At 40.2% G+C, this 1153433-nt stretch overlaps 3 protein-coding genes and 1 pseudogene across 4 annotated transcripts; all 4 read right to left on the bottom strand.

Moving 5' to 3' along the window:
• Positions 1-237307: 237307 nt before the first annotated feature.
• Positions 237308-1061286, bottom strand: Nell1 (neural EGFL like 1). 2 transcript variants are annotated; one of them, XM_034515089.2, is made up of 20 exons: positions 1061145-1061286; positions 1052726-1052854; positions 966029-966179; positions 914536-914706; positions 880703-880799; positions 842635-842707; positions 841963-842045; positions 832066-832200; positions 830880-830982; positions 818987-819060; positions 811031-811130; positions 792409-792537; positions 631759-631884; positions 531819-531941; positions 400650-400745; positions 272409-272549; positions 254044-254237; positions 246294-246470; positions 243745-243969; positions 237308-237768 (listed from the first exon to the last, which is right to left on the bottom strand). In XM_034515089.2, the coding sequence occupies exons 1-20, from the start codon at positions 1061197-1061199 to the stop codon at positions 237718-237720; spliced, it is 2433 nt and encodes an 810-aa protein (XP_034370980.1). In that variant the 5' UTR covers positions 1061200-1061286; the 3' UTR covers positions 237308-237717. The 2 variants fall into 2 exon arrangements, with proteins under 2 accessions (XP_034370980.1, XP_076791113.1); XM_076934998.1 differs by lacking the exon at positions 272409-272549.
• Positions 491416-492780, bottom strand: LOC117717756 (putative isocitrate dehydrogenase [NAD] gamma 2, mitochondrial). Its single transcript, XM_034515100.2, has one exon. The coding sequence runs from the start codon at positions 492769-492771 to the stop codon at positions 491581-491583; it is 1191 nt and encodes a 396-aa protein (XP_034370991.1). The 5' UTR covers positions 492772-492780; the 3' UTR covers positions 491416-491580.
• On the bottom strand, positions 1025526-1026320 carry LOC117717762 (small ribosomal subunit protein eS1 pseudogene; annotated as a pseudogene).
• A 9519-nt stretch (positions 1061287-1070805) lies between the features above and the next one.
• Positions 1070806-1123296, bottom strand: Slc6a5 (solute carrier family 6 member 5). The gene is made up of 16 exons (XM_034511741.2): positions 1123014-1123296; positions 1121157-1121699; positions 1118515-1118653; positions 1115994-1116125; positions 1115572-1115745; positions 1105634-1105775; positions 1102927-1103059; positions 1097935-1098069; positions 1095846-1095949; positions 1092342-1092466; positions 1088085-1088197; positions 1087089-1087220; positions 1085432-1085531; positions 1082612-1082712; positions 1078137-1078304; positions 1070806-1075391 (listed from the first exon to the last, which is right to left on the bottom strand). Exons 1-16 carry the CDS (start codon positions 1123014-1123016, stop codon positions 1075236-1075238), a joined length of 2400 nt encoding a protein of 799 aa, XP_034367632.1. The 5' UTR covers positions 1123017-1123296; the 3' UTR covers positions 1070806-1075235.
• Between the last annotated feature and the right edge of the window lie 30137 nt (positions 1123297-1153433).

Genomic DNA, 1153433 nt, shown 5'->3' with positions numbered 1-1153433 from the left:
CCTTGTTAGAAGAAGCTTGTCAATGGGGGTAGGTTTTGAAGTTACATAACCTTGCCCCACTTCCTATTCCTTTTCATCTTTCTTCCTATGTCCTGTGTTTAGATGAAAAGGTGATCAGCCAGCTCCTTGACCCCATCAACATGGTTTTTCTGACCATTTCTATGCTTTCCTAGGCCATGATGAACGATGAACCTCTGACCCTTAAACTCAAAGCCAGAAAAAAAAAAAAAAAAAAAAAAAAACCTTTCTCTCCTTGTGTTGTTTTCGTCATTGATACTTATTACAGTGACAGAAAAGTAACGAACACAGGCTCTCTTCTTTTCCCCTGAAACTGGACTGACATCCATCCATCGTAACTCCAAGTCTTGTCTCCCACACTGTCTCCAACTGAAGTATCTTAAGTTCAAAGGCCTACAATTAGATCCCCCCCCCCCCCCGGCATAGATGTGACACTGGACTTCCAGTGATGAAAGGTCAGAGGCATAAGTTTCCTGTATCTTTTTAATGGTCGTTTGCTCCATGGAGGTATGGCTCTTGCTTTACCAGCACCAATTTAGCACCACTGGTTTGCCCTGTCTAGACTCATACTGCAGTGCCAGCAGAGCCCTACCCCTAGGAACGGCCAAGGCCCAAGGACTGCTGCCTCTTGTCTCCTGTACTTGTGCTTCCCTGCATGTTGTAGGCTCATTGTCACTGCCATGGCTTGTGCACAGAATCCCCTTCTTCCAATGAAGAAGTTAAAATTCAGTGAGTAGCGCATTCAAAATTCCGGCTCGGGTGTTATGTCCCTTAAGAATTTTCAACCATCCCATACACTGCTTTGCCTCTTTCTCCTGCACCACTGCTGATTGCTATATTTTATATGCTATTCTCCACTTATAAAATAAAAATTATCTTATTTTTATTTCACCAATAATGAGATGATTGTTTATCAGCCAAACCAGGCCCATGCTGGGGAAGCAGCTGTTCCAGCAATGTGATTTGCCACCTTGGCAGCCACACTGTGAACCAAGAACATCAAACATCAATCTTTCTATAGAAGGAAAAGAAAAAGACTCACAGAAGTTCTCACTCCATAACAAAATTGTGTGAGCTGAGCTCTGCCATGCCAGTGATCATCCATATATGAAAATGTTTATAGCATAGAACATCTTGTGATATACCATAGGAAAGCTTAATGTATACATCTTAGCAGTGCTATATACCAATTCAGATTAAGAGAGATGTTCATATTGTAAATGCTGCAGAAAAAAACACTGATTCTCTTGGCTAAGCAATGCGATGGACAATTCCATAAGAGGACACCATTATAGTTTTATTAGTATTTATATCTATTAAAAAAGAAAATGTAACAGATCTGTTAGAAACTAAAATAAAAGGCTGGAGTATATAACTCAGGAGTAGAGCTCATGGGTAACAGGAGTGAGGTCCTGGATTTGCATTCAGCACCCCCCAAAATGTAGAAAGGAACTAAATTGTGAATATTCACATTTAGACCCCCAATCTGCCTTCATTACCTCTTTTTGCATTTTGGTCCTGCAGATGATTAGATGTCCTGATTTCTATTTTGGTAAAGTAGGGCTTCCATGCATCCTGTCAAACTCAGATAAACACAACAGCAGCTGTATCTGAAAAGTGTTAGACACTAAAGAGGGGGAAACATCTAAATTTGTGTTTCATAGCCATTCAACAGCTTATGGACATAGACCCCATTAATGCTATGATTTTTATGCATTTCATTGGACTTTTATAATCATAAAAGAGTGAGTTCAGGAATAATTTTCTTGCATGATGATGATGATGATGATGATATCTTAGGGTTTTACTGCTGTGAAGAGACATCATGACCAAGGAAACTTATAAAGGACAACATTTAATTGGGGATGACTGACAGGTTGAGAGTTTTAGTCCATTATCATCAAGGTGGGAAGCATAGCAACATCCAAGCAGGCCAGGTGCAGGAGGATATGAGAGTTCTACATCTTCATCTGAAGGCTGCTAGCAGAATACTGACTTCCACGCAGCTAGAATGAGGGTCTTAAAGCCCACACCCACGGTGTCATAACTACTCCAATAAGGCCACACCTACTTCAACAGGCCCTCACCTTCTAATTGTGCCACTGCCTGGGCTGAACATATACACACCATCACAGATGATGATGAGGAGGATGAAGAGGAGGAGGAGGAGGGGGAGGAGGAAGAGGAAGAAGAGAATTGAGAATTGGTTATTTTTTGTTTGTTTTTCTTTTTTCTTTCTTTCTTTCTTTTTTTTTTTTTTTTTTTTTTTTTTGCTAAAATCTAAAGACCAAGCCTTTTGCTTTTGGAAGTTTGCCCTTACTGGTCTTACTGGAGAAAGCTTCATGGGGATTAGGCACACAGAGGGAGGATTTGGAGAGTTGGTATCACTGAATAAATAGGGAGAAAGAAAAAAGTATCTATGCTTTATACTAAAGCCCAGACACCAAACAACTTTTTAAAAATCTTAGACTCTCTTTTTATGGGCAGCAGCAGCAGCAGTAGAACTGCCTTCTGTCATGTATTGGGATATTTCTGTTTTCACCAGTAAAATTTGTATCTTAAAATGATAGCAATACACATACTGTAAGTACCATTCCACACTTTCCACACACTGAGGATATATAGAGGTATACTAGAGATAGCGAGTGTTACAAAATGGTGTTATCAATGGATTGGGGAAAAGCATTTCAAGGTCTTAGCTTTGTCTCCATCTTTTAGAGGATCCCTCTTCATCTCCACAGCAGTTACATCTGAGAATGGGAGTCTTTCACAAACCAGTTGCTATGCGAGTGGCATTCTTTGACACCTTGTTGGTCAAAAATATATTCCATGACCATTGTTCTGCACAGGGCAGTTATTGGGAAGGGAACCAACATATAGAGTTAACCAAATTGTCATCAAGTTTTTATCTGCACCAGGGCAATATAGCTCTGCACTCACAATACAATGAGGCAGCTTAATGGACTCTGTCTGGCCTCAACATGTAAGTGCAACAAGCATAAAGTCAGATATCCAAGTGTTTAGTTTGCAAAAGCTTAGTCTGATCAATGGTGATCTCATTATAGCTTCTAAATATAAATAGGTAGGGTTTTATTCACAGGGAGGGGCTGACTGTAGAAAGACCCGTGGCTTCTGTGCTTCTGAGCCCTCTCTGACTTTTGTCTAGGTTGTAGCCTGCAGTGTGTGCACCAATCTTAGGTAGCCTGCAGTGCAGGTAGTTGGAATAACAGGTCTGGCTATCCCCTGTCTTATAGCTTCTTGTACTTCCTGCATATTCAAGTAATATATTTTCCTTCTGAGGTTTCTGATGGGGTTAAAGATTAGATAGTTATAGTCTCACAATTAAAGTGTTTAGCATTGAAGATGTTCTATATTTGAAAAGATGGTTTTAGGATGGTAATACAAGCTAAAAATAGAAGATGGCTTAGGTACAGAATCATAAACTCATTAAGATAGGATAGATGGTAAAGTATCTCATCTAGTTACAAAATATATTCATACTTAGTAATCTTCATAGTTATTTCAAAACATTCCCTACTATGTATTGTTTGTTACTATAAGGGAAAGGTCTTTTATATTTGGATAAAAAGGAGAAAATGTAGTGTGTTGCCCTGATGCTGTTTGTATTCTAATGTTAATACTGGTTTCTCAAGAGGGGTTGGCCCCCATGAGCAGACCATCATGTACTTAGTTTATGCCATGTGAATTTCCTCTCCATTTTAATTGGTCAATAAAAGGCTAGAGCCTGTAAAAAATATATAGGTAGGGTTACATGGATGAAACTCAGTGTCTAAATCCTCTCTAGGCACTGGCTTGGAGGAGTAACATTCATATGAAGTCATCTTGATATCCTGCAGTAGACTATGAGAAGCTGCTTACTGTCTAGTTTCTCCCTATTGGAGGATTAAACAAACATCTCTATAGGGGATAGGAAGCAGGATGCATCATTTATTTGGTTATTTCAGAGGTGTGTGTGTGTGTATGTCTGTCTGTGTGTGTTGCCACACACGTATGCAAATCCCAATTTTCTGTAGGCACAAAATATTCTTTTTTTAACTGTATAATAGGAAAACAATCTCTCTCTCTCTCTCTCTCTCTCTCTCTCTCTCTCTCACACACACACACACACACACAAACACATACACACATGCACACATGTATGCACACACATGCACCATTATTGACAACAGAAGAGAAAACTACTGAGTCTTCTAGCCACCCTCAACAAGCATACTGAACAAAGAACACTGGAACCATTCTCCCTGACTAATGCTTTCTAACTCTGGATGCTGGTAAGAAAATTAATAGATGCAGATGTCAGGGACATAATCATGGAAAATAATTCTTGACCTGTGAAGGCTGCCACCTCAGATAACAAAGCAACTCCGCTGACTAACCACATAAATAAAGAAAACTTCATGGGCCATCTGCTTCCTGGGTCATGCCACCAAATCTTGTCAAGGTAATTTATCTTGTGACACGTATTTATGACTCTTCATGCCAACTTTCTGTGATCTTACCTAGAGTTAATATTTCTAATTTGAATTCAGCTGTAGACTCTTAAAGTTACACTACTTTGGATGTAAGCATCTTCTTTTAAGCAATTTAAAAGCTTCAAGCGATGTGCAGTAGTCCTTGGTATTTTAGGACATTTTGATGAAAAATTCAAAATGAAGCTGCCTGCTTTAAAATTATGGGCTGTTATGTAGATTAATATCCATGTGACAGAAAAGCAGAAATACCCCACAGTAAGAAGAAACCAGAGTTTCTGATTACCTGTCAAGTAATAAACTTGACACTTTCCTGTTAACTCAGTCATGTTCACTGGACAAAAAGCAAAAAAAAAATTTTTTTACATATTTTTACTCTCAAAGATCATCTTAGTATTTAATTATGAAGTTTCCATCCTGATTAATCATCTCTTGGGACATTAGGAACAAGAGAAGAATGGCAGAATCTCATATACAAACTTCTCAGTTTTGTCAAAATAAAGTATTTGAACAAGTTCGGGATCACTTGGGAATGAGAAAGGAGTGACTCTGGGAAGTGAGTCATGCCATCAGCTGCCACAAACAGTTACTTGCTGGAGATTCATGGGTCTCCTACAAGCCCCATTTTCATAGTAATAGGACTTCATTTCAGAGAATGCTGCTGCTGGTTGATCTGGTTTTTATATAAAAATCTGATGTGAACTGCACAAGTCTATCAAAGTTCTTGCTTTACACAGAGTCAATGACCACATTCCTAAGAGCATCTCATGAACATTCTCAGGAATGCAGAAATCCTCTGTCTTCTAGACTTCAGCATCCAGGAATCCAAATAATCACACATGGAGATGTGATGGAAACTACAGTATCTCTGGCAGATATGTAGTGAATAGGGTTCATGGTGGCCTAGAATATCTTTAGGAAATTTTAAGAAAGTAAAAAAAAAAATTCCAAAATAAAACAGAGAAAGAATTTTTAAAAAACATTACAGTAGCAATAAGCAGTTGAGAAATTCAGTTGGCTTGATGGATCTTTAATTGATATCTTTGAGGTTATAAATAGGAATATTCAATATGGTGAGGTTGCCAATATATCTATAATCTATAAATTCAATTTAATCTGAGCTAAAACTCAAACAGATTTTTAAAATTAACTTATTTATGTATTCAGTTTATACCCCTATTGCATTCCTCTCCCTCCTTTTTTTCTAAATCTCACCCTTATAAATCCTTCTCCTTATTACCCTTTCCCCCTCTCAAAGAAGGGGAAATGTGCCTTGCATACCACCCTACCCTGGGACATCCAGTCCCAGCAGGACTAAGCACATTTTCTCCCACTGAAACCAATCAGGCAGGGGAAGGGGATCCAATGGCAGGCAACAGAGTCAGAGACAGCCTCCACTCTAATTGTTAGGGGACTCATATGAAAACCAAGCTGCATATCTCCTACAAATGTGTGCAGGGACTAGGTCTAAGCCTTGCATGCTCTTTGGTTGGGGGCTTAGCTTCTGTGAGGCCCATGAGGCCAGGTTAGTCAACTGTGTAGGACTTGTGGTGTCCTTGACCCCTCCAGCTCAATCTGTCTTTAATACTTCCATAAGGTTCCCCCGAGTTCTAAGTGATGTTTGGCTGTGGTTTTCTATACCAGTTTCTATCTGCTGTTGGATGAAGCCTCTCAGGAGACAGTTATACTAGTTTCCTGTCTATAGCCATAGCAAAACATTAATAGTGTCAGAGACCTTCTCATGTGGAAGGTCTCAAGTTGGGGCAGTCATTCGTTGGCAGTTCCCTCGATCCATTCTCCATTTTTACTCCTGCACATCTTGTAGGCAAGACAAATTTTGGTTTAAAGGCTTTAATGTCCCCCCTACCTCCACTGGAAGTCCCACCTGTCTACAGGAGATGGCCACTTCTGTCTCCATATCCCCTGTTGGAAGGAATTTCATTTAGGTCACCCCTGTGGGCTCTCAAGAGCTTCCCCTGATTGGGAATGAGAAGAGAATTTGGTGGGGGGGGGGGCTCTTTAGGACTAGTTCAAACAGGTTTTTAAACATAGTTTGGCAAGCTGAGTATAAAAGCTATTGAAAGCCACAGGATATGGATTAAACAAAATGTTTTTCACTGCCAGTACGTGAAGACCCATGACATTGTGCATACAAACATTCTACCCCAAAATGTGCCTCTCCCAACAAAACTCAAAAGGAAAACAAAGAGAAAAACCAACTTACCAGATTCAAGCCTCATTGTAGAGTTCCCAGCACCATGAGGCACTGATGTTGGTTCTTGGGTCTTTTTGTTCTGAAATCAGGATGAAGCCCTGAAAAACCAGATTCAGTTTTTCATTTGAGTTTTCATAGACATGTAAAGATAACTCTGCTGGAAAGTAAATGTTTTCAACAAATAGTACTGGGAATAACAGATACCCTTATACATAACAACGACAATCCATTCCTCATGGTGTATGCAGCAATTAGAAAAGGGTGGTCATAGATCGAATCCCAAGCTGAAACTTATAGAAGGCACCATAAGAGAATACCTTTGTGACTGACTTTGCATTAACCAAATTAATAGAAATGACATAGAACTGAGAAAGTGTGCTCCAAAAATCAATACTTTACCTCATTGAAAAATAGTAATAAGAAAATGAGAAGTTATCATGAATGTGTTCCATATCTATAATCTCGGAATGTTAGAGGCTAAAGTAAGGGACTCACAAATCAAAGCCTAATCAGGTTATGTAGTAGAGTTCTGAGCTAACCTGAGTTACATAGTAAAGCTCTGATTCAAAAGCTAAGGCAACCAGCAAACAAAATAACCCCTTTCATGAAAGAATACATATGGATGAGTACATAAAAACTTACTTAATATAATTGATAAGCAGGGGAGTAGGAGTTAAATCCACAAGACAATACTTGCTACATTGATGAAATTAAAAATTAACCTTACCAAACATACGTGGGAGTGCGGAGGGTGTGAACTTATGCCAAGGTGACTCGCTGTGTCTTTGATTCCACATTGCACTGTTCCATTGCTAGAACATAAAGTACAATTGATTTTCCCACATTGATTTAGCATCACACAGCTTTGCTACATTTACTTATTACTTCAAGAAGTGTTTTGTAGACACATAAGGCTATCTTTATCTGCTTACTATTTTGGAGAGAATTTTGAAGTTTTATTAGCTTTACATATACTGAGTAGGATTCTTCCTTTGTGGTTGCTGTCAGATCACTAATAGCAAGTATATACCTACTTTTAGTCCAATTTTCTCTATGTTTCTCTATACATACAGAACTCACTTCAACCTCAGACAGGTGAAATGATATGCCCCGATGAGGTCAGGATTAAACCAAAGACCTTGCATCCTCATTTTGTTTAAACATGAGTCATTATTATTATTATTATTATCAAATTATAATTTTTACTTTTGAACACAGGGGTTATACACACAAGAATGCAGGATGTTGGGAAGGGGATGACACAGGAGTATAGGTGTTCAGGGGGAGTACAGGTATCTTTCAGAACAGAGTATCAGCTGGGTAAAGGTTCAGGAGACAGGTCACTATGACTCTGTTTATGATTCACTTGTCCTTATCTAAGTTGGTACTATCCACCAAGGCTGCCTATTTACAAGGTCTATGACTACTCAGGTTGGTAGACTTCCACAAAAGCTGCCTGTTTACAACAGCTTATAGCCATCTGTTTCAGTGTTTTTCCACAGAGACCCAAGACTTTGTGTTAGCAGGCATGTATGTCAGGCCTATTGCTGATTTTAGGCTTATGGCTGATTTTAGGCCTTCAGTATATAAGCAAGGCTGCCCCTGACATCTCCTCCCTTCTCCAAGTATAGAAGGGCCGTGGCGATACTAATCTTGCTAAGGCAGGGATAGGGGCCTGACCTCCAGTAATTGAAGGGGACCTTGTAATGGCTCCGGTCCTCCTGTCATTTTCCAGTGAGGCATGAGGGTCATACCCATCCTGATGTCTTTTTCCTGGAGAGGGGATACTTTTGACATCAACCCCTATGCAGAGAATGATTCTTAATATACCTCTCACAATATGTTCATCAGAACCATAGTGAATACCTGTCATATAAACTGAAATCTTTATAGCCACACAAAATGTAAAGGACTATAAAGTTTACTATATGAATGCTGTAATTCAAGAAATTGCATTTCTTTCAGAAACCAGTGAAGCCATGACCAGATTGAATCAATCCCCCTTTCTTTCTTTATGGATAAATAGTTCTATATCATGGCATATATTTTAGCATAGTTTCCCAATTATTATACATCCATCTTCTCAGATAAAAGAAGATATTATAACAAATTAACAAATGTATTTAACATGATATATTAACAAATGCATTTAAAATGATATCTCCATAAACATTGCTTTTGTTGTTATTGAAAACTAGCCTGAGTCCATGGTGATCTGATAGAGTGTATAGGATTATTTCATTCTTCTTGTATCTGTTGAGGCCTGTTTTCTGACCAATTATATGGTCAATTTTGGAGAAGGTACCATGGGGTATTGAGAAGAAGGGATTTTCTTTTGTTTTAGGATGAAATGTTCTATAGATATCTGTTAAATCCATTTGGTTCATAACTTCTGGAGGTTTCACTGTGTTTCTCTTTAGTTTCTGTTTCTATAATCTGTCCATTGATGAGAGAATACACATGGTATGCACTCACTGATAAGTGGATATTAGCCCAAAAGCGCAGAATACTCACCATACAATTCACACACCACATGAAGCTCAAGTAGAAGGAAGACCAAAGTGTGGATGCATCAGTCATTCTTAGAATAGAAAACAAAATACTCATGGGAGGAAAAATGCAGACAAATTGTGGAGCGATTGAAGGAAAGGCCATCCAGAGACTATCCTACCTGGGGAATCCATCCCATATACAGACACCAAACCCAGATACTATTGTGAATGACAAGAAGTGTTTTTGGCTAGGAGCTTGATATAGCTGTCTCCTGAGAGGCTCCGCCAGAGCCTGACAAATACAGATGTGGAGGCTGACAACCAACCATTGGACTGAGCATGCAGTCTCCAATGGAGGAGTTAGATAAAGGACTAAAGGAGCAGAAGGGGCTTGCAACCCATAGGAAGAAAGACAATATCAACAAACCAGAGCTCCCAGGGACTAAACCATGAACCAAAGAGTACACATGGAGTGATCCATGGCTCCAGCCACATATGTAGCAGAGGATAGCCTTGTCAGGCATCATTGGGCAGAGAAGCCCTTAGTCCTGTAAAGGCTCAATTTCCCAGTGTATGGGAATGCCAGGGAGAGGAGGTAGGAGTGGGTAGATGGGTGGGGGAGCACCCTCACAGAAGCAAAGAGAGAGGGATGGGATAGGGGGTTTCCAGAGGGGAAACCTGGAAAGGGGATAACATTTGAAATGCAAATAAATAAAATACCCAATTAAAAAGGGGGTGGGGGTGGGGGGAGAAAAGAAAGTCAAAAACAAAAACAAACAAAAAAAGCTTACTTAAAGCCCAAGTGAGAGAATCAATGTAGCACAGGAATAGTAAAGTGTTGTCCTATACAATAAATACTATTGATTCACTGGAAATAGCTTTAAATATGTATTTGTATAGTTGAGTGTGTGTACACGTGTGTGTGTGTGTGTGTGTGTGTGTGTGTGTGTGTGTGTGTGAATTCACAGAGCTGTGAGTGAAGGTGCAACACAGAACCAGAAAAGAGATGTCACACCTCCTGGAACTGAAGTTAAAAGCAGTTGTGAGTCGCCTGATAGGAGTGCTAGAAACTGAACTCATGTCTTCTGCGTGAATGGTGTGAGCTCTTCAGCACAGAATTATCTCTCTTACACCGAGGGCAAAAGTAGCTCTTTTAAAAAAAAATATAAATGGAAATCTTTACAGTCATAGACTTAAAGATGCCAGGACTTACATGTGAAGGGAACAATTCAGAAAATGGGCTAAAGACCACTGTTTGTTTTGCAAGATGATTTATACACAAAGAAATAGAATATTCTTTCAGACAAATGGCATTGTTACTTGCCAGAATGTTCCTGAGTGTCAGTGGGTGGATAGTACTCCTTATTGCAGAATATATGGACACATATTCTCCCAAAGCCATAAGCTGATTTTGTCACTGACACTACCACATATTCAGAGAAACTCTGGCTGAGAAACACCAGTGAGGAGTTTTAAATTGCATATAAATCATTACTTTATCAGGGCAAGCCAGCCTCTCCCCTCTCCACTGAACTCATGAGCCTCTCACACATAAAACATATGAAAATCAATTTCTCCAAAGCTTGGCTTGGTAAAGCGAAGGTAAGCTCTGTTAATCACAAATCTAAGGTCAGTTCATGGTGCTCAGCGATTCCATGTCAGTAGCCTGGTAAAATTGTTATGTTCTTTCCTTCCTTGCAACAGACTCCCCGTCTGCATGCATTGTGGGGTTTATAAACCATGCAGGTTAATAGTCCCTTACTTGGTGACTAAGTCAATAGTGATAGTGCATGATTTGTATACGTGAGAACAAATAGAATACTTTAAAAGTTATCTGGGGAGCAAGTGCTTCACCTTGATTGCTAGTTCTCTCCTCCCTAAGCTCTCAAACACTATACCGTTCAGTGCAGCTAGCCTCTGAATGAATGCATACTGTATGGTGTTGGCCAATTGCAATGTTTGCAAGCATTCAGTAATGTAGGTGCCAATGTGTGAGGTCAATGACCACACTGCAGACTCCCCATGTTAAGCTACTGAACTGTGAGATCCATCACTGAGTACTGTAGAAAATGGTTTGACCTTCCCTAGGATAGCAGTTACTGGGTTGAATTATTTTTCAGCTTGAACATAATTGCAGATCTCAGATGGCCATTTAAACTGCTTCCACCCAGATTCAAACTCATCCTTCATGTTTTTGTTGTAGATAACCTAGGCAGCAGCCTGTGGGATGTTTTAAACTATGTGTTCTTACTGAGAATCAAAAAACCAAAAGTTAGCTACTGCTTCTACTGCTTCTTTTCATTTTTGTTGTTGTTGTTGTTAATTGAATGGCTACTGCCAAATTACATATTTATGCAGTGATGGGGTTAAACACGATGCTCATAATACATTGTTCATCTTGGCTCTTAACATGGAACGAGTTGAATGCTAACAACTCGGAATTTTTAATAGATGACAATGTGGAGCACATTAAACATCAGTGACTCTCCTTTGGTCTGTCAGAGAACTGATGTTTCTAGATGAATTCTCCCCTCCCGCAAATATGAAGAGCTAATTACATTTGGAAGACACTTGAGAAGCGCTTGGCTAGAGAAGATCCCACATGGTCTGGAACCAGGAGGAAGATGAATAAGCGAGACTGGGTATAGGTAGGTTGAGTGAAAAGATGTGGTGGCTGACAGCTTAGGAAAGCCTCTGTGTGTTCAAAGACTTTTTATAAATTCTGTTTCTCCTGAAGAAGATATGAATAACCAAACTGGAATAACCGATCTCTGGAAAAGATCTCAGAGATAGAACATGTAAGTATTATGAGGTATACTACCACTTTCTATAGGGCGTATTCCACAGCAGACACATCATGGTTTGGAACTTATCCCAGCAATAGAAGGAATATTATTCTACTCATAAGGATATTATTTCAGCTTGGAAGATAAAAGACTTTTGCATCATGGGTGGAAGGTTCCTGGAAATCTGTTAGTAATGCTCACGTATGTTATCCAAGGAAGGTTGTAAAGAGCAGGGATGGGGGACAAGACATTTGCGAAGGTCACAGTGCTGAGATACAATCATATCTCAACAATCAACATTGAAAGACTGTATCCATTGAAAGATGTATCTGGGAGATTTAGGCTGTTCCTTCTTTCATGGTCCTATCTACTCTACGAAGAACTCTCCAAAAGCCATACCAGGATTATGTGTTGGAGAAGATGAATGACCAATAGGGTCTACCAGGGCCAATGTGTGCGGATGCACAGTAAGGAATGGAGAAAGGCAAAAATATCCAGAGTTCTTGGCATATGTAGATAGAGGTCACAACAGACACAGCCACACACCTTACCTGAAAACTCCCATATATTAACACCAATTCCTGTTTGCTCAGTAGTTTTACACATAAGATAGTCAGAAGGCACAGCAATCATTAGAACCAAACTTAAATATAACTTCTATTCAAGACTAGCACATGTAAGTAGTAACTGTCAATAAATAAATCTGTAATATAAATCAACAATAAAAAGAAAAGAACTGTCAACTCATTAAAACCACAATGGAGCATTACTCAGTCACAGAGAGGAGCCAGTCATGTGGGCAGAAGACGGTGGGAAAAGAGTGTCAAAAGGCTATTAGTCTTATCAGAGTACATCATACACATGTGTGAGAACAGCACAATGAAGCTCCTTATTTTGCCTAGTTAAAAAGCATTAAGAATGCAAATGCAGAGGGATTTTATGTGTATATTGATAACTAAATGAAACCAGTCTGCAAAGGTTGTATACTTTATGATTTCATCTTTGTAAAATTCTAGAAGAGTAGCAATCCACAAAGGTGGAAATAAACAGGCCAGAGATCCCTAGAGTAGGGTTTCAGATGTCCAGAAAACAAGAAAAAATTAGACAGAGCACAGGTAATTTTAGTAAAGTATAGCTCTTTCAGCTTGGAGCCAGACACAAAACAGTGAACCAAAAGCATGAATTTTCATTAATGATAAAATGTTGACATTGCCCCACTAATCAGTTAATCATGACAAATTAGCTGTGGTCAGAGAGGATGTTGAGAACAGGAAAATCGAGAAGATGTGAGAACCCACCACCAGAGTTTTCTGTAAATAGGAGTTGTTATAAAGTATGATTTATTTTTTTAAGTAACTGATCTGTGTTGGGTTCCCAGGTATTAGTTACATTTGTGATGCTGAGTATCATATATAACCTAAATTCAGTTCTGCATATTTACTCTAATATGGTTGTGGAAGACCATTTTCTGGAAAATTAAATATAAAATGTAATAAAGGATAATCATATGGTATTAGGAGATAGTAGATTAAAAGTTTAATAATGAACATTTCAATGAATCTCCATTGAGCACAATTTAATTTATTTTTCTGATGTTTCAGATGGCACCTGGGGATCCTTGAAAGCCGCTAAGTTGTGATTATAAACATCAATTACTTCTGTAAGCATGGCAAGCAGAATTTCACTGACAGACTGCTTATTATGACAATGCCAATTTTAATTTGTTTGAGAATTTGGATTCATAAAGCCTAGTCTCTGTTTCTTTAATTGTTCACATGCAAAACCCACCATCAGAGAAGTAAATCTTGTTCTTGGACCATCAATTTGAAAGTGTAAAAATTCTCTGGGTTAGTTTCCTGAACTAAAGCAGGTGAGGAAAGGTTTAAGATCTAGAGATGGTTTATTGGGTGGAGTCACAAAGAAAAGGAGGAAAGGGAGAGGGAGAATCATAGGAGATAGGAATGAAGAAAGGGAGGAAGGAATGCAGAAGAGGGGAGGTTCAGCTTCTCCAACCAGAAGGACATTCTCTAATAGTTAATGTTTCTCTTTGCTTCCTTATCCTTTGCCATCAGAAACAAGAAAATTATTTGCTGGTACTTTGAAGAGAGAACATTTCATCATAAAATGTACTTGGACACACAATTAAAATATAAAGTCTGTTTAGCTCAAGGCAGATAAGCCACTGCCTGTAAAACCAATGCTTTCTAAACCCACAGACACACAGAAAACAATTATTTTCTAGTCACTAACACATTATTTAAAACTATTAATATGTTCTTCCAAGTCTCCTTGGTCGTTTCAGATAAGGTCTGTATCTTTATTCAGCCTAATGTTGTAAAGGCTAGTTAAATCAACACATTACCAAGACCCTTTTACCTCTTTAGTTAAGGGTTTGACACTATTATTGCTTTAAATCTGTTTGTGTTAAAGAGAAAAAGGGAAAAAAATCACTATAAGTATACAATCAGTCTTAACAGATCTTTTATTCCAATTCAACTTGCATACCAGCCTAAAAGTGCTATGAAATTCACCATCAGTAGAAGTATTTTGCACATATATTTCCCTACATAGTGTATAACACTATAATTGATTTAAATTTATTTTAGGGCTACCCATTGTGGGTGATCTATGATACAGAGTATAGTGAATGTAGAAAGAGTAGTGTTTGGGGCTGGGACAAATATAAGTACGGGCTGCTCTTAGTTGTATTTTAGTTACTTTCATTACTGATACGGCAAAATGCCTGACAAAAACAACTTAGGGAAGAAGTTTTTCTTTGGCTCACAGTTGATGAAATATAGTCCACCATGGTGTGGAAGGCCTGGTGTCAGGATCTGGAGGCAGCTGGTCTCATGTCTGCAGTCAGGAAGTAGAGAAATAAAAGCACTCTGTGTGCTTTCTCCTTCATCATTCTAGGACCTCAATCCATAGGATGGTACTATCTACATTCAGACTATATAATCTCACCTTAATTAGCCTAATCTAGAAAACTCCTTAGGGGAAGTGCCCAGGGCTTTGTTTCCATGGTGATTCTAGGGTCCGTCATGTCAGTATTCATAGTGCGAGACTATGGGGGAGGATCTCATTAGAGAATCTAGATCTATAATGCCCTCCTAATGTCAGACATGCTCACAATTCTGGATCTATAACATGTTTGCAATGCCAGTCACACCCACACATCTGGCATAGAGTGTGTTAGCAGTCCAAGTCTATGTCTGTATCCTGTTAGCAAACACCTGGCATGGCATACTGTTCAGTAGATGACATCATCTACTCTGGCAGTAATGTTCAAAATATTTCACATTCTTATGACACAGCTGCTGATCCATCAATTTGAATATGGAACTGAAGTAGCTGGGACAAGCACCCTAATGAAGGAGGGTCATGGAAACTTTGGCTAACCTAGAGAACTGGGGCCAGGCTGTTTAAGTGAAGCTCTTCATTTCTCCGGGGATTGGTTGCCCACCTTCTCTCTCCCTGCAAGCAAGACGTTTTAAACTTCCACTGCTTACAAGTTGTTAATGGCTACCTGTCAGGACCAATCAAGGAGAAGGAGAGGGAGCAAGGAGTGTGGAAGGCCTCTGCAACTTATGAAAAGTAGATTAAAAGTCATCATTGTTGATTTCCTATTTGGTTCTCTGTAGTTAGTGTATCTCTGTATGCCATGTCACTTTCCAGGCCTGCCACTCTTCCACAGTTACTTCACATTCCCACCCTTTCATTTTCTCTGTATGGGCCTTCCCTTCAGGATGGACAACTCACTGCATGAACTCAGCAGTCCTTCTAGATGACTATGCCTTATCCAAGACTTGTGGAGCACTAGTGGCTCACGCACGCTCAACAGTAGTTCAGAGGAAGAAGAAAATGGAAAGACATTGGAAAGGGCTGTTGGGAGAGACTTGTTGAAAGCCTTTTTTTATACCTGGGAAAGAGAACCTCCTTGCTTTGTTGTGCAAGAGACTTCTGGGAATTGCAAAATATAGACATACACACATACGCACACCTCCTCACACATGTATACAGGCAGACACACATTTGCATCCATAACGTGTACACAGACTGCACACAGACATATACATATATGCATAGACATGTACACATATACAAACACATACACACATGCATGTATCCACACACATATCACAAATATCCACTTATGCACACTCACACAGATCATATATACATATATATGCTCATACACAGAAACATATATATGTATATATATATACATATATATGCTCATATAAACATATACACAAATAAAAACACATATAACACATATAGCAGACAGACACTATGCATGCATATAGACATACATACACTTTCACAATGCATATATAGACATATATACATACATATACTCATAAATACATGTACACACACATATAACAGACACACATACACACAGTGCACAAAATCAAACTGATATGTGCACAGACACATGCATAGACACATTCACATACAAATGCATATACATACACAGACTCATGCACATTTACACCTGGATGCAAACACATGCAAACACATGCACACAGAAATACAAGCACACACAGTTACATACACAACACACACATATGCACACACACACCCTCAGGCAGACATATAACTGCACAGAAATATAAACAACATATAGACAAACATACACACACATATATGTACACAGATACATACATACTGTATACATACAAACACATACATATACACACATAAGCCATGTACACACACACAGACACACACACACTTACACATCTACTCATGTTAGAGAAAGAACATAAGACAAAACAAAATAGGAATTGCAGCTAAGTGGAGCCTGGTTGGACCAGTGGGGTTTTAACAGGAGTATATGTGAGTATATATCACTTAAAGGAGTAGAGATGCCCCTAAAGCAGCTGCATCATTCAAGAAATCCCACTCTAACATTATGCATTCCCTGCTCTCTCAAATTCATGACCTCTGTTTCTTTAATTGTTGTCACATATACGTGTGTGTGTGTGTGTGTGTGTGTGTGTGTGTGTGTGTGTGTGAGTACAACCTGCTGAGTCTACAAAATTTGTGTGAGTATTATTATTTCAGGGCTGACTTCCAGGGCTGTTTAGCTATTGATGGATTGCTGTTAAAGACTAGGGCACAAGGTTAAGTAACAGATCGGCAAACTAGTCCCATTAAGCCAGGATGCAAACCCTCTCCACAAGCAGGCCCTGTGTGGTTTTGCTTATCTTATTTTATTTTTCCCTTAATGAGACTCATTTTGGCTTTTGAGTCTGACTCAGACTCTAGTGGTCATTCTACTGAAATCTTTACATTGTCCACAGTAACAGCAGTAATCAACTGTTCTTCCTTTTAGACTCTCACCCTTGAAGCTGAGTTTGATCTATGTCAATGACAGAGTTTAATCTCAACAGTCTTTCGAAGACTGGGAGTAATGAATCTGGGACTGCCAGTTTACAGAGTTTGACCTTAATTTTCTAGGCAGTGTTTTCTTTGGCTTTTCTCTGTCAGTGCCACGAATAACTATTATCCTTATATTATCCATATAGCTACCATTCTTATAATAACACAGAATAATAAATAGAACAACTGTTTATTCTTTTTCCCTATGGGTTGAATCCAACCTTGTTATTCCTAAACCTTCATATTCACACCCTCCCAGCACAGCTAGTTTTTTCTCTCATGTGTTACAAGTGTCCCCTGATCCAGGTGATGGTGCAGTCCTCTCACTAACCTGAATCTTTTACTAAACTATAACAAAGTACCAAGATTTAAAAGTTAGATTTCCTTACAAATGTGAATAATCACTAGTTAAGAGTTTTAAGACATTTAGAAATTGCCTACCTAGAAAAGTATAAAATCTGGGTGAGGAGAAACTGTTTTTTAACCTCTAAAAGTCAGGAAAAGCATCCTGGGCTTTCTCTGCTTTGGTTGTGATGACATTTGCATTTAGTTGCTAGAAATAAACAAGGAACCTGGTGAAGGTGCTCTCATAGGAATTCTAACAATGACTCTGCTAAGGTGACTTGTCAGAGTCAGAGATGAGTGATAACTCCAGGGGTGGAGCAACCAGACTTAGTTTAAATTTATGAATGATGAAAAGGGCAAAGTGGGGTCTTGTAGAAACCCTTCAGAGAGCAGGGCCCCATTTACCAATGATTCTGAAAAAGACAAACATTATGTCAAAACTTTCTTGACATGGGATTTTTGTTATTATGTTTGTGTAAAAGGAAAGAAAATTGAAAAGGATCAGATAAATCCTCCTAAGGGCTTTCTTACCTCTAGAAGTACAAAAGTCTGGGTGACCAAGAAGACTACAGTTCTGTTGTTATTGTTGTTTCAGGACCTTCCCAATGCCCCAAATTTTGCACATATCTTTATGGCAGTTACTTGTGGATGGTTACTTAAGGAGAACTGAGATTTGTGGGCAAAATGATTGGGGGATAATTTAGGAGCTCTGTCAGTATACTGACCAGGACATCTAGCTTTTGTAATCTTAACAGAAGTGTTCTAAGTAAACAGAGATACCTATAAAATGTTATACCTTCAAGTAAGATTCCTGTTACTCAAGGATACTATCTTGTATAAAGCAGAGAAATATCTAAGGAAAAATCTTCCTTTCTGTTGAAAGCTACTCTTTTTCTGTGATGCAAATCTGCAAATGTCAGCCATCAGGACAGACACTTCCTGAAAGTGGAGAATATTCCTTCCTGTGTTTCCAATGGTCATCTAAAAAGCTGTACTTTAAGAACCGATTCTTCAATCACTGTAAATCCTGATATCTCGGCTTGAGCTAGGTGTCCAGTTTGATATGACTAACACTTGATGCAGCTTTTCTCATCTCAGTAAGATTCCTTCAGATCAACTGGATGGACAATTAATTTGGCTTCTCTTTTCTGTTCATCCTTCCTTTCTCTGCTCTGTAATACAGGACCTTGAGTGATAAATGACTTTTCACACCTGGTTAACCAATTAAATAGTGAAAGAAAGTAGAGGAGGTTACTGTGTTATATTTTCATACCTGATGTGACTTTATAAAACTAACATGTAACACAATCTTACAGAATCTACTGGATTTCAAAAATGGTGGATCAACATTAATAAGCTTCATGGATTTAGAGACACATGTAAAAAAAAAAAACTACTTGGTACTTCTGTGAGGTCATTGGAATGAGAGACTCATTCTAGATTAATCTAGGTTAATTGAGACCAAAGAGAATCATTGTAAAGGTAGGGGTGATGTCTACCATCATTCCAGGGTGTGGTGTCCCACACATAAAAATGGAGAAGGCAAACCACACAAGAACATTCATCTATTGCTGCTACTTGAACACAGGTACAGTGTGACTCACCATGTCAGTCTCCAAGGGACTAAGATGTACCCTTGAAGTGTGAGCCAATACAAACTCTGTTTTGCTTCCTTGCTTTTGTAATGTGTTCTGTCCCAGGAACACTGAAAGCAACTGGTACCCAAGGCTGACTCCATCTCCAAGGCTGACTCCATCTCTGTGTCAATTCAGCAATCAACCGATGAAGACAATTCAGCCGAAGTTTAAATTTATCAGTTTTATTTTCCTCAAATTGCCTCAGAAACCCATGAGGAATAATTGGTAATAGTTCTTACTTGAGCTCAAGTGGCTTGTAATCACATTTATAAAGTATTTGCATAGTATCACCTAAGTCGAGTAAATAAATGTGTAGTGTAGCTTAGACAAATGGATTCTTAAACACCATTATAACATGCATTATGACTTTATTCATAGTAGCTTAGTCATAATATCCATGCATGCTTTTAGCATAATAAATACTAATGCCATAAACCCAACTGAAATATTTCCAGAAACATTTACTAGTCTATGGTAGCCAGGGTATGACTGAAGAGGCATAATTTTACCTTTCCATTTTCCAGGGAGGAAGACATTGAGCTCCTGAAAGATGATTTATTCACAGATTGTGGGTTTAATTTTTTAGCATATTGGGTTCTTTTCTTTTAGGTTAGTTATGACTGTATTCATTATTTAGTGCTAATTATTTTCAAATTATGGTAAAGCATCATCTCACAGTCCCTGTGAGTCAGTATGATGTACACACATCCCTAAAGACTCTACAGAATGAACTCAAACTGGTACCTGGGACTACCAGGCTTTTAGAGCTCCTTTGTGAGTTTGCTTGTAGCAGGATATAGTTCCTTAACAAAGGACTGATGTCTTTGGCATCTGGAGTGGCCTGGCATTTCACTCCTGTGGCTTGGTTTTCTCCATGCAACAGCAGTCTGATTTTTTCCCATTTTTTATTGTTTATTTTATTTATTTACATTTCAGATGTTATCCCCCTTCCCAGTTTCCCCTCCATAATCCCACTATCCCCTCCTTCCTCTTCCTGCCTCTATGAGAGTGATCTCCCATCCACCCACCCACTCCTGCCTCAGCACCCTAGCATTCCCCTATCCTGTGTCATCAAGCCTCCACAAGACCAGGGGGCTCCACTCCCAGTGATGCCAGATAAGGCCATTCTCTGCTACATATCCACCTGGAGCCATGGGTCACCCTCTGTGTACTCTTTAGTTGGTGGTTTAGTCTCTGGGAGCTTTGGGGGTTCTGCTTGGTTGATATTATTGTTCTACCTATGAGGTTGCAAACCCCTTCAGCTCCTACAGTCCTGGTTCTAACTTCTCCACTGGGGTCCCCACCACTCAGCCCAGTGTTTGGCTGTGTACATCTGCATCTGTATTGGTCTGGCTCTGGTATGGCCTCTCAGAGGACAGCTATACTGGGCTCCTGTCAGTATGCACTTATTGGTATCAACAATAATGTCTGGGTTTAATGTCTGCAGATGGGATGAATCCCTAGGTAGGGGCAGTCTCTGCATGGCCTCTCCTACAGTTTCTTCTCCACTCTTTTTCCCTGCCTTTCCTTTTGACAGGAGGAATTCTTGATTCATATTTTTGAGGTGGGTGGGTGGCCCCATCCTTCAACTGGGGGGGCAGTGCCTACCTACTAGATATGGTCTCTATAGGTTCTATCTCCCATTTGTTGGGTATTTCAGCTAATTTCCTTCCTGTTGGGTCCTGGGAAACTCTTGGGTCCCTGGCATCTGGGACTTACTAGTAGTTACCTCCAGTTTCCGATCCCCCACAGCTACAACCTACTTTCAAATTCTTGACCCTATGTACTTCTTCCCTATCTCCTCCCATATCTGAACTGACCACATTTTCTCTCCCCTTCTCTCTCCCTCTAAGATCCCTCTCTCGCTCTACTTTCCAGAGATTATTCTCTTCCCCCTATTGAGTAGGACTGTAGGATCTACACTTTGGTGTGATCTTCTTTCTTCTTGGGTTTCATATGTTCTATGAGTTGTATCATGGGTATTGTGAGCTTCTTTTTGGATAATATCCACATATCAGTAAGTATATACTATGTGTGTTCTTCTGTAGTTGGGTTACCTCACTCAGGATGATATTTTCAAGTTCTACCCATTTGCCTGCAAATTTCATAAAATCATTGTTTTTAATTGAGTAATACTCCATAGTGTAAATGTACCATATTTTCTGTATCCATTCCTCTGTTGAGGGACATCCAGGTTGTTTCCAGCTTCTAGCTACTATAAATAAGACTGCTATGAACATAGTGGAGCACGTGTCCTTGTTATATGTTGGGGCATCTTTTGGGTATATGCCCAGAAGTGGTATAGCTGGGTCCTCAGGTAGAACTATTTCCAATTTTCTGAGGAATCACCAGATGGATTTCCAGAGTGGTTGTACTAATTTGCAATCCCTCCAATAATAGAGGAGTGTTCCTCTTTCTCCATATCCTCACCAGCATCTGCTGTCACCTGAGATTTTGATCTTAGACATTCTGACTGGTATGAGGTGGAATCTCAGGGTTGTTTTGACTTGCATTTCCCTGATGACTAAGGCTGTTGAACATTTCTTTAAGTCCTTCTCAGCCATTTGATATTACTCAATGGAGAATTCTCTGTTTAGCTCTGTACCCCATTTTTAATAAGGTTATTTGGTTCTCTGAAGTCTAACTTTTTGAGTTCTTGGTATATTTTGGATATTAGCCCTCTAGCAGACGTAGGGTTGGTAAAGATCTTTTCCCAATCTATGGATTGCTGTTTTGTCCTATTGACAGTGTTTTTTGCCTTACAGAAGCTTTTCAGTTTTATGAGGTTTCATTTGTCGATTCTTGACCTTAGAGCATAAGCCATTGGTGTTCTGTTCAGGAACTTTTCCCCTGTGCTCATGTGTTGGAAGTTCTTCCCCACTTTCTCTTCTATTAGATTCATTGTTTCTAGTTTTATATGGAGGTCCTTAATCCACTTGGACTTGACCTTTGTACAAGGAGATAAGAATGGATAGATTTGCATTCTTCTACATGCTAACCACCAGTTAAACCAGCACCATTTATTGAAAACATTGTCTTTTTTCTACTGGATGGTTTGGGCTCTGTTGTCAAAGATCAAGTAACCATAGTTATGTGGGTTGATTTCTGGGTCTACAATTCTATTCCATTGATCTACCTGTCTGTCTCTGTACCATGCATCACTGTTGCACTGTAGTATAGCTTGAGGTCAGGAATAGTGATTTCCCCCAGAAGTTCTTTTATTGTTAAAAATGATTTTTAATATCCTGGGTTTTTGTTATTCCAAATATATTTGAGAATTGCTCTTTCTAGCTCTGTGAAGAATTGAGTTGTAATTTTGATGGGAATTGTATTGAATCTCTAGATTGATTTTTGGCAAGATGACCCTTTTATCTATGCCAATCCTGCCACTGCATGAGCATGGGAGATCTTTCCACCTTCTGATACCTTCTTTGATTTCTTTCTTCAGAGACTTGAAATTCTTGTCATGCAGATCTTTCACTTGTTTGGTTAGTATCACACTTTAGTAAACTTTCTTTTATTAATGTGGGTGCCCTTGCATTTGGTGCATAAATGTTCAGAATTGAGATTTCATCTTGGTTTATTCTTCATTTGATGAGTATGATGAGTATGAGTATATTTCTTGATTACTTCTGGTTGAAAGTCAATATTATTTAATATTAGAATGGCTACTTCAGCCTGTTTCTTGGGACCATTTTCTTGGAAAAAAATTTCCAGCCTTTTACTCTGAAGTATTGTCTGTCTTTGTCACTGAGGTGTATTTCCAGTATGGAGCAAAATGCTGGGTCCTGCTTACATATCCAGCCTTTTAGTCAATGTCTTTTTATTGGAAAATTGAGTCCATTGATATTGAGAGATATTAAGGACCAATGATTGCTGCTTCCTGTTATTTTTGTTGTTAGAGTTGAAATTATACTTGTGTGGTTCTCTTCTTTTGGGTTTGTTGTGAGAACATTACTTTCTTGCCTTTTCTTGCATGTAGTTTTCCTCCTTGTATTCTAGTTTTTCTTCTATCATTTTTGGTAAGGTTGGATTGGTGGAAATACATTGTTTAAATTTGGTTTTATCATGGAATATCTTGTTTTTCCCCTGTATGTTAATTGAGAGTTTTGCTGCATATAGTAGCTTGGGCTGGCATTTTTGTTTTCTTACAGTCTGTATGATATCTGCCCAAGATCTTCTGGCTTTTAGAGTCCCTGTTGAGAAGTCTGGTGTAATTCTGAAGGGCCTCTCTGTATATGTTACTTGACTTTTTTCTTTTACTGCTTTCAATATTCTTTCTTTGTTCTGTGCATTTGGTTTTTAAATTATTATTATTATTATTATTATTATTATTATTATTATTATTATTATTATTTGGTTTTTCGAGACAGGGTTTCTCTGTGTAGCCCTGGCTGTCCTGGCACTCACTCTATAGACCAGGCTGGCCTCAAACTCAGAAATCCGCCTGCCTCTGCCTCCCAAGTGCTGGGATTAAAGGCGTGTGCCACCACGGCCTGGCTTGGTTTTTAAATTATTATGTGATGGGAGAAATTTCTTTTCTGGTCCCATCTGTTTGGTGTTCTCTAGGCTTCTTGTATGTTCATGGGCATCACTTTCTTTAGGTTAAGGAAGATTTCTTCTATAAATTTGTTGAAAAAAATTAGCTGGCCCTTTAAGTTGGGAATATTCACTCTTTTCTATACCTATTATTCTTAGGTTCTGTCTTTTCATTGTGCCCTAGATTTCTTTAATGTTTTGAGTTAAGAGCTTTTTGATTTTGTATTTTCTTTGACTGTTGTGCCAATGTCTTTTAGGGTATCTTCTACAGCTGAGATTCTCTATTCTATCTCTTGTTTTGGTGATGCTTGCATTTGTGACTCCTGATCTCTTTCCTAGGTTTTTGATCTCCAGGGTTGTCTCCTTTTGTGTTTTCTTTAATGTTTCTATTTCCATTTTTAGACACTGAACAGTTTTGTTAAATTCCTTCACATGCTTTATTGTTTTCCTGTATTTTTTTAAGAGATTTATTTGTTTCTCTCTAAGGGCTTCTACTTGTTTACCTGTGTTCTCCTGTATTTCTTTAAGTGAGTTTTTTTTTTTATGTCCTTCTTAGATTCCTCTACCATATTCATGAGATGGGATTTAGATCTGAATCTTGCTTTTCAGGTGTGTTAGGGTATCCAGGGCGCAGTGTGGTGGGAGAACCGGATGTTAAGTAGTATTGGTTTCTGTTGCTTATGCTCTTGCCCCTGCCTCTTGACATCTGGTTTTCTCTAGTGCTAACTGTCCTTGTTGTCTCTGACTGTAGCTTGTCCCTCCTGTGATCCTGGTTGTGTCAGAAATCCTCAGAGTCCAGCTATATCTGTAATCCTGTGATTCTGGGATCCTGGGATCCTGAGATCCTGGGTGTGTCAGATCCTGGGAGTCATGCTGCCTCTGGGATTCTGAAATCCTGGTGTGACCAAGCTCCTGAGACCCTGTTATGTCAGAGCTCCTGGGAGTCAAGGTTTCTCTGGGAGCTGCAGGAGCGAGTGGGAAGCCAGAGCCATGGGTCTGCTCCAGGCACAGGTACAAGCTAGAAAGAACCTGTGTCTCTGGCTGGGCAGATGTTTGTGCCTCCCTGGTTGCTGTGGGGGTCCCAGTTATGCCGGATGTTAGGAAACATGTTGTGGCCTCAGCTGTGATCTTAAGTGTGTCAGAACTCCAGTGATCCTGAGTGTTTCTGATCTTGGAGTCAAGCTTCCTCTGATCCTGTGATCCTGGGTGTGTCAGAGCACCTGGGAGTCAAGCTTCTTCTGGGTTTTATGGGATTGGGTGAGGAGCTCGTGTCCCAAGTCTTCTCCAGGCAGTTTCAAACCGGAAGGAACCTATGCCTCTGAATGTGCAGGGGTTCCTACATCCCTGGATCCCAGGGTTCCAATTACTCTGGGTGTTGGGTCAGATGTTGTAGCCTCATCTGAGATCCTGTGCATTTCAGAGCATCTGGGAATTGGGCTCCCTCTGGGTGTTGTAGCAGTGGGTGCAGAGCCAGTGCCCCAGGTCTGCTCTGGGTGCACTCTCAGCAGTCTGATTTTTTAAGGTAAGCAGAAGAGTCATTGGTGGTTCTTCTTCCATCTCTGACCTCTAAACCATTCTTTCCCTTACTCAACTCATGCCAAGTATATCCAAAGTAATCCCTCTTTACTTGCTTTAAAATTGTTGGAGTTGAAGGATTAAAATAGATGTCCAAATTGTTTTACCTCTGCTACACAGCAAAACTCACTGGGAGAACAATACCATATTATGTTCAAGGAGATAATACACTATTACATGCAAGGGGTGAGGATACTGACAGCTCTTTTGAGTTCTTTCCATTACATAGACAGTTTAGTATATCTATAACATCATCTCATTCTTTAAGTCGGAATACAAGGTTTAATAAGAAGAGGAAACTTGATCTATTAATGTTGTATTGTATTGTGGGAAACACTGAGTCAAATCAAACAGACTTAAATTAGGTTTGTGAAAGCAGTAATCACCAAAATATTATGTAGTACATTTTCTTAAATGAAAAAAATTAACATATAATAGAATCTAGGTACAATTAAGCCAGGAAAAGTAAAGAAGATTTCACAGGCTCAAGAGATGATCATGAGACACAGGATACCATCCCCATCTTGGATTGACCCATTTGCATGGTTTTTAGGTGTGAAATCAGGTAGATAGATTTGATAAATCATATGTTGAGGTTTCTTCTCATATACCTACTATTTAAACCCAGAAGTGTTCACCATTATGAAACATGTACAGTAATGCAGAACATTGCTATGAGCAATGTTCAATTCAAATGTGGGTGACCTATGCCCAGGGATCAAAGGTCAGAGGTCTTGGGATACTGCATATCTACTGTAGCTTCTATTCCCACAAACTACATTTTATCAATTTATTGAGTTAATGAGATGCTAATAAAGTTTAACAACAATCTAACTTACAGAGGCTGAATTATGGGTTCCTGTGTTGCTTCAGACATTTGCATGGCACCTTCACACAGGTTCCATGATATTACAAACTGTTTAGAATAAGACATGTTAAAGCTCTAAGGCTCTTTCCACTCTGATATACCCATTGCCATACTGTCCAGCCTATTTTTAAAAACATGGGATGGAGTGAAGGTATGAGGAAGGGACTTAACTTGTTTCCCTTTTCCTTTAGAGTAAACATATCCACTTACATAGGGCTCAGCTAGCAAATTTATTCAGTTCTCAGTCAGTTTGGCCATAGTTGCTATAAACTTATCAAGAACCTGACATATTCTCAAATTGACATCATTTTCCATCATTTATGGAACAGAAGGTGAAAAAAGTCATGAATGTGAGTAAAGCAATCACAAATAATTGATTTCTTTGATCAAACGTGTCTGAGAAAACCTTAAACAACTTTTATATTGTCTCTGTAGAAAACAAAAATTATGGCCAGTGAGAGGTTTCAGTGGTAAAAAGTGCTTGCTGCATAAGCCTGAAAACTGTATTTGATGCCTGGAATCCATAAAACTAGGCATAGAGAACCAACTTATCAAATTCATTCTCTGACACCCCACCCTCCCACACATACTCTGGCACATATCATACACATGAAACAATTATAAATTAAAAAGTGAATTAAAAACCAAATAATAAAATTGTCATTATATTGACAGCTCTCTGTGAGCAAAAAGTCAAATAAAAAAATGAGAAACAGAGGTATTACATAGTTAAATAAGTTGAAATACTATTTTTATATTTTTTTAAAATATAAATTTTTCTTTTTGTTTAATTTTTAGTTTTTTATTGTTTTTAATTAAAATAGAATTACATCACCTTCTCCCCTTTCTTTCCTACCTTTAGCCCCTTCTGACTATCAATTTATTGAGTTAACAAGAAGCTAACATAGTTTAATGACTATCTAACCCCTCTCTCAAAGTAATATATTCTTTTTCTTTATTATTTTTGCATGCATACATGTAAAATATATGTGTATGATAAATAGGCACAGCCTGGTGGGGCCATTTTTGTCGGTGGTGTATACATAGTTTCAAAGCTGACTACTTTGCATTGAGTACCTATCCCTAGAAAAGGTCAATTTGTCTTATAAAGAGAGAGGGTGTGGGATACATATCCAAAGTAAGAGTTACAGGTTGTGGAGATGGTCCAGAGGGTGAAGTGCATGCTGTACAAATATAAGGACTAAAGTTTGCATTCCTAATATCAATATAAATGCTAGGTGGGCATGTTGGTTTTCCTATAGTTTCCATGTTAAAGGCAGAGACAGAGGAACTCTGTATCAAAGGACCTGCCTACATAGAATAGGCGAATCATAGAACTCTGGGTTGAGCAGAGACACCCTGTGTTAATATATAAGGTGGAGTTTCATAGGCAAAGTATCTGATGTCAAACACTGACCTCTACTTGAATGAACGTACATTCACTCACACCTATTCACATGATTCCTCCTCCCAGAACCCATGTACACATGCAAAAGGAAACAGAAAAAGAAGAGACTTCAAAATTGTATCTGTGTTTCAGAGGGAGAAAACAAATGAAATTCCAAGACACATATATAAAAAGAAATAATGTAAAATGTAAGTCTGTTATTGAATATATAACCATAACTATTACCTATGGAAATTGGGCTTCTAAAATTGCTTTTCATATACTATCTATGTAATTCTTCATAAAAAATTACATGGGGTTGATCACAGTGTGCCTGGGATGCATGTGGTATCTGTTCAAGCTCCCACAGTTAGTCTGATAGAATGGGAACCAACACAGTTACCGTGCTCTTTTTCTCCAGGGCAAGTCGCACAAATTGTCTCCTAAAAGAACTAGAAAAGAAAAAAGAGGAAAGAAGAAATCATATTCATAGCAGCTTCTAGTGAGACATGAACATGAACTCTATATTGCAGAACACACCCTGAACTATGAGGTACCCATTGCTACCTGAGGATGTGTCTGGCACTGGATGAAAGTCTGTGTCTGCGGTCAGGGTTATGAGGACTGTACTGCTGAACTGAAGCAAGAGAAGTGTCTAGAGGTGACCCAGAGCACTGTAGCTTAAAGAAGAGCAGAAGTGGAGACAAAAGAGGTCAAGCCTGAGGTTGCTGATAGAAACAGAGCGAAGAATATAAAGTGCAAGGAATGATTTACAACAGAATGAGATATTTGCATCACATCAAGATATCCAGCAACAGAGTAGAATCAGCCCTGAAGAAAAGATCAGGCACAAGGCTCAGAAAACAGGTACAGGGGTGAGTCTGTGTATGTGCCAGCCTTGTATACTCTGCCCAGAGAAGGTATGCAGAGCTGATGCTTAAGAGGCTTAAACAGGTATTAGAGTTTAGGCAATAGCTAGACATTTCTTTAGACTGGTAGTCTTTGGACCTCGAGCTATAGTAACATAACCCCTTTGGAATTGTGTGTGTTTGTGTGTGTGTGTGTGTGTGTGTGTGTGTGTGTGCGCACGCACGCATGCAGAAGTCAGCTATATAAATGAAAGAAGGAGAGATGATTGTATCTACCTGGGGACAGAGTTGCTTTTGAGACACACTCCAACCAGCAGACCCTCATCCCTTTGACATCCCTTCAGCAACTTTCCTGATTTGTAAGGCTTGCATATTTTCAAACCTGCCTTTTTTAGTGAGCCTTCTTTAAAGAGCTATTCCTTGATGAGATCAGATACCCAGAAACCTGTATAATTGAACTTTATTACATTGCTTTCTACTGTGTCACTGAAGAATTACTTAATACATTCTGATGTTTGATCAAAGATCAGTGTAAGAAACATATTGGAATGATTTCTTTGTCTTCCTAGAATTATAATAGAAATCCATTTCCTCCATAATTTCCATGAAAACATTTTATGGAAAAAAAATAAGACTTGGAAAATGTCTGGATCTAATTTTTAACATTTTTTAATGAAAAATCTGATATGACATATTCTAGGTTGCTAATCATTTCTAAAACAATGTAATCTAGATAACTTCATGGTGTATCTATTATAAGGAAGAGCTTGAGGGATTAAAGAAGCACAAGGAGTCTGAATGTAGAATTAAAAGTGTATACTTCCTACTAGTTCTAGAACCATCTAGAGAGAATCAAAGTAAAGAATCAAATCAGTGCACTCAGCAAAAAGAGTGTCAAGACTTGGTTCCGTCTGAGTAAAGAAAAGTAAAATTCTGAGAGAGAGAGAGAGAGAGAGAGAGAGAGAGAGAGAGAGAGAGAGAGAGAGAGAGAGGATTTCTTTGATATCCAGAGCTGTTTGTTATGTGGAGATAGGCATGTGTAAATGAACAGGAGTTTAGAAACATAATCAAAATAGTAATTCCACATGATATGGTAATGGAAATTAAAATGTCAAGGAAAGTATACCTCTGTCATAGTTGGGCTTTTGTAACTCAATGGCAAGCAAGTAGGAGCCAAAGATTTTCAGGTTGACCTGCCCTCTTGACCACGCCTACTCTGTCACACTTTTTTCTTCTAGATCCATTGACCTGTTGTGCAAGTTACTTTCTTGTTGCTACAATTAAATACCACAACCAATACCAACTTAAGAAGACAAAGAGTTTATTTAGTTCAAGAGACACAGGAGTGTATGCCATGGCACCAGGAGCAGAAAGCTGACTAACCACATTTTTTTCCTCAAACTGGAATCTGGAACAAAGTAGGAAGTAGGACCAAAATAGAATCCTACAAAGCCCACCTCCAGTGACACACTTCCTCCAGCAAGGCTCCACCTCCTGCCCACCTCCAGGGACACACTTCCTCAAGCAAGGCCCCACCTGCTGCCCACCTCCAGGGACACACTTCCTCCAGCAAGGCTCTACCTCCTAAACTTTCCATAACCTCCCAAACAGCATCACCAGAGGGAGCCAGCATGTGCAAATTCATGAGCCTCTGAGCGATATTTTGCATCCAAGCCTTTATACCTCCTCAGTTCACAGATTACGCTTAGGGTTCCTGGTGTAAACATAGGCAAGATCAAATACATACTCGCTAGAAAATTCTAAAACTCCCTCAGACTTGCATGGCAATTATGCTACTATATTTCTAAGAGAGTGTTCTTCTTCTTGCCTGTCATTACCGTAGAGAATCCCTGACCTTCTAATTGGCATTGCTATTTACTTAATGGATAATCATCATTAGATTAACTTTCTGCCATGTACTGTGTAATTAAAATTGCAAATTGATAAGATGTAGTTGTAGCTATCTTAACCCTATTAAAAATGTGAATAAAGAGTTGCTTTTAAAATTTAACATGTGTGAGTTTTCAGAAACATTATGAATCGTACCTTGCATTGGACTGTCCGATTAAACCTCACACAGTAATTGCATGGATGAAATCATGTATAAAGTCGTTCAAAATAGCTAAGTAATTTTCTGAGGCTTTTGTAATAGTTGGCTGCAACTTACTACTTAAAGATAGGTTATGGCCTTTCCCGGAGCAATTTACCAAGAGACCCTGGTTTTGTTGTTGTTGATGTTGTTTTTTGTTTGTTTTCTCTTTTCTTCTTTCTCTTGAATGTGAATTCCCTCATACTTCAGTCAAGACTTGACTAAAGTCATTAAGTATGTAATCTACCCTGGTTTCCCCTGCATTTTGTGTGCAGATAAATGGAACAGGTGTCTTTGTAGACAACTAGCTCATGCTATTGTCCGACAGAAACATTCCCCACTGGCTTCCCATTTTACATCAAGCAATATTAATAACCTGAAAAGAGATTTAGTATGCTGCATGCTTTTAAATTACAACTAGCATGTGTTCCTCAAAGGGAATTTGGGGATCTATGATGTTAATCGTGTACTTTTCAGTTTAGCTTTGTTTCAGCAGTACATCTTGTTAACAGATTTCCTAACAGTAAACACATACCACATCCTTTCATCTCGTTTGATCAGGGTGTTTTTGGTTTTTTTTTTTTTATTTTTTTATTTTTTTCTTCTCTGTATACTGGCTCCTGCTACAGTGTTTTTATCTTGTGTTGTTATAAAATTGATATCAGCCTATACTTCCCTTTCTGCATTTTTTAGCAGGTTAGATTTTAACAGATGAAGGGGGGGGGATGGGATGTACCTCACTTTGTAGAGTACTGCATATGTACTAACCAGGCATGGAGCTGCATACCTGTAAATCAGGAGAATAATAAGTTTAAGGTCATCTACAGCTACTTAGCAAATCAAAGGCCAGCCTGGAGTATAGGTCCCTGTCTCAAAGCCCTCCCATTTAGAGAGAGAGGTGCAGATGGAGAGAGGGAGACAAGAGAGGAAAGGAGAGAAAAGGAAAGGAAGGGAGGGAGAAGGGAGGGGAAGAGGAGGAGAGGAGAGGGAAGGGGAGGGGAGAAGGGAAGGGAAGGGAAGGGGTGGGGAGGGGAGGGGAGGGGAGGGGAAAAAGGGGAGGGGAGGGGAGGGGAGGGGAGGGGAGGGGAGGGGAGGGGAGGGGAGGGGAGGGAAGGGAAGGGAAGGGAAGGGAAGGGAAGGGAAGGGAAGGGAAGGGAAGGGAAGGGAAGGGAAGGGAAGGGAAGGGAAGGGAAGGGAAGGGAAGGGAAGGGAAGGGAAGGGAAGGGAAGGGAAGGGAAGGGAGAGTTTCCCTCTACTTTCTAGGCCCTGGAGTTAGATTAGGGCTGGAGAGATGAGTTTTTTCATTGTTCCTTTATAGCATCCCATTTCTTCTGTGTACATTAATGATGAACACTCATTTCTACTCTCTGAAAAATCAGTTACTTATTCACTTAGAAGTGTGATTCTTTCAAGGTTCATTTCCCTGCCCTTCCTCTTCATTTCATATGCCTTTGCCCCATGTCTTTCTTGGGTCAATGACTACTTCTCTACTTGGTTAATTTAAGTTCATTAAATTATATTTATGGTTTTTCTGTTTTACCTCTAGAATTTTTGCTTATTACTTAATTTTTCTGTGTTTTAAACCTGATCTGTTTTTGTTAGCATGTTATCAGGGTGCTTAGTTCATTGGTGTTACTTTCACATGAACTTGAATTTACTTTATTTATGTTGATTTATGATTTTCTCTGATCCGATCATCTCATGTCATCAGTTTTTATGCACCTCATTTTCTTTTTTTGTTTGTTTGTTTGTTTTTTGTTTTTTTTGTTTTTCGAGACAGGGTTTCTCTGTGTAGCCCTGACTGTCCTGGAACTCACTCTGTAGACCAGGCTGGCCTCGAACTCAGAAATCTGCCTGTCTCTGCCTCCCAAGTGCTGGGATTAAAGGCGTGCACCACCAACGCCCGCACCTCATTTTCTTATTACTAAAATTCAGAAATATCTAAAATTTTAATTTTTACTTATCCTTCACCTGTACCTTTTGGTTATTATCGTTTTACTTTTCAGTTTGACAAACTGTTTTCATTTTTGCATTGTTGTTAGTTTCCAGTTTTATTTTGTTGCGATCAGTATTTAATTCTATCTTTATCAGAATTCTCATATGCTCATTAAGACCTACACAAGATTTTACAGTGCCTCTGAGATAGGATGGGGTCCTGTTATCAAGACAGGCAGTGCCCAGAAACAGCAATAAGACTGTGTTATTGAATATTCCATTTAGGTCTTCTCTATCATATCTTTGATCATTTGATTTCATTTGTGCAGAAAACTGTTGTAAAATCATGCCTTTATTAACATATTTTTATCTTTACATTCTGGTATATCATACATTTTTTGCTTTTTAAATAATATTGTTATAATTTTATTTAAGGGTATTCATAATTGCTTTAGAATTAGTCTAAATAGTAGATTTTTGCCTTAGGAAAGTCACTGAATTTCAGAGGCCTTTCTTTTTGTTTTACCCCTTGAAAGTTTTTTCTTGTTTTTGGGCGGTAAGGATAAGGTGCCTCAAACACAGGGTGGCCTTGAATTTTCTATGTAGCTGAGGATAGTCCTCCTGCCTCTGTTTTCTTATTGCTGTATCACAGGGATCTGCTAGCAAGCCCAGCTTGGGTGTGATGTTCTTTGGTGTGAATTCAGCTGTGAAATCAACATCATATCTATAGTGTTGCTCTCATTTCCATAGTATAAGTTTGACCTTCATTTAAAAATAATCTATATTTTCTGAATTGATTTTAGCTCTTTCTCCAGTTTACCCATTGTACTCAGACTTTCCTTGGCGGCTAATTTGAAAATAGTTTTTATTTTAATTGGTTAAAAAAAAAACTATTCACATGGAATACAAACTTCAAGTTAAAATAAAACTGCAAATGATTATATCTAAAATTCCTAGTGTAATGATTATGTCTAAAATACCTGTTACAACTATTAAATATGTTCAACGACTATGGGTTTAAAAATCTAAGTTGGACTTCTATATTCCCAAAACCTAACTGAGGGTGACAGAACCCCTTAGAGCTTAGTGAATAGGAGTGTCTATGGGCTTGTCTGCCTGTGTCTGTGTATCTTCATATGCACCTTTGAACTGTGCTCTGCAAGTCTACCCCAGTAGTGTGAGCCACCTGAAATATTCACAACTTCCCCATACTATCTGTGATTCTACCATTTGCACACATACCTCCCTAGAGCCCTAGGTCTGAGGTAGGAACTCAGGAACTAGATGCTGGATTAATTAATATGCATGTAACTCAGAGGAATGAGCCTCTTGAAAGTAAATCACTTTAAATTATGTGAGTTCATTGTTCTATTCCACTGTGAAATGGAAAATAGAAATCTTTTATCTATCTCTTGGCTCAAGAGACATCCTAATTGTTCCAGTGCATCTGTATTTTTGTCTACCACTGCTTTCAAAATCAAACACTGTCCATCTATGAACCCAGGGGTGTTTACACGGCCTGTGCTTCTATCCTTAGCCCAGATCACATCTTAGTTGAAAATACTTAAACCATTGCCCAAAATCATCAATCTCCATCGTCCCATCATGCTTCATACCCTGTTGCCTACCCTGGTAGTTTTACCAACATAATTGCCATTTTTAATGAACCCCACACATTAGGAATAATGTGGATTTATTGGCTCCTCTGAGAAACACTAGGGCCACTGGCTCGTGACTGTGGTTCTTGGTTTGCTTTCTCCCAGTGCTTCATGTTCTTTTATTTCCAGAGAGGAATATAGAGGTTTTAACTTTTATTTTTGGACCATTAATTTCACTAAGTCATCAGAGAGCTTCCTCAACAATTTAGTTGAAGGGGGTCTTTGGAAGGGCTTCTGCAGAGGCTTTCTGCTCTGAGCTGAAAGCTTCATTAGAAATAGCACGGTCCATGGAAGAGTTATGAGTAAGCTGTTGAACCAGGAATGAAAGATGAGACAGGAACTCTCACAATAGCACAGGTAAAAACTTCCACCTTCCCAAGTGCTGTGAGCTCTATCTGCAATGCAGCTGATGTAATGATGGGAAAACACCCTGCAAAGTTCATCAGAATGTAATGGGGAGTTTGCTACAACCCCGCACAAGTCTTAGACACACCTGAGAAGACAGAAGCTAAATAAAGAAGTTATTTTCATCAGATTCGCCTGTAAACATACCTGTGGGACATTTTGATTACTGACTATTGTTGTATGGGAGGGACAAGCCTACTGTGGGTGGTAACATGCCTAGGCAGGTAGGCCTGGCTATATTAAAAAGCCAGATGGGCAAACTCAGGAAACAAGCCAGTAAGCAGCATTCCTCCATGTCCTCTGCTCTAGCTCCTATCTCCAAGTCCCTGCCTGGAGTCCCTGCCCTTATTTTCCTAGGTGATGGACTATAAAGCATAAAACTAAACAACCTTTTTTCATCTAAGCAGTTATCACAGCAACTGGGTGTTCCTATCATAAGTTAGAGGAATGTGAGGTTGTTAAACCAGTGATTGAAAGTTACCTGAGCTGTCATTGTTCAAATGACTAATGTTATTTGACTATCAAATACTTTTTATTACTCCAAATATTTATAAAATACTGATTAGTAAAAAAATTTAAGAAAATGCCTCACTTGATAAGATTATTATAATAAAATAATATATGTAATACTAAATTTTTAATACTAAATTATATAGGTATAAATTATATATTTATTAGCATGTGTATTGTAACAATAACAATGCAAGAAGAGGTCTTGAATTTATTATAGATGCTGATTAAAAATTAGATGGGAAATTATATATATAAAATATATAATTATTATATATTATATAATATATATAATTATTAATATATATAATTATTATATATTATATAATATATATAATATATATATATATAAACCTGCTGAGTCCATTTAGTGTTGCTTATATGCATCTGTGTCTAGGGCTGACTACTTGGGATAAGATAACCTATCAGATGGTTTGTTCCTGAAGAAGACTGATTTTGCTTCTCCCAGCAGTCATAAATGGTCTGAAACTCTTCATCTAGGGATGGATCCTCATGAGATTTCCCCCACCATGCTGGCATGACAACTCATGTTCTCATAGTTTCGATCTGATCTTGTTTAAGAAGTCATGTTGTTGTGCGTTCCATAAAGAAGAACCTTCCAACTCAGTTCCTCCACAGCCTGTGACTGAAGTGTGTGATGACCTCAGTGTGAAGATCTTACCTTCAGCTTCTGAAAGGCATCCAAGACCAAGAGCAATAGCTTATAATGTTCTGGAAATCTCTTGGATTTGAAAGGGAGTCTTCCTCATGTTGACAGTGGGGTTTTTGTTAGATAGACTATGCTTCTGGAGAGGGCCCTTTATCATTCCAAGAGGCATAGCTTCATTTCAAATACATATTTATTTACACACACACACACACACACATTATACTTTATGATAACTTAAAACTTGTATTGTTTATAATTATACTTTGTATTTATTTTCTCACTTTAACCCCTTCATTTCTCCTTTATTGCTTTCTTTCATCATAACTGAATATTTTGTGGCTTGACAGATTTTTGTGATGATTCTTTTCAGTGCTATAAAATTACTTTGGCATTTCTAAGGTATATCATATATAATACATCTTATCTTGTCTTCCTCGAGTTTGTTGTGATGCCATTGCAACTGTAATGGGAATATTGCTTCTATACCACTCCATCCTTGCCCTTCTTTGGGAAAATTATTGTTATACTCAATATATGTAATATATTATAAATACTTCATTGCAACAAGTTTTAATTTAATACTATTTTCAGAAAAGAGATGAATATAGGCATGTTCAGTGGACTTTAAACTTCATTTCTCTTATTCAATGGTCTCTGGTAGTACTCATCTATGTGTGTTGGTGTGGGCCCAGTGTTGTCCTGTGTTTCTTGAAGGTTGTATTTCCTTTTCTTAGTTCCTATTTGACATCTGTGTTCTGTGGATAACTCAACCTCTATGGAACTCTCTTCAAATTTACTGACTTTTTTTTCTTTCAGATTGTGAAATCTAACATTAAGTCGCACAGATGAATTTTCCACTTTAGTGATTTTACTTTTAAAATATGGAATCACAAGCAATAAAAAGGGACTCACCAGTATTTATGCACACAAACACAATATAACAAAATAATAATAAAAAAATGAGCCCATCCATTTGAGAGGGAGGTGGTAGTATAGGAGGAATTTTGGGGGAAAAGGAAAATGGAGAATAATTTATTTGTATTTGAATTAAGATATATTAAACAAGATATGAAATATCCATTTAGTCAAGTTTATGATATTCATCCCATTATAGTTGAAAATATTTATGCTTTTAACACACGAACCTCCTAGAAAAACACATCAAAATTCTATCAATTTTTAATTTGTTTATTTTTTGAATATATAATTGACTGAAAATGTTCTTTGCTAAGTTGACATCGGGACTTCTGACAGCTAGTTCATATTGCTTGTAAATGTCTTATGTTTCTGTTGTTGTTTAATATGGACATTTTAATAATAAATTTTGGAAACTCAAACTTTCTGCAAGCCAAACTTTCTACTTGGTGTGTGTGTGTGTCTAAGTACAGAGTGGTATTTTGTGTTCTCTGGCTTGCTTTTTTGTAAAAGTTCCTTATTAGAAATGACTTAGGGTCAAAGAAGTTAGGGCTTCATTATTCTCAGCCTTTCTGGCACACCTCTCTGCTTTGTAGGTGAGGGCTGTATGGTAAGTACAGGATCCATTTATTTCAGCCTGTGCAACATGGATCTTGGAGACGGGTGAACAATAAGAAAACCTGCTTTCAAAGGAAGTACTATATCTCACATGAAACTATTAGGAGGAGGACCACAGGCCTGAGTTGTCTTGTTCTAGGGTGAATCACATTTCACCCTATTTGTATTATATGTTATTTGTATTATAATTCAAAAATACGGCCTCAACTTTCTCCTATTGTAAGTGGGTTCTCATGAACTAATGCATGTGTTTTTGTTCATTTTCTCTGGGAAAATTGCTGAATCTTAATTGGGCAGGCACACACACACACCATACACATATACACACACCACAGACACATCACATACCACAGACACACTATATACCACACACACACACACATACACACACACACACACACACATGAACACACAAGCTGTAGCTGTTTCACTACATCTAGTAGATCTCTGGAGTGCTTCTCTGTCACTCTGGAAATTTTCTTCTGGTTCATGTCCTTTTAAAAACCTAGAATTGTTTTCTACTGATTATAAACCACAAATTTAAATGGTGACCTTCCCTCAATAAAAACAGGAAACCACTAGACTAAAAACCACATATTTTATGAATTAAGGTATTTCTATTGAAATGTGTACCCTTTGGTTCAAAGTAGTAATGTTTTTGATTTTTTAAATGGTTATTGAATATTTGTATCTGTCCAGAAATATTTAGAGAGAAATGTGAACTTCTAAGGAAATAAGTCAAATATTAAGCTCTAGTTTCTGACATTTAATGGAGAATAGGAATTGTATACTATTGAAGAAACTAGTATTTAAAACATAAAATATACTATTTATATAGGACCATATATACTTACACAGTGATGCTGCAGGCATTTCATGTGCTCCGACATTGTTACTTAAAATGCTTATGCTGTGTATATTTGATGATTCAGTATTAGCTAGTTTTGGAATTTTTGAAATGTATTACATTTATTTGGCTTGTATATGTTTGCATATATGTGCAGATATACATGTGGACATCAGAGAACAAATTGCCAGTCAGTTTTCTCCTCCCATCATGTGGATGTTGGGAATGAAACTCAGGTCATCAAACTTAGCAGTCTGACTATTGATTTTTTAAGTCTGACTATATTTGGAAAACCCATGGACTTTCTCTCTCTCTCTCTCTCTCTCTCTCTCTCTCTCTCTCTCTCTCTCTGTGTGTGCGTGCGTGCGTGCGTGTGTGTGTGTGTGTGTGTGTGTGTGTGTGTGTGTGTGTAGGAGTCAGTGGAGGACACAGTATCCTGTTCTATCACTCTCTGCTTTATTCCTTGACATGGAGACTCATAGAGAGGGAGCTTGATTTGTAGGTAGCAAGCCATCAATCTTCATCTCTCACAAATGGTAGGGTCACAAGTATATGCAACCATATCTGGCTTTTTACTTGGGTATTGGGAGTTGTAACTCAGTTTCAGATCTCCATACTTGCTGCTGCAGGCACTTTAATTCACCAAACCAACTCTCCAGCCCCTTTCTTGTTATAATCAAACTCTGGATACAAATTCATCTAAGTTTATGTATGCTGTAGAAGATGAGGGTGCTCATCATATTCACTTCAGATATCTAACACTCCCAAATAGCTTCCTTCATTGACATATGGCAATTTATTTGACCAATTCCTTTTACGAGAATGAAATGAATTTTCATTCTTACTTATTCTTCATGCTGTCATGAGCAAGCATTCTTTAACTACTTCCTGTGATGTTCTTCAAATTGAAAGTGCCAAGAGGAAGCGTGTTGAAATTAAAGTTTTTGGTATGTTCTGATCAATTATCTTCTGGAATGGTTGTTTGAAATCTGATTAACTTGGTAAAGTTATCCTAACATTTTTAGTCACAAGCCACTGAAAAGTGGTCATCCTAGGTGTGCATTTTTTTTATCTTTCCCTTTTTATTTTAAATGGATTTTTTCTCATATAAAATACCCTGATAATGGTTTTCACTCTCTTGACTCCTCCCAGTTCCTCTCCACCTCCCTTCCCATCTGAATATACTTCATTTTTGGTCTCTCATTAGAAAACAGACAGGCTTCTAAGAGACAATGATAAAATAAGATATAGTAAAATACAATATAACAAAGTAAAACAAAAACTAACGCATCGGAATTGGAAAAAGCAAACAGACAGAAGGAAAGAGCTCAAAAGAAGGAACAAAAATCAGAGAAGCACTTATTTGAATACTCAGGCATCCCTGAGTATACACAGAGGACCTGGTGCAGACCCATGCAGGCCCTGTCCATATGTCAGCCTCTGTGAATTCATGTTAGATTTGATCATGTTGTTTTCTTGGTGTCCAACACACCCTTTGACACCTATACTCTCTCTGTTTTCTCTTTTACAGGGCACCCTGATCTCTGAAGATAGAGATCTGCTAGAGACATATTGTTTGGGGTTGAATGGTCCAAGGTCTCTTAGCTTTTGTATGTGCACTACATGCTTGCCTGGCACCTGCCAAGAATTCAGAAGAGGATGTCAGACCACTAAAGTGGAGTACAGATTGTTGTGAAGCCATCGTGTTAGGTGTGCATCCTCAAGTTCTCTGCAAGAGCAGCAAGTGCTCTTAACCACTGAGCCATCCCTGAAAAGACTTTCTTAACTTTGACAGTGGGTCAAATTGATACCAGTGCTCTCCCACTGTGTAGCATGCAGGGTCAACCTGGGCCTCATCTCTTTTATTATCTCTCCTGACATGCTCCTTGAATCAACCTCTTTTCACTATACTAGAGAATACAAGTTTGGTAGACAGCCTGTAGCTTTCACCTGCTGCTTGGTAACAAGCACTTCTAAGCCACCTCAGACTTCTACTGTGATGGACTATTGTCAGATAAATGGAAATTCCAGACAGTGGCTTAGCCACTTGCCCTCATGATACATTGATAGCAATTGTTGACTATTGCAACCCCCCCCAAGGTACAAAAGCTTCTTTTTGGGTAATATTTGTCATCAAGAAAATTGTGAGGGATTAGATTATGGTTAATTATTATTAACATTTTTGAAAGTGGTAATGTATGTTTTCTTTATTGTTGGACGTGAGCATGTGATACAACTTGAGGGCTTATTTGTTAAATGGGTGAGACCAAAGGTGTTACAGATTTGAAAGTTTAGGTGTTTGCATATAACTCATATGCCATGGGAGTATTCAAACGTGGACATCAAATTCCCTCATATGTTTTTATACCCTGCACACTTGTATAAAAGAAATTTCACAGAATACTTTAGTGCATGTGTTTTACTTGTTTTTACATATCTGTCACTGATGACAGGCATGAGTTTTTTCACTTGCTGCCTTATCTAGGAACTTCAGTAATATCAAACTTGACAGTATTTTGGACTTTGGAATTTCAAATCAGAGATGATAAGGTCCTTTGATAATGTTGTAAGTTGCAATTCCTCATCTTGGGTACTTTTGGCAGATGCCCAGGCATCTCAGTGCATTAGGATTACAGACAACAGAGTTCTAGCAACTGAGGCTGAGGAATCTCTCTCTCTCTCTCTCTCTCTCTCTTACCATTCACTACTCTTTTAGTCTTTCCCTGTTGTTATATATATGCAAAAAACAAAAAACAAAAACAAAATAAAAAACAAACAACAACAACAGCCATAAGCCCACAATCAATCCTACATCAATCCTACACGGTCAGAGCAGCATAAATGACTATTTTAAGTTCTTAAAGATACATATATTGTATAGCACTGCAGTGTGGTATGTGGGTGAGAGTCCAATAAATACATCTCTATCAGATAAGATCTGTAATTTGTTTCTTTCAAGATAGAAACAGTAGAAATTTGACATTGAATTCCAACATAGTTTTAGGAATTGTGATGGTTTGTATTCACTTGGCCCAGGGAGTGGCACTATGTGGAAGTATGGCCTTGTTGGAGTAGATATGGCCTTGTTGGAATGGATGTGTCACTGTGGGTGTGGGTTTTAATACTCTTGTCCTAGCTGCCTGGAAGTCAGTATTCTGCTAGCAATCTTCAGACAAAGATGTAAAACTCTCAGCTCCTCCTGCACCATACCTGTCTGGATGCTGCCATATTCTCCACCTTGATGCTAATAGTATGAACCTCTGAACCTGTAAGCCAGACCCAATTAAATGTTGTCCTTATAAGAATTGCCTTGGTCATGGTGTCTGTTCACTGCACTAACTAAGACAGGAATATTCAATTTCAGTTGCTCCAATGTAACATAGAAGAAAAATGTCTGAGAACAACAACAATAGGATTATTCAATTGTTTGCCTACACCACAAAATGCTGGATGAAGCAACGTCATTCTCAATATTGAAGAGAAATCAATTTTTCTGTATTTATCTTAAAGAATATTGTGGAATTTAGTTAAACCATTGTTTGGTTTCAGAAACAGGGACAGGGGACTGAGTACATATTTTACTTATCAAAGCAGACCTGGCCTCCAGGTTTTCCCAGCATCTCTCAGTTCCTACCTTGTATACCCTAGCCCCAACCCTGAACTTTCCAGTTCAGGGGCTGTGCTAACTTTCCCCCAGATGCTCTCCCCTATATAATCCAGATATTTTGGTGTTTTACCCTCTCTTCTCTTCTTTCTCTCTGTGCATGCCCTCTCTATCTCTGTCTCCCTCCCTGTCTCCAACTCCTTGGGGCCAGTGAACTTGCCTGCCAGAGAGCAGCTTCCCAATAAACAAGCCTTTAATCTAACCTGGCTTGAATGGGCACATTGGTGGTGGAGGAGAATTAACTTAGCAATTGTTGTGGGATATTTTATCACACTGTGAACCCAAAGATTGTGTAATTTAAAAAATGTTTCTAGTTGTGGTGTGGTTCATCCCTTAGCACACACATTTAATCTCAAACCATTTAATCTCAAACAATGAAGGTAAAGTTAGTTTGTAGAAGAAAACAACCACGTTTGAAAGTGAGTGGCAGGCAAAGTGAAGAATAAGAGAAAGATCTGATGGACTAGGATATGTCCAACTCTCACAAGCAGAGAGAAGAAAGGGAAGCTCCATTAGAGAGCAGCACAAAGTGAGAAAAAAATAATGGAAAAGGGAGAAGTCAGTTTTACCAGGACAGTTGTATGGAGACAGGTTGCAGAGAGAGAACAAGCTACACAGAGGTGAAGACAGAATGAGCCTGAGAATGATAAGGACCCAGAAGATTAGAACAGATCACCAAAGTTAATATGAGGCCATGCAGAGTAATTCAGGAGAAGACAAGAGAGAAGCCAGCGTGAATCAGTCAGCTTGGAGAGGTGCTTTCAGCCAGAACAGTTGTGTTGAATCATCCAGCCAAAGATCAGAAAGAAAAAGAAAGGGTAAGCTTATTCAGCAGTAAATCTCAGATGCTAAAATCACTCAAGGCCTATATAAGATTGTATGGAGGTTAGAAGCTTCAAGGACTAGACCTAGCTTAGCAGAATGACGCAGCATGCTTAGGAGACGACAATACAGGATAATAAAAGCTACACTTACAAATGGTTTAAAGGAAAATGAAGAGTTTTGATATCGCACTATGAAGTGTCAACTTCCAGAAAACTGTAGACATAGCTCTGAACTGCAGCCTGCCCAAAAGCTGTCAGGCTTTTAGCTTAGGCCAGTTCCCCAGTACCTCTGAGTGTCTTTCCTGATACAGTAAAAGACGTATCAACACTGATATTATGGCATTCTGTGATTATTAAATGGGATGCTTATTTAACAATGTGGAGGGCTTAGCATGCTCTCAGTCATAGATGGCTCTGTGTAGATGGCTATATCTGATATTCACTAGGGTGGTATCATGATAGAAGACAATATGCATCTAAAGAAAGTAGTGCTTAAGGAAACACATTGTACATATTACAAAACAAGGGTGCTGACACAATCCAGTTCTTGCTGTTTTCCATTGCTGTCCTTTCATGCACTGAGAATACATAAACTTCACAAAAGATGTTTCAGACACATTATTTCTGGTTGGGTTCCCTCTGATTATCATAGAAATGTTTGTGATATGGTCCTTTCAGAGGCAAGCTTTAGCCTGGCTTGTATAAGAATCTTATTTTAATTTATTTCAATTTGCATCTTTGTGTCTACTGAAAGTCTATAAACATTAATATCTTTACTCACAGCGTCTGCCCTAGAATGCTTAACTGTTTGACTGAGTGTTGTCTCCTGTGTTCTCACTATGGCTACTCAGTCACAGAGAAGTTGAGTAAAGGAGCAGTGGCACAAGGGTCATCTGTACGGAAAGCAGTATGTCCTGTGTTTCCTGCCTACCTCATGCCATTTGCAAGGTTTCAAAAGTTCTTAACTGTGTTTCACAAATAAGAAGCCTGAGAACAGATTTGCAGATGAATTAAAGTCATCAACAGGAGACATTAGAGGGTGAAAACCAGACACTAAGCCAGCTATTGTTTTCCCCCTCCTCCCTCTCTCTCTCTCTCTCTCTCTCTCTCTCTCTCTCTCTGTGTGTGTGTGTGTGTGAGAGAGTGCACACATGTACTCACTTTTTATAAAGTATAATGTTTCACTTTATTTAACTCATATATTGTATAGTGATTAACTGAGGGAAAACAGTGTCTATCACCTTAATAATTGTTGCTTATGATTAGTATATTCCAATTCCTATTTCTAACATATATTTATTTATTACATATTTAGGTAGATAATATATAGGATATACAATGCATTGTTACTAATTATATTCACAGTATATCTTTATATGTGTGGATATATGTGCCTATATAATCCTTGTTAATTACATTCATATCACATATTTATATGTATGTCTATACATTACATTCTCACTGTATTTACTCTTTTAGAAGAACAGAATTTCTTTCTCATATAAAATACTAGTAAGCCCAATGATCTACCTCTCTGTTTTTCTTCCCTTCTTATTCATGGTGCCTAATAGTTAATAATCTACTCTCAATATTTGTGGAAATGTTTACACTGTGGATCCCACTCAAGACTTCTCTTAGATGTGGTCCACCCCATCAGGTATCCTTTATTTTACTTAAAACAGCATTCTCTGGGTCATTTATACCGTGTTACCAATAGGTTTCTTGAATTTGGGGGGCTTGGTTAACCCTATATTTTGTGTACAGAGTATGCTGTACAATGGCTTTTCTTTCTCTACAACTTCATAAACTCTTGTCATTTTTCCACATTTTGATAATAATCATTCTTTTTAGGATAAGGTGTGATCTCAGTGTGCTTAAATTTACATTTCTCTAATGATTAATGACAGCCAATACATTTTTAATATACTTTCTATCCATTTCCTTTTTTTTAAATTACAAATATGTGTGTGTGTGTGTGTATGGGTATGGGCTGGTAAATATGGATGCAGGTACCTACACAGATTTGATAAGGGTGTCAGATTCTTAGAGTCTGGAGTTACAAGCATTTGTGAGCCCCTGCTTTGGGTGTTGGAACTAAATCTGGTCCTGTGAAAGAGCAGCCAGTCCTTGACCACTGTGCCATCTCTGCAGCCTGTCTGGGTGTTTGCCTATGCTGCGTGGGTTGTTTCTTTTGATGTGCAGGATTAGTTTTGCATTGTGCCATTTGTCAAAATTTTCTTGTTCTTGCCTGTACATTTGGGGTCAGATCCAGAAACTAATCACCCAGACTAACATTCTAATGTACTTTCTCCCATTGTCTTCTATAATTACCTAGTGTCAAGTCTTACATTTAAATCCTCATCTTTTAAATGTTGATTTTGTATGTAGTAAGTTATGAACGTCCATTTTTATTCTTCTGTACATGGATCTATAATTGCTCTTTTTCTTGTGCATATATTTATGAAATAAAAGACCAAAGGAGGTTTGCCTTTAATGATTTCAAATTTTGTGGTTAGCCTTTCTTTCCTTTTCATCATTTAATTTTCATAACATATCATGAAGAAATGTTCTGTGAGGTAAATGGAGGGACAGGAAGGTGTGTAGCTTGCCTACAATCATAAGCACACTTAGAGTTTGATTCAGGACTAAAATTTAGATGACTCTAAAGCCAGAATTAATTAAAACAGAAAAAATTAAAAGCATTTGGCTATACTAGTTTTTCTTTAACAATGGTTCATCTTGAGGGCTTTACATTGTAAGTCTTAGCAGTGACTCTGATGAACACTACTATCCACCTTTGGACTGGCCCTTCTCAGGTTCCAAAATGAATAAATATGCTTTTTCCCCCACCTGATACCCATATGAGTGGTAAAAACAAATTTACTCACAGGGTCATTCTGATGCTATCATTTTTTTTTAATGAATAACTTACCTCAATTTTTTTTCAGTTAAGCCTCAATGCATAGTTTAAGTTATTTCAGAGGCTTGAAGGAAGAAACTCCCAGTTAACATATTGTGTAGTTTATGATCACTTGAAAAAAAATCAAGATTTTTTTAGCAAAATAAAACAAAGCAGAAAACAAGCAAAGTGTAGCAGTGAACCCAACACACACATTCCATGGAAGAACAGTATTTAAATTCTCAAGGGTTTCCATGGCTAGAAGACAAACCTCAGGTTTTAGGTTCTCTCCCTTTTAGGGAAATTTTCTTTCTTAGCTAATTGTCTCTGAGTAGAGCCCCCTACCTCCATACCAAAGATGTAAAATATTACTAGTAATTAAATTGTGCCATAAAAAATTGTTAAAATACATACATCTTTGTTATCCTTAAGTACTATGCAGTAAAAATGTGAAAATGTAAAAATATAACAGCCATACAATGGGAGAGGTTTTATAATACAATGGGAGATGTTTTATAAGAATAAAGAACTGTGTTAATGACAAAAGGTAAAGGAACCATTGCTAATTAAAAGATCCATTTTCCTTGTTCTTTGACGAGAGTTTTAGTTCTATGTTCCACACTGTTGCTCGAAATCTCTATCAATAAGGGAACCAGTTGTTTATGTCAACTGGTGTGGCAGATTGAATTAATAACATCCCCCAAAGGCTTGGCATTTGATTACTTGAGTTCCGGTTGGTGGTGCTGTTTGAGGGTGTTTAGGAAGGACAGGACCGCTGGAGGATGAATGTCACTACAGGTAGGCATTGGAGATGAAAAGCCTTGCCTACTTCTACTTCACTGTCTCCACATCATGCTTGTGTTTGAAGGTGTGAGCTCTCAGCTTCCTGATCCTGCCACCTGCCGCTCACAGCCATGCTTCTTCACTGAAATGGACTCATCTCTCTGGAATTGCAAACCCAAATGAACTCTGCTTTCTGCATGTTGCATTGACCGTGGTGTTTTATCACAGCAGCAGAAAAGGAACACAGTAGATCACCATAATGTGTCCTTATTGTTTTCTTTGTTTCCCCTTTCTTGCCCCTCTACTTTCTAGTGACATTTCCTATACATCTTACTCAGAGCTGAATCTTTTTTTTTTCAGGATCTACTTCTGGAGAACTCAGCCATAATGAGAGTAAAAAGAACATATAATCACCACAGTCCACTATGCAAAAGTAGCCTGGGCTGAAGTCATCTGGGGATACAGTTTGAGAAAACATCTCTCAGTTATGACCTGGGTGTATGGCTATTTATAGATTCAGAGGAATGCATGTCAGCATAACAGAGAGTTCCCTTGGGTTTACTCATTCACACTTCACAACAATCAAAACATGGAATCGGCTTACACACCCATCAACAGAAGAATGGATAAACATTATGTGGGCCATAAAATAAATAAAATTGGTGTTCGTTGCATGATGTAGAACAGAAAGAATATTATTACATAGCACCTAGACTCCAAATCAATATATGACATAAAAGTAGATGGAGGCTCTGTGGGGAGTGGAGGGGAAAGGAAGGAATGCGGATGAATACGAAAAATGATGTACATGTGTGGAAATATAAAAGAGGAAACTATTGTTTTAAACACTCATTTCAAGAGTTTTTATGAGTCTAGAGAGATGGCTCAGTAATTAATAAAACAGGCTGCTTACAGAGCACTAGAGCTCAGTTCTGAGCCCCACATTGGGTGGCGCATAACTACTTGTAACTCTGACTCCGAGGGGATTTAGTGCATCCTGCTTCTGTGTGTACCTGTGCTCACACATGCACATATCAACACACACATAATTAAAGATAACACAGACTCTTAAAAAACAAATACTTTATTAGGTTTTGATTCTATATCTGCTTTTGGATATTCAGTTATACAAGCAAAATATTCTCTATAATTTTAAAGAATTTTTCAAACCGTCTTATATTGTTTGACCCCATTTGCTTGCTTGCTTATTTGTTAGTTTGTTTGTTTAATTGTTCTATTCTGGGGATAAAACCCAGTGCTTCAAACACACACTGGTAAGCATTTTACTTTCCAGTGGGATATACCGCTTACACTCTTATTTGTTGCTTATGACAGATCCTGATATATTAGAATAGTACTGAGTATAGAATAAAGAAATAACCCCTTAATTTCATTAAATGAAAAAGCGACTTCATACAACTATTTATGTAAATAGTTCTTTGTCTGAGTGTGGGTGCTCTCTCAAAAGGAAAATGAGTCAAGAATATGTGTATATCTTGGAATCGTACAGTCAATGGCTTAAGCCATGTCTTTCCAGGTAGGGGATGATGTGGGACGGTAGAAATAATGCAACCATGGTTGTTAAAGGCTTAGAGTCAGCACAGCAAGTATCTTGGCAGAAGCCTTGGAAGAGAACTGTTTTACAAGCAAGCTGTTTGCTCACATAAGCAATCCATTATCTTATGAGAAGTATTTGTACAGATAAGTAAACTGTGTGTTCAGATGGACCGACATGCAGACTTACTTTGCTGCAATGAAGGACATTATTTATTGGTTTAAAAATCATCTTGGAACAAGTATCTGGGAGTGCTAACATGTGTGTTTTGCTTCCATCTCTGGTGGAGGAGGATGTGATCCAGAGAGAGAGAGAAAAAGGATATCTTGCAAGGAATGGATATATTAATAAAAACAAGAAGCAGTCAGATTCTGCTGTTTAGAATGAATAGAGAATTTGGGAGGAAATAAAGGAAAGGGTCTTTGTTTAAATGTTAGAGAAATAGAAAGACATCTTTTGTCCCCTGTTTTAAATCGCTCACCCTTGGGAAATCCTTGAGTTTGGATTCAATTGTTTGATTTTGATGCTTCTGGCTTATGTCCTCATTATGTCTGGCTTCTCTAGAAGTAGAAGTAGTTCTTTTTCTCTATTAATTTTACATGTGAAATCTTAGTTTTTAAGAGACCTGCAATGCAAAATATTACTCACTAAAAACTTTGTCAACTTCCCTTGAGGATTTAACTGTTTCATATGTTTAAACACCCAGACCTACACTTTAAACGTTGATTGGAAAATGAGATAAATGGCCATAAGAGAATGCTATGTGAACACCTGACCTGCAGCGTGGACTCTGTCACTGGAGCCAGAGAAAAGGCAATGCTTGCTTCAGAGCTGGGCACAGCAAACAGATAACATAGCTTCAGTGCCCTGGGATTCATACTGATACAAACATTACTGTGACTGTGACTAAGGTTCAAGGAGAGTGGATCGGAATGTCTGTGTCATTCAAATGTGTTTAAGAAGAGACACCACTGTGGTCACTTCTTTACTGGATTGAGATTTCTAGAAGTCTTATATTTATTTTTATTCTTGGTATTGGTTCCTGATTTATTTTTCTGCTAAAATGTCTCTTCATAAAAGTAACTGCCCCATAAATACTATACCTATTTCTTTTTAATACAGTGTGATAATTTGCAAATATGTTCAACCTGGAGCTTTAAAGTCAGAAAAACTGTCACCTTTTTCTCTGTGGGCATCATTTGATTTAATGCCAGTTTTTCCCCTCTGTAAAGCACACAATGAGTTCGTGTAACTACAGCAACAGTGTGCCATAGTGTGCACTTGAACTGAAAACCCCTAGTTCACTCTATGTTGATGTTCTTGGCTAGACCTCTGTCCTCCCTCTTTCCTACCCTTCAAGCATCTTTTGACCATTCTTCTGCTCCCTGCTTCTATGGTAGCAATTGTCCTTTTACCTTTTGCAGAAGCCAGAGGATGTGAAATGTTTATTATTGTGGCTGTTATTTTACATCAAATGACCTCTGCCTCACCTGTGTTGCTGCAATGGACTTAATTCATCTTGTACACAGCATGATCTTGTTCTCTTTATCCTCTTTTCTACCTGTGTGCACCTGCTAAGTTCCACATCCCAGGCTGTTGTTCGGAGTGCTGATCTAATTCTTGCAGAAACCTCCTTAACAGACTGCTGTCCCTTGCTTTTGGTGTATGCCTAATACTGAGATAAATGAATTGTCTAACGGTTTTACTCACAGCTCTTTGAGACAGCTCAATACTCTTTTTCACGATAGCAGTACTAGTTTGCATTTTCACTACCAATACATAAGAGTGCCTCCACATTACATGGTTGAAAAACTAAATGCCGTTGTTGATTTTGCTGCTGCTGTTTTTAATAATGATTCTAACTGGATGAGATGATATCTCATTTTTGTTTTGATTTATGTTGCTCAGTAGATAAGGATTTTATATGTTATTAATCATTTGTATCTCTGAGGAAATAAATGGGCTTACATACCACACCCATATCTTAGTCAGATTTCTATCCATTTTTACTTGATTATGAATATGAGAAATTAATTCCTTAGAAAAAAATATTTTCAAATATCTCCTTTTCTGCTGAGTAGCATGATATTGTAATATATCTTGTTACCATAGCATCATTTGAGTAGCATTCCATTGTTACATATGTTGTTACACATGTAACAACATTGTTACATAGAGTTGCATCCTATTGTTCTGGATATTGTTGCATCAGCATAGTTTGCCTACTTTGATTAACTTCACTTGTGATTTTTGAGTGCTTATCCAAACATCTTTCCCCATATTAGTGTCTTGAAATATTTTACCTATTTTTAGAACTATTCTTAAGGTTTTTTCAATTTTTTAACTTGGGTTTCAAGTCCATATCACATTAGTTTTCATGCATAGAAAAACGTTGGGCTTAGTTTCTTCTCTGTGTATACAATGGTTCCCTTTTCCCCAAAGAAACTGTTTCTTTCCAAATATGGACTTGGTTGAAAATAGCTTGTCTGTGGATGTATGAGTTTACTTCCAAGTTTCCTAGTCGGATACATTTATTTGCTTGTCATATTTATGCAAATGTTGAACTTTCGGAGTTACTATAGCTTTGTAATATATTTTTATTTGCTCAAAATGCTGAAGGTTAAGCCCTCGGCCTTACACACACTAGGCATTCTGTTACTGAGCCACGTCAGACATGATTATGGCTCTAGTCTGACCTCCATCCCTCCATTTTGGCTCACGATTGTTTTGGTTCTGCTTACTCTTCTGGTTTCAGAGGAATTTTAGGATTCTGGTTTTGATTTTAGTCAAGAATGTAAGTGGTTTCTTCAGGGGCCTTAGATTAAATCTCTAGACTATATATTTTAACGATACTGATTCTTACAGTCTGTGAACAGGAGACATTTCTCTACTTTTGTTTCTTCTTTAAATTATTTCCTCGTTGATTTTATGATTTGTATGGTAGAAATATTAATTAATTTATATTTATACACACACATACAAGGAAACATATGTGTGTCAGTATGTACATATTCACATATCTGAATCCAAAGCAAAAGCTTATGCTATAAGTACCAGGATGTATTAATGGTTTCTGAAATTGTTACCTGACTGAAAAGAGACATTCTACAAACTGAGTGTCTCCTAGTCCCCATTCCTAATCAATCCCACACCTGTCATGACAAATGAGGTTTGCAGACTTGATATTTTCAAGGCCACACAAGTCACTGTATAACATACATTTCTACAGAGCTCAGTAACCTGAGTTCTGCAATTATCCTATTGTGTGTTGCAAAAGGAAAATATCTCTTCCTGTTTTCTACTCTGGTCCTGGTCATGGATCATTTGATTGGGTACCTGCCAAGCATTGTTGATGCAGTTTTTACCTGTATCATAATGACTGTTCTCCTGCCTGGGAGTACTCTGAATGATGGCCTCTGCTTATGTTAGGACCACACTGGTGTCTTGTCTCTCTTAGGTGTTTCATTTCAAATCACATCTCTCTTTGCAATCCCTGTAAGAACCACAATAAAAAGGCCTTCAATCCCATCACTACATTATTTCAAACTAAGTGTTCTTCCCCAAACTCTGCTACAATTAGTGCAACCATAGCCTGCAGTACAAGGCACAGCAGCAGTTGAGTTTCTCTTAAAGAGAGAAGTGGCCACATGTCTGGATTTTATCTGTCAAATCATTTTTCTATAAAAAGCCCTTTAAGCATACATGTCTTCCTAAGGAGAAAAAGATTGCAAAAATAAATAAATAAATAAACCCTACATTCTATCTCTCCATCTCTTTCCATCTCTTTGTCTCTCTCCTTCCCTAATTCTCACCAAACATTTTTTGAAGCAGGAATATATGTTTAGAACTAAATTTCTTTGTGTTTTGATGTTATGTTATTCATATACATATCTAGAAAGTTAACTTTGAAATCATTTCCCAAATAATATTAACCATTTCTCTTTGTTTTCCCCCCTATGGCTTGGAAAACAGCAGTGTTATTAAAATCCAGGTCTTTCTTTTTGAACCATCTGAGAATTGACCCCAGATTCTTTCATACTTAACACACACAACACACAAGGTGTAACTGGACTGCATTCCTGCCCTTGCCCCTGAGATCTCTTTATTGATAACAGCAAGCAAACAATAAAACATGTTTTTAAAATTTGTAAATGGTTTTATTGATTTCTGACTTTCCAGAAACTACAAGATCTACTTATTTTCTCGTGCTTGCCTGACCTCTTTGGTCCAATAAAACTGAAACATAACTCGTTTGCTTCTAATTAGCTTTGCTCAAGGACCTTCTTAACACTCTGAGTTATATATACAAAATCACTATGCTGTGCTTTCAGAATGCAAGACAATTTCACAATCTCCTTCAGCCAGGATGTTCTCATTTCCAGATCTGAGACTCCTCATCACTTTATTCCTAGTGTACTGTCAACTCACCTGTATAACCCATCTTCTCATTTCAGCATAATTTACCTCCTTTGTGGTGATTCAGTCAACATTTTAAAATAAGGAACTGTTGAGATCTTAAGGAAACCATCAAAATAATCAACTTCATTACTACTGTCAGGAAAATGGCTACATACACAAATGTATTTAGGGTAAAAATAAGAATAGCAATCACATTTTAAGCAATTATGGGTTAAATACATTAAGTGGACTTTCTCGGTGATAAAAGAATACACTAAAAAGGCAATTATCTTCTGTTTGGCAAGGGTCTGGTACAGCTAAAAAGGGAAGCTTTGAGAAAAAGTCTTGGAATGGTGTCATTAAGCAATTAAAACTGTCATATATTAAGAGGAATTTTATGGTATTTTCTTTATTCATAGTGAAATAATATCTCTTCTTTCTCTTCTCTCTCTCTCTATCTATCTATCTATCTATATATATATATCTTTGCTCTTCTTTCATTAGTTAAAAAAACAAAAGGACAAGACAATTTTATAAATGTCTCTGAGATGAAATATTTCTCTTTATTTTTCTTTTTACCAAATGTGGCTTAAAATTATATATATATATATATATATATATATATATATATATATATATGAAATTATTTTCTTAAACCAATTTCCAGTGTATTATTGAAAACCAAAGAGTCTGAGATTTTATGTTAGAGTAGATATTTGGAAATAAGTCTATACATGGAAAAAAATGAAGGGCAAGATGCTTATATTGGGGCACAGGCAAGCTAGCATCCAGATAATCTGCTTTTATCCTACTTGAACTTAAACTCACAATTGATATCTCAGAAACATAATAGATGCTGAACCCCAGACCTAAAGATTGATTGACTACATACACAGGCTTGGCATTCAGTAACAAGCTGACGGATGGTAGCATAATCGAATGATAGTGTTGTCCTCAGGATACTTCTGAACAGGGGTGTTGCGTGCTTCACAGCTTGGAAGAAATAACCAGGAAGTAAATTTTTGATAGTGAGAAGAAAGGGCTGAGATTATGTGTGTATTTTCCTTCTCATTCCTTTTCACTCATGGTGCTGCCCACAAATCAAAAGGTAAACCAATATGATGTGATTTATACTTCAAAATCAATTCGGTACTTTTCAGGAAGAGTACAACTTCTGAGTCCTGCCTGATTCCTAAACCAAGTAATATAATGAATGTTGTAACACTTGAGGAAAAAATGACTATTGAAATTCAACATCTGCATATTTTCAACAAAACAAAATAAAATCCTTCTAAACAAGAGAAAAAAATCAAGCCAGGTGCTGAAAATACACATAAGCTTCCAGCATTGCCTTGGGAAATCACTGTGCAGTTGATTTCACAGACCCTTTGGAATCTGGAAAGAATGAGGTCCCTAAATTCAGAAGGACCAACAGAAAACATCATACAAATTTTCCTCTCATGAAGCTCATTTTCCCAATGATTGGATTCTTCTTGGAACTGTGCTCTCCCCTTGTCTATTGTCTTCCCGGGACTCCTGTGTTCTACTTGCCCTCTGTGTTCACAGTCCTGAATGAATGAGGGTAGCAATTTTGGAAGTTTTGTTGAATATGGAGCAGAGAAGGTGGTCTATATCTAGAGAGGGAGAGGAATTGAGACTTTCTAATACTTAATACTTTAGAGTATTGTTGGAAATGACGAAACAGAGAGGACAATTTGGTGCACATGCTGAGACAATACCTTTGGGGGAAAGCCTGGGAAGAAGTTCCTTGGGAACACTTCAGATATTGGGTTTATCATGCAGGGAGGGCAGTATGCAGAAGGGAACAGGAAGTTGGTTGGGTACAAACCAGACAGGCTGGTGACTAAGTGCTGAGAACACATGGAAACTTATTTCTGGTGGTTTTACTTTCAAAGGAAAGAATCACAGTCATGCCAATTAGCAACTAAATAGTCACAGCATTGGGCTTATGAAAGGTGTTATTTTAAAAGAGAAGAAAGTTGGTACCAGACCTTTAGAGAAACTTGAATGGTACAGAGTATCACCAGACTATCATCAGCAGAGAATGACTGATAGTATCTCTAACATTGTAACTCAGAGGTTCCAAGAGGTCCCCAAATTCCAGTGGGACTCCATAATTCAACACAGAGAAATGTTTATAAATTGTTTCCGCTCTTAAGTTTTCTTTCGTTTTTTAGAAATTCATACATTTATAGAATGAGATATGATCATATTACCTCCATTTGTCTTCTCTGGTTACCCCCAATCTCTTTCTACATACTTCTTCCCAATTTCACCTCTCTCTTTCTTTTTAGACAACCCGTTAAATTTAGTTATTGCTACCCAGACTTGTATCTGCATGGGAATAGGGCATATACATCATCAGAGGAAGCTAAACACTACATATATCCTCCCTCCCCTCTCCCCGCAAAGTTTATTTTTCTACTTTAGCTACTATCCATGATAATTTGTTCTCAGTAAAAAGTGGAACCAGGAAGTCATCTATCCCATTACTTTAGTTACTGTTTTATAGATGTGAAGTCACATAGTTACCAAGGTGACTTTTATAAAAGAATGAATTTAACGGGCCTTGATTTCATTTTGAAGTTAGTTCATTATCATCATATCAAGAAGTACACAAGCATGGTGCTAGAGCAGTAATTGAGTGCTTTATGTCCTGATCTATGAATAGCAGACAGAGAAAGAGACTCTGAGCCTGGCTTGGGCTTTTGAACCCTCAAAGCCCACCCCTAACAGCACATGTCCTCCAAAAGGACATACATACTCCATCAAGTCTCTTCCTAGTCCTCATCAACAGTTCATAACACCATCACACCCATCTATGCTTGGATTGTCACTGGCTTGATCTTGTGCAGCTATTTTGCACATTCTCATAGCTGATAGGGACTCATGAGTGAAATAGCCAGCCTTGTAATAAAAATGAGACAGGAAAGTAGACAAATTTCATTTCAACAGGCTGACTGCTTTATTGGAACAGGGAGGAGCCCCAACCTTTCTGCAGAATGAAGGTTGAGCACACTTAAAGGAGCTGGAGGTGGGTATAAATACCAACACACACACACACACACACACACACACACACACACACACACACACACACACGCGCGCGCGCGCGCATGCACGCGCGCACGCACACTATCAGGAAGTTACAGCCATTTGTGGAAGAAAGGTGAGTTGTTTTAAATACCTAGGCTTATTGTAGTAGCAAGTAAAACAGAACAGTCAGCCTGGGGGCAAACAATTCTTTATGGCTAGCAGTTCTTGTTCTACACAGCTTGACAAAATTCCTCATGACCTAAGGCATTACCCAACAATACCAACTCCAGAAGTCCAGAAGACAGCATTTCACAGCACTCAACTCCCAACTCTGCCTCCTCTTCTGCAATGCTCCAGAGCCTTGGTGATGGTCAGATTAATATAGATGTTCCATTAAGAGATGGCCACTCGGTCACCTCAGTACTTTGGCTCATTATTCATCTATCTATTGACTGTCACCCACTGCATAAAAGAAGCCTTTCTGACTAAAGTTGAGAGTAGCCCAGGTATTTTGGAACACAATTGTCAGATTTGTTAATAGATGACTTGAATGTCCTATTTCAGAAGCATCAGAGCAGAAACTGATGTGAGACTCCAGTTTTCTACCAACAGTCCTCAAAGGCCTGTGGATTTCAGACCATGATTATCTGCTTGCTGGTGACTTTTGTTTTGAAGGGTACACATACTATTCCTAAACTACTTCTATTAGCATACACTCAGTTTGTTTCCCTTGTTTTTTTAAATGGATTAATAAATATTTTTCTCAGCTTTAATTTTTAATATTAAAGACACTGGCATATCTAGCCCATATAATCAGAAAACCTTATTTCAATAATTTTATGAACACATAAAAATCCTGAGATGAGAATGCTTGAAATGGATGGGTCTGAGAACTTATGTCTGGCTCCTATGCAACAGGGAGGGCTCACTTGGGTGAGTGTATATTGAAGTAGAAGTCTGTCAGTGCTTTGATGATTTCTTTTCAGTAGGTGCAAATGCCTGGACTCTGCCATGATGAAGTTGAAGATTTACTCAGTTAGATTTTGCTAGACAACTGGAACGAGGGAATGACAGCAGGGGAGTGCTGTTGGAATTGATGCTGCATCAGGAGAAAAGTGGGGCTTTAAGAGACCTGACAAGGCAAAGGATGAGGAACAGTGGGCTATTCCAGTTGAGGGCTGGGAAACTCCTTTGGGTCTTCATAGTGAAAGTAGTAGACAAGAATCATAGACAACAGAGGTGGGGCATGCTGTGCCTGGAGCTGCTTCTAGGAAGGAAACAGGTCCTGATACAAGACCCGGGGACCAGGAGATAGAAGGCTGCAGCAACTATAATTGAAACCCCATCTACTATGCTAAAAAGAGGGGTTTTATATCCAGTCATAGAGGATGGGGATGCTCATAGCTCATGCCCAATAAGAAGCAGGGCCCCCACTGCAGAGATGCACAGCAGTGAGTAGCCCACCCCATCTGTCAAGTCACCTCAGGGAAGGCTGTCAGCCTTTTAAGTCACAGCTTCATTGCTTTGAATTTATGCCTAGCTACAGGGTGTTTGTGAAATGAAACTGAGATGACACACTTGAAGGACTTATTATAATTCTTGATGCCTGATAAATATCCAGAAAACATTCCCTTTTAGGATCATTCTTTCCTTTTAAGGAAAGGCATCTCTAACCTCCTTGTGCTTTTGTTATAGAGTGCTAGGTTTGCTCAATCCATAAAAATTTGGATGTGTATGAAACTGTGAAACACTTGTTCTCTGCTTCAGCTAGCAATTTTTATATCATGTTGGTAAATATGCAATGCACATCCATACCTACATTTCTAAAACATTTTACAGGACTTTGTGTCTAGTCAGGAAACAGTTGGTCAGCTGTCTGCCTATCTTTTGGTGTCTCGGTAAAATAAGGTTGAAAGTACAGATTTACAAATTTTTTTTTTTTGAGTCTTCGAGTCACTGCAATACTATAATTAAACTGCTGAAAAATTTGAACTCGATTTCATTTAATGCAAAATGTCTCACTTCATTTAAACTTGTATTTAAGACCACAGCAAACCTGTGGTTTTAGCCCCAGTATTGGCATTTTAGCCAAGGATTTCTATATTGAAACCTAAATTATATCTTACCATGATACCTTCAGTTTGTTGACTTAGAGCAAAGTGTCTGAGAACATGTAATTTAAAGATGTAAATCTTACTTGAAAATGAAAAACACTTCAGTTTTGACAAGTTGAACCAAATGATGTATTTCCATAAGCTAATCCATGATTGCCATTTGGAAATGTGATCTGTTTGTGCCCATCCTCATTTTCTGTTGCCAAGATGAGACTTCTATAAGTTGGAAAAGTTCAGAAGTGAGGGAGTTAATAATATTTGCCACAGTGGGATCTGTTTATTGAGTACTTACTGTGTGAGATTTAAGTATACATTCACAGCCCATGGCGCTCTCACCAATTCTCTAATAGTTCTGTTACACCAGCTGGAAACCCCAGAACAGAGCAATTATCTCAGCTTTGCAGTCACCCAGAGAGCAAGTCAGGAGCCAAGATTCACACCTGGAGTGAGAGCCCAGTGGCCACATACTCACTGTCTGACTGTGAGGTCAATGCTTGCCACTTGCTCTTTGATGCAGGAAAAGCTTCCTACCTGTTTCTACATAAAAGTGGAGCCCCGTTCAACATTTGGTACTTTTGATATCTTTATTTTAACAAAATATTGAAAATTATTTATTTTATATTCATATTATTTTATAATAATAGTTTTTTTTATTTTAATCATGATTTCTGAAGAAACATGTAATGTCCTAGGTGAATATCAGACTGTGTCTTGCCCAATCAAATGAGAGTGCAAGTAATTAGCACTTAAATTAGATCTCTGGAAGTACCCTTTTTTCTCCTACTGGGCTTGGTGGATGATCAGAGATAAATCTTCTTACAGCAGCTATTTCTATTAATATAGGCAATATTTGTCCTGGTCGGCATGTTGCTTTTGATAATCTTAGAGAAGAAATGTGGACACAGTCAAAGAGAGCAACTGTTCCAAAACTGACAAAAATGTGATAAGTAATTGTGGGCTTTATTGCTTCACTCACCTCTCTTAATTTGGACAAAATATCTTTCTTGTGGTGACATAGATTAATATTTCGGTATATGATAGAACAAACACAGAAGTGAACAGTTCCAAATGTTTCTTGAAACATGATTTGCCTGTGAGTAGTTGGTGCTCATGGGGAGTCTATCTTCTCTATGTAAAGCAAAATGCTACATCTGGGTGCTCTGTTGCCTTTCAGACATTGTTTCCAACATGTTTTTTTTAAACTGATACCTGGTACACAAGAGATAATTTGTTCTTTGTCTTTTATCTACTTAAAAACAACTCATACATTTGTGGGGCTTCCATGAATTACACAAGAATTTCAGCTTCCAGATTTTTTCTGAAGAACACACATATGAAGGTCAGAACTTAGTGTGTATCTGTGTGTCTGTATATATGTATATGTCCATGTGTGTTTTTAAGTATCATACCTTGAGCCAAGGTTCTTCTTTAATTTATCCTGAAAAAAGATACACACAAATACACACCTATAGACACATACATACACACATACATATATACACATATGCATATACATACACACATATATACACATTCATATACACATACATATATACACACATATACACATACACATATACATACATACACACATACCACACACACACACAACTCATTCTTAGGAATGTGTTAAACAGAGCAAAGGTTTATTTTTGGTCTTTTGGCTAAATGAACAATATAAGTGGGCAGTTATTGATTACCCATCTAAGCTGACTGATGCTAATTCCAAATAAATGTGACCTTTATCCTTATTTCAGGCAGTTGTTTTATGAGTTCCAAACATTATTACTTCATTAGGACTAATAGAATTGCTCTCTGGTTTTCCCAAAGCCTCTTGTGGTCAGTTGTTATGAAAGCCCAGAAGCCAAATTGTGATCTTAGATAGAAGCTGTGGTCTTTTAATGTTTGATTGCTGTTTGAAGGCTTCCCAGTTAATTAAAAATGCTCTTTTCCCAAATCCCTAATGTGAACTAGAGGACCTCTAAGAATGTTGAAGTAACTACCATGCATCCTTGTTAGTTATGAGAATGTGTGTGCTGGTCCAGAATAACCACTGCTGACATGTGAGAATATAAACCAGGGAAACAAGGCTAAAAGCTGGGCTGAAGGAATTCAGAGCATACATCTGACTCCTGCCTCAATAAGAAAAAACATATAGCTTGTTTGTTACATGTTATCAGAACAAATGAATATCTTTTAAAAGCTACCTCTGTTTCTTCTCCATGACAACTTTTGGGAATGTTTTTGGAACGTAAAAATGCATTGTTACATGGGAAGATCAATCCAGAGTTTTGATATATTATGAACTCAGGTGACTGTTCCTCACCGTCATCTCTGCCTGCTATTTTAATTTCCCCTTATGAATGTTTGCCTGTACGTATGTCTGTGCACCATCTATGTGCAGTGTTTATGGAGGCCAGAAGAGGGTGACAGATCCCCTGATACTGAAGTTATAGATGGTTGTGAGCCATTAAATAGTTGGTAGGAGCCAAACCTAGGTTTGCTGCAAGAACTGCAAGTGCTCTTAATTGCTGAGCCTTCTAAGACTTCCATCCTTTATTTAAAGCACTGAACCATGAACCAAAATTTGGAGTGAGGCTCCTACTGTAAATGGTAATTTCCCAAATCAATACCCATCAGTCTGGTGTTGTGAGGATGAGTCTGTAATTAAAAGTCAGTAATTAGAAACAGCTTAATTTCATCTTTAGCACTCCTGGGATTCTGCACCTCAAGTCAGAGAATGGCGTTCAATTCATTTTCATGTACAAATGATACCTCTGACTGTATGACTTGCATACTTCTGAAAACAGATAATCATAGCTAACATATTTCTCTACTTATGGTCAGGGATGAAGATGTCCATTTCAATTCAATCTTAGCAATGAGGCTTGCGTGCCAGGAGACTGCCCCTGCAGCTCTGTTGGCTCTTCATTTCTGTCTCTAATTACTCCCTGATTGTTGGGCAAACTATCCAAGCTGTAGTAGAGAGGAAATCATTGTCTTTTTATCCTCTCCCCGGGGAATTCATTCTTCTTGTTTACTTATGTGTATGGCTGACTGAATAAAGTGATCCCTAATTAGCATACATGAAATAATCATTGGTCTATCTGGAGCCATAATTAATGCATTAGAAAGAATTTACTGTCAGGAAAATAGGTATTAACATAAGTGAGCTTATTTTATCTGTGTTGAAATACAGATAACACCTTTAGATACAATTCTTATTAAACAGAACGACAATATTTGCAAATAATGTCAGCACGCATCAATAAGAATGTAGGTTATTGCACATAAACTTCATCCTATATAACATACCACAACAACAAAAGGCTGATTTGACACCTTGATAGAAGTATCCAAAGATTTAAAATATGGAAAAGTATTTTCTTTTCCCACCTTGTTACTTCTCAGATCAATCAGTAATCAAGATAATCTGCATAAACCAACCTGATCCTCTATTGAAATGCTCTCCCCAGATAATTCCAGGTTGTTGCCTGTTGACACCTAAAACAAAAGATTATGACATGAAAATTCTGGTCATGTAGCAAATAGAAGTTGTGAAGCTAAGAACAAAAAGGCTCAAGGGTTTTGAGGAAAAATCTGGTAGTTTCCATGGGGCTCATATGACATTTTTGTCTAATGAATTTTTCCTCCACCTTGAATTCTGGGGATCAAGCTCCCATCACACTTTTACACATTGAAGCACTCTTGCCAATTCCTAACTTGCATGTTTTTTTTCTTCCTCAAACATGTGTATCTTCTTGGGGGACTTTCAAAATTCTGTGGCTGACTTTTCAACATCAGCTCCCAAACTTCTTTTACTTCTCTGAGTTACTCTATCCAATTCGAACTTGATGAGCCCTAATTTTTGTCATCCCCAGATCAGCTTTCATCTCCCCCCACTCCACAGTTTAGCTGGAGTTTCTGCCTTCCCAGCTCTCCCAACCGTCTTACATCACACTCACTCTTTCTATGTATGTTATCATTCTTTCTCTCCCTCCCTCTGGTGGTTCATTGCTACATCTTAACCATATTGTGTATTTACCTGATCAAGGCTTTCCTCGTGTCCAAAACTGGACTCAGTAGGTGATTTTCTAGGCCACTTTCTAACCCAAGTGAACCATCTCTACACTCTCCCCTATTTATGCTGCATCTGTCTAATACATAATGTCATCATGCTCCTATTTGATTCTGAAGGCTTCTCTAGAATAAGACTCTGGATTATCAACATAATTCCAATGGAAGCAAGCTAGTGTCTGGAAATACCCACAGCTAGGAACACTGCCTCACAAGCTGGGTTCCCTATGCCTCTTGAGATGATCACCCATGTTCACCTTTCTCTTTGTTTTCAAGATCATATAATTATATCTGGTGTACACACACACACACACACACACACACACGGAATGCACAGAGGCAGCATTTTAACATTCTCTCATTAAGCCTTAAGTGGATTGATGCTTCGACATTTTCTCTGTGCCTATGATAAAAATCAGATTTGTTAACTGATTTTCTTATTTCAGATTTCATTTTCATCGCTCAAGTTCATGATATCATCCATAGATCATGAGACTTGGGTAAATTGTTGTTATTTAACTTAGGCTGATAATTCTCTTCTTAAGCCTCTTAGGTGAGTGAAGTCCTGTTAGACAGTGCATATGTATGTAGCTTCTCAGCACTACAGAATTTTTATTGGTCTGTACACACATTTAAATGAAGATCATCATCTCCAAAATAAATAAATTAAAAAGAGAGTGGGGTTAAGATTTTAATATGTGTGGCTCTGGGTTTAGAAAGACAGCTTCAGCTCTTTTGCCAAACAGTGCCTCAGAAAGTGTGGCTCTCCTGAGTGATTATCATGGATCATTGCAGAGTTTTCAATCATTGAAGAAATAGCCTTGTAATAGTCAACAGTTAAGATTCTGCCTTTTGCAAAGCATATACTTAATATACTTATACTTATACTTATTATTATTATTATTATTATTATTATTATTATTATTGTTATTATCTGCCATTGTTAATCCCATTAACAGGCAGAAAAGCTGGCCTAGTGTTCAATCTGCGGATAGTCTTAGTTAATAAAATGCTATATATATACAGAATGTTTTTCAGATAAACAAAACATTATAATCTGTACAAACAATAGAACCACCATTAAAAAGGAATACACTCCTAAAAATCCAAATATTCTGAGATAAGAGGCTAGATACAACCCATAATTATTCTATTTATATAAAATCAATGATCTGGAAAAAATTATCTGTGATGACAGAAATCAGAAGTGTGATTGCCCTTAAGAGGAGGAAGCATTGAATTACCAGGGTCAGAGGATTTTTTTTTAAGTTTAATACATTCTGAGTCTTGATTTGGATGATAACAGTTCAAGAAATTTCATTTGCTAATACTCATCAAACAGTATACTGAAGTCTAAGAATTCATTTCAATACAGAGAGAGTATTTAAGGAGAAAGTTATATTAAGTTAGAGTTGACAAGTCTTTGTTAAAGTGTTTTTTTGTTCACTGGACCAGAATGATACTGAGGAAAAAAAAAAAAAAAAAAAACAATGTGAGTTATGCAAGAGCTCAGGACTCCACAAATCGAAGGATGAGCAATGTCATTCCTATTTTATCGTTGCATCAAAGCCAAGGACGATATTCTTTTAACCTTGGTTCTCCCACAAAAGAGACAACTGGAAGACTTGAGGGTCAATGCTTATTTGGGGCTGTAATCCTAGGAAAGGGCGAGGTGTACATTTGGGAGCAGAAAGCACTATGGGGCTACCCTGGCCACTGCATCTTGATTTAGCTATGACAAGAAACTCAGGTGACACAGCACATATGGAGGGATATTTCCTGATAACCAGACCAGGCAAAAGGTCACTGAATAGAGAAAAAAAAAGTAGGCGATGACTATGGCCTTTCTCCCATCTTCACACACATCTTTTGGGCTTGTCAAATTCTTGTATCTTTGGATTAGATCAATGGATTCCTTTACCATGCATTTAGGAGGCACAATTTCACACCTGTGGTGTTGTACCTCCTCTAAAATCCAGACCTGATGTGCAGCCAGCCAGCTTCAGGTAATGAAACTAAATGAAATCAGACAGTTATTTACAGTGACTACTGAGACAAACAGAGAAAGCAGATGGTAGTCCAAATCACATCTCAGAGTGCAGATCTGAAAAGCTATATCTGGTGCCTCCAATAAGAGAGGGTTGGTGTCTTTCATTCTTCATAACCAGGTCTTTAAAATGGCTTGTCTATTCTGTCTTTGGAATGGTACACATACACCCTGGACATTTGAAACAAGGCTCTGTGTGTCTCACTGGTAACACAGATCAAGGATGCTCGGATTGTTTTTAGGATTGTGAGAATTAAAAAGGTGAACACAGGAGAAATTTTATGACAGTTCCTGGCTCATAGTCAGAGCTTTATAAATATTGAATTTCAGAATTACAAAGTATTTTCATAAATATATTCTCATTTGGTTCTTGTAATAATCTTAAGAAGCAGTATTTTATCTATCTTTACAAAACAGAATTTACATAAGAAGCTCAAAGAAATTAAATATACTGACAGTTTTAGTGTTTGCACATCAAGGCACTAATCGCACAAGACTTGCCCAAGGGTGTGCAGAATGAGAACCCCGGGTACCAAGAGTCTTAGAGAATAGAACTCAGCCCTCTCTGAATGGGTGGACCTTTACCCAGCATTTCTATAAAACTGTAAGCAATAATGCAAATAGTGTACCATAAAACCCAATTATTTTAGTGAACATTTTATCTTTGAATATATTCTGTTGATTTTCTTCTTCTACTCACAAAAAATAGTGGGTTGTGTCATAGATGGAAGGTCATAAAATTTATTTCTATAAACTAGACACCCCAAAACATTTGATCCAAGCTCCTGTGTCTCTCATGCTATTTAAAAAAAATGTTTTTTCTTTTCTCTGTTTAGTGAATCTTAACTATCATATGCAAATCTTGAGAGTGCACATAGCATCTTCTTCAGCACTCTCTTCAAGCCTTCTTCCCAGACAAAGCAAAAGCCAGAAACTTGACTTCATTTCAGTTTGGTATTGGTGTGGCCCTAGTGCAGCCTTCTCCCTTAGTGTGGCTCTTAGCTGAGAGCCTTCTGTACCCATCGATATCTTTTCTGGCATCAAGTTTTTAAATCTTATCTCTTTTGTCATGTAAAATACTGGTTTAATTTTTCAGCTTAGATTTTTTCTATTCCAATATTCTAAAATATCAACTTTGAAAAATATCTTGAACTTAAACTTGACCAAGGTCCTTTTACACTCCAATTTTGTCTGTCCAGTCACTTGAGACCCCCACTGGGCAAGGTTTTCATTTTATCCTCTAGCTGTGTGCACAAAATTGATTTAGTTCCCCAAGGAGAGACAGCACTGAAGATCTCTTTACCTTTCTCTGTTTCCTCTTTAAGAGACTCCTGGGCTCTGTCTTTCATTTAAACAGTTGGTTAGGGCAGTAGTCTAGAGGCCTCTTGGCTGATGGTCTCTGGTATAGAACTTGAGTCTGTAAAGGAAACCATAGAAAAAGCAGTCGGGCCCCAGTGTACTCTGCCAGCGGTCTCCAGCTCAGAGAAAAGACTCCTTATGAAAGTGAGGACTCCACAGCAGAAGGGAATCTCTGACCATCTGGCATTTTCTCACCATTTATTTAGAGTATGAAGTATACAACTGAGGCAGAACTTGGGACAAGCTGTTGGTTTGCCTTTCCCAGGAGGCACCACAGCCTTGTCTCTGATCTGAAGTGACAAAGAGTCCTGTGCTCTAGAGACACTCTGCTCTAGTAGTGCTCTGTCCTGGGATGAACTGCAGAGGAGGTCAAGGCAGGAGCTTGCTGTGGTTCAAATGATGGAAATCTGTCCTGTCCTCATCCTGTTTCTCCATGCAGTTGATATTCTTGAAGAAATGTTTCTTCCTTTTCGGTGTATCTTTAGGACCACTTAAAAATATTTTAGTTTTTAAAAATATCCCTTACTAATTGCTGCTTCTCTGGGGACCTGCGCTGAGTTGTTCATCCAGGAAGCTGATGTAGAGTAATGAATATTTATCTTGTGATTATTCTTCTAAGGCCTAATATAGGAGCTTTCCTACATTATTTCAATACGTTATTTCCTACATTACAAATATGTTCATATTTGTAATAATCATAAGTCTTATTGTTCCATTGTTGCAACAAGAAGGCAAAGGCCTAGGATGCTAGTAATTTGCATATGTTTCTTTGCTGATTGGCTTTTTTAGCTTGAAATAAGACTTACATATTCCAATACAGAAATTTGGGTCACATTGTGCCCCTCTGATAGGTTCCAACACACACAGTGTATCATACTGGATTCTAAGAATGAAAAAACACACACATACATACCATACCTCTACCTACCCTTACAAAACAACCACAGACATATACAGACACAGACACATATACACACAAAGACAATACATACAGATACACAAATATACAAACATACACATAAATACACACAGATATGCAGGCATACACATACACAAAGCCACATACATACATGAACACACACAGACACAAACATAGATATGTACATACAGACATACAAACAAACACAGAGACACACACAAATACACACAGAGATACAGCACAAACATATACAGACACATATAAATGCACATATACATGCACACGTCAAACTTAAGCATTGGTGACCAGACATTTTCTGGGCATGGTTCTGTCACAGTGGATGTCTGGAGAACTTGTCTGTGCAGCAATAACTTCACTAAGGAGCCACAGGGCAAGATAAGCCAGCTGTTGGGGAATTGTATCCTCATGTAGAAAATCCAGCCTTTTCTTTTTACTTGCCAACAGTTTTTAGGATTTCCATATTTTGAGTTGATTCTGCATTCAATGTATAATTGCAATACAAGATTGAAGATACTGTTTACAGTGCGAATTCAAAGTGGTTTATACTCTTGCATTATTGAAATGGTTTGCTGGAAACAGCCCACTGCACTCAGAAGAACCTATGTAGCTAAGCATGGGGACTTCCAGATCCTTTCCTTAAAGCTGTAACAGCATTCAACTGAAGCAAAACCTGTTGCCACTGGTATTTTAACTTACTGCACTGGTGCTTAAGTTTCTCAGGGCAAGGTGGTGCCTTCTTTATTATTTTAAAATATAATATTGTGGGGGCTGCATTGACAGTTTTATTAATAGAAGCATCTCTGTGACTGAAGACAATTAAGAAAGTATTTCATAAATGTGGAAAGGTTAAACAAACTCGGGTCTTCCAGTACACACCTGCAATCCAAATACCTCAGAGTCTAAGGAAGAGAGAGAATCACCAGTTCCAGTACCACTTATGCTTATAGGGAGTTCTGGACTAACCTGGACTATATGCAACCCTGTCTCAACAAACATATAATACAAATAAAAAGTATATAAACTGAAAACAAACAAACTCAGTTATACTGCAAGAAATGTTGGATAGCACTGTGATGATAACACAGGAACCCACAGTCAGGATTTATGATCATAAGACAGCCCAGGGACAGCTTCAGTCAGACTCTTGCAGACTGGAGAAAGAGCCAAGCTTGTTCTCTGTGTGCGTGGGCCATTTTGTTTCCTCAGAGATATAAGAAGATGATCAATATGTGCCATTTTTTAGTGCCTAGTGCGTGTAAGGCTAGGGAAAAATGACTACAGAAAGCAGGCTCATTTGTTATACTGAGGCCCAGGCTGGCCCATAAAGGGTCAGGATTCTTAGTACAGTGATAATTTTACAGTGTCTTCTATTTATATTGTATATTTTTTAAATTTTGAAGTGTATTTTGATCAATTCAGAAGGCTTTGTCTAGAACTATATTCATTACACCAGTCCATATGCCGCATATTTGTTTGCATAGATGAAATATTGGGTCACAAGTTAAAGATTTGGGTTATACATCTGTTGTAGGTAGACTGCTAAGATGTCCTCCAATGCTCCCCAGACTTCAGTAACCTTTTTGAAGAGACAATTGGGCAGAAACCAGAACTGCTCAAATGTTATGGTTACTTTCTTGTCTGTTTATTTCACGAAAGGAACTTTAAATGTAATCATGTTTCCCAACCAGTTAGGCGACTGAAAGCTGGTATGCTGACTGGATTTTGTCAGCTTGACACAAATCTATACATATCTGGGAGATGGAGTAAATGCCTCCATAAGACTGGTCCACAAGCAAGCTTGTCAGGCATTTCCCTCATTGATGATTGATGTGGCAGAGCTCAGATCACTGTGGGAAGAGCCATCTCTGAACAAGTGGTCTGGAGTTGAATAAGAAAACAGGCTGAGCAAGCCAGAGGGAGCAAGCCAGTAAGCAGCACCCCTCCATGGCCTCTGCTCCAGTGTTCAATGCCTTGAATTCCTGCCATGGCTTTGCTCAGTGGCAGAGTAAAATCTATGAGGTGAAATAAACCATTTTCTTCCCACTTTGCTTTTGGTAGTGGTTTTTTATCACAGCAATAAAAACCTCAACTAAGATACATTGGCTAGGTGGGGCTTCCCTAGTAAACAGGAAGCCTTTACATTTGAGCTGAGGATCAGAAGCCCCAAATTCAAATTCAGAACTAAAGAGATGAGACATTCTCCTGCTGAGCTTGAAGGAATGAATAACTAAGATGTTGAGGAAAGCCAGGCTGTCTCTAGAAACTCAGTGTAGTAGGTCAGGTCTTCTGATGTGAAGTTTGATGGTTACACCTGCAATCTTCTGTCTTTAGTTTAGAACTCTTGTTCCCCCAGTGCTATGTAAACATTGCTACAGGGACTACTTATGATACTTACTAAGTATAATTATTAAGTATACTTAAGTATATTTATATATTAATTATATAGAATATAATAATTGCAATATAGTTTTTAATGTACTTGATTATAAGTATACTTAATATTTTATTATTTTATAATATTTTAATATATTCATATATACTTACTAAGTATAATAGCCACCAGTCAGAAGGCAAGTACAGAGAGTGTCCTCCTTGGTGGCAAGAGACTGGTGTGAGGTTGGAGGGCATTGATTCTTCTGTGAAAAGCAGCCCTTGCTCTCTGTTTTGATTTTAGCCCCTAGGGACCTCAACAGAGAAGTTCGCAGTGATGAGGCTGACTTCTAATCTGTAGGAACTGGGAGATAATAACTTTGTACTGTTTTAGTCATCAGTGTTGTATGCATGTATGATTTGTGTGTATGTGCAGGCTCATGTGTGCACAACATGCATGTGGTGCTGAGAGACCAGCTTTCAGGAGTCAGCTCGCTCCTTCTGCCATGTGCATTTCAAGCCCTTTTACCTACTGTGCCATCTTGCCATCCTTCTTCCTGTTGTTTTAAAGGACTAAGTTCATAGTAACTGGTTGTCTTAGTTACTTTTCTCATGTCTGGGACAAAAATACCTAAAGACACAAGATAAAGAAGAAGAAAACATGTTTGCTCATAGTTTCCAGACAGGCAGTCATAACACTCTTGCAGACAAGCAAAGTAGCTCCTGCCTCTGGCAGCATTAATAGGAAGCAGCTTGTTCATGTCTAGAAGACAAAAACAAAACAAAACAAAACAAAACAAAAAAACCAAACTACCAAACAAAAACTACTAGAGAGGCTGGCTAACTAATACTGGGGTCACATCATAGCTCACAAGCTCAACCTTTACAGCTTCACAGCGCTGCTTCTGTGAACTAGACCCCGTGTACAAAAAGTTCCGCAACACACCAGAACAGCCTAGCTGCTGGGAACTCCATGTCCCCAAAACAACCTGTAACAATGGTTGCGTACCATCAGGAAAAGGGTTCAAAGCTAAAAGACAGAAGGCTTAAAGTATGACCATGAAGCTTCCCATAAGAAGAGCTGATTGGTTGCAACTGAGCATTGTCATCCCTTAGTGTAGGACTGACTCCTCCAGACCTTGCTTGCTGGACACAGATGCAGGCGCTGGTGGCAATCACTTATTCTGAAAATACCCCTTGTGGTCAGAAACTTTTGTCAAACCTTGCAAAGAAGTTAATACTATTCCTTGAGTCAATTTAAATCATCCATTCAACCTGTTTCCCTACAGTGAACATAGCCTATTAGGCTTGACCTGCCTTTATTGAAATAGTGTAAACAACCTTATGCTGCCTTGGATTTCCCGTGGAATCAGCTATTACAACCTAAGCTAAATACATAGCTTTAATCTTAAATTATATAGTCCTTCATGCTGCTGACCTGGATTAGTGTGTGTGTATGTGTGAATGTGTGTGTGTGTGTGTGTGTGTGTGTGTGTGTGTGTGTGTGAATGTGTGTGTGTATGTGTGTGTGTGGCGGGGTAGTAATCATTTTCTGAAAGCAGCCAATCAACAGGTTTAAAGTAACCTTGAACAAAACAAGTATCCATAATACATTTTGGAAGCAGCATGTGAGTATGGTGTGATGTCATCTGTTTCTGGTTTTATGTGCTGTTCTGAGGCAGCTGGTGTTGGTATAGTAACTCCTTCCCCTATAAGATTCTATTGAGGACTTCTGAAAAATGAATTTTTCATTTCCATCTTATTCTGTGTTTTCTGTCTTGTTTAATAAACACAGAGCAAAGCCCTTTATTAGGGATGCATGGAAGACACAGGGAGAAAAGTGCAGAATTTAAATTTGGGCTCACCTTGCTCTAATCACTCCAAGGGGAGGAATCTTTTCATTCTTGAGTACAGTACTAACACTAGGGTTAACTATCCTGAGAGATGTGGGCTTTCTTCCAACCATTGCCATGCAAACACTGTATTTGTAATTAGAACACAATGAATCTTTTATGCACCCAATAAGCAACAATCTCAAATGTGCTCTTACATGTGGAAGCAAATTTGCTCTTTCACCCAAAGAAGCCGAAAAGCCTGTAGATGAGTTCGGCATTTTCATAAATCTTAGAATACCAAATGTGAACAGCATGGCATGGAAGAATGTCTGAGTGTGTCCAGCTGTTCTAGAATCTAACACCCATTCAGTGCAGATGCTGCTGTGATCCCTATTTCAGAGATATGAACACATGTATGTAGTTTTGAAGAAAATCTCAAATTGGATTTTACCAGTAAAGACTTTGGAGCTAAATTATGGGGTGAAAGCCTGCTAGCTCAGAAAAGCAGAGAAAGTAGCCAGCAGAACTTCCTCCTCTGCTAGTATCTCAAAAGGAATTTCTCCTTCTCTCTGCCCATTTAAAACATTTCTCAAACTCAATGTCCCTCCTTCTACTTCTGTGCATCTCTGTATCCATCCTGACTCCCTCTTACTCTCTTATGTTTTTTTCCTATGTTCCCTTTCTGTCAACTGGTTATTTGCTCTGTTTCTTGACCTATGGTAGACTTTATTTAATCCTTGGGTTAAAAGTGTGTGCTAGGGATGAGTCACACCACAACTTGAATCAGGTTTTTCCAGTAAACAACATAATCTCAGGGCTCACAGTGTTATCAAATATCCTGTACCACATGGGAGTGCCATTTGTATGGTCTTGACTCCAGTTTGGATTATTCTACCACAAGTCAGGTTATAAAATCTATGCTTGTGCTTCAGTATGTTAGATCTTCATCCAGTAAATATGTTATTGGCCCCAAGTAGCAACAACAATAGATTGACCCCTAATCATCCTGCACCATCTTTAGAGTTCATCCTGGACCATCTCCAGAGTTCAGTGCAGCAGAATCTGATGTCCTAAACAGAATTATGAGATAAAATTGAGGATGTCCTGCCCAGAAGAGAAAATAACCAAATAACATAAAGAGTCACAGGGGACAGATGTGGTTACAATTTCCAAACTCCCGTTTTACTCTCTGTTTTTTTCATGGGACCTGATTATGACATTTTTTTCTGAAGAAGAAGAGGATGGCAGAGGCCTGTAGTGTAAAGTGCAAACAATGCACATCTGACCCTCCCAACATCAGCAAGCTTATGGAATTTGCCTGGCCATGTTGTGTGGTCATTGACCTACACCCCAGTGTAGCTCTCCTTGCCTTGCCAGTGTCAACCATTAGAGAAAGTTAACTACAGTGGGGGATACTTAATTCCACCTGAGCTATTACTAATTTCACCAGAGCAGTGGTTCTCAACCTTCCTAATCCTGTGACCCTTCAATAACAGTTGCTCATGTTATGGTGACCCCCAACCATAAAATTATTTTCGTTGCTACTTCATAATTGTAATTTTGCTATTGTTATGTATTGTAATATAAATATCTATGTTTTCCAATGGTCTTTGGCAATCCCTGTGAAGGGGTCCTTTGAACCCTGCAAAGGGGTATTCATTGACTGAGAACTGCTGCACTTGAGTGTCTGACTAACCTAGGCAGTTTCAGGCAAAGTATGAACAGCAAACTTGAAAACTGTCACTTCTAAATTGGCTGTGATTTGAAAGGGATAAGAGTGCTCTAAAATGTTTTGTGAGGAGACTCTGTCATCCACCAGTTCCTGTTGCCATACATGTCCACATAATACCTGCTGAGACCTAACAGTGTTGGACCTGGCTAAGACACCCTTTCTGTTTACAGGACACTTAATAAGAAAAGGAAGAGTACTGCCTCTAATTACTTAGAACCAAAGTGACTGAGTTAACACAGAAATGGGTGCCAAGAAGAGCCCACTGCTTTTGGCAAGGGAAAGCCTGGCTCTGTAGAGAAATCTCTGAGAGGATGCTAGGTTACTAGTCTTAAAGTAACAAACATATTAAGTGTCAGATTTCCTTATAGTGTTTCATGTTCTTTTTCTTGTACCTCCACCTCCGTCTGCCTACACCCATTGGTCTCCTTCCCGCTTCCTGTCACGTGTCCTTTTCTTCCCCTCCCCTCTTCCCACCACCATTTTTTCCTGTCTTATAGTTTGCTTTTCAGTTTATAGCCTAAACTGTCAGCCACAACCACATATTTATACATATATTAAAAGTAAATGACAAAAACTTGGTTTTTTTTTTTTTATCCTTATGACCCAGATTTATACAGATTACAAATATCCCTTTAATTCAGTCATGGAATGCCTTTGTGAAGATTGCTGGTGTTTGCTGAGGGTGACCTTCTCTTTTAAACAATTCTGTCTTCTGAATTTGCAGAAGACTCTCAGAGAATATATGTCATGTAGGTTCTCAGAATATTAGTGACATTTTGTTTTCTGAATGTAAATTGGTATCAAAAGAGAACTGCCCCCCCCAAATTGTAATCTTTTAAATGGAGCTGATCTGATGTGAATCTTGACATAGTGAAAATCTGATCCTGAAGTAAATTTTAGTCATTCATTTATTTAGGTTTGTTGTTGTTGTTTATTTCCTACAGCACTTTGTATGTAACCACAAAGCTAACTTTGTGCAGCCTGTTTTTGCTTCATTGTTTACAAAAGAAAGGAAATAGAGTCAAACTAGGTGTACATCAACAGATGAATAGACTGGAAAAATTTGGCACATAAATGGAGTGGAAATTTATTCAACTGTAAAAAAGTGAACATTTGTATTTTCTATGAAAACAGATGGTTGTAGAAAATATTCCACTAAGAATGGTAACCTGAGTCATAAGGACAAAATTTCACAACACCTGATTTCACACACATGCGCGCGCACACACACACACACACACACACACACACACACACACACACACACACAATTAGATGAGGGTTTGTTAGGAAAAGTGTTAGCTCAGGACCTCTAAGACAAAGTTCTCGGGTCAAAGATGATTTATTTGCCCCAGAGAGACAGAGTACAGGGAATAAGAGACAAAGACAGGAGATTGAGGACTAGTGAAAAAGGGAAGGGTACAAGGGAGTGGGAGGAGGGGTATTTGTCCCAGAGGAGGACAAAAGACTGACCTTGGATAGAAGGAGACAGGTGTGGCACATAGAAAATTGGTGATTTATAAAAGCACAAGAGGAAAACCCATGTTAGAATGAAGTGTTTAATTTTAATTGCTCATATAAATTAAGTGAACCAAAGTGTGGCTTTTGGTTCCTGGACCTCAATATGTTGCTGGACATTGGTAGTCATCCTCAGGAAGAGAAAGTGGCCAAATAAGGAAGTATACCTTGGTGGCTAGCTTTAGAGATGCAATCCTACATACCTTGCAAATTCTACTTTTATAATTGATTTCTTTCCTTCTATTTTTAAATTTTTATGTGTTCTTTTCCTAAATCTCAATAATTTTTATTGTCCTCTATTGTATAATTTTTTGAAATATATACATTCTCTTATAATTATTGTTAAGTTTATGAGGTGGTTTAAGAGAGGCAGAAGGCATGAGTTTCTTAGATGGGCAAAATCATACTTACTTTTTGTGCACGACAAGGGGGCATAATCCTCTATCACATGGATGTCTGTGAATACCTGTTGAAATAGATGCCTGCTACCTGGGTGGAAGTGACTGCATCACACATATCTTATATTCTGACTCTTCAGATGTTGTCGTGCATGGCTCTAGGAGAGCTAGGAAGTGCAGCCTCTAGCAGGAAGCTATCATTCCAAACTTTAAGAGGCTTTAGAAAATGGGGAAGGAGTATAGCTTATTTAAGAGTTGTTTTCTGCTGGTGTTTTTTGAAGGCAGGAGCTCTAGGTCTGTTCTGGTCACTTAGCACATGAAGCATTTTAACTTGATCTTTAACTGTGCACAGCTAACAAACTGTCTATGCAGAAGAGGCATCAAGTAGACTGCCTCAAAAGAGGGAACATGATAAACCATAACAGATAACAAAGTTCCATAACATAAGACAAATGACAATAAGTATACCTTTGTTAGGGACAATAAGAGACAAACTTACTCCAGTGAGATTATGCTCCACCCAAGAAAAATACTTGGCCTTAGGTTACCCTGCCTTGTAAGTATATTATAAATTTAACCCATTTTACTCAAGTATTCAAAGTTTTATAACTCATTCTCTAAGTATACCTAATTTGGATATTATTTTACATTAAACAGACTTCAAGTTTATTTCATGTTTTGTGTTACTTGCTTCAGGCTGAACTTTGACAAAATGTACAGAAGACTATAATGGGAAACATAAGTTGTCCCCTTTCTCTAAACTTGTCTCTAGGAATGAATTAATTTGTATTGAGTATGTCAGCAAACATAGTTCTGAGCACCTTGAAGAATTTAATTATTTACAGAGTGACTTACTATTAACTGATACTCTTAATTATCTTTAACAGTTTATAAGTTTAGCAGCTTTTATTAAGATTAGAATTTCATAATTTTATTGCTATTAAAATTGAGTGTAGGGACAGTCCTGTTCCCCAATTTGTTCTTGATTGTCAGTAAAGAAGCCATGGGCCAATTGCTGGGCAGAAGGAATAGGCAGGACTTCTGGGTCCCTGGAGGAAGGAGACAGACACAAGGGATGAGAGAGGTTCACCATGCTTTGGAGAGAGAAGTATGAAACAGCCATGTGAGGTCTTGGAAAGAGCCAGGCCTGTGGTCTCTTCTATAGGCAGGAGTGGTCAGGGGTGTTTAGCAGGGACTAGATGTATCTTAGCAACCAAAGTTTAGGATAGGTGGAAGGCGCAGAGATAAGAATAGTATTAAGGACATACTTTTCCAGATGAGAGATAGTAGCACCCAGCAATTGTGCCAAAAAGGCAATTTGAAATGACCAACCCATCTGTGTGGGTGTGTTTTACCCATGGATTCAAAGGAAGCTGGGTAGGGGCTGGCAGTGTGACTGATAGGCTGGGTAGATAAAGGTATACACAGCATTTGAGTCCTTTATTGTTTTTGTTTTTGTTTTTTTTAATTGAAGATTCTTTAGTATCAAAATAAAACTTCAAGCCATAAATACAGCCCAAAGAGAGTCTGGGAGCCTCAATTCCTTTTATAATATAATTCTTAAGAATATCACATTTTTATATTACTCAGTTTCTCCAAATAACTAAAGCTTGACAAAGTTAATAAATACTTGAGCGATTAGACCTACAGCTTTAAATCAGTTCCTGTCAGCCTGAGTAGACCATTATAGACACAGGGACTCAAAAACCTCAATCATCAAACATATGCTGTTCCTACCATCTATATTTAATAAATGTGTTTTCTTCTGTGGAGTGAGCCTTATATGCAACCAAAAAATGTTTGGTTTTTCCCCAGAACAGTCACAACTCCATCGTACCCTCGAGCATATCCTACTTATATTTGATTTAAGGTTGAATACGACTGTTAGTGACTTGTGAGCTCCACATCTGCACTCTGATCGAACTATACAGGAAGGAGGAATCCTTCTGGTCAGTATAACATGTATGTCTCCAAGTCCTGAGACTAAAGTCTCAGGACCAGCAATAGAGTAGTAAAGTCCTAGTGGGAAACCAAGAAGGTGCAGCCAACCAGCCTGTTTGGTTTGGGTAGGTGAGTCTCCAGGATATTGATCAACAGTAAAAGAAGAGTTCTTTTCCTCTGTCCCACAAGTGCTACCCAACTTGTTGTCTGGCAGTTTATAGGTTCTGAGAGGATGATTGATATCCCTGTGTTGGCTAACTCCATTTAAATTCTTTTATATGAAAGGAGATATATATATATATATATATATATATATATATATATATATATATATATATGGTTTTCCAAATATCCTTAATATTAGATCCCTCTCTTCACATTCACTTATTTTTCTGTCTCTTAATTTTTATGTAAATAAAACTTTTACCACAGTACCTCCCTATTTTTGTGCATCATTTTGTTTGTTTGGCTGTTTTTTTTTTTTTTTTTTTTTTTTTTTTTTTTTTTTTTTTTTTTTTTTTTTTTTTTTTTTTTTTTTACAGTGTTTCTCTTTGTAGTCCCGGCTATACTAACTCACTCTGTAGACCAGGCTGACATCAAGCTCAGAGATCCACCTGCTTCTGCCTCCCAAGTGCTGGGATTAAAGGCATGGGCCACCAAGCCGAGTTTATGCATCTGTTCTGGGACTTTCTAGTAGAATAAGAATCAGATATTAATGATGAATAAAATTGGCAGTAAGCTTTGAAAATATTTACATGGATGATAGTGTCCATGAAAGAACATTTGTATACAGCTAATAAATCTGCAGGATGTTGTGCTTCTGGGCACATCAGTTAACAAAGTCCATGTTTGTCAGTTGAAGACACTTCTCACCAGAAACTCTGGCCACACAGACTCTTCCTCTAATCCTTCATCCATTATAACTGTTGCCTAGTTCTTTGGTTCACCTTTGTTTTTACTTTATTTTTTTACATGTGAATGTAATTTTACTTCAAAATTGAAGCCTAAGACTCTCATCTAGATATCATGCCTGTTGGAGGCTCCTCAGCAGATTGTAAAACATGAAATCTGATGTCTAATAGACAGTCTATGGGTTTATTTAATGAATACATGTTGGGCCCAGGACGAGGTAACTCCATTTAACCTGTTACCTTCAGTCACATAGGGCACAGGTAGAGGGCGTGATTAACAAGTCTCTACCTCCAGAGATTTAAATATTAATGAATTATCAAAAGGCCAGGGGCGTAGCTAATTAAGTTATTCCCTCCCCTTTTTCCTTCCCTATAAAATGAGAGTCCCCTGGCCTTTGGTGGGGGAAGCGTGTACCACTTGCGTCCATTAACCATGACATGAACAATAAAAGCTTTGGAAAACCGGACTCCACGTGTCCATGGTCTCTCCGCCTGATTCCCCAGCTTTTGGAACCCTGGAACCTTGCCGATGCAGCTGCTGGCCCGCCCACCAACAGCTGTGTGAATGTGGGATCCTCTGCTGGCGGGATGGGAAGCCCGCCGCCAAGACCCGCTGCCGGACTCCCTCCCCCGGCCCGCGAGATTTCTTTCCCGCAAATACATATAAATAACTAATAGAGAGTCTATAGGTTTATTTAATGAATATCTGATAGATAGTCTATGGTTTATTTAATGAATACATATAAATAATTCACATGGGTATTTTTATAGAAGTTAATTTTACACATCTTTAAATCACATTTTATCTATTTAAAACTAATCCATGCAGATTTTTTAATTAAATTTTTTAAAATTAACAAATATACAAAAACTTTTAACAAGTATATTTTCTTCCTTTCTTTATTGCTTCTGAATTCATATTTACATTTTAAATTCTGATCTCTCTCTGTCTCTTTCTCTTTCTCTCTCTCTCTCTCCCTCCCTCCCTCCTTTCTTCCCTTAGTCTTTCTTAGTCTTTCTCTCTCCCTTGCTCCATCATACTCACAGAAACACACAATTTTATTGTAATTATTAAGATTGACATTAATGCTTTAAGCATTACAACTGTATCACTTCATCAACTTTCTTCTTTAAAACATCTCTGACTATACATTGTAATTTATAGTTTTTACCTTTCTCTTACCTCTGTACCAATAACTCTGTAACAACCCTCCACCTCCCCACTCCCCCTATAACTGTAGAAGATTGTAAGCATCACTCCATGGTGCCAGACCCAGCAACTTAGGCAGGCTCTTAGCTAAAAATAAACTCACATTTAACATTCTGCTAAAGATGAGACATTTTTTATTTCACCGTTTTTTCATTTTTATTGTTTTTTTATTTACTTACATTTCAAATGTTATCCCTCTTCCCAGTTTCCCCTTCACAAGCCCCCATTCACTCCTCCCTCCCCCTGCCTCTATGAGGGTGCTTCCCCACCCACCCATCCATTCCTGCCTCAGCAACTTAGCATTCCCTTATCCTGGATCATCACCCCACCACAGGGCCAAGGGGCTACCGTCCCAGTGATTCCAGATAAAGCAATATTCAGCTACATATCCAGCTGTATCCATAGGTCCCCAGTTTGAACTCTTTGGTTGGTGGTTTAGACTTTCTTAAAGATTCAATTAATGGATGCCTTGGCTGTTTTAGAATTCTAGGTTAAAAATAATTTTCTGTCCAAGTTTTTAATGTGCAAGCTTTTCTTGGCTCTAAGTTTCCACTTCTGTTTTTGAAACATTTTCTCTTCTTTAGAATCATATGAGACTGTAAAATACGATTCTGTATATATAAATTAATATTCTTGCTAATTCTCAATTATATCACATAAGTATATACTAGAGAGGAGCCTGTTAGAAAAGTCAGTCAAAACATGTGTAATTTTAATTGACTCAAATAGAATTTAGGTCCGGAGTGAACAAGGTGAGTCAAAAATGTGGGGAAGCATTAATTTATCACTGGAAAATATAAAATAGGAGGTAGTTTTCAATGCAATTATAGGTTAGTTAATATTAGACTTAGTAAGGTAGCAGAGCCACATGGCCAGTCATAGGCTCTGTTAGAAAACAAGACACATACATGTTTCTACTTTATAACACATTCCATTGGTGGAGGCATCAAAATGTTGTGCTGCTGTAGCTCTCAAATTCAAGAGGAAAAGGAAGAAGTGAGGCCAGGCATGCCTTGATATTACTTCTAAATTCAGGATTTTCTCTTCTCTAAGATACGAGTACACGACAAAGCAGGAAAAATCTGCAATTTTCCATTAGGTATTATCATGTCATGTCTGTGTCAACTTCCCAGGACAATAGACTATCTACAACTTAACAACTTAAAGAAGCAAAATGTATTGTGTACCTTAGGAAGCTGGAGCTCTGAAACTAAGGTCTTTAGGTCTACACTCCTACTATGGTTTGAATTTGTACCATACTGGTAACTCTATCTTTAGAAAACTATTCAACATTTGGTTCTTAAGAGAGTGGCTAAGCCATTAGCTTTCACCCTCACAAATTCATTAACCTGATTATGGAAGGTTCAGTTCATTTGCAATGGATGGATTCCTAATAAGAGAACAAATCTGTTCAGTGTCCTTATAGAAGACCTTCCCAACACCTCTACCTTGGGATGTGGAATGATTAATTTTTTGTTCAATTGATTAGATTGAGTCATACTTAAGAGATTACTAATGGGCCCTTCTAAGTGTGTCTATTAGAATGCACACAGACAGTTAGAATTAGAGATAACAATTTCAAGGAGAATATTTACCCCAAATGTGAATATCATCAACTGGCCTAAGGCTTGAAAGAAATGAAGGGAGGGAAGAGGGAAGTGATGTATACATGGAAACTGGGTTTTTCTCAGCAAGTGCAACTGTCTCTCTTCATTGCCTGTGAGTATCAGATCCTAGCTACCTCTGCCTTCCAATGTGATTTTTATACCCATAGCTCCACAGGGATGCTGTTTCAGGCAAAGGCTGCATCTTGTGTCTCTGGCGCTGAGGTTTCCATCTTGTTGGATCGGGAAATTCATATCCTCTGGTTCAGCAATATGAAGAAGGCCTTTATTGGATTTCTATAGTAAACACCGTGTGACCATGTCTAATTTTCTTGTGTAATTGCATAACTACATACACATATATTTGTATATATGATCAGGTTCCTCTTGGACACATGATACTTAAGAGATTTTTCTTTCTATTGTGATTATTCTTCACTATCTCATTCCTGAGATGTGAAAACTATTTATAGAAGAAATATGAAAAAGTTTAGCAGGGCAAATTTCATGACGCTTAGACTGCTGCAAGTGGAGCTTGTAGATTATTCTGAGGATAGATCATCAGGACATCAAAGACTCTGCTCATGACACATCTGATAGAAATGAGGACTCTATTGGAAACTAGAGAGAGGCTGTCCATGCCACATTCTAGAGGAGAGTGTGTAACCACTTTGTCCAGGCCTTGATATATTGTGCCTGGCTGAGTTAAAATGAACAGAGTGGGGCCTGGACAGATGGATCAGTAGTTAAAAGCACGTGTTGCTTTTGCAGAGGACCCAGGTTTGATTACCAGCATCCATATGTTGGCTCACGTTTTTTCTGTAACTATAACGCCAGGGAATCCAAAATTCTGGCCTCTGTGGGCACTGCATACACATGGGGGAAAGGCATATATACAGGAGATGCACACATACACTTGTGATAATGATAACACACTTAGCTTGAGTGAGGCTTTCAGCTAAGTCTCCAGAACTAGACAGACAGACAGACGGACAGACAGAACTGATAGCAGAGAAGATATCTCAATGCCTGGCTGGTTGCATTTAGCTAGATATGCAATAAGAGTTATGAGGGAAAAGCAGAACAGAAAAATGTAGTTTGGCCACAAATAAAGCATACTTAAAGTTGGGAACTGGGGATGAAGGGATTGTTTGGTGATTAAGAGCACATACTGCTCTTCCAGAAGGCAGCAATTCTGTTCCCAGAAACCTTGTCTGGCAAATCACAACCACCTGTAAGTTCAGTTCAGGGGATCCAATACCATCTTCTGTCCTCCTTATTCATCTGCACTCATATGCACATACAAAGAAACAGACATATGTACACATACTTAGAAAATTAGAAATAAAATAAATCTTAAATTTAGAAACAAGGGTTGTGTAGTTGCTAAAAAACTTGGTGCTCTAAGACAATGGTAAATGCATTGTACTGGAATAAAAGGGATGCCTTGAGGCCATTTGAGAGGACTTCAGGCCCAAATTACAGAGAATTTAGAGGCATTGTACCAAGTCATTTGAAGCTTTTTACTTTGAGAAAAGAGTCCCAGCACGTCCCACTTCCCCAGGATTGTCTACAGAAATCTCTTTTGATATTTAGCTTTACAAGCGGAGCTACTGTACCCATAATCCAATGGTACCAGGCAGATGATTGAGCCTGTGGCAGACCTTGGCATCCAATACATGCTGTCAATTTTCCAAGTGTGTAAAATAGACGAGTTACTGAGTAGTAGAGGTTTCTATCCAGATTTTAAAGGAAAAGTAAAAAAAATCTTAGCAATGTGTTCCAGAGCTGGAGTCAACTGTGAACTACCTGTGATGCTGGGAATTGTAAAATGAATCCAGTACCTCTGTGAGGATCCTGGAATGTTGTTGGCATCAGCAACATGGGATGTCTTTCAACTAAATCACATGTAGTAAGCTAAGACAACCATGAAGCAGGAGGGACGCTATAAGAGCTGAATCTACCAAGGCTACAGGGATGGGCTGCCCAAACCACTTGAAAAGTCACCCTTCCATCCTGTGCATTGAATGTAAACCATGGAGCTAAAGAATTTAATGTTTATATTATTTAGTTTAGGACATGCTTTTATACTTGTGAAAAATATTAGTTTTTATGTGTGTCAGCAGATTCCTGCAAATGCCAGAAGAGGATACTGATTACCCTAAGCAGATGTTATAGGTAGTTGTGAGCTTCCTTAATGTGGGTGGGTGCTGTGGATGGAACTTGGGTCTTTTGGAAGAGCAGAAAGCACTCTTAGTCTCAGAGTCATCCCTTTGATCTATCTAGCCATCTATCTAGCAATCTTCCTTCCTTCCTTCCTTCCTTCCTTCCTTCCTTCCTTCCTTCCTTCATTCCTTCTTCCCTCCCTCCCTTCCTTCCTTCCTTTCTTCCTTTCTTTTATATTTTGAGACAGGGTTTCTATGGGTAGCCACTTAATGTACTGGAATTCTTTGATGTAAACCAGGCTGACCTTGAACTCAGAGATTCACCTGCGTCTGCCTTCCAAGTGCTGCTTTTTCTTTTTATGTCCATTTTAGAATCTAAATGTTTATCCTTTGCTATTGTATATTGATATTTTGTAACTTCTTATCAATTTTTGTAGAAGCTCACCTCTGCGATTTTGCATCCAGTGTCAACGGAGGTTTTGAATTTGAATTATTGAATAAATATTAAGATTAATAAACTCTTAAGGATAAAATAGATATATTTTATATTGTAGGATGAAGACGAGCCTTTGAAAAAAGAGAAATGTATGGTTTTGACTCAAATCTATTTATTCAAGGTCCATGTGTTGAAAGTGTAGTCCCAGTGAAGTGTTCGTAGGTAAGAATTTGAGAGGTAACTGGATCGTGATCCAAAAATCAGTGTATTGATTCATCAGTTGATGGCATTGATGAGATTGGTAGTAACTGGGAGGTAAGTTAGAATGATTAGATTACTGGAGGCTGAACTGGTGAGGAGCATCTTGCCCTGCCCTCTTACTCTCCCACTTAAGCTACCACAAGGAGAGCAGCTTTGCCTCAGCATGTCCTTCTGCTCTTATGTTCTTACTCACATCAGGACCACACAATGGGGTCATGCCTCACACCATGATGAAGTGTGATGCAAGTCACACTTTCAGTTTAAACGTTAAGTTTCAAGGACTGTGTATATTCTTCATTCATGTTACTCATTGGATGATTCTTTTATTTTCCTCTGGAATAGGCAGGAAATTTTCTATTAAGGTCTATTGCTATGCACTTAATTTAAGTTTGGACTTGGATAAGAATTATGCACACATTTTTTCAACATTGAATCAACAATATATAAAAATATATTGAGATCCTAATGATTGTTTTAAAGTCATGGCTGCTCTTAAGATCAACAGTGATGCCATTTCTTGTTACAGTTTTGATCCATCATTTAATATGTTGCTACTGTGAAAATACCCATTGTATATAGAGGAGACCCACAGGGGAAAAAATGGGAAGTGTGTCCCTCCCATTCAAATATGTAAGCTTCATTGCCACCTGGCTTTTATTTAGTAAAATTAATTTATTAATTTACTTATTCATTTGGAAATGTTTATTTAGTACTTAATAACTAGACAACACTTGGTTTCTCACATACTAAATTAAATTTGCCAATGCTTTCCCAGAGAACCTATTATTGATGCTCTGTTTCTACAAATAGATTTTACCATCATCTTTCTTCACATTTCATAGGACTCGCTTAAACTGATACATTAATGTTGCCTCACAGATGTCTAGATAAATGTTTACTGTTAATTAAAGAGCTAAATGACACCCCAACCCTGTCCTTTATTTAGGCAAAAAATATCAGCAAAACAAGAAGTTGTTATTAGGTCTTAATGTTGAGCATTCATGTATAGTTATAATTGCATGCGTGCATAGTGATGGATTATGCATCAGTTGTTATTTTCAACAGCATCACTGTGGACAGTACCTTAACTAGTGCCACACTAATTTAGGATTAGAACAGAAGAGGATATTGTAAAGTGGAAAGTAGTTCTGGAGAAAACACTGGGCAGCAGACAGAAACTCATTCCTGGGCTCCATATGGAAACATTTCCTCACCTTTTTATCATAGAAATCGAAGCTGCTGATTTGAGATACCAGCAGAAGAGAGGCAGAAGTCAGTGGCAGAAGCTTGAAAAAAAAAAAAAAAACATTGGTGTTAGGGGTATAGTGTGCTACTGTGTTCCGTTTAATTGTTGGGGCATTTGATCACCATGCTAGGCTACATTTCACTCTCCCCATTGGGTGCCATCCCATGTGACACCAACATGAACAAATCTCAGGGGAGACAAATCTCGGTCTATGATAGGGACCCCAGCCCTTGTTTCTCTGAATGAGAAACCAGCACAGGCTGGGAGGGGGGCTGTGGTTCTCAAACCCCTGGGTGCTCAGACACTGCTGGGAACCTCAAAGAGCTGAGAATAGGAGAGGGGAGATCCAGCTTACCGCAGAGTGAGTGCCAGAGTGCAATGAGGCTTTGTATGACAAACGCTGCCTTCCATTTGGTCCTTGAGTGAGGAGATAGTCTTTGCTTGTCCAAACTGTTTATTCCTGGTGGAAAAGGATGCACAAGACTTACTCAGGATGGACTGGAGATTAAATACCTTTTGCAGGAAGAGATCCTCAAAAGGGAAGTGTATTGGCTAAACCCTCGGGCCTATTTAGATACCTAATTTGCATGGAGACCTAAAGGCTCTGTGCTACAAGACTGGTTGTCATGGTTCTGTACGTAGAATGTCATGGTTCTGTGCTCTAGGACAGGAACCTGGTCAGGAGAAGACTCAAAAGCCTACCGTTCTCAATTATGAGAATTGCCAGGGTTTCTTAATCTGTTCAACCTTACCAGTTTTTTTTTTCTCTCTGGTGACATGGTTCCACTTGCCCCAAAGTACAGCAGCAACATGGAATCAGGCACACCATAGTGTAAATGAAGAATCTGGCTGCCTGCAGCCAAGACTTAATAACCTGCTGCCTGCTAGCTGTGTTAATAGTTATTGTCTGTATCCTCAGATGCAAAACAGTTGCTTATAATGATGTCAGCACTCATAATGTTCATTCCTATAAAGAGAGAGGATGAAAGACCCATATACACTTTTCATTTCATGTAACAATGGAACAAAAGCCTAGAATGGAAGAGCCATTTAACAGCTTTTCCTCAAATGGAAAATTGCCTAAGTACAAGGGATGTCATGGGAAGGTCGTTCTTCAGAATGAGTAAACAGCGATAGTCTTAATGCTGTTTAACACTCAACTCCTGTTGATGTTCATGACCAGCCATCAGAGTTTTAATTTCAACTTAAGTTATAGGAAGGAGAAATTGGGTGGGGTGGGGAGGTCAGACTTCAGCGAGGAACCAATGTATAAGGAGAAGAATCCACAGAGATGTTTGCCAGTCAGGGGACAGTTGCTTCTTAAAGTTACAGTTTCAAGTTCTGAGTCTTATAGTTTGATGAACCTGCTTCACAGTGGAAGGGAGGGGTAGCTGATTCAGTGAGCCTTTGCTCACTCGTAGCCACACCAGAATGTGGTGCCCACTTGCCCAGCTCAAAGGAGAAGCATGGGGTCTTCATATTATGTGGATGTGGTAACTGGGTGACTTCAGTTTTAAATCATCCCATTCCTTCAAAAACTGTTTATTGGTTAATGATGGAGGGAAAGCAGAAACCCACCTAATTGATTATCTTTGAAGTTTTCCTCTGTCTTCCAAAATCATGGTGTGTGTGTGTGTGTGTGTGTGTGTGTGTGTGTGTGTGTGTGTGATCTGCTTGACCTTACCAGTTTTTTTATGTCTGGTGACACGGTTCTACTTGTCACAAAGTACAGCAGCAACATAGAAGCAGGCACACCATAGTGTGTGTGTGTGTGTGTGTGATCATGTGTGTGTGTATGTGTGTGCACGTGCACGCGTGTGCACACGCATGGTTTTATTATGTGACCAGGCTGGTTAGAACTCTACATAACCCAATCTGGCCTCGAGCTGACAATTCTCTCGCCTCAACCTCCTAAGTCTTCAGTGTTTGTATTGCAAGAGTATCTATCACCAAACTACCAATGTTTTCTTCTTTTGGCCTTAAATTTCAGTTACAGGAAGAATTCTATACAAGAATGCCCAGGTAGTGTTCTGAGAATCAGATCAAATCTGCCACAGTGATGGAATGTATTCTTAGTTTGTATTATAAATAAACTGAAGCATGCATTTTTTTTTAAAAAAAAATGCTTCTTGGAAACCATTACTAGAATGATGATACATACATTTTGACCTCTTTCCTTCCATAATAACTAAAATCTTCCTCTCACTTTATCCTAGATTACATATATATTAAATTCGCATTGCCTTTTCTTTATAGGACTTATCATGCAATTACATATCTGAAATGCTCTGCTTGGCCTATTTGCACACATGTAACAACTGAATGAGTAAGTAGGGATGACAGATAAGAACAGAGAGATAAAATAAAATGAAGGCTGCCCAGTAAAATTTAGGTTTGAGATAGAAGATACATAACTTCTCAGCAATGCATGCCAAATATTGCAGGGGACATGCTGGTACTAGTTCTATATCTACCAAGACTAGCATGAGTGAGATCAGTAAGTTTCTTTCCTAGAGACATAGTTGAGACTTAGTAGATTTCATCCATAGTGTATGACTGTGTCCCTTTCAAGTATCTTTCACTCAGTCAGTGAAATTCTCTTCTCTGCCTTTAACTAGAACATTCTCAAGAAGAGTGATATCATCTGAAACTATATCTGTTACTTGTCTATGAATCAAATATTATCCCAGCCCTTGTGTTGACCTTTGTTCTGATTGTTCCTGTCATGAAACAGAGATTGCTAAGAGCTCTATCAACCTCAGTGTAGTCATAGGACAGAAAGATATATTGATACTTATTGCTTTAAAAAAAATGAGTACAAATACAAACTTGAGTGAAACCTGGACAAACTGCATGAAGTGATAAGAGGTAAATCAAAAGTCTAGTGATAGCACATATTTATCTTTTGTATCCTGTGTACAGTTGATACCCATCATTTGCTAAGCATGTAGAATAATGATAAAAATGTTACAAAGTCATATGTGGAAAATTGTTACTGTGCTCAAATAGCTGATGTTCCACGTGGTAGAGACAGAATTCAGGGCTGGTAACAAGGGAGTGGCAGACAAAGTAAAACTGCAACCATCCTGAGGGAGAAGAGATGAGAGCAAGAGTGCATATGCCACTTCATCTATCTATCTATCTATCTATCTATCTATCTATCTATCTATCTATCTATCTATATCTGTGTATACATGTGTAAAAGCTGTAAATGTGGTATATGTGTTCAGGTATATGTGCACAAGTTTGTGTATGTACGTGCCTACCAGAGATAGATTAACATTGGGTATACCCTAGTTATCTCTCTGTTGCTATAGTAAAAGACTGACACAAAACAACTTACAAAAGTGAAGGATTTATTTGACTTACACTTCCAGTTCACAGTCTATCATTAATAGGCAAGAACTCAAGACCAAAGCTTCAAGCAGAAACTGCTGAGTAATACTGACTGATGGCTCTGGTTCATTCACTTATAGGGTTATTCCTAGATAGCGTTATATATAGCACAGGATCACCTGCTAGGGATGGTGTTGCCTACAGTGGGCTGGGCGCTCCTACATTAATTAACAATTGAGGACAATTTTTCACAAGCTTGTCTACAGACTAGTCTAATGTGATACTTCACCAGTGAAGATTCTTTTCTTGGGTGATTCCAGGCTGTGTCAAATTGACAGTTAATGTGAACTAGGAAAGTTTGTTTTCCTCAGTCTCTTCTATATCTTACTGTTTTCAGACAGCCTTTCACTGACCCTATAAAATAGACTAACGGATGAGCTTTGGGGATCTACTTGTCTCTGCCTTCCAGCATTAGAGAGTGTACAGTATTATGTCCAGATTATATATCAGTAATGGGGACCCGAACTTGTGTCTTAATGTACACATGCTTAGCTCTTTATAGACTGAGTCATCTTCCTCATAAAACAAGCATCTTTATTTTTCAGATATATTATGTATGAGGGGCTGGGAGGGAGAGAGAAAAAGAGAGATGGGTATAGTTTGGCATGATTTGTGTGTGTCTGTGTGTATTTGGATGGGTGCATGACATGATACATCTGGAGAGATCAGAAAACAATAGATTGGGAGTCATTTCTCTGTATTCACTTTTACACAAAAGGAATGGAAATCAATCAGGTCATCAACCTTGTGTAGTAAGCTCTTTTGCACACTGAGTCATCTTGTTGCCTTGCCAACACCTAAAACACCTTACAATCAGGAAAAACAAACATTTTTCCAAGTCTTGAAAGCATGGCATGATCTAACAATAGTAATATATGTTAGAGAAAAAATATTCATTGATTTATTCATTCAACTACATATCTTGGGAAAGAGTGAGAAAATGGCTGTAGGTATAAGCAAAAGGCTAGATGAAAACTTTCATTCTATAATGTAAGAAGATACAGAATTTGGAATCTGTCACTAAGGGGTAGGATTTTAGACAAGAATGTGGGAGCCATGTTGAATCATTACAACATAATGAAAGTAAATAATGAAATTTTAGGACTTTAGTTTGTCACATCTTTTTTTTGTTTTTGTTTTTGTTTTTTTTCAGTAAAGCAAACATGATGGAAGGCCAAACTGAAACTATGATGCTAACAGTTTTGTGTGTGCATGCAGGGTAGATGTTCAGTGTTTAAGAGATTTCTCTTTCCCAGTTCCCCACACACCGCACCCGTCTCTCTGTTGTTTCTTTATTCTTTCTCATCTTGCCATTTTCAATCCTTTCTTTCTTTTTCTTCATATTCTTCCATGGACATCATTAATTACTGGACACCTTAAAATGTCTCCTGCTTATACAACATTTAATTTGTTTGTTTAGAGAAAAGATTAACATTTGAACTTGTAAAGGCTATGAGAAGTTCATGGGCTCTCAGTTGGGTGCCTGTGAACTCCTTTACTTAGTAGCCAAGGTAAAATGATAGTGTCTATTTCAATGGTGGGCATACGAAGGAAGGCAAGAAATAGATACGTATATTCTAGCTTAACACATATGAGTCTTCAGTATCTTGAAAGTTTGACTCCACCCCACAAATTTAGATCCTGGGGATAGATCATGACAGTGGGCTAGAAATCAATACATCTGAACTAATGTTCAAAAGGCTGCTAATTCTGAAAGAATAGGTCATAGAAACTTGAATTCAATATTCCTTCTCTTCCTTTCTGCCAAAAGCCCCAAGCTATTGTAGAAAGAACAGATTACATTTAAAAGTCTCTTTTAACTATAAAGGGGATAACCCCAGAATTTCTTCTTCTCAAAATACAACTCCAGGCTGTCTCTGGAGCTTTGAAAAAAATCAAAGATAAATTTTGGCTTGTAAGGGTGCACACATGACTTTGACTGCACATTCCCTTTTCCCAGTGGGTGGTTGGGAAATCCTCACCTTTAAGACAGTGGGGAAATTTAGGAATAAAAGAATTGTTAGGAATTAGCATTAAATAAATGTTTGCAGGACAAACACTCTCTTGCTTACATCTTTACTGATTCTATCCTGTGAAATCTTGACCCTCCCCTCAACCCCCAACCAGGTGCAGTGTGGAATCACTAGTTTAAACAGACGTACCCAGAGTGGGAGGATGAAGTTACCCACCTATCCTTAACATGCCTGCACAGCAAACCCAACTAGGGTCATCTCTGAAACTTCCTGATTCCTGGTGTGCTTGTAAACAAACAAACAAACAAACAAACTGATGAAATGGTCTATCCAAGATCATAGAGTAAGTGGATTTGGGAAGGCATCACTGGAATTACTGAAGACATAGGGTTACAGTATGCAAACACATGTCTATTTGGCTGGAGAGGCTAGGAATGTGCTAAAGACAAGTTGTAAACAACATGGCAATCACTTAATGGACAGGGAAGTTTGCAGAAAAGCTGTTACTTTCCATCTACAAAGCCCATAATGTTTTATTCGGGGGAGTTGAGACTATTTTGACATTAAGAATGGTTCAGAAGTAACTAGATCACTCTGGAAGCTTTGTCTTTCTTTTTTGTCCAACCTAATATTTTTATTGATTATTTGGGAATTTTACATAAAGCACTTGATCACATTTACTTCCCAATCTTCATAGGCCCATTCCTTTTCCCTTGTGACCCCACACTTCCCCACAAAAGAAGAAGAAAAAGAAGAAGAAAAATACCAAGTCCACTTTGTGTTGCCCATACACTCATTGGAGCATGGCCAAAGTGCCCTGTCCCTTTTTAAAAAATGGAGACTTTCTCCACTCCCACCCCTGCCAGAAGCCATCAACTTCAACATGCCTATCACAATTTTGACAAGTTCTCAATGGCTTCCTGTCTAGACTGTTTCTTTTTATGGAGAGCAGTGAGAGTTGGGTGAGGTTGTCACAGAAGTCTTCCATGTCTCTCATTCTCAACTATGAGTCTGTAGTCATCCCTACCACTGCAAAAACATTCCCTTGCCTTTAAAGTTAGCAGCCATTCTCTGTGTCCACTGGTTATTTGTTTTTATTCTCCAGAAAATTATTAATATTTAGTAGCCACTCTAGTAAGAAGTGGGCTTATAAGTACATAGTAATCAAGTCTATGGAGGAGAAAAAGAACCTTGACTTGTAAAGCCTACTTCTTCCTACAATCAAAGTACCACAGATATCTTAGTTATTTTTCTATTGCCATGACAGAACATGATGACCAAGGTAACTTATGAAAGAAAGCACTTAATGTAGGGCTTGTAGTTTTAGTGGCTTACAGTCCATTACCATTATGGCATGGGTCATGGCAGCAGGCAGACAGGCAGGCAAGCATGGCACTGGAGCAGTAGCTGCAAGCTTGCATTTGATTCACAAGCACAAAGCACAGAGAGGGAAAGCTGGGAATGGCATGGGTAGTTGGAAATATCAAAGCTCATCCCCACTGACACATTTTCTAAAACAACATCACATCTCCTAACCCTTCCCAAATTGTCAACCACCTGGAAACCAAGCATTCCAATATTTGAGCCCATGGGGGCCATTCTTGATCAAACCACCAGAGCAGCTAGTTACAAAGGTAGATAAAAAGATAGAACTCATAACCAACCAATACATTTTTATACACTACAGACTGTATGTACACTACTTGGAAATAAACAATCAAAAGGAAATGGGAAATAACAAAATCTAAAAGTATAATAAATCATTAATGTTTATCCTAAAATAAAAAAAGATGTTTATTTTTATTTTCTGTGTATGGTGTTTTGTCTTCATGTTTCTGTGCAACACATGCATACTGAGCAGTGGAAACCAGAAGTTGTTGAGTCCCCTGGGACTGGAATTACAAACAGTTGTGAACTTCCATTTGGGTTCTGAGAATTGAATCAGATCCTGAAGAACAGCCAGAGCTCTTAACTTCTGAGCCATCTCTCTAGCCCCATATTACAAAAAGTGTATTGATTATTATTGTGGGCATGCATGAAGTATAGGTATGAGCACACATGTTTTGCCATGTCACTGGCGGTCACTGGAAAACTTCATTGAGACAGTTATTTCCCTACACCTTTACATGGGCTCTAGGTATTAAATTCAGTTCAGCAGGCTTGCTGACTTGAACATGGACCATAAAATGATGGTAAAAGTTTTACAAGTTAAAGTTTAGTAATGTGCATTTAAAAGCCATTTCTCAAAACTCTGGAAAATTAAATGTTTATTGAAATAAATAGTATGAAACCCTGGCAACAGATTTGCAACCTGCCTCAATGGTTTTTGCTCCCAAATGAAAAAACACACACAGCCTTTATATTTCAATATGCCTTAAACCGCTCAATAGCTGGGCCACTGCCTAACCTCCATGAGGTTAATCTGTGCCCTGTGCCTTGTGCTTGTAAGTTATTACTTACTAATTCTATGTTCTATCTTGGCTGCTCTGGATCCAGACTGCTGCCAGACTGGGACATGCCCTGGGTTGTGCTTTCCTGACTCCTTCAGATGGAAGCCATGCCTCTCTGTCCAACACTCTTTTCAGGCATACCATCTCTTCTCTCTTCCACATTCTCCTGACATCCTGGTTCTTCTCCTTCTCTCTCTCCTCCTGCTCCCAAACCTGAGAATTCTAAAATCCCACCTCTGTCTACCCTGTCCATATATTGACTGTTGGCACCTTTATTTATCAGTCACAACCAATGGTGGGTGTGTGGAGGGCAAGTTCCCAGAAGCTAAGTTCAGACATTCTCATACAAACTTTTTTTTTTTTTTTTTTGGGGGGGGGACATAATTAGCATTCATAATAGAAACAGCTACAGATGTCATAAACCATCACAGGGAGATGCATTTCCACTCACAAAGCTTCTATTCTGCTCAGAGGTTTGTGGTTTCCTTCACTATCAGTCTCTATCCAATACTTCATGCTATTAGCCTGTCAGGCATCCTCAAGTTCAAATCAAAATGGAGTCATGCGTTTCCCCCTCAATCTTTATAGTCTAGAAAGTGTAAAAATTATTTTTAAAACCAACAAGTTCAGAGATATTTCTAGATTTAGTGTATTCCTAAGAATAATTTCATCATTAAAATGTGATGGCTAATGATAGAAACTTCCATATCATATATCAGAAGTGCATAAATATCATATGATGGTAGGATTTTCCATAAGCCTAAAAGTCACTAGAACCATCTAGCTCTGCATGCACCACTCATGCCAGAGTCCAGGTTTTATATTTGAATATCCTTGTCATGATTGCCTTAACAAACAGATTTTTTTTCTGATATGATCTAGATCTGGGTTTATGTTAGACCAAACTCAGTAGTTCAGGAGGCACCTGGGATTTCTTCAGTAAAATAACCCTGCAAATGGTAGATAGTCATTTCCATTATACGGATATGCCACAAATGTCATCAAGGATTTAAACAAATAAAAGGCTCTAATCTCAGATCAGGGCAGGATACTGTGAGGTTACTGAGGTGTGTTGAGATGAGCCTTTCCTTTGAACAAATCTATATTTTTATCTTCACAGGCTACATGAAGCTGTCTTTCTTTAAAGCTTTTCATAAGAAGATATTTAAAAACTGTCCTGTCCAAATTCAAGGAAGACTGAAAACTTACATAATGAAACTTACAGTAACTCTTTCAGCTTTATTCTGCAGTTAAAGTTCTGATGAGAAGCAGGGGCACATTATCACCTATGGTCAGAGAGCAAAGCTGTGTCTTGAAGCTCATTAATTAATTACTTCCTCCCTTCCCTTTCATGTTTGAACAAAGCCAGTCCTGTCAACCTTCTCACAGCAGTCCTATTTGCTTGTCTCTCTCTGTGTAAATATTCCAGTCTCCTTGTAAGCAATTACATGCTGGGGATTTACTGACTGCCCCTCCTCTAAACATAACTTTATTTTGCTCAGTGCAGGAACATTTTGCTTTGGGGACTTCATGGATGGTATCGTGCTGCTATCAAGAAAGCTGGATCATCCCTTGAGATGATTTGAATTTATGTTATCCTTTTGAAGTCTTCAAAACCTGAAGCCTGGTTCTCTGATCCAGGGTGAATTTGTCAGGCAAACAGTGAGGATAGGTGGCCAGCAAATTACTACTAATTAACATGCCATTTAACAAAGCAAGACTTTAGTTGAACATAGACATATCTGAAGCACAGATGTGTGCTTTGGAACTGATTTCCCATTTTGTAGGGTGAGAGATTTGGCTTAGTCTGAGCTCAGTCTCAACTGAGAGCTTGAACAGTTGTATTATGTAAACATTATTAGGAATTGTCATTATGTTAAGCAATATGTGTGATACTGTGAATAAGAACAATGTTTCATTGTTTCAGAATACTCATGTGACGTTGTAAGACAAATTGAAAGGTCTGTAGATTGAACCCTGTACTTCAGTTTGAATGGAATTTAGTGTGTGTGAGTTTTACATGGCTAGATCACAAGATGTGTAATCTCAAATTCCATTTATACTATTTAGTTTTTCCTCTTCCTTTTTTCCTTCCTTCCTTCCTTCCTTCCTTCCTTCCTTCCTTCCTTCCTTCCTTCCTCCTTCTTTCTTCCCTGCTTACTTGTTTGCTTCCTTCCTTTCTCCTACTTTCCATTTCCAAATTACTATAGAAATATAAAGTTATTTTCACAAGCAATTTATAGTTGAAAAGTTAGCGTAAACTTTAAAAAGTGTCTGTAAAGATGGCTCAGCACTTAAAAGCCCTGGCTACATTTCCAGAGGACACTGCTTCAGTTTCTGGCACCTGCATGGCAGCTCATGACCATTTATAACTCTACTTTCCACAGGACTGTTGTCCTCTTCTGACTTCGGACAGCAGAAATGCACAGCTAAACATACATACATGCAGACAAAACACTCATACACATACATTTAAATTGAAGCAATCGTTAAGTGCTCTGATCTTCAGGTTCCTCATTGGCCGATCTAGAATACTCTAATACCAACTTCTCAAAGGTGAAGAGACCAAAGAAAATAATTTAGGCAAGCCTACCCTTATATGAAGAACTCAGTGATTTGCAATTATTATTACATTTGCTAATAGATTTTTCAGAAGGTTAAATAAGAAAAAATTATATAAAGTTGCTTTTAACAATGTTTGGCACATTGAAAGCTCTAAATGCATGGGAGGTATTATATTATTCTTTCTCTTGTTTTAAACCACATCCACTACCTCATCTATATTCATTATATTCACTAAGAATTCATGAGGTGATATTTTAGTATATATTAAGACTGAGGCTCACAGAAAATAAACTACTTGCTCAAGAACATACAAATTACCCTGTCCCCCAAACCCTTAAGAATGAGTATTGAATCACGAGAACGCTGTATCCAATAATGAATTAAATGCAAACTCAGCTCCACTAATCCCATTCTTTTCTTTAGCTGACCAGGCATCTTTGTGTCTTCACAGGGAGCAGAGCATGAGTATCTGCCTTTACAGTCCTTCATAGAGTTCCTGGACACCCATGAACAGGGACTCTGCTGAGGTTGGAGAAAGAGTCAGCAAAAACAAATACACTCTCTGCTTCCAGTGAACTGATTTAATTGCCCAGGGACTGTCCTCAAATTATAATGAGGATTCTGGACAAATCATCTTAATGACAGTGGGATGTTTCACCTGAATAAGAAATAACAGCATTACCAAGTTTGGGGAAAATGGGAATGGTTTAGTTTTAGGAAGTTGCTAATATGGGGACTCCCAGCTGAGAATCGTAGTGAAGGTGGAAGTATTATTTGTCTCAGCAAAAAGAGAGTAAACAAGTATGCAAAGACTGGATAAGTTTTTGTTTGTTTGTTTGTTTTCAAGATAGTGTTTTTCTGTATATCCCTGGCTGTCCTGGAACTCATTTTGTAGACCAGGCTGGCCTCGAATTCAGAAATCCACTTGCCTCTGCCTCCCAAGTGCTGGAATTAAAGGCATGTGCCACTACTGCCTACCTGAATGATGTTTTTAAAAAGCCGATAAAATCATACAATGAGACTGGAGGAAGTCAGACTATAAAATTCTGAGTTTCCTGTTAACTATTTTTCCTCTTTAAAGTGTTGTGAACCTACCTTTTATGGATCACAGTGTACATCTGTCTCACCAATGAAGTCATAAACCTCCATGTCATGGAATTATGGTTGGTGTCCCTGGGAATTGAAGAGCTGAAAGAGGTCAGCAGTGGATGGTGGGGTGTGATATTGAGGTAGCTTTATAAAAAAGAGGAGGCAAGAAAGATTCTTCATTCTGTGTGAGGAATTAGCACAAAGGCTACCACATGCAAGCCAGAAGAGTGGCTTACCAGGAATCTGATAGGCAAGTACCTTGATGTTTGACAATTTCAATGTTGTCAAAAATAAACCTGTTGTTGAAGGTGGCATGTGCATGTGTTTGGTCATATAAATTTGAGCAAACCACTATGCAAATAGCTTAGATTGCTGAGGATGTGATCAAATTTAGGTCTTATAGGATTCAAATTTACTGTGAGAATAATACTGTACTGGAAGGTATTTTATCTTTTAAGGAGGATAGCTCCAGCTACTTTTGCACTTGACCAGAGATAGAATTTTCATATACAGAGAGTTATTTTGTCCAGGTCGAAATCTTTCTTCCATGCTTTGAGTTTTTGTGATCCCAATAATAGAACCAAAAGAAAATTCATGATATGTCACCAGTTCTTTATTAACTAATCAGATATCTGACAGGATCATAATCCAGACTTGTCTCAAAGAGCCTGAAGATACACTATCTTTACCACTAACCATGGGTGTATTAGTTACTTTCTGTTGATGTGATGAGACACATGTCCAAGGTAACCCATACAAGAGTTGATTTGGGTTTAGATTTTCAGAGCTAGCATCCATTGTGGTGGCAGAGCCATGGCAGTAGATGGTTACATTCGGAGGCTGAGAAATCATATTCTCAACCACAGGCAGAGGGCAGAGAGAGTAAACTGGAAGTTGGACAAGGATATGACTACTACACCCGGTCTATACCAGTTAGTGAAGCACTTTCTCTAGCAAGGCTCTGCCTCCTAAAGGTTCCATAACCTCCTCAGACAGCACCCTCAGCTGGGAACCAGATATTCAAACATGTACACTTAGGAGGATATTTCTTATTTCAACCACTGCAATACGAATTTCAACCACTTCATTTGAATTGCTCTTCACATCCATTCACTTAGCCAAGTGTTGTTGAAAATCTATTCTATGCATAATTTTGTAGGCAAAAAAAAAATCTTATTAAAGCTTTCTTCTTTTACAGACCCACCTCTTTGTTAGAGTAAAAATACAATAGCTTTAAAAAAATTAAGATGAATTTGAGATTAGAAATATATCTCATTGCGATTTGGTGCTGTGAGTACCAGAGATGAAGTATTTTATATGATAACCCTTTATTAAGACATTTAAGCAATGGCTGAGGAGAAGAATCCGTGAGTAGAATTCTCACCATGTAAACATGAGGTTATATCACCAACATCATGGAAGAAGTTGGACATGGTAGTACTTATTGCAATGCCAGTATTATGGGGTAAACAAAGGTCTTGCTGGCTGGTTTGTCTAGTGCTGTGGTTCTCAGCTTGAGGGCCATGACACTTTTGGGGCAAATGATCCTTTCACTGGGGTTGCCTAAGACTATCAGAAAATATAGAGATTTTATTATGACTCATAACAGTAGCCAACTTAGAGTTATGAAGTAACAAGAAAAAATAATTTTATTGTTGGGGATCACCACAACATAAGGAAAAACATGAATGTCACAGCATTAGGGAGGTTGAGAACCACTGGTCCAGTGGGATTGGTTAACTCTAGGTTCAATGACAGATCTTTTCTCAAAATATAAGATGAAGAATGATTGAAGACAGAAATGAAGATGTCTGGTTTCCAAATGTACACATAAACATGTATGTGTGTAACTGCACAGATAGGGACATGCACATGCATGCCTATAACACTCTAAAGAGACATTGGAGACAGTATCTGTGATTGTACAAGTAAAACAAATGAACTAAAAGAATCTAACCTCTATTCTTGTATAGATAGAAAAATGGAGTTTGCTAGAAATGATAATAGAACAATGTGGGGGGTAGTTTGGAGTTTGGTATCTCTATGGCCTGTTAGGAATTAAAGCAGGTATTTTAATTGGTGTTATATCTATTAATTTAGAGTTCAGAGAGAAAGTTCACATTGGAGTCCTTGTACCCATCAACCTTATAAGCAGATGAGGTCAAAGGAAGGTGAATGAGGTCAAGGGAAGAGACACAGTGAATGAGTCTTAAGTCTGAGAAATAGTCCATTCAGAAAATGTTTTTTTTTTTTTTTTAAGATAAGCAAATGTAAGAGACTATAGAGAAACAGATAAGGTGATGTTTTCATATTGATAATAGTATAATGAAGGATGGATGTCTTTTGCTTTAAAATCTTACAGGGAACTTGCAAGCCAGGAAAGATAATCCAAGGTTAGCATAATGGTGAAGGAAGATGAGGGTGAAGGGCCACTGTACTGAGGCTTTAGAAATGTATCAAACAGTAGATTTGTTTCTTTCTGTGGTTTTATAACACCGCTTATTCTGAAAACTCCTCAGTAGTTCTCACAAGAATCATTGCATGCCTCCAGAATGAAACAATTAAATATTCAAAGGGGCTCTGTTGGGTGTATGCATTCTCTACCTTTCTCTTATCTATGCCACTCATCCAATTAGCTATGGTTCTCTGCAAGAATGCACTCAGACTGTATGTATCTCTGAGATAAGAAATGTCCATTATGCTTTTACTTTAGCTTACAATGCAAAAGATGCTCATTATGATAAAAAAGATGAAGTTTTAGGTGTAGAATGCTCTTGCCATAGTTCTGCTACCAAAGTCGAGCACATTGAGGTATGGCTTTGAATTCCAAAATGTTCAAGGACAAGAGCCAAGGATGTGGAGTCTAATCATAGGTAAAAGTCTCCTTCTTATATTAGCTATAAGGAAGAACTCCAATAGATGGTGAAAAATAATACCTGCATCTTTACTTTCGAGCTTACATTATCAATTATCTCAGAGGGAGCACACAAGAGTTAGCATCAAACCACTGTGTTCTCAATGGATTCCATCCTCTGCCCTGACTCAGATGTAGTTGCTTTGATTTTGGGAATAGAGTACTTGATTCACAGACAAGCTAATGTTCTAACTCTAAGGTTGGGTAGGTTTCTTGGTCAACAAGTGCTCTTATTTCCTAATCAGTTAAGGAGGATCAAATACCACAAAGCACAGTGAGAAGCTTCACTTAAGAAGTGGATTGTTGAAAGACAACCTCAGAAACAGACTGGGAATTTTAATCAAGCAACCTAGAAGGTAGAGAAATGATAAGAACCACATTGACTACACAGTGTTCTCTAAGCTCTACCTTACCATGTTATGCCCCAAAACTAAGACGCTTCTGTGTGTCATCTTTTGTCCCCTTCAAGATTCCCATTGGCCTGGTGTCCTACTCAATAAAAAGAGCCAGTTTCCAAAAGGATACAAACACTAAGTACAAAGGTTCATTTGCAAATTATAGTGTTGATCTTACTTTGCATAACAATAAAATAGAAATCTGAGATAACACGTGGGTATCAAACCGGTTAGAGAATAGTACTAAACAAAACTTTTTCAATAATCATGGTCATAATTTGTTGTAACATGTCATGCCATCTGTTCTGAGTTACTGTCCTTCCAGCCAAGAACCCACTGTCTGCTTTGGCCCTTTTCAAATGATCATGCCAGCAGGTCTAGTTGATGGTTTACACCCTGAAATAGAAGTGCAGAACAGGACAGAGTATCTGTCTGTGTATCCAGATGTGCTCTACGCTTCATCAATGCTGAATATGGTCTGGGGTCAGGCTAAAGTATTAGAGTTAGGGAAAAACAGAGCAGGGGCTTTATAAACGCAGCCACTAGGGCAGCCCCCACCCAGACTGGGTAAAGATTTCTAGGTGATAACAGTTAGGTGAGAAGTACCTACACACCTGTAAGCAAACCCTAACTTAAATAGGCTCCGCAAGAAAACCTAATAAATTCACTGGTTCCTCAAAGTAAACTCTGGCAGAATTCTGCTACAGTTTTTCCTTGGAACCTTGGAAGAGAAAGTAAATACTTCTTTACATCTCCCCCACAGAAGGAATTTTATTAATACTGTCTCAGTTTTGGGATTGTGGCTTAGGGGATCTCTATAGACTGTGGCTTTAGAGACATTATTGTTGAAGAATTTCTGCTATTTTATTTCATTCTTAGGTATTTACCTTAAGCAAAGGACCCATCCTCTTTTTCTAAGCTTCTGTAGCTCACTCAGCATGCCCAAGCAACTTAAAAGAACACAGAATTTTTTGTCATTTATTTTTAGAATCACATAGCGCTTAGAATAATACATGAATTATAAATGGGGGAGGGGAGGTGTCAAAAAGCTCCTCAAAAAGGTATCTGAGGCCAAACCAAACTAAACAATCGTGTGAACTAGGACATTCTTTACAGAGTATCACTGGGGTAAGCATCAAAGGAAGAGAGACCATGGGATACACCACTGAAGTGGCTGACACTAATTCACCTGAAACTTATCACAGTTAAGAAATTCAGTGCCTTAGCTGAACTAAAAGGAAGAGTAGGGAGGTGGGAGTTAATCAGTCCTTGAGCTTGTAAGCAGTGTATGGCTAGTCCATCATCTCAGAGAAAGAGGAATCCTTCCTGAAAATGATATAATAATCTTCTTTTTATTGGATTAATTTTGCATGCAATTTTTACACACATGGAAACCTACATGTGTTGCTAAAACATTAAATTTTCTCATGCAAAGCATTATGTAGATATAGTAAGAATATTCTAGTAACAGTTTTTGACTCATCTGCTCTTGGTTAGCTAAAATATTTTAACTGTCAACTCAGTAAATCTGTAAAGTATCTTCCAACAAAGGGCCAAGGTTGTCACCATCATTCTGCAGCTATAATCACAGAAAAATAAATCATGGCATCCAAGGTCACACAGAGGCCAGATCCAAGCTTCCTTTAATCTCAATTAAAAATCCATTAATATGGTTACTGTTATTGACCAGCATTTATTTTTTCCTTTTCTTTTTAAAAGGCTACCTTTTGAAAGACTGATTATTTTGTTTACTGTTCTCAGAAGACACCACCAAAAAATGCCAGATCTCCTAAGTTTGAAGTCGTAGATAAAAAATCAATGTGAAATGCATTGATTTATATATACTAACTACAGATAATAGGAAATAAATTTTCTTGTTAAAACATTGTTGTCATAGTATCAAGAAACATGAATGGCTTAGGAATAAATTTAGCAAAGCAGGTGAAATGTCAGTCTGCTAAAAGTAAGGCAGTAGTGAAACTAACTGAAGGAGACACAGATTAATAAAGAGATAACCAGTAAGAATTAAGGCTTCCAAAATGTACAGTACACAAAGCTGTCAACAATTTTAACACAACCTCTCATCATGTTTCCAGTCAGCATCTACAGAAATGGAGGTCCTATAACTTGTTTAGAGCTGCAGATACCCCAATAGACAGAGAGCTCATGAGACAGAAAACAGAGAAGGGTATGTCATGTTCTCCCATTACAAATTAAAGGTCTACTAACAGAAAAAGTATGATATTGTCATTAAAACAAACAAACAAATGAATGAATGAATCACTGCATGTTGGGACTGGAGAGATGGATCAGTGGTCAAGAACACTGGCTGCTCTTCCAGAGGACCTGGGTTCAATTCCCATCACCCACATGACAGCTCACAACTGTCTGTAGCTCTAGTTTCAGGTAATCTGGCACCTTCCAACATACAGTCAGACAAAACATCAAAGCACATTTAAAAAACTTAAACAACAACAAAATACTGCATGTAGCCCAGAACATAGAGGAATGTGTTCCTGAATAGAAGTGTGCTAACATTTGATGAGAAGTAGAAGAAAGGATAAACTCTTCAATAAATATTGTCAGGAAAAGCCTGTAAAGTATTGACAAGCACATTTAAGAATGCAGGCACATACTATAGACAACATGCACAAGAATATTGGACATGGGTTAAAGACTTAATGGATTAAAAGGGGGTTAAAGGCTTGAAACTTTCAAACTCCAGGAGGAATACATGGGATTATTTATTTATTTTTGACCTTGATCTTGTCAATGGTCAATGAGATACTTACTATGAACCAAGACACAGACAAGGAAAACAGAAATAAACACTTGATATTGCATTATCGAATAAAGGAAATATAAAATAAAGGGGTAGCCTACAGATTGGTGGAATAAATTTTTAAAACATCTATTGATGGGGGTTGAACATCTTACCCACATAATGGAATCACATAATAGCAAAAGAAAAAACTGGACAAAGAATCCAAATCGATGTCTTCCAAGGAATATGACCATCAAGTAGATATTATGATGCTCTCATCATCACTGACCACCAAGGTGACATGTTACAAACCACATGAGATAAATTCATGCCAGTTATACCAAATGGCTATTATCAAAAAGAGAAATGATAATAGGTGTTACTGAGGATATGAGAGAAAGAGATCCTTTGTAGGTCAGTGGGATATGTAAGTTTCTGCAGCTATTACAAAAGTAGTACAAACATTAACATTAAAAATAGAACTGCTCTACAAGCTTTGGTCTTATGTACAACCCTGTAATTGTTACACCCATAGATCAATACATCTCTCATTGTATGTCATAGAAGGTTCTGTTTGGTGTAGTTGATGATCAAAAGAAAGACCCGTGACTGGCTGAAATGAAGAGAGAGCGTGGAATGTGCAGCCATAAATGAAACATGAATAATAAACCCCCTTCCTCCTTCCCAAGGCTCAGGGATCAGTGCAGAAGAGGGTGCAGAAAGAGTTAAGAGCCAGAGATTCTGAATAACAAGATAGAAATAGCACCTTCCAGATACTGCACAGCAATAAGCAGCACATATGAGCTTACATCAGGTGTGACCACATGCACAAGCCCCTTGCAAACTCAAGGCAGATCAAATCCCAGCTCTGAGAAAGGAGTGGGTGAAAAGTCCTGTTCCTAGCTAAGGAGATATTGACTATCAATAACCACTATAAAAGGGACAGTCAGTTTACTTTAAGAGTGTTGCTACTGGTGGGTGGAAGTCCACACATTCACAAATATATGAGTAACACAACTTGGACTTGGTGAAAGGAAGAAAAAAATCATCAAACTGAGTGAGGTAAGTAGGAAGGTAGAGGTGGATCTAATCACAGCTGGGGAAAGGAGAAATATGGTCAAAACTCATTGTGCAAAATTCTTAAAGATCTAATAAAATATTATTAAAATATAAAATATAGACTTACTATATAATATACCAATCTCACCTCCAAATCTGCATCCAAATGAGACAAAAAAAAAGTCAGTATCTCAGAGATATCTGAAGCCATATATTCATCTCAACATGGTCATAACATAGAGAGAATCTCTTATAAGCATCACTTGTCAATAAAAATGCTGATGGCCAATGAGCTGAGGTAGGAAATAGGAGGTGGGAAACTGTCAGGAAGAGAGGGGATTCTGGGCAATAGTGAAAGTATAAAAGAGAGATTCAAGAGCCTGCAGGAGATGCACTGAGAAGCCAAATGTAAACCAGGGGTAGCTGAAAGAGGGAGCTGGGACATTTGGAGATTTGAGAGAGCTGCTCAGGAGATACTAACAAAGAAGCAGCTCAGGACTGAAGAGTGGTAAGTAACCAACTAGTAGACATGGAATAGTTGGAATGGTTAAATTAGTTATGAGCTAGTCAGGAAATAACCCAATGTTAAATGTGCTGTGGCCAACACATTTAAAAATAAATAGTCTCAGAGTCATTGCTGTTGTTGAGAACTAAGTAGCTGGGAGGAAAAAAAAAAACAAAATAAAACATATCTGTGTTTTTTTACATCATAAGATGCAAGATAGAGAACTGGCCTAAGTGCCCCTTGTGGGTGAATGGGTAGAGGTCACTTGTGAGAAAGTAAAGGATGCAGGTCACACTGTGTTTAGTGTGCAAAACCAGACAGAGAATGCACATGGAGCATGGACTCACATCTGGAACCAGTCAGATCAGACGCATTAATGCTGAGCTCAGAACTTTGGGGAAAAGAGAAGAAATTTGTTCAAAAGAAAGAGTTTTCTCGTTAGACAGTGAGGAGATTATGTAAATCTAAAGTACTTCAGGGTTGCTGAGGGTGAGTCCTCTGTTGTATAATTGAGATTTGATTAGTTGTCTTTTACCTTTTTAATATTCTTTTGAAAATTGGGGTCTCACTATGTAGCCAGGCCTCTCACTCACAGTAATTTTCTTGTGTCACCCTGTGGAGCAGCTTCGGTTATAGCACCTGCCACCAAGGATTTGTAATGCACACCCAGAAATGTACAGTCTCACACAATGCAGATAACTTAGCCATATCAACTTAGGTGACTATATAACATATAATATCATAGATATTGTATATATCCGTAAATAATAGTTCACCATTCTATTTTTTACAATGCACCTTCATATGTCACTCAGATTTCTGTGTGCTTAAACTAAATGTTCCTAGTTGTGATTCTCAGATTTACCTAAAATTTGTGTATGGAAATATCTGCCGTTGTACCAGTTTGGAATCAGAAGCAAATCTGAATCAGAAGCTTTACTAGGATAAAGTCTTGAAAGAGGCTTGGAGCCTTGGTTCTCTTGTTCGTAATGAGAGATAGCACCTCTGCTGCAGAGTTGTTATGGGGCTATTAGCTTATGGGAAGAGATGTTCTCAGTGATCTTTAGTGTTTTCCACTGCTCACAGCTTATATAAGCCATTGTCTATTGTGACCTTTACTCTTCCTCAACGCTTTGCCTCAACACTTTTGGGGCTAAGTGCTCTGGTCAAAAGAGAGAGTGGGGCTGCAGGGGCAAGCGACGCGAAGAATGGAGACAAGACAGGGTGTGATCAAGTCTCTTCTTTATCAAGTCTCTCTTTTGAAGGGAATTCTGAGGTATTTATATACACAAGCAGGAGAACACAGGTGAAAACACTTTACCACATGCACCATACAGCTGAGGTCACTAAACAGCAAAACAAGCTAAGTGGGATAAACAATATATTTATCAGAGTGTGCTTCAGCTGTTATAGGCTTTTGAAAACCAAGTCTTTCATCAGGGTATATGGTTCCAGATGGCTGCAAAGTTGATCTAGCCGCTTTCTACTAAAGTTGGCTCCCAACAGGTCCCCCTTTTTAAATTTTTTTCAAAAGGGAAGGCTGGGAAAACTTACAGAAACCGTTCCTGTCAGAGTCCCCTACTTCCAGCCTGTAATATCGGACCTGTATGGGTTTACCAAAGCCATCAGTTTGTTGAACAGCATGAACCCGAGAGACAAGAGACTTAATATCTAAACTGTTGATATAAAAGCAACACTCTTTAAGGCAACACACAACTTCCCCTGTTGGAGAAGTAAAAGGTCTAAGCCTTGTACCCACAAATTTTCAATAGAAGAAATTATACCAATGAAATCCTTGAATTTTGCATCAGCTTAATAACAATTATACAGATTAAGACAGCCTAATATTAACCACCTCAGTCCCCAAGTCCAGGGAATTGGGGTGCTGACTCCTCATTAACTTCTTCAAGCTGAACATGGGCATTGACTTTTAGAAGAGGAATGAGGGGAAGGGTAAATTGATAAGCATCTGAAGTCTGTCTTAACTGCATCCAGCTGGAAGTCCAGGGCATCAGTGAACATGCAGGTGATAAGAAGATTCATTCACCAAGGCTGTGTATTCTGTAATATACAAATTTCAAAACAAATTTTAGTATCAAGATAGTTTTGATTCTCTGAAATCTAGTCATCTGGAGGCCTACCTCTGTCATGTCTGATCCATATAATTCTGGAAGACATAACTACTACCTTAATGACCTCATCAGAAAACTCATAGAAAAACCTTTTTTTCCAAATTAGCCTTTCCTTAAGCCAGTAACCAGAAAAACCTTTACATTGAGTTTTTAATCCAGAAAAATATAACTATATAACTCAGAATCACACCCATTTTGTAAGTTAAATCAATTAACATTATCCTTCTGCTTAGCTGTCTAGAGCAGCCTTCTATTTATTCCTCGAGTCTTTAAAGCCTTTTTCATCTGTTTTTACTCACTTATTTCTTGCCCCATTTTTGTTACTATAACCTTTATTTATTTATCTGTTTGGCTCTCTTGACTCAGAGCAGCCTGCAATTTACTCCTTGCATCTTTAAATCCTTTTTCATCTGTTTCTATTTACTTATTTCTTGCCCCGTTTTTGTTACTATAACCTTTATCTATCTGTTTGGCTCTCTTGACTCAGAGCAGCCTGCAATTTACTCCTTGCATCTTTAAAACCTTTTTCATCTGTTTCTGCTTATTTTTTGCCCCATTTTTGTTACTATGCAATCACCTTTGTTTTACTTCCAAATTCAGCCAGCTCCATCAGTCCATTGGTTCTCCAGCGCAGGGTGTCTTCCACTGTATCCCGCTTACTAGAGCCCCACGTAGGGCTCCACAATATTGTGACCTTTACTCTTCCTCAGCGCTTTGCCTCAATGCTTTTGGGGCTAAGTGCTCTGGTCAAAAGAGAGAGTGGGGCTGCAGGGGCAAGCGATGCGAAGAAGGGAGACAAGACAGGGTGTGATCAAGTCTCTTCTTTATCAAGTCTCTCTTTTGAAGGGAATTCGGAGGTATTTATATACACAAGCAGGAGAACACAGGTGAAAACACTTTACCACATGCACGATACAGCTGAGGTCACTAAACAGCAAAACAAGCTAAGTGGGATAAACAATATATTTATCAGAGTGTGCTTCAGCTGTTATAGGCTTTTGAAAACCAAGTCTTTCATCAGGGTATATGGTTCCAGAGGGCTGCAAAGTTGATCTAGCCGCTTTCTACTAAAGTCAGCTCCCAACAATTGTCCTGTGTAGGAGATGCTCGTGATGACTCTTCTCCATTGAGTAGTGGTTCAATGAATGTCAGCTAGATGAAGGATCTACTTTCCTTTGCACATGAACAAGGGTGGGTGATGTGACTCTAACTCACAGGCACAGAATGAGGCACCAAAAACCTGGTTAACACTCCTACACTCCAATGCCTCAGACCCAAGAGCTGGTCATGTCACAGACAGCACTCAGAGCTGGGAAGACCACTGTGGCCCTTCTCAGAGTATATGTATTCCTATATCTGAGCCGACTCTTTGTTTCCAAGCTAAAGACTATACAACCACCTGTTTTACACGTCTCACATCTTACATCTTGAAAGGGGATGTGTGCTGAATTTTCTGTCAGAAAAAAATAAAGATAACCTAATTTCTACAGAGAAAAACATAAAAAAATAAATTTTCTTACAATAAATTTAAAATATGTGCCCTATGTGTTCACTATGCAGGGAGATTAGGTACAAATGATTTTTTTATTATTATTATTACAGATCCTCTAGTGAAAATATGGAGTCGCTCACTCTCTTGGAGATGTAAACTGCAGATATTAAGAAGAATGGGTTGAGTCTGAGTCCTGCACTGAGGTGAAGGTGAGCAACAGCCCCCACCCAACTCCACACTTGAAGCTTTATTATTTCAGTCACACAGTCCTTAGCTCCCAACTGAACACTATTGGTTACAAGGCGTCGATGCTTCTCACCTGCCAAGTTTACATTTTGATCTAGATGTTAATTGGATTTTTAGAAGTTTCAATTTTACCTCAGACATTTGAATCAAAGTACTTTTCTCTCTTCATTTATTTGGAATAGGTCTTCAGGGCTTCCTTACCACACGATGTAATTGCAATAGAGCAGCCACAGGTAGTCCATGTGCAGTTGTACCAGATAAATAGCTACTCCATGATTCCTGCAAGATACCCCCATTAGTCAGATGCTGATTTCCCTAATATAAGAGGGATTTGGTACTTGGGTTGTCAACTGTAATTAAAGGTTCTGCATTTCAGAATGATGGAGCCTGGGGAGAGAAATGTTCCTATGTTTACTCAGAAGTCAGTATGGCCCAATTGTTCTGGGCACTTAGCATACATAATCTTACTGGATATTGTAAGCTAAATACTATTATCATAATGTCATATTTGCAAGGTGTATGTGTGTGTGTCAAATTTATGCCTCAAATTTACTATGCCTCAAATTTACTATGTATCTTAGAATGACCTTTGACCTCTGAACCCCTGTCCACACCTCTTGATTTCTGGACTTAAAGGGGCATGTCAGTGTATCCAATTTATACAGTACAGTGATAAAATTGGAGCTTCATGTAGACCAAACAATTCCTTTATCAACTGAGCTATAAAGAAGCTCTACATGATTAAATATCAAATTCAAAGGGTGAGTTTGTTTTCCTGGATTTGCACCTATTTATCCTAAGTTTTAAACGACTTAGCCTAACTCAAAAGTTCTATTCTTACTGCTACACCAGAATAAAGCTTGGTCTGATGAATTTTGGTTATTGGGTGTGTTTACTACCTCAGGAATACCCTGAAATAGCTGGAATGAACATCAGTTTTTCTCAGCTTTCAGAAGGCATGAGTTGGACCATAGTGTGGTCAGTACTGACTGGGTTGATGACCGGGGGTTCCAGTCTTCCTGTTGCTCACAGAGTTTGACAGATCTCTATCCCATTCGTTCCTCTTCTCATTCCATGGGAAAGTGCAACCCTTTATCTCTATGGACTTTCCCATTGCAGTTTTCTCCCTAGAACTGTATTAAGCATGACCTTTATTTATTTATTCATTTATTTATTCATATATTTATTTATTTATATATTTATTTATTTATATGTATTAAGCATGGCTTTTGTGAGCCACTTCATTCACTCAAATGTCTTGACATTTCCTCTGTGTAATAGTAAATGCTGACAATTTCTCCTTTTCATTTGTGCATAGTATTTTTATACTTTTTACTTATTTATTATCAGTGAGTGGATATTTACCAGGGGAAAAAGTGCAAGATACAAAATTTGTGCTTTAACTGAAAGATGCATCCACCTTTTCAAAAGGCAAAATGATGGCAAAGCTTGTGTCCTATAGTTGATTAGACGAAGTCATTAACAAAAAATGTCTGCATTTAGCTGTATTCTTTCATGAATTGCTTTACAAAATTTAATCAGAGTCTGATATGGTCATTTCCTCTCTTATGTTTCTTGGTTGAAGTAAAAAGTTATCTTTATTTAATATTAATATAAAATAATTAGGGAAGTAAAACATGGAAATAAATGAGCCTGGTTTCTGCTGCTCATCACATATTCATTAATTCTTAGAACTCTTAATGTGTCCTTTCTAGATGTCAGAAAGCTGCTGAGTGAGTAAGTGTTCTTGCTGTCATCTGTAAGGCATGCTACCTGAGACTGTGCATCCAGCATAAATAGACTCTCAGAACAGAACTAACTAATCATCAGAGCTAACACCTTTCTGAAAACAGTCCAGATGTCCATCAACAATGCAATGAAAAAATAAAACATGCTATGTCCATACAAGCATACTAAGGTGTGAGACATGTGCAGTGTGGAAGGAAATTATGGTGAATGTGCTAAATAAAGACAGCTAGAAAAGAAACACAATCTGCATCGCCCCATTTACATTAACTTCTGGAAGATGTCACATAGTTTAAAATGACACAACACCAATCAATGACTAATTGGTCTAAACAAGAGAAATCAAGCTGGAAAGAAAACCACCTGTGAAAATAATTACTGTTTCTATCTTGATTATGGCCACTGTTTCAGGAGAGTGTATACATGTTAAATTTTTAAATGTTCACATGCACATGTACTTTTCTGTATTATAATTACATCTCTAGAAAGTTGGTGTAAGCATATCATGGCTGCTAATGACCTTTATCTAGAAAACATAAAATAAAGTGTGAGTACTAGAAATAATGACAAAAAGCACTCAGCAACTCTAATAGTGTGTTTAGTATTAGGTATCAAGGTTCCATTCTAGTGGCTATGAGGACAGAACCATTTTAGTTCTGTGTAGTGCCTTCTTTGGGGTCACCTGGTAGTAGCTAGAACTTATATTTGGACCTAAACTTTTAGCCATAACTGGTCAAACACCACATATGCATTGATGGAATTCCTACATGGGGAGGGTGGACTGTAACTCGATAATCAGATCTGCTTACTGTCCTGAAGAGGTAAAGCTACCAAACTCATCCAAGCTGAGAAGAGTCCTAGTGTGATATTATGATTAGACAATATGTGAGCACTCTGGTGTAGGAACCATTCAGTTGATGCTGATCTTTTGTGGACAGCCTGAAGCTGCAAGGTGTCTATTGAAATTCCCATTGTCAAAAAATTCTCACAAAGCAAACAAAAGAGTAAACATTAGTTCCAAATTCTATAGTTTGATCTGTTTTGAGCTGCATAATGGTGAACATAATATTCAAGAGCGGAGAGTATGTAAAAACCAGAGAGTTTTATCAGACACTGGAGAATGCAAATGCAATTATTGAAGCCAAAGACAGCACTGAAAACCATGCTGCTTATGAGACAGAAACTGAACAGCAGCTGTCAGTTATGTACTGACTCTAATCAGCTACAGTTTCCCAGTTACCTGTCATTTATTAACAATATAGCAAAAAAAAAATCCTAGATATGGCCCATTATAAAAATAATTGGTGTCTTGGTATTGGGCACACCAGGAGATCCAGTCTATTGTATGATATCTGCTTCCGGAATGAGGACATCTAATTCAGAACCTTTTCTCTCATTTTCCATTCAGTAGCTGTGTATTAGTAAAATCCTGTCTCTGACATTTCAGTATTCTAAAGCTCATGCTGCCTTCATAACCTTAATTCTATTTTAGAATCACATTAATTTAAAACCATGTCTCATAGCCTCTCATTTCAATCTCCTTCAATGCTATTTTTATACCCTCCCCCAATCATCTTATTTTGCATCATACCTAGCTGTGAGCCCATTCCACTGGGCAGAAGCATTGGCCCTATAATACTATCTTGTGTGAGTTCATTGCTGTTCCCCAGGCAACAGTACCTCTGAGAGTTTCAACTTAATTATGTCATGTCCAGCATTGTGTGAGCTTGGCAAAGCTAAGCAGAAATCTGTACTATGCAGTAGAGGTCAGGGTGTTCAGTGTGTCCACATGCATCTTGCAGAGAGTAATTTTCTCTCATTGCTGGCTCTGAGTCTTCTAATTGTATCTCACTGATGGAAATCAAATATGCTTCCTCTTGCAACTGGCTCCAAAGGGAATTAAAAATAAAACTCACATCAGGCAAAAAGATACTAAGAACGAAAACTATTATTCAGGATTTCTGAAGCCTTTGGTTTTGGTTTCCATTTGTTTTGGTAATTGGAAGGTGGAACAGATGGTGACCGTCTCATTGAGTATGTTATGCCCATTGTAGCAGACCATGTTCTTTACAAGAAAGGATGCATTAGGCGACACCAATGCTTTCTGAAGCACGTGGAACTCAATGGGATGGATGATTATGCAGAGGGTGGGTGGGGCTGACACAGACTCACCAGTGGGACAGTACTTCTGACAGCTGTTGCAATCCAGATGAGGAAAAGTGCACCATAAAAGTGGTGAGCTGTGTTTGACTAGATTTTTAATAACAAGAAAAAAATCCCAGGAAGTTCTTCCATAAGGCTAATGTCTTTCTATTTCTAGCCCTGCCTGAGGACCAAGAAGACAATGTATAAACTATGTGCATGTTATGTAATTTGCAAGGAGGAAGTTAGAGCATAGATCTCACAAAAGATGAGAGTGTATGTGACCATTGTCAGTATCAGGCAGGATGTAGCTGCTGAGACAACCCAGCTTTTATAGCTTATCACCTGGCTGTAAAACTCCTCTTCAATTATTTCAGTGATGGCTGTAACTTAAAATGAAAGTGGCATAACAAATCAAATGCCTTACACAAGTGGAAACCAAGGCATGATAAATATTGTGTTTGTGCAGCTCTCTCATAATGAGAGTCCCAGAGAGACTTAAGCACTTTTGAGTTCTCCTTGATGATATGGCATCTTTTCAATGTGTGTGTTTTAAATTTGCAACAGTCAAGCCGTTGTGTTTTTCTTTCTAAGCATTTGGCATTAAATTGGAATGAGCAGAAAAAGAAGAGAGGTTGAAGCAAGATTTATACTAAAGAAACACTGCCGTTTTAGTGGGTTGGGGGTGGAGACCTTATGAGTAGGGATGATACAATACAATTGCAGAGCACTTGCCAGTGCATCAAGTCCTGACTTAAATCTGAGCAGTAGAGAGAGGGATAGAAAGGAGGAAGGGATATAGGAAAGATGAGGGCAAAGGAAAGAGAGAGGTGTGGAGAAGAGGGGAGGTGAGAGGGAGAGAGAGGTTAGAGGGAGGGAGAGAGAGGGAAAGAGAGGGAGAGAAAGACAAGGACTGAGGGAAGGAGAGATAAAGAAATATGCTGTTTGAAAAGCCAATGCAAAAGAGATATCTCTACCAATCGCTTCACTGAGTATATGTTTTATTAAATATAAATTATTCTGAATAATATTTTTATACTAGATTCATGGCTCGTTCCCATGTAATTCCCATGTATAGCAGATGGTCCCTGCACTTGATGCTCTTATCACAGTTAGAAAGTTCCTGATACAGAAGACAGAAGAAACACAGCATATTTAGGTTCATGACATCAAAGCTAAAATACTAGTCTCAGCCCATGTATGTGGACAGAAAGTCTTGGTAGCTGGAAATGAATGGGAGAGGAGGTTGTTCATGTCAAGGCTCACAGGAAGTATGTATCAGAGACACAAAGGGGATCAGGGATAAAACAGCTCCCCACCCCTCCCCCAGTGATATCACCCCAAGAATCTACTTCCTCCACCAAATTTTTTCAGAACCTCACAAACTTGTGTCATTGGCTGGGAAACCATATCCAATTCCCTATAGAAAGTTAATGTGTATATATTATAAAATAGTCTATGATTATCAGATAGAAGATCCCAAACAGTAAAAACAGCAAGCTATATAATAAAAACAGATTCATCCACATGAACTTTTTATCCTATTTTTCCTGTTTTGTTCTGTGCAACATTCTCAAAAACATTTAAAAATTACCAAAAGGTGTGCTTTTGTAAGCTTCATTTTCTGATCAGGTTATAACTTACACTTTGTAGATGAATTGCGCCATAATACCATATTAGTTCAATGCTATCAAAATGTTAAATGTCCTTAATAGTTTTGAACATTCAGAGTGTATCTAAATGTTGGGATAATACAAACACTCAGATGGAAAAGGCTGCATATAGGATTATTTTATATTAAATTATTTATGTAGAAAACTTTTCTGATATAGACGGGAAATTGGTAAGAGTTGTGCCATTCATAGGCCATTAGCCATTTATGAAAGTGGTAATGGATATTACAAGGCTTTTTAAATGTTTGCTAATTTTATGGGCAAAATAGGAATCTCGTTTTAATTTGCATTTCTTGGATTATGAGGAGGCTAAATACTTTTCATTTGTTGTTCTAGTTCCACTCTGTGGATTGTCTAGGCCATTTATGGACTTGTAATTACAGGCTTTCAATTCCACCCCTTTTATGCATGTCCTCAACCATGATGCACCACACTCACACTTGGTTTGCATTTTTAATTTGTTTTTGTTCATTTTTACTTTGGTCTTTTTTCGGAGAAAAGTTTTAGCTTGTGTGTGGATACATTCTAGTCTTTCCTACCTCTGTATGCAGTGCCTCTTCAGCTTAGAAAGCCACTAACCACACCTATTTTCAGAAACTTAGAAGTTAGAAAAAATAGGCTATATTCTTGCACACCTAATCCTTCAATGCAGCCAAATAGTGTTTTCTATAATAAGCTGTGGAAATTAAAATTGATTAATTCTTCTAAAAAATTTAAGCTAGTATTTTATAGTCACTAGCTACTAAACATTGTCTTTTTGCCACTACACAAAAATGTTTTTATTACACACAGACATACACATATACATAGATACACAGATACACAGATACACACACACACACACACACACACACACACACACACACACCACAGGCACATATTATAAAGGTCATTGGTTTCTGTTACCCTAACAAGTGATTATCATTGTATCTTCTGTCAGAGTGCTCTGTCTGCAGTCAGCTCAGCTGCTGTCTCAGTGCATACAGAAGAGGTCAGTAGTTTCCCTTGAAGTCTGCCAGTTGAAAGGCCACTACCTACCAACTTGGTCATTCTTTTAATTCTTATTCTTCCATATCTGTTCCTCCTATCCCCCCTCCCATTTTCATCAGCACTTGTCTCAAAGATAACATTACATTTTCCAAATGAACCCTCTAAGCCAACACATCCCAGGGATTAGAAGTTTCCAATGTAGACTAAGCCTCATCATTAAGGAAGAACCACAGTGGTAATTCCTGTCCCTTCTCCCATCAAAGCTAAATGCCACACTTCCGATCACCCTATTGCAGCTAATCCATCAAAGCATGCTCCTTCTAGGCTGACATTCTATATATTTTCAGGCTTCTCTACCTGGATATTAGTTTATTAACAAATTTATTCTCTTGCAGTTCTAGATGTCAGGAATCAGAACTAGGTTTCACTAGGCTCTAGCTCAGGTACTGAGAGAATGCATTCCTTCTAGGCTGTATGAGAGTTTAGTTGGCTGTGCCTAATGGAAGTTTGTACATGACTCTGGGTATCTTGTTTGCTTCTGTTTTGCCTTCCAGTTATGAGGAATTCTGTTATGCCATACATTCCTTTTAATGGGCCATCACAGGTAAATAGTCTTTGGGCCACCTGTTTATGAACTTGAGCACCTGAAGCTGATGGCCTGAACAAACCTTGTTCTTCATTAATCGCTCATAACCTGTGTTTATTGTAGGGATAGAAAACTGACTAACTCTCCCAACCTTAGAGAACTCCACGTTCAGCTGCTTGTTTCTGCTCTCCATTTTCAAAGCAGTTAGTGTGTGGTAGCCTCCATAGAGCTCTCTGGCTTCCCCACCTTCTTCTTTCACTAAGAAGGACTTATATCCTAATGTCAGATTTTCTAGAATAGTCTAGGCAAAGACTTAAGCTCCCTCTACTATGTAAAATAACATACTTTCAGGTTCCAGGACAGAGATGTAAGACAGTCTGTGTGATAATAGGTAAATATGTATTTTGAATGGGATTCTTTCTTTTCTTTTAATGTTTTCCCCCAACTGCTTCTTTCACAATTTTTTCATATACTTCCACAGAAAAGGTAGCCTAAACTAGTGTTTAACTATTTGATGAGAACAGATGGTGTTCACTTTTTACTCTGAATCTTGGCACCTAGAAATTAATTGAATAGATATTCTGTGCTTCCATTCTCTAATTTATAATGCAGTCATAACAATATCTGTCTCATAGAGCTGTAGTGTCTATAAAATCAGTTCACATAGATAGGAAGCAAAAATCACATGAAAGACAGGAAATGCTTAAGAAAAATTAGCTACTGTCATCACCATCAGCATTGCTATTTTATTTGTTCAATAAATGTTTTATGATTCCCAAATTGTACTCAATTTCTTGAAAATAGCTCTAAACCTAGAAGAGACTGGCACCTAAATAAATGAGTGACAGACACAATTTGTTTTTTAAAAAGGCACAAAAATGCAACGTGAATTCTTTTGTAAAAGATGTGACAAAGTCACATGTGAGAATCTGAAATCAGTGATGTGCACTGATCTTTCACATAGAATGACAAACGAGTATCAAGGGATGGAGGAGGTAAATGTCTTTCATTTAGCTGAAAAACAAAAAGCAAATGATCTTTTACCACATTCAGCATTATGCAGTATTGAACTTGAGCAATCACAAAGGCTGCTTATCTGATTGACATTTTAGCAATCTTTGGGTAAGTCGATGGTTTGAATAAGAATGGCCCCATAGACTGATAAATTTGAACCCTTATTCATCAAAAAGTGGCACTACTTAGAAGGATGAAAAGGTGTGAGCTTGCTGAAATAGGTGTGGCCCTATTGGAGGAAGTGTGTCACACAGACAGTGGGCTTTGATGTAACAGAAGCCCAAGCCAGATATGTAGCTCACGCTTCCTGCTGCCTGTGGATCCAGATGTAGAACTCTCAGCTCCCTCTCCAATACCATGTCTGTCTGTATGCCATCATGGTCCCCACCATGCTAAAAATGGACTAAACCTCTGAAACTGTAAGCAAGCCCTAATGAAATGTTTCTTTTATATAAAAAGGGGGTGTGGAGAAGGTGGTGTATACTTGAGTTTTATCCCTTGAAATGATCAGTTCTATCCTATAGGGGCTTACAAAGCAGTAGGTATCCTGGAACTGTGTGAAGAAGTAAAGACAAATGATATAAGGAAAAATACTGTGACTGTTGTTCCAATGAAACAAGTTATATGCCCTCAAATGAAGATCTTAAAAAAAAATAGATACATGTGCAAGTATATATGTGAGATCAGTATGTAGATAATGGATGTGCATTTATACAGATATGTAAAAAAATAACACAAACATATGAACAGGTAGGTAAGTTGGTTATGCACATTCATACATGCAAACCCACAGATAGAGGGAGGGAGGGAGGGAGGGAGTGAAATAGATAGATAGATAGATAGATAGATAGATAGATAGATAGATAGATAATAAGAGATAGGCACATGAAAACTTACTGTAGAAATAATCAGAAAGAGAACTAGGATGCTAAGAGATTTTAATTTTCTTCATTTTAAAAATGTATCCTTTGAGCTGCAGAGATGGTTCATCAGTTAAACTATAGGGCTGAGGACAGACATTTGGATCCCCAGCATCCATGGAAGTATGAGTAGGTATGGCAGAACTGTTTCTAGCTCTAGCCTAAAAAGATGTAGACAGGAAAATTCAGAGTGTGCTGGTTGACTCAGCCTCAGTTAACGATCTGTAACCCCTACATCAATCTTGAGCCTCCAAAACCTTAGTTTCTCATGTGTGCTCACACACACTTAAACATGAGTGCATTGCATTCACATACCATGTTGCCACACATAAAAACAAAAAGGAAATATTTGACATTTGTAGGATATTAGAATAACTCTTTAATACTATGGAATGATAAATCACATTGCCAATAAAGAGATTAAGAGCTTGATTTAGACAGCTTTGCAGCTGACTGATGGAGAATGAAAATAAAATATGGTCATGACTTCCTTGGAAAAGATTTGAACTATAACTTTTTAAAATCTTTCTTTCTGTATAGTCTAGTCATGAGCAGTCCATCTCAGCCCTCTGACCTGCTTCACCCTTTCAAGCACATCTACTATTCATGGGCTCTTAAGTTGTTCTGTACTTTAAATATACTATCATTATAATTTTGCATTTTAATTTTATAATATTTTATATCTCAAAAACCAAGAAAAATAGGTGTGCATGGCAGAATGTCCTTTGTGGCAGCAAGATGTTCAATCATTTTCTTCTAGGTGTGTGTAGAGGCTAAAGAATGGCACCTTCTTTCATATCCTGCTTCATGATGAGAGATGGTAAAAAGCACTATCAGCATTTTATGTAAGAAATTAATTGACATTAACTACCAGTAAATGAGAAGCTAGGATTTGAACTCATCAGCATGTTTGAGATATTAGAGCCTTTTAGACTTTTTTGAAAATTTGTGCTCATGTGCTGACCCGGTGTTAGCTGTGTTTTCCCATTTTAGATAGCATATCATCTCATCTGAGGCAAAATGCTTTGGGAAGAAAGTAATTGTTTAATTTATACTGGTGGATGCTAAAATCCAAACACAGTGGTCAGGCTCTGACAAGAAAACCTTGGCTACATCACCTCATGGGTGATGGCTGACAGTAAAGTTGGGACTCTGTGGAAACAAGGCATCTCAAAACAAAAAGCCAAAGAGAGATCAGGGGGCGGCCAGTTCAGGCTTGAGGCAGCCCTCTTGCAAGAAACAAAGAGGTTCCCATGAGAAATACTTTAACCACTTCCAAAAAGAGATTCAGTTGACCTTCATCTGAACAAATGGCCTCTGACTAGTTACTGTATTTAAAAATACCACGATACTTTCTAATTCCAAATAACACATATGGTAGACAAGCTGCACTCAAACCAAAATATCAGGGGTCAGAAAACCACTAAACCACAATGAAGTTCTCCAGAAACAGTAGAATTACTATAGCAATGTCCATCACCGAGGCATACCCCAGCCCAACAAACAAGGTCCAGTAGGAGTCCAAAGAAAATGATCACAGGTTTTCCACTGGTGGAGGATACTGGCAGCATCTTCTGGACCAGGCACTTTCCAGGGAAAGGCAATTAGAGGGCCATGTGGCCAAGCCAGGGAAAATCTATAGGGAATCAGGTCACCTCCTCAGCCATCTCCAACAGCTTCTCCAACAGCTGGCTTTGAGCGCTAAGTGAGGTTTTAAGTGTGAAAGCAAATCCTCTGTGTCTGCTGTTTATCTCCCAGGCACAATCTTGCTAATGGCACTTAATGGAATTTAATAATTACTTCTCTTGAGCACTTTAATAGTAGTTTTTTTCAGGTAAAGCACAATTGCAAGAATGTCTCCTTATATTCCCATTATATTTCTGATTCTGTGTAATTCTGTTTCTGTGAAATCAGGCTTTTCAGTGCTTTCTATTTTGGGTATGGAAAACTTGAAAATGGTAATAAAACCTGTGTTTACTGGAGCTTTTATTCTTTTTTTATTGGATATTTTATTTATTTATATTTCAAATATTATCCCTTTTTACAGTTTCCCCTCTGGAAGCCCCCTATCCAATACCCCTTCCCCCTGCTTCTATGAGGGTGAATTGCCTCATATGAATTGCCCTGGCATTCCCCTACATTGGGGTATAGAGCCTTCCCAGGATCAAGGGCCTCTCCTCCAATTGATACCCAAGAAGACCGTCCTCTGCTACATATGAGGCTGGAGCCATGGGTCCGTCCACATGTACTCTTCGGTTGGTGGGTTATTCCCTGGGATCTCTGGGAGGGGTCTGGTTGGTTGATATTGTTGTTCTTCCTATGGGGTTGCAAACACCTTCAGCTCCTTCAGTCCTTTCTCTAACTCCTCCATTGGGGTCCCCGTGCTCAGTCCAATGGTTGAGATACAGCAAAGGCCTATTAGGTTTACAAAAGCTAGACTCCTTAATACAGTTAAGGAAAGGCCAAAGTAGCATGTGGCTATTAACCTTTCTATACGTACATGTCAAAGGAAATATGTTTTCAGCCTGCAGCAAAATAGCAGAGAGGGGCATCAATAAGGTTGCGTAGACAGAGTATGCTATAAGGTGGCAAAGCAGGACATTCCTGAGAAGAAATAACAAAATAAAAGCATTGTTCAAGAAACCATGAGCCTTTTCTCATTAGTGTGAACAGAAAGAAGCATAGTTGGGATGCATGCATGGTGTCTTTCTGCACTGCTGAGAGGTTAAAGCAAAAATCTCATAATGTCCTTTCTCTTGCAAGGCAATGAATCTATATGATAAAATATTTAAAGTAAAAGAAATCCATATTAAGTTATGACTGATGTTGATGTATCTATGATCTGAAAGACAGATGGTAAGCTTGCTGAGTTCCACATTTGCTGGCTTGCAAATAAATGGTGATTAAAAAAAAAAAAAAAAAAAAAAAAAAAAACTAAAAAAACTAACAGTTTTCTAGATTCTAAAATGGAATGGTAACTTTAATTAGGAGGCGTTTTTTTTTTTTTTTTTTTTCTTCCCTTTCCCAAGGAATAGAATGAGATGCTGTTTTATGACACTTTTCAATGTAGAAATGTCTTTGCTAACCCCAGGAATCTGCCTCGGTAACAGTGCAATTGAACGGCTCAAATAGGAGTAGTCTGTGATTTTAGCAAACTTATTGTTGCTACCAGCTAGCAACACAAGAAAATTTGGGAAAACTGAAGAGTTAAGAACTTAAACCTTTCTGATGCCCTTCGGAGTACAGTGCATTATCCATGACTACTCAACAGAATGCCCCAACTTTTGGTTACAGCAGGCTTACTTAGCTCCACGCAGCTCGAACTGGGCTTAGTTGGTCTTTGCTGCATTCTCCATCTAGGTCAGCTGCCAGTCAGCCCAGACTCTGTGTTATGGAGAGTGGCTGATTGTCAGCTTGTCATGGAGGCAGTGGACCCTGTGTCTCTCATTATCCAGCAGACCAGTCTGATCTCGTTCACAGGCGCATGTGGGAGATTTCTCAAGGCAGCAAGAGAGAGCAGGCCCTTATGTGAAACTATTTTAAACCCCTGTTTCTCCACATTTTACAAATACTTATTAGATAAAACGGGTTTTCTAAAGTGAAATATGTTCTCACCCGCAGTATCTGTGTGTTGGACTCCTGACTCCCTAGTACTTCAGAGGGTGACTTTGTTTGGAATTAAGATCAGTATAAATGAATCCCTTGAGATACAATCACACTGGAGCAGGGTAGACCCCAGACCCAATATGACTGGAGTCTTCATAGAATGAGAACAGTTGCAAACAGACACATGAAGCTAGAGTTATAGGCCACTGTGAGACACCTAATGTGGGTTCCAGGAGTCAAACTTGGGTCCTCTGTGAGGTAGTACCATCTCCTAACCACTGAGCCATCTCTCTAGCCCCTGGAAATAAAATTAGAACTTACTACTTTATCTATAGTACTTTGTAGGAATGTTCCTAAGCACCATCTCTTCTGAAGTAGCAGTAGCCAATCATACAATTGTCAATAATTGAGCTATTGGGAGACGTTAGGAACCGCAATGAGCGTGACAACATTCGCCATTACAAGATGGTGCGGGCATCCTGTGCTCCCACAAGTAAACAACTAACTGCGCAGGTGCAAAAGGCAAAAGCGCGCCAAAGTCACTGCCCATCCCGGGGCGTAATGTGGGTGATGAGTGAACAGCCAATCAGAAGTGAACACACCACTCTAGGGTACATATAGCAGTGCCTTTCCCGGGCTTTGGGTCTTTCTGCTTCTGCTGATACAAGAATAAAGCCTCGCTGTGGTAACCACCTGAACACTGCCTCACGTGTCTCTTTCACGGGCGAACGGGACACGGAGGGGCTCGGAACAGGGAGATAGGCATCTTTCTGAATGACACCTTTCAAAAGGTGGCTGTGCGTGTAGGCTGCGTGTGAACAGCAGGAACTCTAAGGCTCAGGAAGCCCCAAAGGGGACCCCACTCGAGTCACAGGATGGTGCACACCCAAAGGACACATGGAAGACCAACTTGCTGCAAGAACACGAGGTAGTTTAATGGCGGAACGTTCTGGGCTGACACGTGTCTCAATGTAGGAGACAGGGGCATCGACCTCGTGGCTCCAGGGTTTAGGGTTAATATAAGCTCGGGGTGGGGAAAAGGAGAAACTTTCGTGCAGGTGCACACGATTGGTTGTTTTCCAATTTTTGAACATCTGGCTAAACTGGTCCATGGGGGCGGGGAGAAGTTCCTGCAGGCGGATGTTTATCTCTTATCTTCATTCCTGGAATGGCTCAGTAGCCCATTGTCCTGTAACTCTACATTCTTTGTTTACGGATTAACTGGCCTCTGGTTGGCAAACCAGAGGGGCAACTTTAGCTACTCAGGCTAGGGAGAAAGAATCTATAATATCTGTTTTACATGGGACTCATAAAATTTTCTTTTAGAACAACGTAGGAGAAGATGATGGGAGAAAGGGGAAGAGCGATGAATGTAAAATTAACTAGGAAGCCTGCACCACTCAGTCAGTCAGGTCTGATTATTCATACAGGAGGAGTTCAGGGCTCTTCAGTCATGCGAGTTAAATAGTGCGATTGGCAAACAGAATAGCTCCTTTATTCATGGACACAAATCAGAACCAAATGTGTTCTCCACATTTGAGTCCTGGACCATACAAGTATACAGAGTATATAAGTATACATGCACACACTTATTTTTCTCTCTTATCTTAGCTTTGGATGTGATGCAACTAGATACTTCAAAGTCCCAATCATGACTTCATTGTGCAGCTTTATTTTTTTTATTGGATATTTTATTTGTTTACATTTCAAACATTATCCCCTTTCCCGTTTTCCCTCTGGAAACCCCTTTATTGTCTGCAATGCTTTATTAGCACTTTTGCATCATATGCAATGATCAAGTCACTGATGTCAAACTTTCAGTCTTCCTGCATGAACTTCTCCGCACCTCCCCACTTGGCCTTTGTCAAGATATTTTATCATAACAACTGGCATGAAACTAAAATACTTTCTAAAGATCTTAGTCTGGTTTCTTAACTTCTTAATGTAAAGATCTGTAAAATGGACATTTTCTCACAGTATTGCTGTATTAGATAATTCATCATATGTTAGGAGCCGACCCAGGAAGTCACTCCCGGCCCAGAACACTGGTTCCTTCCGGTCTGGGCCAGAGCACTGAGCAGATCTTGGGTGGCAGCTCTGCCCCCAACATCCAAGAACCCAGAGGAAGAGGAAGCGGGGATCCCAGGCACTCAAACTCAGGCAGTATCTTAGGTAAGCAGACAGCAGGGCCCGCCCTAAACAGGGAGTAACTGGGAACCGAAAGGACCCAAGAAGTCACTCCTGGCCCAGAACACTGGTTCCTTCCAGTCTGGGCCAGAGCACTGAGCAGATCTTGGGTGGCAGTTCTGTCCCCAACCTCCAAGAACCCAGAGGAAGCAGGGATCCCAGGTGCTTTAACTTGGACAGTGTCTTAGAAACTAGTTCTCAGATCTGAGGCCTGGATCAGACCTCTGCCAGATATGCTGTTGTGTGGACCCCGGATTCCACCTGAGACATACTGGAAGGTCCACTCAATTCAGAGCCACAGAAGAACAAATGAACTCAGAGCTTCAGAAAACATATCCTGAGATATTCTAGAGGAGACACTGCACCCAGAACAGCAGACACCTAGCTGGACTACTACCTTGGAGGTACCATATCCTGAGGCATCCTAGAGGTACCACTGTAATCAGTGCAGCTGGAAAAGATCAGAGAGACATCTGGACCCCTAGGAGATCAGACACAAGCTAGATAACTAGAAAGACAGGCTTCAGTCAGAGACAGCAAGTACAGGCAGCACTAGAGTTAACCAGATGGCAAAAGGCAAGAGCAAGAACATAAGCAACAGAAACCAAAATTACATGGCATCATCAGAACCCAGCTCCCCCATCAGAGTAAGCCCTGAACACCCCATCACACCAGAAAAGCAGGAATCAGAATTAAAATCACTTCTCATGATGATGATAGAGGGCTTTAAGAAAGACATAAATAACACTCTCAAAGAACTTAAGGAGAGCACTGGTAGACAGATAGAAACCCTTAAAGAGGAAACACAAAAATCCCTTAAGGAATTGCAAGAAAATGCAACCAAACGGGAAAAGGAATTAAACAGAACCATGCAGGATCTAAAAATGGAAGTAGAAACAATAAAGAAATCACAAAGGGACAATACCCTGGAGATAGAAAACCTAAAAAGATCAGGAGTCATAGACACAAGTATCACCAACAGAATACAAGAGATGGAAGAGAGAATCTCATGTGCAGAAGATACCATGGAAAACATTGACACAACTGTCATAGAAAATGCAAAATACAAAAAGCTACTAACCCAAAATATACAAGAAATCCAAGACACAATGAGAAGGCCAAACCTAAGGATAATAGGTATAGATGAGGGAGAAGACTCCCAACTAAAAGGACCAGTAAATATCCTCAACAAAATTATAGAGGAAAACTTCCCTAACCTAAAGAAAGAGATGTCCATAAATATACAAGAAGCTTACAGAACTCCAAATAGTTTAGACCAGAAAAGAAATACTTCCCGCCATATAATAGTCAAAACATCAAATGTACAAAACAAAGAAAAAATACTAAAAGCAGTAAGGGAAAAAGGCAAAGTAACATATAAAGGCAGACCTATAAGAATTACACCAGACTTTTCACCAGAGACCATAAAAGCCAGAAGATCCTGGACCGATATCATACAGACCCTAAGAGAACACAAATGCCAGCCCAGACTACTATACCCAGCAAAACTGTCAATCATTATTGATGGAGAAACCAAAATATTCCATGACAAATCCAAATTTACACAGTATCTCAACACAAATCCAGCACTTCAAAGAATAATTGGTGGAAAACTCCAACACAAGGAGGGAAACTACAACCTAGAAAAAGCAAGAAAGTAATCTTCCAAAATCCCCAAAAGAAGATAGTTACACAAACATATCTCCACGGATGTTAGCCCAAAAGCTTGGATTAGCGAAGACTCAACCCACAGACCACATGAAGCTCATGAAGAAGGAAGACCAAGAGGGGATGCCTCAGTTCTACTTAGAACAAGAAACAAAAATATTCAAGGGAGCAAATAGGGAAACAAAACATGGAACAGAAAATGAAGGAGGGGCCATCAGGAGACCATTCCACCTGGGTATTCATCCTATGTACAGCCACCTAAGCTAAACACTGTTGTGGATGGCTGGAAGTGCATAATGTGAGGAACATGATATAGCTATCTCCTTAGAGGTCAGCCAAAGACTAACACACTCAGAGGACAATGTTCACAATTAACCACTGATATGATCAAGGGTTTCCCAATGGAGAAATTAGTGAGAGGACTGAAGGAGCAGAAAGGGTTATTGACCCCAGGTGGAAAGCAACAATACCAAACAACCAGAGCCCCCCAGGGTCTAAACCACCAGCCTGGGAACACATAGGGAGGGACCCAAGACTCCAGAGTTATATGTAGGGGAGGATGGCCTTGTCGAACATAGGTGGGAGAGGAGTTTCTTGGTCCCATAAAAAAAAAAAAATGAACACACAGTGGGGGGGGGGGGATGTGAGGGCAGGGAGGGGATAGTGAGGGGAGTAGGTGTGGTCACTGATAGAAGCATGAGGAGGGGGATGGGATAGGAGGATTCTGGGTGGTGGGAGGAAGTAGGCTAAGGGGATAAAATCTGAAATGTAAATACTACAACCAATTTTAACAAGCTGGAAAAAAAAGTCTTCAGAACCAACATCTTAAAAAAAAATGTCAGCCCCCTGGGGGTGGGAAATTTTTTTTTCTCTTGATACTAAAACTTGTTCTGAGAATTTTATATTGCAGAATACACAGCCTTGGTGTATCTACTCATCAAGCATACTGAGCAGACCTGCCCAAACCTCTGATGTCCTGGAATTCCATCTGGATTCAGTGAAGATCAGAGGCTTATCAACTTACTTTTCCCCCCACCCCTCTTCTAAAATCTCAACGCACTTAATCAGCTTGAAGAAGTTAAAGAAGAGTCAGAGCCCCTATTCCCTGAACTTGGGGACTAATGTGGTTAATAATGGTCTGTCTTTCTAGGGACAAGTAGTGGTTTTGTTGGAACAGCGGGGATTAGCTAGGACTTATTGCATAGCCATAGCCTATTGGTAGAAATCTGTATAATTATTATCAAGATGAAGTTATAATTTCTTAAATGGTACAAAATTTACTTTGATCTCAAATTTAAGGTTTTCATTGTTACAAGCCTCTTATTAATATAAAAATGAGATGAATATTGATACGCTCATGGGCATTGTGCCTGTATAAAACATTTAGGAATACAATGCTTAGACCCAGCCCTTTTTTAACTTTTTTAACTGATTTGGGACGGTTAACCTATGCGTTAAGGGACTATAGCAAATTCATGGCTTTGAGTTTATTGTTAGGGTGTTTTCCATATTTTATTTAGAAATAGCTGAGAGGAGTGAACAGACAACAGTCCAGGTTACCTTACATGGATAGTTGGTTTTCAAAACATCAGAAGTCCATAGAACTTACGCTACAAATATTTATATATTAATGTTCATATTGATTAGAGACCTGTCTGCTCCTGACAGCTTCCTATCGTGGATTCTAAGAAGAAATTAAGCATCCTTGGAGTTACTCCAGTTGTGTGGTAACAGCCACTAGGCAAGAATTGCCTCTCTCCATCTACAGACAAATTACTGTCCAGAAAAGGACACACATGCAGAATAGTCGACTGATTATATCTGCCTAGACAGAGTAATCAGTCCTTAATAATCCTGCATCACTAAGGTCTGTCAGATGATTCTGGGCCAGAAGGCTGAAGATTTGATGCTCCAACATTTGGTAGTATAGGGGCTTTTCAGGTGTTCAGAGGTCTCTATAAATTGGCTAAGTTTTAGAAGCTACGCTTTGTGCTTCCCACAATTATAGTTAACTCAGTCATTCTGGATTTCTGATGGGGTTGAAAACTTATAGCTATTGACCTTAAGAGAAAAGATTTGAGTGGATGGTCGTCAGCTGACATTCATCCTAAAGCCAGGTTCAGAACTAAATGTTTTAGTTAGGATAGATGACAGAGGTGCTGGTTAGTCAACAAAAGGATGGACGGGGTATTAGGACTATCTTGTACCTCACTGGTACAAATTGGCATAATTATGCTCTAATTGTATTTTGAGAGAAAAGTTTCATTTTAACAGGAAGGGTGATGTGTAGGAGGAGCTAAGGTAGGAGGAGTACTGAGAGGAAGAAAAGGAGTAAGAAGAGGAGAAGAAGGAGAGAAGAAGCTAGGTGATGAAAAAGAGAAAGAGGGAGGAGACAGGGAGGCAGATATTGATGTATCTCCACCAGTCAAAGATAGTTGTTATATCTAGGTTGGTCAGTGGGTTACAGCTCTGATTGAACAATTCCAAACTTATAACGCTTATGATTAACATTATTTTAAAACAATGTATAAATGCAAAAAGGAAAAGGGGGCATGGGATAGGGATTTTCTAAGGGGGGGGGGAATGGGGAAAGGGGATGGCATCTGAAGTGTAAATAAAATATCTAATAAAAAAATAAAAAAAATGACCACACACACACACAAAAATATGTTAAGAGCCCAAAATGATTCCCAGATAGTGCTGCTTTTGACATACAGAATATAATAGCTTATAAATTCATAGATTATGAGCACAAGGTTGGGACTAAATCGCTGCAATAGCATGAACCACAATATTATTCTTCCTCCTGCCATCAGCCTAACTTGATCTGATAAATTCCACATGGTTGTGTAATTGTAACAGCTAATATAAATAAAATACTTGCTGGAGAAAAAAAGAAAAAACATGCTGAATAATCAAGATTAATAAAGCAAATCAATGACACATGTTGTATTATTATTAAGAGCCTGACAGAGTGGATAAACCCTGCAGATTGCAGAAGGTTCACATGCCATATCAAAGCAGGGAGTGAGGTGACTGCTACTTAGATTCAGTCATGTGATCCAGAGCTTTTGTCTATTGGCCTCAAAGTAGATAATTTTAAAGTACAATAAGCAAATTTAGCCAGGGCCTTCAGTTATCCAAATTTTGTCAAACTGTTTTAAGAACACTAGATGACAGTTCTTAGGTCCTCCAAAGCCACCATGTTTATACATGGTTTTCAGAGTGTTCGCTCAGGGAAGTCTTAGGCACAGTCTAGCAATTTGTTAGAAAGAATTTGGGGCCTTCTTTACAGATTTTCTTAATAAGAAAACCCAGGGTTACTTCACTGAGCTCTGCAGAAGCTCTGATGCACTTTCAACCAGAGTCCCTGCTGAAGTCAAAATAATTTAAATCCTTGTGCCATAGCCCACTAGCTGTGCAACCTCCATCAAGTCTGCCAACTTGAGGTCAGCTGTGATCCAAGATATAACATGGGCAAGACTACTGAAAGATTGACAGCAGTGACTTGATCATTGTGTGTGGCACACAAGTGCCAATAAAACACACTGCAGAGCATAAGGATGCACAATGGAATCAATTTTAAAATTATATCCTGTGTGCAGAAAAAAAAACGCTACTCACCTTTTTAAATTGGACTCCTCTTTTCTGTTTCCATGGATAGTTTCAATATTTCTTCCTGTTTCTCCTTTACTTATAGTAGAATAATTCTGTGATTTAAATTATTGAAATGCAGCCTTCTGGTCTAGTGGTCCATTTCCACTGCATTCCATACTTACATGATGGAGCAGTTCTAAAACAGGAAATATAATCTCTGTGGAAACTCTCAGGATTGCAGAGCAGAAAGGGGGAGGAGCCTTGGTCTCATTCCAGACTCAATTTTATAGTGGGCTTCCTTCCATCTGTGATCTGCCATTATTAGGTGTCTTTTCTCTTCTCCTACGAAGTGCTTTTCCATTTCCTTGCTGTAACTTTCAGGGCATGTTTTGTTATCCTTTGCTGGTTTTGTTTGCAAATACCAAAGTGCAAAGCCACCAGACTCATTGGCGAGTAATTTGGGTTTGAATAATTGATCCATTAAGAACCATGGATACAAAGTAGAAAGGGGGCATCCCAGGTGGCCAGGTGGCATGATGGTAGGAGAATGTGCAGATCACATGTATCCTTGCCGGCCCTGGACTCTATGGTCTCCTATACCTGGGAGAAAATTCATATGATAAAGTAGGTGGAGGGCAGGCAAGAACTGACACAAGGAAGCCAGATGCTTAGGGTTTCGAACAAGTTTGAATTGTCTACTGCCACCACTCCAAAACACAAACAAAATATCAAAATGGTTAAGAAAACAGTCTTATTAAGATATATACTCCCAGGGCTGGAGGGCTGGCTCAGTCCTTGAGAGAGCTTGCTGCTCTGTCTGAGCACTATCTTGGTCCCCAGAACTCGAGCTGAGCAGTTCAAATCTGCCTGTAATGATTGCTAAAGGGAGCCAATGCCCTCGTCTGGCCTACTGTGGAAACTCACACATACATGGCACACACACACACACACACACACACACACACACAACAGGCTTGTAGGCCAGGTGTGACAGTACATGCCTATAACCACTACAGTGTGGTGGCAGCAGGAGGAAGACCACTAGCCTGGGCTACATAGCAAGATTCCCCATCTATATATTAAAGCAGCAAACCGGAAATAGTGTTATTTCTGTGATCTGGCACCATGAACTCTTGTTTGGAAATTCCCAAGCTTGCTTTTCCTATTTATCTAAAGTTTGGGCTTTACCCCAGAGTCTCTCATCCCATTTGTTAGTTTCAGAGTGAGGGACCTCACTACCAGGAGAAGCACATGGTCCTATGTTTACAAATTTGGATCTTAGTTAAACCTTCTTGTTCCCATTCCTAGCTCTCTAAATGAAGATCTATTTCTTTATTGTTTTACACACACACACACACACACACACACACACACACACACACACATTCCATGCTTATCTGATAGTCAAACACCTTTATGTTTTATGCAAAGCTCAAAGAAGCAGAACTCAGCACCTGTTCCTACCATGTAAACTCTTAAGTATGCTTCTTATGCTCTAGTCCCTAAGTGGCATGTGGCACTATGGTCTTTAGTAAAAAGTTACTAAAGACACATACTCTGTATGAGACAGGCAAACTAAAAAGATTCAGGGATTGCTACACACCTGAGGGGATAAGAAGGCAGTCAGAGCTCTGATCCCAAGACTACTCAGAAAGCTGACTGTGCTGTGCTTCTGTCAAGCTCCATTTCCCATCCTCTCTTGTCTCTCAGAAACCTTTGTGTTATCCATGCCTTTTCATAACGCCCTTTCAGCTTAAATTGTCTAGGATTACAAAGTCAGTCGGTCCTTGGAAAATAATAAATTAAAATTATTATTAACAAAGACAACCCGAAACAGGCCTCTGATTTAACACTTTTGTGATTCAGAACAGAAAGTACGAATATTTAGACAATATTCTATCAGCAGCAGTCCTCCCACCTGGAATGTACATACAAAGGGAGTTCCAAGAAAGCCTTCTCTAACATGTGACTAGGAAGAAAGACTTCATTAAAAATGGATCTCCACTAACCAAGTGGCCCATTTAAGTAGTTTAAGGTTAGAGGACAGGTCTGAATTCTTACCCATCACTGTGTTATTTCTTGAATCCCCTGTACTTTGACGTATGGTTTGAGCCTTGGCAGTTTAATCTGTGGTGAAAGCTGTCCAATGGCAGACAGTGAAGACTGCAAAGGTTCCACCATCCACAGCAAAATCCCTGCACACAGCTGGGACTCATGTGGAAGGGAACCTAACTCTCCCATGTCCTATGGCAATCTGTATACATGAGAATGTTGTATTATCCATACTCAGAAGGCAAAATCTGAAAGAAAATGAGTTCACTGGGCATAGACAAAGAGAGAGCACTTGTTCCCTGAAGGAATGAATTACCATGAAATCGCCTCATATATTCCATTATGTGTCTCTGATGATCAATGGAAACATAGCCTACTTACTGCCACTTTTCTTAATTCACTGATCAGATTCAAGGTCATTACTGAGCTTCTGGGAAATATTTATGTTTACTGACAAGATGAAACTGAATAAATTCTTTACCAGACAGTGCTTAAACTCTTTAGAAATATCTTCACGTTGGCATCAGGGCTGGGGTGCTGAGCCTCATTAAGACAGTCAGGAATTGTTCTGGCAGTTCAGGGTAACCCTGAGATCTAAAGCATGGTGGGGATGGGCCTGCTGGGTTAACAGCAAGCGGGACCAATGGAGCTTTTTGCAAGAAATTCTATTGTAAAATTGAAGGTACAAGAAAGGAGCAATCTGGCCTTTCAGCACAGGCCTTCAAATGGGGTTGGAAGTCAGAGAAAGTCAAGGGAAGAAGTCTCATTATAAAAATCTATACCCCTTGGGTGATGTTTCTATACACAACATCAGATGCATGCAAAATTTAATTAAATGTGTTCTCTCACCTCTAGCTATTTTTATACTAAATTCAAACTGCAGTAGGACAGGGAAAACTGTGGAATCAATTTAGAGGTGTTCTGCACTGAAGTGTATGTTACATAATGTTAACTATCAGTAAGAGGCTGGCCCAGAAAACTCTTGTCATATAGTGTCGCTAATGGGCACTATATGGAGGGGCAGGGTGGGCTACTATAGACCATCAGCTAGAAACTGATAACTGTCCATGCCACACATAAGGACAGGTCCTGAGGTTGGCTGAAGTGTCACAGTCACATTGTAACAAAACTATCCTTGGTCTTACTCTTTCAGCACATGAAAATGCAGGATCATTCCAGAACATACTTGAGTTGTGCAGCATGCTATTGCTTTAAGGAACCTTAGCAAATTGTTATTTCCCTGTAATGCATAGTAATTTTTATTTACAAATTTTTAAGGCTGGGAATGTAGCTCTCGAATAGAAAATTTTCTTAGCATGTGTAAGCCCCTGGTTTCAGTAGCCAGCATTGCAGGAAATCTGTCCTGAGATCTCCAAAGAGAAGACAAAGACTGCATAAACTTGGCTCTTAGATTCCTGGTGCTGATCACTAAACTTTTCTCATAAAGATGCTCAAATAATTATTAATGAAGTAGAAAGGGAATGATAAAAGAAAGGAAAGAATTTAGGGAGAAAGGGGAAAAACAAAGGAAGCAGGCTGGGAGGGAGGGAGTTAGGTACATGTATTAACACACTGAGATCTAGAATCCGCAGCAGAATGATGTAGAAGTCAATGGAGTTTGAAGAGGCATCTACATTCATGAGTATGTAGAAAAAAAGAGAATCAGCAACACCAATAACACAGTCACATGGTTGCTGAGTGAGCGCGACTATGAAAAAGACTGAGGAAAGGTCCTTCTAGAGCCTGTCACAGACATTGTAAGAGCACATCACTCCTAACAACAGGATGAGCCAGCACCTGTGAGTAAAATCGGGACTATGAAAGAAGAATGACTCTTTAACAAGGACACAGAGGATAAGGATCAAGTTTAAGGATGGTTTTTAATTTTGTTTTATTAATGAATATCCTGTAAACACAATTCTCCTGTCTCTTATATTTGCAAAAGCATCACTTTCTCAGTAAGGTTCACTAATTAGAAGCTTCTACTATTTAAATATTCTCACTATAAGTCAAAGGTAAAAGACGTTATCTAAAAAGGACTCATCTGGTAAAAAGATTTGGTATTTTGAAATAAGTAAATATTTTCCCCAATCTAGTGATAAGAAATGACTTAATTAAAAGTGGTCAAAGTTTAAATAAACACACATTTAAAGATCTGTGAGTGGTTAAGATGTGAGGATGCTAAATATTATTGTTACGATTAAATGTAGAAAAATACTATCCAGGCTATCTACAGTGAGAAGATAAATCATGTAAATCGTATTTTGGTGCCTGTGTGTATGTATGATATCATATATATATATATATATATATATATATATATATATATATATATTCTCCTGTGTGTATACAAGTGCACATATCTGTACATGTGTATGAGTCCACATTGAGGTCAGAGATGGATATCGGGTGTCTTTCCTGGTTGCTCTCTACTTATCTTTCCTATCTTTTGCAACAGTTTCTTTAGCTGAGTCCACTGCTTAGGGATTGGCTAGCCAACCTGTCCATCCAACTTCTAGAATCCAACCACTCCCTTCCATTGCTATGATTTTAAACATATGCTACCACTCCCAGGTATTTAACTTGTGTTGGAGATTCACTGAGCCGGGTCTTTGCCCTTGGATGGTAGGCACCTGGCTTACTAAGCCATCTCTCAGTTTCCATGCCAACATTGACCAGCCATTCAAATGAGTGCCATTTTCATATTAGCTACATACTATGCTAAACTTTGGAAAGCTCTGTGTGGTGGTGGCGGTGGCGGTGGCAGTGGCAAAAGTGACAGCAGGGGATGGGGAAAAGGAGGGAGACATAAGCTTCCTTCCTGTAAGAAATGAAACTGTACATCAATCCCTGGTTGCTGTGTCTATAATAGCTAAATCGTGGGAAAAATATCAAATATCCATTAAGTAGAGAGTGATAAGCCTGTATATATATAATATATATAATCTGTGTGAATATATATTATGCTGTAACATGTTGGGGGCCGACTTTTAGCAGAAAGCGGCTATCAGCTTTGCAGCCATCTTGAGCCATATACCCTGACATGTGACTTGGATTACAATAGCCTACAACAGCTGAGAACACTCCAATAATCTTGGTTTAGATACCTTGAGATTAAAGGTGCGTGAGATTAAAGGTGCATGAGATTAAAGGTGTGTGACTTAAGAGTATGACTTAGAAGTGTAGAGATCAGATTTAGAGACAAGACCTAAGGGCATGATTAAAGGTGTAACTTAGAGGCGTGACTTAGAAGTAAGACTTATAAAAGGCAGAGGCAGACAGTAGACACATCAGACATTAGGGAGACACAGAAGAGAGAACCAGACACAGCAGAGAGAAGATAGGTAGCAGGCACTTGGAAGAGAACTTGGAAGAAGTAACTTGGAACTTGGAGGGACTAGGAGCTAGGGACTAGGCACTAGGAACTCAAGATTTAGGACTTAGACTGAAGAATAAACGGGATTGAATTACACTCTGTCTGGTCTGCATTCTCCGAGTCTGTCCTCACTCTCGCTCTTGCTGAACCCCGACCCGAGGACCGGAGCGGCAGCTTGGGCTGGGATATAGTGGCCGCCCAAACGAGGGGCAGCCCAGGCCTCAACATTTTGCTTGGGCCACGACATTTTTGGCACCCGAACAGGGACTAGTTCGGACCCAACATTTTTTTGGTGCCCGAACGTGGGGCTAGTGCGGTTCCCAACATTTTTTGGCCGCCCCAACATGGGGCTAGTGTGGACCCCAACAGTAACACAGTGAGTTACTGACCCAATGATGTAGCTAGATCTCAAAGCCTAACACCACACAGCTCAGGACTACTGTTCCTGTTTGTTATCTCTGTCACATAAGTCCCTAGCAGGTATACAGATGTAAAGATTATGCTTAGGGCATGTTTGAAGAGATAGACAGTGTTTACTGTGTTGTACCCATAGTTTAATGGAGGAGGAGTTCTGTGTGAGAGTTGAACTTACCAATATTCTACTTAAATCTTTGTACTTTTCAAGTATCAGTTCTATTCTCATAGAACATGGTTTGGAAAGAAAGTAGACAGAAAATAGACTAAAGAAAAAAATACACTAAGTAGTAAGTTTATGAATGACAGTTTAAATTATTGTCTAATCGTGTCTGAAACATTGCATGTGGCTTTGGTTGTGGGATTTTTTTTAATAGTATCTCAGTTAACACCAATCATTTCTCTGCTACTCTGTCTATTGCAATGCTGACTAACTGACTGACATAGCAGATATCTGCCTATTTGAATGTTGTTACACTATTTCCCATTAGTTTGATTTAAATGCCCAATTCAGAATGCAAAACCATCTTTTGTGCTGATCACAAGAATAATTTGCATATCTTTGAGGAAAATTAACCCATATTCAACATACCAACAAGTATCAGTCCCTTTTTCTGTAAAAGGTCCTGCTTCATTTATCCACAACAATTAAAAGTTGTCGGTAAAAGATTCTCTGGTTAATAACATTTGGCAGGAACTATTTGGGATCTTTAAAGAGAAATAGATGAGTTAATGAATTCTGATAAATACAGAAGCTATTAGTTGCCAGCTTTTGTAAATTGAGATGTGTGGTGAGATAAGAGCCTGGAGGTAAGGACGACAGTATGGCCAGCTCCAAGTTGGGATCTCTGCAAACCTAATGCATCTCTCCTTCTCCATGCTGTTAGTCTGATGACAGCAGCAGTTTGAAGGAGAGTGAAAGTTTGGGTTTTGGGGGGTTTTTTGTTTGTTTGTTTGTTTGTTTTTTGTTTATGCTGACTTGGACTTGTTAACTTTCCGTTGACTCTTGGTCCCACTGTATAGTCCTGCAATAGTGAGAGAAGTGCAAAGACCCTTAATGCTCCCCCTAAGCAAAGAAAAGAGCACACCAAAGCAATAAGCAAGAAAAAGGCCATGGATAGATTAGATAGACGACCACTGGGGAGGAACTGAGGGCACGATTTGTATCAATTCAATTTGTAACAGCGACCAACAGAGAGTTGAAGGTCAGCTTCTAGATTCAATCCCCTATGCAGGTACAGGTAGTTTGGGTGTGAACTCCCTGGCCACTTAACCTTTCATGTCTAAAATGCCTCATTTATTAAATGATCCTAATAATATCCCTAGATCCTTGTGGTAAATGAAAATGAATTATACAAGTTTTCATTCTTTTATTTAAAACTCACACATTGGTAGGTATGTTAGCCTGCCTTTTCCACTCTCCCAAATGGTGCATTCAGTTTATCTACTATCATGTATTTATGTACCTATCTAATTCTTTGAGATTCTCATGCAACATGTTTTGAACATATTCACTCTGCTTTACCAAGTCTTCCAAGATCCACACCCTTTCTCTGCCTACCCAACTTTATGACATTTTTTCAAATGGTCTTGATGGAGACCATCCTGGATATGTGGCCTTCTTCTAGATCATGGTCGACTTTATCAGAGGCTACACTCCTAAGGAGAACCAATTCTCCTTCTTCCAATGGCTAACAATTGCTCCTCTCCCCATGCTGGTATTTCATCTAGCTTAAGCTTTTCATGTGTTTTGTGCATGTTGGTACCATACCTGTGAGTTCCTGTGTGAATCTGCCCTACTGATTCAAGAAGGTGCTGTTCCTTTGTAATCATCAGGCTCCCCTGGATCTTATACTACTTCCATCTCCTCTTTTGCAATACTTGAGACTTGGGACGAGGGGGTCTCCTTTAATCTTGTCAAGGCTTTGAAACTCTTAAATAGTGTATGACACAAAATGACCAGTAAAAGAACATTTGTTATCTATTTATTTCTTATTTGCATCTTAAGATAAGGTCTCATATAGCCCAGGCTGTTCTAAAATTCACAGTACAGCAAGAAATGACCTTGAACTTCTCATCTTTCTGACCCTAACTCAGGAGTACTAGCATTCCACGTGTGGACCACCATGCTTAGCACATATTCTTTTCTGACTCTTATGGTACTAAAAATTAAATTTTAAGTTTTATATTATGGGTGTTTTGCTTGCATATATGTTTGTGTACCAAGTATATGCCTGATGCCTTTGAAGACCAGAAGAAAGTATCAGAGTCTCAGAAACTTGAGCTACAGATGTTTATGAATCACCATATGGGTGCTGGGAATTCAACCTGGTTCCTCTGGAAGAGCAGCCAGTGTTCTTACCCACTAAGGCACCTCTCCAGTTCTCATGGTTTTCATCTTTCCACTTAAAATACAATAAAGTGATTTCAAGTTCATAGGCAATCTCAGCAAAAGATAAATGTTTTCTCAAGATCTCTCCCCCTAAACTTCCACATCATTGGTAACCACACCAAGGTACATATCAAGCTGGTTTAAAGGTATAATTTTGACATTCATTTCTTTCTAGTCTGCTGTGCATTATCTATTCTCCACAATATTCTTCTTTCTTTTTCTTTTTTTACAATATTTTCCTTTTCCTTTCTTCCTCCCTCCCTTTTTCCCTTTCCTTTCTTTCCCTTTCCTTTCTTTTCCTTTCCTTTTCTGTCTCTTTCCCTTTTTCTCTTTCTTTCTTCCTTCCTTTCTTTCTTTCTTTCTTTCTTTCTTTCTTTCTTTCTTTCTTTCTGCCTGTCTATCTTTCTGTCTTTGTTTTCCTTTTTTTTTTTTTCATTTTTTCCAAGTGAAACAACCTCTTAACTAAAATTAAGTTCAGATATTGATTATTATTGGGAGGCATGCTCTTGATGCTACATCTAAAATGTCGTCCTCATCTCACCACCACTCAAGCTTGCTCTTGTTATCTGTGGACTTTATAGTTTCCCACTGTGTACTTAGATGTGTGATTCAGCTTTTGTGGAATGTGAAGTCTATGTTCAGAATTGTCTCTTCTTCAGCTTGATATAATGTTGCTTGGGCTCCCTGAGAGATATGGGTTTAGTTCTTCAGTTAAGATCTTGTTGGGCTGTCTGTGCATGTTCACTCTCACCACCTTGCTTCTTTTAAAGTAAGGCATGCAGTTGGACAGGCATCGTGGCATGACAGTAGTTCTCTGCCTTCTGTCCTTTCCATATCATGCTGGTTATATTCTTCTATTCTTTCCATCTAAAATTTAAAATGATCCCAGTGATATCCACAGAATACCTTGCTGAGGATTTCCAAGGAAATCACTGAACCTGTAGATCATGATACACTGAACTGACATCAAGAAAACTGTGCAGCTGTTCAATGCTACAGAGTGTCTCCATGGATTCAATTCTCAACTTCTTTCTTCAGACTATTGTATGTTTCCTCATGTAGATCTTATAACCCAATATCAAGAGATTTGATCATACTATTTAACTTTCTAAAGTAGAAATATGATGGCACTATATTCTTAGCTTCAAATTCTACTTATTTGTTTTCTACTATATAAAAAAGCAATTGACATTTGCATAATAGCCTTGTACCCTGTGACTTTGCTAAAGTTGATTATTAGTTCTTAAATTGTTCACTCTTTTAGGTTTATGGCACAGTCTATTAATTCACAACAAACAAAGTTTGTGTGTGTGTGTGTGTGTATGTGTGTGTGTGTATATAATTTATGAGCTAAACATATTCATGTATGTCCTGTTAATTCTGACTCTACTTCCTAGACTGTGAGATTGTTGAGAGAGGCCAGTGAGAAAGAACAGCCCTAACCGCTCTCATCTAGAAGCTTCTAGATTCTCAACAGTATATGATCCTAGCTGTGGGGTTTCACTTAGGTTCCTTATCAAGTTGAAGTTTTACTCTCTGTCCAAAGTCTACAGAATGTACCACCAATAGATGTTGAATTTTATTTATTTTAGTGTGTTTCTTTGTGTCTATATGTGTCTCTGTATGTCAGTATGTGTATGTGTGTGCAGGCATGTGCATGCATGCATGCATGTGTGTGTGTGTGTGTGTGTGTGTGTATGAAGAATGTGGGGCTGTGAATAGACACATAATTATATAATATTTCTGGTTTAGGCTTTTTCTATTTTATCTACTGAATACACAAGTTCACAGCTGACTCTGTAATAATATTGTAATCTACAAATATGTAGGGTCACATTGAAGCTATCCTAGGACCATGTAGACTTAAAAAATGCACTTTGAGTGTGTAGAAATTTGATTAAACTTTAGGGAGAATATAAGAATTCGGTTAAACTTAATTTTTAGTTAATTTTTAGCTGCCCCAGGACACATCCTCCCAGGATGAACACATTCCTTAGTCCAAGGACACCTACTAGATTACCCTGCTGGATTAACATTCAGAGGAAGAAGGGATTAACATTTTTCAGACCACAGGGAAGGGAACACACCTGTGGTTGAGAAAGGCCCAGAGCACATAGACACATTCCACAGAACAAACCAACCCTTGACACTTACAAACAAGGGAGGTCCTTGTTACCACATTCCCCAAAGACCAATCAGTTTAAAAGTCACACCATTCTGCCAATCATATTGTGCCTAGTCACTGTTTCTGTAGTACACCCCTTAAACTGTATAAAAATTGCTCTTAACCTCAACTCGAGGTTCTCTTGCCTACAATGCAAGGGAGCCCTGGTGTATCAGTATCATTAAACCTCATGTTGTTACAGCAAATCCCATCTGTGTGAGTTTCTGGGGGAGCGTATCCTCTGGTTTTGGATTTTACAGTCCAACATGTGCTTGCTAGAACTTTTAGCAAAGTAATCATTGTTGTTCTTAATTGTTGTATGTGGCAGTTCCAACACTTTTCTCATATCTGAGTCTTTTTCTTTTTTTGAGTGTCTAAGGCTCTATATTGGTTGTTTTTATCCTGATTTATGTTAGTTAAGTCCCTGTTGTTTAGAATGAGTAATTTCTGTTGTATTTATTCCTTATCTGTCCTTCTCACTCTGTATCTGAAACAGTCCATTATAGTTTCATTGGGTGATTGTATTTTTCCCATGTAATATTTCATTTAGCCTTTTAAAGTATCTTCCACATCTTCTCTAGTTCTTTGATGAGACCTCCGCATTTTATTGTTGTTATTATAGCCCCACCCCTTTTATTTTTCTCAAATATGTGTGGTTTTCATTAAAATGTAAATCTTAGGCTAGAACAAAGAAGTAATTGTACACAGAAACCTAAATGTTAAGCTAGAACAAAGAAGTAGGCTTTAGGCATGAAAATGACTTTGGGCTTGGACAAGGAAGTAGGATCAGATATTTTGATCATCCTGATAAGCCCTTAGAAATAGTGATCAAAGGAGTGAGTGATCATGTTGTCCTGCATGTTCTTTGACTATCTGGGTTTATTGTCTTGCTTGTTCCTTGACTATTTGCATCTATTGTATTGTTAGTTCCTCAACCTAGAACTGACCTTAGTACTTCCTTATAATTTTAACAGTATAAAGGCAAAAAAGGAGGAGGGATGGGATAGGGGATTAATGGGTGGGGGAAATAGGGAAGGGGGTGGCATCTTAAATGTAAATAAATAAAATATGGATTAAAAATACTAATAAAAATATTACAAGGCCAAAAAATAAAACCCAATGGCTACTGCAAAACATAAAATAATTCTGACATCTTGGTGTTGGATTTATTGATTGCTTTATATATTCAGAGTCAGGTTTCCAAGTTACTGATGTGTTCTCCTCCTAAGTTTGGATTTCTAGTTAGTACGTTATGAAAGTTTCATTCTTATATAAATGTTGTCCTTTAACTGGACCCTTTGACTCCTCATGACAGGAATGGAAGGATACCTTTTGTTGCTACTGAGTGGTATCTAAGTGTAGGTCTCTTACACACCACATCATAGACATATGATGGGAGCATGGGAGGTCTGGCTCACCACCGCACCTCAGATGATGTGACCTACATAAAAGGCTTCATTGATGCTGCCCATTTCACTTACACTGACACCATCACAGGAGTGACCTTGCTACACTGGGTTTTGGCAGAAGTCTCAGTGTTCCTTTATGCATTCCTTCACCCAGGTGAAGTGGGTAAAATATTACAATGGTGAGGTGAGGACAAAAATCTGGGGTATCCACATGACTTTCACAAACATCATAAGACAAAGGGGGGCTTGTCCTTGTTTTGAAACTGGCACACTTCATTATGGCCTGGCAAAGATAGAAATCTGCAATCTCAATGGTCAATCTGGGGTCACAATCATTTATGACTGTATTTGCTTTCTGCTATTTTCTTAACAATAATGACACAAAAATAATTGCATGTGTAGAGATATATTTTAAAACTAACACATAATCCCATCACCCTAAAACAACATAGTCTATTTTCACATTCTTTTCTGATCATTTCCTCTGTATATGCTTGTTTTCATATAGTTTTTAAAAGTGGATGAGATTCCAATACTATTAATCAAGAATTATGGTGCCTTGCATCAACTACCAGGGCACAACAAAGTAAAGTATCATTACAAATTGAAGCTAACACTGCTAAAGATGTCTATGTATAAAGAGGGGGAGGGCATGAGGATAGTTATGGCTAGTTATGTAGAAGACAAACCCCTTCAGTCTCACAGTCCAGGACAGACCCAAACTTTTATCCAGAGTTGTTTATCCAGATGTGTGCTATATTTTCCTACAGAACATAATAACACTCACACTTTCCAAACTTGTTTACAGTTTTTCACATAATTTTTATAAATTCTGACTTCTGTATCATACAAAATCACAGATTTTTTTACATCTCATTGATTTTGTTAGGAGATTTACTTATTACATGTAATAGTATAATAGGCATAATTACCATTAAATATTAAATATTTTCTCAAGGTTTGGAATTATTAGACTAGTGGTTTAAAAGTGACATTGCTAGGCAAGAAGGTTGTTGCAGATGTCTATAAACTTGTCAGTCAACTTTTAGAAATACTACATTATGCATTCTCATAAATTACATGTGAGAACATCTTTATCTGTAAATACCAACAGATGTAAAGATAGATAAATAGACAGATAGATAACTTATGCTAGAAAGATATCTTCAAAACTAAGTATTGCCCTTTGAAACAACATATAGTTCACTAGAAAAATGTAGATGCATCATCTAATTTTTATTAGATTATCCCTGTGAGTGTTTGCATGTGTGTACGTCTGTGTACCATATGGATGTCTGGGACTTGTAGCTGTCAAAGCTGGACATCAGTTTCCCTTGTGGTAAACTGCTATGTGAGTGCTGGGAATGCAACTTAAGTCCTTTAGAAAAACAGCCAGGCTCTTAATTACTGAGCTCTCTCCAGTGTTTCTTAATTATTTAGTTATTCTAGCTTCCAAACAAGACCAGGAGGGCATGAGAACATTCACCTAAACACTACTTCTTCAAATTACTTTCCATTGATACTCACATGCTGCTAATCTCTTTCTGTGTTTAATTGATGCACACAGGATCTTTATCTGAAAAATCCATGAATCTTAGCTAAACCTTGGTTAAACAGCAGCTGTTATTATGAGTTTCTTTGTGGGACTTTAAGCTTTTAAAAGTATCACTTTGTTTATATGATTTTTGTGATGTTATCTCTTTCCACTTCTGTACATGAGAATGCAGATAGGCAAGCAATCAATCACTGCCACTACATTGCCAGCCTATTTAACTTTTATTTTGAGATAAAGTTTCATAGTTTCCCAGGCTGGTCCTGAACTCCCTCTAGCTGTGCAGAGTTTGAGGTGTGAGCCTCCTACCTTAGCTTCTAGAGTGGCTAAGGCCTCAGACCTGGCTGGTACAGCCTGACTCACACAGCCATTTCATTAATGCTACAGAATTTATTCAGATTTATTCTTTCTTTTTATTGAAAATACTTTACTCATGTACTATGTTGTGATTACAGTTTCCCTTCCTCCTACTCCTCCCCATCTCCCTCATCCTTCTGTCCCATCAGGATCCACATGTTCTTTGTCTCTCCTTAGAAAGCAAACAAGTATCTAAATAATAATAATAATAATAATAATAATAATAATAATAATAAATTAAATCAAATCAATCAGAATATGACAAAGCAACAAAACAACCAAGCCAAAACCAAAAAAGACACATGTATATACACACACAAACACACACAGGAGCCCCATAAAATTCCCCAACAGGAAACCATAACATACACACAGAGGGCTTGTAAACTAGTGGGGATACTCTGACTTTACATTATGGGACATAGATCTTCCAAAGACACTGTTGAGTTAATTTTGTGTTGGCCATCTACTGCTGAACAAAGGGTCTTAAGAGTAGTTTTTTTCCTGAGTAGGTTCCCTTGGAGAAAAATAATTTTTATATATGCTTGTCTGCATGTGAATCAAACACACAGAGTGAAGGCAAACAGTTATTGACATTTTCATGAGGTTTATGGTTGCATTGCTAAATTAAACTAAACATTTTAAAAACCTATTCTTTGGTAAATTGTTATCTGAGTCCCTCTATACTTTTAAAAATAACTGAGCATATCAGACAGCATTTTTAATGTGCTTTACAGCTTGTCAAGGATTCTCAGCTTAAATTATGGGTCCTACCAATGTTTATTACCAAGTCATTTAAAATAATTTTAAAATAGTAACACCATAGTGATACATATTTTAAGGGAAAATTCATACATTTAAAAATAGGAAAGAATGTCAATGTCTTATATTTGCAAATTAGTTTATGTCTTAGTCCAAAGATTGTTTTCAGGATGTTTCTTCATTCAGCCTGTCACAAAGCAATCTTTTGATCCAATATATAGAACATACCTGGTATCACAAGCATATTACTTGAGAAAATGTGGATTATATTCAAAAGCTTTAGGTGAGTAATTGAATATTTTTCTTTGATGTTATCATCAAACTAGCAAGTCAGTTTCTTAAAACCAGTTTTTATATGGATCAGAAGCCAAATAAATTTACTCTGTGTTTTTAGCATATTTAAATCTGGTAATGGTTCTAAGAGATCTTTTCCTAGTTATGTGTCATAAGGGAGAGTGAGACATTTATTCAGGGATTGGTGATTGTCCCATCTCTGTGGTTTCTGAGTCTTGACACACTTAGTCTGATAATAGCAAAAGGCTGACTGACTGTGATTATCCTTGATCTCAAATATCTTCATTATTCAATAATCTAATAAAAATCCATTTCAATAAATTAATTTTAATATTTAACATTTGGATCCCATTGGCCCCATGGAAGTGGAAATGAGTTTTTCAAAATTTTCATTTTTACTTCAAAATTTAAAATATAAAAACAGCAAAACATGAGACAGGCTGTCCCTTGAGTTGCCCCAGCTCTCTTTGGTACTTCACACCTCTTGCCATCTGTTCTTTCGGGTAAAAATGGTGTCCTACTGAAAACTTAAGTCAGTTAAATGCAGTTTCAGTTAAAATCACACAGACAATTTTCTTCAAAGCCGCCACTGTACTTCACGTGGGGCAGAATGTCTTATGCATATTTCCATTTGATCACACCTGGTATGAAAATGACTTACTATATTATCGATGCCAAGCAAAGTAACTTATTAGTTCATTCTTGCCAGTCTTGGGTGAACATAGCTGTCAGTCTTAGGCACTTGGCAGTGAGGGTGGCAGAGACTCCTATGGTACCCATGACACTTTGCCTGCACTTCGTGGAACAGCTTTACCAACACCATGTTTCATCTCATGAACACACATGTTGAGAACCACTCTGCCCCACGTTTGGGGGCCAAGATGTTGGGGACCACTCTATCAATGTTGGAACCGACACTGCCAAAAGCCTTGGGGGCTAAATTGTTAGAGCCCACACTGTCCCAAGCTGCTCCGCACCGCAGTTAGGGGTTCAGCAAGAGAGAGAATGAGGACAGTCGCGAAGAATGGAGACCAGAGTGTGATTCATCCCGTTTATTCTTTAGTCTCTCTTCTTCTCTTCAATTCCCTAGTTCCCAGTCCCAAGTCTCAGGTCCTAATCCTAGTTCCTTGTCTCTAGTTCCTAGTACCAAGATGCTAGTCTCCTTCCCAGTCACTAGTCTTTTTCCAAGTGCCTAGTCCAAGTGTCTAGTTCCTAGTTCTCTGTCTCAAGTCTCAAGTACAAGTGTCGAGTACCTTTTCCTAGTACAAGTATCTAATAATTTCTTTTGTCTGCCTCTCGCCTTTTATATGTCTCACTTCTAAGCCACGCCTTTAAGTCAAGTCTTTAAGTGTTATCTCTAAATTACACCTTTAAGTCACACCTTTAAGTCTCGGCTCTAAATCATACCTTTAAGTCTTACACACCCAAGGGAAGATCCTGGGTATCTAAAACAAGATATTATCAGAGTGTGCTCAGCTGTTGTAGGCTATTGTAATCAAGTCTCTTGTCAGGGTATATGGCTCAAGATGGCTGCAAGGATGATAGCTGCCTTCTGTCGGCTCCCCACACACACACTCAAGTCCCATGTGCCTCCAGGATTCCAAGCACAACAAATTGAGAATTGCTGCATTAAAACATATTTGGAATTTTTACTGTATTTATTACTTTACTGAAGACTGAATTTTTTTTCTCAACATGTGTAGTAGTTTGAATGAGAATGGTCCAAATAGGCTCATATATTTGCATGCTTAGTCCCTACTTGGTGAACTGTTTGGAAAGATTAGGATGTGTGTCCTTGTTGGAGGAGGTAGATCCTTGTTGGAGGTGTGTCATTGGGAGTTAGATTTGTAACTTTGAAAGCCCGCATATCATGCCCAGAAGCCCTCTCTCTCTGCCCACCTGCATGTAGTTTAGAACATAAAACTCTCAGTTACTGCCCAGCATCATGCATGCCCACATGATGATGATAAAAGACTTGACAATGGACTGAGGAAGCTCCCAATTAAATGCTTTCCTTTATAAGTGTTGCCTTGATTATGGTGTCTTTTCATAGCAATAGCAACCAAACACAATATATAACTAATTTTGTTATCTTCCTCAAATAATTTATAAAAGTCATAATTAGATATATAAATGTGTGTGTATGTGTGTGTATCACACATACACATATGTTTATATGCAGAAAGAAAGAGACAGGCATACAGAAAGTGCGATCTTAGTATCACACCAATTGGTTTGTTTACTATTCTATTTACACCTTTGATCATTTAGCTTCTAGTATGTTTTGCAAGCTAGAGGTACAAGAAAAAAATTTCAAATATTTTTCTTATAATACTAATATTATTTTAAAATTTAATATGCCAAGAAACTGCCTAATATCCTTAAAGTAACAAGGATAAGTTGTTTGTTAAACAGGAAGCAGTGACAACTGCTTAAATATTGTCTCTCTGCAACTCCATGAACTAGAAGAGTCAAGCATAAACGTAGACCTTATTTCTAAATGTAAATGCACTTTAAATACAATTTGAAAGTAATGGAAATTCTGTAATAGCCAATCCTCCCTGTGGTGATTGCATCAAACATGGGGTCTCCCCACCACCAACACTATCTCATGATTCTATTGTTGTTATATGAAAACCACGATGCTTTTGCTTGTTTGTTTTGCTTTGTTTTAGGGTGAAGATTAAGGTTTAATCCTTTAAACCTTTTTTTGTTGCCATATAGCAGTCATGTGTGTGTGTGTGTGTGTGTGTGTGTGTGTGTATGTGTGCATTTTTCATCATAGAATTTATCAATCGTATTTTTCTCACATTTGCTTTTCTTATTGATAAGGAGACAATTAAATTTACAGCTGATGCTGGCAAGCAATCAGATTCCTTTTCTTTCTCCCCCAAATAAAAAAAGAATTAAAATACAGCCCAGGGCAGAGTGACATTTTGGCATTATTACAGTCATATTGGGTAAAGAAGAGCCCCCCAAATCTGGGAAACCACAGATCATTAGAGGGTCTGCATCTTTATTTGAGTTTAGGGTATCCCACCTCATGATTCCTTTATCTCTCCATTGGTCTAAATGTATCTACATGATTTTTCTATGGCAGGAATTGGGTCTCTGTTTCTATCATGAATAGCAGGGGTTGGAGCCCTGCCTTGGTGTTGCAGAACATATCCAGCTGCAGTAGGGTCTCTGGCTGCCAAGCAGCAGTAAGGAAATAATGCTGACTGCTCAAAGTAAGAGTGGACTCCACATAGCCCTCCACTCCTTTCAGTGCAATGGGAAGAGGATTCCAGTTCATGTGAGAGGAAATAGGCAGTTTTCCAGGAAAATGGAAACTTATTGCTGGGGACAAAAAGCAACAACAACAAAAAGGAACACTATTGTATATTGCTGAGGAGAGAAAGTCATAAGAAAAGGTCAAACTGAGTTATTGTATTCTGCCTTCGTCCATCCACAAGGCCCATTGCCCCCAAACTAACAATTATGTTGTTTAAGAAAATTACTATAGAATAAAATAATCAGCTTGTCTTATATATCACTTTTAAAGACTCCAATAGTTCTGAGTAAAATAATATTTTGTGTGATTGTACTGGAAATAGTTACAAACATATTAATAAATATGAAATGATAGGTAATTTGAGAAAGGAAATCTCTATTTCACAGTAGAAAAATCTTTATTCTCATTAAATAAATTCTATATTATATTAAATAGTAAATAATAAAAAGGGTGTAGAGTTTATTTCTTAATAGAGCCAGACTTAATTTTTATATTTTTAAAATGAATTCCCCAACACACAGTTAATAACTAGGGTGCTGGTAGGTGAATTTCAGATGTTTCCTACACAAGGCAATTTTAGAAGAAAGCTCTCTCACAAAACTGAAAAGAAAACTGTGTCTAGCTAAAGGTATGTAATATTTTATGTTTATCTTTTTTGTGAAGATGTTTAATGGTTTAATTTGTGAAATAAATATTTTTTGGTTAACATGACTTCTTTGCAACTTGAGAGAAGAGTCTTTGAACTTCAGCCCCTTTTCCTGTTTCTGGAATCCTCCCTGCTTACATCTGTATAGATCTGTTTGCTGTGTAGTGCTTTATAGAGAAGAAGCTGAATTCCTGCTTTGTAAAAAGTCTCCTAAAAGCATTCACCTATCAGCTCCAGATCAAAGGGGGGCGATTTAGTCCATTATTAATGTGGAAGACCAGTAGTTGAAGGAGTGGAACATGCAGACAACTCCGAAAGAGGGCTCTGTCCTCATACCTGGCCCTGCTCCTCAGTGGATGTCTATTTGTAGCTAAGCAAAGGCTCTCTGGTCACTGGGAAGTACCCCATTGCTGGTCCACACTGAGCCACAGTGAAATCTGAGACAGGAGTGTGGCACTGAAATACAGCCTGCTTTTAACAACCCTGTATGAAGGGGAAGTCTCACCAGATAAGCTGTGACCTCTATCACATCCCCCTTAGACACATCCTTGCCTTGGGAGGGAGATTACAGATAGTACTAGAGGAATCGTTTAATGTTGCTGCTACAATAGCCCCTACTGTTGTGAATGAACTCCTCTCTAAATGCTAGTGGTCATGTTAGACCATTTACTTCATGTACAGGCCTTATTAGCTTAATTGACTGAATATGTGACCTAAAAGACCTTAGGAAAAAAATCCCAGTTCTCTTGAGTCTAAATTTGTCTTATTGTTCTGAAAATCTGTGCTTTTCCTGCATTATTAAAGTTTGCATATGTCATTGCATTATTGTTGAGAGCCGCACTAGCCCCACGCTGGATGCCAAAAAATGTTGGGGCCTAGGCTGCCCCACTTTGGGCAGCCTAAAAATGTTGAGGCCTAAGCTGGAGTCCCTGTTCTGGCGCCAAAAATGTCGCAGCCCGAACAAAATGTTGAGGCCCCGCTGCCCCGTGTTTGGCAGCCACTGTATCCCAGCCCAAGCTGACTGACATATTCAGTCAATTAAGCTCATAAGGCCTGTACATGAAGTAAACGGTCGGGGTTCAGCAAGAGAGAGAGTGAGGACAGTCACGAGGAAGAGGAATGGAGACTAGACAGAGTTTGTTTCAATTGCATTTATTCTTCAGTCTCTCTTCCTCTAAGTGTCTCCAGTCCTAAGTCTTGAGTTCCTAGTCCCTAGTTCCTAGTCCCTAGTGCCTCCAAGTTCCAAGTTTCTTCTTCCAAGTGCCAAGTGCCTAATGTCTCATAACTAACTCCAAGTTGTTCTCTCTAAAGTGTCTGATTCTCTCATCCATAGTCTGATTCTCTACTGTCTGCCTCTGCCTTTTATATGTGTCACTTCTAAGCCATGCCTTTTGGTCACACCTTTAATCATGCCCTTAGGTCTTGTCTCTAAATCTGATCTCTACACTTCTAAGTCACTCTTAAATTACACACCTTTAATCTCACACACCTTTAATCTCACACACCCAAGGTATCTAAACCAAGATTATCAGAGTGTGCTCAGCTGTTGTAGGCTATTGTAATCCAAGTCTCATGTCAGGGTATATGGCTCAAGATGGCTGCAAAGCTGATAGCCACTTTCTGCTAAAAGTCGGCCCCCAACTGGTCCCCCTTTTAAATTTTTTTTTTTCAAAAGGGAAGGCTGGGAAAACTTACGGAAACCGTGCCTGTCCTAGGTTGGAACAAAGGACCCCAGCCTCCCTTTCCTGTCATTGGATGCTCAACAGCCATTGGTTGAGCTCCTGTCTTAGGATGGTGAGGCCTCCTTTCTTTTAGGGGCAAGGGTCTCGGTATGCTCTCTTACCCGTCACTGACTATCTGGCTTAGCGCGTAAGTTAGGGGATATACCTCATTAGTCTTGATGACAGAGGTTTTACAATCCCTTACTTCCAGCCTGTAATAATGGACCTGTGTGGGTTTCATTTGAATAGCATCTCATACAAAAGCCATCAGTTTGTTGAACCACATGGACCCAAAAGACAAGAGACTTAACAATGCCTGAATAGTTAGTATGACAGCAACACTCTTTTTAAAGGGCAACACATAACTCCCTCTATCAGAGGAGTAAAAAGTGTAAGCTTCTTCTATTCTGTTAATAAATGTCTTATATCAGAATCTAAATCTATAGAAATACAAAACTGATCATAGCTCTGATCTAAAGGAGACAAGTAAGGAAATCCCTGTTCCTGCTCTAGTCAATCTCACACCCAAAAAACTACTATAGTAACTGTGGTAGTGGGTTTTCTCCTGAGTCTAAACAATCTTAATTCCCACTAAATCTAAAACAATCTAGTTTGCCACTAAATCATAAGTCAGGGAGTCAAGAGTCCAATAGAGCCACCCTGGAGATTCAGGTGGTGATGTCTCCTTCAGCACTGATAACTTCCCAAGTCAGGTTTAAATTGCTTGTACATATCTAGAGACATGTACTTCAATTTGCTATTTTGGATTTTATTACAAAGTGAGAAGAAAGAGAAACCCTAGGTAGAGAAAAACATCTTTAAAAATTCTTAAAATTAAAATATAATTCCCACAATTTCTCTTTTCCCTTTTCTTCCTCCCATCCCTCTCCAAATCATACCTAAATATATAAATAAAACTTGTTTAGTCAGTCTACTGGTACTTGTATGTGTATGCATTCAGAGATGGCTGCTTGGTTTTTGATAATGTTATCAAACTCATCCCTGGGGAAGACTATTTCTCTTGCTATCAGCATTCCTTAGTTGCCTTTAGTTCCTGGTCTATGGGTGGGGAACCCAGGATATTCTCCCTTCCATGTTGGTTTGTCTGGTGGTGGTATATTTCTACAGGTCTTGTTTAGGCATCTTACTATAAGGAGATAACAACAGTAACTTCACAAAAACAGGTTGAATGGTGTTTTGGCTTGATTTATTTTGGAGTTTCTCATCCAATTTAATTATTAAAATGTTGAGGAATCATCCATGCAACTCTTTGTTCTCTGGATTTAGAGTTTGAATCTCCAAATGGACAGAAGCTGTATGCTTACCTTTGTACGAAATGGCTTCTGATTGACATCTTTTGTCTCCTTTTCTACATAAATGACAAGAGGAAAGACTAATTGCTATTATAGAAATACTTGTTGCCACCTATCTAACAATGAAGGGGTAGAGGAAATGAGTGAAATATCAGAAGATGTCATGCAGTGATCTTGGCTGTTTTGAGGTGTTTTGTGAGGTGATTTTGATCATAAATCCACAGAATACTTCAGCTGAGAGACATGTGATTATGGATCAAACCACACAGAGACAAGGGATGTGACCAAACCATGAATAGTTATTCACTGAGAATGGCATACATGCAATGACAACAATATAACAAGAAAATGAGAGCATCAGCTGAGCTTCTGGGAAGTCCAAAGCTCCTAGGAATCCTGGAGGAGACAGCTTTCCAAACAGATAGGAAGAAACACATCTGAACAAGGCAGAAGTGGATGGCCATGCCAAGTGGATGAAGGGTGAGATCTCCCTTTAAAGAGGACCCCACTGCATGTTCTTGGGACTGTGAGCAGCAGACAGCCTTCTTCTGCCAGTTCCTGCTATCGAAGTGTAGAATATGATAGCTGGAGAATCACACCTTTCCTGGCATATCTCACACAGTGTGACTGCTGGCTACCCTCAATAATCTAACTGGACTCATTGCCCAAAAGGAGTCATATCCACTGTACACTCTGCTGACCCAGGATCTTCAGCTTCTCTACTTGCTTCATGCTTATTCCATCCCTTTCCTTTCACAAGTATAGATTCCTATTGAGTATTTGTTAGCTAACTTCATCCTAGCTAATTCAAGTTAAGAATCTAATGTGTGATCATGGTAGCAGTCAAAAGTGTTGCCCATAGCAGTAGCCCGACTCTGTGTGCAAGTGTGAATGACCATCGAAGGGCAATGCCACTGCCACAGATACCAAACCCTTCCCTAGATTAACTACATTTAAATCCTTCTTTTATTTTTTTTATATCAGAAAAAGTCACCTTGTTCTACTAAGACAGAATGAAAAAAATTGTCCCCGACCAGTGGTGTTAAATAAGTTTAATGAGCTTGTACAGGACTGTTTAACACTCAGAAACTGAGTTGCAGCAACGTTCCCTTACTGGTTTTCACTTTAAACACATTAGGTCATTAGTTTTAGAAAATATCATCAGAAGATCTGGTATTTGTAAACTATTGTTAGAGGCTGAATTTGAAATCACAACTATCTTCCCATAAGTTTAATATTTTCTATTGTACCATGGATAGGCAAGCTTCTATAGAGAGCATGTTATGGAATAGTTTAGGCTTCACTAACCAAAGATCCATGTCCCAGTTTCTCTTCTCAGCAGTTGGAAGAAGGAGGAGACACAGTGTCAACACTCAACTCTGTTTACACAGCAGGTAGCAGGTGGATCTGCTTCTCACTCTAATTCTTCGGTAGGTACCTAAGGACCTTAAGGGATTCAGCCAGTCACAGGAGAATATCTTCATAAGTAGAGCTGGCAGTCTGCTCAGGAGGGGACAAGATGCAACCATGGGCTAGGAAATGAATATCCCAGTACTGATTAATGTTTGCTTGTTCCCAGCTCTGTAGGAGCTCTTTGAAGTAACTGAACCATGTATAAGAGTAATGATGAGGTAAGTTATTAGGGCTCAGAAATAGATATTGAATTAAGGTGACAGCATAGGATATACTATGAGTTGATTCCAAGGCATAGATTGCTCTTCTCCCTGCTAGCTAGCTGTGTGACATTGGGAAGTGAATTGCTTACTTTTAATTGTATAACAAAATATATAAAACCACATAAGGAAGGGCTTATTTTGACTTAGAAGCTGAGGCTACAGGACATCACAATAGGAAAGGCCTGATGGCTTGGGCGTGAGTCACTGGGCACATCACTTCTAACAGTCAGGCAGCAGGTGGGCACATCGCTTCCATAATTAGGAAGTAGGTGGGCACATAGCTTCTGTAATCATAGGCACATAGTTTCCACACTCAGGGAGCAGGAAGGTACATGGCTTCTGCAGTCAGAGAGCTAATGGGTACATAGCTTCCATAGGCAGGGCACAGGTGGACACACTGCTTCTATAGTCACAGAGCAGGTAGATATATTATTTCTACTGTTAGAGAGCTGGTAGGCATATCGCTTCCACAGTTAAAATGTGGGTGGGTGCATAACTTCTACAGTCATGGGCAGATAGTCTTCATAGTCAGAGAGCTAGTGAGCAAATATCTGTAGGCAAAAATATTTCTCAACCTACTTTAGTAAGTATTCAACTTCTCCTATAACCCACCTCCCACTAGAGGTAGTAGAAGAGAAAAGTTATTAGGACACAGGGTAAGTAGACATGTTTTGAAATAGTTCTTTGAGGGCAAGTTCAATCTTCATTGTCAGGATATCTATCATCAGTTCAGTACAGTAGCAAACACCAAATACTAATCAGCTGATGCAGTTCAGTCCCCTTGGCAGACACCACACACAAACCAGCAAGGGCAATTCAATCCAGAAGAAAGTGCAAGGATCACCAACCAGCTCGTGACAACTGCAGAAACAGCAGTCAGCCACAGGAACCTACAAGAAGTTCTCTGGTAAGCTTCTCAAATTGGTGTCACCACAAGCAGAGCTCAGCAACACAATGTAAGGGGAACAAATGCATGCATGTTGTGAGCAAGGAATTGCAAAGTGGAGCAAAGCAAACCAATGCTTGGGCTTCCACTGTCTGTGGGGTCATATTTATATTCCTTTTGAACACCACGCTTTCACATGTTTGTTATAGCAAAACATCCTTTGACCTCTACCTGCTTTAGCAAAACATCCTTTCACCTGTGTGCCCCAGCAATACATCATTTGACATAACTGACTTTCCAATGAAACCAGAAGTTTCCATTTCACATAGCTTCTGCAGTCATAGTGCTAGTGGACACAAAGTTCTCACAGTCAAGGAGCAGGCAGGTGACTGCCTTCACTACTCCACTTCATTAGTCATGGTCCTGGTCCATGAGATGGTGCAACCCACAGTCAAGGCAGATATTCCTTCCTCATTAAGCTTCTCTGGAAACACCCTCACAATGCATCCAAGGGGTTCTTATTTGAAACCTGTCATTTAGAAGCTCCCAAAGCTCTTTAACAATATCATCCCCAGACTCCAGAGCATCTATAGAACATTCAACTCATATTATCTATCTATCTATCTATCTATCTATCTATCTATCTATCTATTGAGATATTGATATTTATGTACTTACGTTAATTTTATCTTACTTCCCTGTCTATGAAGTACTGCAATTGTTCACATAACTTTGTTAAAAGACCTTGAACACCTCCCTTCAGCCTTGAACAATAATTTGTTTAGGCTTTTATCTGTGACCTGTTTTACAAATGTATATCTGACTTGTAAAAAGTATCTTGACTTTTTGTTTTAAGCCCTAATATATATCTTCAAGAGTAGAAATTTATTACAAATCCTACAAGACATGAAAATACATGAACATAATTATCTTTAAATAGGAACGTATAATGTTGGCTGGAATTAACTGCTTAAAGGGGTATATTACATGTATGCTTGTAAGGTATGCAGTTAAGGTAAGGTTAGTAGAATGAACAGAGAGTATTTAAAGACATTTCAGAGGTGGCACTGTACTTGGGAAAATGGGTTGCTATGGGAGACTTGAGCATCATCCACCATACAGAGTTTGATCTGAATCAGAGAAGCTCAAAGATCACGGGCTACAGCAGTCTGTATAATGCTTTTGCTGTTTTGCATGTGTAAAACTTTACTGAAGAACTTAAAAAAGATAAGTTAATAAGAAATTAAGAAATACCTCATTTGTCCATTGTGGAAATAATACATGTAAAATATAACTTCTTCAAAAACTATCTGTACATAAATAAAATCCAATTCTGATTAAAAGTTTTATAGAATATGTTTAGACCAATAGAATAAAAACTTTACAATTGATATGGACCCACAAAAGTTTCCATATAGGAAAAAATAATTTCAAGAGGAAAAAAGCAGGACATATTACACTCTCTAGTTTCTAAACATATGAAACAGAAAAAAAAAATAAAAAAGCATCACACTTCTGAGTATATGAAGAAAAAAGAATGCATGTGCTACAGTGATGTGAATTTGTACTCTACAGTCACTATAGAAGAAACATGAGCATTTCATAAGAAAAGTAAAACATTCTTATTTGATTCAGTAATTCCTCTTCTGAATATATCTACAGAAATTTAAAATAGAGATAAGTTATCTATATCCATGTATTTATTGAAGCATAATTCACATGAGTCAAGGTATGGGAAAAGCATAAGTGTCAATAATCAAATTGAGAAAAGTAGCATATGCTGAAGTACTGAGCTTTTGAAAAAGAATTCTCTATTCCTAATGACATGCGGATGACACTACACAAAGTGGCCACATCCCAAAACAGTACTGCTTGATCTTACTTATAAAAGAAAGATTCAAAAGTCAAAACTTAAAAACAGAATCTGAGGTTGGCAGATCAGAAGGTGTGGGTCCATGGGAAGACATTTCAATTGTGTTAAATACACTCTCAGGATGAACTATACAACACAGAACACAGCAAACATGGGCAAATGAAATATATCCTTTTCTAGGATGCACATAGGTCATAGGATGCTGAATGGAGTGACTGTCTAGGAGAAACCTTCCTTGCAATGCTGAAAGCCTTTAGGATCCACACTGGTGATAAGAGAGCACCTGGGTGAGCTAAAGGCAAAGGGATGGGGGTGTGTGTATAAATATTTGTCCAACATTCAATAAAGTCTATGCTTAACAGAATTTGATTTTACTGTGTTAAACTCACTTCAGTTTTTTTAAAATCTTAAAATAAATGGTAGATGTGATAAATGAAATTTAAAAATCAGTGCTTGCAAAAGAGAGTTAAAGAATGCAGGAGAAACACTAGAAAGCACAGGGTTTAGATCACTGGGTCCTAGGCTTTATGTGACCAAACTAAGTCCCAGATTATCATGGAGCTGAGCTCCTGTTTTTACTGGCCCACTTGGAACACCATGTCATAAGTTGCAGATGTGAGAGAAGTTATCACATATGTTTCTAATGTTTGTTGGTACTCCCACGGGCACCCTGTGATCCTGATGGGTATATTTCCATTTCTGTCATATCCCAAGTCTAGGGGCATTTCTCATCAGAATGGCCTTTCTTTCTCACCCTATACACACTTCAATCACTTCTCCAAGGATTCCTATATTGACTTATACGTGGCTCATTTTCCTTTTCTGATGATCTAGCTATTTTGTGGAAGTTACAATAAAACAACTTAATAACAGTAGCACTTCAATATATTTTGTTCAGTCTAGTTTTTTTCCCGTGGTTTCAAGGAAGACAATACACAGAATGGATCAAAGGTGGCAGGAAAGAGTGTGAATAAATGGGGGTGGAGAACAGACAGAAACACTTGCAAACTCAATTTTCCCTGGTGATAGAGGCCAGAGAGGCAATATTAATGGTGTTTTCCTGTATATCATGTACCACTCTGACACATTTTAAATCTCTGCAGTATATGTTTTATATCAGGCCTTAGAATACCCTCCATTAATGATGTCAAAAGAGAAAATCCCTCATTCAGTGTACTGCACAGGCAAAAACCAGGTCACATGACTGTAGCCTTGATGATAGATGACTTGGGAAGTATCTACATTTCTTTTAACTTGACCTTGGAGATGAGCCTGTAGCATGTGTCTAAATACCCAAACTAGACAGCGTTCAAGTCTTTGAGAAAACTTGAATCTATTAGTAATACAGAAACTTCCATGTTCACAAGACCCTAATTTCTTACAGAAGAAGGAAGAGTAGTTCTGAGACTATGAGGAGAATGCCAGAGAGTACACAACCAAAGATGAATAGATATGTTTACCTCATAATTTTATGTTAATTTTGTCATTTCCCAGTCTGTGGAGTACTATAATTACCCAAACAATTCTGTGAAAGACCTTGAACATTTCACTTCAGACTTGAACATTTCACTTCAGCCTTGAACAGCGATATGTTTAGGCTTTTATCTGTTACCTATTTTGCAAGCTGATCCCTTAACTCAAAAGAGCTGGGTGATGAATTCTGAGAACATTTTCTGCTAGTGCCTTTCCTACTCAGCTATAATATCAAGTTGACACAGCCTAAAATTCTCAAAAGTGGGTATCAATTGAATAATTGTCTCATTTGATTCATCTGCAAGTGTGGCTCAGGGACTATGCTGGCTTGATTGACATGGAATATATGAACCCACTATGGACAATGCAAGTCCCTAGGCAGTTGTCTTTGTGCTGTATAATAAAGCTAACTAAGTGTGAACCTGTGAGTTAGCCATCAGGCAGAGTTCCTTCAGGTTTTGTACTATTCTTTCCTTGTGTGCTAGATCCATAGTTAAGGTAATGCATCCTAGAATATGAAACAGTTCATTCCTCTGTTTCTGACTTCGACATTTTGCCCTGACATCAGCCAATGATGGACTCTGAACTGGGAGTGTAAGATAATATAAACCCTTTCTTCCTCTATGTTACTTTTGGTCATGGTGTTTGTCATAGCAACAAAATGAAACTAGAACAGAGTCCCACCAACAAAAGAGTTAGATGTATGAAAATTGAAAGTAGAAATTAATTACTTTATTTCAGAGAAAGTGGTATTTGTTTCTTTCATACAAGGAAATCAAATTGTATGTTACATATTAAACAACTCTGAAATTTTTTTTTAATTCTTTTTTTTAATTCTTTTTTTATTAGATCTTTCATTTACACTTCAGATGCCATCCCCTTTCCCCATTCCCCCCCTTAGAAAACCCCTATCCCATGACCCCTTTTCCTTTTTGCATTTATACATTTTTTAAAAAAATGTTAATCATAGGCTTTATAAGTTTGGTATTGTTTAATCAGAGGTGTAACCCACTACCCAACCTAGATAGATCTACTATCTTTGACTGGTGGAGATACATGAACATCTGCTTCCCTGTCTCCCCCCTCTAACTCTCTTTCATCACCTAGCTTCTCCTCTCCTTCTTCTTCTCCTCTTCTTACTCCTTTTCTTCCTCTCAGTACTCCTCCCACCTTAGCTCCTCCTACACATCACCCTTCCTGTTAAAAGGAAACTTTTCTCTCAAAATACAATTAGAGCATAATTATGCCAATTTGTACCAGTGAGGTACAAGATAGTCCTAATACCCAGTCCATCCTTTTGTTGACCTACCAGCACCTCTGTCATCTCTCCTAACTAAAACATTTAGTTCTGAACCTGGCTTTAGGATGAATGTCAGCTGACAACCATACACTCAGATCTTTTCTCTCAAGGTAAATAGCTATAAGTTTTCAACCCCGTCAGAAATCCAGAATGACTGAGTTGACTATAATTGTGGGAAGCACAAAGCATAGCTTCTAAAACTTAGCCAATTTATAGAGACCTCTGAACACCTGGACTCTCGCTCTACTTCAAAACGTTGGAGCATCTGTTCTTCTGCCTTCTGGCCCAGGATCATCTGACAGACCTTAGTGCTGCAGAATTATTAAGGGCTGATTACTCTGTCTAGGCAGATATAATCATACACTCAGATCTTTTCTCTCAAGGTAAATAGCTATAAGTTTTCAACCCCGTCAGAAATCCAGAATGACTGAGTTAACTATAATTGTGGGAAGCACAAAGCATAGCTTCTAAAACTTAGCCAATTTATAGAGACCTCTGAACACCTGGATACTCGCTCTACTTCAAAACGTTGGAGCATCTGTTCTTCTGCCTTCTGGCCCAGGATCGTCTGACAGACCTTAGTGCTGCAGAATTATTAAGGGCTGATTACTCTGTCTAGGCAGATATAATCAGTCGACTATTCTGCAAGTGTGTCCTTTTCTGGACAGTAATTTGTCTGTAGAAGGAAAGTGGCAATTCTTGCCTAGTGGCTGTCTCACCACAACTGGAGTAACTCCAAGGATGCTCAATTTCTTCTTAGAATTTAACATAGGAAGCTGTCCGGAGCAGACAGGTCTCTAATGAAAATGAACATTAATACTGAAATGATTGTCATGTCAATTCTAAGGATTTCTGATGTTTTGAAAACCAGCTATCCATGTAAGGTAATCTGGACTGTTGCCTGTTAACTCCACTCAGCTTTCTAAGTAAAACATAGAGAACACCCTTATAATAAACTCCAACTCATGAATTTGCTATAGTCCCTTAACTCACACACTGACCATCTCAAATCAGTTAAAAAAGTTAAAGAAGGACTGGGTCTAAGCTTTGTATTCCTAAATGTGTTATACTAGTACAATGCCTATGAGAGTAACAATATTCATCTCACTCTTATATCACTAAGAAGCTCATGCCAATGAAAACCTTAAAATTTGTAAACAAAGTAAATTGGTGCCATTTAAGAATTTATATTTTCATCTTGATATTAATTATACAGATTTCTACTAATAGGTTATGGCTATGCAATAAACCCTAGCTAATCCTCTCTATTCTGACAAAACCACTACTTTTCCCTAGAGAGACAGCCCAACATTTACCACCTTAGTCCCCATGCCCAGGGAATAGGGGCGCTGACTCATCATTAGCTTCTTCAAGCTGATTATGGGCGTTGAGATATTAGAAGAGGAGTGGGGGGAGAGCAAATTGACAATCCTCTGATGCTGTGTCTTCGCTGCCTCCAGAAGGATTCACGGACCTCAGAGGTTTGAGCAGGTCTGCCCAGCTTGCTTGTTGAGTAGATACACCAAGGCTGATCATTCTGCAATATACAATTCTCAAAACAAATTTTAGTATCAAGATAGTTTTTTTTTTTTTTTTTTAGAAGAGGGCTGACATTTTATTAAGAATGTTGGTTCTAACCGCTTTTCTATTTTTCCCCTCTTTTATTGGATATAATATTTACATTTCAAATTTTATCCCCTTACCATATTTCCCCCACCACCCAGGAACCCCTTATCCCATCCCCCCTCCTCCTGCCTCTATGAAGGTGTTTACCCACCTACCCTCAGCCTCCCTCCCCACCCTCAGATCCCCCCCCTCAGTGCTCAGCCTTCAGGGTACTAATTATCTTGTCTCCCACCTATGCCCAACAGGGCCATCCTCCCCTACATATACAGCTGGAGTCATGTGTCTCTCCCTATGTGCTCCTAGGCTGGTGGTTTAGACCCTGGGGAGCTCTGGCTGGTTGGTATTGTTGCTTTCCTCACGGGGCCACCAGCCCTTACGGTTCACGGTTCCTTCAATTTACTCTCTAACTCCTCCATTGGGAACTTTGATCAGATTAATGGATAGCTGTGGGTATCTGTCTCTGGGTATGTCCGACTCTGAGAGACCTCTAAGGAGACAGCCTTATCCAGCTGCTGTCAGCTTTCCCATCCTGACATCCCTATCAGCGTCTATTTTTGGTGACTGCCTATGGAATGAATACCCAGACGCAATGGTCTCCCTACAACCCCCCCTTCAGATTCTGACCCACACTTTGTCTCCATATTTGCTCCCTTGGTTGTTTAGTTATTCCTCCTAAGAAAGACCTAGGCATCCTCACTCGTTCTTTCTCCTTCATGAGCTTCATGTCGTCTGGTAGTTGAATCTTTGTTGTTTCAAATTTTTTGGGCTAATCTCCGCTTATCAGTGAGTAAATACCATGTGTGTTCTTTTGTGATTGGGTTACCTCACTCAGGATGATATTTTCTAGTTCCATCCATTTACCTAAGAATTTCTCGAATTCATTATTTTTAATAGCTGAGTAATATTCCATTGTGTAAATGTACCACATTTTTTGTATCCATTCCTCTGTTGAAGGCCATCTGGGTTCTTTCCAGCTTCTGGCTATTATAAATAGGGCTGCTATGAACATAGTGGAGCATATGTCTTTGTTATTTGTTGGGGCATTTTCTGGGTATATACCCAGAAGTGGTATAGCTGGGTCCTCAGGTAGTGCTATGTCCAATTTTCTGAGGAACCGCCAGACTGACTTCCAAAGTGGTTGTACCAGCTTGCAACCCCACCAACAATGCAGGAGTATTCCTCTTTCTTCACATCCTCGCCAGCATCTACTATCACCTGAGTTTTTGATCTTAGCCATTCTGACTGGTGTGAGGTGGTATCTCAGTGTTGTTTTGATTTGCATTTCCCTGATGACTAAGGATGTTGAGCATTTCTTGAGGTGCTTCTCGGCCATTCGAGTTTCCTCACTTGAGAATTCTTTGTTTAGCTCTGTACCCCATTTTTTAATGGGGTTATTTTGTTGTTTGGCGTCTAATTTCTTGAGTTCTTTGTAAATATTCGATATTAGCCCCCTATCAGATGTAGGATTGGTAATGATCTTTTCCCAATCTGTTGGTTGCCGTTTTGTCTTGTTGACAGTGTCCTTTGCCTTACAGAAGCCTTGCAATTTGATGAGGTCCCATTTGTCGATTTTTGATCTTAGAGCATAAGCCATTGGTGTTCTGTTCAGGAACTTTTCCCCTGTGCCTAGGTATTCGAGGGTCTTCCCCAACTTCTCTTCTAATATTTTCAGTGTACCTGGCTTTATGTGAAGGTCCTTTATCCACTTGGAGTTGAGCTTTGTGCAAGGGGATAAGAATGGATTAATTTGCATTCTTCTACAAGTTGACCTCCAGTTGAGCCAGCACCACTTGTTGAAAATGCTGTCCTTTTTCCACTGGATGAATTTAGCTCCCTTGTCAAATATCAAGTGACCATAGGTATGCGGGTTCATTTCTGGGTCTTCAATTCTGTTCCATTGATCGTCCTTTCTGTCTCTGTACCAATACCAAGCAGTTTTTATCACTACTGCTCTGTAGTACAGTTTGAGGTCCGGAATGGTGATTCCCCCAGAGGTTCTTTTATTGTTGAGAATAGTTCTCGCTATCCTAGGTTTTTTGTTATTCCAAATGAATTTGTAAATTGCTCTTTCTATCTCTATGAAGAATTAATTTGGAATTTTGATGGGTATTGCATTGAATCTATAGATTGCTTTTGGCAGGATAGCCATTTTTACTAAATTAATCCTGCCAATCCAGGAGCATGGGAGATCTTTCCATCTTCTGAGATCTTCTTCAATTTCTTTCTTCAGAGACTTGAAGTTCTTGTCATACAGATCTTTCACTTGCTTGGTTAGATTCACTCCAAGATAATTTATTTTATTCGTGGCTATTGTGAAGGGTGTCATTTCCCTGATTTCTTTCTCTGCCTATTTATCCTTTGAGTAGAGGAAGGCTACTGATTTGTTTGAGTTGATTTTATATCCAGCCACATTGCTAAAGTTGTTTATCAGGTTTAGGAGTTCTCTGGTGGAAGTTTTAGGTTCACTTAAGTATACTATCATATCATCTGCAAATAGTGAAATTTTGAATTCTTCCTTTCCTATCTGTATCCCTTTGACTTCCTTTTGTTGTCTAATTGCTCTAGCTAAGACTTCCAGTACTATATTGAATAGGTAAGGTGAGAGTGGGCAGCCTTGCCTAGTCCCTGATCTTAGTGGGATTGCTTCAAGTTTCTCTCCATTTAGTTTGATGTTGGCTACTGGCTTGCTGTATATTGCTTTTACTATGTTTAGATATGGGCCTTGTATTCCTGATCTTTCCAAGACTTTTAACATGAAGGGATGTTGAATTTTGTCAAATGCTTTCTCAGAATCTAGTGAGATGACCATGTGGTTTTTCTCTTTGAGTTTATTTATGTAGTGGATTACATTGATGGATTTCCGAATATTGAACCATCCCTGCATTCCTGGGATAAAGCCTACTTGATCTTGATGGATAATTGTTTTGATGTGTTGTTGGATTCGGTTTGCGAGAATTTTATTGAGTATTTTTGCATCAATATTCATAAGAGAGATTGGTCTGTAGTTCTCTTTCTTTGTTGGGTCTTTCTGTGGTTTAGGTATGAGTGTAATGGTAGCTTCATAGAATGAATTGGGTAGTGTTACTTCTGTTTCTATTCGATGGAATAACTTGAAGAGGATTGGTATTAGGTCTTCCTTGAAGGTCTGAAAGAATTCTGCACTGAAACCATCTGGCCCTGGACATTTTTTGGTGGGAAAATTTTTAATGACTGTGTCTATTTCTTTAGGCGTTATGGGACTGTTTAGGTGGTTTATCTGCTCCTCGTTTAACTTTGGTACCTGGTATCTATCTAGAAAATTGTCCATTTCCTCCAGATTTTCCAATTTTGTTGAGTATAGGCCTTTGTAGTAGGATCTGATAATTTTTTTAATTTCCTCTGTTTCTGTTGTTATGTCTCCCTTTTCAGTTCTGATTTTATTAATTTGAATGCTGTCTCTGTGCCCTTTGGTTAGTCTGGCTAAGGGTTTGTCTATCTTGTTGATTTTCTCAAAGAACCAGCTCCTGGTTTTGTTGATATTTTGTATAGTTCTTTTTGTTTCGACTTGGTTGATTTCAGCCCTGAGTTTGATTATTTCCTGCCGTCTACTCCTCTTGGGTATACTAGCTTCTTTTTGTTCTAATGCTTTCAGGTTTGCTGTCAAGTTGTTGCTGTATGCTCTTTCCACTTTCTTTTTGTGAGCACTTAGAGCTATGATTTTGCCTCTTAGTACTGCTTTCAATGAGTCCCACATGTTTTGATATGATGTGTCCTCATTTTCATTTAAATCTAAAAAGTCTTTAATTTTTTTCTTAATTTCTTCCTTGACCAAGTTATCATTGAGTAGAGCATTGTTCAGTTGCCAAGTGTATGTCGGTTTTCTGATGTTTTTGTCCATGTCAAAGACAAGTCTTAATCCATGGTGGTCTGATAAGGTACTGGGGATTATTTCAATCTTTTTGTATCTGTTGAGGCCTGTTTTGTGACCAATTATATGGTCTATTTTTGAGAAGGTACCATGAGGTGCTGAGAGGAAGGTATATTCTTTTGTTTTAGGATGAAATGTTCTATAGATGTCAGTTAAGTCCAATTGGTTCATAACTTCTGTTAGTTTCATTGTGTCTCGATTTAGTTTCTGTTTCCATGATCTGTCCATAGCTGAGAGTGGGGTGTTGAAATCTCCCACTATTATTGTGTAGGGTGCAATGTATGCTTTAAGTTTTAGTAAAGTGTCTTTTATGTATGTGGGTGCCCTTACATTTGGGGCATAGATGTTGAGAATTGCAAGTTCCTCTTGGTACATTTTTCCTTTCATGAAAATGAAGTGTCCTTCTTTATCTTTTTTGATTACTTCTGGTTGAAAACTGATTTTATTTGATATTAGAATTGCTACTCCAGCTTGTTTCTTGGGACCATTTGCTTGGCAGATTGTTTTCCAACCTTTTACTCTGAGGTAGTGTCTGTCCTTTCCACAGAGGTGCGTTTCCTGAATGCAGCAAAATGTTGGGTCCTGTTTACGTATCCAGTCTGATAGTCTATGTCTTTTTACTGGAGAATTGAGTCCATTGATATTAAGAGATATTAAGGAAAAATGAGTGTTGTTTCCTGTTATTTTTGTTATTGGCATTGGAGATATGTTTGTGTAGCTACCTTCTTTTACGGTTTTTGGAAGATTACTTTCTTGCTTTTTCTAGGTTGTAGTTTCCCTCCTTGTGATGGAGTTTTCCACCAATGATTCTTTGAAGTGCTGGGTTTGTGTTGAGATACTGTGTAAATTTGGATTTGTCATGGAATATTTTGGTTTCTCCATTAATAATGATTGACAGTTTTGCTGGGTATAGTAGTCTGGGCTGACATTTATGTTCTTTTAGGGTCTGTATGATATCGGTCCAGGATCTTCTGGCTTTTATGGTCTCTGGTGAGAAGTCTGATGTAATTCTTATAAGTCTGCCTTTATATGTTACTTTGCCTTTTTCCCTTACTGCTTTTAGTATTTTTTCTTTGTTTTGTACATTTGATGTTTTGACTATTATGTGGCGGGAAGTATTTCTTTTCTGGTCTAAACTATTTGGAGTTCTGTAGGCTTCTTGTATATTTATGGACATCTCTTTCTTTAGGTTAGGGAAGTTTTCCTCTATAATTTTGTTGAGGATATTTACTGGTCCTTTAAGTTGGGAGTCTTCTCCCTCATCTATTCCTATTATCCTTAGGTTTGGCCTTCTCATTGTGTCTTGGATTTCTTGTATATTTTGGGTTAGTAGCTTTTTGTATTTTGCATTTTCTTTGACAGTTGTGTCAATGTTTTCCATGGTATCTTCTGCACATGAGATTCTCTCTTCCATCTCTTGTATTCTGTTGGTAATACTTGTGTCTATGACTCCTGAACTTTTTTTAAGTTTTCTATCTCCAGGGTGTTCTCCCTTTGTGATTTCTTTATTGTTTCTACCTCCATTTTTAGATCCTGCATTGTTTTGTTTAATTCCTTCTCCTGTTTGGTTGCATTTTCTTGCAATTCCTTAAGGGATTTTTGTGTTTCCTCTCTAAGGGTTTCTATCTGTTCTTTGAGAGTGTTGTTTATGTCTTTCTTAAAGTCCTCTATCATCATCATGAGAAGTGATTTTAATTCTGAATCCTGCTTTTCTGGTGTGATGGGGTGTTCAGGACTTGCTATGATGGGTTAACTGGGTTCTGATGTTGCCATGTAACTTTGATTTCTGTTGCTTACGTTCTTGCGCCTGCCTTTTGCCATCTGGTTAATTCTAGTGCTACCTGTACTTCTGTCTCTGATTGAAGCCTGTCTTTCCAGTTGTCTCGCTTGTGTTTGGTCTTCTAGGAGTCCAGATGTCTTTGTGATTTTTTCCAGCTGCCCTGATTACAGTGGTATCTCTAGGATGCCTCAGGATATGGTGCCTTCTATGTAGCAGTCCAGCTAGATGTCTGCTGTTCTGGGTGCAGTGTCTCCTCTTGGATATCTCAGGGTATGTTGTCTGACACTCTGAGTTCAGTTGTTCCTCTGTGGCTCTGGGTTGAGCGGACCTTCCAGTATGTCTCAGGCGGTGACCGGGGTCCACACAACTGCAGACCTGGTAGAGGTCTGGTCCGGGACTCAGACCCGGGAGATGGGCAGAAAAGGGGTGCTAGCCGGCAGGGGCGCGGGGGAAGGGGGGCGGGGAGGGGTATCTGCTGGGTTCTGAGCACTCAGGGCGCCCAGCTATGAGCTCAGGGTAGTATGTGGGTTTTCCTACCTAAAGCTGGTTGTGGGATCTGTGGATCCCCCCACCGCCCCCCGAATATGTCTGGCGGAATCCGGGATGCACTCACCAGCAGGCCTCAGACCGGAGGGGCGAGCAACAGAAGGAGCGTGCTAGAGCTGGCTATGGGTTCTATGGATCCCCCAGAATGTGTCTGGCAGAATCCAGGGTGCACTCACCTGCAGGCCTCAGACTGGAGGAGGGGCAAGCGGAGGAAGGGGCGTGCTAGCGCTGGCTATGGGTTCTGTGGATCCCCCAGAATGTGTCTGGATGACTCCTGGGTGCACTCACCCGCAGGCCTCAGACTGGAGGAGGGGTGAGCGGCAGAAGGGGCGTGCAAGCACTGGCTATGGGTTCTGTGGATCCTCCAGAATGTGTCTGGATGACTCCTGGGTGCACTCACCCGCAGGCCTCAGACTGGAGGAGGGGCGAGCGGCGGAAGGGGCGTGCTAGCGCTGGCTGTGGGTTCTGTGGATCCCCCAGAATGTGTCTCGAAATTTTGACTTAATAGAACTCCTATGTGGCAAAAAAAAAAAAAAAAAAAAAAAAAAAAAAAAAAAAAAAAAAAAGGCGTGTCTTTTCTTAGTAACAAATAAGTGTTTATCCAGACCTGAAATAAGAATCCAATTATTTGGTCTTTCCTGTTAATAATGGTAGTTGGTGTCACTAGAATATTTTGAGTAGAGCATACTTCTAGTTTTATGTAATACATCAAAGTTTTCTCTTGGAACCTACTACTAGCTTTGTGTGAAATACTCATGTCAAAAATCTCTGAGTTTCCAAATTATCTGATGTCATCATGAGATGAAGCAAAACTTAGAAGGAATTGAAACAGACCTAGGGTCTTAATGGTAGGAGGAAAACAGAGAGCTAGACTCAAAAATCAGATGAAATGCTTAGCTCAGAGCCACACCACAAATGTCCGTTTAAGCGGCCTCCCTCTGTGTGTTTATTTCCTCATCCAGTGAACAAGTGGACTAGAACTAATTTCACTATAATCTCATGTCTTAAGATTGAAGCCAGATTCTTTCTTCTAGCTACATAGCAGGAAGCCAGAAGCATGGCATAAAGACTCTCACCATTAACTGAGACTTAGAGGCATGTGGTATTCCTGTCCTCAGCCTCAGATCCCAGTGGTTTTCCTGAAGAGAGCATGCCCACCTGTTGGTAGACAATTTCTGAAGCCAAGTAACTACACATGCTGCCTATACTTTTATTTCCCTATAAGAATTGATTTTTCTCTATTACACACTTCCATTGATCTCTCTTTGGTTTCTTGTTTATCAGAGTCTGATACCTACCACTAACTTGTATAGATCATCTTCTGAAAGCTGAGACTTAATCAATCAACATTTATATACCATTTACATATCAAATATATATGTCTCTTGTCCATGAGATTTTTTGAGATATAATATAATTACAACATTTCTTCCTTCCTGTTCCTGCCTTCAAATACTCTCATATACTCCTCCTTGCTTCTTTTTCAAATTAATGACCTCTTTTGTAAAATTAATTATTACATTTATATATAATAATGTGATTTTAATCAGTGTTCATTGATCTATTCACCTCAACAACATGTAAGATATGTAGTCAGACATGTCCTATGCCACCCTGCAAAACAACAACAAAACTCAAAGATTTAAAAACAACAAATGATTTGCCAAAGTCCTCTTGCTAATTGACATGTCTAGATTGGAAGCTTCTTGTGTTCTTAACTCAGGTTTTTTTTTTCTCTCTCTCTCTTTCTAGAGATGCCTCTGTACTAATACTGGGAGAAAATTAGTGTGAACTCTGAATGGCCACTCTCTGGTTTCTGTATTGTCTCTCATATTTCCTTGCTTTGCTTACATATGACGAGCCAGAAGATACAAAACCATTTTCTGTCCATGTGATCTCTAATTACTGATGAATAAATAGATGCACAAACCAAGATGTCCCTCGGCCTTCTCTGACAAATCAAGCCTCCCTCTGTGACAGTAAGGATTCATCCCTGTCAGGCATCATACAGTTTTGTGTCTTGGGAAACTAAATTCTGTTATTGCTTAACAGTTGCCCAGTAGGACACTATTTTCAAATTACCCATAGTGTTGGCATTTCCTAAATGATGGGGGAGTGGGTGCAGCTAAGTGGGGTGTATAGCAGAGGAAGGGGTGGCCTCTTAAATAATCTAGTGCACTGGTATTGACTTGCTAGCCTTAAACATGTATATCATTGCCTTCCAAAATGGACAAAATGAGGGTCTCTGGAGTTAAAGGCACAGTCATGAGAACAAAGATATTGGAGTGGAGACACTTAGCCCATATTTCCTAGCTGACAGTCTGACTACATACATTTTAATGATAGGAAAATCTCCCCATCTGGTCTAAGCTAAGACCAGAGTGTTTTGTAAGTAATTGTCTAAACCCAAGTATTAGTCAGTTAAGAAACTTAAGTCAGCTTTATTTTTTCTCATTAATTAATTAATTAATTAATTTTTATCAATTATTTTACTTATTCACTTTACATGCTGCTCACTGCCCTCGTCCTGGTCACCCCTTCCCACAATTCTTATCCTCTTTCCCTCTGGGCAGGTGGGGTATCTTCCCCACCCTGGCAGTTCAAGTCTCTGCAAGGGTAGGCACTTCCTTTCCCACCGAGGCAAAACAAGGAATACCAATTGGTAGAACATATCCCAAGTACAGGCAACAGCTTTTGGGATAGCCCTGGCTCCAGTTGTTCAGGACCCACATGAAGGTCAAGCTGCACACTTGCTACATATACGTGGGTAGGCCTAGGTTCAGCCTGCACATGGTTTTTGGTTGGTGGTTCAGACTGAGAGCCCTGAGGGTCCAGGTTAGTTGACTCTGTTGGTCTTCCTATCCCCTTTGGGATCCACAATCCTTCCTCCTATTTTTCCATAAGAATACCCAAGCTCTATTCACTGTTTGCCTATTGGTGTATGCATCTGTCTGAGTCAGCTGCTGTGTGGAGCTTCTCAGAGGACAACATGCTTCTTTCTGCAAGCGTAACAGAATATCAGTAATAATGTCAGGGATTGGTGCTTGCCCATGGATGGGTCTCAAGTTGAGACTGTTACTGGTTGGCCATTCTCTCAGTCTCTACTCCATGCCTGCATTTCTTGGAGACAGGATAAATTTTGGGTTGAAAGTTTTATGGGTTGGTTGGTGTCTCTATCACTCCACTGGGGTTACTGTCTGGCTAAGGGAACAGAGATGAGAATCTTGCTGAAATTACTATCATTTCCTGGAACTCAGTAAGTGAGAGAATGTAAATTACACTATACCTGCTTCAAAATTCTCTTATATGTCTCTGTTGATATAACTTTTATGAAAGTGCTTTATGAACAGTAAAAAGCTTACCCACTGTGAGCTAAAACATCAGATATTCATTTCAACACTCTGTAGTTATTGGGTAAAAAGCTAGTTTTGTGCCTTAGAGGAATGAAAAGGCAGGAAACAGTCCAACTCAGACACAGCTCCTTCTCCAATTGTTAGGGGACCCACATGAAGACCAAACTGCACATCTGCTACATGTGCATAGGGTTCCTAGTTCCAGTTTGGGCATTCTTTTTGGTTGGCAGTTCAGTCTCTGTGATTCCCCATGGGCCCAGGCTAGGGCAGAGTTCAGTGATAAAGAGCATTGACCGCTCTTCCAGATTCTCAGCACCCACCTAGCAGCTCACAACTGTCTGAAACTCCAGTTCCAGGAGATCCTCTCACCTTCACACAGATATATACATGTAGGTGAAACATTAATCGACATAAAATAAAAATAATTCTACAATTTAGATAAGTAGATGTTAGCCATAGAGTACAGAATACAATCCACAGACCCAAAGAAGCTAAGTTACAAAGAGGGCCCAGGGGAAGATGCTTGAATCTCACTCAGAAGGAGAAATAAAACAGACATAGGAAGTGGATGGAACCAGCTCATTTTTGTGTCTCTCATATATAGTTCTTTTATAAACCTTAATTTTAAGTATCCAAGAGGTTCATGTGTATAGCAATTATCTAGCTGTTCATTTTGAATCTGTAAATATAGACATTTAGAATGAGGTGACCTGTGGTGGTAAAGCAATAATACATCCTGATTGTGTTAGAGGACAATTCTGTGACCCTTCACTTTTGATAAAATTACACAGAAATACACACATGAAAACACACAAAACACATCTGCATACAGATATATACAATAGCTATATCATTTAGAGCACACACAGACACCTGGACATTTCACATGAACACTCATAGACGCAGACACACACACAAACACATGCATAGACATTCACAGCACACATACAAAGCAGACACAAATGTGTGCATGTAAAACTGGTGATATTAATAAATTATAACAAATGTTTGGATTGTTTTAAAGTGATACAGAATGTTACACCAGAGGAACAAATTGAAAGGAATTTCCTTTACGGTATTGCTTCCAAATTCTTTGGAATCTATCTATACTTATCTAAAGTTTGCAGCTTTAAGACATGCCTGGTGGGTTGGTTTCCGATGGAGTAAGTGTGAACTTTAGAGGCAGTGTATTAGTTAATGCAACTCTGGGGAAAAACCACAAACTGGGTCTTTGTGATAGCTTTCTGTGCCTAGAAATATGTCATTCATCTATAGAAAAGGAATTTTTGCCTCAAACCTGTGCTGGGTGTTTTTCTGCACCTGCTCTATGGAACAGAGGTTTAAAACTAAACAGGGATCTTTCAAAGCCAGGATGGAGAGCTTACAAGCCTTGCAATTTCAGTGAATTTTCCTTAATTCTTAGACTTTAATTTGTTCACCCACAGAATCTTTTCATATATATATATATATATATATATATATATATATATATATATATATAATAGTATAGTATAAATATTGTACATATGAATTTCCTTGAATAATGAACAGTGTATTTACACATATAGAAATATATTATATTTTCAGTAACAAATAGCTATAATCATCTTTATGTTAATCACATTCCAGCAAGTTGAGTGAATAATATAGCATTTTGTGTGAAGTAAAGAAAGGCACTAAGGAGTAAAACTGAATGCTGAGGGTGTTTTCCTTTAATTTTTCAAAAGAGCAGGTCCTTTGTCCTAGAGCCCTTTTTAAGTCACCCCAGAGTTAAGCCCACTCAGAAGCAAAAACCTGCTGGGTTTGAAAGAAGACAGTAGTCCTTGGATGAGTATTTTAAGTTTCAAAGGCTGCCTGCATTGATTGTTGCCTGTTCTAGGCTAAAACAACCACTTTTCCAATATCTAACACATTAAATATCTAACACATTAAACAGTGTTTTCATTTATAATGAGATAACAAACAATAATGATTTATATGCATAAATATACTCAAATCTAGAATTATGTAGCTGCACATAAAGGATTCCTATTATAAAATATGTAATTATTTAATCACAAAAGTTGGCCTTCCAGTTACTAATGGTATAAATTGTTATGTTATTGAAAGTGAAATTGATAGGTTAAAGAGTGATTTGAATTACAATCTCTCAAAAGTGTGTGCCAGGTAAGGGAAATCTGTAAGAAATAGTAACCTTAGATATTTTTAGGCACCCAGGAGTGATGAATTTGTAAAAAAAAAAATAAAAAAATAAAAAAATAAAAAAAATAATTGGGTGGTCTTGGTACAAGTTCAATTTAATGTAAAAAAGTAAATTTGGTACTCAAACATTTGTAAACTCTTACAGACTTGGTGCTATCTACCTCAAAGGCAGCATGTATTGATAGTCTATTTGACATCCTTATGTCTAATGATAGCTAGATATGATAAGATCAATGATATAAAATCAACCTACCATTTATATGAAGTTGAAATAAAATGATGGGATGCATATGTTTTGTGTACCACTGGGTGTCCCTATATGCTAAAGTCTCTAACTACTTTCTCCCTCACATAGCAGTTCTGCTTCTACATCATTTGTTTGGGCAGAAGTGGCATCAAGCATCTGTCCTTCTTGGTAACTCTATTATACTGGTAGTTGGTCATCTTAAGACATTATTAAGCTCTGACACTCCCCAGATCTTTAAGTGTCACACTTATAGCCCCTTTTATTCTGTACAAAAAGTCAGATAATACTTATTCTTGGTAACAGTGGAGGAAACATTCAGATGGAGAGAGGCTGCCAGGGTCATACAGTCGAAGTTTGCTGATTTGTTTTCTTTTAGGTGGTGGCAAGTCCAAGTGCCTTCCCATCCTTTGAATTAGAGATGTGCTTACAACATCAGAGTTGATTTTCAACTTGTTGAAGATGAATGGTAATATCCTCAAGCAGATGGTACCCATTAAACAGTATACATATTATGCTTCCTATGCTTGTAAAATATTAATAAAATTTAAAAATATGATAAAGGAATAAAATGCAGTTAAGAAAGTCCTTTTCAGAAGTCATGAAGGAAAATAAAAATCTTGACATTATGATTCTTTTTCCTTGAGAAGATTGCAGCAGTATTTGTGATATTCTGACCCAAAATGTATGGCCTCAGTTACTTAAGAGAGAATATTAAACACTCATTAATCATGACTCCTAAAATGTGTCAGGTCATGAAAGACCAAGAAAGACGAAGATGCATAGGAAAAGTTGGGGAATATACAGAGCTAAATACAATATGGAATTCCTCCCTGAATTCTAGAATACATTGACATAAAATTATCATCAAATGTGAGTATTTTCTGTACTGTTGCTAGTGGTAATATATACTTTGGAATACTTACAGATTACACTTCATGACATGAAAAGCCACTTGCAGTATTTACTTCTGTTTGGGCATGTCTAAGGCTCTCTATGACTTTGCTCATATAAATAACTATGACTATGTGGTGCTTTGAATATGTTTGGTCCAGGAAGTAGCACTATTAGGAAGTGTACCTTTGTTGGAGTAGGTGTAACCTTGTTGGAGGAAGTGTGTCACTGTGGGAGTGGGGTTTGAGACCTTCCTCCTAGCTGCCTGGAAGCCAGTTTTCTCCTGTGTGCCTTTTGAACAAAATGTAGAACTCTCAGCTCCTCCTATGCCATGCCTGCCTGGATGCTGCCATGCTCCTTCTTTGATGATATTGGACTGAACCTCTGAACCTGTAAGCCACACCCAATTAAGTGTTGTACTTTATAGAGTTGCCTTGGTCACAGTGTCTCTTCACAGCAATGAAAATCCTAACTAAGCCAACTATTTTGTGTGACTATATTAACATATCATGATACATCAACAGACTGATATCTATCTATACTGATAGAAGAAATGTTACCCATATACACTAAGATAGTTGTAGGAAAGCCAATATGTAATACTATTTACAATGGAACTACTAAAGAATAGGAATGGCAAAAGATCTACTGAAGATAAGTAATAAATTGTAACACTGTCAAAGAATGAAATCATAAATAGTAATGAAAATAAAATAGAGCTGTAAGTATCGACATGGATGGATATTGCCAACATGTTGTATTAGATGGATTAAGCTGTCACTTAAATACTTGAGATAATCTCTAAAGAGAAAAAGGGTCATATTGGTTCATGAGTTTTAAGCGTCTCAGTCTGTGACGATACTGTTCCTCACTTTAATGGAGGCTGAGCATCATGGCAGAAGCAAATAAAAGAACAAGAAATAGAAAGGGTATGGAGTCAAACTGTCCCCTCCATAGTGCACTCTGTCAGGTGAATAGACCTCCCAGGATTCCTTCCTTCAGTTCCATCACCTCAGTGGTACAGGGCCGAGGATCAAGTCTCTACCAAAAGGAGCTTAGGGGGCATCTGTGATTCAAGCTGCCAATTACTCCACAGGGGCAAAGAGTAAATCACACAATTCTACAGATTGACTCCATTTGTACAGAGTACAGAACACTTACCTGGATGTATTATTAATTTCCAAACTGAGCATGGTGGTTACTTTTGACAGGAAAAGGGTTACAATGAAATCTATAGTGATCAGACAGAAATTTTCGAAAGGAATGTTTTATAAATCCTTTGTTTTCCTTAAAATGGGTAACTGAGGTATGGAATTTCTCCTGCCGATCTCTTGCTTAGTTTTCATACTTTCAAAAATGCCTCATTCATGTGTGTCCAACATGTTTTAAAACCATTTTAGAAACTCTTTTCATGGAAGCTTCAAGAGAATTCCATATTTATGTACAATGATACTGGACAGACAGCCTTTTGTTTTTCTCATTGTTTCCTATCTCTCTGGACCGCTTAAAAGTGCCCCACTCAGCAAACAAGCTGAGAGCAAAAACCTTAGGGAAAGGCAGCAAATCAGAAATGCAAAATGCCTTCACTGATTAATTTATGAAAACGAAGTTTCCAGCCTGCAAGAACCAGGGGCAAAACAAAACAATAACTCACCAGGGGTCCATGAGCCCCAGAGTGTAGCGCTTGGCCATGTGTGACTATTTATCACTTTGGGTCTCAAATCTGAATGATATCTATCATGCTGCTTGCGAGGGTGCCAACTGCATATAAATTGCCCTTTCCGGGCATCAATAGGCCTCCTTCTGCCAAGTGATTTGATAGTTCTTTTATTTTAAAACACTTAAGATGGATTATAAAATGAAAGCATACATTTTGAAGCTGTTTAGAAAAATCAATTCAAGCTACATTTAAGGACAAAGAGAAATCCTTCTGTTGTTTCTGGTGACTTGTGCTACGTGATAGAGCAGTATCACAGTGAAGCAAACATTTACCTATACTTGTGGCTAACCCACTGACTGTGGCTTAGTGTTCACACATCCCCACCTGCCTCACTAACTCTAGCCACTCAAAGAGAGCTGAGAATCTTCCTGCACCATCCCCCACCATCCCTGAAAACTGATCCTCAAAGCCCTAGGTAATCTTTAGAGTTTACAGGGATTAGATTTCTTTGTTTTGCAGAAATTACCAAAAGTGATTGGAATCAAAGTTCAGAGAACAGAGAGTTTTCAAAAGAAGCAGAGCCAGTGTGGCTCATACACAGAGATGGCTACAGCAAACACCTACTCCTGTGCTAAATGAAAGGTCCACAAGGCACCATGGACACCAGCTTCCAAGGATGGAAATAATGCATGGGGGGTGTGAGACTCCTTGGGACCTCAGCTTCACCTCAGCTACTCTGGGAGGGCAGCTAAGTCCCTGCTGTCCCCTAACTGTCAGCTGAAATAAGATAACCACAAGTCCCTCCTGAGGTCGGTGAGACAGATGGACACAGCACACAGTGTTGTGACAGGCAACACCATTCAACAAATCAAAAGCCTGATTTTAGTGAATGGAACGCATCAGTGGGAGAACAGCTTCTTGTTTTAAGGTCACAATTGAGCATCAATTAAATTCATGGACTTTTGAGTCAAACTAAACTTAAATCAATTTAGTCAAGCCTAAATCTAAATCACAGAGTGTCCATTTCTTAGATATATGGTGTACATATTTTTCAGAAAATGATCTAAAATTTTAGGACTCGTCTATTGAAAAATGGGTAGATGATATATTTATTGCTTTGGTATAATAACCATATAGTAGGGTGGTATTAAAACTTAATTTACAAGGGATTTAAATGACAATGAACTTCTTTAAAATTAAGGCTTGCTTCATATATAGGTGAGGTCCATGTGTTAAAGTAGAATGTCTCTGAAGAGCCGACATGGACACACAGGCTTCTGTCCCTGCTGTCGGAGGCCAAAGAGAAAGGGAAAGAATGTTCCCTACATCCCCTGCCCAGGTAGAAGCATAGCTCTGCTTTCTCTAAGCTTTGAACATGGGCAAGTTACTGGAACTTTCTTTCGCTCTTTATAGTCAAAGTTGATTCAAGGTTTTGAAGACATAAAATGTGTAAACATTTAAAAACATACTCTAAAGAAATGAATATAAACTTAAAAATATTAAATTCAGTCTGTGGTTTTTGAAATACAAGTCATTGTTAACTCTAGGTTAAATTTACCTTTGGGCTCTAAATCATGTTGATAATCAAATATGTGTAATTCATGATTTTTATTTCAAAAGAAGCATTGATATTTGATAATTCAATCTGTCCAGATTTCTTGAAGGAAGAGTAATGAAAAAGCAGGGGAGTAGGAAGAGGAGAAGGAGAGGGAGGGAGGGAGAGAGGGAGGGAGGGAGGGAGGGAGGGAGGGAGGGAGAGAGAGGGAGAGAGAGAGCTGATAATGATGTATGTGTGGTTGGTGCATGTGTGCTCACAAGGGTGTGTGTGTGTGTGTGTGTGTGTGTGTGTGTGTGTGTGTTGGAAGTCCTAAGATTACTCTTTCAGCAGATTCAGTCTGCAGTATCTTGTAGTTAATGGCCTTCCTATGCACAGTAGAATTCCAGCTGCCCCATCCTCTCTAACTAACACCTCACACAATTCAATCATCATAACCTTATCTCCTTTCATCCCTCATTTCTGAACAACCAATGCCATTTGCCTCTCGGCTTCTGTGAGTCAGATTTTTCTTGCCCATGTAGTGTTATTCTTTCTATGCCTGACATTTTCACTTCACATAGCTCCCTGAAGGCCCACCATGTTGTCAAACTGATGGGATTTATGTAACATATGAGCACCATGGTCACTGGGCTTGTAATTATTTCTATTTCACTCCTATAAACAAATATCAACATGGTCCATCCTTGAAAATGTCTCCTCTGGAGAAAATATAAAGGATGGTAGTTGTGCTTATCTTTATCTCCTCAGTCTGTGACAGAGTCCTAAGTGACTGGACAGAACTCTAAGGACAGGGAAGTTCCTAAAGACTGGGTGTGGGGGTGTGTGTGGAGGGATGGCTCAGCATTTAGGAGCTCTGGCTGCTAGACGACCAACTGGGATTCAGTTCTTAGAACCCACTTAGCAGCTGATATGTTCCCAACTTTCTGTTACAGAGGATCTAGAACTCCCTCTTTTGGCCTCCACTGGCACCAGACACTCACATACATGCAAGCGAGCAGTCACATACATAAAATAAAAATAAACAAATCTAAAAGAATAAAATAAAGACGAGCAATAAAAGTGTTCACAGTGGCAAGGAAGCATGTTGGAGTTCCCCTAGGAAGTACAGCTGACAGTTTTCTTCCCTTCTCAGTTACCATGTTTGTATTAGAGGAAAATGTAAGTTTGCTTTTTGGTCTCTGCTCACCTTTCCCCTCTACCCCAACTCCACCTTTCATGGTTAACCACACCCAGCTAAGGCACAGGTGTGACCAGTTAAATTTGTCCCACAATCTTATGATTAACATGATGTTATTTTCAATTTTATGTTCTTTTAACAATCTGGCATATTTTGTTCACATGGAGGCATCAAGAAATGATTAATACATTAGAAAAAAAAAAACCCTTACCTATATATTCACAGAAGCCAAGAATATCATCTGTTTCTGTCTGAAAGCTTAATGAAACCCTTGGGGATCAATGTTAGGTCAGTTTCATCTAGCTGGATCAAGGGATGGAAACGCTAACACCACATAGTGTGCTTCACATGGTTCCAGTTCTATGATTTAAGTAAAAGTACTGACTGTGAAAGCTTCAAGGTTTGCAAAATTTCAAATCTACCTACAACTTTCCCAAGCAAAGTTGCATGACAGGTATTGGTCAGGTCCTGGATCAGAGTTCACCAGAGTCTTACAATGTGAGAAAAACACATCTGTTCTTAGGGAATATGATTCCTACCCAGTCAGAGGCAAGAAACTCTCAATGGTGACATTTCTGTCCTGGTTGTGCTTGTAAACCTGTGACTAATTAGACCTTGGTTGCAATGAAAAAAATTCTTATTGGATCTTTTCAAATAACTATATCACTGTGTGTAGCAAAGAAATGTAGTGAAGGCTAGAGTCAATTTGCAGACAGGACCAATCAAAATTTTCCTTTATTTTCTATAAGTCATAGCCTAAAGTTCTTCTAAGGTGTAACATGCAGGACATTTCCTGACAAGAGGTTTGTCCTGAGTTCTGAGTGATCAGCTGAAATAAGTTCTGGGAAATGTCATTTGAGTGTTTTCAAATGTCCCAGCAATTGAAGTGTAAAGATAAGTCAAAATGAATGCAAAAAAGATTTTTCTCTGACACTGACAGATACAAGAGAGTGATATAAAAAAATGGCAACACACTGAATAATGCAGTTCTGTGGACCAATGCCTATCATGAAGCTACATGGAAATGCTGAATGAAGAATGAAAAGTTCAGATGCAAAGGTAAAAACTGGGAATGTCAGAGCTAAAGCAACTGGGAGGGGACATAGGTGATCTATGTAGGCTTTTAAAAATTCAATGTAACAAAATTAATCACTCTCAAGTGCTATAAACAATGAAGAAAAGACCAATTGATAGAGTAAAATGGTAGGACCATTGATAGGAAAACAGTTTTGTCAGTGAGGAAAAGGCAAAATAAGTTAGTTTAATTTAATGGTATAGCTCTGGGTGATGGTCCCACATCCAGGAGTACATGGGTATCACAGACTGTATTTAAGAAGTTATTATAAAAATAAAAAGAAGTTGGCACAAGATAGGGAGGTAGGGATGGACCTGAAATGCATGAGAAGCTTGTAAATATGATCAAAATAGCACATGAAATTATCAAAGAATTAACATATTTTAATATCAAAGAAGAAACAGCAAGTTAAAGATTGGGATGCACCAGGGATGCAGAGTGCATAGTGTAGCAATCTAATGCCACTTCCAGAAGAAAAATTGGAAGTAAGTAATCCTGAGCATATATAAGATTTTGAGTATAATTATCCTTAAATTTCTTAGACAGGATATATTTATAGACCATTTATCCACAGAGAATTTTCACACACACACACACACACTTGCAAACTATTTCAGAAAATTTACACAAGAGCATTCACACTACCTTCAAAACCTAGCAGCAAATTATCCTCAGTGATCTGTGTAGAGAGGAATCAACACCTGGGCTGATCCAAACAGTATAAAAGTAATCAATAGTAAAACCTAAAGATGCTTTTCTCAAATATCAACAACATGAAGAAATCTTAGGCTGTAATGAGTTTAAAATATAGTGCACAACTATGTAAAATATGATACTATTAACAAAAGGCATGTAAACTGATCAGTACAATGATTACTAGTTATATGCAAAGGAAATAATAAATAAAATATAAAATAGCATTGATCCCCAGTGAGGATTACTTGATGTGAAAGGAAGTTACATGGGAAAGAATCCACTGAGTGTATATGGTTTATGTTATGTGTTGCATATTGGGCTATGTGTACATTATAAGTAGAATATAAACATAAATGGAGAAAGAGGAATAATTCCGGGAGATTGAATCCAGAGTCTTTTATTTACTCTAGGCATATGTTCAAACATGGAACTTTATCGCACAACTAAATGATTTTTTTTCTGTATAAAATATTTTGTATGAGCTTTAAGTTGCCTTTGGCATACTCTATGTCACCTCTTAGATATTCTCCTGTAACTTTAAGGTGATGTTCCCATACAGTTATTGTCACCAAAACTTTCTATGACAATTTTTATTTTTCCAAGTGTTTCAAATGAGAATCAGAATTGGAGGTTTTCAAATGATTTATCTTAATGAACTGTGATGTATGTCTTCTACTTATTTATGTGATGGAGACTCTAAAACCAGAGGCCATGATTTAGGCTCGTGGCTGGATCCTTCTCTTGCTGTATACAATTCTCCCAGGGCACTACTCAGCTAGATTTACTAATATTTATTTTTAATACATCTAAGTCTCTTTGCTTTACAGTTTTCTTTTATTGGCATCTTTAATCTTTAAAATGATTTTTACTTGCTTTATGAATTGAATTGCATAGATTCAAGGCTTGCTTTTTTGAAGAATAGATTTCCACAGCATAAGAATTCAAGTGTGGAAGAAGCTACGACAAAACTCTCTGAAAAGATTTCTAGGAGCACTTATTTTATCATCTTTAAAACACTTTGCATGTGTTCTTAGATCTTCAATTTTAACTAGGTCCCATTTTACTCATTTTATTAATAAAATATAAGCATTCAATTCTATTTGGTTGAGATTTTTGCATTAGATGTGTGTCAATATTTTAATTCCTTGTACACATATGACTTTTACCACTGTCTGGCTATAGGAAAACAGAGCTACTATCGCCAGAAATGCACATCAAGACACTGAAGAGAAGAAAAAAATGAAAAAGACTTACATGAAAATCTATGAGAAAGAAACAATCTACAAAACAGAAAAATAATCAGTAGCATGAAAGGTAAAGTATTTTCAATCTTACCCATCAGTGCATGCCAGTGTATATGCACATGTGTGTATATGTGTGCCTTTATTAATGTATGTATGCATGTGTGTGTAGTATAGTATAGTGTAGTGTATGTGGTTGGAGAACAATTAATAACTAAGTCAGATTATGTAGAAAATCAAAAGTCAGCCTAGTGGGACTCCAAGAGCATCCTGTCCCTCCACACCCATGGAAACCTTTGGGACCCCAAAACTAACCAGCTTGGAACCACTCATCCTAGTTGGATTTACTAGCCACCCCTAGTTCACTGGGACAACCAGCAGAGGCACACAAGTGATAGCTGGAGCCCCATATGTCTATCTCTACCCTGGCTTCCCCATCTAGTGGAGCCTCTCAATACCCTAAGAGCATCCTGCCTCCCCATGGAAACTTTGGGGGACCCAAAACTAACCAGCATAGAACACTGTCCAACAGTTCATCCTAGTTGAGCCTGCCTGCCACCCCAGCTGGGTCTGACTGGAACACAACCTGCAGAATAGGCTCTGCCCAGGACACAGCCTGCAGAGTATGGTCTACCTGATGCCCAGCCAACAGTGTAGGGTAAGCCTAATCTCCATTAACTGGCCAATGGCTCACTCCAGCTTCCCAAGAAGCCTTGCCATCATTAGTATTATCCAGGCAACATCAGGAAAAGTATAATGCCAAAAGAACAGCTTAAAGACACAATCACCGAGTAATATGATACCATCAGAGCTCAGTTATCCTGTTGCCACAAACCATGGATTTCCTAATAAAACAGAGGCACAAGAAGAGGATCCTAAATCCAATTTTATAAAGATGATAGAGGTCTTTAAAGAGGACTTGAATGAATCAGTTAATGGAATACTGGAAAATAAATTCAAAGAGGTAGAAGCATTAAAAGATGAAGCAAATAAACAATACAGGAAAATACAATCAAACAGGTGAAGAATAAGAATAAAATTGTCCAAGACCTGAAAATGGAAATGGAAGCAATAAAGAAAACAAAATCTGAGGCAATCCTGGAAATGGAAACCCAGGGATGAGAACAGGAACTACTGATATAAGCATCACCAACAGAATACAGGAGATGTAAGAGAAAATCTCAAATATAGAAGATACAATAGAGAAAATCAGTCAAAGAAAACGCAAAATCTAAAAAGTTCATGACACAAAGCATGCAGATAATCTAGGACACATTGAAAAGACAGGTAGAAGATGGAATCTCAAAATAGTTTGGTTTTTATTTTCCTTATGGCTAAGGATGGTGAACATTTTTAAGTGTTTCTCATTTAAAATTTTGCTATTGAGAGTTCGCTATTTAGATCTGTACCACATTTTGACCCGATTGGATATTTGGTCTTTTTTCATATCAAGTTACATGAGCTTTATACACTTTGGATATTAGCCCTCTATTGAACGTGGTGTTGGTAAATTTTTTTCCATTCTATAGGCTGCCTCTTTGTCCTGAATGATGGTCATTATTGAGGGGAATTTTTATATTTTTATATTTGGGAATACCATATATTTAGGACCCCACAAAAATTTAATCTCTTGGAAATAAGAGAAAACATGGCATTTAAGGTCAGAGTTACATTTGTATAAACACATATTACAGCATACATTGTATTCAGAATAAAATTTGATATATGGTTTAGAAAAATGGAACCACAGATGCCCAATGTCCTTTTTACTTACAAAGTGGACTTGAGTGAAGCTACAAGATGCTTCCATGGCAGATGCTCCTGTGATAGAACAGGTAGGACATTCATCCACCATTCCCACAGTTCTTCAAGGTCAGCCTCTTTCATACCTTATGTCTAAGTCTTGTGTTAGAGAGTTCCAGGGAGTTCAGCCCTTACTCTAATTCCTCTGAATCTAAGTACATTTCCACTGTCTATCTGATGACACTTTCCCCAGGAACAGGGAAATAGAATTGGGACTACTTGTGTGTCACATGACTACACACACACACACACACACACACACACACACACACCATCCACAATTACTCCCAAATAGAACCCTTAAAAGGCTTTATTTAACCATAAACTTTTAGTATAAAATGGAAGAGACATATTCTTTGTACCTTTTCTTTTGTATTTTGAATTGGTCATGTTTCTAAGAATAGACATGGTAGATCATTAAGATAACTGTGTCTAAGCACTAGAAAAATGTCAGTGTCTGGCACTGTAGAAAGATCCAGTTTCTTCTCTCACCAGTACTAATTGTCTTTTTACTCTCCTAGTGGGTATGAAAGGACTTCTGGTTGTGATTTGAATGTATAATGCTCTGATGGGGGCTACAGAGATAACTCAGTGGATGAAATGCTTGGTCCTCAAAGCATGAGGAGCTGAGTTCAGCTCCCATGTGAATGCTGAGCACAATGCAGTATGTGTGTGCGCACACGAACTCGTATGCTTATGTGTGTGTCTTTAACCATGGTATTGTAAAGCAGAAGCAGGCAGATCCTGGGGGCTTGCTAGCTAGCCAGGTAACCTAAAACAGCAGGATCCAAGTTAAGTGAGAGACAACATCTCAGAAAATTCAGGTGGAGAGCAACAGAGGAAGACACAGCAATAGAGTCCCTAGCCTAGCCTCTAGTTGTGAACAGATATGGGTAGGCATAAAGTTATTTGAACATGCAGGCACATGCAATCATAAACACACACACACACACACACACACACACACATCACTCAGAAGGATCATGATTCTTAGAACGCTTTACACAGTTGTAAAGTTCATCTGCTTTGTAGGGATATCTATTCCATTCTGGAACTCATTTCAATCAGCTTGTCTTTATTGTGTGATTAAATTAGGTCTTCATGTGTTCATCCTGTGAATTGCCTTTCCATCTGCTAACACTATCCTCTGAATAAGGAAAGCCTTTCACTTTAGTAATGTTCAATTTTCTCAGTTTCTTTTATTACTGCTTGTTTGGTTGTGTAAATCATCACTGCCGATTCAAGATCCGTGAACTTTTAGCCTTTGTTTTTCTTAAAGTTTTTGTAAACTTCTGTATTTAAAATAGGCCTTGGTTCATTTTAAAGTTCATTTTTATGCGATTAAGAATATGGAGACAGAAGCGAGCAGAAAATAATTCCATCTCAAAACATGGAACCTTCTGTGGCATGAACCTGGAGTAACATTCCATTTCATTAGACCTCTTTCTGTCTCTTTACACAAAGGTTAGCAGGTTTCAGAATGAATGTTCACGATTATTTACTAAACTTATTCCAAATATCTTCACTCTGCCTTGTATTTATTAAAATAAAATGTTTGTTCTTAATTCCTTCCTGCTGGTTAAAATAGGGCAATATGGTAGGTTTATGTTGTATCTTCTAGTATGGTTAGGTCTATGAGGTTCTTAGTGGGTTTTTAAATGATTTTTTGTGTGTATGTTTATAAGACCATGTCACCTAAAAATGCAGAAATTTTTTTACCAATACCTCTCAAATCTGGATACATTGTATCCAAGTTTATTTCCTAATTGCCTTTAGGAGAACTTATGGCACTATACCCACTACTGATTTGAGAAGCATGTGGTATTTCACTGTTTATGCTTACAGCCCAGATTCTTCATAGGTGACTCTTATGGAGGATTATGATCACAAAGAGATACAGAGTTATGTCATGATTATTTTTTCTGTGTCTCTCCAGATAGATGTGTGGCTTTATAGTTTTCTTCTTCTCAGAACCAGAGTGTGGAATGAATGCATTATCAGACATTAAAATGTTCTCGCACTTTACTCGGAATCTTTGTCCCATGACTGAGACAGATCTCATCTGGCTGTGTCACACAGGCCTTTCTTTATGATACTGGGTTCACTTCTCTAGCATTCACGAAAGTGTTTCACATTTGTGGTAATAAAAGAACACATAAACACCTTGTCACCAAAGGACCTCCTCAGGGGAGAATGCCATTTTTATATCATTGACATAAAACTCAAGTTGATTCAGTTTACACATAGCTTATTATACTGGACCTATAAATGAGAACGAAGAGGCCTTTTCTGACAAGCTGAACTAAATTGCATCCAAGCTCATGGCCTTTACTTTAGGTACATTTCAGAGAGATGCAAGCAACACCAATCTAGAAGTGACAAGTACAGATAGGTGTAGTATGTCAGAATAGAAAGTCTTGGACATTTAGATTTGAGTCATAGGCTTTACAAATATCCTCTGGCTTTGAGAAATTTACTTAACTGCTAGCATCTAATTTTCTCGATGTAATAGGGTGACAATCAAACTCAGTTTATGATTAGTGATATGCACTAAAAAACTAAATATCTTAGACATTGATGTTTACAGATATGTACACACACACACACACACACACACACACACACACTCCTCATGAATGTCCATGGCATTTAGCTTTATGTGTGTAACGTGATTACTGGTCTGAGATATTCTGTTTTTATTGTGATTCATTCAGTGTATAGAATTTTTCTCTACATTGACTATTTTAATCTACCTTTGGGTTTATCTTAGTTTTGTTTCAAGCACCCTGTGTACAACCCCAGGCTGCCTGTTTGCCCTTTATCTCCTGTTAAACTTCTCAGCTTTCCTTTAGCTTTGGGGGTGGGGAGCAATTTTGGCCCAGCTCTCTTCACTCTGCTGGGTCTCACAGCCTCTCTCTTGAGGCAACCTGCTTCCTTTAGACCCAATGCAAATGCTTTAGCTAGGCAATTATGACTCTTTTTACCAACATGCCTATGCCATGGAGAAAATAACTCACCAATCACAAATTCAGCTAATTCTGTGCAAAGAGATGATTATAAAGCTTTGCAACCTGTATCTGAGTGATAATGAGCTTCTTTCAATACCTATGTTTCTGGTGGTCATCCTGTGAAGTTTCTACAATCAGTGATAGTATAAGATGCCTGTTTAATTCTTAGTACCTTTCTTCCAACAAGTCCCTCTACTTAGAATCCCTCTTGTCTCTTGTGTAATTAAAAGCACCCTCTATTTTCCACCACCTCTTTTCTGCATAACTGCCTTGATCATGATTAAAATTCACTCTGCTCCTCTACCCACATCCCATTAAAACTGTACAATCCTTTTCAGACAGATAGAGTAGATCTCTCAGAATTTCAGTCTCGGCTGTGATTGTTAAAGCTGAAAACAAACATGTGCTCAAGAAGGACCTTAATTTTTTGTATCTTACTCAAAAAGAAAACTGAAGTAAGGCAATTTGTATTCATAACTAATGATTGTTCCCTTTCCAAGGAGGTAAGCTGACAGAAAATTTCAAAGACCAGTTGGAACTAAGAAAAAAATACAACTCTTATTTTTCCAGGTGATAATTCCTACAATGTGACTTCCAGACAAGCTTGTAGAAAGCAAAGAAGCACAACTGAGCACGTAAGAGCCCTGCAGGCTGCTGACTGGGGATACCTTATGGTGTCAACTTAATTGCAGACATCTGGTGAGCTACTGGTTCCCACAAGTCTAGTAAATTAAATAAAGATGATGACTTAGTTTAATCATGAGAAACAAAATATGCAAATAATTGAGGAAGGAGTTTCAGTGGTGCTGGAGGTGGGAGCACCAGAGACCAGGGAAGAGTGAATGATATCAATTTTAAGAGAATTAAAACTCAGTGAAGTATTAAACCTGGCTGAATATCCAGTAGGTTTCTTCATTGAAGGGATAAAATCTACCAAAAAGGGGAGGAGGATAGACTATCAGTTCAAATTTTAGGGCCAACATAGAGGTAGTTTATCTTGGGTAACAATGTGCTAGATTAAGTATCCTTTCCCTGGCATCATGGATACTGGGAGACACACAGGCTCCTCTACCCAAATATGTGACTATGTGACTCTACTCTTGAGTTGTTTAATCTTTTACCCAGGCATAAATAATTCCTACCTTTTGTGTTTGTTTGGTTTTTTTACATTTATTTTATCAAAAATGATTTTTCATACTATATAGTCTGAATACAGTTTCTCCTCTACCAGCTCCTCCTCACTTGCACACCCTCACTAATCTGAACAAACATCTATAAGTCTTCAACAGGTACATACATGTTTCTTCTCTCTGACTCATCCCTATTTGCTACCAATCACCCCTGAGGGAGATGTTCCTACACTTCAACTTCTTAGACTCATACCCATCTCTTTCTTCTTAAAGTTGTTCATAAGGATATTCTGAAAGATATGCCCATGCTTCATGGTAATGATCAAAAATAGAAGAAATAGAAATCCCATGCTTTTGGAAGCTCCTCTGAAATAGTAGACAGATCTATGAGTATCCAAATTTCATTTCATATATCATCCATTGCACAATGAATGTTTACAAAGTAGTTTTACAGATTGTCTTCTCACTAGTGTTTCTATTTCTGTGATAAAACATCATGACCAAAAAGCAAGTTGGGGAAAGTGGGATTATTTGGCCTACATGTCCATATTGATGTTCTTTATTGACAGGAAGCCAGAACACGAACTCAAACATGGAAAGATTATGAAGGAAGGAGCCTGGAGGCCATAGATGAATATTGTTTAGTATCTTGATCTCCATGGTTTGCTCAACCTGTTATCTTATAAAATGTAGGACCACCAGCCCAGGGATGACACAACCCACAATGGGCTGGCTCCTTCCACACTGATTAATAATTGACAAAATGCCTTATAGCTAAACGTCATGGAGGCATTTTCTCAACAAGATCCTTTCTCTTTCATGACTGTAGCTTGTCGACACAAAACCAGCTAATACACAGAGGGTTTACAGAGAAGCCACTGTGGATTGGCCTTTTTTTCAAAGCACCAAAAATACAGCAGCCAAAAAAATACCAAAACAAACAAACAAACAAAAAAAAAAAACCTCAAGCCTCTGCTTCCATGAAGTTTGTGTTCTGCTATGAGAACAGAACAGATAAATAAAACAAATGGGTAAATCATGCTACATGCTGGAATTGGCAGGTACTAGAAAGAAACAAAACAGATGTGAGGTCAGCAGAGAAAGCTCCCTTAAGTGTCCACACTTCAACAAAGAGTAAAGCTGTTGAGGGAAAACTCAGGGGGATACTAGAGAAAATGCATGCCAGATAGAGAAATCAGACTATGCCAGGGGTCTGAGTTAAAACTTGTCTGTGGATCTTATGAAGAGCAGAAGCCCAGGATGGCTAAAGCAGGGTAACGGTTCCTAATCTAAGTGCAATAAACATCGTACCCAGATTATATATAATCTTACAAATTAGTGTTAAAGTCATCTATGCTTCTCTAATGTCAATAGTGACCCACTGATGGGCTTTAATAGAAAAATATTTGAATCTGGATTGTAACTCATAGCTGAACAAGCTATGCTAAAAAGCCAAATTACAATCAGAGAGACTAATTAAGAAAATATTGAGAGATTCTGGTAGTGTGAGAGATACTCTGCTGAGACCTGGAGACATGTACAGATTCTCAGAATTTCTTCCCAATCCTTATTCTCTTCTTTCCCCCAAATTTCAGTTCATTTCTTAGTTGCTCCAGAATCTCAGTGTGAGTCCTAAATACTGAGCCTGCTGTCCCCTTATTCAAAATTGTCTGCGTCCTAAAGTCTCCAGTTGTTCTCAGCATATAATACTGTGAGGTATAAAAATCTGGCTGCTCATTGTTTTGCTAGGGGATGTAACCCTGAGTCACAAGGTGATTATTTCAGCCAATAGGTAATCGAAAGTCAGAGGTATCTAGAGAAATAAAATCCCTACAGCCTTCCATCCTTTTAATGAATTTTTTGAGGCACGATTTCTCAGGGTAACATTGTAGAAGTCATTCTAAAATGATGGATGTACTGGGCAGGAATCCAGCTGTTTTCCTTTGAGTGCTGACAGGGAATATATATGGATACATGGCAGACCCTTGGGAAGCCTGTCAGCATAAGGCAGAGCTAAGCCCATAGGATTCCAAATTCTCCAAAGACAAAGGATCACTGGGCCATGGAATACTTCTTTATCACTCTAATGCTTTCCTAGAACACACTTTGGGGAATTTTGCTTTAAATTCTTCTCAATAATCATAGCCCAACTTTGTATGAGAGAAACCCCAAAGCTTACACCATACTCTTATGTCCTTGATGCTCCTTAGTCACAGCTTACCAACAGCTCTGTAGAAATGATTAAAGGACCTTAACTTCTGCTGGCCCAGAGTCTGAATTCTCCAGTGGAGCAAAGTACTACAAAGACAACACTGTCTGGGTAAAGAAAAGTGAATTTTTCTAGAACTGATTTATGACCCCCCTGCAACTATGGACAGTAGACAAAACATATCAATGGGATGCCCAGAAGATCAGGGATTCTGTCTGCTTATTAGAAGTGTTCTGTACCATGATTCCACCTGCCACAAATGGATGAGTTAAGATGTGGTATACAAGGGAACTTTTGAAGGAAGGTTTTATGGTAGGTGCTGTTGACTATGTTCCTATATAACATGAATCATCTTTCACACTCACACCTATCCTGCCTGGCATCTGCAGCTCATACTTTCAACACAAATACAGGGAAACAGATATGTTTCATTTGGAAAGAAGACAGGAGATCCCTGGATACTGTATCCTGGGTTAGCCAAGCTCTCATCCATATCTGCCCAGATTATAGAAGAATAAATCATCACCAGAAAAGCATTTCTGAACAATCTCAACACAAAACCTTTTCTTCACTTTCTGTAGGGTGCCAGCCATCATTAAACAATTGTTGATCAGAAATAAAAGTGTGTGTTTTAGGTGCTTCTGGATTTGATAAACTAAAATTTCTTTTTCATTGATTCATGATTAAAATCATGGCTGGTACAAAAGGACATTTGAAGCTTTCTGATTACAGCTTGGTGAAACGTATATTTCTTAGCATTTCCCAGACTGTTTTGAACCTGCATATAATGACAGGGTCAGCCATAATATTGAATAAATAAAACATTTAATGGAAAATTTAAAAACAATTAATTTCTACTTACCAGTGGGGAAGACATGGAAATAGGAATTAACCTGTGCTCTTAGGCAAATTCTTAACATTGTTAGAATAGCAACAACAGCTGTGGCAATAACAACCACTGAGACCTTACCCTTGTCCTAGCAACATGTCTAAAAGCTACATAAGATTGTGTTTCATGATTTCCAAAACCAATGATAGTCAACATTTGTTTTGTGCTTCTTTGCTTCTTTCCTAAGACTTTTCCATGATATTCTCATCAGTAGATTGAGAAGTAGTTACTGGAGTCTAATACTGCAGCAAAGTCAGATTGAAATCCAAGAAAAGAGACCCAGAACCTTCTTACCCAATTCAAAAAAATCTTGTCTAATAACTAAGATCAAAACTCCTGGAGACTCAGCAGCTCAGATAACCTGAGATCAGACAAGCATGATCTTTGATTCATTTCCATAGGAGAAAACCAGAGATGCAAGTTTTTAAACCATTACCCCTAACCTGCCAAGGTAACTAAGTGATTATGCCAGACCTCAGACTCGTTGAGTTTCTTGTCATTGCCTGACATGAAAATTTGACTCTTAAAAATTATCTTCCAAGCTCTTTAATTATTGTCAAATAAAGGTTCTATGTTACTATATAACCTGACACCCTCAGGTCATTCTTCATGAACACAAAGATACAAAGTTGATGATTGCATACACAGAAAATGCTTGAGGGTAGAGACTACATCAGATGCATCCCAGGATACAGAAACAGCAAGGATGTCAAGAAAATGCACAGCTAAAAGCCCTAATGCAAAAGAAAAATCATATGCCATAGACATTTTTAAGTTATAAGGTCCTCATACACAGAGGTTGGCTGTGTGGGGAAGGCATGGATGCTATTTGTAAGTAGAAGGAGAGCCATTGCCTCTGGGAACTTGCATTTGCCCTGCCAAGTTTTCAAGCTGGAATATCTTTTCCATGAACCTTTCCTAATTGCTGTGATTGGACCATTCATATTTTCCTTAAATTCCCTAGTTCCCACAGGTTGGGACAGCTTTGCATGTAACTCTTAATGTAACAACTGCAGATGAAACAGATACCAATATTTTGGGGGTTGGGGAATGTAGTGGCTGCCAATCTGGGTCATCAACTATAACACTCATGAGAGAATCCTAATTAGTCCCTTGGTGTTTTCCTTAAATAGGCCACTTCCCTTTCACTGTTAGACATTATTTCATATTCTATTGCCAGTGTTTGTTTGCATTTGCTGCAGTTCTTTCATTATTAATGTAAAGGAGCAATTCAGCGTTTCATGATTAATTTTAAAGTAGAGCTTCCTTGTGTAAATAATTGATGAGAACGGTGATCAGAGCAACATGGAGACAGGAGCTGGCATCCCTCCTGCTGACTCCTGTCTTCTTGTTTGCACTGATTTTCCTGCCCCTACCCCGAGAACCTTCATTTGGTTGCAGTTGGTTTGTATTTTCCAACTTCTTGTCACTGACTCCTTTAGTTGTGTGTCGACGTATAGTGCAACAGCTTTATTAAAAGAAATGAAACACAGTTCTTCTCACTTTCCTCCAACTATTTATAAGAGGAAAACATGAAGAAGCAGAAGAAGTTATTTCTATCCTCCTGGGGTGTTAAGGCCACTGGAAGATGAATTAGGAACCCTCTACTAAAACAAACAAACAAACAAACAAACAAACTTACTTTTATATTATATATTACACAAATTTTACAATTAAAAAGATAAGATGCCAAGGCTTACTTCCCACTGAATTGTCAAATATCTACTATCTTTCTCCTGGGCTAGCCCCTTTGTTTAAGACATTCTTAATCATGGCCACTCATTTGCCTAGAATATCTAATATAGAGCTTGGATACCCCATGGGAAGAGCAAGGTAGTCTCTCAGTGCTACTTGGCATACACCCTTCAATGCTTACATGCTTATTTATTTATTTATTTATTTGACAGGGAAAAATGAGTTAGGAGCCACTTGACATAATTACTTAGTAGAAAACAGAAATTGTCTAATAGTTGTAAGAAATACAGCTGATTACCAGGAAGCATTTGTTGCTCTCTGTTCTTGATTATCGATGCAATGTGCTCCCTTCCAACCATGATGGATCATTCCTTTAACTGAGTTAAGATAAACTGTTTCTTTCTTACAGAGGTAAGGAGAGACATAGTGATAGAGGAGGAGAGGAAGGAAGGAAAGGGGAGAGCAAAGGACAGAGAGGAAAAGAAGGAGAGGAGAAAGAGAGAGAACAGAAGACAAATAAAAGACAAATAGAATGTGTCTACATTGGCAAGCTTCCTACTCTGTTTCTCTTCTTATTTCATACAGTGTCAGCACCTAAATATTCTACTCCTGGACCCCCAACAATGTACATATATGTCATCACACATTCAGTCCAGATATCTATAGTGTTAATATTTCGAACACTCTCTAAATTCTCAAGGTTATAGCTTCCCTGAAACTCAAGGCAGATTCTTACCTGGAGTCCACTTGAAAACCAAAACCAAGTTTCACAATCATAACATGAAATGTCACAGAATAAGCATTCCTAGTTCAAAAGGATGAAAAGCATAGAAATAAGGAGTGGGACCAAAGCAAAAGTGAAATAGAGTTGGGAAAATGAAAATATTCAGTTTTAGAGCTTATATCTAAAGTCTGGCACAATGCAGGTGAAGGATATAGCATCTAGAAGCCTTGGTCGGACCTGCCCCATAACTGTACCCTTTATAGCCAAGTAATCAAGGAGTAGTAGACTGGTATTGAGTTGGAGGATCCTGAGCAAGAAGTGTTGAATCACTTATGGCAAAAAATACACACACCCAGTATCACACTAAAATATTGAAAGCACTCTTAGAGAAACACAAGAGAAAATTATATTTGTGAGAATTATTCATTGAAATTGGTGCTGATTAGATGAAAAGAATTACAGAGCATGAGGGAATCAGACCTCATTTTTCTCTGGCTTTTGATTTGGATTTGTAACAATTAATTCTTCCCACGTTTACCCATGCAGTCTCATTCATCTGGACTCATCTATATTATATGTGAAGAGTACAGCCACGAGTCAGACACTTATATTTGATCCTTCAAGGCTGTCTATAGGCAATTACAAAGTGCTTTGCTGGATAAGCATCATGGAAAGAGCTGCCATCTCCAATAGTCAACTCCATTTTGTTAAGCCAGTGCATTATAGATTCTGGGAGGGAGCTATAGCCAAGGAAATATCCTAACCTCTCGCCCAACTCAAAGCTAACTGTGCTCAAATGAATAACTGGACTCTTAACTTTTCTCTTGACCCAGCCTCCTTAATAGGATCCTTGTCCAAAACACTTCCCAGGTACCTCCATTATGACTTCTCATCTTTGACCTTTACAAGGGCATTTTCCCCTCTCTGACACATTACTACTTCCATTCCTTTAGTCTTTTCTGTTCTTGGTTCCATGGCTTCCAAGACAGTTTGTTTGGTTCCCTGAGTAATGATGTACAGTCTACCCACCCATCTCAGGTCAGAGCCTGGGAAGAACCAGATGGCTGAGAACCTAATGCACTGTTTTTTTTTTTTTTCCCTTTTGTCTTCATGATCACATCAAGTGAATAAAATGTCGAATATTATTTGGTTTTAGATGACCACCTCTGCACCTTGAGAAATCCATGTGGTAAACTGAGCAATGTAGAAATTGAGCCCTACATTCCATTTTTAAAGGGCAAAGAACCATTGGTTTCGCAGTATAGCTTAGAGTGCTGCTGGCTCCACAAGTGCCTCAACAGCTATGCCAATGATCGATTCTTTACTGATACAATCCAGAGGTGGAATATTGATCCTACAGAGGATAGAACTGAAATCACATATACCATCTCTAATCTAACCAGGAAAGGATCCCTAAAGGTCATGATTCTCCGACAAAGAGAACAGAGATCTTTCAGGCCCCGTGAAGTAAGTTGTACCCAGTAACTTCTTTTAACTCTAAGCAGTCATAACTCATAGAACTGTTTGATAACTATGCCTTCAGTGAAGATAAATGTAGAACCTATGGATTGCTTTGTTCAGTGGCTCAAAGAAACATTAACTGTGGTTAGTTTGCCAACGCTGTAATGGAGATAATCATGGTATACTTATTGAGAGGGTACTTTACTGCACATTGATTGCATAGAACTCCCTAGAGCAGCCACCACTAGGACAACAGAATATTAATAGTAATGTCAGAAGTTGTTCAGGAACTGGACAGACTCATACTGTGCTCTCTCAGGCCTCCTGATCTCCTTGGTGTCTTTATTCTCAAAAAAAAAAAAAAAAAAAAGGTGGGGGGGACCTTCAGAGACCAAAGAAAATGCAATAACGTAGTATCAGCATAAACTTCCCTGATGAGACTCTACTGTATTGCCAGTAAAATTTTAGGGTAGGGCATCTGCATTATACAGCCATAGTGTTCTGCATACCTCTAATCTTTGGGAAAGATAGGGCTATATGAACACTCTCCCATCCTGAACTACTATGGCAGTCCAAGGATGAAATCAACTGTCCGCTAATCTATCCAATTCTTCACTCCCACTCTTATCTTAAGAAAATCTATGACCAGCTAATAGACTATCAGGGTCATGCACAGGGGTGAACCAATGGGTAGCCCATTGGTTCAGTGATTGATACAAGTACAGATGAACTATGGAACTAGCAGTAAAACCCTGACAATCTTTACTTGTACTTCAAATAATGACATAAAAATAAGACTAGGGATCAAGCTGAAGTTGCTGTGTTCCCTAAGGTACCAGGAGCCCCATGCGAAGGTGGGAGTTTTAAGGATGGTAGAGAATTGAATCCTCTGTTTGGTGGGAATAATGGTACAAAGGTAACTTTACTTTCCAAACTCCCTGGTACTGAGTTAAAAGACAAAGAAAGAAAATATCCTTGGGTTCTAGGACTAAAGTCAAAATGGAATGCTTGTATAATATCAGCTGCACAGGCATTCTTTTAGGATTCTAAAACCAATTATTAAGGTATGAATGCATGTTTAGCATAGCTGTATTGTCTACATAGGTTTCTATTTGCCTTTACTCATAAACACTGATATGAACTGTTGCAATCTATGTCATCTTAATAGAGAACAGAGAAAATAGTAAACCCATCTGACCTATAATCTGTGGTACATGGATTGATCTGTCTTCTCACTCAGCCAACTCAGAGGGTCAAGGCTCCAGCTTGAGCCCAAAATATTTTGTACAGTCTGTTAGTTCTAAGGTTAAATGATACAAAGCTTTTCCTGGAATGGCAAGTTACTTGTCTTTGTCTATTTGATTGGATTTAGAATCACCTAAGAGACATACCTTTGGGTATGAATTTAATAGGTTATTTCCAGAGCGAAGCTTAACTGAAGACAGTTCTACTTTCAACATGAATAATACCATCCTATGGTCTGGAGTACCAGAATGAAAAGATGAGTGAATAAGAGAAAGCATTTTTAATATCAGTATTATAGATGGGTGCTGCTCCCTAATCTGCTGAGATATGAACAAGCAACCTCCAGCAGCCATGAGCAGGACTTTGTAGCCAATCATGATCTGTAGGTTAAATGAAGCCCAGGCAGGAAGGACTTTTGGCCTTCTGCTAACTGGCATCCTTGTATACTGTTTTCTGAAAACTTCTCCTCCATTCTTTTTTCAATTCTTTTGCCTCAGTGATTTGTTCTAATTTTCGATCACTACATAACAGTGCCTTAAAACTTGGAAGCTTACAAGGGAGAAAGAAGTTTAGTTGGACAAGCATAAGCAATTAAACAACAAAAGGAGGTCAAAGGGATAGAAATTGGAAAGGAAGAAGTCAAAATATTATTATTTGCAGATGATAAGATAGTGTACTTAAGTGATCCCTAAAACTCTACCAGAGAACTCCTAACCCTGAAAAGCAACTTCAGCAAAATGGCTGGATATAAAATTAACTCAGTAATTTTATAATCAAACCAGTAGCCTTCCTTTATTCAAAGGGATGAACAGGCTGAGAAAGAAATTAGGGAAATGACACACTGCAAATAGTCACAAATAATATAAAATACCTTGGTGTGATTCTAATCAAGCAAGTGAAAGATCCATTTGTCATAAACTTCAAGTCTATGAGAAAAGGGGTCGAAAAAGATCTCAGAATATGGAAAGATCTCCTATGCTAGTGGATTGGCAGGATTAATATAGTAAAAATGGTCATCTTGCCAAAAGCAATCCACAGATTCAATGCAATCTTCTTTAAATTTCCAACTCAATTCTTCATAGAGTTAGAAAGAGCAATTTGCAAATTCATTTGGAATAACAACAAAACCCAGGATAGCGAAAACTATTCTCAACAATAAAAGAACTTCTGGAGGAATCAATATCCCTGACCTCAAAATGCATTACAGAGTGATCATGATAAAAACTGCATGGTATTGGTACAGAGACAGGCAGATAGATCAATGGAATACAATTGAAGACCCAGAAATGAACCCACACACTTATTGTCACATGATCTTTGACAAAGGAGCTAAAACTATCCAGTGGAAAACAACATTTTCAATAAATAGTGTTGGTTCAACTGGCAGTCAGCATGTAGAAGAATGCAAATTGATCCATTCTTATCACCTTGTAGAAAGCTCAAGTCCAAGGAGATCAAGGACCTTCACATAAAACCAGATACACTGAAACTAATAGAAAAAGAAGTGGGGAAGATGCTTGACCACATGTGCACAGGGGAAAATTTACTGAACAGAACACAAATGGCTTGTGCCCTAAGATCAACAATCAACAAATGGGACCTTATAAAATTGAAAAGCTTCTGTAAGGCAAAGGACACTATCAATAGAACAAAACAGCAACTGAGAGTTTGGGAAAAGATCTTTACCAACCATACATCAGATAGAAGGCTAACATCCAATATATACAAAGAACTCAAGAAGCTAGACTCCAGAGAACAAAATAACCCTATTAAAAATGGGATACACAGCTAAACAGAGAATTCTCAACTGAGGAATATAGGATGGCTGAGGACTTAAAGAAATGTTCAACAGCCTTAGTCATCAGGGAAATGCAAGTCAAAACAACCCTGAGATTCCACCTCATACCAGTCAGAATAGCTAAGATCAAAAACTCAGGTGACAGTATATGCTGGCCAGGATGTGGAGAAAGAGGAACACTCCTCCATTGTTGGTGGGATTGCAAGATGGTACAACTACTCCTGAAATAAGTCTAGCAGTTATACAACTCCTGTGCATATACCCAAAACATGTTCCAACATATAACAAGGACACATGCTCCACTATGTTCATAACAGCCTTATTTATAATAGCCAGAAGCTGGAACGAACCCAAATGTCCTTCAACAGAGGAATGGATATAGAAAATGTGGTACATTTACACAATTGAGTACTCAACTATTAAAAACAATGAGTTCATGAAATTCTTAGGCAAATGGATGGAACTAGAAAATATCATCCTGAGGGAGGTAGCCCAGTCACAAAAGAACACATATAGTATGCACTCACTGATAAGTGAGCATTAGCCCAAAGCTCAGAATACTCAAGATACAATCCACAGACAACATAAAGCTCAAGAAGAAGGAAGACCACAGTGTGATGCTTCGGTCCTTCTTACAACAGAGAAGAAAATATTCACAGGAGCAAATACAGAGGCAAAGTGTGAAGCAGAGACTGAAGGAAAGGCCATCCAGAGACTGCCCCACCTGGGGATCCATCCCATATACAGACACCAAACCCAGACACTATTTCAGATGCCACGAAGTGGTTGCCAACAGGAGCCTGATATAGCTGTCTCCTGAGAGGCTCTGCCACGGTTTGAGAAATACAGAGGAGGAGGATGCTCACAGCCAACCATTGGACTGAGCATCAGGTCCCCAAGGGAGGAGTTAAAGAAAGGTCTGAAGGAGCTGAAGGGGCTTGCAACCCCATAAGAAGAACAACAATATCAAGCATAAGACCCCTCCCAGGAACTAAACAGCCAACCAAAGAGTACACATGGAGGGACCTATGGCTCCAGCCTCATATGTAGCACAGGATGACCTTGTTGGGCATCAATGGGAGGAGAGGTCCTTGGTACTGTGAAGGCTTGATGCCCCAGTATAGAAGAATACCAGGGCAGGGAGCCAGGAGTGGGTGGGTGGGAGAGCACCCTCATAGTAGGGAGAAGGGGATAGGGGATTCTGGAGGGGAAACTGGGAAAGGGGATAACATTTGAAATTTAAATAAATAAAATATTCAATAAAAAGAAATCAATAAAGTTTTATTTTTAATCTCTCTTTATTAAGTGTCTTTAGTAGAATTTATCTTATTAGACTTATTAGACTTATTATCTTATTAGACTTATTAGTCAGGGAAGTTTGACTTTCCCAAAATTCAATAGTTGAATCAAAAGGAACTGTGCCTGTAGTCAGTAGAGGTGGAAATCTTTTTTTTTTTTAATTGACCTTTTTTACTTATTCACTTTACATCCTGCTCACTGCCCTACACCTGGTTACTTTCTCCCACAGTCCTTTCCCCTCTCTACACCCCTTCTCCTCTGAGCAGGTAGGGCCCCTTTGGGTACCCCTCCACCTTGGAAATTTAAGTCTCTGTAAGGATAAGTGTTTCCTTTACCTTTGAGGCCAGACAAAGCAGCCCAGCTAGAAGAAGATATCCCATGTACGGGCAACAGCTTATGAGATAACCTCATATTCTAGTTGTCCAAACCCCCACAGGAAGACCAAATTGCATATCCACTACATATGTGCAGGAAGGACTAAGTTCCACCTTGTATGTTCTTTGGTTAGTGGTTCAGACTCGGAGAGCCCCAAAGGTACAGGTTAGTTGACTCTGTTGGTCTTCCTGTGGAGTTCTGCAATTCTTTCTCCTATTCTTCCATTAGAGTCCCTAAGCTTCATCTACTATTTGGCTGTGGGTGACTGATTCTGTCTTAGTCAGCTGCTTGGTGGAGCCCCTCAGAAGACAACATGCTCCTTTCTGCAAGCATAACAGAGTATCATTAATAATGTCAGGGATTGGTGCTTGCCCATGGGATGAGTCTCAGGTAGGGCTCTTTATTGGTTGTCCATTCCCTCAGTCTCTACTCCATCCTCCATGCCTGCATTTCTTGTAGACAGGACAAATTTTGGGTTGAAAGTTTTGTGGTTTGGTTAGTGTCTCTATAACTCTACTGGGGTTACTGTCTAGCTACAGGAACAGAGGTCAGAATCTTGCTGAAATTACTATCATTTCCTGGAACTCAGTAAGTGATGGAATGTAAATTACACTATACCTGGTTCAAAATTCTCTTCTAAGTCTCTGTTGATATAACTTTTATGAAAGTGCTTTATGAACAGTAAAAAGCTCACCCACTGTGAGTTAAAACATCAGATATTCATTCATTCACTTTAATACTCTTTAGTTATTGGGTAAAAAGCTAGTTTTGGGCTTTAGAGTTCCTTCTATATAGAGGAATGAGTGTTTGTACGTAGTCATTAAGTTCTGAATGAGAACACTGGGCTGTTAGTAAAATCATTGTAGTATTTGGTTACGAACAAAAGTGTCTAATGTGACACTGTTTATACACATTAGAAGACACATCTTCTAACCTCAAAAAAATAGAGATGGCTCAATCACTTCTAAAATTTCAAATTGCCTGTCCACTTGAAAAGTTCAAGTATCTTAGTTTTGTAAAACAACAAATATGTTTGTGACAGTCTATTAAAGTCTTTCAAGTCCTTAGCCAATCTTGCTTTTCTTATGTGCTTTCCCGTGAATATTCTGAAAATGTTTCATGTGCTTAATAGAATGAAATATTGTAAATGTGGGCGGATAAGTTCAACAGAGATACAAATATATATATATATATATATATATATATATATATATATATATATATATTCAATCTCTTTAACTCAGGAGTATTTTTCTCAGAGGCAACATTTTAAATTTGACCTTAAAGGAACTTAGTATATCTGGAAGGAAGGTTGATTTCGGTTTAAATCTTTTATATGTTAATGTGAAAAATGACTATTTTCAGTATATTAACCAATTCAGAGCCATATCATTTTTTCCTCTACCTTCAGGTGAAATAGTAATTAACAATTTTGTGAGATTTTTTTTAAAAAACTGGCATATCAGGTTTCCAAGCAAAACATCCCATCTGGACAGCATTGGGTTGGTTTAGAAAACTCACTTGTAAACCATTAACAAGTGTATGCCTTTGTGGGACAGAACTGCCAGTCCTCCGTCTTCTGTGGGCATTTGAATACACCAACATGATGTTCATTCCCAATCTCCAAAAATAACACTGCACTCCAGCAAATTCTAACATCTGTGTTTATGTAACATGTGTCTGTGCTATGCTTAGTTGAGCAGTAGGAGACACAGAAAAGTCAAATCGCAGTCATACATCTCGAACATCTCCCAGAACTGAGAAGAAAAATTTGTCTTGGTCCATCCTGGATGTTTGGCAGAATGCAAGACTTCCTGGCTGCATAGTTGGGTTTAATCGATGAACAGAGGCTTTCTTACTATGCATTTTTACTGAGTACCTTGCCAACTAATCTGTGTGCCCCTCTCTGCCAGCCCTGCCTCTTGCTCCCTGCTTTTGTTGCTCCCAGTCTTTTCCAGCTGTGTCAACTGCAGGACTCCAGGTGTTCTCAATTGCAGTGAGATTAGCAGTGTGATGAACACCTGAAATAGCTGCCAAGAATGTCTGGGAAAACAAGAGGCTTCCAGGTAGTGTCAGGAGCTGACAGAGATAGTCAATTTTCTCTCTCACTGATATTATGTCTTAAACATATAGAGAGACTGGAAGAAAGCTCAGTCATTAATGTGCCTGCTATGCAAACGTGAACACCTGAGTTTGATGTCTAGCACCTCACTGCACTGCTGAGCATAGTGGCAGATGCATTCAGTTGGTAGATCCCTGCAGCTTGCTGGTCAGTCAGTCTGGTCTACTCAGAGAACTCTAGCTTAAGGAAAGACCCTATCTAAAAAATAAAAGTGCCCCCTTCGTGTGTGTGTGTGTGTGTGTGTGTGAGCACATGTGCACATAGATATGTACAATACACACACACACACACACACACACACACACACACAGGGATACATGCACAATGCACATGGGGTTAAGGGCATATGGCAAGAAGAAGCCACTGACGAAAAGACCAAGATCAAGTTTGGCATTGTGATGCATGCCAGGAAATCTCAAACTACAAAGATCAAAGAAGAGGGTTGCTTCAAGCGTGAAGCCAGCATAGACTACATAGCAAGACCCTGTCACAAAGCAATGAATCCTGAGGTGAATGATATGTTATACCAACTGGACTGGAAGGGGTGAAAGAAGAAAGTTTCCTCCATTGTTTATCAGAATGAAGACAGTAAAAGCAAAGAATAATTAATATAGAAAAATCAAAGCTGATCAAGTACGGGTTTTACTCTGCTACTCAAATAAGTTATAAGCAGTTGTTATGAGACACTATTTCTAGAGAGACATGAAGAAATGTGTACTTACTCAAGACAGAGAAGAGAAATAGATCAATGTATGGATATCACCAAAATCTACTTTATTGAGCCAGCTTTGGGGTTATTTATGTATAGATGGATGAGGGATTACTGACAGGGGCAGAAGTGATGCCAATACAGCTGCATCACAGAAGCCCTTTACAGCATGTGTGACAGCTAACAAAAGCCTACCACAGCAATGGGTGACAGCTCAGAAAAGCATGGAATCTGGAACATACTACACCAATTTCAGGTTGGAGAGTATCCCTTCCAGGTGGCACAGTTAGTCAAGTTTCTTCCAGACATCTGGGCTATTCTGAAAGTGATACAGGCATGCCTCTTTGTAGTTCTTCCTGCTTAAATGCACTTGGGGAAGGAGGGACCTACGGTAACTGGTCAATTTCAGGGACTTCCTGAAGCTTTTCCTGTTTTATTTCCTAACAGGTATCCCTGAAGGATGAAATGTTTTATGTCCATTTCAGATCAGATTCAACCTAAGCCCTCTGGTCCTGTGTCTAGTATCTTTAGCAACAGTGACTTACCTTCTACCTCTGGGAAAACTCTGAGATTATATATATACACAAGTAACATTTTACATGGAGAAAAGAAAAAAGAGAAGGGAAATGATATAATTATAGTTTCAAAAACTAAAATCATCAATGTCTCTCATTTCTAGTATACCATTTCTGTTTCCAGTTTGTGGTTTGATACGTGAGAGATCTCATCTGTTTTTGTTGCCAGGTAATGATAATGATGAAGTCTTATCCCTCTAGAATTCTAAGCCAGAACACAAGCCTTCCAACTATCAGTTGCCTTGGCTGTGGTGTTTCCCTCAACTGCTAACATAAGCAGTTATCATTTTCTACCCATGAGACCCAAAAAGCTGAAGCCCGTTGTCAAAGCACCTTCTGGAGGTGAAGCATTGAGTAAGCACATCAGTTGGCTCAACAGTGATAAGCTTGCTGCTTCTCATATCTGGCATCTCACTTTTTACTACCGAGGAGCGTACCTTTGTGTGAAAGCTACAGGTTGTCCCAAATTCACCTGCAATATTAGTCTTCAAACCTATAAGGTTTGAGTTCTGGTACCAAACTTAGTAGCTGTGAAGAAATATAAAAGACAGCTAGCAATTGCAATAACATAAATTGCAATAAAGCACTATTAACTAGAAATAAGGTTTATGTAATTATAAAGATAAATAGAACATTTTATGGTGATAACTGATTAGGAAGCAGATACCTTGATTAACACAGGAAACAAAGGCAAAGAAGTGAACTTATTGAAGCTTTGAGGAAAGATTAGTTTGAGCCAAAGCATAAAACTCTGAGAAGGGACCATTATAGGTCTGAGACTGGTATCTCTAGATAAAAGAGATCTCAATGAACCTGGATTCAGGCATATAAGGGTCTGATATGTGAAAGAATTTGCCTGTGGGTCCCGTGTCCTAAAGGATATGAAATATACATCTGTTCACCTCAGAAAGTGAGCATAGGACAGGCCAAGGTAACAACTGTACCAAAGCCTAACTTGGTAGTTCAGTGAGTTTTTATTAGGGTTACTAGCAGGAACATGGTCAGGGAGTCATACAGGAGCATGTATAAGGAGTAAAATAGGAGAATGGGCAAACGCTTACTTAACAAAAGTAGAGACAACTCAAAAGCAGCCACATCACTGGAAATCCTCCTCAGCACTGGTTATGATTCACAGGAAGGCTGTGAGCTTTCGGCACAGTTTGCAGGCATCTCAACAATCCAATATATCTTCTCACTGCTGCTCAGCTGGCCAGAGTCTCCTTCCCGAGCAGTTGCTAATACCGTTTTGTATTCTGGGGAAGATTCCCTCAAGAATCTTCTGAGTTCCTGTCTTCTCAGACATGTAAGTAACTGGTTAACTCCTGAGGCTTGTCTTACTCTTGCTGGAACAAACTAACCTTCAACTGGGTCTAAGACTCAAACTGGACCTGTTTGTACTAGACAGGGCTTACTGAGATTATTTAGCTGAGAGTTGGTAAATGTGGCCCAGATTCCAACTGCTTCTATAAGGATTTCAGGTGTAATGATGAAGAGGCAGTAATGGGATGACATCATGAGAACAAGCATTGAAAAGGGGCCATGATGGGATGAACAGGTATTAGCAATTCAATTCTATTCTTTTCAAACCTAGTGGTGTCCTTAATGCAAAGTCCTAGTCTCACTATCATAATCTACAGAACCTTATAGACTGCCACTGAGTGGAATGCAGGGACAAGGCACTGCAGGCTCTACTCTGGCCCTTCATACTGGTTATGTGACTACTGTCCTTTTATGCTTTATCCAGTTCAAGAGTCTTAAGAATTACAGATTGGTCAACAGTTATAATTCATATGATTCTCACGTGCCAGCTTGTTTATGCTGGTTTTTTTTTTTTCTCTTTCTGGTGCTATGGAAACCAGGTCATTCAAACAAAGGCTTAGGCAGGAGACTGTGGGCCAAAAGGTCTTACCTCATCCTCCATAGCTCTCTTTTCCACAATCAACAGCTGGTCAGGTTGGAGCTGTTGCCCTGGCTAATACTGTGAAAGCATCTGATTTAGCTTCTGGGGGTATTTGGATGTAATGACCTCAGGCGTCAGAACACCTGATTCCTCTTTATTTTTAGAGAGTTGATAATCTACTTCTTTTTCGATAAAGACTAAGTTCTTTTGGGAATTTTAGTTCTAGCCAATACCAATTTGCATATGTATGAGCACATAGATTATGATTCATCCAACCTGTCCTTTCTGTAGTCTGTAATCACCTCTCACATGGCTGTAGCTACTATAGCCCTTACTATTCTAAGCCTAGATTGACTTTTGCTTGAGAAGCTCAGGGACAAAAGAGTTCTCAAGAAACGACTCTGCAGTTCCTGTGCAATAAGGCACAAACCGATTATGGTTCGAAGACCTGCTCTCTCCATGCACAACTGGGAAGGAGGTAGATCCGAGAGGATAGGTGGTAAATAGACACTATTCATTTTTCTCTTTATCAGAATGTGAACAGGAGTCTGGCATGCTGACACATCAACATGTCACTGTAGACTGCAAATGAGTTGGGGTGTTCTGGTGGTGCTGGGCATCTCAACTTGTGTCCCTTTCCCAGAACTTCAACACAGCAGAAACTATTGAGCATCGTGGAAAATGCTGAGTAGAAAGGGGTGTGACTCTTATGCTCACTTCTGTGCAAATACCGCCCTCCTCTCCCAAGCTGAAAACAAGCAATGATGCAGAGTTGAGACCTAAAGATGGCGCCCATCCTGGTCTGGGTCTACTCTGATCTCCTCAGTGCTGGGTCATTTTCAATTCTTATTTGTTTGTGAACTGAGAGACTAGGGATTTATTGCTTGTTTTGTCTGCTTTCATTTTGTTTAGTTGTTAGCATTCAGAAAGATGAGGCTGGAAGAGGGCAGACTGGGCTACATAGAAGTTCATCTCAAAATACTTATATCCATGTGTATGTGCCATAGCTATTTTACATAGATCTAAGAATGAAAACTGAGGTAGGCAATGCTTCCCACAAAAAAAAAAAAAAAAAAAAAAATCAGATCATCCACCACTTGATGCTAGTCAAAAACTTCACATCTTTCTGCTACAGCATACAGCTTACATGATCAGTGAGGTACAGATGGGAGCAGACCATAGTGAGGACACACACAGCATGGATGCTTCTCCAAGGCATTGTTTGTTTTCAGGCTTTATCAGAAGTTTTGAAGAGTCCTTACCTGTTCGGTGAGTTCATGTCCCTTCCATTTCTTTCTTTACAACTTATTTTTATTTATTTATTATTTTATTTGTATTTATATGAACTTGTGTGTGTGTGTGTGTGTGTGTGTGTATGTGTTCACACATATGTACAGGTGCTCACAGGCCTTGAGAGGGAAGGGATCACAATTCCTGGAATTAGAATTACAAGCCATTGTGACCCACCTGACATAGTTGTTGGAACCCATCTTTACTCCTCTGCAAGATCGAGAAGAATTTTAGCCGCTGAACTGTCCCACCAGCCCTCTTGTTTTTATTATTAATATTTTAACCATGACAAAGATTTCAGTGAAAGTAGCTTTCTTCTATGAGTTATTTTTAAGGCGAAGCTATTGCCAAATTCTTGGCTTGAGGAACCTAATTGCCTTCTGCATGCTGGTGGGCACCCTGGCGGGACCAACACCTGAAACAATATGTGTGAGTGGCAATGATGTTCCAGGTTCATCTGATTTTCATGCTGCTCACAGACACAGTGGATATTCAATTTGCAGCCTCCCCTTGGCTCTGTGCTGATAAGGAGGCCTGTGATTTAATCTAACAGCAAAGGTCTTGATGGCACAGATTAGAAACACAGCTTCTTTAAAGGATTGGGAAGCTGAGAGATAACCAACCTGAAATTTCCCTCTGTACCTGGGGCTGAGGTATAGCTCCCACACAGTCTCATGTGTTGTAAAGAGTGGCAGAGGAAGCTTAGCTCAAGGCTTTCTTCAGGCTGGAGGTCTAACTGTAGGCAGGGTGTGATGTACCAACCTTTGTTTTGAAGGAACAGTTAAACACTAGGCTTTGAAACAGTAGGGAAGTCTACTTCTTTACATGAAGGTTACATTTTAAACAGTTTTTTCATGTCTTCTTCAAATCCTCCCTGGATACCCCAAGTTAGTACATTTTGAAGCTTAACTGGGACAGAGAGCCTAAATTGCTGGCAGAAGTCATGTCATATAAGTGGAGAAACTGAGGCCATGATGAGGAAACATAGCTTCTCATGCCTGGTGAATACCTTAAATGTTTTAAGCACAAAATCTTTGGATAAGCGATTTCACCTGGTTTCTATGAAGGCCCTGGGAAGCCCATAGGAGAGGTTTGGGTTGTTTTATTTTTTTCACTTGCAAGTGAAAATTATGACATTCAGAGACATGTATGAGTTTAGGAATTTTCGCCCGTGTGTTCTCCATTTGTTAAATTTCCCGAGTTCAGAACACTTGTCCCTAGAAACATTACTTCAGAACACGAAGCAAAGCCAGACCCTACAGTATTATTACAGAATAACCTTTTGTAGGTAGTCACTGGAAATGTCATAATCCATATATGTCAGACAGCATGAGATACACACCCCTCTAGAAAACTCATTATACATCATAATGTTGTTTATTGTGTTTGTTTTTTGCATCTTCTTCAGTTTACTTTGTCAGTATTCTTTCGTAGTGTTTTATTAGTTCTTTGAAACTTTTCTACAAAATGTTTTGATCATATTCACTCCCTCCCAACTTTTCTCAGAACATAGCCCATTTTGTGATCATTCTTTTTCTTCTTTTAACCCATCAAATCCATAATATGATGACCATATGTGAATGAGTGACTTTACACTGGACTATGGCTTGCTGTTTTAGTTTGGGTTTTATTGCTGTGGAGATACACCATTTACTTGAGGCTGGCTTACAGTTTTAGAAGGCTAGTGTATTATCGTCATGGCTTGGTAGCATCCAGGCAGATATGGTGCTGGAGAAGGAGCTGAGAGTTCTACATCTTGATCCACAGGCAGCAGGAGAATGTGTACTATACTGGGCATAGTTGGAAGTTATATGACCTCAAAGCTCGCCTGCACAGTGACACACTTTCTCCAACAAGGCCAAAACTCCTAATAGTACCACTCCCTATAGATAAGCATTCCAATACACAAGTCTATTACAGGTGACTTAAATGTGAAATGTTCATGAATTATTTTGTAGGTCCTAGCTGGAGGAAGCGGTTTAATGGCAGCATCTTTGGGAATATAATCATATTTGTCCCACTTCCTTTCAGGGTACCCTAAGAGTCGGTTTGCTCTTCCACACCTTCTCTGACATGATGAACTGAAATCATGAGCTAAAATAAATTCCTCCTTGTTCTTTCAGGAGGGTTGTCACACTGACAAAAAACCAAAAGAGTAACTCCTATCCGTATGCAGTGTAGTATAGAAAGGTGATGAGGAGCATAGTATGGCATCAGACAAACCTGAGTTTGTCATGTGTATAAACACCCGGTGTAATTAGCAGCTAATCTGAGGGGGTTTTTTTGTTTTTTTTTGTTTTTTTTTTGTATTTACAACAGAGAGATTGGGTTGCTTTGTTTAATATGTACTTGATGTGTTAGTAGGGGTTAGAGATCCATCTATGTGAGAAAGTTAATTAGAGGAGCTGAATACATAGTTATGAAAGCTGACGAGAACTGCAGTAGAAGATGAGCGGTAGACTGGAGTTTACAGAATTCCAGAAGCCGGCTTAGTCCAGGAACCATGGATGCTTCAGAGCCAGGAGAGTTGGTGAATATAGCATAGTCCAAGGCCAGAAGCCTAAGATCCAGGAATTCTGCTGACATAAATTCCCTGGGTCCCAATGCTGGCAAGCCTATAGATCTGATATCCAAGGCAGCAGAAATTACCCTGACCCAAGTATTAGAATATAGGCCAATTCTCTTCACAAAATGTTTTCTTAGGTCCCTCAGATGATAAATAGTACCATCCATGAGAAGAGGACACTTTCCTGCTAAACTATTTAGATTGGTGACTAGTTTCTGAAAACCTCACAAGCACACCCATATTTCTGTGTATTCCTTTGGTCACACTGATACCTAAAATTCATTTCTACTCTTGGCAAATGTGGCCCTCCAGCTGCTCTTCACTGAATTTGTTCAGATTAGATATAGGCCAAACAGGAACCTATTCAGAAGTCACTGCCCTTAGAAAGTCGCTGTTTTCACACTCCATGATGGATAAATGTGAAAATACACAGCAGGTCTCTACTTCTGCTTGTCAACTATTCTACATCTGCCTTAACATTGCTGGTGGCTGCTTTGATGCACAAGACTGGCACCAAGTGTATAACCAGGTGCTTGGCTCTAAACTCGCTGTAGTAATAGAGACACACAGGCAACCATTTCCCACATAGTGTTTCCCTGGGAGCCCAAAATCAGTGGCCAGATGTGCTTGTACCTGTGGCCAAGCTGTGATTTGCCCACCTGGCTCGTCCATCACTTTAGTTTCCCTACCCACCTCTCTAAACAGTTGACTTTCTCATTCTCTTCCATATTCATGTAGATTCTCGTCCATATAATCAATGTCTCTGTACCTTAATACCTGTAATGGGTTGTCTTTCCTGTCTGAACTTGATGAACCAAACTGTCTCTGTGGTTATAATCTTATAACCATTGACTGATATTTTTCATAAACCTGTCATAACATAATAGCAGGTGGATGGAACCTGTGATTATCATCAGCTCACTGTTGCCGCATGGCCTTCAGCTGGGGTATCTCTCCTCTTTGAGTCTCTGCTCTATTGTGTAATAGAGTTAGTGCCTCTTCTTTCCTTCTGACGGGAACTTTTGTTCCATTAGCATTATTCTGATATCAGGCAAAGCAGCACACTTTTCTTTCTAACAAAATCTAACAAAAAAATTCTAACAAATTTTTTTCCGCATTTTAAAACCAACTCTGGATCATTGAGAATAAAAACATTTTCTCCATTTCCCTTTGTCTGTCACAACTGATTTCCAAGAGTGCCACCAAATAAGCTTGGAGTCATCATGCCATAAGAATTTTGAGGAGCACACAGTGAAAAAAAATGGCCATAAAATGTGTCTGTCATGGTGAGTGCTGTATCTTGCCTGCATGGCATCAATGCATACAACCCATAGGCTTCCACAAGGATGTCTGTGTATCTGCTTGGAATATGGTCTTGTGCCCATAACAAAGCTAGGCCTGAGTCTTCTAGAATCAGTTGCCCAGTAGTGAGTATTCTGGCTTTGACTCAGGTTTTGCTAAAAACTACTGCTACATTGGGACTATAAAAATCTCTTCCACTGAGATGCATTTATAATTTGTAAGCTCTCTGTAAACAGTGTTGTCTGTGAGCTTATGCTGGGCCAGAACACACACTCACCTCTCCAGCTTGATGGGCCACTGCTGTCAGGTCCCACTGGTGTCCTCTACAGACATCCACTTTCACAAATCCTTTTAATACAATCATCCCGTTTATGCCCACAAACATATAATAGCAGTATGTTTTAGATAGAAATGTTCTTTCTGCATCTATAGACAAAATTTAGCCAGGGCAAAAATAATCAGAATATGCAAAAAAGGATATTCTCACTTGGTTAACCACTACTAATAGAGTCAAAGTATTGAAACATGATTTTCATGTATCTTTAAAAATAGACAGCTGGAAAGTATCATTCTCAAGCCAAAGAAATAATGTTGTGAACCCCATATATCAGAAGAAAATGCTTGATGTTTTCTCCAAGAGAATTGTTATCTTTAGGATTTTGGAGGGAGAAAAAGGCAGATATTTATCATCAGAGGAAAGAATATCATATCTCATTCAAGTTTCTGAATGTTGTTATTTTTTATTAACGAGCTGATACTAAATTTTATGTTGAATATTTCCTTCTTTTATGTTCAGTAAAGCACAGATTTCTCTCCACTTTTGTTAGAGTAGTAAACTGTTTTCAAATGTTGAAGCAATCTCATATTCCTATAATAACTTTATTAATATATCCATTTATATTATATATTAGCATATACTGGGTTATAAGAGCTAACTTGGAATGGCTCCTGGGTTTTGAAACCTCAAAGCATACACCTAGAAACATTATTTCCTCCATCATGCCATGCCTCCTATGCCTCCACAAATAGTACTGAAAAAATTGCGGACAAGTATTCAACACTTCTGCCTTGGTACAAATGTTATTCAATAATGTTATCTAGACTGTAAGTACACTCTCATCCGCTGGTAGCCTAACAGGTAGGGAGAAGAGAGCTATTAGGTGAGCATGTCTACACAGCTCTATGTTCGGACACTTCCTCTGAATTGTAGCATTTCCTCCTGGAAGCAGGCTGATAAGACTGAGGGTATACATACATTTTACAAGTCCCAAGAAGGGCCAACAGGACTGCTCTTTAAGGTCATATAAGCAGTAGCATGTGCTGAGGGAAGATGACACTCAAACCTGTTTAGCTGATTGCAAGTAGCCTAGGGAGCTGCAGGAATTCCTCCTTTGTGGATTGCCACCCATGGTCGGGTAGGCTTTTCAATGATGCAACTACTTTAGAGTCATTCATTCTCTGTAAGAAACCACAATGAAGTCCCTAGCTCTCTAAGCCAGATTTGTTGGAATTGTTACTTTGGTCTGTCCTCAGTGCCCTACTTAGGACTGAGCAGACTTCTGTTTATATCTCCCCTGGGTAAGTCACACCGCAGCCCTGATAAGCTAATTTTAGCTCATAGGAAGGGAAGAGGAGACCATGGTTAAAGCACGAAGGTAAATGAAAGCCTAAGTTACACAGCAAATCTTGCACCATCTTTATGTAAAAACCATTTTGAAGTCACATCCCTATTTCCTGTATTATCTACTGTGTACCATCTCTGCCTCTTCCTTTTTTGAAGAAATACAGCCCAGAAAAATAGCATACATTTTGCCAACAAAATGACAAATTGATACGTGAACCAGAGTATTTCTTCAGTGTTGTAAGGGAATAAACAATTACACATTATTCCAAAATAACAGCAGCAGCTAAAAATTGAGGACACAATACCCAAATGACTGTGGGAAATAAACGGGGAGGATTGTGAGCTTTTTAATACAGAGTTTTCGACCAGAGCTCAAGTTATAAATATCAGCAAATGCTCTCCCATGCTTCACTGTGCTCCTCTAATGCAATTTGTTTAGAGCTTTGAGATACAAGACAGCCGTATATTTTACTCTTGTCGCCAGTAGGCAATTTGCAAGAAAGCAAGTAATATAAAAATGGCTATTTACTCTGATACAAGTGGTATAGTCCATTCTCACTCTCCACTGAAGCCATTATAAGATAGCAAATCAATAATCAGTTCTCATTCCCCAACTCGGTAAACATCTGCTCCTGTTACCATAAGCCACACTCAGTTAGCAAAGCTTTCTTGCCAGGAGAACAGCTGATTCCTCTGCCAAGACCACAGATGTCAACACAGGAAAATCACTCCTTAATTACCTTGCTCCAACCGTCAAATGGTTAAGTGCTGGGGAATTTCCATGCACTTGGAGAAACAGAAAATTATGAGATGGTGCTAAGTGCATTCACAAAGACACAGATTATGTCTAAATTTTCAAATTACAGAGTTCACCTCACACAGTATTGTCTGAATTCAGATCACTCAAGTAACCATTTAGGGATCCTCAGACATTTGAGTGTAGCCCATGGGACATTGCTTACATCAAACCCAATGAGATAAGTCTAGCATCCTGACAAAAGAGATGAGGCACAGCCTCTCAAATACACAATGAATCTGTACAGTTGAACTGTTGATCCTAAGCCTACATTTTGTGATATAGAAAATGGCAAAGAGAAACTTAAACCACTGACTGAATTCCATTATTCAGTCAATTTATATCATTGACTCTTCGGCTCTTCCATAAACTCAGTGTTCACTCTTCCTTTGGTCCTAGGATTCTGTATTCTGTTTTGAAGGGGCTAATATGAGCAGAATACTTGGAGAATTCTCTAGCATGTTTGCCCATGTCTGCCTAGGCAGAGCTCAGAGATGAAAAACCAAGGTACCAGTGAACCAACCTGTGGTGATCCTTCTTGCTGAAGAAATAAAAATAATTAAAACATACACATAATGAAACAGTTATAGATTCCTGTATATTACGGCTCCATTGCTTTTTGCCATTTTTCTGTTTCTCTATAGTACCACTACTGTGCTCTCTCTCATTCTCTCTCTCTCTCTCTCTCTCTCTCTCTCTCTCTCTCTCTCTCTCGTCCTCCTTTCTTCACTCCATACTATACTCTCTTCTCTTTCTGCTTCTTCCTTTTTTGCATTGTATGTACTAGAAAGTTTTACTATTAACCCTTTCGCTGAAAACAGATTGCAAACTGTTTTCCCTTTGTATCATTATAGTACTCTATGATTAAAAAGTAGTCTTAATTATATAATGGCCAAAACAATTAGTCTTCTTTTCTACAATCAATACATTTTATAAGCCTGCTTCCTAAGATGATGAAGGTATTTAATATCTTAATACCTGTATTTATTTCTCAGTGGAATCTGTTTTGGTTATGGTATATAGTGGCTGTTCGATTACAGTTTATTCTATATAAATATAAAACCACTTCTTCACTAAGGATTGAAGTCTCCATCTTTTTGTGATTGGTCTGTTGTCATGGGGGGTGGGTGGAGATGCTCAGATTCTGTCTGTAGATCTACCTCATGTCTCAGAAAGAGAAAATGAAACACATTATTAGCAAAGGAGAAAAGAGTGTGGAATGATTCAAAGCTCAACTTCTTGCTGCCTCTTTGCACACTGGTGTTGGTCTTCATGCAGAGAAAGCTCCTTCTACCCTGTTCTTTAATGCCTTTCACTCCACAGGAGCAGGCTCTAGATCTGTAGAATGAGATGTGTGTAATGTTAGGTGGATAAATCTATTAACCCTGAATCCAACTTTGACAATTCTGCTGTGATGTGAACTCAAGCTACACCCTCCAAAGACCTCCATGTGTATAATTGGGCTTATTAACAATAGCCAGTATTTTCTTATATCTTACAATTCTAAACTCAGGCAGAAGACATGTATGTCTATTTATTACAACCACCTGTGATATAGTTTTACTGGTATGCAGTATCAGCCCTAAGATATATCAGTAATTCTTTAAGCAAGATGTCCATGAAGACAGAAAGTACAGATTTACATAAGAGAGACCAAGAAATCTGAGAAAATTTTTTAAGAAGCAAAATCTAGCTGTAGAAATGCATAAATGTTACTATTTAGGGTTTTTCTTGTTTGTTGCTCAATCATGTCAAATGTTGGGAAGCTGTGTAGATAGTCAAGAGATTTGAGGAAATACAGCAATTGCTCAGTGAATTTTGACCGAAAGGGAAAAGATGTCACACAAAGGATGTGATGGGGATTTACTGGAGCAAATTACCACTCCACTGAGCTCTTAGGTAACCTTGGAAATAGATTTGTACCCTTGAGGGTCATCTTTTCTTATAACTTCTGATCACATGAGTTGGAGAGAAGACTTTAGTGAACTTACAACTGATCCTCCACTGTTGCAAAGAACACAGAGTGAACTTCAAGTTCCTAAGACCAAACTAAAATAGGACAGACAGATCAGGCTTTGGTCAAGGAAATGAGGAGTGTAGGCTTAGATTTTGTAAAAATTACTTTATTAAGGGCTCTAAAACACTTTTACCCCCCACTTCTAACTCACTGTCCCAAGGTAGGGAGAAAAAGATAATAAATAGGACAAGGGGATATAGGCCTGTTTAGAAGTAGTTCTTTGAGGTAACTACAATCTCTCTTTTCAGGACATAAGCAGTCTAGTTCAGTAGTTTCAGGACACCAAACATGAAACAGCACTGGTGGAATGATCCAGCAGAAACAGCCAGGACTCTTCCAAATCCACCTGAAGCAAGAAGAGCAACCAGGACTAGCCTGAAGGTCAGGAGTTCTATGCTGTGCCTCTCACAATGAGATGATGATCAGTGAAGAGGAGAGATCAATGAAGCATTGCAAAGCTAGCTATGCAAGTGCCTTGTCATTGTGCATTGAGTCTCATTTATACTCTCTCCAAACATCATATATCTTTCCAGGGGTCTTACCTTAGCAGAGCATCACTGGAGTCTGCATCACATGACACAACCAGAAACTTTCACTTCAGACCAGTGATGAGGAAACCTCCCAAGTTAGATGCCCAAGTAGATCTTCTGTGTGAGATTTGTTACAGCAACATCCCCTGTTACTATTAATAATGTACAAACAGCCAAGCATTGAAGGTTGTGTCTATCTGTTTGTCTGTGGGGAAAGAAGGGAGGTACAGGAAAGAAATCTCTTTATAAAGACACAGGAAACTTTCCAACTATTGAACAGCATAGAAAGTGTTGAAGAAACAATAAACTGCATGCCTGGACATTTCAGCAACCTGTCAATCTTCCCAAGGGAGATACCCATATTTCTCACACAAGTGCTATCAAGGGGCATACTTATGTGAAATTTGCATGTGTTGCAATATTTTTCATTATGTCAGAATATAAATTAATACTAAAAAGCTAATACTGATCTTTGGAAATAGATTTTGAAAGTTACTGGGAACAAAGAGGTAGAAACGGATAGAAAGTGTATGCATAGGGCATAAGACAGAAAGTGAGACCTGAATAACTGGTCAGTAATTTCCAACTAAGATGTTACCTTAGCTCATTTGGGCTGATGAAAACAAAATGCTACACAATTGGTTTGAGAACAACAGAAATTAAGTTGTTTTCCAATCAACAAAGTTCAAGTTCAAAGCACTGGCAAGATCAGATACCAATAGGGACACATTTCCTGGCTCATGGACTGCATCCCTCTGTGTGTGAGAGTGGTAAAACGAATAAACAAGCCCTCGGGTGACTCTTTAATGAGTACATTAATCAATCTTCATGATACAGTGTTACTCTGAAAGTCTCAACTTTCAATATCATCACATTGGATTTAAGGTTTTAACATAAATTTTGAGGACTACCAATGTTTTGGACCACTTTCCACACCATTTCTCTTCACTATGTCTAAATTACAATGGTGTCACATATAGATCGCACTCTGCTTATCTCAGCCATAGCTCCAATAACTAAATGCCTGGGTTTTCGGTGATCATGGATGCCATATCTATAAATGTCCAAGCCTTTAAAGTTTGTAGATTGTTGTTTAATTACAAATGTATCTCCAGATACAAACGGGCTGCTGGGGTAATAAGATTTGGATGGGACATATTTCTTTTTCAGTCATTTTTATAGGACTGAGTTTTTTAAGCTCCCATAAGGTTTCTGAGCAAGTTAGATATAAACAGAGAGAAACCATCAGAATACAAAGAAATAGGTAAAGGATTAAAACTGTGTCTTCCTTTGTGAGTGATGCCCTTGGCAGTGGCTCTGTTTCCTTTGTAACACAACCTTTCACCTCTGTAGGCTAAGAAAACATATCCTACCTTGTCTCCTCTTACCTAGTTGACACCTATATGGCTTTCTGCATCTTGGTAAAATGGCATTTTTGGCATCCTCATCAAGGCTGCCAGCAACAGCTTATCTCCAGCTCCACTTCCCATTTATTTTCAGAGTCCTCTTACCGGATATATAACTAATCTCTAAATTAAATCTCCTTCTTGTAAAATGTCTACAGCAGTTCTTTGTTCTCAGTGAGCTCAGCTTCAATATTCAATGACTAGAGGAAAAATAAGAAGCCATATTGAGTAAGTTAATGGAAAACTAAGCAAGATAAACAGGAAATGTAACTCAAAATTTATTTGCTAGGGATCTGGATAGATTCTTAGCAGCTAAGAACATTAGCTGTTCTTGCAGCAGACCTGAGTTTAGTTCCCAGCACCCATATGATAGTTCACATCCTCCTCTACTCCAGTTACAGCTTTTCTAACATGCTATTGTGGCCTCAGTCGCACCACACACACAAGGTATACATATATAAATAGATAGATAGATAGATAGATAGATAGATAGATAGATACATATATACATACATACATACACACATACGCACATACATAAAATAAAAATAAATTTAAAACATATTTTTCTGTTTTAATTAAAGAATAGCACAAGTATAAAGTCCTATAGGCTATTGCAGATGAACTGCTTTTGGCTCTATGACTCAGGAACTCTGACAATTTACTTTTTAGTTTTCTCATTAGAGACATCATGTTAAAAAATAATAGTATCATAGTTGGAGACTTACTGAGCACATTAAAGAAATTATCAGCAATACCCAGCTCATAGCAAGTCATTAATAACCACCAGTTCAAATATGCATTTGACATGTGTAGTGTTTTAGTGAGGCTTAAAATGTTTATGAATATTATTTTTTCTGATTTAAGAAGCCAGTGAGGTACCATAAAGGAGGTAGGGGCCCTTCCAGTAAAAAGTAAAAAGAATATAGTATTATGAAGACATAAATGGGAAACTATAATGGGATTAAATAGGGAGGGGTTAGGGGACAGAATAAAAGAGGGAATGTGGAGAAAGACTAACACTTAAGCCTCTATGAAAAAAATTATAGAAAACTGCTATTATAGCAGCTTCCTAATATTAATATATATATATATATATATATATATGAAAAGGATTTAAATGGAGTCATCATATAATGAGAGACAATGTCCCAACTATAGTCATGCCACTAAGCAAAACCTCAAGCAACAGGATTAGTTAAAACTCATTGATTTGTTAGCCAGTCAAGTCTCATAGAAGCACTCCCAAATATCACAGGGTATTATTGAAGCTAATAGTTACTCTCTATGACTTGACAGTAGGAATATATATATATATATATATATATATATATATATATATATGACTATATATGTACATACATATATACATATATGTATGTACATATATATATACACAGTATATATACTAATATATATAAGTGCAGAATTCTTTTTTAAATTTTTTATTGGTTATTTTATTTATTTACAATACAAATATCATCCCTTTTCCTCATTTCCCATTCCTAGAATCCCCTATCCTATACCCCCTCTTCCTTTATGCTTTTATACCATTCTGATTACATGCATGTATTAAGGTGGGTTCTAGGTTGAGGGTCTAACAATTCAATAGATACAAATAGTCAAGGAACAAGCAATACAATAAACACAAATAGTCAAAGAAAAGGCAAGCATTAAAATCAATTACGTGAACATTTCCATGGTCAGTGTTTCTAAAGGTTTATCAGGATGACCAAAGTAGCTGAGCCTACTTCTCTGTCCTAGACCAAGGTCATTTTCATGTCTGAAGCCTACTTCTTTGTTCTAGTCTAAAATTTAGATTCCTGACTGAAATTACTTCTGTGTTCTAGCCTAATATTTAGATTCCTGCCTGAGATTACTTCTTTGTTCTAGCCTAGTGTCAGATTCCTGGCTGAAGCCTAATTCCTTGTCCTTGGCCAATGTCATATTCCTGCCAAGCAGCCAATTTCCTTGTCCTTGGCCCATATCAACTTTTTGCCAAGCAACCCCCAAAGGCTCTCCACCTCTTTCCCTTTTTTTATTTTATTAACAAGACTGAGCCAGTCTTAGGTGGTTCTGACAAGAATACCTTCCTTACCCATCATGGAATATGCATTATTAAAAGTAATACACTCTGTTTTAGGTTGTTAAGGCTCTGTGCAGAATCTTACCTGTCCTTGACTTGCCAGCCTGTTAAATTAATAACACTGTCTAGGGGTCCATTTTCAGTTTCAAGTCATGTACTTTGGCTGTCAATCTGTTGATGTAGTTAGAGACAAGTTTTAACATGATGGGTAGGAATAAAAGTATCCCCAGGACAAGAAGTGTGGGGAAAAAAAAGGCTTGGGGATCCCGCGGTTCCTCCTGCCATGCTGTGGGTAGTCGGCTGGGAACGCTCTGGGTTTCTCCAGCTGGAAGTTGGGCCCGGCTGTTCATTAACTAAAAGTCTCTCCCTGGCTCCTCACGGTTCCTCATAGCGGCGCAGCCCCAACACACGAGGAAGCCCTTGGGTTTCCAAAACTGGTTTATTCACATGGCGAATTGTGGACGGATCTGGATGCATACCCCTCAAACCCAGGATCGACCTGAGTTAAAAGGGGAGGGGAGAAGGGGGGAGGGGCTGGGGAGGAATGTTTAATCGGCTCCACCTCTGGCCTTCAGGTACCTCATTAGTATGTAAATCTCTCTAGGGCCTGTTCACGCCCTCCACCTGTGTACATGACTGAAGGGTGGAGGTGAAATGGAGATTAGACCTTGTGTTAGGCCCAACAAAGAAGGACTAGCATGATCAAGCTATATATGCCATTCCTGAGGTTTGACCAAAATGGAAATACTGACCTCAGGTCATTGATAATTTTATCGGCATTATCTGCAGCATCAAAGCTCAACAGAGAAGCATTCTTTAAATTCATAATCTCACTATGCAAAGTTAACATACCCAAAGAGGTGTTAGGATTATTAAAAAAAAAGCTTGAAAATGCTGGAAGAAATGACTTAGGCTTTAAGCAGAAGCAAGAGAGTAGCAGGCTTGATTATTGGCATAACAGCTTTAATTTCATTAATTGCTAGTGAAGACCCCCAAACTCGGGAGACCCTTACTCAAGTCTCAGGAAGTCACGACCACCCACAAACTCCAAGACACCATACCTGGATGCAATCAGCAGAGGTTTATTAGGGAAGAGAGCTGGCAGCCAGCCGTCAAACTGCACACTTGCGCAGGAATAGAGTTTGACAAAGCCAGTCAGTCTGAGGAGGGTTTTTAAAGGGGTAAACCACAAACCAGAGGAGTGGGAAGGGGAGTTAGGGGTTGCCAAGGATACATAACATAAGAATAGCAAAACATTCCAGAGAAACTCACTCTGAATGGTTAATAGCCATGGAAATTACTCAGTACACTCATTCTTCTCAAAAATGTAGTTTTTCCATGTCACTGTGCCCTACCCTGTCATTACCAACTATTTCAGGTTAGCTATTTCTCACTTGCCATAGCCCCACCCTGAGGCTTGAGGAATGTTAATCCAGCAAGTGTCTTCTGATTCAGGGATAATGTCCTCCACCCAGAATGTGTCCCGGGGCAGTGAAAGTCTGAAATCTTATATCCAGTTCCACGTTCTGGAACCTGCACTTTTTCTGCTCAGGTCTAAGGCCAAAGAAAAAGTCTACATATATTTCATAAAATGGTCTTTATAATTTTTCACTCTACATTAGCACCACTGCTTCTGCAATAACATTGACATAAGGAATGAGTTAAGACAACTATTTTTGTTAACCATCTAGCAAAAAAATGTTACTAATTTATTGAGTACATTTATATAGGATTTATATAGGTATCTGGAACAATGGATGCTGCTCTAAAACCTATTCAAATTATCTGATGGAGTTTCAGGGTTCAAGAGTTAGGAGCCATCCCAAGTGTCATGACAAATATCATTGGAGAAGTGTTACTTTTGAAATTCACAATGATTGTCGTTATAATTAGAAAAAAAATTAAAGACATACTAACACATTGGAAATTATACAGTCAATGCAACTTACAATAAATACTGTAGAAAAAAACAAAACCAATTTTAGCTTGACAATTAAAAGAGCCTTAAAACATGTACTAAACCTTGTTTGAAATCCAGATCCTGTCTCAACTTTATCTCTTGCTAATGTAACATCATAGTGAGCTATAGCTAACTTCCAAATATGTCTCTGACAATGTCCACATCCAGTCCTCCAAAAGTAGACTGTTATTTCCAATATTGGATTGATTTCTAGACTTGTACATGATTGAGTCCTAATAGCTGGTCATCTTTAAGAAGAATACAAGAGACATTATAATTTCTTTTTTTGATTCTCTATCCCACAAGGTTTAAAAATTTGAGACAAGGCAGCTTGTCCCATCTGGGATATAGTCAAGCAAAGGTGGGTCAGGAACATATGTCCAATATAGCACCCAGTCACCCTGTCAGGGCACTCAGCAAGCTCACTGGTGGGCATCATTCTTTGTCTCAGCAACAGTATGTCTCACCAACCTTTGTAAAGTTCCATGGGCCTCTTCCACAATACCTTGTCCTGAAGGATTATATGAAATCCTCCTAATAAATTGTTGACAAAGAGTCTTGACTGCTCGACTACAATTCCCAGACCTGTTATCTGTTTTTTTTACTGGATATTTTATTTATTTACCTTTCAATGTTATCCCCTCTCCCATCCCACCCCCAAAACCCCTTATCCCATCCCCCCTCATCCTACCTCTATAAGGGTGTGACCCCACCATCCACACATTCCTGCCTCCTTGCTCTCAAAGTCCCCCACACTAGGGTATCAAACTTTCAGAGACCAAGGCCCTCCTCTTCCACTGATGCCTGACAAGGCCATCCACAATTTCCTATACAGGTAGAGCCATGAGCCCCTCCCTTTGTATTCCCAGGCTGGAGGTTTATACCCTGGGAGCTCTGGCTGAGTATTTTCATACTCCTAAGAAGGACCAAAGCACCCACACTTTGGTCTTCCTTCTTCTTGAGCTTCATGTGATCTATGCATTGTATCTTAGGTATTGTGAGCTTTTGGGCTAACATCCACTTATCAGTGAGCACATACCATGTGTGTTCTTTTGTGATTGGGTTACCTTACTCAGGATGATATTTTCCGGTTCCATCCATTTGTATAAGAATTTCATGAACTCATTATTTAAATAGCTAAGTAGTATTCCATTGTGTAAATGTACCATGTTTTCTGTATCTGTTCCTTTGTTGAAGGATATCTGGGTTCTTTCCAGCTTCTGGCTATTATAAATAAGACTGCTATGAACATAGTGGAGCATGTGTCCCTGTTGTATGTTGAAACATCTTCTGGGTATATGTCCAGCAGTAGTATAGCTGGGTCCTCAGGTAATACTATGTTCAATTTTCCAAGGAATTGCCAGACTGCTTTCCATAGTGGTTGTACCAGCTTACAACCAACAATGGAAGAGTGTTCGTCTTTCCCCAAATCCTTGCCAGCATCTGCTGTCACCTGAGTTTTTGATCTTAGTCATTCTGACTGGTGTGAGGTGGAATCTCAGGGTTGTTTTGATTTGCATTTCCCTAATGACTAAGGATGTTGAACACTTCTTTAGGTTCTTCTTGGCCATTTGAGTTTCCTCAGTTGAGAATCCTTTGTTTAGCTCCGTGCCCCATTTTTAATAGGGTTATTTGATTGTCTAGAGTCTAATTTCTTCAGTTCTTTGTATATATTGGATATTAGCCCTCTATCAGATGTAGGATTGGTAATGATCTTTTCCCAAACTGTTGGTTGCTGCTTTGTCCTATTGACGGTGTCCTTTGCTTTACAGAAGCTTTGCGATTTTATGAGGTCCCATTTGTCAATTCTTGATCTTAGGGCATAAGCCATTGGTGTTCTGTTCAGGAAATTTCCCCCTGTGACCATGTGTTCCAGGATTTTTCCCATTTTCTCTTCTATTAGTTTCATTGTAGCTGGTTTTATGTGGAGGTCTTTGATCCACTTGGACTTGAGCTTTGTACAAGGAGATAAATATGGATCAATTTGCATACTTCTACATGCTGACTTTCAGTTGAACCAGCACCATTTGTTGAAAATGATACCCTTTTTCCACTGGATGGTTTTAGCTCCTTTGTCAAAGATCAAGTGACTATATGTATGGGGGTTTATTTCTGGGTCTTTTATTGTATTCCATTGATCCTCCTGCCTGATAAGACCATATTTTTAAAGATTCAATTTACTTATGCCATCATTATTGAACATGGAGAAATCAAGTTGGTGTCCGACTAGCAGCTTTATCCATACTGACTAGCATTTATGGTGTTGGAAGATACTTTTCATAGTTTCAGAGAAGATAAGTCAGCATCAGTATCTCTCTACTATAAACCTTGTGTCCTACACCAGTATGTCACATGGTTTTACATAAATGAACGGTACTGCCTCATGAGTTTTATAAAACTAACACAGCTAACCTGTGTTTCTCTTTTTGTGTGTGTGCTCCCCTCTCTTGCCCTCCCTGTTCATGTTCATTGCACAGTCTCCCTAGATGTGTGCAAATGTGGATTTGTTCACCCTTTGCTTTCATGGGGCAGAATAGTTCTTGTACTTCTAAGTCTTGCCTACAAGAAATACTGGTACAATCAAGGAGCAAATAGTACAAAAGTAACCAACCACTTTCTACTAAGACTTAAGCCCCATTCCATGAGATAGAACCCATTCATGACACTGTTAAAGTGGCCAAGAACCTAATACTAGGTCTTGAGCCTTATTACCATTATTTTAAAAAGAAACATAATAATAAAATAGATCCTGGTAACATATTGCTATATTCATAAATAATACTCTCACTCATCCCTCACAAAATAAGTGTTCTTGCTGTAGGTAGTAATTAACTAAGAGAGCCAGAATTGCACAATATGAAGAGTCAGAGAGTCTAGGGAACTCTGTATAAAGGGGATATCTTCATCAAACTTGGATGACTCCAATGAAACATCTTTCACATACAACAGGACTGATAGGCCTATAAACTCAAAAGAGATGAAAGCATACAGAAGACCAATGCACATTCAAACCAAACAAAAACCCAAACACTGAGATGGGGAAGTAGCCGCAAAGTTTCACCCCTAACCAAAAGCCTATTTGTAATTGATACCGGCTCTAGAAGGGAAAAATCAGTGTTTTCTAATGAGTGTCACTGTACAGATCAACACACTCCAGCGATGGCCCCACAAAAAGCAATATTTAGCTAACACAAATCAACTCTCCTCTCTCTGTTGTAAGTGTATGCTTTTTGTTTCTATATTTTTTGACTTACTGATTTTATTATTTTTAGTTTGTCTAAATTAACTTTATTATTTTTGGATCTTGATGTTTTCTTTTTCTGAGATGAAGAAAGAGCATGAACTCAGGTTAATAGTGAGTGGTATGCAGATGACCTGGGAGGAGTTCAGAGGAGAAGAAGGAATATGATCAAAATATATTGTATGAAAAATTAAATAAAAATTAAGAGAAAACAAATGATAACAAATGCTAATAAGATTTCAGGGATAAATAAATAAGAGGGAACTCTTATTCACCTTGTAGGGAATATAAACTAGAGTAGCAACTATGGAAAATGACCATGGATAGTTCTCAAAAAGCTAAAAATAAAACTATGATATATTTCCTTCACTAAATAAAATAAACTATAAATCAGCATAAATGATTTTATTATGCTCCTCTATATGCATGAGTGAAACAGTGATGTATCAGTAATGAATGGATAGAAAATCCATAAAATACTGAAGAAATAAAAATCAGAAACTGACACATTGAAGGGAGAATAAACTTCTGCATCTTTTAACCACAGAAGATGAGCGTTTGGGCAATGCTTCCCTGGTTCACTCTTCATCTGATCCATTCATGACTTTCTTGGTTGTTTTAATGTTTGCACTATTTTCTTCCAGTTTGGTTCATTCAGAGGCACGCCTTCCAAGCTAGCTGACACTGATCTAGCTGTCTTTACAGGCCTGCAAAATTCAAGGACAAAGGCATGAGGATTCAAGTCAAGGAAGGCAGGTTGTATGGTGAAGGACTTACAGGCGTTCTTACTCAATACTAGTGCTGGATCACCTCTTCTTTCTTCCTTCAGCAGTGCTTTCACCCCAAGTGTGTTTCACCTACTCTGTAAGTTTTGGGCTCTATTATAGCAGAAGACTGAACAGAGCCTCAGAGTTCATACAACTCTTGGATCAAGCTTAGGACCTCTTCCATATTATCCATGTGCTCTATGACTGGACTCTGTCTCTGTCCCCTCTTAATAATTACAGAATTATTATCTCTGCTCAAGGAGCTAATAGAAAACAGGAATTTTCATGGAAAGACTAACTGAAATCAGCAATCTTCTTTTATAAAGTAAAAATTTTGTTTTCATGACATCATCACCGATGATAAGATTTCCTATCTTGAAATATAAGATCTCCAAAACTTGGCCCCTGCCTCCATCAGTCAATTTATTTTAAGTACTTTTTCCATGTCTTATTTCATAAGTAATCAATATGTTAATATAAACACATGTTTATATTAACATAATATGTTAATATAACACATCAGGCCACTCTGCTATGACTATGTTGCTTATATTATATTCTGGGACAGGAACTAGTGAAGAATAACAATAGATATTTTCATCTTGAATCAAGACTCTTGAGACCCTCCATGACAAATCTCCCAAAGCATAGTTTAGAAAATAACTTGATTAGTATATAATAATCATACAAAATAATAGGTTTCATTGCAACACTTTCGTCACAGTATATTATAGACATTGAAAGTGTTTAACCATCATCATCTCTTATTGTCTCTAGAAATCCATGCCATTTCTTACCCTTCCAAAGTTTCCTCTTTCTACTTGTATTTTAAGTTAAATTCCACATACAGTAGTAAATATTTTTTTGTTCTGAAATTGTCTCTTTCCTTTATTATGATCTCCTTTTCCACCTATTTTCTTCAAAAGAGATGTCTTTTTTATTCTCCTGTCTGATAATGTGTGTGTGTTTATCATATACAGATCTGTAAAGGGATCTATATTTAGTTTATATGTTGTTTTTATGTATAACACCACAACAAATGTGAATGCAGGTACCTGTATTGTATGCAAACTTTGATTCTTTTTGGTTCATATTCGAGTGCTCTAGTTGGATGATATAATAGTCTGTTTTTTAGTTTTGATATCCATGCTAGTTAGACTGCTTGATAATTTCACCAATAGGAATGTGGGGAAAGAAGAACCCTGATTGACTGCTGATGTAAATTTAGAGAGGTGTATTCACTATGAAGGCAAGTATAAAGGAAACACCAAACATTTGAAACTTTGGAGAACGTTTCTCTTTGTATCCAGAAGGTTTTTAATTTCTGACACTCCTTTTATTATGTTCTTGTGATTATTTTAAGTGCTATTAGAGGCTTTCTCTGGAACCTTTTGCCTGCATGCTGTGTTTACCTGTGTTTTATACTAGCAGTTTCCATATTTTAGGCACCAGCTTAAAGGTTTTGATCCGTTTTGAGTTTACATTGATCTACATATGTGTTTTGTGACTGTGCAAGATTTGTTTTGTCACTATGGTTCTGTTGTATATTTTGAGATCAAGAACTCTAACATCTCCAGTGCTGTTATTTTGATTAGAGTCACTTTAGATATTTAAGGGTGTGTGCCTTGTTTATTTGTATTTCTGCTTGTTGTTTGTTTCCACATGAATATTATTTATTTTCCAGTTCTATGAAGAATGCAATTGAATTGTTATAGGTCCTCCATTGAATGATTATATTAATTTCAGTAATATAATATAATTTTTTAACATATTGATTCTGTTTATCAAAGGACCAAAGTAATCTTCTGACCTTCGAGGTAAGATCTAGATCATCAACTTCTTTCTTCAGTGTCTTAAGTTTTAAACACCGAGGTCTTTCATCTCCCTGGCTATTTTTATTCCTAAGTATTTTATTGTTCTGAAGGTTATAATAAATGAGCCTTTTCTCCCCATTTTCCTTCTCAGAAAGTTAATTACTGGTATAAAACAATATACTTTAAGGCTACTCATTTTTCTTTTGTATCCTAATGTCTTACTATCAGATCCAAGAGTTTTCTGGGGAGGGTCATTAGGACCCTCTATGTATCTGAAGCTATTATTTGCAAATAGTGATACTTTAATTCCTCCCATTTCTTCTTGTAGCTTTAAAAGTATTTCTATATCTCATTGTTCTTGTTAAGGATATAAAAACTATACTAAATAGAAGTAGTGAGGGTGGGCTCCTTGTCTTCTTCCTCATTTTAAAGGAAATGCTTTCTGTACTTCCTTATTTAATATCATGTTGGCTAAAGGCTAGTTATCCACCAACTTTATTATGATGAGATATTGATTCTTATAGTTATAAATATATATATTTAAGTCTGGAAGGAGTATTACAGTGTTCTAAAGGCTTTTAATTTATAGGGCAAGATAACCATGTGGTTTCTGACTTAGTGTCTATTTATATGTTGTATTACATTTGTTAATTTTTGTTTGCTGAATTAATCTTGTATCCTTAGGATGAACATAATTTTCCATGATGACTGAGCTTTATGTGTTCTACCATGTGTGAGAGCCGAAATTCAATCTTTTATGGAGAAAATATTTGATGTCATATATATTTGAGCTCTGTAGTCAGTATATGCATGTTTATTTCTTTACTTTTATGTCTATTGCTTATGTAAAACATTAGAGAATTTCTATTAGATTTATTTTATGTATGTTGAGCACACTGTCACTTTCTTCAGACACACCAGAAGAGGGCACCAGACCCTATTACAGATGGTTGTGAGTCACCGTGTGGTTGCTAGGAATTGGTTGCTAGGACCTCTGGAAGAGCTGAGCCACTTTTCTAGCCCTTTATGTGTTCTTAAATATGAGTTGTGATAACTTTACTGAGCATGCTTTTCTGTCTAAACTCAGGGATATATTAAGAAAAAAAACTGAGTAACTGAAGCTGAAAGTGAGTTTGAGGCCTGTGAGAGCTGTGGGCTTGTTCTGGAGGATAGGGCTACTCATCTCCTACCCGACAGGAAGCTTCTACCTCTACCCACTGTCCAGAAGCCATGCCACTGGTCTGATGTTCAGTTAAGTATCTTTTCGGTTTGTAACCCAGAATTTTCTCTGTACTGAGTTTGTAAAATATTTTGTGTTCTTTCTTTCTCTGAAATAAAGTCTCTTTTGTTTTTTTGTTGTTTTGTTTTTGTTGTGGTTTTAAATGGAGGCAGCTTGTAGCCTTCCATTTTACACAGAAGTCTTCAATGATCTTGATTGACCTAGAGTATCTAATAGTGACTTTTGGGAAATGCTTAGTTTTTAATCTTAAGTCCATATATTATGATGATTCATAATAATTTTTAAAAAAAAACTAAGTCTCAGAAGTAAGAGGGACAGTATGATCTCATTTTCTTTTTCCTTGAGGGACATACAGTTGTAACAAAGCATGTGTGTTTAGCCTTAAGTCTGGATAAGTTGCAAAGTATATATGTGTATGTGTATGTGTATATACATGCATGATAAGTGGCTACTGTACACATTTCCCTCTAAGCCAAATAGCACAAAAATATTTTGGTTTCATTTTAAGTTGTTTTTATTCTAAATTATCTAGATAATTATATCTGGGAAGGATAATTGCATATTCTTGTGCCTGCTGTTTGAATATAATGTGAGTTGTTTGTTCTATGAAAGCAATATGATAATGTCTACAGTTTATGTAATTGTATCCTTGATGCTGTCTTTCTCTGGGGTACAAAGAAGTAATTATGTGTTTAGTGTTGCCTAAAGACAGTCGGTATTGTAATTTCTGATGGGTATTTTCTGTTTCACCTGCCCCCTTCATTCATCTAGACCACTTTAACAAAGGCTTCATTCTGTACACCTGGGCTTGAATTTTACCATATGGAACACAGTGTCAATGTTAGGCACTCAATAAATCCTAGATGTTTAAGGCTAATTGGGAAGATCCCAGAGACCACTTCACAGCCTCAGGAGTGGAAGTACATGATAGAAAACCATTCTAGTGTACCATTTGAGCCAATCTGCTCATCTTTATGGTTTTTTGTCATTTTATATCTTTAAAACACTACGATATATATTATTTGTTCGGAAATTCCCTCTACTTTTCTAAAATGCACTATTTTCTATGCACCACAATTACATCTGATGCCCACAGAGTCTGGAAGAGGGCAAGATATCCTGAACCTGGATTTGTAGATGGTTGTAAGCTAGCATAAGAGTGCTAGGAATGAAACCTGGGTCCTCTGCAGAGGTAGCCAGTGCTCTTTAGCACAGAGAAATCTCTTCAGTCTCTCTTCCCAATTCCCTCTATTTTTTAATTTTGAAAAGGACAGAGGTGGTCCTCATATGGTATTCAATGGGAAGATGTTGATAACTTTGCAGATCTTCAAAGGGAAAAATACTCAGCCTCTTTTTCAGCCTGTTATTTATCAGACTATATGACTCTGAATTACCTAGCCAGTCGATATAATTCCAGTATGGTCCTTTGGCCACTGAGTAATGATTTATAGTCATTGCCTATATACTCCATACCTAAAATACACACATTTGTCATTATTCTACTTTTCCACAGAGAATGTCATTCAAATTTAAATTTCAACTTATAAAGGATTTAACCAATTTTTCATTCTTCTACTATACCCCCTTACACACACACACACACACACACACACACACAATTTATACAATGAAATCATGTATTTAGTCTCTTGGAATCTGAGAACAAGGATGGAGATTTACATTTGCTTGATGACTCATCAATTCTTCTATAATGCTTTGAACTCTAAGGAAAACCAGTTCAGCTCCTTAAATGGCTGCCTTAGAGAAGGAGGCAGTATGGGCAATGCGGTAGAAAGGTCAATAAAATGTATTAAAGGCAGTCTGTCAAGTAACTGTCATTCATGACAAGTTTTATGTCCATTATAGGTATAATTCCCCCTTACTCACACCTCTCTCCCCCTCCCTTGTTCACTCCCTCACTTTTAATTAAAACTCTTAATTTAATTAAAATGTTGCTTAACTGAGGATACATGATAGTAAGACAATATAGTAATATATTTACAATCAAATCAGAGATGAGGAGAATGATATTCAAACCTACGTCTGTCTGTCCCAACTGCCTGTGTTTTTTCTATGTCCTCTCCTTTTCCGATGTGTCAGCCTTGCTGTTCTGTCTCTGCACTAAACATGGTTTCATCCACGTGGTTACACTGTGTGGTGAAACTCATCTTGGAAATCATCTCCATGCTCCAAATTCTCCCCTTACCCACTCCCAGTGATCATAAAACTTCAATCCATGCCACTTCTTTCTGTATCACTGCTATTCTTGGCCTCCTGTCAATCTTCTGGCGGCCTTCTGGCTATAAAGTCTGACCTACAAGTTTCTCTATGAGTCTTCCCATCCTTGCAGTCTCAGAGAACACCCAAGCATTGATTATACCATGTTTTTTGTGAATCCTTCATAATAGCTTTTAGTTTCTTGGTCATTAAGCACTAACAAAATGAATGACCAGATTTAAGTTGTTTGTTCAGCAAATGTCCTTTATCAGTGCTGTGTGGTGGGCTGTATCTCTTCACCTCAAAACAATATATTTTTTTGTGAAATGTCTATAACAAAGAATCTTTATCTATAAATTCTTTATTTCCTAAATAACTGTGTCTACAAAATAGATATACAGCAAACTTGCTATGCAATGTCTGGCATAAATACATGCTCAGAGAGATTGAAAGAATAAATGCAAGACTGCAGAAGAAGACAGCTCTTTGAACACGCCATCGGCTATTACTGATAAAGAGAGTCTCTCAGGATGTATTCTCCAAATCTCATCATCTTTTGAGCCAAACACTCTGATGTCTCATCCATTTTGGGCCCTCCATTCTCTGGTCTCACTTTTGTTATTGAGCACCAGATGAGCCATTCCAAAGGCCAGTCAGACAGTTCTTGCTCTTAATTCCCTCATCTCTACCCTTAAATTTAGTCCTTTTCACAATACATCATTTTTTTCATATCCCAGGCATTTGGCATTTATTTATTTATTTTTTGATTGTGGAGTGCCAGTGACTTTTTTATATTCTCTAAGATTGCTCTGGAAAGCCCTGAGGAAGATAAATCTCCTCACTGAAAAGCAGTGTGGTTGAAACATCTAAAGCCACAACCAAGAGGCAAGTGATGAACAAGCCGCTGCCAGGTACTGGACAGCTAGATGCATTTCACAGCTCACAGTGCATCCCTCCTCATGAGAATAAATGAAGACTCACAAGCCTGAGAGAAAGGGGCAGCAGGGAAGCAGGAGACAGCTGGGTATAATTACCCACCTCACCCAGAATTCGAAAGTGAAAATTAACAGCTATTAGTCCTGCAGAGAGGGTGTTCTTCCAGCTTTACACAGTCTGGATACAGCCTTATTCCATCAAAGGAAACATAGCCAAGTCCTGCTGAGATGTCCAGTACCAATGGCCGTCTTACATGAAACAGGAGGACTCTCAGGTATGACTCTCAGTTCTAAAGCCCAGTTCAACCCATATAGTCTGACATGAAAGGCCCATTCTAATTTTCACTCCTCCTTTGCTCCTCTCAGTGCCAATTCTCTTCTCTGGCCACTTTCTCTTACTCCCCTTGTGCAGTTCAGGAAGCAGCCTTCTTGGTAATGAGGAACTTTGCTTTTCTTTCTTGACCCTTCCTGACTGTTCCATTCAACTTTAGTTTTAGACATTGTAAAACCTCTGCTCACAGCTGTGTGTTAGAGGGGAGGGTTGTGTCCTATTTCTCTTAAAAGTAAAAAGTGTGGGTTTCTGCCTCTCACATTTAGGAGGACAGCAAGTATAAAATCGGACACTTGTCTGATGCTTACTATGGTGTTTTCCAGGTACCAGTCAGGCCTTCATTGTTCCTCCTCTATAAGGTCCTACAGCAGAGAGGTGATAGAAGCAGGGTCACTAGTCTGTAGTCTCATGTATGGATGCAAATATGGCCTCATTTCTTCAAAATGCATTCTTAGAAACTATCCTTCTATAAAATTGAGACAGGAATAGGTCAATTAACATGATATGCTAAATGATGTAGTGCTTTTTTTTGTCAATTTATACAACATGCTAAATGATGTAGGGGTTTTTAATGTCCCCTATAGGCTCAAGCATTTGGACAGTAAGTTCCCAGTTGATGTTGCTTTGGAGGAGTTTATCAGTAGGGATGCAGCGTTGTTGAAGAAAGTTACCACTGGGCTTGGGTTTACAGGTTTATAGAGTCACCACCACTCCTCCTTCTCTTCTTCTACTGTGTGCATGAATAAATAAGACCAGCCAGCTTCTTGCTCTGGAAGCCACACTATGCTATTTCTACCATGGCATATTTTATCCCTTTGAAATTATAAGCTTAATTATTCATTCCTTAAGCTGTTTTTGGTCATAGTGTTTTATCACAGTAACACAACAGTGATTAATATGGTAATAAATACATTATTTTAAGTTAATGCAATTAATTACATAATCAGCACATGGGAATTGGTGTATCATGACATAAGCTATCCTTGGGAAATGTGTTCTCATTTTGGAGAGTTAAAGGACTGCTGAAAAGGAATAGCCATAGATTGAGGAGGAAAAAAAAATCTACCATGGTATTGAAGGTTTGTTGGAAAGCCTCAATTTTCCTTAGAGATGAATTTTTTAGCTTTTCAGGACTGATTAACATTCCAAATAAATATCTGATTGATTATATGTCAACTTACTGTTCAGAAAATTTTAAAGAAACTAAAAAGGTAGAAAGAAGCACTGAGCTCAAGTTTCTACTTCTGATAATAGGTTTTCCTACTCCATCAGTGGTACACAGTGAGTGGATACCACTGCTACCGAACAAAGTATCTTAATGATCAATAAGGTAACAGTTGGCAGAATTCTAGCCTGTCCCGGTTGTCTTCACATGGTAACATCCATAAGTGTGAATGTCACTTCATTTGGAAATTAAAAAGTCTTTGCAGATAAAAACAAGTTAAAGATGTTAAAATGAGCAGGTAATTATGTATTCTTGAATGAGCCCTAAATCCATTGCCAAATATCCAAAATGGGGAAACACACATGAAGACAGAAAAGTTGATGTGACTTCAGCATTAGACATTGGAGTTACAGAGCTACAAGACAAGGGTGGCCAAGAGCTATTTGAAGCTTTTAGAAGCCAAAAAGGAGCCTCTGGAGAGATCAATGCCTTGCTGATACCCTTGAGTTCATGCTTCTATATTCCAGGGCTGGGGAGCTAGCTCCGTCAGTAAAATGCTTACCATGCAAGTAAGATGACTCAGAGTTTGATCCCCAGCTTCCATCCACCCAGATACTAGTGTGTACATATAACCAAATATTGGTAAGACGTGGAAACAGAGTATCTGGCATTGAAAGCTGGCCAATGTAGCCTAACAGGTGAGCTGCCACCCAATGATAGTGTGAGGACAATTCCAGAGATATGAGGAACACCCTTCTGTTGTAATGTAGGACCCTTCTGTTATAGGACCCTTTAGCAAGACAGTATTAAACCAATCCCTAGTTTCTTAAGTGTTCTTTCCTTTGTCTTTTAAAACATGTTGGTTCTGTGTGCATCATAAATCCAAGATACATGCGATCATGCTACAGAAGTCACACAGAAAATAAATACCCAAGGTGGTTTTTAATTTAGATGCCATACCCAACACTAGAGGATATCTTTTCACATTCTTCAGTTACATTTTAAAGTTTGCTTTAGCTAAATTTGTTCCTATCTTCATCAACAGTCTCTTTCCAGATGGCCGGGTGGCTCTATAACAGAGATGAGCAGAGACTTAGCCTCACTTCTCCTCTGCTGGTGATACTCCCACAGCTGCCTGCAGGTCTTAGTGCTCTTGGCTCCCCTGAGTTAGCTGCCCCTCTTTGCCTGTAAGATTGACTCTTGGTGAAAGCTAGCAGGGACTAGTCTGTATCTAAAGATCTTGCTGCTGTAAAATTTAATCTTCGTCAACACATCTATGAGAATTAATTTATACTTGCTGCCTGGGCACTGAAGAGTTCAATCTCAAACTTCCTAAATGAGACTTTTCTGCAAAAGCACTTGGGCCTAGAGAGATCCTCGGTGGTTAAGAGCATTGGATGCTACACCAGAAAACCAGCACCCACATGGCAACTCATAGCCATCTATAAATCAAATTCCAGAGGATCTGAGATGTATGCAGGCAAAACTGAATATATATATATATATATATATATATATATATATATATATGAATGATAAGAACAGTTACTTTTCTCTCTCTTCATATATATGTTTTGCCTGCATATATCTATATATCTCTATCTCTATCTCTATAAAGAGAGAGAGAGAGAGAGAGTGAGAGAGAGAGAGAGAGAAAGTAACTGTTCTTATCCAGTTGAACTGTTAAGCAGGAGTATTAGCACTCAGGTTTTTCATCCTAGGAAGAACAAACAGGGAACTCTGAAGTTTTAATGCAAACAACTATCTTGTCTGATTAAAATGAATGACCATGGGCAGGGATATATCTACAGATAGTGAAAGGAAATCACAGTTGATTTACTGACTTATAAGAGTTTAAAACTTAAGAAACAACTCCTTAAGCCTGGATGACAAATTTAAAATTCATAATAACACCTGTTAAAATAAACATTTGTGGTTTCTCTGATAAAATAGGCATGTTTGGAATCTGATCCTACATTCACAACTGATAATATGCTGCTGGTAGTAGGCACAGTAATCTGAGGTATGGATTCTGCCATAATGGGTCTGCTCCTTCCTCTTTCTATGGCTTCCATTCATTTCTATGGTTATCCTAACATTAACTATTTTACACTCTTTAACACAGTTACAAGTATTATTTTCTAGTTTAGTGATCCATATGTTCAATGTCATTTCTAATCTCATACAGAAAATTAGTAAGACTACCCTTGTGTGTGTGCCTCATCTACACAGACACCAGCCCAGCCCCTGTTCACTGTGTAATTATTCCTGGCAAATATCAAATGTGTTGTTTCTGGGTTAGCTTTAAAAACAATTTTCTTCACAATTCCTCTGAGATTGCTAAAGGTACTGAGTTAGTGTTTGATATGTTTTATAAAATTACCTCATTTTAATTTTGTCATGAAAAGAAGCATTCCTAGCTATGCCTTTTTTATTTTATTCTTTGGCTTCTTAAAACAGTCATAAAACATCCTGAAATTGTATAAATGCCCCCTTTAAAGTTCAACACTTTAATTCGTGTGACATCATCATATATGCATTGATTTCTCCATTTAAATTTGAATGTCATATGTTTAAATATTTGTGCTATGTGGCTTTCTTCTTGTTGATATACTGTTTTTGACTGCTCAATAATAACCGGGAAAGGGAATAAATTTAAAATGTAAATAAATAAAATATCCAAATATATATATATATATATATATATATGCACATTAACATCTTGAAAATCTCCGAAAATTAGGTAAATATCTGTTCTGATAATATAAAATTTCTATGCATAATGTTGCAATGTGTATTGGACCACTATCTTGGAGAGTTTACTGATAAGCCCTAACATTGGAAAGGGTGGTAACATCTGTAATACTTACCCCAGTTGATTAAAGAAATTCTGTGCTGTCCTTGTTTTCGCATTCATGACTAATGCTAACATGCCAGAACTGTCATAAAATATACAACTATATACAACACCAGTGGAAAGACCTAAGATGTTAATGGGAAGAACTAGAGAGACAAAATATAGTTTCAAAGATCAAAGTTGTAATGTTTTCTCTTGAACGCTTTTAGGACAGGCTGGCAAGCCAAGGACGGGTAAGATTCTGCACAGAGCCTTACCAACCTAAGACATAAGTGCATTGCTTATGAAAATGCATATTCCATGATGGGTAAGGAAGGCCTTCTTGTCAGAACAACTATGACAGGCTCAGTCTGATTTATGCAATAAAAAGGGGGACATGTGCAGAGCTTTTGGGGCTTCTTGGCAGGAATCTGACAATGGGCAAGGACAATGAATAGACTGCAGGCAGGTATCTAACATTAAGCTGGAACAAAGAAGTAATTTCAGGCAGAAATCTAAATCCTAGGCTAGTGTGGGACTCTGAAAGAATAGCTTGGTTTCTGGTGGAGCACTGGCTAGAGATGTCTCGAGACCTGCAAAAGACAGCATACATTTTGCCACACTCCCAGACTCCAGGCTCCTGACATGTGGCCAAAGATCTTCATTGATCAGCACCTTTCAGTCACATAGGACAAGGCTCCTACTAACCCCTCCAGATAGAGGGTAGAGGTAGAGGGCGTGACTACAGATCCCTCAAGATATCTCCATATTAATGGGATACCTAAAGGCCAGAGGGTGTGGCCAAGTAAGCATTCCTTCCCAGACCCTCCTCCCTTCCCATTTAAGTCAGACCTGCCCTGAGAAAGCACCATCACATCCACTTTCCACTATGACAATAAACCTTTTAAAACCATGGACTTCCTTGTGTCTTTGGGGCCCCACCTTGGGGAACTGTGGAGAAGACCTTTGACTACCAAGCCGCTGCTTAATCTCCTGCTAGAAGACTTCTCTACATTTCTGCCACAGAGCCCAGCCAACTCAAGCAAGCTAATGGAGCCAGCAATCCAAGTGAGGGAACCAAGAGTCTTTAGCCTGTGGAGCACAGCCAGAGCTTCTCCCTCTTGCCTCTCGGCTGTGGGCCAGTCCAGCCCCTATGCCCACTCTGTCTCTGTTCTTCCATGGCTCCCAGCGGAGTCTGGGTGCCTAAAGAGAGTCCACCAGCCTCTCTGTCAGCCACTTCAGCCCAGAAACCCCCACTCAGAAGCTCTGCCCCGACTGGACTTTAGGCTCAGATCTCCCCACTCGGGCAGAGTCCAGAGGCTTCTCTTAGCCCAGCATCTGCCCTGCACCATGTGGAGTGAACTCAGTCAAATTCCTGTGCTTTGCCTCCCTGAGCCTTGGCAGACACGTGGGAACCACGCAGCCCAACAGGACCCACGCCCACACAGGAGCTACATCCCCACAGGCTAGAACAAAGAGGTAATTATAGGCAGAAATCTAAATCTTAAGCTAGAACAAAGAAGTAGTTTTTGGACATGAAAATAACCTTGGGCTAGGACAAGGAAGTAGGCTCAGATATTTTCGTCAACCTGATAAGCCCTTACAAAGAGTGATCACAGGACTGTGGTTATTGTCATGCATGTTTTTGACTATCTGGGTTTATTGTCTTGCTTGTTCCTTGACTATTTGCATCTATTGTATTGCTAGACCCTCAACCTAGAACTGACCTTAATACTTGCATGTAATTTAAGCAGTATAAAGGCAAAAAGGAGGAGGAGGAATGGGATAGGGGATTAATGGGGGTGGAGGGGGGGAGGATAGGGAAAGGGGATAACATCTGAAATGTAAATAAATAAAATATCTAATAAAAAATGAAAAAAAAAAAACCAGAAGTTAAATTCTAAAGAAAATGCAATGTCTCTTGTCTTCATTACATATGTAGTGGATGTTGCATGATTATGGAGTAGTGATAAGATACAGGTTAACTAGTTGAGAAGTGCATAAGTGAGTGAGTAGATAAAAAGTCAAGTATAAGTATGGTGTTTAGTCATTTAATATCTTCCATTGATCCCAGAATGAAACCTGACTATGGTCATCACAAAAGTACAGCCTGCCTCTCTTCCCCTCCCCCTCTACCTCCCTTCTCTTCCCCTTCCCTCCTTTCTGCTCTCCTTCTCTCTTTTCCTCTTTGCTCCTTTCCTCTCCTCTCTTCTCCTCATCTGCACTCCCCTGTACTCCACTCTCTTGTCCTCCCCTTCACTCTCATCCCCTCCCATGCCCATTCCTCCTCTCTCTTTCCTTCCCCTTCCCTGTTCTCCCCTCTTGTCCTCCCCCTCTTTCCTTCTTTTCCCTTCTTCTCCTCTCCCTTTCCACTCCTCATTATCACCACTCTGCCACCCTTCTCTTTCCTCTCCTTCATTTTCTTCCCCCTCTCATTCCATTCTCTCAGCTCTTCTCTTTATACCACTCTCTTCTCTTTATTGACTGACCTTTATTTATTGATTTGACTCCACATAATGATCTCCAACCCTGCTTTCTACTTTACAACTTTGTGAATGTGCCTCTTTTCTGGAAAGATTCCTGCACTGCTGTGCATACAGGCTCTTCCTCATTACAACAGTCCTGTCACCTTCCCCTGTCTAAAGTGTGCTTCCAGCTCCCTCCAGTTCACCACTGTGTCCTTTCCTTCCTCATACTGGTACGGCCCATTGTTTGAGTGTACAAGGCTTTGCTTTCTAGTTTCAGTCTTTTACATGTGGAGCTGCTAATGCCTTGAGAATAGAGAACAATTTTACTGTATTCCTGTCTGTATCTGGAGAGTCTGTCACACTGCCACTGAAGTCAGGAGAGAATGACAATGAACTCAGAAAAGAGGCTTTGTTGGGGACTGCCTCTCAGTGTCATAGGCCACTGTAGTCTGAGTGGACTTGGTATCTGTGTGTGCGCATGAGTACTTGTGTGTTTTAATCTTTCAGGAGCTGTTGTTTCTATAGATTGCTTTATTTTCCCTTTGTCATTTTTCTATAAACCCTGAGTTACAGGACTTATGTAAAAGGCTCTTTGGTCTCATGGGTTTTGATATGGATCTAGTCTTATAAATTGGATGTTTCACAGAATCAGTATCAGAATTTCCATGAAGCTATAACAATCAGGAAAGATGTAGAGCCTAGCAGCCTATGCAGCTTCTACATAGTCAAGGTTTCTTTACTCTCATTCTAGAAGGAGAAAAAAAATGCAGTGATTCATGAGAACCCCAGGGAGGACAGGAGAGAGAAGAACCAGTTCTAGGTCTGCAATACATCAGCTGTGAACTCTGGGCAAGACACAAAATCACTCTGAGCTCTGACTTCTTTGTTGAAGAGAAGGTAAGGACATAGGACAGTGGCCTTTAAGCTCTGCTCCTTTAAGCTCTGTTGTGCAGGTGTGGGAATGGACTCAGAGTGTCTGGCTTGTTCCAACCATAATGACCCTGCCTTTAACCACATTCAAAATTAGAACACTGATTAAATTTTGCTAAAACAGGCCTTATTTCTAGAGAAAATTTAAAAGCATGAGATTAGTTTTTTTCCCAATACCCTGTGACTATTTTATGTTACAAGAAAATCAATTCAGTATTGACATAATTGAAATCCCATTGTATGCAAACTATTATATTGGATGCCAGAAGATGTCAACTACACACATAGTACATCATCTAATACACAGCCTATTGCAACCACAATACAAGGAAGGTAGATACTAAAATCTATACCAGTAAACTCAGCACATATCTGGGAAAGTCAGAGAAAGGGAGATTCCAAGAATATACATGTACATATATAATGTATATGTGTGTGTTCATGTTGCATATGAATATATAAGAACAATTTTTATTCTTTTATAGGCATGTATTATTGGTTACACATGAATCTCATGTCATATGCATCTGATATAAAACAAATACATGGTATGTACATATATATGTACATTCATATGTAGCAGAGAAACAATTAATTAGGTTTCTAAAACTGTTGCATATTCTCACACTGCACTCTCTATGACAATGCTATAGGGCCAGGGATAGTGGGAGGGAGAGCATAATCCTGGGATTACATTTCTTGCCAATTGGCCATGACTATCTCTCATGAAGATAGAGTCATCAAATACTACTCTTAATGTGTCATTAGGTGGCTACCATTTTTCCCTTGCAAACTTCAGCGTGGTAGCATGGTACTGAATTTGATGATTTTATTATACCTGTTTGTTTTCATGATGTTGGGGATGGAACCCAGGGTCATACATACTACCTAGTGCTATATACCATTGAGCCTCATGCCCAGCCTCCAGACCAGTATAATTTGATCATGTTTATTCCTTTTTTCCCAGCTCTTCTAAGTTCCATTCTTCCTTCCCTTGCCAACCAACTTGGTATCTTCTTTAAAATTTACAAGTCAAGGAAATGGTCCATTTCTATATGAAGTATATTTGACTATGATCCTCTCTGATCATCTAGGTTTACATAATGCTGACTCATGGAACTCATCTAGGTCTATAGAATGGCTACTTCTAAAGTCACATTCTAGTTTTCCCAGTAGAACATAGAAAACATCTTATATTATTTTGTTATTGCTATTGCTGTTGTTGTTGTTGTTGCTGCTGCTGCTGCTGCTGCTGCTGCTATATGAATGTCTTTCTGTGTTGCCCAGGATAGTTTTAAAGTCATGAAGGCAAGGGATTCCCTGTTCTGCTTCAGTCTCCACCCTCTACTCCCAGTGTCTGGAACTACAAGCACAGGTCACCTTATCTGGATCAATGTGGTTTTAACAATTAAATGTCACCCAGTGTATTATATGTATATTCTATATTGATAGAATCTACCATGGCTTGAAATTATCCAGATTAAATTCACTCCACTAGGTTTCAGAAGAAAAGAAAATATTGAGTCTGAGAATTGCATTTGTAAAAATAAGTACTTTGGTCTATCGATGTTAATTGTACTTCAGCTAAGTACCAATGTACTGGAAATCAAATAAAATTGTGGCATTTTGATAATGTCTTGGAGAAACAAGTACAGGCAGCTCTAAGTAAGACTTACATCTGTACTTGGACATTCTCTGTAGTAGAGGTCAACAGACTTTCCACGGAGGAGGATAGGAATAGTGTTAACTTTGAGAGTCCCTTGACTTTTGTGAGAACTACCAGACTTACCCTCAGGACATGAGTGTGGGGCAGGTGCTAATCAGAACAGGAGGACTCTGGTTCACACAGAGATCTGTAGATGCAGTTGCAAGTCCTATAAATGCCTTTGTTTTTATAACATTGGAAAGGCTTCTCTTTAATTGAGTTGTCATAAATGTTTTCAAAGGGTAATTTTCAATTCTTTACTCCAGGGTTCCATGTAAGAAATTGAGATAAAATATGATGTGCTGTAATTTATCACATTGCATCGGTCTTTGCCAAGTGTTATATTCAATTTGTTGTCATTGTGATTCATCACATAGAATTGGTCTCATGTAGAGTACTCCATTTTCTCAAAAAATATTGGCTATTATCTCTGTTGGAAAAATGCTAGTGAATGATAGTGTTTGGAACTTATAATTTTAAATTAATAATGTTAGTATTTAGAATTTAAACATTACTTGTAGCATCCTTGGTATAACGAGTTAGGACTTTTGAGATATGAGAGTAGTGAGGAGCAGTCCAGAGACTAACTTAGTTCAGGGTAATGCATGATATTCTTAAAAGTACCACCTAAGGTTGGATGCTCAGCTCTGACAAAATGTAATCATTTTCTATAACATAATAACTGCTGATCCTTAAACATATAGCATTGTTTGAGGCTGAAACGCTGTCTCAGCAGTTAAGAGCACTTGCTGCTCTTGCAGAGATCTGGCTTCTATTCTCAGCACCCATGTGGCAGTTAACCACTATCTGTACCTCCAGTTCTAGGGGATTGAGTACCTTCTTCTGATCACCAAAGGCACCAGGCACACATACGGTGCACAGACATACACTCAGGTGAAACATTCATATACATTAAATAAAATGAATCATTCAATCAACAAGTCAGCAAACATGCATCAGCTGAAGTGGGAACAGTCACCAACCCATGCTTTTCTTAAAGGCTTTTCCCCTTCATCCACAGAGCAATGCCATCAGTGGGACAGCATTGAACAGGAATCAGAAACCTTGACTGTCAGATGCAAAGGACAAAAATCAAGTATCTCTGCAAAAAAATAAAAATAAAAAAATAAATAGCCAAACAGATTCCTTAGTCCAGGTTTACGCAATATGTGGGTGACTTGCTATTAATAACTACTAAAGTGTTTTTCTGGTTTTGAGTATTAAATAAAGCTGATATAAATATAATCTAGCTTCCCATACCAAGAAATGCTTTTAAGATCACTGTTTAGAAATTGTGAGTAAATGTGTCACTTCATTTATTTTTGCAACAGGGAGGAGAGAGTACTTTTTGAAATGATGTTTAATGATATCTGGCATCCCTTCCCCCTCAGTGTATCATAATTGCCCTAAGCAGTTTTTAGCTGAGTGAGTGGGCATCTGTGTTCAACAGTTTGAAACGGAAGGATGCCGTGGACAGATGTTACACATCTCCATCAACATGTCCCACAGGAACCTCTATTCTGTGTGCAGCAGATGAGACAAAAGTCACAACAGGCAACTTTATTTTTAGAATTTGATCCAAAAAACAAGAAAAATAAATAAATGGTGCCAAGTCTCTATTATGTTGGTACACAAAATAAACAAAAGGTACATTAACATTTATCATGGAATCCTTTAAATGTATCTGTAAATGATCTGACAAGGGAAATGTGATTTACAACACAGAGACTCAACAACCATCGACCGAAATGCACGGTACTGCAGGCATCTAGACTAGATCAGCAAGGATGAGCAAAGTGGCAAAGGCAACCCAAACGCCTTCCTCAGATGGAGACTTTGGTAATTGACTGTGGTTAAAAAGAAAAAGAAATCAGCCCCTCTTCTTTCTCAGGTTGGATGGTCATTTTGTCCATTTTTCTCACGTGATAAGTCCACTTAAAATCTTCAGTTATTCTCAAGACACTCCAGATCCACAGAGCAGCAGACTCTCCCATTCTGTACAAAAAGAACACAGGGGTCAGCTCCTAAGACAGAAGACTCAGTGGTGAAGAGTTTGTAATCCATGTTCAAAACAGTGGAACAGAGAATATGCTTCAAAAATGGAAAGAAGTTGTCTAGTTTTGAAAAGGAGGCAAGCATGGGATGATTTTTCAGGTCATCCTTGACTTAGGCTTTGCTAACAAGTCAGATTCATGTCCTGTCTACATTCATTCTATGCTATGGATACACTCCAACAATCTAAACTGTCACAATTTTTTTTGCTAACTTTATTTCCAAGAAGTACATCAGAAATATAAATGGCTAAAAGGAAAAACTTCCCATTTCAAAAAACTAATCAAAAGTATTAGTAAGAATTGAAGGCAAATCCAAACTTGATTCCACTAAGGGATTTACATCAAGGGTAAATATGACCATTCACCAGATCAAGAATAAGGAGGAGTGAGCATTTAGGTGAATGAATTCATGAAATTTGATTAAAATTCAATTTCATAAATTAATATAAATATACCTTTATAATTGTATTGAATGAATCTCAAGTCTGATATTTAAAAAGGAATTGTATGCTCTCTGCCTCACCTTCAGCATATCACTCAGAGCTTCTCCAACCTTTCTTCTTCTCTACTCATTCCATTCTGCAGCTCTCAACTGCAGCAGGCATTCTCTGATAATCCACCAGCTATGCCTGCCAGGAAATTAGCTGGGATAACTGCAAATCTCTACTTCTCCCTTCTTTCTTGTAAATTCAATCCTCTAGTCTCTTTCCCAGCTGTGTGGCTGACACCTGATCTGCTGCAGCCTCTTCTTCCTCTCTGCTCCCTCCCCAACTCCTGTATACAGTAGATCATGTAGATCTTTTCCCCCAACCTTTCTTCTCATTCACTTTTTGTCCCAGCCCCCAACTCCAGTAGGCAGTCTCTGACAACCTGCAAGTCAACTGCAGATCTTCAGGCTTCCTCCCCTTCTCCAAATCCAGTCACCCAGTTTCATCCCGAATTCTGTAGCAGACCAACTGCTTTAGCTTCCCCTTCTTCTCCACCACCATTTCCAGTGAATCACTCAGATCCTCTCCTCTAATCTTCTTCCCAACTTATTTCTTTGTGTCAGTTGACACTTCTAGAAGGCATTCCCTGGGAACCCTCTGGACAAGCCTGTCAGAGAATCGACTAGGCCAGCAAAGCAGGTAGTGAGCTTCATATCTTCACCTCCCCTTCTTTCCTTCAAATCTAACTTCCGAAGTCTCATCCCCAGATATGACCTGCTGTGTAGCCTTTCCTTGCCATTTGCCCTTACTCCCAGGCATCAGACAGATTCTGTTGGAACAATCTACTCTACTCACTCATATGGATTCCCTTAAATACCTTTATTCCCAAGCGTCAGCACCCAATACCTAGAAATATCTTGTATCTCAAACCCCAGTAAACATATTTGGGAGTATCCCAATAGCATTCCCTACAGTTCACACACAGCTCTTACACCCTCCTAAGAACTAGAAAGACAACATAAATCAAGGAACAAAGCACATACCTGACAAAGACAAGACCAGATATCAGCACTTATATTTACAATCTTCCCAAACCCAGATGCTTAAATGTCAGCATAATGACAAAATTAGTGACAGCAGGGACAGTATGTCCCTAGTAGAGCACAGTAACCTGAGAAATGCCTCATACTGAAACAAAAACCAAGAAACTTAAAATAGACTTTATGAATATGATAGAATTTCTAAAGAATGAAATAAATATACCCATAAAAGATCTATAGCAACACAAACAAACGGTGGAAGAAAATGAATAAAACAGTTCCAGATCTCAAAGTGAATTAGAATCAATTTAAAAACACAAACTCAGGGATATATGGAAATTAAAATCTTAGGAACTCTATCAGGAATCTCAGAAGCAAGCCTCACTAACAGAATATAAGAGATAGAAGAATCTCAAGCATTGAAAATGGACACCTAAATAAAAATCATCTAAAAGAAAAAAAAATCCAGGAAGAAATCATCCAGCATGTCTGAGACACTATGAAATGACCAAGTCTAAGAATAATAGAAATGAAAGAAAACAAACCCAGATCAAAGTCACAGAAAATACTTTCAACAAAATCATTGAAAATTTCCCTAACATAAAGAATGCCAATCAAGCACATACAACACCAAATAAACTGAACCAGAAAAGAAATTCCCCTTGACACATAATAACCAAAACCCCAAATGTACAAAGAAAAGATATTAAAAACTGCATGGAGAAAAGACATATTAAAGGCATACAAAGGCAGACCTACTAGGAAAACACCTGACTTCTCAATAGAATCTCTAAAAGTCACAAGGACCTTCTCCAAAATTTGAGAGACAGAGAAGCCAGCCCAGACTTCTATACCCAGCAAAACTTTCAATCACAATAGAAGAAAAAAGATACTCTATGTGACCATCATAAATTAAAAACTAGTATCAACAATAAAAAACAATCTTACAATCTAATGGAAACTGAAAAAATCATTACTGAATTAATAATATGGGTCAAAACAGAAATTTTAAAAAACAAATAAAACATTTTAGAATTGAATGAAAACAAAATACAACATATCCAAACTTTTATGGACATAATGAAGGCAATTCTAAGAGTCAAGTACATAGCATTAAATACCTATTTAAAAATGTAAACAAATATTTAACAAAAAGCAAAAATGAAGACGTCTCATACTAGTAACTTAGCATACCTGGAAGCTCTAAAAAAGAAAGAAAGAAAAGAAAGAAAGAAATCACAACCAAAAAGAGTAAGTAGAAGACAAGAAATAATCAAACTCAGGGCTGAAAAAAGATAAAATAGTAATTAAAAAACTGTACAAAAAAATCAATAAAACAAAGTTGGTTCTAAATAAATATCAATAAGATTGATAAGATCTTAGCCAAACTAACTAAGAGATAGAACAGAGTCAAAATAAGAAATTTTCAGATGCAACATGGGACATATCAACAGATAGTAAAGAAATCCAGGGTCATAAGAACATACTTAAATAACCTGTATTACAACAAATTGGAAAGTCTAAAATAAATGAATAATTTTCTCAATATATTCCACCTACTAAAGGTAAATCAAGATCAGATAAGCAATCTAAACAGATATATAACCCCTTGTAAAATAGAAACAATAATTATATATCTCCTATCCCCCAAAATGCCTAGGGACAGATGATGCTGGACAAACTGATTGGCAGCATCTAAAACAAGGCAAATGGATCAATACTTACTACCCTGCACAAAACTCAATTCCAAGTGATCAAATACTTCAAAATAAAACCATATACACTGAACCTAATAGATGAGAAACTGGGGAATATCTTTGAACTCATAGCAGCTGCCTACAGAATGGGAAAATGTTTATTTTTTTTACTAACTCCACATCCAGTGGAGGACTAATACCTTGTTGAGATGTGGTCTATTGCTATGTATTGAAATGCTAAATTCTGTACCTGAAGGGAAGGACTAGGCCTACAAGTGAGTTCTCACATTTACAAGCTTTTGCTGTGCAAACCTTGTTCCTTGATTTAAAACTATTGGTTTAATAGTATTGGCTACAGGCAAATACTGAAAGGATTAGAGGTAAGTGGGGTTTGACCTGGTTGTGGGTAGAGAAGAGAAAGGAGAAAGGAGAGACTAGGTGAAGAAGGAAGAAAGAGAGAGAGGAGGAAACTGACATGAGGGGAGAGGAACCATGAACAGATGGCTAGTAGAAACAGAAAGTACCTGAGGTAGACCACTGGGGAGGTAGTAAGGCCAGCAGTTAAAACAGTAGATTAGAGGTTACCCCTCATCCCCCAGTAACTTTCAAACATAGTCTGAGTCTCATTCATTTGTAAGCTAGTTGGGGATAAATTTAAATTGGTTGCACTACAATATCCAAAATATATAAAGAATTCAAGAAACTAGATGTCAAAATAAAACCAAATAATCTAATTTTAAAATGGGATGCAGATCTAAACACAGAATTCTCATTAGAGGAAACTCAAATGACTAGGAAATGTTCAAAACCCCTAGCCATCATGGAGATGCAAATCAAACCTTTTTTTGACATAACATCTTATACCTGCTGGACCAATAGTGCAGATGATATCTCATACTGACACAGACATGGAATAAGGGGAACACTCCCCCATTGGTAGCTGGAAGGCAAATTGTACAGCCACTATGAAAGTCAATATGATGGTTCCTCAGATAGATGGGAGTCAATGTACCTCAAGATCTAGTTCTACCTAACTTTTGGCATATATCCTAAAAATGCATCATCCTACCACAGAGACAGTTGCACAATCATGTCCGTTGCCTCTCTATTTATAATATTTAATATTGGAAGCAACCTAGATGTTGTCCAACAGCAGAATGGATAAAGAAAATGTGGTACATTTATACAATGAAGTAGAATGCAGGCACTAAAATAATTGACATTGTGAAATTTGCAAGAAAATGTAGTTAGAAAATAATCATCTTGAGTGAGGTATCCCACACCCATAAGGCCATATATGATATGTATGTGATTATATATGGATATTAGCTGTTCAGTTGATGAGAACCAAGCTTCTATCCATAGAACCAGAGAAGTTAGATATAGAGTAAGAGACTGGATGGCATAGATAGATCTCCCTAAGAAGGAGAAATAGGATATATTATGGATGGAAGAGCTGTTGGGGGATGAACCAAGACGGGAGGGTCAAATGAGAAGGGGCATAGATGAAGAAGGGAATACAGGGAGGGACTATCTTTATTCAGGGATTTTTGATGGGTCGTATTTTAGCCAAATCTAGTAGACACTCCTTATAATATATACATTTCTGAAGGATATCTAAATGATATAATGTAGGATACAAAGTTTCAATTGGACATCTCTTCTCACTAAATGTTACTTCAAGTATTACTAAATGATACTTCCAGTACAGGGATGGGTGAGTTACATCTAATTAAGTTGCTGGCAAAAGGAGTTCATGGGAATTCCCAAACTACCTAAGCTATTACCAAAGCTATATAGGTTGCTCTCCATAAATTGATGGAAAGACTTCATTGCTCATGATAACACATACACATCTTATTAAATATAGAAAATTAGAGCTGGTGCCTACACTAATCTAAAGAAAAATAAATTGTAGCAATAAAATGACTCTGAATGGCATTCTGCCATACTCAAAGATAAATGCTTTGCTCAGCCACCATGAGGGAAGCTTCTTCCTGCAGCAGATGGGAAAATACAGAAACCTACAGCCAAACATTATCAGGAGACTGAGAGGTCTCAGAACACTTAGCTTTCAATAGAATATCTGCATCAAATTCATCCTTAGGGTCAAAGAACCTCACAGAAGATGAGAGAGAAATAATGTAAAAGTTAGAGGAGATAGAGAACATAAAAAATGGCCTTCAAAACAAAGAACATATGAATGCACGGAGACTACTCAGAGCTGAAAGGAGAAGTGAACATACACCCCCTACTGCACACAAATGAAAATTTATTTTATTCCAAGGGAGTCTCAGGAGGGAAAGAAATACTCTTAAGGGTAGGCTCCATTTCTCTCAACCTACTCTTGCTTCAAGATTCAACTTCTTCCTGTCTCTTCTTAGAAAACAATCAGGAATCTGAAGGATAATAATTTTAAAAATTGAATAGAATAAGATAATACCAACACACTGGAATAAGATCATACAAACAGAAGTAAAAGAGCCCCAGAAAATGCACAAGATGCAAAGATCTATTTGTTTGTACACTCAGGCTAAAATAACTTTCATTTTCTATGAGTGCGATTACAGTTAATTGTTAAAATTCAGCAGTTTTAAGGCAAATTTGTATTACTCCATGTCCATTTGGAATCTGCCTTGATACAAGGACCAGCTATTTATCTGTCTACACTTAATATCCTCCTGTGAGAACATACACTCCATGGAATCTGAATTCAGAGATTTCAAAAGAAAACTCTGTGGCTGCTAGTTACCTTGCATTTACAAGTTGTACAAGGAGATCCAGCCATTGTCCACACTGCACCGCTCAGCCTTGAAACACCAGAGCTGTCCAGGCAAGTTTTTCTGATGTCATAGGCAATATTATCAGCCAGGCAGGGGTCACTGACACAACGGGGACAACACTCGCCTTCAAAGATGGCTGTATATTCACAGCTCAAACTAGGGCAAGCTAGAGGCCAGCAGTCTGCCTCTCCTTCCTGTGGAGAGAAAGATGAAATGAGTTGTCTTCATCCTTATGCAGTTTTACATTCCTAATATCCCTTGGGGAAAGAAAGCATTACAATTCTCATTTTCTTACTGAATGCTTCCATCCCACACCATGATGTGTATTATCCATTCTCCTCTGTGAAGACATACCTTCTATACACATAACTTCTAAGAAGTTTTCACTTCCTCAGGATGGTTTTGCTGACTACCTAATCCAGAGTTCAAAGAAAGTCTCTAATCAGCTTGTTTGTGTTCCAAGCACAGTATACAGTTGTTTTTGTCATGTTGTACTGTTTTTTTTCAGGTTATGCTGTGTAATTGGTATAACTCAACATTAACTTGATCTTTTGGACTTTTATTGTTTGTTTTCTTCCCTGATGATGTTCAGAGATTTGTCCGACAGATATTAATAGAATAAACAAGCAAACAGATGGTGATGTAAGATGCCTACTTCTTTTAAGGTCCAAAGTGATACTCAGAGGCACAGAGTATTTCAACAGCTGCATCGACTGAGATGTTGAATTCAAGTTTAGAGTTGAGACTGGCCGTTCTCTGGAGAAACCACTCCATGACTCTAAGATCTCCAAATCATAGCTCAAATGGAGCCTCTACCTGAGGCCTCTGGCAGTGGCACCAATGAGCTGCCTATAACAGCAAGGTCTCTCCACACAGCCTCACTGTCATCATGTCACTGTCAGCTGCAGTGATTCTCATTTACTTCATTATTTAGTCAATGTCTCCACATTCTAGGCTTACTCATGTGACTGTGTGTGCCTTGCTTGTGTGATATCACCAGGAGTCTAGCACAGGCAAAGTCTTGATAAATTATTTAATAAATGTGACCAATATTATTCTAAAGTAATTTTAAATTAATGTTCAGTAGCTTTCTTTGGCTTTTTTGATATTTTATTTATTTACATTTCAGATGCTATCCCCCTTCCCCATTTCCCCCACCCATTAATCCCCAATGAAAAGCTTTTGTGAGTTGAAATGAATGTACATCCCAAAGACTGGACATTCAAGATGTCCTTTTAAAACTTGTTGAATGAAAATGTCATATGCAAGATAAATGCCAGTAATCCCAGATATCTGATGACTGGCTTCTCAAGGAAGAAAAATGGTTTTCCAGACTGATGCTGGAAATAGGTCTGTAGTTGTCCTAGATATGTTTGTCCTTGGAAGGGAATTTGTAAAATTGGCCATGAATGGAATTTATCTATGTTGCAGTCTTAGTATTAAGATGAATTGTAAAGGATACATGTTATGATGGCTTGCACGTTAACCTGGGGATTTATGGAAGCCTAGAGAACAATTTCTCTGTGTGCTAGTTTTCATACAATACCCAGAAAGAGAAAAATTCATTTCAATAAACATTAAGCACCAAGCTAAGAGCTTGCTTTACAAGCTGACTCTGGTAGAATGCTGCGAGATGGAGAAGGTGGAGCACCACAAGCCTCAACGTACCATGCCCTCAAGTCTTCCCATTCTTAGAAATCATTGTCTGTATGGTAATTTGAAGCACACTGAACCAGATATGGAAATTATGTGTTTTCTCTGAACATTCTCAAATCCAGGCACAGTGTTAGTAACTGTATATTAATATTAAAAATAATCTTTGCTCTGTTTGAACAGCATCTTTAGGGGATAGAAGAGCACCAATAGCAGATATCACTTTCAGGGTTTTCTATGGCACTAAGCCAAATGCCTGCTATGTGATGAGTGTGGTACTCATCTTTCACATACATTCTCTCATCTTCCTAAGAATCTTTGAACTGCTACCCATAAACCTGTGAACATTTATGGAAGACTAACCACTGAAGTGCTTTGACATATCCAAAGTGTCCACATCAAGCTAGCCTATGAGACAGTTACAGAATTGGATTCTCAGTCTTGCTCATCACCCAAACTCCATCTTCTATTATATTTTTCTATAGGCAGTATTAAAGATTATGTCAAAAGCAAAAATACGCTTGGCTCTATCTGGACAATCACTGTCTCCCAAGCCATTTAAGGCTACTTTATGAGGATTTTCCTTGCTTTGGACATTCTAAAATATATTTAAAATATGTTCTAAAATATATAGGTATACACAAACTGCTCAAGTTAAATCTGTTCCATAAATACATTCATTTTACTTTGTAGCATTTTAAATATAGTGTAAATATCTCCAGGCATAGCACATGGCCACTGGTTAAGCATAGTCCATGATGCTCTGTGTAATACTGGAAACTTTGGAACTCTAGCCCAAAAGCTCACAAGTTTATAGACTTTTTTTTACAGCAAAGGCGTCAGGAGCCCCAGGAAACTGACATACCAGACATCGGCACTGCTGGCAACTGTGGGTCCAGTTGTCTCCACTTCGATAGAGCTTCGTTCCGCTTTGATCTAAACATTGGCTAGTGACCCTGGTGTCACACTCTGGGCAGCAGAAAAGGTCAACATTTGGATTCTGGCAATCACAAGCTGTCCGCCGGCAGAATATCTTCCCATCCTGTTGAGAAGTGAGGTTGAGGAGGTTTTGTGATTAGGAAAATGTATGCACAGATGCACTCCAAAAATCAAGCCTTGAAAACAGACCACAGAGATCACAGAATGAACTTCTTAACTCTGAATCTATATTGTCTACCTCCCATCTTGCTCAAAGCAGACACAGCCTTTTTTTACTGTAGCCATCCAATTCAAAATGGAATTACCAACTGTTACTCTGTTACCAACCTGTGAATCCTGTTTCTCTAACTGTGCTGCCTTGTCTTGCCTCAATAGTTGAGGATGTACCTAGTACTGCAGTGACTTGATGTGCCAGGGTGGGTGGGTACCCAGGACAGGCCTCCTCCTCAGAGGAGGAGAACAATAAGGGAAGAGAGGTGAGAGTTCTATGTAAAAGGGGACTGGTAGGAGGGGGTTGTGATTTGGATGTAAAGTGAATTAATTAATTAGTTAGTTAATTAATGGAAAGGATGTTTTTATTTCAGAATTAGAGCTAACATAATCAGTTAAACTGAATGTAATAAAAAAATGCATTCCAGATGAAAAAGGGACTACATGGTGGTAGTGGTGGAGGAACAGACAGGAAAGGGAAAGTGGAACACCAGGGAAATGTATAAAAATAAGAGCAAACTGCATGGTGTGCATGTGTATGGAAATGTAATGAAAGCATGGTATTGTGTGCTGTGACAATAAGAAAATAATTCATTTCAGTAGAAAACTGTGTGACTACATTGTTCTAATATACGAGAGAAGCAGCAAACACACGGAAATGCACTGCCTACTTTCATATATGCCCCAATCCATAAGAAATGTGGGAAGAACTAACTGAGGTCCAGAGATGCTAAGTGCCTTATACAGATGACACAATACAGCATCATCTCGAAGTCTACAATCATGTCTGAGAGTTTCAAAAGATTTTTTTTATGCAAGGAAGTCATTACATTGCTTATTTGAAGAGCTTATGACTAGTTGTCACCTTCTCTCATAAAGCAGTTCATCAAATGATGGATACATTAGAGTTTCAGGGTATTAGTCCTGGGCACCCAGTTATAAGATACTGAAGGTCAAGATCACTGATGTTCATACTGAGTACTTACAGTATGTCTACTATCTACTCATCAAACTAGTGTTATATTTCTGTTGATGGAGAATCTAAGGTGTGAGGACTTTGGCTACCATTTATGGGTACATTTATTTTTGTTAAAGATTTACTCTTATTAAAAAGTAAGTGTGCATGTGTGCACATGCGTGTGCATGTGCATGTGCCAATAGTGGTCACTGGATCCTCTGGAGCTGAAACTAAAGGTGGTTGTAAACTACCCTACTTTGGTGCTAGAAACTGAGCTTGAATTCTCTGGAAGAATGACCGACCCATTTCTCATCATCTCCCTATGGTTCTGTTTTTGAGTACTTTTAAAACTAAGTCTTAGGGATAGGAAATCATTTAAAGGACATAAAACCTACCTTCACTGTAATAGCAAAAGCTAAAAGTTACAAAGACTATACTTGAACCTATCCGTTCTTAGGATCTCACACCAAGGAAAGTATTCAGGGTACATGTCTGTGTGTCTTAGTCTTGTTATCTCTTTGCTGACTTTAGTTACTATTCCTTGAAATCACAGCCCTTGTATTCTCTTATAACATTTTTTAGAAGCTCATTTGTAAGTGTTCACCAAATTACTCCCGGGGAAAACATTTCTGATTGTTTAACCTGTTTCAATTGTTTGTAAGTTTTTACTACACAGCAGCGTTGGTGGCTACCCCTGTTTTTCAATCGTTGACTAATAAGGATGATCTTCACCATCTTTATTAGTCAAAAACTGAACACTTATCTTCTGCCAAAATTATGAAAGTCATTTACCTATAGCATATTTAATACTGATGATCTATGATTTATGCCTTCATTTTTCAAGTCAGGTAACTAAATATGTCTTGAGAAACAAGGGGTGGCATTGGTTTGTATCTCCATGGATTAACTTTCGGTATGCTTTCTCTAATGCAGTCTGTTTTTCCTTTTTATTTTGGTTATGTCACAGTGTTGACTGATATTGAGCTTAACGAAAACAAAACCCTCATTAATCCCTGCCCCATCTCCTGTGGCTGGTTGATTGGTCATATGTGTCTTTCCTGATGCATGTTTCATTTCCTCCTATTAGATACACCTCATCTCCCTTGCCAGTCACAGCTTTTATCAGATACTGTATCTGTCATCTCCCATGAATATGCAGCTTCATAGTTACCGGTATCTACAAACACAATAGGCCTACCCATGAAGTCTTAGTCTATTTCTTCCATAAAAAAAAAAAAAAAAAAAAAAAAGGATGGTAAACTAAGTTCAATGGAAGCTAAAGTAGAAATCCTTAAAAAGAACTATATTCCTTACAGAGACTGGAAAGGAGATGCTGGCTACTTTTGTCTTATAATAACTGAAGACAGTGGAAAGGGGCCTTCACTCAAATTTTATCTATTGTCTCTACTATAAAAATGATAAGAGAGAACTGTTCTAAACTATCAAGAGATGAAATACAAACAGATACTTGTGTGTGCATACATATACGTTAATTTTATAAAAACATAGACCCTCTATAAATATGTAAATGTGTGAATATAGAGAGTGAGATATACAAACACACACACACATACACACACACACACATACAGAGGAGGGGAATCTAGAGGTGATCAGGTTAATTAAACCAGATATTTTACATAGCCTACCACTAATGAGTACAGATCACAGGAATCTTCCAACAAAATGTCCTTAGCCTACTGGCTTATATCATGATTCCCATGACTTTTGCTAAAATAATATGTTACAACAATTTTGTATTAACATGTCATCTTTCTTGTTTTAGTGCTGGGAATTGAACCTAGAGACACACATATACTTGGTAAGCGCTTTGCCACTCACCTGTATCCCCAAGCTCCATAAACTTAATTTTATTACTAATCTATTTCATTTTCTAGGTATTAAATGTCTAAGCATCAGAGACTACATGGCTTGGCCATGCAGTTTAGACCAACATCAAGCAAAACTATACATTATTTTCACAGATTACTGTATTTCTTTCCATGAGATTCAAGCTTACCTACTAGTTAAGAGAATGAATAGAAATGAGTGGATAGCCTTCAGGGTCAGTGCAGAATAAAGCAATTTCACATCTCATCAATTATGTGAAAACCTCATTGAGGCCCCCCTCAGCTTCTATTAGGTTTCAGAACAATGACAATGTTCCCGCTGGCTTTGAATTACTGAGTAACCGTCAAGAAAAATCATGTTTGATAATGGAAATGCCAAAGGTGACTTCATTAATAAAATTGGAATGTTGTTATAAAGGGTTATTCAGAGGGTGCAGTCACACTGGAAACCAAGTGTGAGTGAGAAGAGCCCCATCTCAGCAGACTGTCCTCCTCGTTTTGTTCTGTGGGCTGTGCCAAGAGCCTGACCCCTGTCCAGTTATGATGGTGACCCCAGTTCCACTGAGATATCAAAGCTGAATTCTCACTCTCCTGCTCAGCACTTCAGTGTTTCCATGTAATTTTATAATGAAAGTTCAACCATCCACAATTAATAAGAATTATGTTTAAATTAATTCTAGATTTTTTTTATTAGATCTTTCATTTACACTTCAGATACCATCCTGTTTCCCCATTCCCCCCCCCCGTAGAAAACCCCTATCCCATGCCCCCTTTTCATTTTGCATTTATACATTTTTTTTTAAGAAATGTTAATCATAGGCTTTATAAGTTTGGTATTGTTCAATCAGAGGTGTAACCCACTACCCAACCTAGATATATCAACTATCTTTGACTGGTGGAGATACATGAACATCTGCTTCCCTGTCTCCCCCCTCTATCTCTCTTTCATCACCTAGCTTCTCCTCTCCTTCTTCTTCTCCTCTTCTTACTCCTTTTCTTCCTCTCAGTACTCCTCCCACCTTAGCTCCTCCTACACATCACCCTTCCTGTTAAAAGGAAACTTTTCTCTCAAAATACAATTAGAGCATAATTATGCCTATTTGTACCAGTGAGGTACAAGATAGTCCTAATACCCAGTCCATCCTTTTGTTGACTAACCAGCACCTCTGTCATCTATCCTAACTAAAACACTTAGTTCTGATTTTTAAAAGCAGGGAACTTCTCACTGGTAGAACAATATTTGAATGTATTATACTGTTTAAAATTCCAGGTCTTAAATTTTGAATTAAACATTTTCCTATTGACCTATTGAAATACTGATCCACTCACCCCAAACTGCACAATTTATGTTCATGTCGTTGTCTTGAAATATTTAAATTAAGTAGTTGGATTTACATGAAACCCATATATAGTCACTAAATAAAAATATAAACTACCAGGTTCTATGCAATTTGATGGTCAGGTCCACATTCAGCAGCTGCCTGATAACATCTCATGGAACCCAAACTTCTAATCTAGTTGCATAGAACCTGCAGCTGATTTCATAACACAGTGGTGAGATTGAGGGTTTGTGACACAATGCTCACAGTTCAGAAAATTTAAAATATTTATTAAATGGTATTTAATAAAAATGTCTGCTATTTCCTCACATAAACTATAAAATTAGGATTATTACTCTAGATGTATCTATTGTCCTTTCTCACAAACTAATCAGACTGTGATATGAATTATTTTTCCAATTATTGATTTTGATATTAGGTTATAGCATGTTTCATCCACTTCATCCTCTTTAAACATTAGGGACAAAATTACCCTCATTGTCACATTTATAAAAAAAATATAAAAGAGATCCATGGAGAAGAATGGGACATTCCAATGTAGAAAATTAGTCATAGAATAAATGATGGACCTCCAAATAGACTGTTATGAATGATTTTACCCTAAGATGTATTTTTGTATCATAGGGAGGTTGTGGGACAGGAAAATAAGATTTCTGTTAGAAACAAGACTGAAAGGTTCTTAGACCTTTCAAATGGAGTCCTCAAAACCAAGATATTGATATATCCTGGGAACTAGGTACAAAGGCAAATTGTGGTTACCACCCTGTGTCTACTGTTCTTGAAACTTAAACCACAAAGTCTGGATCAAGAGTTCCAACACGATCCCCATGTTACTCTGAAGCAGGAGAAAGCTTCTGACACACAAATGGAGACATGCTAATTAAAAACAGCGGAGAGTTCACAAGGCTTCGAGCTTAAGTTAAGAATTATGGGCATTTAAGGAATCCTGAGAAGAGGGAAAATGGTAATCCCTGGGAAAGAGTCACCGTTGGTTGTCCAATGCTAAGTGGTAAAATATCATGTGCATATCGGTGACACTGAATGGATTGAGCAGGTTTTATTTGCATATTTAGAGGTATGCACATACACATAGATACAGGCACACATAGACTCACAGAGACACAGACACACAGTTAATTCAAGAAAAAGAGAAGACCTAGAATTTGAAAGCAAGCAAGGGCTATATGGGAGATATGGAGGGAGACAAAAAGGGGCTATGTTGTACTTTGATTATAATCTCAAAAAATAAAGATAATTTAAAAATACATCTTTTAAGAGTCAGAATATTACATACAATATTATTCTATTGTTTGTTTTAAACAAGTAGTTAAAATATCAACTTCATGCATTCTTCAAAAATATGAAAGTGGTAGTGTGGATTATTATTAATAAAGTTTGTTAATAAGACTATAAGAGTTGATCATCTAGGGTGTCAGCTGCATCCAAGTCCCTCAGAAGAGATTAAGGATACCACAGAAAACAATGCAGAAGAGGAAAAGGAGGCTGCTTAGATTGTTAGTACAGTGACAGAAGCATGGGGGAACATTCATGTTGGTTGGATCCCTGGGTTATCGGGGACTTAAATGCAGTTACAAATATAGTTAAAAGTGTTTGGTTTCACTGTACTCAATATTCCAGTGGTCTAGAAAACTTGAAAAATCTGGGTTTCTGGAGATTTCAATCATACTCAGAAGTTTGGGAAGAAGTTGCTCCACTTTACTGCCAGAACGGGGAACATAGTAGCCAGCCTCTTTAATTTTCTGCGTTCATTATTCTAACATAAAACGATCTTTTCCTTTTTTTAAGAATTTTTTTTTGTTTCAATACCACCTGGTTCACTACTACACTTGATAGCATTCATTTGACTGCTGATAATATCCTATCCATGTACTAGATTTCTAAGCTGAGTGTTTGAGCTCCCTGAAGTTGGGAGGACAGCTGACCTCACTGGCTTCTAAAACACCAATGTTCTGTGGGGAAAGAGTAAGTTTGGGACAGTGGGAACCAAAGGCCCTAGATAGTGTATAAGTGGGAATCTTGAGAAAGAGGATGAGTTACTTTATTCATACTGATATTTTCTTCATCATTCAAAGCTGTGCTCATACAAAATATGATGCTGTTTTCTAGTTATGGGTTATTTGGAACATAGCCTAGTATATGATGCTTAATAAATGGGAAAATAAATTTAAATTTGGGTTATGAAACTAGGTTTAAGTGGAAAGGAAGAAAACAGGTGCCATGGGTTAAGCATGGGTCTACTATTCGAAGTAGACCCCTGGGTTCCGTTGAAATGTGGCCAGATGTCAGTGCAGAAGATGAATCACATAGGTTTCTCAGGCTCAGTCCTGCTCCATTTCTGGGAAACATGGAATTTATTAGGAGGCTTGGCTTCCTAAGAAACTACTAAGCAAATAATTTTTCTTGTTTTCAATGTCTTTAAAGTCTAAGATTAAATAATCTCATTCCAGTATTTAAGCCAAAAGCTATGGCAAAGTAAGGACAAATTAAAATAAAATGGCAAAATCAACAAAAGAAGAAACAAAGCATGAAGAAATCAAATATTTAATGGGCCCACTGTGCAAAGCAATAGGTAAGACCACAATGTTGCAGAAGTGTGTTCCATAAGCAACCAATTTGCTTTCTTGGGACTTAGCCTAAGAGACACTCCAGCAATGAGAAAGACAAAGACATCAGTTACAAAGAAACCACCACACTATTGGAAAAGTGTTGTTTCCTTTTTTTCTGAAGACTTTGCCTAAGAGATTCCCCAGGAATGAGAAAAACAAAGACATTGGTTACAAAGAAGCCACAATGGTAACCTCTCCATTTGTCCACCCATTCATGTCTGACCACTACTTGAATGACCTATGAGCCTGGTTTTCTTGATGATATTCCCATAAGCCATGAGCCAGTGAAGGAGAGTCCTTGCAAATGACAATCTAAGATAGAGATTTCTGAGCCAGCGAGCTTGTACAAGTGAGGAATACAGGTTCCTGAAAATTCTCACCTGACCAACAACTAAGGTACTGTGGATCTCAGTTAAAAAACAATCCTGACTTCTTCCCAGCTTCTCCTGAGAGGCAATCTCTTCTCAAGGCTGCAAACCCCTTGCTACAAAAACCAGAGTGAATTCAAATCCAACTTGTTAGTCACCCATCATCAGTTGACTGTATTCTATTGTAGATCAGAATGGATAGGCTCTATTGAGGACTAAGTTAGGGACTAATGACCTCAAGGGCAGAAAAAAATAAATAAATAAACAGTGGTGGGCAGAGAGGAAGAACAACCATACCCATCACTGCCTCCTGTCAGCCTTACCTTGCAGGAACAGACTGAACACCTGTCTTCTCTCAGAATCCACACCTGCCCATTATGCTTCAGCCCTCCTTCGTGGGGACAGTCACCAGAGCAGGAAGGCCCGGAGGGACACAGGCAGTCAAATCCTCCTGCTAAGTTGATGCAGGCAGAGTCATTCCAACAAGTGTGAGTTCTTAAGGCACATTCATCAATATCTGCAATAAATAAACCACAGAACGTCAAAACCCAGGCAAGTGAACCCAGGAAACAACAATAATGCACGGTATCATTGAGCAGCACTACGGTGGATTTACCTGTTGTTGGCTCTGTTGTCATCTGTGTTTGCTCATTTACTCTACAAGGCAAATACTTCACAGAGGAGAATCAGGGTGCTAAGGCTCACAGAGTGAAAGTGCTTGCCCACTGCCAGCTAGCCTGAAGCTTCTGTGAGATCAAATTTACAGCTGCCCAACTCGTTAAAATATCCACTTTCACCTCTATTCTCTTATGGTGGCCATGATCATTGTTAACTCATCAACTACAGAATATACCCTTTGAAGCCTAGCTCTTGTAGAAAATAATTGTGTGTGCATAATCCACTGAATGGGAACAAGTGGGTAATTAAAGCAACTCTGACTCAGTCAGACTGCCCCAGGTCCTGATGGCAGGGCTTTGTAAGAAGAGGTTACATCATTCTTGGTAGGTGTCTTATTTAATATTAAAATAGCACCCTAATGGTCAAAAAAATATGTTGGGTCTCACAAAAAAATCGGGGCTCCAGAGGTGTGGATTAGATGTGATGAAGACAAGCATATTGAATATTGTATTCACTGACAACATAATAGGGAAATCAAACAACTCCAGTCACTCTACCTGGCAGTTTAAACTTGAGTGACCTCAACGTCTCAAATACACTCCTGCCTAGTCCCTCCTGAGCCCTTTTCTGACAGCCAAATTTGAAAGGCAGCCAGTTTTTGCCTTTAAATGGATACTTGAAAAGAAACTTATTCATTAAATTTAGATCAACTATCTCACCCAGCAACTTCTGCTCATTGGTGATGGTGTCATATCAACTTCTGCTCACTGGTGATGGTGTCATATCAAGAACATTGTACTTGGCCTTCCTTTCTATATGCATTTAAGCTTTATTGGAAGGCACTTGTCTTGTGTCTGTCAGAATCTTTCACTCCCTTGGTTAATCTCTAGCCATGTCTACAAATATCCTTCAGATGATGAAACTCTTATGTATGTACAAGGCTACTGGCACAACAGATGTGACTGATATTAAAAGTGACACAGGAACACGCAAGACAGTGTTGTCAGAAAGCTGATGAAACAGAACACATGACTTGGAGAGCCATCGACAAGGCTACTGATCATTAGACAGGAGTCTTGTAGGAGGCAGAATGTTAGAATAATGTGATCTCCTCTGAGTCACATCCTAATATCTGTGTAAAGTTGTACTTTATTAGGATAAAATAATCAACCCTCCTCAGAGAAGTTTTTTTTTTTTTATCTTGCAGGACAATGAGAATTAACACAGAGGTTCACAACTAAACAATGTGCAGAGAGTAAGAGACTTTGGAATACCCAGTACTTAATGGGATATCTTCATCAAACTCCTCCCTTCAGGGATCACGGAGCTCTGGGGAAGAGGAGTGAGAAAGATTGTAAGAGCCAGAGAGGATGAGTGACTCCAAGAAACATAAAACAGTATCATAAGATAAAACAGTTATGATACTTTTGTAGATTTTTGTTTCATTTTATTTGGTATCTTTTCATATTGGTCTTTTTTTGTTTGTTTGGGGTTTTTTTGAGTTTTGTTTTGTGGAGGTTTTTTTGAAAGAAAAATAAAAGCAAAGTTGGGTAGGTGGAAAGATGGGGAGGATCTAGGAGAAGTTAGGAGATGGGATGTGTGTGTGTGTGTGTGTGTCTGTGTGTGTGAACGTGTGTGTATGTATACATATAATCAAATTTTGGAAATCTTACAATTTTGAAGTCATAGCAGCAATTTTACTGATATATATGTATATATATACTGATATATATAATATATGTATATATATGTATATATACATATATGTATATATACTGATATAATATATATGTATATATATACTGATATATATATATAATATATATGTGTGCACTTATGTGTGTTTATACACATATAAATGATGAATATCCTGACAGCTCTTGTTATTCAAGAATCAGGTATGCTTTAGTGATCACAAGAGAGAGAGTGAGCTTCCGTTTTTAAAGCAGGGAAACTGAGGTATAGCTAGGTGTATAGCTAACATGTAATACAGTGTGGAGTGCTTCTGGAGGATTCTGTTTTCCTGTACCAACTCAAGAGCTAAAATGTACTGCAGTGCTTTTGCGGTTTCTATTTACTTTACACAACTTACACCCTAGACGCTAAGATTAATTTTCAAACATTATATCTTACATAGATCCCTTGAGTACTTTTAGTTGACATTCTGAGTGTAAAATGATGCAATTACCCCAAGTATGCTACAGTTTTGAAGCAATTATGACTTGAAAATAATGGGAAATCTGTGACCTATGTTCTCTTCCTGACTGCAGGGACCATATTGCTATAAAACAGATTCATGGCAACAATACAAGAAGGCATTAAGTAGTTTCGATGCTATATTTTTTGTGACACTGGGGGGTTGAACCTGCAGTCTTGTGCATGCTACACAGGTGCCTTCTGGATGAGCACCATCCCCAGACCTCTCTATGCTTTTTACTTTGAGGCAGTGTCTCCTGACATTGCCTTTACTGGCCTCACATGTTCAGGAGCCCAGGCTAACCGTGAATCTGAAATCCTCTTACATAGTCCTCCAGAGTTGTGATTGCAAGCCTCCACAACTAAGGTTACATAACATCATTTCTAGCACCTATTTGCTTCTAAGATACACTTTCTCTTTCTGTTCTAACAACTGAAATCTCAGGGAAGTCATTTAGTTAATAAACAATGAATGAAAGCCATGGAAAGGATGAAAAATTTGATACCTGGATTCTAACTCAGCAAGGCAAGGCCTCCCTCATCTTAGAAGCATGTTTCATGGCATTCTTAAGCAAGACCATTCGCAACACACTATGTAGGGTGGTGATCCTTTCTAGAACCCCCTTTGTCTTCTCATTCTTCCTCTAACTATTCCCAAGCAAAGTCAGCACTGAGTGAGAAAGTTAGTAGATCAAGGTTGGAATCCTATTTTCCTTTCTATTCAGTGCTTATAATGAACCAGCCACTCCACCTGTAAGAGAGCATATGCTCATGGACTTTTGTACTCTGGAGCTCCTTTACCATTATATAAACATTCATAACAAACCTTGACTCGTATGAAAACCAAATTATAGATAATATAATGAAACTGCAATGTTTATTCCTTGATATAATGAGTATGAATATTTAAAACACTCTGTTGATAATCTCTAAATATGATGCTAATTTGCAGCAATGTTTTATTCTTCTGAACCCTTGTTATGATGATAGTGGAGTCTTAGGAGGAGGAAATATGACATATATACATTTTGCAGTCTGTGATTCTTTACACTTTGTGCCATTTGGGGTCCATTAATTACCATGCACAAAAAGAGGACTTTTCTGATGGGGTTTGACAAATGTAGAAAACTATGATTACAGCAATAAGTTATTGGCAGTTGGTTTCATATCATGTCTTGTTAGCACAGTAATAACAGTAGGTCTCCCCTGGAGCCTCTGACTTGGCTATGCATATGTTCTTGGTCCTAGTATCCATGTTAGATATGAGTTTTACTTTTCTGAAAGAGCCTTTAAATCCGATCAGAAAGAGGTTGGTTCTTCCCATAATATCTATACCACTATTGTACCAGTGGAAATGTCTTCTTATGCAAAAAATAGACTGAGCTCCTAGGGTTCACATTCATAGCTGTGTAAAATTAGTGATACTTTTTTCCTCCAGTAGCATACATAGCACCTTCCACCATTATGACATCGAGCCAGTCAACATGAAGATTCGAGGTAAGTAGCAGCTTGCTTTTGTGTGTTTTCTGATGCAATATATGCTGTCTTCAGCAATAGGAGTCTTCCCACCAACTTCTGAATGGCAATTAATATCCCTGTACATTAGATTTTTATTAAACTAAATCACCACTTTTTACCAATTATTCCCATTGTTCTGAGACATTTTCTTTTCCAATTTCATGCACTCTTTCTTTTTTGTAAACCTACTGAGTCCACTTGGTGCTGTTAGTCTGTGCCTGGGTGTAGGATCATCTACCGGAATATGGAACGATTACCAGGAGCCACATCCAATAGAGAATACTGACTCTCTCTACCCCCAGTAGCCATCAGTTGATGTGCACACCACTATAGGCAGTGAGTTCACTGAGGGCAGAGCTGGCATTTTATTGCTCATTTTCCCCAGTGCCCCAAATGGCAGAAAACATTTTAGGCAATATATATATTTATATAACTTCATATAATATATAAATTCCTAAAATTTACCAAAAATACTCTTTATATAGTATTGATGAATATTTTGTTTATGAATATATTGATGAAATTTTATTTATGAAGTGTTCAGCAAGCACAGGGAATAACCAATATTTTGCCCTCAAGGAAAATATTTTCTTACTAATTAATAGTCTGAAATGTCCTTGATTCTAATGTAAAGTAGAATAAACATACAAGAGAATAATCATAATGAAATAGAAAAGAAAAATCTTACCCCCCTCTGATACAATTTCATTGTTCTATCACTTATTTAGGAAAAGGGCAAAGGGGGCCACTTGATAAATCTATCTAGAAACTGTTTAGAAATATAATTTCAACCAAACCATAACCAATTTTTGCTCTGTCTAAACTAATCTCAAAATTGGCAGTTAATTCCCACCCTAAAATGTTAATTCCCATTCCTGAAATGATAGTTCAGTGTTTGGCTATTTCAAGTTTACAAAACTGCAAAGACATTAGCAATCCTTTCCTTTCACAAAAACAGAGCACAATGTCAAGCAAACCTCCTGTCCACAATAAAAACAAAGTGTGAAACCCAAATGTTCTCCACAGAATGGAAGGATTTCAAAGTCAGTTCAGAGCTGTGTTGCCTATAGAACTCCACGTAATTGCTTTACTTATGACACAGAAACCTAATTCTCCTTCCATGCAATTTAACAGATTTATGGAAAGCCAGATGTTAGCAATTATGGAAACTGACATTATTCATATTCTTGGTAACAGACCTGTTTGCTCTGCACAAAGCCAACTTAATCTATTACACATATCCCAAGGCATCCAAAAGGAAGAGGCACCCTATTTACATATTGCAATTGTTGTTCTCTGCTGAGCAAGTGCAAAGATACGCTCCCAGGAGGCTTCTGCAAATCATCAGACAAGCTTACAGTCTGACAAGAGACAATGTACAAAATCAACCAAATCATTTCATGCTCAAATCCATAGTCATTACAGAAGCCTTGTTTTTCTTGTTGTAAATACTAGGTTTTTTGAGACTTCCTTGTGTTTCCCCTTATAGGTTTATTATTTAAATGCTTCATACTCGAATAAGATTTTTCTCAATAAGATTCCATGGCTAAGCTTGCATTAGAGCTAATTTTCTTACATTGGTATTTTCACAAATTCTGAAAGCTGTGATTACCATACTCAATTTTATGTTAAGAGAAGTCTAGCTGCATACACTCTGTCTGATTCCTTCTTTGATTCAAGGTTGCGAGGTTACTTGGGAATGGAAAATATATACTTCAGAGATGTTTATATCAGAGGCAATCAAACCATTCCCAACTTAGCCCCAAACAATTTCCCTACTCCTTCAAGAAAGAAAAAAAAATGGCTCTGTAGGAATCTTAATACCATAAAAACTGTAACAGTGCTTGCATTAGGAGCTGAAGCCGCTACAGGTTGATTTCAGTACTCAACAAAAACACCTTTCCCAAAGGTGAGTAGTGGGCCAAGAAAATGAACTGTTCCATTAGCCAATATTTCTTCTTCTTGAATACCTTTTGCAGCATATCAGACTCAAAACAGGTGATGTGTCAGAAAAGGAAATGTAACCCGGAATTTGAACATCCAGCTATGTGGGTTCTGACTTGGAAACCACTACCTGACATTAGTGACTCAGAAATGAGAACAGAGCTACGGGGCTATTAGTAATAGACAGGATAGAGCACAGGTGCCTCCCCACAGCTACAGTGGTATTACTTCTTTATGATGGCAGAAAGATAATGGGAAAAGGAACATATAGTGCACATCAGCAGAATAACTCTGATAAAATGCAGAGAAAGACAAGGGCTCCTGCAACTTGCAAAGCAACGGGCTTACAGAACTTTAAGCTACACAGTTTACTCCAGGACCAGAATAAGGCTTCCTGGTTATGTGATTTTGTATTCTGCCTTTCTACACTTATCTAGAAGCTCTGCTTTAGAGCACAGGCTATCAAGAATGGGGCTGACATGCATAACACATTGGAAGGTATCACCAAGCACAGTAAGGGACTCAGATCACTTAACTGTCACAAAAGCATGTCACATAGCTAGCGGAGAAATATGGGACATGCCTTCATTATGGGCCATGTTGCCTGTCACTGGAAGGTTTCAATGTTTGTCCAGGGTCACTACCTTAGCCCTCTTAAAAGGACTCTTTCAATAAAGGAAACAATATGGTCTGTACTAGCTATCCCTGCATGTAGTCTCTTGATCCTGATCTTAATTCTTGCTGTCAACAACTAGCAGATGACTAATTATTCATCACTGTTGTCTTGTGCATGTGTGCAAGCTTCCAGGGAACTTGTCTACCTAGGCCAGATTCTGATGCTCCTCCTGATAGCTTATTGCAAAACCATTCCCTAGACTTAGCAAATATTGAAACATTGATCAGAGAGATTTCATAAATTTCCCAAAGTTTAGTAATCCCTTAACCATCCTCTCACCTTATCATTCATTCATTCTCAGTTGCTAAAAGTCTACAGCTAATTATTCTATTCACCATGCTTGCTTATCAATTATCAGGTTACTACTTAGGGAAAGAGATACAATGAGAGAGCAAGATATATACAGTCTCATAGGTAAAGATGTTAGTGATTCTTATTATCAAATTTTCATCTTTCCTAAAATCCCAATTCTTGTCTATCTTCTTCGTCCCCATGGAGGAAAGGTAACATACTCAAGAAAACCTTACTTTGAGAAAGTTCCAGGCAACCTAAGAAAAGTGAGTCCCCTGCCTCAGCCCTACTCTGAAATTTATTTGTTGTATAACTCTGGAAGAAGTTTAACTCTGAGGTTCAGTCATCCTCTGTATAATGCAGATGCAAAAGCATGTCAAGTAACTTGGTAATTTGGTTAAACATAATAAAGCACCATCCTACAATCATTACTTAAAGATGCTGAGCTTCCACTGGTGTTCCTGGTCCTTTTTCTGCTGTACTCCTTGACACTTAAAGTTCATCTCTTCCTATGAAGCCCGTTTTCTTATCTCCCAAAGTTAAATTCACTCTGCACTTGACTCCAGATCTCTTACTACATAGGCAGCACATTCTTTCCTCTTCTTCTCAAGGTATTCGACTCAAATTCTGAAGTCTCACACAAACTAATGGTTTCGGTTTGTCTATCAACCAGCAAGATCCAGGGATGTCAAAACTCCAAGTTCTCTGTGACCTTTTAACTACAAACCTTACACTATGGTTAAGTGATGGGTACACTTTTCTGATACTCCATGAACTAGCCATGGTTGTTAGCTACATTTATTTACAGACTATGCAGTTCTTGGTATTTTACTGCAGATGAAGAAAAGAGCTCTTCTATGTAGGGAAGCAAGAGTTGGTAAGGACAGAGAACATTCTAAGATACCCAGTTCACTACTGTCTGCTGTGGAAAAATCCGACCTCTGTACATAGTGATGAAATTCAATTAAAATCAATGCAATTCTGACCAGTGACTAGAATGAATAAAAAAACTATTAACATTGAAATACTTTCTATATAAAAATAATTGTAATACTTTCAGAAAGCTACAGTATTGATGGCAAATGTGTTAGATTTATGTGTTTTAATATATCTGCTCATAAGTGGAAGGTAAGTTGTTTTCTCTTATAAAGTCAGCCTAACACACTCAACACCACAGAAAATTCATCACGACAATCATTGTATTATGTAGAATTTTTTACCAAAATTTCACTCTCTAGGGCAAAGACTTATTCTTTCTGAATTCCAGTTTATACTGCATTATGTTTCATGCTTCTACATTCTTTCTTCCCTCTGTACCCACTCAGCTTCCCAAGACCCAGCTGTCTCTTAACTGTGTATCTATCACAGCATATTCTAGAGAGACTTTTGTCTACAAAAAAGTATATGAACAATTGTTCTACTTGAATGTGGTTGAGCTGCATGGACAAGAACCCTTGGACTCATTTCTCAGGTTCTTGGCTGAGAAATCAAGTGCTGAAGAAACATTTGCCCTTTCATGCCCTGCTTTCTTTCTAGAAAAATAAAGGAGTTAACTGCACATAATGCTTTCCAAGGTCTTGTCCATTTCCAAGATTATCTGGTTATTTCAGCTCTGTGGGACGGCTTATAAGTCAATTAGAAGACTTATAATAACACATAAAATCCAGACGTAAATAAAAGAAAGAATCCACCCTTGGGACAATTAATGGACTCCCCAGGATTTTGGTTTACTTGAATTTGTGTGTGTGTGTGTGTGTGTGTGTGTGTGTGTGTGTGTATTCATATATAACTCACGTATATAGTCCCAAAGTTGGGAACTGAAGCAGGGGAATATTATTATATTATTAATATTATGATAGCCTGGGATACACAGGAAGACCATTTCTTAAATGAAAACCAGTAACAATAAAAACAAACAAAATAGTTCAGGAGTCTCCTTGCACATTCAACATTTAGTGAAATAATTTCAGTCTTTACTTGGATATTTACAAGCAAGTTTCAGACATAGAAGGCATGTTTTTCTTGTCTGTATTACGTCTGAATCAAGGTAATCTTTAATGGAAATACATGCAGGGAACCAGCCATGTTGAGCCTAAACTAATCCCTGATCTGATAGATCATTCTTTGAAGCATGCTGCCAGAAGAGGGATTATTTCTTTTCTTTCCTGTGTCAATAAAAACTCTTAGACACAGAATGGTACAAAGTCACTTAGAAGGATTGTCTTGTAATTTATACAGAAGGTAAAGAACATAAAAATATTAGGGCTAGTTTCTAAAGACTGGTCTCAATCTGATTAACAAGAGTACTAGTTTAGGGTGGACACCTATTCAAAAGCTGCTGTTCTTCCCTCCCATGGTCTGTTCACTGTGGTCGATAACTTCTGGTGAGCAGTCAAGATTCTTCTAAAATTTTCATTCTAGTGGAACATTTAGGACACCATTCAGAGATAAGAATTTGGAATGACATCCCAAAGGGAAGTAATTCGTGAAAAGTCTGGCAACAATGTAGATAAAATTTTAAACATCTTCTGGTGGTTTTGCTTGGAGGTTTTCATCTCTTTAGATTCGTTTTTCTCTATTTGTATTTTTTCCTCTTGTAGAGCTCTAATCATCCAATCCCCAAAAAAAAAAAAAAAAAAAAAAAAAAAAACAGCTCTTAGAGTGCCTTTTGGATTGAAAGGGATATTGGCCAGAAAGATCTAGAAGGCTTTAGTAGAAAAAAAGGGAAATTTAGGTACAAAGGTGGAAAATTTAACCCACTTTATAGACATTTTGGGAATCTTCAATTTCTGTTTTTTTTTTTTTCCTCAAATCTGTTATTCAAAACTTTATGGCCCCAAACTAAGTTTGTTTCTTAGGAAAACAAAGGAAACCAAATGTTCCATTCTTGAGCAGACATAGTTAGACCCTGAGTAACTAAGGTAGTCTAACCCACCTCATTCAATCATCCTACACACAGGACTTAAACAGATACTCACATGGTTATTGACATCTCAAGGGAGATCCTTGAGATGACAACTCTAAACTCTCTTACAATACCTGTTACTTTTAGTAACACCTAAGTGCAGAGACCTGCTTCTTAGTTTCTGGGAAGACGTGGAATGTCTTATACACATAGCACAATTTAACAAACCCAGAATGGCTCACATGGGTCAATGGCACCATTTTTTAGATTAATTTTTTTTTTTACCATCCTAACTGTTAAATAACCTACCACTCTTCCTTCTTACTGTTTTCTTATCTTTTAAAAGCCCCCAATCATGGGGATAGAGATATTGCTCAAGTGGTTAAGAGAATTCAAGTTTAGTTTGCATCAGCCACATTAAATGGCTCTATCTGCATCTGACTATAGCTCAAGATCTTATATGTCTAACCTCCAAGGCAATCATGTGCACATATTTACATGTGCTTATGCATACACACACATATTTTTAAATGATAAAACAAATTAAAAATGAACATAACAAAACAACAATGAAAAAACTTCAAGAAGTCACTTCTACACAAGTTAGCGTTTTGTTCTCCTTAACTGGAACCATCCTCCATATTGTAACTGTATTAGTAATTAAGATTTCTCTTACTACTTTAAATCACTCTCTTATTGTGTTTATCTCTAATACTTCATTGTTTATCTTTAAGGCTGCTACAGTTGAAACAAAAGAAATCCTTGGCGATCATAAAAGGTGCAGCTATGTTTAACCAGGATAACTTGGATATGAGTCAGTGTCCTCATTGGTCATGAAAAAAAAAACACTCTTTCTCAGAAATATTCCTTTATTAATTCATGTACTAACAGATATTTATTGAACACATTTGATCTGCTAATTATATTGGATAATTTTCTCAATGATTAGAGAAAAATGTCTGACTAAGTCATCTTAAGGAAAATTGCCTTATCCTGGCTCACAATTTGAAGGTACACACGATGACAGAGAATGTATGGCCATGGGCATGAGATCCCCTTTCATAGAATGATACCATATTCAGAGAACACCTTATGTCTTAGTTAATTCTCTCTGGAAATACACTCACAGATGTACATAAACACGTTTCACTAATTCATACATGAGACAATTTCCTGAACAGAACACCAATGGCTCAGGCTCTAAGATCAACAATTAATAAATGGAACCTCATGAAACTACAAAGGATGCTGTCAATACAACAAAATGGCAGCCTACAGTTTGGGGAAGGATCTTTAACAACTCTACATCTGATAGAAAGCTAATATCCAAAGTTTACAAATAACTCAAGAAATTAGACACCAACAAACAAAATAACCCAATAAAAAATCAGGATACAGGGCTAAACAGAGAATTCTCAACAGAGGAACCTCTAATGGACGAGAATTTCTTTTAAAAATGTATAAAGTACTTAGTCACTAGGGAATTATAAATCGATATATCTCTGAGGTTGCATCTTACACTGATCAGAATTGTCAAAATCAAAAGTTCAAGAGATAAGTAAATGCTGACAAGGATGTGGAGAAAAGGAAACACTTCTTTATTGCTAGTGGCAGTGCAAACTTATAAATCACTTTGTAAATCAATCTGGCGTTTCTCAGAAAACTGGGAATAGTTCTACCTCAAGATCCTGCTATACCACGACTGGGCATATACCCCAGGAAACATCTTAATCTAGCCAATTGCCAATCAATGTTAACTAACCCACAGGGATGCAATCCCATGGAAAGTGCTTTTGAGCTTGTGTAGCTACATGCTACATTAAAAAAAAAAATAGTTGCTTCTACAAAAAAATCACATTTTCAAACACCATAAAATTTAAACACTGGGAAAAAATGTATTACTAGGAAGTTTTCAACACTCTGAACTCCCACATCACAATCCTGTCTACAGCTTCACAACCTCCTCTCTCACTTCCCACCCTCACACCCATATATCAGGTGCTTCATTAGCTTTATAGTGCTACCCTCCCCCAAACACAATTAACTCCTTTTATGATGTCTCCACTCAGGCTGCTGTTGTGTTTTTCTTGGAAACGTTGTTTCATTTGGCAGACACTTTACCTCCTCTTCTTTCTCACTCTTCAAGGGAAACACCAGGATACGTCTACTTGCTCCAATATCACTCTTCAAAACATTATGTATCTGGCTAGCCCACACAGTGACCTCCTCCACTCTCCGCCTACCTTCTTTTCCCACCACTCAGACTTCACGAAGGACTCAAAAGTGATATTTTTTTCCTTGCCAGTATTGCTCTATTTGATCTGGGTAGTGCAGTTTAAGGTTCAGTGCTCATAAAGAAACAAGTAAAGTTTTCACAGTAGCAGGAATAACCTCAGACTAAAACAAACAATTCAATAATTGTCCGGAAGAAGTTGTAGATGCTGATGTCTGAATTGCTGCTTAGACATGATCCTGGCCTCCAATGTATTTGAGCCCAAGCTTCAATAATGAAACGATTGTTCATACTGAGCCTCAAGAGGCAAGGAGCTGACAACTGCCTAAGATTTGACACCAAGGATTATTTAGGAACTGAGAAAAGAAGGTAGATGAATCTCCATGGAGAAAGGTTACAGATCTCCAATCAGAAAATACCAAGGAGTTGAATCAGAATGGCAACTGAAATGCTGATGCTGGGACCTGTCATTTTCACAGTGGTTCTAACACTGTCTAGGGGCAGCATATTCCTGAGATCCCAAAGAAAAATCTCAGCTAATGTTCTCTGTAAGATGTAAACACAGATGTACATGCACACTTACTTACTGTTCCAGGATCCTCGGGAGTTTTTCAATGAAAACTCATTGCAGTGGTTTGCAGACATGAGTGGGTATCATTAGCCAACAGGGGCTCATCAAAACCCTAATCACAAATGGTTTTTTGGGTGGAGGTGCTGGAGGGGTTTAAATTTGCATCCCTAAGAACTTCAAGTGAATGTGAGCAGTGCTGCCTGGAGGGTCACACGTCTGGAATCACTACTGTAATCTACAAGAACATTTCCAATGTGGTTATTAAGTCTTCAATGTGCCCAGTTATTCTGAATGTCCTCTCCCACATAAGCCTTATGATCCCCCCATTGCAATCCTTCAGGTGATCAATTAGGCTGGTGGCCAGGCTACAGGTTCCTCTCTCTCTTTATAAGGATCTTTATAAGGACATGTCCAGCAAGCACCTGGAATTTCTCTTCATGCAAATGAAGCGCTCACATCTCCTCAGCCACAGTCTTCTCCAAAAACGAATCCCCTAATAGGTTATCCAATTCCCAGAGTTTAGCTCTAAACATTTCAAAATATGAGTAACACTAATGGACTCAGTAGTTTCTGTCAGTCTATCTGTCTGTGTAAGAAAAATCAATAATCGAGGTATTAATTAAGAGGTAGCAGGTGGTGTTATGTGAATTTGGAGGGGCGAGTGAAAAGGGTAGCTATGATGTAAAGACAGAACTCAGGTATGAAATTCTCAAAAATAAAATAAATTCAAATATGCCCAGGAAATAAGCAAGATTTAAGGCCAAATAAAATTTGGAATATTCATAATGCACAGGGAAGACTCAGCTTAGTTGTTAATTAAATGGTCATTATGCAAAGCACATCCTAACAAAATTATTCTGAGCATAAATGAATCAGGGAATAGAAATATCTTTCAACATTAAATAGTATGTAGATTTTAGATATTATTAATAGATTTTTATATTCTAACCTGTGAGTCTAATTGTTCACATGCTATCTAGTGTTACTGTTTTCTGCTCTGCACTGATTCCTTTCTCTCCTAATTGCCTCTATATTTAATAATGCCAACCACATCATTTTACAGTGAACTATGGTTTATATAGGAAGGATACTGTTTGCTTCATGTGTGATTTTTGTTTGTCTGCTTGCTTTCTTTCTTGTTTGTTCATTTCTGAACTCCAAGTATTAATATTCCTATGGTATTCATTTCATTTCACCAACTTAATACTGTCTTATAGATATTATTTAATCATGTGTGTATGTATATGCATGTGTTTGTGTGTCTGCATGTATGTATGTGTATGCTCACCAACATCCTAACTGCTACTCTATTTTTATCACTGTGGTTACCATCTTGAAAGAACTGACCTCCAAGCTCCCCATATCCTTTGTACTGCTTTGTGATCATTGCTAATTACTGTGAGTATTTGGAAGATGTTTCAACATGGAAACCAGCACCATATCTGTGTCACGGATGGTGGCATGGTTTGAGTCTTAAGTTACTCCCAAAGCCCATGTATTGAAGGCTTTGACCACAATGCAACAGTGTTTTGGGGTGTGGCCTTTAAAAAGTGACTGGATCATTAGCGATCTGATCTCTTGAATAGATTATCTTATTTCTGGACTTAACCTGAGTGGATTAAACAGGAGGCCTGGCTGGGGAAGTAGACCACTGAAGGATATACATTGCTTCTGCCATTTCTTTACCCCTCTTTTTTATTTGCTTCCTGGACACCATGAGATGAGCATTTTTCTCTATCACATGATCCATACTATGTTGTTCTGCCTTGTTATGGACCTAAAGGCACTGGAGTTGCCCCAACAATGGATCAAAACCTCCAAGATATTCTTCCTTTTGTATGTCTGTTGTAGCAACATAAAGCTGAATAACAGCATCTGACAGGATAACCTGATCGGTGTTTTGAGATCCTATTAGAATTCCACCAAATACCTGGCTTTAGTTCTAAAGTTCAACAACATACATACAGACTTGCACTGTTAGCTCTTTTGTCCAGGTGACAACTGAGCTTTAGGTATGGCAAACTGTGTACCAATGTCATGTGTAAATTGTTTATCACTAAAATGAAGGCAAGCATTTGCCTTCCCAGAAGTCTCCACAACACATCCTGTCTACTTGTCATGCTTAACATGTCCAGGTTTATACACCTGTCGCTGGACTTGCAAGATAATAACAAGCTTCCAGCATGCTGATAAAACTCATTCCCATCTAACTCACTAGATGCAGCCAACTCCCCTGTAAGATTTTATGAGGATGCATAGATAGCCACAAGGAAGTGGGGAACATGCTATTAACCTCTGTATCTGAATCCTGGTGATGTTGATCCATTACAATCTACCTTTACCCACCTGGTCTCTTGTTCCATCTGAAAATACGTGTAACATCTAACATACATGGAAATGTTACAACACCTCTGGAACAACTAACAAAGGTGCCAACAAGGATATTTAATAAGAAATTTCATCAAAACCTTGCCAAGTTGTTTTGTTATGTATTGTTACTTTGTATAGTGAAAAAATTACAATACACAACTAACACTTCATTGTGGAAAAACACTATTTTAATTATTTCTAATCATAAATAACGTTTTGCTTTTCATTTTAGAGTGGCAGTTGCCCATGTTGTTGTACTGTTTATTGTAACCAGAGAGCAGAGCACAGTGGGTGCCTGCTTCACTCTACTGTGTCCTGTGAAGAAGGTTGTAACAGGAGGCTGACAGCTGCCCAATATTGGGAGAATATCTGTCTCTTCCTCCAGTGTACCACAACAAAATGATTTGTTGGATTTTGAAATTATTTTTATTATTCACTATAAGACTTCCCAAAATGATTTAACTTATTACAGACATACAGGACATACCAAACATAGTGTAGAGATGAAAAACTAATTAATAATACAAGCCCTATATAGAAAATTCTGTTATAAATAAATAGCTGTGGGTCCACACAGATGGAACATTTTTTTCTTAAACTATTCGCATTAATGAAGAAAATCTGTGGTGGTAGTCTTATGTGACAACTGAGTACTTTTCTAGACACTTGGAGATGTTTTTTAAAGATCACAGTAGTTCAGGTCCCACAGAAGACCAACTGATAGTGATTCTCCTGGTTATACTGTTATATCACAAAAATATTTAAATGTACCTAAGATCTCCTGTGAACTGAATTTAGAAATTGCAAGTTTGGGGAGTAAGATTTGATTGGGATTTCAGTCAGTAGAAATTGGAGTTCAAGAAAATATAAGAGAAATATATAAGCAAAGATTAATGTTCCAAGGAATAATGGAATAAGGGCTTGCACAGGCTGCAGTATCTGTACAAAGCATGAAAAGTATCAAAGGAAAATAAAGGTGTGTATGCAGGACTGAGAACAAGATGGCAGAATGACAGGGAAGGGTAAGTGAAGTTGATCTTTTAAAATATCTAAAGTACTATTTATCCTTTCTGTATGCCATCAATAAGTATGTAGTGTTTCACCTAATTTCTTGATAAGCCGCATAGAAAAGCAGCTTCAAGACTGTAGAAATAGTTCAGCAATACAGTATCTACTGTACAAACATGAGAAACTGAGTTCAGACTAGAACACATGAAAAATTCTAGCATAGTGATACATGTCCATAACCCAGTGCCAGGTAGAAGCAGAGATAGAAGGATCTTTGAAGCTCATTGGCCAACTGGAGAGTTGCATTGCTCTGGATTCCATGAAAGATTCTGTCCTAATAGTAAGATGAATCTGATCAGCTGATCAGGGAGGCAAGTATTAATGTCTTTCCTCAGAACACCTGCATGTACACATGTACACATGTACCCACCTACACATTCACATGTACACATCCACATTTCCACACATGAACATACACATGCATACACCCACATTTCCATACATGTACATCATGCAAAAATGCACATGAATGTGTACACACACACACACACATAGCTGCTTACAACTTCAACATTGGCACTGAGAATCACACACTCCTAATAATTCATCAAAATAGAGTACCATATCAGGCCACTGAAACCTTTCTGATAATACCCAGCACAAACTATTTATGTGTCCCAGTCTCTTTGCAGCATTGTACAAATAAATCAGAGAACAATTACTACCAATGAATTTCTTGTGTGTGATGACTCTGCCTCCGTATTGTCTGGTATCACATGATCTACTTTGGGAAAAAAAGCAAATCTTGAATATTTTTATAGATAAAAATAAAAAATTTTTTTGATAGTGCTATTCTTTATTATGTCAACACTGTAGAGTTTCTGATGAAGTGAATGTAGCAGGTATTATTATCACCATCTGATAAAAAAATGGTATGGAATGAGGAGACTATTCTAAAAGCCTTAAATGGCCACATTTTTAGATTGCAATGCTCATATTTCAACCATTATCTTGGAGGAAAAGCATAGCTGAGTCCATTTTGCAAAGCCACCTTTTTTATTTTAAAGGTTGTTTTAGGAACTGCGTGCTCTTTTAAATGCAAGCATCAGTGGATTATGCTATTTAGGGCTTATTTAGGAGTGATAATTTTCACTGTTGCTAAGCTCTGTTATTATGATTCCAAGTTTTCAGTACATAAATCCCTTAAGAATAGACATCTCTACTTGTTCACAGATATGTCCCCAGAAGGTGTGATGCAGGGTGGGTACAATGGGGGGGCGGGGTCTCATTGAATTTCTTTTCAGAAATGTCTCAGATGGTTTTGCAGAATCTAGCATCTTTTGCCTTGCAGAACAATCTATAGACTTTGCTGTGTCAAGTCAAATGGAAAATACACATGACCTCATATATTTTGAATGTCTGTTCTTTCAATCATTTGACAAAGCTGTATTGAATACAGCATTTTTTTTCTAGAGGCAGCATGTACAGTATTGAATGAGAAACAAGTTCTCTGCCTCCTAAGAACATGTATATTTCTATACAAAAGACTATTATAAATATGTTTGTACATGTGCTAAAGAGTACTTAAGATACAAATATTTAATATAATGAAGTACCTGGGGAAGAACAAATACAGAGTATTTAGCAATAGTCAAACTGTGTCTGCCTATAGAAGATTTGATGAGGCAGCTATGCTAAGTGCCAGAAAGGACAGGAAAGACACATACCAGGAAACTCAGTGTCATGCTCAAAGCCTGTAAGGAGCAAACAGGTTAGTACACAGAGGAGATGAAGCAAGGAAGTGGTCAGGGACACTGCCACCTAAAAGCTTGGGAGCCATGAGAAAGTTAGAATGTTGCTTACAAAAAAAATCAACAAACAAATGGTTGACACAAAATACATTATATGTATGCATCGGTTTGAAGCTCACAATTTTAAACAGAGGTTCAGTCTTGTCCTGAAAAAACACATGCAGTATTATTGCTGTTACACATACCCAGATGAGAGATCAGAGAGTAGACATGTCTAAGAGTTTGAATTGAGGCTACACTTTCTAATTCTAAATCTAGAGTTATTTCCACTTGTCAGCTGCTTCTCCAACTGCCAAAACTTCATTCTGTTGCCATACTTTTACAGAGAAAGAACTAAACCCCTTTAGCACATAGAGTCAGACTTTGTTCCTCTGACTGCTCAGTTTGGTATAAAATTCCCACCATGCCACTCCCTAAAATCTTTGGCCTAGTATCTAAATTGTGGAGGAAGAACATTTGAAAAGAGATTAATTTAGCCAGTGAGTGATCACATGGAGTTATAAAGCAATTCAACCCCAAGTGCAGGGTGTTTCTGAGAGCTGCTTACCAATGCAGGACTCCCCGGACACTGAGTAGGTCCCATCGTCATGGAAACCGCTTCTGCACTCACAGTGGTACCACCCTGGCAGGTTAATGCAGCGGGAGTGGTTGTGGCACTCAATGAATCCCTCTGCGCATTCATCAATATCTGCCTCAGAGAAAAACACAAGCCCACCAGGACATTAGTGTCTTTTTACACTAACCTTTCAGTAAATACCTCAATCATGCTCATGTCAACATATGTCAACATATCAATTACAGCTGATGTATCATCTAAAAAAAAAGTCATAGCAAGATCTAAATGTAACATCCCAGAATCCAAAATTTCTTGAAAGCTTCACTCACCAGTACCTTTTCACATAAATTATAAATAAATATCCGTAGCTCCTGAGCCATTTATAATTGAGCATTCTGGGTGACCATCTGAATAACTAAAATCTGAACGGACAAAACAGACTATTGGATAAACAGCTGATCTCAGACTCAGTGCTTCTAAATTAGTAACTCTAGATATTATTGTGTGGTCTTTGAAAATATTGAAGAACAGATGAGTTCAGGGCATCCCATATTATGAATTATCTAACTGACCTTTAAAAGTCCCAGAGATTTATGTACATGTATAATTTTACACACACACACACACACACACACACACACACACACAGAGAGAGAGAGAGAGAGAGAGAGAGAGAGAGAGAGAGAGAGAGAGAGAGAGAGAGCAGTTTTTCCTGCCCATTGTATTTTCAATGGAGCCCCAGTGATTGGGCAGTAGAAGAGGTAGGTGGAGCTGGGAATTGGGAGGAGGAATGAAAAAGGAGAGGAAAGATGGTGGTAGATATTCGTGTATCTAGCAATCTCAGGTAGTTATTCATATCAAAGGTTAGATATTGGGATAACAATTTTATTTGTGTGGGCATCTTGTGTATTGAATATTTGCTGATATATGAATCTATTGGATAATCTTTAAACATTAAGAGTCTTATTTCTCCCAGGTACCACAAGGATGGCAGTTATTGTCTACTCTGATCTGAGAACCATGAGAGTTGGCCCAATGGCCATTCTTAGAGCCATGGGGTCCACGGAGCTGACCAGTGGAGGCAACAGCCACACCAACTTGTGGGTCGGGGACTGGTGCTCTTGGCTATCCAGTGCCAGTCAGAACATGTTAATTTAACCAGTTAGTTAAATTAACCTTTAAATACCAAGTGTTGATCAGGGTAGCAAAGCAACATACTATTCCTGCAGAGTCCAGAGGGATAGATGAGATATCTAGAATTTTCTTGCTTCCCTGACAGAGAAAGGACACACACACAACCACCACCATGCAAACTTATACCACATTATCCAAATGTATGTCACTGATAAATCCTTTCTCTTGGGAAACTTTGAACATCTCATGGATCTGTGCCTCTGGGGCAAACAATCTGGGGATGATAACATGCTGATTTACTAGTATAGATTTTTTTTTAAATCCCTGTTCTTCACGTATTCTTGATGAATGAAAGTCTCTTGAGCTTTGCTTATTTTCTCTGTCATCTGATGCTTCATTATCAGCAAATACCTGAATCATGCACATAATTTTAAGCCCAAAGGCTTGCCCCTGAGCTAAACTGGGCAGAATCTGGTTGCTGATTGTCATGCCAGGGCTGGAGCCTTCTGACAGAGTCCCTCCTTGTAATTATTTCTTGGAAGCTAGCCACTGCTGGTTAAAACCTTCTCCTCATATTCCTGGAGATATCTGGACTATGGCATATATGAACACAATATTAATTAATGCTGGAATGTAAAGCATAATAAATGAATATGCCTTGGGATTTCTTTCAACAAGGCCTGTTTAAGATATCAGTTCAGGGTCAGTCTGCTAGCATAGTCCCATTACTTCTTTGGTGCCCGAGTTGTGTACTGAGTTAAGGATTTAGCCTGAAATATGACACTGTCACTTCATGACAGCTGAGTAAAGAGAGGAAACAGCTGAATCTAAGAGTTCCTAAAACTTCACAGAGCCAGCGCGGTCCTATTGTGAATTTGAACAGGATGCATTCCTTTTACATGATGCTTCAATAGGCATCAGCATGCCAGAATCTAATACTTCTGTGGCATCTTCAGACACTGTAGTTCAAGTGCATGTGCATTTATACAAATCCCCTGAAATGAGTTCTTAACGCTTAAACTTGATTTTCACTTCCCAAATTTAATATGTGGAAGCTGTGAGACTAAAATTCCAAATATAAAAAAACAAAAACGAAGCGAGATAGGATAGGGTCTGAGTTCACACAGGGGAAAGGCTCTTTTCAGGCCACTGCCAACTCACTGATTTCTAAATACAAGGCAGTCAGAAATACAAGGTGTAAGCAGAAGATTGATTTTGCAGAAATGACTTCCCTGTGTTACAGTGAAAGACAAACCTTTCCATAGAAACAGCAAGAAGTTCTACCTGTGACATTTACAAATAACTCAGAAAAGTGGCCATGATCTCTGAGTAACAGCTGCCTTGCCAAAGTTAGTGTTTAGGGAAAGTGGGGATAGAAAGCCTGACTCAAACAGAAAAACAATCATTTATCTTGCCCTGGCCATGAAAACCAGTGTTTAAATTTCCTTCCCTTTCACTTTCAGGTTTAGAGGATGAATCATCTGACCTTAAAATAGCCTCAGAAAGCCCAGTGTGGTAACACATGCCTTTAATCTCAGCACTCAGTAGGTAAATTCAGGGGAATATGTGTGTTTAAGGCCTGTCTGGTTTCCACAGTGAGTTTCAGGACAGCCAAGGCAACATAGTAAGACCCTGTTTTGATCATGAGGATGATGATGACAATGTCGATGCTGATGATGGTGGTGGTTGTGATGGTGATGATTCACATCCACTTTAAATTCAATGGGGAATTTCTAGCATCAGGATAAACTATGTGCAAACACTTGTTGATTTCTAAAATAAAGTGATGAGACTAATACGTTTTTTTAAAGCCTTAGAAGAGTCAAACTGTCTGTGATCACAAGTGACCTAGTAGGCATTAATTGTCAACTTGATACAGATTTGAGTCAGTCACTAGAGAAGAGGGTCTCAATTCAGAGAATGCCCAAATCATATTGGGACTACCTTGATTATTAATTAATATAGGCAGTATTATTCCTAGGCATGTAGTCCTAGAATTTATAAGGAAGCTACCTAACAGGATCCTGAGAATGATCCACTGAGTGTGCTAGCACGTAACTTTCTTCTATTGGCTTCTGCTTCAGATTCGTGCCTGACTGTTCTCGGTGGTAGACTGTTACCTGAAAGTGTAAGCAACATGAATCCTGTTCCTCCCCCAAGGGCTTTTTGGTTAGAGTGTTTCATCACAACGCCAGAATGTAAACCAGGATAAGCATGGACTCTCACAGCAGGGAGGATGCTCAGGTAAATTCTGCAACTTTTCCCTAGAACCCTGGCTTTCCTGGAGAACCTCTGGCTTCCTCCAGAAATGAGGAAGACAATGACAACCTTCTTGCCCTGGAGTTCACTCCTCACAACAGATATGGGAGTCTGCAAAGAGTAACTACAAATCATGTATAGGGACAGGGTAGTAAGGCTGCATCTTTATGGTCTCAGCAAAAGATGCATTAAAGCCAGAAATCCATTCTATCTGCACTCTTGCTGCAGGTCTGGAGCACACATGTGTGTCATGCCCACAATGCCAGTTATCACTTCCCTGCACTAACAACATTGCTCAATGCCGCCACCACAGGTCCAAACATAGAAAATACTCTAAGGGGTTCCAGCCATGCTGGGTCTTCACAGATTACAATTGATGGTTCCTCCAAAGCTGAGCCAGGACTGCTTTTGTCTGTGGAGACTTGTTTTTCCCAGTCAGCACTTTGCTGCTGGTAAACAAACAAGACAGATGCTGTGGGAATGGGGTCCCATGAGTTTACTGTGGATTCTAACTTTCTTGCTGGAGGACTGCTTATGAATTACAGTAAGAATAGCTGGCTGTCAACATGTCAGTCATCTTAAAGGAAACAGACACTTTATTTCCACTAGCAAGATGAAGGATTTTGTCTAAATCTCAGTTTAATCCAGCATAGATCTGAAAAGGTGAGAGAGGGGTTAAAAAAAAAAAAAACCAGATGCTGCAGGATATTTGAGGCTGGAACTCATGATATTTATATCCATGTGAGCTACACCAACTAACATTATTGTCCAGGTTGCTTTGCTGAGCCATGGTAAAAATTCTAGCTGTGTCTGAGTCTGCATCGGTCACAATATTATCATCATCATCATCATCATATCAATGAGCCCAGAAAGGATAGTTTATGCAAAGACAAAGCACTTTTCAATCCTCTGAATATTATGAGTCAAAATCTGTAAAAATTATTTTAGTGTTTTGGCAGATGCAGAGTTGAATGTAGCATGATTGCTAAAATCTAGAAGTTCACAGCTAAGAAAAAGAAACTATGTTCAGGATTTCTTCAATGCTTAACCAGTATCCCCTTCTCTAGCACCTCCCTACCCCAGTGACTCAGGGTCTCTTGACATATACAGTGTACTACATCATGCTCTAACAAACATTTCCCTTTGCATCTGTCATTCAAATACCAATGTCCCAAGAATAGGAATAAGGAGAATCTCATTTAGGCTTACATTCATTCTTAGCAAGTGAATAATAAGCAATGAGAAAGTACTTAATGAACATATGTACGAGCAAGTAAATGAAACTTATAGCATTAGTACCATGAATTAAAAGGTGCCACCAAACAAACTGGGAATACTACACTATTCCTGCTGTTTGTGAATTACCAGGCATGAGGCCAAGTCTTTTTTTTTTTTTTTTTTTTTTTTTTTTTGTAAGAGGTTTCCTTTTCTTTTTTCTTTTTTTTTATTATATATTTTTTTATTAGATCTTTCATTTACACTTCAGATGCCATCCCCTTTCCCCATTCCCCCCCTTAGAAAACCCCTATCCCATGCCCCCTTTTCCTTTTTGCATTTATATAGTTTTTTAAAAAAAATGTTAATCATAGGCTTTATAAGTTTGGTATTGTTCAATCAGAGGTGTAACCCACTACCCAACCTAGATATATCTACTATATTTGACTGGTGGAGATTCATGAACATCTGCTTCCCTGTCTCCCCCCTCTATCTCTCTTTCATCACCTAGCTTCTCCTCTCCTTCTTCTTCTCCTCTTCTTACTCCTTTTCTTCCTCTCAGTACTCCTCCCACCTTAGCTCCTCCTACACATCACCCTTCCTGTTAAAAGGAAACTTTTCTCTCAAAATACAATTAGAGCATAATTATGCCAATTTGTACCAGTGAGGTACAAGATAGTCCTAATACCCAGTCCATCCTTTTGTTGACCTACCAGCACCTCTGTCATCTCTCCTAACTAAAACATTTAGTTCTGAACCTGGCTTTAGGATGAATGTCAGCTGACGACCATACACTCAGATCTTTTCTCTCAAGGTAAATAGCTATAAGTTTTCAACCCCGTCAGAAATCCAGAATGACTGAGTTGACTATAATTGTGGGAAGCACAAAGCATAGCTTCTAAAACTTAGCCAATTTATAGAGACCTCTGACCACCTGGACACTCGCTCTACTTCAAAACGTTGGAGCATCTGTTCTTCTGCCTTCTGGCCCAGGATCATCTGACAGACCTTAGTGCTGCAGAATTATTAAGGGCTGATTACTCTGTCTAGGCAGATATAATCAGTCGACTATTCTGCAAGTGTGTCCTTTTCTGGACAGTAATTTGTCTGTAGAAGGAAAGTGGCAATTCTTGCCTAGTGGCTGTCTCACCACAACTGGAGTAACTCCAAGGATGCTCAATTTCTTCTTAGAATTTAACATAGGAAGCTGTCCGGAGCAAACAGGTCTCTAATGAAAATGAACATTAATACTGAAATGTTTGTCATGTCAATTCTAAGGATTTTTGATGTTTTGAAAACCAGCTAGTGCAATGGGGTTAGTTTAAGGATCATGTATTATTTAACTCGGACAGATACCATTTAATTTCTGATTAATACCTTGTGTCCATTTCTAATCTTTGGAGGCTTAAAAGAAATAAAGTAGAAAACAAAAAGAGCTATAAACAGTCTCAGTGAACATCCCTTCTGTATTAAGGCTTCCATTGACAACAAAAGCATATGATTATTCAAGGATTGTCTTATGTCCTAAGTGGTATATTAAATATTTGGGGGGATATATAATAGGGTGCACTTTCTATTGAAAGCCCTTTGTAAATACTTGGTTCTTGTGAAGTCTGTATGTATGTAGTCAAAAATGTTTCTAAGAGCTTTTTCTGTCTTTTTTCTTTCTTCCCTTCTTCCTCTTTTCCTCTTTCTCTTCCTCCTCCTCCTCCTTCTCCTGAAGATTTAACCCAGGGCCTTGTGTTCTTTACTACTGACTATAGTTTTGATTCTTAAAATCTTTTACTAGAAGGACAAGTTTATAGTTCATACTAATTGTGTGAAGCTCATATTATACTTGTGGTTCAAAATGCTAAAGAGCAACTCTGAACCCGTGCGTCCCAACCTCTTCTAGGATTGCATATCAGATATTCATATTACAATTCATAACAGTAGCAAAATTACAGTTATGAAATAGCAACAAAACTAACTTTATTGTTGGGGATCACCACATCATGAGGAACCATATAACAGGGTCATAGCATAATCGGAAGATCGAGAGGCACTGTGCTAGTGTCATGACTACTCTAGGAGTCTGTAGCCTGAAACTGAGTGGTTGAAAATCTTATTATTTTTTTCATTCAACACAAGATTATTGAATGCCTACTAGGTGTTAACCATAACGCTATCTCTGCTTAGGAAGACAGGGTTTCTGGTTTGTAGAAATAAAGCCTGGCAGAGAAAACTAGAATATTAAAATAAAAAAAACCCACACAGCTACAGCTATGATTACAGGCTTTGGAGATACATGACTTACTATTCCTACTTGGCAACATATTGCTTTATTTCTTAAATCTTCCAAGACCCTGTTTTCTGCTTTATAGGGTGAAAATAATAAAGTACAAATTCATACTGCTATAGCATACAAAACTCTTAAAATATATGTTTTTATTCAATACTATCATTAAAATTGTAGGATGATATCACTGTTAAAATGAAATAGAATACTGATTTTTTTTTTTAGTTAATTTTATATCCAGCCAGTTTGCTGAAGAACTGTAGGGACAGAAATGGAGAAGAGACTGAGTGAAAGGCAGTCCAGTGACCAGCCCAACTTGAGATCCATCTCAAAAGGAGGGTCCAAGGCCTGACACTATTACTGATGCTATGGTGTGTTTACAGATAGGAGCCTAGCATGGCTGTCCCCCAAGAAGCCCAACAATCAGCTGACTGAGACAAATGCAGATACTTACACCTAATCATCCCACTGAAGTCAGGGACTCCTGTGGTTGAATTAGGGAAAGGCTGGAAGAAGCTGAGAAAGAGGGTGACCCCATAGGAAGACCAACAGTCTCAACTGACCTGGACCCCTGTGATCTCTCAGACACTGAGCTACCAACCAGGCAGCATACAGGAGGTGGTCCAAGGCCCCTGACATATATACAGCAGAACACTGCCTGGTCTGGCCTCAGTAGGAGGAGACATGCCTAACCCTGGAGAGACTTGAGGCTCCAGGGAGTGGGAAGACCTGGTGGAGCCAGGTTGGAGGTGGGACATCCTCTTGAAGACAGTGGGAGGAGGAATGGGATGAGGAATTGTGGGAAGGCTGACCAGGAGGGGGCAATGACTGGACTGTGAGAACAAACAAACAAACAAACAAACAAACAAATAAAACTAGGAAAATGTAGTAGACAAGAAAGATGGATTCTCCAAATTAAAAGGAACAACCCTAGACTGAAAAGTATAGACAACAAAGGAATGCTTAGAGCAGGAAAGAGTCTTCCCCAGGGAAGCTCACATTAATTCATTATCTAATACCAAGTACTCATGTCTAGAAGCATATACACTGAAGCAACATTATGTAGATCAGGTGGGTTATGTATTTCTGAATCCACACATATTTAACAGCAAATACCATGAATCTGAGAGATAGTAAGAGATGGGTATTAAATGAAGGAAATGGAAGATAGAATGGTAATTATATTATTATATTGCAAATTCAAAAAAAACCATAAAAGTATCAGCGTGGAGTCAGGAAACAAGTTGGGAATAAGTATTTTCTATATCTTAAAGGTATTTTTTTTATCTTGAGACAATACAATTATAAGATATTGAAGCCATACTCAATAGACCCTAAAACTTGAATTTTCTCACCAATGTTATGTAAGTTTAAGAAAGTAAAGTTGGAAACCTCAAATTGCTGTAAGCACGGTAAACTAAAACCCAGTGATTCTGCCAGTACTGACACTGAACACAGAACTCAGAGACCCCTCAGCAGAAACAAAGCTTCCCAGCTACTTTTCTGGGTTCCCATAGTTTGTCTTGAGTACTTGTAAGTACATAAATCTGCCTGACTGATATAAGGAATGATATTCTAATACAGCCTACAAACATGTCTCATGGTTCCTCAATGCTGTGTTCACCTGCTCATTCAAGGCCACTGTTTAGAAACCTTAGGAGCCACATGTTGAAAATGGTAGAACCTTTGTCTCTGACTTCCAGCACTGTTACATGGAGCAAGATTATTTACAGAGACTTGAAACTGTGATGTGCTATTTCAAAGAGCAGGAAGCTTTGTGAAGCTGTGCGTTGCCTTTAATCCCAGACTTGGGAGACTGAGGCAGGCAAATCTATGTGCATTTGAGGCCAATGAGTCTACATAGCAATTTCTAGGACATCCATGGCTACATTGAAAGACCCTGTCTCTAAACAAATCAAACCAAGAAAAGCACGCTTGTGTGATAATTGATCTATTACATGGTGGGACCACACCCCTGTTATACCCAGCCTTCCTCAACTGTTTGAATACAGCTGTTGCTATATTAAAATGAAAGACTCTTCATGTTAGAATTCATGCAGACTCACCCTCCAATGGAAAACAAGGAAAGCTCTCAGCACATATATAGTCAACTCCAGGAGTAGACGTTTGGCACTGAGAGTCAGGGTAATAAAGGGCAAACCAGAAATGTTACATGGTCATATACACTTGAGTCTGAGGTCTGATCCAGTTATTTTCTGGTTGCCATACTCTGACCAAGATATTTATCTTTTTCTGAGCTTCAATTTCTTTGGCTCTACTCCACAAAGCTGAGCAAGGTACTTATTAGGAGAGGAATAGTCATGTTTCTACAAGATTAGGTGCACCCTTTCTCATTGAGGCCAGACAAGGTAGCCCTCTGCTACACATATGGTGGGGGAATACCCAGGGGTGGGAAACGCCCTCTCAGAGGTGAAGAGGAGGGGGGAGGCTTGAGAACTCTGTGAGGGAGGATTTAGAGGAGGGATTTGGAATGTAAATAAATAAAATAATTAATTAAAAAAGTGAATGAAAGGGGAAAAAGAAGGTAATCATCATTCTCTAACTCACAACCCTGCTTAGCTCCCAAGGAACTGCTGTCCATATTAAGGCATGCGGGTTTCTAGGTCTCAATTCTTTGTATAAGATGGAAGTGTTCTGTGATATTGCATGCAAGGCCTCTTTGGAAACTTAATTTCGGATGAGATGGACAAACTGTGTTTTGCATCAACGCTATTGGACATTACCCACCACATGAATGACTATGGAAGGTATAAGCAGCCTCTTTGAACCTTAGCTGCTTCACAAACAGAATTGCTACTGAACAACAGCAACACAACATGTTTTATTTGACTCTCAAACAAAGCCAGAATAGAGGGGAGCATACTCAGAAATGTTTCAAATGCTTATTTTTTGTAAGCTTTAAGTACCAATATCATTTGATCCATTAAACTAAAATCTGTCATTAATACGAGTGCCTATGGCCAGGGTGATAGGCTTTCTGCTTTTTGTCAGTCTTTTTCCTAACATAATGACATTATGCAAAACAACCAGTCTATTCTTGATGGACTCCTTCCAACTTTATCCTTGGAGACTGCTTTTGGTCTGTTTGTTCTTTAAACAAAACTGCTACTTTCCTGTACATTTGCTCTTTTGTTTTGGGACTCTGCAATGAATAGATGGATTGGTGGATGAAATGGGATGGATGGAAAGATGGATAGACAGACAGACAGACAGACAGACAGATGACAGAAGTAATAAATTCTGAAACATATTTACAATTACCTACAGATTTGCTAACCTCTGAGGCATCTTTATCTCAAAATCACATGTGCTCGCTTGCACACACACACACCACACACACACACTCACCACACACACTTTCAGCAAATTTATTTTCTTTGTGGGAACTTCTCTCTTATCTCCCATTATCAATAAAATAAGGATCAAAGCCCTTAGAACTGTTTATAAATCTTCTCTACTGTATTTGAAATCTCCTTCTACTGTATTTGAAATCACCAACCCCTCTACTGTTCTCATACACAGAACCTCTACACATCATGGGCTCATACACAGAACATCTACACATCATGGGCTCATACACAGAACCTCTACACAACATTGAACAGCATCATGGGCTGCTGCTGTTCAAGCCCGTGAGCAGCATTGTGTTCTAGCCTTTGCAATGCTAGTTTTTCTGCCTAGACTGCCCCCAGAGATATATGTTTTAAAACTCTATTACAAGTGCATTTTTAAAGCCTTTGCAAATAAAATATATCTTAAGCACTCTCAAAGTTTATACATCAAGAAGAGTCAGTCTGAAACAATGGAGATTCATATTAGACCTACATTTTAAAATTTAACTTCTTATTAATTCTTGTAAATTTATGTCATGTACCCCAATCTAAAACATCTTCCTGTGCCTCATATCCACCCTCTACCCTTGAACCCCACAGAAAAAGAAAAGAAAACCTCATTGTAGAAGTTGTAATGTACCACAGTGTGCCCCATAGTATACCCTTTTGTACGTACTTCTTTACTTGCTAATGTTGATTGCAATAAATCATTGGTCTGGTTCAAGGCCTCAGGCTTCTGCTACACTATCAGTACTGGATCCTCACCAGGACACCTCTTAGATATCCTGTTGTTTCCTTGCGTCATGGAGATCCTATAGCTTTGTTTCTGTAGGACTGGCCCCTTCATGTGTTCCAGCAGTTTGTAGATAGGGTAGATGTTGGAGTGGACCAATTCAAAACCCTGGATCTGTGCCAGAGAAGTAGCTGAGCTTGCCTGCTCTCTTGTACACACATCACCAGGGAGAGCTCCCTAGCATTGACCCAGCTAGCTTGCCTAATGTCCCAGATGGTAATGCCCAGTTCTCCTGTTCTCATGTCCTTGGGGCTGGCTCACCCATGCCAGCAGGGACAGCTCTGTTGTCATGCCCAGACAAAGTACAAGGCCTTCTTTCTTCTGCGTGCGGGAGGAGTCAAGGGGCAGTGCAACTCTCCTGCCCCCATAATCTCAGGGCTCAGTTAGAATTTTATATATGGTAGCAACAGAATGTCCCATTGAGACTTTGAGTTGATCCTTTGAGTCAAGGGCCAAAATTGTTGAAAGACTCATTTGTGATGGTATCTGAGGGGCACATAGATGCACAGGTTCTCCTACCTGCAATAGGTGGCTTCAGGTGGGGGTATGGCATCTTTCCCTCACTCATGCCACCACATGGCAGACAAGTATGATCTGGCTGCAACATCTGTCATCCCATTCTTGTTAGGGTTGATTCAGCTTATCTGATTGGTTAGGCAGGTGTCATCTTCTGTCCTCACCAGTCCATGTGCACCCCCAAGAGGAGGACCTTCCCTGAGTAGAGAAAAGCCAGTCTATGTGCACTCCCCTTCTAGAATCTCCAAGCAAGATTTCAAGGCCCCTCAGATACCATCACAAATGAGTCTTTCAACAATTTTGGCCCTTGACTCAAAGGATCAACTCAAAGTATCAATGGGACATTCTGTCGCTACCATATATAAAATTCCAATTTCCACTATCTGGATCCGTGCACCTTCCCTTGTCCAAATGCATGTTTCTTCTTTTATGTGATGGTCATCTAGCAACCTTTATACGCTGTATGTTCTTGTTTGTTATTTTCTGTGTTCCATGACTAGCACACACAGTCCCTGATGTAACTTGAGGAAAGAATGGAACCTAGAACTTAGAGGGCAGCAATGGACATTTGCTGAAGGAAAGGGAGGGGTGAAAAAGACAGAGGGTAGGAAGGCCACAGGGAATTCTTTTTTGCAATGGTGTCAGAAGTTGCCTTCTACTAATTCATTTTCTCCAGGTCTGCTGCCAACATCACACCCTAGGGTCTTGTTCTCTCAGACCTGGATGAGGGCAGACATAGCTTCAGGCTGACCTTTCTGTGGTTGCCTTCTTTAATCCATATTGACAGTACCCTATTCTCAAAACCTGTACCCTAGAGACATTTAACTCAAACAAGCACAGCTGATCAGGGATCTGATCACTAAGTCAGCTTGGGTCAGTCATACATTCCAAGTCAATACATTAATTCTTTTATTTGTATAAAAAAACAAAGATTTAATTAAACCAAAATTTTCATCCACTGCTCTTCTGAACACTAGATCTCCGTGAAGGCCCTTCCATTCAAATGAGGTGACCACCTCCTGATGAACATTAAGTGACCAGAAGAGCTGGTCGTTCCTGCTGTATAGGCATAAAGGGCAGTACAACTGTGCACATTGAAGGTCTGATAAACTGAAATTCTGCTAAAATTCTGATTTGTGTTTCTTTGTGTGTCACAGTATTCTAGTAATGACAAAGATCTTCCTTATACAAATTTATCTGCTCAAAGGATGAATAAGTGATCTAAATTTTACTATTTGTCTGTAATGATCCAAAGCTTTTACTATAAAAACAATTCTGTGGAGTATTGCTTTAAGTACATAAATTTTACCATCAATTTAATTTCCTGCAAATAATTGTATCTAACTTAAAAGCCAAGCACCAGTTTTAATTCAAGGGATCTTTCCTCATCTCTGAATTCTATAATTTCTAACAGCTCTATTATTCCATTTAGCTGCAATATCAATTCAGTTTTATGATGTGTTGTATTTCTTGAAATTGTTTTTATATCAAAGAGAGGAAAGCCTGAGCTTATTAATAATTCAGCATGTTTAAGGTTTCCTGACAAGTACTTTATGTTTACTACTTTACTTTATCTCCTGAATACTTCCTTGCTAGTTTGAAGTTGGACACTTAAATGTGTGATTGTATTGCAGTGGCACAATATCTGAATGGTACTAGAATGTGGACTGAATCAAGCTCTGTTTGATTCCACAGTTCACACTAATAGCCACATCCCATAGTCTCCAGCACATTTCATTTTGTCACCTCCCACAGCTAAGGCTCATTGCTAACCTAGAGGAGACTCAACACACTGTTACTGGTTTTCCATGTAAAAGAGTTGAAAGAGGAAGCAGAATTTAGATTTTTGATTCAGGAAAAATTAACTGCCTGTTGTCATGAAAATAAACCCTTCAGATGAAATTTCTACTTCTATAAATGGCTGGCACAATTTTAGTGCATAATAATAAATTACTAAAAAGAGGAAGACAAAGGAAAATAGGACTTACCTAAGAGAAATAGATAAAAGAACCCAAATACACTTCTACCTAGAAATCACATTTATCAGGCAAAACTTTAAAGAAACATTGAAAAAAATTAAGGACTTACAGAAAAGAAAATACTCAGGTGAAAAATGAAATGACATCAACCAAGGTAGAGTAACAAAATATGTGTACATCAGCTCAGCTGAAGGAAAGAACAAATCAAACTATTATATATGAGAAGTGGTTTTCAAGTACGAGTGCTTTAACACTGCGTAGGATATGCACAGTCGCTATAGCTGCCCATCTCAGGAGGGCAAGAATGTGAACCTGGATCTGAGAATATCAAGTAGCGAGCTTTGAAAGGCAGGGCAAGTAGAGCTTGCTTGGAGAAAAATGGGAAGAGAACTACAACACTGAAGTCCTACACCGAGAACACAGCTCAAATATTAAGTAGAATGCTAATAAAGGAACTTGAAGAAATACTCCAAATTTAGGAAAGACCCCTAGACTAGAAGGTGATAGTCTTTGATGCTGTACAAGGAGAGAAATTATGCTTGCTTCTGCCAGCTAGACTAGGGAAATGTCACACTCCAATGAATAAGGCTCGATAAAGTACAATAAAGTGTCTGGCTTCAAAAGTGGAAAATGACCACCTTGACCATTTGAGTGTTGAGTATTTACAAGGCTGGCTTCTTGTTCTTGTTTTCTAGCTGCAAGTACCACCTCCTCTGTACTTAGCTCTTTTTCTCTAAAAGAGTTTGCCTCACAAAACTAGAAGGGCACAAGGGCAGAAGATCTTGTGGGATCAATATTATCAGGTATTCTTTGCAGAATTTAGGATTATTTCACATTTCACTTAAAGTCATCACCATATTAGCATGGCTCTATACATAAGAAACTCTTCATGAATTAATTTCTAAAAGTCTTGGGCCAACATTATTTTTTAAACCAATCAAAAAGATTAGTTATTACTAACAGTGTTGACACAAATCTAGGATTTCAGCCTAACTTCTCTTAATTAAGTTTTGATAGAAAGAACATCACCAAAAATATAATATAAATTAATATAATTAAGCCAAAATTACCAAAGAAGAGATTCTTGGGATAAGGTTATCTATCTGTATTTTGTTAAGCTTCTCAGGATTATCCTAGGGACCATACTTTGGGATGAAGCTGTTGCTCCTTTTCCTAGTGATTTGTCTAGATAGTGACATGTAGCAAGTTCTAGCCAATGAGAGACAAGAGAAACTCGGATGACTATGGCATAAGAAGCAGAGTTGTCTTTCATGGAATACTGAGAGTATTCTGACATATTTACTCTGTTTCACTAGCTGAATGAAGGCCAAGATGTCTAGTGCCACAGCCATCTTGTACCAAGGGAGAAAGCCTAATAAAAACAGACACACAGAATTACCTCTTTGACATCACTGAACTGCTGACTGAAACCTTGAGCTACATACTGTAAAATTTCATGACATCAAAGCCAATTAAAAACTATCATTTCTCACAATTAATTCTTATTTCCATTTAACCGGCTAAGAAAACAATCCAGAAGCAGATCATATTATTTGCATAGCTTAGTTTATCCTCTGAGTCGGCAACCACATTTTTCTGATCCCCAAATTTTATAAGCCACTGTCCCTCTTTATACTCCATGCTGCCTTTCAATCAAACTGTAGATCTAAATGTGTCTGCGTTTTGCTTTCCTCTGCATGATTACATTTAATGCTGAGTGTGATAACTAGTATTTATTTCTAACTTCTCAGGATCTAGAATCACCTTGGAGACAAATTCTGCACATGCTTTGGAAGGAGTTTCTAGATTATGTTAATTGAGGTAGGAAGAGCCACCCTAAATGTTGACAGCACCACCCCAATGGCTTGTGCTAGATTGAATAGAAAAAGAAAGCCAGCTGAGGAATAACCTCACCTTTTCCTCCTCCCTCTGTCTCCGCCGCCACCTCTACCGTCTCTTCTTTTCTTTTTGCTCCTCTTTTTCTCTCTCTCTCTCTCTCTCTCTCTCTCTCTCTCTCTCTCTCTCTCTCTAAACTGACTGTGGGAGATACAGTGTGACCAGCTGCCTCACACCCCTGCCCCCATCTGTTCCCACCATTATAAACTGAACCTGGAAAGTATGGACAAAAGAAAACTTTCCTCCCTAAGTTGCTAATGTGAAAATTGTATCAAAACAGTGATAAAAGTCTAACTGAATTTCTTTAAGAACTTCAGAATCCTTGGGTGAGATGATAGTGAACCTGTCCCAGGGGATGCTTTATTATCTTACTCAAGGGGAGGGATACAACCTCTCTTTTAATTTATTCAAGCAGGATGCTAAACCTGTCCCTTTAAGGACAAGTCCACATTTTTTACTTTGATTATTCCAATAGCTTGCATTATTCATCTTGGTGGTATTTATACAGACATGATAAATAAGATAATTTACCTCCAAACAAAACAGAGAGCCTTCAGCCCCCTCCCCCCACAAGAATGAAGAATTTACATCAGTAGTTTTAGAAAGCAATGCTGTATATCTGTCACCAGTGGATTATGCCCAGAGAAAAAATCCTTTTATGTTGTTCATTGCTAGACAAGTTGCCATCATAGTGAAAAAGTTATTTTGAGGGTGTGAAAAAAAAGTAAAAGGTTCTATTTGTCAAAATCAAAAAAAAAGTTTTATAATTTGCGATTCTGAAAGGATGAAATAAAAGTGTCTTTTTTTCTTAGGTGAGTTGGAAAAGATATTGAGGAAACTAAAGTCACTCTTGAAAGAGTCTGAAGGACTCTCCTGCTGGGGTGCAGCTATGCAGAATTTCAGCTGTCTCTGCTTTAAATGTCTTTGTAAGAGTGATATAGATCAAAAGGTTTGAGAACTAAGGTTGGCCATAAGTCATCATAGGGGCATGGAAAGGCTAGCCCAGAAACAAGTAACTTCGAGTACTCTGAGGCAGTATGTTACTTCCTCTTGCATCCATTTTACCAAACACCTTGAGAACACTAAAGGCATCTGCAAGGGACAGGTTCCTGAGAGTTTAGGCTACAGGAAGTGGGATGGAACAGAGATGAATAACTACTTTTAATGATGCCTCTGTAGAACCAACAGTTCCATTCAAGTGCCTGAGTTAGCCACTGTAACATACATGGAGCAGGTATGATACAGTCCAGGAAATGTCACCAGGAAATGTTGAGTCCCAAGTGGGTCCTACAACGGTTGAAGGTTCACCAGTTGAATTTTGCTATTGCAGAGTTCTTTATATCCATTGTTATAAAAATAGCACCACATAGTGTAGGATGCATGAAATTTATTTTCATCAAACATATGCACTTTTTTTTTGCAAACTGAACAGACTAACCATTCATTTACATGGAGGAAACTTAGGGACCTAAAAAGGCAAATTAGCCTATAACTGGCTAGCTGGATAAACAGTTTAATAGCAGTTTAAAGAGTAGGAGAGTCAAAGAGACATATTAAGGTGTAAGTGGAGAGATTCTTAGTTACTTTTGCACACAAGGACAGTTATCTCCTAACACATTCCAAGAGACTTTGCTAAATACAAATTTTGATGAATACAAATAAGAAAAAGAAGAAACATGTCTGTTAATTACTTCAGGATTTAATTTTAGTCCTCATGGCAAGACCAAGGAGTGCTGGTCACTGCGCTATTCTGTGGGCTATATTTTTCTGTGGACATTCTTTTTTCTTTCTTTCTTTTTTTCTTTTTTTTTTTTTTTTTTTTTTTTTTTTTTGATAAACAGGTGAGTTTGTCTAGTGGCATATACCCCTTTTCCTTTACTATGCAATGTTGCTTATTTTTTTCCCTACTTTTTTCTCCTGCGAAATCAGAAGTGACTATGCATGTGGCGCCTACCCTTGAGAACCTCACAGAGTTTGGAGGGAGGCTCACATAGTTACATATTCTTTCTTTGGGGAACACATCAGGCCAAGAATCCTGACTAAAGGACAGGACTGCTAAGAAGCCTTCCAGAGCTGGCTCTGCAGGAAGCTAGCTGCTCATTCATATCAGTAGAACTTCGATTGCTTCCCACTTTAAACTGTAGTGAACCAAATTGCAGGTGCCAATTTTCTGCTAACAGTCTCCAGATAAGGCTCTACCTTTGAAATTAAAGTCAGATCATGGGGTCCCTAAACAAGTCTTTTAGATGAGGTCTGTCATGAAAGAAGGGCAGGTTGTCAGATCCATCTTGGCAGATACTGTCTGAACCTGCAGTCAGTGGGATTTCTCATCCAGGATCTGTGTGAATCTAATCCCTGAGGGAATTAAGAACTGTTGAACTCCAGTTCTCCCTTCCAATGTAAATGTCAAGGATTACACCAATTGACTTGTTAAATTGTTAGCTTGCATGAGGAGCTGGCTCACAACCCAACCCTTCACAAAGAACAAAGGCAGCTGAGGAATGTTGAGATCAGGAGAAATAGTTTTCCCCAAAGAAGAAAGGTTAGTTATCCAATACCAAATGGTCTTCCCTGGAAACATACATACAAGTAACATTATACAGACCAGGTTGGTTGTATTTATCTATTTGGAAATATCCAGGTCAGAAATTTAAAAAAGAACAAGGGTGGATCTATAGGAGGGTTTGTGGCAATGATGTAATATTTTATACTTTGAAAAATAAAGGAATAATTTTTCAAATACAATGTGACTAAGACCCAGAGATAAAACCGTGGAAGCCCAGTTGAGCTCTTGGAGCCTACGTGAGTGCTTCCCACTCCAATCTCAGGGTGCATTTGCCATGGCCTAAATTATTACTTCTTCAGGAATTTAGAGACTTAAGAGAAAGAAGACAGGAAATTAGAACCTTGCAGCAAGATGATGTTTTATAGGGCAACACTTGTGTCCCCACTTTCTGTCTTAGCAGCATTCTGTGCTATTTCTCTCTGTTTGCCTTGCTTGTACCACAGACAGACTTTCAGAATGTAAAAGCAAAGCACCCAGAGAAAGCACTGTGGGCTCCATGATGACCCTTGTGCAAGGATGTCTAAAGCATTATTAAAAACAAAATGTAGAGCGATAATCCAGAATGATTTGTGTTGACATGGATTGTGGATGTATCATTTCCAAAGATTTAATTTCATTTCTAGATCCTTAAGTCCTAATTTCCCCATCGCATAGTAGAAGAGTGAATAACCTGAAGATATTGTACCAAAACTGTGTTCTTAGGAGAAACCATGATTCAGAATAGGAAGGAGAAAGATACAGAGATGGGCAGGGGGCAAAGAGACAGAAACAGAAAGATACACACAGAGAGATCTGACAACCTACAACTTGACTCCAATATAGCAACAGTGGGTGAGGAAAAACACCTGTAATGGTACATTTAACTCTTCTTTGGTAAGTTTAAAGATCTAAGGTTGTGATCTTTGCCCTGGCTTTAACAAGGAAAATAAACGTGAAAACATTTTGGATCTAGCCCTCTTCTGTTATAGCAATTTGCAAAATGTGGCTTCATTACAAGTCATTTTATATAATAAATGTACATAAAAGTTTAAGTAAAAAATTGTGCCAAATAATTTAATTAACAATTCAATTTAGTAATGCTAATTAAATTTTATCTTGTAGACTAATAAAACTGATTATCTCTAATGTATTACCTTTAAAAGTTGCAAAATGATGGAACCTAATTAATTGATTCAGAACAGCCCACTTTTAATCATATATTATTTTCTGTGCTATCCAATTGTCATTGTCAGAACAATCATTTACAATAAAAAACCATTTATAATGAATATTTCACTAAAATTAATATTTTAGCAAAGACTTATGTCCTTATTTTAGATTATTTTATTCACATGAATAAAATAAGCACTTGTATGACTTTAGCCCAAGTGTTCAGTCCTGGATATCCTGTGGCCATGGGTACATGAAGGCATCACTATTCATGCCTTCGATATTTTGCACACTCACTGAGGGAGGACAATATTTAGGATGCATTCTGAACTCAGCTCCAACAAAATTTGAACTTTGGCCTCACCCTTTACCGACTACAGAACTAGATATTATCTTGATCTCTTCATTAGAAAGAATGAATGATAACTGCATCATCATCGTAATATATAAAGAGAAATGTTCCACAGTTGATTATTCTGCTCAGTGTTAATAAGACATCCTGAGCAGCCTTTTTATCACAAAGCTTGATACTTCCTATTCTAGCTTAGTACATGACATCCTCTAGTTGATTCGGATACTGACCCATCTTCTACACCGTGTCTCCTCCTTTTCCAGTTGATCCGTTTTAGTCTTTTTAAGTATGCCTACATTTTGTAAAGATGGAAAAGATACATGCCTTCAAGTGCAGTAGTAAAAACAGAAAAGTAGAGTTGTGGTGCTTTGGGAAAGGCATATAATCTTTGTTATTCAGTCACCAGTAACAATTCAGAGTGGAGATATATTTCAGCAGTTAAGAGTATGTGCCACTCTTCCAAAGAACATGGATTCAGTTCATCAGATGATGCCTCACAACAGCATAAAATTCCAGCTACAGGGCATCCAATTCTCTATTCTAACCACCAAACATTACATCTAACACCATAGATGTAATGTTCATAAACACACACACACACAAATGTAAAAAGCCATGAATGATGCCTTCTCACACATGTACCAAGCTAGACAAATCCATAGAAAAGATTTCTTTACAAGAGCTCAGCTTCATATTACTCCTGGATAAAATCTAATACTCTAACTATAGGGAACAGTTTGCATTTAACTTCCCTTCTGATTACTCAAATATTATTTCACAGGCATTTAATTTTTCATATGGAGTTGACTACAATTCACTGAATAAAATTGTGCTAGAGGGTTGGGAATTACAAATCAAAACGTAATTGAACAGCAGGGATAGGCTGATTGTCATTGGCAAATACCTCTCCTGTAAAGCTTCAGTGGGGCTGCCTGGGGTCCCAGACTTTAACTAATGGTGGTCTGACTGCTTTGGAATAAATTAGTGTCCAATCATATTGAATGCTTCTTTTGATTAGACAAACAGGTACTATTAAATTAATTTTCTTATCTTAAAATGACCAGAACTATTTGTTATATATACCCTGTCAATCAATCCCTGAAGCAGTAACACTATATTGCAGGCAGAATGTTCTGCTTGGGGATTTGAGGCTGGACTGATAGGGTGGCCTATGAATGGATTTTGGTGACTTCTAAATATTCAGATTGCTTTTTCTGGTAATATAGGTTTAATCTTTAGATAGTTTGGGAATGCATTCATAGATCTATCCTTTACTGTACTTGTAGTTTTAATTCTGGCTTTCCTTGACTTCAACCTAAAGATAACAATTCTTGAGCTGGGGAGATAGCTAATTGATAAAGTGCTTGCCTTGCAAACAAGAAGATCTGAATTCAATACCCAGAACCACCATCCTTATCTCATATACAAACTGGACATGTGCCACGTGCTTTTTATCCCAGAACCATGAGATAGGCATCGACAGATTCCTGGAACACTCTGGCTATGGAGGTTACGTGAATCAATGAGTTTCAGGCTAGAGACAGTGAGTCCCTGTCTCAAAAATACAATGCAGCAGTCCTGAGAAAGACTACCTGAATTTGACCCATGCCACATAGGCACACACAAGTGCACTCACATTCACACACACATGCTCATGCAGGGGCATACATTCACACAGAACTAAATAAGTAAAGTTTAAGCTATGAAAAGATAAACCTTGCTCTATAAATATCTATGACTATTAAATGAAATGCATACTGGAAAAGTCTAGTAGATTAACACAAATTTTCTTTTGTTCCCTGAATATTTGGGTGCATAAGACTAAATAAGATAACTTCTACCTCTGTGGAATTCATATTTCATAAGGGAAACGGACATATAAAAAATTAAAATATTGGAAAGGTTTGTGATATTCTTACTCATCAAATGCACTGAATATAAAACTAAAGCTGCAGCATCATGCTCTTTAATGACACAGTATACAAGAGAGTCCTAGAGTGACAACTTCCAGATGGATGAGGTCAGTACAGTGGCTTCTCAGCAACTGTTGTCTCTCATCCTATGGTTATCTCTTATTCTCAAGCAGAAAGTGCTAGTATGACTCTGAGGTGGTAGAGAGAAAAAGAAAGGCAAGGTTTGCATTAACCAGGAAGCAGATTGCCCCTGAGAATGGCAACAGTCTACACTGACCTATAATCTTAGCTCATGGTCCTGGGACTGCATAATGCAAGTAGCTATCAGCTCACTAGGATAGACACCTCCACAGTATGCTTCTGAAGCCCGAGGACAATGGCCACAAGGTAACACTAAAGAGGAAACAAAGTGCAGATGGAGTTTGATTCTGGTGATGACTCACCTGGATTTTCCAAATATTGTTTTACCTCATGGTAGTATAGCTTTGTGTTTCATACAATATAATATTTTATCCAATACCAGTGCCCTTCCTTTCTGGCTTTTAAAAGGAGTTTTGAGATGAACTTCAATATCACTAATGTAAAAAGTTCATACTGGCATAATCACACTGGTCAGATCTACCATCAAACTTACTTAGACCCATCATGATACTTGGAACCCTTGTATTAACTGTTCATACTCCATAAAATGCCCTTAATAAACACAGTTCTCACTCAATGAAAAGCTAAAATACAAGTTTCTCACAGTTTCACTCTACAGTTCACAACTCAAATGTCATAATCTCGGAGACTGTTCTGGACAACCAGTCTTAGGGTAGCTTCATCTTTGTTCTTCCCTGCACTGTTTTTTTCATAGCATCCACCAGTATGTGATACAATCCCAATCACATGACTATTGCCACTCTTGTCATTAGAATGAGGGCCTTGTCGGGGCTGAGACTATGTCTCTATTTTTATCACCGTGTCTTCCAGGGAAAGGCTTTGCCTAAGCTCAAGGTGGTAAATTAAACTAAATCACATCTCACACTAGAACCAAAATACAGATATGAAAGTTGTAGGAAGCCAGACTGAACGGTTAGCAGAAGAAAGCAACTGTCATAGTGAACATTGTGATAATGTCTTACTATTAACAGTGGTAGTAATTTTATTTCCTCAACAGCTGGGTCATACAGATATCATCAGTATTTATTTATTATTATTTTATACATCTATAGATGATGAAATACAGGCACATTTGACTTATGAAATTTACACAGCTAGAAGGAGAAAATACATAGAGCATGATGGTACGTTTCCATATTCTAAAACAAGTCCAATCCTGGAAATAAGAAAGGCACATTAAATTAAATCAATTCTGAAAAGCAGGAGAAAAGTAACCTAGTGGCATCAACTCAGAGATAAGACAAAAATGAACATTTTGATCAAGGTCAGGTCACATAACAAAGAAGAAGCATAGGGTAACGTGCCCAAAGCACAGTAAATGTGGATAGGGAAAAAGTAAGAAAATTTTGAGTGCTTAAGAGCTCAATGTGGGAAATAATGGGGCTGGAGGTGACCCACAATGATAAATATACTTTCTCATGCTCCAAAAACTCATACCACAAATATCAAACATTCTGCCACATTAGGGCGTGACATTGGGGAAGATTTGGGTACAAACAATAGGTTTGCAATATGTCCCCTCAAACTGTGCTGAGGCATGGCCCACAACAAATGCTTATATTTTAACATAGTCAGAGAATATGTTCATAGGGAAAGATAAAGAACAGGAAAAGGAATTCAACAGGGCTTTTCTTCATCTTTCCACACAACTCAACTGAAGGGCAGAAATGAGAATTTGCCCTGTTCTGCTTTAAGAAAATGCTTTACCAATTCCACAGAGCATATCTAAATTGCATTTGGATTCTGCATGCCACTGCTACATGGTTATTTATGGTGTTTACGGAATACAACCACTGTTCTCTCCACATTTATAAATACAGCTTCTAAAAGGCATCTATTATGGCTTATGATCTATAATTGCAAACAAGACATAGCTAGCCGAGCATTTACCAACAATATAAAATTACTTAAAGTCCTCCTGGACTACACCTGGAGGGCTGATGGGACTTGTCATTCAACAAAAGTATCAAAATGTTAATTAGCCCCTGATTCCCAGGCTTTTCAATGAGAATGTCACTTTTACCTGGATCACTGCCTCATGCACCTGCCGCCTCTCCTAACACATAAAGGATAAATTTTAACAATATATTCATCAGTGATTTAAGGGTACTCCAGAGTTTGGGGATTAATTTTAATCAACATGAGAATCATGATAAGACTAGTAATTCCTTCTCATTTATATTTAAAAACATTTTATGAAATGTTTAATAATCAACGATAACATCAAATATAAAATAAAAACAAATCTATACATTTTTAAGTGTAGCTAGCTAAATAGATTAATCACTATTAATACAGCTGAAGACCGAACGTAAACCTGCCTGATTATATCTCTCTAGAATTAATCTGGTTTATAGTTTTATTATCCTATGTATTTTAGTAATAACTTCAGTTAAATAAAACTATAATTTATCTGTATGATGTTCTGTATTATTTGTTTAATTAGATATTTTGAGGATTAATTGATTGCAAGAGAAGATGCTGATGTTTAGTAAAAGGCCAAGATGCAAAACTGTGTTTATTATGGTGAATTAACACATATATTACACACGCATACACACATGTACACACACACATACGCACATGCACACACATACACACATGCACACACACGTGCACACATGCACACACATGCACTCATATACACAGATACATAGGCACATTCACACACACACACACACACACACACACACACACACACACACACACACACACTCCACAGCTATAATTCCACATATATTGTTCCCAAATGTCACTTGAGACAACGAATCATGATTAAACTTTCCTTCGTCTATGCCCATGCTTTGACCTTACTGGTTATTTGACTTTATAGAAAAGAAAGGGTGGATTACAATGCCAAGTTGTAAGAGGGCTTTAAACACAGCCTAACTGCCTTGTTTATCTTGGTCTCTAAACTGCTTTGTCACCTATTCTTCATGTAAGATTCCTCCAAAATGGACTAAGGTCTTGTTTTACATTGTATAATTTTACTTTTTTAGCCAGTTCACACAGTAACCAGTTTTCTGTGGCATTACCATATGGTTACTTTTAGCTGCCCCTCTTCCTGTTACCCTGTTCCCATTGCTTCCTATCTCTAAAATGGTTCCCTAGGGGTCATGTTGCATACATGCCCCAGTTTTACTCAGTATTGTTTTGATATTTACCCACTTTAAAATGAGTAAGACAAATATGTCCATTTACAGTGATATTTACAGCTTCTAACTCTTTCTTCATGGAAATTTAGCTCTCAGATGTTATATGAACAAAAAGCTTTGTCTAAGGCTGTTCAGTGTTTTTTCCACGTGTACAGAGTTTCTCGAGGATCTTACTAAAACAGAAGAGTTGGGTCCAAGAATATGTGGGAGGGACCTAGAATCAGCAAGTACTCCCTGAAACACATCTCATTTAGTGTACCAGCTGAAACCTTACACATTTTAATTTCTGTTGATCTAGATCTTGTCAATATTTTATATTTTCAAAAATTCTAATATTGGCCACCACATTGAGTGTGAATCTGAATCTCCATGTCATTTTTACCTAAATTTCCTATTGGGGCTGGAGAGATAGATCCATGGTGAAAAGCACTTGCTGCTCTTTCATAGGACTACAGTTCAGTTCTCAGGTTGTATGCTTGGCTGTCTTAGCTCTCTAAAGAACTCATTATGTTCTTGACCACACAAATGTGGTAACAGCTGCAGGACTTTGATGGTGGTTTTCTCTCTCAGTCACTAAGGTATGTAGTTCTATCACTATAAATTAATTTGTTTTCTAAGTGTTTTCCATTTGAGATGACTTGAATATTTTCTTCTCTGTTATTAAAGAACTGCACAGGGGCAATACCTACGATTCAGTTATTCTTTAATTTCTAGTAAAGAAGCAACAAGTCCATGACATTTTAAAAGACAATTCTGAGAGGCTGTACTGACTGAGAGAGCATTTGCTGACCTTGCAGAGTACCTGGGATTGGTTCTCAGTGCTCATGTGCAAGCTCACAACTGTATGTAACTCCAGTTCTAGAAGACAAAACAGTCTCTTCTGGACTCCTTAAGCATGAGGCATACATGTGGTATACAGACATACGTGTAAACAAACAAGCATACACATAAAATAAAAGTAAACTTTTAAAATATACTTTCAGAAATGTTACCAATATGTAATTAATAAATACTGATATGTAACTGATACTAAACTTTCACAACACTTTTTATGAAGGAAGTTAAATAAAACCAAGGAGCAGTTCATCTATTTCCAAGAATATTTTATAAAGATCAACATTTTATACTTATAAGGTATTAAACTCTTCTTCCATATACTTATGAATTCTGAGTTTTGAGTATGCACGTTCATGGGACTAAAACCTCAACATCACATTGAATTTTCAGATTAGCATGCTACAGAGCATAATACAATATGAATGCAAACATTATTTAAAATGCATTTCTTAGTAGAAGGGGAAATGGTGAGGGACCAGAAACAAAAGAGGAAGGTCCTATATTTACATTTACAGTTCTTTTCCTTAATTCTGTTTTGTCTGATCTACTCGTTTTTCTGTGTTTCCTTTGGTAAGGTATACCATTTTTCACTCTTTCACGTTATATCTTCATGTATTTTATTTAGAAGTGAACTTCTTACAGGTGACATATTACTATGCCTTGCATTTATAACCACTCACTAGGCATTGTGGTTTGCATATGCAATGGGCCTCCACAGGCTCATGTGTTTGAGAAGTGGATCCTCAGCAGCTGGTATTATTTGGGATATTAGAAAACCTTTAGATAGGGACCTTGCTGTCAGTATAGGCCTTTGGGGGTATGTCAATATAGTCATAGCCTAGCCTAATTCTGGCTATAGCTATCTGCCTCCTGATCTTCTGATATGTAAACAAGTCATCTCACAAACCTATCACCACAGAAAATGCTCATTGTTATGCCTTCTCTACCATAATGAGGTACATCTCCTTAGACTATGTGGCAGGATAAGTCTCCCTTCACTCTCTCTCACTGCTTCTTGTCAAGTTATTTGCTCATGTAAATGAGGAAAATAACTAACACAGTAAAACAGTTTATATGTTTTTATCTGTGGTATTGGGTTCATTTATATTTAGTGTTATAAGAGATATATCATAAATGGTTCTTGTCATTCTATTAAATTCTTTGTTTACTTTAAATATTTAGTCTTCCTGTCTTACTGTTCTTCTTTGTGGCTTACTGTATGAGTCAGGCTTAATTCTTTTTTTGTTTCTCTTTCGTGTACCTTTTACTAGTGATATTTAAGTTAATTGTGTTTTAATAATCAAAATTATGCTTATTCTATTTGGTTGTGAGACTGTCTTAAAAATCTTCTATAATGTTGTTCTGGTGGTGAGTTCTTTTAGGTTTTGTATATCATGAAATGTCTATTTTTTCTTCATCTTCAATGGATGGCTTTGCTGGGTATAATATCCTTTGATTATATTTATCTTCTTTCAGATTTTGGTATATGTCATTCTATTTCCTCCTTGTTTGTGATTTTCATGCTGATAAATCTACTGTCAATCACCAAGATGTATTGTTATTGCAACTTGGCACTTCAGCAAATCTAAGATTTTTTTCAGTTACCATATTTAACAGTTTGTCTATAACATGCCAGAGTAAGACTGGTCTGACCATGACTGTTTGAGGGTACTCTGAACCTCCTGTACAGCCATGTGTTTCCCAATACTAGAAAAGTTTGTAGCTAAAATTGTGTTTTGTTAACATTTGTCCATGCATTACAATTTCATGTACTGAGTTTACAGTATTGAGTTTGAATCCCGATTCTGCTTCTGCTCAACTATGGTCTTAAGTATCTAAATCTCATTATAGTGTAAGAGTAAATTTTAATTTACAAAGTGTTGAGATCAGGTTTCACAGGTAGACTGAAGGTTGAAACTACAGAGAGACCCAACAGAGAGCCTAGAAATAATGTGTTCAGTGCATGATGAGCTGTGACTTCCTTTACATATTTATCTCTTCTTTCAGCAAGCGAGAATGACAGATGCACAGTGAAAAACTGCCGAGAGCCTTCTAGGAGGAAAAGAGGAGAAGGTCTGTGGTGTCTCTTACTGTGGCACTAAGTTATGGCAATTATTTATCAACCATATGAGTATGCCCTCTCTCCAGAGTCACCACCTGTGATATATTAGAATGGTTCTGTTATCCACCTTTGGAGCTTTAGAACTTAAAGAATGAAAAGTTGATAGAACTTTTGAGGTAATAATTATGGTTTTATGGGTGTTCCAGTCCTTTTCAACTTTATAACATGGTTCTTCTAATTTTACAGATGAGAAAATGCAAGTCCCAGTCTCTGTGTGGAATCGCATCAAAACTGAATCAAATCTGTTTACTCCAGGTCTTCTCTGATAATCTCAGAAAGCAGCTCCTACCTCACAGGAGTGGTGGACCTTACCTGTGTACTTTACAATATTGTTTCTTAGTATCTTCAGGAGGAAAAGTCATGAGCACCTCACAATGGTTTGGGTTGAGTGTCTTGGTCTTGCTGAGTGGTAAGCTAAGGGGGGGGGAGGAGTGATACTGGGTGAGCATAAGCTCACAGGTATCTCTGAAACTCTTCATCACCATTATCAGGTTTTCTAGGTGTTTTGCGAATGTCCTAATAAACTCATAGTTTCAGCAAATTGTGTTCAAATTGAAAATTCTTTAAAGGATAATAATCCAGCCTACTTTGGGGGTGCTGACCTTCATAGAACATGATTATTTTATAAGGCACACATAACTTATGAAAATGCATTTTGAACCAACTCACAGCATGACTTTTTCATTAGTGTTCAGACTGTCTCCTCATATCAGGATGCTCATCTTATGAGATACTGGCGTGCTCTACTGAGCAGATGTTTGTGGGATTTTGGTTGTGTACCAGGGGAAAAAGTCTTGGAAAGCTAATGCTCACCCATCCATCAATCATTTGCTGAGAGGCCATTCTGGGCCAGGAACCAGAAGAAAAGATTCATGGGGAAAAAAAAAGCATGGTCTTTGTGGCTGATAGTCTATGGGCTGGCAGAGAAGAAATAGACAAATAATTAAAATAAAATAAATATTAACTTGGAGAGCATGGAATTACAGTAATTGTTTAAGCAAATTCCTTGGGTGAGCCCTGAAATGAGGCTATAAGTTTAGCAGGAGAATTAGAGGTAGTAAGATATCATATGTTCAAAAAAAGGGGGGGTGGAGGGTGTTATAAAATATAGAATAGCCAGAGAGCAGTGAATCACTTTATATAGGTGTAGTGCATAGCTTACATCCAATCATGTTTAATCCAGCTTAAATTCAATCATGTTTGCACATCGTGATATGAGCAGAGAGAAACTGCAGAAAGTTTCAATAGGTTCATCCTGTAAACTACTCCTCTGGTAACAGGTACACGGGATCACTACTGCTTATATATTTGATAAATTCACAGATTAGTGACTTGGTGATAACCATATTATGTCTCACAGAACTGTATTAATTCTCCCAGGCTGAATGATGGCTCCCGGAGTAATATTCTGGAACCTTCTAAAGGTCTTAGCAGGAAGTGACAGAAAAGAGAATGTGAATGTGCATTAATGGTTGGCCATGACAGCATCAGAGTTTAGCTAAAGTTTATACTATGCTTGATCTCACGAAAATATTCTAGATAAAAGAGAAACAAACCTATACTTTTTAGGTAGTCAGCTAAAACATGCATTTTCCCCCATTAAAATTTGGAGTAATAGAAGAAAGAACGAAAAACTGACTGAAGTATTGATTGCCTAAGATGTGAGGCCACAGGCTCTTTGTCGAACTTCTCCCTGGAATATCCTTAATTTGGGAGCCAGTGGCATTGAGTGACAGCTCAAAGGCATGGGGAAGCAGGAGAAGAGGAGTCCGACCAAAGCAAGCGTGAAAGGCAGCTATGGCTCTACAGCCTTTACTTTCAGCTAGAGAGTGGGTGAGTTTAATAGAAATTAAAACTCATCAAAAATAAAGTTAAATAGATATACACTTTATAGGGGTCAGAGGAAAGGCAAGAAGATGACCAGATTCACATGATCAGAAGAAGTATAGGACAAAAGTATATGTCAGCAACTTGAACACTGAACTTCCCAAATCTCTTTATAGGTATACCATGGTATGCATCAAGTTGATTAAGATAAAAGATATAATAGCACCTCATGGGTTTATTTAATTGTGTACAAAACTACAATCAGATGGTAGGAGAGACTATGGAAGTGGAGGAAGTAAGCCTACTTGTGATCAAAAGACGCCAATTTCCAACCCCTACTTGGCTGGTGGGGGCATCTCAATAAGCCCTGGCCTCCACACCCAAGGACACAAGATAATAATGCTTGATTGAAAATAATACAAGTTTATAAAAGGTGAGAGACATGAATTCCCCTATGACCTTAAGGCCTTTAATAAATAAGAGGTATTATTATAATGGTCATCACGATACTAGTTTGGAGCATGTCAGGGAAACTACACTGGCTGCCAATTAATCCTGTGAACATATTAGTTGTGCACTTGAGGAAAAGCTCTGAAGGGCAAATGAAGTCCCTACTCTCATGGAGCTCTTACTGACCCAGCATTCTCCCAGCTGGGGAAAGAAAACAGTCATGGGTTATTCACAAATTCAATGAAGTTTTGGCAAGGAAAAAGCATACATGCTATTGAGAATTCAGCTCAGTACTTCTAGGAGCCAGAAGGAGAGAGGGACACCAAAGGTATACCCCAGTGACATCCTAGTACTCAGTGCATCAAGATTGAATTAAAGAGAATCTGGGATTTAAAAAAAAAAAGGAGGCTTGAGGATCCAATACTACTGTGAAAAAGTACAGCAGAACCATGAATCACTGACTAGACATAAAGTCTAAAGTGAATGGCTAGATGAGGCACGTGTTTAGAAACAGCAAAGCTGGTGCGTGGTCTGCTTTGACATTACTAATACGGCTAGCAAATTGAGAATACCTTTAAAATGATTGGATGTACACAGTTACTCAAACTGAGAAGCAGTGTAAATGTTTCCTAGAAACTGAGCATTCCCTGAAGTGGACAGAGGGAGACGGGAGGAGTAAAGCCTTGTTGGAAACATAGCACATTCTGCATACTCACAGCATTCCTGTAAACCCAGACACATGTAGACCTGGCCTCTTGGCTGTAAATATTAATGGTGGTGTCGATGTACTCTCCCACATTATGTATAGCATTCAGGTTCAATCGGAATTAATATGACACAGGTATCAAATCTCCAGTGTTCTTGGAAAGTGAAATAAAAGGGTTAGGTCTGGGAAAGACTGGACTTTAAAATTCCACCTGTGTGTGTAGACACGCAGTACACAGATGTGTATACATGTGTGCCTATCGACACAATACATGTATGTGTACACATGCATGCACATTCACACACTAGCCGTGAGCATTTGCCTTACAAGTACTTTGTGAGTTTGGTTCTGGTGAAGAACTGGCAGTATATATGTAATGACAGAGTCTTTCAAAGCTATGGTACCTTTTACAAAAGATAAGTGCCAGGAGTCCTGGTTAGCTTTGTCTGGAGACTTTAAAGGAAAATGCACAATCTTGGCAAAGAGGAACTTATAGAGAGGGAGATATTTATAAGCTCACTGGCTCTGTATTGAAACATTGCCATGGTTGTTCCATTTAATTCACCAGAAGCATGTCTTCATTACACAGAACAAAATTGTAAGATAGTCTACAATATTCTGTCATCCATGGCATATATACCGTTGTTAAGGCAGGTAAAATAAACATGTTCAAATCTCGATAATGTACGCAGCATGGCCACAGTTGGGCACATGCTTCATTGTCTATCTGTTAAAGGAGTAATTTTTTTCCACTCATCATAGATAAAAATGTGCAGATGATATAAAATGGAGGTTGTGGCAGTCTTCTCTGTGATGAGAAGCAACTTCTAGATGTAACAAGCTGATTCACATAAACAGTTTATAAGAAACCTGGTGTGGTAACAAATACCTGTAATGCCAGTACTTGAGGAGACAAAAGAGGTCTAGGATTCAAAGCTAGCCTTAGCTACAAACTGAATTCAAGGTCAGCCTGGGCTACATGAAATTCCATCTCAAAAAAAAAAAAAGTCAAGAAACCATAATAAAACAAAACAAGAACAAAAATACACAAGCTTATAAATTTTGTGATCTAAACTTCAAATAACAAGCATAAAGTCAAAGGACAAACATCATCCACAGAAATTTGCTAGTGTGAAGCTATGGGTCTGCAAATACTTCGTATAAAAGCAAAGCAATAGATAAATGTCTATTATGTTTAAAACTTAGAAACAAAATCAGAAATTACCCTTCCAAGGTAAGGTGTTTGAAATATCTTTATCAGTAACAAAGGCCACTATCACACACACACACACACACACACACACACACACACACACACACACATATATATATATATTATATATACACACACTTGAACCATGGACATCACCAGCTATATTTAAAGTATATTAGTACTAGGTCATTGCATTGTGAAAATACTTATATACATATAATAAGCTGTTAGAATTAATAAATAGTATCAGGTCAGTTACCGACAATAGCTGCATCATGACATAAACAGAGTGCCTACAAGTTGTATCCACTGGACCACACACTGTGGGAAACAAACTGCTTATATAAAGGCCAGAAAACAGGAGTTTAAATATTTTGTTATATTTAAGAAATGAAGCACAAGGGCAGCTCTCAGTTTTGGTCCTCTGAAACACAGTTTGTGGTGCAGAACATAAATATGTTTTAAAGGAGAAAACGTATCTGAAAACTCATTGTGGACAGAGTGTATACAGAATTTGAAAACGTAATAGCTTAACTGAGCCTTCTAACAATTTTAGTAGCTGCATAGTACTGAATGCTTGCTTATAAGAATCAACCGTGAGCAGAGATAAGTAGGACAAAGCTATATTTTAGACACAGAACAAAGGTTCAGTTCACAAGAATAAAAAAGATACAAGCAAGTGCTGTCCAAAATTATTGAGATTATACAGATTATAAAATGGAATTGTTGGGAATTATTGATCTAGATGTTTATAAACATTTTTAAGGAAACAAGAATAGTAAAATACAGCAAACTTTCACAAATCAGATGCTCCTGAATGCAAGCTGTGAGATGGGAGGGGCATAGGAAAGACTCTCAAATGATCCAGCACTAAGAGAGAGCTGAGAAATAACACAAGGTTATTATTAAATTCACTGTTATAGTGAAATCCACTGGGGCATAAGAAACAATGATCTGGGCAAATGAGATCTCGGGTTTTATAAGGTGTGGAAGGTGCCACGTACTTTCCAAGACTCTGTATATAATCAAGACACTATGAAAAGGAAAAAAAATTACATCATCCTGAATGTATAGTACCTAGTTAGTCGCTTTTCAGATAATGTTGCTATAAACTCTCATCACATCAAATCTGAAGTACAGCTTATAGAACTCATATGACCTATCCTTTTCTTTCAGTTCCAATCTATTTACATGTTTTTTTCTGAGGAATGTAGCTCTGAATACTACAAGCAGGTAAATTCTCAAAAGTTTCAATAGCCCAGGACAGGACACAGCTTTAGAGTTAGTCTGACATTTTGATTCTGAAATACTGTCGGATAACATTGTCTATCCTATAGGGTTACCAATTGTAACCCTATAAACCCTATATTGTTTCCTTAAAATATACTCTTTACTAGGAAAGTTGCACTCAAGGACCCACAATATCATAGGTAGAACATCACCCAATCCTGAAAACATCCCTTAATACTACTACTGTTTGTCTTCAAGAACTACAAGAGAGACAAAGTGGGCAGACTGCTGTCACTCCACACTCTGGATGCTTCTCAGTTTTACAACCAATGCAGAGGCTTCTCCCTGTGTTTTCACAAGTCATGGTGATGATTTTGAACTCTGGGGTAGGGGTGGCTGGACATCACAGTAACTGGACTTGCTTTTCAGTTAAAGTCAACCAGAAAGTTTATAAGAGGAGGAGGAAGAGTTTGCTCAGAGAGGATAAAAAACTTTTCAAAACATAGAAAACCACACTGCATGCTCTTGTACACAGATGGCAAGAGGACTGAAGAATGCATAAGGGGCATAAGTGATTAGGTTGAGCCATTTGCTTAAAACTGCTAGTGATAGAGGCATGATCAGGAGGATTTAAAAGATCAGTCAAATAGACTGAACCACTGCTTATCCTTAGGGTAAAATGAGATGACAGGTTCTTACTTAACAGTATCCACAAAATGACCTATGCATTTACTAGACTCCTTAATAAAAAATACAAACTGGAGTAAAATTCTGAAGAAGTGACATTCTAAGTTTAGGGTGCTGTATAATGATGGTTTTGAAGTGGTATGAAGAAACAAAATGTAGGCAAAAGAAAGAATATTAGCATACTCCAAAACCTAAAACAGAGAAGGAATAAGGGATAAGAGATTGGCATTCAAAAGTGCAACTAAAAATTATATTCAACACTGAAAAAATGTCAGTGGCGTAATATAAATGTGAGCAGAAAACAGGATTGGGAGGGAAAGAGATGAACAGTGAATAGGTTAAAATATGCTAACCCTCCCCATCAGTCAGAGTAATTCAGATAAACAAGGGACAGACACACATATATCTGAGAGGAAAGTGGACAGGATAGCCAACAGCACACATTAGTAAAAATCTATGGGAGACTGGCTCTCACACAGTGCTGAAAATGAGAAAACCTCCCTAGACACTAATTTGCCATTATCTGACAAAGATGAATATAACCATAACCTGTTATGAAATAATGTCCCCCTTGGCATATATCCTGAAGAAACTCCCAGGATAATTGTACATGACGACTCATACAAGAAAACTGACTGTGGAATTGCCTAAAAATTTTTTAAAAAAATAGAAATAACCTATATGTTGACTGGCAGAAACTGAAAACAGCCACACTTGTCTTTTTCAAGTTTGATAATACACATAACACTTAAAATATATAATTAGAACTAGAGTTATTGATAGACATATATCTAAAAATAGTAGGGGTACATCTATATATAGATGAATCTTGATGTATACTAGGAGTGAAGATTAAATGACAAGATGATAACATATTTATTTCAAAGTGTTTAATGTATTTTTATGAGGCTCAAAAATCAGCAAAACTATGAGCTATTTGTCTACTATGTGTGTGTTTAAACAATATACACACATACACACATACACACACATACATACACACATGCTATAATATAGTTTTGAGTACATTTTTATAGTGTGTGTATGTGTGTATATGTGTGTATGTTTACATGCACATGTCATGGTTCACTTGTGAAAGTCAGAGGACAACTTTTGTAATCAGTTCTTTTGTCCTTCCATCATGTGGGTTCCTGGGCTTGAATTTAGGTTGTCAGGTTTAGTTGCAAGCAGCTTTACCTGCAGAACCATCTTACAATCAGAGTCTACATATACATGTACATATGTATGTATATACTTTGTATATGTATAGATTTTGTGTGTGTGTGTGTGTGTGTAATGGAATGAAGTAACAATTAAAAAAATAAAGACTTATGTACAAACAAATACCGAAACAGAGATAGATCAGTATTCTGACTATAAAATTATACACGGTGAGAAACATCTTTTTAACTGTTAATAGTTTATACATGTATATTCATTTCACATGCCTCAAAGTGTATTTTATTCATCGAAATGCCCATGTATATAGATAATATATTATAGTGTTAAAACAGTAGCGTCTTAAGACATATTTTATAAAGTTTAATAGTAATTCCAACTCACGTTGGCTAGTTTTATATCAACTTCACACAAGCTGAAGTCATCTGAGAGGAGGGAACCTCAATTTAGAAAAAAAAAATATTGCCAAAAGATCTGGCTGTAGGCAAGCCTATAAGGCATTTTCTTAATTAGTGATTGATGGAGGAATGCCCAGATGGTTGTGCTGGTACCATTCCTGGGCTGGTGGTCCTGGGTTCTATAAAAAAGCAGGCTGAGCAAGCCATGAGGAACAAGACAGAAAGCAGCCCCCTCCATAGCTTCTGCATCAGCACCTGTCTGCAGTCTAGGTTCCTACCCTGTGTGAGTTCCTGATGTCAGGGTTTTGTTTGTTTGTTTGTTTTTTTGTTTTTGTTTTTTTTTGTTTGTTTGGCGTGGTTTTTTTTTTTTTTTTTTTTTTTTTTTTTTTTTTTTGTGAACCATTATATACGACTGTAAGCAGAATAGGCCTTTTCCTCCCCAGGTTGCTTTGGTCATGGTATTTCAGCACAGTAATAGAAACCCTAAGAAACAAGTAAAACTGCACAAAATGTAACAATTAAATGACTACTTAGTTACAATAAGTTCACCTGTTAAAATATCAGCAACAATAACACTAATGAATAAAGAGTAAGTTATCAAGAAGAACAGGAGGGAAAAGACAATCGTCTCCTGTGATGACTTTTTTCATTGTCAACTTGACACAAATTAGATTGGTCTCTAGACATATTATATGGGGCATTTTCTTCAGTTAATTGAGGTGGGGAGATCCACCATGAAAGGGATGACATCAAGGCAGGGGCTGGGATCTGAGCTGAATGGAAAAGAAGTGTGAACTGAGCTCTTGTATGCATGCATTAATTCATTGCTCTCTACTCTTGATTATGGATAGAATGTGACTAGCTGTTTCAAATTTCTGCTGCCTTAACAGTCCACAGTGGTATACTGTATCCTATAATTATAAGTTGAATGAATCATTTCTTCCTTGCATTGCTCTTCTCAGGATACTTATCATAGCAGAAGAAACAGAGACACCATCACTATCATTAATATTTGGCAGATGTTTACTTCTAAGTGGAAAAATCTATATTATACTTCCTCCATTCAAGGTTCAGGTATCAGAAGATGGCACAGAAAGATTATAAGAACCAGAAGTAATGGACACATTCACTTTGCTGGATATGGCAGGGCCATTGTGTACATGAATTCAGTGGCCAGGACTGGTTTCCTAAGACTCGAGTCAGGTAAAAATCAGCCAAATTCTATCATGGATAGGAGAAAGAATCATGAAGCCGTGCCACTAGCTGAGGGCTTATTGGTAGTTTTTCCCCCACCCCCAGAATGTGATCCCAGAGAGACTACCAGTATTCTATAGATATTCCTATACCCGTGTCCATAAAGACAGCACTGGGTGGATTTCAGGGGGGTTGAAAAACAAAACACAAGAAGACAGAAAACGGTGGTAAACCTCGTGAGAAATTTGAGGGGATGGACCAGTATGGATTGACAGAACAAAACAAAATCAAATGATAAAATTTAAAGTATTGTAAAAAAAAAACAACTTTTAAATGTTTTCCTAAGAAATATTAATGTGCGTCATTTCTTTATTTAAATGGCTCTATTGAAGTATGTTTCTCATGATGAGATCACAGCTCTTAAGCACTAAGAACTAGTTATTTAGAATATATACAAAATCCTAGCCATTTCAGCATTACTTGTACTGAAACTATAAAACCTGAATATCTAACTAAATTATGGTTCGTTCAAATAGTCACCTTATTAAAAAATACTTAGTACTATTAAAATAAATGAATCTGTTGACTTGCAGAATATACGCAACAAAATTGTCTCCCTCTCTCTCTGTTTCTGTCTCTTTGTGTTTCTCTGTCTCTGTCTCTGTGTGTGTCTCTGTGTTATATACATATGTGTCTATAAGTGTACTCACCCACATTTGTATGTGTGGAAGGCCACATGTCACTGCTGGTATCTTCCTCTGTCAATGCCAAACATCATTGTCTGAGGTAGTTGTCTCCCTGAACCTAGAACCGACCTTTACAGCTCGGCTAGTGACAAGCAGACTGTAGGTTTCCTCCTTTCTCCACTTGTACTGTGCTAGGGTTACACTCATCGTCATCCCAGGAATATATTTGGGGATCCAAACATATTCCATCCCAGGCTTTCCACAAGAGTTAGGGAACAAAACATGGTTTTATGTGAGTGTGGTAATTTATTCTCTGAGTAATCTCTAGCTCCCAAACTGACACTTTTAATTTAAAAGCAGTTAAAAATTGGCAATTGCATATAGTAGTTATTTCATGTATAATCATATATCTCTATACACATACATATGTTTTTATTTCTCCTGCTAGAAAAAAAAATATATGTACAGAAATACACATATAAGCACAAATATACATACAAATACATTTAACATGTGTCTTAATCATAGTTCTATGCTTGGAAGAGACACAAGACCGAAGGCCAGTCTTATAAAATAAGCATTTGCTTGAGGGATTGCTTACTGTTCAGAGGTTTAGTTCATGACAGGAAGCATGGTGATTTGCAGGCAGACACTGGAGCAGTACTGAGGGCTCCCTTATGATCCATGAGCAGAGAGAGAAACCCTGGGCTTGGCAGGACCTTTGGAAACCTCAAATCCCACCTCTAGTGACACACTTCTTCCAACAAGTCCATACTTCTCAACCCTTCTAATCCCTTTTGAATAGTGCCACTCCCCCATGACTAATATTTGAACATGTGAGCCTATGGGATCCACTCTTATTCAAACTACAACACCGTGGCTGTTCCTTAGTAGGTAAAATGATACATTGTATTTTCCTCTGTGGTGGGTGTCTTATTTTCACTTGCTGATCATAAGTGTATTTTGTTTTAAGAAAAAAAATGGGGATATCTTCATAAATAAGTTTTATAGAAAAACTATAAAATACTTAAAATTTTATATAAAAATTAGCCATTCCTATAATCTTCCACTTAAATGCCATTGCATATGATAGTCATTATTTTCATTTATATGCATTTGTAATAAGGGTATACACTGTATATATAATAAATGTAACATATGTATACTTGCTAATTTTATTTTCTCTGCTACCTTATATTATAACTACCAAAAAACTGTAACTACACAGTATTCCACTATCTTTTTGCTTTATTTTACTTACATGTGCCCCATGCTAAACACCTAGCTACTTCCATTTGTACATTTTGACTAATTAAACAGCTCAGTGTATACTTTATATAAAAATATCTGATTGTAATTGAAAATATTCCCTAGGAAATTATCTTTATATTTGATCAACTCCAAAGTAAAAAAGATGTTTTAAATCTTGGTGCAATAATTGAATAATAATATCACTATTATAAGTATTATGGTGTTATTGTTTGTTAAAGCCTTACTAAGTAGTCCTGGCTGGCCTGGAGCTTACTACTCAGCCCAACCTGAACTTGAAATTATGGTGATCCTTCCACCTCAGCCTCTCAAGTGATAGAATTGTTGGCAAAAACCACCATGCCTAGCTAATAAAGGTATTTTCATTACAATTTTTATGACTACTTGCAAGCTAAATAATGCAAAGTTAACACAATAATGCCTCTGCCTCAGATAAAAATACCATTGTGCTTGATAGACCTAAACTCAACAGGTAATCATGAGTGGCCTAACAGCTCATTCAAGTTGTTTGTTAAGTGTGCACTTTACAGGAAGTATATGTTGATCTAGTCTTCAAACAGCAATATTCTGTTTCTTTTGGGGGTGGGTACATAAAGGACTGTGACCAGAACACGCCAGGGTTGCCTTTCTAACTACACACATGTTAAAGTGATTTAATTGGTCTCTAAGTAATTCAGTCTCAATTAAAATGTTAAGTTATTTGGGGGTGGGGTAGAGTTAAGACAATGTTTCTCAGACTGACCTCACACTCAGAGAGGTCCACCTGCTTCTGCCTCCTCCCAGTGTTAGGATTAAAGTCATATGCTATCACACACAGCATGAATTCTTAAATAATAACAAAAAGTGGTTTTTCTGTTGAGGTAGTTTGAATAAGAATGTCCCCCATGGGCTCATATACTTGACTATTTGGTCTTCAGTTGCTGTAACTGTTTGGGAATGATTAGGAGATATCTTATTGGAATTGGTGCCTCACTAGGGGCAGGCATTGAGTTTTAAAAAGGCTAGTGCAATCCCCACTACACTCACTCTTTCTCCCTCCCTCCGTCCCTCCCTCCCTTCCCCAACATATGACCTCTCAGTCATTCCTGCTACTATGCCTTTGCTTTCCCCTCCTCCCATCATGGACTCTAACACTAAAAACATAACCCCAATTAAACATTTCCTCATATAATGTGCCTTGGTCATGTGTTTTCTCACGGCAATAGAAAAATAACTACTACACAACTTGGTACTCGGAGTGGAAGAACTTGGTTATTGTTCAGTGTGAACACAGAACATCCAGGAGCTCATGCCTATTACAATTCCCCAATATCAGCAGTGGGAACCACTGATGGGCACTCTTATGCTACCTACTTGGACTATGGGGGCCAAGTTCTAATAATAGAAGAGCCACTCACTGTTTAGTGAGCACGTTCCATCCATCCATGAGATGAATTTCTTGGTTGTTTAAAGGTTATGTGACAATTTTGTTTTGTTTTCATTACAGTGATAAGCCTTTAAGAACACCAGATTCCTCAGGTAAAGACGCACTGTACTATCCTACAGCAATAAATTATTTCTAACCAATATCTAACTCACAAGAAATATTAAATTCTTAAGAAACAGTTCCTCAAGCTGGTAGCTCTAGACCCTTGGGGGCTGCTTGGACATAGTCTAAAGAAAATGGCCTTTTCATTTCCTGTTCACTGCAGGATTTTGACAGTTACTTTCGGATTGGATGATTTCAGGCAGACTTGGTTTCTTCTTTGTGCAGCCTGCTAGTTAGTTTGAACTCCCTGCATGGAAGCCATTGCCCAAAGGATAAAATAGTACAGGGAACATCTGGTACTCCAGATGATAGACACCTTATATCCTTGCCTACCTAGGGGGATGTGATATTAATCATGATATCTATTGAGAATAGATATTACCTGCACCAATATGATGGTACTCAGACCAAAAAGACATATTTAGAAGGTTTAAAATATATTTTCATAGTGGTCTGAGACCATGAGTGTAATTGTTGACAGCTGTCCCACCATCTACTGGGGTAGCAAATGTTTAACAACAGTGAAACTGGGGTAGTTTCTCACCTGAAAGGCCATTCCTTAATGTTGACTAATCTGGTTTCTGATAAAAAATGAACTTTTAATCTCTTTTTTAATCCTGTGAACTACTTAATCAATACCCGATAAACCCTGGTTTTGCCTAAATTTAACAAAATGGATTTCTTTTGTTCTTCAAAATGAATGTGATGAACTAGTCAACAAAGCACATGGAAAGACCCTGCTTCTTTGTGGTCACTCAAGTTGGAAATGGTAGAAATCAGAATCAAGCCATCCCTGCCTTGTTCCTCTGAGAGTCTGTGAACAGGAGTTATCTTTTTTCTTTCCCCTCCCCTCTCTGTGTTCTCTCTCTCTCTCTCTCTCTCTCTCTCTCTCTCTCTCTCTCTCTCTCTCACACACACACACACACACACACACACACACACACACAAGCACACAACATAGAGAAAGTGAGATATTATTTGGATTATTAGACAATGGATTATCAGACAATGTTCACATAGTCTGCAGCAGATGTAAAACTATTCATCTCCACCGGGCAGAGCAATCTCAAAGCTACTCAGATATCTTCCATCTAGATCCTGTCCCTGATAAAGTCATACAGAGGGAAATTTTTCTCCTTCTATGTCTACTGCTGTTGGCACTAGGAATTTGTGTCATCTCCTGTGCACTTAGGGAGGACTTTGAAGAAGGCAATGCTGTATTTCCACTTTAATGCAAATCTTTCATTACTCCTTTAGTTGTGAACATCAGTCATGCTTGAAGATCATTATTAAGTCAAGAAACAATCTTTACCTGTCTCTACTGAAGATCCCTTTTCTCTAACCTCCTCATTAGAGGACTAACCTCATAAATGCTTTATCATCTTCACCATTCATCCCTAAGTTCACCTCAGTAGTCATTAGGCCATGACTAAATATGATAAATTATGTTTTCAGTCCTTTCATGGAACTGCCTTCATGAGCTAGCTCTTTGGCAGACAGGCTTTCCCAGGAAGACATTCACTTTGGGGGTCTCTGATATAGTATTCCATACTATATGACTCTACTGTACATATAATCTATTGATCACATATTATGTACTAAGCAGACTATAGGAGCCTCTTGTGCTACATCTCACATATTTACAAAAGACTTTGAGGGAAGTCCTTATAAATTCACATCTCATTGATTAATAAAATGATTCTAACTGACAATTGATTTGGCTAAGACAATATAAATCAATGGAAATGAATCTATGATTAAGAAGTTAAAAGCAAAACAGTAAAACTCAGTTTAAGGGATATTTCCTCCAGACATTCAGGTCTGCTTATTTGACAAATAAATATACAAAAACACTAAAACCAGGCTACGATGCATGTGAAGGGAGTGACTGCCAGGGTGTTTTTATGACCTGGTTTCTTTCATTCCCCAGTATACCTAGCTGGGTTCATTCCTTTATGCCTGATCAGCTCATGGTAGGTCAAAACTGGCTCCCTTGCAGAACCCACACAGGTGCTAAATCTGAATGTATTGTGAAACCCCACTAGTCTCTAGTAGCCAAGTGAGGTAGGAAGCATTTTTAGGTCAAAGAGGGAAATTCTGCTCAGGAGTTTTTATCAGAGAAGTGTGACAATTTAGCACACCCATGGCCAGCATTGTCAAGCTAAATGGACAGCCTAATAGCTCCACTTACAAATGGAGCTCTCTGACTGACTGGACAGTCTGATTCCACCCAGGCAGAGTAATTGTCCTTTCACTCTTCTCCTCTATGGGAAGGTCCTGCTGCCAATAATGTTCAACCCACTGATTTGCATTTTTATCTGAATGAGGTCAGGGAGGCAGTAGGAGGAAGACCAAGGGAGGCTTCCTTCCCTGTAAAGCAGTTGAAACTGCCCCTGGAGTTACCACAGCTTCAGCTTTGCTGATTCCCAACCTAGAAACAAAAGCATCAGTAACCCTCTCATTTTATCTCAGGAGGAGAAGGGATCATTGCAGTATATGAGGGTCATCTATTAAACATATGCTTTATTCCAAAGACTCCTGTAAGTGCCTAAATAAATTTGAGACCTCAGAAAAGAAAAGGAGGGATTTTTAAATAAGAAATTTTCTGGTTGATTATATTGTTCAAACATTAGCTCTAAATTATTCTGTAGAAGACTGAAGAAGCTTGGGAAAGACAAGCATGAGTATGGCAGGTATCTTTGTCATTATTCTATTGCTATGCATTCTATTGCTATTGACCAAGGCAAGTATTTCAAAAGAAAGCATTTAATTGGGCATTTGTTTACAGCTTTAGATGGTTAGCTCATCATAATCGTGGTGGGGAAATGCTGACAGGTAAGCAAGCATGTTGCTGGAGAAGTAGCTGAGAGCTATATTCTGATCCACAGGCAGCTTGCAGAGACAAGCATTGGCCCTTGAGTGAGCATTTGAAACCTCAAAGTCCATGTCTAGTGACACATCTCCTTCAACAATGCCATGCCTTCTCCAACAAGATTGCATATCTTCCAACAAGACCACACTTCCTACTCCTTTTAATGTACTTTATCAGCTGGAGACGAAGAATGCAAATATATGAGCCCATGGGGCCATTTTCTTTTTTCTTTCTTTTTTCTTTTCTTTTCTTTCTTTCTTTTTTTTTTCCTGAAAGCATATTTAGTATCTTTACTTGGGCTTCCATGTCTGTCACGGTTCTTAAATAATCTTCTTGAGGTTATGGCCAATCCAACATTTTGACCAATAGTCTATTAATTCATTTTCACAAACACATTTCAAATTATACTGCTTATCGTTAACTGTGATGGCTGTTGTTAACCACTCTTTGAATACATTATGTGGATTTGTTTCTTCTGATATTAACTGGGAAGGTTTGTTTCTAAGGCTGGTAATGGATGGACTCCAGCACAACTGTTAAACAATGCTTTGTAGAAGTTTACATTTAGCCTTCTAAATGGAACAGTCTACCGAGAAAATTAAGTTTGTCTTGATTGCTGCCTACTCACTTGGAAGCCAAATTTCAGAAATTTATACTTTCCCCTCTAAAAGTCTGGAGACTTTTTGAAGACAACAGCATCTACTCCACAGTAACTCCAGCTCCTAGTATAATTCAGTATCTGCTGTGTGGGAAGTAAAAACAATTAGTTGATCAGTAGTAATTAGTTTCAATGACCAATTCAAACCCACCTAGCACATTCTAAACAGAAAATGACTTTGCCATACTGTTGTGAGCAGCTTTAGATATGACATGGAAGACTTTGGTATGGTTTGAACACATTGTGAGGAGTTGATTCGTTCGAACCACCATAGCAAGGAATTGGGCTCAAGAGAGGACCATTGGACCTGGCATACAAGGACAGGTTGAATGCCTTGGAATGCTTACTGCAGAAATGATGTGACTGTGTAGACTGGCAATGCTAAAAACATTGAAGAAACATAAATGCCACCATTTGTACATCAAAGTCAATGTTCACAATATCACTATATTAATGTAAGTTATTGATTACTAATTGGCAGAAATGATATTCTTTGTAAAACATCTACTCTGTTTGGAGAATGTACTTTTTATGTAGCCCATAAAAACAGCAGACAGGAATTGAATGCCTCTGAATCCCACAGTAATTCACCTTTCACTGAGGTCTCTTTGCATCTTTCCTATAATAAAGGGATTGTCTCTGCTCTCTACAAACTGATAATTCTTATTAATAATGGATGGATGGCCTACATGAGTAGTCTTGAGATCACTCACCTAGAGGTGGTGCTATTGCTTGGTTTTTGCAACAGGCATTTATGCCACATGACCTTTTGTTTAAGGCAAGTGGAAATGGTTTTACATGTCTGGGAGTAAGAAGCTTCCTGGAGAAATGACTAAATTTATATGAAAAAGTGCTTAACTGAAGAGGAACTATTATGCATTTACCAGACAGGCATGATTCACTGCACTGTCACTGTGCAGTCTCACTTAAATCATTTCAAAGTTTTTGATAGTTGATGAGACGGTGTATAGAGGGTAGAGACTCTTCTGATGTGTGCTGGATGGAGTTGGGTACTACACTATGTAGTAACTTCTATACAGCACAGACATGAAGTGGAAATTCCTAGTTTCTTTGGAGACTCAGTTGTGTCATATGATGTTTTTCTGGAAACTGTCTTATGAGAGGATGTTTTTGCTGAAGCAGACATGTGGGGGATGTTTTGCTGAGAAGAGACACATGGTGTTTTTCTGAAAGCAGACTGTAAAAAAGGAGACATGATATTTTACTAAAGCGGATACTTGAGAGGACATGTGATGTTTGAAAGGTTATAAATGTAACCCAATAGATGGTGGACTATGCTTTGTAGTATTGGTTCACCTTGCCCTTCTTTGATGGTCATCATTGGGCTTTGTTGATGTTGGTCTTAGCTGATCACACTTTATGGTTTTGTTTGCCTTGCCACTCTTTGCTGATCATCATTTTTCATGACTTCATAGAAAAAAAAAAGTCACCAAAGAATTTCTGATGTTGTTCTGGTAGCTTCTTATCACTTTCACAAACTTCTGCAAACTTGGGCTGATGGGCAGAGCCTCACAGTTTCTTCTGAATTGAACTGCCATTGCTGATTCGTAAATGGTGTTGACAAGTGGATCAAGCTACCACTGCTGATTTGTGTTATCTAAACTGCTAATATCCTGACAATGAAAATTGGATTCACTACAAAAACCTTTTTCTAAACATGTCTCCATCCTCCTTTGCCATATTAACCTTTTTTTTTACTACCTCTGGTGAGTGGTGGGATAAAAGAGGTGTTAAATCATTTAAGTACACTATTAAAGTAGGTTTTAAAAGTATATAGACCTATAGAAATTAGGCCTTAGTATCTTATGTCTTGTCATCTTTGAGATTTCTTATTGAACTTTGTATAGTTACATGTTACATGATAAACATTTGGAAAACGACAGGATGCCCATCCATGGTGGCTGAGTATCTATCATACCAGTTGAAGTGAACATAACCTCTCACCTAATAATATCAGTGCCAATGCAGTATCATAGCATAGTACATTACTTACAGTTTGAGTGATTTTGACACAACCATACTGATAGAATGGCCAGTGAGTACAAGGGAGCAAGCAATGTAATCTTACCATGGTAAGATGCTTGCCTTGCAAACATGAGAAAGTGAGTTCAATCCCCTAAAGTCACACTAACAACAAAATGCAGAAAGCAATAAGACATATTTATAACCCAGTGCTAGGGAAGTGGGTTTGTTATGTATGTGATATGACAAATAGGACAACAAACAAATATATCAGCAGCTTGTGACTTTACTAAACTATAGTGTTAGTGTAATTACTCTAAGGAAATTAAGTTTGCTATAAGCTGAAGGGTGTCATATGCTGTCAACAATCTCAGACACTTTTTATTGTATTATGTGGAAAACTTCATCTTTAGGATCTTGGTTTCTGTGAACATATTCTATAATGTCACTATAATGGGAAGAACATCTAATAAAATATTCATCTAGCACATTCCTTTCTTTCTTTTTCTTCATTTGTCTCTCAAATAATACATCCCAACTACAGTCTCCTCTCTATTTTCTCATCCTTGTTCCCACATTCCTTTCCCTGGGATCCACTGCTCTTCTGTAGAAGAAGCTAAGGTGGGAGGAGTAAGGAGAGGAAGAGGAAAAGGAGGAGCTAAAGAGAGCAGAGATGTAGGAGAATGAAGAGTGATGCAGGTATGGAGAGCAATCCCGGGTAACAACTTATATTTAGTTTAGCTAACTGGGAAACACCTCTAATTGTATGGGCATATTGTTATTGAACATTACCAAACATATAAAGCCTTTGATTAACATTTAAGCATTAGAGTTTCATTTCCTATCTGCTCTGTGTAGATGGCAGGGTAGTCTGGGAGCAGCCCAGCCTTGCGGAGACAGCATGAAGATTGGCAGAGCCATCTCCCACACTGGCATTTTGTGGGTGGCAAGGACAGTGTCTCTGGCTGCCTGAGCTGGAGGTCTGAGCCAACAGCATATAAATACGCCACAGGCCTAGACTAGTCGGGAACATGGAAGCTAATTAAGAAAAGCCAGATTGAATGCTGCCGATTTAAATATCTACTGCAACACTCTTCCACTTCCCTTCAGAAAAGAGCAGGCCTCCCAGGGATATCAACCGAATATGACATAACAAGTTGCAATGTGAGTAGACACAAACCTCATATCAAGGCTGGATGAGGCAACCCAATAGGGGGAAAAGGTCTTCAGAGCAGGCAAAAGAGTCAGAGACATTCCCATTGTCCAACAAAAACCCCAAGATGAACAACCACAGCATGTAAGCAGAAGGCCTAGTACAGACCCACACAGGCTTCATAGTTACCAATTGAGTCTCTGTGATCCCCTAAGAGCCTTGCTTATTTGACTCTGTGGTCCATGTTTTCCTGGTGTCCATGACCAGTCTTGCTCCTACTATATCCTTCCTTCCCATCTTCTGTGGGGTATCCTGAACTCTGTCTAATGTTTGGCTGTGAGTCTCTGTGTCTGCTCCTATCAGATGCTGGATGAAGCTTCTCTGATGAGAGTATAGCATAATATTAGAAATAATTTCATTGGGGCTTTGTTTGTTTGTTGTTTTGTTTCATTAGTGGTGTCTGGTTCTTCCCTTTGTTTGAGCCATTCCAACTTTCAGATCCTAGTCATCCAGGCAATATTGAACATGGGCTCCCTCTTGTGGCTTTGGCCTCAATTTGGAGCAGTAGTTAGTTGGCCACACCCACAAGCTTTGAGCTCCCATTGCCCTAGCACATCTTGCAGGCAGAACAAGATATAGATGGAAGATTTTGTGGTATCCCAGTTCCAGTACTGGAAGCCCAGCCTGGTTACAGAAGACGGATGGTTCAGGCGCTATACCCTTCATTACTAGGAGCCCTTTCTAAGGTCACCCTCATAGAGTCCAGAAAGTTTCCCTGGACTAAGTTTTCAGATTGTCCCCTAAATGCCCATTTATTTCAGCCATTTCTCCTCATATGCACTCCTTTATGCTTCCCACCCCCAAATGATCCTTCCTGTTTCCAACCCCACTCACTCCCCAGTCCATGATAGGTATTCACTTATACATGGATATTCACTATTTAAAAAAGGATAACTTTGCTAGAATCCATAGATCCAAAGAAGTTGGATAAAGAGGAACTGTCTAGCAGGAATGCATGGATCTCCCTGGGAAGTACACAGTCCCTTCTTAAGTGAGGTGTGACTATATCTCTGTTACTTGTGTTCCATTATCTTAACAATCCAGCTTTTTCAGTGATACAAAAATAACAGGCACTTGTGTTTTTAGAAGTTGGGTCAATTTCTACTGTGGGTATTTATGACTAGTCTTGACACAGTTTTCTTTTCTCTATCTTACAGTGACAGAACAACCCCTTAGAGGATGTGCTTCTTCAGCACTAGGAAGCCATCAACTCAAAATCCTTGCTTGGATGCACCCAGCATGCTGTGCACTTATCAAGTCACGTGATGAGTTTTGCCAAAGGTGTCTATGTAGACATTGTGAGTCGTGTGATTGAACATATACATGAAAAATCTTCTAATCACAGTGAGAAGGAAGCAGAGAGTGAGGGACAACAGTACAAATTACCACCGGAATATTCCGAATGAAAACACAAGGACCATAATTAAAATTTTCCCAGCAGGATGCAACCTCAAACGTCAATGCTTCCAATTAAAATGACATTGAGATATGGCTCTGTCATGTCTCCACATAATTAAAGAAATAGATAAAATAAATGAAAGCATTTTCACTGAAGTTATCTTATGACAAATGTTAATATGATGCAAAGTAAAAAAAATAAGGCACTAAAATAGATTTTGCTTTTTGTTTTTTGCTACTGGAAGAAAAAAAAAGAATAAAAGAACATGGAGATCCACTCCAAAGATAAATATAACATTGAAAGGGTCCCCACCAACCGAGACTCTGGGATGCCCTCCAGCCTGAGATGCATAGAGCTTAAGATAGAAACACAGCCACAGCTTTGTCAAATAAGTACTAAAACCAGAGAGAAAAGGAAAGAGAGAAAGAATCAAGGCTAGTGCTAACTTATACCAGCTAAAGTTAAGACATCTGTGTGTTAATTAGTGATTACTGTGAAGTAGACTCTGCAGTTACTCTGCAGGAGATGACAGTCCAGGTGATGCTTTACTGAAATAAGGAATTAGAAAGACAGCTATCTAATTAAGACTGGGGTTTTGCAGAAGACAGACATTGCTCATGTGCACCACAAAGGCATTTAAAGCAGTGTGTTCTTAAAGGTGGTTTGGTTATGGTAGAGGGGTTTTTAAGATCTTGAACTCTCAGCCTCTTCAGTGACTTTGTTGGTGACCTTGCATACATAAATAAATTTTTATTGGCCACCTTGTCAAACTACTTTGCTTTCTTGTGTATTAGGGATTAAGTTTCCAACATAAATCTGAGTGTGGTGGGTACTGCCCATGATCCCAAGATGAGGGAGAAGGAGGCTGAGATGAGAGGAACTGGAGATTGAGGCCTGTCTGCAGTACATAATGAAATTCTACTTCTTAGAGAAAAAAAAAAAAAAAAAAAAAAAAAAAAAAAAAAAAAAAAAAAAAAAAAAACCTTTGAACACATGGACTGTAAAGAGAAAGAACATGCAAATCAGAGAGCATACAATGTACCCCTCTGTACAAGGACAAAGATGCTACTGTAGGTCCACTCTACTTTAATAAACACCAACCAATGCCTGCTGTGTACTGGGCAGGCCCCTCAGCCTAAAGGATTCAGCAAATAAACTGCAAGGCCCCATTCTCTTGATATTTATCTCCCAGAAAGTATCATAAAAAGAATAACACCCACCAGTGTTGAGTGAGATGAAGGTAATTAGAAAAAGAGCAGCCAGCATCAACTGTAGGAGATCTACTAGACTAGAGTTAAGGGTGACCTGTCTGCACAGAGAACAGATGCGGGACAAAGACACACACTAACTTCAGGTAGAATTGCAGCAACAGCGCTTTACAGATGGATTCAATGAGAAGAATTAACAGGAGATAAGGCAATTTAAGGAACATACAGATAAAGATAAACAATGAGCAGGCAAAAGACAAGACCATTGAGCTACATTGGCCTTTTCAATAGTGTCTCTTAATTTGTGATGAGACACACCTTTGTGGAGGAGAATTATCTTAGAAATAGCACAAAGAAAATAACATTATGAAGGCAATAATACATTTTCCTTTCAGTATTCCACTCATTGTAAAGCAGAATACCCATTCCAAATATATCAACAAAAGCCAAGAAGATGACTCAGTGGGTAGAGACTGCCTGACAAGCATGATGACCTAAGTTCTATACATGGACCTACATAGTGGGAGGAGAAAACTGACTCCTATAAGTTATTCTCTGACAAACACCATGTATGCATATGATAATACACATGTGCACATACATGTGTATACACAGAATAAGTTAAAAAAAGAAAAAGAAGAAAAAAGGAAGGATGAATGAAAGGAAAGAAGGAAGGAAGGAAGGAAGGAAGGAAGGAAGGAAGCAAGGAAGGAAGGAAGGAAAAAAGGAGAGAGATCAACTACTAAGGCCACACATAGTGTTGTAGCTGAGAAGCTGAAATTGGGTCCCAAAACTCATACTGAAAAATTCACAACCTCCTATAACTCATATCTTCACGGGATTCTGAAGGTATTTGCTGAAGTACCTGGTCTCTGCAGGTACTAATATTCATGCTTCTACACACACACACACACACACACACACACACTTAAAGAAATAAGTTAATTATTGTATTTTTAAAAAAAATTGAATAAACAAACAATATCCTCTGAAGCATAAGATTTTTAGAGCACAGATAATAGGGTGCTGTGGAAAAGTAGTGAGAGGGCCACCCAATGCCCTGCTTTGATTACAGTAGTCAACTGTGCCCAACATGAACCCCACTATGACCTCCTAAAGCATTTATCTGCCAAATACCTTATCAGCTGCATGCAAATGATCTTGCTCACAGTATCTAGACCATGCTCAGACCTGACAGATTGACAGACTGCCAATAACATTTGCCAGAAGGAATAACAAGCTGGCTAAAGTGACAGTTATACTCTAATCTGGGGAAAGACTGAGAAGCTCCCTCTCTTCCCTACAATGGAAACAAGAACTTCGAAAATCTAGTCTTCATATGTGGAATTAGGGTCACATGCCAAACACTTCTTACACTTCCTGTTAAAGTCTCAACAAGCATCTTCTGGATGACGCAGCAGGCAGGTATTTACAGGTGGACCGACACTTACCTTAGCCAGTTTGTCACTCTGACTGTCCTAGAGATGCACACAGAACAAAATGAAGAAGGGTGTTTTGTTGTTTTTGATTTGTTTTGTATGGTTGGTTTTGTTTTTGCAGATAATATGTAAAAAATACATGGGTACAGTATGTGTGTGTGTGTGTGTGTGTGTACAAGTTGTTGGCATGGACGCTCAGATACTTTCTGAGAGAATGAGCAAACTAATAAAAACACAAGACTTCTCGCCCTCATGAGCCTCTGTAGCCTTCTGCCTAGAATGCTGTTCCCCACCTCCCAAGAGTTTGGCATGGCCAAGACTCTATCTATTTCAAAGGCTGCCAGTCACACTTCTCATGCTTTTCCAGGAAGGGAACACTTCTCTAGGCTTGTGTGTGTTTCTTTCTCAGGGGATGAAGTTTTCTTTCTTGACATTTCAGTTACCTTCTCCCTGAATTTCTCTCTTCCTGTTATAGACACAGCTCAAGGTTGAGATTGAGTCAGATCCATCTTTAGGTCACCTTTCTTTAAATATGAGTTTTACATAATGTATGTAAATGTATCCAGTAGCTGGCAACCATACAGATGATTCAAATGGAAGGGGGATAAAGGAAAGAAGAAAAAAGAAATAAGGGAAGGAGGCAGAGTGGGGAGAGAGGATAAAGGAAAGGAGGAAAGAAAGAGGGAAGATAGGAGGGAAGAATCAAGCAGAACTGAGGACAGAGGAAGGAGGGATGAAGACAGAGGGAAGAAGGGGGAGGATAGATATATGGGAGACGGGTATAGACATATCATATAATAACGAATAATAATATTCATTATCTCAGCAGATACCTGCAGCAGCTGTTTCCCACTTGATTTCGGGAAAAGGAGTTTTACTTTGGTAGATATTTCTTTCATTCTTTCTTTCTCTTTTTTCTACTTCCTCGATTTTAAATCAACCCATCTAATCTGAAATACCACACTGATCCTTCTCCGGCTCTCCAGATAATTAGATAACAAGATGTGTATCAAGCCCAGAAAGGTTTGGTTTTCTAAGAGGACACACTCTCAATAGTTAACTGCAAGCCCTGACAGTGGGTAAAGGCCAGGGAGTGATTTATGACCCAATAACAACTGAAAGAGTAATGTGCTTAGTGGCATGAGCTAAAATAATGTTGTAATGCTCTAAATCTTTAAAGTTCAACAATTTAGGTTAAGGGAGCGTGAGCTATAGTTGATAAGCAGGCGGCATCTCAGGTGTCTGGAAGCAAAATCACACTAATGATGAACTAAGATCTGGCCAGGAGGCTTGCTCTTCAATAGAAGGAGTGAGCTGAATTTTTCTAGAGATTGGAGACAGTCTCCACATAGTGAGCCACAGCTGGGAGACAAGTTTTAAAGAGAAAAAAAGACCTGGCATCGAACCTACATTTTGCTTCTGAGAGCTTAAACAGCTTAAAGGCCATTAGAAAAAAGAAAAAAAAAACCTATCAGTTGTTTTCAACACTAATTTTAAAGTCACTCCTGAAAATGAACTCAGGTGAGCCCTGCTGGCTTCCTGAACAGGCAAAAATAAATGTCATCAAGCTAGCTTCACTTGTACTTAACCAGGTATAAAGGGAAACCTTAATATTTTTAGGCTTCACCTAAGGCTTCATGTACACAATTTCAAGTCTAAGTCTACCAGGGTGTCACAGGTATATACCAGAGTGTTTCACTTGTACATGCATGTCTGTTCAGAGAATTGGAAATGAGCAATCTATAACAGAGCATGGTTTACTCTTTAGGATATGCCTCTTTTTTCTGAGAAAGGATCTCACCAAATAGCTCTGTTAGCCTGGGACACATTATGTAGCCCACAATGACCTCAGACTCTGGCAACCCTCCTGCCTCAATTTTCCAAGTACTGCATACCACCATAGGGGGTTTATTCTTGCCTCTGTATAGTTGCTGACCTTGGACAAATCTTAACTTCGCAAGCCTCAATCTCTTCATTTCTATAAAGAGAACATATGTCCTCTTCATTGCAGAAAGGCTGACATTAGTGAATGTAGTAAGAAATATGCTTGTCATGGCAACAAAATAATAAACATTAGTTGTTACAATTATGTTGCTAAATCATATAATGACCATTCCCAGTTTCATGGATTTGTTTTTTTCCCAAATGGAAGGGAAACAGCATGGTGCTAGCATTTAGTAGCTGGGAGTGGGAGCTCTTTATATCAAAAATATCCAATGATGGACCAGGAAGGAACAGAAGCTGGCTTTTTATTAAAGCATGTTCTAATGGTCAAGAGTGCAAAGGTGGACAACCTGATCAGTTTGTATCAGGCTGTTTTATTCTCATCACACAAACTACTTTCCTTCAACCTTGTGAATTCACTTCCAAGCCTATAATCTTTTCTCAAATACAAAGAAAGTCATCACTGAAAGGGGGACATAAAAATGAATGAAACATGATGTGAGCCATGCAGGGGGCCATTTTTTCTGCTCTGTTTTTGACCAAAAGGATTGACAGACCATTGCAAATGTCAAATCAGGAAACGCAAGAAGAATTTCTTTGAAGCCTTTGTAGCATTATTAAATAGCCATGCTCTGGCTTTAGGTGGCTTAGGCACAATCCCTGTCAAATATGATGGTGGAGAGAGTGAATGGGAATTAAAACTATAAACAAGTATAAAAGACCATGCCACACATTTTATATGCACAGAGCTCCTCAATTTGCACAAGACCATAATGAAGGCATTATGATTTTTAAGAGTATATAAAGGAGATAGCTGATGTTCACAGAGTTTAAACAAAATGTGCAGAAACTGAACCATAGAGTCAGAGTTTCCAGCTGCTGCATTGTACATCCTGAGAAGCAATGCCTTTCCTTCACTGTTCCATCATAAGCCTGGGATCCAGGTTAGGTCCAAGCCTGAGAAGGTTGTGTTGAGGCATGACTACCATATCCATGAACTTCAAGAGCTACTATTGCAGAGAAGACTACCATGCCATATGGTACTCTCTTTTCTTGAAGATGCACTGAATACTAGTGAAAATTTAGAAGGAGCATTTCGACTACTGTAAAACTTTGAGAAAATGGCCCAGAATGAGTGACATGAAGGAAAAGGCAGAAGCAAGACAAGGATCAACAGAAAAAGACAAAAGCCTGAAAAGAAATAACTGGGAATATAAGTATGTGAGCTGGAATGTAAAATATAAGAGAAGAGTGGGCACGAGATGAAACTGGGTAAGTGGAAGAGCCAGAAGTTATGATAAGGGTGTTAGACTCAGTTCAGTAAGCACAGAGATTTTAATTAGAAAAGGGGGTGATTCTATATGGACTTCAGGTATGTTGCTAAGCAACTGGGTGGGTCCTTGTAAGACTGCTTTGTACATACTTGGTGACATTTCTCTTGTTGCCCCATGTTCTTCAATCCACACACACTAAATAGAAATAAAGTATCTGCCTCATCAAAAAGTGGTATGAATTAAATAAATTTATGTAGAAAAATACATATACAAATACCTCATAGAGTAATCTCTTAATGTCTGTGAGATATCAATTCTTTTATCTTGATCAAGATGGGAAACTCTACTCAAGTTTGAATCTTAATTAAACACTTCAGAGAAAGAAACTTAAAGAGGACTACATTGGTGGTAACATATGTGTTAAGCATATCCCAATCAAATGTGGGGAATGTTCTAGAAAGAGGGATATACATAATCTCTTTCTAAACATGTAATACTGCTTCTGGTGATTCAAGACACTGTATCCCTTACCCTTACTCTCACAGAACCCCTGCTTATCTGAACTGATAGCGTTTTGTGCCTTGTCACTCTTGCTTCCTCTGTCCACACATTTCCTTGAACATTGATGAACTATTTATCAGATTACTTGCCCTCCCCAAGCCTGGCAAATGTGTGGCACACAGAGAGTATTTGGTTCCAGTTGATTGAATGTGCTTAATTAATTGTAGGAAAAGGAAAAATGGAAAGAAGCCCAGATGCGGATTTGGATCATATGAAACAAAGAAGATTGCAGAGACCCAAAGAGCATAAATATAAATAATATTGATGTGTCTGGAGAGATGGCTTAAGAGCACTTCTTGCTCTTGCTAAGGAACTGGTTCAGCTCCCAGGACCTATATGGTGGTTCGTAATTATCTTACCCTCAGTTCCAGGAGATCTAATGCCCTTTTCTTCGATATTACAGATACAAAGCACAGATGTATACATGTATAGACCAGCTGACACAACATTCATTCACACAAAATAAAATAAAATATTTTTAAAATAGACTATTTACTTATCTCACAGTTACAGATTTCTGGAGTTAAAAGAAACTCAGAAAGACAGTTTCCACTGAGGACATAGATCTTTCCATGTGGGTGGAGGCTAAGCACTGGGTGGGAATTTTGTGCAACACCCTCCCATAGAGATGGCAACCTACTCATTTTCAGCTTTTCAGCTCCACTTAAGAAAGCCCCAGTATTGTGTATTATTTGGCCCTCTAGTCAACCTGCTGATATGCCATGTCATTCCTAAAATAAAAGCTCACATTATAGTTGGAAAGCACTCAAGCTCACGGAGTTGTACAGACATTTTTATCAATAATTTCACTGAATTATGCATTTCTAGTAGGAAAAATTTCCATGAAATTCAGGCAGTGTCCTGGAAATGTCCATACTTTTTGCTTATGGATGAATGGAATGAAGCCAGCCCAGGATTTTCCAGCAGGAAGCTACTATAAAGGTGGACCAATCCAGATCCAACTTACTCTTCATGCTCTTATAACTGGCTTCATTCCATTCACTTATAGAAAGATGTGCAATATTCTAGGTTAAATGAAAATAAATGTTTGGTTCTGCAATAGTAAGATTCTTAAAAATACATTTTCTCCTAAATAAAAGTCTAACGGAGGGGCTCTGAAGATAATTTAGGCAGAAAGCAATTGCCTGACAAGAATGAAGACCTGAGTATGAACCTCAGAATCTATGCAAAACCCAGATATGGTAGCATGCACCTGTAATCTCAGTGCGGGGAAATAGAGACTGGCAGATCCCTAGTTTGTTGAAGAATGTACAGCAAGCCTGCTAAGTGAGTTCCAGGACAGTAGAGAAATTATTTGGTTCAGCCAGAGAGCCAGGAACCTATGCTGCTAGCTGTTTCTCACTTTGAATAAGGGCCACTGGGCCTGTGTGCCCCTATCCATCCCTGATAAAAATCAGCTATCTGGGTGCCATGTCTAGACCACTGAATGTCACTGGCATGTTGAGATGCCAGCACCATGCTCTAACACCAAGGCTCTAATTGGAGTGAAAAACATAGCACTGGATGCAAACTCAACCCTGCTGTGGGTAACAGACTTGGAACTAGAGAGTCTGGAGAGATACTTCTCTGCCAGTAATTAGCTCTATAGCCTTGAGTAACTGGTTGGTCCTTCTCTGGGTTTCAGTCTCTTGATGTGTAAAAAGAAATGAGAGAATGAGGTTTCAAGATTACAGGAGTGTCTCTTTCTCCCCCCCCTCTGTCTCTCCCCTTCTCCCATTCTTCCTCTCCCTCTCTTCTTCCCCCCCTCCTCTCCCACTGTATAGGGATGTAGCCATATAGCTTCAAAGAAAGATCAGTTACACAGACAGCTGAGCATATGCTCTCTGGAGCTATGACTTCTGATTTTTTTAAGTCAAAGTAAGCTACCAGGGTTCTTCTGACCTGATTCAAGCACAGGCAGAAACTGTTGCCCAAGGGAAGGACCAGGATGGCATGAACAATAGATAGAAATGATGGCAAGGCTCTGAGGAAAGTACACCTTAGGAATCTTTGCCAGAATTTTATTGTTCACCTCTCCACTGTGTATTCTCTCTCCTTCCCACTTCAGAAGAGCAACCTGTCCAGGAGGCTGCTAAAAGAAAATGTCACAATAAGGGAAAATATCATAACAAGGGAAATGGGGCTTAGAAAAATAAAACATTAAGGAGATTTTAATGCTATTTTTCTTAATTCTTTGAAAATTTCTTACACTGTAATTTGATCATATTTGCCCCGAACACTCACCTTAACTCTTGAAGAATCCACTTGGAGTAAGTTGTATATTACAATGATTGACACCTAGTCAAGGGTTTCTTCTCAGAAAGTCAATGTAAATTCCATAACAAACTCTGGACAGTTGCCAAACACTCATCAAAATATGCACAGGAGTGTCCAGGCAAACTAGGGGTTGAGCCTCAGTAAAATACTGTTACATGAAGGAACAGGCCAGGACTGAGGGAGTAGCTTCCATTTTTAGTTCTAGATTAGTCTTTTACTAATCTTGCAATTTTTGTCAAATCACATAATTGGTTTCGGTGTCAGTTTCTTCTTCTTCTTCATTATCATCATCTATCATTATTATTATTAGTAGTATTACCTGCCGATAGTTTGAATCCATAGAATTCCTTTCCAAACTTAAACATGAATAAATCTCTAGTAACTGATACTGAAAACAGTAGAACAACCATCCTGAGGCCCCTGAATATTATTCCCATAGCTCTACACGTTGGCCCCTCAACCCTCTTCATAAAACCTTATGCAAGATTCTGAATATGAAATGTTCCCCATAAGCTATGGTGTTGAATGCTTGGTCCCCAGCTATCAACACTATTTAATATTTTTAGTACATTTATTTAGGCTCAGTGTTGTCTGCTTCTCTCTTTCTCTCTCTTACTCTCTCTCTCTGTGTGTCTCTGTCTCTCTCTCTCATTCTCTCTCTCTCTCTCTCTCTCTCTCTCTCTCTCTCTGTGTGTGTGTGTGTGTGTGTGTGTGTGTGTGTGTGTGTGTGTGTTTGTGTGTGCCCATGGATGTCAGAGAATAACTTGCAGGAGCTGATTCTCTCCTTTTATCCTGTAGGTTCTGTCAATTTAGTCTTGGAAGGCAAGCTCCTTTAAGCACTGAGCCATCTTGCTAGTCCAGAGTGACATTATTTTGAGAGGCTGAGAAAACTTAAGAGACCAAGCAGGGAGGAATTCGAAGGTGGGGAGTGGGGAGAGAGGTAGGTGGGGGCACACCCTTGTGGAGGCAGAAGGGGGGATGAGATAGGGGGTTCCTGGATGGTGGTGGGGAATAGGGTGAAGGGATAAAATCTTAAAATCTGAAATGTGTGTGTGTGTATATATATATATATATATATATATATATATATATATATATATATAGAGAGAGAGAGAGAGAGAGAGAGAGAGAGAGAGTGTCAAGGACTCAATGAGGGTGGAATGAAGGCTAGGAAAGTGTGTGCACTTTCAGGCTGTGCCTGGCCATATCCCCTTTCTTTCTGATTTTTGTCTGCCATGAGAGAAATGCATCTTCTGCCACAAGTTCCCACCCCTATGATATTCTGTCAATCAGCCATCAATTAAACCCTCTGAAATTATTGGCCAAAATAATTCTTCCATCTTTATGATGCTCCATTAGGCATTTTGGCCACAGGAATTCTCCATGGCCCTGGGCATATCTGAAACCCATCAGATCATATTCCATGTAGTCTTGTCCACTGTTGTATTTACTCTCATGTACCCCTCATGGATACATGATCCTCACTTCAAGGATCCTCACTTCTTAGGATCCTCTTCTATCTTGGGTTTCCCATTAGACATTGAATATAAAAGATAAAGATGGTATTACCACTGCTAATCCTCACCAGATAGCATTACTTTCATTTTTCCCACAGCATTTTAGGAGAAAATTATTCAGGGAGGTGTATATGAGTATGCCTAGTCACATATGACATGTAAATTATGAACTGAACTGGGTGTTGTGGTACATACAAGTAATGTCAGATCAGTGATACTGTCAACCCTGGACACACAGTGAGTTAAAAAGTCACCTTAGACATATGTAAAACCTTATTTCAAAAACTGCAAGGGCTTCCAACAAAGCTTATGGCACAGTCATTCCCTAGACTATACAAGGTATTGGGTTAGAACAGAAGCTTATAATAAGTACAAACTGAAACCCATGCCAGGGGCAAGCACCAATTCATAACACTATTAAAGATAGTCTGTTATGCTTGCAGGCAGGAAAATGTTGTCCTCTGAGAGGCTCCACCTAGCAGCTGACTCAGACATACACAAACACCCACAGCTAAACACTGGATGGAGCTTTGGGGATTCTTATGGAAGAATAGGAGGAAAAATTGCAGGGCCTCAAAGGGGATAAAAACTCTGCAGGAAGATGGTCAAAGTCAACTAACCTGGACCCTTGGGGTTATCAGAGTCTGAACTACCAACCAAATAATATATATGGTCTGGACCTAGGCCTCTCCATACATATGTAGATGTGCAGCTTGGCCTTCTTGTGGGTCCCAAACAACTGGAATGGGTGTTAGCCCAGAAGCTGTTGCCTGTCTGTGGGGTGTGTCTTTCTAGCTGAACTGCCATGTCTGGCCCCAGTGGGAGAGAATGTCCCTAATCTTCCAGAGACTTGAAGTGCCAAAATGAGGAGGGTATCCAGTGGGGCTCCCACCCACTTAGAGGAGAAGGGGTTGGGTGCATGGGGGATGGATTGTTGAGAGGGCTACTGGGAGAAGGGGTGTGTGCAAGATGAAAAGAAAAAAAATAATAACTACAAACTGATGTCTGTGTTATATATTAGTCCTTCGAGCTAATTCAAATGATCCACCACTAAGGGGGCATTATGGCTTAAGGAGGTTTATTAAACTTCAAGTTTTGAAGTTTATGAGGATGTATCTCAGAATGCAGTGAATTCAAAATGCTCTTTAATAACATTGCTTCTGCTCTTCTCCCATATTTTGAGGTAAACATCCAGAGACAGAAATGCTTGAGTGATTAAAAAATAGCTAAAACATGCCCCATACATTTCAAAATAAATGGCAAAAAAATGTAAATATTATTATTTTGTGTCCAGAAAGGAGAAAAGCTAATAGGCCTGTGCTCTCTGCAGCCTGCTCAGCTACCCAGATGCTATTTCTGAGAGCTTTCTAGTCCATAGAAAGTTCCACACAGCGTGTGTCTAGATTAAAAGTAGATGCACTATCTAGAGACATACTGGGCTATGTCATTACTTTGGGATGCCAGTTACCCAGAAAGGTCGTTTTAATATACTCATTGTTTCTTTGACATTTTTCAGAAGAATGTGGGAATGTGTTTTATCTACTCTTGAGCATGGATGGGCTATAGCTGCCTCAGTCTTGGGAGCATGTGTAGAAGTAAAAATATGTGTCTTTCTTGATCAGATGATAATGCTTGCCTCTAGCCACAAAAATGTCCACAGTGAGCACTTATGAGAACTTCCCTGGGGGCTGGCGACATACTTGTCCACTTACTGTGAGAAAGGGATTTGGAAAGCTTGTGTTCATCAGACATAGATACTGGGACACACTGGAGATGTCAACTTACAAGGAGGAATGTTTGTTTTAGCATAAGGTTTCAGACTGTGGTGAATGTATGATTCAGCCGAGGTGAAGGTGAAAGTCATAGATGATGGATTATGAGGTCAGAGAGCAGAGAGAGGAAGAGAGAGGGAGGAAAAGAATGACAAATAGTCAAGAACAAGATATAGCCCTAGAAGACATGCCCCAAAGACCCACTTCTGCCATCTAGGCCTCATTTCCCAGAGTATCTATCACCTCACCTGGGACCCACGCCTTCAGCACACAAGCCTGCGGAGTACAGTATATGTCCACATCAAAACACCCCATACCACTCTAGCTGCTTAAGAGAATTGCAGGCTATATGAAAATAAAAGGTGTGATATGACACGCATGAGGAAATTTAGGTTTGATCAAGCCAACCTAATTACCTTAATTCAGAACTAACCCTGATCTTTGTAACAAGCTCCAGATCTTTGGGGGTAAAAACTGTCAGCACACAGTGAGTCAAGTTGAGGGCATCTCTAATTTTGATCCAGTCATCATCAACAGACAGCCTAATTTCTGTGCCACTCAGTGTGTCTCCTAACAATTAGGGGCATCTTGTTCTCGGAGGTCATTAGTGAGTTGTGAATCCATACCCTGTATCCAAACTGATGGTTTTTAATTATGGCATTATTAACAATGGTCCCCATCTGACCCTAGCTTACAGCTAAAGATGTTAATTAAAGCACATGCCCATCCAAAAATTTGTGAAATTCATTACTAAAGATGTTTATCAATGATTCTAGGGAAAATTGCCTATGGTGTGGCAAATCATACGATGATTTAACATTTCATTATGCACTTGTAATTTTATTTGGAAAATAATATTTCCCCTTTTGACAATGTAGGGGAGAGGTGGATGTTCCCCCTGCAGTAATTTATCAGGGTTACCCATTTGCCTCAGAACTGACCTGTATGACCAGATATTTTTACATATCTCACTGATTATATGAACAGTAGAAAACAAATCATGCAGCCTTTGAAGATTTCTCCAAACAGCAGAGAATAAAACTGGTTATATAATAGCTGGAGGTTCCAATCTTCTGATGACTAGACCTCTCTGCCCATAACACTGAGAGCTCAGAATTAGAGAAAAATAGACGAGTTCATCCCCAACCTCATACAAGGAGTTCTTCTTATAGGCAGGTTACCCCCACAGTGCTCTATTTTGTGTAGTTCATGTCAGGGGAAAAAAAAGTCAGCTTTCTGGCAACCTCACACCATTGATTCTGCTGCAAGTGGGCAGCTAACTGTATCTAACCACCAAGAGATAATTAGCTTTATGAAGTGTCACAGAGGCTTCTGCACAGTTTGCTGTTTGACTGAAGGCTTCTAGCTTGGATAAAATTTTCATACTATGTAGGTCTCAGTTGGCTCATGCCAAGGGCCTCAGAATAAACATTTTGGGCCACATGCCTCTCTGAGGCCATTTTTAGACATGAGTTAGTCCTTTCAATTCATAATGCCTCTTTTGGACTCTGATTGGCCATATGTTCTTGTTCATTTCGGTTTGTCTTTCGTTTTATTAATTTTTAACTTTAAACATTTTCTTTACATCCACTTGTGTTTTCCCTACATGTATGTATTTGTGAAGGTGCTGGATCCTCTGGAACTAGAGTTACAACAGTTGTGAGCTGTCATGTGGGTACTGGGAATTGAACCTGAGTCCTTCGGAAGAACAGCTAGTATTTTTAACTAGCTGAGCCATCTTTCCAGCCCTCTGGTTTTCTTTATAAATTCTTTTGACCATGTTCCAAGATTAAAAGTTTACTCCTTAACAAAAGTCCTCCCTCCTGAAAACTACTTTTGTATTTTTTAATTTTTTTCACGTGTGAGTGGGCTGGTTTTGTACAGAATTTCTGCCTCATGTAACATTCTACCTGTGGAACCTGCTTCTTCTCTAAGAAAACTCCTCTCTCCCCGTTACCCCAGTGTAGTGTAAAAGGCCCTCCTCCTATTGCCCTTACCTGATTCTTCTTCAATCCTCACATGAAGCCCTTTGGCCATTTGAGTTTCATGCCATTGCACTCAACCACATCTACTCTGTGTCACCTTTTATCTTCAAGCAACCTTCTCATAACTCTTTTTATCTACTAAGCATGCAGAGATAACACAGTCATGGTCTCATGGCTTCTGATCCTTTCATCACAAGAAGAATGCCTCAGTCACTGTTTTCCAGAGAAATAGACAGTTTTACTATTTATGTCAATGTTGTCTATGATCTACAGCTGACAGGGGTTGGACCAGCATCCCAGCTCAACCTTTCCCACTATACCCTTGGCTCCATGAGTCCTGCATTCCCTCTGCATACATTTCTCTTTCACTTTTTATTTCACCCAAAATGCCAGTTTTTCCCATTAACTTGTGCCCCATTTCACTTTACTTATGGCCGAAGCTTTCAAAGCATTTAAACTGCCACAATTTCCCCCAATTTCTGAGACTTATAGCTCATCTTTTCTATTCCCCAACACCAAGATAGTCACCTAATTTTTATGTAAACAAGGGATCCAATAATGAATGACCTTAAGGAGACCCTGGACACCATTCAGTTACCTGGGAATTTGTTTGCTTCTCTAATTATCTACCTTGGACATCCTCACAGTTCTTCCAAGTTTCTCACTTCTCCTGCTATCATGGAAGGCACAGGTATAGACTCTGAACTGAGTTATAGATGTACAATATCCTCACACAGAACTTTCAATAGATTTCTTCTGTGCCAAACCTTAATTTGTTTATCCCTAATACTGGAATCCAGTATATAATGAGAGACCCAGAAGACTATTCATTGGTAAAGTGCTTGCTGCACAAGCATGGGTACCTGAGTTTAGATCTACAGTACCAAGATAGATACCTCAACCCCAGTGATGAAGCCCTGAAGCCAAAGAGGTCCCTATGGCTGGCTGCAGCCAAACAAATCTGTGAGTTTGAGGTTCAGTGGGAAAAGAGCCTATCTCAAAAATAATGTGGCAACTGACAAATGTGCATATTCATACACACATATACACACACACATACATACACACATACACACATATATACAGATACACACATACATACAGATACACACATACACACATGCATATGCACACACACACATATATATGCATGCACATACACATACACAGGTGCATATGCAGACACACATGTACATTCATGCACACACACATGCATACATGCATATGCACACACGTGTGTGTGTGCACACTGACCTATGCATATACACACAAGCACACAAACACACAGATTATAAATAAACCTTAGACTTTTTTATTTCTAGATATATACTTTTGATATAGTTTGGGTTTAATAGAAGAAGAAGAGAAGGAGAAGGAGGAGGAAGAGGAAGAGGAGGAGGAGGAGGAGGAGGAGGAGGAGGAGGAGGAGGAGGAGGAGGAGGAGGAGGAGGAGGAGGAGGAGGAAGAAAAGAAAAGAAGTAGTAAGATAAAGAAGACCTTCTCTTTGGAAAGGAATTCTCTTGACTCCCTTTTCCATACCTACAAATACACTTCTCTGTTCTCTGTAGCAGCATATTTTCCCCGCAAATTGGGAGGAGCTAAAGTGGGAGGAGTAAGGAGAGGAAGAAGAAGAGTAAGGAGAGGAAGAAGAGTGAGGAAGAGGAGGAGCTAAGGGGAGAGAGATGTAGGAGCCATGGATGATCATGCATGTACCCAAGAGCAGTCCAGCAGTCCTGGGTAACAACTTATATCTAGGTTAGTTATTTGGGTAACACCTTTAATTGTGTGAGCATCTTGTTAATTGAGCATTACCAAATATATAAAGCCTTTGGATAATATTAAACATTAAAGTCTCATTTCTACTGGGTACTGAGTGAATGACAGGATGGTCTGGGCTAAGCCCAGCCTTGTGGAGACAGCATGGAAGATTAGCAGAGCCATCTCCCATGCTGGCATCTTGTGGGTGCCAAGGCTGGTGTTTCTGGATGGCTATTTCTAGCTGTGGTGCACCTGTGGCCTCTGGCTACCTCCAGCTGTGGAGTGCTTGGCTTCAGGCCATGGAGCATGGCGGCCTGAGATATGCAGATCTGCCTCCACTTAGATGGTTGGCCCGTGCAGCCCCAGTTACTAATATTAACTGCAATACTCCTCTTCCCCCACTTTGTTGTCTACCTAAAACGAAGTTTGTGTAAAGTCCCTTCCCCTTAACTATACATTCAGATATTTTTTTCTCAGTTTCTGCTTTTTGGCAGTATTGTAGTTTTGATTTTCTTTTAAGTTTAATGTATAAGTTTTATTTTATTTTAGCCTTTGTATTAATTTATATTCAGTGGTTTTAGTTTTCATTTTCACTCCATAATACATTACAAGAACATTTCTACCAATAATTTAATATAAGATTTGAATAGTTATGTAAGTTTCAATGAATACACTGTAATTTATATAAGTATGGCTTCCTTCAGAGATAATGATTGTTTCAATTTTCATTACTTTAAGTGATGAAGTGATTATTATCCATTACTTAAGTCTTTATCTATATCTCTAGCTCTATCCACAGGGTAGATCTCTATAAGAAGACTCATGGAGTCAAATATTGTATTTTTTAGGCTCTTCACAGACATTATCAAATTGCTTCTCAGAAAGATTATACCAATTTATAGACCCACCAGCTGTGTGCAAAAGAGATGGTCACAACACATCACTGCTGTCATTAAGAATATTTTCTGTTAAGTTTTCAAGCTTTTTCTACCTGTTTGTTCTCAAAATAGAGGCATATATATACATTTTACTTCACAAAATAATAATTTTTACCCAGTGTTTCATCTTGTATAGCCCTAGTCTTCTTTCATATTTGGGTTTCCTGAGGGGTGGGGGGGTGGAAGAAGGGCAGAATCTTCAGCTTAGTCATTTTCATTTAAACTTCATACTGTTCCTCAATCAAACTTTCACCTCTCTACTTCTTAAAGTTACCATAAACTTCCAACAACCCAGTCAAATATGTCCTTCTTATTCTTATGCATACATTAAAATATGTATCATTGTGATGGTTTCTAGAAATTTCTACTTTTTTTCACTTCTATCTTAATTTCATTTCTTGTTGCTATGACAAGATTCCCTGACAAAAACAACTTAGGGGGAAAAGTTTATTTTACCTTATAATTCTAGGACATATCCATCACTGTGGCAAAGTAAAGGTAGAAACTTGAATAACCAACTGGTAATGATGATAACCAAGTGTAGACAGAGATTGAATACATTCATACCTACTGCCTATTCCACTATTCCACAGCCCAGTATCCTCTGCCTAGGGAATTATAACACCCACATGGGCTAGATAACCAAGGAAATGTCTCATCAAAATGCCTACAGACCAATCTGATTTATACAATCCTTCATTGAGATTCTCTTTATTATTATTATTTTTATCATCATCATCATCATCATCAATTCTTTTTTTAAAGTCTAGTCGCCATCTGCCTTCCAGTCCACCCTCCAACCACTCCCATTCCACTTCCCCTCCCTTGCCTCCAAGAGGACTTCCCCACTCTACCAGACCTCCCAACTCCCTGAGGCATCAAGTCTCTCTCAAGGTTTAGGTGCATATTCTCTCACTGAGGCCAGACCAGGGAGTTCTCTGCTGTATGTGTGTTGGCCGGCTTTATATCAGCTAGCATAAGCTGCTTGGTTGGTGTTTCAGCATCCAAGAGTTCTCAGGGGTCTTCCCATGGGATCTCTCTCCTCCTCAGCTTCTTCCAGGCCTTTTCCAATTCAACCACAGGGGTCCCCAGCTTCTGTCCATGGGTTGAGTTAAGTACCTACATCTGACTCTTTAAGCTGCCTTTTAGGCCTCTCTGGAAGGCAGCCATGCCATGTCTGTAAGCACACCACAGCCTCAGTAACAGTGTCAGGCCTCAGAGCCTCTACCCAGGCTTGATCCCAATTTGGGCCTGTCACTGAACCTCCCCTCCCTCAGTATCTTCTCCATCTCTGTCCCTGCAGTTCTTTTAGACAAGAACAACTCTAGATCAGAGCTCCTGTCTGTGGGATGTGCACCCCATTCTTCCACTTGATACTCTGTCCTTCAACTGAAGATAGACTCCACAAGTTGCCTCTCCTCACTGTTGAACATTTATCTATGATCCTTCCCTTTGAGTCTTGAGCATCTCTCACCTCCCAGGTTTCTGGTACCTTGTAGAGGGTCCCCCAACCTCCTACCTCTCAAGGTTGCTTATTTCTATTCTTTCTGCAGGCTCTCAGGGCTTCACTCCTGTTCCCCCTCCCAATTCTAGATGATTCTAAGTTGCATCAAGTTAATGATTAAAATTAATCACCATCGCTTCTAGGCCATGCTTTTCTTCTCTTTTCACATTATTTCTTGGAACCACTCTGTACACCACCTTCTTACTGTTATACCTCCTGGATTATGTAATCTGAGAAAATGGGGAAGTTTTACTGTCAGCTTAACAGCCCTTCAGAGAATATCAAGAACATTCTGTTCAGGATTCCAAAAGGGATTTGAAGCCTACAAAATCTGTCTTGAGTTCATCCTCTTCGCAAAGCCACCTAGTAGAGAGCCTTCTCTTACCTCGGCACTCTCCATGACCTTCTGTAAGAAAAAACTCAAGACACAAAGAATCCATTTTACTGATCTTAGCAGATAGTCAGTGAACCCAAATCATGTATTGTATGTGTACTGTACATGTACATGTTTGGCCTACACAACTGACTCTAAATAGCTTTCAGTCTTATCCGTGCCTGTCATGCCTCTGTAATACTTTAAGTCCCCCATAGTTCAAATTATTTCATGTTTATAAAGTGTACCAATCTGTCAGGGACCACTCTGCCAACTGTTGGAACCTGCACTGCCAAAAGCTTGGGGGCCAAAATTGTTAGAGCACACACTGCTCCAAGCTTTGGGGGCTAAATTGTCCCAGCTCCTACTGCTGCTCCAGCCTGCGGGTCAGGGTTCAGCAAGAGAGAGTGAGGGTGGACACAGAGAATGGAGACCAGACAGAGTGTGATTCAGTCCTGTTTATTCTCAAGTCTCTCTTCCTAATCCAAGTCCCAAGTCTCGAGTTCCTAGTCCCTAGTTCCTAGTCCCTAGTACCTCCAAGTTCCAAGTTTCCAGGGCAGTCTTCTGTCTGCCTCTCACCTTTTATAAGTCTCACTTCTTAAGTCACACCTTTAAGTCACACCTTTAAGTCACACACACCGAAGGGAAAATCCTGGGTATATAAAACAAGATGTTATCAGAGTGTGCTCAGCTGTTGTAGGCTGTTGAAAACAAGTCTCTTGTCAGGGTATATGGCTTAAGATGGCTGCAAGGATGATAGCTGCCTTCTGTTGGCTCCCCACACCAATCCAATTCATGCCCAAGGGACTCGGCAATTGGTTTCTTCTAAATGGGGCACTCACACCACACATAGATAGTAATGCCAACCCTATCCATTAACTATTATTATATTTTCAGAATGAACACCACAGACTGATCTCACTTTCATACATTCAAACTATGTATCAAGATAATAATATGCAGCTTCAGTTCATTTTTGTATTTGTCCCAGGTACTACATATTGTCCTCCCTAATTCATGCCTTCTCCTTTTACTTGCAGCCCACTAATGACTCCTAGTAGTGCTGCCTGTTGGAATGTGAGCTCATCTTGTTGGCTTGACTTTTCACAGGGTGGTAACGAATTGAGAACCACAGTAAATCCATGTGTGCAGCAGCCATGCCCTGTACAGAAGACAACATCTCACAGCAATTACCCCATCCTATAGTTCTTACATTCTTTTAGCCTCATCTTCTATGGCATTCAGTTTTGAGTTTTTTAAAATAAGATTTTTATTGATTTCTGGGTGAATTTCATATCATGCACCCCACCACTTTTACTTTCCGATCCTTCCATGTACACACTCTGCACGGTGTCCTCGCCCAAAACAATATAAAAATAAAAACTAAGTCAAATTTGTGTTGTCTATATACTCACTAGAGCATAATCCAACTCTCAGAGGTAAGCCCTCTAAATAAAACTGAGTTATTCCCTATCTGTACCCCCTCCAGAAGCCATCAATTATAGAGAGCTACACTCAGCATTTTTATCACAATTTTAAGAGTTCCCTTTAATGGATTTTTTTTTAGGTTGTTACTTTGGTGGCGTGGCAGGTGTCACAAAACCTTCAATGACCCTCTTTCTCAACTGTGCATCTGCAGTCATTGATATCACTACCAGAATAACATCCTTGCTCATTAAAGTCAGCAGGAGCCAGAATCCTGGTCTTCATCATGGATTCTTATAAGAGTTATCACATTTATCCTGACCATCTGAAATCATTATATTGAATTTAAATGTTGTCTTTAAAAATCATCTTTGAGGAACATTTTGGCCTGGTCTTATCATACACAGATGTACATCTTCCTTTATATCATGTACATCTTTCTGAATCCCCACCATGTTGCTTTTGCATCTTGACTACAGCCTTTAATTATCTGTGCCATAAAACCTGACTTCTCTCATGGTAGTTTTTGACTTGCAGTGTTGTCTATGCCATGAGGACAGGTTTTAGACCTTTACCTTCACAGTCATATTTGTTGATAATTGTGAACATTAATTTATAAATCACTATACAAGTGAAGAAAAATTGCCAACAGAGTCTACCAGGAGAATAGTTGTTCCCAGTCAAAAGAATATTCTTGCCCCATGCAAGCCACAGAATAAATACTGTAAAAGAAATTTATGTAATAAATTTTCAAAGCAACCACTTCAGGATCTAAACAATAGATAGTGTAGAACTGAGATTCTTCTACGAAAGGGAGAAGTCAGTCAATGTAACTTCTCACAGCATTCTCTGATACCAGAACCCAATGCTATGATACTTACCATCATACAGCAAATTAGACTTTTCAGATGTTTAATTGGTGAAACTGAAGTGACAGAAAGAATTTATCTACAGTAGAGCAATGAGAATAGCAATAGCTGGAGTCTCATCAATGCATTTGACAACATACCAGTATAGCATACAGAATATTATATAAAATAAATCCCAATATAGCATACAGAGGAGTATATAACAATATCGCAGGATCTCATAAAGAGGATTTAAGTTCTGGAGGGAAACATGGTAAAGGATATAAATGGAAACAAAATATTCAAAGAAGAAATAAGGCTAGGTGATGGCACAGAATCTTTCAAGATTAAGCAAAACTATGATGTAACACACCTAAATAACTCTAAGAATTTGCACATGAAACAACATAGAGAAAGCCCTGGTGAGGCACAGCTCATCCAAACAGTTAACAGCCACAATGAAATCTCAAAATGGCACCCATTAGAAACTACACAGCATGTTAATGGTAGTGAGAAAAAATTTCAGATTTCACTTCAAAAATTATCAAACCAGAAAGATAAGAAGATACAGTCATTGCTGGGTAGTGCTAGTGAATGCCTTTAATCTCCGTGCTTGGGAGACAGAGGCAGGTAGAGCTCAGAGTCTGAGGCTAACACAATCTGTAGCTAGCCCCAAGGCAGCCAGGACTACTCTGAAAAACTCTTTTCTTAAAAAGAATTAAATCAATAAACACTTTAAAATAAACAAATATGAAAATACATTTTAATCTGTAAGGGGTGTTGCTAATGCATACTTCTGTTCCCGGTGGAATTGCTTTTCCCAAATGAAGTCTGGATACAGACATTTTTTAGGCAAAGTCCAGAAAATAAATCACCAAAAAAACTGTTTTTATAGCAGCCCTAGGTGAGACAAATGTGTTGCCTTATTTTTAATTTTAATGAAAATTCTTACACCTCAAAATGAACAACCTACTTAGTTAATAACACATCTAGAAATAAAAATCTATGTCTAAAACTAGCACTAGGAAAGGAAAATGGGCAGGAAAAACTTACAGACTTGTGAAGTGTAAACTTATAATAAAGTATTAATATTATATATGAAACAGCTTAATGTTACCTGAAGGAGGCTGTATAAGTTAAAGGCAGGCATGCCAAACCCTGGGGCAGCATCTAAATAGCAATAAAGTTAGACCCAAGAGGGTCATAATTGAAATTAAATGGAATCGAGGATAATGCAAAAATAACAGAAGGGTAAAAACAGCTAACACACATAAAATAAAAATAGCAGCCCAGTGCCTTTAAATCCAACCGTATGACTGACGCTGCTAGATACAAACCATCCAAGCCTCCCATCTAAAAGGCAGAGACTGACGTTGCATCAGGATGGCAGGCACAGTACTGTGCCATCAAAGTAAGACACAGACATAGAAACCACACACTGTATGCAGTAAGTAATGCGAAAGTAGAGTTAACTATAGCAATGCTGACGAAGGCAAGTTCAGGTGAGGTCACCTCCTGACACACCAATCCCCACTCTCATCTCACGTTCCTCCTCCCACACCACATCCACCCTCTTCATTTCCCTCTTTCTGTTCTGTTTAAGATCATGAGGTCAAAGACATTCTGGTAATGTTTCAATACAGAAAGCCAAGCTTAATTATATATATAATAATGATATATATCATAATTAATTAATGATATATATATATATATACATATATATATATATATATATATGTATATATATATATATATTCCAAGAAACTTTCCTTCACAGTAAAGATAAAAATTTCATCCCAAAGCTTCTATGATTCTAAATATTTTAACACCTGACAGAATGAATTAACATATGTGCTATTCTCTCTCAACCAAGCAAATATCATTTAATGTCAATTTCCCATCTTGTGTCTCACACAGCTTTCTCATTTCTTTATGGGGGTCAAATGTGAATGGAAGAGCCATGTTGGTAGGCTAAAGTAGCTTATAATTTTTGCACTTTTATTTATTTTTTATTTTATTTTATTTTTTTCAGAGCTGAGGACTGAGCCCACGGCCTTGCACTTGCTAAGCAAGCTCTCTACCACTGAGCTAAATCCTCAACACGCACTTTTATTTTTTATTGTGTTTTTATGTGTGACGGTTTTGCCTGTACTTATTGTACTGGGTTTTGCCTGTACTGTTTTGCCTGTATGCATGCCTTCTACTTACAAAGACCAAACAGGATGTTAGATCCAATAGAACTGGCATAACAGATGGTTTTGAGCAGATATCGGTGCTAGGAATTAACCCTGGGGTCTCTGGAAGATCAGGCAATGCTCTAAAGAACTGAGCCATGTGCTCTACCTGTCTGATGTAGATTCTAAAAGCAAACCTAGTTTATGATGTGACTCAAGTTATTTCATACTATTAACTATACTGAATATACTGGATAAGTATCTTTGCCAAAAATGATAAGCTTTAGATTCACAAATTTCTGAGAGTAGTTCTAAAATTCAACAGTTTTCTGACTTGTTGAAATATCTCTCTCTCTCTCTCTCTCTCTCTCTCTCTCTCTCTCTCTCTCTCTCTCTCTCTGTCTGTCTCTCTCTCTCTCCCAGAGTCTACAAATAACTGATCAGCCTCACTATGTGGAATAGGGATTAAATCAGAAGATTCAAATGAAATGCTCAACGTGGCACCTGGCACAGACTCTCCTCTGGCTTTCTCATCACTACCCCTAAGCAGGGATATAGTTATTAAATGCATTTCAGTGAGCAATTCTATTAAAAATCAGGAAACACCATTCTAACACGAATGCCAAGAAAGAAACTCCAAAGGACTTTACCCACAACAGATTGAGAACTGACCCACACCAGGTGCCTCTTGGGTAGGGCAGTAAATGTGACATCTTTGGGGGTGTAAGTACGTGCACAGAGGGTGTGTTGGGGGGGGAGTGTGCTTCCCATAGACCCCTTGCTCTAAAGTCATTCTCCAGCGAAATCTATATCTCCAGTGTCTTTGTGAACAAACAGTGCTTGCTAGGTTTTAACTGCAAATTCAAAGTTGTTGCAAAGTCTGAGACTTTTAATACCCATCATTTATGATTATCATCTAGAGAACTAACATTCTCATGTTATGTTGATTATGAAACATTACACCTCATTGGCATAAATCACATTCTATCTACAGCACAAATATCACTGTCAGAGAAATGTAAGCATACAGCTAGAGAGTGTATAACGCTGGATCCTGGCCAGCAATTCTTCCTGAGTTAACAATCTATTTTGCTCTGTTCTTCTCTTCTTTAAGGCTTTGTGGTAAGTTCCCTGGAAATCTCGCAGACACAGCCCCTGAGTGATAACGGGGAAACTATAATGAGAACAGGAAAGGCCCCAGATGGTGCAGTTCCTATAGCGTTGTGCTCTTACATTAAAAACATTCTTCGGTTTTGAAATGAATATTTTATTTTATAATAATTAAATGAGCAATAAAATGGCAAAATGAAGTCCTATTTCTTTGGACCTTCCTGTTGTTGCTACAGAACTGGCCTCTTGCATTAGTGGTTGTGGAGCTGCCAAGAATGCAAATGGAAATTGTTTGGCATCTGTTGAACAAGTTAAGAAAAACTGAAAGGGAAATGAGAAGGAGGAGGGTGAATTCTACCCTTTTCCAAGTTTTATGGTCAAGCTACAGGGAAAGATTTGCATAGCACTGGATTTAAGATAGGCAGGTGGACAGGCAAGCAAAAGGAATTCACAAGACTCACTTATAAAGGGACAGTGACTAACCAGGACACAAAGGCAATTCTCCTCCCAGCAAGTGTGGGAAGAACCATGACCATCAGTGTGCAAAACAAAACAAACAAAAGAACATGATCAAATCTCTCTACATTTTATAAAGTTACCTCAAAATACACCACACACCTAAATATCAGACCCTGAATTTTACACTTTTTACGGAAAAGTTTGGAAAAAAAAAATCCTTGTGACTGCAGGTTTGCCAAGCATTTCTTAGAGCAACACAATCCAGAACACAGTCCTTGAGAGAACAAACACATCAAAATTAAAACTTCTTCTTCAACGAAACTAACGAGTTAAAAAAAAAAAACACAACAAACACCGACAAAAAAAAAAAAAAAAAAGCCACTACCTGAGAAGACACTTCGAAAGTATATATTGCATAAAGTAAATGTAAAAAAAAAAAAATAGTCAGGATTTTACAAATCTCGATAAAAGTTTGTTTTTCAGTCAATTGTATTTAACAAAATGTGTAAAATTAGGGAAAACATTGCAATAGGAGAGATGTTTCAATGGTCGTGCATAATGTCAGACATAATTACCCTTACCTCGGCTAAGTCAGGAGACAGTTGGGGTCACTGAGAACTGGGGAGGCAGTGGGGATGGGGGCTACTAGATCACAACTGAGCAAGGACAGCAAGGATGGAGGGAAGCAAAGGACAGAGCCAGGAGCAAGCCCCTGGCAGCGGCAAATGCAGACTACAACTTCTAGTTTATCAAAAGATATTGATTATAATGGCTGAAACTCCAAAGAAAAAATATGGCCCAAGCTGCTACAGACAGAGAGGAAACTGGATCTCTAAGTCCTGGCTGGCAATATGAAGTGATAGGGGCACTTTGGACAACAGAGTAGTTCTTTTAAAAGCTTTCCCGTCTCTCAGTATTTTACCCAGAGAGAGGGTTACTCTATGTGCCCGTAGACATGCATTCGTTAGCAGTCATTACAGCTTTATTACTAACAGATAAACTTAGAAACAGTGATGCCCATCAGAGTTGAATATTTTTCTAAGTTAAAAAACATCCCATTGGCTGCAGGTGGGGCAGGATGCATGGGTTCTGGGTGGGGATTGAGGGGTCTTGGAGGCAGGGCTGTCCCAGAGGGCGCCCCGCTGACCCACACCTATCTGTGAAGTATGTAGAGTGGGCAGAAGCCACAGTCGCTGCGCTGCCAGGGGCTTGCTCCTGGCTCTGTCCTTTGCTTCCCTCCAGCAGACAGGACCAGACTGGGGTGTGGGAGGCTGAGCTGGGCAACTTGAGTAAGGGCTCTGGCCTACTGGGAAACAGCGATTGACCTGTGCTTCTGACAGCCCCCTGAGACCCCTCGAGGAGGCCGCTCCTCCCCACACCCCTCAGCCCTGGATGCATTGACAGAGAAACAGCTTGCTCAGGTTCTAATGCTCCTGCTCTCTTTCCCCTCCAACCAGTTCAATCTCATCCCTCCCAGCAGCTCCCCTTCCATCCCAGGGTAACTGAAGATTGTGTTGGTTGTGACCTGAGACCTCCATGAGTGGAGGGAAGAGTGATCTATGGTCTCTTCCCCCAGCAGCTGGAACCAGTCCTAGACCCGCCCCCAACCCCTTTCCCTTGGGGAGTTGGGGAATTCCTGCCAAGCACCTTCAATGGGAGGGGTCCTTCAAGTGGGTTGGGCAGGGGTCCAGTGGGAGGGGGGGTGTCAGGGGGAGGTTCTTGCTCTGCCCTGCTGGGTCCCACCCAGTCTTGTCCTCCCATCCTCTCACCTATCCCGCCCTCCCCTGGAGACGGAAGATCTCTTATTTTCTATTATTTATAACCTCAAACTTGAGCCCCCTGTTCTTCTCCATTAACTTGAGTGTCCTGTGTGAGAGACCAACAGACAGATACCTCAAGGACTTTTACTTTTTATTACATAAAAAATTTAAAAAAAAATAAAAAATAAATAAAATTTTAAAAAATTAAAAAAAAACAAGAAAAAAAAGAAAAATAAACCATTCCATCCATGTAAATAATACTTTACAATAAAAAGTAAAAACACAAAACACAAAAACTATTGATATAAACAGTATCTATAATCTCTATTGTTGGAGAGAGAAATGTTAAATTAAAGGTAAATGTTGTGTTATATAATTGTCACATGCTATGAAAATGTAAACCAATCTGACACGTAGTGAGATACTGTGTCAATGCTCTCTGGTTACAAGGGAAATGGAAGAGAGGGAGGAAGTAAAATCCAAGCATGAGCACTGACTACAGCTCTGTCTGAAAGGCCTGTTTGCTCATTAATTGGGGAAGTGGCTGGATCCTGAGAGCTGTGACTTCATCAGAGGATTAAACCAGGGATGAATTCATCATATAGTAGAATTACTGAGAAATATTGGAAAATGAGAAACTTGGTACTAGTTAGAAGAAGGAGGCCACAGGAGCCATGCTCTGAAAATATAAAGTGTCCTTAGCTTTACATGTCCCTAGTTCCTTTGCAGGTCTTTGCTATTGAGGCCTCTGAACCGTGGAGGAGTTTCCTCCTTCAAATGGGTTCTATCAGGTATGTGACTAGATGGTGAAGAAACTATGCATCCTGTGAGTGTCTGTGATAATGGTGACAGTGTCATGTCAATATGAAACTTGTCAGACTGTGCCTTAAAATAACTCTAGGATTTTTCATTAATACTGTAATATTCAAATTATACATACATATAAACAATAATATATATACACACATGTATATGCAGACGTAGGGTAATTTGTACATGCCTTTTAGTCAATTTGATATAGCATGTACAATAATAGCTATAAGTGAATTCCATTGACAGAGAAGAAATTTTTTACCTAATTTATTTTTGCTTATTTATTTCCCATCCTACTTACTGCCCCTTCCCAGTCACCACCTCAACAGTTCTCCCATCCCCCCCACTCCGTGTATCTCTCAACCCTGGTATTTCAACTCTCTATGAGGCTAGGCACTCAGAGAATTCTAAAGTATGATTTTCAATTAAAATTATCAGGCTATAACCCCTGTGTTAAAAAGTAAAAATTATGATTTGATAATTTAAAAAAAAAGAAGAAAAATTATCAGGTTAAAAAAGTATTATAAATGATACAGGATATACATGAATAAAATGTAATGTGGGTATCAACATATTTTCTTATAATTCTACCCTCCAGAAATTAAGGCAGGAGGATTGCTATGAGTGTGAGTCAAGCTCCTGTCTTCAAAGTGAGTTTCTGATCAATCTGGGTCACACTCTGAGTTCTTGTCTTAAAGAAAGCAACACACACATACACACATGCTCATGTATGCACACACGAAAAAAATAAAATAACAGAAGCATAAAATATTTAAGATTAGTAGCATGGATATTACTTTATGATCATGAAAATCAATTCTAGCTTATTTTTATAACATTGGCAAGAATGAAGATTGATGATAATATTGAATGTTGGTAAATGGAAATTCTTTTACCCCTATATTAGATGAGCAGGGGTTGGGGAGACTAGCCCAGATATGCAATAAGTCACAAGTGTGGATACCAGAGCATAGTTTTCAGAAATCCAGAATTTTATCTGAGGATTGTGACCAAATGTGCAAAGACAAAATATTTAAATGTTCACAGCTGTCCTGCTTAAGACAGTAAATTTAAAAAAAAAATCTCTACAAGACAAATATAGGTATATTGTTTAAATTTATTTTTAATTTTATGTGTCTAGGTGTCTTGTCATGTATATATTTTACATCATATATGTGAAGTACCTAAAAGAAGGCATGAGATCCTTTGGAACTGAAGTTACAGACATCTGTGCACTTTCATGTTCATGCTGGGACTCAAATATGGATCCTCTGCAAAAGCAACTGCTCTTAACCACTGGGCCATCTCTCCAGCCCATTAAAATATATGCATTATAATCTGGTAAGTGAAAACCATTTAAGATTCTTCGTGATCTCATGCACTACATTCATACCTCAGGATTATAGCAGATATGGTCATTCCAATTGCCCTAAAGAAGCCTTGCAAATAGGAGCAGTTTTAAACAGGACTGCTCCATTGGAGAACAGATCAAGGAGGAAGTCAACAGGAGGGCTAAGGTGAGACAAAGTTCGGCACAGGAGCGGAAAAAAAAAAAATTGTTTTCAGGAGAATAGGATGGCTTGCACGTTGGTGTCAGAAAGGGTCCCGTAGGTGAGACGTGGGAGGTGAGATGAAAAGGCTTTAATAATGAAAGAGCTTCAAACACTTTGCGGAACACAGCAGGATCTGTAAAATTGTGAACTAAGTATAGCTCACACCTATAATTCCCACTTTTCGTAAGTTTTATGGATCTTCAACAGTACAGTCAAATAGATGTGGCTTTCTGAAGTCAAAGTCTCAAGAAAAGCCCTGTCTAGGAGCAGTACCTGAGGCTTGTACATTCTTTTCAGGACAGCTTGTACTCAACACCCCCTCAGTTCTGCAACATCTTCTGAGAAACGAGGGCTAACAGCTTCCCAAACCCTGGGGCTTATTCCTCTACTTTATTGTCTTCACTGCAGAAAACCAGCTGCTGCCTGGCACTGACTCCTCTTGACACGCATGTTCTGTAGCTGCCAAGAGACTTCACCAGGATATAATGTTTTCACACATCTCAGGTTCTAGGTATTAGCAATGTTCCCTTTGCACATCTAGTTTTTAATTTTGTTTTGTTTTCTAATCATATTGTATTTCCTTAATAGCATCAGTTAGCTTGCATGTTATCTGTCTCTTAGAAATTCTTAAAAGATGTCCAGCTTTATGTGGTAAATCTTGTATTAGACATCAACGTGTGTAAGGCAACTAAACAATGTGATATAAGATACTGACAAATCTGGGAGTGGCAATGCATGCTAGGATTGGTGATGTATGCCTATACCAGTCCTCAGAAGCCTGCAGCAGCAGGATCAGAAACTCAAGGCTAGTTTGGAATATATAGTGAATGTGAGATCAGTCTTGGCTGCAGAGTAAGACCCTGTTTCAATAAATAAATATAAATAAATAAGTAGATAGATAGATAGATAGATAGATAGATAGATAGATAGATAGACAGACAGACAGACAGATAGATGATAGATGAAATTGGGTTGCATTTTGGAGCTATAATAAGAATGGTCTTAGGTGTTTTGGAAGAAAAACAATGATAATAACATGCTCACTTTCTTGAATTGTAAGATGGGTGACAGCTATCAGGAGCCTCATGCAACATCTAAAACCTTGAACTTGAAATCTAGCATGGAGGAAAATTCACCTTTTCTTGGATCAATCCTGAAAAGTTCATAATAGCAAGGGGTGGACTGTATAGTGGGAGCTGAGGCTTCATCCTGCAACTCACAGTGTTGCCTGAGTTTAGTTAACACTCATGTACTGTAGCAACAGCTGGGATGACCAAGCAACCTGTGGCAGTCTTGGATGTTACCCTCTTGACTGCCATCTTGCGACATTGTAGTGATCTGGGGTTAACCTGCTTCTCCACAACCAAGAGGTAATAAAGAATCTAAAAGAATAGAACTACAGGTAGAAGATATGGCTCAGTGATTAAAAGCTCCTTTAGTGCAATTGGTGGATAAGAGTTCAATAGCCAATGTTGACACAACTACCTGTACCTCTAGTTCCAGGTGATCTGACATCCTCTTCTGGTCTATCTGCACACATATCTGCAGCTATCCTTGCCCCTCACCATGCACACACATAAATGAAATAAAGTAAGTTTTGGAAAGCATAGAACTAGTTCATCTAGCTCTAGATAACTCAGATAGAGTTCAAATACACGTGCCTTCTTCCTTCATGGATGCCAAGTAAACCCAGTGGTGCAACCCTGAATCGGGAAGGGAAGAATTAGTGTTTGGTTAGTGCCACACTTCTTGTCTTGAATGCCTCTGCTTTCTTTGTCTCCATCATGACATATTACTGACTTTGAGGGATGATAACCGCTTAAAATATTTACTCAGCTTGGATTGCCTATATGTACATGGTTATCATGTATTCAAACAACTCCTTTTCTTCATATGATGCTCACCTCGTTCTGTGACTTGTGTCCTCATCCCACTTAATCCACAGGACTGTTCCACATTTCAACCTTTCCCTGTGTGGCCAGCCCCTGATAAACCAACCACATAAGCTTATGTGCATACAAGACCTTCTGTTAGCTTTTCTTTGCACATATTCTATATCATAGATATGTTTCCAATGTGAAGTTGGGTGGAATAAATGAAGAGGAACAGACACAACTCATTATGACCTCAAGCAACCTGCCAGAGGCACACAAGGGAGCCTCTGTTATTTACATTTAAAATAAGGCATCTGTACATTATAAGAGATGTGTTCTTTATTGTGTTTAATTAGGTGAGAAATAGGTAAAGAGGTATGAAAAGGAAATTATGTTTTTTAACCAAACAACAATAATTATACGTTGCTGAAGCAGCCACATTTTAATGTCAAGGGTTTAGTGAATCTAGTGAATTGTGACATGAATTATTAAAAAAAAATCACACATTTTGTTTTAGCGTAAAGAGAGCTTTTTGTACAATAGCAACCAAAAGAAGTTCTTTTTAATTGTAAACAATGGAAAATTAAACCTTCTCTTTCTTCATAAGCCTTTTTTACTTAATTACTTCCCTTAAACTTCTTTTATTTATAAATGAATATAAAATAACAAGAACAGAACAAAATTAACTGAGTATGAAATCAAATATGTATACTTTGTGGTAGTGACTATAAAACACAAACGTAAGGGTCTCAATTTAAGCAAAGAATATGATTTAATGATACAAAACCCTATAAAGAGAAGAATTCAGACATGAAGACAGGGGTTAAGGAGACCATCTTGCAAGGCATTTACCACAGCCCTTGCTAATATATTTCATGGCTCCTAGTCTAAATGGAGCATTACCAGCAACCAGATAGTACCTGTGTAAGGTGTGTGGCAGATTGGTAAATAAAGAACCACAGGCACCACAGACTTACAGAGTTAAAAAAACAGGATCGGAAGTTTAAGAGCACACTTAGGGTGACAGTTACCAAAAGAGCAACAACAACAATAATAAACAGAATCTGACTCAGTAAAATTTATTTTATGTTTTACTTTCCACATTTAACCAGGGAATATTAGGGAAAAAAATTACAAGAGGAAGAAGGTGTTTTGTTCTCATGGTGACTACAAAACTTAGCATCACAAGCCAACCATAGCAGGCATAGCAGACACAACATTTCTGGACCATTCCTAGGAAACACAGTGTTGCACTCTGCATTTTAAGGGATAACAAAATAAATGAACTAAGACCCAGTTTCTATTTGTGAGAAATAAAGTGTCGGAGGGAGGAATAGAGAAAAAGAAAGAGAGATAGACAGACAGACAGAGACAGAAAGAGAGGGAGAGGAAAAGGGAGAGAGAAGGAAAGAATGAGTCAGAGAGAGAGACAGAGATAGAGAGAAAGAGGGGGGAAGATGAAGAGGGAGAAGCAGAGAGAGAGAGGAAGAGAGAGAGAGAGAGAGAGAGAGAGAGAGAGAGAGAGAGAGAGAGAGCTGCCTGGCTAAACAAGTACCCCTGTGAGGTTTGCTAACAGCTTGGCAGCATCATCTGCTGAGAAAAAGGCTGATAATTAGACTGTGTGCTATGTTTTGAAATAGAAGCGCTCCCAGAGGCTCATGTCATTAATTTTATGTGCCCAGATGATGAGTTTTGGGCAGACTGTGGTAACTTCAAGAAGAAGAACCTAGTGTGCCAAATGAAGAGAGGACACTGAGGGGGTCTACCGCTTGATCCTCTTCTGTGTTTTCTGCTTCCTGACCTGTATCATACAAATAGTCACCACTACAAGCTCCCTCAAGCACTGGCTTGGCTGCTCTCATTATCACACTTTCCCCAATAAGACTCTTTGAATACACATGGCTCTGTGTAAGTTGTGTCATTATATCAATGACAAAAGGAACTAAAACACAAATGGGTACTGAGTGTGGAGCTGTTGCAGTAGTTAATTGAACAAGTGTTTCTTAGACTCTAGACCTTAGCTACAGAAGTGAGGAAGCTGGGAGATGAATACATTTGTACTTCCTGATAGAGTCCTTTTTCTTGTAGCTATCCACCACTTCTTGCTCTTATAACAGTTCTGTACCCTCTTCTGTACTGATCTCTGAGCCTTTGTAGGAAGGGCTGTGATACAGACATCTAATGGGAGCTGAGAATTCCACAGTGCCTTATGATTGGCACATTGGTCAGTTGAGGGTTGCTGTGCTAATCACCAGCCACTGTTAACAGAAGCTTCTCTAATGAGGATTGACACATGTACTAACTTATGGTTATGGTAAGTCCTAAGGATTCAGTTTAATACTATGTCTGTTTAGCAGAATCACAGTGATGGGTTCTACCCTAGGGCTTAGGATCTCTCTAGGCAAGGATTCTTGGCTCCAGTATTGGTCCAAGGTATGGGTTTAATTTTTTAATTTCTTGAAGCAGGCCCTAAATCCAATCATAATGTGTTCGAAGAATTATCATTTTGTAATTGAGGTTATGTGGGCCTGGTAGCTATGACAACTTATTGCAGTGATGGCTTTGTCTGGGGTAATAGGAATAGAGCTTTTGACTCTCTTTAGGGGAGAAGGAAGAAAAAGTCACTTTACTTGTGACTTCAGCCCTTATTCTGTTCTGCCCTCTACCAGTTGATAATGATCTTAAAAGATGCTCAAGTCTATAGATTGTGGAGTGTCACCTCAAGGCTAAACTCCATGCAGCTTCCATGAGATGAGCATATAACTCTGGTTTGGCTAGTTACACTTTTATGGGAATCTTACCTTTGTCTGTTGAGGGCCTCTCTGGAGTGACTAGATATTTGTTTGCATTGGTTCAGGAAAAGTTAATATAACTCTGGAGATTTCATGGGAGCATAGCATTCAAGCTGTGGCATGACTGTCACTGGCTCTAATTAGTGATCTCCACAATGAGAGTCCAGAGTGAAATGTGAAGCAGAAAGAGATGAGGGAAAAATATAGTTTGGGGATTCGTGTTTAAAGCTGGACTCAGAGCAAGTTTGGACAGAGTCATTGGTAGCAGTTAATGAGTTGATTAGCATATGAAAGAGAAAATAGGAACTTGGCATTAAGACAATAGGAAAGGTGATTTGAGAGTGAGAGTCCCCACCCCCCAGTTGAAGGTTCTAAAAATGCAAACTTATTTGAAAACTTTTTTAAAAATAAAAAGTCCTCCAGAGTTCTTTGTAATAAAAATAATTTTAAAGAAGGCCTGAGCTGGAGATATGGCTCAGTTGTTAAAGGCTAGGCTCACAACTAAAACTATAAGTAAGGCCATACAAGGGATTTGGGGAGGATCAGCTGCACCTACACTGCACCTTTAGGCCACTGTATCTTCCAGCAAAGTCTTGAGATGGGCAGACAATATGTGGCAATGAAGGGTCGCTTTAGGAGGGTGCCAATCAGAGTATATATAAATTCATGAACGATCTTCTGGAAGTGAAATTACAGACAGTTGTTAGCTGTCACATGGGTTCTGGAATTTGAACCAAAGTCCTCTGCAAAATCAACACAATACTTTTAACTATCTAGTCATGTTCTCAGCCCCAAGACAATGGGGACTACTTAAGTTATACCAACTACATTTTACATTTTGACATGGTCACGAACGTATGAGGAGCAGGAGAAAAATGCTATTGCTTGAAACTAAAATTTCCTGAACAGGTTTATCCAAGGCTGATTCTATAATAGAAAGGAAAATGCATTTGGAACAAAGCTACATTGGAAACTCACTTCTCTAAGTAAGTTATAGTGTAGTTGGTGCCACAGGTGAAAAGATTAGGTTGTATGTGTTTGAATTATAAAACATGAAGAAAGAGCTAGACATAATGGCTCAGCAGTTAGAAGGACTTCTCAATCAGTAGGACAGAAATTCAGATCCTGGATCACAAATGCCTGCAACTCTAGCTCCAAGGGATCTCATGCCTTCTTATGGCCTCCACAGGCATGCACACACATGCACATCTATACTCACAGACAAACCTAGACACAAGAAGAAGCACACACATGGGGATGAAAGAGAAAATCTATTTAAAAACCTGCAAAGAATCTTATTACTTTTTGCCATGTTCTATCATCATTACGTGTGTTTTCTTTCCAGTTATGGATTTTGAGAATACATATAGAGCAGTCAAACGACACAGTTGAGCACCCCTTCTGTCTGCACTGATGTTGCCTGGTTTGGTAGGGGAAGGGTCATAAATGTACACTATGAGAGTTGGTAAAGCAGAAAACAGGGCCAAGATACTAAAGTAGACACTGGGACAAACACACTCTCAACATCGGGTCGCATCTGGGTTGTGCTCTGTGGCAGATCAGGGGGCTTTGACTTTACCATCTCTTGTCATCTGAAGTGTTTGGCACAAGTGGTGAGACATGTCACTCAATAAAGCCATTCTACATGATAATTGTGGCCCCATACTGTGTCTCAGAAGTCCCTGGTTCTGTGTAAAAGGATTAAATATATATTTGTGATGAGATGTGAACATTTCATTAGAAACATGAGTAGACTTTGGTTCTGGCAAAAGCAGTTTGGTTAAAGTTCAAAATTAAATAAAGCCAAACAAACAAATTAAAGAATTGGTAGAGAGAGATTCTCACATGTGACATTTGAATGTTGTCAGCTTTCCAATGCTCTCACATGGAGAATTTTTAAATATTCTCATTATTCACATATGACACATGGTATAAGATCATAAAGAAAAAAACTTTAGAAAAAAAATTAAACTTAAAATTCACCCAAAATATCAAAGTATAGTAAAATAACCAAAGGGATGCAAGAATGATCAAAAGGTTAGAATTTTAAGTAGTTAGAAAAATGGGTTAAGTGTAGTCAATGCTCTTGACTGGCAGAGTAACAAGGCAGGTATCCTGCTTGGTTGGAGGCCCAGAAATTCAATGTCATTTGTCTTCTAAGTACACACAAATGGATTCATAGTTGGTTAATGATTGCATGGAAGCTGATAATAGAGAGATGCATAGGATAGTAAGCATGTAACACATGCCTAAGGTCCCAAATCCTAAGCACAAGTTTAGTCTGAGGTCTTGATTCACCTTAATTCTTGCCATCAAACACATCACCAAATCAAGGGATTAAGGCAGATTAAAAAATGTATATATATTTCATAGAGGCTTCTGCCTCAGACTGATGACTCTCTAAAACTGTACAGTTGTCGCAAAGATGCTGTTGGCATGCTAATGAGCTCAAGATGATCAGTTTATATCAGAGGCAAGGAACTTCTCTGTCCAGTACCTCTTCTCACTGGTAAATATGCAAATATTTGTCATCAGTCAACTCAGGGAGAATCCTACAAAGGAGGAAGCATCTTTATGATTTCAAATCACCTAGCATTTGAATTTCAAAGCCAATGCAGTTCAAAATGTGTGGTTTTAGAAAAGCAGACTTGTTAGGAATAGTAAGTCTTTTTTTTTTCCCTGTGCACTGCATTGAAGTTGAGGTCATAACATGGTGTCCTTGTTTATGGTCCGCTATTTTTCAAATCTATGTATACTATTTCTGTAAAATCAAAACTGCCTTCTAATCAATTTAAAAGCTAAACTAGGAAACTTATGGGACTGGGGAACTTACTCAGCTGTGAAGAGCTTGCTGCAGAAGCATGAGGAGGTAAATGTGATATCCAGTCTCCATGTGTAAAGCTGGGAGTGATGGATGTTTCTATATAATCTCAGTGTTGGGGAATGGAAAACAGGAGAGTCCATGGGTTCACAAGCCAGACAGTCAAGCCACATTAATAAGTTTCAGTTTCATGAGAGATCCTACCTCAGAAATTAAGGTAGAGAGTGATCAATGAAATACACCCTGCTTTGAAATTTTGGCTTTAAATTACATGGACCCTAGTGCATATATACACATAGACACATGAGCACACTTGTATTTGCACATATGCACACACCCTCACACAATAACAACATCAACAATAACAACAACAATATACAATGTAAATAGAAAATGCATAAACAAGCCCCTGGTTGAATGTCAACTAAGACATTAGAATTGTATTTCATTTATCCCAACCCAATGTTTAAGATCATAGACTTTATATAACTGTCTTAAAGATACTTTAAAATATTTTTGACTTTCCAGTTTAATTTTAAATGTCTTAAAATTACTAGTTCCCACTTGGTAGCAACAATACCAAATTACTAAATTAGCTTTTTTTCTGCTTTTAGAATGAACAAATTTAAAAAGCTCACTGCGGATGCGTAGGATGCAGAGTTGACAATGGAAGTGGCCTTAGGGCTGTCATTACCGACATTCCAGCTGCTCCAGAGACGACCAAGTTCTGCACTCCCAGATCATCACAGCCAGGGGAGGCCCTTATGAAACTGCCTTTCGTGTTTTGAAGAAGTTTTGTTCAACTCGACACTCATGTGTGTGTTTTAGCCATTGTGTAGACATACTTTACCACTCCTGATTTACAAATATTTCTATTCTTTCCTTCCTGCTTTGGCATATTTCCCACCGAAATCACCAGTGTGATCCCATACACCTGCATGCAATTAATCAAGGACAGTCATTTGGGTTCCTTCAAGAAGCTAACAAATTCTAAGCCATAAAATCTAAAGAAGAAAAAAAAATATGAATGGCTAGTTCAGGTTTTGTTTTGAGAAAAGTGAAGTAATGGCTACAAATTAATCTGAACTACTCAACAAAAGAAAGAAAGGGAGTTGGAGGGAAGGCAGTGCAAATAAATTCCCACAATGTGTATTAGTTAGGACTTAAAACCCAAACTTCTGCCCAAATAAAAAATAGCAACCATAACAATTTCACAATTTTACCCCTGATAAATTAATGATTTCAGAATTATAAGTCTTATAAGAACATCACTGCATTTAACTAAATTTATCAAAAAGTATTGGTATTAATATTGGCTACTTTTATTCTCTATAAATGAGCATACTTTTACTGAGAACTCTGTGAAGGCAGAGGACAATAAGGAGTAACCTTCCTCGCACCCCCTCAGTGACATAACCAACTACTCGCTTTTCATCTGCAGACTCACCCTCTCGGGTAAGTTCAGCCTGTAAAGCTGGTTCATGGCTTGTCAATGGAAACACACCTTTCTCTGAACATTCAATCTTAGGTCAATAGCTTCTATAATTGATCCAGCTCCATATGCACTGGTCCTTTCATCAGCTGCTTAAGAGTACACACAAACTCAAGACCACATGCTCAGGACCTATTGTGAAGCAGGACTCACATCCTTTAGGAAATTAGTTTGGGGGTGCCTGATATAAAAGAGACTCTTTATTTCAGAGACTATTCAGAGTTACGAGGACAGCCTATATTGCTTCTGCAGCCTCTTACTTTTGGCTAGGCCACTTGATATAGGAAGAAAACATTTCTTAAATTATCTCTGCACTGTTCTGTGCCTCACTTTGTGTACTAACTGCTGGCCCTGATGACCCATGGCAACCTCAAAATCACCCCCCTCCCCATACGTGCCTGGCAAGGACCCACTGAGGCAGTAACTATACAGAAACCATAGCCGTCACTAGAAATTTCTTGGGAGTTATTCTCTCACCCTTCCAAGGTTGTAATCCAAGAGCCTAAGCTGCAGATTTTTTTTTTCACAAAGTGTGTCTTTTTTACTTGGTTCCATGTCAGGGCTCAAGTGTCTATTAAGTGAGTGTCTTGGACCTTCTGAGTCCAGCATTCCAAGTCTTTACTGACACAGATCTTCCTTACTGCTAAAAAAAAATCTACTTCTTTTTCTTTTTAGGATTGTTCAACTTATATTGCATAAGTCTTAAAAACAACTCACTTTTCCAACATGGCCATAACTGCATGTATTTTGTCTTGACCTTGTGTTTTGATCAGTGAAAAATCAGAATGAAACTTAATGATATTTCTTATATATTCTTGCATATGTTGTTGAGGTTTTTTGTTTGTTTGTTTTTATTTTTCTTGTTTTTTTTCCCTATCCTATGAAAATACCCAGCAGATGAAGGTTCAAGGAGAATAGGAGAGATTTAAATAGTCAGCTCCAACCAATGCATGAGAATAGGTTCAGACAATTTCTGCTGTCCTAGCAGAACTCTATGGGCCTAAAGACTCATGTATAAAATGGGAAAATGTCTGTATTCTATGGTGTTTACAACACAACATTATTTCAGCAAGACCAGGCTATGTGTGCACGGAGGCTAATTAGCTTTGATGAAGATAAGGCTTGCATTTAGATCTTTAAAACAAAATCCAGGATGCCTCTTATTCCGTTATGACACCCAACAATTTGGTAAACCTAATCATGGGGGTTACAGAAGAACCACAAATTACTAAAAGCTAGCATATAATTATGCTAATATGCTGGAATAATTTTAATCACCATAGGCGATTGTATGTCATTACCAACAGCCTGTGAAGTATGACAATTAAATACAGATTAGTCATCCTCAGGTAATAGGAGAGTGGTTCAAGTTCATTTTGTGACTTGGGTCCCTAAGTAGCAAGCAAGTGTGGTATGTACTGGATCTCTGAGTCAGGCCCCTAGATAGCAGTGGTATGGTTCATGTTGGGTCTGTGACTAACCAAGTTAGCTTTAGCTGCCAACTTGGCATAGCCTAGAGTCACCTGAGAAGGGAATCTCAAATGAGAGATTACCTAAATCATAATAGCCTGTCACCATATTTGAGGTATTTTCTTTAGAGTTAGTTGATGCAGAAGGGCCCTGCCCACTCTGGAAACACCCATTCCTGGTAATATATAAGTAAGGCAACTGGACAGGTGAGGAATCTGGCAGCTTTTCCTCTAAGGTTTCTCTTTCAACTTCTGACCCTGACTTCCCTCAGAGATGGACTGTAAATAGAAATAAAGTTCTTCCTACCCTAAGGTGCTATTTCTCAGAGCATTTGATTGCCAGAAGAGAGAGAGGAAAGTAGAACATAACAGATGACAAAGGAATGGGGTGCTGCTGTAGCAATGAGGCATTGTGTTCTTCGCCTTTGGAACTATTCTTATGGAGGACTATAGAACTCTGTAAGAAAACCCATTGAGTATTCAGAGCTTAATGTGCTCTGAAGGTAAGAACATGAAAACACAGACAGAAACATAGACAAGGGAGGCCCAGCTTGTGTGGTGTCAGAGAAAAGCAAATGCTCTATTGAGACGTGGAATGAGCACATTCATGTGATAGTGTGGTTAGAATCTGGGTGTGCTTGTCAACTGGAGGGAAAAGAATCAGCCATGATTGAAAAGAGACCAGAACTACTAAGGTGAGTCCTGTGCTCTTATAGAAACAGTAGATGCAAATCATGATGGATCTGAACAAAACCAACTGTGATTAACAAGATGGGGACTCTTCAGATCATCCTCAATGTGACAATAGGAAAGAATTTACATACATACACTACATAGAGACTGTGGGCCAAGGGAGTGAAGGCTGCATCTCAGTCTAGCAGTCAAATTCTCCAGTATTTGAGTTACCCACATGGTACTGGTTATGAAGATATGAGTGCTTCAAGATTGGAGGGGTTCTGGGGAGCAGCTGAGGCAAGTGGCATGGTCATATTCTTAGCAGAGAGTTTAGGAGAGATCATTTGTGGAGGTACCATTCCTAGGTTTATTGTAGATGCCAGAATTCTGGAATATCTATCAAAGGCAGAGGCAAAAGTGGAGCTGGCCTTGGTCTCAGCCAGCTGTGAGTGCTGTGGTTGGTAGAGGAGAAGTGCAGCTGGCTGCCTAAGCCATTTGAAGCCAAAAGGCTATTCAATGAATGAGGCCCAGATGTTGAACATTGAACTACAGAATTTGATTTACACTGCTTGTTCTTGGTTTTGATTTCATCTGATTATTTTTATGCCCTGGTTCTTCCCCCTTTGGATAAAGAAAGCACAAAATTTGTTTTTATTTTACAGGAACCCAGAGTTAAGAGACTTTGTGGATTTTAAATAAATCTGAAACTTTTAAAATGTTTGAAATTTTAAAGACCAGAAGTTTCACAAGTTGGACTGTGTTTTATATTACAATATTAACATGAGATCTTGGCATAGAAGAGGTGAAAGGTTATAGTTTTAAGGCAGTGTGTTTTTGTCAAGTTGACAAGGGGTAGTGTGCCCTAATTAGTTTTAACTGCTAACTAGAGATAACCTACAGCTTTCAGTGAAAAAAGTCTCAGTAGAAGAGGTATACAGATCACACTGACCTATGGGTATGTCTGTGAGGGATTGCCTTGATTATTAACTCATTTAGGAGGTTATCTCAGGCTGTGTAAGAACTAGATAAGCATGGCTTATAATTCCTCCACATTTTCTGTTTCAAATATGTGCTGGCTGTATTTTGTTTTATTTCTTTACTTTGACACAACCATGAACACATCTAGGAAGAAAGTATTCTTAACTGTGTAAATATTTCCATCAGACTAGCCTGTAGGCAAGCCTGTGATGCATTTTTCTTAACTATGATTGATGTCAGAGGGACCGGCCCACTGTGAGTGGTGCTATGTCTGGGCATGTGGTCCTGAGTAATATAACAAAGCAGGCTGAGTAAGTCATGGAGAACAAGCCAGTAAACAGCATTCCTCCATGACTTTTGCCTCAGCTCCTGCTTCTAGGTTCCTGTCTTGAGTTTTTTGCCCTGATTTTCTGCTATGAGGAACTATATACTATAAGATGAAATAAGCCCTGTTTTTTTCTAACTTGTTTGGGGTCATGGTGTTCATCACAGCAGTAGGAACCAAACTAGCACCCATATCTGGTGGCCTACAACCATCTATAATTCCAGCTTTAGAGGGATCTGATGATTCTGGCCCATGTTTATCAACGTTCACATGCAAACACACTCACATTCATACATACAAACACTTTAAAATGATATTAAAATTAGAAACACCCCACTTAATTCCATAGGAAATGACAGCACTAGGCAACAAACACTGAAGCATGATGACATGGGCAACAATAAAGAGCTACACTTTACCTAGCCAAATTTCTCAAGAAAACTTCATAAACCTACTTTCCATGGAAAACAATGCAAAAGGCCCCCTTTCCTAGCTATAAGGTGTGAGACTCATAAAAAAATCATAATAGTGATCAAATGCTCATGTTTTAGTCAGAATCTCATTTTTCCAGCCACTGTACATGTCAGAGACTATGCTGGGTTGTGGAATAAAATAATGGATGAGACATAAAACTTGCCCCAGTACATTATATGCCAACTGCATATAGTGTGGGTACTGTTTGGGGACCCCAGAAGGAAGTACAAACATAGACCAAGTTAAAGGTTACAGTTATATACCCATCCTCTAAGATGAATGTCTTTTATAAATGTTCAATATGTTGGTTTCTTTGCCTTTTAGAGTTTGTACGCTTCTGATGAAGTACAACCTCTATATCTCCCTAAGAAAGCAAGCATGGAAGCAGTTTGGAGAATTTCCTCCATTCCTTAGAACTGTTTTGTCTTCATAATTCATCAACTAGGACAGAATGGTGCTCCCTCATGTTTACAAGGGTAAACCAACACAACACTATCATCTCACAGTTAGGCTGCAATTATCAAGTATGTCAGCACTACTGGGTCCCTTTTAGGGCTTCTGATAGAAGATCCAAGCACAGCCTACATTCTTCAGTTCATTCATCACAGCCATGTTGATTCGGGCATTTACATTTTTGTCTTCACCTTTGGTACTCTTCTGTCTAGATTATAGGTCTTTGTGACTACATTCAAACTTCCCTAATGACTGAACTTCTTTTCTGCATCTCAGGTACCTTGGTTTGGTCATGTTATATCTTCAAAGTATTTGGTTTGAGGTGGGTTGTGTGTGTGTGTGTCTGTGTGTGTATGTGTGTGTGTGTGTGTGTGTGTGTGTGTGTGTAGTCTTGTTTTGTTTCATTTAGATATTAAAGGTTAAATACTCACAGGTTCTGGGAATAAGAACATAGACATTTGGAGGAGGTGTTAATCTGAGTGCAACAGTGTTCAAAGTAGATTGCTAATTAGCTGGGTATAAAAATAATACACACTAAAGTCTTTCATATTTTTGAAGCTTTTCCATTATGCTTAGGTTCCAAAGTTATATGTAGGATGTCAATGTCATTCAATCTGTACATTGTCATATACCTGCTTTCTCTTCCATTAAGGAAGCATTAAGAATCTCTCCTTTGCCCCTAGTGTTTAGAAGTTATACAGTGATATGATTTTTTAAGACATTGCAACCAGTACTTAATGATCTCATCATCAACTATCATCTCTTATAACCTTCATTTGTGAGAAATTAGATTTGCTAAATATTTAATAATATTACTCTAATGATGCTTACCTTTTTTCCTTCTATAGCTTTCCTTCAGCAATGTTAATACAGTTGCTTTGTAGTGCTTTAACTGGAGGTCTGTTTTCTCATGTGTGTTAGGGATCATTTCTGCTATTTTTATTCCATTTAATAGCCCATGGTTGTTTTTCTCATTGTGGAATTTGGTTTATATTTTTTATTAATTAAAATCCCAGGGACTAAACCTTCAACCAAAGAGTGCACATGGGGGGCCCATGGTTCCAGCAAGATATGTAGCAGAGGATGGCCTTATCAGGCATCACTGGGAGGGGAGTCCCTCCATCCTGTGGAGGCTCAATGACCCAGGGAGGGGAATGCTAGGACACTGAGGCAGGAGTGGGTGGATAGGTGGGGGATCACCCTTATAGAGGCATGGGAGTGAGAGAGGATGGTGGTTTATGTAGGGGAAACTGGAAAGGAAGATAACATTTGAAATGTAAATAAATAAAATAACCAATAAAAACAGGAAAAAATAAAAAATATTTTGACTACTCTGGAGTTCAAATTCTTTTCCTTATCCATTTTTATATTCTTCTTCATTTTATTTTATTTTATTTATTTTTTATTGTCACCTGCCAGCAACTGCAAAGATTACCCTAAACTATGAGTTAAAAGTCATCTGAAATGTAGTCTCATGTCTCACTAAATTTTCACCTTGCCCTGGGCATAGGCAATGTTTTCTAATTTCTCATTCATAATCTTTCTATTTGGTATATCATGATTGACTTATTAATAAATGAAAATCAACTTGCCATTTTTAGATATCTTCTGTAGAACATAAGTACAGCTATCTTTCTGGGTTTATAAACTACTAGACAAGCCAAACTAAACTCCAAGAATATTTTTAATTTAAATTTTATGCCACAGAGCTTTTGGCCTTAACTTCATGCTCTCCTCTGCTGGGAAAATTGCTTCAGTACAGACCAGCAGAGGCACAGCCTCTCAAATATTTCCTCAAAGTCAAGGGAGAATGAGTGTGGCATGACACACAGGTGTGAGAAGACAGCTGAAGCCACAGAACTAGCTGTGACAACAGGTTTTGTGAGAGAGCCTAGAGGTGTGTACTGTATCTCATACTAGCTTTTCTCCTTTTTAACGAAGTTGGTGACAACCCATTTAATCAAGAAGTGTTAAGTAAACACCTAATTATGGTGTTAATGAACTTCAGGCTTCTAGGGGCTAGTAAAGTTTCTAACCGTCTTTAAACATTCACTTGACCTATCTCAGGAATATGGGATTCTGAGGGTTGAAAATCATAAATGAAATTTCTAATATAAGAATCTACAATATGTATGGAAGAAATTTAGCACCTTTGTAGTTACTCCAGTTGTGGTGAGACAGCCACTAGGCAAGAATTGCCTCTTTTCATCTACAGACAAATTACTGTCCAGAAAAGGACATACTTGTGGAATAGTCAACTGATTATATCTGCCAAGACAGAGTAATCAGCCCTTAATAATTCTGCATCACTCGGTCTGTCAGATGATCCTGGGCCAGAATGCTGAAGATTGAATGCTCTAACGTTTTGTAGTATAGGAACTGTCCAGGTGTTCAGCAGTCTCTATAATTTGGCTAAGTTTTAGAAGCTATGCTTTGTGCTTCCCATAATTTCAGTTAACTCAGTCATTCTGGATTTCTGACAGGGTTGAAGATTTATAGTCTCATAGCCAATCCCAGCTATTTACTTTGAGAGAAAATGTTTGAGAGGATGGTTTTCAGCTGACATTCATTCTAAAGCCAAGAAAAAAATCCAGGTTCAGAATTAAGTCTTTTAGTTAGGAGGGACAACAGAGGTTCTGGTTAGTCAACAAAATGATGGACTGGGTATTAGGTCTATCTTGTATCTTACTGACACAAACTGGTATAGTTATGCTCTAATTGTATTCTAAGAGAAAGTTTTTTTTTTTTAAACAGGAAGGGTGATATGTAGGAGGATTCATTAAACTTTGAATATAAAGAAACATTTCTCAGTCATGTCTGAGTAAAGGTTACCAGAAGGTATGAAATGCAGGAGCTCATGAAAAAACACTAGGACAAGATATAATATTAAAATAATACCAGGAGTTGGAGCAACGGTTTAGTAGACAAGAATGCCTTCTTCACTTACTGGGGACCTAAGCTCAGTGCCCAACACCCATATCTAGCAACTTAAATTGCCTGTCATTACAATTTTTGAAGGATTTAATGCCCTCTTCTGGCCTCTATAAGCACTGCACAACCCCTCACATACACATACACACACATATGCACATAATAAAACAAATATAATATTTTTCATAACTTGAAGTATGAAGAATGAGTGAGTAAAGAAAGAGAATTGTAAGAACAAGAGGAAAACAAAACCCCATAGCAGGAGCAGAATTTACAAGTAAACACATTCCATTCTAGGTGGTGATTAAAGTCTCTGCTTGCATGAATGCTTAAGAAAATGCAGTATTTCAATGTGTTTAGTTTTATTAACTCAAACATATGTCATCTTGATCTGTGTGCTTACTCTGATACTGAACAACTATGATGGGCAAACTGCATGATTATTACTGTCTCTGCCTATTCATCCACCAAAAAGGAAGGGGAAGAGTAAAGCCACAAAATCTTCATGTGCTACATGGCTGAAATGAACATGAAAATGGAATATGAGATGGAAACTCAATGAAGTCAAATGAATTTTATACAACCATCACTGACTCCCTCAGTTCCTGAAAGGAAACAGAAGACTCAAAATTTATTCCAAGTATATTAACAGATGAGATGGTTGAGCTGTCATTGCTTTGAGGGTGTGATGGTTTGTATATGCTCAGCCCAGGGAGTGGCATGATTAGAAGCTGTGGCCCTATTGGAGTAGGTGTGCTACTGTGGGTGTTGGTTATAAGACTCTCATCCTAGCTGCCTGGAAGCCAATAGTCTGATAGAAGCCTCCAGTTGAAGATGTAGAACCCTCAGCTCTGCCTGCACCATGCCTCCTGGATGCTGACATGCTCCTGCCTTGTTGATAATAGATTGAATCTCTGAACCTGTAATCCAACCCCAAAATGTTGTCCTTTATAAGACTTGCATTGGTCATAGTGTCTGTTCACAGCAGTAAAAAGAAATCTAACTAAGATAGAGCATCATTCCCTGTGAGGACCACGTGCCATCAACTCCTTTGCACTCTGGAGATCTAAATCCCATTATTTATACCTTGTATTTGAACATTAGTGGTAAATGCCAAATATAAAAATTATAGCATTCATATGAAAGGAAAGGGAAAGGGAAAAGGACAGAAAACCTATTTTCTTCCTTTCATCTCAACTTTCATCACAGAATTGGGGCCTTATTAACTGAAACTCAGAAAAAAAATGTTTGCAATCAAAGGTCAATTTCATGTCTCCTTTCCTATCATTTTCTTTTACAAATGAATAATTAATACAGTAGAACAGGTATGGGATGTTTTGAATGGAGAAATGAACATCTATGTGGCTCCCATATCTGAAGCCAGTCTTCTCACAGCTTGCCAGAGGGGCAGCCTCAGCTCCTGACCAGAGCCTTGCCTAATCTGATCCTGGATACGACTAATTTTTAGCATATAACTTTTTTCAGCTCTATATTTCTTAGCCTGTTCCTAAATCTGAACAAGAAAGAGTAAATCTCTTCAAGAATTCAATAGGTGAGTAGGTTCACAACTTTGTCCTTAACTCAGAACAGTACCTTATGTAGACTAGTAATTGTTCGGAAGAAATATTTACTCTATGAGACCAAAAGAAGTGTAGAGAGAGGCATGATTTCTTTACAAGCAGCAAAGAAGTTACAGCAGGAGTTGTGCTGGCAAGAGTCCTCCCTCTATGTCTTCTGTTCCCCCAAGATGGAGAACATCCCTATAAGTGGGACCTTGTGCCTGAACACTAAAATCTCATTGCTACCGAATTTGAGTATGAAATACAGATATCTTAATTCTGTTTCCTGTATAAATGCTGGAGACCAGAAGACTTCTAACTTTTTTATTATTTTTTCAGCTTTACTTGATCAGGTGAACGGAAACAAAAACCATCCTTTGTAACATACATGATTAAAAACCCTGTCTGCAGATTCAGGTATCATTAAAAAAAAAAAAAAAAAAAAAAAAAAAAAAGAGGTGAACAATGCTGTCATTTTCCCTGTGTCCTTCTTAGAAAACATGAAGAAAAAAAAAACATAAAGAACAATGAAACAAACAAGTGTAAGAGATAGAGATCTTGGGCTAGGAAGATGTCTTTATGGCTAACCACTGGGTGTGCAAGCATAAGGCCATGGTTCAAATCAAAAAAAAAAAGAAAAAAGAAAAAAGAAAAAAGAAAGAAAGAAAAGAAGAAAAGAAAAGAAAAAGAATAAGAAAGAGAAAGAGAAAAAGAAAAAGAAAAAACATTTAAATGCCACATGGGCATGGTGACCCACTTGTACTTCCATTCCTACAAAGGCAGAGATGAGACAGAAGACTCTCAGAGCAACCTTGCTAGCCATATAGGGAGCTCAGGGTTTGCTTGAGCAATCCTTTCTCAATGAATAAGGTGGAAGAGAGATCTAGGGCAATCTCTGGGACCAACCACAGGTGTCAACGTGTACAGGCACCCAGGTTTGCATGCAGCTACAAAGGTGTGCTTACATGCACCATGTGTCACCATACACAATAAGAATGGAAAAATAAAAGAAATGCAATAGATCTATAGCCTTGTGTCACTGCCACATTCTTAATCCGAAGAAAGGCACACAGAGACAGCAAGAAGAGAATGTCATTCATCACTGCAGTAAACCAGTGAGATGCTCTAGTGTTCTCAAGCTCATGTTGAAGAACTTAATTCTTTTCAATCTGAGGAAAGGAATGTTTAACTCAACTTGTCTAAATTGCTTATTTCTTTCTCTTTAGGGCAACTGGCTTCCAGGCAGCCACGGGCCATGTACCTCCAAATACACTTCTCTCCATCTCTCTTTAATAGCCTCGGCCTTCCTTGCATGACACTACTGAGAGCAAAAATAAGGGAAGGTGGGGGCCATGAGTCTCTCTTGGTTCTTTCAGGGATGAAGTCTCAGACAAGGTCAATGTATTCATTCCAAGCTCCAGCTCACTCCAGCTCCAGAAAGCACAATTCCCCTGAAGCAGCAGATAGAATTGTTTGGAAACTGAACTGAAGAAGTCCAGACATATTTGAAGGTGACCTTGATCCACTAGATGTCTTCATTTTTTTGTTGATGTCTTTCTTTGAAGCATCTTGTTATTGTTTGATGCCCCCATCACAATACCAAACAAAGGAAAGGAAGAAACTGAAATTGTCCTAAGAAAGAAAGGTAGCTACCTATAGCAAGTGGTGGCTGGAAATGACAAAATCTGATCATTTCTCAGAATTATCTATGATAATATATTAATAGATTTAGTTATAGGATCTTATTTCAGATAGACTTGTTAACAGTTTTAAAATTCTCTTTCAGTGGACTAAAGAGACAGTGCAGTACTCAGGTATATATGCTGCTCTTCTAGAGGACCAAATGTTAGTTTCCAGCTCACAGTGTCTGTAACTTCAGTTCCAAGTGTTCTGGCATTCTCTTCTGGCTTTCATGTGCACCTGCACACACATGGCAATTAAAATGCCCTTCACATGGTGAAGTGTATATCAAGAGAAAATATACATACAAAGGGTATAGGGATTTGAGACTGAAACAAGAGTTCAAGAGGAAAGAGAATTTACCAGGCAAAAACTAAGCCATTACAAAATTCAGGTCAGTGCACTTTAGGGTCTATCTCCAAACTGTACCCAGTTTTACCTGGTTTTATCTTGTATTAGATCATTAATTCTTAGGCAGTGATCTGCGGATGTCCACAGTTTAATGGGGAAATTTAAAAGGCACTAAAATCCATTTGTTATTCTTAAAAATATTCTCAGATTATATATATGAATATGCAAATCTTTGTAGATAGATTATTCATAGATTCCATTAACACGAGGAAAGAGAGAGGGGGAGAAAAAAGAGTTAATTTAAAAAATTGTGATTGAAAAACACCTGAGGGTGGAAAATAGTTCAGCAGATTAAAAGATACCTGATGCTCTTACAGAGAACCCAGGTTTGGTACTTAGAACTCACACAGTAGCTCACAACCAACCATAACTCCAGATCCAGGAAATCAGATGCCTTCTTTTGCCCCAGAGAGTAATAGGCCATGTACCTGGTACACATATATACATGTAGGCAAAAAAGTAACTCATATATAATGAAATAAATCTACAGAAAATCAAAAGGAACAGGCCAAATGCCTGCATGTTCTGATTCACATCCTTGAAATTTTTTCAAACCATGTTTTCCCTTTTTCCTTTCCCATAAAATTATTCTAATTAACTTGATTTCCAGAGTCCCCTTAGCAGACCTAGTAGCATAGAACACCCATGTATCTTCCACCTGTTTCAGGCTTGTCCAGAATAAACCCAGACACTCTGAACAAAGAGCCCATTTGCTTATATTTGTGACTTTTTGCCTCCCTAATCTACTATTCTGAGTGAATTTCTATCATAAGACTTCAGATGGCCCAGCGTGTCTTTAACTGGAGGGTTACAAGGACTTTACTACCATCATGAGCAACAGAAACTTTGATCATGCCCTTATTGCCTCTAAAGAAGAAATATAAACAAAATGCTGTTTACATGTCCCCTCTGAGCCCCCACCTGCTGACAGCTGATGAAACATGCCTTGCTTTTCGCCTCTGGAACGACTGATCCAAATTGTGACAGATTGCAGAAGGTAATAAATGTTGATATCTCACCATAGCCTCAAAAAATATTTTTTTTTCTACATCGGACCAATTGTTTCCCTCTTGCACACAAAAGACAAACATCCAGTGTTTGAGAAGGATTTGTGGTAAGGCAGCTTAAAGCTGCCTAACAGGTATGCAGACAAGTACTGAACAGAAAAGGAATCGAACCTGAAGACAGGTATTAACAAAGTCTGGGCAAGACACACAGCTTCCCTGGGACACAAGTGTCATAAAGATAAGAGAATAATATGTGCTTAAACATTTATTTGATTTTAATTTTCCTAAGTGGAAAACTATTACTCAAATCTAACCTTATATAGGAATCAATATCTTGAATATAAACAGAAGGCTCAGTGACTGGCAATGGGATGGGTACCAAGAGATCACTGTACCCATGGCACACCTCACAACCCCTAAATGTCATTAGTTTTTCATGCCATTTCAAACTCACCATGGTGAGTGTTCTAGCCTGAACCGGCATAACTCAGAATTCTGGATGACTCAGCAGTCCTGGTCAGCTGTCACACAATGATTCAGATGGGTACAGTGATGGCAGCATGCCCCTGCAGGGGTCTAGTGTGCCCTCTGGGTTGCTGATAGGGGCTTTTATTGTCTTAATAAAGCTTCTGCTGTGATTTGTTACTGTGCGTTTTGAGAATAGAGTATCAGAGGAATAGTTGCATCCTGAAATGTGTGCAGAATCAACACTCTCTACCCCTGAGCTAAGAGGTTCAGAATGATGAAATAAAAAGAGCTCATACGGTAGGGAAAGTGAGACCTAGGAGACACCTCACACAGGAGGGCGAGTGAGACCTAGGGGACACCCTGATGCATATATAAAACCACAGAAATACCTTTCAGGCATGAGAGTAATCTTTAGAATGTTGCACCCTGCGGGGCTAACCTGAACATGGGAATGAACAAAGACATAAACCTGCAGCCAGGGTTCAGACACAGCAAGCACTCAGATACCATAGCTTCCTTTATTCAGTTACAAAATTATTAGTATGAACTCTCTAAATAGACTTCTAAGGGAATACATCTAATTTATGCAATGAAGTGAGAACACAGAAAATTGTTTCTCTATCTCATAATTTTTAGAATTATCAATTAAGACACAATAACTAGATTGAAAATATACATTGAATTTCTATCCCAGGTCTTCCTACCTGCCCCCCCCCAAGGGACACATGTGACCACATGAGGCTGAGGGCAGCTATAAACTTAAAATCATAAATTTTAAACTTTAAATATTATGAGATTTTAAAATTTCATTTTTGTTGCTGTTTTTTTGTAACTCAATTACACAGTTGTCAAGTATAAAATTTGTAGTTGATGACTTTGTGTGACCATGTCAGTAGGTCAGACAGGAATTATCTATTATCAACCTAGATTACTGTCCTAAGCATGACAAACCTATTTGTCATTTGCTTGCAAAATTACCAACACTGTGCTTTATAATCCACCATGATAAATTTACTTCTGATTGTAGCTCAAAAATAAGAGACCTCACTGGAGAACAGCTAGTGATAGTCACAAAAACAAAACAGGGAAAATTTATTTGTATAAACTTCAAAATCATGTCAAGGTTTTTCTCAGCATCAAATGCATAACCAAGACAGAAAGCCCATAGCTGTCCTGCTGTTGCTTCCACACTTCGCAGGGGCCATATGCATGCGGGGATCGCCCTGCCCATCCCTGCCTCTTGTCTCATGGGAATCTCATTTTCTATGGACCTTGCCTTATTGTAAGAAACATGCTTTACTTTGGGTATTGTTTCTGCTTTAGTTTTGATAGTTAAAACCATTACACTGTTGGACTATAGAGGTAGCTCTGTGGTTCAGAGTACTGTCTCCTTTTGAAGATGGACTCCAGGTTAGTATTGTTCAGGAGCCACAATGGGCATCTCCAAACTCTAGCACCAGTGGATCTGATGCCCTCTTCTGTCCTCTGGAAGTACTACATTCACCTGTACTTACCATATTCAGATACATTTACATATTTCAGAGTAATACTATATTTTTCAATATCACATTAAAATAAATTGTATCTTAATCATAGAGGAATTGGTGCAGTCAGTTAAACTCTGACCTAAGCTGAGGTCTCCATCTCCTCAGCCTTGCTTCCATGGTGTTATTAAGGTCCTCAACAGTTTCTATTCCCTTTCTTTTAGCTGGGATTTATTGCTTTTCATTTGTTATTTTATAGGTATCACCATTGGTGGTTGTATGTGAATTCTGAGGAGAGAATGTTTAAGCCCCCCACATGGAAACAAATATGTCCAGTTTAGTTTTCAAAGGAAGAACCCAGTTGAACAACATTATCTTTTTCTAAGCTCTCCCTTCTCCCTCCCCCTACCCCCCCATGCCACTCCCCTGTCCCTTTTCCAGGGTCAATGTAACCCAGGTTGCCCTCAAACTATCTTTGTAGCCAGGAATGACTTGGAACTTGTGATTCTTCTGCTTCCAGCTCCCCACACTGGACCACAGGTCCTGGCCACTACACTGGTTTTACAGTGTGCCGCAGGTTAAGGCCGAGGCTTTGTGCGTGCAAGGTGGGCGTTCTATTAGTGAGGCTACTTCTCCAACTTTCACTTTCTTTTCCTTAAATGGCTCTAAATAACAAATACTCCGGTAGAGTACTTTACCAGAAGCTCGTTTAATTTTCTCAACCTTAAGAAGCAAGGTATTTTCTTCACTTCCAGATAAAAGCAGAGAGTAGAGATTTGTCCAGCCTCCTAAGGTTATGACACTAATCCTGGGACTGTGCTTTTCAGGTGGGCAATGGGAATCCCAGGCTGATGCTTTTTCTTATGACCTCTGGTATTCTGAGACACTGATGGCCAGGCTCTCTTCCCTTCATTAGATACCACCATAGAAACCATTTGTTGGGGATGAAGGCAAGAAATTTGGGGTTTTTATTAATTCCTTCTACAACTAAATTGATGTTTGCCTGCCACTAGCCACAGTGCCTGCAATCCCCAGAAACTACACACACTATACACTGCTACAAGTTTCAGAGCCTGACAGGCACACTGCCCCACAGGGACTTCATGGTATGTAACTTTGTATCAAATATTCTCTGGGCTGAGATCAGAAAGAGGCAAATCATTTCTGTGACCAAACAGCATGACGCTTTTAAATAGGTAGAGATTACATATTACATTTTACCGCTGAACGTCTCAATAAAGATACCATAAACAGAAATCCACACATATAACAAATCATACTTAACTGTGGCTGGTATTTGATTTATGTGAGATTATAAATTATTGAATCGTGTGACTATAGTCCTGGAATGTAGCCCAGACCAAGAAATGTTTAAAAAATAGAAAAGAACAACAACAAAAAAAACCCTGTCTCCTCTCTTACTTTCCCATACTCTTTCCTCCTCTCCTGTCCCTATTCCTTTCTTTTGCTCAGTTTTAAAGGCATCCTGAATAGAAGGTGAAATTGAGTCTGAGCTCCCCCCGCCCCGCCCAGCTGGCACTGTGCTTTAAAACAGCTAAAGGTTTCCCAGTTTTCTACAGAATGTGGTGACATGACTGACAGGGGTAACAAACACCTGACATGGGGATCTGCAATGGTTCTTGGTCCTAAATTTTCAGTTTGAAAGTTCATTTGAATAGTGTAGCCCCTCCCCTTTACTTCATTCACTTCTTGCTTTCTTTCTCCTGCTGTTTGGTCTTTTATCACATGTACACATGGAATACCAAGCATGTCCCTCAAATTCAACCGGAGCTGAAGAGCTTTCCTAAGGTGAGTAATGCTTGCTCACCTAAGATAAACTCAGGCTAGTATGATGGCGAGTATGCTTTCACATAATGACCTCATAAGCTGGCAACTGGGAGTCAATGCTCACAACAGAACTATGGGTTATTCTGAAAATTCGCTGCTTTAAAATGCTAGCTTCCTATTTGTTAAATGTTTATGCATTCCCACAAGTAGAGCTACTCCAGAAACTGTAGCAAAGGACTCAAAACCCTTCAACATTTGGCCTTCCCTTTTACACCAAAACGGTACCCTCATCTAGGAAAATGAAGAAACAATGAGGCCAGAATCTGCTTTAAAACAAAACAAAAGCCATGCTGGGTTTGGACAGCCAAATAAAGGGCTGTGCTGAGCTCTGGTCTGGGGCAAAGAAGGCTGAATATTGCTACATGAGAATGCCTGTTATGTTTTACTTTTCCCAACAGTGACTCCCTGAAGAATCACATCAGAAAGCCATCTGGGGTCCTGCCTGACTCTCAGAACTGTGATCAACTTCAGATACCCACCATAAGCAGAGCAAGTCGTGTTCCCAACATGAGAACTGACAACTCTTTAACACAAGAAATGGAAGTCCCACAAGAAACATGGAAGTTTTCTTAGAGAGGGAACAATATCCTAGTAGAAAAATCAGGAACTACTTTACAGTATACAGGAATACTTGACATCGAGAGTGCACATAGGCTTGGGTGGCAAAGGAGACAACACCCTTTCAGGAGTAGATAAAGTTATTGAAACAAGGTGAGGTAGTGATGCTGAATGAGCACATGGAGAAGTGTTTAGATGCACTGTTTTCTTCAAGAGATAAGTAAGTGGATAAAAGTTGAGGAAGGAAAAGTAATTGATGTAGCTCTTGGATAGAATATTAACTGGAATGAAAAGGATATTATTGCTCTTGGGTGGTAACAGATATTCACTGATGAAGCTTGATAATACAGAGGCAAGTAACCAGAGTTAGGTTTAGAACAATGAATTTGATAAACAACCTGTGGACTAAATATTCAGAGAAAACATACAGGCAATGTCAAGAACTTTGTTCCTCAAACCATAGGGATTGAGGAACTAAGCAGACCATAGGATATTTACAGCAGAATTTGAAATTTTTACTTAATGTTTATGAAAATAAGTAATTTTTCATAAAGTGTAGATTCTCCTTTGATCTTGGGAGGTGAAGGGTGGCTTTCAGACAAATTGATACTGGAGTGAGATGACTAGATGTTTAATTCTGGATTCACAGATAGTGTTAAATGACCTTTGACATGGAGATGACTTCTCTTAGCCTCATTTTCTCATCTATAAAAAGATATCATCCCTATTGCACAAAGGTGATGTGAGATCAAAAAGTTAATTAACATAAATCACATAGGAGTTTCAAAACTGGGAAAGAGCAAAGCACACAATAATCTACTCTGGAAATTATTATTATTACTAGAAAAATAAGAAAAATGCATAAATGGATATGATCTTAATGCAAAGGATTAAAATATCATGTAAAATTTGAAGGATGGCCTGATAAATTAAAGGAATTGGAGAGATGGTTCATGGGCTGGGGATAAGTGCTGTTGGTACATAAGACCTGAGTTTGAATGCCAGCAGCCACATTTCTTGGCTTACAATTGCAAGTAACTTGAGTGCCAGGGGATATGATACTTCTGGCCCATGAGCATCTGTACTCATGCACACACACATACACACGAGTCCATACACACATATGCATAGACACACACATACACAGACACACACACACACACACACACACAATTAAAATGTTTAAAAGATAGCCCTGAAAACTTACAATGGATCAGTTAAAGCAACTGTGGCTGATTTCTTAGAAACCAGAAAGAAACCTGAGGCGTTCAAACTGCATACCTGACATTTTTTCATTGTTCTCTCTTTGTCTTCTGAAAAGGTTTGTTCAAATCATAAAGCTTTCATTTATATTTTTCTGTGTATTTTGTCTGTGGACAAAATACTATATCTGTCTATAGTTTTACAGAGCCAGTTATCAGTACAACCCTACTGACCAGGCCTTCACATATTGACTTGACACCTCTTGAAAGGAGGACACAGTTACCTCAACATATACGGGGCAGTGAGCATCTTCCAAAGTGTCAAGACTCATTTAGGTAAATAGTCATTCCAGGCAGTAGCAAGGGACACTCTTTTAAAAACAGGGGAATCATGAGGAAGAAAAAGCATGTCCAATTTAGCAGAAATTACTAATTCAGTGTGAAGAAAGATTTTTAGTCTATTGAACTTTTTATACACAAGGAAATACTAATTTCAAAGTTAAGAATGGGTGTAGAGTTTAGAAAAGATTTAGGTTAGAAATACAGGTTGTAGGGCTGAAGACATGATTCAGCCATTAAGAGCACTGGCTGCTCTTCCAGAGCTCCTCAGTTCAATTCCTAGCAACCACATGGTAGCTAACAACTATCTATAATGAGATCTAATGCCCTCTTGTGTCTGAAAACAGCAACAGTGTACTCATACACACTAAATAAATAAATAGATAGATAGATAAATAGATAAATAAACAAAACAAATACCAAAAAAGAAAAAAACTAAAGTAGGGCCATGTGGTTTTATTGCCAAATTCTACCAGACTTTCAAAGAAGAGCTAATACCAATACTCCTCAAACTATTCCAAGAACTTTTAAGAACTTTTAAGTCCCTGAAGAATGAAATTGAAGATATCAAAAGATGGAAAGATCTCCTATACTCATGGATAGGCAGGATTAACATAGTGAACATGGCCATCTAACCAAAAGCAATCTACAGAGTCAATGTAATTCTTATTAAACTTCCAACATAACTTGACAGACTTGAAAGAGCAATTCTCAGATTCATATAAAACAAAAACAAACAAACAAACAAAAACAGGATAGCCAAAACAATCCTGAACAATAAAAGAATCTCTGGAGGAATCACTATTCATGACCTCAAGCTATAGTTCAAAACAATAGTGGTAAAAAACTGCTTGGTATTGACACAGAGGCAGACAGGTTGATCAACTGAATAGAATGGAAGACCCACACGTAAACTCACACATCTATGGACACTTGATTTTTGACAAAGAAGCCAAAACCAAAAATCGAAAAAAAGAAAGCATCTTCAATAAATAGTACTGCTCTAACTAGATGTTGGCAAATAGAAGAATGCAAATAGATCCATGTTTATCTCCCAGCACAAAACTGAAGTCCAAGTGGATCAAAGACCTCAACATAAAACCTGATACTCTAAATCTAATTGAAGAAAAAGTGGGAAATAGCATTGAATGAGTTGGTATAGGAGACAATTTCCTGAACGGGACACCAATGGCTCAGTCTCTAAGATAAATAAATAAAACTGATAAATAGGACCACATGAAACTGAAAACTTCTGTAAGGCAAAGGACAATGTCAATAGGCCATAAATTGGGAAAAGATCTTCACTAGCTCTATATTAGACAAAGGGCTAATGTCCAAAATATATAAAGAACTTAAAAAGTTAGACTCCAACAAACAAAATAACCAAATTAAAAAATACAGATACAGATTTAAACAGGTAATTCTCAACAGAGGACTCTCAAATGAGCAAGAAGCACTTAAAGAAATACTCAACATCCTTACTCATCAAGAAACCTCAAATCTAAATGACCTTGAAAATCCACTTTAGACCAATCAGAGTGTCTATGATCAAAACCTGAAGGGACAGTATATGCTGGTGAGGATGTAGATAAAGAGGAACAGTTTTCCATTGGCAGTGGGATTTCAAACTTGTGTAACCACTCTGTAAATCTATCTGGAAATTTCTTTAAAAAATAGAAATTGTTCTACCTGAAGAACCAGCTATAACACTCCTTCATAGACACTTAAAAGATGCTCTACCATACCATTAGGATACATGTTCTACTATGTTCATATCAACCTCATTCTTAATAGCCAGAATTTGGAAACAACCCGGATATCCCTCAATTGAAGAATGGATACAGATAATGTAGTTTATTTACACAATGGAACACTGTTCAGCTATTAAAAACAGAAATCATAAATTTTGCAGGCAATTGAATGGAACTTGAAAATGTCCTGAGTAAGGTAACACAGAAACAAAAGAACATGCACTGTAAAGCAGAGAATATCCATGCTACACCCAAAGACCCAAAGGAGTTAAACAAGAAGGAAGGCCCAAAGGAGAATTCTTGAATCAGACTTAGAAAGGCAAACAAAAATAGTCATAGGAGGCAGAGGGAAGGAGGGAACTGGAAGGGAGAGAGGAAAGGGAAAGGAATAGGTGAGCAGGATCAAGTGTGGGAAGAGAAAATAGAGTCCCAGAGAGCAAGGAGAAAAAATGGAAATCTGCAGCTCCCTGAGGTAGAGGTGTGGGTGGAATCTCTAGGAAGTTCCAGAAACCTGGAATTGGAGAGGCTCCTAGGAGTCAATACAGGTGACCTTAGCCAAGGTGGCTAACAGTGGGGATATAAAACCTAAAGAGGCCACCTCCTGTAGTTAGGCAGGACCCCCAGTGGAGGGGTTAAGGACACAAACCACCCATAAATCTTTCAACCCAAAATTTGTCTTGTCTAAAAAAATTGCAAGGACAAAGATGGAGCAGAGACTGAAGGAATGGCCAACTAGTAACTGGCAAAACTTTAAACCCATGGACAAATACCAATTTGTAACATTATTAATACTCTGTTTTGTCTGTAGACAAAAGCCTACCAAACTGTCCTCAGAGAGGATCTACCCAGCAGTGGACTGAAACAGATACAGAGATCAATAGCCGAACATTGGACAAAAGTGAGAGCCTCTTATGGAAGAGTTGGGGGAAGGATTGAAGGCCCAGAAGAAGATGGGAACCCCACAGGAAAATCAACAGAGTTAACTAACCTGGACCCTTGGGAGCTCTCAGAGACTGAGCCACCAACCAAAGAACATACACAGGCTGGACCAAGGCACAATCATAGCCAATGTGTAGCTCAGTCTCTATGGCTATCCTCAGTGGAAGAGTATGGGCCTAATCTGGCAGACTTCATGTGTCTGGGTGAAGGGATATGCACCCTCTCAGAGGAGAAGGGAAGAGAGGATGGGGGAAAGGGATTCTGTGAGGGGGTACTGAAAAGGGGAGTGGCATTTGAGATATAATTAATTAATTAAAATGCCCAACAGGCTTGTCTTCAGCCCAATATTATGGAAACATTTTCTCAATTGAGGATCCCTTCTCTCAGATGACTTTAGTTTGTGTCAAGTGACATAAAACTTGCCACTATATCTCACTTGACTCAGTCTTATTAAATTGAATGTCAGTAGCAATATATCCATTTTCTGCAGATTATCAAATCTGTGGTATAGAAATTTTCTTAATAAACTCAATTTGTGTATGTAAAACCATATTGGTGGTACATACATCTGAGTTCTTAATTGGAACCAAACTAGAGACCATCCTAATGAATGGGGCCAATGTCTACAGGAAGGGGAAAACTTGGGTACAGTAGAGCCTGGGTCATCCACCTGTCTTCCCATGTGGGTAAGAAATAGAACTACACAGTCATGAGAAGTCATGAGGTTTGGGAAAAAATAACTACCTCCACCACTATTACCATCACTCCCACCATTACCACTACCATCAGCACCACAACCACAACAACATGAACAACAAAAACTGTGTTATCATCTTTTCATCTTTTTATCATTCATCTTCTTGTTTGGGGGGTGAGAAACGTCTCTGGCTGAAGTAGGAGTGACGTAGAGTCTGCCATTTTGTCCTTGTCCTCCCACAAATAAGTAACTTCACTTATTTACTTGTGCTGTGGCTGTGACAGAATACCCAACAAGAAGACACTTAAGAGGGAAAGGATTTAGTTCAGCTCACAATTCAAAGGGACACAGTTCATCACAGCAAGACAACTCTGACAGATGGAGCTGAATAATAATAAATATCTCCTATTTATAAAGACAGGGCAAAGTCCATCAAATGGTGTCACTTAATATTTGGGATAGACCTTTCTACTTCAATTAATGATCAAAAAAATTCCATGCAGACAAACAACATAAACCACCAAGATAATAAAGGGATTCTTTGAGAAGGAGAATTTGATACCCTTGAAATATCCTTGATCTAAACTTCAGGAGACCCAGATGCAATGTTAGCACCAGATTAAGAGCTTTGCAGAGAAAAAGACATTGAATTAATCCTAGCTCCAGACCAGATTGGATACATGAAGAGGAACTAAGTCTACGTATCTCATTATTGTGATTTTTTTCTTTTCATTTTACATAAAACAATTTGGTAACTTGGTCAAAAAAAGCTACCATCCTACAGGTACCACAATAAGCCCCTAGGACAAGCAGTTAGTTATAAACTTTATTCCATAAAAACAGCTCAAAATCTTGTAGCTTCACTCTGATTATATGTTAACATATTAAGACAATGTGGACCTGAAAAGACATGCTAGAAAATCATAAATCATTTTAATATTTTCTTAGTGGCCCACATGCTCAGAGGGTACTTATGAAATCTTTGAACTGTTTTCATTCTGCTTCCTAAACTGTACACTAAAACTGTCTGGAGAATATTGTGAATAAAATCATGTACCCATATCTTTTGAGTATGTGACCTACTTAAACAAACTTGTGAATCAGACAAATCTGGAAATATTAATGTGTTGTACCTAGCCTCTTTCAGTTCTGACCCTAGCCAGATGCCCTACAATGCATTCTGGAGAAGCAAAATAGTTGACAGTCACATGCCAACATGGATGGGGGAATTTCACAAGGTCCCACCACTAGATAATGAGCTATCTGCAATTTAATGGAGAGAGAGAGAGAGAGAGAGAGAGGTAATTATAGAAGATGTGTTGAATTTGAGAGTGTATGCCACATAGGAGAAGTTAGAGAGGAGAGATGGAGTGGAACAATATGAATATAACATGAAACAATATAAATACAATATAAAATTCTCAAAAATACAAAAAAAATGAAAGTAACATTTTTTCTCTTATGAAACCTGAAGCTCACCAAAAAAAAAAAAAAAAAAAAAAAAAAAAAAAAAAAAAAATCAAGCACTGCAGCTGCTTAGGCAGAAGCATTTGCTGGAATGTTTGGGAGGTTTAGAAGCAGAAATGAAAGGCAGCCTCTCTCTGATATTGATGAACAGAAAATACTTCTTCTGCAGATAGTAGCAACATATGAACACCCATTGTCATCCCTCCACAGAAAGGAGGGAGCTACAATGGATGGGAACAACTTAATGGTGAGCCCACAAAGGAGTCTCATTTTTGTTAGTTTATTTATTCACTCTACATTCAGATCACAGCCTGCTAGGCTCCTCTCCTCCCCCTCCCCTTCTCTGGATAAAAAAAAAAAAAACAAACCATAGTACACCTACACAACGGAATGCTATTCAACTATAGTCCACTATTAAAAACAAAAACATCATGAAAATTGCAGGCAAACTGATGAAACTAGAAAATATCCTGACTGAGGTAACCCTGACCCAGAAAGACATGCATGGTATATACTCCCTTATAAATGGACATTAGCCATAATGTATAGGATAACCATGCTACAATGTACAGGCCCAAAGAAACTAAGCATTAAGGAGGGTTCATAGGAGGATGTATAAGTCTCATTCAGGGAGTGAAGAGGGGAACAGATATGGAGATCAAGAGTGGAGAGAGTAGTAATACAGAGGGCTGGTCTTGAGAACACAGAGGAATATTAACAACAGCTGTCAGTTTTGGAAAAGTGCCCACTTCCTCTTTCTAGGTACACACTGTTTTTCAAAAACCCTGTGTCTATTTCATATCATTTTCTAATATTCTTTAGTTTCTATTATGTGTGTCTCTCTCCCTCGGGCCTTATGGTTCACACAAAAATTATCTACCAATACCATTTAATCTAATCCACACATCCTGAGACAATAAAGACATAATTCTTGGAAGACCCAGTTAGCTATTTTTAAATCTGCCCAGATAACAAGTGTGTGAGGCCAGGTGCTTGGGCCAATATTTCACCAGCAGGAGAGACCTGACTAATCTTAAAGTTAGTCCAGAAGAAAATAGATAAGAGCAAAAGACTGATCACCTCTTTCCAGCTAAGCCTTCCAACTAGGCCTTCGAATTTCAGTGTGTAGAAAACAAGGCACTCTGGGAAGGATTCAGCTACTAATAAAGTTTTTGTGATTGATATTCATAAAGGGTTACTGAATGACCAATCTATAATAGCCAATGTCTACTATATATATAGACCCCAAGATAGTCCTGTGATCCTTGGCAGACCACTACTCAGTGTGGTAGAGATTGAATTCCCTCTAGTCTGTGAAAGAAGAGGGAGAGGCATAAAGTGGGGTTTTAATGTACAGAAACAAAAATAAATGCTATGTGGTACAAGTTAGCATCAATATTAGAAACAAAGGGCACATTTAGCAGTAGACCAGCTACTCCAATCAACGCCTTCCCTACAGTTATTGACAACTGAGCTGCTACTCAATTCTTTAGGAATCAACCAGTGTCAATGATGACAGATAACACTTAGCTGTTCCCATCACACTGTGATCTGATCAAGAGTTGTCATGCTCAGCTCTGTCTCAGGGTGACTTTAGCAGGCGATAGGAGGTTTTCAGCCATTTCAGTAGGCTCTACATAATACTGATGTAACATAAAAGGGAAGATCTTTTAGTTCAGATGTCTGCTTATTTTAAAGAGGGTAGCTGAAAGTAGTCCTCCTATCAGATGAGATGACATGAAAATTGATTATAGCACAAAGGCCATCTTTTAAAGAATGGTCAATTATTGGATAAAAAAAAATTGTTTGTTATATGAACACAAAAACCTGAATTTGATCATCAGAATTTATATAAAAACTGCCATGTACTAATAATTGTGGATTCTTTAAGAAAGAAAGGAGGAAAGAAAGGAAGAAAGGAAGGAAGGAAGGAAGGAAGGAAGGAAGGAAGGAAGGAGAAAGAAAGGAAGGAAAGAAAGCAGACAGACAGGACAGACAGACAGTGAGGGAGGAAGAGAGAGACAGAGAGAGAGAGAGAGAGAGAGAGAGAGAGAGAGAGAGAGAGAGAGAGACGGGGCTTTTATTTTAATCCCAGGTATAGGATATGGGGCTGATTTGGATTGTCTACAGCAGCTGACTGTGATTTGCCTCGTGCTCTAGCAAAGTCATTTTTGCCAGCTGCAGTTAGTTTTTGCTATTGTGTAATGTTTGGCATTCTGGAGACTTTTCAGAAGGTATATAAAAGGTAGGACCCCGAGAGAGGTGGTGTGTTATTGGTGGTTGTTTGGATGGTTGTTAGTTGGTTGGTCAATGGTTATTGGTTGCTGTTAGTTGCTCTTAATCATGGTTTACTAAGTAGTTATGAGCAAGAAGAAATAAGAAGAAATTAGGTATCCTGACTGTGAAGATCAAACTTACCCTAAGGAACTTGAGACCCCTAATCAGCAGGAAGTAGTCTACAAACAACGTCATCCCCTTACCTTTCTATGCTTTTTTCCCTATCTAGAGTTAGGGGGTAGAAAGAATGGAAAATGGTGGGGAAGGATGAAAGAAACCCACAAGTAGCCAAAGATCAGCTACACTGACAGGCATGGGGCTATATCTGTAAACCCAATACTGGAAAGATAAAGGTAGGGAGTCCACAAGGCTTGTTGGCCAGCCATGCTAGCCTCTTTGATGAGCTCTAGGCCACTAGAGGCTCTTTTGAGAAAAAAGATGAGTGGATTCTAGGAAATACTCTTCATGCTTGCATATATATATATATATATATATATATATATATATATATATTTATATATAAAACATTTGAATGGGGATACCAGTAAACTTGTTTTGAAGCTTCTACAGTTCATATTTTACATCTTACTTTTGCCTTTCTCCATTTGCATGTGTGAACCTTAGATTCAGTAAAGATGGGGGCTACATGGCAAGAATATATAAGTATATATAAGTATATATAAGTAAGTATATATAAATATATAAGTAAATATATAAGTATATATAAGTATATATAAGTAAGTATATATAAGTAAGTATATATAAGTAAGTATATATAAGTATATATAAGTAAGTATATATAAGTATATAGGCCTCATAGATTTATAATTGGAGTCTTTGAAAATTCACCACTAGAAAATGATAACTGTGTGGGGAAATGCATCTCTAAACATCTTGTAAAGGAAAATATTGTAGGTAAGAACTCTGCCTTAAATCTTCTGTGTGGATGACCAGGAGATGGTAATGAAGGAGATGTTCAAAGTATGTGAATGGTTCAGAAGGGAATCCTTCAAGACCAGTTGCCAGATCAGATCAGTATAGATTCCTTCTGCATGAACTGACACCAGGATGGGTAGCTGAAAATTCAGGAAACTCAAGGCTATCACTGGCCACTTCTTGACAGCTGCAAGAAGCCACAGGAAGGCCCACTGAATTATCTAAGCCAGCACCTGCTCTTTGAAAGTCTAGATATAAATGTTTAATGTTGGTGTCAGATTTGAAGATCATTTCTAAGATTTAAGTGGCAGCCTATCTCTTTTCCTATTTTTAAAACATTAAATGAGAGGAATGGAAACCGTACTGAAAACATAAGCTATGCCCAAGGCACAAGCTAAACCTACTTGCAGCACAGCATATAATCCTCAGCAAAAAAGTAGAAATGATCACCCTGGATGCCCAAAATTATACTTTAAGATCAGAGATACTGTATAGTATAAGTCTATCATATGATATGTACATGGATATAAATATCACATGTAGATGAAGACACATGAATACACATATCACAGACACATAGACACATACATATGCATAACACACCCATACATTATATATACATATATATGTATATATATATATATCAATCACATACACACATATATATACACACAGAGAGATACATACCACACATACACATAAATACACAAACAGATACACAGACACACACACACAGACACACCATAGATGCACACACAGAATTCTCTCTCTGTCTCTCTCTCTCTCTGTCTCTCTGTCTCTGTCTCTCTCTCTGTCTCTCTCTCTGTCTCTCTCTCTCTCTCTCTCTCTCTCTCTCTCTCTCTCTGTGTGTGTGTGTGTGTGTGTAGTTTGTCAGGTAAGCAATTTTATTTAAGAACCTAGACAAAATATGTCTTTTCATATTTGTCAAAGAAGTAAAATCTTCCCAACTGTCCCTTTTAACTTTCTGTTTCTTTCTGGATAGTTGGGACAACCTCATGATTTCCAAATGACTTACATTATCTACAATATATATTTGGCTCCCAGAGAAGATCAGACTGAAGAACTTACATTATCAACCGATAAAAATCTTTTATGTTTTCACTGAAAAGACAGTTTGTATTTTCTATTAAGATTGCTTTATGGCAAGGGTGTTTTTGATTTAACAGTTGGTGTTATAGAAAAGGTTGTATAATTTAAGTAGAAGGAAAGGAATGGAAACTAAATGCAGTATTTTTCCTTGCCATATTCTTTCTGTGACATTCAAAGGCATACTGTCAAGTTGCCATTAGTGCCATCTATGGTGTCTTGAAGTGTCTTATTTTCTGTGTGACTGACATGGGCCCTTTCAACGTCCCCTCCCTACTCTGGAACACAGGAAGGCCATGTCTTCCTGTGCCTTCTGATGTTGATGATGTCCCCAGAATCCTGACACCATGGTGAGTAGAGATAATTCATTCTGACACCAGTGGCCAAGCAGAAAGAAAAGAGATGGAACCAGTGCAACCTACAAAACTGGAGAGAGTAAAGAGTAAGGTGTTAATAAAACGGAGAAATCTGAATTTTTGTATATGGCATGTCAGTTTTCCTTTCTAACATATCTTGACACTGGCAGGGTGAGAATAAGATTCCATAAGTCAAAAACCAGAGATGTAGAGGGCATCAGGTGCTCATCAACATCAGCCATGAGTTCAAACTCACAGGAAGACTATGAATACAGGAGAGGACTGTGTCATGACCCAATATGAACATAACATCTGGGAGTAAGGGACAAAACACACACAAAAAAAAATGGCATGAATTTGGGTAAATTTAGGTCTGCCACTTGAATATTGGGAAGTTCACATGTGGAGGGGCTAAAGCTTCCCAACTGATTTCATAATGGAGAACTAGAACCCAGAGAGAGAGAGAGAGAGAGAGAGAGAGAGAGAGAGAGAGAGAGAGAGAGAGAGAGAGAGAGAGAGAGAGAGAATAGACAGACAGACAGATGACCATCATTTGTGTAAATCCGAAAAATGCCATGGTGGCACTTGGCACTTGTGAGCAGGCTCACACTTAAAGCATGCCCATCACCCCAGCAATGCCTATAGAATACAGTCTTATACAAGTGCTCTGTAGATGTTCCAGCAGTCTTCAAATACAATTTATACTTCATTCTATACTTTGATGCTATTTGGAAGCCATGTCTCAAGGGAGCCCAAGTCAATGAAGGAAGATACAAGAGTCTGTCCACAGTAGCATTTATTATGTTGGAGGGAAAATGAGACTTGTGAGAAATCAGGTAGAAATACACACAACACTATAAGGTGGATCAGAGGAGTCAGCTGACTTTGAATGCATCAGATAACTCACTGAAACCTTATATTTAAACAAAATGTGGGGATCTTGAGAGAGATTGGGTCATCATGAAATATGTAGAATTATATCACCTCTGCAAATTATAGATCTGTGCCCCCAAAATAGTAACTCATGGTTAGATAAACCCAGTCGAGTATGCAAGGACCTGAGATGTATTACAAGGCTGTATGATGAAGTGCAAGAAGAGAATGCGACTGAGAAATAGAATAGATTAAATAAGCAGGGGAGAGTACAAGATGATGGCCCCATGATGTGCTGCAACCAAGGGCGATGATTAATACCCCTGTATCTGAGGGTAATAAGAATAAGCACAACATGAGCCTTCCTCTCATGCTGGGTCATTTGTCTTTCCCCAGGCATGCCCTGCAGTTGCAGGGCACAGAATTCTATTCACCTTTCTGTGACTCCTATATTTCTCTCCTTGAGGTGCATGTTTCCAAGTCACCCTTATGATGAGAGTCATGTGACTGTCATTTACTAAAATTTTGTTGATTTTTTCTTCTAAGAATAGAAAGCAATGTACCCCTCAAACCTTACCCAAACACCTTCTGCCTCTCCTATACAACAAATGCTTTCAAACCATGGATTAATAATGATTTAATGTGTCTTTCGCATCTCCCTTAACATCTGATGCTCTGAATCTGTTCAGATAATTTACACAGAAAGTACTCAGCATGTGTGAATGCAGGTACTGCTCTCATCACTGCCCTATCCCCTGCCCTCTCAGTACTTAATACACTTAAATACTGAAGAAGCCATATGTAGGATAAACAAACACCCGAGGTTCCTCAAGTCTTTCTTTGCTACCAACTCCTTGGATGTGAGTCTTTCTTTTAGAAATTATCTATCAGTTTTCTTCTTTGCTTGGCATTCTAGATTCATTTGTTCTTAACTAAAGGAGGTAGACTAATGTGTCTATAATTTGTTACATGTGAATGCATTAATAAAATTGGCAAATGTGGCAAATTCAATTGCTGGTATTGGAAAATCTCTTTAAAAAGTAGCTGTACTCACAACTACCTCCTACCATCTTGGTTCCCTGTAGACATTTTTCCCACTGTATGTAGTGAGCACGTCCATGGGAATGACTTGCTGGATTACAGAGACCTTGATGACAAGACCCTGGAACAAAAGCCATTTATGTGATGCAGGCAGTTTTGTTTTCTGCACACACAAGTGAATACTGCTTCAAGCAAAGCTCCAGCTCCTTGCCACTGTAATCGAAGACAGTATTGAAAAGACATTTAATGTGCCTGTGGATTGATCTGCTCTCTTTAGTCTCGCTGTCATCTCAGCTAGTATTTTCGTTTGTTTTTCTTAATCAATAAATTCTCAAACCTGGTTGATTTTGTGCATTGATTGTCACTTTTCTGTTATTTTTCCAAGTCCCTTCTTCATATTTGAGACTCAATTCAGGTGTTATTTTCAGAGAGGCCAATGCAATTTCCACAGATGTCAAAAAGTAGAATTCCACCTTTAATATTTCATGGTTTCCAAGGTTCTACACTCCATGCATGGCCTGTAATATTTCTCCTATGGTACTGAATGACAGAAAACTTGATGTCACTACATTAATAGATATGATTCCAATCTGTCACGGATAAATTTTTCTAGTGTTCTCAGAAGGTATCATGAGCTCTAATATCTATAGGCAAAGATAGAAGGAACATTTTAGATCTCTCATCCATAAACTGAAACTCTATCTCTTTTTATGCATTTCACTTGGCAAAACATAAGTTCACAGATCAGAAAGAATAGCAGCTACTTGTCTGAAGATAATTCTGGAATTTACTTGCTCTGCCTCCAAAAGGGACAATGGACATCCCTCAATTGCAACTAGGTTCCAGTTCAAACCAGCTTGCTTCTATTATGAGCACAGAGCCAATCTCAGCTGGGCACTCAGTGTTCAGAGGCTTGAGGAACAAAGGAACGAAGAGCAGGGAAGCTACAGCATCAAGCATGCAAGACCCTTCTTGTTGTGTGGCCATTTCTCCCTCATTCTTTGCTCACACTCCTGTGGGGAAAGAAAAGTTCATCTTTCTATTTGTCCACTTCCAAGGATATGATGATTTCTGAGTATACATCATGAAAATACCGTTTCCCATTTTTAACTGCTTCTAAACAAAAAATTTTTATTCTTCACTTTTTCTAACTCCTTCAACTCTCATTGTGATGATAACTAACTCTAAATATGGTCAGTTGCACCAGCAACCTATTAAAACTGGTGCAGGGTGACCTACACAAATGAAATTGGTAATTCTGGTTTCTTCTATATAGGAGAAATTTCAGCTAATAGATATCTAGACTTTTAATATGTAATGTAATTGAGCATGTATAATATCTGAATATTTAAACAAGTATGCCTAAACTCTCAATGATGCAGTTTCTAAAATAGTAGCACTGGGGTTCAATTTTCACTAACACTGGTGAGGCTCAGAACACTACACAATTGTGTAATGCTTCTTAACTAGCTGATTTATTTCACCTCCCAAGACCATTAATCAATTTACCAAGGTATCATACACATCTCCCTTTAAGAATTGTTTTGTTGTCGTTGCAAGTTGAAGAATGACCTCTGCTCACCCATGTTACCTAGCAGAACAACTCTGTCAATAACAGTCTTAGAAGAAAGTACTTTTCTGCTTAGATTTAGCCCATAAAATCCAATAGAAGGATCAAAATGTATATATACATGCATTTTACACCTATCACATAATATTCTACGGGGACTTTGTAACAGCACAGTCCCTGGGCTTATATAAGCTTGACCTTAGGTGCTTTGTCTGACATTTTCTAGACTCCTGTTTTTCTTGTGACTGGAGAATTTCTTGTCCTATAGAATTAATCTGAGAATTAAAGTGATCATCCAAGTAAATACTGTGCTGAAAATCATCTGGCGCTGACAAGGTCACAGATTGACATGTTGCCTATTATTTTTCCCATTTTGCTGTTTTCTGATCTAATGGGCACCACATGTACTTCAGAGTTAGTTCTACTGTCTCCAGGTCTCAGTAGAGGTCTATTGACCTTTGGAAGTAGAGAAGTTATTCTAATACACAGACCTTACAGGCCTTCTTATAGTCAATTGTGTTTCTGGAATAGGGAATAAATATACCATCTATTATTTCCCAACCTAATAACTTCACACCAACAGTTTCCTTTAGTGGGACCTGCCTCTGAAGTTCCTCGTGCTGTGTTTTTCCAAGCATCCCCCTGACCTAGATCTCATGAACATGGTAACCTGCATTTCCAATTGTCTAATCTCTATACCAAGCTATAACATAAGCACCTCTGAAGGTTGGAGGAATTTATTAAGGAAATTAGCCAACTCATTTATGTATTAACAAAAATGAATAAATAAATTCACCAAGAAGCACATTTTTTTTATTATTAAATGAATTTATTTCTGAAGTCAGAAAGTCCTGTTCTGGCAGATAACTAAGTCTTTCATCAGCCTCCAGGACTTCCAAAGCTACCATTTTTCTGAGCACTATTAATTGACTATACTTTAACTCTTCTTTTCACTGAATGAAATGTATTCAATTACAGTTATTCCTCCCAAATTTAATTGTGCTCTTCTGTGCCCACAGCTATTGTAGCTCTTGACCTCCTGGTTTTTATCTATTATTTCTTAGTTCTCCTGGTATTTGTAACTTCCAGAAAGGGCCTTCTGTAGACTTAATTAACTTGTTGAATCCTCCTTCTTCCAGATCATTAATGAAGCTGCTAAGTGAGTCTGACCCCAGAGCTCACATCTGTGGTGCCTTGACTGCCTTTCAACCCCAATTACACATGGCATGGTGTTCCCTTTTCCTGTCTTCCCTTATTTACATTCCTTTGGTCATTTCCCAAACCACTGAAACTATCACTTCCAAATAATTGGAAATTATATTTCAAATGAAATTTAATGTAAAATAGCCCTCAATGTTTTTCTTTGACCTAACTTTAGCATCCTTAGTGGAATAATAATTTATTCCCAGAATATTCTGAAAATTTAAAATAACAGTTCAAACATTTAACATCTTAAATAATGCTCTACTGGTGTTTGAAATTATGTTGATATACTGTTTCTAAAGGCAAATTTTTCATCTTTTCAAGTATTCTTTCCTCATATGTTTAAGGATCCACTGAGATGGGATACTTAAAAAATCTTATCTCTTCCCTTAACCTTATTAAACCTTCTAAAAGAGGAAACATTTGTACTCTTTGATTATTTTCAAAGGAATAATATAAATCATCACATTGGTCAGTGTTTCTTAAGATTGTTTTCCAGGGGTCAGACACAATTTTAGAAGTGAGAGCCTGGTTTCTGATTGAAAACACTGGGTTAAATATGCATATCTATTTCTGCTTTCACCTACAAAAACACTAATAACTACATAGTACAAAATAAATCAAAAGGTCTGAGGCCTCAAAGGCAAAGCACACAGGAGAGGACATAAGGGCAACATAATTTTGGAAACCAGAAAAGAGATAGATGAGTGTTAAATCAACTGGAAGACATAATAAAAATAGCTCAGAGTCCAACTGAGGAGAAAGCCCAAAGCCTCCTGATTTATACCTTGGATCCCAGGACGAACGGTGCTTTATCTCAGCAACTACAAACACTAGGGAGGCTAAACGAGGAAAATTAACTTGAAATTAGATTAAAAAGCAGTTCCTCAGAGTTTTTGTTCACCCCAGCCCATCACATGCCTTTCTCAACACAGCAGATGCTACAGCACTGTTCTCAGCATAGGGTGCCACAAATCCAGATGGATGAGAGCAGAAGTACCACGGCTCTGAGGGGCACCAAGTGAAAATTTATAGACCGAACTTTTCAACTCTTGCCTTTTGCAGCCTAGTTGTCTGCAGGCATATGCAGGCATACCAGCAACCACATTTAACGCATCTAGGAATTTAATCATTTCTTTCCAGGGTAATGGGCAGTTAATCTTTGCAAAAACTGTGGATTACCATGCCACACAGACAAAATGAGTTTAAAATAAACATTTTTTAATGCTTCTATCTAAAAGATGAGCAGATAGGTAAGGATGCTTGAGAAAAAGCAAAGATGCCTGAGAAAAAAGCAAAGTAGGAGGAAAAGATGAACTTAACAAAGTAGATGTTAGGAAGGAATCATGAAACAAAAACTCTTGTCATTATATTTAAACATCAAACAAAACAAAGCAAACTACTAGATAGAAGAGCCTTTAATCAATGACAATAAAACAGAATAGTAGAAGTTAATAGCATAATAAGTAGAAAGGTAAGATAGAGAAAAATCCCAACCATACTCATAAAATAATAAAATAGTAAACGGGAGGGATAAAAACATTGAATTACACACAAGTATTAGAATAATTTAAAATGAAATCTAGCAAGTATGGTCTAGACTCGTTGATCTAGTTACTGCTTCCTCTAAAAGGAAAAGTCACACAGCACCCTCCTCTACCACCCCTAAAGTAGCTCTTCTCAAATAAAGAAAGGGTAAATCTGGATGATGTGGTAGAGTAGAAGAAACTACTTCTGTGTAACCTATTTAAAGAGAGGAGTTGAGGCAGAAGAAAAATAGAAATAGTTTCATAAATTCACAAATTGATAGGTTAGCTGAAGTCATAAGAAGAGGAGGAGGAGCAGGAGGAAGAGGAGGAGGAGCAGGAGGAAGAGGAGGAGGAGCAGGAGGAAGAGGAGGAGGAGCAGGAGGAAGAGGAGGAAGACAGATGAGTTGAAGCTCTGTGACTATCACAAAGGGAGAAGCCAATGCCTCATTTCAAAGCAGACTGGACACTGAGTTCTTGAGAAGGAGCTGTTCAACAAGATTTCCAAATAAAATTAGAAGAGACACCCGAAATGTCAATGTACAACTCAGAACACTGAAACTCAAGAAACATATAAAGGAAGGAGACATGACTTCTGGTCATGTGACCTCAAGGTGGATGTGATAAAGCAGATGAATTTACTCTAGAACTTAGGAAACTCAATGCTACAAAGGACAAAGTCAATAAAATGAGTGAGAAAACAAGAAACATAGGAGGAAAGTCTACATAGATGAAAAGATCAACAAGAAAACTGAAGTTTTTGAAAATAGATAGAGGGAGAAAAAAACCTCAGTGAGCCAAGGTATGTGCACAGAAAAAAATACTGCCACTGATATGCTTGACTAGAGAGAACAAAGGACATTACAGATGGAAGATAGAGTCCAATCATCTGTACAAAGAAAAGATACATAATCATAACAGCAATGTTCAAGAGTTAGGGATATGATCAAAATACCAAACCTAAGGATCTATGAGACAGAAGAGGGAGCTATGATACATACATTTAAGTCTATGCAATGAAGCTAGGACAAACAAGTTTTCAAATCCAGAGAAAGAAAAGAACCTTCAAGCAAAAGGAGTAACAACAACAACAACAAAGATATGATCATAGAACCTGTTCGTGCCACATTATAGTCAAGATGTAAACCCAAACCAGACCAAAATAATATCATATAAAGTAAACATATCAGAATAGTAACTTATCTGTCGTGGCAATCCTAAAGGCCAGAAAAACATGAATTATGGACCCTTGAGGCAGAATGTTTGGAGAAGACCAGAGGTAGGGAGCAGGAGATGGAGGAGAAGGAGAAGGAGGTAATGACCTTACTTTTAATTTTTAAAACTTAATGAGTTGTAACATTCCAAGTGAAAGTAATTGGATTTATTTAAAGAACATGAAAGGAAATCTGGTATAGTTATTAATTATTGGGATTAACCCTCAGCTCTGTGGAGAAAAAAAAAGGATAGTTCCACTAATTTAAAAGAAGAATGGGAGCTGTGAACACAGCTTAGTTGGCAGAGGGCTTGCCTGGCATGCATGAAGTCCCAGGTTCGGTCTTCAAAACAGTGAATAAACTGGGCACAAGGATACATATCTGCCATCCCAGATCTCTGGAATCAGGAGGATCAGAAGTTCAAGGTCATCATCAGCTATACTGAATATTTGGGGGCAGCCTGAAGTACATGAGATGTCAAGCAAAATAAAGAAATACATTGAGCTATATACTTATATTTTGTGTAACTCACACATGCTTTGTATATTTCAGTAACATTTCTCATCTTTTATAAAATTTTCTATTTTCTTTTTTTTTTTTGCCTCTTTTTGGACCTAGCATTATTTTTTAAAGTGTGAGAATAAGTATAACACCAAAATTTTACTAGGTTACAACTCTAACAATAGTTATAAAAACTGAGACAACAGAAATGATAGTGATATGAACAGAAGAAAAATGGAAGATTGTCAAGAATACTTTAATAGTGCAAATAAGTAGAGCCAATATCAACAGAAATTACACAATATGCTGTAGACATACATGCCAATCCCATTTGTGTGATCTCCAACCCCTTCAACCTTCAGTTCCCTCATTGATTGAACAAGAACGATAATGATATCCCCCTTTTCAACTATTTAAGCACATACGCAATGGCTGAAACATAGCCACCTCCAGAATATCAGCCGTTGATGAGTCTTAGAATAAGAACTAGGAAAATGTTTGCTGCTTAGGCAACCAGTACATAGGTGCCTGGTAACTACTTTTTTCAGTGTGTATGACACTAATGTCATGAGATTATACTTACTTAGAATAAAAGAAGCCTACTGACCCATGAGTTTGTTCATTCAGTAAATACTTCTTAAGTGTGAACCAAGCTACAGATACTGTTCTGAGAGCTGAGTCACAGACACAGTCACAGGTTCACCTCTCAGGAAGAAAAGGGGCAACAGCAAGATAGCTAAGTGATATAATCTGCTGAGTCATTAAATTAGTCAAGCAGGGAATGCAAGGGTTATTTTGCTTAGACTTTCTGGTGTCAAGTTGACATAAACTATCCAGCACAGATTCTACATGAATTTCAAACATTGGGTTAAACTGTTTGGGTAGGCAATGAAAAAGATAAACAGGTGGATTTAGTACCCTTGCATAGAGAATATGAAAGAACAAGAAAGAATGTAAGAGAATAAATTTGTTTTGAATTATCAGGGATTTTCAATAACCAGACATTCCTCTTATTGGATATTACATATATTCATGATAAATATTTACGCCTGTATAGCTCATAGGCAAAGAGAAAAAAACTGCAATGAAAAAGCTCAGAGATCTGAAAACATACACTGATTGAGAGTAGTTTAAAATGGTCTAAACTTTCAGACTTAAAAAGAGGAGAAGATAAAGCTAGAGAGAGAAGCAAAGGTTTAATCACACAGGTCTTTATAAAATTTGACGCTTATCTTTTAAGGACTAGAGAGGTCAGGAAAGATTTTCGTAGCAAGGCATCCTTTAATACAATAATCTTCCAGGATCTCTCCTCATGAACTCCATCTACTTGGTTAAAACTACATCCATCCACAGATAATTCTGAGGTCTCTGTTAAACTAGAGGCTGCGATAAAGCCAACATACCTCATCAGAAATTGCTTATCATTTCAACCAGCACCAGGAGAAATGTGTAGATCTTGGTCTTTTATCCATCCTATTTTGGACTGAACTGAACACTGATAGCTGCCTTTTCTAACCAATGAATCTTATTAGAATAGCATGAAGCAAGACCTGAGTTATATTCATTCTAGATCTATCTTGAAGCTTCAGTGAGCCCTTTTTCTACATGATCTATAGTGTGGTACATGTTCTTAGACACAAAGGCTTACAAGGATATGCTAAGGTAAGTTAGTAACTCTGGGATCTGGGTGGTCACAGGGTCACAGAAAGCTGCCTTGCTTTCCGTTTAGCCAGTACCCTTCACGTCACAGTGGTGTTTGTATTTTCCAGAACACAGGATTAAAAATGAGACTCTGAAGCAAACTCTTGACTTTCACAGTTCAGTAGTGCAGGCTTGCCTTGTGGGAGGCAAGTGCTGCCTGTCACCTAAACAGCTATTATTTTTCTGCATGCAGCCTAGACAGGGTAATTCCTAATAGCCTTCATTTATTTTATGGTGAATGTCAATCTGTTAAAATGATTGGCTTCTTTCTGAACAGCAAAGGCACTAAGAGCTTTACAGAAACCAATGCTAACAATGCTATCAGAAACAGCCCCAAACTCCTAGACTCTTCTTCCAAGTATCCCAATGGTATTCTTCATCCTCACCCTCACCCTCACTATGATGCATTCTGTCTAAGACAATTTTTACATATAATTAATGTTGGAGTTATAACTTAAGATCCAAGAAATGTCATGACTAGACCTTGTGAAACCTGAGTCCCCATTTATACATGTTTGTTTATTTATTTATTTATCAAAATTTATTGAGTTATATTATAATCATGTGCTACATGTGGATTTTTCCCATGTTAGGGTCCTGATAGATAATAATATAATATTAGTTTTAAGAACTTTTAGATCCCAAAGTTGAGTACCAAACCAAATTTACAACACATGTGAAAAGCTCCACCTGTGTTTGTCAGAAGGTCTTGCCTTCTGATTCTCTGAAACCAAGCCTAGAAATCCAGCAGCAGGCACTCATGGACCCAAGGAAGAACTTCCTTGGGTGAAAGCTATTTGCCAAGATCTCACTCTCAGTATGAGAAGAATTTCCTTTTTAAACTCATCCCCATGGAATTAGAGCTTCTGTAGATAATGGATTCAAGCTGTAGACTTCTTGTGATCTAAGACACTCCAAAGCCCTGAACTTTTGCCTTCCAACTTTACATATTCTAATAAAACAACAACAAAACACAAAAAACCAACAAACAACAACAACAACAACAACCTCACTTAGCCTATTTAGTGTTGTTTCTGTGACTCTGAGACCATCTTCTGCCCCATGTGGAGATTTTCAGGGACACCATCCCTGAAGAAAATTGACTCTCCCTTCCCTAGCAACCATTAATTCCCATAGCTCCTCAACTAGGGGGTGGAATTTCATAAGCCCCACCCCTATCCATGCTGGGCTTCTGGTTGGCTTGATCCTATACAAGTCTCATGCACATCACATCTACTATGAATGCACGTGTCATTGTGCTGTAATATCTGAAAATACTGTTCTACTGTAGACATCTACTCCCTGTGTCATCTTCCAAGGGGATTCCATAGTTTTGTGGAGAAAGAGTGATATAAACATCCCAATTGGAGCTGATTATCTATGGTCTCTTACTCTCTGCATGTTGTCTAATTATGGGATTCTGTATAAATAACCAGCTACTGTGAAAATGAACTTCACTGATGAGGGTTGAGGGATACAATAGTCTGTTGGGATAAAGATAAGAAGGTCGAGGGGCAATTTAATACTATGTTCATTTAGCAGAATAAAAGAACCTAGCACTATGGTCCTTAGTCCATATAAATCTCCATGTTGACATGAAACTAAATCATGCCAAACACATAAAAAAAGAAATACCCAAAGGGTAAATTTAAAACTAATATGACATGTCTAGGAAAGAACGGGGACAAAATGAAACCTGACGTTTAACAAACCCACATCAACAGAAATGAAGTGGAAAGTTATTGATCCTTGTGTCATATACAAATGGAGTCTACCATTTCACCCATTACAAATAACATTGTATTTAAAAGAACAACTTTAGCAACCAAAGGAAATGTACTTGAATTTTGAGTGGATACATATTACAAGCATTGAGTAAAAACAGTAACTAGAGGATCCAGGGAAACATGTATAAATATAAGTGGCTCAAATAAAGCCATTTAGTCCTGTAACAAGACAAATAGAGGATTTACTGTGTTTGACTCACCAGCTTGCTGCCATTGGCTCTCTAATTCTCATGAAGTGGAACTTCTCATGAGCCAATAAACTTGATGCTCATAATGAGCAAAACTAAAAACATTCAGCCCAGAGAGGACCCAGACTTGAAATGATCTCCATACAATTCACCCAGATCCACTGTGCACAACTAATTGGAAAAGCGTGTATTTGAACCTTTCTGTGAAGGATCCCACAGAACACTGGCCAGGATTAAATGAATGAATGAGCTCAGAGAAACATCACTTGCAGAAGATTTTTACATTAATGGATCTTTTCCATGGGAGATACTGTAAAAATTCAATCATGTGGAATTGCTGGTTAAAAATTTAATATTTATCTAAAGAGAAAGGACTTGCCTGAAACATTGTCTTTCTGTCTCTGTCTTGATTTTCTTCTATACCTATATTTTCCTGTGCTTCACCTTAGAAGCAGAAGAATAAGGAGTACTTCAAAAATTCACTTAGTGGACGAAAAATAGGACAGAGGGGCAATCAATAAAGAAAAAGGATCCACTGTAACTTCTCTGGGGCTGCTACTGACCCCTGGCCTTACTGTGTAGCAATGCTCCCCTCTGTGATTTGTAATCTTAAAATATGTAGTAGATATTATGATTAAATTTTGAAGTACCCAGTGCTTCTCAGTGGAAATGCAAATTTGTGGAGCTTTTCTTCATGTTCCAGTTCCCCTAGTCTAGGGGAAGTGATTCAAAAAAATAATTTTAATTCTTTTCTGACAAGTTCTCACTTGTCTGAAATGTGTTGATATCACATCCACTTCATGTGGTGTTCTCTTATTCCCTTATCCACTACCATCCATGGCTTCCTCCTCCCAACTGTTCCTGTCCTACCCCCGTGTCTTCAGTTTTATAGGTGCAGGATTGGTGCAGATAACCACAGACTCGGTGTGTTCATGACTGCAGCTGCCTGTTGCATCTAGAAGACAGTGTTTCTAACTTCTTCCCATTGTCTTGGTCTAGCATGGCTCTCCCCTTTCATCCTCAATACTCTGTGATACTGGGTAGAGATGGATCTATGCACTATTTTTGTTTTAGGCAAAATTTATTTCTTCATATTATATAATTATTATTTCTCAAAATATTGGACTGCATTTAAATACTTTAATTTATTATTTTATTGCATAAAACACACTCTAAAACCTCTTACTACTTATCAATATTTCCCATTCATACAGTTTGATGAAAGTGATAGCTTAACTTTTGGAGTTAGGCATTGTATTCTTTACACAATAAACATTTGGCATTGACTATTATAATTGTATTAGGTCTTACTTTCTTGTTTTATTTCCACATCTCCTTAATGCTAACCTCTAAATGAAGTAAGAATACCCATCACAAGTGATGAGATGCAATTTGAATAATACTCTCAGTTTGGGCTATTTGCAAATGTCATTGACCCCAGATCAGCTTTAGATTGTCATCCGGATAAATGGGAGTGAAAATATGTATCTCATGGTAGCATGGGAGTGATCAACTTTAATCCAAGCAGTCTGGAGGCAGAGGCAGACAAATTACTCTGAGTTGAGGGCCAGCCTGGTCTACATTGTGAGTGTCAAGTCAGCCAAGCCTATATCACAAGATTTTGTCCAAAAAAAAAAGCAGAAAAAAAACCACCTTCTCTCTTTAATGTTTATTTCTAGTATTAAAGCACCCACTGAAAAAGATTAGCATCATTATTATATAGAGATGGCACAGCATTAACAATGATGTCTGCAACTTCATGATACAGACAGCATTCTCTCCAGTTTAAGGAAACAAATGGGTTCTAGATAAAACCTAAAAATCCTGCCTCTTTTTTCATTTAAAATATAATTAAAATTAAGTGTATTGCAAGAGCTGGTATCACTAAGTTTACTAGATTTGAACAGGAATTCTGTGGGTAAGGTGGCTGGGACACAGAGGGTTCCTCCAGGGGGAAGTTAGGTATAGAGGCTGTAGATACAGCTGCTCATTAAAGGCCTTCTCCATGGTTCCTCATGGAGCAGCCCCAATGACATGAGAACATCCTTGAGTTTCCAAAACAGCTTTATTGGCATGATGGATGATGGTGGAATCTGGATGTGCACCCCTCCCCGCCCCCGTGAAACTCAGGGCAGACCTGAATTAAATAGGGAGGGAGAGAGTGGGGAGGGGATGGGGAAGAATGCTTAATTGGCTCCACCCTCTGGCCTTCAGGCTAAATTTGGACATCATTTTAAAGGGTTAGTATGCAAATGTTCAGAGTAGACAGTGAAATGTTAACTGTTGGCCAGAGTGAAGAAAGGTAACTTCCTTGTGTGCTTTGTTTTTTCGAAACAGAGTTCCATTGTATAGTCCTGAATGGCTAGAGGCTCTCTATATAAATGAGGCTGGCTTCCAGCTCAGAAATCTATGTACCTCGGCTTCCCACCTCATGCTGAGATTAAAGGTGGATGCCACTATTCCCAGCAAATGGCCTCATTTTTAAAATCCATGACATGAATTCAGAAGCTTTTAAGCCCAAAGAAAAGAAGACAGTATCTATTCTTATCTATAGCATTTGATAAGTATACCCCCATCTACCTGACTAATAGGGCTACATACAACATCATGCCCATTTTCCTAAGCTATAGCGTGATATCCAGACTCAGGAAAGCACAATGCAGTGAGTGTATCTCAGAAAAAGCATGGCAAAAAAAATAGACGTTTCCTTGTACATGCTAGTGAAAACTACTACAAATTTCTCATGTGCACACGTAGGCCATTCCCAATCACCAGATGGACTAGACTTCCCTAAGGAGTGGCACATGTAAATGCCACCTTTAGTGTGAGCAGAAAGGTGCATAAGAGGAAACATACTGGTATTAACTGCCTTATATGATTGAGTTCATGAATGATAATGTTCCCAATAAACCAATATTGAAATAAAATCTTAACCACACTAATAATCCTCCTGCCAGAATTATTTAACGTGCTTTTATGCAAAGACCAGGTGCTGCTCATTCAGATTCCATCGACACAGCAGATTGTAATAACTCCAGTAGTTTTGTGAACAGCTACCGGGTTGATGATAAGTAGGGCAGGTCAGTTCATCACACCTTATCTCTAATTAGTACTGAATAAAAACACACACAGCAAATTACAGCAGAGAAAAGACTTGACCTGGCTAAGCGAGATGCACTGCAGTGGGGGTAGATAAGATTCCATGTACAGAAAGAAAAGGTCTATTACCCAATATAGTCATCAAAATGAACCAGCTTTGGAAAATCCACGATCAAAACACAATGTCAGCTCACAGAGACCCCTGAGGGAAACAGCTTCCATTTCCATTTATTCTCTTTGAGTTGCTTCCCCCACTTACATAAACGCACCTGAAAAACAGGTCAGATTCATCTTACCTTTCTCACAGTGGCTTCCTGTGAATCCAGAAGGACAGACACACTTGTTAGGAGCCACACAGGTACCTCCATATCTGCAACCCTCTTCACAGAATGCTGTAATGGAAGCAAAGGTTTTGTTTAGCTAACATAATCATAATATATATATAATCTTCCAGGAAAATGCACCTCTATATTGGTATATTCAAGTTTTTCTATACACACAAAGAAATAAGTATAACAATATGTTTCCACTGCTTTATATGAAGTTAACTGAAATAATTGATTTAAGGTGTTGCACTTGAACCTGACATGGGCTAAATGAGAGCTGGCATTGGCAGAGGCTCCTTCTGCCATCCTTATTGATTGATTTGAAATCATCTGAGACAAATAGCTCAAAAGTGAAAGGTGAGGTTGGGAGCAAAGACGTTTTTAATACCCAGTGTCTTAAAACCTATTTTTTTCTCAATAAGTATCATTTATATTATCTTTTATGGCAATACATTCTTTACTTTTTCAAAAGTATGTTTGGTGCTTGATAGTTTTTTTATATATATATAAAATAATAAAATGAATCATTTACACTTGAATATTTAAGCTGGCTCCAGTATTTTGCCTCCATAAATAACTCATTTTTCTCATAGCTAAGATGTTTAGCTCATCCCAAATTCTTGATTTAGGAAAATTATCTGAATGTGAAATATGCCTTGAAAGGGTGTGGACTTAAATTCTCCATTTTGGTAAGTCTTACAAAGCTATCCAACCCCATCTAAGACCCTTAATGTTACTTGTAAATGTGATACAATATAGAATAACCTATAAAGAGAATCCTAATGAAGAATTTCTACATCAGACTGCCCTATGGGATTTTCTGTAAGATATTATATTAATTGCAAATTGATATAAAATGACCCAGTCCAGTGTGGGTACCGTAATCCTCCAGACAGGGGAACCTGAAGAGTACAATAGAAGAGGAAGCTAGCTGAATAAAAGCAAGCAGGCAAGGACCCTTAGACTTAATCTCTCTACAATTAACAGTAGGTGAATTAGCTGTTTAAGCTCACCCCTGCCTTTACTTCCAACAGAACTATGACTTGGAACTGTGAGCACTTTACCAAATTACATTGCTTTTTATCAGGATGCTTTATCACTGAAACAGAAATAAAAGCCAGATTTTACCCCCAAGTGTTTCTCAACTGAGGGGGGCTGGAGGTCTCTAGTTATGCACCCATAGCAAAACAGCACTCACAATTGTCCCTTTACACACAGTTAGTACCCTGACACCACCCACTCCACCATGAGGCCCTGAAAGGACAACTAGCTAAGATACTTTTGCTCATTTCTACATCCTAATCTCAGCATCTATCTCCTGGTAGTTATAGAAGATACTTGCTGGATGGCTTATTCTCCACTTTGCAGGTTACTCTGATAAGACAATTCCCACCTCTGTAATTCTACACCACTTCCATTCAGGATAAGCCACTGAAGGGTGTTACCATATAACCTATCATGTGATCTGTTGACTAATACAGTCATTAAAATTTGCTATTAATGAAGCTAAGTGACACAGTTAAGACTGAGTTCCTTTTATTCGAATGAGAGCTGCACACACAAGAGTTTTAAATTTTAATTGTAGTAAGAAAATGTCACCCTGGAAAAATGTCCTGGCCGTATGTTGCCATCGTTGCTTAATTAATATGAGTCTAGCTATAAAAGCCACAGGGTGTGTTTAGATAGCTGAGAACCAGCCAAAGGGGTAGAACTTATCACAATGTTGCTGTTTTCCACATCATTTACTGTCTCTTGGGTAAATTCATATTCTACGGATTCAGCAATTAATTTTGAGCTGCTTTCTGTGCTAGAGGAGAGTGCAGACCTTGGAATTGAAGGACTATTTTCTAGTCTACAGCATCTTACCATACTGATACAAGAAAAAGAAAGAGAGTAAAGAAAGATTTAGGCAAAATCTGCTTTGGCGTGTCCATCAAGAAACCTATATGCATCTTGAGAAGTCACACAGTGTAAGATCTTGTGAAAGGCATTTTCAGTGAGATATTTAAAGTGTACTTGTGGATCACTGAAACATAGCAAAGTTTTTCTGCAGAGTAAGAGTGAAAAAGGGAAGCAGGTTACAGAGTTCAGGGGATGGCAGAAGATGGCAGAGCTGGAAGGAGAAAGTTCAGCTTGACTTTCCTTAGTATACAGATAGATATTACTTAGGATCTACGGACCGTGTTAAAAACCGAGTATATATGTTTCTGGTTTTATATAAAACTATTTCTTATATAAAAATAATAATATGAGAATCTGTAAGGGGCTTGTGAGGCTTTTGTGACAATATGTGGATATGTAAAGAGCTCTATGATGTTGAGTTTGTAGTATAAAGAACTTTACCTAGATTGTGTTGTGTGTGTAGTTATGTAAAATTAGTTGGTAGCAGCGTCATGGTGACTATGAAGTACAGACTTGTGTCAAGACATTCAAAACCTTCCTGGAAGCTACATAGATTCAACAGCTAAGGGAAATGGCTGTTGTAGGAAATCCACGTTGGTTTTCCAGCATTCGCATAGTAACTCACAACCATCTGTGACTCCAGTTCCCGAGGAACATAGTGCCCACTTCTGTCCTCTGCATGAGCTACATGCCTGTACATGTGTGTGTAGTCCACAAACATACACACAAATAATCACACATATACATAAAATAAAAGAAAAACTTAAAGACATTTAAAATAAGCCATTTTTACAAGAAGTTTACCAACACATGCTGATGATAACAATATGGAAACTTGTTACTGTTTTGATATAAAAATGTTCAAAATGAGGTTCAGAAACCAAGACTACATTGTCACTCACTGGCAGAGCTATGACTCAAGCAAAAGGCTTCACCTACAAAAACACCTTTCATTTGTTACAAGACAAGCTAACCTGTAATCCCATGCTCAGAAAGGCAGGTTTATCCTTTCTTAAATAGTTCCATAATGGATAAAGAAGGTGGATATTCCATTCATTTAGCTACTTGGTAACACATTTTTGTCTGTCTGCTTACATCTCTTATAGATCTAGGAACATAGCAATTTTAAAAGAAATTAATCTGGAATAAAGAAGGAAATAATTGCCTCCTTGATCATTAGACTAAATAAATAAATAAATAAATAAATAATAAAATAAAACAAAACTAAGTTTAAAAAAAAAGAAAAACATAGCCTTGTCATCCAAAACTTATCTACCTTAGTTAAATCAAGATCAACACTAGTTTTCTTGCTTTGATTTATAAAATACCAAAAAGAAGCTGCTCTGTTCTAGTTTAAACATGGGTAATTACTAGTGCCCTGATAAGCTTTTTAAAAAATGTTATTGGATATTTTATTTATATTTCAGATGTTATCCCCCATTTCCCCCCCTGCTCAGGAACTCCCTATCCTATGCCCCTCCTCCTGCTTCTATGAGGATGTGCCTCCACCCTCCCACACTCCCACCTCCCCACCCTAGAATTTCCCCACGCTGGGGCATCCAGCCTTCATGGGACCAAGGATCTCCTCTCCCACCTATGCCTGACAAGGCCATCCTCCCCTACATATACAGCTGGAGACATGGGGCCCTCCCTATGTGCTCCCAGGCTGGTGGTTTAGACCCTGAGGAGCTTGGGTTGCTTGGTATTGCTGTTCTCCCCATGGGGCTGCAAACCCTTTCAGCTCCTTCAGTCTTCTTTCTTAACTCCTCCATTGGGAACCCCTTGATCAGTTCAATGGTTAGCTGTGAGCATCTGCCTCTGAAAATGTCAGACTCTGGCAGACCTCTAAAGAGACAGCTATATCGGGCTCCTGTCAGCACGCACTTCCTGGCATCCACATCAGTGTCTACCTTTGGTGACTGCACATGGGATGAATACCCAGGTGGGACAGTCTCCAGATGACCCCTCCTTCAGTTTCTGTCCCACACTTTGTCTCCATATTTGCTCCCATGAGTATTTTGTTACTCCTTCTAAGAAGGACCGAACCTGACAAGCTTTTTTGACCAATTATCAACCCAACCAACATTACAAAGGAAAGGCTATTCGGGCACCTACAGCTTGGACAGCAAAGCTTTGTGGGCATCAGAACTAAACATGTCATGGCACCAGTGTATCAAGTCTTGGCTTATACACTGAGCTGTTAGAAGGTCTATAGTCCCCAGTCTGCCTTAGGCATGAGAGCTATGTGACCTTTGGCATAGTAGTTCATCTCTCTGTGTCTCAGTTTCCTCATTTCTAAGGCACTGATGATTATTAATGATGCCACCTGTTCTGAGAGGGTGAGATTAAGTTACTAATTTCAGCCACTTAGCACAATACATGAGCCCAATATCTTCATGACCAGTTCTGTCACCAGAGCCAGATAACAGTCATATTCTAGTCTTTCCTGACTCAATGGCCTTAGAGAATAAATAGCCACAGATCTAGGATCTTACTTCCCTTACAAACTCAGAGAAATTTAGTGACACAGGTTTGGGATTTAATAAGCTCTTTATTTATCAACCATGATCCAGAACCTGAAGCATAGCATAAACAGATCGAAGGAAGGCAATGAGATTACAGGCTTCGATCTGTTGTTTTAGTGCCATTTGTTATTAACTTATTGCCCTGAAGGAGATGCTTGATCAGATCAACTCAAAGAAGGTATGGTTCTGTTTTTGAGAGAACTCTCTATATTTGCAAGAAAAATGAGATCAGAAACCTCAGAGTGAGATTTAATCCACAGGAAGAATGGATGCTTGTGCTAGAAACAATCCTGGCATGTAAAATCAACTGAGGTGTTCACAGGAACCAGGTGTTACATCCAATAACTGTGGTATAAACCAATAAAGAGTAATAGCCCTTCATTCACTGAACACGTCTCCTGGTCCTCTTCAAGTTTTACTGGCATATACTCAGTTCCTAAGCATCCTAAAATCCTGGCAAGTGAGCACACTTCCTTGGGTCTGTTTCTGACTCCTCTCCATACCAATTTTTCTTGGTCCATTCCAGGGGTCCATCCCATGGGAAATAAGGGTGATGTTTGATAAAAAAAAAAAGAAGCAGGAGATGGTCATAGAAGCACCTAAAATTACAAGCAGGCAAACCTACCATTTCTAATCTAATCTAGACTTATGTACAAGGCAGCAATTAGGCTGTTAAACTCAATTATTGATTTATTACTAATAAATCAAAGTCAGATTCCATGAATTATAGTCATATGCATTACAAGTTTGAAGTAGGTTGAGCTGAACTAAAACCTGGTATTTCAACACAGCACTGTGCCCAGTTTCCTCTCTAGAGACCTGGTGGCCTTAGGGTCACACCAGCTTTCTGTATTCTCTTGATATAGTCTCAGACATAAATTTCCATTATCAAATCAATTCTGCCAACAATGAAGGGGATAGCATTTCCTCATGTTTAGTTTCTTGATTAATTCCTAGTCTTTTCAGAATATGTAGCTTATCAAAGGGGCTTTCAAGTTCTTTGGGTTGGCAAGGTAGTATCAGGATGATATTCTACTATTCCCTAAGATGTCACTTTTCATACAAGGCACAGAAAAGCCCTGCACAAAGAAGAAAGTCTTGGCCTAAAATGTCAGTAATGATGAGATGGAAAATCTTTTACTCCAAGTTACTCAGCTAAGTTCATTAAATGAATAAAGTTACTTGGTTAAGTTCACTAAATAAAGCTATTCAGTTACGTCCATGAAATATCTCTGTGACCAGAATCCTGTTGTTTTATCCATCCCCCTTTTCTTTCAACTTTGCTCTTCTTAATCTTTCCGTAAAATAAACTGAAAACACAGAGTCAAGTAGGATAAAAATCATTCAGAACACCACTCAATGATAGAATATAAAACATGCAACTGTCTTCAGTTCTCACTGGTTGTCATTCAAGTCTCCAATCCATGATGCACTGCATAAATTAATAATTATTCACTTTAAAACTCACCATCAAGCCAGGCGGTGGTGGCACACGCCTTTAATCCCAGCACTTGGAGGCAGAGGCGGGTGGATTTCTGAGTTTGAGGCCAGCCTGGTCTACAGAGTGAGTTCCAGGACAGCCAGGACTACACAGAGAAACCCTGTCTCAAAAAAAAAAAAAAAAAAAAAAAAAAAAAAAAAAAACCCTCACCATCAACTGACAGTTAATGGTGGCTGTGGGACAGGTGTGTAGGCAGGTGTGTCATAAAAGGTTGTCAAGTTCCCACATTCCACATGTGCTCATGTAGTCAGTCCTGCATAAGCAGGAGGTTGTACACACAAAACAGACATGAAACTAGAAGGGAATCTTTGGAGACGATCAGCGGGAGAGGGAAGTGGAGTGAGACTCAAGGTAATAGAAATTAAAGTAGCTGAAATCTGTACCCAGACTTTTGGCTACTTTATGGGTTCCTATTTCAACCACCCTTCTCAACCCTAATCCCTTCCAACCCTACAACAGATAGAACAGAAAGAAGGCTAGAGAGAAAATGTGACATCAATATCATTAAATTGTTTCCTGCTGATTAGGAACCAAATTCCTTGGGGGCAATTTAGGATATCTCTAACCAAAAAACAGCAACCAGAAAACAATGACTAACAACCAGCAACAGCAACCCCAGGAGCAGCAGCAGCAGCAGCAGCAGCAGCAGCAGCAGCAGCAGCAGCAGTGGTAGCAGGAGGAGGAGCAGCAGAGGGTAATGTATTGTCTTGAGGCTCTTGCATTTATATACCCTCTCGAGTCCCCAGAATTCTAAATGTCATATGTTTGCAAAATCTATCTACAGCTGGCAAAATCACACCACTGCCAGAGCATAAGGTGAATCATAGCCTGCTGCTGTGGATAATCTGTGAAGCAGCCCTGTATCCCACACCTGGGATTTAAACAAAAATGCACAACCATAATGTTTCTGTTTCTATGTTATCACTACAATTATTTATATGTATAAAACTGTCAAGCAATAAGAAATAAATAAAACATAAATACCAAACTTCAAAAATAATTGTTTTCATTTTTAATTATGTATATGTATGTATGTTTCTATAGGGGTAAGTGCTTATGAGTGCAGATGGCTATAGATGCAAAAAAAAAAAAAAAAAAAAAAAAAAAGAATGTCAGTTCCCCTGGAGCTAGAGTTACAAGTTGTGAGCCATCCAACATCAGGTAATAAAAAAGAAACCTCAGGTCTAGAAAAGAGTAAATTGTGCTCCTAATGGCTAGGCCATCTCTCCAGACACACCCCTCCCATACTCTGTTTTTAAAAGCAAAACAAATCACCCTCAACATGATCAGTTGTAATACTAGCAGCCCCCGTGGTAGTTTCCACTTTTCCCTTAAGTACAATATTGTCTTCTTAGGAAACTTATTCCATGGCAGATGCTATAGTGATGCCTTGTATGTAGGATTCCATCTCCTTATTATAGCATCCTGGTACACGCATGACAGACAATTATCAGATGAAAATTCTGGCTCATACCGAAGCAACTCGTCAAAGGTCATGCCTCTACTAAGTGGATTTGGAAGTGGGAGTTCTCACGGCATCTCCAAGCTGTGTCAGTTAGGGCTTTCCTGTCTCTAGTGTGTAGACAATAAGCTGGGTACTGAGAAATCTATACCTAGTCAGGGACATTGTCCCCTTTCCAGAGACACCTACACTATAGCAGCAGACAGTGGCATCATAAACATGTATAAAGACCTACAGTAGCAGTAAGAACAGTTGGGGACAGAGAGAGACCATAATTAACTGGGCCAAGTGGACTGGGACAAAGCTTCCCAACAGAGCTGATGCCTGTATCAGGTCTAGAAGAGTCAAGGGGACTTTTTGCTAGATGGTTCAGGAAATGTGACATTTCTGGCCAAGGTTTTACATGAGGGAAGGTGCTAAAGAGAAAAAGAAAGTGAGATGAGAGGCACATTGGTGAAAGAGAAAGCAGGGAGCCATAGGCAAGCAGAGGATGCTAAGATCTGTGTGTCAGCCATCACCTTGCCTTGAAACTTCATCTGTTTCTCAGGTTTGCTTCCTGTGCTCAGTTTATCAGTTGGCTTAAGACTATGCTTCCATAGTGGTATCATTACACCACCATAACATGATTAGAAATAATCTTTTAAAAATGCAGACCCTCACATATACATACGCACATATACATCAAATGTATATATATACACATATACATTTGCATATATACATATACATGTATATGTACATGAGGTAAGCAAAAGACAAAAAATTCTCCTCTTATGTAGAATTCTTTGTGATAGGTAAGCAAAAGACAAAAAAATTCTCCTCTTATGTAGAATTCTTTGTGATATTTTCTATACTGTCCTATTCAGTTTTATCTGTCTGACTCTGTTTTGCCCAACACTATTTGTAAATCAGGTCCAAGGCTTTACTTTCACAATTCACTAAACCTATGTCATTAAAACGTATCTTGGGCTAGAGAGAAGACTGAGCCATTAAGAACATTACAGTTCATTCAGAGGACCCATGTTTCATGCCCAGTCAGGCTGCATGTGACATCTAGCTTCCAGGGAGCTGATGTCATCTCCTGGCCTCTGCCATCACTATAGACACTTTACACACATGTGACATACAGACATAAAAATGAAAATAAAATAAAAGGTTAAAAATTAATCACAAAATTGCTTGTTTCACATACTGTCATGACCTATGTATCATTGAAGCTCATAGTACTTTGTAAGAGAATGGGGCATTTTACTATGCTTCTACAGGCTCTATAATTTTAAATTGAGATGTTGAGTTTAACTCTAGAAAGGCTGACAGAAGGAAACATGTTGGGAGGAAGGATTTCAGTGGGACAAGTAGGAGGGCTAAGAGAGGGGTGGGGGTGAAAGTTGACTAAATTTCACTACACAAGCAGGAAACTGTCAAGCAATAATAAACTATTTAAATTTTAAAAAGTGATATAAAAACAGTGTGCTTTATGTGCTGTATCCATGGGTGTCTTTGCAATACACACACACACACACACAAATGGTACCCAAGGTACAGAATATTTTTCATTTAAATCTTTTTACAAAAGCCCCCTGTAATAGAAGATATACTGCATATAGGAAGGGAAGATTGGGAGGTGAGATAATAAGGCCATCTGCATTTGTTTGGTTCAATACGCATGCTTTTCTAACCAGATCTTAAATGTTCTTAAGAACCAAAGTCCTGTATTTTGCAATTCTTAATTTATGTATACTTTTGCCACAAGTAGTATGAAACCTGCTGCCAATACACAAATTCTTTAGGTAAAGAGGGATGAATTTTGATGATAAAATCTCTTTCATAAATTATGTCATGATATTTGAAATAATTATTTGGACAAGTCAAACCAATCCAGCACATCTTGTGCCACATAGCCTGTGTCCTTAACTGCAAGTGGTCCCGACAGCCTTGCAGCTGAAGGCCTGATAGATTGGCTTCAGGAAAGGCAGTCTCCTCCATCTTCTCTATTTCATCAAGGAAGAATCACTCTGGTCATGTCTGAGGATAATTTTAGTTGTATTGACTAGTAGAGTTCTACTGATAGAAGTCAAGGGTCCTACAATACACAGAATGATTTTCCCAATGACCCATCAAGCTTGAGATATCAATAGTGAAAAATCTGAGAGGAGGCAAACATTCCTGCATGCAGTAATTTGAGAAAAGCTTCGGTGTCAGAGATGATTCTGAGAACCAGGACACCAACAGAAACAGAGCAGATAAGGGCACTTCAGCTTATAGGCTCAAACTGAACCCCCCCCCCAGCCAAAAAAAGAACATATAAAATAAACAAAAATGCAAGTGAATGTATATGTTATATTATTACAAATGAGAAGGACAAAAGTCAGTTAGATCTGAGTAGAAGTCTGTTGAAACAAGGTCTCAAGTCATTGAAGTTGATCAGGGATAAGTACACAGAGAATTTCACTAATAGTACACAGAGAATAGTGACCCAGGCAGTGTCCAGCAGAGGAGCTAAGCAGACAGAGGTTGGAGTAGGTGCAAAGACCCTGAGGAACAAAGCATGTGCTTCATATATTGACTCCCAGGTCTTTAGAGTACTGTCTGCATCTGGTCAGGAAGAGGCTGAGAGGAGGAAAAAACTATCTCCCCAACAAGTTCAAAAGTACACTCATAGCACTAATGCCTGAGCTAAACTGGAAAAAGTAAACAATAGCCAGGCATACTGGGGCTGGATGTATTGCAGACTGGGGAATCAACATCCTTAGCTAAGGCATAAGGGTGTGGGACAATGGGGGAGAACAACGAGTGCTTTCAGAATTCCCAGATATAAGGAGAAGAAACCCTGTCTCTGCCCAATATGTTACAAACACTGACTCTGGTCTGATTCATAGAAGAGGCTATGCCATGTTTTAAATGTCTCCTCCAAGTTAATCTTTGTTATAAGTCTGCTAAGAGGGCTAAGTACTGGTTGGGTTCTATACCCTTATGAATGAAATATTGCTGTGAACTCAAGAAATTTCTTTTGTCTCCTTCCTCTCTGTCAACCATGGGATATCTTCTAACTCTAATGCTGTCCCGTACCAGCTCCCTTCAGCCCCCTCCCACCCACCTACCCCCATAGACTTTCCATTCTCCAAATCCATGAGGAATATGTTTTTATCCATTACCAATTATCCAATCTCTTTAATTCCCTAAAGATATATAGACTAATTCAAGGCAATTGTTTTCTGCTTGTTTTCCTCATAAGGCACTCATCTGTCTTACAAGAGATTTAAGATTCTGGTTGCTTATTTTTCTCATAGTTCCAGCTTCATTAAGAAAGTGAATGGTGGCTTTTGCTCAGGAGAGAACAAATGGTCAGGACAAGCAGTGAAAGACAAAACCCCGGGTGAGAATCGGAAGGGCTCTTCCTATACTGCTTTTCAGCAGTACTCAGATCACTCACACAGGCGACAGTCTGAAGACCTGCAAAGTAATAAACCCCAGCAAAGTGTCTTGAGTAAAAGACTTTCTGCAATTTCATGTAACTGCATGGAATTTGATACTAACTCCTGGAATGAAATAGTAATATGGGTGGACCAGAGTTCTTTTTTAAGTGGGCTCTTCCTTTTCTCATTTTCACTGGGTAGCCTCTGAAAAACTCCACAGATATCACCTCCCAGTAATCTTTTTTTTTTTTTTTTTAAGTTAAATGTATTGTCTTTTTTGTGCCTGGGAGAGCTGAAGAGAGCAAAGTGAGGTGCTTTGATCAAGGAAAAGTTAATCATGAGGCTGAAAGAAAGAACTTATGATTACAGGATTCTGGCCATGCTCAGGGTTTAGCACGTGAGAGTCCATGATTATGAGAGGATGTTAGCTCTGACCAAATGAGAGACAATTTATTTTAGATATTAAAGTGGAGCAGAGGAGAAAGATGGAGAAAATAGAAATGAGGAACAGACCCCTCTCACAAACACGGCATTCCTTACTTCAGCATCTCATATCCACTCCACCCTTTTAAATACAAGGTTTTCTAGTGGACATCTTCTGGGCAGTCAGTCACAGACTGTTTCTTAGCTGTGTAATGTGGGACTTATGGGAACCTCTGTAGCCCTCTGTCTTTCCAAAGAAACTGTTCTGATCTCTAAGGCTACCTGAATTCATGTATTCACTTCCAGGCAATCACAGGATATTAATTACTGCTGGGACTATAGTTATAAAATTATTAGTTACACACTTACACACACATGGGGCAAGCTCTCTGGTGAGAGACACACCACTATGACTAAAATAAAAGCAAAGAAAGCTGTAACTTACAGGGTGGTCAGGCTATCCTATATATTTTATGGGAAAAAATTTGTTTCCATCCAATTTTTGAAGACTTTTTTTTAACCTGGGAATTCAGCCTTGGAATGATTAATTGTGAAGTAATGTATGAAATACAAAGTCTGCTTCTTGTAGGCACATACACACACAAATATATTTTTTCTTTCTTCAGCTGCCTTCAAGGTCAAACACAGGGTCCTCTTGAGTGGGTACGTCTGATTAATGTCTGCACTCAATGCTACTCACACCCGCCAGGCTTGAAGCCTCTCCGATGCTTGGTTATTGGTCCTCCTAGAAGTCGAGCTGTTTCTCATCTACAGCACAGGCTGCCTTCATTCTTGTGCTAATGTTATTTTGAAAGGTTTAAGCTCAAATCCCTCACAGTGTATTTCTAATTTATAGGCAGCATAGGGTAAAAGAACACAGTCTACAAAAAATGAAGGAATCCTGAATCTGAGCTAACAGTTATGTGACCTTCATCAGGTTAGCCATGTTTTCTGAGCCGAGGTTTCCCTCTCTTGCTGAATGAAGACCTCCTCTTCAAGTTGTGCTGGTGATGAGACGGTAAGTTAAATGCAAAACCAGTAGTATGGGGATTGATGCATCCTTCATCTCCATACTGCTCCCTTTTATATTCTCCATTGCAGTCCTTTCTATAGCCTTACTTAGCTAGGTTGAGCTCCTTACACATGCTGAGTGTGCATTTTATCCACTCCTTTAGCCCACATGACAGCGGCTATGGAGAAACAGAGCAAAATGCTTCTGTGTTTATTTCCTGTGGGCACAATCAGGATGTTTTCCTAATGCCCATCTTTTTGCTCAGTGGAAAAGCTTCTCACAACTTAGCTCTCAGTGGAGAGAAATCTACATCTGGTGGGAGCTTTCAAAACCCTTCCTCAACCCTCTGCTTATGGGAAGTGATTTAGTGTAGCATTGTGGGAAATATGTTGGTGGCTCATCCAAAGCAGTAAAACATAGAACTAATGCATAATATACCAATCTGGCTGGGAAATAGAATTAGTAGGCAAAGAGATACACTTACAGTTATTGCAGCCTTATTCACCATGCCTAATACATAGATAGGATCAAGGAAAGTACTGGTAGATTCAATGAATAAAGAAAATACAAACATATATACACAATGAATTACTCAGTTACAAAAAGGATGAAATTCTATCACTTATGGAAACATAGATGCTCTTGGAGGTTATTATATTAGATGAGACAATCCAGGAGCAGGAAGACAATATGACATAAAGTCATCTCTATGTGCAGGCTAACTGAAACTGATCTGAAAGTGGTAAAATGTGATTATCTGAAGCTAGAGAGAGACGGGACATAGAATTTGAGGAGGAATTGGTAAGCAAGTACATTACAGTTGAGAAGAATAAATTTTTGGACGCTGCTGCAGAATAAGTGGATGTAGTTAATAAACACTGACTGACTAAACACACCTCCAAGGATGGAGTCTAAATGATAATCACATGAAAATGATGATGGTCTAAGACAACAGACATGCTAAACACCCTAATTTGACCACTACATGGTATACACATGAATAAAAACACCCACCTCATATCCCACATGCATGCAAAAATTATCAATGGGAATGTTAAGACTGTTCTTAAACACTGCTTCTATGTCTACACTGGGCAAAGCATTGTCACTGATCATTGCAATAAGATTCCAACTAAGGTGGCAGGAAAATATCCAGGCAAAAGGGAGAGTGACTGATATACAGAACCCAGCAAGCACCTATAGAGAGCAGGGGAGTGGAGCTAAACCTCCCGAAGAAGGCACTGATGGCAGGAGAGCATCAGGATCTACATCATTTGCTGTGTGAAAGAAAGGAATTAGGGACAAGAAAGGTTGGGTAGGAATAATATTTTAGAAGAGAAGGTAGCCTACAGTAAAAAAAGCAACTTCAAACAAAATGGATCAATTTCCTATTTATATACCACACTGATTAAGGACTCAGTCCGGTTTCTATTTCTTTCTTTCTTGTGTGGATGAAAAGGAAATGAGTTTACTACTAGATCCCACCATAGGCCATTGCAATCTGTTTCCAAGAATATTATCTGCATAATTTATTTAGTTTTTAAAAGCATGGATCTGGCAATTCTCATTAAATGCTTCTACAAAGCGTTGATCCTCAAGAGACAATTCATTCAATAACCATCTTCTGAAGTCATAGCAGGGGCCAGAAGTGCCATCAACACTGACACTGTAATGTAGGACAGAGCAGGTAATGACTCTGACCTTGGAGATTTTAGGGTTTTTTTTTTTCTTTTGATAAAATAAATACAGTAGATGACTGGCTTCTCAGGCAGAGAAAATGATTCATTGAGGAAAGCCCCATATTAAGTACATCTGAAGATGGCAAGGACAAGTGAGTCACGGTCACAGATCAAGTCCTAGAGGACATAAGCAGAAAGCCTCAGAACTTAGCAGCTATACTAATGTTCTGAATGCAGTAACTACCATAGCACCCATCTATAGCATATCTGGGTAGATACCCAAGGAATCAAAGGCAGCACTCCACAGAGATAGATCTATGTTTACTATACAAGTAATGCATATATATGTATACAAGTCACCAGGTCATGCCACTGGTGTAGGTGTTCATTAACAGATGAGTGGACTTGGACTATCATTTATTTAATATGAAAATTCAATCATGTTGTTTTTATGAAACTGGTTGGGATTGGGATAAGCCTGTTAAGTGAAATAAACCATACTGAGGAAAACAGGTATATAGAATGTGAAACTAACTAAATAGTGAAAATATTAGTGACATAAAGGGAATCCAAATGGGAATTATGGAAGAAATACGAGGGAATGGGAGAAAATGAGAGACTGAATACAAACCCAAGGACCTTATATGCGTGTATGAGTTAATATACACTGATGAAAGAAGCTGGGTCATTAATTACTGTGACTAGCCATTTGAAGGAGCTGTGCTGACCAGTGGATTCACATCACTTAGGTTTAAGCAGAGCCTACCTCATTCCTATGTTAAGAGAAGTTAACTATGGATCAGGACAAGAAACAGAGTGAGCAGATGGCCCAGCTTAGAAAGCTATGCAGTCATTCAGTCCCCATAGCTGATGTGATGAAATGGAGGTGTGAGGTGCCACAGGCTGGTTGGATTGTTAATACGTTTAAATACATGAGCTGTCAGGCCACAGAGTGCAGACACAATCTTTGTCTCAGTGAACAGAACTGGATGGCTAGCAGACTCTTGTCCTCCTTTAGAACTGGGACTTAGGGTTTTGTTTTCTAGTTGTGGTTATACACATTATTTTTAAAGCAAGATTTTTTTTCTACAATGGTAAGATATTTAAATCACTGCTTGATCTCCAAATATCCCCTGAACAGAGACACACACTCATACCGAGTTCCTCTCCAGTCTCCGGCCTCCAGAAGTTCAAGGTTTGTAGTAGTTCCCAAGAGTCGTGGTGCCAGATCCCCACATAAGGGCAAATAACTTCATTCTCTCAGAGTGTAAAACCAGCTGTGGTCAAGCAATGCTGATTTCTGCAGAGGTTCTGAGCAGGGGGTTGGGGGTGGGGAGAGGCCAAGAATGTTTGATGTAGCTAGCCTGTGGCTTTACATCTGCAGTCTCTGCATTCCACTTCCTAAGCTTTCCTTCCTACAAGTATCTTTTTTATCCAATCTCTACTCCAGTTTTCTTATATTGGCCCCAGCCATTAAATTTATGAGGCATGCTGAATCCAGAAATCAGAATAGAATCTTAAACTCTCTCACTACATAGGCAAAGACACTGCTTCCCAATAAGGCTATATGAACAAGCACTATAAGTTATCACATGGACATGCCACTAGGGTTCATTCTTTAACCAACTACAAGGCTCTTCCTTTATTCTTTCAGAGAACCTTCCAATGGCATTCATTACAGTGGCCTACAACTGCCTTCTTACTGGTCAGTTTGCCCTAACAGATTTGAGCTTCGAAAACATGGCAGAGCCTATCTTTCCAGTCTCCATCCTTGGTCCCAAGAAATTCCTGAACATCATGCATAATTAATTACTCTTAATTGATCACATTAATTACAAAACACTGAGTAGAGTTATACAAAGATGAAAAGTTTAACTCACTCTCACCAGGCAGATTAAACTTCCTGTTACCACTAGACAGAACTTGCTGAGGGTTTTAATACGATGTTGGCCTTTTACAAATGTTTGGCTTCTATTTCCTTCTTTGTTAGAATATTATACACAGGATCATTGACATTATCAATGTAATAATTGATAATGGTACCGATGAAAACACCAGTGTGCATTGGTAAGCAGGGGAGGGAGCTTATCTTTCCTTATTGGAGATACATGATTTCCCTTACGTAATATATGGTAATTAGTTTCCCCTCCCTCTACTCCTCCCAAGAACTCAACCCTCTCTTCTCATCTGGATACGCCCTACAGGGGGAGTTCTAAACCCACAGGACACGGCATTTCTTCAGCATTAGTAAATCTAGGACTTTTTGAAAGCTGCCTTGTGAAACTGAGTTCTCTTCTTCCATTAGTTACTCACAGTAGGACTGTTTTCCATTTTCCAAAACTGGGATCAGAATGATCCAGTATCTTGATGACAACTGGCTGGTTCACAGTTATTACAAACTTGGCAGAACCTAGAATCACCTGATAAGTGGGAACATCAGCCAACGATTTGCCCAGATCAGGCCTATATAAGACTGTCTTGAATGATGACTGATAAGGATGGGCTCAGGCCTGGGCAGGTAGATCGAGGGTATATAAAGAGGTGATCTGAGCCTGAGTCTGACTCAGCACTGACTTCTCAGTTGCTCTTTGATCATGGTGTTTATCATAGCAAATGAAATCAAGCTAGAGCAACTATATCCAATTGTTATGAGGTCATGGAGCCTTAGGATAAAAAAAAAAAAAAAAAAAAAGAACAACATAGTAACCCTTGTTTGGGGCATTTTCTAGTTTATTGTCCCTAGCAGTAAGTAATTTCTCTAAAACATAGACCATTTCCCCTGACATACTTGTTATACCACAAAAAGCAGGGGAAGTTGGCACCAAGTATTACCATAGCTAATCCATCTTTATCCATGTCTTAAAGCAAAGGACTGTATTATAGCTGCTTTCATGCTCATGCGCTAAGGCTCGGGGGCCTGCTACAATTATTTCCTTGCTTTTTAACAGAGGCAGAGAACCAAGCACGACTATAAAATAGGTTCGTGGAGACCTGCAGATAGAAAGAAAGAAGGTGTGAAAGTAGGCAGGTAGGGTACTCTAAATCCAAGATAACACGAATCCCTTAGAGATAATGCAACTCATCTCCTAGGATCCACTATCCTAGAATGTGCAATGTTTACAAATAAGCCAGCTTTGTTCTGCTCTGAACTCATTTCCTGTCCTCTAATCCTTTAACTGATGGAGAGAAAGATCCAAGCCCAGCCAGTACCAGTCATCTCCACTATGAAAATGATAGATTGGTGATTATCACCTTCGGGTTCTGAGAACTTGAGATGAAGTAGACCAGAGAAGAAAGACAGAAAAAGAAGATTGCGTGACAGCAGCAAGTGTGACAAGGACACAAAACATGAAACTGAGGACCTATGGCATTTCAGAGACCACATGGAGAGAAAAGGTAAGTGCAGATACAGTCTCCCAGAGTACAAGTCATCTGAGTTCAAAGCAGCAGTCAATTGAATATGATTGCTACTGTCTATCAGATTTGTGAGCTCTGCCAGCCGTTCAAAAATAGCAAGTGAAGAGACCAATTCGTCTTCATTCTAAGAACTACAAGGTGATAGCAACGATCACAATCTAAAATGCTGAAAAGTATTTATTGAAAGGTCCAATCAATTTATGTACATTCTTTTGGCTCCTTGGGACATTACTGAAACCAGATATGGCCATACTGAGGACACTAGTGACCAGTGTGTTCTAAAGTGGAGTATCAAGAAGAACAATAGGGCAGTGATGAGCTGTAGCCTACACTGCAGTGTCTGCACATAGGTCAGGCACACGAGGAAAACAACATTACATGTTTATTCAGCAATATACATGCTGAAAGCAGACTCCTTGTGGTTCGCGCTATGTAAAGAGGAGAGTCTTTTACTAAGCAAATGATAGGCTAAGTTCTTTATAACTTTTGATATTAAAATGATTCTTAGACTGAGACAAAAACATTTTAAATTTAAAATATATATGGTAGACAATAAGCTTGAGAACTTTATGAAACTTCAAAGTATTTTCTGAGGTTTTCAGCAAATGTTCTTCTGGGCACCATATATTCTCAAAGCATTTTACTTTCTGATAGAGGAAGGTCTAAGGTCAATGCTGACAACTCTCGCCAATAGATTCAAGCTAGGAGTTGCAAATGCCATTTTCGTCCAACTAGACAGACTATGATGAGCTTAACTATTCACACAAGTGCTAAAGTTGGCAGCGTCATGAATAAGTTGACTATTTCTTCATCTATTAATGCTACTAGTACCCATGTCCTCTATGAGCATTCCTCATAGAGGACAAAAATGCCTTCGAAGAAAATAATTGTTCCTCTTATGTTTATTTAAAATATATATGATAGACAATAAGCTTGAGAACTTTATGAAACTTCAAAGCTAAAAGCCTTTCCCCTAGACATTGATGTTCTGTCATTCTGGGTTGTGTTGTGGAGTAGGCATGTGTATGTTACTGGTGTGGCCATGGATGTATGCACATGGAGGTTGATGTTAGAGCTCTTTAATTGCTCTTCACATTTTTAAAGGCAGGTTTCTTACTGAATATGGAGTTTACCGATTCAGCAAAGCTAGCCAGCTAGTGAGCTCACGGAATCCTTGTCTCCACATCCCCATCACTGGAATCACAGACATGAAGCACTATGCCTGGCTTTCTATGTGGGTACTGCAGACCTGCACTCGTGTCCTCGTGCTTAGCAAGCTTACTGGCCAAGTCATCTCTCCATCTCCCCCTTGACAGTGCTGTAGCAAAGACTATTCCGACACCCTCCCACATACACTTTCTCTGTCACAGTTCTACCTGTTCAGTCACACAGAATGTTCAAGTACTTCTGCCTACAAGTCTGGAAGCCCCCTCACTATTGCCCAAAGAATTCTCTCTTGGCAAATATTCAAAGCCATTTATAACCTATCTCCAGCACAACTTTATCAAAGTTTTTTCTGTGCCTCAGCATGTCTTGCCTAATTGTAAGTTTCAACAGCTCTATCCACTAGATGCTTTCTTTATAGTAGTTCCTGTGGTTTCTGCCTTGTAGTTCCTGCTGTCATTCCTCATCCAGCTTGTGGGGGAAGGTGCTTTGCTCTTCTCTAGTCACATTCTCAGCCCCAAATCATTCATTTCTTTTCTTCCTTCTTGCCACCTCAACAGTTCACTATCACCAAAACTGAGAGAGAGAGAAAGAGAGAGAATGAAACCTCAAAGCTGAGATGTCTGTATATACCTGCAATCCAGCTACTAGGGAATCTGAAGGATTATGAATTCAAGACCAGCCCAGGTGACCTAAAGAGTTCAAGACTGATTGATAAACTTAGTGAGGACGTATTTTAAAAAGAAAATGCAAAAACTCAGTGGATGTAAAGATGCAAAAGAACATCTTCACACAAAACCAGAAATCACTTGAGCAGATTTCTGCTTCCTACCTAACATTTTCTTTCTCAGTGATCCTACCAAATGGAAGCCTGGGAACACAGCCATACTCCAGAATTAATTTCCCCAAGGGTTAACAAACAATACTGTTTCCTATGTTCAACCCTCTGCTGTGACAGGTCACAACAACACACGATGGTGGCTCTGTATGGATGGGTGACAAGCCTTGCTGTATACACTTTCCAGTTCTGAAGACTGGAAACCTCTTTGTAATCAAAATACTTCAACTCAAACATAATTTTGTATTTCCTAAAACCCTTTGGTCAACTGTTTCCACTGACCATCACAGTCAACCCTAGGTATTTACTTCCATTCTGGGTCACAGAAAAGCTGGCTCAGCTTCAAATGATGAGAAAGAGAAATTAAATGAATAGAAATTTCTTACCCATAAAGATACAACACTTATTCCATGTGATATGTCTCTAATTCTGTTAAATTTTAAAACTGACGATATTAAAAGAAATGGCACTCAAGTAAATGTCTCTTTGAGGCTGTACTCTGCAGAAAATCTAGCTTCTTATCACCAGGAAGAGTTCCCCTGCTCCCTTTGCCTGGAACTTTGGCCCCAAGTTTTTTACATGGTCCATAGGTTCACTTCATCTTACTGCTGGACATACACTATCTCCTTAGAAATGACTCCCAGAACACATCACTATTCAATGCCGACACTGCCACTCTCTGTGCACTCCTTATAGTACACCTCTACCATGGCATCTTAGTGTCAGCAGCAGCAGCAGCAGCAGCAGCAGCAGCAGCAGCAGCAGCAGCAGCAGCAGCATGGCTAACCTTATAATGCACTTAAGTTTCACCAGAGACTTTAATGAGCATGTCACAGACTGTATATACACAATCCCTACATATTGCTTCTCCATCAGTTTTTCCTCTTACATATAGTGCTATGTGAACACAACAGAAACAAAACCACCTAAGTAGAGAGATGATAAATAATGTACCCTAAGATCATGTACATGATAAGTGCTTCTGAATCGGGTCAGGTTATTAAGACAGTTTTGCAGAGTAAAATGTCTCGTGAATACTTTGGAGTTTAAGTTTTATCTGGTCATTATCCACACCTCATTAACAGAACTAGTTAGCCATCAGTTAGTCAGAATTCCCTTAACCTCTGCTCCCAGTTCATGTAGTTGACAGTTGGCCAAGTTTTAATGGTATCACACCAATATGCATATAGGCAGCACTAAATTAGACTCAGAGGATTATGAGAGAGAGGGGGAGGGATAGAATGAAGTTTGTAGAGGGATATAATGAGGAAGGATTGAGGGAAGAAGGATTTAGAGGGGGAATGAGGGTAGCATGATTATTGTACAAATGTATACAATTCTCATAGACTAAATAATGTGGAGGGAAAAACTCCCAAAGCCCCACCCTAGATCAAGAGCTATAGGCAATTAATGATACTAAAATAGGGAGAATCAGTCTTTTCCAGGAACAATCTACCTGCTAGCTTATCCAAACTGAAATCATCATCCCTGAACACATATACATGTAAGCCACAGTAAATGGTCACAATAGGTTGCACTTATATGTAGATATACATGCACATAAAAGTAATAATATTAAATAAAAGAAGAGTGCATGGAGTTGAAGAAGAGTTGGAGGACATAGGAGGAGTTGGAAGGGGAAACATGGGACAGAAATTAAATAAATATAATATTTATTATAAAATTCTCAAAGACATAAGTGTGTAAAAAGAGGTTGTCTAAGCTGATTTATAGGAGAAATTCTTTGTGACATTGGGTCTGGAAGTTGCAAAAGACACTCTAATTAGAACTGCTTAGCTCACACAACCTTTGAATTGCCCCGGCCCTCTTCCCTCTTGTCTTCCACTAGGTCACTACCATTCAAGCTCTTAGGAGATCAGTGGTCCAATGGAAGCTCAGCAAGCACATCTAACGTGATCCTCAATATGTCCTTAAGCCCTCAAAGCATCACATCTTCAAAGAATCAATCATCCTCAGTAGTGTTGAGTACTGCTTCCAGCTATGACATTTTATCATTGGAGGATTTAAAGTCAGAGCCTGTGCTCTGCAGCCCTAACAGGCTAAGCTTGACCCTCCTCTCCACGATACCAATTCAGGCCAGAATAGTGAGAAACACAGAAAGGAGAGTTATTCAATATGCCACACAGCGAAGATGCTTATCTCAATGCATCCTATGATATCCTCTGTCTTCCAATTCTAACAGGAAGTTTTAGGCTTAGACTGCAAAAGGTATGTATAGCTAAGCAGTCCTGGTCAAGATTTCATTTACCCATCATCAGCTTAGCTCTAGTGTGTCCTGCAACATTCTCTGATAAATAGTCAGAACCACATGACTCTTTCCTGGCAGGTAAGTGTCTCCTCTGGCTGACCACAGATTTTCAGTCATTCCTTTATTGTACCATGAGATTCTTGGAGACATTTTAATTTTCCATTGTCTCACTATTAAGCTCAGCTCAGTTGTGCTTGCTAATAAGGTGTATAACAATCAAGCAGTCCCACAGTTTCTAACACCAATATTCTGGTAGCTTGTCAAAAGGAGGAGCACATATTTCTCTTTCAAATATCTCCTCTCAGGCCAGCAATATTGCTTAGCATATAAGAGAACATGCTGTCCAAACTGATGGCCTTAATTCAATTCCCAAAATACAATGGAAGCAGAGAACTGATTCTTGTAAGTTGTCCTCTGACCTCTACACTTATGCCTTGGTATCCCCATGCCATTCCACTGAACATCAAGCAAACAAACAAACAAATAAATAAATAAATAAATAAATAAATAAAATATCTCCTTTCCTTCCATGGTAATTATAATTTCAGTCATTTGCTAGGTCTCTACCTTACCTTCATGAAAGTGAAAAACCACCACCATTTGGAAAGTGACTAATAGGAATTAAATGAATGAAAGGCTATGTTATCTCTGAGGCTTGAGATCAATCACAGTTGCATCCCAGAACCAAAAGTAGCTGCATCTACAACATGGATGACAAAAACATATCTCTAGAGCTGTCTCTGATCTACGAATGCGTTAAAACTTTATCAACTATTCAGTTTAATAAAGCAGTGAGTTCATTGTGTGTTCTTTGAGAAAGAGTTCAATAAAAAATGTTAAAAATTAAAACTCTGGCACTTTAACAGATTAAATTGCAAGGAAACATCTCAGTTGGGGCTGACACATCATTCCCTAGAGAAGTCAGAATAATTGAGGCTTTCATAAAACAACAACCGTCACTGCTCAGCATTTTCAGAGACAAAAATTGCCTGAACTTCATCAAAAGGCTGTGATGGGAAAGCCAGGCATTACCCCCTCAGTAGATGGGGAAATGGGGACTCTGTGTGTCAGCCAACTCACACACACAGTACTGAGTAAGTGTGGTGGTTACTGTTTGAATTTTGTCTTTTGATTCCTAATATTTCTGTTAGCTATGTTCCCTCTTGGTACCAACTGTGTGAGCATCATCATTATTGCTCTTTCTTTTAAGGAAGATGCACAGTGGAGAGTGCTGAGCTTTTGAACTGGAGGAGAGTAGATGTCTAGACTAAGCTGCATTCAGGTGTGCTTGCTGTGTGCGTTTACACAACCAAAGACACACCAAACAATGCTCTAGCTTCTACATCAATACCCAGGGCTCACACATACGATTGATGGCACTCAATTAATGCTGCACTCTGCTGTCTGCTTTCTCAGCGACACCAAGTTATCTCAGCACGTTATAGCTGCCTTGAAATTTCTCCACTGACTCCTGCTACAATTGAGTATTGATTGAAAATTTCTATTACTGTACTTAGTTACAAGACTTTCAATAAACAGGTCACAGGTGATGCTGTAGCTGGTTTCAAGGATAGCTGAAAGACCCAAGAGCAATTGGACATCCAAGGAAGTAGCAAGGAGCCTCAGCTTCTCAAACAGAGTATCTAGCTTGTGTTTGAGTGCACCATATAAATTCAATATGTAGTGACTTGATTCTGGCCCTCAAATGCAGCACACCTACAGGACACAAAACTGGAAATGGTTTGGATCAACTAAATTTTATTTTAAACACAAGCAAGAGTAAAGATTAGACGAATCTCCTGGCCTGAGATAGTGTACCACACACCTGATAACCTACTAGCTTCACTTTCATTATTATACATTGAAATCTGTCTTGGGTCTTGAATTTGATACTGTCTTTAGCCCAAGAATAAAACCAGGTACTACAGTCACAGAGAAACACAAAGCATGATTACCACCATAAAACCTTGGAAAGGGATGAGAAGCTATGAGGAATGGACACATCTTACTTACCCTTTACTTTTGTAAGGAAAGTTTGATTGCAACTCTGCTAAGCTCTCTAACTTGCATATTGTCTTTGGCTGTTTCTGGTCATGATGGCATAGAGCAGAGGAAGATATGACATACTTTCCATATACTACAAACTCAAATAACAACTAACTGCTTCCTTGTCAAGAAAGGAAAAATGGTGGCTCTGGAGAGTTTGCTCAGTGGTCAAAGGCACTTGCTGCTCTTCCAGAAGATCTGGGTTTGGTTCCAGCATCCATTTTGTGGTTTGCAACCATCCATAACTACAGACCCATGCAACCAATGCTATTTCTGTCCTTTAACCGAACATGGATGTGATACAGACATACATGTGAGCAAAAATTAAATTAAATTAAATATAAAATGTTATAAACTCCTAAAAACCAAATATAAACTAATAAGAAGCCACTAAGGAAGAATACTCAGGTTTTGTATCTAGAAGACACAATTTTGAAAAGAATGAAATTTGCAAATCACAAGGTCATATGAAAACCAAAGAACAGACTCAGAAAGTATAATGGTCATAGATATTCATGGACATAGGCCCTGTATAAGAGCAATGAAACATGTAACTCTTAAAGAAAAGATGTGGTCCTATGCAGAGAGCATCTTGCATGCCATTCTAGGAAAGCTGGGAGTCAGAACTGCAAGAGACAATTCTGAATGCTGTTAGATGTCAGAATCAACTGGACAGGCCAAGTGGCAGACTTCAGCATATGATTGGGGGTCTCTCCTCAAGAAGAAAGAATGGAGATCAGTGAGGAGGAGGATCCAACTCACTGAGGAATTTCCTTATTGATGATGCCAAGGGAAAACACATTCAAGGTCTCTAAGCACGAGTTTCTACAGGTGTTCTAAACATGGGCAAGAAAGCACCATGGAGCCTTATTACCAGGCACTGAGTGTAGGAAGGTAAAGAAAGACAGGCAGCATCTTCTATCAGACCCAGTGTCAGGGTCTTCATAATCACACAACTGTTTATCCTCTGCAATTGGATACATAAACAAATGCATAAAAGGGAGGGTATCCTCTGAGCGTATGTCCACTGCTTGGCAAGGAACTGGAGATAGGACAAGGGCTAATAGTTTCCTCGTCTTTGTTCTATAAATACAAGAAGAACCCATCCTTAGTGATGTGCAAGTTTTCCCAAACAACAGATGGTTTTTAAACACACATGGACACTATTGCAGGATCTCTAGAAACAGAGGAGACAATACTGATTTAACCATAGCATCTTCTCACATTCAATCCAGACTCCTGGCCAGGAACCACTTACCGAAGAAAGGAGCACTATAGCATTAAAAAAACAGTTATAGTTTGAGTTGACACTACATTTTGGTCATTGACATACAGAAATAGACTCATGAGTCTTACCAACTATGGAGCTATTTGGAAAACCTCAACAAGGAGAGTAAGACCTCATCTAACTTCATGTAAAACATACATTTTTAGTATTATTAGGTAAATAATAAGACCTCATCTGTCTTCATCTAAAAAGTATTTTTAGTATTATTAGGGAGGAAAGCTGTTGGCTTGAAGCTCAAAGCTCCATTTTCTGTCCCTGTCCTTGAGGCTGATGATAGGAGAGTAGGTTTTAAAGGGTTGCTGTGCCTCTGCAGTGTCACGTGCAAGTAACTCCTCAATAAATGCTTTGGGCTGAGATAATGACTTGGATTAGGGAATGCTTTGAGCCGCTGTCCGTGCACATTTAGCTGGAGAGATTCTTTCTCCTAATCCTCTATTATCAGGTCACTCCCAATTAATATAATTAATCACACACACAGCAGACTCCCAGAATCATAAACACTAATTACTCTGTCTGAATCACTGACACGGGGCCTTGTTTACAAATGTCTGAATTTCCTGTTCAGGATAAAATTCCCCTTTGTCTGACACAAATCCAAGTGTGGCAATGCAAGCATATAGATAAAACATAGCTAGCTCAGAACTTCCCTGTGGTGCCATTAGGAAACCTTCAGGATAAAAAGGCTTCCCTTCCCAGCTTACTCCATTCTACCTTCTCTGATCCCACCAGTTTTACAAATTCACTTAGTCTCACCAAGTACTGAAAGAACCTTCCCAAAAGTTACATATCTTATTTCTTCTCTACTAGTCAGTGCCCACCTCAGTGATATAACCATAAATATTAAAAATAAAATGTTGTTTTAGCTTATGGCTTCAGAATAATAAGACCCAGTAAAACTCTGAATGCCTTTGTGTTGCAGTGGTGCAGAGCAGAAGCTGACAACACAAGTGGAGACACAGGTTTCATTAGCCAGAATTGTTAAAACAAAGGACCACAAACCACGTGGCTTATGAAGTACAACTGTATTGTGCCATAGATCTGGAGGGATCAAGTTGGTGGTGAGACTGGTTCTTGCTATACACTGTGAAGGCGAGTATTTTCTTTCCAAAACCTCTCCTCAGCTTCTGTTAAAATGAAACTATATTAACACAAATTCTTTGCCTTTACTCTTCCTTTGTTTCTGTGTTTCTCCATCTCTTTTCTCTCTGCCTTCATCCCCCACCTGTCTCTCCTTTCCTTTCTTAACAACAGTCATAAGTCAATTCCACTATGACATCATTTCAACTAATCATATTTGCAATGTTATTTTCCAAATGATATCATATTCTGAGATGCTGGGAATTAGGAATTTAACATATGAATTGAATTTAATCCATTAGAGTACACAAGCCAACAGTAACACTGTGAAAGGTGAACTGGCCACATCCTTTCCCATACCCCCACCAAGTGCCAGTAGTTTTTATTTTGCTTGGAAATTTCAGATGATAATATTGTAGAGCCACTACTTAAAAAACAGCTCTAAAACAGAAAGATTATGGAAGAAGGCATGGTCCATCTCCTTAAACCTCTGTATTCTCAGTTGACATCACTGGCCCCTGTAGAGCTTTGGGAGAGGCCAGCGTCTCCTAGATCCTAGTCAGGTTGGACACAGACATGGCAACACTGTAGATCCTGCATAGTCAACGTGACATGAGTGGCTTACCCAGTTGGTACATGACTCCAAGCAAAGTGATCAGTAGATTCTGATGGGCAGCTAGTATGCTGTGACTGTAGAAGAGCAGCAGCCATGGTTGAGTTGTCGAAAAGGCATAAGTAAGAAACACATACTTGGAAGTCAAACAGACCCAGGTCTAGCAAGGGTATTTATAAAACCCAGCAAAACGCAATTGTCAGCATTGACTTTGCTAATGAAGTGTATTGATGTGCAAAGTCAGCAAGGAGTGCTACTTTACTGAGGTCACCACAAGAAACATGGTGGCTTAAGCAACAGAAATGAATTCTTTTACCAGTCTGTGGGCCAGAAGAGACATCTACCCTCTACCACAGCACTTTCCCTTTGAAGACTCAGGGGAATATCTTTTCTTGCCTCTTTATCAATTCTAGTGGTACTCAGCATCTTAGTACTTGGAGCTGCCTAACTCCACTCACTTCTCAACTTTTATGGCTGTCTATTGTGTGTCTGCATTGTTAGTTCTTAACTCTTAATTTAACAGAGTCCCTCTTTCAAAGACTATATTCACAGGTTCCCAGGCTATGAACTCCCCCATTCAATAAAATTAAAGCAGGGAAAATTACAACAGAGTCTTAGAATTAGATTTACCACAAATTACTTGATCTGATATACATCTTTATCTCTTCAAATTGAAGATTCCTATGTCTTTACAGTGGTATTAGGAGATCAATCTTTTCTAGCTAGAACTCCCTCTGCAAAAACATACGTAGGGCTGAGACACAGGCACAGTCAATAAAATGCTTGCTGTGTAAACATGAGGACCTAAGTTAAATTCTGCAATGCACATAGAAGAGCCAGGCATGATGGCATACACTATAATTATAGTGCTAAAAAAAAGTAGATACAAACCATCCATGGAGCTCACTGAGAAGCTGGCATGGCCCAATTGCTATACTGTCTGCTAGGGAGAGACCCTGTCTCAAAAAAGAAAGGTAGATAAAGATAGGCAAGTTGCATCTTTGGTCTCCCTACACATTCATACAGGAGTGCACACACCCACATGGGAACCTGAATATAAACACACACACATACACACACACATATTACTGCCTCATGCAAACAGCACATGTTGAAATAGCATGACATATTGACCTCAGTCTGCCTGTCATCTCTCTCACCTGACTGTGGTGAACATGAGACTAGGAATCATGTCCAGTTATTGTACAGTCCTGTTTAAAAATGATCTGCCACAGAGCAACAGGACCAGAAGAAGGATGAGGTACCAAGTGTACTCAGCTTAGAAGGCTCACCATTCAGGCCATTCAAATACTTAAAGATTTGAAACACAAAAGTGGAAAGAAAAACAGAATGAAAAGAATGACAAGCAGGAGAGTGAGAAGCAAAGTAGCAGAAACAGACTGGAAATAATGGCCTGGTCGCAGAGCATCCATCAAATGACAGAGTGCTCTTTCAGAAACCTCGGGTTTCCTTACAGTTGACTTGGACCAGTTTGGGCCAATGGGCTGTGAACAAAAGTACCTAATACCATAAAAGAGCTGGCCCAATGATTCCTGCTTCTCTTCCTATAGCTATGGTGATTCTGCATCATGTGTCATGATGATAACATTGAAGGGATTGGCCCCAGACACATCAAATATAGCCACCATTAACCTGATCAGCATAGTTGTTATGCCCTGATTCATATAAAAGGTAAGAGATGGAAATATATTTTATATTATTTATTACTATATCTATTATCATATTTTTGGTCATATGACAAAAATCTAAAGAAACTCGATTTACTGGGTTAGCGAATCATGCAGGCTGACTAGCAGATCGTAGACTCATTCACTCAACATCTAGTTTTAAATATGTTCCGAACTAGCCATTTCCCTGAGATGGATCTGACCAACTACCAACTTAGATGTAGAGGAATTTTCTTGGCAGCCATTTAGAAAACAGCTCATCCTTTTAAGCTTCTCTTTTCCCATTACCACTGTGTCACTGAGTACTGAGTCACTTAGCCTGATGTTTACTGGGCTTTCACACGCAAAACTGATCTCCAGTTCCACCAGGACCACCACCCTCTGTTAGCATCTCTCTGTTTCAGCTTTATTATCAGGCTGCAGGAGAAGCTTCAAAGGGGGTACCTCTGGTTTCCTGTGATCGTTGGAATTTAAGTTGCTTTTACAATAGTCTTTTAATGTAATAACCTCACCAATTAAAAACTGTAAAGGGACACATAAAATTAGCAATAAAAACCAGTGAAAATTTAAAAAGCAAAGTAGCACATTTAATTATTTCTGCTTGATACATATATGTAATGTATACATGTATGAGAAGTTACTATCAGTATTAAAGTGATCCATTAGAAAGAGTTCTAAATAATAGTACCACCTCTACTTTTTACTTATGTTGTGAACATGAAAAAATAACTTAAACTATTTGGTTATATGTGAATGGTGTGAAGAAAATATCAGAAGGGCAGATAGACAACACAGAGCTTCCCACATCCAGGACACCAAGCATCCTGGGAAACACCTGTAACCTTCTCCCTGGCCAAGGCAGGATAATCACAGGCCAGGGCTGACCTGGGCAATCTAGTGAGACTTTGACTTAAAAAGACTAAAAACAAATCCTAAATACAGTCCTAAGTGCAACATCCAGTTCTCCCATTTGTTGATTCTGGCTTGGAAGTCATAAACCTCAGTTGACTAAGCGACTGTAGCTATAAGATACAGTGACAATGAAATTCAAAAGGGGAATGCATGCAGGGAGACTTGACACACTGTTTCTGTAGACAGGCAGTTGGTTCTACTGCTGTGCAACATCGCACCTGTAGGATCTTGTACATGTGTCTTTCAAACACATATTTAGTTAATGTTGGTTCACTGTACACCAGATACATCCTAACCTCTGGAAATGCAGTCTTACACAAAGTGCACTCAATCTTGCATTCATTAATCTTACAGTCTAAAGAGGAGATAGACTGTCATTATTAAAAGATAGCCACACGAGTAAATGTATAACTGAAGACTGAAAAAAAAAAAAAAAAAAAAAAAAAGCAATGGGAAGGGGTAGCATGTAATGACACTACCTTTATAGAAAAGCTTTGTGAGTAGATCAGCTGACCCTTCCACTTTCCTAATCTCTGGGCCTTAGAACTCTCCTATAAATGGAGATGAGTTACTAGTTCCATGGGATGTTAAAAATATGGAATTAGCGAGCAAAAAATTTACTGCCTAGCAAATAAAGTACTCAATGTAAATATTATTATATTAAATAGAAGAATTTTGGGGAAGATTGTTTACTTAGCTAAACAAATTCATCTAAGTAGCAAACTAGACATACTACTTAGTGTTCCTTGGTAAATTTGTCTGTAAAAACTGGGGATAAATAAGAATATGTGATTGATAGAGTAGACTGAGAAGAATCTCTCTCTCTTTCTCTCTCTCTCTCTCTCTCTCTCTCTCTCTCTCTCTCTCTCTCTCACACACACACACACACACACACACACACACACAAACACACAGACAGACACACACACAGAGGGGTGGGAGAGATAGGTGCATCATATTGAGACCATCTGTCCACTAGTTCCCTGATCTGTTAGGAACATAAAGTCATTGCATAGGGTCCATTGCTATCGATGTTGTGTAGCAATTGATTTGTGGTTTGAGGTGGAGAAAGGCTTGACAATGACATGAGTTGTATTTGTCTGTCTTCAGGAAGAAGTCCCAGGTGTCCTGACATTGGGGACTCTCCCCTCAGTAGCCTCTTCTGAGGAGGAATATATTAAACTCCACTGTAGATAACAAATGAAGGGAAGAAAATTTCACATCTTGATGAAAAAGGTAATGTGCAATCCGAAGTGATCTACAGCTTGAATTGCATGCTTGTTGTTGACAATTTCTTGATTAGATCTTTGGCATTTTCCTTAATCATAGCTTTTCCCCTGTTTAAACAAGATCTGAAAAGTCAGATAATGAAACAATTAAAAAGAAGGGAGAAAGAGAAGAGAGGGGAGAGTTGAAGGAAGCAGGGGAAAGCAGAAACAAAAGAAAGATGTGATTGAGTGTTTGATAAAGTCACATTGATTGTGTATGGGTCTTTTGTCCTTTTATGGTTCTCAAGGTAATTACAAGAAAATATTTAGAATATATAAAGAAATATCTGAACTTCTATCTTAGGATCAATTTAAAATAGAATAGTCACTGTCAATGTTTCAGGCATTTAAAAATCCCATTTGGGGAAAAAAACATGACTTTTGTATTTTATAATACATTTTATATTTTGAATTTTTAAAAGGAATTAAATGGTTGCTTTGATTTTTGGTTTTGTTGTTTGCTTGTCTTCTAATCAAATGTGTTCCGCTATTTCAAGCCTTTTCAAATATCCTTGTATGCTCATGAAGGACAACATGTTTTTCTCAGACTGTTAAGAACAAGGAAATTTTGTATAACCTTTGATATAAAAGATTGCTGTAACAACATGCTTGCCAACCTACTCTGTGATTCTATGAATTTTATCAAACCTTTTCTCCCTTTCTGCCTCTGCCTTCAGTCTTTCTCTACAGCTGCCTTAGTAGATACAACACTTCTTAGCTGATTATGGAATCTATTCAAATGTCAAACTATAAGGTCACTATAATATTATATGAAAACTATTGACATAACCAAATCCTTTTTTTAGAAGAGATAAATAGAAAGCCAAATCAAAATACTATAAAATATAGATATAATTACACATATTCCACACAATACTATTTAATTCTACAAGAATTTCATTGGCAGACAGACAAGGGTGGAAAAAAACAGATTCAGAAGTGTAAAAATAGAAAGAAATAAAGTCAGACAGAGATATCTAGATCTCACAAACACCCATTAGAATAGTGACCATTACAATTTGATAGCTAGAAGCTGGCAAACATAACCCACATTTAGAGAAGTAGGATTACAGAGTTTAAGACCAGCCTGAGCTACACACACCCCATCTCAAAGTTTAAAAATCCTACATAAGTGTATATAACTCCTAGGAGCCTGGATTGTGAATATAACATGAATATAACTTAGGTGATCAAGCTATGCCTCTCTATGATCCTTGTACAGCTTAGAAATGACATTTTTTAATCATTAAAGGTAAAATTAAAAAAAATAGACTTGCCAGAAGTATAGCGCAGTAAGAAGAGTTGCTCCATTTTGCCTACTGGCCATTAAAGCCTAAGACACTTTCCATCTGTCCCTTGATAGAAAAGTCTAACATGCTCCTCCTGTCATACACAATTAGTCACTCATAGCATCTGGCATTCACCCTGTGTAGCCTTCAGTATACCTGTGCTGACTCATTGCACATCTGTCTATTCTCGTCAACAAATTCCCCAGGGATACCTACAGACTGTGTGAATCCTATTCATCTGTGCCCATAGCTCAATATACAGCACCAAGCACACAGAAATCACTCACTGACAATTTGATTAAAAACTTATGAATTACAATACACATGCAGCCCTTAATTGATTATTTGCCCCAACACTAATGAAGAAACCAACGTTAAAGAGAAGAACCTGCCACAGTTAACATAATTTAACACAGAGAGACCACAAGGCAAATCCTTATGAAATTGCATAGTAAGATCTCATTGAATTTTGAGCAGAAGAGAATATAGTCTTTATAGAACTATATAGATAAACTGGTTTAAATGTATCTATGGGGAATGGATGAGCCAGACAGAGTGGCACTCAGAGGACCAGACAGTGTTGTATCCCCCTTTCCTCCCATAATCTACATATAAATCCTTCTTTGTTGCTAAGTGAAACTGCACACAGCCCAGAGACTGAATGTGCATGGTAACTCATGGAGAACAGTAAGCTAAATAAGATATTTGTGTGGGACCACCCAGCAGAATGACATACATACCCATATACATACATATAATGATATAGATGAGCATACATTCAGACACACACATAACCCACACTGTTCTAAAGAAATGGAGGTTGCAACCTCACTCTTTCCTTTCCCAGCTTTATGACTTGCATTCCCATGTTTTCCTCTTCAAGTAACTTTACTACAATCTCTGCATCATGGTACAATTATTAATGGTAATAGCCACCATGGTGATATATCATCTAAGTTCACCTTATCCTCAACATAAAAGGAAGGAGGGTAATGCTTACAAGAAACTAGTGATGGCACTAGGTCTTTCTGACTCAAAAAACCTGCCATTGCTCTATTTCCCTGAATTAAAACTGCCACTCCCTTAGCCAGAAGTAGTGGCATACCTTTAATCCCAGGACTCAGGAGGCAGAAAAAGGTGGATCTCTGTGAGTTTGGGGCCAGCCTAGCTTACAAAGTGAGTCTAGGATAGCCAGGGAAATTTTGCCTCAAAAAAACTAAAAAACCAAAATAAGCAGACAAATAACAACAACAATAAAAGTTCTGACCCTCCCCAGCTGCTCTAGAGATCCCCAATGCTTGTCTTGGTTCCTGAATTGGTAATGCCAACTAGCTTCCAATGGCATTCCTCTGATGTCAACATGGTCTTTCTGTATTCAATTCTATTTTTGCTGAATTTGAAACATATTTTGACCTTTCAAAAATGAGTCATATGCTAGTAGCTATTTAAAAACACATACTAATATGCCATAACCTTAAGTCTATGGTACAGGATGAAGGAGATACATGAACTCTAATGGAAAAGTGTACCAATGGCTTTCCAGTGATTTGCATTTAGTTAGCTCCTTTATACACTACCCTTTTCTATAAATGATTTGAAGAAATGCAGAATAAAAGACACACAAAACTGTCTTAAGTATTAAAACCAAGTTTAGTAAAATAAGAATTCCAAAATTTAAAAAAAAAAAAATGAAGCCCTCTGACAGCCCATGAAACAAACTAGACTCCTGGTCTCTGATTAGAAGCTCAAAAAAAAAAAAAAAAAAAAAAAAAAAAAAAAAAAAGAGTTTCAGTTAAACAGTATTAAAACGTGAAGAGGCTGAAGAGGTAGCTCAGGAGTTACAAACACAGCTGCTCTACCAGAGGATCTGTTTCTGCTCCCAGCACCCTGATGGAGAGCAACAACCCTCTGTTACTCCAGTGCCAAGGGGTCTGATGCCCTATTCTGGCCTGTGAGGGCATGTGGGGCCATGAAAGGGGTCTTGGTTTTTGGTAGAAGTGCTGCCCTACAGGGGCACTGCTTGCATGTAGGGATCAGCTGTACATGTAGGAAAAACACCCAGACACATTAAATAAATATTTAAAAAGATAAAAGACATGGAAAAAGAACAATGTAAACTACTAGTTGACATAAAGGAGAAAATTAGTGTCTGTTAAAATAACAGAGCATTTCTGGGTTGGTTGCTGTCATCATTCTTGTGTCATCATTCTTGAAATTAGCTAAAATTTTATACTTTAAAGAGTTTCTCATTTGAATGAAAGAAAAAAAGAGTAACCTACAAAAGAGCAGAGGAAAGGCTACCAAACCCTCCAATGAAAGTTCCAGTGGTGCAAGACTGCTTTCCATCATGAATACCATCACTTCATAAAATGCAAGAAATGACTAATTTCAATCATCAGTCAAAAGACAGAACAGGGCACAGTGCACAGCAAAAAACAAGGCAAATATTGCTCAGGTTGCCTCAGTTCCTGCCTCCAAGAGGCTTCTAGGAAGGAGTTTAGGAGAAGGAAAGCTCAGCAGAGCACACCAGCTTCTTATGGTTTGGAGGCAAGGATTGGCATTTGAGAAATCAGAAGAGATAGGAATGAGAGCTAACATACTCAAGAGGGAAGATTCTACCATCCACCTCTGAACACAAATGGATGTCTCTATGGACAACAGAATACAGTCAAAGCACCAAGAATCTGAACCTATTCCCTCCAAATAACTAAATTTGATTAGAACAATGTGAGGAATTTCAAGCTTTAGGGTTCTCTCAGAACCCATGAATGTTTCCATTCTGATTACTGAGAGTCTGGAGATTTCCATCAGGGATCAAGTTAAGAGACAGGTTGTAAATTTAAAAAAAAAAATAGAGGAGAAAGTGAGGGAGGAAAGAGAGGCCTCCTGTAGAAAGAATATCGTCAAAGATTACTCTAAAAAAAAAACAAAACTCCCCTGCAAATGACTGTGGATTTAATTGGGTAAACTTGCAGCAATTTATCTACCTTGGCAATGCCTAGGACAGTGGAGAAACTGGAAACTACCAGAGCCTGATGACCAATTAGGACAAATACTTGTTGTCTTGTTGCTGTAACAAAATTCCTAGAGAAACACCTGAGGAAGGAAGGGTTTCTTCTGGCTCATAGTTGGAGGATATAGTCCATTGCAGCAAGGAAGGCCTGGCAGCAGGAACTTGAGGCAGCTGGTCACATGATGTCTGCAGTGAGAGAGCAGACGCAGGAATGCTACTGCTAGGCTGGCTCTCTCCTTTCGGGTTCTGTCCAGGACTGCAGGTCATGGTTAATACCACCCACGTTCAGGGGCCCTTCCTTCTTAATTAAACATTGCTGGTATACGCTCAGAGACATTTCTAAACTGTGTTTCCATGGTGATCTAAACTGCATCAACTTGGCAATCAAATTAACTCTCAAGTCAGTTACTATATTACTAAATAATATAATATTACTATCTTAATAGTAAAAGTACATATCTTGTGAGAGATCAGAGAATGAGAGTTATGATCCTTGATGAATCCTGTCAGTAGGAAGGCACTGGGCAGGGCTGGAGAGATGGCTCAGTGGTTAAGAGCACTAACTGTTCTTCCAGAGGTCCTGAGTTCAATTCCCAGTAACCACATGGTGGCTCGCAACCATCCGTAATGAGATCTGATGCCCTCTTCTGGTGTATCTAAAGAGAGCAACAGTGTAGTCATATAAATAAAATAAATATTTAAAAAAAAAAAAAAGAGGAAGACACTGGGCATGATGCTCAATCTGTGTTTTGGAGGAACCACAACATACTCTACAGTAAAAATGAATGGATTCCACTAAAAATAGTTCAGCTAATCTCGCTCTCTCTCTCTCTCTCTCTCTCTCTCTCTCTCTCTCTCTCTCTCTCTCTCTCTCTCTCACACACACACACACACACACACACACACACACACACACCAAAACAAAACCCTAGAGGCAGGGGGTTAGAATCAGTATTTGGTGTCACTATGATTTATTATCTAAAATGACCACTTTTCCTCAAAGGAAAAATTATGGGTCAAGCAAGGAAATAGGCAAGTGTGACCCATATACCAAAAAATGTAAACATCTGGAATTAGAACTTTCAAGAAAGCCTAGATATCACTCTGAATAAAGACTTCAACACTGTGGCAACAAATTCAAGGACTGAGTCCTGCTGCAAGAAGCAGACGTAGACCTGACAGGCACATCTCCATAAGCCGAGAAATAGTTATGAAGGTGAAGGGAATCAGAAGGAGTTCTGGAGTGGAACACCATTACAAGTGAGTGAGATGTGTGAGTGGTCAGCGGGGTGGACTAAAATGGATGTGACTTGGCAGAGGAATCAGCCATGTGAATATGGTCAGGAAGGAAGGGGCCCTCTGCAACAAAGACAGGATTACAATGAGCAAGGCCTTGGAGGTGTGAAGGACGCCATAAAAAGCAGCAATGTATATAATGAATATAAGAAGCAGACAGAGACCAGAAGAAAACACTCACAGAGCAGACCATACACATGAAAGACCATAATAGCAGTGAATAGAACCTGTTGACTGTAACATTGTTGCCTTCCCAATACAGGAGAATAATGTGCTTACCCAGATAGCCTTGAAGATACACCTGTAAACAAGTTTCCTCTGGTGTTACATCAAAGTTCTATGTTCAGACTAGGTTTAAAAATATGTGACATATAGATATATCATCTATTTAAAATATTTAAATTTATATATTATTTTATTATTATATGCCATTTAAAGAATATAAATTTAAATATATTTTATATATTTTAAGTATATTTAATTATTTGATGTATTTAATATATTAATAATATATTTAATTTGCATGTGATTTAAACTAGATAGAGACTGCACATGGCCATGATGGGGACTAAAGTACACTCTCTTGCCCCTCTGAACAGCTGACATAAGTTAACTCATGGTCTCTGGCTAGCTATTGCTTTTGTCTGTCATTAAGGAACACAGATCTGAAATTTCTAAGCACATGCAGAGTAAGCACATGGAGAAGAATTAGACTTTTCATTGAAAGGTTTTAGTTTTCTTCCAGAAAATATTTCTACTCCGAATTCCCAAACAGAACAGAATGTTTGTCGGGATATTTATATTTCTCTGTGTACGTTATCTATGTTGATTTTAAATTCAATGGGATGAATATATTTAATGAAGGAAGTACTCTTTGTGGTCTTGTCTTTTAAATATGCTGTGCAATTTCTCTTCAGGGTTGAAGTTCAGGTCCTGAGTCTGTTCTGTGGCCACTATAGATTACAATAAATTTTGTCATCTGCATGGACCATGTGTTTGAGTTGTGTTGAATTTAAACAGACCCCATAACACTATAAGTAACCTAAACAAAACTCATTGGTTCACCATATCAGACCTTGGTGGTATATGCATTTTGGCCAGTGGTGAGCTCCCTATCTGGGGTAAGTAGACATACTTTGGCTACATCTTCCCAGGAAAGTCTGTCACACAACAGAGCACTTATTACTCTTGCAGAGGACCCAGGTTTAGTTCCCAGCCCTATGGTAACTCACAGCCTTGTGTAACTCCAGTCTCAATGGATCCAACACCCTCTTCTGACTTTGTGGGCACCATGCCCATACATGGTAGACATACATACATGCAGGTAAAACTTCACAAAATAAAATAAATACATCTAAACACAGTTAAAAATAAAGAAAATTTTTGACATAAAAGCAAGTGACCCCAAAAGACCTTCCTATAAGAACAAGCAAAAAAAAAAAAAAAAACAAACAGTTAAGATATAGTTTTAAAAGCTTGCATAAATATATATTTCATTATTTTACTCCAGACACATTTAAAAATATAATTATGTAAGTATATTAATATGACTGCATTGTCCAGGCTACCACATACATAAGTATAATATGTTTAACAGCAGCTACAGGAAGAAGATGAATGGGAGCAGAAAATTGTAATAAATGGTTACTGAAATCTATAGGAACAAAAAATAGTAAATAAAACAATTTTAATAAAAGTTACAAGATATAATTTCCCTAATTTTTTCTCCAAACTGCTTTTTAAAAACATGAAATTATAGAAAGAAAGATTACAAGAATACACTGTTTTGTTTGTAATAAATATACGTACAAATATGTATCACAATAACGGCAACAAAATTAAAACACAGGAATAAAGCAATAGAAAAGTAAGAGCCCTATGTCTCATGGAATTAAATTAGTATTAATCAGGCAAAGACTTTAACTGGGTGCATATGGTAAGCCCGAAGGCAACCAATTAAAAATAACTCAAAACATAGAGACAAAATAATTATTGAGGTGATTAAAATGTTACAGTAGGACATATTCACTTAATGCAAGAGAAAAATACTAATAAGAACCAGAGTTTTAAAAAGGGCACAAGACATACAAAAAAAAGATGAAAGGGCAGACATAAATCCATCTCAAATATACAGCAATATTAATTGTAAATGGATGCAATATCCAATCACAAGAGGGAGATTTTCAGTCTGAATTCTATTTTCAAAGAACAGAAGACAAAAGAAAATATCCTCTAAGGACCAAAGTTGGGGGGAAAAAGTTTAATGACTCTTCCCACTGAGGACATCCTTTGAAAATGTGCAACTATACACAAGCTGTACACTGGAGTTGTGACTCTACCATGAGGGACTGCTGCCCTGTTACAGGAAGCTCTTCAGATGGAAGGACAATGTGAACTTACAGGAAGTTGGTCCTCACCACACAAGAGGGGTCAGAAGGACTGAGACAGAGGTCAGAGAGGACCAGAGTGAGGCAGAATCTTCAGAACTGACAGGACCCTCACACTCACAAACTCACAAGAGCAATTCTGTCTACACAAGACCAATGCAATCACTTTCCAACAAGGAAGGGTTAGGAGGTTATGAGCCGGCTATGACTAGCTAAGGTGTTGACAGTTGATGACTTCTGGAGGAGGGAGAGTTGGTTTTCTTCGAGTGTGGCTCCTGGTAGGTTGACAGTATTGCAGTGGATGGCCACTCACTCAAGCATATATACGCAGCACACACTCTCTACTTGGTGAGAAATTTAAAATAGAAAAAAATGGACACATAGTTGGGAATGTGTGGGAACATGTGGGTTCCTATGTGAAAGGATACACAGAGAGGAATAGGAGTGTGTGAATATAACCAAACTATGCTGTGTGCGTGTCATGAAATTACTTAAAAAGTAATGACATTATTTTTCTTTAAACAAAGGGGTTGGCACTAAAACACATGGGAGTAAAAGATTTCAAGTTATGGCTGACATATGAAACAAAGTCCATTGTTATCTGTTATTTCATGCTTTTCCACAGCTTATCAAGTTAAAATAAAAATAAACTTATCTCCAACTTTATAACACACCTATACATGTGAGTATCTGAATTTTCTTTGGGGGTAAGTCAAAGATGCATCTTATAATCAATAGAAAAAACTACTAAAAGCTGTCAAATAAAGACATAACTAATAACTCAACAAATGGAGAACACTGAACCGAAAAATACACTGTTCATGTAGGAAGAGGGTAAGATACGAGTGCAAAGTAAACAGGTGGTGCAATGGAGAGATAAACAGTAAGACAGAGATGTAAAACCAAGAGCCTTGAACATGAAATCTCCTAAATTTAAAATTCATACACCCATCAATAAGAGAATAGATGAATGCATTGTGGTGGTTCACATAATTAAATACTATCCAGCCATAAAATGAGATTGATACTATGAAAGTATAGATATAGCCACCCATACTGATGAGCCCGAGGACTTCGTCTCGAGATAAGCAACCTGTCATAAAAGAGACACACGCTGTATCTGTATATTAAGTTCTACATTAAAAATCCTACTGAAAGACATCAAGACAGCCATTGTCGCTGGGTGAGAGTGAGGAGGTGGGGCACCAGGAAACTTCTGGGATATTAGAATAAAACCTACAGTCAGACAATTAAGAAAGTGTATGGACTTTTGAAAGCTTTATTTTTAACTTATGAGTGCTTGCCTGCATATAGGCATGTATATGATATTCACATCTAGTATCCATAGAGGTCAGAAGAGGGCATTAAGTCAGCTGAAACTGGAGGTACAGGGGATTGTGTGTGGGTTTGTAAAACAGAACCCAGGTCCTTTGCAAGAGTAGCAAGTGCTGAACCGTCTATAACCCACAGTGTTGGAAGTTTTATACCTTATTGAATAACATGCTTCTGATCTCTGCATTTTACTACATGTAAATTGTGTGTCAATTTAAACTATGATTTTAAATACATATGACAAACTTAAAACACATAATGGTAAATCACACAAACAGAAATAAAACATCTGCCACATAAGAAATCAAAGGTTCACTTTAAAACAATGGAATATTTATTTTAACCACAAAATTGGCAACAGATTTAGGATATAACATTCATTGTTGACAGTGTGAGTGAGAGAAATAAATAAATAAATAAATAAATCCTCACAGCATGATGGGAGAGATTAAACTGGTTTCACTTTTGTGGAAAATCTCAGATCTAGTTATTTAATTCAGTATCAATTCAGAGAAAATGAATGAAAGATGTGGACGGAGATCAGTGCAGCAGTAATGCTCTGGGGCATTATTTTTCATCCAGTGGCACTAGAGACAACCTCAATGCCTAATCTAGGGAGAAAAGTTAGAAAGCACAGTTATATATTCATTTAAACAAAATATGATGTATGTGAGAGAAACTGTCAGCAGTAAGGGAATTAGCTACAGAATTGTCTCTCAATGAAGGACTTGGGCTTATATCTGTATGCTTCCATAGTTTAAAACATTTCTCAAAGTTTTTGCTTCTTAAGAACAAAAATAAATCTCTATTCAAAAGACACAAACTAAAACAGAAAGAATAGTCCATTGTGCAAACAGATTACAAATGTGCCTTTAAACAGGTAGATCAGACAGGAAAGCAAAGAGGACATGGTATACTCAAAAAAAAAATGTGTGTGTGTGTGTGCACATAAGTGTGTGTGTGTGTGTGTGTGTGTGAGCATGCATGCGTGCTCATGCACGCACATGTGGGTACGTGAGTGTGTGTATGTTTACTCACAGAGGCAAGAAGAGGGTGTCAGTTCCTTGGAGCTAAGGTTAAAGGGCTTTCTAACATGGGTGCTTAGCACTAAAGTCTGACCCTAAAGAAAGAAAGTATAGCTAAAGAGATGGGTCGGGGCTTAAGAGCTCTTCCAGAGGTCCTGGGTTCAAGTTCCAGCAACCACACAGTGGCTCACAACCATCTGTAATGTGATCTGACTTTATTCACTGAGCTACCTCTCTAGCCCCTGAGGTATACTCTAACAGGAAGGAAATTAGAAATGCCATTCCAGATGGAAATTAATCATTCCCAGGACCTTTCTCTACAATGTGTCTTTTTTCTTGTTCCCCCCAACTTCTGATTCCCTTTTATCTCTTTCTACTCTGCCAATGTCTCCTTTAGTTCTTTGTAGATGCAGACAGGATATGCATCATATTTGGAATGATCAGTGTTCTTTACCACCATGGCAATCATGCTTCAAGTGACAGATCAGCTATCTGTCCTTAGGAGGATTTCTCAGAGCACCCAGTTAACAGATTTCTCCACTGATGTGTCCGTTGCTTGAGTGGACCATGCATGAGTTTCCTCCTTTCTTCTAAGCCCTATGTTGTTTGGAATATAGACACATATTAAACAGTAACATTAATGAAAGCTTTTTTTGGTGCTGTCTCCACCACAGTTTCTAAAGAAAATGTAAGAGAAATAGGACGATTTTTTTAAAGTTTCTTTTTAAATCAATAGTTTTACTCTTAAAAATCAAGATTCGAGCTAGAAAGGTGGTATAGTACTTGCCTAACATGCACAAAGCCCTGAGTTTGATCTGAAGCACTACGGTGACCTGAAGTGGTAGTATATACACCTGTAATACTATTCTGGGAAGGTGGAGGCAGAAAGATCAGAAGTTCAAGGTCATCCGTGACTACATAATGAATTCAAGGCTGGCTAAATTACAAAAATCTCTGTCTCAAAATGAAAATAAATAAAAATTAAAATTCCTTAAATGTTCGGTTTTTAATTTTTTGAAACATTTAACTAAGTGATTCTCTAAGCAGAACTCAGTGACATAAAAATATAGAACATAAAAAAACCCGAAGTTCTCAAGATTTATTTTATTACTTATTGATGTGCATGTGTTTGAGTATATGTGTGGGTATGTTCATGTGTCTGTACATATGCCCACAGAGGCCAGAAGAGGGCACTGGACCCCCTGGAACTGGAATTGGAGTTGTGAGCTACTGGGTGTTGGTGTTGGAAACTGAACCCTGAACCTCTTGAAAACAGCAAGCCCTTTCTTTCATTTGCTGCTCCATCTCTCTACCCAGCACTGTTAGGATTCAGATGGGTGTGTCCTGCCAAAGGAGATGCCAAAACACATCTCTCCCAAAGCCCTTTCTCTTACATTCTTTTTGTTCATGGCAAGCAGGAAGCAGGAAGCAGGAAGCAGGAAGCAGGAAGCAGGAAGCAGGAAGCAGGAAGCAGGAAGCCTCCTCCACCACATGCTTCTGAGACCACAATATTCAATCTTACTTTAGGCCCAATTCAATAGAGCTGGAAGCACATGGACTGAGGGTCCTGGAACAATGAGCCAAAAGAAACCTCACAGAGTTTCCTTCATGTATTTTGTCACAGTAACAGAAGACTAAAAAAACACAAAGATAAAACAACAACAAACAAACAAAAACAAACAAACAAACAAACAAACACAAAAACAAAACTCTTCCTAACTAAACAATTTGAGCCAAATATCCAGCAACAAAAAATACATAAAGGTAAGTACTTAATGTTATCATCCTAAATGAAATACTAGCCTTACTTTAGGAATGCAGTATCTAGCAAATGAGGCAAATGTTTAAGTTAGAAATAGATCCCAGAAGCAGGAATGATGCAAGATACACTTTGATGATCAGAGGAAAGAGAAATATATACAGCTTAGCATTAATTTGTATGACATTCATTGTGCTTTGACATTGTCCACCAGGGCTATGGTTTCTGGGACAGAATGGGGAGGATTCCTTCTTACCTTCTGCAGAACCTCTATATTACTGAAAGTATCAGAGAGTAAACGTGTAATTTCGAAGGGTAGAACAAACCAGGGTAATATGGCAGAGAAATTGGAAATCAGCCTAGCAAAGTATGTGCTCAGAACTGGTTTTAGTCATTGAAGATACAAAGAAAAAGAGCAGTTACCTTGGACATAAATCAGGCAAATCAAGAAGGCTTACCCAAAGTAATAACTGTGGTAAAAGTAGAAAAGCAACCTAGCCAAGTCTCTCAGCAAACATATAGATGGTTCCTAGGTCACTTAAAATTCAGATTGTCCTGCTTAGTTTATATTCTCAACATGACACAACCTGACTAATACATGGGAAGAGAGAGACTTTAGTTGAAAACCTTCACTTGTCAAATCGGCTATGTCTATGAAAAGTTTATCTATCTATCTATCTATCTATCTATCTATCTATCTATCTTGATATTATCTATTTATCTAAATATCTATCTTTTAATTCATTTATGTTGTGTGAGGGGGTCAAATCCACTGGAACTTGAGTTATAGACAGTAATGATCGGCCACGTAGGTTCTGGAATTTGAACCCAGGTCCTCTGGAAGAGCAGCCAATGCTCTTAACCAGTGAGCCATCTCTCCAGCTCCATGAAATGTTCTCTTGGTGGATGATTGCTGTAGGAGAACTCAGGCCACTGCAGGAAGCCTGTCCACACTCAGCTGTGCCTGGGATATGTAAGAAAGGTAGCTGAGCAAGCAAAAGAGGCTACATAGTTAGCAAGCAGCATACCATTTCTGCTTCGGGCCCTACTAGAGCTCCTGCCCTGAATTCCTTCAATAACCAGTTGTGATCTGGAAGTGCACATCTGGATGAAATACACTCTTTCCTTCCCAGTTGCAACTGGTCATGGTATTTATCATAGCAATGGATGGCAAACTATAGTAGGTAGAAAAATAAAACATGCTCAAAACCTACAGGAATAAAAGAAACCCTAAAGACAGAACTGTTGCAAATATTACCACGTGACTGCTCCCGAAGCCATAAGGCAAAGCCCGCATGAGAAAGCACTTCACAAAGAGTATGTCTTGCAAGCCTGAAGTGCACCATTCTGCTCGTCCTGTGCCAGTCACTGCTTGAATACCCCCAGTCTTTGGGGCCCTCAGCTTCAGTTTATAAATTTAAGATGCCATGATAATTTCTCCATCAGGCTGAAGGGAGGCTGATCTGATACTAATGAACCACTCCACAAGCTGCAAGCATTCTATTTCGTTGTTGTATACTGACAAATGTGGGTGATTATTTTCTCTCCCCAGTTAATCTCCATGCATTAGAGAATTTTAAAGAGCCCTTTGCTGACGGAGTGAAGCCATTTAATTCCAGACAGAATTGGCCAATCGCTTCTTCATACAACGATGCCTTGCACTTCTGTCCTAAGGGGGCATTTTGAACTCACTTCAGTAGGAGCAGAGGGTCTAATGGTATCATGGAGCCAAAGCAGGAAATTGGGAGCACTGCCTGACTAGTCAGAGGGAAAAATGCTATCCCAGAGGGCAGCAGGGAATAGTGTCAGTTGTCTAAGAAAGAAAATAATCCTTGTTGCTCAGTAACCAGAGGGAGCTGGTTTCAGGACTCACTATGCCCCCTGCAGGATAAAGAAAGGCAGGGACACTCAGCTCCCCAATGCAAAACTGTTACATTTACACCTGACTGCACATTTCTCCTACACTTCAAATTCTTGCCACATTTCTTATGATACCTAATACAAGCCTAGGCAAACTGTCGGTGTTCTCTATTGCACACTGACAAGAGAAGGTCTGTAATTTACAGTAGGGCGGGCGGCAATATTTTTGTGTGTTAATATCTGTGGTTAGTTGAGTCAATGTGTACAGACGCACAGATAAGAGGGCTGGCTATGTATCCTTGTCAGCCTTTGACCTTGAGAAACTCTTCACCGTGATCTGGCTCCATGGAGCAAAGCTTAGGTTAGGAAATTGACTTACTTGACCTCAGTCAAGCCTTCTACATGGAGAAAATACAATACTAGGGAAGATCTCACAGCGGGGATGGAATAATGTGTAAGGTCTCACAGTGTATCATGTAAATAGTAGTATTGTTTCTGATATGTATCCATGCTTGTAATTCCAAATACAATGTAAAAAGTATTTCTTTTTGTTGATTGGAGACAAAAGGCAACAACAAAAAAATCCAATCCAGGAGTGGTAGAACATGTCTGTAATCTAAGACTTCAAGAAGGCAAGGCAGGGTTGAAGAGATGGCTCAGCGGTTAAAAAATGCTTGCTACTCTTTTAGAGGATTGATGTTCATCCCAAGCACATTGGACTGTTTATAAGCATCTGAACTCCAGCTCCAAAGAAACCAACATCCTGTTCTGGCTGGCCTCCTCATGCTCCTGCATGCATGTTTTATATACATACTTGTGAGCATATGTGCACGCATATGCACACACATATGCACATACACTCACATACCACATGAATAAGAAACAAGTCTTTAAAAAGATGAAAGAGCTAAAGCAATAATATGACGATTTTGAGCCAAGACTGGACTACATAGTGAGACACTGTAGTAATAATAGTAAAAATAAAATAATAACAACAATAATAGCAATAAATCTATACTAATAGAAAATATCCTACATTGAATAAGAAAACTGAAATTTACCCCCTCAAATCCCACTGAAATTACAAACTCAAAATCAAGAATTTCTTCCAGAGAAGAACCATATAAATCACTTAGAGATGGGAAATGAATTGAATGTAGTTACTTCTCAAAGATGTCAAGGGATTCAAGGATTGAACCAATTTTCTCTTGCCTTACAGTTGGAAGTGCTTCATACTGCATTAAGGACAGTCATGGCTTAACATGGGAATGAGATTTGTTCTGAGTTTCCTGTGCATGACCCTAGCATTACAGAGGACAGAGGAGCTCTCCTAGTCTTAGTATGGAATCTATCATGCTGTGAGCATTTCCTTGTCCACACATGCCACAAGAAGTGATCAATGCTGCCATATTTGGGACACATCCGCTTCTTGCATTCTGCCTCCCCTGGAGACTTCAACAAAGGAAAGCCACAGAGCTTGATGTTTAGAGACCACATGATATAAAAGATGCTAGCTTATGTGCCACATAGGTCAGGATTCAGATCAACTAACTAATGGGGCCCATTCGAGTTCAGCCAAGTCTATCTCATTCTGGGATAAGACACTGTATCTCCAGTGTCTAAAATCTGATGTGAGCCCCTCAGATTCCCATGTGTGTTGGCTGCAAGAAGTAAGAGAAAGACATGATGCTATAATGTCTCGTACTTTGAGACAATAATCAAGTGACTTGATAACTAAACATTATCTTCCTCATCAATTAAAATCAAAATAACAGAAACTTTCAAGAATCATTTAGAGGATTAAATGAGACAACACAGACCTGTGATTTAGTAGTACAAAATATATGGGGGGAAATCAATGTTTGTTATTGGTGGTAGCTCCTTCCTATTTCATGTCAGTGACTTTTTAACTTTTCAATTAATAGAGAAATCCTTTTCTAAGATGGCATTTATGGTATATAAGAGAGAAAAACAGTGGAGTCTTATGGGTTTCCTTCAACTCCCCTACATCCATCCCCACTTCCACAGCCCCCAGCAGTGGCCCCTGAGTCACCTTTTCGAAATCTCTGGGTTGATCAGGATTCTGTATAGGAATCGCTCCCCTGGGCTGTGACCTTTTCTTCTTCCTGGCAGGATTACTTCTGAGGCTGAGATGGATGGTGATGCTGTGTAGGAAATGAGGCCCTGCAATGAGCACCTGTCAGAACTAAGCAATTACTAATCCCCCGGGAGCCAGAAGCCCATTGCTCACAAATGGCACCTACAGTGCATCCTCGGAGCACAAGCAAACATCATGTCCTAAAGAAGGCGGTGGGTGAAGAAAGAACTTTAAAACAAGCCCTAAAACCTGGGGAAGTTAATGTCAGAGTCATGTGCAATGCTACTAAATTTCAGGAATTTATTGATTGCCCCACATCTAACAGCTTCCTCCAGGCACACATTTGCATATGGAAATGTGCCATGCTTTTTATTCATTCAGTTTCTTCCTTAATGTTAAATTAACTGGGCCAATAAACTGCAGGAAGTATTACTTGAAATCTGACTTCAATCACTATTAACATAAAATATTTAAGTGTGCACGGAAAGCATATTTCTGGGGGGCTTGTCCCATAGAGCAGAAAGAAGAGACAGGATTCCCTGCCAGGTACAACAAGCCAAACTGTGCTGTGTTGTGGCTGGCAACCGGACCATATTGCAATGGAGCCCAAACACCCTGGGCTCTCATAAAGTCAGAGATTTTGTAAGAGCAACTAATGACTTTCCCCACTGAGAAAAACTACAGTATAAGTCAGTCATGTCAGTGAATCTTCTGTATCACCCAACGGGAATCTCACGTCAACATCTACGGACATTGCAGGGATACAAGAAGCTACAAGAAAGAATGCCAGGAGCCTGGGCAGCCCAGCACACTATAGTCACAGCTCAGAGCCTCAGGATTTAGTCTGATACCCCCACACTTAGCTTCAATCTGCTAGAGCCTCTCAGACCATCAGGATGGTGTAAACATTCAGTGGTTCCTTTTAAGAACTGGGATGAAAGATAAAGGTTGCATTCTTGCCATGATCCCTGGAAGAGTTTTCTAAAGAACTTAGCACTGGGTTAAGCAGTTACTAGAGATAATGCCAGTGACAGGGTCATATTCCAACAGGACCTGAGTCACCATTTGAATAAATCTATGGCTGTAATCAGCAGGAGAGAAGGAGAGAAAGGGAGTCCTCCACTGCAGCTGAGGGGGGCTTTTGAAGCACCAGCAAGACCTGCTTTCTAAGGTGATTTGAAGGGTGGCATTTGTCTGGGGCTTTTGAAACACAGTCCTTCCTCCATAGCCATCCTCCACTCAGTCTTCATTTACTTGGGGTATGTTTGGTCTGCTTCCTTAGAAACCAGATAAGGCACAGCCCCATTGCCTGCCGCTGGGTCTGCACTCCAGAGAAGAGAATAATGCTGACAAAAATTCAACAATGAATTGCCCTTTGGTGATACGAACCTTCTAAACCTCACACATCAATCAAATTCAATAAATGTTGGGAATGTCTCACTATTAGCAGAAAACCAAAATTTTATATGAAAGAAAACTCACTTTTAAAGTAGCTTCAAATTTAGTGAACTCCATTAATAACATAAGCCTGTGGTGGAACATAAGCACAAAGCCTTAAGCTCATTACAAGCACTGTCACATTCAAAGGGCAGACATAGGAAAACCACTCTGTTTTTGCAGATGAATACACTGAGGCCCAAAGATACTGGCCAGTTGCCACGGTCAATCATGCATCTCATAAGAGCTGACACCAGGATTCAAACCCACACAATCTGATTCCAAACTATCTACCTCTACCACAAATAAAATACAGTAGGAACATGAAGAAAAGCCAAATAATTTTGCTAGGAAATGCAACCCAACAGTAGCCACATATCTATTTAGCAAAAATTCCTGGAATATATTTTTGATGCCAGATGTTGGACTTATTTCATGTTTGAGTTCATGCAATACTGTAAAGATGATTACTAATAATATTATGGTATTAAAAACTGAAGTATCAAGAGGACAATTTTTTTCCTGGAAGGAGCATGGTTGGTGGGGTGTTAAAGAATAGCTAAGAGACTTGTGGTCTGCTAGGGGCATATGGGCCTTGTTTAAAAGAGTTTACAAAATTACCAAGTTGTGAAAGATGAAGATGTTGCAAAGGGCTTTCTGGGAAGAAAGGAACCACTATGGGCCTTTCCATCAGGGCACAGCTACCCGAAGGAGCTGTCCAGGGTTCTGTCCTAAAGCGTGGTTTTACTGACCCAAAAGAGCAAATGGCAGCCACTTGAGAAAGAACATGGGTTTAATGCTTCTGTGTATCAATATCAGGCTTGACATGACTTATCCGCCCTCTAATTTTATATGAAGCTCTCCCTACAATTTAAGAGGAAAATCAGGCTATGCCCTAGAATTTAGTCAAGGTCAAGAAAGCAATTTATATCCCTATGAGCTGCTGAGGTTACCAAGAACATTGGAGTTTTAAATCTTTCACAATTGGCACACAGTCTCTTGAATCTCCTAGCAGTATTAATTATCTTCTAGGAGGACAAGACTTCGACTGATAGCATATAGAATCCCCATTTTTCATCATTTAAAAAACAGATAGTTTGTAATCCTAGCAACACAGTTTTTATTTCTAGTTACATAGGGTTCGTATTTAAGTTTCATGGCAACTGAATAACTACCATTAGAATTCTGAGGAAGTATATAATCAAGTAATAATGTTTGATTTATAATTTAGTAAGCAGATGCTCAAGGAGACTACATGTTCGGTTCAAGGCAAATACAGAAAACATCTCCTTTCAGCTAGTCTATCCACTAGCACTGAGAGAATACAACCGTGTTCTAAAAACATCAGACCCAAATTTTGGGTCAAAAGTTTTGTGGGTGGGTTGGTGTCCTTATCTCTCTACTGGGGGGTCCTGGGTGGCTATAGAATGTTCCCTATTCCCACTGCTATGCAATGGTCACCTGCATTGATTCCTGGGAGCCTCCCGCATCCCAGGTCTCTGGCAAGTCCTAGAGATTCCACCTATCCCCCACCCTGCATCCCTGGCAGCCTTTCATTCATTCTCCTGGCCCTATGGCCCTCTCTCCTGTCTCTGATTTATTTGTCCTGTCTAAAAGAAATGTACGGACAAAGATGGAACAGAGAATGAGGGAATGGCCAACAGATAACCTGACAAAATTGAGACCCATAACATAGACAAGCACCCGTCCCTGACACTATTGATGATACTCTGTTATGCTTGAAAACAGAAGCCTAGCATAACTATCCTCTGAGAGGCTCCACCCAGCAGCTGACTGAAATGGAGGCAGAGACTCACAGCCAAACATTGGAAGGTGCTCAGGACTCTTATGGAAGAGAAAAGGGAAGAATTGGGTGCCCTGGAGGGGTTAGGAACTCCACAGGAAGAACAACAGAGTCAACTAATCTGGAATTTTGGGGGCTTTCAGAGATAGAGCCACTAAATAGGAGCACATATGAGCTTGACAGAGGCACACATGTAGCAGAGTGAAGCTCAGTCTCCATGTCGTTCCCCCAACAACTGGAACGTGGGCTATCCCTAAAGCTGTTGCTTCTTTGTGGAATCCATTCCCCAACAGGGCTGCCTTGTCTGGCTTGGGTAGGAGAGGATGAGGCTAATCCTTCAGACACTAGATGTACCAAGGTGGAGGGATACCAAGGTGAGGGCACAGCCTCTCAGAGGAGAGGGGAGTGAGGGATGGGGAATGCCATGAGGGACTCTGAGGGGGTGATCAGGAGGGGTCAGAGATTGAGCTGTAAAATGAATAAACAAATTAATTTAAAAAAATATCAGACCTGTCACTTTCCAGTACTTGCTGTGCTGATGGCTTCTCTGCCTGAAGCCCAGTCCCTCACCCATCATCACGTGTATTCATTTACACATTGACCAAGTTCCCAAGGAAGCATATAATCCCTTGGGAGAAATATAAATATCAAATAGTCTCCTTGACAACCAGGAGAGTATTTCACATACTACAGGATCTGGGGGCAAGGTGGGATAATCAGGGCAAATATAGAGAAAGCTGGGGTGGGGTTGGGGTGACATGAGAGAAACAGTAGACAGTGTTTATGGTAAAAATTCTAATGACTCTTTGGTAGTGGAATAAATTACACCTACCTGAAAAGTAAACAGTATTTTGGTGATATATAACAAAGGTCACACACTTATTTATAAATCTATGCATATGTCTTATGGTAAGAATAAACAAAGAAATAGCATGAAACTGTGTGGGTCAGAACAAACTTCACAACATTATCTTTAAATAGAAGTATCAAAATCTCCAACCACTGTGTGTTATATTAGTAGAATGGTTAAGCAAAATTTAATACATGCCACAGTTCAATACTATGTATCTGCCATGATTATATTTTTAAAGTTTTGGCAGCAACTTATCTGGTTCAGTTCATGGATTCTTATTCTACTCTTGCTTTCATCAAATGCTAGCTTGTAGTTTTGTTGTAAACTCTATAGATCTCAGTATTTACAGCTATCATCATCCATGCTATTATTTGTTCTACCCTGTACAGTAGACATAAGCACACGTAAGTGGATACTATTTATATTATGACCATAATCAAAGCCATATGGAAGTTTGTTTGTCTTCAAATACCAGAGCAAGGTCTAGATTTTATTTATCCATTTAAAAAAGTCAGTGTAGTTGGGAGTGACTCCAAGTGTGTTATGTGCAACCTTAGAGGGCATGGTGTCAAGCAAAAGTCATAACTTGACATTTTTTTTTCACTCAGAAACTTTCTCAAAGAAGTCCCCTGGGCATCAACAGATTTAAAACTAGGATTTAGCTGCTGGAACACAGATTAGAGTTGAGGCTGGAATGGGGGAGAGAAAAAAAAAGGGCATGAGGACATTACTAACAGTGAAGAAGTTCCTGGCAAATTGATGTTTAAGAATGCTTCCAGAAATGCTGTGAATGCTCAGAGTAGTAGTGGATGACTGAGATGCAACACTGCTTTGTGAGCATGACAGTGCTGTTACACCCATGAACTCAGTGTCTGTGACTGCACTCACAGGATAAAGACAGCTTAAACCCTTGCATGAGTAGGGAAGGGTGACAGCAAGTCTCCCCGCTTGACAGAACCATTGACAACTCAAGGATGCTATTGGAGGTAAAGTCAGTTTTCTTCAGGGATGCAATCCCTGAGAAGCCATCCATGCTTCAGTGGATGGTCCTGCACCCATGCCCATACAGACAGGACTGAGTAGACTTATGTGTTTAAGAGGAGAACAGAAGAAATTGGGAAGAGTTACAGTGGGGGATAATGGAGAGGTACTGAAAAGTAAAAAAGAGGGCAGGCAGACTTGATCAAAACGCGTCAGATGCATACAGAAGACCCTCGAACAAGCAACTGTAAATGAAATAGAAATGCTGGGGGATCGTTAAAGAATTAGATGCAAAGAATGTGTACCTTTTGATACAGGCTCAGCCAATGTTTGCAAAGAGACAGACAGCCAATAAATCTATTCTCTGTAGATAATGCAGTCTTTATAATAGTGGTTCATCTCAGCCACTGAGGCACAAAAGCAGCCATAGGCAGTAGGCCATAAATGTAAATGAGTGATAAAATCATCTATCCCAACAAAATTTTATTTATTAAAACACTAAGAGGGCATAGTGCCAAGATCATTTGTGTTCTTATCCTGGATGCTGCACTGAGGCTTCCCTGAGGTTTGGCAGCAGTGAGATCAAGGAGAAGCTGAGTATGAAATGAGGACTGAGGCAGCCACTCAGTGCAGGGGAACTAACACAGTAGAATTCAGAGAGTCAGATGAAATAGGCATTATTTTGTGAGATTATAATTAAGTAACTTCCCCTTTTTCTTTTCTCCCTGCAAACCTTCATATATATCCTGCTTGGCCTGTATAATGCTACTTGTGTTTATGTTTTCAGGGCCGATCATTTGGTTTAGGATAACCAATTGGTGAACTTTTTTTTGTGTGTGTGTGAGACTATGTCACTAGATTTCAATATTTCTTAGTTGCCTCTAGTTTTTTGTTTAGGATGAGAAAGGCCTCATGGGCCTTTCCTTATTTATATTAAATTTCCTTATTTAATTTCAGTGATATGGAGAATTGATGTTGAATAATTATTAGTGAAATGAAAGTTTCTGGTTTCTTTGGAGACTTATTTGTGTCATATGATATTTTTCTTAAATGCAACAGAAAAAATTGCAACAGATAGTGTATTAGATGAAGCTAACATATTGGTTTGCCTTGCATTGGTTTGCTAATCTTTGCAGACAAGACTGTGGCATTGATTTGCCTTGCCTTTTTTGCTCACATTACTTGTGACTTTGCAGAAAGTCACCTTTGTAGAAACCCACCAAAGAAATCTTGATATTTTGGTAGCTACTTGCCGCTTCAGTAGATCTGGGCCTATTAGCAGAGCCTCAAGGTTTCTTTCAAATCTAACTGGAGTTGCTGATTCATGAATGGTGTTTGTGAGTAGATTGAGCTACCACTGCTGATTCCTGTGAACTGAACTGCTGATATCCTGACAAGAAAGATTGGAATCGCTTCAAAGAACTATTTCTAAACAAGTCCACGCCTCCCTTTACCCTATTAACCTTTCCTTTCCATTACCTCTGATAGGTGGTGGGTTAGAAGGGAGGTTAAAGCACTTAACAACCCTTATTAAAGCAGATTTTGAAAAATATAAGCCTACATATTAGTATAATAAGAATATTAATTCTACAAAATAATGAGGTTACCCATGACATTATCATACACACTCATGACAAACTCTGATCATAGCTGCCGTCTACGAAATTAACTTCTTAAATGTGTAAAAAATCCAAGCCTTGCCCAAGTATTTGAAGAGGAAAACTAAGATGACCCAATGTCAAGGAGAAGTCATAAATTGACATTTTTCATCCCAGAAACTTTCTAAAAGAATTCCCACGAGCATTGGCAGACTCAAAATCTGGGGATTTAGCTGCTAGAACATAGATTAGATCTGAAGATGGCATGAGGGGAAAAGGAAGCTGGTATGTTAAAGGACATTACTAGAAGCCAGGAAGTTCCTGACAAACTTTGCAGAAGCTATTTAAAATATATTCTGAGGAATACTGTATTCTGTAAAATGACAAGAAGACTTGACAAATTCATGTAAAAGTGTCAGGTAATCAGTGAAGTGCCCTATTTGTATCTTGGTAAATACTTTTAAAACACTATGCTAATATAAAAGAAAAAAGAGTAGGAGGGAGAAAGGTAGGGAGAGACAAGACAATGGTGGGAAGGAAAGAGGATGGGAGGGAGAGAAGAAGGGAGGGAGGGAGGGAGGAAGGGAGGGATGGGGAGGGAAGAATGGAGGGAGGCAAGGAGGGAGGAAGGGGGAGGGAGGGAGGGAGGGAGGGAGAAAGGGAGGGAGAGAGATACAGGCAGGAAGGAAAGCAAATGCAAGCCCTAAAGTAATTCCTCTAAATAACTCAAAAGTCTCAGTGCCAGGCATGGGAAACCTCCTTTCAAGGTGTTAGTCCGGGTCCTAAAGATTCCCAAACCATATAGACTATTGCCATTACCCTGGGTTGCCTCCCAGAACATGAAGGGACCATATGATTTTGACACATGACTTGGAGGAACCAAGCTTGAACTGACCTGGAAGCCTGTTCTCCGAGGACTAGCTCCCATAATATCAGAACATACTATACAAGCTGCCAAATTTACTCAGCTATAACACATAAAGCCTTAACAATGACTAACTCAGCAAGATATCTGCAATGGTACAAGAGTGATTCATATCTGGGTGTAGCCCTCGATTTTCTAGTTGCATTTAAGACCCATCCAATAGGACAGAATTTGTATATTGCACTATAAACCTAGCCACTGCTTGTGGAAAGAGTGGTCCTAGACCAGGAAAAACCTACTTCTGTTATTTTCCTAAACTAATATAATTTCCTATTTAAAAATATTTTAATTGTATCAATATGCAATACATCTGACATTAATTATGACTTTTAAAGGACTTAAAATATTGTGACTACTGGAACATACTGTAAGGTTTTTTATATCAAAGTTCATTTTGTTTTTAATATTCACATTAATTTTTTCATAATTGTATATGCTGTTCACATAATCCTTTTTCTGAATTATTACATGTCTCCATAATTCTATTCTTTTTTTCTTTTATTGAAAATAAATTTGTTTTCAAACTATATGTTCTGATTAAGGTTTCCCCACCCCCAAGTCTTCCTAGATCCTTCCTACCAGCCCTCCCATTCAAAAACTCTCTCTCTCTCTCTCTCTCTCTCTCTCTCTCTCTCTCTCTCTCTCTCTCTGTGTGTGTGTGTGTGTGTGTGTGTTTCTCTCTCTCTCTCATGAGAAAACAAACAGGCATCTAAAATAATAATAATAAAATAAAATAGAATAAAATAAAACTGAACAAACCAGAATAGGACAAAACAAACAAACTAAAGAAAAAGAGCCAATGAAAATGCACAAGAAACACATACAGATGTAGAGACACTCATGTCCACATACATAGAAATCTCCCCAGAACACAAAACTAGAAATCATACTAAAGGCCAAAAGACCTATAAGGTTAAACTTAAAACACAAACAAGGCCCAATAAAGCATCATGAAACTGTGAGGCAAAGTATCTCCATAAAGGCCATTAACTCATTTTGTGTTGACCATCTACTGTTGAAGATGCCCCTCCCCCTCAGAATGGTTTATATACCCAGTGAGACTCCAATGGGATTTTTTTTTCTGTTGTGAGCAGGTATTGGTTGAGGATAGGACTGTGTTAGGAATTGGGGCTTATATCTACTTCCTTTCTTCATGCTGGGACCTCATCTGGCTTCGACGTGTGCAGGACCTGTGCATGCTGCCACAGCCTCTGGGATTTTATATGTATGGTGATCAAGCCTTGTTTCTTTAGTGTCCTTCATCCCTTTGGGCTCTGCCCCCTCTTACACAGTGTTCTCTGAACCTTAAGGGGAGTTGTTTAATGGAGACATCCTACTTAGGACTGGATGATGTTCTAAGGACTCTCACTCTCTGAACATTGTCCAGCTGTGGGTCTCTGTATTTGTTTCCCTCTACTGCAGGAGGAGGTTTCTGGTAATGGTTGACCAAGGCTCTGATCTATGAATATAGCATAATGTTGTTTGGAGTCATTTTATTGCCACACAGGCAGTTTCAGGCATGGGTTCCATCTTATGAAGTGGGTCTTAAATGGAGGCTCTAGTTTCAGAATCAGGTTACGTCTAATAAAGCTGGTGGCCAAAAGAGCCACATGGGAACCAAATGACCTAAGCTATTAGGAAGGCTACTGGTTGCTTTCCACAAGCTAATGGTAATGTCCTGTTGCTAAAGATAACACCTATACAACTCACTAGACATGGAAAAGTTGAGCTTGTACCTATCAAGAACGTTCATCCCTAGTGACTAGAGTTCATGGTGCTGGGAGGTACTCTGTACACTACCAAAGGAGAAAGGTAAACACAAATCCAGATACAAACTCTTAATCTACAATGGTGGCTTGCCCATAAGATACGCTGGTGCAAGAGTGACACAAAGTCTGTGGGGAAAACCAACCAATATCTGATTGGATTGGATTGAAGGCCACAAACCAACATGCTTTCTAATTGATTTCTAAAAGGAGGTTTTAAGGGAGAAGTCTCAATACTTATCTTATACCCCAAGTACTGTAGCAGTCATCCCTCATTAAAAAAAAAAAAAAATAACTTTCCCCCCACTCACCCCATCAATCAGAGACTACTACAAAGATCTACATCTAGTCAAATTACAGAGAATCAGTGACCAGGAGGTGTCCAGCCACAGTGGGTACATCTACAAAACAACCTAATACCTAAGTCATAGGGAGAAGTAATGGAGTGATGGTAAAAGCCTGATGACAGTACATTGGCTAAAGATAGTATCTTCTGGGCATGATGGGACAACTGCACCCATGACATCTCAACAGTATGGTTGCCTAAACGGGACCTGCACAAAAATTATAATAGGAGAAGCTGTGAATTTGAGAAGTGTGGGAGAACAGAGTAGGGGCTGGAGAGGGGAGAGGATGGAGTAGAGATGATAAAACTCATGTATGGAATTCTCAAAAGCAAGTTAAAAATAAAACTGTGCAATATTTACATGGTTATGAAAGCTGGGAACTGAACTGCTAGTAGAAAAACTTCAAGATACAGGAGAAGGCAAAGCCTTTCTAAAGGATCCTAATAGCAAAGGAAATAACCACAATGATTGACAGTGGGATTATATGAAACTACAAATCTTTGACAGTGTAAACATAACTATGAACTGAGCAAACGAGAAGCCCACAGAATGGAAGAAAATTTGGCAACTATCCATCACCCAAGAAGCTAACACCATATATATATATGGTATTTTTTCATATATATATATATATATATATATATATATATATATATATATATATGAAAAAAAACAAAGCACCAATAAAAATCAAATCTTCCAATCAGTAATGTGCTAATGAAGTGAGCAGACAGGTCACAGATGAATACAAATGGCCCATAAAGACATGAAATACTTTCCAACATCCTCAGTCATCAGGACAATACAAGATAAAATTGTTTTGAGACTCTACCTTATGCTAGTAAGAATGGCTATCACCATGACAAGTATTTGTGAATATGTGGGGGAAGTAGATCACTCATTGCTAGAGGGACTATACACTGGTGCAGCCACTATGGAATTCAGTGAGGAATGTCTTCACACAACTGAAAATAAAACTACCACATGACTCAGCTATCCCACTCCAGGGCATATACCCTAAAGACTAGAAATCTTCACAGCGGAGATACTTGCTTACCCATGTTTACTGCTGTATTATATACAAAAGTTAGAAAATGATGCCAGCCTACATGTCCATCAGAAGACAAATTGATAAGGAAAATATGCATTTAGACAATGGAATTTTTCATTTTTTTTAAAAATGAAGTCATAACATTTTCAGCGAAGTGCTGGCACTGGAAACTTTAGTAAGCAAAATAACATGGACCCAAAAATCCAGATATCGAGTTTTCTCTCTTATGTGGATCTGGGGACTTAATTTTTACATATGAGCTGATACATGTATATAGTGAGGTTCAAGTCATAAAACTAGAGAGGGGCCTATGAGGGCAGGAGAAGAAGACAGGATGAAATACAAGTGACAGAAAAGCCAAGGGGATGTTCCAGAGAGAAAGAAGGGGAACACAGTGGAGATGTCAGGATAGGGGAGGGCCATGGGAAAGGGGAATCATAAAAAAACAATGTGGAAAAATGCTGTATTACTTTGTATGCTAATTTAACAGAACAAACAAAAAAATTAAAAAATAGAAGGAAAAATAATTTTTCTTTTCTTTTTTTATTGGATATTTTACTTATATTTCAGATGCCATCCCCTTTCCCCATTTCCCTTCCCTAGAAAACCCCTATCTCATCCCCCCAGAAGGAAAAATATTAATCAATATAGTGGAGATGTTACGTGCTATATTTTAAACTGAGATCATCTAATTCTACAGAGAAACAATGTTCTAAATATTTGCCATAAAAGTGGCCACCATGCAAAGATAACTCAGGTATCTGAAAATTCCCTACATTTATAAGCAGCTTCTAAACATGTTAAGTTAACTTTATGCAGCAGCACCCAAGAAGTTCCTGCTACAGCCCCAGCCTCTTAGTAGATCTGATTTTAAATAGAACGTCACAGAAACACAGGGCCAGACTAGGCTTCTACTCCAATTCCCACTATTTCCTGTTCATTTATCATCAATCTAGGCCATTCTGAACGCCCCTGAACAGCTAGCTCACTGTGGCTGTTACAGTTTCACTGATCTGGTCACCTTTTCAATGATAGAGGCAAATTCCTAAAGCAAGGACTCTTGTTTCAACCTCAGCTTCAACACTCAACAGTTGTTAGTAGGCAGCTTGTGTTAATAAGCTACAAGATGTTTCCCTCCTCTGCCCTTGACTTTCATACCCATGCATTGTTGCACCATATGCAAATGAGCTCAGAGCTGAGATGATCTCCTATACCGGCTGAAAGCTTTCTTGTTGCACCATCTGTACACTCCCTATCATTCCTCCATCAGCCAAGAATCTTTCCATATAAACCCTAAGAGGGGAAGAATCATGATTGAAAATCCTCAGTCAGGAGGAAAATTTTATATCTATCCCTTGCTTTAAAATTCTTCTTTCAATGACTAACCTTTTGATTTTATTTTGGGAAAGAGGAGGTAGGGTGTGAGCAGGAATAAGGAGGAATTGAATAGTGGCTAAATTATAGCTAATTAAGGACAATGAGTGATGTTGTTAATACAGAAAGATGCTCAGAATGGGGAAGGGCATGCCCTGCTTTCTATGTCCTCTAAGGGTTGAATTGAAACAAATGTAGTAATATTTAGGTTCTAGAACTCTGCAGTGGCAATGTTCACATATTAATAAGTCTATGTTTTACCCATGCCCGACAAGCATTTGAATTATACCTGTTGATAATTGGATGGCATGCAAAGGTGCATCTACTTTATGAGATTTCAGCAACTGCCTAGAAGCAGAGACATGCGTGCTGCTAAGACAGAACCTACATCCTTTCTCGTAGGACCAGTTTACGTGATGTCTCCAAGCTTCCATATTCTGGTCTGTGGAGAGGAACCCTTCCACATCTCTCATAAAATTGAGAACAAAACGAAAATGGCTAAACAGGGCACCTGGTGTCTGGGACACAGCAAGGGAATGGCTCACAGTGATTTCTCTTACCTCGATCACTATTGCCTATAACCAAGGAAATTTTCTTCTAGAGTAATTTTTTGATGGTACATGCATAGACATCAGGTTAGAAAAGGTATCCACTAATGAAAATGAGGAAAACAAAGTATCACATACAAGAAAACATTTCCAAAAGGCCCATCATCGTATGGTGGATAGTACACGGAAGCCAATTGGGGCTTTTGTTCATCCCCAAGCTTTCATTCCTAATTGCTGTATGGGGTGAACGGGTTTCTTAACATTTTACATGCTATCTTAACTTTTTCAGGCAAAAATAAAATGTTGCTGGGTTTATAAACATGAGAAAAATTTCCCTCATTGTTCTGGATACTGGAAGTCCAAGGCTAAGATGATGGCAGAGCGCATGTCTCATGAAGACACCCTTTTTGTTTTGTTTTATTCATGGGTGGTGTCTTTTATAGTCTCCTTGAATGGCATGGGTTTCTGATAGCTTTATGGGGCTTCATTTATAAGAATACAAATTCCATTTATGAATGTGCTGCATTATGACCTCGTCACTTTCTGTCATGGTCTAGGTATGGGATGTACTTAAAAGGTCACTTGGTGAAGGCACAGTCCACAGTACAGTGGTCAAAGAGGAGGTTTTTATAGTATTTGGATCATAACAGCTCCAACTTAATCAATAGATTAATCTACTGGTGAAATCATGATGGAATGGACTAACAGACAGAAGGAGGGGCCTGGCTGGAGGAGTAGTCATTGAGACATAATATTGTTCCTTTAACCTGTTTCTCTTGTGTGTTTGACAAAGTGATAAGTCTCTCTCTCTCTCTCTCTGTCTCTCTCTCTCTCTCTCTCTCTCTCTCTCTCTCTCTCACACACACACACACACACACACACACACCTCTCCCAAAAGACCCACTTTCTAATGCCATTATATTGCTGATTATATTTTATCATAGAAATTCAAGGGGTTCAGATATTCAGACAGTGGGACTCATCTATAAGATAATAAAAGTAATTGCAACTTTATATCAAATAGGAAAACATAATAAATAGTTGGTACATAGAAGATGCTCAGTAAATGTCACTTACCTGGGCTTCAGAAAATATCGTAGAATTTGTTTTTAGGAAGGATTCCAGGATTCTATATTTTAAATAATATGTTCAGAAGGTTTTAGGAACAGCCTAGATTTTTGCCTAGAGAGTGTTTATGAACTTTATAGCATAGCTCTATTTTAAAGGTTGTTAAAAGAGGGTCATAGCCCCACAGCAAAATCTTATTAGTATTTATATAAAAGGATATAGAGGCTATATATATTTAATTTTGTATAAATTAAAAAATAGTTCTCAAAATGCATACACCTGCAAAGCCATAACCTGAAGAGCCATGTGAGCTAAATGAAAAATACACATTTCCCAGCTCTGAAAAATATACATTTTTGTTAAAAAAAAGTAACTAAAACCTGTCCATCAGCACAAGCTAACTAAATAATCTTAAAGAAATATATTCCCAGTGGATTTAGCTGTCTCCTTGCTCCAATATAATTTTATAACATTTAGTTTACAAAAATTGACTGAAGAGATATTTAGAATATTGCTTTGCAATGCAACATTTAATTTTATAGCAGGGAAATGTGTTTCTTTTTAACAAATATATCAGCGGATAGCTTCAATGAGTAGCTCCAGAGTCATTAAGCACTATGTGAGAAGCTGGGAGAGCTACAGATTCTGTTACTGAAACACACATATTAATTTTCAGCTCATAAAATCACGGCATGGGTTCCTTGCCCAATGTCTGCAGCCCATGTACACTGAAGTCTGAAATGAGAGCTCAGTCAACTCAAATATGGGATTTTACTCAAATTAAAACCTTTCCAGAGATTCTCAAAGCCTATTAAATGCAGATGAAAACGTTTCATACACATTGAGGATTTTCAGTATCTGCCACTGTTACCTTCCTTGCCTCCTCCTCTTCCACTTCAACACACACAGTCCTTTCTGCTTCTGAAGCTGCATACAGGCTATGCTACCATCATCTGCTTAATGGTAAACACTCTAAGCCACTGTCCTACCTTAAGTTCTTATAATAAGACACCAGTCTTCAGGATAATTAGAAGGAATGCTAATTCTGACACCTGAGTTCAATCTATGACTATTTGCCAGGAAACATTGAATGAGGTCAAGTTTAAAATCATGCATGACATGATGCCCTACATTCTTTCATAGTGTGTACCATGGTCATATTTGAAATTATATATGCTTATGTACACTATACTATACATAAGAAATGGGCAGAAGGAAGGCATTGTGTCACGATCTCAGGTTATCTGTCCATATTGTTTTCCACAATGCCTGGCACAACAGTTACATGGGGACTACTTGCTGATTGGAGCCTATGTTACTATTTGAACAAATACAAAATGTCAACATCATGGTGTGGTTATGAGCATATATGGATGTTGGGCCTTGGACGAGGTAACTCCATTTAACCTGTTACCTTCAGTCACGTAGGACAGGTAGAGGGTGTGACTAACAAGTCTCCACCTCCAGAGATTTAAATATTAATGAATTATCAAAAGGCCAGGGGCATAGCTAATTAAGTTATTCCCTCCCCTTTCTCCCTTCCCTATAAGATTGGTCTCCCCTGGCTTTTGGCGGGGGAAGCGCATACCACTTGCGTCCATTCACTATGCCATGAACAATAAAAGCTTTGGAAAACCGGACTCCAGTGTCCATGGTCTCTCCGCCTGATTCCCAGCTTTTGGAACCCTGGAACCTTGCCGATGCAGCCGCCCGCCCACCCACCCACCCACAGACAGCCGCGTGAGTGTGGGATCCTCCACTGGCGGCGCAGGAAGCCCGCCAAGGACCCTGATGCCAACCGCCCTGGGACTCTGCCGCTGGACTCCCTCCCCCCGCCCGCGAGATTTCTTCCCCACATATGGACACTAGTCTACATTGAAACTTAACACACATATTTAGAATCTAGGAAGTTTTTAATTTGAACTTCAACTCTGCTATTTACTAGTTTCATATAGGCATGAAAAGTCTTGCTCTGTGCTCCCTAGCTTTCTTTGTCTGCCTCTGTCTCTTACTCTCCCTCCTTCTTCCCTTCTCTCCTTCTTTCTATTTCTTCCTCTTTCCCCTCTCTCTTCCTGCTTATATCTATGCTAAAATATCTTCTTAATAAGTGACAAATCTGCTTCAGAAAACCTATAAGCAATATTAGAATACAAATTAGCCAGAGATCAAAGTTGGTTCTTTACACGGAAGCCTAATATCTTCTAAACACTCCCAACCCAATCAAATTATGAAGGGCTGAAGGCCAATTGTTCCTGAAGAAACATTTGTCTGCACATAATCTCTAGTCTTATTGCTGAGGTAGAGTTTGAGTGATGACGAGAAGGAAGGTCAAATGCTTCTAAAATCACTGTGAGAAATGATGGACAGCCTCGCTCACACCAGGAAATGAGCATGGGAAGTAATTTTTAGGCTTTTAAGAGGTAGTATAAAGGGCTAAAGACATTTCTGTACTTTGGACTGGAATCAAAAAACGATCCTGCCAACTGGCTTGCTGCGTGACCCTGAGAATATTTACCTTCAGCAAAATGGGGGTATTGTATTAGTGTTACAGAACTGAGATAAAACCCAGACAAAAGGTTACAGTGTCTAATGTGATATCTAAGCTAACACCGCAGGAACTTTTTTTGCTTTCAAGGCATTTTAGGACCTGCTTGCTCTAAATCCTTTTTGTTTTGATGAGATTCCTGTATGGTGACATCAACCCCATGGGATGATCAAAATGAACCTGTTAGACATACTGTGCCTAAAAGGTTCAAGGAGGAAATTAAACCCTTTACTGTGTGTATAATTAAAAATAATATCAGTGGCTTAGGATGCTGTCACAAGATACTGCCATAAAACGACTTCCCATTGCTAGATAAATTTCAAAGGAAGTTTGAGAAACTGCTAGGGATCTGGAGAAAGGAAAGAAATAAAATTAGATGCTTAGAGGAAGTAAAGAAGAAAATACAGCTCAATGATCCCTGGAAAAACATCTTCCTAGAACATCTTCCTAGAACTAACTCACTGTAATCTTGTAATTGAATCGGTGTACTCTGCAGTAAGAAAATCTGAGCCAGTTGCTTCCCCACAGAGAAAGCAGATGCTCCTCCCACACCTGTTTGTTCTTGAACTCTAAGAAATGCAAGGTCATAGAGGCCATAGACACTGCTACATCCTCCTTGTCTATTAGTATTCTCTGGGGGAAACTTTGAGGCTTAATCTCCTCTCATTATCTGCAGCTTAATTTTGTGGTATCTTGGCTCAGAGACCAGGTTTCAAATCTGCCTCATTTAATTTAGTGCATATTCTATGTGTCAACACTGGTGTCTTTAATAACTTCCTAGCAGGATCAACTGTGCTCTCTCTCTGGCACGTCTGCATGTCCATTACACTTCACAACACACTCAGGGGTGTACTGATGGACAGAGCCATCAAATGACTCACGAAAATCATCTGATGGTCAGCGTCAAAGCCAGTGTCCTAGCCCAGAGCTATATGACTTCACATAGTCTGTGCAGAGGAATGCTTTCTTAGAATTTTGTTTCATTCAGGCTTTTCATGTAGTCCATCTTCTAACATGACAAATGACTCAATGTTTCTGGGATGACATAAGACTAGAGAATCATATTCTATAATTGTTAATGAATTCTGAGTATAAGATGAACTTAGTTTTATTCTCTCCAATGAAAGCTTTATCTCATTTCTTATAGAAGTGTAGTTGAATTTTCTTCCTTAAAATGGAGGCTCACAATTGAACACCCCATTGAAAGAATGCCATCTAACTTAAATAAGACTGGGAGATGTGTCTCTATCTTTTCACTGTGGCACAGATCACAGAACCTGACCAGAATCTACTTTCAAGGACACAGATCATTGACCCCAACATAATGTCGCATATTTAGAACTTAGAGTCTAGGAAGAAACCAATATGTGATAGGTATAAAATAATATACATTGTGAAACAGAGCTCTTACTGGGAAAGAGGTATTCTAGCTGCGTGTGCCTATAAATTTTGATGTGCCTGTGTGCTTGGGAATCTGTAGAATAATTTTTAAATAAAAGAAAGAAACCATGCCCTCTTCTCTTTCTTGTTATCTGAATTTGCTTTTATCTAACTATGTCACCAAATTTATAAGTAAATACCCAATACAGTTGGCTTTCTTTCTTCTTCATCTCTTACTCCCTCCCCCTCCCTCTCTTCCTTCCTTTCCTTCTTGTAAATATTGGGAATTGAGCCCAGGACCTCATGCATGCTAGTGGTAGGCATGTTCCTACCTGTGAGCTACATTCCCAGCCCAAGTACTTACATTTAAGTCAATACATGCATACTCAGGGCTAGCTACTAATGGGTTGAAAGGTCATAATTTATTCATAGTAGATTAGACACAATCTTCTTACTGCTAGTCACTAGAATGCTTTCAATTTTCATTAGCCAAAGAGTTGTCAATAACAACATCCATGACATCAGCTATAACATGATTCCAAATCAACACATACCCAGTGAAGCCACAATGCAGACCATAGTTAACAGTGTTTATTTAAAAAAAACAAGTATGTAAGTAAATACAAAGTCAGAATAGAAGATGTACTTTATAGAATAAGCCTATAATTATAGAAACTTATTCCATTCAAGTCATGGAATAGATTAAGAGGACTCAACTCTCTTTTGTGTCAGCTAATCTTGGCTCCTGTTGCCTTGTAAGTGTTATTACATGCTATAGCCATGATGACAATGGTAGGAGATAGTATCACTGTTGAGGAAAAAAGAGCCTTCAGCACTTTACAACAGGAAAAAATAGTTGTCCTCTTTTAACCATGGTGTGATAAGCTTACACTCATAACTTCAGATGGCTTCTTAGGAGTTCTTCGTCTCTGTCTGGTGGGAACCCAGAAGCTGTGTAGAATTGTGATGAAACAGAGACCATGTGTCCTTGGTGACTAGGCAAAGTTGATGGGAATTTCATCTAAATAAGGGTCACTTAAAGAAGAAGACTGAACCATTGCATTCCAAAGGGAAAATTGTTCTCAGACTACCCAGGAAAGGAAATAAAAACATTAGTATATGACAGTTCAGAACCTCCCTGTACACAAAGAAAGAGAAATGAGTGCTTCATGAATATCCCATACTTGCTAAGATTGTTTTTTCAGAAAGGAGTAGCTTACGAAGCTATTAGCAAGTATTTAACTACTTTGATCACTTTATTCTTTGATTTTTTTTTTCAGCTCCACTTCCTGACATGACTTATTGAGTATGACTTTATTCCCCAAGATGTTTCACTAAATCAATCCAGATTTGTGGATGAAATGAGCCATCCTGTTGGTGGACTGACTGACAGGTCCAATGAATTGATTAGTGGTTTCAGTCTATTGACAGGTTGGCTTGACTGAAAACAAAATTTTGCATATGCAGAATTTCTGAGGGCTTTGCATAAATGCCAGATTGCAACAGGAAAAAGGCCCAAAGCCAGGAGCAGGTGTCTCTGACAAGCATCAGTTCAACCCACCAGTAATAACAGTACAAAATTAACCGTCTATTGTGGCCACACGGACATGTAAAATCCAGAAAATAATCTTACATACCCATTGACTCAGTATTTTACTCTAAAAATGACACCTCTGGGAAATAACCCCTAAAATGAAAAACAAAACTAATGCACTAAGACATTTGCTAAATCAATAAATATGATTTTAAAAACTTTTGACTCTTAAATATCCAAAAGTGTTTAAAATGTTAAGTAATCATTAAAATTCAGTAATAGGCAGCTACTTTTAAATTAATTCTTGTGAGCTAGGTGATGTTGGCACATATCTTCAATCCCCATACTTGAGAGGCAAAGGTAGCCAGATCTCTGTGCATTTGTGGCCAGCCTTATCTACAGAGCTATTTCTAGGAGAGTCAGGAATACACAGAACAACCCTGTCTTGGGAAAAAAAAAAGAATTCTCATGAGTATTTCTAATAATGTCATAACAAATAAAGACTACATTGTCTAGACAGCCACTAGTCAGAAAACCACCACAGCATGGTCCCTGAGTCTTCTATCCTTCTATTCATTGTATTCTCTTTACATGTTTTTAAAACACCCTATTGGCAAACACACTGCTGCATTTAGCTTACTAGAAGAGCAACTGTGATTAATGCTGGTGCTTCTGCGCTTGTTACCTTTCAGGCATCAAATGGAGTTGTGAGTACACTTAGAATCTATGTGCTTCCCAAGTCTTTTACAGTATACAATCCTTTGAATAGCAGATTTTTACTGCTAAATTAAATTTAACATCCAATTACCATAAATGAGGACTATCACATCTGCATACTTTTCTCCCTGAGCTCAGGATAAAACAAACAAACAAAAAATATATCATGTCTTATTCCTTAGATGTTTCTTGTCATCTCACAAGGGAAACTGACCTATATATTTAAGCATAAACTTAAATATCATATCAATACAACAGGCTAAGGGTGCCCTCTAAAAACAAATCATTCCTCCACTAGAATTTTTGTTCTCTGCTAAGTCTTCAGGATAGAGGAACAAATTACCCACTTAACAAAGAGAAGACCAGATATCAGCACCTAGAATTACAATATTCCCAAACTCAGATGCCTAGACACCAGCATAAAAATGTAACCAATAACAGGACAAAATGTATCTACTAGAGCCCAGCAACCTATTAAAACAGGCCCTGAGTATTTCAACATAGCTGAAGCACAAGACAATGACCTTAAAATACCATTTACAGATATGATAGACATTCTTAAAGAGGAAATAATAATTTTAAAAAATGATGAAACATTGAAGGAAATTAATAAAACAGTTCCAGATCTGACACTAGAAATAGAATAAAGAGAATCCAACCTGAGGGAAAAATAAAAATAAAAAATTTAGAAACTTGAACAGGAACCGCAGAGGCTAGCCTTGCCAACAGAATCCAAGAGATAGAAGAGAGAATCTTAGGCATTGAAGAAATGATAAAAAGAAATGGATATCTTGATCAAAAAAATTGCTGCCACAAAACATCCAGGAAATCTGGGACACTATGAATGAAAGACCAAATATCAGAATTATAGGAATAGACACAAAAAATTTTTCAACAAAAACATAAAGGAAAATGTCCCTTACCTGAAAAGGGTACCTATCAAGGTACAAGAAACACACACAACACCAAGTAGACTGGCCTAAAATAAAATTTTCCTTCAGCACATCATATCCAAACACTAAATGCTCAGAACAAATAGAGAATAGCAAAATCCACAAGAAAAAAGTTTAGGTAACATATAAAGATAGACCTATTAGAATTATTCCCAATTTTCAATGGAGACTCTGTAAGCCAGAAAGGCTTGGCCAGATGTGCTGCAGACTTTAAAAGACCATAGAAGCCAGTCACACTACTATACTCAGCAAAACTTCCCCATCTATGGTGATGCACCAAATGTAAGGGCACAAAAGTTCCCCCCCCCAAAAAAAACCCCACTAGTGCATAAATCACATATTGACCCTCACACACTAAGAGTGGGAGACGTCCACACCTACTCTCACCAATAGGCAGATCATCCAGATAAAACTAAACAGAAAAATATTGGAGCTAACTGATGACATAATCTAAATAGACCTAACATATATTTGTAGAACATTTTACCCAAACAGAAGAGAATATCTTCTTCTTAGAACCTCGTGTAATATTCTTCAAAATTGACCATATACTCAAACACAAACTCTCTAAACAAATACAAGAAAAATTGAAATAGCACCCTGAATTCTATCTGACCATCATGGATTAAAGCAACAATAAAAACAGAAGTTTTACAAACTTATGGAAACTCAAGTACTCAATACGAATGAAAAATGGACAAAGACAAAAATTAAGAAAGAACATAGGGGCATTCTGGAATAGAATGGAAATTAATATACAATATACCCAAACATATGAGACACCATAAAGGTAGTTCTAAGTGGCAAATTCATAGCACTAAGTGCCTACATATAAACAAAATTGGAGAGATCTCAGTCTAGCAACTTAACAGCACATCTGAAGGCTCTAGAAAAAAAGACAAAATCACACTAACTATAAGAAAACAGCAAGAAATAAACTCAGGGATGAAATTAATATAAAAAATACAAAGAATTGATGAAAAGAAGATTTTTTTCATGAAATATAAAAAGGTCAGTTCTTTGAGAAAACCAATAAGATTGATAAGCCCATAGCCAAATTAACTAAAAAGCAGAGAAAAAAATCAGAAATTGGAAGCTCACAACAACATATTTTAAAAACATATACTCTACCAAATTGGAAAATCTATACAAATAGAATATTTTGATACATACCACTTACCAAAGTTATCAAGATGACACAAGCAATATAAACAGACCTATGACTCCTAGTAAAATTAAAGCAGTAATTAAAAGCTTCCCAATCAAAAAGTCTGGATCAAGCACTGACTTCTTCTATCAGACTTTTAAGGAAGAGTTAAAACCAATATTCCTCAAATTATTCCACAAAATAGAAACAGAAGAAACATTGTCAAGTTTGTTTTATGAGGCCATAGTTATCCTGATACACAAACCACATAAAGACTCAACAAAGAATTACAGACCAGTTTCTCTTATGAACATTGATGTAGAAATTATCAATAAAATACTGCAAATCAAATCTAAGAACACATCAGAAAGATCATTCACTACCATCAAATAGACTTCATCCCAGAGATGTAGGAATGGTTCAACATAAGTTAATCAAATGTAATCCACCAAATAACAAAATGAAAGAAGAAAAAAAAATCAGATCAACTTATTAAGTGCAGAAAAGCCTTTGATAAAAGCTAATGTCCCTTTATGATAAAGTTGCAGGAGAAAGATTAGAAATATAAGGGACATATCTAAATATAATAAAGGAAGTTTATAGAAAGCCTATAGCCAACATCAACTTAAATGAAGATAAATTCAAAGCAATTCCACTGAAATCTGAAATCAGGATCAAGAAATGATTTTTCACTCTTTCTTTAATGCTTCAGTGGAGTAGTTGAGGTCATACCTAGAGCATTAAGGCAACTGAAGGAGATCAAGGGATACAAACTGGGAAAAAAAAAAAGAAGTCAAAGTATCTGTATTTGCAGATGACATCATCAAAGTAGCTGGATACAAAACTAATTCATGAAAATCAATAGCCTTCCTTTATGCAAATAAAAAATCCCTCCCCTCAAAGTTCAGGCTCAGGGAACCCTGTGGAAGACATGGAGAAGAGTAAAAGAGCCAAGTGGGATTGAGGACACCAAGAGAACAAGGCCCTCAAAACCAACAGGATCAACATTCATATGAACTCACAGAGACTAAAACAGCAAGCATAGAGCCTTCCTAGGTATATATCAGATTGTGTTCTAAAGATGAAAAGAAAGTAGACACATGCCTCCATCCCTAACCCAGAAGCTATTGCCAATTGATAACCACATGCAAATAAAAATTTAGTTGTCTCCAAACAGAGCCCAACTGGAGAAATAAATTACTCCCAGGCTAGGCTGCATGCCCAGCAGTAGAGAGCAACAGAAAATGAGCTCAGTGGCCTCACTGAGGTTCCTTGTCTCATAGGGTCATGCAAGTACATTTTCTTTCTGTAAATTCATCTGATTTTTAAAATTTTATTTATAGTTTTTTTTCTCGTTTTACACGATAGGTCTTTTATTTACATACTATAGCTTCCAGTTTATTGTTTTTATGGGATTCCTAGGTATGTAAATGAGTGGGTCTTTGTGTCTATATCTGTTTCGTGTGCCTTTTCTTGGCCTCATTTCCTTATGTCTGGTCCTATTCTAATGTATTAGTTTCGTTTTAATTTATTAGATTAGATTATTATCCTTTAGATCCTTGTTATTTATTTATTTATTTATTTATTTATTTATTTTAATTAGAGATAGAAGGTGGGTGAATCCAGATGGGAGGGGAGGTGAAGAAGAAATGGGAAGAGGACACGGAGGGGAAATCATACTAAGATATATTATGTGAAAAGGGAAAAAATTAAAACTATCTGACATGTATTTATTGGGTGTCTCTTAGTTTCCATGAAGTTTTAGACACAAGAAGCCTCCTTAAACAGACAAAGATTTCTATCCCCACAGTAGTCTGTATTTTAGGGCACATGACACAGAGATTAGGCAAATAATGGCTGCTGAGAGAAAGATTCAGTTATCCCCAGCGACGAGCTCCCTGAGAGGTTGATAGGTTACCCAATCTTAATGGTCATCACGAAACACACACTTACAGAAGCAACACTAAATGAACTCAGTAGGTTATATATTATTAACATAACATGTATATATTAATGCTTAATATATGTACACATTAGTAACAAAGAATAGAGGTCATGAATTTGAAAGGCTGTGAGAGGCACATGGAAGAAATTGAAAATAAAAAGAATGGGGAGTTACATAAATACAGTGATATGTATAAAGCTCTTACACAAGTAAATTTAAAGAGAAAATAATCAGATGAAATAGAATGTTAGAAGACAATGCATGTGATTAAAAAATCTAAGTAGTCAAGCAAGAGCAGGGATTCAGGACATATGATGGAGCTAAGAAGAAAATATGTCTAAATTAGCATGGATGTACAGGCTTTGACATGTGTCTAAAGAGAGGACTCTTAAAAGCATGCTAGAACCATGATCATATATATTCTAGGGTTTTATTGCCATAAAGACACACCATGACCATGGCCACTTATATAAAGGAAAATATTTAAATGGTGCTGGCTTATAGTTTCAGAAGTTTAGTCCATTATGGTCACGGTGGTCATGGTGGAAAGCATGATGGCATGCTGGTAGACATGGTGCTGGAGAAGGAGCTGAGAGTTCTACGACTGGATCCACAGGTAACAGGAAGAGATAGTCATACTTGTTCTGGCTTGAGCATCTGAAACCTTAAAACCGGCCCTAAGTAACACACTTCCTCCAACAAATCCCCACATACTGCAAGGCCACACCTCTAGGAATGTTGCTACGCATGAGCTTATGAGAGCTGTTCTCATTCAAACCCTCAGAATATAACTGCTTGGTTCTGGACTATGATAAAAATTGACATCTAATTTTGAGTCTGCTGAAAGCTACCCCAAGACATCCTCACTTGGCTAACTCTGTGTCTCTGGGTGAAAGGGGAATCAGTGACAGACTCAAAAGGACTAAGGTTCAAGCCCTACCTCTGACTTGAGCAGGTCACTGTACCTTTCTTGTGTGGAAAATGAAGAAGGTTATGGAACATGTACATAGATTTCTACAAGGACAATGGAAATAACATATAGAAAACACTTAAAAATGTTTATAGGGGTGTGTACGTACCAAGCATCAGGGTAGCTTTGTGAGGGCTTGTTTGACTTTAGACTCATTGGAGTATGCAACACAAGCATACAAAAACTTCTACCCTGTAAACTAATATTAAATGACCAACTGCTATGCTTTTGATAATAATATCACCTCCAATATCACCTTTCAAAATTCATGTTGAAAATTAATCCTCCAATGCAATGGAATTAACTCCAATGCAATGGTATTAACAAGTGTGGCCATTGTGAAGCAACCAAATTAGGAGTCCTCTGCTCCTGGAAATAGAATTAGAAAGGGCTAGAATTTCATTCTCTTCCAACATATGCCCTTTGAAGGTAAATTAACCATGCCCTCCAGGGGTCACAACAGTGTGGAAGTACAGACTGGGACCTCATTAGATTCAAGTTTCCAGTATTATAATCTTGGACTTTACAGACACACACTATAGGCAACACATTCATGTTATAGAAAAATTACCTATATAGGGTGTTTTACTATAGCAACACAAAGACAGTGTGACAGCATTTCCCAAGTGCCAAATGTTACATTGTTAAGAGAGCATTGATATCCTGCTAAGTAGACTAGCTTTCCAGATGATTGGGTTTTTTTGGTTGTTGGTTTGTTTGCTTTTTTGTTGCTGTTATTGCTATTTTTATTTGATTTTCTCATTTGCTTGTTTCTTCTTATTCATGGCACTGGATCCTAAAATGTTCCAATGAATAAGAAACTAATATTGCCTCATAACCTATACTAGGCAGAAATTAAGCAAAGTAGTAATAAACAAAGAAGTAGAGTAGATAAAATTCTTCCGACACTTTACTGACATGATGTTAGCTCACCTTTGAGAAAAGTTGGCTCTTCACAATGCCAAATATGCTCTAGGAATAAAGGCTTCAATTTCTTTTACAATACAAGAAACTATAACAACCAGAAGAAAAGAATATATCTCTTAAGAGGATCACGTTTCTGAAATTCATTCTTCCAATAATAGCAATTTTAAAAATGTCTTAAGATACATGTTCTATATACATACATACTCAACTTTATTTTTTACTTTTTATTTTTTGCTAGAATCTAGTAGTATATTTTCTTCTAGACTCTACGCAGCTTGAGGAAAAAGCCCACACCATATCCAGGTTGCGTTTTCAGGGGACCTAATACAGTAAGTACTTCACTCACAATAGGGAGCAATCAATGATTAACTAGAACTGGGTGCCTTTTTCTATGGCTTATTCTTGAGTACTGAGCAGTCCATCTTGATAAGTCACTGAAATAGCAAGCACTCTCTTTCATTTCCATCTAAAGACAGAGCCAGGGTAACAATGCCACAGATATGGAAGATCTGTTCCATGAGACTTTATGGGAATTTACCTTTTACAAAATAATATTATTTACGAAGTTATATGTTGGTGTGCATGAAACAACAAAGTTAAAAAGAAAATGGCCAGAGGCTTGGGAGAACAAAGAGGTGTGTGGGATGTGTTAGAGGGAGGAAAGAGAAAGGAGGGCATGATATAATTCCATTATAATTTTTAAATATTATAAAAATGGTCTCCCAAAGATCACATAATCTAAGTAAGTTAGAAATTTGTTTTGGGCCATGTTCATAGTCCTTTGGGTAAATGCAGGTGAATAAGCTGTGAGTTGGGCATCCCAAGCAGAGCTTTACTCAAGCTTTACTTTAGATATGTCTGAATGACCTGTTATGATGGAGTAATATCTTCCAATTCAATGTAAGCAGATCTTCAAAAGCACCTGAACATCAGGCTTAATTTTAGGAAACATTCCTACATGGAACGTATGGCAGAAATTTCCCTGCCCAATCTATTTGCAGCAGGAGGCCTATGATTGGACAGAAAGAAAGGAGGCGGAGCTAAGGGTGGAAAAGAGAGAGAGACGCGGGGAGACACAATTCAAGTAAATAGGAAGATATAAAATCTAAAGGAATATTGAGATAAGTTTCTAATCTATGTGGACATCTTATGTATTGAGATTTTTATTGACATATATAAATCCATTGGTTAACCTTAAGCATCAAGTGTTTTGATTTACTGGGTTATTGGAAGGTGGATCCACCAACAACCCGGTGGTTATGGCTGTGAAGGAACTAGCAGCTCCAGGGACTAGGGAACGGATCTGGAAGCACAGCAACTTGTCTGGTGGCAACAGTGCCTAGCTAGAGAGGGTAGCCTGAAGGACATCCAGCTGGGACCAGGGAGCCTGGTGGTAGCCAGCATTAGCGCAGGAATATGGCAGTTAAGCCAGGAGCCAAGCCAGATGCCTCATTTATAATATCTCCCACTACAGGAACCCATGCAGTTCTAGCCTCACCAGGGCTGAGAAACCACATGGGATAACATAGAGCAGACAATTATCGACCAAGACCTTAAATGGGAATGAAACCACTGTGGACTCTAGACCATTGATGAGATCTTGACTGCCTGTAGCAGAATAATGTGGATGCCAAAAGATAATCGATAAAGTAAGAGAATGACCCAACTGAGTGGGACAACCCCCAATCACAAATTCACGTTACTAGATTTTTCTAATGTATTTTTATCATTTTTAATAATGTGCATGTATCCATGGACCTCTCTTTACGACACCAAATTCATGTTGCTGAAAGGCAGGAAGGCCAACAACTTGTTTCTTGAGTAAAGAATGACTTTAAGAGTTATTAAATTTTTACTCAATTTTTATATAAAACATTCTGCTTATATTTTATCTATTTCCTCCCTCGACTCCTTTCAGATATCCCCCAATTCCCTATCTACCGAATTTCATGTTCTTTCTCTTTCTCTTTTTCTCTCTCCTTTTCCACCATCCTTCTTTCACTCTTCATCCCCTTTCCACTCTCTGTCAAAAAAAAAATGATAATAAAACCCTTTATAAAACTCCTGCACTCGGGGTTAAGACATCTGTGTAAAAGGAGAAACAGAAAGATTTAAGAGATAGAGGTAATGGAAGACTCTAAGGGAATGGTGTCTTCCACATACAACAGGACTGATGCACACATGAACCCACAGACTGGCAGCATGCCCAATAGCTCATAGGCTTCCATGGTTTTTTTAGGGTTGAAAAAAATCATGCAGAGATTATGCAAAAGTTAAACCACAATGTCTCCACATGAAGGACACTTATGCTAACTAGCCCATATGCTACCCATGACTCTTGAGTATTTAGACATACCCAGATCAAGGAGGCCATAACTTTATCCTCTGAGATATACATGTATGCAGACCAATGGTTTACCCTCACCTCAGCAGTGTCTGGCTTAATATAGATTACTGATTTATAAGCATTCTAGGAATTTTTAGGAAGAACAAAAGAATATCTAATTAAAATTTTCCAGGTGCCAGGGGTAAACAATGACTATAAGAATGCTTTTTTCCTGTGATAAGCCAGTTAACATTAAATACAAGTTGCTGACTGTGCACTTGGAAACCCTGGAGGCTCCTTACTCCCCTCCAAAAGCACCATGTCCCTGTAAATACCAGAATGCAATCGCTGCTTTCTCATCAAGAATTCTAATTGGTCCACACACAGAGAAAAGTGCAATGAATAAGACTGGAAAAAATTAAACACAGATTTCTTAATAAAGCTGAAAATAGCTTAATAAAGCTGAAAATAGTCTCCTGGCATCCCCAGGCATGTTTATTTCTGTTTAAATAGATGACTTCCCATAGACTGTTACCCACTCAGCAGGGATCCTGAGAAAGAAGTGCTTCCCCCTCCTGTGCGTTTTAAGCTCTTTCTTGCTAAAATCCCACAAAGATTGTAAAGTGCATCTGTCAATAGGGATAAAAATCACATGCATGGTCAAGTAATACCAATATCTTAAGCTACCTGCATCTGAAGTTTCTCCAAATAGATGCACTATAGCTTTCTATAAGAGCATGCAATTTGATGATGCTTTTGGCAAAATATGCCACCCCGGGAGTGAAAAAGGGAAGCATGGGGTGGACCAGTGGCAGTCATGAGAAATGTTGTTTATTTCCTAGAACCTAGGAAGTCTGGGGAATGCTTTAGCTAATCTCTAGTGGTTCTCTGTCATCCAGAGGTTGCATATCCTCCTAATGCAACAGAAAAATGTGAACCACTACTACCACAGACCCTGAAATATTCCTAGCCAATCAGTAGGTTCTCGGGGAAGTGAGGTAAAGACAGCAAAGAGAAACTGGTGACTGAGAAGGGACATCAAAATATCCCACAGAAACTCCAAGGACATTCCTGGAAGCGATAGTGGGCTCTTTAGTATCAGAGCAGGCAACACACTCTGCAAGAAAACACTAAGGAAAGGAAGCTGAAGTAAGCTCCTCCCTAAAGGGGACATCTGAGAAAAGAAGGCAACATAAGTTAGAAAGTGAAAACAGGAAGCCTGCTCACAGAGAAAATGACATTGAAAGAGATGCATGAAAAAAAGAACAGAAAAAGGTTATAACTGTGTTAAGAAAAAGCTTAAGGGAAACAATGAGTCTTTCTATTCTCAAGAGTTAGAACAGGGTGGGATGGCATATGACTTTAATCCCAGCACTCGGGAGGCAAAGGCATGTGGATCCCTGTGAGTTCCAAGCCAGGCTAGTCCACAAAGCCAGTTTCAGGACAGCCAGGGATCAGTTACATGGAGACTCAACAACCTGTCTCAACAAACAGACAAACAAGCAAAAAAAAAAAAAAAAAAAAAAAAAAAAAAAAAAAAAAAAAAAAAAACTGTCTCAACAAACAGACAAACAAGCAAAAGAGAATTAAGAGAATTAGAACCTACTGCAGTGAATGGCCTGGCCTGGTAAGGTTAGCTCACCCATGTAAAGAGTTCATCCAGAAGCAAAAAAAAAAGTCAGCTGTTTGCCTTGGGTCTTGTAAAATTTTGCCTGATGAATAAATGTTCATAGAATTAATTCAACAAAAATTATAGGCTATAAAATACGAAATGCAGTAGACTCAGTTGTTTGGGAGTTCCCATGGAGTCCCTTTAGCCAACAACTCAATTAGATATAACTCAATACCAGTACTGAAAGCTTCACTTGAAGCTTTTGTTTCCCCCATTATTTGATGCTAGCGTGTTTGTGTGTGTGTGTGTGTGTGTGTGTGTGTGTGTGTGTGTGAGAGAGAGAGAGAGAGAAAGAAGAGAGAGAGACCTTATAGCTGTTTCTAGCTGTTTCTATCTCCCCCATCTCATCCCTCTCTTCCTCCCATTTTGCCACTTGATTCTCTCATTCCAGTCTCCCACCCCATCTAACTTAGGGTTATCATCACTATGATAGGACATCACAAACAAAAACAGCATAAGGAGGAAATAATTAACTTAGCTTATACATCCACATGACCATCACTCAAAGAAGATAGAATAGGAACTTAACCAGGGCAAGAATTTAGAGGCTGGAGCTGATAGAGATGTCGTAGATTAGGTGTTGCTTACTGGCTTGCTCCCTGTGGCTTACTCAGCTTGATTTCTTATGTCTCTATGGTAGGGTGAGAAGTTGGAAAGAACTCCAATAGCCATGGATTAATAGGACTGATAAATGCCCTTCCTACTCAAAGCAATCTACAGATTCAATGCAATCCCTATCAAAATTACAACACAATGCTGCAATGGATTTGAATGTCAGTTAGCAAGTAAACAATAGCAGCCCAGATCTCAGTGCTTATCCACAATGCTCCCCACTCTCCCTTCTACAAAATCACCCCTTCTTGTTCCTGGAGCTTTAAGGCTCAGTTGAGGTTTGCTTTGTCTTTGGGAGGCTACTCTTGTTACCTTTGCCTTCTGTTGTCATAGCTACTAGCTCATATCTCTATTACCACACTTAGTATGCTCTGTTAATAGTAGCCTAATTGCTGCTGATTCCTTCAGTGCTGAGAGCTCCTTGAGAGAGTGCATATGGGCTCTCAAAGATGAAGCCTCGTGCCTCCAAAGGTTTACAGGGTCAAAGCAGGAGACTCACTCAACAATCTACACAGAGCAGCAAATGAGTGAGAGAGAATGAACCGTGAGGTCACTACCTGCAAGGATCTTGCTGTTCGTGACAATATGTTATAGACAAAAAAAGCTTAATATCAATCACCAGAACATGAATACCTAGCAAAGTATCAGTCCTAGAGACATTTCTTAGCCTGAAGAAAACAAGTTATTTATAAATCAGGCTTTCTTTTCAGCTTGGCATAAAGTTGACTTTTGAGTACACTGCACACCTGTTCAAGAAACCAAACCTTTTATGACTTTGAAAGATCAAAACTAGATGAAGTACCACAGATGTCCCCTAACTGCAGCTGTGAAGAGTTAAATATAACTTCTTTTGAAGCTCCTTTTTGTATTTCTTTCCCTAAGAGTATCTAGAAATCTTGATATCTTACTTTGCAGGTTTCTGCACAATAACTTCAAAATCTCCTCTCTCACTTCCCCACAGAGATCTGTGCTTAGATGATGTTGTAAACATTTAAAGAAATGACTTTAAATTTATCTAAAATCATTTCCTTTTCATTGCTTATAACATTTAATTTTATTTTATACTTATTTATGTTGGGGTAAACTATCTATGTATTCAGGTCAGAGGACAACTTTCAGGAATAAGTTCTTCCCTTCTAGCAGGTGGGAATGTGGAATCAAACTCATATGATCAGACTTGGAGGCAAGCACCTTAACCTGCTGAGCCATCTCATTGGCCCCAGTGATAGCATTTATAGAAAGGAAAATAGTCTGTACAAAGTTGAATAACTTAACATATAGATGGACAGGAATGTGAATACTTACAGATTCAAATGTATGTAGATAATTTTATTGAATATATTCGGAGTAGACTATGATTAAATAACACTCATTTAGAAATATTATTTTTCCTTGAATATGACTGTTAAATAATTCTGTTTCATCTTTTCACAAGAAGAACCTCAGCATCTTTCCAATGCACAGCCACTTTCCAAGTGCTCTTTTGCATTGATATTAGAAGATCTAATATCTATCGCTATCTGTCTTATCCTTTCTGAGTCTTTGGCTATGAGGGAGTCTTTAGTCTGTGTTTCATGCTTTTTCTGATGACATCATAAGAACCATGTTCCACCCTATTAGGACTTGTTTCCCCATTTTGAATGGTAGGTTTATATTTATAAACTCTATGATGGGACCAACATTGAATTGTACTAAAGTTTATTTTTTTCAAAGTTTTCAGTGTTTGTATTTTCAGTCTTTTTTTTTTTTTGGTAGAATTGACTATATATATTTAAAGTATGTGTGTACATGCATGTATATCTTGATGCCTAATACACAGGTGTACTGAGAGACAGTTAAAACAATCAAGCTAATTAAACAATGAAATTTTCTTAATCACTATTTTATTGCTATGAAGAAACACCAAGATCAAGACAACTATTATAAGACAAAGGATTTTATTGGAAGCTTGCTTACAGTTTCAGAGGTTTAGTCCATCATGGCTGGAAGCATGGTAGCATGCAGGCAAACGCTGGAACAGTAGCTGAGAAATACATCCTTATCCCTAAGCAGAGAGGTGGGAATTTGAAACCTGAAAACTCACTTCCAGTGATATGCTTCCTCCAAAAAGGCCACACCTCCTCAGCCCTCTCGTCCTATCAATGAGAGTTCTACTCCCTGATGACTAAGCATTCAACTATATAATTTTATAAGGCACATTTTTATTCAAACTACCACAGGCATTCAATATTTGCAATTCTGAAAAGTACTCTTCTGTGACTAATTAGTAATTCTTTGTTTAGGAATATTTTTTTCTCTTCTTATAATGCATTCTCCAGCTAATTTTTATGAAAATATGAAGTCAGTATAACCAAGGTCAATGTTTCCTCCCTTAAATAAGCTCCTTGCTGGGTAGCCTGAGAGCATTTATAATAATTTTTATTTGAAGGTATTTTATGAAAAATAAAAACACACCAAGGTTTGCATTTAGACATGTGACATTCTCTCTTTTGTGACAACCTTGGTCATGTACGTCTATAACTAGATGTTTGAACTGAGCAGAACATGAACTGAAGGGTCATCAGCAGATATTTTTACTCAGTTGAGTTTTAAGCATTTGTAAAATTGATAATAAAACTGCATTTTTTCTTTCTGATGACTTTAGTGAGCCTGAGGCATTTTTTCCCACTTTGCACACCCACTTTCCCTTTTTCCCTAGGCTCGCCAGAACAATTGCAGATGTACCAGCTTATACTTTCCACTATGGTAAATGAATCCTTTCTGATGTGAAGATCTCTCTACTACTTCAAATTCTGATGTTACACACATTGCCAGGGAAACTCCAAGGACCAAACATTCCCCTTCAAACTCGTTTTGGCTTGTTCTGTGTCCAACTCCCAGCGGAAGCTGAGCCTGCAATAATGCTGTCAGAGTTCTCAACCTCTGTGATAACCTGACATTGGACACTTTCTTCAAACTCTTCCTCTGATTTGTGGTAATTTAAAATGATGCTCTGGTGTATCTCATAGCATTATTTTAGATATTTTGTTTTTATTGTTCTAAAGATTCCATCTGAGGCCTCAGGCATTGGGGACATTTTCTGGGATTGAGGAGATGCACAGCCCTCTCTTCTACTTCTTTCTACATTGTGAAAGCATCTCACCAAGTTGTGTGGAATGGCCTTGAATGTACTCTGTAGCCCAAGCAGACCTTAACTTTCTAGTCTCCTGAGTTACAGGGATTATAGACTTGCACCAATTACAGCTTAGCAAGTCTTTTATCCAAGCAGCACATCATCTCTAGTCTAGGGTTTCTCTCTTTTTCAGTTATTACTCCAAAGGAATGATTTTTATCCTTGACATGTTTTTTTTATTTGTGTGTGCAGGTGGCAGGGGAGGTTGTGTGTGTGAAGGAATGTGGGGAGGGACTAAATGATTATGTACATATATGTCTTCATGTGTGGATGAGGCTGTGTGTGTATATGGGTTGTGTGGTGGGAAAGCTGTGTGAGTGTTGGAGGAAGGCTATGTATGTGGGAGGCTGTTGTGGTCTGAAGTGTGCAATACATGTACCCTAGCATGCTTGTGAAGATCAGGTGGTCATTTGTGAGAATCATTTCTGTCCTTCCACCATGTGTAGATCCTGGGATTCAAACTAAGGTTGGCAGGCATGAGGATAAATGCATTCACCTACTAAGTCATCTCATTGGCTCCTGACTTCATGTTTTTGGAATGTCACTCTCTTTAATATTTGATGCTCATCTCAGGACACACAAGAGTCTCATATGATTAAAACATTTGCCTTCCTCTTACTGGTCAACATCAGTAATTCCCATTTTAGTGTTCACATTTAGTTGTGAAAGTTAAATACTGGTACTGCCCTCTAGTCCTGTCTCCCTGCTGACCACCCAGTTGGCTTATTTTGGCTTGAGTAAGACTGAACTTGTCATACTTCAATAATCATATAATCATGTGATAATTATATTCCTACTGCTCAAGAAACACTTAGAAGAAAACCTGACATAGAGTAAATATTTAAACACACCAGCACATGATGTGCCTGCTGGCCACACAAGGAAAGGAGCTGCAGAGAAACAGAGACCTTCATATTTGAGACAGTGTGGATGTTCATCAGGCTAATGATCAAGACATGAGATCAAGGCCTCTCAGTTTGCCTTCCTACACTGCAGTTTCTGAAAGACAGCTCTTAACATTTCTTTAATTCTACATGTACCTATAAAATTGTTTCCATGTGGAAACTTGAGTCTATTGCAGAAAATTCATCCCCTGCCATATAAAACTGAGAATTCACCAATAGCAAATGCTGACAATCTCTCAAAGATGATAACTCTAGAGCTACCTGGCTCAATCACTTTGTGTGGGTGATACTGCAGGCAAATTTCTTAGTGTCTGTTCCTCAGTTTTCTCCTCTATTAAAAGATGAGCATGCTAATAATCACTAAATAGAGTTAACATGAGAATTGTAAAAAAAAAATACGCAAATTATGCAAAATAAGGAATGAAGCAAAACAAATAAAATATGTCATATAAACTGTAATTATTATCTTCAACATAATGGAGTGTATATACCTCCTATGCAGTTACTGCTCTGGTCAGTATACGAACTAGAAGGTCATCAAAAAATATATCCTACCCCCAAAGACCATGTGATATATTAAGACTATTATCAAATAGATGAGTTGCTTGCTCCCCCCCCACTCCTCTTCTAATATCTCAACGCCCATAATCAGCTTGAAGAAGCTAATGATGAGTCAGCGCCCCTATTCCCTGGGCATGGGGACTAAGGTGGTAAATGTTGGGCTGTCTCCCTAGGGAAAAGTAGTGGTCTTGTCGGAATAGAGAGGATTAGCTAGGGTTTATTGCATAGCCATAACCTATTAGTAGAAATCTGTATAATTAATATCAAGATGAAGATATAAATTCTTAAATGGCACCAATTTACTTTGTTTACAAATTTTAAGGTTTTCATTGGCATGAGCTTCTTAGTGATATAAGAGTGAGATGAATATTGTTACTCTCATAGGCATTGTACCAGTATAACACATTTAGGAATACAAAGCTTAGACCCAGTCCTTCTTTAACTTTTTTAACTGATTTGAGATGGTCAGTGTGTGAGTTAAGGGACTATAGCAAATTCATGACTTGGAGTTTATTATAAGGGTGTTCTCTATGTTTTATTTAGAAATAGCTGAGTGGAGTTAACAGGCAACAGTCCAGATTACCTTACATGGATAGCTGGTTTTCAAAACATCAGAAATCCTTAGAATTGACATGACAAACATTTCAGTATTAATGTTCATTTTCATTAGAGACCTGTCTGCTCCGGACAGCTTCCTATGTTAAATTCTAAGAAGAAATTGAGCATCCTTGGAGTTACTCCAGTTGTGGTGAGACAGCCACTAGGCAAGAATTGCCACTTTCCTTCTACAGACAAATTACTGTCCAGAAAAGGACACACTTGCAGAATAGTCGACTGATTATATCTGCCTAGACAGAGTAATCAGCCCTTAATAATTCTGCAGCACTAAGGTCTGTCAGATGATCCTGGGCCAGAAGGCAGAAGAACAGATGCTCCAACGATTTGAAGTAGAGCGAGTGTCCAGGTGTTCAGAGGTCTCTATAAATTGGCTAAGTTTTAGAAGCTATGCTTTGTGCTTCCCACAATTATAGTTAACTCAGTCATTCTGGATTTCTGATGGGGTTGAAAACTTATAGCCTCATAGCCAATCCTGGCTATTTACTTCGAGAGAAAAGATCTGAGTGTATGGTCATCAGCTGACATTCATCCTAAAGCCAAGGAAAAAGCCAGGTTCAGAACTAAGTGTTTTAGTTAGGATAGATGACAGAGGTGCTGGTTAGTCAACAAAAGGATGGACTGGGTATTAGGACTATCTTGTACCTCACTGGTACAAATAGGCATAATTATGCTCTAATTGTATTTTGAGAGAAAAGTTTCCTTTTAACAGAAAGGGTGATGTGTAGGAGGAGCTAAGGTGGGAGGAGTACTGAAAGGAAGAAAAGGAGTAAGAAGAGGAGAAGAAGAAGGAGAGGAGAAGCTAGGTGATGAAAGAGAGATAGAGGTGGGAGACAGGGAAGCAGATGTTCATGTATCTCCACCAGTCAAAGATAGTTGATATATCTAGGTTGGGTAGTGGGTTACACCTCTGATTGAACAATACCAAACTTATAAAGCCTATGATTAACATTTCTTAAAAAAATGTATAAATGCAAAAAGGAAAAGGGGGCATGGGATAGGGGTTTTCTAAGGGGGGGGGAATGGGGAAACGGGATGGTATCTGAAGTGTAAATGAAAGATCTAATAATAAAAAAAAAGAAATGGAAAAAAAAATAGATGAGTTGCTGTTGCAAGACAAAGTGTGAGATGAGGTGTTCAAACTCGGGATGTTAGTAGAGGGTTCTTTAATCCTTAGTTGGCAAAAAGGATAAAATCAATGAGGAGAGATGGAGTTAACTCAGGGCACATTGTAGAGCAGAATTCACAGATCCTAAAGCGAGGTAAGAAGTCATAGAAAAGTGGAGAATCAGAAGAGCCACTTCTGGCTAAACAATGCCTATGGCAAGCAAGGCAGGCACAGAAACAAATGATCATGATCACAGAGTGTTTCCAAATGTGGCCACGTAACACTTTGTATTCCACTGGATGCTGTGCAATGAGTCCTTATCTCTGCCCCAGACTCCAATGCTAACCCTAACCCTCTAAACATTTCCTTATTCTTAAATCTTCTCCATCTCTAGCCTGTTCTGATTATCAGAATGTAGAAGAAACAGTATTGAGATATTTTCAAGGCTAAGCCTTAAGAAATCTACAGACTCAAATTTTCAGCTTAGAAAACAGGCACCATGCTGTGAAGGGACCCAGTTACTTCAAATTTTACATGTGGGGATGACTGAGGATTCTGACAGGCAGCCGTTACTGTCACCATCCAAAAAGCCATCTTGAATGTCCCAGCCATTCCCAGCACTCCCTTTAACCTACAGAACTATGACACACAATCATTTGTTCTAAACCACTAGATTGAGGGCCCCATTTAGCAGTAGACAAGCAATTTTTATTTTTTCTTTTTGTTTATTCTTCTCTCATATAATAAATGCCAACCACAGCATCCTCTCTTCCTACTCTTGCCAGTTGCCCCTTACCCTACCCTGTGGGGAGCTGTCAGAAAGTGTCTATCATCCTTGCAGCCATCTTGAGCCATATACCCTGACAAGAGACTTGTTTACAACAGCTTACAACAGCTGAGCACACTCTGATAACATTTTGTTTTAGATACCCAGGATCTTCCCTTGGGTGTGGGAGACTTAAAGGTGTGTGACTTAAGGGCATGACTTAAAGATGTGATTTAGAGATAAGACTTAAGGGCATGACTTAAGGGTGTGACTTAGAAGTGAGACATAAAAGGCAAGAGGCAAACAGAAGAAATTATTAGACACTTATACTAGACTTGGAAAGAGAACTTGGATTAGACACTTGGAAAAGAATTAAACACTTGTATTTGGAAGAGGACTTGAGACTTGAGACTTGAGGCAGAAAACTTGGGACTGGAAAGGAGACTAGCAACTTGGTACTAGGAACTAGGGACTGTGATCTAGGGACTTGGAGAGAAGAAAAGAGACTGAAGAATAAATGGGATTGAATCACACTCTGTCTGGTCTCCATTCTTCGAGTCTGTCCTCATTCTCTCTCTTGCTGAACCCCAACCCATGGACCAGAGCAGCTTGGGGCAGTGCAGGCTCTAAAAATTTAGCCCCCAAGGCTTTTGGCAGTGCGGGTTCCAACACTGATAGAGTGGTCCCCAACATTTTGGCCCCCAAACATGGGGTAGTTTGGTCCACAACATTACCCCATGGAACTTTTATGGTCCCATGAAGATAAGCTTTGGCCTTCTAAAAATTAAACAAACCAGAGACCAGAGAGATTAAGCAACTCATCCAGTGTCAGCACACCTCCTATATGTGGTAGACTAGAGATGAATGTCAACTCTAGCATTTGAATGAATGACTCATTTTAAGGCCACCAGTCAAAACAGAGAACTGGCGAGAATGAGGTCAGATAGAGAAAGGAAAACAGCATACTTCTATCCTTCATGTTCCAGAAGTAAAAGCAAAGCAGAGAGGATGGTAAAGACAAAAATGAGATGACAGAATGAGTGAAGAAAGGTAAATGTGGGCACAATCTGCTGTTTAAAGTCGCAGTCTACCATGACCGGACAGCTCCTCTGAGCTCCATGCAAAATGGAGGTCTTCCTTTACCAGCAGGGCTTCCTCTTCTCTGACTTTGTCTGGGGATCCCAACCACTCAATCCCCTACCTGGGAAAGGTCAAGTAGTCCTTGGAAGACTTACAAGTTCAACTTCCTGTTTTCCCATAAAAACCCACCAAGCAAGTACCTGGGTTTCCTGGAATGCCTCTCCATACAAATGAGTATGTACTTTAATGAGTATGTACATTCACAGTACTTTAAACTCTAGCTAACGATTTTACATTCACTCTGAAAACTTCTCACTCCCCAAAGTTCATACATAGCCCTATTCTACCTCAAATAAAGTGTATGCATACAAGCACCCTGAATAAAGGTATGCTCACAAGCTACGGTCATTTACTAGAGCTGTAACACTAAAATCCTTCTCAGAGAACTCCTCTCTCCTATTGAGCACTTACTCCCAGCCAGACTGCAGACTCCACCCATTCATCCTTCCAGCCTAGTGTACAGCAACATCTGGGCTCACTGAGAGGGAGAAAGCAAAGGAAGTGGAACCACATCTGGATCCCAACATGTATACCACAGCTGGTGCCCAGACCATAGGGGCCAGAGCAAGAAGAAGCACATACCTGATACCACAATCAAGATGCTCAAGTGAGATAAGCAAGCACTTGGCACTTGTTTCACTGCCCTGTGGGCTCCTTAATTCTTTAGAAACAAACAGTCTTGGATCGGTTTGTAGATGAAAGCCAGACACCAACATTTTGCAGTAAATTAGTTTTTCTAGTTGGCAACACTTGTCTGTGACTGAAACCTTTCACTCACTCTCTGTTTCCTTGCATAAATACTTAGAATGAGTGTGAATAAAGAGCCTGCCCCTGTCCTAGGCCCTGACTCTTCAGTGACGGATTTCTCAATCACTCTTGTAGCCTAGGGCATGTTGCATTGTATGCTCTTAGCTGGTTTTCTCCAAAGAACAAAGGGAAGCCACTGAATACAGAGTCTTGAATAAGAAGGTGACAAGATTCTATTGTGTTTCAAGAAAAACATATCAGGTGCATTGCAAGAAATAGGAAAAAGAAAAGTAATCTATAGGTAGATACAAGTTAACAGGAAATACTTTTAAGTAAAAGATACTGGGAAGTTTCCCATGCACACACACACATGTATTTTCATATACACATGTGCCAACACATGTCCAGAAACATATATACACATAAATTCATACCAGATACACACATGCAAAAAGAAACAAACAAACAAAAAGGAGAGATAATCAAGGAACTTAATGAAGACAGATTGTTCTCATGGTCAAAACTGAGTTACAGGAATACTAAATGCCTTTTATAATAATCTGATTCCCTTCACAACCATCATTTACTATGGCATGTAATGGGAAATATTAAAGATGTTAATTCTGGAAACCTACAAGGTGCTATGTAATGGCCACGCTTTCTTTGTCTTTTCAGCAATGTTATGATACAAGTACCATCAAATCAATATCAACTGTTTTATTAATTTAAAAAATGAGTATTACATATCTTCTGTGTACCAGTCATCATGGTAAAGATACAGAGAACAAAAAATAGGTTCAAGCCATTTTTTTCTAGAGATACTTTACTAGAATAGTATAACAATGAAATTGGTAAATGACAGTAAAGGGTGACAGGTTGCCACCTCTAGAGCCTTGGAGAGTGTCAGGGGATGAATATTTTAAATTTTGAGATAAATTTTAGCTTTACATACCATAACCACCCTCAAATGCTAAACATAAGATGACAGTTGGGCATCTGAGTTGAGCTGGCTATGCTTTGAGTAACACCCCAGTATTACCTAACCTCCCCTTTCTTCATGATGAAACACCTTGAATAAAGCCACTTAAAGAAGTAAGGGTTCATTTTAACCTACATTTCAAGTATATCATGATGGAGAAGACTTAGTGACTGAGGCTTGAGGTGGCTGGTCACATTGTACCTGCAATTAGGAAGCAGAGAATAGTGAATGTCTATGTTTAGTTTATTTTCTTCTTTCTGTTTGTCTGGCAGTTAGGATGGGGTCTTCCCACTTAAATTTACATAATTTATATAGTCATCATGGACATGTCCACAGGCTAGCAAAATCAAGATAGTCCCTCCCTAAACTGTCCAAAGCCTTACCTTGTAAATGAGTCTAGGACTTGTCATGTTTAAAATTTGGTATTAGCCAGTACATACTTCTAGTGCTAAAAAAAATAAGGGTCAAAAGTAGGGATTACAATAGTTAGTTTGGTCACTGTAGCTTAGTAGGTAGAGATGGCAGGATAAATCCTGGCTCTATTTACTGAAACAATGGCACTGGTATAGGTCTGGACCATGTAGAAGGTGGTCTTCCAACAAAAATGTCTTCAATCGTTGGTAAATCCCCATTTGTATAACTGACTTTTCCAAGAACTTCTATGTAGGATTATTTATCACTTTGTCCTCAAGCAAAATTCATCCAACTCTTCTGATCATGGATGTATGCATCATTAGGACAGGTGATCCAGCACCGATGGGACCTTTTCATGGTCCCAGATAAAGAACTTTAATGTGTGATAATGAAGCATACTGGTATCCACAGCTGTTAGGTTAGATATGAGGACACTGATGATCTCTGCCTTTTGCAATCTCACTTCCAAATATATGGCATTCCTTCTTGAAAAATTATTGTGAGCTTGTATAACCATTTTTCTACTGAGAAAGAACTTCTTTCAGATACTAACAAGGTTATGTTTGCATCATTCCCAACTATAATTTTAAAGATACTGTGAATACAATATAATAAAATAATGGCAAATGTTTAAGATAGCTCACAATTTTTGATTTTTATATGCAATTTTCATAGTTGACAAATAAACCATAAGAAATTGTGAATCTGCCTTCTGGTCTGGGCCGAGCACTGGGCAGATCCCAGGTGGCAGCTCTGCCCTCAATCTCACAGAACCCAGAGGAAGCTGGCTTCCCAGAAGCTCTAACCTGGGCAGTATCTTAGGTAAGTAGAAAGCAACACCGGCAACAAACAGGGAGTAACTGGGACCCACTAGGACCCAGGAAGTCACTCCTGGCCTGGTGCACTGGTTCCTTCCTGTCTGTGCTTGAGCGCTGAACAGATCTTAGGCCCCAACTCTAACCCCAGTAGTAACACACACCGCACACAGTTCTGATACAACCAAGATAATAGGAAAAACAGGCTCCAGTCAGAGACAGGGCAGGTAGCACTAAGGAGATCGAGATGGCACCCCTATTCCCTGGGCTTGGGGACTGAGGTGATTAATATTGGTCTGTCTTTCTAGGGAAAAGTAGTGGTTTTGTTGAAACAGGGAGGATTAGCTAGGATTTATTGCATAGCCATAACCTATTGGTAGAAATAAGTATAAATGTTATTAAGATGAAGTTATAATTTCTTAAATGGTACAAAATTTACTTTGATTTCAAATTTAAGGTTTTCATTGGTATGAGCTTCTTATTAATATAAAAGTGAGGTTAATATTGTTACTCTCATAGGCATTCTGCCTATATAACACATTTAGGAATACAAGGCCTAGACCCAGTCCTTCTTTAACTTTTTTTAACTGATTTGAGATGGTTAGCCTATGAATTAAGGGACTACAGCAAATTCATGGCTCTGAGTTTATTGTTAGGGAGTTTTCTACATTTTATTTAGAAATAGCTGAGAGGAGTTAACAGACAACAGTCCGGATTGCCTTACAAGGATAGTTGGTTTTCAAAACGTCAGAAGTCCACAGAATTGACGTTACAAACATTTCTGTATTAATGTTCATTTTGATTAGAGACCTGTCTGCTCCTGACAGCTTCCTGTCTTGGATTCTAAGAAGAAATTGAGCATCTTTGGAGTTACTCCAGTTGTGGTGAGACAGCCACTAGGCAAGAACTGCCTCTTTCCATCTACAGATAAATCACTGTCCAGAAAAGGACACACTTGCAGAATAGTCGACTGATTACATGTGCCAAGACAGAGTAATCAGCCCTTAATAATTCTGCATCACTAGGTCTGTCAGATAATCCTGGGCCAGAAGGCTGAAGATCAGATGCTCCAATGTTTTGTAGTATAGGGACTGTCCAGGTGTTCAGCGGTCTCTATAAATTGGCTAAGTTTTAGAAGCTATGCTTTGTGTGTCCCATAATTTCAGTTAATTCAGTCATTCTGGATTTCTGACAGGGCTGAAGACTTATAGTCTCATAGCCAATACTGGCTATTTACTTTGAGAGAAAAGATTTGAGAGGATGGTTTTCAGCTGACATTCATTCTAAAGCCAAGAAAAAAAAAGCCAGGTTCAGAACTAAGTGTTTTAGTTAGGAGGAATGACAGAGGTTCTGGTTAATCAACAAAATGATGGACTGGGTATTAGGTCTATCTTGCACCTTACTGACACAAATTGGTATAGTTATGCTCTAATTGTATTTTAAGAGAAAAGTTTTATTTGAACAGGAAGGGTGATATGTAGGAGAAGCTAAGGTGGAAGGAGTATGGAGAAGAAGAGGAGGAGTAAGGAGAGGAGGAGGAGGAGAAGAGGAGAGAAGCTAGGTGATGAGATAGAGAGAAAGAGAGAGAGGGAGGGAGAGAGAAAGAAGGGGGGACATGGAGGTGGATGTTCACGTGTCTTCGCAAGTCAAAGATAGTTGATATATCTAGGTTTGGTATTGGGTTACACTTTTGATTGTATGGGCATCTTGTTATTTGGAGCATTGCCAAACTTATAAAGCATTTGATTATATTTGTTTTTTATAACAATATAAAAATTGTATAAAAGCAAAAAGGAGAAGGGGGGATAGGATAGGTATTTTCTAGGGAGGGGAAATGGGGAAAGGGGATGACATCTGAAATGTAAATAAAATATCCAATAAAAAATAAAAAGTTAAAAAAAAAAGAAATTGTGAATCACTGAGTATGTGGCTTGTATTCCAGGGTTCTTTTTATATAGTAGAGAATTATGGGCTCTGTGACTCTGGAGTGATTTGACAACCACATTTTTTAAGTACAACTGAAAGAAGTTTAAGAGTGTTCTTTCTAGGAGAGCTGAGGGGTCCAAGTGGGAACTCATGTACCCATCAAAACACCATAAGGAATTCCTAACACAAACATCTTAAACAACATCAGGAAAAAGGAGATTGTTGTGGGTGTGGTAGCTTTCTGCACTAGCTCAGCCTCATTATTAAAAGTATAATATACACTTTATATTAAAAGTATAATATACACTATAAAGTAGGCAAACTTTATAGCACTGATTAATTCATTAATAACTTCTACAGGAAAGCAAGACTCCTCTCTAGGTTGTATTGCGAAATTTCAGTGGCTCAGATAAGGAGAAAAAGTCACATTTTTAAGGTTCTGAGAAAACCCCTGAACTTTATGAAGAGTTCTGATTTATTAAACATGTTACATCCCAGAGAGGTGAGGACTCTAGAATAAACTTTTAGGAAAGTTCCTTTTTGTCCATATTGTGATAAGCTTTATTAATTCAATAAAGCAATACTTACTGCATTTAAATTTAATGAGAAAACCAATATTGATCCCCCCACACATTTTCCCTTCCAATGAATTGGAGGCAATGTTCACTCTCAATTCATGCTGGCTGAGCTGGCTGGACTTTCTAAGGGTGTGAATCAAGTGTAGGACAGGAAGAAATTTGGATGACAGCCACTAAGTTGTTCTTTCATATAGTCTAAGATATACTCTACAGTGCTTGATGTGGTCCCCTGACCTCCCGTGTCTGGAGTGCAGATGGCTTTGTTTTGTAAGGATGCCAGGACTGCATTGCGGATGTGAGTGGCATAGGGTTGGAGATCAAGGTAGTCCAGCATGATACAGCTGGTCAGCAGCATGGCGACAGGGTTGGCAATATTTCTGTGAGCTAAATCTTTACCTATTTCCTTTGAACCTGTTTCAAATATTGCATATGAATCACCATAGTTGGCTCCAGGGACAATTCCTGACCCTCCAACCAGCCCTGTGCAGATACTGTTGATAATGTTGCCATAAAGATTGGGCATCAGCATTACATCAAACTGTTGGGGCTTTGATACCAACTGCATTGTAGTGTTGTCTATAATCATACTCTCTAAGGTGATCTGAGGGTAGTGAGCTGCCACATCCTTACAGCACTGAAGGAAGAGCCCATCTCCCAGTTTCATGATGTTGGCTTTGTGAACAACTGTCACCTTTTTCCGCCCCATCTTTTGAGCCATCTTGAAGGCATAATCAGCAATGCGCACAGACTTGGCCTTTGTCACAATCTTTAAGCTCTCTACCACCCCTTTCACGCTTTCATGTTCCAGGTTAGTGTACTCGCCCTCTGTATTCTCCCGAACCACCAGGATGTCTATGTCCTTGTGTCGGGTCTCCACACCAGGAAAAGTCTTGAAATGGACGACACTGGCATAGAGGTCAAGGATGGTGCGAAACTTGGTGTTGTGAGACTTGTAACGGGCAGGCAGATTGTGATTGGTTGCAATATTGCCCTTCAGAGCTACACGGTTCCGACGGATAGCCATGATAGCATTGCGGATCTCCTCCTCATTAGATGTCGAGGTGACCCACACCTCTTCAAAGTCCACTGGCACACAATTTGATCTGAATATTCTCTTGACATGAACCATAAGCTCAGGCCCAATGCCATCTCCAGGAATCATAGTCACTGTGTGTCTTCCACCATACTTTGGTGAAGGAGGCACTGTGTAACCTGAGCAGAAATTTCTGAAGGAGGTCACAAGCTCACATACTACCTCCCTAGAATGGCCAAGAAGAACAGGAGGTTGTAGAACGATTCTCACAGAACAACTGGCTGCTGCCAGCATCTTTACTATCACAGCTGTCCTCTTACTCTTTCTTAGAAACAGCTTCCTCTGGAGTTCTGAGGCAATCATTCCTTCTTGAGTCATAATTCTCTCTCCATAGTTACATTCTATTTGACAGACATTCTACTCTCATAAGCATGCTAGATATGGAAAGACAGGGTGTCTACATTAAAAGCTACAAACATTTTGTGACTAGGTAATAATTCATGTACCACATTATATGGGCTATGTTTTAAAAATAATGACTTTTAAAATTTTTACTTTTGTGAAACAATTATAATTTTCTTTCATATATTAGATTCCAACCACAGTTTACCCTCCTTCTACTCTTCCCAGTTCATCTTCCCAATCTTCCCACTCACCCAGATCTACTCCTCTGTTTCCCCATGCCACTCAGCACAATAGACAGTGAGTTGATTTCACAGTTTTAAAAACTTAATACATGTATACATTGTATTTTATATTTACTACCTCCACCTCCCCCCAGATCCCCCAGCTCCTAGAAAGACTTCCCAACACATCTCCCGTCAGTTGACTAGAATTTTCCATATATGACTGGGTGAAGGACATCTTGAAATGAGAAGTTTATACATTCTAGGGGAGAACTACAATTGCTTTGCTAAACAGTTGTTTTATCAAACTGTCTTTTAAGTATGTTTATATTCAGAGATTTGTGCCACTGATCCCTACCTTGGTCAGAGAAACATCTTTTTACATTAGGTAGTGATTAATGCAGAGACTAATTACTGGTTATAATGTTGAGAATAAGTAACTGAGTGCAGAGCTTTAGATGGAATAACTATATCAACTTCCTCTGATCTGATGGTCAGAAAACATCTAAATATAAGTCAGAAGGACTGTAAGCGCCAGAGTATGGAGAAAAGACTGTGAAATACCATGTTCTAGACATTACATGACTGCTGCACATATAATTTAATTTTTTTTAATACTTTAATTTTTAACTGGACTTTATTTTCCAACAATTACAGAGGCACAGAGGAAATGATATAAAGATACTGGCATTCCTCACATACTTGGGCCATGATATAGACACAGATTTTCCCCTGGTCAAAATCCTGCCTGCATATGATGCATGTTTAATAAATGATGAATAAACATTGGCAAACCTTTGTGACTCATAACCCATGGTTTGCTTTAGGATTTTCTTCCAATTTTAAACTGGATATAGATTTACACAAATATAGGATGCCATGTATCCATTGTTATAGTGCCATAATTGGGCTTCTTCTTTAATACATTCTAAGAAAAACACTGGATAAAAAATGCAATTCCTTGGAAATATCTATATATTTATGGAAGGAGCATCTGTGGAGCTGACAGCAAAATGTTTTAATAGTGTTGGTGCATTCTGAAATGTGAGAGCTACTTAGCTAAGAAGTGACCCTAACAGGATGGGCAGCCACATCAGATTAAGGACTGAGATACAAAGAACAATATTTTCAGAGAGATTTAGCTCAGTAGCAGGGCTAGGCCACACACAGGGACTGTGAGCATTATTCTGAATGCATTTAACAGACTGGAAGAAAGATGTGCAATCAATAAAAAAATGGGCAACACTGGAAGAACAGTGAATTGGGTGAAGAAAGATAATCTAATGAGTTCAGTTTCAGTATGCTATGTCTTTGAAGCCTGGAAGACATCCACACAATGAGTAGTTTAATAAATGAGTCTGAAGCCCCTGATGAGAGATCATGGGTGAAAATATAGATTTAGGAATCATCAACATATCAGAGAGATATATAGAAGTGTAAACAATAGCCTAAAGCAGATGATGCCTATTTTGTTTTGCTATTATAGATGACAAATGACATCCCCAGGAAATAGTCCCATATGGATACACACATACACATATTCATGTGCAAACACATATACATATACATGTGCACACACATAAAGTAGTTGACCAAAGAGAGCAAAAGGTCTTTAAGTTGCTTTGTAGGAAATATGTACGAAAAGCAAAATTGTACTAGTAAATGATTATGAAATCTATTATTGGTTTTAAACCACATCACTTTAAGGGGAAAACGTAGATGCAAATTTTCTAATATTAAAACTATATTGAACTGTATATCAAAGATACAACTCAGGTCTCTCTAGGTAATATAAGTAGAGCAGCATGCAGTAACTCAGAGTAAGAAAACTAATTATAATCTCAGCATCAAAATGTACAGAAATTGTATTTCTGTGTAATCTGTATGCTTATACTATAGGACACAACTGACTAAGCCTTTCACTTGGATAACTGCTTTACTCCTGATGTGGAAGTTTTAAGGGCTTAAGGGTATCCTCACTCTTGTTCTATGTTATAAGGAAACAGGTAAATATACATGTTTTATCAGCCTCTCTTCTTAGTTATCTATGTAAAATATCAAGGAAACAAATATACATATAAATCTACAGTTCATAGACTGTAGCCTATCATAATTGTAATAACTTTTAAAAAGTAGCTTTAGTAATTCTACAATAATTACACCTATTGTCTTTTGAACATTTGCATCCTTCCCCATCTCCTCTCAGATCTACCACCCAACTTTGTGTCTTCATTTTTTAAAAGCCACTCTGTTCTTTGGGTACCACCTGCATCTTCTCCCATGTATGGATATGGGCTGAACATGTAGACCTACCAAGGGCTACAATCTAAACATAACTACCTCTTCCCTTGGAAGCTATCATTACCTACAGTTTCTCAGGTAGTGGTGGGAATTTGTGTCCATCTATTCTCCTCTATGCTGGAATGTTTTTTTTTTTTTTTTTTTTTTTGGTTTTAGCTTGCATAGGCCTTGTGGGTGTTGTCATAGCCATTGTCAGAATTGTTACAACTACATTAACAACAGATCATAGACATTTCAAGAAATATGAGCCAATGAATGATGGCCAATCCTCCATCATATATAAACCAAGATATCATATTGAAATACAGTTGAGGAAATGTTGAATTCTATGAGAGTAACTCTGTGGTGAGTCTGATTCATTGAAAAAGGAATCCATTCACAAGCACTTTCCATTTAAGACATATGAGTAAGTGCAGTGCTGTTGGGTCATAGCTGATTGTGACATGATGCATTAATAGTGTCATGCCAGTGTGGGCTGGGAAGATGTCTGCACAGACAGCATAAGAAATGACAACAATGAAAGGGACGCCAGTATTTGAAGCCTGAGAGGAGGATAACTGAAAAGAAATGCACTGGCATGCTGGACTTACATAGAGAGGCCATTGTTTTCTAAGGAAGGTGATGTGTCCATGGACAGTACAATCAACCCTATCACAATTCTGTAAAGAGGGAAGTATGATCGGTAATAGCAACCATAGGCCCAGTGGCAACCTCAACAATGAAGGCAGATTAATGGTTAACAGCATGGGCTCCAGAGCCAAGTGGCCTGCCACATCTAACTTTTGTGTCTCAATGTGTGTGTGTGTGGGGGGGGGGGTGCACGCACGTGCGTGTGTGTGTGTGTGTGTGTGTGTGTGTGTGTGTGTGTCTGTCTGTCTGTCTGTCTATCTGTGTCTGTGTGTGCACATGCATGTAGAAGCAGAGTCTACTTTTCTTCCTTGATCAGTCTCTACTTTATGTTTTGTTTACTTATATTTTTTATGTGTGTGTATATCTGTGTGTGTGTGTGTGTACGTGTGTGCGTGTGTGTGTGTGTGTGTGTAGTATATATCATGTGTACAAACATGCTCCTGTATGTAACACTCATGAGAGAAAGTACATGTATGGGCGCATGTGTCTATGTGTCTGTGTGTATGTGGAGGTCCAAGGCTGATACTGAGAGTCTTCGTCAATCACTTCCCATCTCATGTTATTCACTAAGGTAAGGTTTCTCAATTGGACTCACACTTATCAATATGGCAAGTATAGCTAGCCAGCTTGCCCCAGGAACTGACCTACTTTAAGAGCACTATAATTACAGTGAAGCTTCCATACCCACATAGCATTTACATGAGTACTAGGCATCTGAATATAGCCCTTACCCTTCATTGGAAAGACTTTAATCCATGAAGATATCTCTCTAGTCCTCCACTTTAGTTTTTAAGACTAAAACTAGCTAACTTGCTCAATGAACCTGGATCTCACCAATTCAAGAAAATGGACAATAGAACAAACACCAGGAATCTTTCTGTCTTTTTCTAATTCCCCAGCACTAAACTTTTTGGTATGCACTTGCATAATTGGCTATTTACATGGGTGACAGAGATCTGAATGCAGGGTCTCACAACTGCACAGCAAGAGTTGCACAGATGAGGCCATCTCTCAGCTCTTACTAATGTATTCTCCTCAAATCATATGACCTGCTTTAGAAGCTGCATTCCAGGGAAAAGAGTAAAATAAAAATGGGCACACGGATGACAGACTGATAGGCATGCAGATCGCTTAACGCCAATGCAAAAGTGCTATGAAACAAATACAAATTACTTTCAGAATTTGAATTCTATACAGACTTGAAATATACAATATATACATAATAACTGATATTATGTATGTACATTATATATATGTAACTCACATTATATATATGTAAACATATAAGTGTTTACATATATATGGATTCAGATCCCTATTACACATGTAAATGCTAGGTGGGTGTGGTAGTTCAACTACAATCATAGTGTTCTTAAAATAAGTCAGATCCTGGGGCAAGCTGGCTAGCAGTGTGTGTGTGTGTGTGTGTGTGTGTGTGTGTGTGTGTGTACAGATGTGGTGCTAAATGGTTTCCTAAGGACAGGGCTGGAATGACTTACCTATCTATGTACCTGATAAGGATGGATACAACTATAAGACATGACAAGTAGCAGATGGAGAGAGAGGTAGGGTGTGGGGAGAGACTTTCTAAAATGAAGACAAAATTGAAAGGCCTGTAGGGTGTGCTAAGTTTTCCTGGTTGGCTGCATTTATGGGAGAAAATAGGGACAGACAAAAAGGGAAAGTAATTGGGGTCAGAGATTAGGAGTCTTCAACGACAAACTTATGATCTCTATGATACCCTAAGGGCAGCATGGAAGGATTTAGAAATAAAAGCTTTAAATGGTCTGACTGTAAAAGGAAAGCATACATTAGAAAGAGGAAGAGAGACAGGAAATGTCAAGGATTATGGTGACTTTATATAGCAAGACTTACCTTGATACAAGCAGAAAATTTTAAATGCACATACATACAAAATGGGGAGAGAGGAAGAGGAGGAGGGGGAGAGAGAAAGGGAGAAAGGGTTCTTGACATTCATTTGAATTTGTGAGAACCAACTCGTTGATAATATTGCTTTACACTTTTCCAAAACAACAGTGTCAATGTATGCCAGGTTCTACATTGCACATTAATGAAACCTATTACACAGATCCTGCCTTTATCATTTGACAGCAAGAGAAGTAAGATGCTAAGGATATTAATAATTCCTTATAATTTAACAAAAATGCTAGGCCTTAGTCTCTTCAGACTAATTTGTATTCTTCTCCCTCATTGTGCAGCTTTCCTTGAGGCAGTGATACCACCATGGCCTACCTTCCCCTCCTACCCATGAGATGGAGAGCAAGAGTCACACTCACAAGCACACAAATCACCAGGGCAGAGTTTCAAGCCTTTACAAAGCACACTGATAACTGCGCAGAACTACCAATATCTCCTAACAGGCACCTAGGTAAAGGCTCCTTTAAAAGCATGTGCTTGCAATTACTCTGGCTTAAAGATACACTGAAATTCTTTATTTCTTTTTTTGTTTTCCTGTTGTATAACTTTGCATATTTACAAGGGTCATGAGAATTACAGAGGATAAGGATTTTTGAAAATTAGAAATTAGATAAAGGAGTAGTGCCTGCCTCCTCAGATGTTCAAAGCCAAATGTCAAGTATAACACAGAAAGAAAAAGAAATAATCAGGTTTACAACACAGAAGGAAAACATAGAGACTGACAGAGGGGGCGGTAACATCTATTTAATAATTATATACCCAGTCAGTTCTTCTCATCTGCCCTGTCAGATGGCTATGATCCCAACAGTTTAGGAGCAGATTAGAAGTTCATCTTTGGTCCTCAGAAACACTGTATATAATTCAATGCAGACTCAATATTGACTATTAGGAAAAGAGGAAAGTCATACTAAGTGCTAGTTGTTACCTACACTGCCTGGGCACATGTATTAAAGAGTATTTATAACAAACTGAAAAAAAAATCTCAAAATACTGACAAGATCCCCAAGAGAAGGGCCCTGCTGAAGTCTATGGTCAAACTATATATAAGAGATTAGAGGTTATAATTTCCCTGCTCAGCTCTTAAAGCCAGAGGGAACCACTGGTGGGAAATATCTAAAATAAGAAGCAGAAACCAAAACAACTCAACAGACAAATATCATGAGGGAGGCATGGGAACCTACATCATGCATCAACACTAACATCTGAAGACAAAAAGGGCAAAAGACTCATGAAACAAAAACAATATGCTCTGAAACAAAAACCGTATCCTTTGAGAACAACAATGGGAGAAAAAAATTGTGTTCTGATATAGAAAGGGACAGCAGAACCAAAAGAAAGGAGAAAGTGTTGGAAGTCAAAAGCGAGCAATTTCCACATATGGACATGCACATACATAAACATGAAAATTAATAAGAAAGATGCAAGATTTGACATCAATATCTTAAGAATGCTAATAAAAGAAATAGAAGGCAAACCATCTATAAGTCAAAGAGTACAAAACTCTCTAAATTCATAAAGCAAGACACTTGCACATTTTAAGTTTATGAGTTTCAGAGTGAAACAGTCCACTGAGTGTGTCTACCCATCAGAATAAAAGAAAATGAAACCACTTTGTTCTAGTTTCATTTCCATTACTGTGATTAAAAAAAAATCTTGACAAAAAGTAGAATAGGGTAAAAAGTGTTTATCTAGCTTACAATTCTAGTGACATATCCTTGTTTCAGGAAAGTCCAGGCAGAAACTCAAGTAGCTGATCACAACATACGTCATACGAGAGAGAGAGAGAGAGAGAGAGAGAGAGAGAGAGAGAGAGAGAGAGGAAGGGGGAGGAGAAGAGAGGGGAGAGGGGAGGGGGAGGAGAGAGAAGGGGAGAAGAAAAAGGGAGGGAAGGGGAGAAGAGAGGAGAGAAGAGAGGAAAGGAGGAGAGGGGAGAGAAGGGGAGGGGAGGGGAAGAGAGGAGGGGAGGGGAGGAGGGGAGGGGAGGAGAGGAGGGAGAGAGGCGAAGGAGAGGAGGGGAGGGGAGAGGAGGGGGAGAGGAGGGGGAGAGGAGGGGGAGAGGGAGAGGAGGGGGAGAGGGAGAGGGAGAGGAGGGGGAGAGGGAGAGGAGGGGGAGAGGGAGAGAGGAGAGGGGAGGGAGAGAGGAGGGGGAGAGGGAGAGAGGAGGGGAGAGGGAGAGAGGGAGAGAGGAGGGGAGAGGGAGAGAGGAGGGAGAGAGGAGGGGGAGAGGGAGAGAGGAGGGGAGAGGGAGAGAGGAGGGAGAGAGGGAGAGAGGAGGGAGAGAGGAGGGAGAGAGGAGGGAGAGAGGGAGAGAGGAGGGAGAGAGGAGGGAGAGAGGGAGAGGGGAGGGAGAGAGGGAGAGAGGAGGGGGAGAGGAGGGAGAGAGGGAGAGAGGAGGGAGAGAGGGAGAGGGGAGGGAGAGAGGGAGAGAGGAGGGGGAGAGGGAGAGAGGAGGGAGAGAGGAGGGAGAGAGGGAGAGAGGAGGGAGAGAGGGAGAGAGGAGGGAGAGAGGAGGGAGAGAGGGAGAGAGGAGGGAGAGAGGGAGAGAGGAAGGAGAGAGGGAGAGAGGAGGGAGAGAGGGAGAGGAGGGAGAGAGGGAGAGAGGAAGGAGAGAGGGAGAGAGGAGGGAGAGAGGGAGAGAGGGAGAGGAGGGAGAGAGGAGGGAGGGAGGAGGGAGAAAGGGAGAGGAGGGAGAGAGGAGGGAGGAGAGAGGAGGGAGGAGAGGAGAAAAGAGAAAAGAGAAAAGAGAAAAGAGAAGAGATAATTACATCCTTTGGTGCTGCATGCTTGCTTTCAGCTAGCCTTTCCTTTCTTATAATATTTAGGACTTTGTGCCTAAGGAATTATATGACCTACAATGACCTGGGTTTCCCTACATCAGTTAAATATCAGGATAATCCATTGCAGACATGTTCATGGGCCAATCTAATCTGGAAAAATTACTGACTGAAACTCTCTTCCCAGGTGATTCTAGGCTATGTCAATCTGACAATTGAAACTAAGAAGTATACCATGTCACTATTTAACCTAAAGGAAAGGGAAGCAGAAATGCATTGGGTTTTTGAACTATCATATCCTAACCTGAAATGATGCCTTAAAAATCTGAAGAAGAAATTGATTCATAGAGTAAAATAATTTTTTTTAAATCACTAGTCTTAATTGGAGGTTAAATTAATTTAAAAACATTTACATTTTGCTCATTATATTCCAGGTATGTAAGCAATCCAGAAATATTCAGTCATCATCTTTTTAGAGAGCCAGTCTCAAAACGTTCCCATCAGACACCTCTACAACGTGTTTCACCAAGCGAGAACAGTAATACAAGAAAGAACAGAAATAATGTCCCAAAGTCTAGGGCTCCCTTTCACAGGGAGAGGCAAAGAGCATCTCGTGGCACAAGCTATGGAGAAAGCCTAGAAATTAGTTGAACTGGATGTAGAGGGGTTAAAATTATCAGCTAATGTATTGCAGGGCATCTATTTCTTGAGTTGGAACTTAAGAGTAAATTATGATAGGTACATAATAAATTAATCACAAATATGATTATTCATGGTAAGTAGAACAAAAAGCTTTGCATACAAGAAAATCAATGCTGTGCATTCCATAATCTGCTCGTGATCATTTCATACACGAGTACACTAACAAAAACACATAATACTGACCTAGCAAGAGTGTAAAGCAGTAACTGGCAGCCATTTTGACGTATGTAGGGAGAGTTGACCTACAAATTGTCAAAATTGGAACTATGATGATGTGTTAAGAAGCTTGCTGTTTTGAGACTCCAGGGGAGCAGCTGAAAGAATCTGCAAACAGAATTGATCATGGCTGTCTCATGGGTAGGAAGTCAGAAAGGATTACTGGGGGCCCATTCTTTAAGTATAGCCTGATAAGGCACTAATGCCTAAGAGTTAAAAGTCACAGATGCCCTGGGTTCTAATGCTGGTTGTTCCACTCACATCTATTGGAACATGACTCTAACAAACCTGCTTACAACTCTTTACTTATAGCTATGGTCACCTGGCTTGGACCAGAGTGTTAAACCTTCTCTGTCTCACTTGCCTTTTCTGTAAATGACAGTAATGTCTTTCTCATACAGATTGGCAAGAATTGAATACATGTAACATGAATGTTGCCTAGGTCATTATTATTCATACAAATACAGTATTTTGGAGCAGCCTCAGTCCAAATAAGTAAGATTAAGACAATATGCTATTTCACTGTATTTGAACTCAACTTGTATATGTTGGCCCAAATTTGGAATTTAAAATATTCCAAGAAAACAGTATCATTGTAGTACATTAAATGCTTTCATGGGTGAGTACTACTTCTTTCTATCCTCATTTATTATCTATTCACATATACAGAAAAATTCCTCCAATTACAGAATATTGGAAGTGCTTAATATCCCAATCTCCCTTCACTTAACAACTTGAGAAATTGATGTAAGGTATTAATATGTCTTCTAGAGGAAAATGAATAAGCTCCCATTTGTAATTCTCCCCTTACTCTGAGAAATTATTTTAAGATCAGTCTTCATATTTTGTGAATACTGACTAATTTTTAATAATTCTTGAGCCCATGTGAGTATGAGCTAAAATTCATTCACCTAAAGAAAAAGCAAGAGGCCATTCAATAACCCTCAAGACAAAATATCATTTCCCTTCCTGCAGGTGAGGACTCTGGCTGCTGCATGCTGATTAGTTAGTGCCTGCGATGCCAGCGAGAAGACGGCGCTTTCCTTTGCTCAGTTATAGCTTTGCATGGAATGCCGGAGCATAGAAGCACACTAACCCAAGCGATCAACCAAACATCAGTGTTCCATGTGGCTTTTACTTTCTGACTATCAGAAATTATGTAACAAACAAACAAAGACAACAGGACAATCTGTATGGCCAATAAGCCATGTGTGCACATCCCCATGGTCAGTCATGACATTGCAAGTTCCTTTGCCTGTTCACAGTGACCCCTAATAAAGGCATTCTTATCTGACAGAAGGCGTCTCAGGGATGGTGATCTTTCTCTTTCCTGCTACAGCATGGAATACTGCCTGTCAAAGATAATTACCAGCAGAACAGAGAACCTATCACTTGCTCATTACCCTGTTAACACATCCACAATAAGCACATGTGAAAGGAACACAAGAGCAGAAACTTGCTAGAGACCTGAGCTATGGTACCACTGAGGTCTGTGTGTCAGAAAGATTATGGAGTAAGACTAGGCACCTGTTCTCAGAGGCAAACGAGATGGGTCAGGTTTGCTGAAATTAGTTTTAGCCACAGGTGGAAGAGTCAGGGTCTCCTCACACCTGCAGACTCTTTGGCTGTCGCTAGACAGAAATATTTTGAAAGTTTTTATGTCAGCTCTGACCCTAAGCAAAGGATGTGGACTGCAAGCTTTTGTGCAGGGGAATTGCCAGGAGGCAGTGCTCTCTGGAGAAGTGTCAGTTGCTCATTTGCAACCTCAAACTTGGTGGTAGAAACTGATGGGGTCCATAAAGGCAGAGCTCGGTTCTCAGGGAAACAGCGTTTGCAGGATGAATGCTCTGTACACAGAAGCTGAGGAGAAGATGCCGAGTGTGATGGCAGGTGCCTATAATCAGAACTCAGGAGACGGAGGCAATGGAATTAGAAGGTTGAGATCAGCCTGGGCTAAGTAGAAAGTCAGAGGTCAGCATAGGTAACACAGTGAGATAACTTCTCAAAAACCAAACTGAGTCTCTGCTGTGACTCCGGGTTATATACTTACATCTGAAGGATGGACCTAGGGACTTCAGATTGCTGTTATGAATAGTGGCCCACTCTATATATGCACCACGTTACACTAGCCCTTTGTCGGTTGAAGGATATTAAGGTCATTTCGGTTTCCTAGCTGAGCAAGTGTCTGTAGAGTAGGATGTCAAGTCCTCTGGATATATGCTAAAGAGTGGTATAGCTGCCTCATATGGAGGATTTACTATTTTTTTTTAAACATTTTGAGAGAATTCTCCACACTGGTTTCCATAGTGGCTACACTAGTTTGAAACCCCACAAGCAGTGAATATGGGATCTCCTTTTGCCTCCATCCCCTCTAGCATTTGGTCGTTTTTCTGTCCTTTGTTTGCCATTCTGACTGGGCTAGATGAAATTTCAGAGTTGTTTGGATTTGCATTTCCCTGATTGACAGAAAAATGAACAATGTTTGAGAGATTTCTTCGCCATCTTTATTTCTTCTTTTGAGGCTCTGTTCAACTCCTGAGCTTTGGATGGGCCATTTGGTTTTTGTTTTTTGACTATTTGACTTTTAAGTTCTTTACATATTATTCTGCATATTAACCCTCTTTCAGTTGTACAGTTGAAAACCACCTTCATTCAATGGGGCTTCTCTTCACATGCTCGCTTCTTTAGCTGTGCAGAAGCAGTAGTTTTATAAGGCTTCATTTGCCAATTGCCTTAATTCTTAGGCAAATGGGGTCAGGAAGTCTTTTCTTACAATTATATCCAGCTGTTTCAGTGTTTTGTGTTTTACATTTAGGTCTTTGATCCATTTAGAGTTAGCTTTTAACATCTTGGTAAAAAGATTAATGGCTGAAGTTACATATACTCATCTTTAGGTCTTTGATCTTGTTCCATTGATCTACATGTCTGTTTTGTAACAGAATGTATTATTTTATTACTATGACTCTGTAATATATATGGAGATTTTGAAGGGAAATCCCTCAAGAATTGCTGTTTTTGCTCAGGACTCTCTTGGCTGTCTGGAATCTTGTGGTTCCATATGAACTACAAGCAACTAAGGAATCCTGACAGTGTGAGGAGAGTCTTCCCCAGGGAAGAAGACATTATCCAAGATCAAACGGTAAGCTTTGAAAACACACACACACACACATATATATATTGTAGGCCGCCGACCCGACTCAGCTGGTCAAGATGGGGATGTAGGCCACCGGCCTGATCCAGTTTGGTCAAGATGGTGCCGGCTTTTGGTGTGATCTACAAGTAAACAAGTGCACTGCACATGCGATCACCCTTGGGCCAACTCAGTTTTGGTGCCAACCCCTCCTGAGCGGGATATGTTAATGAAGCACTGCAATGCTGACCAATAGCCCCTCCCGAGCGGGATATGTTAATGAGGCACTGCAATTCCGACCAATCGTGGGGCGCGACAAGATATATAATATTATATTATATTATATATAATATATATATTATAATATTATATTATATATTATATATATTATAATATTATGTTATATATATATATATAATTTGGGATATATATTATATATGTGCAAATATATTTGTAACAGTTAAAAATAGACTTGGAATTTATAAGAAAACAATAGGAAGAATGGAAGGATGTAAAATGATGCAATTATATGATAATATATAGACATATAAATAAACAAGAAAGGAAGGGAGAGAGAGAATGAGGAAGGACTAAGCCAACAAATAGAATAAAGAGCTGGAAATTGGGAGAGAGGAAAAAGAGAATGGAGAAGGAGGGAAGAGGGAGAAAAAAGAGGGAGAGTGAAGGAACGAGAAGAAACACAAGAAGGAAGAGGAAAGACTGAGGAAGAAGAGGTGGGGCTAGAGAAGGGGAGACAATCCCAGGTACAAACCTGCACCTCTGAACTACAGGAGAAGTTGACAAAGCAGTGTTGTGAAATACGTGCTTTTAGGAAACATTTTATAAGGACTGCTTAGTTTGGGTTATGCACAACCTTCTGAAAGTAAGGCACTTGCAATCTAGGATCCTTACCTATATGTACTCTGTACACACATTCCCTCTTGAAACAATGCCCTTAGCAACCTGACATCAAACTGGCTGGGACCCTATCTGCATCAAATTGCATACACACCCCTCTCCAAACAATGGGATATATTTTTCTCATATTAGCCACTGTCAAACATAGATTCTAACTCCAGTTATCTCTACATAAGAGGTATGGGGTGGTGGAAAATCCTCAACTATTTTAGGGCATGTATTATAAGACAAACTCTGTCCTCTAAGTGAATTTTTGTAGAGAATTCCTCATTTGCCATCTTATGCATATGCATTAGGTGTTCCTGCTATTACTAACATCTGGTGTTGAGTGTGGCTTATGCTTTAAATCCTAGCACTCAGGAGTCAAAAGCAACCAGTTCTCTGTGAGCTCCAGGGTACCCCTTATATACATAGTGAGTTCTAAGCCATAGCTATATAATGAGAAACAAAAATTTAAAAAATGAAATGCATTATGGGAAGGTACACACACAGTAAAGGTAAGGTTATATAATTTAAAAACTGTCACTCGGAAGAGAGAACCACCAAAATGAGTGTTCCTAACTAATTCATCCTTCCAAGTCTTTGAGTTTTCTTACTCTTATGGAGCCTGAACTCAAAACAGGTTTCTCACTGTTCTTCCACTTTTTTGAATACCATTACTTTGCTACTCCTGCAAGATCTCATTGTCTTGATTTCATTTTTTTTCTCTGAGACACTCAGGTCTCTCATATTTCACCTTTTATTTATTTATTTATTTATTTATTTATTTTTCTTTTTTAAAATTTATTTATTATTGGATATTTTATTTACATTTCAGATGCCATCCCCTTTCCCCATTTCCCCTCCCTAGAAAAACCCTATCCCATACCCCCTTCTCCTTTTTGCTTTTATATAATTTTTTTTAATGTTAACCAATGGCTTTATAAGTTTGGTAATGCTCAATATCAATCAGAAGTGTAACCCAATACCCAATCTAGATATATCAACTATCTTTGACTGGTAGAGACATGTGAATATCCTCCTCCATGTCTGCCCCCCCCCTCTCTCTCATCACCTAGCTTCTCCTCTCCTTCTCCTCTTCCTCTCCTTACTCCTCCTCTCCTTACTCCTCCCACCTTAGCTCCTCCTACATATCATCCTTCCTGTTAAAAGAAAACTTTTCTCTCAAAATACAGTTAGAGCATAACTATACCAATTTATGTCAGTAAGGTGCAAGATAGACCTAATACCCAGTCCATCATTTTGTTGACTAAGCAGAAACACTGTCATCTCTCCTAAATAAAAGACTTAGTTCTGAGCCTGGCTTTTTTTTTCTTGCCTTTAGAATGAATGTCAGCTGAAAACCATCCTCTCAAATGTTTTCTCTCAAAGTAAATAGCAAGGATTGGCTATGAGATTATAAGTTTTCAACCCCATCAGAAATCCAGAATGACTGAGTTAACTGAGATTATGGGAAGCACAAAGCATAGCTTCTAAAACATAGCCAATTTATAGAGACCGCTGGACACCTGGACAGTCCCTATACTACAGAAAGTTGGAGCATCTGATCTTCAGCCTTCTGGCCCAGGATCATCTGACAGACCTAGTGATGCAGAATTATTAAGGGCTGATTACTCTGTCTAGGCAGATATAATCAGTCGACTATTCTGCAAGTGTGTCCTTTTCTGGACAGTATTTTGTCTGTAGATGCAAAGATGCGATTATTGCCTAGTGGCTGTCTCATCACAATTGGAATAACTCCAAAGATGCTCAATTTCTTCTTGGAATCCAAGACAGGAAGCTGTCAGGAGCAGACAAGCCTCTAATCAAGATGAACATTAATACAGAAATGTTTGTAACGTCAATTATGTGGATTTCTGATGTTTTGAAAAGCAACTATCCATGTATGGTAATCTGGACTGTTGTCTGTTAACTCCTCTCAGCTATTTCTAAATAAAATATAGAAAACCCCCTAACGATAAACTCAAAGCCATGAATTTGCTATAGGCCCTTAACTCACAGTCTAACCATCTGAAATAAGTTTAAAAAGTTAAAGAAGGACTGGGTCTAAGCCTTGTATTCCTAAATGTGTTATACAGGTCTATGATAGTAACAATATTTATCTCACTTTTATATTTATAAGGATCTCGTACCAATAAAAACCTTAAATTTGAAATCAAAGTAAATTTTGTACCATTTAAGAAATTATAACTTCCAGCATTACAAAGGATAATAGCAGGGAAGTTCCAATACAAGGAGGGAAATTATACCCTAGAAAGAGCAAGAAAGTTATCCTCTTCCAACAAATCCAAAAGAAGATAGCCACACAAAGATAACTTCACCTCTAATAACAAAAATAACAGGAGACAACAATCACTGTTCCTTGATATCTCTTAACATCAATGGGCTCAATTCTCAAATTAAAAGACATAGGCTAATGGACTGGATACATAAACGGGACCCAGAATTTTACAGCATACAGGAAACCCACCTCAGTACAAAGACAGACTCTATCTTAGAGTAAAAGGCTGGAAAAAAATTTTTCAAGCAAATGGTCTTAAGAAACAAGCTGGAGTAGCCCTTCTAAAATCTCCAGCCCGAGAACACAAAAGTAGGGACTCATGGCTCCACCTGTATAGGTAGTTGAGGGTGGCCTTGCCAGGCATCAGTGGAAGTGGACAGCCTTGGTACCTTAAAGTTTGGATTCTCTAGTGTTGGGGAATTTCAAGAGCAGGGAGGTGGGAATGAGAGGATGGTGGGAGCACACCCTCATAGTAATTGGAAGAGGAAAGATAGGGTAAGGGGTTAGGCATCAGTGGAAGTAGAGGGCCTTGGTGCCTGAAAGTGTGGATCCCCAAGTGTTGGGGAATTTCAAGAGCAGGGAGGCAGGAATGAGAGGATCGTGGGAGCACACCCTCATAGTAATTGGAGGAGGGTAAGGGGTTAGGCATCAGTGGAAGTGGAGGGCCTTGGTGCCTGAAAGATTGGATTCCCTAGTGTTGAGGAATTTGAGAACAGGAAGGCGAAAATGGGAGGATGGTGGGAACATACCTTCATAGAAATGCCCAGAATTATATGGATTAGACATGATAGAGGCAGGCAGCCAGAAGACTAGATTCCAGAATTCAAACAAACAATTATCTTGATACTAAAATTTGTTTTGAGAATTGTATATTGCAGAATACATAGCCTTGGTGTATCTACTCATCAGGCAAGCTGAGCACACCTGCTCGAACCTCTGATGTCCTGGAATTCCAGCGAGATGCAGTGAAGACACAGTGTCAGAGGCTTATCAATTTATCCTTTCCCAACCCCTCTTCTAATATCTCAACACCCATAATCAGCTTGAAGAAATTAATGAAGAGTCGGTGCCCCTATTCCCTGGGCTTGGGGACTGAGGTGGTTAATATTGGGCTGTCTTTCTAGGGAAAAGTAGTTTTGGTGGAACAGGGAGGATTAGCTAGGATTTATTGCATAGCCATAACTTACTGGTAGAAATATGTATAATTGTTATTTTGGTTTTATTTTTAATAAGATGATAAGAAATAGAAAATACCCCTCCCAAACCCTGTTCACTGTTACATAACTATTTTTTTTTAATTATCCACCAGGTGTGGTGGCAAAGACCTTTAATCCCAGCACCAGAGAGGCAGATACAGGTGCATCTCTGAATTTGAGGCCAGCATGTGTCACATAATAAGTTCCAGGACAGCCCAAGATACACAGAGAAACTCTTGTCAAAAAAAAAAAAAAAAAAGAAAGAAAGAAAGAAAGAAAGAAAGAAAGAAAGAAAAGAAAAAAGAAAAGAAAGAAAAAGAGAGGGGGGAGAGAGAAAGAAAAGTATTAATAGATCTAACAGTAGAACTGCCTTGTAGATTTAATTGTTGCCTCTAATATCATCCCAGTGAGACTTTTTTTCTACCTGGTTTCAAATTCAGGCCAATATTTTCTTAACCCTCACTCTTAAGTACACAATAAATAAATTACCAAAATACTGCTGAATGAAAGTCATACCAATCTTTATCTATCTCTGGTTCTCATCAAAAAATATATACAATTATACGAAGGTGGTTCAGGAAAGGTAAAAAGTATATATCATGTAATCATGAAGGAAGTTTGGAAAAAAATAGTTGGAAAAAAATAGCTGGGATAAATAGCAATGAAAACCCAGGGCTTCCACTTCCTGAACATCCTTTTGTGGATGTTTTGCTATGCAAAGGACGGTAAGACAGTGGTTCTGTCTTATAATAGAATCACAGTCTTGTATGGGAAATGGTGGCAGATGTGTAGAAGGAAACAGAACTGGAGGAGGTGTGTGTTTGAATGCTTTGAGACCTAAAATGTCCTCAGTGAGGCATGAGTCAATATTTAGGGTAGAGGAAATTTTAAATCAGTGTGTGTGTGAGTGTGTGTGAGTGTGTGTGTGTGTGTGTGTGAGTCTGTGTGTGTGTGTGTGTGTGTCTGTGTGTGTGTGTGTGTGTGTGTGTGTGTGTGAGTGTGTGTGTGAGTGTGTGTGTGTGTGAGTGTGTGTGTGAGTGTGTGTGTGTGTGTGTGTGTGTGTGTGTGTGTGTGTGTGTGTGTGTCTGCTCTTAAATGATGTGCCATTTTTCCATGCCCCTAGAGGGGACATTTTATGCAAAAATCAGAATTCAGGCAAAACACCATAGAAATAGTAACTCCATACAAACACATGGAGTTAGAGAGCACATGGTACATCCATCAACAAAAGTAAATCTGAAAATGCAGGAGGAACTGGTGTGGACAGGACTTCTCTGCACACTTTAATAAAGCCCTTTCAGAAGAAACTGGGTAAAATTCTATTGTATTTCCAAAAGCAAATACAAATACAAGGGGAAGGGGAATCTTTTATCAACCAGAACAACACCCATAGTGCTTTGGAAAGAGAATCAAAGAAGAGGCGAAGTCTGACCACTAAGGAGATGTACAGGAGGCAGCTTTCTGGAGGGCCTGCCTTCTTATCTAGCTCCCCAGCCCCATGGAAAGTTGACCTTCACCCTTGTGCCTGAGGTTTGTCTGAGCATAATCTTGTCAAATTTCATTGCAATTTTCTCTCAGAAGCTAGTCCAGGGAGAGTATTTTGCTGTGAAATTTTGAGTTTAGGTGTTAGGTCGATTATGACCAAGCAGGGAGGCCCATTTGGCTCACAGCACATCCTAGAGGCTTCCTAAGGATGACAAATCTGTTTTGTAGCCGCTCAAAGAATAAAGTAGTGGCTTTTCTAGGAAACAGAGAGTGGAGAGCTCAGATTCCAAACACTCTTAAAGAAGCTGAGGATCAAGCTTTAGACACTTAGCTCTCATGGATATGTGAGATAAATACTTCTCTCTTGACAACCTCAATTTGGAAGAACATGCACACCCACTGGCCACCTTCCATGTGAAGAACACTCTCATTTGGCTCCACTAAAGGCCTCCAGACAATCCTTGCAGACTTTATCCTTTTGTGTCCAGCTGGATGTTTGGGGGGGGGGGGGTCCATAATTTCTAGTACATTGTTTCTCCCTTCCACCTACTTGTCATTTTAGACCACATCTGCTCCCTTTGCTCCCCTCACTTCCCTCCATGTTGGTGAGAGGCAAAAGAAGGCACTTTTGGAAGACCTCGGGGCTTACTAGTCGCTCTGTGATGTCCCTGAGCTCCACAGTGGCCATCTCCACCAAGCCAGGCTTGTTTAGAGACAGAGGAAAAAATATGCTATGAAGAGGAGTGATGGGGAAGCTCACCAGGCAAGCAGTGCCGTTCAGTCTACTGGTCTTTTCGTGAGAGATCGCCAGCATACCTGCCACCTCCCCAGACAAGGGTTAATGGTGAAGTCAGCCCTGGCTAGACAGCATTGTCAGCACTGGGGAGCAACTTAGTGGACATCAGCTCCCTCAGGCATATGTAGGCAATCCTCATGGCCAGTTTCAAAGCTCCTTCTGCACCCACTGTCACCTCCCTCATGAACTCCTTCCTCCCATGAGCAGAACAAATGTCACTTTAATATTAACCTTACTCATGATATTTAATTTATGCATTTGTTTTCTGGGCATTGGGATTTTTAAAGTCATCTATTAATTCATTCTGAAGGCACAATTTCCATAATGTAATTTCTTGGGTAGAAAGGAAATGGCTTTCTTCCATCATTACATTTCTTCAGGTACCAATATGAATGTTCCATTTAGCCTTGCAATTAGTCTTATACTTAACATATGCCGACTGCTTGGAGACACATTTATTATTTTCGTTGCCTAATGCTATAAAAGAGATGCTCCGTGTAGTTCAGAGCCTTACATTTCTCAGGCAATTTTGACAGCTGAAGGACCAGACATATGGGAAGGGAATCTTCACACATATGCTCTGCTCTTTCCTGCAACTGGCTTATAACGTTCCTGATACAGGAATTCTTTTCCCTTCATATTTCCATCTTCAACTCTAACATCTTGCTTATCTCACATATGTCTGTCCACCTTCAGTAGTCAGCATAAAAGTATCATCCTCAGACCCTCCACTTCTATTCCTCAACTAAGACAGACATTGAGGTCCCTCTCTCATGTTCCCACAGACCTCAGGTCTTCTACACTACAGAATAACTCCCCAATGTTGTCATGGCCTGGATTATAGTCTACAGCCCTATGAAACTATTCTTTTTGGTATCAAAGATCATGTTTTATTTCCTTGGGTTTACATTATATTTCTCCTTTAAACATCTGGGGTATTCTTAACTGACTATAAGCTTAGAATAAATAATAGAACTGCCAAATGCCCCACCTGTTTATCCCATATGGAACCACCAATAAAATCACTAATATCTCCTTGACCCACTCTCAGAAGCATTGTGAATAGGTGGGCTTAAAGTATGTGCCATTATACCTAGATTCTCTGGGCTTTTGCTCTAACCAAGTAGTTCCCAACCTGCAGCTTGCAACCTCTTTGGGAGTCAAATATCAGATATCCTGAATATTATATATTTGCATTATGATTCTCAACAGTAGAAAAATTACATTTATGAAGCAGCAATGAAACAATTTTATGGTTGAAGGTTACCACTATATGGTGAACTGTATTAAAGGGTCACAGCATCAGGAAGGTTGAGAATCACTGCATAACCCCTGATATGAATGGTTGTTCTAACACCTCCACTACATGTTCCTGCTCTGATGAACTGCCGTGCTCCAAGCTCAGCTAAGGGACTAAGCTGTTCTGGATTGAAACCTCCAATACCATACACTCCCAAACTCTGTAAATTTGTAATCTCAGATATTTTGTCACAGTGATATACAGCTAACACAAACATCTCAGCAGTCCATGTCTTTTTTTATGCTTCCTGACTTATTGAGAACTTTCTTATTCTTTTGAAACTAAAACCAATAAACATAGAAAAGAACCTCACAGTATACCTCTTTGCTCAAGGCATGAGGAGCTAACATGACCACTTCAGATCTTCTGTCCCCTTGAACTTGTCCTAGAATATTACACTAAAGCCCAGTTGCTCAAAGAAACCACCCAAACCCAGAAATCTGCCTGTTCACTGAGTGCCTCTGACTTAGAGGTCCTTTTCGTCCTGACCCATTTTGTCACCTTGAAGCACTCTCCTGTTGCTGCCAACATGTTTCTAGTTCCCTGGATGCTGGATTTACTCACCAGAATGAAAATTCCTTGGCAGTAACTGCAGCTCCCCTAGTCTGATAATTTCCTCCTACATTTCATGCCTGCCAGGTAGAGAGCATGCCAACCTATGTCTACAGAGTTTGGTGCTTGCTTGTGACAGAGAAGGGATAAATAGGCTACTGGATTAAAATACTTCTTATTCTATGTGATAAATACATTTCTTGGTGGCTATTAGGTTGGCTAATGATATATATATATATATATATATATATATATATATATATAATCTCCTTCCAATTGGCTCTAAGAAACATTAATTGTATATTTGCATGATGCTCTATATAAATATGTTGATTTTCAGAGAGGCTGCATTGTTTTTTGGAGACTATTGGGTCTTAACCATTGCTGTTATCCCAAACATTCTATGGATATGCAGTGACTAGAGAAATGGCTCTGTGGCTACAAGCACTTTGAAAGAGTCAAGGTTCAGCTCCCAGCATCCACATGGTGCTTCACAATTATCTGTAACTCCAGTTCCAGGGTATCCAGTACCTTCTTCAGACCTATGTAGGTACCAGGAACATATCTGGTACATATACAGACATAAAAACAGAGCACGCATACACATAAAATTAATAAATCTTAAAAGAAAGTATTGTGGCTAGGCTGTGCATTTGACTCAGACCCTGGTGCAGGATATAATACACAGTCATTACAGTGTCATGGGTAAGAGACATAATTTTATATTTAAAAATATACCAAGATGTAATTAAACAGATTAAAACGGGCTTCTTGATGTTTCATGATAAATCCTCAAAATATCTCATGAACCTATGACAGTGCTCTTAAAATGTCTGCTAAATAATTCTTAAATCCAAACCACATTTCATATGCCCCACAGAAGGATTAAAAACTTGAAAACCAAAAGGGAAAGGGGAAGGTATCATGTGGTATGCAAATCAAAGTGTTTCCCAAATGAATTCCAGTAATAGGATAAAATGGGTTGAACAGCAGACACCTCAGCTCAGCCAGGTCAGCCCCAGCAGTGAGAAGTTCCATCCTATTTGTGCCTATATGAGATACATTTCTATGTGTCATGACATAAAAAGGATTGCCAGTCAGTTTTCATATCTTAAAATTGTTAATGCACCATGCAAGAGATTGAAAGTTTTGCTCAAAGCAATACAATTTATGGCATTATCTGAATGAGAGACATTGATTTATTCTCGCCCAAAGAGTTACTCATTTGAAGTTATTTGTAATCTAATTTTTATTAGTCGGTGTCAAAATATGGCAACTCTCCGTCAAGGTCAGTAACTCTCAACCTTCCTAATGCTGAGACCTTTTAATACAGTTCCTCATGTAGTGGTGACCTTCAACCATAAAATTATTTCTGTTGCTCCTACATAACTGTAATTTTACTACTGTTATGAATTGTAATATAATTATCTGATATGCAGAACATCTGATATGTAACCCCAAAGTGGGCAGTGACCCACAAGTCAAGAACAGCTGGTCTAGGTGATCAACCTATAGCCCTCAGGGTCCAACTGATTAGAAAGCAAATATGCATCGTTTTAAGGAACAGGGAATTGAGAAGAAAAGAGCCTGCAGGGTGTGAGGACAGTACAAGGAAATAAAAGGGTAAATGCTTTACATCCTTAAACTGAAAGGCTCCTGAAAACACTGGAGAAAAATCAGAAAAAAAGCTACAAAATACCATATAATTCACTCAAATGATAAGCATATTTTAAATAAATAAGAAGTTTTAAGAATGTATCTGTTGAGATAGAAAATAACAGTGCCTGAGATACAAAATGTACCGGTTTGTAATAAAACACACCAATTATTCTCCTGTCCAAAACACTGTTTTCCATTTGGCTTGGTAGTAAGAACCTTGGCCAGCTGGCTCTTTCTAGTCTTTTCACAAAATACATTTTACTCTAGTAAAAGTACAACAACTCTCTCATTTCAATGTTTAGAATCTCTTACTGCTTTTCTTCATAAAGTTGAGTTAATCGGCCAGCAGTCACCAGTGTATTCAAAATGATAGAAGCTGTTGAGATGCTGTTTAGTAAACCTGCAGCTCCAGACTTGAGGACATCTGTGATATTGAATTCTGATCCCACAGTAACACCATGGACAGATGGAAGGACCTTCACTGGGTTGTCTGGCCATTAAGAAAGTGATGTCTTTCATCCCTTGGCCTCACAATACTGATCTGTTTGCTTCATGGGATTGAGTTAGTTACTGTGAAAGTGTTTTAACTTTATCTCTTTCACATGCAACCTTAATCATCCACTTTCTTTTACACCTTATATATTTTGTTATAAAAACAGAAAAGAGGTTGAGACAGCTTTGAACCAAATAGTTAAGTGCCATAAGCCATGATCTTTATCACTCTATCATCCTGCCTGACTGTGGATTCAGATGTGCACTGAATGGGTTAATGAACAACCAGCATGACAAGATAGGGGTGGTTATGTTTATGCCCTCTATGGGTTAGTGTGATTTCTTCCATATTTCTTGGGCAAGAAAGCAAACCTAGAAAAGAAAAGGAGGTGCCATAGATGAGATAACTTATGTTGTTGTTGAGATTTAATTCTAAGAGTGTCAGATTCAGAATCTGTTTGGCTTATGATAACTATTCAACTCAATTTCTGTGGAACAGTACAAATTCCAAGTTACCAGAGATGACCTTAATAAAGATTTATTATCTGTAAATTCAGATTTGATCCCAGTAAGTGATGTCCTCAACATGACAGAAAATTACCCACACATTGCCCTGTACCCTAGACTTGGGAATACTAAGGTTCTCTGCTGGGTAATGGCTGTACTGTGGGGTAGCACAGGATGTCACGAAAGTTGATAGACATTGTCCTCATGAGCTGGTCATTATGAAAACATTTCACCTGCTCCATTATGAACTGTCTTTAATTGAAATTGATCTTGAAGTACAACAAAAGTGCATGCTAGAGTCTCGCTCCCCCTCTCCTTCCTCCACTTCCTCTTATCTTAGCATAATTCAGGGTTAGAAAAAGGCTACTCATTCTATTCAATATTTGACCTTGTGGTGAAATTCTATCCTGAAACAGGAAGTGTAACACTATAGTAGGAATTAAATGGCCTCAGCCTTTGGTACATGGATTCCAGCCACCTGCCTTTAATAAATGCTATGATGCTGCACTTGACTAAAGGCCAGACCTGAGCTCTCAACACAAAGGAACTCACAGACGATACCTTTCCCTATTTTAAGAGCACTGTGACCTCTTCAGAAATCTTCTTTATGCATTAGCAAGCATACTGTGTCCTGCCACTGAGAACCTAGCCTGGACATAACATTGTTGCAGTGTTGGTGACTGAGTTCTGAGTACTTATAGTTTGTCTGGTGTGAATTGAGAAGTATCACACTTCTTTCTTGGTTAAGGACACTTCTAAAAAACTTTACCTTATACATGTGGCTCATGCTACATTTCTCATGAATGAAGCTGTTCTTGAGACTATATCTCTCCCCAAACTTCGGAGCACAAACCACAGAAACTTCAGAGCACACACACACACAGTGGGTCTGATTTGGCTTTGTTTTAATAGCATAAAAAAATTCACTTCAAGTGAGTACACTACACCTCCATGGTCAGCCATAAATATAGTCTTCAAAGAACTAATGTAATTCAACATACCAAGGTTTGGGCTGGTGAGACATCTCCATGGATTAGAGCACAGATGCCTCTTGCAGAACTCCTGAATTCAATTCCCAGTATCTATAACCAGAGCTCACAACAACCTGTGTGTGTGTTGAGCTCCAGGACCATCTGATGCCTCTGACCTCTGAAGGCACCTGTGCTCACATGCAAACACATCCACACACCCCAAACATATACATACACATTATTTAAAATAATTTATTTAAAGGTATAAGGGTTTAATAGAACTCTAGAACACCGGAATTGTGAGTTGTGGTCTAAGCCTCCAACATCTTCTAGGTTGGAACTATCTAGGAGACTGAAGCCAACATTTTGTATCTCTAACTACCCTAGCTTTTGGAGAGTGATAAAGAATGCCTTCTTCGTGCTTACCTGCTAATTATGGAAAGTATCTATATTTTAATTAGTGCTCACTTCTTTTGTCATATCCCTGCCCAGGATCTTTAAAATTGTCACATTAAAGACTGATGTCACCACATGTTGAGGCACACACACACCTATAATCCCAGGACTCAAGAGGTCATGAATTGGAAACAAGCTGGCCTAGACAGATTCTTTCTCCACTGGCCAAACAAGTATCAATAATACTTTATTAAAATAAAATAAAAATGTGATCAACACAAATGAGTTAGGTGATCCATCCAAGAATGAGATTAAAAAATAACCAATACACCAGTTCTTTCTTGCAAGTCTTAAAAATGGCAGATTCACCAAAGGAAAGAATCAGTCAAGAAGCACAGAAAAGGAGCCACTGTATAAACCAAAATCAAGCAGCTATGTAACTAAAGAGTTCAAAATGGTACAGGGCTCTGCTGTCTCTTCTATGTCACCTGAAGTTCTGCTCAAGAGGTCATTATGGATTCAGAGCTCTTCACACTACTTTCAAGTGACCTGAAGAGCATTTTCTCAATTTACTCTAAAACTAGAAAGATCACGAGCTTCAGCAAAAACTGAGCTGCCTTCATTTGATTGAAGCCTGACAGAAGTAGTGATGATGATGATGTGGTTCACCCAACAAGAACAAGCTTCAAACCCAGTCTACCTAATGTGAGTACCTTCAAATGACCATCACAATGTGCCAGGTTGAATGGCTTTGGAAATCCACTCAAGCTTTTATGTGCATGTCACTGGCAGCAGTGCTCATCTGAGACTACTTGTGCCCACAGACACTTTGTTCCAACAGTAGATATGGCATGGAAATGGTTCTATTGAATTCAGTGTGAGACAGTGACAGGTGCTACCTTCAAGCCTGACCCACAAGCCACCTGGGAACAACCTACCATCTCTCTGCTGTTAGAGAGGTACAGATGCTGAAAGTTATGGACAGGTGAGCTCTCTTGGGAAGACACTCTGCAGCCACACCTGGTGAATCATGGCAACCAGGAGAACAGGTTACTGCACATCTGTCAGAGCTGTATCATGTCCTTACTGGGTACAGGCAGATTGACACATGCTGCCCTATCTAACACAGATTCAATGAAAAGAGAAAAAAATGGGGTAAGATGAAAGCACTAGAAACAAACATTCTGGTCCAAGTAGTTGAGTTAGAGGATGTCACATTTTCAGAATGAGGTTTAAGTGATAGTTACCAAGGCCTGGAGACTGCTGCCATGCACACAGCTAACTCTATTTCAGAAAGCAACAGAATATACTCTGAGTTGAAATACAGAAATTCATGGACATATTTTAGATTAGATGAAGCAGAAACTTGAAGGCAGGTAGGTGCAGACAACAAGGTGGGATGACTAGTCTTAATTATCCACTCCACTAATATTCTGCTGAAGGAGAGGTGCAGTGAACAGGACTCCCAGATTATGTTTGGAGTTGTATAATATTTGGAAATATTACTCAATTTGGCTAAATGAATTAGTGATATAAACAGAGTCACCAATATGTGTTGGTGTCATATTCAGGCAAGAAATCAAAGACTTCTTTCTGAAAGTATTGTGACTAAGAGTGAACTCATATCTGAATTCTTCACCACTCTATCTCTCTGTAGCTTGTGGTTTCTGATTTATCTGTACTCTGTTGTAAAACTGGGCCTACCTGAATACTGTCTCATTAATCTGTCCCTAACAAAGGCCTTTGTTCTCTCTTTTATTGGACAACACAGAAAGCATCCAATGGGGGAGGAATGAGAGCTACTTTAAAAAATCTTTAATCCAGTTTCACAGGGGATTAAGTTACTGACTTCAACTGACCCCACCTGACCAAGATACGAAACCAAACAGAGGCTAAAAAGAACAAGCAGGCTGTCAGGCAATATCCAAATGCTGCTTCTGGTGTTAATGGTGGATATTAGTTTCATAGGATTGCCTATAATATAGTTGCTGTTTCAAGCATTTATTTACCACTATACACAAACCCACATGCATTACTTAAGGTCAGGGGCAGGGAAAAATACATGACTTAAAATTAAAGCTATGTATTAAATTAGATTTTAAGAGCCAAAACATGGGAGATCAAAGCAAGGAAGGCTGGCTGTGACATTGTTCTCTCAAAGACAGGTTAAGCAAAGAGCATGGAAGGCTAGCAGTGTTGAGCCTTTTTGAGCTCCAGATAAAGTTTCTATCTCATAGAATGTAAGAGATACTTTAATAATAATTCTATCGCCATGCTTTGCTACATGGATAGAGACCTGAATCGAAGAAACTGGCTAAAATAATAATAAAAAGTATAAGATGCAGGTTGACCTAACAACTGCATTCATCCCAGACACCTGATCACTTAACTCTCAGGTCCTACTCAAAATGGTGTAAGGTACGGCAGCATGTGTGAATCTGCCTGTATCCAATAAGAAAATGATAGAGTTCTGACAGATGTCCAGTAACCTGTTCTCATGGTTCCCATTGTTCACCAGGTGTGGCTGCAGAGTGGCTTCCCAAGGGAGCTCACCTGTTCATGGTTTTCAGCAGCTGCATCCCTTTCAGCAGCTGTATCCCTTTCTCAGCTGCATCCCTCCAGCCACAGAGAGACAGTAGCAGGTTGTGCCCAGATAGCTTATGGGTCAGACCTGAAGGTAGCACCTGTCTCTGGCTCATATTGAATTTGATTAAAAAAAAAAAGTTATCCATGCTATATCTAGCATTAAAGTAAACTGTCTTTGTGCCTGTGAAGTAGGGGAATACATAGCTATTTGTGCATTCATTAAAAGTTAATAGATCAGTGCAGGTGTGATTTATGCCTTGAATCCCACCACTCAGGAAATGGAGACAGAGGCAGATGGATTCCTGTGAATGCTGGGCCAGATCATGTAAATAGTGGGTTCAGAGACAACCAGGGCTCTGTAGAGACATCCTTTCTCAGAAAAAGTTAAAAAAAAAAAAAAAAAAAAGAAGGGGTAATAGTTCTTTTTAATGCTAATCTTGCCTTAAACCTGGTAAAGGAAAGTTTTTACTCTCTGTGCACAACCTGACCCAATACAGATGCACTAATGGCTACTGTTCTATAATGGTATCCATCACTGACTGCTTCTCTGAGATTTATTTTTGTTATTTTTAATTATATGTATGACAGTAGGTATAGAGTTCAGAAGAAGATAGTCAGTATCCTGAAGCTAAAGATACAGACCATTATGAGCCATGTAATATTGGTGCTAGGAACTGTAAAAGCAGTATGTCACCTTAACCACTGAATGATCTTCCCAGTTTCAGTCACTGAATAATTTGAGTATTTTGTCAGTATTTGCTCAGCAGCACACATCACAGTGCAGCGCTGAACATGGACACTGACTCTGGCATCTCCTACTAAAGCTGCCTAGGGAAGCTTTCTGGTCCTTTGAAAATTGTTACTTAGGAAAGGAAGGCAATCTTGTCCCAATGGCTCAATAGACACACAATGCTTAGTTGCCTGTTTTAAAATAAAATGGACTGATGGGTATTTATATTGCTATGCTAATCTTGTGAGTCATTTATGCAGTGACAAGTAGGGTACAAACACCTGTGAAAGTCACCCAAGTGCAGCCTCAGCTCTCGAAAGAATCAGCACTTGTCAACGAGTCTTATTTCCACACCCTCTGAGAGTCAAGCTAACTAAGGATGCTTTCTTTAAGCCTCAGGGGACTCTGTTACTGTCTTCCAGGCTGTGAGCCTTAAACAGTAAGTACTGACTGACATCACTTAGAGATGAACTGTGATCTAAGTATATCTAAGAGACTCTTTTTTTTTTTTTAACCTCTCTCCTATTGGAAAAGCAGTGGAAAGAAAAAGAGTATCAAAGACCCAGAAAAAACTCAAGATCTACCTTAACAAGCCAAGGAACACAACCAATGGAGGGGGCTTTTGTCACTGAGGTTGTCTTCTGTCTCTGTTTGTCTGTCAATGCTCTCTTTCCTGTTTTGGGAGGGCAGCATAGCTTCCAGTGGCCCACAACCCTTTACCAGATGTACAGGCATACATGTCTCTCAGTATCCGAGCAAGAGAAAAACCACATCTATTTTCTAGTTCCAGATACATTTTTCTAAAGATGAATTGCTGAAGTATTAAGCATAATAACTTTCTTTGGGCTTAGAGGCTTTTTCTTCTCTCAGAGTTAAATCAGTATTATAAAACACTTCCTCTTTTAGGACCATAACATGTTACTTGCTCGCACATTTTGGTAGCTGTGCTCGCTGGTAAGCATCAGTCTGGCAGGAAGTTTGCAAAGCCACTTTAACTTGTTCCAGTACTGCTTCTCGCCATCGCCACAAACAACAGTAGTGCAGGTGGGAACAGGGGGCCTCTCACACCATGCCAGACTCCAGGAGGGAGCAGTCATAGAAGAGCTGCTTCAGCTTTCCTTGCCTCCCCAGGAAACAGTTCACACTGCCTTGTAAAGGAGCATCTACTTGGGCAAGCCTGATGAAGTCTCTGTCCTGAGCTCCCCACACTGAGTCACAGAGAGATCCTCAGAATTTCCAGTCTCAGTCTGGCCAGGTTTCTGCATCCTCGACTAACAGCATCAGCCTATAGCATTGAGAGGGGAGGGAGGTCATCTCTGACGTATGGTCCTACTGTCTTATGTACTCCAAAGGCCACTGTGCTGTCTACCCTGTCCCATATCTACTCTCTATTGTCTCAAACCTGCTGCAGTGACAGGAAAACTGTGGCATCTCAAGCTCCGACATTGCAGAGCCATGTCCTAATATTCACAGAATAAAGTGATTCTGGGCTGGTCTGTGATTGAGAATTAAGTGGCTATGCTATGTGGGGTCACATAGAGACTGATCTCAATCTCAGGAATAGCTCACTTGATTACAGCGAGGAAGGGCACACAGGAATGTCCAACTCAACAGTGCACACCACACTTGGGTGAATTTTTATGACCCTTAGATCACAAAGGGGCATTTCTCATTTTTGTTTTCTTAAAAATATATATTGAAGTAGCCAGCCCAGGCCTGTAATAATTAAAATAGAAAATACATATGGCTCTGATGTTCTGAAGACATACTAAATATTAACACAATCAATACCTTGAACAAGAACAGAGATGACTGTTTGAGTGCATGTATTATATACATATATATGTATATATGTATATGATGTATACATATGTATACATCATATATGTGTGCCTATGTTCGTGTGTATATGTATGTGTGAGTATGTTTTTAAGAAAGCTCTGTGTATCCTAAGAGAAATTGATTCTACCTAGTGACATGATTGAAGATCATATGAGAGTTAATACTGATTGTCAATTTGACCGGATTGTGAATAACCTAGGAGTCAAACCTCTGGGCATGTCTATGTCTATTATCTAGATTAGGATAGTTGAGGTGGGAACACCCATGATCATTCTATGAGCTAGGGTCTGACTAATAAAATAGGAAGAAGCAAACTGAGCGCCAGCATTCACGGTTTTCTGCTTCCTGGCTATAAACGTGTTTTGACTAACTACCTAAAGGCCCTCACCATGACTTCTCTACCAGGATGGAACATCTTTCAAACTGTAAATTGATATAAATTCTTTCTTAAAGTTCTTTGCTCAGTGTGCTGGTAAGTTTTGAATAGCAACATGCAACAACCTACAGCCATCTAGGAAGAGAATATTCATGAGGGATGATCAATATTCAGTTGGCGTATGAAGACTGCCTTGATTGTTAATTGATAGAGAAGACTGTAGGGCCATGAAAGGGGTCTTGGTTTTGGTTGAAGCACTGGCTGGAAAGCCCGGAGACCCAACAGGTATCCATTGCCTGTGAGGGATGGGCATCTATTCAGCTGCACTCCCAGAATCCAGGCTCCTAACACATGGCTTGGAACTTCATTGATCTACACTGTTCAGTCACATTCAGGGCAATGCAGCCCCACCCAAAGAGTAGAGGGCATGACTACAGGCCTCAGGCCCTAGAGAAATTTACATACTAATGAGATACCTGAAGGCCTAGGGCTTAGCCAATTAAGCATCCTTCCCCAGCTCCTCCCCTTTTGTTCCCTTCCTGTTTAACTCAGGTCTGCCCTGAGTTTCAGGGCGGGGAAGGGGGGCTGAGGTGAGTGCACACCATCTACGTTCCCATGGACAATAAATTCTTGGAAATCCACGGACTCCCTCATGTCTACTGGGGCCTGCCATCTTGTGACAGTGGAGGACTTCCCTGCCACCCAGCTGCTGGTCCACTGCGGCATTTTTGTTTTGTTTTGTTTTGTTTTGTTTTTCCCACAGAAGACGTAGACCACTGTGGGTGACACCATTTCCTACAGATGTGCTACTAGACTACATAAGATGGAAGAGAGCTAGCATGTATATATGTGTTGTTTTTCTCTGTTCTTGACTATGGATGTGATATAACTGAGTCCCTGAATCAATGTTCCTACAATTATGACTATAACCTGCAATTGTAAAATGAATAAACCCCTTCTTCTTCAAAGCCATTTTTTTTTGTCAGAGTATTTTATGACAGCAACAGAAATGAAATTAGAACAGTAAAGTATTTTATCACAGCAAAAGGAAAAGTAGATAATACAGATGGGAAGGCAGAAATTTCCAGTGATGTTTTAATCCAGTTTATCTGTGTTGTTTTATTTAAAATCATATAATCACATGAAGCAAGTGCCCTTGGGCCTCTGATAGAGACGGGGACACTGGTTTGGAGAAATGAGCATTGTGTCTTGCTGTATGTACTTTGATAGCCTTATGGGTGTAGAAGCTAGTGTTGAAAGAAACATGGTCATTCCCTCGTGGTCATATTGCTAGTACCAGTAAATGCAACAGATGAGCCCAGCATATCTACCTCCAAAGCTTACAATCAGGACACAACTCTCACATATCAGTGAGGTCTTACACAACAGCTCTTTTCTCCATGTTAGCTGAGTATCTTATGCTATACACTCTGGCAGTAGCTGTGTTTTCTTTGAAATTCTTAAATCTCAAGGGGGAAGGGGGGGTTAGTTACTTTTTGGATTTCCATTTCATTTTAGACCTTTTCTTCCCACCAAAGTTCATTCTGCCTTTTCACCAGCCCAGCTCTCACTGCTATGGCTGCTCATTTCTTGAAGTGCCTCTTCTTCTCAGTGACTTCAGCATTTATTCTACCTCTCCACTATTCAATCTATGAAAAAATAGAAGTTACTGCCTATGATGGTTGCAATCACATATGTAGTTTTCAAAATTCTAGCTGGAATGCTTTCTAGCGCGTCCACCAGAGAGGAGATGATAGTGGTTTAAGCTATGACAGAGGTCTGCACTGGTAATAAATTACTGTATTGTGAATAAGGGACAGATGACAGATTTGCTGATGGAGTGGTATATGACATGAAAACAAGAAACAAAAAGAAACATTTAGGTGAGTTCTTAAGCAATCTGGTGAGCGATGACCCTAGTGCCCGGTTGGGGGAATGGCTTAGAGAAAGAAGCAAAGCCTCTGTTTGAGTTGTACAATTTTGAGATACAATCCGCTCCTCTACTTTCATTTTTATTTCTATGGTATAGTTAACCACAGACAATTGCTACTCGAAAATGTTTACATGAAAAATTCCAACAATAATTCATAAATATCAAATTGCATGGCATTCTGGGTAGCATGATAAGAACAGGTATGTATTGTTCTATCTTGTCTTGGTTATGAACCACCCTTTTGTTCAGTGTATCTCTGCTGTAATATGTACTGCAATACACACACATACACATATATACACACATACACACATATGTATATGTATACACATGTATGTATATATACATATACATACACACACACACACACACACACACACACACACACATATATATATATATATATATATATATATATATATATATATATATGGCTTTAAATACATTTTCAGGCATCTGCTGGTAATCTTGGAACATATTCCCAATGGACAAAGGTGACTACAGTGCCTGTGAGAGACTCAGGGAGGCGGTTCAAGAAAATGACTCTGGGGACCTTAAGGATGAGTTTGGAAGTGAAGGCATAAATTTCATGCTTGTCAAAAAATAAGTGCTGTTTAAGCCTTTATGTTTGCACATAGTTACTGAGGAAAAGAAGAGGAGGGAGAAAATGTTCAAAGACTAGTGAAAAAATCTGCCAACGAAATCAGAGTATTTGTTGAAATAGGAAAAAGTCGAGGAGAGTGAGCTTTCTGGGGAGGGTTTTTTGTTGTTGTTGGGGGTTTTTGTATTTTTGGGCTTTGGGGGGTTTTTTGGACAATTAAAAGTAATTGATTATTTCAATGCTGCAGGAAGTTGAGTTATAGTTGAGCCAAAACCTAACCATCTACCAGTGTCTACAGTAGAGCAAAGCTTACAGTATCTGCAGTAAATATTTATTCAATAACTTATATGCTAGTTGGCATTTGTATCACTGATTACAGCAGGAGAAAGTTTTTAAGGCAGAATCATCAGTGGGGAATCAAAGAAGGGGCTTAAATTGCAGACATACACAGAACAATGTAACAGAAACTCATTCTGCTTAGGGGAAGAAGGTACTGTACTACTTGGGAATCAATAGAGAGCACTGCTTTGTTCAGAATATTCAGCCTAGAGGTTTATTCAGCAAAGCTGAGTTCCCAAGGGTGTCTGCAAAGCTACAGGATTAGGGAAAATTGTTGCAAATTTATGGCTGTTCCTTGCTGCTTTGATATCACATCAGATCCTACCTTCTCTGTAATAGCCGATATTCAGGAATGACTCAGCCATCGTACTACAAGAACAGAGGTAACCTGTGTCAAGTGGTCCAGCCCATTGCAGCTTCTTGGTAAGTAATCATCATACGTAAGGTCTCATGGCAGCAAGAAGCTATGTATGAGCTGGTAGGTTTGACTAGACAATAATGCATTGAAGAATACATCAGAAGTAAGCGGGAATTCGTCTATCCTTCTGCAGAGATGTCGGGAATCAGCAACTTGAGCTGCACTGAGGAGAGTGAACAGAGCATTAATGGGAAGAGGAGGATGTGAGAGGGTATTCAAGATCATGAGTCGATTCCCAGAGGGGAAAAAATCACATGAAGCTAACTTGTCTGGTCAAGCAGTCAGTGGGCTTCCAGCATGACTATGGAGGACGAGAGAGAGACAATATATTGACAGATGAAGCTCAGAAGGGACAAAGTTTCACAGGACAAAGGATCCTATGAGAGTTTAGGTGTCCTTTAATAAGAAAAGGTTTGTTTGTTTGTTTGTTTATGAAGAAAACTGGAGAATGATTACAGGGTGGATATAGATAGACAGACAGACAGATTTACTGTTCTGAAAACCACTTCTCAGCTCTGTGTGTGCTTAAGTATATTTTGGGTCTGCATGTTCCTGACAAGTAATTTTCTGCCACTGTGTGTTCAAATTCATGTCCAATGCTATGCATGTTTTCTGACTAGTTGAGCTTAATTGAAGTGAAGTTTTCCTCATCCACATTTACATCAGTTTCACCTTTAGGCAACTGATTTACAGTCAAATTTCTAAATATTCCTATATTATTTGAAAGTCCCATTCCTTGCAGTAAAATAATTTGGCCCAAGAATGTCCATATGCAGCTAAGGAGATTCTTAAATACTAATGAAAGTGGATCATCTTATGCTAACCTCCAAACATAGAAAACTTTAGGTGGCCTACAAGATGGGCAGGAGAAAAGATGGAGTAGAAATTGAGGGAGTGGCCAACCAATAACTGGTTCATCTTGAGACCTATGTTATGAGAGTGAGCTCTCGCCTGACACTGCTAATAATATTCTGCTCTACTTGCAGACAAGAACCTAGCATGCTCCTCATCAGAGAGGCTTCACCCAGCAACTGATGGAAACAGATACAGAAACCTACAGCTAAGCATTAGGCAGAGCTTGAGGAATGCTGCAGGCTGCAGAAGGGGAGGAAGGATTGTAGAAGCAAGCGGGGCCAAGGACACCATAAGAAAATGTAAAGATTTAACTAACCTAGGCCCATAGGGATTGTTCTCTTCAACATTCTGTCTGCAAACCTAACAGCAGAATTTCAGAACGAAGCCTTTCCGAGCTCTTCCTCATTACATTAACCACGTTTCAAAACTCCGTCTAGAGTGCTGTAAGCACCTTTGCCAAAGGCTTCATATTTCCCTTGCTATTTGCTTCAAGATCTTCAAATTTCATCTTCTCTGATTCATAGCCCGGCAGTTCATCAATTTTATTATTTTTCGGTGATAGCTTGCTATAACAACTTACTATTCTGTTCCCGCTCTCCCTCTCTCTCTCTTCCTCTCACACTGCCTATGAGCTGCTGAAATCATCCCGGCACCTGCAAGATGTCTGCTTTCCTTAGAATATCTGCTAACTCAAGATGTCAGTGGCATTGTGAGTGTGAGCTGTCACATTAATCTTTTTATGTCCGACCTTCCCTAGCCTTCTGTTTCTGTCCTCCTGCCAGACAGTGAGACTATTCAGGCTCCCATCAGATAGATGTTTCCAGGAAGTAGCCCTTCTACCCAAGTACTCTCTGCAAAGTGCTCATAACATCACCTCCGAGAACTACCAGACTCTTGGAAGCCTTAGAAGTCTCACTTATGTGCCTAAAATTCATACAGTGAACTTAACTAGTGCTTTTCTTTGAACCCAGGTCTCCCATTAGCACCCCAGGCTTCACACTGAGATTGGTTTGTGTATCTATTTCAGGAACCAGTGGTTTCTCAGATGGGGATAAAGCTTGGGTGGCCCCCTAACTCTTGGGACTTCAGACAGACTGGCTTTCTTATAAAATCTTCCAAATACCTGAGTGCACATCCCATTAGAAAGGCATATTTGTCTAATGTTCGCTCCTGAGAAAACTTCCAAGGTATATAATACACTCCCCTTTTGCTAAGCATTGATACAGATGTATTAAGCCACAGGAAGCAGATGTTTAAACAAACAGGTGTGATATGTGGTTGTACAGGCAGAGATGGCACTCAGAGCTTTGTGGGACACAGAAAAAGGATAATCTCCCAGCCTAAGGCATCAGGATGCGAACCCAGGACTTGAAAAGTAACGAGGAACATCTGCATCTCTACATCGTTAAAGTGTCCCCTGGGATATCTGAAAATAAGCCCCAGGAAGACGAAGATTGCTTAATTCACTCCTGTCCAAAGGAAGGGTAGGTATTAAAAGATTCAAGGGTATCACAACCTATCAGGTTCTGAAATGCTGGGAAAGTTTAAGCAAGTGCCTCCTGCTAGCTTTCAAGTATTCTTCAGAGACCCCATCAGGTTACGGAGGTGGTAACAGTAGTCTGCACTTAGGCCCTTCGCTCTGATTTCCATGTAAATAGTTACACATTTTGGAAAAGACTCCCGTCCTATTCATAGATCAGAACACCAGTGAGAGGGCAGACACGAGTATTTTGCCATGTCTCAGTGAACATCATTAGGAGTATGAAGTTCGGGAGAAGGTGCTGACACACATTTGATATTCCCTCCTGAGCAATCCCACCTGGCCCCTTGACTTAGCCTCATTTCGGGTGAGTTAGAAAAAAGATGTGATCATGATGGACTTTTGCCTCACAGTTCTTTCTTCATCTCCACACAAGGGATCAGTGTGCCCACAGGATCACCCCTTCTAGGTTTTCCTCCTGACCTGAGGAGTGAGAGGAAGCTTCATGTCGGCACTTCAGCCTCTATGTGCTTGACTTCATTACCTTCCCTTCATTTCCTTCTGAGTGAGGAGCCTAATATTTCTATTCTCTTCTCAAAACCACAACAGTTCTCAAAATTAATCAACAATTTAGCAGTTTTCCTAACAGATCTGCTATTTAGTCAGGTTGAAGAGAATGACCATATCAAGTTCCCTGGTCAAACCTGGTGTCTGAGACACATAGAATCCCAGTCTGCAGTGAGAGATAAGAACAAAGAAAGCAACCCACAAGGGAAACCACAGAGATGTATGCTCCTCAACCTGGATCCTTTGGAGCAGTTATCCCCAGTGCCAGGCCTTTTTCTGCTTTTAGGCTCTGTGATATTCCTGGGAAATCTTTTTTCTTTCTGTTAATTCTAGCTCACACCATGCAGGACCAACTTCACAAGTACGCATCACCTAGGAGGGCTCCACACTTGGGGTTTAGCATTCTATAATCACCACTGCAAAGTTCCTAATAACTTCAAACACATGGATTTTTGTCTTAAGTAGGGTTCAGTAAGACCCAGCATGGGTGTTTCCCCTGGGCACACCGATTCTTAGTGCAGGCAAGAAAAATAAAAAAGGTCACATACATCCAACATGTTTGTGTATCCTCTCACCTACTCACCAGTTCTTGGATAAGACAAAATTCTGGGTTGGATGGCCTAGAAAACTTTAGTTCAAATGCAGTCCCTCCAGATGCTTCTCTGCCTTTTCATCATACCAAAATAGCTTAAAGACTTCTACTAGCGGACACTGAAAGGTTTGGGACTGAGCACATATGTTATGCTATTTCCAGAATAAGAACGATGGCACCCTCCTGGGTGCTGGATATCAAGGACCTGGTGCACGATACAGATATCCAGAGAACTGCTGCAGAGATCATCACATCGTTGAGTGCCCTCATTTGCTGTGGATTTAGGATATGTAATTTTAGGAAGAGGGAATGCTTGATTCAAGTTCTCTGCTCAAGCAAGATCAGGATGTATGGTGGCATATCCACATGAGGATTCTGTACTACAGGAAAGACCTATAGCTATCCTATGGGTCAGCAGTTACACAGAGACTGCCCTCCATGCCCAAGGAAGCAACACTGACCAGTCAATTTCAAGCACAAATGAGAATAAATATTTGGGTACCTTTAAGAAGCAAAGCTTTGCCTGCTTTTGCAAATGAAGCCCAAACTTACATTTGTCTCTTGGCTCTCAAAATCACAAGTCTTCATCCTTGGCTCCTGTTGCTTGCAACCAAAGGAATCCTGAAGTATACACAGCATAGCACAAGGCTCAATGTTTTCATAGTTCTCATGAACCTCTTTTGTATGAGCCAATGCTGCTTTGTAAATTTTACCACTTGAGTTGGAAGCATTTGTTCAAATTGTTTTCCATTTTTAAATGATGAATCCTCTGGGGCCCTGTCTTATACCTCCTTTTTTGAGGGGGAAGGGGATCTACACATAAAATTCACACTCACTTTGTATTTACAAAATAAATGCCAATATTATCAGCCACTGAGACAAGAATGCTTTCCAGGATCACCAGATTTTATCCAGCTAATGACAGATAAGAAAGGAGGCTTAGTCTATCAGCTACATATTGACAACTGCTTAGTTAAAGCCTGATTTCCATTCCAGCACTAATGCCAGGCTGGCAAGGCAGATAAACACTCTCCTATTCAGAACCTTAACCCTCAGGTCAGGTTATGCTAATCTCATTTAGAACTGTCTGCAAGCATTCTGTCCATTTAACCCCAAATGCCAAGATATTTAGCAACATGTATTGCTTGGCTTAAAGTGCTTCAGTCTGTTTATTAAATATGTGAGCAATTTTTTTCTAAAAGTTACACACTGTAATTATAATTATCTTTCCTTTCTGCTTTTGTTTTAGTTTCTAGTTAGGGGAGAAGGAGGTGTAGGAAGGGAAGGAAGAGAAGGAGGGAGGGAAGTTGTGTCTCTTTCCTTGTTGACTGATTGGGCTGGTTATCACATAGGTAATGAACTGCTATAGTATGCCAGGCACGTTCTTTTCTTAGACATTAAGCTATGAAGATACGACATGTGCTTGCTACCCAGGGCTTCCACCCTCACTGCAAGGCAAATAACACAGAGACAAACACAAATGTGTAATAAATACAGAGTGTCCAGTCAGGCTGCTTATGATAAGCTGTTGAGCAAGGTTTGGTCTTGGGAACACTAAGGGTGCTTCTGTGCTATGTGGACATCAGAGTAGAGACATAAAGAAAGTGACCACCCATGAAGGCTGAGAAGATGGCCATTTCCAAGGATTGGCAGGAACGAATGGGCTTCTGTAGAAAAATAATCTGTGGATAGTGGGTGGTGAGTTGGGAGGCCCCCCATTCTCATGAGACTGAAGGAAGGATATGAAGATGACCATAAAATTCATGCAAAGCCAGACACTAGCTGAGCTCTAATCAGCTTTTCTAAGGGTAAAGTTTCTCAGACAAGCAGATGCCCTGAATGTGAGCGTGACTAGTACCCACTTACCCTCTGACCACACAGCTCACAGGAACCCAAATTCATACCAGATTTTGATCTTCCAACACTAGTTCCAATTTTCTCTAAGAGGCAAAGCTGGAGCACCCCAGTCAGGGGTGGAACGGCACCAAGACCCACATCCACAGCCCCTGAACTGCTAAGGCTTTTTCTTCCATGCACAATACCCTAGCCAGCTATATTCAGCTCCCACAGTGACAGCAGGAATTTCACTCATGAAACTCACAAGGTCAGGTGGGACAACAGGTGGAGGTGTCCCACAAGGCAACAAGCCTACCTTTGCAGACGGTGCCATTTCCCACGTAGCCTGGCTGGCAGGTACAGCTGTGTCCCTGGACTGTGTTGGTGCAGATGGCATTTTTGTCACAGTTGTGTTGTCCGCTGCCACAATCATCATGCTCTACAGGGTGGAAAAGGAGGAGAAGAAATGCCATTACAAAAGTAGGAACAGCTGGACTGGAGAAGTATACTAGAACTCACCAACAAGAATGGTACTGACTAGCCAGGCATGATGAATCATGCCTTTGATTCTAGCATTTGTGATGGGTCTGAGGCAAAGGGATGTCAAGTTTGAAGCAAACCTGAGCTACATAAGAACTTCCTTTTTGTATCTACTGTCTTTGTCCTTAAGAAACCATGGAACATGGAACGTACACTATGTTAATACTTGAGTCTTAGAGGATGATCCTCAATCATGGTGCTGATGAAATCTGTATTGGTGAATCTCCTTTGTGACCAACTCTCATGATTCTAAGCATCCTGTACACACAACAGCAAGCTCCAATGGCACTCCTTGACCCAGATCATGGCAACCAAAGTTCTCTTCAAAGATTCCTAAATGCATTTGGGAGTAGTATAGCATAGCCATTCCTGGAAAAACAGTGCCTTAGTGTATCATATAGCAATTGTATAACATCGATTGACAACTCTGAGTGGTTTGTGCTGTTCAGACACCAATATATAGTTAACAGCGACATAGCAGAGAAGTGATACAGTTTTAAGTAGGTGACTATATTTCATCCAACCATCAGGACACATCTAAAGCAAAAGATACTCTGTTGATAATGGTGTCCTGATAATGGGCATAATTCTGAATGATTTGGACAAACCAGTATTGTGTTGTCATGCTAAGAGGAGCAAACACAATGAGCATGCGAATTTGTGACAGAGAAGTCATTGCATCTACAGGAGAGAAGATACTTCATACAAGAACATATAACCTTATCTTTCAAGAGTGGGATGGTTTTCTTAACCAGAGTTGCCTACAAAGAATATTCAAAACAAAAGAATAGTGTAGGGGGTAGCAAGAGGCTATGAAACATTCCCAAGTCAGGTCCATCCTTGACTACCTGCTCATGTCACTTAGTACCCTAGAGGACAATTCTCTTATGCAATGACCTGGCATCATTGCTGTCTTGGCAATACAACTTCATTCTTGTAGTTCAGTATTTAGCATTCTCTTGATTTTTTATGTTGTTTTCCTGACTCAAAATACTCCCCACTCCATATGGTGAGAATAAATATAGCCCTGCCTAGCTTTAAATGCCAGTTCAAAGCCACACTAAAAACGACCTTTCCAAATCTGTTCTCTCAGACCATGTGAATCTCACCCATCTTAGTGTGTAGCTTGTTGTTTTATCCAACTGTGAAAACAACCATGCAATACTGCATCATGATATTTTCACATTTTGTCATCAATCTGCAAATTAACTTTGAAGAAACTCACATCATATTTGAGGAACATTTTGAAGTCTGTACTTTACCAACATTTTAGATAATGGTATTAAACCAAGAGAATGCCAAATACTAAAATACATTTTATAGGTGTTCAACAATTTAACTCACCTAACAGCATGAGAAGTTTTCTCATTTCATTCTGAAAGAAGTGGTTTTTTTTTTTTAAAGACCCATTAAACAACTTTCCCAGCATCAAAATCTGTGTGAGTGGGGTGTCACAGATTTGAGAACATTCATACCAGATGAGCCATTCCAGCATTGAGCAGTGATTGGAAGCTACCTGGCTGTGGTCAGAGCAAAACCATGACAAAATAGAAGTATCCTCATCATGCCAATGATTAAACAAGTGTCTTTTGTATGGCTCCTGCATTCCTTGGGGTTTCTTAATACTTCCTGAGGGTCTGGTGAAGCCTGTGAAGCTCCCAGGTCTCATTATCTGCAGGCTTGCCCAAGTCTACAAAGTAGCTGGATCTTTAAATATGTATCTGACAGAGAGGAACAGGCAATACAGCATTTCATTCTAAAATACCAAATTGCTTTTCCAGATGCTGCAAACAATGCCAAAGGTACAAAATAAGTAAGGACTCATGAGAAGTATCAAGATATGAGGGTGAAGAAAATGGAATCCAGAACCAGACACCCTGAGGCTGAAGATCCTGGGTTCTAGCTATCCACACTATCAAAAGTTGTTTAGTCTCTATCTGTTGTATTTACTAAGAGTAAAATGGAAGTCAGCAGGACCCATCTCCTGAGATTGTGATGAATGTCAGTTAATGAAGGTGGAAGACAGCATATTGCTGCTAGTAAGTGCTCCAAGAGTAAGTTACCTTACTTCACTGTCACCATATTCAATAACTACTATTTCTACTGTCCCTCATAGTACCCCAGCTACATTTGGACTCACTTATTAGATGGCAGTTAAATTAATAAAATGTTTTCTTTCCCTAAGCAGTCACAAGCAAAGTGCTCTCTGCCAAACGATAGCAGAAGAAACAGCCAGGGAGTCATTATTGACTTTTCGATAACTTCTTTTATCATCATGCTTTATAATAATTCATTCCTGAGTCATGTCGGTTTCTCTTTTGCAGAGTCCCCAAGAAACTTATCTTACTTAAGCCCCAGCCACACCTTTCCAATAGCCCTGCTGCTCCCTCCCCCTGCTTTCCCTCTATCAATTCAATCTTCGGGACATGTATGGAAATCTTTTGAGAAATAAAATCTGATTCTCCTGCCATTCCTCATTAAACACAAACAAATCCAACCACTTCCTCACTGTTCTTAAGTAAACGTTTTCTTTTGAACCATCAGACACAGCACGATGTTGTTTCTGCTCCTTTCCAACCACAACTGCTTTGCCTCTTCTTTCAAAAGGTCCTTGTTTCTTCTTGTCCATAGACACTTTCGTCTTCCACCTGCATCATAGTATTTTCTTGTCCTTGAGATCTCAATTAAATCTTTACCTTATTGCAAGTAGAAAACCAGATTCCCTGGGCTGAAGCCATTTGCCCTGGAACATTTTCACATTGCAGCCAGCATTTCTCCTTCATGGGTTAATCACACTTATATTTCTACATTCATTAATGTATGATGGATGTCTTCCTTCTTTATAGAGCACAAATCTCTTGAGGATAGGAATTATATCTTTCTGTTTTTCATTTTCCCCAGCCTCTGGCAGAGCTTCAGAAATTTAAGTGCTAATACAAATATGAGGGAAGGGGGAGGGGAGGGAGAGGAGAACAGTGGGAGGGAAGATAAAAACTGCAGAGGGTCAAGGAGGATTAAGACAAGAAAGTGTTATTGACCTGGTTGAGGAGATTGAGAGGAGCAAAGCTAAGCAAGGACACGCAAGCTGACACTAGCATGGCCTTGCATTTGCTTCTCACGGTGACTGTGGAGACAGGCCAAGAAGGAATAGACTACAAATGCTATTGAAGACATAATCCACAAATTAAAGTATTTTTCAGCCATGTATCTGTGAAAATGCTTGAATCAAGATTATGTAAAGGACATTTTACAATGCAATACTAAAACCTTAAACATACTGTAAAGGGGTACAAAATATTCAGTGGCAATTTCTTTGAAGAAGATATACAGATAGCAAATAAATACATGAAGAAGTGAGTATATATTAGGACAAATTTTAAGACAAAACTGAAATATTATCTCAAGCCCATTAGAATAACCAGGAATAATAAACTGGCAAATTATGTAAAGAACTTGAATCATTCGAACATTGCTAGTAGCTATATAAAATATTTCAGCCACTCTGGAGATTAATTTGGCAATTCCTCAATCTATGAAGCAAAGGTTTATCATAATGACCCCAGCAATATATCCAAAAGAAAAGAAAATGTATGTCCACACATAGACTTGTCTCCCAATGTTCATAACAGCTGAAAGGTGAAACAGTGGCCCACTAATGAGTGTACAAAGGAAATGTGAAATCATCACACAGTGGATCATTACCCAGTGAGGATACAGGATGGAGTGCCAATAAATTACACAACACACATCATAAATACCAAAATTGTTATGTGAAATGGAAAGAGCCAATCATAAAGGAATACATGTTAAGGGTTTTAGTTTTATATAAACATCCTATTAGGTAAGTTTATGAATACAGAAAGTTGGGTTCATGGTTACTGATGACTAATTTTAGGTGGATGGGGGATGACTATTGATAGACATGAGGTTTTCTCATCCAGGTGATGGAGACATAAAGTTAGGTCATGGAAATGATTTTTGTGACTCTGGCAAGATGTGTCAACAGGTAAAAGCACTTGTCACCATGCCTGATGTTTGGATTTTGACCCCTGAGACTCACATGGTGAAAGGAGAGAACGGATTTCTATTGTTTGTGATCTGACCTCCACATATACTATGGCACATATGCTCCTTCCCCACACAAAATAAATAAAATATAACAAATTTAAAAGAGTGAATACCATACTCCATAAACCAGACATCATTAAATGCGTTAAAACGATCACATGAAATGTTTTGTCCATGCATTCACAGGAATATAAAATCTCACTGGGGTGTAGACCTAAATGAAATGGACTTCAGAGCATAGAAATTCTTTATGTTGATTATCTGGCTAATGACCAAGATATTTTTTTCTTCTTCTATAGTTGAAAATCTTGTCTATTTTATAGTGGCATATGAGCTGGGTTATGCACAAAACAAACACTTCAATTAAAATATATTCCCTAGTTCCTTAAATAGAAAATTCTGAAATTCTAAGAGCTGGGCTTAAGGATGTAGATTATTTATAGCACAGCACAATTCTCTTTTCTTCAAGTAGCATTTTTCTGTGTCAACATAAAAGCAGCTCTAGGATCACTATGTGCCAGCATGGAAGAATAACTCATGTTCATTACTGGATGACTTTTACCCATCAGGGTCCCAGCACAGTTCCAGGAATCATAGACAAAAGCTCCTGGGACAGCTATCCATGCCTCACAGCAGGTATTGGCTAGCCAAAAAAAGGTCTTGAAGGCTATAGCCCTGTTGATTCCCTGCTAAAGTCAGGTGCTTAAATCTAAGCCAATTCTCCATGGGGCACCGGTCTCCCTTCTTGGGGAACACACCAGCATAAGAATTATCAGGCCTGTTTTTTCCCCTCTCCGGAGACAAACTGCATTAGCTTAAAGTACTTCCAAACTACAAACATCCATCCTGGCTCCCCTAGGAGAGGCTGTTTCATGGAAGTGGTTTAACTGTGTACTAGTAGACCTGGCCTCTCAAACAAAAGGCTGTCCTTAAAGCTCTGAGTAGGGTGACAGCTAGGATGGATATGGCATTAAGAAGCCATGAAGACAGTTGGAGAAATGGGTAAAAAGACTTGTGTTCTTCCTTGCTAATTCCTCAAAAGCAGGAAGAAGAAAAATGGAAAGTAAAAATGATATCTTATACTTTTGACTTAGATAGTATTATGCAATAAACCTGGCAAATTGTACATACTATACATAGCGATACTTACACATGACACTCCTGCACATGTAGAGAAAGCCTATAACACTCTATGCTAAATCATTAACACTGATTTTTTTGTTTAACTGGGCAGAGGATAAATGGAAGATACTTGTACTGTTTCTTATTTACTTCAGGTTTTTGAAATTTTACAACCAACATGTATAGTTTATCGCAAAATAAAAGAATTTGGGGTGTTTGGAGCTGGAACTAAGAAAAACCAAAATGAATTTCAGACACATTCAAAGACTCTGTGAAGAAGCAAAGCTTTGGAGACTGGCAAAGGTAGATGGGGATATTCAAGTTGTCACCTGCAGGAGCTTTAACAAATTGTACTCCCATTTGCATATAAAATGTAGTCAGTATGAAGAGAAAGACTTAGTCTTCATTTGCTCAGATTCAAACAGAATACTCTACAAGTCAAATGTTTGAGACATGTATTTAATGACTACTCATAAAGTCTATAATGTATACAGTATTGTTAAGAGAACAAAGTAGGTGCTTTTAAATGATAGACGCCATCAACACTGTCACCATCATTACTGTCAACGTTGCCATCTTTATCACCACTAACACCATCATCACCATTATAGTCACTCTGTCACCACAAGCACTCGTAAAACACTGATAACACTATCACCATCACCACAAAGCACTTCTTACCACTACTACCCTCATCACCACCATCATCATCACCACCATAATCACTAGTACCACCATCAGCAGTGCCAGCAACATCAGCATTAAGGTCATTCAGTCCCCAGGAATCCATGCCCAATAAGTCTAGGAATGTTTTATTAATTATTTGTGTTTCCTCTATATTCTTAAGTTTCTAGATCTCCTGGAATTTTGGAAAATCAAAAGGCCTGAATTCCGAATCAAACCTGTCTTTGTATATAACTCATTCACTTTGTGGTCTTAGAAACCATGCACAATATCTTTCAGTCCCTTTGTTGTTGCCCTGAAATGTGAGCAATAAGATCAGTTCAAAGAGATGTTGGGAGAATTAACAGAGAGGGTATGCGAAATGGAAACATTTTCTAGACACAACAGGGCTGATGCAGAGAAGAAGGCAGAGAGATTTTAACACCATGCACAAAACCTGCAGAAGCACAAGCCAGACAAACCTCTAGCACAGGGAAGAAAGAGAAAGTAGACAGAAAGACCCCACACCTAACCAAGAAGTTATTTGCAATTCATAGCTCTTGGGGGAGGAGAAATCAGTTTTATCTAAAGGAGTGTTCTTGGTCTATCAACCACACTCCAGGGTAGGCATCATGTTCAGGAATATTTTGCCAACACAAAAGAGAATCTATGTTTTTGTTTTGTTTCAGGCTTAGATTTTGACTGAGAGGGGGGAAAAAGAATAGGAAAGTGGGTAGATAGTAAGATAATAGAGTGTCTAGGAGAGATTGGGGAAAGAGAAGAATATGATCAAAATTTGTTGTTTTAAAAATGAAATAAATAAATAAATAAGAACATAAGAAGTACTAAGCAGCTTCCTAGCCAAGTGATGGAGGAATCATTAATCACTGTACCACTGAGATAATTTAGAAATGCACCATTAAACTATGAAATTAATGAGTAACTGATATCTGTGCCTGTGCTGTGGGGCTTCACTTAAAACATCCAGTCCAACAGGGATACTCACAACTAACACAAAAGAAAGACGCAAAGCAGCTTGTTTGACTTTGGTTTCTTTTAATGGTCACATGCCATGTGCATCCCCAAAGTGACCCTTTCCCTGAGCACTTTTATCTGTCTGCTGTGAAGAAAGTGCCTTCTGATGTTTCCCTTTGGTTTCACAGCTACCTAGAAACTGGAAAGAAACACTGAAAATAAAACATGCCAAGAAAAATAATGCAGGGTTAATGTTTTTTTTTTTTCTTTATCACAAATGTTTGCTTCCACTTTGGGAATTTTGCCTAGATGAATTGTTCTTTCTCTTTCTGCAAAATAAAAGTGATCGAGCAGAAACTACTTTCTTCCTCCTTCATGGGTGAAGCTCAACCCAGAAGCTCTGGAGCTCCAGACTTGTGAAATTCCAGAGGAAAGGAAAATAAAAGTGAAAGCTTGCAAGAATGCAAAAACATGTCATTGGCATGGCTACAGTTCTCAGCCCATCCTCTATTCCAGCTGAATCCTTTGACCATACCTAAATATAACAGAACCAGGAATATGGCCAGGAACCTTGGAATGTGATCCTATTGAAGAAATGGTTATCTAAAGCAATTTACATAGGGTTCTTCAGGACTAAAGTAGACCTCAAACACAGTAAAAATATCCTTATCAGAAGAAATGACATGCAGATACATAAAAGAAAAAGATCAACAGAGGATACAGGCAAATACTAGACACTGCTAGAAGGCAAGGAGCTCCAGGAGCCTCAGATGCCAAGAACCCTTGGACAATGGAAACCTAGACAACTAGAAACGGCAAAAAAGGATTCTTCAATGAAGTCTTTGGAAATTTTTGTTTATTTCTTTAGTGTTTCAAACCTCCAAAATCTATGAGAGAGAGGGAAAAAAATATATTGGAAAACTGTCGGAGGTCATCCTGTGTGTGCAGTATGTTTAGCTAGATCAGGAAGCCAATGAAATCATTGTAATTGAAAACCTCTGTGTAATTCCTACTCCAAAATGTCCTGAGAGAGTAGTGAGGAGTGAAGCTCAGTGGGCTTCAGTGCTTGCTGGAGAGACCACAAAACAATGGGGAAATACTCATGGGTATTTGTGTCCACAGTGTTTGAAGGGGAAGAGAAAGAAAATGGTATTACAGACAGACACACTAAGCCTTATCCACAGCCCCAACATGAAGCAGCTATGAACTACAGGGAAATCTCTTGCTCCTGAGTGTGTTTCCTTCTACGTAAACTAAATAAAATGAAAACAGAATTACAGACAAGCACTCTCTCGGTGTGTCATTCCTTGCATGTTTAACACATCCCTTCACTTCTACTGACTTCATCTTTCAATTCCACTGTCCTCCTAAATCTCTGTCATTTTCCTTGCTGAGGACCATGAAAATTAAGAAAAGTACAACTAGGGAGTATTGATCAGAGTTTAACACCCACTAGATTCCTGATTCTTATCGTGTTACCCTTTATCTAACATTAGGCTCAAATTACAACACCCAGCAAAATAGAAAACATCAGGCTAAGCAAACACCAAAGATTATGTATCACCTTAGAAATGAGATTGAATGAGACTGAAGGAAAGCTTAAGGGAACCCATCTTTGACATCTGCGATCTCCTGACAGTTTATATCACGATAGTGAAAAGAAAGTCCTCTGGGTGCTGACGTCCAGTTCAATGGAAGAGTACTTCCCTTCCTTAGATACTCAAGTTTTGGGTTCAACCTCCAGTACTCTAAATAAGTAAAATAGCTGCAGCATGCTTCTCACTAGCTTGTCTTAGTCAGATAGGCTGGGGTAATCTTCTTTATTGACTACCCATAAGTTAGATTTTTTTTCCCATATTTTTGACCAACAGAGTCTACCTAGGGTCCAGAGGCCTAGTAAGTATACTAAAATGATTACCTCCATCAAAGAAGAAGGAGGAAGAGAAGGAGAGGGAAGAAGACTGATGAGGAAGAAGAAGAGGCTGAAGGGTTGGGAGGAGGGTGGTGGTGAGGAACCAGAGAACAAGGAGGAAGAGGTGGGGTTGGCTGGGAGATGAGAAAAAAGTGTACCATTGTGATATATTTATGGTCTGTTTCTTCCTTGGGTTGCCAAGTTTACATTCAAAAAGCACAAGGGAAAAGAACAGACCCAAAAAGAAATTTGAACACTGTATCAAACACAGGGAATATGATAAGTTTATTTAGACATGAAGCCTGACTTCCTGCATTCTACAATCCAAAGACACAATGACCATTCTCATCCCAGGTGATACAGGCTAAGCCAAGAGTTAAGCAGGGTGCCATAGTAACACACAGCAGAAGACCATAATCCAGGGCTCTGAGAAGTTTACTAAGATAAGTGACATTTAATTTAAAAACCCACAAAGGAAGTAGAAATGTGAAAGTGAGTTAGTCACCGCCTGAATGTACACTCAATGTGACCACATGGTGAGTCTCCACAATGATTCAGCTCTTGCTGCTCACTGGCCTTTTCCTGTGTGGAGGGAAGGATAGATTTTCCAAACTTGACTTTAGTTTGCTTCCCACACGCTGATCCTCAATGTCATTTCATCTACCTCTATCCAAAGGTCCAATCTAATCATACTCCCTTTGATTCAAGACTGGTTTTAGATCTCTGTAACTAATAAAATATAGCATCAACCATGCTACTTCCAAGGCTTCTGAGAAGCTGATGAGCCTCTGGAATAACCCATGTCTGCCGATTTTATGTTCAGGTATCATGTCTAAAAACCTAACTACCATGGTGTCAGAAACTAAGAATACAGACTTGTGATCATTGGCACATGCCAGACAATGTATCCAAATGAATCTGGCCTTCAAAGCATAGAAAAATGTTCTTGACAGCTGAAGAAAGAAGCCTTCAGTAGGCTCTGACTCCAAATTGTGCTAGCCCTAACTCCTCCCTGGAAGGCTTCTTGAGTGAGAACCAAATATTAAGGAGAAACACAGGGGGGAAGAAGAGATGGGAAGAAAGAAGGATAGAAAGGGAGAAAAAATAAGAAAGACAGAGGGAGAGAGGAGGGGGAGGAGGGAAAAAAGAGAGGAGAGAGGGAGAAGCAGAGAGAGAAAGAGACAGAGACAGAGAGAAGGGGATGGTAGGAAGAGGATGAAGGGAGGCAGAGAGGATTGAAAACTGGATCCTGAACGCAAAACCTGTGGTCAAGTTCATAGCTCAACTGTATGACATCTGAACAGCCATGTTAGTTCTTACTTTCCACACCGACTGTCACAGGACAGAATGGGATTTTGTGTGGTGTCAGGCTGGGAAGCCAGGATAGTACTCAACATTTGCCTCTAATGCACTTGCTCTCTGCTAAGCATGGGGTACTAATGAGTTAAACATCTTGCTTTTGTTAAAAAAAAAAAAAAAAGACTTTTTATTTTAACTGGAAAAGCAAATGCTAGGTCAGTATGAGGTCCCATGTCTGATTTAAAAGCAGATATGAGGCAATCGGAAGGGAATGTCAGGCATCCTATTCTCAGCATCCCTATGACTGCACTTCTTTGTGAAAACCCTAGCAGGATAACAGAAGACCACGTGCGGAAAAACATTTGACTGGGACAAAGTCCCTGAAAAATGAGCCCACTGAGGCCTGGACCAGGCTGTACTTTTGTCCCTAATCCAAAATTTAGACCTACTTTGTCCAACAGGGCAATGACTAACCACAAGTGGCTACCAAGCCTTCAAATATGGTAAGCATGGACTGAGATGTGCTGTCATTAGAATATATTCCCTGGATTTCAAAGATACTCCAAAATGAAGAATAAAATATCTCATTAATAATTTTATACTAATTATATATTGAAATATTTTGAACATTCTACATTCATTAAAATTACTTTAAATTTTATTTCACCTGTCACATTTCATGTCAACAAGGATACTAAAATGTATATTTTAAATATAAATTTATTTATTTTTTATTATTAATATATTTTGTTTATTTATTTATATTTAAAAATTGATATATTTGATAAAACATCACACACACACACACACAACACACTACCCAAACAGAGGCAGTACTTAATAAATATGAACAGAAAGAAAGTGGAGAAAAGAGAACAACTTTGAGATTTTGCATTTTTAATCAAAGTGGTAAATGGGTTTTATTTTGAAAGTCAGGTATTCGCTGTTTTAGTGGTTGTGTAGAGTACTACATTTTAAAAGTTTGAACACCGAACACCAGCTAAGGAAGAAGGCTGCTTTCCTCAGTTAATTTTAAATACTTGGCATGGATACCACAGGAGAGTATGGCAAGTACACCATGTGTTGATTATCCTCCAGCCACCTACAGTGAACAGGCACTCCTGCTGGAAGGCTGAGCTGTGAACAGGCACTCCTGCTGGAAGACTGTTTTCCATGGGATGCTGGCTGCCAGCATGGACCTTAATGATCTGCTTGATTCCAGTGGTTGATGTCTCATCTCATCCTAGACTTGGGGCTATTTCATCCACCTTCTGGATGAGGAATGCATCCTCAGCCTCTTTTCTCACCTTTGGAAGCTAATCTAGATAATATTTCCCAAGCTTTGACATGTATCTGAATTGTTTGGAGGGCTTAAGGAAATGCAGATTGCTAGGTACTGTCTGTGTAAAGTTTCTGTGTAAAGTTGAATTGGTTTGGGGCCGGAGGATCCAGATGCCAATAAGTTACCAGGTGGTGATGTTATATTTGGTTTATGAATTTATAAAATTTACCTTGGGCCAGCTCCCTGATCTTGCCCATGCATTTAATAATCTAGGTAATAATAATAAGAAGAAAACAAAAACAAAAAAACTGGTGTGTAACTGAACACAAAACCAAACCACCCAACTAGTAATTTCAGTGTGTAGGTCTAGACACAAGCAGCAAGTAAGTACTAGTTTATTTGGTCTTCCTGTTAACCCTTCTTTCTAGATGGTCCAAAGGACAAGGTTGAAGTAACCAAACCTACACCCATCAAGTATCCTCATTTGGGTCCACAGTACAGCAAAACCAGGCCTGGGATGAAGTCTAGCCCATCAGTTAATGGGTAGGAATCAGAACAGTGAACTATGTGTGAGGCCACAAGCTGGCAGCACAGCAGAAGCCTGAGTTCCCAGAAATGCCATCCAGCCAAAGGCATGACAGGAATTTATAGGGCAATCCTTTAATGATATTTTAATGGTAACTAAAGGTCATTCTGTACTTATTCCCTGTCATCGGCCTCATAACCAATATTGCAATGTGAAAGACATTGGCATTATAACCATCAACTGGCTCCATATAGGTTAAATTTGATAGAATGGAATAATCAGCATTCACAAGGGTCTCCACACAGAAATTCCATAAAGCTAGCATCTAATCATAGAATATCTACAAAACTCAACATTTCTGGTATAAACATCATGAGGTGGTCTTTCCCCCCCACCCATGAAAGTGGGACAAATCCTCAAACTCTGAAATCTGATATTGACTTCTTCAGCAGCACCCGGAGTGAAGCCTGCAGACAATCTTTAAAATGTGTCCTTTATCTCCATCACTCAAAAGAGAGAGAAAGCCCTGAAACATCAAATGAAATGACTTATCAGTGCAATTTTCTGGTGCTTGGTAACTTTGTAGAAACACAACTCAAAATTTCTCAGCATCTACCTGTCAGAAAGTTCTCAAGTCTCAACATTCACTTTAGATTTATTTACAGAATTATTTTTGCTTCTAAAAGTCAGTATCCCTCTTTTAAAATGATTATTTTTATTGTCTGTTGGCTATGGGGATGATTCCGACTGTCTCTGAAATACAAATTAATTATCAAATATTTATAAATTTTATTCCACAAAATGTCTGTAACAAGCTACCTCACATCGCACCGTTTCCTCTATAGGGTACAGGAAGACAATTCTTCCAAAAGCACCTTCTTCCCACCCATTTTCTGTGTGTTGTCAGACAATGTTCTCATTTCATGCTTCTGAATGAACTGTACCAATTTGTACTGATCAAAGCTGCCAGCCCTTCATATGAAGCTTCCCAGCTCCATTCCAACTTTTTTGAGATGAACCCTATTCTTGACTATGTAAATCAACCCTTTACAGCATTGCAAACTCTTCCATTTACTGACCTGATCGAAATGTTGGATTTTGACATATTAGCCATATGATATTCTTCCCAGACCTTTGTGTTTAGAAGAGAAGGCTCACAAAAAAAAAAAAAAAAAAAAAAAAAAAAAAAAAAAAAAAAGCCAGCTGTGGGGAGCCAACAGAAAGCAGCTATCATCCTTACAGCCATCTTGAGCCATATACCCTGACCAGAGACTTGATTACATTAACCTACAACAGCTGAGCACACTCTGATACCATCTTGCTTTAGATATCCAGGATTTTCCCTTGGGTGTGTGTGACTTAAGGGTGTGACTTAGAGATCAGATTTAGAGACAAGACCTAAGGGCATGATTAAAGGCATGACTTAGAGGCATGGCTTAGAAGTGAGACATATAAAAGGCAAGAGGCAGACAGGAGAGTTCAGAACAATTTGGAGAAACAGAGAATCAGACACTTCAGAGAGTACAACTTGGAACTAGGAATTAGGTTAGACAGTACAACTTGGAGTTAGTTATTAGGCATTAGGTAGCAGGCACTTGGAAGAGAACTTGGAACTGGAAACTTGGAACTTGGAGGCACTAGGGACTAGGAACTAGGGACTAGGAACTCAAGACTTGGGATTTGGACTAGGAAGAGAGACTGAAGAATAAACGGGATTGAATCACACTCTGTCTGGACTCCATTCTTCAAATCCATCCTCACTCACTCTCTTGCTGAACCCCGACCTGAGGACAGAAGCTGCTTGGGGCAATGTGGCCTCTAACAGTTTAGCCCCCAAGGCCTTTGGCAGTGTGGTCCCAACATTGACAGAGCAGCTCTGAGCATTATGGCCCCCAAGTGTGGGGCAGCTCGGGCTGCGACAGCCAGCATTTTTATTATAAACATATCACTGTTAACCATGTACATTGTATAAATGGTTTTCATTCACCAGGAACCAATAATGTATAAGCAATGAGTAGAACTCTTACCAAAATATGATTATTAAAACTTGCAGATATCATCCATGACAAAGGAATATATATATATATCTCCACCCCAGTAGGAAATCAAACCATGCAATGATATATATATATATATATATATATATATATATATATATATATATATATCTCCACCCCAATAGGAAATCAAACCATCTCAAATGTTTGGCTTGATGTGACTTTTACTGACAAGACTATATATTTATGCATAAAAGTGCAGCCACACCTTCTCCCTAGGCATTCTGTTTAGTTTAACTTTCTCTTATGCTCCACAATGGAATATAAATAAAAGTCTTCATAAAATCTCCGCAGGAAACACTGATTAGAAAATAATAGCACTACAGAATGTGCTCTTTAGCTGTGCCCAGGAGTCAACTGGAAAATAGGAACATGAAATAAGTTGTCTGTAACAGTGTTTATTGCTGGCTTTGAAAAGAGGAATGCACAATTATATTGTGGACTAATGGTTAGTTTTCAGTATGTAGACACACATGTACAAACACACACATACACACACACACACACACACATACACACATACACACAGTGTGCTATTGACCCAAAACAGAATCTTCTTAAAGGGTAAACTAGGTATTAAATATTAATTTCATTTGCTTAAGCTTACTTATTTAAATGTGTATCTAATCAAAATTCATGATAAATATTTGTGATTTGCTTAATTATTGGCATGCATGCCAATGAGAACTTTGCCATCCCAACTACTAATGAACAATATATCTTTGAAAGCTCCAAAAACATGCCATGAAGTATGATAATTATCCTGACCATACACATAATCCCTCCACTCAATCAGCTGAATTGAGTAAATATCATGTTTAGATTCAAACATTATAAGCAAAGATTGCCATTAAATAACAACTCATATCTCTGAAGTTTTAGATAAAAATATTAATTATTATTATATAAATGAAAAGTATAAAACTATATTCTATTCTATATTTTATTCTATAAAATAAAGCCATCTTAAAAGAAAAAAATGTGTCACTCAGAACCAATAATATCCATTACTTCAGTGCTGGTTTCTATAACTGAATAATAGCGTGCTATAGTTTCTCCCTTTTGTGTGCCTCTACTAGGTAATTTAATAAGTTCATTTCATATATAAATTAATTCACAATGAGATATTACATCTGATTAATACTTTAGTTAATGCCACACCAAAGGTGTGGCCACCTCCAAAGGTGAAGGGATGCTGCAGAAAAGAGACCCTAAGAATGTCAGAGCTAGATGATGTGAAGAGGGCCATGACATTCTGTCTTAAGTGCATGGCAGAGACATGATCCTCACATACTCATCACAGCTGAGGTTACCCACACGGGGCCTGAACAAGACTGAGCCTGCCAACAGGTAGAAGGAGGAGAGGCCGTGGGGCCCTGCTTTACAGGGAAAGCCAATGGCAGTGAAGAGTTGCTGGGGGAGTAGCAGTCACTGTATGGGTTACTCATGCCCCAGTGGATAGCTCCACACTCATGACCACATGGGAGGCCCTAATTCAGCCCAGTGCATCACAAAGCCAAAACTAACTTAACTAATTAATTAATTAATTATTTAGGACATGGAAGTATGGAGGGTAATGCCATGAACTTGACCAGAATGAATTGTTAATTTGCATTGAATAGCAAACAATAAATGACTTTAAAAAAAAAAAAAAACTAAGCTGATTTCATTCGTTTCTCAAGTCAATTTTACAAGAAAGCCAGAAAGTTGACTTTAATAGCTGTAATACACATGTGCATAGTTTGGCCCCTAGCATGGCAATCTTAAGGAGTGGCCTGAGAAACTTTGAGCTTGAGGTGAAGTTCTTCACACAGTGCTGATCAAGTAGCTGGAGTGTCATGATCTGCATCTTGGAACAAAATGAAGTCTCAAACTATCTGTAGCCACCAGGGCTCTGCCTTGGTATCTGAAGTCTCTACCACACTCCTGAAGGTATACATGACAATATTCCATATTCTATACCCGATCTGAACACTAAATCAGCTTGTGATTGCATGAAACTATTTATGTCCTGTGTGAATTTTGATTGATGATTTAATTGCCAATTGAGGCAGACTGCTTAGTTCAACCCACGAGCTGCTTTCCAATGTCCACACAGAGTCGTCGTTCCTTCAGTGACAATACTGCCAAGCACAACAAATAAATACTCAAACTCAACTCAGAACAAAGAAAGTTTTTTCTCTGGGTACAACATCTCTGTGCAGTTAATAAAACACCAGTAGCCTCTACCTACAACAAAGCAACCAAATCTTAAACAGCTGGAGCATGTGGGTGTTTAGGTCTGATCAGGAGAGATGCACTCCAAGGCTCAGAGCAAAGAGATTAGAAAAGATCAAGGCATGTCAAGGAATTTGCATCCAGCAGGCTTAAAGATGATTCAAGTGAATCATCACCTCCCAGCTGCCTGAGTCAACACTCACATGATCACACACAGCAGTAACTAACTGCACAAGCTTATTGCCCACATATAATGGGAAGTTTGTTGACAGCAGATTGCCTGTCTTTCTGCTAAAATGGAGTATGCAATGTATGCCGCATGAGCGAAAACAGAACAGTCAATCTGAGATTCTTCATCATTGTTCGAGTTAACAGGTCATGATAAAATAAATAAGCCTAGAAACAAGCCATCGGAATGGTGGTTTTCCAACTTTTAGCAGTAATTTGGCAACTTTAAGGGAAATCAAAGATGTACAGGCAGGAGAGATTTTACCAGGACATTAATTCCAGCATTATTTTCCATTGTAAAAGCTAGTCAGCAAGAAAGGGGCTAAGCAAGATGAGGATAGTTCACACAATTGATTAACAGACAGTGATTAAGAAGAATGAGGTAGGACATATGCAAGCCTGAAGAAACACCAAATCTCTATTGTGAAGGGCTGCGGAGAGGGCTCAGTCTCTCAAGTCCTTGGCATATAAGTATAGGTACTTCAGTTTGATTCCTGGCTACATCTCCCCTACCCCAACCTAAAGAAATTGGCATGGTAGTATGTGCTTGTAACCTTAGCAGTGGTGGGACAGAGAAATGGGAGTCCCTGATGATTCTTAGTGAGAAATTAGGAGACTAAACAATCTAGCTTGGCACAGACCAGGGCATTAGGTGACTTAATCCCATTAAGTGTCATTTTGATTGCCTATGATCTAAGTCCTGAAATACCCCAACCAACCTCCAATCTTCAACCTCCTTGCCAGAGCAGTATCTTACTATCATCTTCACGGAGAAGGAACAAATTGGGAACACTCCCAGGCTTCACTTTTGCTTTCGTTTGTTTGTTGGGTGGTATGTGGTAAGGCCTGATACACCCCCAGGATGACTTCTGAACTATGTATCTAAGGGTGCCTCTCCTGCTGCTCCTCACTTGGCTTCTGAGTGCAAGCATTACAGACAAGAGTTGTCACACTTGGTTAAATTATCTTATCTCTTTTGTTTTTATTCTTCCATCATTTTTTTCTAATAAGATTTGCTTTCCCCCTTTAAAGGTCAGCTTGAGATACTCTCTGCTTGGTCTCATCTAAATCATCTCAACAAGACCCAGTGATTTCAATTACTTCATATCTCCTTGTCTCTCTGGTGCCTGGGGAAGAGGAAATTAGATGTTTGAATTTTATTCCTACCATGTGCTAGATATTCAGCCCTAACAAGTATAATTGCATGCATCACCCTCAACCCCAGTCTGCTTGGCATGGTTATTTACTCCCATTCTCTCTAGTGACACATCTGAGATGCAGCAATGTTACAATGACAGTGCAAATGACATGGGCCTGTTCAGAAGTGACCATCAAGTTAACCTATGTCTAAGCCCCAAACCAAAGGCTGGCAATACATAAGTTCATTGAGATAAATCCACTGGTGTGTGTAGAAATGCAGATACCTGTTTAGTTTTCCTCCTGTCCTGGGTGAGGTCAGATTTTTCCTATCTTTGTTCTACCCTTTCGGTTCCTAAATGTAAATCCTCTTCTAGGCTGACATTGCTAGATGCCCAGCTTATATAAAAATAAAATTATTTTCTTTCAATAAGTATTATTCCTGTTGACTGGGAATAGCAGACATGAAAACAAATACATTCTTCTTCCCCTGAAACCAACCACAGTGAGCTAGCACACAAAATTGTCAAACCCAGTTGCCACAGCTCAATAAAGACTTAACAAGAATTGGAGATAGTCCAGAAGTGATTAAAACTCCCCCAGAGATGGAAAGACCTGCCTTAGAGGAACAAACCAAAATCAATCAAGACCTATAAGTTCACTGACACAAACTGAGAACTATTGGATCTGGGTTTTGTAAAACCATGCTGTCAGTCTCATTTCCTGTATGGGTGGCATTTCTCACTGTGTCTTCCCCTGACTGGCATGTGGAGTTTTTGTGATCTTTCCAAGGGTCTATCCTGTGGAGAAAGTAATGTCCTGAACTCTCCCACCATGACAGGACATCAAGGAAAGAAACCTTCTTTTTGATACACCAAGTAAAGCTGTATCATGTAAATTGATGTCATGTTATGTATATCATGTGACTTAAGCTCAGTCCATCAGATGCCCCTTTTTTCATTAAGCTAATTTTTAAATTAGCTATATTTAATTATATATATATATATATATATATATATATATATATATATATCATTTGCTTTCCCCTATCCAACTCCTCCGCCCACTCCCTCTCAAGTACATGACCTTTTTTAAACTACTACTGTAACACACACCCATATTTATATATAAATATGTAAAGCCTCAGATTAAATCCACCTCAGAAGGTTGTTGTGAGACTCTAATATATAAATTCAACTTGATAGACCCATTTAGTGTTGCTTGAGCTGACCACTTGGTACTGGATAATCAATTAGGGAACTCATCCTTGGGAAACACTGATTCAACAGTAGTTAATCGCCTGGGCGCCCCATGAGGATGTACCAGCTGGGCTGGGCCTAGAAGTTGGATATGGTGCCAACCAGTTAAGGTCAGGTAGACAACATGATCCTCCTTTAACTTTGAGTCTTCAGAGCTTTGTGAGCAGGTCAGTGAGATTTCTGTATCCAGCCAACCAACCAATCTGTGGACAGCATCTCTTTCCTTCTGTTCCTTGATGTAATAATCCCTCTGTGTCCTGGTATCTCTACACGGTTCCCTATCCTGTCAATCAATTAATTATGATTTCATGAGAGCCTTGCTGTAAAATTCATTAGTCCTTTCAGATCCCTCTTAGAAACCATCATGTTCATTAAATCCTGGGTGGGATGTTAAAAAGTAACAGGACTACAGTCAGCAAAGTGCAGGCAGACACCACAGGGAGGGAACTAATCCATTCTGGAAACACCACTAACAGCTTTATGCCTATTAACACATTTGAGTCTCACAAACAACCCTCTGAAGTAAGACCTAATCTGGGGTTTAGGAAGAAGCTCAAACTAAGTGGTAAAGAGTGGGTGTACTGAAAGTGAAATGCATGTCCCCCGGCAAATTATCAAGAATTCTGAATTGAAACAATATTTGGAATGTTTATTTATAACTGCAGAAGGCTTCAAGAAAGGAGATATTCTTTATAATAGGACTGAATAACAAATCCTAAGGGCAAATATACATGAAAGACTTTTTTCCTCTCTCTTTCTCTCTCTCTCTCTCTCTCTCTCTCTCTCTCTCTCTCTCTCTCTCTCTCTCTTTCTTTCTCTCTCAGTGATGAAAATATAGGCCAGATTAGACCAGATTAAAAGCAGATAAATGCAAGGGTGTTTAGGCATTTATCTGCTGCTGAGTGAGTTCATCAGTACCAAAGAATAGGGCTGAGGAAGTCACATACCTGGACTAGGGCAGAGATAGTTTATAGATTGTAGGGGAATGAAGATGATGTGCCAGCCACAAGCTTGGTTTGTGCCCAAGTAAGGTCAAGAGCTGAGTACTTAGATGGCAATTTGGGTGGCTGTCAGCATCAGGGAAGGAGGTTGTGATAGCTGTTAAGGTGGAACTGGGCTCTTGGAGGCATTCTTTTGTTAGGAGTTTTTCTGTGTGGGTGGGGGAAGGAGAGCAGATGGGGTTTCCTAGTTTGTGCAGAGTTGAGCAGGGATTCCAACCATATATCCTGACCTCTTTGGGTACATGGGCACCTGTTCATATCTGGCTAAATCCCACTGGCATGGGATGTCATGAAGACTGGGAGTTGAGAGTTGGTGGGTTGGTATTCAAAGGAAGGTATGGGTGTAGGGACATTTGGTTGACTGCCACCCTAGAGAGTTTAAAAAATCTGTTCCTGGTGGAAGAGGAAAAGGCAAAGGGCTAGAAGAAAAACAGATAAATAAGAATGAAGGGTCCCGTAAGAGAGTGAGCCAGGGAGGACTGCCATCAGATTAAGGGAGAGGAAGTGGGTTGGTTATGCTGTCCAGAGTTCTCCCTTCAGTTTTTGCAGTGAATCCATCTGGGTCTCCACCAGGCCAGACTAGTTGATACAGCAACAGTCTTTTTCCCAAGAATAGGCAGGTGCCACTCTTATCAACCACAAGAATCTTCAGTTTTATAGGGCCACTGAAGCTTACAGAAAAAATTTTCAAGTTGGCAAAAAGAGATAAATTTTAGACACAGAAGCATTATCATAATTTGTAATCTCTATTGAGACCCATATTGTAGAAAAGGCAGTAGACTTATACCTTTGTGTCATAGTAGAGGCATGGGAAATGATTTGGGGTCAAAAGCATGAACATTCTTTAGGGTAGGCTCAGGAAAGACAAAATTTTGTGGAGCAGACGAGGAAAAAGCTCAATTGATCGTGGTTTTTAGTATTACTTTCACTACAGACTGTGAAAAAGGGGCTTCTTTCATCTATCCAGAACACTGGATTTATATAGATTAAACACATTTTTTTTTAATGAGAAACATTTTCAAGTATATACTCAGAAAACAACCAGAGTAAAATTTAAACCTTGAGTTTGTGATTATGATAATATTAGCAAGTGCTGTATCAGAGCTAGGTTAGTTTATCAGAACTCCATTGATTAATGCTAGAACTCTGAGTTTTTGAAACTTTAATACAAGAGTAGAATAGTGAGGATAAGGAATCTGAAACATGTTTTATTTCTTTTATATATCTTAAATTACCTTTTCATCATTATTTAAACTTTCTCATCCTCTAACCTTCATGCCATGCATTTATTAACCTTAAAACATCTCTCTTAGACTCTAAAAGTTTTAGACCCTTTATAATTAAGCTTTTATGTCTGTTAACCTTTGTAAACTTTATATGTCTTGTGAGTTTTTGTTTTCTGAATCTTGTAACAAGGCAAACTGTAAGACAGATGTGCAGCTCTAGGAAGGTGAGGTCTGTGGCCTGAATTTTACACATGGAGAGAACTGAAAGGGCATCTGAAACCTTGCTTATTGTTGTTAAGTTGATAAATCTTTTATTAGCCTAGTCTTCAAACTCATCAAAGACCTGAGAAGGATAAATTTTACTTAAGTAAACAAGAACAAGCAGTTTCCAAATCTATTAAAAATGACAGACTTACAGGCTACCTGTACAGTCGTCTTCGGTTCTTCTGTGGTCAGTAGGAACATCAGTCTTCAGCCACCAGGCTCAGATGATCTAACAGACTTTCTTGTAGAGTCAGAACTTAGGGAAGATTGCCCCACCTTGTCTTGGCAAAGGGAAGCAATCAACTCTCCAGTGTCCTGCTTGTCTATAATCTTGATAGCATGCTGTCAGCAGTTGAAGTAAAAGGACAGTTTATAGACCAGTGTCCAGCTTTGTCACATTTAAAGCAAGCCCCAGGTGGAGAGTCTTCTGTGCCTATTTTCTATGAAGGAGATTAGGGGTGCTACCAGGAGCTGATATGTTTCTCTATCATGTAGTGTTCTTATTAAACATTTCAAATGCAGATCAGATATTCTGCAGATCTCAGATCTCTTTGAGAACTATTTATCTATCTAAAATATACCTGAACAGACAAACTTTGCTTGTATCTAATTACTTAACCCTGATCTTGAAAATGTATACAGGAATATAAATAAGGCTTATTTCTGTAATAAATTATATTAGTTCTTAGTAAGACTATAAGTATAGTTCTGAACACATTAAATAATTTAATCATTTATAAGGTGAATGAATATTAAGTTGTATTTTTAATTATCCTTAACAGTTTATAATATGTTAATAATATAGTGTTTTTATGATTAGGTTTCATTAAAGACAGGACAGAAAAGGGTTAATAAGTTGGGACAATGGTAAGGTCCTTGGTTGAGAGAATTGTTATCTCAAGTTATCTATTGTGCTGTAGCTCATTTGGTTATTAATAGTGGAAATTTAGGTTTAGAAAGAGAACAGGGTGTGGCAGTTGGGCTGAAAGGAGGGGGATATTTTGGAGCCTTGGCAGTAAGGAGGAGGTAGCATTTGGCATTGTTGGAACAGTACAGCTAGAACAAGTTTGGGATCTCAGTACAGGAGAAATGATGGGAAGGTTTGGGAGGGGGTAGTCAAAGTAGCCCTACATGAGCACCAGGAAAACTATTGCTATGGCCCAGACATGGGCCTAAAGAGGCTGTAGTTCCAGGAGGGACAGGAGTGACCATTTGTTAAGAAGCACTGGAGAAGCTAATGTGCTGCATGCATGAGCATTGAGGCCAGGCTGCACTGTGCAGAGTGGGCAGGGCTGAGGTAGATGTCAGTGTGGCCTGGCCCAGTGGGCAAGGAGAAGGCGCAGCATCTGCCTGTGCATGGTCAGAGCTCAAGCAAACCAAAAGGAAGTGGGGCAGAAGGACATGGCAGACTGCAAACTCAGACTCTAGTATTTGGAATTCTAGAAATTTGAAAACAAATGGTTCCTACATACTTGGGGGGGGGGGGGAAGGGAGGGTGTTGATTATGTTCCAGAGTGGACAGGCAGCTGAGGCTAGGCAGGCCATACCAGGAATTCTGGATCCAAAGGAGGCACTCAATACCTCCTAGGCTATGGCTGGGAAATGGCAATTTACTGAGTCAAATGTCAGTCACATCAGGCGGAGAGGAGAGAGAGAGGAAGTAGAATGGTCCCCGAGTGACAGGGTCCTGGCCCACAGGCTCATGTCCTCCTGGGTTTTGGCACCAGATGGAAGACTTTTCTCTCTCTTTCTTGGTGACATAGATATAAGCCACCAGATTAGACCAGATTAAAAGCAGATAAATGCAGGTTTATTAGGCACTGCTCCTGGACAGATTAGTCCAAAAGAACTGAGCTGAGGAAGTCATGTGTCAAGACTAGGGCAGGGACGTTTTATAGACTGTAGATGAAGGGTTTGTGCCCAAATATGATCAAAAGTTAAGAACTTTGGCAGGGATTAGGGTGGCTGGCAGCATCAGGGAAGGAGGTTTATGACAGCTGTCAAGAATGCACAACTGGACTCTTGAAGCCATTCCTTTGCTAAGAGTTTTTCAGTGTGGCAGGGTTGGGGGAAGGAGGGCAGGTGAGGGTTTCCCAGCTTTTGCAGGGGTAAGCTGGGATTCTAACCAAACAATATAGATGAATGAGTAGATTGTTGAAAAGAAAACAGTTGATCGAATTCAAGGGAAGACAATTCCTCTATGATTAACTGTCAAGTTACCTCTAACAGCTGGTGATAAGAATAATATAGAACAAACCACTGTGTCTAAAGTTGCTATTTGAAGGTGTAGTACACACTGACATGACTGTCCATACAGACCATTTTTCATATTGCATTTAGGAGAGGTAAGACTTTTACAGCCCACTTTCCACCTCAACACTTAAGATCTGAGGCAAGACTCATAACACAACACTTTTCAAACAAAACAGACTAATATACTTTTATCTTGCTAATATGCATCATAAAATTTAGCTCTGTCCTATGTTTTGAAAGGGTGAGGACTGTTGGGCTGTAGTGCGTGCGTGGGTCCTGTGGGTTGAGTTGTGGGTCCTGCGGCTGTCCCTTCCAGGCAGCTGAAGCCTGGCTCAGAGAGGCAGAGACATGGGAATTCGACTGAGTTCACTCCACACTGTGCCAGGTGGACCTTGGGCTGTGAGAAGCCAAAGGACTCTGCTCCAGGGTGGAGAGAACACAGTCTGAGACCCCAAGGTGGGCCAAAGCTCTTGAGTTGAAAATCCCCAGGCCAGGAGGTGGCCAGGAACCAACTGGTCTCAAGCCCTTGGGCTCTTAGGCACCACTAAGAGGCCATGGGAGGACTGAGATGAGGAGCATACAGGCTGGATTGGCCCACAGCCAAAGGAGTGAGGGAATAAGACTCTTAGTCACTGTGACTCGCTTGGCTGGGTCTCGCTTGAGTTGGTGGCCTCCATGGCTCAAACATAGAGAGGTCATTGGTGGGAGGTTAGGAGGTAGCTTGGTAGTTGAAGACCTTTTCCGCGGTTCCCCACAGAGGACCACAAAGTGGAAAGGTAGTCCGTGATCTTAAAATGTTTATTGTCATGGTGGAAAATGGATGAAGCTATACCTCATATTCTCAGGGCAGGCCTGAGGTTAAATACCTTTTGCAAGGAGGAGAGTCAGGGAAGGAATGCTTAATTGGCTATGCCCTCTGGCCTTTAGGTATCTCATGACTATGGAGATGTCTTAAGGCTCTGTGGCCTGTGTCATACCCTCTACCTGTGCTATGTGACCAATGACCACTAACTTCTCTTTGGGAGGGGCTGTAGAGGGCTGTGACTATGAAAGCAACCAGGGTCCCAGGAGCAAGGCCAAACTCCTACCATCCCTGAGGGTCTCCGGGGTTTGAAGCCAGCTCGACCAGGTACCCAGCTGTCTCTTACAGCCCACCACCCCACAAAGGACCTAAGTTGAATTTCCCAAAATCTATGTTTTGATTTTTTGTGTTTAAAGCAAGGTGTGCTTACTTATGTCACTGAATATAGAGAAATTAGGCTGGTGTCAAACTAGAAGCTTTACCCCTGCTGACTAGTGTTCATGGTAGTGAAAGAGCTATACACATTTATACACACTATGGGAGGAGAAAGGTAATATCACCCAGCTACAAACACTATGACTTACAACTGTGACCTGCCTGAAGGATATGCTGGTGGAATATTGTACAAATGTGGGAGTAACCAACCACTTAGTGAATAGATTCAAGGCCAATTCTATAAGATAGAACTTACAACTGACACTGCTAAAGGGGCCAAGAATGTGAGACTACATAGGTTATGGGCCTAGAGGAAAACCTAATACTATTATTTTGCTAAAGAAAAAGCAATAAAATGACATATTTCTATGCCTATAGATCACTGCCTCACCCAGACTTCATCAAAGATGCTTCTTCTTGCTGTATGTGAGAATTAACACAGACATAGTTCTGTCTCTCTAGTGTTTTGTTTCATTGGAATAATGAATGCATAACCTTCAGGATCTTCATAAGAGAGTTAACTGAGTTCACATGTGCATAATTTTAGACCAATACTGACAGATCAAAGCACCATTAGACTCTGACTTTGCCAGAGAGAAATGTACAACATTCAGAAATCCTGAGTTCCTGAGACCCTGGTCCTGAGTATAGACAGGGGAGACAGAAAAGGGAGCTCTTTTCCCTACAATAAGTTTCTACTCCTTCTACCTGTTGTAGGTTTTACTTCCCCCTTTATACCATGAAGAAAAATGGGGCTAAGACTTAATCTAGCCACAACTACTCAACAGTAATTTCCATACCTGTGCCCTGAAACAGAGTTAGAGGGTCCTACTACATCTGTTTCCATGCTCAAGGACAGAAGCAGAGGATACAATTATCATGCTAGAAGTAATGTCTAAATGCTATACTCTCAATAGAGAAGGGAAGTCTCTGAGGAGAAAGTTCTTGACCCAAGGAAAATGTAGTACCCGTTAGGATCAGTACCACTTCTGGGGCCTCTTGCCTAGCCCAGAAGAGGGTAATGCTTGTCCAAAAACTTGACAATAAACTTGACTTTTACATTTCTCTGAGCCCTTGTCTTGTCTCTCAACTCTTTAGCGCATGGAGAAAAGAACCATTCATCTAGCCAGTGTCATCTGTGAAGAGTCTTAGGAAGATGATTGCACCAACTAATGTGCTGCATTTTCTATTTAAATGAAGACCTGAGGTGTCTAGAAGTTTGCTGTGGTCCAGTTCAAACAGTGAGAAAGCTCAGTGTTCCATAAGAGACAGAAAACAAGGGAGTGTGTTGGTTAAACTGAAGCAGCATTGCTGTCTCTGGGGCATGCAAATCCAGATGCTGTGTTGAGCCAGCCTCTCAGAGCAGGGGGAGAGGTTAAGCTCCAGACCAGCCAAGTCCTGAGGTAAGGACATTTTCCTGGCACCATGGAGGTACACAGAGAAATTGGAGGTACACAGAGAAAACTCTCTGTAGGGAATTTCTTTCCTTCTTTGAGTAAAATAGTCTACAAATAAACTCAACAACTCAACTTGGTTACTTGGTTTTATTTTATATTTCTCCTCATAAATTCCATATGAAAGCATGGCTCATCCTTACTTACCTGTCAAATAAAGCTGCTGAGTCTCAAGGATGTTTAACAAATTCATTTTAAGAGAACTTTAATTGTACCAACTTCTGCTGGGTTACTTCAGGGAGAGAGATGGCAGGAGAGAGGGAAGGGGATGGAAAGGAAAAGAGAAAAGAGTGAAGAGAAAAAGAGGAGAAAAAAGGGAAGAGTAAAGAGCAGGAAGAAGAAATGAGAAGGGCAAAAGAAAGGGAGAGGCCTGAGAGAGAATGCTAGAGAGGAGAGACAGAGAGAAAGAGAGAGGAACACACAGAAGAGAGGAAAAAAGGAAGGGACAGGAGGAAACAGAAGGAAAGGAACAAAGATAGAGACAGAGGAAAGAGGAAAGAGAAGGGCAGAGAACGAGAGGCAGAGAGGAAAGACAAGAGAGACACAGAGGGAAAAAGAAAACGGAAAGAAGGGTAGGAAGAAAGGAGAGAGAGAAGAGCAAAGAGGGTGGAGAAACACGGGAGGGAAGTGGTGGTGGAAAGAATTCAGCTCACCAAATATGAACCGCACAGAGACTTGTGTACAAATCGCATATCTTCATGTTAAAGATACTTCTCTGATTTGGGGCCCACTCTGCTCAAGACATCAATGATAAGATGCAAGGAAAACAAGTGGGATTGAGGATCCACCTTAATAATGTAGATTTTATGTAGAGATATCTGCTTAAGGAGGGAATTCTTGAGGTAAGGCATTCTTGAAGTAATGCATTCTTTAAGGAATTAGAACCAGGAATAGTGTCTTGCCCACATAATCTCAGCACTGAGAGAGCAGAGGCAGGGGTTTGGTATGAGTTCTAATGCAGCCTGGGCCACATGATGAGCCTCTAGCTGACACAAAAATGGAGGAATAACTGGAATTTTAGATAGACGCTTAATAAAACTGCTTACAAGTGGCATGAGGCAGCCAACCAGTGATGCCGAGCTGTGGTCCAAGGAATGGATGGGGAAATACACATGAGATGAATAAGAAACTGCATGAAACTCAACTGAAAATCTTCTAGACTAAATTTAGAGAGAGTGCTAAGCCCGAGTGGCCTTTGCTCAGCAAGAGGAAGAACAAATCTTTGTCCTAAATTGGATACTAAACGTTTCTCGGCTGTAAATAAATAGAAAAGAATGACTCATTTCTATATTAATTTGGCAAGTCATTTTTCTTCCACAGAAAAGAAAATTGTCTATCTTGATCTTAAAGTATTTTCTGATTGCTCAGAAAGAATGTCAGAGGCAGAAGAGAGTCTCTGTGTAAACCCTGTGATAAGAATCCAGAGCAGCACGATTGTATACCAGGACTCCAAGCAGAATCCAGCAGGAATTACTAATCTGGATCACAGCATGTATCAGACATCTAAGAATTTACTTTCCAATTAACACTCAAAGACGTTTACAACAAATGAGAATTATGTTGTAATAACCTCAGCTTTGGAAACAACTGTGGATTTTGTTTAGTTTGTTTCCTAGTAAGAGGGTATAGGTTAGAGGTTGCTCGGTACGGGTTAATTTAATTCTATAAGAATAGCAAAATAACAGCTGATGTTCTGGAGGGGGAATTTACACAGCATTATCTACTATTATCACATTCCTGTAAATTTGTAACCAGAGGGTCAAATCCAGTCCTCATGTTCAAACCAGTTTCAACCACCTGCCTTGCTGTATATACAGTTACCTGCCTTTGTTTGCATACATACCTCTGCTGCTTTCTTGCTACAAGTCACATTTGAGTAGCAGACACCAGACAGTAGGATATACAAAACCGGTGATACTTACTATCTGTTCTTTAAATCATAGGATCATGAACTCTTGTCCTAAAGAAGTGTTTTTCTGTATTTCAATTGCAAAATATCTAGGATACCCAAACAGTGAAAATCACAGGACTGCACTGTACAGATGAGACACCACTATGTGACTGGTCTATGAAACCTGAAGGTCAAGTTTCACTACAGTCACATACCACCCCAGAATCTGGAATCACTGCAATGCTCTGCACTTTGATTGTGTACCAGCTACATGACCAGCGTTCCTTACTTTGGCTAAAGGATACTGTGTGACCCAAGCAAAGACCTAAAATGTATGTTCCTGTATTGATGGTTTTGACTTCCTGTTGCTCTTTTGTCTCCCCTTGTCTGTTATCCCAATGAGGATTCAAAACATTCAATGGCAGAGTCCCAGAATAAAGGAGAACCATATCAGTCAAGTGCCAAGTCACTGAAAATTATTTTTCTGTTTAATGACTGGCTTTGTGTTGGTTTGTTAGACGTCACTGTTGTGAAAATAACTAACAAATACACTATAAACTGATTCTTCAAAATAATCCAATTCTATGCAACTGGATGGCTGCTAACCTTCTACCTAAACAATTCTCTTTGTCACATCCTTGCAAAAAGATTTTGTATTTCCAGGATGAAACTCCATTCTAATCTTGCAAAAAAAAAAAAAAAAAAAAAAAAAAAAAAAAAAAAAAAAAAAAAAGCCATCAACTGATTATCTAATAATGAGAATTCTTATTTATTATCTTCTATGTTATTTCAAGGCTAGAGTTCATCAGAAATGAATTAATTGTTCTATAAATCAGTAGTCTGCAGTTTGGAATAATCTGGATTATTTGAGGGTATCTCTTAAGTGCCTCTGACAAAAGCACTCTATTCTGGTCCTGAGCAGGGCAGAATCCAGTCCATCAACACAATATAATCTCAGACACTCATAACATCATGGTCATGCTTTTCCATACCCGAGAAGAAGCTATTTTATACTCGTTGCCCTAAAACCAGAGAAGTACCTACTATCATGTATTTGATACATTTTCCTAAACTGAATATTTTTCTTTTACTTACTAATACAACCAATAGGAAATCTTAGAATTGAAAACAAAGTTTTAAAAAGTGAAGTAAATTTTTGCTATGCTGACATGATTCAAACTGTTCAGTAAGTAGTAGTAAAGTTCTCCCAGAATAATGTAGCACATCTTCTTCACTTTGGGAAGAAAGCTGACTTTTTGATAATGGTGTATTGTATAATTCAAATATTTTATAGCTAATTTTATGCAGCTTCCTTGAAGATGAGGATCAATTTCCATGGAATGTTTGGTTATCGGTGGCCTCAGAGTCAGCCAAGAAGAGTGATACAGTAAAGAAAAAGGGCCTTTGTTAGGAAAACAAAATTATAGGAACATTCAAAATTCTCCTCATCTTATATTATTGATTTTCATAATTTATATTAATGCTTAAGAGTCAGAATTTCACATACCAAAAGAGTAAAGGGGACCAAAGATTAGAAGAACATATTTTCATCTAAGATACCAAATACAGATTCAGTTTGGAAAACACATAAGGAACCCATACTGTTTAGTAAAGCCACAAAGCAAATGACTAACTTACAAAATTAGCAAAGGATCTCAAATGGACTTTGCTAAGATAAAGATGTACAAATGACACAGATCAAAGAATGTCCAACATTGCTAACAAATAGAAATATAAACTAAACTCACAATGCCAACTCACACCTGTTAGGATGACGATGATCAAAGGAGGGATGACAATGAGTGTCTAAAAAGACATGGAGAAGAGGGAATCTTGTACAGGGCTGGGGAGGGTGGAAGTCAGAGTTGCTGTAATGGAATCAACATGTGACCCAGCAATTCCACCAGAGAGTACCAATTCAGAAGTGATATCAGAATTTCAGAGCTGTCTGCATTTCTATGTTCACTGCAGCATCATTAATAAGACCCAGACTTCAGTGAGGTGGAAATTTCCAACAGACAGTGAAAACCCAAAGGGAAACTCATTCGCAACAAATCCTGGAAAAACCTAGGGAGTAATGATGTAATCTATAGAAAGCCAGACACAGAAAAGCAAATATTCAGGATTTCATTTGGGTTGGCTCATTAGAAACAAAGTAGATGGGGATGCCCAGAGGCAGGTGTGGCAAGGACAGAGGAGGGGAGGTGGTTGGAAGACACAAGAATAAGTTCTGGTGCTCTGCTATACATTGTGATAACCATAGATAATGGTGTAATGTATAATTCAAAATTGCTAAATGACTGAATGGGATACTGGTCTTCGCACTAATCCAGGATGCTTGACAAAAACAAATTATTGTGAAGATTTAATTTGGCTCCCAATTCAGAGACTTCAGTCCATAGACACTGGGGAAGCTCCACCCACAGCAGCAGGAGTGTGTGAGAAAGGAGCTGAAGTGGAAACTTAAGAGTTCTTTGGAAAGTCACTTGTATTGGATGGTGCTTTGCTGGGGCAAACATGGGAAACAGTGTTTTCCTGAAGTGGACACAGTGAAAGGACATTTTGCAAAAGCAGACACATGAAGAAACACTTCACTGATAAACGTTTCACTGGTAAAGGATGTTCTGCTAAAGCAAGCACATGAAAGGGCACATGATGGATTTTTTTTTTTGCTAAGAACATGCATGTGTTGGTTTGCTTCACATTGCATAGGTGAGCTCCATGTGTCAGGACTCCATAGAGAGAAATGCACCAAAACACTTCTGCTGGACTGCTGTGGATTCTTGCCTTTATTTTGGACTAGGGCCAATTGGCAGAGTAATGTCAGCTGAGACAGACTCACGGGAAGTTTTGCTAAGTCAGACTCACATGCTAAGGCAAAACGTGGTGAAACAAAATCTGAGGAAGACATGTGATGTTTGGAAAGATATAAATAGAACTCAACGGACTGTGAGAGGAGCTTGGCTTGCTTGCGTACTAAATGCTTGTTGGTCTCAAGTCTTTGCTGATCTTCACTTCCTGAGAGGGACACAGCCAAGAACTTTTCCTGGCATTCTTATTAGCCCTGGACCCCTCCTGCTGACTGCTGCTGATTTGGCTGAGGCCTGGCTGTTCCTGTTAGGTAGTGCTACCACTGCTGCTATCCCAACACTGCTGCTATCCCAACACTACCGAACTGGACTGCTAGTGTATCTGTGAAGTGTCTGCGAGTGGATTGAGCTACTGCTGTTTGTGCTACTGGTATATCTGTGAACTGAACTGCTGATTTCCTGACAATGCAGGTGGGATTTGCTCAAAAAAAAAAAATTTCTAAACAGGTCCACTTCTCCTGTATCCTTTCTTTTCCACTACCACTAGTGAGTGGTGGGCTAGAAGGGAGGTTAAAGCCTTTAAGAACAGTCATTAAAAGTAGACTTTGAGAAAATTAAAGTTACAAGGAGCTCTTTGTTTCTTAGCAGATCAAGAAGCAAAAAGAAGATCATAAATAGGGCTAGGCTATAAGCCTTAAGGTCCACCCCTAACGGCCTACACTCACCGGAGAGCTCATTCATGCCTAAGTTTCCATGGCATCCAGAACAGCACCATCATCTGGGGACCAAAGGCTCAAACACATGAGCCTATGGTGGGCATTTTACATGGATAATAACAACAAATAAAATTTTAAAACCTTGGATTTATTATTAGGCTTCTCACTCTGGGAAATTTTCAACCTATTACCAAGCATTGGAGTATTTAACTACTGATGGCAGAAAAGTCAAAGGTCTCCACCAGATCCTACACTATCAGAAATCCACGTTTGGGCCACTACCTATGCCTTTTTGCATTTTGTGGCAGCAAATAATAGTTGTATAAAACAATGAGTTTCATTATATTTCCATGCATGCACATAAATGTGTTAGTATTCCTATGTTCATGTTTTGTTTCATGAGTAAATTTTGCATCTGAGGGAAAACAGGTGGCATTGGTGTTCATCAGGCTAACGTCACAACATGATTTTTAGTCCCACCCGTTTTCCTATAGATGAAATAATTTCATTTGTCTTTATGATTTATGCTTACATATTTATTCATGTATTCTTTTGCTAATGGGCATGTGGACTGGCTGATGAAAGCAGATATTAAAGAATAGTGCTTTACTCATTGAATGGGACACAGACAGGACAGTGATTGTCTGATCACAGATATATATTCTATCTGTCTATTTCTATCTATCTATCTATCTATCTATCTATTTATCTATCTATTTATCTATCATCTATCAATTTTAGACAAAAGGTTTGTTTTGGCTTACAATTTTAAAAAGTTTATAATCCACCATGGCAAGGAAGGCATGGTGGAAAAACATGACTGTCCGATCACATTACATCTGTAGCCAGGAAACAAAGATGAGACAGAAAGAGATGACCATGTAATGTTTTGCTGGAGCAGACACTTGAGAGGACACAGGATGTTTGGAAAGAGTATTAGTATAATCCAACAGACAGTGGACAATGTTCTGACATAGGTTTGCCTTGCTGTTCTTCATTGGGCTTCACCTCCTGGCATTCAATGACAATGGTCTGACATTGGTTTACCTTGCTTTCTTTGCTGATTTTCACTTGTGACTTTGTAGTGAGAAGCACACCAAAGAACTTTTGGTGGTGTTCCAGCAAGTTCCTTGCTGATTTGGTAAACTCCTGCCAATTGGCAGAGCCTCACAGTTTCTTCTGAATCAAGCTGGTGCTGCTTCTGACTAGTCTTTGCTATTTTTCTAGTGTACTGGACCACAGACAACAAAGATGGGATCGCCTCAAGAAACTACTTCTAAACAGGTCCATGCCCCACTGGACTGCTCTTGCCTTATTAGCTATTATCATACCCTACTTTGCTCAGTAGGCTATAAGGAAGGTTGAAGTATTTAGCAGTTTTCATTAAAGTAAGTTTTTGAAAAATACAAGCCTACAGCCATGTGCCAATATACATGCTTTATATAAGACTAGTTTATTTAAACACAAGCAAGAAAAGGAGATGTTCTACTTTCTTACTATGACAACCCATTCCCTTTCAAGGCACAGATGTGTACCAAAGATATCAAGAACAATGCATAATGTATGCTAACAGAGAGAAGGGAGTCTGTAGTAGGAGTCCTAGCTACAGATATGTAGTAAAGAAAGAAATGGTTTGCCATGTAAGAAAATAAAGACCTTTGAGTTAGGGAGTCAGCAAAAACCCAGTCTGCTTGTCAAAATTATACTAAAGAGATTTTGAATTTGCCTCAATGATTATAACAGCAGTGATCCCAGAAACAAAAAAAGGCATTTTAAAATGAGATTCCAAAATTTAATTGTGCGCAGAGACAAAACATTACTGTTTAGAGAAATAAATGATGGTCCATTGTGACATCCAAGAACCATTTAATCATCTATTTGTAAAAAAAACGAAATGTAGAAAGACTGCTGTCTACTGAGTTCTCAATTTTTTTTACCTTACAGACAAGAAATGCATAGATTTAAAGTCAACACTGACACAAATTATTCCAGTGGATTAGTTTTGAATACCAAATTGGGCAAATTAAGGACATTTTTCCACCTGATTAAAATTCATTACAAATTTGAATAACAATAGGAAATATTTACAGTGATTAGGTATGCTTTGCCAAAAATCCATACTTATATCATTTGGTATCAGGGTATAACATGTGTGTATTCGCAATGAAATTGAACTCTAAAACTGACTCTGAGTTAGAAAAGAGAGAGTGAGCAAACAAGAAATTGAACAATGGTTAGAAATGGAAACTCGGCCATGCAGAAAGGCCTAGAAGGGAAACAAATGAGACAATGTCATGGACAGGTGCTAATGGGGCTACACAACCCTCCATAGATGCAGACTGGTCCTGAAAAAGCTGAGTACACAGAGTCTCTCTGTGGGAAATGAAAGAGGGCCAGGGTTATATTGCTTATGGTTTCAGACAGCAACTCAGTAAGTTTTCTCTCACACAAGCCTCTTTATCTTTGTCTTAGAGATCTTTAGACATTGTTGCATGGCTTGAATAAAGATAAGCAAGTAATTTATGACCATTTATAATTAAGGCTCATTTAGAGTGATTTACTTGTTAAAATCAATAAGGATGAACTTTGGGTAATCCTAGACACTGGATCTCTCTCATTCACTTGCATTTCAGTTCTAGAGATGCAATAGGGGTCAGCTTTGCTGGAAACAGCTCAGTTGGTCAAGCGCTTGCTACAGAAACATTTGGATCCCAAGAAGTCACATAAAGCTAGATGTGGTGGTATGCATGTGTAACACTACAGAGTGATCGGAGACAGAGATAGAATCCTCAGACACTCATGAGCCAGCTGGCCCAGAAATTTAGGAGTTACACCTGAGCTTGTCCTCTGACCTCTCCATTCCTGCCATAACATACATACACCCCAGCACCCATGAAATATATATATATATATATATATATATATATATATATATGAATAGACATTATTTTTTAAAAGAAGAAGGGTTAGGTTAGAGATATTGATTGTACAGTTGGTTGCTTTTGAACAAAATGGGAAATGATGTGGAGTTCTAAACTCTAAACATGTGAGAGAGTTTATTTACCACATGGCCTGTGTGTTGTGGTTTGATTAATAATAGCTCCCACAGGCTCATGTATTTGAAAGTTTAGTCACCAGTAAGTGAAACTGTTCAAAGAGATTAGAAAGATTAGGAGGTGTGGTTCTGTTGGAGAAAGTATATTACTCAGGGTGGACTTTGAGGTTTCAAAGCCTATACCAAGCCTAGGATCTCTCTTTGCCTGTGGATCAAGATGTAGCTCTAAAAGACTGTTCATTATCATCGTGATAATGGACTGAGTCTCTAAAACTGTAAGCAAACCTTCAATTAAATGCTTTCTTTCAAAACAGTAGCCTTGGTCATGGTGACTCTTCACATCAATAGAACAATAACTAAGACACTATCACAGAATAAGACATCTGGCAGAGTCTGACATATACAGAGGCAGATGCTCACAGCTAACCATTGAACTGATCAAGGGGTTCCCAATGGAGGAGTTAGAGAGAAGACTGAAGGAGCTGAAAGGCTTTGCAGCCCCATGAGCAAAGCAACAATACCAACCAACCAGAGCTCCCCAGGGTCTAAACCACCAGCCTGGGAGCACATAGGAATGGATCCATAGCTCCAGCTATATATGTAGGAGAGGATGGCCTTGTTGGGCATAGGTGTGAGAGGAGATCCTTGGTCCCATGAAGGCTGAATGCCCCCAGCATGGGGGAATTCGAGGGAGGGGAGGTAGGAGTGGATGTGTGAGTGGGGGCACATCCTCATAGAAGCAGGAGGAAGGGGGATGGGATGGGGGTTCCTGGGGGTGGGGGAAAGAGGGTCACATCTGAAATGTAAATAAAATATCCAAAAAAAAAAAAAAAAAAAAAAAGACAAAGAACTGGATCCCTAAAGCAGCTTTATCTCTACTGTCCCTGCATGGATAGAATGAATGACCACTGCTCCTCATCCTTCATCCACTATTTTTTTTTTCTCCCTTCTCACATCTGCTCCTGTCTGCAGAGAAAGGACACATCTAATGAATCATTTTATGACTGAGGTCACAAGTAGTGAGTTGAATCATTTGACCCCTTGAATTTCGTTTCAAGACCATCAGTTCTTTATTTGGGTCGTGGTAAATTCCATCCACTGCTGAGCATTAAACATAAGATTTCTGAAGATTGGAAACTGTCTTTACAGGGTGAGATTGTAGCATAATTGGTAGAGTGCATGCCTAGCATGTATAAAGCCCTGGGTTCAGTCCCCAGCACTGAACTAAACAGCATTGCAATCCAAGTCTGCAGAAAGTAGAGATCAGACAATCAGAAGTCTGAGGTTATCTTCTGTCCTTAACTACATAGGAAGTTTGATGACAGCCTGGCACATATGATACTGTATTGGATAAAAGAGAAAGTGAGAAGGGGGGAAGTGAGGGGGACAGGGAGAAGGAGAGAGAAAGAAAAGAGAGGAATATCTTGAATATGTACCCAGTCCTGACCCATATTGAGTCAGGACTTGGAGTTTTACAAGAGTATACAAATGAAAACCACCATGTCTATGAATTAGGCAATTATAAAAGCACCTCTGAGTAGCTGAGTGAATTTCAATGAATAATACCCACTATCCATAAGGGGCAGCACCAAGCAGTGCCTTCATCTTTTCTTGAACTTGCTTCTTCTGGGAGACAGATGATGGGTCTGTTCATTTTTCCCGGAACATAGCTGCCTTGATAGAACCTGTTGAACTAAACTTAGACAGGAGAGAAAAACTTGCCCCCTTCCCTTAGGCAACAAGAAAAAGGTTCAAGAAGAAAGCCTTTATAACATGTGGATGGCTGTGACAGGCCAAGGAAGGCATTGTTCTCCCTGTGACAAGGCATGAAAGCTGTGAGATCATGAAAAAAAAACCTGAGAGTGATCTATAAAGTGAAGAACATGGGGGCTTCTTGATTACAAGCAATCACAGGACTGAGGATGAGGGCAGTATTTCCGGAAAATCTACCCAAGACTTTATAATTTACCCTTTTCCTCACTGACCACTAAATTCTAGCTTGAAATTTGCTTCATTTGCCTCTGGCTGTCAAATAATTCATCAAAATGAGAAGACCTCCAGCAACATGTCTCATGCCTCAAACCTGCTCTGCATATATCTTTCTAAGAACTTGTAGGCAAATCAAATTTCTCCAGTCCAATCCAATTTGAAATGCATATAAAGAGTTAGGGCCATCCCATATCAAGATCTTCTGTAAAGTAAACTAAATGTATTAACAAATCTTATGCTTCAGTCCCTATTGTTTCTGACAGCTCTCTCTCTCTCTCTCTCTCTCTCTCTCTCTCTCTCTCTGTCTCTCACACACACACACACACACACACACACACACACACACACACACACACGGCAGAGTGCCCTGGCATAAGCACACACATCCAATCATACTCAGCATGTATCTGCACATGTGTTAAGGTGTTAAGTATATATCCACACATCTGTGCGTATTCCATGCTTCATGAATAGCTAACAGGGACATCAAAAGACCCAGTTTCCCTCACTATACTTATGTAGGAATACATAAACTAATACAAGTTGTTTCTACATTGAATTGATACACATTTCTCATACATGTGCAGAAACATCCTGAGCTTCAGAGATGTACATACACTATTGAGAGTACTGTAAGATGTGGAGGGTGACTCAGTAAGTGGTCTTTATTATCCCAGTACATAAGAAAAGGTACACAATCAGGAAGTGAATACATAAGAAGAGGTATTTTAAAATAGATAGGGTTAGTTGCTTTTCTATTATACCATGACCAGGACAAATTATAGAAGAAAGACTTTACTTAGGGCTTAAAGTCTTAGAGGGTTAGATTCTGTAACCATTGAGATAAGGATCATGGCAGCAAGCAGGTAGACATTGCACTAGGACAGTAGCTGAGAGCTTCCATCTTAAGACACAATCATGAGGCAGGAGAGCTAACTGGGAGTGGTTTGAGTCTTTGAAACCTCAAAGCCTACATGCCCCCAGTGGCATGCCTCATACAATAAGAATATACTTTGTAATCCTTTCTAAGTTTCACCAACTGGGGACCAGGCATTTAAATAAATGAACCCATGGGGACCATTCTCATTCAAACCACCACATAGACTATGGAGGTTGATCCCTCAGAAAAATTTAGAGTGTACACCCAGGACAAAAGATGTGCAGATGATTCTAGAACTAATAGAATTTTCCCAAAGCCGGAAGGGGACAAGAGATTACACTTGGGACAGATTAGTCATATGGTAATAGAGAAGTACATTTCAAATGAAAAACACTAATAGAAAGGCAGTCTCTTGGCTGCATCATGGGCCGGGTTGACCAAATGTATCATTAGTCTCTACTATTTCCCATCATGGTACCTAAAAACACTCAGAAAGTCAACAAGCACTAAAAGACTTCAGCTGAAAGTTAGTAGTCCTTTGGTCTACTAGTATAAAACTGTCCTTGGAAGGTGCTACTAGCTTCAAATGTAAAATACAGAATCTAGAATTTTAACTTCAAAACTAACTGAGAATTCATATAGGCCAGATTAACATTAAATGAACATGAGATATTCAAAAGATGAGCCCGAAAAAGTGACCTTTGGAGTATACTTTCAAACCACCCTTCTTAGATTTTTCACAACTACCTTCACAGCAGCTGAAGGCAGGAAGAAAATTTCAAATGCAATTGTTCAGCCCTTTGAAAAACAGAATTCTGTAAAGTACATTCCACCAGGTTCAAAGAAAGTTCAGAAGCATGCAAATGTATTTTCAATTGCAAAAATTGTGAGAAAAAAAATGCTTTATTTTCTTTGGAATAAAAACCATCCTTCTAAAAATGGATCCATGCATAAACAATAACAGAGCAGTTAGGAAGTGTGATCTAGTTTAGAAAAATCTTGGACAGACAAGAGAAACCCAAATTCATAGCCTGTGGCCCCAGAAGAATATCCCAGAACCAAGTTTAGCACAAAAAAAACTATCTCAAAAGTTCCTCAAGGAAAGAGTTATACTAGCCCATTTGTGCTAATTCCAAGTGCAAAGAGATGCAGTTGTGCTGAGACCAAAGAAGTTAGAATAAGGACAACACTTCTCCTAGAGGTGTACACAGCCTCCATGTGCATGTAAGCATAGAAAATGCCTGTGGTGCTACAAATGCTGACAGCAGACAAAAACAGTGCGCTCAGTAAACAGGTCTACCATGTGTGGTAAAAAATAATACATAGCTACATTTATTTTAGGCAAAAACAAAAAGAAGAAAAAGAAGAAGAAAAGCACAAGAACCCAGAGTTACCAAGTTACTTTCAATGTTCAGACTAAAAATAAATTCTGCTTGCTTTCATATCTATTTATATTGCATACAAGTTCCACAGTCAACTTGTATTGTTTTACTGTTATAAGAATAAATGTGAAACAGCAGGATAACCAATCTTTAGTATCACTAGAGTCAGAAACGTATAAACACTGGATATATTTGTACTGACTCATGAAAAACACTGTAATGAAAATCCTGACTTAAGATGCTGAGCCTACAGGGTCTGAAGATGACATGTATAAGCTTAAAGCCTATGGTTGAATGTATTCTATAATACATTCATAATTAATTATAATTAATGATTGACATGAAGGTATGTGTTTCATAATGGCATGACACACAGTCAGAAAGCAATGTGTGCATGGCTAAACAGTACAAAGGGAGCGTGTGTTCATTTATGCTGTTGTTACAACCCCTTGTGAGTTCCTATGTGTATCTATCCTACGTGTCATACACTGCCCCTGGCTCTTACACTCCTTCTGTCTTCTTTACCATGATGAACCTGACCTGGGAGGAGGGGGTTGATGTAGATGTGTCATTTTGGGTTGAGAACTCCAGAGTCTCTTATTTTTTGCAAACTAAAGCCAGAAAAAAAAATCCAGCATAGAGGCAGGAACACTGGACACAAAGTCTCACCCTGAGTTGAGAAGCTACTGGTATCAGACAGTTGCTGGAAAAGGAGAGTCCATGTTCTTTAGGGATATATCTCCTGGTAAGTCAACCATGCTCCAGTGGGTTACACAGACTAAAATTGATGGGGTTTGTTTGTTTATTTATTTGACTGTTCTATTTTGATTTTAATGAGAACACAGTGATGGATGAATAGAAATATGGGAGCAACTGGGGAAAGGGTGAATATTATAAAATTACAATGTATGGATAACTAGTTAGTGGATTCTTCCCTGACAGAAGGAACTGGCCTCGCAGCCTCTGCTTTCAGCATCCCTCAGTTGTCTGCAGTTCTCTACTTATAGGTGAGGCTTGATGAGATTTTTATCTTCCACCTTAGCATGTCTATTGGTGCTCTCCTTGTTGAAATCTTGTTAGGCAGCCAAGAATGACTGTGATGTGTATGTGATGAGTGTCTATAAATGTCTTTATATGTTTAATGGAATGATAGTTACATTGATACACACACACACATACACATACATGTATACACACAATACACATGTGTAAAAACTAATTAGATTGTTTGCTTAGATCTATGATTTTAACTGTTTATTTATTTTAACAAATAATAAATAATCTGTAGTTCACAAAAAATGTAATGCATGAAGTTCTCAGAGAATTAATAAAATATTTTTAAAAGAAACCAATAGAAAATGATAGAACATACATACCAAAGAATAATATCAAGCCAGGAACATAGAATAAATGCCATGAAGTGTGTGATTTTGACATAAATATAAACTTTCCTTATGTGTTTTATTAACTCATCTACATATATTTTATATAGCTATAGACAGATGCCTACCTAGCTATAGACAGATATAAGTGGATGTGTGTGTGTGTATGTGTGTATGTGTGTGTGTATATATATAGTGTGTGTGTGAGAGAGAGAGAGAGGGAGAAAGAGAGAGAACATTGACATCCTCCACTTTGCAAAGTATTTAAGGAAAAATTTAAAATGTATATAGGAAGAACTAGGGAACATATTATATTTTAGGTAAATAAGATAGAAAAATCCATTATTTTGGAGGAGTAATAGGAACCTATTTTGGGCATATAACTGTGGCATTAAAGATTGGATCCATTTTCAGTCCTGGATAGACTTCAAATTATATCTCTAAAATTCACTCCCCTGCCGGGCAGTGGTGGCACACACCTTTAATCCCAGCACTTGGGAGGCAGAGGCAGGCGGATTTCTGAGTTCGAGGCCAGCCTGGTCTACAGAGTGAGTTCCAGGACAACCAGAGCTACACAGAGAAACCCTGTCTCAAAAAACCAAAAAAAAAAAAAAAAAAAAATTCACTCCCCTGAGCTAGAGAGAGATGGCTCAGAGGTCTTAAGTTCAATTCAGAACAATCACATGATGGCTCATAACCATCTATAATGAAATCTGATTCCCTCTTCTGATGTATATGAAAAAAGAAGCATTCATATACATAAAATAAACAAATGAATCTTTAAAATAATTAAATTTCCCCCTCTTCCCCTCAATCTCTCTCCTCCTCCCCTTCCTTCTTCACCCGATCTCTCTCTCTCGCTCTCGCGCTCTCTCTCTCTCTCTCTCTCTCTCTCTCTCTATCTCCTCCTTCCTTTTATTCCTTTATTTGGTTTCAGAATAGTTCTCTCATTACTTTATCAAGACAGGTATATACAAAAGTACTACTTGGAAGGATGTATGGCATTTGCTGTTCAATACCTGTCCTTATAATCATAAGCCCCAACAAAGACCTTCCACAAGGAAGACGTGGAATTATTCTAACTAGCTGGTTTGAAGCATATGTCTAGCTATGTGTAGAAAGGACCACAAAAGTAACTTGACCATCAAAAGTGACCAGTGAATGGTTGGCAATAATGTAAGGCAACTGTAGACTAAAGAGAGGCTTCCCTAAAGTAAAGCAATAAAGGACATTGTTCCCTCTCTCAAACTTTCATTAGCATAGTTCATTACAAAATAGAAAATTATTCACTAACTCTTATATTTTCATATTAAGAGGAGAATGGGGAAGAGTTAATAAAAATAATAATAGTCATGTCGGTCACAGAAATAAGCAGTTCCCAGTTCTCTCATGGTATTGTGTGTGAACCCAAATGTAACTCCCTAATATTTAACAGTTGGCCAAAAACATGAAATTACAAAGTTATCTTACAATCCATATCACAAAATAACAAGTCGAAAGAAATAGTTTGTTTTCTTTATTTGATACTGAAAAATTATCTCACGTTTTCACAACAAAAAGGGGGCTGTTCTGTAGCCCGCCCTTGAAATTGCTAACTCCACCCTTCCAGTACCACCAGCCACCTTCACTTTGGTGAGCCCTAACACACTCTTCAGAGACTAAGTTAGAAAATCACTTGTCAAAAGTAGTTCTGTGGGGAGGGGCACCACTTTTTGTAACAGATGTTGTCCCAGTGGTCTGTTAAGACTGAAAGACATAATTTAGAGCATTTGGAACTGGATCTCACCTGTAGTTCTTTACTCCTTTGGGAGTCACAGGGTCACCTAAAACCATTGTAATATAAAATTCGTAACTGCAGCAAAAATACAGTTATAAAGTAGCAACAAAAATAATTTTATGATTAGGGGGTCACCATAACATGAGGAAATGTATAAAAGGGTTGCAGCATTGAGAAGGGTGAGAGCCTCTGATTTGGAATGATTGGCAGTCAGATGTTCCTTATAAGAATTGTGTAATAAGATCAAGTCTGATCCCTCCAGGGAATGGGTACAATGCATTCCAGAACTGGGTCATGGGCACTGACATCTTTCTGAGGGAAAGATGACAAATAAGTCATTTGGGGCAGTCCAGGAGTCTAACCAATGTGTATCCTGAGATGCACATAATAAGACAACTACAATCCTTTGGTACCTAAGAGAAAGTAGGGAGACATCCTACTTAGCAGACCTGAGTAATAATGCCTGCATCAATAGCATGGCCAAAAATAGACAATCTAAAACATGCTAATTGATGAGTCACCAAGTTGGTGAGGGATGTCAAAACCTTGTTAGACAAGAACAGATGGAGTCATTAGAGAAATCTAAGTTTAAAGGCAAGAAGACAGGGGAGCAGAGGAGGATGTGATAGCTGCCTTCAACATCATGAGACAGTGTTAAACTCAAATTAGACTCTAGGGAACAGAACTATGTAAGCCTATCTAGGTCATGGTGAGATGGTATCTTTTTTTTAAACTCAGTTAAAAAATGTGTGTAGGATGATATTCTAATGAGTCAGTGGTGGAATATTCATCTTGGGGAGATAGTAAATTTAGTGTCACCAACATTGGTCTGCAAGAGGTTGTATGGTCATTTGTCAAAGATGGTCGTTCAAATTTTCTTCTATCACAGGCATTTTTACAATTTTAGGAGTCTTCTCATTTATGACTTTATACTTACTGACAGTTGGTTTTAAGGCACTTTAATATGTGCAAAGATCTGGCATGGAGTAACATCCTCAAAAGCTTCAAACAAAATGAAAAATTGCCAGTAACTAGAAAACAAATTGTCATAAGTTTTGATACATGCTATAAAAGAAAATCGAATAGTATAGCATAACTAAGAGGCAATGAAGAGTTACATAACAATGTTTCCTACCTGAGTCATCAATACAAAAATATGCTAGCAGGTGCTTTTAACTTAAAATCTAAAGAATAAATTCTCTCTCAAAAGCAGCCTAGTGAATGTAAAGTAGGCAGGACACTGAGGCAGACAGAATAGGAATTAAATGTCCTGAGTCAGAAAAACGCTAATGGTTTTCAAAAACGAAAGGTGCACCAAGACTATTGCAGGAGACAGAGAAAAGGCAGGAGGGCCTACAAAATGTTCCTGGGATGTAGAACAGGCAAGTGTCACTGGCAACATCACAATAATTCATTCTTTCCTCCTAAATCATAGCCCAGATTTTATATCCTTAGTGTTTGGGAAAATGGAACTAACCACAACACCAGAGGGGAGCTTTACTGAACTAAGGGGGCCACAGCATGGTAATTCCTGCCTCACATGACTGTCAGAAACCACAGAGCCCAGATCAGGTCTGCCCAAGCCAACAACATAACCCCAGTGCATTTGTTTGGCTTGTTCTTGGAGCAGAATCTCCTTTCTCCTAAGACTGAAAAGAGAAAGAATGCCCTGGTTCTCAGACCACGAAAGGATATGGCACTGCAAATTTTGACAAAATTACTTATAATTAAATCCACAAAATGAAAAGAAAAAAGGAGAAAAGAATAAAGAAAATCTAATCACAAGAATGTCATGGGTCAACTGGTTTCTGCTTCCCCCAAATCAGCTTTACAACAGGACTTTCAGGCATTATTCTGCTTTCTTTATTGCTTAAACTTCTTGGAGTGGCTTCCTGGTCTTTGGTATACAAAAGGCCTTGATTAATATACAGTACATGAGGATTCAAGTTTATCACATGAGAAAGGGAACCCACTAAAGACCTTTTAAACCGAACTTATATTATTGATATTTTAAATACTCTAAATAGCCTTGCCTTTTTTCATAGTAAGTATCCACTGGGCATTCTGTTCCTTTGTGCGTTATGTTCTATTTTATTTAGTCACGTCCTTTATTCCTCCCTCTTTCCACTGATAACAAAAGTGTAGGATATTCATATATAGAAGAATCAAAGCAATCCCAACCTCTAACCATACACAGAAATCAATTCCAAATAGTTTACAGACTCTAATGAAATTCTGAAGCTACTGGAGATCAATGTGCTAGACTCAAGTACAAATTCCATATGAGTGACACTCATAGAAGTGGTCCCATAAAGAAAATAGTCAAATCCTACCAGGATGTGCTATGCAGAGATATTTGCATTACTTCCATCTTCTTGATGGGATATATATCATAACAGAAGATTTCTGATCTTTCTTCAACCCTGCTCTTCTTTTAAATAAATGCAGATCTACAGTACTATAGTTTTTTTTCTGGAGTAGGAATACCAGTGTCCCTTCCATAACAAACAAGAAGTATTACTATCTAGTAACAGCCTAAAGGAAAGGAGACAAAGATTTGACCACATAAGTCATTCTGGCTAGTTAGATGGATAGGGGACAAACAGCTCCATCTTTATGCACATGGATGAAATGGCCACTATTAAACAGAAATGATATGTCTACAGATACTCATTCATTCACCCAGCATTCAGCTAACTCTTCATTTGAGCCATAAGTGTCTCTTGCTCTTCACAAAATAACAATTGTGTTTCCCATGCTTGTCACAAAATACAGAGAGTAAAGCATAAGTAATGAACCCATCCATAGGTTAAAGAGATTTATGATTCATGTCTATCAGAGATCAGCTGCTAGATCAGAAAAATCAAGGAAATTATTTCACAGTCCTGCAGGGCAAACCTACAAGATTAGGGTGGTGTACACTTGCTTTCTGACAGATGGCTGCCTTTCTTCTATGCCCTCACTTTAACTTTTTTCTATATGTGCATGTGATCATGGCATCTGTTCATTTTCCTGAAAGTACACCAATCAGTCCTGTTGAATGAGAGTCTCCTCCTGATGACCTCTGATACACACTCATATTCTTCAGCTCATGTGTGTACTTCCTAACTTCCACTGTGATGAGTTTTAGGAGAGACTTTGGGAAATGGGTAGTTCTAGATTAAAACACAAAGGCAGAACCTGTGAGAAGGAATTCACATCATTAGGAAAAGATAAAGAGAGAGTGGTGCTTCATCTCTACTCTACAAGGACACAGCAAGAAGACTGCTGTGTACAGGCAAGAATTAATATCTTCAGATGATGTGCATCTACGGTTACCAGAGCCTCCAATATAATTAGAAAAAAAATGCCTGTAATTCAATGCTTCTGCAGACCAACATGATGAATAAAACCTCATTTTATCTTGCTGTAGTGGGAGGTATTAAAAAAGAGGTATCCGGCTGGCTCCCTTGTTCCCACACTAAGCTCGCTGGTGATCTCAGTGGCACCAGCTGTCCCCACTCCCAGATGTTGGCATGGCTGCTGCCTCTGCCTGCCAACTTCAAGGCCTCCACAGCCTCCACAGCCTCCACAGCCTCCACGGCTCTAGGCCTGGCCCCTAGGCCAGTTCCACCACCTCCACAGTGCTAGGCTCAGCCCCATGCAATAACTGCCACCCTCAAGGTTAGATATCAAAATACCCAGTAACCCAGTAAAATCAAAACTCTTAAAGCTTACAGTTAGTCAAACAGGTTTGTATATCATCAAATACTCAAATACCAAGATACCCACACAATAATTTCAAGGCCAGTTGATAGTGGTAAGATGCCAACACAGATTAAACCATTTATACCATTTATCCTAACCTTTTGGTTTCATATCTACCTATAGCTGGTTAAAGTCACACTGGTTTACATCTACTTCCATTTTCAATCTCCCTCTTCCTGTGTGTCTCTCTCTCCCACTCTTCTCTCTGTCTCCCTTTTCCCTGTCCAGTCACAGGCCTTCTGCTGTACAATATTTAAAATAGATTGGGCAGGGAAATTTCTGCCACATCTTGTCTCCTTAAAAGCTTTGTAGGGCTTCAACCCATGACTTTTAGTGAAACACATTGCAAACCACAACAGCCACCAAGTCCTAAATGTCTAATCTTCTAAATAGTAGATCCCAAACCCAGGTTCTCTGCTGTTGACTTATTACTAGGAATTTTCATTCTTTATGTAGTCTATCCCCAAAGCTTCTATAACAATCCATCTTTAGATAACATTAAACCATGTACCAGACACCCTCAATGACACTGCACAAATATTGCCTATGTACTATTCTCTCTAAGACAATGTTCAAGAGCTTCACATGGCCCATAGGTACTGTGATCTGGCTTCCCATCTTCATTTCCTGACACTCCGACAACACATTATTGTTCTTGGAAGCCATTCCTGAGAGCTACAGAGTTCCCTCTTGATTCCTCTGCTTGGATGCCCAGCCATTCTTTTCTCTCAGGTACACTAGATTTCTCAAAATACAGAACCAGAGTCATTTACTTACTTTCTGTCCCATAAGGTGAAAACCCTTCTTTCTCGGTGAATGCCTTAGCCCATTCCCATTATTAAACTCTTACAGTATTCCACACTTCCCTTCCTACATTATAAACATCTTGGGTATAAAAATCCAGGATTCATCTTTTTGCATGTATATCTCAGGTATATTGTAATATTAAATTGTTAAAACATAAAATTATGCAAAGAACACACATTGCCCAAATTCTTAAGCAAGTGACTATTGTCCACAACAGTGAAAGAGAGTTGATATGTAATGGCCTTTGGATATCTGCAGCACCTATATTACACCAACCACAAGTGCCCACATACATACATGTGCACACACACACATGTACACACATACACACACACTCACACACCACCCTAGCAGTGATTCTATAACATAAAACAAACTGAGCATCTCAAAGGGCAAACGTTACCAATTTCATTTAGGAAGTACTCTTTTCCCTCTGACATGGACATAACTGAGATTATAAGCCTAGCCATTCTGTAGAGAATAAATGTACAAATGCATGACAGACCCTTAAGACAAAAACTAGCTACAATAAAGCCACCAGGCAAGGCTCTGCCTTCAAGCACACTAGCCTAGTTATTTCTAATAGCTTCCTTGATCCTCAGCCCTCACTTCAACTGAAGCCCATTTTACCCCCAGTCCTAGTAGCCTTTCTCTCCACTACACTCAGAACAACAAAGCAAACAAAGCTAGAAAGCTAATGTAAGGTTGTCTTCTCCCAGAGTCAACATACAGATTCCTGCATCAGTAGGATGCTGGTCATGTCACATGTGCCTAGTCCAAGTGAAGAAGTCCTAAGAGTGTAAAGTGAATTCTGACTTTCAAAGATTTTCTTTTAATATATAAAAGAATATAAAGGGCTGTGGCATAGTTCAGATGTCAGAGTGGATGTCTAGCCTGAAGGAAGCCCTGGGTTAGAGCCCTAAAACTCTGTAGACATGGTGTGGTGGCATATGCTGGTAGGCAGAGGCAAGAGGATCAGAATTTCCACATCAGCTCATGCAACTTTGCCCCAAACAAGCAAATAATATAAAATACCTCACTGGTAATATATTAGCTACCTGTTAAATAACATTTTTGTCATGGGGATTAAAATATCTTATTCAAAAGAATTGTAACATTTTCCTTTCAAACTTTGACTCAGAAAAATTGAAATCTATGGCTCTCATTTTATTTTTACAATGCTGTCCTATATGGAAGGAGAGAGGTAGGGGGAGTGTGGAGAGGGTAGCAATTCAAGTAAGAAGGGATGGGGTGACAGAGAAGATTGCCCAGTGGGAAGGAAGAGAGCCTGTGGACACAGAAGATTCCCTGAGAACAGCTGTTCAAGCTAGCATCCTCTGTGGTTTCTGGCTTATATAAAATATTTCTAAATAAAATTCAAATTGAAAATGCTAGTGTGTGTATGTATATAGGCTAAGAAATCAGTTTTTAAAACACAATTAAATGCTAAATTCATGACAGTGCTACATATTTAAATTAAATAAGTTACTTAAAATCAGAATGTTGGGACTAAAACAATTTATTTCCAAAACAGATTACCATAATGCATCCATGGAGAAAAAAAAGATGACTTTTTCATGTGTTACAGAACTAAAGCAAAACATATCTGAGGTAACACCACAGAAATAGCAATGTGTAAGTTCTCTTTGTTCTATGAAAACACAGTATTAGCCTGGTGCCTCGCTATAAAATTTCCATTGCTAAAATCTTGTAAAATATTCATAAATAAATTATGTTTCCTGAAAGCTCCATTTGTTTCCCTTAAACAAAAGAATGGGACATTTCAAACATAGTGATTACACATACAGAGAGATGAATACTGGTCATGGAATATCAGAAAAATACAAATTGCTAAACAGACTCTAGTGCATCTGGGAAAACCCTGTTCCCCTTTAACTATAACACCGGAACAAAAAAAATACACATAACGGAATTGAAGTACCCTGCACAGTGAAGAGTGACTTAAGATGAAAACTCCTTTCCATTATGAATGATTAACCCAGCAAACATCTTGTCAGAGGAAGTCTCGGAGCAGGCCTTTATGACAGGATCTGATGAAATATTAGCTGAGAAAAAGTCTTCAAGCAATGCCTAGAAATAGTGCCAGTCTGTGGATACACAAATGGTTCCTTGCAGCTGAATCCCACAGGCTGCTTTCTTTTGTTTATGGTTTAAGTTATTTCTGGAGTTTTCACCTGTCCTTATTTTAAAAGGGGTGTGGGAGGCAGATCTAGCTAGGCTTCCTTTGTACTCTGTAATAGAATGTGGTTTTCCTTAATGATATCCTAATGGAAAAAGAAAAGATGGAAAGCTGTAATTGCTTGGTGACAATGGATTACTTAATGGGACACGATGAGCCTTGAGAGACTCCTAAAGCCGTTAGGAATAACTACCCTTACGCTTTCCAGGTAGTGTAAGGAAGCTTGCTGGTAGAAATTTAAGTATGCTTCTTAAGAGGAAGCATTGGGTCTAAGGATGAGTCCCCACCAAATAGGTGGAAAAAATGTCTGAATCACTCACCTGAGTGCAACAAATGGTCTGGGTAAGGAAACCCTCACATGCCCCACAAGAGTGGATAATTGACATATTGTACTTGAGTCCCAACCAACAACTAAAAATCTGTCAGGGCTTATATGTTGTTTTGTTCATATGAAAATTTATACTGAGTTCTGTCCTGTGTATCGGGTATTAAGTCCACCTGGAAAATGGTTACCCTCATAAGATTCATCCACTATTGCAACAATGGGTATATCTTACCAGGTTGGTAATTACTGTTGCTCACAGTGTTCACACCTATATACGAGTTTACTTTAGATGCTTCCTGCTAGGTTGTCCATGCTCTAGTGGACACAGTGTTTGCACATCCACGTAGTACTAATTACATTTTGTGAGTTAAAAAAATAAACATGAAGGGCTGGAGAGATGATGGTTCACAGCACTGACTGCTCTTCCAGAGGTTCCTTTCAGGTCAATTCCCAGCAACATGGTGGCTCACAACCATTCGTAATGGGATCTGATGCCTTCTTCTGGTGTGTCTGAAGACAGCTACAGGGTACTCATATACATAGAATAAATATCTTTTAAAAAGGAAATAAACATGACATGAAATTGGAGTGACACCTGAAGATAGTTTGAAACTAGTGGAAAGAGAGAACTGATTTGATCAAAATACATTTACACCTGTTTCAAATTTTCAAAAATCCCCTCCGCTTGGTCCTCTCTGCTGAGACAGACTCCTAGATGCTCTGCTCCAGAGAAGAAACCATATCCTAACCCATCCTAGAGGATCCAATGTACTCAGAGCAGTTGTTAGAACTCTCCTCAATAACCCAAAATTCGAGAGTTGCAGCTGGGAGCCCAGTGCACCAGGACACAACCCACCAAAACCACGACCTCCCTAATACCACTCACCTTCTGCCTTCTCCACCTGGTCCTCTCTGCTGGGGCAGACTCCTAGGTCTCTGAAGACACCATATCTTGACCCATTGGCAAGGGTTCCTTCCAATAAGAGCTGGTGCCCTGAGCAGACTTTGGGCACTAATTATGCAACCAATCCCACAACACCAAGAGGAAGCTCGACTCCCGGGAGCTCTAACAAGCCCAGGATCATAGAATTTAAGGATCCCAGAGTGAGCGTGACTCCCAGTAATTCTTACACCCAAAATCTCAGGATCACAGGATTATGGAGACAGCTGGACTCTGAGAAGTACTAACACAACCAAGATAACAGGAGAGAGAGGCTCCAGTCAGAGACAATGAGTGCAAGTAGCACTAGAGATAACCAGATGGCGAAAGGCAAGCACAAGAACCAAGGTTACTTGACATCATCAGAATCCAGTTCTCCCACCATAGCAAGTCCTGGATACTCCATCAAACTAGAAAAGCAAGATTTGTATTTAAAATCACTTCTCATGTTGATGATAAAGGACTTTAAAAAGGATATAATAACTCCCTTAAAAAATACAGGAGAATACAGGTAAACAGGTAGAAGGCCTTAAAGAGGAAACACAAAAATTCCTTAAAGAATTACAAGAGAACACAACCAAACAGGTGAAGGAATTGAACAAAACAATCCAGGACACAAAAATGGAAGTAGAAACAATAAAGAAATCACAAAGGGAGAATAACCTTGAGATAGAAAACCTAGGAAAGAGATCAGGAGTCATAGACGCAAGCATCACCAACAGAATATAAGAGATAGAAGAAAGTATCTTATGTATAGAAGATACCATAGAAGACATTGACACAACTGTCAAAGAAAATGCAAAATGCAAAAAGCTCCTAATCCAAAACATTCAGGAAATTCAGGAAGCAATAAAAAGACCAAACCTAAGGATAATACATATAGAAGAGAGCAAAGAATCCCAACTAAAAGGGCCAGTACATATCTTCAAAAAATTACAGAAGAAAATTTCCCTAAAGTAAAGAAAGAGATGCCCATAAACATACAAGAAGAATACAGAACTCCAAATAGACTAGACCAGAAAAGAAATTTCTCCCATCATATAATAATCAAAACACCAAATGCACAAAGCAAAGAAAGAATATTAAAAGCAGTAAAGGGACAAGGTCAAGTAACATATAACAGCAGACCTATAAGAATTACACCAGATTTCACACCAAAGACTACAAAAGCCAGAAGTTGCTGGGCAGATGTCCTATAGACCATAAGAGAACACAAATGCCACCCCAGTCTCAATTACTGTAGATGGAGAAACCAAGATATTTCATGACAAAACCAAATTTATACATTATCTTTCCACAAATCAAGCCCTACAAAGGATAATAGATGAAAAACTCCAACACAAGGAGAAAAATTAAAACCTAGAAAAAGCAAGAAAGTAATCTTCTTCCAACAAAACCAAAGGAAGATAGCTACACAAACATAATTCCACCTCTAATAACAAAAATAACAGGAAGCAACAATCACTTTTCCTTAATATCACTTGACATCAATAAACTCAATTCTCTAGTAAAAAGACATAGCCTAACAGACTGTATACGTAAGCAGGACCCAGAATTTCACTGCATATAAGAAATGCACCTCAGTGACAAGACACACTACATTTTAAAGGGCTGAAAAACAATTTTCCAAGCAAATGGTCCTAAGAAACAAGCTGGAGTAGCCATTCTAAAATCAAAATCGGCTTTCAACCAAAACTTATCAAAAAAGATATGGAAGGACATTTCATACTTGTCAAAGAAAAAAAATCTACTAAGATGAACTCTCAATTCTGAATATCTATGCTCCAAATGCAAAACCACTCACATTCATAAAAGAAATTTTACTAAAGTTCAAAGCACACATTGTGCCTCACACAATAATAGTAGGAGACTTCAACACCTCACTCTCAGCAGTGACAGATCATGGAAAGGGAAACTAAACAAAGACACAGTAAAACTAACAGAAGAATGAACCAAATGGATTTAACAAATATCTATAGAATAGTTCATCCTGAAACAAAAGAATATACCTTCTTCTCAGCACCTCATGGTGCCTTCTCCAAAATAGACCATATAAATAACTGGTGACAAAACAGGACTCAACAGATACAAGAAGACTGAAATAATCCCGGGCATCCTATCAGATCACCATGGACTAAGGCTGATCTTCAATAACAACAAAAACAATGGAAAGCCCACATACACATGGAAACTGAAAAACGCTCTACTCAATGATGACTTAGTCAATGAAGAAATAAAAAAAGAAATTAAAGACTTTTTAGAATTTAATGTAAATGAAGACACATCATACCAAAACTTATAGGACACAATGGAAGCAGTGCTAAGAGGAAAACGTATAGCTCTGAGTGTCTCCAAAAAGAAATTGGAGAGAGCATACACTAGCAGCTTGACAGCACACCTGAAAGCTCTAGAACAAAAAGAATCAAATATACCCAAGAGGAGTAGACAGCAGGAAATAATCAAACTCAGGGCTGAAATCAACCAAGTAGAAACAAAAAGAACAATACAAAGAATCAACAAAACCAGGAACTGATTCTTTGAGAAAATCAACAAGATAGATAAACCATTAGCCAGACTAACTAGAGGGTACAGAAACAGTATCTAAATTAACAAAATCAGAAATGAAAAGGGAGACATAACAACAGAAACCAAGAAAATTCAAAATATCACCAGATCCTACTACAAAAGTCTATATGCAACAAAATTGGAAAATCTGGATAAAATGGATAATTTTCTAGATAGATACCAGGTACCAAAGTTAAATCAGTATCAGATAAGCCATCTAAACACTCCCATAACCTTTAAAGTAATAGTAGCAGTCAATAAAAGTCTCCCCACCAAAAAAAAAGCCTAGGACCAGATGGTTTAAGTGCAAAATTCTATCTGACTTTCAAAAACCTAACACCAATCTCTTCAAACTATTCAACAAAACAGAAACAGAAGGAACACTAGCAAATTCATTCTACGAAGCCACAATTATGCTCATACCTAAACCACACAAAGACACAGCAAAGAGTACTTCAGAGCAATCTCCCTTATGAACATCTATGCAAAAATACTCAATAAAATTCCTGCAAACTAAATCTAAGAACACATCAAAACAGTCATTAATCATGATCAAGTAGGGTTTATCCCAGGAATGCAGGGATGGTTCAATATATGGAAACCTATCAAAGTAATCCACTATATAAACAAACTCAACAACAACAACAACAAAAAACCCACATGATCATCTCATTCGATGCTGAGAAAGCATTTGACAAAATTCAGCACTATCTCATGGTAAAAGTCTTGGAAAGATCTGAAATTCAAGGCTCATACATAAACATAGTAAAAGCAATATACAACAAACCAGTCACCAACATCAAACTGAATGAAGAAAAACTTAAAGCAATCCCACTAAAATCAGGGACAAAACAAGGTTTCCCACTCTCTCCCTACCTATTCAATGTAGTACTTGAAGTCCTAGCCAGAGCAATTAGACAACAGAAGGTGGTCAAAGAGATACAAATTGGAAAGGAAGAACTCAAAATATTCCTCTTTGTAGATGATACAATAAATAGTATAATTAAGTGACCCCAAAGTATCAACCTGAGAACTCCTAAACCTGATAAACAACTTCAGCAAAGGGGCGGGATATAAAATTAATTCAAACAAATCAGTAGCCTTCTTTTTACTCAAAGGATAAACAGGCTGAGAGAGAAATTAGGGAAATGACACCCTTCACAATAGTTACAAATAATATAAAATACCTTGCTGTGAATCTAACCAAGCAAGTGAAAGATCTATATAACAAAAACTTAAAGTCTCTGAAGAAAGAAATTGAAGAAGATCTCAGAAAATTGAAAGATCTCCCATGCTCATAGATTAGCAGGATTAATATAGTAAAAATGGCCATCATGCCTAAAGCAATCTACAGATTCAATGCAATCCCCATCGAAATTCCAACTTAATTCTTCATAGGGATAGAAAGAGCAATTTGAAAATTCATTTGGAATAACAAAAAAACCAGGACAAGGGAAACTATTCTCAACAACAAAAGAACATCTGGGGGAATCACCATCCCTGACTTCAAACTGTACTATAAAGCAATAGTAATAAATACTGCATGTTATTAGTACAGAGACAGGAAGGAAGACCAATGGAATAGAACTGAAGACCCAGAAATGAACCCACACACATAAGGTGACTTGATCTTTGACAAACGAGCTAAAACTGTCCAGTGGAAAAAGGACATTTTCAACAAATGGTGTTTGTTCAACTGGATGTCAGCATGTAGAAGAATGCAAATTGATCCATTCTTCTCTTCTTGTACAAAGCTCAAGTCCAAGTGGATAAAGGACCTTTTACATAAAACCAGATACACTGAAACTAATAGTAGAAAAGGTAGGGAAGACCCTCAAATACTTGGGCACAGGGGAAAAGTTCCTGAACAGAACACCAATGCCTTATGCTCTAAGATCAAGAATTGACAAATGGGACCTCATAAAATTTCAAAGCTTCTGTAAAGCAAAAAACACTGTCAATAGAACAAAAGGGCAACCAACAGATTGGGAGATCTTTACCAATCCTACATTAGATAGAGGGCTAATAATATATATCAAGAACTTAAGACTCCAGACAACCAAATAACCCTATTAAAAATGGGGAGCTGAGCTAAACAAAGAATTTTCAACTGAGGAAACTTGAATGGCCAAGAAGCACCTAAAGAAATGCTCAACATCCTTAGTTATCAGGGAAACGCAAATCAAAACAACCTTGAGATTCCACTTCACACCAGTCAGAATGGCAAAGATCAAAAACTCAGGTGATAGCAGATGCTGGCGAGGATGTGGAGAAAGAGGAACACTCCTCCATTGTTGGTGGGATTGTAAGCTGATACAACCACTCTTAAATCAGTCTGACTGCTCCACAGAAAACTGGACATAGCATTATCTGAGGACCCAGCAATACCACTCCTGGGCATATACCCAGAAAATGTTCCAACACATAACAAGGACATATACTCCACTATGTTCATAGCAGCCTTATTTATAATAGCCAGAAGCTGGAAAGAACCCAGATGTCCCTCAACAGAGGAATGGATACAAAAAAATGTGATACATTTACACAATGGAGTATTACTCAGCTATTAAAAACAATAAATTCATGAAATTCTTAGGCAAATGGAACTAGAAAATATCATCCTGAGTGAGGTAACCCAATCACAAAAGAACACAAATGGTATGCACTCACTGAGAAGTGGATATTAGCACAAAATCTCGCAATACCCAAGATACAACTCACAGACCACCTGAAGCTCATGAAGAAGAAAGACCAAATGTAGATACTTCAGTTCTTCTTAAAAGGAGTAACAAAATGCTCGTGGGAGCAAATATGGAGACAAAGGGTGGAGCAGAAACTGAAGGAGGGGCCGTCCGGAGACTGCCTCACCTGGGGATCCATCCCATGTGCAGTCATCAAATGCAGACACTGTTGTGGATGCCAGGAAGTGCATGCTGACAGAAGCCTGATATACCTGTCTCCTGTAAGTCTGACATACACAAAGGTGCATGCTAGCAGCTAAACATTAAGCTGATCATGGGGTTCCCAATGGAGGAGTTACAGAGAAGACTGAAGTTGCTGAAAGAATTTGTGGCCCCATGGGGAGAGGGACAATACCAAACAACCAGAGCTCCCAGGGTCTAAACCACCAGCCTGAGAACACATATGGAGGAGGGACCCATGGGTCCAGCTGTATATGTAGTAGAGGATGGCCTTGTTGGACATCAGTGGGAAAGGAGGCCCTTGGTCCTGTGAAGGCTGGATGCCCCAGTGTGGAGGAATTCGAGGCTGTGGAGATTGGAGTGGGTTAGTGGGTGAGGACACACTCTCATAGAAGCAGGAGGAGGGGGGATGGAATAGGGAGTTTCAGGGGGTATGGGGAAAGGGGATAACATCTGAAATGTAAATAAATAAAATATCCAATAAAACAACAATAATAACAACAACAAAAAATTCTCAAAGAATAAAATCTCATATTGAGGCTGACTTCTCCAAGGTAGTAGTGTTGAGATCATGTGAGTTCTGCCCTTGAGTGGGATTAATGCCTTTATCTCAGAAGTGAATTATATCTATCAGGTAAGACTAGTAACTAGGGTTATCATAAAACGAGGTCACTGCGTATGCCACTTTTATATAAGCTTACTTCTTTTGCTGTGTCTCGACCATGTTGTTACACAGTTCAAAAGCTCACATTCAATACCAGCATCATGCTGTTCAGACTTTCGAGCCACTATAATTATGCCTTAGAGACATTTCTTCCATTTGCAAGGCTCTTAGTCTCAGATACTTCATAGCAGCATAGAGTGGGATAAGAAATAACTTCTTTATTTTCATTTTTGAAAATTCATACATGAGCATATTTACATCAATTTTACCGTACCCTCTTTCCCCCTCATAACTCTGCTCATCTCTCGCCACTCTCTCAAATATCCATGATTGTGTGTGTGAGCACGCACGCACTCACTCGCATGTATCTGTGTGCGTGTGTATGTGTGTGTGTGTGTGTGTGTGTATAACCTGCTGAGCCCAATTAATGATGTTTCTACATCCATGTATTTAGAGCTGACCTTTTAGAATTTTATAATGTAGCAGGAAACACGTTCCCATAAAAAATTAATTCTCCTTCTCTCAGAAGCCATTGATGACACATAGCCCTTTATAACTGTATTCTAAATAATTACCCTTATACCCACAGATGAGTGTAGGTCTCAACAGTCATCAAAGGATTTTCGTTTTTGCAACAACAGTTGGAGACACTTTCAGGAATCCAAAACTGGTCAAAATGCAGAGAATAAGTAACTGTGGTTTGCCCAGCCCCAAATGATACACCCACAATGCAATTCTTATACCTAATATACAGAGAAAATTGTAGAAGGAAGTAGAGGACCAGGATGACTGCTGTTATGATAATGCCTTCTAGATGTGACACATAAGCTGTACCCATGAGATCGGAACAGTGTGCCTAACAAGACCTGCATGGGGACAATACCAATGACATTTCGATGTGAATGGAAGAAAATTATAGATGTTATTTATACTATTTAATAATTATCTAATGATTACTTGGTAGAATTCTACCCGACATTTTAAATGATAAAGATAACTCATTCCTACAACCAAATTGCTAGAGTACAGATGATTTTGACTCAAAGATTCAGATGCTCCTTCTCAAGCCTTCTAGCTCTTTGGAATTAGCATATAAAATGCACCACAATTCTGCACTGCAAAGGAAACTGAGATTTGAACCTCAAGTGACTCGTGCTACTGAGAGTCTGGGTTGGCAAAATCAGATGTAGTGGAGCAGGCTTTGGTTAAAACAGAGACTTACGATTCAAGTATCATTCATGAAACTGTATTTGATTTCCAACATTATAAACTCCTAAGGCAAATAACTTACAAAAAGAAAAATTTTCATTCTGGTTTACAGTTTTTAGAGTGTTTAGTTTAGCAGCATTATTTTGGTTCTCTTATTGAATGTCCCAAGAAATGAAGTATATATATAAGAATAAACCTTATTCATGCAAGAAGCCAAAGAAATGACAAAAAGAAGCCAAGATCCTACAGCCCTTTGAAAGTTTACTTGTAATAACTTAAGAATACAATTCTTGTTCCAACATCTTAAAAAGACCTATTATCTTCCAAACATTCATGGATATTTAACACCAAAACTACAGCAGAATTCCATCCGACTATTCCTAAATCAATATGTTGAAGGTATATCCACTTTTTTTGGTTAGTACTCAATAACATCAACTCAGTGTCCTCCTAATACACTTATGTTCATCTTAATTACAATCAGGTATGTTAAGTTTTCCCACTAGAAAACCTAGTACATGTGGCTTAGAGATACAAGGGAGGAGGTTCAGAAACGGTTGTGTAGTAGTTAATAGCAATGATCAGTTTAATGAGATCTAGAATCAACTGGTACCCAGACATCTCAACACACCTGTGAAAATTATATTGATTAGGTAACTGATGAGAAAAGATACATCCACTGTGGGTTGAATCATTCTGTAGGAGAAAGTGAACTGAGTACACACATTCATTACTCTTTGCTTTTTGAATGTAGTCACTTTGTGACCAGGGCTTCCTAAAGTTCCTGCAGCTGTGGATTCCCCACCATGATGTATGATAGATCCCCTGAACTATGAGTCAAAAGTTGATCTCGTCTTGGGATTTTGCCATAGTAACATGCAAAGAGAGATCATGAATAACCAAAGAGATCCAAATCCTGGGCCTAACTAAGTTTAAGGGTATATATAGATCATAGGAGTAACTAGATAGCAGAATGAGGCAAGATACCAGTTATAGAGAATGCAGAATACTTGATAAGTTGTTCTAACAGAAACAAAGAGGAGCTTAGCTGCATTGCTTCTAGGTTAGAGCTAGGGGTCTTGATCAGAACTGAAGCATGAAATTAAAGACAGAGCCAAAACACTAAGCATAGCATGTGACCACAAAAAAAGCAGTTGGTCCTCACGTGACCTAAGATAGTCCAGGAAGTTCTTAATTCCTCCATTCATTATGGTGTCAAAAATATTACTAACCATTCCTGAAAGCTCAGAAAACAATGATCATACACATTATTCCTTTCTTAAAATAGACAAGAAAACCAGAGAAAAGTCATGTTATATTGCAAATGAAAATAAATAATTTTAGTCAATGCAGATGAACAAAGTGTGATGCCCACTCAATTCTATATCAATTAACTGAAAGTCTGAATAAAATCTATATGTGATAGGTGGCTAAGAGTTTATTTTTCAGATGCAAATTAACACTACATCATCTAGGAGGAATGGTGAACTATGTCTGTAAATTCAGCACTTAGAGGAAAGTCTGAGACAGCAGGACAGACTTAAGTTTGAAGGCACATGGTAAGGTCTAAGTCAGCCTGGGCTTTAGAATGAGATGGTTTCGAAAACAAAACACAGCAGCCAACCAAAACTAGACAACAATAACATCATATAGTGTAGAGGCTGAGACATAGGAGCCAAGAAAGGAGAAATAAGAAGTGTCAAGATGATAAGATCATGTTTTGCATTTAGGTGATTATACATTTATATAAATGCACTTTACTGGGAAAATCAAGTAGGCAGAACTCCTATCAAATGGCCAGGTGTTGCTTACATTATTAATTTATCTTTTTAGTTGATCAAAATATCTTTTTTGAACCTTATTTAACACTTACACATGTGCTATGAGGTGACTATAGCATTGTACTCATTTTAGAGGCAGGAAGATTGAGCCACAGCAAGGGTCAGTAAATTATCTTAAGATAAGGCATTGCAAGCAGTGTGTGGGCACAGTAGATTGGCTCCAGAGTTTGTATTAAAGTCTTATGTCATATTGCTTCTCAGGAAAAAAAAAGTAATGTTATTGAAGAGCAGAATCTCAGAAACATGAATTCAAAATTGAATCACTAACATACATAATCAATTTAAGATTACGGCTTTCATTTGAGGCAAAGACAATTTGCTTTCTCGTGTCTCAGCAAGAACCACTGTACCAAGAACTATAAAGATAAGTGCATGTACTCTGTCAATCGCCAGTGTGAGCTTGCAAAATGCAGAAGTTGATGGTAAACATTTTAATTCATTCCATATTGAACACTTGCTTCCATGCCCAATATTTGCTATAATATGCTTGTATAATTTTCTATTACAAATAAATAGATCTAATACTATATTTTCTATTTGTGTGGGAAGAAAAACCAAAATGGCAAATAGATAGTCAAGTTGAATCAGTCAGCAAAGACAAGGCAAACACTCAAGAGACTGAGTTCTAAAAAAAAATATATATATATATATATTGTTTTAGTGTGAATGTAACTGATTTAATGATCCCCCCCCCCAATCTTTATGGATGACCCATTGTCCAGGGCATTTTCAAGTTATAACATCTTTAAGTCTAACAGTTATTATATCACTTCCCTTCAGTGTCTTCCTTTCATTACTGCCATTATCTGGAAGGGACCCACATAAGGAATTGTAAGCTCCAGGATCCTGAGTTCTCCCTACATCTTTATCTCCTTCTGCATCTTTATCTCCCTTACTCCTACTCTCACTTCTCTTTAGTTTATAGATATTTCTCCCACCCATGGCTTCTGTGCTGTGTGACTACTTAGCCTAGATAAGTACTACACAGAGTCTGTCACATATACTTTTGCCTCTCCATCAGACACAACTCCCTGAAGCCAGAGGAAGCTCAGTCCTAAAAACAGTCTCTTCCATGACAGTGTGCACAACTGTTCTCCATGAGGTAAAATCACTTGCCCCAGCAGCTTGGTTTTGCTCAAGATACTTTTCCCATTCAACTAGTTCTACAACACTTAAAATTAATTTTTTTCCCAATTCTAAGGATATCCTATCCACATATTCTCACTGTATTTGAGTTTTTATTCTCTTATATTACCAACAGATGCCTTATATTCTGATGGGACTCACAGCCTTCAGCATAGTACCAACTGATTCAATGATAAACTTCCATCACTTGGTATATTATTGTTTCTTTCTTCATCCTGACTCATGTTCTGTCCAGAGTGAGAACTTTCCACATTGGTTAATTCATCTGTACACTGAGAACATTTCCCTGCTCTTCAGCCTCTGGGATGTTACTGCAATCTCACCTTTACTTAAAGGTCCTCTTGAATGTCCTAGGCAACCAATTATAACATTGCCTCATTTTTCGCCTCCCCACACCCTTAATTTCTTTCTACCCAGAGTCTTGGAAATTTTTATTTATACTATCTGTCTTCATTCCTAGATCACTTACTCACACTCTATTATGTAGCCACAATTTCTATTCAGTGTTCCCTCACATCCTCAGCCAAGCTCACAATGCAGTCTTATGTGCTAAATCATGCATCCTAGGCAAGAGTCAAAGTGCATTCCTGCGGGTTAAGCTGAGACACTGACATGCACTATGACTTGTGTGCATTGTCAGCAACACATCCTTAGCAAGCATCACAATACAGTCCTCCAGGGGAAACTAATGCACACTGTATTGCACTGTATTATATCTCAGTTTCCTTCTTCCATACTTAGGCTCCTTCAGTTGAAAACAATGTACTACAGGTGGTTTTCCTATTCAGTTTCCTTGGCTGTTTTCCTCTTTCTCTCCTTAAGTACTTGCTGGTTTGTCTCAGGCTTTGGTCTGTATTCTCTCTGATGTAAGTCTATACACTTCTATACTTGCTTTGGAGCTGGGGACTGAACACAGGATCACATGCACGGTGATACTGTGTGCTATCACTGTATTTCACATTCAAGGACTGGGTGTTTTTTAATGACACTCTTATCTTGACATCCATCTTGTGTATGAAAATACACATCTTCATGCCCAGTGCTGCAAAAGTTTTAGTAATATGCATCTATTTAAGCCCCAGTTATTTCCAGCAGAATTTCTAAAGCTGCCTTCATCCATCTACCCAAATGAAACAAATAACATCTGGGCAGTAAAGACACCAACCATCTATGCCTTTGAGTCAGAGTGTCAGAGCCAATTTCTGAAGACTTCTGTATCATCAGCAACTAAACCACATTGGTTTCCAGTACTGTAACTTTCAGCACAGACTAAACCTTTTTTCTCTTTCCTCTTTGGCCTGACTCAGGACACTTTCTTACCTAGAAAAATGTATTTGCTGTTAGTAGAAATTTTCTGTTTTAATTTTATCACAAAGCCTTCCCAGACAAAGGCACTAAACACCAAGTCCTGTAAATTCTTCTTTATGCCCAAGCTCCTCCATTGTGGGGTGGTGGGCTGTGAGAAGCAGCTGTGTGCTTGGTCGAGCAGGAGCTTGGAACCCCGGAACCTTATTGGACAGTGGGAGTTCAGCTCTGCTCCCTGGCCCTGGTTCTTTTCATTTAGCTTCAGCCCTCCAACAACCACTCCCACAGAGAGGTCTATGGCCAACAATCATGAGGAACAGGCCTCAGGCCCTACAGAGATTTACATACTAATGAGGTACCTAAAGGCCAGAGGGTGGAGCCAATTAAACATTCTTCCCCAGCCCCTTCCCCTTCTCTCCCTCCCTATTAAACTCAGGTCTACCCTGGATTTGAGGGGGGTGCATCCAGATCCATCCACCATCCACCATGACATTAAAGCCAGTAAAAACCCATGGACTTTCTCATGTCATTGGGACCATGACCTGAGGAACCGTGGAGCCACAGCAGCCATGCCTAACTTCCAGCCTGCAGGAACCCTCAGCATTCCTAGCAGCCTTACCTACACTCCATGACATGGTATAGAATAGATACACTAAGGGCCTGGAATGTAAGATTTGGCAACCAGCTTATGAAACTCATGGGAAGTGATGGGCTTGCAGAAGTTGAGGTCTAGTAGATAAAACTAGGTCAATGATGATGGATGGATTAGATGGACTTTGTCACCTGGTTACCCTTCCATGCTTTTGAGTGTCACAAATTCTTCTCCTATCTACTAATGCTAAGAGATACTGCCTCTTCATGGGCTCAACATGCACAAGGAAGCTGTGTTATGGAATAAAGGCTCCAAAACGATGAGTAAATCTCTTTTTACTTTTAAGTTGATTGCTTCGTGTAGTTTGAAGGAATGATAGGAAACTGACTGCATTAGTAACTTTTCTTATTGCTGTGATGTAATTCTGGAGAGAAAGTAACTTTAGGCAGGAAAGACTTAATTTGGTTTACAGTTGGAGGATATAGTCCATCATAGCAAAGGAAGTATTTCATCAGGAGCTGTAGGTAGCTGACCACATTACATTTGCACTCAGACAGCAGAGAGCACTTAGTGCTACCTCTTAGTTCCTATCTCCCTTTATTCACTTTATTCCCTTTATTCAATTTATTTATTATTTATCCAAGACCCTAACCTGTACATTCAAAGTGGGTCTTCCAACCTCAGTCAACCTAGTCTAGAACCTCCCTCACAGATATGCCCAGAGTCTGGTCTCCTAGGTGATTCTAGAGTTTATTAATCAATGTTAACCATCATATGTACTAAAGCAGCTGTGGTCTTTTATTCTCTCATACACGGATGGTTTATTTATTTGGAGCTGCCCATTGATCTGTCTCCACTGATCAGTATACCTCATCTTCTGTCCTGATTGCTTGATTATCTCTTAATATTCTACAAAAGTTTACATTTTTTCAAAGAGGCTTCATTCAACCCCTACTGTCTTCCTCTGTTTTGTTTTTAAGAGACAGGGCTTCTCTGTGTATCTTTGGCTGCCCTGGAATTTGATCTGTCGAGATCAAGTTCAGAGATCCTATGTTAATTTCAACCTCCTTGAGATTAGTTTGAAAATTTCTAACCTTTGTTTGTATTTGCCACAGTCACCTTGAAAGAAAATCTACATTTTTACACAAATGCATCACAATCAGAACTTGCGTTTATTAAAGGAAAGAAAGAACCCAACAACTTATACATACTCAAATTCTCAGACCGGAGCATGAAGCCTGCAGGTGACAGTCAATGAACAGAACACTCAGTGGATACAGTAGAATCAGAATTGCTAGCTCAGTTTTTGTCTTCAGAGATGTCTACAGACACATCAAGTCCCAGGCCAACCATCTTTCAATCTAGACTTCATTGTCACTTCTCTTACAGGATAAAAAAAAAAAATTCTCTGAGATGTAAATATTTGTTTTGGATAATCAAAGGCTTGAATAGATACAGAAGTAGGATCCTGAAAACCATCCACTCCATCTCACCATCAGCAGGTCATTAAAACCCTTCAGGATGAATGTTTTCTCCACAATAGATCACAGCTCAATCAAAACACTCAACAGCAGACACAGAGTCATATGCCATATTATTTGGGCAATCTAGTTCCATTGCACAGTTTTAATTACATTGTCCAGTAAATAGGAAGCTAGGAAGAGCCATGCATTTTGGCACACATGGATCTCAATTCTAGAGAAAAGGCTTGAAGAATCAACCCTTGCTGTCAAGGATTGGAAGTAGGGTTTTTAATGGATAAGAACCCTGTACAACCTTTAAAGAGAAAAAGCAAAACATTAGAGAATGGGTATAAACTTTGAAATCAGAAGACAGTCCTTAACACAGCTCTTATCAGTGGTACAATCTCCAGAAATTGATCTTAACTTATGAGCTTTAATTTTCTCCTTAGAAAAATGAATAAAAAAAACTTAGCTCACTGACTTAGTATATATAACTAGTATAAATTAGGTGATGTATTATATCTAGTTGTCTAGAAGAGTTGTAGGCAGTATGTAAATATTGGTTCTTTCCCCACTTCTTCATTCCATTTCCCAAAGTCTGAATGGTGGTGAAATACAAAAGGGCAGAATGGTATGTCTGTGTCCTTCTCTTTGAATGCTCAATGCCTATGCATAGTATCATGCCTGGATTATAACAAGTTCTCAGTAACTACCTATTTTAAGGAGTGAATAATGATTTTCTTACTTTTCTGTTGCTGTAATAAAACACCATGACCAAGGTAACGTATGGGGGAAGGTTTTTATTTGGGCTTATGGTTCCAAATGATTCAAGTCCATGATGCATGGAGCAGAGGCTACAGACATCAGAAACTGGCTGGAGCAGAAGCTTAGGGTTCATGACCTAAGCCACAAATACAAGGAAGAGAGCCCACCAGGCATGTTGCAAGACTTTTGAAATATCAAAGCCTTTCCCCAGTCACATACTTCCTCCAAGAAGGCCATACTTCTTAAATCTACACAAACTGCACCATGAACTTGGATCAAGCACTCAGACATCAGAGCTGAAGGGGAACGCTGTCTTTCAGAACCACCACAAGATTAGAGTATAGTCAAGGAGAGACTAGATACCTGGTAGGCACCAAGCTTTGCATTTGCTTCAATGAATATTAACTTATTCTCAACTATAACAGTTTTCTGTGCCTCCCATACACACACACACACACACACACACACACACACACCCCACAATTAACTCAGACACAAAAACCCCAAACTGAGCTTTTCATTTTTGGAAAGCATGTCTTCTAACCTCAGACAGACTAAATGAATGGTCCATCTGGTTAAATAAAAAAAATTCTATTTAACACACTAGCAATTTTATGATTTATAAAATACCTGATAAAAACACAATTGCATTTTAAATGCCTGGACTAAAATCCATCTACTCTAAGAAGGTTAACAGGAACATAAAAAGACCCAACTGCCTCGAGCCATCTGCCTCACCAGGAAGGACACATCAAACAGGCTACAGAAAAAATACTTTGCAGAGTCACTGTGAGGTATTACAAGGTAACAAATATAAAAAATGCAGAAAGCAAACCATAGATTTCTTTGAGAAAGTCTATGTAAATGCAGAAAAGCAGGGAAGCAATTGAGGCCAATCTCTAATATCATTCAGATATAATTAGGCAAAAGCCCCTGGGAATAGCTATCCTTAAAATAATACAAAGATACAAAGTACCTTATGCCTACGATATTTTACTCTCAGTCTCATTCCTGGAAAGAAAATAAGTCATATAATTTCCTACTTGCATATTTTTGTTTAATTAAAAAGCAACTCAATTGATGAAATTTTAAAGACCATTTTATAACTGCCAGCTTTAAAGACAAAGAGAAAACTGGATTCAATAAGATGAAACAGCAATAGCTGTCCACCTAAGTGTCCTCAGTATTATCAGAATTTTATCAAGGTCAACATTATTTCAAGTCCTAGCTTTGTCATTTCCTCAAACTTCCAACAGCTCCAAAACTATTCTGACAAGAAAACAAATGCAGATTGCATTTTTCAGAAACAGATTTGAAAAGGTGTCTTTTGGCCAAACCTGTCTTTGCTGGGTCAAGGTTCTGTATACATTTCACTTTGAGGAATGGAGTTAGAACTTTAATCAGTGTCCACCGGAAACATACCACCTGCCAAGAGCCCATAGTGGGGCAGCCAGGCAAGAAGAGTGACAGAGAGGGAAAAATTGGGATCAGGAACTAGACTAAAATATAAAATTTCTCAAGCACTCAGATGCAACCACTGCAAGACCACAAACCTTGTGTGTAAACCAAAAGCATTGTCCTCCCCAGTCCCTCCTTACAGAGTGAAAATATTCAGAATCGTGGCGAAGCACAACAGGCTCCTAGAAACCTCGTGAGTAGTCCAAATACTCCCGTGTTCTACAAACCCTGGGTCAAATTAATTCCCCACCAGGATAAGGTATCCATACCTACTATTTTGGGTCAGAGTCAAGATTGGGAAGAAACAGTACGATTCCATCTGTCAAGAACAAAAACTCCAGAGAGGGCGAATGATGAAGAAAGGTATCTCGACAAACAGAGGCCTACCCAGGAATCTTACTTTGTCCAGCTCATTCCTTGCATGCTTGAAGAGAGCAACTCACTTTACTTTTGCCAAAGTACCTTTCAACAGTAATACTGTTTCCACTTAACTGATACAAGTGGGATACAGAAAGGTAACATAAATTCATTAAGTCTCCATCTGAAGACTTCTAAGGTGGGCTTACTCTGATCATGGAACTAAGAACATAGCATTATCTTAACTAATCCCTACAAGAAGCACAGGGCTGGTAGTCCACTGACACACTGAATTTCACAGTAGAAATTAGAGTGCAGAGAAGGAAAATCACTTAATAAGGGTCATTATTGATAAATGGCTAAGGAAACAGGATCGCCTTCAAATTCACATGCATCACCATGGAAACCATCACTACAGAATATAGACATGTCAGTTAGATACATTCCATGCCACACATAATCACACACATACACACACACACACAACTTTTGCACCATATATACATTGTATCAAAATACACCTATACACACATGTAAACACACAAATTATACACAAATGTGGTACACAAGCATGCCATCAAACACACATACATACACACACACACACATGTTGGTAGAAATGCTTGGGTTATTTACTGAGGAACAAGTCTCTAGTTTAATAAAAGATCTTAGTTCTAAAGCCAAAATTATTGGAGAAATGCCTTGGGGAAAACAACAGTAAAATGGCAATGTGCATCTTTCTAGGCCAGAAGAACAAACCTGGCTCCACAATTGAGCCACATGGCATTCACTTAAGTTTGAGAAAAATATCTAAATCTAGGTTTTATAGATGACCAATCAATTTAGGATCTTTAGGGAAAAGAATGGGGTCCTAGACCCCAGTATTAAAGTATTCACCCACACCAGATAACTAAGATGTAGGGTTATTTAGCGTTAGCAATGTTTTCCTCTGCCCTTCCAGGATGCTTGAACCCAAGCAACACACAATAACCCACAATGTGGAGAAGCCAAGAGTCTCTACCTTTACATGTCTAGTTCCTCAAGTTCCGCCAAAGCCCTTCAACAACAGGATAGATGCACCAAGTAACACTAGAGAACAGCCCTTCAGTTCAGCTAAAACCACAAAGCTGACAATGCTGAGCCAAAGCAGAGAGCCGTGGCTCCAGCAGGTCCCATGGCAACCTGGAAGCAACTTCTTGACTGCATTATCTTGGTAAAAGATAAAGGATGCTTCACAGTTACATAGCCCGAGTAGGAGAGAGTAAAGCAAGAAGCCAGCAAAGTGCAGACTTAGCTTCCCTTTTGTTCACCGGGCACCTTCTAAAGTCTTCTTCCTCTGCCCTTGCTCTACGGGCCTGACTAGACTTCCCTTACTGCCACAGGATCTTTGTCACTCTTCCCCCATCTTCCTGAAATATGCTCATCTATAGTACCATGTATGGGATTCTTTCTAATTCCTCAGACATAAGCTCAAAACCTACTTCAATGAGCCTTCATCCTGTCCCTGGTGACTTGCTGGAATTGCCCTGCTTGGGAGCTCCATAGCATTCATCCCTGGCTCTGGCCACTCTCATTATCATGACTTGAAATAGTCATGTGAAAACTGCCCTCTTTCTCATGTCTTCTCACCTACATTAGTACCACAGGAGCAGAAACTCTTGTCTCATGTTCATCTTTATCTCCCTAGCAACAGCACCTAACTTTCAGTCAGAGCTTGATAAATTTCTGACTAAATGATAAGTCAAATGCATAATCAATGAGCAAACCTATTAATTTAGATTTCAGGGAATCTGAAATAGGAGATCGAGACCCCTATGATATTTTGTGAAAGGGGTTGCCTAATCCCAAGGTTAAGTCTCATCATCCCTTACTGGTCAGGTCACCAGCACTGCAGCCAAATACAGCCCATGTTCGGCAATGCCTGTATTCTTAAGTACTATGTGGCTACAGTAGGTGGGTGCCATTCAAAAGTCCAACCAAGGTCACCATGTAAAACTAAAGCAAGAACCATATGGTTTTCCCTGGTGCATTTCCTGTAGACTGTGGCATATACAAGAGAGAAAGAAGGTAGAGTAGGCACCCTGGGACAGCTGACCAAACGCAGCAAGCATCTAGTGTGTGATATGAAATTCAAGTCCCAAGACCACAGCGTAGCCCTAAGTACTCCAATACAAGGAAATGTGTATCATAGAGATCCAGCATATGTATGTATCCTTATGTGTGTGCATGCATATGGTCAAAAAAGAAAAAAAGTGGGCATGCATGGGAAGACAGAGGTCAGCCTGGATGTCATTCCTTGGGTACTGTCCACCTTGTTTTCTGAACCAGGATCTCTGTTGGCCTTATAGCTCACCAAGTAAGCCGGGCTAGTTGTCTAGCAAGACCCAAGGAACTGGCTTGTCTCTGCCTTGCCAGGACTGAGACAGGAAGCATATGCCACCACGCTTGGATATTAGCCATAGGCCTGGGGGATAAAATTCAGGTATTCATCCTTGTAAACACTTTACTAACTGAGCCATCTCTACAGGCACATGTGTACAATTGTTTTAAAAAGCAACCTCACTGCTTTAACTCGGAAATTGCTGAGTCTTCTATTTTGGTAATATCTTATCAGAAATAAAACACTTCAAGGGAAATTCAAATTTGTCCCCAACCCAATTTACTGACTCCTTACAGATAAATCCACATGATAACACACAGAGGGATGTTCCCAGTAATTAACTTTCAGTGGGTGAAAGTTGACTAATAGTCCATAGAGAGAAGCTGAGCCACACTGTCCATTAGCTGCTCAAGGAATGGTTGAGGGAAGGTTCATAAACCCACCAACCTCTTAGGGTTTGCCATAAAAGTCACTAGCTGGTCCTTTCCTTCCATGAATCTATAACCCAAAGATACACATAATGCCTGCAAAATCCTTCCTCCTTTCAGTCTACTAATCTCTATTCTTCTACATGAAATTCCAGTCTCTCTCGCCACGCCCTGTCTACCCAAGTTCATCTGGGGCTCAGGAGACTCTTCAAACTGAAATGCCCTTTTGTCCATATGTATAACTCCAACCAATTATTTCCCATAGCCTGTGTACTAGTTTCCTTTCTATAGCTGCCATAAAAAGATCTGACCAAAATCAACCTAGGGGGGTAGATTTATTTAGCTTATACTTTCAGGTCACAGCCCATCACTGAAGGAAGTCAGAGTGAGATCTGAAATAGGACCTTGATATATGAAGAACTCTGCTTGCTGTCGTATTTGTAGGGTCACGATTTGTTAGCTTTTCTATACAGCTCAGGAACACTTGAACAGGGGATGGTGCCAACCACAATGACCTTCTGTATCAATTAAATCAATTAAAAGTCAAAATAGTCCCCCACAGACATGCCTACAGTACAATCTGATCTGGGCAATCCCTCAACTGAGACTCCCTTCTCAGATGGATTAAGGCTGTGTCAGGTTAACAATTAAAGCTAACTACAATACACTGATTCTACAACTTGTTTTAGTATTTGGCCAAAGCTATCCTGATTTTCCCACAAGTGTTTTGGGTGTGTATGTCTATTTACAATAATCTTTCCATTGCCTTTATGACAAAGACAGGGTCAACTTCTGTATGTCTTAGTGTCATCTACACTCAAGATTCTTGTCAAATTGTATCAAGAATGTTAATATGGCCAGCCTTCTCATGGGAGGCACAAGAGGGATAAATGCTTGTCAGTGGGGCCTTAGCTTGAAGATAGCTATTTGCACAGCTTAACTATCTTATAGGTTATGACTGCTAATGCCAAACTAATCCAAAGAAATTCCTTTTCTAAAGTATCGGGGGTTTGAGGGGAACTGAAGGATATCCTAACACACAGGCATTTGCTACTAAATCTTGGTGACCTTTGGAGAGTCCCAGCTTGTATCTTACAGCTAGAGGTAAGACAGTCATAATGACCCTGCACCGTCATCCCTAGATGAGAATCTCCTTCAGTATGTTGCAAGGAGAATTTAGTCATAAAATACTCCACAAAAACTGATTTAAAGAGTGCCACATACTACAACCCCCACAGAGGGACTCAAAGTAATCCTTACTAAAGACACTAAGAAAACCTTTAGCAAATCTAATTGTCGTTACCTCAGTATCTCCCACATCCATAAGCACCAAAGCCATTTTTCGAACGAGGGCTGTTACAACTTCACAAAAATATCAGTGTTCATATGGAGTGTTGTTTTAGTTAATGCATTCAGTGTTATTACTGGAAGGCCATGGCACCACCTGCCTCACTGCCATGAAGGTGGGAAGATGCACTTCTGGATATGTAGAGTGAGCCATGTTTTGCTGCTATTGTTGTTCCCTAATCTTCAGCACGATGGTCCTCCACTGTACACCCGTTCTATTCTTGCAGCCATTCCACTCCTTCTGTGTCCTGAGCTTTGTCCCCTTTGAGGTTTCCTGCTGGCTGCCTTTCAGCTCAAGGGCAGGAGGTGAGAAAAGCACTGGAAACAGCTTTAGGATAGCTCTGACCAGCTGTCCCAGCATACAGTCCCAGATCTGTCTTCTGGGTGCCCTGGTAACCCTCTTTTCATACTTAAGATTTGAGAGTAATGATGGTTTCCTAACTCTGATTCTCCTGATTCATATCCTCTAACTCTGAAATGTTGGCTCACCACAGATCCATTTGGAGATAAATTCTTGTTTTCCATTCTAACTTTGGTTGATGGAGCAGGAAAGGAAACCATTAATTATTAATGTCTTCTGGTTTCCAGGAATTACACAAGATAATTGCATTCATGTGTCATATAATTTGATTCTTGTGACAACCTTTGATGATCAGTATTCTTATCCTCATGAATGAAGCTAAGAAGCTCAACACAGATTCTCTTAGCTTATGATGCCCAAGAGAAATAGATACAGGACCAGAGGACATTCTGTCTGTGACTGGATTGCTGCTTCTCTAAACCTCTTTCTAAGACCCTGAACTAAACCTTGTTGACATAGTAAAGAAGAGATAGAAAAGGACTAGAGACCAAATAGAATCAGTCCCTAAACAGTGATAAATAAAATTCATCCCCATCCTTTGTAATTTAAATAGAATCATGAGGTTGTACCCTGATGAGGCTCCTGATCCTGGCATTGCTCCAAGTAATGCACTACCTAAGACTAGGTGCTCTCCTAAGGGAGGCATCTTTTCCTATATTTATGTTATTCAACACAATTAATACATGTGGCCCAAACCCAGCTTTGCATTGCATCTTTCTATAGTTGGATAAATAAGAAATAGTTCAGCACCAGTGGTCTTTGCATTCTCGATGGCTTAGGTGGCTAAGGCTATGTTTCCTAAACCCTAAACAAGATTGTTATCACCCCACTTCCCGCATCTGACTTGATTAACGATTGCACAGCCATACCTTATATCCTCACTGTTTAGATATTCTCTTTCCACACCAGTTCTATTTCAAATGACCACACACAAAGTTATCATTTGCTGATCCATTCATATGTGTCAGGCACCTGACTGGTTTCCATGGCTACGTGTTGGGGTTCTATAATTGATTGTCTGGATTTGCGGCCAACTCATTTACTTATTAGTTGAACAAGTAGCTCAACCTTTCTAAGACCCATTTCTTCCATTTAAAAATGAAGGCAATAATAATGTCTACCGATATAAAATACCGTTCTCTGCTCAGCACATAAAATGATAATAGTGATATTAATAAACATATATAGCTACATAACACTTGCTATGTGCCTGGCACTCTTCCAAGTGCTTTACAGGTCCTAGCTCCATTATTTAACAGTCCTTTATGGTAGATATTATTATTGTCCTTTAACTTCCATAGCTGAGGAAACTGAGCCTCAGAGAGGTTGAAGGGATTTGCCTGAAGGCACATGTCAACATTCAGGAAGGCAGGCTTTTAGAGTCGGAGAGAGAGAACAAAGGTATAATGTATGCTGAACAAACCTCTTTATCTCTGACTTCAGGGCCTTCCTCCCTTGACCACTCACAGTGGAATCTTCTGCTGGAATGATCATTCCCACTTAGCATTCTGTTCAGACCAATTCTTCAGTGACTTTCTCTGAGCCTCTAAAGAAAATTTAGTTCTTGTAGTATATACATTGCAGCTTTCCACCTGCTGTGACTGCTTCATTTCCCCATCATGCTCCGTGGCCAGTCAATATGAAAACAGCAGATACTAGGTTGCAAAGATACATGCCTCCTCCTCTATCCCCACTCACTCATCCCATAGGGTGAGGTTCCAGTGATGGAGGAGGAAAAAAAAACAAAAAACCTCACATCAGAGTCGGGATGCTTAGGTTGTTGCATAAACCAGTATTCTCAAAATCTCCCTCCATTACTGACATATTTGAAAACCTAGAACTTCACTGTATCGGTTTGTAACAGGTTGCTGGTGCAGTTATAGCCTTGAACATGAAAAAGAAAGATGCAAGGATGTATACACGTCTCTCAATCTCAAGTTACTTGGATCAATTAGAGCATAATTTCCCAGAGATGAGTAGGTAAGAAAGCTGTTGGTTTCCACCTAACCTCTACATGGCAAGCACATGCCTCAGCTTTTCTCTTCATCACTCCATCCCTGCAGCCCCTCATGGAGCCCACTCATGCTTCCCTGCAAACACAGGCACTGCTGCACACTTGCTGATCCTTTGAGCACTGTTCACATTCCTTAACCTCATGCAACATCTGTATCTCACACCCCATGGTCACTCTGTTATTCACTTATTTTAAGGTATTTTTTTGTCCTTTTCTCCCTTTCAAATTTGACTTCACACTTAATTCTTTCCCATTTCCTTGAGTCTATTCCTTTTTGTCCTCTTTTCATACTTTCTGCTACCTGTGACCCCCACTTGGAGCTCCTCTCCTTGTTCCCTGCTCTTGCACCAGTCCTGACATAGATCACTTATACATAATCAAGATGATGTGTCTTTTATTATTTATGGACTCTCGTTCAGCTCTGTGTTAAGGCACAGATGGATACTTTACTTCATTGTGTCTTTGTGACATAAGCCTGTATAAAGTCAGGAGGCTCTTTGGGATGAAAAGTAACTCACTTGTCAGTCTGGGATTCCCTGGCCTTTCAGATTGCTATAGAAGAATGGTTCTCAAACTTCCTAATGCTGTGACCCTTTAACACAGTTCCATATATTGTGGTGACCACCAATTATGAAATTATTTTATTACTACTTCATAAATGTAATTTTGCTACTGTTATGAATCATTATGTAAATATCTGATAATATCTGATGTGCAGGACATCTGAGATGCTACTTGCAAAGGGATTGTAACGCACAAGTTGAGAACCACTACTATGGACCCTTCTATAGAAGAGCCATAGAAGCTCAAAGCACTGGGTAAAGTTTACATGAATCCCAATGGGTTGTGAATGAGATATAATTGGTCCACATTCACTTGGCCCCAGAGAACCTTACTCTTTGAGGTGAGATGATTCTTTTCTCTCTCTCTCTCTCTCTCTCTCTCTCTCTCTCTCTCTCTCTCTCTCCCTCACACACACACACACACACACACACACACACACACACACAAATTGCAAGTGAAAATAGCTTCTTCTTAGATTTCAGAAAGAATGAAACAAATAAGATATAAAAGCACCCATATAATATGTGCTTCCATTTGGTAGATATAGCTTTTAAAGAGGAAAGCCATATACTCCTACTGTGTAAACTTAACATTCTGAACGCCTTTCCTGAAAGCCTTTGGTCTTTCATGAGCATTTGACTCCATATCTTGCCCCAACTTCATACCATCTCTTCAGCCCCTCTTCTCACCACCTCTTTTCTATTCGACCACCTACAAGTTCTGATTTCTGTGGTAGAATACCTACCTTTTTCATTCTTTCAGGTCTAGTCACTCATTATGGTCTTAATTTTTAAAAACACCCCTCTATAAGTAACTCTTTCACCATTTATTCAGATAATGAAAGTTTTATCAGAAAGTTCTTTCAAAACTATCACTGTGCTCCAGTAAGTGAGAACACAGTGACCTCTCAGCTTTCTCTTGTTGAAGAGGCAAGTTCCAGAAGAAACTGGCAAAGACATCAAAAAAGACCAGGATCTGGAAACCCACGTGGATCTTGATCCAGGACATGTCGCTTCTTATACCCCATTCAGGCTGTTCTTAGAACACTGCATGTATTTCAACCCCAATTTACTTATTTATATCTTAGGCCTCACAGGAGCTCCAGGAAGCTCCCAGCATTCCAGTAGCAGCTTTGCTTCTGGCCAGCTGGGTTCCTTTTCCATAAAGCCACCACACCTGTGAGACTTATTCTCAACAACATGAGTAAGCAACTTGAGTCTTAGGGCTCAAGTACTGAAGTGTATTTCTTTCTCACTGGAAAGAATTGGGAAGGAAGATCTTTCTAGAATTGTCTGCTGACCCTTTGTGTCCATAAAACCAGCTTAGCGAGTAAATACAATCTTATAATAATAATCACATCTGACCTTTTCGCTGAGCCTTTGTCATATCCTATTGTTGATGAGGTGGAGACAAAGGGAGAAATGGGCTAAGCTCCTGGAGCCACATCACAGAATTGTAACCACAAGGCAATGTAGCTACAACAATCAAGTGGCTTCAGAACTAGAAATCTGCTCCAGATCAGAACCACCCACCTCTACCACCATATAGAAGTTGCCCTGTACAAAAGGCCACAGAGAAAGCAGTGAAGTGGCATCATGCTTGAAGCCAGGAAAACGCAAAGTACTTACTCTTGTTTCATATTAATTGGATTCTAGAAAAGCCACCAAGACTAATCTATTTTGAAGACCTCAAGTCATATAATTTGGGACTCAGATAGAGATTTGAAAAATATTTATTGACCATCCCAGTCGCTATGCAACAAGAGCATACCGATAGGGGTTGAGCTGGGTGTTGGTGAGCCAAAGCCCAAGTATGCTATGGATAGTTCAATGCCACTCAACATATTTTTCTTAAAAGGGATAATTACTTCCTCCTAACAGAAAATCTGACAAGCATTAGATATTCTTGCTGGGAAAATGCAGAAGGAATGAGAAATGGAGACTGAACTGGTATTTGTTACACAAATGAGTTTGTTACAACACAGTTGGCCTTTGAGCCATGGTTCTATGAAGAAGTTGTGGGAGAGATAGAGAAATAAAACGGAGAAAGAAGAGACCATGAAACAGCAACACCATCATTCTCTGATTGCTACATGCCTGAAGTCTGCCCTCTGCTTGAAGCTACTGCTCTTGCCTTAATCACCTCCCTTATCATTCTCCTTGGATTTATAAGCCTAGAGCACTGTCAACCATTTATCTTCACAGATTCCTTATTTAAAATTCACAGAAGCATGATTTATCTCTACTAGTCTCTGTGCAGTAGGGAGGTACTGGCTTTTATTTTCTGGGGCTCAGAGGGGTTAAGTGGATCCTCCAAGGTTATACTGTGAGACTGAAGGATAAAATAGCAACACAAAATAACAATCCGTAGCAGATGAAAAGTGCTCTCCACAAAACTCTGAAGCTCACAGTATAAAGAAGACTCCCACAATGGTGAAGGGAAGCTGCTTGCATCAGACTATATCCTGGAGGAACAATTAAGTGCATATCAAGAGTCTGAAGTTTTCTACTGAGATCTTTCTTTATGGTTTATTTCTTTAGAGATTTGATATCTCAAATTTGATTTTCAAGATCAGTTACTTTAGTAGAGCAAGATTTTTTTTTCTCTGCAAATATCTTGAATACAATTCATGCATATTCGGGAAAGGATGAAATAAAATTGAGCCTCCAGTTTCTCAAATGATAAAATTGACTGCTTTTTATCTGTGGAAATAAAATCTTGCAAAGCAGTTCATTTTTTCTGTTCTTTCGGGATATAGGTAGTCTCTTTCATGAGGTCTATAAAATAGTCACCCATGTATTATCTCCAACCTTAACAATGGGAAGAATTTTCACATATCACTCTGTGTGATGAACCAGCTTTAAATTCCACTTTGGCCATTATGGAGCCAGGTAAAACCTACAGCAAGTTCACATCTCTGGGCTTTCAATTCACATTCATAAAACAAAAGAACTATAGGTAGCTGGTTCGTAATCTTCTTATAGAGTTACAATCTCCAATACAATGCTTACATTACTATATGAGAAGTATATATGAGAAGTATTTCGGTAAAGAATTAGCAATACATTTAATATTTGACTGGAAACAATCCTCATTTTCTTTATATATAATGACCTACGAAGGAGGTAAGCTGAGTCCATTTTACCGAATGAGAGCTGTATGAGGTGACACAACTCTCTTAGGGTGGATTAAGGGTAAATTGTTAACACTGTGGCTGACATCTGATCTAAACTGGTAACAATCAAGAGAGACAACTCTCTAAAAACACAGCCAAATCTTTTTGTGACTGGAATAGTGACAAAAGTAATATGTGTATGTGTGTGTATGTTTACATATTTTTGTGTATATATGTATTTGTGCATATGTATGTATGTATGCATGCATGTATATATGTATGTATATATTATGTATTATGTATGTATTTGTGTATGCCTGTGCACATTCCATTTAGGGTCCAGAGGAGAACATGTGGTAATTATTCCTTTATGACTTTCTGCCTTATCCCTTAAGAGAGGCTTCACTGAACCTGAAACTTGCTAGCCTTTTGGCTAGGCTGGCTACACAGAAAACAACAGTGATCTTCCAGTATCTGTACACTCTCCTAGCACTGAAGTTCCAAACATGAGTCATCATACAGAGCTTTTACATGGGTGCTGGGGATATGAGCTCACTCCCCATTCCTTTACACCAAGTGTTGTTATCCACTGAGCCATCTTCCTCATCTCCCACTGAGTAACTGTGAGTGCTGTTAAGTTTCATTGTGTTTACCTATGACCACAGTGAATTCTCACATCTGTTTTCCCACCTTGCGACTTAGAGTTCATACATCTTATTTATGAATTTCTTAGGTCTTAGGTAGACCAAACTTAGGCTTTGAGAGGCAAGAGAGCTTTTCTGTTATAGAGGATCTTACGGTTGTTGATTTGTTATTTGTTTTTCCTATTCTAAATATTCTGATTTTTATCCAGGTACTCATACACAAAACCCATGTTTGTACTCTGGGTAATATTGAGTCCAGCTCAGATTCCTGTGGTCCAATTTCTCGGAGACTATTTTCTCTGTCTCCCAGATGTGAAGGGGAAATGTAGCCATAGGTACTCATGTTGAAAATAAATTAAGTTCCCTGGCTTTCACCACAGAAGTCAAAGAAAGAAATATCAACATGAAGCAAAGCACAGAGGTCCCTAGTGATATCACTATACTGTGTGGTCAAGCCAAGCCTCCAAACTCTGTGTGACAACAAGCTGCATTAGTGCAAGTAACTGGGCAGAGTTAAGAATTTACTAGGGTGGCTCCTACTGCTAGGTTATTGAATCCGAAAGCTCCTACACAAGATCTCTCTGAGAGAAATGTACCAACCCCACCTTCAGCAGAAGCTGTTACCTCTTCCTAATTCAAATCCACAGCACTATGGGTAACATAGTGTTTAAAGATATTTTCCAAATTTGCTCATCACTTATCAATAAAGCAAACCTACTCAGCAAGATACCAAGTTTCATGTGTAGAAATCTCAACCCCAGTATGCCTTCAGATCTCATTTGATTTTAAATATTTTACCAACAATGTAGGGGGCAGACATTGTTTTCAAGAAGAAATTCTCACAGCAACCTCTGTACCTGAAACAATGTTTTGGTTAAAACAAACCGAATATTCGGTTTACACTTCATGCTGATATATCTCTGGGTAACAGATGATCTGCCTCTGGTTTTGCTTTGGCAGAGGATATATAATCTCTTTATAAACACCAGGCTATCACTGTGGAAATGAACATGAGGTCATAAATACGTCATTAGGAACACCACTGTGTCTCTTAGGCAGGTAATGACAGTAACTTCACATTGCAAACTTTCCTGTGACTTAGGAAACATTAACTCAGTAATCCCCTGGTGCCTAGAGGAGAACGGCAGCTTATCCCAGTTTTAAAGATCTGGATACTGAGAGGGAAATTATGCTATTTTCCCAAAAGTTCCAAGGGAGTAGGGATTAACGTTCTTCATGGAGAGCTTGCAACTCCAGAGGTGTCACTCCATGATCCTATCAGCTTTCCCTAATACCTCAGAGGGTAAGACACCTTTGCAAACAAGACTGAGGCATTTCAACACTTCCTTCAGGGGAAACTCTGACATTTCTATTTGTTTGGGGTAGACATGGTCTTCATGGTTGTAAAACCAGGGAACATGCTGGACAAAATGCACTGGGTGGAGAGAACAAGGCACTAGAGGCAGAGCCTTCCAGATAGGCCTTTCTCTCTGGTTCTATCCCCTGATGTTCCTCTGCAACCCAGAAAAAAAAAAGGCATCAGTGTTCCTTCACAGCCAGCTCATCTGCCTGTGGCCTGCCTGCCATGATGATTGAGTTAAATCCCCTTACTCCTCTTCTCCCTTTCAGTTTTCATCTGAAAAGTGAGCTCAAAGAGGCCCAGATATCTTTCACTTGACCTGACTGTCTGATTCAAGTTTCTCTCCAATTCTTTCTAATCCTCTAATGGACAAGGCCGCCAAACTCTACCTTCTGTCCAACTTTCCATCAAAATCTCTCTTTTAAAACCCTGTTATTAAAGGCAATGACGCCTCTGCTCTTTGGAATACTGCCAACAGCTCTTTGCACCAAACCTACTGGAATTTTATGGCTTTGCCTCCTGAGCCTCCACACTGTCAACCACTGAGCCTTTTGTATTTCTGTATAATCTCTTGATTTTATTGCCATTTTCTCTATTTTTTTGAGCTCCTTCCTGGTCCTGACATGGGTGTCTCATCCCTATAGCTCTCTCTTCTTTATTTAAAAATCTGAACTGAGGTGTCTCAGAGCTATATCTCTGTTAAATACCTAGCTCTCGCACTTAGTTCAGTTCAGTACTTCCATCCATACAAACTCTTAAAAGAGGCAGGAGCCCTACACTGCCATCATTCATTTCCAGGTCTATGTCTGGGACCAATAGGATGGAGAAAAATCAAAAGCACTAATTGGGAAATATAATTTGCAGGTCCAATTATTATGTCCAAGGAGGGGCCAATCCAGCTTATATCTTCTCTTTGTGAAAGATGAACTTTTAGTCTCTAAAGGAAAGTTGATGGCATCACTTGGTCTTGAAAATATCACCTCCACTTAAATTTATGATTAAATTAAAAGTATGCTCAGTAACTTTGGTACAGAAACTGAACACAAATCCAAATGATGATGGTTTTAGCAATGTCTTTCCTTAAGTTGCTCAGAGTCACAAGGAACACTTCAACCTTGGAATTAGTTTTGTGCTTTGAGACCATCCACTGATTTTAGGTGCTACGTATTTTGGGGAAGAATCATTGCTTATGGAGGCTTGATCAACCCAGAAACACCTCATAAGTCCTGCCCTACTCTCAATACTATATATCAGTTATGGTCAGTAGTGACTGTCATGGAGTTGTATCACTTGCACGGAAAGGGATGAAACTGGAAATTTTCTGTGTTAAGCAGATTGAGCCAGTTGCACAAATGCAAATATCACATACTCTTGTAGAGGTAGGAAGTAGCAACAGGAGAGGAGGGGGCACTATTTCAAAAGATGGAAGAAGGGCAGCAAGATAGAGGTGAATGGGACAAAGGCTAGAGGGAGAGAGATAAATGTGGTCAAAATACAGAATACATTTGAATCATATGTCGTTTCATAAAAATACAAGTAATAAAAAAGATATGTAAAGTTCAAAAATAAACGCACCTAACATACACTCTCAAAAAGCAATAGTCAGTGCTCAACTATTTTATTCAAACTCATGTAACTCTGTTAACATTTCTAGGATGAGGGTCTCAGTGGCTAAGAGTACTTGCTATGGTCTTACATGAGGAACTGAGTTCAGACATCAGCATATAACATGGCCACATGTACAGCTATAAATCTAGCACTGTTGTGGGCTCACTTGCTGCCAGCCTGGCTCCAAGCTGGTGAGAGCATATCAAATGAATAAGTGGAGAGTGATAGAGCAGGATACCAAAGAGCTTCCTCTTCCCTTCATGAGTATACATGGGTTTCCATCTACAGACATAATGCATGTATACAATGTGTACACTTCTCTCTCTCTCTCTCTCTCTCTCTCTCTCTCTCTCTCTCTCTCTCTCTCTCAAAACATACATACATACATACACACAGACAGACAGACAGAGAAAATATAAGGTACAAGGATTAAAAAAGGAGGACTCTATTATTTATTAAGAAACTGCTATGCTGTAATATTTTGAAGAGCTAACACCAGTGCCATGTGCTATGGTGCCACTTCAGATTGTACATTAGATAACTCAAAGACCTTCCAAGCTGTCCATAATATAGACAAGTCTATTGCCCCCATCCTTGCCCTGCCAATACAAATGGGCTCAAAGCAGTTAAAGTGACTTGTTGCAGGTAACACAGTTGTGAAACAAAGACAGAATTTGGTCTTTTTGAAGCCAAACCATAAACCCAGCTCTGCTTCACACAGCCTGGGGTGCTCTCTGGATATTTGCATCATGCCAGATAATTAAACACTCCTCTAATGTAGTTCTTTATAATTTAACACCCACCAGATATGTTAGTCCAAAATGGACAAATACTATTTCACCAAAGGAGACAGAATTAACTTGGTTTCTTCCTACCACCCTAAAAACCTATAAAGAGACTGATCTCTTGGTTCCTACTCTCCCCAAAATCAAGGCACTTTCTGCATTTAGTAGAGAAAAATAGGGGTGATTCTGTATTTTCTTTTCTTTGTAAAGAGGAACTCTTATTCCTGTTCAATAGTGTTAGAATCAAATGTTGTAATTTTAATAGGAGTATATAGATTAACATATTATATGCATACATATGCTAGGCATTAGATCTAGCTAATCTAAAGATCACCCTGTGATATAAACACTAATTCTATGCACAGTCTGCATAAAAAAATCACACTTGGAGTGAATTCAACAATATTATACAAACTCAGTGAGCTACTAAGCCTGGGCCTGCTAGTGTCAAGATTCTGCTCATGCCTATGATTTGAACTTTGTATCTCAAAATATGTTCTATTACTGCCAGAAAACTTCTCTTTTCAACGGTATGGGAGGTGGGATTCTTCTACTGAGGCCAACTTTATAGGAAGTCTGAAGTAAGTACAAAAATAACAGATGCCTCTACAGAGTGTTTCACAGGGAAATGGGATCCTGCCTCTCTGACCATCATATCCTTAGCACAAAGGAGGATCTGGTACATAGTTGACACTCAATGAATATGGATGTACTGTTGACTACATGATTATCAGAATTGTCAAAATTAGGAATTTGAAAGCAAAGAAGCTAAAGATGCATAGATGGATCTCACAGGTGCTCCATCCTTTGAAGGACTCTCTTCCCTGCAGAAGATTAAAGGCCAGAATATCTAAGAGGGCATACCTATATAGCTCTTGAGCCTTTCTTCTTCTTGTTTAAGTACGACCCTGCCCTGGACTGAGGTCTAAACTCTTAGTTTTACCACCCACACAACAAAATCCCATTTCACAGTGCCAACGATGCCTTCCTAGTTCTCCTGGCTGGGGAGCTGCTCTCTTGCTGATCTTGGTCACTCATCATATTTAGACACAGACTTCACAAACTATACATGAATGTGTTCACTGTATATTAAAAAAGTAATAGAAATAAGTGATGATGCATTTTGTCCAAAGCAATGTCAGTCTGAGGCAGATGTTCCAATAGTGAACATGTTTTTCTTTCATAGACTCTATTACTTATTAACCTCTCTCCACATAGATCAGTTTTTACAACCGGCACCAGAATCACCACATCATCAGCAAGTACAGATCCAGTCTGATGCCGTTGGGTAGCAAAGTAAACCAATAGCAAGGATGATGCTAACATGTGCTTGCCCACTAGCCTCAGTTCTCAGCAGGACAGCATTCCTGCTAGCCTGAGTCTCCAACAGTCCATCACAGAAACCATAATCTCAAGCTACAGAGGAGGGCCCTTGTTTCACAAGTGCCTGCCATTATTATGGCCTGAGCCAATATGCAAAAGTTCCATGAAATATTAAGGAGAACAAACACTGCCAAAGAATGAGCACTGTCATGATGATGGTCTTGGGTTCCTATCGGATGGCCTGTTTATAAGCTTTACATTTAATACTGAAAAGGACTTTAAAATAAAGTTGTATAAATCAAAGTTCAATGTTAAAATTCTAATGCTGATGGAGGTATATTTAAGTCAAAACAAAATACAAAAGAACAAGCATTTCTCATTAGCACCATTACCATGGATGATATGGTGAAAACCGTGTTTTTAAAGAGATGAGTTTCCTGAAACTTCTGAAAGTCCAATATATTCTATATATCGTATATAGAAAATATATTCTAATCCATATCTAAACTAAATTTGAATAATCTATAATCTAATCTATATTCTATAATCTAATACACCCCAATAGATGATGGAACTGAAGCCTGAGGGTGAAGCTACACACTTGATGTTACAGAGTGTGTTGGTCTGGATCACAACAGGTCTTGTGCACAATGCCAAATCTTTTCTTCTCTGCCCCATTAGCTTTGCAAAACACCCAGCATCATCATGCTGGGTGTCCTAGTTTTGCTTCTGTTGCTGTGATATATCCTTGCCAAAAAAATAGCTTAGGAGAGAAAGGGTTTATCAGGCAAACAATTCCAGGTTATGGTCTATTTGTGTAGGGAACACAGAACATCACAGTCACAGACAAGAATGGAGAGAGAATAAACACATGGATCCTTGCTTGGTTGGTGCTTTTGTTCAGTTACCTTTGTCCTCTCTTAAACAGTTTCCTGCCCATGGAAAGTTGCTGCCAACAATGTGATGGGTCTTGCAGTATCAGTTTAACAATCAAGACAGAGACGTTCCATCAGAAACAAGCCTACAGACCATCCTGATCTAGTTAAAGCCTCATTAAGACTCAATCCTAAGTTGCATCAAGTTCCCAGTTAATGTTAACCAGCACAAACGGTAGCCCCAATTATTTGCCTAATATATTTATGGAAATGTTGCTTTTACGTGAATGTGGTGGTTTGAATGCAAATTGCCCCATAGGCTCACAGGGAGTGGCACAACTAGGAGTCATGGCTATGTGTGGCCTTGTTGGAAGAAATGTGTGACTAGGGGTGGACTTTCAGGTTTCAGAAGCTCAAGCCAAGACCAGGGTCATTTTTTTTCCTGCCACCTAAAGATCTGAATGTAGAACTCTAAGTTAATTCTCTAACACTCACTTCTGTCTGCCTGCTACCTTGTTTCCTCCATGACAATAACGAACTAAACCTGTGAACTGTAAGCCAGCCCTAGTTAAATGTATCTCTTTACAGCAATAAAAACCCTAAGACACTGATTAATCCAAATAATTATATTAAAGTTTATTTCTTAGTTTACTTCTATATTATATGCATATGTTATTAACACATTGTGTTATTGATATTTCCTTCTATTAGAGACAACTTTCAGAAGTGAATAAATGGCTAGATACTAAGTTATGTAAACACACCCTAGTTGCACATGGGAAGATTCCAACATGAAACTTCCTGGTTCCTCACCTCTGATACCAGCCAAAGCTGGGTCTCAGATGCTCAATGTTATCCTCCTGGCTCTGTCCACCTGGATTTCAAGACAACATGCTGATGTTGTTTGATGATCATGCTGTTCTCTCCTAAGCCCATGTGAATCGACTCCCAGACCTACTGGTCTAAGACCTGTTGCTGAGTACCCACTAAGAACCTGCAGAGACCCCTTCTGTGAATTTCATACAAACAGCCCTGACATCCTTTTTAGCTACAAAAACAAAGCCAATTGATTGCAAAGCCCCACAGGATACACTGCCACCCCCCAAAATATAAAACGCTCAACTTGCAAGACCCTGTCAGTGACTGGGGATCAGTCTCCTAATGTATTTGTGCTCTATGTTAACAAGCCAGGACTCTAGCCTTCTTTTCTTTTCTGAATTATTTATCTACAGCAAAGAAAATAGAAAATGACAGAAGTAAAAATAAAAGGGGTAGGGAATAGCAGGGCTCTTTTAGCTGCCTGGTTGCTTAGAGATTTCCTGGCCTGGGCTCTGGACCTGCCACACTTGGCCTGTAGAACTAAATGTGAAGGCCTTGTTATCAGTAATGGGACTTTGGCACTGAGTTTCCTACATGCTGGGTGTGAAATACCGCTTCCTGAACTCCATTCCTCTTCTAAGAGGGATATTGTCTGGTAATGGCGAGGGCCACTGAAGCCTTGCTTTCTATTTACACGAAAAATAGAGTAGCGCCCCATTTACCCAGTGGCTGGCTTCTGTCATCTACAAGCCCTGGGAGGACGGAACTGACCCAGAATTTGTCACTCTCTCAAGCCTTGCGTCTCACATGATCTAGGCCAGCAGAGAGAACCAGAGAAGTTGGTGGGCTAGACAGGGGCCAATTGCAGTTTATGGATTTAACAAGTTCCCATATTTCTGAGGAGATGACTATTTTACGTCCTATTGTAGAAACTGGAAAAATTAAATTACAAGGCAGAGACTAGAAATTACCTGGGATATTCTGTCTTGCAGATCCTTTCTTTGTGTGCGAATGTACACTGTATATATATGCAGGTATACGGGTATGAACGGGCACATCTGTGTAAGATTGCAAGTGTGCAAGTGCATGCATGTGCACGTGCATGAGTATAGGTACACGTATGCGGGTATGTTTGTGTAGGTGTACATGTGGGCAGGTGAATATTTAGGTGTACATGTGTGCAGATGCATGTATGTGCAGGTAAACATATGTGTGTGTACTTTTGCAAATCCTTTTATGTATCTATCCCATTGTAAAATCCTAGTAATAATGGTTGTTATTTTACAGTTGTAAAATGATTAGTTTTCCATTTTACAGTTGTAAAATGATCAGTTTCCAAACACCTTTGGAAAATTACTACTTCCTATGTTTTATGGATGCTGGCATCAAGGTTCACAAAGGTAAAAGGACTATCCTGAGACAGACTAGGATCAGATATGAGGGCCCTACATGTGCCATATATGAAATTTCCACAGTGGAGTATATGATGTTCAAAATCAACAGTGTAGCATACAGTGTGTGATTTCCACAGTGCAGCACACAGTGTGTGATTTCTACACAGGACACACCACATATCACACAGCAGTGGGTTCTGCTCTTTCACTTCTACCATGCATCATCAGTGAAATTTTTCCAGGCCATTCCACGTAAAATGGCAACTCTGTAGATTTCTGCAGCCGAGGTCCCTCCATCAGCATAAGCTTCTGCATAGTGCACGTCATCTTCCAGCACATCTTCCTGCACAATATGCTTGGTGTCTCATGGCTTGCCAACCCCAGCACAACTCACAGCTAGATTTTATTCACTGTCATATCCCTGACATCCATAATTGCACCTGATAGAGGATTCTCAATAGATATTTAATATATGAATAAACAAAGACACAAATCAGTAAGGCATGCTTTGAGTTGAAAAAGAAGCTGATGACCAACATGCGATCGAGACACAAGGAAAGTGATGCTAAGTCTAGTTTCTAGACATTTAGGAAGAAATCTTTGCCTGGAGGCAGTTTTATTCTAATTTTTACAGTGCTAAAATCCACACAACAGAATTTAACATTTTCTTCTGTCCCATTCAGTAGCATAATGCTTACTTACGTTGTCTACCAGTGCACAGCCATTCATGGCCCTATTACTTCCTTCCTGCCTCTAGCAGTTTGCCTGGGCTGTTTCCTACGACTGGAATCACAGCACTTGTCTGTCAGCAGCTGGCTGGCTTACTCCACTCAGTATGCCCTAGAGTTTCATCCTTGCTGTAGAGTGCTTCAGAACTCCCTTTCGTTCAAGGGAAACAGTTTTTCTGTATCTGTGCTGCATTCGGCTCTTCTGTTCCTCTTCTGGTGAGCCCCTGGATTATCTGCACACTGCATCTCTCTCGAATGCTGCTGTGGTCAATACTGGGATAAAAGTATTTTATCTAGATGTCATTTGTGATTGTTTAGGGCACACCCAGAGTATAATTGCCATATCAGATACTCCTTATTATATTTTCTATTTTGTTAATTTTTGGGAGACAGACTGTCTATGAATTCTTAACACATGCATACGAAGCTCAGCAAACACACTCATAGGTGTATACACAGCTTACACAGTATTTGGGCGTTTAATGTGTTACCCTTCTTTAAAATGTATATAGGTGAACACCACACAGGGTGTCATTCCTTCTACCAATCACCCACAAGTTAAGCATGCATATTTCTTGCAGTGGTGTACCATGGCTTTGTCTGTGGCTCACTCTTCACCTAAATGGAGTAAAAGCAAAGGCCATCATAAGAGAGGGGAAGACAAGGCTTGTGGATGTCCCCATGGAACCAAAGGAAGAGAGAGAGGTGATTGGATATTAGTCTTTCTCTGGTGTGGGAAGAGCTGAGATGACAGTATTTTCAGCCATAAATTCCTCTACTCTTCTTACAGGACCTCGGCCAATTTAGGAAAACCTTATGAAATAAGTTAAGCTTAAAAAAATATTACCCAGCAGTTACAATATGATTTTTTTTTCACTATATAGAGAATCACAAATTCTTTAAAACCTACTAGGAAAGAAATACTCAGAATACTAAAGGTATCTTCACTGGTTCAGTTATGAATGGTTTTCATTCTCTTGCTCTTCTTAGTTTCCTCATGTTGTTACAGTATTCACACACTGCTGTCATGATTAAGAAAAGCCCTTTCATGACTGCTGATTTCTGCATTCTGTGTATGTTGTCTGTGTGCTCTAAATCCCTCTAAGGACATTTCTCCAAACCCAACCCTCACCCTGATGTCCTACTTCCACCAAGCTTGTGGCCTTCCATCCATCTTTTAAAATCACTTTGCCCCATGGCTCCCTTCAAGGACTAACTAGATGCCACCCAGATATAGAAGTTTCTCAGAGTTCAAGGGACTTTCCTTCTGGGAAACAGATAAATTTTTAAACAGAACATTTTTCAATGTTGTCTTCACAACAACCTACAAATTCAGGGTTATAGAAAACAAGACTTTGCTTTAAACACAGGAATGTATTCCGCATGGTTACAAAGGCCATCATCAAGCCCACTTCACACCCGTCCTCCTCTTAACCTGTAATCCTGAAGCAGCTCACTGCAGGCTTGTATTCTCAAGAATTCTGGAAATAAACAGATGTTCTAAAAATGATACTAAGTATTTCAGGGCTCTATGATGATGAGAGGGGATGCGGGAAGCACACCCAGGGCTTGAGTTAAATACCTATTAAGAGTGACTCTTGCACTGTCTCCATCATGAATAAACCATAGGATCTAACTTCTCTTGGCGTGATAAAGTGAAGCATGCACTCTGGACCCAGGCCCAGCCACTATCCCAAGCTCACAGGTTTAACACTTTATCCTAAGAATGGCTGCTACCCACTAAGCAGATGAACTATGTCCCATTAGCACTTTCAGAGCTTCAGAGGCTTTTCTTTCATGCACTTTGCAAATTGTCTCTGCCTCATTCCCTGCAAGGTTCTATAAGGAAGGGAAGTTTGATTTCTCTCTCTCCCTCCCTTCCCCCTCTCTCCCTCTCTCTCTTCTTCTCTTCCTCTCTCTCTTTGTCTCTCTTTGTCTCTGTCTGTCTCTGTCTCTGTCTCTATGTCTATCTTTGTCTGTCTCCATCTCTCTGTCTCTCTGTCTCTCTGTCTCTCCCTCTCCTCCCTCACCTTCCTATCCTCCCTCTCCTCCCTCTCTCCTCCCTCTCCTCCCTCTCCTCCCTCTCCTCCCTCTCCTCCCTCTCCTCCCTCTCCTCCCTCTCCTCCCTCTCCTCCTTCTCCCCCTCCCCCCCTCTCTCTCTGTAGGTAGGTACCCCTGGAAGCCAGAAGATGAGGGTGTTGGATACCCTGGAGTTGAAGATACCAGTACAGTGAGCTGCTGTGGTGGGTGCTGGAAACTGACCTCAAATTCTCTGAAAGAGCAAAATGTACTTATAACAACTGAGCCTTCATCTTTCCAGCCCATATGGTCTTTTCTTTCTATGTAAGTCATCTCCAGAGCCCATTGTAGATTAACAAACACAAATGGACCTGGTTCTGAAGCACCTGACTCCATTATTTTTCATTGCCCTCACCTAAACTCCCAACTAATGTTAAACCTAACAGGTCAGACACCCTGTGGAAGGGTGGAAAGCACACACTCTCTCTCCCCCTCTGAGTAATTAATTCTTTCTTCCTCCTGGTATCCGTGTTCTCTGGCATTTATCACCCGTGTCTCACAGTTTAGCAGTCAGTTATATGCCCTATAAACTTATTCTCCTTAAATGTAAATTTTATGTCTCCCAAAGAGACCATAACCTCCTGGAGGTCAGGAACCAAATCTTACAGAATCACGGAATTAGAAAAGTAATAGTTTGTAAAATTCTTTTTTTAGAATCTCTTTTCAGAAGAAACCTAATTTGTAATCCCAACCCCTCTGAAACTTTAATCTGCCAAGGTTCAACAAAGAAAAGAAAACTCTATATTGCCTTGGTGCAATTCATCTGGTGGACTATTGGCAAGAGCTACATGAGGCCATTTCCTGACTCTGATTTAAAGGTCACTTTACTGAGGAAACCCTTGGTGTTTTGTGCCTCTGCTCAGTATCTTTGTCTTTACCCTGGTGCGGAAAAACCTGGGCAAACCCTCTGGTTCTGGAAACTCTGCCAGAAGAGCTTGTATTATACAAAGTGGTAAGATGCTAGGTACCAAAAAACAAAGGCAGCATCTGTAGTGATTTGGACATTTGCTATATGCTAGAATTCATTCCATAGGTGAAGCCTCAGGGATGCAATTAGGTCATCAGTGACCTTATACAAGGCATCCAGGAAGGTCCCTCACCCCTTGCACCATGTGAAGGTCAAGTGACCTTCAACATGTCCTTACTAGGCATAGAATCTGCAGTTGCTTTGATCTAAAAGTTTCAGCCTGAATGACAAGGCATCCATTTCTGTTGTTGATAAGCCACTGAGTTAATGAATGGACTGAGAATCATGACTTCAAATGCACATACAGAGAGACACATGCCAGCCACCAAATTCTACTGGAATTCGATAAAATGTATCTAAGCCTTTTAATCTCATTAGTTTAAGATCCATAAACCATGTAACTAAAAATGGAAGAAATTAACACTATGGAGTTAAAACACTTGGTAAAAAAAATAATCAGATAACATTTGAAAGAGTTTAAAGAGGAAAAACATTCAGTGTCAGCTTTATCAGATTTTTGTTTTCTAATACTTCAGTCTCATACTTTCTGATAGTAAAATGTAGCTACATCTGATGTTGCTGTCTGTGAAATTTTTTAAATAAATAAATACAGAGAAAAATGTTAGCTACTCTGTTATTCTGTATTACCTACTTTTCAACCTGTGCTTGTAGTCATGAACATGCATCATATATGAGTATGTACAACCATAACTAAAAAAACCATATGCCTATTTTAAATCTTACCACCCCATAGTGTGAATTTTCTATTGACAATTAACTGTCATTTAAATGTTATTTATTATATATTTCATTTCACTATATGTATATAATATACACAAAACAAATATCCATTGCTGCATATTAACACTATTTTCAGTCTTTTTATTTCCTTGTAAACAATGAATGAAATGAGTGGCCACGATGAAAATCTTATGTAATAATTGTGACGGATGAGCTCTTGGACATGAGTTGCTGTAATTAAGTTGCTTCTGATACACTCATCAAATGACCTGCAAGAAAGACTGCAGCAATTCACATTCCCAAGGCAATGTATGAAAATGTCTATTACTTGACATACATATGAATATGCAATATTTCTCTGTATGTCCACCTATATAGTCACATATCATTTCAAGAAAATTTCTATTTTCATTATTTCTAACCTTGAAAAATTTATTCGAAGTTTATGTATGCTGTCAATATATGCTGTCAATTGCCCTAAAAATTAGTGGATCTACACCCATACATACTTACACACACATGCACACATGGACACCCAAAGAAACATACATGCACATTCACATGCACTCTCTCTCATACACATGCTGCCCACACACAAATATTTTCCTTTCTTGATAACATAACATACATTGTTGTTAGGGAGCTGAACAAGTACACAGAAGAAAATGTTTCCTGCCCTAGGTTGAGAGAAAATAAATCTTCATTCAAGGAAAGTCTCTTCACCTCCTCAAGATACATTTTACAAACCAATATACCAAACTACATTTTTGTCAGTAGGGCACTGAAGTAAATCTATTATGGTGGCACTTCAGATAAAGACATTCTGAGTCCCAAGAAGAAAGAAGGAGGAAGGAATGGGCTTCCCTTTGTGAGGTTGGGATCTGGTTGAGTTCAGCTCTAACATTTGGAAAAGTTTTGTTAACTTTGAATTAAAATTAAATTCCAAAAGATCACAGTGGAAAAACAGAGTAAAAACCTGGAAGAATTTTTAGAGTGAAGATGAAATGGAGGGGCTGAATTAACAGAGAAGCTATGTCTCTAGCTTGTGAGCCACATGAGAATGAGTTTGCCTTACAAGACAGCTGACTCACTGGCTGTAGTTTTTTAGTTTGGGTTATATTTTTTTATTTGTTTGTTAAAATCACTTGGACTAACCCTATTCTCTCTCTCTCTCTCTCTCTCTCTCTCTCTCTCTCTCTCTCTCTCTCTCTCACACACACACACACACACACACAATTCCTCTCTTTTTTTTTGTCATATATAGATAGACAGATAATGCAAGCACACTATATCTTTTGGGCAAAAATAAAGAACACAAGACAGAAAGCCAGGTTGTTAGAGAGAAACACCTACTCATGACCCAGATGCAGATGTGGTGGGATTATAACCCAGCCTATACAGTTCTCAAGTGCTGGAGCACTCTTAATCAAACCCCTTTATGTGAAACTTAATTGTCATTCTGAAAGAACAACTCTAACAATAGCATGTACAGAAATATTCACAAGCCTTTATGATGAATTTGGGTCAAGGGCAGCACAGTACTTAATAGGTTTGTGCACAAACGCCCCAGGGGTGAGCTCCATCATTTGTCCTGGTTGCTCTACAGTGGCCCACGTGATTCAGCTCCTTCATAACACAGACAGGGATAAAAAAGAACACCACTTAAAGCAACAAAGAAGCCCAACAGTCTTTCAGAATGACTTCCATCATAAAAGTTCAAGCTAAACACTCTCTGGTGGCCTCTCCGACACGAATTTTTTTCAGACTGAATTAATCTCAGCACGATATTAACATTGAATTTTCCAGTGTTACATATGGAAAACTAAAATAACCTCAGTTACTATGCTTTGCAATAATTTCCTCACCCACACAATCTCTCTTAAGAGAGTCTTAATATTCTTTTCTCCTTTTTTGACATTGACTTTGTTCACTTGTAATAAATAAACTTTTCTAGTCCAAAGATGTATAATTAATGTAGTGTTGTACAATTTTTAAATTCCCTAGAAATGGTTCTGAAACCTGAATTCCCTGGTCATGGTGGGCAATCTTCAATTCTTTTGGGTTGTGTCAGCTTTATAGGATTCCAAATAGCTATGGAGATACCCAACTTGTTCTACATGATGCAGCTTAAGATACTGGATCTCTCCCACCTTTCAGGACATCACATAGCCCTTTTCTTTCCTATGCCCCACCCATTACAAAATACAGCCTTGAACATAAGGCCTTCATTTAAACACTGTTTGAATTTCTGCTTTTACTGCCTTCCCAACTCAAAGTCTGCCACCACCATTTTAAGATTTTCTTTTTAAATTATGATTTAGAAGACAATCATCTGTTCTTCTTACTTTTTCTCTCCCCACATGCTGACTTCCTCTGGTCTCTGCTGAAGCAGCAGCCCCCAACCTTGACTGAACATATAGATGTTTCAACACAAGCACAAAGGTTCATTCACAATCTTAACCCCAAAGAAATCAAGGTCTCACAAAAAAAAAAAAAAAAAAGAGAGAGAGAGAGAGAGATTAACTCTCTTTTTAAAATGTTTCAGGTGTGTCTTTCTGAGGTAAAGATTGGCAATTTCTGTCCTAACCACTCATGGTTTTGGAATATTACTATAGTAGGTCACATTCCTGCTTTGGGGGATAGGTAGATCATAGAATCCCCTTATCTCTTTAAATAATGGAAAGAAAAAGAAAGGCAAATACCAAACCAACAAATCAAAATAAAAGGCAAATATCTCTTTAAAGTAATCAGACCTTTTAGGTAGATATTTTAGATATCCAAGGATGTGTGTCTTTTTTTTTTTTTTTTTTTTTTTTTTTTTTGGTTTTTCGAGACAGGGTTTCTCTGTGTAGCCCTGGCTGGCCTCAAACTCAGAAATCTGCCTGCCTCTGCCTCTGCCTCCCAAGTGCTGGGATTAAAGGCGTGCACCACCACCGCCCAGCAAGGATTTGTGTCTTATTGTGACTTTTCTTATTCAATATATTGACAAGTGATTCTTCTTATCTTTAATAAACATATTCTATACTCTTTAATGTAGTTGGCATAGGAATTTCAACTTTAAGGATTTCTTAATTCTTTTAAACTTTCACCCATACTTGCAATATATTTTCTTATTTCCACTCTCCCCTCTACTTCTCCCAAATCCCTCTCCTTCAATTCATTATTTTTATAACCTATTGAGTCTAATTAGCAATAAGGTTTTCTAGACTAACATTTTAACTCATTGCATTACTGAAATTTTATCACCTCTTCTAAACCCCACAAACAAGTAATCACTTCAGTGACCTGTCTCCCAAAGCTGACGAACAGCTCAAGATACAAACTGCAAGCATCCTGAAGCAAGCACAGGCCATGTACCTGAAAGGCAAGGATACTTGACAACACCATCCCATCAACTGGAGGGATGCTCTCTCAATTTCATATGGCATGCAATACTAAACAGGGAAATGCCAACAACCTGACATTTGGAAATTGTGTGTATATCATCTGCCTTATCCTAGAAACGTATTCCAGAAAACAACCCTAACATTCCTACCAGCTGACTGTTTCTCAAAAGTTTTAAGGACTTGTCTAATCTCTCTCCATTATAAGGTCCCTAATTCAAGCCATTAAGTTAATAGACTTTTATGTCTAATTTTTTAAGCTTTATCTGAGTATTTCGAACATGTGCTTCCTTCAAGGTTTCTTCCACACCAATAAAAATCTTTTTAGTGATGTAATAGGAATCACAAGATACATTTGTTATCTCACTTTTTCTCTTTATATCCTACCTTTATGGGAAGTTTTTGGCATAAAAATGGATGCATACCCATTACTGTCAAGCACCTGTCCCACTGTTGTATGCTTTTGCTGTAAATCAGGAGAATCTCTTTAAACCTGCCTGTGTCTCTAATGAGAACATCTTAGCAAACAAGCAAAGCATGAGGAGTTTAGCTGGGGATAAATGAAAGTCAGAAGCCAATAAATCAAGCCTGTCAACCATTTCAAAAATTAAAACAGTATTCATGACAGTCTCTCCTCACACATGAAGCTTTCACCCTTTCAAAATTCATACAGGAGCCACTAAAGAACCTCAGAGAGGACAGACAGATAAAGCTCCAGACTGATACAACTTTCAAGACAAACACTTTCAAGACTACCTGCACCCTGCACAGAGTCAAAGCCAAATGTGTTTATGCTTCAAACACTCCAGGGAAAATTATTCCGGAAGCTGATGTATAATACATAGTTGTATAAGTCAATGCTGTCTGTCCAAGAGTAATGCCTGAGTTACACTTTCAAGTTTTAGATCACTTTTCTCAATGTGAAACTCGGAGCATTGTTGCCCTATAGGGAGGGGGGAGGGAGATAGAGGTGTGTGTGTGTGTGTGTGTGTGTGTGTGTGTGTGTGTGTGTTGAGGTAGGGTTAGTCCAGGCTGGCCTCAAACTCACTAAACTCACTGCAACTCACTATGTAATTAGTAAAAGATAACTTTGAACTTTAATCCTCCTCAATTTCCAGAGTACTGGGATTAGAAATGGGGGCTACTACACTTGGTTTTATATCGTGCTTAAGATAGAGCCCTAGACCCAAAAGCTTGGAATAGCCAAGACTCAACTCACAGACCACATGAAGCTCACGAAGAAGGAAGACCAAGTGTGGATGCCTCGGTTCTACTTAGAAGGAGTAACAAAAATACCCAAGGGAGCAATTATAGAAACAAAGTGTGGGACAGAATCTGAAGGAGGAGCCATCTGGAGACCATTCCACCTGGGTATCCATCCCATGTACAGTCACCAAAGGTAGACGCTTATATGGATGTCAGGAAGTGCATGATGACAAGAGCCTGATATAGCTGTCTCCTTAGAGGTCTGCCAGTGTCTGACACATTCAGAGGCAGATGCTCACAGCTAACCACTGATCTTACCAAGAGTTTCCCAATGGAGAAGTTAGAGAGAACGCTGAAGGAACAGAAAGGGTTGGTGGCCCCATGAGGAGAGCAACAATACCAACCAACCGGAGCTCCGCGGGGTGTAAACCACCAGCCTGGGAGCACATAGGGAGAGACCCATGACTCCATCTGTACATGTAGGGGAGGATGGCCTTGTTGGGCATAGGTGGGAGAGGAGATCCTTGATCCCATGAAGGCTGAACACCGAGTATGGGGGAATTAGAGGATGGGGAGGTGGGAGTGGGAGGGTAGGTGGTGGCACATCCTTATAGAAGCATGAGGAGCAGGGACGGGATAGGAGGTTCCTGGGTGGTAAGGGGAATGGGAGTAAGGGGATAAAATCTGAAATGTAAATATAATATCCCCCCAAAAGATAGAGTCCCAGGTTTTATGCCTGCCAGAAAAGCATCTTACTAACAGAGCCCCAGGTCTATCCCCCCCCCCATTTTAACAATAAAATAAAATAAAAACAGATTCTGTTTGTGTATCTGTTTTCTATTTGACCTCTCTTTTCCAGGAGCAGTTTCAGATGCAGGCATCTGAGAGGACTTCCAGCATAACGTAGTGCAGGGCCCTTATATTAGATATTTTAAGGAGAAATACCACAAAGTATTTAATATCTGCTAATTATCTATTCCCATCTAGCCACAGAAGATGGGTTGGTTTGGCAAATGGACTATTTCTATTGGAAAGTAAATAAGAGTTTCTTCAATGCAAAGCTGATTCCTCATTAGCCATGAATTCTGTAGGCACAGACTCACTAATTATTGGTTGCATGAAATTTCTCCGTATGTCTACTGAGGTCTCCGTTTGATCTTAATCAAATGTCTAATAAACAATGGCTGATGAGTACTACATGGAATACACAGAAAAGACCAAGGAGCAGCTCCAACTTTGACTAGAAAACCAACAGGGAAGAGCAGCGGTAGATAATTGATCCAGAATGGAGGCAGCATGATTTTTGAAAACAAGAACTATCAGTTCAAAAATGTCATATAAAACTCTTAGGATAACAATAGATGCTTTTTAGCCTAACAGTTTTTCTAGTAAATTGTCATCTAGAAATGAGAAATCTGATATATATATATATATATATATATATATATATATATATATATATACACACACACACACACGCACACACATGCACACACACACACACACACACACACACATACATATACATACCCATATATTGGCAGAAATCTATCACATGTCTTTTTTTGTTACATCAGCAACTTCCAACTTAACGGAAGAAGTCTTCATCAATAAATAAGTGAATGTCAAATATTAAGTGGAAACAGGTTGCATCTTGAACAATAAACACTGTACTTAGCCTTTTTCAAGGTAAAATACCTAGTCTCGGGGACTCAGTTTACTATTTTTCAGAGGCCCCTGAGTTAAACTATACAAAATGAGAACCAGAAGGGTACCTTTTGGCTCTCTTTTCCCATCTAAATTACCCACTGTAAAATCCTAAGTTTATACAGTCATCATATGTGAACATGTACCAGCTAATTCCAGTAGCTCCCTCTGGCTTGCAAAAAATAAAAATAATTACATTCTTTCTTGAAAACTACAAGCCCTTTTCCTATGACTGTTTGCTGGTACCTCTCTCTTAATACATAATGCAATGAGCTGAATCTGGAATTTTTGCTTTTGTTTATTTTGTAGTTCTGGGACTTGAACACTGGGCCTCGTATGCTAGGCAAGCTCTCCGCTACTGAGGTACATTCTCCACCCTAGTTACTCTTTGAGACCATCTTCTCTATTACATCATCAATTGATGCATCAAAAAGACCAAGAGAGAGCTTCTGGTGTCAAGAAAAACTATGTTGAGAGTCAAGTATCATTTATAGTGTTTATTAGCACGGGTACCCAATATGTCTGATTCTCCACCAGAAGACACCACAGGATTACACTGCCTCCTCTCTTTGTGGCTAGAAATTCCAGTTAAAGCTCAACAATGAGCCAGCTTCAGCATTGTTGCGACCCACTCTGTCCACAGGTTGGGGTCTAGCAAGAGAGAGAGTGGGGGAAGAAGGGGGAGAAACACGAAGAATGGAAAACAAACCAGAGGATCTGTAGTCAAGTCTCCTTTACTGTCTTCAACACACACAATTCCTACTCTACTCCACTACTACACCACACCTTTACAAGGAAATCCTGGGTATTTATAAGCACAAATAGGAGAACACAGGTGAAAACATTTTACCACGTGCAGCATACAGCTGGGGTCACTAAACAGCAAAACAAGCTATGTGGGATAAACAATATACTTATCAGAGTGTGCTTCAGCTGTTATAGGCTTTTGAAAACCAAGTCTTTCATCAGGGTATATGGTTCCAGATGGTTGCAAAGTTGATCTAGCCGCTTTCTGCTTAAAGTCAGCTCCTAACACCTCCTGGCGGGTATTTCATAGCTGCAGGAGGACCCCATGTTCTCTTTTCCCCAGTTTTCATCACAATGACTCTCCCATTAGCTCAAACCCCAAAGCAGTGCTAAGCAGAACTCTCTTGTTCATCAGCAGTAGATAAACAGGAGTGAGAGATGAAGCTGTGGAATTTCTCATGCCTATGCTTATTTTAACAGCACAATATCCTTTCCTGGTTCAGTGTCACATTAACTACTGTGGTACTTGGAAAGAAAATGACACCCATAGGCTCACAGGGAGTATCACTATTAGCATGTGTGGCCATGTTGGACTAGGTATGGCATTGTTAAAGGAAATTTATCTCAGTCATTTCCTGCTGCCTAACAATATGGATGTAGAACCCTCGACTTCTTCTCTAGCACCATGCCTGCCTACATGCCAACATGCTTCCTGCCATGACAATAACGGACTAAACCTCTGAAACTCTAAGCCAGCCCCAGTTAAATGTTATCTTTTATGAGAGTTGCTGTGGTCTTGATGTCTCTTCACAGCAATAGAAACCTTAAGACAACTACCTTCATACATACTATATGTACTAATTTTTATAACTTGTAAGATGTAAGCACGATTTTACAGCTAAGGATTTCTGAAGTAAAAAGGTCACTCATGGTCCATTACCTTAATGCATTCATTCAGACTACAACTATTCACTGAGCACTGTTGGCATCAGGCAATTGTTGTAGGTCATCAAGGCAGTGTAGAAACCAAAATGAAAAAATCATTTATACATATATATGTATATAAACATACTCTACATGATCATCTCATCCTCATGTCATGACAGAGTAAATGCATAGATTATTTACATTGCTCAGTGGAAACCTGATTTTTACGCTGAGATTTCAACAAGACAGAACTCCCTGTATAGCCCCAAGATGAAGAGATTTCCAGGAGCTTCTAAGAGGGAGTGACAGTTCATGCAGAACAAGCTTATTAGAAAGAGAAGATACAGTGAAGCATCTGTAGGAGTGGAAGGAAAATGCTGCACGATAAAGTTAGAGGTGGAAAGGATAAAAGCATCAGGATTCTTCATTGAAATATAAGGATTAGATTGGATTTTCTGTGTAGTGAGATGCACTAGAGAGTTTTGAGCACATTTGTGTAGAATCAGATCATAAAAGTGTGTTCCAGGGGTTCGAAGAGATGACCTGGTAATGAAGAGAGCTTGCTTCCCAGCACTCGTAACTGTCAGAACACAAACACCTGTGACGTCAGCTCCATGGTGTGGGGAAGAAAGGTCCAGTGCTTATTCTGGCCACTGAAATCACTCATGTGTGTGTGTGTGTGTGTGTGTGTGTGTGTGTGAGAGAGAGAGAGAGAGAGAGAGAGAGAGAGAGAGAGAGAGAGAGAGAGAGAGAGAGAGAGAGAGATCTTAAAAGTGCGCTCTGGCTGCTCTATGAAGAATGGATGGTTGTGCAGTAGAAGACTGAGATAATTCTGCCTGCATGGAATAGCTGTGTGTGGACATGAACAGGCTCAAGACAGTGGTAGTGTGGGAAGACTGAGTCACACAAGACTAGAAGCACAGATGCAGTCAACCATGGCTCCACGGGAAGAAAAGGAATCAGGCACAACCTTCAAATGTTACCCTCTGAAAACCGGGCACATGATACAGAAATGGACATATTTTTTTAAATGCAGAAGTGGAAGGAAATTAAGAGCTCTGTTGTATGTGTGCTAGGTAAGACCTGACTTCTTGTAGACTTGAACAATAGATGAAATGTATATTTCAGAAACTCAGAAGAAAGGTAGGAGCTGAGGGTAGAAACCAAACAATGCTGTATTCAAGATAATTTTGTAGTCATAAAGTTTATGAAGCTGTACATATGCATACATACACACAACAACATATACATACATATATACACATGCACAGAAATACAATAAAACTACAAATTAGGTTATATCAGTGCCTCTCATACAGAGACAGAGAGTCAAGTCCATGGAACTGCAGGCTAGATGAGAAACTGACAATAAGTAAACTTTAACCAAATAATCCTGACTGGCTTCCAAATGCCCAGTCTCTGACTACTAAATGGACTTACCACCCCTGCCAATCTAATGATTATCTTTCCTGACATTTTCTTATATGAAAAAATACCCATTTCATCATGATGGCAAGAGAATAGTGAGACACTTTCTATTTTTAGAACTTCCATCTCTTGCTCCTTCAGTGTTACCATAGGCAACTGGGGTTTCGATTTCAACTCACAACCGGTTTGTATATATATGTTCACACACACCGTCAGAAGTACTGCCTGTATAAATCAGTAATGCAGATAAAATTGCTTTTGGCATTATTCTTTTCTCACAAGATGATATTGAAGCAAGGCAGGCAAAGATTGCTAGGGTGAATTGCAGGACTTTATGCACGAGAAGATCACAGGAAAGATGCAGGGATGTTGCACAGCAAGAATGACTTAGCAAAGCAGCTGTAAATCTTATTGCTCACCCGTACAAGAGAAGTCATCCACCCGGATGTATCCTGGGATGCAGTCACAGCGATATAACCCTGGCAAGTTGACACACACTGTGTTGGCATGACAGTAGTGCATCTTAGCTGCACACTCATCAATATCTGAAAAAGAGGAAACAGAATTATGGCTACTGGAGCAATCAGGCCAGAGTATAATTGCCTTGTAATGAAATTATAGAAGGCGAATGGCTATGGTGTCAGGAGTAAAAAGCAAGGTGCATTAAACTCACACACTTAGGTGCAAAACCAGCTGGTGCACTAGACCCCATTCTGAGCTAAAAAGTATTCTAGAAAGATGCATGGGGTGCCACAGTTGAGAATCCAAGACGGGTGAAGATGAAACCAGTTGTTAATTTCTCACCAAGGGAGAAACTCTGTTTAAATGCCCCAAATCAATGAGTTCTGTATCTGCCACACTGAGGCCTATTATTATGCATTGGGCATCCATGGGACATGGTGCAGCTTTCATCAGCAAGATCAAGGAATCCAGTCCCTCTTTGCTTATGTGTCTGACTGAGACATGCTTTAATCCATCTGTTACCAAATGCTGCTGCAGCCATTTTCTCCACGCTGTACCCTAGACTAAAGACAGCAACTGTTTGGGGATGCAAAATCAGCACTTTGGTGCTTTGACCTGGAGATGTGTATCAGGCTCACTCAACAGAACACAGCGTTCTCTTTGGGATGGAGGTCAGAGAAACACATACTTTCTATAAGTAATTCTTGATGGAGAATAAAATGCCTTACCACTGTAAACATTGGGTTCAGTCTTTTCTATAAGTTATATTTTAAAATTTTGATCAATGTTCATTGTGTTCAAAGTACTATTGCATAATTATTGATAGGGTTGTTAAAACAGCACAAGAAAAAAAAAATGCAACATCTAGATCAGGGTCTGATAGTCACTAACACAGACTTTAGGCCCTCAATAGCTTGCCCTCTGTGGCAGTTCTGAACCAAATGCTTTGTACCTCCCAAGCATCAACTAGCTTGATTCCAATGTAATTCCATTATCAAAGTGTATACATCAACCCTATTTTAAAGTCTAGAAAATGAGGTTCAGAGTAGTTAAATTATCTGCCAGAGTAACCCCACTTAACATGCTACACATGGGATTTGAATTCCTAAGTCTCTTATTAGCTATGGTGTCAGCTGAAAAGACCTTGAAGTTGAAAATAGTCAAATCCAGTTTATTTAATAATTACTGACATCCAAATATTTTAATTTATAGAAAACAAAAAAAGTGTCTATAGCAAGTTACTAGGAAACTCATTTATCTGTTTTTTTTTTTTTTTTTTTTTTTTTTTTTTTTTTTTTTTTTTTAGAAAAGTAGTTTGATTTATTTCCCAATAAAGCACAGTGAAATAAAATTAGGCTCTTTTCAGTCCTAAAGAGCTGTCAACCTATAAATAAGAGTTATTGTTCGGTAATTGAGGTCTTAGGAGGAGGCCCATAGTGAACAAGACTCTAGTAACCTTGATATGAGAAGAAAAAAAAAGCACCAAAATTGAATGAAAGAACACAAGTAGCCAACAATGTCCTCTGTGCCGGTCTGTGTCTCAAGGGAGTATTTCAGGAAACCTCACTTGCTGCAGAAACCCTGATAGAGAAACAGAGTCATGGTACCAGCACCATACTTCTTTTGTGCATTCACAGAAAACTAGAAGTCAGAGATAGAGCCTGACACACTGTTGCTATTACTAGTAAGTTGCTATTACTCTGAAGAAACATTATAGCCAAAGCAATTTGGGGAAAAGAAGGCTTATTTGGCTTACACTTCCGTATCACCATTCATCATCAAAGGAAGTCAGGACAGGAACTCAAACAGGGCAGGGACCTTGATGCAGGAGCTGATGCAGATGCCATGGAGGGGTGCTGCTTACTGGCTTGCTCCCCATGGCTTGCTCAGCCTGATTTCTTATAAAACCTAGGACCATCAACCAAGGGATGGCACCAACCACAATGGGCTGGGCCCTCCTCCAACAACTACTGATTAAGAAAATGCCCTACAGCTGGATCTTATGCGGGAATTTTCTCAGTTGAGCTTCCCTCCTCTCTCTCTCAGATGACTATAGCTTATATCAAGTTGACATAAAATTAGGCAGCACAGAAAACAACTTGTAGTTATTGTTCATTGCAAGCCTTTTTTACGACTATAGAGTAGTGGTGGATAAGCTACTGGAAGGGAAAGCCTATAAACATAAGAGAAGCCAGGTTTAAAGAAAGGTTGTAGGGATAACTGTGTTCATAAATTATTTTTCATATTTCTGGACACAGCAGGATCACACTTCCACATTCTCATCTCATTTAATCATGGCTACCCAGCTGCACATGAAGTCTGAGTGTAAAAATATCTCTCTGGGTACAAACACAGTAAGCCAGCATCTGCCTTTACATCTGCATCAGAGCCAGCATCTGCCTCTACATCTGCTTGTTGCTGCCTTAGAAACCACAGAAACATACACAGGGGTCAAGAAGGGACTCCTGGGTTACAAGTGGGTCATCAGACAGGCATGATTAGTGTGTTGCATGATGAAGAAATATGTCCTTACTGAGATATGTCCTTGAACCTTCTCCAACCAGGACAAAGAGTTACCTCAAAAAAGTGGATCTTCAAAGAAGAATATGAATTTATTAGGTAAGGAATGTGGGCGGGTAATTAGAGGAGAAGCTACAGAAGAAACCTTTTAAGTCTTTGTGGAGTTAGAAGGGGAGAGAGAATCACTGAACCAAGACTTTTAAGAACCCTAATTAATCAGTTGTGGTGGTGTATGATGGCAGTATATACTGAAGAGGTGAAGGCAGGGGGGGTCATGGGTTTGAAGCCAGTCTAAGCTACATCTTTGGGAGTTGACGATAATGGTTCAAAGGTTAAGAAAACATACTTCTCTCTTAGAGGAACAGATTTCAGCGTTTGGCACACAAATCTGGTGGTTTGTAACCACTGTAACTACAGCTTCAATGGATTCTATAGCTTCTTCGGGCCTCCACAGGCAGCTTTACTCATGTTTACATGCTCCCACCCCCAAAACACACACACACACACACACACTTTTTGAAGCATTTAAATAGTTTAAAAGAAAACATTAATTAGCCTTTACTGAGCCTGACGGTAGAATAATGATCAAATTGCCACTTTGGATCTCAGCCTATAAAACCCTGAAGAATTGTTTTAAGCAAAGACAGGAAACTTTCTCACAAGGTATTTTACATGCTCTGAGAAGGCCACAGAGGAGGGTCACAGAGCATTTCTCTGTGCAGAAAGAAGTCTGTGGAGGTGCCGACTCACCTGGCACTTTAAGTATGAGTGAAGAAGAGGAGAGAAACGATGTACCACATGGCAGAGGGTGTTCGGGAGACTGTTACAGGAAGCTTTGCCTATTGAAAATGGGGCTGGAGAGAACCAAAAAAGCTCAGGCAAGTTCCCACTAGACCTCATGGCCCATATCAAGGAGCTTGGACTTTAATCAGGGCAGTGACACAAACCAATTTCTGTTTTTAAAATATCACTCCAGCTGTAGGAGAGAGAATTGATTGGAGCAGGCCAAGCTGAGGCCTAAATCACATTGGTATTTTGCTCACAGCCACACTGACGTCCTTTTCACTCTGCTGGGATGCCCAACCATTCCTCAAGATGAGAAACTAGTCAGGACCTGCTTCTAAGGTGATTCAATCTTCACCTATGGCCACAGCTGACAACTAGGCTGCTGCCCACAGTAAGCACTTGCCTGTCATGGATGCCTGTTAACTTTTTCCAAGGGGGACTCCAGGCTCATTTCCCTCAGCCCACTGCATGGCTGCTGGGAGGCTGCCACCTCTTCTGGATTTGAAGGAGTTATTTGGTGATGGTATGCTTACTCTGGTTTAGATAAACCGATCCATCTCTTTACTTCATAGGCTTCTAAGGCCTTGAATTTTCAAAACAACAAAGAAGGGGGTTGTTACAAGCCCCAGAGAGCATTTCTCACAGAGTTTTAACCAAACTCTTGCTCTCTATAAGTCAGGCAGGACTCACAGCCTAGCATCTCAGCTGCTCTGTTGAAATGTCTTATAGTAAGCTTTGTTTTTAGCTCATGCCTGTAATTTTGGCTCTTGCATATCTAAAATTTCCATGGCATAGCACCAAAATAAACCTCAAAAAATCCTCTAGAAAATCAAGCTGCCACAATCTTATCTTGGTTGTTCAGCTTTCATTCAACCACCACATATAAGAGGCACACTGTGGTACAGACACAGGGGAGGGAGAGGAGAATGAAATGAGGTCACCCCTCTGGGTCCCTGGAAGAGAGGACGGAGATGACTTTTGTAGTGTCAGGTTAGGGGTTGGGGTGGAACAGTGACAGCTTTGCCAAGATAAAGATTGTCTCTCTCCATCCTCAGAGAAAGGCATAACAGTGTAGAGTTTCAATAGGACTCAAGAGAGCTTCAGAAAGAAAATCTGATTAAAAGGAGAATCAAAACAGAATTAACATCTTCAAAGAGCTGGGCTATCCAGAGACAACAACCTCCAGAAATAGCTGATATTTTTTAAACTCCCCCCACCCCAAAAAACTGAGATTTTTTTAAAAGTGAGCCTAGGACAAACACTGCATTTTGTTCATAGAGAAAGGGGCTATAAAAAGTGATGTATAGGATAATTAGAAAATAAAAACCATAAGATACTGGCCAAAAGAACAGGTCACCATGCAGGGAGAGAATGCCAAGACCCAGCACAGCAAACAGGAAGACTTCTTACAGGGGTGAGATGTGTTGTCTGAGTTTGGCAAGGCAGGATGTATTCTGCCTGAAGAAAACATTCTGGAGAGGTGGTCTCTCTCAAAGTAATGTTCTCCCCAAAGTCAGGAAGCAAGAAGAGGCTGAGTCTGAGTAGGAACCTCAAGTGGGTTTGAACACACACAAATGCAGGCTCCCAATAAAAGGCTGAATCTGCCCTGTGAAGATGTGGAACCATAGTTAACCTGATGCCTGCTGAGATTCAAGGGGACAGTGAGGTGAGCTACACTCCTGCTGAGACAAGGACCAGCACCATAGCTGATGGATGACAATGTCTGCTGTCTGTACATAGGAGACACCATGCTCAGCACCCCACGTGCAGCTACCATAGGTCATAATAAGTAAACTGAGGCTCAGAGATTATTACAACACTTATCCAAAGCACAAAAATCACTTGGCACTAAAACCTGGATTTGGAGACAATAATTCAACTCGAAAGGGCATTTCTACTAGCAGTTCTAACATTTTATTTAAATTTCAATCCAATGACTTCATGTGTGGCTCCCGTGCCTGTGACATGTGCAGGAACAGACAGCTCTCCAAATCTATATCCACGCCCCATGCCATCAAGGACATCTGTTCAGGAATCTCTGTGCGGAAACAACAGTGTCACCCCAGACATTACAGTATTTTTTGGCTCTTTTAAACCAAATCCTCATATTTTTACACTTTAGATTCCAGGTCCCAAGGCTCTCAAATGGGCAGGTATATCCTGTTGCCACCTTGAACCTGTTTCTTCCTATAGCTTCTGCTTCAGTTACTTGCAAACCCTGCAAGTCTCCAGTGAACTGGAAATTAGCAGAATGCCTGGGTATTTATATGATTATCCACTGTTGTTAAAGAAACATCTGAAACCTTGCTGCCGTGTATTTTTGGCTCCAGTAGAATAGAGTTCAGATTGTGATTCATTCATATAAATTGCTTGTCGTCTTTGAAATATTAGAGTTCATCTTCTCGTGGTCTTTCGAGGTAATGAAAACACATGATTTATGTCCCTAGAACAGTGAAGTGGTTTGTTTTCATTTTTTAAATGTATACTTATAGACTTTCAAATGAAACTTGATGTGACAGAATGGTTCTTCACACATCGCCAGCCTTCATCTACAGGACTTCGGCGTAAACCCCAACCAACCCAGATTGGGATCACTGTCATTAAGTTAGAGCACAAATGAAAATTAGCTTGTGGTGCGTGGTCTAGACAGCAAACAGAGGTGGCTGCAAAGATTCTTCTTAATAACATATGATCTATCCAGACTCGTTGTGTAAGGCTTTCCTAGGCAAGAAAAAAAAAATAACCCAGAGAAATGGATCCAGAGATGGGGGAAGGGTTCAGGCAAAGGAAGGAACAAAGGAAGAAAGACCGTGCCTGAGCTGTTTTGAGTCATGTTCTGACCAAAGACTATCAGCATCTTCTCTCATTATTTCTAAATCCTCAAGGGACTGATTTCAGTCCTGGAGTTTTAGATAGGGTCCACATGACGCCAAGAAACACATATACCCATGTTCTGCTCTGAGCATGAATCAGGGATGTGGGCTCTCTGGCCAAAAGTTGCATTCTGTTCTTTCTTTGTTAAAATGTCTTCAATGTGGAGAACTGAAACAGAACTTTCCATCTGTGTCCTACAGAATATTTGTTTAAATTTCAGCTTCTGCATTTGTGGCATCTATTAGAGCTCTGAGCCAACCTGGCACAGCTCTTGGCTTCTCTGTTAATTACTTGTGGCTCTAGACAAGCCACATTTTCTGAGATCATAGATCTTGTCTTGTGAGGGAATTGGACCCAATACCTTTAAAAGTCCCACTGATTTTAAGGCTCTTGACTCTTTCAGATCTTTCTATCAATTCATCTTAAGGTCTTGCCTCTGGAACAGCTCCTGTGTCACCTTCTTTATTCCCAAGAGGAGCATATGGACATCCTACATGTCTTTCCAAGACAACAATCCTGAAATTCACTATTCAGATGACCAGAGCCCTCACTGTGGTCCCCTATAAACTGCACCAGCATCTCCCCCATTAAGATAAGATAATCCATATTCACATGAAAGCAGTTCCAGACAGGCTCTCTGTGCACTCTTAAGGTAACAGGCAATGTTACCAGCCTGACCTCCTGGCTGTGCAGCAGTGGAGATGACGAGAACACAGCAGTGGCTGCCAGCTGGTTGGTATTTTAGAACCAGCTATACTTTCCTTTCCTTATGGGCCATATTTATATTTTTTTAAAAGTTTAAGTGTATGCAATCTCTAAATTGAAACTATAAAAACCCAGCTCAGAGTACATCAGCTACCGCGAGCCACTGGTAAGATGATGGCTGCCTGTCGGTGTCAGTCATCCAAATTAATAGAATTCCCAACAAGAATGAGTCCTGGTGTGAACTAAGGCTTTAGATGATTATGATCCATCAGCAGTATGCTCCCCGACTACAGCTAATGTACCATCTGGTGGAGATGCTAATAATATGTGTGGCGATGTGGGTGCCATGCCTGTGCCTTCAGTTATACTGTAAGCCTAAACTAATTTAAAAAACATATTTTTATGTTTTTAAAATCTAGGGAGAATCACAAAACATGGACTGTTTTATGATTTCTCATATGAGAAGGTGGAACGAAGCCTTGGACTTGACCATTGGCACCACTGAAAGACAGAGCAAGAGAGGTAGAGAGTGGGAATAGGGAGTCCCCCTGGCACAGGCATCATCACTTCTCATCAGTCTGTCAGAAGCATGTTCAAAGGTCAAGGTCTTCTTATTCCCAAAATTGGCACTTTGTACCATGTTCCGTTTATCTGTAATTATAGTTTCTTCCTAAATTAAGGGGAAAACAATCAAAAGCTTATAGAATCTAGGACTATAAACAGATGCCAGGGAGAACTCTGTGTGTGTGTGTGTGTGTGTGTGTTGAGGCTTGTGTATATATATTTATGTCTATATGTTTGTGTGTTTGTACATATGCATGCATGTATTTGTATGTTTGTGTATTTTCATGTATGTGAGAGCATTGTATGTATATGTATATTTCTGTGTATTTTGTATCTGTTGTTTTACATATGTGTTTGTGAGTATATGTATATAGTGGTTTGTGTGTATGTATGCATGTAGGGGGATGGTGGGTGGCTGTGTGTATGAGTCTGCAGCAAAATGTGTCCTTCTCACAAAAAGTGCCTTTTTGATGATGAACAGAGGTGTTGGGAAAGATTCAGCCCAATCCCTCCATAAAAGAGTACAGGAGGATCAGTTACATGAAACCTCTTAATTATTAGGCACACCTTTAGAGAATGTATGTGAATGAACTCAATCAGCACTCACAGCTCTTCATAGTACAGGTTGCAGCCATTTTCACTTAATGCATTACGGATTAAAGGCACAGCATATTGTGAAATGCCATATAGGTCAGAGCAGGTCCAGATGTAGGGATACTGGGATACACAACTCTGAACTGGATGGTGTGCTCTCTCCTGAAAGATGGGACAGAGCTTTCACCTTCCAACATAACTCGGAAGTTCTAGCATTTTATACCTTCAACCGTTGGTTCTGCTTTTCCTTGGAACATTTCCAGAGGACTCAAATGTATCTGCCAGTGCAATTCAACTCACAGATGCCTGTGCCTCAAGGAGGGGTCATGGGGAAGGACAGGGAGAAAAAGGGGCAAGAGGGAGAGAAAAACTAGTAATAAAAATAGGGAGAGGGAAGGAGAGATGTGGAAAATAATTTTTAAAAAGCACCATATAGCTCATTGCTGTGGAAATAATTGTGTCCCCCAAGTGTACATGTTGAAATTCTATCTGTGCTCCCAACGTGATAATCTCTGGAGATGAAAGCAATTAGGGCTAGATGCAAGCAAAAGAATAGGTCTTGTCAGGGTGTGCTGACACTCTGGAAGAGATGCTGGGGACTTGACCTTCTTCCCCTTTTAGGTGAGGCTAAGATGGCCAGCTGCCAATAACCCAGAATAAGACCCCTCACCAGAGCCATGCTGTACTAGGACCCAGGTCTCAGACTTCCACACCCCAGAAAGGCAACAAAGCATCCTGAGATTCCACACTACCCAGTCATCAGTATCCTATTATGGCATCATGAGTTGCTATCCACCATAACCCTTTCCATTTCTCTGTTGCTTAGGGAAATGGGTTTTTGTATCAAACTTTACCATATGTGCCAAACAAATATATTGCCAGCTAGAGCAAATATCTTCAGATTTAAACTCCAAGAAACATTTTGATCTTCCCATGATTGACAAATAACATCCTGGTACATCATTCCATCTAAGATAGTTGGTTTGATATTTTTAAAGTATTTTCCATATTTAGCTATGTATCAGATACCTGGAAATTCGGGATAACATGTTTGGTGTTTGTCCTGCTGGGCTTTATTTCAGAATCAAACACTGCTATAAAGTAACATTTTCATTTTTGTCTTTGGGAATCACGGTTCACTAATTTCTACCTAATAGTGGCAAAGCATCATGAGCGCACACCCCATGACATTCTGCCCATCCTGGCACTGCTGACCTTTAAGAATGTCCATACACTGATATTAGCTGTCTGAGGGGAGAGAGACATCTGGGTGAAGAGTGATTACTCCAGTCTTGGTCTCCAGCTGTAGGACAGCACGTCTGAACCTATCTGTATCTAAGCTCCACTGCAGATCATGGTAACAACCAGCAAGACCAAGGTCTCAAAAATAATAATAATAAAAGGCAAGTTTATGAGATGTAAGCCAGACGAGCTATCACAGAATACCCTGGATACACAAAAGTAACAGCAATCTTTTGTCTTTGGGACAGGAGAAAAGGGAATGCAAGAGCTGTTGAGGGCCTGCCAGACTGAACAAGCAGTGAAGCCTCTGCATGTCACTGTGATGTGGCTTGGGTCTTCAGAAGCCATGTTCATCCAGGAGGAAGGAAGAAACAGGATGCTAGGTTGTGTGGGTGCTGTTCGAGGCCTCTTGGTGAAAGAATAGGCTCAACACATAAAAGGGGGCCATGTTCTTTGATCATCACATCGTGCTAAGCATAGGCAGAGTACTTTCGTGTATTGATTCATTTTATATTTGTTACAGAATGAAGGTACTATGAACATTTTTATTGTCTAGGGGCCCAAAAGGTGAATCAAATGGAAAGAGACAATGGAGGATATGAACCTATAGCTCCTACCTTTTTCTAACTCTCTGAGAACCTTACTTTCTCTGTTCTACTAATATTCACCTTCCCTAGTTTATTAAACAGCCATTTTAGGCATGTAATCAAATTATTCATTCATCTTTTTCATTAAGCAACCAGAATAAAATGCACAAACTTAAGCCTTTTTAAAAAATAAATAATGGAGGCCTGGAGAAATGGCTTGTTGCTCTTGCAGAGGATACAGGTTTTGTCCCCAGTACCCTTATTAGGTTCACAACTGTCTTTAACTTGAGCTCCAGAGATCTGATACCCTCTCCTCTTGTTCTATATGCACACAGCATAAATACATACAAAGATACATATAATATAAAGATAAATTAATAAAAAATAAAAACAAATAAATGATTTGGTGACAAAAGTTTAACTCTGACTCACAATGGCATCAAAATAGTAAGTGACCAAACACCCGACTCCAAAATGTAATCTTGTGGATCAAAGATGAGAGGTACAACCTGGACTGGGAAAGCCACTCCCCATTGCCTACAATTTGTATGCTGCAAAACCGTCAGCTATAATTTCCTCCTGTATTCTCCCATGGGGGATGCTTTAGATAAAACAAGTATCTTAAGATGAAGTCAATATTACTCCTAATTCTAACTTCTTATACACCTACCTGAATCATAGTACAAAAAGCAGGAAGTGTTAAAGCTGATACTCAAAAACCATTAGGTCCAGATCCCCACTTATTGCCAAGCAAATAACAAATAGAGAAGAAGAAAGGGCATTTGAATGAAACCAAATTTCTTCTGAAAAAAAAAATCCAAAGGTAAGATAGACTACATTATCAAAAATAAAAAATAAAAATAAAATAAAAACCCAGAAAATGAAAGAAAAAAATCTTGTACCTAAAGTAACAATAGCAAACATTTATATAGAGTTTTGTAATCAGTATGGCTCCATGTATTAATTTCTGGTGTCCTCATAGTGTCAGCCATGGGTGGATTCTGTTTGACCTCTCAAGTCTACAAAGGAAGAGTAAAAGTAGCAGAAAAAAGAATAAGTGTCCTAACCAAGGTCACACAGCAAGGAAGGAATGAGGAGAGATAACCCTGCTCCCATCCTCCACCATCCAGGACTATAGCCCTGCTCACCCTCCATCACCCTAGCTTATAGCCCTGTCCACCCTCCATCACCCTAGCTTATAGCCCTGCCCACCCTCCATCACCCTAGCTTATAGCCCTGTCCCATCCTCCACCACCTTGGCCTACAGCCCTGCTCCTATGCTCCACACTCTAGTCTGCTCGATCAGGCCTTGCTTATTCTGCTTGCTTCCTGTTGTTATTTCTGGTTTCATCTCCCAGGGACTACTGAACTTTAGGAGAAGGGGGATCCCATAGGTAGGGAGATACTAGGAGATAAGGAATATGAGAGGCTGGAAGACAGCAAGGTCTTAGTAATCCCAAAGGCTAGCGGATCCCAGGCACTGGGAGATGATGAGACATGGAGGTCTCCTGGTGCTAGGGTATTGCAGAGCATGGAGGACTACAGTGGGAGCTCTGAGACTGGAGGTGGGAGGACTAAGTAGCTAAGGCTTATCTGGTTCAGGGTTTCTGTTCAGAGTACTAAAAGTGGTTTTAGTGGTGATGGCTGTTACACTTATAACTGCTAAACTGTTCACTTAAGACTGCTAAATTGAGCTAAGTATGGGGTGAATGATGGTAATTCTAGAACAAGAGACTAAGGAAGGAGGACTCTTGTGAACCTGAAGGTAATCTGCCTCATATAGTCAGTATCAGGCCAGTTGAGGCTACATAATAAAACACCATCTCATAAATATACATAAGTGGTTAATTGCATAAATTTATCCTCCTTAAATAGGTAAATTGAATAGTGTAAGAATGTTATCTCAGTGTAGCTGTTTCAACATGAGAAGGCAGTAGACACAGCTGTAATATATACATATTTATATATTATAAAAATATATACATAATATAATATGATTATATATATATATGTATATATATATATATCATCCCACATTCCTGCCAAATTGACCCTTATTGTCACTGTAAGAACACCTCTTAGTGTTTTGAACCTGAACTTGCCCATCTGAGAGATGGATACACCACTATGAAGGTTCTGTGAACTAGCCTGCATGATCTTGGACATCAACAATAATTCTCAATCATCTTGAAACTTCTCTTATCTTTGATTCGGGGGCCATTGTGGACAGACTATCAGGCTTCTCTTCTTGGTCAGCCTTGGAGATCTTAGCACAAGCCACTGTCCCCTCAAGGGTGGGTGCTCCTCCAAAGTGTCACCTTCACTCTTTCATAGAGCCAATCACACCCTTCACAAGACAAAACTCTTCCTGCCTCACCCTACAACTCCTGCCCAAGACTGCCATTGCGGAGGTTAACAATAGCATATACTGTGTGTGCTCATGTGCCTGTGAATGTGCATGTGTGTGAGAAAGAGAAAGGGGGGTGGCTTCCTTTAATGTCTTTGCCCTAAATATGAAACATTAAAGCTCTGAAGAGAAAAAACTTTAGAATTTAAGGTTTTTAAAGCTTATGTATGGATGTGAAAATAAGAGACTATCTTTGAATAAATAGTCTGATAACCAAGATAATTGTTATCCCACCTCTGATAAATGAAACAATTTAGGCAAAAAATAAATCTAGGATGTCAAAATGCCATATACCAGCATTTCCCAGAGGCTGAAATGATGCTAGAATCTCTCTTTTAGAGGTGTTCTGTGATCTAGTACAGAGATCTGATAGTGGCTAGTGAATTTTAGAAGATAACCCCTAAACATAATAGGAGACAGGAAGGAGGAAGAAAGGGATGGACAAAAATAGGCAGAATTGAGAGATACATATTTTCAAATGCTATTCTCAGACCTTTACTGTGCAAAGGGAGAGGCTAGATACATAAAATGGTGTCAAAGTCCAGGGGTACCCTCTCCTCCTCACAGGCTTCTGGCCAAGGAACGTTGCTTTAGTGTGAATAATTTTGGATAGAACAGCCAGGCCCCTGTGAGAAACACCATTAAAACTCTCACTGGTCTTTCCATGACTTTCTTTATGTTAGGGGCCCAGGCTAGGGTGATGTAGGTATTTGTACCATAGGCTCTTCTTCCTCTCAGAAGCTCAGCTGGCCAGAAGTGAGACTGGGTGACAGTAGCTGAGATGTGGCAGGCATGGCCATGTCTTCTATGAGACTTGGCAAGAGAAATGTAGACAGAGGACACAGGCAGGCTGAAGACACTTGGAAGGAAATATGCCAAGAAAAAACAGAAAGGGCAGGGAACACCTAGAACAGGGCCTGCTTGGTAAAAACTGTCAGGAAAGGTGGATGAAGATAAACCATGTGAAGGAATGAAACTCCTAGAGAAAGGATCGTTACTGAAACACCAACCAGTATGAACTAGACCCATTGGTGAGTGTGGGTTTGCTGGTTAAGAGGAACATCAGGAATGTGAGTATGGGCAGACCTTGAAGGCCATGTGAAGACCTGGATTCTACCCTGAGGACTACAGCAATGTGCATTTGACATGAAGATGGGCCCATTTCTTCCTCCATTTTTTATACTTAGTGAATACTTTAGCATAGCATTCAATAACAAATACCCCCTCAAGTCTTTCTATAGCTTCCCCTCTCTGCCTCTCATTTAAATTTATTTTTCCTAAAATTTCAAGTCATTGTCATAAGGTACTTGAGTATACGTATAACTTTGGAAAGAAGTTGATTAAATTCTTTGAACTAATAAACACGAGTGAGATGTGTGCATTTGCTGAGGAGAAATTGTCTGCTTTTTCACTGTTACATATTTGTAAAGGCATACATGAACTAATCTAAAATTATTAATGTGTTCTGAGCTCAGGAGACCATCAGCAGGTGTGTCAAGAGTATGCACATAGATAAAGAGAGATATCCACCTGCAGTGAGTTTGCACACAGAACAAAAAAACATGCAAGAGCCTGGAGCTGGAAGGTTCTGCTTGAAGATTGGTCTACTGAAATTTCTGATTTTAAGGATCACATCCAAGGCGCAGAGGGTCAAGAGCGCAGGAGGTAGAACGAATGTGAAGATGGCCATAGGCCAAAAGGTAAATTTCTTGAAGCTGAACTCTTGTGCACAATAATAGCAAGGATTTTCGTGAAGATGAAATCCAAGCCATGAGGTATCAAAGGCCTTGGCAAACAAGGGAGGAGGCCAAGAGATGTGTCAACGATGACAACTGGATAGGGTCACAGGTGTGGTAAACAGATGGCTGAGAGTTCATGAGAAAAAAAAAATACTTGACATAAGGCGAGGCTGACTTTGAAGAAGCTGAGCTGACTCTGGGCTCAGAGAACATCCAGTGTTAAGAGAAAAGCAGTCCCTGCTAACACCACAAAGAAATTCAAGAGACAGGACATTCTGTGAAATATTTGATAAGGCTGGGGTCTTTTAGTTAACAACACAATCCGGGCAGAGGAGATGGCTCGCTGGGTAAAGTGCTTGCTCTGAAAGTATGAGGATCCGAGTTCAGCATATGCATAAAAGTCAGGCAGAGTGATGATACACATCTCTAACTCCAGTGCTGGCAGAAGGCAGAGACTAGTGAATCTTTGTAGCTTGCTGGCCAGGCAGCTTACCTAAAATGATGAGTTCCAAGTTCAGGGAAAGACCTCAGCTCAAAAACTACAGTCATAGAGGGAAACATCAACACTGAACTACAACTTCCGCATTCACATGCACAGGCAAGCACACCTATGCACGCATGTGTGCACATACAACATATAACATACACATACTAAACACTCAAGCATATAACAAACAGCCATGTCATTCCTGGAAGACAGCATGCCCTAACACTTCACCTTTCTCTACAGCTACTTTATTCTTTCTGACTCTCCTCCAGCTAAGGCTCCCTGAGCCTTGGAGCAGGTGATGCAGATACACCATTACATGTCTGAGCCCTTAACAGCCACTCACTCTCAGAACTCAGATCAGTTAGGAGCCACTTCAAAAACTGACACCCATGTGGGCATAGTGGCACATGCTTTTGATCCCAGCACAGAGGAGGCAGAGGCAGGGAGAACACTGAGTTCGAAGCCAGCCTGATCTACAAAGTGAGCTCCAGGACACCCTGAGCCACAGAATGAAACCTTGTCTCCAAAAACAAAAACAAACAAAACAGTAGCTTCTCTGACAAAGGGTGGGCTGCATTAATCTTTGGAACATGCAGTAATTTGTCTTCCTTTCCCCCATCTTGCTCTAACTGTCCTTCCTCCATTTTTACCCTCACACACGCATACAGACAACATGCTACCTTGTAGAAATACTGGAGACTTCTGAGAATCAGTTTTTTTTTTTTTTTTTTCAAATTTGTACAGGCCCCACAGCAAGGCTTTAATGTTTCCTTCTGTCTAGGAGAGAGATACCAGTGAGAACTCTGGAAAGGAGGCTTTACTTCCTGTGTTTCTGACACTGTTCTAGGCTTACTGTGTACACCAGCTTGTTCATCTTTTATAACAGTCCCTGTGCTGCTACTGATACTGTCCCAGAAGGGAAAAACAAAGAGACACAGTTCAGGAACATACATCACCAACATGAGCCAGGTGCACTGCCACTCTCATCAACTGAGCCATCTTCCCAGGGGTCCCTAATCCTCACTTTTACCTTCTGCTCCTGCAAAATTCTAAACCTACCTAACGTCCCAACTTAGCCTGCATTAAATGCTGAACTATGGAATTTTAATATCAGACTTACACCAAAGCAATCATAAAGCAATCATAAAGCAATCAAGTAAATATGTGTAAAAATAAAAGCAAGTCATATAACCTTAGAACATTCTGGAATATTTAGTGTCATTTCTCCGGCCATTTCTTCTGCCTGGGATGCCCCTCTCACTTGTCTTTTACCTTGCCATCCTGCAGATTCTGCCTTATGTGACCCCCTCATGCCCATCCTCTAGCTTTCCACTGGGTCCCCCATATATACATGCCTCAACTGAGGTCCAATCTGATAGAAGAAGCACCATATCTCCCCAAGTTCTATGAGGTTAACATCTATAAAGCCATGTTACATTGTCACTGCTGAGCACATGTGTACTTTCCCACTGGCCTGCTCTTTGAATATGGGGCAATTTTACTTTCCTTTGTTAATAATAACAGCACATATGTAAGACCTAATATCAAATATGTACTAATTTATAGTATAGAAAAAGAGTGACTTTGATAATTAGATGGATGAATAGTAAACATAGTAATGGATAAAACCCACAAATCAATATTGCATCTGATAAATATCAGAACTGGAATGTCAATCAAGTAAGAATGGGCCCTATAATAACTACTCAATTGGCTGGTCCCTTAGTGAAAATCTCACTAAAAAAAAATTATGATTTTTTTCTAAAATTAAAAATAACCCTCTAGAATATCACTCATTCCTTTCCACACACAAGTGCCTGGGGTTTTAGCATTACAAACCATATTTATTCACTAAGTACTTTTTTATATAACTAAATTCTTTAGACTGGGGTTGCATCAAGTTAACTGCTTAACTAGTTGAAAATTCCTCTAGGTATACTTCAGCATGCTAAGAAAACAGTCTGTAGTCTTTATCTGAGCTTTTCAAGTCACACGGTAAGGCCAAGGACATGGCTCAGCAGGTGAGAGCATTTATCCCTAAGTCCCACCCTGAGTTCAATTCCTAGGACTCATGAGGTGGAAGGAAAGAACAACAACAAAACAAACAAACAAACAAACAAAACCCAAGTTATCCTCTGAGGTACACACACACACCATGGAATGTGCATACACACACATATACATGAATGAATGAATGAATGCATGAATGTAAACAGAATAAAAATAGCCAGATACAACCTGAATATGTTGTATGTCTTAGCTATAGAAGTCTTCAGAGTATTTATCAATAAGAGATATTTATCCATAATGGGCCCCCTAATGTTGCCTGAGGAAATCAATTTATGGCATAGAAAATATCTGTAGTTTATTGAACACCAGATATAAGGCAGCAAATATGAGTCCACTAGCTATAAGCCACAGAAGCCACAGAGTACTGCAAGACATTTTTCATTCTACAGAAAGGGTAACAAATGAGGCTTGGAGAACTAAGATCAGATCACTCACAAAGGGCAGGTCCAGGACTGAAATCTACTTCTGTTTTATTTTGAGGTTTCACCTTTCAAATACATGATACGCTCCTCAGAGTAGATGCATTCTACTTACAAACCAACAGTGCACCTGCCTAAGAGAGAGCAGAGACACCTTTTATCCAAGTCAAATTCTGACATTTCTCAGGGAGCCAAGGTTTGGCTTCACTCTGAAATCCCACTAATACAAAGGATAGCCCACTAAAAACATTCATAAATGTGTTTAAGGTGAAGGTAAAAACGGATGCACTTCCTTTCAAAGTAAACAGGTCGAGAAAGCCAAAGTGTGAAGCTGGTTCTCACTACTGCAGCCATTGTTCCCACCGTTCTTTCTTGTGCTTCTAAGTCTCTTCATAAGCCCAACATCACAACTGAAAAGTAACAGAACTAAGCCCAAATCCCTCTGACCTCAAGTTCACTGCTATGTAACAGAAATATGTTGCCACCAGCAACATGAAAGTTAACATCAATAGAGCCAAACTACCTCCATTGGACCTGGGGGAAAACCTCAACCTAGAACAAGCAAACATCCCTCCCGTTATTGATCATTGCTGCCATCGGGATATGTTGCTTAGCCTCCTAGAGTGGGATGTTGAGCGCAGTTTTGTGACTAACGTGTCAACAGTCACAAACACTGTCATTGACTACAGGGAAGATGAACTGCCCTTTATAAACCCAGCAAAGGACAATGGTTCTGGGTCATTTAACACTCATTCTTCAGCCATTTTTCTTCTTTGTGAGTCTTTTCAATGTTTGTGTCACCCTATGTCCTGTACAACAGGAAGTGTCCGAAGAAAGCTGAAGTTAGGATCCAGCTAGAGATAGTTGGCTTCTAGACACAAGATGGTCTACTGAAAGTCCTGCCTCCCCAACCACACATCCCGGGAATAAAAGACACTAAAGAGCTGCCAACCTGTGTGGCATCCCTGTTCAAAACCAGACACAACTGTTACATTGTGACCACAATCCAGTGCCATCTTCTCCCACGCCTGTTTGTTGCAGGATATTTGATCACACATGAAGCCCAAGATTGTGCTGTTTACCAGAAAAACCTGTTTCTAGTTGTGGGGTGACTTGGCCCTTAGCACTCAACTTTAATCTTTCTGGTTGGAATACAGACACACCCTTAGTACACACCTTTAATCTCAAACAATGAAGGTAAAGTTAGTTTGTAAAAGGAAGTACCCATGTTTGAAAGTAATGTCTAGTTGAGTGACAGGCAGCAATGAATTAGAGAAAGACTTTACAGAATAGGATGCACCTAACCCTCATGAGAAGGGAGAAGAAAGGGAAGCTTCTTGAGGGGCAGAGCAGAGATGGAAAAATTGAGAGAGAGAGAGAGAGAGAGAGAGAGAGAGAGAGAGAGAGAGAGAGAGAGAGAGAGAGAGATTTCCTGGGAAAGTTTTACAAAGATGGGTTGAAGAAAGAAAAAGATAGACACAGGTAAATGCCAGAATGAGAAGGAGCCAGAAGATTAGAACAGATTGCTTAAGTTAATTTGAGGCCAAGCAGAGCAATTCAATCAGAAGCCATGAAAGAAGCCATTCTGAATCAGTCAGCTTGGAGAAGACTTTGAGCCAGATCAGCTGAATTGAGCTAGCCAGTCAGATCTCAGAAAGAACTAGAAAGAGTGAGTGTATTCAGCATTAAATCTTAGAGGCTGAAAATATTCTAGGCCTAAGCTTGGAGAGAGGCTAGAAGCTTCCAGGACTCGACCTAGGTTAGCAGACTGAGGCAGTAAACCTCAGAGACAATTACTACAGGAGAATGTTACTATAACTTTTCAAGAAGGTGCCAACTACAGAAGAAACAGGATTTTGCTTCTACTATGAGCTAGAACTTCCACTGTGAAGTCTCTCCAGCTACCAGCTCTACTGAAGCCCCAGGGAACCAACACAGACCAAAAACAGAGGAGAGGGCACTGCTTCCATACCACCATCTTAAAATCCTAGGCAATTAAAGACTCCCTCCATCTTTTATTCCTCTATGTAAATACTTTGATACTTTGAAGCCCACAGAAATAAAAATGATGCCAGGTAAATTCTCACGCCACAAATCAGTGAGTAAACTTTTCTTCTTTCTTTTTGGTGTGAGGGGATAGGGTGGGAAGGGTTTGAGATAAGGTTTCCCCAGATAGCCCTGGCTGTCCTGAAACTCACTCTGTAGACCAGGCTCGCCTCAAACTCAGAGATCCACCTGTCTCTGCCTCCCAATCGCTAGGATTAAAGGTGTGTATGCCACCATGCCCACCATGCTGGGCTTAAACAGGCTTTCTTAATTTTTTTTTCTAGACCCAGCTTTGTCTACCACATGTATATAATTAGCAATGTCAGTTGTTTTCATTATTATAACATATTTCTCTCTGTGAGAAGCCACTGAATAAGGGATGAAACATTTGAAAGGAAAAAACTGAGCCTGCACCTACTTCTACCTGACTCTAACTGATAAATGCATTTAATGCTGTTCCAACTTTATAGAAATTTCAAGAGATTGGCACTTGGGTCTTTTTAGAGATACCTTTAATTCACCTTGACAGTGAGAAGGAAAACTGAGCCACACTAATGCAATTAAGCTGATTTCCATTTGGCTACTACATATTTCACCCCTGTAATCCATTATCCTTAACTTTGCTATTGGCCTAGGATGAACAGGGCAGCATTAAATCTCCAAATGAATAATCCTTGCCTTCTCACTGCTTTATTCTGAACAATTAAGTTAAATCAGCAAGCATCCCCGGAATTTCCATCTACTTCCCATCCCTCATTCGTGGAGGGGTGGGAGAAGAAGTCTTACTTCTTCCTTTTTAATCCCTAATACTCTTACACTGGCCATGTCCTATCTCTGTGCTGTGATATTGACTAGCCTCTTTTTAAATTCACATAGATGTTATCTTCAAGTGATAAATTGTAGCAGGCTACTCATATAATTGATCTCGAATTCCCCGTGCCCCCAACAACCTTTAGCTGTGGCATTTTGAAGGACTCAGTACCTCTTTGAAAAATCACAGGCTGATGGAATTCTGATGGGGGGATGTCTCACTCTACATTAAAAAAAAAATGTCTCAAATCTCCCAAGAAGTGTGAACATTGACCTCTATCACCATTCTGAAGATACATTTTAAAAAAATTAGACATGAGATATGAATAGCAGTCGGGAAAGAAACTCATGTTCTTGCTGTACAGCTAGAAAAAAAAATTGTATTTACTTGACCTCCACATGCAGCAAGAGATGGTGTGAGCTGAGGGGGAAATGACTAGTTGCTATCAGTACAAATCTGTAGAATTTGTCTGACTTATTGCAGCTTACCTGGAAAGATACCAGATGTGGCTGGAGAAAGGACATCTGTGGACTTTGGGGTCAAATTCAGATTTAAGCCTGGATTTACTGATTAGAACATATTGCTTTAAGCAAATAATTCTCTGAGCCTCAGTTTCCTTATGTTGAGTAACTGTCAAATTAATTAGAAAAAAAATAGAGCATTACACAAATCCAGAGAGATACTATTTTGCCATTAGATTGACTCTACCTAGATTGTTATTTTCCTCAGACTATTGTTATGTGTCTATTGAAAGCACAGATTCTGGGTCACCTCTCTCGGGGTATGGCCATGATAACTGGGAAGCTTCCAACATCAAAAATATAGAATCTGTAACTGTATGCTTTATTAGAGCTAGAAAATATCCAGTGACGCATAGAAGAGGGAGGAAGAAAAAGAGGGGAAGAGAGAGGACGAGAGAGGGAGAGGGAGAAAGAGAGAGCTGAAGGGAGGGAAGGAGGGAGAGAGGGAGGGAGGGAGGGAGGGGGGGAGAGGGAGAGAAAGAGAGAGAGGGGAAGGGAGGGAGGGAGGAAGGGAGAGAGAAGAGAGAGAGAGAGAGAGAGAGAGAGAGAGAGAGAGAGAGAGAGCTCATAGGAACCAAGCAGTCATTGCAGAAGCCCATTGCAAATTATGCATTTGAAACCAGAGGTCAGGGGTCAAATTGTAAAACTTGTATCTATAGCAGAGGTTGGCATACTTTGTCTGTAAAAGATCAGAGAGTGGACTAGCAGACAGCTCAACTAGAAAGTGTCTGCCTTGTCAGCATAAAGCCTTAGGTTGGACCCCAGGAATTCACATTTAAAAAAAGAAGAGAGCCAGAGGTGATGGTGCATACTTGTAATTGCAGAGTTGGAGAGGTAGTGACAGGTGGGGTCCAGGGATCAGGTGGCCAACCATCCCAGCCTGCTTGGTAATTTTCAGATCAGTGAGAGACCCTCACTTAAAACAAAAGTGTAGAAGGCATCTGAGGTTGTCCTTTGGTCTCCACATGCTCATGTCCATATGTGGACCTCCATACATATGAACACATGTGCACCTGCACATGCACACACGCATGCACACACGCACCCACTCACAAATGAATCAGATAATTCATAGCCTTTGTGAAGCATGTTTCTATCACAGTTATAGAACCCTGACACTGTAACATGAAAATGGGCACAAACAATTCACAAATGTGTAGAATTTGTGTTCTACACATGTGTTCCAATAAAACTTTATTTACAAATCAGATGTAGCAAAACCACCATACTTTGCTGACCCTTGCTGAGATGGGAATCAATGTACCCAGAATAGGCATCTTATAGTCTCCTTCACCCTGCTGTGTTCAAGCTGCCTGTGGTATTTAAAGTGCCTTCATGTCCAAACAATTTCACAGAACATCAAGTTTGAAACATTCATAAATAATATTAGGGCAAGACAGAGTTTTGTGCCTTCAAAAAATTATTTTCTATCCACACACAGTGATAACATTTGTCAGTATGATAATGAAAAAATAGAGATTAAATAGATCTTTCCATGAATTTCAGCAATCTGCTATAATTTATAACACAAGTACCAAGTGAAATACTCGCATTCTTATTTTCTTCTATATCACACAGGCACTAAATCCCTTAGGCATCTCCTAACCTAACTAAAGCAAGGTTTTTTTTTCCCCCAGAATATAAACTTAATTTTCTCTTTCTACTTTGTTCCTTACTGGAAGTTTAATAAAAATGTTAATTCTAATTGTTTTGCTCTTGGCTATGATATTTATAAAAGAGCATTTTCATCCTATTACCCTCAAAAATAAAGTCAACTTTAGTCTTTAGTCTTTAAACAATTGCAGGACTGGAGAGGGCTCCTTTGGGAAAACGCTTGTTGTGTAATCACGCAATCAGGAGTTTGGATTCCAGAACCCGAGTAAATGTCAGGTGGCTGTGTCAGTGTGCCTGTGAGTCTAGTGTGCGTGAGATGCTAAGACGGCTCCCCCGAGTAAACCGGCTACCTAAACCAGCCCAACCTGTACTCCCTGGATCACAGGAAAAACCCTGCCTTAGCATCAAAGATAGAAGATGAATATCAACTTCTACCTCTACCCACATACACAATAAGGTATACATATACAGACACATACACAAATAAACCAAAAAAAAAAAAAAAGAACAAACAAAACAACAACAAAAAAAATAACCCTCCAGCCTTGGCTATAGAATGACACCCTGGACATGTCATTATTGTTATCACCACCACCACCACCACCACCACCACCACCACCACCACTACCATCATCATCATCATGCAAATAGAAAATTGAAACCAGAAAGCAACACAGCATGAAGGGTCAGCACCCCACACTTTACTTATTCATTCTTTTTCTTTTTTTTTCTCCTCTACGCAAGACCTTATCTCTCTACCTTTAGATGAGAGCTTTACACTTGAAAACCATACTAAATTTGGTCTGAAGTTAGATGCAATATTGGGATAGAGGAGAATAAAGGGTCCATGACTTGTTCTGAAGTGAATGAAGGAATTGGTGGTGATGGGCTGAGAATTCCCCATATGAACCTGGGATGCAGATTAAACATCCAATGACAACAGCAATGGGTCAGGACTGCCCATTGTGAGGGAAAATCCAAGTCTCTAACCACATCTTCCAGCTGCTTTAACAATGACTTGAGAAACCTTCCAGATCCACTTCCTCCTCACTCAGAGATGGTGTCGAGGCAGATGAAAACAGTAGTTTGTCAGAAGCCAACTAGGAGAGGCTAAAACTAATAATTAAAACTGAAAACTGACTTTTCTGGAGCTGGCCCATCGTTTTGCATGGGCCGTGATGGGTAAACTCTGAGTTGCAGGGCCTTCAGGGATCTCATGTCAGGATTGATTCTTGTTGTTGGTATGCCTTCCCTGTCATTATCATATAGTCTAATGATCCCTAGGCATTGGCCTATCCTATTGGGCAGATTTTCTATAGCTCAACAAAGAAATACTCTCATGAAGTGATGCTGTGTAGACAAACTGATGGTTTCATAATACCCGATAATGATTTTACAGAATTCCTATATTTATACAAGTAATGTCCAGCTCTCTGAAAACGCTGCAAATGGGACTCTGCAAAACTTCAGGTGTCACGGGCTAATTGCACTAGGATAAGAAGCCAGGCTTGGAACAGATTTATGAGCAGGGAAAAAAAAAATCTCTTCTAGGATAAGCTAAGAGTCCTTATAAGTATAGGTCATAAACTAGAAATGGACAATTTATTTTAGCTGTGGGAACAAAAACTAAAACATGGACTGGTATTAATAAACTTAGAGAGCTAGAACAGGTTATGAATGTTTAGTCAGACGCTAGTCCTAATGGAAATACATGTAGACAATTCTACTGCGACTCCTTATCAATTTATGGCTTAAATTAGTGTCTTAAAATTACTATGAACCTTTGGAATGTAGACATTCTTAGAAAGCCATGTGAACACTTGTCCTCAGAAAATATAAGAACCAAGAATGATGAAAATGAGACATAGGGCTTTTTTTTTTTTCTTTCTTACTTGCAACAATAAAAAGGAGGAGGCTTTTCCTTTCTCAGAGCAATGGAGGTTGGCGCTTCTCTTTCATCCAGAATGACTGAGTTTTTTCCGCATTGGCACTTACTCATTGGAACTTGCTCATGGGAGCTTTTGCTCCACACACCAAATGTATTTATATATGTGTAAGTAGAGGTATGTGTAAGTAAGTTTGGGTGAGCACTTGTGGAGTTGATGAGACAGGTGGTCAGGGCTGACCAGTGTGTGTGTGTGTGTGTGTGTGTGTGTGTGTGTGCATATTGCCCGTGTAAAAGATTTTAATTCTTTTCTTTTCTCTCTGATTCACAAAAAGTTAATGAATTCCAAGACTCTTGTCTAGCCAGTGAGAGAAAAGAAGCTAGCACTTATTCACACAAAATAGTAAGAGAGAAAGTTAGAGAAGAAGAAACCAGTGCCTTTTAAAACATGAACTAGTAACAGAGAGTTACAGAAGTCAGAAATTTTTTTATTGGATATTTTATTTACATTTCAGATGTGATCCCCTTTCCCCATTTTCCCCCACCCAGAAACTCCCTATCCCACCCCCTCCTGCTTCTATGAGGATGTGCCCCTACCCACCCGCCCACTCCCACCTCCCCACCCATGAATTCACCCACACTGGGGCATCCAGCCTTCACTAGACCAAGGACTTACTCTCCCATCTATGCCTGACAATGCCATTCTCCCCTATAAATACAGCTGGAGCCATGGGTCTCTCCCTTCTTCCAGGCTGGTGGTGTAGACCCTGGGAGCTCTGGTTGGTTGGTATTGTCACTCTCCCCATGGGGCCACAAACCCTTTCAGCTCCTTAAGTCTTCTCTCTCACTCCTCCATTGGGAGCTGTCTCCTTAGACATCAGCACTTACTAAAGCATGAAATAGTAAGAGAAAATTACAGAGAAAGAAGCCATCGCTTATTAAAGCACAAACTAGTAAGAAAAAGGAAACCAGTGCTTATTAAACTATAAATACTAAGAGAAAGGAAACAAGTGCTTGTTTAAGCACAAATAATAAGATTATAAGGCCAGGGATCATTGTTGGTCTTTAGCCTTCATCTAATGCTGTGTCTCACCCAGTCCTGATTAATCCTAAAGGCTGGGGCAAGCCCCCAGCACTAGTTCTAAGATACAGAAAAGAAATACCTTATTCTAAAACGACCTGGGTGTCCGAATAGACAGTAAAAGTGTCTAAATCAGAAAACCTGATGGTTTACCAAGAAGCTAAAGAAGTGATGCCAAATACCTAAGCTTTTCACCTTTTTGACTACTACACTTCTGTCTTTAAATATGATAGTTAATATTAATTGTCAACTTGGCAGGATCTACAATCATCTAGATCAAGTTATGTCTGTGAAAGATTATACAGATTAGGTTAGTTGAGGTGAGAAGACTCTCCCTAATTCATGGATGGAACAAAAAGGAAGCTTTAGTAAGTGCTGATGTCTAAGGAGACAGCTCCCAATGGAGGAGTGAGAGAGAAGACTTAAGGAGCTGAAAGGGTTTGTGGCCCCATGGGGAAGAGTGACAATACCAACCAACCAGAGCTGAATACTATATCCCTCTCATCTATTTTATATATATATAAAATATATGTATATGTATACAAATATATAATATATATGACATATGATATATAATATATATTAATATATTTATTATATATTATACATTATATATTATATATTATATATTATATTATATTATGTTATATATTATATATTATATATTATATATTATATATTATATTATATATTATATATTATATATTATATATTATATATTATATATTAATTATATATTATATATTAATTATATATTATATATTATATATTAATTATATATTATATATTATATATTATATATCATATATCATATATCATATATCATATATCATATATCATATATCATATATCATATATCATATATTATATATTATATATACATATGTATGTGTGTATATATATATACACACACATATATATTGTCTACTATCTATCTATCCATTCATTATCTATCTATCTATCTATCTATCTATCTATCTATCTATCTCTGTCTCTCTGTCTCCCAGGATTAAATAAGACCATAGTTTCATGTTCCTGCTACCATTTACTTTGATACCATAATAGATCATACCCTAGAACTGAGAACTAAAGTATATCTTTCTTTCCTTAAATAGCTTTAACCAGGTATTCTGCCTTAGCAACAACACATGTAACTAATACTCCAATAAGACCTGAAAACCCCTATGAAAAGAATCTTACTTAGCTTAAGTTACAAAGATTTAAGCTCCGTGGTTTGGATTTCTTTTCTGGACCTCCTATGTATATGGAAATAATGACAAGCGACCTCCCAGCCCGAAGATTCAAAGTTTAAGATCAGGTATTAGGACTCAACACTAGGTAGTTATTTTAGCTTCACTTGTTTCTGTGATAAAATACTCTGACTAAGAGCAAGTCATTGGAGCAGGAGTTCATCTTAGCTGACAATTCTAGGTCACAGTCCTTTGCTACAGAGGAAACAAGGGACCATCAACTTCTGTAAGTCTGTGCATTTCCTTCCTTTATGCTCTCACAGCTATAACACACACACACACACACACACACACACATTGTGAATGTGTGTCCAGACAATGGAGCCACAGGGAAATGCAGACATTCCTCTGTTTCTTGAAAAGCAATGGAAATAATCATGGTATCTGGACCCCAGATATCCACAGAGCTTGCTCAGAAAAACACCACTCTAAATCGGAACAGAGTTCTTGCTCATAATATAGAGACCTGACTCTGGTTCCTGACCTATTCAACATGGAGCTAATTTTACTCAAAAATAAAGCAATTAATCAGCACAGTGACTATCAGCTACAGGAACATTTTATATTTATAACATATTCATTATCTTGTTTTACTACCCAACAATCATACTCAATAGGTATTATAAAAGTCATGCCATTTTCAGAGTAGAAAACTGTTGGCTGAATGTCATTTCTGTTTATTACACTAACAATACAGCCAGAAGTACTAGAACATATAGCTGAGAAGATGAATAATTACCCCTATTCTAACTTTGGCACCTGTACAGTCAGGACCCCAGAGTTCAGGTGAAGGTCATGACATAATCCCATTCACTGCCAGCTGAACTGTGTACAAAGAAAAGAAAGAGAAAAATGAAACTGAAGAACACAGCACTTTCTGTTCAGGATGCTTTAATGTCATCTGCCTGAAATTTTCCATAGCAATACAAATCTCTAAAAGCTGCAGAGAGAAAGCTCATTGTGGCACTCCCTGACAGCCACTGGGGTTATGCAAACACAGCCTGTACTATTGTAGCATTCTGTGTCATTTTTAGATTGTAAAGTTCTTTGTATATTTTTAAATGAGATTTCAGAGTAGAATCATAAAAATGGTAATAATGTTTACTTTGTATAATACTTTTAACACAGTGCACTGTCATCCTGTGGCTGGTGAGGTAATTATAAAACAATGTACTATGTGCTAATTTATACTACACACTGAGACAGTGAGGTATAATAATAGGTCTCAAATCTCAGGTTGCCTGAGAGATAAATAATATAAATACTGTCAGAATGTTCCTGTCTCTCTCGAGGTATGTGTTCACAGCATAATGTCTACAGCCTAAACAGGAAGTCCTAGAAGAGGGGTCTGCTCTCTCTAGGATGGGCCCTGAATCCCATCACCACTCATACTTACTGACAAAGGGTGTTCTGAGGGATACACCACGCACTGCTGACACTGATAACCGCAACAATAAAACAGCAGCTTCAACTCTCCCAAGCAGTGCTTAGGAGCAGCATACATTGATGTATCATGTATCAGTGGGCTTATTGCTCTCTCTTCCCTTTCCATGAAAACTGGACAGACACCTGTCTCATTGTTTGACAAGCCTAATTGGGTGACCTCAAAACCTAGGTATCTAGCTAATCAGTCCAGCCCCTCTTCTCTTCATTATCATCTTCCAATCTACGAAAGGCCACTGAAAAATCCATTTGCTCCTTAGACTTTTCAGGCACACTTATACTAAAAGCCAAGATGTGAGAAAAAACAACTGAACACAGTAAGACTAAGTTACCACCAACCTAGCATTGTGCTATTTGATTTTGTATCTTAAATTATATGTTTTAAAATGGAGTCTCAGGGCTGGAGAGATGGCTCAGCAGTTAAGAGCACTGACTGCTCTTCTAGAGGTCCTGAGTTCAATTCCCAGCAACCACATGGTGGCTCACAACCATCTGTAATGGGATGTGATGCCCTCTTCTGGTGTATCTGAATATGGCAACAGCATACTTACATAATATAAATAAATAAATCTTAAAAAAAAAAAAGTTAGAGACTAAAATGGAGTCTCAACTAACTGTCCACCGATGAGCTATGTAACTGAAGATGACCTTGAATTTCTGATCATCCCCCTGATTACAAGAGTTCACCATTATGCTTTGTTTATGGTGTTAGGGATCAAATCTAGGGCTTTGAACATGCTAGGCAGATACAGTACCAACTAAGTTCCACCCTTGGCCTTTAAATATTATTAAATAGGGATTTTTTTAGAAGGATGAAGAAAGCAAAGATACTGAACAAGAAAGAGTAGTGTCGCTTAGGGAGAGTTACCCTGTTCATTGCTGAGATCTTAACACACATTAAGTGAACAGCAGTAACAAAGAAGCAGGAAACATGTCAGACAGCATCACAGGGTATCTGAACGCAAAACATCAGATCTAGCTTTTGTTGGGCAGGCAGTGAGAAGACACTGACATTTAAACCATGAGTGTGATGGATTTGAACTGAAACAAAGATGATTCTGAGAGCCTCTAGAGGGTGGTTTGGCAAGAATGAGTGTAAAATGCTTGTTTTTATGCAGACCTTGATGGGGAAATTGCAAAGAAGGAGTAGTCTCCCGCATCTTTGATTACTATGATTAACTGATGAGAGACCAGTGAGTTCTCTTCAGTCAGTTGCAGAAAAAGGATGCAAATATGTTATTTCCCTAGAATTACCTTAGTACTTTTCTAAATTAATCTGTACTTTTGGAGAAATAATAAAAAAAAAAAAAGAAAGAAAAAGAAAAAAGAAAAACCTGTCATACTGAGTCCATCTCAAGGGTATCACAGCATAGTGTGTATAAAATCCCATTCACCGGAGTGGAGCCCCTAGGAAATCTGGATGAAGCCCCAATGAGTCTGTCCTAATTCCACTACCTATAGCAAGGCTCTCTTCGATGTTGAGTGCCAGAAAAACAAATGATCACCATTGTAAGGAAGTCAACTGTAATTTTCAAGGTTCCCAGAGGCAATAGAGATGAAGTATTGAGCTACAAGAGTTCAACTTGCTATGAAGAGGAAAATGGTACATTCTGGTGAAAACATGGCCATGGTCTCATGTTTGGCCAGGTGTGGGCTCTAATGCAAAGCAGTTTGGGCCTAGATTATAACTCCCCCAGTTTCTGCCTACGTGACCTTGAGTAAATTACTGGGCCTCTCTAAAGGTAACAATAGAATCTAGGTTCTAAGATGATTTAAAACTTAAGTGAAACAGTATGATCAGCTACCACAGTGACTAAAGGATAGAAATTGTATTTTATTTTCTTTGTTTTTTTTTTCTCTTGCAAAGATCACTCAGACTGCTAGGTGCTAGGTGTAGGGTAGACTGAACAGAGACAGAGATGTAGAAGACAGAGCAGAAGATACTTCATTGTTCATAAAAGAGAACACAGAAGATTGAAATGGGAAGAGGAGATGAATTTGCAACACATTTTCCAAGAAAGCCAGACACGATTTGCTTGATGTCACAAAGAGTAACTGCCACCTTTCCAGGGGTAAAGCTGAATGGATAGTTGCATAACACACTAAGTTCCTGACATTCTTTTTTTAATATTATATTATATTAATTATAATATATATCATATGCATAATGTGTATATAATATACAATGACACAACTCTATTTTGTTTTTGACATGTGAAATAGTTTTGTTGGCAAAACCCACAAAACTTTGATTTAATATAAGCATATCAACCTTTAACAGTCTCCTTACATTAGAAATACTACAACATAAAGGCCCACACACATGCCAAGTAAATGTAAAATGCAAAGCTCACACCAGCCTTTGAAGTGTCCTTTCTGGCTTAGTGACAGCATCTTAGGCTGACATCATCTGATAAATCAGAAAGTTCCAACATATAATCTCTGGGACTGGCAAAAAGCCAGCTCACTTATAACTCTGAACATACAAATTTAGGAGAACTCAAGATTGCACCCTCCAAGAAAAGATAAATCCTTGAACTCAGCTTTTAACGTGCAATTGATGCCTTTTTGTGTTTCTAAAAACAGCAAAATGGTTTCCACAGTTACATTCGAACTGGATGCCAGTTGGGGAAATATAGTTGTTGAAAGCACAAGGTCCTTTCCCCAGTGGCAGTGATCCAGGGCTCAAGAACAAACTGTGTGCTCAAAGACTGAAAGAAAGTGATGTAATTGACCCAAACAGGACTAGAGAGAAAACTGATGATCTCACAGTGCACAAGAAAGAGGCAGCAAATAATAAGAATGTGGGCTATATTTAGTCCACAAAAGCAGCAAAGAGTGACAAGGAAAACAAAGAAGGAAACATGTTTGCAGTGGAAAGTGAAGCTTAAGAGACATCTTGTTATGTATGACTTGAGAATGTAATTGGGCATTTGGACCAAAATAAAGTTTAGAGAAAAGATATGGACCAGAGAGATTAATTTTAGAACACTTCTCAATTAGAAAAGAGGTACAAAGAAATGAGGTAAGAGCTGAAGCCTACAGAGCTGTTTGTGTTGTTTGGATGGAAGAGGAACATGCAAAGGTACAAGAGAAAGGGAGATGTGAGAAGTGGAGAGGGAGACAATATGTTACCACAGATGCACAGCGAAGGGTAATTCCAAGGGAGAGTATGTGATGAACAGAGGTGAGCTGCTACTGAGAGAGACTATGGCCATGACAGGACCTGTCCCCTGTAAATGAGACTCAAGTGGAAAGGCTGCCAATGACATGGTGACCAATTGGACTCGATATGAGCAGAGCACTGGAAGCCCCTACACAATTCATTCTCAGCTAATTGCATGAGAAGGGTATATGGATGGAGTAGGGCTGGTGAGGGGACTTGGACAAAGAAGGAATCCTATGTGAGATGAAAAACAATGATAGAATCTTGATGGAAATAACCCCAGAGGGATGGTGAAATAGATAATGGGAGACAACCAAAGGTCACTGAAAAAAATCTTTGGAGAGCAGAATGAAAGTACAGGTAAGGGCTTGCCTCTAATGATACAAAAGTCATTTGCTACAACAGGAAAAGGGAGCTGTTGGAAACTGAGATGGGTGTTTGGTGGTGGGTGAGGTGAGGAGAGAGTTCTCTTCTGAAGACCTCTTTTCCTCAGAGACAAAGCAAGATCATAAGACTGAAGATGAGACCAAATCAGAAGGAGACTAAGAGTTTGATGTGGATAAGGATGAATCAAGGTTACTAGTGAATGATCACATGATTGGAGTTTCTATGTGAGTTTCTATGTGATCATTGATATAACTGCCCTTCAGTTTACCTGAAAGCCTGGCTCTGTCTGGCAGGATCATTTACTCAGGGACAAATGTATACAGGGTGGACACTTGAGTTTATCAAAGATTGAGAGGAATAAACATGGACGAAAAGAACCAAGATAATGGTGATGTTTCCCCAAAAGTTATAATGACAGGCTACATGGTTTACATGTACCAAAAACCGAGGAAAGTTAAGAGAAGACATAAAATCAGAAAAAGAAAAGATGAAATCAATCAATTATATAACAATAAAGTATTTTTCCCATGAGGATTGGTGAGCTAAGAAAAAGAAATGATAAAATTCTGAGCCTAAATAATACATATAGGAATTGAAACAATGTTTTCATTTGTGACAATGAACAGGTTGGCCATTACCAAAGAAATCATTGCAATATGAATCTTTCAACCACAAGAAAAAGTGTTTGGACAGCTCTGGAGATCATAACTTGAGCAGGTTGCAATACTGGCATTCTGAGTGGGTTCAACCCAACAGGTGTAGAAATGTGCATGATAACAGCAACTTGCTTGAAGAGACAGAGAGTAAAACGAAGCTATGTGCCTGTGTGGGAACAAAAGATGGTGGTCCAGAAGGTAGGAAGGAGGCTGCAAACTCAGAGTGGGTCTCAACAGTAAAGTAATTTTCAATGAAGGGTAACAATGCTCCTAAGTTGAAATGAAAATCAAGGAGATGTTTAATCCTCTGGGATTTGAAATCCACTGTGGAGTGGAGTGGGGTACACAGCTTTCACCTGGACAGCTGAGAAAATGCAGGTTCTGCACAGAACATCCAGCTCTCTCAAGCCAAGAATGTGTTAAGGGCCCATACCATAAAAGGCAGCTTTATATACTGATTAAGAACATATACTCTGATCTTCTGCCAAATTGGTTGTGATTTAGTTACTAAGTGCATAAAGGCTAGGCCTTCATTACTGCAATAATAACAATAATAGAAATATCAAACTCTCTGGGGAAAGTCAACAAAGCAAAAAAATACAGAGAAAGATAGCTAGGAGATTTATATGACATAAAAAGGATTAACTTTCTTCATACATAAAATGTTTAATAGATTCTTGGCCTTTCAGGTAAGATTAGGTGGAATGGGTTCATGTGAATCAACAGGGAAATAGTGACAAACCTAAGTAGAAATATGAGAATAAATGAAAAATGCATTTCATGGAAGAAGAAACTGAATTGGCTTTTAGACATATGAAAACATACTCAAACAAGAGCATATCAAAGCAAGGGGACACTATTTTATCTCCATATGTGCTGCTACATGTGCTTGCACACATATGTGAACAATATCATCAGACTGGCACAGACTGACTAATGTATATGCACTTTGCTGGTAAGGGCACAAGAAAGGGTATATACTGTATTGTAGTATTGTTATACATTGATAATATATTCTTATATAGTAATACCATTGTTATAGAATACTTTCTTTGGAAGTATTTCCTATAGAAAATCATGTGCATGAGCCATGCTCACAAAAAATCTAAGTACAAGAACATTCAATGGAACATTTTTACAGAATTGAATCCAGAAAATCACCCTGAGATTCATGAGGAAATGCTGGTCTGAGTTAAAGAATAGCCCAGCCACAGAGAGGAAGGCAAGCTTAGGCAAGCTTGTAACAGGACAAGAACTTTCCACGCATGCTCCCACCAGTGCACATCCAGCACACAAAGAAGAACATAAGAACTTAGCAGCATCCTCTACTTCTAGCCACGTGTATATATAAATAATTTAGTAACTAATCACATCAAAGGACTCAAAGTCAGTCTCAAGAAACATGAGAAGGGCTAATGAAAACCACTATGGTTGAGGACAGAAAGGGGCAGGTGTCATTCTAGCCAGGAGGTCCACAGAAAAAATGAGTTTGAAGAGTGTGTTATACATTTGTACAGTTTGCTGTTATTTCTTTTTCTTAATATAAAGCCATTGGCATTTTATCTTCTTTTATTTAACTTGCTAAGATGCTCAGAATGGCCTCAGACCCATAACCCTTCTATCTCAGTTCTCTGAGTAGCTGGGGTTACAGAATGTCCTGCCATTCCCAGGTGTTAACCAAACTCTTGGAAAAAATTCCCTATTTGCTGCTGTAATTACTTAAAAAATGTTTCTACTACTGCCCTCAAGCGAACTGTGGCTTTGTTATATAATAGTGACAACTTAAAGGAACTATGTCCAAGATCAGTCACCATTCTCCCTCTACTCATAAATTGCCTTCGGAAGGTGTCACCCACCACACTATTACCAAACTCTATCGGCTTCCGTTCTACTTGGCACTCATCCATTAGCAACTGTTAACGGTGTCCTCCAAATTTCCTTATCTGTTTTCACTATCCTCCCCGATGCTCTAACTGCTTTCCAGAATAACCAAATACATGAAGGCATGGATTCCTTCAACTACTTTTGAGGTCACGCTGTTCTCTTGTCACAGAATGCTATGTTTATCCTGAAATATTCTAAATTACTCATTAGTTATGTTTTTTTTTTCATTGTTCAACTAATAATCTATGGGTTTGGGGAGATGGCTCAATAGTGAGAATGCTTGATTAGCAAGCATGAGGATCTGAGTTTAGATCTCCAGATAAAACCCAGGCATGGCTGGATATTCTTGTAACCCCAGCACTAGAGGCTTGAGATAGGTGAATCATGAGAGATAGATAGCCAGCCAAGTGGTGTAGATGAAAAGTCAAGCTTAAGATTCAGTGAAAGACCCTGTATTAAGACAATAAGGCAGATAGTTACCAAAGGTAACAAATACCTGGTGGCCTAACCTCTGTATGAGTAAGCAGAGGTGTGTGTGTGTGTGTGTGTGTGTGTGTGTCTATGTCCTACATATGAGTGAGCAGAGGTGTGTGTGTGTATGTACATGTGTGTCTATCCTATGTATGAGTAAGCAGGTGTGTGTGTGTGTGTGTGTTTATGTGGGTGGGTGTGCTAGTAGCTAATTATAAAGTCAATTATAATACATGTTTCTAAGGTCTCTCAGTCCCCTGAAATCTCTGTCATTCATCCAGGCTCTATTGTGCCAGATGTTAAAAAGCAGAGTCTGAATAATTTCAGGTTTAGGGGTTTTACTGATATTTTCTGCTATTGTTTTCAGTAACATTCTATGCACACTTGAAAGACAGAAACATTTTCTGTAATGTAGACCATTAAGACACAGTTATAAACTCATCTTTATGAATTGCTTAATACCAAAGTGAGTTATCTTTTGTTTTATTTGTTATGATCTGAAAATGTTATATTAAAGTCTGCAGCTGGAATTATGTTTCAAATGATCTTCTTGCTTGTGTAAAGCTTTACTTTGTACTTTAGTGGTAAACCTGGATTTGTATCTTTGATGTCTTCATTATAGATTTTACATTTCACCAACCTCAAGTGACTATTCTCATTTCTTTTAATGTGTTTTGCCTATGATTTTGTTTTTAATAGGTATTAGTAGTACATTCTCAGCACTGCCTCTCTTCATATTTGCTTGCTATATCCTTAGTTATTGCTGGCATGGTTTGTTTATTTGTTTGTTTTATACCTTGATGTGCTTGAAGATTTTATTAGAAATGCAGAGCTGGATCTTACAACAGGAAGCTATATGATTAAGTTTAATTTATAGCAGATAATCAATCACTATTATCTCATATTTGCCTTCCCATATTTTAAACTACCTTGTCAAATTTTTATCAGCTAATTTTTAAGAAGATTGTGAGCCAAGCATGGTACTATATGCCTGTTATCTGAGCACTCAGAAAGCAAAGGAAAAAGACTCAGAAGCTCAAGAACAGCCTGAGCTACATAGGTAGTCTGAAGCTAGGCTAGACTACATTAGAACCTATACAAAAACACATAAAAAAATACAGTAGTGATTTGTTTACTCTGCTATGGTGAGTTAAAAGGCTAAGCTTCAATTCTATCAGTACTTACCTAGAGGATATTCAAAACCAGTATCCACCTATCTACCTTCCCTACATGCACATATCATATAATGTAAGTGTGTGTATATGTGTGTGTGTGATAATAGATAGATACATGGCAGATGGATACATGGCAAATATACAATAGATGGATGATGGATAGATAGATATATGATAAAGATGATAGATAGATAGATAGATAGATAGATAGATAGGTAGATAGACAGACAGACAAGAGAGTTTGGTACATAGAACAACGCGATATAAAATAGAAATGATTGATGATAAAGAATTTATTGGATAGATGATGATAACAGACAGATGACAGCTAGACATAAAGTCATATATTGACAATGTGAGATCTGAAACACAGTGTGTTTTTTGCTTTTCCAGTCTCACTTTGCCACGTGAGATTCAGTGAGACTTCAATACACCATCCTACCTCCATTTTCTATTTCATATATTCTGCTTTCACCTCTTATTTACATAAAACAGTGATTTCAGGTTCATTCTGAGAGTACCAGCTTCATTATTCAATTCTCCATGTGTGGGTTTTTTTTTGTTTTTTTAATAATGATCTTACTCTTGGGCTATTTAAGTCATCTGATTAAATTCAAAAAGCCTCTTTCCTGACTGTGTTTCAATTTTCAGATTTAGAAGATAATCAGACATAAGGGACAATTTGAATATGCCTTCTTTTAAAGATTTAAAAGAATAAATAATCTTCTACATAATCTTCTTCATCCTACAACAGTGTAACTTTTCTTTTAGCAGTTAATACCTTGTTTTTAAAGGAAAATTCTGATATCTGCCTGGTAGTTGTTTCTACAAGGTTATAATTTATTTTTATTTATATTTTCTCCACTATGGAATTTTGTTGAATTTTAAAATGTTTACCTTTGGGGAGAAGACCCACAGGATTTATTTCATTGTAAGACTACTAAGGTTATCTGGAGTCTTTGATCTACAGATGAGTTTATGTTTTCATTTTAGAAATCTTTATCATAATGTTTCCTATCTTATATCATTCTCAACATTCACTGGAGAAGTAAACAGAGAATGATTACCTGATCATGGGGTATGGATGTTCTCTTCCACTACTTTGATTCTAATGGGTTCTGTTCTTTTCTTTCTCTCAGTTTAAAATAGGAAGGTATTCACATGAAGGAAACTTAACCCAGCTTCTGTGAAAAGTCATCACATTAGATTTGCCAGGGTATTCTCTTACTTTTGCTTCTTGGTCTCTGAGCCTATAAATTATTTTTGTGCTAGAAAACTGAGAAAAACTAGAGTCCTTGTGTGACATCCATCTTGCAAAATAAAAGTCGTAATTCCTCTCACACATACTGCTTCCAGGCCATGATTCCAACAAACAAACCCTTGACTAAATTCACTGTGGGTGAAATCAATACAAGTCATGTATTCAGGAACTCTTGGATATAGTGTGAGTCCCAGTTAGTTTTAGTTGTCAGCTTACTGTAGCATAAAGTAAACAGAGAGAAAAGCCATTATTAAGAAATTGCCTATAACATATCATCCTTCAGGCATATGAGTGGAGAACTGTTAATTGAAGTAAGAGGGTCCACCCCATTGTGGGCAAACTATTCCCTAGGCAGGTGGTCCTCAACTTTTTAAGAACACTGGCTAAGCATGAACATGGGAGTGATACAGCAAGCATTGTTTCTCCATGATTTCTGTTTCATGCTCTTATTTGAATTCCTGCCTAGACTTCCTCCAATGTTGTGCTATGTCATACAAGTTTGAACCAAATAAACCCTCTCCTCCCCTAAGTTGCTTTTGGTCAGAATGTCTTATCACCGCAACAAAGAAGAAATTAGAACACTATGCCTGCTGTGGTTCCTGTGGCGTTTGGTTGTGTTGGATTTGGTACAAATTCTAAATCTTTTATGTACCATGGAATCCCTCTGATTTCTGGATACAATGAAACCGTACATGAGGGAGAATTAAGAAAATCTCAGGTGTAACTCTCCTGATACAGCCTGTCAAATCATTCAGACATGATACAAAACCCAAATGACTGAGCTATCCCTTGAAAAATTAATTATTGAATCTCCATTGTCTAGTATCAGGATATATTTCCACTAGGAAAATAGGATAGTCAACTATCACTCTTCCACGACATATTTTTATCTCAGCTGTACATCAGAATTATATAGAAGGAATAATAAAACATCACTTACAGGTGAACTTTGTTATATGTATATGACATCTCCAGGGCCTCTGTTTCCTACACTACAGTATCAGTACCCAATGCCACCTAAGGGTCTTGTTAACAGACACAATATTATTCCATAACTCTGAGGTCTTTAAATTCTGAATTTCTAAACAGGGTCTGTGTTGGTGCCATCTTTGCAGGTCTCAGGACCACATGTCAGGAAGCAAGGTCCTTCCTGTCTTAGAAATGCAATTTAACAAAGACTCATCCTTGATTAATAAACTTAAGGCCTCTTCTTTCTCTATCTCCTTCTAATTTTTTCTGTGAATGTCCAAATATCTTTTATTAAAAAGAACAAACATAAAAAACTTCATACTACTTCATACGCAAAAGGGATAAGTATATTTCTAATTCTCAAAACCATCCTTTTTTGTTTTGATTAAGAGAAACTTCTTTAAAGTCACTTCCACTGCCTTTGTAGACTTGTCAAGAAAGGATGAGAAATATTTATTTATAGTACAAGCATTAATTGGTTGAACCTAGAGCTACAAAAATATTTTTCAGAAATACAACTCTGAAAGAGAAAGAAATAAAAATAACTGTAATTTTCTGTTTTCACTGCATCCCCCCCCCAATTTCTCCATGATTTTTTTGAAAAGCAAAACAAACAAAAAACCTCACTGCTTCCCTATGAAACTTTCCCTGTGTAGGTTTATGAGATACCCTTTGCTTCTGTGATTCTGCCTTGCCTTCATTTCTTCATTTCTCAGCAAGTATCCCTTGATCACTTTGCTGTGATGCCGCATAGGGCTTTGAGCATCAAGAGCTTCCCTGTGCATTAGCTATTTTTCCCTCACTGTTCTATCTACTTACAAAAAGTTTGTTAAGGAAGAAAGGGTTTTTTTTTCTGGATAATAGTTTGAAAATACCATCGATCATGGTGGCAAGAGCTTGGGGTAGCTGGTCACACAGTATCCATGGTTAAGAAGAGAGAGATGAAGGATAGAGCTCATTCTTCTGTCTCCCTTTGATTCAGCCGAGGACCCCAGCCCAAGACATGATACTACCTACATTCAAGGTGGAAATATCCTTTTCTGTACATACCCTTAAGGACATACACACACACAGAGGCACACTTCTACACACATACAAAGGCAAACATATGTGTGTGTTCATGCACATATATACACACACTCATAATACAATACACGTTCCCACAGTAACAGCTACTAAAATAAAATTGTTTTTAAATGCCATAGAAATGAAAGAATTAAGAGGCATTTATATTAAAAGCCAGGAAAACACTGCCAGCTCTGTCTACTTAACTAGAAAGCATACCACATGCTAACGAATGCAGGGTACAGCCACAGTGCTGGCATGTACACATGTGGCTAATAGCACATATTCTGGATAACTGTCAGAAGAGGGAAGCCTTTGCTGATACAACAAAATTAAGGTACACAATTCCTTGCCAGGGCTGCCTGATGCAGCCACATCTCAGTATAGCTTTGAAGCTTTGCTGTTTGCTCTTTGGAGGGGGAGGGATTTCCTCTTTCCCCATGTCTCTGGCTGAACAATACTTCTCTTCCTGCATAAATCTTTGCCGAGCTTTATCTGCTAGGTTTCTTACAACTTAACAACGCATCTTTAGTCTGTCATTTTTTATTTCTCCCATCCCTGTAAAGAATTGTTGCTCAGTTATATTCTTTGTAGGAAATGCCAGGAACTTTCAGACCAAAGGATGCTCTTACACAAAGAACTCTTGATGTTTAAAATGAAAATACAATTCAAGTCAGGGTTCTGCAGCTAGGGAGAAAAAAAAATAACAACTTACTCGGGAATTATAAATAAAAATCCCAATATCACCCTGGACAGGACAAGAATGGGGAGAAAACTGTACTCTGTGTAGCTGTGACATCAGCCATAGATTGCTGCTTCTCGTGCATACCATCCGTGGGATTTCGAGCCACTCGGCTTTGCTATTTCAGCCTCCTGTCTAATAATTGCCCTGTTTATTGACTTGATTGTTGTGTGCCATTTGGCTATTAGCAGCACCAGGCCTCTAAGCACTGACCTGCCGAAACAAGTGTTCCTAAAGGCTTCCACCACAAAGCTAAACAAACTAATGGATCAAGCTTTCATAAAAGTGTCTTAGTTACTAGTTTAAATTCATTATCTTCAGCATATATTGCCAGTGGGACAACCAAGAGAAAATGGTGGCTTTTCAGTTTCCTACATTTCTCCTGGACTTCTGCCATCAACTTGGAATCATGAAAAAAAAAACAAAAAAAAAAAAAACATGGTCATTGTTGTGAGACAAACCAAGCTATCAGAGATAAAAGCAACCAAGCAACCTCCCAGAGGCATCAAAGACACCATGCCTGTGAGAAGGCTAAATAGATTCATTTAAAAAATTCTCATTCTTCAAGAGAGAAATCAAAATGCTTTCTTGGGTGATCACCTCATTAAGTCACCTACTGCACAAAGGGTCTCAAAGACTTCACCCCCGCCCCAACCATCCATTAGAGTCAAGCTTTGCTGTCAGATGTTTGTGCCCAGGAGCCACCTGCTGCTTCCCCTAGTGACACCTGACAGTCTGCAAATGAAAACACCAGGCTAAGAGATGGAAAGGCTGGAAGTGAGGTCATCCTCAATGTTTGGCCTTATGAGGAGAGTGGGCCAGAGACCTGAAAGAAGCTATACCAATTGTATGAAAGGGGCTTTGAGAGACAGAAGGCTGATTCAAAAAGAAGAGTCACTTAAAAAGTATTCAGTCTTTTCCCTGGTTCCAACATAGTCTTTTTTTTTTTTTTTTTTTTTTTTTTTAATTTTGGAAGATGTTCTACATTGATGTTAATTGTATGACCACAGTTATTATTAACATCAACCACTGTGATTAACATCATCTATGCCATTCATGAAAGGATCAGGACATGGCAAATCTGCTGCTGAATGTGTAATGTATGTTACTTACTCATTAAGTAACTCCTATCACCTGCTGTGGGAATTAGAAGAACAGCTATGTCCATACCAGACATTGTCCTTTCTCCAAAGACAGCACACAGTAAGATTGATCAGTTTATTTCCTTAATGTTTATAATATATCATTTATATTTTTAAAATGATGTTACTGAAGCTCAAAATTTGTCCAAGATTACACAATAAATAGGTAAGATATCAAAAAAATGTAATCCTGACCCCACAGATATGAACCTAATCTTACAGCTGCCCTGCCGTTCTGAGGTTTTGAAGTGGCATGGGCAGTCATTTGGGATCGATGAGAAGCAAAGTTTAGGTCTCTGAAAATCTGCTGTCTTCAGAATAAAAGATTTGTTGGTTTTCAAGCAGTTGGGATAAGGAGGCTCCCAGTTGTCAGAATAAAAGCAACAAACTAGCAAGATCCCTGATGTTTGATATTTGCTCAAAGGCACTGTTCATCTGTGTCCTCCCACTCAGACATACTTTAAAGACATATTCATCTCAGTTCTTGAACAATGATTCTGCAGACTTAGTTCTGATGCTAATTTTAGTGTCATGGGGATCTTTTAACTCATCATGACAACTGCGATATATATACTCAAAAGGCACTGCAACTGAGTTGTGTAGGCTCAGCCCACACCAGGCTTTATACAAGACAAGAAATAACAGGATAGGATATTATAAAAGAAACATGGAAGAAACATTTTCAAATAAGCACATCCTGTGCTTTACTTTGCAAACTATGGAAGGTTCATTGTTGTTTGTTTTCAGTATCAGAATGCACATGGTCCTCTTGAAGCCGATGATGCCACATCAGCCTCATTATCCAGCTTTCTAGAATCTTTTCAACTCTAATGTCAACTCCTGAGAAACAAAACTTTTAAAATCATGAGGACAAAGGATGAAGAATCCTAGTTTAAAGTTCATCTAGTAAACTCAAACGCCAAGGCCACTACTTTTGTAACCTTTCCTTGATTATCATTTTGCCTTTTGGTGGCAGATGTCACATATCCAAAGGTGATCTTGAGCTCCTGATTCACCTGCCTCCAGTTCCTGAATATATGTCACCAGCCCTGGCACTTACTTTTTTCTTATATGAATATCTTATCTCCTGAAAATTATCCATGTCTATTAAATGGCCAAGTCCAAAAGGAATAATGATATTGGATGGATGTTAGTATGCCCAGCTTCCTTGGAATCTTCATCTCACTTAACTCAGTATGATGGTCCATACCAGAATCCCCAGCAGTATATAAAGTAGCAACAGGCTCCTTTAATTTAAAAAAAAAAAAAAAAAAAAAAGCACAATCCTCCCTTGAAGTAGGTTGTGTGAGGTATGAAGGAACTTGCTTGTCATTTAAAGCTGGGAAGCTATTTGTCCACTTGGTTTAACTGACAAGTCAGTTCACAACACCAAGAGTGACTGTGTGCCTAAAAGGTGAAACAGAAATGGATAAAGTGGAGATGCAAAGACCTATAGAACACCTACTGTGTGGCAGACACTATACCTAGGTACTCCATCTTTGTAAAATATCTCACAGCGACTTGAATGAAGTTCAGTGCACTAACATGACTTTCCCACCGCCACCCAGACAGGATATAGAGAAATTGAGCCGACATCTAGACATGTTGCCAAACTCTGTATGTTTCCAACATTCTCTTCTCAATATTCTTAATCAGTGATTTCCAAGGTACAATACCAAACATCTCAGGAAAGATCCTAGAGATACCCAAATACTAATTCACAACAAAAAAAGAAAAAGAAAAAAAAATGAATTTGAATCTTTAAACATAAACACATGTCTGCCATATGTTGTGTGAACTGAGGCTTAACTGAGTAGCATAAGGTCACCTTCATGGCCCTCCCTTGAAAAACAGCACTATCAACCTGGAAGCCAGGCAATGAGGATTGCCATAAGACTCCTTCTTGCAGTGTTTCAAGAGGGGGTGGATAATGATCTTTGGAGCCCTTGCAGAGATGGAACGTATAGTGTGTAACAGTGCTCAATGCAGAATGCCACTCTACAGACTCAGGGGAGGAACACACCCGCTTCTAAATCGTAAGCACTTCTGTTTGTGGTGAGCGAAGACATCCAGTCACTGTTTTCAACTCTGGATCCTTAGAGCCAAGTGAAGCATCTCCACAAGGAATTGTTCTGAATGAAGGCAGTACCTGCCTTTATTCTGTGGGATCCCATTCAGTCCTCTGAACTCTGAAGGACTGGGTGTGTATACATTTAGACACAATATAGTCTTTATCCCATGGACGTATTTCAAGGAGACTGGTCCCCAAGGTCTCATTTACCTAATAATCATTAAGTATTATAAGAGGTCCTAAAGATCGACCATGAGAGAAATTTAGTGTATTAAAAAGGCACAAACACTCAGTGACCAGAACAAGAAATTCTTATTCCCTTCACTTGTAGTCATACTTCTCAACATGTGGAGGCACATGGACTGTAGAATCTGTTGGTCAGTCCCATATTCTCCACATGCCCAACAGTCAGCCACTGCCTTCCCCAACTTGATTCAAGGCTGATCTCAATCGTACAATCCTGCCTCCGCCTCAAAAGTAAGAAGGTGACAGGTGTACTTCACGGAGATAGGCTCCTACTTCTCTCTTTTCATCATCGAGGTACTGGCTATACTCCAGGCATCTCCACTAATTGTTCCTAATTGTTTTTTACGGGTATGCTGATAGTTCTATCTGTGTGTGTGTGTTTGTCATTGTGTGCCTATGAAAAATATAAACATTAAAGATCAAAGAAACAAGAATGACAATCAACCCTGTAAGAAGATTTATCAATTTATATATGGATCCTAGGCCAGTCAGTGGATTTTGATCCTTACAAAATTATCCATTTGTTCTAATGAAAAGAGAATACATAGGCTCAACTTAAGAGAGTAGTACCTGAAATCAGATTCTATTCATTATTAACTTGAGTCTGTGCAAATTAGTGAAGTCCTAATGTTTATGCCTAAAATGGAGAGGATACTTCATAGGGACTAAACTAGGTGACATGTAAAAGGTGTACAACAGCAGGTTCGTGGGAAGAACGGCCTTCAGAAGTGGCAATCAGGACCTAAGTTCTCTAAGGAGATCTTTCTCTTTCCTGCACAAAGTTCTGCATTCTTAAATGTTAAGGGTTCAGAATTGACCCACAGTCTACCAGACAGCAGAATGCACACTCCCTCCTTGAGGTCTTAATAGAAACAAGTAGCAAACCTTTCAGAGGAAACAGCCACTCTGGGCTGGAGAGATGGCTCAGCAGTTAAGAGCACTGACTGCTTCCCCAGAGATCCTGAGTTGAATTCCCAGTAACCACAGGGTGGCTCACAACCACATGTAATGGGATCTGATGCCCTCTTCTGGTGTGTCTGAAGAGAGTGACAGTTTACTCATATACATAAAACAGGCATATAAATCTTTATAAATAAATAATAAACAAACAAATAGGCACTCAATAGCACCTAAACAAAGCTATGGTTGTGTTCAAGAACATAGAATGGATACAGAGGGAGCAGCTCCACCAGTAAAGTGTTTGCCACATGTGTGAAGAACTGAGTTTGATTCCCAGCACTCATGTAAAAGCCAAGTGCCCCAGTAAACTCTACTGTCCCAGACCAGAAGAGGTTGAGCCTGATGAATGTCTAAAGCTTGCTGGGTAGCTAGTGCAGCCAGAGTGAGTTCTAGGCTTAGAGATGGGCTCGAAAATTAAAGGTGGAGAGCAATTAAGAAGGACACTCGACAGGATCTCTGGTTTACACACACATGGGGTTGGGGGGGGCATGAGAAGGACATAAATTGAAGTGTAATAAAAGTCAATCTTGTTTATGGCATATACCTAGTGAATGGTCTCAAAGGCCTTCTGATTTGCCCTCCAGGCAGTTGCTGACTCTCTTTATTAATGGCATCTTTCTTCAAAGAGAGGAAAAAAAAACCTATCTGTTTGTAAAACTCCTTCATCACATTTCCCCTTTGTCCAAAACACTCCTGGAGCCAATCTTCCGAGCACTGTGGACGGACTTTACCCCAGTACATGGAAGGTCTCAGCAGAACCAGTCTTACTCCATTAGAGACAGAGTGTTTCATTCCAGACTGGGGATTTTAGCTGGAATGCTACTTTAAAATGCAAGACTTCCACAAAATATGGTGGAAATGCCAACTGTCCCAACCCAAGACACCCACCAGACTGAGCACTCTGTCCCTTGGTCTCCCAAGCTCATTAGCTTTCTTAGTACTCCTTAGAGATTCCTGTGTTCAAAAGCTACAACTTCACCAGAAATTCTCCTTTTCAGATTTGAGGGCAAACCAGAGACATAAAACATTAAAAGAAATTTAACGGCATACACTCACTGAGCCAATTTCTTTAGCATGCAGAGTGAAGGGCAGAGTGACTGTGCTGTGTTTAGGGACTGCTGGGTTCTGTGCATCTCTTCTCCCACAGGAGCTTCAGCCAAGGACAAGAGGGCAGGCGCTCTGGTCCTCAGTGTCTTTTACAAACAAGAAGTGAGGGCCCAGGACAGTAACCCTGCCTCACTGTTCTCAGGGAACACACCCTGGGTGAAGGATGCTAACTTTCATTTCACAGATCAGTAAACCGATGAACAGAGAGACAGGGAAATTAACTTGTTCAAGGCAGCCAGAGGGAAGAAAATCTGCAGATTGAAAAGTCTGAAACCACAGCTCATCTGTTGTCATGGCTTCATCTTTTCATGGTATATTAACGACAAACCAAAAAGTATAGCAGAGGGCTTCGGGCTGCCAACCTCACTAATACCCTAAGAAAAGAATGTAAAACACTATATGTTTACTGTTGTATGCATGTTTGTTTGATTGAAATACAATCTCCTATAGCCAAGGATGACCCTAAATTTACTAAGCTTACACCACTAGGACCATTGAAAGTGAGACATTCTTTATAAATGGTCAACCCACAAAGCAAAATGCGCAGGGATCACATGACAATGAATGGAAGCACAGCTCTGGTCATTAAGGTTTTCTAAACAGCCGTAAAAGCGGTAAGCCAAGAACTGAAACACAAGCGCTATGAGAAGACTATGAGAAGGTAAAAATGGCACAGGTGTTATCATTTGTCTTCAGATATCCAGCCAGAAAAGCCTTTTGTTTCATTACTGACAAGGACGCCACAGCCAATGGGCACCAGAGAAAAATCACAGGTGATGAGCTATGTTCATTTTACACAGCGAAACTAGGCATCCCACTCAGGGAAAGGCTGAAAATGAAATAAATTAGAATACTCAAAGCTACCAATGAATCAGGGACACATAGGGCAGATGCAGATGCATTCCCCTTGTCTTAATCAGAGGTTCTATTTCTGCACAAAACATCATGACCAAGAAGCAAGTTGGGAAGGAAAGGGTTTATTCAGCTTACACTTCCACATTGCTGTTCATCACCAAAGGAAATCAGGACTGGAACTCAAGCAGGTCAGGAAGCAGGAGCTGATGCAGAGGCCACGGAAGGATGTTACTTACTGGCTTACTTTCCCTGGCTTGCTCAGCCTACTTTCTTATAGAGCCCAGGACTACCAGCCCAGGGATGGCACCACCCACAATGGTTCCTCTTACCCTTGATTACTAATTGAGAAAATGCCTAACAGCTGGATCTCAAGGGAGGCTCTTTTCTCTATGATAACTCCAGCTTGTATCAAGTTGACACACAGAATCAGCTAGCACACCCCTACAAAGGAGCAAGGGCTTACAAATGGCCTTTGCTAGCCCATTTTGAACAATACAAGAGGAAATACTTGATCTTTGAAGATTGTTAGTTTGATTTTTTTAACTGATATCTCCTCTTTCTCAAGAAACATGCAAACTATCTGAATATTTAATCACAAAAGCACTTACCCATTTGAACGAGGAAACGACATTTCTTCCCAGATTCACTGTGAAACTGTTAGCCCTGCCTTACCACTGAAAGTTAGTTCCGTGGTAAATGAACAACATCCCTTTAAAATTATTTACCCCACAGGTAATGTGTTGCCCTCTATCTATAACACAACTAGAACAATTTGGGTTCAATACATGCAATCAATACCAAGTTACCAGAAAAATACAAGAAGAATCCATTATTAAGAGTGGTAAAGACAAAAATCGATATTTTATATCTGTTTTTCAAGCCTCTCAATAATTCTCCCAACATCATCAGGGTGGAAAATACTTTCACAATGACATGAACAGACTAACTGCCCAAGAGTAAACTGGGCCAAGAAGCCAGACCTTTAGATTCCCTTATAAACAACTCTAAGATCTATTTGACCAGCAGGCACAAAGTGTCTTTCAAAATGTAATAGCAGACATTACAAAATGATGGCTGGTAGATACTTTTTTCATATGGATTTTCCTAAATTCTTGCCTCTGTAAAGCCAGTGAAATCAAGAATTTTCCAAAAGTTCCCTTCCATAAAGCAGGTTCCTAAATAACCCCCCTGGGATTCTTGTTGTTTAATCTATTAGGATTATGAGCCCATAAACTCTGTAGAAACCCATAAAAATCTTCAAGACCTGTAAAGAAACATATGTGCTCAAAAATAAAAACCATAAAGTCATATTGGTGCATAGCGATTTGTCTAAAAATGTGCCACTGGATCAATTTTATAAATGATTGGATTCATTATATCAATTTTGCAAATTGCTAAATTCTGCTTCAAAACTTCAAAAAGAAAGTCAGAGTAGTATTTAATATCCATTGATTTGTCTACAAAAATTGTTGCCAGTGCATCAAATTCTGTGTTACTAAAGTCACAAATTGCCAAAAGTCTCTTCCCATCTGAATATAATTTGTAGGTTAGATTGTTCTCCCTTTTCTTATGAGTGCATGATAACTCACAAATCAAGGTCATTTTTCAATTAAATTGCTAAGAGAAATCAAATGATTTCATTGGGGAAATTATAAAATTTCTTTAAAATATTTTGCAGCAAAAACTTTTGCTTAATAAAGGAGCATTGGCATGTCTTCTCTGTTTAATATGAGATGGTATGCAATACCTACAAGATGGTCAAACACTATGGCCCTGCCACTCTGCACCCACTCCCATAATTCCTCCCCAAACAGGCCACAATGAGTTTTGTAAATGATACTAGTTTACTCACGCTCTTGTATGGCTTCCACAGCACTCAATATAAGAAGGCATCCTGTGAACAGCAACCCACACAACTTCTCACGATATCCTCTGAAGAAGTTCGGTTGCCTCGATCTTCAAAATGTATCAAAAATCCAGTGACGTCTCATCACCTTGTCTCCTATTCCTTACTCTAAGCTGCTATCGTCTTGTACCTGAACAATGGAAACTGCCCCAAAGCAGTTTGTGCTGCATTTGTGCTTGCTTTCTATAGTCATCTCACAGAAGACAAGGTGAGACTCTCAGATAGGAAACTGGGTCCTCTATTCAGAATTCTTCAGATGGAGAGCTCACCAGAGTAAAAGCCACAGCCACTGTGACCTGGCCTCATCCACCTCTGCTTCTCTTCTGCTATGTTTCGTGGTCTCAGGGCTCTGCTCAAGTGGTTTTCTGCCTGTTTCCTGGCTATGCCATGACCATCTCCAATATTAGGCCTTTTCACTGGCCTGGAAAATTAGTGCTCAAGATTTTAGCTGCCCTAACTCTCTTATCTCCTTTCAAGACTTTGTTCATCATTCCTCTAGTCATAGTGTTTAAGATCAAAAATACAAATGGAAAACCATTGCCATGGATGTAAGAAAAGAGAAACACTTATTCACTGTTATGGGGATGCAAACTTGTATAATCACCCTTCAGAGTGGATGTTCCTCAAAAAGTTAGAATTAGATGTATCTAGGACCGAGCTATTCCTCTGCTGGGAAGATTTCCAAAGGGCTCTACATCCTACTGTAGAGAAAATTCTTCATTCATGTCCAGTGCTGCTCTATTCACAATAGCCAGGAAATGGAAACACCCTCGGTGTCCACCAACTGATGAACAGATAAAGAAAATGTGGTATATAGAGACAATAAAATATTATTCAGCTACAAATAAAAATGGAATTATAAAATTTGCAGGTAAATGGATGGAGCTAGAAATAATCTGGAGTTAGGTAACACAGACTCCATTAAACAAACATTGCGTGTTCTTCAAGAGACAGGGAGAAAATGCAGATTATATGAAGAAGAAAGAAGGAACAATGAAACAGAAAGAGTTAAATAAGGTAGAGAATGGGAAACAGTGCAGGGGGGATGATTAACACTATGGACATTTAAAAAGTCATTCTGAAACTTACTATAGTAGAACTTTCTAAAATATATGCATATTCATATATAAAATCTTAAATGAAGTTACCCTACAACTAAGGGACAAATGCCTCTCTCAAACACCATTGTTATCAAATAAAAATCTTATGCCAGATATAGTTTTTTTTCCCAGTTGTTGGTCACTGGGTTCAATATGCCTCCCTAAACATTACCAGCTATTGCCATTATTCTTGGTTACCCTCTGGAACTTGATAGTAAGACTCACTGTTAAAACCACCACATACCTGAGTCAAAGCACATGGAGAAATGAAGCTGCTACCAATCTGAAGGCTTCATTCCTACTGGCTATCTTCCATATAGCTAGAAGGTGCTATTATAACAGGGGAAAAATCATCAACAGTCATATACAGCTATGAATCCTGTAAGCGACAATGTGCACTGGTCTATTAATATATGCCACTCATGCAATGGTGGCACACATGTTATAGGAAGAACCACCACTTTCTGATTGGATGTATAGGTTGTTCTACAAGATAGAACTCATGTCTGGCCCTGCTAACTGAGCAAAATACCTGTGACCATCTAGGTCATTGGACCTAAGAGAAAACCTAAGACCATTATTCTGCTAAATAGACATGGCAATAAACTGTCCCCCAAGTTATTGTCTTTGTGCCCACAGATTAGTACATTTTTCAAGTCTCATTAGAGAATTTTCTGTTTGCAACAGGTAGTAATTGAGAGGCCTACAATGCTCAACATGTAGAGAGAAGGAGACTGTGGAGGACTCAAGTCTAAATGGGACATTTCTATCCTCTTCCCAAGGCTAAAAGTTTATGGAATAGGCTTCAGCAAGGTTGTAGGAACCACAGGTAAAGTATGCCTGCAGGAAAACACAATTTTTAGGACATGGCAGGGCCATTGTACACATGAACTCACAAAGGCTGTAACTGATGAACACTTCCTGCAAAAGATCAAGCTATCTGAAAGCCCAGCATAGATGGGAGAGGGGCTCATGAAGTCCCACCTATAGCCGAGCAGGTATTGGCAATTGACGGCTGCTGAAGGAGGGGCAATACATTTTCTTCAAGGTGGGCCTTGAAAGGTTACTCATGCTGCAGTTGATGACCCCCACACCCATACACTACAGGCATCCCTAAGAGGACTCAGTCGGTTTCAAAGTATATATGAAGTTTAGAAAGAAAATTGGGAGTAGGCATCGGAGGGGAAGATAATGAAGGTAGATTAAACCAAAATGTATCATATGTATGTATAAAACTCTCAAACAAAAAAATAAATAAATAATGGATTAGGCATACTTATTTCTTCAAACATTTACTATTTATATTAAATACTTTAAATATGGTTTCATCTAGGCTTTTGAAGTATGCAGCTCAACATCACAATCTATAGTCACCCAACTCTGCAATGGTACTCCAGAGCTCCTTGCTGCTGTCCAAGCATCACTCAGTGCCTGATGCTCAGTCTTCCCTGCTCTCCATTCCCCACCTTCTGGTAATCACCATTCTATTCTTGGCTTCACTGAAATCAATGTTTTTATGTCTCATGTACCATGGAGATTATGGAACACTTGTCTCTCTGTGCTGGGCTTATTTCACTTTGCAGAAGATTTCCCCTCCCATTTAGGTTGCTACAAAGACTAAATCTTCATTTTCTTTTCATGAGTTATGGTTTCCAGAAGCAAACCACAGGACAGAAGCTGAGACATGCTTGTCTCATTTACTTCTATACCCTGAGATTTAAACCTAGACTTTGTACACATGACAGGAAAGCTAGCAAATTACCCAGCAGCTCTGGGTCTTTAGAAAGTTCTAGATTTCAGGATGTGAATGCTCTATTATCCATTAAAAACAGAGATGGAGGGGGAGGCTCCAAACACAACTATTTTCCTTGGAGATAACAGTGGAGCTGGTCCTGGGCTGTTCATAGGTTGCCTTCCCTTGGTTTTACTCTTCTATATGTGGGCTCATTATTTGGTACATAATGGGATACTGAAATCAATAATATAACATTTTACTAGGTGTCAGCATTATAATGAGAGCTTGGTTGAAATGTTATGTAAAAACAATATAGAGGCACAGACCATCACCAGTAGAGATGCTGAGACAGCTAAGCCAAATAGTCATAGGCAGCTAAATCATGCAACCTATTAGTTAATACTAATAACTAAAACTTTTAAGTGCTTCTAATGCCTAAGCTCTGAACACATGTAATATAATTTAATTTAACCCTCACGATAATCCCATGAATAGTGTCATTCTCATTACATAGAAAAGGAATATAAGAGGAAGTTAATTAAACATCTCTTTCCAATATGCCCAGAGCTCATCAGTAGCAGAGTTAAGACTCAAACTGCAAATCCTCAGCTTTGCTAAGTAAGGATGGAGCTATGGAAAGACAAAATGACCTTCACAGTAGAGAGTGACAGGGAGGTCTTATTTACCTAATTAATGTGCTTAATCCCATGCGGTTCATTAGTTTAGAGCATCTTTCATTATGGCTAGGGAGCTGGCCCAGCAGGTGGGCTCTTGAGCATGTCATGGACAGAACTGAGTTTTTAAATTTAAGAATAGAGTTCTCCACTTCTGACCCAGAGACAGCCTTCTCCTCTTGCTTCCAGTAGCAGCAGTGATAGAAGCTCAGCAGCAAAGCAAGCAAACCTATGGTTTTAACCTTAGGTTCCTTTGCTGGGACCCATTGGGGCAGAGATGACATTTCTGCAGACTGTGGGAAGCCAGATGCATAATGAAATCACTAACCCCCCAAAAAAGTTCTTAAATTCTCCAAGTTGGTAAACTATCAATTTTTCTTTAGGTTGGTAAGATAAAAGATACTATCATAGTAATTAAGAATATCTACTGGAATGTTCTTTGATTCATCAGGACAAAAACCCAGAAGAGGTCAAAAGTTTCATGGAGGTAAAGAAAAGGGTCTCTATTGTTGTGGTCTAAAAAGTGCCTTGGGAAATCCCAGGATTCTTTTCAGCAAGTGCGGCAAATACTCACAGACTAATAACTGGTTTCTGTGGATAAGAATGTGAATTAATCTAGGTGTGTGCTAGGTGAAACATGGAAACTCACAGATGTGGACAGAGTGAACAGGAGGAAGAACTGTAATGAGAGTTCCGGGTAGAATACTGTCGGAGCATTGGTCATGGAAAGCTTTGCTCTACCATGCACCAGGCATGATTAGCACCGAACCCTGGTGGATAAGCAGGGTTTACCACTCAGCAGCTCAGCACAGCAGAAAGCACTTACAGTGCAAAGGCCAGTGACAGTCCTCAGCTGGAGGACTCCAAGCAGAGTGGCCACTGCACACCAAAGGTGGCTCTGGGCCGCTGTTCAGTGGCTTTCATTTTCACTATGCAATGATGTCATGAATCTCACTCTGGATCCTGACACAGAAGCAAACAGATGACCCAACAGTGACAGAGGGGGACAAAAGGAATTAGGTCTTACAGACAGTTGGAAACCATATCAGCTCCTCTGATGCTTCTACACAAGGCCAAGCACTCTCATCCAAGACAGATGACTCATTTCTGTAACATGTTTTAGAGCCCTGAAACATGTTTCTGTCTGTACAAATAACCCCAGCTATAACTCATTTCATTATATTTCCCACTGGACAAACAGAAAAGCAATAGCTCTTGATGAATCAGAGAGACCCACCTTGCATGCTCCTACAAGGAAATATCATCACCACCAGAATAGTGACAACAATGTAGTAGTTTCATTTTATGTGTTTCTGTGTGTGCATGGAGTGTATACTACATTCATATAAATGTGCAGGTGCACACAGCCATTACCTCACATAGGAAGCAAGAGCAGAATGTCAGTATCTTCCTCCACAGTCTGCACTTTATTACCTTAAAACAATGAATAAAACTCTGACAAGGAAGCTCGCCATTTCAGCTTACAGTGGGGTTACAGCCAGCAGTGAGCTCTGGAGATCTGCATGTCACTGTTTCCCAGATCTGGAGTTAGAGGAACAGGTAGCCACACTTGGCTTTTCATATGAGTTCTGGGAATGCAGACTGAAGTCCTCCTGTCTGCACGGCAAGCACTCCAATCTACTTGTCCATTTCCCCAGCCCAAGAATTATAGTTTTAAACATAACACTGTAGAAAATATTCAATGAAAGATAAAGGGATATTCTGGGTATTGGGTATGATGACAGTGGGTATTAAATAAATCTCACTATTGAAAAGTTATAACAAAATGACTATCACTCAGCGTGTATCATGGTACAAGCAGGGTAGATGCTAACACTACAGCTCCACTTCTAAACCAAATCTCAGCACACAGTACAAAGTGGGGAAAAGGGCATGGAGTGTACCTGCTAATAAAAGGAAAAGAAAACAACAATTTAATTTAAACAAGCTAATCCAAACATCCGCTTCCCTTAAAGCTTGGAAAATGTCATTTCATTAAATCATGATGTTTTCATTTCCAAAGATGACTGTCAGCACAAAACTATTTTATTATAATGAAAGGCACGAACCACACAGAAAAACAACATAATTTTAGATTAAGTAACTTGAAAATTTCTCTGTTCTTTTGTTTAAAAGAGAAATATAATGAACTTATAAAACCTCTATGCTTAAATCAGGGGACAATGACACCAACTTGATTCACATGGAATGTTTCGGGGGCTAGCACACATCCATACAACAGTCTCTTTGTTGCTGAGTCCTTTGCACCCACAGCACAGGAGCTATTCACATCTCTGACTATTAACATCTATTTAGGGGAGAGGTCATTGTCCTGAAAACAATGTACTGCCTTTATTGCAGCATCTTCAGTAGTTTGTATTTTCAGCTCAAGATGGACTTCATTTTGTTCAAAGATGGAAAACAATGAACACAGCAGGCTTTAATCAACCAACTTTCTGCAAAAAAAGAGAAAGTCCAAAGAAGTAAAATCAAAGGAATTTCTTTAAACCACTTAAGAGCCTCTGAAAATAATTCAAGTGCCTACTTTTTCTGGAATAAAATTAATTTATGGTCATTATTTTTAAAGTAAAGAAATATGGAGCCAGGAAGATGATGGGTCAGCAGGTAGGAGTGCTTGCTGCCAAACCTGCTCTCCTGAATTGACTCCCAGGACACAAATAATGGACAAAGAAAACTGATCCTTCTGACCTCTATACATTTACTGTGGTGCGTGCACACATGACACACATAAACATACACACATACACACACACACCCTCTCCTCCTGTCATGGTGATGACAATTTGAGTAACTCTCAAAATCTCCACTGTCCCTTCATGAGAGAAAAATTAATGACATTTGCAAAGTGGCTACTTGGAATTGTTTCAGAATGCAAGTCTAAGTGACCTCTAATGTTGAATCATAGACACATTCCTGATCCCTCTTCTCCTATTTGCCTTTTAAACAAGGTGTAGAATTCTCAGCTCCTCTAGTTCCAGGCCTGCCTGGAGGCTGCCATGCTTTCCCACCATGATGATAATAAGCTGAATCTCAGAATCAGTATGCCAGTCCCAATTAAATGTTGTCCTTTATAAGAGTTGCCTTGGTCACGGTCTCTCTTCACAGGAATGGAACCCTAGCTAAGACAGAAATCCTGTTGGAAAATCATTCCCATCTACTTTCTAAGGCACAAGTGTGAGGGTGTCAACATCCCTGACTGTTACGTTTTCTTAATCTTGACTTATTCAATACATTGAATAAAAGCATGTAATTGTCTTAATTTGCATCTATTTGAATAGCAGAGAAATTTATTTTTATTGGGCCATTTATTTTCTCTTCTTTTATGAAATGTCTTCTTATATGGGTTTATGCCTCATTTAAGGAATTTACATATTTATCTGTTTTGTATTGATTTGATGAAATCCTTACTATATTGAGGAAACACTGAGCCACCTATTTTTCTAGTTCATTATACTGCAATGATTTCCTTTTAAAACTTTCAAAATTTGAAATTCATGACCCTCTTCTTTATCTTTCTGAATCTCTTCACTTTTTCAGCTTTTTTAAAAACCCCAATGTAAACAAATTTATGCATATATATGTATCAGAGAATTTGTCCTCAGAGGCCAAAAAAGGGTGTTAGATCTGTAGTTACAGGTGGCTATAAGTCTCCTAACATAAGTGCTGAGAACTGAACTTGGCTCCTCTGTATGAGCAGTACACAAGAAGACAGAGATGGAAGATGAGATGTATGGGCATAACCCATAGGATTGTGGAGCAAGGGTTTACCATTATCTGTGGACAACCACTCTCCCTTTGAGAGACAGCTGTTGGCCTGTAACTGAGCCATAGTGGAAACTGAATGTTTGACAATGGGCCACTAAGTTATTATACAACTTGAGCTGCCTATCATGAATTGAGTATTATGTTATTCACCAAGCAATAAAGTACGAAATGCACAGGAGAAATCCATTATCAAATGGAGGCGGTATATACACGATCAGGCAGAAGCCAGTCCTGAAGACACAAGAAAGTTTCACAAAGTTACCCAGATGCCTATGGTTTCTAAACCTGTTACAATATTATCTGCTCCCAAGCATGCACCTATAGTCTCATGGGTGTTCCTTTTGATCAGTTGACTGAGGAAGAGAAGACATTTCTGGTTTACTGTATACAGACACCACCCTAAAGTGGACACCTATAGCATTACAACCCCTTTCTGTGGCAGTACTGAAAGAGTCCAGTGAAGGGAAATCTTCACAGTGGGCAGAACTTTGGGCAGTACACTTGGTTGTACCTTTTATTTTGACAGAGAAGTGGATAGATGTATGATTATTCAGATTCATAAGCTGAATGGTTAGGGACTTAGAAAGAGCATGATTTGAAAAATTGGTGTGAAAGACATCTGGGAAAGAAATCTGTAGATAGATCACTGAAAATGAGCAAAGGGTATAACAATACTTGTTTCCTGTGTAAATGCTCATCAGGAGGTGATTTTGGCTGAGGAAGAGTTCAATACTCAAAAACAGAACGATCCATTCTGCAGGCAGTCAGCCTCTTTCCCTATCCATTTGTGTCACTGCCTAATGGGCCTATGAAAAAATAGCCATGATGCTAGAGATGGGGGTAGACTCAATAACATGGGCTTCCACTCACCACAGTGGACCTGCTCCAGCTTCTGTCATGATATTCTAGGCAGCATTACTTCTGACAAGAAACTCACTGCACAGCCAGAAAAGTGAAACAGTGGACTCATGTTCAAGAAACATTTCAAGTTTTCTACTATCTTGAAAACGGGTTAACATAGCAGTAGAATAGGCTTTTGTAGACAAAATTGCAGTGCCAGTGCTAATTAGAGGGCAGTAACCTAGAGGGTTTGGGACAAGGATCCCCAGAAGTCAATATATGTTTTGATTCAGTGTTCAGTATATTCTACAGTTTCTCCCATAGCCAGCATTTACAGGTTCAGTAGTCAAGAGGTGGAAAGTGGAATGGTCCTACTCATTATTATCCCTAGCAACCACTAGAAAAATATTTTGCTTCCTGTTCCAATGATGGTAAGTTCTGTTGGCTTATAAATGTTGGTTTCAGACATTTGGAAGCACTCCTATCAGGAGATATAACAAACATTTCACAGAACTGGAAGCCCAGATTTCGCCATGGCTACTTTGGGCTTCGGATTCCCTTAAGTCAGTAGATGAGACAAGAAAACAGTGGTAGGTGTGGTGATTGATCCAGGTTACCAAAAGGAAATTAGATTACTTCTCCACAATGGAGGTAAGGAAAATCATGTCTGGAATGCAGGAGATGCTTTAGGGTAGCATTTCTCAAACTGTGGGTTGCAACCTCTTTGGAGTGGGGGGTCACATATCAGATATCCTGCATATCAGATATTTATATTATGATTTATAACAGTAGGAAAATTACAGCTATGAAGTAACACCAAAAGTAATTTTATGGTTTGGGGTCACCACAACATGTAGAACTATATTAAAGAGTTACAGCATTAAGAAAGATGCTCTTTAGGGTATCTCTTGGTGCTACCATGTCCTGTGATTAGAGGCAACTGGAAACTACAGCAACTCAATCTAGGTAGGATGACAGAGGGCCCAAGTCCTTTAGGGATTAAGAGATAAGTCACTACTTTAGGAAAAGAAATGAGACCTAATGAGGTACTTGCTGAGGGTAGAGAATATACAGAATAGGGAATAGAGAAATATAGTTATACCAGATAAGGCCAAGTGACCAGCTGCAAAAATGAGGATTATAAATGACATGAGTGACTCTATCATATCTAAGAACATATTTGTGTGTGTGTGTGTGTGTGTGTGTGTGTATTAAGCAAATATTTGTGTTTTCTTTCCTTTCTGTCATTATCATGTAATGTAGCATCAATCAAGATACTAATTGTTATATTGAAGTTATGAGACACAAAAAAAAATTCCTCAAGGGAAATTGTCACCTATTCAAAAATATATATAATGCATTTGCAGTTGGATGTGGAATCGTTATATTATGCTAGGTGTTATGACCTAGTTATTATTTTCATTTGGAAATTAAGCATGATATAAGAATATGTAATTGTGTGCCCACTTGACAAGGGGTAGGGCTGTAGTGGATAATCTTGGCTGTCAATTTGATTACACATGGAATTAGCTAAAACCCAAGACACTGGACATATTTGTCTTGATTGGATTATCTGAGATCAAAAGATCTACCCTAAATCTTGGCCACCCTGTCTGATGGTAGCCTACATAAGAGGACACGATAAGGCTGTGGTAGATGGTAAGCATATTTTGATGCACATTTCTGCCCTCCACTCCTAGTGAGATATCAGGCTAGAACTCAATACTGCTGAGCCTCGGCCTCTGAATCTGTAATCTCTGAGGATATTATGGTTGGAACATTTGCTGGATCTATGAATTGGCAGATACAAAAGATTTCACTGAGTGTATGTTCATGCCTTAGAGGGACATTTACTTCCAACTTTAATAAAAAAAAAAAAAAAGAAAATAGAATTTAATGGAGAGGGAGCTTGCCAATGCAATTGATTTACTAAAGGAACAAGCTATCTGCTCAGCATGAAGCTTTAGTCTGTATAAAATGAATGCTGATTTAAAAGGACACTGAAATCTCAGATTGTTACGCTTCCAGAAGCTTACACAACCCACCTTCCTATTCACTCAGTGACTCCAAGGCCAGAAGAAGGTGCCTAACAAGTCACACAAGGGATTACATGATGGCTGAACAAGGACCCAGGTGTCCACATTTTGAAGGAACGCTTTTCTATAACATGTACCTCTTTGGCTTTGTGCCTAAACTACAAAAAGGTTGTCAAATTCTTTGAAATTAACAAGTGAGGAGTTATATGTGAATATCACATCTTACCAACATGGCCAATGAGTGTCATTTTGTGCATTAGGAAAAAAATGGGACTGTCAGCAAGTTGGCTTAGTCCTTGGGAACAAGGGCCATGGAATAGTGCTCTGCTCCAAAGTGAGGCTCTAGCCCTGGCAGTCAGTGTTACCAGGGTGAATTGCTAAGCCTATCTCTTTCAGGTCTTCCATCCTCAAAATGGAAGTCATAAAATACCTACCTCATAAACATGTTGTGAAGATTAAATGCATTAATCTATATTTAGTGCTTGGCCCAATGCCTAGTCTGCTCAGTAACCGTTAGCAGTTAGTGATACATTGACTTGAATATTACAATATTCCAATGTACATAAAGCAGAAATCAATACACCCCTGAGCCTTCCTTTCTCAACCTCACTATTAGCAACATCAAAATGAATCATTCAAATAACTGGAAAGTATTTTGCGAGAAAGATTTTCATTGAGCTTCGCTGAGAAGCACTCTACATTGTTGAGCTGAATGAGGAGAAAAATAACCTGTGCTCAGGCATACTCCCTTCCCAAAGGCATCCCTAGCCCATCATAGCCATGTGGACAAGGCTTGACCAATCCTTCCTCAGGATTTCCTCCATGGTATGACATTAGTAAAAATTAAGACCACAAGCCAACAAGTTTCCTAAACAGAACCTATAATCTGTTAGAAAAATGTAGTTAAAACCACATATAGTAATAAACCATAGTGACAAGTAATAGGGCAATAGATGTACAGAGACATTGTCAGTCCTTAAGAGACATGGACATTAACTTAACAATAGACATATGGCCATCCTCTAAATGTTCTCAAAATTACTTCACCATTCATTTATTTCAAGTGTGTATGATTGTTCTGCTGCCTGTTCATATGTCCATCAAATATGTATAGTACTTGTGGAGGCCAGAAGAGGGTATTGGATCCCTTGGAACTGGAGTTTTGGATGCTGTGAGTAGCCACGGAGGTATGGGGAACTGGACCCAGGTTCTCTGCAAGAGCAATATTTGTAGTCATTAATCCATCTTTCAAACTCTGGTGGATTAAATATGGTTGGCCCATGGGAAGTGGCACTATTAGGAGTGTGGCCTTGTTGGAGTAGGTGTGTCCTGGTTGGAGGAAGTGCATCACTGTGGGGTTGGGCTCTGAGGTCCTATGCTCAAACTACACCCAGTGTGGTAAGAAGTTCCCAGCTGGCTGCCTGTAGAAGACAATCTATTCCTGGTTGCCTTCAGATCAAGATGTAGAACTCTCAGCTTCTCCAGCACCATATCTGCCGGCATGCTGCCATGCTTCCCACAATGATAACAATGGAATAAATGGAATAAAGCTCTGAAACTGTAAACTGGCCCCAATTAAATGTATTTTTCTTTATAAGAGTTGCCTTGGCCATAGTACCTCTTCATAGCAATTGAAACCCTAACTAAGATACCAGCCCTCAAACTTATTCAAAAATAGCATGTAAGTCCAATAAAATATGACTTGAAAAATTTATAGAACTGCTTGATACATCCTCTGAAAAATGAGAGTTGTGAAAACAATTCTGAAATGACAATAAAGGGAAGGGAAGTAAAAGAATAAAGGAAAATTCAAGCTGAGAACCTACACTGCCTGATAGTAGAAACACAAAATAAAGCTGAAAAAATTAAAATTCTGACCTAGGTACTCATAATTTGGTTCATAATGAAAAATGGCATTTTAAATTAGCAATAAAGCTAGGATTATTTAAAGAAGTTCTAGTAGATTTTATCAACCATCTGAGAGAAAACAAAAAAACAAAATAATAATGCCAGGCTCTTCTATAGTACCCCAAGGCAAGCTAATACTCAAATGAACAATTAATTGTTTAAAATTAAACTGCAAAATAATAAAGAAACTGAAATGGTTCACTGGGGAGGAATATTTTTCTCATCATAATGCACAGTCAGAAGCATCATATTTTTTTCCAATTTCTGTAGTCTTGGACAGTAAACCTGAAGTCTCTCACAGCTGGACAAGCAAGTCTGTCCTCATGCGACATTCCCAGAATGAGGAAGAATATCTGAAAGATTTGATTTCAATCAAAAACTTCTATAAGATCAGAAATACCATAAGCAAACTAAAAAGCAAATTATAAGCTTGGCAGATAATTGCACACATACTAAGCCATACATACTTAAAGGTTAAGCCAGGCATTATGTAATCCCGGCACTCAGGAGGTGGGGCAGGAAGATCAGAAGCTCAAGGCCAGCTGTGGGTACATACTATGCTTAAAACCAGCCAGGGCTTACATAAGAGCTCCATTTTAAAAGAAACAACAAAAACATATCCAATAAATTAGACTGTTTAAAAAGTCTGAACTGTGAAAAAATACAATCTAAAATTGCACAATGTATAGGAATTTGCAATTCACTAATCAAATGTAAATGTGAGATAGGAGCAGGGAAAACACGTGAAAAGTTGGTAAGCAGAATAATATCAATTAGAGCAGTGAGGCTGCCATTCCTTTATCTATTAAATGAGCAAGAACTAAAGCCCTACAGCACTGTGATGCACTTGTCCGTGGGGTCCAAAGTCCATGGGGTTAAAATTTCAAAAGAAGAGGCTGAGAAGAAGTCAGGTTTAGCAGTGAAAGCTTAATGGGACCCCTACAATGGTATGATCGAGTGTTCTTAGCCATTCTATATACTCAGGGAAAACAAATATTCATAACTATATTTAATCAATCACAACAATGCTTTGTTTTAAAAGTACTGACCATTAGAGAAGGATAGAACATAGGAGGTACCTTATAAGATGTCATTAAAAGCATAATTTTAGACATTTATTATTGAAAACTATGCTAAATGAGAAAGCCCTGTGATGGCTAATATTAATTGGCAACAGGATTCAGAATCACACAGGAGACAAGCATGTCTGTCAAACAAACTCCCATCCTAAAACCAGAGCCATAAAATATGTGCAAGCCTTAAGGAAGCTTGTTACCCACGGAATTCCAGAAGGCAGTCAGTCTGCATGACATAACATGGACCCAGGCGGTCTCCAAAACAGGCAACCTGACCTGTCTCCCACCAAGCAGGTCATCTGCTAACACAGTTTCTGGGCCTGGTGAAGCCAGGTCCTACCTCTCCTTATGTTCTATTACAAAATCACTGCTGCATATATTCTCCTGCTCCACACAATGATTTGGGGGTGCTAGCTTCTCACCAATGAAGTCTTCTCTCACCATTTTGAGGACAAACTGAGTCTACCCTTATTTTCCCCTACTGACATTATCTTTACATCTGTGAGGCAGTTTCTACATTGTGTTGAATGAGGAGGTAAACCTACCCTATGAGTTTCATCATCCCATGGTCTGGAGTTCTAGACTGAATAAAAAGGAGAAAATGAACTGAATACCAGAATTCACCTCTGTCTGCTTCCTGAGGATGGAGTGTGACCTGCTGCATAAGCTCCAGCTGCCATGCCTTCCCCATCATGGGGGACTCTCCTCCAACTGTAGTTAATACACACCCTCCCTACCTTAATGGCTGTTATCCAGCTATTTCACTGCTGCTTCATGAGGATACTAACACAAGTGTATTCCCAGATAGTTAAGGACGAAACAACCTTGGCTTTCTAAAACAGAGAATCTTCCTATTGGTGAAAGTGAAATAAAGACAGGGGGAGATGGAGAGAAGTATCCTTATCAAAACGCTATCTCCTGTATCTCCACATGTGTGTACTGTTTCTCCACATGACGGGATTATGGATGGCTTTGTTTGTTCCATTCATTCCAACTCTTCTACAATGAAAAGGTATTGTTACTGAGATGAGGAAGAACAATCATGATTTGTAAGATTCATTGAAAGAGTCATCCTGCAGAAAGAATCTCTTGTGCAATGTATGGAAGCATCAACTGTCAACTAAATGCTGTTAGCCTATTAGCTAACACAATAGAAGGCACAAAATAGAAGGTGGGGTATCCAACAAACAGAGAATTCTGGGATGGAGTCAGGTGCAGGAAGAGATTTGCCCTGAACTCTGAGAAGACATGGCACTCATAGAATAGAATGAATGGGTTAAGTGAGTTATGAGCTGGGGAATGAGAAAAAGCTTATGGCCTAAGCATTTATTCAGAAAATACTTAAGTCTCCAAGTCAATATTTTGGGAACTGGGTATGGGAGGAAAAGCCCTCAGTTACATCATCCAAATAATGAACTGGGAGAAAAATATCAAGTTTTGTGCACTAGTACTCTCGTTGTTTAGGCTTCATGTAAACTGGAATGGATTTGGTCCATGAATTTGGTTTATCAGAGACACACATTTGCTCCAGTAAGGACACCAATGATACATCCACATCACGAAAAGCAATTGTGTCAAACAATTACATTTGAGGGAAAACTTCCCTGGGCCTAACCATGTCTCTAACTCCCTGTTTTGAGCTAACAGGGATTGTGGAGGAAGATGCAAAATACTGACAGCAAATACTGAGAGGGAAGCTGGTGGATATTTTCTCCTAGCTATGTGGGTCTCAGGAGAGCTTTCCTAGTATACCGACAGTGGGCCTGTGGTGCTCAGTGTACCCTCCAAGCTATGTGGGAAAGGCTCTTGCAAGAAAGCTTGTCATAGTTAAGAAGAAACTTCAGGTCCAAATGGGTCAGACTAATGCATACCAATCAGGCATGACTGATCAACAGTCTTCCCATCATGGGTTGGGATATAACTCCTTTCAAATGGGACAATCTCCATGGTATTAGTCTAGTACTAAACACAGAATGCCTCTCCCCTCATGTGACCTATGTCTCTGCCACAGCATCAAAGAGCCAACTCCCACCTTGGTCTACAATGCCCCACCTGTTTGAATCAGCTCACATTTCCAACTTCACCTTCTACCTCCACCTGCCATCTCGGAAGCTCACCCAGTCACCCTAGACTCACAACTTTGAGAAGAGAAACTTGGAGGCTGCCTGTCACATGATGATCCCATGAAGCAGAACACTACACTACCGTTTGGTCTACTGGCTTTGCTTCATTCATATTTAGGGTGGATGGCCTCTAAATGGTCCATCCCTCAGAGACCATAGAATGAAAACCAGTCCATTCCCTGATCCACACTATAGCATCCAATATATAATCTGTCTCTTATTTCATTGCACTGCTGGAAGCTACCAAAACTTAATAAAGATTTATTAATTCACTAAAATTAATATATCCACATAGCTGGCTATAGAGTCAAAATATATACAGGATGTGACTACTTTGGTATTGTGGCCCAACCACCCACCCTTCTAAGGTTTTTTTCCACAGAAGACTGAGTAGTCTTCGTGCCTCTAGCCTTGTTATAGTGCACCTATTTGAATGTAATTCTGATGATGTGATGCTTTGGTTCAAGGCCTGACCCAGGCTCAGTTTCATGCAGAGCAAAGGCAAGAGATGCTACAGTGATTGCCAAGGCCACAGAGATCCTGCTCACCTCAGCTTTTCCTATCCTCTCCCACTGTTTCCCTTCTCCTCCTACACCAATCACGGAGGAAGGCAGAAATTAAAGGAGAAGGCTTTGTAACAACTCATTGGAGGGACTGGAGGTCTGCCCCAACTGTTAAGAGCATTTACTACTCTTCCACGGGAACTGGGTTTAGCTCCCAACCACTTACATCAGGTGGCTATCACAGGCCTGTAACTCTAGGTAGTCTGAAGCCTCCCCAGGTACTTGCATGCTTGTGGGACACATAAACATGTGCAGGCATTCACATATATACATAGTTTTTTAAAAAACCATTAGAGGTAGACATTATGGCATATATCTTTAATCACAGCTATCTTAATGCTAAGACAGGAGGATCACAGTAAGTTCAATGCCAGCCTGCAGCCTGGTCTACATGAAGAGTTCCAGGTCATTCAAGGCTACATAATAAAAGAATGATTTTTAAAAAATAATAATAACTTATTCCACTAAGAGGCTCTGCTGACCTAATCAGACCTTGAAGTCAATTCAGGTCTTCAGTCTGTGTATTTATGCATCACAGAAGACTTGGAGATAATTGTTCCTGTTTAAGCAAAACAAGAACACTTAATTGTGCATTTAACTGTGCTGGTCGTTGCAGAGTCTGCACTATCTAACATGCATATGACTCTTTATTAAATCAGCTGTCTTTTCTTCCACCAAAAATAGACTGTCTTAAAAATTATGTTTATGTAATTTTTAAACAATCACTGTTCAGATTGTCACATCTAAGAATTTGATTAAAATGATTAGTTTACAAAAGTAAGAATAAAGGAAAGTTTTAAAGGAAAGTAAGAAACCAGGTAGGTTTGTCTTTTGATTTTCTGCCTACTCCCAATACTGCAAATCCCAAATAAACTACAGGTATATATTAGGGTTAGGTTATATATATATTCATTTCATGTGATGAGAGGTGGTGGGTGGTCAAATTAATAATACTGCTGAGGAAGGGAGACAATTATATCTTGTTTACTTCATTCATCAGTCTCTGAATGTATTGAAGATGCAGCCTGGCTGTCCTCAGTGACTGACATCTACATCTGTGTTTGTTTGTGGCTTCACTTGTCAAGCTAAAGTTTCATTAGCATTTCTTCTCAGTTCAACTTCAAAAGCACTGAATGCAGCCCTGCAAGAGGGAGCTGCCTTGAATTACAGAGCTATTTGAAAAAAAAAAAAAAAAAAACAGAGCCGATCTGCAGGGAACACAAAGCTCAGATCCTGGTTCAAGACAGATTTGTATGTACTGAAAACTACTGGACTCTGAGGGAAATGTTCAGAGAAACCTGTGAGCAAAGCTAGTCTTAAAATGCTTCCCTCTTCCTGCATTAGCAGGCAAATGCTTGGGAAGTCTGTATGTGTGCCATGCCCTGAAAATGGAGCTAGGAATATTAAATGGAATTATTTTTATTATAGGATATTAGATATTACAGAACCTAAGCTATATCTTCTGATTCCCATTATCAATATCTCAATATTTGAGAGATTTGCTTTACTTTTCCACTTATGTGTGAGGGGTGGTGCACATGCATGCAGATGCCCTTGGAGTGCAGAAGTGGGCATTGGGTCCCTCAGAGTTGTAGTTTAAAATGGTTATGAATCTCCCAATATGGTTCCTGGGAACAAAATAGAGCACCAAGCATTCTTAAACATTGAGCCATCTGGCCTGCCTCAAGATACCAACATTTTAACGCTAATATGTCCATGCATAACTGGGCAAGACCAAGCGAGGGCTTTGTGCTTTGAAATGAAAAAAAATTATTATAAATCATTATATTACGTGAAATAAGCCATATTCAGGAAGACAAATATGTTTGATCTCATATGCAAAATCCAGGTTAAAATGGAAGAGAACATGAACATAGATGAGGACACAATGACGAAGATTCAGACAACTGAGACAGAACAGACTGGTCATGAAAGGAAGGCCAGGGGAGAGGGGCAGTGATATGATCAGAGGAGGGTTCACACATATGAAAATGTCCTGAGGAAACCCATTATCCTGGACAGTTAACATATACCACTCTAAAAATTTTTTAAATAAAAAGTTTATTTGTCTATAATTCATGCAATAATTCCTTACTCAACAATATAGTCAATGATCCTTTCATTCAGCCACACACTGAGTAATCCATAACCTGAGCCTGACCGGGTGATATCTTTATAGGAAACAAAAAGTAGAAGTATCTCACTGAGCAAGAGCTATGGCATATGAAAAAAGACTTCCCATGTTGGTGTGGCTGTCCTCAAGTCTGTGGGTGGCTCTATGTGTAAAGGCTCTCAGAGCTCTGAGTTTCTCTGGTTTGGAGTGTTTCTTCCTACAAAGTTGCCATCTTGATCAGAGTTGCCATCTTGATCGGAGAAGTTCAAACTCTTGTTAAAATGGCACATGGATGTAGACAAAGTGACTTGGGAGGCTCAGCTGAGAGCATAGTCTGAGTCTTGGGATCGGAAACCAGCCTGGCCAACTCAGTGAGTGCCAAACCCATCTTTGCCAGGAACCTCTGGGGAAGTAGGAAGGAGCTGGAGACCTGTATTCAGACATCTGCATCTTCAGCCTCAGTTATATGTTTTGGTTACAAGTTTGCATTTAGAGAACATGGTCGTGCTATCTTCAAACTCACCAAGCCTCAAACATTCTTCAACCTACACATACTTCAGAAGTCCGGTTAAACTCTCTTCATTTTCTTAGTGTCATCTTGAATCCAAATCCTAAAGACCAAATACAATCTAAAAGATATCTCCCAGATAAAAGCCCATTATATGAATGCATACACCTGTAAGCTGCTGAGAAATGTCTTCTTGACAATTTAGAAATTCTAGAAAATTTGCATCTAAACTATTCAATGTCATATTTTACTACTACATAGGTATTCATTCAGTAATGCAAAAAAAGGCTCAGAATTAGAAAATCTATTAGGCTAACTGGTATTAAAGATCATTTGTTAAGAACCGATAGGATTACTTAATTATCTAAAGAAAACACTAGGGGAATTTTTTATTATATTTTTTTAAAGGGTACTATTAGTTTTTCTAACATTAGTTACCATCAGAAAGTTCTGGATATGAAATTAACACAGAAGATAACTGTCTATAAAAGTACATAATAAGTAATGTTTTGCACAGACTATGTAGTGTTCTGTTTTATCAATTATTTGCTTATTTAACATTACTATATAAAAAAGACTCCCCACCCTCACTCCCTGACCTTCTTTTTCCCATTAAATAACTACTTCCATTTTTGCTTTCAATCACATGTGTTTTGTTTTGTCAAAGTTTCCAAGAATAATCTTTCTCATGCTTGAGTTCAAAATCCCTAAAAATTCCAGGGTGTATTATCATTGATCCTCCCATCCTTAGTAATACTCTTATATTTGTATTCTTTTAAAAATCTTGGAAGCAAATTTAAGCTTCTTATGTGTGTAGAATTAATGACTATGAACAGTGGATTATGCCATTAGGTGACAGGTAAGTAACTGTGCAGTTGTATTATATGGTCACAGAACTGACTGATTCGGTTCTATTATTGTTTGAATCACTGGATCCTGATAATAATAAAAAAAATAAAGATGTAAAAAACAAAATAATAACATGGTTGACAGCTCTATAGTGATGGAAAAAGAAAAAAAAAAAAAAAAAACACCAAGCCTTTGCAGAGTGATTATTCTTGAGGCATGATAAACTCTCTGACACTGGGCTTCAATAACCAGGACACAGTTACACACACAGAAGGTGCTGGTTTAAATTCACCAAAATAAAGAGAACTAACCAGAGACAAAGAATCCTGCTAATTTTATAATCAGTTACCAGGATAAGAAGTGTAGCCTTGACTTTAAATTCCATATCTTAGCAACACTGTTCTGATCATCTGCAGATAGGATCTCTAAGTCACCACAGGTTGGTTTTTTTTTCCTTTAGAAGCTAGTCTGTACCTTGCTGAGACTTGAAAAGCACCATCTTTAAGAATCAATTAAAATGCCATTAATGCTGGTGAGTGTATTCAATAATAAAGACAGATACAAAGTAAATATACAAAAATCAATACCATCCTTAAACACTAGCAATAAAATGGCACAGAATATAATGGGAAAAAGATAATTACCATATTAGCAGCATAACAAAGGATAACCAGAAATAACATTAACTAGAAACACCCAGCAGAGCAAATGTTGTACAGAGACGGATTATAAAACTACCTAGAAACTCGAGAACTCTTAGACATTTACGATAAAGCTAAATAATGACCAATGGGCTATTATTCTGAAATTTAATTACACACTTAATTCAACTTCAATTAAATCTCACATAGGATTATTACTGGAATGTGACTGTGATGGTCTATAGGAGAGCAATGAACTGGTGAGAACAGTCAAGAAAATTTAGCAAAAGGTGAGAAATAGAAGAAGAGTCAGTTTTTATCAGGGATGTGGCCCCTGATAGGTTGCTGAAGCTCTCATCAATGGTCCTACATCCATGTGGGAAATAATTGGACCAGGAGTATGTAAAAGGAAGACATGAAGTTGGTAGGGTGGTATAATTGGAGGAAGCCTGGGAGAGGAGCAGGTAGTGGGTTTGGATATGATCAAAATAGATTGTATATATATGCATTAAATTCTCTCTCTCCATATATATATATATATAATTTAAAGATGTATTTTTAATAGACATTGGGGGATAGAGTACTGGCTGCTTTTCCAAAGGACTTGGGTTTAGTTCCCAGCACCCACTTGATAGATTACAACTCCAGTCCCAGAGCATCTGATGATGTTTTCTTGACTCTGTAGGCACCAGGTATTCATGTGATACATGAAACACATACAGGAAAAACACTAATATACAGAAAAGTAAGTAAAATCAAGAGTAAACATATTATAAAATTAGATTCAATTAAGTAGGCTGGATGAGATCTTTCTAACAAAATTTAGAGACTTCTGTAGGCAGTCTGAGGACAAGGGGTAAAAGAGAAATACACACCTTTGCCAAGTGTATGAACATGCACATTGAACCCATGAAGCAATGCCAATACCTACCTGCATTACACCCAGAGCATAGTTTGGAAAAGGCACAGGAAACTACACCTCTGAACTCTTGGGTTCTTTACTTTCTAATCCACAACACAGTTCCTTCAATCCACATTAACCATCAATGCCATGATTCTAACCCTCACCATGGAGAAGTGTCCCCATTTCCAGCCTGAACCCACACCACTGTCTTCTGATGTGGTGGTTGGTTTTCAGTGATCAGCCTCTGCCATAGTCTTTCAACCTCAGGGGCTACTGGTCCATGCATCTGTTGTATGTGTTCTTAATCAGCCTTCCTGTCTTTGCTTCCCTTTGTCTTCCCTACCTCATTGTCCTTCTAACCCTAACTGCATTGGCCATCTGTTTATAGCGTTCTTGTGTAAGTAAAACCCTATACTGTGTGAAATTTAACTATCCACCCTTAATGGCCTTCATTCAACCAACTCTAAGTTTCAGAGACAAAAGCTCTGTCAATCAGCTTTAGAGAATTACATGAACTATGCTATGAACTCCATTTGATATAGCTTGCTCATCTCTGGGAGGATTACTCACACCTCCTCTAACTACCAGAACCCTATGTTCTGAACTCCCCTGTTCCCACCTGCTGGTCATTTCACACTCTCCTGAGAAAGCAAACTGCCTATTGTAGATCATTCATGTTCCCCCCACCCCCCCATCAAATCAGCATGGCACTGGTTCAACTTGTACTTCTTTGGGTAGATTCAGTAGGTGAGAGGGGAAGGAGAAGACATGGTGTTGGATGGGATATAAGGGTCCATAAGGAATTTGTATAGCAAAGGGTATGAATTAATTGCATCCATTTATGAAATTACCAAAGAATCAATGAAAAAATTTAAAAAGTGAAGTCCATTCTTCTATGAATCACTACTCATTTTACTTGTAGAAGCCAAGCCAGTTGTGCCCTCAAAGACAACTTCTCCCTTCCTACATTGTTAATCTCTTTTGAATTTTTCTTGTCTACATATGTACACACTCTGATATTGCTCATTAAAAAAATATGTAAACAAATTTCAACTTAGTTTTTCATCTCCCTGCTGTTACTATGTATTTTTCTTCTGCCATTCAAAATTCCTCAACTGACCTCCCGGAGTTTTATTTAATTTCTTTCACTTCTGTACTGTACCTTTAGGAAAGACTGATCGTAATCACCAACAATGGGCCTCTTTCCCATTCAAAGATGCACATCTCATGTTTCCTTAAACCCTCCTCCTTCAACCCCTTCCAAGGATTCTGCCACCCCTGTTGAAGACACCTTCTAGCTCACTGGGTAAAATCTATGTGCTGCTCTTTTCGTTGACCTTTTCTTCTCCACCAGAGCCCTAAACCTAAAGGCCCCTTGGGATTTGATTTGAGTCAATACCAGTTTGTTAATGACTGCAAACATTTTTTGCAATTTTAAATATAGTGCCTATGTTGATAATGGCCAAATATTTATAACCTATGTAAACTAGTCTCTTTTATTCTTACATTCCAAGATCCTTCTGGTCACCTCCACTTGAATTCTCTCAGAACCTCATAGAATGTGTCCTTGTATGTCTCTCTCAAAACAATGTCATTGTGCACAGTTATGAAACCAGACACTTTGGATTAATCCTTGACTTCTTTTTTTCTTTACACGCTCCTATTCAGTTGATCAGAAGGCTTACTCACTCAATTGTAGTTCTCAGATGAATCAGTATGGGAGGATTTTCCCTGTCCAATCTATTTAAATATTAGTACAGCAGGAGGCCTGTGATTGGACAGGGAAAAGGGAGGCAGAGCTAAGAGTTACAAAGACAACGAAAGAGACAGAGACAGAGAAAGCGACAGAGACAGAAAGAGACAGAGACAGAGACAGAGACAGAGACAGGAAGGGAGAGCCAAGATGGAGTCAGACAACGGACAGGAAGGAGATCCTGATCCTGCATGGTCTTAAATAGTCACAGGTAGTTATGAATATCATGTAGGGATAGAATAATTGGAATAACTTGTCTAATATGTATGGTCATTTTGTGAATTGAGAATTTACTGATATATACATCTATCTGGTTAACTATAAGCTTCAAGAGTTTTGATTTTACAAGGCTACTGGGTATTGTGGTATCTAACCCTAACCATGAGGTTGGTGGTCATGGCATGGGGCTAGGCCTAGAGCAGTAGAGGCAACAGAATTGGCCTAGGGGCTAGGCCTAGAGCTATGAAGGCAGGGAAGTTGGTGGGTGGAGGCAGCGACCCAGCTGAAGGAAATTAGCAAATTGGATTGTGATGTCTCTGGGTTCCTGGGCCTGAGGGTCTACTGAGATGACAATACCTGGCTAGAGACAGAGGTGGCAGGACCACACCAGGGCTGGGAGAGTTGGTGGCAGTAACGTGGGAAGTTTGCCATTCAATTTCTTTAATAATTCCCACAACAGGTGGTGCTGTTACAGTTCTCTCTCATCTGTCTGTCTATCCATCTCTCTATCATCTCTCATCTCTCATCTAGTTAGCTAGCTAATTATCATTTACCTATCTCCTTCTTATCATCTATCATCTATCTATCATCTACCTACCAGTACCCTACCTTTATATCATCCATTTATCTATGTACCTATTTTTTAATCTATCTGTCTGTCTGTCTGTCTATCTGTCTATCTATCTATAATCTTTGGAGTCCCAGGTCCCCTCCCTTCCCCCCAACCCACTCTTCACAAGGCACTAGTGGATCCTGTGAAAGCACAGGCTACCAGTCACCCCTCTGCCTAGATTCTTTCAGTATTAAATCTTTACAACACATCAACATCAGCTCCAGGCTCTCCATGATATATACCTAGTCCTTCTCTTTTACTTCACAGTGGCCTCTTTGTACCATTTCTCTAGGCAAATGGCGTTCTCTAGAACACAGTGTACTTTTTCCAACCTTACTTTATTTCTAAAATGTATTCAGATCTGTGCCCATTTTATTTCCTGTGTCATACATACACACACACACACACACACACACACACACACACACACACACGTATGCACTTTAATGAAATAAAACAGCTCAGAGCAGATTCTGTTCCACACAGCCACTGCCAAGGTGATAAAAAATACTGTAAGCTTCGGCTTCCAACAGTGTTCGGACCCTGGCTTAGAATGCATTGCAGGAACATCTCTCTGACCTCCCATTCACCCGTTCTTAGTTGTTTCTGGACTTTGTCACCTGCAAGCCCCCAGGCCAGGATGAAAAAGGATTGAGAAGTATGGCCATGCATCGAAGACCACTATCTCCAGAGTAAGGTTCGTCTCCAGATTCTTGGTGTTGAGACAACTGCTGACCCTGACTTATGGCATAGGTTACAGTCTATATAAACTAACACTCTTATTGGCTCTCTGCAGGACTTGCTTAGCTGTGATCCAGGCTCTAAGATACCATTTCCTGCCCCCTCCCAGTCTGCAGATTCTCCACAAGGCCCTGACTCACAAGCAATTCAATGTGGTCTAATTCCTGAAAACAAGGCTGTGACATCAGGAATGTGTATGGTCTTTGCCAGGGTCACAGTTCAACATCTTTTGACAATGGTCTCAAAACTGTTTGTTCCATCTTGGATAATTCTGATAAACACTTTACAGTTAAATAACACTATGTGTTTTTGTTTCCAGTTTATCATACATTGTACCAAGAGAAGATGTTTTTACTATTGCTAGCCAATGAGAAAAGAGGTAGACTTGATTGATCATGATGTATTTAGGCCAAATGAAAACAAAGTGGGATTTCCAACATGTCTTCAAAAATGATTCCCCAATGGTTCAAATATAGCAAGAGAGACAAATGAGTCATCGTACCTCTGAGTGGGGCTGCCTGCCAGCTCCTAAAATCTGCACCAAAGCATAGAGTCTTCATACACATTGCCAGTGCCGATTTAACTCCAGCAAAAACACTATCTTTGGGACTGTTAAATCAATGTAGTTAATTTAAATCTATTGGCTTACAAATTCATTTATCCTTATAGTAAATTACTTTTGTAATTCTATAGGATCTATATTTATACCTGAGTTTATGGTTGTACATATTTAAGACCTGTTAGAAGAAAGATAATTAAATCAGGGTCTGTATTTACTTGTCTTTTTATTCCTATTTGAAAGTTTGCAAATATTGGTATCCAGGGAGATGGTTCTGTCAGTAGAGCGATTGTTGCACTTGCCAGGAACCCAAGTTTAGATGCCAAGAATCCATGTAAAAGGCCAGACATGGCAACAAATGCCTATTATTTCAGCAGTGAGGAAACAGAGACAAGAGGATCCCTGGGCTCCCTGACCAGTCAGCCTAACTGAACCAGTGAGTACCAGGTTCATTGAGAAACCTTGTCTCCAAAAAAAAAAAAAGTTGGAAGGTGGTGGCAAGTGATAGGGGATGATACTAGACATTGGCCTGTGACCTCCACACCCCCACACATATACAAACATAAATGCATCCATACATACATCAAAAAGGAAAGAAAATTTGTGGGTACTGTCTAATATAGAAAGACAGACTTTAGAATCCAATCGACTGAGCCCACCACTCAGCTCTGCAAGTAGTGTGAGCTTGTGGACCCATGCATACATTTTCTTTAACATATCTTCTCCTGGGTAGTAGAGGGCATTTTGAAAGGTGACAAGGTAAACTTCACTAACCCTTCAGCCTAGCATTGATCATCTCAGACATATTTTAGAGATAAGCTTGCTTTCTTTTCAGTTCACTGTCTTTACATGTGTAAAGCTCAGTCCCACTGAGCGTTCAACACTGATATTTTCATGGTTAATGTTGGTAGTGAGGCTGATGAAGTTGAGAAGTAAGTACTTATAATACACATAAGGTGTCTGTGATGGTGTGTCCGAAGATGATGAACTGAGCAGGGAAATCTCTCCTGAACAAGAACAGCACCATCACATAGGCAGGAGGCCTGGGCAGAGTAAAAGAAAACATAGGAAAGCCAGAGATGGAGCCAGTACCCTCACACCACCATCTGTGCCTCACACCTACATTGAAGTATATGGAAAGGTAAGAGGTCTCCTTAGCTGCATGCACATGACAACATGAGTTCTTGCCCAAGTGCTCATGCTTAACCAATCATGGACTGAGAACTGTAAAACCAGTAGCAAAAATAGATCCTTCTCCCTTTTAAAACATCAGCTGGATGTCTCATAGCCGCGGCCGAAAGCAGCAAATGCAATCCACAGTGTTATACTAATTCCAGTTCTTTGTACTTATATCACACTTAGAAATGCATGTTCACTCCAAACAACTGAGCCTGGGAAGGACAGTGAAACATAACCTGGCCCAATCCTATTGATGTGGAAATTCAGATTGAAATCCATCTTTGTATGGAGACTCGGGCAATGGTCAGTGGAATATCTCAGAGATGGTTTTACCACATCTCCTTTACTCATGTTACTGTTCTCTGCCCAAGGTATGATCAAAAGATTCGGTCTCTAAATTTCCCCAGTGAAGTCTTATGGCATAGCTTCCTGTCAGGTGCAAGAAAGAACCAATTTCATAAATAATGTACAGAAGGTATTTGTGAAAGAGAAAAGTGAGAAAGACAGTCTGGATCCATGGTGAGTAGTAACAGCTTTAAGGCAAGACAAGGCTGCTGGCCTTCTATTTTTCTTACCTAACCCTCTCTCTTCTCCAATCTCTCCTTCTCCTCCCTCCACTTCTTCCCTCTTCTTCTTTCCTCTTTTTCTCCCTCTCCCTCCCAGCACCCTTTCCTCACTCCCCCTCCTCCTTATAATTGCACCCTTTTAGAATCTTTAAATCAATTGCCAACTCATGCTACGAAGAGAATGCATAATCGCTTTATAAATTATAGTACATCATAGTACAATTATTTTTTCTAATGACCCAAAATATAAGCAATAATTAAGCTATGCTCCATGAAAACACAGGTGCGCCTGAATGCCCAGTGACACTGGGAGAGCTGATCTCTCCCATATTTTTATCCAAGATTACAACAGAGCCAAAGAAGTTAAAAAGCTAACACTACTGACAGAGAAATTCTCCACCTAGGCTCTATGGAAATCCATATAGATATTCTTACCTCTATATGTGATCCAGCACCACCACTTCTGGGTATGTCCCTAAAGGATTGTAAATCAGCATATCACAGAGAAGGCTGCTTACATAGCCAAATTCATTAGTACACTGTTCACAATACCCAAAAGAATGAGCATGGGTGCCTGACAACCAATGACTGAATAGAGAAAATCTGTTTCACAAACAATGACATTTTTACTTTATTTTGATGATAGAGGGTGTGTGCACATGTACATGGCTAAATGTGCTGGAACTGAATGGACATGCGCTCTTAACCATCAAGCCTTCTCTGTAACCCCAATCATCTGATTTTTGCATCAGCATAAATGTTAACTGGGAGCCATCAAGATGTCCCACTGGCAAAATCCCTTGCAGCCAAGCATAATAACATGGCATTGATCTCTATGACCTGACCGACATGGTGAAAGGAGTGGAATGATTCCCACAGGTTGTCCTCTGACCTCCACATGTATGCCATGGCATGCTCATGTGTGTATCCACACATAGAGGGATTCAAATGATAGGATTTCTACAAAATACTGGTATTTCTTGAGGTTTCGCAACAGAGCTGAGCTCTCACCAAAGGAAGACTTTATTTATAGAACCAATACATCCTCCCCCCACCCCAAAAGTGTGAGGCTATGGAATTGACCACTAGGAGTCTGTCAGCTTTAAGCTGACTCAACTACCCTCCAGGATGCACTCTCATAAGACAAAAGGCTCAGGACTGATGGGTACAGAAGGCAACCACACTACAGTATTATATGATTTTATTGACACAATGAAGACTGAATCAGGTGACAATGGCAACGTTTAACAGATTTCATCAAAAATCACAGGACAGATCATTTTGTCGATCATGAACTTTTCCATTCAGAAAATCACTGAGCAGAGGCTTGGTTTTTGGGGTTTTTTCTTTTGTCTGGTTGGTTGGTTGGTTGGTTGGTTGGTTGGTTGGTTGGTTGGTTGATTGGTTGGTTGTTTGGTTAGTTGGTTGGTTAGTTGGTTTTGTTTTCCTTTAGCAGTCTCATGGAAAGTGTCTCTGAAGGCCAAGTGTACATGTGCCTAAGAAGAAAATGTAGGGTTTCCCTCATCCAGGACTTTCTCTTCCTTATGAACATAGTACTTTCTGCCCACCTCTAACCTTCAGTCTTACCTCAGCTCCTTCTCACATCCTTCATCCTTTGACCCTCCTTTGTCCTCAGGCCCTGAGTAATTCAAGGTGGTGAGTCTGTGTGCTTTTTGTTAGAACCCACAAACCAAGGAGCTGACACCAGAAACAAGTCAGCACATGGCTTCCTTCAAAGAAATATCTTTTCACAAAACAGTGCAAATACAAAGCCACCTGCACTAACATACTTAGTGATGCAGTTGATTTAAATTCTAGAGAAAGCTGCATTTCTTATTGTAGTGTAGAGCCACCCTTTGAAGACTGACATTTGTGCATTTCTCACTCTCCAAGATTTAGCTCCACGTGCCCATCCATATGTGATAAATGTATTGTGAAAATGTATGTAGCCCTCAAGGAACAGAGAGAAGTGAGGGGCACACACCAGTAAGTAAGAAGTGATGTTTGAACTGAACGTGAGGAGATCCCCAGAAAAAAAGATTTGTCATGAGAAGCTTCAGACCAGACAGGAAACAGCCAATTCTAAGGACCCACTTTGAATGCATGAGATGCACCGGAGTGGGGCCATCTATGTAGTTAAATCAGACAGCCTAGTCTTCATCCATGGTGGAGTGGCAAGGAAGATGTGGCATGCTTAAGATCAGCTACAGGAATGAGGAAAAGCCTGTGGCATGTAGAGATGAGACAGAGCACACAGAGCTAACATCACAAACATCCCAGAAGGTGGTGTTGGTACAAAACTAATTCCAAAATCAGTCATAGGCAAGGTCTGGATCTTGGATTGAATCAGGCTAAGTCGGTAGATGAACTCCTAAGGGCCTGGATTATTATAGGCTAGGATTTAAAAAAGCTAATGTGTGGCCTCCCTATCTCCCACTACATGTCACCCCCATACAGAATCCCAGAGGCATTATCATCTCACAGAATAAATTCTTCTTAACCAAACTGTAATCAATGTGTAACCATACAGAGGATGCTTTTTCCTCACTGCCCTCTAAAGGCTTGAGAAACAGCAAGAGCCTAAGGTTACATCATCCTTTGTAATCATGGATGGACACAGGATACAAGTCACTCAACTGATCCAGAAGAGGTTGCCTATGCACACATCAGGAAAGTCATTTTCACTTCTGATTAAACAGACAATAATGCTGTAGCTTTTTCCTCCCCTCCTGGTTTGATGACTTGGCTATCTATAGTCCCAAAAACCCACATTGAAAACTGGAGACAAGCTTGGACATTAAAGCAACCATGGTCAATATGGGTAAAGAAAAAAAATGAAACTACATAGATAATTTGACAGCATCACTGAACCAATATCCAACATCTTATGGTATGAGGAGCAAAGAAGGAAACAGATACTGCAACTTAAATATTCACCTAGATCATCCTCCCAGTGGTTACAGAATTCAATACTTAAAGCATCAGAGAGTATTTCTAAAATGAAATGTACTGGCTCAGAAACAGACACAGGCATCTGGGTTCAAATCTTAGCAGTATTGATTATTGGTTATGTGAACTTAAGTTTCTCAATTTCCCTGTGTTTGTGTCACCACTGACAATAGGGGTTATAGTAGATTCTAGGAGGGAGCCAGCTGTTATTGAGGGAGAATATGGTTAAATTACTTGATATAACTGAGCAAATGTATCTTTCAGAAACCCATCACCTACACAATGAATCTAGCCAGTAATTGTTTTGACAACCTAATAAACATGTACAAAACTGCATCTAGAACATAGGGACTGGCCAGACGAGGCTGGGACTTACAACGACACAAAGTCAAGAGAGTCAAAACTGACCTACTACTACTGACACTGCTTACCTCACACGTGGGCTCCTGAACTGTCTTTCTAGTACATTCTACCTCTGGCCTTCCCGTTTCATATTACATGATTAATCGCCCTATGTTGGAATCTAAATCACATACACATTTTAAAATAGAGAAGAATAAAAATATATATTGACTAGTTATCAGCAACAGACTCATCAAACCAGGATTACCTTTCAAAAAGCAAATAAACCATTGAAGGCACTTACAACCTACAGCCTCACAGACTGAATCTCATTATGATCTTCCAGCATTCTCCTACAGATGCGGGAAGGTAATTTGACCTTCACAGCATGGACTTGTGGCTCCCACATCAATAATCCTGTGTGCCCTGATGCAGCTGGGAAAATAGGATACTTGCAGGCTGCTTGTTTATAGTTAGAGCTTAACATACCCGGTTTATGAGGAAAGTAGTGTTCAGTTGCCAATACAAAGCACCTTGTCCCATCTACTTTATTCATGGGCTTAATGGCCCATGAAAGGGCCTTATTTACATTCCCGTTCTGTTATTTGACTGCTAACAAACCCCTCCCTCCAGGCCCAGCAAGAATGTATTCCAATGCCTGTCCACTACCAAGAAATTATTCAGTCAGCAAGAACAGGCCACATTTCCGTTTCCAGCAAAAAAGGACTGATCAAGGTAACTGCCAATGACCACTCAGTCAAATTGGGTACAACAGAATAAACCCTCCTCTGATGGCTATCTGAGCCTGCAAGAAGAGAGAGGAACTTGATGGAAGAAGAGAGAGGCGGGGCCAAAGAACAGAGATAAACATGCTCACCATTTGAAATGAACACCCTGGAGCTCTTTAACAGGTGTAAGTAACTGTTGGCAAAGGGGATAAATGGCCCAGATTTTCCCAAAATGGGGAAAAAAGTCCTTACATAAAGTTAATACATTAATGGAACTGTGTATACATTAGGGAAACTGTTTTTTTCATATTCCTTCTGCACACCAGAAAGGAGAGGTAGATGAGGGAAGATGTCTTTCTTTATCTTGTACATACATGTGTACATACATGCATAGTGTGTATATGTTAAAAAAGGAAAGAGATGATATATGCATATGTATATATAAGATAACTTGAATATACCTGTCTGTAAGCTGGCACTGACATTTTCAGAACAATTTGTACAGTGTGGGACAATAATAGTAGACTGGCCATTCTCAAGAGCACATAGAAAAAGCCTAAATAAATGTTCTGTAAAACTGGCTGTCCAGTAAGTTAGACACTAGACATATATGACTAAATTTACATTTTAGTTAATGAATATTAGGTGAACTAAACAAACTCACCTTCTCACAGTAGCCAATTTTTTTAATTGCATCTTGATATTGAAAACATTTTACAACCCTGTAAAATCTCATACTGAACAACATTAGTGTTCAGAAACACAGCCTTCATCTGGCCTTCCCATGACCCTCTCCCCAGCTGATGCTGAAAGTCAGCTCATACCCAAAGTATAAACAAGGTCACAAGTCACCACAAGTGAGAAGAAACAAGACCTGCACAATGACAATGCCAGCTGATATCTAACATGAATAAGGAACCTCCCAAGGCCCCAGGCCCCACACCCAGATAAAGACCTACAGTCAATTAATGGCTGATGAGAGAAGAAGAATTAATCTTCCTCAGGGATGAACCCCCTGACATTTAGCCAATCTCAATTCCAAGCAGTTAGCTCCAAACACCACATACACTTTTGAACAACTAAATAGACTCAGCAGTCAGTGCTCTCTCTCTCTCTCTCTCTCTCTCTCTCTCTCTCTCTCTCTCCTTTCCTGCTACCCTCCCTCTCTGACCCAGTCTCTCTTTCTCTCTCTCTTCTCCCTCCATCTCTGTGTATGTGTCTGTGTTTGTGTAAGAGGCCATGGATTTGGAAGACATTGGGGAAGACATTGGAGGAGTTGGAAGGGAGAAAGGGAAGGTTAGAAATTATATAAATATAAGACTCATGTATGAAATTCTCCAAGAAACATTTTTTAAAAGGCAACCAATAAAAAATGTTTTGAAAGAGTAACAAACATGAGAAAACTAGTGATGAGACCAGTAATGTTAGATATTATATATTATACTTATTATATTATACTTATTATAAGGTAAATATTTTGACTGTTCTTAAAAATCAAACATGAGCTAAAACCCATAACAAAGGAAAGAGATAACATTAGAAAAGATCAGACAGGCTTCAAACAGCAACACAAATTCTAAGCATGTATTCATATCATCATTAAAATTACAAATTCAGTGACTAAATGAATATATTCTCGATGAGACAATGTATTTGAGAATTACCACAGGTACTGCATAGGGAGATGGAATGTATGTAAAGAAAGGTTGCTATGGTTTTCGTATGAAATGTGCCTCACAGGCTCACATGCTTAAACACTTGGTCCTCAGCTGTTGGTGCTGTTTGAAGAGGTTGTGGAAACTTTATGAGGCAGAGCCCTTGGCAGGAAGCAGATCACTAGAGGCCAGCCAGAGGTTTAGGAGCCCAGCCCCATTTCTAATCCCCTGTATGCACATGAATATCTGCTTCCCAACTGCAAACTCAGTGTGACCAGCTGCTTCACCCCCCGTGCCAGGACACTTTCTTAACTATTTATATGGTGTCTCATCACACCGTGTGCCAATTGTACCCTTTCCCCTTAAGTTGCTTCTTGTCAGGCATTTGACCAATTCAAGTAACTAATACAACAATCAAGAGACAAGGGAAGGCAGACTTCAAAACTCTAATCAGAGTTCTGAGGTGAGAAAAAAATCGAGGATGTTGGTAAGACACAACAATCAGAAGAGAACAGCTGAAAACCTGTAGACTTTGTGAGCATCACAAAACCTGACATTCAGTAAGTAGGATGACAATGAAAAAAGCCACTCCGGTAAATCATGACGGAAATGCAGATCACCGAAAAACAAAGAAGATGTCTACAAGTAGTGAGCAGAGATAAAAGAAGCATCCTCCAAGGAGTATGCTTCTGCTGCCCAGATTCTTCTACCAATCAGATACCAGGACATAATGACTGTGAGTTGTTGAGAGAGCACTGGATAGTCTTCCCATGAGGAAACTCCTATTTAGGATTCGGGTCTTAGCATTTAGGAGAACCTGGGTTCAACTTGAAGGACTCCCAAGAATCTACATAACAATAATTGTTAACTTAGAATTAAATAGTATCATACATGAATATTCTGGGGTGAGGATAAAGTAGTAATTTACAGCAGAAGGGAGAACTGACTGGGTGGGGGCAGAGGTTGGGGGGACCAGATAAAGACAGGAAAGTACTGAAAAACAATGTTTACAGAAAAGCGAGTCAAGACTACAAGCTCTCAAAGCCCTTCCCGTGTGATGTACTTCTTCCAGCAAGGCTGCATCTCCTAACATTCCCAAACAGCATCCATAACTGGGAACCAAAGGTTTAAATGTATGACTTCAAGGAGGCCATTGCTCTTTCAAACCACCACATACAGAGACACATACACTAGGCACAATCAGCTCAAAGTGGAACCAAACTAGATGTCCGTCAACAAATAAATAGACATAAAAAAGAAGGAAGGGAGGGAGGGAAGGAGGGAGAGAGGGGGGGAGAGAGAGAGGGAGAATGTGGAGATGTAGAGGCTGGAGAGTTCACACAGTAGTTAAAATCTCTGGCTGTTTTTCCAGAGGAGCTATGTTCAGTTCACAATACCTACAAGGTAACTCATGATCATCTCAAACTCTAGTTGCAGGGGACGCCATACCCTCTTCTGGTCTCTTGGCACCAAGCATGCATATATTCCTTCTTCCTTACAGTCATATATTTAAAGACTGATATATATGTAGACAAAAAAAAAATCATAGGTAGAAAAAAAAATAAAGAAAATGTAGTACCAAAACACAGCAAAATTTGATTCAGCTGTAGAGGAGAATGAAATCATGCCATCTGCAGAGATATACATGGAGCTAGAGACCATTATGCAAAAAAAAAAAAACAAAAAAAAAAAAACAAAAAAAAAAACAAAAAAAAAAAAAACAAAAAAAAAAAAAAAACCAAACTATTCTCAGAACGATAGATATCATGTTCTTTTTTGTATATAGGATCTAGATATATGTGGGGGGAGGGGCTTTATAGGATATAAAATGGAGAGGGCACTATGAGAAAGGAGGAAGAAATCTGGGGGGGGGGGGGGGAATGATGCACAGGTTACTTGAAAGCACAAGGGGGAACTGACTAGGGGGATGAATAAGACCAGACAAAGAGGGGAAACAAAAGATGGCCATAGGAAGGAGAGATGAAAAATATAAAATAGAATATCTTTATATGAAAATACCATAAAGGAACCCAGTATTTTTATATGTTAACTTTTAAAATATAAAAAATGTCATAGGAGGAGAGAGAGAGAGGGAGGGAGGGAGGGACCTAACTGGGAAAAGGGACAGGGAGGGGAAGAGGGGAACATGATCAGGTGTTGGGGGAGGGGGAAAAGGACTGAAGCCCTGAGGGCCAGCAGAAAGAATGGAAACAGGCAACCTCAGGAGGTAGGACGTGGGGGGCCCCTCCAGAATGTATGAGAGACCTGAAAGGTGAGAGACTCTCAGGACTCAAAGGAAGGGACCTTAGATGAAATGCCCAACAGTAGGGAGAGGGAACTTGTAGAGCCCACCTCCAGCAGGAAGACAGGGCATCAAGTGAGGGAGGGGGTTGTCATCCCACAGTCAAAAAGTCTGACCCAGAATTGTTCCTGACTGAAAGAAATGCAGAGACAAAAATGGAGAAGAGCCTGAGGAAAAGGGGGTCCAGTGACAGGCCCAAATTGGGATCCAGCTCAATGGGAGGCCCCAAGGCCTGACACTATTACTGAGACTATGGAGCACTCACAAAAAGGGACCTAACATGACTGCCCTCTGAAAGAGCCAAGAAACAGCTGAAAGAGTCAGATGCAGATATTTATACCCAATCAATGGACAGAAGCTGCTGACCCCTGTGTCTGAAATAGGGAAAGCTGGAAGATGCTGAAGAGGAGGGCAACCCTGTAGGATGACCAGCAGTCTCAATTAACCAGGACCCCTGACATCTCTCAGACACTGGACCACCAACCAGGAAGCATACAGCAGCTGATATGAGGCCCCTGACACATATACAGCAGAGGACTGCTGGGTCTAGACTCAGTGAGAGAAGACGCACCGAACCCTCAAGAGACTGGAGGTCCCAGGGAGTGGGGATACCTGGTGGTGTGGGGGGTGGGGACATCCTCATGGAGACTAGGGTAGGAGGTATGTGACATGGAACAATGAGAGGGTGGACCGAGAGGGGGATAAAATCTGGACTGTAAAAAAGTTAAATAATTTTTTTTTTCAAAAAAATCTCATTTTATTTCAATGTACCTGTTGATATATCTACTAAAAGGAATGATAGACAAGAGGGATAATTAAAGCCTAGAAAGAAATACACCAAGTGTTGTTACTTGTCAAACCCATGGCTGAGTTGAAATGACTGAATTTTACTTTCATTCTCCAAACAAATATTGCTATTATTAACAGAACGAACTAAGACGAGTGCCAGCTTCGGCATGGACCTCAGCAAAAGAGCAACAAGTTTCAAGAGCTCCCATTCTTGAACCACCAGAAGCCTTAAACTCTACCTACCAGGCCAAGGAAGTAAAAGATAAATGCGCTCAAAGAAAATCAACAGAATTCTACATGGTGATCTTAGCACCTAGGAAGTGGGAAAGGGAGCATTAGGGGCTGCTGGCTAGCTTAGGATATACAGTGAATTGGAGGCTAATCTGAATTGTACAAGCTTGTCTCAAATAATAATAATAATAATAATAATAATAATAATAATAATAAGTTTCTGAAATGAACTGCATAAGTACACACTATAGTCATTAACAAAGCCACCATCAAAAGAATAGAATAACCTCAGATACACAACCTCCCTCTCTATGTGGATTTTTTTCCTTTCTTCCCTATGAACACACACACACACACACACATACATATGGGTGGGGGCAAGGAGGAAGGGAGGGGACAAGACTCTAATCCCCTGAGTTTCTGCTCAAAAGAGGCAGCCCAGCCCTGACATTTCATCTTTTAACAATCCTCTGTGCAAACAAAAGGTCAAACGCTTCCTGGAGCGGTGCAGACCACACAACCGCAGAGATGCATCCCATCCTTCCTGGACATCCACAGCTCCCTGACCCAATCCACCAGAGCAATGATAGCTTTCCCACACCAGAAGCCCTTTCACTTTCTTCTGCTCTTTCAGACTCTTCTGCTGACCCCTAAAAAAAACATCTAATGGGATTTTAAAGTTCAATTCACAAGCTAACATCTGGCACACAGGGTACCACTTTCACAGTGCGTGTGCACCTGTCATCTAATATGTCCTGATGACCCCCACCACTTCATTTACTTTGGAACTGGCACTCTTTCAAGTACCTATTCAGCAGGTCATTCCAAAAAAACAGTCTTGCTGAGTGGGTGGAAATTTCAAGATCTTCAATCTCATTTTCAGTTACAATGTACCTGCCATCAAAATAAAAGCACTTAATGGTTTTTCCATTTCTTTTCTGTTAGAGAAATGGATGAATGGAGAGGAAAAGACGGGGCTAATGTAGAAGGTGATTCTTGCTCTAATTTGAAGCAGATATTCTTTTGTACTTTTTATCCAACCCATCTCTGCCATCTTCTCTAGCTTCCCTTTGAAAGCATGAGCCCAAATCCAGATCACGTCAGGAAAAATGACAACAGCATCTTTGGACTGCAGAAAGTCAAGGTAACATTAGTGAACTCATCAAACCTTAATAAATCCACAGAGATTGGAAGCTTAGTAAGGTTTATGGGTGCCTTTGTGTATCTACTGTGATGGTGGAGGAGGAGGAGAGAGAGGGGTGAAGGAGAAGAGAAGGGGAAAGAAGAGAGGTCAGGAAGGGGAAGGGGCACTGGTGGAAGGTGAGGAAGGCCAGGGGATAAGTAGGAAGGAAGGGCAGAGGTAATGGAGGAGGGGGGGTGACAATGGTCTTGGGAATGTTGTTGGCGGCAGGCATGGTGATCAAGCCTGTGAGATGGAGTTCGTACACGTCACAAACCTGGGACACGCAAACCAAGCTTCTCAAACAAACGCCAAATTAACTGAAAAGATTTACATCAAAGAGAGACAGTGCAGACTTTGTGAAGCTTTCATTCACTCTGTATGTGTGTTTCAATGATTCTTAACTTTCCCAGCAGTAGAGGACAGAACCCTGGCCTTCCCCTCCAGTGAAGGGCAATGAGGGCTAAGAAAACAAGTCAGTCTTGATCATCTAGATATAGTGTTTACAGGAAGCCAGGGATCTGGGTATAACCACATTTTTTTTTTCCAGCTCAGGTAGAAAATCTGTGCACTTCTGTGTCTGGTATCAGAAATGATAAGGCCAAGCTTACAAGTCAGATGAGAGAATGAGGAAGGAGCATGAACTGGTGTGGGTGACTCCGATTTATCTAGTAACAGGGCATGGGCAGAGGTGGGGGTCTATTTCCATTAAGTCCCAACAACCCATGAGAGAGGCGGTGTAAAATCCAAGTGTGCAAACATCCCTGGGAGTCTCTTAAGGAAACAGTAAAATCTTGAGAGCCAAGAGAGAAATAAGGCAAGAGTGTAAGTGTGAATAAATACAAGTTAAAGAAGAAAGGAACAGAGAGGTAGTGGAACAGCGCATATGGAGACACAGGATAGGGAAGAGTAGGGAGGGAGGAAGGCTAGAAGAGAACTAGATTGGGGCAGTTTCTGCAGATTCATGAGAAAGTATATGGGGAAGTAAGTGCTTTGCGAATCTCATGTTTTTCCTTCATCAGTGGGTTCTACCTGCATTTAGTGTCCTTTGAAATGACAGTATCAATTATATCTTCTGTATGAAGTCATTTATCTAAAGACCATATGTTTCCCAAATGTTTTCTAGTTCTGAATTGACGGGATTTCTCTGGCCCAGATGCATTCTGCCTGCGGGAAGAAATGACTCTCTAAGCACAAAGGCCAGAAATGGTTGAAAGGAGTATTCTCAACCCTGCGGGCATACTAGGATTACAGCAGAGGGTTTGAAAAATACAATATGGATGGCTACAATAGCACATCTGTACCAGCTATAGGCATCCTAAACTACATCTTGTACAACATCAAAAGAAAGCAGGTTGTTGAGAAGGTTAGGATAGGAAGCTGTAAGAAAGTTCTCTTTAAGAGCCTCAGCCCTTCTAGTTCCAAGAATTCCTCACCTTGAGAGTTGGTTACTGCTGAGGTGAGGTGATTCTGGGAGAGGCAGAGCATATAGGTGCACACTTCTACTGACATCCCCAAGAGGAGAGGTAAGTAGATTCCAACACCAGATTTCAAGGGGTAATGCTCGAGAGACTTCCTATGGCCACGTATCCCTTCCTTCCGCCAACTTGGATATTTCTTTCTCTACATCACTAATGTGGTTGCTGGCAGAAGAGAGGTTGTGCTTACCTTTCTTAGTAGTCACAAGGGCATCACAGGGGACGCAATAGTGATGGTTTTTTGCTTGATGGGAGCTTGCAAACTAGATAGGAAATTAGAAGTACATGGGGAAACAACTAATGCCTGCTTTCTCAGAGTAACTGGGGTAGGGGTGGGAGACCTCTTACGAGATTTAAAATAAAGATGTTTTGTTAAGTCTGGCTGCAGTTCTGATTTGCAGGTTTGATTTGATTATCACCTTAGAAAGGCTAAATGAGCTACTGGAGAAGTGGCTTAGCAGTTAAGAGCACTTGCTGCTCTTCCAGAGGACCTAAGTTCTCAGTACCCACATCAGGCGGCTTTCAGTAACATGTAACTCCTGCTCTCGGGGATCTGGTGCCCCCTTCTGGCCACTGCAGGCACTGTACACATGTGCCATATGTAACATCCATACACATTTTGAAAAAGAACTGCTATCCCCTCCCCCCCCCAAATCCTTAAATGGTGATCCTAAGCCTTCCCCCAACCTATTGCTTTAATTCTCACTGGGAATTAAAGAAGTAAGTATTACCTTCAATTCATCTCCATTTTTCCAAAGAATAACTAATTATTCTTAAAAAGACACTAGGAAAGGAGTGTTATAGTCCACCAGGAGGAAATGGACCAAAAGAAAATTTTATGTTTGGGGTGGGGAAGTAGGGGAAGGGGGCTGGCAGGGGGCTGTCTGTACTGAAAACAAATGTCAGAAAAAATACGATTATAGCATGTGTTTTTGGAATTTAGAAAGACTCATGTCTATACTTAGCCGTGTAACCTTGAACAAGACACTTAACCTCTGTGAGTTCAGGTTTCTTATCTGTAAAATATATGCAGTAGAATTGTTTAAAGAATTATGATGACCCTTTGACAATGTGATAGTAAATGCGAAATTTAATGCATGATGTTTTATGACAAGTGAAGCCACCATGCATCCATTCAACAGAGATTTAACAAGTACGTAGAATATATGGGGCAATGGTCTGGGGTTGAGACAATGACCACAAACAGTAATAACCTCTGCCTTCCTATAGGTGACTGTCTACTAGTAAATCAATTTGACAATGAATTGTAAATTTAGGTAGTGATGGTTGCAATGGAGATTATAAATGCAAAGAAGGGAAGCCAGGGAGTTGGAAGGATGTGGAACTTTAGATAGAGTCATCAGAAAGACTGCACTGACAAGTGACATGTGAGTAAACACTGAAGACAAGAGGCAATGAGCCATACAGAAGAGAAAGTCGTTGCCAAGGCCTAGAGGGAGAGGCTGCCTGGCGGATCAGCAAGAAGGTCAGTGTGTCAGGGTAAGTGTAGAAATATTAGGAGGAGATGGGTTCAGAGGAAGGGCAGAGCTGGCTGGGAAGAATTTTCATAGGTTGATTCCACAGGGGGACCTGGGCATGGTGTGCTTTATACTGTCATGAGGTTTTATCAACATGGGAGCATAGAGACTGGAGGGTGCAGAGGCAGATGCAAGAACAGCACAACTAAGAGGTCATTTCACAGTATATGAGTTGGTCAGACCAATTTCAGATAATTTTGAAGGCTGAGATCAGAGGATGTGCTAATGAATTAAATTATAGCATGACAAAATAGAATCAGAAAGAACTGCAGGTTTTCAGCCTAGGTCACTGGGATGATTGTTTTTAATTGTGGAAAAGCTGAAAGAAAAGTAAGTTGGAGGGTATAAGTTGAGGAGTAGCTTGAATGCCATTTAAGACATGATCTGCTTGGCCTGCTCTTAAAATAACAAATGTAGATACAAACTAACCAGTAAAACACATGAATCCAAGGTGCAGTGGTCAGGTCTAGACTTCTAAATGTGGACATAATCTGTTCACAGATACTACTTAGTACCAGAACACACTACGAGGTCATTAAGAGGACGCTAAGCAAAAATAGAAGCCCATGAAGAGAGCTCTGGGACTCTTCAAACTTTACATATTAGAGAATGAAGAGGAACCGGAAAGGGAGATTGAGAAGAATTGTCCAAGGAAGAAATAAACAGGGGTGAAAATGGGAAGATGTGATGGAGAGAAGGAAAAGAGCAAGGGAGCCAAGGAGACAAATGCATGATTGTGATGATATCACTGGACAGATAGGTGATAGATTAGGTGTATACATACATATAGATCATAGATAAATAGAAAATGATAGATGTGTAAAGAATAGACTCAAAATGATAAAGAATGATGGATATATAAATGATATACAGACAGAAAGGTAAGGATATAGATGATATATAAATTAGATAGAAGATAGATAGATAGATAGATAGATAGATAGATAGATAGATAGATAGATAGATACATGGATGGATGGATGGATGGATACATGGATGGATGGACAGACAGACAGATAGATAGACTGGCACATAGATACATAGATAAGTAGAGAGATAAGCACATATAGATAGATAGGATAATGAAAGATACATTGATGATAGATGATGATTTGGAAATAGATTTAAACTTCCTAAAGATTAAATCCATTCATCTATTCATGCATATATCTATGCACCCACTCAAAATCAGTTACTATCAGCCTGAGTCAAGCCCAGATCTTTTTCTTCCCAGCCCTGTGTCCATGGGATTTTATCCTCACTCGATGAGTCTCTGCTGTCTTAACTATGAAATGAGAAGAATAATACCAAATTTATAAGCCTGTAATAATGAAATGGGGCATTTTATACAAAGCACAAGAAGGCTTGTTATAGTGAAAGTTCAATAAAGAACAGCAATGATCCTTTAATTATCATTCATCAAGTTCAGATTGAATACTTAAAATGGACATTCAGGTTCAGACAGATAAGGGAATTCACCTCTCTTGGGTAAACTTCACAGGTGTTTAGCAATTTAAAACATACTGCTATAAATCATTCTGAGTATTAATAATCAGTTCTTTGAGGCCTTATTGAAAGCACTTCTTCTTTGTGTTCATTTTCCTGTAAATAAGCAAAGTCTGAGAGTTGGGGCAAGTTGACCCTCTAATTAGCAGCCATTCAACTTGCCCTGACTACCTTGACCAGAAGGACTGGTGATCTAACAGCTGGCTTGATTATTCTTATGACATCCATGACCACTCCATGGATCCTTTAAGAAAACTAAAGGATACATAAGAAACTTTTACTCCTGAAAGCATGGCTGTTCCAAACAGTGACATTGGGCTCTGGTATCACAAGCCCCTGTATGTACTCTAGATCAGCAGTTTTCAACCTGTGGGTTGCGACCCTTTGGGAGTCAAATGACCCTTTCACAGGAGTCACCTAAGACCATCAGAAAACACAGATAGTCACATTCAATTTATAACAGGAGCAACTGTATGAAGCACAAATAAAAGTAGTTATGAAGTAGCAACGAAAATAATTTTATGATTGGTGATCACCACAACATGAGTAACTGTATCAAGGAATTACAGCATTAGGAAGGTTGAAAATCATTGCTTTAGATGGTCCTACAGTTATTTTTCCTTTAGCCAGAAGGAAGCACTTGCCCTGGAGTCCTAACAGAGGGAAAGAGGCTGTGATTGGTGCAATCACAAAGCTAGATTTGCACTCTTTTTATAAAGAGTATCTCCTTGCCTATCACAATTCAAACCTGAGTAGAGCAAAAGACCCTCAGCTAGCTGACTAGTAAAATGTCAACAGTGCAGTTATGAAAGGGGAGAACTCTTCTCAGGATAACAACCTAGCAGAAAAGACTGTACAGGCAAACAGTCCATAGACCATAGTCCCCAACAAAAGCTCACTAAGGAGAGTGACCTTTCTTCCTGGCTTAGGTGGTTTCTTCAGCAAATGCCACAGACACAGAGCTGACATTAAACTGTTTCATTCATTCATACATGAATGAATGAATGAATGACATTCTGGGATAAAAACAATGTTTGTGACATTAATTTTAAGAACTAAATAGCCATCTTTTATAAGACAGCTTCCTAAAAACTATTTGTAGGACTAGGGATTTAGCTCAGTGGTAGAACACATGCCCAGCATGTACAAGGGCCTAGATAGTATCCATGGCACTGGGGATATTTTCTTGTATCCAATTGGGTGGAGCCACTCCTATGTAATGCCACATAGGGAAACACTTAGTCACTGTTAAGGTGCAAATTAAAATAGCTCTGAGACCTACCAGAAAAATAAACTGAGGTAAAGCCCACCTGTAGTCATTTTCTTACTGCAGCATGATAAGCCAGTCCTCAAATAGATCATGCATGTCTCCTGTGAATAAACAGATGGGTGTCCTGTAGGGTGAGAAGGAGTCAGGCACTGCCTTCAACAAAGCTTCCATGGTAACCATATCTCAGGCAAAGATACTATGGCTGCACCCAGTATGGCTGCACACTGCCCATACCCTAAGCATAAAGGTAGAAAGACACAAAGAAGTTTGGGGTGTGTGTGTGTGTGTGTGTACTGTTTATGACATGCACATGTGTATACATGTGTAGGCATGTATAGATATCACAGGACAACACTGGGAATTTTATTTCCCCAAACAACACTTTAGGTCACTATGGAGTCATTAGTGAGAGTCACAGCATTAGATAACTCTTTATTCTCCATATATGAAATATTAAGTACCTTGGTTTTCAACCAGGGTCATTTTTTTTCCAAGCAAGGGTAATTTTGCCTCCTAGGAAGTGTGAAGATGTCTGAAGACATTTTTGATTGTCACCACTATGGTAGGAGATGCTACTGGTTTCCAGGAGATAGAGTTATGCCCACTACCTAATATCCATAACAGGGAATTAATTTATCTAGCCCCAAATGGAAATGCTGTTGTATTCAAGAAAGCCCAAGGGGAGAGAAAGCTTGCTGCTAAGATCAGGAGATCATTCCACTTCTCCTGGCATTCTCTGGGGTCAGCCCAAACGCATACTCCCTAGGGGTTCAAGGCAAATGACTCATTCTTTTGATAGCATGATTTCTATCAACAAGTTTGCAAATGAGCCTATCACCACTCTGAGAGTTGCACCTCACATCTCCAAGGCAACTAGCTATGCAGAGGAGCAAGGGGAAGCATAGCACATCCTTAATGCAATCGATGCTCATTCATGGAGAAGCAGCTCAGGTTCCATCCACACAGGTGTTCCTCTGAAAGCATGACATTACAATTAGCAATAATAGCACCTTCATCTGATGTGTCTTCCCCATCATGTGCTGTGATTATGAAAATAAGTTGAATTTTAAGCCAAAGTAAAGGAACTACCTGGGGCACTAAAGTTGTCTGGGAGAAAGAATGAACAATTACCCACAAGTCTATAAGCCATAATGAATCATCAGACACTCAAATTTCATATTCCCAGATGAATATGAAAGGCATGTGCAAGTTTAAGAAGCTCTCCTCACATGTGTGCCTCAGCTCTTTCCCCAGCCCCACCAATCCAAGCTGATATTCCAAGTTGAGCTGAGTGTGTTCGATCAGATTTAAGATCTTCTGTAACAGGGGGTGTGCAAACCCACACTTACCTCTGCTCCAACTCATTAAGATGCAGTTACAAATGAGCCCTGACTCTTGACTTGCTATAGAACCATCTGTACTTTGGATGGCCTTTTGAAGATCGTCTATAAATTACGTTTTGTTTTTGCTATTTGTTAGAACTGTGTTTCCTTCTACACTCTCAGACAGCCAAACCTTCACAGGATGGGTTTCTGAATGTTATCGCAAGGGTGAATCAGTTCCAGTAGCTCTACAGATGACTACAGTCTGGTGTAAAATCCAGCTGATCCACAATATGAACTACAAAAACTGATAGTTTTCCTGAGCTTCCTGCAGGCATATCCCTTCTAAGGAGGCAGAGGCCATGAAGGAGTATATTCTAAGCCCTCCCCACACAGGGATATCTTTTCTGCACAAATCTTTTGGCCAAGACAGAAAAAGTGGAGCAAGCCAAGAAGGAGTGGATCCTTCCAGGTACTGTAGATCAGATGAAGCCAAAGAAGGATGTGCAAGTAGGACAAAGCAGTTTGAATAGGGAGAACGTTCAAGAGGTAAACCAGGCCATCCTGATCTAGACAATGAGGGTTTTCTGCTTTCAAAAACTCTCCTGGCATCTGCTGGTCACCTCTTAAGAACTAGCTTCCTAAATAGTAAAATGTAATAACAACAACCAAGCTTTCTTTCTAGGTGACATTAGAGAATTAGCCATCCCAGACTGCAGCCACCATAGCTATTGATTCATCAGATGATACAGAGATTTAATAGCCCTCATGCCTCTGAGCTGATCTGGGCATGTGTGGTTTCCATACCTCAGCTTTGTATCTGGCATGAAACAAAAGCATAGTAATTTGGAATGCTCTGGGTTTGGTGTGCATTACATAAACCAATTGTTAACCTCTGTTAAACACTTATGAAATGGGAATAAAAAATCTCAGGAACTTATTTGCTGGTACATCATCTTATTCTTTCAACATTTTTATTGATCTACAACTGCAGAAGACACATGTTAGTATTTCCAGCTTGTACTGGTATTAGCTAAAACTCAAATATTCATCTGCAGTCAAGTGGAGTGTAAATGGCAGACCAGGATTCAAAATGGGCATTCCACCCATGAAGTCCAAATTCTTAACCTTCAGGATCTGTTAATACAAGAGACATCCTGCAGAAAGAAATAACATGAAGAGACGAGACGGGTTTAAGGTCTAGAGAAAGTGAATGCGGTAAGAAAATGCCAGGCTCATTAAACCTGAAACCTGGTGTAATGCCTGCAAAGACAGATCCTGGGAGAACCAAGAACCAGCCACAAGCCCATTACCCAGGAAAGTTTTTACACCTCACAAGTTCCCATGTCTCACAGAAGCGGGCCTTGATAAGCCTGGAGGTCTCACTGTTTCTCCTTCACCTCACTGGATGATCGAAACTACATTCTTTGTGGTGAGGAGCTTGCTTTATATACAGCAGTGTGGTTACAGCATCCCTGTTCTCTGCTGACTGAATGCCTGATATAGCCCTTTTCTCTCCTGAGCTTGTGACACCCTAAAATATCTCCAGATACGTCTACTCCCCTGCAATATCTCCTCTCATCAGACAAAAAAAGAATAACCACAAAGTATCCTCTTTGCTGCTCTTGCTGTACTCTGTCTCAACTCAGATACAATGTAACCCTTGTTACCTTTCAGGGAATATTCCTTTATTCTTACTCCACTGCATCTTCTAGGCTAGAAGGCAGTCTTGAAGTGTGGCCACACCCTACTCGGTGCTTGGGAGTCTATATTCCCAGTGCACCCTATATTCTGATGAATGTCCCTTGCTCATCCAGAGGGAAAGAAATGCTGTTTTTGAACCACTGCCTTATAATCAAAAGGCCTTAGCCAGATTAACATATTCTGGGAACTCAGAAGAGCAATTACAATCACTTACATTTCAAAGGGCATGAACATGAGGCTAAGAAAGGTTAAGCCATTTGTCCACAGTCACAGAGGTAGTTCCTGTTAGAATGAGAGCTCCAACCTAGACTTTCACTTCAGATTCTCCCATAGCTCTCTACCACCCTCAGGGAAATAAAGCCTCCTAAAGACCAATTAAAAGTGAAAAGAAAAGCAAAAACTTCCCGACTACTTCCCAATGCTTAAATCATCTTGAGGAGGGTGGAGGTGTCCCAACATTAGAAGCACTTAAAATGAAGTAGGACATGGAGCAGATTGGGAGGCAGCCTCTGCACATGAAAAATGAGGAAGGACCACAGCGCATCCATCTCTCACTGAGCCATTTGGTAAATAATAGATCTGAGCATTCCTGGGGTAAACTCACTCGATAAAAAATTTCCACATGCAGCTCGAGAGTCACAAAAAATATTCATCTCTAGTCCCAGCCAGGGGAAAGACAGTGCCATCCACATTGCTCTTATCTCTGCATCAGCACCCAGGATGTCTTCCGCTCTAGGGTAGACATGATATACTGTACCTGCCACGCTGAACCAGCCTGAGCCAACGACAGGGCTGACAGAAAGGAAATCTGTAATTCCCAGTCACGTTCTTACAATCAGAAGGACCAGGTCCAGACATCTGATCACACTGTAGCCATAGAGTGGTGACAGCAGTTTGTCCCCTATTGCTGCAGTTTAATAGGTCTGTCCCATGCTTTCCTGTCACAGCCCTGTGGGTCCACAACTTGGACAGAGCTTTAGCAAAGTAACAGAATCTATCACTGAGGCTTTCCATCCCAGTGGCCACGTATCTTCTTCTGGGAACCATGAAGGCTATGTGAGTCATTGGACATTTATTATTGAAACCGATTCTAGCCTAGTTACAAAACTAGAAACAGCAATGGGTATAAGAAAGAGTCCTTGACCCAAACATCTTACAAATGCAAGGAAGATGCAAGAAGGCAAATGTGTCACTTGAAGACTTTAAGTTCAATACCTAAGTCCAACTGTGACAAGAACAAGAGCTAAGTGTGGCCTGGGAGCTAAGTAAGTATCTGAGATACCTCAAGGGCTGGCATTGAAACAAGGTATTACATGGCTAAAAGAGAGGGCTGCGAGGTCACCTAGTTAGTAGAGTGCTTACTGTGCAAGCATGAGGACCTGATTTTAATCCCTAGCACCCACATACAAAGGCTGAGAATGAGGGTACACACCTGTAACCCCAGAGTGGGAAAACCAATCTCAAAAGCTCACAAGGAAGCTAGTGGTCATGACAGCAGATCAACAACAGCATCCAGAATGCAAACCGAGATACACAATGTCTAGGTAACCTTCCCACGAATATACCAGAATTGGAAAGAGAGAAATTAAAAGGTCAGGGGTTACCCAATTCACCACTCTGGTCATGTGTAAAGTAAGAGGAAATTGGAGATCAACAGTAACTGATGGGGTTAGGAAGGTGGCTGAGCTGTTAAGAGTACTGGCTGCTGGACCAAAGGGCTAAGGTTCAGTTCTCAGGACCTACATGGCATCTCACAATTGGTAACTCCAGTCTCAAGGGATCTGATGGCCTCTTCCGGCTTCCATGAGTACTAAGCATGTATGTATTGCACATCCATACATTTAGACAAATACACTGAAATAAAATAAATTAATAAAGCTTGGAAACATTTTAGGATTAAATGGCAAATCCCCATTTAGATAACAACCTCTCAGTGCAGATAAGTAGATTGTTCTGAACCTGTTTTGCACAAATAAGCCACATGAAGCAAGAAAAGAAAAGGGGAAAATGCATACAGGCTACAACCTTCACTTTAATGGGACTCTAGAAAGGTTACAACCTTCATTTTAATGAGTCTAGTCTTAGACTTTGAAATTGTCCAGTGCAGTGTGACTTCAATGTCCTAGAAGGAGTATCAAGAGGAGCCATCAAAAGCTCCCCAGATGCTCTCTGAGAGAGATGCAGAGCGGTGTGGGTCCCTAGTCTGGAGAGAAGCCTGTCCTGTTAGCCCTGGGATAAAACAGATTCCCAGTACAAATACACTACTGCCACTAGTGGTAGTGAACATACCAGACAGCGTTCGTTCCTTCCCTTTGGTTGGCTCCACTTCAGTCCCACAACCCTTTACCCCTTTACTTATCCCTGGTCAAATTCTAAATGTTTTTAAATCTGTGGAAAGCCTGCAACAATGAATCATAAGTGAAAGCCACATTGTTGCTCAAGGGAACCAGTCCAGTATTCTGTGTACATGTGCGTTCATTTCTTCATTCTCCACGGGACACTGTCATAGGGCTGAGGTTACAGAAAGGACTAAGTTGTTTTTATAGGCTAGAGACAAGGAATTCCCACATTTTCTATAGTCAGTACTGGGTTTTTGCCTTTACAAATATTTATTTGGGCCTTGGTGTGATTGCTCTTCTTTCCCACTACAGAGTAAAACCAAAATAAATAATTAAATAACTTGTAAGTGAAGGAGTAAGGCTGTCTCCAGCAAAGCATATTCTTTCCTTTTTTTTTTCCCCAAGGCAGAGTCTGATGTAGTCCAGGTTGGCTCACAACTCACTATGTGCCCAAGGATGACCCAAACCCCTGATTTTCCTACCTCCATATCCTAAGTGCTGGGATGAAAAGCTTGCCATGCTGCTTCAAGACAAACCTGTTGATACCGGTCTAGGTCACTTATGGATAAACTGTGCAAACTGTAAGTCTTCAAAAAGAAATCGCATTATTGCCAGGGAGCCTCCAGGAAATACAAATTATGAGGCCATAACCTCAGACAGATCCACTGATTCAGAAACCCAGGGAGGGGTTCCCAGGGGCTGTGGTTTCATCAGGCCCCCCAGGCCGATCTAAGCTAGCTCTACAGCTGCTGCTCCACATGTGCACTGCCCAGTACAACAAACAGGAGCAACTAAGTTAGTCATCTCATTAAAACAGAGAAGATTAAAATCTCAGCTCAGCACTTACACTAGGCATATTTCAAGTATTCAACAGATACCCTCTCTGCTGCTTAAATACTGCAATGACATAGGACATTCCCTTTGTTGAAAAAAAAAAAAGACATTAATTTACACTGACATATAGGCCTCAGATGGCCAAATACAGAAAGTCCATGAATGTAACAAACACAGACGTCTCATGATATGAGAAGGTCAGTCGTACAGGCAGAGAGGAAGACGATTATGTCAAGGCCCTGAATGTAGGATAGTATCCTATTTGCTGTTGGTAAGAAGCAGGGAAATTACATCAAGGACAAGAAAGCAGAGGTAGGACGCCATCATGCACAAAGACACTAGGAACTAAAGAACTGGGCAAGGTTGTCACAGAACCATGACTTTCAGTGTGTCTAGAACAATGGATTCTGTGGGTAAGAATGGAGAAGGGGCATGAGGAAGATCCCCCATGTGGAAGCAGGTCATGGTGGGCCCCAATTCTTTAGGGGAGTTATTGCCCTCTGATTTTTATTTTAAAGTGTGTGTGTGTCCACACACAAGGTGCTCACACAGGCCAGGGCTCTTGGAGTCCCTGGAGCCTGAGTTATAGATTATGAGTAGTCCAAATTCTGGGAAGCCAAACTTGGTCTTCTTTTAAGCATTGAGTCATCTTTTCATCCCTGCTATTGGCATTTTAAAGCATAAGGAGCTGGTATTTCCCCATAACAACACCCAGCTAAATGCTTCCAAAGTATCAGGAAGAAGTCTGTTCAGATTTGACTTGCCCTAAGGGCCCCTCTAGTTAATTGGTTCATTTTCAGTGATTGTAAGTGAGAAAGTGGATGAATTAAGTCTAAACTGAATTGTCATTAGAAGGAAAGCATTTAATTATACCCATCTTGACCTGAACGAACCTGTCCATTCTAAGACACAAGAGAAACAGGAAGTTAGAATCTCACAAAGTCACTACCTGGTATCCATCCAGGACTGTCCAATTATGCCCATAAGTACCCCAGTGGCCACCTCTTCCTGAGATAAGACATGTCAGTACAGCCACTTTCTGCCAATAGCAGAAGCACAAAAAGCAAGTGCTATGGAAACCTACAGCTCAGACACAAAAGGACTATATATTGTATTCCAAAAACAGAGGTAGAAGGGCTATTTATGTAGCAGAAGACTCACTGAGAAATGGCAACAGTGCAAGGACAATTACTGGATGTTTGGGGGTTACAAGACTTACTGTCACCAACAGGACAGACCTGCCTTAAAAGAGGTCAATGGCATGTCTTCCTGAACAGCATCATTCACGCCTGTAAGAGCATCCTTTAGAAGAAAAGCACAGATGGGACTCTAGAATTGATTGTCCATTGGGGAAGAAGAAAGGACCAGGGGAGAATGGAAATCTTGAATATGAGCCTTACAGAATCCATTACAAACCAAAGGGTATCTATCACAAGCTGACCTTTACACGACTCCATTGATTCAACCACAGAACAAAACAAAACCAAGAACAACAACAACAATAACAAAAAATCCATGAAACAATGTCACTTCAGGGTATCAGGTTAAAGAAAATGGTGAAAGGAGAAAGGACATGACCTTCAAAGACTAATGTATTATCAGTCCAATACCACCGAGACAGGAGCATTGATCACCGGTCACCAGCAGACGAGGGCCACTGTGACCACATAGCCACCTCACCATCTGCTCCTGAATAGGGAGTCCAACCACAGTGAATATGTCTACATCACAGCTACTGCATCTATAGCTCAGGGAACATCGCAGAAGAGGAGGAGGAAAGATTGTAACAGTTAAATACCAGGAAGTCTGCAGTCAAACTGTCTCTCCTAGAAATGACTGCACAAATAAGATCAAAACAATGGCAGTATCAGTGGGCATGTCAATGGGGAAGAAAGAAAAATTTGCAGGGTCACACCCCCTGGACAAGAACTACAAGCAACTACTGACAGCTAGGAGAAAGACTTGAGCTCCATTACTGGCTGACAAATGCAAAGTGAAAGTGTTCATCTTTGAAACCATATACACACCAACAACAAAAACAGATCAGGGGTTCTATTTATATATTTGTAAAAACACACACACACATAGACACACACACAAGTAACAAATATCACCAAAGAAAGGAAGGAAGGAAGGAAGGAAGGAAGGAAGGAAGGAAGGAAGGAAGGAAACAAGGAAGGAAACAAGGAAGGAAGGAAGGAAGGAAGACTTTATGGTAAGGGAGGTTGAGAGAGAACAACCGGAAGGGGCTGTAGGGAGAAGGGCAGGGATGTAGTTCTATTTCCATTACAAACATGAAAAAAATAAAAACCCTAAAATAAATTTTAAAATAACAGGGGGCAGTGTCTTTCCTTAAATGTATATAATTGAATTGCATAAGCTTGATTAGGAAAGCACAATCCCATCAAACTATGTGAATAAACGAGTCAATTTTCCAGTGTACGGCCCTCATTCGTTTCAGTGACATTACTCAGCTGCTAATGAAGCACCATGGACTCACAAGTATGTGCTGCCATAGTCTATGCCCTGGGGGACTTCACAGTCCTCTAGGTCCCAGCCTTCTATGCACAGATAATCACAGAGCCAGCAGTGCTCAAAACAAGACTTAAGAAAGCATTGAATTATGAGCTCATCAGTCCTACAACTGTAAAACTTACCTGAGAAATAAGCCTGCCTAGGGCTCAGTTAGAAAACAGACAGACAGACAGACAGACAGACAGATCCCAGGCTGTCTGAGGAATGCCAGCATTGTGGGCTGAAGACATGGTACATTATGCTACATTTCTTCACAAATCTGTCCTAGGAAGAAAGTCTCGTTGTTCAAAGGGAATTTACAATGTGAACGGGGAGATAAGGAAACAAAGTGAGCAAGCTTGGCGCCACCCCAACAACTGCATTTCAGACACTAGGAAGACCTGCAGGGCACAGCGCTTGACACGGCTGCCAAGTGGAAGAATCCAAGCATAGCCAGAGGCAGAGTGAACATGGGCAACCCCCTGCTCCGAACCCCGGGTGCCTGTTGTATCAAATCCAACTGAACAATTTTCACTCAGTTAAGCCAACTTGAAAATCTCCAACAACGGAGGAGGCAACTCTAACGGCCCTTATTTGCCAAAGTTGGCACAATCACAAATGACAAGAAGTGTGTCAGGTTTTAATCAAAAGTAGAAAATAACTATCTATTAGTTTTTGTCCCCAAACATATTCGAGATGTAATAGTGAGACAAGCTTTGGAGTGATGGGAATGGGGGTGGTGGCGGCGGGTACTCTAGAGAGTTGTGACTGGTACCCTTTAGCACTTGCAGTGGCAGCAGCAAAAAGTGAAGCATAAATGCCTTCAGGGGATTTGAAGACTGGGACTGCAAAGGACAAAAGACAGAAGGCTCAGGGAATTGGAACAGAGGTATAGACTTTGGCTAAGCCAATAAACCAACATAGGTCTATATCATAATAATATAAAATACCAACAGTAAAGAAAATTTCAACTCTATGCAGTATCTTCAAATTTTTTCCATAAATCTAAACCTTTTCTTTTCTTTTTTTTATTAATCATCCCTTTTGTTTACATCTCAAATGATATCCCACTTCCCGGTTACCCCTCCACCAACCGGCTATCCCATATCTGCCCCTCCACCTCCCCTTTGCCTGTATGGAAGTGCTGCCCCCACCCACCCACATTTTCCTGTCCAACCAATCCATCATCTTCCTACACTGGGACATCGAACCTCCCGGGGACCAACGGCCTCCCCTCCCATTCCTGCCAGGCAAGGCCATCCTCTGCTACATATGTATCTGGAGGCATGGATCCCTCCAGGTACACTCCTTGGTTGGTGGTCTAGTCTTTGGGAGGACTAAGTGGTCAGGCCAGTCTGTGTTGTTCTTATAATGGGGTTGAAGCTTGTTTAAAAACATGGTTGGAGAGATGGCACCACTAAGCTATGAGCACTAGCTGCTCTTGCAGAAGACTTGGGGTCTTTTCCAACATTTGCACATGGCTCACAGGTCTGTAACTCCAGTTCTAGGGCATCCAGTGCCTTCTTCTGGCTTCCTTGGGCACTTCCAACTCGTGGTGTACTTACATGTAGGTAGGCAAAGCACTCGTTCATGGAAAATAAAAATTAACACTTTCTTATTTTAAAAAGAGAGACCAGGATATCCTTTGTAGACAGTATGGAGCTCACTTTATCCCTGCAGTACCTCACTTGGGGAGTTAGTTACCAAGAGTTGAAGAGAGTCAGAGGCACAGATGGGGGCAGTGACTTGCTCACACTCACATGGCTGGTAGGGTCTGACTTCAGATTCATGGACTCTGACCTCAGAGACAACATTGTGGTCTCCTCACTACACCAGTCCATAGGGTCACAGGATAAATGCATCTGCTATGCACATAGTTGATTTACACTACCCATGGATGACACCCTTTTCTCCAGCCAGGACCATAGTTGCTAAGTGCTCCCAGCACTGACCCTGCTGCTACCTCCTGATGGTGGCTTGCCTCCTTGGAGGCAACTTCCACAGTTCAAGTTTTTACTCTTAAGTTTCATCACCTGCCATATAACTGGAAGCTAGGCAGATGACGTCCCCACCTTCTTCCAAATCTATCCTTCTCTACTATTTCTGCAGCCAGAGTGGGAACCTGAGTAACCCCTCCACCATGGACTATAAAAGCCATATAAAAGATCCCAGAGGGTGGGCAGGGTCCTGCTTATATTAAAGCAAAAATAGGGATGTGAAAGAGACAAAAGATGATGGGCTGTTCCTAAGAGATGATGGTCAATGACTTCTACAGGATGAGGAGTAAGTGGGCTCCTGATATCCCATTACTACACAGTGGCCTGGATGGAAGAGAAAGGAAGGTGACCTATAAGGAAAAGTGGGCTCTTAGAAAATTAGCAAGAAAAACAGGTCTGACTGTAGCATATAGGTCATCATGTCTGAGGGATTTGCCTCAAGCTTTGATAAGAGAGAGCAAAGCTTAGGCAGATGTGTGAATCCAGGATGCTGTGAGAAATAGCATCTGAATAGAGCAGAGCATTCTGGATAGGGCAGCAACTGACAAGAAAGAGTGTCTACCGTGATATTCAACTTGGATTCGATCTGGTCCTGTGGCTTAAATGTGAAATATCTCCTGTGGGTTCACATATTTGAACATTTAGTCCCCAGTTGGTGACGCTATTTCAGAAGGTTATAAAGGTTATTTCAGAAGGTTATGAAGACAGAGCCTTCTTGAAGGAAGTGGACTACTGTGGCAGGACTTGAGGCTGTGTAACCATGCTTACTTTATGGTCAACCTCTGCTTCCTGAGTTCTGATGCAATGTGACAATGTGACACAGTAATGCCACAAGCCAGCTTATGCTCTTGCTGGCAAGCCTTACTTGTCAAGGCTTGTGTAAACCAGAAAACATAAGTCAAAATAAGTCCTTTCTTTCACAATTTGCTTAGGTAAGGGCATTTTATCAAAACAATAGCAAAATAACAGAAATATAAGGCAAACAAAGAAGGTGCAGGTCCCTACCCCAACCCCGAGAAGCACTTTCAATACAAAGCCTAGAAGTCCAGCCTTACCCACAAAGGCAAAGTGACGCAGACCAATGGGCCCTCTGCATCTCTCCAACTGTAAACAGAGATCGATATCTCTCTTCACGAAGCATTTGTGAAGGTTACATTAATTTAAAGATACAAAGCTCATATCAGAATGATTGGCACCCAAGAGGGGCACAGAAAAATGAGTTTCTATCCTTCAGCTGCAATTGACAGCTCCAGTGATAGAAATAACTCTAGGATTTAAACTGGCTTTGTGATCATTTGTGAAATTCTTACTGAAAGAGACGTTGAGTGTCCATCATGTGCTAAATGCTGGAGATAAGGAGCATGAGCAAGGATGGCGTGCTCTTGGTCTTCGGGGGCTGGTGGAGGATGAATTAACCTCACGTGTGTTCACTGGGGAGCTGAAGTGTTAAACACAAAGCCAAACACTTACTAGGCTCTCCTCGAGAAAGAACTGGGTATCCAATTGCAACTTATGGGTGCTGGACACACCTCTGGCTGACAGCCTGAGCTTCAGAGAAGTGTCTGATCGAGAAACATGCTCTTCCGGGAGCAGTGCACATCTGAGGAGGGGAATAGGTTGAAGAAGAAAGGTCTGGATCATTATGGTCCAAACGATTGCAACACAAATCTATACTTCATCGTTGTGGTGTTGCAACAATCACTTTTTCTCACAGTCCCATCCTGCTTCCTCCATCTTCCCTATAGAAGCAGTGGTCTCTAATGAACAACACCTAACAGCCTAAACTCCATGTTCTCAACTTGTATTCCCACAACCCAAAGAGTAACAGGAAGGTAGGCACGAAACTGCATGCCAAGTACATTTTGACTAGGCAGAATCGCCTTGAGGCTTCACTATAAAGGACATTCTTAAGTTTAGACCATAGAGAAGGCAAAAATAGGAGAAATAAGGTTGCCACCTGTGAATTAAACGCAAGCAAAAAAAAAAAAAAAAAAAAAAAAAAAACCCTATGAACAATCAGTGAGATTAACCAACCATCTGAGGAAATAAACCCAGAAAAATGTCTGCAAATGTGTGAGGGAGGAATCAGGAATACTGAAAACCCCAATCAAGGTGATTTGGTCGTAATTTTAAGGCAGGAAAGCTGCGGTGTGATTGTGGTTTACTAAGTAGATGAAACCTAATCAATGGTATTGTCCCTGATCAGAGAAAGACTGAACAGAAAGGGGGCTGAGCCACTGAAGTAGAAGTCTCCAGAAGGAAGCACGATCAAAGCTGGGCAACGTAAGTATCATTTGCCAGGATTTTTGTTTTTAACTCTTTGGGATGGAGAGACAGGAGTGTTTTTGCATGCATTATAAATTCTTTAGTTAAAAAACAATACTGTCTTGGGGCTGGAGAGATAGATAGTTCAGCACTTAAGAACACACATTACTTTCTCAAGTTGGCTTTCCACACTCACACCCTCATTGGATGGCATACAACACTTTTAAGGCCAGCTGTGGAAGATCTAGTGTTTTCTTCTGGGCTATGCAGGCTGCTACGTGTGTGTGTGTGTGTGTGTGTGTGTGTGTGTGTGTGTGTGTGTGTGTGTGTGTGTGCGTGTGTATGTTGCACACCTGCATGCATGTATACACATAGAGTTTAAAAAATCTTTAAAGATATATATTGTGCTAAGTCAGTTTATGGTATCTGTGTTTTTAAAACACTTCTCAAGCTGCCTGCCTCTTCTTAGTTTATTTTTTCAAAGTATTCAATCCAGGCGTTTTACATATATTGATTTCACTTTCCATTGAGACTGTAAATATTATCACTTTGATTTGGAAGAGGGTGAAACCTATGATCCTAATTTAAATAGCTAGTATGCTGGCTTAGCTGACAGGTCAGAATATGAGCAGTGTATCCTGAACTGTGACAGCCAGCACTAGGGATCACACCCTTGAACACATACTGTTCAAACCTCACCCGAAGTTTCCAGTGAGTTCTGGCTAAGTTGGCAGATTGGGAAAAGGAGGAGAAAGGCGGGGTAGGGGAGAGAGAGCCATTAGCATGCTGAATCCTCATTCATGTTAAGAAGAAAAAGAGAGAGAGGCAATAGATAATGAATAAAATTGCAGACATAATAGCAGCACGAGCACAGCATTTGGAAAGACGGAAGTCGATTTGAGAAGAACCTTTAACAGGAATGCTCTCAGGGATAAACTGGGAAGGAGGAAGCAAGATGATGTCGGCTTTCATCATAAAAATACCATGGAGCAGTATTTCTCTTTTTTAAACATACAAATATTTTATTCTGGTAAAGAAAAAAACAAATAAATACATAAAGAAAAGCAGCTTGAAATACTCTACCTAGAAGAAACAAGTGTGTGTGTGTGTGTGTGTGTGTGTGTGTGTGTGTGTGTGGTACATTATGAAAGATTTGCAGTCTGTCCATTCTTGTAAATATTTATGTCTTGGCTCCTGAAAGCAAACAGCCTGGCTCCACAGGAGGAGAGGGCAGGGAGAGCCAGGACTTACCATGAGTGTGAAGAACATTGGGATTGCTCAGGAATGATCACTTCTCTATAGGATGCAAGCAATGCAGAGCCAGACTCACCAGCCAGGCAGAGCCCACTGCTATCAAACCTTCCTCTGGACACCTGCTTACTACGGAAGCTTATGGCCATTTGTCTTCCCTTCTAGGTGAACATACACCAGTCTGTCTGAGACAATGCTGGACCTGCCTGATGGCTACTACAAATTATTGAAGGGACATTCTCAGATAGCATGTATAATCAGACTGTGAATATGTCTAACGGGAACCTGTCCCTAAGAGATGGTACTCTTTGCAGCAAACCGGAAGAATCATTTCTTAAGCAGCAAGATGCAGAACCTAGATGAAATTGATTTTCACCAGGACAAGGCCACCCTGAGTGACCCCTGCCACTGTGCATGCTCTCTTCTACTTCTTTGCAAAGGAGAAGATGAAGGTGCACAAGGACAAGTAATGTCCTCTCGTCTATGGATCCTCTACAGCTTCACAATAACCAATGAACAGAAGACATTCAATACTTGCTGCATGAATGCATGACTAAATGAATGAATGAATGAATGAATGAATGAGTGAATGATAATGCTACATCTCCTGAAGCTACTTAGAAGTTGATAGAAGGATGCTGTGGGAACCACCAGCAAGGAGAATGCCTTGGAACTGGCAGTAGTGAGTCTTGGCTGGCTGTCTCAAGGCCTCATCACTAGTGTAATGACTGCAACAGTAAACTGAAGCACAGATTTTTTACTAACATGCCCCGTATCTAAAGGACCAGATATCAGTGTCAGGATATCCACCCCTACCAACTAAATCACCATGTCTGCTCATTAGCTGTAGATTCTGGTTTGAGCCTGTTGGAGACTCTTAGGTTCTGACACATTAAACTTCTCAGCTCAGGGCACTTTGGGGACAACAATATGTTTGGAACAGCATCATCTTCTCCATATTAACTTTTATTCCCCTCCTTCATATCCCAAATTAGTAAGCGAGGATCCTACTTCTCCAAAATAGGAAAGCTGGCAGTATCATTTAAAAACAACTGTCACTGCCCAAGGTGCAACTGGATTATGTAAAAATTTCCTGACCTGCCAATGTGGATGTACGTAGGCTGAGTGTGGGTGTCATACAAGCAAACCATCCTTATAAGCTCCCCTCCCCCACACTCCATTTTTAGTGTTTATCCTTTTAGTTCTTCACAAGCATTTTTACTCAATGTACTGAACTTTTTTTTGGGGGGGGTCATCTATAAAATACAAGATCCTATGAATCTAAATATCACAATATAACCTCACTCCCACTGGCTCACTTCTAGTCTCCTGGTTTCCACATGTACACAAAACAAAAGATTTGAAGCCCGGGACCACATACAATAGAGGGTATGTGGTGTCTATTTGGGGGGGCCTGTATGACCTCACTCGGTCACTTGGTATAATTTCTCCCAGTTCCATACATTTATCTGTAACTTTCATAATTTCAACTTTTCTTCACAGCTTAGTAGCACCCCGTTTGTGAAACAAAATTTCATTATCCATTCATCAATTAACAGAGCATCAAGAAAGAAATGGCAGAAAAAATATAATCAGGAGGACTGCTGGGAAGCGCTGTCCTTGCCACGTAACATGGTTCGTGCACATGTGTGCTCACAGCCGTGGTTACCACACAAGACCAAATCAGCAAAATGTCCCGCCGAAAAGGGACATTTATCAAGGCTTCACCCTTAGATAAAATGCTTTGGGTTCTTAATGGCTACTGAGGGAGGAAGGGTCACTCTTCTTTGGGGAAGTAGCCACTGGAAGATTGCTGAAGATTCAGTGGTCCACCCCACAATCATAACTATATGGGCAATGCTCATTGGATTCAATGAGTCATATATAAAAGAGAGGGGGAGGACATGAGGTTGGGATGTGTTGGAGGCTGACATTTTGGAGGGAGAAAGGAAAGTGACTATGATCAAGGTAAATTGTACATATATATATGTGAAATCTGCAAGAAATGAAATAATCAAAAATAATTCGATAATACAGCCACTGCTTTACTGTAGATCTCACAGGCCAGAAATAAATCAGAAACATTCAGTAAAGGAAATTTTCTCAGTGTCCTTTTACTTAGAGTCATGCACACAAAATACCTAGGAATGTCAATTAATCACTAAGCCTTCCCGGTTAAAAAAAAAAGAACAAGTTGCATCCATCTGATAGCCTTCATTGCAGAAAGCACTCAACATAGCATGGCGCTCACATCATCACATGTATAAAACAATAAGCAAGCAATGCACTTCCCTGAAGGTGACTCAGTGTCTGTTTGGTGATTCAGAGTTATAGGCACTACAGGTATTGAGACAAGGCCCTGCAGGGACAAGTCAGTTGAGAACTTATGGGCTCAATCTTTTCCACCAAGAAGCTTTAGGTGGTTGACATTATTTATCTAGGTAGCCATTTCCCTACTGTGCAAAAAGGCCGACATGGGTGATTTTAAAGCCACTTGTGGCTCTGAGATCCTTTCTTTAGCTGAAGCATTAGCTTTATTACAACGTCTGCAAATCAACCTCTGGATATTTCCAATCTTGTTCATACCTTCCAGTATGTATGCTAGGCATTATAAAAAATCATCTTGGATAGCAGGCCACACTTTAATAGTAATTTTAATGTTATTTCCTTAAGTGGGTATCCACATCTTTTCCTCATTGTTCTTTAATTTGGAAGTTGGAAGGTGTGGTAAAGTATTTGATGTTAAATTATAATTGCACAACACTTACAATTGCAGATTTAATTTGTGCACACTCTCCTCGCACAATCCCAGCATGAAGATATCAAGAGGATGGAACCTGGCTGCCTTGTTTCTAACAGAAGAGAAAGACCAGGAGAGAACTGAGAGTAGAGAGAGGAGGGTGGGCAGGGCTGTGGAACACACATGCCAAAGTCTCCAAATATGGGCTGCAGCAAGCTCAAAAGAGAGCAGCCCAGGCATATAATAACTTCTATTCCAGTCATTCTGCACTTTCTCACCTCGTGCCTGATAACACACTAAATATGAATGCCTTCATTCTATCAATATGTCACATGCTATTGTGTGTTCTGGGGAGAATACATCACCAGGAACAGATATTTGTATCAAGTTCGAAGATTCCAGTAGCTTCAAAAATACCCCCCCCCACACACACACACACTCCAACTTTAAAAACAACATTTAAGACCAGAGAGTAAGAGAGTAAGGAGATGTTGTGTGTCTTGTTTCCTTGGTAATAAGATGAGGTGAAAAGGTGGGTGTGGGGAAGGATCCCTTGGTGTTGAAGAGAAAAAGCCTGTGGTGCTATGTCTGCTCACCACAATGATCTGGAAGGATCCTTTGCCCTTTTACATCAGATAAATATCCATTAAGAAGCAACCCCAGGTCCTAAGTCTGTAGTTTCCTTGGGTTATTCACAATGTTAGAAGCTTATTATAGAACTGATGTTTTTTTTTTTTTTTTCACTCTAAACCAAGGAATTGATCTTGGCCCAGCCTCTCTAAGAAATAAATAGTCTAGTAAAGGACATTAACAAATGAGAAGTACTGGACCATGACAGCCCAAACCCCAGTACAAAGCCATCACATGTGAGGGAGGCAACTGGTGGCTCTACCATGAGAAAACAAAAAATGTACATCCCCCTCCAGGTAGCTGCTGAAAGAGACCATCACACCAAGAAGACAGAGACGCCAATGATAGAAGAGCTAGGGGGAGCAGGGGAAGAGGTCAAGGTCTTCTTGTCAATTTATAGGCCTAGTGGCAGAGAAAGGAGTCTCTGCTTGGAGAGGTCACACCAAGGGGATAGCATGGTTTCTGAAGTCTTGAAAATTCTAGGCAAAGTATTCGATCAACAGAATTTCTTTCCTCGGTACCACCAGAAAGACAAGGACAGACCCCACATGTGAACATGGCTGGCTGCTGAATATATAATTTGCATTCATTAAGATTTGTCTCAAATCCATGAGATTGTAGAATTGTACCTATTCTATTGACAAGAAGATGACTTGGAGCTAGACTAATAGTTCATTCAGTAAAGTTCCTGCTGGGAAACCATAAGGGTGAGAATTTGAATCTCCAGAACCCTTATAAAAGCTGGGTGTGGCTGTGTATAGCTATAACCCCAAGGTCAGAAGTCAGAGACACTTGGAGACTGCAGTGGCTCATTGCCAGTCATTCTAGCCAAAAAAGGTAAATCCTAAATTCAGACAGAGATTCTGGGTAAAAACCAAAGTAGAAAGTGATTGAGAAAGGAATCCTGTCTCCATGAGCATACACACGTGTAGTCGCAAGTGCACACATGCATAGAGAACTCAAAAATATGTAAATACGGATGCACATGTGTGTGCACACATACATGCAAACACACACCAAAAATAGATGATAGATAGATAGATAGATAGATAGATAGGATAAAGAATGATAATGTAAGACATTCAACACAGACCTCTGGTATCCATGTTCACATACACAAACCTGCATGCTATGCATAGGTGTACCAGCTTATCTTTATACACACATATGCACACATTCAGATACATGAATACATGTGCATTTACACACACACATGGGGGGGGGGAGAGGATTGTGATTCATGAATTCCGTATATGGCCCAAGGGCAATAATAACTCACAAGTGAGATTCAAACCCAGATCCAAGCCCACCTGTCAGAGAAGATATGCATACTATTTCAAATAGAAGTCAGGCAAGAGCAAGCCCACCATGGTAGCACCTACTACTTTGGGTGATGTCTCTCTAAACCAGCTGTTCTCAGTTTGTAGGTCAAGTGACCCTTTCACAAGGGTCACTAAGACCATTGAGGAAAAAAAGAACACTAGCAAAATTACAGTTATGAAGTAGCAACGAAAATAATTTTATGGTTGTGGGTCACCACAACATGAGAAACTGTATTAAAAACTGCATTACAGCTGTGGGTCACAGCTTTGGGAAGGTTGAGAACGACTGCTCTAAAGCATCCATCACGGATAAGCTTGCCACTGCAAATTAAAGCTGTTTGATCGGTGATGATTCCAGCCAGGGTGCTTAGATAATATTAAAAATGAAATGCCATTGTGAGTTAATGAGACAGCAGAAAGCTTTTAACCTCGGGGCTGCAAAACCCGTGCTGTTAATGCCGGTGTTCATAAACACCATCTTTATCAAGAGAGGAAATTATTAATACACCCTCCCATCAAAATGGGCAGGGGCCAAGTTGCAGAAAATGCCAGTGAACAGGCAGCAGCTATACTGTATGAAGTGGCCTCCAAATGCCACTAGTTCCGTGACCCCTCAGTGTCCCTTCCCCAACAAACACAGCAGAATTCATTCATCATCTCCAGGTAGGAAACACACACACATTGCTATGAGGCCTGTGATCTGAGTATCAAATTCTAGGTCAAAAGTGAGGATGTTTGTGATGTAAACTAACTTTTATAAAGACAGGGGAAAAAAACATATATTACTGTCCCAGATTTCTTAGACATGATGGAATTTGGCTTATAAGAAAAGTCTCAATAAATACCTTTTTAAGTCTTTGTGTGGGGAGTCATCACATGGGTGTTTACAACCACACCCAAGATTTTCAGCAGGCACAGCCAGGAAAAACAAGTTCCTCAGAGTCGCGTGACTACAAAGTTACTCTTGACTGAGCCCTGGCTTTGCAGGGCTGTCGCAGAAACAAGAAATTATATTTGATGTGTTCTGATTCCAAGGATGCCCGGTGGGTTTTAGATGGATGCTGTCTTAATTAAATTTCTGGTATGTGCTTATTTTCTCATCATTTGCTTCCAAAGGGCAGAAGCAGGAAGAAAAAAAAATTACTTAACTGTTTGAGGCATATGACATAGACATCTGTGGTTTCTATGTTTTGAGGTACGGAGACCACTGAGACATTAAAAAGGCAGTCAATGGTAGTGGCTCACGAATTGCGAGCAATGTTCTTGGAGACTAAAATGATTTTTAGTATGCTAGGTGTGGCCACAATCATTTGATTTTTTTTAAATGATTTAATAACTGTAAAGAGTTATTAGAGGAATACTTTCTTTTTCACTCTTAATTTCCCACCTCAATCATGGTCACAGCAAAGTTACCAAACTGATATTAGTCGGCTGTGGTTTTAAATGTTTTTGCAATGTCCAGATGTGACTGAAAGGAGAGAGGAGGCTGACATTGGGATGAAAAGTGAATGAAAAGTTCACATATTCATCAAGGAACTTAACATCACAGTAAGTGTATGCTAGCCATGAGTATTACTTAATAAAGACTTAGAATTATTTTTAAAAACTTTATCAAAAACACAACTGTGGCAGGAGACTGGGCCATTAGGATTCTGCCTTTGTGGATGGATTCATCTCTTTATCGTGGGATACGACTCGTTATCACAGAGATGGATTTATAAAAGCGAGTCTGGGTCAGTTGAGATCTAACATCTCCATGCTTTCTCCTCCTGTAGGTGACACAGTGCTTTCTTGATGGTGAGCTACTGATTTCCACAACTGTGAGGCAGGTACATTTCTTTATAAATTACACAGTTTGGGGTTTTCTATTATTGCCTTCTACACTCCATCCAAAAGTTACCTGTCAACAGCCAAGTAGGCCTGACTTGCTATAAAAGAGACTGGCCCCTCCACACTCTTTCTGTACCTTCTCTCTCCCTCCCTCTCCCCTTCTCCCTCCTTCTCTTTCTCCTTCCCTTACCCACCCCCCTCGTCTGTCTTTCTTTGTCTCTAGTCCTTCCACAACTCCCATTCCCATACCCTAAATAAACTCGATTCTACTATACCCATCATATGGCTGGTACCTCAGAGGGAAAGGATGCCTCAGCATGGGCCCACCAAGGCACCCTCTCACCTCACCATGCCACACTCTACAAAGGCTTTTTATAAAACATAATTATACAGCAATTTAATGTGAACTTTATGTTATCACTTGCCTGCCTCTTATGTAAAAATCTTCTTATAGAAGCCTGCAACAAGGATTTTTGAATTGAAATCTTAATATCTCATTTTTAAAATAAATCATTTTTTAAAATAATACTAGGGAGGAGCTATGGAAATGACTTAGCAAGTAAGGCTCCACACTGTGCAAACATGACGACCTATGTGCAGATCCCAAGCCTGCACATAAAAAGTCTGGCATGGTTATGCAGGTGCCAGTACTATGGAGGCAGAGACAGAAAGGTTGCTAAAAGTGCTGGCTACTGGCCTTGCTCTCGGTTCATGGGAAAAACCTTGTCTAAAAGGACTCAGGTAGAAAGTGACTAGGAATACCTGATGATGTCCTCTGCCCTTCACAAACAAATGTACTTTCTTAGTTACTTTTCTATTGTGATAAGACACCATGACCAAGGCAACTTATAAAAGAGTTTATCAGGGTTTCACAGTTCCAATGGCCAGGAGCATGGCATCAAGCAGGCCAGCATGGTGCTTGAGCAGTAACTGAGAGCTTCATCTCTAACTGCAAATCCGAGGATATGGTGGCTTGAACAAGAGTGACCTCCATAGGCTCACATGTTTGAATGCTTAGGGAGTGCACTATTTGAAAGGATTAAGGAAGCGTGGCCTTGTTTGGAATAGCTGTGGATTTATTGTAGAAAATGTGTCAAAGGGAGATGGGCTTTGAAGTTTCAAAAGTCATGCCACACCCAGTGTCTCTCTCTACTTGCTGCCTGTGGGACAAGATGTTCAGCACCAGGTCTGCCTGCTTCCCACCATGCGTCTCACCATGATGACTATCAGGGCCTGCCAATCCGTCAATGTGGGAACCATGCCTGGGGCAGTAATGATGATTAGAGGAAAGGTAGATAGAAGATGCAAGAGACAGGTCTGGGAGGGCTGCTGGTCAACACCGTGCCAGTGAGCAAGTGTATTTTCTTAGTGTCTTTTAAAGGCAAGCAACACAAAGCATGAGCAATTCCAGGGAGATAAACAATGGCCACAAATCCTTATGGTACAGAGTATCTGTGTTTGACTAAGGCCATTTCCTTCAGGCAAGGGCAGTCTCTCAAGGACATATGCATAACCAGAGGAACTTATCAGTGTATAACAACGCATGTCTTAATTAAAAACAAAGACAAACGTTGGCAGACTCATTCATGATTAATCACAAGCAAGAAGTCAGTTGAAGTTAACTCTGGAAGTTAACTCCCCACAGATGACAATGGACTAAACCTCTGAAACTGTAAGCAAGCCCCAGTTAAATGCTTTTCTTTGTAAGAGTTGCCTTTGTCATGGTGTCTCTTCACAGCAATAGACGCAGAGAACAAACTAACTGGAAATGGTATGAGCGTTTGAAACCTCAAAGCCCACCTTCAGGGACAAACTTCTTCAAACAAGGACATACCTCCTAATCCTTCCCCAAAAGCTCTACCAACTGGGAACCAAGTATTCAAATATACGAGCCTATGGGACCATTCTCATCCAAACCACCAAATGAACAACCCACCCCCCCACACACACACACACACAGTCACAAACACACACATACACGGGAGAGAATTTAAAACTGAGTTTTAAAATGTTTTCCACTGACTAAAAGTAAAAATTACAAAATAACAACAATAACTTCTCTCTAAAATTAATATTTGAATCAAATAAACAAATATACTCTATAGGCAAAAAAAAATTTTTAAAACAAAATTTCTACATATTAAATTTTACAAACTTACCTTGCATTTCACTAATTATATATCTGTTATTTCAATTAACCTAACATGGATACCCAATATGTCAATATACACTTTGGGGAATATGGCAATAAGTACTGCTGATATCTGTCACTCAAATTCAGGGCAGCCAAGGAGAAAGGCACAAAATGAGTAAGCAAATCCCAAGGTCCCAAATGTTAAAATGGTGTCCTGAAGTGTAGCAGGGACTCAGTGACAGGGCAGTGTGCTCCCTAGGAGAGACCAATGAGTCCTGTGATAGGCAGATGAGAAAGATGATGAGGACAGAGCCCAAAGACAGCTGACACAGCAAGAAAATATACACGAGGACTCCATTTATCTTATAGTTATCTTTCTACAAGCATCTGTAGGCTGTATTTAAGTATTTGTGTACATTATACACTGGAACTCACAAAATTTAGAGGAATCTAAACTCTGGAGTTTGTGAGGAATACAAAAGGCAGTCTGAGGACTCAGAAACTGTCAGAGGGCAGCATCCTGAATCCAGCCCATCCTGCAACTCAGTGGTCAAAACACTTCCAGCTTTCCCTGGTATGAGGCCCAGCATGAAATAAAACAAAGCAAAGATTCAGAGGCCCAACACACTCATTTAGGATCCTGTCAACTTGAAAATGTCATTGTCTTTCCATTTTAGGTTCAACCTATGAAACAAAGTGGACTAGATGTCCCACTGCAATGCTACCAGCCATTATGCCTAGGTATAGTATAGTATATTACATTCCTTTCATCCCAGAAGCTGAGAAATAGAGGCAAGAGGATCAGAAGCCCAAGGCATGTCGATTACATACCTTGTATATACCAAAGTGCATAGAAAGTTTGAGGCTGTTCTAGGCTACATGAGGCATACCACCACATATGCACTCTCAGCCAAAGATCCGTTCCACCAACGAATGGAATGTTGGCCTGATATTTATTATATTGCTCGGTTAAAGTTAGAAGCATGCCATTAAGGAATCAGTGAAGCATCCTATGGATAGAGAAGTTGGGGACTGGGGAAAAAAATTCTGGCATTCAAGGTTTCTGTTAGCACAGCCAAAGGCTACAGAGGAGGACATTGCAGGCATTCTGGCAGGAGAGAGTGCATGCGACTGCAGTGGAAATGGTGATAGAAAAACAAGTGAAAGGACACTGTGCCTCTCCAAGGTGAGTCTAGAAGATGAAAGTTTTCCACTGGCTACGAGCCATAGCATCGCCCTTGCTCACAGCAAAGTTGTTCCCAGACAGTAGTGGGGACAGAGGTGGATATGCTAGAGAGAAAGGATGCAGAAGAAGGTTAACTTAAGAGATACAGCTTAAATTGTCCCAAAGTATATCTAACCCCTGTTCTAGCTACTTTTTATAAGATGTAGTTATTATTATTTTTTCTGTGTGTATGTGTGTGTGCATGTGCACATGTGTGTTCACAGCTTAACAAAAATGCACATTTGAGGGAGCAAAATCATCTAGAATTGACTGTAGCTACACAGTGCTAAAGCCTGGGCATTCTTCCTAGATATTCCCCAACCAGAGTACCTTACCATTCTAGTAAAAGTTTTAATGTTGGTCCACTTATATCCAACTTAAACCTTTTACCAGAGACTATTCAGACTGTACAGTAACCAAATGCTTTGCCAGACCCACATGTGATCTGAGGTTCCCTCTCATATCTTGCTTCTTTCCTTTGTATTGTTTGTATAGGTTACTCGCATTTCTTAACAAGCCATTTGCCCCTCTAACTCTCCCTCAGCACCTCCTACAGAGGCAAATCATGGGTTAATGGAACAGAACTCCAGTGGGAGTGCAGGTCTTCCCCATGCCAGCCCTGTGCCCCGTGTCAGCTCTCCCCTCGTATCTGCAGTCTGGGAGCCAGGTTAGCTCAGCACCTGCCCCAGCTCCAACAGCAGCAACTTTCCCAGAGGTGCCCCAGTGCTTTCCTCGCAAGACTTCAGAAATGAAGAATCCTCCTCTCTTGTTTCTGTAGAGGAAACTGGTGGAAAGGGTTGAACACTTCTATACCAGGGGCAGGTGGGGAATGTTCATTTAGCTCTTTAACCTCTGGAGAGGGTAGTGACTTGTCAAGACTGGTAATCCCAAAACCCAAAATACCAACAGGTATCAGAGGAACCTGTGAATGGAGAGTATTAATATATGATCCTGAAGGAGACACTAGTCTCTGTATATACAATTTTCATACACTTACAACTTATTTAAACATTCATATCCTCAGACCTTACATAACATTTACATTTTTTATTTTATCATTTACCATGAGACCCAGGTTTTTCTGTCATAATTAGTGAAAAAGACCCCAGGCATCTCCTGCTAGGCCCTGCTGCATGGCTGCCTCCTCTTCTCTGCTATGTTCCTGGGTTTCTGTGAGGGGTAGAAAAATCTTTTATAACCTCCTGCTAAATAACATTTAACTTCACAGAAGATGACTATTAAAAGCTTCACCTTCTGCTTTAGGTTTTACATAGATGATTTTTCCAGTCTATATGAATGCTAGTTATATGTCCTCCACTGGGGCATGCCAAAGATACTGCTGATCTCACCCCGGGAGACTTCTAATTTAACGAAAATAACAAGATTTTGAAAGTAACTGAGAGCCTTTTTGTCTTTCATAGTTTCCTGCCCCCCTTATGTATGCATATGTTCATGCATGTGTGTGCCTGCCCACGAGCATGTGTGTTTGTCTGCAACTACTGGCAAAAAGGGCATTGAAGAAACTAACTTATTCAGATACTCTGGTTAAATAACAGCAGCTACCATGTCTGACATTCTAATTTAGGCCCCTGGAAGTTGTGGTTGGGAAGATTATACAGGTCCAGGGCATCTCTTAAAAAGCTCACATGAAAATATTCTAGAGTGATCTTGAATCCAAACAGCTCTCATAGCCAACTAGATCAAGGTTCTTACTCAAGGTGAATGAAACTAAGAATGTCATCTGATTAGAAAAGATGCACATTTCAGTGTGATTCAGTCAATCACTGCCAATGCCTTTTGTCCAACTTCACTCAGTTGACCTTTGGGGATCTGACAGATATCATCCATCAAAGTTCTGATTTAAACACCTCTACTCCAACATATACTGAAAACCTTCAGATGACCTTTCAAGTAATCAAATGTAATTAGCAAACACACTCTGGAGTATCGATGGCCTTTATGGAGCAGGTGGCAGATTGGAGCTAAATCTTTGACACCGTAATGAACAAAAGAACAACAGGATCCACCATGTTTAAGGCTGAGTCATACATTCTGTTAAAACAGATTAAAACTTGAAGCAATAAAACTCATACCCTTTAAAGTTAGATGTAACAATAAGTAAGTGGAATAAGGTTTCTTACAAGGGTTTCAATACTCTTGATCAGTGAGGTTTTCAGAAAATGACATATGTAAGGAACATGTGCATAATTGAGGTGATATTTTTAAAAGTTGCCTATATCCAGGTAAAGGGGGCATATGCCTGTAATCCCAGCAGATAAGAAGTAAAGTCAGGAAGACAAATTCAAGGTCAGTTTCAACTACAGATCTAGTTTATGACCAACATGGGGTACATGAAAACCTGTCCCAGAACAAGAGTTATGAGTTTGCAATGCCACCACTATATTTAGATTTGCAGGTTGGTATAAAAGATGGAAAGATGGGGGGTCACTAATGTGAGTGGGTGGATGCAATGAATGTTTCTCAACTTCTTTTTCATGCTTTATATTCCTTCTTTGAAATTAAAAGTTACATATTTTAAAAAATAGTAAAAAAAAATTTAAACTGAGATGGAATATTTTTATTGGATATTTTATTTATTTACAATACAAATGTCATCCCCTTTCCCCATTTCCCCTCCCTAGAACCCCCTATCCCATCCCCCCTCCTCCTTTATGCTTTTATACCATTTTGATTACATGCATGTATTAAGGTCAGTTCTAGGTTGAGGCTCTAGCAATACAATAGATGCAAATAGTCAAGGAACAAGCAACACAATAAACATAAATAGTCAAATAAAAAGCAAGGCATTAAACCCAATTATGTGAACACTCACATGATCACTGTTTCTAAGGGCTTATCAGGATGACCAAAGTATCTGAGCCTACTTCCCTGTCTTAGCCCAAGGTCATTTTCATATCTGAAGCCTACTTCCTTGTTCTAGCCTAATATTTAGATTCCTGTCTGAAATTACTTGTTTATTCTAGCCTAATATTTAGGTTCCTGCCTGAGATTACTTCTTTGTTCTAGACTAAGATTTAGATTTCTACCTGGAATTACTTCCTTGTTCTAGCATAATGTCAACTTCCTGCCTGAAGCCTACTTCCTTGTCCTTGACCAATGTCATATTCCTGCCAAGCAGCCAATTTCCTTGTCTTTGGCCCAAATCAGATTCTTGCCAAGCAGCCCCAAAGGCTCTCTGCCTCTGTCCCTTTTTTATTTCATAAACAAGACTGATCCTGTCTTAGGTTGTTCTGACAAGGATGCCTTCTTTACCCATCATGGAATATGCATTATCAAAAGCAATACATTTCTGTCTTAGGTTGGTAGGGCTCTGTGCAGAATCTTACCTGTCCTTGGCTTGCTTGCCTGTTAATTTAATAGTCTGGGGTGGCCATTTTCAGGTTCAAGCCATGTACTTGACTGCCAACATGTTAATGTTCTTGAAGAAAGGCTTTAACACAACGAGCAGGAATAGAAGTATTCCCAGAACAAAAAGGGCTAGCAAAATCAATCTATATATGCCATTTTTCAAGCTTGACCAAAAAAAAATACTGACCTCAGGCCATGGGTAATTTTATCTGAAATATCTACCACATCAATGCTCAGTAGAGCAGCATTTTTGAAATTCATAAGCTCCCTTTGTATCGTTAAAACATCCTGAGAGGTACAATTTACAGTGGTAGTCATTATAATTAGGAAGAAGTTTAATGACATGTGCAGTGAGATGGAATATCTTAATATAGAGAGTTTAAGCAAACAGGTGTGACTTGGGTCACAAATGTTATCATCACTTAAAAATGCCATATACTAGATAGAATAGGGCCAGAACCCTGAGAACAAAGTGAGATGTAGATTATTGCAGGTAAAGATGCTAGCAGCATCCCGTGAATGCCTACTGGAGCTCCAACTGGGAGTGGAGAAAAGGCATCAAGAGAATCAACACCATGTGCCATATTCTATAAAGACAGGTTTTATGTCCATCTCATAGACATGGTACTCTAATTCCATCATATTCAAGTGGAAACACAGAAAACTGGTGAAATATCACAAATCACTATAAATACCCAACTGGGATGCATGAGTCTGTCTACCAAACTGTTGCCTAATGTATGAGACGAGTCTTGTTTGGTTTGATTCACGAGCTTCCTTTGTTACCTGTCTACTATTGGCAGGAGTCACCATCCACGTGGCTCCTACTGAAACTATGCATTTCATATTGAGAAAGCTGAGTTTACAGAACATCAGAAGAGTTTTGCACAAGTAGACTTCACAAGAAAGGTAGGGAGCATGGTCTTCATCTTACAGAACATCAAAGAGATTGAATTTAATTGCATTTACTCTTAGACAGAGATATTAAGTAATACAATATTCAAGCACAGCCATTAGACTGTTAAGTTAATAAATAGTGCTGATGAGGAGAAATTTGGAAGACAGCTGGAGTGTTCCTACTGGCCAACATTATTGATCAAGCCTGAGCTGTTAAATGAGCTGCTGTTCTGGTTCAATAGCTTACAAGATATGTTTTGTGCCAAGGTGCTTACTTACTTAGGAGAAAGCATTAATTTTTATAATATGGAGCCCAAGTCACACAGAGGTGGTGGCAATGTGAGAGATGCTTGATGGTGATTGTCACCACTGACATTGTAAAAAAGACTATAAAACAATGGCAAAATCACATCTCCATCTAAATAAATTCTATAGTGGCAACCACAAATGTAGCTGTAACTAAAACAAAACAAAAAAAGATGAAATGAAGCCATGTCATCTAGGCTAAATCACAAATCACTCACAGGATGAAGAGCCTATGTCCACATGGAATATTGCAGGAGAATGCTAGGGAGATGACTCAGTTGACAAAGCACTTGCTGCACAATCCTAGAGACATGGGTTTTGATCCCTAGGACTCACAGAAAAGGCTTACAAGGCTCAGCACACCTATAATCGTATCCCAGGGGCCAGCCTAACTGAATCAGTGAGCTCCAAGTCCAGTGAAAAACAATGTTTTGAAAAGTAAGGCAAAATTCCAGCAGGGATGCAGAGAGGCCTATGAAATCCAGCCTCTAGCTGAAGAGCAATTGGCAATTGATAGATTCTGGTGGAGAGAGAGTCAGTTCCCATCAGGAATGTAGTCCCCAGTAGGCTGCCCGCTCTAGCCTATCAGTGGGTTATGCAAGAGTATATGAAGCCAGTAGGGGAGAGTAATGGTGTGGAAAAGGGGATACGGTGAAGAGTAGGGGTGGAAGTGAATTTGATAAAACCACATATAGAATGTAGGAAATTTTCAAACAATAAATTTACTTAAAAAGATAAGTTATAAAAATGTGAATTTTTAATTATAAAAACAATAATCAGTAAATAAAAAGACGAACAATAAAGAAATTTAAGGCAAAAATAAAAAGAGAGAGAGATGGATAGCAATAGTGGAAAGCAATGTCTAATGTTAACTCTGACCATGCCCCCCCACACACACACAGGTACATGGACACAGAAGATGTATACACCTCCACACAAACATGCACATTCAACACACAGAGGTGCACACAGTGTTGGGAAAGGAGTAGCTTTCTCTCTGTCTAAAAGCCTTTTTGCAGAAAATTAGTACACATAAATAAAACAACATAAAACACATATATGTAAAGAAAGAAATATAAAATTTTAAATTGTGTAGCATTTTTTTATATTTTTAAATTTTTTGATCTTAAATGACAGAAAATGTTAAAAATGAAAACACTTGACCAATCAATATGAAAAATTTCTATTCTGCTGGTACTTTTAAGGCTTTGACAATATACACAAGTAATTTATTATAAATAAGTTCTAATGGGGGATAATTTCATACACACAAAATTTACAGGCAGTCCAGGACATGTTCTCAAATAAGTCCAACCCGGTTTCCTCTGATAGTTATACCAATGACTAACACTGTGTATCAAATAAGTCCAACTCAGTTTCCTCTAATAGTTATATCTACGATTAATACTGTGTATTTGTCAAAACTAATCCAATAGCATAAACCAGAACATTACTATTGACTAAATTCCACTATTTGATTGTTCCATTAATGCCATCATCCACTCCAAGATGACTTAGCACTCCTGAGCATGGATGACCCCAGTGTTCTGTTGCCACAAACAGACAAACTCCTGAGATGACAAAGCCCAACGTTTTGTCTTGTCATGATCCTCCTAACTGGATGATGGGAAAATGCCAAGTCTAAAGCACTTAGTGATTTTTGTTTTATTATCCTATACTTTCTGTCACATTGTTTAAGATAAGGATTTGGGGGACTGGAGTGATGGCTCAGCATTCACAGAGCACTGGCCGATCTTTTAGAGGGCATAAGTTCAATTCCCAGCACCCGTGTGACAGCTCACAACTGAACTGTCTGTAATTCCAGTTCCAGGGCATCTGCCAACTTCCAAGGGCACTGGCACAAACACAGAGCATAGAAATAGAGGCAGGCAAAACACTGATGCACATAAAATATAAAATAAAATAAATCTTTTTTAAAATTAGAAACATTTTTTTTTTTTTTTTGGCTAAAGCAAAATTGGAAGTGTGCCCACGAGATAGGGAAAATGAAAAAATATTGTATAACTGAAGTTTCTAGAAGAGAGAAAATGGAGAACAAAGCCACTGACTGGGGGATATAGAAAAAGCAGAGATTTCAAGGTAATGTAAGAAAAATGAAGGTGTTAAGAAACTAATCCCTATGGCTCTTTAGCTTAATGGAGTAAGGCATCAAGAAGATAAAAGCCCTAGAGAGGGCAGAGAAAAGCTGAAGAACAAAGGATTGTTGGTCTGTTTTCCTGTAACAGTGCATCCTCATGTTCACAGAAATATGCAGTCAAAGGAGGAATATAGAGAGAGAGGGGGCCACCCTCACATGCATGAAAAGATGCAGCTGAACTCTCATGGAAGAATATATAGAGAGAAAGGGAAGGCGAGAGGGAGAGGGGGAAAGAGAGAAGAACAAAGAGACAGAGAGATAAAGAGACAGAGAGAGACAGAGAAAGACAGAGAGAGAGTCATCCTTACATGCACAGAAAGATGCAGCCAACAGAGGGATGCAGAGAGAGAGATCTAATGGATCATTGATATCTGTGATGGAAAAGAGATCCAGAATCTTCTAGGTTTCCATTACAAAAAAAGTTACTGAGCATACTTAATTGTGACATCAACAAGGGGGCCACTGTGATAGGCTCAATATGTAGATTATCTACATGAAAATGAGCTTAACTAAAATAGTAATAATAATAATAATAATTTTAAACTACAAGAGACCCAAAGGCCCAAAAATAACCATATTCTTAATTGATTAAGAATAGAACATAACAATCAGATGGGACTAAAGGGAATAAATTTTCATACAAAGGGTTAATGGGTTCATTCCAACTTGAACAGCCAAGATGATTATATTGACTAAGCATAATTTTATGTAGGAGTAGTACAAAACATTTAGAATCTGTCCTTCAGCCAAAATCTTCCTCATTGATCAGCTCCTCTGGTCTTCATGGAACCCATCTAGTTCATTCCCAATTGATCTAGATTTGCCATCAAGTCCCCACCCACTGTGATTCTACAACATTCTAGTAAGACTGCTGTTTTGCTGTCAACTTGACATAATCATACCTTGGTATATTTGCATCTGAAAGGTTTCCAGACATGGCCATGCACTTGAGGAATTATCTCAAATTATTAACTGATATAGCCCAGTCTACTGTGGACAGTGATGATACCTCTGGGCAGGCAGTCCTATGTTACATAAGAAAGCTGGATGACAAGACAGCAAGCATCGTTCCCCAGTGGTTCTCCTCCAGGTGCCTGTACTGAGTTCCAGCTCTGACTTCCCTCAATAATAGACCATGGTTGAAAGTATAAGATGATACAAACCCTTTCCTTCCCAAGTTGCTTTTGGACATGGTGTTTATCATAACAATAGAAAGACAACCAGGACAACTGGCATCCCCAAGAAAGTGATAAGGGAATATAGAGAGAGACCAGATAAGATCACATTCTTCTTCTGATATTACACCTGCCCCACATGAGATAGGGAAGGCCATAAGCATGTGTTAATTAACTTATTGACTGACACAGTTACAGAAAGGGCAGGTTGCTAAAAGACTGTAGGAGAAGGGAATGCTGACTTAGCAATTTGAGCCATTCTGCTGTCTGGGGTACAGAATGTGAGGCTCTTTTTTTGTCAACATAATATTTTTATTGATTCTCTGGGAATTTCACATAATACACCCTAATCATATTCACTTCCCAGTCCTTCCATATCTGTTCCCTCCTTTCTGACTTCCTTCCCCCACAAAAACCTAGTAAAAATAAAAAGAATTTTAGAAGTTCAGTTTGTGTTACCTATCTACTCACTGGAGCATAGTCAAACTCTCAGTGGCCTGCACCTTAAATAAACTGAGTCAGCCTCTTCTGTACCTGTACCAGAAGCCATCAGTTGTGGAGAGATCCTCTTCAGCATCCCCATCACACTTTTAAAGAGTTCTAGCTTTCTGTCTAGCCTGTTACCTTCATATTTGGGGGAGTGGGGGGGAGTGGTATCACAGAAGACTTCCATGAATGTGAGACTCATTATGGAGTGTGTGTGTGTGTGTGTGTGTGTGTGTGTGTGTGTGTGTGTGTTCCCTTGTTCCCTCTGACTCTTGGTTATTCACAGTCCTTATCACCAGAAGGATGAGCTAATGTAACTCCTCTGGACAACTGACGTGGGTTGTACCTAACATAAACAGTTTTCTTTGCAGGAATTAGAAGTAGGGGAAAAAATAGAAAAGTCAAAGGAAAGGAAAGAAAGCATGGGGAGTGTTGATGGCCAACCTCCTCAGTGGAGTTTGCAGATAAAAATAGCAGCACGTGGATAAGGAGAAAAAGAGAAAAAGGAAGTTTCCTCTCGGATATCTTCCTTGTTACTAGAATATTCTGAGGTGAGCAGGTTGGACCACGGAAATGGGGAAAATCCACATCTATGAGTTGTTCAAATGAGGTCTGAATGTCTCAAGGTCTAACTCGTCAGAAAAGATAGTTATTTATGACACTTCATCACAATTCCCTCCAAAACACATGGCTACCTTATTAGCAATTAAAATTCATGTAAATCGCAGCAGGATACCACACTAAGATAATGAGAGTTACTCCAAGGGACAAGAAACAATTCTAGCCCTGTTCTAAAGCCTGGCACGTATGATCTACAATTTAAACTAATTCACTGATAAGTACACTGGCAGATTTGGAAAGTGTGAGCAATCCATCTACTACAAGCACCAGTGTAAACACTATTCTTTCCTGCTTTGGGAACACATATAATTTGTATTTTCCCTGCATATTTCCCCTGCTCCATTTCACATTTTTCAACTTAAAAATCATCCTAGTCCTTGGCAATGCCTGTGCTGTCTTTTCTTGCATTTAATTGTTGGTATTTGGGAAGCTAGGCTTTCAGCAGACTGATTACCTTCTCTTTCAGCAACAGTGAACAATACATAGGTTCATGAAAATAGGCACAACATTGTGAACGACCAGGCACAAGGCACTACATGTTTTCCTAACCATTAGACCTCACCTAGGGTTCATCAAATTCCCTCAATTGCAGTGTTTCCTGCTCAGGGAATCTCCATATGTTTTCATTAAAATGTTCAATGCTTATTTTTAGATCTGGCTGGCTGAGTTTGCATTGTGATTATTTCAGAGGGTGCAGGTGTGTGCAAGTTCAAATCAAACACTCAAATTCTAAATAATGACTTCACAGCTATGAAATATCAAGCCTGAGCCCCAATATGGGGCAAATGTCATCAAAAACAAACTGGCTTTCTAAAAGTTGTCTCATTTCCATAGAAAATTCATCCTTAACAGATAGAGATTAAATGCTCACCACAACTGAGACTTTTCTCTTTGAGGACGGGGAAGTATATGCAAATTACATTGATATTATTTATTGAGAATGCAGAAAATGGAGCTGCCTGGACCATATCAATTTGGGGAAGCTCTGGGTTGGTCTTCATTTGTAATAAGACCACCTATTTAAGTCCACCTATTAAGGTTCTGCTCACAGGCCATGCTAAAGACCAATAGCCAAAAGAAGTTCATTACCAACATAGTCTAGTAAGAACTGATGGAACTGTCCCTGGCTTAGAAGAACAGAAGTCTAACCAGTGGTACTTACTGCAGAATAGCTGCGTGTTTATTTAGACAGTCAACAAACACTGACAAACAACCCCAATTACAATAGCATTAACAACAGGAGCCCCCGGCCCTCCGGGAACTCATGCATGGTCCCCTGTGATATCTACCCAACAGTTGCAATGTCATGATCACCATAAGTAGATTACAAAGATTAAAACAGAGATTCAATATAAAATTACATGCTTGCTTGGAGTGGGGGGATGGGCAGGGAGCATGAAAAAAGGCATGATGGAGGTAGCTTCTGAATTGAGCCAGACTACTCTCAAGGAAGCTTGCCAGGCTCCTACTGTAGGAGGCATGAGTCAGAAACTGTCTTTGCTAAGAGTAAAAAGCATGACAAGGTGGAGATGAGCCTAGAACTTTCCACATAAAGTTTTTAAACAGTGATCAAAATGATACTTATAACCAGGAGTAGTAGCAGTCAGGGGCTAAAGTTAGGGATATGGCTCAGAAGAAACATAGTTTTGCTCCTTGATGTATAGCTAGCCATCTAACTTTGGCCACTCAAGGTCCAAGACAAGACTACCCCATGAGTGTCTAAAGGAGAAGCCAAGTTCTTAAGTTTTCTGAACTATAACTAAACTTCATTTTCAATGGCCCTTGCAGGCTGTATTTAAAGTCTTAAATTAAAAAAATAACCAGCCAACAACAACAAAATCTCACAAAAGTTTCTAACCCTCTGGCAGATGACAAATCCTAGTATGAATGTCCTGGACAGCAGTGACATATGTAAAGAATATGATTTAAATAACAGCCAGAAATTAAAGTCTAATAATGAGAAAGAAATAGAAAAATCTAATCTATTTTGTGGTAGGTACTGTTGTGAAGACCCCCATACTCGGGAGACCCTTCCTCAAGCCTCCGGAATCGCGACCACCCAAAGATCACAAGAAACCATACCTGGATGCAATCAGCAGAGGTTTATTAGGGAAAGAGCTGGCAGCCAGCGGTCTGACCAGGTACTCGCGCTGGAGTCAAGGTCCGACCCCCTCGGCCAGTCCTTGGAGGGTTTTAAAGGGAAAAACCACAAACCAGGGGAGTGGGATGGGGTTGTTAAAGATACAAAACATGAAAACAGTGGAACAATTCAGAGGTATTCACTCTAAATGATTAGTGTCATGTGGAAATCGCCCTGCATTCTTCTCAAAAATGTGGTTTTTACCATGCCATTGTGCCCTATCCGGCCATTTCAGATTGCTATCTTTACTTTTTCCGGCTATAGGGCTAGGGCCCCACCTAGGTGGTAGCATCTTTATCTGTAATCAGGAATGCCTTCCTGCCTTGGGCGAGGCTTGAGGAATGTAATCCAGCAAGTGTCCTTCACCTGGAATGTGAAGGCCTGAAATCTTATTTTCAGTTCTGTAAGGCAAAAAATCTACACATATTTCATAAAATGGCCTTTATAATTTTTCACTCTACATTCCTCACTTTTTCCGATTTGGCTATGTTTTTAATCATAAAAACTCAATTATTAATAAGTCTATTCTCACCCCACTTTTTCCGATTAGGATCTTTAGAAAAGTTTAAACTCCAGTGTCATCATAATTACCATTTTCTTGACCCAAAGTCTTATATTGGTGGCGCAACACAAAAAGCTGAACAGCATTTATCCTTTCTCTAACAAAAGTTACTAATCTATTTTAAATGTAGGGGCCTATGGTTAAGAGCAAAAGTAAAATCACAAGGGGTCCAGCAAGGGAGGATTGAACCAACTCTCGAATCAAAGTTGCGGTGCATCTCTATCTTGTCTCTGGTCTAACTTTTTTCTGAATTTACTCTCTGGTCACTCTTGAATGGTCTACATAATAGTAACATTTTTTCTTAGAGCAGCACACAGACTTTCTCCTTTAAGAAACAGCAAGTCTAGTAACAACTTAACTTTGTTACTGACTGTTCTAGGGCTCTCAAATCCACATCAGTGGCAGCTCTCAGCTGATGAAAATAATGAGGTGTCTGTATCAATGTAGTTACACCTGTCTCTATACCTATGGCCACTCCTAGTCACAATGTAACAGCTAGAGTCAAGGAAAATAGGCTCTTTGCAGAATCATCTAGGGTGTATCTCAAACTCAGTTCAAGAGTACCTGCGGGATCTAGATGGACAAGTACACAATAATCTTTGTTTTCATCAAAGATAGCAGTGGAAACACATGGTGTTAACCCGGAGCTGTAAGTCTACCATTTATCAATTTTAGGCAATAGGTATCTGTTAGCAGGGGTTCTTGGGCTCTATTCTATTGACTAGGGGTTTCAAAACATTTCCTTTTCTTTGTAGCACACTTTCAAAGTTGTCTTCTGACTTTTCCACATTTTGTGGCACATAGCTGTCTACATATACATAAAATCACATATATAATAAAGAGAAATTGCAAAAGGAACAAATCTATATAACTCTAGATTCACATTTCAACTTCAATCTTGTAATCACAAGCTGTCATTTAACCTTGGGTGTACACACACTAAGTCCCACCCTCCAAGGCAGCATTTTCCCTGTGCCTCTGGGGTGGTCTCAGGAGTCAAGGCCTGCTGCTTCTTTAGCCTTGTAGAATAGCAGAAGACCTGGAGCCAAAGAGTAGGGGGTTGTTCAGGCATCTGGATCTTCTCCAGTTGGCATCAGTCACAGGTGGTGATGGTGAACTTCAAGGAGGTCGGATGGTCCACAGCACCAGGAACAGTCTTTTAGTAGCCTGAAAAATCATTTCTCACACAAAATGGGCATTCTGGGTATGGAGCAAGAACAAGGGACACTCTAGCCAGCGCCAGTTCCCAAAGGTAGTTTAATTTTAGGGTCCTGTATATTCTCTCTACCTGTCCTGAGCTTTGGAGACAGTATAAACAATGGAGCTTCTATAATCTCTGACAATTCCTGACTTACCTTAAAACTGCTATCTGATCTAATTACCTAGGACACTTTAAACCTCGAGAAGGTCCCTATTCTAGGCTGTTTTCTCCTAGGCATTTCTTATCTATTCTAAGTCTTATTATTTCTCTGGCTCAGAACCTAAGGTCCCTTATACGCTTTAAGTCTCTTGGCTGCTTGGTTGCACTCATATCTTAAGAGTCCATCTGTGTGTTTAGCCTGGTAAATCCTTTGCTTTCTGGGGAGTATAGTTCTCCCTTCTTGTGTGCACCATTGTCTCTTTTTCTCTAGATAGTATCTGGCAGGATGGCTAGCAATCTGAGTTCTTTTTCTTACTCTGTGCTTTAAGTGAGGCCATCTCTTAGGCCCACAACTGGAACAGGCTGCCGTATCAAGACACTTGATCTGTCCGGTTATTGCCTCAGGCCACTGAGTCTCCTCCCTTTTGGTGTCCTGGGCAACGAGTACTCACAGTTGCTGGCTTCATCAGGGTTTCCTCTCTTGGCATATAGCCTTGCAGGCATGGACTGTGGCAAAAGCATACCTGTTGTCCATGCAGATGTTGGTCTTCTTGTCAGCCCCAAGTTCCAAGGTTGTTCTCTGCACCGATGATCTCAGGGGTGGGGAGTCAGTCCAGATGACATTTGTGTCCACCACAGTAGTGCTGGCTTGCCTCTGACCAGCATGGAGGAAAGTGCTCCCGTCTGTAAAGCACGTTACCTCGGCTCCCGGATGGAGTCAGTAGGAGGAGCCTTTCCTCTACCCGTGAGTTCTTGTCAGTTAGTTGCAGCCTGTCTGGACCCCAATCCTGGGGAGTAAGTCTCAACCCGACAGAGGGTAGGAACAGTCTAGGATGACCATAAATGAATGGGATACCCAGCCCATCTCTTAGTCCACCATTTTCGGGTAGTCCATAAATATATTTTGGCCCATTGGCCTGGAGGAGGACCCTGTCTATCTTAATCACTGTCTTCACACAGAGCTAATATCTTCACCATCTGGGATGTTTTTCAAGGCCTGGGATTTCTGGCCCTGGCTTCTATTTGTTAGGACCCTCTTGGACCCTGAAGCTGGCTCCTTTACTTGCAATGCACACACTGGTCTTTTTCAAAGAGTTTTATCTCTCTTTGATTGGAATCCCTTTTTTTCTGCTTTCTGTAAATTCTTTCCTGTCACCTTTCTCTTTCTTCACCTCTCTCTAGTCTCCTCTATTCCTCTCTATTCCTGTGGACTCACAGCAACTGATCTCTATTCTTCTTCTCTACTCTTTTCTTCTAGACTTACACTAAACCTTCTCTATTCCTCTTCTCTATTCCTTTCTTTTAAATCTTCTCTCACTTGCTATTACCATCAATCATTTTAATATGTAGTATACTTCCTAAATCTTTCAATGACTTATCTTGTAGTCTCTGTAGCCTCTGGAGCCTTGTCTACACTGACAGAATGTCTCTATGAGCTAGTCTAGAAAGGCTGTGGGTAACTTATCTGATCTCTGCTTAACCTCATGTGTCCTGATCAAACTTAGTGGGGTCTCATATAATCTTCTCTCTCAAGACCTATCAGCGGAATCTGGCGTGGGCCTCTGGGTGTCCCTTACCTTCTGTCACATGGAGGTCTCAGTCAAATCTGCTCCAAATTGACCTGCTGCTGACCACGGCCTGATCAATTGACGGGGTCCCCAATCTGAAGACCAGAACCTGCAAAGGTCTTGTGAAAGCAAAGCTTTTACCTTATTTATTGCTTTGAACTCTGTGTAGACTGATGCATTTGTGAGGCTGCATGACTGCTGTTCACATCACACTAGAAACCACAACCTAATTCAGTCTGTAAACCTTGTCCACAGGTGTAATGTGAGCTCACCTCTGAAGCTCTAAGAAAGAAATCAAATCAGAACAAATAGCTTTATCTATAGCATTTCACAGTAAGGACTATTACGATGTTGAAGGTTCATACAGTTATTAACAATTTTTAAAAGGCAACTTGAGTTACATTTGACACTTATTTGAATTTAACTTTTAACAAAATAGAAACTTTGGTCATAGTTCTATAAAAACCTTTTGAAGAGTTATTTCTGATTGCAACAAGAACAATAAAGTAAACATTCTTATGTCTAACATAAGAGCACAAGTCTTCACCACTTCTTTAATTTTATCTTGTCAGAACTCTCATCTTTGAACCAAATCTTAATGAAAATCTCATACAAATAATGAAATTGTCTCAAACAGTAATGGCTATCAAAACTGAAGGAGATATATATATATATATATATATATATATATATATATATATATATATATATATATTTCTGACTCAGGGCAGCCTATAACTTTTAAGCTGTAATTTTAGAAAAAAGCACTGCTTTACTTATAAAACTGGGAAAAATCATTATCAACTTCCTTATTACAGAAGCTAAAAAAACTGCTGGCCCCCTTTTTTTTTTTGCTTTCTGCTGGTGTCTTTCTCCTAGCCACAGAGCAGGGCAAATTATCAGTTTTTCTTGTGTAAATCAAGACTGCCTCACAAGTAAGTTTTAAACTAAATTAAGTAACTCTCAGGTGAACAATCTTGCTGCGGCTGTTTTCTTTTTTATCACCTGGGTTCTCATCTATCTTCATAGGCGGCAGGTGGAAAACCGCCATTTGTTGCACTAGTGACCTCAAGGTACCCAGTACAGCCAGGAATACCAAACTAGGTAGCCGTTACACGCTGTTGCTGTGCGGGGTAACCACGAGTTGTCGCCCGCCAAGTGCGGGGCTGGGTGAGCGGGCTGGGTGAGGGCACCCTCCATGTGCTGTTACCTGAAGCATACCCTACATGAGGTAGGCGGGCTGTAGGAACAGGAACCGCGAGCACGAACCGAGGTAGCTGCCCCTTATTAAAGGACCTGCCCGCCTTTCTGCAGTTGTATTCTTGTACCGGCGGCTTCATTTCTCTCTCTGCCGGCAATCATGTTACCTATTTTTAACTCAAGATGTTTAAGACAGTAGATTAACAGCTAACACACAGATGATTTGCCAAGAAAAGACACACACATATAAAAAAAAACAACACAAATAGCTCACCCCTCTCACGGGTGGTACATAAAACACAGATAGCTCACCCCTGCCACGGGTGGCACAAATAACACTTAACCACATTTGGTTACGACCCCAGGTGGAGAAGGATTCCGCGTCTTCTCCCCAAGTAGGAGCGCTCAGGCTCTTGAAACCTGACGGTCAGATTCCCTGACCCTCTGGAAGGCCTCTCGCCTTCCAAGTAAGACTCCAATAACCAGACAACGCGGTCAGTCTTCACAGATTCAGATTTAACAGATTCAGACAGCTTGGTCAGCCTATGCTGGACCAAGTCTAACAGATTTCTAACATACCAGCAATGAACAACCCAAAAATAGACACACTGCCATGAGAGCATAACAACCACGGTGGCCATTTCTGACCTTTTCTCTCTAGTTTTCATTGTTAACACACAAAAAGACTAACAAAAAAAAAACCCGTCTCAATCGCCAGTGCCAGCCAAGAGGGATTCCACGTCCTCTCCGGCACCTAGATGCAAACCTGTGCCAGCCTAGAGGGATTCCACGTCCTCCCCGGCACCTAGATGAACCCCCAAACGTCTCTGGGGGTGCAGCAGCTAGTGACTCTCCAGCACGTCTGCTAATCACTCATTTGTCCCCTCTCGAAACAAAAACCCGTCTCAATCGCCAGTGCCAGCCAAGAGGGATTCCACGTCCTCTCCGGCACCTAGATGCAAACCTGTGCCAGCCTAGAGGGATTCCACGTCCTCCCCGGCACCTAGATGAACCCCCAAACGTCTCTGGGGGTGCAGCAGCTAGTGACTCTCCAGCACGTCTGCTAATCACTCATTTGTCCCCTCTCGAAACAAAAATGGTTTACTGCCCCTCACGAGACAGAAACAGCTGCCAGTCCAAACCGAAGTGCACTTTTCAGAAACCAAATAATCCAGATAGACGGGCACAAACAACTTAGAAACCAAATAACTTAAACAAACCTAGACAAAACAGCACACGATTTAGGCAACCCTAGCACACGAGAAATCAGACGATTTAGGCAAACCCGCACATGAAAAACCAGAAATCAGTACATGAAAAACCAGGCAATTTATACAAAAGGTCACACAACAATCAGACAGAAAAAAACCGCGGTGTCCCTTTACCTCCCAGCGTGGTTCTTGGATTAAGGTGGTCGCATATCCCGGACGAGCCCCCAAATGAAGACCCCCATACTCGGGAGACCCTTCCTCAAGCCTCCGGAATCGCGACCACCCAAAGATCACAAGAAACCATACCTGGATGCAATCAGCAGAGGTTTATTAGGGAAAGAGCTGGCAGCCAGCGGTCTGACCAGGTACTCGCGCTGGAGTCAAGGTCCGACCCCCTCGGCCAGTCCTTGGAGGGTTTTAAAGGGAAAAACCACAAACCAGGGGAGTGGGATGGGGTTGTTAAAGATACAAAACATGAAAACAGTGGAACAATTCAGAGGTATTCACTCTAAATGATTAGTGTCATGTGGAAATCGCCCTGCATTCTTCTCAAAAATGTGGTTTTTACCATGCCATTGTGCCCTATCCGGCCATTTCAGATTGCTATCTTTACTTTTTCCGGCTATAGGGCTAGGGCCCCACCTAGGTGGTAGCATCTTTATCTGTAATCAGGAATGCCTTCCTGCCTTGGGCGAGGCTTGAGGAATGTAATCCAGCAAGTGTCCTTCACCTGGAATGTGAAGGCCTGAAATCTTATTTTCAGTTCTGTAAGGCAAAAAATCTACACATATTTCATAAAATGGCCTTTATAATTTTTCACTCTACAGTTGGACCCAAAGATCTAAAACTGGGGACACGCTCCCGCAGAAACACTCACAGACAGGGGATTCGCTGCAAAAACATGAGGTTTAATAATCATAACCAATGCAGTGGGGCTCCCTTGCACACAGGCAAGAGGAACCCCAGCCAAAGCTGGGAGCAGTTTTTATACAGAGTTCACGAGGGTAACCACAAAAGCTGACCTTCCCAGGTCCAGTGCCTTGGTGACTCAGATTCACACATTATTTTTATGACAATGAGTGTCTTCCGTTTGCCCAGGTTTACCACTTTAAGGGCCCAGCTTCCTGACCACCTCCCATCCTGGGCCCCTCTCCTGGAATGTTTCTACATGCCCTGGGCCTTCCTCACCTGCAAGTGGGTTCCCTCCCCTGTGGTCTGAAAAATGTTAATCAGCCTCTCCCTTCTTCCTCTGAATGTTAATCCAGCAAGTGTCCTCTAAGGAATGCTCCTCCAGGAATGTGTCCTGGGACCGTGAATTTTAAGTTTGGACTGAGACTTGAAATCCTACAGTACCAACTATGGTACCTGTTGGTAGTTACCAACACCTATAGTAACTGAGAGCATATTAAAATGAAAATGGGCTCCTGGCCCAGCCTCCTTGTTGCCAAAGCCCTGTTTATTTTAGTGCCCTAGGTTCTCTGCTTGCTTGCATATTCAACAACTCTGAATTAATAATCTAGCATGTAAATATCTCTGTCTTCATAAAACTGTTATTCCATTAAATAATGAAAAAAAAAAAAAAAGTCATCCTACCGAAGCTTTTAAGGAGCAAAGAGGGAACAGAAAAAGAGGTGATGCTGTGACCTTTCTGTAAAATATCTGTCATCCTGGGAGTGAGTCTCCTCTAGTGTAACACTTCTGAGACAATGGAGAATAGAGATGAGTTTAATTTCCTTCTGCCAAATTAACTTCCTCATCTGCTACAAGTAACACGCCTTGTGATACGCCTGGGATCTGGAAGCCAGTGCGAACTCAGAGCAAGGATCCCAGAACAGATCTGACTCTGCAGGACCATCAGTGTAATGGCAACTGTTGACTGAAGCCCATGCTGGTTCACACAAACAGCCACAACAAAACAAATTCCAATCTGCTGACTCGTCCACTGTTCTTGTAATAAGAGGTAAGAACTGAGGATTTTGGAATCATCCCAATGAGGATTTCAGATCGAGCCTGATAGGATACACAACTTACATATCTAGGGCCTTTTATATAGTCCTTAAAAATATGATGCCCTGTTTTCCTTTCTGTTGCTGGATAAATAACTCTGACTAAAAGTAACTTGGGGAAAGAGAGGGTTCACTTGGTTTATATTTCCAGGTCACAGTACATCACTGAGGGAAATCACAACAGGAACTTGAAATAGAAACTATGAAGAAGAACTTAAAATTCATTTTTAATGGCCCTTATAGGCTGTTTTTTAAAGTCTTAAATTAGAAAATAATCAGCCAACAACAAACCCACAAATGTTTCCAACCCTCTGGCAGAAGGCAAATACTAGTATGAGTATTGGACAGCAATGACATATGAAAAGAATCCGATTTAAAGTACTAACAAGAAATTAAAGTCTAAGAACAAGGTCTTTACTGACTCACTCACAGGCTCATAGAAAATAGCTTTCTTATAGAGCCCAAGATCACCTGCCTGGAAAACAGTGCCACCCACAGGGGGCTGAACACTCCAATGTAAATTTGTCAATTAACAATTAAGACAATCCTCTACAGATACACCATCAGGTAGGCCACATGGGCTGTGCAATTCCTAGACTGAGATTCCCTTCTAAGCTGACTTTAGGCTTTAAGTTGACAATTTAAAGCTAACTAGAACGGATGAGAGTAATGTTACCAACCATATAAAGTTGTTGGGACAGCTACATGAGAGCATAGGAAGACATTTTGAAAGTACTTTGTAGAGGTTCCTTTATGTTCTATTATTGAAATTCATTCACCTTAGAAATCTAAATAGAGGATGGGTAACAATCAAGGAGGGACAAACATAGTATGTTACAATAAAAGGTTGGGTTGCCAGAAATAATACTACCAAAGTCAGAAATAATGAGACAAGGAAATACATCCTTACTTGCTCTTAGAGAACAAGGATCTTAGAAGTCAAGGAGAGTCAAAGCTAAGGAATCTGGGTGTGGAAAGGTCCAGAACACAGCCATGGGTTATGGCCAAGGAAGCTCCTGAGTATTAGGTAGTTTCTGAACTAAACTCTCATAAGAGCTTGTCAGGCACCCCACAACCGGTGTGCATTCAAGGTAGGCAGATTCCCTACTAAGAATAGAAAACATGCCGCCAAGACATAGATGAGCACACCGGCTCTAAAACCAAGTGGCTAGGCTGTGGTCTGTCTACATGACAGTTCTGATTAGTGGCAAAGTCCCCACTATGCTGTTCAGTGGACAGTGGTTGTATTCTAGGCTGCACCATCCTATTCACTTGGCCATGTAAACTCCAGAAGAGAGAGCTACAGGGCAGGCCCAGGGAAGTTCTGAGTGTTATCAGCAGAGAGTTTTGAGCAGGGCTTCTCATAATTAGCTTTAGTATCAAGGCCAAAGACTAAATTGTTCCAAGTACACAAAGTCTAAAGAATTTAAAGACCAGTGAGTGGTCAATACTTCCCAAAGTTTGCTACCTAAGTCACTACAACACCATTCTCTTCCTCTAGCTGTAGAAACAAAAGGCAAATGAGGGAGCTAAAAGAATGGGTCAGAGTTAATAAAACCAAATACTCAGGTTGTTGAAAAACAGGAGGAGGAGAATGAGGCTGCCAACAAAAAGAGACAGGAAAGGAACTCCTGAATTGGGCACCAATTTTTTTTTCATGGATCTAGTGGCTTTCTCTGAGTCTAGAAAGCACCAGAAGAAAACATGCCCTCTAGTATGATCATGCCAAGAAACCATGCTTAATATACTGTATACTGTGTGAAAAACAACCAGCCACCAGTCATTTTTCTAGGGTCACGGCTAAGAGACTCTAAATGGGAAAGAAGATCACAGCATCAATGTGTTATAGGAATTTACTACTAAAAAAGGGAGGGTTAAAGAGAGGATTGATTAGATGCCAGAGAACAAACTACTGTCAATGTCCGTATTAGGTATCCGAGTGAGGGACCACCCTACATGACCTGCCAGAGACTTTACACCTTGATCATAAAAGAGAACATAATGTGATACACAAGTAGTAGTGGTGAAGTGCTAGAAATCCAGACTATATTCCCTACCTCTGTAAGCCCTTAAGCCAAAACAAGTAATTCTGGGACAAGAAAGAAGGAAAGACAAGCGCATTTAGATATGAGATTGGAGTCTTAAACTAAAGTTTCAATATACAAAAGTCACCAGAAATCTATGGACTGGGCCCAGCATGTGGTTAAGGGAGTAGTTGAGAGAAATGTATAGAGAAAATTATCTTCATCATCTACCTCAAACCAACTTCAGATTTTTCAACTGCCCAGTTAACATCAAATTGTACTGTCAAATATGGGGTGAAGTCAAGACCTCTAAAGTGGGTCAAAGGCAAATAGATGAATCTGGAGAGCACATAGGATATCAGTGGAGAAGGAAAGACCAAGATGATGGAAGAGTTTCAACACCTTGTCATATAAGTATTGATAAGTGGGTAGGCAGACATGACTCCCAGCACTATTTTTTAAAAGATGCCTTGGTCTAGGAGTGAAGCCTACCTAATTTATCTGCTGTGGGTGAGTGATGGAGAATGAGCTGTCCTAAGGGAAACCCCTAATCTCCATCCACAAATGTCTTGGTCCAGAGTGTACACAAGATCTTCCTCTTCAGAAATGGTAAGGACAATGAGAGGACAGTCCACATTCCAGACTTGGACTTAAACTCTGTTATGATTTAGCTGTGTGTGTATAAGTGAGCACTGCTTCACCAGTACCACAAAGGAGAAATACTGTGACATATGGGCCAACTGGTGCTCAGAAAGGTTGTTCATCTTGCCAGAATTAGTATCAAACAGTCAGCTACTAAAGGCTAAAGCACACAATTCTTTGTGTAATGCCAAAGCCTTCTATCAAACTAGTTGAGAAAACAATATTCCTCAAGGTATTCTGATGACCCAGAAAAAAAGAGCTTTGGAGAAAATATATATGAGCACTTACAAGCATAAGACATTGCTAATGGTATCTACAACCAGATGATAACAGGGCTTGTGGGACTGAACTCATTCTATGATAGGTTGTTTCATTTTGACAAAAAAAAAAAAAAAAAAAAAAACCTAAAATATGCCTAGAAAAAAATCTTAAAGTCAGAATTCATCTTTTTATGATCAAATAGCAGAAGAAGCCAAGGGGAATTGTGAAACATATGAGGAAACATCATTTCTTTAGACCACAGAGTATTCCAACAGCCAAATAGCAAAGCAAAGGCACCGTGTCCTATATATGTTCCCAGTGGAAGTGTTAAATGCAGCATGGTCTGGAAGGCTGATCATCTAGTTTTTGTAAGCACAGACAAATTCTGATTTTTGTCTTTTAGTTTCTCTGCTAACTGTGGATCAATATGATGTGCTTTTCAGGACCAAGAAGTCCTTTCTGGAGAATTCTCTAAGTCCCAAGGAAGACAAGTATTCCATTACAATATTTAAAGATGCCCCAAGCATCATTCCAGTCCCTTTACGTGTATAAATTAATTTATCCTCAAAGCAATGACACAGTATAAATACCATCATTATCCTCATCACAGAGGATAAATGAGGGAAAATGAGATGCAAGAAAGTTAAACAAGTTTCTTAACATACACAGCTAAAGACTAACCATGTAACAGAAAGGGACTTTAACTTGGGCAGTCTGTCTCCAGAGCTCTTCTGTATGGGCTGTGATTGGATAAAATTAGGTATGACCTGGGTCAAGCTAGTTGAGGAGGGTTACAAAGGGAAAGAGGAAATTAAATTGAATTAAAATTAAGTGGAGTAACATTCACCCAGGTTAAAATGGCTTTGGCCTTTTTACTATAATTAGAGAATGTTTCAACCCTGTAGAATGTCTTTCTTATCTATTACAAGTCATTTTGAGTATTTCCAACCAAACGTTAGAGACTGTATTGGGCAAATTCTATATTATATGCTCTGTAGCTTCCTTTTGGATCACTTAAAATATTTAACTCTTTTATACAATTAATCAATATTTTATGAATTTCAGGTTTATTTATATTTATATGCCATGTTAACAAAGGCTATAAAATTAAGGGGGATAAGTACAAAAATAATACCTAACATAACAAATCTAGATTGTCTGATTATCTTAAAGAGGGCTTTACTTCCCTAACATTACACTTTAAGGTATATACAATATCTTTAGTTGTTTGTTTTATTGATACAGGCTTGAGAGAGACAAAAACAAAACTTTAAAATTTAAATGTCTATGAGAGCATCTCTAGCGCATGACATTGACATCAGCAATGAGGCAATGGCTTGTCACCTGGAACTTGTTAGATAGGCAAAATAAGTTTCCACTCCAGACCAAAGAAATCAAGGACTCAGGATGGATGTCTCCTCTCTCCTAAACACAGACACCAGATGACTATGATGCAGGTGAAGTTCCTAAACACTAGTACCCAGCAAACTGTATCCTTCTGACCCTAGAATAGATGTTGGACATTATAATCTAAAGGCTCAGAGGGACAAAACACAAGATGAAAGGACAAACCATGAGGCTGACAACAGCCAAATAACCAGCCAAGTCTAGTCTATGACTTCACTGCTAAGTGAGATTTTAGTTTAAAATAATTTCTACTATTTCAATTTACTGTAAATTCTTATAGGCCATCTTAAGTTCCTCATCTATCTAATAGAAGGTAACCACTTGACTTCATCCTGCTCCTAGGGGTCCATCATATTTCTAGTCATAGCTACTCAAGGTAAGTTGTTAACCAGTAAGTTGATGAGACCTTTCAGTAAGTTGTTGAGACAATCAACCTAAAACCTTTGACTGAGCCATATAACTTGAAGGAAACTATTAACTATTTCACTCAATACATACATATACACATACAAACACACACACACACACATACCTATATAAAACAAATGAAATGTGTTTGAAGTCATGGAACCCCAGTAGAGAAGCTACTTAGGGACTCTATGAAGAAACCTAAACACTGATCTGTAGTATCCAAGATGAGTTAATGTACCTTCAAAACTAAGCAAATTATTCCCTCCTCCTGGCAAATGGCCCACCATGATAAATGCTGGTCATTAAGGTGCCAAGTGACTCAGCATGGACACTCATAGGACACAACAGAATGTTGACTCATCTCTACCAAACCGAACATTATTCACTAGAAGTCATGCCAGCAAAGCCAAAGGAAGAGATGGCCATATGGAGCAGGACAAGCAGAGCTGCTATGCACTGTTTGTGGAATACCCATTTTTGCATGGTCTATGATGGGTGAGCTTGATGACAAGTTCCCAGAAAGATTTCATCTCAAGGTTGCTTCTTGCAGCTGATATGCGTTTCCTGTCATTATTAAATTAATATAATAATCCCTGGGCATTAGCCCACCCTATTGATCAGATTTCCTGTAGAACAACATAAAGATGAACTCTCATGAATTAATAATACTGTTTAGATGAATTAATGATTGTATAGAATTCCTTATTTGATTCAAATAATTTTAGGAAAAACGTTTTAAGAGATGATCTTAATTGCTTTGCTAGAAAGATGTAATAAAGTTAGAATCAAGAATAGAATATACCCATTCCTTATGATAGTAAGTAAAGGCTACATAATAAGAAATACAGTGAGCTTTCATAATTACACTAAAAAGAGAAATAGACTTGGGACAAACTTGTGTTCAAGGAAAAACATTTAGATCCAAGAATATAGCCACAGGTGTGCACTATGATAAGGAAAAACCATGTAAAAACGGTTGCTTTGAACTTATAATGAGCATATAGAATGAAACATTGCCTTTAACTTATATCAACATCCTTCGATAACTCCCATTTTATGTAACATTTTATTTCTGAAGTAATTTTCTAAAGAACTTTTTGTCTAAGGAGGTATAAAAAAAAGGCCAGAGAAAAGAAATAAAAGTGTTGGTTAAATGGTTTGGCTATACATCCATCCAGTCTGTATGTACATGTGTAGGTATATGTGTATGTATGCAAGCATACATGAATACTTGTGTTGGTTGAGACAGACAGGTGGATCCAGCCAGAGTGTGGATATATGAATGTATATGTGTCTGTGCATATCTGCTGTGCATAACTGTATAAAGCATTCTAATTCCCTTTCCTTCCTCTCTGGTTCACAAAGAGTTAACCAGTCTAGCCAGAGAGGCTTCTGGCTGCCTGAACAGAGAAGGGAGTAATAGCAATAATTTTTTTTTTTTGTTTTACTTAGTTCCTCGCTGCTAGGCAACAGGTGTTAACTGCCCAAGCCAGTGGTTTTTAACCATAGAATAAGAAAAAAGATTTTAGGAATTTTTTTTAGATGTTATCAACAAGCATTCAGTATAGTTAGAGAGTTAGAAGGCCAGAGATACCGCTAATTCTATGTCCAATGCTATTTCCCAGCTTCAAACCTTTCCAGGCCAGGTTGGCTCCTGGCAAGAGACCTTCCTTTGCAGAGCAAATACAGTGAAAGAACTGTGGACATTTCTCTCCAAGAAATCATGCCCATTTTGTGAGATGGTGTCCTGTTTCCTCTCATCATAGACCTATGATGCATCTATCACATGCTTTAAGTGCAGCCCAGTCCTACCCCCAGTTTGCAGAGTCATAAAGCTGTCATAAAGCAGGACAAACTACTTGGGACTTTGTAGTTCCCTGGGTACCTGGATATGCAAGTGGTTCAAGGGCCAAACTCTGAGCTCAACCCAGAATAGTGACACTCAGTTGGGTGACACATATGTTGAATGACACAGCATTACTGACAGGTTTGAGAATGAAGGTAGGAGCTGAGCAGATATGCTTATAAAAAAACAAGATAAAAGAGAGAGCTGAGTTCTGGGAACTGTACTGCTGAGATTCAGCCTCGCCTGAGAGCTAATCCTGAACTTTAAGTTATCTCAGGTCATCAAATTTTCCTGCATAAGCCACTTTGAGTTTGTCTTTCTAGCATTTACATATCAAAGAAACCCTCTCAGCACTACTTGTTCATCCAAACACCTCCATTAGCTCCTTGCTTCATTGATTTTTTTTTCAGTGAGAGGTTTTCAGGCTGGAATGTAAATTTGCATGACATCTTGATTTTTCTTGGTTTGTTGATAGAAGATCCATGAGGTAAGAACTAGGGAAAGGGCCAAGGTGAATATTTTAGTCTTACTTAAGTTTATCAAGAATCTAATGATTTTTGTCAACAACTCACAAAATTAAAAAACCTAGCCCTAAAACATGGCTTCATGTTGCTCAGATACGGAATGCCTAGAAGGAGCTGTGGTTAGCCACAGTTGAAACCAGAATGTCACTTGTCATTTCTTCTCTTACCACCCTCACAGCTCTGGGTACAAGAAACCACCAGCCTGCCTTTCCACTACACCACAAGTCTTCAGTGAGCCACAGGCAAGCCTACAGATTTATGTTCCCTTCGAAGATTCTTTCTTAGCCCAGTGACACAGCTCAGCTAATAAAGGCACTTGCCAACAAAACTGGTCACTAGAGTTTGATTCCTAAGACCCACATAGGAGAAGGAAATAACTAACAGTTACAAGTTGTCTTCTGACTTCCATGCATGTGCTGTGGCTCACATACCCCCACACACATAAATGTCCTAGCATCGGGGTCCTCACAGAATCTCCCAAGAAGCTTAGATGCTCTGGCACATTATAGAAGCACAGGAAGGGGTGTGAAAACGTACAGTGGATTAGCCCAAATGCCCATCACCTTTCAGAATAAGGATGGTAAAATATTTTGCAACAGATCATTAAAAAATCTGATGAATATGAAAGTACCTACTATATATATATCATATATACATATGATATATATATATATATCAGTACAGTATCTGAGATGTGAGAGGGATGCAGGACATGCTAATCCCCTTTGTAGTTGAGTTAGGAGGCAATAAACTCAAAGAAAGGGAAGGAGTCAGACAGAGCAGCTGAACAAAATCTTTAAATCCTCAGACTTACTAATGTGTTTTCTGAACTACTGGATTTTGTTTTTAAGTCAGGTTGTCACACAGCCTAAATTTGCCTGGAACACACTATAGCCAAGGATTACCTTGAACTTGTGATCCTCCTTCTTCTACCCTCTACGTGCTGTTAATGCAGGCTTGTACCAGTATATCTGGTTTTATGCACTGTCAGAGATCAAATTCCAGGACTTCCACCATGTTAGGCAAGCACTTTACCAACTAAGCTACATTTCAGAACCATTAGATAATTGTAAAAGTACATTGTAACCAGCATACCAGGTATAGTGCTGAAGACACTATGATGCATGGAAAAGCATCTGGCTTTGGAAAGAGCTGAGACTTCCTTTCCTGTGATCACCTCAGGGAGGAAAATCAGAATGATTGCTAAGATACCAAACCAACCTCCAAAGCCATCCTGAAAGAAAAGACAACAAGCTTGTGCAAGCCTCAGTCTGGTGATGCACACCTGACACTGTGGATGAAAAGGCTCTGAGTCAATGCTGATGTCTTCTTGGTGCACCCATCAGTCATCAAGTAGAAACTGAATAATAAATATGGCCTGCCACTCTAAGCCCATAAGTGAGACTTGAGAATTTAAAGATTTGTTAATAAAACAGAAGATCATGAACATATCTGAATAATTTCTCCAATTAACAACAATTTATTCTTTGAGCATATCACCCATCAATTTGACCACATTTCTCATTACATCCTAATATAGATGTTACTTCAGAGCAAAGGTTATTTTATTTCTTTGATAACATAATAAAATCTTCATAGAAGATACCATAAGTAAAAAAACAGCAGTATAATTTATTATAACTTAAAATGTGCCGTGCATTTGTGTGCGCACACACACACACACACACACACACACACGCACGCACGCATCTTCTGTCAGAAAGAGTTGACGTTTATAGTTTTAGCAGCCAAGGTTTCCTTTTATGGTAACATGGTTTGTTTTTCTTTTCTGAAAAGAAAGCCATGGATTTATTATGTTCAGCTCCCTACTAAGTAAATGAGCAGAAGGGAGAGATTTATAAAGCAAATAAACAGAAAGATTTATGGTTTCTTTCTTGGAGCAGCTCAAAATTATGGAAAAACTCATTGACCTTTCAAGAGAAGAACTTGGTTCAGCCAAGCAGAAACTAAGTGTACCTGAGAGGTTTCCAATTAATCCCTTAATTTAAAGCCTTTGTCTTTCTCCAGTAAATATTCTGGGGGCTGCTGAACCCCATTTATTCCTTTTGAAGTATACTTACCTGTGGGCATTACAGACAGCATTTCCTATCACACTATGCAGTAAGTATCAACAATACTTGCAATAATTAGGAAATTAGGGAAATGAGGATTAGAAAGAGAAAAGAAAGAGAGCAGGCAGCTCAATGGGAGCAGTGGGTTTTGCAGAATAAGCTAGAAAGAAAGTAAAAGAGATGAGACCGTCTGGATCATGAAGACAGGATGAAGAGAATGAGAGCTGGAAGGTAACTGAGACCAGATCACATGTTCTAGAAGTTTCTGTCATGAAGTGTTCCAGAATGGATAGGTTAGAAAGAACCAAACCAGCCTGAATTTATGATGGAGTTATCCTATGTCCACACCAACACAAGATGGCAATGTGAATGTGTCTCCAACTGTGTCTTTCTCAGATATCAAATTGTGCTTACCCAGGACAAATGACAAGGCAACCAGCTAAAGCAGACAGACATCTCATTAGGAGTCACTAATAACTTTATCTCCCCATTTTTGCTTTGTTTGGTGGAGACAAATACAGTTTGGAATTAAAGTTGATAGAGCTTCTGAGTTTTTTTTGTTGGCAGTATAACCCTGGGCAAATCATTGATCTTCACAAAGCCTTGGCTTTCTTGGGATAACAATAATAGCTAACTTGTAAATTTGGTAGAATTAAGGAACATAAGAAATATAAAGGGCTTATCATAGAATAGATGCTCAGAAATATTAACTGTCATCAGAAGTGGATTGTCACCAGTAGCCTTTGTCTATTGTGGAGATGAGTGTGACAGAGCAATGTGACATGGGTTGTTGTAGAAACAGCTGGATCTGGTATAAGAAGATTCAAGTTCCTCTGTTCTCTCTTTAAAGATGAGGGTTAGGATCCAGGAACCAGAGAGAGGAGACTCTGTCTCTTAGCTCTCTGGATAACCTCAGGGCTTTCCTCTGTTCTCAACCTCAGTTTCCTCATGTGGAAACTGAAGATGGCAATATTTAAATTAAGTTGTAATAAGAAAATTCAAGTTATTATGACAGAAATATGAAAGTATATGAACAAATATTAACAGCAACACTTACTACAATTAAAGTTTTTATGATTGCAGTCAACAATGATTTCCTGAGCAGAGCCGCTGTGTGGCTGGTAAGACTAGATGTTAGAGAAGCAGTAAATGATGCTGACAGAAGCATGTGACATCTGGGAGCCCACTTGTCATGCCAACAAGACTACCAAGTGGGCTGCCAATGTTCCTTAAGTCATGTAAGTATCGCTTAAGAAAGGTCAATATGGAAACACCCATAAACTAAGATTAGACTCTATTTACATGCATGTAAGGCCAAGCTCTGAGTGTGTACATGCCATCATTGCTCTGGGCCTCAGTCTAGTCACCTGTAAAACATAAAGGGAACATTATTCATTGAACTCATTTATAAATTAGACTGCATTATGTAAATGTGTGCTATTAACATGTTAATTATTCCTGTACACATGATTGTGTTTATCAAATTGGGAAAAATAGAAGGACAAACATTCTTTTATTAACTATTAAATAAATTAAATCTGGAAGATCCAAGTCGGACAAATTGTAAAAGAGAAACAACTAGTCTCAGAGGAGCTTGCATCAAAAAACGAGTAATTAAACATTGACACTTATCACAGTTACCATAGAAAATGCTGGCATCTTTCACATCAATATTCAGGGGTTTCTTGGAATTCTTGCATCTCTAGATATTCTTAGAGGCTTTACACAAGCAAAACACACTAAGGACTGTTTTACAAAGTGTCTCAAAGAATGATGACAGGGTTCATATGTGAAAAAAGATGATTCCATGTTGGGAGCCGACTTTAGTAGAAAGCGGCTAGATCAACTTTGCAGCCATCTGGAACCATATACCCTGATGAAAGACTTGGTTGTCAAAAGCCTATAACAGCTGAAGCACACTCTGATAAATATATTGTTTATCCCACATAGCTTGTTTTGCTGTTTAGTGACCTCAGCTGTATGGTGCACGTGGTAAAATGTTTTTACCTGTGTTCTCCTGCTTGTGTATATAAATACCTCAGAATTCCCTTCAAGAAGAGAGACTTGAGAAAATAGAAGAGACTGAATCACACCCTGTCTTGTCTCCATTCTTCGAGTCTCTTGCCCCAAGAGCCCACACTCTCTCTTGACCAGAGCACTTAGCCCCAAAAGTGTTGAGGCAAAGTGTTGAGGCAGAATGTGGGCCTCAACAATTCCAGGTACAAACCATTTAAAGAAAACTAAATTAAACAGTTTCCTATGAGCTTTTTTTACAGCCAATAATCATGTAATCCTGAGATCTTGTGTGCAACATGTTCAAGACATGTTTAAACAAGGAATCATTGTTCTCATCCTTCCTTAGACAAGTAGAAAGAACTGAGACTGTAAGCAAACAATTTAAGCATTAAGTCTGGAGTTTCAACAAGAGGCATTCAACTTTCAGTGGCCAAGGCAGAAACACAAGTCAGAGCTGGGGGTTGGGGAGTCGGGGATGCAGATACCAATGGTCTGGTTTCTATTCAGCAGCCAGTAAAATCCTATCATGCTTTGACAATTCACTAAATGTAAGGATGATACTATCTAAATTAAAACTAATTGCAAATTTTAACCGGGATGAAATGGAGATTGTCTGTTACATATAAAAGCATATATGTCATAGGATAATTTTAACATGTAACCAGAAATTATATACTTATGTGATATAAGATATACATAGTTTTAGGATTGTACTACATATAGTAGATAGATTAGATTATAGTAATGATAGATAGGACATGTGGATATATATTTATATATATTATCATGGGGATGAATAAGATATAGATTAATGATGAGGTTGATATAATAAAACCGAGGACTTTCTAAATGTTTTTAAATACAGCTAAGTCATGGCCATCCTTTTTCCTCAATTAAATGGGATAACATGGCTTTCCATGAAAATGCAGTTGAAATTCAAATTTCTTCATTCTATCTTCAAAGATGAGACCCAGAATCCTAAAATCAGAGAAATTTGAGTCGACTACTTAGCTACCTGGGTAATCTCAAGTCAGTATTTTCACTGTTCCTAGCCTCAGTGAACTCATCTGCAAACTTAAAATGTACACAGATGTGAAAACACACACAAGAAAACAGAAAAGTCTACTTTAATTAAGAACAATGTCAGAGTACTAGATGCCAACTACATTCTCAGGGAAAGCTATGGTATCTCATTTGATTGAGGAAGAATGATGACTATGACTTAGATATGTTCAAAAACACTGAGAAAGCTCCAGGTTATATTACCTGCTGGGGTGGCATGAGAGTGAAAGGTTGAGTGATAATTTACTGCACATAAGCTGTAATCCAACCAAGTGGATTTGGATGGACCTCCCCATTTTTCAAGAAAGTAGGTATGCAAAAATGGACTCACAACTACCCATTGCTAGTGAGGAGGATATGGATCTTGGAGGGGAGTCTACTATGTCACTTTACTAGACCAGCATAATTCCTAGCTGCATTCTAAATATTTATACTTACAGATAAGTGTAGCTCTCAGCCCTCATCAAAGAACTTTCTCTTTGCGGCATACAGAGACCATTATAAAAAACTACATCAGGTCAAAAGGCAGATAACAACTAACTGTCGAGAGCCCAGCCCCAACAGATGCATCTACAACACAACTCCTGAACTCAAGGAACATTGTAGGAGGAGAATCAAAAAGATTATGAGCCAGAGGACAAGGAAGTCTGCTGTGAGATAATGTCTCCCAGAAATGCCAACGAAGTTTCACTCATGGTACTTCAACAATATGGCTGCCTAAGCAAGACTCAAACAATGACAATAACAATAGACATGGAATGAGAAATTTTTATGGAACCCCAATCCCAGACAAAGAACTACAAGCAACTAAGAGATTCCGATAGAGGGAGATTTAGTCTTTCCCAGGAAAGAGCTCCACTGTGGTTACCCAATAATATACATACAAGTAACAATAAATTCACTCCGCATGTTGTGTTGACATTTATATTCACATATAAACACATATATTTAAAGAAAATAATATGAATTTAAGGCAAGGGGAATATGGGGAGGGTTAAAGGGAAAGATCTTTGAAACAGCTGAGGGGAGAAAGGGAATGGAAAAATAATTTAATATAATTAAAAATGTAAAAGAAATTAATAGGTAGGTAAGGACAAATTAAATTAAAATAGACTGTGGGGGTAAAATATCAAAGATAAGGGAATTGGCAGATGAGGGAGACAGAAAGAATAGATATGGGAAAAGTTGGGGTGAATAAAATCAAATATACTGTGTGAAATTCTCAATAGTATTTATAAAAAATACTAAAACCACTTGTGTATTAATAATCTGAACATTTCATAATTTCCATTCAACAGGCCTTCTTTGAGCATCTTGACCCATCCCACAGAATTGTTGCTGCCTCACCACTGAGAACTCAAGGACTCTACTCTAGATCTTTCGAGTGAACAGTATTGGACAGAGATGCGGACTGAGGAGCCCCAAGACCTGCTGCTTACCACTGCAAGTCCAAACCTGAGAAAAACAAAAATCAAACACTGCAAGCTGCTCTATCACATTCCAGAAAAGGTGTGAATTTTTCTTCGTGTCAGATGGACCTGAGATCAAATACTGGCTGTTACAAACTGTGAGATGCTGCGCTTTGGAGTTCTATATTGAGCAATGAGGATTAAATTAAGTAACACATATAAATATCTGGTTAGCATGTGTCCTGGCACAAATGTTAAATTGGCTTTTTTTTTTCCAATAGTTTATTTATTCACTTTACATCCCAGTCATAGTTTCTACTCCCTCCTGTCTTCCCAGTCTACCCTTACAAATCCTCCCCCTACTACTCCCTCCCTGTCTCCTCAGAAAAGGGGAAGCCCCCTTGGGTTTCATCTTGCCTGGGACATCTAGTCCCAGAAGGGAGAAGCTCATCCTCTCATATTGTCCCACTGAAGGCCAACCAGGCAGTCCTTAAGGGGAAAGGGATCCAGCAGCAGGCAACAAAGTCAAAGACAGTCTCCACTTCTTTCATTCAAAAAAAAAAAAAAAAAAACCCACAAAACCACACCAATAAACACCCAAGAATGCCCCCCATCCTGTCACTAATCATTCAATATTCAGTAAATACAGATTTAGTGCTCTTCTCCAAGTGCTAGGCAAAATTCTAGCACAGTGGTTCTCAACTTTCCCAATGCCGTGACCCTTTAACACAGTTCCTCATGTTGTGGTGACCCCCAACCATAAAATTATTTTCATTGCTGCTTCACAATTGTAATGTGCTACTATTCCAAATTGTAATGTAAGTGTCTGACGTGCAGGATATCTGATATGTAACCCCAAAGGGGTCATGACTCACATGTTGAGAACCCCTGTTCCAGAGAAAAAGAATGAACAATGAGGCAGCAGGCTCGGTGTGTGTGCACAGCCTGGCGCTTGGAAAGAGCACGCTCGTTTCCATTTATTCCTCACAAATGTAAACAAACTTATTACCTTGCCAACTCAAGCACAAAGCAGACGTTTGCAGAATGCTGGAAGCATCAACACATGAAGCGTAATCTATCTCACAAACAGGGCTCTTTAGCTGGGCTCAGAAAAGTTGCCACCGGAGTTCTGAGCAACCCGGTGAGTGAGCATCAAAGACACAATTCTGACATTCCACAGCAGAAGGGAAGGTGATAACGGCCTAGCAATAAAGTAGTGCCCAGATCTCTACAGCAGCTCCATGAGAGCCATTAGCTAGCACTGAAATTCTGAAACTCTTCAGTGGTAAAGGAACAAAGCGGGAGGAGGCAGAGCAGGGGATTCTTTAAAAAAAAAAAAAAAAAAAAAAACATGTAGAAGTCAGAATTGGAAGGCTTCCTAGTGGCTCTTTTTTGTCTTTAAATTAGAAAGGAAATTGAATAAGACATGGGCTAGAGAGATGGCTAAACTACCAAGTGCTGGTTCTCTTGCCAGGTTCAGTGCCCAGCACACACATTAAGTGGTTCCTAACCTCCTAAAATTCTAGTCCTAGGAGGCCCAATACCTTCTCATCTCTGTAGGTGTTTGCATACTTGTGGTGACATTAACCTATGCAGGCATGCACACGCACATGCCTAAGTAACAAACTTTGTATTTATTTATTTATTTATTTAAGTTAAGCAGATGTGCAGCATCTGTGAGAAAAGAGCCCATGAAGCACTGTGTTCACACAGGCAGTCACTCACACCTTTATTTTCTACCTAAAATAACTACCACCCTCCATGCCCAAGGCTGGGCCTTGGCAACTTGGAGATGAAGCTGAAGCAGTCCATAACTCATAATTTAGGAAATATGGAGAGTAGTAACAAGATCCTGTTGATACTGTTAAATTATGAGCAAAGTGTTCTCAGAGCTAGAACAGGGAACCACAATGTCAGTCACCAAAGTGAGGAGCATACACAGAACAGCCAAAGAATAACCTGAACTCTTCTGATACAGTGTCCAATCTTCCTCTCAGCATCCAGTGAACCACTCACCCAGCCTGCTGATTTCACCTCTGCCCACTATGACAACTTTCCCAGACGAGTGTCACTAGCTGAAAGTTGGTGTCCCTAACTAGTTGCTGTAGTTAGAATAATTTTTTTTAAAAATAAAAATCGAACCTCATTGTTTCTTATAAAACAAAACAAAACAAAACAAAACAAAACACTTCAATACCCCAATGTCTTTAGAATGATTTCATAGAATCCTGGTTCCACCTCCCAGAGCTCCAATGCTGTGTTCTCAGAACAGCACAGGCTCCTGTGCCCTCTTCCTGCCTCAGTGTTTCTATAGATGTCTCTCCCAACAGTTCATCCACTTCCCATCAGTAGCTCCCTCCATCTCATGGAATAGTTTCATCTTGAATCCCCCAGGGCAATTCATACTTGCCCATGAAACATCCAGCCTCCTCCACAGTCCACCGTGGTCCTCACTTGTAAGATGCCAAATTCCTTCTCACTCCAGGAACCGCCCTCCCCTTCCCCACTGCTCATAATTATAGTTATGATATAGTTATCTATAGTTAGCTGATAATTTATTTAAATCTTAAGCTGTTCTATATTTTGTTTCTTAATGCTTATTTTGCCTTAGTTTTTATAGTAGTTCTTAAAGAGGCGGGCTAGGTAAGAACATGTGCTGTGCAATTATAAGGACCCCTGAGTTCAAATTTCTAGTACACATAAACAGTTGGGCATGGATGCACATGTGTGTAACTCCAGAGCAAGAGCTCAGAGATAGGCAGACTGCAGGAGCTAACTGGCTAGCCAGTCTAGCTGAAACTATGAGTTTCAGGTTCAATAAGAGACCATGTCTCAAAAGAATAAGGTACAAAGTTATAGAAGAAGATGTACAACATCTTCCTGACCTTTGCATGTGCCCACACATGCACATATATGCATATCCTTCACACATACCACACAAAAAAGAGACCACTGGAGTGTATACATTTGCGCACTGGTTTTATAAGACAGAAACACAGATAAACGCATTTTTGGTCTGAGATCACAAATGAAAAAGATAGAAGTTTTAGCTCAAACATACCAGATCAAATTTTAAGTTCTCCATCCAACCTCTGTTCTTCTTCCCTAAAGATTTGGCATGTGTAAATTTTAATCTAGGCAAACTTTGGCAAGAATTTAAATTTAACAGCAAGGGCAGGTATACATACTAGAAACTATAGCTAAAGCAAAATAAGAAGTTTGGGAATGAGGAGATGGCTCAACAGATAGTGTGTGAGAAGAGCAAGTGTAAAAACCTGAGTTTAGATCCCTAGTTACCTACAAAACTATGGGTTTATGCCTAACTTCAAAGCTGGCAGGGAGGCAGGAGGATTCCCTGGAGCTCAATAAGCAGACATTCTAGCTAAACAAATGAGCACCAAGTTCAGTGAGAGACTTTATCACAAAAGACAAGGTGGAAATTGATAGTAGAGGACATATGAAGTCATCTTCTGGTCTCTACACATATGTGCATGCACAGGCACACATATTTACACACAGAGAGATACACACACAAAGAACAGCATGGTACATTCAATTCTTTCTATCTAAATATCAGACATATCAAAGACTCAGAAGTTATTTACACTTTAGGTAAAGAAAAACATTTCAATCTACTAAACTTCCCATTTCTATTTAAAGCTTTAAGGCTTAAATTTGTCCCTAAAGTGTCAGTGGGACATTTTCCTTCTCTTTTCTTGTTTTCTTCTTTGTTTTTGCTACATAAAATGCTGAGACAATTCTTGGCTCTTTGTGTGGGATTTTGAGACTTTAGGGTGGTCCCTTGAAAGACCCAGTACCAGGGTCCCAGTACAAAGAGTTCAAAGAACAGAGAAAAGAGTCAGAGACAATCCCCACCCCCATTGTTAGGCGTCCCAAAGAACAGAAAGCTACACAATTATGGGGGTACATGCCTAGTCTTATTGTAACTTGTTATATATTGTTATATATTGTTGTATAGTATTATATCATATTTGGGTTGATATCCCTGGGAAGTCTACCTTTTTCTGAAGGGAAACAGAGGAGGAATGGATCTGGGGGAGAAGACTGGTGAGGGAAGAAACTGGGAGGAGGGGAGGGAGGAGAAACTGTGGTTGGGCTGTAATATATGAGAGAAAAATAAATTTTCAAAATGCTAAGTACTATAAATAAATGGCTAATGACTTTCAAGGGAACACCCTAAAGTCTCAAAATCCCTCACAAGAAGCCAAGAATTGTCTCAGTATTATCTCCCATGTTTCTCCCTGGAAAGCAACTACTGATGTCACTGTTGATCCTCTGAGTGTTTTGAGTCACAAGGAGAGAATGACACACTAGGGAAATGCTAGGTACATCATTCTCACCAGGAGCCTGTCAGGAGTCAGGTGCAACAATTGTGGGCTTTACAGAAACATCACCAAGCGGCCAAGCAAAGCCAGATGGACTCCTCCAAGTGGCCTCAGTGATACTTTATCTATTTTCCATCTATGCTGACATGGAAGACATGTACTATGTAAGCAGTGTCATCTAACCTGGTTCTTCTCCAGCAGCCCTCCAGCCAGTGTTTCTGAACCCTTAGGATCTGGAACACAACTTTCCTGACAGGACATCCAATTGCATCCTCCAGACCTCACACTTCTTACATTCTGGTTCACAGCTGTGGTCTTTAATAATTTTTTCTTTTGGTCATGCACCTTTCGAGATAAAAATGTTTGGGCATGTACTTCCTATAAGTAAATACATAATTATTTAATAAAGTATATGTGTCTACTAGCACTACCCTATATCATATTTTATAGATAGATAGATAGATAGATAGATAGATAGATAGATAGATAGATAGATAGCAAAATGAAAGCTATTCGTATGAGGTTGCACCAAGCTTAAAGTTCCAGTATATTTTCCATACTCCAGTGGATTCAACTGTGCACCCAGTGTGATGTCTGTACAGTGTTTATTTGCATGGCTTACAGGACAACCTGGAGCTCCTGCCACCTCACCACTGGCTACATCTACCAGATGCTGTTTGTTGCCGTCACATTACAGCTATTACTCTGTACTTTTGTGTACTCTAAGGATAGCCATCCCTCACACTAAGGATATTCTTTCCTCACACCTCTCCCATTCACCCCTTTAAGAACTCAGTTCCTCGGCCATGCCTCTCAGGTAACCTACAGAGTGCTACTGGCAGAATGCATGGCTCCCATCAACACAGACATACAACAGTCTTTAAGTCTAGGATGGGACAAGTTCTATTACGCTTTCATTGTCTGGTTATAAGTCTTTCTTCCACTCTGGACAATGTGGTTCCTGAGGATGGGACAGATCACTGATCATCTTCAGAGTTATAACAACCCAGAGGTTGCATGTGCTTAAGTAAACTAAGGCGTCACACCTGGTTGCTTTACCTCCGTGACAGGACTGCAGTGTACAACTTTGTATGCTTCATACTACAAGACCAAAACAGAGTCCACTGACCCAGATGAAGGGCATGCCTGGATATAAGCCCCCACTTCTATGAAGTCTACCACAGCTCAATATAAAACTGTGGCCCAATATGTATGTTGGTGGGTATAATTTATATCTAGAGTGTCTGTAAATGGGCAGACAGACCAGGAAGACCTAAGCTCTAGTCCAATAGCTGCAAAAGATAAGATGCACTGCTATTATGACACATAATTTCAATGATAAGTGATATAACAATGCACACCTATATTAGACCAGCCTTCCCAAAGGACTTCCAATTGTCTTTACTTTAAGTCTTGTTTCACATCTTATTTGAGCTCTGAGAAATTGAGACACAAAAGGATCAAGTAACATTCCATGGTCACCCAGTTGCTAAATGGTCAAGCCAGGATCAATCAGGATCTCCTTGCCCCCATTTCAATGTTCTTCCACTGTATCATTGCCTGGAGAACTGTCAAGAAAATAAACGGAGAGCACAAAACACTAGAACACAGAACTATCTAGCCACCAAGGCAAGCTGCCAGGCAGGAAGCGCCAGCCATTTCTACATTCATTTTGCTTCAATCTCCACTTTCTTTTCCTATGGTGCTTACAACTCTACAATTTGGGGACATTCTTAATTAACCAGCACCCTATTATGCGCACACTCAACCCTGCTACCATTAGGATGACATCAATCATTTACAGATGCATGTTAAGTTTTTTGCATGAACTGCTTTCTGCTTAGCCTAAGGCTCTGAACTACATGTAAAGCCATGAATTTTGTCTAAGGAAAAAAAAGGAACAGGTGAGTCACTTTGGGTGAAGGGAGTTGAAGAAACCCCGCAGGGAAGCAACAGCAGTCACGGCAGAGACATCTTAAGGAAAAGACAATGATACAATGATACGATACCGTGTCAGGCAAACTGTTCTGTTATCCAACCCTATCCATGAGTGAGTCTCAATAATATCTGCTGACACCAGAACACAGGAAATAAAACAGTAAAAAGAATTAAAATTAATGAGGAACTTTTTTTTCATTTAGTAAGCAGAAAAGCCAGCGAGATCAGAAAGCTGTTCATCACAAATTCTTGTTCCTCCTGGGCACAGAGCTAGATGCTGTTCACCAGTCTCCCTTGGCACTGAGTGTGGTGGGTAACAAGGTTTTGGCCAATGAAATGTAACCAGCACAGGCACATTGAAAACTTTCTGTTCTCTCTTCCTCCTCCACAATGACCTTGGAGGCCACAGACTACACATGATGGACCACCAAAGGGGCCTAACTCAGAGCTCTGAGGGAAGATTCTTAATGGCTAGAAACAACTGTTTTAAAGATTATGTGATGAGGAATGATAGCTGTCATTGCTGTAAGCCCCACATCAGTTGATTTACTATACATATCATGATGAATGCCCATCTTGAGGTACTAAAGACAGCTAGTTCATAGAGGGGTATGGTGGTTTAATGAGAAAAGTATTTAAATACTTGGAGCTGTTTGGGAAGGTCTTATATGGAGCCTTGCTGTAGGAAGTATGCCCCTGGGAATGGACTTTGATGCCTTAAGCCTCACCCATGTTCTTTTTTTCTCTGCTTCCTATTTATGAATGAAATGTGATTTCCAAGCTTCCTGCTTCTGCTTCCATGCTATGGGTCCCTGGCGTTATGGACTCTATCTCTCTGAAACCATAAGCTAAAATAGGCCCCTTCTTCCTTAGGTTCCTTTTGGGCATGGTATTTTTCACAGCAATAGAAAAATAATACAGGGGGAAAAGTTAACACAGGTATGCTAATATTACATAAACTGAATAGTAGCAAAGCTTAGCAGACGTGACTTTACATTTTAGAAAGCAGGTCTAGAACAACACAAGACAACTCTGACCTAAGAAAGGGAGAGTCACACAGAGTCTTGAATCCTTTCCCACCTCTCTCTTATCTCTCCTTTACTCCTTCCTTTTTCCTTCCTTCTATTAAACTCATGTTTGTTCATCAGCAATTCACCTTGCAGTATCTTAGATGCTGAAGATAATAAGGAATAAGGTAAAATTACTGCCCCATGAAGTTCCTACCCCAAAAGGACAAAGTCAGATAATAATAGTTTTGAAAAAAGAGTAAAAAAAACAATTTTAGAGAGAAATATATTTGCATCTTGGGTACTTGTGTTTCATCCCAAGCAACCTTGGGACCCAAGATGCAGAGGTAAATAAAAGGACCCCAGGAAGGGAGTCGACCTGTTCCTGTCAGAGGTAGGACAACAGACAGAGCTACTCAGATGAAACAAAGGCTAAAATCTGTCTCATGAAAGAGAGGTAGTCTGAGAAAACACTTGGGTAACAAGCTATCTCGCTGAGCCATGCAGACTAAACAGAACGAGAAAGACTTCTGAAGGCATTCTTATATCCAGCATTCAGGATTCCTGCCAATAACCAGCCACAGGGGCAAAGAGCTCATGTGCTAAAGATGGATAATTCCTCCCTAGTCAAAGGCGGACTTCAGAGATAGACTCATACTGGAACATTAACTGGGCTCTGTGAATCACAAGGGCCATTCATGCCAAAATATGCAAAACACTTAAATGTAAAAGAAAATGAGAAAACAGATATACCTGATTAATTCTTGGGTAATCAGAAGCACAGTGAACATGCTGGGCCAGTTCCCCATGGATTCTCTAAAGCAGGAACTGGCAGTTTTGTTTCAACGGCAGCATGCTCACAATAGACTCTGTACAGTAAATCTCTACCTTCTTAGTGACTCTGAGGCTGCTTCCCATTTGAACTCTGGTTTCCCGGTCACTTTTCAGGTCTCCTAGTACTGAGAAGGACAGGCCAATCCATCCATCATACCCTCCAATCACATGAAGTTTTTGTTCTGATGTAATTATAATATAATCTTGGGAAATGAAACAAATTATTTTAAACGAGAAGTTATGATTCACATTGCTGATCTGTGCCTGTGGGTATCCAAGGCTTCTGAGTATCTGCTACATGTGCTAATTAGATTCATATAGCACAGGCCATTCCATGCTAAACTCTTCCCATAAACAGCTCCATTTGTGCTTTCTGAGAAAAGAACACATTCAGCTTTGTAAGTGATAACGTTTTGTGTCGCACAGCCCCTGAATAACTGATACAATCTAGTCCTCCCGTCTCAAGGCACTTTTCCTGGTGACATGACAGTCTTGCCATAACATGTAGATGAATAAAATTCAGTTGTCAAAGCACTGACCTCTGAGAGAACACAAACCAGGAACCTATACTAATGTCGATGACAATGATGATGATGATAACCAACATAATCTTTCAATCTTTAGTCAATCTGGGGAATTTGCTAAATTTTTAGTATGCTCCATCTCATTACCATATGAACTTGGGAGGCCAGTTTTCTTTTTTTTGTTTTTGTTTGTTTGTTTTTTGGTTTTTCGAGACAGGGTTTCTCTGTGTAACCCTGGCTGTCCTGGAACTCACTCTGTAGACCAGGCTGGCCTCGAACTCAGAAATCCGCCTGCCTCTGCCTCCCAAGTGCTGGGATTAAAGGCATGCACCACTACTTCCCGGCTCTTTTTTTTTTTTTTTTTAATTGGATACTTTATTTATATTTCAGATGTGATCCCCTTTCCCCATCCCCCCCCCCACCCAGAAGCCCCTATCCCATCCCCCCTCCTCCTGCTTCTATGAGTATGTGCCCCCACCAGTTTTCAATGCTGGATTTGGTATAACCAAAGACTAAATTACAACTGTATTCTACCACACACACACACACACACACACACACACACACACACAAAACAATTTACTGCTTGACAGCTAGCTCCTGTTTTTTAGACTTTCCCTGGTGATTTTCAACACTGCTTTTTTTTTTATTGTAAATATTGATCTCTTCTGAATATAAGAGCTTTGGATCAATTAATTAAGGGTCTATCAGCAAACTCAGCTCAGGTATAAAAAAGCAACAGGTAGCTGTCTCTCACCATCAAGGCAAATTTCAATGGTAGAAAATATTATACATGACATGCACCAGAAACCTATTCATTATCTGTCAGACATCAATTGTTCCATGTTGTCTTTCTTCTGGAAGCCCAACTAAACAAACAAAAGAGAAAAAAAAAAAACCTTGATATATGACCAGGTTTTGTGCCAGAAAGAGAAAAAAAAAAAAAAAAAAAAAAAAAGAGAGAGATGTGGGCTTGCAAAAATTATTAGAGCCTTCATTCAGAAATAATCTGGGGCATGTCTACTTGCAGCTTGTTCACTTGATTTCTTTTCTTTTTTCTCCCACTATATTGCCCTTTCTAACCCAAAATGTATCATGTAGACCAGGCTGACCTACAACTCAGTTACCTGCCTCTAACCCCTGAGTGCTAGAATTAGAGGCAAGTGTCACCATGCCTGAACCAAAGTTTTACAAGAATTATCTTTACCATGTTTAATCACAGGTGTGTATGTGAATGCCATGCCCATAGGCAGCAGAGGCATCAGACCTCCCCAGAGACAGAGTTACAGGTAGACCTGAGGTTCCTGTCATGGCTGCTGTAAGCAGTGCATTCTCTTAAGTGCTCAGCCATCTCTCAGCCCCTTCCCATTGTAGTTTTTTAGCTAACCTGAATGTCAGGGGGATGAACCTATAATAAGGAAGGTATTTTGAACTCCAATAGGAGATCAGAACAGTGGGAGGCTTAGAAGCAGTGACCACCAGAGCATCAAGAAAAAACTGGAGTAGAAAGTCACCGGTCTCTGCCTTGACTTGGTTTCTCTTAGTCTCAATGCCTGCATTGGTAAAGTGGGGCTATTGTGGCCAGGGTTGCCAGGTACTCACATATTCTAACCCTCCAAAAGTGTAACAAATACAAAAGTATCCTGGGAAACTCAGGGCAACTAAAAGATCATTTGCCATACAGTTCTCATCCTGCAGAATGCAAAGGACATCATATTATTCCTCGTCTTCCCAAATAGTTCTTCCTTCCTGTTTAAAAAAAAAGCTACTCAGACTCCAAATTCAGTAGCAAGGGTGCCAACAGGACAGCTAGCTCTGTAATTATACCAGACACTGGTTATAATTCACACTAAGGTATCAGAAACTACCTAAGACCTACTCAGTGAAAATGCTTTCACAGGGGGGAGAAGGCCCCAACCAACCAGATCCATAAGACACTGATGTCCAATGAAAGAAATTTTCAAGATGAGGACTGTGCCTGCTTCAGACTCACAAGACAAAAATGAAACCTGGTGAATTGTATTACAGCTAACAGAAGGTTTTATTACCTTCCATTGATTGGTCAGGGGTGTCAGACATCTCCTCAGCAGTTTTATAACTTCTGAAGACCAGTAGTCTTTAATTCACCAAAGCTCTGCTACCGAGGGACAAAGGTAAGAAAGCCTTTTGTGCTGTCTCTTCCTCTGAGAGTCTGGGATGGATTTTTCAAGATATTCTGAACAGTGTGTGTGATGTTTTACTTTAATTTCAAGCTAATCTTGCTCATTGTGGTTTTTATAATACAGGTCATTTTCATTCATTTATTGCAGCTCATGCATCTCTAGTTGTCTCTAAGCTACAGTGAAACAATGCATCCCTGGGAGTCTCTGGTACCTCTAAGGGTCGCCACTAGATGACACTGGATGGAAATTCCTAGATAAAAACTCAGAAAATGCTGAGAACTATGCATACTTAATAGAAGAGTGGTATAGGCACAGATTTTCCTTCTCCCAAATTGTCCTCATTGTTTCCTCTTCCCAAACCTTTACTGGAATCAAAGGGAAGAGGTAACATGATCTCAGCTCCAAAGGAGGAACATGAATAACCAGACATGGTAGCATCCCCCACCTTCTCCAAATATCAGATGAGGGATGTCAGTACTAAGTAGGAGGTAATCCAGTTCAAAAAACTAAGATGGAGAATGTTCTGCATGTCTGAGTAGCATGGGACTTAGAAAATGCCCTGTGCGAAGAAATATCTTTGAATATGAAAATGTAAAATCCCCACAGAGATCTGCCCTTCAACATTTCCTTACTTGGGATGCTGTAGGGTAACACAGTGACTGGAGATACAGCAGTACAGATGTCAGTATTATGTAACCACAGGGACACAAACCCAAAGATCAAGTTTGATGTGTTCAAGATTATGAACACATGCTCTAAGTATTGGCATCCACTATATGTGGTCCTCGGTTCCCCCTGGATGCCCAGAATGTAGTTTATGCTTTACCCTCAAAATTCTGTTGTGCACTGCATTCCTCCTTATTACTTATATTCCTTCTTAGAGGCTGTCCTGTCTCCATGAACAAGTTCCCTGGGACTTCTGGACTGTCTCTATGATGGCAGAGTAACGTCTACAGCCCCTAGCCATCACTATGACCTAGGGTACCAGTACCAAGCAAGTACGCTAGCATGAAGACAGATCTAGATGGTGAAATAAGCAGAGGCATTCCAAGAAAACAGTGATTCAAACTTGCAGTCAAACAGTGTAACTAATTTTTTTTTAAAGGCCTCCCACAGAAAGGGCAACTTTAATACCACAGTTCTCTCTTGGAGCCAATTTTATATAATAAAAATCAGAATCAAGGAAAAGAATCAGAGTCCCAGAAAGCATTTGCAGAATCCATTACTCCCACTTCTAGGTCTCACTTGCTCATGGAACATAGGGGAGTATGTAGCCCTAGGGGTCATTCATTGTGCATGGATTCTGCTATCAGAATGGATGATAATGGCTCAGAGTTCAACCCAACATTTAGCAGGTAGGAACATAACTCCATCAGGTCATTACCTAGCTTAGTAGTGTTTCCCATACATATTAAATTAAAAGAGTGTTCACATGGAGGGGTTTTTTTCCTGATTAAGTGGAAAATAGCATGAGATAGAAATATAAAGTAATGACTTAATGTGAAGTATTGAAATTTATAATGTTCTTCCCCAAATTAACAAATAGCTAACAAGAATTCAAGGCTGGATGAAAAAAAATCATAATCAAAGGGATAACTTCATTCTCCCAAAGGACATGAATCAAGTTCAAAGCAAAAACGCAAATGCAAAATAAAAGAAGGATTAAAAAGAGGGAGGGAGCCCACAGACTAGAATACAGCTACTGACTAAGAAGGAAGGAACAAAAAAAAAAAAAAAAAAAAAAAAAAAAAAAAAAGCCTTCCAGAATAAATGAAAAAGCAAGGACTACCAACCAGAACCATCACTGGGAACTAGCAGATACTTTTTTAAAGAAGTGAGTAGCTCTTTGAGAGAAGTCAAAAAGTTAAACAGGGGTCAGCAATACAGAACACAAACTGAACAGGCATTTATCATTACTGCCACCTATGAGCACTGTCTGTACCTTAAGAACACTTGACCTACTTTAGAACCAAGCTACAGTAAATAGACACTGCCACATTTGTTCAGTTTGAGAAATCTGCCTTCCTCCCAGGCTAGCACAGCTTGCTATTTAGCTAACAAAGATTAAAGGAGGACTGAATTAGAAACAGGAGGAGCAGAGAAGCAGCCCAATCATGACTCTGCCTTAGAGAACTTCTGTGCTCAAATGGGAGGAGTCAGGGAGAGCCTTTGAAAAGGACAGGCTCAGATATATAACACATGGTCAGAGCAAGCCCCACCCCTCTGGATGCTCAAGGAGTAGAGGTGTGCAGTGCTCACCATCACACATGAGGTGCTGAGCTTGTGAGAAAGGGATGAACCCCCAAGGCAAAAGAGATGGTAGGTTGGGCTTGAGGCCACATCCCCATTGTAACCGTGTGGATTCATGGAACTAAGTCCTGTCAGTCTAACTCATTCTTGATAAAGACCGGAAAGTGACAACCTGTGGGTCATCCTTTAAGAAAACCAACTGGAAAAAAAATAATTCTGCCTTCAGGAATTGACAATGAAATCTGGGTCTAAGCCAATCTCTCACCATTATTTGAAAAGGGAACTCAGTTGCCACATCCCATAACGAGCTTGGAGATGATTCTCCCTTCCAATCATTAAACAGAAAGTGCTGTGTTTATGGCTGTCCTGATATTGGTGTGGACAGTGGGGACACTGTATGATCTTACACCACTCTCAGTTTCTCACGTGACGCTGCTGGTTAAACCGTAAGAACCGATGCCATTGCATAGCCAATTCCATATCTGTAGTAACTGAAAACATACTTCTCTGCCACTTCCCCACAAGACCCGCCTGCCCTTACCTTCACAGTATGCAGAGTTGCCCTGAACAGAGATGTATCCATTCTTACACTCACAAGTTGCTTTTGTATTCCAATTTTTGCATTCTGAGTTTTCGCCACACTTAGGTGCTTCTGCACAGAAGTTATGACCTGTAGAACAGAAAGAATGTTTTACATCGAGGAATGACAAGGAATGAGGGCCTCCAAACAATAAAGCACACAGTACTGTATATGACATACAGCTCACAGAAATAGACCATGGCAACATGCAAGATTAAGCCAAGTAGGAGCTATAGGGCAGGAAGGAGGAACTCTGGACTGTCCTGTGTGTGAGAGCGTGTTTCCTGATACTCCTGGCACTGCTCACCTTGCTAAGCTACTTCCTGCCTGTGTTGTACCCATACCGATCTGAGTAGTCGTGTCATATATAATGCTATAATTATCATAGTAGATACTTTACAATGTGTAGAAAAGAATGTATGACCTAAATATATGGGTATAGAAGATACAATGGATCTAATGTGAGTGTTATCATTATATAGACTTTCCTTCTGCCAGGCTTCAATATTTTTTACATAGCTATACTCTTTTCATACACTGATGCTGATTTCTAGACAAATATTTAGCTTTTGCCATCTTCAACCTCCCATAAGTATAATAATTTGTACACATATATATACATATATATATACTTGTAGATATCTTTATTCATATTAATAAACTCTAACCATGGCAATGCTTATGGGTATTAATATGTCAATGCTGTACCTCAAGATTATGAGAAGTCCATAATTTACATTTATGTACTTTCCTAAAAATCAATATTGGAGTTATTTGCATGTTTTGAAATATAAAGTTGTTGCTAAATGGTTTTAAACACAATTTTGACAAGTCAAAATTGTTTTTGCCCACACTTCTTCCAGAATCCCTGCCATCCCTTATAGAATAGTTACTTTACTTCTTCAAGTATCTACTAGAAATCTCTTTGGTGGAGATCCTCAGGTATTTCTGAACTTAATTTTAATTTATTTTAAATGTTTAAGGTGGGTTTCTTGAAACATACAGTATACTCCGAGAACATGGGAATCTGGAACAGAAGGATTCAACACCTGCCTTGACTACACAGAAAGACTGCCTCAGTCAATCAATTATAGAACTATTCTTATATTTGAAAAATAATTCTACTCTATAAACGTATTTGATCTCAACATTTGAAGATATGATTCTGCTTTACAGTTTTCATATTATTATTGATAATTAGAAGTTAATTTAATAAATATTCCTTCCTGTGTGGTTATCATTCTGTCAATGAAGATTTTGAAGCTTTATCTGCCTGTTTGATTGTTGAGTGGAAGGTTGCCTTGGCTTGGTTTGGTATTCTACTCTTCAATTTTATTTTGAGGTTCATGAACATGAACTTGTTTTCACACACTTAGGATTGCTTGGGGGAGGAGCCTAAATCTGAGAACTGGTACAACCCTTTATTACTTTTGAAATGCCTCTCTAACTCTCTCTAGCACTATCTCACACTGAGTTGTCTAATGTCTACACATCTTTCCATTTGACCCATCAAAACTATGTGCTTTTATATACAGATATGATTAGATAGTGATTACATTGTGTCTATATAATACAGAATCAACTCTTCACCTCCAATTCTATCATCTTCTATTTATATCTGCACAGTCACTATTTGTTGCAGGATATTTGAACATACTGTGAAGCCAGAGATTGTGTTATTTACTAAAAATTTCTGTTTCTAGTTATGGTGTGGCTCAGCCTTAGCACACACCCTTAATCCTTCTGGCTGGAATACAGACACACCCTTAATACACACCTTTAATCCCGAACAAGAAAGGTAAAATTAGTTTGTAGAAGGAAGCACCCCTGTTTGAAAGTGGTGTCTAACTGAGTGAACAACTAGATGAATCAGAGAGAAATCTGATAGAATAGGATATGCCCAATTCTCATGAGAAGAGAGAAGGAAGGAAAGCTAATTAAGAGAGCACAGAGAGAAAAAAACAGGAACAGTTTTACCTAGACAGTTATATAGAGACATGCTGCAGAGAGAAAACAAGTTGAAGAGAGAAAACACAGATGAAGACAGAACAAGCCAAAAAATGAGAAGGATCCAGAAAATCAGTGTTTACTCTCAGACTTCTAGCTGGGTCACATGACAGGCTCTGTCTTATTTCATAGTCTTACTGTCATGTGGCCTATATCTCTTTTTGTTCTTTCCCTGTTAAATTCCAGTAAATTCCCCATGTAACTTTCAGTTCATTAATTCTCTCTTGGGTTGTGTCTCATTCTGCCTCAGTCTTTCATATCATTTTAAATTGTCCTTTTATTTTTAGTCTAGAATTCAGTGTTGTTCTTTTTAATCTGCTTAATCAGTTTGATATCCCCTCATCTATTCCTCTTTTAATCTTTTAAATCAATCTTTATGCTGACACTTTCACTATCATCCAGGTAGGCTGGTGATTTTGCAGTTTGTAGTTACTGCTGAACACCATTGATGGTGACTAGTGTTCTTTCCTTTCATTGTGCAAGATTCTTTTATTTTGACCTCATCTTGTTTGAAATTGAATATGTAGAAAATATTCCTGGCTTGGGTTTTAGTATATGTGTTATTTTCTGTCAGGTGGCTGAAGGAATTATCAACGTAAAATCACTTTAAACTCTCTCTTTGCCTTGGGGTGAGAATTAAACCACACAGACAGGACACCCTGCAGCCCTAAACTTTCTGGAATGTTGGGCGGCTTCCTCCTGTAGACTCCAACCTAAGACTCAAGACTAACAGGTAAACCTTGTCTTAAGGGTTTGCTTTTCACCTTTTGAGAGAATCACACCCTTTGAGATTCTCATTCAAGCATCTCGTACTAGCACCAGGCTACGCCCTGTCCATTAGAAGTCATGCAGAAAACCAACAAAGATAAAAACAAAAACAACAACGGCAAAAACCTGTTCTCAGGGAAAACCAACACCAGCATGCTTCCTGATCTCAAGGACATCACACTTCTTTAGTCTCTCGCTCTCTCTCTCTCTCTCTCTCTCTCTCTCTCTCTCTCTCTGTGTGTGTGTGTGTGTGTGTGTCTGTCTGTCTCTCTCTGTCTCTCTCTGTCTCTCTCTCTCTCTCTCTGTCTCTCTCTCTCTCTCTCTCTCTGTGTGTGTGTGTGTGTGTGTGTGTGTGTGTGTGTGTGTGTGTGTGTGGTTATATTCTCCTTCTCTACACTGCAAGACCTACTAAGTAAAAAAAATTACATCCTGTAGACATTAGGGGGTTGAACTGGGAGGCTAAGCTGTATAAAAGGATAGGTTAAGTGTGATAAGACATGTGACGGTACTTTATCCCCTTGAAATCTGTACAGTTTGAAGATACTAATGGTTATGCTACAGCACATACTATGATCATCTCACAGGAAACTGCACCTAGGGATCAGGAAATCTCATGTATAATTCAGAGTCTGCAGCTAACAAACACTGCATATCACCTCTCCTGCCTCGGTACATACAGAAATGATGACAGCAGTGATTTCAAGCTGCTGCTGAGACCCTCAGCCACGACAGGCAGGTGCAGAGAGATCATGCCCCCTGACCTTCTCACACATGGAGCAATTACCTTTTTTACATTTTGACATATGGATTATGGAAACTACAAACTCAGGCTTAAAAACTATGCAAATCCCCAGACAAGGTAAAATTACATTTTAATTCCTTTTAATGAGAAGATTCTAGAACTGTTATTCTTCAAAAAAAAAAAAATTTTAAGCCAACATTTAGCCTAGAAGGAAATGCTTTTTACTAAGTAATAATAAACAATTCTTGCACCTGTAATGTGCCTGATATTACAGTAAATATTTTAAATAAAAGAGATAGCATTACTGACGTTGTTGAAGCATCTGAAGAGCCAAAAGAATATAAAATACTTGAAACAGCTCCTGATGTATACAAAAAAAAGTTGGACATCGGTGTACCCATTCTATTGATGATGTTGATAATGGATGAGGTTAGTGATGGTGATGAGGAGGATGGTGATGAACATGATGATGGTGATGGTGGCGATTTTGTCAATGAGAACCAAAGTCTAAAATAAGGCCATCGTTTCCCCCTCAAACTCAAACACATGACAGGTAACTGGAGAATGGACAGGGGCGTTTTTAATTTGCATTGTAGAAAGGAATCTGCACCTATATGATATTAATAGCTTTAAGTACGCACTTCATTAATGCCTTGTTCTGGGTTATCTCTCCAACCCAGCTGGCACCTGAAGGACCACAGAGTTGATCCCAGCAGACAGCAACTAGACTCAGTACTTAAGGACATGTATGAGCCCAGGAAATGAGGGGTGAGAGGATGGAAACGTAATGAGAGAGGCACAGAATCTGAGAAATGTGGCTGGCCACTGGGGACCTGAGCTCCAGAACAGCTGGCTGCCCTGTCCCCTTTCCTAGAGACCCAGGTGAGTGGAGCTGAGAGGAGAGGCTGTTTGACTTCGGAGTGTTAGCTCTGTCTCCTCAGAACATCATTGCTCACAATTACATGGAAGGTAAAGATTCAGTTGCTCTCCCTGCACTGGTGTATGTGGCCACAGGCCGCATGCATGCTAGTATTCCTCTTCCATGCCTGAGATAGGCGGACACTGGGGGTCCAGGCCAGGTCCAGGTAACTCCTGCAACCATGTTCTTCTCTTATACCATATACCCTCTGTGGTGGCAAAATCTAATAAAAGGTCAAAGGTGTGGCTGCTTCTTGGGACATAACAGAGTAGATACATAGCCCTAATGAGACTGACTAGATGCCAGTCATACTCAGTAGGACCAACCAACCAAAAGCAGAACATAGATTTAACCCTTAAAAATCTGGGAACTAACACCTGTGGGTGGTTGTAGCCAGATATCAAATGTTTGCAGTGATCATTACAGTTAAAAGAAACCGATGCTTTGGCTGCCCAAGGGGCAATTTTAGGCATCATGACTTTCTCTGCAGGAGGAAGTATCTGAAGCTCACTCCTTAAGCCAGTCAGTACTCATCAGGAGTATCACCATTGTGACACCTGAACCAATGTCACGCATTCATCTCTTAGCGTCTGCATTCTGTTTCTGATTTCTTCATGTTTCTTTTTATTCCCAAAGTGAATACCACAGCCTGAAACAAAAGCCTTCAAATATTGTCAACAGGCATCTAAACATCACTTTAGACCTCATATAATGTATCATTATTATTTAACTACTATAAAGCTTTAAAAAAAAAATAAGCTTATGGTAAGGGAAACAGAAGGCTTTTCAATATGTTCCTGTCAGGTAACTCTAAAGCCTCAGAGCAACAGCTCAACTTTAGTCACTGCATCCTCCTAGGTCAGAGCCTATGTCTAATCCAGGTCTCTAATCAAAAGCTTTCTAAGCGCTGGAGTATAGATCTGTCGGTGGAATGTTAGTCTAGCATTCAGAAGGCCCTGGGTTTCCATCCTTAGTAGTATGAAAACAGGGAACAGTGGTACACATTTGTGATCCCAGCACCTGGGACACGGAGCCAGGAAGAACAGACATTCAAGGTTATCCTCAGCTACACTCCAAGTTCAAAGCCAGACTGGACTACCTAATATTTGGTCTTGACAGAGAAAGGTCTTGTACAGTACAGGTATAGCTGTGTGGATGTGTAGCTCATAAGTGAGAGAACTGATAGGCAGACAAAAGCTTAGCGGATAAATTAGTGAGTTAACAGATGAATTGATGCCATCCCACCACCACAAGCAATTCAGACTCCCTTAGGCCGTCCATCATGTTTCCTCTTTAAACACTTTTATTAATGTTACTATTCACAAACCATCAACTCTTCCTATAGTAAGCAGAGAGTCTGATGATCTTTAGCAACGGTGTGTGGTTGTGAGTCAGCCTCAACGCCCAGGTCAAAAAACGCTGTCTCCCGCTGCTAACCATCATCATTCATCAAGAACTACCTCAGTATCTTAGCTGGCTGTCAGCTCAGGCTCATAAATCGTCAGCTGGCTCTCTACTTCTATAATCCTTCAAATGGCTTTGTCTTTCTTATCTGATGTCTGTGAACAGCATGTCACTTAAGACACAAGCTTTCTTTGCTTAATATTTATTGTCAGTTGCCACCCAGTTCTTCCCTTTGCCCATTCATGTTCCAGTCAGACTTTAGTCTAGTTTTACCCTCAGCATGGTTATCAATACAGGTCTAAGGCATGATCCCACTCAAAAGTACCATCTTGATTAATATCAGTTTTGTTTATCTTTTAGTTCTTTATTCTTTTGTAATTTTATAACTATAGATGAAATACTTTAATGGTATCCACCCACCCATTTTCCTCTCTATCCCATTCGACTCCTACAAAAGCCCTTGTTCTTCCCACGAAGTGTCTTGTATGTGTGAGTGTGTGAGTGGCCCACTGTATTTAATCAGGACCATTTGCCTTAGCATGGTGGCAGGTTAATTCCTGGAGCATGGTCAGCTTAGCTGTGTCTATACTAGTGAAGAAACTGACTCCCCATCTCCCAGCAATTACTAACCACTAAGAGTATCTCAGGAAGGGGTGGGCCCTCGTGATTGGGTTCCCCAACCACAACTGATTGTTGACAAGTATCATACAGGTAAACACAGCTACAGTGAACTCATGCCTAGAAGACAGCCTGTTCCATATCCTTCCCAATCCTCCAGCTTGTACATCTTTGCCACACTCTCTTGCATGCTGTTCCCTTGGAGGAGGTTCTATAGCTTACTTGTTCGGGGCTCAGCACTCAGCATTTTGGCCAGTTATGAGTGACAGCCTTAACCACCACACACTGCAAAGGGAAGGCTCTGTGACCAAGGCTGAGAACAGTACTAATTATAGGGATAAACATAAATATTTAGAAGGCTATTTGACAACATTTGCATTTTACAAAAACATCACCAGTAAGTTCCTGCTACAAAGGCCTTTTGACTTCTCCAGACATGTAGGGAAAGGGGAACCCTTATTCTCTGTCATTGGGAGAGTAAACTGATGTAGCCTTTATGGAGATCTGTGAGGTCTCTCAAAAAGCTAAAATAAAACTGTCTCATCAAGCTGTATCACTCTTGGACATATACCCAAAGATTGCCACAGAAATGCCAAGGCATTCATATTCATTGCTGCTCTCTTTGCTCACAAAACAGTCAGAATATTATTCAAAACTAAGGATATACTAAAAAAAATTCTATGAAAATGTCTTATTTTAAAAGCTAATTTAAAAATACTTTTTAAAGACAGAAAAAGACTGGGAACTGAAGTAGCTACTGTAGTAAGTAATTCTGCTCCAGAAACCATAGCTATTAAACAAATCCCCCCAGTGACATGTGTGGGATATCTCCCTATAAGTTGTTGTTCATAGAAGCCCTGGTGTGATGCAAAATTAATAGAGTACTGCTATTACCCTTGGTGCCCACGAGAACCAGACAGCTGGACCATACTTCTGAAGATACCACATACTTTGGATATAAGCCTTAGAGAACTCAAGCTGGAAATGAGCTGAGTGCTGAGTTTCATAATGCAAAGCAGTGCTATGCAGGTTGCTGAAGAAAGAACCGCCATCAATAGCCTTATGTAGTTATGAACTGTGTGAGAGCTACCACACCAACCCACTAAGTAAGATGTGTCCACTGTGCAACAATGGCATGGCTGTTATGAGGGTAACCAACTGCTTTTTGGATTAGAGACACACTTCACCAGAAAGAAATCATGCCTGGCATTCTAAATGTGGTAGTCCTTTTATCTTTACGGACTTAGAAGATACAGCTAATCAAGAAAAAAAGCATAAATAAGTAAATAAACAAGCCATTGTTCAAGTATTTCTTTTACTTTTTTTAATAAGCAGATTTTGAGTTTTTGAAACTATTATGAAATTAGTATATAATGACATCTTTAACATAGGATTTGTTCAAATGTCCAAAGCATCTTAAATACAAAATATGCTTTTCATTGACGTCATCCATCTGTCTTCTAATATACAGCTAGACATGTTACACATATCAATTAAACTTTTACAACAACCCTAAAAATAACTACCCTCAATTTATAGGTTAGAGAGATGAGGCTAGGAGTTTGTGTACCCAAAGTATACATGGGTAAGCCACAGTCACAATCTGACTCTAAAGTTCTTATTAGAACCACTGAGAAAATAATTCTCCTGACATTTAAATACCTGGAGGCATACAGAACCCCAGCAATATCCTCTCCAGTGATATTTGTAGACTGTAATCCTTCGTGTGTGTGTGTGTGTGTGTGTGTGTGTGTGTGTACATTTTTTGTAAAATAAGGTTTCTTATCTTTATTGCCTATAATCTAGAAGATGGATATATATGCATATACATGTGTGTATATATGTATATATACATATACATACATACATACATACATACATTTTTTAATCTGTTCATTTAGGTCTGCTATTCTGTTCTAATCAGAAATTAAATAAAATACCAACTCTTATGGACATGTGCTAAGAGTATCTATTTCTCTCCATGAGCAATAGTGACGGAATCACAACCACTTCTAAGAGCATAGAAAACAATAGGATTCTTTAGTGTGCCTGGCTTTACTTATGTTGTATCATTATAGCAAACAGACTACTCACTGCCCATTAATGTTCCTCTCCATTCCAGCCTCAGAGGCACCTCAATAATCCAAGCTTACCAGTGAAAGCTGAGCCTTTAATTACACTCTCAAACCTGAGTCTCATAGGTTCTTCCCATCTATCTGTGCCACCTTCATCTACCCAAGCCAGAGAAATGGAAGTCATGTTAGCCCTCGCCTCTGGAAAACTAGCCCTCCTGAGTCCCATCAGTTTCATCTTTATGTGTGTATGCATGTATGCACATATGTACATATTTAGGTAGGCATATAAATATATGTTACTTTGGGGAGCTGGGGTCACATATGGGGCCTTGTACATAGAAGGAAAACACTTTAACACTGAGCCACACCTTAGTCCCTTCTTCCATAAATATATCATCAATTTATCTGCTTCTTTACCTCTCCACAGCTATAATAATAAAAATCTCCTCCCCACTCTACTATCCTTTCTTAAACGGAAACCACCTCATCTTCCTTCCTGCACCCTTCTCGAATTTATTCTTCATAGAATGACATGTATCTCTACCCACCTTACCCCTGCCACTGCCACGCCCTCCCCCCTTTGTCCCTTCCCTACCTTCAGAATCTTGCAAGGGCTTTTCATTTGAAAACAAAATCCTTAACACCGTCTTCTCTCCATTCTTTTAACTCTTCTAGTATTTTTTAAATTTAATTTGTTATTTGTTGTTGCTGATAACCATTTTAGTTTTTAAATTTTGTTTTGTTTGTTTCTTCGTTTATGAAGCATGCCCCTTATATCCCAGGCTAGCCTCAAACACCTTGTGTAGGGAAGAATGACCCCAAGTACTGTGACTATGGCACCACACTCAGTCTGTGCAGTGCTGGGAATTGAACCCAGAGCTTTCTGTATTTGAGGTAAGCTCTCTACTAACTGAGAAAAACCCCTCACCCCTCCTCTAGTATTCTGATCTTTTTTTTCTAATTCAAGGGTTTTGCAAAGCCTCTCTCCCTGATAAAATAACTCAGCCTTCAAGTTAAGGTCAATTATATCCTACTTATTGGGCAATAAAGGATCTTGGTCAAAGGGGGCAGTATTTCAGTTAAACAAAGTGTAAATTATGACCCTGTTTTACTCAGCATGAGGTTTACTGATAGTTATAATATATGCTGGAAAGTTCCAGAAAATGTTCATGGAAAAGTTCTCACTGAGCACACAAAAATGATGAGTAAGATGGTAAGTATGTGAAGTCACTGATACATTGATTAGATTGATTTAATAATTTTATTACGTATACACATGTCAAAACATCATGTTATAAATCACATGTAAATAAACACATATTTTTTGGTCGATTATACCTGAATAAAGCTCAATAATAGGTTTTTTAACAGAAAGAACAATAAATAAGTCTCCCCCTCACTCACATTCAGGGAAATATTTATTTCCCAAGTCTAAATTAAACACTATTATTCTCTCACAAGATGCTGTGAGTTTGTTTGCAGTGGTTATCACAATGACTAATTATGTGAGTATTTTTTGCTTTTATTATTAGATGCTTATCTCTCTGCTAGATGCTTCCCTCATTGAAGGAAAGGACCATGTAAATTTGCCCACCTTCTGGCTAAGACAATAGCCCAATGTACTGTAGGCATTCACCTGATATGTATTCAGTTATTCACTAAATCCTCATTGTCTTCTCAAGCTAGACCTAAATGTGTTTTTAAGATAAACAAAATGAGTCTGGAGAGGTCAACTGCATCTCCTGCAAAGACAGAACTAGTATATATTTATATGCATAAACATATATTTATATGCATACCTAAATATGTGCATATGTGCATACATGCATACTAGTAGAAGAAATAGAGTTATAAACACAAATATGACTCCGAGTTTCTCTCACCACCCATATGACTAACCAGCCATCATTTCCATCACCAATGGAAATTCAAGGAACACCAACCCTGCTGGCCTGGGGAAAACAACACTCCATCAGTCACTGGTATTTTCCAGTGTGTGAAACACCTGCACCTTCCCAAACAACCAAACCTTACTTCTTGCTTTAAGGAACACGACATCATTTTTCATCGCCTGGAGACTTAACATGAGAAGTAAAAGAACTTGTCACTCTGCAGAATGGTACACATGGATGAAATAGCAGGATGAAAGAGAACTGATCTAGAGACGTCAAGTGGCTGAAATGAGCAACCGATCTGAGAAAGGCACACGACCTGCTGGGATGCAGCTGGAAGGTTCACTCAGGAGACACACCTGTGTTTAATTCCCAGAAAAGTGTCATCCATCCAGCCAACAAAAACTAAGTAGGCACAAAGCGTCTCTCCAATTACTGTGCTTAGCAATGGAGGCATTACAAATACTACCATAAACCCAAACACAAAGCAGCAAACACCCATGGCATGTTCAAGGTAATTAATGAGGAAACATAAATATTAGGTGTGTCATACTTTTCTTATGAAGAGGTTAAAAAAAATCTGGACTTATTCTGTGGCCCTACGTTTGCATTTCTGTGATAGAAAGACTAGCAAGCCAATCTGGTTTCTTTTAAACTGTTTTCCTTCATTATAGTGAAGCTCTCATACTGCCACTATCTAAATTTCTGTCTTTCTCTCTTTCATAATTATGATAACACTATTCATTTATCTTGCTTCACCTCTGGCTTCTGCCACCAATGATGGACAGCATCTGTGTTCTTTGTCCTGTGCTTTTATCTACAATAAAGACAGAACAGACCTGACCCCAGGTCTCAGCTTTGCTGAGATGACTAAAGACTGACTCCATTAAAACAGTGCTTTTTCGACCTTACTAACACTGCATCTTTAATACAGACCCTCATGTCATGTGACCCCCTCCCCCAGACATAAAATTATTTTGTTGCTACTTTATAACTGTAATTTTGCTACTGTAATAGTATGCTTCCTGATGGTCTTAAGTGACCCTTGTGAATGAGTTGTTAGAACCCCCCCCAAAAAAGACTCATGGCCCACAGATAGAGAACTCCGATAGAGGGATGCATAGCTTGCCCCAGGTCCACTGCCAATAGTGCACTCCTCATGAGCAAGCTAGGCAGTTTATCTTTGAGTTGTGTACCTGCACATTCAGAACACACATTCCAAAGCCCTCTATCCTATGTCAAATTTCAGAAAGTCTATGCCTCTCCCATTCCCAACTACTTGCCCAACATTGTAATTCACACAAAGAGCAATGGTGTACTGGTCTATGTGCCTCAAAGCTAGAGTCAACACCATCCACCAATTGGTTAAGAGAGATGCTTGATGAGAATTGAGGGTCCTTAAGGGACACCCACAACCAGAATACCTGTCACTAGAGAAACCAGAACCTTGGGGGATGAGAAGATCCCTTTAGCCTTTTAGGGATACACCATTGTGCATCACCAGGACAGGACTATCAAAGGAGAGTGGGCTCCATGCTCTCACAGGTTCTGTCTTAAAAGCACTCTGTTGCTTCTGAAATTATCAACATTTAATTGTCTTCCTGTCTAGGACAGCCCAGCCCTAATTTCCAGTCTTCCCTCTGGGTCAACAGACCTCATCCTGGGCATGTCAGAAACCTTCACCCAATATAGTACTTCCATGGGCATGGAATTCTTGTCTTCTCTAGACAGTGTTATCCTTCAAATTCCTCTGCCCACAGCACAGCAGCCGCATTGCAGCCCTGTCTTCGTGGTCCATGTTCACTCATGTCTGCAGAGTTTTGATCTGACTCTTGACAACATACAGAGAACAATCCCCTGCCATGAAACCCTGCCAGTTCTTCTGCATGTGCACAAGCCCACATGCTCACTAAACGCTTCCTTTCCAAATTGCTTTTCACCTCTAATACCCTGAAGTCATTTCTCGAAGATCATTTCAATTACAAACCCACCTGAAATGATCAGGGAGAGAGGGAGTGAAACTCGTGTGTTACCAGGATTCTTTGGGAGGATTTAATTGAAGAGCATAAAATCTTAAATAGTACAAATAATCTCAGCTAATTTCAGTCCAGGCCAGATGACAAGGCAAGTGAGCATGAATTAAAATTACCGATAAACACATTTGGAACAGATGTCGGAAAGAACTTTCTTCCAATACCCAAAGTAATAAACATGAAGCGAAACCCTCCAAAGTCGTTGGCGATGCAGAAGATACAATTAGAGCTGGTTATGTGGGAAATAAAGCTCTGAGGAGTGTGTTGAAGGTGCCAGGATGGGCCGAATGATGGGTGTGTTTTCCTGGAGTGGTCTCAAAAATGCACGGTCAAGAGTATTAGCTTTTGTTGTTGTTGTTATTGTTGTTGTTGTTCAGCCTTTGACTGAGAGTACCAGAAATCCATGGGAGATACTTCCTGCTGGGTCTACATTCAGTCCTTCATTGCCTTCTTCCAGGAAGAAGCATAGTTGCCACTCTACTGTCCACTCTGCCTCTCCACCTAGTGACCACACACTCTAAGGTGACAGGCCTGTGCTACAGCCATTACCTCATTACAGCTATAAACAATTGTTCACAGGTGGCTCTGAAGTATCAGGAAAAAAAGAGGCATCAGTGGTTAGTCAGGGCTGCTCTGAGTGCTACCCAGGTGACCAAGACCTGCAGACTCAGCAACAGCACAGAGCCCCCAGCTATGTCCATCATGTTTGATCCTATGTGTGTGTCTTCCTAAACTGTCCTGTGGTTCTTTTCCTAGCTCTGTCTTAGCTGCACCAAGATGCAGTCCATCCACTCAATCCTGTGGATTAAGCTGTCTGCTCACTTGGGTCCTTTATCTTCCTTAAAGGCAGAGGGAATGGTCTGCAGGGTTGCGATATTTGACAAACCCAGAGCAAGGTGCCCAAGCTCCTGGTCTAAATTCTACGTCAGATGATGCGCTGAACACTAGAGATCACAACACATTGTCATGCTTCACTATAAGTTCTCAGATTCAAATTCTTCAAAGACAAAAAAAAAAAATCCCTCAATGTAAAACAAAGGTCTGTATTTTTCATCTTGATTAGTCATTGGAGTGGTGGCAGACATAAAAGAAAACGAATATCACTAATTTAATTTAAAAAAGTAACGTTATACCAAATGAACAAGTTGTAACTTGGAAACGTTAAGTTACAACTCGGAAAAAAAAAATTTAATACTATCATATTTGTGGAATATCTAGAGTATATTATCCAGTGCTAAATGGCATTGTTTAAAGTCTTCAGTGTAAAAAAAAATACAAAACATCTCTTCATAATCAGAAGGTCTGTATTGTCCCCTATATTAAAGATTACATAATACATGATCATTTAAAGCAATGTTATTTGTTAAGTTGGATATTGTTGTGGTAATCACTTAAACACGGATCTGGAGAAGGAGGACAGTTCTCTCCAAAGCCCAGACTATGCCCCTTGGGTAAGGTGGTCTAACAGAGTTTTAACAAAAATAAATCTTGAAAAAATGTCAAATTCCCAAAGCACAAGAACAGTTCTGATTCAAACTTCCAAGAAATAACATCTCAGACAGCATCCCTCAGGATACAGACCTGACACTCTCAGTGAGACAGAGATGGCAAAAACATCCATTGGAAGCCCGTTTATGCACGTGTATAGAGAACACAGCCACTTGGGTTTCCATGATCAGTCACTCCAGGGTAGCAGAAGACATGTGGCCACAATTTCCACAGCACCAACTCCAGAGATAACACACTTCATCTCATCAGACCTCAAGTGTCTGTTTGGATGTCTGCAGGAAATCTCAGTCCACAAAGCAAACGAGGTAACCTTCCCATATGCAGGATAAAAGCTGATTTCATATGGTTCTGAAGAAATGGCTCAGCAGTTGAGACCACTGTCTGCTCCTGCAGAGGACCCAGATTCAATTCCAAGCACTAGATAATGGCTCACAACTGTCTATAACTCCAGTTCTAGGGAAATTAGTGCCTTATTCTGGCCTGGGCAGGCAAAGCATGTACATGGTGCACAGATATACATGCAGGCAATACTACTATACACAAAATAAATCTTTTTTATTTTATTAATTTACATAGATATTGACTAGTTTCTGCCTTTGTTTGCTCTATGTTTTGAGGATGTGAGATAAGAAAAACTGAGTTCTTTGCCTTAGACAAAGCCCCTGAAATCCATGCATTGTTTAAAAGGTACTACTAGTTCAGACCCTTCTTCATCTAAGACCCCACCCAGAAAACAGGAGCATAGGATGAAAAACAGTGAATGACACAGGGAGAAGCATGTTTCTCCCAGAACTGTGTGAGATTATCATGCCACCTCTAAATGAGCCCCTAAGGAATAAAGCAGGACTCAGAGAAACTGAGTCAGATTCACAGTGGGTGTGGTTCAGGACCACAGATGTTGAATTCATCTGGAAAGATCATTTAAGCTGTAGGGCTTTGTGGGGATGTTGTAGACCCTATCCTGATCTTCCATTTTGTAGTTACATGATGTGTCACCAGGACCAGAGACATGGGCAAGTGAGCTCCTATTCTGGGATTCTGGGCTCCTGTCCTCAAGAGGAGGATGTAATGACAGTGGGATATGCTTCAAAGGCCCTTGATCAAAAATAATCCTTTCATTTTTGGAAAATTATTAATGAATATGGCTAGCCTCTGTGCTAGTGGGGGTGGAATAAGGCAGGAGGGGATAGAAAAGAGTTAAATGTAAGATGGCCCAAGCTAAGTATTAGACAACTGGATTACTTTTCTTAACTCAAAAACATCAAAGTGCAGGCAGAAAGGACCTGGCTAATTGGGTATTTGACAATGTGAGGGGTTGGGGATAGGAACAGATTCTAAAGAGTAGCTATCATTATCTTTTTTTTTTTTTTTTGGTATGAAGAAAATTTTATTAGAGTTTAAAAGAAAAATCTCAAGAGCAGGGAAGCTATAAATCTCCACAGCTGCCCAGAGGGAAAGAATGGAGGACAGAAGAGAAAAGGTCGTGAGTGTAGCTTGTGTGAAGGACAGCAGTATGGCAGCCAGGAGCCACATAGTGGTGCAGCAAAGAAAGAAATTCAAAGTATTAGTAGGGAAAGAATGTTTAAAGCAGAGACAGTCGGATTGAAAACAAGACAAGTTACCCTTTCCAGGTTAATTCAGAAAAGTGGGCACACTTGTAAAGCCCTTGGCCGGTATCTATAAGATACTGCAATGGAGGCAGGAATTCTGGGAATGAGAAGTACCGTATGTCCACCTACCTCTTTAGCATAGCTTAAGGTGAGCTACCTTCCTCCTGTGGTTCCTTGGCCAGGTGACTGAGCTGCCCAGCTGGAATGTTAGCTCTCTGCCCAAGCCAAACATTGACCAGATTTCCCTTAATGTACCCTTACTGCTGAATAATTATCATTTTAGCTAGATTAGCTTTTAAGATTCTGAATTAATTCTAGATTCTTTTAATCCGACTAATTCTCCCTGAGTGAAAACTTCATAGAAGAAATGTTTGAACTGACATTTGAAGATAAAAGATGAAATTTAGAAAAGACGGGGATTCCAGAAAGAGGAAGTGAGACAAGTTCTGTCCCATAAATTAATTAGCAATCTAGTGTTACATAGCTGTGCAGGATAAATAAAATGTCAAGAGGGGAGCTAGAGAGATGGTTCGATGGTTAAGAGCACTGGCTATCCTTGCAAAAGACCCAAGCTCAGTTCCCATCATCCGTAGCTATAGTTTCAGTGAACCCATCTTCCCACTTCTGTAGGTAACAGGCATATTCATGGTTCACGGGCTTAGATGCCACCCAAATACTTGTACACATAAATAAAATAAATAAATCTAAAACATGTATTTTTAAAAATTAGAAATTTTAAGTCAGAAGAAGTAAAGGCACAGAGGGATTAATTTGCCATAATTTCCAAGAAAACCCCCTCCACTGCATCTTTTCTGAATGGTGACTCCAATTCTTGTGGAAGATGCAGAATTCAGAACACAAAAGAAACTCTCACCTACACAAGCATTTCCAAAGAAAACCATTATCCTCTCTCTCCAGATATTTCCTAGCAGGCCAGAGAGCATACATGGGAGAGAAGTCCTCAGCTCTACAGCTTGTCCCCGATGAAGTCTGCCCCCTGCCTCTTGCTCCTCTACATATGAACCAGGTTTGGCAAAAGCCACCCATAGTGATTCCAGTGGAAGCCTCCAGTGTGCCTGTGGGAGCTCCCAGCAGCCCTGCTGATGAAGTGTGTGAGCTCTAGACAGGCACAAGCCAAGGCAGAGACACCTATTGTAAACTGGGTGAGGACAATGAAATTCCTCTTGAGTTTCTGTGCCCTAATCAATGTTTCTGCTCTAATGAAGCCATTAATCAGAAGAGATCTGCATAAACAGAGGCCCACTTGGCACCTCAACAAATAGCTAGTGATGGATTTTGCATTAAATTATAAGACCTACCTAACACCCTTATTGGTTCCCAATAAATGCATCTCTCTGAAAATTCAACTCAATATTTAGGAATTTCTAAGATTCTCCCAGCTGCAAACAAGCTCCGTGTCATACCTTCAACAGTTCTTCCCTCTGAGAAGAGACATACCCTCGGGGGCGGGGGGGAGGGAGGTTATGACTCATAAGATTCTAGAAGTTACCTAAATTCACAAAAGCTCAAAAACTCATGAAACTTCACAGGCTTAGACAGCTCAGGAAGGGTGACCCCTTGAGCCACGCTCCTGTGAGTGTCCTGTCAGCCACGCTTCTGTAACTCACTCTAATAAGCTCACTGATTCACCAAGATAGACTTGGGTGGAATTATTTCTTCACGCTGTCTTCAATGCCCTATCGAGACTGGGCAGATGTTTGTTTTCAACCCTCCAGAAAAACTTCATAGAGAGCAGAAGTAGATGAGTCAGGGCTGATACTCAGATGGGAGAGTTATCATGTCCCCAATTCTACAGACATTTTTTTAGAGCAATAAGATTTTATATAGCAGAACTCTCTCCTGACCAACCACTGAGAGTAATCACAACTTCAGATGAGAACACATCATAATGATGTACATTTTCCATATAAATCAGAAGGTGCTGGGTATGGAGCCAGCCAATCAGCACCTGCTCCCAGGAGTTCCTAGAAATAGTTTTGAACACAGCTGTGCCTCCTCATATACCAACACCCCAGTTTCCTTTTGTGTACAAGAGCAGAGTTAAGGAGATGTAATAGAAAACTAGTCTGCTAAAGCTAAAATATTCGCTATATTTTATAAAAATATACTTACTTAAAATAATATATTTTATAGTAAGAAAAATGTTGCAAACTGTTTCTAGAATTAAAAAAGGAGGAGGAGGAAGAAGAGGAGGAGGAGAATTATATATCAAGTGACCTGAGTTAAACTATTAGACTCCAGGTCTTCCTTAACTCAGAAAGCACCAAAATTCAGTTAGGGAGACTCCATATTAGGGTGTGTTATAGAAAGTGAGGTGCTTGAAAAAGGCACAGCTATGAAATAGTGGCTATGATTTTTTTACTGGATTCGTGGGTTAAGATTTTTAATAAATTCTAGGTTCTCCTAACCCACGTAATTCTCCCTGAGTGAGAACTTCAGGAAAGAATCAATTCATGAGCTAACAGCTAAGGACATAAGAATAAATTTGGAAAAGAAAGAGGACCCAGAAAGAGAAACCAATTCCCGCCTAAGAATTAACAAGCAGACACACTTATTTGAAGTTTTGAGTCATTCTGTGTGAGAACTGGCCCGTGGATGAGGCAGGGAGGAACACTGCTCAGCCCCACTCAGTAAGAAAATGTAATAATGGTGGTAATGATTGTTATTACAGGAACTATCATTTGCTTTAATATAGGAACTACTGCTTATTGGATGTCTGTCGCACGCTGGGCCTTTGGCTCCGTGCTTATGCGTTTTCCCATTTAATCTTCACAGCAGGCTTATTTGGTGGATACTATTATTATCCTCAGTTTACAATCAAGATGATCTCAGAGAAAGGTAAATGGGGTCTACAAGTCTCTGAAATCAGGGTGGAGTGAGCAAGACAAGCTGTCTCACACCACTGCTCCTCACCAAACCTTCATGCCCACCACCAGCTCCACCCAGAAGCCACCACCACCACGCCCACCAGCCACGCCCACTCACCTCGGCAGACCTTGCAGCACTGATTCTCTGGAAGAATATGATCCTTCTCTGAGCAGTTCAAAGGAGGGCAAGCTTCTGTGATTTTTACCAAGACTCCATCCTAGAAGCCAAATACCAGGAAAGAGTTAGTTCATACGGCGAGAACATCACAGAGGCTTCTAATGTTCCTTATTATCAGTTTGCAGAGGTAACCACCCAGATGCTAAGAGCATTCTTGGGAATTCCACTGAGAAGAACAATCTTGCAAGTCAAATTGATGAGTCCAGGGAGAGAAATCAGGCTTCCTTTCTGTTTCAAAACAGCCTGGGTTTCTACAAGTACCATTTGTTTTTTAAGTCTCTTTTTTTAATGCCAAGGGATGCCCACAGGGATATACTGATAATTTCCAACAGCTGACTTCTGAGTGTGGCAGCATCCTGTGTCAGATACTGAGTTCCCTGCTGTAAAATGCAACAGCTCACGTTCTGTAGCCCATGTTATGTACAACAGGCTTCTGTGAAGCAATTTCAGCTTCCATAGGTCACAGCCTTGTCCCCAGACATCAATAGGGTGGCTTCCTAGTTCTTAGCGAACTTACAATTCGGGTGAAATGAGATATATAATTCCTAAACCAAGAACACTAATACAGTATGGAAATTCATTTTAAAATGCGCTCTGATAAAAGCAACGTAATGTGCCACAGAGAGTAGTTAACTCTGCCTAGGCAGGGAGAAATTATAAAGGGGTCCCATTGGAAGAAACTTGACTACTTGTATAAAGAAAGAGACTTTACAGGTCAAGACAGTAGACAAGCCACATGAGCATGAAAGAGTCATGAAAGAGTCAGATGAAAAATAGATTTCCCCTGGCTGTAAATAACATAACTTACAACAATGTTGTTAAATATTCAACTGTCATAAACTCTTGGCCTGACTGATCTAAGGTCCTACCGATTGGCATGAGTGATGCCTACATTTAGTTTTATGCTGAATTTTAAAAATAAGATTACTTTCTTTCAAATGGCTGAAGAGACTCTCACTTTGATAAAGTACATTTAGGTTTTTTTCTCTGCAATTCTTTGGAAGGTCTTTAAGACAGTCAAGAAGAGAAGTCTCAGTTTAGGACAAAAGTCAGTCCCAAACACAGGGGGGGTAGGAAGACAGGACAGAGCTGCACATCCCTGAGGATAGGAGAGACAGGCACTGTGTTTTATATTTCTAAGAGAGACTCACTGTTCCTCCAACCACCCCACACCCTTCTCAATTCTCTGGCTTGGCAGAAGGGACATGAATTTCTAGAGAAGAGAAGTCAGGACATCAAATGCCAAATAGAAATACAAAACACGAGATTCTTGCTTGAGTACTATTATGTTGGTAGCACAAAGCGAGCCACAGACATCAGCTACTTGCCTTCTGGTAAGCTATCTGCAACATGCCTGCTTTTCTCTTCCTTCTTGAAGTTTCCCACTCAGCCAGCCTTGTTCTTAACATTCTCTTTCATATCCACCCCCCCCCCATGCTCTTCCTAAACTCTTACTTTATTCCCAATTCCATGAGGGACTGGCCCTAAGATTCAACAACTGATTCTGTAACATTCAGTCCTCTTTTCCAGCCAGATTCCTCATTTCTCATGTAGCTGACAGTGGTCAAAGTCTAAGCATCAGGACTAAGATTGCTGTCGACATCTGAGTCAAACCAATTATTCCAAGGCAACAGAAGCTAAGGTCCTTGCTCTCTGGAACTGCACTGCATGAAAATGGAAATGAATAACTTATTATCAACTCCAATCCTATCATTCCATGGTAAGATGCAGGTTCTGTTGCACTGCTTCCAACATAGATTTAAAAAAAAAAAAAAAAAAAAAAAAAAACAGACTGGTGAATACATTTTATCCAAACTATGCTCCCATATCCAAGTTCTGGATGCTTTTCTAACACCCTGATGTTGGCTCACCTCTGACAGATGGCACATCGATTGCTGCTGCAACCATTTGGAAACCTGGAAGCTACTTTCAAGTTCTACACCTCCTGTTTACACAGACCAAAGCCCGTGGCTGAATAGTATGTACGGCCTCCATCTACAAAATGAACAGTCTCCAAGGTATGATTTACATTCCACAATGGCCAGTAGATTCCAGCTATATGTGGCATTTTATCTGAATTCTTTGCTCAGGTTCTTCCCATCTCCCACCTAATTCATCCACAGTTTAATAGGTCCTACTGGGAGCACTTCCTGAACAGGTCACTCCTTAGTACAGAGTCAGCTTCTAGGATTATCCAAATTAGGACAATTAATGTGCTTCACTATTCCATTAAAGCTGTTATCAAAATACAAACTACTAAAGAACTCTGGGTGGTCAGATTCTAAATGATTTTCAGTTGCTTCCTTGTATTTTTCCTATAAATCTAAAATTTTGCAGCATGGCTGTGTGTGTGTGTGTGTGTGTGTGTGTGTGTGTGTGTGTGTGTGTGTGTGTGTGTTGTTGCTGTTGTTGTTGTTGCTAAACAATACTTTGAATGCCACAGAAGATGTCTTAAAACTGATCATTCATGATGTTTTCTTTCTATAAAAGGAGTTGGCTCTAGCTACTGATTACATCAGCCAACAGTTCTTTTTAAACATTTTTTCATTATACTTATTTACTTGGGGAGCATGCATGTGCCACAGCACCTGTGTAAAGAGGTCAGAGGACACTGCAAAAGTCAGTTCTCTCCTTCTGCTACGTGTGTGATGAGGACTGAACTCAGGTTGCCAAGCTTGGTAGCAGGTTCGTTTACCTGCTGAGCCATCCCAAATGACCCAAAGTTGAGAACTCTAATCAACCCTTAATATATTTAATAAATAAGACCCAATTCCAAAGTTTAAGTTGAGACAAACCTACTGGTACATTTTTAAAATAACCTGAGCTGGCTTTATTGTTGCATAAGTACAGCTACATCCATTAGCCCAGGAAGAAATGCTTTTCAACTCTATTTTGAAAATTATTGCCAGAAAAAAATAATCTGTCATTACTTTTAAATCTTCCTGATTGTTGTGTGTTGTGACCTCTCCACTGAACTCTGTGTTAGTGGGAAAACACAATTATTCCACTTTTCCTATTTCAGAGTAACTAACCTGCTCAGTGCTCAAACGTAAACATTCCAAGTTCTATACAAATCACCTCACCAGGCTCTGACTTGAATTTCTAACAACATATAAACATCTGCAAGTTGAAAACTGCCACTGTGCTGAAGAAATGTTCCTGAAAAGTTGATAATTGAGCAAATGGAAGCAAGACTGTTAGGAGAGTTCTCCAACTTGGTTTAAAAATAACGTACTGGGAGCTCGCTGTGACATCATGTCTCCTAGAAATGTCAGAAGCTGTACCCATAAGGTCTCACCAATATGACTGCCTAAAGAGGAGCCTGATAAGGACACCACCGATATACATGCCGAAGTGGACAGAGGAAATCCCACAAGGCCTCCACTCTACACGAAGACTCACACAACTAAGGAGTTCTGAGAGCAGAAGAAATAGCCTTCCCCACAGAAGAGTACAGAAATTGTTTATCCGATGCCCAATGGTTTGCCCTGAAAACACACATACAAGTAACATTATACAGACTCGAGTGGGCTATATTAAGGAGTATATTTGTATATTCATATATACCTGCAATCACAACTGATTTAAAAAAAGAGAATGTAGATTTGAAAAAGATAAGAAGGGGAATATTGGGGCAGTCTGGAGCAGGGGAAGGAAGGAAATTCTTTGTTGATTAATCAGTGTCCCAGCCTGACTGACTGTATCCTCAGTTACATATTATTCATCTGTGCTAGTCAATGTTGATGGTCAATTTGACAAGATCTAGACTGTTTTCTCTTAAGTTAATCTAGAGCCACTTAAGAGAAAAGCATCCAAGAGTGCTTAGGATTATTTAGATTAGATGGGTTACGGGAAGTCCTAACCTGACTTATGGTAGTACCATTCCCCGAGTGATTGAATTAGGGGAAAGTGACCCATGCCAGCACTCACCTCTCTGCCTCCTGACTATGGGTGTAATGTGCCTCCAGCTCTAGATGTCATGAGTTCCCACCATTATAAGTCTAGAGGGAATACTAAAGATCAAGCAGAAAGAATGGAGAATGAGGATGATGGGGTGGGCTACAAAAAGACATGGCCATTGCACTCATCAGTTCAGTGCAGCTGTGACTACTGAAAAAAGATCTGCACAAGACTAGACCCATCAATATTTCATCAGGGATGGGGAAGGGAGCCAGGAGCCCCAGTTGCTCAGGGAGGGATGTTATTTTCTTCAGTGTTATACCCACTGACAAATTACCCCTAATTCCATAAAGAACTCCCCAGCCATGCTCACATAAGCAACCCTAATTCAACTCTGTGATTCCTAAACACCCTGAGAAGAAACGAAAATAGGAGGCAGAATTTTTTCAAAAGAAGAATGGTATCAATAGGACAGGTTGAGGGTAACAGGAAGTGAAAATGGACAGAACTCATGATAGATGTGTAAAACTTAATGAATAAAAAATTAGGAACAAAGAAAAACCCTTCTCCCTTATATGGCTTCCACCAGAGTATTTTATCATAACAAAAAAAGGAAATAAACATACTATCTCTCTAAAATTCAAAACCAAGAACTATTACAAATAATTCAAAGCCTGAGGAATGACTGACTACCTAAAGGTAAAAACATGTATTACACAGCCATATACAAAGTCTGACTCCAGCTAGCTCCCTTGCCCTTCTGAATCCTGACTGCCACATCTGTGTAGTACATACCTTGTAGAGTTATTATGATACTTAAATGTGATAATCTTAAGTATTATCTTATATAATACTCAAAAAGTACTAAGTACATAAGGAATGTTGAATGCTATTGTAAATGACTCATTTCTCTGTGGGCAGAATAACTCATAAAAGCCAATAAATAAATCACTTTTCAAAACAAGGTGAAATTATTCCTATGAACATATACCTGTACACACAAACACACACACACACACACACACACACACACACACACACACACACGTGTGCACATACAGCTTATGCAAAGAGTTCTCTGGCCCAATTTCTTTTTAACTCATCAATCCTAAACATAGGAGTAATGAACCAAAGTACACAGGGTGTCTGTTTCATGTCAGAGTCGACTCAGATTAGCTAACAAATCAACCCACACCCATTTATTCTACATATCTCAAATATGTCTGATCTGATCATCTCTGATGACAAGGATCCAGTCACAAAGGAGACTTTGGAGAGAGTCACCCAAAGCCTCTGCTCAAAATGCAAAAAGGAATAGGTTTACTGAGTGTCGGTCCTGTGGCTTACGCTGTGATCACATAGTGGGCAGAATTGCCTTTAATTGTCCCACCTTTCCCTGGAGTAGGAGAGAAAACCAAAGGCAGAATCTAAAATCATTGTTCTCCCCAGAAGGGAACCCATTTACAGAGACCATGCCATCTTTAATTATACTCAAGGAAGGTGGACAAGGCCATGTGAGATGAGAACAACTCATGTTCATGGAAGATTTAGTGCCAAGCACCACTTTTTCTCCTCTGTGTACTCAACATTTCCCATTGTGATGCGCTTATCTTAGGTTGAATATCAAGCTTCTTAGTTGATAAAGAGACAAAAGAAAGTCCTCAGTGCCATCTCATTCCCACCTTTGATCCTGACAAAGGAGATCTACACCCAGCATCTATTGATACAGAGATACCAGTCCCAGGGTCATTTGGTTGCTGTGACAAACACCTAGCCAAAAGCAACATAAAAGAGAAAAGGGTTTTCGTAATTGGTTCATAGTTCCAGATTATCAGCCATCATTGCAGAAAACTCAAGGCAGGAACTTAAAGAACCATATCCACAGTCAAGAGCAGAGGGAGAGACAAGAGTACCCCATGCCACCTGCTTGCTAGCTTCTGTTAGCTTCTTGTTAGCTTTACAGGTTCTTACAGTTCAGGGCCTAGCACATGAAATGGTGCTGCCCACAATGGGCTGGGATGATTACCAGTCAAAACGATCTCCACAGACATACCAATAGGCCAACGTCATCTAGATAATTTATCAACTAAGGCTTTCTTCTAAGTGATTCTAGGTCATTAACATTGACATTGACAACTAGCCATCTCACCTGTGTAATCACCAAACTAGCTGGACCAACAGAATTTCTGCCAGGCCTGATGCCAGACAGGAAGGAGTAATGAGGAACACAAAGATGAATTCAAGGGTATCAACCTTTAGAAGATGTTGGCAGTAAGAAAAATATACAGGAGAAAGCCTTTTCCCCCAAGCCCCATCAAAGAAGAGATTTGGGCTCTTATTTCATTGGGATCTCTTTGAATGCCCAGTAAGTCTCTAAACGCTTTGTTCTAGTCAATGTTTAAAATACATTCTTCCTTTTCTCTTGGGATGTGAAGAAAAGAAAAGAACATAAGTAAAAAGCATTTAAAAAGATGTCTGTTCTAGACAGGGCAGTTCGCTGAGCATCTCTTGATATGCCTCACAAAATCAGCCTTGGTCTGTGGCTGTATAGTAACACATTTTCTCTTCTTTCTTTCCCTCCCCATCTCTTCCTGTCTGTCACTTCCTCCCACTGTCCCAGCTCCAGCTCCTAACAAAGACTAAATAAGTAAAGCATTAACTCAAAAGCCCCATGCCTCAAGTTTTGTTCTCTAGGACAAAATCAAATGGGTAAGTAGTACTTTTCCTTTGCTATCTTCTCTGTTAATGCTGGCTAGGAGAGGGAGCCCAGCTGAAGGCTGGAGCAACTTTTGTTTTGACATTCTTCTGTATTACTCTAGGATGCAATGAGCAAGGTAGCAAGAGGAAAAAAAATGGAAAGACAGAAGAACTCAAACTTCATCTTCTGCTTCCACTCTACCCCAATTGTCTCTTACTAAGAACCAACAATGGGAATCTGAACTTTATCCAAATCCATGTAACTACAGGCTTTTGATCTGTCAACAGGATGCCACTCTGTCAGAGTAAACAAACTTATTCTCATACTTTCCAGAGATCAAAAGTAAGGTCACTGGGTAGAGGTTATAGAAAGGTAGATTTTCACCAAATCAAAAAATTTTCCTTGTTACTAATGGTTTCTAGCCAGGGAATGAACTACTTGATGTGTTAATAAATGACAATCAATATATGGGGCAAGTAGACGTGAGTATTTTCACAGAAAACTATCAGATTCTCTTCTGTGATAGTTGGTCTCTAAGGATGCATGTTCCTGGTATCCATGCCTTCTCACCATCCTCCTTAATGATAAATCTGAGGCAATCAAACACAAATAATAAAATTAAGAGGAAATGATGCCACACAGCTTTGGAGACTAGGTCCTAGGAAACATTGGATCTCTCACATTGGTCTTTTGGAGGGTTTGTCCTAGGGAAAAGTAGTCTCCACATGAGAACTGTCTCAGACCATTACTCCATACAAAGGTATCTACATAGTCATGCATGAGGAAGGGGAGAAGCCATTTCAATTGTCTTAGAGATGAATGAAAAAGTCATCTTGGGCATCCCACATTCTGACTTATGCAGTCATCATAGGAGTCTACGTCCAACAGTCAAAAAATTCTGACCACATTGAGACTCCAAGTAAGAACTGCACATCTGACTGCATGAGACATATACAACTACAAGAGATCATTCTTTGACCACTTGTGGAGGTTGGCCCCATCAGGGATGGTATCACCTACTCCCTTGCCTACCACCACCACATCCCCTTTCCATAGGGCCACCTGTCAACATCCCCATCCACAGAAGCTCCTGTCTCATTTTCCTTTCCACATCCTTTCCATACTGACGGTTTCTCCAGGCATGTTACCCATGCGAATGCAAGCTAGTCGCACAGAAACAGTGGCGAGATCCACCTTGACTCCAGCCCATTACTAGGCCAACATGCCCCACAGAAGAATACTATATGTCTACCTTTTGTCTGCTCTGTGGAAATGATAGGGAGCGTGGATAAACTTACTCGACATTCCCGGCAGATCTTGGTTAAAATCCGCTGGCCTTCGGCAAGAACTTTTCCTCCATAGATACATTTTGCTGCAAGAAAACAAAAATACATTTCATGCCTAGTCATGCTTTGCTACAAAATGCCCTTGGCATCTCCATCCAAAGCCAACACAACCCACAGGAACATAAATTCCCTGAGTCTAAGTGATTTAAACTTCATCTAACGTAAGGCATGGCAAGAGTAACATGCAAGTCCCCCGATGCCCTCAGCTAGACCTCAGCTTTTTGAGTTTACCTCACCTTCATAGCAAAGCAAAATAGTGTGTGTGGGGGGGGGGGGTGGCGGGGAAGCCAAAAGGTAAATTTGGGGCAGAAAGTTTTGTGGCTGGGTTGGTGTACCTATCACTCCATTGGGGTGTCTACCTGGCTACAGGAGGTGGCCTCTTCAGGTTCAATATTCCCAATGCTGTAAGTCACAGCTAAGGTCACCCCCATTGATTCTTAGGTGCCTCCCTTATCCCAGGTCTCTGTCTCATCACTGAGATGCCCCCTACTTCCCCACCCCATCAGTTGCAGATTTCCATTCATTCTCATGGACCTCTGGCCATCCCAACTGTCCCTCCCCATACCTGATCCTGAACCCCCCCTTCCCCCTCCCTATCTCCTCTCCTACTCAATTCCCTCCCTCCATCTGCCTCTCATGACTATTTTATTTCCCCTTCTAATTGAGATTCAAGCATCTTCATTTGTGCCTTCTTTCTTGTTTAGCTTCTTTGAGTCTGTGGAGTGTAGCATGGGTATTCTATATTTTATGGCTAATATCCACTTATAAGTAAAAACATACTGTGTATTTGGGGACTGGGTTACCTCACTCACAAGAAATGTAGGGACCAGAGATGGAACAGAGGAAATGGACAACCAATAACTGGTCCAACTTTAGACCTATCCCATGGACAAGGACCAATCCCTGACACTATTAATGAAACTCTGTTATGATTGCAGACAGGAGTCTAACGTGGCTGTGCTCTGAGAGACTCCACCCAGCAGCTGACTCAACAAATGCAGACACTCACAGCCAAACAGTGGATGGAGCTTTGGGACTGGAACTCTTATAGAAGAATAGGAGGAAGGATTGTGGGCCCAGAAGGGGATAGGAACTCCACAGGGAGACTAACAGAGTCAACTAACCTGGACCCTGTGGCTCTCAAAGACTGAACAACCAACCAAAACATATACACAGGCTGGACCAAGGCCTCCCTGCACATACGTAGCAGAAATGCAGTTTGGTCTTCATGTGGGTCCCAAATAACTGGAGTGGGGGGCGGGGGGGCAGTATCCAAAAAGCTGTTGCCTGTATGTGGGACATGTTCTAGCTGGGCTGCCTTGTCTGGCCTCAGTGGGAGAGGATGCACTTAGCCTTGCAGAGAATTGATGTGCCAGGATAGTAGACCTCCACCCACTCAGAGGAGAAGGGAAGAGGTTGTGGGGGAAGGACTGTGGGAGGGTGTGAGTGGAGGGGAGCAGTGAATGGGATGTAAAGTGAATTAGTAAAATAAATAGCCAAAGGGTTTTCTCTGTGTGTGTGCATTGTGTGTATGTTTGGTGTGTGGTGTGTGTGTGTGTGTGTGTGTGTGTGTGTGTGTGTGTGTGTGCACTCATGAGTGCAAGTAGAAGCATGTGGTAGCTTCATGTCAATATCAAGTATCTTCCTCTGTCCCTTTCCGTCTTACTTGTTGAGTCAGGGTCTAGTACTGGACCTGACACGCACAACCAGTGGCCTCCAGGATCTGCCTGACTCTGCCTTTCCAGAGCTGCCATTGCATAGCCATGCCCTGCTATTTATTTGACTACTAGAAACCTGAACTCGTGTCCTCATACTTCTTAGCGTATGTACTTAGCCATCGCCCTGGCCCAACCAGTAGTTTTGATGCAGGCTGTTCCGCAATCAGGCGTGCCTCTGGGTAAAAAGCATATGTTCTGTTCATCAAAACTTTACACAGCACTGAGGATCCCCTATGTGCTTCTTTATGATCTTGAGAGGAGAGTGCCCTGAGCCCAGATGCACTTAATCATATTCAGAAAACTAAGACAATCAATGGAAGCTGGCCAATTGTGATATCAGCACCATGGAGAAGAGGCCTTGAGAAAGGTGAGCTGCGTGGGCTAACAAGGAGGGCAGAAAGAAGTCAGCCCTGTAGAACATTTCAAAGAGAAACAGCTCAATTTAGATTCTGCCAGGGCTCAGTCCTTGGCTTCACTTCCTGACTCATTTTAAGCATCTGCAGAATGTGTCAATTTGCTATGACCCCTCTCTGATTCTACTAGATTTTTCCAGCCACTTCAAGAGGAAACAGAAAGCAAAGGTCTGATTGAACTCTTTTTTTGGCCCGATAAGGACCCTCTAGCCCCAGCTCTCAAGAGAAACAGAAATAAATACACACTTGCCTTTAGTTCATAAAACTGCTTCACCTCTCAGGCCTTTTCTGTATCTATTAAAGTTGGGTTGATTAACTTTGGTAGTTCCCTGGTTCTACAGTCTCTGCATTCTCATGCAATGTTCATATTCATAGTCTTGTAAGCATCTGCCTACCCCTCATACTCACAAAAAGTAAAGAGACAAATGCTGCTTTATTTAACATGTCGCCTCTGTGGGGTAGATGCTCTGACATGCTGCCCAGAGCCCTCTGTGACAACTTAACATATTTATACAGCTGTTGGAACAGTGTTACCCAACAGGCCTCAGCCGACTGCTGATCTGTGCTGGGCTATGGATAGCCACTTTGCTCAAAACCAAGACTCCTTACTAGACCAGCCCAAATCTGATAAAGCATTGATAAAAGGACCCAAAGTCCTGCCTTCCTGGGCTGACTCAGGACAACTCCGAAAGGCCATTCTGACTGAGGATCCCAGTGGGAAGAACTGAGGCATTTGCTATGAGTATCTTGTCAACCAACTTCTGCTGATTCTGATTCCTTCTGCACCCATTCTGCTGCATAACTGATCCTGTGTGCCTTTTCTAATAAAGCATGTGGAAATCTCCATGGCAGACTGTTTCTGGTCAATGCCTGGCCTGCAGCAACCACACTACCAGCCTCACCTTAGTGCTCTCTTCTCCGTGAATGGCACCATTATCTAACCCAGCTCCTTGTATGTGTATTTCTTACTCAATCTTGTGTCCAGTGAGAAACCAAGTCAAAGCAATGCTTCCTGCTCAAGTTATGCTTCTCCATTCCCCATTCTGACCTTCATTCAGACCAGCTTCTCTGGTGCTACCAAATATCCCTGTTTTAACTTCAGCCTTACCCAGTCATTCCAAAGACAACTAAAAGGGCATCATAGACAGTCAGCCTTTTCTGAACGCTCAAAACATCCAAAACTTACCAGTCCCTGTGCTTTTACTCAAATATTCATCCCCCATCTATGTCACAGTGCTCTCTCTCTCCCTCTCTCTCTCTCTTTCTCTCTTTCTCTTTCTCCCAAACATTGCATATATTCTTATCTTCCATATAAATGCTCCGATCTACTTTATCCACTGATACCTTCTGTCTTAGTTGGGGTTACTATTGCTCTGAAGAAACACCATGACTAAAAGCAATGAGGGGAGGAAAGAATTTATTTTGGTTACTCTTCCATATCATTGTTTATCATCAGATAAAGTTAGGACAGGAACTCAGACAGGGCAGGAACCTGGAAACAAGAGCTGATATACAGCCCATGGATGGGTGCTGCTTACTGGTTTGCTGCTCATGGCTTTCTCAGCCTGCTTTCTTATAGAACCCAGGACCTGGGTGTGGCACCACCCACAATGGGTTAAGCGCTCCCCCATCAATCACTAATTAAGAAAATGCCCTACATGCTTGTCTACAACCTGATCTTATGGAGGCATTTTCCCAATCAAGGCTCCCTCCTCTCAAGCTGACATAAAACTAGCCAGCATGATTGACTCTTTGTCATCTTGACATGCAAGTACATCATTATTAAGCCACAATCTTTTCTTTCCTGTTCATCTCTAAGGTTGTACATTAATAAAAATATCACTAAAAAAAAAAAACATTTTACAAACTTAAAAAGTCCCACAACCTTAAAAATTCAAATTCTTTAAAATTTAACTTTTTAAAAAACATCCACTCTTTTAAAGTTCAAAATCTCTGTCAAACACCAAAATATCATTTCTAAAAGTTTAAAGTCCCTCAACTGTAGGCTTTTAAACAATCAAAACTAAATTAAATGTTTTCTTATTTCAAGAGGGAAGAACCAGGGCACATTCACTATCTGAACAAAGTAAAACAAAACTTTAAAAATATAAGTAACTCAGATCTACCATCTGGAATTCACTCATGGGCTCCTGGGCTCCCAAAAGGGTCACCTCTCTGGTTCACCTTCTACAGCACACAAGCTTGTCTTCCTATGTGTACCTTGGCCAGCTCCTCTCCATCTCTGCTGCCATTCTTGATGGTCATCCTATCGTACTGGTATCTCTTTTTCTTTTTCTTTTTCTTTTTTTTTTTTTTTTTTTGTTGTTGTTGTTTTGTTTTTTGGTTTTTTGGTTTTTTTGTTTGTTTGTTTGTTTGTTTTTTGTTTTTTTTGTTTTTCGAGACAGGGTTTCTCTGTATAGCCCTGGCTGTCCTGGAACTCACTCTGTAGACCAGGCTGGCCTCAAACTCAGAAATCCGCCTGCCTCTGCCTCCCAAGTGCTGGGATTAAAGGCGTGCACCACCACCGCCCGGCCTGGTATCTCAAAAATACTTGGTTCTTCTGCTGCAACTTGGATGCACTTTGATTAACCATCTCCCCTGAGTTCTCTTTACAGTGCCAATCCTCAATTTATCTCTACAATGCCTCCAATTCTGGAGCTTCTACATTAGTGAGGCTGTACACCTTCTTCAATGGCCTCTTCTGGCTTCTCTCAGTGCCAAACCACAGCTGCTTTTCATGAACCCCCGACCCCATGCCTCCAAAACCATTACCACCTGGGTAACTACTACCAAGTTTGGCTATCAGTGAAATATACAACCTTGGTCAACCTCTGGAACACAGCTTCTGTGTGCTAACTCTCAGGAACCCTTTTCCAGAAGAGTTCCCATCAGTGATGCTGGTCTCTTCTTAATCACTGCTAAATTCTCAGCTCCAGCCAACTAGCATCAAGAATCCAAGCAAAGGATTTGCTTTGGTAGTTCTGCTATCTTATTAACCACAGCTAATTCTTTCATCCCAACTAACCATAAACACAGATTCCCAAGTCAGAATAGCTTTCTCAGCCAGCTTTCTTATAGCAACCAAGACCACAGGTCAGGGATGGCATCCCTCACAGTAGGATGAGCTCTCCAATATCACTTAATAATCAAGAAAATGCCCAACAGCATTATTTATACCCCCAATTCTTTTTTAAATCTTTTATACTTTAATTTGTTCACTTATTCACTTTATATCCCTCTCACTGTCTGCCTCTCAGTTACCCCTTCCCATAATCCATCCCCCTTCCCCTATTCTTCTGAGTGGGTGGGGACCCCTCAGTAACCCCCTACCCTAGCACTTCAAGTCTGTGTGAAGCTAGACACATCTTCTCCCACTGAGGCCAGACAAGGCAGCCCAGGTAATAGAACACATCCAACATACAGGCAACAGCTTTTAGAATAGCCCCTGTTCCAGTTTTTTGGGACCCACATGAAGACCAAACTGTACATCTGCTACATATGGGCAGGGAGGCTTAGGTCCAGCCTGTGTATGCTCTTTGGTTGGTTGTTCAGTCTCTGAGAGCCCCCAAGGGTCCAGGTTAGTTGACTCCTGTGGAGGTCCTATCTCCTCTGAGGCCTGCAATCCTTCCTCCTACTCTTCCATAAGAGGCCCCAAGCTCCCTCCACAATTTGGCAGTGCATACCCCAATCTTACAGAGACATTATCTCAATCTAAGTTCCTCCCTCTCAATTGTGTCAAGTTGACGTAAACTTAACCAGCATATCATCCCAATACTACACGCATCCATTTCTATCTTTTCAACATATAGCCATCCCTTTCCACCCTCCTAACATATACCCAACTGTTTCCACCTTTATAACATGCATAGGCATACATTTCTACTCTCCCAACATATATACCACTTTTCACCCTTCCAAGATATTTACCTAACCATTTGCATCTTTTAACATATAAACCCATCCATTTCCTCCCTCTCAACATATATCCTTATCTATCTCCACCCTCTCAAACATGTGTGCCCCAATCTGTCTCCACCCTCCACACAGATAGCTATCCATTTTCACCCTTTCAATAGATAGATAGATAGACAGACAGACAGACAGACAGACAGACATAGATCTATCTTAATGATGTCCCATCTTCCCTTAAGAAGCTTGTGAGTCTGTCTGTCTGTTTATATTGTATTTGTGATGTAAGTTCTTAATTAGGTGGGTAGGTGCAGGGTGGGAGGGTGCTCACATTTATGCCCAGGAAGGCTCAAAGTCAATATCAAATCTCTTCTGTTGCTCTCACCCCAATTTTTTTTTTTGAAAGTCTCTCATTAAACATGAAAATCATCAATTTAGCTAGGCTGAGGAGCCAGTGAGTTTTAGGAATTTGCTTGCCTCTGTATACACACATGGCTGACCTCACAGTTTCATGCCACTATGTCCAACATTTCCACGGGCTCTGGGGATCCTAGCTCTTGTCCTCATGCTTGTAAACCAGGCACTGCACAAACTAAACCATCACTCCAGCCCCAAGAAGTCGTTTTTGAGCCCAAACCCTAACTAACTCTCCTACTTGCTGTTTCTATTGTTCTTCGGACCACACCCTAGCAGAGCATCTATCACATGGTATCTTAACTACACACTTAATTTTACATCTTCCCTGCTGTCACCTCCATGAGAGTCAGAACTGTGTAGGCATAATTGTGAATCCCATCTCAAGTTCAGTGCCTCTCTGGGCTTACTGTTGACTAAAAATGATAAACACTGCTTCAACTTCAACCTAATGAGCTCTAGTGAGTAGTTAAAAACAAACAAACAAACAAAAACAGCAAATCTCCTGGCCGGCTAGGATTTCTGCCACTCCATATAGCTTCAAACATCCAATAATTTCAGAGCAAATAACAACACCTAAATAGAGGAATTATACAGTTCCCTAAGTGATTCTTTTCCTTGTTCCTTCGTTTTTTTGTTTTTTTTTTTTTTTAATATCTTTTATGCCTCAGTGTTCTAGATAAATCCATGACTGTGACTCATTGCTCCTAATGACACTCTGGGTCCCCGTACCCCATTGGTTTATACAGGACTATCTCCAAGACCCTAGGATTCCTGTGTGATAAATTCCCATACTTCTAAAGACAGCAGCTGCCAACTTGGCGAGATGGCTCGCTCCAGAGTGACAGTTCTGCTAAACACACTCCCGTCAACACTGCCATCTGTTTCTTGGCATGGGTTGGGCAATGCAGAAATTCTCCTTTTCTTTCCCTTTGGCCCCTTGCCACTCCACAATGGTATTAACACGGTTGCTATCCTGTCTTGAAACATTCGGCTGGCTCCTTTCTTTTCTGGCAGGTTCATCCAGAACTCCTATATGGAGATAAAAATGCCCTACTGTTTATGCCATACTCAAAGACACATCCTGCATCCACCAGGCTGCTATAAAAAATAAATGTCTGCTGAATTTTATGCCATCAAATCATAGAGAACTTTGGGGTCTGCGAAATGATACCAGCCTGTGTCTGTATATCTCTACCACTTGCAGCTGTGTCAAGGTGCAGAAAGTCCATAAGACATGGATGCCAGGTATCCACAAAATAACCTCAGACAACTTTGGGGAATGGAAAGTCCCCTTGCATTCATATTCTCCCCTACTGCTCTGATAACATCCTTTCCTTCACTGGCATCTCCTTCTTTATGTATAACATCAGTCCTTCTTATCAAACCTCTTGATCTGCAGCCAAAAGACTTATTTTTGATGTCTGAGGAAATTCAAGCGCAAGGTGAGTCAGGCCCTACTGCCTTTGGCTGGGCACTGGAGAATTCATTCCTACAGCTTTCAGTGTGAACAGGAATGCAAATGGATACCTGGAGCCCTTCATGTCACACCAGGGACATGCAAAGTAGGGTATTTCACGGTGTCCAACCATGAAATTGAAACCCAGCCCCAGCATACACTTCCTCATGATGTCAGAAACAAGCATGCTGGGCGTTTAGAGACAGTTTATTGTTCTTTTTGCACCCATAGGACATCCAGGCCTTTAGATTTGACCTTGATTTCTTGAGTGCAGGAGCTGGACACTTTGGCCACTTGGGTGTACAATGAATGAGCAATTGACAGGTGATGCATCTGTTGTCCCTTCAGATGGGCATAAGAGGTCCCTCTGTCCACATTCAGATCTTCATTCCCTCACACATGTCAGCCATCTCTGGGCACTTGGTGACTTTGAATGTCAGACATAACACTCTGCTTTCCACCAAAAGTATGTGGCAGATCAGAAGTACTAAGCACCCAAGGATTCTCCTTTTCTCAGTAAATTGCTTTGGTGAACTTACAACTCCCCTCTCTGAGTAAGATACCCACATTAAACTAAGTATCACCAAGGCATCTCCAACCCACAGATGCCAAACAGAAGGTATAATATACACAAGCATGCACCAAACTGTTTCTTCCCTCTGCCCTGTCTCTGTTGCTTGTCTCCTATGGGATCTCATTCAAAACGTGGCACCTGCTCTCTCACAGACACTCACACTAATCAATGCTTATATGGCAGGTCCTTTAGCTGTCACTCACAGCCATCTCTCCTCTTCCTCTCCCCAGGCAGTCTCTGCTTGCCCCATCACCTTCATATGGAATATGTCCAAGTCCCAGGCTTGGTTACTACCTCCAGCTTGTTTAACACAGTGCCCTTTCTTAAATCACTTCTCTGAGTGTTCCATAGGCCTGCTTTAAAACTTCATTTTAAAAAAATATGCCTATATATGTGCACCTGTGTAATTTTATGTATACCACATGCATGTAGGTGGCCAAGAAGGCAACAGGGTATCAGATCCCCTGGAACCAAAGTTATAGGCAATTGTGAGCTGTGGATGCTGGAAAGCAGACCCAAGTTCTCTGCAGAGTAGCCAGTGTTCTTATCCACTGAGCCATACACACAGTGCCACCGACCCAAAAAAAAAAAAAAAAAAAAAAAAAAAAAAAAAAAAAAAAAAAAAAATCCTTAATTTTTAAAAATAATCTTATATTTAATTTTTCTTTTTTCATTTATTTGTTTATTCACTTTACACCCCTGTCACTGCCCCCTCCCTCCTCTCCTCCCAGTTTCACCCCCAATTACTCCCTCTTCTTCTTCTCAGAGAAGGGGAAGTTATCCCACCTTGGGTACGACTCCACCTTGGGACACCAAGTAGCAGCAGGACTAAGGGCATCCTCTACCACTGAGGCCTGACCAGGCAGTCCAGCTAGGGGAAGAAGATCCAGTAGCAGACAACAGAGTCAAAGACAGCGTCTGCTCCCATTGTTAGGAGATCTACATAAAGACCAAGTTGCACATCTGCTACAAATGTTTAGGAGGCCTAGGTCCATCCCCCAAATGTTCTCAAAAATCCTCAATTTTTAAATTGAAAACACTAAATCTGTGTTATCTGTGTTTAATTTTATGAGCCTTTTTTAAACCTGTGTGTTTCCCTCTGACAGGTATGTTCTTACTCACATGGGCAAAAAAAAAAAAAAAAAAAAAGCTCCTACTCATTTCTAAATATACTGCTAAGTTGTTATCGTGAACATTCCTAAACATGTATGTGTCCACATTGCACTACAACTATATCACTTCAATTCTGGACACTGGAAGCTGACCCTGACTCAGTGGGAGCTTCTTTCACAACCCAAACCAGACACCCAAACCCAAAACTACCTATTTAAATCCTATTAAGAAATAAAAGTGTTTCAGGCCAGAAGTTCTCAACCTTTTAACTTTAAGGCATATTAAATATTAATCTATTGTGTTCATATTCTCACTCAATCTCTGAGCTTCAAAGTATCATCAGAGTCACTGAGAAGATGAGTTCCATGTAATCAACTTGATCTGGACTCCACATAAATATAAAACTCTGCCATTATCATTAGGTTGTGCTTCAGCACGTTGGAAAACTTGGGCAACTTCTGGGATCATATCATAACTTGACAATTCTAAAATGAACTGGAATGCAGATAAATATCCATCTCCCTAATATATAATAAAGATAATTAATTATATGTAGCCAAGGCCTTGAGGGCCAGCCAGATGGCTCAGCAGGTAAAGACACCTACTGCAAAGGCTGACATACGAACTCATTCCCTGGACACACATGGCAGAAGGAGAGAACCAACAGCCAGCGTTGTCCTCTGACTCCCACCCGCATGTACCAACACATACACTAAATAAATAAATGCAAAGGGGTCTTTACAGTGTCAGTTTGAAGCCCAATCATTCTACATTGGATAATCTTATATTAAGGAAATTCAAAATAATCAAAAATGTGTTTCTGTATGAAGCACATTTTTATAGAGTCCTTATAACAGTAAAAAGTGGGAAACAACCTGGACTTTCTATAACTGGGGAATGGCATGCAATAGCAAAACAGTGGGGGTCTGAAATTCAGTAAAATAAAATTCATTGTCTTTAAAAGTATGCAGATACATTTAGGTGATCGTGGCTAAGTCAGCAAAGCAGAATATATAAATTCCATTTGTCTGTTTGCTTGCCTGCTTTTTTAGTTGGGAGATGTTTTGTTGTTGGCATCTTTGAGACAGAGTCTCATGTAACCCAAGCAAGCCTCAAACTCAAACAGCTTTGGACTCCTAACCATTCAGCCTCCGTGTTCCCAGTGAAGGAACCACCCAGTGAGGCTGCCACATTTCTATCCAGAAGTTTTCTCTCTAGAGTGTTTTTATGAAAAATCTGCAGGCTTTGTAGTCAGCGAAGCTAGTTTGGGATCTCACTAGCCTGTGGTCCTGGGAAACTGATTCCCCATATACTGGAGTGTCTGGTAAAACAGAATGCTAACAATGTAAGTTACCTTACCATGAGAAGCCAATACATTGAGTGAAAGTGTCCAGCACAGTACAGCACATAGCAGGCACATGCGGGGCTCTCTGCCTCTTAGTTTACTTTGTGTTCATCTTGCTGTGTCATTTCATACAGTGTCCTCTGCAATGGTGGTGAAGAGCACTTTTCTAAGTTCTCATTTTTATGTACACATGTGACTGCCTGTATATATGTATGTGCACCATATTTGATGCCAGCACCTGTAAAAGAAGGTGCCAGGTCCCTTAGAAATGGAGTTATAGATGGTTGTGAGATGCTGGAAATTGAATCTGGGTCTTCTGCAAGAGCAGCAAGTGCTCTTAACTGCTGAGCCATCTCTCTAGGCTGAAAAGGTATTTTTTTTTTTCATTATTACTTTAGTTGGCCAACACTGAAGATAAATGTTTCAGTGTTTTAAACTAATTTCATACTGGAAGTCCTATAAAGGGTACCTTAATAACAAGAGATATATCCAAATCCCCAGAGAAACTAAATACAGAATTTGACCCTTAACTTGATTATTTAAAATTAAAAAAAAAAAAAAAAAAAAAAAAAAACTAAACCACATAAACTTAGGGGTTTGTACATTCACACTCAAGTCCAGCCTGGTGTTATAACCTAGAGAAGTGACTTGGTAACTTCAGATGTAAAGAATGGGGGGGGGGGGGGGCAGTAATTTGGGTGGGTGTGGTGCTGTCTCTGAGGAGGAGGAGCCTGTGTATCGTGTCTGCTGCAATGATAGGAACTGAACCATTGAGCACTTCTTACCCAGCATCAGATCAGCTGCCACTGCTTTAATTCACAAATGTTAGTTGGATCCCAAAACAGTGGGAAATAACTCAAAAAGCACAGAGGAGCACTCTGAACTTTGGTGAATACTTACGTCTGCAAACTTTACAACACTGGCCAGAAATGTGCACAGGAAGTGAGTCCGGGGAACAGTTGAGAGGGGGACAGGACATCCTTCGACACTCCACAGCACCACTCTGAGAAAGGAATGAAAGAAAAAGGGATCTCTGAGGTGCTCGCTTAACACGTTTATTTCTGAGGAAGTTTGCCTCGCTTCTCCAGGACCTCAGGGAGACAAGGGGCAGTGTGAGGAATTCCCAGGCCCCTCCACAATCAGAAATAAAGTATTCTCTCCAGCCGGAATGAACCTGTGTCACCTCAATTACTTTTCTGATAAACATCACTGGCTTCATCCACCTGCCCATGTGGACTAAGTAGATTAGGCAGAAAACAAAAAGCCTATTTCTATAAGAACATAAATAACACCTTTAGTAGACCCTGTCAATCATTTTTAAGGCTCTAACAATCCATTTTGTGTTTTCCTGGACAAACAATGGCGTTCTTCAGATATTTATCAAGTAGTTTCAACTGGACAGGGTTTACATACTAATCTGGGGTGAGACTCTTATGATTTTTCTGAAACGAAAGGAGTCTATAGATGATGGATATTCTATAAAGCAGGGAGAGGTGGATATCTGCAGTTCTGAGGAACAGACACCTTGCAAAAATATAACACAAACATTGGGAGACTAATTAAACTGTTAAAAGCTTATGGGGCTGGAGAGGTGGCTCAGAGCTTAAGAGTGTGTACCACCCTTTCACAGGATCTGAGTTCAGTTCCCAACATCCATGTTGTTCAGCTTTATCACCATTTGTAACCTCAGCCACGGGGGAACCCAAAGCTTATGGCTCCTGTGGGCACCCACATTCTCACCCACACGCTCATACAGAGACGCACATGAGTACACATAATTAAAAGTAATAGGATTAGATCTTAAAGTGTGTACTCTAGGAGAAAGAATAAAGAGAATAAAGCTCCCTTTAGGCCTGGAAATCAAAGGAATCTCTGCCTCCCTCCACACCTGACTTTCAGACTCAAGATAGTAAGTTACTTAAACAAAGATAGATCAAAGAGTATAGAAAAAAAAAGACCTTAATTTCTGCGTATTTGGAATTGCGGGGTTAAGTATGATGGAAGCAGCACTATGTGCTAAGTAGCATAGCCACACGCTAATCAGTGGACCTGTGTCTTGGAGAGAAGACTTAAGCTAGGGGCTTACTTTACACGTGCAGTTCCTGCAGTTGTCACCATCCACCCAGGAGTCTTGGTCCCTGTAGAGCAGCCCACTCACTTGGCAGGTCTTCTCACAGTGGCAATTTTCCAGTTGACCAAGTCTTGTCTCTGCATAATTCAGCTGCAGAAAAGATTTAGTGGCTGTAATTTGTGTGATTATATTGCGCTGTTCCAGCAAAGCTAATAGTAATAAGGAAGGGAAAAAAACCCAAGGAAAGAGAGGAAAATAATCGCTGAGTTGTTTCCTGATTCTTAACAGAATCTGTGTTCTGGTTTTCACACAGGTAAAATCACACTCAATTGAAGACATGCTGTCTCCCGTGGTCTAATGAACATCAAATGAGACATTAAATGGCATCTATGGAGCCTCATGGGTATCCATGACAGCGTGTGCTTACAGCACAAACCCACACAGATGTGCTGGCAATGAGAGTGTTCCCGGGAACTGATTAGGATGCTGAGTAGAGATTTAATTGGAAAGCCTTGTGCGCTCACATCTGTCTCCCACCATCCTCTCTGTGCAGTTCGCAAAAGTGAAGTAGTAACTTCCTCTCAGATGAAAATTCTACGGAATTGCAACAAGAAAGCCATTGGAGAGTCCAGTGTCTTCCAAGATCAGTGTCCCCAAACAGAATGCCCAGGAATTCGTTTGAACATTCAGATCAGAGGAGGTTGAGAAAACCCTAACTGAGATCAGGATTTGGTTGGTTGGTTGGTTGGTTGGCTGGCTGATTGGTTGGTTGTAAGAATGGAAGAGAGATGATGCAATGAGTAAAGCACTTGCCAGGCAAGCCTAAGGTCATGAGTTCCATCCCCAGCACGCAGGTCAAAGCTGGATACAGCAGTTGTCTGTAACCATGCTGCAAGGGAGATGAAGACAGATCTCTAATGTTCATTAGCCAAGCTAGCTGAATCGAAGGATTCCTGATTCAAGGGGTCACTCTATCTCAAAAATAAGAGGAAAAGTGGGGAAAGAAGACATTGACATGAGCTCCTGGCCTCGAAATACACACACATACACACAGAGAGAGAGAGAGAGAGAGAGAGAGAGAGAGAGAGAGAGAGAGAGAGAGAGAGAGAGAGATGCACACTTGCATGTGTGTATGCTTACATGCACTAGCATGCATGCACACATGCACACAAACATACATGCACACACTTCTCTGGGGTAGTCTTTCATACTATTAACCACAGATGCTTAATCTACAAATTCACAGGGAATAGGAAGCTCAGTCATCCTCACAAGGAGGTCCTGAGAATGATTAGCCTAGGTGGCAGCATACTCATTTTCTCCTGAGAAAGCCTCTTCTTAGTTAGCTCAACAAGTCTGAAACAATCTTCATGACTCAGAGTAAGAAAACTTCCCCTTTCCCTCTGGGATGGTTCTTCCTGGACTCCATCATAAACAAGCCTTACTTTCAAACATTGAAGATCCTCCTGCCTCAGTCTACCTTTGACCTAATCCTGAGCAAGCCTTGTCTTCAGATATCTGAGGTCCTCTAGGCTTCACCCTACCCATGGCCACACTCAGCACCACTAGGTTCCCTTAAAAGTTCCTCTGCCTATGGCTCCAATTCTCTTTCTTAAATGTTTGTCATCCAGCCTACTCTAGTTTTCTTGAAAAAAAAAAAAAAAAAGCAACACACACACACAACATAGAGCCAAAGTATAGTTCAGTGGTAGTGCACCTGCCTGGCATGTGTGAAGCCTGGTTTTATTTATGGTGACACACACACAAACACACTCAGAGTAAGAAAACTTCCCCTTTCCCTCTGGGATGGTTCTTCCTGGACTCCATCCAGAACAAGCCTTACTTTCAAACATTGAAGATCCTCCTGCCTCAGTCTACCTTTGACCTAATCCTGAGCAAGCCTCAAAAATAAGAGAGAGAAAGGGGGGAGAGGAAGAAGCGGACAAGGAGGAAGAGGAGGAAGAGGATGAGGAAGAGGAAGAGGAGGAAGAGGAGAGGGGGAGGGGGAGGAGAGGGGGAGGAGGAGAGGGGGAGGAGGAGGAGAGGGGGAGGGGGAGGAGGAGGAGAGGGGGAGGAGGAGGAGAGGGGGAGGAGGAGGAGATGGGGAGGAGGAGGAGAGGGGGAGGGGGAGGAGGAGGAGAGGGGGAGGAGGAGGAGAGGGGGAGGAGGGGAAGAAGAAGAAGGAAAAGAAGAAGAAGAAGAAGAAGAAGAAGAAGAAGAAGAAGAAGAAGAAGAAGAAGAAGAAGAAGAAGAAGAAAACAAAGATTAACAAAAACTCAAATGTCGCACTTTAGTTGAGGTGTCCATTGTGACACCCACATAGAAGACTGACTCGGCTTCCCTACTACTCCCTCTACTTCCTTCACATAAAGTGTCATTGTGAGAACCAAGTACCAACTCCTAATTTCTCTTTTCTTTCTAAATCACATCGTCTCTACTAGTGCTTTGCATGTGTTTCCCTTAGAGACCAGAGAAGCCTTGGATCCAACTATGACTATTGCAAGCCAGTATCTTAGGTATAATGGAGAGCCTGAGAAACAACATCTTTCTTCTATCCCACCATCTTTCTTTTATCAGTATTTTTTATTGCACAGCGGTTTTATACATTTATATAATAAATTTAAGCCATTTTTACATGCAGCCCATTCTCCTCCCTCATCTCCCTCTCGCTCTCTCTCTCTGGAGCCCTTTTACTTTAACAAGGCCCTCTCCTCTTTCCATGGCTCTTTTCTATGTGTGACCACCTGAGTTTAACTGTCGCTTCTTACCCAAGCATGTGTGGGAGGTTCACCAGAGCAGAAACAAATCACCAGTGACTATCCCACTGAAGAAAATGAGACATACCCCCAACAACTATCAGCTGCCAACAGTTGGTTTCATGTTCTCTCCCTGTGCTTCTAAACAGCACTACTCTCTGAAAATACAGTCCATGAGTAATTCTAACCTATGATGTGGTCATTTATGGCTATTTCATCCTTTTCCTCCAATCACTTGTATTTTCTCAAGGGAAGGTATTCTTTGTTACTTCCTGTGGTGGGATGCAAATGATGGAGAAAACATACCCCTCAACTACCTACATGCTCCATGTTCACCCTGGAGCTAAGAACTGACAGACTTGCTTTAAGCTCCATACAGGTCCTTCTACTATGTATAACCTTCCAAAGCATTGCATTTTACTTAAAGCTCCAGCCTAATTATAGACTTTCTAGAATCTACAATAATTAATATCTTTGGGAATTCTCTAGGAAGCAAAGGTAAAACACACTTCCAAGAGCCTGGCAGGGTTAAGTAACCAAGTTGCATATACATCAAAGATAATGAAATGACAGCTCATCACTCACTATATTTCTTCCATCTATTAACCCCAGTAGCTCTTACAGGAGCTGAGGATGAACAAAAACAGATATGAGCTAGACATGCCTGCTAACAGTAGTTCGAAATGGGGTTTCCGACCTCAACAGGAGGTGTGTGTGTGCCTTCACTGTGAAAAATATAGAACTCTAGTGTCTGTGCAATACCAAGAAGGAAAGTCCTTAAAGACCCCATGATCTGAAAGAGAGCTTTACCTACTGAAGTTCTGTGACATGGGAACTTATCTGAGGTTAGCCTTTGTGATGACCAGTGTCCATCCAACAAAGCTGAGCTACGTCCATCTGTGAGGCTCCAGCCCTAAGAAAACTTCATTTATAATGTAATGCATTTTGTTTTCCTGTCTGAACTTTCTTTTGACTTTCAATATATTTAGTCGTGTCTAGCAACATGGAAAAAGCTCTAATCTGTATAATAAGGAGAGTGTAATAAACAGATAACAAAGGCAAAGGGATATTAAGGCAAAAAATCTAATTTTTCAAAGGCATTTAATATGCAATCTTGCCTTCTTTTCCTCTGCTAAATCCTATAACAACAATAAAGGAGAAAAACAGCTCTGAGTCAAAAGAAATGAATTACATTTTCTGCCATTGGTGGGAGCATGCTGAATTTATACAAATTCATTTTGAAAAGCTATTTCTACACAACTGCCTCTCTCTGAGGATGCCTGAGATTCCAGATAGATACAGTCTCAGGTCTGCATCTCCATTGTGTTTACCTTTGTTCTTGCACTTATCTAAGCAACCACAGACTGACTCATTTATTCCTAGCTCTACACACTGGAAGACAGACAGCAGAGGGCTTTTTCACAGGAAGAGGTCAATGAATGGATCCGAGTACATTAGTCATATAGTAGATTGCCTTTCTGCGTTGAAGTACTGTCTGGTGCTTGTTATATGGATAGGAGAAAATGTAAATCTTCTACTGTTAAACCTGCAAGCCTAATTGGAAAATCATCACTGAGTTCTTAGAACAAGAAAGGTCTCAAAATTAAATACGTTATAGTTTGAAATGCTACTCTAAATGGAACTTGATTTGCCTACATAGATTTTGGGGAGATAAACAAAAGTAATCAAGAAATTCCAACTCTAGGAGCTGGCGAGTTGGTATAACAAGTAAAGCTACTTGTTCCCAGGCATGAAAAACTGAGTTCCATTACCAGAAAATACATGATGGAAAGAGAGAACTGACTCCTGAAGGTAGTTATCTGACCAACACGTGAGCATTATGCCATATGCATGTGTGTACATGCAAACATAGATAAGTAAACAACAGTTTCAAAAGGAATTCCCAGTCATGGAAAAATCTAGCTAGCTCTGATTACTATCTTAGAACTCAGTATCACAAAACTCTAAAAACTGAAACACTAAAAATATCAACAAATGAGCTTAATATAGAAAAACAGCTCTCAAGGAATGACGTATAAATGACCAATATGCATATGAGAAAATGTTCACACTCATTGTAAGGGCTGGTTTTAAATTGTCAACTGATCACAGTTTAGAATTTCCTGGCTTGAGAGTCTAAGTGAGGACTTTAGATCAGGTTTTCCTGTGGGTATGACTATGAAGGATTTTTCTTAATTTGGTTAATTGAGGTGCAAAATCCCACCCTGAATGTGGGAAGCACCACTTTTGTGCTGGACACTGAGCTAAGTGCAAAGGAGTGAGCATGAGCACCGATTCACTGCTCTCTGCTCCTGACTGTGGATCCAATCTGAGCAGTTGCTTCAAGATACTGATGCCTTGACTTCCAAGTTAAGGATGGACTAGAACCTGGAACAAAGAGCCAAGCAAGCCCCATCTCCATTAAGTTGCTTTTGTCAGGGTCTCTTATCACAGTAACAAGAGACAAAATTAAGACTTTAGCCATCTGAGAAATGGGCTGAGAGAATCCATCTCACCCCAATCAGAATGGCAGTTCTCAAGGACACAAATAAAAGCAACTGCTGGTGGGGGTGCACACAAAAGGACTCCTGTACACTGAGTGGAAACATAAACTAGTCCCCTTACTATGGGGATCAGTATGAAAGTTCCTGAGAATAGACACACTAGATGACTCAGCTATGCCACTTCTCAGTCTTTACCAGATCAACACACCACAGAGAGACTTTTATGTCAATGTTCTCTGCACCACATCACAGAGAGACTTGCATGTCTCTGTTCACAAAATTAGGCTGGGAAACCAACCATGGTGCCCAACAACAGAGGATTGCATAGATAAAATGTGTACACACATACAATGGGATTCTTTTTTAGCCATAAAGAATAATGAAGTTTTGTTATTTACAGGGAAAACATGGATGTGACTGGAGATAATCATATAAGGAAACAAAGTCAGTCTCAGAAAGGCAATGTTTTACTTTGCATTTGCTGTGAAACCAAAAGCATGGTCTGATAGAGTCCATGGAGGGTGACTGCTCACCCACTTCCTTTCATGGCTTGCTCAGCTTTCTTTTTTATACAACCCAGGACTACATACTGAGGGGTGGTACCATGCTCTGGACTCGCTTTCCAGAAGGACTTTGAGGTTTCCAGGCATGAAAACCAATATATAACATATGTAAATTATCATTTCAATTCTCCTCTCTTCCTGCTGCAGATGAAAGCCTAGGAGATGCTGCTGCTATTTGCAATGTCTCATCACTGAGGAAGCCGTGCATTTCTTTAGAGCCCACTGGCGGGTCCTGGCTTTACCAGTATGAACAGCAGCCCATGCTCACTGGATATGCATCATTATCCCGCACTGAAGCTCATAGCCTGATGTTAGGGATGTGGCAGCTAGAAAAGTCCAATGGCTTGTTCAAGACTAGGAATGTTGACAACAATGACAAAACAAGGCTTGGGCTCAGGTCGTTATGATTCCAAATCCCTGTCTCCATCTCTGCCTTGAGCTCTCTGATTCTATTTGTGTAAATCACAGCTGCCAGATAACCCAAACCTAGCTCCAATCACGTCCCACTAACACATGTCACACTAGGTTTATTTAATTGAAGATAAGCCTTGACTCCAAGTAGACCTGATGCCATTCAATTCTCTTTGCATCTTGGAACTGTATGTAACTTCCAGTTGGCCTTACATCCTTCATCCTGCCAAATGGATAAATGATGTGTTGTCTCCACCAAGATGGTAGACTAGATGCCCTGAAAAACTTCTCTGCTTGAATGAACTAAAATCCTGTATCTAATGTATAAGTAAAAATCTTAAAAGTCACCATAGATGTGTCTCAAAAGAAAGATTCAGAAGCCAAAGCAGAGTGACAGAAGGGAACCCAGGTGACTAGCAAGTACCAATGCCAACCTGTACCCTGAAGGTTTCTGCTGAAGTTCAGAGACTTTGAGCTCCCATCTTGATAGTTGTTACATAGCGGTGGGGGCAGATAGACAATATAATCTAAGAGTGTGGCCCTTAAAGGAAACTTCCTTAAAGGGAAGGCTGTGGAGAGTAATTGAAAAGGAAGTAAACCCCTATACATAGCACAGAAAGGGCAATCCTTGCACAGCACACACACACACACACACACACACACACACACACACACCACCCTTCCTGTACAGACTTTACCATGGGTAGGAAGGAGAAAAATTTGGAAAAAGTTGTCCTTGAGAAATTCTTTACAAATGCTTCTCACAGATTTCACCTGGAAGAGCCACTCTGTGAAGTCAGAATTCAGATGATAAAGACAGAAGATCCTCATCGTCTTTCTAGAAGCACACACAGTGTCAACCCAGGGCTCAAAGAATCACCAGTTTCCAAAGAAAACAAGCAGTCCATAGGCAAAGGATGAGGTTAAAAAGTCTTGTTCCTGGCTAGGACTTCCTCCTCACTGGGTGACTGCAGGCAATTCATTCACTGCCTACAGTGAACCTGAGAACTGGCCAGGGCTCAGTGAAGTAGCCCTTTTTTTTTTTTTTTTTTATTTCTTCTTCCTTCTCCTTTCTGATATCTCCATCCTCTTGCTATCTACCATTTAACATCCACCGCTTCCCTTCTACACATTTTATTTCTTTTTACAATCCCATTTTCTCTAACCATAAATTTCTTAGACATGGCTGGAATTTCAAGGTCTAAGAGTCTTGAGTTCTGGTCCTGGATTTGCCTTCTATTTTCTCAGGAAGAGCTACTTACCCATCCTGACCCTCAGTCTTCTCCTCTGTGAAGTATGTTGAGACATTAAGCTAATCTGTCAGAATTATTTGGAGAATTAAGGGGATAGTGGAGATAAAAGATAAGCATTGAATCAAACACATAGAAACTGCTCAATAAGTTTACCTAATGAATGAGTTTCCTTTTTCTTCTATACCAGTGTAGTTCCAAATTCTATCTACCATTTATTTTTGTATAGCCTGTAAGCTAAGAATGGTTCTTGCACTTTTTAATAATTATATTTTAGGTTATTCACGATTATATTTTAATAAAACAAGCAAATACACAGTATCCTAAATATTGCCTCTTGGCCTGGAAAAAGCCTACCATTGGCTAGTTAGGTTTAAGTGTGTGTGTGTGTGTGTGTGTGTGTGTGTGTGTGTGTGTGTCCATTTCCCATTCTAGATTACCATAGCTTCCAAACAATGCAGTGAAAGTGGACATACTCCCTTGTAGAATTACACATCTATCTAGTTTAGAAGGAACAGACTTATAAATTAGCAAAGCACCAAGGGAGCAGGTTTTAAAGGTGAATGAAACCATTTTCAGCTTATAATTTCCCACAATTAAATGTCTTTTCACTTCACAAATGCCCACTTTACATAATAACGTTTGAAGGTTAGAGTTCATTGTGTCTCCTAGACAGTGTCCAGCTCAAACGAGAAAACTGGCATTGCCCACAGTGAGAGAATGGGAAAGAAAAGAGCATCCTGGGAGCTGAGAAGGGAGGCCAGCCATCCTCTGAAGCTGAGTGGCTTGGGTCTTGTTCTAAAAATTTGCTAGCATGCTAAAATATAATTACCAGTATTGAGATCAAGCTGCTGCAGACAATGTGACATAAAAGCCTCTGTGTGCCACCAACCAGGATGGCGAATAGTTGCCTGTGATTCTAATTTCCTCCACACTTTGAAGGTGAAAAGCTAATGCCTTAGGACTCCAGCCTCGTTGTCTCCATCTTTCTCTTTACAAAAGCATTCTCTCTCTTTTCCAGACAAAAGAGGATTTGGCTTGAGGCACTGGAAGACAGTTTAGTGGCTTACGTGCTTACCCTTGCAAGCCTGAGGACCTAACTTTGTTCTCCATTGTCCAGGTAAAAAGCAAAGTGTTCTGGCCTATTTATAACATCAGCAATGGGGATGCAGAGACAGAAGATTTTGGGGGGCTCACTGACCAAGCAGTGCAGTCATTAGTGAGTTCTAGGTATAGTAAGAAAGTCTGTCCCAGAAGCTAAGGTGGGAAGTGACTTGGAGAAGTAGCCATATTGACTTCCAGCCTTACCACCTATACATGGGTGTACCCACCTACATGTACACACACACAAACACACACACACACACACACAAGCTCGAAGAAGATATCTTGGCCAAAAGTCTAGTTTGAGATAGAAAGGTTGCCAGCCATGGCATGATCTATGGCTCCCAATCACATAGCCACCTCCCCCTATATTTCCACATGCCACAACTGAAGGCCAGCAGCAGCCAGCCACAGGTGAAATGGGACTAATGTTTCATTTTCACTGTTATTAAAATCCTTACTTTTGCAGAGTATAATGTCTCTTAGGCCCAACCTAATTCTTCCTTTGCCCTAGGCCAGAATCCATGTCCAGGACTGATCACTCTAGTAACAACAGCATGTTCTATTTCATTTTGTTTGTTTTTGTTTTTGTTTTTGTTTTTCAGTGCTCTTTTCCACAAGGCTTCAGCTTTTCATGTGGAGCCATGCTTCATGAATATATATGAAAAGCCCTAATTATTTACATCTGGAGCACAGCTACTCAACATGAACATTTCTGAGGGGTTGTTTTTGCCTCTTTGTATCTAATAGGGTCCCAGGAATATCCCAGAGCTGCACACAGTATCTGCTGCATAAATGATAAAGCAGGTGTTCCACATGATACAACTGAAGGTATCTTTGCCCCTTCGTTTAACTCAGGACCAATCTGAAAATGAGTCACATATTAGAGGCTTGATGTAATGTCTTGCAATGACAGAAATCTGCTCGTGATAGCTGTTTTGCCCTCCCGATTATTGCCAATTATTCTTACATCCAAAATGCATTATCTCACAAGCTGTGGAGACTCTGCCTATATATCATCTCTCATTCTGTCTGCTTTCATAGCCACTGGGCAAATTCTCTTTCACTCACAAGAAACCTACAGTGATACAGACTTCGTTCTGTTTCCTAGCACTTCTCAAGAAAACCACTGTGAGACAGCCTAATTGTATAAAAGACCTCAATGGCTGTGTTACTACCAGCAGTCTCATTTCAAGCAAGAATAAAACATTTTGCCACAGCACTTTACACATGCCAAGCTAAACGTATTTCCATTAAAACATATTGCTCTAAATTCCAGGTAGGACAAAAAGGACATACTATCACAGTGAATTTAGACACCTACTTTTGCAGTCATCTTGGCCAAAAGCTCTTGCAAATCCATTATTCCTTGGACCAGGCTCAGGAAATCACTGCATGTTGGGCAAGCTCAATAAAGAAAACAGAAGGCATGTGTTAATCTTGTGCTCACATAAGAGAGAGAGAGTTATTTAACTATACAAGGGGTTTTGCTTTCTTGAGATTAAAATTTGAAGGAAATGACAAAGGATTTCTGTTCCTTACACTGTTTCCTTCATTTTTATTAATAATTAAAAAATAGGAAAAAGGAGGCCATTAACTGAAAAGAACATGATATTTTTAAACTAAATCCTCATATGAAATCAAAATTTTCTAAGAAGTAACTCATACCCAGGTCAAAAATTTAAATAATTTTGTGAGATATATATATTTTTACATTAAACATACATTTATGTAATTATGTTGAATATATATTTTTGTTGTCACATACAGAACCCATTGTCTAATCCTTTCTTACCCTCAAATTGTAATTTTCTAAGTAACAAAATCTTGTTTCAAGCTTGGAAGACCCAGTAACATCGACGCCAGATAATCCTTTTACTGTCTCCAAAGTCAATCGTACATAATTTGTGTGTTTCCTTCCAGATTTTTTTTTTTTTTTTGATACTAGGAACAAGTCACATGATATTTAATTCAGAAATGCCTACGTGCCACTTACTGCGATTTAGGTTGGGACACTGTGTGATGAAGCCGTTTGGCATGAAGATGATCTTGCCATCCTGGATGATTCCCTACCAAAGAAGAGATAAATAGCAATGAAGGTGACAGCTTCCAGTGGTCCTGGGTAGCCCTACATCCAGAGGATGCTTAGCAAAACTGGTTCACTCAAGAGGCCAGTCAGCCTTGGTTAGCACCAGCCCAAGTCACCCTCATCTAGAAATTCTTCGTACATGTTGAACATTCATCTTGAGAAGGTCACAATTAATTCCATCTGGTAGATACCAGCACCAACAGTAGCAAGGGTGCGTTAGGAGGTATCTGCACTCATAAACTATCAAATTAAAAGGACGCTATGAAACACAAATGCACTTTTATGCCCTAATCAGCCTGGAACATTGAGTAATGCTGATTTACAAGGCTTGCTTTTGTGGGGAAGGGAATAAATGTAATAAAAGATTTCTCATTTATGCATATTTGTGTGTGTAGTGTATGTACATGTATGTATGCTGTCTGCATGTACCTGTGTCCACATGAATGCAGACATAAGGGCTTAATGTGAGACATCTTCTTCAATCTATATGTATTTAGGCAGGGTCCCTTGATTCATTTAGTTAACGAAATAAAAGTAGACATCAAAGAAAAATTAAACAACAATTTTCTCTCCTCAACTAATTTAACAACACTGAGTCTTTGCTGGCATCTTTAACACCTGATCAACATCTCTAAGAAGAAAGGGTCCTTTAAAACTTCAGTTCAGTCTGGGAGAAAAAAAAAAAAAACAAATTTAAAACAATCACTAGAAACTGATCTCTCAACAAAAACATTGGCTTGGCTTTAAATTTAAGATTCTGGTTTTAGATTTTTTTTTTTTTCTTTAGCTCTAATGGAAGACATAGAAGAAAACAGATGGTAGACACGGACTCTGGTTCAGAATATTGAGCTTCCTCTATAAATAAAATATAGGCTTAAGATAGTGGGTAAGTCTTTGGAGAGGCTAACACTTAACATTTACGTGCACGCCTTTTAAACAAGGCAATCAGCATGTGTTGCTCTCTACTTCTTATTTCAAGATAAAATTTAATTGAAAATATTAATATAAATATTGATCAGGGCTCATCGACAGCAGAATTGTACACATTTCTTAACCTCATTTCTTTAACCAAAGAGCAGTGCTGATGATCACAAGGGGAGAAGGCTTCACCATAGAAGAGGAACCTGCCACCGCTTCTCACTGTTAATTTATAACCTCATGCAGCATTTTAATTTATAACCTCATACAACCTGAATCAGCTTCTCTCAGGTACAAAGATGCTCCATCTTTTAGAGCCAAACAATTGCTTCAAGAGGCAGGGCAACTTTTAAAACACATTGGAACTTCAAAAGAAAAGAAAAGAAATCTATGTTGAGAAGTCAAGGGAAGCCAAGTTCTACATCTTGGCTCTGGCTTACTATGTGGACTGCCCAGGAAGGGAGAGACCTTTTCTGAGCATCACTTGGAGGGAGATGCTGGATTCAAAAGGTAACAATCCCTCTAACATAGGATTTAGGTCAATTTAACAGGCATCTGAGTCTACACTGTCACCCATGAGACCTTTCAGTTTTTAATTGCCTTTCCACATATGTTTATGGAGTGTGCATAGAAATATGCTTATATAGACAAAACTAGAGATTTCCACTAAAGAATGACCACTGTAGAAAATTAAATGTCATGCTAGAAAACATTGTTCTGTAACAAATTTGAACAGTATTCAGTGGGAGAAGAAGAAAGAGTCAAAGTGGAAGATGGGACAACAGTGGATAAAGGGAAGAAAAGAAAAAAGCAACTGTTGGACATTCTCTCATGTGCAGAACCTCTGAGTATGAGAGAGAAATGTAATGGCAGAAAAGGGACACATTTGTGTGGATGACAAAAACATACCGTAGAAAGAGAGAGTAGGGGGACAATAAAGAAAGATAGGCATAAACATGAGGAAAACAGGATATGTATGTAAACATCCCATAAAGAGAGATTATTATTGTGTACATTTACTAAAAGCTATAGAATAGTATATATAATAGAAACACAATATAATTTAAAATACAAAGCAGATATATAATATTAAATTTTATTTTTAAAAGAAAATACCTATGTAATCAGATAGATAGATTTAGAATAACCATCCACCCTATTTTGCCCAAAATGTAGAGGTTTTCTGTTACAAGGGATATCTTCTTACTAAAACAAAGACACTCCCAGCCAAAACAAGAGTACTGGTCAATCTTGATGACCCTGGAGTATGCAGAAGACACACATGTGCCAGAAGAGACCCAGGCCCATCCATTCCTGTCAGAAGAGGTTGCATCATGCATGGGTTCTCAGAAATGTGTTTTATATAAATTAGCTTTCCCTCACAAAATTGAAAACTGCAACAAGAGTTGGCCTAATAACAACCCAGAACATACTAAATTTCCTTGGTCTTCTTTGAAGCAATCTTACACATTTTAGATAAAAGATAAATTACAAATTACTTCCTCCTACCCTTCCTTGCTTGCTTCTGTTTTTCCACTTTTGATCTCTGCCATGAGAGAGAGAGAGAGAGAGAGAGAGAGAGAGAGAGAGAGAGAGAGAGAGAGAGTGTGTGTGTGTGTATGCCCATGCACCCATATGCACACATTTGTGTCACAGATCATTAGGTGAAGGTCAATGATGTTGACTTGGACAAAACCTGAAATAAGTGCTGACAGCTTTTCAATGCTCATTAACACAAAACCAAAAGCACTTGATCTTTTTTTTTTTTTTTTCTGAGAAAAAGTCATAGGGGTCAGCCCACACGTGGGCATGAAAACTTGTTCTTGCCACATAAATCAAGATGTTAACTTGATGCAGGATGGATACAAATCGATGCTGGGTTGAAAGAAAGCAGGAGGAGCAGCAATACCAACTGCAACTCACAGAAGGGTGGATATATGCTTGTGTGACACACTGAAGTGTGGATGTGATTGGGCATGTGTCCCATAAAAGTGTAGATGTGAATGTGTATGTGTTGCACAGAAGTATGAGTGTGTATGTGTGTGTGTGTATGTGTGTGTGTGTATAACTGACAGAAATATGGATACAAACGTACAAACGTACATGTGCCCCACCAAAATATGGCTATAAACACTCGTGTCACCCACAGAAGTGTGGGTATATTGTGTATGTAACTGACAGAAATCTGAGTGCAAATGTGCACACTTGGGAGCCAAGGAGTACTGGCATCTCACCTCCTCCCCAAAATAAGGAAAGGACCAGAAGTTCTTGCACTGATTCACCACGTTGATCATGCAGTGCCTAGATATTAGCAACATAGGACTGGACTATTTGAGTTGTTTTTGTTGTTGTTGTTGTTGTTGTTGTTGTTGTTGTTGTTGTTGTTGTTGTTGCTGTGATAAAACATTCTGACCAAAAACAACTTAAGGGGGGAAAAGAGTTTATTTGTCTTAAACGTCCATTATCAAGGAAAGTCAAAGCAGAAAATGAAAGGAAAGGCTGCTTCCATGACTTGTTCAGTCTGCTTTCTCATATAACCCAGGCCTGCATACCTAGGGGTGCTACTGTCTATGGTGGGCTGGACCTTGTTACATTGATTAATAAGGAAAAAACATCTCACAGACATGCTTAGCAGCACAATCTGATGTCAGTAGCACTCAGTTTAGATTCCTTCTTCCCAGGTGACTCTGGTTTGTATCAAGTTGAAAAAAATTAACCCACATAATTGACTCCTCCTTACCTTTACACACAAACACAACAACCTGAAACTATAACCTTTTCTTTCTTGTGTGTCCTAAAGTTTTCCTGTTACTATCACAGTAGAAAACACAGTCCAACTTCAAAAGTCCCACAAGTCTTTAAAATATTCATCAGGTTAAAAATTCAACGATTCTTTTTAAAGACCAAAGACACTTAACTGTGGGTTTTAGTAAAAAAAGAAAGTAAGTTGAATACTTTCTTCCAAAATTGAACGACTGGGGCATTAAAAACAAGCATTCTTAAGCAAAGCTAAAGTCCAGCAGTGTAGCTCCAAGCCCTGTAGCTCTGTCTGACATTTGAAACTCACTCACAATCTTCTGGGCTCCAAAGGGCCTTGGAAGCTCAAGCTCTCCAGTTCTGCCACTGTAAGAACTAAATGTGAGATATTCAGGTCTCGGTTTGGACTTAGAATTCATTGCCTCGGGACAAGGGAGGAGTACATTATTCCTGAGTCAGAGGACACTTGCTGGATTAACATTCAGGAGAGGAAGGGAGAGGCTGATTAACATTCCTCAGACCACAAGGAAGAGAACCCACCTTCGGGTGGGGAAGGCCCAGAGCATGGAGACACATTCCAGGATGGGAGGTGGTCAGGAAGAAAATAATGTGGGAATCTGAGTCATCTATAGACCAGACCTGAGAAGGTCAGCCTTTGTGGTTACCCTTGTATACGAACTGTTCCCAGCTTTTGTTCAGGGTTCTCTTGCCTGCATGCAAGGGAGCCCCGGTGCACCAGAATCATTAAACCTCATGTTATTGCAGCGAATCCTCTATCCGAGTGTGACTCTGGGGGAGCCTGTCCCCTGGTTTGGATCTTAGAGTCCAACACCACAGCATATACAACTTGTCTCATAGGCTAACTCCACTCCACACCTACACTGTTGTTGATGAGACTGTTCCATGGTCTCATCATCAGCAATATACTAGGATCTCTATTGTAGGTGAAGCTGTGTCTTCACAAATGGCCTTTCCTGTCCTCTCATAGTAGCAAGCCTCAATTTCTCTCCATGATTCCTCCAGTCTTTGGTCTGCATGGCAACTGAGGCTGCACCTTCACATGTGGCCTCTCTTCAGGGAGATTCCAACACTGCCACAAAGAAACAAGGTTCAGCTCTGCTCTGTGACCCCTTTAATCCTGCAGTTTTCATGCCATCAAAATCACCAACTTTAGCTGCCAGGTTGAGATATAGCCTTGTCCTCATATTGACTGTACCTTCGGTGCTCTGACCTTGAGGAAATACTAAAGAATTCTCAAAAGATTCCTACTCAATGATGCTCATCTCTTGATAATCATATCTGACATTTCAGCCCCAGTTAACCAGCATCTACTGTCCCAATAAAGCAAAGGTTTTATTTCCAAGGGTTCCTGTTCTTTCTCACAAAATTTACTATTTCGATCATAACTTATAAACATCCATTTTAAATATATTTTACTTAAAATATAATTATTTCCCTCTTTGTTAACCTCAAAGTAAGGAGAAAGACCATAGACCAATTGATTAACAGAAGCTTTTTTTCTCCATGTACATGAGCTGCCTTCTCCTAAGATGAGATTCAAGAAGTCAGCATTGGATGTGAGGAAGGCAAGGGTTTTGTAGCTCAGGGGTACACGGTTTCCACATGGGAGATTTGGCATGGAAAATAGGCAGAATTACAGGAGCAGAACAAGTTAGTCATAATGACCTCCCGGAAACAAAGACATGATTGCAAGATAGTCATAACAAAGTAGACATAATAACACGTAGTCAAACAGGGTAGTTATAACAACTATTTGAAATAAACTAGGGTTGCCAGATGGTTATTACAACGTTTTGAACAAAGACACAGTTGCCATTTCCTGGAACATGCAATACAGAACCGTTCGTAGTTAAGGTTACAAGTTGAGCATAGCCCAGTCCTTGAGAAACAGAAGTTTAATAAAAAACAAAAATAAGCGTAGTTTGTCTTTACTATAAGCCCTCCAACTTCTTCTATGCCCATTTCCTGTCTCCTCAAACTGATAAACTCTTTTTGTTAATTTAAACTTAATACTCGAACAGCCCCTATAGAACCTGTGAGGGTCTCTCAAACATCCCTCTGAAGTTTCAGAAGCCAGGACTCCCTTGTCTACATTGATTTCAGCATTCTTATCTATGAAGCTTCCACAGAGCAGCCTGAGGACTCAATACATTTTCTAGCCCAAACCTTAAACTCCTTCAGAAATCCTCCCTAAAACCAACATGATCAGGTCCACCACAGCAATAGTCTATTGTCTCATACCAATTTCTGTCCTAGTTGGCTTTCTGTTACAATGATAAAACACTGACCACAAAGAATTTGTGAAGAAAAGGGGTTATTTGACTTATATGTTACAGTGGGATGGCTAGATACATAAACTGAGGCCAAAATCAAGGCAACACATATCCCAGCGTCCTCTGTTCTTCCTGTATCTTAGAGTGTGCATTGTCACCTTAGTAAATAGTGTAAAATCTCCAAATTCTAAAGTCTGTAGGTTGCACAATATCAGATCCTGTTTTTCTGAGAGGTTTGAATAATATACAGCACTCCATTGTAACCTAAAAACGCATATTAGTATTTTCAAGACCCTGGGAAGCAAACAACCAGGAACTTCTACAGTTGTTGTTAGTATTCTGTCTAAACTCCACCTCCACAGTTAATTTGGCAACAGCCAGGTATGCTCCTCCCCACAGTTACCTGGCAATAGCCAGGTAGGCCTGGCCCACTATAAAAGGGGCTGCTTGCCCCCTCCTCTCTCTCTTAATCTCTTAATCTCTTGATGTCTTGCCTCTAGCTTCTCTCTGTCCACTCTGTCCCCCATCCCCCTCCCCCTTCCTTCACCCTTCGTCACCCCCCCCCCCACCTCACTCTGCCTCTATTACCCTCCTGGCTCCCTTCCCCATGCCCTAAATAAACTCTATTTTATACTATACTGGTCACTCCTGCATGGGCCTGCTGAGACATCCCCTTCCCCCATACCTCTCCACACACCTACAGAACATACTCTCTTTATCTCTTTATCTTTTTATAAACACCTCAGTGGTTGTGTTACTCACAATGAGTACTGAGCTGTGGGTCAAATAACCTGCTCATTTCATCTGTAAGAAATTGAAGGCTTTGATACTTTTAATAGCCTTCCTACCTGACGCCTGCATCCTAAACCAACCAAACAGTACAGGTCTTATAACTCCAAGCCAGCACCTGGGTGCCACGGAATGCAAACCTGCATAACCTAGGGGAGCTCCACAGTTGCATGGCCACGGGAGAGACTGCAGCAAACAGCTCCTCTTACTAACGTGATGACAGCTTATCTTCATTGCCCAGTGTCTATTGAGTCATTTGCATTTGATGCCAATCATTTGCTGAAGCAAATTTAAACACTGAGAAGAGGAGCTGCTTCTAGGAAGTCTGATTTCACCCACAGGCCACCCTCACATTTTGTCAGCAGAGCTAAACCTGAGGTTGGGGGGTGGGGGGAGGAGGGGTGTCTGAAGTCTGAGTGAATTCCTACAGTGCACAGCCTTTAGTAAACAAGAAGTGCTTGCCTTTAGTAAGAATGGAAGGCATACTGTTCCTTCCCACCTGTTGCCAACTATACCTCCTACAGACATCTTGCCATGAAACTGAGAAATAAATCCCCACCAGTAAGTGATACATGTTGGGTTGTTCATGTTTCTAAAACTAACTCTCATTATTTCCAACATTTTTTGTCGTTCAGTAAGAAAAATAGAAAGGTATTTTAAAAAATCAGGAAATGATGCCATTAAGACCCTCTTCCATATGGGATAACTGAGATTAGCAAACCCTCCTAGCCAGTTCTCAAACACAAATGAAAGATGCTTTAAGGCCAAACAAATGCTAATTCATTTTTAACGCTCTTATTTCCCTGCAGATCTCTGTTTACATTGAAGAAACTGGTTCTGGGTTTTTTTTTGTATGCTAAAAACACTGAAACAAATTGCTTTGAAAGGCAAAGGAAGAGCAGAGCGGGTGGGAGCATTTTCTGCCAGGCATGTAAATATATGGATGAAGATGTGTTTTGTTTACAAACTGGCAGAGACCCAAGCTTTTACAACGGGATCATGGAAAGTAAGAGCTGGAGAGCAGCATTTTCAAGATGCGATCCATCGCCTATCTCTGCCCTGAAGACAGTGAATAAAATATCCCAGCTTGCATAAAAGCCAAGAAAGACACTTGTCGACTTCCATTATGATCCATAAAGAAACTGTCAGCTCATTAGCATATCATTAGCTGCCCTGCTGTTCCCAGAGTCTTAACGCAGAGAAATATTAATCTATAAATGTATACACTTTCCAGTGCTGCCATTCCAGCTTTCCACATGAAAGGGAAAATAGGAATTAAGAAATAGGAGGAATCCAATACAGCTTCTTTTGCTTTGTGCCTATAAACATATGTTTGCCATCTGTGGGATTATGGGAAGCAGCTGAGGTGAGAAAAAAAACAACAGCTGCCAGATTAAGGGAAGAAGTTGTAATCAATCTTCCTTTGCAGTGACAGCTCAGCTGCTGAAGGAGAGATGACCAGGTGAGAGAACACACTAAGGGCTCCGGATGTCCTTGGTAGAGTGCTTGCCAAGCAAGCGTGAAGCCGTGGGTGAAATCCCCAAAACCACATAACAACAGCTTGGCAGATGATGTCCATAATTACCAAATTTGGTGTTTCAGGCAGGAGGATCAGAAGTGCAATGTCATCCAGCCTGGAGTACGTGAGACCCTTGATGGGATTCAAACCAAATAAAAGAAAAAGAAAAGACTTTCAGGAGAGAAAGAAACCAACCTTGGACCTGTGCAGGTGAGAAACCTCTGGGAGATATACGCTGTTTAAAAGCTGTGAGAACACTCAATTCCTCGTCTAGCTCTTTACCCTCACTCCCGTGAGATTTTTTTTTTTTTTTTTTTTTGAGATGATATAGCCCAGGCTGGCCGCAGGCTCCCTATAGGAAACCAAGCATGACCATGAACTTCTGATCCTCCTGCATCCACCTGTCAACAGCTGGAATTATAGGTGTGAGTCACTAATCCAGGTATATGCAGAACTAGAGCTTAAACAGACATCCCTGTGCACATGAGGCAAGCATCCTACATACTAAGCCATGTTCCCAGTCCCTACAGCCACCTGAAGCGTCCCAAACCCACTGCAGTTCACCTAGGTTTAGGTATGATTTTTAATACCCTAAAATAAGAGCACAACCAGCTAAAATGCATGACAGAGAAACTGAGTGGGTAGCCAACCATTCTGGTAATGAAAATCTGTGACAAGCATGTCTTTCCCTACTGAATACCTGGTTCCTCAGAAAGCCATTGTTCTAAAGTACAGAAATCTCCAGGGTGTGCCTGTTTCCCAGGGGACTCATCAGCATTGTAGAGGCTTGTGTACCCCTCACCAAGCCCATGCCTCCAGCCAGTGCTCCTTGGTCTGCATGGGCATTATAACACTGTATTCAAGGATGCACCAGGGTTTGACATGTGAAACACTCTTGCTTTCTCCTTTGCCTAAGAAGTGACACATTCATATTTTATAATAGAGAATAATATTTTTTTAGCCTGAAACACATCGTAGGCATTTAACTCTAGAGCAATAAAGCAGGCGTCTGTGTGTGTGTCTTAGGCCTAGGAGGCAGCAACCCAAGGATGAATGTGCAAAGCCCTAAGATGTGCTGACTCTCAAGAAGTGACTGCCTCCTCTTCAGGCAGAGCTCTGCAGCACTGAATTAATCAAGAGGTAATTTCTATAATGAGACGCTGACATATTGCCTGTACTCAAGTCATCATACCTCACCAATGGCTGGCCAGGAGCATTATGTGGTGCCCAGAATTCTAAAGAGGAGATTAGATTTGAGGTCCCTGTAAGCAACCTCATGAATAACTATTCATACTACAGCTGGAAGGCAAAGAGAACTGTCCTGCTCCCCAGGGAAAGGGGCTGTAAGGAGTAGCAAGACCCTTCTCTCTCTTTTCCCAAGAAACAGCTGTTCCCCACCCCCTTTGAAATCAAGAATAAAATCAGATGAGATGTCTCTCTAATCAAGAATGAAGTAAATGTGCACTTCCCCATCCCCATGAAGCCTGTACAACGTACCTGTTGGATGAATGGTCAGACTGTAGGGAAAACAAACCTTAGGTTTAAGTCTCATTTCCATCACTGTGTGGGATTGGCAGATCACTTAATCTCCAGTCCCATTGGCTTACCTGTACAATGGAGATAATGACCACTACCTCATTAGGATGCTCTGAATGTGAGGGATAATTAGCTTAGGCAATGATGGAGAGCAGAAGTCTGGAGCCTCAAAAGCAGTAAGTCACTGTCTCTCTCATGTCCTACAACCTACATCTACAGCAAAATATCTGGCCAGGCTCAGAACTCTTCACATCTTGCCCATGTGCTCTCTGTGTCCCTTCTGTGTTTCCTGTGTCCTCTCCGTGACTTTTCTGTGTCATCTTCATGTTTTCTCTGTGTTCTCTCCATGTCCTCTTCAACTCCTCTCCTTCCCCTCTCTTGATGCCCAGGATTCCTCATGCCTAGAAAGTCATATACTTCAAGGCTACAATAGATGTGGTTGACTATTCTCTGGGTCATATCCTCCTAACTAAAATAGAGGTCCCCTCAATACAATAAATGCGTATATTACTTCTACAGTGTGGTGTGACACACAGCATAAAGCGTATAAGAGCAATAGGATGAACTGTGTGTGATACAGCCTCTCACATGCCAAGTACCTGTAATGCGTATACATATTCAATCTGCATCACCTCTTATGACAGACTTATCACTTTACAAGTAAGATGTCTGTAACGGTTAATTTTGGATGTTAACCTGACTGCATCTGGAATCAATAAAGACTCAAGATGTTGGGCACTCCTGGGAGAGATTTTCTTAATCAGATTATTTGAAGCAGAAAGGTCCATCCTAACTCTGAGTGGCACCTTCTGGAGGCAGCCCACATAAAAGGACATAAAGAAAAATAGTTTCCTTTTAGCCTGCTTGCCTTCACCCTCACTGGAGAGTCCATCCATTCTGTTGCTGGAGAATTCTGTCCTCTCTATTAGGACCAACTTCTCCAGGATGCCAATGTAGACTGAAGATCTATAGGAATCTTCAGGAATTCCCTAGGAATGTCCCTTCTGTGATACACTGGGATTGTGGAGACATCCAGTCTCAAGAAGTGAGCAGCTACCAGATGTTGGCCTCTCCAATGTGAAACAGACATTGTCAAACTACCCAGACTACATACTATGAGCCAATTTAATAAATCCCTGTGTGTACACACACACACACACACACACACACACACACACATATATATATACTTCCTAATCTCTGTACTTACTCATTTTTAAGACTACAGAAAGTCCCTAACTTTCCATAGTTTAACTTATAATTTTTTTTCAAATTTGCAACAGTGTCAAAGCAATACATATTCAATAGAAACTTTACTTGAAATTTTGGTCTCTTTCTAGGCTACGGATATGTGGTAAAACAATGTCTAAATTGTCAGAATCAAAAGAGACCTCTTCTATCAAACTCTAATGAAAGGGGAGTCAGGGTAAGGCATGAATGGGATGTATGCATACTGCCTGGTAGCAAGACCTACCACAAAAGACTCATCCAAAAAAATTCAGCTTTTCAACAAAAGTGAATGAATGAATATTATTAAGACAATAATCTCAAAGCTGTTCACTTAATATGGAACTAACCACATCCATATAATTGAGCCTTATAGTCAAACATAGCTGTTTCAAAACTATTTACATAACTTCTCATTTTAATTTTTAAAATCCCATTTCTCTTCTCCTCGCCATGGATATGAGCATGGCCAGCCATGATACCCATCTCCTGACTACAATCCCCTCTCCTGTGTGAATGAAGTCTTCACTGCAGAGGAGTAGGCTAGGCCACTCATTATGTTAACAGTCTTCCTCCAAGAGCCACAGCCACAACAGGCCTGCAGCCTCAAGATCATGAGGACAGAGAACTGGCAAGGCAAAACTGGGATGGCTTTTGTTATGGTACTTTACTAAATACATCTATCTATCTATCTATCTATCTATCTATCTATCTATCTATCTATCTATTTTAGTCAAGGTCCCGTGTAGTCTAGACTGCATTTGAATTAGTTATGTAGCTGAGACTAGCCTTGAACTATCATGATCCTCTTGCTTTCACCTCCCAAGTCTTTAGATCATGAGGAGAGAGAACTGGCAAAGCAAAATGTGGATGGTTTTTGGTATGGTACTTTACTAAATACATTTATCTATCTATCTATCTATCTATCTATCTATCTATCTACCTACCTACCTACCTACCATCTATCTACTTACCTACCTATCTGTGGATTGCTGTCTATATGCCAGTGAGGGCAGGCACAAGATAAGGCTAGATCCTCTGATTGGGCAGTGGAAAAGGAAAGGGGGGGCTGAGAACTTTAGAGATAAGCACAGAGAGACAGAGGTGGAGACAGAGAGGAGGAGACAAGATGGAATCTATAGGAGAGGAAGAGGAGCCAGAACCACACAGTCCTGGGAGCCATAAGTGTTGGGTTTTTTTTAGATAGATGATTAAATAACAAGTAGGGTACGTTTGCCCCATCTAGGTGTGTAGCTTGTGTTTATAACAATTGAGTTTTTAGTTCATTGTGCAGGCATTTTGTGGGTTGAGAATTTACTGATATAAATCTGACTGTAATGTAAATTACAAGCCTCTAGAGTTTTGATTTTACTGGATTATGGGGATTTGTGACAGCTAACCACAGGGGGATGGCTGAGAATGTGAGCAGAATCCACAGCAAGAGAACCACAAGATGGGCAGTCACTGCATGGGGCTAGCCAGGGAGGCGGCCAGATCACTGGGGCCAGAGAGTAGCCAGTGTTAGTGTAGGATGGTGCTTTTTAATATTTCCCACAACACCTATTTACTTGGCTGCCTACCTATCATCTGTCTGTCTGTCTGTCTGTCTATTTATTTTAGTCTGGGTTTCATGTAGTCCAGGCTGAATTTGAATTTATTATGTAGATGAGACTAGCTTTGAACTCATGATCCTCTTGCTTTTACCTCCCAAGTCTTGAGATTACAATGATGCACCATCATGGCCCAGCAACTAAATGAATTTTGGATTTAATATATTTTCAACTTACAATATGTTTATCGGAATGTGTCGAGGCTTTGTCTTTTATTTATTGTAATGCTAAGTGCAGGTTCCCACAACTTGGAGTCTTTATATAGCCCCAGTGACCTTGCCCCCAAGTTATTTCTGATTGGTAAATAAAGATGTGAAAGCTAACATCTGGGAAGAGACATAGGTGGGGTTTATGTTTCCCAGACTTGGGGTCATAGGAGAACTACGAGGAGAAGAAGGTGCAGGAGGAAGAAGGAGAAGCCACCAAGGGTTAGGTGAGCCACAAAAATGTGGTCCTGAAGGCTGGCCCATTGGAGTCAAGAGCAGCCCAGATGAAACATAGTAAATAGTAAGTAATAACTCAGTGTTATCGATAGGAATGTAGACTCTAATAACATGGAGGGTAGGTATTAACCCAGCTATTGTGCTGTTTAAGGCTTATTGTAAATATAAAGGTTGTGTGTGTGTTATCCAGGAACTTAAGTAGCTAAGGCAGGGTAGAAACCTCAGGCCAGGATTAAATACTTTCTACAACAGGAATGTAACTCCATCATTTAGAGCTGGGCACTAGTTTAAAAACTCTCTAAATAAAATGGAGATAGAAACAAGTTCTGAGCCTGGTAAGGCTTACAGTCAGGAAAGGAAGAACAAACCATTAAACACACAATCTATACCAAGAAACAATTACATGATTGTAAGTCTCCTATTTTAAAATGTACTAAGTTCTCAAAGACAGCAACAACTAGCCTTAAATCAATCATGAAGCCCTACTAAGTGCAGCACCATGTAGTAGGACTACATGTGTCAACTGTTTATGAAGTCAGTCCTCTCGATACCCTCTCTTTCAAACCAGTGAATGTGATAATACAAAGATGCTTAGGTGAGAAACTGTGAGGGAATGATTTCAGTACAGGGGCTCCTCTTCCTGCATCCACACATCCCAGACTAACAATGTTAACTTCACATCTAGAGGACATGGCAGCTTCCGAGCTTTGAACATGGGGCTGACTTTATGGTTTATTTTGGCCAGTTGATCATGCTACAAGTTGTTCTGTACCAGTTATAAGGCAAGGGACCAAGCATCATGTCTATTCTCCCTCCTAAAACATCTCCAATCACCAAAATAGAAACAAGTCCAAACTAGCCTACTAGATAATGAGAGACATGTGGTTCAGACATTATCCCAGCCAAGAGTCAGCCATCATTTGACTGAAACTATCCAAGATAAATTAGACCTCATCCAGTTTCAACAGCCTGCTGCAGGCACACGGGTAAATAAATCTATGAGAGAACAGGCAAACCAGGTCCTTACAAAATCTCCCTGTGACATGTGAACTTCACAGCAGAAGCAGCACAATTTTGAAAGAGAAGAAAAGAAAGAGGGAGGGATTGAAGAAAGGAGGGACAAAGGGGAGAAAGGGAAATGACAAAGAAAGGGAGAAAGGGGAGGAGAGGAAGGGGAAACTATTCTGAGACTCTGGCACTTTCAAGGGACTCAGAGACAATTGTTTTGACTATATTGTGGCCAGAAGAGACAATGGCATGAGATAAGGTTGCAGAGCAAATCAGGAACAAGATCTTACCGTGATGTGACTTGCAACACAGTCACCCCAGGGGCTGAAGAAAAGGACTGGCAGTTCAGAATAATTGTAGGGCAAGCACAAGGACCCATGTAATTAGATAAACATGGACCTGAACGTGCCTATTGCCTTAGCACTGAGTTGGGTGGAGTAGGAAGATCCCCAGATTACTGGTTGCTAGTCAAGCTGAAAGTCTAAAAGATGCAGTCTCCAGGACAGTGAGAAACCTTGACTCCAAGGGATAAAACAGAAAGGAGAGTGATGCAGGCTGATAGTACCTTCTTCTGGCTTCCACATGTGCACAGAGGTGCATGTACCTTGGCACACATGTGTGGCACCTACATACATACATACACACACACATGCACACAGATTTAAACAAAAGAATATAGGTCCATTAGTCTCAAAAGCAAGTACAAGTTCATCAGCTCTGGGAAGTCCAGTAATCAAACTCAAATGTGCATCACCATGTCACCAAAGCTCTTTTACCTGGCTGTCATTATATGTCTGTCTAAAACATTGGTCCCCAAATGACATCTCAGGACAACAGAATCATGAATAGCCATCTCTTAGTAATGTGTCAGAAGTGAAAAGTGCCAGGTTCTATTTTAAGACTACCAGGTATGACTTTGGAAATGCAGCCAAGATAACTAATTTGCCATTTTAGCTATCCTAAATGCACAATTTAGAAGCATCAAGTTCATTTACAAAGTCATGTAACTTATCGCTCATTCCAAATAAAGGTTTTGTAACCATTCTCATTATCACCTGCCTCTAGCACGAATAAAGTCTGATCTTTCTGATTCAATAGCTTTGTTTATTTATGAAACTGCATCTCAATTGTCAATTTGATGAAATCAGAAATCATCTGGGAGACAGTTGGGCATTCCTGCGCCAAATTATATTAAATGGAATGAAATGGGATGGAAAGATCTGCCCACTGAGGGTGGCACCATTCCCTAGGCTGGGTCCTGGGCTATATGAAAAGGAGAAAATTAGTTGAGCTCATGTATGTATCACCCTGCTTTCTGGGTGGGTATTCTATGCTACCAGCTGTTCCAAGTCTCCCACTGCCTTGACCATTCCAGAATTATAGACCACAACCCTAAACTGTGAATCAAAATAAGCCCTTTATCTCTTAGGTTGCTTTTGTTGGTATCTTTTAATCATAATAACAGGAAAAGAAACCAGAGAAAGTACAATCAAATAGTATTTGCCTTTATGCCTACTATCTCATGTGAGTTTTGAAGGCTCATTCATACTACAGATCTCTTGACAACCTAATGGCTTGCCACCTGCACATACCATGCTTTGAATATTCTTTCCTACATGAATAGAGATACTAGGTGTTTCCATATTTTGGAAATTGTGACTAATGCTACAGAGGACATTGGCATAAAAAAATTGGGTCTCTGTTTCCAGTCCTTTATCAGTCTAGGAGTCATAGGAAAGTTCAGTGTTGAGAGTATAAGGAACAAACTTTTCCAGTATCCATACCATCTTATATTCATAGCCAACAAGATATAGGCTATAGAGACCCATACTCTCATGCACACACTTCACTTTGCATTTTTAAAATGTCTACAGGTGTGATTGAAGTAAAGGTGATCATGGCTTTTATTTACCTCTTCCTGGTGGATAATGTTAAGCATCCTTTCATGGATTTTCTGGCCATCTTTTTGGAGAAGTGTCTGTTCAGATCATTTTAACATTTTGAGATTTGTATTGATTCTTTGATAATTTCATAGAAGATTATATTCACCCTCAAATCCCTCCAGCCTCACCATTAGCACATTTTTAATTGGTCCAAGTCATACATCATGATGTTAAATCTTCATAAGACATATAATTAGAAAATACTTTTTCTTCTCATATGGGATTTGTTTTCATGCACTTAATAATACCCTTTAATGAAGTCTAACTTACCTACTCTTTTCCTTTGCTGCTCATGCTTTTTGATGTCATAACTAAGACTTCATTGTAAAATCAAAGGTCACATGGTTTGTCCCTATCTTTCTTCTTAATTGTTTCATGGTGTTAACTCATATTTAGATTATTGGTCCATTTGGGACTAATTTTTTTTTATATATTTTGTAAACAATAAGCCTAGTTTTAGTCTTTTGCATGTGTAAACCCAGCAACATTTGTTGAGGAAACTATTCTCTCCCCTCAGTGGTTGTAACATTCTTGTAAAAAAAAAAAAAAAAAAAAAAAAATTAGCCATTTCCCTGGAAAGACAACTCAGGTGTTAGGAGTACATGGTGCTCTTGCAGAGGACCTAGATTTGCTTCTCAGTACATTCATGGCAACTTGCAACAGTGTGTAATTCCAGCTGCAGGGAACCAGACACTATTGTCTAACTTTGGCAGGCTATGCATGCACATGGTATACAAACATACATGCAGGCCAAACATTCATACACATAAACTAAAATAAAAATCTTTTAAAAAAATTACAACACAAGAGTTTCTTTCTAGAGCCTCAGTGTTATTCTATTAAAATACATATCCATTCTCATGCTAATGGCATGATGGCTAGAGCTTTGAATGAAGTTTCAAAACTGGGAAATTGAGTCTTCCAAAATTCATACTTTTCAAGGTTATTTTGGCTACTCAGGGCTAATAGCAGGTCCATATGAATTTGAGGATCCAATTTTCCATGTTAGAATTTTGATAATATTAATCCCCCAATCAATGAAAATAGCCATTAGTGTAGATTTTATTTCTTTTTTACAGAATTGTATAGTTGTTAATTTGAAAGCATCCTATTTCCTTGTTAAATGCATTGCTAAGTCTTTTACTCATTTAAGAGATTCTATATATGGACTACGCTCTTAGTTTGTCTTCTAGATTACTTCCTAGTGACTTCCATAATCGTCAGGGACACTGTGAGTTTAATTTGTAACTGCTCAAGTCGCCTGTGATCTTTAGCAGCTTTCTTGCAGAGTTTTACAATATTCTATATATCCCATCATTTCTGCAAACAGAGGTGGTTTTGCCTATCCCTTTCGATTTTGAAAGAATTCCCATTGTTTGGTTGGTTGCACTAGTCAGAAGCTCCAGTCTGATGCTGAACAGCATTGGTGTCTTTCTTGCCTTGCTCTTGCTCTTCAGAGGAAAGCTATCAGTCCTTCTGCACAGAGGATGATGGGCGCTGCAGGTTCTTCTATTATACTCTTTATCATCTTGAGTACATTTCCTCCTATTGCTACTGCTCTGAGTGTTCCCGAGCTAGAGAGAATGCCCCAACTCTCACTAGTATATTTGCTTAAGAATTGCTAAGAATACAGTTAAGAATGTCGATAATAGATATTTAACTTATGCACTCTTTTGATGTTTACTTTTGCTTTAAATAAGCTAAGTGGTTGGGAGTCATGTGATTTGACTCAAACAGCCATTATAGTGGCCTGGCTACATTAAACTCTCCACTGACATGCTGGGGAAACTGCACTCCAGATGCGAAAAGCAATGCCACAGACAGGACCCCTGGTTCAGCCCTCCACTGCTCCTGAAAGCTCACACCAGCTTCAGTGCACTCTGAATGTGGCTACTCTCTCTCGGCTACTGTTCTCACCCAGAACAAATGGTAGAGCACTTATTCCAATGACTCAACAAAAGACTATGACTGGTCTTTGTTTAAGACTTGCAATTGATGGAGCTGAAAGCTGTGCAAGCCATATTCACACCACACCCCCTTGCGACTACAGCCAGACTCTTCTGCTGCTCTTTTTCTTTTTTCTTTTCCTTTTTTTCCTTCTTTTTTTTTTCTTTTGGTAAGGGTTATACTGTGCTGCCTTCTGGTATTCCAGAATTAGATGCAATAGAAGGCATTCTGTGAGTTGTTATCTTTGCCTACAGTGTACACTTCATTATAAGCCGAGCAGGCCAAGCTGGTAGCATAGAAAGCAGACCAAAGAGTAGCAAGTTAGGAGATGCAACAGCAGCAGTCATGAAAAGACAGCTTAAGAGATAATGCCAAGGAACTGAGGCAGAAATTCCAAGAAACAGGAAAGGATGGCTGACGTGTTGAGAAGGCAGGAGATGGAGATGCTTCTATGATTAGAGGTTGTCACGAGCCGAAGCAGGAGCTGAAACTTCAGGAATTACAAACCCTGGTTGCCAGATGAGCTCTAGTGGGTTAAGGGTTGAGGGTTTCAATAGCCCAAGCTCAGAACTGTATAATATTAGCTTCTATTATGAGCCTGGGTCCTGACATCCAAGATGCAGAAATCATAAGGCCAACCAATGCCAATTACTCCTGTCCTTAACTGCCACTAAAAGCCAAGGATTATGCTCTGTGTCGAGTGCCAGGCCATAGGCAGACACATCTAAGAACAATAGGCCTCTGACGAGAGCACCTAGAGCTATGAGTCTCTGGCTTCTAAATCTTCTAGTTCTCAAAACCTAGAGCTAGAAGCCCCTGAGTCTGTCAGCTGAACCCAAAAGCCTTTGGACCCAGAATGGCCAATACTAAAATAATTACTCTGCCCACTTGGTGTTTCAAGCTTGGTCGATCAAGAAGGACCCCAGCCAGCTGACTGCTTACACTGTTAGAAACTAGGAATAGGCACTGGGTTTGTTTTTGGTTTTGGTTTTGGTTTGTTTTGTTTTATATTAAACCTGCAACTAGCCTTTGAATATGCTGCTGAGTTCAGTTTCTTTATGTGTTGTAAAGGGATGTGACATCTATATTATGAAATATATAATATATTTTCATAATTTCCTTGCCTTTGATATCTTTATGTGTCATTTTTGGAATCCTGTTTTCTGTAAAGTTTAAGTATTATCCTCCCTTGAAACATGTTGGCTCACTGCCTCTGGCCTCCATGCCTTCTGATGAAGAACTAGCTGCTACTTCTACATGATAATCATATTTCTTTTCCTGTCTAATATCTCTTTGTTGTGTACATGTATGTGCTTGCCCACATATATGGGTGCACATGTATGTTCAGATGCATGTTACATACCTTGTCTTATGAGACAGAGCCCATCATTAGCCTGGAACTCACTAAATAGACTAACCTGACTGCTTGCAGACCCCAGGTTCCTCTTGTCAGTGCCTCCTCAGCTGCGATTATAAGAACATGTCACTACACCTGGCTTTTTTTATGAGAGTTTGGAGGATTAGATGCAGGCCCTAATTCTTATACAGCAAGCACTCTACCCGCTGTGCTGTCGTTCCAGCCCTCTTTTGGCCTCTCAATCAAATCTCTGAGGATCTGTCAGTTTTATTATACCTGGAGTTGCACTCATGTGATTCAATTCATGGATCACATGGCACTTCGATAAGTTCAGCCACTGTTTCTTCACACATTTGACTCGTTCTTTCTGAGATTCCAAGTAGACACATTCATCTCTCTCATAGTAAATCTCAGTCCCATGGACTCATTTTTCTTCATTTATTTTTCTTCTTGCTCCCTAGACTTGTTAATTTTAATCATCTCATTTTCAAGCTCAGTGAGTCTTTCTCCAGCCTACTCAAATCTGTCGTTAGATCCCTCTGGTGACTTTTTAATTTTTCAGTTGTCTTCTTAGATGTGAAATATCTGATTCATGTTTATACTTCTTATTGCTATTTAAATTCTTCTTCTGTTTATCTATCACTTCCCTAGTTTCCAGGATTCTTGAACTCTTGAATACATTTAAGCCCTTCAAATGAAGAAGAAGAAGAAGAAGAAGAAGAAGAAGAAGAAGAAGAAGAAGAAGAAGAAGAAGAAGAAGAAGAAGAAGAAGAAGAAGAAGAATAGGAGGAGGAGGAGGAGGAGGAGGAGGAGGAGGAGGAGGAGGAGGAGGAGGAGGAGGAGGAGGAGGGGAGGGAAGGGAGGAAGGAAGGAAGGAAGAGAAATAGAAAGTTTTCACTTAATTTGGCCTTCCTCAGAGATGCAGTTTTACTTGAACATTTTAGGAGCACATGAACACTAAAGTATAAGAATGTAAAGTGTAAAGACTCTGGATGGCAGAGTCCCCAAGTGACTCTGAGGTTCCTGATCTTGCATGTTTCTGGCTGCTAGACATCATGCCTGTCTGTTTCTCTGGTGGTTTTTAAGATAGATTTGCTTCCTTATCATGTGTGCTCACTGCTGTCCCTGCCTGATTATTATCCTAGAAACTCTTCCTTGAACATCTTAAACAGCAGAGGAGGGGGGCAGAAATTACACCAGAATAGCCAAATCTTACAGATTGGCTCAAACTAATCCTGAGGATTAGCCTGAGATAAAGGCTGGGGTGGGGCATTTTCAGGTCATTTCTGACCATTCTCATTTAACCTGGTGCAATTAGGAGACTTTCTAAATACCCTAAATATGCAGGTGCTTTTGAATTACTGGAATAAATTCCCTCCTCAGTTTCACGCTTGTATTGAGTGACCTAGCATGTGCCTTTCCCTTCCTCTTTTGCCCCATAGAGCAGCAGGCTATTAGCCTTGCTTTTCCAATCATTATCTGCTCCTTTTCTCATGCTGAAGAATTCTGACATAATTGAGATTGAGACCAGTGCTTCGCATCAGTCCCTCATAGCCCCTGACATTTAGAACAGACACAAAAATAACTAATGAGCAATGTCCTTACTCTCTGCACAGTCTAGGGACTCCTTTTCTGCACTGGGAACAGAGAGTACTAACTATAAGACTCTCAATGAAGTGACACTTCAAAGGCCACAGAAGTATGAGACAAAGCTCAGTAATAGTCTGTGAGCCATCCCAACATGTCCACATTGTCTTTGTCTTGAGTCACAGAGTTACCATAAATCTTTGTTTTCAAAGACTCACTAAATTTAGTTCTGTCCATTTCTGCTTGCTTTCAAATATTTATACTGTTCTTGCTGTTGTTTTGGTTTGGGTTGTTTTGAGATAATGTCTCACTGCGAAGACCCAACCTAACACCAAACTCAGACAGCCTCTGAATTTCAGCCTTGCAAATACTGAAATTAAAGGTGCAAGACACTGTGGCCAGCCAGACCTTTTTTTTTTTTTGTTTGCTTGTTTTAAATACTTTTTAAAAATAGTTATGTAGATGAGTGTTTGCCTGCAAGTATGTAGGTGTGTGCACCAGATGTACTGGGAGCTGTCTGTGCAACCATATTGCTGACTTTCATCTACCTGTGTTTCTAAAAGCTATCCCAGTAATTATCAGAATCAGTAAGTACTGATATCTTGTGTGGTTGAATATTTCTACAAACCAAGGCAAAACTTCAGTCAACACACAGCTCTCTATATCCGTGACCTAAAGTTTGAGTCTTCAAACCGATTAAATCCAAATCAATCATTAAGTTTTATTATGGAAATTCTTAAATTCTATAGTTCAGATTCTCAACAGGTATATCCAGGCATACATAGGATCCAAATTTTAAAGTCTTTTCTTAGAATATTTATGTTTTTCCAGGAGTGAGAATCAGTTGCTACCCTTCATTATAGACTCAAGTCTTCAAAGAAAAGTCTGGTTTTACCAGAAAATCACTGTCTATAGAACAAGAATCAGTACTGTATTAAATGAGTCAGGTCAGACGGAGACACCTGCACATACGTCTGTTAATTCTTGGAAGCGTAGGAAGATGAAGATGGTATTTAAACACACACACACACAGAGTGAAATAAATGGATTATTAGCCCTAAAGTTGTCATACTTTGACTATGATGTATAGTTGAAAACAAAATATAACCCATGCATGCACTGCTCAACCTTCATGCTGTTAACATGGCTGTGGGCCTCTGTGTGTACATCATCAAAAGATCCCCCATCCTCCCCTCTGAGGAAGCAAACTATTTCATATTTGATGCCTATAATTCTGTGCAATTGTCTTTTTATGGAACAGACTCAATAAACAATATGTTAGATTGTATTGCCTTTTTAAATATGAACATGATTGAATACCATATTTTTCTTACATATTGTCTTCTTCATTCAACACATTACTGGCTTTACCACCTCATTGTAAGGTCCTGCTATACTTTACTTGAACATTCTCCTTTGACTGACAATTAGATAGTTTTTCAGTTTTTTGACATGACAACAACCCAGACAATTTTATTTATAGACCTGTCCTTGATATATTACCAAGAGGTTTTTCTTTGATAATTATATCAAGGTGCAGAAGTCCTGTATAATAAGGTACATTACCAAAAAGGTGTACATCACTCTCCTTTTGGGCTCTGCCAATTAGTTTCCACAATGGGTCCATCACTCACATGCCTGATACTTATAGGTGAAGAAATGTAATCACTTTAACTACATGAATTTGCATTTCCAATAGACCTTTTTAGTACATTCACCAGCTATTCACATTTCTACCCTGGAGACATGTCCTCTCCTGTCTTCAATCTATGATCCTGATGGTTCTGTGACTCTTATGGTTTTATAGAGTGTCTTTAACAGATATTCTTGTTTTTCTGTTTGAACCTAATCACTTCCATATTTTAAAATGCAATACAATCCAGCATATTGCTAAGATCTTCTTTGTTGGAGTTTTCAGTTTTATTCACTAGTAGTAGAATGATCAATATTTTCCTTAATGAGCTTGCATACTTTTAAATTTGTTTTCCTTTGATTGGAAATACGTTTCTCACATAATATATCCTGATTATGGCTCTCTGTCCATCCACTCTTTCCAGTTCCTCCCTGTCTCCCATCCCATCCAGATCTACTCCCTTTCTGTCTCTCATTAGAAAACAAATGGGTTTCTAAGGGAAAATAATAAAATATAATAAGATGTATCAAAAATAAAAATATTAGAATTGGACAAAACACGCAAAAGAAAAAAAAAAAGCCCCAATAAAAAGAGACCCACTCATTCCCACACTCAGGAATCCCATTAAAACACTAAACTAGAAGCCATAATATATGCAAAAGAACTGCTACAGACCTCTGCAGGCCCTGTGCCTGCTTCCTTAGTCTCTGTGAGTTCATATGAGCTTTTCTAGAGGGCCTTGTTTTCTTAGTGTCTCCCATTCCCTCTGGCTCTCACACTCTTTCTACCTCCTCTTCTGTGGGGATCTTGCATATTTATCTTAAGAACATCTAACATGTAAATACGTGCAGTTACTAAGTCAGTGGTTGTTGTCTCTTGGAGGCTTTTTCTTTTATGAAGGAAATTGAGGAGGAATAGATCTGGGGAGAGAGGAAGCGAGAGGGAGCTGGGGGGAGGGGAAGTAGAGGAAACTGGTTGAAATTATTGTATGAGAGAGGAATCTATTTTCAATTAGAAAAATTAAAATGTATTTTGAATACAACATCTCTACCTAGAGAACATAAAGAATTGAATTCAATTAAAATTTCAATTGATTCTGTGTGAGGATGCAGGTGTATACCAGAAGCATTTCCTGACACTAAACACAGAACATTAATATCTGTTAGTGAAAGCTGTGTGCTGATCATTTATCTGTGTGATATATATATAATACATTTTTAAATAACTGAAACCAATAACTTGTTATTGATAAACCCTCCTTTTCCTCATTGGTCAGAAATTGCACTTCAATCATGCATTGAATCTCCCAAGTTGCTGCATCTTATGGTACAGCCGTTACAACCTTCTTGGTTTATGGGCTGCTCTCTGCAGAAATAGCATGCTCCATGGGTTGCAATAACTTTATAATAAGCTTCAAGACCTGAAAGAACAAATCCTTCCTTTTTTTTTTTTTTTTTTTTTTTTTTTTTTTTTTTTTTTTTCATAAAACGTCTTCATTGTTTTCTGCTTCTGGTCCTCCATTAGGATTCTAGAATCTATTTATAGATTCTAACACACACACACACACACACACACACACACACACACACAATTCCATTGTGAAATTATTGCAAGTTCACTGAAGCTAGAGGTCACTATGGAAATTTTTGACATTTTAACTATATCAAAGTTTCTTCTCCAATAATATAATAGCACCTCTACCTGTGCATGTATTCTTCAGTGTTTTTTTAAAAAGATTTTAACTCTGAGAATTTCATGCAGTATTTTTTTATTCTACTGTCCTCTTCCCAAACTCCTCTGAGATCTAACCCACTCTTGTTTTCTCTGCCCATCAATTGCATGACCCCTGTTTTTTGTTAATCCCATTGAGTCCAATTTGTGCTGTTTACACAATTCTTGAGTGTAGGTGACATACCGGTGTGTATGTATGGGTGTGAGGAGGGTTGGTGTAGATATGGGTGTGAGTGTTGGTGTGGGGATTAGTGTGAGTATGGATGTTATGTGTGCTGTGTGTATGAGTGTTGGTCTATCTACCAGGTCACACATTTTAAGAAAATTGACTCTCCCGCTCTCAGCATCAAGCCACTGCCAACAGCTCCTTAGCTAAGCGTGGGATTTCATGGTCATGTCCACTGTCATTGCTTGGATTTTGTCTATCTGGAGCTCGCACAGGTCTTGTTCATATGTGCAGCTTCCATTGCATCCAGAAATCATAACCGCTTTGTAGTAACCTACCCGTTCTGGCCGTTATAATCTGTACATGCCCTCTTCTGATGATCCCTGGGCCTTTAGAGGTTGGGGTAACAAAGATGTCCTACAGGGTGATTTTTAAAACTAAAATATTAGATTTGTTTAACCTTCATATTGTATTTGGTTTGGTGATCTTCTGCCACTATAAATGGTACTTGTGGTTTATCTGTGTTTTTGTAGTTTCTGTTGCAGCGATACAACTGGTTATTTCTTCGACTTTTACACCTATTACCCTTTCTGTACTCTCATGTTAGTATTAATAACTTGAGAACATCTTTTTACAAGGACAGTTTAAAATGTGTGAATAATTATACTTCCTTTTAAAAACTTGTTGTTTTGCTGGTGACCTCTAGTCGCACCCAACACAGAGGCAGCAGTGATAAGCACCCATGTCAGACTGGCTTTGAGAGGAGCTCTCCATGTTTAAACTGTCAGCCTGATATTTTATGTGTGTTTATTTTATATACTCTATTAGTTCAATGATATTTCCTCCCATTGATAGTTTACTAAAGATCTTTTGACATGAGTCAATATTGAATTTAATCAGTGCGCTCCTTCTCTTGAGATGACCCTGTAACTTCTCCTTTCCTCTGTTTAATATGGAAGATTACATTAGCACAGTAATACATTAAAAACAAATTTGCATTGTTGAAATAACCAACGTGCTCTCAGGCGCTCACTCTCTGTTGTGTATGTATGTGTGGTGTATGTGTGTGTGTGTGTGCAGCTTCCACTGCATCCAGAAATCATAACTGCTTTGTAGTAACCTACCTGCTCTGGCCTTTAAAATCTTTTAAACACACACACACACACACACACACACACACACACTCAGAGATGCAGACACTTTTAGATTTTATTTTTATATAATCTGTTCAAAACTAAGCCAGTTTATGCAATTCTTTTTTTTTTTTTTAAGCTGTTTTAACTCAGCTAGAAAATCGAGATCACATATCCTGATGAGTCAGACAGGAAGCACTCTCCTGTACACTGTTCTTCAGAAAGGGTGATGTAGGACTGAATTATCCCCCTGAATATGTGGCAACCAAGTGCCCTAGGGTATCTCAGCTGAGGAGCTGTTGGTGGAAATAGTAAATGACAAAATTGACCCAAATTTTTGCCTCTCACTGTGTCCATGCCCCATGCAGTACAGAGTTTTAGATAGCAAGTATTTGCCTTGCCCTCACAACAAAGTAGGTTTGTAATCGCATAGGATGCTGGATTGCTGCAAAACAAACAACAGGGATGTTTCAAGCCTGGGTCTCAAAGAGCCCAGTTTCTGCATTAGCTTCAGAAACTCTACTCAGCCATCAGATATAAAAGCCTGGACCAGTCTTCTGGAAAATGGGGAGTTATCAAAGAGAGGTGAGCTATCCCAGCCATTTCCCTGTAGGAGAGTCAGAAACTCCAGCAACTGGCGTGAGTTCCCTGAGTGAATCGTGTGAGAAGCAAGAGTTCCCAGTTTTGCACAGCCCTGGTCACAGACTGAGTTCTACATGGGCACTGCTTCCAAAGATGGGCTATGTTTGATTTGCTGGCAGCAAAACTCAAGGCCAAATATATTGAGTCGTAAACTCACTTGTTCTAGTGATAATAATCTATGTTCATTAGGATAATTTATATTTTTCAATGATAATGTTTTTTCTCACTTTTTCACTTTATTATTATATTAATGCATAGCCATTGCATTAATTTTTATATTGCCTACTGGTGTCTTTTCATAATAATTGCTTTTAAAATGTTTTCTCACTCTTTTTTAAAACAACTTATTTATTTTCAATTTATGTGTATGAGTCTTTGCCCACATTCTATGTACCACATACATGCAATGCCTCCAGAGGCCAGAAGAGGGCATCAGATCCTGGGAACTGAGGTCACTGATAGTTTTGTGCTGGGGAAACAAATTCCCAGTCCTTGGCAAAGTTAATAACAGATGCTCTCAATCTTTGAGGCTTTCCAGTGTCCTCATTTTTTTTCTTGTTCAAAATTCTATATTTATCTTTTAAAAGACCAAGTTTGGTGGATTTTTTTACCTTGCCTGATCACTATTAATTTCTGCTCTTATATGCTTATTATTTCATGCTTTTTACGATCTTCAGATCAACTTTATAGCTTTTTTCCAACTTCCTACTCTGGATACTTAGCGCATTAAAAGTATTTCCATCTGAGAATGAATCTTTCTCTCATTTCTTCTTTTATTCTAGTAGATGTTTATTCTTTCCTTAAGCCAGACTATGACTTTTAAGAAAATATCTACATCCTTACATGGATAAAAGTGAGAGGTCAGTTACTTCCCCCAGATTCACTACTGATGTAATAAAATTCCACTGTCATCTTAGAACATAATCCATCAATCACCTCCATGAGTTGTGTGAAGACCCGCCTATGTTTTTTGTGAAGTCGATGTTCCCATGTATCAGTTAATATGGAGATACTATTTGAAAGTTGTGTTATGCGTTGGCTACTGGATTTATAAACAGCATAACACAGATATGTCAAGTGTGCTAAGCTCATGTGCTTACTAACTGGTTGCCTGTTTGATCTACAAATCACAACTTGAAATACGCTAAAAATCAATCTTTTTATTTTCCCTAAGTTATCAATTCTGCGTGTCAGTATATGTATTTAGTGAGTATCTTCATCAAACAATATTGCACACATAAAAAAAATACACAAGTCATAAAAAAAAAAAATTACTGAGGAGTTAATGTGGCCGGAACACATTGTGAAATTGCTACCTAATTCAATGAACAAGGGTTAAACAATACTTTACAGGCCACTACTCTCCTTTCCAGTCCTCACTCCTCCTTTCCAGCAAAAGCCTGGATCATATTGGGTTCATCTTCCCTGTGCTTCCTTGTAATAGAACAGTGAACACTCTGCTCACTTTGTTGTTGGACTCGCTGTGTTCAACCGCATGGACACAGCACAGTTTGTCCAATTGTGTTACAATGTTAGTAACTGCATAGAATATACTTCTTAATAATGCTGCAATTCACAAATCTCATACTTTTAATGGATTTTTGTTTTGTTTTTCTGGTATGGATATTGCTAGTAAACAAAAAACATTTTATAGGACTAGAAGGATGACTCAGACGAGCACTTGCTGCTCTTTCAGAGGACTGGGGTTCCATTCCCAGCACCCATATGATGCACATACATACATGCAGGCAAAACACTCATAAAAATAAATACAAATAAATCTTTACAGAAACACTGTTTATGTGTGTGTAGATATGGATGTGTGTGGATATATGCATGCATGATGTATTTATTACAGGGAATATTATTTGGTTAAAAATGATTTTTTTATTAATTCACACATGCGTGTGTGTATATAACCGAACATCTTCCCATGGCATTTACACCAACTTCTACTCATGCCAGCAGTGAATGAAGGTTCCAGTTGCTCCACATCCTGGAAAAACATCCGCTCATGTCAGTCTTGTTAATGTTAGTTTTCTGATCAGAATTCAGTAGCATCCACATGTGGCTTCCTCAGCCCAGTTCCTAACCAGACAGATGCCTTTCCTGGACTTACGAGTCGTCGGGTGTTACCTTCTGTGAAGTGCCTTCCGGCTTGTCGGTCTGCTTTGTGATTAGATAGATGTTTCCTTGACTTGAAGAGCTTCACTACATGATGTAGATCAAAGGTCTTTGTAGAATGTAATTGTTAGTAACAGCCTGGGCTGTGTTATGACATGCTTTTTTTTACTCTCAGTAATGTATTTTACAGAAAAAAATAGTTATTTTAATAAATTCCACTTTAGCCACCTACTTCTTTATGGTTATTATATTCTCTTTAAAATATCTTTTCCACATTAGGGCTGTAAAGATATTCTTCTATGGTGTATTAGTCAGGCTACTATAAAGTAGCAGAACTTATAGAATGAATATATATATGTATAATACATATACACAAATATGCACATAAAATACACACACATATACATACATATACATACATACATATATATATATATATATATATATATATATATATATATATATGTTTTATCAGAATCCAGAATCCAACAATGAACTATGAACTGAAAGTCCAAGAATCCAGTAGTTGCTCAGTCCACAAAACTAGATATCTCAGCAGATCTTCAATATATGTTAGAGTCCTGAAGAAGTGGACTCTAATGCCAATGAAGGAATTGGTGTGCTAAAAAAGTGAAGGCAAGCAGACAAAGAGCAAAAGTTTCCTTCCTTCTTCTATGTCCTTATAGAGACATCCAACAGAAGGTACAGTCCAGATTAAAGGTATGTGTCTTTTCATGTGTCTACATACCATAAAGACTAGAAATGGATTGCCCCACTTCATACCAAGCAAAAAAAACAAAAAAAAACAAAACCTTCTTACAGGTGTACCCTCCATGTCTAGATTGTATTTCATTCTAGATGTAGTCAAGTTGTCAACCAATAATAACCATCACCTATGCTACATTTTATTCATGGTTTGTGTTGGACTTTTGAATTGAAATTGGTTTCACTCGAGGTGCAAAGTAAGGGTAAAAGTTAGCTGCTCCCTGGGAGCCTCAGATGACGAAATGCTCCATCCCTCCAGGGCCATCCTTCCCTTCCATACGGCCCTGCTCCTGCCATTAAGCCTGTGCCCCTGTAGAGTTACCTGTGGTTGTGTAGTGAGCCCTGGGCTTTGATCCCATGTCAGTAGTGTCTCTCCCACTTTCTCAAGTTACTTTGGACCCATTTTCCTTTGTAAAACTACTTTCCTGTTAGCATTTAAAAGTAGTTTGTTGTTGCTGTTACATTTAAACAGGACACAGCATGAACTGAATCTTAGGAGTCCATTTGAACCCTCTATTCTAACCCTGCATATGAGCACGTTTTCTGTATTGTTTCAAACTCTATTAAATTTGTCATTTGTCATTTTCATACAGTGCACTCTGATTACCCTCCCTCCTTCCCTCCCTCACCTCCTTCTCCCTATCAGCCCCCTCTTCTTCCTACATATCCCCTATATGTGTGTCTTTTTGGTTTGGTTTGAAACCCAATGCTTTCAGGCAGAGCCTTTACTGTTCTCCTGGGCTTGGAGATCTCAAATGGAGCCTGGTAGGCTCACCAATGGTTGTTCAACTGGTGCTGATAACTGCCTTACTTTAAATTGTAAATATTGTGAACTGGAGTTTTAACCACTATCTGACATCAAATGTGTCTCTCCTCCTCCCTTATTTTTGACCAATGGAAGTTTGGAGACTGGGCTTCATTTCTGCCACTCAGACTGTCCTCAAACTCATGGGCTTCAGTGATTCTCCTGCCTCAGCCTCCCAAGTAGCTGTGGCGGCTGGGGCATGCTCTTAGGCCCAGACTGATAGAGGAGTTGTTTGTCAATTTGTTTGTTTCTTTGTTTTAATCCCCTCCTTAAATTTAATTAAACACTTAAATTTAACCTGCAACATGATTTTTATTATTTAAGTCATGGTTACATTACTCACATATAAACTTAAAATCTAAAGTTATTGAATTCCCCCATATTTCTGCACTTTGCATCAAACCATCCTTTACTGTAATGCTGGTATAATTTTATTTTTCTAAAATTAATTAATATTATTAATAAAACAATCATTTTCCATGTTTATGTATGCTTTCAATATTTTTTCTTTTTTAATATTTTTATTGGATATTTTATTTACATTTCAGATGTTATCCCCTTCCCCCCCACCCAGGAACCCCCCTATCCCATCCCCCTCCTGAGGGTATGCCCCCACCCACCCTCCCACTCTCACCTCCCCGCCCACGATTTCTCCCACACTGGGGCATCCAGCAGCCTTCACTGGACCAAGGACTTCCTCACCCACCTATGCCTGAAACTGTCATCCTCCCCTACATATACAGCTGGAGCCATGGACCCCTCATTATGTGCTCCCAGGCTGATGGTTTAGGCCCTGGGAGCTCTGGTTGGTTGGTATTGTTGCTCTCCTCATGGGGTCACAAGCCCTTTCAACTCCTTCAGTCTTCTTTCTCACTCCTCCATTGGGAACCCCATGATCAGCTCAGTGGTTAGCTGTGAGCTTCTGCCTCTGTATATCTCAGGCTCTGGCAGACCTCTAAGGATACAGCTCTATCAGGCTCCTGTCAGCATGTACTTCCTGGCATCTACATCAGTGTCTACCTTTGGTGAATGCACAAGGGATGGATACCCAGGTGGAGCAGTTTCTGGACAGCCCCTCCTTCAGTTTCTGTCCCAAGCTTTGTCTCCATATTTGCTCCCATAATCATTTTATTACCCCTTCTAAGAAGGAATGAAGCACCCACACTTTGGTCTTCCTTGTGCATGAGCTTCATGTGGTCTGTGAGTTGTATCTTGGATATTTCAAGTTTTGGGCTAATATCCAATTATCAGTGAGTACATACCATGTGTATTCTTTTGTGATTGGGTTACCTCACTTAGGATGATATTTTCTAGTTCCATCCATTTACCTAAGAATTTCTCGAATTCGTTGTTTTTAGTAGCTGAGTAATATTCCATTGTGTAAATGTACCACATCTTCTGTATCCATTCCTCTGTTGAAGGGCATCTGGGTTCTTTCCAGCTTCTGACTATTATAAATAAGGCTGCTATGAACATAGTGGAGTATGTGTCCTTGTCATATGTTGGAGCATCTTCTGGGTATATGCCCAGGAGTGGTATAGCTGGGTCCTCAGGTAATGCTACGTCCAACTTTCTGAAGAACCGCCAGACTGATTTCCAGAGTAGTTGTACCAGCTTGCAAACCCACCAACAATGGAGGAGTGTTCCTCTTTCTCCACATCCTCGCCAGCATCTGCTATCACCTGAGTTTTTGATCTTGGCCATTCTGACTGGTGTGAAGTGGAATCTCAGGGTTGTTTTGATTCGCATTTGATGACTAAGGATATTGAGTATTTCTTTCAGTGCTTCTTGGCCATTCGAGTTTCCTCAGTTGAGAATTCTTTGTTAGTTCTGTACCCCATTTTTAAAAGGGTTATTTGGTTGTCTGGAGTCTAATTTCTTGAGTTCTTTGTAATATATTGGATATTAGCCCTCTATTGGATGTAGGATTGGTAATGATCTTTTCATAATCTGTTGGTTGCCGTTTTTTGTCTTATTGACAGTGACCTTTGTCTTACAGAAGCTTTGCAATTTAATGCAGTCCCATTTATCAATTCTTGGTTTTAGAGTATAAGCCATTGGTATTCTGTTCAGGAACTTTTCCCCTGTGCCTAGGTATTCGAGAGTCTTCCCCACTTCCTCTTCTATTAGTTTCAGTGTATCTGGTTTTATGTGAAGGTCCTTTATCCACTTGGACTTTAGCTTTGTACAAGGAGATAAGAATGGATCAATATGCATTCTTCTACATGCTGACCTCCAGTTGAACCAGAACCATTTGTTGAAAATGCTGTCCTTTTTCTACTGGATGGTTTTAGCTCCTTTGTCAAAGATCAAGTATGTGGGTTCATTTCTGGGTCTTCAATTCTATTCCATTGATCTTCCTGCCTGTCTCTGTACTGATACCATGCAGTTTTTATCACTATTGCTCTGTAGTACAGTTTGAGGTCAGGGATGATGATTCCCCCAGAAATTCTTTTATTGTTGAGAATAGTTCTTGCTATCCTGGGTTTGTGTATGCTTTCAATATTTTTTAACAATCCTTTTTTAAAGATTGTTTTAAGTTGCATGGGGGCATGTGTTTATTGTGGGTATGTATACATGAAAGGAGGTGCCTGCGTAGTCTAGGAGAAGAAGTCAAATCACCTAGACATGAAATTACAGATGGTTGTGAGCTTCCCAACATGAGTGCTTCAAACCAAACCTGAGTCCTGTCAAAGAACAAAAAACACCCAGAACCAGGGAGTCATCTCTCCAGCATGTCTTTACCAATTCTTCTCCTACTTAACAATATATGCTTTCTTTAGAAGATTTATTTTTTAATGAAAGCCTGGTGGTCATAAGCTAAGAGTTTTGACAGTCTGCAAGTGTTTTATCTTATTACTCTCTTCACCTACAGATAAAGCTGTGTCTGCACAATTACTTTGAAGAGTTATTTTTCTTCAGAAATTATAAAATATTTCCCTCCTATCTCTTGGCTTCTGCTTTTATATTTTAAAACCATCTATTTGATTCAAACTGTTGTTTTGCTTTAATTTATTACCTCTTCCCATTGAATACTTTTCCTATCTTCTTCGTGTAATATGCCATTAAAATTCTTCCAAAGAATCCTTTCCTCTCCGCATTCAAGGTTTGCAATGTAGTATTACAACGCAGCACTCTGAGAGGGGAACACTATTTCTTTACCCTGGGACTCCAGATATCACCACATGACTCGCTTTGGACAATAAACCACTAGCCATGTGATCAGCTAAAAGAGCCTTTTAAAGCACAAATTCTAGGGCTCACTTGCTCTTGGTGCTCAGAACCTTAAGGCTGCCATGTGAAGATGTCCAAACCATTCCATTAGAGAGTGAGATGCCAAAGGGCGAAGGTTGGAAGGAGAGCCATCTTGCTACTTGCTGAGGGGCCAGCTGGCCACAGGCTCTCCAGAGAGCCAAGCAGGAACAAGCATAGTGAATCAAAAAAGAAAAAAAAAAATACTGGACCTGGATGCTAAGTAAAATTATCCTTTAAACCTCTAAATTTCTAAGTGACCCAGTGGGCTGCAGGTAACGCAGAGTATATTCACTTTGCCTTTTGTAATAATAATCGACATATTTTAACAATTCAGAAAGTTCCTAACAATTATATTTCCAACAGCTCCTGTAACATTTTTCTTTCTTAAATTCTCCAGATTTAATTCGGAAATTAAACATTCTTTATTTTTAAATTTTTCACATAGATATGAAAATAAATACGTAACATGCCTATGTATAAATATTTGTATTGGATAATATATAGTAGGTACACATACATGTATACATATCTGTGAGCATGCACTAAACAGGTGTATAAAATTCATACTTATCCTTCTTTTCTGCGTTTTAACCTCTTCTTCCCTTCCTTACTTCTGTAGAACTATCAGGGTAATGACCTTCTCAGTAAGTACCCTTTTAAGGCTGCTCAACCCACCTGTGTCTCAGCTAATGCTTAGCAGACTCACTGAAGACTTATCTCACCTGGTGACCAGAGTTTTCATCTCTAGAAGTGTTTTCGGTTCAACCACTCCCAATCAAATTCATACTCTCTGGTTAGCACACATAATTTAATATTGTGTTACTTTAAATATCTCAAGCATGAGGATTTAAAAAAAATTATTTGCTAATTTCATTTCTGCAATCCTTGAAGGGCTAATTTATTTCTTTCCCTTTGTCACCCATGATGATTCATATACTCCTCCTTTCAACAATTAATCAGCTGGGTACTGCAAGAGGACTGAGAGTGACTTCTGCAAAATTAATTTGCATTATTACATTACCACAAGGTAACTACCAAGGACTGCCTGGAGCATTTATTGCATTAAACCTAGGGTGACATCCACATGACGATAAGGCTGAGGTTAAGTTCTCAAAAACACTCTTTTTGTGATCCGAGTGGAGAGGGAAGCAGGCTGGTTTACGCACCATCTGGCTTTGCTGAGTAAATGACTCTGTCTGCCTCCCCTTCACTGAGGCTTTAGTTCTACCCAATACTCTCCAACATACATGGGATCTAAGGCACTTCTCATACTTCACAGACTGCTAGAACTCAAACTTCCAACCGGAGTTTTCACACATTGGTAATAGGGGTGCAAAATGGCTCACACGGTTTGTAAAACAATTTGGCAGTTTCCTATGAACTTGAACATTAATTTCTGACACGGTGATCTCACGCCTACATATTTATGTAAGTGAACAGAACCTTTCACTCACAAAAAAATCTATCCACAAAGGTTGCTAGTGACTATTTGTAAGTGCTAAAAACTGAAAAACACTCACATGTTCATCAGTTGAGCAGCAGCTTCACCATCATGTGTGTGCTTCCTAGCTTTTACTGTCGACTTGACACATCCCAGAGTCACAAGATTTAGGAGCCTCAACTGAGGGGTCACTCAAATGAGACTGGCCCGTGGGGCATGTGTTTGGGAGACTGTCTTGACTGTTAACTGACACTGGGTGTGAGGAGAAGGGTCCAGCCTAGGATGGGTCACACCATTCTCTTACAGGTAGTCATGGCCTATATAATAAAGCTACTTAAATATAAGCCTGAGAACAGACCAGCAAACAGCACTCCTATAGTTTCAGATCTGAATTCCTGCCTGAGTTTCTGCCCTGACTTCCCTCAATAATACACAACTATAACCCAAACAATCCCTTCCTTGCCCTAAGTTACTCCATCATGATATTTGTCTCCACTTTGCAAAAAGTAAACTTATACACTGTGGTTTATTCGTACTGAAAAACTGGAACATTATTCAGGAATGTAAAAAAAAGTGAACTACTCACAAATACAAGAATTTTAGTGAACTTCAATGTACATAGTTATACAAATGTCAATATGCCCAAATGATTTCATGAATAGAACATTCTGGGAAAGCAAGATTCAGAACAGCTGAGTGGATTAGGATAAGGAGAAATGAGAAAGGAATAACCTGGAGATGCTGGAGTGATTCTTTATCCTCATAGCAGCTGCAGGGATGAACTAAAATTTCTCAAAATCATAAAGTTGTACATTTAGAGGGGCATCTTTTGATATGTTTTGTAATGTGGTGGCATGATGCAGCAGGAGGGGGTGCCCCACCAAGGTATCAGACATACAATGGATCTAATATGAAATGAAGTTGATCTGGGACATGAGAACAGGGTCTAGGGACTAGAGTAGAGGCAGAGAAGAAAGGGAGACAGAGAAGAACTGAAAAAGAGAAGAGAGAGAAAGAAGGGAAGAGGGCAGCCAGAAACATGTGGGAAGATAGGGAGGGAGAGGAAGAGAGACGGAGGTCAAACAGTCCTTTTATAGCAAGCAAGGTTCTTACCTTGCTGTTGCCAGGAAACTGTTGGGTGTAGCCTAGAAGAAATGCTAACACCTTTTACTGTGTGTAAATTATATCTTAATTTTCAAAGGAAAAGATCAAGGCTCTGTGTTTCTAGTTGGAACATACTCTCTCCTAGATTTTTCTCTCCTCCATATATTTAGTCCCTAAAAATTTGCTTTCTTGTAAGTACAATGATGAATTTAAAAAGATTACACCCATATTTTATCCAGCATTTATAAGTATTTCAAAACAAGAGAATTTTTAAAATATCAGTCTTCCATATTGCCAGAGGCAAAGCCTACCATTCTTCACAGAACAAGAGTAATTTAAAATTTAATGGTGTTAAGTTTCCAGTTCATTTTATCACAGTATCTCCATGTTTCCACTAAGAAGAATACAGTTCCTGTATTGTCTTCATAGCCAAGAAAACCAAACCCAAAGAAGGTGAGATTTTACTTCTTATGTATGATAGATACCTGTCCCAGATTCAAGTATCATGTATGCTGATGTTGGACCCAATCTTTTCTATTAATGTGATAAAATACCAGGACAAAGGTAACTTAAAAAAAAAAAAAACAATTTAATTGGGTTTACAGTTCTAGAGGATGAGAGTCTATGACTGTGTGAGAAAGTATAATGTTAGCCAGCTAGATCAGTAGCTAAGAACCATGAGCAGAAAGCCAGCCAAGAGAGCTAGCTCCAAATGGTGCTGACCAGAGTCTTTGGAAACCTCAAAGTCAGCCTCCCAGTAATATGTCTCCTCCAGTAAGGCAATACCTCCTAATCCTCCCCAAATGGTTCCACTAACTGGGAATCAATTATTCAAACCTGAACACTTGAAGGCCATTCTCCTTAAAACCACTACAGTTATTTAAATCTTCCAGAATTAAGAGTTTAATAAGATACATCCAATAGGTCATTTATGTTCTTGATCATCCATGCCTATGAGGACAGAGAACTAAGTAGTTTATCTAAGGAGAATGCAACATAGTGAGGCCCTAGGATAAACTACTCAGCTTTCTGTTTAGTTTCAAAATATCTACTTTATAGAGTACTATGCCATTAAGTGAGCCAAAACCATGTATATTCCGTTAAGTGTTCAATACTCATTGCCATGCCTTTCCACTAGTATACGTGTATACATATAACCAGCAACATCTTCTGTGCCTAAAGCATAGAGAACAACGTGGAAGAGGTGGTGGGATAACTGTAAGAGCCAAGGTTTGGGAAGGCACTATGAGTTTGTGTCTCCTAGACATGGAAGAGAAGCTTTACCCATATTACCTCAACAATACATCTGCCTAACAAGCACTAAACAATGGCAACACTCATAGACAGGCTAATGTGGAAAGAGGAAATCTCATGAGACCCTATCACTGACAAAGGACTATAGGCAACTAACAGCCGCTAGAAGAGGGAGAATTACTCTTTTCCAGGAATGAACTCTCTCTAATTGGTTAGTCAATACCAAGGAGTTAGTCCTGAAATTATATACCTACCAGTAACACCAAATGGACTCAGCATGCTATATTTATAATTTTATGCATATATGTAGAACAACATTAACTTTCGTAATTACTTTTCTATTGGTGCGAAGAGACATAATGGCCAAGGCAACTTATAAAAGAGAGGATTAAATTTGGGGCTCATGCTTCCAGAGAGTAGTAGAGGCCACAACCATCATGATAGGGCAAGGCAGCAGGCAGGTGGGCATGGTGCTAAGCAATAGCTGAGAGCTTAGATATTGAAACAAGAAGCACAAACCACAGAGAAAGAGCTAACTGGGAATGGCATGAGCCTCTGAAACTTCAAAACCCAAGCCCCAGTGACACACCTCCTCTAACAAGCACTACCTCTTAATACTTCCCCGAACAGTTCTGCCAAGAAAGGACTAAGCTTTCAAATATACAAGCCTAAGGGGACCATTCTTATTTGAAGTTCCATAGTAATTAAAAAAAAAAAGAAGCCATGATTTTGAGAGGGAGTGGCAGGGAGGATGTGGGAGAGGATGAAAAGAAAAGGTAGAAATGATTTAATTTTATTTTAATTAAAATTGAAAGAAAGAAAGAAGAAAGAAAGCAAGAAAGAAGAAAGGAAGAAAGGAAGGAAGGAAGGAAGGAAGGAAGGAAGGAAGAAAGAAAGAAAGAAAGAAAGAAAGAAAGAAAGAAAGAAAGAAAGAGAAAAAAGAGAACAAAAAAGAAAATTGGAATATATGTTGAAATCAGAGCTTACCTTGAAAAAGCCATGCTTTTGGTTACGTTGCCCAAGCCATAGATTGCTTCCTGGAGGAAGGTTGGTCTCTGGAGGGTCTATCACACGCTCATAAATCCTGTAGAAACAAAGAACATAGTTGTTAATAGAGGGACTTAAAGCAGAACCCAGAGGTGCCATATTGTTTACATAGTTGTACATAGCTGCTAGTTTAAAGAGGTTAAGATATGACATGCTTTAAATGACAGGTACCATGACAGAGATCTTTCCCATGACAGTAGTAGGCACATTGTCTGGGCACCCCATGCCTTTCTTAACCCCCTTACCATGAGGTTGGGGTGGTGAGACTAAGAAGACACCATTTTGAATGTCTACTCTGAGCAGTGACCCCTATACACATGTGGAAGGAAGTGATTTTATCTCAATGGTACAGGTCAAAGAGCTGATGTAGAAAGAATATAAACATGTTCACAAGTGCAGCGAGCAAGGATAAAAAGTACATGTCAGCATTATGGTAAAGCCATCATCTTTCTGGCTCCAGGAACTGCCATATCAACACATCCCATCAACAACCAATCACAAGGTTTTCATTAAGCAGGACTTATGCTCCAAATTCCATAATAGGTAATAAGAAACTAAAGCAATGAGCTTTGGACAGACAGACCCATATAGTCCTATGACCATGAAACTTAAGACAGACAATATCCTGAAACATCCAACATATCCCAGGCTTGCCCACACAGAAGGTGGGATTTCAGAACAATTGTCTTGATTCCATCCTGCCAACGCCAGATAAACAGTGAGACAGGTTAAAAATCTATGCTTTCTCAAGACCAGCTAATCCCAACCCTCCATTTTCCCCCACAGCAAACACCTCTCAGTACTTGTAGTTTTCTGTGATAGATACCACAACAAAAAATCAACATGGGAAGGAAAGTGTTTATTTGGCTTACATAAGCTAGAAGCAGAGACCATGGAGGAATGCTGCTTACTGGCTTATTCCCAGGCTCCCAGTTTGCTTCCTTTCTTATACAGCCCAGGCCCACCTGCCCAGAGACAGTACAACTCACAGAAACCCACATCAATCATTAATCAAGAAAATGCCTGTACTGGCGTGTCCATAGGCCAATCCAATGGAGGCAATTCCTCTACTGATGTTCTCTCTTTTCAGATGTGCCGGGTTGATGACCAAGATTAGCATCACAGTGCTGGAAGCCCAGAGAACTCTCAATAGTGTAAGATGAAGAGTCATACATTTCAGGTCCAAGTGAGGGCCCTACCTACTCATGTTTTCCACATTCTTTGCTCAGGGCGGCTACTGAGAAGTCATTCCCAAGTTATGTCAGGACCTCCAGGTTATCATGGAGCTGACTACCCCTTGCTGGAGAACAGAAGGCAGTGTATTTCTCTAGAAGGTTCTCAGAAGAAAAGTCTAGAAGGACTGAAGACTTCCAATTATATATAAAAAAAATAAAAAATAGAGAGACTCTTGCTATTGGAAGCTGATATAATACAGCCTTTTACCCAAGCTATGCTGTCCACAACTCTACATCTCCAGGAATATGCAGCTCAGAAGACTCTGTGGAAAGCCTTGTTAGAAACATGAAATATATCAGGGCTTTTTGTACTAATTATATTTGCATTATAAATGGAAACTCAAAACATAATTAAGGAGAAATAAGTTTCCCTTAAGAAGATAGGCTATGTTTTCTTCATAGGAATCCAATCTTTTGTGTGTGTTAGATGGGTCTTCTTAGGTAAAACAATTTGTTAAAGTGACTTTATAGTACAACAATATATTACATACTTTCTCTAAAAAGGGTTCCCAGGCTCGATATAGTGAAAAAGCTAGAAACAAGCCAAACTTACAACAAAAGAGAAAAGCAAGCATAAGTTATAAAAGTATCAGCTTCTAAAAATTTACTATAGTCATTAAGAGTGATAAATATGCAGATTGTGAGAAATGGGAAAGTATATACAAAATAATTTTCACTAGAGAACATGAAGTATAAAGTTATTTATGTACTAAGGAGATAACGGTGGAAAAGTTATGCTTGACATTGGTGGATACAAGACAGGCTAAGGAGAAATGGAGATCACGGTATTTAGAGGAAGAGATAGGACCATAATTTTCTACAAGGCTGTCTCACTAATAAATTTAAAACGTTGTCAACCCATTTACTTTAGCCTGTATTTCCCAGTGTTCACCTCTGTCAGAGTCTGAGGAGTTTCCGTGCCGATACAGTCTTCCTTATACTCAATATACTCTTGAACCATCTCCTCTGAGCAGGGTGGGCCCTTAATATTTATAGAGCGCACAAGTGAATGGAGGATGGAACAACCAAACAATACCATGCACTTGTGCTCCAATGTTGTATGCCCAGTCCCCACTAGGGTCTCCTCTGTAGGCCAGGGAGAAGTATAAGATGCTGCCTCCCTGGCAAACAATGTCTTCCAAAAAGCAAGAATCAGTAAAGAATTTGTGCACCAGAAGGCAGAATCAGCAAATTGCATACATGTATAGCAACGCAGAGACTTTAAAGACACACTATGTATTTTTTTTTAAGCTTGCAAACTCTTCATAAGAGACGTCAGCAAGATTAACTAGTATTGCCATGATACAAGAGTCTGTAAGTGCTGGGCTTTGAACTCGAAGTTGTGGCCATGCTCCCACACTGCCTATTTGGCTGTTCAGTAAAGAGATTTCACTGCAGAAACTGTAGCCAAGCTATTGCTTCCCCCAAGAGTTAGACAAACAGAGCCTGTTAATTTTTTTTTTCAGACAAAATACCAAAGTATATAATGAGATCACGCTTGGGTAACTCATGAAGCATCTAAATTTTTAAATGGGGAGGGTGTGGTTTGCCTATCCTGGTGCATACTCACATCCCAAGCCAAGTTAGTATCTTTTTGTACAAAAGCAATATAAAAGTACAATTTACATAAATCAAGTACTAGTCCTGACTTGACTGACTTATCTAGAAGGAAGGGAGAAGAAAGATCTTGTAACTGACACAAGGACTTGTAACTGCAGACTCACTGAGATGGCCACTAGATAGAGACAATTTGAAGATAAAAGTCCTCAGAAGACAAGCAGTGAGAAACAGCTCTATTCTGTGCCAGTTTTTTGAAATGCCTATATATATCTTTTATGTTTATGTCTTTTCTGTTGCTTCCTTACTAATATCTGGGACTGTATGATAGAATGACCCATGTGAGTTCCTCTTCAACCTTTTGAACGAAACTATCATACAGTGCATTAGTGCCTCTAAGATCCTGGTAATAGCTGGACTTGCCTTTCGGAAGAATTCGGGTATTCCAGTGACCTTGACCCAGAGTGTTCCCCTTCAAGCTGTGTTTGCATTTCCTGACTGCCATTGCTCTTATCCTCTGCAGAGTCCGTATGGAGTAGAGCCTTTACCTCAGGACCCAGCCCTGTGTCTGCACCATTGTACCGTTTACTGATAGATCCTTCATGATAGTCTATGAAGCCCCTTGGAGCTACCTGGTCACTCTCTAGTACTTAGTTTGTCCAAAATGGGTTATCTATTTCCCATTGACTCATTGACTCTGTCCTCCCATAGGACACCCGGAAGGGGAGACCTTGTCATTTTCAAGTCAGCATTTCTAGTGTCAAGAAGACTGCCAAAAATAGTGTACATCTACTGAGAATGAATGAATAAATGAATGAATGAACAAGTGAATGCTTCCTGGATCTTCAAAATCAGAGTATGATAGTTAGATGGGTATAAAAACCTACCAAGTTGAAACTTTACAAGAAGCAATTCATAAAGCTGGATAATTCAGACTGAGGAAAGAGTTTGTCGGAAGAGGTGCTCTGCAGCATGCTGATAACCCTTAGGGAAATCAAGTCAATAAAATGAGTGAAATGTGATCATCCCTCCCTAGCATCATCCTCTGCCATCCCCACCTTGTGAGATTTACACACAAAGCTAGAAAGAAGCAAGACAAATGCTTCTCATTGTTTCCCACCCAGAAAAGAGAAGGGGTAGCAAATTTAAATCTGTCAGGCAGGCACGTTGCTAACAGGGAAGCTAGATAGCTGTATTTCAGAAAGAAGGATAAACAGTGGGCAACTTGAAAATTAATTAGATCAAGAGCTAAGCCAGTGACTTACAGTTTCTGTTGGCTACATTATCATCATCCCAAATAACACTGCAGTTTCTCTTCGGATCATATAAATCTCTTTGCTTTTACCAAATTTATCACACTCTCATAGCCTGTCTGATGCAAATAATGAATTACTCCACTGTCATCGGAAATCTACCCCCTTTTTTGACTGCAGAAAACCTAATTCCCATTTAGCCCTGTATCTGAGGCTTCGAGCTCACTTGAGCCATTAAACATGGTGCTGACTATTAAGTGGTATTGGAGGAGTTATGGAAATTGTGCATGCCATTAGTATCCATCAGGAGTTTAAAGTATAAGGATCTCATTTCTAATACAACACCATGCAAAATTAGCCATCCAGTCAGACATAAAACCTGCCTTAGGAAAGAGAGCAGCTGAGAGTAGCTGACAGTCCGGATAAAATCAGCAACTGGATCCAGGGTTCACATCAGGAATTTCTTCACAAGGAGCAACCCCTCTTTATGTGTGACTTTGAGTAACAACACCCTCCTGCTTAAAAGACTGGTCCATATTCCTCAGAAAATTCAAACCTCCTGTTTCAAAGCAATGCCTTCAGCATTCAACACTATGTAATATAAGGGTTGAACTGTAAGACATATGAAAGAATATTGAATGATTATTTATCTGGATGAAGAAATATCTCAAGGACCTTTCCTAACTACATAGATGAATGACTTTCCAATGTAAACACATGAATTATCATGTATTACATCCCTGTTTACTAAGACACAACAAAGCCCTACTAAGGCACTGAATAAAGATGTTTCTCTTGGGCCTTGCTGCCAACTGAAGAAAAGCTTCCACGCACTCTTGTAGAAAGACGTTACAACAACCTTGCTCAGTGTGTGGAGAACTCTCTTCCCAGGAGAATGTCAGATGATCACTAGAATGTTTCCTCTGCAGAACACAGGATCATTTTCCCCAGATGTCCCCACTGCTGTGGCAATGGGTTTTAAGCTATAAGGGACCAGCACATACTTACTCCTGATGGCCTCATAGGGAAGTGTGAGAACAACAGGTGTTTGAAGGCAACTAGAAAATGTAAGGGCATCCATCTGATGTTATTAACATTATTCTTGTCACCCACAAATGTTGAGTCCAGAGGTCTGCACTGTACCCAGAGGCTCCTTAAATCTCATTCACTGTGACAGGGCACATCGCCATCTGTGCACAGCGACCTGCTCGTTGCCTGGCTGCTATTTATTATTTTCTAACATGGAACACACAACCCGAAGATCTTGTACCTGAAGACATGAAAGGGTGCCCCAAGGAACAGCTCTGTAGTTCTCTCCTACCAATCTGCTTAACAAATCCAGTTGACACTCAACAAATAATTAGACTTTTTAAAATGCACCTCTGGCATTAGAGGGGGAAAACAGAGTGTCACAGGGAGAGGAGCCAGCTGTGTAGTCTGGACTGGCTGACCAGGGAGCCCCAGGGGACCTCTGTCTGTGACTTCCCAGCTCTGGGATTACAAAGGTAAACTAGAACACCTTACTGTTTTTAATGTGGGTGGCAGGAATTGAACTCAGGTTCTGTGAGAACTTTACAAATTAGTCCATATCACCAGCCCATCTTCTACTGATTCTTCCCAACACTTTTTCTCTGCCTGAAGCTCATAATCCAGAGTCAACCTAAAATGCTTCTGATTTGCAGATCAATGTCAAATAACATAGTCACATAATTCTACATATTTAGTATTTTATCTGTGACTTGGCAGTATCAGTGTTTCTTAAATCTGTAGGAAACTATGATGCTGGCATTATGGTTTCAGACATAAAGAGACTTGATGGAACACCATCAGGATTAAAAGTGACATTAATAGTCAGGAATCAGGTCAACTCAAGATGAACACTGGGGGGAAAAAAAGCTTCCATACTTAAGATATGCAAGCCTCTTAAACACAATGTGTGAGAGACTAAGAATGAACAGAACTCTTAGCTGTATAGCTGGTGAGGGGGCAGCTCTTAGCTGTTTTGCATTAACAGTGATTTAAAATAATAGTGTCAAAAGGAAGATTGGATGAAGTGGAAACTTCTTGTTTGGAAAGTCAGTTAACGTCAAATGATGTTTTGCTAGAGCGCACAGGTGAAAGGGTGTTTTTCTGAAGCAGACACCACAGGAAGGAATGTTTTCCTGAAGCAGACACAGGGGAAAGATGTTTTGATATAGCAAACACGTGAAAAGACCTGTGATGAAGGAGTATAATATGACCCCACAGGGAGATGAGCACTGAGCATTGGTTTGGTTTGCTCTACCTCACTCTATTCCTTAATAACTACATGCATGTATTGGTTCACCTTACATAGTGTTGTTGATCTCTAGTGGTGACGCTGCCAGAGAGGAACTCTCCAAAGAACTGCTCATGAGGTTCCTACAGCAGCTTGCTCCTTCCATAGCCTCACCTCAGGCTAGTTGGTGAGCCTTATGGTTTCTTCAGGCTTGAGCTACAGTTGCTGGTTCATGTCTGGTGTCTGCTTGCTGAAAGAACTGTACTGTAGCTACTGGTTCGTGCATGATGTCTACCTACCTAGAGGACTGCACTGTAGCTGCTGGTTCGTGTGTGGTGTCTGCCTGCTTAGAGGACTAGTCTGTGGGTACTGTGTTATATTTGGTGTTTGCTTCAGGACTGAACTGCTGAGAAAGATGATCAAGCTTGCCCTGAAGAACTATTGCTGAACAGGTCTACTTCCCCCACTTCCTACTAACTTTTCCACTACCTCTGATGGATGGTAGGCTAGAAGAGAGGTTGAACCCTTATTAAAAGTAGGTTGCAAAACAATCATGCCTATAATTGGGAGTTTAACTGTACCATGAGCAGTCCAGTTTCATCTGGCTTAAATCTGAGTCGATCTGCTCAGGGAGTGATGTGTACTTCTAGAACTTTCCAAACTAAACACACACCTCAGAAGGAAACAAGAATGTGAAGGACATAGGAGCCAAATGAAGAAACGAATAGTGGAAGGGCAGAGGCAGCCTGAAGAAGGCTGATGGGTGCCTTTAGCACATGGCATTGCCTTCTGCTCTGCAGTGGATTCTGCAGAGTAAAACACCCAGTGGCTAGATTACAGAAACTTCACGAGACAGAGAAAGACCATCTGGACTGGAGTCAGCAAGCCCCTGCTTATGCGTTACCTCTCTTCTTCACACTTTGTAACCTAGGGAAAGTTACTGTACCTCGGATTTTTTTTTTTCAACCTCACGCTTTTTGTTTTAAATGTGGCTTTGTGCAATCAAGGCTGAAGAATGACATTGACCTTCTGGTCTGCCTACCTCCATCTCGTAAGTGCTGGAATTACAGACATACCACCACCACACCTAGGTAATTTTAATAGCAATCCATTTTATACAGATTTCCTATAAACACCCAGATAATAGTCTGGAAAGTATTTCATGAAGTTGTAAATGCTCTTTCCAAGTGCAATGTTATTAATGTCATTGAAGAAAAGAAATGCTCTTATCTTCACCAAATAACCTAAAAGATATTTTTGTTTGAATTATTTTCAGACAAACTGTGGAAGTCCTCAGAGAAGCCACTTGGCTTTACTGGATAAGCACACTTCAGCTCCCAATCTCTAGAAACGAGGATCTTGGAAGTTTCAATGTAAAGGAGAACTGAGTTTGTGCCCTCAAACCACTCTGTCAACAGTGCCCCCAGCAGCACTTGGAGGCCACAGCCATTGCTGCCATCTTTTCCCGGGGTCCACACAAAATGTGCTATATACAGGGCTTAATGCTGTCCCTGTCATATCTGTCTTGTTATTCCCTGAGATGAAGATTTAAATGCTCTTCCTATGATAGATCAAAAGCCTGCTGCTCATGGAGGACAAACTTGGGTAGCAGGGACTCGTAGGTCAGAAAGGACATTGAAAGTCTTCTAATCCCACCTCCATCTGCTACTTGTTACATTAATATACAAACATCCAAAAGCCATCTGTCAGCTGTGAGCAGGTATATGTCCTCCTATAACAGCTTGAAGTTTCCCAGAGCAAAGCAGAACTCCCCAAAGACCTGATGATTGACATTTCCAAACAACCCATGTTGTTTGGAATATGTCAGGGTCTATCAGCTATGGTAAGGAACAAAAAAAATATTTCAAAAACTCTCTCTCTCTCTCTCTCTCTCTCTCTCTCTCTCTCTCTCTCTCTGTCTCTCTCTCTCTCTCTCTCCTTTAGGTTTTACACAGCTTCAGGCTACAAGCTATACACCTGCACTAAATGCTGGTACCTCTAAAACCCAAGACATAATCTATATTCTTTGGCTCTTTCTGGGACTCTTGATGGAGGTTTGACTTGAAAACTTTGAATGTAAAGTCTTTTGATAATGTCCAAACTTGTCTAGGCAAAAGGAGAACTTCATGACTTTGTTAAGTATACAAATTTCTGGGTCCCTCAAAACTCAGACTTACACATGCAAATATGGTCTTGAGACAAGAATCACTGATGGATAGATCTGACTTGCCCATCCCCACACAACAGTTAGATTTAGATGATGATCCTAATATATCATCACTACAGTCTTACTTCAGCCAAGAAAACTTGTCACTCAGTAGTTAGGGCTTGATGTCAAAGTGGAATTTGAAAATTGAAATTGAATTTGAAATTTGCAAATGAGTTATTCCCACTCTAAGACCATGTCTAAACATTTTTCTACTTGAATGATAGAGGGAAAAAGAATATGAAAACAGTGCAAAAGAAAGAAGAATCTTCCTGGCCCTATCTTTTATGAAACATATGAGAAAATCAGAATTTCCCTGACCATATCCATTAGCAACTGTTACACAGATAGTGAATGAAGAGACTGATGACAGACATAAGACAGACAGACAGACAGACAGACAGATGATAAATAAGATAAATGATAGATAGATAGATAGATAGATAGATAGATAGATAGAGCTATATATACATATGTATAGGTTTGGAGGGAAGAAAGAAAAGAGGGAAAAGCTGTAATCATATTTTTAACCTCAAATTTTTAATAAAAAGGAATATAAACTCTAGTGAGATGGATAGTCTCCATTTGTCCCTCCAGATACATTTTAACTTGTCATTGCCTTGCTTTGCAGCTCAGGAGTCTGAGTCTTGGGTGTTAGACAGTTCCTCTCTGCCAAGGTCCCAAGTGAATCAAGCAAAGGTTAAGTTCCATCAGGAGGGAAGGAAGGGCTGAGGCTCAGGTAAGGCTAATAGATAAGGGGCTCATTGCAGTAGCCTGGTGCACAGCACACAATACTAACCATTAGTTAGTACTTCATGGGGTAGATGCCCCATGCAGAAGACTGAATTCGGTAAAGAAGGCCCTTCTACAGCACTGCTATTCAGGGTCTCTCCATCTCTCAGCTGCTGTCTGTGGTCTTTCCAATATAAATGTGTCAATACAAACTTGATTGTTTTTTAATAATGTTTACAGAGAGGACAATGCTTATGCCTTGACTTCTGCTCTGCTGCATGTACTCTGAATTATTCATTTAGTTCGAGGCTGTTTCTTTTAAAAAGTAATCATTGTCTTCTTGAATGAAATTTTTGTTTTTCCACACTATCAGTCCTGTCAGACTTTAGAAGTTCAGTCACCAAGAAGAGCAAAGCAATTTAGATAAAATTTCCTGTTCTGAAGGAAGACTTTGTTATTAAATGTGAGGCATTCAATAGTAACTGCCAGCTGTTTAATCAAAAAGTTATTGTTCATTGTGGAGGGAAAAAATTGGAATCTGGAAAACAATGGGCTACAACTCAAAGCTCAGGAAATGTCTGATGAAGTTGCAAGCTCCTTTCAAACTCTTTTCAGCATTTAAACTATAATGGCCCATCTCTGATAAGGCATTCACAGAGGATCACAAAGAAATCACTGCAATGGTCAGATCTCTCTACTCCTTTGAATTGCACCATGTCTTGGTGGCCCCTATATGTTCAGACTACAGGGTACAAGTAAGAGTGTTTTTAGACATACCTCAAATAAGCCTATCATTAAGGACACACAAGTGACTCCTTTAGTGCCTATGATTAAAATAAGGGATAAAAGAAAAATTAAGGAAGTGAAAGGAAGAAAAAACTACTAGTAAGAGAAGAAAGTTCTGAAGGAGAGTTATAAATAAAATAGATCCAGGAGTCAGAAGGGCTCTGCTACAAATTCTAGGCTCAACTGATGTGGAGTGTGGCCTAGAATAAACCATACTACCTCCTTATATAAGCCACAATAGACGGACAGACAGACAGACAGACAGACAGACACACACACACACACACACACACACACACACACACACACAAAATGCAATCAACTGAAGTTACTCAACTTGATCTCTGTCACTTAACCATCAAAACTTAAGTAACATAAGAGTGTGTGGGGAAGTGAACTAGATGTTCAGCACTCAAAGAAAGTACTACATGCAATAAAATGTGTAACTTACTCTGTAACACACATGGGATAGAAGGTGCATCTTCCTGCATGCTCTGTGCCTACCTCAGTACACCCTGGGACACAGCCAGAAGCTTATGTCCTTGTGGACACTCAAGAGAATGTAGTTCCTACATGCCTTGCCATCACCAGGGCCTAACCCAGTTCTTGCTGCAGAATACATGCTCAAGAACAGTAGCTTTTTTTCTCCAGTTATTTTTGCACTTGGCAGTCCTAGTATGTTATGCTGAGGAGTTTCTATATACAGCCCTCTCCCTATGACTGTACAGTGGATAAACAGGCTTATTCCTTCTGCCTCATGCATAGATCAATCATTCATCATCCAAACGTTTGGAACTTTGTGCTACCATGTGAATTTTAAAAAGTCAGATACAGGAAAGACAAATGCCACATGTTTGTTCTTACATGGAAGCTAAAAATAAAATGTCAAAATAAAAGGCACTAAAGGAGTCACACTAGCTGCTCAGAAGGGGAGCCAGAGAACAGGGAGCAGGGATTTGAAGAATGGATGCCAAAGCACAAAAGAATAAGGTCCCAACATCCCTATATACAATTATAATTCACAAAACCTGTCATATATTATAGGAGGAATGGTGGCCACCTCTACATAAACACTGGGGGCCGAGCAGCCACAAAGACAACTCCTGCAGAAAGACCTAATTGAGGACTGTCTGAGAGACCAAGGATTGCTGATACAGACAATGCCAGCCAATCAAGAACTGCTGTTTAGAAGAGATGCTTTCTTGGGACCAGTGGGGCAGGGGTAGAGGGTGTTAATGGAGCTTGCAGCAGCTTTCAGACTAGCTTGTTGTGGTGCTTCTGCTCCCAGAGTCTTTGTCATTGACTCTGCTTCACCTCCCCTCCAACCCCCAAGGACAGGTAGGGCCAGGCTGTGAGTAGAGTAGTTCAGGGCACAGGCAGCAATATATTTTATAGAGAATTAAACAGAAGGAGCTCAAAAGTTCTAAAAATAAAGAAATAGGGGCCAGTAATATAGGTTACTGGGTAAAAGTACTTGCAACCAGGCCAGACAAACCTGAGTCTAATCTCTTGAACCTACATAGTATAAGGAGAGAATGGACCCCTGTAAGTCATCCCTTAATCTCAGTAACACCCCATGGCATGTAACTACCTGCTCACATGCCCACACAAACACAAACATCATTTATATTAAAATTAACCATCAGCAATACCTTGATTCGATCAGTGCTTGTTTCATATGCATAGAAATGTTATCTTTTGTCTTATCAATAGGTACTATGATTATATTTTGAAAAAAAAGATAAAACTTTTAAATTGATTTGTTAGTATTTTCAAAACTAGGTAGATGGAAAAATTGAAATGTAGGCTGATGTTTGAAAGAGGAGTAGGGGCCTCTGAAGAGCTGCTTACTTCACAGTACATCTCCCTGAGCAAATGGAAGTTACATACACATTGCCCTGGCTGCTCTGTCTTACCTCTATCTCTTCATATGGATTCATAAACAACTCTCTCACCATAACACACACTGGTTGGGAATAAATAGGCACTTAATGTTAATGTTCAGACTATCCTGCATGCTTAAGTATTTGCAACTTTTAGAAGTTCCCCGTGCCTTCTGCCTTCCATCCTGCATGTTGGTTTCTTAGTTCCAGGAAACTGTTTAGCATATCAGTGGCTGTATAAAATGCCAAGATACCACATGGCTGTCAACTGTAAGGCTCTTCTCATGCTATTTGAGTTTTATTGAAAAAGCCACTTTTGTCTTCTTTTGTATGGTGCTATCAAAAAGTCCTACACCAACCTGACTTCTTTTTACTTTTACTTTTACTTTTTCAGTATTTGTTTTAACTTTTAAGTATTACAGTTTTTACTTTGGGTTTTTATTTTTCCTCTCAATTTTTTTTTTCTTGAAGTGATTTTTTTTTTTTTTTATTTTCTTGAAGTGATTTTCATTAGCTTCGACTCACCTGCTAAGTGAGTTTCCCAGATTCATGATGGGGTGCTCTGTATCCAAAATCCTTTTATTTTCCTGCATGTTAAGTTCAGCAGCTCTTTGAGATGCACTTCATATATGACATAATTCACTACTGAATGTCTACACTTTGATGTATTTTGTTGTATCACACCAATTTTTAATTATTATAATATATATATATATATACATATATATATATAACCAAAAATGTCACTTTATTTGTGCTTAGTTGTAAGACTCCGTGACATTAATTACATCCACTGTGATGTATGACCATTACCACTGTATCCAAAACTTGACTCTCTTTACCCCAAACAGAAACTCAGGCACCATTAAGCAGTACTCCATTCTCCACCACCAATCCTGAAACCTCTGTTTGGCTTTCCAATTTTGAACTTTTCTATGAATCTGTTAATTCTATGTTTCATTTATGTGAAATAATACTTGCTCATCAATAACTCATCTTCATCCTCCTTTTGCTCTTCCTCCTCTTCCTGCTGCTGTACCTCCTTCTCCTGCAGCTCCTTCCCCTCCTCTTTTTCCTTTTCCTCCTTCTGCTCTTCTCAGAAACTAGGACAAGACTTAGCATGAAACATACTTAAAAGTATTAAATGGAAGAAGAACATGTATTTCGGTCTTCTCCATCATAATGTCACTCAGAATACATTTGACAGACAGTTCAGCATTGAGTCAGAACCTGTTGTGCAAAAAAAAAAAAAAAGAAAAAAAAAAAGAACCTGTTGTGCACTACAATCTACTGGCCACTGTATTAGTTTTATATTCCAAACAAGACTTTAAACTTCTTGGACCATAGGGTGTGCCTTTGCTTCCACAACTCTTATGGCATTATGTTGGCTCAAGAAGTGGATGCTTGAAAAATGCTTTCTTGGGACAGTAAATATGTGAACAGTCAACTAAATATTCTGCAAGTTAGGAGATGGATCTGGGGAGAGACATAGAACAGCTTTCCCATGCATTGCCTTTTTCTCCCTATAAATGAAATTCTGGTGCATCCAAATCCCACTTCTTGGACAGGGAGCCTTTCACAGAAATTTAAGCTCTCCATAAAATGAGGCAAATGATGCCTCCTGGGTTTATATGATACAGAAATAATGCTTTTAAATCATGAAGGCTGGCTTATAACAGCTTATAGAAGTACAGCTTAGCACTCTTCCTCCTAATTCTCCCCCTTCTTCACCATGGGCCAAACTCAGCCAAGAGAAGATCCAGCTGCACTTCCTTTCAACATAGCAGCATTTACTTATTAAAAAAAAAAAAAAAACCTTCTAAGTCTGTGTGATCTGGCTCTAATGTCACACCCTAATCCCTCTTACTGAAATGCAGACATGCCCTTAGTACACACCTTTAACACCCCAAGCATCTAATTGAGGGACAAAGTGAGATATTAGAGAAAGATTTGGCAGAATGAGTTGCACATAGGATAGGCCCAACTCTCATGAGAATAGCACAGGAAACAGAGGCTACTTAGGAGTAGTGTAAGAAGAGAGAGAGAGAGAGAGAGAGAGAGAGAGAGAGAGAGAGAGAGAGAGAGAATGAATCTGAGTCAGAGGTAGTCAGTCTGTTCAGTGAATACAATGCAGTTCAGATCAGCTGAGTCTGTGTAGTAGAATTGAGTTCAGTTCCATTCAGTTCCTGCTGCAGAGTCAGTTGAAGCCAGAAAATAAGAGACCAGAAGATTAGACCAAACTGCCAGAGTTAGCTTGAGGCCAAGCAGAGCAATTCACTGAGAAACCAAGAGAAGCCAGATTAAATCAGTCAACTTGGAGAGGAGTTTGAGTCAGAACAGCTGAGTTGAACCAGCCAGCCAGAGTTCAGCAAGAACTAGAAAGGGTGAGCTTATTCAGCAGTAAGCATCTGAGACCACAATTACATTTGTGGAATAAAAGTTACATTCTTACTTCCTGTCAGCACAACAGTTACTGTTGTCCTCACCTGATTTCTTTGTACAAAAGACTCTACCACTTCACCTTTACCATTTTATGGTTCTCAGAAAGCCAGAGTCATTCTTTTAACCTTGGCTCTGATGTGGTATGGTTTGGTTGGAATTGCCAATTCAGTGAGTTCTCCATCTCCTCTACAAGCATTTAGTATTTATGATGGTTTAACAGGGCCATATATACTGAAGAATTGTTGACCTCTGGTCAACAAGCAGAGATTATATATGTACCTTGCATATGTATATGCAACATGAAAAATTCAAGAAAAAAACACAACAGTAAAAGTATGATGAGGGGATCTCTGCACTGTGTGATTTCATGGATAAGAAAGCATTTCAATAAAGACTCAAAGGAAGCTAAGATACAAGTCATGGATGTACCCACACATATAGGTGTGCGCACTCAGAGAGAGAGAGAGACAGAGACAGAGAGACAAACAGGCAGAAAGAAACAGAGACAAATAAGGAGGAACACACAGAGAGAAACAGAGACAAAGATATGGACAGACAGACAGACAGACAAAAAATGGCACAAAAAATAGATCCAAGGGTAGGGTATGACATGCTCAGGGTACACTAAGGCTCTAGATACCAGATGAAGCTGGAATACAGTAGGTGAGGAGACAGTATAGGTGTTTGGGGCATAGAATGAAGGAGCTAGGTCATCTTCTGCAAGAGAACAGCTCATGGCTCAACCATTTGCTTGAAGTGAGGTGGAAAGCTCCAGAGAATTTTGAGTGGAGGGTTGGTAGTATCTGATTCAAGTGGATGACCTGGTTGGTAGGGTTAAGAATGGTCTTGGGATGGGCAGAACAGGGAAGCCTGCTGTAGACCATTGCAATAACATAGGTGAGAACTGGTAAGATCTGGATGCAGGTTTACAGTCAGGAAAATGTGAAAGTCATCAGATGCTTAATACACTACAAAGCTAAAATTAATGGAACTTACTGATAATTTGGAGCATAGGAGTAATTAGAGACTTCTCTAAATTTGTAATTGGGGCACAGTAACCCAGTGAAAAATTAGGAAGAGAGGGACTTCCAAATACAGTGGAAAGAGGTGAGAGACACAAGAAGTAACTAATAATGAAAATTGAAATGGGGAGGGTGCAGAGCCCTCTCATGTTTCAACCTCAGAGCCTTGCAACTTCTCCAGTATCTACTTCAAGCTCCTGACCTGGTAGAGTGATATAAACTCCTCCTTTATGCACAGTCCATTACAGTTCATGAGGTATTCACTCAGCTGGTAGGGTAAACACAAGCCAGCATATTATCACCCCACAATAAGGAAAGGGTAAAATCACACAGCTAGAGAGTGGAGAAGCCAGACTGTGATCTGTACAAAGCAGTGTCCCTGTTTAAAAGAATTGTAGGCTGTAATTTAACCATTTGAAAAGATAATAATATACAGTCCTCTCTTGACAGATGCTTGAACTGACTATATAACATAACTGTTGTGCACAGTGCAGCAATGAACAGGATTTACAAGGATTTCTATATTTAGATTGGCTTAAGGGTTGCCTGCACAAATGCCCAATGGTAGTCTTTATGAATCCCAGTATATAGGTACAATGAAGATATGATACTAAAAATGGTCAATATATAATAAAAGAGATCCTTTACACAACTAAGTGCAGAAGTAGGTAAGTGTGAAGGGAATGTTTGGTACCCTGCCACACTTAATATGTTAGAGATGTCACATGATCTCTCCTCTTCCTGGGAATAAAGGGTAAAAAAAAATACTTGATTAGAGTCTCGGGCCTTTAACAAGGAACACAGGCATCCATCAGGTGGTACTGCAGAAGGGGCCAAATAGATGGTCTCTCCATTCCTCCCAGGTCCTGCCCATCTTTTCTGCTAATGCAATTTACACAATTTCATGAGAAATTCAGACAGCCTGACAGGCCACGGCAGAGATTGTTTCTAGAGAAGCAAAGGTAAGATACTCTGCATGGACTCCCAGCCCATTTCCTCTATCTCAACCCCTGCAAGGATGACTATAGCTGAAACTTAGGCATCCTCTGCTTAGAACAAGGGACATTTTGGTTAATCCTAATGACTGTTCATCTTGCAAACACTAGGTCATCTTTCCCATGAGCTGCTTAGCAGGAATGAGCTTTAGAGAAAACTCTGTCATATCAGCCTGGTTGACAGCATTATAGAAACTGTAAAAAGGTTGTGTGAATCCATTTACTATTCTAGATTTTCACTGTGTGAAGCCCATCTGAGATGTCAAATTCTACTGTCCTGGTGCTCTGACTTGACCCTAGCAAAGAAGGATCTCACCACACTGGCCAGGATCCAATACACAGGTAAAGTATGGCAGGAAACTAAAAAACACCAGGGCTTCTCAAGGAGTCAAGATGAAAGAATGCCTAGTAGAGTTGTCATCTGTGAGGATAACTCCAGCAGCTGATGGTAGAGAATACAGAGACGCACAGCCAAATATTAGGTAGAAAGAGATTTCATGTTGGAGATCTTCACCAGGTACCCCCCTCTCCAGGAGCTCAGGGTGGAAGGACCACACAGAAAAAGGAGGGAGGAATTGAGGAAGCCAGAGGGTTTGAGGACACCTGAAGAGCACAGCCCACAGAATTAACTAAGCAAGACTCATGGGCTATCAGAGAGACTGAAGTGTAATCACAGAGCCTGCATGGATCTCTGCTAGGTCCTCTGCTTATATGTTAGAGTTGTTAGCTTGGTGTTTGGGGGGAACATCCTGGAATGGGGATGTCTCCTAGTCATTTGTCTACCTTTGGAACACTTTTCCTCCTACTGGATTGTCTCACCCAACCTTGATGTAAAGGTTTGTGCCTGGTTTTACTGTATCTTGATGTCCTGTGTTTGGTTGATGTTCCAGGGAGACCAGCTCTTTGGGGGGGGGGGAGAAAATGGATTAAAAAATAGAAAAAGATGAGAGAATGCAGGACAGCAAAGGCCATGCTCTTTCTTGTCAGCAAGGATGCCATGGAATGCAGCTGGCAGTGGAAAAATGAAGTTATGGGGTCAGCAAATGAGAAACTGCCTGAACAAGGTAAGCAAGTAGAGAAGAAAGTATCAGAAGCCAGAGGATGTTGCACCAAGAAGAGAAGAGTATCAGGAGGTGAGAGTAGACACAGAAATTTCCAGGTGGTCCCTGGGCCCAGAACCATCCATCATGGCATTTTATAAGGAATACACATCTATGTCTCAATGGCCTGTGAGAAGGTACATGCGACATCCAGGAAAAACAAGGCCAGGTTTCAAAGAAAAGGCCTAACCAATGGTACCCTCACTGATGGACTTGATGGACTTCCAGGCATAAGGCAATCTGGCCTACTGGATTAGGGCCTTTCAAAAATGCCTTGACAGCAGCAACCGCCATACATAATATTGACCTCTGATTAACCAGGCACCTGTGTTATTCATCCTTTTGGTCAACTCTGGTTGGCTCAGACCAGCAAGACTCACCCTGGTGGGACTAGTGTCAGCACCAGCTCATGTATTAAGTCTTTCCAGGAATTCCTCTTTGCAAAAAAAGAAAGAAAGAAAGAAAGAAAGAAAGAAAGAAAGAAAGAAAGAAAGAAAGAAAGAAAGAAAGAAAGAGAAAAAATAAACATTTAATTTTGTTGTTAAAGCAATGCACTAGTGTTATGAAAGGAAAATGATTGGCCTGTGAATGCCAGAATGAATGATAACCCTTGTCTCTTTTGGAGGAGAAACATCTAGAGATAATGCTGGGGATGGTGGAGCCAAAGAACACAAAGAAAATTCATCTGTCTGTCATGTCTAGGCTACAGACATCCCTGGCACACCCTTACCTAAATCTATTATTTGTTATATTGTCTTATTCAAGTGCTATTGTTTACATCCAAGACTGGTCTTTCTGATCCACATAAACTATCATATTTAATTCTTAAAGTCCCATAAAGAAGGTGCTATTGTTACCCATCTCCCACAAGTTCCCTTATTTTAAGTACATTACATATAAGGTTTTATGCATATGGTTAAGTAACTTGTAGCTTGTGGTAGAGCCAGAGCTGAAACTCATCTCTGTCCAACTCCAAATGTGTACACCCTCAACCACTAAACTGAACTACCCTTTGCTACTAATCTGACGTCTCACCTCAATAGCTCAACTTCTCCACATGGCATAAGATCTAGCACCTGTACTTCTAAGCACATGGGCTTTGGCACACCCTATTTCTACCCATTGCTCCGATCTCAGCTACCTGCCATGGTCTCACCTAGCTGCACAGCTGAGATAGAGCATCCTGATCCCAAGAGGCTCCCAACACCCTGGCCTGTTTCTGTAGTCACTGCTGTTTGTGGCATGCAAGAAGGATGTATGAAGCCCAAATCAGGAAGCTGCAAATGTCCAAGTGACTGCTGCGACACACACTGCCAAGGGTCAATGCTGCTTCAACTGTCCTACAGGAACTACAGCAGTCCCATTCCTCCTGAATGTCTTCCTGCCACAGATCAAGGGTCTATCAGGCTTAGATTCTGCTAAATGGAAAGGCTAGATGAAGAACCATATTTTCAGTAGATTGATAGCTCAATCTACTGAAAAATAATGTGTTTGCATATTTAAAGAAAAAAGAAATTTCACAGAAAGAAGGGAAAGTAGCTATTCAAAAATAACCACTTCTGCACAATGGGATTAAAGGTAAAGTGGTAGTTTTTAGTACCTTATGCTTTCACCACTTAAAAGCACAGCCATCAAGCTTTACAACAATGGTCCATAAAGTAATGTGAGATGTTGATGAAACCATGCACAAAGGGTTAACCTCGGCGTCACAGGAAGCTCTGCCCGTGTGCATCAGCTGCAGTTCTGAGAAACAGACTAGGGATCTTACTGTGCTGATATGTCTACCATACAAACAAACCAAGTGACTGGAACTCTTTCTGCACTCCACAGGAGGCTCATATTCCTTACTCTCACCTATGATTGTTTTATGCTTGAGTCCCATCTATAAATTACCACCATCATTCCTTCATGCCTGCCAGCAATCCCACCAACACAGAACATGTGTAAATTCAACTGGAGATCAGGGCACCATGTCTCACCATGTGCTGTGAATCAGGTCCAGAAAACACTAGAGGCTGTATGTAAATCAACTGCTTCTTTGGGGGAAAAGCCAGTTCCTTAAATATCAAAACAGAAAGGCTAGAATCCATCCGTCTCCACTTTTCCTTGTGCTTACATACAAGGAACGATATACACACCAAAATTTACAGCACATATTCACATGCAGGTTCTTGCTTGGCCCTCAACACAACCCTGAACACTTAATATACAGACAAAGAGGGTGCAACAAAGAAAAGCAGACTCAACCACTACAACTGTCTAGAAGGCTAGCAGCATAGACCAGATGCCAAGAATACAGACACCAGGAGCATCCCTTCCACTTATTCATCTATCCTAATATTTGTGAATAGCTCTGAGTAGCTCTGGTGTGACTACACTATGAAAGGCACCAGTAGGCACAAGAACAAGCTTTCTGCATACTTACTGCCTACACAAAGACACCATTTAAATGATCACAACATATCAAGATGGCTCAGAGGTCAAAGGTACCTGCCACCAAGTCTGACCACCTGAATTAGACTCTAGGGACCCACATGCTGGAAGGAGAGAACTGACTCCTACAAGTTGTTCTCTATCCTCTACATGTGCACTGTGGCATGTAGACACACACACACTAGATAATATATATATGAATGGATTGTAGATGATCAATATATAACTGAATGAATGCATGAATGGATGGGTAAACAAATAAATGGATGGATGGATGGATGCATGGATGCATGGATGGATGGATGCATGGATGCATGGTTGCATGGATGCATGGATGCATGGATGCATGGATGGATAGATAAACAAATAAATGGATGGATATCTAAACATACTTGGTAGAAAATGAACCCTATATTATATAAAACACTACAGACTCTATGTTGGAAATTAAGGATGAACAGGAGTAAACTTGGCACCTTAGAAATGCCATGTGCAAGGATCCAGTGAAATAAGCAACTATATTGCATCCAGAGGAACTTGGTACTAGAGGATCAGGAAGGAAAGCACACAATGGCAAGGGGACCAGGATCCAGACGTTACATTCCTGTGCAAACTGTATTGTCAACCCAAACATGTATGGGATTTCACTAGAAGGGCATTTCTGTCACAGAGGGAATGTGGTGGTCCAGTTTGCAATGTAAGGCCTTTATGCACCCATATAGCATTCATAAGTTTCCATCTGTGAAAACCACTCAGAATTCAGTGTGTTCACCTATCTCTCTGATTAGCTCCTGCAGGCTCTAGTACATATCTAATTAGGTACCAATAAAAGAAGCAATAACGACTAATGTCCTCCTAAATGTGGGCCCTTCACTGCCCAACACATTATTTCATTGCCAGCAGTTTTTAATGAGACATAGCAATTACAAAGTCACCTCAAAAAATAGAGTTTATCACCTTGAAACAGAGAGTATCAAAATTTATATTGGATGAATATAAAACCACATATGTAACTGAGGAGAATGCTGTGAGCCACTCACTCCACATCCAAAGAAATGGCCAAATGGCTCATTTGCAGTCAGTTATCATTGCAGATTAGGTCCTTGGCCATTACACTTCCGCACTGAGCCACATGCAAGGCATACAAATCTCACAAGGGTGACAGGCCACATCAATGGGATGATGAAATTAGGACCCTCACTCTTCCAGTTCCAAGAAGAGAAGATTCTTCAGACCCAAAGACAATGATACTCAAGCCACCTTGAGACTGAAGACCTATTGACCTGGAATAGATTGATTTCTAGGAGGGTGGGTCTTAGTCCACCCCAGAGGTACTCTCCTTAAAAGTCAGATCCTTGTCTGAGTACCACATAAAGCTTGGCCTTTCTTCCATTTGTAAGGATTCTATCAATACAAGACAACTCTTCTCCCATGAGAAACGGGAAGTGGTATCTTGTCACATGGAGAGATAACAGGGTAATACATGGCATAAAGAGGAAGATAGAAAAGGAGAAAAAGAGTAGGGAAAGTGGAAGGGAAGACACCTAAGTCCTGAGGTACACTCTAGGGAAAGCCATTGAGCTCTCTTGAGCGGCTCCAGTTGTAGCATGTGATACAAGCAAAGAACAGACTTCCTGAAAATGGGCTCTGAATCTGGTCTGCTGCTGACTTCCTGTGAAGCCTTGAACAAACAACTTTTTTCCCCAGGTCTCAAAAGTCCCATCTATAAGATGCATGAGCATCTGTCTCACAGGGCTACAGTGAGTCCCAAGTGAAGATGTCACCCACCTCCTAAGCAGTATAAAACATTCAACTCAGCTCACGGTGACCAAGTGAAAAGAACAAGTGCAACCAGAATGGCATTGGGCCTTCGAGGCTAAAATATCAAAGGATTTGAGGAGCTTGAATTATGTGTTTCCTAGGCTTTTCCTTGCTTCTCCCTCAGCCAAAAACAGCATCTGACCTGGAAAGTGGATATTAGCAAGAGTTCACCAAGTGTCTTAGCTAAGTGCCCAGAGCTGTTTACTTCCAATCAAATAAAATCCCATTCAGGGTAATACAAGCATTTTAAGTGTCTCCAAAAAGCCTACTGATGGGTCCCCACTTGAAACCTGTGAGTGCACATGTGTGTGATTTACTGTCAGGAAAGTGATACACTCAAACTAATCGGCTCTAATGAGCAGGGATGCATCTTGACATTCCTGAGGAAAACTCAAGAGACAGTATCACATAGGCCCTTTAAGGAGAAGAGAAATTATTTCCACTCTAATTGCCAAGGCAAACACTGAGGTGAGGGTGTTGCTATAACCTGGGTAAGTACATCTAAACCCCTGATGGGAGAGAAAGTCACAAAGAAGTTTAAATGGTTGCAATGGGTACACAAGTCAGCAGTCTTCAGGGTAGGTGCAGGGAAGTATTGCACAGATGATCTGCCCTTCCTAATTCCCTCATCCTCACATCCACCCCTGGTACACCCCTAGAAGAAAAGCAGTTAAATACCAACAACCATGAATCTGTTCTCTGACATCCAGCAGCTCTGGCTGTTCATATTTATAACATTAGTTTAATTAAAGCTTTCAGGGAGATAAATTAATTTCTTGGTGTAGAAAATCAGTTCTTTTTAATGACAACTTCTGCACCTCTGGTCTAACTGGAAAACAAATGCAGCAATCGGATTTTTTTTTTTCAATTAAAAAGTCCTCATGGAGCATGCAGTTTTATTCCTTGGTGCTCCTCTATCTAACAAGTTTGAGCACAAAAGAAATAGAGAGAACTAATACACAAATGTGTATTTCTCCAAGAAGAATCACATCAGGTATATTCTCATTCTCATTTGACTTTTAAGTTTCTCATCTCTGCTTTTTCCTTTAAAAGAATGTGTGTGTGTGTGTGTGTGTGTGTGTGTGTGTACACACATTAAAAACACAAGTAAAATTATAATGATAAAGATGCAAGCATTGACATTCTCTGTAAGAAAACATTTGTATTTCTTATGGCCTGTTGCCCTCCCATGCCCTTTCTGCAGAGCAACCTCTGTGACATTACAAGATATGTCAAGAGGCCATATATGAAGTCACTGAGATACAAAAGGAGGTTATTTTTATCTCAATTCTAATACATCTTAGGCCTCGTGTACACAATAAAATAGCTTCCTGTTGATCTGCTGGTAGCTTCGGCCAACAAACCATTAGTTAAAGGGAAGACTATTGTGCTCGTTGTCTGCTTTACATTGCACCTTTGGAAACCCAGAAATACAGGCTGACGGAGGGGACGATGAAAGCACTCTTCAGTTCATCCTTCCACCTCCTACTGCTCAATGCCACTGAGGCCACAGTTAACTAAAGACATATTTAAACCCATTGGGTACAAGAGGAAACAAGGAAGGCTCCTGAACAAACAAAATCAGAAATATCTGCCACTGATGTAGCTGAATATAGGGAAAAGTTGAGCCTAGATCTCTCTAATGAGGTTGGAAATAACAAACCACAGTATCCAGAGACACAAGGATGGGGAGCCCAGTTGGAACAAGGCTTTGGAGACCGTATTATCTAGCATTCCCTAACAATTAAAAGACCACCTGCCTCTCTGCTAGAACTTCGAATGCATCCCATTGGCCATCTAACTGTCTCCTTTTGCTCTCGTTATTATTCAAATCTTGGTAACTAAACAGAACCTAAAGGCTTCTTTCCCTTTCATAACATAACATAACACATGGTTGTGTGTTTCCTGACATGTGAGTGCTGAGTGCTGGGAATTGAACTTGTGTCTTCTGGAAGACCAGGAAGTGATATTATTCAGTGAACCACATCTCCATTTCTTGGGATTCACCTTTCTAAGTATATAGTGAAGAGTTAAAATGGTTATAACTTTTGACTCCACTTCCAGCTTTGGCCTTCTGGGCAGTTCTGATTGAATTTTACCCAGATGGGTATTTTAAGTTTTACATTTTATTTGCTCTTCAGGACCCTGGACAGTTCCACAACCCAGAGCTCTCTGGACTAGGACACTTCCAGCAGGGGCTCTGTAGTCCTGTGAGGTTTGCATGTAGGTGCAAATACCAGAATTCACTTTCCATATATGCTTGTTCTTTCTAACTAGTTGTCTCTTACTTTGTTGAGGTAGTTTCTAACCATGAAGTTTAGATTCTGAGGGATGTTGAGAAAAAAAGAAACCATACCACAAGCTCAGAATCCTTCAAGGACAAGCAATGGCCCCCTCATCCTGACGATCTCCTACCCTGCTTTGCCTCAGTCAAACATTTTAAAAGTGATTCTGCTATCATAAAACCAGGCACCACTTTGCTGTATTAAGACTAGAAAAGCAAGGTGAACTACTGGAGAGCCATGCCTGGGAGCTGTCAATCTACAGTAACTCTGGAGACCTGGCTGGCCTCAAGCCTTATGCTGTACCATGAATCTGGAGCATAAGCCAATGTTGCCAGAGAACTGCAAATTTGTCTGAACTGAGCTTGTTCCAGCATCGTACTCTAAAGCCATTTCCATACCACAAGATGTAATGACTGCAGTTTGAAGTATTCTGTTTTAACATGCACCTGCCAGCTATATTTCCACAACTCTTTGGTAAAAGAGTCACAATGGCTCCTATTTTACAAACACAAGCACAGTTCATGGCCAATGAAAGAATGAGAAAACTAAGCCTTAATTGTCTCTCACACGACTACACAACTGCATGAAATCACATTTTACAAATGGCAAAACCAAAATGAGAGTTTAAAAATGTACTTCAGCCTGAGTTAAATTGCAGATTTTATGTCTGGAATACAAAGCATGGAAGACTACCCTTCCTTCACCTTCCTTCCTCTTCCACACTTCCGTCTCTGCCTCTCCCTGTAGGCTTTCTCTCAGTTATACACATTCTACCCTTACCAGACTATGACTGGCTTTGCAATCTCTGGGGCATAAACAGTACTTCATGTCCCATTCACATGGCTGACAGAAGCCTGTGAAGCTGTAGAAACCACCACGCCTTTTACCTGGGATAGCGAGAAACAGAGGCTACTGCACATCCCCTCTGGAGTTCTTCTGCCTGAACCTGATTATCTGTGCCAGAAATGCAAAAGTCTGTCATGTTGTCTTGTGGCATCTTTTGAACTACTATATAGGTCTGCTTTTTATTTTTGAGTGTGGGCACATCCTATCTTCCCAACTTGATTGTGATTCCTCATAGACAAGAAATGTGCTGTCTTAGTTGAAATGAGACATATGCCAGCTACCTGGTTTTATTTTAATGAGTTTTGCTAATGAGATGTGGTATGCAGTTTTGCTTCTTGTGTGAAGAATATAATAAGCAGGAAACCCAGATCTAGTTACCAAGAGAGTCTTGGCTGCTTTCTGTGGATGCTGGCCTTTTCTAGTCATCTATACACGGCCTCATCATACTGCAGAAGTGTTTGTATAAAACTCATGAAGCTCATCACACAAATGGCTTAACTATCTAAAAGAATGTGACATTTAACAAGACAATATTTAGAGATACTTCAGCAGTTCTGTGGAAGATGCCATATCAACACATTTCATTATGAAAAAACTCAACATGTATAAGCAGATGCTCTTATCTTTAAAGTACTGAAAACATTCTATAGGAACCTTGAGTTACTAGCTTTTCCTATGATTTGTGGTGAGCTTTGCTTCCAATTCTATGTATATTACAAAATCAGCTAGATGGATACAAACGGTAGAAGTGCTCTGTGCATATATGTAAAGTGTTATCATGAGAATCTACTATGCTTTTCATCTAGAGTATAAGCATTGAGTGGCCGGAAAGGTCTCTCAGCAGTTAAGAACACTAGATATATTCTAGAGGATCAGGCTTTAATTCCCAACACCCATACAGAGGCTCACAATCATCTGCTACTCCAGTCCCACAAGATCTGACACTCTCTTCTGGTCTCTGCAGGTACCAAATGCATGATGCACACACATATGTGCATGCAAGCACAAGTGCACATAAAATAAATAACTAAAAATAAATAAAATAGAATCACTGAGCTTACTTTCTGTGACAACAGGCTGCAGGGGTGTGTGTGTGTGTGCGCACGTGTGCATGTGTACACATGCACCTGCATGGGCCAAACATGCTTTTTGAAGGTTTGAAAATCCAGATCTTCATGGCTGGTCAAGCTTAATGACCTGAGTTCAGTCCCCAGAATCCTTCTAGTGAAAAGAGAGAACAGACTCCAACAAATTGTCCTCTGATGTTTACATGGACATTGTGGCACATGTGTACCCTCAAGCACAAACACACATGTACACACACACATAGCAACAATTTTTAAAATAAAGAGTGAAGAGCTGTGTTGGACTATGATCAAAGGGAGGAAAGGTATAAACTAGAAGTAAAGACATTTGTACATTGTAAAATGCATTGGCCAGTTTTCCAGAGAATACACAGTTCACTGGAAAGCTCTATGGAGCCTATCCCCTCACCACCAACAAACTCAGTGCCACTGACAGTCAAGGCTGATACAACAGAACTGACTTGAGCTGGTTGGCTTTTGTCAACTTGACACAAGCTCATGTCATCAGGGAGGGGAAAACTTCAAATAAGAAAAAAAATGCATCCACCAGATTGCTCTGTAGGCAAGTCTCTCGATTAATGACTGTCATGGAAGGGCCCAACTCACTGTTAGTAGTTCCACCCCTGAACATGTAGTCCTGGGTTACAAGCTGAGCAAGTCATGGAGAGCAAGCCAGTAAGCAGCATCCCTCCATGGCCTCTGTTTCAGCTCCTACTCCCAGGTTACCACCTTGAGTTCCTGCCCTGATGATAGACTACAAACTATAAAATGAAATAAGCCCCTCCCTCCCCAAGTTGGTTTTAGCCATGGTGTTTAACAGCAATAGAAAGGGACCTAGAACATGACTGTCTTCAATTCTCTCCAATGATCAGCCAGCTCACAGGACTTTGGTCTAAAACAAGACTGTCTCTTCTCTCCAGGACACAGATCAGTCATGAAGTAGGGGTGATTTAAGGGTGGACTTAGAATAACTAAAGAACCATGAACATCCTGATGGCTAGGGCTCTCATTCTTTTGAACCCTACACACTGACAGAGACAGTATACCCAATAAATTAACTTGACAGGCTAACAGAAAATTAAAAGTCACCAAATAGAAAAAAAGAAAATGGTTAGCGGGGAAGATCAACAGTCATTTATGTGAATCCTCATGTCGATGCCCTTCAAGTCATGGGCCTGAGCTGGGAATGCCTCATCTTGGCCAGCAACTATTTTCATCAATACATATTAAGAAGACATAATGACGGATTTTACTGCGACGCTCATACATATACATAATGTGTCTAGAACCTCCCACTGCCCTGTCTCACTCCACTTCCACTCATGCTGACATCCCTTCTCTTCAAAACCAAGTCCCACCCTTCCATTTTAGCCTTTATCATTTGTTTTTGTGACCTAATGAGTTTTATTAGGGGTTACTGATATGAGCGTGGGTAAGAGGTTATTCACAGGATCAGTGGCTACACTACTAAAGAAAATGTCTCCCCTATCCCGGAAGCCATTAACCACCAAGGGCACCTAGGGAGAGGTGTGGCTTCGAGAGTCCCTCCTCCATTTAGCAACCATTATCTGCTTCAAATTTTGGGGGGTGGGAGGAACTATGAGCATAATAGGCTGCCAGAAAAAATAAAGTTCTGAGTCAGTGGAGATAAGCAGCCTAGCCAACCAATGAACTTGTCCTCTGGTTTCTCACTCCAGAGCTCCAGATAAGCTGCCCCAAGCTGCTAAGCAGGCCCAGCTGAACAGCCAAGCAAGCGAAAAAGTGTGAGTTTCAGTGTTGTCTACTGACTAAAATAGCAGCTGCTTTCCTTGTGACAATTTGTGCAATTAGCAATGTTTCTCAATTCTAACCTTTAAAAAAAAAAAAAAAAAAAAAAAAAAAAAAAAAAAAAAAAAAGTAGAAAATCCTTCCAGGCTAAAAAATGCTCAGAATAATGCAATTGCCTGGGAAATTTCTTCCATCTTTTGGAGAAAAAGAATTATTTTAGTATTTAGTTAGCAGACAGGGCTCTTCATGTCGTTTCACATAGGCTTCCTTTTAACTGATCCTTCCCCATCTTCCTGCCGCTCCCCAGCATTCACTCTTCCCTTTCCACATTAGTTCCTTGATGTCTCTTCTTTCTCATGACTCCCCTTCCAGTGCCTTTACCTCTAGAACCTCCTGGTTTGGGTTTCAGGAGTCTGGATTATTTCACATAAGATATTTTCCAGCCCCACTCATTTTTCCTAACAGTTTCATAATTTTATTTTTCTCCAAAGATGAATACAAGCTCATTGTATATAGGTGCCACATTGTAATTATGTGTCCATCAAATTGATGGACATCTAAGCTGATTCTGTTTCCTTGTTATTGTGAATAGAACATCAATAACATGGAAATGTAAATATCCCTGTGGTAGGATGTTACATCCTTTGCATATGTCTAGGACTGATACAGCTGGGTCATATGGCAGGTCTATTTTGAGTTTTATGAGAAATGCCCCCACACTGATTTTCATAGTGGGTATACTAGTAACACTCCTACTGACAGTAGGTAAGGAGTCCTTTGCCCAAGTCCCTACCAATATTCCTTGTAATTTCTTTTCTCAATTCTTACCATTCTGACAGACATGAAATAGAATTATCAATGTGGTTTCAATTTGGATGTTTCTAATGGATAAAGATGTCAGACAACTTTTTAAAAACATTGGCCATTTATATTTCTTTTGAGAACTATCTGTTCATTCCATTGGCCTAGTCACTGATGTTTGGTGTTTAATTTTTGTAGTTTGTTATGTGGATAGTGCATTGGTTATTTTCTGTTGCTGTGATGAAAAGACCAAACACAGCTTGAGGAAGATGTATTTGGGCTTGTGGTCTCAGACATATAGGTGTCCATAATAGCAAAGAAGGCATAGAAGCAGGGGTGGAGAGTCAAGAGACTGCATCTCAGTTGCACACTAAAAGTAGAGCAAGGCTACAAAGTCTCAACCCCACCACTAATATGCTTCCTCCAGCAAGGCTCTGCCTCCCAAAGGTTCCATAACCTCCCCAAACAGTACCATCAACTGTAGACCAAGTGTTCACATACATGAGCCTATAATGAACATTTCACATTCAAAGCACCAGACACTAACACCTTGATTGACGTATAACCAAGATTCTCCCCCATTCTGTAGGCTTGTTGGTCTCAGATGGTTCTCTTGCCTTCTATGGCATCTCTGCCCTGGGAAGACTCCCTGGTACTGTGCTTTTATCTTAACCAACAGGTAAAGTTAGCACACTATGAAGACAACTTTCAGAGACGGTATGACTAAAGTTTGGGAGGATGTTTCTAGCTCAAGGTTTTGTTTCTATGCTTATGTGACTGAAACTAAGTCATCTACCTTCTCTGAGCTTTTATTTCTATTTTTGAATCTATGATCCTAATAAAGCAGTTACTAAATGTTATCTTAAGAACTACTCAGCCTAGCACATTACCTAGACAATAGGAGAAGTTCAATAACACAGTTCTATTTCCCAGCACAAGTGAAACAGTGTCTATTCATTAGATTCTACATCTTATCTGATCCTCCAAGGTCATCAATATGAACATCTAAAAGGAAAATTACTAGAAAGGAGCAAACTTCTGCCCCGAGCAAGGCTCTTGACTTTTCTTGTATTATAGATCCAGTGGTAGCCATCACCACTGCAGGGTGAGCAGTCACAGCATATGCTCACAGTCAGACCTCAGCAGACACTCACAGTCAGACCTCAGAAGTCACAACATATGCTCACAGTCAGGCCTCAGCAGTCACAGCAGACACTCACAGTCACACCTGGGTGCCATTACTCGTCAACAGCAGCATCGCTGACAAGTCACACAATCTTATGTTCCTTCATCTTAAAAATAAAAACTTAAACTAAATGGCCAAGCAAAGTCAACACTCAGTCAGCTTTATCTTCATCACCTTTATCTCTATCCAACCAACAGGACTTCAATAAGCAATGGATTAGTAGAAAAAATATGAGACAGGATAAGAAACATCAAAAAATAGAGATGCTCTCAAGGTGGAATAGAAGGCACAGCTGGAAGTGTAGAAATAAGTTTCCATGACATTCACTCTCTACAAAAACAACTAGGTGTAGACCAGCACATCAGTACAAATGTCAGAGTCAAGGTCACTCTGGGGCCTGCTTGCCCCTGCTGAAGAGAACAGTCCTGTTTTGCTCACTTTATAGCACTCTGTCCACCATCCTCTCCTCTCCTCTCCTCTCCTCTCCTCTCCTCTCCTCTCCTCTCCTCTCCTCTCCTCTCCTCTCCTCTCTCTCCTCTCCTCTTCTCTCCTCTCTTCCTCCTCCTCTTCCTCCTCCCCCTCCCCAGGGCTGCATGTCCAGTGCTTGATTTTCTAAGCCCTGGTTTCTCATAGGCTTTCATCACCTCCATCGCTTTACCCTTTGCTTAGCCAGTAGTTCTGGAATGACAGTTCATGCACCAAGGCTAAGTGTCCCATACAAAACCAATAGAAAGAGCTTTCTGATACATACATACATACATACATACATACATACATACATACACACATATGCATATACATATATATATTGGCTGTAAGATATCCATCATCAATAAGAACAAAAGCCTGTCAACTGTGACAATGTGAGTGGAAGTAGAAACTATGATATAAAGTGTAATAACCCAATCATAGTAGAACAAATAGTTCACATTCTCACTCATTTGTGGAAGCTTAAAGCAGAACAAGAGACTGGAACAGTGATTTCTAGAGGCTAGGGATCAAGGGCTAGATAACACAACGACAGGAGGAATCGGTTCTAAAACCCTACAGCTAAGTGGGTTAACTCTTGTCTGTAACAGTTTATATATCTCAGAACTAGAAGAACCCAAAGATTCTCAAACACATAGAAATGATAATGTGTGAGGAGAGAAAAGCTAATTACCCAGATTTCATCATAGTGCACTGCATACTGCACTGAATTATCATGTGATTCTCCTAAATGTGTACAAACAATAGGTGTCAGCCAAAAATAAAAGCATCTTCAGTTTCTCCCTCAGTAGGTCAGATATGGGCCTGCCTGCCTCTCTCTGCTTTTAGTAAGTTCTCAGAAAATACACACAGTTCGTGAACCCATGCGTCTAGATTTTTCCTCTACAAGAATCAAAATATATCTTTCCTTTCTAGGCCTACTTACCCACCAACTCATCTAAATATTTTATTTCTTCTTGGGACCCTTGACTTACTAATCGGCAATAGTTTCATATGTTTCTCTCCTGTACTGGCTAGTCTTCTGTCAACATAGCACAAGCAAATGTCATCTGGAAAAAAAGGAAATCTCACTTGAGAAAATGCATCTATCAGACTGACTTGTAGGCAAGTCTTTGGGGACATTTTCTTGGTTAATAATCTATGTGGAAGGGCCCAGCACACTGCAGACCACCATTCCTAAGCAGAGGGGCCTGTGCTACATAAGAAAGGTAGCTCAGTAAGGGCTGAGAGCAAGCCAGTAAGAACCAGTCCCTCCATGGTCTCCACTTAGGTTCTGCGTCTAGGTTCATGACTTGAGCTCCTGCCCTGGCTTCCCTTGATGATGGATTGTTATGTGAAAATGTAAAGCAAATAAACTCGTTCTTCCTTAAGTTCCTTTTGGTCATGGTGTTTATCACAGCAATAGCAAACTGTAACATCCTCTAAGATCTTACATGTTAACTATGATCAAAAGGGTGGAAAAATATCAATGGAAAAAAAGAATCTGTAGAAGCCCCTTCACTGATCTGCCAAAATGAGGCCATGCCCAAAGCTACAGTATGGCATTCATGTCTTCTTCCTACTCTTCTGATAGACAGGCCATGGGAATGGTTTGAAGACAAGGACAAAGATGCCATAGGTGTGTGATATAAGTAACACCAACAAAGGCAGATGTGGGTTGAGTACCGAAGGTCTAAGAGATTTTCTCAGAACATTTTCCATTTCTGTTCATGGGCAGGTGCAGTCATATGGTGCTTCAAGACAGTATAAACTGACAAATGAGTGGCCACACAGTTTCATCCCTCTGCAGATGTCATCAAGTGAGCTTACACAAAGATTCCATCACTTCCTGGGGACCCATCAAAGGAGGCCACCATTTTATCTGCTACTTGTCCTTGGCTAAGACATCATTTGTACAGTGCACACTTAGAATTACTAACTCTATGTGAGTATGAATAATCCTAGTTACAAGAAGACGAAACTGAGAGGCACAGAAATCGAGCTGCTTAAACTCATGCAACCAGCAAGTGGCCCAGAAAGAGGAAGAAAAATCAAACTAGAACAAAGAATCTGAGGGTGAGACACACTAGTTAGCAGACATACTCTGTCATCTTTCTCTTCTCCAAAGTAAGCAGTGTCAGAGAATGGTAACATGTTGAGAATTGAGATATAGACAAACACATGGCAAGAATAAGGCAAGAATCTTAGACATTTCTTGGAAACTGCCAAACAGGCCAATGGAGTCAAAAGTCCCTCCACAATCCCATGTGGGAAGGACCTGAGTGGTCAGTAGATCATGGAGACATGAGGCCTCCTAATCCAATGTTTTAGTTTTATGGAACTGAAGGCTATAATGAGCTCTTAAAGGCAGACATGCACAGGGCAGCTAAGGGTTGGTTCCATTCAGGCTGTGCAGTCCAGATCTGTCTGGTAAAAGAATTCATGGTTCTTGCCAGACATTAACAGTAGATCCACTGGGAACATCAATAACTCAAATGTCTGGAAAGCACCTTAAATAGATCATATCCAAACAGATCAAGTCTCATTCAATATGGCAGACCTTATGTGGATCCTAACACACTCTCCTGTCCTCCAGTCTTTAACTTCAGTGCAGCACTGAATCAGTACGCACACTGCAGCATCTCTGCTGCAGAGTGTCCTTAGAGCACTGCCTCTGTGGGCTTGAGAAGAGAGGTTATCCCCCCCCATGCTTGTCCTGTACCCTTGGCCCCAGGGAACATGCCTCATGGCTGGACAGTCATTTTAATTTTTACAGCATCATTGTTGAAGCTAATAATGCATGGTCACTGCTTGGAGTTTTTTTTTTTTTTTTTTAAGTCTATTATTAGCATCAGGTCACTAATCCAAAAGAATTTTCAGTGGGTGGAAAAATCAATACATTGGCCACCATTATCCAAATGTCCTTCCACAAGTGATGCAGTAGAGACCATGCCCCTCCCCTTCTTGGTTATCACTGCATCTGCCTGCAGAGACAGACATGTGGGACAGTACTTCTTCCTCAGCACAGCCAACAACCTCCTGTGAGGTTCCACCCACCCAGGTAACACTAACACGCACTGATAAATTAATAGCCCCTTCTTCTGCAGAGCACGGGAGGCCTCAACCATGAAAGACTCAGAATACCTCTTTAAGAAGTCTCTAAGTTAAGCAAAGCTACACTTGATAGAATGAAACAGACTCGCCTATCCCAGCAACAGAGCTTCCTGGATTCATCCTAACACGAATAACTGGCTTATTCACTTCCAAGTGGAATGAACCCAACAATATATCACAGTTAACTGTGGTCACAGCTCCATGGAACTTCAGCCACCGCTGAGAGCTCACTGAGGGGCAGTTAATAGTCCCTGATCTGTAATCAACCTTTGTTACATTGGTTCCTAATCACAGGATACAGTTTTATCTTAATGAACTGTTTTCTTATCGCATTACAGTTGGTCATTTCAGCATGCCTAATGGTCCATTCAGTAGGTTAAATGACAATTAAGGTCCCTGGTTTTGGTGCATGGGGTTGGGGGCGGGTAACATTTTCCCCTTTCCCCATACAGAGTGAGATCTGAAGGGCAGAGTCACTGAAGATCAAAGTGAAACATACCTATTGCAGTCCACGTGGAGCAGGAGGTGAGAGGCACTCACTGACAGCGCGACCTTGTGCCACTGTCCGTCAGCCATGCGGTAGGGAAGGGCCTCGGTCCTGGGTTTTCCGCCATGTATGTAATGGTAGCGTATCTCTTCTCTTGGGCCGCTGCTCTCCAGTTCAAAATAGCTGCACGCAAAGGAACAAAGACTTTAGTCCTGGGTGTCATGGTGCTCATCAGGCCCACATCCTCGTTCCTAGGTTGCTTAGAAACTACAGTTACCTAAACACAGCACACAAAGCCATGACCTGAAATCAAGCGTATGATATAGATCCCTCTACTGTCTGAGAGCTCTTCAAAAACCACCTTGAGCTTCTGACATGGAGATCAATGTGATCCACAATGAGGGAAAACCCACTAGCGAATTAGCAAAGCTTGGGTTTGTGCTTCCTAAACACTTAAAAGTACAGTTCGGTGCCCTCTTTCTATTGACTGACAGGGCTTTATTGATATTTATTTTTAGAACTGTCATTTAAACTTTTTCAAGAATTAATGAGAAATGGGCTGGGCACCTGGGATTAAAATCAATGCAAGAGTAAAAAGACAAGTTTAAGTCTGTCTCTGTTCTTCCCACTGAGGGTGGGGCGGATGCTTTCACTGGATAGATGATCCGGGGCAGGGAGCGATTAAAGCCACCCACACCTGAGTCAACACTAACAACTATCACAGTGTAAAGTACATAACTGGAGTTCTCTTTGCCAAAATTGTCCTCATGTGTTTCAGTCACCACTGTGGTCTGATGTGCTAAGGCGGGAACTTCCATGGGCTCCTGGGGATTTGTCTCTTATAACTTCCAGGAGTTATCACTGTCATTGACATGTGCCTGACCTCACTGCCAGCTGTGCATTAGCATGTTACATGCATGTTGTAATTTGCCTCTCATCATACCCTCAAGTACTTGCACTGCCATCCCTTCTTAAAGACTGAAGGACTGAGATTATGACTGATAGTATAGCTCAGGCAATAGAGTGCTTGCCTGCCATGTGGGAAGCCCTGGGTTCACGCCCCAGCATTGCACAAGCCAGGTGTAGCTACATATACTTGTAATTCTATCACGAGGGAGGTAGAATCCAGAGGACCAGAAAGGCTCATGGTCATTCTTGAAAATATATAGTGAGTTTGAGGCTAGCCTGGGCTGCATGGGATCGATCAGGAAAAAAAAAAGATTGGAAAGAAAAGGAGAGGGGAGGAGAGAAGGAATGGAAAGAAAGGGAGGGGAGGAGAAGGAAGCAGTAAAAAAAAAAAAAAAAAAGGTGGGGTGAAAAACAGATTTAAGGATTATAAACATACCCCAGTGCTGTTTAAAGGCAGGTCATTGGCATTTCCTAGGCACCAGAAAATGCTCTTAAGTAGTACTGGGCATAAACTCAGCCAGCACTCACCTCCAGAAATGTGTGTAGCTCTAGAGACATTCACCTATACAGGGTGGGGGTGGGGGGGTAGTGTGATCCTTGTAGCTGGAAGGAGCTACAGTTTTCTTACAATCTATTGAGCTGAGCTAACCCAAGCTTGACTATGTTGAATGTGAAACACAGATTTCACCACTGATGAGAACTGGATGGAGCTATCATGAAAAGCAGACTCTTTGGCCATGACCCAAACCATGTCGGAGAACAAATGAGTATTTCCTGCTCATCTCCCAAAGATCATGCCCACAGGAAGCATAGACTGAAGACCACCTTGCAGCCACCTCATCTCCAGCAAAACAGGGATCATCCCTGAGACATTATTCTTACCACAGAAGCCAGTTCCTGTGCCCAAGGTCATGTTAATTAGGTATAATTAGTATAGTCCATATTTTCAAAAAGAAAAAATTGCTTAATATTTATTTTTAAAAAAAAAAACTTAAATTTCTTCAAAGCTTCAAACAGGTTCTAGAAGAATTAAATTGAAGAGCCTAATTCAAGGCACTATAGGTACTCGGTCAGTCATCAGCTCGTTAACTCAGTGTGTCTTTAGTGAGCACACAGGGAGGAGACAAACATGATCTGAAGTATACATCCTCCATCAAGATGTTCTGAGACCAGTAAAGAATGCAATGAAATCTGTTCCTGCCCATCATAAACTAGAAAGTGCCCTAGAAGTGGCCAAGGAGGAGGTAAGGGAAACTGCCATGTTACAAGCAAACACTTCATGCTGGGAACCTGCCAAGTACATTTTTATTAAGACTTTGTGGCGAGTTCCCATATGGTCAGACACAGAGCATGCCTAACCCCTAGGAGGACAGCGCTCTGGCCCAGAAAAGCACCTCACCAAGGTCCGTGCATCATGTGAAATCTCTCGATTGTTTTGACCAATAATAGACTCCTGGGAGAAGGGACCTGACCTTGAAAGGACTTCAGTCAATGACAATTGGAAATGTTCATCAAGATGGCTGATAGGATCATTAAGATGGGGGTTAGTGCATGTAACCAGATTCAATCACTGTTCCTGGGGTTACGGCCTCATTGAGCAAGTGCTTAATGTGTTATAAATAGATCATTTAAAGATATCTTTACAAAGCGCCAGAGTGATTGCCTTGTGGTACTCACAAATATGTAGCTATGAGAGAGAGAGAAAAAAAAAAACCAACCTCGCTCTAGCTCTTCACAGTGACCACTTGTACCTCCTCGGGGTCTTTTCTCACAGCACCACACAGTCACTCAGAGGGCGATGCACTTCAAACAACTTGAATTTAATTCAAGATGACGTGTGCTTGCAGAGTTATGTTAGGTAACTGCTGATGTGTCCCAAGGACACATCACTGGACAGCTAAAGGGCACCTGGGCCAAACTGGGTTTGACTGAAGGAAACACAGCAGAATGTCCAGGCAGTAACTCTCCACTGACAGGGACATGTGACATAGTCCTGACAGCAACCTGTAGGGGGCAGTCACCGATCTAAAGGCTGTGGCATGGGAAGCGCACACCATCATCTGTAGTAGAGTGTTCCCAAAGGGCTCATGTGTTGAAGGATTGGTAAATTGTTCTTGGAGCTAACACAGGGCTATGGCCAAGTCAATGTATCTGTTGATGGATATCTAATGTGTGCCATTATTGGAGTCTCTGTGTATGTGTCTCTCTCTGTGTGTGTTTGCCTCTCTGTGTGTCTGTCTGTCTGTCTGTCTCTCTCTCTCTTTGTCTTTCTCTGTCTCTCTCTGACTCTCTCTGTCTCTTTCTCTGACTCACTGTGTCTCTCTGTGTATGTGTGTATATCTTTCTCTCACTTTTTCTCTGTGTCTCTGTCTTTCTCTCTGTCTCCCTCCCTCTCTCTCTGTTTCTCTCACGTGCTCTCTAAATCTTTGCTCTGTGTGTCTATCTGCCTCTCTACCTCTCTTCATGTCTGTGTATATTCCTGCATTTCTTTGTGTTTTTCTCACTGGCTTTTTCTCTGTATCTTTGTCTCTCCATGTCCGTCTCTGTCCCTCTTTGTATATCTCTTTCTCTCCAATGACTCTATGTCTGTCTGCATCTCTCTGTTTCTCTCATCTTCCCCCTTTCCCAGCCATCATAAGCAGCCAGACTCCTTCATTGCCTGATTCCACTGTCTAAATATAGGCCACAGCAAAGGAGTCAGCTAACATGGATTAAAACTTCTCAAATTCTGAACCCAAACAAACCCTTCCCCTTTTTCTGTCATTTGGTCACAGTGATGAACTGATACATGTAGTCTATATCCCAGCAGTATCAGACCACAGGCCTCCACCAAGGACTACTGAGTCAGACTCTGCATTTCAGTAAGACTCCCAGATGATTTTTGAGCACCTAAGGGTTTAAGATGCTGTGCAGTGGAGAGCACTGGGTATATACTTCCTGACCAGCTGCTCGCCACAAGGGGGCTCACTACAAAGGGGGCAGAAGCCTAAATTCCATGGTGGGTGGTGAATAGCAGCCATTTGCTGCTGTGGGAGCAGAAGGGTGGTGGGAGCAAGCATGAGCAAGCATCTCATGAACAGTCCAGACCTGTCAGCCCTTACCCCTCATGCAGAAGAGCTTCCTGAGTGGCTGGAAAGGACAACAGCTCTGTAGTGACAACATAGCACCAAGGAGATGCTGTGAGCTGCACTTCCCTAGCCTTGGACCTCAGTCTATGGTGCTGTTCCAAGGAACAGCAGTCTCAGAACAGCCTATTTACCTTATAGATACTGGCAAACAGTGATGATAAACCCTCCTAAAGCTGTTTTCTTTTTCAGGACAAGTATTCTCAGGACAAGTATATTCCTCTCTCCTACCTAGACTATTCCCCTTTCTAGAAAATGATTCTTCTTTATTCTTCTTTCTAGGCATACCATCAGGTAGGTTGGTCCTGATGCTTCAGGCATGGTCAAATAAATCCACTTGGTATATCATCAATATAGAAAGAGGAATAAGGCCCCCCAGTGCAGACGTCTTCAAATTCACAGAGTGGTGACATTATCTTTGCCTTGCTCTGGGCCATATGTGGCTGTGATTGTGTTCTAATGTTTACACTGACTTTCTCATCCACTAACACCCTGAGTCCTTTCACCCAAAGCTCTATAAAGACAAATTCTTCCCACGCTGTATTTTCATAGATGAATTTTAAAATAGAAGTTTTGCTTAAATGCTAGGCTTCATCTGCATAATTCCCCAAGGCCCACCCTGCAGTATTAGACACAACCAGTTCTCCATGAAGAGAAGTTTAATTTCATGGGACCATATGAATTTCATGCTGTTTGAAAATAAAATTCAAGAAGAATAATTCCAAATAGTATATAGATTGATCAAGGTCAGACAAGACATTTTTATTGAAATATTTATAATTTTCTCTAAACTATACCCCATTTTGAGATTTTTTTTTAAAAAATCAATTATTTGTAACAGTTTATCTTCATAATCATCTTGAATATATTTAGATCCACCACACAATGCACATCTTGGAGTGTCTGTGAGAGTGTATCTAGAGACATATACCCAAGGAAGTGGGAAGATTCCACTCTGAATATAAGTGGTGTTACTTCATGGCCTGGGGTCCTCGTTACCCATCTCTCTGCTTCCTGACTGTGGACTCAATGTGTCAGCTGCCTCAACTTCCTAGACACAATGTGTGGCCACAGCTTCCCTCTCATGAAGGACTGTACCCTCCACCTGTGAGCTTGCCTCCCTTCCTTAAGCTGTCTCTGACAGGCATTTTACCACAGCAGCAACAACAAACACAACTAAAGCCTGGTTTAGTGGTGCATGCCTTTAATTCCTACACTTGAGAGGCAGAGGCAGGAGGATCTCTGCGAGTCCGAGGCCAGCCAAACACGATTAACCCCTCTCTCAAGTTAATAAAAGAAACTAACTCAGTATCAGAGACTGCAAAGGCAGACATGTTTAAAATGTTAAAGAAACCTCTGCTGGCAGGACATATAGAGAAAAAACAGGGGAAGCTTGTTTTAAATGGCCAGTGTTCATATTTTTATCAGGATTGAGAAGAATTATCTTAGGAAGATGTCTTTTCTGAGCTTCTCCTCGGTATGAGATATATGCATTGCCTAGCTAAAAGTCTACCAAAACAAACAAACAGCTTTGACGCTGAGTTCTGTGCCTGCCCACACTCCAACAGTGGCCTTGGTGGCTAGACAAGTAACTGTATTCCAGGGATCAGGGTAGGAGGTCAAGGCAAGATGACCTTAAAAACAAGGCTGCACCCCAGTCATGTTTACCTCCAGCAAGATCCTCAAGGCTAGCAGAATACTAGGGGCCTGTAGCTACTGATTTACTTCCTGTATGAGAAAACAGGCCACCTCATGTGCAGACAAAGCCCCTGAGTGAACCATTCCTAAATCCTACAAAAAGCCCAAAGTACATAAAAAGAAAACAGTTTCTCAGGATTGTTCCTCTAATTCCATTGTAAATCCTCAATAAAAGCTAACTCTAGTCAACAGCGTGTGCCTAGTCCAAATACTTGCAGTAGGTTTGTCAGAAGACTCAGTAGCACTGGTAGATGGAATGAATCTAAAAATAACTATATGGATGAGAGATACCATTCATCACAGAAACTAATGCCGAGCTGAGACCTAAACACAATAAATGCACGCAGACATACTAAACAGGCTTAGAGGTTTTGAGAGTAAAGAGAAGCAGACGAGCATGAATTTGAAGAGAAAGGCAGAAAACTGTGAGAAGCCAAGACACAGAGCTGGTACTACTCTGAGACAAGAAAGGCAGGAGACACAGAACAGATAACTTCCCCTCTTATCCACAGAACAGATGACGGGAAGTTACATTTCCCAAGGGAGATCTCAATATCCCTCTATCACAGGTTCATCTCATAAAGTAATCTTGATACCCATCTCTCAGAACGAAAAAGACTCCTGTAGGATCTGAGGAACTTTGTAACCATGTAATGCTTGGGGACAAATTCAGGTGGCAAGTTTTGATCCTGTGCACCAGAATGCTTGTGCTTGAAGCCCCCAGTCACCTACTAAGAAACATAAGTATCCTGAGGGCGCCATGCTGAGAGGAAGCCCAAGCCACATCAAAGAGGCATCAGCCAGATGCTCTTATTGGCACAGAAACTGGGACATCAGCCAATAGCTGATATAAACCAGCATGGAAACTCCTCTGGATGGCTTCCCTCACTACCTAATCCCCACAGTTGGAGCTACAAATGTCATGAAGCACTGATAAGCCTTCTCCTCTGGGCTATGTCCAAATTCTTAACCCATAGAACCTGTGAGCTTTAAAAGTTTGGGGACCATTTTTCAGACATTAACAGAAATTGGAACACTCTAAATGTAAGTATACATATTTTTGACCTTTAAAATTTGAAATTATAATTTAGGTATGCCTTTTCTAAATGCCTGGGGTCTCTGGCCAGATAATCAAGTCTCAGAGTGGCGATTCCCTACTTATAAGTAGTCCCACAGATTTATAGCTGTGCACTTTCTTCTAACTTAGAAAAGTAAAATGGACAGTCTGTATTCAGCATACAGATAAACCACTAATTTTGGTGGGTTAGTTATTAAATCCATTTATTGTAACATTTTTGGTAGGGTCTTTATGCTCTTCTCTGTAAAGGAGCACGTCATTAGCAAACAATGACAGCCTTAGAAAAAAGAGAATTTCTGTCATGTTCAACACTGAAAAGAAATAGAGAATATAATACTAGTGAAATACAACATATACAGAAAGACAGACACTGCTTGATCACACGTAACTGAAAGAGAGTAAAATGGTATTTGTGGAGGCTGGGGGTTGACTGAAATGAGGAGATGAGGGGTCAAAATCTCAGACTGGGAAAACAATAACATTCTTTAGTTTTCTTGCACCTCAAGATGATTTACCAATGATAAATTGTATGTGCTTCAAAATTGTTTTAAATTTTTTTTCAACTGTCCTCACCCAAAACACATTAGGTTTTTGAAGCAATAAGTACAGTACAGTTGGCAGACTCATATAATCATTCTGTATTATATTCATGAAACATAACATCACTTTGTACCCCAGATATACAAACATGTTAACAAATATGTTAACAATTAAAATAATAAAGTATTAAAAAGTGTAGTATTAACACACCATTGTATTGGTTTTTTTGTTTTTTTTTTTTTTTTCGAGACAGGGTTTCTCTGTGTAGTCCTGACTGTCCTGGAGTTCACTCTGTAGACCAGGCTAGCTTAGAAATCCGCCTGCCTCTGCCTCCCAAGTGCGTATTGGTTTTTTAATACATGCTTGTCAATAGATATAAAATAAGTATATAATGAATTCCTGGCTGTCTTTCTTCTATCACTTTTTCCAAGTCCCAGCATCTTGGTTTCAAGCTTCATGTTTGCTAGAATGAGGGGTCACCTTGGTAGCCTCTTCAAAAGTGAGACATGATCCCTGGATTCAGTCCCAAATGCCTTCCCAGTCTTCAAGATATTGTCTGAGTTCAAGGAAAGGATGAAGATAAACAGATAAACTTCTGGTGCATCCACCTCCTCTAAGTACAGCAACGTGCTGTAGAAAGGGAGTCAATACCAGAAAACAGTCCAGCAGCAGGGCAGCCTCAGAACCTAGCCCTTCCCCCACTGGGTTCACATGCTTCCCTCTGCCTGAGTCTTCACTCAGTAAGAAAGAAAACATCCACTCCACAGTCTGCTTAGGACAAAATGACATCAGTCTGTAAGTCACCTTACAAGGGATCCAACAGTGCTTAAGATTTTCTTATCTCTTTCTATGCTCACGGAAACAAGCAGCTTTCCAGAGGTACAACCAGGAATGCACACATCCCCTTTCCATAGGAGGGGAGCTTTTGTTTTTCCCTTCTTGTTCAGCTATGACCTGGTGATTTTATTTGTTTTGTAAAGTTACATATTAGTTTTGTATTCGGTGTGCTTAACAAACAGTGAGCGGAAGATTAACTGTGACAATGACAAAGCATCTGTTACTGAGAACAAAGCAGTCGCTGCCACATGAAACGCAAAGTGAGCTCTTTACATGGATTCAAAACAGTTTTATAACCAGACTTCAGAATCCATGTGGAATTAACCTGGCTGTCCCTACTAAAATGAAGGCTGACTTGTGCCTTCCCCAACATGGAGACCCAGAGAAGATTGAATGTTAAGAAGGTAATATAGAATAAACTTTTACATAGAGAAGAAATCTAAAATGAAAGCAACCAACCAGACTTGGTTTTCTTTCTAATGGTCAAAGTTTGCCAAGAAAACCAAATTTTAAATGTTTATTAAGTGACCAACTCTGAAGCAGAGAGCTTATGTTCTCACTATTCCATTTTACATTAAGCTGAGGTATAGCTCTGTACCTCCTGAACTCAAGATCAAAATGCATGTAATTCAAGACATAAGCATAAAAGTATTGAAGTTGCTGTTGGCATCGCTGAAATTGTCATAAGACCCACCTTCTCAATTTCATTTACTGAAGACTTGATGAGAAGGTGGGCCAGTGAGATGACCTAACAGGCCAAAGCCCTCACTGAGCAATCCTGGCAATGAGTTCACTGTCAGAACCTACTAGGGAGGTGAGAACCAATCCTACCCTTGTAAGCTGTCCTCTGACCTTCATATATGCACTGTGACACATGTGTGCCTTCACACACACACAATCATATATACAAACATATCATATATACACATACCTAATACATACACACATGCATCATATACACATGCATGCACAAATGATGATGGTAATACAATCTTTAAGATTTTTAAACAGAAGGAATATTATTATCCTTAGACAATACCCTTTGATTGTTTTCATGGTTTAGAAAAATGAAATTCGAAGGTAGATTGATATAACTAGAAAAAAAAATCATCCTGAGTGAGGTAACTCAGACACAGAATAACAAATACGGCATGTATTCACTTATATACGGAGGTTAACTTTTAAGGCATTGATAAGAAAGCTACAGTCCATATAACCACTGAGGTTAGGTAGAGAGTAAGGGTCTGGGAGGTGGGATCTTCCTAGAAAGAGAAAATAGTTTGGGATGGATGAGCTTGAGGGAGTGAACCTGGAATGGGAGGATCAAACAGAGGTGGTAGCGGGAACCAAGGGAGGGATGCAGAGAGGAGCAGATACAACTAAGAAAAGAATGCAATGTAGATGTAAGTCTGTGTGCAGCACACTAGCTTCCTTTATTGTTGACATCTTACGTAATCAATGAACTAATATAAATACACTAATACTGACTAAAGTTTATATTTTTTTAGTTTTTAAATTTATTTTTATTCATTCTTTAAAAATTTTATTCAGCAGCTGACTGAGACAGACTCAGATACTTACACCCAGCCATTGGACTAAAGTTGGGGAACCCTACGGTTGAATTTAGGGGAAGGATTGAAGAAGCTGAAGAGGAGGGTGACCCCATAGGAAGACCAGAAGTATCAGCTAACCTGGTCCCCAGGGAGATCTGAAAGACTGAGCCACCAACCAGGCAGCATACACAGGCTACTCTGAGGCCCACAGCAATATATAGCCGAGGACTGCCTGGTCTGGCCCCAGTGGGAGAAGATAAGCCTAATCTTGAGGCCCAAGGGAAGGGGGAGGTCTGGTGAGGGGAGCACCCTCTTGGAGGCAAGGGAGAGGAGGAATGGGATGAGAAATTGTGGGAGGCGGGACTGTGATGGGGTAGCAGCTGCAATGTAAATGAGTAAAATTATTTAATAAAATAAAGAATTTTACTCAGTGTTATTTTGATCATGTTTACCCGTGCCCAACTCCTCCCAGATCCTCACCCACTTCTCTAACCGCTCAACTTTCTGCCTTCTCTTTCAGTTTTCAAAATTACCAGATACAATGCTTTCCTGCTCAAATACTCTTGGATGTGAGGCCATCTTCTGGAGTGTCAACCTACCAGGGGTCACACTTTTAAAAATGACTGTGCCTCTCCCAGCAGCTTCCAACTGCCAAACAGTTCTCAGCCAGTGGTGGGACTTGATGCCCACCTCCTGTCTCCATGCTGGGATCATGTCTGGCTTGAGCTTGCACAGGTCTTGTGCCTGCCGTCACAACTGACAGAGTTCATATGTGTGGCTAGCTACTGTGTCTGGAAAACACTGTTTCTTTGTAGTCACCCTCTATCCACAGCTCTCACAATCTCTCCTCTTCCTCTTCCTCTTCCTCTTCCACAGTATTTCCTTGGTTGGTTTGCTTGCTTGTGTTTGTTTGTTTGTTTGTTTGTTTGTTTGTTTGTTTGTTTGTTTTTACCTTGTATTCCCTTTCTGACCTAGAATCTCATTCAACATACCACATAGATTTAATCAGCCTGTCTCCTCAGGCTCCAGGCTGTGCCAATTCAGATCTGTCTTCTTTTTTAATCACCCTGACAGATTTGAGTAGTATTCAGGTGTTTTTCTTCAATCTAGATTTCTGTGATGTCTGTCACAATTACTTATGAGTTGTGAATTGAGAGAAGAAAGACAAGAGAGGTCAGGTACCATCCTCATCCAAGCTTATCGGGAGTGCACGCCATGTCATCATCCACAACCCGGCTTATTAGGACCCCATGCCATGCCACCGCATCCCTATTGATGTTGATCCTGGGGTCAACCTACCAGGCTAGAGTAGCTCTTGCTGCCCTTCTCCACTCTAAAGTCCATCTGCCTGCTTCCACACTGTGCTCCAGGGAAGAAAGTTACCATCTGCAACTCATACTGAAGCAGAGGGGAGTTCTGCCCCACTTGCCTTGAGGGCTGGTTATTTACATTAATTATTTATAATTCTGCAGGAGACATTTGTTTTCTACTTCTCTTATTTATTTATTCAAATGTATTTAAAGCACCATAGATGTCGTCATTATCATTTTGTTCTGTGGATTATATCCTAAATTTCATTCTTTTGGTGTCTTGACTGATCCATCTGCAGCCTCTGTATGTTTTCACTTTTCTCTTTTGAAACATTTCCATTATTATAGTTTTTTTTTTATTTTTTCTTTAAATGTTCTGTCATTCCCTTACTTTCTATTAGTAAATAAAGCCAAAAAATGCATTTTACACATTTCTGGACTCCGTATTAAAACTTACTTCTATATAAACACTTGGGTCCTTTTTTGAAATAATGAAATTAAAAACTAATACATGTGGGGTAGGGAATGCTTCAGTGGGTAAGAACACTTTACTGGAGACATGAGATCCCGAGTCTGAATCTCCAGAACCCATGTAAAAAGCTGGGCATGCTATGTGTTTTGCGGTAATCTAAGCCAGGCAGATTTGGAGAGCTCTCTGGCCAGCCAGGCTAGCCAAAAATAGCGAGCTTTGAGCCTGGAGAGATGGTTCGATGATCAAGAGTGCTTACTGTTCTTGCAGAGGGGCTGGGATCAACTCCTAGTACTTACAACCTAGTGGCTCACAACCTCCAGTTCCAGGACATCTGATGCCCTTTTCTGGCCTCTGGAGACACCATATACACAATGGTGCACATAGATACAGGATACATGCAGGCAAAATAGTCATATACTAGGGTAGTTTGAATAAGAATGGCTTTTATAGGCTCTTATATTTCAATACTTGGTTGCCACTTAGTGTAACTGGGAAGGTTTGGGAGCGTGGCTTTTTTGGAGAAGGTGGGTCACCAGGGGCAAGCTTTGAAGTTTCAAAAGATTTGCACCATTCCCAGTATCCTTTTCTCTGCCTTTTAGTGGTGGATCAAGGCAAAAACTCTCAACATCCCTTTATTTCTTATTGTTGACACATAATCCTCTGAAACCATAAGCCATAGTGCTTTCTATTATCAGTTGCCTTGATAATGGTATTTTATTGTATCAGAGAAAAATAACTAAGACAGAAGTCGGTACCAATAGTTGCTGTGACAGATCTAACCATGTAGATTTTTGGATGGGGAGAAATGTGGAATATTTGAGGACTTTGGACTAGGAAAGCAGTTGAACATTGTCAGCAGGACTTAACCTCACTTCTGGTACCAACTTCCATGTGAGTTACTTTTCTCCTTGTCTGATTTGATTTTTCACTTTCTTGTCAGTGTCTGTAGCAGAGCAAAGGTTTTGATCTTAACAAAACCTAACATTTTTCCTTGCTCCTGTTCTCAAAATCCTATCTAGAAACATATCACTAAAGCCAAGGCCATGTGTGCTCCCTGTGTTCGAGTTTTACCTTTTGGCTTTACCATTTATGTTGCATGGTCCTTCTAAGTTAACTTTTGTGAAAAGTGTAAAGTCTGTGTCAAGGTCCAGTTTTTGCATATGAATGGCCAATTTTCCTGCATCATTTGCTTAAAAGACTATTCTTTTCCCCCAAGGTTCTCAATCTGAGAAAGCAAACATGAATACATTATCCATCTCACCTCTTTAACACTAATGGCAACACATTATATTCAATCTTCCATGCTCTTTTCGCTTAATGTAAGGAGATCTTACTCACCTCTAGGGCCGATTCTTCGTTCTTCTCATTTCAGAGTAATACATATTCTCCCACCCAAAATTAAAATCCATTACTTTTTACAGTGCAAACCCAGATTACACCTCAATAAAGACCCACAGCTAAGAGAAGCTCACATATACTAAAAGCAAGGTAGGAAATCATATGGGAGTGATAGCAGAAATAGCAGAAAATCATGTGGGAAGGATGGCAGAGAATCATGGGAAAAGGATGGCACAAGGTGGTAATGTGCAGCAGGTAACGCCAAGACAAGCCTCTTTAAGGAATGTAATCCCATATGATAAGGTAAAAATAAAAACTTGCAGAAAAAAAAAAAAAAAAAACAGACAGCACAGCATGACCAATAGTGAGAGGGGACTTGAATTCACTCTTAAATAGAGATGCAGGAAAGCTTTGAGGGTGGAAACAGATGGGTGGGAAGAGATGGAGAAGATGCTTTAGGACAGAAGAGAGAAAGCAAAAGCACGTAAGGGTAACCATGTCTGGAACACAGAGACCAGAGAGACTGAACAGCTATGGATGGCATCAAAGATGTCCACAGTCTAAAGAGTTGGGAAGTCATAATTACAAACAGGACTGCATTCACAGACTCAGTCTCTGATGTGTGACTCTGCTCCTCCCTGGCAGTGCCCAAGTTATTTCTGCCATGACAAAAACAAACAGATTTCACTAATAATGTCAGCAAACTTGCCGGCATGAATTTGTAGCTCCAGCCCCTCCTCCTCCTCTCAGACAGTTTACAGATCAAAAAGAGCACTCTGTCCAGATTCCAACCTGACAGGCACTTTTGTTGTGTAACGTTGTTTTGTTATTGTTTTCATGCAAATGAATAACAAATTTTCATTTCCAATCTAGGTTTGTTTTCTGAGCTATACACTTGGGTAGCCAACTGTCTATATAGTAATTCAACTTGTGTCCCTCAAGGCTCAGTAAACAAACACATAGTCTTATTATTGTCCCTTATAAACCTGGCACCAGGGTAAGAGAGCCTCCCCAAGATCAAATGCTAAAATCCTGAGGACCAACTCTGTTGCCTTCTCTTCCCAGAGTCCAATATGTGGAATATTTCCTAATCCATTGCTCTGTTCTAGGTGATTCCCTCATGCCCATCACTCATCTCTCCTGTTGTTATTGTCCCATCATTTCTTACTGGCAACTCTACGGCCTCTTCTAAGATCTTGATAAAGCCATTCTGATCCTTTCCAATCCATTCGAAGGCCACAGTCAACTTCTGAAAATAAAAGTCCAGTCAAGAGGCCAAAGCAGACAGAACTCTATAAACTTAAGGTCAGCTTAAACTATCTATCAGGTTCCAGACCAGCCAGGGCTATGGAAGAAGAGCGGCTCTCAAAACAACAAAATTCAATTAAGTTACCAAACACTCCCCAGTTTAAAGCCCCATCACTGACTTCCCACTGCTCATGGGCTTAGGTCTAGAATTTCTAAACGAGGACTCAGGTTGACCTGAAATTTATACATCTCACCTCCATCTGCTCTGCTTTGCTTTCTGCCAACTCTCTAAACATCCCAGGCTCCCATCCACCCCAACACACCTGTCTCCACTCTCCAAAAGGCCTATCCTTTTTCTTTAATCAGTTCTTTTTTAATTAAATAGGATATAGAGTCCTCTGGCTGTATGACCAGGAGTGGCACAGCAGCTACTTTTTTTTAATTCTTCCTCACCTTGTCTGTCAAGATATTGCCTGCACTCTCTCCTCTCACCTAGGTCCTGTGACCATATAAATACAACCAAATTTATATAATGATAGTAATTGCTGACATTTATTGAGCTCTTATAACATGCCAATTACCATAAGTACTTGACAATATAATATACCTCACTAAATTTCATGGAAGTTCATCTTTCTTACAAGCAGTGAGGGGACCACTGGAACCTGTTTACCAAGGTGACTGCTCTCAGTTTCCAGTAATGTGAAGCATTCAACACCCTGGGCAGAGGCAGTGGGCCCAGGCTCTGGTTAATCCTTCAGTCTGCCTTCATGATATTTGATTCCACTTTTTTTTTTTTTTTTTTTTTTTTTTTTTTTTTTTTTTTTTTTTTGGTTTTTCGAGACAGGGTTTTTCTGTGTAGCCTTGGCTGTCCTGGAACTCACTCGGTAGACCAGGCTGGCCTCGAACTCAGAAATCCACCTGCCTCTACCTCCCAAGTGCTGGGATTAAAGGCGTGCGCCACCACCGCCCGGCATGATTCCACTTCTAAAGAATCAATATTTTGTTGACTTTGAGATCCATGAAGGCATGGACATTGCCTGCTGTCACTCATTGCCCTGTTTGTGGAGCCTAGCATGTTGGAGAGACTTAGTGTAGACTTCTTGAATGAATGAATGAATGAATGAATGAATGAATATAGTAGCAGATGTACTGTTTGCAGTCACGGTAACTTCATGCGTTCATGGATTGCTGACTATGCTACCCCAACGCGTTGTGACCCTGAAGCTGAGAATCACTATGATGGAAGATAAAAGTCCATCAAGGTAATTCTGTAAAAGCCCCATCTATATGATGGTAAAATACTTAATAATCACTAACAGTTGTTACATCTTACCACACGCCAACATGGTGAGTTCTTTACATACACCAGTGATTTCTTATGCCAACTCTGTGGGGAGGCAAATCATTACCTCCACTTAACTAGAATGCAAGCCAATGCAATCAGTGTCTTGACCAAATGCACATGGTGGAGACAGACAGCCTATGCTGAACATTCCTGGAGGAGAAAAGCATGAGTATCAACACAGACCCATCAGTCCTGTAAATGAACCACCCAAGAGACTCATCAAGAAGGCTGACCTCCTGGGCAGATAGTTCCCCAGAAGGTGTACCACTAGGGGTTGGGAGCTGGCAGCTGGCAGCTGGCAGCAAATTGACAAATTAATCAAAGCCTGAGCCTACTGCCTCTGTCCAGGATATTTAATGTTTCACACTACTAGAAACTGAGAGCCGCCACCTTAGTAGCAGGGTCTAGCGGCCTCTTCATTGCTTGTAAGAAAGATGAGCTTCCATAAAAAAAATATAGAGAGAGGCATGTTATATTATCAACTCTTTGTGATGACTGATATGCTGCAAGAACTCAATAAATGTCAGCGATTACTATCATTATTTAAATGTTGATTTTATTGAACTGCCTTCTTGATGAGAAACTTTTATCTTCTACAATAACGATTCTCGGCTTCTGTGTCAGAGTACCCTGATGTATGGCAGTTATCTATGAGATGTGCCATATGTAATTGATTACTGTTAATAAAAGCCAGGGGTTTGTTAATGTGTTCATTTAGTCCAAAAATATTTACCACATCTCCAATCTGATATGCTACATCCTACTCTAGTCTCTGGAGGTGCCATGATGAGACAAAACAGACAGGGCCCACATGTTCAATGAGCTCACCATTCAGGGGGAGGACAGATGCTAATGAAATAGTCACACTACAAATACAAACTTGGAAGTAGATAAGTACTGCCAAAAAAAGCATGTGGCTGGATGATAAAGTTGAGATTGGTTTAAATTGCACTGGGATGAGGGTGTCCAGGGTGATGGCAGGAATATCATAAGCAATGTCTTAGTGCACATACAGGGTCATTGACAACTCCACTAAGGGAAGAGCCTAAGCAAGCAGGAACCAGTCAAATAAAAGTGCTTTTCAATATTATAATCACCACACAAGGAAAGATTTGTGTGATAAACCTCTCAGGGAGCCAATAATTCTTTATTGTGGAGCAAGTTGGCACCCAGCCTCTTGGCCCTGAGAAAGTTCTACAAACATATTGCCAGTAATGATTATACACTGCAGCCAGGCAAGCCTGTAGAGAAGGTCACCACCATTTATCCTAAGAGAAGACCCTTGCTGAGGTTTCATAGTTTGTTATGTATTGTAATACTAAATACTGTTCCCTCAAGGCCTCGTTGACCCAGAGAGAATTTTCATATAGACCCAAGTGATGCTATGTAGCCTTGCCCCCAGGTTATCCCTGACTGGTGAATAAAGATGCTTAAAGCCTATAGCTGGGCAGAATAGAGATAGATGGGTTTTTTTTTTTCCCAGGCTTTGAGTCATAGGCGGGGACCACGAGAAGGAAGAGGGAAGAAAGTGGAGAAAGGAGAAATACCATGAAGTAAGTAAGTTCTAAAACATGGCCATGAGGCTGGCCAATTGAAGTTAAGGACAGCCCAGATGTAGCATAGTAAATTATAACTTGGGGTTATTGGTAGGGATATAGACATAATAGCATGGTGAATAGGTATATCCCCAGCTCCAGTGCACCAAAGGCTTATTATAAATATAAAAGCTGTGTGTCTTTTATCTGGGAACTGAGCAGTCAAATGGGATAGAAACCCTGATTTGAGATTAAATATTTACTACAACAGACCCTGGATCAGGTGAAAACACATGAACTCAGCTTGCCTAGAGTTAATATATATGTAAGTGAAATTTTATCTAAAAAAAAAAACACCTTAATCTAACACCAAATTTAACTTAACCTACTTAACTTCCTAGTGCATGTGAATTGAAAGAAACTGCTATGAATTAAAATGGCTATTAGGAAATTTGACTTTAGAATCACTCATTTGGCATAATAGAGAACCTACACACTGCATCCCCAGCAGATCAGACAGTGCATGAGAGAACCTCTTACAGAGCTTCCTCTCAAAGCCAATGAAATTTCAGGAAGTTGGCGTAGCTGAAGCGCACACACCCAACAAGGCATCGGTATGCTTTTAGGTTAACACACTCGTTCTGTGCTAGGAGAGCACCTGTAATCTCCCCTACCTCCATCCCACCCTCAAGGGCTAAAGAAGCTTCCTGCCATCATCACTGTGAGGTCAACTTTGCTTGGCCCTAAACAGCTGAAACTTCCCAGACATCTAGGAGACAGAGTCATGGTGACCACGGCAGTACTCTTTTTAAAGTGTGCCTTGTACTTCATTCAAGTTGCACACAGATCGCCTTGGTGAAAGCAGGCTCAAAGAAGGAGTAACTCCCAAAACTCTACAGTACAATAAAGTTACTGTGGCAGATATCAATTAACTAGTTATTTTTAAATAGACAGTCAAAGGGATTGTGCATGTTCTCAATACAAAAATGAATAAAAGCACAAGGACATAGACATGTCACAGATTTTGACCTTTACATATCATATGCATGCACTGAAATATCATACTAGGGACTGGAGAGACAGTTTAGTGCCATATACACATAGGGACCTTAGTTTGGATCCCAGCTCTTAGGTAAGGAAATAAAAGCCAAGTAGCCACAGTGATGAGATGAGAAAAAAAACTAAGATGAGAAAAGATAAAGGAGAGCACCCAGACTTAACCTCTAACCTACACAAGCACACATGTGCACTTGCACACATGCACACACACACACACACATGAGCACACCCATGTATATATTATAGAAGAGCAGTGTCTAGGAGCAATAGAGGGTTAACAAGACGGGGAGGGGAGGGCACAAACTATGGGGAAATGAGCTCAATGTAGAATATATACTTAAATGAATGTGTTCTTCTCTGCACAGTGAAATAAACAGTGAAATGATGTTTTTACATGCTATGCCTGGCCTCATGTGACAGACAGGTCAGAGGTGCATGCAAGTCTGCTGAAAAAAATGTTACATGAAATTATCTTCAGACTATATGTATAAAGTTTGTGTGACGTATAAATAAAAAAACAAAAGCTCAGATCCAAAACACTTCTGGTCCCAAACATCTGTGATGAAGGTACTTTTTCTCCTAAGGGTGTACCTTAGGAGAACGTCCATGACCAGACAAGTGTTTTGTGTTATAGATTCATAGAGGAACTAATCTTACAATATATAAAGAAATCCTGCTGCCTTCTTTCCCCCCAAGGAGTTAAATGATGTTACAAGAAAGAGAAATGGGGGGGGGGGGGGAAGAGGGAAAGAGGGAGGAAGAGACACATGGTAAAGGTAACTAAAAGGTAAAGCATCGAGGTAGAAACACATCCGGGTGTCTCTGAGCTGTCAGTCCCCATCTGAACCTTGCTCATCACAGACAGGCCACAAGACCATCTCTTCTCAGTAAGTAATAGAAAGACATTTGAAATGTACTTTTTCCTCTAATTCCAAAGAAAAAGCAGAAACTTCTCAGTAAAGAACGGTGGCCCCCACCATAACCAAGGGAGGGAATGCATAATCAGTCTAAGACTCTACACCGACACCATGAGTCCTGTGACACAAGAGGAAAGGCAACTTCACTTCATTCTTGCAAAAAAAAAAAAAAAAAAACAAAGATTTAATCACAAGAAAATGCCAAAAACCAAAATGAGCTTTTTCTGCAAAGTAGCTGGCCATATGTTTCAGTACTGTCAAGCTCTGAAAGACAGGAATGTCTGAGAGATTGTCACATCCCGAACATGAGAAGCGGTGACTAAATGTAATGTGGGATCCTGGGGGAGATTCTAGAGTGGTGAAGGACAGATCTCAGTGGGAAAGGTAAATTAAAATAAACTGCATAGTGTGGTGAATAATCATGTTATCCTGCTAACTTCCTGGTTTTTAAAATTTTAGTGGTTACATAAGATGTTATTATTGGAGTTAAGCTCAGTGTGGGAGAACATGGATGCTCTGTAAATTTCTGAAACTTCCCTATAAATCTAAAATAAGACTAAGGAAAAGGCTAAAAATAAATAAATAAATTATTCTTTCCTCCCTCCGTGATAGAGCCTAGGAAGTAATGCTCCATTGGAGATGTTGCTAATACTCTCCATACCTGAAAAGGAAAAGGCTGGGTGCTCCACACACCTTCTCTTTCTTCACACTTGAGTAGACAAGCTCACCTGGGCTCTGGTTGTGATATTCACCTGCTACATGCTTATGGGAACACAAACTTCAAGAAGTGCAGTTATGGGACTCAGGAGACAGCTCAGTAGTAAGAGTACTGGCTATACAAGTCTGAAACCCTGAGTGTGAACCCTAGCACCCATGTAAAAAGCCAGCTGTCGCCGCATATACCTGTAGTGACACCACAGTGAGGTGTGGCAATGGGAGGGTTGCTGGAGACTGCTGGCTGTCATCCTGGAGCCAGAGTCAGTGAGAGACCCTGTCTCAAAGAATACAGTGGAGAGTGATAAAGCAAGATACTTCCTCCAGCTTCTCCATGTGTGCACATACACCACACACACCTGCATACACACACACACACACACACACACACACACACACACACACACACCATACAGAAACAAACACAGACCAAAAATGAACTGGAAATAAAAGAATTATTTAGAAAGACATAGCCCCAAAAAGAAAAAAAAAATGAAAGGTTCTTCCAGCCAACATGAGATTGGTGAGTATCTGAGCGATTCTGAAGTCATGTGAGCACAGAATTCATTACATCATAGGTTACTAGAAAAGATGAACCAAACCTAATCACATGATCCTCCCCCATCCATCTCAGGACAGACAGCAGATGCACAAAGCCCTTGAGTCATTCTCAAAAAGTGGCCAGGAAGATGACTCCTTAGATCAGTTGCTATGGTAGCAACATAACTCAGGGCTTTCTCACTACTAATTCTTTCTTTAGCCTCTGGTGTCTGCAAACGGAATGTAAAGACCAGATGTCAAATATGACTGATTTCAATAGACATTCTAAAAACAGAAATAGAGGCTAAAAAAATTCTCAAAAAATATAACCAAACAATGTCTACTGGAGTGAAAACAGAAAGTATAGTGTCTCCTAATAGTTACATTAATAATAGTAACTAACAATTATTGAGTACCAACTGTATGTCATATACTGTTCCAAGATCTCTGACTGTGGACATTAGATAGAAAATAGACATAATTCATGGATACAGAAGCCACAGTTCAAGGATATACAGTGACTAACTGTGATACCACCTCTGGTTGGTGGCAGACCTAAAGACAGAACAAGGTTGACCTAATACTACACACACTCTTCTCTTCTACAGCACTGTGCCTACATCATGGTGTCAACTGTCGAGTTGCTGACAGTAGCAGATATTGAGGCTGCTGACATTATGCAGCAGAGACAAAAGTGCTATAAGGCAACCTTGGGGTAGAGGTGCTGTTACTGAACAATACCAATCGCTGCAGATGATTGTAACTAACCCAGAAACCTCTTAGCACCTCGAAGCTTTGCCTGGGAAAGATCGTGATTCCAAAAGTAAGAGCCATGTGAACTTGGCTTGGGAAAGTTGTTTGATAGTTTACCAGCAGTTACACTCACTTGTAATCTCTACAGGTATATATGTGTGTGTGTGTGTGTGTGTGTGTGTGTGTGTGTGTGTGTGTGTGTGTGTGTGGATGTGGATGTATATGCCATGTTCTCTCTACATGGGATAAGCCCCTTTAAATGACAATAAACCCTTCCTCCCTTAAATTGTTCATTGCTAGGTATTTCATCACAACAATGAAGAAAGTCACTGATACATTCACTCCCATGTTGCTAGGCACCTGGGATGACATCAAATCTTAGCTACTGTGAACACAGCAAGCCAGTGCATATGTATATATGTGTGTATGTGCATGATATACAACTATACATATATAATACATCATACATATATTATATGTGTGTGAATGTATATATAATATATAACACTATATATGTTTATTATATACATACATAATGTATTGTATAAAATATAAATATTATATATATTAAGTTTCTTTATCCACTGTGATGGTTAATATTGATTGTCAACTTTACAGAACCTAGAATGACCAAGGGGACAGCCTCTGACTCTGAACATGGTTGGGAGGGATTATCTAGATTTGGTTAACTAAAGTGGGAAGATTCACCTTAACTCTGGGGAGCACCATCCAATGGGTTGGGGTCCTGGACTTGAATAAAAAGGAACAGAGAGCTGAAAACTACCATCCATTGCTCTCTTCTTCCTGACTGGAGATGCAATGTGACCCACTTGGCCTCCTGTCCCTGCTTCGTAGCTTCCTTAAGACTCTATTTTTTTTCTGTTACATGGGCCCCTTTCATGAGCTATATATATGCACAGAAAGGAGGGAGAGGATAGATAGATTCACCAATAGATGGATAAACATGATAGATACATGATAGATAGATATACATATAGTTAGTTAGTTAGTTAGATACCTATAGATAGATGATACATAAGATGATAAATATAGAGTGGTAGGTGAATGTATTAATAGGTACATGTATGTATACATACATAAATTTGTAGATATATAAACATATAGATAAAGAGATAATCTTAGATCCACAAACATGGAAAAACATGTGGTTGTTGTCTTTCTGTGTCTGGGATATTTTCCTGTCTTTTCAAAAAGGTGCATACAGCATAGTTGCTTTGCCCCTAATAAGTGTCCATAGAATGTTTTGTTAGAGTTACCTTGGTATTTATTTTAACCCAACATCCCTGGACCAAATTTAAAGCATTTCCCCAAATTGTCATCTTAAAGCATGTGGCTGTGTGTTCTGTGCTTGTGGCCCGTTGGGATGAGGGTCCTGTGGATAAGGCCTCAGGGGTTCCAGTCTTCCTACAGACATGCTGTTGCAGCATCTCTTCCATGTAGCTCCAGATGAGTCTTCACAACCCTTTCTCTGCTTCCATTTCCACACCAAAATTATCCCTTCCAAGCCAAACCTTCAGCTGCTCCTCCAGGGACCATCCTCCACACTTCATACTTCAAGCTTCCTTCCTCATCACCTATCTGGAAAGGCCTCTTATTCATTCACAAAGTTCACTGATTCACAGTGTCAAGCTGTTTAGGCAGAACGTGAACATAGGGCTCACAGTGTTCTGGCCACCTCCGACCATCCTTCCTGCTTCAGGTCAGCGTTTCCCTTCCCTCCACATTTATAAGAGCTATCCCCTGAGCTGCATAGGTTCTTTCATTCCTGGACTATTATTGCCATCATGGCTTCGCAACCATGCATGGTCACATGGGATCCAGCCAATAAAACAGCTACTTATACCAACCTTCGAGACAGTTTCAGAATCCACTCAGGTAGCTGAAAACAATTAACATACTACCCTGACAGCAGGAACTATGACAATTTGCCTGAAAATCCAGCCCTGTCATCCTCATGATACTTGAGACTCCACCAACACTTCTCTGAATTGACCACACCCACAGACCCCCAGCATCGCTACCCTGAGAGTGACTCTTGCTCTGGCAAAACAATCCTCATCTTCAAATCAGAAGAAAACTTATCTCATTAGCTCCATGAATGTTTGTGATAAACATTTACGCCAGGCTGTGTCCTGCCAGGATGTACAGGTCTTGTTGCTGATCGCTTGTCTAACTGTACTCTCCATGTTTGGTCTCTCCTTGTGAGGATGTGATACTTACGACTCAGGTGGCCCCTGGGTTCTGACTGTGCTGCTGCAGCCATACATTCTCTAAGCATGCCTCTTCAATGTCTGCAGAGCCCCTGCAGTCTCTCTGCCCATTATGTTGCTCAGTAACCCGGCCCACTGCTGTGTCCTCTGCTCCAGGGTATCTTCCTCTGCCCCTTCCTCTCTGGGTCCCATCATCCCCAAAATGACTTACTTCTCTCATTCCCGACTTGGGGACAACCATTAACCCATTTGGATCTGACTAAGCACAGTGGCCTGATTAAGCATTTTAATATCCTTGGAAGAAACGTTTTAGGGGAGAAAAAAAAAAAAGGAGAAAGAAAGAAAACTACCTGCCCTATTAGTACTGACAGACTACCTAGTGGAAGCTAGGGAACAGCCCTCTGCTTCTTGCTTTGGGGTAACTAAGAGTTCACTGAGCATTTTCCTCATTTGCTAAACAACGTTTCCCAATAGCACACAGATGTTCAGACTCAGTAATGCAAAGCCCAGGCTAAGCCTGTTGGTATATAAATTATTACTGCCCTTAAAAAAAAAAAAAAAAAAAAAAAAATTTAAACATTATCTCATTTTAAGGGTCTAGTTGCTGCTCCCCCTCAAAATTCAAAAGTGCCAGAGTGAAGAAAAATCTCCAAGTGGAGGCCTAACTCCACCCTGGGGTTTCCCCGTGTGAAACAGTTGGACATGTTACAACCATAGTAAGTCTTTATGGAGATGGACATTATTACCCTAGAGTTGGCTCAAGATGTTTTACTATCCCTCTGTCCGCATGTGAAATTCTCACATACTTCAGAGGAGCTGGTTAGGAGCTGACGGTCATACACAGCAGTGAAGCCACCGCCCCTTCCCCAAACATATCACACCATGCTCAAGCTCAGCCAGGCACTCAACACATCGTACTGCGCTGTAAACCTGAGTGCAAGAGATTATGTTGTATGTGCCTCCCAAAAGATTCAGGGGAGCAGTGTGTATTCCACAAGCCCCAGGAAGACTGACAAGAAAGAGAGGGGAAGGAAATAATGTACCCCACTTTACCCAGAAGCATCCTTCTCCCTTCTGGCAGCTCATACAGTATTCACCTGGAAAACTTTTTTAGATTTGCCTATTTTTATTTTATGTATGCTGGTATTTTGCTTGTGTGTGTGTGTGTGTGTGTGTGTGTGTGTGTGTAGCATATCCATGTCTGTACCCCACAGAGGTCAGAAGAAGGCATCAGATCCCCTAGAACTGACAGTCTAGTTACAGACAGTCATGAGCCACCCTGTAGGTGCTGAGAATTAAACCCAAGTCTTTTGGAGGAGCACTCAGTGTTCTTAACCCCTGAACCAGCCTCCAAAACTCTTACTCAGGCTTTGAGTTAAAGTTTAAGTGCTACTTTCTCTGTAAATCCCCCCGCCCCTCAACTTTTCCTACAACAGTTACAGGCTTCCTTCTCATTTCAGTAGAAGTTCCCTCTTGTGTATTTACTTAATGAATGTTAATAGGACACCAAAAGGATTTCAAAGTGCTTGTGATATAGCCGTGAAGTTAATAAATGATGTCTCTATGCTTGCATTTCCTATCTAATAGAAAAGGGTAGAAAACAATAAGTATTCCTTGTGTTAGATGGTGATAAGGTAGCATGAAGAAGTTTAAGAGGATAAAGCATGCCAGAGCAGAGAAGGAGCTGTAGACATAAGGGCTGTCAGGTAGAATGGGGAGCCCTAAGGAGCTGCAAATACATGAAAAGAGATTTTCATGGAGGAAATTGCTGGGCTGAACAATGAAAGTCAGTGCAGAAACAAGACGGATCGGATCATGATGGCTCCAGCTGCATATGTAACAGAGGATGGCCTTATCTGGCATCAGTGGCAGGGAAGGCCCTTGGTCCTGTGAAGGCTCGATGCCCCAGTATAGGAGAATGCTAGGGTGGAGAGGCGGGGAGTGAGTGGGTGGGTGAAGGGGAAAGCACCCTCATAGAAGCAGGGGGAGGGAGGATGGAATAGGGGCTTTGTGGAGGGGAAACTAGGAAAGAGGACAACATTTGAAATGTAAATAAATAAAATAACCAATAAAAAATTTAAAAGACACCATTAAACCTTATTCTTTAATTATTACATATAAAATGTGTGCATATAAATTTGTGAATACGATGACTGAGGCCCTCTGGCGTTGCTCCTATGTCTATGTGTTTGGGTTTGGCCACTGGGGCTTGAAGATGCTTATTCTTCAGCAGTTATTGATTGGCTGTAGCTCTTTATTAGATAGGAAATGGGGGAACTCAAGAGGTGTTATAGGGAAAAGAATGAGAAGGGAAGTGACATAAATATAGTACTGATATACAAAATTCTCAAAAATAAATCAAATTTAAAAATGTTAGCCTATAGCTTTGAAAACTGACAAAAATACATTGTACTCATAACCCATTTTTGGAGGGGGAAGAAGGAGGAGTAGGCATGGAAGTGGGAGGAGATGGAGAAGAAGGAAGGAAGGAAGGAAGGAAGGAAGGAAGGAAGGAAGGAAGGAAGGAAGAGAAAGAAAGAAAGAAAGAAAGAAAGAAAGAAAGAAAGAAAGAAAGAAAGAAAGAAAGAGTTAGTGGAAAGCCATCTACTATAGCTCATCTCTCTATAAAACACATCACCACTGCTGTAATTATTGATACATGTCTCCCTCAAGGGCACATCTCTATCTCTCCAGCTCCAAGCATGGCACTCAATTTATAAAAGGTATTTAATAACTTTTCAGAAATGGGAGAATGAGAACAAAACAAATAGAAAGCCCTGATCTGGCAGAGAGAGAGAGAGAGAGAGAGAGAGAGAGAGAGAGAGAGAGAGAGAGAGAGAGAGACAGAGACAGAGACAGAGACAGAGACAGAGACAGAGACAGAGACAGACAGACAGAGACAGACAGACAGAGAGACAGACAGACAGAGAGAGAAAGACAGAGAGAAACAGAGAGAGAGACAGAGGAGAGAGCACATACAGGACCACCTGTGACTCTCTAATCATTCTTGGGAAAGGGTCAGCCTCCCGAACTCTAACTCTACCTGCACTTAGCCGTGTGAGGCTTCCCTCAAAAACACCAAGTCTCCAAGTGCAGGAACAAGCAAGCAGCCAGTCTAGCCATGCAGAGTCATCACTGAAAGTGCTGATCAATACTCCTATGACCAGAATTCCTAAGCCATCAAAACTGCCCTACGATCCCAGGCCCACTGCTGCCCTAGTATGCTCCGGGGGCTTTATCATATCCTCCAGAAATGCCTACACACCGCCAGAAGGAAGCGTAAGCTGCCAGGTCAATTCTATTTGTCCCCTAGGTACTGTATAGTTACAAGAGTCCCCAGGGCACTCTCATAGATGAGAACCAAGATTCTGTGGGATCCTAAAGTTGTGTACTTAGCATATTTTACATTCTTTACAAGAAGAAAACTCCTACAAGAAAACCTTCCTCAAGCTTCAGTGTGATGTACCCTCAAGGCTTGCCCCCCCCCCCAACTCCCAGTGACACATTTCCTCCAGCAAGTCTGTACCTCTCCTTAACCACCTCAATCAGTGCTACCTACTGGGAGCCAAGCGTTCAAATGGCTGATTCTATAAATGACACTTCTTCAAACTAACACACTAGCCAACTCATTCACCCACTCCTGTGCAACAAGTTGTCTTAGAAGAGGTAAACTTTTATATGTGTAACTTATATTCACAGAATGGGCAGCTCAGGAATGATTTATTTCACTAGAACTTTTAGAAGAGTTTAAATCTCCTCCACCAACATATACACAGACACTGGTGTGGTCAATTCTCTGTGTCTCCAAACCCTGACAAGTGGACGGGGCCTCAGGCACTGCCCTCTGTAGACCATGGGACTGAGTGAGATGCTGGACACCTGAACAATGTTTCAACGGAGAAGCATCAGTCGCCAAGAAAATGCTCCCCAACAAGCCACTAGGCCCAGGCTTCTAGACTGTTCCAAGACTGATTCTTTCTGGACTGAAGCCTGCTGAAGCCTTGAACCCATGTCATATCTGTTGTACCTCTCAGTATTTGTCAGCATGTAATTCAATGACAGGATGGTAAGTAACCACCCACAATGCACTATACAGAATTAATCATAATAATAATAATAATAATAATAATAATAATAATAATAATAATAAATCCGTATAATGCAAAATATCAGGATTATAGAGCAATATAGCACACAGGCAAAGAAAGTCTGAGGAGGAGCCAGATTCCTGGGTCTGATACTCAATTCCATTCTTTTACTAGCAAGGTGACCCTTAAGAGAGCAGATAACAATCTGTGCTGCAGTTTCCTTGTCCTGGAATCTGAAATGTGAATGGAGCCTGCCTTATCATAAAGATTAAATACTGCCAGTCATTGCAAATTCATAGCATATGTCCAATATATTCTTACGTGTGTGTGTGTGTGTGTGTGTGTGTGTGTGTGTGTGTGTATGTGTGTGTGTGTGTGTGTGTGTGTGTGTGTGTGTATGTGTGTGTGTGTGTGTATGTGTGTGTGTGTGTGTATGTGTGTGTGTGTGTGTATGTGTGTGTGTGTGTGTGTGTGTATGTGTGTGTGTGTGTGTATGTGTGTGTGTGTGTGTGTGTGTGTGTGTGTGTGTGTGTATGTGTGTGTATGTGTGTGTGTGTGTGTGTGTGTGTGTGTATGTGTGTGTGTGTGTGTATGTGTGTGTGTGTGTGTATGTGTGTGTGTGTGTGTATGTGTGTGTGTGTGTGTATGTGTGTGTGTGTGTGTATGTGTGTGTGTGTGTGTATGTGTGTGTGTGTGTGTATGTGTGTGTGTGTATGTGTGTGTGTGTGTACCTATGCCCAAACATGTTTTGACAAGCAGTCAACATTATCTCCATCCATCACTCTCTACCTTACTTTTTGGAATAGGGTCTCTAACTGATCCTGAGGCTCACAGATTGTCTGGAATGACTAACCAGCAAGCCCCGAGATGCTTAATCTCTGATTCCCACACTTGAATGACAGGTCTGAGGTGCCATGCCTGGCTTTTTATAAGAGTGCTAAGGATGTGAACCCAGACCTATAAGCTATCCCAACACTTAGCCCACTGAACTGTCTCCCTAGTCCCCTGTTCTGATGTAAATGTAAAAAGTCTGAGGTTTCCAGTGTTTATTGAGGGTTATAGCTCTGTTTTCTGTGCATTCTTGATAGAGGCCCCAGCTAGAAGTGACTTCTGCACTAGATGGGGCTGAAATTTGTTGTAATCACAAAATGTTCTCACCCAGCAAAGCTAATTACTTTGGCCACCTCAGAAAACCACAGCCAATCAAAATGAAGAGTTGTAGAGCCCAGTCCAACTGATACATCTACAGCACACTCTGCTCCTAAGGCTGAGGGATCAGAAAGACTTTAAGGGCCAAAGGAAAAAAGTTTCCTGGGAGATTGTGTCTCCTAGAAATGTCAGAGAAGCTACCTCCTTGAAGTCTCCCCAACATGGCTGCCTAAACAAGACCTGAACAAGGACGACAGTGATGAGATAGCAAAGATATGTCTATAATGACTAAGAAACAGAGGAATGGTGGGAGGTGGGGAATAGCCTTCCCCCCAAAAGAGTCCCCAGATTCCTTATCTAATACCGAGGGTCAGCCTTGAAAACATACACATTCAACCAACACTATAGGGACCTGGTAGGTTGTAAAGAAGAGGCCATTGATTTGAAAGTGGAGAGAACATGGGAGAATTGGAGGTAAGGGGGAGAAAGGTTGGAACAGTGTGAATGAAGTGCTCATATATGAAATTCTCAAAAATAAAATAAAATTTTAATATAACTACTAATAACTCTAGGCTGCTAGAAGGAATCAGGTTTGCTTTTGGAAGATGTGAGAAACAAATGCTGATCGCCAGGAAAAAATAAACATAAGCATGTCATAATTTGTACCTTCAGAGAGTATAGAGTGCCGTTCCCCACCTCACACTGCTAACACTTGTAGCTTATGAGGTGTTGTAAGAGACTGGGCTGTACATTGATGGCTAGAAAGGTCCCTAGAAAACCCTTGAGTTTCTTTTTAAAGAGTTCACAGACAAACTTAGTCAAGTTTTTAATAGTGTAATTGCTCTCCTGAAAGAACACCAGAGGCAAAGGGTGGCACTTGCACCTTAAATGCTCATTGGCTACACTCCTTAGGTGCACTACAAGTCTTCTTTTAGAGTCTTCAGTCTTCAAATGGTTCTCTGCCTTTCAGTCCCTCCCCTTCCCTGAGCATGGATGGAAGCCCTTACCACATCCTGACTGGGATAATATAGCTAAAACAGCTGCCCCACGTTAGGAATTAATCAACTCTGAGTCTCTTTTCACTGGGCCCCAAAGAGGTGCCGATTGACCCTTCGAGATGCACCACTGAAGTTTTGATTCCCAGGCCAAACCAAGTCAAAAGCACCAAATAAGCTCACTTTTCCAAAAAGCAAAGAGTCATATTTGGGATGCTGGATGAATGTGATCCATTCCTCCAGGTCCACAGGCATCAACTCCAGCACAACTGAAACAACACCTAGATCCAGGATGGCAATTTCCAGAACCTTTCAGAGACGTCCTGTGCTGGCACTGCTGACCCAACACTGCAGCTACCCTATAAGGAGAGACTTTGCAATGGGTTCACTATTTCCCAACATTCCCTGCCAGATCTATCAGCTCCAAAACGAATGAAACCTTATCTCCCAGAGGTAGGATTATTCTGAAGTCATCTCATATTTCCCTGTTAGACTGTCCATCTCTCACACTCCACCTGAAGGAAGTACAGCCAGGGAGGGACAGAATGTGCATGGAGGATTGTGGGAAGCCTGCAGGATTGTGGAAAGCCCTCTATGAAGCTTCAAGGACCCAGGATGTATAGAACTCACTGCAATGAGGACCATTTCTTGGCTCCTGTGTTTATTTTCTCTTTTCTCAGTATGAAGAGCATCTATCCCAAACTATGACCCTGCAACTACATTCTTCCTTCCCCCGCAACAAAACTGTGCCTGTGGCATCATGTCCTCTGAAGAGCTACCTAGGAGACCCTGTCACCACAGCCACCTCTGCAAGCCTCCTCCTGTTTGCAGAACACTTCACCAGCCATGCCACCTCCACAGAGGGCCTGCAACTACAGGGTAGGTGGCCAGGCCCTTACACCACTACAGCAGGCTAGGAGTCCGAACTGTTTTTCTAGAAGTAACTAATTCCTTATAATAAAGACAATAGCACAATACTTTACACCACTTAAAATAAAACTCCCATCAACTCCTGCTGGCTGAGCAGTGATGGGAGGCAAGGGGAGAGCTGTGAGTTGGTCAGGAGGAGGGAGACATTCACCAGGCAAAACCAGGAGGTTTTGGGAGATTGGGGGGGTTGTTTGTTTGCTTGTTTGTTTGTTTCTTTGTTGGACATCTCACCTGTAGATCAGGCTGGCCTAGAACTCATTATATGCAGCCAAGGCTAGCTTTGAACTTCTAAGTGCTCAGATTACAGGTAGGAGCCACCACAACCAGCTATAAATCTTTAAAGTGATAGTGACTAATTCGTTATTTTGAGGGAAAAAAAAAAACAAAACAAAACAACAACAAAAAAAACAGCAGGCAAGCCATCAGAATTGTCAGTTTCAACCTTTATCCCCAAAGCTCAAGATTCTGCTTCTTAACAAGTCCCACAAGGTTGCCCACTAAGGGAGAAGCAGAAGCTTCCAGACATGTTCCTTTGCCCAGTCTTGCCTTGAAGATGGTACCACAGCCACCAGAGCCGCTTCAGAGCACTATCTTCCCAAACCCTGAGTACCAAGTACCTCCTAGCTAGCCCACCACTGTGCCACACATACCCATCGCCAGCACTACACCACAGCCACCTTGCTGGGGATGAGGCCCTGCATCTCTTGGGAAAGGAACAACCAGCTTATTCTTATAGTCCTGTATCTAACTCATAAGCAACTTAATCAACTAAAGGGGGAAGGGGAAGCACAAAAATTCTAAAAATAAAACACATTGAGTCTACTGGCTTTAAAAGATGTATACCTAATTACAGTTTCACAAATGACAGAAGTGTTTTCATTTGCCAGGAAGGGTTTTGATGAGTGGGTAAACTGCACACAGCTGGTGCTCTATAAATGATTTTTGACCTGAAAAATGATATGGCACTCACTATATGAACATCACACTATAATCTGTGAAGCCATGAGGGCAGAATCTGCTGTGAGTGTCTCCTCATTCAATATTATCACCTTCCCATCACCAATCAATAGAGCCCCATATAACCCAGCTTTCAGCTCCAGGCTAGATTCTGCCCTGAGACCTCTGAGTATGTCATCGCCTCCCTCTGGAATGCTCATCTTCCTGATTGTCCTCATTGCTATCTCTTTTAGAGTCCTCTCGTGTACCCTGTTCTCAAAGCCCTCTTCCCTCCCTCTTTTGCTTGGTTTTCTCCAATCCCTCAATGTCTTCCTTTCCTGTACCATTCACTATTAGATTTTAAATGGTTCCTATTTATCATCTGACACCTCCATGAGAACTCCTCCCGAGGACATGCCCTCTGCACATCCTCCTCATCTTTAAATACATCATCTGTGTACTTCACCCACAGATAAGCAGGTGCCTGGAATAGATAAGCATCTGATGGATAATGAATGAGTTCTAATTTTTCAGGTACTGAGGAGAAGCTTGTCCGTATATTCTGCCTTCTGTCTCATTATCACAGCCACTGTGTCCCCCTCACCCCTGTTCTGAGGGTCAGAGGTACGTTCCACGAAGGTTCAAGAAGCCAGGAATTTAATCTGTATCTCACCCCCAATGAGACTCACTTGTCTCCATTTCTATCCCCAGAACCAATTGAGTGAATGAATGCCACTCAGTAATTCAAGTGTTTCACAACCACTAACTCCAAAGGGCTTCAAAAATGGCTTTTAAAATTCTCTAAGAGAATTCCATTGAACTTAAATGATTGTATGCATAAATATTAATGAAATTGTGACTTTTATACTAAAAAAGTAAAGGTTAATGGCGACATTTGCTGTTTTTCCATTTCTCAAACACCAAGCAATCCAAAATCTAATATGCATACATACAAGCATGAGCAATCTGCCTGAGACATTATACTCTATTGCTATGATACGTCCTATCTTCAATTAAGGTCAAAAGTCATCCGAACAGCTTCATTTCTTCCCACAAAGATTTAAATTTCACTTAATTAGTCTGTTCCTGAAAACCTCATTTTCTTGACAGCAAGTCCTTCCATCCGTTTGCATTTCTGCATGAAAATTGCTGCTTTCCCAAGACACCGTGGCCTCCCTACCCTTCCTCTTGCTATTCAAATATGTACCCTTCAGACTACACTCGGTCAAGTATACAAGAAGAACATCGGAAGCCCAGCATCCCCGTGTCTGGTCACCTGACATTTGGAAGCATCTCTAGAAGATACACATTTTCTTTTCTGACTTTTAACCTTGTTCAGTGAGAAACTTCCAGCATAAGGCAGATGGCCCTATTTATTTGGTGAGAGTATATGACTTTGTTTATTATGCTTTAGCTGTTTTCTATGATTTTATTACCTTGTCTAACTAAAAACCCGAGCAAAACAAACACTAGAAGCAATATTGTGTGGCAAACACAGAGAACTATGACTTGGAGAAAAGGATATTCACCACTTCAAGTCACTTTACAGTGGTCCAAGGAGGAAACCTGGGCATCACCCTTGAGTACATCTAGCTCCGTCCTGAAGGCTCATCTCAGCAGCTATACCCTATAGCTAGCCTGATCTAACATTCCCTCTTGTCTGCGTTGTAGATTCCAGACAACTAAGTAACCTCTTTACTGTATTTCTGTATCCAGTTTGTCCCCTCCATGCCATTCTCCCCAAAACATCCCATGAAACCTCTCAAAAATCACAGATGAAATCATACCATACCTCCACTACAGCAAGAAGATGAGGGTTCTCCATCTTATTCATGCTCAGGCATCTTGCCTGCCCCTCCAGACTCACTGTTGGTCCCTGTCCTTACTCCCCACTCTCCAATAACATAGGACATGTACTGATTCTACTGGTCTACAAACTCTCACTTCCTCACTCAGGCTTCATCTGGAACACTGTCCCGTCCCTGTCTTCCTGACTAAGATATCCTGAATTCTCTACTGGGCTGTGTGACACATGGCTCCTAGTGTGAGACCCAGCAACTCATTTGGGATGAGCAGGGTACCCTGCTCTCTCTCTATTTCTTCTCTAACCAAATTGTTTATCTAAAGGACTAATAGCCTGGAATCCATCACTACATGGCCTTTGCCTTAATATCACTGATATCGCCTGGGTGTGTTGCTCAAGAGGCTACCCTCAGTCAAGAGTGTATAGTTCTGAACCAAAGGACCCCCCCACAAACTGTGTGGGTTTGAAATGTGGAGGCAAGTTGGTATGGCCCAAAAGACAAGAATCCAAGCTTCTCACTCCCTTACCAAATGGAAATAATTTAACAATAAAAAGCATCTACCTTTTAAATAATATAAGCCGTATGCTGTATCTCATTGCGAGGCCTCAACATTTAAGTTTAAGGAAATTGAGTTTACAGACTTGTACTGTCAACTGCCCTGCAGGATGGTTTCTCCTGGGCTGGTTTTAACAAGTACTTGAACACACTCTAGACTTCCTCTTTTCTCTTCTAAACACTGTTCTGACTCTTTACAACCAATTATCTGGAAAACAACTTAGCTATTTTCTTAAATCATCTGTACTAAGAAAGGTCACTCTGCTGCTCAGACATTACAATGTGAATTCCATCTAGAAAAACCACTGCTGTGTATTATCCCTGCAAGCCTCTTATAAAAACCTAACGACAATTTCATCTAAAGGGACAAATCTCTACCATCTTTCCTTCTGGGGAACATGGGGTTAGAAAACAGTGAAAGAGGCCACAAGGGAAGGAGGGTACATTGAGTCCCACGGGTACCAAACACAGCAGGGCTTGCTCTCAAATGTTCTTTTGAATTCCCAGAACTCTACGCTATGTTGATCACATCTTCCCTTTTCATGGAAGGACAGTGCAGTGGTCATGAATTAAAGACAACTCTGCAAATTCACTTGTCAAGTAACTGACAAAGCCAGGAACTAAACCTAGCATCATTGCACAAAGCCCTTCCAACAAGGAGAAAACTAGGAAGCCAAACATGGCTTCTTTATCCCTCGTAGTATCTATCCCACAAGAAGCTTTGTATTAGATCATAGATTTCTGCTTCCTATCTAGTCACACTTGGATGTAATTTTATCTACAACTTAGAGATAAAATTGAAAAACAAAAGATTTACCATTATATTGTACAGAGTTTCATGTACAGGTAGAGTGTTCAGCTAGACTTAATCTGCATTAAGATTTTTGTTTTTAACAAAGCTCTATATTAACACATTTGAATTAGACAAATAAACATTAAGTTTTCAATACCACTAATACAGTTCAGCAAGACAAGTTCATCCCTGTTGCTCACCAGTGTGCTCTATCAGTACTGTGAGAAACCAAAACAAAACACATCACCTTTGAAATAGATGTTAGAATAACAAGAGTGTCTGTCTCATTACATAAAGGAGCCTGACTCAATTGCTCTGTCCAGGTACATTTTCAACAGTCTTTATGGTTAAGTTTTCCATCTCATTGTATCTACCCACTTAAGTTGTTCATGGGAACTCAGTTGATTCAGTTTCCAGATATTACATTGCCAAGAAGTTGACTCCTAGTGGAAGGCATCTCAGTCTCCCAAATGACCCCTTCTGGTTGCTGATTCTCCATAGATGAGAGCTGTCCAGCCTGTGAGCCACTGAGTAGACATTCCTGCCAATAATTCATAGTAGCTAGTATCTCTGCAGACAGCTGGAACATTCATTTCCACAACAGGAAGTGAGGTTTCTATGGTGGATAGCTTCCAAAAGCAGGTGGATGATTTGGTCATGTGGTGTGCAGAAAGGCTACACAGTATTCAGACCCAGAACTCTGCTCCCTCATTGTGCTTCATCCACAAAGGTAACTTGAGGCTGGACATTGAATACCATCAGTCAGTTCTGGGTAATAGCCATCATCCATCAGTCAGTTCTGGGTAATCGCCATCATGTTCCTTTAACTTCTAAACTAGAACAAAATGACTGTTGTCCTGTCTGGACTCTGTTTTGTATTCTACCTCCACCTCAATAACATCACCACCACTACTACATCACCATCACCATCACCACCACCATTCCTATTCCTACCAGCATCACTGTCATCGCTAGCCTCACAAAACAAAGCCAAAAGCCAAAAATCTTAGAAAGGAACTAGTGGGGGTGAGAATGGAAAAGGGAAGGAAGTAAGAGAGAAGATGCACAGAATAATCAGAATGCATTATGGGCCATGTGGTGGATACCTTTAAGCTCAGCACTGAGGAGGCAAAAGCAGGAAGATCTCTGTGAGTGTGAGGCCAATTGATCTACATACAGTTCCAAATCAACCAGTGCTACATGTATCAATAGAAAAATAATTAAAATTACATTATATATATAATTTTCAAGAACTAAATTTAATTAAGGTTTTACAAAGTTGTTTTTAAAAAGAAAAAAAAAATACTTGAGCAAACTCCAAAAGCTATGCAGCACATATTTTATGTCTTCAATTAGCAATAAAGCCAGAAATGACCCATTAAGTACTTTTTATTTAATCATTTTGGATGCTTCATTCCTCCAACTAGGGTCAAAGAGGAAGTCAAAGTGAAATTAAAAACCACAAAATAGACAGAAAAAGAAAACACGCTACAACTGTAGGCTATAATCAGAGGAATAGCCATGAGAGGTACGGTCTTCAGTGAACTACCAGTACTGTAAATACAGAATACTGAACACAAATGCATAAAACATTACCAACAAGAAGATTCAAAAGAAAATAAGATGGGGGGATCAATGAATTTGAAATGAGGAAGAGCAGACTTGATCAATAAAACTAAAACTGTGTCATTTAAAAGACCGATAAATTACATAACCATACGAGGAGTCTGAACAGAAAAAGGAAAATGAACGTATTTCTTTCACATAAGAAATGAGAGAAGATATGCCATAAATATTAAAATTTTTATTAAGCAAAAATATAATGTTCATTGCCAAAAAGCATATATTTTAATGAGATCAGTAGTTTTACAAGATGTGAACTGATCCAAAAGAGAATTTCAAACTAACTAAATAGAACTATGTCATGAAAACTAAAATATAAGCATTTCAATACCAAATGATTCACCATGTCCCCCCTGAACATATTATCAACTCAAATACTTTTTCTACTTTTCACGTCAAATATTTTCTATACAAAATATTTCCTGTATTCTGATAATTATATTTTCATCTAATTTTGCATCTTACTATTTTCAGGCTAATTCCACAAGAAAAAAAAAAAAGCTATAGGAAAAGTATTTCCTGTATATCTAAGCCATGGTAGAACAAAATATAATTTTCAAACACAAGGAAGGCATAAGATAAGCTCCCACCAAACAGCATTGAAGTGGAAACATTGGAAACTTTGCTTCCAAGACTCAGAGCAAGGCAAAGATGTTCATTCTTGCCACTGTTCTTCAATGTCATGAGTTTGGGGCATTGAAATGAAATAGAAGATATTCACAATGAAGAGAAACATATTACATGACCCTTTTACAGATGGTGCAATCATAATATATACGAAATCATGATGGCTCAGTGGTTAAGAGCACTGGCTGTTCTTCCAGAGGACCCAGATTCAATTCCCAGCACCCACACAGCAGTTCACAACTGTCTGTAATTCCAGTTCCAAGGGATCCAACACCCTCACACAGACATACATACAGGCAAAACACCAACGCAATTATTTATTTTTATTTTATCTACATGAGTACACGGGAGGGCATCGGATCCTATAACAAAGAGTTGTGAGCCTCCATGTGGTTGCTGGGAATTGAACTCAGGACCTCTGGAAGTCAGTACTCTTAACTACTAAGCAATCTCTCCATCCCCATAAGTAAATCATTTTTAAAAGAAAGAAAAGCGTGGATTCCACCTAAAAAATGACACACACACACACAGAGGCTCACAAAAAAAACTGTTAAAACTAACTCAGCAAGCTGCAAGACATAAAATTTACATATAAAATTCAGTATTGCTTCTATATACTTAACAGAAAATTATGTAAAGTCTAGGAAATAATTCCATTCATAGAATTTACCCAATAAAAGAACAAAAATACCCAAAGATGTAGCAATAAATTTATCCAAGAAAAAAGAATAATCCTTATTCTGAAAATTGCCAAATATTGATTTGAAAATTGAAAAAGGCAAAACCAGATAGGATTGTACCTCATATTCATGGGGTAGAAGAACCAATGCTGTTTAAACATGTACCCAAACCAACCTCTTATCAGCAAAATCCCAATCTCACTGAAACAGAAAACCCTTCACAGAACCTTAAGACACCCAGAAGAGCTATAGGAATCCTCAGGAAAAAAGAACAAAACTGGAGGCCTCATATTAACTGACTTCAAAAATACAATGAAAAGCTATAAATATCCAAATATAATGTGATAGTAACATAAACCAGACACAGACCAATGAGATAAAATAGGGAACCCACAGATAAATCCATTCATCCACAGCCAACTGATTAAATGGACCCTGGGAACACTCAGGGACAATTTCAGCAATGCATTTGTTTGGAAAACCATACATCCACACTCAGACCTTGTCTCACGCTATATTAAAAATATTATCTCAAAATAGACTATGAACAAAACACCGGAAACTGGGAAAACACAAGAAGAAAGCACAGGCTGCCTACATCCCCGTGATCTTCACAGCATTATTCACAGGAGCCAAGAAAAGGAACCAGCCCTAGTGTCTGTCCGGTAGGATAAACAACATGACCAAACTCAACATGGGAAGGGAAGGGAAAGGTTTTGGCTTACGGTTTACAATCCCTCACTGAAAGACGTCAGGGCAGAAACTCATGCAGGGGGAAAAAATTTGAATCAAGAACCACAGCTGGCTTGCTCAGAGGCTCACCTTCAGCTACCCTTGCTTTATACCAAGGCCCACCTACCCAAAGATGGCACCAGCCACAGTGGGCTGGGCTCTCCCGCAACAATTTTTGATCAAGAAAATGCCATACAAAGATGCCAGAAGCCAAGGAAATGAAGATAGTTCTTTAGTTGGGGTTCTCTTTCCCCACATGTGTTAAATTGACAAGTAAACAAGATTAACCATCACAGTGCCCATCAGTGGATGAATGGGAAGAAAATAAGCAGTTGCTACTGTGTGGAAGACAAATGGAATAATAGTACTAGGTGGAATCTTAGTGAGCCTTGTAAACAGAAACAAAAAAAAAAATATCCTATCACTATCAATAACAGTGAATAAATATAGAGGGAATTGTGTCAAAAGAAATAAACTAGGCACAGAGAGAGGGGGGAATACCATGTGACCTCAATGGCATGTAGAATCTAAAAATTCCATGGACAGGGGTGGCTAGAGAGATGGCTCAGCAGTTAAAAGTACTTGGTGCTCATGCAAAGGAAACAAATTCAGATGTCAGTACCTATGTTGGGCTGCTCACAACTGCTGGTAGCTCCAACCCCAGGGGATCTAACACCTTCTTCTGGTATTGCACTCACATGAACACACACACACACAGACACACACATGCACACACACCAACACATGCAAATATGTAATATATTAAATATTAATAAATATTTTAATTATATATATAAATTATACACACACACAGACACACACACACACACACACACAATTTTTAAATAAATAATGACTGCCAGAGTCTGGGAGATTAACTTTAAAGTGCCTTGAATTAATACAAAAAAATCTGCACCTCACTAAACAGTGAGTTAAACAAGCATTTGTCTACTGAGTTTAGATAAATATGTAAGAAAATGCCTAATTAAAAATCAGAACTTTAAAATAATTGTAATGGGGCTTCAGACATTGCTCAGTATCTAAAAGTCCTTGCAAGTCTGACCCTGGGTTCAGCTCCCAGCACCCATATGGCAGCTCACAGCCGTTTGTAACCTGTATTCCAATGAATCTGACACCCTCTTCTGGCCTGCACAGGGACCTAGCACACATATGATACACAGACTTGCATACAGGCAAAACACCTACACACATAAAATAAAAATAAATCAATCTTTAAAAGAAAATAATTGTAATGACTATTGCTGTTTGAGTCAATTTTTCTACTAATTCTATTGAATTGTGCAAAAATCATCAATTAAAACACCAGTCTCTGTAACTTTATTAACATCATTCAAGAATAGTTCTACAAGGGCTGGAGAGATGGCTCAGCAGTTAAGAGCACTGGCTGCTACACCAGAGGAGCCATGTTTGATTCCCAGTACCACTTGCACCACATGGCAGCCATTTGTAACTCTAGTTCCAGGGGATCTGATATCCTCTTCTGGCCTCTGTGAGCACTGTGCATGCAGGCAACATTCATACATGTAAAATAAAAAATAAATTTAAAAGAGTATAGCTTAACATTATAGATCCAATTAATATCACTAAATGTGTTAACAGATACCAGGGGAAAGATTAAAATACCCTCAAAGGCACTTGTAATACAATTTAACAACTATGAATGATTGCTTTCAGCCTTTCAGTAGATCAGAAATAAAATGAATTTTTTTTTACATCCTGACTAGATAGATACACAAATAATTAGAAATTATTACTAGGAATTATATTAAGCAGATAAAAAGAGCATGATAAAGCCATAAGAAAGAGAATCACCCTCTCTCTTCTCCCTGACTTTAATAGGAACATTTAATCTACTTAGTTATCATTCTTTGTAACGATACTTGCCGTGGAACCTGACAACTTGAGTTTGACCCCAAAACCCACAGAGTAGAAAGAGAGAACCAACTCCCACAATTTGTCCTTGGACCTACCTATGTATGCCATATGAATGAACTCAATGTTATTTTTTAAAAATGCTAGTATAAGTATTGGAATTTAAGATAAAGGATTTTCAATATTTTAAAATTATGAAATTTTATAGCAAACAAATCAGAGGGGGTTGTTTAAGAAAATCAAATGCTAAGCGTATGGCTTGCAATCAGTGAATGTTATAGTTTTAGAAAAGACTCCAAATATCTTTAAAAATCAGTTAAACCTCGATTTTGAAAACCAGAATAAAAATACCTAAAGAATACTTCAGAACTAAGTCTCTCTTAAGAATAAGATCTAAAATTCTTTAATGCCATACCTAACGAATAAATCACATTCAGTAATATAAAAAATTGATTGTATCACAACCAAGTAGCTATTCAAGCTGGAAAAGCAATCCAGATGCAACCCAAGGCTGGCAGGATGGCTCAGCAGGTAAAGGCACTTGCTGTCAAACCTGACAACTTGAGTTTGATCCAAAACCCACAGGGTAGACAGAACCAGCTCCTATAATTTGTCATCTGAACTTCATACATGCCATAGCAGGTGCATAAACACACTCATATGTATGGGTATGCACATGCACATGCAAATTAACAAAATAATAAATATCACCCATGAAACAATGTTAACCTAACCAATATTGACATAATGACAAAATGGTGGTCAATAGCTGCTAAGAGAGGGAGAATCAGTTTCTTCTGGGATGAGGTCTCACATAGGTTGACCAATTGAGTGGTGTGGTGGGTTGAAGAAGAATGTGCCCTCTTAGGCTTATATATTTGAATGTTGTCATCAGGGAGTGGAACTACTTGAGAAGGATTAGAAGGTGTGGCCTTATTGGAGTAGGTGTGGCCTTGTTGGAGTAGGTGCAGCCTTGTGGAAGACAGTATCACTGAGGGTGGAGTTTGGGGTTCCAAAAGTCCAACCCAGCACCAATATCAGTCCCTTCTGCTACCTTCAGATCCAGATGTTGAACTCTCAGCTAGCTCTCCAGCACCATGTCTGCCTGCATGCTGCCATTCTCCATGCCATGATGACAATGCACTGAACCTCTGAAACTATAAGCCAGCCCCAATTAAATGCTTTCCTTTATAAGAGTTGCTGTGGTCATGGTGTCTCTTCACAGCATAGAACATTGACTAAGACCAATAGCCAGCCCAGAATATAGGTAAAAAGAAGTTTCCTGGGGCTGAAGAGATTTCTTAGTGGTTGAGAGCAATGATTGTTATTCTGGAGGTCCTGAGTTCCATTCTCAGCAACCACATGGTGGCTCATGACCATCTGTAATGGGATCTGATGCCCTTTTCTGGTGTGTCTGAAGATAGCAACAGTGTACTCACATATATAAAAAATAAATAATGAAATAATGAAATTTCCACTCAAGTCATGTAATACACCACTTCAATATAAACTACTGATCATCTAAATAGATACAAGAAGAGAATGTAAAAAACTATCAATACCTCATCATAATAAATCTCAGTAGATACAAAAAGAGAATATAAATATGTATATATCTTCACCCTGACCAGAAACATGCTCAGAAGAACCTTCAACCTAGTTAAGAGTATCTGTGAACACCACACTTAGCAAACTCCATGGTGAAAATGCCAAGCTTTCTCCCTAAAATCTGGACCAGGATAGAAATAGTGTGTTACGACTCCTACTTCATGTTGCGCTTGAAAGCTCCAGCCAAGGCAAGTAAGCAAGAAACAAAATAAATGGCACAAGATAGGACAGGAAGAAAACAGAAAGATTTACACACAATATAACCTCATATAGAGAAATCACAAAGAAATCACCCTAACTAATAAATGATTTTCAGGGCTTCAAAACATAAGGTTATTACATAAAATCCATTTTATTATATAACAGTCATGAAGAACAGTATGATTACATTACAAAATCAACTCCATTTACAATAGCATCAAAAACTAATTAAGGGGCAGGAGAGATAGCTCAGCAATTGAGGCACTGAGTTCAGTTCACAGAAACCACATGGCAGCTAACAGTCATATGTAACTTCAGTTCCAGGGAATCCAATGTCCTCTTCTGGCCTACACCCGCAATGAACACGTTGTGGTGCATAGACATACATTCACACAAAACACTCATACTCATTAAATAAAAATAAATAAATCCTTTTGAAAAAATATTTACGAATATTTTTTAAAAATCAGCAAAAATAATACTCTGAAAACTATTTAAAAAGAAAATATCTTTAAATTAAAACAGAAGATTGAAAAAGCTATCCCCTAATCTTGAATCAATTGGTTGATACTGTCATGTTATGAAAGGAGACACCCACCTGAAACTGATTCGTGAATTAAACATAACCCCTCTCAAAGTCTCTGTTGAGTTCCTTGCAGAAATTCTCAGGCTAGTCCTCATGTGCATATGCACATTCAAGGAGAGCAGAAGAACCAAACAACCTTTAAAAGACAGTGAGGGTGGTTCCTTGCACTTCCTGCTACCAAACTTACAACAAAGCTACAACAACCAGGACATGACTGTCACGGTGATCAAGATATCAATGAAATGGAGTGAGTGGCCAGAAATAGACTCGCACAATTACAGTTAGTCTTCAACAAAAATGCTAAAGTAATTCACTGGGGAGAAAAAGAGCCACAGATGGCACTGGGATAACTGATGTCCCTGGGCAAAGTATGAAGTCAAACCCCTACCATCCACCACTCACAGGATTTAACTTAAAATCTATCCAAAACAGGGCAGGAAGAAACACTTTCTTTGCTGCTGTAACCACTGGGAAGGTATACATAATCCTGAAAACAAACTTTCACCCACACTCCTAGAAAGAACCCTAAATACTTTTTTGGGTTTCTAAATTAAAGAGGAAAATATAGAGTAGGGGTAATTAAGGATAAGGAGGGGTTAGCAAAAGTGAGGCAAAGCCCAGGGAGGATGACAGGGATGGATGGGATGGAAATACATCATGTAGGTGTATGAAAACATCTCAGTTAAGCCCACTGTTACATATAATTAGCATGCACTGATAAAACCATTTAAAACATCAAAGAGCTAAATCTAAGAGCTAAACCCATAAAATCTAAAAAATAATCCTGAGAGTGCATCTGAGCAGCCTTAGCTCAGGCTGTGTGATCTCAGCTACAGCACCAAAAGCATAAACAATTAAAAGAAAGTGGTCATCATCAAACTTTAAAACTCTGTGCGCCAAAGATAACACCACAGAAACAAAAACCCACAGAGTAAGGGGCAAATGCCAAACGTCCACTCAGAGATGTGTATCTACAACAAAAAAGAACCATGACGAATCAATTCTAAGAAGACAAATGACCCAGTTAGAATTGAGCGAGTGATCCAAACAGACAGTGCTCCAAAGATATGCAGATGGTTAATCAGAATGTAAAAAGAAACTCAACACCATTTGCCATCCAGTAAAGGTAACTTTAAAACGTAACAGAGATCACACCATGCCCATCTGGATGGCTACAGTCAAAGAGAAGGGTAATCACCAGTTTTGTCAAGGATGTGGAAAAGATGGGACCTTCATACACTACTGGTGGGGATGTAAAGGGTGAAGCTACTTTTTTGAAAAAGGTATTTTATGTATATGAATGTTTTTACTGCACACACCCAAATACCCCACACACATACACCCCACACACATACACACACACATACACACCACACACATACACACACCACACACACCACACACACCACACACACCATACACATACACACACACACCACACACACACACACACACACACACACACACACACACATACATGTTGGGGGCTGACTTTTACCAGAAAGCGGCTATCGGCTTTGCAGCCATCTTGAGCCATATACCCTGACATGAGACTTGTATTACAATAGCCTACAACAGCTGAGCACACTCTGATAACATCTTGCTTTGGATACCGAGGACTTTCCTTGGGTGTGTGAGATTAAAGGTGTATGAGATTAAAGGTGTGTGACTTAAAAGTGTGACTTAGAGATCAGATTTAGAGACAAGACCTAAGGGCATGATTAAAGGTGTGACCAAAAGGCATGGCTTAGAAGTGAGACATATAAAGGTGAGAGGCAGACAGAAGAGAGATGAGAGAATCAGACACTTTAGAAAGTACAACTTAGAGAACAATTTGGAGTATCAGAGAATCAGACACTTTAGAGAGTAAAACTTACAGAACAATTTGGAGTAACAGAGATTCAGACACTAGGAGTAGGAGTAGACATTAGACACTCGGAAGAGAACAGATTGAGAACAAAAGGAGTACAACTAGGAACTAGGAACTCAAGACTTGGAACTTAGACTAGGAAGAGAGACTGAAGAATAAATGGGATTGAATCACACTCTGTCTGGTCTCCATTCCTCGATTCCATCCTCACTCTCTAGCTAGACCCTGACCGGCAGACCAGAGCGGCAGCTTGGGCCGGGAAACAATGGCCGACAAGCGTGGAGTGGAGAGGGCCGCAACATTTTTGGCCGCCCAAAGTGGGCCAGCCTAGGCCCCAACATTTTTGGCGCCCAAACAGGAACTCCAGCTTACGCCTCAACATTTTTTGCCGCCCAAAGTGAGGCAGCTCGGGCCTCAACACATACACCCCCACACACACACACACACACCACACACCACACACACACACACACCAAACATATATACACACACCATAACACACACACACACACACACACACACACACACACACACACACACCATTTGTGTGCAGTACCAGGGGTGGGCAGCAGAGGGCCGCAGATCCCCTGGAACTGGCTTTAAAGACAGTTGTAGGTGGGTGTTACAAATCAAATCCTGGTCCTCTGCAGGAACAGTAGTGCTCTTAGCTGCTCAGCCACAGTATATGAATTTCTCATGAACTTGAACAGAGTCTCCATCTGAGTCAGAAGGTCCACTTCTAGACATGAATCTAACACAATGAAAACATAAATTGTGTATGAGAACATTCACTGTTGCAGCATTGAGAATATCCGGGTCAAATGCCCTGATGAATGGATAAATGAAAGCTGCTAACTTTAAACAATGTACTAAAAAAAAAAAAAAGGAAATTGCTGACATAAACTACTATATGAATGAACTTTGGAAACTCTGTTCTAAGTGAATATACCCAATCAGAAGCCATGTGGAATATGGCTTTATTTCTGTGCAATAACCCAAATAGGCAAATCCATAGACAGAAAGTAGACCTGAGCCCCCTTAAGACTAGGGCAGGAGAGCTTCATGAGAGATTGAGAATAGCCACTGACATGTGTGGGGGTTGGATTTTCCAGACACATTGTGCAATCAATGCACAATTTTGTGAGTACACTAAAAGCCACAGGATAAAGATGAAAACTGACAATTTAGTGAGGCCCTCTAATGATGCCATTATATCCCAATTACAGCAACCTAGTGAGTTATTTCTCATCAGGGATACAGTTGGGAAACCACGGAAGAAACATGATGCCTGACTGTCACACCAGAGATCTGCATGTCACATGTCTGGACCCCTTGCTATTAGATAAAGAGGAGCCTGCAAGCTGATACTCCTGCTATTACACACCTGGTCAGATGGCCTATTGACAGTTGATGGCATCCCTGGGAGGGAATGTCGGTTTTCCTTAAGGTCGAGGGCCCTGGTAGGTAGACTGTGCTCCAGTGGATGACCTCAATTCGTGTGCATACAAGCAGCACAAATTGGAATCAGTGCAGTACAAAAATAAACATGGCATAATGGGAGGGTACCAGGTGGGTCTGGGGGGAATTAGGAGAATACATGGAAGTAAATATGATCAAAATACATTATATACAAGTATGAAATTCTCTAAAACTACTGTATTTAAAAATGCCCATGTTCAGTGTCTGTAGGACACTGTCCCACTAGACACCGTTATTCTAATAAATAATGAAAACAACCTGGAAAGGTGAGAGAAGATACTTACTTGGTAAAGATATCCTCTGGGGAGACTAATGCGGGGGGCGAGTTAATTCCTAAATATTCAGCGTTTTATATTCTCTGTTTTATCACATGTTGAGTCTCTTGGCTATATTTTAATCTTTTTAAAGGTGGAAATCAGATCTTCTACGTTACCCATAGCCTTTTCTGTCGATCCTTCCTGACTTGCCTTGTTTATACAAATTGTGCAAATGTGGGAGAAAAAAAACATAAAATCCAGAGGGGGATCCCTTATCCATTCCTTCACACTTGCTTTGTTTAGTTGATACCTGGGGTTTACTATTACTGAGGAAAATAATGAGCAGACTCTCAGCTCAGTCACCCCGAGTGCTTTAGAGGTCTGCTATGGACATAAGGCAAGAAAGACAGCATGGAAGAACTCTGGGCTGTACATGTTGTTTAAGTCCTTTCTCAAAATAAATATATTTTAATCCAGAAGGAAAAACAAAGTGCTAAAGTTTCTAGACATAAACAAGGAAACGGAAGATTTACCTGTTGAGGAATGACAACTCAATATGTATTGTCCTTTATGGTTCTAGAGCAACTGTGCTAATTAGATTCTTACCTGCATGTTGTGGACAAGGAAACTGCTCTCAAGACATGAGATGGAGGCTGTCACAAAGCTGGGACACCAACCCATGCCAGACCAACTCTGAAACCCCCAGCCAATATGCTTCTTGCCTGCTGGGAAGCTCCCCTCCGTGTTTGTTAACAAGCATCTGAAGACCTCTACACAGTCTTAGGCAATTGTCCCAGCTACCATGGAGATCCTCACATTCCTGCCCCATCAAATTAGAGAGGGCTGCAAAAGAACTCAGCCTTTCTGTACTCAGAAACCTGAGCCTTGGTTTGACATCCAAACTTCCACACATAGTAAACCCTGGAATTACCCACATCTCTCACAGACACACAGGTTACCTTGTGTGGACCTACCTATTGTTCATAATATTGACATAACTCATCCACAGGAATCAGAGTATACTGCAAACCTCTTGAGGCTGAGAACAAACTTAATCATTACAAAACAGGCAGACCAACTTATAGAACTAGAGAGATAGGTCCCCAAGTTCAGTTCCCAGCACCCTCGTCAGGTGCTTTCAACTGCCTGTGATTACAGCTCCAGAGAGTCTAATACACTCTTCTGGCCTCCCAGGCACTTTAATCATTCACACAAATTCCACACTCAAATACACATATACACATAAAATTAATAATAAAAATAGCCAACTGTCCCATCAGGACTAGCTCCAGATGCATGGCTTGAGAGTCAGTTTGATGCCTGATGAGTGTAGGCTTCAAAGAAGCCTCATTTTGCAACAGATGAAGACAATTACAGAAAGACTACAATTGGTCAATATACAAAGAACAGTTGACTATGGGGTACTGGTCTCCAGGTGATATATCTACAACTCCTACACTGAAGGCTCAAGAAACATCATAAAAGAGAGAACAGAAAGATGGTAAGAGCCAGAAGCTAAGGATGCCTGCTGCGAGATGGCAGGATATAAAATCAATTTACAAAAATCAATAGCTTTTCCATATACCAAAACCAAACACGCTGAGAAAGAGCATGGACACTCCCATTCACAGTAACCTCAAAGAAAATAAAATTCTGAGGAATAAACCTAGCCAAGGAGGTGAAAGACCTCTACAATAGAAACTTTAAACCTCTGAGAAAGAGATAAAGTGATCAGAAAGTGGAAAAATATCCCATCCTTGTGACTTGATAGAGTTAATATTGAAGCATAAATGACCTTTCTACCAAAAACTATTTATACATTCAATGCAATCTCAATCCCAGTCTTCAGAAAAATAGAGAAAAATCCTAAAATCCAGAGAGAGAGAGAGAGAGAGAGAGAGAGAGAGAGAGAGAACTGCAAAAGACTCCATAACCAAAAGCAACATGAGCTCTATGTCTGACATAGGAGATATATATATATATATATATTATATGACAAAATTACAAGGGTCACACAGTGCTCGGTGCTGCCCTTTGATTTGCATTAACTAATTTTTAGCTTTTTCTTTGGCCATGTTTTGACACCTCAAGGGTATAGGGTATATATATATATAATATGTTATATATATTATATGTGTGTGTCTGTGTGTGTGTGTGTGTACCACATGCATGCATATATATTATTTTATATGTTCATATAACACATATCAAGATATATGAAATTCTCAAATATATATAACTATATATATATATAATTGCTGAATATATAAGAATTCAAAAAACAATTAAAAAATGATGCTCTAAAAAAAATGGTCTATAGATCTGAACAGAGAATTCTCAAAAGAAGAATTAAAAGTGCTGAGAATAGGATAAATAGCCTTCCCTATGAATGAATCTCCTAACTGGGTATCTAATACAAATACATACAAGTAACTACAAGTAACACTCAATGGACTAAGCAGGTTGTAGTTATATATTTAGGGGTGTGTGTGTGTGTGTGTGTGTGTGTGTGTGTGTGTGCATGCATGTGTGTAAAACAATAGTAATTAAAGGGGGAAAAAGGCCATAATTCCAAGAAGTAGCAAGAGTGTGGAGCATGGGAGAGATTAGAGGGAAGGAATTGGGGAAAGGGCATAATTTTTCATTAAAAATATATACGTGTGTGTGTGTGTGTGTGTGTGTGTGTGTGTGTGTGTGTGTGTATGAGGATTCAAAACGGCCATGAGGAGGAACTAGGCTAGATGTGATAGCAATACATTATATGAAATTCTCAGAGAATTAACAAAATGCTATACTATTAAAAATAAATAAATGAAATAAGATTTCTTGACTATAGATTGTTGATGATACAATTACTGCAAGTCCACAAGTAAAACGCTCAAGCTTCACCCAAGTTGGCTTTTACACTGCCTTTCCAACTCCACAGAAATAAAGAACCTACACACCCTATTTCCTCACCTCTGTGATAGCACACACAGCTCCTCCTGCTTGAGGCTACTCCTCCCTTCCCTGCTGGGTTCCACCACTCAGGAATGATCCCTGCACACTGCCCCCTTTAACCACTGTCTCAATGGTCCATGAACTCAGCACTTGACAAAATTACAAAGGTCACACAGTGCTTGGCGCTGCCCTTTGACTTGTGTTAACTAATTTTTAGCTTTTTCTTTCATGCTTTGACACCTCAAGGGTTCATAAATCCTTAGAATATTCTGTTTTAATTACTTCACAAGAACGTGTTACAGCCCCTGGAACAAAGAAGGCTCTTAGAAGTATTTTCAGCAGAGCAAGAGGGATGATGAATCTACCAACATTTTTAAATGTTTGGTTTACCTAGTCAGCATGGAGGGGACTGAAAATCATGACAGCCGTAAGTGCTCTTCTCCCTGACCTCTTTCATTGAAAATAAGCCCCAATACAATCAACAAATAATCAGTGTGTTTTCACATTAAATGACCTAAAACAATTATGTCAAACATGTTTACTGAACATGTTGTGAAAATATGTCTTTTAACTGTGTTTAAAACATTTTGCAATTAAAATGAATTTAAATGCAAAAAAACAAAAAAAAGAAAAAAAATTTTAAAAAAAAGAAAATAAATTTTTCCCTCATATACTATATCCTGAATATGGTTTCTCTCTATTCCTCAGTTCCTCCCCACCTCCCCTTCCATCTGGATCCACCACTTCCTCTGTCTCTCATTAGTAAGCAAAGTAGGCTTCTAAGGGATAGTAACAAAATAAAATATTAGAAAGAAAGAAAAAACCCTAACATGTCAGAACAGAGTAAAACAAACAGAAGGAAAAGAGTCTAAGAAAAGGCACAAGGAAAACACCCACTGGTTCACACACTCAGGAATCCCACAAAAACACAAAACTAGAAGCCATAATATATACACAAAGGACTTGTAGGGAAAATAGAGAAAATTGTATGTATGTGTGAGTGTGTATGTGTGTGTATGTGTGTATATATATATATATATATATATATATATATATATATATATATATATATATATAGAGAGAGAGAGAGAGAGAGAGAGAGAGAGAGAGAGAGAGAAGTTTGTTTCCCCAATGAGACTCTCTTGGAGAAAACTAAATTTTCATTTGCAAGTGCCTATCAATTAGAGATAGTTTCTAGGTTAGGGATGCTGGCATATGTCCACTTTTTCTTTCAGCCCTAGGATCCTATCAGGTGCAGACCATGCAGGCCCTGTGTATGCTGCCTCAATCTCTGAGTTCATTCTTGTATCAATCCTGTTGATTCAGAAGGCCTGTATCCTCCATCCCCTTTCTCTGAGCCCTGATTTGATGGAGACAGCCCATTTAGGGTAACAAGAGTGTTTTTAAGCTTAAAACTTGTACCTTTGGAGACTTGCATCTGAGGTCTCCAACACAGCATTGAGTTTTTACAGTGATCAAGCTTCTCCCTACCTCTGTATTATATCTATCTCTGTGTACTCCAAATTCCCTTCCCCCAGGAATTCTGTTAAATCTCCACCTTTACCTAACAGTGTGATCCTTCTTAAATTCCAGGAACCTGTTTTTTACAATGCTGCCCATTTCTTCCCATTCAGACTGTCAAATGTTTATTTACATGTGTAGGTGTATGAGTTTGTACATGCCACAGCACATAAACAGAAGTCCAATAACAGCCTGCAGGAGTTGGTTCTCTCCATTTACCACATGGGTAGGTCCAGGGATCAAACCGAAGTTGTTGTGCCTGACAGCAAGTACACACTGAGCTATCTACCACACTCACATTTTTGTTATATAACCATCATTTTCTCTGATGCCTTCTTTGACTAGTACAACCCTAGGTAGGATTGGCTCTGCCTACCTTTATCAAGAAGAGCTTCTAATCCTGCATCCATAAAGCATCTTGGTGCTCATCTGTCCATGGTCCCTACTAGCTTCTCAGAGCCTCAGAGTAAACATTTGGAGATACTTGCCTTAACATCCAATGTCAAGTACAGTTTCCATAGAAACACACAATGGAGGCTTACAGAAAGTTCTTAAATACAACTGATTAACATGTTTGATGACATAAATATGCTAGGTAGGATGTGGTTTTGTACAAATGAAGTAAATTAGAAGATAAACAATAAAGACTCATGAATGGCCTTTGAAAAATAAATACACATCCTTTTGCCCAAAGTAAATTCTTACTGTGAAGTAAATTCTACCATCAATGTGTTCAGTAGAAACCAGATCCCAAATGGCTGCCACATGTTTCAATCTAATCCCTGTCTCTGGAGCCCAAAGCATCTATGTAGTTCTTTCATGCCAAAAAAACTCTTGAAAATATACAGAGCTTTCCTCACCAGGCATGAGACACACACCTATATTTCCAGAACAGAAGGCAGAGGCAGGAGGATCACCAAAAGAGCAAGGACAGTCAGTCTAGGTAGTAAGTTTCAAACCAGCCACTGATATATAATGAGACTCTCTTTCAAGAAACCAATTAATTAATTAAAAGAAGAAAGTGTTTCCCACCTGTGCTCCAGCTCCCGGATGGACAGTATCACCCCTGAGGTGGACGGCTTCTGCTGCACCGTAGCCAAAAAGGTGAACTCGCTTTTATTCCGAAATAGCTGGATGAGCTTCTCGCTCACATGAGGGGCCGAATGGATCTCTCTCTGGACATCTAAGGGTCAAGAAAGAGGCACAGGAGAAGCTGAGTGTGGGTGAAAAGGAGAGACGCAGAAAACAGAAGCATGGGAGGGAAAAGAAAATGGGGTCAAGTTATAAGTGAAACATTTAAGAGCCTAGATTGTTTTTTTTTCTTCTTCTTCTTCTGTCTTCTTTCAATTTTCTGGCACCGTTCATCACCCCACACAGCTTCATCTATTCAACAACAACCCCAGAAATGCTATCTCTGTCACCAGGCCCACTTGTCACTTTGACAAGTCACAATAGGCCAGACAGTGGTTTTCTGACATAAATTTTGATGGGATAATGAGCAATTTGGCCTTCTGAAAAAAATCAATAGAGTAGTCATAAATAATGTTGGAAGTTGTCGGGTAAGTGGGGTCTTGAGAGTCAGAGAATCTCAGACCTGGCAGGACCCAACAATAACTAATAGCCTTCAAATTCTACGTTCCTCATGGACTTGGCTTCTCTCTCCCCAACATGCATCTAGAAGCCCTGTCCTTATACCTAGCAGAGATCCTGCACTAGCAATGCCAGGCAACACCACCTTTGCTTGAAGAATAAGACAATACACAATTCACACTAGTTATCTGTAAGTGTGCTTGGAATAACTCTGTAAGCATGAGTTGAACTGCATTCCTTATGACATATTCTTTAAGGTCTGCAGGGTCTAGAGGTGCATGAACCCTGCTCATCCTGCTTCTACCTAGGAGCCTCTGTCTCCAACATCTGCACACTAAGACAGAGGCATCTTCATCACATCTCTCTAGGTGCCTGCTCATTGTTCATTATTCCATGCTCATCTCCCAGCATCAGAACTGGACACCAAAGGATCAACCATGGGGATGATACTGCAGAAGAGGGCAAGTGAGCATCAAAAGTCATTTGGCTTTTACAATGTTTAGTCAGAGGACCAGGAGGTCTGCTACTAGACAGTATTTTCTAGATGTGACAGGGAAGTTATACCCAGAAAATCACAATAATATGGCTGCCTAAACAAGACCGGCATTCTGCCAATATCGTTTTGACATGCCAATATGGGTGAGAAATGAAGACGGAGAGGCTTCCTTTCTCAGTGGCTCTGAGAAAGGAAGAACCAATGTTCTGCAGGAATGAGCCTCCTAATAGGTCACTCAATCCCAAGTAGTCAATCCTAAACACATATACAATGAGCAACACCAAATAGACTTAGTAGATTATACATACACATATACATATGTGTGTATACACATATTTATATATATATGTATACATATATACATGTATCTGTATGTGTGTAACAGTAATAATTAAAGAAGGAGCCATAAATTTGATAATGTATGAAAGGTATTGAAGGGGAGAATGGGTGGAAGTGTAAATATAATGCATAGAAAATACGGTACAGTAAATACAAAATTTTTTAAAAAGAATTTTACATTTTAAAAAAGTATGAAAAACAAGGCCATGAATTTGAAAGAGGGCAAGGAGGGGCAAATGTGAGGGTTCAGAGGGAGGAAAGAGAAGAGGAGAATGATGCAATTATATTACCATCTCAAAAAGCAGAAAAACTAATTTTTGAAGGTGTGTTTAGTGGTATACTCTTGTAGACTGCCCAACTCTTCTGACCATGTGATAATTGTTTGGTTATTTCTCTAAATGGGAGGAACCAGTTCAGATAAGGAAACTTTAGAGTCTGTGTAAGCCACATTACAGGCTCATATTAGGATCTTGGTGTATCTTAGAAACTAAATAGTGGTTTCTAAAAAGAAAAGTGCCACAATGGGTGACCGAAGGCTCAGTCTTTCCATGTGCATGGAAGGGGTGGACAAGGTGATTTCTCACAGCTCTCAAAGCTTAGCTTATGAGACAATCAGCTGCTGTTTCTCGTAATGAAGAACAACACAGCCTCTCCAGCTGAAGAGTTCCATACAGGCAGCCTGTCCCATAGAGGCAGGACACCAGCAAAAACCCACATGCCTGTCACTCACTTTTTATCCCACTGAAAAGTCATCCCTGTTTATCATTAATGGCTATATTGTGTGTAGCGCACAGCCTCGCCGATAAGGAGAACGCCACACTCAGGATTCTTCTGACAGCATTTATTGAACAGCTCTTCAAGATGGTGAAAAGGGGAAGGACGCCAAGCTCAGAAAGCCCGCTGCTTAAATAGAGCTTTGTGAGACGTGCAGATCCCTCATTGGCTCAAATCTTTCATCCAATTGTCATACTCGGTTTTCGCGCCATGCGCAGGCGCATTCTCAAGTAAAGCTTCCGTGAAGAACCAGGAAGCAGAAGCCTGCGCCATCTTATAATGGCAAATACAGCTCCTCACAATTGTGACCTTGCTACAGGCCAACATGAGAGAAAACCACTTAAATAATGCTTCTATGGAGTCCTAGAGAGGATGGCTCTGTGGTTAAGAGCATTTGTTGTTTTTATACTTAGCTTTGATTCCAAGCACCCACATGACAGCTAACCACTGTCTGTAACCTCAATTCCAGGGGATCCTAGGCCCACTTCTGGATTCCATAGGCACTATGCTCACATAGTCCACAGATATCATGTAGGCAATACATGCATATGTATAATATAAAAATAAATTAATCTTAAAGAGGAAAAAAATTCTTCAAAGTCTTCTTCAAGATCCTACCTGGGCACTTTCTGAGATATCTTCAAATTTTACTAAACACAGGTAGCAATTTATCTTGCAAACTAGACAATATTGGCCAAATTATATTAACTTTATTTTTTTATATTAGTGCTAAGCAAAATTCTCCTTCATCTATATTTATTGCCAGAAAAAAAAAAAAAAAAAAAGATTCCTGGAATGAACTTGTCTGCTTTCTTTTGTCCTTTTTCCTCTCTCTTGCCCTTGGGTATCTAGCCCCTGGCCAAAAGCCTCCATATTAAAATTCATGGTGGTAAGCTTTCTTTAAACAATAGACTTACATACACAATTCCCTACTTACTGTGGCCATCTGGACATCTAGTCAATGTTTCAAACACCTATAGTTACAAGACTTTCACTCTTGGACCCAGCCTCAAAACACCCTGATTTTCAGTCTTAGTAAACATAACACCCAACCCTCAAGCCAAACACTAGAAACTGTCCTTGGTTCTTCCCACTTCTCTGCTTCTGTGTCTAATCCAAGATCTTACTCCTATGTCTGGAATTTATCTGCTGCTCCCCAATTTCCCTCTCATATCTCATGTCCAAGTCCTTCCCATAGTCCCTCATGACATTCTTTGTTGACCCCTATCTGGTTCCCCCATTTCCATGCTACCTTCTTCCCATCTTGCACACAACAGCCAAATGCTCTTTTGAAAACAGACATTTGAACTATGTTAGCCTCCTGCTAAAATTGTACAGTGACTTCCCATTGTCCATGGGATCAAATCCCACTCCATCATAAGGCCAGTGAAGACACCTATGGGCCCATCTGATGCACCTCTCCATCACATCTCATTCACCCTTCTTCATTTGCTAGAACACATCCTTGCCTTGCATCTCTGTCTCTGAACTCTTCCTAGGGAGCTGTGTAAACGCCTGCATCCTCCTCCTTGAATTTTCACTGCATCCCTTGAGCCACCATCCAATGAGGGCTATCCAGGGGTGTCCCTCTTCCCCCCACTCTGGGTATTTCCTTCATTTGACTCATCATTACACACTGACTATGACCAGTTCATTACCTCCTTATGTGACAACCAGTCTTTGTGTTGTTTACTTTCTTTCCCTGACAGACTGCAACTTCCTTGATCGAAAGTATATCTATTTATTCATTGCCTGACCCCCATTCTTTGTGCCTGATGCAAAGGCATCCAATTTAGACACACTGATTTCTCTATTTATTTTTCTTACTTTATATTTTTACTTTAAATAACTACATATATTGCACTCAGAAAATGTGCAAAACCAGGAGATAAATTGGTCTTTCTCTTAATACAGAAGAGGACTTGTGTACAAGACACCCCTGAATAGTCAGAAATGGCTCTCCACAAGCCTTGAAGGTTGAGCTTTTTGCATCCTAACTTTCATACATCTTTTTATAAGTTATTGGCATATTAAAGGAAAAAGACCTACCTATCAGAGGGAACTGTGTGAAATGCCCATTTGAACACATGGAGAGCTCACATACGGTCTCCTTGCTGTCAAGTAAGCACTTGCCAGAATTCCGACAAAGAAGTCACAAAGCTACCCCACTTCACACAGCACAGAGGCCTGAACTCCAGAGCAGGTTGCACATCACTGAGACTGCGCTGAGTTTGGCAGATAACCAGCTGAATAAACTTGGACAATACTTCTCCTCTCTGAACCCCATAATCAATTGCTGAAGATCAATGAATCAAGTTATATGATGCCTCAGCTTGAGCATCTTCTCATTATTGTTAATTAATTTATTCTGCCCTAGACATATAGCAAAAGAGGGTATTTTTTTCCATCTATGAAGCACCCAGATTCTATAATTGCTCTTCTTTGTTCAAGTTCCAAATTAATACTTAAAGTTTTCAGTTCCTCAAATACTGGCTTGTCACCGCCTCTACAGAAGCCGGCTTCTTCCCAGAGTTGAAAGAGCAATGAGTGAAATGAATTAACGAGCCCCTGGAGCAAATGTCGCGCTGCCATGTTCTACCACGGTGATGCATGTTCAGTGTTCCTTGAGAATATTCCATTCAGGAGAGAGAACAAGAAAAACGCACATGGTGGATCGAGTTTATAAGAAGCGTGAACCATAGATATCAACTTAGAAATCTGTGAAATATGTTCAATCATAGAGCAAATGAACAAAACGAAAATGCTGAGCACAGGCACGAAGAGTGGGGATGGAGCGCTAATGCCTTCCTCTGGCACTGAAGGCACATATACAAACACACAGAGAGACCTGCATTCATATATGTAAATTTAAAAATAGTGAAATGTTAAAAAAAAAAAAAAAGACAAAAGCAAAATCTGCCTTCGGGACCCCTTTTTGCTCCTGTGTTGCCTCCTCTAGTTTTAATAGAAAAAGATGAGCCTACTCTTACTGCAACTCAGTGTGCTGGTTGGTATCTATGGATCTATGGGAGGACCACCCTTTTCTGAAGAGAAATGGAGGAGGAGTGGATGGGGGTGAGAAGTTGGGGAAGGACTGGGAAGAGAGGAGGGAAGGGAAACTGTGGTTTGGGATATTAAAAGATCACTTAATTTTTTAAAAAAAAAAAGAAAATTAGACTTGCAGAATTTAAATGAAGGACCCTGAGCTAAGAGGCCATTGCAGAGACTCCAAGCCAGCGCATCCTACAGAACACATTTCTAACTCTGTGGTATCTGCTAGTTGTCACTCTGTGGCCTTGGTGCCTGTGTCCATGGAGAGAGACAAGTGCCCATCACGAGCCCACAGCTGAGCATTCTGCATCCACCCAGGAAACACTGAGTGAATGAAGGCAGGACCCCTAATGAGGCAGATGCTATCAGGTAAAAGAAACTGAACCACAAAGACATACCCTGGCTTGCCCAGAGCTTGCAATCATTTTTGCATGTGATTAACTTATTAAATAATATCTCGCTCCTTCTACTGTAGATCCCATGGGAGACCATTTACCAATGTATACCACACACCTAATAGAGATCCGATCACTTGGTTAATAAAAGTGATCTGGTCTGCCCACTCTTGAATAAAACATAAGACAGGGGTGAGCGTCACCATGCATCACCCAACCTGTTGAGACAAAGTGCACTCCCATAGCAAGCTGTCTAAGGAACAATAAACCTAGGTGAGCGTCCCAACCTTCCATTAGGGGATGGTGCCTAGGGAACCCTATGACACATGGTACTAATCAATTTTTGTAATTACTATTTGACTCAATCAAAAGACATCAGGGTGCCCCTATCATTTCACTAATGAAAGAGGATGTGTGAGGCGGATGAGCTCTCCTTACACATTTAATGATATCAGGAAGAAAAATCAACACTGTAACTTTTTAAACTGCTTCTCCACATGGCCCTGGCAACTCAGCAGAATCAACCTGCCCATTCCCAGCATTCCACGTTGACTCAGAAGCATAGGGCTAAGGAAAAAGGAGAGGTGTGGGTGCCTGCCCATCTGACCCACAGAACAGGAAAGCACACAGGAAGACTGATAAAAGATCTCTACAACATGATTAAGACTTTGTTATTTAACCAAAAGCTATCTAAGAGTAGGGAACAGATAATTACATTATGCTATAGATTTCTGGAGGAAAATCACACATGACAATCATAATGTCACTGAGGTAATGAGATCAAGAAGGAAATGTCTAGCCATACTGTCCAAACATTTCCAGATGTTCCAGGTGTGGTGAAGCATGCTTCTACTCCCAGAACAGACTTCAGGCAGAGACAGGAGGATTGCATAAGTTTGAGGCCAGCCCAGACTGCATAGTAAGTTCACAGACAGCCTAAGTTGAGTCACAGTGAGACCCTGTCCTCAAAACTCCCAAGAGAGGAGGATGCTGCTTACTGCTAGAATGCTTGGAAGGACTACGCAAGGCCCTAGGTTCAATTCCCAACACTGCACATGCTACACAATCATATCCATAACAGGGAAGTCAAGTATACACAGAATCTATTCAGTTATTCACACAGACAGCAGCGTGGGCTTCAGTGGGTATTAGCCATTGTAAGGGATACATGAACTGTTTCTTCTTTCCATGTGTCTGAATTTCTGAATCTTCTCTAGAAGTTATTATAAGAAAAAAAGACACATTTTTCTGAAATATAAAAGCATGTTAAATAAAAAGAGAGAGCCAAGAAGAGAATGCTACAAAAGAATAAAAAGCACCATTTCCCCTGCTGCCCATCACAGTCATCCTTAATCATGAAATAGCAGGTGCTCCATCAAAGCTCAGCCCAGAGTCACTCTCTATGAAGACCCTGTTCTCCTTAAAGAAAAGAACCAGTCAGCTCCAAATGGCCTGAGTGGACATTTAAATTAAAATAAGGCACTCAACCTTCACACCCAGACCCTATGCCATGTATAGCTCTAAGATAAATCAGGAAGATAACAATAACTTGCCATCAAGCTCCCTTGGACATGGTTTTAATCTGTTCTGTCAATAGCCCAAGGGCCAGGCAGATGTGTCCACCACATGGAATATGCAGCTCCATGCACAGGAAAATACTGAACTTGAACAAGACTGCATCCTCCTGCAAGGTTTGCTGTCTATAGTCTTAAAAAGACAGAAAGGTGTCTTCATCCCTGAGCTTTGCGAAGTGTCCAATGATGCATCCATTCACTCACTTGATCTCAACTTAAATACCTTTATTGAGCCTCTGAACCAAGGCAAGAGGATTACCATGTATCTTTACAAGGTGTAAAACTGAATGTGGTGGTGCATGCCTTTCAGGGACAGTATAGGACAGTATTAACAGTTCAGCTAAACTGATGATCTGCTAGAGATACCGTGAGTGTGTGTGTGTGTGTGTGTGTGTGTGTGAGAGAGAGAGAGAGAGAGAGAGAGAGAGAGAGAGAGAGAGACAGAGACAGAGACAGAGACAGAGAGAGAGAGAGCATGCGTGCATTTTATGGTTGATATTCAAGGCTGAACACATTCTAAACAGTTCATCACTAAAACATCTCCACAGCATTTTTCTTTCCTTTTCTTTTAAATACCATGTTCTTCATAAATTTCCTGGGCTGGCCTTGAACTTGTGGTTCTCATGTGTTAGCCTCCTGAGTAGCAGATGTTACAGACTTGCTATGACCACCATGCCCAACTGAAATTCCAGGTTTATGCATCAGGTGTGTAGCTTTGGATCAGTTAACCTCTCTATATTTCAGACTCCTCATTCCCCAAATGCAAACAAACTGCATGTACCCCAATGGAGATAGTACAACTATGACAATTAAGTTAAGTAGTGGATTTTTAACCCTTAAGATAGTATCTCCCCATAAAAAGCACATGGTGTTTGGAATACCTAGGTTCAAGGCCCAGATCCTGTAGGATGTGTGGAGTACCAAACTACATTCACAGCTAGCATTTGATGCTTCTGCAGCCTGAGCTGAAGCAATGGCCATGTTTATGGCTGAGTATGGCTGTCGGCCAGTGGTAGAGCAGAAGGCAGATGAACAGGTATTGTTTGCTATGGTTTGTGGCAGGTTTAACAGCCTGTTCCAACTCTCATCTGCTTACAAGAAAGTGGAGAATCAATGGAATCTCTGGCCACTTTGCAGTCTAGGTCCAGCCAGCCAACAGCCAAACAGTTTGAATTTTTACTTTGTGCTGCTTAGCAAGGATTTTAAATGCATTCATGTAATCTTCAAAGCAGCACAATGAGGTCAGTGTTCTTGTATCATCCCATAGGTCAGTGAAGATGCCTTTGTGGAGTAGGCAGAAATCAGACTCTGATCCACTTAAAGCCAACCTCAGGAGACTACTGCCCGTCTTCTCAGACATACCAGGATCTGGCTCTCAGCCCTGCCCTGCGCACACTGGGAATAGTTCATCTTCCTTTCTCCATCTTTGAGTGGCTGTGGCTGCCACAGGATGGTGCTACCCTGCCTTTCAGGATTCTGTCACAAAGGAATGGAAGATTGAGTCCATACGCAGCGCCATCCCTAAGGAAGTTTCTGAGATGTTTGCAAAGTATTCAAAAGTTAGCTCTGATCAGAACTATTTCCCAGGTGTCTGTGTATACACGACATATCCCATAGCTGTAAAAACCCACTGCATGAGACATGAGAGACTCACTTTAACAAGAAAAAAAAATGGCTAACCCAAAGAATGTAAGGGATTTAACCAAGATCCCATCTCTAGCAGGCAGCAAAGATATGTGGTACTGGCTAAATCAGTAGCTCTCCCACTGCATGGCTTCCCTAACCCCAGATCTCTGCAACCCTCACCCCACACACATGCCAGGGTCAGCCTCCACCAAGAGCCTCAGCTACCCCTGTATACTAGGTACAATATTGAGCTTGCATTAAAAGTTTGGATCAGTGGCTGACCTAATTATAATTAATCCTCTTTTGTGCAGAGTCCTAATTTTAGGCATGAAGGGGACTTTTTTTAAACACTGCATTGGCCTTGACCTCACTACATCTTCTCAATGTCAATATTAAACAGTGGGACGTCATGTTCAATGGCCAAGCTCTCCAATCCATGACTGTTCAGTATAAATCAGTTTTTACATGTTGCATCGAATGCTGTTTTTCAAGAATAAAAATCTGCCTGCATTGAAGTTCAGAGAGATTTTAATATGCAAACCTCCTACAGAGATGATGTCTCATTTTAATTATTGTTTCGGTTTAATGGGTTTTCATTAAATTAGAGGCTGGGACAATTAGTAGGGTGAATAGCTCATGTTTTAGAGGTAAGTTGCTGAGACTCTGGGGCAAGAAGACAGTTGTGACACACACAGGCAGAATGTTGCGCCCTGAGAGATATGCTTGCATCCAACTAATAGAAGACAGAGTAGATGATTTGCTTGCCCAGCTTCCAAATATGATCCAAGTCCCCTCTCAGGGCCACACAAACACTCTAATCATGGGTTTGATTGGGGGAGCTTTTAATCACCTAACTTTCTATCAAGGATCCAGATGCCCCTGTCACTGAACCAGAGAGCACTTTCAAAAGTTCACAGCCTGTAAAGCAAGCTGTCAAACCACAGGCAGATAGTCCTGATGAAACTGTCTTACACACAAGTAATTCAGTTGCTTTAGTAGATTAATGTCTGACTTTCTACCCCTGGGAAATTGGTCCAACTTCAATGTAGGATGCAATGACCAAAAATCATAATGATTAACAAACTGTCAGGGAGACAAGAAGAAATGGCTTGAGTGACCAAAGCAACATTTCACCCCAGACACTACACAAATGTGTTATTCTGGGGCCAACAAGACAGTGTTGCTTCTGAGAGAGATGAAGGAAAAAGCGATCAGGGAAGGGACAGAGTGAGAGGTCAAATCTGCTGAAGTGGGATCTGAGGTCAGAGGTGAGGGATGTGACTCCTTGCTAAGGGGTGGGACTGCTCCTGGAGAGGGAAGGACTTTCTTTCCTAACTAGCTAAAGGAGAAAGTGAGAGGAGTCCTTCTTGAGAAAACTAGCCTGTTCCGGTCGGGCAAGCCTTGTTCCAGTGCAGTTAAGAGACCTCTTCTGTTGCAAGTGGAAGGAGTGCAGAGAACCTTTCCACAAAATAGGGAAACATGAAGCAACAGGAAAGCCACACTACTCTACCACTACCGAGTGATAACATCTTCATTCTCACCCCAGGCCCAGCTCACGGGATAACATGTAATAATAATTTACATGCATGTATACACTGTGCAATTATCAAGTCAGAAGAGTTAGCAACTCTATATCCTCAAACACTGTTAAATAGTTTAATAACATAGTAATTGAACTTATTTATGGGATGTGGTGTCGTGTTCTAATACCCACACACAGATTCTAATTAATCGGGGTAACCAGTGTATCCTTGTTGCAAGACTGTATGTGGAAGCCACCCACTCCTTTCATCTGATTATCCATAAAACATGTTCCAGGTTCACTGTGACAGGGGCAATAATGGAACTCATCCAGGTAATGCTTGCTTTCAGATCTTCTTTCCACTGTCCTAAAAAGTGCACCATCAGCTCTTGGTTCCCAAGTATTAATCTAATTACACACCTTGTTAGCTAATGAGTTCTGGGCTCACCACTGGGCCTGTCCTCACTATTTATCTATGTGTCTTGACCACAGGCTATCTGTGTTTTTATTTTCCCTGGAAAAACAATGCATCCCAGGTTCATTCATTTTGAAAATGCTTCAGTAAACAGGGCTTGTTTATACGCCAATGTCCCACCCCCACCCTTTCAAACAAGGGCCACCTCCATGGGCTGAAACTACAAGCCTTTAGACCCTGGATGAGCAGGATGATAACACTTTCCTAACAAGAAGTAGGCTGACTGATACTCCAGGGTCCTAAGAGTTGCTCTGAGAAATGTGGGCATCTTTCCAGAAAGGGAACTGGACATGACCTTTTGCTATTTTTCACAGATCTTATTCCAACTGCCTTAAACACTAATATCACCCTTAAAATGAACTGTGCATATGTCATTTGCTTCTTGAGATCAGAGCAGTGACTCTGGTGCAGAACTTTGTTTAGCCAATGTCCCACCCTTTTAAACAAGAGCCACCACCATGGGCTGAAATTACAAGCCCTGTTTACTGAAGCATTTTCAAAGTGAATTTAAAAAAAAAAACAAAAACAAAACCATGGATTGACGCAAAAGTTGGTCTTCGATCATTGCTGCAAACATGCCTAGCTCACACCTGTCTGAAGTGTCCAAATTCAATGGATTCCTCCCTTTCAATTTCCTAGTTCATTTCAAAGTGTTAGGTTGCTGAGGTATTGTCTCTACTTATATATGATTTGACTTTAACAGTTGGCATTTCTTCCTGCTCTCTACTAATCACACTGAAAAATGTACTTATTTTATGCTTCCATATCCATAATTGGACCACCAAGAAGCTCGGAGGAAGAGAACAAAGAGGTGCCTGAAGTCCGCACAGTCTCCACACAGATGTATTGCAGCTCCCCTTCCGCTTGTAACTCTAGCCATCCCCTGTCTAAATCCCACCCACTTTTAGGGCCAACCAAACTTTAGTAGTGACCCAAGGATCCAGAAGCCCAGCTGAGGATGATTGTCTCTTTCAACTCCTAAGCTCAGGCATTCGTTCACACACACAGGGGTCTGTGGTGCTATTATCTGTGCCGGGCACTGTAAGTTCCAGACTTGGCCAGAAAAGACTCATCTAGTCAATATGATTAGCTGAATGGACACATCATGCCACTGACCTCTTGACAAACCAGTGGCCATACGGCAACCTGGCTTCTAGGTGCCGATCACAACCTGCTCCAAATTATCCTCACCTCCTCTGTCCGATTAGCTCAGCACTTCTCTGGTTTTCCTCCATGGCGGGGCCATCTTGAAGTTCCTTCTTTACATCCTGCTTTGCCTAGTCACTATTTAGAACATCTCATCCATCACCAAGTCCTGGCTTCCACCTCACTTGCAACAATAACCCCTGACTCTACACCTGCTAGGTACCAGCTATCCACCATCAGTCTCTCCTTCTTACATCTTTCCTTCCATCCTCTTTCCTACTTTCTCCTGCCTCTATTAATCCTTGCTTCTCTTCCCACACTCACATGGATACCAAAGAACCCAAAAGGTCCATACTTTTTGATCACCCCTCATTTCCAACCTTCAAACAGCTGGCTTTAGCAGCTTCCTGAAGCTGTTTTATGAAACATCAGCCTATGAGGACATGCTTGTTGGATTTCAAAGTTCTGGGAAACTGGGGAACTTAAGAGACAGAACCAAGGTTTAGATGGTGCTGTTGTTTGAATCTGGAATTCTACCCATCTTGTCCTAAGTGTTTGAACACTCGAGCCTCAGCTGACTGGTATTTGGGGGCTGTGGAACATCTAAAACATGAGATATAAATGAATGAAATGTGTCCCTGGAGGAGAGCCTTGAGGTTTTACAATGCAGTATACTCTCTGTCTGTTCTGTGCTTCCTGGTCCATCTAGATGTGGAGTCCCAGACACATACTGTCAAACTCTGCCAAGCCATCCTCAACATCTTGGACTGTATCTTTGCCAACTATGAACTGAAGCAACTGATGAGACAGTATAGTTATCCCTCTGGGATCTCTGGGGAAATCTATTTCTGTGTTCTTTCCAGCTTTCTGTGGCTTGGGTCTCCTTCCCCTGTCTTAAACAGCACAGCCTCTTATATTTTTGGTTGTGAGCCTAGCCTTTAACAGCTGAGCCATCTCTCCAGCCCAACAGCACAACCTCTAATGATCCCTCTCTGCCTCTGCCTCCTTGTTTCTTCTCTCTCTGACTTTATATTTCTATCTCATACGGCCTCTTATTTTACTGAGATCTCTGGGTGATCTAGTGTGGGGTGCCTTCTTCTAGCTCCATAAATGCCTCTGCAGAGTCCCAGAACACAGCCCTGGGGTGCAGCAATTAGGATGTGATCTCTTGCTGGGCACAGGCCATTATTCTGCCTATAACAGTGCCGGCTGCAATCTGAATAAAACCCTAATTCTTTGTCCTGACTTGAGCAATCTCACATGATCTAACTCTGGCAATGTTTTTCTGGAATCCTCTGGGAACATCCACCCTCCTGGGACATCTGTTTGTCCTTTAAAGTTGCCTAGATCTGAGGGACTTTTCCCAGGTGTTCCAAGAGTGGGGGGGGGGGGGGCTGGAGCAAAGTAACCTAGTTCAATTCCTGGCTTTGCCAGTGCCTAAGCATTTAGCCTTGACCAGCTGATTCCTTTATTTCCTCTTCTGTGCCTCCTATAAAATGGAGCTTATATTGTATTTTCCTTTTGGGAGTGAGTTAATGGGCATAGAGGAATTAGAACAGTGTTTAGCAGAGTCATCTGTAAGACTATAGGCAAACATTAAGAATATGTTCTTTGCATATTTGACTGTGTTCTCTGGCTCTTTCCTTTAGCCATTAGCTCCAACATCACATCTCTGAAATGCCTTCACCAGCATCCCTATTTAAAGGCAACTAGCTCCCTAAGTCATTTAGTCACTCTCAGCCTCCTGCCTCTAAGTGTGTGTGTGTGTGTGTGTGTGTGTGTGAGAGAGAGAGAGAGAGACAGAGGGAGAGAGAGAGAGAGAGAGAGAGAGAGAGAGAATGTTGCTTTTATCATATATATATACATATATATATATATATATATATATATATATATATATATAGTTATTTTTTTCCATACTTATTTATCATCTTTGGCCACCTCTGCAGGAATATGCAGGCTGGTGTAGAATTGTAGACAGAAACTCTTGTCTTTTCTCTTCTGCATTGCTCATACCCAGAACACATGAATGGTTGATCAATATTTGTTGAGGATAGATGGATGGATGGTTGGATGGATGGACAGATTTGTGTTACTCTGTTTGCTGCACTTGGACAAGGACTCCTCAAAGACAGGACACTGTAATATTCTTTGTATTCAACCAGAACCCAGGACAGTGGCCTGCACAGCTTACACTCTCCTGATGATCACCATGTAAGTGAGAATGTAAAGCGTCCTTTAAAAGTAAACATACACACAAAATCATCATGATCATCATCACTATCATCATCCTGCATCTGCTCACTCAAAGACTGACTGAAAGATAAGGGTTTCCAAAAGCGCACCTTGAAATGAGAAACTTGGAGCACATTACAAGAATTCAAACCTCTGTACATACAAGTGGGTCAGGAGAGTTGCTGAAATGTTTCTGTCTAAATAAAACATCAAAAATACTACTACAGCTAACTTGAAATATACAAATAAAGCCAATTTCTGGGAACCCTTGCCAACTGCTACCCACCAATTTCTCTGTGCCTGCCCTTTCCACAAAAGCCTGCAGCTCGAGTTCTGTCAGGTCAAGGCTTCCCCTTTGAAGGCACTGCCTTCCTCACCTCTGCTTCCATGTTAACGGATGTTCAGAGGAGACACAACCTAACTTCACACAGCACCAGATGCTCTCAGTCTCATAAAATGCTGTGCTAAGCCAGTCTGAGCCCAGCGTTTGTGTTCAACAGGAGCAGGGCAGAGGCTTCATCAACACTAATTTGACATGTGAAGATGCCTGCTCTCTCCTCACTCTCCTGAATGGGTCAATCGCAGCCCTCTGATACAGCTTACAGGGGCTTTCCCAATAAAATTCATGTTGAAGCTTGGTCCTTAACCTAACAGCTCTGAAAGCTGGTATGTTCTGAAGAGGTGAGCCTGGAAGGTGACTGAAACATGGCCACCTTTGTAGATGGATTGATGCTGGTTCTGTGATTTCAGGGCTGTTAGAGAGGTTGCTATAAAAGAGCAAACCTGGGACCCTCCTGTCTCTGCTCTATTGTCACTGTGAAGCCCATTTCTCTCTAACGTGACACACACATTAGAGATCTCTCACACGTGATAGATGCCTCACTGGAAGATGAGGACCGACAAGGTCATGAACCTTCAAGCATGTGACCTAAATACAAGCCTCCTTTCTTCATAAAATACTCAGTCTCAGATGTTTTCTTTATATCAACCCAAAATGGGCCACAACACCCTCCCTCTGGGCCCACAGCACCTAGGACATAACTGTGTCACTCTCTGCGCACGTACAGTTCCCCTTTGCCCCAGTGTCCCTGGTGCTTATGGGACAACTGAGTCTCACTAAAATGAGGAGGTAAGATTCAATGGTTTTGCAAAGTAAAAAATTCTGTAGATATTTTCTTTACAGTATACCACATAATCAACACTGCCGAACGGTACACTTAAAGTAGTTGCACCAAGTCCAACTAAGGTAGATGCTTGTCACCAAGACTGATGACCTGAGTTCAGCCTCTAAGAAAAAAAAAAACTGACTCCTATAAATTGTTCAAATATGTGCACCATGGCTAGAATGTAAATGTGCCTACAAACACACACACACACACACACACACACACATACACACACACACAAAATGAAATTTTTAAATTATTTAAAAGAAGTGGTCATGGCAGTAAAATTTTTGTTTCCTTTTTTCAATATAATTAACAAAAATATAATTATGATTTAACAGGAAATCTGTTGCCCTAATGTGACCACCAAAACCTTGTGCAGCAGGATCTAGTGGACCATCGCAGACTCAACTTTGCCCCTTCCAGAGGCTCTGGCCATCTTTAGATTCCACTAACACTCAATCTCTCTCCTGCCTTAAAAACTGTAGGCAAGTCATCTTTATGCCTGGAACACACCTGTGCACACCCACGCCTGGAACACACTCACACACATATTTGCGCACACTCATGCATACACACACACACACACACACACACACCTGTGCACACCCATGCCTGCCTATGACAATCACTCAGTCTTTAGCAGAAAAGCTACCTCCTGCAAACCCCAGGCCCAGAAGATGTGGCTTCTACATCCCAAGAGCATTTTCTTCTTTGAAAACATCTTGCAAGGAAGAGGCTGTGGGAAAGCTGAGCCCTGAGCTGCGCACCTAGGGCCACAAAGAATGGAGAGCAGGTATTGAAGGAGCTTTGAGACATGGTTGAGTGGATAAATGGACTCTAAGTTTCCCTTGATAACATAGCCTAAACTATGAAAATACAGAAATGTAAGATGCTTTGCTGCTGTCTGTATGCTCCCCCTGAGCCTACTGTAAAAATTAAATGCATACATCATAATTATGGTACCATTATAATTTGTTCTTTATCTGCCTCGTTTCAATTTAAACAGCTCTCAACCCTCAATTCCTGTGGCTAAGGGGGTTCAGGTAAAAAGATCAAGTCCATTGAGTCTCACCTCTTGATCCCTCCAATCAAAGCCTTTCTTCCCCCTCTCAGCATTTTATGAAACAACCCAGAAAGTTTCACCTTTTCCTCTGTTCAGATCTCTCCAGCTGAAAGCTCTCATCAATCTCTATGTCAGAATCACCTGGCAAATAAAAACTAGGATGTCCAATCCTTGCCCCAAAACAGAAAAAAAAAAAAAAAAAAAAAAAAAAAAAAAAAAAAAAAAAAAAAAAAAAAAGCAAGCCCAGTTTGGTGCACAGGCATTGGTGTTTAAGCATCCAATAGAACTCGACAGCAACAGCTGACACATGGGTCTTACTTAGTGTTCCTGCTCCAGATAAAATGTATCCAGTTTAGTTCCCAGTGTTACCCACCACTCCCAAGCAACACACCGTACTTTATCAAACCTAAAGTATCATACGCTGTAAAATGTCCAACTTACCCCAAGAAACAAATCATGTTGACTGCAAAAACATAAGAGGCACCATTAACTGTAGATTATTTACATGACTTATTACATAATTTGGCCAATTTCAATGTGTGGGAAGAGCCAGTAAAACACCAGTACACAAACAGGGAGCTGTGATAAGCAATCTCTGTTGTCAACTTGACCACATCTGGAATCAACTAGAACCCAAGCATCTGGGCATGGCTGAGAGGTATTTTCTTGCTTGAATCATTTGAGGTGGGAAGATTCACTGTAAATCTTGGTTACAGCGTCTGGTGGCAGGTCACATACAAAGATACAGAAGAAAGAATCTTTTTGAGAGGCCTGCTTGCCCTTACTCTCACTTGGCAAGTTCATCTTCTCTGTTACTATGTCCAGATTCCAACACAGACTGAAGACCTGCATTTCTCTGGGAATCCTTCTGGACTCTAACAGCAGATTGTGATGTGAACACATCCAGTCTCACAGGCTGAATGAGCAACTACCAGATTCTTGGCTTTTCTGTCAGGTGACAGTCTTTGTGGAACTACCTGGACTACAGCCTGTAAGCCACTCAAATAAGTTACATAGAGACAGATGATAGATAGATAGATAGATAGATAGATAGATAGATAGATGATGGGTGGATAGATGGATGGGTGGTGGATGAATGGACAAATGGACAGACAGATTCTATCAGTTCTGTTACTTCAGAGAACTCTAATAAAAGAGCTTTTGTGTGAACTTGAGCTCTCTGATAAAACAGTGAGATGAGATGTCCTAGCAACACAAGACCTGTTTTCATCAGCATGGATGCTGAGGCTGGCAGAGGAGATGGTACATGCTGTCATTACCAGCTACTGCAGACCCTCTCAGGTACACACTGTTATTTCACTTTGTTATTTCCCAGCTGACCACTGTGCTCTGAGATCGCAGATCCTCCCAGACATATCCTGACCTTGAACCAACAGGTCCCACAACCTGTATACTACACACAAACCCCTCCTGCTCTCTGACCTTAAAGGTCATCTTAGCTTTCACCTGGACCTTACATCACCCCATGTTTATAGCCCTTGCTGCCTCTCCAGGCTCCCCACTGTTGATTCTCCACAGAATGTCCAAGCCCTGATAACAGGTATGGATCTGTTCTTCCTCATTGTGACCAAGCAGAACACATAAAACAAAAACTCATTTTCTCTTCACTGGTATACATTCATTTTTCCTGTGTGCCGTGATCTGGAAAGAGCCAAGAAGATCAGTCCTGCACTGAAGTGGGATTTGGGGGTCAGAGGACCTGTGATCTCCTGTCAGTCTCGACACTCAGTACCTGAGTGACATTTAATAGCATTAAAATCCAAGCTGTCACTTAATGTCTCTCAGCCTCATGGTCTCCAGAAACTGGTACCAAATGATAACGATGACCTGTCTACCATAGAGTCTGTATGATGGACACATGGCCACCAACATGAATGGTACTGAAAATATCCTTCACTTTCCTTCTGGTCTTCAAGCCATGCTGTTATGTGCATCCACATAACATCACAAAACATCAGGTGAGACAAGGCCTGAATTCTACAGCCTTCTCAGACTGCGTTCAACCGGGCACTGTGAGCAAGGGACCACAGTCAGGGTAATAAACACTGAGGAAGACATGCCACAGTGAGTCTATGCGTAGTCTGGACCAGAGTCAGGGGAGGCCGCAAGCATGAAGGTTTGTGTCTCCAGATAAATCTTAATAAACAAGAAGCACCGAGCCCTGTGTCAGCAGAGGAGATGTGTGTCACAACAGCTGGCTTTTTAATGAGCCTGACAGATTTTTTCTTTCTTTTTTTCATATTACTATATATGTACTAAATAATTACTCATATTTATAATTTTTATAAAATATTATATAATTGTGATAGAAAATTTATTTTTACTTATTCACTTTACATCCCATTCACTGACCCCTCCCATAATCCTTTCCCATATTCCCCCTCCCCTTCTCTAAGTGGTTGGGGGTCCTCCTGGGTATCCCCCCACCCTGGTATATCAAGTCTTTTCGAGGCTAGATGCATCCTCTTCCAGTGAGGCCAGACAGTCGGCCCAGCTAGAAGAACATATCCCACATACAGGCAACAGCTTTTGGAACAGCCCCTACTCCAATTGTTTGGGACCCACATGAAGACCAGGCTCCACATCTGCTACAGATGTACGGAGAGGCCTAGCTCCAGCCCGTGTATGGTCTTTGGTTGGTGGTTCAGTCTCTGAGAGCCTACTTTCTCAACTCATGATATAAACCTGAAGCCTAGGCTTCCTATCTAAAACCTATATTGTTACCCTCAACATCTGTGAGGTATGCATATTCTTTTTAAGGTGGGCTTCTTCTGACACATTTTCCCCAGACCAGTCATATCACATGATCTAGGTGCCCCCATTGTATAAAAACAGTGACATTTTTGAAAAACAGGAAAAAATACAGCACTCTGATCAACTAGAAGGTGATAACGTGAGTATGGTCCATGCACAGAAGCTGTCAGCATTTCTATTTACATGGAACTCCTGCTGGAGCCCTCTCCCTAAATACACTCTCATTCACTGCATGCATGGAGCCTATCACTGTGCTTCTCAGGATAACTGAGCACAGGAGCCTCCACACAACATAGATATGTGCCACACACTCAGTTCTTCTCTAAAACTTTTCCAAATGAATTATTAGGAAGATTTTTAAATCCTTCAAGAAAATGTCACCATAATAACAATTTTATCTTCTTACACTGTAATTATGATGTGGAGCTTGCCTTTTCTTATTTCTTCCAGACACACACAACTCATGAATAAAATATGACAAGGTTGACAGCAGCCATCGGAGAGGCCTGGTCCGTAACAGCAGACGTGTTCTGTGTACAAAGAGCTCTTGCGTGAGCTCAGGCCTTTGTTTTGGGCTGGGTCTTATCTAAGAGAAAGATCACATGTTCCTAGTCATTCACCCTCTCTCATCACCTACAGCACCTGAAGCCAAGTTGAGTTTGTTTTTTATGGAAGACGTTTCTAAACAATTGGAGATCAAATCTCAAAATCAAAGGGCTCACCAGTCACTAAGAAAGTAGCCTGACACAGGACATCACATAGTTCAATCAAAGAAACATAAGCAAAGCTGCAAAAGGATGCAGACAGGTTGACATCCGAGATGCCCTTCATGTGCTGCCATCCACTGGGTGTTCACACACCCACAAGATCCTCTCCCAAGAAGGCTTTTCCTCCACAAAGGCTGCCAGGTTCCTTCTAAGTCCAGGCTTTAGTGAGTCTTTCAAAGAAATAAATGTGAACTAGGAGAAGGAAAGTGGTGTGTGGTGTCGCAAAGCCTTCAGCATTTATCAGATGGCCCTGGGGATGTCAGACTACAAGTTCTGAGCTTTCATTTCTTAAAGCAAATCTATAAGAATCTTGTCCTATCTCACATACGAAACAAGCAGGCTTTCAGGTCTCCTTCCAAATGAAATCCCCCTCCCCGCATCAGAGTTGTTTCAAAATATGTAACAGCCAAAAAAAAAAAAAAAAAAAAAAAAAAAAAAAAAAAAAAAAAGCATTTTAAAGTCATCCCTTGCCTAGAATTTGAAGGACTGGGACTTTCAGGTCTCCCAGACTAAGCAATTTGCCAAAACTCCTAGCTGTTTGGGGAGCTGTACAAACAAATACCAGATTAAGCAGAGATGACAGACTATTTCAGGTATGCCTTAAGAACATGAACCCTGTATCATCTGGAAAAGCAGACACAAAGCCTAAGCATATGCTGCTGTTCCCTCCCATCACTGTGCAAACACACAACTGTAACTGGTTTTGTTTGGAAACTGAAGGTCTGCATTTTTTTTTTCATCTTTACTCAAAAGTTTCAGAACTTGGCATAGTATTGAACTGCGACCTCAAGCCAGAACAAATCTGAAGCCGAAGAGAGTGAGCGGCCCAATGAACACATAGTTTCTTAGGAAGTGAGTGCAAGTATCACATCTCACGTGATGATATGTGACATGAAGCTGTACCTGGTCACCAACTGAGTGGAGCCAAATAGAATTCTACCACCACTTCCCACCACGCACAGGGAAAAACACACACACATGCCAGATACAGATACACACATGCCAAACATACACACATAGATACACATGCCAGCAGAGTCTCTCTACCCCCACACTCCCCTCACCTCTCTCTCTCTCTCTCTCTCTCTCTCTCTCTCTCTCTCTCTCTCTCTCTCTCTCTCACACACACACACACACACACACACACACAAGCATGCACATGCACACTTCCTGTTTGCACAGCACAAGCCTAAATCATTGGCAGAAATAAACAAGGCAGTAGTTTGAATACTCATGAGAAGGAGCTAATTTTTATTCCCACAGGATAGTGACAAGAGCAGCCTCTGGTACTCATCTTCCTCTGAGCTGTGGGTTTGGAGAAGCTCTGCCGACCCTCCTTCCCACAGACCTGATTCTTCAAAGCAGCTAAATGAGGCTGGGTAGTTGGGCAGTGGCCTTCAAATCTTTAACAGACACTGCCAAATGAATGGATAACAAACTTCCATTTTGTGGTAAAAAGAAACAAAAGAAAAAAATAGAGTAAGATTCCCAAACCAGCCACATGCCTACTTATGTCAATCAGACAGGGATTCCTAACAGATCTTGAAAGGTTTTTGGTGCTGTTTTTGTTTTGTTCTGTTTTATTGGTACATACTTATGGGGTACAGTGCAATATTTCAATACACATACACAATGAGTAATGGTTAGAAAAGATAATTGGGCTATCCATCACCTTAAACATTTATCATTCCCTTCTGTTGAGAACATTCAGATCCTCTCTAATAGTGATTTTAAAATCTGCAGCCATTGTTGCCAGCCAATTACCCTTCTGTGCTATGGAGCATCAGATGTTATCACTCCATCAAAATGTCCCATGTGTTAAAATTCAGGGTCTTGCCCGATAGGTCTGGAGTTAGTCTATCACTATGGGCCCTGTTTACCTGATCATCCCCCTCTCCCCTTCTCCTCCTCCTCCTCCTCCTCCTTCTCCTCCTCCTCCTTCTCCTCATCATCCTCATCATCCTCTTTCTCCTCTTCCTCCTCTTCCTCCTCCTCTTCTTCTTCCTCCTCCTTCTCTTCTTCTTCCTCCTCCTCTTCTTCCTCCTCTTACTCCTCCTCTTCCTCCTCTTCTTCTTCCTCCTCCTCTTCTTCCTCTTCTTACTCCTCCTTCTCCTCTTCCTGATCAGACTCTGTCCTTTGTTTTCTACCTATTCCTTAAGTGGCAGAGAAATGGCAATATTCTACATTTTCCACCCAAAGTCTAGAGAGGTTGTAGTACAAGGTGTGACATTAGTATGCACCCTAAAATGTCTATATCTTTCGAGTCACAATTCTAGATGTGGCTGGCCATATGCATCCCAGTTGTCAACTAAACAGCAGAGGATTGAATATACATGTCAGGTCACCCAAGGGATGAGTCAAACACAGCTGAAACCAGCACAGCCCCTGGGTGTACTCCAAGGTAAACCTTTCATTTGTGACACAGGAAATGCTGGCCAAGTTCAGTCCTAGTGTCAAACCTCTTTTCCTTTTTGTAGGAAAGCATAAGTTCAGGCCAAATTCAAAAGATAAGGGCTCCCCCTCCCCCTGTGCATGTAACACCATAGAGTCGCTATTATTCATAGGCAAGGCTTGAACATTCATATTTTAGAGAACGAGAATACATGGCATGGAGATATTTCTTGGAGAGATTTCAAGGATTCAGACTAAAATGGCCAGAAACGTACATGTGAGTTAACTGGAGTAAGAGTCCTTGTCCACTTGGACCCAGGTCTACTCTGCTACTCTAAGAGGCCTAAGTGGTGAGGACCCCTGGAATCCTCAAGGTGTGACTCTCTGGAATCCATCAGGCAGAGCTTCCTGAACATATACAATGAGTTGTAGGAGTTCTGTCAACCCAGACAATGGTGGCCTGGTCTCCAGAAACTTCCATACTGGCCAGAGTAGAGCAGAACAATGCCTCCAAAGGTGGATGAAGCTATGGGAATGGACAGCAAGGGCCCTCAGGAGGGACCTAGGAAGAGTTGGTTTCTAAAGTTTTGCACAGGAAATTGGAGGCCTTGCCTTGGCAGAAAGGAACACAATGAACATGTTTTTCAATATTAGAAGTATGGTGGTTCTGTTGTTATTTAAGGTTCTTAGACCTTACTAACATGTTGGCTTCACCTAAAACAAGCCATTAGATGCATCAGAAGAGAACATCTCGATGTGAAGGTATTTCAGCCCACCCAATAATACTGAGGGTGTTCTGAACACCTGAGACTCCTGGGCAGCCCTCCCCTGTAAGTGAGCAGTGAGCCAGGGCTCAGTGGAAAACTACAAGAAGCAAACACTGGAACATGCTCAGGTTTTAAGTGTGAGGCTCCTAAAGGGAGAAAGGTGGGTGTGAGAGATTAGTTTAAAGGTAATGAAGGGAAAGCAAGCACTTAGGAGAAGAAGAAGAAGAAGAAGAAGAAGAAGAAGAAGAAGAAGAAGAAGAAGAAGAAGAAGAAGAAGAAGAAGAAGAAGAAGAAGAAGAAGAAGAAGAAGAAGAAGAAGAAGAAGAAGAAGAAGAAGAAAGAGGAGGGATACAGGTTTTGTCAGGCAGCTCCACAGCTGAGACCCAGTGTGCCACTAACCAGCTGTATAACTTTCCTGAGCCCCAACTTCTCCATCTGCAAAATATGAGCTATTCCCTTGTCTCCATGACTAAATTCTAGCAATAAAGGACCTAAGGGTTTGTTTGGTTGCATGGTTTAAGAGTTCACCATGGAAGAGAAGGCATGGCAGCAAAGGGATCTTCCCAAAGCAGCACCACTACCTGGGGACCAAGAGTCTCAAACACGTGAGTGTAAGTAGGGTATTTACATTCAAACCACAGTGGAAAGTCGATCTCCCCACCTCACAGATTAACACGGCACAAGGTAAGCTCAACAAAAACATTTTTTTCACAGCTTCCTTTTTTCCCAACCCACAGAATCCCCATTGATTCTGAGGTACTTACTTTGAAAATAGGACCAAATAATACATATATTACTGATAGAGAGGACCCCAAACCAATCACGCTCAACCTGAGTGATTTTTGCCTACCAGGAACATTTGTCATAGTTTGGGAACATTTTTGAGATTACAGCCTTGGAAGGCTACTAGCATCTAGGAGATAGATGTTAAGGACACTGTTAACCATCCTTTAACACACAGGACAGTCCTCACCACCATAAAGAAGATCTACCCTGTTCCAAAGGTCACCAGTGCTGAAAGCAAAAAACTTAGCCTTAGGTGGCCTCTAGCAACCTTACTAAGTCAGAAATTCTCTCTACAGCACTCTAAAAGATTGTCTTCCTGGCTTTTGTTTGAGCATTATCAGAAACAGGCACTCAGCGCCTCTCTTCACCTCTTCATTATTGATCAATCCTCACTCAAAACATCTCTGCTCTGATTAAATCAAAGTGAAGAACTCTTAGCTATTGTCTGATTTTTCCCCCTCCCTCTCTGCAGAACAAATCTAACTAGCTAGTGTGCAATGTGTCTTAAGAAGATCTGTAAGTGTGCAAGGCCCTGGCATTAATCTAGAACAAGTGGGAAGAGTTTCTGCTCTGGGGAAGTTTTCCCTGTGAGGGATGGAGGTGAAACAAGACGTAAAATAAGGCAGAGGAAAATCGATTAAATAGAATCTCAGCATACATGCTGCATCCACCAGGAGAAAGAAGCACATGATGTTGGCCAGGGTGGATCAAGAAAAGACAGGGTACATGTGAAGACCAACCAAACGGGCTGAAGCACAGACACAGACATGTTTGCATGGCAGAGCATCAAGCAAAAACAGGTACCATAAAAGTGAGGCATCCCCAGGAACCTGATATGATGGGGGTGATGGGAGAAAGATGGAGAGGGACAGAGTCATGGGAGGTCTCAAGTGCCTTGCTAAGGAGTGTGGATGCCTCCAGCCACAACCTACGTGAGATAACATGACAAGCCCCATGGAAGACCAGGAATGGCTACAGTGTAAAGTATGCTTGAAAAGGAAACTTAGAGATGGGATGGGTGAAGAAGAGTAAAGGGTCATCTGGAGTTTTAGGAAGGTGATGAATAGGCACATGAAAGGGGCACATCCCTCCAAATTTAAATGTTGAAGCCTCCTCCAATGCAGGAAATTGGGATATGGGACCTTTTGTTGGTCATTGGTTTTAAGTGGGATAATGAGAATGGAAGCCTCTTGATAAGATTGGAGCCCTTAAGAAGATATCACAGGTGTCTAGAAAGAGGGTTTAGAGGTTAAAAGCATTAGCTGCTCTTCCAGAGGATCCAGGTTCAATCCCTAGCTCCCACATGACAGCACAACTATCTGTAACTCCAGTTCCAAGAGATTTGACACCCTCTTCTGGACTCTGAGAGGATGCAAACATACATTCAGACAAAACACTCATATACATTAAAAATAAATAAAAAGGAAGATACCACAGATTCCCTACAGAGCATGGGTGACAGGTCACTACAGAGTGTGGGTGAGGGATCACTACAGAGCATGGGTGACAGGTCACTACAGAGTGTGGGTAAGGGATCACTACAGAGCATGGGTGACAGGTTACTAACAGAAACATCTTGACCCTAAAGCATCCAGTAGTAGAAGGTCTGAACTCAACATGGATGATGGCTCCTCCATTGCTACATAGATGGAGACCCCATCAGATAACCTACCCAACCTATGTATTCTAGTACTTTCAGAGAGCCTGAAGCCACTTCAGGCTTGGGTGAAAATCTACTGACCTTCCCCATCTCTTCCTTCCGTAATGGAATGTCAACAGCCCATTGGCCTGATCATGATTGACACTTGCAGGCAGGCACAGCTGATTTAATGAAGGTGGCAACTCTTTTGCTCAATGTACTGCCTTGGACAACACAGTCTCCACTAGACATTGCAGGGCTGTGGTATACAGAGTTGGGGATTACAGTAAGGTGGCTGGGTGAAGCTTCTGTGTGTTCAGAGATGGGAAGGGAAACAATACTGAAAGGATCATTCAGGATAGTGAAGACTACTGGAGATGTTGACGACAGTCATACAACGCGGGGAATGCTCCTGAACCCATGGCTAAAGAAGTGTATTATATATGTATTTTATTATAATTAAAAATACTGGGTAGGAAGTAACATGAATCCCAGAAGAGAGAATGGCAAAAGGGAAAGGAAGTAGTCCCAGATTGAAAAACTGAGAATAAAAAGAGGCTTTTAAATATGGTTGTCCTTCTCTGACAGGAATCCCTAACACCACGCCATGCAAACTGTTTCTCCACCATTCCAAGCACTCTTAGTTTCGCCAACAAACTGAAACGGTATTTATTCAGCCCAGCACTCTGGGATTGATCTGGTGTATGAGCAGTCACAGTATAATGGAGCCCTTAGCACTGGCCTCATGCTCCACAGTGACACAGAGAGACTTCACCGTGTGATGGCTCAGAGCCATTTGTCCTTACCCTTCAGAGGTTATGTGCCCAGACATGATCTTGGTGGCCACCTGTGGGGGATGGTTCTGGCACACAATGAGCAACAGCCACAGCTACTGGTAACACAGAGATCACAAGAAGGTCCCTAAGAAATAAGAGTGACCTGGCTCAGAATGCCAATAATCCTACTGAAGTTCAACCATTAGCTCCCTTCATCTCCCAGGATCCTGACATTATGCCCTGATTAAATAAACCCACACTGAGGATGTTGGCTCTTCTGAGATATCCTGGACTTGAGTTGATTAAAGCTTAAGGTATTTTTCATATGAATTGCTCTCAAGACAGTCTTGCTCTTGTACAGGAGAGGCTGTGGTCATGGGGAAGACCTAAGGGATAATCCCTGGAATTACATCCTGTCAATAAGTTTCTGGGTCTATCCTATGGACATTCTTAAGGTCCTGATTCTGACCTGTGGACATTCTTAAGGTCCTGATTCTGATGTTCTGTAAGGAGTCTGTGGCAAGGGAAGTAGGATGGGGGACAGATCCACACACAAAATTTTTCACCACTCTAGAAGTAGCTACAAACAGTCCCAGCCTTGAGGGGGAATGTTTTTAGCTTGCGGCATCACTCCCTGCCTGCCTCAGTCAAAATCATGAGGGCTTTTGAGCACCCCCATGAGGGAACCTTTAGGTAAATGCATCCTTCATGCATACTTCAGGTACCTTGGCCTTTCTCCTGCCCTCTAGAGGAAGAGGGCAGAAATGACTCGGGTGTGTCAGGATCAACGGCGTGTGCATTTATGACTTGGGTAAGTGTTTTCAACCATTCTTGGTATAACGGAAAAGAATCTGAATTGAGTGACAAATCATGAACAGTATCATTCTCCTGTAACTATCAGCAGAGCTACATAATCCCTGAGCTTCCTACAAATCTGAAAAGCAATCAAGTCCACAGGCAGACATCAAGGTTCCATGCTCAGATACACTGTCGAGTACAGATTTCTAAAGTAACAAATGTATACGGAGGAAATTACAGAAATTAGATTCACTGTAATTTTGAAAACTGATATTGTTGCAATTGTTTGTGCAATATCTGTTGTGCTATTTTAATGTCAGTGTAAGTCAGCCAATTATCCCTTCTTGGGAAGAGCTATCTTCTAGTGTGACTTTGCGGCCTCATTCTTCTCTTAAGAAACAGATCTGACCACAGTAAAATGTTGGTTAAATGAATAGATGGCAGTTATCATATTTGTATACTTCCAAATCAAAAAATAAAAAGTCACAGATTGTATATTACCTAAATTTCTCTATAAGTTAGCTAAGCTAACAAATCCAACATTTCAGGAGCAGTTTATCTAAAACTCTTATAAATATATCTGCTATAGCTTCATTCAAGTTGCTGAAAAAAAAATGCCAGCCTAAAGTGGATTATTTACAAAACCAAAGAGCATGCCCCTGGGGACCATCTTCCAGGTCAGCATCAATTCATGAGTCAACACTCTTAAGGTATATTTGCTCAGCCCACTATAAATCCAATGAACTAGACTATCAACAAGCAGTCACTTAACCATCTTACACAAAAAGCACCCACAGAGACTGCTAAAGGCCAGCCCCACTGAATTGAAGTATATTTCTCTGCTATCTACCAGCAGATAAAGTGGCCAAGCACGTGGTACATGGATGGTTGTTTCTGAGTGTGTGGGGGTTTGTCTTGTCCTGTTCTCATCTTGCTTGCTTTGCATTCCCCCTCCTTGTGTGAGCTACAGGGCGGTTTCTCACTTACCCAGCTGCCGACTCCACCCCACCTAGTAGAGATATAACCAGGTCCAGCCAATCAACATCATTTATTCATCAGAAAGTTGCACAGTACTGATCTAGGGCTGGATAAGTGAGGTTGATGGGCCAATGAGACATAGCTTCACATTTTTGTTCAAGGCTAGCAATTAAACATATGGTCTCATACATGAAGACCACATGCAAACCACATGCTCTACCACAGATATCATCCTCCACTTCAAAATTGTTGCTTTCCTTGTTGATGAAAAAAGGTAGAGGCATCTTTTGGCTGGAGTTTCTGAGAGAAAATAATAAAACCACTCCAGGTTGCTTCCAGAAGCACCACTGCCCTAAATTTAAACAACCCTAACATAGCACGGCAAGAGACATCTAACCTCATGGGCTTAAAAAGATGGGCAGACAAAACAAGTATGATTAGTGTTGGCCCTCAGGGATCAATCAGACCTGATTCTACCTTCCAGGGTCCAAGAAGCCATAACAGAAGATGAATTTGAGGGTTTTCTTGGACCAGAACAAGAAGGAGTCAATAATTCCTGTTTGACTATTTATATCTGTTTAATTTTTTAAGAAGATATCAAGAATTCTTTCTGAGAAGAGATATGTAAGCCCATGGGGCTGTGCTTTTCAAAATGCACAAAATTTCAATTAAAAAAATGTTGCTGATGGGGCTAGAGAGATGGCTCAGTGGCTAGAAGACTGTCACAAGACCCAGGTTTGATTACCAGCACCCACATGGTGGCTCACAGCTGTCTGTCACCACAGTCTCAGGGAAGCCAACACATTCTGGCCTCCACAGATGTTAAGCATACATGCTGATGACCAGGCAAACATGCAGACAAAACATGCATAAAAAAACATGCATAAAAAGTATTTTGTTTTTATTAAAACTTCCTTTAAAAGCCAGTTTTACCACCATCTTTATCAAAAAAAATATCATTTTGGTTTTTGCCCTTGAACACTTCCTGCTAGTGAGGTGGCTGCTCTCAAAACTGACTGGATCTAGGGGTGTCACTAGGCCTTCTCAACAGATGAAGAAAAAGTCCTCAATAAAATGATCATTTGTAATGTTTTTAAGCACAACTCTCAGCAAATGCAGACAACTTTTCACACTAACAGAACAAATCAATAATAGACTCTGACAGTGGCATCGTAATGATGAAGCATTGGATGCTTTCCCACTAGAATTGGAACAAGAATGTTGAGCCCTGCACTAGACACCATAATCATTGCAATAAAGCAAGAAAAGAAATAAATACAAACTATTGAAAAGACCAAAGTAAGATGTCATCATTCAGAGATGACACACTTGTCAATAAAAGGCGCCTTAAAGAGTCTGTTCACAAAGAGCTCTCAGGGCAAATAAACAGGTTTAACAAGGCCTGTTAAACAAACAGTCAATATATACAAACCAGTTCTAATCGAATAAAATAGTAATAATTTAAAATTAAAGTTAAGCCGGGCAGTGGTGGTGCACGCCTTTAATCCCAGCACTTGGGAGGCAGAGGCAGACAGATTTCTGAGTTTGAGGCCAGCCTGGTGTGCAGAGTGAGTTCCAGGACAGCCAGAACTACACAGACATACCTTGTCTCGAAAAACCAAAAAAAAAAAAAAAAAAAAAAAAAAAAAAAAAAACCTTAAAATTAATTATAGTTCCATTATATGTAATGGTATATGTGTGTGTGTGTGTGTGTGTGTGTGTGTGTGTGTGTAGTGCATTAACATAAGGTTTTATATGAAAGAATAAATCTGGGTGAGAATGAATCTGTGGTTCAGTGGTAGGAAGATTTCCTAGGTTTCAAGAGGAGCTGGTTTTCAGCTACAGGATGATGATGATGGTGGTGGTGGTGGTAATGATGATGATGACGATAGTGAACCCAATAAAAGATGTATCCCTTCATGCTAAAAGTTACAAAAAATTATAAATATTTTGAAACCTAAATCAATGAAAGATATATACTGTTAAAACCTAGTAGATGAAAAAGATGGTATTTTTAGATGTTCACATTGAAATGAGACTGAAGTTGGAGTTCATTTTTTTAAATACACATCTTCAGCTGGAGAAATGGTTAAGATCACTCATTGCTGTTGCAGGGGATCTGGGTTCAACTCCCAACACCCACATAGTAGGTCATAGTCATTTGTAACTGGGGTTCTAGGGAGATATGGTGCCCTCTTTTGGCCTCTGGAGGCATTGCATGCATGTAGTGCACATACATACATGCAGGCAAACTCTCAAACACATAGATTTAATAGACTCATAGAGTGACACATAGATTTGATGGACTCAAAAATAATTCTTTGCAGAACTTTTCTGAAGACATTTGCAACTAATTCTAAAATTACAGTTAAAATATAAAGACTCTAGCATAAGCAAGCAATCATAAACACCAAGAATGGAGTTGGATTTCCTCTACCACCTGATTTCAAAACTTTCCTAAAACCGCAAAGACTGACAGTGTAAGAGGATATAAATAAAGATATGGATTATTGAGCAGAATGGAGTGTGGGGAGCCAACAGAAGGTGGCTATCATCCTTGCAGCCATCTTGAGCCATATACCCTGATAAGAGACTTGATTACACTAGCCTGCAACAGCTGAGCACACTCTGATAACATCTTGCTTTAGATACCCAGGATTTTCCCTTGGGTGTGTGAGACTTAAAGGTGTGTGACTTAAGGGTATGACTTAGAGATCAGATTCAGAGACAAGACCTAAGGGCATGATTAAAGGCGTGACTTAGAGGCGTGGCTTAGAAGTGAGACATATAAAAGGCAAGAGGCAGACAGGAGAGTTAAGAATGATTTGGAGTAACAGAGAATCAGACACTTCAGAGAGTACAACTTGGAACTAGGAATTAGGTTAGAGAGAACAACTTGGAGTTAGTTATTAGACGTTAGGCACTTGGCACTTGGAAGAAGAAACTTGGAACTTGGAGGCACTAGGGACTAGGGACTAGGAACTAGGGACTAGGAACTTAAGACTTGGGACTTGGAAAGAAGAAGAGAGACTGAAGAATAAATGGGATTGAATCACACTCTGTCTGGTCTCCATTCCTCGAGTCCGTCCTCACTCTCTCTCTTGCTGAACCCTGACCCACAGACCAGAGCTGCTTGGGGCAGTGCAGGCTAACAAGTTAGTCCCCAAGGCTTTTGGCAGTGCGGGTTCAAATACTGACAGAGCGGTATGAGACAATTTGACCCCCAAACGTGGGGTAGCTCTGGCCGCAACAATGGAGAACACAGAGATAGACTCAGATATATCACATTCAAATGAATGGTGACAAAGTCACCAAGTCAATGAAATAAGAAGAAGGAGATATGTTTTTTAAGATTTGTTTATTTTAATCTCATGTGTTTGGGAGTTTGTCTGCATGTATGTATGTATACCATATACATGCAGTGCCTCCAGAGGCCAAAAGAGGGCACCAGATTTCCCACTAGAACCCCAGTTACAGATGACTGTGACCTGCCATGTGGGTGCTGGGAGCCAAATCATTGCAAGAGCAATGAGTGCTCTTAACCATCTCTCCAGCTAAGGATGTGTCTTCTTAAAAATAAATTTCAACTTCAATCTCCCACCACACAAGAGAATTAATTCAAGATGCATCAAAGAACAAACATAAAAGCTGGAAACATAAATTTCTAGGAGATAGCATTTCTTCAAGTTTAGAATAAGCAGTGATTTATTTTTAAATACAAAAAGCTAACTACAAAAGAAAATAATACATTGGACTTCATCAACATTCAAATTTCCTCCTCAGGAAAAGCACCAGCAAGAATATGAATGGGTAAGTCAGAGTCTGTGAATTGCACATGCAATAAGTCTGTCTGACAAAATGAAGCCAGAATGAAAAAAATCACCCCTAAAATTGAGTGACTTAAAAATAATAACATTAGGACGTGTGGGGTGGCTCATCAGGAAAAGGTACTTGCCACCAAATATGATGGCTAGAGTTTGATTCCTTCACCACAGGTAAGTAGAGATGTCACTTCTGCAGGATGTTCTCTCACCCCCACATGCACACCATGGCATGGATGTGCTCACACACATACACATGCACACAATAAATAATAGAATAAATAAACATAATGTAACTATAAAAAAAAAAAGCAAAGAAACAATTGAACAGACCTCTCACAAAGATACGAGAATAAAGGGAAACCACACAAGAAGAGATGCAAAATGCCAGCAGAGAAATGCTGCAAACAACTCAGTGACTCAACCACATCCATATTGAATGATGATCAAAAGCTAAGAGTATCAAGTGTTGACAGGGATGGAGGAAAGCTGGTATTCTTACATGTTGCAGTAAGGTGGTTCTATCCAGCTTCTAACCCATCATTTTTACTCCTAGATACTCACTGTCTACATCTGCACAGGGGAAGACTAATTGAGAATACAAATAGAACCACCAGCAACAGCAAGCATGTAAGAAAATACCTAAGAACTTTGTACTAAGCAAAATGAAAGTAGATGCAAAAGTAGAGTGAACAGCACAGTCCCCATCAGAAGTTCAAGCCAGAAGAAGGTATGAGGAGAGGAGGTGAGGGAAATACTTGTTTGTAGGTGAAGACTTCATACCCATATTATTATAAAAACTCATCAATCCAGACAGGTAGCACCTAGGTATTTTATTGTGTTTTAATTACCCTTAATTTTTTTCATATTTCTTTACATTTATTTGTATGAGTATTTATTTATGGGCATGATTTTGTCTACATGTATGTTTGTGCACCATATGTGTATAATGCCCACAGGGGTCAGAAAGGGGCATCAGATTCCCTGGAACTAGAGTTACAGGCAGTTGTGAGCTACCACATGGATGCTAAGAACCAAACTCTAATCTTCTGTAGGACTAGTAAGTTCTTATAACCTCTGAGCCATCATCTCTCTAGCTCCTACTCCTTAATTATAGAGAAAAAGAATGAAAGTAATATAGAATGAATTTTCTTTGCTTCTTTCCCAAAGATGTTAGAAAGGTCTTGCCTACTACAATCTAAGCTGTGAGATAGCACTTCTCTTCAGCTTCTCCTATGCCTACTCCCAAAGCCAACCATATTATAAGAACTTCTCCCAAGAGAAGGACAAATATCCATCTGCCTCAGATACGGCATCAATAGCAAACCAAAGCAGTGATGGTATTTCAGGCTGGTTTGTTTCACTAGTACATTTATTTTTTGAAAGAATTTTTTCATTAAATATTATATTTATTTACAATACAGATGCCATCTCCTTTCCCCATTTCCCCTCCCTAGGGCCCCTATCCTATACCCCCCTCTTTCTTTATGCTTTTATACCATTTTGATTACATGCATGTATTAAGGTCAGTTCTAGGTTGAGGGTCTAGCAATACAATAGATGCAAATAGTCGAGAAACAAGCAATACAATAAACACAAATGGTCAAAGAAAAAGCAAGGCATTAAGCCCAGTTCCGTAAACACTCCCAGGATCACTGTTTCTAAAGGATTATCAGGATGACCAAAGTATCTGAGCCTACTTCCCTGTCCTAGCCCAAGGTCATTTTCATGTCTGAAGCCTACTACCTTGTTCTAGCCTAAAATTTAGATTCCTGTCTGAGATTACTCCTTTATTCTGGCCTAATATTTAGATTCCTGCCTGAAATTACTTCTTTGTTGTAGCCTATGATTTAGACTTCTACCTGAAATTACTTCTTTGTTCTAGTCTAATGTCAGATTCTTGCCTGAAGTCCACTTCCTTGTCCTTGGCCAATGTCATATTCCTGCCAAGCAGCCCCTTTCCATGTCCTTGGCCTATGTCAGCTTCTTGCCAAGCAGCGCCAAAGGCTCTCCACCTCTCCCCCTTTTTTATTTCATCAACAAGATTGATTTAGAGTGATTTATAGACACTTGGGCAGCTTAGGAGTGACTACACCATTGAAGAAAAGTTCTTTCTCCCAAAAACTCTTAACTGCCACAAAACCTCAAGGAAGAGTAGAGTCCTGTGAGGCTCCCTCCTCCATGATGGAATGTCAATGGGCTCAACCTTGGTTGAGTCTAGTGCAGGTAATCATAGTACTGAGAGTTCTAGATAACAATCACACCATACCCAGAGAACAGTGTTCCACAACAAGTAACTGTCACTCTCCAAAATCAGATAGCCCTGGAATAATCCATTACTTGTGATTATTTCATCTGTCTCTTTCATAACCTTATAACTATCATGAGTGTAGAAACTGAATCTCTTGTTTCCCATCAAAACCTTATGACCTACCACAATCCCTGGGGCATAATAGCCCCTCAGTATATACAAATCAAGAAAAAGATTAATGAATAGTGGAAAAGAGAAGAGGCATGGATGGATAGATAGATGGATGGATGGATGGATGGATGGATGGATGATGAATAGATGGGTGGGTGGATGGGTGGGTGGGTGGGTGGGTAGGTGGGTAGATGGGTGGAAGGATAAATGAGGCATAGACATGCATGGGAAATGAATGGACAAATGAGGCATGAGTGGACAGATGGCAGAACTATATTATACTAAGTAATTATGTGGTCCAACCTTTTCAATGGGGGCGGGGAAGCATTCAAGAGAATAAAATTAAATAGTCAGGTAGCAGAACTCTGACTAGGACACCAGTTTCTCAGAATATCATTTAATGCTAATTTCACCTTGCAACTGTGGCAAGTTTAGCCTGAATAGAAGAAAACTGGCAACTGGGTTCTTTTCAAGATTCCCTTGTTCATAGCAAGGCATACACAAAAGTAGTGTTCCCCACTCTGCTTCTGCTACTTCATACTAGCGTTAACAGGTGATATCTAGAAATATGTCTGCCATCATCTTACATGTGTGATAAAGGCCAAAGTACTGAGAAGATAAAACACAAAGATGTTGGAGGCTTGACTTCCAGTGATACCATTGAGCTACTAAATGGACTAGCCTATCGCTTCCCTTCTGAATTCTTTATTGTATAAAATAAAAGATAAATCTTATTGCTGAAGCTATTTGAGGGATAACAGTCATTCTAAAGGCAGAACATCCACAATTTACCCAAGATACACAAGGAAATATAAGACATTTAAAGACCAAGAAGAACACCAATGTGCTTCAGTCACAAGGAGCAAAGAGGTGTTAAGACCCAGGGAGAGATATAGGAACCATACCACGAAGATCATCTGTGAATAATGACTTTATCCTTAGGGCAATAGGAAGTCACTTGGGAACAGAGTATTCTAATTTCAGTGAAGATACAGCAGAAAGGTGAAAGGTTCTGGAGCTGAACCACCTTTTTGGGATTTAACGGTGAGCACAGGCACACCCTACTTTGGCTATGGCAAGAGTCAGGAAAAACTGGGAGTCGTGACCTAACCAGTTAGAAGTATTGTGAGTATAAATTCTGCTTCTAATTGATAAATTTATAAAGGCCAGGCTTCCTTCCCACAGAGAGGCCAACACGGGGAACACTAAGGACGCTGGGACTATTAACATACAGGTCCCCACCATACAAGCAAGTGGAACCACATCAAGTGGCCATGTTCCAGAGGATCTGAAGCTCATAGCCTGACTCTCCTCTAACATCCACACCCATTTCCTCTCTGCATCCTCATATGACCTCAGGCATTGTTCTCTCCAAAAGCCTTCCAAGGGCCATCTGCATTCCTCCTCCTGCCTCCAAAAAAAAAAGATGTCTGACTTAATGATTCTGCTCTTATTGTTCTAAGACTGCCTGGTCCTACTGACCAGGACAAGCTCCTGCTGAAGAAATTGCATTTCCTGTTTATTTCAAAAGGTCTAGCAGATTCTCTTTCTACTAATAAAACATATCATCCAGAATACACTCAAGCATGTGTGGCCATGTATGACAGTTTTGTGTGCACAGACCCTCAAAGCAGGCACACTGTCCACAGACAACTTAACATCTCACTGCTGAATACATTCAATTACCTTCCTGGTCAGAACTACCCATCATTCTGAGGTAATATTCAGCTGTTCCAGTTTTATTATAGGCATCAGGTGTTTTCAAAGAAGGAAGTCAGGCATGTAATTGTGAACAAGACATCTCCCAGCTGAAGGGAGCAGACACACAGGCAGCTGGCTGCAGAGCTGTCTCTGGAGACTGCTCTGGGAGGGCAATGAAAATGAGGATTGGTTGCTCCAAGCTGTAAAGGTATGAATGAGGTGTAGACTTTGGTCATGGGTATGGGTATTAAATCTTGCCATCTTTTCAACCTCCAGAGTAGAAGGGTCTACTTCGGAAGGAGAAGAATCGGGAATGAGCTCAGCAAAAGCTGTATGTCATGCTCATCCTGGATGCACCTGCAAAGCTCCCAAAAAGAAATATGTAGAGTAAAATCTGATGGGTTCAGGGTGCCCGGACACATCTCAGGGAGCAAAGTGCTTCAACATACAAAGACAAGAAGCCGAGTTCAATCCTTAGATGTTATATTTATAAAAGGGAGGGGACATCAGGAAAGGCACTTCTCTCCAAGCCTGATGACTGAGTTCCATCACCAGAACCTACATGGTGAAAATGGAAGCAAGAATCAACTCCAAGTTGTCCTCAGAACTCTAATTGTGTGCTGTGGCACACATGCATACACACATACTCACAGGCAGATAGATAGATAGATAGATAGATAGATAGATAGATAGATAGATAGATAGATAGATAGATAGATAGATTGAACAACAGACAGACAGACTGACCAATGGGCATGTGGATGGGTGGGTGGATGGATGGATATAATTTCTAAGATCTTGGTAGTATGCAGTTATAACCTGAGAGCTAGGGATGCGGAGTTAGGTGGACCATGGCCCTTGCTGGCCATCCATCTTTGTCTACTTAATGAGTGGAGATGCTAACTAGAACATGTGTTATTCATTTGTGCCTTTCAACGAAGCAATGTGGACTAGAAATAGAGATGTGTGTGGCAATAGTATATAGGTGATATTTGAAGCCATGAGAGCAGAAGTGATCATCTGGAAAAATGGAAAAGCAATCTTACAGTGATCCACGCAACATTTGGAGTTCTAAAGCTAAGAACAAGCCAGCAAAGGTTAGAAAGAAGCATGGTTCTATGCCCAAGATGTAAAACTGTAAATATACCTTTTATATTCCCCTGATGTAATTGTTGTCTCTGAGGCTTATAGGCTCTTCCCGTTAACCTAGGCTTACTCCTGGACACTTCTTTATACAACCTATTCTAAGCCTAAACTGTTTTCAGCCTTTGAGACTTATTGCTGGAAATGCACACATCTTCCTAGTTCTTTCTGATTTCTGACTATCTGGTTCAACTCAGCTGTTCTGGCTCAAACTTCTCTCCAGCTGACTGAATCCGTCTGGCTTGTCTCTTGGCCTGTGACTAAACTAGCTCTGGCAATCTGTTCTAACCTTCTGTCTCCTTCTCATTCTCTGGCTCATCTGTCTTTACCTGTGTCTAGCTCATTCTCTGTCTGCAACCTGTCTCTCTATCACTGTCCTAGTAAAAATTTCTCCTCTCCCCCTTTTTTCTCTCTGTGCTCCCTTAAATTGCTTCACTTTCTTCTCTCTCCCTTCTTGTAAGAGTTTGGCATATCCTATTCTGTCAAATCTTTCTCTGATTTGCCACTTTGTCAGCCACTCGATTAGACATCACTTTCAAACATAGGTGCCTCTTTCTACAAACTAACTTTACCTTCATTGTTTGAGATTAAAGGTGTGTGCTAAAGGGTGGGGGGAAGTAGGATGTATTCCAGACAGAGGGATTTAAGGTTTATTCTAAGGGCTGAGCCACACCACAACTAAAAACAGGTTTTTTTTTTCAGTAAATAACACATTCTCAGGCTTCACAGTATGATTAAATATCCTGCAACAGAAAACAGCCAAAGATGGAAACAAAACCCAAAGAGGAGATGGGGCTCAGATATAACTATTGCTCTCAATGAGTAACTAATCACAAGAAAATATAGGACAGGCTTTGAGCACTGACACCTCATGTTATGGCAACTCAAGTGTAAGAAGCCCAGGTAAGTTCAGCAGGTGAGTCCTGGTTCACAAAGGTACCCAACATCTGCTCCTAAGAAAGACATGCAGGGTGTTACCAGCTGCAGGGAGGAGACACTTCTTGGGCTGTTTAGCTGTCTATGAGCCTGTGTTCCTGAAAGCAGGAACTCACTGTTTCCTGTAGCTAGCCCCTCACCCATGCTCCTGTCCCGTGCGAGTGAAATCCATTCTTCAGTCTATCCTGAGTACATGCTTGTTCACATTTCCACAAGAAAGGTTATATAATATGGGGAACTCACGACCTAGACAGCCCAAACAGAAGAAACAGACTTCAGCCTAAGAGTGGTGGGGATAGAACAGAAGAAACAGGCTGAAGTTATTTCTTTAAAAGTTTATCTTGTCAAACTGCCCTACAGACCAATTGAGTCACCCAAACCATTTCAAAATTTCTTTTTTTTTTTTCCTCCACCTCTGCTCTCCTTCACCCACCTCCCAGAGTCAGCCATTCGAAAAGTGAAGAGAGGTTGTTTCCTGTCTGTGCCCAGGGAATGGCTGGGCTGTGGGAAGGACATCCATTAACAGATCCAACTACTCTCGATGGAACAAGTGTCTCCGCACTTTCCTGTTCCAAGGCTCTGAGATGGTGCAATCAAGGGAATAGGGGATATGGCAAAGCCGGCTTCTCTTGCCCCAGACATAAACACGGGCAGACAGGCAAACACTGGGTGACTGTCTGCTGGAAGGGGTCAAAGCCTGCAAAACACAGCAGAGGGCCATGAGACAAGCAGGCATGTTCCATTTACACTGGGCCACTTTCCCAAGAAGCCACCTGACAATGTAGCCTGTGCCTTGGTCATCTCCAAATACCATGTGAAGGGCACAGTGGCATTACTGGTGCAAAAGTTCAATTTGCCCCAAGAGTTTCTCCTCTGTAGGTGTCACCGGCTACATTAGTGGCACTAGAAAGAGCTCCTAGGCCACACCATCTTAGAAGGGCTATGCTCTGATACAGTCTTGATGCCTGCTCTTTGCCAGGCAGCAGATCCAACGGGACATAAGCAACTCTGCCAAGCAGTACAATAGCCAACTCAGTGTGACTGCTGAGCACTTAAAACATGCCTCATGCTAGTGAGGGGTATTCTTTGTGTTAGTTATTTAATGTTATTTAAATTTAAATAGCACCCGTAGCTTGCCGTGAGTACACTGGGTAACATAGCTGGAAGGTACTGCCAGGGCCCTGCTGGTACCCTGGCCTCCACTTCACAGTGGACAAAGGTGAAAGAACCTGAGACCAGCCCTGCTCTCTGTGCAGCAGAGAGCAGCAATGAGCTTACACATGGCATCACCCCACTTATTTTCTTGTTTCACACCGTGTTCTCTCACCTCTAACTTCCTCCCTCTTTGTTGTCAGTTCATGACCTCACTTTTTATTACACTGAAAAAGAACAAAGAACAGCTCCTCTTTACAGGTGGGCTCTCCTGACCTGGTGGATCTGCACTCATTATCCTCAGCTTCCCCTCTCAAGGCCGGCACCAAGGCCCTCACCTTCTTCACTTCTTCATTCTCATTACCAAAGAGAATACATCTCCTCCCCAGCACTCAATTTGAGCTACACCAGATAGACCCAGCCCCTAAAGATCTTTTTCAGCTGATCCAGGAAGAAGGTCTAACAATCAACTCTGGCACGCCTCCAGGTGATGCTGCTGACATCTCACCATCTTGAAGTGGTTTGTAGGGCAGTTTGGCTCAAGAACTGTGTTGAGAGTTGTTGCCTCGGATGATCTGATGAGTCTCCTAAACTCATATTGATGGTATTGATGGTTCCCAATTCCTGAGGAAGTGGTGTTGACTCCACAAGATCTCTGGTACCCTGCACCCAATCCACCACAAATCTTGTACTCTCTGATTCAAAAAAAAAAAAAAAAAAAAAAAAAACCAAATGGATGCTCTGCCACCTTTGGTGTGGGATCTCTCCATCGCTAGATGCATGCATACATGCCCCGTCTGCTCTCTGCAACTCTCACCTGAACTCTGGACACAAAACAAGTCCTATTTCAAAATATAAATTACATGAGCTGGAGAGATGGCTCAGTGGTTAAGAGCAATTCCTACTTTTTCAGAAGACCCAGGTTCAGTTCCCAGCTCCCACATGGAGGCTCACAACTGTCAGTTGAACCAAGTCCCAGGGTACTGAATACCCTTTTCTGATCTCCACAGACACCAGGTATGCATGTTGTATACATACATAGAGACAGACAGACAGACAAACCAACATACATGCATACATACATACATACATATATACATGCAGTCAAAACACTCATACATAAATTTCACATGATAGATAGATAGATAATACTATGTATATAGTATGTGTCTGTATGTGTATGTGTGTAATTTGTATGTGAGAGTGTTTTGACTGCATGCATGTATGTATTAGAGAATTTTGGACAGAATCCTCTAATACATATATACATTATATATCCATAATATATAATGCTATAATACATATGTCACACACATATATATATGAAATTGCCCTGTCTAAAATCCTTTAATCACTTCCCAGTGAATCAACATAAAAAATAAAGCCCTAACTTTTTTGCATACCCTCAAGATTCTGTTTACCTCTCTGATCCAAATTCCTACCCCCATCTCCACACTGCCCACTTCAGTCCCCCTGATCTTCCACTCAGCCATATTATACCTGCTGCCTTACCTACCTGAGTGTTCTTCCCATGGAATGGACTATACCTTCTTCTAAATACTCAATCTAACAAATAAACAAAACCACCACTTCTACTTTGTTACTTCCCTTGAGTTTTCTGCATAGTACTAACTAAGCCTCATTATTTATTTCTTGGTCTGCTGGGTAAGTGACTGTATCATCTCAAATACAAAGTTCATGAAGGTAAAGATTATCTTCTTTCTTGCAATATTCCCAGGAGCTAGACTGATAGCTGGCAAATAGTAGACACTCAAAAATTGTGTTGATTAATTAAGTCAATGAGTGGCCTGTTCTCTATTCAGGATCATCTTGCAATTCATCTGTTCCTGTAGTATCATTATCGTCTATTTCTATACATGCATCAAGAGAAACCTTCCTTCTTACTGCTGTAGTCTCAAAAACCAGATTGTGCCCATGGGATTTGCATTTTCCATACATGAATTTTTATTGTGATCCTTACAGTGAACCTGTGAAGTATTTATTGTTATTCTTCTTTGACAGATGAGAAAAATATGCAAAGGTGTAAATTAGCTTACCCTGTAGATGTGTGTAGAATTCAAAGCCAGACCTTAATTACGACTCACCCCCCCCTAACAGCACCACACCCAGACATTCCACCCTCACCCCCATGTCCATATTCACACTCATAAAACCCACAATGCACCCTCACCCCTGCAGACTATGCACTCAGCGATTTTTCCTTATAAACCTAACCTAGCTCCGGTTTCCTATTGCTAGAAATTGACTTGGGCCATGAGGTCCACAGGGCCCTGCTTTCTCCCCTTCTCTCATTGAGCTGTAGCCCTCAGCCAAGCAAACCCAACATAATGATTTCTCATGAGGTCTCAATTTGTGTAACAGAACCTCACTAGGTCATCTTCAAAGTGCTTTAAGCCCATTAAAACCTTGCAGCTTGTCAAGGTGTGAAGACATTCACTGAGCATCCAAAGCCCTAGGTGTCTTGTGAAGATGCAGACTTCCTCTGGTGTCTGAAGAAATGCATTTCTCAAGGTGAACAGCAAAGTTAAGTGGTGTTGGTGTCAAAAGCCCTGCTGAGACTGTGTTGGAGGATGCTGGAGATTCCACAACTACACACACCAATTAACCCTCCACTCACCTCTAAACATAGGAAGAGGCAGTACACTTAGAACCACAAAGAAAGCATGGTGACCAATGAAAGCCATCCGAGATTTATATACCCTCCCCTGTTTAAGATAGAGCAAATCTGAATGCTCTAGAGATCTAGCCCTCTCTCAGGAAGTCACTTGGAAGTCAGGAAACTCACTTTCCTTTTTTTTTTTTTTTTTTTTTCAACACATCAGAAGAGGGCATCAGATCCCTACAGATGGTTGTGAGCCACCATGCGGTTGCTGGGAATTGAACTCAGGACCTCTGGAAGAGCAGTCAGTGCTCTTAACCACTGAGCCATCTCTCCAGCCTCAGGAAACCCTTAAGTATAAACTATATGAAGTCAGAAGCAGCCCACCACCTTCACATCCAAGTATCTAGCAGGAAATATGCAGGTAGGTCTCTCTGGTTTTTTTTTTTTTTTTCTTCTCAAAGACAAACTTTCTGTTCAAAGTAACAGTGACATGCCATTTCCCTACACAAATGAAAGACAGAGAGATAAACTAACCACTATGAGCCTCCGTTTCCCCTTCCTCATGCAATAACACCATCCCATAGCAAGTCGGGTCAAGCCTAGAGTTTGAAGACAAAACAGTTTGAGCTCAAGTATTGATACAGCCACTTAGCCTGTCTGACTCTTGACTTTCCCATGTGAAAACCAGGAATGCTCTGAAGATCACATTTTTGAACAATTGCACAGGTGCTCTGTCCTGCCTCTAGATAATACAGTTACAAAAGCCTCTTCTTGGGAAAATATACACTTAAATTTTTCCATGCAGTGTCTGTGTCCACAGGTTAACTGAAGCCTTTCCACAGACTTCACACTAAGATCTCTGAAGCACCAGAGGTTTCTTTAACTCAAGCACGATACTGATAGCTATTCATCTCAGTGATGTAGTATTAAGAGTCTCTTATGTGTTTACTTATTTCCAACTACATGTTTATTTCCTAAAGGACAGAAATCACAACCTTGAGCCTGCCAGTAATTCATCACATTTTCTATACCAAGCCTTATTGATGATTTATCTGTCAGTAAGGATGCTGCATCTAAGGTCCTTCAGGGTTCACAGAAGCCAGGTGCCCTCCTTGGAAACCCATCCTCTCCTTCTATTTTGGAATTGTTGCCAATACATGGGAGCTCGTTTCAGAGATGGAGCAGCTGCTATCCTTTGCTTTTGGCCTAGACAATGTCAATCATTCTATCTAACAGGCATCCTGAGTACTTCCAATTTCCTCCCTGTTGGCTAGGCTCTACAGACAAGCTTGCCTTCCCAACCAAAACGGCATAAAAGAACATAAAGGTGAGCAAAGGATACAATTCAGATTCTTCACCCACTGTTTGCAGAAAGTGAGCAGTCTAACATGGTATCAGATATAATGAAGAACAAAAATGGATAGATGGATGGATGGATGGATGGATGGATGGATGGATGGAGAGATCAGTAAATGGTAGATTTATGGGTCAATGAGTATGTAGATGGATGAATAGATAAATGGAGATAGGTGGGTGGAGAGTATGCGGGTAGATTGTGAGAGAGTAGATGAATGAATGAGTAGATATATGAATGTAAAGATGGACAGATGGACAGATGGATGAATGGTTGGATAGATAGATGGATGGACATAAATGAACTAAAATTTAGCTGATAATCTGATAATCTGAGCTTAAATGTCAAAACTCAGACATACAGACCCCTGCCTGCTGCCACTCAGGGCAGTGCCAGAGAAAGAAGACATCCAGAGACCCACCCACTGTTATGCCATGTAGCATGAGCAGGGAGAGACACCCAGATACCTGCCTGCTGCCACACAGCTTGGCCAGGCCATAGACACACAGAGGCTTGCCTGCCACAAAGCCATGTAGTGCCAGAGGAGGAAGGCATCAGAGTGTCCATATACCCTCTCACCACACAGCTGCTATAGACACCTAAAAGCCTACTTGCTACCATACCACATAGCGCAGACAGAAGAGGTCACTCAGAGGCCCTCCAGCTGTGTGGCTCACCTGCTGCAGGAGCCCCTACAGTGAGCAAGTATATGGTAGACAGATGGGAGAGAAAGAAAAGAGGAACAATGTGAGCATTATGAAGAGAGAGGGAACTGGAGACCTAAGGGCGGAGAGGAGTAGCCTGTTGTGAGTGGCCAGCCATACTACCTGAGACCGTGGTGAAACCCCAGCCCATGCTACTGCTGAGGGCCATGTCTGGGTGCATTGCTATGCAGCAGCAGGGGTCAATGTTGATGTCCATGGCTCACATTACCATTAGAGACCATGGGGACTTCCCTGGTCTGGGCAGCCACCTAAGGCCATCTGGATGTCCAGGGGCTATGCAGAACTAGCCCTGCCCCTCACTAGCTGTAGCACTCAAAAAAGCAGGTCCTGAACCTGGCTGAGCAGCACAATGGAACTGGTTCTGGAGTTGTGGGTGTGGATGAGTCACCCCAAGGGCATGAGTGGGAGACTGCCTCCCGTGGCATCAGGTAGCCTACCCAGAGCAGTGCTGGAGAGCTCACCCTATTTGTGTGGATAAGGGAGAGCTGATACACTGACCACTAGCTGCCACCCAGGCCCAGATCCAGGACTTTGAGTTGGCCCATCCTCAAAACTACATCATCTGGAAACTATTGGGGCACACGAAAAGACTGGTCCTCCTGATCCAAAGCTGCAGGACCTCTATGACACAGGGCAACAACAGGATAACTGGTTGGAGTCCCAGTGAGGATTCAATATTGATGGTGTCATAGAAGCCAGAGACTTTGAACCAAAACTCATTGCAATGAACATTGCAAGTGAAGAAGACAAAGAGGTATACTGTGGGACACACTGTGACATACTAAAGCTTCCATGACTAGATGTTTTCTACACTTTGTTTTATTTGTTTGTTTGCTTGTTTGCTTGTGTCTTTTGGGGGGGGTTACAATGGCAGAGGGCAAATATAAGGGGAAGAGGAGATGAATGGGACAGGAATACATGATGTGAAACTCACAAAGACTCAATAAAAAAATTTAATAGAAAGAAATGTCAAAACTGACTCCTCTAAATGTAGATGTTAATTCTGCTCATGGAAGTGACAAGGCTTATAATGTTAAATGAATTCTGTGCTGTCCTAATCACCCATTTCCTCATCTGTAAAGTAAGAAACTAAAGAGAGGGTTGTCTCTTGCTTTCATTGAGGACCTCAGCATCAGCTTCCTTCATCTGCAAGGTGAGCAGCCTTCTTGTTGCTACCAACATCTCTAGAGACTACGGCTGCTGTTGTGGATCAGTATCTTCCCCACTGAAACATTACTGTCCGCCATGGAGGGTCCTTCAGAAGGCAACAACCCACAAGTTCCAGGAAATCCTTTAAACACACAAAGTTCTTCCCTCCACAAGGCTGGAAACACAGGAGACAAGTCCTGGAAACAGACAAAATATAATGGGAGGGAGACTGGTTGGATGAAGAGGAAAATAAGACTGGGCAGAGTGATGCTCTAATCAGAATATATTATCTATACATATAAAAATAGCACAGAGTAAATTAATTTTATAAACTAAAAACTGGGCCAAGAGTGGTAGCACACACCTTTAATACCAAGATTTGAAAAGCAGAGGCAAGCAAATATGTTTGAGGTCAGACTGGTTTACATAGCAAATTCTAGGCCAGCCAAAAGTACACAGTGAGACCCTATCTCAAAAATTAATTAACTGATTGATGGATTAATTGATTAATTGATTCATTGATCTGGGTTCGACCCATAGCTTCAAATAACCAAAGACCAAAAGTTTCTGCAAAAAAAAAAAAAAATTTCAGTTACACTGAATACATATATTTCTCATTGTGTTATTCATGATTCACTAAACAGTGTTTCTCAACCTGTAGGTAGGTGGTGACCCCTTTGAGGTGGAATGACCCTTTCACAGGGGCTGCATATCAGATATTTACATTATAATTGATAACAGTAGCAAAATTACAATTATGAAGAAGCAATGAAATAATTTTATGGTTGGGGGTCACCACATACAGTCTTCAACAGTCATTGCATTAGCAAGGTTGAGCCTCTTGCTCTAAATGATATAGCTTAACAACTATTTGCAGAGAATTGTCATTATAAAGTAATCCAGAGATGACAAGTACATTCAGGACACAAACACATTGTTAGCTTATAAGCAAATTCTATACCTTTTTATATAAAAAACCTAGAGCATCCAGAGTTTTGTGTTTCTGGTAGAGGAATTCTAAAATCTAAGGCCCACAACACTGAGGAACACTGTATAAGTAACTCAGAAAGTCACACAGCTACATGGATGGATGATACAGTCAAAGAATTCTAGAGACAGAAATGATGCTTTGGACAGGTGAGAAATGACAAAAGTGACACAGCTAAGTGTAGAACTGCATTATGAAGCTTTGGAAAATAGCTTACTACATTAACTATGCCCCCTCTACAGATCCTCCCACCCCCAATGCTACTATGTAAGGTCCCTAATCAAAAATACATTCCTCTAGATTCTAGTACAAAAACCAGAGTCTTTGTCTTCTTTTACCTCAGCTACTACTACTTCAGTCTTCTATCTCCCTGAAGTGACTGTCACTCACCATGCTGAAAAACATCTGTAGATGTCCCTGGAGAGAACTGAAGTGTCTATCTCTATAACCTAAGGCTTGGCCAGAAGGCTTCTTTAGCCAATGAAATTGGAAAAGAAATGACATGTACCATTTAGGAATAGTGGCTTTAAGAGCCTGGGGACAGCTCTTAAAACTTAAGTGATAGTTTTCAGAGGACACTTTCTTATTTTCCCACAATTCACTACAGCAAATTTCTGTGTCAGCCTCCTGACAGCAGTAACACTGGGTCTAGACAAGCAGTTCTGTGGGTCATGGCTCCTTTGGGTGTCTGAATGATCTTTTCATAGGGGTCACCTAAGACCATCAGAAAACACAGATATTAACCTTACATTATGACTCATAATAGTAGCAAAATTAAAGTCATGAAGCAACATTTACTGTTGAGTGTCACTACCACATAAAGAACGGTATTAAGGGGTCACAGCATTAGGAAGGTTGAGAACCGCTGGTCTACAGGGAGGGAAATGTGAAGGCAATAAAGGTAGTGAATTCACAGCGGACATACGTCATGGGCGAGAAGCAAGCTTTGACACTGGGTGCCACTGAAACTTCAGAACTTCTTATTGCAACACCCCAGCCTGTGTGCTGGGACAGAAACTGGTACCAGAAGTGGGGTGTCACCACAACATATAGCAAACTAAGGACATGTAGCACTGCCTTCTGGGGCCAGGCAAGGAACAGAAAAGAAGCTATCATTGAAAGCTAGATTGCTATTAATTCATATTTTACAAATGTAGGACCACATTTGGTAAAAGCTGTCATCTGAAATAAATTGTAACAGAAAAACTTACCTGATAAACCTGGAAAACAGGAAGTCAGGCAGTAATGGTTACCATTAGCAGCATTTGACAGGAACAAGAACAAAAAGATGTGATGTTTGTTGAATTGCGCCTTCTCATTCCCCATTTGTACTTTATGTTGAGGAATCAATGCCTTACTTCTTTGGAATATTGCCTTACTGGGAAATAAGGTATTCACAGTGTTAATAAAACTAAAATTAGGTCATTAAGGGAAGTTGTAACTTGATACAGCAAGCTTCCTATAAAAGAAAAATTTGGCACAGGAAAAGTGGAGTGTCAGATCACTGTGAGGGACAAAGTAAAATAACAGAACATTCCTATAGTTTTCAGGAAGTTTAGGAAAATTGTGGACAGAACTTTACAGCAAAGGGTTTTTTAAAAGGACTTTGGCTTTGGTCCCAGGACCTAGCAGATGTTCACAGAGGGAGGAGTGATGTAATGGAAGAGGACTAATGTTTACAAGCCAATAATCGAGACCCAGAGGAGTAATCCTTCACAACTCTCTGAAGAAGCTAGCCCCACAGACACTTTAATTTTGGAGTTCTATTGTCTAGAACTGGAGATAATTTCTGTGGCTTAAGACACCCAGTGTACAGTGTTTTGTCATGGCCTCTTTCACATACAGATATAAGGTGGGAGCAGAAAAGAACTGGCTTTGCTTCCTTGTAAATGGAAATGAAAGAGAATAGATAGTTGCGAAATTCAGGGCTTGTAGGGCTGAAAGAGACAAAGTGTTTCTCATCTTCAACAATAAAAGAGAAAATTGAGATGGACTCTGGACAAATCAATTAAAACTCAGCCTCAAGGCAAGGATTACGTCAAGAGGTCAGACAACCTACCCATTGTTAAAACATCTGAACACATTTTACAAGTACCAATGAGTCTTTTCAGCTGAAAATACAGAGAAAGGAAAGAAGGCTTCTGGGTCTTCATGAAACCCCAACAGATTCAAGGTAGTCAGTGCAAAATATGAGTATGCCTCTCTACATAAAAAAACTGATTAGAATTTTTGATGATAAAAAGGACCAAATATTACTCATTTTTACTTAAGAAAAAAAGTCATAGTTATCTTTTATTGCAAATAACTGTGACTTAGGGAACAAACTAACACCCAAGCCCTATGGAGAGTGGAGGAAGCCCTGGTAAGTGAAGTCCTGGGTGAATGTGTGTTGTTGGAATGGGTACAGCCATGACAAAGACCAAAGCTTCAGACCCGTGGGAAAGTGGCAAAGCTGCTCCCCATATGCACCAAGCTAAGAGGAATGGTCAAGCTTTCCACCAAGGCCTGAGTGCAAGCAAGTGATCAGTGTGTACAACTAGCAACTGTGGCTTTCTCCTCCTGGGTGTTCACAGTCTGAAAGAAACCTACAGAGGCTTCCTATGGCCACTAGCTAACCCCTCCTCCTGCTCACCCCACACTGTACATGATAAACATGCTGAGGTTCCAGGGTACATAGAAGAAGATATTGTCCTTCAGAGAGCACACACCCCACCTGACCCCAGCGTTTCTGCACATGTGTCTGTGTGTCTGTCCTTTCTTCATTCCCTCTCCATTCCTAGTCAGAGGATTCCAAGACCCCAGCTGCACAGGTCAAGCCACAGCTCTGAGTAAAATTGGATTGACAGCTTTTCAGCTACAACACGGTATCATGGGAATAGGAAAATCCCCCCTTCCCTCAGAAGAAAAACCAAAGATCTACTTTGAGAAAGTAAAAGAATGTGTGTGCTTCCTACTAGATCTCAGAGCAGTAGTTCTCAACCTTCCTAATGCTGTGATCCTTTAATACAGCTCCTTGTGTTGTGGGAACCACCAGCCACAAAATTATTTTCGTTGCTACTTCCTAACTGTAATTTTGCTACTGTTATGAGTCATGATATAAATATCTGATACACAGGGTGTCTGATATACAACTCCCAAAGGAATCATAACCCACAGGTTCAGAAACACTGTTTTAGAATCCGACTGATCCCAAAAATCCTATGTCAAAGGTTTGGACTCCAGTGTTGTGCTATTCAGGAAGAAATAGACTTCAGGAGAAATGGATTCATGTATTTATGACAGGCCTTTAGACTGAGAGAATATCCTTGAAGGGCATTGAGTTCCTAAGCTCATCTTCCTCCCTTCCTTCCCCCTCTCTCTCTCCACCCCCCACCCATTCTCTTTATCTGGGCCATGAGGTCAATATTTTTATGCTGGCATGCTCTCCCTCCATCATGGCCTCCCTCACCACAGGCCCAGAATAATAAGTCCAACTGATCACCAACTGGAGCTCCCAAACACTGAGCCAAAACAAATCCTTTCTTGTGGGGAGCCAACAGAAGGCAGCTATCATCCTTGCAGCCATCTTGAGCCATATACCCTGACAAGAGACTTGTTTTCAACAGTCTACAACAGCTGAGCACACTCTGATAACATCTTGTTTTAGATACCCAGGATTTTCCCTTGGGTGTGTGTGACTTAAAGGCATGACTTAAGAAGTGAGACTTATAAAAGGCGAGAGGCAGACAGAAGAAAGGACTGGAAAACTTGGAACTTGGAGGCACTAGGGACTAAGGACTGGGGACTAGGAACTCAAGACTTGGGACTTGGACTAGCAACAAGGGACTTGGAAAGAGAAGAAGAGAGACTTGAGAATAAACAGGACTGAATCACACTCTGTCTGGTCTCCATTCTCCGAGTCTACCCTCACTCTCTCTCTTGCTGAACCCTGACTCGCAGACTGAAGCAGCAGTACAATTTAGCCCCCAAAGCTTGGGGCAGTGCAGGTTTCAACATTTGGCAGAGTGGTCCCCGACACTTTCTCTTTATAAATCTACTTTCTCAGGCACTTCCTAAAGTAACTGAAAGCTGACTAACCCTTAAGGTAAGGAGACTTTACAACATCTGTCCCAATGAATCTCCAAGCACCACCAGAAGAAACTGATACATAACTCATCCTTCTCTTTTTCCAAAATATAAAAGATAATATGTCATGTTCATTGATAAGTATCTAACTACCTGAGGTAAGAAGAGTCAGGTATGCCTCACACTAGCCCATTATTGGATCTCAGACTTTATTGCTGTCATCATGATTAATAAGACTTTTGGGTAGTGTCTTTAGACAGAAACAGAAGAAGAGTTTATTTTGTGTTGAAAAGCAATAGAATAAATTATTTGCAATAAAAACAGAAGATCACAATGATATGTATCATTCACAAATCTTTCCTTCCTTCTCCTGGAGTAGACCACCTCTTTGGATGGCCATAAAACTTCCTTCATGTAAAAAGCATATGCTTCTAAGCAAAAGTTTCAAGGGCCCCGATGCTCTGCCACAGTAACAAGCTATACCAAGGATGTTCTGCCAGCTTATTCCAAAATCTCAGATGCCTCATAACAAACACAGAGAAATGAAGCTTTGTTATTAGTCACAGTAAAGCCTACTCTATCCCGAATGTCATAGCCACCAACCTCCTCCTCCTTAGAGGATGCAAGTCATTAATCCTTGCACCTCACAAATGTCCAGATATTAATTCTTCTTTTGCCATTGAGGCTGAGTTCTAGAGTCACGAGAATCTAGACTGGTTAGAATGATCAATGTAAAAGTGCTGGGGACGAAAATCCCATCTGAAGACATACCATCCATTTTTGCCAGGAGAAAACACTCATAGCTTATCTTGATTCAATGTTTGCCGGTTCCACATCATTACACAACAAATAAGGCCATGTGATTGATTTCATGGTTCACCAAGTTCCTAGGCATTTGTCTTTCTTGGTTGAGAATGGATGATGAAGCCACAGCAAGCTATCAAGTGGAATATTTTACAATATGCAGAAAATTTCTCCCTCAAAGTAGAACCCCAAATGTTATTCTCTCCAGCTGTTTATCAAGAAGGGACCTCCCTTTCTCTAGAAGAGAAGATTTCTTAACCATGATTGTTGACTGGCTCACCAGTATGGCTTTCCCAAGACTATAAAAATTCACATCAGATGATATGAAAGATGGTCTTTGGTGCAGAGACACAGCATCAAAACATAGGGGCTAGAGAAGTACTAGATATCAGACCTAGGCCCTTGCATATACTAAGCCAGACCTCTACCACTGAGCTATACCCTCAGTCCTATCACCAGAATTCTTTGAAGTTTCCTAATTTATGTAAATTTACAGCCATGGCTGAGGTCCAGAGCAGCAGACAAGGAGTCCCGAGAGAGTACTAAATGAGACTTCTTCAAAGCTGTATTCCCAGCAATTAGAACTAAAGATGGCACATCTACTCAATGATGTAAACAGAAAATTTTGTCAAATAAAAGAATGTTACATAAATATTTGTAACCCAAAACAGCCCATCCTCCCTGCTGTGTGGATCTCTCCTGATGTCCTATACAGGCCTCACCAGCTCTTGAATGTCTAATAATTTTATTTAGAATAGTACTGTCTGATTCAGTAACTAATCCACATGATAATAACCTAAATTTAACCTCAAAATAATTAAAGCAGCATAAAGTTTAAAGTTCAATTCCTTGGCCACATGTGACTTAAACCACAGGGCTAGAGAGTGTAGAGCCCTTCTGCCGTCACAGAAAGTTCCAGTGCAATAACTGATTTTATTTTGAAAAGCAGCAAGTGACCTTGGTGATTTAATCCTACCCTCTCTCCTTTTATGGCTGGCAATGAAATTTAATGGTAATGAACATAAGGACATAAATGTGGCTCAAAAACAACCGCATAATATTGAGAAAAAGAGAAGGGGGAGCTCTGTGAAACCAGAAAGAAACAAACAAGTCTCTGTGGGGCTTTGGGCCACAGTAAGTTCATCATCAGCTGTGACCCATCCACAGAAACAGGAACCAGGGAATTTGAACAAGGAGAGGGCATTCAGCCATGTCCTGGTTAGACCACATTGGAAGTATCATATTCAGTTTGTGACAGCAAATACCATCTGGGGCTTAAACTATCAAACTGTAAGAGACCATGATGGGGAACACAGCAGAAAATTTCTGACAGGACCAATCTAAGTAACCAGGTAAAGGAAGGTGGGGACTTGGAAAGCTGTCCACAAATAACCCTACCAGAAGACTTAAGACTTTTTCATCAAGATCCTAAGCTGTGTCATTGGTTACATTTTGTCAACTTGACACAAAATAGAGTCATTTGAGAAGAAAGACTCTGAATAAGGAAGATGCCTCTATAGGTTGACCTGTAGACAAATGTGAAGGGATTAATGACTGATGCAGGAGAGTCTAACTAACTGTGGATGGAGCCACCTCTAGATAGGTGGTCCTGAGTTGTGTAGGAAAGTAGGTTGAGCGAGCCAGTAGGCAACACTCCTCCATGTTCCTCTGCCTCCAAGTTCCTGCCTTAAGTTCCTGCCCTGAATTCCCTTAGTAATTGAGTGCTAACCTGAAAGTTGTAGATAAAATAAACTCTTTCCTCTCCATGCTTTAGGTCATTGTTGCCTTATCATGGCACTAGAAATCTAAGACACAGAAAATTAAAACTTTATTGAGCAAATTTTACCTGAACAAATCTTCCTTAAATCTTAGTCACGGTTTCTATTACTGCATAAAATGTCATGACCAAGAAGCAAGTTGGGGAGGAAAGGGTTTATTCGGTTTACACTTCCACATTGCTGTTCATCACCAAAGGAATTCAGGACTGGAACTTAAGCAGGTCAGGAAGCAGGAGCTGATGCGGAGGCCATGGAAGGACGTTACTTACTGGCTTGCCTTAGTCTTCTGGGATTCATAGCCACTATGACTCAAGATCTCCATGCCAAGATCCAGCTCAGAAACTTGTATCTCCCAGCCTCACGATCTGGATCACAGTCGAGCCTTCCAATACTGGATTATAGTTCATTACAGATATAGTTAAGTTGACAACCAGGAATAGCCATTACATCAACTGTATGGGACAGTTATAGTTTAGAGACTTATATATGCCAGGAAAAAAATAGTCATGGACTTTGTAATGGCTTATCTTGGTTGTCAATTTGATTGCACCTGGAATCATGTAAACCCCAAGCTGCTGAATACAGCCTGTGCAGGATGTTCTGACTCGTTTATCAGAGGTGCAAGACCCACCCTACATCTGGGCCACACATACTATTGACAGCCCCTATAAAAGGACATGGAAGAAGGAAACTTTTGCTTCCTTCCTGCTAGCGCTCTCTCTCTCTCTCTCTCTCTCTCTCTCTCTCTCTCTCTCTCTCTCTCTCTCTTTCTCTCTCTCTCTGGAAAGTCTGTCTATCCTGTTGCTGAGGCATTCTTCACTGGTGTTAGAGCCTACTTCTTTGTGATTCCAATATAGACTGAAGACTGGAAGCTTCCTAGAAATTCTGAGAGACTCCAGCCCAAGATTGGTACTGCTGACACATCCAGTCTCATAGACTGAACAAATATGAGATCCTTGGACTTTCTTGTCAGGACACAGACATCATTAGAAAATTCAAGCCACGGCCTATAAGCCACTCAAATAAATCTCATATATATCTGTGTATACACATATATACATTTATATGTATATATGTAAATACATGTATATATGCATATATGTGTACATATACATGTGTATATGCACATATATATGTATATATGTACACTTACATACACATATATACTATCAGTTCTGTTCCTTTAGAAAACCCTAACTGATACAGAGTTATCCAGGATTTCCTAGGGGTAAAAATAAAAGTAAAAACAGAGAAATCTATAATTTCAGCACATGGTAAGAATTCTTAAGGGCCAAGCAAGAAGTGACAGGAAAAAAAAAAAAAAGCAGAAGGTCCTAAGAGTGAGATGGTCCCAGAGGGCCTCCATGAGGAAGTGGCATTTGTGCCAACACCAAGTGTGAGGAAGAGACAAGGCAGGATAACAGAGTGATCTAGGAGAGGTCTCAGAATACCCAAGGGACAAGAAGAGGGCCAGTGAAACTGGAGTGCTGGGTAGGAATGGACAAGCATGCACTGGATCAGAATTAGCCTTCAGGATGATCTCATTGGAGCCCCACAAGGGCAGCCTTCACTCTCCCATCTCTGAGGGTGATCAGGCCTAGGACCAGATTTATCATGGGCCATTGGGCAATAATGAACCTCCTTAAAGAATGTCCTCTGTAGTGAGATATGTTTCTTAGAATTGTAAGAGCCAGCAGTATTCTTGGCCATTAATGAAATGCAAAGTAAAGCATCTTTGAGATTCCATCTTACCACAGTCAGAATGCCTAACATCAACCAAACAAATAACAAATGTGAATGAGAATGTGGGGAAAGGGTCTCTTTATTGATGTTTGTGTGAGTACAAACTGACATAGACACTATAAAAATCAAAATGGAGGTCCCTCAAAACACTGAAAATAGCACAGCTGCACCTAGGTACGTGCACATCTGTGTATACGCACAAAGAACCCTAAGCCCTGTCACAGAGAGACCTGCACATCCATGTTTATTGCTGCTCAATTCACAACAGCTAGGAAATGGAACCAGCCTAGATGTCCAACAACAGATGAATGGATAAAGAAAATGTACTACATATACATGCTGGAGTTTATTCTCCCATAAAGAAAAAATGAGATCATAACATTTGCAGGAAAATGGAGAGATCAAGAAATCATTGTGTTAAGTAAAACATAGCAGATTCAGGAACACAAATACTTCATTCCCTCTCATATACACATTCTAGATTTTTACTTTTATGTGTGGGGGGGTGGTATAGGTCACGATTCTATAAGAGATGGGGGAAAGAGGTATTAAGGGGGGCTAGGGGTTGGAGCAAGAGGACATCAGAATACAGGGGACATGACAGCAGGAGATGGGCAAGCAGGGAGAGAAACCAGCCAGCAGGAGGGGCAGAGTGGTGGGGTGGAAGGGTGGAGCATTGATAAGAGCAATGTATCTAAAAAGGCCATCATGAGGGGCTTGAGGGGTGACACAGGGGATAAGACCATTTCTATTATTTGTTGTTGTTATTTTAAGATGGGGTCTCTCCATTATGTTACCCTGGCTGTCCTGAAACTCCTGATATAGACCAGGCTAGCCTTGAACTCACAGAAATTCCCCCTGCCTCTGCCTCCTGACTTCTGGGATTAAAGGTGTGCACTGCCAGGCCCAGCAAGAGCACTTCTACTCTTACAGAGAGCTCTTGTTTATTTTCCATGTCTCAAGTCACAACCACCTATAACTCTGGCTCTAGGGGACTCAGTGCCCTCTTCTGACTTGGAGAGCACCTGCAATGACAAGGTGCATATACATACACTCAGGTACACAAACAAACACATGATATGAAGCAAAGAAACTTAAGAAAGAAAGAAAGAAAGAAAGAAAGAAAGAAAGAAAGAAAGAAAGAAAGAGAGAGAGGGGAAGGGAGGGAGGGAGGGAGGGAGGGAGGGAGGGAAGAAGGAAGGCAGAAGGAATGAAGGAAGAAAGGAAGGAAGAAAGGAAGGAAGAAAGGAAGGAAGAAAGGAAGGAAGGAAGGAAGGGCCGGCCATAATGAAACCTAATACTCTGTATATTAGTTAGTAACACTAATACTATGTTTAAAATAATAAGCAAAATAATAAATGTTTATAATAATAATAATAAATGAAAAAAGAAAGTACAAGCTATAATTGAGGGGGTATATCCAGAGATGTGCATCACAAGGCTGTCTATCAAACATCTGAACCAAGCCAACTTCTCATCAATAAAAAGTGGATAAATGCCTTGTAGAGTCATGCAGCAGTTCAACAAATCAGATCTTCATGCTGTGAAAAAAGCATGAGCCAAATGAGTTTCAGAAAAACCACACTGTACTACTATTTACATAATTTTATAATCCATCCAGTACAGCAGCTGATATTCACTGGGGGTTCTTATGCAGGAAACCCAGAAAATTTTAATGCTATGGGGTCAAGCCAGCTTCATTCACATAACAGCACTGTGAAGCAAGGGTCTTACTCATCCACATGAAAATGAAAAAGCAAAGTTAAAGAAACATTCCAGGACTATGCAACTAACAGGAGTCCATGTAGGGGCTGAAACCTGGCAACACGGTGCCAAGGGCTACACATCTGGCCATACGACATGTGCCGCTCTATTATATTCCTCCAACATAGATACATATAAATATACAAATGTGAAGTCGGTAGGTGCACACACAGACACGAAGTGAGTTTGTGTATGAGGTTGTTATGGTTATAAGTATGAGGAGGGGTGCGGGGTGTGCAGGTGTGCTGTCCCGTGCAGATCTATAAAGAAGCCACAAGGTGATCTCAGAAGGTCTTTCCTCAATTACCTGCCACCTTTCTTTCTTTTTCTGTTTCTTTTCTGGATTTGGGTTTGAGGATGTTGGGGGATCAGGGGTGTTACACTAGGTCTCTCACTGAACCTGAAGCTCACAAATTGTCTAGACTAGCCTCTGAGCCCCCAGAATCTCCCTATTTCTGTGTCCCCCAATGCCTGTCATTTTCCCCCCTGAGCTGCCTCCCCAGCCCCAAAGTGGGTTTTGAATACTCGTCAGCACATGAGTAGTGCCCTGTAAGAAGGCTGAGAGAGAGAACTGAGAGTCCGCATACAGACTTGATTACTAAATGATCATTGCTTCATCACTACTGTTCAAACGCCAAGTTTCTTATCCCCAAGGCTGGTCTCCAATCCACAGCATAACTGAGCATGACTCTGAGCTCTTGATTCGACTGCCTCTACTTCCCAAGTGCTGTGATTACGGGCATGTACCATAACACCTGGTACATTCAGTTTATTTGATGCTTCTGATCAAACCCAGGCTTCCTGTACACTAGACAAATACCCCACCCAACCCTGCTACATACCCAGGCCCGTGACTAATTTTAATGGAGAAATGCATACCTTCCAATCATATTTTCCCCTAACTCCTCCCAGCTCCCTTCGTTTTCCCTTTCTATCCAACTACGTCTTTTGTTTTAACCCCATAAAGTCCACTTTGTGCTGCCCATTGTGTTCTTGGATGTGGCCTTTACTGGAGCGTGGCCAAACATGACCAAGTTTTGACACTTGTAGACACTGAGATACAGCAAGAGCCTGTTGCTTAATATATACTATTCCTTTGCAAAATAATCTCCTGAGAAACTAAAACCCTTAAAGACTGACATAAGGAGAAATCTATCACTTGTTAGATGCAGGAGTCAGCTGTGAACAAGCCCAGGCTTCAGCCTGCTTTCAGACACAGAGCCCACTTCTGCACTGCTATTCCAAGCTATCATGCTGTTTGTTCAGTGCACTGCAAGCATGAGCACGGAGCCAACCTAGTTATAACTACATCCTGGCTTTATTTCATGTATTGGCTTCATCCAGGAAAAGTCGTATTTAAATAAAATATCTGCATATAAAATGATATTTTCCTACTGATTTACATTGTAATTCTAGGAATGTGTTCCCACACAGAAAAGAATCTAGTCCCAATATGTTCAAAATAAGTCCCAACTAAGAATCAGATCATTTGGAGTTGATGAGACAGCTCAGCAGTTAAGAGCTTTGGCTACTATTGAAGAGGACCTGGGTTCCATTCCCAGCACCCATATGGTAGCTCACACAATCTATAATTCTAATTCTAAGAAAATCCAATTCCCTCCTTTGGTCTCTATGGGTAGAGGGCACATATACACAAGTAGACAAATACTCATACATATAAAAGGGTTTTGTTTAGTTTGGTTTGGTTTTGGTTTGGTTTGGTTTGGTTTGGTTTGGTTTGGTTTGGTTTAAGAAAGAAAAAAGAATCAGAGTATTTATGCAACTAAAAGAATGACTCTGTGGTTAAAAGCAATGGCTGCTCTTGGAGAGGACCTGAGTCCAGTTCCCAGATCCCATATCTGGCTGCTCACAGCCATGTCTAACTCTGTTCCAGGAAGACCTGAACACCTAGTTCCACAGGCACATACACCCAGGTCCTGACACATGTGCATGCACATATTAAAAACTAAAAAAGAATAATTTCTTAAAAACGTATATGGAATCAAGATTTAAAAAGAAGAATTACAGCATCCATCAAAGAACACTGTGGTCTCAGTAGGTCTAATTCACAACACCCTCCCCTGGTCAAGGAGCCATAGAGAACATATTTTAACCTATGAAAACTCATATTCCTGGTTAGTTCTGCCTTTCTTGTAGACACTCTTTAATCAGACAAACCAGTTGCTAAATCTTCATCTCCAGGCACTGCCAAGTAGAAAAAAAAACATGAAAATTCTATTAAGTAGAATTCACCAACTGACAAGACCAACATCTGTCCTGGTTGATTTAAAACACCTGTCAAATGGTATCTTGGCAGAAGTTCTTTGGAATCTCTTCAGGAATGCTGTAACTCCATCACGTTACACTTGTATACTAACTTCGAGTCTCATGAAATACCAGGAAACAGCTATGAATAGAGTGTGGCTAAGACAAAGCCCTCAAGCATCGGTGCCTGAGTTAAACTCTTTGTCTACCACTCTTTATCTAACAGTTAACATATGGTCAAGGGAACTTACCTCTTACAGATGAGAACCTGTACCATGAATATATGAAAATAGAACATGCATACAAAGACAGTGGACAAGCCTGTGGTAGTTTGAAAGAGAATGATCTCCGTAAGCTCATATATTTGAATGCTTGGTACCCAGTTAGTGGAACTGTTTGGGAAGGATTAGGAGGTGTGGCCTTCTTAGAAGGACAGTGTCCCTGGAGCTTGGCTTTGATGGTTCAAAAGCCCAACCAGGCCCTGGCTCTTCTCTTCCTCTCTCTTCCTTCCTCACTCTCTCTGTCCCTCCTTCTCTCTCACCCTCCCTTCCTCCCCTTCTCTCCCCTGCTTCCTTGTAGATTAGAATAGAAAGCTCTCAGCTCCCTTTCTCCCCTTCTCTCCCTTCCTCTCTCTCTCTCTCTCTCCACTCCCTCCTTCCCTCTCCCCTGCTTCCTTGTAGATTAGAATAGAAAGCTCTCAGCTATTGCTCCAGTGTCATGCCTGTCTGCTTCCCACTATGATAATTATGGACTAACTCTCTAAAACTAAGCGAGCCCCCAATTAAATATTTTCTTTATAACCATTGCTTTTGTCATGGTCTCTCTTTACAACAATATAACAGTAAAAAAGAGCCTAATTTTTAAGATTGTAAATGGGAATATAGACTAGATACAATAGTTGAAATTATTTAAGTCCTATTTCACAAATAAGGCTTTTATTTGTCACTAATTAAAAATCTTGAATCTAAACAGATTCTTGGACTGGTGGTTCATATTCATCAGCTCGTTCACCCTTAGCACCTGTCTCATCACCAGCTGTTTTCCCAAAACTACCACCTTCACCATGGAGCTCCATGAGCTTTCTCAATCCAGACTTGGATTTCTTAAACACTTTTACTTTTCTAACAAAGACATCATGAAGAGGATAAATGGACTGGCCAGTCTTTTCTATGTCTTTCTTAACACTGTCTGGAATCAGTTTATTAACCACTTCCTTCAAGTCATTTGTCTGCTGTTCTGGAGTCATGATTTCCATCATCTTCTTCCCGATCTAGCGGATCTGCTGGTCCAGGACATAGGATGTCTTTCTTATCTAGTTGTTATGGGTTTTAGTGAAACCAACATAGAAAAATTGGAGCAAATACCCATTGGTTGTCTTGACATCAACATGAGCTTCAATCACGGTCTGCCAGTTTTTGACCATGGAGCACATTTTGTCCCAGGTAAGATCAATGCCATGGAAGTTAGTCAGACAGTTTTGGCCCTGAACATCCTCAGTAATTACCCTGAATTTTCTAAATGCAACTTCATCATTCTGTAGATCGACAAGGCTCTCTTCAATCACATGACCCTTGAGGCCACCAGATGCAATTTTGGTTCCTTGAGTCCTTGTGACTAGTGTTTTTCCGATGTTCCTAACATTGAACATTGCAGGAGCTTTCACATCATACCAGTCTTTCTTAGAAAATGGATCAACCACTTTCTTCTTAGCTCCCTTCTTGCCACCTTTTGTCAGGCACTTGTTCTCACTGACCACCATGGTGCTGATCAAAGAGGCAAAAGGCTGAAATTATTTCTTTAAAAGAACACGGAGTCTAGTGCCAGGTGTACTATTGCACAGCTTTAATCCTGACATTTGGGAGACAGAAAAAGGCATATCTGTGTGAAGTCCAGGCCAGCCTAGCGTACATAGTGAGTCCCAGGCCAACCAGGACTACCTGGTGAGCAACCAAAGAAGATACCTGATATTACTTCTGATCTCAGACATATACATGCTTCCACACACACATTCCACACTGTGGTATGTATACATACATAGTCATGTATACACTGTCAAGAAAATGAAAACATAAATCAGAGAAAAAAATATTATTTTGTCTCAAAAGAACTAAAAACCCAGCCCAGATGACATACATCCATTTTTACAAAGGATTAAATAGATTGAATTCCTTACATTGAAACTGGAGAGATGGCTCAGCAGTTAAAAGAATTTGCTGCTTTTGCAGAAGATATGCTGGGTTCAGTTCCCAGTACATACATGACTGCTTACAATTGACCAAAACAGGCTCTGACGCCACCTCAGACACTGTATGCACATATGCATATATATATATATATATATATATATATATATATATAATTTTAATTAGTATAAATATATACTCCTTGAAAGGAAAAAGTATAAATATTTTTTTCTAAATTTAAATATATCAATTTAAGTTATCTAGGAGAAATATACTTTAGTTATTTGTATTTTTTTTTCTGATTCACTTTTTCATTTTCTTGACATTGTATACATGACTAGGTATATGTACTGCAGTGTGAAATGTGTGTATGAAAGCATGTATATGCATGAGATCAGAAGTGATATCAGGTATTTTCTTTGACCATGGCCAGGTCTCTCACTGATCCTGGAGCTTACAATGTGGCTCATCTAGCTAACCAGATTACTGGGGATCACCTTTCTCTGCCTCCTGATGGCTTACAGGCTGATTACCGTGCTCAGCCAGCCTTTAGTGGTTCTCCGGAGTGGAATCTCAGTTCTCATGCTTCCCAGAACTTGCTTTATCTACTGAGCATCTCCCCAGTTCCTTTCCTCTGATTCTTCACTACAATACCCCTCGTGTTTTGACAAGTGCTTGGCATACAGTAGAAATTCACTGTGTATCTTCTTAATGGAAAATTACGTATTTTCTAGGAACTACTCCTGATGGTAACAGCAATTAGCACTAAATTTTAGTTTTCTCTTCTAAACAAGTTGTTTATCTAAATCAGTCTTTACCATTACCCAACACCCCAAGAGGATGCAAATTCCACGTGGTCTTAACTGATTGTCCTAGTTCAGTTTGTCCATGGTGCTTAGCTCCTCCAGATAAAGGCTCCTAAGAGGTTCTTAATCATTTTTCACTTGTGCTTCTGATGGGGAAAGAAACATGATTGAGAGAATCAATGTTGATGTTGGGACTGCAGATCTAGGGAACAAACACAGAGTTTATTTACTCCATTACATACATCTGCTCACATGGCCATTTAACTATTTTCTAGACCAATTTGATGCAGGTGTTAAATTGGCCCAGGGAGGGACTTGAAAACCCACTCAAAGTCTGCTTGACTCTTTTACTTGGCAAGAGCAAAAACACCTATATTTGGGAGACACTCGGTATGTGAATTGAACCACTCCACTAATTGATTAAATGCAAAGTTGCACTAAATCACTCCATTCAAAGTGGAGGTTGACTTATAAATGTTCCCAGAGGTAATTAGTGACTAGCCATATCCAATCAACAGAAAAAACAATTCAGACTTGGGCAACAGTGGATGTCGGGGAATCTGGAAGATCGACATTAAACAAACCCTTTGGGTAACTTCATTTTCCTCAGATTTTTCTAAGCATTAAGAGCTATCGTGCAGCCTTCACATCACATTGTGAAAACGATTACTACACAAGAGCATTCTGCAAACAGGAGTCGACTGTTTGATTCTCATCAGTTACTGCCCCTCTCTTCCTCTTCCTCAAGTCACCCAGGAAGCAGAAATTATTTCTTGAACATTCTCTAAACTTTATCCACACAGAACTACAAGGTACTTTTCTCCCCTTCCTTAGAGCATCAGAGGCCATGTGGTGTTTGCCCATCTACGCTGTGACCTCTGCTCCCATGTCTTCCACCAGGGCCAAGCTCAAAATCTAGCATGCAAAATGGAGCCAAATGTCTACAGTCTCCCCTGGTAGAAACTTACATTAGTCTTTGTTCTACCTTATTTTATGCAGCAAGTTACATGGAAAATCTTATCTCTTCTTTCCTTAAAAACCCTCCTCAAACAACCGCTAAAAAGCAGTTACTACTTTATGTAGCAGAGAAAGCAGTATCGTAAAGAACTTGTACTTGTGCATATTCCAATTTACGTCTGTCTGTGGTCATACCTGAATGTGACAATCTCATCTAATTCAATTTTATAAATTCAACACCAGGAGACACAGACTTGTAACTGCTTAGCCATGAGACATTGCCTGGAAAACCACACTTCCTGATTCTCAGATGTCCTGAGTCCTACTCAAAGCCAAACAGGGGCACTGCAAAGTGACATTTGAAAGTCCAATGCTGGCATTCAGGGCTTCCCTCAGCTTTGACACATGCTACTCCTACTCATAACCTCCCATTCCTCTTCCAGTGCATCCACACATCTAATAAAATAGATCGCTTTTCAAATAAAAGATAAATAAAACTCTTGCTAATCCAATTTATTGCACAAACACAATGGTAACAAGAGGGACTCAGAAAGCAAATCCTACCAGGCTCCAAAGTCAGCACTGGAGGAGCCAGCAGCTTGTGAGCCTTCAACTGAACTTTATCAACACTATGAACATGCCAGCACTGGCACAAATGCCTTCTCTCCCCAAGTGCAGATGCACACATAGCTGTGCATGGGATGGTGAGAGATGAGGTAGAAACAAAAGAAAGAATGTTGAACTTCTTGTTTACACTTTGACCTTTTGGAGGAACTTTTCCGTGGAGTTCAATTTGCCCACACTGCCTAAAAATGGTCCTTCCCTTTCCAGTCATAGAAACTGATGTGTTATGACACTGAAAGACATACCTATTGGCACACTTATGCTGGCGAGGATGTGGAGAAAGAGGAACACTCCTCCATTGTTGGTGGGAATGCAAGCTGGTACAACCACTCTGGAAATCAGTATGGCAGTTCCTCAGAAAATTGGATATAGAATTACCTGAGGATATAGCTAATACCACTCCTGGGCATATACCCAGAAGATGCTCCAACATATAACAAGGACATATGCTCCACTATGTTCATAGCAGCCTTATTTATAATAGCCAGAAGCTGGAAAGAACCCAGATGTCCTTCAACAGAGGAATGGATACAAAAAATATGGTACATTTACACAATGGAGTACTATTCAGCTATTAAAAATAATGAATTTGAGAAATTCTTAGGTAAATGGATGGAACTAGAAACTATCATCCTGAGTGAGTTAACCCAATCACAAAAGAACACACATGGTATTTACTCACTGATAGGCAGATGTTAGCCCAAAAGCTTGGAATAGCCAAGACTCAACACACAGACCACATGAAGCTCGTGAAGAAGAAAGACCAAGTGTGGATGCCTCAGTCCTACTTAGAAGGAGTAACAAAAGTACTCAAGGGAACAATTATGGAAACAAAGTGTGGGACAGAAACTGAAGGAGGAGCCATCTGGAGACCATTCCACCTGGGTCTCCATCCCAGGTACAGTCACCAAAGGTAGACACTGATGTGGATGGCAGAAAGTGCATGCTGACAAGAGCTTAATATAGCTGTCTCCTTAGAGGTCTGCCAAAGGCTGACACATTCAGAGGCTGATGCTCACAGCTAACCACTGATCTAATTAAGGGTTTCCCAATGGAGAAGTTAGAGAGAAGACTGAAGGAACAGAAAGGGTTTGTGGCCCCATGAGGAGAGCAACAATACCAACCAACCAGAGCTTCCTAAGGTCTAAACCACCAGCCTGGGAGCACATAGGGAGAGACTCATGACTCCATCTGTACATGAAGGGGAGGATGGCCTTGTCTGGCATAGGTGGGAGAGGAGATTCTTGGTACCATGAAGGATAAACACCGAGTGTGTGTGTGTGGGGGGGGTGAATTCGAGGGTGGGGAGGTGGGACTGGGGGGGTAGGTGGGGGCACATCCTCATAGAAGCATGAGGAGGGGGGATGGGCTAGGAGGTTCCTGGGTGGTGAGGGAAAGGGGGGTTAGGGGATAAAATCTGAACTGTAAATATAATATCCAATAAATAAATAAATAAATAAATAAATAAATAAATAAAAGAACAGCCTCAACAGTGTATTCCTAACCTGGTCAATATCAAAATAGCTTCTCTAATTTGTAAAATCTCAAAGCCCTCAGATATATTTATATTACAATAATTCAAACTGAGAATGAGAAATATTTCTTTTTTGATAAACACCCATGAGGCAAAATGGTGGCTCCTAAATATGACAGTGAACTGGTGAATGCACAAGCAGCTGTGATTGTCTGCACAAGACATGAATAAGATCAAGCCAGTCACCATCCCAGCATGGAAAAGGAGGGATTCATGAGCCTCTAACTGAGGAGCTATTGGTGGCTGATGAATTCAGGGGGAGGGGAGTCAGTTTTCTTTAGTGGGGTTGATCCTGAATAGGTGGGCCTTTAACAAAGGACTCCACTTCCATGAATAAATGGGCAGCACAAATTAGACACAGTGGATTATTTTTTAAAAGATTTGAAAAGCACACGAGGATGGGAGGCAGGTAGGGGGAATTAGTGGATCTGGAATAAATTAGGATAAGAGGTGGGGGAATAAATACGATTAAAATATATTGTATATGTATATGGAAATCTCTTTTATAAAACTTAATAAAATACATTTTAACAAAAAAAGAATCACATTGAAGTATTTCCAATAATAGTGGAACCAACCTGATATAGTTAAAGCAAACATGAAGTTTAAACATGAAGGGCTAGCCTTCCCACCCCAATAACCCCACCTTCAAGGACCCTAGTAAGCCTAAGAGCCATGGGCTCTGCCCTGCTCATCCACAGCTCCATCTTCCTTTTCGTCTGTGCCCTCAGCAGCAGTGGTCAAGAGCAGCACACTATGCCCCACCCCACAGCTCTGCCTGCTTCCCAGGAGGCCTGCTCATCAATAAAAAGACAAACAGCTCTGCCTGCCTTCTGGAAGGCCCAATCCAATGAACAACACTCAGGCCAACCAACAACAGAGATGACTAGATGGCAAAAGGTAAGATCAAGAACATAATCATCAGAAGCCAATGTAAAATGACACCATTAGAACCCAGCTCTCCTACTACAGCAAGCTCTGGATATTCTAAGAAGCAAGACTTAAAATGCAATCTCATGAAAATGATAGAGGCCTTTAAAGAGGATATAAATAATTCCCTTAAAGAAATACAGGAAACAATCAAACAGGTAGAAGCCAAAAAAAAATAAGTCCCTTAAAGAAGTACAGGAAAAATCAATCAAACAGGGATGAGAAATGAATAAAATGAGTCAAGACCTAAAAATGGAAATAAAACAATAAAGAAAACACAAATGGAGGCAAATCTGGAGATGGAAAACCTAGAAAAGGAAACAATAACTACAAATACAAGCATCACCACCAGAATAAAAGGCATGGAAGAAAGAATCTCAGACATAGAAGATACCATAGAAGGAATAGATACAATCAAAGAAAATTCAAAAAAGCATTCCTAACTCAAAACAGCCCAGAAATTTGGACACCATGAATAGACCAAACTTATAAATAATAGGAATAGAAGAGGGTAAATATTTCCAGTTCAAAGAGCCAGAAAACATTTTCAACAAAATCATAAAAGAAAAGTTCCCTAGCCTAAAAAATGAGATGGCTATAAACACACATAAAACTTACAGAATACCAAATAGATTGGACCAGAAAAGAAAATCATCCTACCACAAATAATCTGCCATAAACACTAAATGTACAGAATGAAGAAAGAATATTAAAAGCTGAAAGAGAAAAAGGCCAAGTAACATATAAAGGCAGACCTATCAGAATTGCATCTGACTTCTCAACAAAGATGCTAAAAGCCAAAAGGTTCTGGACCTTCTTGCAGACCCTAAAAAAACAAAGATGCCAGCACAGACTACTATACCAAGAAAAACTCTCAATCATTATAAATGAAGAAACCAAATTTATAAATTTGTTATAAAAACAAATTTAAGCAATATCTTTCAATTAATACAGCCCCACAGAGAATTATAGGAGAAAAACCCAGACACAAAGAAGGTAACTACACACAAAAAAAAAAACAAATTAATCAACTCACAGCAAAACCAAGAGAATCACACACACTCAGTAACACCTTCAATATCAAAATAACAAGAACTAACAATCATTAGTCATTAATTTCTCTCAACATCAATGGGCTCAATTCATCAATAAAAAGACAAAAACTACCAGATTGATACATAAACAGAATCTACCATTTGGCTGCATACAAAAAACACACCTCAGCAACAAAGATAGACACTATCTCAGCGTAAAAGACTGGAAAAAGGTTTTCCAAGCAAACAGACCCAGGAAACAAGCTAAAGTAGACATTCTAATAGTTAATAAAATAGACTTTCAACCAAAAGTTATCAAAAAAGATGGGGAAGGACACTTGATACTTATCAAAGGAAAATTCTACCAAGATGATGCCTCAATTCTGAACATCTATGCCCCAAAGGAAAGGGCAACCACATTCATAAAAGAAACTTTACTAAGGTTCAAATCACACATTGAACGCCAAACAATTATAGTGGGAAACTTCAACACCCCACTCTCACCAATGAACAGGTCGTTGAAACAGAAAGAAAACACAGAAACACTGAAACTAATGTTATGAACCAGGTAATTTAACAAATAATCGACAGAATCTTCCACTCAAAAACAAAAGAATATAACTTCTCAGCACCTCACAAAACTTTCTCCAAAACTGACCATATAATCGGGCACAATGAAAGACTCAACAGATACAAGAAGATTGAAATAACCCTTTGCATGCTATCAGATCACCACTGATTAAGGCTAGACTTCAACAACAGACACAACAGAAAGCCTACATACTAATGGAAATTGAACACTCTCTACTCAATGATAATTTGATCAAGAAAGAAATTAAAGACGTTCTAGAATTCAATATAAAAACAAAGCACAACACATCCAAACATATGGGACACAATGAAAGCAGTACTGAGAGGAAGATTCATAGCCCTGAGTGCCTCCGTAAAGAAATTGGAGAGATCTCATACTAACAACTTAAATAGCTCACCTGAAAGCTCTAGAACAGCTTCCGGCCTGGGCCAGAGCACTGAGCATATCTTGGGTGGCAGTTCTGCCCCCAACCTCCAAGAACCCAGAGGAAGCGGGGATCCCAGGCGCTCTAACTCGGGCAATATCTTAGGTAAGCAGACAGCAGGGCCTGCCCTAAACAGGGAGTAACCGGGACCCACCAAGGACCCAGGAAGTCACTCCCAGCCCGGAACACTGGTTCCTTCCAGTCTGGGCCAGAGCACTGAGCATATCTTGAGTGGCAGCTCTGCCCCCAACCTCCAAGAACCCAGAGGAAGTGGGGATCCCAGGCGCTCTAACTTGGACAGTGTCTTAGAAACTAGTTCTCGGATCTGAGGCCTGGACCAGACCTCTGCCAGGTCTGCTGTTGTGTGGACCCTGGATTCCACCTGAGACATACTGGAAGGTCCACTCAACCCAGAGCCACAGAGGAACAACTGAACTCAGAGTGTCAGACAACATATCCTGAGATATTCTAGAGGAGACACTGCACCCAGAACAGCAGACACCTAGCTGGACTGCTACCTTGGAGGCACCATATCCTGAGGCATCCTAGAGGTACCACTGTGATCAGTGCAGCTGGAAAAGATCGCAGAGACATCTGGACCCCTAGGAGATCAGACACAAGCTAGATAACTGGAAAGGCAGGCTTCAGTCAGAGACAGCAAGTACAGGCAGCACTAGAGTTAACCAGATGGCAAAAGGCAAGAGCAAGAATGTAAGCAACAGAAACCAAAGTTACATGGCATCATCAGAACCCAGCTCCCCCAACATAGCAAGCCCTGAACACCCCATCACACCAGAAAAGCAGGAATCAGAATTAAAATCACTTCTCATGATGATGATAGAGGGCTTTAAGAAAGACATAAATAATACTCTCAAAGAACTTGAGAGCACTGGTAGACAGATAGAAACCCTTAAAGAGGAAACACAAAAATCCCTTAAGGAATTTCAAGAAAATGCAACCAAACGGGAAAAGGAATTAAACAGAACCATGCAGGATCTAAAAATGGAAGTAGAAACAATAAAGAAATCACAAAGGGACAATACCCTGGAGATAGAAAACCTAAAAAAAAAAAGATCAGGAGTCATAGACACAAGTATCACCAACAGAATACAAGAGATGGAAGAGAGAATCTCATGTGCAGAAGATACCATGGAAAACATTGACACAACTGTCAAAGAAAATGCAAAATACAAAAAACTACTAACCCAAAGTATACAAGAAATCCAAGACACAATGAGAAGGCCAAACCTAAGGATAATAGGTATAGATGAGGGGGAAGACTCCCAACTTAAAGGACCAGTAAATATCCTCAACAAAATTATAGAGGAAAACTTCCCTAACCAAAAGAAAGAGATGTCCATAAATATACAAGAAGCTTACAGAACTCCAAATAGTTTAGACCAGAAAAGAAATACTTCCCGCCATATAATAGTCAAAACATCAAATGTACAAAACAAAGAAAAAATACTAAAAGCAGTAAGGGAAAAAGGCAAAGTAACATATAAAGGCAGACCTCTAAGAATTACACCAGACTTCTCACCAGAGACTATAAAAGCCAGAAGATCCTGGACCAATATCATACAGACCCTAAGAGAACACAAATGCCAGCCCAGACTACTATACCCAGCAAAACTCTCAATCATTATTGATGGAGAAACCAAAATATTCCATGACAAATCCAAATTCACACAGTATCTCAACACAAATCCAGCACTTCAAAGAATAATTGGTGGAAAAATCCAATACAAGGAGGGAAACTACAACCTAGAAAAAAACAAGAAAGTAATCTTCCAAAAGCCTTAAAAGAAGGTAGCTACACAAACATATCTTCACTGCCAATAACAAAAATAACAGGAAACAACATTTATTTCTCCTTAATATCTCTTAATATCAATGGACTCAATTCTCCAATAAAAAGACATAGACTATCAGACTGGATACGTAAGCAGGACCCAACATTTTGCTGCATTCAGGAAACATACCTTTGTGAAAAAGACAGGCACTACCTCAGAGTAAAAGGTTGGAAAACAATCTTCCAAGCAAATGGTCCCAAGAAACAAGCTGGAGTAGCAATTCTAATATCAAATAAAATCATTTTTCAACCAGAAGTAATCAAAAAAGATAAGGAAGGACACTTCATATTCATCAAAGGAAAAATGTACCAAGGGGAACTCGAAATTCTCAACATCTATGCCCCAAATGCAAGGGCACCCACATACATAAAAGAAACTTTACTAAAGCTTAAAGCATACATTGCACCCTAAACAATAATAGTGGGAGATTTCAACACCCCACTCTCAGCTATGGACAGATCATGGAAACAGAAACTAAACCAAGACACAATGAAACTAACAGAAGTTATGAACCAATTTGACTTAACTGATATCTATAGGACATTTCATCCTAAAACAAAAGAATATACCTTTGTGATGTCCCTCAACAGAGGAATGGATACAAAAAATGTGGTACATCTACACAATGGAGTATTACGCAGCTATTAAAAATAATGAATTCAAGAAATTTTTAGGTAAATGGATGGATCTAGAAATTATCATCTTGAGTGAGTTAACCCAATTCCAAAAGAACACACAGGGTATTTACTCACTGTTAAGCGGATGTTAGCCCCAAAGCTAGGATTATCGAAGACTCAACCAGCAGACCACATGAATCTCATGAAGAAGGAAGATCAAGAGGGGATGCCTCAGTTCTACTTAGAACGAGAAACAAAAATGTTCAAGGGAGCAAATATGGAAACAAAACATGGGACAGAAACTGAAGGAGGGGCCATCAGGAGACCACTCCACCTCGGTATTCATCCCATGTACAGCCACCTAAGCTAAACACTGTTGTGGATGGCTGGAAGTGCATAATCTGAGGAACATGATATAGCTGTCTCCTTAGAGGTCTGCCAAAGACTAACACACTCAGAGGACGATGCTCACAGTTAACCACTGATATGATCAGGGGTTTCCCAATAGTGAACTTAGAAAGAGGACTGAAGGAGCAGAAAGGGTTAGTGACCCCAGGAGGAAAGCAACAATACCAAAAACCAGAGCCCCCCAGGGTCTAAACCACCAGCCAGGGAACACATAGGGAGGGACCCAAGACTCCAGAGGTATATGTAGGGGAGGATGGCCTTGTCGGGCATAGGTGGAAGAGGAGTTTCTTGATCCCATAAAAAAATAAACACAGAGTGGGGGGGAATGTGAGGGTGGGGAGGGGATAGTGGGGGGGTAGGTGCGGTCACTAACTCATAGAAACATGAGGAGAGGGGGATGGGATGGGAGGTTTCTGGGTGGTGAGAGAAAGTGGGGTTAGGGGGTAAAATCTGAAATGTAAATATTACAACCAATTTTAAAAAGGGGGGGAAAAAAGAAAAGTTGTTAGAACCAACATCTTTAAAAAAAATGTCAGCCCCCTGGGGGTGGGAATTTTTTTTTCTTGATACTAAAACTTGTTCTGAGAATTGTATATTGCAGAATACACAGCCTTAGTGTATCTACTCATCAAGCATACTGAGCAGACCTGCCCAAACCTCCGATGTCCTGGAATTCCATCTGGATTCACTGAAGACACAGCATCAGAGGCTTATCAACTTACTCTTCCCCCCACCCCTCTTCTAATATCTCAACGCCCGTAATCAGCTTGAAAAAGTTAAAGAAGAGTCAGCGCCCCTATTCCCTGGGCTTGGGGACTAATGTGGTTAATAATGGTCTGTCTTTCTAGGGAAAAGTAGTGGTTTTATTGGAACAGGGAGGATTAGCTAGGACTTATTGCATAGCCATAACCTATTGGTAGAAATCTGTATAATTATTATCAAGATGAAGTTATAATTTCTTAAATGGTACAAAATTTACTTTGATTTCAAATTTAAGATTTTCATTGGTATGAGCTCCTTATTAATATAAAAGTGAGATGAATATTGATACTCTCATGGGCAATGTGCCTGTACAACACATTTAGGAATACAAGGCCTAGACCCAGTCCTTCCTTAACCTTTTTAACTGATTTGGGACAGTTAACCTATGAGTTAAGGGACTAGAGCAAATTTATGGCTTTGAGTTTATTGTTAGGTTTCCCATATTTTATTTAGAAATAGCTGAGAGGAGTGTACAGACAACAGTCCAGGTGGCCTTACATGGATAGTTGGTTTTCAAAACGTCAGAAGTCCATAGAACTGATGCTACAAATATTTATATATTAATGTCCATTCTGATTAGAGACCTGTGTGCTCCTGACAGCTTCCTATTGTGGATTCTAAGAAGAAATTGAGCATCCTTGGAGTTATGCCAGTTGTGTGGTGACAGCCACTAGGCAAGAATTGCCTCTTTCCATCTACAGACAAATTACTGTCCAGAAGAGGACACACATGCAGAATAGTCGACTGATTATATCTGCCTAGACAGAGTAATCAGCCCTTAATAATCCTGCATCACTAAGGTCTGTCAGATGACTCTGGGCCAGAAAGCTGAAGATTTGATGCTTGAACATTAGGTAGTATAGGGGCTTCTCAGGTGTTCAGCGGTCTCTATAAATTGGCTAAGTTTTAGAAGCTACATTTAGTGCTTCCCATAACTTCAGTTAACTCAGTCATTCCAGATTTCTGACGGGGTTGAAGACCCATAGTCTCATAGCCAATCCTGGCTATTTACTTTGAGAGAAAAGATCTGAGTAGATAGTTTTCAGCTGACATTCATTCTAAAGCCAAAAAAAAAAAAAAAAGCCAGGATCAAAAGTAAGTGTTTTAGTTAGAAGAGATGACAGAGGTTCTGGTTAGTCAACAAAATGATGGACTGGGTATTAGGACTATCTTGTACCTCACTTGTACAAGGAATAAGTATGCTCTAACTGTATTTTGAGAGAAAAGTTTTACTTTAACAGGAAGAGTGATATGTAGGAGGAGCTAAGTGGGAAGGAATATTGAGAGGAAGAGATGGAGTAAGGAGAGAAGATGAAGAAGAGGAGAAGCTAGGTGATGAGAGAGAGAAAGAGAGAGGGGGCATGGAGGCAGATGTTCACATGTCTCCGCCAGTCAAAGATAGTTTTTATATCTAGGTTGGGTATTGGGTTATGCTTCCGATTGAGCATTACCAAACTTATAAATCCTTTGATTAACATCTTTAAAAAATTGTATAAAAGCAAAAAGGAAAGGGGGGGCATGGGAAAGGGGTTTTCTAGGGAGGGGAAATGGGGAAAGTGGATGGCATCTTAAATGTAAATAAAATAAAATAAAATAAGAAAAAAAAGAAAGCTCTAGAACAAAAAGAAGCAAACACACAAAAGAGGAATAGAGGGCAGTAAATAGCTAAACTCGGGACTGAAATCAACCAATTAGAAACAAAGAGAACAATAGGAATAATCAACAAAACCAAGAGCTTGTTCATTGAGAAAATAAACAAAATGTGCAAGCCCTTAGCTAAACTAAAGAAAAGAAACAGAACAGTATCCAAATTAATAAAATCAGAAATGAAAGGGTACACATAACAACAGAAACTGAGGAAATCCAAAAAAAAAAAAAAAAAAAATCAAAAGGCTATACTCCACAAAACTGGAAAATATGGAATAAATAGATGGTTTTCTAGACAGATAGCACATAGATCAAGATTACTATTTAAACAATCCCATAACCTCTAAGGAAATAGAAGCAGTCTCCCAACCAAAAAAAAAAAAAAAAAAAAAAAAAAAGCCCAGCACCAGATGGTTTTAGTGTAGAATTCTACCTGACATTCAAAGAGCTAACACCAATACTCCTCAAACTATTCCACAAAATAGCAACAGAAGAAGCATTGCCTAATGCATTCTATGACCCCACAGCTACCCTGATACCTAAATCACAAAGACTCAACAAAGAAAAAGAACGTCAAACCAATTTTACTTATGAATATTGATGCAAAAATACTCAGTAAAATTCTTGCAAACCAAATCCAAGAACATGTCAAAAACATCATTTACCACAATCAAGTAGACTTTATCCCAGGGATGCAGGAATAGTTCAATATATGAAAATCCATCAATGTAATCTACTATATAAACAAACTGAAAGACAAAAATCACATGGTGGTTTCATTAGATGCTGAAAAGCCTTTGACAAAATCCAACACCTCTTCTTGTTAAAAGTCTTGGAGCAATCAGGGATTCAAGGAGCATACCTAAACATAATAAAAACAATATATAGCAAGACAGTAGCCAACATCAAATTAAATGGAGACAAACTTAAAGTAATTCCATTAAAATCAGGGACGAGACAAGGCTGCCTATTTCCCCCTATTTCTTCAATGTTGTTCTTGAAATTCTAACTAGAACAATAAGACAACAAAAGGAGATCAAGAGAATACAAATTGGAAAGAAAGAAGTCAAGGTACCACTATCTGAGGAGGATATGATAGTGATAACATAAGTGATCTCCAAAATTCTACCGGAGACCTCTTACAGCTGATAAACACTGTCAGCAAAGTGGCCAGATATAAAATGAACTCAAAGAAATCAGTAGCCCTCCTTTATACAAATGATAAATGGGCAGAGAAAAAAATTAGGGAAACAACACCTTTCACAATCGCCACAAACAATATAAAATATCTAGGTGTAACTCTAATCAAGCAAGTAAAAGATCTATACAAGAGCTTCAAGTCCCTGAAGAAAGAAATTGAAGAAGATATCAGAAGATGGAAAGATCTCCCATGTTCGTGGATTGGTAGGATTTACATAGTAAATAGTCATCTTGCCAAAAGCAATCTACAGATTTAATGCAATTCCCATCAAAATACTAACACAATTTTATTACAGAGATTGAAAAAACTCTCAACTTCATATGGAGAAACAAAAACCCAGGATAGCCAAAACCAATCCTGAACAATAAAAGAACCTCTGGAAGAATTACCATCCCAGACCTCAAATTGTTCTATAGAGAAATTATGATTTTTAAAAAACTGCATTGTATTAGTACAGAAATAGGAAGGTCCATCAATGAAATAGAATCGAAGACCCAGAAATAAATCAACATATCTGTGGACACTTGATTTTCAAAAAAGAAGCCAAAATTATACAATGGAAAGAAGAAAGCATTCTTCAACAAATGGTGCTGGTCTAACTGGGTGTCTGCACGTAGAAGAATACAAATAGATCCATATTTATCAACTTACACAAAACTCAAGTCTAAGTGGATCAAGAACCTCAATATAAAACTGGATACATGAAACCTAATAAAGGAGAAAGTGGGAAAAAGCCTTGAATGCATTAGTGCAGGAGACAACTTTCTGAACAGAGCACCAATGGCTCAGGCTCTAAGACCAACAATTGATAAATGGGACCTCTTGAAACTGAAAATTTCTGTATGGCAAAGCAAACTGTCAATTGGATCAAACACCAGCTTACAGACTGGTAAAAATATTTTCACTAGCCCTACATCCAACAGAGGGCTAATATCCAAAATACATAAAGAACTTAAGAAGTTAAACTCCAACAAACAAAATAATCCAATTTAAAAAATGGGCCACAGAACTAAACAGAATTTTCAACAAATGAATATCGAATGGCTGAGAAGCACTTAAAGAAATATTCAATATCCTTAGCCATCAAGGAAACGCAAATCAAAACAACATTGAAATTCTACCTTATACTAGTCAGATTGTCTAAGGTCAAAAACTTAAGGGACAGCACATGCTGGAAAGGATGTGGAGAAAGAGAAACATTCCTCCATTGTTGGTGGGATTGCAAGCTGGTACACTCTCAAAATCAATCAAGCAGTTCCTTAGAAAACTGGAAATAGTTCTACCTGAAGATCCAGCTATACCACTTCTGGTCATATACCCAAAAGATGCTCCAACATATAACAAGGACACATGTTCCACTATGTTCATAGCAGTTTTATTTATAATAGCCAGAAACTGGACACAACCCAGATATACCTCAGCTGAAGAGTGGATAAAGAAAATGTGTTATATCTACACCGTGGAATACTATTCTGCTGTTAAAAACAAGGACATCATGAATTTTGCAAGCAAATGGATGGAGCTAGAAAATATCCTGAATGAGGTAACCAATACTCAAAAGGACAGACATGATATTTATTCCATGATAAATGGATATTAGCCATAATGTACAGAATACCCATGATACACTCCACATACCCAATGAAGTTAAATAAGAAGGGAGGCTCAAGCAAGGATGGTTGAATCACACTTAGAAGGGGAAACAAAATAGTCATAGGAGACAGAAGAGGGAAAGAATTTGAGTGGGGGGTTGCAGGGCATGGATGCAAGATCAGGTGCAGAGAGAAACAGGAGAGAGGCCAGGTTGGCCAGGAGAATTAATGAAAATCTGCAGTTACCTGGGGTGGAAGGGAGAGGAGAATCTTTAGGAAGTCCCAGAGACCTGGGATAAAAGAGGTTCCCAGGAGTCAATGTGGGTGACCTTGGCCGAGATGCCTAACAGTAGGAACAGGGAACCTAAAGAGGCAATCTCCTGTACCCAGGCAGGTCTCCCCAGTGGAAGGATAGGGACACCAACCCACCCACAAAACTTTCAACCCAGTATTTGTCCTTTCTTAAAGAAATGCATGAATGGAGCAGAGACAGAAGGAAAGGCCAACCAATAACTGGCCCAACTCGAAACCCATTCCATGGGCAAACACCAATCCCTGACACTATTAATGATACTCTGTTGTGCTTGTAGACAGGAGCCTAGCATAATTGTCCTCTGAGAGGCTCTATCCAGCAGTTGACCTAAACAGAAGCAGATACCCACAGTCAAACATTGGACAGAGGTTGGGAACTCTTATGGAAGAGTTGGGGAATGGATTGAAAACTAGACGTAAATAGGAACACCACAGGAAAACCAATGCAGTCAACAAACCTGGACCCCTGGGAGCTCTCAGAATTTGATCCACCAACCAAAGAACATACACAGGCTGGAACAAGACCCTCCCTCCCCTGGGCACATATGTAGCAGGCAGGTAGCTCAGCATTCATCTCCATGGCTGCCCTGTCTAGCCTCAGTGGGAAAGGATGCACCTAATCTAGCAGAGACTTGATGTGTTGGGATTAGGGGATACCCAGAATGGGCCCTACCCTCTCAGAGAAGAAGGGGAAGGGAGTGAGGAAAAGGGACTGAATAAGGGAAGGACTTAGAGGGGGAGCAACATTTGGGATGTAAACAAATTAATTAATTTAAGAAAAAACATGAAGGGCTAACTCATCCTCTATCCCTTCACAATCTTGTTCTCCTAAACACACAGGCACACACATACATGCACACATACATACACATCTGCACACACATATACACACATCCAAACACATGCACACATGCACACACATTCACACTTATACACACACCATACACAAACACATACATACAAGTACACACATACACATATACACAACTGCATTCATGCAAGCACACAACACAGCTAGACCTACCACCTTAAGACATAAGGATATAGTAACAATAACTCATAGTATACCGTGTTCAGTCCCAGAAGTTGGTACACTTTGATTTACTTCCACCTCACTACAACTGGACTTCACAGAAACTATTTTCACTGCTGTATTATCAATGTGTACATGGAGAGACTTAGGTAGAAAATGTAGATGGCTTTCTAATTAACATGGAGCACTGACCTTGAGTGATAAGATCTTACAGTCTAGTGCATTAGCTGGATGGAGCTGAAATGGGAAAGCCTGTGGAGGCTCCCTGGACCTGCTCTGTCTAGTTAGGTAACCTCTAGTCACACACAACAGATAAAATAGGGATGGTGCAGCCAAAAAGTGGATTTTAATACTTTATCACTTTAATTCACTGGAACTCTAGCATTGGTGAAAGGGAGGTTTTGTGACACTAGATGCCATTTGATGAAAGGTGGCACAAACCTTGTGATACAGGAGAGATGAGCTGATGACTGAGAAAGCATCCAGACTGCTGCCTTGGAAAAGGAACTTAGGCAAAGCCTAGCACTGTCAGAGTTGAGAACAGGAGGCTCAGAATCTGGGGAGACCGAGAATCTAGGTTTGTCAGATAAGATATGAGAGACTACTGCCTTTCACAAAGAAAAAGCAAAGGTCTTCCTTAAAGTCTGCAGCCAGCTGGGTACTAATGGATTCATACATGTGAAAATATTGCCCAGAGATAGAGCAGAGTAGCCAAGACTACAGCAGCCAACGCACAAGAAGAGTGTGTGTTTCCAGCAGCCCAGAGAGAGCTACCATTCCTTGGGTGGAGTATGTCAGAAGTTTCACCTCAGTGATGGGAAATAATAGTTCAACATCAAATGAACACTCCTCTGGGACATTCTGTGCAGCCTCAAAAGTAGAATCTAAAAGCTTAACTGTTTCCCAATAATTTAACTATATTCTAGAACACAACTCAAAGAACATTTAGGAAAACTTCACAATGGCTAACACTCAATGAAAAGTGGTTTAGGCATGTAAGGCACAGGCTACAAAAAAAAAAAAAAAAAAAAAAAAAAAAAAAAATCAGTCAGCAAAAACTGACCCAGGAGCTATAAAGATAAGTCAGCAAGCACAGTGTTCGCTGTGCAAGCATGGACATCTTAGTTTGGACCACCAGCAACCAAGCTAAAGACTGACATGGAAATGTGTGCTGCTACATTTCCCTACTCATGGGAAGGGGAAACAGAGACAGGCATGGCTCAGGTGCTCGCTGGACCTGCACATACAGGATGAGAATACACACAACCCCAGCATGGGAAGTGGAGTGGGCATGAAGCCCCACCTCTAAACTGATAGGATGGGGTCAATCTTCTTTAAGGGTTTGACCCTCCATACATTGACCATACTCCAGTGGATGGACACACAGCCAAGAATATATGATTAGCACAAGCTGGGCTTGGAGGGGTCAAGAAAAAAAAGAGGATGCCAAGTTGGATGGGTAGGCAATAGGGATGAGTATGGGAGGGGGTGATTGAAACAAAAACAAAAAGACAGTAAAGATATCTGAAGGCTAAATGGCCAATTTTTTTAGATTTAATGAAACTCAAATCTATCCTATGCAGAAGAAATATGGTAACAAGTACAGTGCTATTCATCATAAATAAAATACTTAAAAATCAGTAGTAAAGAGAAAGCCTTAGGAAGCACATGGAAGATAGGTACATTATCTCTAAGAAAAGCACAGTGACACAGCAGATCTTGAGCTAGGAACAGCATGAATACGAATGAGAGGAAATAAACTGTCAACCCGGAGGTTTGTGCTCAGCAACAACGTATTTCAACATTGAAGGAAACATAAAGACTGTTGCAAATATATAAAATCCAGAGGAACTCAGCACCAGGAGACCTACGATCTAAAAAATGTTTAAAGAAACACAAATTTACACAAGGGATACAAAATACACAAAACAGTAACCAAATAGACAAGAATAAACAAAAGATAGGGTTTTTTTTTTTACTTGAATTGATTTAAATAATTAGCTAGTTAAATAAAAATAGTAAGAATGGGGTCTGGAAAGATGGTGCATTGATTATAAGCCCTGGCTAATTCTCCAGAGGACTAAGTTCAGTTTCCAGCACCCACATGGCAGCTTGTGACCATTTGTAACTCAAATTCTAAATTCTAGTGTCCTCTTCTAGCCTCCAGGGACACAAAACATGCTCATGGTCACATACATACAGGCAAGACGTCCATACACACCACACACACATACCACATATACACACATACACACACACATTCACACATACACACAAACACACATACTCACAAACATACACATACACACATGAACACACATACATACACACACACATACACACACACATGCACATACACACACACACACACAGAGTAAAAATAGGTCCGAGCACTTGGTTGAAGAGTACTTGTCCAGCATGTGTGAGGCCCTGGCTCCTACTCCAAGCACTGCCAATAAAAACAATGGTAACAATGCAGGCTGCCATACAAATAAAAATAAAAATATGTTGCAATGGCAGTTCAAAGGTCAGGAAGACAGAAGTGGACTACTGAAATGATCTTACACATAAATGTGACAGTGTGTCATTAGAAAGTAATGGTAGTATAAAGACAGATTTTGTGTGCCCTGGAGCAACCACTAAAGTCACAAAACAGAAGGTTGTATTAAGAGACCAATAAAGAACATAAAATGGAATCATTTTAAAAAAAAAAAAAGCTATCCACTTAATCCATAAGACAGAAAATGGAGAGGAGGAAGAACAGAAGATGGAATATGAGAAAGAAAGGAGGGAAAGAAGGCAAGGGGGAAGTCCCTCTTCCCAAAAGGGGGAAGGGAGGGGAGAGAAGGGGAGACTAAGGAAGTAGGGGGAGGGAAGAGAGGAGAGTGGCAGGTAGAAAAATAAAACAGAAAAAGACAAGTTTAAACAACTACATTAACAGTCACACTAAATATAAACTAAACAATATAATGAAAAGATTTAGGTTGTCTGTTGATTTTAAAAAATAAAAAGGTGGGCTGGAGAGGTAGCTCAGGAACCATGAGCACTGGTTGCTCTTCCAGAGAGCCCAGGTTCATTTTCTAGCATCCATATGATGCCTCACAAATTACCTGTAACTCCAGAGAGTCCAGTGTTCACTTCTAGTCTCCGTAGGCACTACATGCATGTGGTGCACAGACATGTATGTGGACAACGTTCATACACATAGAATAAAAATAGATTTTTACAGATAAGTAATCAATAAATAATGCTAGGAGTCCCTCTTCCCAAATGACTCTAACTTGTGTCAAGTTGACATAAAACTAACCAACACATAATAAAATGGCAAGCCCCAGCTATACATGTATTCTAAGGAAAGCACCTTAAAACTAAAACTCAAAATATCTATAATCAGTGAGAGAAATTCAGACCAGAAATCTACATACCATAAAATTCTATTTGTAGAAAGTTCTAGAGAGTGTAAATTAATCTATAATGATAGCAGAACCGCAGTTTTGGGAGACAGAGATGGGGAAAAATGGGTGATGGTTTGCAGTGACAACTATATTCTTAATTATTATGGGATGGTTCCACATGTGTATTCATATGTCAGAATCACCATATCATACTGTTTTAATACACACAGTTTATCATGTCAATCATACCTCAACAGAATTGATTAAGTTCTAATCTAATATGTGAATGGAATAAGTTATTAACTCTGGTTTTGGCTTTAAATATTATAAATTCTAATATATATATATTGATTGGCATAGGTGAAAACTCCAAAGGTAAAATTTTGCTTTTGGAGATTTTGAAGAATTTGTTTTTAAAGTTTTTGAAGAATTTTGAAGATTTTGTTAACAAAAGGTAAACCATCTTAGCAGTAACTTTCCATGTCAACCACATGTTGAAATGAGAATATTTCACAATGAAATATCTTTGTAATTTCACTGGCTTCTTTCTACTTGTTCAACATGGCTCCCCTAAGACATGAGGTGTATCCATTGCACATTCTCCTGGACAGTTCTCCACCACAGAGGGAGATTTAACTGAACTACTCAGAACACAGTAGTGTTCACATTTCTACCCAGCAATGGGTAGTCAGAATAACATCCCTCCCAAAAAATGTCCACACTTTAATCATCAAGTAAATAAGTCATCTTACTTGGCAGAAGAAACTTTGAACATGATTACTTTCTGGGTCTTGAAATGAGGCCACTGTTATGTTTGATTCGTTTGAGTGAGCCCAGTGCAATCGCAAAAGTTCTGACAGAGGGGAGAGGGGGACCCAAGAAGACAGTATGATGAGAGAGGCAGAGGTAGGAGGCAGTGTGACAGCGGACACACAGGCTGGAGCACTGTATTGAGTCCAGGAGGACGGTAGCTATGGAATGTGGGGAAAGCTCAGTTATGCATGAAGAACTCTGCTTTTTAGTACCCCAACATCAGTTCCTGAGAGCTCACTACAATGTCCAGAATTCTAAAATAATTACATTTTGATGTAACTAAATTTGTGGTCATGTTTTATAGCAACAGTAAATAAATAACACAGCTTCTGTGTGTGTCTGACTTTGGGGTACTGCTATAACCAATACCCAAGAATTGGGGAAAGGCTTTGACTTGGGTAACAAAAATAGCAAAAAATGAAAAATAAAAATAAGTCTGAAGGTTGTGGTGGAAAATGCCTCCCACAGACTGTAAATAGAACTTCTGAGAAGAAAGTGGAGAACACAGTAGAGAGCCTGCACTGCCTGAGAATATTTAATTGTCGTTAAATATGTACAGCTGCAAATGCTCAAAGGCCACTGCTCCTAGAGACTCAGAAGGAAATGAGGAGCACCTTGCCGACAAGCAAACAAGGGAAATCTTCAGATAGCAACAGTAAGGAGGCTGAGTTTGGCCCTGCGGTGACCTGGAAAAGATACTTGTCAACAGTGAACATGGATGATTAGCTGAAGGGATTGCAGAGGTGGAAAAGACACCTGCCAACAGTGACTATGGCTGAGAGGCTGTGGATGGGCAGTTGAAGGGATTGCAGAGGGGGCCTGACTTCCTGCTGCTTGTGGAAAATGCCAGAAGCAAGAAGGAGGTTGAGGCAAAAAAACTGCTAAGCAAGAAGGAAGGAGGGGCTGATGGTTTGGGGGACTCTCAGCCCACCTCCATCACAAAAGCGAACAAAATGAGACTGACTCCTGTGGAAGCCCATTCTGGAGGGGAGGCCAAGAGTAAGAGAACAGTTTTCAAGTGGTGTCCTGAAAGGATTAAAAGACCAGAGAAATTCATCACCCACCCAGGGATCTCTTGGAGGAGATCAAGTGTGACAGGGTCACCCTGGCCATCTGGGTGATGGAAATGGAGGTAGAAAAATGTATAGAAGAGCCTTCTGTCTCTCATAGACAAGAGACCATCAAGAATCTTGAGATTGTTAGACATATTAAGAATCCATATTAACTAAAACGACATGACATTTGGCATAAAAACAGACACCTGGACCTCTGACACAGAATAAAACACTCAGAAACAAAGCCAGGTTCCTACAGCTGATTCTTAACAAACGTGGGAAGAATACACATTAAGGAAAGGAACGTTTGTTCAGTACCAAAAAGACCAACACAGTAAGCTCAGCATTATATGTGAAAACGAAGAAATTGATCCTACAGAATAGAATACGATAGTGCCTCCCAGAGCCTAGGGAAGAGAGACGGGGCGTGCAAAGGGCCTAAGGAAAGCAGTTGGCTGGGTGCAGTGACTTCTAATGTTCTTCAGCAAGAAAGATAGCTGTGGATAATAGATATGATTAATTAAATACTTCAAAATAACTGGTAGAAAAGATTTTGGATGTTTCCAAAACAGAATAGCAAGAAATGACAGGTGATAGCCATGAACCAAACATTACCTGATCCTCACACTCTGGCCACGGGCACTGAAATCTGGCTCTGCACCCTATGATTATGTAGACCTGCTATATATCAATCAAAAACAAAATACAGCTTTTAAATATTCCCAAAGCTGTGTGTGGTAGTACATCTCTGTGATCCCAGCACACAGAGGACTGAGCCAGGAGGATTTCAAGTCCCAGGCCTGCCTCAGTTACATAGTGAAACCTTGTTTCAAAATCTACAATAGGGAGATGGCTCAGTCAGTAAAGCGTCTGCCACTCAAACATGAGGAGCTGAGTTCTGATTCCCCAGCACCACGGTTTACAGTGGTGAGCAGTGCAGGTCCGGAACCACCAAACCTAAGAGCGGCAGGGAAAGGATGGGTGGATCTCTGAAGTTCATTGGTCAACCAGTATAACCAATCGGTGAGCTCTGGGCTCAGGAAGAGACTGTCTCAAAATAAATAAATAAATAAATAAATAGATAGATAGATAGATAGATAGATAGATAGATAGATAAGGTGGAGAGTCATGGGAAAGACACTTAACATTGACCTCTGGCCTCCACATGCATTTACAGATGAACATACTCACTCTGAGGACTATTTTATCTCTTTTCTTCCAAAGCTGAGGACCAAACCCACAGTCTTCTGCTTACCATGCAAGCACTCTACCACTGAGCTAAATCCCCAACCCCCATATACTCTATGCACACACACACAAACACACACAGATGATAAAGTTAGAGATAATTTAAAAAATAAATTTTAAAATATTTCTGAGAATTTTATACTGCCAGAAACATCACCAGCTTGAACTAGAAAGAAAGTAAGAGAACAAAATGAATCAGAGCTCACAAGACCCCCAAACTCTACTGACAGGGCACAGGCTGACAACTCATTCAGCTGCAAGTACATGTTCTCCTTCATGCAAAAGGAAAGGTGTCCCAGAGGGGTGTGACAAGGATAGGGGACAGAGGTTGTCTCCAAGCTTTGAGGCTCCATGGAGTTGGTACTGCTGGGTTCCCAGATTACTGTGGTGGATGGCAGCCCCTTTCTTCTTTTCTCTCCTTCCCCCTTTAAGCAGGAGTGTTTGTAACTGATATTCCATTTATGACTCCCTTATCTTTTGGAAATAGATTCCTTTTTTTCCCCCAGTTCCATGGACCCACAGATGGAGAAAAATTCTGTCCCAAGTGTGTCTCGTCACACATGATTTAAACTAAGAGTGAGGTTTAGGATTCTTCAACAGACATGATTAGAGATTTGGGACTGTGCACTGATGCTTCAAGCATTAAGACTGTTGAAGGATAGTAGTGAGATGGTTGTATTTTGCATGTAGGACAGACATGAATCTTTGGGAAGTAGTGGATACAATTTGCAAAATAATGGTTTCCCAAAGCAGTCCAGGAGTCAGTCGACAGAACCTATGAATATGCCACCTTAAGAGATAAAGGAGCCTTTGCAGATATAATAAGACATTGGCTGGAGATAAAAAGGCATCCTGGGCTATCCAGGTAGGCAAGGTATAACCAATCACAAGAGCTTAGGATATAGGAAAATGTTTCTCTTCCCACCAAGGATGCTGAAAATCCCCACCTGGAAGACATCCTAGAGGTAAATGCCAACACAGAGAACAAACAGGTCCCAGAGAAGAAGCCCTGCTCAGGGTCTCTGCGATGGAACGAATGACCAGGAGAGCAAGCAAAAGCCTCCTCTAAGGTGTACTAGGCAGAGGAACGTTAATCCAACTGAAAAGGCTCGTTAATCACTTACTACACACTATTCACAATAGCTGGCTCTAAAGATCAAGAACTATCTAGATAAGCAGGAACGCTGCCCTCATGAAGTCCACAGAACACCCAAGTTTTCTTAGCAGAGAATGGCAGGGATTCTTGCTTTCCACAAGGCAAAAAGGAAAGCAATCTGGTGACCCAGCCTTTGTCCTTTTAGCCACACCAGCTTAAATAGTTCACCAAATGTCTAAGTAATTAAGCGGAATCCGTATACCTATAGTTTTGCTACAAGTCATTATGCGATTTGTTCTGTATCGCTAACAATTGTTAGCTATCCACACAGTGAATATCTTTAATCACATCCAATAATATCAGTTCCACCATTGTAAATTAACCCTGTTGATATTTGTGTTGAATATGATATGTTCCCTACAGCCTCTTGTTTTAAAGTCATGCTCCCCATCTGCTGGTGTAATTTGGGGAAGCTCTAGCTTTAAGAAGTGGAGTCTAGCTAGAGAAAGAAGTCACTAGGTACACCCTTGGGGTATATTAATCTCCACTCCTTCCTGGCTCACTCTCTGCTTCCAGGCTGCCATGATGTGAGCTGTCCCTCCCTCCTTCCCTCCCTCCTTCCCTCCCTCCCTCCCCTGCTATGATAGACAAACCTTCTAAAACTGTGAGCCAGAATAAATTTTTCCTGCCTCAAGTTGTTTGGATCAGGTATTCAGTCAGAGCAATGAAAATCTAACCAGTGTACTTGTCTTCAAAGAAGGGTGAGCTGGAAGAACCTTGTCAGGCATTTTCACAGGGAGATACCAAGCCACGCGCCTCCCCTGCGTTAACATCTGTGATGGTCCCAGTGCTGTAACATTAAAGCACAACATCTGACAAGCACACAGCCTCCCACCTACCAGAACGGAAACTGCATAAGCCAGCAGAGTACTCAAACCCATGCTGCCTGGAAAATAATCGCCCCTGCCTGATGAACAGGCAGTGCCTACTCCTTCCAACACTCACCACCCTCCAGCTATTCTGCACCTCTATCTGCTGGCTTCTATTTATTTCTACATATAATGTCCATAGTGGCCAGACTTCCACCCCTTCCAACCCCAGGCTTTCCTTTCAGATTTCAAGTCCCTGCTGACCTGCCATGCTTTCCAGATGGCCTTTCTCTGGTGACCACTGTCTCTCACTCAAACTGAGTCAGACCTGTCTGCATTACCCTTGACTGGCAGTCTATGTGTCCCCTTTATGGATAAGTCAGGCCACTTTGATTCAACAACTATTTGTGGAATTTGCTGATTTCTGCATTATATCTTAGGGCGGGGGCTGCATGTATCTTCTTTACTCTTGGCACTCCATACAGTACACAGAAGAATTCTAAAACAATGCCAGTGTTCACTAAACAAGAACTTATATACATCAGGCATCGTTACAGAGGCCCCATTAGGGAGATGCTGCAGAGATCTGTCATTTAGATGAGGATACCAAGGCACAGAGAAGCTAGGTCCCACAGGCCATAGCTGCAAAGCTGGAAAGCAATTCCAATCAGTGGGGCTCCAGAGCACTGGGGCACTGTTCTATCTTGGCTTTAGAAAGGCTTGTTAGATGGTGTGTAGTCAGGTGTATAGTTGGCAGAGCAGAGGAAGCTGTGCCCAAAGAGAATGTAGCCATGGGCACGTTCTTCCCACAGATAAGACAGAGACATAGGTACATGGAAGATAGAAACAATCCTGAGATAAATGATCTGTAAGCCCGGCATGGCTGAGCAGCAGCTTTCAAAAGATCTGCAGCTTAATTCCACTACGGGTCCCCACCAAAGTCTTTGGGTGAACATTTCACTGTCAAAGCAAGTATCTTCCCACCACACCCCACATGCCTCTGCCCGATCTCAGAACACCCCCTGCTTATCACACACATCAGGATAACAACACAAGAAAAGCAGCAAAGGTGATCCCCAAACCAGGAGGGTAAGCACACCCCCAGGCGGACTCCTCCTCTCCTACACCCCCCCCCCACAAAAAAAAAAAAAAAAAAAAAAAAAAGGAGATATGTTTTACCTTGAAATAGAAACGCTTTACTGGCATTGTGTAGTCCAGCCACCTGAGTGACTCCCAGGGTGGTGTTCACAAGGTCAAGTTCTGTGATGATGTCCATCTGAAGGTCGGGGTCCATCCCAAAGCCCAACACTGGAGAAAAATGGATTTATGTTGGTTTAGCAGGCAGCAGTACATATAGAGCAGATCACAGATGGGGGAGAGCGCAAGATTCAGCCAAGGCAGTTAGGAGTGCTAGCCAGTTGCCCTGGGAAAAACAGGGAAGCAACTCTACCCTCTAACCCCTCTCAGAGCTCGGTTTCTGTGTACCATACCCCGACCCACTCCATTATAGATGGCTAATCCCACACCAAAACTCTCTGGGGCCAAATAAGCTTCAGAATTCAGGATATACCACAGGTTGAAAAGGAAATATGGCCTACATGGTATGTTTTATGTAACACTCTGCAAAGGCTGGGTCAGTGGCCTATAATCAAATTCTAGGGTGTTTCTGGTGGGGAAAAAAAATGTGCTGTTTTCTCCTAATTTAAACAATGATTTAAATAACCCAATATCCCTTCAAGTCACATTTTGTCACCAAATGAATTCAACTTAGGACAGTTTTGCTGTCTGGTGAATTACAAAGAAATTTTGGATCTCTAGACTTTCAGGGTGTGAGGATGGGGATGGTGGGTGTGGGACTGTAGTGCTACTCTACCTGCCTCAGACACAAACATAACAGCAAATCATGCAGTGACCCCCATCACCCAGAAACCACTACCTGCAATATGTTGAAAGGAAGCAGTGAGAGGCCTGCTGCCCCTACTGGAGAAGGGGGGGAGGGAGGGGGCAGGGGCTCAGATTAACAGGTACATATGTCCTTCCAAAGGATTCATGAGTAGAAAATAGATGCCCTGACCTTTCTTACTAGGGAAGAAATGTGGCTGAATCCCCTGTCTGGGAACGATAGATCCCCAAGGGTGTCTTACCCAAAGAGTGTTCTGTGGAATGACACATTCACAACTGCAAAGTGATTTCCAATTACATGTATTAATAAGGCTACAGATCACTCTGTGGGACTTTGTTTGAAGCCATTCATGAAGACTCTGCTTAGCGCCACTTAGCATCTCAATAGTGGGTTCTGATTGCTCGGTTGGAAATGTTTTAATCAGCAACAGCTGTCAACTTCCCCCTGATGGCAATGCAGTCACCCAGGAGGGATTCAGAGAGCAGGCACCCAATTTGTCTCATGGAGTCTCAGTGAATATTCATCAGGACTTCCTAAGCCCCCACAGCCTCACCTGTCCTCCTATATAAATTAGGGGAAGGAGATTCACCCTTCCCTTCCCCTTTTCCTACTCTGCAGCCATATCAGAAGGCTGGTCGGAAGAGGTGCTTCAGAGTGGAAACCGATCACACCACGGCAGAACTCTACTAGGTTAAACGGAAGGTATGGTGCACTTAACTGCCTTCTTGGGTTTTGTCAGGCCCTGTCTAACACTAACACACACACACACATCTTCTGAGCTGAGCGTGAAATTTTTCTCCTTGAAATGCAACCAGTTACCCAGTAACCCAAAGATAGCTCTCACGTCCACTGTTTGAATTCATTTATCAGCGTGATGGGTGTGGGGTCCCATGCAGCACATACTAGGTGCCATGCATGTTTGGGCACCAAGGACATTCTCTTGAAGTTTTCATTCCTGAGAGAGGAAAAAAAAAAAAAAAAAAAAACTAAGAGGATAGTTTGGCAATAAAAACCAGAAAGTATCAGGATGGAAAAGAACTTAGATAACCATGGATGCATGCTAGGAGCATCATGGAGTATTCTAGAAACAAACAAGAGATGGGTAAACTGGCCTGTAGCAGAATGGGTGTGGCAGGTGTTGGGGGGAGCTCAAAGGCATGTGTCTTCTATTCCTTTCCATTGATGTGGTAAAACAGTATTCACACAATTCACCATTGAGAGAAGTCAAGGCAGAAACCGTGGAGTAACCTGCTTCCTGGCTCACTAGCTGGTGAACTGGCAGACTCATGAAAATAGATTTTGTTAAATAGCTCAGGACCACCTACTCAGAGAACAGTGCTACCCAGAATGGGTTGTGTCCTCCACATCAATTATCAATCATGACCATCCTTTACAGAAAGGCCCACAGAGCAACCTGATAAAGAAAATTATTCAGTATGTCTCTGTCGCCAAGGTCTGTGAGCTGGCTCAGAAGCTGAAGGCACATGCCAACAAGCCTGACCACATGAGTCTGATCCTCATCACCCACTTGGTGAGAAGAGAGAAACAACTCCCCCAAGCTGTCCTCTGACTTCCAAACTTGTGTCATGACCAGCACCTCCCTATAACCTCACCCCACATACACAATAAGAAAACATGTAATTTAAAAAAAATTAAAGACTCTCTTTGCAGTTGACTCCCTTCTCAGTTGACAGTACTAACTAGAGATTGCAGGGGCCAAGTTATAAAAGGCTTTAGGACCAATGACAAGGACCTTGGCTATTATTCTGTTTCTGATGGGTGATCGTTGGAGCAATGTGAAGTGTGTGCTCAAGGAAAGGATAGCTATGTATGCTCTAACTTACATTTCAAATGTGGTCTATCTTGAAGCATCTGCCTGCGAGCTATTGCTCACACTACATACCAACTCCATTCACAGAGTCTGCTCTGAGCAAAGTAAAGCTGGGCAAGGTACCCTTCTGTCTTCCTGAGTCCCAGACCCATGAGCCTGCTGTCAGGACTTGTGAGTTTAGTTGCCAGCAGCTCTGTGACCACCTTGAACAGACAGGAAAGGAACTAATATTTCAATTTGATCTATACTGTTCTGATCCTATACAGCACAAATCAAATCAAAGGTAATCTCAAAGGACCTGAAAGCTGGTCTTTCTCTGGCCAGAAACTTGGTAAATGGCTGGTATATGTGCTCTTAGCCAGACATGAAGAGACGACAGAAGCATCTCTCTTAACCGTACCTGGGATTTGACAGGCTCTTAATTTAGAATGGGGTTATTTACATAATGTGGGAGTATATGGTCCTCACTGTGGTAGATTTGACCTCAGAGTAATAAGATAGACCATGAAAAGTCAAAGAGCAGGTAAGTCAAAAATAGTAGGTTACTATGGCTATCCTAGTTGGGATTACTATTGCTGGGGTGAAACACTATTACCAAAACTAATTTGAGGAGAAAAGGGTTTATTTGGCTTACACTTCACTAAAGTTTTCACAGCAGGAAACTGGAGGCAAGACTGATACAAAGGCCATAGAGGGGTGCTACTTACTGACTTGTGACTTGTTCCTTGTGCCTTGCTCAGCCTGCTATCTTCACCCACAATGTGATGGACCCTCACCCATAAATCACTAATTAAGAAAATGTCCTACAGGTTTATATGCTTACAGCCTGATGTTATGGAAGCATTTTCTCAACTGAGGTCCCCCTTTTCAAATGACTACAGATTATGTCAAGTTGACATAGCTAGCCAGCACAATGGTTGCCTGAACTATTGGCCTCAAATCTTTACCCATCTCACCTCCACCCTCTGTGTTGTGTTGTTGGGAGCCGACTCCTAGCAGAAAGTGGCTATCATCTTCGCATCCATCTCAGGCCATATACCCCTGACTAGAGACTTGTTTTCAACAGCCTACAACAGCTGCGCACACTCTGATAAACATCTTATTTTTCCCACATATCTTGTTTTGTTGTTTAGCACCCCCCAGCTACAAGGCGCACGTGGTAAAGTGTCTTCAGCTGTGTTCCCCTGCTTGTCCACGGAGGCAAGGTACATGGTGAAGTGTATAAATACCCAGGATTTCCTTTCAATAAAGGAGACTAGAGACTTGATCAGAACCTCTGTCTTGTCTCCATTCTTCACATCTCTTCCCTTCCATCCCTTGCTAGACCGTGTTGTCTGATCCCCTCGGACCAGAGCACTTAGCCCCAAAGCGTGGGGCAGTGCGGCCCTCAACATTGTGTGGCTTCACAGTTCTTTCTACTGGAGTGAATGAAGGCCCCCTCTTCCCATGTTCTGAACTCAGCTATGTCCCCTGTCTTGGCTACTGGGGCATCAGTGGCATTGCTTACAAAAGCAGAGGCTTGAATGTGTTCACATGGTGGGACTCCTTTGTCATGATGACATCATAGTCCTGGGAATGGACCCCTGGTCCATGAAGACAATGCATACAGAGATCAGACAACTCACCTGAATGTGAAGTGGTGGTCAACTGGACTCTGCCTAGATAGGACAACACCAGACCAAGCTACATGCATCTGAACACAATAACTGTTACTTTAAGTCACGACTTGGGGTAGCTTGCTGTGTAACAGATAATCAGTACAGAAACTGGAGACCAACTAAGATGTTCAATTTAAAAATACACAAGTCTCTCAGCCTAAGGGGTGTGCAATACAATAATACACCCTGTGGATAAAATACCATAATAATGTCCTCAAGTCCCCACCCCCAAATGAGAACACAGTGTTCTCCATCCAGAACATATTGTGGAAACGCAAATCCTCCATCATTGAGAAGTACCGCTTTTGAGAACCTCAGTTTCCTCATCTATTTTCTACAGTGTTACCTCCCTGACACCTGAAGTCTCGGAGGTGAGCTCATAATCAGGCTCAGGCTACATACAGTAGATCCTCAGCTGGGGTTTCATTCACATGCACAGAAGTCAAAAAAGAAGTTCGGGTGGCTCTCCCTCACTACTGTGACCGTTTTGCTCTTCATATGAAGACACGCCATACAAACAGAAAAAAAAAAGAAACCAATTAGGCTTCCAGATGCAGTTTTGTTCTCTCCCTTTAATTAGTCCCTTTCAGGACAATGCCCGATGCTGATAGAATAACACATTGCACATGGCATAGGGAATCAGGAAACCCATTAATAAGGAGCCATCGACGTGACCCCTCCTGAACCTTGCATCATGTGAATGCTGGCTCCATCAGACATGTTTCATTCTCAAGCTTCTGTCTCCTAGCCATGCAGCCAGCTCCTGCCATTTCCTAGGAAACTCTATTAAAGTTCCCTACTTTTGACATAACAGCTCTACAAATGGCTAAAAGTGGGCATTAGAATTAAGCAGAATAAAAGGCTCCTGGGGAGAGGATATTTTCAGAGCCTGGAAAGCAGCAGTGAACATGACAGAGGCACTTGAGGTCTGATCTGGTATTCAGAACTCACTTGAGCTGAGATACCTGCTGTTGCCCATGCCACTGCTGGCCGATCCTCAGCCCCGGCCAAGGAGAGATCCAGCCCAAAGCCTTTCAGTTTGCCTTTGAGGCTCCAAGCACAGAGTCCTGGCGTGGCTCACCTCAGATCTAATCTGCCTCATGGTAGCAGCTGCTTTTCTGGTCCATGCAGTACAAAATGACACTGGAAAGAGACTCCACAACCTCCTCTAATAACAGGAGTGTATGGCCACTTGATCTCTTCTTAATACCTTGAAGAGTGATGTTCTTGAAGAGTAGACTTTATGCTTCTACAAGTTGGCAGGTGCCTAATAGGGTTGGGGCAGGGGAGGCTCATGCTGAACTACCTGGGAACTGCTTCAAATAGAAAAATCTCTCCTTTCCAGCAGGTTGCAGCAGGAGGCACTGAGTGACAACCTCCATCCCCCCCACCCAAAAAAAACCTGGAAAGCAAGGAAGGCTTAATTAAGCACAGAGCATGGAGCTCAGAGATCATACTACTGGCATTTCCAAGCTACAGGAGAAAACTTGTGGATGAAGGATGCTCTTACCAGTATTATTCTGTCTATGCATCTACTCCAATGTGCCTGGAAAGCCCAGAATAGGAGAACACACACCCCCACCCCCACTCTGTGCTCCAAAGGTTCTCTGACCCAGAGTGATGTGAGCAGCTTCCTTGTAACACCTGACTTTTGATGGTTGCATGTGAAGCTACCTCTGCACTGCAGTCTTGCTTTAATTAAAATGTGCCTGATAGCATCTATCCATTTCCATTAAAAGCTGGTGATATCTGAGCAGCTAAGTGGGCCACATGTTTACTTCATCTAGGACTGGTAATGTCCCAGACAACAATTGTCTCACTTGACAAACAAACTCTCCAAGCAGCTGTTTGGATCCTGATACAGCAATCAGCAGTGTGCCTTCACAACCTAGAGATGGATGTGGGGGGTGGGGATGGGGATGGGGCTTCCAGTGCAAAACTAAAGAGGCTGCTTCCAGAAACCCACCACAATGCTCCCTCTGGCTACAAGAAACTGCAAACCTACGAGGCATAATTTCTTCCATTTCCTTAATTCTTCCAACAATTTGTGTATGAAAAATGCACAGCCTCAGGCAATCAAGTAATTGCTACCAGGAAGCACAACAGTTGGCCTTATACACCATGCTTGGAGACAGGTTGAGGAGCTGGTACATCTTAGATTCATTCTGTCTTTGTCCAGTGTTGGTTTTTTTTTTTTTGGGGGGGGGAGGGGTGCCTGCATTCCACTTTATTCCTCCAAAGCCCTCAAGACACAAGTCACACAACTTGTTGCCTGGGCAAAGCCTTACAGGTGATCAGCCATCTCTCTCCGCTCCCCTGACACCAGCCTCTCACAGCCCACCTCTTTTACCACATCACAGGATGTAACGAAAATGCTTTCTGGTTTCTGCCAAGGTTCTCAACAAAGCTGTAAGTTCTCCAGTCATCAAAAACAGACCTACCTCTTAGCCCCCCCCCCCCCCCCGTGTGTGTGTGTGTGTGTGTGTGTGTGTGTGTGTGTGTAGCACCTAAGAAGCCACTCACTGTTTGTTCAAGTTGTATGTGAAGGGGGCTAGGGTTTTAGGGAGCCGGGAGGACCTCACATCAGAATCTGAAGCATAGTGGAAACTCAGCCTGCGGCTTCATGAGCACAGTTTCTGGCAACTTTTCAAAGGAGTAATGAAAACAAAGGATGTAAGCATTTGGGTCATAATATGGAATGATATGGAATGACCGTCAGGCTGCTTCTTCGCCATCTGTCTTCTCCCTGTCTTCCCTTCCTCTGTAAGACGTCCCCAGCAACACTCTCCTCCTCCCAGGGTAGCCCAGCACTAGTAGGCCCTGTCCTCGGCTTCCTGGAGCTAGTTCTAGTTGCAAGAAGCAACTGTAGTAAGCGCCATTTAGCCTTGGGTTGATCGGTTGCGGAGGGAGTTCCAGAAAGACACTGAGGTTCTTTTGTCCCTAGAGAAATGTTTCCCTGTCTCTCTAGGATTGAGCAAAGGAAAGCCTTAGTCCACTTCGGTCCTGGGAAGTAAGGCAGGATTGTCGAGAAGCTCCCAGACCCCTAACTGCCCAAGCGGGAACCCTGGGGCGCAAGGGGAGGGAAGTTTTAAAGTCAACTAAAGAGGGGGTGGGTTCTCAAGGTAAACCAGCTGTCTAGCCTGGGAAGGAAACTGAACCTCTAAAGGGAAAAATGAAGGTGGTGAAGGGACACGGGGACAGGGAATGGTCTTGCATCCATCCTAGGGATTTTCCGATCCCTCGGGCAATGAGCCCGATGTCTGGCTACCAAGAACTATCTCTTCCCTTCTGGGCCCTGTTGGTCTGCTTCCTACCCCTCCTAACCCCGCCCCTGCCTCCTCACCACTACTACAAGCTTGGTGAGGTAGGCTACATTTTCGAACCCCAGGGACTTGGAGTCAGGGAACCCTGTGAAAGAGGAAAGGGAAGTGTGCCTTAGAGTCCTCACAAGGCACCTCCAGCAGGCAGGTTCTGGTAGGGACTTGGCCATCAGGCCAATTTCCTCGACCCGGGGTCCCGCCCGCCAATCTTTGATGATACCAGGAAAAACGTGGTTTAGGGGTTGAAGAAAAATCTTCGGTTGTCTCCACTGCTCCAATTTCCCTCTTAATAATTGTTCGCCCAGTTGTTTGGGCGGGGAACTGCTAGAGGAGAACACTCCTGGAGTTCCCCTCCGGGAACCATGTGGGAGCCACGGAAGAGCTCGCAAGTCCCCGCTTTCCTCGCAGCCGTCTTCCGTGCGGTGTCTGGCTCCCCCGGCCCTGGCCGCGCCTGCTTGCCGCACGCGCTCCCTCTGCGGGTGAAACTCCCACGGCTCGGGGGACACCCTTGTCCACCGCACCCTGCAAGTTCAAGGATGTAGGGATCGTTGGCCGCGCTGCAACGGGTTCTGACTCCCCAGAACCCGGAAGCTGCTGACTAGCCACATAAGGGTGCGACCACTCGGCCGCACCTCCGCACACTGAATTCCCGCAGCTGCGTCCCCGGGGAAGAGGACGCTCGCGGGGGGCATCTTTTCTAGCGCTTTTACCCGGAGCTGTGCTGGGTGATCAGTGACCCAAGCATGCTGCTGCCCTTCTCTAGCCCGTCAGAGCTAGGTTCCGCGTCTCTCCTAGCCAGAGTAATCCCGGGTTAAAGCAGCCGGGAGCAGCAAGATCATCACCACCACCTTCCCCCATATCCCTCTTAACGCCCAGCCTTGCTTACCTGTCCTGGCGGTGCACACACAGAACCACAAAACTAAAATCACATCCATCGGCATCGCTCCGGAGGCCCCCCGCCAAGCAGGGCGCACCAACGCCAGCAAGAAACCAGTGCTTCAGAAAGCCGCGGCTCTCTGGGCTCGAAGCCGCCAAACTTGCTGGCGGGCGGCAGGGGAGGTGGCTCGGCGGCGCCGGGTGCTGCGCTCGGGGATCGCGCCCGGGAAGGCAACCCCAGCTGCCCCGCCCCCAGCCCACCCCCCACCGCGGGTGGCGGTGGCACGGGGCTGGTGCCCTGAACCCCGCTGCGGCTGCGCTCCCCCTGAGCTAGGGCGGGAGCGCGGGGCTCCGCCACTCCCGCAGGTTGCCCTGGGTGCCTGTGCGGATCCCGCTCGCCTCCTGGGCTCCGGAGCTGCGAGGATCCCGGCTACCCGAGCCTCACGGCTTCACGCCCCCGCCTCTGCCACTGCGCCGCGCTGCGGGCTGCCCAAGTTGCAACAGTTCATCCGGGCCGGGTCCGAAGCCGCCCAGCCCGCGTGCGTAGGTTTTGTTCCCTAGGGGGAATCAGACCTAGGTGGTGTCACGGAGTGCTCCCAGCCCCTCCTTGAGAAACAACTACTACGATTCGCTCCAGCAAGTGGCTGGGGAGGAGCAGGTGGGGAGGACGGGTGATGCCTGAGTCTCCGAAGGCCACCTGTACTTGCTGTCTATCCCCAGCCAAAGGCTCTTGTGACTGGATACTGGCTTTTAGGAGTCCTGGTGGAGGGTGTTGAGGTGGAAGTCCCTGAGCTTGGAACAATCTATGGTTGGAATTTAAGAAGTGTTTGCAAGCTTCGTTCTACAGGCCAAATGCTGCCACATAGGGGAAGTTCTAAACCATTTTTGTCTCTTGTGTGACTTTCTGGATGGTTTTCTCCAAAACCCGCTCTCTGGACCTCTCTCCCTCCTTTCCTTGAGGCCCCTATCGGAACACCATTCTGTAGAGAGAAAAGCTGGGCTTTGCTGGCGACCAGTGGACAAGCAAAGGAGTCTCTCCTGTCTAGAGTACCCGCTGTTACTGGAACCACCCTGATAGGGTCCCTGTGTGCCTCAGTCTATCTAGGGGTGATGCAGTCACAGAACCTGAAGGTCAGAGCCTCTGGCTTACACATTTGTGTCATGTGACTCAAAGCTCTCTGCACCCCAGCTTGCCCTGTGCCTCCATCTATGACCCCAGCTTCCCCCAACATCCAATACTACTTTGAGATGCATAAACCCATACATCCTCAGAGATCCAAGAGAAAAGAAATCTCCAAAAAAAGCCCTGCTTTCTTTCCAGGGTTTCTCTCTGGCGTTTGCACATCCTCGGTGTTCCCAGACTCTTAACTTCACATACCTTTGACCCCAGGAGATCAGTGGGGGTCACCAATTTAGCCATACAGCTTAGGAGGAGTAAAGGTCTTATCTACATGTTCCTCTGAGCTTTGTCCTATTTTTCAGGACATCCTGTGTACACCCCCTTGTCCACTTACTCCATGTACGAAGAAAGGAACCATGAAAGTTAAGTCAGCTTGAGAAGTGCCCCCTGCAATGCAGTTGAACTGGAGTGTTATAGAGTGGATGTCAAGGCTCAACTTACTCTCCAGCTTTGGGGGGGGGGGGGGGGGGCTTGGAGGACAGAAGAAGATATTGGGTGCCCTGCTACTGGAATTACAGGCTATTGTGACATGTGTCCTAGATCCTTGTGTCAACTGAACCATATCTCCACTCTCAAATATTTTATTTGTTATGTATCTGAAGATAACCTTGAACTTCCTGTCCTTTCACCTCCTAAGTGCTAAGATTATAGGTCTGGACCACCACACCTAGTTTATGTAGTGCTGGGGATAGAACCCACAGCCTTGTGCATTCTGGGCAAGCACTCTATCAACTAAACTGTCTCCACAGGTCTTTACTCGCCAACATTCTCAAAATGCAACTTGGCCCCACAGCAGACCCTTACTCCTGTGTCTCCATCACAGAATCGGGGCTTTCTCTTCTTCCTGGAGCATGTTACACTTAACGCCAACATTAAAATCACACACTTTGCAGAAAATTAGATTTCCCATGTTTCACTGGGCCTCCTAAAGTAAGGACACCAGATGCCAAGCTGGACTATGAGAACCATGTCCCATGCCCAACTCTCTCTCAGTCATAAATGCACTTCTATATCCTTTAGGGGTTCAGAAGTGCTTTTCCCCAGCCCCTTTTCTTGATCTCAGAGATCCCAGAGCCCAAAGAAGCACAGTGGTCCCAGCAGGGGACTTGTATCTTTTGAACCCTAATCTTCAAGACTGTGTAGCTGGTCCTGTGGGACGAGGGTTTCAGCATGTTCTATTTTAAAAATTAACTGAGACATATGTCCTGTCATAGCTCTGCAGCTTTGCATCCATTATCAGTAACAAGAGTTAATCTCAACAAGCTCATAAATCTCCCCTAGTAACTAACTACCTCAGGTAAGTACACTCTTTCTTGAGTGGGGACGGGAGGGGGGAGGTTAGACCTGTTGGTCCAACAGAGAATAAGCCCAGTGAATGTCTGTTGGCATATATTCCATTTCTGTGAAATCTCCGGAAACACAAATTTATAGGAACAGGAAGTTGTTGAGAGGCTGCCTCTAGATGAGGAGTGAGGAGGATCTGGAGAATGATGGCTAAAGAACGTAGGGTTTACCTGGGAGGCCATAAAATCTTCTAAAGTTGGTGGGTGTATGACTCTCATAGATATCACAATATACTAAAAAAAAAAAAAAACCACTGAATTGTGTACTTTGGTAAATCATGTGCCATGTGAATTATATCTGGAATATATATTTTGGAAAATTCCTTAATGATGTCTATTATAATGACCAAGTAGGATTTTTGATTTCTGGTTTCTCCCTTTGCCCTGACAACTTCTAAGGGAAAGCACTAGCCTTCATTCACTACATGACTTAATCAAATAACCCAGGGCTTCCCTCAACCACCCTATGCCTATCATAAAACCCTGCCAGAATCTGTGAGGGAAAGTGGTTTTATCAGCAGCCCCAGGGCTCCCAAACCACCAACCCATTCACATCTCTTTTTGGCTGTCCTCACTGCCTCCACGCTTGCCCCTTACAAGTCAGTCACCCCATAAAGGTCACAGTCTGCTTCCCAAACTGTACAAAATCCTATTGGTATTTCGAAGTCGCCACACGCTTTGGTTGCAGGGCACAAAGAAATTAAGCTGGAATAGAGCCAGTTTTTGTCCTGCCTGCTGGTTAAGATTTCACAGTGCTGGGATGTAGCCTGTAGGGTACTGGGAGAGTATCGTCATCAATGGTCATTCACAGCTGTGAATCCTGTATGTTACACTACCTGTTGGTCAGACACGAGGTATGTGTTGGTGTGATACTGGCATGACTGCTGAAGGGGTAACCAACCATTTTTTAAAAGGTAATTATGAATTCATATTCCATTGTCCCCAAATCCTGCGGTAGTCACTGTGTTTTACAACAATCCAACTGTCTTTCGAAGCCCCCTTGAAACTCAGCTTGCCACCTCTCTGCCCAGGGCCCTCTGCTCAGTCTAGGTGGGCTTTCTTGCTGTTCTTCTCTGTGCTTGGTTTTCTTCCTACCTGGAACGTTATATTCATCAACCTTTGTGTACCTCACTTTGAACAAGACGCTTGGATTTCTGCTGGAAAGCTGCCTCCCTGGGCAGAGGCTGCCTAGAGCAGTATCTCTCTCTCGCCAACCCCGAGGGCTCTCAGCTTCGTTTTCTTGCCATATGTCTGATTATCGTAAATAATATTATTTACACATTTACTTGTGTATTCACTCTCTCCCCAGCTGTAATACAAGTGCCCTGAGAGCAGGAGGTTTGTCTCTCTGGCTCATCTCAATTTATTTCCACCAGAGCAGTGCCTGACACATTTTAAGGGTTTGATATTCGCAACCCATTTGCCACAAGAACTGACAGGGAGAACCTGACTTTTCTGATTGACAGTCCTCAAGGACGCAACCAAACTGCCTTGTCCTGTTGGCCTCTAGGACTACTTCACTGACATCCTTTGAGACAATGCTCCCACAGAGTGAAGAGGAGAAAGGAGAAGTCATTGGTCTGGATTTAAATTCAGTCCACAGCTAGGGGGAGAGCTGAGTTTGAGAGATAAAACATCACTTTTGGCGATTTCTAAAATCCTTTTTGTTCAAATAGCCTTAGAATGTCTTCTCACTAGAGATATATGATAAATGTCCTTATAAAATGGGAGAAAGTAACGGGCTAAAGAGATGGCTCGGTTGTTCAAAGCACATATGCTCCAGCACAGGACCTGAGTTTAGTTGCTAGTATCCACATGAGATGGCTCCCAGCTGCTTGCATCTCAACAGGAGATCCAACACCCTCTTCTGCCCTCCATATGCACGCACGTAGCCACACACAGACACACATGTGTTCCCATAATTAAACTTTTTGATTAGAAAAATTAAATACTATTAAATTAAATATTCAAAATTGGAGACAGTGAGAGGTTGGTATCATCACACACTGGATTGTGCCTCACACTCTGCCCGGAGACATGTTCAATGCCTAGCCCCTGGTACTTGAGAATGTAATCTTATTTAGACATAGTCTTTGTGCATGTAATTAAGTTAAAGTGAGGTCATCAGAGAGAACCCAATCTAATATGACTGCCGTGCTCCATGTTTCTGGAAAGCAGACAAGAAGAGACACCAGAAAGAACAAGGGAAGATAGAAGCAGCTTCAGACTACAAAGAGCCGGGGCTGCAGGGGCTGGAAGGGGTGGGACAGAATACTCCCAGGAGGGTTCAAAAAGAACTCAGCCACTGCCCTTGGTTTCACAGTGACAGCTTTAATTTGAACTGTTCCCGTTAGGACAGCCCTAGGAAACCAATAAAGTACCAATTCCAAAGCCAGGAAGGGGCAACAACACCCCAGTTTCCTTCACAGGCCCTAGAACCCGGAGGGCTGGTAAGAAGGTGCCTTCGGTTCTTGACGTGCATGTGTATGCAAACGGGGGTTAAGTGGATGTGCCTTCCTCTGCACCACTATTTCTATGTGAACATTTAGACTTTGCTGGTGAAACGTGTTAGCTTTTCTCTAATGAGTAAAATCAACTTCAATCACATCCAAATTAGAGAGACCTTTGTTCTGATTTAACTATGGCACCTAGTCTTGAAGCTTCAAACACTTCTAAAATAGAGCTGGATATAGGTCAATGGGGAAAATAGGTAGAAAAACCTACAGATAAACACAGGTATAAAGACAGCTCATGGTGCTTATGATGAAACTGTTCTAATCTGTCACACCTTTAGTTGGTGGTTTAGTCACTGGGAGCTGGGGGGAGGGGGGGGGCGTCCAGTTAGTTGACACTGTTGTTCTCCCTTTGGGGTTACAATCCCCTTCAGCTCCTTCAGTCTTTCCCCTAACTCTACATAGAGGGACCCATGGCTCCAACTGCATATGTAGCACAGGATTGCCTTATCTGGCATCAATGGGAGGGGAGGCCCTTGGTCCTGTAGAGGCTCGAAGACCCAGCATGGGGGAATGCTAGGGTGGTGAGGCAGGAGTAGGTGGGTGGGTGGGGAAGAACCCTCATAGAGGCAGGGGGAGAGGGGATGGGATGAAGGGTTTGCAGAAGGGAAACCAGGAAGGAGGACAGCATTTGAAATGTAAATAAATAAAATAACCAATTAGAAAGGGGGGGAGAATCCATCACACCAAGGACCTCAGGTGGAAGCCAGGTTTCTGAGGACACAATCAAGGTACACATACCTGGGTGCTGATGAGTGACAAGTAAGCAGGTACCAGCCAATCTAACTACTCAGGCACAAGCTGTTCCTCATCTAAGCATTGGATCCGTGACCACAGCATACTATGCTCAGCATGCTTGCAATGGATTAACTCATGTGTTCTCAAACAACCCAATTAGCTGATGGGATTATTATACATATTTTATAGACATGGAAGCACCCATTGTCCAGTTTAAAGCCAAGCTTTAAACTCAGGCAAAATGACTACGGGCATACACTGAATTATTAAACTATACCATGTGTCCTTGGACGAATCCCATGAATTCAGTCTCCTTGTTGAGATCTTTGGGGACCTTAAACAATCCACAAACCATAGCACTACTCCCTGCCCCAGCTCTGAACCAATCAAGGAATTAAAAAAAAAAAAATTTTTTTCAACAGGAGGCCAAAACATCCCCTCATTAATTCAGGGGAAGTCCTGAGAGAGCAGAGCCTTTTGTGAGAGCCAGAATGGACTAGCCATCTGCCCTACCTCCAGGCTGGACCTTACCTCAGCCATCTGCCCACTGGTCTGGATAAGAACAGAAAGCAAAGTAACCTCATCAAGAAAGAAAGGCCAAGGGTTTTCCTCCTTCCTCTGCATGGGATGGGTTTAAAGTCCAGCAGTGTTCAAGAAAAAAATCACTCACCACAGGATCCAAGAGAGTAGGAAAGAGGTGGTCCAGAGAATAGCAGTCTGCTGTCATTCAAACTGTATCCATAAGGGCTCTGCTTGTCATCTAGGGCCGTGCATAAAGCACGCACCCAGGCCTTCTTTTCTGAGCCTTAACCAGCCCTTTATTTGGGTCAGAAGCACATTTATCACTATTCTGCAGAAAACCTAGGAGAAAGGCATGCCTTTTCAACTCACACTGAATTAGGAGAGATACTGCCTGCTTCACCAAAGGGTAGACTTGAGGCTGGGTGGAGCTCTGTGCTAGAGCCATTGTCTGGCATGCATGAGGACCTGGCTTCATCTCCAGTACCACAAAATAAGATGCAAAACATAAGGGTCAAGTATAGTTGTCATGAGCAGGTCTTCCAACCCAGAGCAAAGGGTAGTAGCTACTGGAGTTGGGGGGATTAAGAACATGAATGGGCAGTGAAAGAGATGCTTTTATTAGAGAGAGAAGGCTCTTGTTTCTTTGTGCAACACATTTGCACAGCAGCCTTGGGCTTGTTTTGCCATCCCCAATGCTTTCAGACCCTTACCCAGAGTCAAAAGCCAAACAATGTCTTCTTGTTGACAGAGCAGCAGTGAACTCCTCTGTATTAATGTTATCTGGCAACAGATAACAGGAAAACTCCTAGATAACTAACCACTATTCTTGGGTAAAAGAATTCAGAACTGGACAGTCCAAGGCAAATTTACTTGCTCTGGGAAGCCTTCAGGGACCCAGGTCTTTTCAGATCTTTTCTCCATCATCTTTAAGATACAGTTGTTATCCTTGATATTCTTTGGCTACCAGCACTCCAGCCATTGCACCTGCATTCCAGATGAGAGGGAAAGAGAGCATGCCTGCCTGGGAGCCTCATGTGTCAGTTCCACTTGCCTTCTGACAGAATCTATTCTCATGGCTACTCCATACACATCTGCTGCCTACTGTTTGCATAATGGCCATAAAACAAACTGCTGGCAGTTTTGGATTTATAATATTCAGAAAAAAATAATATTGTTCAACTGTCCATACGGTTAGCAACACTAAGCATTGGGTCTTGTATAGCTGCAGGTTGGCTAGGGTTCAGCTCCATCAGACTGACTACCAGACATTCCTACAGACCATTCTGATCGCACACTGCAGGAGATGGGCTGGCCTCCTCTCAGTGCAGGTCTGTGGTGTCATCCCAGTTGACATATGATGGACCTGGTATAGCCAGGACACATTCTTCTCAAAGCCCAAAGAGGCACCAAAAAGAAAACAAGTGGGGCCTTTAAGGTGTAGACACAGGCCTGGCACACTGCTACCTCTGCCCACAGGACACTGAGAAAGGCACTGAGGTCAGGGGCCAAGACACATAACCTACCCATGATGAGGACCCATGATGCCAGGCAGGCATGCTTTTCTTTACTGGAGGAAGTAAAGAAAAAAAGCCAGGGTGATAGCACACATGGTTAGAGTCCGACAATCCTAAAGATGAAAAGACAAGAACCCAGGGACAGTTCTCAGCCTCCTGGACACCTCTTAGGGTACATCATCGGGGTGAGATATCAGCATATGGCTTGTGCAGTTGCTGTGATTCTCACTCTTGCCTCAAGGCACTGTGTGGATTAAGAATACAAGGAGCCTGTCTAAAGATGATGACTCCTGTGCAAAAATAAATAAATAAATAAATAAATAAATAAATAACACAAGGAACCAGCAAGATGGCCAAGGGAGAACTGCCCGAAAGGATGGAGATCTGAACAACAAAACAGAATGCCAAACAAATTCGAAGAAGGTGAAAGACGGGGTGTGTGTGTGTGTGTGTGTGTCACTCAGTGCTGGCTCTGCAGAGGGCCAGGATTACCTCACTCACCTTCAACCCCCTTCAGGAAAGTACTATTCAAAGGGTGACAGGACTCTACAGAGGATTCCCAACCACATCCCTGTGTCTGCTTTGGAAGTCTCCGAATGGAACACTCCTACTTGGGTGGTAAGACTGAGAGGTGAGAATGAGTGTGCTTGGACGTGGCCTGTAGTTATGGAAACCAAGAACCAGACACAAGAGCCTAACCTTCTTTCTCTCTATTATTCTACCTATCTGGGGTATTGTTCTTTAATTAAAAGCTCTAAACAACAACAATAATATCAATCTCAGGAAAGAGCTAGGGTACAGGCCCAGCACCAAACTCTGATCCCTCAGAGCATTTTCTAGCAAAGGCACCCTGGCTGAGAGGTAAGATGCACAACTGAGTATGCTTAACACAGCTATGCACTTCCTGGCTGCAGTTCTTGGGCTAATCCTAAACTTGTTCATTGTTCACACAATGATCCTTAAGGCCACAGGCCTTTCAGAGGTGTGTGATCCTCACAGTCACAGGCCTCTCCCGGGTGTGTATGTGAACCTGACAGTCACAGGCCTCTCCCAGGTGTGTATGTGAACCTGACAATCACAGGCCTCTCCCAGGTGTGCATGTGAACCCCATCATAGGCCTTTCCTAGGCCAAGATTTGATCACAGGATGGACTCCATACTTCAGTGTGTGGATCCCAGCATCTTCTTTGAGCACTTGTGTCTTCCCACTGATATTGACCCAGGCCATTCTGCAACCATCTGGCATTGAAGCAGAAGACAGAGACAGGAAGTGAGCACATTGCTCATTAGAAATCAGTCTTGTGTCCAGGTTAATGCCGTCAGATGGCAAAGCATACATAGCACAAGACCTGTCGTTGGGCAGGGAACCAGGGACTCCACCTACTCAAATAGAAAGGGAAAACACTTGTTTGTTAGCTTGACATGGATGGGTTTTCTACCAGGCTCATTTGGTCTGGAGCCAAGCATGCATCAAGAGCCATCTAGATGCTGCTAAAGTTAAATAAGATTGGAAACTGACAAAATAATAATTTTATTACACACAAAGTTTTATCTAGCACAGTCTCTATTTATATCTGTTCAGATTCTCTCTCTTCTCTCTCTCGTTCTCTCTCTTGGGACTAATTAATAATTCAGGCTACTATGGTATGTTCTGATGGCTGCAAATATAGCAATTTAATTGATATTTCTTTCTACACAACACAATGATACCTCATTTCCCCAGGAGGGCCATTTTCCACAGCTGTGCCAAGCTTCTCACAATGACACAGCCCCACCCTGAGCACACCTGAAGCCCATTTGTTAAAAAAGAAACCACGGTAATGACGGATTTGTAACAGACACAATGGCAAGCAGTGTGTTTTAAACACTGACATTTATTTGAGGGGTTTTGAGAACTCATACATTATTAGGATAAACTCTAATTTATATCAGTATGTAATATATAATACAATAAATTGCATTTGTACACATAAATACAAAAGTTGAGGTAGGGCCTCAAGAGTAATGACTTCTTAAATGAATAATGCACAGTATATAAGCACTCTATACGATAGATATATATATGATGCATCATTTTGTAACATAATATATTTTCTTCATGTAAAGTCAATGAAAAAATATAAGGACCTGACTAGGAAACATCTTTACTCATGAACAATACTGTTCACATGAGATGCTTGCATTTAGGACATTATCCAAGTTCACAATTTAAGAATCAACCTCCTATTCCTGGATAGGTCCATAATAAAGTGCAAAAGAACAGGGACAAATGAGAGACACGGCAGTTTCCCAGTTGCTATCTAAACAGCATCCCAGTGATGGAGCACACCTATAAGGCAGCTGGTCACCTGGAAGTGTCATCCTCAGAAGCTAATCAAGCCTGGGCTTGCTTTTCAGGGGTGATGAACACCCATCTGAAATCCTTTCTCTGCAAGCAGTTTACAGCAGCCTGTGCCAAGACCATATTTCACTGTGGTCCTTCTAGTCAAGCACAGCTAAATGAAGGACAAGAAGTCTTGCTCCCAAACCTCAGGCCAGCTCTGCATCACACAGCATGAAACAGAGGAGACTGGCTTGCTGGCCCTGGCCTCTATGCCTTGCATGTCAATGTACCATATAGAACACACTCACTCATGTCAGAGTCTTGGAGAAGCAAGTCACAGGCCCAAATCGAATACCACGGGCAGAATGACCTTGCCATTGCACATCCATCCAGCAACAGTTACTGTGCCAGCCCCTGGGAAGAGGACAATGACCACGGCCAAGGAGACAAAGACAAAATGTCAATTTAAGGCATGGAAAGCCCATGCTGACAGAAAGGAACTGAGAAGCTCTGAGGCACACATAGATAACAGAAACAAAACCCTGACCCCCTCAGTGCTGTGCCAGCGTAGACACAATCCGAGTCTCATCAAAGCTTAGGTCCTTCCGTTCTACTCTTTCTAAAGTGCCATTCCCTGAAGTACACATCAATTGCAGCTCTCGCACATTAAAATCACATCAAAAATTTCCAAACCTGTCAATGGTCATTAGGATTTTGCATTGACCACAGATATCATGCAGTACAGAAATAGACAGGGGCAGATAAAACAACAACCAGGAAAGACCAGAATTGGACACACTTGCTCACAAAAAAAAACCAAAAAAACAAAAAACAAAACCACAGCCTGAAGGAGATTAGAAGAAGTTCCTAGTGGGCAAGACAGACAAAGGTTTGCATAAGAAACCACAACACGAATAGTTAGTAAATATATGGTGCTTTTTCTGTTTTAAGGATATTACGGGGTTACTATTTTTCACATATGGCTTGTTTTTCTCTGAATGGGTTTATTAAAGTGGTATTATGAAATCATCTCACAGATGGAAAACTCCCCACCAGTCTGCACAGGAAACCCAAGTCTTTGCTAAGTAACCTTGCTTCTCCTTCATGGTCAGGGGAGAACTCTCAAGTGGCAGTTATAACAGCGCTTTCATTGTCCATGAATTCCTTCCTCTTTTTTCTTCCAATTGATTGTGCGTTTTAGTATCGTGAAAGCAATCCATCTAAGGGGGATACATATCAGTTCTCAGTATCCCAACCAAATCTTCAGGAGGCATACCGCTGAGGTACACCATGAACAGAGGCTACTCAGACACCATGGCTCCCTGCCAAGGAGAGCCTTGAAGTTGAACGAAGCAATGAATGGCCAAAACTAACTTCAAAGCCAGTGGTTTCCAGGCAAGCCCAGAACCTTTTGTCTGACTCTGTCCTTCTAAGCAGTCTAACCAGGGAAAGAGAAACAAAGCAACAACAAAATGGGCATGTTCTCAGGGGCAGCTTCTAGGTCTTTCCAAAAACATATCCTACTCGACGCAGCTGTAGCTCCCCCAGGTACAACCACACTAACAGATGAGGTCATCATTCTGACAGGTTGACTCTCAGTTCACATCTGGCAGTGTTCAGAGCCTCCCCACATCCTTCTTGTAATCACGGAGGCAAAAACGAGCAGAAATTGGGTTGGCATCCAGCACCAATCCCAGTTCCAGCCCATAGGAAAACAGGAAGCCTGAAGCCATTCATCCCAATACAAGCACAAATCCCATGTGTGCTGAGGATAAGCTTTGTGCTTTTCTTCAACCCGCAAAATGGCAGGGCTGCCGGGAGTTTCCCTACTCACACACACACCATCCAAGTCATGGCACTGCCCTGGGATGCCGGTGCAGTAGTGGGGCCTCTCATCAGTATGGCTTTCTTGGGGAAACAGATGATAACAGCAGATAGTAGAGAGCTGAGTCCACAGCTCGTCTGCTTAAAACAGGGAAGCCTGAGGTTCCATCTCTGTGACAACCTAGTAAGACCTAGCTTGGGGAAACTGGGAGAAAAGAGAAAAGAGAAGAGGGAGAGAAAACCCTGCTAGCAAAGACACCACCAGGCCCAGTAGTTCAAAACCCACCATGTTCCCTTCCCTAAAACCTATCATGGCTACTCTGGGAAACACAAGTACCCATCACTGTTGACAGGTGGTGTGAGCACTTGCCCTAGGAAAGGAGAGTTCAATCCAATGACTTCAGATACTTTACACAGACAGAGTCATATTTTTTAAATGATACATTAAAGTCTGTTGTTGAGGTGCCATTGCCGCTGCACAGAATGAATATATCACGTCAATATACAAGATTTGAACTGAAAACTTTGCCTGAGACCCTGTTATATGAAGACAAACTAATAAGAAAATGATTGAACCCGTCTCCCCCAGAGGAAATGATTTTAGGTTACGATATTAATACTGTAAGAGGGAGAAATAAAAAGCCCGAACTATGCTACTCTAAACTTGCCATCTCTGTGGTGATTCATAAGATATTTATGAGGACAGAAAACACCACTAGCACTATGCATACACAGAACTGCATGTGCCTGCTCAGGACACAGTGGATTAAAGGGTATGGCCTGGCCGGGCTCTGCAGACGGGTGGCCTGCTCTCACTAGAGGGCAGTTACATTGAGCAGTTTGAACAGGGAGTTCTGGACATTGAACTAGCTAAATGCAGTCTTAAAAGCTATAGTCTTAATCGGCTTACTCACTACCTAACTAAGCTGAAAGTTTATTTATCAGAAAGTTCTGGAAATACAGTGACCTAAGATGTACAACCACGGGGATGAGGAGTCTTTTTACCAACCTCTTAATTTCTCTGATTTTCCCTATGGCCACAATTGGTATTTACTGTTACTGAAAAAGAGGTAAAAATTGAGAAAGTGTCTTTTAAGAGTTTGTGTCCCGTGTGTATATAATATAGAGACAGAATTGGGGTAAGTCTCATTTTTCAGAAGGTTGGAAGACAAGGTTATCTACAGCTTATAGAAAGTGACTTGGAGGCAAAGAGACAGCATATCATGATACGGAACCATGATGCAAAAGACATCGTGGCAGATACAACAGCAGTACAAAAGCTGACATGCAAATCAAAGCATGGCTTCTTGTGCAGATAGTGAAAGAAAAGACCCAGAGAATTAACTCTCAAGTGTTGTTGTTACAGAAGGAGGAGGAGGAGAAAGAGAGAGAAGGAGAAGAGGAAGAGGGGGAAGAGGAAGAGGAAAGGGAGGGGAGGAGGAGGGAGAAGAAAGGAAGAAAGAAAGAGAGAAAGAAGGAAAGAAGGAAGGAAGGAAAGACTGTGGTGAGAAATGGACAATCCCTTTAGATCCACAGTGTAGAGATGTGAAGCATCTGAATGCATGGTCTATTTGGTCAAAATAAAGGAAATGGATACACAAATCAAACCACCCAGTGGTGCCCAAATCTACCCACCAGCCATGTCTGCATCCAGAATAACCGCCAGCGCTGCCATCCCCCTAAATGCACCTGACCTGAACTTTCAGCTTCTGAATGAGATCACTGTGTTGCCCAGCTCAGCGGGACGATGCTGATGGGTCCAAGCCACGGTCCTGAAAGTCTACATTCTCCCCGCACCCTACTCCTTCTGGCAATGAGAACACACAACGCGATTTCTCTACTGCCAAAGCAGCATTCACCTGGTCAACCCACCCCTGCAGGATGAAGGAGGAAACCTGATCAGGAGACCAATCCTTCCAGAAACTGATAGCACAGACACAGACAGACAGCGTCATCAATGGCCTGTGTGGCTCTCACTACAGCATGCTATATGCTATGTCCTACTTTTCTATGGAACACTCTCATGCACAGCTGTGAACCGAGGTGTGGGGAGAGAGAAGAAAATTGGGGATAAATCTGGGGAAAGTGTGAAGGAGAGGCAGAGAGGAAGCCCAGGAGTAATACTGGACCATCCACACTACTGGACTAGCAGTGGGTGCCCAGTTCCAAGTCCTTCACGGGCAGCTTGAGTCCCAGGGATGAGGTTCCCAAGGGGTCGATCATATTCTTGTAACGTTCCCCGCGGTGCTGAGCTAAGAACGGGCCCCAGTCGGGCTGTGGTGAGCATACCAACTTCAGCCTCTGCAAAGAAGGCAAAGACATGTATAGTTACAATACGAATTCACCTTTCTCCCCTTGTCACCCCTAGCCATCTCCCAAAAGCTAGGTATCATTGCTCCAGATCCCTCACTGGAGCCAAGAGCACCTCCCCTCGCCCCTCGCAATGAGGGAGACTAGCCTGCATTTATTAACCAGGACAAGGACAGGAAAAGTAAAACTCGGTTTGGTTCTCTTCAGATCATCACCCTGAAAGCAACTTTATGATTGATCCGTGTTTGCCATGCATACATGTAGAGGACAAAGGGCCTAGAGTTTAATTATACGTCTCCACCCACCAAGTGAAGAGAACTCACAAGCTTATACTTCTGCTCCCAAACAGCAAAACACATGGGCTCAATTACATTTGTTCTGTAGTCTCAGTGATGGGTTGCTACATCAAATATAATTGGATTTTGTTTAGCATATTTCCCAAAAGCATATAAATGGCCAAGAAAAAAGCCAAACCCAAAGATACACCACCAAGCATGAACAAAGATTTTAATTGTCTGTTGACAATATATATATATGTGTGTGTGTATGTGTATATATATATATATATATATATATATATATATATATATATATACATATGCATATATATGTATGTTTCTGACTCAGGCAGTGCAGGTTCATGTAAGTAAGCTTAAAAATAATGGAGATGTCTCTAGTATCAACTGAAATTACTATTGAGAATAAAGTCTGATAGAAATATATAGAAAAAAGAAAACTTATTTCTGACTATATAAGAGGGAATAATTATGTTTATTACCTATTAAGGGGAAATCTGGTTCTTATAGCTGTTAGTTTAATGCCCCCCTTAATCACCAGCTTGCAACCCTTGTGTCCCAAATTAACCATAATAAATTAGTACAGCTAACCCATCAGTCTAGAGAATTTTAGGCTGCAACAGCAGCAGAGGTTACAGCAGGTTTAGGGAAAGATTCCTGCGACCTCTGGTGGGAAGTAGGCTAGGAGGGGTGGCCCGCTGGAGGTAGGCTGGGCCAGAGATGCTTTACGCCAGAGGATAATGAACAGAATTCTCTGGGGATACAAACCAGAATACAACTTCAACAAGAAGACTCACCATTACATGGAGGTCAGTGGAAATGAAGGCTATCAGCTGACCCACACCAAGTGAACTCCTGTGTTGTGTGCTGGCCACACCCTCACCCCTGCCCTGTTTCTCCCACCAGCCTCTTCTTCATACCAATCTTGCTGCCCAAGAGCAGACCCCACCCAGCCATTCTCCACCCCAGTGAACAAGTATTTCTTTGCCTTGGTCTCAGTGCCTCCCAAACCTGGGCATTCACCCAAATCCCTAGAAGATGAGGCCAACCTCCATTTCCCTGAGCTCCGAGCAGTTGAGAGAACCTGGCTGTCTGCATTTGTGACGAACTCTCTGGGCACCTCTAGATCAGACCCCAGGTCGCACCCAGGTCCAAGTGCCTTCAGGATGCTGGCAGAGGTCATTCGTTCTCAGCCCACCTAGACAAATGCTCGTTACTCGTGATTTCCCATCAGTAACAAAAGCTGGGTGGTTCTTCAGTGGTGACTGAAACAAATAGCAGTCCCATTCTCTCTATGGAAAAGTCCCATTCAGGACAAGAGTAAAATGGGCTCCGATCAAGATTGACTGGTGTGCTAGTGAGCTTAGCCACTACAGTCATCTAGAAAGAGGCAATGGCAACTGAGGAACTGCCTCCTTCAGATGAGCCTGTAGGCAAGTCTGTGGGGCATTATCTTGATTAATGATTAATGTGGGAGGGCCCAGCCCACAGTGACTGTGCCACCTCTGGGCAGATGGTCTCAAGTTACATAAGAAAACAAACCGAGCAAGCCAGGAAAAACAAGCCAGTAAGCAGCACCCCTCCAAGGCCTCTGCTTCAGTTCCTATCTCTAGGTTCCTGCCCTGATCTCTTACCCTGACTTCCTTCCCTCAGTGAAGATTGTAACCCAGCAATATTGAGATGAAATAAGCCTTTTCCTCCCTAAACTGCTTTTGGTCATGATTTTATTGCAGCAACAGAAAACTCTGACAGCTGGTAAGGAAAAGCAAGTCTCCCCTCACCCTATCCATGTCCTGGAATGCATAGCCCACTCTGAGAGTCGGCAAATGTGGTGACTTTAAGTTAATGGCAGTAAACATTTGGGAGGGAGAAGGCTCGGATGCAGAGGGACACCAGGAGATGGGAACCCTGTGTTTAAAAACAAACGCCAAGCCGGGCAGTGGTGGCGCACGCCTTTAATCCCAGCACTTGGGAGGCAGAGGCAGGCGGATTTCTGAGTTCGAGGCCAGCCTGGTCTACAGAGTGAGTTCCAGGACAGCCAGGGCTATACAGAGAAACCCTGTCTCGAAAAACCAAAAAAAAAAAAAAAAAAAAAAAAAAAAAAAAGTAAAAACAAACGCCAAGATGTAAATACAACTGAGGAGGAGGATAGGAGGTCTAGGAAAGAGAAAACATTCAGATCGCCCACCCCAGGGCTGCCAGTACTGTGAGGAATAGCACAGTAATAGCTCATGCAGCCTGATGATTGGCTGAGCTCCTCCACTACAGGAATAATACATAATAAAAATGAGTTTAATAGAATCAATGGCAACTGTGATGGCTTACCCACCCAGTACCCTTCTTGAATATGTTTACTGGATCGTTTGTTTTTAATGCATAGAGCTTTTAGGATCTCTCCCTCGGGAGAGGCTACCAGAGGGAAAGGAGCCAGTAGAATTACCTCAATAAATCTCCCAGGAGCCAGATACATTTTTATCACGAACATAATCGGAATCCAGATAACAGAGCAGGCGAGCATCAGCCATCCAAGCACCATGGACCAGTTAGGATAGCGGTAAGAGCCGTAGGTCATGGGCTCCCACTGGTAGAAGCTGAAGCAAAGAATAAACTGGGAAAGAAGAGAAAGTTGCCTTAGGGTGATGGTGTGAGTGAGTCATTCATTCATTCATTCATTCAACACACATGTGCTGAACCCCATCGCATGCTTCATTTCTACTGCCTCATCTTATGTGGACTCTTGTCTATCTGAAAGAGGGTTTTCCAGTGACAGAAGTAAATCCTCAAGATGATGAAGGTGGAAACACACACTGAGCTGTTGCTCCTGTGTTTGTCCTCAACAGGAAATCAGTGGGGTGTGGGCATGTGCCTATACCCACAGAGGCCACACTAGGAGAACACAGCACAGTACCTGACAGGGCCAGGTGGCAGCCGGGAGTTCTGAAGAGACAGTCTGCACTATCATTGATAATTAAGCCTTTGTTATAACGGGGGAACGATGTGTTCAATGTATAGCTCTCAATCCTTTTCATTGAATCCATTTGGCTTTCTTCTTGAACAAGGAATGGCCAACATGTAGGAGCCGCCTCTAAAGTTGTCTATGTGAGACTCAAAATAGTCCCTGGTCCCCACAGGTGACTGATCTAGAAGCACAGTCCTATAATAAGCCATGGCAAAGAGAGAGGGGTTGGGGGGGAAGAGCAGCCCCCTCCACTGACTCAAGGGGACCAGTGTCATCACCAGTGAGCCTACGGCTCTACCGTTAATGAGCCGCAGGGCCTCTCAAATTTCTCAACTACAAAATGGATTTATTTTACACCATGTATGTAGTACTGGGCTTCTCTGGGAACAGAAGTCAGTAGTTACTCCAGAGACCGTCCTCATTCTTAAAAGGTCATGATTTGGGTTTTGGCCATTATCAGTTATCACATCATACTTCAACCAGCAAGATCTCTGAGATCTGTCCGAAGGCTTGGCTGGGCAGCTGCAGAGGGCCAAGGGAAGGCGTTGGCTGAAGTCAGAGGCACCTATATACAAAGCAAGGCTTCTGACAGCTCCAGCCCAGCCTGCAGAGACCATTTCTCAAGACACCATGACTCTGTGTGTTCTTCTTGCCTGTGGCAGCATAAGCCTAGAATTATCTACATAAGTCCTTTCCCCAGCTCTGTATCTCTCTTCCTACCATAAGCTGTAAGGTAACAAAATAATCGGAGGGAATTACATTCGGGGAAATAGCAGAAGGGAGTGTTTTGGAGAACTGGGAAGCCCTAGACAAACACAGAACATCCACACCAGTTCTGCAGGCTGCCAGGAACAGGGACTTTTCTTCAGTGCAATTCATTCGTTGATTCAAAGCAATGTAAGCCTGAAGACAAGGCTCCTGTCAACATTACCCTCCCCCTTCCAACTTTTGCCCCTGGAGTCATAAGCTTTATTAGCCAGTCTATTGGAAGTATGGCCCGATGTCATTACGGCAGGCTGCTCTGTTTCATTTACTATATAAATAGCAATGCATCTGCTTATGTGTGTGCCTGCAGTAACGTGATCAGACTATGCATATGATAATTGCATAAGGATATTTATGGCTCCATAAATCCATGACGGCACGTAGAAAAATGATGGATTTTATTTCAGAGGCCCTGAAGTAATTTAAACCCATAATCTTTCCCTGGTCCAGGACCTGGAAGATACCTATGCTACAGAGGCGAATGGTGAAATATAGGCAGGGCTGAGACCTTTGACACCCATTTCCACTTTTGCAAATATCACATCAAACGTTTAGGCACAAGCCAGTGGCTTGCCATGAATCTCCCTCTGCCAAGTCAGCTTTGATGACTTGGGGTAGGCTTTGCCACCGAGTCATGCTCACCTCTGCCTTTCACAGCAACCAAGTCAGACACAAGAGACACACTGGTTGGTGGTAATGACAGATCTAATGACATCCCTAGCTCCAAACAGTACAGAGAATCTGCTCAAGATAACCCCAGGGTGAATCCGCAACTTCTGACATGGACTCTACCAAGTCACAGCAAAACTGAGGAACTTCCCCAAGAATGAAAGAAAAACTAACAAGTTCCAGGAACCCCTCCTCCCTGAGTCTGAAGACTTGACTTCTAACCCAAACTGGCCATGCTGTACCTAGGTTGTTAGAACACAGAGGACAAGCTTGAAGGCCATCCCAGCTCACAGACAGTGTTTTAGTTCCGTGGTCTTGTGTGGCCTAGAGCAAGTCCCTTACCCTCTCTGAGCCTCAAATGCACACATCTGTAAAGTGGGGAGATGGCATGGGTGTAAAACATCACTGATAAGGCCAATAAAGGGCCTGCCTGGATACACGCAGCAACAGCAGCAGCAGCAGCAGCAGGCAGATGGCCGTGTGGTGCATCTCCACAGAGCAAGGCAAAATTCTGACACTCTTCTGGGATAAGAGGAAAAGGAGGGCAGAATCTAGAACATATTCTCACACTGACTCTGCTGATAATAAACCACAAGGAATGAAAACCAGGGGGCCAAGGGTCAACAGGGACAGAATTTGCTAACACAGCATATTCAGGCAACAGGCAACAACAGCATCTTCACACCTTAAGCTAAGCCAGCCCCATACACATTTCATCCCTGAGCATTTGTCTTTAATATTTTTCAGCTCTCATGCCCCAACTCCAGCAGGACTTTTCAGACCACGGATATAGATGTGGGTAAGCCGTCAGTGTCCGCACGGAAGACGAAGGCTGTGGAATGGATTTTCTGTCTAAACCTCTAGCTTTTCAGAAAGATATGGCTTGATTAGAACATACTCTCAGATGGGGGAGGGGGAAAGGCAAGCAAATAAAGAAAAAAATACATTCTCATTGCTTTTATTCATCCTGCATCTTAAAAGAAGCTGGAGTCTGGTGTTGAAAAGCGGGCTTTCTAGCTGGTTTCTAGTGCCACCTACTGGGCCAAATAAAAATTACAGACAACTTCCTCCAGGCTTGCTCAAAAAGGATTCCCCGTGAGCCAGAGGAAGAAAAAAAGCAAGCCTCAGAGGAGGGGAAAGACAAAACATCCCTGCTAATTAGCTTGGAGAAGTGAGGCCACTGATAGCTTCAGGCACAATGAGGGGGTTACATGTGTGAGTTTAAATCTCTGTACAGACTACAGGCACATGTGCAGCTCTGCTCATTAGGAAGAAGAATGTCAGGTGATCTCAAAACACCTTCCCCACACTTGAAGCTGACAACATGGCTCTCAAAAGCTATTAAATCAGCAGTAAACGCCTGATTAAAGCTACATTAATTGTAGAGTAGGCACATGGAGAATGGTTAGGAGCCAGAACGTGTGGGTTCAAATCCAGACTGTTGCTAACCATTGTACATTTACTGCTAGTTCAGCCACATAACTCCAGGCTTCCGTTTCCCTGGGATACTTAGTTTTAATTGTTCCCTTGACACAACCTAGAACCATTCGGAAAGGAGTGTCAATGAAGGATTGCCTAGATCAGGTTGGCCTGTGGGCATGCCTGTGGGGTGTCGTCATGCTTATGTTGGTTGATGTGAGAAAATACAGTCCATTGTAGGCAGCTTCATTCCCTAGGCAGAGGGATCTCATGAAGATCGGGGGCTGGAGAAATAGCTCAAAGGGTTAAGAGCACGTGTTGCTCTCATAGAGGATTGGAATTTGGTTCCCGGCTCACAGCCACCTTAACTACAGCTCCAGGGGATCCAATGCCATCTTCTGAAGTCTTCAGCTTCCCACATGCACCTGCACATACATGCACACCGACACACACATATACACGTGTAAGAAAATAATAGAATAAATCCTTTTCTGAAAAGTGGAAATCTAACTGGGCACCAGCAAACACACGTGCATTCATTTCTCTCTGCCTTTGACTGGATGTACCCAGCTGCTTCAATCTCCTGGTACTGTGGCTTCCCTACTGTGATGAACTACAACCTGGAACTGTAAGTAGAAATAAACCCTTTTGTCCCCTGAGCTGTTTTTGTTAGGTTATCTTAACATGACAACTGAAAAGGAAATAGGACGTTCCCCTTCTGCAAGACAGAGATAATTACGCCAGCCTGGCAGGACTGCTGAGAGAGAGCTCCACACACCAATCACCCAGAACAAAATCTGAACCATGGTAGATGTGTGTTCTACGTGGCTGTTGACTGCTACCTGCTAGCACAAAAGGAGATGGATATGATGCGCATATTCTACAAAGATGTGCTGACATCTCATGATCAATCCTAGCCCTGACTAGCCAGATACCTGGAAGTAAGTACTTTTCTGGCCTACAATACACTCACCCCGTAAGACAAGGCTAATACCCACCCCACCAGCTCTCCAACTTCACGGGGAGGCACACATGAGCTCAAAGGCAAAACATTGAAGTACAGGAGAGGCAGTGTCTGTGAGAGGAAAGCATTCAGCCCTTACGGTTAAAATGGTCGGCGTGACGAACGCCCAGCAGACTTTCCAGAAAATGTTGGGCTGGAATCCAATCATCATCTCAATGTCTTCACAGAACCTCTGCAAGCCTGCAAAGAGACAGCAGGGGACATGTGTGAGGTGCAGTGGGCAGGGGTGGGGTGCCCCTCACTCAAGAACCTTGGCTAAGGAAGAACCCAACTTAAATCAACATAACCCCTATTGTGACAGGAAACCATCAGACAGATGGCTTGCTACCTGGAATACTGGGGCTAAATGAATGTTGACATAGATACTAAACAGTCTCTGCAGTGAGGTTGAAAACTGTCATGGCAACACCTCCAGGGCTTAGTTCCAGGTGTCTTGGCAGTGGCATGTACATGCCTGTTGTCTTCCTGGCCACTCTAAAACTTCACCAAAGCAAAATGTAAAGGAGACTCTTCTCCACCCATAGATCCACCCCCCCCTGGCAACCTCTTAGTTTAGGAGGGGGTTGAAACGCTGCTTTGGAGGAAAGGCACTGATATCAGAAGTGGAACCCCCACAGAAATGGGGGTTCAATATACAAAGGGGACCTGATAGCTTCCTGAGTGAAAGTCTCTGCATTACAGTGGTCTCCAGACTTCCTAATGCTGTGACCCTTTAATACAGTGGCCTGGGTTGTGGTGACCCCCAACCATAAAATTATTTCATTGCTACTTGATAACTGTGATTTTGCTACTGTTGTAAATTGCAAATAGCTGTGTTTTCTGATGGTCTTAGGCAAGTCCTATGAAAGGCTCAATCCCGGGAAGAGGCTGCAGTCCACAGTTGGAGGACCACTGCTGTACTGGGGATGTCTAAAAACTCATCCAGGTGTAGCCAAGATGTGCCAAATGGAGAGGGAGGCCATGATATACTAATGACCAAACCACATGTCTATATGACCATCATGGGAAACCTAGAGATTTCTCCAAAAAAATTAAAAACAGAGGCTAAGGGAGAACCAGGAAAATTAGCATAGCCCAATACTGAAGCACTTGAAGTTTACTCATTCCTCCATAGCTAGATTTGCTTAGGGTTCAGGGGGGTCGATTTAACTTCTAAAATTAGGCATATTAAAAGGTTTGGTTTAATTGCTTTTAAGCCTCACTGAATAGGTCTGTTTTACAAGAATGTGCCTTTTGTGGCAATTAGCAGTAGAGAACCAGCTGAAAGCGCTAAGTCTGTGCTCGTGGGCCTGGCTGCAGACAAGCTACAAGTGAAGCCCCCTGCTCTTTCCAGCAACCAAACTCTCCCTGCAGTGGGGAGATGATCTTGAGTCTTACAAAAATTTCTCTTCAACTCCCCTCTGAGAGTAACTGCAGGGCTAGAGAGATGGCTCTGTGGCTAAGAGCACACACAGTTTTTCTAAAGAGCCAGAGTATGACCCCCCCCCAGCACCCACACCAGGCTCACGACCACCAGTAACTCCAGCTCCAGGGGATCTACTGTCCTCTTCTGACCTCCATGTCCATGCCCAGGTACACACACTCATACTCACACACACATAAACTGCATATGTGATTTTTTTTGTTTGTTTGTTTTGTTCTGTTCTGTTCTGTTCTGTTCTGTTCTGTTCTGTTCTGTTCTGTTTTGTTTTTCAAGGTAGGGGGTCTCTGTGAAGTCCTCTGGCTGTCCCGGAACTTTGTAGACCAGGCTGGCTACTTATCTCTGCCTCCCCAGTGCTGGGTTTAAGGCATGTGCCACCATGCTCAGTAATTTTTTTTTAAGTAATGATTGTAGCCTCTTCTTGTTTCTAGGGTGCCTACACTTTACATGAAAGACTTTAATTTTCTATCCTGATTTTCTGCTCTATTTTATTTCTCTTTTATTTTAATGAGATTTTCGGGAAAACCAATAACTTTTGCATACCTGTCAGTATGATACTAACAATCAAGACACTTATTCACAGGGCACACAGAAGTTGGAAAGTGTGTTGTCCTCATTTTGGAGGTCAGAGCTCTGCAGATACTTCTGGCCTCCCCATATGGTGACCTGGTGGCACCTCTATTCCAAGAAATTTATTTCACTTACTTTTCTCTTAGGACAGAGTTGCTATCTCTTCAGGGATTGTAATACTATTAGATCATTGAACCCTGAATGTTTTATCCTCCTAATAGTTGCTATGTGGCCTTAGCTAGTGACCATTCTAAAATGTCTAAGCAAAAAGGAGCTAGCAGTACCTGAGCCAAACTGAGCAGACTAACCAGGAAACTTCTGGGGTGATCTCCAGGACACATACTTGTGCACAAAGGGCAGAGGTGGCTGCCATCCTTTATCCTTGATAATAGCTCTAATGGATGGGGTGTGTGTTGCTATGGTGATGGCAGAACTAGTAAACCATTAGGAAACTGAAAGTTTCTTTTCTGGGAAAATCTGGGACTTAGATACTGTATGTCAAGTTCTCCCAGGTTACCAAGACTGAAAGGCTCTATGATCAAATGGCCTTTGGTACCCTGGGGCTGTGGGACGCAGCCACCTTTCACCCCAAGCACATGGGCACTGACACCACCAACAGAGAGAATAACCCCACACCAGTAAAAAAGTCCTCCTTCCTCATCTGACCACTGGCCACAGGTATTAACTGTGCCAGCCCATACCCAAAGCCAGGTCCTACTACCTTCTTCACACACTGCTAAGATTCACAATCAGACACCTTTGGTTTCTCATTCAATTTCACCACAGTGATCCTGAGGCAAGCTCAGAAATAGAGGCATTGAAACCCTTTACCTATGGGGTACATACTTGTCAGCAAGGTCTACCGTACATTCTGGCTCTCCCTTGGCAACAGGCCGATTGTCCCCTTACCATACACATAGGAGATGCCAACAAGCTCAAATATGGCAATGATGACAAGGGCATAGGAGGCAGCATAGGTGTCCACAAGCTGAAACATGTAGATTCCACCCTAGCAGGAGAGAGAAACAGCCACCGTCAAATAGGACTCTGTGACCGGGCTCCATCTTCCCACCTGTAATAGCCCCTCTTCTCCCTCCTGAGGACCAGCAGGTTCAGAGTCCTCCCTGTTCCACAACAGAGACCTATACCTGGACAAGGCATGTAAACTGGAGACTTGGCCAGCTTAACAGGGACATCCCTCAATGACCTCTGATGTGATCGATGAAGCACAAAAAGCTGACTAAATACCTTATATTTTTTCCAAGGCGAAGGTCAGCCTCTGAGGTAGCTGTGAGAACAGCCTCCTGGCTCCATATTTGCTGTGAGCCATCAGTGACCACTTCTACCTGTGTAGATGCACTTGATTGACCCTCGTGTGACCTTTAGCTACGGCTGTGAGCTGACTTTAGCATCACCTGAATCTCTTTGAGGAATTCTCCTGCTTCCCTTCATTCACTTGGGAAGACCCACTCTAAATGCAGTTGGCACCCTCTGGAAGGTTTTACATCTGGAAGGGACCAGATGTAAAAGGTCACAAAAGAAGGAAAAGTGTCCACTCTTTCTCAGCCTGGCCTTCCCTCAAAGCTCAGAGTTAATTGACCTCGTTGCTACTGACTCCTTCGGTAATATCCAAAGCAGCCTTTCCAGGCTCCCAAGGTGAACCAAGCTCTCCAGGAACCCTCCAGGTCTTCAGCAGCAGACTGAGACTGCTTGAGGCACTAAGTAACTAACTGTTGGGTTCTCAGCTCCTCAGGTGTGAGGCAGATTTTGAACTACTCTAACCACCTGGCATAAGCTGACCCCTATCAGTTCTGTTTCTCTAGAGAACTCTGACTAATACACTGGGCTTTCTTCACACATTCTGAGTTCTCTCTTCTCTCTGCCTTTCTCTGAAATCTCCCTGCAACAGATGAGGCTTGGAGGTCATCTCATTCCTCCACCACTTTATAGATACAAGAACTAAGGCCCAGAGGAGTGGATCGTTCAAGGCCACAGAGACAGCAAGTACAGTGTATGCCCTAAGTGTCACCATGTAATTTGCCAACACACTCAAGACTAGAAAAAAAAACCTCAAGTGACATTTGTGTTTATATATAATAATAACCATCTTGGAAATGTGACTGGTGGATAAATCTGGACATTCCTGCTTTCTGCTTTCTGCTTTCTGCTTTCTTTAAGTAGGACACACCTGTCTTATTGGCTCAAGAAGACTACATCTCAATTATGAAGATACCAAGGGCCTTGCTAGGAGCCAAGATGACATATTTCCATGTGTGGTCACAATCATCATTGAGTTCGTGCCATCTATGGAAATGACAGGGATTTGGCACTGGTTTTGAGGTCTGAGAAATGTAAATACAGGGATAGCCAGCCATCACAAGTCCTCCACCTGCTCCACATCGAGCTTATGGCAGCAGGCTCTCAGCTGCGTGATGACAGACAGCCATTACACATCTCCCACCTGACCCATAATCACCTGTAAATAGTAGGTTCTTACCCAAGAGTGATCATTGGACAGTCATCATACGTCCTCCACTGCATCTGGTCATGCAACGAGGACTCTCACCTGTGTGATCATTGGGAAGCCCATAATGAAGAAGCAGATGCAGCAGCCCAAGGTGAACACAGGCTTGTGTGTGCGCAGATATTTGGGAAACTCATCCGAGATGGAGGTCACGATGGTCTCGATGGTAGCAAACTAAAAAGAACCAGGACAAAAGCATTGGAGTTCAACTATCCCTCTCAAAACCCCCTCCAACGTGCTTTGTGTATGTCACTAGAGAGAGCTGTGCTTGTGTTCTGTGTATTTTTTAGTGTCATTCCTTTGATAGGTCTAAATGACCTTTCTGGATGCCAACACACAAAGTCAGGAGAACTCAAGCAGTGTGTAAGCTTCAGAAGCTCTAACCCAGACCTCTAGGGAATGCACTCCCAATCATCCATCAGGACATCTTAGCTTCGTTTTGTATTCATGAGATGTAAATTCCTCTCCTCTAGTTATCTACCATTTGATCTCCTATTTGAAGGGAAACCCACTTTGCACCCAATGACTAAACTCTGAGCACCTGTCAGCGTGATTTGTAGTAAGTTCAGCCTCAAAGCAATTTTCCTAAAATTGACTTCATATTATCATCCCTTATGCTGTCCTACAGAATTCATGTTAGCAAGATGATGCCAGGGAGGGAAGGAGGCAGGCTAAAACTTGGCATGGAGAACAGAAAGAGGGAATGGAAGAGAGATGAGAGCCCCTTTGTACCATCACATGGTCACCAAAAATTTGAGGTTAAATTGGCTGTGATGGTGCACTCACGTAATCCTGGCACTCAGGAAGCTGAGAAAGGGGGCTAAGAAGCTCAAGGCCATCCTGAGATATGTACTGAGATTTTTTTCTTAAGCACGCACACTCAAATGCACATGCACAGAGTTACTGTGACTCTACACAGGTCCCTCACCATCCAGACATTACTCAAGAGAAGCCACCCATAAGCCTATGTCATAGAATCATGGAAAGTGGAGTCTTTGAAGGGTTTGAGGGGAAGGGGTGGGAGAGACAGGGACTCACCATGGTGTCAAGTCCAAGTGTGAGAAGCATCAGGAAAAAGATGATGGCCCAGAATGGAGAGAGAGGCAGCCTGGTTAAGGCCTCCGGGTAGACCACAAATGCAATGCCTGGCCCTGGACAAAGTGAGAGAGATGGTGTCAGGGAGGTCCCACTCAAAGCCCCTCTACCCACAGCCTTCTCTCCGCTGAGATCCTGAACTATTTCACAGGTCATGGGTTTGCTCCACTGTCTCTTACTTATGCTCGTCTCTGCTAATTAGACCATGCTATCTCCCATGCAAATACTAAGAAACTACATTCTTTTATTTGAATGGAGGCGAAGATAATTATTACCCTCTGGTAGAATTGTTGATATTGAGCCCTGAGGGGTACCTGGCAGTGTCTGAAGACAGTTTTGTTTCTCACAACTGGGTTGAAGTAGGATAATTTGATGATCCATTCTTTCAACTTGGCAGGATCTAAAGTCACCTAGGGAACAATCCTCTGGGCATGTCTGTGAAAGAGTCTCTATGTTGGCTCTCTCTCTCTCTCTCTCTCTCTCTCTCTCTCTCTCTCTCTCTCTCTTCTCTCTGTCCTTCCTAACTTATATTCCTATAGAGGCAATTATTCCTATAGAGGCAATGTGACCATATGCAGCAAGTGCCAATCCTCATACCTTCCCCGAAATGAAAAATGCATCCCCCTCTGACTGTGAGGCAGATAAATCCTCCCTCCTTGATTTTGTTAGCATTTTGTCACAGCAAGGAGAGAAGAAGCTCGGACAGAAACCTGCTTTAATTAGAAAGCAGAGACATGCGGGGGCCGGGGGGGGGGGAGATAGCTTCCTAAGAGTACCATATGATGGGGGGGGGCTGTGTTTATGTCTTTTCAGCATGCAGGTGCCCAGCATCCAGAAGAGGGCATCAGCTCCCCTGGGACTGGGATACAGGCAGTTGTGAGCTACCTGATATAGGTACTGGGAATTGAACTCTGGTCTTCTGAAAGAGCAGCAAGTGTTCTTCACTGCTGAGCCATTTCTCCAGCCAGCATAACAGCACTTTTTTAAAACCAGAATTTATTGGGTTGTTGGTTCCTAATGTTTCACAAGGCCTGAGGGTGTTGAAAATATAAAATCTTGAAGGCCTGTCCTCGAGATAAAACCTTGGAGATACCCCCTGTCCTATACATTTATTGAACAGACTGTAGAGCCAGGCTCCAAAGGCTTCTTAAGTGAAGCATAAAAGAAAAGTCTGTATTAAACAACAGTTGAAAATAGGTCTAAAACAGACCCAGAAAGCCAGCCCGGGAAGCTGACACAAAGTCCCTGGGACACTTTCTACCAGTGTCTCAACTGTGGTGCTTGAATATCATTCCATCCTTTGGGTGTTTCTGCCTTGAAGGAAGGTCAATAATTCTGACAGGCACACTTCCTGAGAAGAGAGTGGTCACTGCAACCAATTGGCCTCATTATGATGCTGTTTCTGACAAACCACCATAACACAGTGGCCAGTGTTTGGACCAGCAGCTGTCCTGCATATGGATATGCTGGATACCGCTCAGCTAGGCTGGGGCGCAGCTGACCCCACACGTTACTCGGCACACATTCTGCAGAGCGTTCTTGGAACAAGGGGAAATATACTTCAGAAGAACAGATAAGAATGTGTGTGAGCAGCTAACCATTAATCTGATCAAGGGGAGGAGTTAGAGAGAAGACTGAAGGAGCTGAAAGGGATTGTGGTCCCATGAGAAGAGCAAAAATACCAACCAACCAGAGCTCCCAGGGTCTAAACCACCAGCCTGGGAGCACATAGGGAGAGACCCACGACTTCATCTGTATATGTAGGGGAGGACGGCCTTGTCAGGCATAGGTGGGAGAGGAGATCCTTGGTCCCATGAAGGCTGAACACCAAGTGGGGGGAAATTCGAGGGTGGGGAGGTGGGAGTGAGGGGGGTAGGTGGGGGTACATACTCATAGAAGCATGAGGAGGGGGTATGGGATAGGGGGTCCCTGGGTGGTGGGGGGAATGGGGTAAGGGGATAAAATCTGAAATGTAAATATAATATCCAATAAAAAAACAACAAAAAAAGAATGTGTGTGAGCCACATTCATAAAGTCTCAGCAACATAACTGCCTAAACATGAACTGAACAATGATGGACATGCCAAAGAAGACAGGAAAAATCATGAGGCTTCAACCCTACACAAAAAAACTACAGATATAAAGCTGAGAGTGAGAGAAACAGTCTTCCCCAAGGAAGTCCATACCAACTGGTTATCCAATACCAAAGGGTCTGCCCTGAAAACATCCATACAAGTAACATCATACAGACCAAGCAGTTTCTATTTAGGAGTGTGTGTGTGTGTGTGTGTGTGTGTGTGTGTGTGTGCACATACAATAGCAGTTGATAAAAAGAGGCCATAAATTTGAAAGAGAGCAAGAAGGACTACATGGGAGGAAAGAGAAGGGGGAAGTTATGTAATTATATATAATCTCAAAAACAAAAGAGACAATAAGAATATATAATATATAAAATTTTTAAAAGAATATATGTGAGTTCCACAAGGGGTCTTGGAAGAGGTCCTAAGACGCAGGGACCCTCCTGGAGAATGAACCCATTGTTCCGGTGCCTCAGTTAGATGTGATTTTCTTCCTGTAAAATGGAGGGAGTAAGCAGCTATGGAAGGGGGAACTTCAGAGGGACATGCTAGAAATTCCTACTGCTTTGCATGTGGAAGATACACAGATTTAACCTGGTTATTAGTGGTACCTGTCCACCCCTGGCCTCACTGGGCCGGGACAGGAGACAGCTCAGGGCAGCTAGCCTAAGTGGTCTGTCCCCAAATACCATTTTTTTTATCAATTCGTCCACTAATTCCCAACAAGATAGGTTTGGTGGTTGTGTTTTGTTTTGTTTTGGAAACCAAAATGTCTCAGATATTCTAGAAAGTGGGGCAGAAACTATCAGCCTCAGTGACTCCACTAAAAGAAATTGAGGTTACAGAACAGCTAGGGGTGGCTCCGTGCCTGAGGATAAGGCCTTCTTAGCATCTCCTGCCTCCTCGCAGAGAATAGGGAAATTCTCAGCCAGGGAAAGCACTGCACAGCCCACTGATACAGAACCAACATCCCTGGGGGCTCACACTCTCTCTGGGAGAGATAATAACACCCTCGGGGTATGCTGGAGCCTTAGCTCTTTGAGGCTGTATTGGCACAAGTGGAAGCAGTGATTAATTATGCCTGGCAAACAGGAAGAGACTGGGCCACACCTCCAAAAAGAAGACCTTCTAGAACTTGGCTCTGCTGTGTGCTGACTCTGAAAAACACAGGGAGCCACTTGAAGGACAACTGCCAGACAAGCCTCCCACCACTGGAGGGGGCTGGGGCGCAGGGCCATGCCTCTTTGCTCCTGTCACAGTCCCCACACGCTGAAGCTCATATGCCTGGTCAGTCCGGACCAGAATAATCAGCAATCTCCACAATGAAAGCCCCCAGCGGCCACAAACCTGCAATACCCTAATCTTCTGTAGAACCAGGCAGAGTGGAAATAAGGTTAATAAAAAAAAAAAAAAAAAAAATCGCAAATGCTCCCTCTGCAAATGCTGTCCTGGAAATAGAAGTTGAATGTATTCAAATGAAAGCTCCTTACAAACTCAAAAGCACTATGCAAATGTTAGCATCATTTGGGTGTAGTGTAAACATCTATCCCCCACTCCCACCCCCACCACCCATCCACCCTTTCCACTCGCTGGGGAGAAAACCGCAGGGCTGCAGTGCTAACTAAGCAGAAAGCCTTGAGAACATACTTGACCTAACAATTAGGAAAGTGCTTGGTAAGGACAAGGCTCCCCTGGCGTCCAGTTGGAGCTCATTAAACACCGGCACTCAGCTTCTCCAGCACTGTACAGCGGGCACCGGCCCGCTGCAGGGCTGTAGGACGCCTAACGACTCCCCTGCTCATGCCTAACTGGAACAGCAGGCACAACCTCAACCCACACAGGCTGGAGCAAGTTTAAGAGAGCAAGGAAGACAACAGGCAGGGGTGGGGGGCTAGAAACAGGAAGAGGGAAGAGGCCAAAAACCATCTGTCTCTAACTCTCTCCGTTGAGGCTTTCTGTAACTCTTCGTTGAGCTTCTCAATGGAGTCTGTCTTGCTCACTCTGTCAAGACACTCAAGCACCCCACCTTCATCCATTCAAGTTCCTGACAGAACAAATCAGGAGCTTGTGAAGCGAGGCAGGAACCCGCCCTAGAACAAGCAGGGTGACCACTGCTCTGTACCTTGGTCAGCCACATTCTCAATGTTGACTTTGCGTTCGTTGGCCATGAAGCCGATGACAGAGAAGATGACGAACCCAGCAAAGATGCTAGTGGCACTGTTGGTGCAGGTTACAATTAACGTGTCCCTGGAAGGAAAAGACCAGAGTCTGAGATTAGGTGAACTCCGTGAGTAAGAAGGGGCAGAGAAGGACAAGTATGTGCCATGTATCTGTGTACCCGTGTGCATGCATGACCACCTATGGACATGTTGTCCGCACACACATACATCCAAGGAAAGAAGCAAGCAGTCTCGAGCACAGATGCCCTCCTGTCCATCCAAAATGCCTCAAAAGACTCAAATGCTATTTTCCTAAGCCAGTATAATTTCTAACTGTAATCTAAACACTCACTCTTATTTCCACAGATAAACATGTAGCTCTCACCCCTCGTCAAAGAATTTTCTTTTTTCAACAAAGGAGACCATCTGAGAAAGCAGAGAATGGCTGATTGTGAGGTGCTGGTCTCCAATTCCCCAGCTGATACATCCACAACACAACCTTTATTCCCAAGGCTCAGAGACATCACAGAAGAGGGGGCAGAAAGATTGTCAGAGCTAGAGGAGCAGGAGGTCTGGTATGAGACAATGTCTTTGAACAACAAAAAGACACAAAGTGAAGGGAGGCAGGGAAGAGGAGATAGGCTGAGGAGGAAGGGGTGAATGAGATCAAACTACATTATATAACACTCTCATAGAATTAATAAAGATATTATATATCATTCTATGTGATAACATTATAATGGCCCCATCTGGGACCACTGGGGGAAACTCTATTTCCTTATGCTTAGGACAGGGTCACAACTAATTCACAGTGGCTAAATGCTCCCATCTCCCCCTAATTAGTATGATGATGCTCAATCCCCAGTGTGGTCACGTTTATAAGGCAGGGCATTGAAAGGATGGTTTCATCCAATGAATAAGACGATGCCCTCATGAAAGAGGCTGTGAGGGACATGCTGCGCTGATCCCTACTCGTACACAGCAACAAGGTACCATCCATAACTTGGAGAGAGACCTCATCAGACACTGAATCTCCTAGCACCTTGATCTTAGAGTTCTAAAACATCATAAATATGAACGATAAACTTCTGTTGTTTATAAATTATCCAATATAAAGTATTCTTGTGATAATAGCCCAAAATAACTATGATATCAAGATAGGAGATAATCCAGCCCTCACAGTAACAAAGGAGAGTTCTGAGATTCAGTATGAGGAACCCACTATGAGGAATAAAAGGCAGTGGGACATTGGAATGACATCAGAATTATGAGGGCAACCTGGGGCTAGGGATCAAAGGGCTGAAAAGAGCCAGAGAAGCAACGAAGACAGGCATCACTGCCTTCATCCTAGAACAGTGGGTCTCAGCCTGTAGGTCATGACCGCTTTGGCAAATCTTTATCTCCAAAAATATTTACATTACAATTCATAACTAGCAAAATTACAGTTATGAAGTAGCACTTGTGGTGGTTTGAATATGCTTGCCACATGGGAAGTGACACTATTAGAAAGTGAGGCCTTGTTGGAGTAGATGTGGCCTTGTTGGAGGAAGTGCATCACTGAGGGGGTGGGCTTTGAAGTTCTGCCCAGTGTGGATGGAAGAATCAGTCTTCTCCGGGTTACCTTCCAAACAAGATATAGAACTCTCAGCACCAATGCTTTCCATATTCCTACTAAGATGGCCCATTAAAGCATTCTGCTGCTTTCCAAATCGAAAGTCTCAAAATCCACATTCCTCCAAACAAAAACATGGCCAGGCCTATCACAGCAACACCTCACTCCCTGGTACCAACTTTCGTTTTAGTTAAGATTTTATTGCATGAAGAGACACCATGACCAAGGCAACTCTTACAAAGGACAACATTTAATTGGGGTTGGCTTACAGGTTCAGAGAGGTTCAGTCCATTATCATTATGTCAAGAAGCATGGCAGCATCTAGGCAGACATGGCGCTGGAGATGCTGAGAGTTCTATAAATTGGTCAGAAGAAAACCAGGAAAAAACTGACCCTTCCACACTGGGCACCCCCTCAGTGATGCACTTCCTCCAACAAGGTCACACTCCTAATAGTACCACTTCCCATGAGCCAAGCATATTCAAATCACCACAACAACTAAAAATGTTTACAGTTGAGGGTCACTACAGCATGACCTTTTAATTGTATTAAAAGGTCATAGCATTAGGAAGGTTGAGGATCTCTGTTCTAGAGCCTTCAGCTGGTAACAGAGCCAGGGGTTCACAGCCTACCCAAGGCTCAAATGTGAGGTCACAGAAAGAAGGAAGGAACATTGAACATACATTAAAATCCTGGCCTTCTTCCTCTTTCTCCTCCTTTCCTCCTTCCCTTCCTTAAACCCCCTTTGTTGGTAGCAACCACTTGCAATTTTGAGTGGAAGCGGGGAGCTCCTATGGTAGCTGCTATGACCTAATAACCCGTCCAAGCCTGACCTTACAATCTCCATGCCCGGTTGCTAGTATGCTTCATGTATAACCTAAAATGACCCTGAGCCGTTCAGTTTCCTTCCTGTTCTGTAATGGTGGCAATGACTTTACCTCTCTCATTCAGGGGCTGTGAACATGGGGACTGTACATCTCACTCAGCCCTGCACAGAGCTGGTGTGAAGAAAGCATCTGCCCTGTAAACCCCTGGGCTACCTAAAGAGCATGTGGAGGCATGCATGGGGGGCATGCATGGATTACTTGGTAGTGAAACAGAATTTGAATAGCTTTCTAGCTCTCCGCCTAGCTCCTATGCCATGTAGCCTCACTTCTTGTGAACACACAGCAATGCTTTGCCCTCTGACGGTCCTCAGACCAGTTGGCCTCAGTAGCTGTTGAGCAGTGTAACCAAAGCTGTTCAAATGCCCGAGTCTGGCATCTACACCTGTCCTTCAAGAAAATTATGAGCTAAATTATGGCACCTTGATTCTGAATGATGATAGTAACTGCTGTTGTTTACCGAGTACCTACTGTATCCATAATACCCTTTGATAACTGCGTGCATCACCTCTTACCCACAAGACATTGCACTCTGTGCTCTATAGATGAGAAAACAGATGTCCAAAAGGGCCACGTCCTTGCATTTGTAGCACATGGTAAAACTATCCTCAAATGCCCCCTAGCTCCATGCTGTCCCTTCCTCTGCATCAGTCTGTCTTTACCTCTTGAAATCAAATGATCAGTGACCCTACTGCACACATGACTATTCCATGACTGTATACATGGACTTCTACAGGACACAGCCAGCCACAGTGACCCTCTCCAGGGACATACTGCATCCTGTAGGTAGCCACTGAGTCCCCACTCAGGGTCCTGGTCAGTGGGGTCAGCTGAGATGAAGGAGTGAGTGACCAGGCATTAGCCAGCCACTCCTCCTGCATGACTCTATAACTCTGCCTAGGGTGCATGCTGAGGCTCCATTTTGCTCAGTTTGCTGGCCTGCAGCCTCTGGACCACATGTCTGCACATACCTGTAGCAGTTGTTGTGGAATTTGTTGTAAGAGGAAAGAGTAATGAGCCCTCCCCAGGCCGCAGACAGGGAGAAGAAAATCTGAGTGGCAGCATCTTTCCACACCTGGGGAGAAGAAGGAGAGTCAGGTCACCGAGTGAGCCCAGCCTCCAGTGACATGCTTGACACCATGTCACCTTCCCACGTGAATTGGGGGTGACTGGGGACAAGAGAGGTGTGAGTGCACAAATGGAAGCCGTGCCTCTCTTGGGCCTGAAGCCCAGGCAGGACTTAGCTGGGAGACTCTAACTGTGTAATCGAAGGAGGGATTGGGATAATCTTCGTGCAGACTTTCTGAGTGGGCAAGGAAAATGGATGTCGGCTTTACCAGCCTCGCACTGGAAATCTACCTTTGTGTCCAGGTTACACGTCCCACCACACCACACCAGACAGAAAAGGATGACAAACATCTCTCAAAGTGCTTACCCACCCTCAGAACAATCTGTGACACCGAAATATAGTCACGGATTCAAAACAAAAACCCATTTTAATTGACAGTCTTATGCCTTATGACAACTGCCAGAACCTGAGCTTCCACACTCTGAGAAAGAGTGGCAACAAAGTGGACAGACTTCACAAGGCCACCTCCCTCCTGAGCTTGGCTTGCTGGCCACCATCATAAAGTTTCAGGTCACTCAAGCCTTTGCACACTGTGTATATATGGCATCTACAACGAATATCTTCATCAATATAATCATATCTTGAAATTGACCTTAAGGTGGCTAGTGAAAATTTTTACTACTTAAAGTCACCTGCAGCAATAACTGGGGACCAGGACCAAGCAGAAAGAGAACAGACTCCCAAAGCTTGTTTTCTCACACACACACTCACACACTCACACACACACACACACACACACACGGGAGGCGGGGAGAGAAGCAAATGTGTAATAAAAAATTTTTATGTACTTAAAATAATGTAAAGGTGGATTTCAAGTGTGAGACTGGCTAAAACCCACATCCACCCAGCACCCATTCTTGTCTGCTCAGAAACAATGCTTTGATTGGTTGAAAATCAGTGTTGTGTCCAGCTTCTCCATCAGGAAGGCTCGAGTGGGGAAGACCAGCATGTCATTTAGTCCCTGGACAATTATGTGAAAATAAATTATTATGTGGAACCTCTGCAGTCTCTGCTCCTCAAAAGAGGAAGGCTGCCCCTCTCTTCCTCGACTCTCACACCTTTGCTGCCTGCAATGATGATGTGATGGTGGGTGCTACAGCAGATCTCGGGGATCTAGTGCTAAGGTTGGTGAGGAGGAGAGACCAGACCCTTGATCCTTCGTGACATCACAGAGGATTGAACTGGTCTTTGACCAGCAACCATGAGCGTGACCTCAACTGTTATCTTGTTTATGCTGCCAATACCTGGACTCTTTGTGGTATATGCAGTCAAACTCAGTCCTTGCCATGAGTTTTTGATGTACTCTTGGAAAAGCAGTTTTCAAAATTCATCTGCAGTTACACACTCACCCTTCATAGGGAAGGGTGTGTGAGAGAGTGAATTTTTTAGAGTGTGATGTCCATACACCTGACCCACAGAGAGAGTTCAAGTATCTGCTGGTCCCACATCTGTGTTCAGGAAATATTCAAATGTGTCTGGGGCCTTTAAAATCAACGATCTGCTTGTGCTCTGATTTGCCAGCCACCAACACTCTGCTTCCAATGCGCTATACTTAGTAACGAATAAGTGATGTGCAGGGGCCCAAAGCTATCAAAGGACCCCCGCCATCATCAGGGCCTAGACTGCAACTGCAGATGGAGAGCCACTACTTCAGAATCTGAAAGCACTCAGTTGCCTGATCACTATCCTAGCACACGAAGATCTCCCAGACCTGAAGATGTAGCCATGGGGACCCTGAAGGGAAGGTAGGCTCCAGCTGTTCCACATCCAGGAGAGTGGTCTACCCTGAGAGTGAGTCTGTCTGTCTGTCTGTCTGTCTCTCTCTCTCTCTCTCTCTCTCTCTTGCGCGCACACACACACACACACACACACACACACACACACACACCACCCCTGCCTCCAGTCCACTATAAACAGAAAAATGAGCCCACCGTGGCATCCGTGAGTTTTTCCCACTTAGGTGTGATGAAGTACCAGATGCCGGCTCCAGCTCCAGGCAGGGTGACTCCTCGAATAAGGAGGATGACCAGTACAACGTAAGGGAATGTGGCTGTGAAGTACACCACCTACAGAGCAGAGGGATGGAGAGGCAGGTGATCAGCATCCCTGAGGATATCACTGAGCTGAGGTGGCAGGGGACCTGTCACCCTAAACACTGCTAATATGTAGCTGAGCAGGCACAGTTCACCAGCCCATCAGTGAGATCTCCCCAAGCTCTGACCCACAAAAGACGCTGGGGCCAAGGTCAGATGGAGAAGAACAGAGGGTACACGCCTTCCTGACCTGTCAATCAAGCCTCATGGTGAAGAAAGCCTCAAGGAAGAGGCCTAAGGCTTTGGGGTGAGGCAGCCAGGGCACAGGAGACCCAGAGACATCCCCCTGCTCAGCTACCAAGTGATCAACATGCAAGAAGCCAGAGATGGGGAGGGAGGCTCTGTGCTATGTTCCCCAAAATTTCTACCCCATCTCTGTTGGAGGGCCCAAATTTCACCATTAGAGTTAAAACACTTTGACTTATACATACCATCCTGGCTTATACAGACACCCTAGATAAAATGGCCTCACAGGGTGAAGAGATTGTGACTCTAAAATTAGACACATTCCTATTCAAATGGTATCCTATCTCTGATACTGAAGTGTGACCTTGGGCAATCTCCTAAGGCCTCTGAACCTCAGTTTATATACCTGCAATTTGGATACAGAGCACCTGTCCTAAAACAACACATAGGATTATACAAGCTGCTGTGTGGAAGCAGGCACAGGGCCTGACCATCAGAGGATCATTAAATACGCCTAAGTTTCACAGGCATATATGGAGGGCTTCTGGTGAACTGGCTCTGCTATACAGAGAAGGGATACATAATGGAAAGGACTCAGTATCTGAATAGGGGCTGAGCAGTCAGCAATAGGAAACTTGTGGGACTCAAGGGAAGGACACAGTGCCCAGTCTGGGAGTGTCTGAAGGATTCATGGGTCTTAGAGCAGGAAGGTGATCTCAAAGAGTCCAGGCAAGCTGGTAAGAGGAAGGAGGGGAGAGGGTGGGTGAGGCAGGAACTAGAAAGTGATGCTCTGCCTGCTCCTGCTAGGATGGCAGAAGGCCAGGACTGGAGAGACAGGCAGCTGGAGGAGGTCAGGGCATGGGAGGCCCAAAGTGCAAATACAGTTGTAGCTTCTGGAGGAGATGGAGGGACTGAGTAAAGGAACATCTGGAGGAACATCGGCAGAACTTAGGGATGTGTTAGATGAGAATAAGTAGTATGAGAATAGGGGTACTTTCTTTCCTGTCAATCAAGCCTCAAGGTGAAGGAAGAGCTTGAGATTGAGATTTAGTAGATGGTGAGCAGCCAGGTAGGCCTAGCTTGCTATAAAAAAGGACTGTTGGGCAGAGCCTAGAAGGAATACCAACAGGGGTGGCAAACTGTGCCTGCTCAGCTTCACAGTCATAGGGTCTGGTGTTCAAATCCTGACTCCTCCACTTACGAGCTGGGTCGCTTTGGGAAGCAGCTAAACCTCTCTGGATGTAAGTGCCAATACCTGCAGGTGGTAATAGCTGCATGTTCCTCACAGAGTACTGGAGGAACATGATGGAGCAATCAAAGGGAAGAGGATTGAGAGCCTGCCTAGGATCACAAAGGTAACCTGTCAATCACTGAAACACCCTGCCACTCAAAGCCAAGCTCTCACTCTCTGGCTCCAGCCCAGAAGGGTCTGGCTACTTCTTTCCCCCTCTACCACTACACTGACCATGACACCTTTCCTCTGACCCATGCAATATTAGCCACTTCACCCTTCTGGTCCCAGAGATGAGGTAGTGCCCACAGCCAGCCCCTCTGTGGTGGTTTGAATATGCTTGGCCCATGGAATGGCAGTATTGACAGGTGTGGCCTTGTTGAAGTTGGTGTGGCCTTGCTGAAGGAAGTGTGTCACTGTAGGGATAGGCTCTGAGACCTTCCTTTTAGCTGCTTGGGAGCCAGTCTTCTCCTGTTTGACTTTGGAAAGATGTAGAACTTTCAACTCCTCCAGCCCCGTGTCCTGCCTAGATGCTGCCCTGCTCCCGCCTTGATGATAATGGACTGAACCTCTGAACTTATAAGCCAGCCCCAGTTAAATGTTGTTCTTTATAAGGGCTGCCTTGGTCATGGTGTCTCTCCACAGCAGTGGAAAGGAAATCCTAACTAGGACACCCTCCTACATTTCCAAATTTGCTTCTCTCCTCTTAAAGTCTGAAGGCAAAGTGAAGACTCTGCACCTGCACACAGACATTCCAAAACCCAAGGACATCTGACACCTTGAGACAAAAAAAAAAAAAAAAAAAAAAAAAAAATCACTCTACTGGCCAGACTGACCTCCCAGCTGTGAGAAGAGACTGGAAGAGGAGCTGCTATCTGACAAGGCATGGTCACAGCCAGGCTCACTTCTTACCTTCACCAGGGAAGGAGCAACTGAGGACACTTGACCCAGGGCTGATGGGAAGGAAAGCCTACAGGAGGACCAGAGAGGAGAAGAGACTTCCTAATCCATAGAGGCCTACGGGGGAATCATCAAGACCCCTCTCTCTCACTTGGCATCAGCCTAGTCAGCTGAGCCAGCTGTCTCCACGTGGCTATTGTGACATGAGTCTTATTTTTCAGAGAAGGAAGCTGAGGATTAAATATTTCATTCATGAACTTCCGGCTTGAACCAAGATCCAAACCCGAAGCCACTCCAAAGCCGTTATTTCCATTAGGGTCATTCTGTGAGCTGACAGACCAGAAACGGGAGCTGGGTGCTAACAGTAGGCAAGGGAGGTGTCTAGGATGCATGCCTTCAGGAGGTACCACTTGCAGGGACCTACAAGCCAGTGTGAGTGTCTCCTTAAATTCATACCTTGGGTACTTTCTCACCTCCCCCTGTGCATGGCCCCATGTGTAGATGTCCCAGTTCCTTTGCTCCTGGTGACCCGAGAGAGGAATATTTGGCTTATACCTCGGATGTGAGCAAGGAGCAGGCAGAGGCTTTCTGCAAGCTGCTTGTCTGGGTCAGGCGGGCTTCCACCTGCACCTGCTTCATATGGCCGGTTAGAACCAACTGTGATCAGTAATGAATCATGCTTGGCAGGAAGGATGATGACTGGCTCACCTGGCCCTTCCAGGCACCCTCCTCACAGCAGGGGCCCCACACAAACAGCTAATTAGGTTAGCTTCACTGAGCTGCTTGAACTTTCAGGCAGTGCAGCCCTGGGAACCAGGCTATCTGCCTGTGACCTTCAGGCCCTTCAGGCTGCCTACTGATCACCAGTGGCGTTCTACCAGCTCAAAGGCTGTGTCTCCAAAGGGCCAACTTTGTCCCCTCAGGTCCTGCACTAGAGGAACAGAGCTCACATCACTGCAGGGAAAGAGGCATCTCTGTTGGACAGGGCCTTGCTTGTGGAATGTTCATTGTAAAGGAGCCAATCACAATCCCACATTTTCTCTGGCTCTCAAATATGTTTGATTCATATCAGTACAACCCGGGGAAGAATAAGAAACTTCAGTTCATTATTTCTGGCAGCAGTCCTCCTTTTGAGGGGGGAGAAAAAGTCGTCTCCGCTGATTTTTGATTGGAAACTTTCCTCAGTGAACCAGGATTAGTGTAGCAATTGTCAATGATAAGCCTACCAGCTGAGACTACATGCATTCTTACCCCCTATGGCAATCCTACAGGGTATGGGCTACCATCCCCAAGGATTGAGGATTAAGAAACACATTCCCAAGTGTTGGGAGCCGACTTTAGCAGAAAGCGGCTAGATCAACTTTGCAGCCATCTGGAACCATATACCCTGACGAAAGATTTGGTTTTCAATAGCCTACAACAGCTAAAGCACACTCTGATATCCCACATATTTTGTGTTGCTGTTTACTGGCCCCAGCTGCAAGGTGCACGTGGTGGCCACGCCTGCAAGGTATTGCAGTTCACGTGCTGTCCACGTGCTATCTACACCATACATGCTTATAAGGCGCATGTGCTATCCACGCCTGCAAGGCATTGCGGTGCACGTGCTGTCCACGCTATAGACGCCTGTAAGGCTTACGTCATATCAACACCTGCAAGGCACGTGGCAAAAGCCTATAAATAGCTCAGAATTCCCTTCAATAAAAGAGACTTGATCAGAATCTCTGTCTTGTCTCCATTCTTTGCGTCTCTTGCCCCCAGAGCCCCACACTCTCTCTTGACCAGAGCACTTAGCCCCCAAAGCATTGAGGTAAAAGTGTTGAGGCAGAATGTGGGCCTCAACACCCAAGGTTTACTAGCTTGCCATAGTTACACAGCTAGGAGGTGGCTGCTTCCTTTCCACTGGGCTAGCCACATCATCTCCATCTCTAGCCTCTGGGACTTTTTCAAGCAGATGCTTGGCTGGTTGCACCGAGCATCCATGTGAGACAAAGACATCAGGAAGCCACAGGTGACCCTGGATATGACTATGTGGTCCCTTCAGCATCCCACATCTTCCTATGGCCCACATAGCATTCATCCTGAGCTAGTGGGGTCCTCAGGCCTCAATCCCAGCTCCTATTTTACAGATTAGTAAACAGATCTTAGAGAAGCGTGGGCCTGATTGCTCCTTTGGCAATGCTTAGACAGAACAATGTTGGAACTAGAGGGCCTTAAACACCTGCCAGCCCAACATCCTTCACTTTCAAAGTGAGAAAGCAGAAGTCCTCTAAAATAGCTAAGATGAGAACACTGGCTTTTTATTAGCTGGGAAAAAAATAAATGTTAAGAGTAAATCAAAAGCTCTGCCAAATTCGTGTCTCAAGTGGAGACAACCTTACACAGCAAACACCATGGGAAGCCCTCAGGGGCCTGAAGGCTGTGGAAAGAGTAACCCAGTCTCAAAGAAGGCAGAAGAGGAGGAAGCTGGGGGGGGGGGGGAGAAGAGAGCTTAGATAAAGCCAAGTTCTTACCTTTCCTGATGTCTTAATTCCTTTCGCCAGCGATGCATACACAATCACCCAAGCCAGGAAAAGGCAGAAGGCCAAGGGCCACCGGATCTCACCCGGATATTCAATCCCTGCAGAAATCTTCAGCACAAAGTACCTAAAAGTCATGTAGAGATGGAAGAAGAGGAGGGATGGGAGGAGGGAGGGAGGAAGGGAGGGAGGGAGGGAGGGAGGGAGGGAGGGAGGGAAGAAGTGAAGATTTGCAAGCTTCAACCTTCCATCAGAGCATCAGAACCAAGAGATTTAAACACACCCAGTACCTCCCACAGCCTCTGAGCAGGGAACCTCTTCAGGCAGGCTAAAGAGATTGGTAGGCTTGGCTCATGCCTAAGGCTGTCTACTGAACATTTGCTGATCTCTTTAACTGAACTAGAAGGTCAAGTGTGATTGGTTTTGTGAAAAACAATTGGCACCATCATCTGGAGTTGCCACACAGAAAGCACAACTGTAATCTCAACACTCAGGATGTGGAGGCAGGAGGATCACAAGTTTAAAGGTCATTCTCAGCTATATAGTAAGTCCAGGCCCATCCTGAGCTTGGGACCCTCTCTCAAAAAAAAGTAAATAAACCAAATGAAAGATGTATAATAGAAATTCTGAAGTGGGGTTGCGGGGTTGCTCAGTGGTTGGAGTACTGACTCCATAATCCTGAGGAGAGGAGTCTGGATGCCAGCACCTACCTGAGGAGCCCAGCAGCCCACAAATACTCAAAACTCCAGCTTTGAGGGATCTAATGCCCCCTTCTAGCTTCTACAAGGTTATCTATAGCCACATATGCATAAACACACACACACAAATAAATAAAATAAACCTTTTTTATAAAAAAAAATGACAACAACGAAGAAGAAGGAGGAGGAGGAGGAGGAGGAAGAGGAGGAGGAAGAGGAGGAGGAGAAGAAGAAGAAAAAGAAGGAGAAGGAGGAGAAGGAGAAGGAGGAGAAGGAGGAGGAGAAGGAGGAGGAGGAGGAGGAGGAGAAGGAGTAGGAGTAGGAGGAGAAGAAGGAGAAGGAGAAGGAGAAGGAGAAGGAGAAGGAGAAGGAGAAGGAGAAGGAGAAGGAGAAGGAGAAGGAGAAGGAGAAGGAGAAGGAGAAGGAGAAGGAGAAGGAGAAGGAGAAGGAGAAGGAGAAGGAGAAGGAGAAGGAGAAGGAGAAGGAGAAGGAGAAGAAGAAGAAGAAGAAGAAGAAGAAGAAGAAGAAGACAAAGAAGTTGTCTGACTTGTCAAGAATGAGGGAATGATGTCAGGCTTTTCCTTACAGAAGCACTACTGTGCTTCTCAACTTTACAAAGCAGGAGTGGCAGAAAGCAGTCACTTAAAGTGCACCTCTGCATTGTAGTTCAGGTTGTACTGGGCATGCTCTGAGGCTCACATTGGCTAAAATATGAAAGTACTCTCTGTAGAGTGCTTGCCTGGCACAAATGCAATCCTGCTTTTAATCTCCAGCACTGTGTGTGTGAACAGGGCGACAGTGCAGGCCTGCGATCCCAGTATTGGGGGATGGGGGCACGAGGATTTAGAGTAAGGTGGACTATATACAGCAGTGGTCTACATAGAGAGCTCAAGACTGGGCTGTATGAGATTCCAACAGCACTGGCTCATATCACCTCAAAATAGCTCAAGTGGGTCTGAGCACCCCAGCTCCCTGAAGGTGCCCCTTTAGCTTGCCTCAGCCCATCCCCCACCATTTTATAATTCTATTCACAATCCTGCTCACACCAGAGTGCATATGAGTGTAGGAGCTCAGCTTGGCTGGACAACATTGTTTTCCCCTCCATGAGGTGGGTACACTGCCCCCCTCCACAAACATTTCAACAAGTACACTTACAGCTGAGTGTCTTTTAGGAATCCTGAACCCCATTGCCAGCATTCAACAACACACAGAGAGAGAGGACAAAACTCAGCCAGGCATGGTGCCTCCTGCCTGTGATCCCAGCCCCAGAAAGACTGAAGCAAGAGGATTCTTGGAGTTCAAAACTAGGCCGGACCACATGGTGAGTCCAAGCCAGCCAGGGTTACAGAGAGAATCTCTTTCTGGAAAGAAAGGAAGGGAGGAAAAAGGAAGGAAGAAAAGGAAGAAGAAAATGATGGAAGGGGAGAAAGGAAGGAAGGAGAGATGGAGGAAGGAAAGATGAGGGAAGGAAAGAGGGAAGGAGGAGGGAGGGACAAAGGGAGGGAGAGAGAGGGGGGAAGAGGGAGGGAAGGAGGGAAAGAGAAAGGGAAGAAAGAAGGTGGGGGAAGGAAAGGGGGAGGGAGGAAAGGATGAAAGAAAGTCTGTTTCTTTCGTGAAACTGAATGCCTGTCCTTAATAATTTTCTTACTTTTAACTTCTCTTCCCTGGAGGTCAAGTGCAGGTGGACAGAGTGACCTGGCTGGCAGATGTCTGCTGGACCACAGGAGTCAAAGTTAACACTTATTTCTTATCAACATGATGGATTGCCACAGTACCAATCTTGTTCTTACCTGTGTCACTTAGTCATCCCTCACATGCAGGACCACAGTGCACAGCACATGGCTTTTGGAAGCCCAATCATCACAATCTCCCTCTCTTATCACTGACATCAGCAAGGAGAGCACAAAGGGAGGCCACCCACCCCTCCCACCTCACAGCTCTGGTCTGCAAACCATCCTCTGGGCTTGCTTATTATAGAGTTTCCCCAGACCCAGCCAGCTTACTTGAAATACTCTTCACTCCCACTGACAAATGTCTTATTGGCCTGGCTGGTGAAGTTAACCATTGTCAAGTTCGGATAGGCAGTCATACAGAAAGTCGAGTTCTTGATCTGTATCTTGGGATGGTCACTGATAACACAGGAATCTGTTCAGGAGAGGAGGAGGATGGACCAGAAACAATGAGGTAAGCATGGAGAATGGTCAGAGGTCTCTGCTCCTCCGAGGTAAGAAGCCAGAGTTCTAAACATTGTGGAGCAGCAGGGAAATATTGGCAGAGTCCATTTCTCACGCCCACACCCCCGAGTCCTGCAATACCTTGTACTAATAACAAAAACCCACATTTACATAACCCTGGACTCTTTAAAATAGAAAAATTGGGCTTGTGCCTTTAAACCCAGCACTCAGGAAGCAGATGCAGGAGGATCTCTGTGAGTTCAAGGCCAGCTTGATCCATATAGTAACTTTCAGGCCATCCAGGGCAATATAGTAAAACCCTGTCTTAAAAAAAATAATAATTAATTTTTAAAATAAAGAAATGGGCTTTTAAAGGTTATTAAGGTCATTTAAAGGTCAAAAGTCAATAAAACTACTTAAGTCCCATTGGTAACGAGAAAGATCAAAATTCAGACCCGGATCCTTAGGACACTAGAGAAGGCATATCAGTTACAGAAAACAATTTAAGCAGGGGTAACCTGTTACGACACAGCTCCTTCTTAAGTGCTGTTGCTACAGAAGGCTTTGTAGTGAGTGGTTCCCGGACAGGAACACCAGCCAGCCTGTAATCCCAGCATGTGTCAGATAGAGGCAGGATGATGGGGTGGGGTGGGGGGGGCGGGAGGAGATACAGCTCAGTTTGTAGATCACCAGGCATGCAGGAAACCCCAGGTTCAATCCCCAGCACCACATAAAACCAGGTTTCGTGACTCACATCTGCAGTCCCAACACTAGAGAGGTGGATGCAAAGGAGTCAGAACGTTAAGGTTATGACCAGCTTCACAGCAAGACTTCTAAGACATCCTGAACTAGATTCTGTGTCAAACAAAGAATAACATAGAAGCACCGCCTGACAGTATAAACAACACACAGTAGGCACTCTTAAAACCTGTGCTGTGCGCTCTTTCCACCCTCACATGGGTTAGCAGATATAGTGATCACACTGTGTGCTAAAAATCCTGAAGACCTAAGCAACGAGACTAAAACTGTGTCTCGGTGGATTTGATCATCATGGGCCATATGGTAATAACCAGAAAGATTTTTAACTTTTGTATCTGAGAAGCTTGGCACTGTTGACATCAAGCAGAAAGACTGAGGATGCTTCTGATGTTACAGTGAGCAAGTCAGTTCTCCTTCGACAGAGAATTATTATTCGGTCCAAATCTCAATAGCTGAGAATGCCTGGAATAAGGAAAACTCAACCACACAATTGTTAGCAGGTCCGGCACTGTGGAGGTTTGGTCTCTTCCTTGTATTGTAATGCTAAAAGCTTCAAGGCCTGCTTGCCTCCAGGGATGAGAGTCTGCACTTACCAAGTGATGCAATGTAACCTTGCCCCACCCCGGAAGTTTTCCCTGATTGGTGAATAAAGATGCCTACAGCCAATAGCTGGGCAAAAGAGAGATCGGCAAAGACTTGGGTTCCAAGGCTTGAGATCTGAGGAGACCATAGGGGAGGAAAGAAGGCAGGAGAGAAAAAAGATGCCATAGGTTACGTTATAGGCCATGAGGGCTGGCCAGTTGGGGTTAAGAGCAGCCCAGATGAAACGTAGTAAGTAATAATGGGGTTCTCTACAAACATAGATTTTAATAGCATAGAGGGTAGATCTCTGCCCAGTTCTAGTACTGATTAAGGCTTACTGTAAATAATAAAAGTTATGTGTCTTTTATCCAGGAACTGAATGACCAAAGGGGTGGGTTAGAAACCCCAGATTGAGATGAAATAATTTCTACAACAAGGCACCATGCTGGACTCAGCTCAAGAAGTCTTCCTTAGACCCAGCGAGCACAGATTATTTTAATATTCATTCTCAATAGGAAGAAGCTAGGATCTTTCTGATCATTTCACAATGTGTTTCTAACAGCGGTGTAAATAGACAGGCAGCTGGGGGGCTATCTCAGTGGTAAAGCACTAACCAGCATGCCTAAGATCCTGGGTTCTATTCCCAGCACCACAGAAAGGAGCGCAATAAATAAAAACGGGCAGAAATTTGAAATAAAAAGCCCACTGAACTCCCAAAAGACAGTTTTACCAAGCAGCAAGTAGCAGGACAACTGGCACTGTGAGGACTAGGTCTCAGGGATGTCTGCAATACTCTATGTCTGTGTCCCTAAGCCTTACATCACCCTCTGTGAGATAAGTCCTGGAATCAGCTGGTACCCAGAGCTGCAGCCACTGCCAGGAACAACGGGGCACTCATTGTTTGAAATCCTCACTCTGATCTACCTCACTCTGGAATACACGGCAGAACTCATGGGCTCAGGTACCTAGAGAGTCCGGGATGGGGGCCCAAGGAGGAAGGCATAAATGAGGAATGGCAGAAGCAACAGTGTTCCCACCAATCTGTGATGACCTTTTCCAGATGTTCAGGCCCAGATGCACAAAGTGAGTCTGCATGCCATCTTCCCTTTCTAAATTGTGGAGAATGAGTTGGGATAGGGGATTTGCAGAGGGGAAACCAGGAAAGGGGATAACAGTTGAAATGTAAATAAATAAAATATCCAATTAAAAAAAAATTGTTCCAGACACCATGACAAAAACGTAAGCACTGCATCGTACCCCGCCCCTGAGCCACGCCCTCTGGGAGTGCAGCCACAAGGGCAAGAGTGGGGATTCAGGCTTCCACCAGGCCTGAGAGCAACTCCAACTGCTGGGAATGGATGGATCTCATTTACAGGGCTATTGCAGGGACGAAATTAAGTGAGATAAGAGGTTTAAAAGAACTCAATAAATCCTAGCAGTAACCTAGTCTTCATCATTATACCTGTCCACGGAGCAGACAGTGCTCAATATCACTTTGTGAACACACTGGCCTGGCACAATTGCCTGCTGCTCCCCCACCCCCACCCCCGAGTTATCTCAGAATGCTGAGTTAAGATTCCAACGACATGGGCTGGTCATGTTGCTCAGTTGCTAGAGTGTTTGCTTCGCAGCGCGAAGCCTCCAGTTCAGTCTTCGGAAGCACATTAAAGCATATGTGGTGGTGCACACCTGTAATCCCAGCATGTGACAGGCTGAAACAGGAAAGCTACCAGGATTCAACAAGCAAGATTCCAAATAACAGTCTTAAACCCCTCCCCTTCTGATTGGTTCCTCAGATTCTCTCTGTGGAGTACTAATAATAACTTCCCAGGCCAAATCATTTTTTGCTGGTAGAAAGCTGACCTATGTGGTAATAGCCACTGGCTGCTGCTCACCAAACACCAGGAGTCTTCCCTCCCTGGACAAAAAAACAAAACGGGCTCTACTAAATCTCAGGCTGAAAATCTGTTTTTAGGTGTCTCCCAGAAGCTGCCTATTCAATATTAGCTTCTTTAATTAAAAAAAAAAAAAACAACAAAAACAAAACAACAACAACAAAAACAGTTTCAGAAACATTCCAGACTGACAACTATCATCTTTACTGGGGAAGATTTCTTCTTCCCCCAGAAGCAACCTGAACCAGGTGATTAAAGTTCTGCTCAGTTCCTTTTGGCGTAAATAACCACAGGACTTAACTCTAGCTTTTCCTGATGAAAAGCAACCCATCCGTTAAGATCTCAGGAATTCATGCTTGCTTCCAAAACTTTGTAAAGACTCCCTAGACCCGTGGGTGCACAGAGGAACACCACTAGGCCAGTGTGTAGCCTCATCAGGTCTGGTTCCAGGTTCCCACTGCAATGCTGCAGAGCTACCAGCAGCCTCGAGCCTAGTGCAATGTCTCTTCTCACCACTGGGTGGCAGGAGCGTGCTTCCCGGCTCTCCGCCCTTTCTGTCCGCCAGAGAAGCAATGACAGGCCATCTCATCAGAGCTCCGCGGCCCAGCAACCCCGAACAAAGAACAGCGATAATGATCGCCTAAATTGGAAAGCTGTTGGAATGGGATTCTCTTTACTCGGGCAATTATTAATAAATGAAAGCACAGGAAAGACCGGGGAGAAAAGGGATCATTTAATTAAAGTTCTAATGAAAATTAAGCCATTCCAGAAATAGAAATTGTGTTTATACTGTTCCCATTTGAGCTGACCCAGCTAAGGCCCTGTTTGAACAAAACAGTGAGTGAACCCGCGGGGTAGGGACAAACTCTCCTCCATTGCGGATCTTTGGAGGGCTGTCAGCCTGGGCAGTAGCCTGTCCTACAAGCTGTATCTAGTGACGCAGGACGCTGAGACAGGAGGACTGCATTTGAACTACAGAACAAGACTTGGTCTTAATAAAAAGGGGAAAGAAGATGAAATGACTGGGCATATTCTACCTCTATAGATAGGCTGCGCAAGGGATGGTCTTAGGCTGGAGTGGGCACAGTGCTTGACATCTGTATCTTGACATAACCAGATAACATGATCAGAGCAGCACCAGACATAGATAAACCTCCACCCACTGTGTGCGAGGGTCACAACGTTAAACCACTTATACATTCATTCATCTCCTGGGACGATGCCAGGCTTGCTTTGAAAAGGAAGTGGTTACAGGGTTGAAGCGGTGTGCCTGGGGGGTCATTTGGGGAACACTGCGGGGGGGGGGGGAGGGGGGCAGCAGGTCCATTTCCCAAAGAAGCCTAGCTTGGTGTATCCATCTTGGAGATGCCATGGGAAAAGCTATTGTCTGAATTCCCAACAGCTGGGCCAAGCAGAAGAACTTTAAAGCAACTTGTATCTCTGTAGGTCAGGATACTGTTACATTTTTATGTCACCTCAAAACCCCAACAGGACTGAAACCCCTATCAAAGAGAATTTGATCCCATGTATAGAGCCCACCCATGTGCAGATAATGCAGAGGCTGAAGGGGGTGGGGTTCAGAGAAAGGTGTGGGGCAATATTGATACTTTGTTTTGTTTAATGAAAAAATTAAAACAATGGCTAAGAATGTTGTGGTCTCTGACTCATTCATAGGCTCCTGAGAATAATCAGAGAAATATGCCCATTGTCTGTGCTCTGGCTGTTTTAATGGTGTGTAGCTGGTGAATAGACACCTAGCCATGCCAGGCCTCTATCCCTCTGCCTCTCAGGGATGCTTGCTTCAAGCCACACTGGAGAGAGACATGAAGCTGAACCAGGGCAGGGTCATGCCTGTTTCTTGAGGCATCATCTATGTACCTGGCCAAGGTTATAATACCATTAGCTTTAAAAAGAATAAACACACACATATAAAAACATATAAACTACACAATAAATGCATGTCTATGACAGAAAAATGGAGCAAAGATTGGCCCCAACCTGTTAACATTTTTATCCTTACACCCATGTAGATATTGCTAATAAAGATAAAATCCCACTATGAACATAGCATGCTCTTACATTTAATAGAATGTGGGAGGTTTTTCCCCATGCTTTATTTATGAATATTTGTTTTTAATGATGGTAGAATACCTTGTTCTAAGGATGAGCCATAATTTATTTGAGCGGTGGAATTGTGTGATTTTTTTTTTATCACATACTAAGTTCCTACTACTTTCCAGCACTGCGAATGTGATTGCAATTAGCAGTTTGGTACCATACTTACCTGCCTCTAATTTTCCTTTTGCATGGATACCTCAATGTGGAATCATAACAATGATAGCTTAGCCATTGTGTGCATAATCTTTCTTGCTGTCACACAGAATATCAACCACAAGCATCACTTGGGAAACATCTGTAATGATGTCACTTTTGCTGGGACTTGATAGAATAGAACAAATGGACCAAAGATTCTTTAAGCACCCTGGACAGACAAAAAAATCTGGGGTCATATGGCCCAAAATGCAGACCTGGGTCTACTTTGCAACTTACAGTGTAAGTTTGAAAAGTCCTCTTAGCCATCTGGGAAAAAAATAATAATCATTATGTCACTTGCCATCTGTAATTGATAGGTTCTATTCAAGAGGGACAAAAAAAAAAAATGTCACTTTATGATGCAGCCTTGCAGTCTGAGAAGCACTGAGCACTGGGGTAAGTCTGTGGCCTTAAAAGACATGCACACTTGGACTCCAGTCTCCAAGTCTGACCAGACACCTAATTCAGAGCTTATGCTCAAGGTTTTTCACCTGTAACAAGGAAACAATGGAATGTCTATGTAGGCTTGTTGTGCATAGTAACACTGGCAATTCAATGGAAGAGCTTCTCAGAGAGATCAGCGTGCAGTGAAGATGGCTGTCTTTACTATGTGCTAAGATGCTACGCTGATGATAGTGAACCTTGTTGGTAGAGGACTGTATATCTCTGAATGACTTCCACCTGAGGGAGAGCCACAGAACAATGATCACTGTGACCATATGGTCTCTCAGGCAAGCTCGAGAAAGCATCCTTGGATCCTAAATCAAAGCCTCAGCTTGATCCAGGACATACTCTTGGAATGGGACTCCCTTTCCAGTCATGACTCTGTTTTCTAGTCAAGCTCCAGAAAGCATGCTTGGATCCTAAATCAAATCAACAGCTTGGAATAGGACTTCCTTTCCAGTCATATTCTGGCAAAGACAGGCTAGATGCTGGGTTGGGTTACGACCTGAGTTTTCTTCACTCTAGACTGCAGTTCCTGGAAAGTGTGCTCAGTCTAAAGTTGGTGGTTGTTTCCAAGAAAATATTCTGGCATCTGATTGCTGTTTGTGATTCTGTGAAGAGCTACAAAGTGAGTCTCTCCAATATCATGAATTGTTTTTTTTTTTTTTTTTTTTTTTTAAGGTAACCACTGCATGGGGCAAAGAAGGTGGGGCGACGCATTCCAAAACTGAGTATGGTCAACTATTAAAACTATTGCAGAGGTGGGGAGGATGCTACTTGATGGTGGCTCATAGGTCTGTATTCAGTCCCCAACAGCAAGAAAAATAGAAAGGCATCGAGCAACTCCTAGCTTGGCATGTGTGTGTGTGTGTGTGTGTGTGTGTGTGTACATTTTTTTTTCTTTTTTTGAGACGGGATTTCATGTAGCCTGTTGGCCTCAAACTTGCTATGCAGTCAAGGATGACTTTGAATTTCTCGTCTTCCTGCCTTCACCTCCAGGGTGCTAGAATCATAGGCATGTAATACCACCCCCAAGTTTATGCTGTACTTGGCATCAAACTCAGGGTCCTATGCACGGTACACAATGTTCTATCAACTGAGATACATCCTAAGTCCAAATCTGAGAAAATTCTAAATCCTGATCCCCAGGGTCATCGACACAGACTGAGCTTTAACTCATCAAGTTTGTTCCTTAAGTGACTGACATTCCCAGGTGATGCTGATAGGCAACTACCAGCTTCGGGTACAACTATTCTACCCTGAGAAAACTATCAACAGGGAACCTGTGGAGATGAAGACAATGAGCCCCACAGATATTGAGGAACACTTAGCCTTGGTCATGCATCCATAGAGTGGAATCTTGTACTTGAGAACCTGCACAAGCCCCATATCCTATTCCTGAGCACTTCCAGGTATGCAGTTTGTATTGAAGGGAAGCATCTTTATTGTTCCTCTCTTTTGCTATTATTCAAAATCTTTCTAGGTGGAGGCTGGGTGTGATGTGTGTGTGTGTGTGTGTGTGTGTGTGTGTGTGTGTGTGTGTGTATACATGACATGCATGTGTGTGGAAAAACACTACAGTGTATACTGTGTCCTTAGATGTGGGACTGGGACTACAGAACATGTGTTAATTTCAATGGGAAATGTCCTCCATAGAGTCATGTATTTGAGCACTTGGTCTTCATTAGGTGGTGCTGTTTGGGGAGGTTTAGGAGGTGTGGCCTTGCTGGAGGAAGTACATGACTGGGAGCAGGCTTGAGGGTTTATAGAGTTGCCCATGTGATGGTGATGATGTGAATAAGAATGTCTCCCTATGGGCTCATATATTTGAATGCTTAGTCATCAGAGAATGGCACTACTTGAGAAGGATTAGGTGTGGCTTTGTTGGAGTAGGTGTGGCTTGTTGGAGTAGGTGTGGCCTTGTTGGAGGAAGTGCGTCATTGGGTGAGCTTTAAGGCTTCAAAAGCCCACACCAAAGCTAGTGTCTTTCTCTTCCTGCTGCCTGCTGAAGTCTCAAGTTATGGTCCCACATTTATGGACATAGTTTATACTGTAGTACTTTTATACACACATGTATGTCACACATGTGCACACACATACACACTACACCCAATTTCCACCTAGAGAAGTTTTGAATAAGACCAAAAGAGAGCCTGGCGGTGGTGGCGCATGCATTTAATCCCAGCACTTGGGAGGAAGAGGCAGGCAGATTTCTGAGTTTGGGGCTAGCCTGGTCTACAGAGTGAGTTCCAGGATAGCCAGGGCTACACAGAGAAATGCTGTCTTGAAAAACAAAAACAAAAAAAAAAAAAAACAAGAAAAGAGAGAGAGAGCAACAGTAGAGATACTTCCCTTCTACCCAAACGCAGGATTTGGATATAGAACTCTCAGCTACTTCTCCAGCTGTCTAACTGCACACTGCCATGCTCGCCACCCTGATGATAATGGACAAAACCTCTGAATCTATAAGCAAGCCCCAATTAAATGCTTTCTTTACTAAGAGTTGCCATGGTGTCTCTTCACAGCAATAGAGCACTGACTAAGACACCCCACTTCTAGTGTGTTCTCTGTTTCCTGATGTGATCCCTCAGCTTCCTGCTTCTTTGACCATGCCTACTGACTCTTCTCTCACAGTGAACTCCTATTTGTCATAAGAAAAATAAACTCATTCTTCCAAAAGTCACCTTTGGTCATGGTGTTTTGTTGTAGCAGCAGAAAGTAACTAATACCACAGGGAAGAACTCATTTAATGCTGTTAACACACCCATGGGGGCAAATAATGCCAAAGTTCTGCAAGGTGTGGGCTCTGTAGGGGAAAGAACTGGTTTGGGAGGTGAATTTTAGAATAAATCACAGATTATGTGCAACTGGCCTTAGTAGAAACCCACCTTCCACAGAAAACCTGGGAGAAATCTCTTGCTTACCGGTACCCATTAAATAACCATAGTTTCCAACAGAGACTGACACTAGCCGAAACACACACACACACACACACACACACACACTCGTGGATTTTTACACATTCACAGCTGCTATTATACCCCCATGTCTTTCCTCTGGTAAGCATAAGAAGGTAGATTACAGAATGTAGTCATTATTTCTGTGTCCTGGGTCTTCTGGAATCCATTCCTTTCCTTCTACCCAATACACTGAAAATATATCCCACGACTCCTGGACTCAGTGGATTTCAAACACCCAGCACCAATTTTCCTTTCTCCCCACAGCAGGCAACCCTCTCCTTGGTCCTCATACTACACATATTTCTAACAGAGTCTGGGGTAAAGTCTGCAGTCAGAGCTCGGGGGTCACATGTGTGGGGATCCTGGAGTCTATGACTTGTGGCATTATTATTGATAACTCTGCCAATGAGAATCCCAGCATCTCTTGGAAAAAGAAAAAAAAAAAAGTCAGAGAGGGTTCCTAACTCTCTCCCAGATCACAGCTAGATGGACAAATATTCAATGGAACAAAGCAAAACATAGGTTGCTTGGTAACAATGCAAATTTCCTGGCTCCACCCACTCAAGTAAAATACGTATTCCACACAGGAATGTGAGCCTGGACATTTAACAAACACACCAGCTCTCCGCGAGGAAAGAAGACTTTTCTGACTCCCATCCTTTAGGCGTGGGCTTTTTTTTAAATGTTAGAATTAAGTATGTTTGGATGTTTGACTTCACCTTTGTGCGCCCAGGGGCCTGGCCTGTCTATTAAGTGCTCACGGAGTATCCGTTGAGTAAACAAGCACGTACAGCTAAAGCACGTCCAAACTTACCTAGTAAAAGTTTGGTTTTATCTTTGCACTCCGGTGTGTTCCACGGGTTGTTGCAGGATCCCCAGGGCAGCACAGACACAAAAGAGGCAAACAGGTAGAAGAGCGTGTAGCAGATGATGACGTTGTAGTATATGGCTATGAGGACAGAGATGATGAGCATCGCGATGCCACAGCCTGCAAAGGGGAAGGGCCTGTGTTGGTGTCCTGCCAAACCCCATGCAAGAATCGCACCCTCAGAGACTGCTCCGCTCCACACAGGTAGATACAGACGCGCTCTCCCAGGGAAATGGTGACAATCTGCCAAGGACCCCACACGGGCAGAAACAATGAAGGGACGGTGAGAGGGAGTCTGTGTCCCTCCTTAAGTCTCGAAGGTGATAAGGAGGGCAAAGCCAGGAGGCAAAGAGGAGAACTGGACTCACCCTGCAGAGCTGGGATGGCCTTCCACACAGACACAGGACCCTGGCTGGCAAACTGGCCCAGGGACACCTCTAGGAAGAAGATAGGTAAGCCAGCCAGTGCCAGCATCATCAAGTAAGGGATGAGGAAAGCACCTTGGAAAGAAAGCGGGAAGGAAGGAGGAGTCAGGAGACATAAGCAGGGCTCTGGCCCAACTTAACCCTCTGGGCTGGGCCTGGTCTCCTTAAAAATAAACTGAAGAAGCTTTTAATGTCCCAGCTCAACAGAAGGTGCCCACAGGGCAGTTTAGGGCCTTCTTCCAAAATCATAAAGCTATACATGGAGATACAGTACTTGCCTCAGTTTCCCACCAGACAGAAGTTGTGTGCTAATGGTCTTGAGTTAATTAAATGATTTAATTCTCAACCAGACTCCCAAATTAAACCCTTCTACTGTTTCACAAATCCATGCCTCTCACTGGAGGCAGATTTGGTGGAGCCCCACTAATACCTAGGCCCTTTAAGGGCCTCATACACTCAGCTAAGCTGGATTTGAGGAAACCACAAACCTTCACCTCACCAGAGCTTGGCCTGCTCTGCCTTCAGACAACGGATACCCTCTTGCTCAGGCAAAGTGCCCACCCATATCATCACCCACAGGCAGCAGCATCTTCACACAGCTTTCTTCTCCACTCAGAACTGAGTCCTCAGATGCCAGCCCTCCTGGGGGGAGAAGTCTTCCCACAGTCCCTTGCCCCAAGCACCCTTCTCTTCAGAATATTTATTCGGCTGTCTCTAGACTGTGAGCTCTCAGAAGTTTATCCCCTTTAACTCGGTTCCTCAGAGGCCTGGAGGAGGCTGTAGTACCTAGTACCTGCGGTCTTGCTGGGTTCTGGAGAATTCTTTCTCTGCAAGAATTTTCAGGCCTGGAGAGAATTACCAGGAAATACCCTCTGGGTCAATTTGGGCACTAGAGATAACAGAATCTGGACGGCTGTGCTCAGCTCAGGAAGCTATTCCCTCATCCCCACCCCTTTCCCTGACTTCTTCCAGGTCTGTCTGGCAGAAGGTCGTTTTCCTGCCAAAGCCTCCAGTCAGGAAGGTCCCAATAGAGGCCAGGAACTCCTGGGGTGTAGGCTTGGGCTCCTTCTCTATTCTCTCTGGATAGAAATTTAAAAGAATAAAAAATGTTTATTGTGTGAGGAAGCTCCCCTCACATGCTGCGGGCTGTGAGGTGCCTGAGCCTGCCTGAGCCGCACTGCGGACAAAGCCTTTGCTTTTCTTCTCAGTCCCCTTATAATCTTCAGGGCCGCATGAAACAAGGGTGGTAAAAGAGCTCTTCTGGAATTCCTCCCTTTGCTCCATCTCACGCGCAAACCCCCTCCCCCCATCCCTGCAGTCCCAAGAACAGCACCACATCCCTGCACTCAGGCCTGCTGGGGGAAGAACGGAAACAGTCGGGGCGGTGCATCCTATCAGTTTCAGGGGCACCCCTGAATTCGAACACTCTGTAGTCTGCATTAGTACTTGTCAACGTGTCTTATTCAGAACTGCAAGGGCAGGCGGGGTGGAGTGTGTTTTCTATTTTACACCATAACTGTCCCCTGCTGCAGCATGGGTTCTACTCTCGGCACCAAATACCTACTGGAGCGGATCTAAAACCTGGAGAGAGAGGACTGGGCGAGGGGAGCATTCCTTGTACTTTGAGTCCAATAGAGATGTAAATTCCTAGAGGATCCTTATCAGCTAGTCTGGGGTGAGTAGCGGCTCCGGCCCCTTGCCTGGACCTCTGGTGGCAAGCCAAGGGATCCTGACTTTATAGGGTCCCTTCCTGGTAGGTACATCCAAGATCCAGTGGGTTCTAACCCACGTTCCTTGGTATCCCCACTCTTCTTTCAAAGGCAGCATCTTTCACACAGTGAGGACACGGAAGGAGATTCATCTCTGGTAAATGATTTAACTAAAAACAAAATATCTCCCGACTCTTCCCAAGAAAAGGGATGTTAGGGTGAGGTACTCCTGAAAGATTACCCAGTAAGTAGGTACACCCCAAGATCCCCACTGCTCTCTTTCACGCTGAATTCTTGCACCCTGCATTCCACCAAGGTTGTTCTTTCTCGCAGTCTCCAAACGAGGAGGCTCAAGGCTCGGATTTCCCAGTTACAATCTTAAGCCAGACATAATTTGACCTTCAGGATCGCAGGGCGTCGGGCTCTAAAGTGCATTTCTTGCAAGGGAGTACTCACTTCCTGACTAATCGGTGTTTAACTTGAATTCGAACATGCCTGTTTCCGTGTACACTTGGCTGGGAACCCAGTCCCCAGTCTGGGCTAGTAGAGATGCCTAGTGAGTGAGGCCTACACCTCACCTGAGCCCATGTCCACTCTGAAATCCAGCGGGTTCCATTTGCTACTGCAGTCCGGCCTGCAGAGGACCAGGTTGCCCAATCTTCCCTCCCAACCTCTGTCTAAGGTCTTTGGATGCGCCCGCCCCACCCCTCCAGTGCCCGCCCCCTCCGCAGGCGGAAAGAGCTGAAAAGCCATACCTCCCCCGTTCTGGAAGGCCAGGTAGGGAAACCTCCAAACATTGCCCAGCCCCACTGCGTACCCCACCATGGACAGGATGAAGTCCAGTTTGCTGGACCAGTTCCCTCGGGCCTTATTCTCATCCCCTTGCTCGTCCTCCTGAGGGCGAAAAGCACATTGTCGGATAGCAGACCCAGGTAGGTCCTCAGCAGGCGCCATTTAGCCCTCCCCACAACAGCTGAGGGTCCTTCCCCCGCAAGCAGATCCCCAACTTCCCCACATAGGATGCATCGGCAAGCAAGATCCCAAGTCTGAAGGATGCATCTACGAGCAGAGCCCTTACCCCTCACCCCTGCACTGAGTGTTTCAGCAAGCAGGTCCCCAAATTTTATTCTAAATATCCACTTTAATCAGACCTCTGACCCGGTTTCCTAAATCCTACAGTCAGGGCACACCAGCAAGCAGCCTTCCCCAAGCACATCAGTCCCTTCATACCCAACCTGTCCGCCAGGAGTTCATTTAGCAAGCAGACTCCCAGTATCATGCCTAAAGTTCCCAGCAAGCAGGTTCCAAACCAGTTCCTTCTCCAACCCCACAATACCCCACCCTGCACATTCCCCCTTCAGGCCTTTCTTCAAAATGTGTGGCAGAAATAAGAGTTGTAATGCTTCAAGCCAGCCAGAGCCCCCACCTCACATTTCTCTGTCAAAACTTGCAGGTAAAACCTGCCCAGTCAGCTAATTTTAAAAGGTGCATCCTTCAACCCTGGAGCATGGGAAATAGGCAGGATGGAGAATTGGAGCTGACACAAGAGAAGGACTAGGAGAAGACTAATGTGTGTGGGGGGGGGGGGGGCAGGACAGCCAAAACCATTACTTCTGATCTAGATCTTGCTACTAAGCAGAACAACTCCCTGTGCACTGCTTGGGCTCAGCCTCTGTTCACATCTGGACAATAGGGGGGGGGGGGTACTGAATAATTCTCTCTGGGGCATCTGCCAACTTGCATAGTCTGTGAATCTCCAGGCTTGTGTCTCCAAGAGCACATGGACTTGATTCTAGAAAGCCTCAGAAAAATGAATGGGGAAGGCACCTTGTGTGAACTGTGTCCCTGACACCCAGACATTGGGATACCCTACCCCCTACTCCCTAGTCACCCTTCACCTAGCAAATGACATCATGGAGTGCTTCACGTGGTTCTCCAGCTCATGGAAGATAAAGCAATGATGGTCAAGAGAGAAGATGGCCTAGGGTCTGGAGAAGGACAGAGTGATTGTCAGAAGGGGCTGAAACCTTGGCACTCTCGTCCTGGCAGCCCTACTCAACCCCATTGCTGTTCCTCCCACACACACCGGCTCCACCCCTAGCCCCACCCCCAACACAGCAGACAGGGTAAGGGAGTCCCAGCTTTTTTTTTTTTTTTTTTTTTTTTTTTTTTTTTTTTTTTTTTTTTTTTTTTTTTTTTTTGTCGCAGTGCAGAGGTAAAGGGAGGTGTGTGAAACATATTTTCTACTCCACTGTTGGGGCACGTGCCATTAAAAGCATCTGATATATGCAGAACAGTGTTCTAGAAAGAAATTCCAAAGCAAAGAAACATGCAAATGCAAGGTTATTTCTAGTTACCCTGATGATTGGGTGGCTGAGTTCCTACTATGTGAGTGGGGGTGGGGCTACAGATGATTAGAGACAGAAAGGTCTATAAACCCTACATTGCACACGGTGATGCTCTCTCTGGCCCACCCTCAGCCTGCGAACTCTGGCCACACACCTAGCTCATGACTGCCAGACTAAAGGGGAGCTAGAGGAAAGACAGGCCAAGGAAAAGGAAAAGATAGAGTCCCTGAAACACGGGGGGGGGGGGGGGGGGGGGGTTCAGAGAAGGAAGAGAAATCACTGGGGTGAAATGGAACAAAAGCCTTTAAGGAGGAAAGTGTGTCTTTATCCCTGGTCCAGAGATCAGGATTCACTCTGTACGTGTTTTCTTTCTTTTCTTTCTTTCTTTCTTTCTTTCTTTCTTTCTTTCTTTCTTTCTTTTTTTTCCTATCTCCAGTTAAGGGGATACCCAAATGGGAAGGGCCGGAACTGAACCGTATACAAGTGAGAGGGCCTATGTTAGGAGAATTAAAAAAAAAAAAAAAAAAAAATACCGAGTTTTAGAAGGGCCCAGGCTAAGAGAGCCTGATGCTTAACTTCTGCAGCACCTCATGAAGAGTTCTCGGGTAGTAATGTTGACTCACGTGGGGAAAGCCCTTAGAATAAACTACATCCCCCTCCCATACCATTGGAGTTTTTATTTTTAAAGAACCGAAAAAGACTCAAACATGGATAAGGATAGGATAGGGACTCGCGTCTGTTGCAAGACGCAGAATCTCTCTGCTTTTATTTAACGGATCTGCACCGGTTCTACCGCTGAGGCTGGGAAGGGCAAGTCCGAACCTTGCTGGAACAATCGCTGCACACACACCCCAAACCTTAACTGAGAACCTGACCCCCACCCCCGCCCCCAGCAGTGCGAGCTTCCGAAGCCCCAAGCTGCCTCCAGCATCCACCACCTGGCATTGCCAACCCGTTTCAACATCAGCATACGTGCACCCGCCAGGGCCCAGCTCCCTTCGCGCGGTTGTTGAACAGCAGGCAGCGGGGGCCGCTTGTGACCTGCTTACCGGTATGGTAGTGGTGGCCACGCTGCCCGGGAGCACCGACGCGATGCCATCGGTACCCAACACCACCGTGCTCTGGCTCATATTCACCCAGCCCACGGCTGGGGTATTGTTGTGCTCCAGTGTGCCCTTGCCCACACTCACGTTCGCGTCCTCCTCCGGGCCCCGCAGAGCTGGAATCTTGCAGTGCAGAGCGTTGCCAGCCCCAGCGGCCCCGGAAGGGGGATTGGCCTGTGCGCTGTGCCCTTCGCTTAAGTCCCGGAGGGCTGCGGAGGTCGCTTGTGCCCGGGGGCTGCTGAGTTTACAAAACCCTACTCCGAGCTGCTGGGCCTCGCAGGCTCTCGCATCCGCAGACTGGAAAGTTTGGGCGCCGGTGGAAGCCGACCTGGGCACACGTGGCGGCTGGACAGCGGCCCCGGGGGCCTCCGCAGGAAGATCCTGCTCAGGGCTGGTCCTAGGTGCGCGAGGGCTATCCCGATGGCCCGGCACCGCTGCCTCCAAGATGTTGGCTGGTTGTTTATTCATTTCCTTGGGAGCACTGCAATCCTGCAAACACAATGTCAAGCTCGTGCAAAACAAACAAACAAAAAGTCACGGCAGCATTAAAAATAAAATATATGGATCTGCATACGCCGATGCACGCAATTCCAGGTCCAGGCACAAATAGACAGAGTAGCAAACGGACTCGGTGTTTCTCCACTCGCCACACCCGTCAGTAACCCTGGGACATTAAGAAGCTAATATTTTCTCCCCGGTGGAGGAAGAACTGAGGACAGAAGCACGAGTGGGTTTTGGCAGGGGGAAAGAGGTGGGCAATATAGGAATAACCCTACTGCCAGGAGCTCCCTGCCCTCTGTGGATTTCAAATCAAAGCTGTGGGTACCACATCCCCTTCACCATTGTGGAAAGATTCTTTAATTTTCCGCCCCATTTCCTTTGTCATTCAACAATGCACATTGCCTTTCTTTTCCCCCATAGACAAGCTGTGATCGCAAAACATGCTCTGGGGTAGGCCAAGCCTGGAAGCCACACGGGTAAATTCAAACTCTAGCACCCCAACCTACCTTGGTAGCCCAAGTAGCAAAGTCAAGGATAAACGTTATTTTTTAAATCAAAATATTACCACCAACAAACAGCCCCTCACTAAAACAATAAACTAGATGGAGAAAACATGGTAGCTGGCTTTGACGCTTACATTCTCAACACTTGATTCCAGACCCTACAACGTATACGGATCTTGCCAATTTTTTATCTTTAGTTTGCTGTCCATTCCCCGGAATATAATATTCTTTCCCTCCCTACTCTTGACTGAGAACCAAAACTCACCAAAAATTTTCATTAGCTTTCTCCTTATTGAATTTTAAACGTAAAGACTTGCCAGCAGTGGGTTTCCCTTTGACTTCCGCATGCCAGTGTTACCTTTCAGAGTTCCAAGATAGCATAAATAATTACTTCACGGTAAAACTAATCAAAGTACCTTCTCCTCAGCTGAAAGCCTCTGCTCTAACCCGCTTCACAAACGCGCAGACTGAGTTTACGTGCACCCAACCCAATACCTGAACTCCAGTTGGCAGTCTCAATTGCCTCTAAGACCCAGAGCGACTCGCTGGTGCAGGAATCTTGGCTTTCAGCACCACGGACAGTGCCTGGGATCCCTTGTGAGAAGCGCGACGGACGAGGGAAAACCTCTGCCCTCAGGCAAAGCTCCAAGTACGTATACCTGAACCCAAGCCTTCGAAAATGGTTCTCTACCTCTCGCCTATTGCACAGATATTTCCAAAAAGAAATACCCCAAACGAGTCTGCCATTCTTATCCCCACATCTACCTTTCTTTTTTAGAGAATAAAAGCAAGCACTCACCATGTCTGATGCGGACAACAGATTGAACTGTAGAGTAAAACCGGCTACTTGTCTTGGTTTGGCCCTGGAACAAGAGGCGCTTTCTATATCTCCCCAGGAAAGGCCGGGTTTGCGTCAGTGGGAAGCAAGGTGCCCTTCGTTTGACATCTTCCTGATAATACACGTTTGATAAATCATTACCCCTTTGGATTCGGATTTTAAAGGGACAACAGCCTGGAGTACGCTGTCTTGTTGTCACTCGGGTAGGAGGGGGCTGCGTGTTTGGCGTGACTCATGTGGGTCTGATTACTAAACCAAAGCCGGTGGGAGGGAACAAGAAAAGTTTGCCACCTCCTAATTAAGGGAAACATGGGAGAGACACGTCCCACTGCGCCCAAGACTCCAAGGCAAGGCGCAGCCGCCAAGCAAACGGATTGGACTGAAGTGAGAGAGGGGGGTCAAACCAGTCTCCCTCTCCCATCAAATTCGCTTGCACTCTCCCTGAATCTTTGTCAGCTTCTAAAAGATCACTCACCCAAATATTAGCAGGCCTGTCTCGGGTATCCAGCTAGGTCTTCCATGCCTGTTCCAGGCGAGGGTCCTGGATTTGGTGAGGCCGCACCTGGCTGGTCAGTGTGTGGTGTCTGGATCCCTACATCCCAACCTTTCCAGAAAGCCAATCTAGGAAAGACCCCGGGTTTTCGTTTAAACTATTAAATGCACTTTTCTCATTCCTGTTTTGTCTCTGCTAATCCTGTTTCTCGTTGTACTTTTTAGGCTCTTCTGGATTTTTTAATATTTATTTTTAAATACTGACTTAGTCCTCCAGCCATATAAAACACACCCTTTCTCCATAGTCTTCCAAAACAAAAAATCCTTTAAAATCAGGCCTGATCGGAGAGTGCAGTTTTACCTGAAACTGGATCCCCAGCAACCCGGGACAGGGCTGGCTCTCTGGGAAACCATAAGAAGACTGCCAACCCTAGGATGGGCGCGTGCATCTAGAGTGGCCTGGTGGACTATGGACTTTACCTGGGGTACAAGGCAGCAGCGACAATCACAAAAGGGGAAAGCCCTTTGCAAAGATGACATTTGGAAACTAGAAGGGGATTCGTAGCAATATGCCTCCCCTCTCACTTGTCTTGACAGCCTAGCCTCTGGAACGGGAAGCTTGGAAAGAGCTGCACTACGCGCAGCAGGGCCCACCGCCTCCGGGTCCACGCCGTCGCACTCGACTGGGCCGTCTCCCTGCGGAGCCAGGACAAAGCCGTGGCGGCCGAGGGCGCAGGCTGTGGTGGCAGATTGCGGAGGACGCCGGGGGCATTGCGGCTCCACTCGAGTCTCCTCCCTCACCCTTCCAAGACACCAAGAGTGGTAGATGTGTCTGTGAGCCCGGCTCTCCCAGGATAGCCACCTGGATTCCGGGTCTGCATTATTTGGGATTGGGGATGGCGGGGTGGGGGGTGGGGTGAGTAGGTAGCCAGAAGATCCTTGTCCTCCCAGTGTCTTTCGAGTTCCAGATAGCCTTTTATTAACATTTACTGAGCTTTCACTATTGGGTCATCTGCAACGCTTCCACGAAATTATCGCGTTTTAGTTTGCCAACAGCCTTTCAGAAATTATTCCAATGTTAATGCTGTGAAAGCTAAGGTCAGGGTCTATTTTGAATGTCAAAGAAGTTACTAGCTCCTCCACAGCTCGTTGCCAGCACCAGTTACCCACTCTAGGCATCTGAGAAATGGGAAAGGACTCAGAGGAAGAATAAGGGGGAATAAGGGGGCGTGAGTGGGACCCTGGGGTACTCTGACTGAAAAAGGTTCTGAAAGCCAGTAAGGTTAGCATTCCTGTAATGTCCCGAAATCCCAAGAAAAAGCAAAATCCGGGAGTGGAGATATGTCGAGGGCAGCCTTGGCCTCAATGGAGTTGTGAGACCCGCCCCTAGTTAAGATTCAGGTCTGGCTCTGAGGTCCTCAGGCCACTTTGAAAGCAAATAGTCACGACTTCAAAGCTTGCGGCCAGTCTCCACATTTGCATTCGAGCAGCCCCTGCCAAACTTGACGCGGGAGTCGGTGGAGTGTGCAAAAGAACCTGGCCAGTAAGGAGGGGTGCACTGAGGTGGCCGAGTCGTGCAGGACTACTTCCCGCTACCCCTCCACCCCCGCCTCGTTGCTGACCGACCGTGAGTGATGCCCGATGCCCCCGCTCAGTCTCCAGACCTGACGTGTCGCCTGGTCAAGTGCGCATTTGGGTTAGCACGGGGCTAATCAGGTCCTGCAGAGGAGGGTGATGAGTAAGAACCGCTCCACAAAGGCCCCCACCTCCAGCCGCAAGATTCCAGAAAGGAGGGGCTGCAGATAGAGTAGAGGGACTGTTCAGAGACCAGACACCTAGAAGAGTTGCTCTGTCAGGATAGTGACCAAAAAAGCAACACCGCCCTTTTTCCCCTGGGCCCCCACTGTGAAGCAGGGACCTGGCACTGGGGCGCATCATCTGGAGTCCAGTTGCATGTCAGCGCCCGTGAGGGTCAAAGGATGGGGCTGCAGAACTAAATAAAGTTAATTAATTAATTAAAAAGAAGAAATGGGTGGGGTGAAAAGTCTGTCACCCACCCCACATAAGCCTCTACCCCCCTGCCTCTTCTGCCGCCTGTTCAGAGTGATAATCTGGGCCGGTGCGCACCGCAGCCAAGGAGGCTGTAAATCCGCATCCATCAGTGCGCAGCCATTCGGTCGGAATTAGCCAGTCGCTATGGCCTTAATTACTTTGTCAAAGATGAAAAATAGTAATTGATTTTGTCCTCTATCACTTGCCCCTCTCCCCTCCTTCCTTGCAGATAAGCAAATAAATAGCTATTTGCGAAGACCGTGTCCACCACCCGGCTGGGGCAGCCTAGTGGAAAAAGAACTGTCTGGCTATAGCTCTGAAGCTGGTGTTTGTGCCAAGACTCAAAAGGCAGCTGGAACTCAGGCCGAGAGTACCCAGAGGACAGCCATGCTAAGCCAAGTCCCTGCCCTCCTTCTCCCCAAAAGGAAGCGAGGCGGGAAAGGAAAGGGTGTTTTTACTCTACTATTCACACAGTGCTAGTGGTGGCAGCCTTCTCTGGTCCTCCGGATTTGGTGCAAGGAAGAACCCGCAGTGTGATTCATCAGAAAGGCCACAGGAACTTGCCGCTGAGGGTCTGCAGGCAGAACTGGGATTGGAACCAAATCTGTGTCTACACCATATCACACAGAAGAAATAAAATGTGGTGTGAACTGTGTGTGTCTTTGTTTAGTTGATATTTATATGGGTTTGTCAACACTTACCTCTACGGATGATGAATAGGAAGGCATTGTTGTGTTGTGTTAAGAATCTAAGTTCTGCAGACAGACTGCACTGCCTTCTGGTTGCCTGACCTTGAAGGACATTGTCCGTTTGCTAAATAAAGAATTAACCAGAGATGGGAAGGGACCTGAAGATAAATGAGAATGTGCACATGAAGTGAAAGGATTGAAGCTGGCTACCTGGTTTGCTAAGGATTAGCTATCGCTATTATTCTGTCTAGATGAATGGTGTGCTTGAAGACTTGAAGATTTAGGAAAAACAGCAGCTCTCTGTGCCTGGTTCAGAAGGTGCAATATGAGTAGATGCAGACAACTTTCCAAAAGGATAGCTATTGTGAAGCCATTTTCTCTTTAGCCAATAAAACAATCAAGTGTTTACCTTTAGTTTTTTAAATTCTTTAGTAAAATGTACCCAAACACTGGAGCTGCTAGGAGTATGTGCAAAGCTCCTTTGTTTATATTAAGGTAAAATGCGGTGCAGTTTGCAGAAGCTTGGAACTTAGTACTCAGCCTCACGGTTGGTCCAGTTCTCATTTAGATCCCTGGTGTCAAGGGACACAGACAGATCAAAGCAAGTCTCCCTCTTTAGATCATCCCAGCAAAGCCCACACTGAGGACTCTTTGTACCAACTGCAGGTCACAGATCCAGAGACTCCCGCAGGATGCTGGCTCCCAAGTCGTCAATAATGAGGAGTCCCACATCACTACAGCAGCATAAGGGCCAGTAGGTGCTGGCCACAGAGGCAGAGGAGTTTAGAACAAACTGTAAAGGACCTTCAAGGACATCTGAAGTTCCCCCCACCTACTTTCCCAGTGTGTGTATGGGGGAATCCCATGAGCCACTTGTAACAATAGAAACAAAGTCAGCTAGCATCATCCTTTTAAAAACCCACCATCTCAACCCTTCAGCTAGCAACTCGAGGCTAGCAATATTGTCCAATGAAGTTAAATTTGTTTTTCTTATGGTAAAATTGACAAAGTGAAATGAATACATATGAACATTATTAGATCATTAGTATGCAATGTTTGGTAGTTGTTAAAATGGATTAGAATCCGGTGGATATGGAAGATTTTTGTAAAATCTTGAGATAAGCCAGGTATGTAGAATGTGTTTGGGAGAACTAGGTATGTAGCTCAGTTCAGAGATTACTTGCTTACCGTGCCCAAAGACCACAAGTTCAATCCCCTGCACTGAATAAAACCCAGGAACCATGGTGCCTACCTGTAATGTCAGCATTTGAGAGATAGAGGCAGGAGAATCAGAAGTTCAAGGTCATCCTTAGCTATATAGTGAGTTTGAGGCCAGCCTGAGATATATGTGACTCTGTCTCAATGTAAATAAACACTTTTGTGTTAAAAAAAAATAAAGGAAAGTTAAGATATTATGTATGTACACTTAGTGCCACCAGACATGGGAGCACACGTATTAGAAGGCAATTAGGAATTAAGCTAGCTGGTTAATGCTGTGAGCATTATTGTAATCAGAGTGGATGGGGACAATGAAGGGCAGCTAAGTAAAAAGGGAGAAAGGGTATAAAGGTTGAACTCTAAAGTCTAACTGTACAATAATGCTCATATAAATTTATGTCAAAAGCTGCATATATGTTTTTAAAGAGATTAAATTCAGCAGTAGAATCTACCACCCTAATTAACAAGAACACTTACTAAGCTGGCCTCTGACACCCACGTGCTGGTCAGTATCCATAGCCACCACCTTTCTCTGCCACACAGAGTTCAGAACAAGGGAGTCAGATAGATAATTAAGGCTACCAAGTGCCAGTGTTCTTATACTTAGTCCTTTTTATTTCCTGGAAAAAGAATGATATTCAGGTTGGCCTTGAACCCATTACATAGCGAAAAATGACCTTGACCTTCTGACCTTCTCGCCTCTACAACTGAGTGCTGGAAGTACAGGTGTGCCCGTCACAGCCAGTTTATGCCACACTGGAGATCAAACTGAGAGCTTCACTTACACTAGCCCTAGGCAAGCACTCTACCAACCAAGCTTCCTCTCCAGGCCCGATCCTCCACTAGAATCCTGTCACATCTTCTTTGTCTGCTGAGATGCAAATGAGGTCTATTGAAGACCTTCGGACACAGACCAGAAAAATGTGTTGCAGTCATATTCTTTCTATCCCTTTAATGTTCAGTAATGTCTTTAATGTTCAGTAAGTGGAAAAAATAATTACAGTTACACCAAATTGAAATTTGTGTCTTTCCCACACACCAGTGCCTTTTGGGGGAAGCACCATGCATGCAACTCTTTGTTCTTTCTTGTTCTAGGTAGCTGCTTTTACTCATTGTGTACTCTCGGTAACTGTTTAGTAATTTTCCAGTTGTGAGTCTTCTGTGATTATCCATCTCCTCAGATTCCCAACACTAAAAGTAGGAGGTCTAGCCTCCCAAGAGAGGTTAGGTCTTAGTCATATTCAGTTTTGAAGGAGGCAATTTTGGCATGCATTGGATATAAGTTCATTGACATTGTTGCCGCCAGGTTGGTAAACAAGACTCTTCTCACTTGGTCCCAGTTAGCTGGGGGAGGGGAGGTGGATTTGAATTGAGCTCACTGTTAGGCAAATCTTGCAGGAATCCCCAGCAAACAGAGTGGAACAAATGCTGGGAAGCTTCACTGGACAGGTAGTCTGTAGAGCTAAGCATGGCTATAACAGATTCGGTGAAGTACAGTGAGGGCTTTTCTGAACAGGACAGGTCCTGAACTCTGTTGTAGGTGCACTAGGAACAGCTTCCAGGCAGCATCAGTGATGCAGCAGAACCTTCTGATTTTGTCATCACATGCATCTTTGCAAATTTTGTTGCAGGGACCCTGGACAGTAATGCCAAATGTGTGCCTATTGGTTTCGTTAAGCTGGTGCGCTCGCTCAACGGGCTGAGATGCGATCACACAATGGCCTTGAAGAATCTGACCCTTCTTCGACAAGTTAGTTAATCACGATGCTGGTAACCGAGCCCCGTAATGTCCACCGTTAGGACTTGGAAGTGATTCTGAATGTTCTTGAACAGTCTCTTAGAATTTGTATTCCATTCTAGCCTAGACCTATTCCTGTGTGGTGAGCTCAGAGCTTTACAATTAGCTGCCAGTGATGTGTGAACCAAACTCAATACCTTGCTTTTCCTTTCAGCAAGACTGGCTAACTGTGGAGAGTAAATTCTATGAGTGTGTTGCAGGCTTCAGTGGAGAGGCCGATGGAATAAAGCAGTGAGAGTCCTTGTGATACAGGATTGGAAAGTTGCCCCAGACGTGGCTGTTACCTTAGATAGAAGCCTGCACAGTTTCTTTATGTAGACCCCAGCATGTCTGGATTTGTTAGCTAAGTTTTATTCTCATCTTTTCTAACAGGACACAAGTTGTCACTTCTTTTGTGTTTTGTTTCATTTCCCATAAAAATGCCAGATCCTGCTATAACTCTGCTGGAATCTGCAGAAGAAGCCTCTGGGACCTCCTCCCTAAGGTCCACTACTTTTTGTCCTCCCAAGTTCTTCAGAAGCAGAGATTGCACACAGTCCAAGCCTTGCTTATATCCAATACATTGGAGCTGTTTGCCCCTTGAGTGTCTTTTCCTGTTTACATGTAAATTAATTAAGATGAAATTAAATGTAAAATTTCATTCTTCAGTCACAGTAAATAAATTCTTAGTGTCCGATAGCCATTCATACTGGGTAGCATAAAGTGGTGCTGCCATTGGAGGGAGACTCTGTGGGGAAGTACTGGTTTAGACTGCAAGCCCTTCAAATTCAGAAAGCATGACCTGAAGAAACATTTATTATTCTTTCATAATTCTCTCCTCTCTCTCTCTCTCTCTCTCTCTCTCTCTCTCTCTCTCTCTCTCTCTCTCTCACACACACACACACACACACACACACACACAAAATGTACTTTGGTCACATTGCCCCATTGTCCTCCCTTGTCTCCTCCCCAATTGAAGCCCTTCCTCCAACAAATCTCCCTCCCACCTTCATGTCTTGGTGTGTGTGTGTGTGTGTGTGTGTGTGTGTGTGTGTATGTGTGTGTTCATATGTGAGTGTGTGTGAGTGTATGTGTATTTGTATGTGAAAGTGTGTATATTTGTGTGTATGTGTGAGTGTATGAGTATATGTGCTGGAGTGTGTGAGAGTGTGTGTGTCCTGCTGTATTTCATGAGAGTTCTTGTGTAAGCATTGGGGGTGGTTATTTGCTTGCTTGAGGATCACTTACCAGTGGCTACACCACTGAGGAATATAGTTCCCCTCCCTCCAGGAACCATTAACCCAGCACTCTGTATCATCTCTGTGCATCTTTGCTCACATCTCCATTTTGGATTCTTGGCATGGGCTCCTAAATACGCACTGCACAATATCTGGGAATCTAGCCTTGTGAGTTTGTCTGCTTGATGTCTGTCTGCAGACACCGATACAGAGTTATGTGTGAATATGCACCCACACTATGTGCAGAAGGGGTCTCTTTCAAGCCATCTTCCAGGGCTGCCCAGCAATCAGCGATAAATATATATATATATATATATATATATATATATATATATATGGTGTGTTTCTATAAAGAATAAAACAAATTCCTCTTCAGTGTAAAGGATTTTTTTTTAAATGAAAGAATATTTCTTGGTAAATATAAATATTTGTAATTGTCAGTATACACAATATCCACATTTTACAGCTATTAGAACCAAACAAATGGGCCCATCTGTTTACACAGGACTTAATTACACAGTTTTGAGAAATAATGTAAATGTCGTCAGACCAGGCGGGATTCGTGAGCACTTCCTCTGCAGAGAAAAATGCCTGGTTCAGGGTTTCCTCTGCTTTCTGCAAATTGTTTGCATGATGACGTGCTTTTCCAGGTCATTAACCTGGGCACAGCTCAGGGGCCAAATGAAGAGCCCCGTGCAACCCATCTTAGGGGCTGGGTGATTGGTAGAGCCAACAAAGAAAAGAATCTCTGCCACTGACCCCTGAGGGAGCATTTGCGGAACAGTACCGTCTGGGCTGGGCATGGTTCAATGCTCTCGTTGTTCCTTGAAGGCCTGCTTTCACTGATACTGAGAGAAAAGCATGGACTATGCCCCATGGGAGCTGTTCAATGTGATGCCAGTAAAGACATTTAGGATGTTGTTTGTGAGACCATGCTTTCAAGGAGGGCGTCTACAATGTGTTACTAGAATGCTTTGTTTGTTTCCTGAGATTTCTATTGTGATCTGTGGTACTATTGTGGTCTCCCCCATCCCCACCCCCTCTCCTGAAACAGGATCTTATTATGTAGCCATGGCTGGCCTTGAAATTACAGAGAGCCACCTGTCTCTGTCTCCCTAGTTCTGAGATTAAAGGTGTGTGCCACCATACCCAGCTCTATAACATCTTTTGATTTTATTTTATTTTATTACGCATAAGGGTGTTTTGCCTTCATGAATGTCCATGTACCACATATGTGTCTGGTGCCCACAGAAGCCAGAAGAGAGCATTAGATTTCCTGGAACTGGAGTTAAAAATGGTTGTAGGTGCTGGGAACTGAACTTGAATCCTCTAGAAAAGCAGCCAGTGCTTTAACTTGCTAAGCCATCTCTCCAGCTCCTATATTTTGTCTTACAGTATAAAAGGAAAATAAACAAAAAGAAAATGGGCTTTACCTCATCTAGACTCTTGTGTTTACAAGGGACAGAAATCCAACTTAGACACAATTAACTCTTAGGGAGTCAGAGGATGGATAGGCGGAGGTTGAAACCTCAAAGCAGATGCTTGCCAGCCTGTGCACGGCACCATCTTCTCTCCAAGTCTTGGTCTCTGTCAGTCTTTCTGTCTCATGCTCTCAGACTCTGGCGTCCTAGAAATCAGGCTACTCCAAGATGTGAGTTCCCATCCTCCTGGATGATCACACTAACAACAGTTGTGGTGAGCGGGGAAGAAACGGCTATCTTTGTTAGCAAGTATCTTACAGTGGCTTAGATTCTACTGACACATATAGTGGACTTGTCTTGCAAAATCCCACCAAGACTGCCACTGTGGAACGAGCAGACATTTGCCAGGTTGAAACAGTGTAGTGCTTACTGGAGCCTCACTTTGGGTGCCAAACTGTATCGGCCTGCTCTGTTCCGCAGGTCGGAGTCTAGCGGGGGGGGGGGGGGTGTGAGAGAAGGGGAAGAAGGGGAAGAGACTCGAAGAATAGAGACAAGCCAGAGGATCTGTAGTCAAGTCCCTTTACTGTCTCCCACAGACTATATCACACCTCCTACTGACCACCACACACACCCACTCCTACTTCTACTACACCACACTACTACAAGGAAATCCTGGGTATTTATACCCACAAGCAGGGGGACACAGGTGAAAACATTTTACCACATGCACCATGCAGCTGGGGTCACTAAACAGCAAAACAAGCTATGTGGGATAAACAATATATTTATCAGAGTGTGCTTCAGCTTTTGTAGGCTTTTGAAAAACAAGTCTCTATCAGGGTATATGGTTCCAGATGGCTGCAAAGTTGATAGCTGCTTTCTAGCTGCTTTCTAGACGCTTTCTGCTTAAAGTCGGCTCCCAACAAAACAGTGTCTGTGGAACTAAAATGCTCTTTGCCACCTTGCTTGATTGGCAGACTTCCCAGCCATTCTCCTTGAAAGCCAGTTCTAATAACCTGGCCTATCAAGGTCACCTCTGTGAGGGGAGCAATGTCTGTCTCCAGTGAAGGCTGAGTATGAGTTGCCACCACAGCTTGGCTCTCAGATGGAAAACAGAGCCCTGCTCACTACTGGGTCTCCAGAGGGCACTTCCTGCTAGGATCCAGATTCCAAATTTAGTGCCTTTGATCCACAGTCTGAGAGTGGGTGGTGTTTTTCAGACCCCCCCCCCAAAAAAAAAGGCAGTGTTAGAGAGGGCCAGTGAACTACCTGAGGCCAGCTATCAGAGACCAGATGATGCATCATTCCACAGTCTCGATACTCTCAGTGGATGTCCCACCATCAAGCTGTCTGCCTCACTCTTTTAAGTGGAGCAGCCAGGAGCCGGGGAGCCCCTATGCCATCCACTGGCAGTCACCCTGACTCTTTGAAAGAGTTTTTATGAGCCAACGTGTCCATCATGCACAAGTGTGTGCACCGGATACTATTGAGATCTGACAGAATAGAGTTTGGATTGTGTTTCTTGAACACAGATTGGAGCCCACACCACTAGCAGGTCCTCAGCATGTGGCTCTGTGGGGTAAATGAGGTCTTTACAGAGGCAATCAAGTTAAAATGAGGTCGTTAAGGTCGACCCTAATTCAATGTAATTAGTGTTCTTATAAAGGGGGAATCAACTTGCAGAGGCAAGTATACTGGGAAGACGATGAGAAGAGACAGAGGGAAGACAGTCATCGATTATCTGGGGGGAGGGGCTCAGAATCCCTTGGATTCCTGGTTTAGCAGGTAGCAGCTCTCTGGTTTTATTACTGTAGCCTCCCCTGTATACACACACACACATACACACACACACAGGAGCACAGAGCATTTCAGTGTGGGGCTGCTGACTGGATGGTGGAAAAACAATCATGTAACCATATAACCTCTCTCTCTCTCTCTCTCTCTCTCTCTCTCTCTCTCTCTCTGATTTCAAGGGCTTATCTACCTTGGACCTTGGGGTTCTTGCTCCTATCCCTCCAGGCTAGCATTCCTGGGCTCTACCTTGCAGACAGAGGCTGGTAGGACTTCCCAGCTTCCGTAAGCACAAGTCAAGCTGATAGTAAATATCTTTCTACACATTGCCACACACTCTACTGGCTCTGTTTCCTCTGGAGAATACTAACCCCTCACCCCCATAAAGATTCTATCTTGTCTCCAATAGTCCCAAATAAAACCCAAGATAAAACTTGAAACTTATTTAGATTTTGAACCTGGGATACCCACATAGACAGTGAGAAGCTGGATAGCCTTTGTTCCTCTTACTCCCTATCCTCTTTCTAGGGCCTACACATAAGAGTAGGGTCAGGGGAATACCTGCCTAGCAAGACTTTAGAACTTGAGTACTATGGCAGATGGGGACCAAACAGAAGCTCTCGGAGAGACCTGGTGTGAACTTCACCCAGCCTTGCAAGCCTTAGACAAAGGCTGGCACTGTTTCAGTTCAGCTTGCTGTTGGTGTTACTCTGCCTTTTTATCGTGAAAATGACATCTCAGTATGCGTATTCATCAACTGCTGGGTTATGATCTGAAAAATGTACTTTAGACGCCAGGCTTGGGAATGTGACTTGCTATAGCAGTAAGATGTAACAGGACGAGGCTTGTTTCCTTTTTTGTTGTTGCAGTTTGTTTGTTTATCTTGAGATAGACTCTCACTGTGTAAACCTGGCTAGCCTGGAACTCACTAACAGTTCACAGCAATGACTGGACTCCATCATGTGTTTCTGGGAAGACAAATGCTGTGTAAACTAAAGTATAGATCTTTCTCATGAGGTGAAGGAAGTAGTGTCCCCTTGGTGAACATGAGTTGTAATGTCTGTAATTGCTACTATTATTTCTCTTGGTCATAGGCCATCTCTGCTCCTAACACGCACAGAGGTATTGTAATATCAGCACAAATGCTGCAAGCACTTTAAAAAAAAAAAAAACTGTGTGTGTGTGTGTAAATGTATGCGCTTATATGTGTGGGTGCATATATGCATATACATAGGGAAATCAGGGTAGATCTTGTCATTTCTTGGGCACCATCTTCTTGTTCGTTTTGACTTAGGATTTCTCCCTGGAGATCATCAAGTAAAAGCCCCATTTCTGCCCCTTTAGAATGGGGATTATAAACTCATGCTATCACATCTGAATTGTTTGGTTTTGTTCTTACTATGGAGCACTAGCTGTCCTGGAATACACTTATGTAGACCAGGCTGGCTTTGAACTCACAGATCTACCTGCTTCTGCCTCCCTGCCTTGGAATTAAAGGTATAAAGCCCTATAACTCAGCACACATTGTTTTTACTACCAGTTCTGGGATCTGACATAGGTCCTCAGGTTTGACAGATAAGCCCTCTTTTAAAATGTATCTTAAGGGGAAATTATTAAATTAATAGAAAATAATCCCAGTAATATCCGAGATCAAATTCCTGTGACCTTCAAATTCTGTCTGGAAGGTAACAGTGAAGTTACTAAACTCAGTTTTCATCCTTTAAAAATCACCGAGATGAACGCTTCTTATTCTTCCTCAAATCTTTGTCTCTTCTTTCTGTGTGATAAGGAAGAAGAAAAAAAAAAAACTTCAGGGAAGAAAAAGTTACTAGGTTTGTAAAGGAGTTTTCCAATTACTAGGCGTCTGCAGAGAGAGATGCCATAATTGCTCAAGGTGAAGGCAAGGAAAGAGATAAGGAAGTGAATTATCCAGAGGATCAATGGCAGAAGACTAAAAATGTGGGCACACTCTCCCGTTCCTACCTGTCAGACATGACGAAATGAAACTGGGCAGCTCACCAGAAAATACTTATACGCAATCATTCTTCAGCAGGCTTCTCTTCCCACCTCCACATCCACAGATGCTACAAGGAATAACTATGTCATAAAGTCCCAAACAAGGGAGGGATGAAGACCAGGTGGTAGCAGTTCTGCTGACTGGATGGGAAAAAAAAAAAAAAAAAAAAAAAAAAAAGCCTGGTACAAGGCAATGCAGTATGGGAGATGCTGAGGTGGGGCCAGGGGGTGGGGGTGGGGCTAGCATACTCTGACTCACTGCTATCTTCTTTGCCCTGTCTTTGATCACAGACACTACAAGGCCAGATTTGGACAAGGTTGACGTCTATGGACCATTGGCATTGTGACTTGGCATTGAATATCTCTAGACTAGTCTGGTGATTTTTTTTTTCTTGATCAAATGAAGGTTTCTAACCTTAGATTTTATGAGCACATGGGTGTTTTGCTTTGTCCTTAGAGTGAACAGTGGAGTTTTTTTTTCTATAATACCCTTTTAGAATGCATCAAGTGTAGGTTTTTAACTCTCTTTACTATAAATGAAATCCATTCCAGATGGGATACTATTTGACTTTGCATACATGTCTCATGCTATTGATAAAGTATTTATTCAGCAAACATTTAACTGGGCAGTATCTGAGCCGGTATTCCAGGAGACACAGCCATAAACTAGATAGATGCAGTAGCTGCTTTCATTAAGTTTATGATTTACCAGGGAAAACTATTAGGCTATTGTGATAAGGCTATAATGAAGCTGGTGGTAGCAGCAAACAGTAATTGAATGATTGTCAGGAGTCAGGTACAAAGAACACTAACATGCATTAACCCATTTAAGGTAGAGAACCTTGGTAATACTCCTACTGCCATTTCAAAAATGAAGAAGAGAGTCAGTGCACCAGGAAGAGCACTTCCTGCCCAAGCACAGAGACCTAAATTCGAAGCAGTACCCACATAAAAAACTTAGTGTGGCTGTGACTTGAGCTTTGACCTCAGCGCTCTGTGGGCCAGAGAAAAGAGAATTTCTAGGTTTGCTAATGATTCAAAGAGAATCTGCCTCAAAAGAGAGTGATAGAGTGAGATACCTTGTGTCCTCTTCTGGCTTCTGCATACATGCATGCATGCATGTGCACCACCCCCTACATGAACATGCAACACACACACACACACACAGACTGACTGACAAACAAACAGACACAGAGAGACAGAGACAGGGATAGACAGAGACAGACAGAGATGGGGCAGAGAGAGAAAGAGACAGAGAGAGAGACAGAGACAGGGACAGAGGGGGGACAGGGACAGAGAGGGAGGGGGAGATCATAGGTAATAGAGTGGAGCTGGGCTATGAACTGGCATGGTTTGCCTTCGTGGGTGGTGCTTTTAGCCCCTGTGCTATGACTGAAGGAGCTCTGGGCATACACAGTAAAGGGACACAATTCTTTAATCTGATCCATATACTTAAGAAAGAGATTCTGCTGAACCTTGCAAGACAGACAGGGTTTAACCTAGGAGGGATAACTGTGCCCAGTTGAAAATCAGAGAAGCCTGCCAGACAGTGAGTTATTGGCAGAGTTACTACTAGTAAGTGATTTCTAGCAATGGTTTTAGGCAGGATCTAGGAAATCGGCTTCTGGGCCTTTCCCTTTTTCTGAGTGCTCTACCCAACTAATTCCCGAAGACAAAAGCAAAGAGAACCTGGGGTGGAAAGGTTTCTTTTACACACCTTCCTCTTAGGAGGAGGTTGAGGCATCTCACAGTTTCCCATTCACAAACCAATGGCCCACAGGGGGCTGGACACCCACCTCCAAACTAGGATTTATGCTTTCTTTTCTTGAGACCTGGAGATCTCCAAAGGAGTGGATGTTTGAGTAGGCAGATGATAACTGAAGTGCTACCTAACCACACATGTAACAACTTGGCAACCAACTAGAATATAACAAAATAAAGGAATCTGAAGAAGCCCAGTATGGGAGACAAGCTTGAAAGATGGTGAGAGATGAAGCCAGCAGTGAGCAGAGCACAGAGGTCCCTGTGTTTACATGGACCCTGAAGATGAAGGGGGATCCATGGGAACTGAGATAAGGCAAAGCTCTTCGGTGACTGGTTAGAAAAGCCATTCTGGTAGCTCTGTTAAGACTATTTAAAGACAGGAAAGATGATCGGTGGGGAAGTAGCTGGAATGATGGTGTAGAGGGAAGCTAGTGATGATGATGCCTGGATGATCCACAGAGGAAGGGGATGGAGAGAAGGGAGTAACCATTGTAGGAGGTCAAATCTCAATGACGGATTCTGAAGCAAGAGCCCCAACAACTTGAAGACAGTTATTGGTAAATGGTGTCTGTGTTTCCACTAGTGAAAACATCAGCATAGCTGCTGAGTCAGGTGACGCTGCAGGCCTGTAGTTCTGTACTCACAGACTGGACGGGAAGACTGAGTTCAAAGCCAGAAGTTCAGGCTCATGATAAAGAACTGGCAAATATGACAAAAAAAAAAGGAAGAAAGAAAAACAGAAAATCATGAAATCTACTTTTTAAATCTACTTTTTAAATCTACTTTTTAAATATATGTTATGTGTATGCATACAACATGCCACAATCCAGAATGGACTTACACCCCCCAATAAAACCTGTCATAAGTTGAAAATATTGGAAGTCAAGTGCATTTAACACAGGTCAGTGATCAAATGTACCAGCTTAGAAATATAGCACGCTGTGGACGGTCTGTTGTTTATCTCCCAGTCACATGGCTGAATGGCAGCTGGGGCTTGAAGCTGCCTGGCACTCGGAGAGAAGAGTGCCCCTTGTCTTTTGACCAGGGAGGGGAAACTCTAAAGCTTTCATCATGTTTATGCATGTTTATACTGAATGAGTGCATGGTGCTTCTCACCACTGTATGTTGAATTTATACGTTGGGGGCTGTTTATACAGAAGTTCCATTGACTCTGGTGCAAATCTACTGCCCTCTGTCTCAGAATCTCCAACAGTGTGCACTGCTCCACTGAGTTGTCTACATTTCTGGGCTATTTCGCCTGGTGTTTGTCTTCCCACCTCTAGCAAGCATGATTATTCCATTATTTCTTAACTTCCAAGGGAGGTAGAACTTTGGCTTCTTCCTGATGTCACTTCACTTCCTGTGAAGGACCACGCACACTCTTTTCTGAACTTGTTAAAATCAGTAGGTATCAAAAATGGGGACTGACATATGCTAGCCAGTATTTGTTTTATGGTGGTCATGTGAATGTTATTAGCTGAGACATTTAGAACTGTAGGGATATAGTCCTATTCTCATACAAATGTGCCCGTGTGCATGAGTGTGGGCATGTGCGAGTGCATGTGTATGCATGCGTGTGCATGTGCGCGTGCGCATGCGCGTGTGCTTGTGTAGTCAGAGATTGAAGCGAGCATCTTGTGCCTGACCAGACACAAGCTTTATCCCTCTGAGTTTTATCCCCAGCCCTGGTCCAACTCACTCATAGCAAACTGCCATGAACCAAAGTGAAGCATGCTACAATTCTCCACTAAATATGTAAATATCCTTTCAATATATTTAAAAATATTGTTTTGTCTTGCAGTCGTCAGCTCCCTGCTCCTCTGTGCACAGGCTGCTCTCTGGGCTTTTTTACATCTGTTTGGTGTTTCTGTAAAACAGATTAGCCTAAGAAACAAAAGTCAGCTGTTTAGCTCATAATTCTTCAGGCTGGCCAGTTGGGCTGAGCTCAGTTAGGTGCTCCTCCTGGTTTGGACTAGATTTTCATCACTGTCTTCAGGAGTCTGCAGCTTATTTATGTGGCTCTGACCCTTGAGAGTGGAGAGCCACTCAGCTATTCACTCTTAGCCACTGTTTCTCTTGCTTTTGTACCTGGGGGCTCATCCCAGACCTTACAGTGGTGACAAGGAGATGGGAAGGAGAAAATGTCCAAAGTCTAGGATTGAGACCAGGGTCACAACTGCCTTGCTTTTTATCATGTTTTATTGGCTGAAGAAAGCACACCAGTCTAGAAGGAAGGGCTTCAAAAGCAGAGTCCATGCCTTTAAAATAAAATATTATCCTTTATTTTGTGTGTGTGCTTGCACATGGAGGAACAAGTCCAGCCTGCGTGTGGGGGTATGAGGGCACCTGGTGGGAGTTGGTTCTTTCCTTCTACCACAGGAGCCCAAAAGGATCGAACTCAGGTTATCAGGCTTGGCAGTAGGTGCCTTTAACTGTTGAGCCATCTTGGAGATACAAATTTCCTCTCCTGGTGGAATAATTAAAAAGTCACTCCGCAAAGAACGTAAGTACAAGATGGTTGCCGGTTCTATGTAGTCTACCAGGTTGTATATAATTTGTTCCTGCCATTCCCCTTTACCGTGAGCCTTACAGTTTGTAACATGTGTGTGCACTACCACACACTACAATGTAAGTGTGAGCAGTCAGAGGAGAGCTCTGTGAGTTAGTTCTTTTCTTCCATCTTTAAGTGAATTTGGAGGATTGAACTCAGGTCCTTGGGCTTTCAAAGCAAATGCCTTTATTCACTAAGTCATCTTGCCAGATGAAAGTATGAGGGCGTATTTAATTCTAATCCTGGCTTGTCCTTCTGTTTCTTCTCTGTCTCTCCCTGTCTCTGTCTCCGTCTCCCTCTCCCTCTCCCTCTCCTCCCTCTCCCTCTCCCTCTCCCTCTCCCTCTCCCTCTCCCTCTCCCTCTCCCTCTCCCTCTCCCTCTCCCTCTCCCTCTCCCTCTCCCTCTCCCTCTCCCTCTCCCTCTCCCTCTCCCTCTCCCTCTCTCTCTCTCTCTCTCTCTCTCTCTCTTCCCTTCTCCTTCTCCTTCTGCTCCTCTTCCTACTTCATTGTCCTCTTTCTCTCTGGCAGAAGAGGGGTCTCAAGAAGCCCAGGCTAGCAAAAAATTCAGTAAGTAGCCAAGGATGACCTTGAATTTCTGATCATTTCCCCTTCCAGTCCTGAATCCTGGGATTGTAGGTGTGTGCTACCACACCCAACTTTGTTTAACTGGTACATATGGGGGGGGGGGGGCGGGGGTTGAAGCCAGGGCTTCTAGCCAGTAGGCACACACTTAACCAGCTGAGCTCTATTCCCAGCCCTGGTTCTGATAGTTCTCCTCTTTCTAAAATTTCTTTTAAGTTAGACTTATTCATTTTATGTGTATTTTGCCTGTATGCCAATTTCAGGACTTGTACAAGATCTATTGTGGTCCGGCATGGTAGTACAGGCCTATGATCCGGAGCGTGGGAGGCTGAGGATGCAAGATCACCAGCTCAAGACCAGCCTCTAGCATACACTAAGACCCTGTCACAAACAAAACAAGAGAAAAAAAAAAATCACAGAGGAGACTCGATTGGATGTAGGTTGAGAAAAGGGATGATGCCTGAGAATTCCACCTTCATACTGATCTTTTTTGACCCCATGATGGTTAATGGATAGGACCACTAACAGAAAGGGACACCATAGAATGGACAACTTAATTGGAAAGAGAGCACATGCCTCTCTGAAAGGCTATATTGGTGCTTTCTTTTTCTCATCAGAATCTACACATCAACTCTCTGCTAAGCAGTGTTGTGGTTGGTCTGTATTAGGAAGATTGGTTAGTGCTACTTTCAGGACACTTACCAGGGTAAATGGTGGCTCTGGCTGGGTTCTTGGGAGGTGCTGGGGAGTGGAGCCCCTTGAGACTCAATATGGTTAACGGCTGTGAGTGGTTAAGACTGCAGGCACTGCTGGGGAAGTATTCCCAGAAGGCTGTTTGTGCTCTACATTAGGGAAATTAAGCACTGAGAATGTGTTCAATTTAGATCCATCTGGTCTGTGCGTCTCCTTTTCCTTCTTTCCCTCCAGAAAAGACTACTGTTCGAACAAAGGCATTTGACGGTCACTTCAAGTTACTAGAAAACAAGGGATTTGGCACCTGGACATCTTGAAAAGCAGAGAGAAAAGCTGCCTCATTCTAGTTGGTAAGGGTCTCTGCCCAAAGCAGATGTCATCATAGAGTGTGCTGGCTACCCAGGATACAACTTGGGGGGAAAGACAGGAGGACTGAGTTGAGAGCACTGAGTTTAGAGGAATGGGTCAGTATTCAACAATCAACAGATAGTTCAACAAGTGAAGCCATTTGCCACCAAGCCTGAGGACCTGAGTCAGATCCTCAACATCCACATGGTAGAAAGAGAAAACTGACCACTGCAAGTTGCCACTGACCCCTGTGTGCACTTACATACATCAATACATACGTGTTATTAAAGTTTTTAAGAAATCCATCCATACTGTAGAAATCTATATAGTTGTTATTAAAACAAGGTAGACCATTATTGTTGACTTCAGTATAATTTATTTATATCTGACTTTTTGAGGTAGGGTCTCTTATAGCTCTGGCTGGCTTTTAATTACTGTGTGGCCAAGGATGAGTTTGAACTACTGATCCCTTGCAACCCTTGTGGAAAGAGAGGCTGGAACAGTATCTTAAATAGTGGGTGTTTGACATCCCTGTACTTGGACATCCTACCTTCAAAATTGAGACTCATCCCAGCAGTCACACCCTGCTACCTCAGTTTCCTAACAATGGCTTCCAACACCAACAATCTGTAGCCTCACCACCAGCAGCCTTTCCCCGAACGTTGAATGACACTGAGTAAAAGCTTGGGATCAGAATGATGGAGAAGTCTAGGAAAAGAAAAGTCAAGAGTAGAAAGACACCCCCCACCCCCGGGCCATGCTCCCATGATGTAGAACTTCTGTACTCAATCTAGTTACCCACTCAATGCTTTGCTGGACAGGTCTCAGCCCTGAATGACCTGGTCTGCTCAGTGTGATGTCAGACTACAGGAAATAGCACAGAATGGAAGAGGTCACTTCCTATGGGTGATTTGGACTCTGCACGGTCATTTTCATTATTACTGTGACTCAGGGTTGCTTCTGGGTAACCCTGAGGCAAGTCCAGGCTGCACCCCACCTTGCATCCCTCCCTCCTCCCCATCCAGCTAACTCCAGCAAAACTATGATTTCATCTCGTTGTCTCTCTGGTACCCAGGGAAGAGTATACTAGAGTTTTTGAATTTTATTCCTACCATGTGTCAGATATTCAGTCTTAACAACTGCAATTGCATGAATCACCCTCAGCTCCAGCCTGGTTGGCATGGTTACTCACTCCTGTCTCACTGGTGACGAATCTGAGACACACACCACTAAAATGACTGTGCAAATCAGTCACTTGTACAGTAAGAAGTGACCACCAAGTTAACATGAGTCTAATCTCCAAAACAAAGGCTCGTCAATCCAACTAAGTTTTTAACCAATTCCAAGGCTTTGGTGACTGTGGCAGAGCTGGGAACTGTTATTCAGGGTGGTTCCCAAACACTCCTGTTACTTAGGAAGTTCCTCTCTGAAAAGTTTTATTTTAATAGGAAGGGTGATATGTAGGAGGAGCTAAGGTGGGAGGAGTACAGAGAGGAGGAGAAGGAGTAAGGGGAGGAGAAGGAGAAGAGGAGCTAGGTGATGAGAGAGAAAGAGAGAGGGGGGCCAGACATGGAGGTGGATATTCACATGTCTCCGCCAGTCAAAGATAGTTGATATATCTAGATTGGGTATTAGGTTACACTTCTGATTGATATTGAGCATTACCAAACTTATAAAGCTTTTGGTTGACATTTTAAAAAATTGTATAAAAGCAAAAAGGAGAGGGGGTATGGGGTAGGGGTTTTCTAGGGAGGGGAAATGGGGAAAGGGAATGGCATCTGAAATGTAAATAAAATATCCAATAAAAAAAGAAAAGAAAAATAAAGGAAGTTCCTCTCTGCTTATTTGCCATCAACCTCTCCTCCCACTCCAGCCCCAGGCAATGATTAATTCTCTCCCCCACAACTGAGCCAAAGTCCTGCTCATGTTCTTCAAGCACTGACCTATCCCCAATTTAATCTCTCTCTAGATTTATCTCTTTAAAAAAAACAAATTAATTTTATAAGTGTTTTGCCAGCATCTATGTCCGTGCACTATGTGTATGCTATGGTCATGGAGCCAAAGGATGACGCTGGATCCTTCAGAACTGGAGTTACAGATTGTTGTGAGCTTCCGTGTACAGTGCTGAGAATGGAACCTCCATCCTATGCACGAGCATCTAGTGCTCTTAACTGCTGAGCCATCTTCCTGGCCCTTAGATTTGTCTGCTATGGAAGTTCTACTTAGACAGAACGACAAAGTCTCTTCTTTCACTTAACACACTGATTTTTAGGCCAACCCATCACATACTGCTACCATGTCTTACTTCCCATTGGTTCATAGTTGTCCACAGTGGGATGATGCATTTTGTCTTCCTGTTAAGTGGTTGGACAGTTTCTAGTTGGGGGACTAGTGCTGCTCTAAGTGTTCCAATAGAGTCTTGGTGTGGGCTTCAGTTTATGGGCTTCAGTTTATCTTGGACATATCCTTAGGGGCAGAATTACAGGGTTGCTTTGTCTTGTCCTCCTTCTCTTCCTCCACTTTCTTCCTTCTCTTCTTTTTTCTGTCTCTTCTTTCTAATTAATCATTTTTTACTCTTGGAATTCATCTTTGTTGAAGCTGCAAAGCTCCTGGTACTCAAGATACCAGAGTGGCATCATGGTGTCCCCATGCTCTCAGGGCTGTCAGAACCATAGCCACAGAAAGAACCCTGTACCATTCCATGAATAGGAATACCATATTATGATTCTCTAAGAACATATGTGATGCTGAGAACATATGTAAGAAGTCTCCAAAAGTCTCCCCATTGCAGTATGTCTTTAAATTGAATGATATTCTTTCTGTCTCATGACATATCTTTATCATGATGCTATTCAAAACTGTGTGCAAAGATGGCGTCTCTTTACACATTTCCTTTCATGATGGTTTAAGCTAGAACTGGAGAAGTGGCTTAGCAATAAGTGTACTTGCTGGTCTTGCAAAGGTTTCGTTCACACCACCTACATCGGGTGGCTCACAAGTGCTTGTAACTCCCATTCCAAGGGATGTAAAACTCTTCTGACCTCCTCAGGAACCTGCATGTATACAATATAAACATACACTCAGGCATGCACATATACATACAGAATAAATCAATCTTTACAAAAAAGAAGGAAGAAATGTCTTTATGAACATTTGAAGGACTTTGACTTTAGGCCCTGACAGCTGCATTTTTGAGGCTATGCTCAAAAAGGGTTACTTAAAAGCACTGGGCAATCCAGATGTGAAGCCACAGCACATCAACGTGGTGACCTCGTGACAGTTGCTTGTCAGGCTATGGCCAGAGCTAGAGAGACAGGGGTTGGAGTGGGTGAGCAAACTCCAGACAGCCATCATGAAAACACATAAGAGCCTCCAAATCTATTGTGTCATCTATCTGATCATGACCGGCTGCAGGTGGACCAGTAGGGTGGGTCTTGAGACACTTTTGGAGTTCAGCTCCACAATCTCCACATGCAGAAAAGTGCCAGGAAAGGATATAGTCATGGCTGGGGGAGATGGGAGGCCTGGCTTTTAGATGCCTCTTCACTCAGATATCCTGCAGTCTTCAGAGAGCAGAAAGGGGCAGAGACCCCCTTCTCACCTGCCTTGCCAGAGCCATCAGTTCTCTCTGATCTGTGAGAGGCAGCACTTACCTGCTGATAAGCAGGCATGCTGGATTGGGAGGCCTCACTGCCTGTATCCACTTCAGGTGGTTACTTCCCCTCATGGAGCCCTAGACAGGAAGTGATCTCCCCATTATGATTCATGCATTTGTTCTTTACCTTCCCTGAAGGGACTGGGGCAGCTGTTTGTACCTTGCAAATGTCTTACTGTCAGGCTGCCTGGTCTATGAGGAAGAGACACACACTCATCAAAGCAGTATATGGAATTCTGGGAGGTCCAGCCATGCGGGAAGGTAGTGGTATGACCCTGAGACCCTCTGTCCACTGCCTGTGAATTTATACATGAGCAGTGAACACTGAGGCCATACTTGGCATCTTTTCGGAACCCCCACCAGATGGGGAGTCACTGCTGGAAGGGCATGGATCAATGCTGACAGGAAGGTTCACTACAGCAATGAAGATCAGACCACTCTGCCGTCTGAATTTGCTTTCCCTCTGTTTTTGTTTGGTTTAATTTTTCTCTCAGACCAAATTCATGCAACTGAAGCTATCTACAAAACAAGTGTCCTTCAAAGGGGCCCAGGGTGAGGTAGCCAAGAGGTGTTTCAGCTGAGAAGGGGACCGAGGAGAAAGTAAACCCACAGAGAAAACAGACAAGATGGAAGGCAAGGACCCAACAACAGAGAACGAGAGAGACGGTACGGGGAAGGGAAGAGAAGGGGAGGTGGGGAAGGAAAGGGACCACTGTGAGAAATAACAGCACAGGGGACATAGGCTGAGAAGCAGGAAGAATGTGACTGAGGAGGCAAGAGGCGAGGCCTAGGATATGTCTGAGGAAAGTTCACCTTTTCTCTTCTTTGTTTTTGATATTTTCAGTCAGGGTCTCAGGGACCTCAGGTTGACCTAGAACTCATTGGTCACCTTGAAGAAAGGAACCTCTGTTCTTCCTGCCTCAACCCTTGGGAGAGTAGAGGACTTTGGACTTTGTAGAGACCAAGGACTTTGATGTGCTGGGCAAGCACTCAACCTACTAAGCTATACCTATACCCCAAAGTGACTTTGCTTGCTCAGGGCTCATCTTCTCAATGCCAGGGCTGTCTCTGGGCCACCATGGGGTCCACATTGGGACACTGTCTTTGTGCTGGTTAGGTGTTGCCAGGCCTTATCTGGAAAGGCCTGCAGATCCAGGCTGGCTTCAGGCTTGGCTATCCTCTGAGAGGCTTTTGTACACACATAGGGAACCATGTGTCTGTAACAAAGCTCGATTACCTGCTTGGAGTCCAGGTGACCAAATAACTCACAGGGTTCCGGTGGCAGGCTGAGATTATCAGCCTCCATTGGGTTCAGGTTTGCAGCAGCAGCAGGGCTGGGAAGGCAGTGTGGGCAGGATGGGCAAGGTCTGCGGAGGAGATGCTGCAGTGCGGCTCTGACATCAGGACCAGCCTACGGACATTTGTCATCTCCCCCTGCCTGCACATTCTGATTCACATTCCTGTTTATGATGGAGGAATCACTGGCTGTGGAACAATTACTGTGTTGCAAACAAAGCATTTATGTCCGAAGGAAAACAAAGCAAGCAGGCAAACAAGCAGCAAGCCTTAGGCATTTGGCTAATGGGCTTCTTACATCTCAGGTGTAGAATCGAGAGCGCTCCAGCAGCCCGCTGGGAGAAGGCTGGATTTCAGACAGTTACAAACGGGAGAAAAAGCCCAGCCGGCCTAAAGCCCAGCCGGCCTCCCTTAGATAAGAGGAACGTATCTTGCCCCTGGAAGCCAGGGATATGTGCCTTGCAAGTAAATGGCCTGCCTGGGTGTCAGAAAAAGCTTAATTTGGGGCTTTGAAAAAAAATGAAGTGATCACACCCCGGCTCTTAAAAAAAAAAGCTGAATAAGAAATAACGTGTTTCTTTACCCCCTGCTGTTATTTGCGCGCATACCAGTCCTGTACCCAGCTATGTGTGGACAAGCCCTTCCAGGCAGGCTGCCGACCACTAGAGAGGCCCTGCCACCTCCTGTTTCTGCAAGGCTCTGAGCCACACTTTCTCCCAGCAAACCTACTAGGCTTGGAATGAGGATTAAACGGGATTCTCAGAAAGCGCACACAACAGGCCTCCATCCCATCTTAGACCTTACACAGCACTCAGCTCCCCATTTGTATACACGGGAGCTGATCTGTGAATCAAATGGCTTCTATAACAGTGAGATTTGTTACTGTTGAAAAGAGATAAATTACAACAAACGTAGTTTAAAAGTCCTAAGTGGCCTCTGTGTGCAGTTCTAGCATGGCCACAGAGCAGGAAGCAGATGGGTGGTGGCTGTCAGTGTCACTGAAGGTTAAAGTGGGGGTACCTGGAGGGGATGTCACACCAATCCAGACTCCCTTTTATCTTTTATTACTTTATTGATTTTTTTTTAGTTCTGTTTACAATAGAAAGGAATATATTTCACACTGGCAGGTTCACACATGCCCTAGCAACATGTGGGAGTCTCAAGCTTCTTCTCAGCCTCCACAAGCTACAGTCATTCTGAGACAGGGAAGTGGTTCTGTCTCTGTGCTGGCTCATGGCACCTAAGATCTTACTGGTCATGCGTGGACGTTCTCCAGAGAAATAACTTGTCAAATCTTTTGTCCATGTTGAGAGTTTGGTTGTCTTTTTGCTTAAAAGTGTCAGTGTTATTTATTTGAAGTTCAAGTCCCTTATAATCTGTCTGAATTTGTATGTATTTCACATCATTCTGGAAGTTGTCCTTTAACTGGTTTTTCTGAGACAAGTTCTCAGATATCCTAGATTGGCTTTGAATTCACTATGTAGTCAAGGACAACCTCAAACCCCGAATCCTTCTGTCTCTGTCACTCAAGTACTGGGGTTATTGGAATATATTGCCACACCTTTTATTTATTTGAGTTGGTTTTTTTTTTTTTTTTTTTTTTTTTTTTTTTTTTTTTTTTTTTTTTTTTTTTTTTTTTCCTGAGGCATGGAGTCCCACTGTATGGGCCAGGTTGGACTTGCCAAAATTTTCTGGCCCCAGCCTCTCAGTGCTAGGGTCCCAGGCCTCCATGCCCAGCTACCACTTAACTTGCTTTTACGGCTTTATTTATTAGATGCATTATTCACTTTCATTTACATGTGTCTTGCCTGTATATACATGCACCATGCAAAGGTCAGAAGAAAGCATCAGATCCTCTGGAACTGGAGTTATGGGTGTAAACCACCATGGAATCATAGTAGGAATCAAACCCAGGTCCTCTGCAAGAACACAAGAGCCGTCTCTCCAGGTCCCCTTTACCTTTCTTGGTGGTGTCCTTTAGAGCATCAAGTTTAAATTCTGGTCAAGTCCAACGTGTCCACCTTCTCTTTTACTCCTTGCAAATTTGTGTGTCAAGGAACACATTGCCTAATTCACGACTAGGAAAAAAGTCTGTTTCCGTATTTCTTCCTAGTGTTCTAGCTCGGACTATTTCATAAAGCAGCAAGAACACTGAAACCTGGTGAAGATCAGAACTGAACTACATCATATCACCAATGAATAGTCTAAGTAATTTCTAAAAACAAACTTGAATTTGCATAACCTAAAATCAATTTCAAGATCAAAGTTAAGTCTCAAGTCATGTTTTCTTTTGTTCTTTTAAACAAAACAGAGTTTAGGGGCTGAGATGGCTCAGTGGATAAGAGCTCTTTTTGTACAAATGAGGACATGAGTTTGAATTCTGACTTGTAGAAAGCCAGGCAGGGTTATGCATTGTCTTAGGGTTTTACTGCTGTGAACAGACATTAAGACCAATGCAAGTCTTATAAGGACAACATTTAATTGGGGCTGGCTTACAGGTTCAGAGTTTCAGTCCATTGTCATCAAGGCAGAAACATGGCAGCACCCAGACAGGCATGGTGCAGGAAGAGCTGAGAATTCTACATCTTCATCTGAAGGCTGCTAGCAGAATACTGGCTCCCAGGCAGCTAGAATGGGAGTCTTATAACCCACACCCACAGTGACACACCTACTCCAACAGGGCCACACCTTCTAATAGTGCCACTCCCTGGGTCGAGCATATACAAATCATCACATGCTCACCCAGAACTCCAGCACTGAAGGATCTAAGAGAGGTGGACCACATGCTAGCTAGTTAGTTTGGCAACAACTCCAGCTTCAGGTCTAGCAGAAGACCCTGCCTCTAAAAATAAGGTGTTATCACTTGCTGTAGGCTCAAGGAACACTGGGAGGAGGGGGTGGGAAGTGTGTAAAAGAAGGTAAGCTGGAGGTCTGGGAAATGCGATTCTCTAGACTCCCACAATTACAGGAATCATTAACTCAGTGTTGGCAGTTACTGAGTCCACACAAGACTGGTCCACTCAACAGTCAGTCAAGGAAGAGGGAGGGCTCACAGACCCTACCCTTTACTTCTGAAATACTGGCTATTGGTAGCTCCTGAGAGACGGGGTATCAGTCTCTTTAGTTGTACACCCCCTGCTGAGTTCCCCACCTACTAACATTGGTGGGTCATGATAGAAAAATGGACGAGAGATTTGTGAGGAGATGGGAAGGTAGACAAAGGTAGAGGGGAAGTAGAGGTGAAAGTGAATGGTAGTATGGTCGTCTAAAGCAAATTAATTAATAGAAAAAAGAAAATGAGTTGCAGCTTTCTGATCCAATGCAGATGCCCCTAGGCACAGCGCAGGTGTGTAATATGACATGAAGCCACTATTATCTTTCCATTTTTTGCTGGGATTCAAGCTCATCTTTTTAGCACAGGGGCTCTTTGTGGGTGCATGCACACACACACACACTTGGAATCTAAGCACCCTATTAGAGTTAGAGGACCTAATTTATAATTACCCTGAAATAGAATCAACTTCAATTTGTATCCAGTAATAAGCACATTTCCCATCTCCCGAGTGATCAGCCTGGCAGCTCTCCTAAGGATTCCCTTCCCTACTCCCAGTCACCTTAAGAACACTGCTATTATCACCATTATTTCAAAAGTGAGGAAACTGGTATTTGGTAAGCTTTTTAAGTAACACACCTGAAATCCCTGATGATCAGAGGCAATGCTGGATTTTAAAAATAGGGCTCTCTCATTCTCCTTGTACAGTGTCCGTTTAGAAAAAGCAAGGGATGTCTCAGACATCCTAATAAAGGGCATGATAATAAGAACCAGCTCATGGCTTGAACTGGATCCTGATTGCCTTGCCCACCGCTCGTCACATGGGTTGGTGATATCCCGTGGGGGTCTGTGCTGATCTGTGGTAGTTGGTATCCAGATACCACAAAGCATCTGGGTAGTGATGGAAACCTCTTTCTGCAAATCCAATTTTCCACTTGGTTTGGTTAGGAGAGGGGATGTCATCATCTGTGGCAGAAGTCAGTCCTGGAAGGTGTCTGCCTCTATTTACGTGATTCGTCAGAACGCCAGATGAGGGACATCCATCTTTCAGTGACACCAGCCTCGGTGACTCAGCCTGGGATAGGGAAGTGACCCCATCCTTGGACTGCAGTGCTCACCACAAACATGTGCAGGTTTCGACCAGGCACATTTACTTCCATGTGGGAATCCCAGTTGGAAGCTAAAGAATGCATGCGGTGGGAAATTTGACACAAACTGAGCTCCCTTTATTCACATTTAATTCGCTGCCACTGACATTACCATGGTTTTGTTAATCATCTCACTAGCAGTGATGTAACTGGAGGGGGGGGTGGGGAGGGTTTGGGTGGGGGGGAGGGGTAATTGAAGGCAAATGGGAAGATGCTTAGACGCAGTGGTGAGCTGGCGATTCCATTCACCTTTTAAAGGGTGGGCGCTGGTGCTCTCTACGTTGGGAAGCTCAGAGCTGCTGTGAAATACTGAAGATATTAAGAAGCTCCCTGCAGCTTAACGATCTCCACACTTGGCTGCAGTGATGTTTCTATAATTTTCATCCCTCTGCTGCTTGAAATCACATTCCTGTACAGGAGAGCACCTACAGGAGAGTCTGAAGGACCCGGGCGCAAGCTCCAGGCTTTTCCAGTGGCCCCAGCAACACAGAGCAAAAGAGCAGGCCTTTAGGCTCAGAAGCCTGACCATTTGCTAGCTGAGCTCCTGGAATCTCTGCTTCCTTGTTATCTAGAATGTTCAAAGCACAAAGCGTTAGATGGTAGAAGATAAGGCGAGAATACCTACTGCTAAGCTGATAGGATCTAGAATCACCTGAGATAGGGGCATGTTTGTGAGGGAATTTCTAGGCTGGGTTGAGGTGTGAAGACCCACCATAATTATGTGCAGCACCATTCCATGGAGGTTGGGGGTTGTCCTGGAATGGATAAAAGAGAGAAAGCAAGCTGAGGGGCAAGGCTTCACCTCTCTCTGCTTCCTGACTGTGGACAAGGACCAGCTGCCTGGTGTTGCTTACACCATGATTTCCCATGATGGGTTCTCAAACTGTGAGCCAAAACAACTCCTTCCCCAAGTTACATTGGTCATAGCAATGAGGACTGAGGGTAAAGACTTGGGATATTTCTCAGCCTACAGTTAGTGTCCAGTGACTGTTGTTTCCTGGGCCTCATCTCATATTTATACCTCACAAGTCACCCTGTTTCTCCACAGTGCACCAATTGACTTGTAGCTAATGCAGTGTCTCTATCTGTAGGATTTTAATTGAAAATATTCCTCACGAGTAGCAATGAGGTCTCTGAAGCCTGAGCTTGGATTTTAGCTCAGCATGGTCTCCTTGGAGTCTTCAGAAATACTGGGTGTGGAGAGGGAGGCACACAGAGAAGAGGTGAAATGAGGGTGCAATCTTGCTGTTCAGTAACCTCCCGCACAGAGGCTGAAAGAGCTGCAGTGAATAATCTACCTGCCGAGAGCTTGGCGTAATCCTCAAGGTGAAGAAACCGAGGCCCGGAGAGGCTCTTCTCGGGCACAGAAGTGGAATAGCTGCATTAGTTTGCATTTTATTGCTGTGAAGAGACACTGTGTCCAAGGCAACTCTTTTTTTTTTAATTTTTGTATTGGATATTTTATTTATTTACAATACAGATGTTATCCCCTTTCCCCATTTCCCCTCCCTAGAACCCCCTATCCCATCCTCCCTCCTCCTTTTTGCTTTTACACCATTTTAATTACATGCAGGTATTAAGGTCAGTTCTAGGTTGAGGGTCTAGCAATACAATAGATGCAAATAGTCAAGGAACAAGCAAGACAGTAAACACAAATAGTCAAAGAACAAGCAAGGCATTAAACCCAATTATGTGAATACTCCCGTGATCACTGTTTCTAAGGGCTTATCAGGATGACCAAAGTATCTGAGCCTACTTCCCTGTCCTAGCCTAAAGTCATTTTCATGTCTGAAGCCTATTTCCTTGTTCTAACCTAAAATTTAGATTCCTGTCTGAAATTACTTCTTTATTCTAGCCTAATATTTAGAGTCCTGCAAGGCAACTCTTATAAGGATAACATTTAATCGGGGTTGGCTTACAGGTTCAGAGGTTCGCTCCATTATCATGTGGCATAAAGCATGTATATGATAACATGGAACCCTGAACATACCAAACTGATGAATGCATGAAAGGAAAAGGAGGCTGAAATTTGGGGCCTCTGATATGGCTCAGCAAGTAAAGGTGCCTGTTGCCAAGCCTGATGACCAAAACTTGACCCCTGGCACCCATGTAGTGAAAGAGAGAACCAACACCTGCAAGTTGTGTCTGCCCTCTACATGTATGTCATGGCATATATAAGTGACCCCCTAATAAATGTACCTTTTCGAAAAGGCTGAAATTTTATTTATTTTTAAGTTTGGATTCAAATTCTGAAATTCTGTTTCCTGAATTCTTTCTTAAGATTATAAATGTATAGCATATGCATGTGTATGTATTGTATTATATATATATATATATATATATATATATATATATATATATATATATCATGTATGGTATATGTGTGTATACATACATACATACACACACATACACATATCATACAAAACAGAGGAAAGCTACAAATGGCCCAGCTCACTCTCCTGAGATCTTAACACCTGCTGTCAGACCTCATCCTGACCCCTTCGTATATGTCAGCTCACTGGGTCCCTGCAGGAATCCTATGAGGCAGCTTGCTATGTTCTGAGCTTGGCTTATAGACAAGGTCATCAGTGAGCAA

The sequence above is a fragment of the Arvicanthis niloticus genome, chromosome 1, assembly GCF_011762505.2.
Source record: "Arvicanthis niloticus isolate mArvNil1 chromosome 1, mArvNil1.pat.X, whole genome shotgun sequence".
Lineage (NCBI taxonomy): Eukaryota > Metazoa > Chordata > Mammalia > Rodentia > Muridae > Arvicanthis > Arvicanthis niloticus.
The sequence above is the reverse complement of the archived record's forward strand: the minus strand, read 5'-3'. Positions and strand labels throughout refer to the sequence as shown.

Excerpts from the sequence above, each read along its gene's own strand:
- LOC117717756 (XM_034515100.2), bottom strand. The coding sequence starts at position 492,771 with ATGCTGGCAGCAGCCAGTTGTTCTGTGAGAATCGTTCTACAACCTCCT.
- Nell1 (XM_034515089.2), bottom strand. The coding sequence starts at position 1,061,199 with ATGCCGATGGATGTGATTTTAGTTTTGTGGTTCTGTGTGTGCACCGCC. Across the intron at positions 842,046-842,634 it reads GTGTCCCAACCTAAATCGCA|CTTGCCCAACATGCAGTGAT; the intron begins GTAAGTGGCACG and ends TTCTTTATTGAG. Across the intron at positions 792,538-811,030 it reads GTGCTGCAAGGTCTGCCGAG|GTCATAACTTCTGTGCAGAA; the intron begins GTGAGTGGGCGT and ends TCTGTTCTACAG.
- Slc6a5 (XM_034511741.2), bottom strand. Across the intron at positions 1,087,221-1,088,084 it reads CACTTGGACTTGACACCATG|TTTGCTACCATCGAGACCAT; the intron begins GTGAGTCCCTGT and ends GGTTCTTTTTAG. Across the intron at positions 1,082,713-1,085,431 it reads TGGCATCTCCTATGTGTATG|GCTTGCAGAGGTTCTGTGAA; the intron begins GTAAGGGGACAA and ends GTCTCTTTGCAG.